Raw genomic sequence first — 1153433 nt, 5'->3', positions numbered from 1 at the left:
GAGACCGAAGAAGGTCGAATACCGGGAATAGTTCGTGTAGCTGCAAAGTTTTGTACAGTGGTAGGAGAGAGCGGAAATCATGATTTGCGACGGATGAGTGTGGGGGTGGATGCGTGTTAGAAGGGGACTTCTGTACGTTTTTCTTGAATAACTTGAAAACCGTGGCCTTCAGTGAAAACGGATCCCTGTACAATATTTAACTACATGTAATTTCCTACAAAAAGGTCATGTTCATTTTTTGTAGCACTAATAGTTTCTCCCTAGATAGTGAGAGAATAAGAAAATCTCGTGCGCGGTTTCCTAAGGCCAGAAATAACATTGAGGGTTGCATAAAACGACATCGCCAGGAGCAGCTGAATCATCCTACACACATCAAATAAACGTTTTACATCACCCCGGTTCCCAGAACTCCTGAAGGTAGACGTTGACTGTTTGTATTGTATGACAGACACAGCGCCCCTGGTTGTTCAGAGGTGTCATTAAACTCGCCCAAAGATGTAAACAACCATGCATGAGCAGCGCCTATTAGACGGAGGGGGTCTGACACCTGATAAGTTCCAGTAATTCCAACAGGAAGGGGGTACACTGCTTGTGTTGTCTGTAGTTCAACCATGCCTAGACGGTCAATACCACTGTTCGATCGCAGCCGCATTGTTACTTTGTGCCAGGAAAGGCTCTCAAAGAGGAAAGTGTCCAGGAGTATCGTACTGAACCAAACCGATGTTGTTCGGATATGGAGGAGATAAAGAGAGACAAGAACTGTCGATGACATGCCTCGCTCATGTCGCCCAAGGGCTACTACTGCGGTGGGTGACCGCTACCTACGGATCATGACTCGGAAGAATCCTGACAGTAACGCCGCGAGGTTGAATAATGCTTTTCGTGCAGCCAGCGGACGTCGTGTAACGACTCAAACTTGGCGTAACAGGCTGCATGATGCACAACTTCACTCCCGATGTCCATGGTGAGGTCCATCTTTGCAACCACGACACCAAGCCTCGCGGTACAGATGGACCCAACAACATGCCGAATGGACCGCTCGGGATTAGCATCACGTTCTCTTCACCGATACGTGTCAGGCTGAACACCTTAGACACACCGTTCAGCGAGTGCAGCAAGGTGGAGGTTCACTGGTGTTTTGGAGTGGCATTACGTGGTGTCGACGTATGCCGCTGGTGGTCATGAAAGGCGACGTAACGGTTGTACGATACGTGAATGCCATCCTCCGACCGATAGTGCAACCATATCGGCAGCATATTGGCGAGGCATTCGTCTTCATGGACGACAATTCGCGCCCCAATTGTGCACAGATTCTGAACGACTTCCTTCAGGATAACGACGTCGCTCGACTAGAGTGGCCAGCATGTTGTCCAGACAAGAACCCTATCGAACATGCCTGAAATAGATTGGAGAGGGCTGTTTATGGACGACGTGATCCACCAACCACTCTGAGGGATCTGCTCCGAATCGCCGTTGAGGGGTGGGACAATCTGGACCAACAGTGCCTTGATGAACTTGTGGATAGTATGCAACAACGAATACATGCATGCATCAGTGTAAGAGGACGTGCTACTGAGGATTAGAGGTACCGGTGTGTACAGCAATCTGGACCACCACCTCTGAAGGTCTCTCTGTATGGTGGTACAACACGCGATGTGTGGTTTTCATGAGCAGTAAAAAGGGCGGACATGATGTTTATGTTGATATCTTTTCAGATTTTTTGTACAGGTTCCGGAACTCTCGGAACCGCGGTGATGCAAAACTCTTTTTCATGTGTGGATATCTGTACGCCTGATTTGGAATCTACGTCTGCAAAGAATAATGTGGCAATCGCAGCCTTGTATAACGGCATAAGACCAGCGTTTGTAAAAAAATATGAATCGACAGGGACAGAAGACAAGGGTCAGACGTCGTCGAGTACAAACGTTTGCTGCTGTACGCGAACACGAGCGAACATTGCGAACCGGATGGCACTACATTGCGTACAGAAGAGGAACATTTCGAGGACGATGACTTTTTTTTATCTGCATAACAATGCACCTTTTGTGATATGCTGTTCCAGCGGTGTCTGGTGGCGGCCATGATGGGTGAATGCATTTCATCCCTTGTGAGGAAGTGTATCAAGTGTCTATGACTGCGCCTCAGTGGGTGGATTCTCACCCTCTGGATAATGCAAGCTGCCGAGAATGCGGCAGCTTGAGCCACCAACGTGATGTACGTTGAGGGCTGTTCGCTTCTCGTATCTTTCTGTATAAGGTAAAGGTCTGCCTAGGTATAAGTGAGCTTTTCGAAATATACTACATTTGATCGCAAATATTCGGACATCTTTTAGTAGAGATTAATAAGGGGTGCGTCCATCGCTTTTAGGACAGCTCTGGTGGGAACGTTTTCAACGAGGTCTGAATGCCTATGGTCGGACGGGAGTCCATTCTTCCCGAGATGCTGAAAGCAGAGGAAGTAGTGATGTTGGACGCTTCATACCAGGGTACATTGCCATGCTGATGCAGTCATGATCACGGAACAGTCCCTCCACTGAATGCAGGACGCAGTTCTGTAATATGAATTCATATCCTTCAGTATGTAGCGGTTTTTTTTAAGGCACAGTAAGGAGACCGTAGCGAAAATCATTCCCACCACGTGTTCACATGGACACTTTGCGAAACTGAAGCACGCCATCAAGTGCAAACGTCGAGAACTGTTGATGGACGGTATTACCCTGTTGCAGGATAACGCCTGCCCACATGTTGCCAAGACTTTTCTCATTAGACTGCGAAAGTTTCACTGGGAAGATTTTACACATCTACCTCATAGTCATGATATCACCCCATGAGATTTCCATATTTCTGGAGCTCCCATGAAAGACATTCGTGGCCTTCGATTTGTTTCGAACTAGGAGGTGCACCCCTGGGTACAATCATGGTTCTGTAGGCAACCGCAAACATTTTTCCATGAAATCACTGACCTTTTTGTCTCACAGTGGGATAAATGATAAATGTGTTAGTAGTCGTGGCGATTACTTTCGAATAATAAACAATTTACTTACTTTTATTGCATGTCTCCTTTTAATTTGCACTATATAAGTGTCGCAAGTAATGCAGAATGAATCTATATCTCTGAAGCCAGGTATAAGCTATGTTTAAACTTTCTGGAGGATTAAAACAACGTGTCGGACTGGGACTCGAACCCGGAGCAGTGAGTTTCACGGGAAATGCTTCTACCTATTACACACACACATGGACCATTCACGACTTCTCTCTGGCAGTATCTATTTTCTACATTCCTTCCTTCACTGAAGCTTTCCTGCATACATTGCTGTACTGTACTAGCAATCCAGGAACAAGTAACATTAACAATACTCAATGAGTGATTTCCCACTGTTAAAAATTTTTATGTTGTCGTCGCGTCGTGGCTGCTGCATCAGTATGCTCTTCAAAGGAAACACGACACTGATTTTCGTTTATTGTAATTTTTTCTGTACTTACTTCTGCCAGGAGAGAACTGGAATTTTAAAACTGGAAGAAAGAGGAACAGTGTTAGAGTCACTCGTTCAGTAACACTACGGCAGAAACAACAGAGCACTAATTGAAATTTCGAAAGATATTATGAGAGGAAAGAGATAAAGGAGTCGTTGACGTTATAGTTTAGACTTTATACCATCTTCCGGTTCTTAATTACCCTCTACGACATTTTCTTCTCGTATTAGTTAATTTATTTATGCTTTGTTAGGTGCCCCAGATTTAGTTACTGAAAAAGTTTCCTGTAATCCGTCAGTAATCAAGAAATTACACTTCAATACGTTATCTGTTTATGATTTCATTGCTTTTTTGATCAACCAAGATACTACAAGTACATAATTTCAACGAAATCAATTTCTTGTAGAATTCGGTTTAAATACATAACTTACTTTCATATAGCATTTTCTAGTATTCTTTGCTACCCATTCAAATCGTGAAATTAGTAAGAATAGGACTACCGTAATTTCTATAATTCAACTACCCAGTGTAGTAGGAAGAAAGAATGTTTATATTTGTTAGTGATCTGGGTTATGCACAATACGGAGGGCAGCCACCCGAGGCAGCAGAATTCACTGTAACATGGGTAACTACTGAGTGGAGCTGAGAATGGTTGACAATGGATGACAGATTTAAAACTGATGGACGCTGAAAAGCTTGTAGGTCAGCGCCCTTTCTGCGGATCGTAGTACTAGCGTCTGAGTAGTCAGTATCGTCAAAACGAAAAGGAAAGGCTATATAACTAAAGCCATTGTCATAAAAAAAATTCTTAAAATAAAGAAAAACCGCCACAGTCGTGATTTTTTTAATGCACAATACAATTCGAGCCCTGGGGACTCATCTTCAGCTTCTTTAAAAGTCCACATAATTGTTTTCCCTTTCTGAGGTTTAGGTTAATTCTGGTACTGGTAACATTGCATCGGCATGTTACAAAGTGGTGCATTGTAAAGTTTAAAATGGAGACAAATCTAAAAATAACTTAGAGTTCCCAGTAGTGGATATATAGGTTTGAACCGCAGTGTGAATAAACATGTTTATGTACATATATGCACTTTTCACATTGTAACACATTTGTCGACACAGATAAAAGGAAGTCAAAGAATTTCAAAAGCAAAAATACTGCATTTTTACAAATAAACAGATGTTATTATTTCATAGAAGATAGAAATAATTATGCAGAGGTATAATTTGTAAAATAAATATTTGTGAATACATAAGATGTGGCTGCATGCTATCAAATGGTTGCACTATTAATACTTGTTTCTTGAGGAAAAATAAATTTTTATAATTACTGAAAAATACGGCTGATAAACTTTGTTTGTGTGTTATTCTTAACGTGTATGGATAGTTATTACTGTTTTGCCTGTGTAAACTGCACGGCAACCTTTACTTTGTAGTTTATATATACAACTGTGTTCTAGTATTGAGGTGTTGTGTCTGCTGTGCGAGGCAAGTGGTGTCCAGTTTGTTGTTTGTGAGGAAGGACATTTTAATATTGGTGTTTCTAAATAAGCTAGCAATTATTTGTGATGCTCTGCCTAAATAGGGAATTTTTGTGAAAAATCTGTGTTACCTGAGTTGATATTCTTGTAGTGCTTCTGTTACATTTGCCTGCATTTTGTTGGATAGTTTGTCAACTGATTTTTCTGAATACTCATTATTTACTGCAATTATTTTGATCATATCAATATCTTGTTTAATGCTTTCGATTTCAAAAATGATCTATGTACCCTGTTCAACATGGATCTAAATGCAACACAAATGTGTGGTTTTGGATGATGTGTTGCTTTATGTATTATGACATCAGTGTAGGTTTGTTTCCTGTAAATGTAAAAATTGGGATTTTGGTGTTCGTTAGCAGTTGTGACATCTAAGAAATTTATAGATTGATTTGTTTCATTTTAAGTTTTGAACTTCATTTTATTATAGAGTGAACTGAATAATCTAAGAAATCAATTAAGATCATCTTTCTTGCAATCAAAGAGGAATAAAAAAATTTCAACAATTTCATTATATTTGCAGCTTTTTATCTTCTTCTAAATAATAATACGCGTGTTTTTGTAGAAATCCTGTATCTTTACATTTGAAATTTTTTTGGCTTGTTGTAACCTGTGTTTACAAATGAGTTCTAGAGTGGAAAACATATTTTTCCGTTTGTTATATTTTTGTAAACTTATATTTCCAATGTGCCACTTTGTAATAAACCATTCTAATCATACCAGAATTAACCTAAATTTGAGGCTGTTAAGGCAGCTGAAGATGAGTCCCCAGAGCTCGAAATGCATCGTGCATTGAAATAAAATCACGATTACAACTGAAGGTGGCTATTCTTTATTTTGCGAAAGTAATACGTTCACGGAAGAAGCATTGACAACCACTGATAAAATTAAAATAGAAAGAACGCTAGTAGAGTGTTTCTGCTATATAGAGCAGATAAGCAGTTATTAGTATGTCACTTACACAGTGAATTGACATCACTATTTCCAGTTAGATGGATATAGAGGAATTACGGGCAAATTTTAAGCAGATTGTAAATCATGGTCTGGCACAACGTCGTTTCCGGCGCGAGTATGGACCCACTTACGTGACAATCAACAAATGGGACAAGAAGAATCAGGAAACTGGGTGTCTGCTTTCCAATTTCAGGCCACCACACGAAGCACGCAGTTACAGAGGATGCTGTTGAATTAACCCGTACGTCTTTGCAGCGGAGCCCCCGTAAGTCAATCCGACAAGCAAGCAGCGAGTAACGGTTACCTCGTTCGACAGTACATGATGTCGTCCGTATATAGTTGCGCCTACGGGCATACAAACTGCAGCTTTGGTCACAAACTCAAGCCTGAGGACAGGCTGCGACGGAAGGCATTCACAGAGACACAGTGCGTCAAAAATGGATGGAAAGGAGGCGTCCCTCGATTTCGTGTCTCTTGGACTTCATACTTCCGGCACTGTAAATACAATCAGTTCCTGCGCGCGGAGAACTGAAGCCTCCCATTAATGATTGAGCGCTAACGTAAATCTTGCCGCACGTTGTGGCCATGCGGTTTGAGGCACCTTGCCGCGGTTCGCGCGGCTCCCCTCGTCGGAGGTTCGAGTCCTCCCTCGAGCAATGGTGTGTGTGTTGTTCTTAGCGTAAGTTAAAGTTAGATTAAGTAGCGTGTAAGCTTAGGGACCGATGACGTCAGCACTTTGGCCCCATAGGAACTTACTACGAGTTTCCAAATTTCCTAACGTAACTCTCCCAAATTGAATGTGTAGAGTGGATTATTGAAAGCCAGATTTCTAGGCCCATTCTTCTTCGAGCAGCCTACCGTTAAAGCAGCAACTTAGGTACACCTGCCGGCCGGGGTGGCCGAGCGGTTCTAGGCGCTTTAGTCTGGAACCACTGGACCGTTACGGTCGCAGGTTCGAATCCTGCCTTGGGCATGGATGTGTGTGATGTCCTTAGGTCAGTTAGGTTTAAGTAGTTCTAAGTTCTTGGGGACTGATGACCTCAGATGTTGAGTCCCATAGTGCTCAGAGCCATTTGAACCATTTGAACCAAGGTAGACATTATGCCACAACTGTGACGTGATCTTTCATAAACAGGCGCAACATACCATTTTGCGAACATTGTGAGGGATTTCCTTGATCATTAGTTCTGAAACGTCCCCTTTGAACAATTATACACGACTGTCCTTAAACTGACACACAATATTTTGTTAGCGCAACGCAATCTGACTTTCAAAATTCCCTACAAAAGAATGGCCCTGACTAACATTAAACTATACCTTTCACAAATCACTTACCTCACAAAAATCTTCGCTGCTCAAGCTACTGCAATACAGCGAGTGCCACTACTGCCAGCTAAATGAAAGATTCAAACTATGGAAGGCACTAACTACTGATAGGGATAGTTAGCAAATGAAAGATATTAATAGAGAACAAACAATGTATTTACCTTGATATCATCATATATAAATATAGCAGTTCATGACAAATTTCAAAACTCCGCCATCTCTCTCCCCACATCCACCACTGCTGGCGGCTCACCTCCAACTGCGCAACGCTACGCGCTGTTCACATCCAGCTGCCGCTGCCCAACACTACAATGGCAGACAACAATGCAAAGCAGCCACAGACTGCACACAGCACAGCTTACCTTGATATCATCATATATAAATATAGCAGTTCATGACAAATTTCAAAACTCCGCCGTCTCTCTCCCCACATCCACCACTGCTGGCGGCTCACCTCCAACTGCGCAACGCTACGCGCTGTTCACATCCAGCTGCCGCTGCCCAACACTACAATGGCAGACAACAATGCAAAGCAGCCACAGACTGCACACAGCACAGCCAGTGATTTTCATACAGAGGTGGCGTTACCAATAAAAAAACCTAAACAGCCTACTTACAGTTCCCATATATCTGGATTGGGAGAGGTAGTCCATTGATTGCCTCGTCACCTAGGGCCCCAGACACTAAACGACTTTATTTTTTTCTGTGGAGGTTTATCAAGTGTAACAGACGCCAGTACGTGATCTACCAGATCTCTCATTGCATTCCTACATCTATCGCAAATGTTACGCCTACAGTGCTACAAAACACTTGCAGAGAAGTGGAATACAGATCATATGTCTGTCGTTGTAATAGTAGTGAGAATATTAAGGTGTAATAAGTGTATAAAAACATTTAGATTTACCCTTCTTGTAGAAAATACCGCCAGTAAATACCTGAGGATGAAACTCAGAAGGAGACGGCCTTTGCAGTTATTCCGTTTTGTGAGCCTTATCCGGAAAAATTGGACTAATTTTACGTAAACACCTAGTGAAAACCATCTTCCGTCCTCCAAGCAAAACCAAGAGCCTTCTTGGTAGTGTCAGAGACAACCTCGGTCTACCTAAATCAGGGGTTTATCAGATACCTTGGCAATGCGGTAGTGTGTACATAGGGCAGACCATTCGTACCACTGGGGACCGATGCCGAGAACATCAGCGGCACATTAGGCTGCAACAGCCCAGTAAGTCGGCAATCGCTGAGCATTGCCTTTCGGAACTGCAAATGGTTCAAATGGCTCTGAGCACTATGGGACTTAACATCTGTGGTCATCAGTCCCCTAGAACTTAGAACTACTTAAACCTAACCAACCTAAGGACATCACACACATCCATGCCCGAGGCAGGATTCGAACCTGCGACGGCAGCAGTCGCGTGGTTCCGGACTGAGCGCCTAGAACCGCTAGACCACCGCGGCCGGCGCTTTCGGAACTGCACAGCGTGGATTATGACCACACCAAAGTCCTGACACAGACTTCCAAATACTGGGACTGTGTCATCAAAGAAGCCATAGAGATCAGAGTAAGGGAGCCACAACCAAATCGTGACAGCGGTTACATCCGTAGCAAGGCGTGGGAACCCGCGATCACCCGGATTAAGAAGGAAAAAGGAAATTTCACAGAGTGCAACGACTTCGGGGGAGGAGGGAAGAATAACGAGAGCGGTGCCGGCAGACCCTCCTGAACGAGAAGACCTAGGACGCAGCGCCCAGCCAGCGGGAGAACGGACGCTGTCCCTGGACCGCTCGCGGGGCGCGGACCGCACCGACTCATAGGAAGCGCCTGTGGGAGGAGCGGGAGAGGTCCTGTATATACCTCGCGCCGGCCCACCGCGGGTCAGTACATCAGCGCACCTGATGATGGCAACGTGGTCGATTGCCGAAATATTGTGTCCTATGCACACTCATACCAGGCTATTCACCAGAGATTTATTTCGTCATAAAATACGTCTGGAGAAATTGAAGAATCACACCTATATTACTTCTTAAGTTATTACGTTTAATATTATTATATGTTTAAATCGGACATCCTGTTAATTACAAGTAGTTATTACTAGCAATAACGCCACTATCAGATTTCCACTCTGCAGGGGAGTGTGCGCTGGTATGAAACTTCCTGGCAGATTAAAACCGTGTGCCGGACAGAGACTCGAACTCGGGATCTTCGCCTTTCGCGGGCAAGTGTTCTACCATCAGAGCTTCCCAAGCACGACTCACGCCCCCTCCTCACAGCTTTACTTTCGACGGTACCTCGTCTCCTACCTTCCAAACTTCATAGCAGCTCTCCTGCGAACGTTGCAGAGCTAGTACTCTTGGAAGAAGTGGCTTAGCCACTGCGTGGGGTATGTTTTCAGAATAAGATTTCCTTTCTTCCATGAGTGCAAGTTCTGCGAGGCTCGCAGGAGAGTTTCGGTGAAGTTTGGAAAGTAGGAGACGACGTAATGGCGGACGTAAAGCTGTGAGGACGTGCCGTGAGTCGTGCTTGGGTAGCTCAGTTGGTAGAGCACTTGCCCGCGAAAGGCAGAGGTCCCGAGTTCGAGTCTCGGTCCGGCACACAGTTTTAATCTGCCAGGAAGTTTCATATCAGCGAACACTCCGCTGCGGAGTGAAATCTCATTCTGGAAACATCCCCCAGGCTGTGGCTAAGTCATGTCTCCGCAATATCCTTTCTTCCAGGAGTGCTAGTTCTGCAAGGCTCACAGGAGAGCTTCTGTGAAATTTGGAAAGTAGGAGACGAGGTACTGGCGGAAGTGAAGCTGTGAGGACTGGGCGTGAGTCGTGCTTGGGTAGCTCAGATGGCAGAGCACTTGACGGCGAGAGGCAAAGGTACCGAGTTCGAGTCTCGGTCCAGCACACAGTTTTAATCTGCCAGCAAGTTTTAATAACGCCACTGTTTGACCATTCAGGAAGACTAGACTTGTTGTTGTTGTTGTGGTCTTCAGTCCTCAGACTGGTTTGATGCAGCTCTCGATGCTACTTTATCCTGTGCAAGCCTCTTCATCTCCCAGTACTTACTGCAGCCTACATCTTTCTGAATCTGCTTAGTGTATTCATCTCTTGGTCTCCCTCTACGATATTTACCCTCCACGTTGCCCTCCAGTACTAAATTGGTGATCCCTTGATGCCTCAGAACATGTCCTACCAACCGATCGCTTCTTCTAGTCAAGTTATGCCACAAACTCCTCTTCTCCCCATTTCTATTCAATACCTCCTCATTAGTTATGTGATCTACCCATCTAATCTTCAGCATTCTTCTGTAGCACCACATTTCGAAAGCTTCTATTCTCTTCTTTTCCAAACTAGTTATCGTCCATGTTTCACTTCCATACATGGCTACACTCCATTCAAATACTTTCAGAAACGACTTCCTGGCGCTTAAATCAATACTCGATGTTAACAAATTTCTCTTCTTCAGAAACGCTTTCCTTGCCATTGCTAGTTTACATTTTATATCCTCTCTACTTCGACCATCATCAGTTATTTTGCTCCCCAAATAGCAAAACTCCTTTACTACTTTAAGTGTCTCATTTCCTAATATAATTCCCGCAGCATCGGCCGACTAAACTTGACTACATTCCATTATCCTCGTTTTGCTTTTGTTGACGTTCATCTTATACTCTCCTTTCAACACATTGTCCATTCCGCTGTTCAACTGCTCTTCCAAGTCCTTTGCTGTCTGTGACAGAATTACAATGTAATCGGCGAACCTCAAAGTTTTTATTTCTTCTCCATGCGTTTTAATTCCTACTCCGAATTTTTCTTTTGTTTCCTTCACTGCTTGCTCCACATACAGATTGAATAACATCGGGGATAGGCTACAACCCTGTCTCACTCCCTTTCCAACCACTGCTTCCCTTTCATAGCCGGCCGAAGTGGCCGTGCGGTTAAAGGCGCTGCAGTCTGGAACCGCAAGACCGCTACGGTCGCAGGTTCGAATCCTGCCTCGGGCATGGATGTTTGTGATGTCCTTAGGTTAGTTAGGTTTAACTAGTTCTAAGTTCTAGGGGACTAATGACCTCAGCAGTTGAGTCCCATAGTGCTCAGAGCCATTTGAACCATTGAACCATCCCTTTCATACCCCTCGACTCTTGTAACTGCCATCTGGTTTCTGTACAAATAGTAAATAGCCTTTCACTCCCTGTATTTTACCCCTGCCACCTTCAGAATTTGAAAGAGAGTATTCCGTTCAACATTGTCAAAAGTTTTCTCCAAGTCTACAAATGCTAGAAGCGTAGGTTTGTCTTTCCTTAATCTATTATCTAAGATAAGTAATAGGGTCAGTATTGCCTCACGTGTTCCAACGTTTCTTCGGAATCCAAACTGATCTTCCCCGAAGTCGGCTTCTACCAGCTATTCCATTCGTCTGTAAAGAATTCGCGTTAGTATTTTGCAGCTGTGACTTATTAAACTAATAGTTCTGTAATTTTCACATCTGTAAACACCTGCTTTCTTTGGGATTGGAATTATTATATTTTTCTTGAAGTCTGAGGGTATTTCACCTGTCTCATACATCTTGCTCACCAGATGGTAGAGTTTTGTCAGGACTGGCTCTCCCAAGGCCGTCAGTAGTTCTAATGGAATGTTGTCTACTCCCGGGGCCTTGTTTCGACTTAAGTCTTTCAGTGCTCTGTCAAACTCTTAACGCAGTATCATATCTCCCATTTCATCTTTATCTACCTCCTCTTCCATTTCCATAGTATTGTCCTCAAGAACATCGCCCCTGTATAGACCCTCTATATACTCCTTCCACCTTTCTGCTTTCCCTTCTTTGCTTAGAACTGGGTTTCCATCTGAGCTCTTGATATTCATGCGAGTGGTTTTCATTTCTCCAAAGGTGTCTTTCATTTTCCTGTAGGCAGTATCTATCTTACCCCTCATGAGATAAGCCTCTACATCCTTACATTTGTCCTCTAGCCATCCCTGCTTAGCCATTTTGCACTAAGGCCAATCGAAATGTAGCGTACAGTAGCTTGTGGGACGTTTACAAGATCCGCAGGCTGCTATATCGACATTATCTTCCACAGTGAGAAGTCGTTGGGTGAGCGAGGCGGCTCGTCAGCGCGGCTGGCAGAGCTCTGAGGTTGGTGGTAGTTGGGAGGGCGGGCGTCGGCAGACGACAAGGTTCGCCCGCCTGCCGCCGCTACTCATTCCACTGTGCGTTGTTTACCTGCGCGCCGAGCTCAAACAAGGCGCGCCCTCGGCGGCAGGCGGCCTCATCTCGCTCAGACAACACGGGCACACCTTGCGGACGCCCCGCCCCCAGAGCTGCATTATCCATCACGTCTCCTCGGCGACACGGTTCCGGCGTAGCGCCTCAGGGACACAGATCTCCTTAGTGGCAGCCCGGGCGTTGTATCTAGAAAACTGGCAGGCGACCCCGCGGCCCGCAATTAACAATATTTTCGTTCGCGGTTCTGGAATCCATTCGCTCTATTCTGAAGCGAATTTACGGAATGTTGAATCGAACCAGTACTAATAGCAACTGTGAAGAATTGCCGTACACGTAATCCATTGTTCTATCCATAAGAATAGTGACCGTTGAAACGTCTTTATCAGTAGCTACGGTTTCCATGCTGTTATGTATAGTTATCTGCCGTAGGTCCTATTTCGACATACAGACTTATATTTATGGTGTGAAAATGAACAGTAGTTATAAACTCTGACGAAATTTTGGCGTAAACGATGTTTATTTAATTATAATAGATCGCAAAATAATTATAATGCCTAAGACAGCTGGGGTGCAACTTAATAACATCGAGAAACGTGTTCACAACTACTAATATGAACGGTCATAGGCTGTATATTGGAATAACAACAGCGAAAAATTTCGCCGGACCCGGCTTTCCTACATTACGCGAGTGGTCGCCTAAACTCTTTCGGCTATCCGCGTACGAATCACGGCCAGTCACAAACTTACATATTATGTCGTCGACCATGTGTCATAAGCCCGCCCGGCTAGCCGTGCGGTCTACCGCACTGCCGGCCGGAGTGGCCGAGCGGTTCTAGGCGCTACAGTCTGGAACCGCGCGACCGCTACGTCACAGGTTCGAATCCTGCCTCGGGCATGGATGTGTGTGATGTCCATAGGTTAGTTAGGTTTAAGTAGTTCTACGTTCTAGGGGACTGATGACCTCAGAAGTTCAGTCCCATAGTGCTCAGAGCCATTTGAACCATTTCAATCTACTGCACTGCTTAACGAGCGGGAATCCGCCCGGCGGATTAGTGTCGACGTCCGGTGTGCCGGACAGCCTGTGGATGGTTTTAACGCGGTTTTCCATCTGCCTCGGCGAATTCGGGCTGGTTCCCCTTATTCCGCCTCAGTTACACTATGTCGGCGATTGATGCGCAAACACTGTCTTCACGTACGCTTACACCATAATTACTCTACCACGCAAACATTTGGGGTTACACTCGTCTGGTGTGAGACTTTCCCTCAGGGTGGGGGCACTGGGGGCAGAACCGCACAATTACCCTGGGGCCGGTGTGGGGTGGCGGTGGGGTGAGTGGACTGCTGTAGCCTGTTGTGGGGTTGTGAACCAATGAGGGCTACGGCGGGGACGAAGCCTCTCCGTCGTTTCTACCTCCGCAGTTCAATACAATACAACACAATGTGTCTTAACCTGCACTCGTACATTCATCTACATCTTCATCTACGCCATACTCCTCAAGCCACCTAATTGTGTGTGGTGGAGGATGCTTTTGTACTAGTAACTCAGCCTCCAACGCTGGTCCACACACGAGTAGCGCGTGGGAAGAATGATTGCTGGTAAGCCTCTGTATTGGCTCTAATTTCTCTAATTTTCTCCTCGTGGTCATTACGTGAGACATACGTGCTGGGGAGTAATATGTTGTTTGACTCTTCCCGGGAAGTGCTCTCTCGAAGTCTGAATAGTGAATCTCTCCATGATGCACAACGTCTCTCTTGTAACGCCTGCCAATGTACTTTGTTGGGCGTCTCCGTAATGCTCTCGCATCGCCTAATGATCAAGTGACAAAACGAGCTGCTCTTCTTCCATCAGTCCTACCTAGTAGTGATCCCACATAGATGAATGATACTCAAGAATCGATAGAACGAGCGCCTTATAAGCCACTGCCCTCGTGGATGAGCCACATTTCCTTAAGATTCTTGTTATGAATCTGAGTCTATCATCCGCTTTTCCCATTATTTGTTTTATGTGGTCATTCCACTTAAGGTAACTCTGAATAGTTACTACTAAATATTTTACGGTAGATACTGTTTCCAGTGGTTTCTCGTGAGTAGTGTAGCTGTATAATAATGTATTTCTTTTCATATGTAAGCGCAATATGTTACAATTACTTACATTCAGGTTCATCTCCAAGGTATGTAACTGGAAGGGGTATCACTGCTGTCAGCTGCAGCGGGATATTAAGGGGAATCAGCGGCGTCCAGCGAAAAAGTGTACCGGACCCGGATTCGGATTCCCGGCATCTCCTGCTTACTTGGTTGGTGCAGTAACCTCTGCGGGATACAGTGTTATCGAAACTAGGGCTATCTCGATACTCCTCACGGCCGATCCACGCTCCAACCGAGAGCCAACTATCCGCAGGCCCGTCCATTATAGTCGTTACTCGGAGACTGTTACAGGAAGACGGGCATCTTTCGTGCACTCGCACAGAAGAATGTGTATCCATTGCCCAGCGAGGCTTATGAATTGTCCGTTAATTTGAAAGAACAGACACCACGCAGATCCCGCAGCTGTGAAGCTCTATAAGTAACTGGAAGGGGGATCTCTGCTGTCAGATGCAGTGGCGCTCGGCGGCAGTGTGGATCGGCCCTCAGGCGCACCCAGATGGTCCGTGCAGTTGCGATAACGGTCGGTCCCGGATGGCGCAGTGCTTGCCGCACCTAACTAGTGCCGGCCGGTGTTGCCGTGCGGTTCTAGGCGCTTCAGTCTGGAACCGCGTGACCGCTACGGTCGCAGGTTCGAATCCTGCCTCGGGCTTGGATGTGTGTGATGTCCTTAGCTTAGTTAGATTTAAGTACACTGCTGGCCACCGTAAATGCAACACCCTGAAGGAAGCATCCGAATCAAGTGAAATTTACACCATGGGTTTGCAGCGATGAGATATGCAACTGATTAGAATTTCAGCGCAGACGCACATCACGCGCGCCTGTGGCGCCACCTCATAGCGCCATTTAAGGCTTGGCGATTTCGACGAGTGTACGTTCGGCACGTGTGTTTACCTTGTGGTTGTTTCACAAGACGATCAGTTATGCCTCGTAGACAACAGCGAACATCGTTTGATCAAGTATCCGAGTTAGACAGAGGAAGGATAGTGGCTTACCGAGATTGTGGATTATCATACAGAGAAATCGCTAGTCGTGTTGGACGAAACCAAACAACTGTAATGCGGACATGTGACCGTTGGATGCAGGAGGGTAAGACGGACCGACGTGGTCGATCGCATTCGCCTCGGTGCACCACTGCACGTGCTGATACGAAAATTGTGTGCATGGCAGTGACGGATCGCTCAGTGACATCCCGAACCATAGCACAGCACATTGCGTCTGTAACGCATCATCCAGTGTCTGCGCGTACCATTCGACGCCGTTTACAGCAGAGTGGTCTGTCCGTAAGACGTCCATTGCTTCGTCTACCATTGACGCAGAACCACAGACGTCTCCGTCGCCAATGGTGTGATGACAGACGGATGTGGACGGCAGAATGGAATGACGTTGTCTTTACTGACGAGGCACGCTTCTGTCTGCAGCGCCACGATGGTCGGATTCGAGTGTGGAGACACCGTGGAGAGAGGATGCTGGACAGCTGCATTATGCACCGCCACACTGGTCTTGCACCGGGTATTAGGGTTTGGGGCGGTATTGGATATTACTCTCGCACGCCTCTAGTACGCATTGCCGGTACTTTAAATAGCCGGCGCTACATATCCGAGGTGCTGGAGCCAGTTGTCCTTCCTTACCTTCAGGGCTCGGCCACAGCCATATTTCAACAGGATAATGCGCGACCACACGTGGCACGCATTGTCCAAAGGTTCTTCGTTAATAACCAGATTGAAGTGCTTCCCTGGCCTGCTCGCTCTCCGGATCTTTCGCCGATAGAAAACATGTGCTCCATGGTTGCTCAACGAGTGACCCAGATTACATCCCCAGCTGCCACACCAGATGATCTTTGGCAACGTGTGGAAGCTGCTTGGGCTGCTGTACCCCAGGAACACATCCACCGTCTCTTTCACTCAATGCCGAGACGTGTGGCAGCGGTGATCTCCAACAATGGCGGCTACTCTGGCGACTGATTCTGGCAAGAACCACATGTCACAGACGTCTGTATACGTAATCATTTGATACTTGGTGAACATGTTATCTACAAAATAAATTTTGTTGTGCTACCTCTTGTCTTTCTTGGTGTTGCATTTACGGTGGCCAGCAGTGTAGTTCTAAGTTCTAGGGGACTGATGACCTCAGATGTTAAGTCCCATAGTGCTCAGGGCCATTTGAACCAACCTACCTAGTAAGCAGGAGATCCTGAGTTCCAATCCCGGCCCGGTGCACTTCTTGGCTGGACGCCGATGATTCCGCTTAATATCCCGCTGCTTCTGATAGCAGTAATCCCACCTGAAGTTACAAATAGTGTTTCACCGCTGCGGAATCAGCGTGGTGCCTGTTCTTTCGAAAGCCTGCACCAGTCGTTAATTCTCTGGACGTCATTCTGCAGATCGTTACTATCTTCTGGCTTCATAACATTCTTTATAGACAACCGCATCATCTACGAACAGCCTTAAAGAGCATCGGACGCTTTCAACTAGATCATTCATATATGTTGTAAACAATAACGGTCCTACCACACTTCCTTGGCGTACATTTGTCTATTACGTTCCGTTAACAGAAAGTAAAGGCAAACCCACTGCATTTGTAGGCTTAGGGAAGACTTTTAACAGTGTTAACTGGAATACTCTCTTTCAAATTCTTAAGGTTTCAGGGGTCAAACACAGGCAAGGGAACGCTATTTACAATTTGTACAGAAACCAAATTGCAGTTATAAGAGTCGAGGGGCATGAAAGGGAAGCAGTGATTGGAAAGGGAGTGAGACAGGGCTATAGCCTATCCCCGATGTTATTCAATCAGTATATTGAGCAAGCAGTAATGGAAACAAAAGAAAAGTTCGGAGTAGGTATCAAAATCCATGGAGAAGAAATAAAACCTTTGAGGTTTTCCGATAACATTGTAATTCAGTCAGAGACAGCAAAGAACCTGGAAGAGCAGTTGAGTGAAGTGGACAGTGTCTTGAAGGGAAGATATAAGATGAACATCAACAAAAGCGAAACAAGGATGATGGAATGTAGTCGAATTAAATCAGGTGATGCTGAGGGAACTAGATCAGCAAATGAGACACTTAAAGTAGTAGATGAGTTTTGCTATTTGGGGAGCAAAATAACTGATGATGGTCGAAGTAGAGAGGATATAAAATGTAGACTGGAAATGACAAGGAAAACGTTTCTGAAGAAGAGAAATTTGTTAACATTGAGAATAGATTTAAGTGTCACGAAGTCATTTCTGAAAGTATTTGTATGGAGTGTAGCCATGTATGGAAGTGAAACATGGCTCTGAGCACTATGGGACTGAACATCTATGGTCATCAGTCCCCTAGAACCTAACTAACCTATGGACAGCACACAACACCCAGCCATCACGAGGCAGAGAAATTCCCTGACCCCGCCGGGAATCGAACGCGGGAACCCGGGCGTGGGAAGCGAGAACGCTACCGCACGACCACGAGATGCGGGCTATGGAAGTGAAGCGTGGACGATAACTAGTTTAGACAAGAGAGACTATAAGCTTTCGAAATGTGGTGCTACAGATGAATGCTTAAGATTAGATCGGTAGATACGCAACTAATGAGGAGGTACTGAATAGAATTTGGGAGAAGAGGAATTTGTAGCACAACTTGACTAGAAGAAGGGATCGGTTGGTAGGACTTGTTCTGAGGCATCAAGGGATCACCAATTTAGTATTGGAGGGCAGCGTGGAGGGTAAAAATAGAAGAGGGTTACCAAGAGATAAATACACTAAACAGATTCAGAAGAATGTAGGTTGCAGTAGGTACTTGGAGATGAAGAAGCTTGCGCACCATAGAGTAGTATGGAAGGCTGCGTCAAACCAGTGTCCAGACTGAAGACCACACGAACAACAAAGAGCGACGTTGAGTCCTGTCTGTAAGGAAGTCTTGAAAGCAGTAGAAATCTGTTGTGATACTTGATAAGCTGGTGAATTTTTCACTAAACAGCAGTGCGGAGCGGTGTCGAAGGCCTTCCTGAAGTCAATGAACACGGAAACAACCTGAGTGCCGTTGTGCATGGCGATGTGGATCTCATGGAGGAACAGAGCGACCTAAGTTTCGCAGGATATCTGTTCACCGAATCCCCCAAAACTTTAAAAATCTGGAGCATAAAATATGTTTCATAAGACTGCAACAGACTGACGCCAACGATATAGGTCTACAATTGTAGGCATCTGTCCTACGACTCTTCTTAGAAACGGGAATCACCTGCATTTTCTTCCAGTCGCTAGGTTTTCTTCTTTGCTCAAGCGATCTACGATAAATTATCTTGGTGTCATCCTGGACCGTACACTATGCTTCGAACAACACCTTCTTAACTTAGCTCAAAAGTTGATGACTCGAAACAACATCCTCCATAAGCTATGCGGAACTACGTGGGAATCTTCAGCAACCACCTTGCGATGTTCAGCTCTGGGCTTGGTGTACTCACGTGCTGATTGTTGTGCACCTCTTTGGATGCACAGTCATCATACAAGACTTGCTAACACCCAGCTGAATACGACAATGCGCATAATATCTGGCGCAAACAGATCTACTCCTGTTTATTGGCTTTCACTGTTAACCGGTACAATGCCTCCCGATCTTCGCAGATGCACTGCCCTTATGAGAGAATTCCACAAGATCTCCAGGAATTCTAGCCTACCTGTGCATAGCGACCTACCACTTTTACATCGTAAGAGACTGAACTCACTCCATCCAAGTGTGTGCGATGCTGCTGACATGATTGCTAAGGATTTCAAACCTCTTGAAGAATGGAAAGGTCGGTGGGAAGCAGTGACAGATGTGCTCCTGAAATAAGATCTTCTCAGGTGCTAAACTTCCTGCTAGCCACTCCAGATGCAGTGCGCTGGATTGAAGGACTAGATACTCAGTTGTAAAGACGAACTTAAGTTTCTTGTGTGTCAACATGTAGATATGTATATGTAATTTAATTTTATGATATGTCTTTATTAGCCATACGCTAAATAACAAAAAAAAAACTGCTATAACGGTAGAAAGTTCTTTCGCATAGTCTGTGCAGAATCTTATAGGTATCCCATCTGGTCTTGACGCCTTTCCACTACTAACCAACTGCAGTTGCTTCCAGTTTCGGAAGACAGAACTCAGTATTCGACCTTCTCTCTGTTATGTTCCGTTCCATTACGTATATTCCCGTCGAAGGAGGACATATTTATTGAGAGTCAAGGGCCTGATACTGATGAATAAACACGAAATATCAATGTCTGTGGTATTCAGAATGTAATGTTAATTCGATTATGCATGCATGTTCCATTGAAAACTGTATAGTATTTCTTAATACCACAGGCATTCCTGTTTCGTATTAATGGATCTATTTGTTAAGTGGCCAGCCTCCTCTGAAGCTGTCCCACAACAAGTTTTAGAATATTTGATGCTCATTCTCTTCATCAAATAGTCGATTGCTGTCGCTGTATGTAATAATTGGTGTAAAGATTCGATGCCTTCAGTGACCTATTGCTTTATACTGACTTTTGTTTCATAGTACGGAGGAGTGAATGCTCGTTTGGGAACCTAAGGGCTGGCTAGTGATATATGAGAAAACTTTTAGGAGGAGATGGCCACCACACAATGTTCCAAAGCTGAGGCGAAGTGGCAGCCGCAGGCAGACGAACAATCATTCCGTTCCCTCACTTCAAGCTCTCGAGACAGTATTTGGTGCAGTCGCCTTCTATCGGAAAAACATAGAACTCTTCGCAGAAATCTTCTAACAATATAAGGTTTCTCTAGCCAGGTGTCGCTTCCCCGAGGACCGTGTGATTTTTCCTTACGACGCCTCGAAATAATCCTTGCTTTAAACTTTCATAATCCAGCGTTCCGGATAGATCTTACTGTATTTTTTCGTAGAGTACGCAGTTTCTCGACCATGCCTACGTTTCAGGCTTTTAACAGGTCCTTCTGAAAATTGTACCTTATTGTGTGAGAGATTTTCTGCCTTACTCCTCCACCTCAGAGCCTATTAGTTGGAAACAGCAAAAACCAGCAAGAGTGGGAGATTGTTCGAAATATCCTTACTTGAATTTGAACGGGAACTTGCAATGTTTGCTGTTGCTGGGCGGTGAGCTCCTGCTATGCCAAAAAGGCAGCCAAGTTACAGAGTGCTCACACAGAAAAACACGTCACGATAAGTGACGAGAAAGCACACTACACTTGTGGCTCTGGAGGACTACACTTCACGCTCGGCACTGGAAGAGTACACTTCATGTTAGGAGATGTTGGATTAAAGACATTTTGCTGGACGAGTGATGAGGTGAGCCTTACGGTCCCACCAGAATGTGTTTCCACTTGAGTGCTGTGGAGAAAGAGAGATCTGAACTCAGGGCCTCCATCCGTTGCTACCGCTGCCTTCCGTAGTTCGTTGCGATGATGGTAAGATGCGCCAACGTTGCAGTCAGCAATTCCGTAGGGACGCGATATTAGCTCAATCCCTGCAGGAGTCAGCTATCCTGTTTTAATAATTTACTGACAGCCTGTTTATATCACTGCAGTTCGATCATATTTTTCTTTGTTCTGCCTGTAATTTACTAATCATTCTTATAGTCACTGCTCGTATTCGTGTGATCTCTGCATAACTTTGGATTAGTCTTGCCCACATACGTGTGAAAAGGTTACAATTCACCATTAGAGACCCTTGTCCAAGTATTTCATGTTCAGTTGGTTGTATCAGCGGGTAACTCAAGTGATTTGTTTTCTGATACTAAATCTGACTGTTATAGTGATCACTTATTTCTGTTATAAATTAGATGATACCTCCTACAACTAATATGTCTGAGTGCATAGTGTGCTGCCTATATTGTTATGTCTGATTGGGCCACCTCTATTAACTTCCATTCAATAAGACGTTCCCACTGTGTGACATCATTATTTCCTTTAATTAACTTCTATGGTCGTATGGAGCGCTTCTCATCTCTGTAGATCACCAGAGATTTGAGTTTATCATCACAGGAGTGTGCAAACAGCACAAACGACACTCAACGAATTGGACAACAATATTCTTCAATTTTCACGTATACAGAATGTTTTCTCCACCGTGTATAAGCTCTAGGGATTGATCGATGAGAGGATACGGAATACAAAAGGTCTAATTAACTTATGTCCAGAAATGCATGGTTTCCATGCTATAGCCCATTTATTCAATCACACATTGCTACAGAGACTGCGGTCTAATACGTTCTGTACCGGGCAGCCACAATTACAGTACGTGTTGAAAATGGTTTCCATGTGCCTCAACGCATGCATATACACGCCTTAACTTGTTCTGTCTCACACGTTTACATCTCCCCGGCTGCATCCGGATAGTGTCAAAGGCAGCATGAATATGCTGCTCCAGTGTCTCAACATCTGGAATGGACTCCGCATACACGATACTTTTGAGATGACCCCATATCCATAAATCGCACGGGTTGACATCCGCTGAATGAATAGGCTATGCAACTGAACCCCTTGGTCTGATCCATCGACCAGGGATTGAGATGCGTCCGGACGTTAACGGTGATGAGACACTTAAAAAAGCAGATGAATTTTGCTGTTTGGGGAGCAAAGTAAGTGATGATGGTCGAAGTGGAGAGCGTATAAAATATAGACTGACAATGGCAAGGAAAGCGTTTCTGAAGAAGAGAAATTTGTTAACATCGAGTATAGATTTAAGTATCACGAAGTCTTTTCTGAAAGTATTTTTATGGAGTGTAGCCATGTATGGAAGTGAAACATGGACGATAACTAGTTTAGGCAAGAGAGAGTAGAAGCTTTCGAAATGTGGTGCTACAGAACAATGCTGAAGATTAGAACGGTAGATCACGTAACTAAGGAGGAGGTACTGAATAGAATTTGGGAGAAGAGGAATTTGTAGCACAACTTGACTAGAAGAAGGGATCGGTTGGTAGGACATGTTCTGAGGAATTAAGGGAGCACCAATTTAGTATTGGAGGGCAGCGTGGAGGGTAAAAATCGTAGAAGGAGACCAAGAGATGAATACACTGAACAGATTCAGAAGGATGTAGGTTGCAGTAAGTACTGGGAGATGAAGAAGCTTGCACGGGGTAGAGTAGCATGGAGAGCTGCATCAAACCAGTCTCTGGACTGAAGACCACCACAACAACAATACATTATTGTTGGGTAATTGCTATGAACTTCCGCAACAACCTAATATACCAAGACAAATAACACCTGACAGAAACTTCATTCAGTTGATTCTTTTCGCTGATAAATGTTATATTTAAAAAATACAGTACTTGGTGCTGACTGTCATTCCTTCTCTCTCTCTTTCTGCCTCTCTCTGACTCTCTCTGCCTCTGTCTCCCCTCTGTCACTTGTTCAACCCGACGCTTCAGTCTGCTTTGGTATTGTAACATTTCGACTGCAAAAAATGAATGGATTATAAACAGTGTTTCGTCTGTTCTGCTCTTCAGAGTTTGCTCTTTATTGCAAACGCTCTGTATTACAGGCTCTGAAACTAAACATTTCACAGTGCCTTTACATCTGGCTGCATCACATCGTATACCTCCGGGAGGACTCATCTGGGAGATTATATGTAGCGCAGCGACACGGCAATTGATATTTATTTGCAGCGATGACAGTGCCGAAAATGGCTGGCACCTCCCCTCATCCGTGAATTACGACGCGGAAGTACCGCGTGACCCATATCTGGCCGGCCAATAAAGTACGGCCGAACGTGAAATACTGCTGGGTTACAAGTGTCGCCGGATGGCTGCTCCCGACTAGTGCGAAGCTCTGACAAATGTACGGCGGCGCTTAACCGCGGCAAGGACTGCAGGCCATGCATTTTAGATGATAACGGCAGCACCCTCATTTCTCTAGGAGGGTCATCCCTTATATTCCTTCCGGAGTGAGACCGTGGGGAGGCGGCGGATATTCCGCCAAATAGGCTGGAGGGGCTGCGTAGTTATTGCCGCCAGCCGGCGTCAGCTACGTGAGTCAGAGGCGCCACAACGGCGTCGCCCCTGACACACTGGATACTGCATCAGGCGACGTCTGCGCGGATGAGAAAAATGCTGTCTTTATTATAGTTTCCAAGACTGCTGTCAGCTACAATTTCATTAACAGTTTATCATCAGCCGGTTTCGTCGGTACACTTCGTCTTCACCAGGCCTTCTAGATATACATATAATTACTAAATTTTCCCGAAAGGCCTTCATCATTCAATTCATCCACTGCATGTTAGAGAACCTGACGATGAAATGTATCGTCGAAACCGCTTGTAAACAAATTGATAGTGAAACTACAGCCGACGGTATCGTTGACAATTCTGGTATTTCTACTGGCTGTGATCCTCCTATTTAACAAGGATGGACATGCCGAAACGAAATGCTGTATGCTCCTGCACCGCACGTCTACAATTCTTTTACCAGCATCTGCAAGTCATTTATCGCCATCTTCATCGGTAAATATTGAACTATAGCAAACAATTTTAAGCCCTTCGCTGCGCACTATTTCGGTCGGTAGGCTTGCGCCAGGCCTGCTGAAATAGGACACCGTAATAGGTACTGTACGGACTAACAATATCGAGGCCTATCATAACCACATTCAAATACAGTATAGTCATACCTCTGGTACCCAACTTCAGTTACAAGTTTCTGTCTAATAACCGATACAGATTTTTGAAGCTTTCAGTAGATTATTTTCTCAACATTAAGACATTACACTACGTCACCAAAAGTATCCGGACACCACCGAAAATATACGTTTTTCATATTAGATGCATTGTGCTGCCACCTACTGCTAGGTAGTCCACATCAGTGACCTCAGTTGTCATTGGACATCGTGAGATACTAGAATGGGGCGCTCCGCAGAACTCACGGACTTCGAATGTGGTCAGGTGATTGGCTGTCACTTGTATCATACGTCTGTACACGAGATTTCCACACTCCTAAACATACCAAGGTTCACTCCTTCCGGTGTGACAGTGAGGTGGAAACGCGAAGGGACACGTACAGTACAAAAGCGTACAGGCCGACCTCGTCTGTTGACTGAGACCGCCGACAGTTGAAGACGGTCGTAATGTCTAATAGGAAGACATCTATCCAGACATTTTTTCTTCAGAATCACTAATATCACTTCTTCGGAATCACTAATACCCCTCAAAGCATGTACTTAACCCCCTGAAGCCCTGTATTTAGTTCCGACAGTCAAGTACTCTTACGCTTGCCACCCTTTCCCGTGATGGTTTTGCCATTATATTGTGTACCATATTCACACTAGACAAGTCTAGATTAAATTACGAAGACAAAATTTTTACATCCATTCATTATCCGAAATTGTTGTTGCTGGCTCCACGAAATGTCTTGTCTCTCCACTATGGCGAGACGGACATACACTATGAGATCAAAAGTATGCGGACACCCCCAAAACATACGTTTTTCATGTTAGGTGCATTGCGCTGCCATCTACTGCCACGTACACCATATCAGCGACCTCAGTAGTAATTAGACATCGTGAGAGAGCAGAATGGGTTCAAATGGCTCTGAGCGCTATGGGACTTAACATCTGAGGTCATGAGTCCCCTAGAACTTAGAACTACTTAAACCTAACTAACCTAAGGACATCACATACATCCATGCCCGAGGCAGGATTCGAACCTGCGACCATAGCAGCAGCGCGGTTCCGGACTGAAGCGCCTAGAACGGCTCGGCCACCGCTGCCGGCTGAGAGAGCAGAATGGGGCGCTCCGCGGAAATCACGGATTTCGAACGTGGTCAGGTGATTGGGTGTCACTTGTGTCGTGCGTCTGTACACGAGATTTACACACTCTTAAGCATCCCTAGGTACACTGTTTCCGATGCGATATTGAAGTGGAAACGTGAAGGGACATGTACAGCACAAAAGGTAAACGGGCCGACCTCGTGTGTTGACTGACAGAGACCTCCGACAGTTGAAGAGGGTCTTAATGTGTGATCGGCAGATATCCATCCAGACCATCACACAGGAATTCCAAACTGTATCAGGATCCACTGCAAGTACTTTTACAGCTAGGTGGGAGGTGAGAAAACTTGGATTTCATGGTCGAGTGGCTGCTCATAAGCCACACATAACGCCAGTAAATGCCGAACGACGCGTCTCTTGGTGTAAGGAGAGTAAACATTGGACGACTGAACAATAGAAAAACGCTGTGTGGAGTGACGAATCACGGTACAGAATGTGACGATCGGTTGGTGAGGTATGGGTATGGATAATGCCCGGTGATCGTCATTTGCCAGCGTGTGTAGTGCCAACAACAAAATTCGGAGGAGGTGGTGTCATTATGTGGTCCTGTTTTTCATGGAGGGGGGTTGCACCCCTTCTTCTTTTGCGTGGCACTATTACATCACAGGCCTGGATTGATGTTTTAAGCACCTGGCTTCCCACTGTTGAAAAAGAGTTCGGGGATGGCGATTGCATCTTTCAACACGATCGAGCACCTGTTCATAGTGCACGGCCTGTGGCGGAGTGGTTACACGACAATAACATCCCTGTAATGGACTGTCCTGCACAGAGTCCTGACCTGAATCCTATAGAACACGTTTGGGATGTTTTGGAACGCCGACTTTGTGCCAGGCGTCACCGACCGACATCTGTACCTCTCCTCAGTGCAGCACTCCGTGAAGAATGGGCTGCCATTCCCCAAGAAATCTTCCAGCACCTGATTGAACGGATGCTTGCGACAGTGGAAGCTGTCATCTATGGCTAAGAGTGGGCCAACACTGTATTGAATTACAGCATTACCGATAGGTGGCGTCACGAACTTGTAAGTCATTTCTAGCCTGGTGTCCGGTTACTTTTGATCACATAGTATAAGTGGACACGTGTTGCGAGTTGTCATCACGTGCTACATGCTGTTAATTGCTAGACATATACAGGGCGCTTGTTTTATCTCGAAACGACTAAATACTTCGAAAAATACGCACTGCACGAAAAAAAATGTTCGACATGAAAAGTTAATACTTTCAAAGGGGACATCTGTCTCTACTAAAGCCGGTCGCTGTCGCCGGGCGATTTTAGCCGCTTCAGTCCGGAACCTCGCTGCTCCTACGGTAGCAGGTTCGAATCCTGCCTCGGGCATGGATGTGTGTGATGTCCTTAGGTTAGTTTGGTTTAGAGAACTCTAAGTCTAGGGGACTGATGACCTCAGTTGTTAAGTCCCATACTGCTTAGAGCCATTTGAACGATTTGAACCTAAAATTGGCCACACACTACATCCCCTTCTCTCCAAAGCCCCCATAGGGATCCTACCATTTTTAATGCAGATTCAGGTTCTACGCCACAAAATACTGAGGGCTTACTACAAACATTTTTTTTTCCGTCGGTGGCCTGGGAGTCGGGTCAGGTTCCATCAGACTGGACAAAAGCAGTAATCACACTAATATTTAAACATGGAAACAGAAAAGATTGTAACAACTACAGAGGTATCTCTTTAATCAGCGTTGTGGGTAAAATCTTCTCAGGTATTGTTGAAAGGAAAGTGCGAGTATTAGTTGAGGACCAATTGGATGAAAATCAGTGTGGGTTTAGGCCTCTTACAGGCTGTCAGGACCAGATCTTTAGCTTACGGCAAATAATGGAGAAGTGTTATGAGTGGAACAGGGAATTGTATCTATGCTTTATAGATCTAGAAAAGGCATATGACCGGGTTCCTAGGAGGAAGTTATTGTCTGTTCTACAAGATTATGGAATAGGAGGCAAACTTTTGCAAGCAATTAAAGGTCTTTACATGGATAGTCAGGGAGCAGTTAGAGTTGACGGTAAATTGAGTTCATGGTTCAGAGTAGTTTCAGGGGTAAGACAAGGCTGCAACCTGTCTCCACTGTTGTTCATATTATTTATGGATCATATGTTGAAAACAATAGACTGGCTGGGTGAGATTAAGATATGTGAACACAAAATAAGCAGTCTTGCATATGCGGATGACTTAGTTGTGATGGCAGATTCGATTGAAAGTTTGCAAAGTAATATTTCAGAGCTAGATCAGAAATGTAAGGACTATGATATGAAGATTAGCCTCTCCAAAACGAAAGTAATGTCAGTGGGAAAGAAATATAAACGGACTGAGTGCCAAATAGGAGGAACAAATTTAGAACAGGTGGACAGTTTCAAGTACTTAGGATGCATATTCTCACAGGATGGCAACATAGTGAAGGAACTGGAAGCGAGGTGTAGCAAAGCTAATGCAGTGAGCGCTCAGCTACGATCTACTCTTTTCTGCAAGAAGGAAGTCAGTACCAAGACTAAGTTATCTGTGCACCGTTCAATCTTTCGACCAACTTTGTTGTATGGGAGCGAAAGCTGGGTGGATTCAGGTTACCTTATCAACAAGGTTGAGGTTACGGATATGAAAGTAGCTAGGATGATTGCAGGTACTAGTAGATGGGAACAATGGCAGGAGGGTGTCCACAATGAGGAAATCAAAGAAAAACTGGAAATGAACTCTATAGATGTAGCAGTCAGGGCGAACAGGCTTAAATGGTGGGGTCATGTTACACGCATGGGAGAAGCAAGGTTACCCAAGAGACTCATGGATTCAGCAGTAGAGGGTAAGAGGAGTCGGGGCAGACCGAGGAGAAGGTACCTGGATTCGGTTAAGAATGATTTTGAAGTAATAGGTTTAACATCAGAAGAAGCACCAATGTTAGCACTGAATAGGGGATCATGGAGGAACTGTATAAGGGGGGGCTATGCTCCAGACTGAACGCTGAAAGGCATAATCAGTCTTAAATGATGATGATGATGATGATAATGATGATGATGATGGTGGTGGTGGTGGCGCTGTAATGTAAAAAATCCAATTTTTCCGGGGTTCGCAGTTAAAAACATGGTCACTTCAGTCTGCATTAGATTTAGCGATAAAAATGTACGCTTAGTTGTTGTAAGCGTTTGGTGTTTGTGTTAAAAATTTGATTTCGATTCCGTTGCTGAATGGTCGGGTAAGATGGCTGCCATGTAGAATCTCCAGATTCTGTTCCTGATAAGAGCTTTGCTTAGTGGTAGGAGTGGTACGCGTCGCACTCTGCATCGTGATCCCGCTTGAGGAGACACTTGACCGAACAGTAGCGGCTCGACGGTCTGTGAAGTCTGCAAGAACGGCCGGGAAGGCGGTGTGCAGAGCGGTGTGCGCTCGATGCCGCAACTCAGAGGATGGCATGGAGACCGGAAGACATTCCTTAGGCGTTCACTCCCTGGTTGAGGAACTCGTTTTATAATGTTGAATCATATTAAAGTGCTTCATTTATACATGTAGCAAGTGTTACATCTTTTACTTGTAAATATTATTAAGATGCACTTGCCCGCGATAGGCAAAGGTCCCGAGTTCGAGCCTCGGTCGGGCAGACAGTTTTAATCTGCCAGGAAGTTTCATTATTAAGATGCATGTTGACAACATTACTGATTTCATACAAAACAATATTTATGTTGTATCTTATACAGTAAAAGGGGTCACATCATTAAGCGAAAATCCCGAAGGAAGGGGTGTCCTTGAACATTATTCATATCGCTTGTTGTCAGCTTTCGGTATCTACGTAAGTGGCCATGGTTAACATAGCCCTTTCCACCCTGAGAGGAAACCTCTTAAAATTTTATCTGATATGTACCAATTACCATACATTATTACGTGTAGAATTAGGTAAAAATACTGAAAAAATTCACATAGTGATACTTTGTTCAAGAAGTCACCAGCATTATCGTGCTATTCAAAATTCAAACATGTATAAAACGCACGTAGCATTTCATGGAAGTGTCTAGACACCTTACACACCTTAAGTGAAAGATTCTCAGTCTAAAATGATACAGCAATTTCCTTAAACTAATGAAATGTAGGAAAACAGAATGCATTTATCTCGGTAACGCATGGCTTTGTCTTGTCGTTGAAGTTTTAAATGATCTGTTGTAGTCTGGTGGTCACAGCAAATGGAAGCTGGGAGCTCGCACCATCGCTGCAGTCTGGAGTGACGCAGAAACGTCATGTAGCTGAAACATGAAAAATTTATAATCGAACCCGCACGATTGTGCGAGCCAGAGTGGAAAGGGTTAAACGCAACAGGAATATCACAGACGTAAGGCACTTGCTGGAACAACTTGTGACTGTGCGGAATATCAGGAATACGGCATGTCTTCACCTATACACCATTCAGGTCTCAACGGCGCATGTGCTGTCTCTAGTATACTGCGCAATGACGCCAAAGCAGCGGCAGTCCGTTCCGAGCAGGTAAATAGCAACTACTTAACCGGAATTAACTCCATTATCTATCGTTATAAATGCAAATATAATGCAACGTTAACACTCTTTTAGTTTTCATCACGCATGATTATTGTTAGACTTGGCGCAACCGCACATGTTTTATTCCTCAAAGGCAACATCATCGCGGATGTGAGCGGATATGCTCGTACGCGCAAACCTTTGAAGTATCACAGCCTGCGGTGGAACTGGTGCAAAAATTGTGCAATGACAATTGTCCTCGTTAGGTCATTTCACCGGAATTTCGACCTCTCATCGAAAGATATGAGAAAATGGCAAACTTATCGCTCTACCTCAGTAGAATGCATTTGTTTCCTGCGTTCCTAGTTGCGCATTGCCGCCTAGTAGACAAACCAGTTGCTTAGAGAGGGTTAGCCAGGTCTGAGAATGAACTGATTTTCAGTGACATGTCTTCGTCTAAGGTTAAAATAGGCTTTTAATGATGCGTGATAGGTCCGTTTGTATTTATTCCCTAACGTTCTTTAGGCAGCTGACTTGTGCATCAGAGGATCTGCGAAATTGCAAACCAAGCAAAACAGTAACTGACACTGCTTTTCAGGCCTACATGTGGTGTACCCCTTCAAAAAATGTTTCCATTTGTTGTTGATTATTGGCATTGCAGTCAAAAAATACAACGTTGTCGGGAAAAATAGAACGTCTCACATTAACACAAACTTCTTATTGTTGTCCTCAGTAAGTAGCAAAGAAACAGCGCTGATGCAGAAAGCAAAGGTTGAACCAGAAATACACTGACAAAATTTCAAAGGCTGTTCTGCGATATTTTCTTAGCATTTTGGAATACTCCGGTGGCTCCATACAGACTAGAAATGTAATTATAATGTATCCGTTCAGGTGCCCTGTAAAATCTGTACCTGAGAAAAAGAACTTCCCAACAGTGAAAAAGCTGTAGTATTCGATTAGTAAAACGCGCAGCACAAAACACGGGGTCAGGTGCAGATGCGAATGTATTGTGATGTGGTTGCGTCACTGCGTCAACAGCCCTGCATATCGATGTAGTGTCGCTCTTCCGTTGCATTCACTGTGAACCCGTACACGAGGTGCACTTCCGACGGCTCTCCATCAGTGAACCAATACTCTCTGTTCTGTATCACTGTTAACATGTAGTTAACACAATTGAGAAAAACAAAACCGTGGGAGACTCCAGCAATCCTGAATACAAGCTTGTGGGTGAATGAAGTGGGATTGCTGTTCCCAACGGGAAGAGCCGTCAATGAATGGAACAATCCTGTAGCTTCTCTCCAAACAAGAAACACAACGCATACGTTCGATATTTGTAGTTTTGAGAAGTGTTCTTAATTTACTTCCTTTTCACTTTCAATACGGGTACAAAGATAAATGGTGGCAAGAAGAGAAACTAAATGCAAAGACACTGTAACGAGCCACTGGATACCAGAGGGCCCCTTATACACAGAAAATATCTGTGAACAAACTCTGAAGTTGTTTCGGTAAAGTTCTGCTTCGCTTAAATGAAGTTGCCATATCGGTATACTGAGATAAAGAGTAAGTAATAGGCAGCACACTAATCTAACGTCTTTAAAATGGCATTCATTCTTTTATGATGAATATATATTGTTGATCAATGGTGCAACTAAATTTTTTAATGGAATAAATTAATAGAGCAAGACTGAAAGTATGCCTGAATCCTGAATATCTATTTCAGTGAGACTGAAACCACCTGTCATCAGCAGAAATACAGGGAACAAATTTGCAATAATGTCACAGCAGCCGGCCAGTGTGGCCGTGGGGTTCTAGGCGCTTCAGTCTCGAACCGCGTGACCGCTACGGTCGCAGGTTCGAATCCTGCCTCGGGCATGGATGTGTGTGATGTCCTTAGGTTAGTTAGGTTTAAGTAGTTCTAAGTTCTAGGGGACTGATGACCACAGATGTTAAGTCCCATAGAGCTCAGAGCCATTTGAACCATTTTTGAATTTCACAGCAGCAGCTGATGAGTGTTATATTTAGAACGGTTTAACACGATGCCTTGCTAGGCAGAAACATAAATAAACAGAAGGGTGGTAAAGGAACGAAATATTTATGAAGAAGTAAATAAGGTTTGCAAAACTAAGTATATAGTGGGTAAAAAACAGGCTTTGCTTTCATGGTGTGTAAAAAGTTTTGGCTGACGGCATAGCGTAACTCATTCAAAAAAAGAAACAAAACAGTTTTTACCAGTGAGAAATGGAGGGATGGCACGTAATGAATTGCTAAAACGGGCGGGAAACGAAACAAATGGATCGGAGAAGGGGCTGGGTCAAAAGACTAAGTTTATGACTATGGGACGTGTAGACAGGAGATCGATGAGTGGACGCATCAGCGAGGGCCTAGGTATTAGGTACAGTTTAGATGAGGCACTGGTGCACATTGCTGGAAACCTTAATGCTCGGAGAAGTTTGAGTTTGTGCGAAGCCTTGTTATTCAGCAGTGGCTGTTAAATGACTGCATATATGTTGTTGAATAAAAGACGCCCTCAGCTAGATTTATCTTTCCCAGATATTATCAAGGGAGTGTGTAGATCTGAAACTTACTTAAGAGAACTCTCGTGGAATGTGATGATTGTACTTAATATACGTCGGGCTGCTATAATTGGGCTGCTTCTGTGCTGGCAGCGCTGTGTAGCGCTTTGCATTGGATCTCTGACTGCGCTTTCTTTGTAAGAGACTCTGTGGCTGGTCAGACTCGTTAATCGCCAGTACTGTTGGGCAGTTGGAAATTATTCTCCAGCAGTGATGGAGGTATTGTTGGACAGTTGGAGGTGAACAGCCAGCAGTGATGGATGTTAGATGTGAGAAGTTAGCATTGAGGGAGGGTAGAGGTCTGAAGTGTTAGCGTAGTTTAACGATCTTCACATGTTCGACTTGGAGACTGAATATTATTCCTGATTATACACCTTTGTACTAGATGTTAATGACGATTTATACTCGTGTCTGAACTGGATGTCATACTATTAAGGTAAAAAATACATTCTACATCTACATCTACATCCATACTCCGCAAGCCACCTGACGGTGTGTGGCGGAGGGTACCCTGAATACCTCTATCGGTTCTCTCTTCTATTCCAGTCTCATATTGTTCGTGGAAAGAAGGATTGCCGGAATGCTTCTGTGTGGGCTCTAATCTCTCTGATTTTATCCTCATGGTCTCTTCGCGAGATATACGTAGGAGGGAGCAATGTACTGCTTGACTCTTCGGTGAAGGTATGTTCTCGAAACTTTAACAAAAGCCCGTACCGAGCTACTGAGCGTCTCTCCTGCAGAGTCTTCCACTGGAGTTTATCTATCATCTCCGTAACGCTTTCGCGATTACTAAATGATCCTGTAACGAAGCGCGCTGCTCTCCGTTGGATCTTCTCTATCTCTTCTATCAGCCCTATATGATACGGATCCCATACTGCTGAGCAGTATTCAAGCAGTGGACGAACAAGCGTACAGTAACCTACTTCCTTTGTCTTCGGATTGCATTTCCTTAGAATCTCAGTCTGGCATCTGCTTTACCGACGATCAACTTTATATGATCATTCCATTTTAAATAATTCCTAATGCCTACTCCCAGATAATTTATGGAATTAACTGCTTCCAGTTTATGACCTGCTATTTTGTAGCTAAATGATAAGGGATCTTTCTTTCTGTGTAATCGCAGCACTTTACACTTGTCTACATTGAGATTGAATTGCCATTTCCTGCACCATTCGCGAATTCGCTGCAAATCCTCCTGCATTTCAGTACATTTTTGGTTTGCAACAAGATCTTTACTTTGCTAACGACTTGCCTACTAGTAGCTAGTGGCTTTAGGTAGTTAGAATATTTTATTTAGCTGGCAGTATTGACGCTCACTGTATTGTAGTAGTTCGGGTAATGAAGATTTTTGTGAGGTAAGTACTTAATGAAATGTATAGGTTATTGTTAGGATTTCCTTTTAGTTAGGGCCATTCTTTTGAATTATTCACTTGAAGTCAAGTTGTAATTTTTTTGGGCAGTAGACTGCGTTGCGCTGGAATATTGTGGGTCAGTGTTGACTTGATAAGAAAAAGTAAATACAGGGCTATTACAAATGATTGAAGCTATTTCATAAATTCACTGTAACTCCATTCATTGACATATGGTCACGACACACTACACATACGTAGAAAAACTCATAAAGTTTTGTTCGGCTGAAGCCGCACTTCAGGTTTCTGCCGCCAGAGCGCTCGAGAGCGCAGTGAGACAAAATGGCGACAGGAGCCGAGAAAGCGTATGTCGTGCTTGAAATGCACTCACATCAATCAGTCATAACAGTGCAACGACACTTCAGGACAAAGTTCAACAAAGATCCACCAACTGCTAACTCAATTCGGCGATGGTACGCGCAGCTTAAGGCTTTTGGATGCCTCTGCAAGGGGAGTGAGCGAAGAAACGGTTGAACGCGTGCGGGCAAGTTTCACGCGTAGCCCGCGGAAGTCGACGAATAAAGCAAGCAGGGAGCTAAACGTACCATAGGATGGTGCTCCACCGCACTTCCATCATGATGTTCGGCATTACTTAAACAGGAGATTGGAAACCGATGAACCGGTCGTGGTGGAGATCATGATCAGCAATTCATGTCATGGCCTCCACGCTCTCCCGACTTAACCCCATGAAATTTCTGTCTGTGGGGTTATGTTAAAGATTCAGTGTTTAAACCTCCTCTACCAAGAAACGTGCCAGAACTGCGAGCTCGCATCAACGATGCTTTCGAACTCATTGATGGGGACATGCTGCGCCGAGTGTGGGAGGAACATGATTATCGGCTTGATGTCTGCCGAATCACTAATGGGGCACATATCGAACATTTGTGAATGCCTAAAAAACTTTTTGAGTTTTTGTATGTGTGTGCAAAGCATTGTGAAAATATCTCAAATAATAAAGTTATTGTAGAGCTGTGAAATCGCTTCAATCATTTGTAATAACCCTGTATAAAGTAGGCTCAGTACGTTCAGTTTCACTCAGCTGTTTCAGAATCTGCAGTTTAAGTACAGACACACACATTTAAATAAAGAAATTTCATCTGTCGACCCTTAGCCGACGATACCTCAGTGGAATCTTCTAATACTGCAATGAGCTATTTAATCTAACTTAAACCATCTATAAATATTTGAGTGTTTCCAGCGAATCACCGGTTTTGCAGGATAAAGTGGAAATGTCGCTGAGTAACGCGCGGGAACATGCCATCTGCAGACTTGAGGAAGGTAAACTTCTTGAGGTTACGAATCCTATTATTGATATTCTACCCGCAGCCGCAACAGTAGACAATCGCGTCAGGTTCTAATTTTCGCTTGACTGTTTGCTTCGTAAAAACGAACTCTGTGCGCCTCTGTACTTTCCGTTAGTTGCAAAAATCGTATATCAGTTTCGTGAAGCTTAGCACTTCACCTGTAGATCCTTCGGTTCTGTTAAATGCTTTAAGGAGATTCTCCTTAGCTGTCTCTTATTTTCTACATCAAGTACGGGCTGAATGGAAAAAGAACCAGAAAAATATGGTTCAGATGGCTCTGAGCGCTATGGGACTTAACATCTGAGGTCATCAGTCCCCTAGGCTTAGAACTACACTCCTGGAAATGGAAAAAAGAACACATTGACACCGGTGTGTCAGACCCACCATACTTGCTCCGGACACTGCGAGAGGGCTGTACAAGCAATGATCACACGCACGGCACAGCGGACACACCAGGAACCGCGGTGTTGGCCGTCGAATGGCGCTAGCTGCGCAGCATTTGTGCACCGCCGCCGTCAGTGTCAGCCAGTTTGCCGTGGCATACGGAGCTCCATCGCAGTCTTTAACACTGGTAGCATGCCGCGACGTGAACCGTATGTGCAGTTGACGGACTTTGAGCGAGGGCGCATAGTGGGCATGCGGGAGGCCGGGTGGACGTACCGCCGAATTGCTCAACACGTGGGGCGTGAGGTCTCCACAGTACATCGATGTTGTCGCAAGTGGTCGGCGGAAGGTGCACGTGCCCGTCGACCTGGAACCGGACCGCAGCGACGCACGGATGCACGCCAAGATCGTAGGATCCTACGCAGTGCCGTAGGGGACCGCACCGCCACTTCCCAGCAAATTAGGGACACTGTTGCTCCTGGGGTATCGGCGAGGACCATTCGCAACCGTCTCCATGAAGCTGGGCTACGGTCCCGCACACCGTTAGGCCGTCTTCCGCTCACGCCCCAACATCGTGCAGCCCGCCTCCTGTGGTGTCGCGACAGGCGTGAATGGAGGGACGAATGGAGACGTGTCGTCTTCAGCGATGAGAGTCGCTTCTGCCTTGGTGCCAATGATGGTCGTATGCGTCTTTGGCGCCGTGCAGGTGAGCGCCACAATCAGGACTGCATACGACCGAGGCACACAGGGCCAACACCCTGCATCATGGTATGGGGAGCGATCTCCTACACTGGCCGTACACCACTGGTGATCGTCGAGGGGACACTGAATAGTGCGCGGTACATCCAAACCGTCATCGAACCCATCGTTCTACCATTCCTAGACCGGCAAGGGAACTTGCTGTTCCAACAGGACAATGCACGTCCGCATGTATCCCGTGGCACCCAACGTGCTCTAGAAGGTGTAAGTCAACTACCCTGGCCAGCAAGATCTCCGGGTCTGTCCCCCATTGAGCATGTTTGGGACTGGAAGAAGCGTCGTCTCTCGCGGTCTGCACGTCCAGCACGAACGCTGGTCCAACTGAGGCGCCAGGTGGAAATGGCATGGCAAGCCGTTCCACAGGACTACATCCAGCATCTCTACGATCGTCTCCATGGGAGAATAGCAGCCTGCATTGCTGCGAAAGGTGGATATACACTGTACTAGTGCCGACATTGTGCATGCTCTGTTGCCTGTGTCTATGTGCCTGTGGTTCTGTCAGTATGATCATGTGATGTATCTGACCCCAGGAATGTGTCAATAAAGTTTCCCCTTCCTGGGACAATGAATTCACGGTGTTCTTATTTCAATTTCCAGGAGTATACTTAAACCTAACTAACCTAACGACACAATACACATCCATGCCCAAGGCACGATTCGAAGCTGCGACCGTAGCAGCTGCGCGGTTCTAGACTGAAGCACCTAGAACCGTTCGGCCACAACGGCCGGCAAAAGAACCAGAAGAGAAAGAGTAAGCTCAATGAGAAGACGAAGACTGCCCAATCATCAACGTGAATTTATTTCAAGGGAGTGAGAAGGGCGCGCTGCAAATACATTAGGTTTCAGGAGATCTCATTTCATCTTATCTAAGTACCTCTAGAAATATTTTCATTTGTTCAGAATGTTTTTTTCTTCTAGACTGTGGCATACAACGATGAGGCGAAACGTTATGACCACCCGCATGATAGAGTGTTTGGACCATCTCTAGGAGTGTGTGAAATCTTGTGGGACTTAACTGCTAAGGTCATCAGTCCCTAGGCTTACACACTACTTAACCTAAACTATCCTAAGGACTAACACAGACACACACCCATGTCCGAGGCAGGACTCGAACCTCCCCGGGACCAGCCGCACAGTCCATGACTGCAGCGCCCTAGACCGCTCGACTAATCCCTCACGGCGGACCATCTCTGGAACCCAATACAACAACGATCCTGAGTGGCGTGAATTCGTAGAGTCCTTGTAAGATGTCCGACGGTATGTTGCCGCGGCTGTCAATGAGAGCGTCATGCGATTCCTGCAAATTACCGGCAGGTGGTTTGTGGACGAGGAGCTGTCGCTTGATAAAGCCCCATACGTGTTCCATCGGAATTATATCAGGCGAATTTTGTGCCCATTAACCTGAGTTCACTATCGTGCTTCTGGTATTCTGAAACCTCTGTGTTCTGGCTTTGTGACATGGAGATTTATCCTAATGCAAGAAGCTGTAGTCGTCGGGAAATACATCAGATATGAAGGGATGAAGCTGTTGGGATGATCTCCAGTCATGATGCCTTTAATTACTATCACAAATCTCACAGGAGCCCAGTACTCCCACAGCATAATACTGCCCCATTGGCTTGGGTCTGTGACACGGTTCTTGATTCGGGAAGCCGTTCGGCTGGATGACGACTGTCGATCTGATGTACCAAGAAACGAGATTCACTCGACCAGTCCGCACGTTTCCATCGATCAGTGTGCAACGCCGGAAATTCATATCCTCCTATTTCCATCTATTGCACTGCAAATTTTTTTCCTTATTTTGTTACCTGAAGATATAACATTTCTGTGTCTTTGTATATTGTAATTGTTTTACTATTTGTATATATATGCATTTATGTCGATGTATAATTGGTTTGGTTTGTAAATACTGGTTGGCTGTGAGCACTATGGGACTTAACATCTGAGGTCATCAGTCCCCTAGACTTAGAACTACTTAAACCTAACAAACCTAAGGACATCACTCACATCCATGCCCGAGGCAGGATTCGAACCTGCGACCGTAGCAGTCCCACGGTTCCGGACTGCAACACCTAGAGCCGCACGGCCACCATGGCCGGCATTTGTAAATACTATTTGTACTTTTACGCTGGGTCTTGCCTAGGGAAAACTATGCTATCGAACGAATACATCGATAGGTCGTGTGGAGAACCAAAGTGTCTACGATCTTTGGTAGTGTTAACTCTGTCGCGTGGAGCGCGGGCAGAGGGGAGTCTGGCTGGAGGAGGGCAGTGGAGCAGGTGTGTTGTGTGACGCTCCCGCGAGTTGCCGCGCTTTCGGGGTTTGGCAGCATGTAATTGCGCTCGACTTGCGATGATAGTTTCTGACACGGTGTCGCGGACGGGGAGCATTAGCTGGCGCACATCAAGAGCCCGTTTCGCCTGGTGACCGTGTCGAGAAGGAGGCGCGCCGACATCCAGCTACTGCAACAGCGATGGGCGACAATGAGTAATTGACGCCACCTCCTCGATCGACGACTTCAAACCTTCAATCAACCAACAAGGAAGACTGGAAGCACGTAAAGTTGTAGAACTGTATGGCAGACCTCAGCTTTTCAAACTGTTAAATTTTTCTCACTAAATTACAGCAAAGTAGCATGAACCTTTGTTGCTCATTGTCCAAATTGCATTACCAAGCAGGGTCCCTTCCTTTTCCGGAATGAACCCGAGTGTCGTTGAAATTCAAACGCCAGCATAGAAGTAATATCATTCGATTTCACTGCTTTAATTTCAAAGTTCAGTTAAGGTATTCATAGCTAGCTACAATATTTAGATTACACAAGCACAAATTAAGAGTGCGTGTTTTGTTACCGTATTTTAGCTTACCTGTGACTGCACCTCAGCTTGGTACGTACTAAATTTTACTATTGTTAATTGTTCAGAATCATTTAATTCAAGTTCAAGGTTAAATCTCTTATTTCTAAATTGCGTAGATTCAAGTAGCTTTTGAATTGATTGTTGAGGTAGCCCAACCGTATTTTACTGAATTTCGATGTGCTTCAGAAACAAAGCTCACTATTAATTTCAGTCACTAAATTAACTTTCAATTTTCCGGTTTTATTAATTCTTTTGCTAAATTTAGTCAGAGTGTAGCGAAATTTATTACTTCTGACAAACTTTCAGTTTTCACACTACACGTGTCAACCTTCAGTTGCCACGCTTCTAGTGCTAATTATATGTGCAATAACCTTTCTTTTTCGGTTACTATAGTAATTGTCCATAGGACTGGGGACCGTAATTTTCCCCAAATCTCAAATATCTAATTACCGCTAGTTAATTGTTAACGTAACGGCCGCACATTTACTTTCTTTATTAACTTTACCCATTTTCAAAATAAATTTGTACCAGTTTCATTTGCATTTTTCCTTTCATTTAGATGCAACCCTTTCTTCCCTCTTTACCGACAGATTAATTTCGGTGACGATTGCTTTTCCCAAATTTCCATTAGGTACACGCGGTTTAGTTTTTCACTGTCACTGATGTCGATAAGTGAGGAGGAGGTTACAAGTGGTCCAGTCACTATGATCCTGTGCTCACTGCAATCGTAACTGACGATGGTGGCTTAACCTACCGACACCAGCTTCATATTTTGTCTTCTTATGTGCCACGGATCGCTAGCTACTCCCCTGTGGACGTAGAAACAGCTTGTAGCTTTCTCCTGCTAATCCTGCTTTACACAACGGATAACCGCCCGATCTCAGCGTTCTGTGAGGAGACGTGGACATCCAACACCATACCATGTACCCTTCATTTCATCGTCCTTCAACCACTTTCCATGGATGCTCACAAAAACAGCGCGTGGAACAGCCGACTAACGTCATTGTTTCCGAGGTGTTAGTTTCTCGGTACCGGGTCATGACATTCACCCCTCCAAGAAATTATTTTATATCAGTGGATTTTTCCCGTTTTCTGCCCGGTTCGTCGTCCCTCCACTTAGATACAAAGGGCGTTCAAAAATTTTTGCACAGTCTTCTCTTATCTTTTATTTTTTGCAGGAGGAGAATAAAATTTTTTGTGAACATGCTTACAACATTTGGTTTGTAAAAGTATTTTCTTTTGTTTACAGGTGAGCCATAATGGACCGTGAAGTACATGTCACGTTGCGTAAATAGTCGGTGATGAACTACCTCTTCAGGACTGGCGGTGACTGTTACGTAGATTCACACTTCGTTGCTCCCTGTTTATTCACAGTGGATCGCAGCAGTATCCAGCAGTGCTTGCAGAGGTTTAAAGAACGTGATTTCTCTCTCTACTGGAAAATCCACGATGCGGTAGACCATCGACGGCGTTGAGTGATGTGAATAAGGAGACCATTGATCAAATCATCCAAACGACAGATATGTGATGACACGACAGCTTACTGAAATGACTCGTTTGTCATTGGGTAGTGTGGTACCACTGGTACAGTCACTAGAGAACAGAGAAATCTGTGCAAGTTGGGTGCCTGGATTACTGACAAGAGAAATGAAAACGATGATGAAGAATGTGTGCGAGGGTCTCATGAAGACCTTTACTGAAGAGTGGAAACTGTTTTGACGGCGTCATTACCCAGGATGAAACATGGTTGTTTTTGTCCCAACTGAGAGCAGAACCCAATCCATGGAGTGGCGTAATCCGGGTTCCCCTCGAAAGAAGAAACCAAGACTTTCACGAATTTCACGAACAGCAGGCCGAGAGGTGATGGCCTCCTTCTTCTGGGATCAGTGTGGCGTCATTTTCATTGACTTTTTGGAACCTGGCTCCACAATTAACCAGGACCGTTACTGTTTGTCAGTGGACAAACTGCAACGTGCCATCAAGACCCACAGACCACAGCTTCAGGTTCAGCTCATCAAACTACACCATGACAATGCGAAACACCATACAGCCCTTATGACGCAGGAGAAAATCAGAAAAATGGATCGGAAAGTTTTTCCTCATCCTCCCTACAATCTGGACTTGGCACCATCTGATTTTTTCTTCTTTGGTCATCTGAAGGCCAACCTGCGCAGTAAAACATTTGATAGTGTGGAAGACCTTATTTCCTGTGTCATGCGTTGGTGTAAAACTCAATCCGCAGAATTTTACCAAAGTGCATTTACATCATGTAAATAACGTTGGGCTAGATGCGTCATATCTGATGGAGGCTACACTGAGCAGACTCAATGTATAGCTAAATATCACAAGTATGTTCACAAAAAATTTCATTCTCCTCCAGCAAAAAATAATAAATTTGTGACAACTGTGTGAAACCCTTAGAACGCCGTTTGAACACTGCGTGATAAAAATGCGAAGCAACCAGAAAGAAAATTGGAAGCTAAATGAAACACCATAGGGTTGTGGGTAAATATTGTTACTACAGTTATTACAATCGCCGATCGTGAACAACTGTGATCGTGAGAAATCACGATTCAGCGCACAACACAATGGGACGCTTTGGGGCGGCGGGTAAAATTATAAAGTTGTTAATTGTACAGTTCGCCGTCTTTCTCACGCGAGCCTGGCAACTAGTTTTGTGGTCAGCCAGAAAGCGAAGGGAAACATACTGACCTCAGTTTCCAGTCTGCACGACCACATACTGGTCCAGCCCACTGAAAGAGAAGTTTCTATTCTCCTTCTTCTTAGCGGGATCAGGACTATGATTTTGAATGAAAGTATCAAGTTCTATTTAATACTTATTTTGAGTAGGGTTTCTAACCTACAACACTTGGAAATTCATAACCTTAAATTGAAAGTAAGTCTTTCTATTCTAACAGCACAACTAACAGTTCATAGGTGACCCCTACGGTACGTTCCTACAGGATTGTCTTCTGCACTGGTTAATAAAACTCAATTCGACGTTAAAAAAAATTTCAAAATTAATGCTCGCCACAAAAGTGGGAATAATAATCGCCACTTGCCACGTGGATTTGTAATACTCACTGACGGAGCACTAACAGTTACGTTAGCATAATCTAAGCGATCCAGAACGGTGTATAGTCCTCGCGAGTTCACTATCCGTTTTTACCGCAAATACGCGCTTTGTCACAATCCGTCTCTGACGTCACCCGAGGCAGAGTGCTATCCGACGTTTAACAGACGTCGGTCTTACAGTGGCTGAGTACGACGTGAACCTTACTACTGCCTTTCGGGCTGTATTTATATAGGTGCCGGAGCGGACGGCCAAGGGAACATCTGTGTTTCTACTGCTTTCTGCATACTGCAGCAGCCGCAAAAAACGACCGCTTTCGCGTAAACATAATCTTTAATAACGTAGTTATAAATTAATTTAGAATCTTCTTTGATATGTATTCAGATAGGTTGTTTGAAAGCACAGAAAAAGTTTCAGCTCGCTTAAGGGGACATTGTATGTCTAATGCCACCTATGTTAAATTATCGAATTTTGTAATCCTTTGTCTCGGAAACTTTTTAAGGCACCAACTTAAAATTTTTCATAATTATTGTATGCACCTTTCTAGATACACTGAACTAGAATTATTACTAAAATTGTGTTGTGGGGCATGTTATCTTTTTTTTTTCAAACCCTCAATTTTTTGACAGATTTTTAAAAAATAAATGAACATAAAAACAAAACAACTCAGGATATTTTAATTATTCGAGTTCAATATGTGTTGAATCTCACACTTGGCATGCTGTGAAAATTTCATGTCTCTACCGTCACTACTTTTTTAAAAAAAATAGGTCATTTATTGCAAAAAATTTAGTTAAGAGGTATTGCGTTTTGAAACTTTTTTATTAAATATTCTTATAGAGACTTACATTTCTGCGTTTTTTATGCACTAGAACTGCTCTGGCCAATAGTCTGTGTCTTCTTCAGTGTCACAACAGCCCAGTGCTTGCCACCTCCTTTTCTTTCTTGCTTCTTTTCTCATTTGCTGAACAGCTAACTCTGCTTCACGTACTCGAAGCTCATCCAGTTCCCGCAGTCCTTTAGCAGTGTTCTGTCCAAATATTACCCCTAACTTCTCCAGAACATTTAGTCTTTCAGAGTTCCCACCACTAAAAGTTACTACAGCAACAGACACTGCTGACTTTAGAGTCAAAAGGCCAACAAATACATTTTTAGGCACCCGGCACCACACAACATTATTGAAGAACTCATTTACATTCCGGGACTTCCCATGTAAACACTTCCTTCGTAGCTCAGGACTTGCCAATTAGGTTTGATTCCCTCCATTACTGTCAATAATACCATTACCTTTACCACTGTCATCCGTTTCTAAAGTTACTTTCCTTTTCGATGCACTAGGGGGCGTGGTCACTTCAGAAACATTATCGTGGTTTCCTTCACTGCTGGTATATGTGTTTTCAAGTACTTCAGAAGAGAATGCATGTCTCCATATCTGTTACCCACAAATTTGCGTTTCTTGAAGTTACTTTTACGCTTAACCATTTTATTTACGTATAAAAAGCAACGGAAATTAGCTTACTACAAAAAAGCCGATAATCACACTACTTTCCACGAAAACTAGTATATGGAACAAAGGACTGATCTGTTTATTCGTGATGACAACTTCTGAGACGTAGCAGTAGGCAACTCACAGCATTGTAGACTGTGTAGTTCCCAAGATTTGACTGCTCAACTGTGGCAGTATATGCGTAGCCACGAAATTTGAGTCAGACGTCAACATTCAAAACATTATTTGAAGGTCTCACAACTCTCTGATTTTAATGCATTATACACTAAAATTTTCGGGGAAGTCCAAAGCACATTATGCAGTAGAAAACATAAAATGTCAAATTTCAACTAATTTCATGTACAATGACCCCTTCCGTAAAAACTTTGCCTTCTAGAGTTTTCATACTGCAACTAATGGTAGATCGTTACTTCTGAAGTACTTTACTAGAACTTATATCGGCTGTTATTAATAAATGGTTCAAATGGCTCTGAGCACTATGCGACTCAACTTCTGAGGTCATCAGTCGCCTAGAACTTAGAACTAATTAAACCTAACTAACCTAAGGACATCACACACATCCATGCCCGAAGCAGGATTCGAACCTGCGACCGTATCGGTCGCTCGGTTCCAGACTGTAGCGCCCAGAACCGCACGGCCACTCCAGCCGCCTGTTATTAACACTAAAACTCTACAACTTAGTATAGCTCTATTAATTGACAGGTTTTATCAACTACCTTATCCAAAATGGAGACTCTTAAAATTGCAGATACTTGATCTACTACAAATGGGTATAATTTAGATACAAAATTGGTTTTTACTGAATTACTCAAAAACTATAATAGGTAGCTTAACGTGGTCTCTCAGTTATGATATTTAGGGTGAACTGAAGCATAAACCAAATTTTTACGTTTCTAAGGTCAATATTTAGCGCCTTTGATTATTCCTAATGAAACGTCCCCTTTTGAAAATTATACATGACTGTGCTTAAACTAACACACAATATTTTTAGCGCAACGCAATCTGACTTTCAAAAATACCTACAAAAGAATGGCCCTGACTAACATTAACCTATGCGTTTCACAAATCGCTTACCTCACAAAAATCTTGGTTACTCCCACTACTGCAATACAGCGAGCGCCACTACTGCCAGCTAAATAAATGATTCAAACTATGGAAGGCACTAACTACTGATAGGGATAGTTAGCAAATGAAAGACATTAATAGAGAACAAACAATGTATTTACCTTAATATCATCATAATATATATAGCAGTTCATGACAAATTACAAAACTCCGCCATCTCTCTCCCCACATCCACCACTGCTGGCGGCTCACCTCCAACTGCGCAACGCTACGCGCTGTTCACATCCAGCTGCCGCTGCCCAACACTACAATGGCAGACAACAATGCAAACTAGCCACAGACTGCACACAGCACAGCCAGTGATTTTTATACAGACCGCTACGTAACGTTGCCAATAAGAAAACAAATTGGAGGTGAGCCGCCAGCAGTGGTGGATGTGGGGAGAGAGATGGCGGAGTTTTGTAATTTGTCATGAACTGCTATATATATTATGACTATCAAGGTAAATACATTGTTTGTTCTTTATTAATATCTTTCATTTGCTAACTATCCCTATCAGTAGTTAGTGCCTTCCGTAGTTTGAATCTTTTATTTAGCTGGCAGTAGTGGCCCTCGCTGTACTGCAGTAGTTCGAGTAATGAAGATTTTTGTGAGGTAAGTGATTTCTGAAAGGTATAGTTTAATGTTACTCAGGGCCATTCTTTTGCAGGGATTTTTGAAAGTCAGATTGCGTTGCGCTAAAAATATTGTATGTCAGTTTAAGCACAGTCATGTACAATTGTTCAAAGGGGACGTTTCATAGCCTACTTACACTAAGAATGTGGATTCCGGTGTTAAATTTTCGTTCTATGGTTTTAAAACTTGCACCACTTATTTGTGAGTTCTAAAGGCACATATTGATCAAATTCCGGCTTTCTAGATTTATTATTTAGCGCCACTGTTAAGTGTAGCTACATAAAACTTGATATCCGAAATATTATAAGACTAACATATATGATAACAAAGTTTTAATAATACATTCTGATTTTTAATTTCATATTTAATTGTGGTGCAGTACTTGCGCGCTTCGCGCAGATGCGTTAAGATGACGTGGCGCTTCTAGCAGTGAACTGGGGTGAGTCCCTGCACACACGCTCGCCTCTGTATCTCACACACGATACAGCGCTTTCTTTGCTTCAACGCCATTCATCAACATTCCATGCTTGCCGAACACGGCACCACTCCAAACGCAGCCATTTGTGTTGTGTTAACGGCAGTCTACGCATGTGCCGGTAATTCCCCAGCCCATCTGCCGCCAGTCGCAGACTAATGCTGAGGGGCGACCAGAATGTTGTAGGGAGTCCATTATTTGTTTTCAGACGGCAGGCGTAGATACGAAGACGTTATGATATGCTTCATGCACAATACGCCGACCCTCCTTTGCGATGGTCAGACGTTGTCGAGCAGTAGCTTGATGAAGAGTATGCCTGCCCTTACGTTCCCATGGAGTCCAGCATTGAGCCACTGTCATATGAGAATCCCCCACAAATCTGGATATTGCACAATTCTAACAGAAGTCCAAATGGAGATCCATAACAAGGCTTGATAACGCTGTCTCAAACGAGTATGCAGCGTCTCCGTATCCTTCAGAACGATCACTTAACATCTGACGCCTTTCACAGGTCTCATACACTCTACCAGGTCTTGTAACAACATTAAACACAAACAACAGTAATACATCCCTGTGGTTGTTTCACCCTTCACAGAGAATTACAACTCTTACTAAATTACATACCCGCCAGTGGCGTGCATATGAACGAAGTTACATTGTAATGCGACCATGTCTTCTGGCTGCTTCACTTTTTTGTCTTGTCTGGCTATTTTACCACGTCACGTGCTGCAGCGCCACCACAGTTTATTTAATGTCATGTGGTCAGTGGCCATTATAGCTTTGGCTCATCTGCATGGTCTTCAATATTTCATGATTATGCCTAAGATAGTCTTCAATAACTAATTTCTTCGTATCAATCCTATAAATAAAAACAAAATCAAAATACAAAGTTTGGTTGTTGCTGTTTCATCTTGGTCAGATTGTGAGACTCTCCGATGCAATACACTACAACAGTTAGGTGTTGATTAATGACCATACACTCTTCGGTGTCACACAGATGACGGCATTGGTCCCTTAATTAGCTTGAATTATCACGCGTAGGTGTCTCCTGTACGTAAGAAGTGTACAAGAAGTTACTCGAAACATTACAGATGGATATCCCTAACATCGGTTTATTCCAAAATTCTTGAAGATATTCTTAGTTCGACTATATTTAGGTTCCCTGAGACGGAAAACGTTCTGTCTACAACTCAGCATGGTTTTATAAAGCAACGTTCGTGCCCTCTTGTCGCATGATATCCATGAAAGGAAACAGGTAGATTACATATTCCTAAATTTTCGAAAATCGTTTGACACGGTGTCCCACTGCAGACTGTTAACGAAGGTACGGGCAAACGGACTAGGATACAAAAGACGTGAGTGTATCGAATTCATCTGAAGTAACAGGACACAGTTCGTTGTCCTCGACAGCGAGTGTTCATCAGAAACAAGGATATCGCCAGGCGTTCCCCACAGAAGACTGACAGAACCGCTTTTACTCTCTGACGGAGAGAATTTGCGTTTGTTTTATGCTGGTTCTCTGTTGCACGGGAAGGTGTCTCGTTTAGTGACTGTAAGAGGATACAAGATGACAGACAAAATTTATAGTTGGTGTGATCGAATTGGCAGCTAGGTCTAATTGTAGAAAGATGTAAGTCAGAGCGGATGGGTTGGAAAAACAAACCTGTAATGTTCGGATGCACCATTAGTATTGTGCTACTTGACACAGGTCGATTAAATATCTGAGCATAACGTCGCAAAGCGATATGATGTGCAACGAGCAAGTAAGGATTGTAGTGGGGAAAACGAATTGTCGACTTCAGTTTTTAGGAAGACTTTTAGGAAAGTGTGATTCATGTGTGAAGGAGACCGTATATACACTACTTGCCATTAAAATTGCTGCACCAAAAAGAAATGCAGATGATAAACGGGTATTCATTGGACAAATATATTATACTAGATCTGACATGTGACTACATTTTCACGCCATTTGGGTGCATAGATCCTGAGAAATCAGTACCCAGAACAACCACCTCTGAACAAAAAGGCCTTGATACGCCTGGGCATTCAGTCAAACAGATCTTCGATGGCGTGTACAGGTACAGCTGCCCATGCAGCTTCAACACGATACCACAGTTCATCAAGAGTAGTGACTGGCGTATTGTGACGAGCCAGTTGCTCGGCCACGATTGACCAAACGTTTTCAATTGCTGAGAGATCTGGAGAATGTGCTGGCCAGGGCAGCAGTCGAACATTTTATGTATCCAGAAAGGCCCGTACAGGACCTGCAACATGCGGTCGTGCATTATCCTGCTGAAATGTAGGGTTTCGCAGGGATCAAATTAAGGGTAGAGCCACGGGTCGTAACACATCAGAAATGTAACGTCCACTGTTCAAAGTGCCGTCAATGCGAACAAGAGGTGACCGAGACGTGTAATCAGTGGCAGCCGATACCATCACGCCGGGTGATACGCCAGTATGGCGATGACGAATACACGCTTCCAATGTGCGTTCACTGCTATGTCGCCAAACACGGATACGACAATCATGATGCTGTAAACAGAACCTGAATCCATTCGAAAAAATGACGTTTTGCCATTCGTGCACCCAGGTTCGTCGTTGAGTACACCATCGCAGGCGCTCCTGTCTGTGATGCAGCGGCAAGGGTAACCGCAGCCGTGGTCTCCGAGCTGATAGTCCATGCTGCTGCAAACGTCGTCGAATTGTTCGTGCACATGGTTGTTGTCTTGCAAACGTCCCCATCTGTTGACTCAAGGATGGAGACATGGCTGCACGATCCGTTACAACAATGCGGATAAGATGCCTGTCATCTCGACTGCTAGTGGTACGTGGCCGTTGGGATCCAGCACGGCGTTCCGTATTACCCTTCTGAACCCACCGATTCCATATTCTGCTAACAGTCGTTGAATCTCGACCAACGCGAGTAGCAATGTCGTGATACGATTAACCGCAATCGCGATAGGCTACAATACGACCTTTATCAAAGTCGGAAACGTAATGGTACGCATTTCTGCTCCTTACACGAGGCATCACAAAAACGTTTCACCAGGCAACGCCGGTAAACTGCTGTTTGTGTATGAGAAATCGGTTGGAAACTTTCCTCATGTCAGCACGTTGTAGGTGTCGCCACCGGCGCCAACCATGTGTGAATCCTCTGAAAAGCTAATCATTTGCATATCACAGCATCGTCTTCCTGTCGGTTAAATTTCGCGTCTGTAGCACGTCATCTTCGGGGTGTAGCAATTTTAATGGCCAGTAGTGTAGAACACTAGTACCACTCATCCTCGAGTACTGTCAGTGTGTCTGGGTTCCCAAGAGATAGAATTAAAGGAAGATTTCGCAGAAATCGAGAGGAGGGCTGCTAGATTTGTTAATGGTGATTTAGATCAGACGCACGTATTACTGAGATGTTCGTGAATCTAAATGGCGATCCCTGGAGCGAAGGCGAAGTTCTTTCCGTGGATCCCTATAGAGAAAATGTAGAGAACCGGTAATTGGAGCTGACTACTTCACCGAACTACATTTCACGTAAGGACCACGAACATAATATAAAAGAAATTACGCTCTTGTGGAGGTATATAGACTGTCGCTTTTCTCTGTCTCTGTTTCCGAGTGGAACAGGATAGGGAATGATTAGTAGTGGTACAGGGACCCTCCGCCACGCACCGAACAGTCGCTTGCGGCGACTGTATGTAGCCGTAGATGCAGATAAAGATGTAGATTAATTTGGTAGGCCTCTTGTATCAGAATGGTAGACATTATGGCGCACTATGAAAAAAATATTATAGAATGTGACAACAGAACATGGCAATTAAATTCAAAATCACTACATTAAATAACTTCCATTGCCTTAACATGTAATTGAGGAGAGGAAAACATGTTTATGTTGTTGTTGTTGTTGTGGTCTTCAGTCCTGAGACTGGTTTGATGCAGCTCTCCATGCTACTCTATCCTGTGCAAGCTTCTTCATCTCCCAGTACCTACTGCAACCTACATCCTTCTGAATCTGCTTAGTGTATTCAAAAAAACTCGCACTATTCTCTGCTATTTTCCGTAGTGATTTGCAATTCATGTAAGGTATACCAGTAATTTTCATCTGCAGGTCACGTCTATTTAACAAACAAAAATGCAGCAAAGAGAAGGAGTACAATTAACCAAACGTAACAGATCACCTACGTTTCAGCAATACAATCAAGTTTTGTATGCTTCGCCAACGAAAAATAAAGGGAGAGTTTCGTATTCGAGTAGAAAATTTGCAAAATCCCCACGCACTTTGGTTTTGTGTTCGCACCTTGTCCAGGCACTTAACAGTGATGTCCGGCTATTGCTGCAGTGCTTCGAGCTAGCAGAAACGCTCGTGGTAGAGATTCGCGCTGTGCGCGCTAAATGTTGGGTGATATCTGCGTGAACGGCAGTTAAATTTTGAATGCAGGATGAGTGAGGTAACTCGTCTCGGCCACGTGGATGTTAAGTCGTTTTAACACATTTATTCATGAGACACTGGGCAGTTAAGTTAGTTGAACTAAATGCAGATCCAGCGCTGATTTGGTGAGGTCACGCCAATGAAGATTATCTTGCGCCTAGTTTTTTCTTACATTTTCTTTCTCATGCATTCGCAGGGTCGGCATGTTCATCTGGATTTAGCCAGGTTAGTGGTAGATAGTGGGCGGATAGGTTTCCTGTCGCCACCCCTTTCCGTAATGCGCTATGTTTAGGAAAAGATGGGTATGTTTTTTGATGGGACAGTTTTTTGTTCATAACTGTAAGCGCGTGGATTCTTTGATCTTTACAAGTGTAAAATTATAACATGTGTTCTTCTTCATTCCTTTGGACTGGTTAGATAGCAGTAAAATTGATGTCTATTTGTTTGAACAGTTTTATATACGTTAGTCTTGATGTTCAATGGGCTTAAAGAGAAAGCACACCTTAATAGCCAGATCATCAGTATTTCGTTGTGTAACTTCCTTGGCACGAAAAGAGTAAACATCTTTTTGTTCCACTACGATCCATAGCACGATAGTTAGAAAAGTTAAGACTGTGCTGACAATGAAAGGCTGAGGCAACCACTTTTCAGATCTTTTCCAAGTAGCTGAACAAATATTTTTATTACGTTACTTCTTCAGCTGGAAAGTAACCAGTGAAGGCGAGTTCAAGTAGACGATTAGAATGATAAAAGAGGAGAAAAGCTTTTCTGCACATCATCTATAAATTAAATTAAGGAAAGCTAGAATAGGTGGTATTTTGTACATGGACAATCAGCAGATGGCAGTTTTGAGCTCGAAATATTCATCTGCGTTCAGTTAATGGTCGTATTAAGAGTAGTGACATGTATTTTAAAGGGTAAACCAAATTTAAAGCGGCACCGCCTGGTACGCAAACAGCGATCTGCTCCAGTAAGTGCAAAGGAATGCAAAGTTAAATGAATGATACTGATGGACAGCAAGAAACTGAATGATTTAGTGGTAGATGGGTATAATTGTTGAGAAAGAGAGAACGTTCAGGGTAAAAGATAAATGCGCAAATATCAATAGATACTTTCGAATTGGAGGAAAGGTGTCAGAAACTGCAAACGACAAGAGACTTTTCCTAATTTCGACGGTGACGATGAAGTTGAACCGTCAGCTGACTATTTTCACAAGAACAAAAATACATATCAGTGGTATACAGGTGTCGATGTTTTCTTGTGTTGCTGTGTTTTAATATTAGACACTGATTCGACTCTCAAGTTTTGGATGACTCTGATAAACTAAAATACTTTTTAATGAGAAGAATACAGTTTTAATTAGGTAAGATATCTTAAAATTATTTTGCATTTAAATCTTAAGTGCTAGCTAGAGAAAGGCACTAGATCTTTCAAAGAGCGAAGAGAATTTGCAGAGTTTGACAAGCAATTGATTTCCCTTATCTCGCAGCGTGTGCTGAGTCGTCTCTCCTGGAATGGGTCGTCAGAGGAAAAATTGGTAGCGGAATGGGCGCATATATTGAATTCTCCTTCTGTGTCCAGAAAATCGCTTCTTCTGCGGCGGACAGATACATTTTACGTGAAAAAATAAAAGCCGGCTAGTAATTACACTTGCCATTACTCTGTTTGTCGAAACGTATGCTCTTAAGCTTTTCGTTTCTGTGACGAGCACTTCGTAAAATGAGAAACAGCCTGAGGCGAGTGTTTATTTTTGTGTTCACCATATCTCATCAACCATGGGCGAAAAAAGTCTATATAGCATACAGCTATACGCGAAAGCAAATAACTTCGGCGATTCTTTTTCAATTTCTCGAACAAAGATGCTTTTTCCAACGTGAAACTGTTCATGTGACCTCATCAAGGCAGAAACCTTTGAGTTTCACCAAGCTGTTAGGTGTCACGTAGAGGTACAAGTGTATTGCATTTGTTCACATATTTGTACGGTTCAGATAAACATATAAAATTGGTGCTTGCAACTGTAAGCGTGCCACTACTCAGCTGCGACCGAGAACTAACGACAGAGAACGAAAATATTCTCATGTTTGCGCGGGATATAAAATTAGATTTTTGAAGAGATTACGGGCATATTAACAACAAACTCTGTACTGAAAACCATTCAGAGACGTGCAGGTAGCCTCAGGGATTTCGCTTAGGAGCGATACTGTTCCTATTATACATAAAGATGTTAGTTAACATAAAATGTTGCACTATTGGAGGTAATAACTTCTTCCAGAATGGGCATCACGAGGACTGCGACTGATAATTAAAACAAGTTAGTATTTTCTATCAGTCACTTGTTATACTACTACACGTTTCGATCATCAGAATTCTCCACCTGAAGATGACAGTGTGAACTATAGAAACGCGTAGTGACTGGTGCGGAAAGCTTAATTGTAGGAAAACTTGATTGTAAACATTACATTAACTGAAAATTAAGTTGACCGATAAGAAAATATACTATCCTCCACAGAATAAACAAGGAAAGGAATATGTGGAAATTTTTTTTGACACATTTTACCTTTTTTGTATTGGAAAGTTAGTGGTTATAACAAAAGTTAAGATTTTTATAATAAAAAGGTCCAAACCGCATATGTGGAAAACATTGAATAGAAGATGGGACAGATTATTTATAGTAAAACAGTCCCAACCGCATAATGAATATGTGGAAAACATCGGGTGGAAAAAGGGACAGGGCGATAGGACTTTGTTAAGACCCCAGGAAAGAAGTTCCATAGTACTAAAGACAGCAGTAGAAGAAACAAACCATAGGGAAGATCGGGGTTAGAATAAATTCAACAGATAATTGAGAAATTTGGGTGCAAGTGCTATACTGATAATCTGATACGAAAATGTAGGCACGAGAAACGACGACTTGGTGAATCGCATCAGACCAGACGGAAAACTAGTAAAAAGCGTTGACATTTCACATACAAAACGGCTGTTCATGAGGAATTATTATGGCGAAAGTTCAGCCTGCATAAAGGTGTAAATAATGATAAGTGGTGTGCAGTATCCAGTAGCACAGATGATTTCTCATCTCCAGAGACATTTTGAGTTGTGTGTAATGCAGCAGCCAAGAGAGGGCACACGACGCAGACAAATTGCCCTTAGCTGCGCCGTGGCCGAGATGGTGACAAGGATGGTTGGCGGAGTAGTCAATCAGCTGGAGCAAGTGGAGTTAGCAACGTCTTCAGGAGAACAGTGCCGTCGATGCGATGGTAGCAATGGGCAACTCTGTGACGCATCCCCAGCGGCCAGATCGGTGTGGTATCCGTAATGGCAGGCTGGTCTTGAAGGTGTGGGGGTAGTCATTGGTTTCACGGAGACGAACGAGCGTGTTCTGAGCAGAGCCATGCATGAGGGACTCAAAAATCTGGTGCGTTGCGCTCTGTCGGCATTACACCACAGCCTGTGTGAGGTGCGGCAGCTATGTGGACACAAGAGGATGGTGGACGTTCCCTGCCAGATAAACAGCGATCCCCATCTACACAGAGAAAGGGGCTTCTGCATAGCAGGAAGAACATTACCAGAGTGCTTTTGGAACTGACTGTTGCAAGATGGTTTTACGGTTGATGCATTGTACTGTCTCTCACATGAACAGGATTTCGTTTATTTTCTAGCAACAACATTCTGCACAGAAGTCTGTGGTGTCGAGTGAAAGAAAATTCGTGGTTGTTTGTTGATGCACAGAGGAGTGTGGGTGTGTGAGGACTGGACGACAGTAAATCAGCTAGTTAACTACACACTTTGGATGTGATTAATTACATTAATCCTAAAGTGCTTGTTTAAACAACCTTTCGAATGTAACCCACTTGTTGGGACAATTCTGCAGAGATTCATCTTGTTATTTGGTCTACATAAACAATCCATTGTTTGTATTGTTGTTCAAAATGGTTCAAATGGCTCTGAGCACTATGGGACTTAACATCTGTGGTCATCAGTCCCCTAGAACTTAGAACTACTTAAACCTAACTAACCTAAGGACATCACACACACCGAGCGAGGTGGCGCAGTGGTTAGCACACTGGACTCGCATTCGGGAGGACGACGGTTCAATCCCGTCTCCAGCCATCCTGATTTAGGTTTTCCGTGATTTTCCTAAATCGTCTCAGGCAAATGCCGGGATGGTTCCTTTGAAAGGGCACGGCCGATTTCCTTCCCAATCCTTCCCTAACCCGAGCTTGCGCTCCGTCTCTAATGACCTCGTTGTCGACGGGACGTTAAACACTAACCACCACCACCACCACATCACACACATCCATGCCCGAGGCAGGATTCGAACCTGCGACCGTAGCAGTCGCGCGGTTCCGGACTGAGCGCCTTAACCGCGAGACCACCGCGGGCGGCTATTGTTGTTCAAAAATGGCTCTGAGCACTATGAGACTTAACTGCCAAGGTCGTCAGTCCCCTAGAACTCAGAACTACTTAAACCTAAATAACCTAAGGACATCACACACATCCATGCCCGAGGCAGGATTCGAACCTGCGACCGTAGCAGACGCGCGGTTCCAGACTGAAGCGCCTAGAACTTCTCGTCCACTCCGGCCGGCTGTATTGTTGTTATCAATATATAGGGCACTGATAGTTGGTAGAGAGCTGAGTATAGCTTGTAATTGTAGCTATCTAGATATCTGTTGACGGTAGCAGTATACCTACTCAAAATTATGAGTTATGATCCTGGTTAAGAATGAAAGTTGTTTTGCCGTCGTATGTTTTACTGCTGGAGTTCTCTCAGGTATGTTGAATGGTTATGGCTATTATGTTGTTGGCCAGACATGTATATTAGGACAAAGGTTGAATTTTATTTTTTTTATTTTATTTAAGGCGTTTTTGTATCGATTATGTGGAGCCCTGATTAAGACCTCTACAAACTACAGAAATATTTTACATAAGTGAAACTGTATTTCTATTCAGCTGGTGTTAAATAAAATAAATGTTAAATTACCTCTGTACAAACCCTAGTCCAGACCCAACTCCACCTAAATCCTCTGCAACAGTTGATAGCAGAGTGTGTTTACGTGATGTGCTAGCGTGGATGCTTCCTGATAGTACTAGAAAATAAATATCAGGCCATGTCTTGTTTTCCTGTGTGTTGTTTCAGTCATGGCTGTGAGATATGTGCCTGGCGCAGTGCGGTTTACAATGGAGGAGCTCGCTGGTGAAGTGATGGTGCATGGGCAGGTTCCATCTAGTACGGTGGTTGCGATTCCCAGTAGCTTCGCTGGGTCATGGGAGAGCAGTGCAGTTGACAGAGGTACAGTGTGCAGCTGTACGAAAATTTAAAAAAATAGATGCAACACAAAAAAATATTTTTAATGCTGACATTGTCAGAAGGAAAGTGTTCTTTACATTAATATAAAAAAGCATCCAATTTTTTTTATTTCTTTTTCTTTTCGTCCAGATGGTAGATGATACATATCCTGATTAGTAGTTTCTGCAAAGTTATATTTTAATCTTCAGATCACCATGTATGTGAACTGCAAAGCCGCTATATGTGGGACATTGCCATCTCGCCATTGCATATATGGAGGTAAAATCACAGAAAAGACACTCCCATGTATTACTAAGTGCACTGAAATAATTGCCATAACAGTACCAGCAAGGCACAGAGGAGTCAAATACATCAGAAAGAGCACATACACTGTTGTTTACGTTTACATCTACATCGATACTCCGCAAGCCACTGTACGGTGCGTGGCGGAGGGTACGCTCTACCACTACTGGGCATTTCCTTTCCTGTTCCACTCGCAAATAGAGCGAGGGAAAAACGAATGTCTATACGCCTCTATATGAGAGCTAATTTCTCGCATCTTATCTTCGTGGTCCAGTAGAGCCGTTCGGCAGTCTGATTCAAATCCCGATTCTCTAAATTTTCTCAATAGTGTTCCTAGAAAAGACAGTCAGCTTCCCTCCAGAGAGCCGGCCGGAGTGGCCGTGCGGTTCTAGGCGCTGCAGTCTGGAGCCGTGTGACCGCTACGGTCGCAGGTTCGAATCGTGCCTTGGGCATGGATGTGTGTGATGTCCTTAGGTTAGTTAGGTTTAATTAGTTCTAAGTTCTAGGCGACTGATGACCTCAGAAGTTAAGTCGCATAGTGCTCAGAGCCATTTGAACCATTTGAACCGATCGCTCCAGAGGTCCCCAATTGAGTTCCCGAAGCATCTCCGTAGCATGTTTTGTTCCAACCTACCGGCAACAAACCTAGCAGCCCGCCTCTGAATTGCTTCGATGTCTTCCTTCAATCTGACATGGTAAGGATCCCAAACACGCGAGCAGTATTCAAGAATAGGTCGCATCAGCGTCCTATATGCGGTCTCCTTTACAGGTGAACCACTCTTTCGTAAAATTCTCCCAATAAACCGAAGTTGACCGTTCGCCGTCCCTACCACGGTTCTCACATACTCGTTCCATCTTACATCGCTTTGCAACGTCACACCCATCTGTTAAAACGACTTGACTGTCTCAAGCAGGACATCCGCATTAACTTACATTTTTCCACAAATAGGGCTAGCTGCCATTGATCACAATTATAAGTTTGGTCTATGTCCTCTTGTATCTACTTACAGTCGCTCAACTTTCACACACCGTATACCCACGTCACCATCACCAGGAACAACATCACCCGCAAGCTAACAAATAGCAGATGGGGAGCGCAACCTACAGTTCTCCGCACGTCAGCTTTAGCTTTATGTTTCTCCACTGCGGAGTACTCGGAACCCGTTTGGCAAAGTTCCACCCACGCTGAACAAGCAAATATAGCATTGAATGAGACTGGACGCATCGTGACAGGATGCCTCCGCCCAACTCCCACAAAGCAGCTGTACCACCTCATGGGCATAGCCCCGCCAGACACCAGAAGAAGGACTGCCGCAGAAATCGAGAAACGTAAACAGGAGACAGACCCTAGGCATCCAATGTTCGGATACAATCTTCAACCTCGCCGACTTAAATCAAGGAAGAGTTTACTACGAACAACTGAAGCAACTCTTTTATCGCCTAGAGCACGACGAGAAGAGCTGTGGTACAATGTGGACCCAGGAAGACCAGGGAATAGCCCCAGGGAAGAACCCACAGCTGGCTCTGAACTCCCATATACGACCTGGAAAGCCCTGAATAGACTACGAACAGGCGTATCAAGATGCAGAGCAAACTTGGAAAAATGAGGCTACATCAGTGCAGACGAGCCCTGCGAGTGTGGAGAACAGCAAGACCCACAACACCTACTGGTCTGCAGGAAACTAAACAACCCGTGTTCGACTCAAGACCTATTTGAAGCAAATGACAAGGCTATTCAAGCTGCAGTGTATTGGGCTTCACGTGGGATATGAAAATCGCTCTGTTTCGCATCCTTAGCGCTTATCATTATATGTTACATACTTTCCTATATTATTGTAGTTAATTTACCTTATAACCATGTACTATTGTATTATAACTGCTTCTCTTGCATTGTAATATAATTTTTTTTGTAAAATGGTGATGTCTTGGATACGATAAATAAATAAATCAGCAAACAACCGCAGACTGCTGGCCAAACTGTCCCCCAAATCATTTATGTATGTAGAGAACAACAACTGTCCTATCACACTTCTTTGGCGCACTGCTGACGATACCCTCGAGGACAACATACTGGGTTCTGTTGTTTAAAAAGACTTCGAGCCACCCACATATCTGTGAACTTATTCCATATGCTCGTACCTTCATTACCAGCCTACAATGAGGCCCCGTGTCAAATGCTTTCCGGAAATCTAGAGATATAGAAAAGGGCAAGCTGAGTTTGGCACTATTGATGCTTTCTAAAACCGTGCTGATTCATGGACATGAGCTTCTCAGTCTCAAGAAAGTTTATTGTATTCGAACTGAGAATATGTTCAAGGATTCTGCAGCGAACAGGGTTAAGGATATTAGTCTGTAATTTTGTGAGGTTGTTCTTTTACTCTACTTATGTACTAGAGTCACCTGCACTTTTTTCCGGTCGCTTGGGACTTTGTGCTGGGCGAGAGATTCACGATAAATGCTAGCTAGGTAAGGGGCCAATGCCGTAGAATACTCTTAATAAAATTGAACTTGTTTCCATTAAGACCTGGTGATTTATTTGCTTTCAAATCTTTCAGTTGTTTCTCTATGCCAGGTATGCTTATTGCTATGTCGCCAATACGGGAGTCTCTCCGATGGTCAAATGACGATATGCTTGTAGGATTCTCCTGTGTGAACGATGTATTGGACGTGAAATTTCAAAGTTCAGGTCTCGTTTTGCTATCTTCAACTGCCACACTGAATTGAAACCGTAGACCTGCGTAGCGATTTTACCTAAGACCAATTTTTTTCTGAGGTTCTGTGCCAGATCTTTTGCTAATGTGTGACCGTAGTAGCTGTATGCTTCGCTCATAGGTATTTTTACAGAGACATGAATCTCTGCTAACCCTTGCTTGTCGTCATTTTGCGTTTCCTTCCTCTTGTCGAATGTGCGTACGTTCATAACCGGCTCTGTACTGTCGGAAAATTGTCGAACTGCGTGCGTAGTATTTACTAAAATCAATGGGGCAAATGGCAAAGAAACCACTGTTCAAGTTAGCAAATCGAATGTATACGAAAGCAGACATACTTTCAGACTTGAGGAGAGTTATGAAATATTCGCTGGCGAGACTGCAATCGCTAATGGTAGCAAAGAAGAACTTCAGGGCATATTAAATGGAATGAACAGCCTGTTGAACACAGAATATGGAGAGATAGTAAACCACAGAAAGATGAAACAATCAGGAGTAGCAAAAATGAAATTATTGAGGAATTTTCCAATCGAAATTTGTGACCAAATAGTACAAGAAGTACAGCAGTCTTGAAGCAGTTCTGCTACCTTCGAAGTAAAAAACAGATGACTTAAAAAGCAGACTAGTACAGGCGAAGAGGGCATTCCTGGCCGAAAGGAATCGGCTGCTGTCACACTTCAGACACAATTTGGGGAAGACGTGTATGCCAATGCACGTTTAGATTACAGTATTCTATGGAAGTGAATCGGGACGGAAGAGGATCGAAGTGTATGTAATGTTTCACAAGTTGCGACATGGTTGTTGATTAAAATAGTGATCTAGAAAGTGTAGAACGAATGTCTTTTGTTTCTGCCTGTGATCACAAAACTTTTGGTCTTTAGACTACCGGTTTCATTCGGCAATGACCGCTTTCAGATCTGTTTTATAACTTGTCCTAAAATAATGAAGCCATCTACAGTTTCATTGTCTGAGATTTCGTGGTATAGAAGAATGATGAAAATGAAATGGGTAATAAGATATGAAATGAGGCGCTTCTGCGCACAATCGATGGAAAATGTAGTAAACACTGACAGCGAGAAAGGGCAGGATGATAGGATGTGTGTTAAGCCACCAGGAAGTAACTGACGTGGTACTGAAGATGTTGAAACTGCGGGAGAAGACAGAGATTGGAACATATCCAAGGAATAATTGAGGGCGTCCTACTCTGACAGGAAAGATTGGTAGAGGAAAGGATGTCATCATGCCAGTCACAGAACAAACGAACGAAAAAAAAAGGGAAAATGCATTACTTCGTCATTCTCGTGGAATTGTATCCCATTCGGACCACGGACTTTTCAATCTGCGTTTTAACGTAGCATTCACCGCTCAACGATACGAAGAGTCACCAGAAACGACGTGCTCCGGATTTCACATTAAAATGTAGGTCTCCTGTATCCAGTTGGACGACTGTGGAGGTTAGGGAGACGCAAGTGGCCGAAGTGGCGTCCAGTTGAAAGACTTGCACCACGCCAGTGAGCCACGTGAAATTATTACCATTATTATTACATCAGTGCTGTATATGAAAATACTAAGATAGTTTCTTAAAAAGCTGTCTGGGAATTACTAGAGCATTCCTACCGAAAGACGTTGTAGCTAAACCTGTAATAACCTCGACAACGAAAACACAAAGGACGTTCTTCTTTGTCCTTGGTTTTTTCTACTTTGTGTTCGTCAGTTCTTACGTTAATCGCGTAGACCCTTTCTGGCTTCAGATAACTACATCGTCAAGTGATATAAAACCTATGGCATCATTCAAAAAAGTTTCGAGACTGAAGTAATGGAAAACGGTGAAAGGTTAAGATGGTAATTTTAATGCTTCAGATGTTCTAATAGTCTCTCAACACTTGAAAAGAACATTGGTACAACCACGTAGAACTCTTAGAAAAGCACTTCTTAGGGATTTTGTTCAGCTTGCACGTTACATTTGCACCATCTTCTGTGTTTGTGCGATGTTCTTATCGGAAACACTAAGTCTCGTCACCCGTAATGATTTTTTCCAGAAAACAATTAAGCATGGCTCTCATCCACGCACCGGTTTCCTGTATATGTGTGTGTGTGTGTGTGTGTGTGTGTGTGTGTGCGTGTGTGCGTGTGTGCGTGTGTGCGTGTGAGTGTGTGTGTGTGTGTTTGGCAGTCAAGATCCGTGGGACAAACTTTGCATACACTTTCCTCTTCTTCAAAACATCCTGAAAAATGGCTTGAACACTTGTTTTAGAGATGTTCAGTTCGTTGCTTCACTGCGATTTGTGACACAATGTCGTTAACACACCATGGCTGCACTTAACTGCTGAACACTGCTTGCTCATAACTGACTGGTCGAATGCAAACCTGTTGCTGACAGCTGTTAGATCAAAAGCTGCCGCGGTAGTTTCTGCGCTGACATCGCACGTCGCTTATACTATAATATTAAAGTCAGCCACATTTCTCTATTACAAGTGTGCGTTGAGAAGTACAGGGCTATTACAAATGATTGAAGCGATTTCATAAATTAACTGTAGCTCCATTCATTGACATATGGTCACGACACACTACAGATACGTAGAAAAACTCATAAAGTTTTGTTCGGCTGAAGCCGCACTTCAGGTTTCTGCCGCCAGAGCGCTCCAGAGCGCAGTGAGACAAAATGATGACAGGAGCCGAGAAAGCGTATGTCGTGCTTGAAATGCACTCACATCAGTCAGTCATAACAGTGCAACGACACTTCACGACGAAGTTCAACAAAGATCCACCAACTGCTAACTCCATTCGGCGATGGTATGCGCAGTTTAAAGCTTCTGGATGCCTCTGTAAGGGGAAATCAACGGGTCGGCCTGCAGTGAGCGAAGAAACGGTTCAACGCGTGCGGGCAAGTTTCACGCGTAGCCCGTGGAAGTCGACGAATAAAGCAAGCAGGGAGCTAAACGTACCACAGCCGACGGTTTGGAAAATCTTACGGAAAAGGATAAAACATGAGCCTTACCGTTTACAATTGCTACAAGCCCTGACACCCGATGACAAAGTCAAACGCTTTGAATTATCGGCGCGGTTGCAACAGCTCATGGAAGAGGATGCGTTCAGTGCGAAACTTGTTTTCAGTGATGAAGCAACATTTTTTCTTAATGCTGAAGTGAACAGATACAATGTGCGAATCTGGGCGGTAGAGAATCCTCACGCATTCGTGCAGCAAATTCGCAGTTCACCAAAAGTTAACGTGTTTTGTGCAATCTCACGGTTTAAAGTTTACGGCCCCTTTTTCTTCTGCGAAAAAAACGTTACAGGACACGTGTATCTGGACATGCTGGAAAATTGGCTCATGCCACAACTGGAGACCGACAGCGCCGACTTCATCTTTCAACAGGATGGTGCTCCACCGCACTTCCATCATGATGTTCGGAATTTCTTAAACAGCAGATTGGAAAACCGTTGGATCGGTCGTGGTGGGGATCATGATCAGCAATTCATGTCATGGCCTCCACGCTCTCCCGACTTAACCCCACACGATTTCTTTCTGTGGGGTTATGTGAAAGATTCAGTGTTTAAACCTCCTCTACCAAGAAACGTGCCAGAACTGCGAGCTCGCATCAACGATGCTTTCGAACTCATTGATGAGGACATGCTGCGCCGAGTGTCGGAGGAACTTGATTATCGGCTTGATGTCTGCCGAATCACTAAAGGGGCACATATCGAACATTTGTGAATGCCTAAAAAAACTTTTTGAGTTTTTGTATGTGTGTGCAAAGCATTGTGAAAATATGTCAAATAATAAAGTTATTGTAGAGCTGTGAAATCGCTTCAATCATTTGTAATAACCCTGTAATACCACCGAATTTTTTATTCTGTTCTCAATACCGGTTGAGCTATTCACGTCTTGTGCATTACTCGGTGGACTTCCCGCCTCGCTGTGACGAGTTGCAAACCTCTGCCGCTAGAGTGCTCCCAACTGTACCACGTAACATAGCGGTGTGTTACGTAATTGCGTCGGTGAGTGAGAAACAGTGTGCTGTAATCGAGTCTCTAACCGCAGGAAACGTGCCTCCAATTGAAATTCTTTCAACAATGTAAGCTGTGTATGGTGATAATTGTATCGATGTAAGTAATGTGCGACGTTGGGTTGTTTGTGCTCGTAATGAAGAAAACCGTGGTGCTAACCTGAACGTGTGTGACAGAGCTCGGAGTGCACAGACGGGTACCACAACCGACGACACTCTTGGGAATCGGGGTGATGAATGCACCAGAGAAAACCGTCGGATAACGCAGACACAGCTTTTATGTAAGAGTGACATATTACCCGAGCCTGTACAGGTCATTATTGCAGAACTACGCTACAGAAACCTGCGTGCACGGTGAATGCGTCGAATACTCGCTCCTGGCGTGGACATGTGTCGACAATTTCTTTTTAGTTTTGAGCGTAAGAGTTATGAGTTGCTTGATAACACTGTGACAGGCGATAAAAATTGGGTTCACCATCTTCATCCGTAAAACAAAAGTGCACCTTCTTTTTCGTTCGATTGGGCCCGCAGTATACTACACCTTATAATGAAATTTTGGAAAGGAAACGTCTACATGTATGGTTGTTATACATGTGGATAATTATACAATGGAATTGTATATCAGTACTTACATGCAGTTCGATATGACGTCCATATTGCATCTATAGTAAACTGACATTGTTTAATCCGTAATGATTAAATGCTACGTAATAATTATATACGTCTGGAATAGGTTTTCACAGATATTTGATAATTCGTTTACTTTAAAGTACGATACGACATTTATTTCGCAGTTCGTTCACTGTGATGTGTATGTTTGCAAAATATAATTAGCTAAGCAACGATAATGTTATATTTCACTTACTCGATTTTGCTTTGAAATATGACTTTGATTTGAATATGTTTTGTTGTCCACATATACTATCTCTTTTCGTTACAAATAATTGCAAATAATACTGACGAAGCTAAGGTTCAAATGCCCAGTCTACAATCAATCGCTGCTAAGACTGGCCTAAAAATAGAATTTAACAAAACTGAATTCATCACAAACATCAAACATGCTCCTCCTCACATTGAAATACAACAAGAGAAAATCAAGTAGTCGAAGAAATTTAAATATCTTGGAGAAATAATTACACCTGACGGTTCAGAAAAAGCAGTGTTGAAAGTAGGTGTTTGAAACTAGAAGGTGCTTTTCACCTGTGTAAAGACTTATACAAAAGCAAAAGCCTGTCTTTAAACGTAAAACTTTGTCATTATAACACCGTAATTAGACCGTCAGCTATGTATACATCAGAATGTTTAAACATGACGAAGAAAGGACCACTACGAAAACTTGAAATAAAAGACCGGAAAATTTTGAGGAAAATCCTTGGCCCTATCAAAGAAAACGGAAAGTTCCGCCGAAGACACAACTGTGAATTATACGAACATACAGATGACATTGTTACCAGCATGAGGAAGCGTAGAACGATGTTTTTTGGTCATCTGGAAAGAATGAACCCGCAAAGACTTACTCATCGCATACATTCATCAATTTCAGAAACAAAATCTTATTCAAAATGGGCAAGCCAAATTAAAAAGGATTTACAAGAAGCTGAAATTTCATTTGATGACATTCAGGATCGAGAAGTTTTCAGAGAAAAAGTCAAAATTACTAAAAACCTTATGTCGCTTACTGCGCCAGTTCCACGTCCTGCCTGCAAATGGCTCTGAGCACTATGGGACTTAACTTCTGAGGTGGTCAGTCCCCTAGAACTTAGAACTACGTAAACCTAACTAACCTACGGACATCAGACACATCCATGCCCGAGGCAGGGTTCGAACCTGCGACCGTAGCAGTCGCGCGGCTCCAGACTGTAGCGCCTAGAACCGCTCGGCCACTCCGGCCGGCTAAAGGAGCACAGTCAGCCAAAATGAAAAATCTACTGGTAAAAGAGGAAAACACAATCAGGGATGAGATAAAATCTTCGTGGTCCATAGCAGGCCGAAACGATAGCTTGCTTGCTATCTCTTTTCGTTTTCTAGTATGTCAATGAAGTTTTCAGGTAATAGATATGTTCATAGTTTTGTGTGTTCACTTATTACTTTGTGTGGATAGTCTCTCCTAGGTATATGGGTACATATCTCCAGTTCTTCAAATATGTTCATAACGAGTTCCTTCTATATTCTATGTACTATTTATAACAGATTTTCAGCCTATTGTTGGTTTTTTAAACCTAAAAAAACTTAACTAATTACTGTCGCTCTTTCTGGGGTTCTTTGAATCTGATGTTAAAATTTCGTCCTATTTGGGCGATATAGATATTATTGCAGTTATCGGAAGAGATTTTGTATGTCCCCAATTCGTGTATTTTGAGATTACATTGAAGAAATATCTAAATCTCAGGATGCACCAAATCCACGAATATAGAAAATCACTTGTGATGACTGTAATATTTTCTATGTTGCCCAAACAGGTCATTTTAAGATCAGATTCAAAGAACGCACCGGAAACTGCGACAGTAGTCAGTCTAGCTTCTTTTTACATCTAAAAAGCCAACACCACACAGCCGAGAAAATTGAGTGTGCATTACAAACACTATACAGAAAATCCAAAGAGCACTCTGTCAACATATTGGAAGACTAGGAGATACGTATATGTACGAGAGACAATCCACACAATATACTAAACGAACACACAGATCATAAAAAAAACACTGAGGTGACGGAAGTCACTGCGTGCCTCATGTGTCGGAACTCCTCTTACCCGGCGTAGTGCAGCAAACTCGTGTGGTATGGACTCAACAAGTTGGTGGAACTCCCCTCCAGAAATATTGAGCCGTGCTGGCTCTACAGCCGTCCATAATTGTGAAAGTGTGGCCGGTGCATCATTTTGTGCACATACTGACCCCCTCTACCACGTCCCATAAATTTCCCTGTGGTTCATCTCTGGCGATCTGGGAGGCAAAATCTTTCGCTACAATTGTCTAGAACGTTCTTCAACAATAGTGGCCCTGTGACATGGCGAACTGTCATGCATAAAAATTCCATCGGTATTTGGGAACATGAAATCCATGAATGGGGCCAGATGGTCTTCAAGTAGCCGAACATAACCATTTCGTCTATAATACGTTCAGCTGTCCAGGGGACCCAGTCCACTCCATGTAAACACAGCCACAACAGTATGGAGCTACCACCATCTTAGCAGAGTGCCTTGTTGACAACTTCGGTCCATGGCTTTTAAAGGCCTACGCGAAACTCGAACCCTGCCATCAGCTCTTACCAACTGAAATCAAGCCACGGTTTTCCAGTCGTCTGGGGTCCAAACGATATGGTCGAACGATATGGTCACAAGCCAAGGAGAGGCGCTGCACGCGATGTGGTGTACTCAGAAAAGACACTTGCTTCCGTCGTCTGCTACCATAGCCCATTAATGCCAAGTTTCGCCGCACTTTCCTAACAGATCCGCATTGATTTCTGTGGTTATTCGATATGGTGTTGTTTGTCTGTTAGTGCTGCCATCGGTCGTTAAATGAAGGCCCTTAGCCACGGCCTTCTCAATGGTGTGAGGTAATGCCTGAAATTTGACATTACCGGCACACCATTGTCATTGTAAATCTCGGAATGTTAAACCCTAACGATTTCCAAAATGGAATGTCCCATACGTCTAGTTCCAACTAACATTTCACGTTCAAAGTATAATTCCCGTCGTGCAACCATAATCAAGTCGGAAACAATTTGAGATTAAGGAAAGCTGCGTCGACGCACTGCCCTTTTTTGCCTTGTGTTCGCAGTATTACCGCCATCCGTATATGTGCATATAGCTGTCCTATTACTTTTGTCACTTCAGTGTATAGATTATCTGTAATATTTATTGACATACAACAAAACAAAAAGGGGTATAAGTTGTTCGCAACAGAAAATGTTTTGTTGTGGCCTTCAGTCCAGAGACTGGTTTGATGCAGATCTTCATGCTACTCTATCCTGTGCAAGCTTCTTCATCTGCCACTACCTACTGCAACCTACGTCAATCTGAATCTGTTTAATGCATTCATCTCTTGGTCTCCCTCTACGATTTTTACCTTCCACGCTGCCTTACAACACTAAATTGCTGATCCCTTCATGCCTCAGAATATGCCCTACCAACCGATCCCCTCTTCTAGTCATGTTGTGCCACAAATTTCTCTTCTCTCCAGTTCTATTCAATACCACCTCATTAGTTATGTGATCTACCCATCTAATCTTCAGCATTCTTCTGTACCATCACATTTCGGAAGCTTCTATTCTCTTCTTGTCTAAACTATTTATCGTCCACGTTTCACTTCAATATGGCTACACTCCATACAAATACTTTCAGAAACGACTTCCTGACACTTAAATCTACACTTGATGCTAACAAATTTCTCTTCTTCAGAAAAGCTTTCCTTGCCATTGCTAGTCTACATTTTATATCCTCTCTACCTCGACCATCATCAGTTATTTTGCTCCCCAAATAGCAAAACTCCTTTACTACTTTAAGTGTCTCATTTCCTAATCTAATTCCCACGGCATCACCCGACTTAATTCGACTACATTCCATTATCCTCGTTTTGCGTTTGTTGATGTTCATTTTATATCCTCCTTTCAAGACACTGTCCATTCCGTTCAACTGCTCTTCCAGGTCCTTTGCTGTCCCTGACAGAATTACAATGTCATCGGCGAACCTCAAAGTTTTTATTTCTTCTCCATGGATTTTAATTCCTACTCCGAATTTTTCTTTTGTTTCCTTTACTGCTTTCTCAATATACAGATGGAATAACATGGGGGAGAGGCTACAACCCTGTCTCACTCCCTTCCCAACCACTGCTTCCCTTTCATGCCCCTCCACTCTTATCACTTCCATCTGGTTTCTGTATAAATTGTAAATAGTCTTTCGCTCCCTGCATTTTACCCCTGCCACCTTCAGAATTTGAAAGAGAGTATTTCAGTCAACATTGTCAAAAGCTTTCTTTAAGTCTACAAATGTTATAAACGTAGGTTTAATCTATTTTCTAAGATAAGTCGTAGGGTCAGTATTGCCTCACGTGGTCCAACATTTCTATGGAATCCATACTGATCTTCCACGAGGTCGGTTTCTACCAGTTCTTCCATTCGTCTGTATACAATTCGTGTTAGTATTTTTCAGCCGTGGCTTATTAAACTGATAGTTCGATCATTTTCACACCTGTTAACACCTGCTTTCTTTGGGATTGGAATTGTTATATTCTTTTTGAAGTCTGAGGGTATTTCGCCTGTCTCATACATCTTGCTCACCAGATGGTAGCGTTTTGTTAGGCCTGGTCTGCCAAGGCTGTCAGTAATTCTAATGGAATGTTGTCTACTCCCGGGGCCTTGTTTCGAATTAGGTCTTTCAGTGCTCTGTCAAACTCTTCATGCACTGTCATATTTCCCATTTCATCTTCATCTACATCCTGTTGCATTTCCATAATATTGTTCTCAAGTACATCGCCCTTGTTTATACCTTCTATATACTCCTTCCACCTTTCTGCTTTCCCTTCTTAGCTTAGAACTGAGTTTCCATGTGTTGTTGTTGTGGTCTTCAGTCCTGAGACTGGTTTGATGCAGCTCTCCATGCTACTCTATCCTGTGCAAGCTTTTTCATCTCCCAGTACCTACTGCAACCTACATCCTTCTGAATCTGCTTAGTGTATTCATCTCTTGGTCTCCCTCTACGATTTTTACCCTCCACGCTGCCCTCCAATACTAAATTGGTGATCCCTTGATGCCTCAGAACATGTCCTACCAACCGATCCCTTCTTCTGGTCAAGTTGTGCCACAAACTTCTCTTCTCCCCAATCCTATTCAATACTTCCTCATTAGTTATGTGATCTACCCATCTAATCTTCAGCATTCTTCTGTAGCACCACATTTCGAAAGCTTCTATTCTCTTCTTGTCCAAACTATTTATCGTCCATGTTTCACTTCCATACATGGCTACACTCCATACGAATACTTTCAGAAATGACTTCCTGACACTTAAATCAATACTGGATGTTAACAAATTTCTCTTCTTCAGAAACGCTTTCCTTGCCATAGCCAGCCTACATTTTATATCCTCTCTACTTCGACCATCATCAGTTATTTTGCTCCCCAAATAGCAAAACTCCTTTACTACTTTAAGTGTCTCATTTCCTAATCTAATTCCCTCAGCATCACCCGACTTAATTAGACTACATTCCATTATCCTTGTCTTGCTTTTGTTGATGTTCATCTTATATCCTCCTTTCAAGACACTGTCCATTCCATTCAACTGCTCTTCCAAGTCCTTTGCTGTCTCTGACAGAATTACAATGTCATCGGCGAACCTCAAAGTTTTTATTTCTTCTCCATGAATTTTAATACCTATTCCGAATTTTTCTTTTGTTTCCTTTACTGCTTGCTCAATATACAGATTGAACAACATCGGGGAGAGGCTACAACCCTGTCTTACTCCCTTCCCAACCACTGCTTCCCTTTCATGTCCCTCGACTCTTATAACTGCCATCTGGTTTCTGTACAAATTGTAAATAGCCTTTCGCTCCCTGTATTTTACCCCTGCCACCTTTAGAATTTGAAAGAGAGTATTCCAGTCAACATTGTCAAAAGCTTTCTCTAAGTCTACAAATGCTAGAAACGTAGGTTTGCCTTTCCTTAATCTTTCTTCTAAGATAAGTCGTAAGGTCAGTATTGCCTCACGTGTTCCAGTGTTTCTAAGGAATCCAAACTGATCTTCCCCGAGGTTGGCTTCTACTAATTTTTCCATTCGTCTGTAAAGAATTCGTGTTAGTATTTTGCAGCTGTGACTTATTAAGCTGATAGTTCGGTAATTTTCACATCTGTCAACACCTGCTTTCTTTGGGATTGGAATTATTATATTCTTCTTGAAGTCTGAGGGTATTTCGCCTGTTTCATACATCTTGCTCACCAGATGGTAGAGTTTTGTCAGGACTGGCTCTCCCACGGCCGTCAGTAGTTCCAATGGAATATTGTCTACTCCGGGGGCCTTGTTTCGACTCAGGTCTTTCAGTGCTCTGTCAAACTCTTCACGCAGTATCATATCTCCCATTTCATCTTCATCTACATCCTCTTCCATTTCCATAATATTGTCCTCAAGTACATCGCCCTTGTATAGACCCTCTATATACTCCTTCCATCTTTCTGCTTTTCCTTCTTTGCTTAGAACTGGGTTTCCATCTGAGCTCTTGATATTCATACAAGTCGTTCTCTTATCTCCAAAGGTCTCTTTAATTTTCCTGTAGGCGGTATCTATCTTACCCCTAGTGAGATAGGCCTCTACATCCTTACATTTGTCCTCTAGCCATCCCTGCTTAGCCATTTTGCACTTCCTGTCGATCTCATTTTTGAGACGTTTGTATTCCTTTTTGCCTGTTTCACTTACTGCATTTTTATATTTTCTCCTTTCATCAATTAAATTCAGTATTTCTTCTGTTACCCAAGGATTTCTACTAGCCCTCGTGTTTTTACCTACTTGATCCTCTGCTGCCTTCACTACTTCATCCCTCAAAGCTACCCATTCTTCTTCTACTGTATTTATTTCCCCCATTCCTGTCAATTGCTCCCTTATGCTCTCCCTGAATCGCTGTACAACCTCTGGTTCTTTTAGTTTATCCAGGTCCCATCTCCTTAAATTCCCACCTTTTTGCAGTTTCTTCAGTTTTAATCTACAGGTCATAACCAATAGATTGTGGTCAGAGTCCACATCTGCCCCTGGAAATGTCTTACAATTTAAAACCTGGTTCCTAAATCTCTGTCTTACCATTATATAATCTATCTGATACCTTTTAGTATCTCCAGGGTTCTTCCATGTATACAACCTTCTTTCATGATTCTTAAACCAAGTGTTAGTTATGATTATGTTGTGCTCTGTGCAAAATTCTACAAGGCGGCTTCCTCTTTCATTTCTGTCCCCCAATTCATATTCACCTACTATGCTTCCTTCTCTCCCTTTTCCTACACTCGAATTCCAGTCACCCATGACTATTAAATTTTCGTCTCCCTTCACAATCTGAATAATTTCTTTTATTTCATCATACATTTCTTCAATTTCTTCGTCATCTGCAGAGCTAGTTGGCATATAAACTTGTACTACTGTAGTAGGTGTGGGCTTCATATCTATCTTGGCCACAATAATGCGTTCACTATGCTGTTTGTAGTAGCTTACCCGCATTCCTATTTTCCTATTCATTATTAAACCTACTCCTGCATTACCCCTATTTGATTTTGTGTTTATAACCCTGTAGTCACCTGACCAGAAGTCTTGTTCCTCCTGCCACCGAACTTCACTAATTCCCACTATATCTAACTTTAACCTATCCATTTCCCTTTTTAAATTTTCTAACCTACCTGCCCGATTAAGGGATCTGACATTCCACGCTCCGATCCGTAGAACGCCAGTTTTCTTTCTCCTGATAACGACATCCTCTTGAGTAGTCCCCGCCCGGAGATCCGAATGGGGGACTATTTTACCTCCGGAATATTTTACCCAATAGGACGCCATCATCATGTAATCGTACAGTAAAGCTGCATGCCCTCGGGAAAAATTACGGCTGTAGTTTCCCCTTGCTTTCAGCCGTTCGCAGTACCAGCACAGCAAGGCCGTTTTGGTTATTGTTACAAGGCCAGATCAGTCAATCATCCAGACTGTTGCCCTTGCAACTACTGAAAAGGCTGCTGCCCCTCTTCAGGAACCACACGTTTGTCTGGCCTCTCAACAGATACCCCTCCGTTGTGGTTGCACCTACGGTACAGCTATCTGTATCGCTGAGGCACGCAAGCCTCCCCACCAACGGCAAGGTCCATGGTTCATGGGGGGGGGGGGGGGGGGGGGGGTTTGCATGTGAGTTCTTGATAGTCATGCAAGTGGTTCTATTTTCTCCAAAGGTCTCTTTAATTTTCCTGTAGGCAGTATCTATCTTACCCCTAGTGACATGCGCCTCTACATGCTTACATTTGTCTTTTAGCCATCCCTGCTTAGCCATTTTGCACTTCCTGTCGATCACATTTTTGATACGTTTGTATTCCTTTTTGGCTGCTTCATTTACTGCATTTCTATATTTTCTCCTTTCATCAATTAAATTCAATATCTCTTCTGTTACCCAAGGATTTCTACTATCCCCCGTCTTTTAACCTATTTGATCGTCTGCTACGTTCACTACTTCGTCTCTCAAACCAAATACAAATTATCACAGCGAATTCCAGTCAGTGAAATATAACCTTTTCGTTATTTACTTAATTATACTTACAAGCTTATAGCATCATAATAAACGAACTGTCAAATAACTGTCAGATCGTATTTTAACTATCAAATAGCTGTCTAAACCTACTTCATACGTTTATGATTACTGCATGTCAAGTAACTGCCACGAATTAGAGTCTAAACGTCTAAAGGACCAAAATGCTGAGGTTGTAATTCCGTAGACTTACATACTACTTAAACTAACTCATGCTAAGAACAACACACACACCTAAGCCCGGGGGAGGACTCTACCCTCCGGCGGCAGGGGCCGCGCGATCCGTTACATTGTGCTTCAAACCACGTGGCTACTCGGCGCGGCCGGCCGAAGTGGCCGTGCGGTTAAAGGCGCTGCAGTCTGGAACCGCAAGACCGCTACGGTCGCAGGTTCGAATCCTGCCTCGGGCATGGATGTTTGTGATGTCCTTAGGTTAGTTAGGTTTAACTAGTTCTAAGTTCTAGGGGACTAATGACCTCAGCAGTTGAGTCCCATAGTGCTCAGAGCCATTGGAACCAGCCAGCCTACTCGGCGCGTCTCATGAATTAGACAATGATAGTTTTGTATAGATGGAATACGGACGTCTAATGAAACTAGACGTAAGTAGTAACGTATGGTTCCAATATATAATTGTCCACATGGACAACCTAAATATCTAGACAGTGTCATCAATGTTACATTCGCAGGTTACATCACAACGAAACCTCCCCATCGCACCCCCCTTAGATTTAGTTATAAGTTCGCACAGTGGATAGGCCTTGAAAAACTGAACACAGATCAATCGAGGAAACAGGAAGAAGTTGTGTGGAACTATGAAAAAAATAAGCAAAATATACAAACTGAGTAGGCCATGTGCAAGACAGGCAGCATCAAGGAGAGTGTGAGCTCAGGAGCGCCGTGGTTCAAAACGGCTCTAAGCACTATGGGACTTAACTTCTGAGGTCATCAGTCCCCTAGAACGTAGAACTACTTAAACCTAACTAACCTAAGGACATCACAAACATCCATGCCCGAGGCAGGATTCGAACCTGCCACCGAAGCGGTCGCGCGGTTCCAGACTGTAGCGCCCAGAACCGCTCGGCCACTCCGGCCGGCAGCGCCGTAGTCCCGTGGTTGGCGTGAGCAGCTGCAGAACGAGAGATCCTTGGTTCAAGTCTTCCGTCGACTGAAAAGGTTTCTTTCTTTATTTTCGCAAAGTTATGATCTGTCCGTTCGTTCATTGACGTCTCTGTTCACTGTAATAAGTTTAGTGTCTGTGTTTTGCGACCGCACCGCAAAACCGTGCGATTAGTAGACGAAAGGACGTGCCTCTCCAATGGGAACCGAAAACATTTGATCGTAAGGTCATAGGTCTATCGACTCCTCCACAGGAAAACACGTCTGATATATACTGTACGGCATGTGCGTCACATGACAGGAATATGTTGTCGACCCACCTAACTTGTACACTTGGCGAATGGGTAAAAAGATTCTTCTACCTTGCCCGATTTAGGTTTTCTTGTGGATGTGATGATCACTCCCAAAAAGTGATGAAAACATAAGAGTTTGTCACATAAACTGCAACAAATGAATTGTCTGAAAATGAAAAAATTAAACGTTTCACTCGAGGGAAGGCTTGAACCAAGGACCTTTCGTGCCGGAACTGCTAACGCTAACCACGGGACCATGGCGCTGCTGAGCCAACACCACGCTTGATGCTGCCTATCTTGTACATGGACTAATCATTTTGTATATTTCGCTTATTTTTTCAGAGTTCCACACAACTTCTTCCTGTTTTCTCGATTGATCTGTGTTGAGTTTTTAAGGCCTATCCACTGTGCCAGCTCATAACTAAATCTGAGGGGGGTTCGATGGGGAGGTTCCCTTGCCAGAATGGCGTCCGCGGCTCGTGGTCTTGCGGTAGCGTTCTCGCTTCCCGCGCACGGGGTCCCAGGTTCGATTCCCGGCGGGGTCAGGGATTTTCTCTGCCTCGAGATGACTGGGTGTTCTGTGTCTTTCATCATCATTTCATTCACTCGCAAGTCGCCGTAGTGGCGTTAAAGAACTTGTGGAGCGGCGGCCGAACCGCCCCATGAGGGGTCTCCCGGCCACCAATGCCATACGCTTATCACCTCAGAATGGCAGCAAAGCCAAAGTGGCTGTCGTGAAAAATATTAAACTTATTGGAGCTAATCTTGAGGTTTCCTTTTCAAGAGAAAGCGTCTGTTTCCGGCAATTGGAGAGCACATTCGAGTACTTCACTTTAATGTTAATGAAGCGGTGCAAGCAGAGGTGAGGTTGTGGCTCTGTCAGCAAAGTGAAACATTCTACAGTGACGGAATCAACAAACTGGTCTCTCGTTGGGAGAAGTGTGTTGATCGCCAGGGTGACTATGTTGAGAAATATATACGTGTATATGAATAAACATGCAGAATGTTAATGAAGCTTGTTTAATTAAAATGCTTCACTTTCAAGCACACCATGGTGCAACTTGAGCTGATAATTTTCCTATTATTTGCTGCTACCTACGGCGGAGTCCCCTCCTCAGGGAGAAACTAACCATATATACAGTTATTATTGCCATTTCCTATTCAAATGGTTCAAATGGCTCTGAGCACTATGGGACTTAACATCTATGGTCATCAGTCCTCTAGAACTTAGAACTACTTAAACCTAACTAACCTAAGGACATCACCCAACACCCAGTCATCACGAGGCAGAGAAAATCCCTGACCCCGCCGGGAATCGAACCCGGGCGTGGGAAGCGCCATTTCCTATACTTTTCAATTACTATACAACTGAAGTGCGATGTGAAATATGTCGTTCTTCCTGAAAATACGAATCTGACATTGAAATGTGCATTGAACGAAAACTGAAAAACACTCTCTTATTTATCAACTGGACTTCGTTGTGAGGCAGGGAGAGAGTGCTTGCTCGCTTGGAGCAACCACCGTAGCTGAGGAGAAGGCGGCAGCCACGGCTGTCGAAGTATCGGAGAGCCATCCGGCGCGATGCTTCGGCACCTCTCGGCGGATGCTGTTGGGCGAAACTTGGAAGCCCAGCCTCTGGGGGCGGGCGGGGGAGCACTTCGGCAAGTTAGCGGCCCGCGCTCTGCCGCTCCCGGGGCACAGCTGCGCCCCATCCAATAGCTGCGCTGCTCGTTGCGCGGTAGGCGATAGCTCTACCTTCTGTTATGGGGTATCTTTGGATCTACTCTGAGATTATCAGTCGTTCTCTGGACGTTCAACTAGTTATGAAAGTAACGAAAAATAGTAACGCCGCAACCGAGATCCTTAACTAGAAACAGTGTGGAGATGATACACTAGGGGGGAAGGTGATTTGAACACTGGCAGTGGAAGATAAGCACATTGGACAAGATGATACCCGCAGCAGACGTCATGACATTTTGACCACTTTCTCGGACTGCAGGTGTACTCAGTTTTTGTCGAGACTTCAGAGTAAACACACCAAAAACGAATTCGCGGAATCGAGATACTGATGGCTCTAGTTAGGCATGGCTCGATATATCTGACCGTCCATACGTGGAGTGGACAGGCATGGTCCTAAAGATGGACTTAATGAGATGCCGAAACTTGTTCTCTAAATAAAATAACTTCTCACAACATTCAACTGTTTGGCGATTTTCCTTGGCAAAAGTCACTATAAAACTGTGGAACAGTGTTTCTAAGCCCGACAAAGAACGCTGGCAACTTTAACAAAAAACCAAAATTATTAAAACACGAAGTATAAGATAAATAGAACAGAAACAAACTAACAGAGGAAAATAAAGAGATCCACACTTTCATTACATAGAGCAATTGCCTGCAATTATAGGAGGTGTTATTTAATGATTCAGTTCGGCGAGAATCCACCTGACACCACTGCTTGATGGTTAGGTCCCGTAGAGCTCCCAGATTACTGGGATGTTGATTCAGCCGTTTCATCTGCTGTACCAAACAGTTCCAGAAGATGTAAGATCGCATGATTAAGCCGGCCAGTCGAGCTGCGGTAGAATGCGTGTGTGCTCGTAAGACCAGAAACAGCCACATACAGCATTTTGAACATGGCTCTCGTACCTTCGAGGACGGGAGTGGCGCGTTACGAAGGAAGAGTAATTCACTGAGGTGAAAGAACTCACGGAGTACCTCTTACTATCGTGTCGGACCACCTTTTTCGCGGCGTAGTGCAGCAGCTCGACGAGGCATGGAGTCAACAAGACGTGGGAAGTCACCTGCAGAAATATTGAGCCTGGTGTCTCCAGAGCCGACCATAAGTGCGGAAGTGTTGCGGATGCAGCATTTTGTGCACGAACTTACCTCTCGATTACGTCCGATAAATGTTCGATAGGAATTCTTCCAATCCACATGTGGCATACAGCAAACCAATGCTTAACAGTATTGATTAAAAACAGTCTTGGTTGCAATTTTAGTTTTTTATTTTTCCACGACGCGTTTCGCCTTATTTAGGCATCTTCAGGTTATCTACGTAGAAAACAGAGAACAAATACATCTATTTAAGAATCGAGATCGCGTTGTGCGGACTTGGATAAAGTATAAGCATGTATAAACAGATCAAGTATTGACTTGGATAACCTATAAGTGTTGTGACTTGTAAAGACAGCCAAGCCACTACGAGGTGAAGCCGAAAGGCACGCGTTTAAGCTCACGCAGGCTGGCGTGAGGTCTGGAACAGTTAAAGGAGTTATACTAGCAAGAAAAGTACGTAGCGGCTGGAATACTTAACTTTAATCCGTAATTGGTGAACATCGGTCTGACGGTACATGCATCACAAGATAAATAGCAGATGATAATGGCGCCTTGCTAGGTCGTAGCAGATGACGTAGATGAAGGCTATGCTATCGTCTCGGCAAATGAGAGCGTAATTTGTCAGTGAACGATCGATAGCAAAGTCGGCTGTACAACTGGGACGAGTGCTAGGAAGCCTCTCTAGACCTGGCGTGTGGCGGCGTTCGGTCTGCAATCACTGACAATGGCGACACGCGGGTCCGACGTATACTAACGGACCGCGGCCGATTTGAAGGCTACCACCTAGCAAGTGTGGTGTCTGGCGGTGACACCACAATAAGCATGTATAAAGCATGATTCTTAGAAGAATAGTCAGTGTAGCCAAAGGTCATCGTCGAATATATCAGGCCAACATCGTCTTCGTCAAACTCAATAAAAACTTAAAATATAAAACAGTAAAATCATTACCTTTTCTAGATGAACGCAGGAGGCACCAAGGTCTGCATAACGCGTTCCCGTTCACAGGAGCGTGTGCTAGTACTGGAGCCTAGTGCAGAATTACCTCAATAGGTGGCGCTGCGACGCAGCAGTGATAAGAATGAGAGATCGTAAACTGGAAATGCATACCCACTAAAACTTTATAAATGTAATGCACATAAAACAATGATGAGATGGAATTACTAGGGGCAACACCTGTGCAATAACTTATCCTAAAATGTTGACGAAGTAAAATATACACGGAGGCGGTAAATTTACAATGAGAAAACGAGGTGTATAATACAACATACAGATGCAGTACATAATCAGATTTTTCGTATTATACACCACCAGAACGAGAACATTAAAAACACACGACGGTAATTTCAGATAAAGAGGCCGCCCATATAACACTCAATACTGCATCATTCGGGGCTAGAAATTCTAGCAAGAACACTTTTTTTATAAAATACAAGTAAAATTATTAGGCTTAAAAATGACACACCAACGTGGAAGACGGACGTTATGCGGGTAAACTCCCCTCCCCCCCTTTTTATAGCTTCATTGAAATGTGTAAAATGTGTCATCATTTAAAGCGACAAACTCGCAAGTATCCTATTTGAGTAAAAAAAAAAAGAAAAAAGAAAAAAAAGAAACCTAATGGCTTGGCTAAGATGACGACATAAGACCAGAGAGGAACAGGGCTCATATTTAGGCAGAATTACGAGAGCTCCAGGATTGCATTAATGACACCGATTTCATAACTTCTAAAAAGGCCTGATTGGCGTCAAATTTTGGCTGTTAAGGAGAAACAAATCTTTGTCTTCCATATGCCTAAGTATTTCAATTTCTTCCAGAATGTTTAACTTATGACCCTTTTGCGCAAAATGCAAAATCTTAAGATTTTGTACTTGTGGAGGACTATGGCCACTGGCTTTAAGGTGTCCAAATCGGACGTTCTTGGTGACCAAATCATTCTCTCGAATTGTCCAGAATGATGTTCTTGAAACCAGTTGCGAACAATTATGGCCCGGTGACAGGGAGTGCTGTCATCCATAAAAATTTCTTGCTTACTGGAGGCTTGCTTCCATGGGATATTGGGTCCTCAGCTGTTCGGTACAGAGAAAATTGGATTTTTTATTTCGTCCGTCTCAGTTACACTGATATCAAATTCGGCTGTAGTGGTTACCGCTTTAGGGCTGACACGCCTATTTTAAAACCACACACCTGGATGTTGAATGTAATTATTCAGACAATAGTATGCAAAAATGCCAGACTGTAGCGCCTAGAGCCGCTCGGCCACCACGGCCGGCCTAAAAATAGGTAAAACAGCGAATCGTCGAACCACACCACACGCCACCAGTCATGTGCTCCAGCTTTTACGCCATTTGGCCCATTTAACTTTCTTCTGCATTTCATGGTTTAGGCGATTGTGCCTGTCCAGTCTTCACGTTTCACTGCCACCTCATCCTGGGTCTTCCCAGGTCCGTCCTTCCTGGTTGCTGGTGAAGGGTGGCCTGACGTGGGTTTCTCTCTACACTAACTCTTGGTATGTGTCTATGAATATTATTGAGCCGTGTGTAGCTCGCGTTGGTGCCGTTGGTAGGTTGGCATCGTGTAACAGAGATAGTGGCATCTCGTTTCCTTCTTTTGTTTAGTGGCGCCACTACATTTGCTAGTATTGTCTGTCCACAAGTAGGAGCAGCAGCGTTTATCGATATCTAGTACCCTTACTATCTTTGGAAGGACGTCAAGTCTTTTCCGGGTCAGGTGTGTCGGTAGTTCGGTTGGGATGGAGCAGCAGAGAGGTCCGGCAGCGCCAGCACATGCCGGGACCGGTGGTGGCACGCAGGCATTGCCGGATCGAGGGGCTGTTTTTGTGAGGGCCACAACCTCGTTGTCCACCGGACCCAGGGCATTGAGGTGAGTGAACATTCATCCAGTAGTGGAACCTCCACTGTTTGGTGATCACGTCGTTTGTTCAGGCATTGCTGCTTGCAGGGTCGCCATGCGACAAACAGCAACAAGTGGAACATGTCGAGTTGGCGGAATCTATTAGCCATCTTCTACTGCCTGTTATTAGTTTTTTAATTTTGTGTTATTATTGATGAAGTGCAACCAGTGGCATTTTACTGCCTAGTGGACGCTAACACGCCAGTTACCTGCCCTGGAGGCTAGCCTATTTTTGCGGCAGTGTACTTTTCCTCGCCCTGCTGATGCTGTCTGGCATGATGTGTAGTTCGACAGCTTCCTTGATTGCGGTGTGGATTGTGGTTTATTTGGTCTACCTTGGTTGTAGTGGTTCCTTCTGCCTTTTGATGTTTTAAAAAACAGATTCTGAAGACGCAGTGCTGTCTGTCACTTCGTCCACGCTTGAATTATTCCATTGTTGTACAGGTTATCACACGTTAGGTGGATTTGGGAAGAGCATTGATCGGCGTTTAAAGTCTTCCTAGTTTGAGTTACCATCCTGTTAGGTAAATATAACTCTTGGCTGTCTGTCTCACTGGTTACACATCTGCAGGGGCTTTTCTCAGGTCGATTCTGGGAGCACTGTCTGTGGATCATTCCCTTCTTTATCCGTGTCAATTGTTTAACAAAAATTTTTTGTTTATATTATTCCTATTGCTTGTGGCCTTCATCTGACAAATAATTGGAATTCTTCTTAATAAAGCCTTCAGCCCTCAGTGTAGCTTGTGTTACAATCAATTCTTTTAATGATTGTTTAAAAAATTATTATTTTGGTATTTTTTAACGTGTAATTGTCTTCCTCATTCGTAATTCTGGTCTTCAGCCGTTAATTGTTCTGAAGTACTGCTCTTGGCCTTCAGCCGACAAATAATTTGAATTCTTTATTAATGAGGGCTTCAGCCCTCAGTGTAGCTTATGTTACAGTCAATTTCTTTTAAAAAAATGATTGCTTTAAAAATTATTCTGGTATTTTCAATGTGTAGTTGGCTTCCTCACTTGTAATTCAGGCCTTCAGCCGCTAATTGTACTGAAGTATTGCTTGTGGCCTTCAGCGGACGAATAATTTTGAATTTTTTCTTTATAAGGCCTTCAGCTGTCAGTGTAGCTTGTGTTACAGTCAATTTCTTTAAAAAAAGACTATTTTTAAAAAGTTATTTCTTTATATAAAGCGTATGTGTTTACTATGCAACCAACGGTAACTGATTAGGCCCCGTTCAAACCTTCTCCTGCTTTCCATAAGTCTCACGTTTCAATTAAAAGTATCTATTACATTTGTAATATACCCTTCTCTTATACCACTTTCCCCGGTAACACCTCTCACTCTCCTGAAAAAATCACATTTCTGGTGTCTGTTGTTTACTTTTATCACGATTTTTAGGAATGTATCACCCACTTCCATAACCTAGTACAGGTGTAACGATGATTTTGTAATGGTATTCGCAAGTATTACTCAGAAGTTTTGATAGGTGTGGAGTAGCAACCATGTCTGTGACACTATCTCCCCTATTTCGCGATAATACGAAACGAGCTGCCCTTCTTTGTACTTTTTTGACGTCATCCGTCAGTCCCACCTGATGCGCATCCCACACCGCAAAGCAATACGCCAGAATAGAGCGGACAAGCGTAGTGTAAGCAGTCTCTTTAGTAGACCTGTTGCACCTTCTAAAGGTCTTTGGTTTGCTCTATTTATAATATTATCTATGTGATCTTTCCAATTTACGTTATTTGTAATTGTAATCCCTAAGTATTTAGTTGAATTTACAGCCTTCAGATTTGTGTGACTTATCGCGCAATCGAAATTTAGCTGATTTCTTTTAGTATTCAAGTGAATAATTTCACACTTTTCCTTATTCAGGGTCAATTGCCACTTTTCGCACCATACAGATATCTTATCTAAATTATTTTGCAATTCGTTTTGGTCATCTGATGACTTTACAAGACGGTAAATGATAGCATCATCTGCAAACAATCTAAGACGGCTACTCAGATTGTCTTCTATGTCGTTGATATAGATCAGGAACAATAGAGGGCCTATAACACTTCCTTGGAGAACGACGGATATTACTTCTGTTTTACTCGATGACTTTCCGTCTATTGCTACGAACTGTTACCTTTTGGACAGGAAATCACGAATCGCGTCGCACAACTGAGGCGATACTCCGCAGGCACGCAGTGCAGTGCAGAGAAACGGACGCAAAGCAATTCGTATTCCAACGGGACTAGCTTTCACCATCCAGCTCAGAAGAGAGCTATTCTGAACACCTTAGTACGCATAGCCAGAACTATTTCGGACAAGGATCATCTCGGTCTCAAGACTAATCATCTGAAGGTGCTATTCAGAAGGAACGGGTGTTCTCTATGTGTTGTTGTAACAACCCTATCGACGAACCCAAGACGCGGCGCCATACAAATATGCCAAGAGCGCGACTTCCATTCTGCCCTGCAACAACTAGCAAGATAGCTAGAGACCTGAACAGGCAAGGAATCAGACCAGTCTTCCCGCCGTCAAAGTAACATCAAAGAAATGTTGCGACCAGTCAGAGATGATCACAGTCTGAGAGAGCCCCAGATTTATAACATTCCTTATGATAATGGCAAAACTCATGTAAGCTGATTGATGCGTCGAGCATCAGCGTCACCTTACGGTGATGGGGCCAGTTACCGAAAACTTCGAAATTGATACGAATTTCATGCGGCTGGTAAACCAAGAACTTTTCATGCTGTGACTCCGTCGTGAAAAACTTAGTAGCCATTCCAGATAAGATAACTAGATATCTTAACTCATGATATCATGGTACTGGGATAACTCTGTAAGGATTTCTTATGACGACTGTAAGCAGCGTAATCTGATGATGATCGGTGTTGACATAAATGTGTATCGATGCAGCAATACAAAGCATGAGTGTTCGTAAAACCAGGAACACTTACGTTTTTCTCAGGTCGCCAGCCGAAGTGGCCGAGCGGTTCTAGGCGCTACAGTCTGGAACCGCTACGGTCGCAGGTTCGAATCCTGCCTCGGGCATGGATGTGTGTGATGTCCTTAGGTTCGTTAGGTTTAAGTAGTTCTAAGTTCTAGGGGACCGGTGACCTCAGAAAATGAGTCCCATAGTGCTCAGAGCCATTTGAACCATTTTTCTCAGGGCACGTTCACCTGTCAGACTACAGACGTTCCTTCGTATCCAGTCGTTTTGGCGGTTTTGTTCTCGAATGCAAGCCAAACAATGGCCGGAATAGGCAACGCCACTTATTGACATTAATTACAAGCGGGTTTCAAATCGATTGTCATTGACAATGTGAGACACTTGCGTCCAGTTGGTTGTTTTTATGCTGTGTGACATATTTAAGAGAGGAGGAACATTTCTTGTAAACAACTTTCGGTAATCGACAAATGTATGTGAAAGACTGAGATGTAATACTTATATAGAGGTATATCGCTTCCACCTGTTATTGATATTAAGCTTGTGGTGCAAGAATAAAGTGCTTCCAGTAATACTGCAACGGTTGTACGTGACGTTACTGCCTGCATCGTGATGTGCACTGGCTGTAACAACCATGACATTTCACACACGCGTTGCGCTTGGACACGTACACTTTAAGCACATGTCACGAATATTTAATCACGAGACCCTTGTGGAATGTATAACAGTCACAATTACAGGCACTTTGCATGATAATCACATACACTTTAAGTAAAATGATATCCATGTGCTATTTACAACACGCCCTGGGTACGAGTTTCTCTAGGCACTTTCACCCTCCGGCTGTAGCCACAATTTGTGTAAGACCATTATAGAGTTTTCGTTCTGGAATGCTGTTAGAGGCCGGAAAAGGCAACGCCAACTCTTCATTATAATAGCGTTTTCTGAAAACCCAATGGGAGACGAGAAATGTATTGTTCAGGCCCTTCATGTGTTCGATCGCGCACCCAGTGCCTGATCACAGCATAATACATATCGCCCTACTTGAGTTTATCTCATGCTTCACAACATTACTGTTTCCATATAAAATATTATTTGACTCAAATTACTGTGTCCCAGTCAGACAACATCATGAGATTTAGCAGGCTTTAGCATAGTGGCAATCAACCAAAAATGCTACACATTTCCTCTTAGAGCTTTTTCAAAATTATTAATTGTTGTAGACAAATTAACAATTTTTAAAAACGAAAGAAAGAAGAAAAGAAGAGTCACTTTGCAGTTTTCATACACTACTGGCCATTAAAATTGCTACACCACGAATATGACGTGCTACAGACGCGAAATTTAACCGACAGGAAGAAGATGCTGTGATATACAAATGATTAGCTTTTCTGAGCATTCACACATGATTGGCGCCGGTGGCGACACCTACAACGTGTTGACATGAGGAAAGTTTCCAAACGATTTCTCATACACAAACAGCAGTTTACCGGCGTTGCCCGGTGAGACGTTGTTGTGATGCCTCGTGTAAGGAGGAGAAAGGCGTGCCATCACGATTCCGACTTTGATAAAGGTCGGAATGTAGCCTATCGCGATTGCGGTTTATCGTATCGCGACATTCTTGCTCGCGTTGGTCGATATCCACTGACTGTTAGCAAAATATGGAAACGGTGATTTCAGGGGGGTAATATGGAACGCCGTGCTGGATCCGAACGGCCTCGTATTACTAGCAGTCGAGATGACAGGCATCTTATCTGCATGGCTGTAACGGATCGTGCAGCCACGTCTCGATCCCTGAGTCAACAGATGGGGACGTTTGCAAGACTACAACCATCTGCACCAACAGTTCGACGATGTTTGCAGCAGCATGGACTATCAGCTCGGAGACCATGGCTGCGGTTACCCCTGACGCTGCATCACAGACAGGAGCGCCTGCGATGGTGAACTCAACGACGAACCTGGGTGCAAAACGTCATTTTTTCGAATGAATCCAGGTTCTGTTTACAGCATCATGATGGTTGCATCCGTGTTTGGCGACATCGTGGTGAACGCACATTGGAAGCGCGTATTCGTCATCGCCATACATCACCCGGCGTGATGGTATGGGGTGCCACTGGTTACACGTCTCGGTCACGTCTTGTTCGCATTAACGGCACTTTGGACAGTGGACGTTACACTTCAGATGCGTTACGACTCGTGACTCTACCCTTCATTCGATCCCTGCGAAACCCTACATTTCAGCAGGATAATGCACGACCGCATGTTGCAGGTCGTGTATGGGCCTTTCTGGATACAGAAAATGTTCGACTGTTGTCCTGGGCAGCACATTCTCCAGATCTCTCACCAATTGTACAATGGTGGCAGAGCAACTGCCTCGTCACAATATGGCAGTCACTACTCTTGATGAACTGTGGTATCGTGTTGAAGCTGCATGGGCAGCTGTACCTGTACAAGCCATCCAAGCTCTGTTTGACTCAATGCCTAGGCGTATGAAGGCCGTTATTACGGCCAGAGGCGGTTTTTCTGGGTACTGATTTCTCAGGATCTATGGACCCAAATTGCGTGAAAATGTAATCACATGTCAGTTCTAGTATAATATGTTTGTCCAATGAATACCAGTTTATCATCTGCATTTCTTCTTGGCGTAGCAATGTCCAGTAGTGTACAATAACACCCCATTTGCTCCGCAAATGATTATTCGATAGAGTGACTCACAATTTAGAATGGCATTTAACTACGTTCTTCAATACGTCTTAAATGATAACATGATTCAATTCTGTCAAGATAACCCGTTTCGATTTGTTACAGAACTTAAGATAATTTTCTTTGAGAATTGATCTAATCTTGCCTTAGAAACATGTTTCTCTGATCTCTGTAACACAAATTACTAATTTACAGCTATGTTGTTGAATCACTGTTGGTGGCAAAAATTTAAAGAAGTTATGTTGACTGAACGGTCAAAATACTAAATCTAACAAATAGAAAATAATTACTCGGTTCTATTAAAAAACTCGTTGTAATGTGATAGCTTCGCCAGCTCTTTTCCCTTCATTTTACTATCAAATTAATCGCATTCGTTTCGCTTTCTCGGTACTCAATCAGGATAGAGGCATTCATACTCGAACTAAAGACCAATATAATACTTGGCAATGTTTTGATGAGAGCGGGTTGACTGGTGTGGATAGCTGGTCCCATACAGGGGCGACTTTCGAAGCGGCATGCTCTATGTAGGCTCTTCCATAAAGATTATATGCGTATTCCAGTTGCTCCTTGTCTTCATATCTCAATCATTGTCTGGTTTAATTTGTATATTTACATCTAACAGTCATGATAAGACGGTCACATATTACAGATGATACCAGCGAGAAGAATCAAATCAATGGTCCCTGTGCATTGACAATTTTCGAAGCAAACTGATCCCGAAAAGAAAATATCTTACTCCATAATTTAATTTCTTGCACACCCGGTGCTTGCTGCTCACTGTGGGCCATCAGCAAATTTCTAACTATAATAACTGAGAGCGTAGTGCAGTGCTCCAGACGGGAAGTAGACTATTTTACTTATCACTGAGTGAGACTGTCCTTTAAATAAAAATGATTTAGATCGGGGATGTGGATAATGCTCTTAGGTAAATTATTTCTTTAAAAAACTGTTTTTAAGTTACGTGATATATTATTACATGTATGAAATTCATGTTACAACACTCATTAAAACTGACAATTTCTTGCTCTCACAGATGTTAGACAAATCATTAATAAACGTGACAAACACCTTACATTGAAAATTACTCAGTCTTTAGTGAAAATATAAACTTCCCTAATTAGATGTCTCATTGAGCAATGAATGCCAAATATGCGCTACTGCAGTGTCAATAAATAGAAAATATTACCTTAATTCCTCTTTATACTCTTACCTTAATTCCTCTTTATACTCTTTTCATTCTAAATCATTCACCAAATCCTTCTGCTCTGTTTCATAATATTCAAACACAAATCATTTTACTTAAACACATATGTTCTTAACTTTAAGCCTACATTGCCACGAGTCGTGTGCTCGGTGTCTGCCCCACTACTCCTCCCATGAGAAGACTCCCGCGCTCCGCACTGCCCAGCAGCGATGACAAAAACATCTTCCAACGGCACAGATACTCTGACCAAAGGTTGTACGCGGATAGTAAGCGATTCAACGTTTTCGCTTAGCGTCTGCGAATCCATAGTACTTAACCCTATTTGTTTTTCTTGTAATGATACTTGTAATTTGATCATGATGACTGAAATCAAGTCAGGTGCTATCGATATTCTAAGTGCAAGTTCTTTTCGAGACATGTTTTGAAGAATTCTTAACGGCTTTGGCATCCGCTGCTTGCAAAACTTCTATCTTCAAGCAAGTCATCCAAATCGTAATTTTTGCGCGTTACTCGATCAGTTTAGGCTTTGAAAGACCCTATAAATTGGTCATAGGTACTATACAGTGATCCTGTTCCAGTTCCTCAGGAAGCCATTTCCCGTTCTACTCTGCTAATCATACACCCAACTCGCTTCTAATTTGTTGATCAGGAAATATTCCCACAAATTCTTTTATAAACGCAAAATGCTGTGAGTTAGCTACGGTTGAAAAATAACGAAATTTGCATACCTATAATATCGATAACTAGAAATCTTATATTTCTTATAGCAGTTTGAACTACACCAAAAGCCGCTGCTTAAACTTTGTCTCACTCAGGGGAATTTCGACTTATTTTTCATTGCATGAATTTTCTCCACGTTCTACGTTACTTCTTAAATCTATTTCCTTTCTGGAATCCTTAACTAATTATGAATCCAGCTGCTCATTTCCTAAATAACAATGTTCACTGAGCTGTTATTGATCCTTAACAAACTCAAAAACATCAGATCTCAAGCAGATAATTTTAACTCGTGAACTTCTATTGCTTGCATATTAGTAGACACTTTTTCCGAGAAAGCATCATTAAATAATTTCTTTCTGCACTTCGGGGTAGCTGCTGGAAGCCACCTGAGGGAAAAAATAAAATATAAGGGGCTGTAAAAAATGTCCGTTTTAGGGCGTTCCTGCAACGTATACGCAATGTAATGTTCCTCGGATGCAGGTACATAAGGCAATGGATTAATGTGGCATTCGTGTGTTTACGACGTGCGTTCGGTAAGTGCGGAAACGTGAACTAAGGTGACGTTATTACCAAATGCGTCCAACATGAGAAGGTGCTCTTTTTCTTTTCTTGCCCGCCGAAGGACAAACACCGGTTGACATCCATCTGAGAATGAAGAATGTGTATGGGGGAACATGGCTGCAGAAGACCACCGATTGGGAATGGAAACTGCAACAAGGTGTGTTGCTGATTCATCATAATGCATGTCCCCATATAACAATAACAAATGCCGCAACGCAGAAGTTCCGCCAACTCAAGTGAGAGACACTTGAACACCCACCCTTTAGTCCTGATCTCTCCCCGTGCGATTACCATGCCCTCGGTCCCTTTGAAAGGGCTTGAAAGGTCGATAATTCCTGTCTGCAGTCAGTTACGGACTTGTTCATACAACGCGACAAACTGTTCTTGAAAGGAGTGAACTGGGGTACACTTATAAGTGGCACCCGAATATTGTAACGGTACTAGAGTAAACTAAAATGAAACTATTATATTGTAAATGATGTAGGTCTCTGATGGGCTCTATAAAGCGGGTCGCCGACTTTGCACGATCGCTGAGCCAAAGATACAGTTTTTGGTCCGAAATTGTTGTGTTTGAGTAGGAGAACGTTTGGCGCATAGCAGTGAGTGTGTGTACTAGTCTGTGAGCCAAATAGGAGGCAGTAGGCAGTTTTCTGTGGTGTGCTCTGTAAAGGTACTGTGGGGCGGCGGATGAGAGTTGGAATAATAATTTTGCTGTTGTTTGCTGTTTGAATGTTGTAACATTTCTGGCTTTTGCCGTTCTCAACACTGGCTCTCTATTTACTTGGTGGCCCCCAGAAAGTGATTTAATAAAACTTGGAGCCAGTAAATAGATATCCTAGTGCCCACTTTACCTGAGAATGTTCTTATAGCTGCAGCTTATAGCTCTGAGGAATTAGGAGATTGTCCGGGATTTCTAATCAAAAACGGTTTTCCAAAATAGTTGAGTATATTCTGAAATTCACTGATAAACAACACAAGTATCCCTACAACCTAACTAACAGAACAGTCCAGAGTCTAATACGCTGATGCAACTATAAATGTCCGACTCAAATGTTAAAAAGAATGCTCGCCATAATTTGATGAAAGTATTTCATCAAACGCCACGCTAAATATTTGGTAGAATGTCTGTCCCGCGACGGCACGTGAAAATACGACAAAACGCAAACTGAAGCTAGATAATGAAAATCATTCCAGAATTAACACTTCACATAAAATGTTTTCATGGTTCCGCGTATCTCTAGTAACTTAATACGGCACCCGAGGCTGTTTGTAGCAGATACACTGATGCGACGCGACTACCGACACAGATGGCGTGTCATTCAGCGTCTGGAGAGAACTGGGGCCTTGCTTCCTCGCGCAGTGTTCTTATATATAAAGCCGTGGTGCGGACGGCTGAGGGAACGCCTGATTAAATCCGCTCTCCCGACTAGCCGCTGGGCTAGTAACGCACCACTTCAAGTTACATAATAATTTATAGCTTCTTTGGCTGATGGCCGAAGAATCTCTTAATTTAAACGTGCATTCAGCACGCAGGTAAGTATTGATAATAAAATTTTGACGTGGCTAAGTTAAATACTTTGGGCGAGAGAATTAATCTAATTACCCTGCACGCAGCAGATGAGCTCTGAACTGTCCCTTTTGAGATCCGCTATCGCTATAATTTTATAGGTATTAAAAAGAAACTTTACACATCTTCATAATCATAGCGGACCTCCAACCTATTTAAATCTAAACATCCTAGCCTTATTTACTAGCCTACTTAATCTATCTTGCTTCCTTCAGTTTTGAGATGAAGACCACAAAATCATGAATTTCCACTAAAGTCTTAATTTGTGAAATCCAAAGTACTGTTTTTATTAAATCATTATGAAAGATGAATCTAAATATAAATTTTGAAGTCTCTAGCTCTTTTCTGTTGCGCCAATGATTTTTCCAGAAAAACGTCCAAATCTCAGAAATGGCTGAAGTTATCGAACTGATATTTAACACACATTAATTTAGTATTATTTCTGACATGCTAGAAAAGTTTTAGTTCATTTGCTTGATTTTTAAGGTATTGCGCAACATTTATGACGTCAGAGCTAGTTACAGCCGACTGGCTGGCACATAATGGAAACTGATGTGAATTTACAACAGCGTGAGTAGGCTGCTTCACTACATCACCCTCTACTTAAATTTTTTGTTTATGAATGTTAATGAATGAAAAAAAATTTAATTACAAAAAGGGAAGCAAGAGTACAGTTTAACTCCCTATGAAAAATCAAAATTGAAATACAAACCTGTAGAAACATTAAAGAAAACTGATGACCTACATTAATTATGTAAATTGTAGGCATGTTCACTGCCTTTTTAAACGATGTCATTACTCAAATTTTTAAAACAAAGTCATGAAATATTTTGGCATACATATTGCCTTAGACAAACAAACACATAGAAATTGAAAAATTATGAAAATCTTAGATCCATTAAATACATTTTTACATACACAAATTCAAAGAAAATAACATGATACATAAACAGATGTTTATCTCTTAGCAGTCTTTTCTAAACCTGAAAGAAAAGTTCACAAATAATTTTTACACACGTGGTTGTAGCCGCTTTGGCTGGCGTCCTACACTTCCATTCACAAGGGTAGAGGAGGGGAAGTTGCTATGGTGTGCGTCCTTCACGTTCTCTCTAAATTACATGGGGGAAAGGGGAGGGGTCACTGTGAGTTGTGTCCAAGTCACTCCACGCTTTCACGCAGCTATCAGGCTGCCATTATCTGGTTTGTCCTGTAGAACAAACAAAAAGAGTGCCTCAGACTCTGTTCGCTTAATATCTCAGGGTGGGTCACAATGAAATGGGGATATATACATTTTATCCTTCAGTATGTTGCTTGAACAAAGTTAACAGAATTTTTTTTTCAATTCTACTCTCGTGGTTACTTAACTGTCATAAAATCGGTAAACAAATGGCTCAAAACGCCGTTAGTCACTTACAAGAGAAAATTTTATGCTCAAGGCATATAATCATAAATCCTATTTAATCTGAATTTATTAGTTCTGGGCCGGAACACTGAACCAATGCTCGGTACATTCCTGACAAATCTGCATTTTATTTACTTAACTGACTCATCTTTGATTACTTTATTCTTAGAGATAGTATGAGTATGATTAGTGGTTTTCTCAGCTTCTTTGTACATGTGAGTAACTTTTGGTAATAGTACAGTTGTGAGTGTTCAAAACACACTACGTTTAGTTGACTACTAAATCCACTAATTGGTCCTCTGCTGTTGTCAGTTCCACATCTGCAATTACGTACTTACTTACTTTGAAGTGTATTTATGCGGAGCTAAAATAATGTTTTACGTCTGCCATTATGTACTTACTTACTTTGCTAGTGTATGAACTTAAGTAATACTCACTCCATTTAAATTTAAAGCATAGGAAAGCACATTTATTTCATATTCATAGTGTATTGCAGCTGATTAGTTTGCTCACGTGGCAATCCATTTCCACTCGATCGGACGCTGAAACCTCAGGTAGTCTCTCTCAGACCTACCACTAAACTGCATCAAATAATTATGGACGAGCGTAATGCTAAATTCCTTAAACCTATAGGACACCATGAGCTGCTCTGTCTCATCTAACATAAGGGTACCTATGGTCGCATTCACGCCTCCAACTCATAACCTCAATACGTGTAGGTGTATCCTGTCACACACTACACTAAAATAATGGCCAGCTCCAACCTTATAAATACTTCAGGGACGTGTCCTTCACGTCTCAACCACAAACACTGCTCAATTCCATTACACTGCCTTTCCTTGCTATACCAGGTGAGTTTATCCTTACAACTTATCTGCATATTTTCATAACACTAAGCACTCTCTCTAATTATTAATTAGTTAGCTCTACAACATACACTAGGTTTCACTACCACTTCAGATACTGCTTGTACATGAATTCATATATCTTTTTAAATTACTGTTGGTGGACCATTTCCAATAAAACAACACTTTGTATTTATTATATTACCAGGGTACTATACATAATTGTTACTCAAATACATTTTATATCTTAATTACGTCATACTTCTCTATTGTTTGTCACTATTAGGTTTGTCACATTAGGTATTTTTCTTCATTAATCGGTAGATAGAATGGTTACATAACTCAAGGCTTGATAGTCATAACCGAAAATTTTAGTATTTGGAAAGAAAAGGTCGAAATTTTTGAGGACAGGAAAGAGGAAGAATGAGTGAGACCTGAAAAGGAAAGAAGATCTCACACAGCTGGGACTGCACAGCTGCCACACTGTGTAGAGGTTAAAGAACAACCTCCTCCCTACAGCATTCATTAGTTTAATGCTGGCTTGATTATCATAACGGAAAATTTTGTGTTGGAAAGTAGAGGTCGAAATTTTTGGGGATAGGAAAGATGAAGAATGAGTGAGACCTGAAAGGGAAAGAAGATCTCACACAGCTGGGACTGCACAGCTGCCACACTGTGTAGAGGTTACAGAACAACCTCCTCCCTACAGCATTCATTAGCTTAATGCTGTAAAGAAGAGTTAGAAAATTTTAGGTGGATAGGAAAGATGAAGAGTGAGTGAGACCTGAAAAGGAAAGAAGATCTCACACAGCTGGGACTGCACAGCTGCCACACTGTGTAGAGGTTACAGAACAACCTCCTCCCTACAGCATTCATTAGTTTAATGCTGTAAAGAACAGTTAGAAATTTTTATGTGTTGTAAGAAGATGTCGAAATTTTGTAGATAGGAAAGATGAAGAATGAGTGAGACCTGAAAGGGAAAGAAGATCTCACACAGCTGGGACTGCACAGCTGCCACACTGTGTAGAGGTTAAAGAACAACCTCCTCCCTACAGCATTCAGTGGCTACCTATGAATCTGCCAGGTCGATCTGAAAATACTTTATGATGCCTTTTTAGAACCTGTCTCAGTTCTTCCTCCTGATTGGCTGAAATCTTATCGATTTCCTGCAATTTAGTTTCTATTTTGTCTAAAATAATTGCTTCTTCTTCTTCTTCTGTGTTTAACTTATTGTTATTAAGATTAACATCCTCGTCCCAATACCTCCTGTTTTTCAGAACTCGTATAGGCAGCTCCCAAGTTTCATGATCAGTTACTACATGTTTATCACTAAAAGGTACTATAATTACTCCGGTTATTGGCAAGACCATTTTTAACTGGCTTCTTTCAAAGTCAACAACACTCTGATATTTTGACAAGAAATCTATGCCAATTAAAGCCTCAATACTGAGATTATTTACAATTAAACATGGATGATCAATTAAATTACCACTTATGTTAAAAGGTAGCAAAGCTTCTTGCTTTACTGTTTTTGACACCTTGCCAGTAGCACCAATTATTCTTAGTCCTGATACCCTCATTACTGTAAGCTTGTCTTTACCAGGTAATGCATCAAAGAAGGACTGAGATATTGCACTCACCTCACTTCCACTGTCTAAGAGACAACGTACGTTGATACCCAACATATTCACTATTATTATAGGGTGGCTTATTCTAGGTTGTACAGGTGGTTCCTCACATTCATCTAGTAGTTCCTTTTGGATTTGTCTCCAACTAAAGTGATCGACATCTGTCTTCATTACATTTAGGTCACAGTGTGTAGGGGTTTCCTGAATTACCTTTTCAGCTGCCTTTTCCAGTCGGTCTATTAATTTTAAATCGAAACACCGCACGACTTCATTACATTTAGTTTGCTGAACATGACCCAAATTACTGTAGTCTGAGCGATTCTGCGCCTCCAGACATGGCATAATACTAGTTACAGCTAAACCACTTTTACCATTATCGTCGGTTTCCTTCTCAAGTGACAACTGGTCACAGCTACTGGGTTCATCGACCCCAAACAGCCTACCCTCTACATTCCCACTTATCTCCTGTCCTAAATCTATTAGTACATTATCAACCTCCTGCACAGTCACTTTAGATAAGAGCACATCATTCTCATCGTAAATATAAGCATGAATTTCTTCTGCTTCTTCACCTGTCAATTCAGTATTTTGTAGCTCGTCCCTATCGTTACACTGCTGCGCCTTTTCTTTCTCTTCCCACTTAGAAAGCGTCTCTAACACGGTATCTATCAAATACTGTGAGTGATCTAATATTTCGGTTGTATCCTTAGGTGCTACCGACTCTTCATTCACATGTTCAGTTTGAGTATTCTGATCTGTCTTACCAATTCCCGTAACTACTGGCTTAGGAAAAGTAACCGCCTGGTGAGCGCCAGTGTCCTCATAGACGGGAACTAGTTTTCCTGCCTCGGCATACTACTGTTTCCTTTAGTTTCATTATAGTTAACTGGCATAGCATTACTTTGCGTACTGTTGTTTACATGCATATTTCTGTTTGGAACAACATTATTATCCCTTGGACGCCATTGTTGGCTCTGATAATTATTTCCCCAATTCCTACCTCTCTTAGGATTACGAACACCTACTGTTCTGATGTTTACATTGCCATTTTGCTCGTTCCTAAAATTACTACTATTATTGGTATTGGCATTTCTGTTATTACGTGCTTGCTCCTCATTGGCAGCAACACGTTCTACACGTTCCAAATATTCAATGAAACGATCCAGATTGTCTCTAGGGGCTGATATAATTCTAGTTTGCCAGTACCATGGCAGTTTGGCTTCCAGACCTAGTATAATCATTTCTGGTTTTAGCTTTTCCGCCAAATGTGACAAACGTGAAATCCATGACCTAGCAAACTCTTTAATTGATTCCTTGCCTGCATTGAAGCGTTTCCCACTCCAAAATTCTCTCAATACTTCATTTTGCTTATTGCTAGACCAATACTCATTAATAAAAGCTGTTTTAAACTCCGCTAATGTTTTACACTTCAACATAACATCAGCTGACCAACGCATGGCGTCACCTGCTAAATGGCTTCTAATAAATGAGATTTTCTCTCGCTCAGACCAAGTTGGTGGAATCACATCTTCAAAATCGTTCCAGAAATCTAGCGGATGGATATTTTTATCTGGATCGAACCGCAAGAACTGCCGACACCCGATAAAAGCGGCGGTTGCAGCTACAACTTGTTGTACATTACCATTATCAGAAGTTACTGAAGCTACTTTACTCTCAATGTTAGCAATGTTAGTACTTATACTTTCTACTTTCATTTCAACATTATCTACTCTTTGTACAATATGGGTAGTATCAGTTTTGATTGCACCTATGTCTGCTTGACATATGTTTACTTTTATGTTAACATCTTTAAATCTATCTGAGCACAGTTCAGATTCCGTCTCGATCTTTTCGGTTTACTTGTGCTCCAGCTTCGCGTCTTCCATTTGGAAGTCTTTGCGAACCTCAGCGACTTCGGATTTTATTGTCTTATACATTTCAGAAAATTGTTGAGCAACCTTTTTCTTAATATCCTCATGATTGCAATCAATTTTATAATTCAAACTGTCTAGATCCTCTTTCAACTTATTGCAACCAGCCTTGAAAGTATCGTCCATTACCTCCAATCGTTTATTAAAATTTGTTTGGCTGGCCACAATCTCAGACTTTAATTCAGCATTACTGTTTTTGACTTCAGTTAATTCAAACTTTAATTCAGCATTACTGCTTTTGACCTGTTCACTTATTTCAGACTTTAACTCAGCATTCATTCTAGCATTACTGGCTGACATTTCAGCATTATTGGATTCTAATTTATTGTTCATTGCCTCAAACCGCATATTAAAATTTGTTTGACTGGCAGCTATTGCTTGTAATATAACATTTAAATCAACAGCCCCAGCATCTTTGGGTTGCTCACGAGCTGGCTTTTTATCACACTCAGGTGACGAAAAACTAGCTCCAATACCAGAATCATCAAAACCAAATGAAACTTCTGATTGGTTAGTCATCTCTAACTTCTCCTTCTTAAACTCTACCATTTCTGATGACTGTTTCATTTTTAATTCATCAGAGAAACTATCATCCAATAAAATTTACAATTTCTACTTTCCGCTTTACTACAGGGGTCTCTATTATTGAATCATTGCCCCTTCCCACACTACTGTCAGGAGACAATACTTCATTTTTCACTTTAACATTACTACTTTCATGCATATTTACACTTGAACCGTTGCCTGGATTTACAGTTCCCTCAACAGACATAGGTTCTGATTTAAGTTTAAGCTCAGCTTCTTTTGACGGTTCCATCGCTGATAGTCTTTTAGTGCAGGTTAGTAAAATTTTTAACAGCTTTTCACTTAACTTAATTCCTTCTGCACGACGTATGGCGTTGCCGGCGCGGCGTACCAGGATTCCTGATGCGACGTGGCACGTTGAACTGCAGACGGCTCTCCGACGGCTGTTGTGTGTTTGCGTGGCCCGCAATTGCAGGCTCTGCGCCGGCTGCTCCAGCGGACGACTGCGGTGCGGCGAGACTGGCTTCTCGCGATGCCGGCAGCACCGCTAGACTCAGTGCCAGCTCCGTCAATCCAGATGCGTTGTTAATCCAATTGCGTCGTCCACATGCACATGTAACACATTCACTGTTCTATTCTCAGTTGCGTGTCGCATTTCACTCGCGAATCCGAATAGTTAAAAATCACTTTCACTTAGTTGATTTCCCGGCCGATGCACCATATGTGGGGCGGCGGTTAAAAGTTTGGAAAAAGTATAATTTTCTGTATAAATGCTTGCATATTGAATCAGTTTCTAGCTTTTAGAATGTTGTTAATGCTGTCTGTTGCCGTTCTCAACACTGGCTCTCTATTTACTTCGTGGCCCCCAGAAAGTGATTTAATAAAACTTGGAGCCAGTAAATAGATATCCTAGTGCCCACTTTACCTGAGAATGTTCTTATAGCTGCAGCTTATAGCTCTGAGGAATTAGGAGATTGTCCGGGATTTCTAATCAAAAACGGTTTTCCAAAATAGTTGAGTATATTCTGAAATTCACTGATAAACAACACAAGCATCCCTACAACCTAACTAACAGAACAGTCCAGAGTCTAATACGCTGATGCAACTATAAATGTCCGACTCAAATGTTAAAAAGAATGCTCGCCATAATTTGATGAAAGTATTTCATCAAACGCCACGCTAAATATTTGGTAGAATGTCTGTCCCGCGACGGCACGTGAAAATACGACAAAACGCAAACTGAAGCTAGATAATGAAAATCATTCCAGAATTAACACTTCACATAAAATGTTTCCATGGTTTCGCGTATCTCTAGTAACTTAATACGGCACCCGAGGCTGTTTGTAGCAGATACACTGATGCGACGCGACTACCGACACAGATGGCGTGTCATTCAGCGTCTGGAGAGAACTGGGGCCTTGCTTCCTCGCGCAGTGTTCTTATATATAAAGCCGCGGTGCGGACGGCTGAGGGAACGCCTGATTAAATCCGCTCTCCCGCCTAGCCGCTGGGCTAGTAACGCACCACTTCAAGTTACATAATAATTTATAGCTTCTTTGGCTGATGGCCGAAGAATCTCTTAATTTAAACGTGCATTCAGCACGCAGGTAAGTATTGATAATAAAATTTTGACGTGGCTAAGTTAAATACTTTGGGCGAGAGAATTAATCTAATTACCCTGCACGCAGCAGATGAGCTCTGAACTGTCCCTTTTGAGATCCGCTATCGCTATAATTTTATAGGTATTAAAAAGAAACTTTACACATCTTCATAATCATAGCGGACCTCCAACCTATTTAAATCTAAACATCCTAGCCTTATTTACTAGCCTACTTAATCTATCTTGCTTCCTTCAGTTTTGAGATGAAAACCACAAAATCATGAATTTCCACTAAAGTCTTAATTTGTGAAATCCAAAGTACTGTTTTTATTAAATCATTATGAAAGATGAATCTAAATATAAATTTTGAAGTCTCTAGCTCTTTTCTGTTGCGCCAATGATTTTTCCAGAAAAACGTCCAAATCTCAGAAATGGCTGAAGTTATCGAACTGATATTTAACACACATTAATTTAGTATTATTTCTGACATGCTAGAAAAGTTTTAGTTCATTTGCTTGATTTTTAAGGTATTGCGCAACATTTATGACGTCAGAGCTAGTTACAGCCGACTGGCTGGCACATAATGGAAACTGATGTGAATTTACAACAGCGTGAGTAGGCTGCTTCCCTACAGTACCATGAGCTAGATTGTAATGTAGGAATGTTCTCATAGCAATATTTTGTGTTACACCGCACGTAAAATAGGTAGTTAAAAATGATAAGTGATTTTATAATGAAACGTAAATTTAATTGTGACAAGAAAGGATTGCTCGATTGATATTACAAAGAAGGTTTACAAGTACATGTATTATTGGAAACTTAAATGTGGAAGCAGAAGTCTTATCGCAGTTACGGTAAATATGTTAGTTTTTTATTACTTTCCTTTCGCCAGAGCGTTAGTGTAAATGAGTTGGCTGATAACTGGTACATCCACTACAGGGATGTTACTGTCATGTAACCACTCCACCACAGGCCGTGCATTATGAACAGGTTCTTGATCGTTTAAAAGATGCAGTCACCATCCCCGCATTGCTCTTCGACAGTGGAAAGCAAGAAGGTGCTTAAAATATCTATCTAGGCTATGCTTTGGTAATGCCACGCAAAACAACAAGGGGTGCAACTCCCCTCCATGAAAAACACGACAACACCATAATGCCATGGCCTCCGTATTTTACTGTTGGCACTACACAAGCTGACACATGACATTCACCGGACATTCGCCATTCCCACACTCTGCCATCGGATCGCCACATTGTTTACCGTGATACATCACTCCACATAACGTTTTTCTACTGTTCAGTTGTCTAATGTTTATGCTCCTCACACCAAGCGAGGCGTCGTTCGGCATTTACCGGCGTGATGTGTTACTTATGAGCAGCCATCCGACCATGAAATCAAAGTTTTCTCACCTCTGGCCTTACTGTCATAGAACTTGCAGTGGATCCTAATGCAGTTTGGAATTTCTATGTAATTATCTGGATAGATATCTGCCTATCTCGCATGACGACCCTCTTCAACTGTCGGCGGTCTCTATCAGTCAACAGACGAGGTATGCACGTTAGCGTTTGTGCTGTACGTGCCACTGCACGTTTCTACTTCACTATAGCATCGGAAACAGTGTGCCTAGGGATGTTTAAGATTCTGGAACTCTCGCGTACAGACGTATGGCACAAGTGACACCCAATCACCTGACGGCGTTCGAAGTCCGTGAGTTCCGCGGAGCGTCGCTGATATGGAGTACGTAGCAGTAGGTGGCAGCGTAATGCACCTAATATGAAAAACGTATGTCTTGTGGGGGTGTCCGGATACCTTTGATATCATAGTGCATGTTCGTCTTGCCGTAGTGGAGAGACAAGACCATATTTCGTGGAGGCCGCAACAACAATTTAGGATAATGAGTGGATGGAAAAATATTGTCTTCATAGTTTAATCTAGACTCGTCTGGGGTGAATATGGTACACAATATAATGGCAAGACCATCACGGTAAAGGGAGGCAAGCGTAAGGGTACTCGACTGTCGGAACTAAATACACTCCTGGAAATGGAAAAAAGAACACATTGACACCGGTGTGTCAGACCCACCATACTTGCTCCGGACACTGCGAGAGGGCTGTACAAGCAATGATCACACGCACGGCACAGCGGACACACCAGGAACCGCGGTGTTGGCCGTCGAATGGCGCTAGCTGCGCAGCATTTGTGCACCGCCGCCGTCAGTGTCAGCCAGTTTGCCGTGGCATACGGAGCTCCATCGCAGTCTTTAACACTGGTAGCATGACGCGACAGCGTGCACGTGAACCGTATGTGCAGTTGACGGACTTTGAGCGAGGGCGTATAGTGGGCATGCGGGAGGCCGGGTGGACGTACCGCCCAATTGCTCAACACGTGGGGCGTGAGGTCTCCACCGTACATCGATGTTGTCGCCAGTGGTCGGCGGAAGGTGCACGTGCCCGTCGACCTGGGACCGGACCGCAGCGACGCACGGATGCACGCCAAGACCGTAGGATCCTACGCAGTGCCGTAGGGGACCGCACCGCCACTTCCCAGCAAATTAGGGACACTGTTGCTCCTGGGGTATCGGCGAGGACCATTCCCAACCGTCTCCATGAAGCTGGGCTACGGTCCCGCACACCATTAGGCCGTCTTCCGCTCACGCCCCAACATCGTGCAGCCCGCCTCCAGTGGTGTCGCGACAGGCGTGAATGGAGGGACGAATGGAGACGTGTCGTCTACAGCGATGAGAGTCGCTTCTGCCTTGGTGCCAATGATGGTCGTATGCGTGTTTGGCGCCGTGCAGGTGAGCGCCACAATCAGGACTGCATACGACCGAGGCACACAGGGCCAACACCCGGCATCATGGTGTGGGGAGCGATCTCCTACACTGGCCGTACACCACTGGTGATCGTCGAGGGGACACTGAATAGTGCACGGTACATCCAAACCGTCATCGAACCCATCGTTCTACCATTCCTCGACCGGCAAGGGAACTTGCTGTTCCAACAGGACAATGCACGTCCGCATGTATCCCGTGCCACCCAACGTGCTCTATGCTCTAGAAGGTGTAAGTCAACTACCCTGGCCAGCAAGATCTCCGGATCTGTCCCCCATTGAGCATGTTTGGGACTGGATGAAGCGTCGGCTCACGCGGTCTGCACGTCCAGCACGAACGCTGGTCCAACTGAGGCGCCAGGTGGAAATGGCACGGCAAACCGTTCCACAGGACTACATCCAGCATCTCTACGATCGTCTCCATGGGAGAATAGCAGCCTGCATTGCTGCGAAAGGTGGATATACACTGTACTAGTGCCGACATTGTGCATGCTCTGTTGTCTGTGTCTATGTGCCTGTGGTTCTGTCAGTGTGATCATGTGATGTATCTGACCCCAGGAATGTGTCAATAAAGTTTCCCCTTCCTGGGACAATGAATTCACGGTGTTCTTATTTCAATTTCCAGGAGTGTACAAGGCGTCAGGCGGTTCAGCACATGCTTCGAGGGGTATTAGTGATTCCGAAAAAGAGATATTAGTGATTCTAAAGAAAAAATGCCGTATGAACATAGGAGTATGTCTTGTTCTTTCCGAGGAAACTATTGTAAACATTGGCAAGAGGAAGAATGCAGTGATAGTAAATGAAATATTGTGATCTAATGTCTTTTACAATTATGTTCCTTTCCTCAAAATTATGTTCAAAAGGATCATCGTCAACGTATTTTGTAGCTGTTGTAGCCAGTTTCTGTGTTGCTGATGTGAGCTAATTCTTGTGGTCCCTTATTAGAGCAACCAATGTGAAATACGTGAAACAAGTTCTTCCTTCGTGTCCACTCTGCACTTGTAGACTTCGTTCTTAAGCCAACTCCACAAGCAGTCATATAATGGAGGAGGAGCTGGTGACAAAAAAAATGGTTCAAATGGCTCTGAGCACTATGCGACTTAACTTCTAATGTCATCAGTCGCCTAGAACTTAGAGCTACTTAAACCTAACTAACCTAAGGACAGCACACATCCATGGCCGAGGCAGGATTCGAACATGCGACCGTAGCGGTCGCTCGACTCCAGAGTGTAGCGCCTAGAACCGCACGGCCACTCCGGCAGGCGAGCGGGTGACAGCGGTGGCCGATAAATGACCCTACAGCCCCCGATGCAAAGCCCAGGATACGTTACGGGTAGGTACTGCGTCACTAGCAGTACTGAACGTGCTGGAGCTCCGTCGTGCTAAAAGCAGATTCGTCTTCCTGTTACCAAACGAATAGCCTCCAAGTGTTCTGGTAACACGGTCTGAAGGAAATCAGAATACCGTAATCCATTAAGGCAATTATCTAAAACAACTGGACCGAAGAGCTGATCATCAACAATACCGCACCAGTCGTTCACTGGAAGAGGTAGACGAAAATTTGTTTCCTCAGTAGAGCGCAGATTTTCACATGCCCATACGGGAGGGTTACGACTGACGTCCGTGATTTTCAAGCAATTGTATGTTGGATACGATTAAGAAAAGGGCACGTGTTCATTTGATGTTTTTTGTTCACCAACTGTATCACCGGCATGTACGTTTTATCCTGACTCATCCTTTACTTTCGACATTCGCCACATCTCAACTGTCTTATGAAAAAGGTTTACCTAGTACTGTCGTCCTCTCATTGTAATGTAGACGTAATATGACACATTTTCTTCTATACGACTGTAATTGGAAACTTATGTAGCAATACCGTACACTACGTTGCAAGGATTGTGAGATGACGCAATAGAAATTTAAGAAAATAAACGTTTCAGTGTGTAACGCTGCGATAGTGCACACGATACTCATTAAAGCCTGTACTATAGTAAGTTGACGGGCTTCACCTTAAGAGAAAGGATTTTTCTATAGACATTGACCGCGTGTACCTGAATAGAGGCAAATCAGACTTACACCCACTCAGTAATAACAATGATACGTCAAGAAAGTCCGAAATGCAACTACACGTCGGTATGGACAAGAAACAACACAGAAGATGCTACCAATTGTTAATAATACGGTCGCCAGCCTAATTAGGCATTAACTGAGTTTCTTCCCTGTACAAGTTGATGTACGTTCGAGCATAACAACACGTAGTAAAATGATTCAAATGGCTCTGAGCACTATGGGACTCAACTGCTGTGGTCATAAGTCCCCTAGAACTTAGAACTACTTAAACCTAACTAACCTAAGGACATCACACACATCCATGCCCGAGGCAGGATTCGAACCTGCGACCGCAGCAGTCACACGGTTCCTGACTGCGCACCTAGAACCGCGAGACCACCGCGGCCGGCTAACACGTAGTAACACTGCATAATATGGTAAATTTTAGAACCAGAAAATCTACTGAACTGATAATTTCACTTTCTGTACCAATATGGATAAACCATAAATACACAACATTACACTGTAATGTTTACTACGAAACTTCGTACTGTCTATTGATCTGGTAAAATCGGGCATAGGTTACCCTAGAAATAGCACTTTCGAAACACACGCACAATGTCAATTTTGATAAATGTAAAACACTGATAAATTTTGGTTTTTGTATTGGCTTTAACTTTGCTGGTCTAATCAGTTTAGAACACTTCAGAATTCAAATGAATAAGAAAGAGGGGGGGGGGGGGGGACCCTGAAACTGTTACGATCACTGTATTAAAACAATTAATTTATTGAAATCATTAAGCACTCAAAATTTCCACTATATGAGTTACTACTCTTTTTAGCTTATTTCCTGGTCATTTAATTACCATTATATCTGCCTCAAAATAATTAAACTTCATTGCTAAACCAATTTCAAAATTATCTTCCCACTTTGTCAGACCTTTGTTATTTACCTATAGATTCATTAACAAATCAGTTCTTTAAACATCATTCCCATAGCTAGGTCTGCAAATAATTATTATTAACATAAACTTTAAATCTTCATCTCGGGACACTCGGATTGCACAACATGTGGAAAGGACCCTGTCTAGGTTAGTTGTGAGGATAATTAAATGATAGGACAGTTCTGGTAAAATTTAAGTTGTTGTTGAACAGTATGGAACAAAAGTAACACTGGTCCACACGAATGCAGTACTGAAAGTTTCAACCTGTTCGTATCGATGCGGCGGTTGGCGGGCGGCGAGATGGCGAGGCACAGAGCACACATACAATCACAGCAATGGCTCTTGATGTATCGGCACTTTAATTCTTCTTAGCGTCGCAATACTTTTCCGTTTAGTGCCTATGGAATATTGCCATGCTGTATAGGCGTCGGGACGACACATCCAAGGCTCAATGAAACAACGTCTTCCAGGAGAGCCTCCTCGATCCAGAACGTGTGGCTCAGACCAATGCCCAACTCCGACTACTGCTGCTGAGCCCGTTATGCCGTGCAGCGCCCGTGTGCATTTTCCCGCGCTCGCCTGCCATCCACCTTTTACTGCTCCCTTACAGACAGGGTATTCACCAGAGGTTTTGCATTCTACATATCCTAATACAATGCCTACGTATGGACCAGACGCACAATTACAACTTTAACATCTTACAGCAGATTCAATGTTTCTTACATTTCAATTCTGTTACAATATTGTTTGACATAAACATTAATATTCACATGAAAATTTGTTTACAGTTTTCTTAACACAATGACATGAAAAGAAAAAGAAATGAAATCAGAACATCGATTACAATAATTTATCGAAAATCAGAAGAAAAAAATTATTATATGTACAATAGTACAGCGTTGTTGTTATTACAAGTGTACTACAGATTGGAGCAGTTGTGTGGGATGTCTCATGGTGTCTAATCATTCTTCTATACGTCTGTAATAGGAAACCTGCATAGTAATATCGTCGCATGGTGTCGAATTGTTAGCTGACCCTGAACCGTATACGTCTCAGAACGATTCTTGGTATTGTAGTTTCAGTTTGTCAGGGAGACGTCTAAGAGTGATAGCTTCTTGAGGTGCTCTGAGGCGCTTTTGTACTCTAGTGGTCTTTGCTGCTCCCAGTGCCGAAACATTTTCGAATTTGTTACGGCTTACCCTCAAGTAAGCGCCGAATAATTGAAATTTCGCTGCACGACTCTTGTTACCCAGCGCCGTGCTGGTCGCTCTACCGCTGGTCTGGCGCTCAGTCTTCGCCAGATGGCAATGTGGCAGGGAGACCGCAGATGCAGCGCCACGGCGGAGCTTGTTCTGACAGCGCGACACTGAGGTGCGTGAGAGAAAGCAGCACCGGAGCTCGCAGTGATCGGCGGTTGCCAAGTAGCAATCGCATCCAATCAGTCGCACGTAGGAAGATCTGTACCTATGTGCTAAACAATTTCACAGGCATACGAATACCCGAGATAGGAAGTAGGAGCAATCCGCTGAATTACAGACCCAGATCACTAACGACGATATGCAGTAGGATCTTGGAACATATACTGTGTTCCAGCGCCGGTCACTGTGGCTGAGCGGTTCTAGGCGCTTCAGTCCGGAACCGCGCTGCTGCTACGGTCGCAGGTTCGAGTCCTGCCTCGGGCTTGGATGTGTGTAATGTCCTTAGCTTAGTTAGGTTTAAGTAGTTCTGTTCTAGGGGACTGATGACCTCAGATGTTAAAGGCCCTAGTGCATAGAGCCATATGAACCATTAGCATAATCAATTACCTCCATTAAAATGATTTTCAGAAAGGCCGTAAGACAGATCCACACCCTTATAGACCTATATCGTTGACGTCAATCTGTTGTAAAATTATGCAACATGTTTTATGCTCAAGAGTCATGACGTTCTTCGAAAATGAACAGCTCCTCTATAAAAATCAGCATGGATTCCGCAAACAGAGATCCTGTGACACTCAGCTCTCTCTGTTCCTCCATTAGATCCACAGTGCAGTGGACAACGGCGCTCAGTCGATGCCGTGTTTCTTGATTTCAGAAAGGCATTTGACAACGTGCCGCATTTCCATTTAATGAAAAAAAATACGAGCTTACGGAGTATCGGAGCAGACCTGCGATTGTATTCAAGACTTTCTTACACATAGAACTCAACAAGTCGCTCTTAACAGAACAAAATGAACATACGTTAAGGTAATATCCCCAGTACCACAGGGAAGTGTGATAGGACCGTTGCTGTTCACAATATATACAAAAGATCTAGTAGAAAGCGTCGGATGCTCTTTAAGGCTATTTGCAGATGATGCAGTTGTTTATACCAAAGCAGCAAACGCGAGAAGATAGTAAGAATTTGCAGAACGACCTGCAGAGAATTGATGAATGGTGAGACTCTGGCAGTTGACCCTCATCGTAAATAAATGTAACATATTGCCCATACATAGGAAAAAATATCCACTACTGTACAGCTACGCTATTGATGACAAACAGCTGCCGTAAAATATCTAGGCGTAACCATCCAGAGCGACTTTAAGTGGAATGAACATATAAAACAGATATTGGGAAAAGCAGACACCACACTCGGATTCATCGGAAGAATCTTAAGGAAATGTAACTCATCCACGAACAGAACTGGCGAATAAGGCGCTTGTTCGCCAGATTCTTGAGTACTGTTAATCTATCTGGGATCTCTATTACGTAGGGCTGATAGAGAAGATAGAAAAGATCCAACGAAGAGCGAAGAGTTTCGTCACGGGATCGCTTAGCAGGCAAGAGAGCGTTACAGGGATACTAAACAAACTCCACTGGCAGACGTTACAAGAGAGGCGTTGTGCATCACGAAGAGATTTACTATTCAAATATCGGGACAGCACTTTTCAGGAGGAGTCAAACAACATATTACTTTTCGCCATATACATTTCGCGTATTGACCACTAGGGGAAAATTCGAGAAATTAGAACCAATACAGAGGCCCATCGACAATCATTCTTCCCACGCACTATTCGCGAGTGGAACAGGACTGAAGGGACCAGATAGTGGTACCGTAAGTGCCCTCCGCCACACACCATTAGGTGGCTTGCGGAGTATGATGTAGGTGTAGATGATTTATTCACAAATAGCCAACAAAGGCTCAAAAAAATCGTTCTTGAGAAAAACATTTCACAATGTAACGACTGCTGTCGACAGGGGATGTCGAATTGATTCCATATTTTTAGATTTCCAGAAGGCTTTTGACACCATACCTCACAAGCGACTTCTAATCAAATTACGTGTCTATGGAGTGCCGTCTCACCTGTGGACTGGATTCCTGATTTCCTGTCAGAAAGGTCATGGTTCGTAGAACCTGATGAAAAATGATCGAATAAAAGCAGAAGTAATATCTGATGTTAGCCAAGTAAGTGTTATAGTCTCTCTTCTGTTAGTAATCCATGTAAACGATTTAGGAGGCAATCTAAGCAGCCCTCTTAGACAGTTTGTAGACGATGCTGTCATTTACCATCTTGTAAAGTCATCAGATGATCAAAACCTATTGCTAAATGATTTATACACGATAACTGCATGTTGAAAAAAGTGGAAATTGATTCTAAATAATGAAAAGCCTGAAGTCATCAACATGAGTTCTAAATTTCGGTTACACGATAAATCACACAAATCTAAAAGCTCTCAGTTCATCTGAATACTTGGGGATTACAATTATCAATAACTTAGAGGATTTTTTGTGACTGATCTTTCTAATGCAAAAACCAAGCGCACAAGGATTACATAGGGAAATTACAAAACTGGCGGCACTCTCAAAGGATCACTGGAAATTATGTTAAGGAGACTATTTCTGATCAATATAAATTTAGGAATGTGTAGTACAAGAACGAGAATGCAACGACCATATATATTATGTTGTAAGGAAAGTGTACCAGAGACTGTAATTTACTGGCAGCACACTTGCGAAATACGAGGGATGTTCCATAAGGAATGTAACACTTTTTTCTGAAATCAGGTTGGTTTTATTCAGGATTCGAATACACCACATTATTCTCCAATCTTTTGGCTACTAAACCTTATTTTTCAACATAATCTTCGTTCAATGCAGCGCCATTACGCCATCTTAATAGGAGGCTCCATATGCCTTCACGGTACCATTCTCCAGGTCGACGTCAGAGGCAACGTCTTGCTGCGTCAATAACCTCCACGTCGTCCATGTATTGCTCCCCGTGGGCCAATCTGATGGAAGGCGGAAGATGCAAGATTCAGGCTGTAAGGTGCATGAGGAAGAACAACCCAACGAAGTCTTGTGAGCTCGTCTCTGGTGTGCCGGCTTGTGTAAAGCTTTCCGTTGTCATAGGGAAGAGGTTCATTTGCATATTTGTGGTGGCGAACACGCTGAACTCGTTTCCTTAATTTCCTGAGGTTAGCACAATATACTTCTGGGCTGATCGGCGCACCGTGAGGGAGGCCATCAAACAGAATAACCCATTCAGAGTGCCAGAAGACCGTCGCCTTGAGTTTACCGGCTGAGGTTGTGGCTTTGAACTTCTTCTTCATAGGACAGGTGGTATGGCACCTCTCCACGGACTGTCATTTTGTTTCCGCTTCGAGGTGATGAACCCATGTTTCATCGTCTGTGATGATGTTTGAAAAATAGTTATCACGATCAGCCTCGTAACGCGCAAGCAATTCCGCACAGATGCTCCTTCCTTGCTCTTTACGGTGTTATGTCAGGATGTGAGGAATCCAGCGGGCACACGCCATTGAGTGCCCTAATTGGTGGAAGGGTTCGTCAGTACTAGTAACAGAGACGTCCAGTCTAGCAGCAGAGCGTTTGATTGTGATCCATCGACAACCTCGAATGAGAGTGTCCGCACGTTTCAATATTGCAGGAGTCACAGCTGTGTGGTACTGGGAGGTCGGACAGGTTTATATTACTTTGTTACGATGATGACAGGCGTCTCGCCCAACAACTCACGGTGATTTTATTACTTTTCAGCTCTCAGTAGACATTCTGCAAGCATCTCTGAATATCTACGATGCTCAGGCTCTCCACCAAAAGAAAATGGCAGCTCTCCGCTTGGAAAACACCTGCGTTATATACATCATTTTGGAGGCTACTTGCCGGCCGTTGTGGCAGAGGGGTTCTAGGCGCTTCAGTCCGGAACCGCGTTGCTGCTACGGTCGCAGGTTCGAATCCTGCCTCGGGCATGGATGTGTGTGATGTCCTTGGGTTAGTTAGGTTTAAGTAGTTCTAAGTTTTAGGGGACTGATGACCTCAGATGTTAAGTCCCATAGTGCTCAGAGCCATTTGAACCATTTTTGAAGGCTACTTATAGAGCCGACGCCCATCGAATCTTCATAAAGATGTAGAAACTGTAGCGAGAATATTCCACAATCTCGCATAACAACTTCAGCTTTTTCTTTTCAACCGAAATTGTCAGAAAAAAATGTGTTGCAGTACTTATTGAATGCCGCTCCTGCGACAGATGTGCCTAATCTACACGTGTCCGCCCCCTTATGGATTAGCGTCACGCGATGTGGGATCCACATCAGACAGGACCGATGGAGGACATGGAGAAAGTTGAAAGGAGGATAGCTCGCTTTGTATTATCGCAAAATAGGGGTGAGAATTTTCCGGATGTCATACGTAAATTAAATGGCAATCATTAGAACAAAGGCGTCTGTCGTTGTGGCAGGTTCTTCTCATAAAATCGATCAGCAACTTTCTTCTACGAATGCGAAAATATTTCGTTGGCGCCCAGAGAGGAACGATCATCCTAATAGAATAAGAGAAATCAGAGCTGGCATGAAAGATTTGGGTGGTCGTTTCTTCACGCGCTGTTCGAGAGTGGAACGTGGAGAAATGATTTGAAGGTGGTTAGATGACCAAGTTCCAGGTACTTAATTGTCAACTGCAGAGTAATCATGTAGATGAAGGTGTAGAGAGCAGGTAAGGAGTTCGTTGATGGCCACCAAGCAAAAAAAACCCTGGAGGAGAGACCACTGTGGAGCCACGAGTATCGAGGAAGCAGCAGCCGTTAGTTTTCAGTGGTGAGCGCAGCGCGTGGAGAGTTGTGGCGTGAACTTTTGTACACTGCGCCTTGCTAGGAAACGTCGATTTCTCTAGCTCGGAGGAAAAATATTGTTCGTGACGCCAGTTAAGGACGTTACGTGCGTCGCTCCACTTCTGCGTACGAGCGTATCTTTGTGGCATTTCATTTCTGAATCTAGTGATACTAACAATGATAAATTTCAGTGAGACGACACGGGGTAAGAATATGAACTCATAATATTCTTCTCGGGTATGCAGGCTTTTCTACCTTTTGCTGGGAGCATTTCCTCGAAGATAGGAAGAATTCTAAAAAGATATCATATCAAAAGTATTTTTCGTCCGCCAGCCAAGATTAGAGCGCTTCTTGGCTCTGTTAAGGATGACTTGGGTTTGAGGAAGCCCGGTGTGTACAAGGTACCCTGCCACTGTGGGAAGGCTTATATCGGTCAGACAATGCGGACCACTCAGGACCGATGTGTTGAGCATCAGCGGCACACACGGCTGCTTCAACCTGAGAAATCCGCAGTGGCGGAGCACCGTCTCACCGAGGGACACAGAATGCTATATGATGCGACACAAATGGTTGCCCCTGCATCTCGCTATTGGGACTGTGTTTTAAAAGAACCCATAGAGATTCGTTTATCTGACAATCTTATTAATAGAGACAAGGGTTATCTTTTAAGTAAGACTTGGGACCCGGTGTTATCTGACATTAAAAAACAACGGTCTGTGTTTCAATCGTCGGAATAAAAATTTTTAAAATTTATTTTATTTTTGACAGCGATATCTCGATTTCGCCCCTTTCCACCACTGGCGGCGCGGCATGTTTACTGCGCTAGACGGCAGCTACGGCACCTTCTCGCGCACGCGTTGTGGGTCTTCTGCGGCCTATATAGGGGCTGCCGCTTGCGCTGGGAAGTCAGTTCCGGCGAGATTGTGCACCAGCGCTCTCACCTGAAGATGGCGGCCAGTTGGACCGCGGAAATATTGTGTCATGAAGACGTTATGATCCGGCTGCATATTCGAGAAGAATATTATCAATTATTACGCCGGGAAAGCCTTCGTAGTCACATATGAACTCATATTCGGGATCATGGCGGTTCGTATCACCTATTTTCCATAGAGCAGGTGTATCATCTCTATTGACATCGTTGTCGACAGCACGTTAAAAGCAAATTTTATTTCTTCCTTGTGATACCGACGTAGTGGCTGCCTCACAGCTTGGTTGAGACGTTGTAAGGGGTCACCTCATGAGACGACGGTGTGAGAGGTCACAGACTTTCTAGAGAAAAGCGGCAGTGCTGCTGTGTTGAGCGCTTTTGTACTGTTCGGCACTGCGTGCTGTCTCTTCTTACTGTTAGTCCAACGATAAGTACGCTGGTCATCAAAACACTTCCTTGTTATTAATGTCTCTTGAGGACAAGTTTCGAATCGTCAGGCCTATGCGAACGAACTTCTTCTAGTACGGTACTGGCAAATGATACTCAAAAATGGAGAGAATTGTAATCCTTAAATGTGGGCCATATATTTTTGGTCCCTTGCGGCGTCTCTTGAGTAGAAGAAGCTACCAGGTACGCCGCAACTAACTTGAATTTGAACTCTTGGCACCGTACATTGCCTGCATTTAAACACCTTAACATGCACTGGGTCAAGATGAGCTGCATACTTACACTTCCAATACTTTGTAGTCTTGCTCATCCACTGAAGAAATGCTGTTGTGAGCCGGCGGATAGAATTAATGTTGTTAAATGTTCCTATTATTTAGAATGTTATTTATGCTGTCTTTCGCCGTTCTCAACACTGGCTCTCTAACTACAATATTGGCAACCAGAAAGTGATTAGTAAAACGTGAAGCCTGTAATTAGAATTCCTAGTGCCCACTTCATCTGAGAATACACTTATAGTTACAGCTTATAGCTCTGAGGAATTAGGAGATTGTCCGGGATTTATAATCAAAAACGATTTTCTAAAGTAGTTGAGTATATTCTGAAAGTCACAGATGAAAAACAAAAGAATCCACACAACCTAACTAACAGAGCAGTTCAGAGTCTAATGCGCTGTTGCAACTATAAATGTCCAAATTGAATATTTAAATGAACGCTCGCCATAATTTGATGATTAGTTTCATCAAACGCCACGCTAAATAATGGTAGAATGTTTGTCCCGCGGCGGCACATGAAAATACGACAATACGCAAACTGAAGATCGATAATTATAGTCATCCCAGAATTAACACTTCACTCGACAATGATTTCATGGTTACGCGTATCTCGAGTAACTTAATACGGCATCCGAAGCTGTTTGTAGCAATGATACCGACGCGACGCGACTCCCGACCCAGATGGCGTGCTATTCAGCGTCTGGAGAGAACTGGGGCCTTGCTTCTTCGCGCAGCGTTCTTATATATAAAGCCGCGCTGCGGACGGCTAAGGGAACGCCTGATCAAATCGGCTCTCCCAACGAGCCGCTGGGCTAGTAATGCACCACTTTAGGTTCCCGAATAAATCATAGCTTCTTTTGCTGATGGCCGATGAAGCTCTTAATTTAAATGTGCATTCAGCACACAGGTAAGTACTCATGATAAAAGTTTGACATCGCTAAGTTAAATATTTTGGGCGTGAGAATTAATTTAATTACACTGCACGCAGTAGACGAGCTCTGAACTGGCCCTTTGGAGATACGCTATCGCTATAGTTTTATAGGTATTCAAATGAAACTTTTCACATCTTCATAGTTATAGCGGATCTCCAATCAACTTAAATATAAACATCCTAGCCTTATTTATTAGCCTACTTAATCTATCTTGCTTCCTTAAGTTTTAAGACAAAAACCAGAAAATCATGAATTTCCACTAAAATTTTAATTTGTAAAACCCAAAGTACTGTTTTTATTAAATTATTATGAAAGATGAATCTAATTATAAATTTTTAATTTTCTAGCTCTTTTCTGTTGCGCCAATGATTTTTACAGAGAAACGTCCAAATTTCGAAAATGGCTAAAGTTATCGAACTGATATACAACACATGTTGTTTTAGTATTACTCCTGACATGCTAGAAATGTTTTAGGTTATTTGCTTGATTTTTAAAGTATTGCGCAACATTTATGACGTCAGAGCTAGCTACAGCGGACTGGCTGGCACACAATGGAAAGACTGATGTGAATTTACTACAGCGTGAGTAGGCTGCTTCCCTACACTGTGAGACGAGCATACTGAACTCCAGAACGAGCGAGGTTCCACTGATTCTCCAGTATTTTTCATAGAATTGTTTTATGTAAGAGATTTTCCAATAGTGAACTAGCCAGTCAAGAGTGCTGATATCTATGATATGGTGTAATACGTATTTTTCGACGTGTAATGCCTCTTCTCTAGCCAGGCAGTCGTCTGTCATATGGAATTTTAAAGCAGATACGAACACATCGAAAATGAAACACCATGGAAGACTTCAGAACTTCACCAATCACCATAAGACGACTACACTCCAAAATAACCTCCGAATACACTTAATCATACACTGTTAGTGTATGGGATAAGGAAACCTTATATTTATTTCTTCATACTTATTTGACTCATTTTTAGTATGGTCGAAATAATAATAACACACTTTACAATCCTTTTGCAGATTTAACGTTAGAGTGAATAAGAAACATGAGTAGTTTCTTGATCGAGAAAAGAATAAAATACTATTACTACATATCCTAACCAGAAGTAGAGTTGTGAGGGAAGAATTATTACTGACAGGGGTTCAGGCTGCAGCCAATGGCGCGTGATAGTATCGATCCCTCTTGAGGGAAGCGAACAAAAGAGCGGCACGAGAAGTGGGAGTAATATACGTTACGAGCCATATTTCATCATATCTCTGGAAGTCATTCCGATAGCCAAGCGGCTGTCGCCGCAGAAACAGCCAGCAATTTCGTCTGTTTTCGTGGTGATGCACACAACGAAAGGCTGCACTTGATGTCCTCAATTCCTGTCAGCATAGTTTCTGCGCGCAAAGGAGTATAATGTTACGCATGATCTTACTACAATAAACTAATGACCAAGGTAACTTCTTAGCTTGGACTGAAACCGTGAATTATAAAATTGTTGAAGCCTTAGCTTTGTCTGAGACACACAAGGTCTATTTACAATACTAACTATTCCGAGAGAATTATTAACGACATTGGATTATTCGCACGTTGTTCATTAAGTTGCAGCATTAATGGAGTACAATCGCATCAATTTTGGGATTAATGAAAAGTTTTAACTTGTTCAGAAAAAACCCGAACTGAGATTATGCTTGAAGTTTCCTGCTTGAAATTATCGGTATCATTGACCACACCCTGCTTATGTTTGATTGCAAACAATGATTAAGACATTCCACAATACCTCAGAGTGTACATTCTCGTTTCATTTTCTATTATATCTTTCCTTCTGCTCACGTCTCACCTCTCTTATTCTTCCGGTTTGGACTAAAATTTTGTTGCTCATAAAGCTTCTTGTACATGACGTTATCATGTGAACCCCCTATCTGTTGAGAGTGTCTGAACGGGATCCTTTGGTTTCTACTCAAAAAGTCGCTTTCTAATCTCTTTCATGTACGGTAAATACACAAAGAAATCCTCCTACTCCGATTACTGTTCTTTTGTCTGTGTGTCTGTGTAGCTCAAGGTTGCCTTCGTGTTTACCCACCATCCTCTTTGACAATGCCACAGATCATTCTCAGGCGGTGAGTCCTCTACGGCTAGTAGTAGTTGTGAAGATGTTTCTCACTGTGTATTAGGTATTATGCCGATCAGTGTTTACAATCGAAGCTTGAATTTGACATTCAAATATACTGACCATTTCTTATAAACATCTTTGGCAACTTGGAATGCTATGTTCATCTCAATGTCAGAGAAAATGTTTTCTATTAGCGGACTGGTTTCTACATAATTCCTTAAGTATTTAAAATTGTTTACGGATTCGCTTCACTCTGATTCACCTATATATCTCCGAGCGATGACTTCATGTTAATTATGAACAGTGTTTATTCAAACGATAACTGATGACCCGTCTGTTCTGATGATACAATATCCGTTTCGTAGTTGTATCGGATAAATCCGAAAACGAAAGAGTTCATTGTCGTGCTCCGGCCATATTCTAAACCCGTTCGTGATGAGGTTCCAATTATAGATGGTCAGGACGGAAGCCATATGAAAGAGATAAATTTACTATTCGATTATCGTTGTATGGATTAACTTTAATCTTCTACGTAACTGTACTACCATGCAGTTGTCACTCTCTAGGTTTATATGCTGAAACTAGAGCGCGATAGAAACTCAGCCGAATCATACCACCCTGTTTTCATAATCATCATCATCATCATCATCTATGCTCATTGCTGAGCGTCGTGACCCCATGAACCAAGCGTCTCCATCCCGGACAATTGCCAGCTTCTCTTAGTGCCTGCTGAAGAGGTAGACGGGAGATCTTCTTGACTTGATCTGTCCATCTGCTAGCTGGTCTTCCTCTTGGTCTCCTGCCCTCGATCTTTCCTTGCTAGATTATTTTCTCTAGATTTTCTCCTTCTCTTCCCACAATATGGCCAAAGAACTGGAGAATTTTTACGGTGTCTCGCAAAGAAAGGCGTCTGGGAGATATCGAGTTGTTCAATGATGGACACACTTGTTCTTCTTTCGGTCCATTTTATGCATAGTATCTTACGCCAGCACCAAAGTGTAAACCATCCGTGCATGTTTGTATATGGCCTTGAGTGTCCATGTTTCGCAACCATAAAAGAAGACAGAAAACGGGAGTGTTTCAACTAGCCGGATCTTTGTGCATTTGTTATTACACAGCTCTGCGAGATCTTGGTCAGCTTGCGACCGAACCGCCGAATCTTTCCATCAGTAAATGGGGTATGTTCTCAACTGACTCGGTTGTTTTAACCCCCTCCACTGACGGAATGACCCGCTTCCTAATTCCGTATGTATAAATCCAATACGGACTTGTAGCTGTCACGCCTTTGCGCTTACTGCTACGTATTTAAACCGTAAATAGCTCAGTCCTAATGGTAAGAGGTAGTAGTGAATTCACGTTGTTAATCTTTGAATACAGCACAGCTGCCAGAAGCTCAGCTCACTTTTACTCCACTCCTACCCTCGCCATTGCACCACATTAATTAGGTGCTGCATGGACCTTGCTAAATTCACTTGCGTATACATTTTTGACCGTTACTCGCCAGTATTTACCTAATGATTAGTACACTCCTAACCAGACTATTTCCGAAAGAGCTGTGATGATTGAACGGGTTCGATCCACGGCCTACAGTGCCCTACAGTTCACACGGTAACACTGCCTACCTGACCCACTTAACTTGGTAGTGAGCTTATGTATCCAATCACCACTGCTACCAGCAGTGGATAATCCTATCAGCACGACGAGAGCAGCAGACTTACCGTCGAATCCTCCTGAAAATACTTATAACTACGGTCGCCAGCTCTGAAGGAGCAAAAGAATAAATCAATTTTTTGGCTCGTTTCAAAGTGAAACGGCTTGAGTTGAATTTAAACTTAATTCTGAATATTACTATTTCTGATCATTCTAGGTGATTCTACAAAGCAAACACTCTCTCAATTTCTGTGAGTTGGCTTGGGAATTACCACCAAGACAATTTAAGCAACTTAGGTTAACAAACTTCTACCCTTCAACTTATTTAATGATTTTGGATATTACTCTTTGGACAATTGATATAGAATTAGTTAAGTGACTTTAATTTGAAGGTTACTCAGAAAAATTTAAGTAACTATAAATATGCGACTCATTCTGGTGTGACCACTGCGCTTTTCAACATTCTTATACGCTAAAGTATTCTACAACCAAAAGAATTGTAAATGAAAGAGGCGATGGTGGCCTCAGTCTGATTTCATTACACTATGTTTCAGGTTACTACACTTTACAATGAACAACATGCGTCGTAATTTTACTCATTTTTATATTCTGTCTTCTGCACTTGCACAAAAGAAAACTGGTATTCTCCTTTTACATGTATACAAAGTTCGACTTAACAATTGCAAGCAGTCTTGCCTTGGGTAGACGTGTCGGTGCTGGTGGTGAGATGCATGTGGCTTACGCAGCTCTTCACGCCTCATGCCCTTAATGGCGGCTGGAACTACGAGCTGTAGCACTCGTATAAGCTACTGCACGTCCGCCATAAAATCTGGGCGCAGGAACTCTTACAATCAGCCCCAGTGGCATAGAGACGGCTTCGACAACCATTCGTCGCGTTCTACTCCACAAACGGCGACGATATTCGCCTCTTCGCTGTTGCACAATCACTTTTGCGTGAGCACAGTTACGCACGTCCGATCACGTCAACACTCCCCAGGCCATTTCATTGTTCAGTCCCTGTGTCTCCAGCTACCTCTAGCTACGCTCGTATCACCAAGAGTGGGGGCGTTCCCCTACCACCTTTTCACCGAAATCATTTAGTATTTAAGAATATTTATATTTATTACCCTGGAGTTCATACCAGTCATAATAATTTACTACTAGCGCCTTATAACATTAAATCATACAGTAATAACTTATAATTACTAAGAAAAAGAATACATTTGACTCCGAGAGCTTAGTGCATTGTCTGACAGGTAGCGCTAATTCCCAGTTTCGCCAATAGATGGCATTAGGGTGCACTCCCTGGCAGTCTCACACCAGCGCGCCCGTTTCCGACGCGCGAGCTCCAAATTACTGTCAGCCCACCATCATTTCAGTTCCGTTACAAGGTTCTTCATAGCCACTCGCCCTATCGTGATCCGTCTTCTTATTTTCATCACTTCCCGTGCTGCAGATGTTTGACCCAAGGTAGGTGAAGGAATCCACGACTTCCAGTTCCTTTAATCGACCTGTGAGCTGGATCTGTTCTTCTCGATCAATTATCATGAGTTTAGACTTGCTGAGGTTAATGTCTAATCCATATGGTAGACTAATGTCGTTTATTCTTGTTAGTACCTCAGCAAGCTCATCTTCGCTGTTGGCTAAAAGCACAGTGCCTCATACTACACACATCAGAAAAAGCTTTGCATCACCCCGGTTCCGAGAACTCCTGAAGATAGACGTTGACTGTGGATATTGTACCACAGACACAGACCCTTTGACTGTTCAGAGATGTCACTAAACCCGCCCCAAAGATGTAAACAACTATGCTTGAGCAGCGCCTAATAGACGGAGGGGGTCAGACAGTTCCAGTCATTCCACCAGAAAGGAGGTACACGGCTCGTGTTGTCTGTACTTCAGCCATGCTTAGACGGTCAATAGCGCAGTTCGATCGCGTCCGCATTGTTACTTTGTGCCAGAGAGAGCTCTCAACAAGTGAAGTGTCCGGGTGTCTTGGAGTGAACCAAAGCGATGTTGTTCGGACATGGAGGAGATACAGAGAGACAGGAACTGTCGATGACATGCTTCGCTCAGGCCGCCTAAGGGCTACTACTGCAGTGGATGACCGCTACCTACGGATTATGGGTCGGAGGAACCCTGACAGCAACGCCACCTTGTTGAATAATGCTTTTCGTGCAGCCACAGGATGTCGTGTTAGAACTCAAACTGTGCGCAATACGCTGCATGTTGCGCAACTTCACTCCCGACGTCCATGGCGAGGTCCATCTTTGTAACCACGACACCATGCACCGTGGTACAGATGGGCCCAACAACATGCCCAATGGACCGCTCAGGATTGGCATCAGTTTTTCTTCACCGAAGTGTGCCACATATACTTTCAACCACACAACCGTCGGAGATGTGTTTGGATGCAACTCGGTCAGGCTGAACGCCTTACACACAGTGTCCAGAGAGTGCAGCAAGGTGGAGGTTCCCTGCTGTGGCATTATGTGGGGCCGGCGCGAGCCGCTGGTCGTCATGGAAGGCGCCGTAACGGCTGTACTATACTTGAATGCCATCCTCCGACCGATAGTGCAACCATATCGGCAGCATATTCGTAAGGAATTCGTCTGGACGACAATTCGCCCCCCCCCCCCCCACCCATCGTGCACACTTGTGAATGACTTCCTTTAGGATAACGACATCGCTTGACTAGAGGGGCCAGCAAGTTCTCCAGACATGAATCCTATCGAAACATGCCTGGGATAGCCCACCAACCACTCTGAGGGATCTACGACGAATCGCTGTTGAGTGGGGCAATCTGGACCAACACTGCCTTGATGAACCTGTGGATAGTATGCCAATACTAATACAGGCATGGATCAATGTAAGAGGACGTGCTACTGGGTATTAGAGGTACCGGCGAGTATAGCAATCTCGACCAGCACCTCTGAAGGTCTCACTGTATCGAAGTACAACATGCAATGAGTGGTTTTCATGAGCAATAAAAAGGGCGTAAATGATATTTATGTTGATCTCTATTCCAATTTTCTGTACAGGTTCCGGAACTCTCGGAATGGAGGTCATGCAAAACTTTACTTGATATATGTAAAAACATAAACCAGAAGCCGTTTTAGTAGTATCAACAGTAGTAACAGAAAACAAGGAATAAGCAATAACCAAATAATTAAAGTGACTGTATGAAAACGACCCCAAAGATAATGGCGTTATGAACAACACGCCGTTTACAATTTTAAGCAGGACTTTACTGACGGAGTCACATACACGAATGTAACTGGTAACCACACGTCAAATTAATAAACTAACTGCACAATACTCAAAGTAACAAAGTGAAGTACAGTTACTTGGCGAAACCAGACCATTTACGGATAGTACCAAGTGCGGAATAAATTCGAAAGCCTGCCCCCTAACTCACGAAGAACTAGTAGCAGAATCTTAAAAGTTTAACAGCGCGAAGTTTTATTAGAGTTCACAGCGAAATCTAAAGTTACTTATCGTCAAGATCACCGCGGCTAACGTAGAATCAGTTCGTCACATAATTAAATCAAAATTGTTATGCAACATAAACACAAGATTTACAGCTCCTTACAAACAGTGATCACAAGGAAACAAGCTCTGAAGCGATTGGAAATTATTAACAGCCAACCGAAGTAAAAGTCGTGAAATATTTCTAACTGCACACTTTGCGATCATAAAGATATTCTGAGTCCCACTAACACAATCTGAAGCCCTGCAGAGCTCTGGATATTCAGATCTGACAAAAGACCTTATCAACTGAAGACAACTCAACAAAATACTTTTAGTTGTGCCTGCATACTTACTTGAGGACTCCGTAACATAACCACTATGCTTCTCAATGTAAGTATTGACAAAACCATGACCATTTTACACATAAAATACTGACTAAATGTTCATGGTCAGTTCGCGACTCTTTATGAAATACTTAAATCCAAGTAGTACAATAATGAATAACTTCTTGTTACATCTGGTGCTGCAGCCTAACGCCAGACAAAACACCAGCCTTTCATACATCGGTGCTGCAGCCTGACTTTGGTCAAAACATGTGCTTTACATACATTATAATATCGAATCTAGTTAACTAAACATAGCAGTAGGTTGGAACATAGACTGGTATTTTCATGCTGGCTTTATGAAGTGTGCTCACATAGCGAAACCATAGTTTAAGCATATTTTCTCATATTGCTGATCAGTTGTTGATAATTATTAATATCTTTGTTTAATAATAAAGGTGACTGGTTGTCTTGATTGCTGCTATTGAGAGCTATTAAATTATGTGCCATGTGTATATTTTGTGTGTTTGCTTCATTTATCATGAATTTTATAAATGATAATAACCATGATCTTAGTTCAGGGGACATGTCATAAATAACGTGATCCGTGAAAAACTGTCGCATCATTCATGACATTTATATGTATTCGCAGTAAATTTCGCAGGCAGTATTCACGTATGTCGCTAAATGCACCTACAAAGAGTATACCAGACAGAGTTCAGGAGATATGATGTCATAAATACTGATATGAGGGAAAGATGTCGCATTGTGAATGGTGTTTAAATTTACTACTTCTTTTCTGCTATATTGGGAACACTTTTTCAGACATTATCCATATATACCGCTGAACGTACCTGTAAAATTACAGCATTGTATGATATATATATCAGGAGATATAACGTCATTATAACGCAGGCTGGCAATGGCAAGGAAAGCGTTTCTGAAGAAGAGAAATTTGTTAACATCGAGTATAGATTTAAGTGTCAGGAAGTCATTTCTGAAAGTATTCGTATGGAGTGTAGCCATGTATGGAAGTGAAACATGGACGATAAATAGTTTGGACAAGAAGAGAACAGAAGCTTTCGAAATGTGGTGCTACAGAAGAATGCTGAAGATTAGATGGGTAGATCACATAACTAATGAGGAAGTATTGAATAGGATTGGGGAGAAGAGAAGTTTGTGGCACAACTTGACCAGAAGAAGGGATCGGTTGGTAGGACATGTTCTGAGGCATCAAGGGATCACCAATTTAGTATTGGAGGGCAGCGTGGAGGGTAAAAATCGTAGAGGGAGACCAAGAGATAAATACACTAAGCAGATTCAGAAGGATGTAGGTTGCAATAGGTACTGGGAGATGTAAAAGCTTGCACAGGATAGAGTAGCATGGAGAGCTGCATCAAACCAGTCTCAGGACTGAAGACCACAACAACAACAACAACAACGCATGCGTTGTCACCCCATGCACGGATAGCCAAAGCGCTTAAGGCGACTGCTTGCTTGAAGCAGGAAATCTGGTTTCGAGACCAGGTCGGGCAGAAACTTGCATTGACATCATTCCCTTATGCAGTTGATGGTTGTTCGTTTTCGCAACTGCAAATACTTTTCACGTACGAGAAATTATCATAGCTCGAACATCTTGGGGCGATACAAAGCTCGAACGTAAAAACAAAATCACAGAAGAACGATATAGTACCCTGCTGCTCGTCGGTAGATTGCGAAAACAGTGTATCGCGTGTAAAAGACAGCGCTTACGATATCACTTAGTATGAATACCGATAATTTGCTTAGGACTCTGATTTTTTGCAAGCTTTAAGGAGTACTGAGATAGGCAAAGGACGTGCAATTCGAAACTGCATCCTTGATGATTTTATCACGAAGCTCCAGTTTCTATTCCCTAACACAAACCGCTCTTGCTTAACTGGGGAGGTTATGCACACACGAATTGAAATCACGAGCGCTAAAGAAAGGTTAATTCCACTTCGGCGGCCTAGGTCTCGTTTTTACAGCGTTGTTCCAGTTCGCCAAGATGAATGGTATGCTGACTTACTACATACTTTTACGACAGGCCCCATAGTTTACAAGATTTCGACATTTAGAGTAACTGTGGTGACCTGGGAGACATGTGATCTTAAATGTAAAACTACCTTCTCTGTAATGGTGGATGAGCATTTGCCCTTGATTATTACACCCTGCCGCTTAACCAGGTGTTGAAGGGGAAAAAATGAAAATAACTTTAAAAAACATTCATTTGTATGTCATCGCCTCATTTCATACTTAGAAATGAAGTTGTGAAGATAGTTAGTGGAAGTATTAAAGTCATCTCAAACATTCAGTGGCTAAAGCAAGGTGCATTATGATAAAATTGTGTTAGTGTTTCATTGCCACGATTCATGAATACAGATGCAAATGTTGCAAAGCGAAGTGAAATGGAACAATCATGTAGTCATTGTAATGTGAATGAAAATGGTTGCCATCGGTTTATTGGGAGAATTTTAGGAAATTGTGGTTCTTCTGTAAAGGAGACAACATACGGGACTCTAAAGCGCCCTGTACTTGAATACTGCTCTATTATTTGGGATCCGCCCAAGTCAGAGGACACTGAAGCAATTCAGGCGATGTCTGCTGGATTTGTTACCGGTAGGTTAGAACAATATCACAGAGTCTATTAGGAACTTAAATGGGAATCCATGAAGGAGTGGCGATGTTCTTTTCGAGGAATATTATTAAGAAAATGTAGAGGACAGGCATTTGAAGTCGACAGCAGGACGATTCTACCGCGACCAATGTGCATTTTGGGTGGATATACATGTAAAGAGGACGAATAGAATAGTATTAGTTATAATAGTTTGCAAATTAAAAACAATGATATGCATTATTCATAATTGCAATACCTGTGCGGATATCACGAATTGCGCAGGTAAAGGGATGTGACTACATGACATACGGAAGTCTGGTCGGTCGTGGAGGTGTGCTCGATAGCAGACCTGGTTCAGCCTGCCTTAGGCTGTGAAGCGGCATGGATGTATTGCTTACATCCCTGTCACGGTAGCACATGCACGATCTTGGTTTGCTCCTCAGCCATCTTCATGCACTAAACTTGCACAGAGAAGCATGAATAATATGTACAAAAAAATTGACACTGACGTTAAGGTTCCCGAAATAGTGTGCAAGACTGAAGGCAATGGAAATCGAGCAGTTCACATGAGATACGTCCAGATTGATTATAACGATTTTGTCAGCATTCGCCGGCCGGTGTGACCGTGCGGTTCTAGGAACGTGACCGCTACGGTCGCAGGTTCGAATCCTGCCTCGGGCATGGATGTGTGTGACGTGCTTAGTTTTAAGCAGTTCTAAGTTCTAGGGGACTGATGACCGCAGATGTTAAGTCCCATAGTGCTGAGAGCCATTTGAACCATTTGTCAGCATTCATATCTCCATTGTGGGCAGTGCAGTAAATATGAATTTGACCACTGACGTGGCCTACGACAGGATTCTCAATGCGACGTGAGATGGCCTTAAATTCCGATATTCAAACGGAAAAATAGCTGATTTGCACATGGACCATGGGGGCTCAGACAGAGGATGATTTATACGAACTACCATTTGATGTTCTCGCTGAGATGATGGTTACTGCACTGAGCATCTATGGAAAAGTGATTAGCCATATCGCTTAGAACTTGGGTGCACTTCACCACATACCTGGACGTCAGTGAAGTGTAACAGGTTCATGTCAACTTTCCAAACATTGTCAAATCCTGTCTGTACATCAGCGGCTGTCAGGCCATCGTCATTTGTGACAGTTGACAATTATGTGTTTGGTACATACTCAAGACTGTCATGTTCATTCAAGCTAACTTCAAATTACTCAATTTCCAGCAGTGGTGGAGCAGGTGGAGGCCATACTGAGGGTGCTCATATTGAAATATGTCGAGGTCCTCCAGCTACCAAGCGATGGGTCGTCTTTCTCAGGACCAGTGTTGCCTTCAGAGTTGCAGCAGGACGACACGGAAGGAACGAAGACGTTGACTGATCTCCTCTCTATCTACACCTTCATTGTGTGTCGATGGGATGATGCAGACGTCTGAGACGGAAGTCGCCTCCATGAGTGTGCCAATCAACAGTCAAGACCATCAGGCATCTTCAGACACTAATGAACATTTGCACAAAAAAAAAAACATGTCCGTACTGAAAAGAAACCATGACTGGCTCTGTCAGAGAACTGCCAGACGCTGTTTCAGGAATATGATGATCCTATCAGCAGTGATCATCTCCCACAATGCCAACCAGTCTTGGAGTCACTAGTCTGGCCTCAATCAGGGCCGGCATCGACGACAAACATGTAAAGTGATATGCCTATGAGAGTTAGTCAGCAGCCGGAACCAAACCATGACTCCATGGAGATGCAGCACTGACCACTACAGACACAGTGCCGCAACAGCATGACCACCGAGCCAACATGCCACTGTAGACCAGTGATGTCAATGAATGGAAGCACGAAGTGGCCGCTGCAGCCGCCCCATTCTGCGAATCATAATGAACGATGGATTTTATTGTTGGGGGGGGGGGGGGGGGAGGGAGCGGGTTCTGTTGACAGCAAAGCCGTTTTAGGCCCTGCTGCCCTTCCTAATCTCACGAACGCCCCTCATACCTTCTTCCATTGGCAAGCTTATAGGACGACACTATTAGTCTCAACACCATTTGTACATTGGTCAAAGTCCAGATGTTCCATTGTATGTTCAGGACAGTGGGCCTCAATGTTGCCCTCCTGCAGGAAAATCGCTCCAATTTGCTTCAGCCTATTTACGGTTATGATATTTGCCGTCCGTTGTGTATGTATAATGGCTGAGTATTGGCTATACTCCTGCAAAAAGGTATTGTGGTAGATGATATGTTTTACCTTCTGTCAGTTTGGGGTCCTGCCATCACTTTTGAGTGCGTCACGATCACCAACGTTCACACTCCCTCTAGTAATGGTAGACAAAGAGAGTGGGCCCGATTTTATATAGAAAAGGTACCGTCACTAGTTGGGGATCGCTACAACCACATCGTCTTCTGAGGTAAATTAACTGAGAATTAGCCCCAAAGGACCAAATTCCACACTTGACCGCAAGCCCAGGTTTGAATCAGCTGGTAAATGAACTGCACGTCATAGATACCTGGCGCTAGGTGTACGGCTACTAGCAAGGATTCTCTTACATCCCCAGCCCCTCAGTGAGCTGCCTCGATTGTGTCTATGTCTCCTCAGGAGTTAGTTGTGATGCTCAATGCAGAGATATGGGCAAGAGCATTCTCTGACTACGTTGGTTATGTCTGCACATTATCCTTACGACAGCAAAAGGTGTGACCTGGACAGGGCTCATGTTTTCCTCAACGAACCGAAGTGCTGGCAGCCGATAATAGAGAAATGGAGTGAATGTGAGAGGCGCCTTCCGTCATGTCCATCCACGCTTAGTTGGTGCCTTGACAGCCCTGAACCCGCATTCAGATGCACGCTGATCCGATATGGCTGTAAAACAAAGCGTTGGGTTCGCCATGCATTGGAATATTATTTCATGCTGCTACCGGGGTCCTCCATCCAAGCGTCATCTTCTGCACATCTGGTGAAATTAGAACAGGTAAAGGCTAAGACTAAAAGGCTAATCTGTCATCATCACCAGAGCGCACATATACGAGGGGCGTTTGAAAAGTCCGTGCAAAGTCCGAGAGATTGCACAACCGGCGCGTATCGACGTCATGTTTAGTTAGTAGAATCTTTGGAAAGGACGCACACCAGGTTTCAGCCATATTGGTCTATTTCTTTGTGTTTGGAAGCCGATTGGTTGTCAAAAAATGGGCGACAAAGAATTTCGTGTGGTGATTAAACATTACTTTTTGAAAGGCAAAACACCTCAGGAGACTAAAAAGAAGCTTTATAAAAATTACGGTGACGCTGCACCTTCGATTAGTACAGTTTATAAGTGGTTTCAAAATTTTCGGAGTGGCCATATGGGCACTAGTGATGCTGAACTTTCTGGACGCCCTGTTGAGGTTATGACTCCAGAAATCGTTGATAAAATCCATGATATTGTGATGGATGATAGAAAAGTTAAGGTGCGTGAGATTGCTAGAACTGTGGGCATCTCGAATGAACGGGTACATAATATTTTGCATAAACATTTGGACATGAGAAAGCTATCAGCAAGATGGCTTCCACGACTGCTCACGCTTGACCAAAGGTGGAATCGTGTGAAGTGTTGCAACGATAGTTTGCAGCTGTTCAGGAAGAATCCTCAGGACTCTAAGCGTCGTTTCGTCACTTTGGATGAAACCTGGATACATTACTATACTCCTGAGATCAAACAACAATCTAAACAATGGCTTACCAAGGGAGAATCTGCACGAAAAAAGGCTAACACCATTCCTTCGGCTGGAAAGGTTATGACGACTGTCTTTTGGGATTCACAAGGGATAATCCTCATAGACTACGTGTAAAAAGGTAAAACTATTACAGGTGAATATTATTCATCGTTATTGAAACCTTTGAAAACCGAGCTACAAGGAAAACGCCGCCGATTGGACCGCAAAAAGTCCTTTTCCATCACGACAATGCACCAGCACTCACCTCAGCAGTTGTGGGCCCAAAATTAATGGAAATAGGATTCCAACTCGTTTCACATCCCCCCCCCTGTTCTCCAGACTTGGCTCCTTCGGACTACTATTTGTTCCCCAATTTGAAGAAATGGCTGGTGGGACAAAGATTTTATCAAACGAGGAGGTGATTGCAGCAACTAACAGCTATTTTGCAGACTTGGACAATTCCTATTATTCGGAAGGGATCAACAAATTGGAACAGCGTTGGACGAAGTGAAAAAGTCTAAAAGGAGACTATGTCGAAAAATAAAAAAGGTTTACCCCAAACACGTAAGTAGTTTTTATTTTTGCACGGACTTTTCAAACGGCCTTCGTACGTGTGCCTTGTCAGGATTGGATCACAGGTGAACCACCTTCTACGCACACGTAACCTGCATAAAACAGAGATGCGCAGAACGATGGTACATGACATCGATGAGCTAGACAGTTGACGCCTGACAGCCCAGAATAATTCTTCAGATACCTTTTCGGAACACTACCGTCAGTTCTATGAAGATCATGGTGTCTCTGCGACAGACGACGTTGGATGTTCCCCATTTTCTGACTGAGATTCTCGATGGAGAGGCTGCAGTGAATCTAACAGGCACGATCACAACGGCTTGACATAGTTAAGCTCTTTTTAGAGGGGCTGTCAACAAATTACCAGAACCAGATGGGTTCACGCTAGAGTTCAAGCACACATTCATGGTCCCTTGCTGTGCAATGCTATATCAGGAATAGATGACCCGCCGTTCTACTACCATCTGAACTTATTGCAGGCCTTCTCTTGGCCCCCAAGCCGTCAGGTAGTAGGGATGTTGAACACTATTGGCCTCTCAAGATGCTTAACAGCCACTCACATTCAGTATGTACTGCCCCAGATTTTCTGCTTGGGTCAACTATGCCTAGGTAGTAACGGTAATATGCAGAGAGCGCTTGAAGATTACAGGGTAGTTGTCGCCCTGGCAGAGGCTCGTTGCTTGAACAGAGCCTTGGTGTCAGACTTCGATAATGCCTTCGATAGGATGAATCAATGTTACCTCGAGCAGTGATGGTGTGAATGACCTTCCCCTATCTCCAACCTTTATTTACAGTGCCATGCGCCTACTGTGCGGTGCTACGTGGCAAATGGTGGCCAGTGGACGTGTCGCCGGCCCGATTACCATCTTCTTCTCGATATTACGGGAATGCCCGTGTAAGGTGGCTATAATTTCGCACCTTACAAATACTCATCCACATATTTTGCCGTGATCTACAAACACAATCAGGTATCATGTGATAGGTTGTACATCGTATATATGAATATATAAAGGAGACTGACATTGTCACATATGTCTTTTAAATAATTGTTAACGCTTATTGTATGAAAGGTGACGGAGTGTATTTGTATGAGACCAGTGATGTCTCTGAAACTGTATAATTTCAACTGAATAATCAAATGTTATCACGGGGATGTGGGTGAACAGGAAGTATCGTACTACATAACAATGGGAGGCGACCAAATTTTATTTATTAACGGTGTGGTATTCTGAATTTAAAATTTGCATAAAAACAGGGGGAACGAATTTTAAGCACTGGAATAAGTAGGAAAGGGTACACTGGCGACTGGCGTTGTATATCAGGTTTCACATGCGATCAGGTATAAATTAGAAATCATTGTTACAAAATAATGTCAAGGAAGCCACAAAAGGGTGAGACAAGCGAGAGAGAGAGAGAAATACTAACAATGAGAAGCAGCATTGGAGCATTATGGCGTCATATGTAGCCTGCGGGCCGCTAAATCTCGCCATGGTTGCACGATGGCTAGAATTTCACACCTTACAAGAAGTCATCCACATACTCTGATGTAATCTACAAACACAATAAGGTATCATGTGATAGATGGTACATCGTATATATAGATATATAAAGGAGACTGACATTGTCAAGTACGTCTTGTAAATAATTGTTAACGCTTATTGCGTGAATGCTGACGCAGTGTCTTTATTATAAAAACAGCGTAATGAATGATTTCCTATACTAGTAGAAGTTAGAACGCCAGTCGAGATGAAGCGGCAGGCAGAACTCAAGCTCTGGGTGGAAGGGCTGCACAGGTGTTGGTCCTGCTTAAACACAGGAAGTAGCTAGACAGACGTTGCGCCACCTGAAGTCTTGAGCACAGTAAGGTGACGGCCGGCCGCTTTTGTAGTAGGGGCCAGAAGAATAACCGGATAATACTTCCGAACGCTGAAAATCTTGGAGGCAGGTGAGAGGAACGAAGAAGCGGCACCTCGGAAACCACGCAGGCTGGGTTATTTCCAAGGATTTTTACTCAGAACCGTAACATTGTACTTGTACGGGTTTTCCCTCGCATACCTTCCGCGCTGGATGACAAAACACTAAAATATGGTTGGTCGGCGTTCGTAAGAAGCTGTAGAGAGGAAGAATATTCCGTGGTTTCGGGAGTATGATTCGTTTTCGGAATTACGATGGTGGGTGCACAAGCCTTGCTGGAGAGCCAGCGGTGGAGAGACGTGGTCTTCCGTTGTGAGCGCCCGTGTGTGACGGTCGCTCCATATCAGCTTTGTTGATACAGACGGATTTGCTGTCTTTGCTCTCAGGAGAGTTTATAGTTAGAACAGTTAGGCACTGTACTGTTGCGAACCTATACGATTCTGGGCTTCACCTCCGGGTTGGAAGTCGTCGTTGACTACGCAACGTTCAGTAATTGAGAGCACTTCCTCCGCCTGTACTTAGGTTGAGACGTTATCTGAACTCCGTCCCTGTGGCTGGGAGTTCGCGTTTCTCGTCTGTAGAATACAGAGAGGAGAAGACAGTATTAGAGAATATTAGTCAAAGGACGGCATTTTGCTGTCCTAGTGTTTGAAAAAGTTTATTTGTGCCTGGAGTGCTTCCATCGACGCAGACGTGTGAGAGAATCAGCACGCCGACGCAACAGGCGCAGTACATACGGTGATACCGCAAATTGTTTCGGCTTATTAGGGCTATAAAAGCTAAACAGCTGTGATCGTGTTAGTTTATTTCCACTGAGGTTCCACACCACCGTAGATCGTCTTTGAAAGAAGTGTCTCCTAGTGTTTGGTACGTAGATGATGTCAGTCATTTCGCGTTGTTGATATTAGCCTGCACAGTCATAATAAGGGGCAGAATTGGGCAATTGATTAGTAATTTTACTTAGGAAATGTAAACTTTGTGATATAAAGGTTTTTTTTAATCTACAATATATACATAAGCAAGAACAACGTTTTCAAATAACTTCCGGGAATTCAGCCAGGTAACACTTTCAGCGACCGCCGATATTTCGGCGGGAGAACACCCCGCCATTTTCAAGGCAGTTTGCGGGGTGTTCTCCCGCCGAAATATCGGCGGTCGCTGAAAGTGTTACCTGGCTGAATTCCCGGAAGTTATTTGAAAGTTGTATACGCCAGGAGAAACTCAAGAACAACGTTCATCATTTAGTAGGATTAGTTGCCTTAATCATTCATTTATGTTTAGATTGTAATTTATAGAATTAAGAGATCCTAAGATCTGCTGCAGGGGGTAGTCAGACAGGGCCAAATCATCATTTTAGCGTTTATTATTTTCCTTTGTGCACATTCATTTTACACCCGCCTGGAGTAGCATCTTGGACTCAACATCAGTGATTCTGTATACCAACATCCTCAAGGTACTATCACATGGACTACGGTGTTGGCTGACGGGAATTACATTGAGAGGCCACAACTTCATCTGCCGCACGTCCGTGAACTATCTGGTGGTTTTGCCATATACAGTGCTGCTGCGGATAGCCGAAAGAATTTAATGAAGTCTGGAGTAATGGCTGGATTAGAAGATATGTTTAATTGTTTCAGGGTTGTCTTCACGCGTGACGTCAGGTGAGCGGCAGTGATTAATTATGCTCGCCTTCTTCGAGGGATACACACTAGCGTCTGAGGCAACCTACTCAGGACATTAAACGTGATTCCAAGGGTTGCTTGTGTCAACGTTCATCTGGCTTTCACAATACCCTATTTTGCCACATGTTTACCGATCCTCAAGACGATGGCCACTTTGTTATCGCGCGTATCATCCTAAAAATACGATACCAAACCCTCACCCTAGTCACTAGCGACGGTGATCTAGGCCTTGTCAACCTCAAAGTCAGAGCGGTGGCCCTGTATGTCAACACTATAATTAAGTCGTGAACCCGATGTCGGCACGTGTTAATGAGCACTCTGATCGAAGACCTGGTGGCTTCCCTAGCCCATTGCAGTGCCACGTAACACGTTTTTCGTTGACAACAGATATGTCCACGCCGATCGCCCGCACGCTCTGGCGCATGATCATGATGTTTATTGCCTGACGATGACAAGACATAACTGAAATATGATAGAACACCGTCAACCCACGATAGCTTAGCCCACCATCGCTATCGACAATAATATGCCAAGTTTTGGGAAGTGTTTTCTTGGATTCCCCCCCCCCCCCTCCGCGGGATCGCTATCGACAATAATATGCCAAGTTTTGCGAAGTGTTTTCTTGGATTCCCCCCCCCCCTCCACGGGATCGCTATCGACAATAATATGCCAAGTTTTGGGAAGTGTTTTCTTGGGTTCCCTCCCCCCCCCCCCCCCGGCGGGATCGCTATCGACAATAATATGCCAAGTTTTGGGAAGTGTTTTCTTGGATTCCCCCCCACCCTGCACGGGATCGCTATCGACAATAATATGCCAAGTTTTGGGAAGTGTTTTCTTGGATTCCCCCCTCCCCCCTCCGCGGGATCGCTATCGACAATAATATGCCAAGTTTTGGGAAGTGTTTTCTTGGATCCCCCCCCCCCCCCCCCCCCCCCGGCGGGATCGCTATCGACAATAATATGCCAAGTTTTGGGAAGTGTTCTCTTGGATTCCCCCCCCCCCCCCCTTCAGCGGGAGCTGTGACGTGGCGGGTGTTGTGGGTGTCAGCACAAGCTATAGGACAGGAACACATGGCATTTTACTTAGATATAACATGTCCTGAACTAACATCGAGATCAAAGAGATCAGCTCGTAGCTTGTCGCATACAGCCACAGGTATACTGCCTTCGTGACTGTATCGTCGGGAGAATGGTCTCTATTTATTTATCATTATTGTACGTTTTTTGCTGTTTTCTTGCCACAAGGAACCAACTGTGTAGGATAAACAGGATTATTTTTTTTTTTTTTTTTTTTTTTAATAGACTTGTAGTCCAGGGTGATATGTTACAATACAGCATCACCGGTCTATTGCGGTCTAACTGTGTTGGTGAGGCAGTAATTTTCCACAGGGCAGTGACTGCGTCACTGCAATTCACTTTGGAGGTGTGGCGGTGGGACTTGTAGTCCCGTACCACCCTCTGACGGTGATAGTACTACATGAGTCAGCCTTAATTCCTGGTGATATGCCTGGTTTGCGCTGGTTTACCTGCGAGTGTGCAGAGGTTTGCTGACATCCGCTGTGGTTGGTTAGCAGCGCTTTGCAGAAAGGGCGCGGGGCTCGCGATTAAGTCGATGCCGAGCATTGGGCAGTGAATGCCACGGAGGTTAGTTTGGCTGCACGACAACCTGGCGTGGCGTCTTCCTGACAGCGGAACTGTTGTTTGGCTGAGCGCGTGAAACAGACGTGGTTGCTACCGAGAGCTGTCGGTGTTTGTCTGCACCAGCGGTATCCGGTCTAGGAAGAGGTGACGCTGCTGCCCTGATGTGCTGCTTGAATCGATTTTAAACTGTGAGCCACCGTCACTATTCCTCATCTGACACTACCTAATGGGCCCGTGCTCTGCGCTGTCAGGGTGTTAACGCCGTTGCGTCCATCATTAATAGCTGTATCGATTTGTTGCCTTGTCTGAACTCGCTGTTTAGTTCCGAATGTCCCCTGACTTTCTGAACTGTTACGAGCACTGAAATAAAACTGAGTGTGGTTTTCGTTGCGCTAAAGACACGTACTTCTTTCTGTGAGATCTCTTTGAGGGTGGTAATTTTTATTTTTGCTAGTTGTTTCTGTGAGACTGTGCCATTTCACATGTTAAACAAACGCTGTTGAAGTAGAGTTCAAACATGTTTCATGAGCTCATATTTCTAGTAGTCCTTTAAGTCATGTATAAACGACGCTGTTACGAGATTACCATACTTGAAAGTTACGGGCGCAAAATTTGTATTCTGTCTGATGTTTAAGGTTCGTACTTCCCTGTTCCTTTTGAAGAACAATTAGAAAAAGGAGCACTAGTCATAATTGAACAAACGGTTCAAATGGCTCTGAGCACTATGCGACTTAACTTCTGTGGTCATCAGTCGCCTAGAACTTAGAACTAATTAAACCTAACTAACCTAAGGACATCACACACATCCATGCCCGAGGCAGGATTCGAACCTGCGACCGGAGCGGCCGCTCGGCTCCAGACTGTAGCGCCTATAACCGCACGGCCACTCTGGCCGGCCCATAATTGAACAGATAATTTAACCACTAGTGCCTTGTTCACAACAGTGCCCAAGCTTGTAAATTGCCTAGTGGCTGATGTAGCAAGGTTTAGCTGCTGAAGCAACTTCCGTGTGTTAATAGCGTATTCTTATGTTTTAGATCTAGCTGTCCGTAGTCTAAGTGACCCCTGACTAGGACGCAGTATCCGCTTGTGTGATCAGGTAGGCTGAGCGGCTTGTTCTGTCGTAACCGGTCACGCACAGTGAACCGGTGAACTGATAATTTTCTCTTAAGGAAGCTTTTTTAGTGACTATAGTTTGCCCATAAGACGAAAAGATGTAAAAGCGGGAAGGGGTTTATCGGTTTTAATTAACAATAAGTGGTGGGAAGGGGGTTCGCTATCAGGTGTAACATTTTTTATGCCCATTTGTTTAATGTATGGTAACCAGAAAGGTGTTTATTTTAAATGGCTCAAATGGCTCTAAGCACTATGCGACTTAACATCTGAGGTCATCAGTCCCCTAGACTTAGAACTACGTAAACCTAACTAACCTAAGGACATCACACACATCCATACCCGAGGCAGGATTCGAACCTGCGACCGTAGCAGCAGCGCGGTTCTGGACTGAAGCACCCAGAACCGCTCGGCCACATTGGCCATGGTGTTTAGAAGTAAGTTTGTGCCTAGCTGCAAAATAATTGCTTATCCTCTTCTTAACGTGACCTTACTGAGCTTGAGATCAGAGCAAGGCCGTGTTTGTGTGAGAATTTTCCTTTATTAGTTGCCACGTACAAATCTTTCAGAACGAATGTCTTCTTGAATTGTCTGATCAGCAGTCTTTGTTGCTGTTACCAGATAATTTGGTGCTAACGGTTTTCTGAAATTATTTTTGCAAAACTGAATAACAACTGTATCTATCTGAAGACTAGAATAGCAAAGAAAAGGGAGAAACAATAATATTATTGTTTAACTACTGCTTTTTTTTAAGAAAAGGAAGGAAAGCATTTTTTGAGATTGCGGCTTCCAGTAAGGTTGTTGCCTTCCCGCTCCCGCTTTATTTCTTGCTGATTTAAATGTAATAAGGTCATCACGCTGGTCGTTTGTCTGTGTTTATGCTCATAACAGTGAAGCTTGTTTTAGGCTGTTTGGAACAAATTAAAACTTAAAATGTATATCCTCTATCGAACTCAGTGTTTCTTCTCCTGCAGCCCTCATTTCGTGCCTACCAAACAATGAGTGTTACCATTTTTACCTGTGAAACAATAAAAGATTTAAAAGAACAATGAAAAGTTGTCAGTGTATGGAATGAACTGTAACATACTGTAAAGAGTTATTTAAAAATGGTTAAGACACCCGCTAGTTATACACGGAAAGTCTTCGTCCCATTCCTGGCCCGGCACAATTTTTTCTATGTCGTAAACAGCTGACGTCAATGCATAGTCGCAGAATTTGAAAATATTTTAGTAATATTATATCGTTCTTCTAAAAGGTATCTTGTCTACGAACAACCTAGCTAAATGTTCTTCGTACATCCATATTTAAACTGGATGAAGGTGGAACACAGCTGGTGCAATTTTTATTAAAATGAAATTCTTCCAGCTGTACTTATGACGTTTTTTTTTTTTTTTACTTCGCTACTAGTTTCGGCGTTGCGTCAATGCCATCTTCAGGCCCGTACACTTTGTGTGGCTCAGTCTAGAAGTCCGTGGTAACATCAACACGTGCTCCACATGGACGGCGGACAGTGACTAGTTACTGCCCGCTGCCTGAAGATGGCATTGACGCAACGCGGAAAACAGTAGCGATGTAAATAAAAAATCTTAAGTACAGCTGGAGGAATTTCATTTTAACAAAAAATAGCTAAATGTGGTTCGGATTTCCCAGAGAACTCTCGGTGGAACAATATGCTTACAATATTTGAAATAGGGAAAGCCCCTGTCAGTCAGTACTGCGTTCTTCCCAATTCCTACGTATTCTTAATGCGGGAAGCAATTTTTGTAGCGGAGCTTTTTCATGCAAAACACTATTCGACACAATCATCTATCGAAAAAACTTCTCTTGCATAGCACATAACGTTGGCCAAATGCTCGTTTCTGTATCAGCTCGTTTCCGAGGAAAACGCTACATTGCGATATCCTAAAGCCGATGCATCGTTAGAAGTTCAGTTAAAGAAACTTCAGATTCGGAGCTGTGTGCCGCTACCTGAACTTTCACATGGAGCCAGTTTTTTCCTCCCCTCTTTTACGATCCAAGTCATGGAATTCCGAGCAAGCACGTCTCGTAGTTTGTGGAATTGCTTCATCTCGTCTTCTAATCCCGCGGCAGTTTCCGCGTGTCGCTTCCTATTTTTTGTTTCCAGGGACACGGCGAACGACGTCATAAACTGGGAGCGCTTCGATAACTTGACGACTGCGAACGGCGGAAGGGCCGCCTTTCCGGGTCATAAACTCGTTACTCGGCGGCGGACTACGCGACGGATGGACGGAGGCGGCAGGAGTACAGGGTACACGCGCGCTCTAGCGGAGGAACTTTTATCACTTTGTAAGCACCAACGTCGATCTTAGATGTCCTTAATAAAGAACGAAGGGTATCTTCGTGACGGTAGGGAGTTAGGTTTGGAACGGTGAGGTCCTAGCACAACAATAAACACAGTCTAGGGCTAGCAACAAATTTACTAACAATTTCAGAAAAAAAAGAAATTCACAAATTTTTATCCAATAAAAATAACGCACCCAAAATAAATCTCAGTATAACTTTTCCATGTGTCCCCAATTCACCAAACTTTTCAGTAAGTTCAGTAAGTTAATTGGCTGTACAGTAGTCGAATAACACAACCATAACTACAGTAATAACTACAGGAAATAGAATTAAAGAAAACGCCCCTTTGCCGGCTTCAAGGGCGGCTAGCACAAGTCCGAGATGTTTTATAGTGTGTAGATACATTCTTCCCGCTTGTTTTCAAACTTAGTTCAACCTGTTCCTGTGAGTGGCGCTGTCACAGTATGTCTTCAAGATGGCTGCTACACTTGACGTTCTTCAGAAGGAACGTGCTGTCATAGAATTCCTGTGCTGCGAAAACTAGACAGTCGGAAACATCCACAAGAGGTTGAAAAAAGTGTATGGAGATGCTGCTGTTGATCGCAGTACAGTTAGTCGGTGGGAAAGCACGTTACCCGATGAAAGCGGGCACGGCAATATTGAGGATTGTCCTCGCAGTGGCAGGCCTCGTACTGCACACACTCCAGACAATGTGCAGAGAGTTAACGAATTGGTGACTGCTGACAGACGCATCACTGTGAACGAATTGACACGCAACGTTGGGATAGGGGAAGGAAGTGTTTGCAGAATACTGAAAGTGTTGGCGTTAAAAAAGGTTTGTGCCAGGTCAGTTTCCAGGATTCTGACAGTCACAAAACTCGGTTGGACAATACTAAAACACCCGCCTTACAGTCCTGACCTGGCTCCATGTGACTATCATCTCTTTGGAAACTGAAAGACTCTCTTCGTGGAACAAGGTGTGAAGATGATGACTCTCTTGTGCACACTGCCAAACAGTGGCTGCAACAGATTGGTCCAGAATTTTACCGTGTGAGTACACAGGAGCTGGCTCCAAGGTGACGTAATGCAGTTGAGGGGGATGGAAATTACGTGGAGAAATGAAAATATTGTTCCTAAAGGATGTATCTACACACTGTAGCACTTTCAAAAATGTAGAATAAAAGATGGATTTAAAAAAAAAATTGTGCATTTTTTTAAAGTGACCCTCGTATATTTGTAACTCATGTAATGAAATAAGTGAAATGTATACTTTACAAGATAATACACTCCTGGAAATTGAAATAGGAACACCGTGAATTCATTGTCCCAGGAAGGGGAAACTTTATTGACACATTCCTGGGGTCCGGTACATCACATGATCACACTGACAGAACCACAGGCACATAGACACAGGCAACAGAGCATGCACAATGTCGGCACTAGTACAGTGTATATCCACCTTTCGCAGCAGTGCAGGCTGCTATTCTCCCATGGAGACGATCGTAGAGATGCTGGATGTAGTCCTGTGGAACGGCTTGCCATGCCATTTCCACCTGGCGCCTCAGTTGGACCAGCGTTCGTGCTGGACGTGCAGACCGCGTGAGACGACGCTTCATCCAGTCCCAAACATGCTCAATGGGGGACAGATCCGGAGATCTTGCTGGCCAGGGTAGTTGACTTACACCTTCTAGAGCACGTTGGTTGGCACGGGATACATGCGGACGTGCATTGTCCTGTTGGAACAGCAAGTTCCCTTGCCGGTCTAGGAATGGTAGAACGATGGGTTCGATGACGGTTTGGATGTACCGTGCACTATTCAGCGTCCCCTCGACGATCACCAGTGGTGTACGGCCAGTGTAGGAGATCGCTCCCCACACCATGATGCCGGGTGTTGGCCCTGTGTGCCTCGGTCGTATGCAGTCCTGATTGTGGCGCTAACCTGCATGGCGCCAAATACGCATACGACCATCATTGGCACCAAGGCAGAAGCGACTCTCATCGCTGAAGACGACACGTCTCCATTCGTCCCTCCATTCACGCCTGTCGCGACACCACTGGAGGCGGGCTGCACAATGTTGGGGCGTGAGCGGAAGACGGCCTAACGGTGTGCGGGACCGTAGCCGAGCTTCATGGAGACGGTTGCGAATGGTCCTCGCCGATACCCCAGGAGCAACAGTGTCCCTAATTTGCTGGGAAGTGGCGGTGCGGTCCCCTACGGCACTGCGTAGGATCCTACGGTCTTGGCGTGCATCCGTGCGTCGCTGCGGTCCGGTCCCAGGTCGACGGGCACGTGCACCTTCCGCCGACCACTGGCGACAACATCGATGTACTGTGGAGACCTCACGCCCCACGTGTTGAGCAATTCGGCGGTACGTCCACCCGGCCTCCCGCATGCCCACTATACGCCCTCGCTCAAAGTCTGTCAACTGCACATACGGTTCACGTCGACGCTGTCGCGGCATGCTACCAGTGTTAAAGACTGCGATGGAGCTCCGTATGCCACGGCAAACTGGCTGACACTGACGGCGGCGGTGCACAAATGCTGCGCAGCTAGCGCCATTCGACGGCCAACACCGCGGTTCCTGGTGTGTCCGCTGTGCCGTGCGTGTGATCATTGCTTGTACAGCCCTCTCGCAGTGTCCGGAGCAAGTATGGTGGGTCTGACACACCGGTGTCAATGTGTTCCTTTTTCCATTTCCAGGAGTGTATTTTGTCATGGATTAATGAGATGAAAACGTTTGTGTGTGTAATTTTATATATTTGTGAAAGTTGTCATTTGTATAAAATGGTACACGCTTAGGCAAAATGTGTAAGTTGTGTGTTATGTAAAAGATGGAGTGCTTTTGAACTGTGGGAATCGTTACAGGTGGCTTGGGATTTTGACGCGCTACCTGTAGAGCAAACGAGAATGAGAAGGCAAAGTCGGTAGGGAACAGTGAAACAGGCAACACTCGGATGGAGCAGGAGAAGCCTGGCTGCTGAACTGTCACGTCTTTGGTACAAGTTGCTGGGCTATGTAATGGACGTTAAAACGACGCCAAGAGGAATTAATTAGCCCATACTTCAAGAAGCTTGTACGCCGTACCATGGACAGTGTAGCCGCCATTAATATCGGCGACACCCAACCCCTACAGCCAACAGATTATGAAGAGTATAATTAGAAATGAAAAAGCGTGAACGATTAATAATTTTGAATAATTTTTGTGTTAAAACATAAAATTTGGTTTACTCTGTTTATTCCTAATCTTTCACCTATATAACGTCCTTTCGTGCTGATTAATTATTCCGAGTAAACCTGTTATAGAAACATTTTCAGTGCTTTATTCAGTATCTACAACCACTAATTTTTATCTTTGAATAAATGTCTGAAAATAATTGTTGTGAACTAATTCTTAAATTGAAAGTGAGTAAATAAGTTTTGAGTAAAGTACGGATTAAATTTTTTCAGTTATAAACGAAATTCGGAAAAGTACGAAGGCTTATGAAAAGAAAATTGCTTATGTGGCTCAGTAACACTTAAGTGGGGTTGCATAAAAATACTGAATGACAATCTAGAGTGACCACACCCTCCCTACCTTTGGCTTTTGACAGATCATTTGGTAAGAGAAGCATATAAACAAAGTGTCTTAGCAAATTTAAATGTGTGTATTGTGCTATTAGCACATTTGAGTGTTTAATTTGTTGACTGTACAAAATGCAAACATAGAAGCCCCCCTGGAAAAATTCTTTTAAGCACATAGCAACATTAAAAGTTCGTGGTCATCTAGATCAAAACTATATACGTATAAGGGATTCTTGTGTCTTTCTCAGGACTATATCCTGAAAGTTATGTTTATTTATGAAGTTATATTAGTGAACAGCAGGGAAGTAGGCTAAATTTACTTCTTTTTTTTCTGAAACTTAACAATTTCTTTGCCTGGTTAGGCTGGCGAGCGTAAATCCATGAGAAAAACCACTTAATGAACAGAAAGGTCCTAGATGCAGTACCATTCCATTTTTGCTGCGTTTCATTCTAACAGCCAGAAAATTCTTAGGAAAAGGAACTAATAGTCTTATTTTCATGTCCGTTAACTATACACCACGGTCAACTCCTGTAAAAGAAGTAACATTACACTATACATAAAACTGGCCGTATAATAGCATTATACGTGGCTTTTCCATTAGCGGGAGTATTTGTTCTTTTGAAATATAGTGTTATAAGGGACCCTGTCATCTTGGAACAAACATTGTACCACGGGATGGACATGAATAGCTGTAATGGTCTCACAATCCCTTGCGGAGTAGCCATGGGGCCCATAGAACACCACTGTATGGTGTCTGAGATAATTGCCGAACTCACGCCATGTTTCACTCTGGGACTTTGACTCGGCCAATTAAGTTGGCCAAATAATTTTCTCCTATTGCTCCATGATCGAGGTTTTATCTCTTCGTCACCATGTTTTCATTTTACGGGCATGTCCATCACTGATGAGTAGTTCTGGAATTACGTCTCGCCTTGCAATGCCTTATTTATGGAGCTCCCTTCTTTTTTTTGTGCTGACAGTGTTCGAAAGTCCAGTATTCAGATCTGCAGTGACTCTGTTGTATTAGCACGTGGCACTAGTATGGACAAAGTTTAAATGAGCACATGTAACTTCACAGAACTGGAATATGACTTCAGGAAGTAAATAATTAGTGAGATATGTTAGATTACCGTAGATTATTATGTAGAAAGCATACACGAGAATTCATAAATATGTACAAATGTCCCGAACGGACCACATGGATGTGCAGTGTGACATAATCAATTAAGAAAAAAAATAAACCTATAAACTTTGCAGTCTCGTAATACTACTTATCTCGTAATACTACTTACCTGTATAGTGTGGGAAAAGAGCGTCAGAGACGATCTACATCACCGGATGACACAATGAAAAATAGATTTTGGTCCCTGCATACGTAAACAAAGACTTGCTCACATAGATACTTAGCTACAATAGCACCTCCGCAAATGTAGCTGAGAAAACGTGTAATAGTCTATGACGCCAATGCAACACAAGCAGCCAACGATCTCACCAATAATCCTGGACGCTGAACTCTAAAACGTCATCTCAGTTATACACGAAACATATGTTTCAACTTTACAAATCGTCAGCAGAGAGTGTGTCTCATGGCGCTATCGAACTTCAAACTCTGCGCCAAACAACGTGATTGTCTGACAAAGATCCACTCTCCAGGTATAGCTTCGAGACATATTTCACACAGAATCATTGACTACTGAGTCTCTGAGTCATGTGGGTGATTAGCACTTGCGCTCTGATACACAACGTGGAAGACGTTTGTTACAGACTTTCTGGCTTAGTATTTTAATGCAACATTGTGCTTGGTATAACGCTTAGAACAGAATGACTAAGAAGGAAGATAAATTAACGTACCATCGATATCAAGGTAACCGAGTTAAGATCGGTAAGGACAATAACTAAAAACAAACGGATGGTATCCATTTCAAAGTTAACCATTCGGTCTTTCGTTTCAAGCTATGCAGGAAAACCACGGAAAAGTACTCTTAATAATCGGGCAGTGATTTGAACACCTCTCCCCTTTTTGTAAGAGTCCCGATTTTTTACTTTGCTCACAACAACCCTTTTCCTTGGGACGTATGGCGCTTGCGTCTTCCTTAGGCCCCTCACAATGCTCCACGGGGCCACCGAGCTTAAAGTGATCATGTGGTAGACTAACATCATCAGTAATATCACATGCCCTCAACTTATGGAACAGTGTAAAGACAATCAGAATTTGTCAGGACACTGGTATAAAGTCTAGTGATCAGTGCGCCACTTCCTCTCCTCTAAAAGCGACCAAGTAAGAAAGGTTAAAATTTCTTCCATCGACAGGATTCGAATCGGCTATCTTCAGAGTCGTGTACCACCTCATAGGCTTCCATGAGTGGCCACGACTACGAAGGTGGTGAAGCTACAAAATTATTACTCTGAACATTTTACCTTAATCTACATTTATTAAACCCTTCCCCATTAGCTGTCATATTATTCCCACCTATGCAGTGAGTAATTCTAATTTACTGAATGCTGACAATCAGCAGTTAGATGCGTTGCGGTATGAACTTCAGGTCCAGCCAAGAGACGTGCAGGCCAGAGACTGATGTACAAGGGTTGGGCGAAATATGGAAGCAACGCAAAATGCGCATGCTTCAACATAAATGCGGATGCTAGCCAAGCCTACAGGTTAAGTTGTTGTATTAAACTACGAACAGCACCTGTGTAACGTCCTCAATACCTTGCAAGTGTCAGTCGTGATCAGATCAGAGTTCTGTGTAGTTGTGAGTGCATTATGTAGGACGTAAGTGAATCCGAATGTTGGAAATTTGTTGGTGCTTCTGTAGTTGGTGTTTCCACAACCATGGCAACCGAAAGGATTTCTCTTCCAAGAGGCACCGTATCGAACATTTAGACCACATAGAGGGAAATGGGGAAACTATCATCGCTAAGTCCCAACGCAAACGAAAGTGTGCACTGAGTGACGGTTACAGACGATCATTGATGAGGATTGTGACAAGAGGACGTTAGCTGCGAAAGTCCATCCCATGGTTGACAAGAGGACGTTAGCTGCGAAAGTCCATCCCTTGGTACAATGTTTGTTCGCCAATGGTGATGCTGTATTCCAAGCCGAAAGGGCCATTGTTCACAAAGCTTGCATCGTCCAGGACCAGTTTTCTGAATACGAGGATGAAGTGTACAACGCAGCGCTCGACCGTCAGTTGTTGGAGAGCAAAACTTGTTAGGAGGGTTGTCCAGAAAATAAGTTCCGATCGGTCGCGAAATGGAAACCATAGTGAAAACCAGAAACATTTTATTTGCAAAAGTTAGGTACACCTTCCACCTACTTCTCGATATAGTCGCTGCTCCAACTTCGAGTTTTGTTGTACTGTTGATTCAACTTTCCAATATCCTCGTCACAGAAAGCAGCCGCCTGTGATTTTGTCCAGTTATCAGCACTGGTCTGCAGCTCGTTGTCTGTGGAACAATTTTGCCTTCATAATCAGCTGTTCTTGTGAGCAGAGGTGTGACTCATGGGGAGCCAATTACGGACTGTGTTGTGGGTGATCAAACACTTCTCGTCGGAAACGCTTCAGGAGCGTCTTTATTGCCCCTGCAGTGTGCGGCCGAGAATTGGCATGAAGAAGGAATGGCTCGACAGTTGTGTTATGTGGGCTGTATGAAACAGGCGAAATCTCTAACCAGGCCCTCTTACTTGGCGGGAGACGCTATTCCCTACGCATCTTTACGTGCTCACTGTTCACTCAAAACTGAAAAGAGCGACGCGACACCACCGACGGGCTTACTAGAGACACTGCCCAACACATATGTGCAAAGCTTTACCTGATTTTCCCAGTGATTTCCATTTCGCGACCGATGGGAACTTATTTTATGGACAACCCTCGTGGTAGGTTGCAACGTCGCTGTCGTCGTGTGCGCGACTTCTTCTTCTTTTTTTTTAATGACACTATTAGCGCTTCCACCCTACGCCCTCCATTATTTGTTGGATGTACTACCTCTGTCTTCCCCTATAGTTTTTGCTCTCTGCAGCTCCCTCCAGTACCGTGGAAGTTATTCCCTGATGTCTTACACATGTCCTGCCATCTTGTCGCTTCTTCTTGTCGGTGTTTTCCATATATCCCTTTCCTCGCCAATTCTATGGATAACATCCTCATTTTCTACCACATGAGTCCACTTAATTTTCAACATTCTTCTGTAGCACCACATCTCAAATTCTTCTATTTGCTTCTTTTCCTGTTTTCCCCACCGTATATGCTTCACTACTGTTCAATGCTGTGCTCCAAATGTTTATTATCAGAGGCTTCTTCTTCAAATTAAGGCCTATGTTCCATAATAGTAGACTTATTTTCTCAAGGAAATCCGTGTTTTGCCCTGCTGGTCTGCTTTCTAGGTTTCCCTCGCTTCGTCGATTACGTGTTATTTTCCTTCCAAGGTAGCATAATTCCCTAACTTCCTCCACTTCGTGATAATTAATTTTGACGCTAATTTTTCACTATTCTCATTTTTGCTACACTCACTGCTTTTCTCTCTCACCGGTTTAGTCTGGGTCCCAATTTTGCAGTCATTAGACTATTCATTCCATTCAACCGATCCTGTGATTCTTCTTCGTCTTCACTGAGGATCTCGACATCCTATCACCGTGAATTTTAATTCCACTCCTGAACTTTTATTTTTATTTTCATCATTGCGTCCTCGATGTATAGATCAACACTAGAGCCAAAGCCATAACCTCGGTGTTATACATTATTCAATTCAAGAACACTGTTTCAGCTTGGTTCCTGTACAAATTGCATATTACCTGTCTCTCCCTATAGCTTAGTTCTTTTTTTCTCAGAATTTCAAACATCTTGGCTCATTTTATATTGCCGAACGCGTTTGTAGGTAGACAAATCCTATCAGCATATCTTGGTTTGCCTTCAGTCAAAACGTGAGAATTACTTCCTTGGAGCCTTTACCTGTCCTAAAGCCAAAGTGATCTTCAGCTAAAAGATCCTCAGTTTTCTTTTTCATTTTTCTGTGTGTCATTGTTGACGGGTGATTAGATGCACAAGGTGTTGGTTATGGAATAGTTTTCGCACTTATCTGTCCTCGCTTCCTTCGGAATAGTTTGCATGATACTCTCTCGATACTCTGATACGTCACCAGTCTGACACGTTCCATGCACCGACATGATTAATTGTTTGGTTGCCACTATCCCCAATTTCTGACAGAGTGTTGTCCATCTCTTCTTCCTTAATTGATTTCAAGTCTTCCAGAGCCGTTTCAAATTTTAACTCTGAGAGTGTATTCCCTAAGTTTTCCATGTCGACTCCACTTTCTCTTCGATAACGTCGCGATACAGTTCTTCCCCCACATAGAGGCCTGCAGTGTACACTTTCTATTCACCGTTAAAACGCGCGAGCAAATGACGCTGAGACCTCGGTACAACCAATCGCTCGTGTGCATCGAGTTTAACTTTGCTGATCTGCAGAGCTGACAGAAGACTTGTGACACCATGGTCGCTGCCCGCCCCCTGTTACCGCTGTCGTAGCTGACGTCATGCGCTGCCTACTATCCACGACCGGCTCCTCAGATGCTCTGCTTGAAGTATTGTGTGTTAGGCAACACACAATAGAAATGTTCCCATTGACTAATCCTTCTCGACTGCGCTCTTGCCGTGGTACTTGAAAATACATACCACAGTTCCCCGCACACACATGTCTACAACCAGAAATAGCAAGCACGTAACATGGTAGTCATAAAATGAGCTACAACGAATGTTTCAGATTTATAAAACAGAAAAGCAGGAATGCAATAAATATTCTTTGCCCATTCTTGCACTTTTGAGCGTGTAACAAGAAAAAGACCCAGTTACATGTTGCTCATGTACTACTGACAGAGTAGTATGAGTAGTATATGGATGAAACTCAACTATCAGGCTCATTTCAAGTCGATGAACGTAGTGTTGAAGACGCCCTGTTAAGGAAATGCTTATTTCGAGCAATAAGGCCATGCATTCATGAGCCATCCGTCCGTTTTGCAGGCGAACGGCAATGTTCGTACTGACTAAAGTAAACTCCGTACTATACTGCACAGTACGTAAGGGAAAACACTTTTTAAACAGTTACAGACACAGAACGAAATTTGCATCTGTAGTCGCTTGTGCTGCTCCGTTTTGCAGGCGAACGGCAATGTTCGTACTGACTAAAGTAAACTCTGTACTATACTCCACAGTACGTAAGGGAAAACACTTTTTAAACAGTTACAGGCAGAGAACGAAATTTGCATCTGTAGTCGCTTGTGCTGCGATATGAAACTTTCTGCCAGATTAAAACTCTGTGCCGGATCGAGACTCCAACTCAGGACCTTTGTCTTTCGTGGCTGCTCTACCGATTGTGCTACGCAAGCACGACTCACGACTCCTCCTTACACCTTTGCCTCCGTCAGTAACTCATCTTGTATCTTCCAAATTTTAGAGAAGATGTCTTGTAAAAGCACTTGCCTGCGAAAGGCTAAGATTCCGAATTCGAGCTTCGGTGTGGCATATAGTTTTAATCCGCCAGGAAGTTCCGTATCAGTATACGCTGCGCTCAAGAGTGAAAATCTCATTCTGTTAACATTCCCCAGGCTGTGGTTAAGCCATGCCTTTGTAATATCCTTTCTTCCAGAATTGCTGCTCCTGCAAGTTTCGCAAGAGATTTCTGTGAAGTTTGCAAGATAGAAAATGAGTTACTGGTGGACGTAAAGCTGTGAGGACATTTGTGAGTCGTACCTGGGTATTCAGTCACCTCCTCACGAAAGCCAAAGATCCCGAGTTCGAGGCTTGGTCCGGCACACTGCTATAATCTGTCAGGAAATTTCAGTAACAGGACGACATTCTTGACAATTTTAGACGCTGCTGTCGCCCCATGGGTATTTCAACTACCCTCTAACATCGTGGGGCTGCAACCCCATTGAGCGTTATCTGACCCTTTTGGATTTCAGTGCGATGGCATTTTTTGCTCTGGTATATAGGGTGGAACTTCTAGGGACCATTCAGAACCATTCGACGACATTTGAAAGTGATACGAAGCAACAAAGGCGTTTTAGGCTTCTTTCAGTGATTCTGTTTCGCGCTCTTATGTGACTTGATACGGTAGACAGGGGAAGGGGGGGGGGGCTGGTACATTATCTTGTTTCCAACCGCATACCTTTGTTAGGCTGTTTAAAAATGCATCTAATGGAATCTTTGACATCAATTTAGACTCGCGGCTGCTCTAACGCCTAAGAATTAGGCAATCCCTTCGAAACACGTTATGTGGGTTTGCCTACCTTCAGGCCCTAGAGCAGCCACCGTACTAAATTGGTGTCAATGTTTCCTGCACCTTCATTTCTAAAGTGTATGCAGAATTGCGTTGAAATTTTGTGTCAAGGTGATGTCGTTAGCCCACCTTAAAGCTCATATGAACCTCTGAACTGTCGCCTTTTTTTCTCTTGTCTCGACACCTTGCTGTTTGAACAGGGCTGAGCCCGAGGGTGACGTCGCAGGGCGCCATGCTTATGCCTCGGAATGGGAGACAGTTACGGAGTTTCGAAAAAGAGATCCTTTAATTTCGTTGCGCAGTGTACTTGATTCTGCTACGCCATTCGTCCTCACGAAGGCCGTAGTACATCCATTCACCCGCTGCACAGCCTCTCTCCCACCGCCTCAATCACGACTTCACCATGATAACCAGCAGTCAACGACGACCTTCTGTCTCTGTGCTGTCTGTGGACTCTGGAGCAAGGCCTTGGTATCCGCTGGCTTGTTGAACTTGGCGTTTGTGATTAATAGACAGCCGTTCCCTTGTGGTCCGTCTGTACTGTGACTTTGTTCTACTTTCATTCATCAGAGACAGAGATCTGCACCGGACATGCAACCTCTAGATTTGTTAGTTATCTGTAACGTCAAAAGACCATTCATACAGTTTTAGAATTTAAAAGTCATTCAGTAAGTAACATCACTGGATTTTATGTAAAGTAAGACTATTACATGTTTCAAGATAAAATTGATATGGTTTTATAGTATAGCTGGAAACTTTGTTTTACCTGTGGAGCCCGCGTAACGTCACTACAAGCTTTTATAATAAGTTTTGGCAAGCTGTCATTAGAGAAAACTGATTTCATGCATTTCTCCATGCTAGTCTATCCTGTGCGTGCTTCTTAACCTTCACATAACTGCCGCAACGTAGATTGATTTTAACCGGCTTACTATATTCAAGTGTTCGTCTCATGCAGCAATTTTTTTTGCCAGACATTTCCTTCCCTTATCAAAATGACAATTCGTTGATCCTCAGGATGAGTTCTGACATCCGATGCCTTCTTTTACTCAAGTTGTGGCACAAGTTTCTTTTTTTCTCCAATTCGTTACAATAACTCCTCATTTGTTATTCGAGGTAACCATCGAATTTTCAAAATTATTCTGCAGGATCACACTGCAAAAGCTTCTGTTCTCTTCTTTTCTGAATTGCTTGTAGTCCACGTATCACCTCTGTACCTCTAGATATATACTTTCAGAAAAGATTTATAACATTATTTTATTTTAATTTATTGTAGAAGTTAATGAATTCCTCTTTTTCAGAATTTTTATTCTCTCTACTTCGGCCTTCATCGCCTAAATATCAAAACTCATCAATTACGTTTAGTTTCTTATTTCCTAATCTAATTCCCTCAGCTTTCCCCATTATTATTTGATTACACTCCATAAGCCTTCATGAACTTTTCGTCTTATAATCTCTTTCCAAGTACTATCCATTCTGTTCAACTGATGTTCCAAATTCTTTGGCTTCTCTAACATAAAACTTCGAAGTTTTCGTTTCTTCCCCCTGACCTTTCATTCATTTTGCCACTTTTTCCTTTGTATTCTTTACTGCTTGCTCATGGCCTGAATAACACCAGAGGTAACCTACAATCCTGTCTCACTCCCTTCTCAACTGTTGCTTTCCTTTCATGCTCCTCAAGTCTTATAACTGCTGTCTGGATTCTGTACAAGTTATCAAAATCATTTCGATCTGATATTTTATTGCTGCTACTTTCAGAATTTGGAAGAATGTAGACCAGTGAACATTTTGAAAAGCTTTCTCGAAATATACATATGCAGTAAACGTAATTATGCTTTCCTTCAGCCTGTCTTTTGGGATAAGTCGTAGGGCCAGTATTGCTTGCTTTACATTATTTTGTACTGCGTAGTACAAGTTACCAATTATGCATGCCACATAATAATAAAATCTACGAGATTTGTAGATTATTTTTCTGTACTAGAAACTGAGGACCGCTGTGTGCCATAAGCATATTTGACGAATGATGGAAAAATAACATGTGTTTCAAACATTTTATTTGTTATATACTTTAGCGCTTCTTATTTGTACGGGAAAGCAGATTTTTGTGATATTAGCACACATGAACTTGGAAATTACACGCTGGAGGACAGATAACAATGATCTTCGTTTGCAGAGAAAAAAATTAAACACATTCAACTTCAACCTTACGTGTTTTTTGACAACTTAAGTAGTTCGCGTCCCCATAAATATTACCCGTACGAAGGATTTGTATATTGACACACGTCAAAATTTTACAGTTATTCTAAGTAATATAACCGTGTATATAGTTTTCAAGATGTTTAGGAAATTTTAGAAAATATGCTCACCTCTCTTGCCCATTTTACGTACGTATGCATCACGGGCAGAACCATCATTTTCGTATGACAATTAAGGACCATCGTATTTCTCGATAAGATACAGTTATTTGTTTTCACTAACACAAAAATCTGTTTGTGGCGGTGTGCTGCTGCCTCAGCCAACGGGGGGGTTCAAGTTTCGCGGACCGCAGCAGGCAGAACGAGCGCACTTGTGCCACAGTCGGGTTTTCTGTAAACAACGAACAGCCCGGTTTATGGCACTCACTGGAACTTTCCGGCGAGCAAGTAATATTTGCATCGTGCAATTCCAGAAACACGGAACACTACTTGCGTATTGGAGCAGTGGTACTAGTAAGTATCATTGCAGATCAGCTCTACTGTAGAACTAGGGCTACTGTACTGCACTTTCCAAGGAGAATGATTAGACCGCTCGTTTTTGAAATAGTTTGGGGGATGCAGTTTGTCTGTAGAGCACTACTTGCAAACAGGTATTGCTACCCATCATGGGGTGTATCTCGAGCTTGTGTTGTCTTTACAGCGTGCAAATGTTGGAAATGCAGGGTATGTTCTTTGATATTTCACCGTCACAGTTGACAGCAGTACTACGTTTACATAACACGAGGGTTTTGCTACAAATACAACTTACAGTAATTGGGCCTATGCAAACCGCTACATAAAAAAGTAACGAATCTTTATCTTTTCCTTCGTTGATGTGATTTTTGTTGGCTGCATTATTTAGCGTGCAATCCATTCATAAAATGTAAGATTTTTGTCTCTGTTGCTTAGGGATGAACACTTTCTGAAATAAAACTTTTACTTTGTTAGCTATTTCACTGTAAACCTTAGAAACACTGACCTTCACCTGCGAACGACACCAAATCACAGTCCCACCGGAGAAGCTTGTTTGCTTGAAAGTCTCTGGGTGGACGAAATGTAGGCAAATTAGGGTCTAGTGATGATTTTATTCAAAAAAAGCCATAGTTATCGCCACAACGTTACAAAATAAGACGAGAATTGTAACAAACTGACATTAAATGATAACTGGAGTAGAGTTTAAAACAAATATCAAATGCGAAGACTAAATGGCAATTTGCCAGAGCAGTGGCGCAAGACGATGTGAAGCGTGAAACGGTAGGTTGCGGTGGCATACTCGACGTAAGCAGTGAGGACATAAGCGACGTTCGGGATATTTCCGCTAAATTGTTCAACTTCACAGCTGTCCTCGAACGAAGGACCTCGACAGATTTACACCAGCTTTCTGTCTAATTTTTCACCAGTTCGAATAACAATCGACTACAGTAATATAATCACATTATGGCAGGTCAAATATTATAGACAGTTATCTCATACCTGGATCAAAGTATCAACCTGATTGACGTCTAATTGTTCCGTTACCATAGCAATAACCAATAAAAGAACGCGCTTGCTCACGAACTCTATTTCGTTCACCGTTGTCAAATCTCTCTACTACGAGTACTATAGCGATATCCAGAAGATGCTTGCGGCAGGTAACTTGACAGTAGTTAGGCGTTCCGTTAAGCGCTTTGCGTCTGCGTTCGGCAAGTTTATGTTGCGCTACATGATGTCTGAAGCTTGCAGCGGAAGTGCGCAGGAACGTTTTGCGAAGACAGACACGGGAGCTTGTGTACTCGGTGAGTGAATGTTTCGAGACGGGGAGAGGCAATGTAGGCCCTCTATTGCCTCTTGCGAAGGTTGTCGAAGGAACTGTGGACGCTTTGAAGATTGATAACAACACATTCGTGAAAGTTTGTAAGGAAAAGTACTGTGCAGGGCAGGCAGTGGATTGTTCATTTAAGCTATAGACAGTAGGAAAAAGGAGGTGGATAACTCGTAACAGCTCTAATGTTTCCATATTAAGGACACTAGTTATGAAGATAATTATTATAATTACTGTAGCAACCACCTGTGTTAGGTACCTAACACTCAGGAACGTGTTTCCGGGGTCAAGATCCCATCATATGGTTGTTTGTGGCGGCGGCGCGGTGCGCTGGTACTGCGAATGAAGTTGTGCTGAATCTCTTCTCACATGGACGCCTCCTTGAAGTTACTGTAATGCAGCTCCCAGACGGAAAAAGGTACAGAAAAAAAGCTGTACGCTATCACGTAACTTACATTTTTGAAAAGAGAAAAAATGTTGCGTTAATTTGGAATGGAAACGTTTGATTAAAAAAATTCATTAAAACCCACGGCTAAATTTTCTCAGGTCGCTAAGGCCAGAAATATCATGATTATTCCAACGCGAAGACGTGCGTCTTACTCACGATGAATAAATATAATTATCTTTCTTTAATGTTACGAGATAAACAAATTTAATATAATATTCAAACAATTATTTTTCTCTGTGAGTCTTGATGCTCCAGTATAGCTGCCTACGTGCAGTGACAGCGTACACAATTAAAATAATTCCTTTCAATAAAACTGTTCCTATGGCCGAAAATGAAATGGAAATTATTATGAGACTCCGTTTTACGTTTACTGAGATTAAATCCTTTCGATATTTTTCAGAATTAAATAGTTGTGAAGAAATTGTTATCAATTTTAACAGCAATGGCGTCGCTTCAACAATGCAATTACAAGTTGCCAGGGCAACATTTAATTGTTACGTAATTAATGAAATAAAGGGGACAGGGAATACTACTAACAAAATACATACTGCATTAAATGCTGACGTATATATTTAGCAGAAATTCTTAATACACTACATGTAGTAGAAATAATTCTTTACAGACTGTAATCGAAATGTAACATCAGAACCAACCAGGCACGTAAGACAAAGAAAAAGATGAAGACAGAGAAGACAGTGAAATCTTTTCGTATATACTACGGTACGGAGATAATAGTAATTACAATTCTCTGAGTACGTATAGCGGCTACATTGTAGTCACCTATCGATAAAGTAATTTACATTAATTTTTTCAAGAAGCGATGCTATAACACCTAGAAACCAAATGTCGCACTAAATTGTTTTGTTGATGGAAAATAGTTAACTGAAAGTATTTATGTACGTAAAATTTCATTCTATAACTGTAAGCTTTCATACACTAGTTACTACGAAGCCTTATTCTAAGTTGTACGAAGTCTGAAAACGCACTCATAATTCATAACGGTAGCCAGTTTATGGTAATTATTAGTTACACTTCGCAGAAAGTTTACAAACGAATTGTTTCTTTCAGAATAGCTTGCTGAAATGTTGCTATATCAATCTAACGTAACTAAATATTCACGTTCACGAGTAAGCAGCAGGCCACGCGGAATTTAGTTACTTACAAGGGAACCTCCCCATCGCACCCCCCTCAGATTTAGTTATAAGTTGTCACAGTGGATAGGCCTTGAAAAACTGAACACATATCAATCGCGAAAACAGGAAGAAGTTGTGTGGAACTACGAAAAAAATAAGCAAAATATACAAACTGAGTAGTCTATGGCTAGATATGCAACATCAGGGACAGATTGAGCGCAGGAGCGCCGTGGTTCCGTGGTTAGTGTGAGCAGCTGCGGAACGAGAGGTCCTCGGTTCAAGTCTTCCCTCGAGTGAAAAGTATCTTTATTTTCGAAAAGTTATGATCCGTCCGTTAGTTCATTGACGTCTCTGTTCAGTGTAATAAGTTTAGTGTCTGTGTTTTGCGACCGCACCGCAAAACCGTGCGATTAGTAGACGCAAGGACGTTCCTCTCCAATGGGAACCGAGAACATTTGATCGCAAGGTCATAGGTCAGCCGATTCCTCCACAGGTAAACACGTCTGATATATTCTATACGACACTGGTGACTGCATGTGCGTCACATGACAGGAATATGTTGTCGACCCACCTAACTTGTACACTTGGCGAATGGGTAAAAAGACTCTTCTGCTTTGCCCGATTTATGTTTTCTTGTGGATGTGATAAGCACTCCCAAAGAAGTAATGAAAACATAAGAGTTTGTCAGATAATAATTGTCCGAAAATAAAAAATTAAAATTTTCATTCAAGGGGAGACTGGAACCAAGGACCTCTCAATTCGCAGCTGCTCACGCTAACCACGGGACCACGGCGCTTCTGAGCTTACACTTCCCTTGATGTTGCATATCTTGCCATAGACTACTCAGTTTGTATATTTTGCTTATTTTTCTCATAGTCTACGCAACTTCTTCCTGTTTTCTCGATTGATATGTGTTCAGTTTTTCAAGGCCTATCCACTGTGCCAACTTATAACTAAATCTGAGGGGGGTGCGATGGGGAGGTTCCCTTGTTAGAATGTCATCAAAGGTTCTGAATTTCACATCGTGCATTAAACCGAACTCTCTTCCTCACTTTACGGCACTTCTCAAGCATATTGGTATGGAAGTATCACGATATTAATAATTTTCATGGGAGCACCTATGAATAGGTGTGATCGCTAGGACATCCAAGCCACGACTCTACTCATACCTCTACACAACAGAAGTTTGTAGTTCCCAAAACATGCGTGAATATACTAATTTCTGTCTGGCACAGAAACATCATACCCAATCGGAAAGCGGGGTCATAGCAACTCACTCCCGCGCAAATATACCGAACCAATCAAAATTTGTCATTGAATCAGAACAATAAATTAACCTAAAAAAATTTCAATCTCCACATATACAAAAAATTAACAAAATTACTTTACCAAAATCATAATCTCACTTTCCCAGTACCATAAACTGACGACATAGTTCATAACAAATTCCCCGGTACGTTTGACTAACACACGTGGCAGTCTCGAACATTCCTCACGAGAGAAGTTACTTCAATGTATAGTATAATAGCTTTACATAGAACATTATTTCACATTCACATCTTCATTCACACTTATAACTAAGCACAATTATAACAATAATTAATAAATTAGAAAATTAAACAAACAGAACTGAAAATAAAAGTAATAGTATTTTACCTGCAGCTCAGTGTCCGTCAACTAATGATCTATACCAGATCGCACAGGAAGTACATTCATTTGGGCACCTGGTGCCACCTGTCCTGCGCGTGACTCTCTCTGTACGCCTGTTCACCCCTGTTATGTCCGATCTCATTAGGCACGATCTAAGGCACTACACCTCATGTGTTGCAGTTAAAAAGCACACAAAGTCAAAGAATACAAACAAACGACGTTATCTGCACATAAAGTCCTCGTCTTACTTTAAAAAAAATGGCAATACCAGACTCTCTGCTCCACTTATTTTACCGCCCATCCACCAAGCGTTGCTTCCGTGTAGTGGTGAGCAGCTGTCACACCAGTTTCAGGTCCCATCGGCTGCCTTCCCGTGCACGAGCTGGTTCAGTAAATGTGGTGTCACCGCCAGACACCACACTTGCTAGATGGTAGCCTTTAAATCGGCCGCGGTCCGTTAGTATACGTCGGACCCGCGTGTCGCCACTATCAGTGATTGCAGACCGAGCGCCGCCACACGGCAGGTCTAGAGAGACGTCCTAGCACTCGCCCCAGTTGTACGGCCGACTTTGCTAGCGATGGTTCACTGACAAATTACGCTCTCATTTGCCGAGACGATAGTTAGCGTAGCCTTCAGCTACGTCATTTGCTACGACCTAGCAAGGCGCCATTATCATTTGCTATTTATCTTGTGATGCATGTACCGTCAGACCGATGTTCACCAATTATGGATTAAAGTTAAGTATTCCAGAAGCCACGTACCTTTTTTACTAGTCTCGCCTCCTTTAACTGTTCCAGACCTCACTCCAGCCTGCGTGAGCCTTTCGACTACCCGTCACAGTGGATTGGCTATCTTGCCAGTCCACAAAAGTAAACGTGTGTACGGCTCCAACAGACTGCACCGAGTCATCAGGCGTTCCATAGCAATCCACAGATGTTACACAGGGTATAAACTGACGACATACCAATAATTATCAATCTCAATTCGTTCGTATTCACCGTGCTAACGCTAACCTTAAAAAAAGAACCTAAAAACGATTGAAGAATTCATTAAAATTATCGACCGTTTATACATTAGGTATATTATCAAACGCGCCTATGTGATTTGCTATATCAAGTTCTTCTAGTAGGCCAAGTTGCCTATCTTTTTTATCGACATGGAGTATAAACAGTGTAATGGGATTATAAACAGTGTAATTGTGATATTATTTGAGTTTTTTTTTATTACCGGTTGTTACATGTCAGTTAAGTCAGAAGCCTCTCCATGTCCAACTTTAGTTCGGTGCTTCCTGCAGTAACATCTCAGTACATAGTTACGTAACGATCGTGATTGTAGCTGTTATTGTATGAGTTGGGTGCAATTTTGCCTTCTTTGATTCCTGGTTTGTGTATTATTGGTAACTACTGCTACCCACAGCTTAGATTGCCCTGTTTCCGTTTGTATCCTGTGCGCTGTTCAAAGGGAATCGTAATGAAAGTCACCTCAACAACTAATATTCCATTTTCTTAAACTTATATTTTCAAATTAATGTGCCTAATTGGGCTGGCGACCGTACAGTTTTTCATTCGTATATGAATTTTATTACTTTCATTAACCACAAAGTTAATGTTAGTTTTTCTATTAATTGCACTATATTCAAAATGACAGTCAGATACCTGCATTAATTAGGCAAACACGCGGTCTAAATTTCCCAAATCCTCTCTGAGAGTAACATTAGCTTGTGACGCGGCGGGTTAGTGTTATACGCGGCGTTTCCCGTGACAGGACGTAAGGTTCGGTAGTTAGGCAATAGTGACGTATAAAGAAGCCAGTGTTATAAGCTAATGTAACAGATTCATTTTTAAAAGACTGGGAACTTTCCAGATTTGAGATAAACAATGAAGATATGTTGTTAATATTTACGGTATTCACTATTGTGAATCTTTATAACAGGGAAAGAGTGTAGGGAAGACAACAGATAAGACTGGTGCACGTCGTAAACCCATAAATATGAAAAAAATGCGTACCTGTTACATAAAAAAGCCTTCCATGGCAAGAAAGCTGTAACATTACTGCTCACTGCCATTTAACTGAAGCACTCGAGTGCTGTTTAATATGTTTTTTCATTGTAAAGAGATGTTACTGGACATTTAGTTGCTTCTTTGCTATTCAGACCAGTCAACAGTGTAATGCTCAAAGCAGAGAAGCAGTTCATAAAATGTGCAGGTATGCAAGCAATTAAACCTACCATTTGTCATCTACGCCGAAATCGAATGCTTGCTACAGCCGGTTGTTAGTGTCGAAAGTCATTTTCATAAACCTTGTAGTATTGTTTCCTACGTTTGCTGTAGTTTCGATGTAGGTTTTACGAGTTTGCGCTGTACCCGGGGGCTAAATGCATGGAATGGTTTACTCAACAACTGTATCTGAATGCCAAGAAAATAAAAAATTGCTTGTTGAAGCAATCTGGTTAATGTTAGCCTCAGTTAAGAAGAACCGTTTTCAACACCATAAAGTCTTCCACCTCTGCAATGAACACATCAAGCTAACTGACCTGGAAGACAAGCACCATCGTCATTTGAAAGGAAAATTTCGAGGAGTTGCAAAAGCTAGCTGTAATTTCAATTATAGACTTAATTTTAGAGTGCCAACAGAGTTTCAAAATTTGACGGACTACGATGTTCGTTTCGTAATTAGAACCTGTGCAAACAAATGGAAAAAACTGAATATAAAACGGTAAAAATACATCCATGTGATTGAAACAAACATGGAATTCTACAAAAGATTTACTAACATCACTGCGACATAAATTTTCAGTTTATAGGTGCTTCAGTACTCAAGTATTCTTCTGAAATTGCGCCAGAGAACATTTCCTTTGTCTCAAATTATTAATTACAACCTAGGAAAATTATTAATTACAACCTAGGAAAGATGCCTTGTAATCATCAATGCACTGGGCATATTGTTGTATCTTCTTATTCTCAGTACATTTAAGGTAAACTATTATCTAAAAGTTGACGGCATATCATTTAGCTATTGTCCAAAATAGCTCAGATTTGTGCAAATAGAAACAGGTAAAATGTTATTTAATTATATTCCTGAAGCTGCCACATCTAACCTGTTTATCTGTTAATGACTGCGAATGCTGCACTTAAGCGCTATATTCAATATGAATTTTAATTAATGCTGATTAACTTCGGGATGATAGAAAACTATCAAAACGTAATCATCTTCTGTGTCTAGAAATGGCAAAAACTGCAGATTACATACAACGGCACCAAAAATATGGCTCAGTGCCTTATTAAATGTCCACATTTTTTCCTGTCAGATATTTTCGAAATTCATTTCTTTAAAATTTTATTTGTTCCCTTGAAGGAGTAACGTAAGATACCGTACCAACAAATCAGCGTGGCAAACAGCTGCTAGTAAACGTACTGGCGGGATGCAGCTGCATGCATTTTGTTTGATTATGCATGTGATTTCAAATGTTGCTGCAATGCTATTCTATTTCAGGCAAACCTGTGGCATTTGTTTCGCCTCAGCGCTGAATACCACTGTTATCAAGTTGTTCTATTTAGGGGGAAAGAAGGTACGGTGAATTATTTTTATTTTAATTGCAAAGGGATTTTTAGGCCAGGGACATAAATCATCAAATCTTCACATGAGAAAACGGTCGAAATAATTTTGAAACTGGGCAGTTAGCCAAAATGAATCCCTAGAGCCAATTTGACAGAAGACAGAGAGAACAAAGATACGAATCACGTACGTGTAGATCAAGCGACTGAAAGTAGACAGTGTCTCCGAGTGACGCAACACAGTACTCATTTGACTTGTTAAAGATGAGAGACAAGGATTTAACGACACAAGTAAAAATTATTTTTGCATAATAATACGAAATGTTGTTCCATTTCCAAATTTCATTATTACCTACATGGCATTACGTAGATATAATGTTTGAATGAAATGTTAAGGGGCTGACTTGAGGGTTCTTTCCTGGCACACATAGTGGTTTTGTAGAGACTGGTTACTAGATATGAATAACATGGATAAACCTGAAGAAATCACTGCCTATCGACGTTGCCCTATTGGACAGGCAGTAGCAATCACTCAACTTTCTGTCGCTAGACAGTGGAGACTTCTTCACTTGCCAGGTGTTTCACCACCTAACTCATTTATTCAAAGAAAAAGGAACAGAGGTGGGGGAGGGAAGATACACAACGATGATAGCTAGTAAAAGTAATTAACTTCGAATATAGATTTTGCAGGAAATGCAAGTACCTGCCCAGATAGTTGTGCGTATTAAAGCGCCACAGCTGGGGCGGGGAGTTGCGTCGATCCCAGATAGAATCCGTTTGGTGAATTAACGACGAGGATCGGTGTGTCGGGCAGCCTTGATATTGTCTTTAGGCGGTTTTCCCACATGTCGCTGTGTCAATACAGGGCTGGTATCAAGTTACGCGGTCCGCGAATATGTACAAAATTTTCGGTCAATTTCACATTAACAACATTACTACACGACCACGATATTATTCTACTTGGCCTCCCGTGGCCGTGATCGAAAACGCTTGGTGACTTTACAGTAAACAACTGCAGTGGAGATTAAGGAAAACGCATTGCTCTGTGAATATCATGACGAAAACTAATGATAAGCCAACTAGAGCTCCCTCACTTCCAGTTGCAATAATGCTCTGGTCGACTAATACACCCAGACAGTTTTGGTGCACGTATTCCGTCCAGGGGGATAATTCAGTGGCAGCAGGGAGGGGACCCGGCCATCCCTTAAGTTAACCATGTCAAGTCCTTTAATAACCATACCGAACCTTTGCTGGTGCGGGACAAAACCCCAGGGAAGAAAAACGAAGACAGATACACGAATACGAGGTATCCTGTCACAGTGTTTTATGAAAAGCATCCACAATTTTGGATGACTTCGCGAAATGTCGTTTCCTTACGACAGTCATGCTGTAATCTTAAGACTGCTCCCAGGTCGATGGAAGACCTGTGTTCTAAAATGGCGGTAACTGCCGCCCATCTACTGATATACAAGGGTCGTCCACAAAGTAAGTTCCAGTCCTATATCCATCCGCAGCAGCGCTACGTATCGCAGTTCTGAGCATGCGCGGCAGTTACTCTGACTCAAGGAGAAGACATGTACGCCATTTTCAGATCGCTGCTCCCAACGTGTGCCTTGTAGTGCTGCTTTATAATGTCAGCCGTAATTAAAAATTCCGTCGCGTGTGAAATCTGATCTGTGATTCGTTATCTAAATGCAAAGAAAGTTAAACCAAAGGAAATTCATCGGCAAATCTGCGAGGTTTACGGACAAAATGGTACGAGTGGTTCAACGGTTAGAAGATGGGTCAGACTGTTCAATGAAGGACGTGATCAAGTGCACGATGAAGAACGTAGTGGACGCCCGTCTGTGGTTACTGATGAAATGGTTAACACAACTGAAGAGAAGATTAAGCACAACCGTAATTTTACACTTACTGCCCTTGCTATGGAAGTTTCGCAAATCTCACGATCACAAATTCATGAAATTGTTACTGAAAAACTGAAATTTCGAAAACTTCTCTCACGTTAGGTACCCAAAATTCTTACTGAACAACACAAAAAACAACCGATGGGAAGTGCGCTTCAGTTCTTGACACGCTACAATGAAGAAGGCAATGGTTTTCTTTCTCGGATAGTCACGGGGGATGAAACCTGGGTATCGTACGACACTCGTGAAACAAAACTGCAATCAATGGAATGGAGGCACACTTCATCCCCAACGAAGGTTGCGCCGAATCAAATCTTGACACCTCGAAAAGTCATGTGCACAGTTTTTTTGGGACAGGAAAGGCATTGCTGATTGATTTCTCACCACGAGGCCAAACAATCAATGCACATGGTTACTGCGAGACTATTAAGAAATTGCGTCGCGCAGTACAGAACAAGCGCCGAGGATTACTGTCAAAAGGTGTTTTTTTCCACGATAGTGCCCGACCTCCCACGGCGAATGTCACCAAACAGCCCTTACGGGAATTTTTACTCAAACGCATTTGGTCATTGTACAGCCCGGACCTCGCTCCAAGCGACTTTGATCTCTTCTTACACCTAAAAATCTGTCCTTGGTAGTCAACACATCAACGATGATGACGAGCTGAAAGAACATGTTAGCACGTTGTTGAATACACAGGCGGCAACATTCTATGAGGAAGGCATACAAAAACTTGTGCCACGCTATGACAAATGCCTACAAAATTTGGGAATCTATGTAGAACAGTAGTTTAACAGTTATAGATTTTTGGACAATAAATATTTTTTCTTTATCTGTACACGTTTGTTTTATATAACCAAACGGGACTTACTTTGTGGACATGCCTCGTCCAAGAACGCAGCCGAATGGGTTGGGAGTGGCTCTTGGAATTTGCCCTGTAGTATGCGTCCGCAGTTAACAAGTAGGTGTAACAAGTAGGTCCGCAGCCAACGGGCCAGAAAGGGGGGGAATGGGAACGAACCGTCGTTGCAGCCTCGCTCTGGCGGGCTGCTGAGTCTCTCTAACTCACGGGTTGGAACACCACTTTGGGCACGGATTCCACGAACTAGGGATAAACTAATAAATCTGCGTACCAATTTTGAGAAAATTTGCCACTTCGACTATTTTCTACATTTAATAAATGGAGAATGTGGAAATTACTTCGCCCACTCCATTCGATGCTCCTTCGTATAGACAAACCAGCGGTGGTAATCGTTGGCCTCAGAAAACTATTCTAATCGCTTAAACACATACAATAAATTTTATGGTTTTATAACTAATGTTCGCCTCTGCAGCTGAGTTGTCAACATGGTGGTATGCAATGCCAGGGAACCGGATTCGATTCTCCGCCGGGCAGAAGATTTTCTCTACACGGGGATTGGGTGTTATGTTGTGACTATCTCATCATCATCAGCTCGCAAGTTGCCGGAGTGGCGTTAACTAAAAAGACTTGCCGATCTCCCCGAAAGGGAGCTAATGGTCAAAATATGCCAACCATGCCACACACATTTCGTTTTTAATTAATGATAGGTCCGATCTGAAAGAAATGGTGTTTGCGGATGAGATGATGATGTGGGGAAACAGAGAGGAGGAGATTCAGGAACATCTGAATACTTGTAACGAAACTGTCTGGAATGTGTGGACTGAAATTTAATGCAAGAGATCCGGTTGCCACTACAAACAAAGATAGACAAACTAGCGGAATAAGGATTGGAAGTCAACAACTGAAGAAGGTTGAAAGTGCCAGGCGCTTTTGATGTGTGACAGAGATAAATCGAAGAAATGAGAAAGAGATCAGTGAACGTGGCTGACAGGCAGAGGCATTCCTGCGAAATGTTAGGAGCGTCGTTTGGAACAACGACATTCCAAGAAAATGAGAGAAGTAATATACAGAAGTTACTGCATCCCAATACAGACTTATGCACCTGAACCACGGTTGAAGTAGAATAGAGATGTAAACAGATCAGACAAGTGAAATTAAGTACCTCAGAAGCAGGTTAGGAATAAGCAGGAGTTTTTTTTTTTTTTTTTTTTTTTTTTTCAAAGTCTTATGACCGGTTTGAAGCGGCCCGCCACGAATTTCTCTCCTGTGACAACCTCTTAGTTTCAGAGTAGCACTTGCAACCCATGTCCTCAATTATTTTCTGGATGTACTCCAATCTCTGTGTCTTCTACAGTTTTTGCCCTCTACAGCTCCCTCTAGTACCATGTAAGTAATTCCCTGATGTCTTAACAGATGTCCTATCATCCTCTAACTTCCCTTCGTCAGTATTTACCATATATCTCTTCGATTCTGCGCATAACCTCCTCATTCCAGACCTTATCACTCCATTTCATTTTCAGCATTCGTCTGTAGTACCACATCCCAAATTCTGTTCTGGTTTTCCCACACTCCTTGTTTCACTACCACATAATGCTCTGCTCCAAACGCACATTCTCAGAAATGTATTCCTCAAATGAAAGTCTCTGTTTGATAGTAATAGAATTCTCTTGGTCAGGAATGCCCATTGCGACTGTGCTAGTCTGCTTATGATGTCCTCCTTGCTCCGAACGTCATTGAGTATTTTGCTGCCTAGGAAGAACGATTCCTTAACTTCGTCTAATTCCTGACTATGAATCCTGATGTTAAGTTTGTCGATTTTCTCATTTCTGCTTCTCCTCGTTACTTTCGTATTTCTTCAGTTTATTCTCTCATTCCATATTCTGTAATCATTAGACTGTTCATTCGATTAAGCAGATCATGTAATTCTTCTTCACCTTCACTCAGAATAGCAATGTCACCACAATATAGTATCATTGATATCGGTTCACCTTGAGTTTTAATTCCATAATTCCACCCCTGAACCTTACTTTTATTTCCATCTTTGCTTCTTCGATGTACAGATCGAACGGCAGAGGCGAAAAACTACATCTCTGTCTTACACCCTTTTCAATTCGGGCACTTCGTTCTCGGTCGTCCACTCTAATTATACCCTCTAGGCTCTTGTACATATTGTATATTACCCATCTCTCCCTACAACTTACTCCTACTTTTCTCAGAATTTCAAACATCTTCAACCATTTTACATTGTCCAATTCTTTTTCCAGGTTAACAAATCCTATGAACGTATCTAGATTTATCTTTAGTATTGCTTCCATTGCCGCAACATCAGAATCGCCTCTCTATTGACTTCACCTCTCCTAAAGCCAAACTCATCCTCATCTAACACTTCCTCAAGTTTCTTTTCCTCTCTTCTGTGTATTATTCTTGTCAGCAAATTGGATGCACGAGGGGTTAAGCTGATTGCACGAATTCTTGCAATTGTCAGGTGTTATAGACTTCAGAATTGTGTGGATGGTATGTCGCCAGACTCACACATTGTGAATAGTCTTTTTGTTGCCACTTCCCTCAATGATTTTAGAAATTATGAAAGAATTTTATCTAACCCTTCTTCCTTACTTAATCTACTGTTAGTCTTCCAAAGTTCTCTTAAATTCTAACACTGAATCCCACTATATCCTCTAAATCGACTCGTGTTTCTTCTTCTATCACATCAGACAAATCTTCCCCCTCACAGAGGCCCTCAATGCAGTCTTTCCACTTAACCGCCCTCTCCTCTGCATTTAACAGTGGAATTCTCATTGCACTCTTAATGTCACCACCCTTGCTTTTAATTTTACCGAAGGTTGATTTGATTTGCTAAATGAAGAGTCCCTCCTTCCGACAATCATTTCTTTTTCGATTTCTTCACATTTTTCACGATACTGTTTCGTCTTAGCTTCCTATTTATTTTATTCCTCAGGGACCATATTTCTGTGTTTCTGAAGTCCCTGAACATTTTTGTACTTCCTCCTTTCATCGATCAGCTGAGGTATTTTTTTCTCTTACCCATGGTGTCATAGCAGTTACCTTCTTTGGACCTATGTCTTTCTTTCCAACTTCTGTGATGGCCCTTTATAGAGACCCCCAATACTTTTCGACTGTACTTCAGACTGAGCTACTCTTTATTGCTGTATCTACAGCCTTAGAGAATTTCATAGGTATCTCGTCATTCCTTAGTACTTCTGAATCCCGCTTTTCTGCGTATTGATTCTTCCTGGCTAATGTCTTAAACTTCAGCCTACTCTTCATCACTACTACATTGTGATCTTAGTCTATATCTGCTCCTGGGTATGCCTTACAATCCAGTTCTGATTTCGGAATCTCTGCCTGACCGTGATGTAATCTAATTGAAATTTTCCCGTATCACACGGCCTTTTCCACGTATATCTCCACCTCTTGTGATTCCTGAACAGAATATTCGCTGTTACTAGCTAAAATTTATTACAGAACTCAGTGAGTCTTTCTCCTCTCTCATTCCTTGTCCAAGCCCTTATTCTTCTGTAACCTTTTCTTCTGCTCCTTCCCTCCAACTGCATTCGAGTCCCCGATGACTATTAGGTTTTCATCCCCCTTTACATGCTGTACTACCATTTCAATATGCTGAAACACTTTCTCTAAATCTTGATCTTGAGCTTGCAACGTTGTTATGTATATCTGAACTATCGTTGTCAGTGTTGGTTTGCTCCCAATTCTGATAAGAACAATCCTATCATTGAACTACTCACAATAACGCATTCTCTGCCCTGCCTTCCTATTCATAACGAATCCTACCGCGTTATACCATTTTCTGCTGCTGTTGATATTACCCTATACTCATCTGACTAGAAACCCTTCTCTTCTTTCCATCACTTCATTGACCTGTATCTAGAGTGAGCCTCTGCATTTCCCTTTTCCGACTTTCTAGCTTCCAGACCATGGTCAAGCTTCTGACATTCCATGCCCCACCTCGTAGAATGTGAGAGATCATCAGGACACTTTTTCAGTTACCGGCCACATGTCTTGTGGATACACGTTATGTGTCTTCAAACCAATGGTTTCCACTGCCTTCTGCGTCTTCATCCCGTTGATCATTGCTGATTGTTCCGCCTTTAAGGGCAATTTCAAACCCCAAGGACAAGAGAGTGCCCTGAACCTCTATTAGCCCCACCACCCTCTTTGACATGGCCGTTGACAGAATGAGGGTGACTTTGTATGCCGGAAGTCTTCTTCCGCCAATACTGATTATTAATCGAAATTTGAGCAGTGATGGGTTTCGAAATTGTAACCGAGGTCTCTACCACATCTCTTTCAAATGGTTTAAATGGCTCTGAGGAATATGGGACTTAAAAGCTGAGATCATCAGTCCCCTAGAACTTAGAACTACTTAAACCTAACTAACTTAAGGACATCAGACACATCCATGCCCGAAGCAGGATTCAAACCTGCGACCTTAGCGGTCGCGCAGTTCCAGACTGAAGCGGCTAGAACCGCTCGGCTACACCGGCCGGTACTTCTTTTTCCTTTTTTAATTTTTATTTATTTATTTATTTATTTTTACACCTAGACCATGGACACATGCCTAAGAAGAGATAGGATAAGGAATGAAAGAGTAAGGGAAATAGTGAAAGAGGGGCACATGAAGAGTGATATAGAAATATGGAGGCTAAGATGATATGAGCACCTAAGGAGAATGGAAAACGGGAGGATTCCCAAGAAGGTATTTGAAATGGAGATGCGAATGAAACGACCAAGAGTTAGAGCAAGGGCTAGATGGCTGTAAGGCGTGGAGGAGTGTGTTGGGAAAGGAAGCGGCGACTGGACCAGGGTGAACATAGAAAGATGATGGAAAACAAGACTAGATGGCGAGGCTTATGTTCCACGCAAAACAGACTAGAGGCTCTAAACTCTCGATGATAATGATGAGATCTTTATCAATAAGCTCAAAATTTTGAGGGCATCCCGAACCTGGTGAATTATCAAATTTTATTTGTCTCTTTACCTTTGTGATAGGGGCTAGCGTGACAAGCATTGTGGCAGTGCCATGCTCGCTGGATATCTTCAAAAAGTCTCCAAACTGTAGTCTTTATACAAGAAAACAATGAGACGGGCACGGTACCCACCTTCGCCATCTCTCAGGCTGGTGGAGGGGATTGTTAATTTGGAGTTACATAGGCCCACCATTGAATTTATCGACTTTTATGGCATTATCGATCCGTAGTAGAACGCACACTATTTTGTGAGCCTACTCATTAGGAGCACGTCGATGTCATTTGCTCTAACAAGTATTCGAATGTGTAAAGTGACGACGAGTAAGTCACTGCCTTGTCCCCACGCTGCTGCTGAAGCGGTGTCGCAAAGTCCCTTCCTTGCCACGTCTTAGGCTGCGCTAATCCGCCGCGAGTGTTTAGCTGAGCGGTCCGGAGGCATCCACTAATGGAAGGCACGCCTCGCTGGCCCCAGATGCCGGCAAAGTGGCCTCCAGGAGCCGGAGCCGGAAAATTTTAACACTGCCCGAAGGCAGCAGCGCCTCTAAGTGCGCTTCCGGCCATCAACTGGAATCAGCTTATTACATTTCTGCTCATATTTTTCTACAGCTTTAGACTGAGAACTTAGCATGCCACGGTTCTTAAAACTGGAGGGATTTCCAAGACACTTCCTCGGCGCGTCTGGCAAATTTAGCTTTTGTTGAAAGAGCCGTTATCAGACGTACGTAGTTTCGTCGTTCAGACGCAGTCATTAAATACACAGTGTTTCTTGTATAAAAAAAGTCTCAATGTGTGAAGTAAAACGCATAGCGTTGCATTGGTGCATATGCATCCATATAGCTGTAATATTGTGCAGGCAGCAGTAGTTCTGTGCCATTCCGAAAAACTTGTGACATAATCTGAGGCAATCATTGTTCTGGTAGCATTATATGGTCACCACAGAACACTCAGTGGCTCAGAAATAATATCATTTACAGCAAAAATAATATGGAAACCATTTCTCTATGCAATTGGAAATTTGGGACCAAACTGCTGAGGTCATCGGTCCCTAAGCTTACACACTACTTAAATCTAACTTAAACTAACTTACCATAAGGACAACACACAAACCCATAAACCCATGCCTGAGGGAGGACTCGAACCTCTGACGGGGGGAGCCGCGCGAACCGTGCAGGGCGCTCAAGACCGCGCGGCTTCTCTATGCAAGTAGTAATATTTCTTCCTTTTGAAACCACATTGCATAAGTGCACAGTAGTACTGTTTGTTCGCACTGAGGTGACGAAAGTCATGAGACAGCTATATGCACATATACGGATGGTGCTGGTACCGCGTACACAAGTCGTAAAAGGACAGTGCATTGGCGGAGCTGTCCTTTGTGCTCTGGCGATTCATTTGAAAACGTGTCCGACGTCATTATTGTTGCACGACGGGAATTAACAGGTTTCAACACGAAATGGTAGTTGGAGAGAGACGCATGGTGCATTCTGTTTCGGAAATCGTTAGGGAATTCAGTATTCCGAGATCCACAATGTCAAGAGTGTGCCGAGAACACCAAATTTCAGGCATTTCCTTTCATCAGAGACAACGCAGTGGCCGACGGCCTTCGCTTAATGCCTGAGAGCAGCGGCGTTGGCGTAGAGTTGTCAGTGCTAACAGACAAGCAACACTGCCTGAAATAACGGCAGAAATCAATGTGTGACATACGACGAATATATTCGTTAGGAGAATGCGGCGAAACCCAGTGACAATATTTCATCCTAACGATACTCCAGTTCGTACAGCAGTACTTGTCTTCTCTACAAGCAAGTCAGTTGTTACTCTCTACAATAACCATGTCATTTACACAGTGAAGGTTTTTAAGCAAAACCATTTGTTGAATGAAATCTGCAGGTATAATAGTTTCCACTTGTGCCAAGTAGGCCAGATACTACGTAAGGCATTCATGTAGTCGATTTCGTCTTCAGCATATGACCAGTGGGATTCCTGCTATCCTCGAAGGACGTTGAAGCAAGTGTTCTGTGTTACACTGCCTCGTGTGATGGTTCAACTACCTAAAACTAACCAATCTCCTTTAATATTCTCTGACACAGTATAACGAACAACGTGTAGACTAAGACATACTGCTTATTCTCTATTGCGTGAAAGACACAGTGTCTGGGACACCAAGATAAGATTAGTAGGCTCTGGAGCCTGCTCGCCGCTCAGCTTCAGGCAGTAGCCGTAAAACATTGAAGGTGATAAATCCTTGTTAGGACCGAGGCCACTACAGAAGGGAGGGCTGAAGATATATTTCCACTAGAGCACAGCTAGGCCAGAGGGCACCGACCTCCTATCAACGGTGCCTTCATGTTGAAATAGCGACAGTCCTAATATCTCAACGTTCCCTTTAATTCACATGAAGAAAATCTTGGAAATTCCTATATGAAAGGTACTCAAAATGTTTTAATTATCATCTCGAAATAACAACTGTTTTAATTTTTTGTTCGTTTGTAGGTTCCTGGTAAAAACGAATTCACGGAATGCTGTAGGCAGAGACATGCAACTGGACACAAACGCCTGAAATGACATGGGGCTTTACGGAAGCCAAAAACAGGTTCTAAGACCAACCAACAGATGAATATGAACAAAAACACGTCAGTTACACCACCTGAAAATCGTGTGCAAAACTGCAGAATCTGGGCTACCGAAACCCCATTGCATAACGAGAAACTCACGGTGTGATGCGGATTTACATCAGTCTTGATCGGACCATTTCTCTTGTAAGAAATGCGGGCACCCGTTTTTTAGCATGACTGGAGCGAGGTACGTCCATATGTTACAAAATCACATAAACGCCTCCTGGAAGGCAAGACTTTTTCACGTTGGCGTTCCACCCCTCATTGCTACAAGTGTGAAACATCGGCGAGAATCGCGTGCTGAGTCGTGACTCTCGTCTTGCTTGGCCTCCCAGATTCCAAGACTTCAATCCGTGTGGTTATTGTTTGTGGGGTTACCTGAGGTCACATGTCTATCTAGTTCGTCAGACCTCATTAGGGATGCTGAAAGGCGACATCCGACGGGAAATTGTGATTGTAATTACTGTGCTGTTCACGACATTGTCCCTCGACTATAGGTACTGTTGATGAATGACGGTCGACATGTTGAGCATTTGTTAAAATAAACATAGTCTTTATCAAAAACCAAACGTTATTATAATTATTGCTTTTGTGTCATATTAAGCGCCATCTGTTGGTTATTTTGTGCACTTTCTTGTTTCAATAAGACCCACGCCATTTCAAGCATGTTTGTTAATTTTTACCTGTCAACCTACCATATTCCGTAAATTATTAAATTTTCAAACTTTAACGGACTTTAGGGTCATGCTGTCCACTGAAGTTCTAGCGACACAGTACCTCAGCACAACGCCAGACGAGCCAAGACAAAATGACACAGTCCACTGACAAAGGGGAACACTGTGCGATAGTTCGTTTTCAGAATTTGAAGAGGAACACCGCTGCAACAATCCGTACAGAGCTAGTAGCATTAAACGGCAGGAATGCACGATCATATGACGCAGTGCATAGGTAACGCAGACTCTGAATTAAGAAGAACAAGGTGGCAGACCATCTCTCTGTGAAGAAGCGGGGATCGCAAGAGAAAGTAAGGTGCCATAGCGGGAAAGATGAAAAATCAGTCATGGATCAGTCTCCAGCACCTCGCACGTCATTTAAATATGATTAATGTCGACGACTCATTGGTTCCGAACAGAAGCAGACGGGAAGATATGGCTTCAGGCCAATCTAGACAAATTCCATAGCCGCCTAAGTATCATGGGCGTCTGTTGGGTGTAGCAATAGAAACATGTGGATTCAACACCGCCGAAAAAGGCGAAGACACACCCAGTATATCATAGTATCTCCTGTACGACTGACCGAGCGAGGTGGCGCAGTGGTTTGACTCTGGACTCGCATTCGGGAGGACGACGGTTCAATCCCGCGTCCGGCCATCCTGATTTAGGTTTTCCGTGATTTCCCTAAATCACTCCAGGCAAATGCCGGGATGGTTCCTCTGAAAGGGCACGGCCGACTTCCTTCTCCATCCTTCCCTAATCCGATGAGACCGATGACCACGCTGTCTGGTCTCCTTCCCCCAAAACCAACCAACCAACCTGTACGACTTCTACATCGATGCAAAAGAAACCTCTCCTGATTGTATTCCACTGAAGGAACAAAGATTAGAATTTAATAACCAGTCGACGTTGAGAACACTACAGACTGAACAGCAGCTTCGCTAGAACGTAACGAGGGAAAGAAGCTTCTATGGCTGACATCGTTTCCTCATGACATGCTTATGTCAGGTTTGCCAACGGATCCCATAATTAAGTTGAAATATCCTTTTGTATCCTCTGCAATTTGAACTGATATGATGCTATCCCTCTATGTAACTGCACTGTTGTGGAAAATATAAGGACAAAAGAAACTTTCGCAGGATGCGCCTCTTCCAAGTAACTTACGCCTATGATACAATATACAAAGAAGTCACTGCTACAGTATAGTTTAGGTAACTGAAAGGAAAACGCACTGGGACGAACACAAATGACACTTATATTGTAAGATAATAATTACACAAGACCCCACGTTCAAGATGGACCCTGGACAACGTACTTACAAGGGAACCTCCCCATCGCACCGCCCTCAGATTTAGTTATAAGTTGCCACAGTGGATAGGCCTTGATAAACTGAACACAGATCAATTGAGAAAACAGGAAGAAGTTGCGTGGAACTGTGAAAAAATAAGCAAAATATACAAACTGAGTAGTCCATGGGCCACATAGGCAACATCATGGACAATATGAGCTCGGGAGCGCCGTGGTCTCGTGGTAGCGTGAGCAGCTGCAGAATGAAAGGTCCTTGGTTCAAGTCTTCTCTCCAGTGAGAATTTTACTTTCTTTATTTTTACATCGTTATTATCTGTCCGTTCGTTCATTGACGTCTCTGTTCACTGTAATAAGTTTAGTGTCTGTGTCTTGCGACCGCATCGCAAAACCGTGCGATTAGTAGACGAAAGGACGTGCCTCTCCAATGGGAACCGAAAACATTTGATCGCAAGGTCATAAGTCAACCGATTCCTCCACAGGAAAACACATCTGATATATACTATACGACACTGGTAACGGAATGTGCGTCACATGACAGGAATATGTTGTCGAGCCACCTAACTTGTACACTTGGCGAATGGGTAAAAAAATTCTTCTACCTTGCCCGATTTAGGTTCTCTTGTGGATGTGATAATCACTCCCAAAAAAGTGATGAAAACACAGTAGTTTGTGACATAAACTGAAAATAAAAAAATTAAACTTTTCACTCGATGGAGGATTTGAACGAAGGACCTCTCGTTCCGCAGCTGCTCACGTTACCACGAGACCACTGCGCTCCTGTGTTCTTAGAGTCCTTGATGTCGCCTATCTTCCCTTGAACTACTCAGTTTGTATATTTTGCTTATTTTTTCACAGTTCCACACAACTTCTTTCTGTTTTCTCAATTGATCTGTGTTCAGTTTTTCAAGGCCTATCCACTGTGCCAACTTATAACTAAATCTGAGGGGGGTGCGATGGGGAGGTTCCCTTGTTAGTAGGGTGTGTGATCATCATGGGCGGCATTTCATGCTCTTCAGCGTGCTGCTACGCTGGTCAAAATGTGGGGGATGGAGTTCTTGTGGATGGACACTCCATTCCTACTACAGTGGGGCTGAGAACTATCGGACAGTCGTTGGTGCCTGTGGACGCGCTGCAGGCTGCAATACGTCACAACAACGCACCCCACTCTTACTCGATGGTATTCAAGTCGGGTGGAGGGGGGGGGGGGGAGGGAGGGCAGCCAAGCCCGTTCGCTGAATATCCTCTAGTTCGAAGAGCTCCTAAATTTGTGCAGTTCGATAGGGTTGCAAATTGTCATTTATAAAAATGAAGTCAGGGCCGAATGCACCCCGGAAGAAGCACGCATGCGGAGGAAGAACTGTGTCACAATAATGTTGGGGCGTGAGTGTACTGTGTTCGAAGATTTGGAGGTCAGTACAGCCACGTAAAGTTACGCCTCCTCCCACTACAACCATCTACCCCCAAAAGAATCATGTTTTGACAACGTTCCTGGGTTCACTACATAACCTCATTGAGCCGTGGCCGGCTCGTGTTGATGCCGTTTGTTCTTCGGCAGTTTGTCACAATCGAGTGACGTCTTATTTCTCCCTGAGCTACTACCACAACGAGTTGCTGACTTGCCTCTGTCAGTGGCAGCAGCAGTACTCATCGATACTAATGTTGCTGTACCATATTTGGTGTGACCGCTATATTTCCGTGTCGTGATGTGTGTGGCAGTCGGTCGGTTGGGACAGAGCAGGGAGGAAGTCTCCATGCCGCGTGGTCAGGCTGGGACAAATGGCAGCGTGCACGCGCAGTCGGATTGTGAGGCCCTAGCTGCGAGAGCTACAAAGTTCGTTGCCCACCGAACCCGGACATTGGAGTCGAGTGATCAGTTAACCTGTTATGAAACCTCAACGGCTGTGACATCTCTTCGTTCATTGCCGGTTGTTGCCTCCTGGGCCGCTCCGGCTAGCGGCAACGAATGGTATGCTGGAGTCGGCGAAATTTTGCAGCTGTCTTCCTGTGTGGTCTTTAACTATTAAATTGGTTGTTACTTATCAGTGAAGTGCACCAGCGGTAATTTCTGCCTCGTGGCCCTTAACGCCCAAGTTACCTGCCCTGGTCGTTAGCGTAGTTTTTCCGGCAGTGTGCTTTTCCTCACCATGTTGATGCTGTCCGGCACAGCGTGTAGTTCGACAGCCTATTAGTTGTTTCTTCATATTTTTTTTTATAAGAGTGGTAATTCCGCCTTGGCTGTTCTTAGACGCCAATTCTGAAGACGTAGTGCTGTTGGTATCTTCGTCCTTGGCTGATATTTTCCGCTGTCGTACCATTGCTCGGGCAGAAGGGAATTGATTAGGTTGTGGGTTGGTCCTTCAGCCGTCTATGGATCGGGTTGCCATCCGATTATTTAACCTTACTCGTGGCTGCCTGTCTCACCTCACCTTACGCTAGAGCTACCTCCTCAGGCCGACCCTTGGAACACTTCTGAGCATCACTGTTCTGTTGGTTTTAGATTGTGATATACTGGTGTACTGTGCGAGGCCTTCAGCCATCTGTTAATTTAGTTTCTTTCAATTTTAATATAAGGCCTTCGCCAACTTAAATTAAATTTGAAGATTGATTTGTTTAATATTAAAATTTTGAATGTTTGTTGTATCTGACATCCTTGTTATCCAGGCCCTAAGTCCTGAGTTGTTCAATGTCCAGTGTGTGGGCTTCAGCCAAGCTTTTAGGTGAAATATTTTAAAGATAAGGCCTTCAGCTGTCTTAAATTAAAATTTTGAAAATTTATTTGTTTAAAGCATTTTATTTTTAAATTACTCTGTCTGAAATTCTTGTTATCCAAGAGTTATTCCATGTCTAGTGTGCGGCCTTCAGCCGAGTACTTACGTGAGATATATTTTTTTAAGTAAGGCCTTCTTTAAAGCAATTTTTATAAGTTGTGTTCAGGCCTTCAGCCGTTCTTGTTTTTGGTGTGACTTTGGGCCTCCAGCCCAGGAGGTATCGCAAGTTTTCTTAAATAGCCCTTCAGCCGTATTGTTTTAATTTGATCCTTTGAAGGCAATGTGTAATTAAGTGGTTCTTAGGCAAATAATAGTTTGTGTGTTTTGTGCAACCAACAGTAACGGATTACGGCCCCTTCCACAACCATAATCTGCTCCGCTCTGTCCTGCGAAACCAGATTTCACTCCTATGGCGAGATGTGGGAACACGTAATGTATCGAGGAACATTACTGAACATGATCGTTTTTATGGTCCAAGTGTTATGGTGTGGCGATTCATCAGGTTGCATGGACATACTGACCTCCAAATCTTTGAACATGTAGCGCCCATAAGGTCAATGCTATGGTGACACTGTATTCCTGTCGCACGTGCGTTATTTCGGGGCGCATTCGGACCTGACTTCCGTTTTATGGACGGAAATGAGTGACCGCACTGAACAGCGCAGGTGAAGGAGTTTTTGGAACAAGAGGATATTCGGTGAATAGACTGGTTGGCGATACGTACCACATAAGTCCACACCAGCCTTGTGGACAGCTTGGGTGCAAGTTGCAGGTCGTGCTGTGGTGTCCGTGATGACCACTCATCCTGTTAAGAACAGTGACCGACATTTTGCGATGTACAGCTGACCATCATAAATCGCGGTGAAATCACTGTAATTATTTATTGTCTTTGAACAAAAATATCATTCCTGTTCTTCTCATTACGTATTTCTTTCAGTTACTTTCTGTTCTATGCTGTAACAGATCTTTAGATGTAAGGTCCAAGTTTCATCGAACCATCATGCTACGTGGCAATGACACATCATGCGAAAATTACTTTCGTCCTTAAGTTTTGGATATCACTGTATTACAACCAGTATCTTTTATAAACTGTTTTGCTTATTCCAGTCCTCGTCTGCCTTCCGTGAATGATTCTAGTCAGTAATTTAAAAGTGCTACTCGTCATACTAATCGACCGACAGTTCTCACTTTTATTTACAGGTGATTTCCTGAATGAAATTTTCACTCGGTAGCGGAGTGTGCGCTGATTTGAAACTTCCTGGCACATTAAAACTGTGTGGCGGACCGAGACTCGAACTCAGGACCTTTGCCTTTCGCGGGTAGAGCACTTGCCCGTGAAAGGCATAGGTCCCGAGTTCAAGTCTCGGTCCGGCACACAGTTTTGATCTACAGGTGATTTACTTGGCGACGAACGAAGGAAGGGTGATGGAAATTATAACGTTTCTTGAAAGACCAAGTCAGTACAGAGGCTGCAAATCCTTGGACAGGATAATACTGAGACAAGAATTCAACGAAGTCCTTTTTAAAGAAGCTATCACGTAATCCGAAACACGCCAAGAAGGGAAAATCGCAGAAAGCCTGTGTGTTGACGGCTGGAGGGGATTTGCAACACATTCCTCTGAGCGATAGTCCAGTGACTCAACGACTGCTGTACGTCGCTCAGGCAGATAGGGTAAACGTGTGAAACAAATGGTAGTTTCAATATTTAAAATAACACATTTCGAACTGGGTTGCGAGTCTGCTACGCGGATCTTGTGTTTGAAGCACGTCTTATGAGGGCTTCCTATATCAAGCAGTTGTCATTTGTGACACCGTGCCGGAAGCAACAATCATTTCCGTATGTAATTCTTCAGGCTTTCCAGGCGAGAATTTGACACGTGGAATAATCGGGTCTACTGCTGGATGTTTGTGTCGCTCTGGCACAATACTTCGGCCATGTAACTCGTTGCCTTCTTCAGGTGCTACCTGACACTGTCAGTCTCGGGTAGCACCTGAAGAAGGCAACGAGTTACGTGGGCGAAATATTGTGCCAGAGCGACACAAACATCCGGCAGTAAACCCGATTATTCCACATGTCAATCATTTTCGTACTTTTTTTTAGGGTTGCATAGCTCAGTGTTAATTAATGAACCCTTATAGAATCACTTTGTTGTCTTTTTGTCTCGCTGTCTGTGTCTGACTGTCTCTGACTGTCTCTGAAATAAATTTTTTCTCAAGAACGGGTAGACGTAACAAGTTCAAACATACGTCACATACTAAGATCTGTGGTCCGTTTGTGGTGTACAAATCTTAAGATTCTAAGTCAGTACAATCGAAAGACACGCTCGTTTATACCACATAATTTGATACTCGAAAACTCACTCATTAAATCCTTTAGAGTACTTCCCTTTGAGGCAGAGTCTTGGAATTTGGCTAGAAATAAGATTTCACAATAAATGGCTCTGAGCACTATGGGACTTAACATCTATGGTCATCAGTCCCCTAGAACTTAGAACTACTTAAACCTAACTAACCTAAGGACATCACAGAACACCCAGCCATCACGAGGCAGAGAAAATCCCTGACCCCGCCGGGAATCGAACCCGGGAACCCGGGCGTGGGAAGCGAGAACGCTACCGCACGACCACGAGATGCGGGCGATTTCACAATAAATGTTTGTTAGCTTGTAATAATATTACGCGGGGAAATATATTTTTGTCGCATATTCACCGACCTAAAATTTAAAATTAAAACATTCTCGAAAGCCTAGGAATTACCGGGACTTGTATCGGTGTCGATAACGCAAAAATATCCAAGATTTTCTTTCTCGGGATGGATGACTGTCTACATACATAATGAAGTTTGTATGGAATCATCCAAACGAGAGTGATCCTCGCAACTGGCCACTTTTTTTACTTGTAACTTCGCTTCAGATAATCATTTCACGATCTGCACTGAATTTATTAGTAATAATAGGAGTTATGAGATCAGTGTCATATTTCTCTTTGGATAAAATTCAAACTAAATTCCTGTTACTGTTTCGTTTCGTCTTGCGGCAATCTGTTCAGTTATATGGGATGAATAGCCCCTCAAAAATACTATGTAATTTACTTTTTCCAGATGTTCACTATTAGACAATGGTTTAACTTACAGGGCATTGCGTCGTGGCCTTTTCCTTGTTTATTACGTGATATGCAAGAGAACGTATACAAAAACAGCACGTATATCAGGACTGCCAGCGAAGTAACTTTCTGCAATTAAAAATACAAAGATCTCTCTTAATCAGCCCACCTGCTCGTTCTCTCCAAACTACGTGGGTTGGAACTTAAATAGTGGCAACACTGATGTGGAGGCACTATGCAATGGAATCTACTATTGTAGCTGATAGCACACGTTGTTGACGTACCTACCTTACCTCCGAGCAAATGGAATCGCCCGACCCACGTCACCGGCGTGCGCACAATCGGGGAAACACAGTCACTTGTGAGCGAGCGGTCTAACGTAACGGTGCCACTATGTTTTCGAAACAGGAACAACGGAGTTGGATCAAGATTGAATGTGACAGAGGTTGTACAGCACGACAGTGTCATCAAAGTCTTCAAGAGGCGTGCGGGGAATCGGCATTACCGTACAGAACAGTGGCACGTTGAGTAAAACCCTTCAGCGAAGGTCGGCCAACTGTGGCGGACATGCATCGGGCAGGTCGTTCTAGCGTCTCTGAAGAAGTGCATGCTGTTGCCGCGTTAGTGGATAGTGATCGACGCCATACGATTGGTAAGCTCGCCCACGAAACAGGATTAGCGCATACGACTATGCTTCGTATCCTGAAGGGACGCCTGGGTATGTGAAAAATTGCATCACAATGGGTTCCGCATGACTTGACGGAAATGCAAAAATAAATGCGTTATGACGCTGCTCAGACGCACTTGGATCACTATGAGCGCGAAGCAGAGGCCCACGAGCCAAAACCGAAAAGCCAATCCAACTAAAGACGTAATTAGAGGTCGCCGCGAAAGTAGAAAGTGCGTCAGAGCCCCAGTATGGTGAAAGTTATGGTGATTCTCGTGTACGACTGTGATGGTGTTATCCTAACGCAGACCGTCAATGTACAGTATTACTGTTCGTTTTTTCAGCATCACCTACTACCAGCTTTGCGAAAGACGCGGCGACACTTTCTGCACAACCCACCTATCATTTTCCGCGACAATGCGCGGGCGCATACAGCGCAAGCTGTGGCTGCTCTGTTCGTTCTATGGGACTGGGAAGTACTGTACCATCCACCATACTGCCTGGACTTAAGTCCTTGTGACTTTGATTTGATTCCGAAGATGAAGGAACGACTTCGTGACATTCGCTTCAGAATTCCAGAGATTCGACAGGCAGCAGACCGCTCCATTCGCACCATCAACAGAACAGGCTCTCCTAACGGTATACTACGCCTTCCACGTCGCTGGCAACGGGCTCTACACAACTCTGGTTACTACTCTGAAGGACAGTAACAGGTGAAAACATGCAATTCTCTTGTATCGGTTGTGAATAAGTATTACCAGTATTTAAGTTCCAAACCTCGCAATTGCACTCTAGACAGCATATCTTTTCCCTTGAGTGTACCGTTGCCAGTTTTCTGTATACCTAATGAAGACAGCAAGCAGGTCTCGTAACATGTTACCAAACAACTCTTCATATGCATTATAACTATAGGCAATAATACATAAAGTATAATTCTCATAAGTATAGCAGACACAGACTGAATGAATAAACAGATTTATTCCGGAGTAGTGTTTGCGTGTAGCATGTCGGAAAAACAATGAGATGAAAGAAAATGCGACGCTTCGCACCACAAACGCACATTGGCCAAACTTCGCTAAAATGTATGTAAAGCTTTATTGGACTAGCTACAAATTACTGTGGGAGAAATAACGGTTCCGGACTGACGTGCATAGCACAGATGAAACCACCTCTCCTCTCTCATTCAGAAATATAATAATTTTTGCGCTTGGTTGGCATAATGGTAACGCAGTCTGCTTTAGACTTTGACGAAATCATCATAACTTTATGCCTGAAATAGCTGCAGGTAAGATGCTCCTTCTGGCACGGCTAATACAACAGTCCCGTGTCGCAAGTTCACGGGAAAAAATATTAGTCACGACAATTAGGAGCACATTGGTCATATAGGGGAACTGTAGGGGGTTTAGAATTGGTACCTGGAAGTCGAGACAGCCTCCGCCTGATAGAGTTCGTGGCAGTAATCTGGATCGATGTGAGGTCGTGACAAAACGGTGTAAATGAGCTGTTGGACGTAGCTATGACCATACCGTCAATGAAACTGTTTGATTTGTTTGTGTTAACGAGGACGGTGCAGTGTATGCCACTTGCAAGCACGTAACCCGGAGTAAGAACAGCGATCATAAAATGATCCCAACTGACAGAGATCAGAGAGAAATGTCACTCCTTGTCAATGACCACTGATTTCAGACCCGACAGGAATTGTTGCTGTCAGTACATGCGGATATATTTCAGTCAGATCGGGGATAAATTTTCAAGAAGGAAACTGTGTGCAATGGGAATTAGGAGTCGGATACGTCACAAAAGCCCATTTCCCACTGCTTGAAATAAAGTTTCACGTCATCAGTGGATGAGGAAACAGAAGAACTGGACAGTAATTGACTAGAGACGTGCAGTGTGGTCCAACGAGTCACGAATTTACCTCTTTCCAAATTACGCTAAGCGTCCAATGAAGCGTTTAGTCGACAGCGTGAGGAGGATGCCGGTGATTCTGTGACTTTTTCGGGTGTTTTCCGCATCATAATCTGCACCCAGCCATTCAAAATACCACGAAGATGAGCCAGGATGTTTATTTCAGAATTCTCGGCGACCACGCATTCGCCTTCCGTCTGCTACTCTGTGGAAAGTATACTACCTTCCGAGGTGGCAGGCAGCCACTGTGTTCAGAGATCTCGACGATTCATTCCTGTTCGTCAAACATCCAGGTAAACTGTCGCTAAAATACCCCAACTTAATCCCAAAGAAGATCTTTGGGACTAATAAGCACAGCGAGTGAAACGTAATCAACATTCCCAACAAACTGGTAACTCTGCTGGATCTGATTATCAATGAGGGGCGATTCACATTTGGGAGGACGACAGTTCAAATTCCCATCCGGCTATCCAATTTTAGTAACGACGTGCGTTCACTGCATAGCCCCAGGCAAATGCCATGCTGGTTCCTTTGAAAATGACACTGGCGATTTCCTTGGCCATGCTTTCGTAACCGGAGCTAGTGCTCCGTACCTTGCGGTAACGCTGTCGACTGGGCTATCAAGTGGGTGACACTCGCGGGCATTGAACTTAGCTTAAGAACAGCAGTCATAAAAAAGATCCAAACTGACAGAGGCCAGAGGCGAATGTCCCTGCTTGTCAACGACAAATGACGTTCCTTGAATTAGTAGCTTTAACTGAACATAGCATACCAGGAAAAACCTGTGAACTTCCTTTTTCCATTAGCTGAGGTCATTCTCAAAGCTAGAGGTTAGACGTTACTTAGATGTCCTGAGACACTGAACTCTCCATCCACACGACAGTCTAATACAGAATAAACAAAACGTGCAACATCAGCACATTTGATGGTGACCATATTGCAGCATGAGAATTTTCGAATGCTCCCAAGGTACGTTGAGTACCACCTATGCCACAATTCGGGAAACCACAGGTGCAAATCAACTTCTATTTGCAACAATGTGCAGATGGCCACACGTTTGGGGGAAATGTGGAATAACTTATTGCGAAATTTAAAATGGAGGATTTCCTTTTCCCCGTTGTGAGTTACTTATCGGAAAGCAACTCCTGGTGGTAATACTCACCACAGGCCCGTGTTCCTGCGCTAAGCATAGTTCACACGGTTGGATGCTCCTGTCCAGGCACACCAGCATGCATCGCCCACAGTAAACCACCAGTAGGAAATGTGGAGGAAGGCACCAGATGTTGTAAGCAGAGTGCAGATTTCAGAACTGGCTCTGTCTGCTGCCTCCGACTCAATAACATGTATCTTTTTCTGGCTTCTCCATAACTTCGTTGTGTACGCTTATGCTGCATCCTCGCTGCTGGCTCCTTGTTGCTCACTGTTGGCATATTGCACTTAGCTGCTCGCAGGCAGCTTTGTTACATTTACGCAACAGCCTCGCTGATCGCTGTTGACATAGGTAACAGAGTGGTAGCAGAGTCAAAAACGACATTGCTGGAGTCATTTCGAAGCAGGCAAGTTTCAGGACATGCGGTGGTGGTTGCAGCCCCAAACAGAAACCAGCTTGATATTGCAAACCAGCTTGATATCGCTTGACGAATATGGTAGTCAGCAGGAGGCGAGCACTGATGGTGGAGGTTAGGTGGTCCAGTAATACTCTACAGGCTTTCAACTATTGAGGTTCTTATGCACATACTACAGAGACCTGTACCTAGCTTGTCTACCATTTTACGTAAATATCTTACTGAAATTCTATTATTAAATCGTCGCAATTAGGCTCATAGTACCATAGTTCTTCAAGTACCAGTACAGCTGCCGATGCATTTATTTTATTGGAATAAAATGTTAGATTCAGTTCGACAATTCCAGTGTCAATAGGCACCAGCAAGGCCAGCAATACGTCGTCAGCGCAGTAGCGGAGGTGATTCCAGTTTGCTTGAAAGAAAGACAACGACAACATAAACTGTATGCCAGGTACCTTTATTTATAATGTTATTCTAACTTTATGTTTACAAAATGTCATACAAGCAACCTGTTTATCGATAAAGAAAAGATATTTCATTTCACTCTGATCTCTAGAGTCATTTTTCCGTTCCAAACAGGAGATCAATACACCAGTGCAAAACGGGTTCTCACCTTGAAATATATTATCTTTTGCTTTCAAATGGCTCTGAGCACTATGGGACTTAACATCTGTGCTCATCAGTCACCTAGAACTTACAACTACTTAAACCTAACTAACCTAAGGACATCACACATATCCATGCCCGAGGCAGGATTCGAACCTGCGACGCAGCAGTCGCGCGGTTCCGGACTGAGCTTCTAGAACCGCTAGACCACCACGGCCGGCTCTTTTGCTTTACATGGTCTTTCGAGTACTGACCAGTCTTTAACCTTTTAGACATTTGTCGACTGTATTAGTTTGAGATAGATATTGCTCGCCAATCCGTGCTAGCGAGCAGTGAACAGCGAAGAGGTGGCGCAAACACATTCTTTTATAACGGCTACTCCAACCTACTAGCAGCCTGACCGCCTACCCTAAGCGCGCCCTATGTGTTCCTTACCATGAATTTCATGTTGTCTCTTTAGCAACTCTTCCTGTTATTAGCTACAAATACCCCACTGCATGCCCACTCCTAAGTCCTGACGCTTCCCATCCTGAACAGTAGTGTATTACTGACAACTGCCGCCGTCGACTATCGCGGATTTTAACTCGATAAACCGGCCCTGCTTGACAAAATCAACCAAAGAAAAGCCATATCGGGCTGAAACTGTGGTACCCTATCACGGCGCGTTCGAAAGCCCGCCGGATAACATGGATACCGATGACGGCTGCTAGGCGCCACTACTGCAATTGCCGGCGCTGTATTCGCCGATATTTTCAACGTACGTCACACCTGTCCGACCGGCCTATCGGGGCTGGCGACGGCTCGTTAAAGCCAGCAGTACGGGCGCTCCATCCTTTTCGGTCAGGTTGGAGCCCTGAGAGCGTTTACTTGCGTTTATGTGCGCGTCTTTAGTTACTGTCACGAGTTCTGCTCAGCGTTGCTGACTCGAATTCGATTTGTCGTTTGCCTTCTACGGTACTGTTGTTATTCGTATGTGTCCTGGTCTCCATGAGATTTATAGGTGACAGGAGTTATGGTTTGCGTCGGTCGGGGCCCTGACTGTCAGTCAGCCAGAGGCAAAGCGTGAATAGGACGTACGACAGGAATCCATGGCTAGATCTTCGACCGCCCGTGACATTTGCCGATCGACTTTCATCCCAGCATGCTGCGGGAGACGCAATACTGACACCACCCAACGGGATAAGGACGGAACTCACCATACCTCCCGTCAAAACTCACCGTGATGCGGATTCACGAGGACCTAGTACACGGCTCTGCGTGAGAGACTGCTTTTCCGCCTCGTCATACGACGATTCTGGTGGCTACCTGGTGAAACACCTCTCACCCACTGATGGTCATGCTATGCCACTTTTATAAAGATAATTCACGGTAGACTTGGTAAAACACAAGGTGAGCCAGTTTTTAATATTAAAGAAGAAGAAGCTGCACCGATGAAACCCCTCCGTTGCGCAGACCAGGAATTTCCGCTTCCTGCGACGGATCGTCGAGAGATTGCAAACGTATTTCTATGTGTCCCTGCTCCAAGAAAACAGTGAAACACTATGAGGAAAAAGTTCTTACGAAATGAGAAGAGCAGGCAGAGCTTACACAACTTCGCAGAAAAGAAACTCATTGTCTGTGGCCTGTAATTAGTAAGGACACAGTTGAAGTTTCAAATGTTGTAAAATAATTGTCAAACGCAGAACATGTAAAAAGGAGGAACTTTCTTTTTAACTTGATATGTCAGCGTTCAATGTACGCCTTTTGGGCCTGCTTCTTCTGAATTTCATAAAGCAAATTTGTGATCACATTCTTTTTTGTACTTTAATGTTCTTTGTATGTTGCTCTGAAATTAGTATTAAAATTTAATTATTATTCAAGGTTTACTCTTTAGTTATTGTAATGTTTCATAGTCACTCAAGACATCGTGCGTGAGTCAGAAGGAGAGGTACATACTTTGAGGGGTAACAGCCGGCCGGGGTGGCCGAGCGGTTCTAGGCGATACAGTCTAGAACCACGCGACCGCTACGGTCGCAGGTTCCAATCCTGCCTTGGGCATGGATGTGTGTGATGTCCTTAGGTTAGTTAGGTTTTAGTAGTTCTAAGTTCTAGGGGACTGATGACCTCAGAAGTTAAGTCCCATGGTGCTCAGAGCCATTTGAACCATTTGAGGGGTGACAGCATTAGTGGTTCTGAACGAAAAGATTCGTTTCGACGTATATCTTATTCGGAATGATTTCCGAACACATTCAATATCATTTTTGTACGTTTTCCTTGAATGACTCGGAAACTGCACCCTCCTGCCAAAAGGTGTCATGGTACTAAATAAAACTACACTAGATTTGCTATAAAAACAGGTTCCATTCGTTTTTTCACTAGAACCAATAGTTTGTGCATACAGAAAAATCTCGCCCGATATGTGTGCGCTGTAGCTTAGATAGATTTGCAGGCCAGTATGAGGTGGTTTCCCAACTTGACAGACCGTCAGTGTCCTGCATCAAACTTTTCATCTCAAGTTCCTCTACATTCCTGTGGAATGCTGTAAAGAATGACAATGTTTGAATTATACAAAAAAAAAACAATGTACGTTAAATGTGTCCTATCTCGGAAAGTATCTGGAATAGAGAATGTGTCCATATGAAGATTTTTTTGTTAAGATCACTAATATTATCACCCCTCAAAGCATGTACCTTTCCTCCTGACTCACCCTCTATATTATACAAAAAATCTAATCGGTAGAGCTCTCCATCACCCCACACCCCTTGCCCTCCAGATGGGGTAACGTTGACCTATGCACTTTATTTTTTTTTTAAATTTTCCGATCTCTGAGAGCAAAGGTAATAAACATCAAACATATTATCACTCAAACTCAGTACAGATGCTCTGTATGAAAACCAAAAATTAATTTATGTTTGGAATCCAAAATCTGTCAACATTTAATGGCACATCGCACCTCCTTTTATAAGTATTCGATGGTCAAATGCAAAAAAAAAAAAAAAAGTATGCAGGTGAAAAGTGCCTGTTTACCATTGACATAGACTCTGTTAAGGGAGAATGTATTCGAAAATGTAAACATTTATTTAAAAAATAATTAGAGCTATAGTTATTAATGTACAAATCTAAAATTCTCCATGTGTAAAGAAAAAGAGCTGTATTTTAAAGGAAAAAATAATAAAAAGAGCAGGATTAATATTTTGCCAGAAATCAGAATTTTTTATTTTTGTTGTCTTTTTTAAAACAGCAATAACTCGAATTCTAATCATGCAATCAACTTGAAGATGTTATTGTAGTGTCTTAAGTAGGTTATAAGGAGACTGCACTACAGTTATTAGTTGGTACAAATTGTATTATTAAGAGAGTTATGAATTTTTCACATAAAAAACTAAGGTTTTTTTCTACATACAATACTATAAAAATCAGAACGTAATCGCAGGATGTCGTATTTTCCTTAGTGCTAATGTGATAGCAACATGTTTCGAACAGCTCTTGAAAATGTGATAACATTTGCCCATATACTTCTTGAGAAAAGGCTTTTAAAAACGCAAAAAGATGTAAAACCGAAAAATGGGATTCAAAGATTTTCTTCGCATACTTCCACATGTAATAAGATTAGTTTTGAAATGCTCAATACTGATAGTCCTCATCCCCCAGGTTTCTCTTCTTTCCCCTTCAAATCTTCCTATCCTGTGTTTGTAGGTTAGAAAGTTATCTGTCAGCTTTCTTGACCCTGCCCTCATCGATAGTGTTAATTGCTTGTAAACACACGTGGATCTATACCACCTCTCCTCAGCACTTCAATTCCCTATTCCCGTCATTAAAATATGAAACTGCATCATAGATGCCTATTTTGAGAACTTCACGTCCATACAATGTCCTTTCGGAACATATAATTGAAATTAAATTATTGAGACTTCCATTTTCATTCTCTGCGTTCCGATTAAGATACTTCCTCACTGAATCAGAGTTTGCAATAAACCTGAATGTTGGCTTACTTTCAATCGTAACAATTACGGTAATGAGTGTTTATGTGAATACGTCTCATTTCTCCTGTTATACCACTCGCCTTTTGGACACATTTTATGCATAGGTGTTTCGGTAGTGGATGGTCTGAGGAGAAAAACTCCCCAGCAGCACGCCTCATTGCCTCTAGATTGCTTGTGTTCTTCCTGGTAGCTCTCCCGTAAAATAGCTGAAGAGAATCAATTTCTTTCAGAGTAAGCCTGCCTTTTCCTCCTAGTGACTTTCCATCTTCAAACACCTCAAATCGTAAATAAACCACTCTCATGAAACTCGTCAGCCAGGTTACAAGTGCCGATTTAAATGGTTTAATATTGTAAAGGCATTTCTAATACTGCTATCACGATAAAACTCACACACAGCGTCGATGAAAATCTGTAGATTAAGAAAATAATGTTTTTGAAAAATCGATTTTTTGGACTCAGATAAATTACATCCCCCCTTAATGAAATATAGATGCATTTGATAGTTTTGAATTATTGTGTTAAGAGACAAACTCACCAACAGTGACGAAGATGTAGAACTCAAATGAGATGAACGCAGAATATAAAAGAAGTCTGGATAGTGATATTGTTTAATATAAACCCTGAAGGATCAAAACATTGGAATTATTATTCTTTTCTTTCCTTTTATTCACTTACCTCTTAGTACGACGGTATTTATTATTCTTTTGTTTCCTTTTATTCACTTACCTCTTAGTACGACGGTATTTATGTCTGTTGCGTTGTCTTGAAGTTGTGATCGAAACATTACTCAGTCAACAACATGCGAACGAGTTAAAATAGTTTAAGCAAAATAAACACCGCCTGGACAGCAAATTCTGGAAATGAGGGACTAATTTTGTTTATTTTCAATCTTGAAACGTTGCTGACGAGGCAATAACTTTTTGAGTTTTGTTATCTTTATTGCAGAATCAAAATACAAGCTAATTACATATTTTATCTCATTAAGTATTAAGTAATGAATAGGAAATACACAAAATATATGTTTTAGAATACAGATGATTACATTCTTGATACATAACGTACAATTTATGTTTGAAACCTCTGCAGAGGAAGGAATTTACAGCTATGAACTGGCTGTGACGACGGTTTAAGTAATTATACGTTGCAATGTTAAGCACCTATTGATTCAGTGAGAAAACCAAGCGAACCTCGTTGCGTCTTCTGTGTATACGTGCAAGTCGTCACGAACTTGCAATCATCGTCTCCAGAAGTATTCATGGTCGCTCGAATCCGGTCTTTGCATCAGAGCGAAGACCATACGAGCGTCGAAGTTGCGTATCGTTTCACCGCCAAGGTGCGGCGGAGTAACTGACACAGGCCACGTGACAGTATTCCAACCTAGGAATCTCTCCGTGGCCCGTCAAACCATAGAAGTTCTTCTAGCGACCTATTACCTGTGAAAGGAGTCCATCAATAGATGTCGCTTCACACTTTACTCTCTGAATCGCGTCACTTACGTGCCCTTAAAAAAAGTTATTGCTACAACACACTACTAACAAAGATATGAGTAACGTCATATAACTTGGTTTCCCTTTCACATCTCAAAGCCTATGAGAGATGATACTTGTATCATTAGGCAGTTTCAAACGGCTACGATTATGAACAATACATTTTAGCATCATAAGACGATCTTGAAAAGAAGGATGTTAAAGACCCTATCAACAAAATAGATATGGCCGATAAGTAAAACAATTATATCCTCAACAACAATAAGGGTTCAAATATAGCACCATATAAAGATGTAACACAATCTTAAAAATTTCTCTTGATACATTCTATGATTATCTGTAAGTAATTATGGGTTATACTTGTTAACGAACATACATTTCGTTCTACATATGTGCTTTATCACTTTTCTACTTGGTTACTCCTTGAACGGAAGTAGAGATGACAATTAGAAATCGATTAATCCAATAACTGGTAAACACGCTTCTTCTCTGTACACATGGCGAAAAAAATATCTCAATAATTCATATCTCAAGCAGATGCTCATTACAGGCAGCGCCGGACACCTGAATTATATGAAAGGTATGGATCTGATGTTGGCAAAGTGTTCTCGAGACAAAGTCATTCACTCAAAAGAACTCAGATGTAAAAGTATCCACCTTCACATCTGAGAGCAGTCTGAGAGCAGTGATACTTCACCAGCAGGTATGCAGTGACAGCTGGGAAGCGTAATCTGGAGTGCATGGGAAAGACGATGTCACCAGTAGCAGGACTTTCTACTTGTGAAACAAGGCCGTGCGAACCGCTCTCTGGCCTATTTGACGGCTGCGACATCCATTCCCCAGAGTTTGTACCAGGGCAGCGTCATGCCGGCGCTGCCTTGTGACGCACCGCTCATCCTCTTGTGGGGCTGCTGGCTGTGCAGCTGCTGCTGTTGTTGTTGCTGTTGCTGCAGCTGCTGTTGCTGCAGCTGCTGTTGCTGCGGGCCCCTCAGCTGGCGGGGCACCGGCGCCGGCTGCTGGGGCGGGGGCCGGCGGTGGTCCTCGACCACGATGCACGACTCGCTGTCCTCCTCCTCGTCCACCTCGGAGGGCGCCATCGAGTCCAGGTCCTCGTCCTCGGTCTGCACGGCCACCGCGGGCCGCTCCTCCGCCTCCGCCTTCTGCTGCCGGCCGGCGGGCTTCTTGTGCTGCTGCTGCTCCTGGTGGCCGTTCTCCCTCTTGGCCTCGGCGTCCAGCGCGGCCGGCACGTCGACCAGAGAGCGGTGCCTCCAGAGCGACATGCCTTCCAGGATGTCGCCCGGCTGTTCGGAGCGACGGAACTTCCAGAGCGACTTGGTGCGCTTCACCGGGTAGCTCGGCTTGCGCGGCGGGGAGTCCCTGCCCAGCGTGGTCGACAGGTGGGGCAGGCGGGGCGTGGTGGCCGACGCCCCGGGGGATCCCCCCGCGGAGGTGCCGTTGACCAGGCCGTTGGTGTACTCGCGACGACGGGGCTCCGTGGTCGGCTTCCTGCCGCCGCTGCCGCCACCGCCACCGCTAGTGTGGCCGTTGGTGGCAGCTTGCTGGGCGTGGGTGCCGTTGGTAGTGGTAGACCAGCCGCGCCCTCCACTACCGCGCTGCTTGGTGGGCAGGGTGGAAGACACCGGGGCGTTCACTGCAGTCACCGTCTTTTCGCTGCAAACAGTACACTTCTCGTTAAAAATATGGCTTTCGTGAATTACTTATCTGCAGATGACCATACAGCAGCGGAAGTGGGATCAACAAGAGGAGGGGGAAGAGGGTTCAGTCGTTACCACTATCCAGCAAGGAATCTATAAATTTAATAAAAGTACGTTTGTGTGTGCACGTTTCAAGTCGCCTAGCAAACTGCTGGCTCCTTTTCAACCAATCTCGGCACACACACCTGTTATTAGAAGGAAATTTCCACTCTACAGCCGAGTGTGCGCTCATCCCAGGCTGCAGCTAAGCCATGTCTCCGCAATATCCTTTCTTCCAGGAGTGCTCGTTCTGCTAGGTTCGCAGGAGAGCTTCTGTAAAGTTTGGAAGGTAGGAGACGAGGTACTGGCGGAATTAAGGCTGTGAGGACGGGCCGCGAGTCGTGTTTGTGTAGCCCAGTTAGTAGAGCACTTGCCAGCGAAAGACAAAGGTCCCGAATTGAAGTCTCGGTCCGGCACACAGTTTTAATCTGCCAGGAAGTTGCACACCTGTTATTCTCTGGAATAACCCTTCCAACTGGGACGCGAGAGTGGGTGAAATATATAACACAGGAGAGAAAAACATGGACTGTGGGAAAATCGGAACAGAAGAGAATCGAAGCATTTGAGATGATGTAGTACAGATTAGTGTTGAAAATTAGGTGAACTGATGCGATAAAGAATGAAGAGGTTCTGCGCAACATCGGAGAGGGAAGAAATATGTGGAAAACACTGACAAGGAGAAGGTGCAGGATGATAGGACACCTGATAAGACGTCAGAGAATTACTTCCATGGTACTAGAGGGAGCTGTAGACGGCAAGAACTGTAGAGAAAGACAGAGACTGGAATACATCCAGCAAATAGTTGAGGGCGTACGTTGCAAATGCTAGCCTGAAAAAAAAAATTGGGAATTTGTGGTAAGGTCTTATGGGTCCAAACCGCTGAGGTCATCTTTCCCTAATCTTGGACACTACTAACTTACGCTAAGGACGACACACACACACACACACACACACACACACACACACACACACACACACATGCCCGAGGGAGGACTCGAACCTTCTACGGATGAAGCCTCAGATCGGTCGGCTACCCCGCGCGGCTCCTACTCTGAGATGAATAGGTTAGCACAGGAGAGGAATTTGTAGAGGGCCGCATCAAACGAGTCAGAAAACTGATGACTCAAAAGAAAAGGAGAGAGAAGGATGAGATGGACGACCGAAAGTACAGAGGAGGAGATGGGCAGGAGACGATGAGGAGGAGGAGGAGCAGGAGGAGGAGATGACAAGAGAGAGAGAGAGAAAGAGAGAGGGGAGGGGCAGAGTAAGATGGACAGAAAGAGGTATACCATCATGCAGCATGGAAAAAAATGTAACAAGTTTGTATGACAGGCGGTGCCTACCGTCTGTATTTCACTGTTGTGCAGATATTTTCAGTGCAGCACTGAAATAAAAAATAAATGTGTATAAGAAATGAATCACGTGTGCTATATTCCAAAGTACTTGGAATGTATCCCTGATCACTTCGCGAAATTTTGTTGGTGAGATTCGGGTTCACCCTGTATATCAATTTTCAAACTTCACGACTGACTGTGGGATAATACAGTGGCATGGAAACTAAAGAGTTCGCATCTGCAGCTGAGTGATCAGAGACGTTGAGCGTCAAAAATGTTCAAATGTGTGTGAAATCTTATGGGACTTAACTGCTAAGGTCATCAGTCCCTAAGCTTACACATTACTTAACCTAAATTATCCTAAGGACAAACACACACACCCATACCCGAGGGAGGATTCGAACCTCCGCCGGGACCAGCCGCACAGTCCGTGACTGCAGCGCCTAGACCGCGCGGCTAATCCTGCGCGGCCGTCGAGCGTCATATGGAGGAAGCGAAAGTAGCCACAGTATGTATGTTCTGGCTCACTTTTGACTCACTAGCTCACTCACCAGTTCGTTCGCTAGTTCACCAAAAGTTATTTACTATAATATATATTTTTCAGCTTAAATTCACTATATTTCTTTAAAAGGTGAACGTAAGAAAATAAATTTAGTATATTTGTTTATAAAAGGTGAACGTATGAAAATAAATTTAGTATAAATTTTTATGAAAGGTAATCCTAAGAAAATAAATAAAATGTATTATGGCAATCTATTCCTTATCTAAAATTTTCCATTTACATACTGCTCTTCATGAAGATCTCATAATTGCTAATGCATAATTTTCACTAACCAAATCATTTTATTTATTTTCTTACTTCCGCCTTCTATAAAAAGTATATTAAATCGATTTTCTTACATTCACCTTTTAAAAAATATAGTGAATTTGAGCTTGTTGTGTACATAGTTCCACGTAGTCAGCGCGTACACAACTTTCCCACTAGAGCTAAGCACAACAGCGCAGGCGCAGCGCTCGTCCGTCTCCGCACTACGAGATGTTATTTGCTGGAGAGATAATAAAGTACTCAAAAAATAACATCGGTTTTAGTGATTTTTACGACTAATACAATGGTTGGAGTTGAGATACGAAAGAATGTACTCTGAAGCCTGTTATAGCTTGTACTGTTCATGTGCAGTCTTCGTCAAGTTACGGTGTAAAATGTTTTAAAACAGCATTGCTTCCACTTCTTTTGCACCGCCTTACTGGGAACCGCCCCACCCCCCAGTACCCTCTCCTTCTTAATGACCGTCCCTTTCCTGACATCCTCAGTAAGGCCAACCACTTTGCCTCCCACCTCTCTGATGTTTTTTCCATCCCAGATGATCCCCACTTTGATTATTCCCTCTTCCCTGATGTCATGGACCGTACGAATTCCTCTGTTCCTCCCCTTGCTCCTAGCTTCCAGTACTTGGGCCACACCCCACCATCTGAACTTAACATTCCCATCACTACACTGGACATCAGCCTCACACTCCGCACTAAACGCAACACTGCTCCCGGCTACGACTGCGTTACCTACCGCCACCTCAAACACTGCCCTACCTCCTTCCTTTTCATCCTTGCCACCCTCTACAATGTTATCCTTGCCACTGGCTTCTATCCCGACCAGTGGAAATCCTCCCGTAACCAAACAAGCCTCCATCTGATGCCTCTTCCTATCGTCCTATCTGTCTCACATCGGTGTTCAGCAAGCTCTTGAAATCCATCCTTTCCCGGCGCATCCATCTCCACCTCCATCAAAACCACCTCCTCCCAAACACCCAATGTGGCTTTCGACCTTCCTTCTCTGCTGATGACCAACTCACCCGCCTCACTCACCTCCTCTCCCTCCAGCTTAATTCCCGTCGCTATGCCATTTTTGTCTCACTTGACCTCGAAAAGGCCTACGACCGTGTCTGGCACCCCAGTCTCCTGTTTAAACTCCAAACCTACGCCCTTCCTATCAACTACATCCGTCTGGTGGCCTCCTTCCTCTCCCACCGCCCCTCCTATGTTACCATCCATAATGCCGATTCCCACACCTTCTACCCCTCTGCAGGTGTGCCCCAGGGCTCTGTCCTCTCCCCTCTCCTCTACCTCCTGTACACGACGGATATGCCCCAACCCCCCCCCCTCCAGTACACCTCTTGCAATATGCTGATGACACCTCATTCTTCACCCTCGCTCCTACCCTCCAACGGTCCCAACGCCTTCTCCAGAATCAACTTGACCTTTTTGCTGCATGGTGTAACCAGTGGCTCCTGAAACTCAATCCTTCCAAGACCCAGGCAATCATCGTAGGTCGTACCACTCGCTCCTTCCAGCTCTGGGATTTCTCCCTTACTGTCTGCACATGTCCTGTCAGCCTCACCCCCACCCTCACCTACCTTGGCCTCACCATTGACCGTCACCTCACCTGGATCCCTCATCTCCACTCCATCCAATCCAAAGCCCACAACCGCCTCCGACTCCTCAAACTCCTCTCTGGCCGGACGGGGGGGTTGCACCCCTCTACCATCCTCCGCACCTACAAATCCTTAATCCGTCCCATCCTCTGTTATGCCAGTCCTGCCTGGATATCTGCCCCCTCCAGATCCTTGAGCGTCATGCACTCCGCCTCGCCTTCCATATACGCCTCCCGTCCCCCAAGCGGATCCTCTATGATCTCATTCCCTTCCCCCATCTGCTCCTATTCCTCGAACATATCCGCATCCTCTACACCTCCCGCCGTCTTGAACCCCCTCACCCCCTGGTTGCTCCTCTCCTCTCCAATCCCCGCCCCCTGCCACGTCTTCACCATTGTGTCCCCCCTACCCTCCATCTCTACACCCTTCATCTCCTTTCCCAAGGTGGCTTCCACCAACTCCCCCTCCCGTATGATGCCCTCTCTCCCTCCATTTATCCCTCCTGTCAACTCTGATCCTCCCTCCCCCTCCTTTCCTCTGTCCTTTTCCCGGGCTCCCTCTCCCCCCCCTTCCATCCTCTTTCTTCCCCACCTCCCCTCTCTTTGCCCCCTTCTCTCCCCTGCGTACTTTTACATTTCCCTCCTCTGCCTCCTCTCATTCCCTCTCACGTCTGCCCTTCTCCCCCTTTATTAGTCCTCTCCCTCCTTGGTTCCCCCCCCCTTTTCGTTTTTTCCTCTCCTCCCTCCTTGTTTTTCCGCCTCCTGCAGGTACCTCCCCCCCCCCCCCCCGCCCATCTGCCTTTGGCTCGGGAGTGTCGTCTTTGTGCTGCCACTTTCGCGCAGTGTTCTACAGTGAGTGTTCTACAGTGCGTGTTTTACAGTGAGTGTTTTACAGTGAGTGTTCCATGTTGTGTTTTTTTGTGACTCGTTGCGAACGGCCATCATACTATCGCTGGGTGTGCCTTTTATCTCTTGCGAACAGAAACCAGACTGTCGCACTGTTTTTTAATTGTCTGTCTATTGTTTTACCTGTCTGCTTCGTATGTATTTTCTTAGCATCATCATCCCTCTGTTCTTTGTTTTAAGTTCCACGATTTCTTTTCGCCATGCTACTCTTTAAGTCTCCGATTTATCGCCTGTTTTTATTATTTATTCTCTTCATCTTTCTCACAAAGTCTGTAGGCTGAAGAGCGGCATACTAAGCTGCTGCCAGCCCACCCCCTTCGGGGGGAATTGAAATTCAATAAAGAAAAAAAAAACTTCTTTTGCAAGGAAAAAAACGCCTCACAAGCTAACTCCGTCTGAAGAGGCCATGAAGGCCCAACAATACCAACGGGCCGCCGTGTCATCCTCAGCCCACACCCGTCACTGGATGCGTATATGGAGGAGCATGTGGTCAGCACCGCTCTGCCAGCCGTACGTTAGTTTTCGTGACCGGAGCCGCTACTTCTCAGTCAAGTAGCTCCTCAGTTTTGCTTCCCAAGGGCTGAGTGCTCCCCGCTTGCCAACAGCGATTGCCAGACCGCATGGTCACCCACCGAAGTTCTAGCCCCGTCCGACACCTCTTAACTTAGATGATCTGACGGGAACCGGTGTTACCACTTCGGTAAGGCCGATGGCACCTCACAAGCTAAAGCAGAGGAATTAATTAGAATAAATTTCTTTCATTTCCATCTATGATCATAAAATTGTTACGTCCGTAGACTACCGGTTTCGGTTAGCTATGACTATTTTCAAATCCTGTGCTAATATTATGGTGCGACGGTTTCTAAGCTGATACGATACCACTATTACTCCATAATATTAGGACAAGTTTTAAAGCAAATCTGAAGATGGTCACAGCTGAGCGAAAACAGTAGTCTAAGGATCTAACAATTTTTGAGCATATAGGGAAATAAAAGAAATTTATTCTACGTTTTATGGACTACTGTGCCATTCGCGGCTATGTCGCAGCTTGTGGGAATATCAGTTAACAGGGCCGTGGATAGACAGTCGGCAGACGACCTGTTAATGTGTGGAATCCATTAGTAAAGTTCTGTCCAAAGTTGAAAATATTTACTTAATGTTGCGGTTATTTAATATGAAGAATAAATAAATAAATAAATACTTCTGCAGTGTGGCAGAATTGTAGATACCACTGAAAAAAGTCTATTGCCTCTGAATTTTTGTCACAAAGTTAGCCCTCTACATTATTAGTTAGTATTTATTTCTACTATTTTGTAAAGGAAGACTGAATGTGAGAGGTGTAATTCATTACCTCAGTAAAGGCAGCAAGCCGCACCATGACCAATCTGCAACACGTGCTTCCTGTATCAACCCATGCAGTTAGTAAAAGTATTAGCACAAATTAGTTGCCCACATGCTAAAACGTATAAGAGAATATCTCAAGTGTGCTCCTAGCCTGCGTATTGCACAAGACTGAAAAAAATCAATATGAACAAATAATCGAGTGTTTAATGTCATCACGTCAAACACTGATGGACGATAAGTACCACACATAGCTTCATGGTTTGTTACGAAATGAAGTCTCCTTAACCCAAGGATCTGAGAACGAATAAAAGCAAGTATGTCCATATTTCAGTTTCATTAAAGTCATTTTATACTTAATTAACAAGATGAGCTATTGAATCAGCTTCCTGATTCGGACCAAGGTTTAGCCCACAGCAGCAATGACCGCCAAATTCTGTCATACAAGATGTCTTTAGAGGACAGCGCCCTTGACTTTTTCTTCTATAGATGCACGTCTAATTCGTTGTGTAAATTACTTTAGTTGCTAGCAATGCTGAACTGTTTGCTCAAATTGATAATTCATTCCAGAACTATAAATATTAAGAATATGAAAAAATAGAAATGAACGTCATTGTTACGAACACAGCAAGCGTGAAATGAGGCCCAACACATAGTTATCATTCATTATAAATTTACTTGAACACATCTGTAGTGCAACTTAATTTGTGTACAACAGTTGTTTCACATTCTCAGATTATTATAGAAGACTCTAGCACTTGACATTAAAAAAATGGTAAAATAAAAGTGCTTTTATACTAAGAAACGATCATTTATGTGTGATCTATCGTCCATCAAAGTGTGTTATTGTGTTCCTGGAATGTAGGGAGGTAATCAACGCTCACTATCCTCTCTTGTAAGTAAACTTGTGAGACTGTAGTAGTTACGAACACGGGCCCAAAGCAATCGGAACTTTATTAGTTCTTCTTTTCGAGAACCATTGTTTACAAAAACCGACCTCTTGTTCATTAACATTTTACTTTTACACATTTATGTATCAGATAAGTTTTGATTCCCTTTCCACATTTTGATGTTCTCAGCATCAGTTTGATAAGTCACTGGCGTAAACTACTAACACGTACTATTTATACCACAATCAAACGGGTTTGGGTCCACAAGAAACGTAGAAATACGTGAGGCAAAACTTATGAGCACAATGTCCTCGAGCAGATAGCTTGAAGAAACACAAACACACATTTATACCCCTCGAAGATATTTTTAAAAATGCTTTTCACAATGTTAGCCAGAATACAGTAAAGGGATTTCTGAAGTTATTAGTGTAACAATACAGGGTGCGGAATGTTATCTGCAACTTGTACAGAAACCAGAGCGAAATCAAGAACACAATTCAAGCAGTAAATAAAGTAGAGATTTGGAAAAAGTAATGGAAGTTCAGGGAGTAGAAATAAAAATTTTAAGGTCCGCTGATGGCACTGTAATTCTATGAGAAACAATAAAAGAAAGATCTTTTAAACGAAATGGAATGTGCCTTCAAATCCAGCTTTGAACTTCAATGAAAGTAAAACACGGGTAACAGAGTGTCGTTGAATTATGTCATGTTGATGATGAGGCGATTAGAATAGTATATGAAACGCAAAAAGTGGTAGACGTGGTTTTTTACTTGAGCAACAAAGTAACTCATGACGGCAGGGTCATAGGTATAAAATGTAGGCTGGCAGAAGCAAGAAAACATTATCTGAAAAACAGTAATTTTTTTAATATCAAATATAAATTTAGGTGCAGGAAGCGAACGCTTGTGCCATTCACGAATGGTGCGAGGGAAACTAGATTGCACGTATGACTGCATGTAATGTCTAAAGTACTATCTATTAGAGTCTGCAAACAGTTCCTGTTAACGGTTTCTGTTTATCGAAAATAAGAAAACCACGGACAATTCATAATCAGTGTGACATATACTGATGGATCAAAAGATTATGACTATCTGCTTAACAACTTAGTGGTCTATGTTTGGAATTCAGTCCAGAAGCGGTTCTGCGTGGAAGGTATTCGACAAGTTCTTTGTAGGTTTCCGCAAGTAGCACCGCACACCTACGCACATGGGATGCAGTTCGCTGTAGTTTATGGAAGTATAGCTGGCGTCCCGTAGCGTCCTAAATGTGTTCCATAAGGCTCAGATGAGGCGAAATTTGTGTCCAAGACATGAACGTGAGTTCCATATAACGCTCTCCTAAGCACCATAGAACTATTTGGGCCTTGTGACAATGCCATTCATCTTACTGGAAGCTGTCATCGCCGTCTGAGAGGAATGCATGTGGCCTGCAATGGTTGAGGTATACCATTGCTATCATGGTGTCTTCGGTTATTACCACAGGTCTTATGGAAGCCCAGATGAATGTCCTGCATAGCACAATACTACCCACACCACACTCCATCCACTGTTTGGTGCGTATTTAGAGCAGCATTTCCTGTGGATAACGATGGACCTGAACACAACCATCGACCTTGTGTAACAAGAAATGTGGTTTCTTGTGGCACGTTTCCATTATCCATGGTCTCAATAATTCTTTACCAACTGTAATTGACGATGTCGTTGAGTCAACATGCGAACTTCTAAATGTCTGCTGTGGAGAACCGTGTTCAACGACGTGTGCTGAACGGAGTGCTACGTAACATTTGGGAATGCACGTCCGTTGTACTCCGTCGTCAGATCCGTCACATATCGCCAGCTATCCTTTTTTTACAAAGTCTCTGAATTACATATTCTGTGACGAAGCATGGACATCCAACAACCTGTCACCCACTCATGGTTTCACGGTCATCCAACCAGTCTGCTGCTCATTAGTAACAAGCAAACAACATTTATGAGATGCTCATTCCTAGACGCTGGCCATAACAATCTGCCCTTTGACAAAACCTGTGGACTTGTAGATTTTCAGTCCATATCGTCGCTAGAATGATTTCCCATTCATCTGTGCTCCACTTCTATGCTTCAACAAGTTGCGAGAGAGTCGCTGATTAAAACAATTCTTAGACTACCGGTTTCGGTCAGCAATGACCATCTTTAGATCTGAATCAAAACATGAGAAACAAATACAACTTGTAAACAGATTATATCTTAAAACAATAAAATATGCCATAACAAAAAGTGTGGAAACATGCATTTAAAACATGAAAAGGCACACCTGTTTCATAACATGTCCCAATATAATAAAACAATTGTCACAAAAATATACGCAAAATAATCGTAGCACATATTTAAAATATGGTGTACACTAGACCTCAGTGGCGGGGCGTTACTGTTCATAACAAACTGCAGTACAGTAGCCAAAACGTGTTTGTGCCGTAAGGTCGTTAGACATCGCCATTGCAAATCTACGTATAGTCGTCAGTTATGAAACTGACTGCGACTGTGGGTGTGGGTTAGTTTACACCATATTTTAAATAAGTGTGACGGTGCAAGTTGATTTTGTGCATATTTTTTGTCGATGCCACTGTGTTTTATTATATCAGGACTTTTTATCAAACAAGTATGCGTCGTCAAGTTATAAAAGCACATTTCCACATCCATAAAAGTAATCATTTTTCGTTATGGCTCACCGAAATCGGTAGTCTAAGAAATAAACGTATTGTGATCATTGACGAAAATAACACAAATTATTACACTGAGAAGACGAAAGTCACGCGATACCTCCAAATATTGTGTCGGAGCTCCTTTTGCCTAGGGTAGTGCATCGATTCGACTGCCGTTTAGATGGAAGTCCACTGGAGAAATGTTGAACCATGTCGTGTCGCCTCTATAGCCGTCCAAAATTGCGAAAGTGATGCGGTTGCAGACTTTTGTGCACGAACTAACATCTTGATTATGTCCCATAAATGGTCGATTGGACTCATGTCGGGCGATCTGGGTGGCCAAATCATTGCTCGAATTGCCCAGAAAGTTCTTCAAACCGATCGCCCACAACTGTGGCCCGTTGAGATAGTGCATTGCCAGCCATAAAAATTTCGTAGTCGTTTGGGAACACGTTGTTCATGAATGGTTGCAAACGGGTCTCCAGGTAGCCGAACATAACCATTTCGAGACAATGATAGGTTCAGTTGGACCACAGGACCCTATCCATTGCACGTATGCACAACCCACCCCACTATGGACCACCACGAGCTTGCACATTGCCATGTTGACAACTTGGGTCCATGGTTTCATGGGGTCTGCACCACACTTGAACCATACCGTCAGCTCTTACCAACTGAAACTCTGACTCATCTGACCAGGCCACGGTTTTACAGTAGTCTAGAGAGTCCAACCGACATGGCCACGACCCCAGGAAAGGCACTGCAGGCGATGTCGTGCTGTTACCAAAGGCACTCGCGTCGGTCTTCTGCTGACGTAGCCCATTAACCCCAAATATCGCCGCACTCTACTAACAGATACATTCATCGTACGTCCAACATTGATTTCTGTGGTTATTTCACGCAGTGTTGCTTGGTAACGCCTGAAATGTGGCATTCTCGGCACACTATTGGCAATGTGGATCTCGAAATATTGAATTCCCTAACGATTTCCGAAATGGAACGTCCCATGCGTGTAGCTCCGAATACCATTACTCGTTCAGTCTTTTAAGTCCCGTCGTGCGGCCATAATCACGTCGGAAACCTTTTCATGTGAATCACCTGTGTGCAAATGACGCTTCCGCACAAAAATGGTTCAAATGGTTGTGAGCACTATGGGACTTAACTTCTGAGGTCATCAGTCCCCTAGAACGTAGAACTACTTAAACCTAACTAACCTAAGGACATCACACACACCCATGCCCGAGGCAGGAGTCGAACCTGCGACCGTAGGGGTCTCGCGGTTCCAGACTATAGCGCCTAGAACCGCTCGGCCACTCCGGCCGGCTCTTCCGGACATGCACTGAACTTTTATACCTCGTGTACGCGAGACTACCGCCATCTGTATATGTACCTATCGATGCCCCATGAGTTTCGTCACCTCAGTGTGTGTGTATATATATATATATATATATATATATATATATACACTCCTGGAAATTGAAATAAGAACACCGTAAATTCATTGTCCCAGGAAGGGGAAACTTTATTGACACATTCCTAGGGTCAGATACATCACATGATCACACTGACAGAACCACAGGCACATAGACGCAGGCAACAGAGCATGCACAATGTCGGCACTAGTACAGTGTATATCCACCTTTCGCAGCAATGCAGGCTGATATTCTCCCATGGAGACGATCGTAGAGATGCTGGATGTAGTCCTGTGGAACGGCTTGCCATGCCATTTCCACCTGGCGCCTCAGTTGGACCAGCGTTCATGCTGGACGTGCAGACCGCGTGAGACGACGCTTCATCCAGTCCCAAACATGCTCAATGGGGGACAGATCCGGAGATCTTGCTGGCCAGGGTAGTTGACTTACACCTTCTAGAGCACGTTGGGTGGCACGGGATACATGCGGATGTGCATTGTCCTGTTGGAACAGCAAGTTCCCTTGCCGGTCTAGGAATGGTAGAACGATGGGTTCGATGACGGTTTGGATGTACCGTGCACTATTCAGTGTCCCCTCGACGATCACCAGTGGTGTACGGCCAGTGTAGGAGATCGCTCCCCACACCATGATGCCGGGTGTTGGCCCTGTGTGCCTCGGTCGTATGCAGTCCTGATTGTGGCGCTCACCTGCACGGCGCCAATCACGCATACGACCATCATTGGCACCAAGGCAGAAGCGACTCTCATCGCTGAATACGACACGTCTCCATTCGTCCCTCCATTCACGCCTGTCGCGACACCACTGGAGGCGGGCTGCACGATGTTGGGGCGTGAGCGGAAGACGGCCTAACGGTGTGCGGGACCGTAGCCCAGCTTCATGGAGACGGTTGCGAACGGTCCTCGCCGATACCCCAGGAGCAACAGTGTCCCTAATTTGCTGGGAAGTGGCGGTGCGGTCCCCTACGGCACTGCGTAGGATCCTATGGTCGTGGCGTGCATCCGTGCGTCTCTGCGGTCCGGTCCCAGGTCGACGGGCACGTGCACCTTCCACCGACCACTGGCGACAACATCGATGTACTGTGGAGACCTCACGCCCCACGTGTTGAGCAATTCGGCGGTACATCCACCCGGCCTCCCGCATGCCCACTATACGCCCTCGCTCAAAGTCTGTCAACTGCACATACGGTTCACGTCCACGCTGTCGCGGCATGCTACCAGTGTTAAAGACTGCGATGGAGCTCCGTATGCCACGGCAAACTGGCTGACACTGACGGCGGCGGTGCACAAATGCTGCGTAGCTAGCGCCATTCGACGGCCAACACCGCAGTTCCTGGTGTGTCCGCTGTGCCGTGCGTGTGATCATTGCTTGTACAGCCCTCTCGCAGTGTCCGGAGCAAGTATGGTGGGTCTGACACACCGGTGTCAATGTGTTCTTTTTTCCATTTCCAGGAGTGTATATATATATATATATATATATATATATATATATATATATATATATATATATATATAATTTCCTGCGAATGCGGGCTGGTTTCCCTTGTTCCGCCTCTGTTACACTATGTCAGCGATTGCTGCTCAAACAGTTTCTCCACGTACGCGTACACCATAATTACTCTACCATGCAAACATTGGGGCTACACTCGTCTGGTGTGAGACGTTCCCGGGGAGTCCACTGCGGGCCGAGCCGCACAATAACCCTGGTTTCAGTGTGGGGCGGCAGTGGGGTCAGTGGACTGCTGTAGCGTGTTGTGGGGTTGTGAACCACTGAGGGCTACGGCGGGGACGAAGTCTGTCGGTCCTTTCTAGGTCCCCAGTACAATACAATACAAGGCTGTGAATTGGTGTTATTCACTGTTTGCTGACTGGGCCTAGATCGCTGGCTTGCATGTAAAAGCTCTCACATGAATAATACACAGTGCGACAGATAAAGGGCAGGCTGGACTGCGTCAACTACAGCGCAGGCAAACTGGATGCTCTGCAGTCTTTCTGAAACGATTTTGAAGCAACTCTTCTCAATTATCTCGCATCTCGTATCCTTTTTCGTCATCTTCAGGCCTATCATTTTGTTGATAGTCAAAGTTAGTCTGATATTTCGAAATTAATAACCCTCGTCACTACAAATATAGAAATAAAGTCCTTTGGTAAGTTTCGGTCCAGGTCATCCGTTATTAGAAATACACTGTGATATAACATTCTGAAGAAATGTCGAGAAAAAAGGCAATTTACTTTCCCTAAACGTCTTAACATTTCTTTATTTTCCTTCGAGAAAGGTCGACATAGGTCTGAGTAGCACCTACACTTACCTCGTTGCCATGTTAAAATCTACTTCTTTTGCCAGACGCAGCAGAGCCTTGAAAGATTCATCTCACTAAGATTCTAATGCAGTTGGAATTGAGACTGAATTCTGAAACAGCAACTCGGAAGAAGAAAGGTAGATAGTTTATAAAAAGACCATTCTTGGTATAAAATTAACCAAGCGATTTCTTCACCTACATTGATGCAACACACGCTAGAATTCTCGTCCCACCAGCTATCAATGTCTGACAAAAAACTACGTTACTCTATTGAAAAAATCTTTAGTTACTTGTATATCACAGCAGATAAGACATTTTCTTATACTGCCCGTATGTCAAGACATTTTCCTTTCCTTCGTTTACCAAAATCTCGTTTCAGTATTTAAAAAAGTTTATGAGATACAAGGGATGTTATGTTTTATTCTGACTTTATCGTTTTCGCGTGGGAGAGGAACTGAGTGCGGTATGTTCAATACTTTTCTCGATTATGGAGAAAGATGTAGATCCTGTCCAATGATTAAGGAATAATTCGATATGGTAGCTACCTTTGGTACTCAGGAATGTATGACCTAACATGCACCAAATATAAACTCCTAGCAACCTTTCTTTTTTCATTGCAAGCTACTCGAATTTCGTGCAGTGGATTACTTAATTCTGAAATGTCACAATCGCTTCGACTGTTAATGAAACAATATGCAGCTCATCATAAAGCTGACGAATTCGGCTAGGAGATACGACAGAACTGCTTTTTAACAAATGGTTTATTTAAAATAGTTTGAAGAAGATTGCAGAGCAGCTGGCAGGTGCGTGACACTGTTTCCTATAGCCGGTTAATCAGCGCTCCCCAGGAGATCTCACCTTCCATTCTGTGACGTCAGACAAGAACAGGACTTCTGACTAGTCAGTGCAGTTAGCATTCACAGAACCGTACAACTAAAACAGCAATAGCAGTATCGCCGAATATATACGAGTACAGAGTTGGTGGCCGGAGTGGCCGAGCGTTTCTAGGCGCTTCAGTGATGTCCTTAGGTTAGTTAGGTTTAAGTAGTTCTAAGATCTAGGGGACTGATGACCTCAGATGTTAAGTCCCATAGTGCTCAGAGCCATTTGAACCATATACAGAGTTCGCTGCAGGGGAGCAACCTAGCATACAGCGGATCTTGCTGCGGAACCGCCCCGCGGGCCTGCAACTAAACCCATTTAAGGTATCGACTTGCTCTTCTCAGTCGACTGCTCCAGAGAAGTGAGTTTACCGCAGTGCCCCTGGCGTTTTGTTCCAGTACTGAGTCTCATCTGTTTGGAGTGGTCATTTTCGTTTACTCCTAAGCGTAAAATTGCCGGTTCTGTGAGAGATGTCTGCTCGCAGTTGGCATCCAAACGGTGAAAGTGAGGTCAAAACAATCTAAATGTAGTAATAAAAGTAGGAACGAGCAATGTTAACGGAGTTTGTTGACGACTTAAGCATAGTTCGTGGTGGAAGTTCTTGTCAAAGGTCATCTGATAAATTCTTTACATTGCTGGTAATTGACGGAATACGAAAAGTATCATCCACAAATTTCGGAAAATAAACATTTATTCTTTGGAGAAAATATATATTTGCAAACACATCAAACGAGATCGAGAACGCAATAATAGCACCCTTTTGGTTTATCGTTTGTATCTTATTTTCTTGCTAAATGCCAAGTAACAGCGAAAATTATTTTTCTCGTCAAATAATTCAGACTTTTCCGGTGTTAAAACAGTTGAGACTTTTTCTCTGTAAACGCAAATGCCCTTATGCTTTCAGATATTTTGTCTCTCTTGTTGGAGAACACTAACAGTACAGAATACCAGGACTTTGTCTAACTTTTCAGTGTGTCACCGAAACAAAGCAGACAACACAATGAAGATTAAGAAGACACGGACACACAAAAGCTACTTCTGTAATAGGAGTGAGCTCGGCGTGCATAGGTTTTCAGCAGATTCATCCACAGTCCCCCGCTTTTGCGCATGGGCCAGCGTGGAGCATACTCGGAAATTTAGAACTCCACACTTGGCACAGTCTACCGATCATTGACGTCATAGACACACTCGCTAATTTACAAGCAGGCACGAAAGGTGCACAAACTTCGAGTAGTCAATTTTGACTAAAACGTCGCACGTGTAAAACCCGATTAAGCCAGCAGCGAATCTTACTTCATGTGGGATGGGCTTTACAGAGTCACATGCCCGCAACGCCACCAGGAGGAATTCAGTGTCGTGGCGAGTAGGAGTCAGAATGTTTTGGCTGATCAATGTGGTGTAGGTGAAGTTGCTGTGATCACTACCATGAACTACGACTGTCATACAGAAAGTGTAGAAAGTCTATACCTACACCCTGTGCGTCGGTTTTGTGGCAGCTGGAATACGTCTGTGTTCAAGAACATCACAACATTTTACTAGTACCGTTAGTTCGACATAAATTTTTGTCACTTTCGGAAATTAGTAAGGGAAATGGCATGAGTACTGGATTTGTCATTCTCAGAAGTTACAGGGGAGAAGTGGCTTTGCAAATAATCGGTGTCCAGTTACCAAAGTCTCCAGATGTGGCCACCAGTATCAATGTCGAAATCAAAGCGAGGTGGTAGTAGGCTCTAGATACTCACCCACTGTCCGAATGTAAGCATTTATATTGCTTTCATAGTTATAGGTGTTCAATCAGAACTGAAATGATCTTCAAGCTAACAGGAGAACAAGTCCCTCCCTTTAGAGTTGGCGATTCATATCTAAATTGTATTTCCTAGCAGAGTATGGTTGCCATATTAATATGCTTACATGAATCCGTTTTTGTGGGCTGCAATATGAGTTTATTTACGTTCAATTCGTGTTTATTATCGTTGGAAGCTGTGTTGAGAACAGATTTCCTACTGTCTGATTTTGAAGTTACAATTACGATGAAAATATGAAGAAATCTTTCTCTCACAGTCAGAAGTTTAAAGTGAGGTGTATCTAGCTTTAACGAGATTTGTTTTAGTTGTTACTCAGACGTGGTAATTGTTTTAATATCATTCCTTCTGTTAAGAGCGGAATTATTTCCTCCTAGTTTCCCCATATACATCTAATTAATATATTGCTATCACATTAAAACTATCTTTCTCTGTATACATTTTCTGTCATTTCCATTCGCTGGTTCCAAGAGCCCTTATTAAATTTCTCGCATAGTTGGAAAAAAAAGAAAAAACTTGCGGCGGCTTATATATTTGTATTTCGAGTTTTTAACTTAAACAACAAAGTTCTACAAGAACTTTTCTCTAGTGTGTGAAAGAACACTGCACCTATCTTGCTAGCCATTGAAATTAATCTTTTTTATATACACACCTATTTTATGTTTTTCGGGAGGTTTTTCTTGGTTGTAAGGCAAATGCTGGAACTGCAATTATTCCAACTTGGGAAACTCTCTGCTCACACCCACCTCCCTGTGTTCTGGTTGACGAGAAACGAATTCACAGTGGGCCAGTTCTCAAATAGTCTACCCTTCTGCCACAGTAATAAAATAAAAACAAAGTAAACGAACGAATACATAAGAAATGTAAGATATAAAATGTTCACTGTTGACGCAAAACGTGGCTGACATACATTCTCTCCGCTTCAATCCATGACTGTTCTCAGTAGTCACGCTTGCCTGTACTCCGTTATTAGACTACTCTCGCAGCTCACGATACGTCGTTCACAAATCCGCGCCATCCATAACACAATAAGACAAGCGGAACAAGTTGACTGATCCTAATGCCCGTTACTGATGGCTGGAGGTAATATGTACACTAAATTACTCTGTTCGCGGCTTATTCTCTGGCGAAAACTAACGCATGGTTCGTTAGTTCCCGTGAGTAGACATTTTCACTCGCTAACAGGTGACGAGAGCAGTAACGGATGTTTCTTATCGCCTCACGTGAAAGCGTGATGCCTATATTTTTGCTTCCTTTGATCGCCTGTAACGCTAATAACATGAATTTAACGAGGAGAAGTCCAGGAAGTAGATGAAGACTGTAGAAAGTTCTGACGTGCAGCACATTTTAGGTTCCTGACAGTGACATAGGAAAACTCTCTCCGTTGACTCATGCTAAACGCAACCTTCCACATGCATACAGACTGGCTTGCAAGGCATAAGTTAGTTACTTTCTTACGTTCCAAAATTACTCTTCCAGAAATGTTCTTTGAGAATCAGAAAGCAAAGGAGGTGCGGCGGATTGTGAGTCATTCCAGGTTAACACATCCATTCATGAGTCGCAACGCCAGCTGAAAATTATCAGCTTATGAGCTCCACTGAAAAGAGCCGCAAAGCTGTTAGAACAGTATAATGTCAGAGTATATTTTTACTTAACGGTTATACGAATCGTGGTGTAATCCATAAGTGTACCGACTTGTATGAGATCACCATTAATGTCAGAGAACACAACTGATAAACAACCAGCAGTCTCATATGGTCCAGACTAATTTCTCGCATTCTCAATAACCATTAAACTACCGGAATTCAGACAACGAAAATCTAAGTACGACCTTAGCGTGGACTTTGTATTTCTGTTACCACCAAAATGATGGTGTTTCACACACAGACACGATGGTTTCCATTATTTTTCTATACATGACAATAATTTGTTATACAGGATGTTAGGGGTATGAGTGGAGATATTATGACCATTGATACCTGATGTTCTCTGTACAGTTGCAGCTGCACCACTTAGGAGACTGCGCCTGCCATAATAGACAAGCATCCACACTTCAACAGCTGACTCCCCTCACAGGGGAAAATAAGCGTTAATGGGTTGCTCTTGTTACGTGTACTAAGTCGTACCAACCAACCTAAAAACATACTACTCTTAATGCCTATAATTATTAGTCTACAATTGAAGTAAGTACTGTTATAATGTTGGTGTGTACACCATCCGCTGTCACCATTAAAAATATCCACACTTACATCTTCAACATTCCGCATAACTCGCTGCAGGATCGGAGTGCAGATGCCCTTGGTCCATCATAGATTGAATTTCGTATGGCTCCCCAAGCTTATATCTAGCAAATGTCACAATGTTTTATTAAAACAAGTCACGGTCGATCTCTTCCTCCATTGTTGTTCATTTCGGGAATGTGCTCTATCTCCAGCGAACATGAAGTCGAGGTTGCATCAAAGTATGATATCCTTTGTTATTTCACCTGTCCCTCGTAATGTTAATATGAAAGCTGTTTGTGGACCACATCAATAATTAAGTAGCTTACTTCCGCGCTTATGTACAGCATTTTACTAACAAGAAAATAAAAAGATGGTAAAGATTTTACGCCCAGTCATAGACAAGGTCATTAAAGACAAAAGGAAAACTGCTTATCAAGAGATCCATCTCGACATTTGCCTTAAGAAACATTGGAAAACCACAGAAATCCAAATATTTTTGCAGTCGGATGTAGATTTGAAGCATCGTCCTCTACAATGCGAGCCCGTTGTCTTAGCAATCCGGCATCGCAGTGAGTTCCTCAAAAACAAATCTGCACTTGCTAACATACGGGTGCAATAACATGCATTCAAAATGCCAAGAAATTCATTTTAGGTACCTTTCGTAAGTTGATTATCCATCGGTCACGTCGTCGAGATCGACGTCTCGATGGGTTTCCCAAACTTTTTATCGCTCGGGAGACACAATCTTGGGCGTGTTCGGGCGCCAGATGGATGTTTTTTTATGTCACGCCGCTTCGAAGATTTCATCTTCTAATGAAGATGAGATGACTGATGACACACACACACACACACACACACACACACACAATTCCTTTCGCAGAACGACCAACTGGGAATCAAAACCAAGAACCTGTGGTGTAGATGTAACAATGCTAACATTTTTTCTTGTCCTTTCTTGCTATTTCTTTCTTCGTCGTTTTCTTTCTTATGTGGACGTCGCACAACATCTCTCGAGTTCCATCGATGACAACTTTGCTCAGTTTTTTATTATTATTACTATCATTACTATTATTATTATTGTTATTACTATTAAAGATGGTGACCAGTCCACTGATTGAACGTGCTGACACGAGCGGCTGATAGTGCAATGAATGATATGGTCCTAAACCTCGAAGAGAATCAGAGACTAGAGGTACAGCGGTCACATCTTACACAAATTACTCTTATAATTATTATCGAACACAGTTATTAATTCAAAGACAGTTAGTGTGGTGGCTGATAATCTGACAGACAAACCGTGATACAGTTATCCTTATACACAAGCATTATTTAAATGACTCTATAGCACCTGCAACTGTAATTCTTTTTTTTGCTTTTTTTCGTAATATCGTTGTACGGAGATACAGTTATTGACTGAAGGATCGTCAAAAACCAACAATGCCAGTGATTAGCATATTTACGTCTTGCGAATATTGTTTACTGTGCGAACCTCACCTCCACCGACCAATTTCTCAGATTGTTCTTGGAAATTTTATATTTTGATGTAAGGGACTCGCAATTATTACAGAGTAATAGGAGGGGCAGTCAAATGCAAATCTAACACCCGCCACAACGGGACCATGGACTAGGTCCATTCAAAAGTAATCACCACGCGCAGTAATACATGTATCCCAATGGGAATGAGACGATCAATTCCTGCTTAGTGGAACGCGGTCGGCCGCTAACGGATCCACAACCGCAGGCACTCCTGCACTTCCTCATCCGACTGAAATCAACGTCCACGTACAGGCTGACAATTATTGAATTATATGAATTAAAATCGTCGTAACTTCTGAGCGGTTTGCGTTAAGTCGTCCAAACTGCACGGTTGGCCATGGGGCATAATGGGAATTAGTGAGTGCATGTATGCTTTGGTTTAGCGACCATGCATAGTTTCACTTGGATGGGCTCGTCAATAATCAAAATTGGCGCATTTGGGGGACTGAAAGTCTGCATTTCGCGTTCGGAAAGTCCCTTTACCCTCATCGGGTGACTGTGTGGTGTGCAACGGCCAGTCACGGAATAATCGGTACGATATTCCTTGATGGCACGGTGACTACCGAACAGTACGTGAAGGTTTTCGAAGATGATTTCATCCCCTTTATCCAAAGAGATCCTGATTTCGATAAGACGTGGTTCATGCAAGACGGAGCTCGACGCCATCAGAGCCGAAGAGTGTTTGATATCATAGAGGAGCACATGGGGACCGCATTCTGGCACTGGGGCATCCAGAGGCCAGTGGCATGGGCCTCGATTGGCCGTCATTTGAAGACATGCGATTCCTTTTTGTGAGTCTATATTAAAGGCAAGGTCTACAGCAACAACCCAAAAACCAATGCTGAGTGGAAATCAGCCATTCAGGAGGTCATCGACAGCATCGATGCTCCGACATTTTAGCGGATCATGCAGAATTCGTTTGCGCCACATCATCGCCAATGATGCAAGGCATATCGGACATGCCATAAGCTAAATCCGAATAGCTGTAGTGACGTTTACATATTGACTAAAATATGTCCACACAATAGTTGGTAACCAATTTACGTTTTTTTTTTCTTCAGATACGTGGTGTGTCCACAAAGTAAGTTCCGTTTGGTAATATAAAAAAAACGTGTAGAGATATAGAAAAAATATTTATTGTACAAAAATCTACAACTGTTAAACTACTTTTCTACATAGCATCTGAAATTTTGTAGGTACTTGTCATAGCGTGGCATAAGTTTTTGTATGCCTTCTTCATAGAGGGTTGCCGCCAGTGTATTGAACCATTTGGTAACGTGTAATTTCAGCTCGTCATCATCGATCAAGTGTTGACCACCAAGGATAGATTTTAGCTGTAAGAAGAGATGAAAGTATCCGGGCTGTACGGAGGATGATCAAACGCGTCCCAGTGAAATTCCCGTAAGAGTTGTTTGGTCACAATCGTCGTGCGATGTCGGGCATTATCGTGAGAAGAAAACATCTTTTGACAGTACTCCTCGGTGCTTGTTCTGTATTGCGCTGCTCAATTTCTTAATGGTCTCACAGTAACGATGTGCATTGATTGTTTGGCATCGTGGTAAGAAATCAATCAGCGAACTGCCTTTTCAATCCCAAAAAACGGTGCACATGACTTTTCGAGGTTTCAAGATTTACTTAGGATTAAACGTCGTTGAGGATGAAGTGAGCCTCCATTCCATTGATTGCCGTTTTATTTCAGGGCCGTCGTACGATACCAAAGTTTCATCGCCCGTGATTAACCGAGAAAGAAAGCCGTCGCCTTCTTCATTGTAGCGTGTCAGAAACTTAAGTGCACTGGCTATCCGTTGTTTTTTGTGTTGTTCAGTAAAAATTGTGGGTACCCAACGTGAGTAAAGTTTTCTATATTTCAGTTTTTCAGTAACAATTTCGTGAATTAGTGATAGTGGGATTTGCGGAACTTCCATTGAAAGGGCACTAAGTGTAAAATTATGATTGTGCTTAATCTTCTCTTCAATTGAGTGAACCAGTTCATCAGTAACCACAGACGGGCGGCACTTCGTTCTTCATCGTGCACTTGATCACGTCCTTCACTGAACAGTCTGACCCATCTTCTAACTATTGAATCACTCATAGCATTTTTTCCGTAAACCTCACAGATTTGCCTGTGAATTTCTTTAGTTTAACTCTCTTTGCATTTAGAAAACGAATCAAAGATCTGATTTCACACGCGGCGGTATTTTCAATTACGGCTGACATTATAAAGAAGCACTACAAAGCACACGTCGGCAGCAGCGATCTGAAAATGGCGTACATGTCTTCCCCTTGAATCAGAGTAACTGCCGCGCATGCTCAGAACTGCGATCGTAGCGCTGCCGCGGATAGAAATAAAAACGGAACTTACTTTCTGGACGACCCTCATATTTCAGTAACTGCCACCCCATATGTCTTTCTTCAGGTGGCGAGAGATGTGATAATCACACGTTGAAAGGTACGGACTGTACGGAGGACGTTGCAGTGTCTGGCAACCAAATCGTTGAAGCGTAACCTTCGTCCAACTGGGAGTGTGGGGGCAGGCGTTCTCATGCAACAGGACTCTTCCAATCGACACCATTCCTCGGCGTTCTGAATTTATGGCGCGTCGCAGTTTCTACAATGTGTCTTCGTAGCGCTGCGCATTGATTGTAGTAACTCGACAAGAAGGGGGCACTTGCTACAGGAATTTCAATGAACCACTTTGGATTTCTTTGGTGGGGGAGATTTAGGGTGTTTCCACTGTTGGCTTTTCCGTTTGCCCTCTGGCTATCGGAATGCTGTCGCGTGGAATCACCCTGTTCCAAAATGGTACAGAGCAGCAATCTGACTTCTTTTCCATTCTAGCTTTATAAGAGCAGTTTCGTATTTTGGCAAGTAACTAGTCGTCATCAGTGCAGTATTTCGGAGTTTTTATACAAGACCTAGTACGTCAACACTTGTGAGCCATGGTAAAAACTGCTGTTTTGAAGAGCGCGCCGCAGCGCGTAGTGTGAAGCAATCGCCCCCCGTTTCTGGCAGTGGCGCCGCTGTGGCAGTCGCAGCTTTGGTGTCTCCCTCTGGTGAGAAAGGGGAAAGGTTGCCTGCTCACGTGCATTTAAGGGGCGCTATGAGCTCGCCAGTCGGTCAGTCTGGGCCAGTCTCTCGTCCCCAGCTTGCTAGTCTGTCTCTCGTCCGCATTTGTTACGCAGTTAGTGCCTGTCTCCCGTTCTGATCAACCTTTAAAGCCGGCAAAATAAGAGTCTTTCCACTCCGCCAGTAAGAGAACTCAGCGAGTGGTCGCCCGGTCGGGGCTTAGTTCCTGCATCTGAGTCTGCGCGTTAGGCCGCCAGTCTGCTCGAGTTTGCTCAGGCAATGGTCATTGGCGGGTGGATCGGTCGGTTGGTCGGTCGCGCACTGGGACACAAGATGACTTGTCCGCCTTGAGCGTCGGCGCATGTGAGGTCGCCACTTGAGTCCAGTGGGCCGCGACGTATAGCGAGGGGTAGTGACATCGCGGTCGACACGAGAGCAACAGGAGTCAACCCACGACATCAGTCTGGCCGGTGCGAGCTGCGACGCCGTGAGACGGGAGATCGGCGCGCCTTCCTGCGTCCGTTGAAGCGGCTGGCAGCGGACGGTTCGGGAGAGCGATTTGGGGGTGCTGCACCGGGTCTTCTCGAGAAATCGCAGTTTATTACAAGTTAAGCGCTTGTTTGATTTACTCTTGTTAAATTCTACTTGTTTTCTTGGTGAGGTCACCAGCCGTTTTGCTTTGGGGTCGTCCCACCATTCTTCTCCGTTTGCCGACCCGCGGGAATGTGGTTATTTATAAATTGGGTGGTCCGTTTTTCCCTTGAGGAGTAGGGACGGGTTACAGCAACCTGCGGTTAGGGTTGTTCTGTAATCTCCCTATCAATCTACCGTACGTTAGTAGCTGCCTCTGTCATGTTTGTCGGATTTGGTGGGTTAACGAATTGATATCTGATATTATTGCCTATGATCTTCAGAGGCCGTATCTGTGTACTGTAGAGCATCTTAACTATTGTTTGGCCAACCTTGTAGAATTTTATATAAGATTGTATTTCATGGGCTTTTATTTAAATGATCATTGTAGTATATAAAGTTGCCACCCTTTCACCGTAAGACTTTTCTTAGAAGTTAAAATCAAGTTGCACCTTGAGAGGGTGTACATAGTTTGTGCGCTCTTGTAAATTGTTAAAACTCTTAATTTAAAGTTATCTGGTGTGTTGCAGATTTGCACCAGCGTTGTCTTTCAGAGGCTGTTGTGAGCGGTCGTAACTACGGCCGTGTCAAAAGGGAGTGGCAAGGTATTCTGCCCGAAAGCTCATACAGTCAAAACTTGTTTCTTTCTACCTCTGAATAAATTGTAACTTTGATATTTAGAGGATGCTTTCTGATTATAATTTCAAATCTGTTTCTTTTAAAAAATGCTTTTAGGCACTATTAAAGTGAATAAAATTCCCATTTGTTAAAAGGAATTTGGTTATGTTTTCATCAGTTACTCCCTGGCAACTACTTCCACGCTTAAATAGTGTGATTAAATGTGTTAATGTTCTTGATGAATCGCTAGTAAATAAAATAAATTCTTAAGAACATTCTTTGAAAATAAATCACGGTCCAACCTGTTGTTCTGACTCTTGTCAAAGCACCTTAATGAACTGTGACAAGAGACATAACAACAGGTGTAGACGTACTAGGGCATAAATAAGAACTCCGAAATACTGCATTGATAATAACTGGTTACTAGTCCCAATCTGGATCTGCTCTAATACAGCTAGAACGGTAACGACGATGGATTGATGCTCTTCAGCATGCTGAAAGTTATATCACAATCGTGGAGCACATTCAACTTTCCTAATGAGAAGTAATTTGAGGACTCATCCTGTAGCGCGATAGTAGCCGCACCCATTCTGCGAATCGGACGAAGGCTGCGATTCAGCTATTTGGTTGAGAAATACTGCAATACTCTCCGTATAGCCCGGAATTTTCACAGTGTAATTTTTGCATCTTTGGCGACTCAAAGAAAGACGTGCTTGGGCGTCGGTTTCAGTCAGACGAGGAGATGCGGGATTGCGTGCGGTTGTGGGTCGCCAGCGGCCGATCGAATTCTACGAACAGCGACTGATCGCCTCAGCTCCCAGTGGGATACATGTCTTAACGTGTTCGTGATTACTTGTAAATGGAACCAATTCATACTACCGTTGTGGCGGGTGTTCCTTAATAAAGATTTATTTGTTTTTTAATCCCATTTACATGAGTTTCTTTAAAAGTAGCATCATAAAAGTGACGAAGCCAGTAATATACAATCAGTAAAATGCACAGTGCATCTATTGCATTAAGTGAAAACATGCACGAGATGTATATCGGCCAACTTTTTATCGACAAATCTATCCATAATCCTGTGTTGCACTATTTATACCTAACACTGTCGGAAAAAAAAACGCAGGACACAATCGAGCAGTATTGAACGGAGGCTTGAGGGCGAAGAGTGAAGTGGGCATTACTGTTGTTCACAGCAAGTAGCGTGAGTGAACGGGAACAAGTTTTCAAAAAATGGCTCTGAGCACTATGGGACTTAACTGCTGTGGTCATCAGTCCCCTACAACTTAGAACTACTTAAACCTAACTAACCTAAGGACATCACACATATCCATGCCCGAGGCAGGATTCGAACCTGCGACCGCAGCGGTCGCGTCGTTCCAGACTGTAGCCCCTAGAACCGTTCCGCCACTCCGGCCGGCGGAACATGTTTTATTTATTATTTATAAATAAGCCACATACTGCATACCATCGATATTTGCAATTATGTGCAGATAGTTTCCGATACAAATATACACGGGCATAATAATCTAACGAAAAGTTATTACTCTGTAACACGCCACCGGACACCTCGGTTATCTTTTACCAAGATATTCAGATAATTCACTGAACAACATCTGTAGTTTATTGGGTGGACATTGGTCTCATCGTATACACTGCATGCTCTTACCGTTATACATCCGAGAGCAAACATAGTGCGTATATTTAGATTATTGTTTGGGTGAGGGTTTCAACGAAAAGAGGACGCAGAAGGACGAACGACAGTAATTGTCTATTTTTTCTATAAACATCGCATCCCCTAGAATTCCATATAAGGTCCTGCACTCCTTTCATTGTATACTGAAGCGCCAAAGACACAAGTATAGGTATGCGTATTCAAATGCAGAGGTACTTAACCAGTCAGAATACGGTGCTGCTGTCAGCAACGCCTATATAAGACAACAAGTGTCTGGCGCAGTTGTTAGATCGGTTACTGCTGGTACAATGGCAGGTTATCAAAATTTAAATGAGTTTGAACGGGGTCTTATAGTTGGCGCACGAGCGATGGGACACAGCATCTCCGAGGCAGCAATGAAATGGGGACTTCCCCGTACGACCATTTCACGAGTGTACCGTGAACATAAGGAATCCGATAAAACATCATCTCCGACATCGTTGAGGCCGGAAAAAGGTCCTGCAAGAACAGGACCAACAACGACTGAAGAGAATCTTTCAAAATGACAGAAGTGCACACTTCGGCAAATTGCTGCAGCTTTCAATGCTGCGCTATCAACAAGTGTCAGCGTGCCAACCATTCCACGAATCATAATCTATATGGGTTCAAATGGCTCTGAGCACTATGAGACTTAACATCTGAGGTGCTCAGTCCCCTAGACTAAGAACTACTTAAACCCAACTAATCTAAGGTCACCACACATATCCATGCCCGAGGCGGGATTCTAACCTGCGACCGTAGCAGCAGCGCGGTTCCGGACTGAAGCGCCTAGAACCACTCGGCCACACCGGCCAGCAATCTATATGGGCTGTCGGTGTCTAAGTCCCACTCGTTTACCCTTGGTAAGCACACGACACAAAGCGTTACACGTCGCCTGGGCTCGTCAACACCGACAATGGACTGTTGATGACTGGAAACCTGTTGCCTAGTGGGAGGCATCGTTTCAAATTGTATCGAGCGGGTGGACGTGTACGGGTATGGAGACAAGCTCATGTACGCGTGGACGCTGCATGTCAGCAGGGGACTGTTGAAGCTGGTGGACGCTTTGTAATGGTGTGGGGCTTTTGTAGTAGGAGTGATATCGGATCAGGATCCTTGATGACTCAGACAGTTGACACGTTCGTAGGCATCCTGTCTGATCATCTCTATCCATTCATGTCCATTGTGCATTCCGAAGGAATTGGGCAATTCCAACAGGACAATGCGACACACAAAACGTCCATATTTGCTACAGAGTCGCTCCAGGAACACTCTTCTGAGTTTAAAGCCTTCCGGTGTTCACCAAACTCCCCAGACATGAACTTTATTGAGCATATCTGGGATGCCTTGCAGTGTGCTCTTCAGAAGTGAACTCCATTCCCTCGTACTCTTACGGATTTATGAATAGCGCTGCAGCATTCATGGTGTTAATTCCCTCCAGTAATACTTCCGACATTAGTCGAGTCCTTACCACGTCGTGTTGCAGCACTTCTGGTTGCTCGCGGGGGCCCAACACAATTTTAGGGAGGTTTACCGGTTTCTTTGGCTCTTCAGTGTACGTCAATGATGTATCATCAGTTTTGTCCTACGGGTAAATATCACATGTACGCTAATAAACATTAGTTGTACCTAAGCGCAAAACGAATAAATCAGAAGACAGCTACAGATCTGTGTACACTATCAAAATGGGAGCAGCGTACAGAGTTAAAGTTCAACCCACCAAAACACTAGGTTCATTAGCCTGAAATATTGGGAATCCCTACCATCTTTAACTCCAAATTGGACAAATAACAACTTCTATCACTCCGAAAAGGATCTAGAAGTAACAACAAATGAAAATTTAAATTGGACTGAGCACTTAGTAGCAATGTATAAGGAGGCATCAGCATGTTTCCATGCCCTACAAAAATGTGAAAAGCTCTTCCCTCTTGACCTGGAAACGAAACATGTACAGACACCTATACTTCCAATTATTGGTTACAGAAACGTTATCTTTCAAGGTCTTTCTTAGGAAAGCTCATGGTGCCTGGAAGTGCTAATGAATGCCTGTGTTCGTTGCATCTGTGACGTTTGGCTTTTTGATTGTATTTCACCATCAAATGCACAGCTATTATGGATGCACGCAGACAAATGCACGATCTTCCCTACTGTCTTATACACTTACACTGCGCCTCATATCACTCTTCGACCATAACGCTCTTGTCTCAACAACAACGCAGAAACACCTGTTCCCATCACAGCAAAACCCTTTCTGTCCTCCGCCGTCGCTCAGCCACTTTTTTCGAAGACCTTCTCAGTAGCAGGAATCCGTCTCTGGCATAACCTCCTTCATTACATTTTTTTTTGTCATCAGTCTACTGACTGGTTTGATGCGGCCCGCCACGAATTCCTTTCCTGTGCTGACCTCTTCGTCTCAGAGTAGCACTTGCAACCTACGTCCTCAATTATTTGCTTGACGTATTCCAATCTCTGTCTTCCTCTACAGTTTTTGCCCTCTACAGCTCCCTCTAGTACCATGAAAGTCATTCCCTCATGTCTTAGCAGATGTCCTATCATCCTGTCCCTTCTCCTTATCAGTGTTTTCCACATATTCCTTTCCTCTCCGATTCTGCGTAGAACCTCCTCATTCCTTACCTTATCAGTCCACCTAATTTTCAACATTCGTCTATAGCACCACATCTCAAATGCTTCGATTCTCTTCTGTTCCGGTTTTCCCACAGTCCATGTTTCACTACCATACAATGCTGTACTCCAGACGTACTTCCTCAGAAATTTCTTCCTCAAATTGAGGCCGGTATTTGATATTAGTAGACTTCTCTTGGCCAGAAATGCCTTTTTTGCCGTAGCGTATCATTGATATCCTTTCACCTTGTATTTTTATTCCACTCCTGAACCTTTCTTTTATTTCCATCATTGCTTCCTCGATGTACAGATTGAAGAGTAGGGGCGAAAGGCTACAGCCTTGTCTTACACCCTTCTTAATACGAGCACTTCGTTCTTGATCGTCCTCTCTTAGGCTGCGTTCACACTGCCGGCCGGGCCGAGCCGAGCCTGGCCGGGCCGCCGCCCGCTTCGATATCAAACACATGGTTTTGAATTGCGGGGTTCACACTGGCGGCCGGGCCGCGCCGACACGGCGTGAGCCTCCCGGAGCCGAGCCGGCGACATCCCGAGTGGCCGGCGCGAGCCGACCGCAGGCGCGAGCCTGTGGAGCAGCACTACAGCTTCTGCAGTACACGCATCACACGTCTCCCTTTTGCTTTCTTCACAAGTGTGACTGCACACGTCTTTTATTTTAAGATGTTACCTCACATTTCACAATCAGTGAGGAAAAATTACGTTTATTATAATGATACATGCGAAATTACTTTTATTTCATTTATTTAATCTACCGTTTTTACAAGCTTTTACAACAATAGCTTGCCAGCGATCGCGGAATTGCCGCCACGGAATAGTTCGCATTTACTTGTAAACGGAGACAGATATGAGTGTCACTGAGGGACGGAAATGTGTCCCTACCAGATGATAATGCATTGTAAAGTCATGCTGTGGCAGTTCCTTATCAGTGGAAATAGAACCACTGAGTCAAAGGGCATTATCTCAAAACTCTTCGCCTATCAATCTGTCTATCTTACAAGGTAATGAAAAGAATTCTGTGAGGTCATCAGTGGCTCCACATGATGAACCATCACCACTGCCAAGAGCTGCATCATGAAGAAAAAAGAAGAGAAAAGTTGGAAAATTCTGAAGGAGTATTTCTGCGATTCTTCGTTGAAGGCACAGCAAGACATTACCCAAAATGACGAAGCTAATTACTTCCTAATGATTCTGAGGAGTCCCAGAAACTCTCTTCCCCTCAGAGGTAAGCGTTTGTGAAATTTAAAATACAAAAGCATGACTACAATTAACTGCAGGTTGTGAATGCTGTACAAAGTTCTGCTGCAAACCAAAAAGTGTGTACTAACGAATCTTACCTTATCGTTATACACAATTTTTCTCCTGCTGTTAAACTTCTGCGAAAATTTGTGTTCTGTTTAGAAATTTTGTCTTGAATGTTCTCCAGCACATACTGAAATGTATTATGATTCATTCTGTAATTTGAATAAAATTTTTCAGGATAGTTTTTAAGTTCTTCATATAAAGAAAAAAAACTCTCCTAAATGTCTGTCGCTATTCATAGGATGAATCCATAACCTCCTAGTTCTTCTGTACTTCAAAACTCGACGAGTTACTGCAGAGTCAAAACAATACCAATAAAAGAGTGAAGACATTGTTCTACACGACAGCACAGACTAGCTAAAGGCGAGCAACTGTTGACTGCAGCTGCGTTTTCTACTGACTTGCTTGTCAGCTGTCGAAGGGTGGAGATCTTTTTAAATTTATTTATTTGGCCTCCCGCCAGCCATTTAGCCAAAGAGTGGGGATTACCTTGACAGTGCAGCGCAGCCCGCCAAGGGAGAAAAAAAAAAAAACCAATGAAGAACAATGAAACGCACATCTGTGCCGATCTACAGTAGTTTCATTAACTCTCCATTATTTTTTCTGTCAAAGTAGACAACGAGATTACAGAATTGCGCTTCAGTTATCTTTTAGTTCGAAGTACGAAATTTACCTCATACTAACTGTAGGATGTTGATGACAAATAATTGTTTGTCTTTTGTGATGCAACGTGTCGCCAATTATAAAAGCATAGCAGATGATTGTCCAGTAGCCGAGGGAAAAATTCTTATACATTTGGATTTATCTAGACAATGAGACCATTAAAATAATAAGAGGGGCCGGCACTAGGTCTGCGCTGATCACTAGTAATTAGTTTTTTTCTGTCCTGTATTATATAACTACACTAAACCAAGCTGTAACCGCGCGAACTCCGTGGCTTGCGGACGCGGCACTGACGCCACTGAATAGCTCGCATTACTTGAGACCAAGACAGATATCAGTATCATTATCATTTCAAAAACTATTTCGTACTTTTAGCTACATTTCATTCCCAACAATGTATGGTCTAAAAGGGATCTAACAGTAAGCTACCCGCTACATAACTTTTTCACTACAAGATTTGTAAATCAAGTGCACAACGTTGACAAATAGCATCATTTCGCAATGACTGTTAAGAAATATGGAAAGATAAATGATTCATTACGAAGCTAAGATGTTGCACTACCACGTGTACAAAAATCAGGTTCTTTAGCCGCATACTTTCTTCAAAATCGGTTGGGATGTGTTACGAAACTAAGAAATCACGCGAAACGAAAAGTAGACTTTTTCTTTTTTCACGAGGTAAGTAACGCTTTTAAGGAAAAAATAAGTTCATAAAACGATGTGGCGAAGTCTTATATACCGCTAAGAATTTTTAAAACATGAAAATCGGGGAAGTGGATTTTCCCCCATTTCGCCGTCCCGGCTCGGCGCGGCGCACAATGTGAATGCACTACTCGTCGGCCTGAGCTGGCTAGGCACGAGCCGAGCCAGTACGCGTCAGCCCGGCCCGGCCCGGCCGGCGGTGTGAACGCAGCCTTATTATTCCCTCTTGGTTGTTGTACATATTGTATATGACCCGTCTCTCCCTACAGCTTACCCCTACTTTTTTCAGAATCTCGAACAGCTTGCACCATTTTATATTGTCCAAAGCTTTTTCCAGGTCGACAAATCCTATGAAAGTGTCTTGATTTTTCTTTAGCATTGCTTCCATTATTAGCCGTAACGTCAGAATTGCCTCTCTCGTCCCTTTACTTTTCCTAAAGCCAAACTAATCGTCACCTAGCGCATTCTCAATTTTCTTTTCCATTCTTCTGTATATTATTCTTGTAAGCAGCTTCGACGCATGAGCTGTTAAGCTGATTGTGCGATAATTCTCGCACTTGTCAGCTCTTGCCGTCTTCGGAATTGTGTGGATGATGCTTTTCCGAAAGTCAGATGGTATGTCGCCAGACTCATATATTCTACACACCAACGTGAATAGTCGTTTTGTTGCCACTTTCCCCAATGATTTTAGAAATTCTGATGGAATGTTATCTATCCCTTCTGCCTTATTTGACCGTAAGTCCTCCAAAGCTCTTTTAAATTCCGATTCTAATACTGGATCCCATATCTCTTCTAAATCGACTCCTGTTTCTTCTTCTATCACATCAGACTAATCTTCACCCTCATAGAGGCTTTCAATGTATTCTTTCCAGCTATCTGCTCTCTCCTCTGCATTTAACAGTGGAATTCCCGTTGCACTACTAAAGTTACCACCGTTGCTTTTAATGTCACCAAAGGTTGTTTTGACTTTCCTGTATGCTGAGTCTGTCCTTCCGACAATCATATCTTTTTCGATGTCTTCACATTTTTCCTGCAGCCATTTCGTCTTAGCTTCCCTGCACTTCCTATTTATTTCATTTGTCAGCGACTTGTATTTCTGTATTCCTGATTTTCCCGGAACATGTTTGTACTTCCTCCTTTCATCAATCAACTGAAGTATTTCTTCTGTTACCCATGGTTTCTTCGCAGCTACCTTTTTTGTACCTATGTTTTCCTTCCCAACTTCTGTGATGGACCTTTTTAGAGATGTCCATTCCTCTTCAACTGTACTGCCTACTGCGCTATTCCTTATTGCTGTATCTATAGCGTTAGAGAACTTCAAACGTATCTCGTCATTCCTTAGTACTTCCGTATCCCACTTCTTTGCGTATTGATTCTTCCTGACTAATGTCTTGAACTTTAGCCCACTCTTCATCACTACTATATTGTGATCTGAGTCTATATCTGCTCCTGGGTACGCCTTACAATCCAGTATCTGATTTCGGAATGTATGTCTGACCATGATGTAATCTAATTGAAATCTTCCCGTATCTCCCGGCCTTTTTTGTACACCTACAGATATTTGTCATATCTGCCACTATCATTATGTTTATTATTGTAAGTTTTACTTTCGTCATTATTATTATTGTGGTATCGCCCTGAGACAGCGGTGCCACACCAAAGTCGAATGAACACCACAGACATCAGCCAAGGCCAGCTGCAATCTGCAACAACCAATGGGAGGCACTCCAGAAGACCACGTCTCCCTGTCAGCGTAACAGCGTCCTCACGGTGAGGTCAGTATAGTGACGAGCTGGCAACAGCTCAGCCGAGCTAGTACCTCAGCTGACGCAGTCAACGTCACCATGTAGGACTAATTGTCACTTAAAGTTTCTGATGAAATATACTTTCGTTTTGGACTGCATGAGAACAGTTTGTTAATCTGTGCATCAGATGATGCTTTCATAGTTAGTGACCGTTGCAGATTACCAAGCAATGCTGAATCAAAGAACTGGGTCCAAGGTAAGTAAATTCTTTATTCATTTGTGTAATAAAGTGAACTTATATTTCATATGTTCTAGTCTGATGAGCCTTGTCCCCCAAGCAACCAAAGAACCCACAGTTATATCTGGAAGAAAGTAGTTGCATCTGATCACAAAAATTATTACTACTATTGTCATTATTAGTGGCAGCAGCAGCAGCATTATTAGAAGTACAGCCAGTATTAACATTATAAAATCACAGTCACTAATATTTACTCACATTGTCACTGCAGCCACTCAAATCATTTTAATACTATTTGTCGCATTAAAATTGTTACTTCTTAGGTAACTGCGATGTAATGTGTAAAACTCTGGTCTGATGTAAGGGAGGGCCTAATGAGACCGGGTTAAATACATAAACAAAAATAACAAGCACCTGAGGAGAGGATAAGAAAAGACACCTGGGTATGATGGCCAAAACAGCACTGGGGTAGTAATATGGAAGAATACAGTGTTAGTAAATTTGTGTTAACATTTATTTACAGATAGTTTCTGCTATGTTACAGTTATACAGTGTTATGTACAAACAAGCACGTCTTAGGAGAGGAAGCGAGCTGGCACCCGCCACCAGAGTAGCACCTTCACCAGCGGCTGGACTGGCGCCCAGCCGAGTTAGTTACCAACACCAGGAACCCACACCACAACACGGCCGCGGCCACGGCCACGACCACGGCTCCAGCAACGCGCGCCCGCCGCCTACGTGATGAGCGGCGCCGACCGGTCGTTGGTCACCGTCTTGCGCAGCTTCACGCCCGCGAACACGTTGCCCGCCGGCCTGCGCACAGTCCAGCAGGTTGGCGCCTTGCTGCTCGCAACATTCCTTCTACTGCAGGTAGCGCTATGTAGATGCGCTGGGAAGCAACAGGTGAGTAATGAGCTACTGTGGAGGTCACACTACTCGCTTAGTATCCGTGTGGAGGGGGAAATGTGAGAGCGGGCACGGGAGTGGAGTGTTTAGGCATATCTTATATACTGTAGCTTTCCATTTTGTGTGGAATTCCTGTTCAATTGAACCCTCTCAGCACATTAAAAAGCTGTACGGTGTCTTGCTTGTTACCGAAATCATACTGGCGTTTTAATTCATCTAGTAGACTATGTCACAACACGAAGCATGAGCTACCAGAAGTGAAAATAAGAGGTGCTCTCAGGAAGACGTACAGAGGCTGAACAGAAACGTGGAAACACACCAAGAAATGCCTGCTTGAACACAAGGTACAGATTCCACCAACGCCTACAGGCTGCACTGTTGTACTTGAAGGCAAACGGCACGTGTACAAAGTTCTCAATACGTTGTAAGAGTCAGTCGTGGCCAAAACAGTCACTTGTTTAGTTATGAGTGGGTTATGTCAGAGATAAATGGGTTCGAATGTAGACTAATTGTTGCTCATATGAAGAGTTCTTCCCTAGCGAAGGTAGGCGGAGTGTTTTGTTGTTACTGGAGGCACCGTAACCAAGGTTTACATCACGTCTAGGAAGAGCGGAAAAACATTGTACGTTAATCCACAACGCAGACGAGAGTGTGTGTTGAGTGACTGTGGCAGACGGTCACTGAAAAGGATTACGGAGAAAAATGAATCTCAACAGCAAAGCAACACGAAGAGGGATCTATAAACAGAGAATTATAGGACTAGCTCGATTTCGAAAAGTAGTCATCACTGAAGGAAATGTCCGTAACAGGAAAACGTGATTCCGAAGCTCGAATCGTTGGCTATGGAGCAATTGAAGAAAGTCACTTGTTGGAATGAACCTTGTCACATACTTTTTCCAACTTCTCAACGCGTTTATGTTCCGAGTGAAACTTATCGTTGGTTCCGTCACGGTAAGGGCAACCATATCGTGGTAATCCATAGGCTACACTGTTACCCTGGAATGACGCATTACTTCCAAAGATAATGTGACCATTTTGACTGATCAAGTCCACCTTAAGATACAATGTTTGTTCCACAATAATGATGCTGTGGTCTGACAGAGTCCCGGTTCACGCAGGTCACGTCGAGCAGGACTGGTTTTTTTTTTTTTTTTGTGTCTCCCCTGGCAGCCGCAGTCACCAGATCTCAATATTACTGATCTTTTGTGGTCCACTTTGAAGAGAGTGACTGTGCGATCTCCATCCACCTCTATCATCGTTATTTAACTTGTCACTGTTTTGCTGGAAGAAAGGTATAACATTTCCTTGACAGCCATAAACTACGTGTATTTATTTATTGCGGGCTATGTTGACGGCAATGTTGACAGGTGATGATTACCAAAAAAGTGCAGGAAAATACTTGAGCTACCGTGTCAAGTCGACGGATATGATTAATGTACGAAGGGGATCGCTTAGTTTTCCCATTCCTTACGATGGTACTTTACCGAAACAAAGGTATTGGTCGATTATCAGTAGTATTGCCGTCCAGTTCACCTGACCATAATCCGTTACATTTCGAGTAATGTGGACATTTAAAAATGTAGGAATATTCCGCACATACCGTCAACTTCCGAATGTTACAGGAGCGTATGTCCCGTGCATGTAATCAACTGCAGTGCAAACAGGTGTGTGATTTTAGAGGACGAGAAGTAAAGAATGTGTAAGATTAAGTGGTAACCAGATGGAACCTCGTGTAGTTTCAACAGACAGATGATTATCGTAGGACAAATTCATCTGTAATTCAACGATTTTGATGTTTCCGTGCATGTGATTATAAGACATTTTTCTAATTTTTACAAATGAAAGGGGAGCAAAAACAAAATGGTACGAAAATTTCGCATCCAATCCCAATCTTAATATTGTGCAACGGGTGGCCAACGAGCCGACTGGGGTTTGCACATTGGCTTCTTTTCTGGGACTTCTCACATCCAGACAATCTGTACATAACCAACTGAAGAAATGCGAAACGGAGGTTCCAGATGGTTCATATAAGCACCGACAGAAGTGATCATGTGCAGGTTGCTCTGGAAGTTATATCAAATGCTCAAAAGGAGATCTATAAGCACGAAATTTCGGCGTGGATATCTTAATTCTTCCTTGGACGTCTAAACGGCAATGCGGATTTTCTGGGCCTGTCTTTCACTTGAGCAATGCTTGCACCGGTTTCTGATTGTTTTTATACTTCTGAAGTTTAGATTATGTTATCGCGAGTGTATCGTTATTTCTTTCCACGCAGTAGCATTTTTATTTAAATAGACTCCAGCCACGAAACTTGCGGGAAATTCTTTGGCCTCCCCGAATAAGAATGTGGGGCACTTTCATAACACCCAGTACGCTCCGTTACGGAGGAAATGGAAGAAAACTGGATTCGCAGGAGTAGACACGATTTCAGAGAAGCACCTTCGAATGTAATCACCAGTAAGTCCAAGCTGAACAATAGCGATAAGGGACTTCTGTAAGTACTTGACAAAGGCTGCTCGACGCTGTTGACAAGGATGTAATGGTGAATAGTGTACGACCAGAAGGTGCAACACGTAGAGTAAATGGTATGAATGGATCCGAACAGAGACACCTGGCTAAGGCAAGGAGATGAAGCTGGAAAAGGTATAAGCCTTTCGCATTTGCTCTACGGTACATGACAGAGAAGCAGAGATAAGCAGTACAAAGTGTTAGGGCGCGAGGCGCTGTGGCTTTGGAGGCGGCGGCGGGGCGGCGGCGCACCTGGAGCTGTCGTCGTCCGAGTAGTCGGCCTCCGGCAGCGGGGGCGGCTCGTTGCTGAAGCCGCTGTCGTTGCTACTGTGGAGGCTGGCGCCGGCGGCCTTGAGGGCGGCGGCAGCGGCGGCCGTGGAGGCGGCGGCCGGGGGCAGGCGGCGCGGCACGGGGGCGGGCACCAGCGGCGGCGGCGGGCCCACCACGGGCCGGCCCCCGGGCACGGGGGCGGCGCCGCCCGCCGCCTGCTGCTGCAGCGCGCGCGAGATGGCCGTCGCCACGGCGCCGCGGGTACCCTGCGGGCGAGAAGAATTGAAACTCGCCTTTCTCCTCTCCAGTGCCCTTGCAAAGGGTCGTTGAGTTTTGTTTCTCTGGAATATCTGACGTTATAAGGTGCTTCACGTATGAGCCATACGTTACCTCCAGCGTAAGGGGGATCTTACAGTCTGAGGCTCTGAACACCGCTTTACGTTCCGGCCCGCTATTCAGACTTTGTGGCAGGAAGAGTAGCTTGCTAAGAGCAAAACGAGTCCTACCGACAATATTGGGGATTGTATTACACAATCAATACAAAATTTTCTTTAAATTAACAACACAAAAACAAAGCTCAAAATATCTTCAGAGCTTCTATTCTTACAGTAGCCTGTGCATCTCCTACAAATGTGATTAGTAAATAACATTATTCGTATTGTGGTATGAGTAGCTCTTTGGTTAGTGTTTGGTCTAGTGGATGTCGGGTTAGCTCAACTATTTACGAATTTCATATACAATCTATTTGTTCCTTTGAGTCTGACAAGTAAACCTACCCAAGGGATGCAATTCGATTTTGACCAGCTTTGAATATGTCGTAGTGCCGAGCAAAGAAAGAGAGAAATACTTTCTTAGCAGTGCCCATACGGGTGAGAACGGGGTGAAACATCACCTTGAGAACAAAACAGATTTTAATTTATCTCAATGAAAGTCGTTGAAAAGGTAACAGATATAAAAAATTCGAACAAAAATTACATAGTCTTTAATTTACATCGCAAAGGTGCACGCAGATTTGTCGAAGAAGTCATAGTTTTCGAAATCTCATCCCCCTAATATTTTGTTTTTCATTTCGACATTTGACTAGTACCAAAATGTATAGCATCGTTAATACTAAATTCAGTCATATCCATTAAAATGGTATTCCAAAGACGCATTTGTCAGAAATAAGATAGAAATATCTTTACATCGTTGTACACAGGCGCGATTTGTGACCGCTTTAGTGCCAATTCTCATGTTTCACCCCCTTAATGGCCGTATAGACACGTACAAAAAATAAGTGTGGCATTTTATGCTCTACACATTAAATTTAAATACAACATTGATTATCCGTTTTGTAGCAGTGCTCACGTAGGATAGAAGAGTGAAAAACTCAGAAGAGAAAAATTACTGGTAGTACGCTTTGTAAACCAAATAGAGTTTTCAGAACTGCATGAATTTTATCCGTAGCTACAACTACATTTACCTTACCCAGCAGTTGCGTGCGCCGTCATATAAATTTCTTTGTTGGCGATCTCCTCTGAATGGCTACCTAAGATGACAGTGTCGTAACTAGTAATACGAGGGTTAAGTTAAAACAAATTTGATCTACAAAGTGTACAACTTTGCTTCCGCCGTTTTTCCCCAACATTTGACGCTTTAATGAAACAAATTGGTTACACATGTATCATTCAAAGATTTTACATCGCTGGCCACTACTTTCTCCCATCTTTCGGGCAGTGTACGAATTCCGCGTCGAGAAAATTGTTCATCTTTCGAAGCGATCCACGAGTCGATCCAATTTGCGACTTCTTCATGAGATGGGAAGTGTTGATCTAAACAGGTGATAGTCAGAGGGAGCAATGTCTGCAGAATACGGCGGGTGGGCAGGACTTCCCATTTTAACGTTTCCAAGTACATTTTGACCTCTTTTGCATCGTCGGGTCGAGCGTTGTCGTGCTGCAAAATCACTTTATCGTGCCTCTGGAGATATTGCGGCCGTTTGTCCCTTAATGCTCTGCTCAAACGCATTAACTGCGTTCGATAACGAGCACCTGTGATTGTCTCACTTGGTTTTACCACCTCGTAGTACACGACGCCGAGCTGGTCCCACCAAATGGAGAGCGTGATCTCGATGCCGTGAATATTCGGTTTGGCCGTCGACGTGGAAGCATGACCAGGATATCCCCATGATTATTTGCGTTTAGGGTTATCGTAATGAATTCATTTTTCGTCCTCTTTCACAATGTGGTGCAAAAATCCCTTCCGTTTTTGTCTCTGAAGCAACTGTTCATAAACACACCAACGCCGTTCAACGTCTCTTGGTTTCAGCTCAAACGGGACCCAAGTTCCTTCTTTCTGAATCATGCCCATAGCCTTGAGACGTTCTGAAATGGCTTTCTGTGTCACTCCCACTAATCGTGTCATTTCTTCTTGAGTTTACGCGAGTCTTCACTCAGCAATGTCTCCAATTGTGCATCTTCGAAAACATTCTCTCTTCCACCACCATGCCGGTGTACGACGTCGCACACCGTTCCTGCACCAGGTAACGTAGGCAAATCGCCCATGTAAGGGCTGTGATGCAATGCAACCCGCTAAGCACAGCCATCGTGCAGGAACTCTAATTGGACAGGCGGTGCTCTGCATTATGCTTGTCACCCCGTTCTCATCCCCCACCCCCTATTTCCCTATTGCAGGTGGGGGGTTACCACCACACTATTCCATTGTCATCCAGTTCTGAGCTATGTTTAACTTTTCAAGTCTATAGCTCACCGAGAAATTAGTTTAAAATCAATTACAAAATCTGTACCGAACGGACAGCGCAACAGGAATGCGATGTAATGATAAACTTGTTACAGGTGACCGAGACGACGTAATTCTGATTAGATGGCATTAGGAAATATGTACGGGGTACATGCCATGCACATCGCTGAATGAATTCTTTTGTTCCGCAGCGACTGTGAAATGGCTGGTGCCGGTGACAATAACAGCATACGAAAGGTACAACTAAGCTATCTTCTAAAGTTGCAATTGTGGCATGAAGTGGAATTTAAACGTACAACCTCACTATAAAAATTTAAGAATTGGTTTTAATTATTTAGAAGGTAGGTTCTAGAGAATGTGTGTTCCTGTGTGCTGCAAGCAATTCTTCCTTTCCCAGTGTTTTCCGAAGACCTTAAATTAATCGACATCGTTTTGTGATCGTTTCAAAACTGTGTGATGGGCCGCTGAAGATGTTCATCACTCGGGCGGTGAAATGAGCCAATCAGCTGGTGAAGAGCGCAGCGCACGGCGGCGGTCTGGTTTTGCGGGCCTAATGGGAGCTCCGCGGCTGAACCGATAACGGGCGGGCGTTAATTACGCGAAGACAGCCAGAGCCGTGTTCAGCCGCGCTAAACGAGGGTATTTATCAGAACGCCGCCCAAATAACGGCACATTTACGCGAGAAACAGCGGCGGGAGCGGGCGCTGGTCTGATAACGACGCCTGGTTCACACACCTGCATCCTGACTGCTTCAGGGGCGAAACAGGTCTGTGTCTCACGTATTAACGGATACCTATTCCAGTATAAAGTGCCATATTTATGTATTAGCGTTTGACACTCGGATAAAATGTAGCAGCACAGGAATCATTTCACGAAGGATGCATCCAGGGAACCGACGTATTAAACTAACTGTACATATATTTTCATATACTACTTGAATCAAAAGAAAAACTGACCTATATTCAGTAATCTGTGGATCCGAGAATGGATTTTTTTCTCTAAATATAAAGATATTTTGTTGCAGTTTATATCGTAATATCACAGTTTTGCTCCCTCCCTCTCTTTCTCTCTCTCTCTCTCTCTCTATCTATCTATCTGTTTGTCTCTATCTCTCTGTCTGTCTCTCTCTCTCTCTCTATCTATCTCTCCCCCCTCCCTCCCTCTCTCTATCTCTCTCCCTCTCTCTCTATCTCTCCCCCCTCCCTCCCTCCCTCCCTCCCTCTCTCTCTCTCTCTCTCTCTCTCTCTCTATCTGTCCCCTCTCCCTCTCCATCTCTCTCTCTCTCTCTCTCCCTCTCTCTCTCTCTCTCTCTCTCTCTCTCTCTCTCTCTCTCTCTCTCTCTCTCTGTGTGTGTGTGTGTGTGTGTGTGTGTGTTCCTTCCAGTCTGAGTCGTCCTGAGAAGACCTCGTGGACTCTCAGCATGACTGCATCATTTAATGAAAATTTTCAGCTCCACGTTCATATCATTTTACAGGAATCACGCAGTCTTCTTGTCCAACTAAGTGAGCAGCATTATGTCTGTAAAATACTAAATATATAGTGACTAATTGGTGTCGATCAAAATTCTTGTGAGACACGGATATGAGTCGTGGTTTCGCGATTTTATCACGAGCACTCTCCTTGACACGTGTACGCCTCCAGGCCTGACTCAAATTTTCATTGCCGCTGATGTTTGAAATTATCATTTCCGTATACCTCATAATTAAATTTTCCTCGAGACGTTTGTGTCTTATCTGTACGTACGATAATGATGGAAGCTGAAGAAATGAATATATTTTTAATTCATTTCTTCAGTTTCCAACGTTATCGTAGATCAAGATGAGTCCCAGATGTCTCGAAGAAAATTTAACTATAAGATCTACAGATCATCTACACTTGAGGTACAGGATGTCCCCATTACTTCCATAGCAGGAGTGCTATTCCAATGCCGGAGAACCTCGGCAATAGTGACGAACTAAGAAGGGGAAAATAAGCCGAAAATATGAAGTTTGTGTTGTAGAGGGCATTGGACTTCGGCAGTCCGAACAGCACTGTTAGCCATAGTTCTACGGTTGTGTAATAGCTAGCATTCCTGTCTAATAAGCAAGGAGACCCCATTCAATTTCCGGCTAGGAAAAAAATTTTAATTCACTTCTTCAGCTTCCATCATTATTTGCGTACAATACTATCCAAAACGTATGTCCGATCTTTCATTTCATTTCAGTGCATTTAATTCATTTCAAGGTTCGCCTACGGTAGCTGGGTGGTCAGCGCGACAAAATGTCAATCCTAAGGGTCCGGGTTCGATTCCCGACTGTGTCGGAGATTTTCTTCGCTCAGCGACTGGGTGTTGTGTTGTTCTAATCATCATCATTTCATCACCATCTACGCTCAAGTCGCCGAAGTGACGTCAAATCGGAAGACTTGCGCCTGGCGAACGGTCTACCGCCGGCCGCGGTGGTCTCGCGGTTAAGGCGCTCAGTCCGGAACCGCGCGACTGCTGCGGTCGCAGGTTCGAATCCTGCCTCGGGCATGGATGTGTGTGATGTCCTTAGGTTAGTTAGGTTTAAGTAGTTCTAAGTTCTAGGGGACTGATGACCACAGATGTTAAGTCCCATAGCACTCAGAGCCTTTTTTGAACGGTCTACCCGACGGGAGGCCCTAGTCACACGACATTCACTAACACATTTCAATCAATTTGTGCCACATTTTATTTAGGATTATCTCTTCTCTTCATGAGAATCGTCTAAAATGTCCATAAAAATACATGTAGCCTTCGTAAAATTAGACTGGGGACCGGAATACTTACATGAATCATTAATTCAAATACACCGTGGCTGGTAGAGTAATTGTTTCTGTACTTGTTACTTTTCTCAACCAGGTCGTTTACGGCCCGTAGCCTATATTAGCACTGATTACGTACTTAATTTGAAAAGATTATCGGAGTAAGTGGTTACATATCGTACATTTTTATTCGCAATACGTTAATTGATCAAAAGTACTCGGAAACCTTATAAAGTCTTTCCGTGTGGTGAGCCGAGAATCATCATTGTAATTGGCCGAGAAAACCTACAATTACACAAATCCGATGCCTTTTACTGGACATTAGTATGGGTTATCTGCCCCCTTCGGCCTTATGACGCTTTGCTCTCTGCAGGGGACACTTTCATTGAGATGGCTGAGTGTCTGCGAGGGTGTGTCAGCCAGTTCGTCCTCAAGAGCCGAAACCAGAGATGATAATGACGTTGAACGCTGGAGTCTTGAATCAAGTCGACGTATGAACGTATTTCATTCGGTTCAGGTTGGGGAATCTGAACAATTGTCTGTATGTTAACCCTATCATCTTCGAACTGTTGCTCTACTGTACGCAGTACATAATGCTGTAAAATATGTTCACATATATCAACATTCAGCATCATCTCAAGGATGAGTGGATCGCATCCTAGACACGAAAAATCAACATTCAGCATCATCTCAAGGATGAGTGGATCGCATCCTAGACACGAAAAATTTCTCGATATCGTTCGCACTGCAAGTGACAGCAGGTAACATTCACCAGGTATCCTCCAAACCGAAACCCTCCAATCTAACTCCCACATGGTATAGCGTGAATCAGCATTCCAAATCACTCGATTCCGGTCTTTCTTCTTCATCACACCTGTTCAAGCGTTCAAGCGTCGCTTAGCACTGTGGCCTATGACGGGCTGCTCGACCATTCTACCACATTCTTCTTAACTCCGTACGCACAGTACTACACTCCTGGAAATGGAAAAAAGAACACATTGACACCAGTGTGTCAGACCCACCATACTTGCTCCGGACACTGCGAGAGGGCTGTACAAGCAATGATCACACGCACGGCACAGCGGACACACCAGGAACCGCGGTGTTGGCCGTCGAATGGCGCTAGCTACGCAGCATTTGTGCACCGCCGCCATCAGTGTCAGCCAGTTTGCCGTGGCATACGGAGCTCCATCGCAGTCTTTAACACTGGTAGCATGCCGCGACAGCGTGGACGTGAACCGTATGTACAGTTGACAGACTTTGAGCGAGGGCGTATAGTGGGCATGCAGGAGGCCGGGTGGACGTACCGCCGAATTGCTCAACACGTAGGGCGTGAGGTCCCCACAGTACATCGATGTTGTCGCCAGTGGTCGGCGGAAGGTGCACGTGCCCGTCGACCTGGGACCGGACCGCAGCGACGCACGGATGCACGCCAAGACCGTAGGATCCTACGCAGTGCCGTAGGGGACCGCACCGCCACTTCCCAGCGAATTAGGGACACTGTTGCTCCTGGGGTATCGGCGAGGACCATTCGCAACCGTCTCCATAAAGCTGGGCTACGGTCCCGCACACCGTTATCCCGTCTTCCGCTCACGCCCCAACATCGTGCAGCCCGCCTCCAGTGGTGTCGCGACAGGCGTGAATGGAGGGACGAATGGAGACGTGTCGTCTTCAGCGATGAGAGTCGCTTCTGCCTTGGTGCCAATGATGGTCGTATGCGTGTTTGGCGCCGTGCAGGTGGGCGCCACAATCAGGACTGCATACGACCGAGGCACACAGGGCCAACACCCGGCATTATGGTGTGGGGAGCGATCTCCTACACTGGCCGTACACCACTGGTGATCGTCGAGGGGACACTGAATAGTGCACGGTACATCCAAACCGTCATCGAACCCATCGTTCTACCATTCCTAGACCGGCAAGGGAACTTGCTGTTCCAACAGGACAATGCACGTCCGCATGTATCCCGTGCCACCCAACGTGCTCTAGAAGGTGTAAGTCAACTACCCTGGCCAGCAAGATCTCCGGATCTGTCCCCCATTGAGCATGTTTGGGACTGGATGAAGCGTCGTCTCACGCGGTCTGCACGTCCAGCACGAACGCTGGTCCAACTGAGGCGCCAGGTGGAAATGGCATGGCAAGCCGTTCCACAGGACTACATCGAGCATCTCTACGATCGTCTCCATGGGAGAATAGCAGCCTGCATTGCTGCGAAAGGTGGATACACACTGTACTAGAGCCGACATTGTGCATGCTCTGTTGCCTGTGTCTATGTGCCTGTGGTTCTGTCAGTGTGATCATGTGATGTATCTGACCCCAGGAATGTGTCAATAAAGTTTCCCCTTCCTGGGACAATGAATTCACGGTGTTCTTATTTCAATTTCCAGGAGTGTATTTTAGCTGGTCTGCTGATAACACTTTAGAAGCCACGAGAGATTCGTTCCGCTGACATCTTTTTATTTTTTACAACCACCCTCCACAATGCTCGACCCCACAGCTTATGTCGTTAAGCTATAATTGTAGCAGATGCCAATCCTGCTGGTCAGGAAATTTTGATTATCTAATACCGCGTTTCTCAATCTTTTTTTTTCCTTTGGTACACACCAAAATAATTTTCAGGCGTTCGAAACATCCCTACAAATGATGTTTTCATTTTTCTTATGTGCATAAAAATGAAACATATAAATTACATACGAAACATTTTAAAAAATGAAACAACTATGAGATTCAAACTTTAGAAATTTATTACTTTTTTCTTTATGTTCCAGATACTTTATCTTCTGAAGATCAGGTGACATTACAAATCTCGCGACACTCATGACATATATTTGCGACACACAAATGTGTCGCGACACACCAGTTGAGAAACGATGTTCTAGCATATGGCTCGTAATGGAAGCGCAGCTGATAGCGTTCAGTTCCTTACAGCTAGGACTGGTTCTCATTTCAAATTCCAGGTATCTCTGTAGTGCCCCATGGAGTGGGAGCATGTGAATATATTGATGGTGACTGGTCCACCAGTTGTGTGAGTTATGCTCTGCGGCCCCCATGGTACAATTAGAAAGGAGTAGATGTGTGTCAACACTGGATTACATTCCCTCTTTCATTCTGTTCGTCATACACAACACTCACGCATCACAGCCAATGAATTACAGCAATTTTTACATTGCAGCACGCGATTTGTTAGAAATGTGTTCTCTCATTCACAAATGCCTTTATCGCGTTGGGCGTTTGGTTAGTGTCATTTTAAGTGACTACACCCAGTACTTTTTTACGACTTTATGTGTTACCGGACTTTTAGTTTGGATGATGGTTCAATAAAGACGTACTCCGTTAACGCTAATTAGGGGTTGTCAAATAAAACGAGACAGACGGAAAGAAACAATCGACATAACTACGAGGGTCACTCCAAATGAAATGCACACTACTTTTTTTAATTCATCTTTTATTCTACATGTTTGAAAGTTTTACAGTGTGTAGGTTAATCCTTTAGGACCAATATTTTTATTTCTCCACAAAACTTCCATCCCTCTCAACTGCCTTACGCCATCTCGGAACCAGCGCCTCTATACCCGCACGGTAAAATTCTGGACCAACCTCTTGGAGCCACTGTTTGGCAGCGTGCACAAGAGAGTCATCATCTTTAAACCTTGTTCCACGAAGAGAGTCTTTCAGTTTCTCGAAGAGATGATAGTCACATGGAGCCAGGTGAGGACTGTAAGGCGGGTGTTTCAGTGTTGTCCGTCCGAGTTTTGTGATCGATTCCCTGTTTTTCGACTGACACGTGGCCGTGCATTGTCGTGTAACAGCAAAACATCCTGCTTTTGCCGATGTGGTTGAACACGACTCAGTCGAGCTTGAAGTTTCTGCAGTGTCGGCACATATGCATCAGAATTTATGGTGGTTCCACTTGGCATTATGTCCACAAGCAAGAGTCCTTCGGAATCGAAAAACACTGTAGTCATTGCTTTTCCAGCAGAAGGTGTGGTTTTGAATTTTTTTTTCTTGGGCGAATTTGCAAGATGCCACTTCATTGACTGCCTCTTCGTCTCTGGTGAAAAATGATGGAGCCATGTTTCATCACCTGCCACAATTCTTCCAAGAAATTCATCTCCACCATTCTCGTACTGTTCCAAAACTTCGCTGCATACGGTTTTTCTTGTTTATTTGAGAGCCACTGACAACATCCTGGGAACCTATCTGGCACAAACCTTTTTTAACGCCAACACTTTCAGTATTCTGCAAACACTTCCTTCCCCTATCCCAACGTTGCGTGACAATCCGTTCACAGTGATGCGTCTGTCAGCAGTCACCAATTCGTTAACTCTCTGCACATTGTCTGGAGTGTGTGCAGTACGAGGCCTGCCGCTGCGAGGACAATCCTCAATATTGCCGTGCCCGCTTTCATCTCGTAACCTGCTTGCCCACCGACGAACTGTACTGCGATCTACAGCAGCATCTCCATACACCTTTTTCAACCTCTTGTGGATGTTTCCGACTGTCTCGTTTTCACAGCACAGGAATTATATGACAACACGTTGCTTCTGACGAACGTCAAGTGTAGCAGCTATCTTGAAGACATGGTGTGACGGTGCCACTCACGGGAACAGGTTCAACCAAGTTTGAAAACAAGCGGGAAGGATGTATCTACACACTGTAAAACTTTCACACATGCAGAATGAAAACTGTATTTTTACAAAAAATAGTGTGCATTCCTTTGGAGTGCCCCTCGCATTAATACATTTATCCCGCTGTGTGCCTTTATGGAAAAATGTTTGCGGTTGTCTGCGAAATCATGATTGCATCCAGTCATGCACCTCTTTGTCCGAACCAAACCCACGGCCACGAACGTCTTTCTTCATTGCTCTTAAAAAATTGGAAACAGCATGGGGAGAGATCGGGACAGCGACTACGTTTGAAATAATACACAGTTTACTTACTTTTTTCCACCTGTCTCATTTTTATTTGTTTGTCCCTTATACCACATGCGATCAAGGGATTTGAGACTAAATAACGTCGTCACAGTTAATCTACATTCAACAAATATACTGCAGTAACAGCAATGAGCGTAAGATGACTGCTGTTACGCAGAAAAGTAGCATACAGATTTTGTCAACTGAGTAAAGATTCATAAAGAAAGCTGTACTGGTTGGTTCTAATTAAAGTGCAGCTATTCATAAGGTTCCAATGTGGGCGAAACGCGATAGATATGCTAATGCTTTAATGCGGAACCGATTTGAGCTGGAAAAAAGTTACACTTTTGGCGATCAGGTGCAGAACTGGTGTTGTCATTTGATAAACCATTACGTGAGTGTACAACTTGGCTATTGAGAAGAGAAACCGTGCGCTGTTAGTGAAATCGTGTTGCGCTACATTCTAAGAGTATCCATAAGTGAAACGTCTGAGGAGAAACCCCAAGTCATCAAATAGTTTAAATAAGATGATAATGAAATTCGAAAACACAGGTAGCTTGGTGTGGCACCTGGAAGAGAAAGGCTTCTTACCTGGGTGAAAGTAACTGACGAGATTGATGTTACTGCAATGGACAGGGCAGAACATCGGAAGAGAAAGTTGGTGACTGAAATTTCGCAAATAGATCTTGCCGCAAAGAAAACCGCCTTTGTTTCTGTGTCTGCCAGCCCAACTCGCGTATCATATCAGCAACACTCTCACCCCTATTGGGCGATAATAAGAAACGAGCTGCCCTTCTTTGGACTTTTTCGGTGTCTTCAGTCAGTCCTACCTAGTAAGGACCCACACCGCGGAGCAATATTCAAGCAGAGGACGCATAAGTGTAATATAGTCTGTCTCTTTAGTAGGTTTGTCGCATCTTCTAAGTGTTCTGCCAACAAAGCGCAGTCTTTGTTGCGCCTTACCCACAATATTATCTATATGGTCTTCCCAATTTAAGTTGCTAGTAGTTATAATTCCTAAGAATTTAGTGGAATTGATAGCCCTTACATTTATGCGATTTATCGTATACCCAAAATTTATCGGTTTTCTTTTAGTACCCCTGTGGATGACCTCGCATTTTTCTTTTTTTAGTGCCAATTGCCAGTTTTTGCACCGTACAGAAATTCTCTCTAGATAATTTTATAATTGGAATTGATCGTCTGATGATTTTACTAGACGGTAAATTATAGCGTCATCTGCAAACAATCTAAGGGGGTTGCTCAGATTATAACCTAGATCATTTATGTAAATCAGGAACACAGAGGGTCTGTGACATGACCTTGCGGAACGCCAGATTTCACTTCTGTTCTACTCGATGATTTACCGTCTATCACCACGAACTGTGACCTCTCTGAGAGGAAACCACGACTTCAGTCACACAACTGAGACGATACTCCATATGCACGCAATTTGTAGTGTCACGAGAGTTATCCATCCCATGGTCAACAGTAGGGAAACTTGCCATCTATACTACAATGGCATCTGAAAAAATCCAGACGGTTGATGACACATGACCAGGTTCTATAGAGTGACGAGGCACATTTTACACTACTGGGTTCAGTGAATACACTGAAATGCCGCTTTGGGATGTTGTTAAACGGAATATTGTGCACGGGGAGCCATTGCACTCGCAGTATGTAGCTGCATAGTGTGGATACACAAGCAACATTATTCTCAGTCCGTTCTTCTCTGAAGAGAACACACCTAGAGGGCCCGTCAGCTGTACCGTGACGTCATCGACACCTGCTTATACAGCAAGCGATTCCTGCTTTGGTAAACCACTGTCTTCAAACGAGATGAGGTCGCATTCCCAGTGGAAGGAAGGCTTAATGCAACCTTCTACAAACGTATTACCACCTGAGGTTTTATTGATTTATGGGCTGCGAGATAAGCTGATCTGAAACTATGTGACTTTTGGCTCTGGGGATGTCTCAAATAACGCGTTTACGAGTGTCGCCTTCGGTCTCCAACTGATCTGTGAGCCAGTGTGAAGGAACACGTTGCTGCGATTCCACCGGAACTACTGCGATTAACAGTTGATCTCGTCGTTTTACGGATTCAGCATCTTGTCAACGTCTCCGGGCCCGCATCTCGTGGTCGTGCGGTAGCGTTCTCGCTTCCCACGCCCGGGTTCCCGGGTTCGATTCCCGGCGGGGTCAGGGATTTTCTCTGGCTCGTGATGGCTGGGTGTTGTGTGCTGCCCTTAGGTTAGTTAGGTTTAAGTAGTTCTAAGTTCTAGGGGACTTATGACCACAGCAGTTGAGTCCCATAGTGCTCAGAGCCATTTCAACGTCTCCGGCTCTTATATTGAAGAAACTGCGTAAGCAGCGGCTAAAAATAAAATCAACATTAAGCCATTCTCACTTGTTTCACCTTTTCTGCCCACGCCCCTTTTCTGATCCATTGTAAGTGAAAACATTTGTGAACGCCACTCTTGCATCACAGCGCCATATTAATTTTTTCCAGCGTAAATCGGTTCCGCATTAATGAATTAATGTACCGGGTTTTGCAGCCATACAATAATTACAGTCCACACTTCGCTATAGCCGTGCGGTACTAAGACACGGAACTCACACATCTGATAACTGAGAGGTTTCCAGCAATGAAGTACTCCGTGTGTAGTGTGGCACAGTGACTGTCGACCGAGCGACAAGTGCAGAGGACTCCGTGTACCAACACGTGAGCCCCCAGCTGCCTAGCCGCACGCCGCCCACTTACCTGTCGCGTAGCGGGGCGGTGTGAGGGCGCTGCCGGGGCGGCGTGCTGCGGCTGCGGCTGGTGGTGGGCGGCGCCGGGTCTCCTGCCGCCCTGCAGGCCGCGCGTGGGCGACGCCGGCGTCGCGGGCGCCGTGCTGTGCGTCGGCGAGCTGCTGCAAAGTAACAGGTCAACATTGTGTGTCATCCAGCACGACTCGACAGCCTACAGAAAAAGCATACAACTCGTGTTGAGACTAGAGAATAACGGCGCGATCCCTTAACTGGATGTGGAAGTACGAGGGTGAGTCAAATGAAAACCTTAAACTCTTTTTTAAATATTATTTATTGTGCAGAAGTGGTACAAAGCTGTATCACTTTTCAACATAATCTGTCCCACGCTCAATGCAAGTCCTCCAGCGCTTATAAAGTGCATAAATTCCCTTAGAAAAAAATTCTTTTTGTAATCCGCGCAACCACTCACGCACCGCGTGGCGTACCTCTTCATCAGAACGGAACTTCTTTCCTCCCATTGCGTCTTGGAGTGGTCCAAACATATGGAAATCACATGGGTCAAAGTCTGGTGAGTATGGTGGATGAGGAAGATATCAAAGTGCAGGTCTGTGATTGTTGCAACTATTGTACGGGCAGTGTGAGGCCTTGCATTGTCATGTTGCTAAAGGACACCTGCTGACAGCAATCTACGTCGCTTTGATTTGATTGCAGGCCACGGATGATTTTTTAGGAGATCTGTGTGTGATGCACTAGTTACAGTGGTCCCTCTACGCATGTAACGCTCCAACATGACGCCTTTTTCGTCCCAAAAGTGAGTCAGCATAACCTTTCCCTGCTGATGGTTCTGTTCGAAAATTCTTTGGTTTTGGTGATGAGAAATGGCGCCATTCCTTGCTCGCTTTCTTCGTTTCCGGTTTGTGGAAGTGAACCCAGGTTTCGTCCCGTTCTCGTTCAAAGCGCCGAAGAAGTTCTTAACAAGCATCAACACGTCGTTCTCTCATTTCAGGAGCTAGCTGCCGTGGCACCCATCTTGCAGACACTTTGTGAAACTGGAGCACATCATACAAAATGTGGTGTGCTGAGCCATGACTAATCTGTAAACATACTGCAATGTCATTCAGTGTCACTCGGCGGTTTTCCTTCACTATGGCTTTAACTGCTGCAATGTTCTGTGGAGTCACAACTCGTTGTGCCTGACCTGGACGAGCGGCATCTTCCACTGAAGTCACACCATTTGCTAACTTCCTAGTCCATTCGTAGACTTGCTGCTGTGACAGACATACATCACCGTACTGAACTTTCATTTGTCGATGAATTTTAATAGGCTTCGCACCTTCACAACGCATTAACCGAATAACAGAACGCTGTTCTTCCCTGCTGCAAGTCACAAGTGGGGCGAACATCTTTATACTGATACTGCGACAGTATTTGCGCATCTGCACTATGCTGGATAACGGCGCGATATTTCGATTTGTTATCAGAAATTTGAGATTTTCATTTGACTCACGCTCGTACTTAGGACACCTAGCGGCAAACGCATAAGGTGTGTAGAAAATACACTCCTGGAAATGGAAAAAAGAACACATTGACACCGGTGTGTCAGACCCACCATACTTGCTCCGGACACTACGAGAGGGCTGTACAAGCAATGATCACACGCACGGCACAGCGGACACACCAGGAACCGCGGTGTTGGCCGTCGAATGGCGCTAGCTGCGCAGCATTTGTGCACCGCCGCCGTCAGTGGCAGCCAGTTTGCCGTGGCATACGGAGCTCCATCGCAGTCTTTAACACTGGTAGCATGCCGCGACAGCGTGGACGTGAACCGTATGTGCAGTTGACGGACTTTGAGCGAGGGCGTATAGTGGGCATGCGGGAGGCCGGGTGAACGTACCGCCGAATTGCTCAACACGTGGGGCGTGAGGTCTCCACAGTACATCGATGTTGTCGCCAGTGGTCGGCGGGAGGTGCACGTGCCCGTCGACCTGGGACCGGACCGCAGCGACGCACGGATGCACGCCAAGACCGTAGGATCCTACGCAGTGCCGTAGGGGACCGCACCGCCACTTCCCAGCGAATTAGGGACACTGTTGCTCCTGGGGTATCGGCGAGGACCATTCGCAACCGTCTCCATGAAGCTGGGCTACGGTCCCGCACACCGTTAGGCCGTCTTCCGCTCACGCCCCAACATCGTGCAGCCCGCCTCCAGTGGTGTCGCGACAGGCGTGAATGGAGGGACGAATGGAGACGTGTCGTCTTCAGCGATGAGAGTCGCTTCTGCCTTGGTGCCAATGATGGTCGTATGCGTGTTTGGCGCCGTGCAGGTGAGCGCCACAATCAGGACTGCATACGACCGAGGCACACAGGGCCAACACCCGGCATCATGGTGTGGGGAGCGATCTCCTACACTGGCCGTACACCACTGGTGATCGTCGAGGGGACACTGAATAGTGCACGGTACATCCAAACCGTCATCGAACCCATCGTTCTACCATTCCTAGACCGGCAAGGGAACTTGCTGTTCCAACAGGACAATGCACGTCCGCATGTATCCCGTGCCACCCAACGTGCTCTAGAAGGTTTAAGTCAACTACCCTGGCCAGCAATATCTCCGGATCTGTCCCCCATTGAGCATGTTTGGGACTGGATGAAGCGTCGTCTCACGCGGTCTGCACGTCCAGCACGAACGCTGGTCCAACTGAGGCGCCAGGTGGAAATGGCATGGCAAGCCGTTCCACAGGACTACATCCAGCATGTCTACGATCGTCTCCATGGGAGAATAGCAGCCTGCATTGCTGCGAAAGGTGGATATACACTGTACTAGTGCCGACATTGTGCATGCTCTGTTGCCTGTGTCTATGTGCCTGTGGTTCTGTCAGTGTGATCATGTGATGTATCTGACCCCAGGAATGTGTCAATAAAGTTTCCCCTTCCTGGGACAATGAATTCACGGTGTTCTTATTTCAATTTCCAGGAGTGTATAAGCATCGGAGTCGCAACGTCATCTAACGCAAAAGAACAGTGTATTACGTACTGTGACAGCACGAGCTCACAATGTAAGGAATACTGATGACCATCACTCATTAAAAGATCTCCGGAGCACATTCTGTACGGATGGTGCTCCGGTTGCACGATTCTCGGAATCGACTGGGGTTTTGCTCTCGATTAGAGTTTAGAGCCTATTTTCCTCAGGAACGGAGCCACGAAGCGGAGGGGCACTTGGCATAGGAACCACGGAGTGAAAGAAGCAGAAAGCGTGTTTGTCTTGCTGTGGCGAGCACTAGAGAAAGGTGTTCAAACTCGCTGAGTGAAATGGTGATGTTGTGCTGCCCTAAGCCGCTCCGCGTCACTGTATGTTCTGATGTTACAAAACCGAAATTATATGAAATCGTATGATATGTGGATTTCAGAAAAGTAATACGAAGGTGAATTGGCACTAGCGTGGCTACTTTTGTTCGTGGCCAGCGGTTGGTACGAGTTGCGTTGATATACTTGCTATTGACACTTGGTTTTCAGAACACTGTCTGGTGTGGTAACGCCGAGCAGAGACACGGTTTCTGAAGCTCTGCTAACTACAGAGCAAGTGAGGTGCTATGGTTGGATGGTGTACTGAGCTGGTACTAAGTTCTTGCATACGAATCTTCAATTTATCTGCTGGAAGAGGGTGGTGGGCGGACGAAGGTCCCAGTATTTGGAGTGAAGAACTACTGGTGCTTGATCAATTGGATGCATCGCATATCACTCAGAGACACTAATGTGGAATTCTACCGGAGATGTTCTCAGAGCTTTAAAAAGCAACAGCTCCCATAGAACACATGCTGACCAACTTGTAGCCCACAATCACCACCCAACCACAATAGAAACAGACTTAAGAATAATAAAACCCAGCCGTAGCCTATACAGGAACTGACCATTGAGGAAAACTTCCATATACAGAAGGCAACAGCAGAAGAAAAACTAGTCTTAAACGAATACACTACACTCTGCAAGGGCACACTATTTAACACATTAAAGGAACTGGTGAACAAATGAACACTGACTGGGCTGGGACACACAAAAAACCACAATCACACTCTGTCTTGGTGAAGTGAAAAGTGTTTTACTACGTTGTATGTGGAAAATACTTGTTATAGTTACGTGTGCATCACAGCACCTCACCACGATGCGGAGAAGGAAAGTGCTTGCCGCACGAAAACGTAAGTAAAAACGAATATAGACGCCAAAACATCGCAACAAACTAAATTACTTTCTAGAAGATAAGTTAACTCCCATCAAAAAACTTTCTCATCAACATTGTTTGGTTGCAGATGACAAGCTACCTGTAGTAAATAACACACAAGTGATCCAGAAGATTCATGCACACCAAACGTAAAGGTATTTGTAAAACGGAACGATCTATTGTTTGAACTGAACATTCACATAATTTTATAATAATTTAAGAAAAATGTTCACGTTACAGAATAAATAAAAACGAAAACCCATTGATGATGGCACAGTGGTGCCGAAACATGTTTGTGTACTGAGAAAAAACGGGGTTTTGCGTAACTGGCGGACCTTACATCCAACAATACGTACTCACTTGTTGTTCAACGTATTTCATTTCCACTCTATTGCATTCATTTTTAATATTGTGGCCAGTTTTGATTCAACAGGAACCAAATGACCTGCATGTGTTACTCTCGTAACTGATATAATGATATGTTTGGTCTGTAACCAAAACCGGTCGCTGTTTCACAAATGACTACGTTCAAGACGAACAATGAAATCTGTTAAAGATGAAATCCCTGTGCCGATAGGAACTCGAAACTTAACGATTGCCCTTCCTGATGGACACGCTTTAAAATGCCTCGTCAACTGTCTCAAGTATCCTGTCTATATGGTGCACATTACAAAAGTATGAGTCTTTCAGGTGTTGACTGTTGAATGTGCTAAACAACAGCTATAGCGATAAGTCGCAGCGACTAGTTAATGCTATGAATTGGGGTCCACTCTCCCACCCCCCAACTCTACTAGAGTGTTCGGGGGCTGAGTGTGAAGATATTAATTAAGTAAATAATTTATCTAAATGCGTTTGCGATCATTGTGGATTTTTTTGAAGAAATCCGTCGAGATAGCTTCATACATTTTAATTTACTACGACGTTTCGGCTGGCGCCATCATCAGATCAAAACTCTGAAGTCATTAAACAAGGTTCATTGTCTGTAACAGTATAACCTGTACCCAAGAGGGTGTCAACTGTCAGCTTAGGTACAAGTTCTATCGAAACTGACAAGGAACTTGTTTTGTGAGTTCAGAGTTTTGATCACCGGCCGCTGTGACCGAGCGGTTCTAGGCGCTACAATTTGGAACCGCACGACCGCTACGGTCGCAGGTTCGACTCCTGCCTCGGGCATGGATGTGTGTGATGTCCTTAGGTTAGTTAGGTTTAAGTAACTCTAAGTTCTAGGGGACTGATGGTCTCAGATGTTAAGTCCCGTAGTTCTCAGAGCCATTTGAACCACTTTCAAAGTTTTGATCTGATGGTGGCAGTAGCCGAAATGGCTGTAGCCGAAACGTATCAACATATGAAAAGCTATCTCGACGGACTTCTTCCAAAAAGCAGTGTTGCCGAAATGGACGCGTCCGGTTTCGAGTGACAATTCAGCACAAGTTTTAAATCATCACAAAATACATACCACACCCAGTAAGACGATGAGTCTTAAACATTCGGTTAACTTTAGTATTGTGTCCCGAAACGGATTGAGCAAGAATGCTTTAAGATGGTTTCTGTCGTCATATGCGACGATACTTACCTGTCCGCTGCGTCGAGTAGCATCTCTGTGTAAGCTAAGGGGAACCATCCATTGGTCTGGGTACGCAGGTTCTCGCCAAACTGCCAACCCTTAATGCGTTCACCTGTAAACATTTGAAAAGAAATATTAGTTCTGATTGGGAAAAGAGAGCGAGAGGAATATTGGAGGAATTATCCTGGCATTTGTTTTCAATGATGGAATTACGGAAACCTACTTTAGGATGGCCAGACGGGGATCTGAAACCCGGTAATTCTGAATGTCGAGGACACAGTGAACAACAACAACTGGCTCAGTCTCAATGAAACAGCTACGCTTTTATGCACTACTGGAGTGGCAAACACAATGAAGGCTCTGGAAACGTATGATTGCAACATAACTTTATATGGAAGTGAAATATAAAATGTGGGAAACCAAGAGGTGATGAAACTCGAGGCAATGTTGTGGGAGGTACAGGTCATTCACGATGATGGTCTACGAATTGATTCTGTAGTAGCTACCCAGTTATTACAAAAGTACTGACTACTATTAATTTTATTGTTCATATTGTGCTCGGTGTTGCTCTCACCTAAAACTGTAACAGAAGAAGAGTAAAAATAAAGTGGCCATGAGAAGTACAAAATGAAATGGCACTAAAGAAACAGGTTCGTGAAGAACTGTATAGGAAACCTTTATCAGAATGAAGGTAGGTGACTGAAAAATGCACATAGATTAGTTAAATTGGCACTGGGAGGAGCATTCGCGGAACATACAGAAGCAAATAGAGAATAAAATCGATTGTGGGAAACCATCGGTGCAAACGTTACACACACTCGAGAAGATAAAAATGTAGCCTCATATGGTCGTTTGCTCCGATAGTACAGAAGTGGAACTTGTAAACAGTGCTCTACGGCAAATGTTAATTGTAAGAAGAACCATGTGCGAACGCTGTAAACGCTGAGGCTGGCAACACACAGTATTCGACGACGCCGACATAATGAGATCCATCGTTGCCTTCAGGCAATGTATTCTTTTCTTCATATTGCAAATTACATGGGCCACTGTCTATTATTGGTCTTTTACCAATAATGTTTAATTTACGTACCCGTGCAGACAGTTATTGAATCACACTATAATGCCTGTTTGTATTTTCTTGGCACAAATACTAAAATTTACTTAGCATTGTAATTTTAAAGAGAGAATAGTGGTATTTTCTTAACAAATACCATCCGAAATTTATACTGTTTAAGAAAAGTCATTCAGTTCAGTTAAAACATCTCACAGATATGCCTGCTGTGTAATGTTGTAACGTACTCACATTTTCATGAGGATCAACCAGTGATCTAAAATTAAATTAATTCCGATAGCATTGTTCGATAAACATTGAAGAGAAAAGATTTGCATAATAATGTTCGAAAAATGTATCAGCTGTGTATTCATCAGTTATGTATTCGTTTATGTATACATGTGTGTAAGGGGCATGCGTGTGAAGACAGTAAGGCTGAAGACTCATTTCCTTGGTTATTTTAGATATTTCATAGTCTAGAAACATACCGGGTATTTTCGTATATGTGAGTGACCTGGCGATTAACTAGTGTCACAGTAAAGCACAGAATAAATATCACACGAACAAAATACACTACTGGCCATTAAAATTGCTACACCACAAAGATGACGTGCTACAGACGCGAAATTTGTCCGACAGGAAGAAGATGCTGTGATATGCAAATGATTAGCTTTTCAGAGCATTCACACAAGGTTGGCGCCGGTGGCGACACCTAAAACGTGCAGACATGAAGAAAGTTTCCAACAGATTTCTCATACACAAACAGCAGTTGACCGGCGTTGCCAGGTGAAACGTTGTTGTGATTCCTCGTTTAAGGAGGAGAAATGCGTACCATCACGTTTCCGACTTTGATAAAGCCTATCGCGATTGCGGTTTATCGTATCGCGACATTGCTGCTCGCGTTGGTCAAGATCCAATGACTGTTAGCAGAATATGGAATCGGTGGGTTCACCAGGGTTATACGGAACGCCGTGCTGGATTCTAACGGCCTCGTATCACTAACTTTCGAGATGACAGGCATCTTATCCGCATGGCTGTAACGGATGGTGCAGCCACGTTTCGATCCCTGAGTCAACAGATGGGGACGTTTGCAAGACAACAACCATCTGCACGAACAGTTCGACGACGTTTGCAGCAGCATGGACTATCAGCTCGGAGTCAATGGCAGCGGTTACCCTTGACGCTGCATCTCAGACAGGACGCCTGGGATGGTGTATTCAACGACGAACCCGGGTGCACGAATGGCAAAACATCATTTTTTCGGATGAATCCAGGTTCTGTTAACAGGATCATGATGGTCGCATCCGTGTTTGGTGACATCGCGGTGAACGCACATTGGAAGCGTGTATTCGTCATCGCCATACTGGCGTATCACCGGGCGTGATGGTGTGGGGTGCAATTGGTTACACGTCTCGGTTACCTCTTGTTTGCATTGACGGCACTTTGAACAGTGGACGTTACATTTCAGATGTGTTACGAACCGTGGCCCTACCCTTCTTCGATCCCTGTGAAATCCTACATTTCAGCAGGATAATGCACGACCGCGTGTTGCAGCTCCTGTACGGGCCTTTCTGGATACAGGAAATGTTCGACTGCTACCCTGGCCAGCACATTCTCCAGATCTCTCACCAATTGAAAACGTCTGGTCAATGGTGGCCGAGCAACTGGCTCGTCACAATACGCCAGTCACTACTCTTGATGAACTGTGGTATCGTGTTGAAGCTGCATGGGCAGCTGTTCCTGTACACGCCAACCAAGCTCTGTTTGACTCAACGCCCAGCCGTATCAAGGCCATTATTACGGCCAGAGGTGGTTGTTCTGGGTACTCATTTTTCAGGATCTGTGCACCCAAATTGCGTGAAAATGTAATCACATGTCAGTTCTAATATAACATATTTGTCCAACGTATACCCGTTTATCATCTGCATTTCTTCTTGGTGTAGCAATTTTAATGGCCAGTAGTGTGTAGGTTCGAATCCTGCCTCGGGCATGGATGTGTGTGATGTCAGGTTACTTAGGTTTAAGTAGTTCTAAGTTCTAGGGGACTGATGACCATGGATGTTAAATCCCATAGTGCTCAGAGCCAATGTGATGATCACAATCTTACCTTCGCACCGCAAACGATTACATCTAAAAGAAATTATGTAACACAAGAGAAATTATTTATAAGCTGCATTGTCTTCTTCAGTAACTATGGTGTGTTTTGAAGAAAAATAATTAACTTTCAGTCGGATTGCGAAAATAACCATCACTACACGATAACTATCACTGGTTTTTTTTAATTTTTTTTTTTTTTTTTTTTTTTTTTGGAAAATAATAGCTTGCACGACATTATATAGAGTTGCGTGCGGATGTTACAAACTAGAAATAGGGGAGATGAAAGGAACATCGAATTTTTCAGGGCTGATGAGTAACCTTCGATTACGTCAATCACTGTATATCAGTCGGATGGTGCTGCGTAGTTCCATCGGTACTGTCCTGGCCGTCACGCTTACTATATTGTGTTTCAGTAACTGGGAAGTCAGCAAACTCGCGATCCCACGGCCTAAGGCCACTGCAGTGACTGTCGGACTCACCCATGAGCGCGATGACGTCCCCCTCGAGGAAGCTGAGCTGGTTGTCTCCGCTGGACAGGTAGGCGTACATGGCGCGCGCCAGCGGCGCGTCCCCGTTCTCCGAGGCGACGGCCAGCGACTTGGGCCGCGGCTCGGGCTCCGGCGAGGACGCAGTCACGTCGCGGCGGTCGTAGCGGGCGGACACTGTGCAAGCACAACAGCAAGTACCTCAGTAAGCGCAGCAAGTAGCCTCGCCCCAGAGGAAGCGGTACAGGCAATGCAACGTACAGGTCGAGTCGTGTAACACGATACGTGCCTTACGTTGCATAAACGATTCAAGATATTGAAACAAGTTTTTCCGAAAGCGGTAGTGCGCATAGGAGCACTTCATTTTATTTTATCACTCGTAGTCTTCACTCTGGTATCAACCGAAATGTTAAAACCTGTATGTCTCTTTAATGGGACGAATTACCTTCTTGTAACGCCACTAGAAAGCTTTGGAAAGACGAGCACGATTGCATAACATCTGTTCACACTTGCGTTGAAACTAAAGCAAAAGTATCTGGGAAACATGCTAAAATTGATAGACAAGGTGGACGGAATCGGGTATTGTGATATAAACGCGGGCAAATGCCACGTTCCACTGTATCAAACATTCGACAGTTTACTGTTTCTCACAAAAGCTGTCCGCTTAAAAACGAACACACGTTTTAATGTACAGGGTGTTTCAAAAATGACCGGTATATTTGAAACGGCAATAAAAACTAAACGAGCAGCGATAGAAATACACCGTTTGTTGCAATATGCTTGGGACAACAGTACATTTTCAGGCAGACAAACTTTCGAAATTACAGTAGTTACAATTTTCAACAACAGATGGCGCTGCGGTCTGGGAAACTCTATAGTACGATATTTTCCACATATCCACCATGCGTAGCAATAATATGGCGTAGTCTCTGAATGAAATTACCCGAAACCTTTGACAACGTGTCTGGCGGAATGGCTTTACATGCAGATGAGTTGTACTGCTTCAGCTGTTCAATTGTTTCTGGGTTCTGGCGGTACACCTGGTCTTTCAAGTGTCCCCACAGAAAGAAGTCACAGGGGTTCATATCTGGCGAATAGGGAGGCCAATCCACGCCGCCTCCTGTATGTTTCGGATAGCCCAAAGCAATCACACGATCATCGAAATATTCATTCAGGAAATTAAAGACGTCGGCTGTGCGATGTGGCCGGGCACCATCTTGCATAAACCACGAGGTGTTCGCAGTGTCGTCTAAGGCAGTTTGTACCGCCACAAATTCATGAAGAATGTCCAGATAGCGTGATGCAGTAATCGTTTCGGATCTGAAAAACGGGCCAATGATTCCTTTGGAAGAAATGGCGGCCCAGACCAGTACTTTTTGAGGATGCAGGGACGATGGGACTGCAACATGGGGCTTTTCGGTTCCCCATATGCGCCAGTTCTGTTTATTGACGAAGCCGTCCAGGTAAAAATAAGCTTCGTCAGCAAACCAAATGCTGCCCACATGCATATCGCCGTCATCAATCCTGTGCACCATATCGTTAGCGAATGTCTCTCGTCCAGCAATGGTAGCGGCGCTGAGGGGTTGCCGCGTTTGAATTTTGTATGGATAGAGGTGTAAATTCTGGCGCATGAGACGATACGTGGACGTTGGCGTCATTTGGACCGCAGCTGCAACACGCCGAACGGAAACCCGAGGCCGCTGTTGAATCACCTGCTGCACTAGCTGCGCGTTGCCCTCTGTGGTTGCCGTACGCGGTCGCCCTACCTTTCCAGCACGTTCATCCGTCACGTTCCCAGTCCGTTGAAATTTTTCAAACAGATCCTTTATTGTATCGCTTTTCGGTCCTTTGGTTACATTAAACCTCCGTTGAAAACTTCGTCTTCACATCACTTGCAGCGCCATCTGTTGTTGAAAATTGTAACTACTGTAATTTCGAAAGTTTGTCTGCCTGAAAATGTACTGTTGTCCCAAGCATATTGCAACAAACGGTGTATTTCTATCGCTGCTTGTTTAGTTTTTATTGCCGTTTCAAATATACCGGTAATTTTTGAAACACCCTGTAGTTTTCCTAAGACCTATATGATAGGGTATTGAGTTTGTGCCTGTGCTAAGAGGACTTTTCATTCAGTTTCTCTTCAACCTAGAGGGAACGGAGTGCACGCTGCAAAATGACTGCCACGGGTTGAGAAACTATGGGGAGAAACGTTGCATAGACTCCCGACAGCAGTTACCGAAAGTTGTATTGCACTCATAAAACTGACAGTTCTTCAAAGGTGGCTGCCTGCGTATCTACGAATGATAGTCTCATTGAAGCCAATACATTTGTTAAATCGCAATGCAAGAGTCTGAATCTGAAATACACTAGGCTATTAATTATCACACAGACCCACAGCCAAAAAAATTGAGTCAAATGATCACTTTTGACATAAAGTACAAACTATGAGAGTGAAGTGGTCACGTAGACGCGAAGTTGCAACACTTGTTCACGGTGAGAGCTGGATGTTCGATCGATGGCTTCCCGATGATTACGGTTCGGCTGTTACCTGGACTTAGAGGCAACTGCTGAAGTCGGGATGTTACTTGAACTGGCTTCGAAATCGGAACTGTTGGCTTCGAGTCACACAGCTTTTTAAATACTGGCTGAGCGGAAGTATATACGTCCCACTCTGTTTTCGGACATTTGATTCGCATAGGGAAATAGTGAGGCAGCGGCCAGAGTGCAGTCTTTCGCAAGCCACACTGTAAACCTGTTGTTACTCTCACGTTGACGTTTGCCGAGTAAGAAAGCCAGAAGACCTACCTGTATTGCCCGGGGGGGGGGGGGGGGGGGAGGGGTACGCCACAGGATGCACCAGTCGCCGCAGTGGTATCATCATTACTTACGTCTTTTGCAAAACACTCGTCTGCTGTTTGATTGACACTTAGGATGTGAGGTACAAAATAAATATGCCTGAAGAATGGAGCACAGAGATTGTATGATCTGTTCTTGTGGGGAAAATATACAGAAACAAGAAACAAATTTGAATTAAATCAGCATACGAGAAACATGTGAGAAGGTAACTGTTCAGATTCCCGATCACGGTACCACGTCATGTGAAAACTTACATCTCTCAAGATCATCAACCTGCGCCTAACTGCATGGCGGACAGCTCCCGTTTCGTCCGATATTCCGTCCAAAAAACTGATTCCCCTTGCCCAACTTCCAACCAACGACTGCCAATGTGACAGATGAGAAGAATAACAAAGTTTAAGGAACCTCGGGGAAAAGAGAGGAATCTTCCCACTTCTGTCATACAAGACCCACATTTTATTGTCCCAAGGTTGGCCCTGGGATAATTCCGAGTTATCGTTACTGGTCAACCTGTGTGTACCATGTACCATGTGGAATAATGCAATCTCATTGGATAAATTAAATTTTTGGAGTGAAAGGGAACTGATGCTGCTACACTAGTCAGCTGGCACTGTTTACCTGGGACTTTGAGGTAAGCAATGAAAGTAAAAATGTTGTGCACAGATTATCCCAAGGAAATGGCAAGGCAGCACGTAGGCAGACACCTGCTCCGTTCACACAAAGCCAGTGGAGTGGAAAACAGGCTGGCTTCCGTGAAAGTTGATCAATGCCCAGGCAGATGTTCTCGAACTAACTGGATTGACAGGCTGCCCTCTGTCGACGAAGGATACCCCTAGCTATACCTGAACTGCAAAACTGCAAGGAGGGGCTAACCCACATCTCTAAGTACAAATTTCCATTGTCCACAAACATAACCACAAAATAGTGTCCGAAAAAGAATTGATGGAGCACAGTGATATGTGACAGTAGCGTCACAGAATACCAGCTGTTCCCACATTTTTCCTCTGAAGGTGCGCTTTGAAAATTCTGGTGCTTATATGGAACACTTTGTTTATGCTGAAGGTTGACCTTTCTATTTGTCATATGCACACTCTTGCAATCCAGATGCCATAATTCAACTTTTACGTCGACAAAAGCCCTACGTTATTGAGCCAGTACACTAAGCGTTTAATATTCACGCCTGAAGTACCATGGTGCTGCAGTCCTAAGTCATGGCTTGTGATTATTTGTCTTCGTAAAATGAATGTCTCTCAAGACAAGAGCCGTTTGGCTTTATTCACTGTACTTTATCAGCATGTGATGCACCAAGGCCCATTACGCGCTCCGAAAAAGACAGTTTTAAAACTATCGAAATCTAAGTGAAAGTTCCAATAAACCTTCCTTTGCAAGTCATTGACTGATATTTTCAAACTCTCCAAGTTAACAGAATTAATAAAATTTTAAAATCCGAGGAACATTTTTATTCGTTGGTTACTTAAATTTTAAATCATAACTGATAACACAAAAATCTTGATAAATTTTTTAAAAAGTAGGAAAAAATATTGAAAGAATACGATGTTTTTGATAGTTCTTTGGGGATCACTTATTCACTTCCATATACAGTTTGCGAAACCCTGCAGTAGACAGTGCTCACGAAGGTTTTATAAAATTCTCTTTTCTCATTTTAAAAATGTGGCAGTTGACAATAAACACACGAAGATAACGGAAGTTCTGCTGCAGACACTGTATTTGCTACATACGTTTCAAAGCAACCGGAAACAAGTGAATGCTGCTCAATGTCATCAGATTCGTGTCGAGTTTCTTCTCTACTTGGAGCACCACCACAAAGATTCTTATTATTGTTGACAAAATGCCGTTCCTCTTACAGAAACCGTAGCTTACCCCGCATCTATGTCGTGTGGTACCTACGTTGTACTTTAGTAGCTTTGGCTTATCCTCTCGCTGCATACAACGAGAGAGTCCGGTGCTTTTACAGCAACGGATTCGGCCCGCTTTGATTTTCCGTTTGACCAAATTTCTACAGCACTTTTGCGAAACGTTTCGACGTCGACATTAACAAGCGTTATATCACTGCACTCGCTATTTCATCTTTCGACTGCTATTAAAAACTACATCATGCTATTAAAAATATGTTTTCTTCAACATCTCTATTGATACAAGAGTGAATAGTATCAACCGTACAACAAAATTAGTGTCCCTATGCCTCCTATAATTTGCCATAAGTCTCCTATCAATATCTGGAACCGTTCAGTTAGACCACGTATCTCGGATACCCTTGCGAAAAGTTTCAACGAGAACACTAAGAAGCGTTAAATCACTGTACTTGGCTTTTCAAGCTTTTTCAATGCGTTGTAGCAAATCTCGTTTGATGAAAGGGTAAAGAACATTAACCAAGCAACAAATTACAACAAGCGTCTAAGCATACCAACAACTGTCGTAAAATTCGTTTCTGTATCTTTTACACTTCACCAAATAGAAGGTGCGCACGGTTGAGGTGATCCGCCGCCGCCAACTTGCCTTGGTCCAGGGACTGTGTGGAGGCGCTGAGGTCGAACTCCGACTTGGCCCTGGAGAGCGGCTTGAGCGGGCTGTGCTGGCTGGCGGCGTCGCCGATGGAGCGCATGTCCAGGCACGACGCGTCCATCGACTTGGTCTTGCGCAGCTGCGACGACATGGACACACGGTCGTCCTCGGTCCGGTCGCGCTCCGCTTCTGAGGGCGCGTCCTCCGAGTAGAAATTCACCTGCGGACATCCCGAGGCTCAGCTAACAACGGCTGACTTGGTAAAACAAAGACAGAACATCCAGGAACATTTAATGTTTGAAAAATCTGGCACACATTATTCCACGTATGCCTTCCCATACCCACTGTTCAAGAGTCGGGCACCATGCATTCGTTCGGTTAGTTAATGATCAAAAATAATACCACAATTTGCATGTTTTTAAAAAAAAATGTTTTTCAAATGGAGGAAGGCGTCTTTTATCAATTGGTGCAGGTAGTATTGTCATTACTGCCATAATAAGATTTTATAAACATTGCACATCTACCTTCACATCCACACTGAAGAGCCAAAGAAACTGGTACAACTGCCAAATATCGTGTAGGGCCCCCGTGTGCACGCAGAAATGCCGCAACACGACGTGACATGGACTCGACTAATGTCTGAAGTATTGCTGGGGGTGGGGAATTGACACCATGAATCCCGCAGAGCTGTCCATAAATCCGTAAGAGTACGAGGGAGTGAAGGACTCTTCTGAATAGCACGTCGCAAGGCATCCGATATATGTTTAATAATGTTCACGTCTGGGGAGCTTGGTGGTCAGCGGAAGTGTTTAAACTCAGAAGAGAGTTCCTGGAGCCACTCTATAGTGATTTTGGACCTGTGGGGTATCGCATTGTCCTACTGGAATTTACCAACTTCGTCGGAATGCACAATGGACATTAAAGGATGCAGGTGATCAGACGGAATGCTTAAGTATGTGCCACCTGTCAGAGTCGTATCTCGACGTATCCCATATCACTTCCAATTGCACACACCCCACACCATTACAGAGCCTCTACCAGCTTGAACAGTCCCCTGCTGACATGCAGGGTCCACGGGTTCATGAGATTATGTCAATACTCGTACTTGTCCATCCGCTCGATACAATTTGAAATGAAACTTGTCCCACGACGCAGCATGTTTCCGGTCATCAACAGTCCGATGTCGATGTTGAGGGGTCCAGGCGAGGCGTGAAGCTTCGTGTCGTGCAGTCATCAAGGGTGCACGAGTGGGCCTCCGGTTCCGAAAGCCCATATCGATGATGTTTCGTTGAATGGTTCGCACGCTGACACTTGCTGATGGCCGTGCATTGAAATCTGCAGCAGTTTGCGGAAGGGTTGCACTTCTGTCACGTTGAACGATTCTCTTTCAGTCGCCGTTGGTCCCGTTCTTACAGGATGTTTTCGGGGCGCAGCGATGTCGGAGATTTGATGCTTTACCGGATTCCTGATGTTGACGGTACACTCGTGAAATGGTCGTACGGGAAAATCCCTACTTCATCGCTACCTCGGAGACGCTGTGTCGCATCGGCTCGTAGGCCGCCTATAACACCGCTTTCAAACTCACTTAAATCTTGATATCCTGCCATTGTAATAGCACAAACCGATCTAACAACTGCCCCAAACACTTGTTTTCTTATATAGGCGTTGCCGACCGCAGCGCCGTATTCTGCCTGTTTAGGAATCTCTGTATTTGAATACGCAAGGCTATACCTGTTTCTTTGGCGCTTCAGTGTAACTCTACAACGTTTCGTACACACATATATTTTAATTTTAACCCCTCGTTAACTGCTCTTTCTTTCCGTTAGAACACTTTTCTTAATATATTGAAATATTTTGTTAAACTTTTACTTAAACTTCTTATTTACGGTTTCTACATATACATACAACGTAAGGATACAGTACACCATGTTTTAGAGTTGTTATCGTGTATTCTTTCCACTACGCATTAAGAAGTTTTATTATCATTTTACATAAAATTTACTATACAGCCATTAATTTGAAAACTATAACACATCACTTACGTGTAACCAAAATTTGTATGGTAGAAAGTAGTATACAAATCAAAGAACAAGAGTGTAGAAGAATACAAAAAAAAATCAAGAGACCATCTAACTACAACATATGTAATTGTCAGTATCAATTCATAGCATTCAACCATTGATTTTGTTCCTAAAAACCGCAATTTTAACAAATCATACAAACCTCGCGTTCGATGGTCAAAGCCAGCTACAAAAATTACGTTGTGTACGAGCTGTATTTCAGGTGGATATTACTTATAACGGTTGCTGTTTACCCGAAAGTTCGTGCTTGGCTTTGCAGAACATTGAAATCCGATATGACTATATAACTGGGCAGTTTTTTCCAGACAGCTCTTCACTGTAGATAACAGTATGATATGTGGAAGGTCTGAAAAGTCTTTAGGATACACCATAAACAGCAAGGATCCCAACATTCTTCCCTGCAGTACGCCTGCAGTTACTTCTACGTCTGTCGATAAGACCCCATCGAGATAGAATGTTGCATAATCTCTTCCAAGAAATGTCCAATCCAGTCGCGTATTCCGCTTGGCACGACTATCGGTCTTCTACGGTCACACTCATCTTGTTGTCTGATGCTATGTGATCAGTAGGTGAGGGGGCGACATGGAAGACCTTGTTACAGTGTATGTGTGGTCTGCAAGTGGCTACGAGCTGCAGTACTAGGGTGTACCTGGACGTGGGGAGCTCACCTGCCGCAGCCTGGCGGCCATGACTGCCTCGACGCCGTCGGGCAGCGCCTCCCTGGACTGCGCCACCTCCTGCCAGGCGTCCAACCGGCCCTCCAGCGCCTGCCGGCACTGGCTGTGGTGCAGCAGGTAGTGCTTCGCCAGCGAACACTGGCGCTCCAGCACGAACCCGTAGCGACGGCGCTCCTGCGTCATCGCCTGCAACAGACACATTACACGTGGTAGCACTGGAATGGTACGAGAATGACGAACCTTCCCAACATACTAAGCACTCCCGCAAAATTATTCCTGAAAGCTGGACAAATTAAGAGGTTAATAGTATGATGAAAAATTTTCATCTGTACCATTAAAGTGACCCTCAATGGAATTTTCAAACCCTATTCTACAAAAACCGTAAAGCTGCCTGAGAACATTCGGTGTTTAGTAAAATTGTAACGTTTCATTCCCTGGGAAATCATGTCTGTTTGACCAGTAGTTACGGTGTACGCTAGAATCAGTTTCCGATATCTGGAGTAAGGTGCCTCTTGCAAATCTGGCGATGAAGATTTGGTCTTTCCTTAATACTAATCGTTTGTAGAGGAGACCTATGGGGCTCAATCAAGGGCGAATGATTTTTCCAACATGGCGAATGTTTCCAAGCTACAGCTATAAAACTACCATGTTGTTGTTGTTGTGGTCTTCAGTGCAGTGAATGGTTTGATGCAGCTCTCCATGCTACTCTATCCTGTGCAAGCTGCTTCATCTCCCAGTACCTACTGCAACCTACATCCTTCTGAATCCGCTTAGTGTATTCATCTCTTGGTCCCCCTCTACGAATTGTACCCTCCACGCTTATCTCCAGTACTAAATTGGTGATCCCTTTGTAGGGAAGCAGCCTACTCACGCCGTAGTAAATTCACATCAGTCTTTCCATTGTGTGCCAGCCAGTTCGCTGCAACTAGCTCTGACGTCATAAATGTTGCGCAATACTTTAAAAATCAAGCAAATAACCTAAAACATTTCTAGCATGTCAGGAGTAATACTAAATTAATATGTGTTGAATATCAGTTCGATAACTTTAACCATTTTCGAAATTTGGACGTTTTTCTGTAAAAATCATTGGCGCAACAGAAAAGAGCTAGAGACTTCAAAATTTATAATTAGATTCCTTTTTCATAAATATTTAATAGAAACAGTCTTCTGGATCTCAAAATTTAAGATTTTAGTTGAAATTCAATATTTTCTGGTTTTTGTCTTAAAACTTATGGAAGCAAGATAGATTAAGTAGGCTAATAAATAAGGCTAGGATGTTTATATTTAACTAGGTTGGAGATCCGCTATAACTATGAAGATGTGAGAAGTTTCATTTGAATACCTATAAAACTATAGCGATAGCGTATCTCCAAAGGGCCAGTTCAGAGCTCGTCTACTAGGTGCAGTATAATTAAATTAATTCTCTCGCCCAAAATATTCAACAAAATTTTATTATCAATACTTACCTGCGTGCTGAATGCACATTTAAAATAAGAGCTTCATCGGCCATAAGCAAAAGAAGCTATGATTTATTTAATAACTTAAAGTGGTGCGTTACTAGTCCAGCGGCTAGTCGGGAGGGCCGATTTGATCAGGCGTTCCCTTAGCCGTCCGCACCGCGTCTTTATATATAAGAACGCTGCGCGAGGAAGGAAGGCCCCAGTTCTCTCCAGACGCTGAATAGCACGCCATCTGTGTCGGGAGTCGCGTCGCGTCGGTATCATTGCTACAAACAGCCTCGGATGCCGTATTAAGTTACTCGAGATACGCGTAACCATGAAATCATTTTCGAGTGAAGTGCTAATTCTGGGTTGACTTTAATTATCGATCTTCAGTTTGCGTATTGTCGTATTTTCACGTGCCGCCGCGGGACAGACATTCTAACAATTATTTAGCGTGGCGTTTGATGAACCTTATCATCAAATTATGGCGAGCTTCATTTAAATATTTAATTTGGACAGTTATAGTTGCATCAGCGCATTAGACTCTGAACTGCTGTTAGTCAGATTGTGTGGATTCTTTGTTTTATCTGTGATTTTCAGAATATAGAGAAAGTTTTTTTCACGATAGTTTTTGATTTTAAATCCCAGACAATCTCCTAATTCCTCAGAGCTATAAGCTGTAACTATAAGTGTATTCTCAGATGAAGTGGGCACTAGGAATTCTAATTACAGGCTTCACGTTTTGCTAATCACTTTCTGGTTGCCAATATTGTAGTTAGACAGCCAGTGTTGAGAACGGCGAAAGACAGCATAAATAACATTCTAAATAATAGGAAATGCAGTGTTTCTACATTCAAACAAATTTTATATAACAGCAACACATAAAATTCCACCCGCCGCCCCACACCTTGATGCCTCAGAATGTGTCCTATCAACCGATCCCTTCTTCTAGTGAAGTTGTGCAACAAATTGTTCTTCTCCCCAATTCTGTTCAAAAATGGTTCAAATGGCTCTGAGCACTATGGGACTTAACATCTGAGGCCATCAGTCCCCTAGAACTTAGAACTACTTAAACCTAACCAACCTAAGGACATCACACACATCCATTCCCGAGGCAGGATTCGATCCTGCGACCGTAGCGGTAGCGCGGTTGCAGACTGAAGCTCCTTGAACCGCTCGGCCACTGCGGCCAGCCCCAATTATGTTCACTGTCTCCTCATTAGTTACGTGATCTACCCATCTAATTTTCAGCACTATTTTGTAGCACCACATTTCGAAATCTTGTCCATGTTCCACTGCCGTGTATGGCCACACTCCATACAAATACTTTTAGAAACGACTTCCTGACACTTAAATCTATACTCGATGTCAACAAATTTCTCTTCTTCAGAAACGCTGTCCTTGCCATAGCCAGTCTACATTTTATATCCTCTCCATTTCGACGATCATCGGTTATTTTGCTTCCCTAATAGCAAAACTCATCTACTACTGTCTCATTTCCTAATTCAATTCCCTCAGCATCACCTGATTTTATTCGACTACATTCCATTATACTCCTTGATATTGATGTTCATCTTATATCCTCCTTTTAAGACACTGTCGATTGCGTTCAACTGCTCTTCCAAGTCGTTTGCTGTCTCTGACAGAATTATAATGTCATCGTCAAACCTCAAAGTTCTTATTTCTTCTCCATTGATTTTAATTCCTAATCCAATTTTTCCTCTCGCTACTGTAAATTATCACACGTAAGTGTAGACTACGGCAGCTTCCCTAGTAGCCTGCATCAGTTAAGGTCGTACGCACAGTACCTGTTAATCAAGTGAGTTGCATACCTGTGTGGCGTTTTCTCATAACGATCTATTTCTTCACGTATGTGATCAACAACTTACTAGATTCCCCTTCAAACCGGAAGCGGTGAATTGTCTAGATGAGTGAGGATACGTAAAAGGCTGGGTAACCTACAGAAAATTTTTGTTCTCCATAGTTATCCTTCTGTCTCTAAAACAGTATTTACAGAAAAACTGAAATTGTGAATGTTTATTCGAAAATTGTTAAACAGAGGAATGTAGTTGTAAAAATAGAGAAAAGAATACAGTTTTACCACACAGCCCTAGAAAACGCAGGCGAAATAAAAAAAATGGCAAGACAAAAATATATCAAACATCACCTCACTACTTCGTCGAACTTATATAAAACATTTTTCTGCTATTCATAAAGTATATACCTTTAAGTACCAATACTACCAATAATCTTGACAATGCCACAATTTGCTGCAACATTACGTAGTGTACCAAAACTACCGAACAATCCTTTTGGTAGAGTGCAACTCAAAAAGACGCTTTTGAAAGCTCCTCGTTGGAAGAAGCATTTTGCACCAGAGTACTATTCCCACGGACACCAGGTTTCTTGAGTCCGATTTTCTGAAAGCCGTGAGTATCAAAACAGTTTTTGCAGAGCGGCTTGGAGCAAGCAAAAAGGGACTCCCGGAATCTGAGATACTGTTTAGAAAGTGTTATTAATTCCTAGCTTAGAAATTTGTTGACCCCTTAATGAGACATGAGGCATTTCTTCTGTTATGGAAAACTGGGAGAATTGGCAAGTTTGTTTCCCTTGAGCAGATGTGTAGTGCTCTGTGGGTTTCATGGTTTTGCTTGCTGCGTGAGCTGTTGACGAAACAAAACTTGAGAAGTAGCGGCGGCAGATCGTTCACTTCTGCAGGCTCATCGCGCTCCTGGTTACTGAGTTAGTGAATTAAAATACAAATTAGAAATACTCACGATCAGTCATAGGTAGATGTATGTAGAGTTTTATTAGATACGTTTCGTGAAAACAGTCTCGTTCCGAGTTGTTGATCACGAGATATCTAAATTTCAATTAAGTACTGAAATTAGAATTCATGGGACTGCGTGATGGCAGTAAAGTACCATTGCCGTATCGGAGGGGCGACAGCACACGCAAACCGCCTCTGCTTCCAAGTGTAGAAACCTCTTGTCAACCAGCGGATGGACGAATCCAAGGAATGAACGACTGACGAATAATAGTCTGTTCTAAAAACAGTATTTTGTAACAGTAAGAATGAAACAAGATTTATTTCAGAAAGTGTTCCTGAAGTCATTCCATTGGAGGAACCAATATATTGCACTAAAATTTTGAGAGAAAAATAATTCATGACGTGTCTTCTCTGACGTAAAAACAAATTCGAAAGTTATAAACAGGACTGACAGACAACTGTGTATACAGAATAGGTTAGATCTTCACTGAGGTCGGAATTATGCCACATGGCAGTTCATCTGAGCTATACCATAGCCTATGTAATAGTTCATTTCCGGTCGTTTTGTTTTCCCTACTCATCTACATCTACATCATACTCCGCAAGCCAACTAAATGATATGACTCAGGGTACTTCTGGTATCACTAACTTACCTCCCTTTCCAGTTCCAAGCTCGAATGGTGTGTACGAAAAATGATTGTCGCTAAGCCTCTACATTAGCTCTAGTTTCTCGAATTTTCTTGTCATGAAATTTGTCACGGAATCTGTGACGGAATTTTTCAAGAAATTTTCTTATCGTGGTCTGCCTCCAAACTTAGTGTATAGAATTAATAGATACAAAAAGAAAGAAGAAAAGAGAGGGAGAGAGATACAAAGAACAGCAGCGCGTCATTGGTTCGTCACGTATATTTTCATCTACCTGCAAGGACAGATGCTGCAAAGACGTTGCAAGGAAAGCGTTGTGGTATTACTATGAAGATTCTCCTGAAATGACGTGAAAATCAGAGATGTTAGAGGCCACATAGTGACTTGCCGATACTTGTCATGTGGAACAGAAAAGACGCAAATGATACTGGTAACTAAAGTATGTCATACACTCTATGGCGAAAATGCAGACTATTTCGCGGGGCATTATCAAATATCCTATTATATCTTCCTCCCTTTTGGGGTTTTATTTCTTTGTCTTTCCCTGTCTGTTGCTGCTTCGCTATGTGTTCCTCTTAAAAGTGATACACGAAAAGTGCACAGATGGTGTAAAAGCTGGGTCGGAGAACGTTTCGCGGTACTCACGGTCTTGAGACTGGCCTCGCAGAAGGCGTCCAGCTTGGCGCGCTCTTCCTCCAGCGCCTGGAGGCTCTTCACCTCGCGGTCCAGGGCCACAGCCGGGGGTTTGGCGCGGGTCTTCTTCCTCTGCTTCTTGATGGCCGCGGCCGCCTTGCTGTACGTCTCAGAGCGTTGTTTGTGTTGCTGCAGGAAGCGCTTCTGCTCACTCTGTAATGAAAAAAGGGTGCATGCTAAGTGAAAACTCGTCTAAATTTGCGGCTTGTAGTGATAAAATTACCGAACAAATCACATCAACAATTTTTACTGCAGAAACGCACGTCTCTGGAGTTGTTTTTTCAGTCCGCTCTGAAAGACATTCGTCCTAAAACGAGGCATACGCGTGTCGGGTGAATCGAAGACAGTAACAAGCGCGCAAGTTTAGCAGTAATTCTTAAGAAAATGTTATTAAGTTAGCCCTTGTTCGAATGGTTCAGGTTCGAATATCTAGACTGATGGCACAAAAATTTACAAGGAACGGTTTGAAAAATCAAGCAAAATTCTGAGAAAAGTAATATGAAAGACAAAACTTTCTGGAAAGGTGTCGATAGTTAGGCGTCCAGTAGATTACCTATACTGGAACTTAGCTCATCGCCTACTCTCTTGAAGAGAAAATGGCACAAATGGCTCTGAGTACCATGGGACTTAACATCTGAGGTCATCACTCCCCTAGACTTAGAACTACTTAAACCTAACTAGCCTAAGGACATCACACACATCCATGCCCGAGGCAGGAATCGAACCTGCGACCGTAGCAGCAGCGCGGTTCCGGACTGAAGCGCCTAGAACCGCTCGGCCACACCGACAGACTCTTGAAGAGAGCTCAACGAAGAAATTCGTGTGCATCTTTCGTACATGCAGAGATTTTAGTATTCTCTTGGATAAGAATGTTAGCTTGAAATAATAAGCCAAAGACCTGTTCCAAGAAATTGATCCACAAGTCTCCGATGAGATATAATTCGAGAGCTCTATCAAAAGCGGTGAGGCACAGTCAAAGAAACCTTAAAATGCCTAGTGTATTTCACTTCAGAGTTGAATGGCTATTGAGAGTGATACTTGAGTACTATAAGGATTGTCGAAGTAGCCTGACAAAGTTGTAAGGGTATTTCAGCGCAGGTTGTACTGGGAAATAATTGCCATTTCCAATGTAACCAACTCTGAAGTAGCCACTCTGTCCGTTCCACTTTCAAATGCAAGCACTTGACACCCTAAAATGCGGTAACGCTTAGACATCTGTGAGTCCGTGAATTGCCACTTGTTCAGATGTGATAAATTTTAGCTAAGTGAGCAAAAGCTATGATAGTTCGTTTCGGGGAAAAATAAACGCAAAACAAGCCGGGTGGCTGCTTGCATCTGCGCGCGCAATGACCTGACTGGCTAACTTCAATGCTAATTCAATCGGAAACGGCGCAACGTATCCAAGTTTCTCCTTATCAGGTATTTCTCAGCAAAACGTATCCTTCAACATAATTTACAGACTGTTTTGACCACCCTGTAAAAATGGTGCTTTCCCATTACCTTCGTACCAACACTTTGACCACAAGGAAAGATCGCGTCCTCTACACTCCCTAGGAGCCTTTCGTCTAGGGACTACTGTTGCAACTATCGCTTAGCTTAAGTTACCTAATCTGGCATTGTTAAGTAGAAAGGCTCACATTTAGCTTTACGTACTCAAAACGGAAACAAAGATTTCATTCGTTTGCATAAGCGTCTACTGACGGAAAAGTATGAGTTTGTGAGTGCATCTTTTCAGTTTCCACGACTATGAATAAATTTTTGAGACTACAGGTTTTGTATTATTCTACTTAATGTCGAAGAGTGTTCGAAAACCAATAGTTGTAACGGTTAACAATGTTCCACAAACAAGTCTAAATTGACGAAAATTTATATATTTCACCTTCAGAAAGCAACATTCATTCACGATCGGCCGTAACTCCTTACTGAGTACGCTGAGAGAGGTGACAGGAGGAATCCCTTTGTCACGACTTCATTTACATTTGGCAAAGTTTATCAAGATGCCGCAACAGCCCTTGCTATATATTAGCATCAATAAGACACTGTGAAGATGCTTGGCTTTTGACAGAAAACATAAGAGCAGTAGATACTGATGGTAAAAATATCTCCTACTGACTCTTAACCAGCTGTCGCTCGTTGTTTATCTCAACCCAGGAAGCAGATAATAGGGGCGAATCGCCTTCTAGAGACGTGTTAAGTGTTAGAGTTCTCAGCAATGCTACTTAATTGAAAATCTGAGGCGCGCGGAGTGGCCGCTTGGTTTGAGGCGCCATGTTACGGATTGCGCGGCCCCTCCCGCTGGAGGTTCGGGTCCCCCCTCGGGCATGGGTATATGTGTGTTGTTCTTAGCATAACTTAGTATAAGTAGTGTAAGTCTAGGGACCGATGACGTGTGTTGTTCTTAGTATAACTTAGTTTAAGTAGTCTAAGTCTAGGGACCGTTGACCTTAGCAGTTTGGTCTCGTAGGAATTCACACACATTTGAACATTAGTACCTTGCTCCATTAGCAACATCGCCCAGGGATCAAACAATGTTAACTTTTAGTTACAAATTTTCCGTTTCCTCACCTGTACGACTTTTGTATCTTTCTCCAGGTTCGTCTCCAGAGGCACCAGCATGTCCACGTAGAACGCTTTCAGCTGCAGGAAAACAAAAATTAGTTATAATCCAGACTGCTGAGAAAGTTGGTTCGGCACAATGTCTTAATGTTATGGAACTGACAGAGACAGATTTATCCAGTTGTATACTCACTATATTCATCTGCTGCTCGTGTATCTCCTTGTAGACGTCAACTATCTGAATAAGAGCCGAACCTGAAACATGAAGAAAAAAGACGTCAGTGCAGCCCGAGCCGGGAATCTGCACAGTAATATTTGACTTAAAAGCAGGGCAACAGCAAAGAGCGAATGATTTTCGTTCCCTATTTCACTGCAAGACCCCGACTGGATTTGTTCACCGTTAATGGTGTTTGCACGGGCAAACGAGCGGATACGGCAAAAGCAAACTAAAAGCGGAAATCTTGATTGACTACCCGCTTCGTATGTTTTTTCTAGAGCATCGATCAAACAGAAACATGCCAGTTAATGTCGACCGCTTGTATTTCAATAATTACTGTCGTAATTGAAACACGTGGGCGAAGAGGTATAAATGTTAACGAGACGATGCTATAGCTGGCACAGTTTAAAAATTGCAAAAAAATTGTAATTTCCTTGGCCCTCTGCTTTTCCTAACAGGTGTAAATGGTCTCTCGTTAAATATAACGAATTAGTCAAAACTTATAAGACACACTTAAAGCGCGAAAATTTAGGAAGTAATTAGCACTGTTACCCTTTGAAAATTGAGAATATTATGATAAGGATATAAATGAAAGGGAAGAACTTTCTCAAAAGATAGCTTCAAAATATAATTAGACTCTGTGGACGTTGGCGAGTACCAACAAAGTCACGCTTGTTACGGTTTTTGTTACTAAGATCAAGAAGTTTGTACGACAACCAAAAAATTTTCTCGAGACTTTATTAGCATTTGTAGTGTAGTAAACCGAGTTTTAAAAAAGGGCTGAAAGGTAGAAATGAATGAGACATTGATTGGTGCTTGATTTCAGACACTTCCTTTTCGCTGGGCGGAATATCCCCCTGTTGTGAAGCTTTTTCCTTTTTCGGTCCCACAAATAGGCTTGTTTGCAATAACTCTGGTTCGGAGGCCTACAAGACGTAAAGAAAAGAAAAACAGTACACCTGGAAGGACGATGTCGATTTTGAACAAACGATGGTATGTGCCACTTGTGAAGATAGTAGACGTAGTGATAAAGGTTTCAACGTCTTCCGCCAACAGATTGCGTAGTGACATAGCTAATACATCGTCATCTGCATCTACCCTTTAACAGGGCATGCTCGCAGCTAGACGGCTCACTGTGGAGCAGACGTGTGAAGAAAACAGGCAACCTTGCGTGCAATCGTACGTGATGCAGTCATACGAGCGAGTTTGAAAGGGGACAAAGAGTGTCCTTCCGAGTGGCGAGATGGTCCTTTCGGAGAACTGCCACGAAAGTTGGACGTGCTGCGTCGGTTGTGCAACGATGCTGGTACCTCTGGTCGTGTGAACATTCTCTCACCCGTAAACGAAGTTCTGTACGTCTACGCTGCATAGTCACTCGCCAGGATCGTCGCATTGTAAGGTCAGCAGTGACAGGTCGTACAGCTGCCACAACACAGATAAAAAGTCCAAGGCAGCGTACGATGCATGGTGGAGGTACCCCGTAACACTACTAGTCATTTCTTCCCTGTTCCACTCGCAAACAGAGCGACTGCCTGCATTTAAGCACGAATTTATCCTATCTTATTTTCGCTGCCCTTACAGCGGATGTATGTTTGCTGCAGTAGAATCGTTCCGCAATCAGATTCAAATGCCAGTTCTCTAATTTATTTCAGTAGTGTTTCCCGAAGAAACTAGCAGCCCACCCCAGCATTTCCTCGACTTCTTGCTTTAATCCATCCTGGTACAGACCCCGAACACAGGAGCAGTACTCAAGAATAGATCGCACGAGCGTCCTGTAAGCAGGATACTTTACAGATGAACCAAAATTTCCTCAGTTATCAGAAGTTGACCATTCGCCTTCCCTACCAGAATCCTCACATGCTGGTTCCATTTCATCTCTTTGCAACGTTTCTTATTTTAGTGTTCAACCCTGAGGTTGGTTTGCAGTGGAGCACCATTCCTCTCTTCTGTCTGCCTTCCTCTTCATTTCCACGTATCTGTTACATCCAACGTCATTCATGAGCTGTTGCATGTATGATATCCTTGGTCGCCCCCACCAATTCCTTCCCTCAATAGTTCCTTCTGCTATTGTTACAATGATGTTGTTGTGCTGTAGGATATGCCCTACAAGTTTGTCTCTTCTTGTTCGGATGTTCTCCACAGAGCTAGTTTCCTGTACTCTTCTAAGCACCTCTTCATTTGTTACTTTGTCTCTCCAGCTGATCTTCATCATCCTTCTATAGCACCACATCCCCCTGGCCTTTAGCCGTGTTCTCTCTTCTCTTCCAATTGTCCAAGTTTCACATCCGTATAGGGCCGCACTCCAAACGAAAACTTTCATGATAAGTTTCCTTATTTTTAGACTGATATTGTTGCTGGTGAGTAAGTTACTTCTCCGATTAGATGCAATTTTGGCCTTTTGTATTCTGCTCGCAATTTCTTTCTGGCTTCTACCATCCCTTGAGATTTTGCTTCCCAGGTAAGTAAATTGCTCTATCACTTCCAGCTCCTCTCTTCCAATTCTCATTCTCAGAGGTTCATATTCTGCTCCTGTACTGCATACTTTCACTTTAGTCTTTTTCTTGTTTATTCTCATTACATACTGACTACATAGAATTTTTTCCATTGTTTTGAGGACTGCCTCTAGATCTTCTTTTGTCTCCGTGACTATAGTAATATCATCTGCGTAACTTAGCATGTCTATCTTCTTCCCATTAATTTTGGTCCCCACCGCAGTAGTTTCTAGAACTTGGTCTATAGCTTCCTGGATGTAAGGATTGAATATTAGAGGAGAGAGAGCACATCCTTGTCCTAATCCTTTTCTAATATTTGCTTCTTGTTCCTGTTGACAGTTCTTAATCACTGCCACCTCATTCTTCTTGAAACTGAGTATCACACGCATGTCTTTGTACTTTATTCCATTTTTCCTCAGCACTCTGAACTTCTCTTGCCAGATAACGTCATCAAATGACTTTTCCATATCTACAACGGCAATATAAGTTGGTTTATTTTTCTGTAATTGCTTTTCGATAACGAGTCTCAGTGCCAGAATCGCCTCTGTTGTTCCCAGTCCCCTTTTGAAATCAAACTGATCTTCACTCAGCATATCCTCCACCTTCTCTTCAATTGCCTTCAGAACAATTTTTATGAGAATCTTTGATGCAGGTGATATTAGGCCTCGAGTTCGGTACTTTTCACATTTTGTAGCTGCTGCCTTCTTTGGTATAGGAACGATGATACATTTCTGGAAGTCTGTCGGTATCTCTCGTGTGTTATAGACAGACCTAATAAGTTTAAGCAGTATCATTTTCATGCTGTCACCAGCATTCTTTATTAGTTCTGCAGGGATTTCATCAATATCCGTTGCTTTGTTGTCCCGTAGTTCTTTTAGAGCTCTGTCAAATTCTTCTTGCAGAATGTGATCTCCCTTGACATCTTCGTCTACTTGCTCTTCTCTTCCTATTACTTGATCCGAAAGAGGTATTCCGGCATACAACTCCTCTATGCAACGTTACGTCCCCAGATATTTAAAAGACGTGACGATGTCAAGAAGGAGGCTACTAAGGTTGTATCCGAACATTAATGGTTTGTTTTTCATACTCATCTGCGTAAACTTATATTTTTCTACATTTAGAGCGAGTTCCCATTCATGAGATCAACCAAAAATTTTTTGCAAGTCTTCTTGTATCCTACTCAATTTCGACTACTTCCCGTACACTACACAATCATCAGGAAATAATCTCAGATTGCTCCCCACCCTGTCCGCCAAATATGGTATATCAGGTGCAGTAACTATCCCTTATACCTGATATACGATATGCATTTCTTGATGTACGGCACATACAACTGCTTCTTGAACATACATAAATGTATTTGGTCACCAGACGATGGGCTGGTCCCGAAACATGCTGTGAATGTGGAAATAAAAATATCTCCAAAAACAGCTACGATATTTTTTCAGCAACCAACAAGCATTTCAGAGTCATTTTTATTACAAGTGATGTGCCAGTGCCTTGTGCTCGCTGCCCTGTAATTAAGTTACCCAAGTGGAACGGTCCTATACAGATGACAGTCCTCTGCTCTTTCGAAGTTTAGTTGAACTGGTTCTAAGGCTTCATGTGGAATGTTTATATATGCTACTGTGCAAAAATTAAGGAGGGAGACAAAGTTTAATTTATTTACTCAATCGAAATTAATCAAAATGCGGGAACATGTTGCAAGAACCCTCCCCAGTCGTGCATACATCTACATCTACATCTACATCTATACTCCGCGAGCCACCTTACGGTGTGTGGCGGAGGGTACTTATTGTACCACTATCTGATCCCCCCTTCCCTGTTCCATTCACGAATTGTGCGTGGGAAGAACGACTGCTTGTAAGTCTCCGTATTTGCTCTAATTTCTCGGATCTTTTCGTTGTGATCATTACGCGAGATATATTTGGGCGGTAGTAATATGTTGCCCATCTCTTCCCGGAATGTGCTCTCTCGTAATTTCGATAATAAACCTCTCCGTATTGCGTAACGCCTTTCTTGAAGTGTCCGCCACTGGAGCTTGTTCAGCATCTCCGTAACGCTCTCGCGCTGACTAAATGTCCCCATGACGAATCGCGCTGCTTTTCGCTGGATCATGTCTATCTCTTCTATTAATCCAACCTGGTAAGGGTCCCATACTGATGAGCAATACTCAAGAATCGGACGAACAAGCGTTTTGTAAGCTACTTCTTTCGTCGATGAGTCACATTTTCTTAGAATTCTTCCTATGAATCTCAACCTGGCGCCTGCTTTTCCCACTATTTGTTTTATGTGATCATTCCACTTCAGATCGCTCCGGATAGTAACTCCTAAGTATTTTACGGTCGTTACCGCTTCCAATGATTTACTACCTATGGCATAATCGTACTGGAATGGATTTCTGCCCCTATGTATGCGCATTATATTACATTTATCTACGTTTAGGGAAAGCTGCCAGCTGTCGCACCATGCATTAATCCTCTGCAGGTCCTCCTGGAGTACGTACGAGTCTCCATAGAACGTGGGACGTCACATGGCGTGAGGTCAGTAGGTCTACAGCGCCAAATGGGGCTGGACCCGCAACTGGAAGTTGTTGAAGGATGGGAGAAAGACAGTGCATGGTAATTTGCTGGCAGTTGTGGAGTCCACGCTGGTATTCTTGATTACAATGTGGCCCGGAGACATCACACGGGGAAAACTCATCGAGAGACTGAGAGAAGGACGAAATGTATGGAGTCTAGCAGTTCTTTGTTGTTCATAGCATTGTTTCACGTGCAGGGGCAGCGTTCTGAACGCTGGTGCCCGAAGGAGAGGATGTGGTCGCCCATGGTCAACTACAGCAGCAGAAGATCAGTACATTGTGCAATACGCAAAACGGAACGAAGGTCAATCAGTGAGGACAACTGGCATCACATTTCACAGGACTGGAAAGCACGCAGTCTCCAAAATGGCACGGTGATTGCATGAAGGTGGCCGGCCGCTGTGGCCGAGAGGTTTTAGGCCCTTCAGTTTGGAACCGCAGGTTCGAATCCTGCGTCGGGCATGGTTGTGTGTGTCGTCCTAAGGTTAGTTAGGTTTAAGTAGTTCTAAGTTCTAGGGGACTGATGACCTCAGATGTTAAGTCCCATAGTGCTAAGAGCCATTTGAGCATGAAAGTGGTCTCTTTGACGGATGACCAGCACGTTGTCTCCTGTTGACTACCGCACATCGGCGGAACCGTTTGTGATAGTGCCAAGAGCACAGGGGCTGGAGCAATGAGGACTGGGTTCGCGTGTTGTTCTTGGATGAGAGCAGATACCGTCTGAGTAGTGATTCTAGGCGTACCATCATGTGACGACAGATGGGAATACATAATGCCCCTGGAGCACTGTCGAACATGGTCGTTTTGCTGGTTCAGGTGTTATGTTTTTGGGAAGCGCAATGTTACACAGGGGTAAAAAAAAGTAAAGCAGTCGTCAATCGAAGACCCCAGTGCTTTTCTAGGCATTGTAGTGTGCCATCCTCAGACCTTTCAACTGAGTTACCCACCGAGCTACGGAGGGACGTACAATTCGACGTGGACTCCGAACTTCAGTGCAACACGGTATTTTTCATATCATCAAACTCTTCCAGAGATGAGAGAAGTAATAGGCGACACTCATTAATGCTAAGATTGATCGAGATTCGAATACGATCTACCGGTCTACGGGTACTCACCGGTAACCGTTCTTATGACACTGTACTCCTTCCCCAGCAGCGTCTTTTCAGGGGTGCATTTGCCTCTGACTTTATTTCTGTGGCTGACAATGCTTAGGTAGGAACCTTGGAACGAGGTGTTATTCGGCAAATGGACTGGCCAGCCCGCTCTCCTTACTTAAATCCCATCGAGCAGGTGTGGGATGTGGTGCAGGGACCATCGGGCAGTTGATAACAGCGCTGGCGGGGGGAATGGAACACTCTGTCACAAGAACTCCTTGCCAGTTTTGTGGTCATCACGGAAGCACTTTGTAGAGAATGCTATGCTACACTGTCTCCCCGTTTGTAATGTCTATGGAACCATTATGAATCGCGATGACTTCAGCGTAAGTATTTCCTTTGAAAAGACGTGTCATTTGTTTTCCTCTCAGTGCTAACTTCTTTCATTTACGTTCTGTAGTGTAGTGGCAAGGAAATCGTTTCTGAAGAAAAGAAATTTGTTAGCATCGAGTATAGATTTAAGTGTCAGGAAGTCGTTTCTGAAAGTATTTGTATGGAGTGTAGCCATGTATGGAAGTGAAACATGGACGATAACCAGTTTGGACAAGAGAGAATAGAAGCTTTCGAAATGTGGTGCTACAGAAGAATGTTGAAGATAAGGCGGGTAGATCACGTAACTAATGAGGAGGTATTGAATAGGATTGGGGAGAAGAGAAGTTTGTGGCACAACTTGACTAGAAGAAGGGATCGGTTGGTAGGACATGTTTTGAGGCATCAAGGGATCACAAATTTAGCATTGGAGGGCAGCGTGGAGGGTAAAAATCGTAGAGGGAGACCAAGAGATCAATACACTAAGCACATTCAGAAGGATGTAGGTTGCAATAGGTACTGGGAGATGAAGAAGCTTGCACAGGATAGAGTAGCATGGAGAGCTGCATCAAACCAGTCTCAGGACTGAAGACCACAACAACAACAACAACAAGTGTAGTGTAGCAGTTATTTCTATGTACGGTCCAAATTTAATTGAAGTATGTTACTTGACTGAAGCACATAGTGCGAAAATTCCTTTTGTCCTTATGCCTTGCAGACCACCGTACGAGTAATTTTATCCACTGGCGTTTCCTATTGAAGGTAATTGCAGATCCCATTTATTTTAATTGTTTTTTCTGTTAACGTTATTTCGTTACCTGAGTTATACCCACTGAGTATATTTTATTCTTATTTTATTACTGTTTCTTAATACCAAGCACATTTGTCGTGTATAACGTATTCTGCACATAGTTCAGTTGTGTTTTGTAATGAAGTTCGTTGTGTTAACCAGGAAAATATATTTAAAAAGTCGTAATTCCCATCCATTTCCACTCAACAGATTTTTCTTTATTGGTAACAGCACTTTACTCGTGGCAGACTGAAACGGTACGATGGATCGCTACCTGAACAGAGATTTCGGTTTCTCCCAAACCCGGATAACAGAAGGCAAAACGCTGAAAATACACGACTATCGCATAGCTGATGGAATGGTAATCCAGCTTCTGTGAAGTAATGACAAATGCTAGCTTGTTCTTAGTATGTACTTCAATTTTCAAAGTGTTGGAAAGAACACTTGTTGCGGATATTGAATTCGAATTATCTGTTGCGTAACAGCGTCGTCTTGAAGCAAAGCCCCAACAATTTTCGTACTCGACATGTGACGGTCAAGAGCGAAAACCTTGTCAAAACAGTGCTTCAGGCCGACGCTATCACTCTGCTTGTAATCCAAGTTCTGAAATTTTCCATGACGACTTGCATTCCTGATCGCCAAGTCTGGTAACTGATTATTTTGAAATGTTTAATTTATTCCTGATGCTAGCTACATGTTTCCATGATTCCTTTTGAATGAATTTCCTTTCTGGGACGTGAGTCAATTTACGATTCCAATTTATTGAAGTAACCACTCAGCATGTTATAAATGAGTAAAGACGCACGAATTTATTCTACAGACCAGTTCATGACCGATATTTGGAAACCAAACCGCAAACTCTACAATATCGGTTGTCTATGCTAATCACTAGACCTTCTAGCGCCTCCGTCCACCCTTGAAACCCCCTCTGTACGCTTGGCAAGGAAACGTCTTCATCAGCGCAAACTTGCAGCGTTTAGTGTAATTTTTCCTCACAAAATTTTTCAGAAAAGTCTTGTGTTGTGCAACAGCTAAATATTTTCAACATAGCTTTTCTGAAAAGACAAATGGCAAGCTCTTGTAAAAATAAGACAAACAATATGGCATAATTTTACCCTCTCAGAGACGTAGACACAAATATCATAGAAAAACAATAAATTGTTCCTGAAAATTGTCCTTGAAAGCCGAAAATTTGTAAGGTAGGATCAATAGTGGGTAGGTACTTCAATAGGTTAGTTACATGTCTCACGGTAACACCAGGCACACTTCTGTTGCGGTACGGAGAGCAGGTGCATCATAGCGTGCGATTGAAATGGTGCGGCAACTTGAAACACATTTGTCGTCTGCCCATTCCTGCTTAGCCGTTTTTAACTTCCTGTCGATCTCGTTTTTTAGACTTTTGTACGGCCTTCCACCTTCTCAACTTATTGCATTTTTATACTGTATTTTCTCCTTTCATCGATTAAATTCAATCTATCTTGTGTTACTCAAGGATTTCTACTAGCTCTCATCTTTTTACCTTTTTGAACCTCTGCTGCCTTCACATTTCATCTCTCACAGCTTCACATTCTTCTTCTATTGAACTCCATTCCCCTGTTCTTGTCAATCGTTCCCTAATGCTCCCTGTGAAACCCTCTACAACCTCTTGTTTCAGTTTATCCAGGTCCTGTCTCCTTAAATTCCTGCCTTTTTGCCGTTTCTTCAGCTTTGATCAGAAGTTCGCAACCCATAAATTGTGGTCAGAGTCCACATCTGCCCCTGGAAAAGTCTTACACTTTAAAACCTCGTTCCGAAATCTGTGTCTTACCATTATGTAATCAATATGTAACCTTCCAGTGCCTCCACTTCTCTTTCACGTATACAATCTACTTTCATGATAATATCCTAGCCCGTATCGTCCGCTGGCCACCTTTAAAAGGATATCAAACAGTTTGATCTAAAGTATGTCAGCAGCTCGCTGTCGTGCGGTAGTGTTCTCGCTTCCCGCGCCCGGGTTCCCGGGTTCGATTCCCGGCGGTGTTAGGGATTTTCTCTGCCTCGTGATGACTGGGTGCTGTGTGATGTCCTTAGGTTAGTGAGGTTTAAGTAGTTCTAAGTTCTAGGGGACTGATGACCATAGCTGTTAAGTCCCTTAGTGCTCAGAGCCATTTGAACCATTTTTTGATCTAAAGTATCCTGTCAACGCCGTCGGTACCGATAACATTCATGAGATACTTTGTATTAGTATACGAGGGGTTTTCAATAAGTGATGCAGCACACGTTTTTCTGAAAGCAGTTTCGTTTTGTTATGGATTCCAATACACCATATTATTCTCCACCCCTTTGGCTGCAAAAAAACTATTTTTCAACATTATCTCCGTTCAACAATACATCATATTATTCTCCACTGCTTTGACTGCAAAACGCTATTCTACAACATAATCTCCGTTTTATTTCCGGTTCGAAATGATGAATCCATGTTTAACCGCGTAAGCAATTCTACACAGATGTTTCTTATGGTCCTCTGTTAAGCGGTGAGGAACCCAGCGGACACATACCTTTAAATTCAACTGGTGGATGAGCATGTCAGCACTTCCAGCAGAGACGTCCAGCTGAGAACGAGGTGTTTCATTGTACTCAGTCGACCAACTCGAATGACACTGTCCGCACTTGCCAGCATTTCGTGAGTCATTCCCTTGTGGAGTCGGCCGGCATGTAGGAGATCAGACAGGGTTGCGATGACGACAGACTCCTCGCACAACGACTTACCGTGCTTTTGTTCACTGCCAGATCTCCGTAGGCATTCTGCAAGAGCCTACGAATATCTGCGGTGCTCTGATTATCCACCAAAAGAAACGCAATGGTCGGAACTCATCTTCGTTACTGTGGTGTCACCGCCAGACACCACACTTGCTAGGTGGTAGCTTAAATCGGCCGCGGTCCATTTAGTACATGTCGGACCCGCGTGTCGCCACTGTGTGATCGCAGACCTAGCGCCACCACAAGGCAGGTCTCGAGATACGATATAGCACTCGCCCCAGTTGTACGGACGACATTGCTAGCGACAATACGGACGAAGCCTTCCTCTCATTTGCCGAGAGACAGTTAGAATAGCCTTCTGCTGAGTCCATGGCTACGATCTAGCAAGGCGCCATTAGCCTTACCTAGGTTGAGAGTTATCGTATAAATGTCTCAAGAAGAACGTTGTAAACCAACAAAGATTAAAAGTTAAGTATATTCCAAAGCTACGTATTTTCTTTATAGCAGTCATAACGTATCCTGTTCCAGATTTGACGCCAGTCGGCGTGTGTGTACGCGTGCCTTTCGGCTCCCTTCTCAGTGTGGCGTAACTAGCTTGTTACGCCACAACAGATACAGACGCCATTTTGAAGGCCACGTATAGCACCGCCGTCTATCGGAGCTTCCATGAAACCGTAGGAGCTGAAGCGGTAAAGTTCTACGATATCCCACAATCAATTCCGCATTTTTTCAATCGAAATTGTTTACTTATTGAAAGGCCTACATATTTGATGTCCTTTTTCAAGACGTCCAGTGCCAAATTGTGATAGGAAATTAATAAAACGTAAGTATATTATTAAGGTTTTAGCTACGTTAACTCCTCATTGAAACCCATCGGATCAACTAGACTAGATGACCTCCACCGCTTAAGCATGAGGAAAGAGAGGGTTTCGTCAAAGGCCAGAATTTTTCGCTTCTAGGAATTACAGTCCACCTTTCGCATTGCGTCAGCATTCAAAGCACCAAAGCGATGACTGTAATAGGATGCCTCACTCGATGACTCACCGATGTCAGCGGAGGCTCCCCAGGTACCCTGTTGCGCCTGCTTGGCCAGCTTGCTGATGGCGTCCACGTACAGTCGGGACGCCGCCGCAGCTCCTGAAACATGAACACACTCGGTCAAAATTCTCTTGGTAAGTACAGACGGAACGGAACATAAAGGCCCGCAATTCCACTCACACGCCAAAACTTACACATATTACAGCATGTACCTACATGATAACACCGTTCGGGGAATAAGGAGGGGGAGGGGGGACGGGGGAGGGGAGGAGGTTGAAGGGGGTACAACAAGAATCATACCATTCAGGGCTGTGACGTATGAAACGTTTAACTTAGAAATCGGATGCCTAGTAATAAGTAAATAAGTAAGTAGTTCCAAGTTTTACAAAGTGCAAGTTTCACCAGCAATTCAAATTTTTATTACATTCGAGATGTCTGTCCAGATCAAATAAGATGAAGAACAAATTATGTAGCTGAGAACAAAAGTAGATTTGAAATGTAATATTAAATGTTAGATGGCACATAAAAGCTGCACATGAATGCTTTTCGCGTATACAGAAGCTTTAACGAAACTATAAAACTGTTACGGACAATTCTGACATGGAAAACAACATTTACACTATTTCAAAAGATTTCCGTAGAAGACTGAGCATTTCGTTTGTTGTTAAGGAAAATCTATGGCCATTTCCTTCTTGAAACATCTTTTTATTTATCTCTCTGTGAGAACGTAATAAATCTTGAAAGAATGTCTTCATAAATTAGGCGAGACGTAGTTGCATTATGTTGAAGTCACAGATTTTGCGCCTTTTTGACCACTGTAGACAGGCGATTATTCATCTGGACGACAACAGTATTTATATGTTAACATACGGTACTTAGCTAAATCTGGAGGCCGTTATCGCACAAAAGATATTTAGAGACGGCCAGAACAGACGATATGTGTCTGACATACAAGGAGAACAATAGCGCCCACAGGACCGAGCCTATGGCACTACTGAGGGGACATTAAATTTCTACACTGCCATTTCTCGGCCAGCTGTCAAATCACTACAGCGTACTACCTGAAAAATCTAGGTGTCGTGAATTTATGAGCAGTATGTCAAAAGTCGAAGACCAAAGGAAAGCAGTAGTTGACAATGGAGTGATACAGGGTTGTAATCTGCGTCCCTCCCTCCCGCCATTCACCATTTTATTTGACCAGTATAGTGAGCAAAACATGTGCGTATGACATATTGTGCCGGTCGGGAATCGAATCTGGGGACCCTCTCCACAAGACCACGAGCTGCTGACACAGTGAGCACCCACTAAGGGAGACCAAGAGCAAACTGGAATTAAAGTTGAGGAAGAAGAATTAAAGCACACATCAAAGGGCAGGTGGACGAAATTCATTTATTTATTTCAAATTTAAAGACCTTCCAACTGATAAATTAAAACGGGCCATACATATTACAGTTTTCGTTTGTCATCCTTTTTTGTTGTGTCCTTCTGCGCTATTCGACACGGAATAAATACTTTTTTAAACAACAAATAATTTAAGGCTGAAATACATACATATAAATTTCGTTGTTTTAAGAAAAAGGCAAGAAGACTGTAGAGGAAATATTTAGATGTGCCATCACCGATTGTGACTGGCCGTGAAAATCTCAGTATGGTTTCTTCTAGCTGTTGACTGCCAGTCACTACAATGTAATACATAGGTAGTACTCGTACTAGAGAACCTGTATTGCTAATCCTACGCATTAACGTTACTCATTCGTCAATGTACTGCACTGCACCGGGTGCTTTCTTCTCGAGGCTGGCAATGCCCTACACTACATATACTCTAGTATTCGTATCCTAGACTATTATTTGACTGCTATGTAGAACTTGTCTGTGCATTTTGGCACGTTGTGTCTGACTCGTAATTATAGGTGTCTTATTTACTGTTACGTACCATCTGCCTGCTCCTCCTCATCCTCTTCAGCGACATTGTTGTCTCTGTCCACTCTCTGGAAACTGTTGTTACGTTGCATGTAAGCATGTCTGTTAGGTCGTTTCCGCGGGTATTCTCCAAGTGCTGTTTTTGTAATACTGTCAGTTAATTTATTTAATTGTGCTCATGTTCGCGTGTTGCCCGCTGAAGAAGGCAGAGTGTTATTGGGAACCTTCTTCCCCGCATGGGCTTTTAGCTGTCGGTCTCAGACTCACGGCGTTTACGGTTGTGGGAAAAGGTCCGTGTCCAGTTAAGAAAAGTACCGTAGCCCGGCTGGAATCGGTATGTTCCATTCTCAACCGCTCCCTTTCGTCAGAGAGGAAGTAGTTCTGCCTACGTCTCTTCGTCACTTACATCCCACTCACCTTGCCATGTATCCAAATCCCAACTATTAAGGTGGCTTGTCGTCTGTATACAGGGTGTTACAAAAAGGCACGGCCAAACTTTCAGGAAACATTCCTCACATACAAAGAAAGAAAATATGTTATGTGGACATGTGTCCGGAAATGCTTACTTTTCATGTTAGAGCTTATTTTATTACTTCTCTTCAAATCACATTAATCATGGAATGGAAACACACAGCAACAGAACGTACCAGCGTGACTTCAAACACTTTGTTACAGGAAATGTTCAAAATGTCCTCCGTTAGCGAGGATACGTGCATCTACCCTCCGTCGCACGGAATCCCTGATGCGCTGATGCAGCCCTGGAGAACGGCGTATTGTACCACAGCCGTCCACAATACGAGCTCGAAGAGTCTCTACATTTGGTACCGGGGTTGCGTAGACAAGAGCTTTCAAACGCCCCCATAAATGAAAGTCGAGAGGGTTGAGGTCAGGAGAGCGTGGAGGCCATGGAATTTGTCCGCCTCTACCAATCCATCGGTCACCGAATCTGTTGTTGAGAAGCGTACGAACACGTCGACTGAAATATGCAGGAGCTCCATCGTGCATGAACCACATGTTTTGTCGTACTTGTAAAGGCACATGTTCTAGCAGCACAGGTAGAGTATCCCGTATGAAATCATGATAACATGCTCCATTGAGCGTAGGTGGAAGAACATGGGGCCAAATCAAGACATCACCAACAATGCCTGCCCAAACGTACACAGAAAATCTGTGTTGATGACGTGATTGCACAATTGCGTGCGGATTCTCGTCAGCCCACACATGAATCGAGGAAGTACAGTACATACTGACGAAACTAAAATGAGCTCTAACATGGAAACTAAGCGTTTCCGGACACATGCCCGTGTAACACCTTTTCTTTATTTGTGTGTGAGGAATGTTTCCTGAAAGTTTGGCCGTACCTTTTTGTAACACCCTGTAGATACACCAGTTATTGTATGTACTTTATGTAGCCTCTCCATATTTGACCAGTACTTTGAAGCTCCACATTCGCTCGTCATATCTATCGGACATAATCCGAGCAACACACACACACATACACACACACACACACACACACACACACACACACACACACACACACACACACAGTGCATCCACTGAGGTGCTGTCGAAGGCTGCTGGTAGCCTAAGCAGGACACTTCTCAAAATGGTTCAAATGGCTCTGAGCACTATGGGACTTAACTTCTGAGGTCATCAGTCCCCTAGAACTTAGAGCTACTTAAACCTAACTAACCTAAGGACATCACACACATCCATGCCCGAGGCAGGATTACAACCTGCGACCGTAGCGATCGCGCTGTTCCAGACTGTAGCGCCTAGAACCGATCGACCACCCAGACCACCCAGAGAGTATGTGTTCCGAGTCTTACGGAGACATTTGTCTGCCCTCGTATGACTGATGCTTTGTTAGTAACCTGGTTCAGTCTTTGTTCCCATGTGCTAACTGCGAAGCTGAGTGCTGACTCGAAAAGCGCACAGTGGTGCGTCCGTATGATTGGTAGATGTAGTATGTACTGTTTTGAATTTAGCCTCACCGGGTTATGTACCACGTTTCCTGTTGCTTTTTTTTTTTTAATGTTGTTAGCCTCATGTGTTCGTGGAAATTCAATTTATGATCTGTGTGCACCAAGAAATAGCATGTTACATACGCTCCTCTAATGTTTGTGTCCCCTATTTTAACTGAAGGGTTCCTTCGGAGTGATCCTTTCAGTAAAGTGTACGTTGTTTTGCTTTCAAAAAAATGGTTCAAATGGCTCTGAGCACTATGGGACTTAACTCCTACGGTCATCAGTCCCCTAGAACTTAGAACTACTTAAACCTAACTAACCTAAGGACATCACACACATCCATGCCCGAGGCAGGATTCGAACCTGCGACCGTAGCGGTCGCGCGGTTCCAGACTGTAGCGCCTACAACCGCTCGGCCACCCCGGCCGGCTTTTGCTTTCAGCTATCCTGAATTTGTTGTTGTGACACCACTGTGTAATTGTAGTATTCCACTGGATATCTCTTCTAGAAGGAAGGAATGGACAGTGCCTTGAAAAAGGGATAGAAGATGGAAATCGAGAAAAGTAAAACCAGAGCAATGGAATGTAGTCAAATCAGGTAATGCTGATGAAATGAGACAATGAAAGTAGTAGTTACGTTTAGCTATTTAGGCACCTATGAGCACTGCGGAATAGCAAGAAAATAGTTTTTGAAAAGAAGAAATTTGCTAACGTCAAATGCATATTTAAGCGTTAGGAAGGCTTCTCTGAAGATCTTAGTATGGAGTGTAGCCTTATACCGAAGTGAAATGTGAGTAATAAGCACATTAGATGGTTAGATTACATAACTAATGAGGTAGTATTGAACAGAACTGGGGAGAAGAGAAATTTGTGGCACAACTTGACTAGAAGAAGGGATCGGTTGTTAGGACATATTCTGAGGCATCAAGGAATCGCCAATTTAGTATTGGAGGGCAGTGCGGAGGGTAAAAAAACGTAGAGGGAGACCGAGAGATGAATACACTAAACAGATTCAGAAGGGTGTAGGTTGCAGTAGGTACTGGGAAATGAAGAAGCTTGCACAGGATAGATTAGCTTGGAGAGATGCATCAAACCAATCTCTGGACTGACGACCACAACAAACAGATCTAAAAGATAATGAGGAGGTAATGAAAAGACATTTGCACCACATGTGACTGTATGACGAAATCTGTTGACAGCATCCATCTTGAGTTACCAAGGACTAGTCAATTTTGTAGTGGACGGAAGCGGGGGGCGGGCTGACAGTTTAAAATTTATACAGTGAGACGAAGACTTGAATTCTGTAAGGAGACCCATACGGATGTAAGCCGCAGTAGCTATGCAGGTATGAAAGGGGCTTGCAGGACCAACCGGCGTGGAGAGCTACATGAAACCAGTTTTCAAACTGAAGACGACAACATGTTGAAGAAGGATCTTTTATTGTATGAATATATGATAGCAGAACAAACACTGGTAGCAGTTACTTCCGTAAAATATCTGGGAGTATGCGTACGGAACGATTTGGAGTGGAATGATCATATAAAATTAATTGTTGGTAAGGCGGGTGCCAGGCTGAGATTCATTGGGAGAGTCCTTAGAAAATGAAGCTCATCAACAAAGGAGGTGGCTTACAAAACACTCGTTCGACCTATACTTGAGTATTGCTCATCAGTGTGGGATCCGTACCAGGTCGGGTTGACAGAGGAGATAGAGAGAAGATCCAAAGAAGAGCGGCGCGTTTCGTCACAGGTTTATTTGGTAAGCGTGATAGCGTTACGGAGATGCTTAGCAAACTCAAGTGGCAGACTCTGCATCGCGGTGTAGCTTGCTGTCCAGGTTCCGAGAGGGTGCGTTTCTGGATGAGGTATCGAATATATTGCTTCCCCCTACTTATACCTCCCGAGGAGGTCACGAATGTAAAATTAGAGAGATTCGACCACGCACGGAGGCTTTCCGGCATTCGTTCTTCCCACGAACCGTACGCCTCTGGAACAGGAAAGGGAGGTAATGACAGTGGCACGTAAAGTGCCCTCTGCCACACACCGTTGGGTGGCTTGCGGAGTATAAATGTAGATGTAGATCACTACACTGTACTGCAGAATGATGAGAATCACAGAGAAAGGGTGGCGACCCAAGGCCAGCCGTGTGTGTGAGTGTGTGTGTAAGCGCGTGCGTGCGGACTGCAGAGCCGTGGGAACAGGTGGCACGCGTTGCCACGCAATTAACTGCGGCCAGCCCCGGCCTGCGCGGTGTCAGTCGCAGAGCCTGCAGCTCGCTGGGAATGCTGCACGGGGCGCCGCGCTGCGGTCTCTGCCACCGGCCAGTCCCAGGGCCGAGCTCGGGATATTGCTGTCCTCACAGTCAGACGGTAATTACTAGGGGCTCAAGCACACAGGACTAAAAACTAGCAAGTCCCAGAGGTACGACTCTAATACCGCGTGGCACAGAATCCAGCCTTCATAGTGCACTCAAATCGGAGTGGTAGGGATTGCGCAATATTTTCCACTTGTACCACACCAATTTCAAGGAAATCAGGCGCTGACTGACGTGAATTCTGAAACCTGGTAGTCAAGGGAACGCAGGATTCGGTTACGATTGTGGACGAGGCCGTAATCAGTTACTATTGGTTGCGTTTTACAGTTGCACACAATTTATTTTAAACCAGTATTTCCAGACTCAACAATAAATAGAAGTACAAAAACTAGACATTATTGTCTTAATGGGAATTCCGCGATCGTTCATTAAATAAAATATGGCGTTTCAGTCTTCCATCACTATTCTTTATTTTCAATTACCGGTTTCGGCCTAGCTGCCCATTTTCAGATCTCTTTGACAAAGTTAAAAATATAATTAATAAAGAGAGACACAGTTAGTGATAGAAATATCTTAGTTTACAAAAAGAAATTTTGGAACGTATTAAACGCCAACATACCATATATTGCAGTTACAGAGTAACTTGTGCGTCATATGGTATGTTGGCATTTAATACGATCCAAAATTTCTTTTTGTAAACTAAGATATTTCTATCACTAACTGTATCTCTCCTATTAATTATATTTTTAACTTTGTCTAACAGATCTGAAGATGGGCAGCTAGCCCGAAAGAGGTAATTGAAAATAAAGAATAGCGATCGAAGATTGAAACGCCATATTTTATTAAATAGAAATACCGCACGTTATCAAAAAAAGTGGTTCCAATGGCTCTGAGCACCATGAGACTTAACTTCTGGGGTCATCAGTCCCCTAGAACTTAGAACTACTTAAACCTAACCAACCTAAGGACATCACACACAACCATGCACGAGGCAGGATTCGAACCTGCGACCGTAGCGGTCGCGCGGTTCCAGACTTTAGCGCCTAGGACCGCTCGGCCACACCGGCCGGCGCCCCACATTGAAAGAATTAACAATTGTGTAAATAATAGCTACTGTTTTCAGTGAGTTACAATTTAGCAAATCACCATTAAATACAAATACAGCAGATAATTTTTTCAAAGCAAGCCACAGTGATCTGGGCAGAAGGCCGTACACGCCAGGAATGGCGACAAATTAAGAACTGTTTAAAACTCTCTGCTACTTACAAATTACAGGTACTGAAATATTAAAGGCAAGTCGCCACAAACGCAGCAGAAGGCATCAGACGCCAGGAATGGCTGTAAATAAGGTTTTAAAGGCTTACTGCGTAAATACATGTACCAAATTAGAATCAGGGCTGAAAGCCTTACATGCCAGGAACGGCAATAATATAAAAAATTTAGAAACCTGCTGTAAAACAGCAAATACAACAGCAAAGGTTAATTAAAAAACAAGCAATTGATCACCAAACGGGTGAAATAAGATGACGGTAAACTTTGTAACACAACCCTTAACATTCACTGAACGGTACACCGCCAGATTCATTCCAGAAGGCGACCAGAACTATTAAGTAGACATATATAACCTTTACTGTAAAGATTGCAAGGTATTGTAATAAATAATACAATAATAAAACACAAGGACCATTACAGAAGTCCCTTATTGGATACTGAGACAGGTTATACCCGGAGAAGGCGTGGGCTGAAGGAGTGTTACATTGAACTACTGGCCATCAGACCTCCTTTAAGAACACACATCTCTTACAAAAGCCGAGGGGCCACAGACGGTGCTCCAGGAATCGACCTCCGGGAAGGTCCGGCAACAAACACTTTCGCGAGAGATGAGATACGCAGCCAAGAGTTGCATTCACATTACAAGATGGTAACCCAGACTAGTGGCAGTCTTAACGAATGACTAATGATAATTTTGCTGAAGCTACCTGTCGTCCGATAAACAAAATGCAACGATGGAACAATATTCCAAAGCGGCGGTCTGTACAACGTCCCCAGAATACTGTGTTTAGAGCGCCCATAACGAGAAAGAAACCACTACCACCCGCGTAGAAGAATCACCAACCGACTTGCAACCAAGAAAGGTACACGCCTTACCGGACAGCAGCGGCAAGGCGAGGCGAGGAAACGTACACTTTCGTTACATACACCAACCCCCAGGGCAGGTGACTGGGGCGTTACCACTGGTTGAACTTAACAAATTGTAACTAGTTGAACGCAGTAAATAGTAACAAGAAGTGGAGGAAAACATATCATATCCGCCTACCCCAAGCACTCCACTCGCTGCTCTTCGCCTCGGCGACACTATGAGCAGTAACACGAACCCAAGTCCCTGGAGAATCCCGAGATAGCACAGTGGTGGAGGTTTCTCTAATTGGATTGAAATGCACTCATCTTAAAGCTTGCTGGATCCGGTTTACGACGAGATCGTGCACCCTCGTGACCACAGCCCTTCCATCTGGCAGTCCATACATGCCGCCAGCAGTCCCGGCGCGTTCTCGCACTGTGCGGACCTGGCTCCTCCAGAGCCCCCAACCGAACTGGCCCACTCACACGACCCGAGAAAACAACGACGTCTACCCAAAGATAGGGCAACAGTTACTACACATCGATAACCGTCGCTGCTGCCACTAGCTGACAGGCAACACTTGCGAAACGAGTGGCGCCAGTCAAGACGAGAAGAAGACAAACAACCGCAACCATGCCAACTAAACGATACCGTCTGGCCTCCAACAGAGAGCGGAAACCTACAAACAGCACCAACGCAAGCACGGCTCAAATATTTCCAAACTAGTAGCTTAATAAGGCATGGTTTCAAAATAATGACAAGAATTATTTACAGAAGAATGGAAATACTGCAGAAACAGACCTAGTGGAAAATCAGTTTGGGTTCAGGAGGAATGTAGAAAAACGCGAAATGATACCGGCACTACGACTTACCGTAGATGAAACTCTACGTTTGTATACAAATTCTACAAACGTTTGACAATGTTAACGGGAGTACACGCTCTGAAATTCTGAAGGTGAGTAGCAGGGATACAAACAGGGAGTGAGACGTTATACGGGGTGTCCCAGAAATGCTGCGACACACTTCGAGGAGCTGTAGAGGGTGCGTTGAGGAACAAACCGAGAATGAGAACGAGTGTGCGGGAACGCCTTCTAACGACGCTACGTAACTCCGAAGTTGGAGGCCCCGGCGGCTGCCACTAAACCAGCCCTTCAGCAGCAAACGTGACTTTGTACGCTGAAGGACCGTCGGCGGTACGTCTCGCAATGCCGTTTGTTATTCAGTAATCGTGACTGCTTGCCACGATCGTCAGTGGAGGAGATCGAGCCAGCTGCCGCTTAGGAGCGCCTTGTCTCCTATTTATGTAATGCTTCGTAGCCACAGTGGAGGATGGTTTCGCAGACAGGTTTCCACATGCAGCTTATTTCTCACCTGGAACTCACTAAAATCTTCAATGTTTTACTCCAGTTTACAGGAAAAAAAGAAACTTCAGGTGGAAACCCGCGCCCTAGACCGTTAAAACATTATCGATTTCGTGGGACACGTCTATCGATATAGCAGGTAGCTCCATCTTCTAGACTGGAAATCGAGACTATTGGTCGCAATCAGTGAGCGAGAAACAACATTGGGATATGTTCCGCCTACTGTCCGTCACCGTACAAAGTCACGTTTGCGGCCGAAGGGATTGCCTAATGGCAGGTGCCAGCGCTTACAGCTTCCTCCATGTATAGCGTCGTTGGATGAGGTTTCTTGGCACGTTCCTCAAGTCACCCTCTACAACATTATTGGGACACCCCACACACAACTCCCGTTATAAGAGTCGGGGTAGTAGCTTATCCCCGATATTATTCAATCCACACATTGAAGGAACGGTAAAGGAAACGGAAGAAAAAATTGAGGATGTAATTAATGTGCAAGGAGAAGAAATAGAAACTTAAAGTTTGTCAGAGACAGCAAAGGGCTTCGGAGAGCAGTTGAACGAATTGGACACGGTCTTGAAAGGACGATGTAAGATGAACATTAACAAAAGCAAAACAAGGTTGATGGAATGTAGTCGTATTAAAATAGGCGATGCTGAGGGAATTAGATTAACAAATGAGACGCTAAAAGTTGTAGATGAGATTGTCATTTGCGTAGTGAAATAGCTGATGATGGACCGAAGCACAGAGGAAGAGAGGATATAACATGTGGAATGGCAGCGGCAAAAAATATGTTTCTGAAGAAGAGAAATTTGTTAACGTCGAATATATATTTAAGTTTTAAGAAGTATTTTCTGAAGGCATTTGTATCGAATGTAACTTCGTATGGAAGTGAAACGGCGATAAGTAGTTGAGAGGAGAAGAGAGGAGGCACTTTCCATATGTGCTACATGGGTTGATGGCGTAATTAAGTGAGGAAGCAGTGGACAAAACTGCGGAGAAAAGGAATTTGTGGCACAACTTGACTAAAAGAAGGGGGTCAGTTGACACGACACATCAAAGGGTCACCAATGGAGGGAAGTGGTGGGGGGAGGGGGGGGGGGGGCAGCAAAAGTGAAGAGGAAGACCAGGAGGTGAATACAGTAAGCAGATCAGAATGGATTTAGGTTGCAATAGTTGATTGATTGACTGAGTTAGAGAGACCAAACTTCGCAGTCATAGGTCACTCAATCCTTTGTGCATCAAGCTCGGATTAGTCCCCAGAGAGGTCAGAGTAGTATGGAGAGCTGCATCAAATCTTCGGAAAAGATCACAACAACAGCCGTATCGTGCAGGAACAACCATCTCATGACTGAATCCCACAGAGCCAGCAAACTGCTGTGACGTAGACTCCAATGTTTTAAATAGCCCCACACATTTTCTGCGGAATGAAGGTCCGATGACTTAGCGCGCTAGTCAAGTTGCCACTGGGTGTCTGAGTGATCGCCGAACAACGATCGTATTCGTACAGCCCTGTGTGGACACGGCTGTTGTCCTCCTTAATGACTTACCATGAAGATTTACAAAAAAAAAGAGCAACGCTTAGTCAACAAGAAAGCTGATACAAGGATCCCGGTCCATGTTCTCAGTAACTAGATTGAGCGTGTGCAAATCACAGGACGAAATATACACCCAAAGTGCCCCAGAATCGCCTCAGAATTGAAAGTTGCCCCACACTTAGGCCTCAATGGGCCGCTGGTGCACACGACGTCGAGTACCGTTTGAGAAGAGATTAAACAGTGATGTCTCGGAGCAAACTGGTCGCCTCCAATCAGATAGTCATTTTTGGGTTGTTCGACCAATTGATGACGCGCAGCATGATGCACACGTGCAACAAATGGCTTCTGCGAGGCACCCGACATTAAATGTCCACTGTATGCCGTTCGTTATCTGTTGTGAACCCACTGTACGACTTTTTGCAGCGTGAACCGCTGCGAGACTTGCAGGAAGAGAATCAGTGTGGTTCTGAAACGAACCGGCGGGGATGCAGACCCAAGACGACTTCATTGCCGCGGCCAGCTGAGATTTGTTTCTCGGTTCAGCATCCATGGCGTGAACAGCCCGATCGATATGGTGTCACAGATTATCGATTGCGTTTAGATATGGTTAGTCTGGTAACGAGGGGAGTACAGTAAACTCATCATGGTGCTCTACGAATCACGCAGGTACACAGCGACCTGTGTGACACTTGGCGTGTTGTCCTGCTGGTAAATAGCATCGCGCCGCCGAAAAACAAACTGCATGTAGGGGTGGACGTGGTCCCCAGGGATAGGCGCATACTTGTGTTGATCCGTTGTGCCTTCCGAAACGGCGAGATCGCCCGAAGCCTGACCCGAAAACATTCCCTAGACCATAACGCTCCGTCCTCTGGTTCAGACTCTTCCGATTATTGTTGCAGGATGTTTGCTCTCAGTGTGATGCGGAACAAAACATGATAAATCCGAAAAGGTCACCTATCGTCAGTTAATGGACGACTCGTTGCAGAATCGGCGTGCAGATTGCAGCCTTCGTCGCCGATAAACAACAGTCTGAAAAAGGCGCCTGCTGGGGAGGGCCATACACAGGAGACACTGTTGACAGCCCATTGGTTCATTTGGGCGTTCAGCTGCTCAACAGTTGAACTTCTATGCACACGTACACATCTCTGCAGCCGCCATTCACCCCTGTCACCTATGTCCCGTGATACACTACATTTACTTCTGTGCTGTTTCTGTGTAGTGCTATTTTGCCATGCGCGGTAAACTTTAACCACAGCGGCACGTGAACAGTTCACACACTTAGCCAGTTCTGAAATGCTTCCACCTTGGCCCTAGAGCCAGTGACCACACACTTTTGGACATCAGGAAAAATCAATCCATTTTCGCATTATGACAACGACTGCATTGTTTTCACCTGTCCCCGACCACTGCTATGTACCTTCCACTGATAATGCTGCCGCCTGCCATTTGTAAGTAACTATTGCACGTTGACGTTGAACGTAGGCGATGGTTCAAAAATGGTTCAAATGGCTCTGAGCACTATGGGACTTAACATCTATGGTCATCAGTCCCCTAGAACTTAGAACTAATTAAACCTAAGGACATCACACACATCCATGCCCGAGGCAGGATTCGAATCTGCGACCGTAGAAGTCGCGCGGCTCCGGACTGAGCGCCTACAACCGCTAGACCACCGCGGCCGGCGTACGCGATGGTTTCATGAATGTACCGCATACATACAACAACATGCTTCGGAACTACATTAGCCATTATCAAGACTTTATAGAATGACTTTTATCTTAACAATATATATATATATATATATATATATATATATATATATATATATATATATATATATATATATATATATATGTGTGTGTGTGTGTGTGTGTGTGTGTGTGTGTGTTTTTGCAGAGAGAGATTGATTTTTGATTGAGACTTTGCTTTTAAGTTGTAACTGGTACCTGAATTTTGGTTGCTGCCTCCTTAAATGATAAGCTTCTGCACCAATTGGTGACGTATTATAATTTGGAGAAAGTTATTGTTCTTTAAGATTTAAAACAGATTCTTTTGGTTACTTGGACGTATTGCGGATAGCTTTGAGCCCATGTTTTCGCAGCTTTTCATACCTAAGGAACCAATGTTGTAAGTAAATAAGGTCAAACTGCAACCTGCTTTTCGTGAGGAAAGGAGCTTGCTTGGCACACAAACTTCCTTCAAACTACACGCCCTGTTGCATCAAAATTGGTCAGTGGAGTTCAGCACCATACTATTACACGAGAACATAATCCAATTACTGCAATTAAGAAATTATGAGAGGTTGTTACGTACTGAATGAAAACTGTAGAGAATGCATTTCCTTTCCTGTATTTTAGTGAACTTCGTACACTTAACAATTTTGTCTATTGATAGCCGGCGACGACAATTAAGTTCACTTCCTCTACCCAATACAAGGTATTTCTATGCTTCACTTCCAGAAAATTTGTACACATAAATGTTTGGCAACTCTTACACATACTTTACTCGGTTTTATCATTAAAATAGCAAAATAGTTCAAATGGCTCTGAGCACTATGGGGCTTAACATCTGAGGTCATCAGTCCCCTATAACTTAGAACTACTTTAAACCTAACTAACCTAAGGACATCACACACATCCATGCCAGAGGCAGGATTCGAACCTGCGACAGTAGCGGTCACGCGGTTCCAGACGAAGCGCCTAGAACCACTCGGCAACACCGGCTGGCACTAAAATAGCAATTTCAATTAAATGTAACAATACGTTCTGAGCGACGGTCTAACAACACGCCCTCTTTCCGCAAGATAAAGATTAACAGTCCTCTTTTTTTAAATAAATCAACTGTTTTCTTTTTTTTACTATTTTTTTTTAGAGTCCACACTCAAAGATCACAATTACTATCGTTGAGGGGATTGCGCGCTAAAGAGTTTCTCGCTGTCCAGCTGCGCTTCACTTGGTATTTACATACATTACTGAGATTCTCAGAATGAAATTAGGCACAAATTAGTTAATAAAAGGGCACTGAGGCTCACATAACACTACAACTTAAGGCTTCAGTACTGATGTACGCTGTTCGCTTCCCAGTCTTCACTCAAAATTTGGTCGAAATAGGCTTGTATTCAGTGTCAGCAGCAATTCCTGTCGGGTTTGAAACCGATTGGTGAGACGGGACACTCATCTCCGGTAGTACGCTTGGATCTGTTCACAACAACTGATCTCCCGCCATGTTACATGGCTGCAGGTTATGTAGCATCAAATGTAGACACTATGGGCGGTGTGCATTCAAGGCGTGGTCATGAGGAGGTCCAAACACACCATTTCTTCTAGTCTGTTAACATCCGAACGTCGATCCATCTCGATTGCATATAACCGACTGGCACATAGATTGTACTTCACTCTCACGATTTACGTCAATAGTGGTAGGACAATGCTTCTCCAGCTCATTCACCTGCAGAGTTGCAGCTGTCAGTTGATTCCCTTCAGCAGGGCGTATGAACGATTTGGTCTCTCCATTGATATTCCAAAGACAAAGGTGATGGCGCAGCCAACTCCTGGCTCCTCCGTTCCTCATTTCAGCATAGCCATTTATGATACACCCTTGGAACAAGTGGACCATTTCCTCTACCTAGGAAACATACTGTCATCTAACTGCCCATCTGGAAAAGATGTGGAGAATAAATGGCTCTGAGCACTATGGGACTCAACTGCTGTGGTCATAAGTCCCCTAGAACTTAGAACTACTTAAACCTAACTAACCTAAGGACAGCACACAACACCCAGCCATCACGAGGCAGAGAAAATCCCTGACCCCGCCGGGAATCGAACCCGGGAACCCGGGCGTGGGAAGCGAGAACGCTACCGCACGACCACGAGATGCGGGCTGTGGAGAATAGATTACGTGCTGCCCAAGTAGCATTTGGGCGTCTTACAAAGCGCGTCTTCCTGAATAAAGACCTAACGCTGTACACCAAATTGATGGTGTACAAAGCTGTAGCCATTTCCACCCTGCTATGTGGTTGCGAAACCTGGACGTTATATTGCTGTGATCTGAAGAAACTAGAACGCTTCAACCAACAGAAGCTAAGATATACCATGAACCTGAAATGGGATGACTTCATATCCAACACGGCTGTTCTTGAGAAAGCAAAAATGTATAGCATGGAAGCTCGTATCATTGGCCATCAACTCAGATGGGTCGGACATGTCCAGCGGATGAAAAATGACAGACTTCCACGCCAAATGCTGTACAGCGAAGTCAGCACAGGTAAAAGGCCACGAGGTGTCCCTCTCAAACGTTATAAAGATCAGTACCAGAAAAATCTGAAAAATGTGAACATCGATCCGAGTAACTGGTCCACAATAGCAGAAGATCGGAGTCGCTGGCGCTCAGTTGCCTCAAATGCTCTTCAAAACTTTGAGCTGGAACGTGGAAGAATGGAGAATGACAAACGCCGGAGACGTAAACTCCTCCAGGCTCATGCCACGTCCTACACCTTCCATCAGCTGTAATGTCTGTGGCCGCCTGTTCCACGCTAGGATTGAATTGCTAAGCCATCAACGACACCTCCACGCCAGAACCGCGACAAAGGAAATCTCAGGAGAGAAATGAAAACTCGGATACGAGTATCAGCCGACGATGACGGTAGGACACACGAGCAACTGGTGGCATTTCAGTATCACTTGCAACATTATAAAGCGACGAGTGTGCACTTTGGCGGCGGCGACTTACACTTCGTCATTGTGCTTATGCAGGCTCACTGGAGTGCAAAGGACACACACATGCGCCCGCCTTAGTGTACCGAGACGGAACTGCACAGCAAGTGAAAGTCTGACGGGGCGCAGAGCAGCCATTACAATGAGCCGTGACGCACCGACCCGGGGCACACACACCAGAGGCGGCGTCAGCAGCCATCAGCCCGCGTCAGCCGGCGTGAAATATCGCGCAGCTTAGAAACGCGGACCGCCACAGCGCCGGAGCCGCCTCATGAATATATATTAGTAGGCGCGGAGGCGGCGGCGGCGGCGAGGCGAGAAGAAGGAAGAGAAGCAGAAGAAGGCGGCAGTGGCTGAAGAAGACGGCAGCGCCGGAAGGAGCGCGCCGGATGGAGATGTCAATCTGGCCGCCGCGGGGCCCGGCCCGCTCATTACGTGGCCGGCGGCCGCTCATTCGCCGGCGCGTGTCCCGGTATTAAGCCTCCGAGGGCGCTAACAGGCGCCGAGCCGTAAAACCCGCGCGCTGCCGACAACGCGCTGCACTGCGGGCCGCGCGAAAGTTACTCAGTAGGCTCCGTGAGTTCCAGTTCTACAGAAGGGGACACAAACATCAAACGATCACACATTACGCGCTACCTTGGGGTACACATAGATGAAGTATTGAATTCCCACGAACACATAAGGCTAACAACAGACAAAGCAGAAAAAAATACTACACAAACTGGTGAGGCTAAATTCAAAACAGTACAGACTACCTCTACCAGTCATACATACATACCACTGTGCGCTCTTCGAATCAGCACTCAGCTTCGCAGCTAGCACGTGGGCACATAGACTGAACGTGGTCACCAACAAAGCATCCGTCAGACGAGGGCAGAGGAGTGTCCCACTTACGCTATCTGGAGCCTTCGGTACCACCTCAGCGGATGCACTGTGTGTGGTGCTCCGAATATGCCCCATAGATATCACGATCAAATACAGAGCTGCAAGGTACTGGTTAAATGTGGGGAGACTAGATAAGGTACACACAATAACCTGTGTGCCGATAGAGACGATACGTCACCTTAAAAGTTGGCGTTTGGATACATGGCAAGGGAGTGGTTGAGAATGAGACATATTGATCCCAGCCGCTGTGTGGTACATTTCTTAACCGGACACGGATCTTATCCCACGCACTTAAACCGAGTGAGTCTGAGGCAGACCCTCCACCTACATGCACATGCGTGAAAGAAGGTTCACCAGAACACACTGTCTTTTTCTGCGGGCAATACGCGAACAATAGACATACACTACACTTAGACTACACATATACAGACATAAGATATATACACAGCAATAAGAGATGAAGAACAAAGGGCACAATTAAACGCACTGACAAACAGTGTTTCAAAAACAACACATGAAGAGTACATGCAGACACGACATTACAAACATGCCTAAGTGCAGCGTAACAACAATCTCCAGAGGATGGACAGCGATACCCACAGTGACAGCGGAAACACTGACAATGAGGAGAAACAGGAGGGGGAAGCTGAAATGTGACAGTAAATAAGCAAAAGTGCTGGCGATCTAGCCAAGAAAACACCAAATACTGTACATGTATGGGCACCTACAGTAGTTAATACATAGGATTAGTAATAAATAGGATAAGCAACATTATTTCTCTACCAATAATCATTTGTGTGTGTGTGTGTGTGTGTGTGTGTGTGTGTGTGCGTGTGTGTGTGTATGTGTGTGTGTGTGTGTGAGAGTGTGTGTGTGTGACTGGCGGTTAACGGCTCGAAGAAACCATTCCGAAGTATTCACCATCAATCACATTCGGTCATGGTACTAACAAATCTCTATCCTATCTTCTTTTCATATTCTTCTTAAAAAACAACAAAATTTTATTTATGTTTCAACCTTAAATGATTGTTATTTTGAAAAGTATCATTCTTTGTAAGCGTTGTAGATAAAACAAAAGAAAAGAAAACTGTAAAAAGATGAAAAACGAAAATTGTAAGATGTACGATCTGTTTTAAACATCAGGTAACAGGCCTATAATTTGGCAATAAATAAATAATAAATAAATACAATCTACAGATGAGAGAGCACAGCCCTGATGGACCGTGTCTATCATCCAAGAGCAGCTTTCACATCTGTAAAAGTTTTCCTCAACAGGAAATGGTTCAAATGGTTCTGAGCACTATAGGACTTAACATCTAAGGTCATCAGTACCCTAGAACTTAGAACTACTTAAACCTAACTAACCTAACGACATCACACAACACTCAGTGATCACGAGGCAGAGAAAATCCCTGACCCAGCCGGGAAACGAACCCGGGAACCCGGGCGCGGGAACCGAGAACGCAACGCTACCGCACGACCACGAGCTGCGGACAACAGGAAATGATCCCGTACAGGTGTCAACATATGTTATTGCCATCTGTGTACAAATCCTCCTTCCTACTTGCCTCTCTCTACCTATTATAACAGCCCATTATTCTGCAATGGAGAGATAAGTGTCCATGTGTACTGAAGCGCAGTGTTCAAAGCAGGCCAACTTGGGTGTCCGCAAGCCTGGCAGACTTCCTGGGACTCGTTACGCCTGCTGCGTCTGACAACCGGTTGAGCTCTCAAATCATACTAGCCAGATATATAGAATGAAATTTTCACTCTACAGCGGAGTGTGCGTTGATACGAAACTTCCTGGCAGAAGTATAGCAGTGAGGAGGGGGCGCGAGTCGTGCTCGGGTAGCTCAGTTGGTAGAGCACTTGCCCACGAAAGGCAAAGGTCCCGAGTTCGAGTCTCGGTCCGGCATACACTTTTAATCTGCCAGGAAGTTTCATATCCAGATATATGTTTGCTTAGGTAGTTTCACTGCAGCTTCATGATAATGGTGGGAGCAACGAAATGAACAAACCAGTGTTCAAGGAAATTGAACAAAAATCATTAATTGAGGAACATATTCCAGTTAGGAAACAGAGTCCACGTCCACGAGGTAAAAGTTGTCGTTTGTTTATGAGGCAGTTTCAGACACATAAGTAGGTGACTCACACTGCAAACTGTATAAAAAGTTACTATACATTCATCCGTGAACCGAAGTATGTTACTGCATGTTCGTAACTTCGATCAGCAGTTTCTTCACTCCATAAAGTTTTGAAAGAGGACAAAGGCTTAGTGGCTGATAGGTGTGTGCTAAGGGCTTGAGACCATATAGCAGTATACAGGCTTTCTAAATTAAGACCAAATGTTGGCTGAAATACGAAAAAACGTGGCTCAGTGGATACTGACAACCAGATTCTATTGGTATGCAACGTAATGCAACGAAAGCTTAGCATGCAAGAATAGCTTCTTCTTCCAGACATGTTCATTTTAAATTAACATGTTATGAAAAATTGGCTTCGTGTTTGCTAAAACGCATTTGGAGAATTTAAAATGAACTAATCTGGCCACTTAGGATGAATTCAGTGAACCTCCAATAAACATAGTGGAAAAACAGCTTTTGATGTTGCTGAACAACAGTCATACAATAATTTTTAAATGAACAGACCTCCATTTGACGGTATTGTTGTTTATTTAATTACGATCCAGGTTTTGCCCTTTTATACCATTTTCAAGTGACTGAGTTAATATCATTAACATATATTGCTGGACTTCAAGCTCAAAATTGGCGATAAATTAAGAAAAATATTGGGTCCTCAAGAAATGCCAGATCTAAAATAACCAACTTTCAAAAACATCAGTAAATAATAGTGGGAGCACGTTCTTACGTGTATTGGATTTCGACTTTCCGAGATAGTTCTGCATACAACAACAAAATGTATTAGAGGTGGCTTGATGATGTTTCAGATTCAGCATAGCCATTACTAATCGAAAGAGGGCGAAGTTGCAGAGAAAATCGTTCACATCAAAATAAAGAAATAGGCCCGAAATACACCGATAAGGAAAGAAAGAACGTAAAAATCCATCACGGCCTACAGGGGGTCCCGGGGTCGATTCCCCGGTGGTGTCAGGGATTTTTCCTGTCTCGAGATGATTGGGTGTTGTTGTGTCGTCTGCATCATCATCATTCATCCCCATTACGGTTAGAGGAAGGCAAAGGCAAACCACCTCCACTAGGGCCTTGCCTAATACAGCGGTGAGGGTCTCCCGCATCATTCCCTCGCTCCTCGCTGTATGGGATCTCATCATCATCTGATGGCTGTCTTAACTATCTGAGACCCGGTTTTGATGAAAGAAAGACTATATGAATGTGTCTTTCTGTTCAGGAAGTTTTACTTCTGATGAAGGTATATTTATATGTACCGAAACCTTGGTCAAGAATTGTAATAAAAAAATTCTATCCTGCAACTGTTTTTGGCTGCCATCCTTTATTGTGAAAGACTATACAGTGCCCAAAGGTATACTCAAGTGACCTGTGAAAATTTTTTTTTCTTTTTTTTTTTTTTTTTTTTTTACTGGTTGATAATTAGTATCGATTGGAAAACTGATTAAAATTATTTGTTGCTTGAGATTTCAAGCATGGGATTTTGTTCCCTTCAATCACAGCACTCAACGTAGCTACTGAACTGTTTCCCGTTGTCAAATTGCTACTACAACAATTTATTCACTTCAGATTTCTTGTCCAACTTTCTTTCTTGGTGTGTCTGTAACTTCCAGCAGGTGATATAGGAACTAAGATGCCCTCTCAGACACTGAGACTGACTTTGCAAGATAGGTAACATTTATCTGCAAATATACACTACGTGATCAAAAGTATCCAGACACCTCGACAGCAACAAATACATACGTTTTTCATATTAGGTGCATTGTGCTGCCGCCTACTGTCAGGTACTCAATATCAGCTACCTCAGTAGACATCGTGAGAGAGCAGAATGGGGCGCTCCGCGGATCTCACGGACATTGAACGTGGCCAGGTGTTTGGGTGTGCCTTGCGTCATACGTATGTATGGAAGATTTCCACACTCCTAAACATCTCTAGGTCCACTGTTTCCGATGTGATACTGAAGTAGAAACGTGAAGGGACACGTACGATACAAAAGCGTTAAGGCCGACCTCGTCTGTTCATTGACAGAGACCGCTGACAGTTGAAGAGGATCGTAATGTGTAATAGGCAGACATCTCTTCAGACCAACACACAGGAATTCCACTGCAAGTACCATGAAAGTCAGGCGGTAGATGAGAAAACTTGGAATTCATAGTCGAGCGGCTGCTCATATGTCACACATCACGCCTCGCTTGGAGTAAGGAGCGTAAACATCGGACGATTGAACAGTGGGTGAACGTTATGTGGAGTGACGAATCACGGTACACAATTTGGCGATCGGATGGCAGTGTGTGGGTATGACGAATTCCCTGTGAATGTCATCTTCCGGGTTGTGTAGTAACAACAGTAAAATTCGGAGGCGGTGGTGTTATGGTGTGGTCGTGTTTTTCATGGAGGGGGCTTGCAGCCCTTGTTGTTATGCATAGCACTATCACAGCACGGGCCTACATGATGTTTTAAGCGCCTTCTTACTTCCAGCTGTTGAGGAGCATTTCGGGGATGGCGACTGCATCTTTCAACACGATCGAGCACCTGTTCGTGTGTGTGTGTGTGTGTGTGTGTGTGTGTGTGTGTGTGTGTGTGTGTGTGTGGTTTGAGGTTTTCGGGCGCTAAACAGCGTGGTCGACAGCGCCCAAACGCATAGAAACAGGAACACATGCGGCGAAGGGACGAAGACGGACAGCGAACAAGGAGAATGGCTAAAAGAGACAGACCTGACGCAGTTCCAAATCCTCACATACAGAGGCAAAACAAGATGAGAAGAAACGCACTAAAAAAGGAAAGGAAGCACAAGGAAAAGAAAACAGAAATCGAAGTGAAACAAGTAGGTAATCGTGACTGGCGGACCTCTTACCTAAAACTTGGGTTAACCAGTCACCCAGAAGCACATTAAAATCCTCTCCCTAAAATCCGAGGCAACAAATTGGACAGGATACAAAACCGTAAGACCTTAACCACAGTCGTTGCGTCGTCTTGTAAAATAGAGGGCAAATCCGGTGGAAAGGAAACCACCGCCCTCTGGTCAGAGAATAAAAGACAGTCAAGTAAAATGTGGCGGACAGTAATCTGGACGCCACAAGCACTGCAGATTGGAGGGTCCTCCCGCCGGAGTAAAAAACCATGCGTTAAGGGACTGTGCCCGATGCGGAGGCGAGTGAGGAGAACTTCATCCCGCCTGCATGACTGGTAGGACGTACGCCACGGCCGCGTGGTGGCCTTGACCAGACTCAGTTTATTTTCATCGTCTGCCAGCCACTCCTCTTCCCATTGACGCATAACCTGTTCGTAATGCACGGCCTGTGGCTGAGTTGTTACACGACGATAACATCCCTGTAATGGACTGGTCTGCACAGAGTCCTGACCTGAATCTTATAGAACGGCTTTGGGATGTTTTGGAACGCCGACTTCATGCCAGGCCTCACCGACCAACATCGATACCTCTCCTCAGTGCAGCACTCCATGAAGAATGGGCTGCCATTCCGCAAGAAACGTTCCAGCACCTGATTGAACGTATGCCTGCGAGAGTGGAAGCTGTCATCAAGGCTAAGGGTGGGCCATCAGCATACTGAACTCAGCATTACCGATGGCAGGCGCCACGAACTTCTAAGTCATTTTAAGGCAGGTGTCCGGATACTTTTGACCACATAGTGTAAGTTTCTGACGTCACTAAATTATTTATACGTCGCAAACTACCACCCGATAAGAATTTTTAACATGTAATAGCACTGTGAGCAACTTTGATAAATTAATGCGTCAAAGATCCGCCTCAGTTGCGAAAAGTTACTGGTCTTTACCCAGGTTTCAGCTAGAGTAGTCTAGCCTTCTTCAGAAGCATAAAATAAACTAACACATGCCAGAATAAGGCACGGTCAAACATAAAAAGCTAAAGTACCGTGGTACCACGTCAAGCTACGTTACTTAGCTGAGTAATAGCTCCTTCCACACTTCATGGAAAGCGGTTAGTTAGCCGCGGACCCTGCGTTGGGACTAACCTTTTAGTTACTTATGTGAGGAACAGCCCCTTCCCCACTTCATGGAAAGCGGTTGGTTAGCCGCGGACGCTGCGTTGGAACTAACCCGCTTTCTATGAAGTGGGGCCGGAGCTGTTACTCAGCTAAGTAACGTAGCTTGGCATGATACCACGGTAGCTTTTTATGTTTGATCGTGCCTTATTCTGGCATGTATTAGTTTATTTTATGCTTCTGAAGAGGGCTAGATTACTCTAGCTGAAACCTGGGTAAAGACCAGTAACTTCTCGCAACTGAGGCGGATCTTTGATATATTTACAAGCCAATTATTTTTGTTTCGTTGTATGTGGACAATACGTATGGTATTTGCATTACAATTTCAACCAATTATCACTACCATACGATAAATATTGTACATACCGCAATTATGAGTAGTAGCTGCACTTCAATTCTAACCACCTATTACATTTGTTTAAAGGTTTTTATGCTAATCTTTGTCTTAACAATAGTCTTGTTGAACAGCAGGTGAGATAGAGCAGAACGAAACCGGTCGTGGAGCTATAAACGTATCGTACATACAGCTGTGGTGGTTTTCATTTAACATTTAACGAAAGTGACTCGTCCGGTGAGGAAAACAAACCGCTCCGCAGTGGGACGAGTGTTGCAGGGGAGAGGGCAGGAGGGCCAGCTAATTAGAAAGTCGCGCCACTCGCGCGGCTGAGCCGCGGAGCCGCCCTAAGCTGGCGCTCGGCTTCTTTGTGGAGGGGACTTACACTGCATTCAGCCGGAAAGCAGCCGCGCGCCGCGCCGCGCCGCCCGGGCGCAGTTTAATTGCGCCCCCTGCCGCCAGAGGCGCTGAAAGAGCGCCTGAAATCAAGCCGCCCAATCAGCGCTCACCTCGCTACTGCCCCTCCAGCGAAAGCCCTTATTTCGCTTAAGGTACAGGCCTTTGAGTCGCGCACGCTGAAAGCCAACTTCTTGGCTTCTTCTGCAACAGTTCAACGTCTCGTGCAGAGCACTCTGAAAAGAAATGCTGGCGCGGTCCTTCTCCGGGTAGCCCTCCCTATTCAATATTCAATGGAATTCTTCTCTGTTATACGAAGAGACTGAAAAGGTATTACTGGTACTGGGCTAGAAGGACAAGTCTAAGCGAGCTACTAAACTCCAGTTGCTTCTAGTAATACGCGCTGTTACACAAATTAAAACTTTACTGCCATTCCAACACAGCAAAGAGCTCTGCCAGTAAAAATCACTATGCTTTTACGAAAGGTGGCTGGAGTAGCCAAATTTTGTTCTTGATCGGTGGTTGAAAGGTGGCTACACTGAGTCACAGCGCCAGACATTGCGCCAAAGATTATTATTCCGCCGCCTCCACTGGTGCAGTAGTAGTAGTTGCCGTGGGCAGTACTTGTTGAGAGGATGTCGAAAGCAGTACTAGTTCAGAGGAAGTCGAGTGCAGTTGTTGTTCTGTTGGGCGAGAGAGTAGATGCTGTTCGGTTGGTGTAATGTATCGATGGAAGATGTTTGCAATGATCACAGTGTATTTTTCGTCACTATATACTGAGGTAAAAAAAAAATTATTTCACATTTCTTTAATGACAAAGCCTCTTGGACACAGGTTCAGTCAACAAAGCATCTGGCTCGTGTTCATGTATTAGACTTGTAATTCTGGCTTCTACGTGCAATTATAGTATTTCTGGTTTTTCAATTAGTTCATTGTAAATGGTGTTTGAAATATCTTCTCGTATTGAGGAGGAACCGTGCCAGATACATCTACTTTGAGTCACACTACCACACACAGAAAAGTTACACTTGTGCTTTGTTGTTTCGTAGCTTTTATAGTGGCAGGGGACTTAATTAATTAATTGTGTTAATGGAAATTTCTTGTCATTCTTTATTTTTATTTTATGCAGTCAGATTGCGTCCTAATACTATTCAGGGCCGAACGGTTACGAGATTTCGTAACCGGACACACAACTACTAAAGTTATTGCATTTATTTCTTTTTAATTCAGCCCCCATGCATTGTTCATTGACATTTTAAATACTTATTTCGTATAAATGTCTCAGATAGTTTTTCTGGGTCCTTTCTGCCTTTTTGAGGAGGATATGCAGGGTCCGCATGTATGTTTATTTCATGTGGCGACCTGATTCCTTCCATGTCCTCTCCGTTCCGACAGACACTCACTGTTTGCAATGTTTCTTATAATCCGTCTTGATTGCAACACAGCATGTGAAAGTTGCTATATTTGGACGGGTTACTCCTGCAACCGAAATAGCAGATCTGACGATGGTCCTAGAGGAACCGAAACCGGTCATATGAATAAACATTTTGCAATCAAGACGGATTATAAGTAACATTGCAAAATAAGTGATTGCGGCTATCCCATCAGACACTATGTCTGTTTTTGAAAATCACTGTTTAGTTTGAATCTGTGAGCCAGTGTGTTTGAATCTGTGAGAGAAGTAGAAGTTTTCTTGTATGTCCTTTGCCGGAGAGTATCAACACCGATAGCTTCCCCTGAAAGAAGTCTTGTTTCCTCCAAGAATCACAGGCTTTCCCGATTTTGGCAATGCGTCGTTTTGACCTACGCTCCCGAACCTCTGCTTGCCATTTTAGAACGGCTTTCTAGCTCCAGATGTTGCATTTGAATGAAGTGATTTTCCACAGAACTTAGCTTAATATTATTTTATTCCGGTTAGCGCCGTTAGGTGTTGATTAGGTATGGATAAATTATCTCATTCGATCCGTACTACATTCAAGACTGTTTTTATTTCGATTTATTGACTTTCTGGAGTTAATGTTCGTAAGGAATGCTTTGTTCATACCACAAGCGACTGTGTACCCTTATCAATGGTCGCTCTTTCTATTAATTTCACTCAGTGTTTTATTTGAGTGGGAAGTAGTTCGTTAAATTTACTGAAGAAACGCTTCGCTCTGAATGATTTTCCGCATTTGACCCTATTGTAAGTTTAATCTTGTAAGCAAACCCAAATCAATAGTGTCAGTCAGTGCGCAACCGTTTCTACAAGTTCATTGCCTTGAGTAAATATCCGTATTCAAGTAACAAAATATGGCAAATCAGCTCGCGCATTTCGGGAGTTTTGAGTTCATACTTCGGGGTACGACTTTTTACACTGCTTCTCGGCTATATATGAGTGAGGTCACAAGATTACAAGTCCAAGCATTTTTATTCGTAGAATGTACAGTTTTGTACATATATTGTACGTGGGATTAGTAAGTAATCTGATGCACAAATATCTTCCTTTCAAGTAACTTCCCGTTTTCCTACTGCCCACACGTTCTGACTATTCCTTTTAAATTCATACTCCAACATAAAGCCATTGTACGAAAAGGATTACAATTATCATTCATCTTCTAAATTGTTTCATGTACCAAATATGAGTTTTTTTCCACCTGCAATAAATGATCAGTATCACAAGAATCTGTCTCGATCGATGTCATTTTATGTTTCCCCACCTCCAGAAATCATCCCATCCAAAACATTAACCAGACTTTTTATCAGGAGCAACGTGTTAGAGAATAACGTACACTAAACGCCTTGTCCATGTGCAGTTGAAGTAAATCATAGGCAGTGTTTCCGTTGCAATATTTCTGTAACAGTCTATGTGATTACTCTGCTATTCACAATAAAGTGCCTGGCAGAGGGTTCAATGAACCACCTTCAAGCTGTCTCTCTACCATTCCCCTCTGAAATAGCATGCGGGAAAACGAGCACTTAAATTTTTCTGTGCTAGCCCTGATTTCTCTTATATTATCGTGATTATTTCTCCCTATGTAGGTGGGTGCCAACAGAATGTTTTGGCAATCGGAGGAGATAACTGGTGATTGAAATTTCATGAGAAGATCCCGTTGCAACGAAAAACGCCTTTGTTTTAATGACTGCCACTCCAATTCACGTATCATGTCTGTGGCACTATCTCCCCTATTTCTCGATAATACAAAACTAGCTGTCCTTTGTACTTTTTCGATGTCCTGCGGATCCCACACGGCACAGCAATATTCCAGAATAGGGCGGACAAGCGTGGTGTAAGCAGTCTCGTTAGTAGACCTGTTGCACCTCCTTACAGTTCAGTCTCAACCGGATTACCGTGCACATGCGTGAGGCATGAGCGTTACGTATGTTCTGTAGTCCGCTACTGCAAATAATCGACAACAAAGCAAATTCAGGAAGTAGTCACGTTGTACTGAGCTTGGCCTAGCCAGATATCGACATTAGAGAAGCAACAGGCATGTTGCAATTAAAAATATATCATTGCCCAATGCAGATGTGGAAATCTCACGTTCCACTCAGAACAATATGAAGACTCATAAATCTAGATAGTTTGGAGTTGTTTAGACTGTCCAGTTATACATCGTAAGTAACTAGTAACCTTTTATACGAGAGAACAAGTGACAGTACCCGAGAACACAAATAATATCAATTTATTTTTAAATGATGATTATTTCAAAGAGATTCGCCCCGTTTCACAACTCTATATCTTCTACCTGAAAAGACAGAGAATGTTTTGGTGAACTTATGCTTCCAAGCTAAAAACTTATTTTGGCGTCAGCTGTAAGTTGTCCGTTCATGTGGTTGCCCGGTCCACTGTGAGGCGAGTGGAGATGGCGACAATACGACATGAAAAGACTTTTTGCGTTCTACGTTTCAACGCGTGTACTTCATTTACCAATGCAAAGCGTGATTTTCGCAAAGAGAACAGCGGTGCATCTCCTACGGCGTATAAAGTTTACTGGCCTCAAGATCCCCTGATCTCAAGGTCTCTGATTTTTCTGGTCGGCATTGGTGAAATACTGCTTCTACGTGTGTTCGCTTCCACCAGCTTTCGGCAAACTTCGACGCCACATTGCAACAGCAGTGACAGCAGTAACTCCAGACATTCTTGCAAAAATCGGAAGGTAATTTTGAAAATAAAAGCTTTGCAGTCGTACGCATAAGGTACCTAAGCTTTTAAATTCGTTCCACAGAACACACTGTTGCATCCGCCTGTAATCAGTTCCTCCGCACACCAGAGATGCCGTGCGGGCAGCCATCCTTCCAGGCTCTCGTGAACACCGACATATTTTCCTCGTATGGGCTGAGCTGTTTACCATTGAGTAATACGTCGCCTCCACATCGCCTGTGGGGGGGGGGGGGGGGGAGTGGCGGAGCATATTCTGAGACGTCAAGGGAGCACCAATTTAGTGCTGGAAGGCAACTTGAGGGATTAAAATTGTACAGGAAGACCAAGCCATGAACACAGTAAACAGGTACAAAAGGATGTAGGTGGCAGTAGTCACTCGAAGATGAAGAGGCTTGCACAGGGTACAGGAGCGTGGAGAGCTGCATCAAACCAGTCTTCAGACTGAAGACAACAGCAAAAACGCCTACGTTATCTAAAATTGTAACATAACATGTTTTGATATTTCCTATTATTTTACTGTGGCACATGTGATACTGTATGTGACAGTACGCAACAAAACAACTGCTTTCAAGAAGATATGTTGTCTTTACTATCTCAGCATTGGCCAGAATATACAGTTACACAGTTTGAAGTGGAGTGTAAAACTGACACACACCAGGATAAAAAATAAAAATTAAAATAATAAATAAATAAATAAAACTTGGCCTCTCTCGTGAGCACAACTTTCGCAATCTTGGAATTCAACTTTTCGTTTTAGAGAAATTTCCACTTCGCTAAAATGTGACTCAGAATATTTTACTCGAATAATCAGATGATATGACGACTGATCCAAGCCATAAATCGATAAAAATTAAAGCCCAATGTGTCTCATGGTACGCGTTGTATAATGAAATCTTTTTTTTGAAGCTGAAGGGTTGTCCTGGTGTATTTTTGAGGGTTGATTTCAGGTAAAGCACATGTTCAGTCACATGTAGTTCTGACACAATTTAAAATTTCTCTGAATATTCAAATCATAACTATATAATCGTTATAATAACGCCAGTATTGTTTTGTGAAGGTTTGTCAAGTTAAATTCTATAGTCTATAATATAACTACCTATATATTTCGGTGATATTGTAATTTTGAGGCCTATATGTTTGTTTTACACATCGTTTTTCAAGTAAACGTCAGCGACGAATGACAAATCGACTGGTGCGTGCTTTTGCGAATTTTATTATTTCAAGAGGTCATATTAATTTTCCTGACACCTATTAATACATATGTGGCACATTTATGGTTGAAAATCAGCAGCGGACCAACTCGTACTTTGTCAAAAAAGTGTATTTTGCGTACTTTTACGTAAAGGTTAAAGACCAGGACAATCTTGAGTCCCACTTCGAGTGTCTTAGCGTTGCGAGTTAGTACCCTTGGTTCCAATGAAAATGGGAATCTGGCCAAATATAGCGCCAAACTCTGGAGGGAAAAAAGTACTATTTGATTCAAAGACGGGCCTAGAAAAAGCTTCTCACTTTATACTGCATGAAACTTGGCTATTATGAAACAGTTTATTGAAACCCTACCAAAATTTGGTGAGTCTTCCAAGTATATGGCAACTAAGTTGCCGTGGCTGTCAGAAATTATGGCGGAATAAGATCGTCTTGGATATCCTTCGAAGAAGTTTCTTAGCGATTGCCAGGGCCTCGTTACAAAAATTATTAACAAAGTGTATAACTTTAAAGTATTTGATGCAACGGACCTTGAAACTGTATTTTCTGGGACTTCCGCGTCAGATATTGTCTAGAAAATGTAAGTGCTGTGAATGAGGAAGAGGAAGAAAGATATCATCAAAACGTTGAACAAGTGAGACAGCAGTACCAGGGCCGATGGGATGTCAGCATGACAGCTCACTAACTCTGGATGTTGCACAGGGGACGCAAAGGAGATCAGAGTGGGAGGAAGGTCTGAAGAATATAAGACTTCATTATAATTATAGGAGTGCCTAATTTTATCATGTTTATGTTTTGTATAAATTTTTCGATATTCATCACCAGTCTACTTTGTGGAAAAACATGGTCTGATACAGGGAAACCCTTAGTATATCTAAATTTAGCACCTGAAAAAACTTTTAGAATCACCTAAAATCACTAAGAAAGTGAATGTGATGCATACATTTGTTACCATCTTCCAAAGAAGAATGAAATCAATGCCTGCCGTTAGGTAGCATGCCGCAAAGGCTCTACGGACCACAGTTCGTTTGCTTACAGTCTTTCTTTACTGTTGAAGTTTTTTTTTCCCAACTATTCAAGGCCGTACTGTGCATCTTAACATAGTAATGACTCCAGAATGAGATTTTCACTCTGCAGCGGAGTGTGCGCTGATATGAAACTTCCTGGCAGATTAAAACTGTGTGCCGTACCGAGACTCGAACTCGGGACCTTTGCCTTTCGCGGGCAAGTGCTCTACCAACTGAGCTACCCAAGGTAGAAGGCGAGGTACTGGCAGAAGTAAAGCTGTGAGGACGGGGCGTGAGTCGTGCTTAGGTAGAGCACTTGCCCGCGAAAGGCAAAGGTCCCGAGTTCGAGTCTCGGTCCGGCACACTGTTTTAATCTGCCAGGAAGTTTCATAGTAATGACTGGTCCTTGCTAAAACTAAAACCGGAGAATCTGAAAAGTAATTTTTGAAAGAATAGGAGCCGGCCGGTGTGGCCGAGAGGTTCTCGGCGCTTCAGTCTGAAACCGCGCGACCGCTACGTATGCAGGTTCGAATCCTGAATCGGGCACGGACGCGTGTGAGGTCTTTAGGTGAGTTAGGTTTAAATAGTTCTAAGTTCTAGAGGACTGATGACCTCAGATGTTATGTCCCATAGTGCTCAGAGCCATTTGAACCATTTGAAGGAATAGGAGGAAGACTGAAAGTAAACAAGTTGCTGGATAAATAATGCGAACAGGACCAATTCGTCCACAGTAGAAACTCTGTAACGCTCTGCGTCCGGTGACGTTACAACCTGGCCGTTGCGCGGTTACGTGTAAATAGTTCGTATAGCGAAGCTCATTTGAAAATGTCGCCCCGTCATTATAGCCTGTGTTGACGAGCCCAGCATTAGAAGGCGAAACGTTAATCATAGAAATATGCTGCAGACCACGGACTAGTACCCACATACCAGGACTACGAATACCGGCATACACTGCACTACCGGCCGTGTTGCCGAATGACCAGAACTCGTAGCCGTTACGTCTTTTAAGTAGGTCCCAAATTTACATCATGCAGTTTAGTGCCTTGAGTACCAGTCTTCCCACAAAGTAAAAATCCTTGGCTGTGTGAGGAGTCAAACCCGGGTCCTCCGCTTGGTAACCATATACGCTGACCACTGAGCTACGAAAGCGGACGATGTCATCTATTAATCGTAATTAATGCTGCTGTCTAACATTCTGCGTCGTGTCTGTTTGTTCTAAGTCGTGTCTCTCTACCACTTTCGCGCAACGACGCTCTGAGCGTGTTTTTTAGGGAATTGACTACTTTGAACCTGGGACCTGTTGCTGGTAAGGAGACGCCAGACCACACATGACATGTAGAGTTCGGAAGAGTTCAGTGGGACTAGCGATGATATAATCAAATACTTAATGATTTCAGCGTCAGCTCAACTGCACTCCCTGTAAAAGAATCTTAATACTAACTAAATTTAGTGGAAGGGGTTCAAGGCTTTCCTATTTTTAGTTAGCTGGTAAAACAACGTCGAAAAAGCGGTTAAGTTTACCATTGGAAATTTTATTCTACTCACAAAACAATGTTTATAAGTTGCACTATTGATAAAAGGAAATATTTTAATACAGGATGATAAAAACCAACTGCGTTCAACAAAAATGTGAACGAATATTCCCTGAATGGGTTTCCAAGTTCTATAATGGATCGAAGGATGACCTATGCCATATCACATCTATAATCTAGGTTTAAGTTAAGTTTCATAAAAGAGATATCTATCAAAATGGTCTACAGTGACCCTCAATTATCTTTAATTACTTATTTAACTTGTCGTAAATTACAGTGGCTGATGTGGCTTCTCAATAATTATATAACAGAAAAATCATCGCGTTTCAGATTTTAACTTCTAGTAGCAAATGTGAATACCACGAAGTTTAATTGACGATCGACACTAGCATTACGTAAAAAGGGGGTGTAGCAGCTGAGACTTCTGCAGTTCTGAGTGAAGCCTTATGCGCTGTTTTGCGGCATCGCGTGCGTTCATTACCTTGTCGGTGGTTAGTCAGCGTCAGGGGGCGGTGGGTGGCGCAGCTCCACACACCTCGCCGTCTCGGATGCAACTCTTTCTAACTTCTCTTTACTACAATTTACCGAAGCTGGTTTAAGAAAAGCTATCTGGCTGTTTTCAACTGACCAATCAGGGTCTCAATGTTAACCTTAAGCTCTGCCTACAAAAATTCTGTCTATACAATGAGAAACGTTATACTTTTCGTGGTGGGGCAATGTTTTTAACGTTTGCAACGTAACAAAGACGCGTATAGTATCACGCTAAACCTTGCAGCTGGTGTGGCCCTTTTAGTGTTATCCTAAGATCTATACTGTTCTTCTGGAGGGCTCTATCTTTTAACATGGGCTGGGGGGTGGTCTTGGCGGTCGGCTGGCGGCGTGGGTGTCCATCCCTTATCGTAGGGCCTCCTAGCCTACATGACTCTGTTCTCAGCTTCTTGTATCTCCCTTCGGAACTGCGTCTGTTTCACAGTGGGAATGTATGACATGCATTTAGGCGTTCTTGTGTTAGTCTGTGGTATTCCATTTGCTCACTCGTTGATCGTATTAGTTTGGTTAATTTAACGTCACGATTTATTCGCAGCAATGTGACATACTGCCGGATTTGCTATCATGTCAGGTTTTTCATGGAAGGTGTTGGATTTGCCTGACACCTTACAGCTTAATAATAAAAACTTTCCCTAAGCCAGTGTGGAGCAACTTCATTAGTAACAGCGGCCACGTACGTGAACAGGTGTGGGAAGGAAGAACCTGATGACAATTTCCTCAGCTAGAGGTGGCGTCTCAGAGCACGCCCAGATGAATAGCTGTCCCCCTCGCGAATGGACCCTAAACGTGACGACTAGTCGCCCGGCACCGTCGGAATGCGTCAGACGCTCGCATGAGGCGCCGGCGGTGCGCGCCGTAATGGTTTTACGGGAGTGACGAGTGGGAGGAGATGAGCGTAGCCGGTCTCCCCCGGGAACACGTGCACCGGCACCGCATTAGTAGGGGCTGCGGGCCGGGGCTGTCCCCGTAATGAACGCCGGCCTGCCAGGGCAGGGCTGCGGCTGTCGCGCGCACGGCCGCCCCGCGTGCCTAAATAATGACAGCAATTCCGTCTTGAGCGGTCCGTTGCCCCGCGTTAATTGCCGGCCGCGGGTAGACAATGGTACGGGCGCCGCCACGGTAGCTGGCTGCGCCGGCAAGGTGCAGCGTGCGAGCCGCGAAGCGCGCAGTCAGTCAGTGATCGCCCTTTGTTTCTAGCTGCTTCACCGCCTCCGTCGCACAGTGCTCAGTGGAGCCGGTTTCTGACCCTAAGCTTCCAGCTCCAAGGCAGAAGCGACTCTCATCGCTGAAGACGACACGTCTCCATTCGTCCCTCCATTCACGCCTGTCGCGACACCACTGGAGGCGGGCTGCACGATGTTGGGGCGTGAGCGGAAGACGGCCTAACGGTGTGCGGGACCGTAGCCCAGCTTCATGGAGACGGTTGCGAATGGTCCTCGCCGATACCCCAGGAGCAACAGTGTCCCTAATTTGCTGGGAAGTGGCGGTGCGGTCCCCTACGGCACTGCGTAGGATCCTACGGTCTTGGCGTGCATCCGTGCGTCGCTGCGGTCCGGTCCCAGGTCGACGGGCACGTGCACCTTCCGCCGACCACTGGCGACAACATCGATGTACTGTGGAGACCTCACGCCCCACGTGTTGAGCAATTCGGCGGTACGTCCACCCGGCCTCCCGCATGCCCACTATACGCCCTCGCTCAAAGTCCGTCAACTGCACATACGGTTCACGTCCACGCTGTTGTGGCATGCTACCAGTGTTTGCGATGGAGCTCCGTATGCCACGGCAAACTGGCTGACACTGACGGCGGCGGTGCACAAATGCTGCGCAGCTAGCGCCATTCGACGGCCAACACCGCGGTTCCTGGTGTGTCCGCTGTGCCGTGCGTGTGATCATTGCTTGTACAGCCCTCTCGCAGTGTCTGGAGCAAGTATGGTGGGTCTGACACACCAGTGTCAATGTGTTCTTTTTTCCATTTCCAGGAGTGTAGTTTCGGCGACAGACAAATTCAGAAAGGCTGGAATATATTAACTCACTTGCAATTTTTGTCAGGCCCACTACATAGGACAAACAATCAGAAATTTCCGAACGAGGTACACAGAGCACACGAGAGCTCTAAGTAGTGGCAGCACACATTCAAATTTTGCAGAACATCTAATGAATAAAAACCATAACGCCACTAATATCGAAAACGATCTACGCACTCTGAGAAACAGCAACAGTCTATACCAACTAACAATACAAGAAACTTACTACATACAAAAGGTCATAGTCAAAGGGAAAAATGTAATAAATGAAAACACAACACTCTGCAACAACACACTCTTTACCGCTCTGAGAGAACTGCCCAAAGACACAGAACAGTAAGCACACACACGCAAAAGAACCACTTCCCCATCACACACAAAGACATAAATAATGAACAGAAGTCATCGTAATTCGCGCTCTAGTTTTTCATAGCCTTTCTGGCCACATGCGATACGCCTCTCGCGACACACGCAAACAGCAAGATAGCGTAATATTCTGGATCAGAATCAAAGTGCAAAAGTTTTGTTTTTCTGTGTGAAAAGCAGCCACATACCATCCAATGAACGTGAGTACACGTATAGCTAAGCAACAGCTCAATACACACCAAAATAACTGGTTTCCACAACACTACCACAACCCCAAGTATATACTGCTGACATACGAAGTTCACATTTTAGTATTTGTTTACTAACAGCCGCTCACATGGTTGCAGATGATATGATGTCCGCTAAGTAAAAATACGGCAACAAAAAAAAAAGAGAACAGAAAATATGTCACAAACAGCGCCAATAATTTCTTAAAACATGGTGTAACATACAATAAATAAGGTAGTATGAAAGTATCAATATAAAACTATATTTCAAAAGACGATTTGTAAAAATGTAATAATATTTTACTGTGTTTGTAAACCATACCATTTTGTGCATGTTTAGCTTAAAAAAAACCGCTGATGATGGTGATATTTGTCGCCGAAACTAGTTTCGGATAGTAAAAAAATAAACGAATAACAAGGTGTTTTGCATCATGGCGGACTCAATTTCTGATATTACTGTTTTTCTAATAAGACCATTTCCAAAGGGCCCGGCAGGAAAAACGAAACGAAAGGCCTCTGCTGCTGCTATTATTTTAGAGTCCCTTCCTGCCTCCCTGCTCAGACAGGTGGTATAATGAAGAAATTGCGATATCAGTCGTCGGCTTCGACCAGTGACCTTGTGAACCAGTGGCGAATATAACTTCAGATCGATGACAATACTTAAACGAGAGCAATACTTTTACTACATGCAATGTATTCGCAGTAGCGAATACGGACAACCATTACTTGTATAAAGAAATGACGAGAGTGAAAATTTGTGCTCGACATGACCTCCAACCCGGATTTCCCACTTATCACGAGGCGTCGCCCTGACATTAGGCTATCACTGCGCGCTTCACAGTCAGATCTGAACCTCTATGTGCACCAAGAAGAAATGCAGATCATAAACGGGTATTCATTGGACAAATATATTATACTAGAACTGACACGTGATTACATTTTCACGCAATTTGGGTGCATAGATCCTGAGAAATCAGTACCCAGAACAACCACCTCTGGAGGTAATAACGGCCTTGATACGCCTGGGCATTGAGTCAAACAGAGCTTGGATGGCGTGTACAGGTACAGCTGCCCATGCAGCCTCAGCACGATGCCACAGTTCATCAAGAGTAGTGACTGGCGTATTGTGACGAGCCAGTTGCTCGGCCACCATTGACCAGATGTTTTCAATTGGTAAGAGATCTGGAGAATGTGCTGGCCAGGGCAGCAGTCGAACATTTTCTGTATGCAGAAAGGCTCGTACAGGACCTGCAACATGCGGGCGTGCATTATCCTGCTGAAATGTAGGGTTTCGCAGGGATCGAATGATAGGTAGAGCCACGGGTCTAGCACATCTGAAATGTAACGTCCACTGTTCAAAGTACCGTCAATGCGAACGAGAGGGTACCGAGACGTGTAACCAATGTCACCCCATACCATAACGCCGAGTGATACGCCATTATGGCGATGACGGATACACGATTCCAATGTGCGTTCACCGCGATGTCGGCAAACACGGATGCGACACGACCATCATGATGCTGCTAACAGAGCCAGGATTCATCCGAAAAAATGACGTTTTGCCATTCGTGCACCCAGGTTCGTCGTTGAGCACACCACTGCAGGTGCTCCTGTCTGTGATGCAGCGTCAAGGGTAACCGCAGCCATGGTCTCCGAGCTGATAGTCCATGCTGCTGCAGACGTCGTCGAACTGATCGTGCATATGGTTGTTATCTTGCAAACGTCCTGTAATTTTTCCTCCTATCTACGTAATTATGTAGCTCTCAATTCGTTCGAGCAATCAATCATTCATGATAGGAAATACAGTCATAGCTCAGTCACTCAAAATGATTCTGAAATTTTACTTGTTAGAATGAAATCAGGCGATGATTCTTCTTCTCTGCAGGCTCGTGCTTTGCGTCAGTCTGCTAATCTGTACAAATAAAATGCCTCGTAATTTTGGGAGCGTTGTATAATCAGTCGGGAAACCTCAGATCAAGCGGATATTTGGCTTTGATGAAGTTTAACCTTCCGAAGAAGCAATGGAGCTCTTGGATTATTAAGTGCAGGTTCGTATCCAGTCTTTCGGAAGTCCCTTCTGATTAACAACTACGCAATATATCGATAAATATCATTAATTCTCAAATTTAAAATACACACCATTTACTTGAAGGAGCCATCTATATATATTTCCTTTTAATCGTACAGTTCGTATCAGTTATCTTCTGTGATAAATCTCAATAATCAGATTACAGTTCTTCTAAACCAAGCACAGGCTAATCGGCACGAAGACAATCTCGGAAGCTCCCTTTCTTTTTTTTTCTAACAACCACCAGAGAGAGTACTACAAAGAATACTTATGCGCTCATGGCATAGCTATTGTACGAAGTTACTTTTCGCATGGATTCTGCGAGTATGAAGATAGAAAATTAGTAAGTGTCATTCAAGGGTAGAATTGTATCTGAATAATTCATCGAATATAAAGAGATATTACAGTCCCCATCTGTTGACTCACGGATCGAGACGTGGCTGCACGATCCGTTACAGCCTTGCGGATAAGATGCCTGTCATCTCGACTGCTAGTGATATTAGGCCGTTGGGATGCAGAACGGCGTTCCGTATTACCCTCCTGAACCCACCAATTCCATATTCTGCTAACAGTCATTGGATCTCAACAAACGCGAGCAGCAATGTCGCGATACGATAAACCGCAATCGCGATAGGCTACAATCCCACCTTTATCAAAGTCGGAAACGTGATGGTACGAATTTCTCCTCCTTACTGGAGGCATCGGAACAACGTTTCACCAGGCAACGCAGGTCAGCTGCTGTTACTGTATGAGAAATCTGTTGGAAACTTTCTTCATGGCAACACGTTGCAGGTGTCGCCACCGGCGCCAACCTTGTGTGCATGCTCTGAAATGCTAATCATTTGCACATCACAGCATCTTCTTCCTGTCGGTTAAATTTCGCATCTGTGGCACGTCATCTTCGTGGTGAAGCAATTCTAATGACCAGTAGTGTAATTTCAGATCGGTGACTATATTTTTAAACTTAAATGAGAGCAACACTTTTATTACATGCAATGTATTCGCAGTTGCGAATACGGACAACCATTACTTGTATAAAGAAATGACGACAGTGAAAATCTGTGCCGACGTGAACTTGAACCCGGGTATCCCACTTATCGCGAGGCTCCACCCTGCCATTAGGCTATCACTGCACGCTTCACAGTCAGATCCAAACCTCCATGTGTCGTCAGTCATTTTCCACAACCAGCACTCGTACATCCATTATGTATATTTCCGTACAGGAGCGAAGATTAATATTTCGAACACGGCTGTGCATACAAGGGCTTCAGTTGCATTGCTCATGCGCAGCCATTTTCAAAATCTAGAAATTTGTACCAGTCCATGTGTCCAAACCTGCAAGTAAATGACACTGAGACGAAGAGTCGCTCAGGGTTGCCGCGCGGTCTCGGGCGCCTTGTCACGGTCTGCTTGGCTCCGCCCGTCGAAGGTTCGATTCGTCCGTCGGGAATGGGTGTGTGTGTGTGTCTCGTCCTTACTGTCTGTCCGTTTATGTTAGATTAAGTAGTGCGTAAGTTAAGGGACCCATGACCTGAGCAGTTTGGTCCCATAAGACCTTACCACAAATTTCCAACTTTCCTACTAACAAGGGGAGGCCGCCAATTGTGAAATTCAGATTCGATTCATACTGTGCATAATAAAAGCTCATGGCCAGAGGTGTAATGTGGCAAAGCACCAAGATGCACTTCTCAGCCGTTGTCGAGAAAATCGACAGTTAAAAGAAACCGTTGCGGTGAAATAATCTCTACGATTAATAACTGCCTACAGCGTCGTGGCGCAGCGGTAAGCGATCGGGTTCGTAATCCGAAGGTCGCCGGATCGTATCTCGTGCCATGCAACTTTTTTTTTTTTTTAGTATTTGCTTTTTATAATTAATATATATATATATATATATATATAATTCCCGGCAATCAGTTGCAACAATTATGCATATAATAAGTTGTTGAAAGTCGTTTGTCGTGGAAAAACTGGCGACTTCGAACATCATTATGTTTTCCGCAAACGAAGTTGTATTTCACAAATGTTATTGATTGTCTTCATAATGTTAACAACTTGTAGTTAACTGAAGACGTAGAAACGATATTCCGAAACGAATACGTATAGCGTAAGTCAAACGTTCGAATTAGAATAGAGACCCCACGAACACAAATTTGCTGTGGAGGTATGAAATATAAACTCCGTTACTCGCTCGTTACACTTGAATGACAGATGTTGAATGGGCCGAAACGAGCCGCCGCATAACAGCGTAGTTGCCTGCTAACTTCGAAAGAAGGTAGATGCGGTCCCTAGCGCAACTTATAACATTGTCGAAAATCAGTGCGGACGGGAGAGCTTTGGTACACCCTGTTAAAAAAAACGGAAAAATGGAGGCGGTACGATTGGAGAGCGATCCGCCTTCACCAACATGCATAAGCAATTGATTAATACTTTATATATATATATATATATATATATATATATATATATATATATATATATATATATATTTGAATTACAAAAAACAAATACTAAAAAAAATTGCATGGCGCGAGATTCGATCCGGCGACCTTCAGATTACGAACCCGAGCGCTTACCGCTGCGCCACGACGCAGTAGAGATTCATTAATCGTCGAGAGTATTTCACCGCAACGGTTTCTTTTAACTGCCGATTTTCTCGACAACGGCTGAGAAGTGCATCTTGGTGCTTTGCCACATTACACCTCTGGCCATGAGCTTTTATTACGCGCAGTACGAATCGAATCTGAATTTCACAATTGGCGGCCTCCCCTTGTAAGATGAAAATCGTAAAAGACAGGTCTACATCTTCTGAACAACCGTCGAAACCTTAGTTAGGGTTTAATAAATCTGTATTTTGCTACTGGTTAGTTGCTATTTCTAATGCATTGGGGAAATGTTAACTGAGACCCGTTTGCCCGGTGTCGGCGGTAAAGTAGAGATCGCGTTGTCTGTGTTGTTCAGAAGTACGATGCAAGTTCGAAGGAACATTCCATCATATTTCTGAACAACACGGGCACTGCAGTACCGTACTTAACATCACGACTACTTTACATAGTATTCTTACGGATGATAGTGCGCTACCGCATCGAAGAGCACAGGTGAAGGAGCTCTTGGTACGAGAGCATATTCGGCGAATGGACTGGCCCTCCCGTTCTCCCGACTTAAATCCTATCTAACTCGCTAGGGTTGCGTTGGTCAAACGTATCTCAGACATACACGTGCGCCAATGACTAAGCACCAGGTGTCAACCTCTTCTGTGGAGAAATGGAATTCGCTACCGTACGAACTCTTCACGAATCTTGTCGCTAACACGGAAGCTGTCTGCACAGCATGTGTTGCTATCTGTGCCAATCACACACCTTTCAAGGGCTATGTTCTGTGTTTTTTAATGTCCAGGCGACCTTCATCAATAGCGGAAGCTTCAAGGTAATTACTATTTTTGAGTAAAAGTGTCATTTCTGTTCGTCTCATTACGTATTTCTTTCAGTTACCTTCTGTACTATACTCCAGGAATTCCTTGCATGTTTGGTCCATGTCTCATCGAGCTATGTTACTTGGTAATGACACACGACACAGATGTAACTTTCGTCCTCATCTTTTGCGAGTCATTGTATTATCACGCAATAGCAATGGGTGATTTCGTTGATGGCCATTTTCGTGTCATGTTTGTTTCGTGTTTCTGGGCTTGTTACGACGTCACTGGTCAAAGTCGACGGGTGGTACCGAAGACTCTTGTTTATCCGCACACTTCAGACCCTATGCTCGCACATAAACTGGAATCACTTTCGAAGCCAGCCCGCACATGGATCACGGCCAGTGTATGAATCATAGCGCATAATACGCAGCATTTTCATAATTTTCTGTGTGAAAATCACTTTTGAAGCACTTGATTGAGTCAGAGCGTCAACGCTTGTTTATACGAATGTCAGTTAGAACAAGAGCGAATTGTCTTGAACCTGTGTATTGAATTGTATCGTTTGCACTACTACACATGCACCACCACGTAATTGCCATTTATTGGCTTTGACGTCATATTTCGCCCAGTGCCCCAGTGAGTGATCTAAGCTCCTCCATTTTTCTATATTTTTTAAATAGATTTTATTGATGTATCTCGCGAGATGCTAACACTCTCTGGGTTTATGCGGAAAGTGCCACCGATCGTGCTCCGGAGAGACAAATGCACCATTAACGACAGATAGTGTCGGAAGTTCCATGCGGCTTTTCGCGGATGATGCTGTAGTATACAGAGAAGTTGCAGCATTAGAAAATTGTAGCGAAGTGCAGGAAGATCTGCAGCGGATAGGCACTTGGTGTAGGGAGTGGCAACTGTCCCTTAACATAGACAAATGTAATGCATTGCGAATACATAGAAAGAAGGATCCTTTATTGTATGATTATATGATAGCGGAACAAACACTGGTAGCAGTTACTTCTGTAAAATATCTGGGAGTATGCGTGCGGAACGATTTGAAGTGGAATGATCATATAAAATTAATTGTTGGTAAGGCGGGTACCAGGTTGAGATTCATTGGGAGAGTGCTTAGAAAATGTAGTCCATCAACAAAGGAGGTGGCTTACAAAACACTCGTTCGACCTATACTTGAGTATTGCTCATCAGTGTGGGATCCGTACCAGATAGGTTTGACGGAGGAGATAGAGAAGATCCAAAGAAGAGCGGCGCGTTTCGTCACAGGGTTATTTGGTAACCGTGATAGCGTTACGGAGATGTTTGATAGGCTCAGGTGGCAGACTCTGCAAGAGAGGCGCTCTGCATCGCGGTGTAGATTGCTCGCCAGGTTTCGAGAGGGTGCGTTTCTGGATGAGGTATCCAATATATTGCTTCCCCCTACTTATACCTCCCGAGGAGATCACGAATGTAAAATTAGAGAGATTAGAGCGCGCACGGAGGCTTTCAGACAGTCGTTCTTCCCGCGAACCATACGCGACTGGAACTGGAAAGGGAGGTAATAACAGTGGCACGTAAAGTGCCCTCCGCCACGCACCGTTGGGTGGCTTGCGGAGTATAAATGTAGATGTAGATGTAGACTGTCGATAACTACATGCAACTATGTGCAACTTAAACACTCAGCTCCGTGAGACTCGTTGAGAACCTGCCAAGCAACATCGAAGTTGACAACATACTAACAGTAAAAAGATTCGAAGTAAACATTTAGCCGCACGTTATCACGGAGAGCTCAGTACATTTTTATTCGCAAGTCTTGATTGCATTTGGTTGAGTTTTAAATGATCACGATGGGCACAAGATGACCGTTTGTCGTGTTAATTTCGTAACAGGAAACTGATTCCGATGATGGTTTATTAGAGTCGATACGGGCTAAACGTCATATGGGATGAAGAAATTACGTAATGCTTTGTAACATGTTTAATAATTTTCTTACTGGATCACAGCTGCATTTCTCACTCAACAAACTTGATGGGAAATGACAAAACACGCCTGTGAATTGCATGTAATGCGGTAAAAATATGATTTAGCATGCATATGAAGATCGAGGGAATGTCTGACACTTTGTCGGCAACTTTCAGTCGGCATTGTTTTGTCAAAAATGATATACCCTTCAAAATTATTTACAAACCAATCTATTCAGGCCGTGTTATCAAAAACTGGAGTAGTTTTTCTTCAACAAACAAATCTTTGGAAGTCCAGGTTATTCACAGAAGCGGTTATGTGTTACGGCTGTGTTACGGGGAGGTCAGTGACAGACGCATCAGCAGAGAGACTGTTGAATTCTGTTTTAACCATCACGCTGATATCCAAGAACCACCTGTCATGAGAATCGATATGTAGCATTGATAAGATTGGCGGGAACTGTACTGTTATTGATATGTCGACTCGTTAGTGCTTGTGGGGGTGTGGTGAATGGTTGGCAGTGTGTAGTCATGACGTTTATCTTGTTTAAAAGAATGAATAACATTTTTTACAAGATGAAACATTTTTTGTGTGTGTTGTCTCATTTGTTGATGCTTGCCACGGCTTCTTCATCTGTGCCAACAGTTTTATCTCAAAACGGCAGTTACACACAATGCCCACAACTGTAGCGGAAGACTGATATAAAATTATATACAATAAGTAATGGTCCTCTACATTTCACTCCATTTCATGATGTCTTTACAGCGTCCTACTATCTGTCCCTTCCTCTTTTCATGTCCTCCCTGTATTCTTTTCCTTGCCTATTCTGCGGGGAACCTCCTAACTTGTTACTTTATCAGTCCACATAACTTTCAACGTTCTTCTGCCGCACCAAATCTCAAACACTTTGATCTCTTCTTTGTTTTTTGTTTACCTATAGTCCATCATTTACTACAAGACAATGTCAAAGCCCTAGCGTATACTCTGAAATTTTTTTCTTCTTTTAAGTCACTTAGCTGATAGTAGTAGATTTCTATTAATCTCTTTGCTATGCTTTCTGCTTCTTGTTTTCGCTTTTTTCCCGTAGGTGTTAAAATAAACATTTATGGAAACATCATGCTTTCGAACCGGCGGCAACAATTAAGTTTCGTGTTTTTTCTAAATTCGGTTGAAATTGCTCCTGTTTGTATAAAATAGAAAGTACACTTTCACTAATTTTGGTAGAATATGAGGAGCATTTATACATTGGACTGATAGTCGCAGTGATTACAACCCTCAAAAACAAACGAAGACGGTCTATAGTCTCAGTTACGTGCCAGAATTGTTGGGCAATAATATCTATTCACAGCCTTTCACCAAGAGTGGAGGCAAATTTAACTTTCAGTATGTCTACTGTGCGAAGAAAAAATGTTCGTGAAAAAACTATAATACCACAATATGAGTCACTTAGGAATGATATACGAGAAAATGGAATGACATGAAAGCGAAATGTCCACGGAGAACATACGAAGAAATCGAAAAATGAATGCTTGTCAGAATGACTATTTCAACATAAAAAATGTCGAAACAACCATTTGTAAACTTAAAGTAAAGACATCAACAGCAATGACATTGTTAAACGCAGAGGGAAGGAACTGTCTGATTACTCGGTAGAAGAAGGGGCCTACGTGGAATGCGTAGGGGGTCTAGCAATAGATTTCGGCAGTGCTTTCGAAGACTTGGCGATCAGATAAGGAGGAATATACAACTAGCACTGCTTCGCAATTCACAACACTATTTATGAATTCGGCCACCAAATGAGTATACGAGTTGGCCTGCATAATGTATGTCTCGAGATAAGCTATCAGCCTTTCGAAAATATGTATCATCCACACACTTCCTAAAGATAGAAAATGCAGATAACTGTGACAACTATCGCACAGTCTGATTAACACGTCATGTATCCCATGTTGCTGACAACAATAACATAGAGAAGAACGGAAACGAATGGCAAAAAAAAAAAAAAAAAACTGAGTATTTGTTACATGGCGGTGACATTGCCTTTAGCAGTTTTGACGTTGTGCTCCTGATAATGGAAGCAAGGCTTAATCATAGGTTCTGCCAACATATGGTGAGAGTTTGACAATGTAAAATAGTGCAATATCTTAACAAATCTCAAGAGAATAGGTGCACGCTTCAGGGGAAGATAGGTAGGCCTAAAAGATTAGAACTGAGAGCAAGAACGAAGTACTGGGATTAGAAAGTGTATAAAACAAGGAGGTAGTCTTTCTTCTTGTCATTCAGTTTCTACTTCGAAGAAGCAGTGATGCAAATAAAAGAAAACTTTTTAATAATGACTTTGCTATCCCCAGTAATACGTGAGGAAGATTTGCAGGGCGTGTTAAATGAAATTATTAGTGTAATCGGCACACATTATGGGCTGAGAGTAAACTGAAAAAGACGAAAGTAATGGGGAGCAGCTAAATAACAGTAGCGGGAAAACTACCATCAAAAATGCTGATCACGAAGTATGTGAAGTGAAGGAATTCTGCTACCTTCAAAGCAAAATAACATATGACAGACGAAGCCATGAAAGTCTAAAAAGCCGACCGGCAAAGGTAAGGAGGTAATTCCTGTCGAAGAAATGTCTGCTACTATCAAAAACAGGCCTAAAATTGAAGAAGAAAGAGCACGTTTGGAACACAGCATTGTGCGACAGTGAATCGTGGATGGTAGGAGAACTGAAACAAAAGAGAACCGAAACAATTGAGATGTAGTGCTACAGACTGGACTGGTAAGGTACTGAATGAATAAATTCTCCGCAGAATAGGTGAAGAAACGAAAGTGTGGAAAACACTGACAAGAAGATGACATAGGATGATAGGACGTACGTTAAGCCAGTAACAAACAACCTCCATGATACGTGAGGGCGCTGTAGAGGGTAAGAACCTTAGGGCAAGACAGAAACTGAATATATCGAACAGACAACTCAGGGCTGGTATGAGGAGGGTTACATAGGTGAGGAATTTGTGGTGAGACATACCATACGAGGTGTAAGAGTGATGACAAAGAACAGTAACAATAACAAAAACGTCAACAGTTAGTGTACTGACTTCCCCGAAGATTAACCACGTACCAGTAGCATATGGAGGTTCTTACCTGCTGTGGCGTGTTAACAACTAGCTGTTAAGAACTAGCAGCAGCATGTGCTAACATTGCGTCAGCGGCGCAACTATTTTAATGCAAATAGCTTTGGAGCAGACAAGCAGAGCCGTCGCCTAATGTGAGCTGGGCATTCGCGGACGTGCCCGCGTCTACAGCGTCTTCCTTATTAGCAAGGCATAACTTTCACCCATACTTTACGAGGCGTTCACGCGTTTTCCCCGACAGCATGAAAGGTCGCGAAGAAAATGGCGGCGCAGCTGACGAAAGCACAAAGCACGTGCTGTTTTGCACTGTATCGACTGGCGCAAGTACCCACTAAGCGCAGACCAAATATACGCCTTCGCTTAAAGCTAAAACGTCTTGAGCAACTCTGTCAGTTTTATGAAAAGTTCTATTTATAGCCCTTACATTCAGTGAGCTCTTAACGAACTCTTCTGACACCCAGATGGAAAAAGACCTTTGAATCCTCAACAACGTCCGACAAATATTCCTCTTCTGCATCTTCAAAGAAGACTCACTTACTATTCGCCACCTTACTACCGGTGGCGCCTTCATACATCACTTTCGACGCCTTGTTGAGCCCACCCGTCTCAAGCCCCAAGCATATCGGTGTCAACACTGCATCACCTGCAACGACTGTACTACGTGACACATCACCTATGAAAATAGTACCCTAACCTGCAATCCACTCATGTTTGTAATATGTGTAAGCAGTTACTTGTCACATATTTCCATAAATGTAAGATGAAACCTCCGACTAAACCGGAATACACTGTCCACTTTCATCCTCACAGCTATATACGTCCAACAGCTACCACAGCAGTTATCTACATCTACATCCATATTCCGCTAGCCACCTGACGGTGTGTGGCGGAGGGTACGTTGAGTACCTCTATCGGTTCTCCCTTCTATTCCAGTCTCGTATTGTTCGTGGAAAGAAAGCTTGTCGGTATGCCTGTGTGTGGGCTCTAATCTCTCTCATTTTATCCTCATGGTCTCTTCGTGAGACACACGTAGGAAGGAGCAATATATTGCTTGACTCCTCGGTTAAGGTATGTTCTCGAAACTCCAACAAAAGCCCGTACCGAGCTACTGAGCGTCTCTCTTGCAGAGTCTTCCGCTGGAGTTTATCTGTCATCTCCGTAACGCTTTCGCGATTACTAAATGATCCTTTAAGGAAGCGCGCTGCTCTCCGTTGGATCTTCTATCTCATCTATCAACCCTATCTGGTACGGATCCCACACCGGTGAGCAGTAGTCAAGCAGTGGGCGAACAAGTGTACTGTGACCTACTTTCTTTGTTTTCGGACTGCATTTCTTTAGAATTCTTCCAATGAATCTCAATCTGACATCTGCTTTACCGACAATTAATTTTATATGGTCATTCCATATTAAATGACTCTTAATGCCTAGTCCCAGATAATTTATGGACTTAACTGCTTCCAGTTGCTGACTTGCTATATTGTAGCTAAATGATAAAGAATCTTTCTTTCTAAGTATTCGCAGCACATTACACTTGTCTACATTGAGATTCAATTGCCATTCCCTGCACCATGCGTCAATTCGTTGCAGATCCTCCTGCATTTCAGTACAATTTTCCATTGTTACAACCTCTCGATATACTACAGCATCATCCGCAAATAGCCTCAGTGAACTTCCGTTGTTATCCACAAGGTCATTTATGTATATTGTGAATAGCAACGGTTCTACACGTTCCTACGACACTCCCCTGCGGCACACTTGGAATCACTCTTACTTCGCAAGACTTCTCTCCATTGAGAATGACATGCTGTGTTGTGTTATCTAGGAACTCTTCAATCCAATCACACAATTGTTCTGATGGTCCATATGCTCTTACTTTGTTCACTAAACGACTGTGGGGAACTGTATCGAACGCCTTGCGGAAGTCAAGAAACACGGCATGTGGTGTCACCGGCAGACACCACACTTGCTAGGTGGTAGCCTTTAAATCGGCCGCGGTCCGTTAGTATACGTCGGACCCGCGTGTCGCCACTATCAGTGATTGCAGACCGAGCGCCGCCACACGGCAGGTCTAGAGAGACTTCCAAGCACTCGCCCCAGTTGTACGGTCGACTTTGCTAGCGATGGTTCACTGACAAATTGCGCTCTCATTTGCCGAGACGATAGTTAGCATAGACTTCAGCTACGTCATTTGCTACGACCTAGCAAGGCGCCATTATCATTTGCTATTTATCTTGTGATGCATGTACCGTCAGACCGATGTTCACCAATTACGGATTAAAGTTAAGTATTCCAGAAGCTACGTACTTTTTTTACTAGACTCAACTCCTTTAACTGTTCCAGACCTCACGGCAGCCTGCGTGAACTTAAACGCGTGCCTTTCGGCTATCTCATAGTGGCTTGGCTGTCTTGCCAAGTCACAACACGGCATCTACCTGCGAACCCGTCTCGTGGACGAACAGCACGAGCTGGGTTTCACGCGATCGTCTTTTTCGAAACCCATGCTGATTCCTACAGAGTAGATTTCTAGTCTCCAGAAAAGTCATTATATTTGAACACAATACGTGTCCCAAAATTCTACAACTGATCGACGTTAGAGATATAACTCTATAGTTCTGCACATCTGTTCGACGTCCCTTCTAACTGGGATGACCTGTGCCCTTTTCCAATCCTTTGGAACGGTAAGCTCTTCTAACTCTTCTACGGTACACCGCTGCAAGAAGGAGGGCAAGTTCGTTCGCGTAATCTGCGTCAAATCGAACTGGTATCCCATCAGGTCCAGCGGACTTTACTCTCTCGAGCGATTTTAGTTGTTTCTCTATCCCTCTATCTATTTAGATATCTACCGTTTTGTCATCTGTGCTACAATCACCACTGCAAATAGTACATCAACCTCAAAAGGAACACCTTTGAAGCTCTCATTATTACTTAACATCAATGGTAGTGCCCAAATGGGTTCTCGTAAGATCACCAAAATTAAACACAGTTATTGGATGGGTAATCCTCCTGGTACGCCACGTGCTGTTGACAATATTCCCTTTGTCTTTACGGCAGAGAGAGTGTAGGAGTGGTGGGTGGTGAAGAAGTCCGTGATCACAGTCTTTGCGCCATTGTTCGCTATTAAATTCCAAAGCTCTCCGCAGTGCTTCGTGAAGTGAGGACATGTGACACTGTTGACGGTGGTCTGTCTGTCGGAAAGGGGCCGTTAAGCTCGACACGCCTGTCGGCGGTCTCCTTTGTGCTCTTCGTGAGGAGTTGGTTACGTACCAGCACTGGGTTCAACCCTCTGTATTCTCTCACCATCTGCGACACTAAGTCGACAATGTACTACACGCATACTACACTCCTGGAAATTGAAATAAGAACACCATGAATTCATTGTCCCAGGAAGGGGAAACTTTATTGACACATTCCTGGGGTCAGATACATCACATGATCACACTGACAGAACCACAGGCACATAGACACAGGCAACAGAGCATGCACAATGTCGGCACTAGTACAGTGTATATCCACCTTTCGCAGCAATGCAGGCTGCTATCCTCCCGTGGAGACGATCGTAGAGATGCTGGATGTAGTCCTGTGGAACGGCTTGCCATGCCATTTCCACCTGGCGCCTCAGTTGGACCAGCGTTCGTGCTGGACGTGCAGACCGCGTGAGACGACGCTTCATCCAGTCCCAAACGTGCTCAATGGGGGACAGATCCGGAGATCTTGCTGGCCAGGGTAGTTGACTTACACCTTCTAGAGCACGTTGGGTGGCACGGGATACATGCGGACGTGCATTGTCCTGTTGGAACAGCAAGTTCCCTTGCCGGTCTAGGAATGGTAGAACGATGGGTTCGATGACGGTTTGGATGTACCGTGCACTATTCATCGCTGAAGACGACACGTCTCCATTCGTCCCTCCATTCACGCCTGTCGCGACACCACTGGAGGCGGGCTGCACGATGTTGGGGCGTGAGCGGAAGACGGCCTAACGGTGTGCGGGACCGTAGCCCAGCTTCATGGAGACGGTTGCGAATGGTCCTCGCCGATACCCCAGGAGCAACAGTGTCCCTAATTTGCTGGGAAGTGGCGTTGCGGTGCCCTACGGCACTGCGTAGGATCCTACGGTCTTGGCGTGCATCCGTGCGTCGCTGCGGTCCGGTCCCGAGTCGACGGGCACGTGCACCTTCCGCCGACCACTGGCGACAACATCGATGTACTGTGGAGACCTCACGCCCCACGTGTTGAGCAATTCGGCGGTACATCCACCCGGCCTCCCGCATGCCCACTATACGCCCTCGCTCAAAGTCCGTCAACTGCACATACGGTTCACGTCCACGCTGTCGCGGCATGCTACCAGTGTTAAAGACTGCGATGGAGCTCCGTATGCCACGGCAAACTGGCTGACACTGACGGCGGCGGTGCACAAATGCTGCGCAGCTAGCGCCATTCGACGGCCAACACCGCGGTTCCTGGTGTGTCCGCTGTGCCGTGCGTGTGATCATTGCTTGTACAGCCCTCTCGCAGTGTCCGGAGCAAGTATGGTGGGTCTGACACAGCGGTGTCAATGTGTTCTTTTTTCCATTTCCAGGAGTGTACTATCGCCATCGACATTCAACATCTACACTTTCACGTACAGCTCTCACACTTCATGAGGGACAGGAAAGACCTTTCCAATTAGCCAAATGAACCTGTCCTTCGCTGTTTCAGTCATCTATACCATACGAATTATTTACTTTATCACATAACGATCTCCAGTCTTTAATGTTACATTCTACCCTCTTTCTAATGTTTTAACCATATATCTATATTCACCACATTCCTCCCCATGAGAGGGGGCGAAATGAGCATCAAAGAAAAAGAAAAAGGATGGATAGCAAAGAGTCTTACTAGCTGTGACTAAGTATGCCTTTATTGCTCAGATCAGATAGTTTCAAGTAAGTTTGTAAGCTCTGCAATGTGTATAGCTTTAATATTTAGTTCAACAGACTGCTTCATTGTAGAATTAAAGATCATCTAGTACACCCTCATTGTGTACGTATCATACAGGGCTGTAGCGGGTCGGAGATGCCAATGGTCGCTACTGGTTAGTGGAAGCCGTCTCGGTGTGCGTCAGCTTGGGCTCGACTCCCACGTATGACGTCCTGGTTTCTCTTCATGGCTTGGGAGACAGGATTCACGTTATGGGAATCTGCAGACAAACAACCGCTGAACATAAACAGGACTTCGTTAATCCAGTAAACTTAAAGAGTTATTTAGGTGCGGTCCCGCCTCTGGCGTGGTTTAGTGTTATCTAGTAATATCTCCACTCGGTGCGGCCAGGGAGGTAAGTGAAGCAAACCGTTCGCAACACACACCCGCGCTGGCACGCTACGCACCGACAGGGAACCGAGCCTATTCGACATCACCGATTTCGTCTAAATTTGAGGTATATGCAATGCTTGGCTACAAATGAAAGTGACAGAAATGAGAGCTCCAGATAGCCGAGCGCTTAGAACAAATAGCGTTTTTAGTGCGTGCCGTGCGACGCATTAGCCTTTTATGAGTGTCTTAGCGTGAATTCCAAGCACCGTTTAACGCAATGACAACGATTCTCCCTACGTGGCGACTTTTTTATTTTCCATTTTCACATTACTTGGACTGCAAATAAACCGAGTTAAAGCTCAATTTATTGTATTTGATTTGATGAAACTCCATGTGCTACAGAACAAATTTCTTCTGTGGTGTCACCGCCAGACACCACACTTGCTAGGTGGTAGCTTTAAATCGGCCGCGGTCCATTACTACATGTCGGACACGCGTGTCGCCACTGTCAGTGATCCCAGACCGAGCGCCACCACACGGCAGGTCTCGAGAGACTTACTAGCACTCGCCCCAGTTGTACGGACGACTTAGCTAGCGATGCAACACTGCCGAAGCCTCGTTTATTTGCAGAGAAGAGAGTTAGAATAGCCTTCAGCTAAGTCAATGGCTACGACCTAGCAAGGCGCCATAGCAATTGATAGTTATCGTATGAAGCATGTCTCATCAAGAACGATGTATACAAATGATGGATTAAAGTTAAGTATTCCAGCAGCTACGTACTTTTCTTTATAGGATTCATTACGTATCCTGTTTCAGACCTCACGCCATCCTGCGCGAGCTTATAGCGTGCATTTCGGTCTCCTCAAAACACACTGTGTCGGCACTTCTGTCGACACATCATCTTCTGTTGACTGATTCGAGGGGAGTAGAAACAAATCCACAAATAAACGACGATATTTTTCCACACGTAGAAAGATTCTATCGTGCGGTGTCAAAGTGTCGTGTCGTCGTCGTCGTCGTCGTCGTCGTCGTCGTCGTCCCCCCCCCCCCCCCCCCCCCGCCAAAAGCGCACTGCTAATGCAAAGTTGGGATGTTCAATTTTATCGTTAGGTAATGAAACTCATCAGAAAGAGAGCGAAGAATGCTAGTTATAGTACACTACTGGCCATTAAAATTGCTACTCCAAGAATAAATGCAGATGATAAACGGGTATTCATTGGACAAATATATTATACTAGAGCTGACATGTGATTACATTTTCACGCAATTTGGGTGCACAGATCCTGAGAAATCAGTACCCAGAGCAACCACCTCTAGCCCTAATGACGGCCTTGATACGCCTGGGCATTGTGTTAAACACGGCTTGCCTGGCGTGTACAGGTATAGCTGTCCGTGCAGCTTCAACACGATACCACAGTTCATCAATAGTAGTGAATGGCGTATACTGACGAACCAGTTGCTAGGCCACCATTGACCAGACGTTTTCAGTTGGTGAGAGATGTGGAGAATCTGCTGGTCAGGGCTGCACTCGAACATTTTCTTTATCCAGAAAGGCCCGTACAGGACATGCGGTCGTCCGTTATCCTGCTGAAATGTAGGGTTTGCAGGGATCGAATGAAGGGTAGAGCCACGGGCCGTAACACATCTGAAATGTAACGTCCACTGTTCAAAGTGCCGTCAATGCGAACAAGAGGTGACCGAGACGTGTAACTAGTGGCACCCCATACCATCACGCCGGGTGATACGCGAGTATGGCGATGACGAATGCTCTCTTCCAATGTGCGTTCACCGCGATGTCTCCAAACACGGATGCGACCATCATGATGCTGTAAACAGTACTTGGATCAATCCGAAAAAATGACGTTTTGCCGTCATACCCTCATAAGCCCACCGATTCCATATTCTGGTAACAGTCATTGGATCTCGACCAACGCGAGCAGCAATGTCGCGATACGATAAACCGCAATCGCGATAGGCTACAATCCGACCTTTATCAAAGTCGGAAACGTGATGGTACGTGTTTCTCCTCCTTACATGAGGCATCACAACAGCATTTCACCAGGCAACTCTGGTCAACTGCTGTTTGTGTATCAGGAATCGGTTGGAAACTTCCCTCATGTCAGCACGTTGTAGGTGTCGCCACCGGCGCCAACCTTGGGTGAACTCTCTGAAAAGCTAATGATTTGCATGTTACAGCATCTTCTTTCTGTCGGTTAAATTTCGCGTCTGTAGCACGTCATCTTCGTGGTGTGGCAATTTTAATGGGCAGTAGTGTAAATGGTTCAAATGGCTCTGAGCACTATAGGACTCAACTGCTGTGGTCGTAAGTCCCCTAGAACTTAGAACTACTTAAACCTAACTAACCTAAGGACAGCACACACATCCATGCCCGAGGCAGGATTCGAACCTGCGACCGTAGCGGTCGTGCGGTTCCAGACTGTAGCGCCTTTAACCGCTCGGCCACTGCGGCCGGCGCAGTAGTGTTATTTTCATGTCTTGCAGAAGGGCATTTAATAAGAGAGACTACGTCGCGCGTGGCAGTCAACACCGCTGTTTCACCCGATAACGGGTGGGCTGCAGGTTCGGCCGTCTTGTAATCATTATCATAGTGTTTGCTGCTTTGCAATACAGCACTTCAGATTTCTTTTGTAAAGATTAACAGCTTATTTAACTCAAGGTTTAAGGGCAAAAGAATTTTGCAAATTTGTTCATTGTTAAATAAACAGGTTGTGGGAAAAAGGAAGTTATATTGGTGGGTCGTCTCTTCCAAGTTTTCCTTAATTCCAAAAAGTACCACGTGTCAGCATGTCTCCATTCAACTTGGAAATCTGGCTACAAGAGTGAAGCACATATACTTTAATGTAAATTTGGCGAGAAGTTGTTATCTGTTTATATGACAGAAATTCCTTGTTATTTATCAATACACACTTAGTGGGAAAAAGTAACTGACTGGTTTGTAAGAAATCTGTGTAGCCTCAAATAAACAGGTGCTAGTGATTTTTTGGTACATTTGTTCGAAATGACATGTTTGGGTTCTGCTTACTCGTACACTCACGAGCCAAACTGTGTGACATATAATTTTACCTTGGAAAATGGGAATGTTGGTCGAGGTAAGAAGTCGTCCTCCTTTTCGTAGTCCTTCTCAAACCCAACATTCCAGTTTTCCAAATTTAAATTATGTCACACCTTTTGGTTCGTGATTTTATAAGGAACGAGCTGTCAAAGTTGTTTTGCAATGAAATGGAGATCCGATGACGGGCAGAGCTAGAATAATATCATTTGGAATAAGTGCACCAAAAAACATCTAATTCCTGTTTGTTTGTGACTACTCGGCTTTTCTAAAATCCTATTACATTAATAATAATGGTCGCGAAACTCTACCGGTAGGGTCAGGCCTACATGTGGAAAAAAGTTATGGGAAGGTATCGGATGTGTTGGTTGACAACCATTAAAACCTATCCAATGCATTTGTTTCCTTATAGTCCTAGCAGAAATGCATTCCTTAAACCCCACATTCCAGTCTGTGGTAAGCTGACTCACACTAGACCGTCCATCGCACTGTATGGCTCTGGCGGCGTGGCTGCTGTCAAAGACTTTTGGTCGTCTAGAGCGACACTTCACACACATACTGATATCGCAATATTAAATGTCTTCCCTAAATATTCTGACCTCAGACACCTAAATTCGCATGTAATTTTCCACGTTTCTAGCTCCGATTATTATACCACATGAACAGATGGTTATCTAGCGACGTGCTGCCTTATTCAGGACAAACGGTAACAGATTGCCCAGAAGTTGTGTCAAGACTCTCGCCATTCGTATGTTTAGCCGGAACATTCATGCGTCGTACGCGACACCATCTTCAAATGGGAGAAGCCGTCACTTCAAATGGAAGAAGCCTTCCCGTGACTTTTGATCACTCAGTTAAATAGCAATGGCTGTAAGTAACGTTCACAAACACAACTCACTCCGTCTGCAGGACACGAATGGCCACCGGGACCATCCGACCGCCGCGTCATCCTCAGTGGAGGATGCAGATAGGAAGGGCGTGGGGTCAGCACACCGCTCTCCCGGTCGTTATAATGGTATTCTTGACCGAAGCCGCTATTATTCAGTCGAGTAGCTCCTCAATTGGCATCACAAGGCTGAGTGCACCCCGAAAAATGGCATCAGCGCATGGTGGCCTGGATGGTCACCCGTCCAAGTGCGGACCACGCCCGACAGCCCTTAACTTCGGTGATCTTACGGGAACCGGGGTATCCACTGCGGCAAGGCCGTTGCCCACAATCACAACTAGAAAAGAGTAAATGTGCGAGCAGGACCCGTGCTCTGAGGTTTCAGTACAAACTTAATTGTGTATATACTTAGTTCACCTTTTGACTCCACTGACTTAGGAGCTTGAGTTCTTTGCACCTCCAAGAGATCGCAGATTGTAGTATTTGACATAAATTTCAACACGATATCTCTATCCGTGGTTAGAAGGGCAGATGGACAACGAAGTGATCCTATAAGGGTTCAGTTTTCATCGACTGAGGTACAGAACCGTAAAGATTACAAAACCTGGACCGGACAGTGGTTGATTACCTAGAATGGCTTGCATAGCTTCCTTTACTCAATGCACAATGATGTAGTAAGCGTATTTATAGATACAATAATGAAAAAGTGCATACAACATCTATAAACTTAGAAAACGGACTACACCGAAAAAGATTTCAAGGTAGTTACTGGTTTAAGGGTTTGCGAAAGCACCTTGGCGCCGTTCACTGAGGTACTGGTCACTGAGGTAGAGCAACTGAATTGCTTAATGTCGGCAGAAGTATATAGTGTTGAAAGTTTTCCTTCACTTGAAGGAACAATAATTCACCGACTGTGTCACTAATGGATGGACATTTTGAATGGATCGGACAAGTCCTCAGACTACAATAACAGCATTGTGTATATCACAGACTGGTGAAAGGCGGACGTAACATAGGTTTCCTTGTTTATTTGTTGAATATTGGAGTGTAGTTATTGACTGTGTTCAGTGCGTGAGACGTCTAACGTGTTATTTGCTGTTCTGTTTGATGATGAACGAAAAGAGAGAGGATACCGGCTAATGGCCTGATACTCTGGGATAACGCCGAATGTTCACTCGTTTGGATGGACGGGTCACCATATACGCTCCAATTATTCTCTTGAAGTTCGCCACCAAAAATATCTTCACTGTTAATTGCCACCTGTACTCTTCTTTCCAGGCTAAATCTTTGCACACTGTGTCCTTCGATGTCACTGATATTTTACGCTGTTATCCAACTCTTCACATCTTGCATCCCTATCAAGGTTATCGATACTAATTCTAAACTTGTTTAGTTATTGTCTAGTTACGTCATTGTTCGCCTTTGACTCTAGGAATGGGGAAAGAACAGAGGAGGGGCAGAGGGGAGGGGAATTATGAAAGGTATTGGCCACACAGTGATTGGATTGGATTGCTTGGGGGAAGAGATCAAACAGCGAGATCATCGGTCTCATCGGATGAGGGAAGGACGGGGAAGGAAGTTGGCCGTGCCTTTTCAAAGGAACCATCCCGGCATTTGCCTGGAGTGATCTAGGGAAATCTCGGAAAACCTAAATCAGGATGGCCGGACGCGGGACTGAACCGTCGTCCACCCGAATGCGAGTCCAGGGTGCTAACCACTGCGCCACTTCGCTCGGTCCACACAGTGACAAAAGAATGTTCACGTAATGTACGAACTGGAATTCTTATTTCCTGACGAATGCAAGCGTATTACAACTTAATTACTTCTACTGAACTCCATCTGATGTCGTTATCTTCCTAATTACTTCGCATAACAGTGCATCACGAACAAATTTACTGTATATGCTATAAGGAACATGCATAAAAAGTAAGAATTTAACTGTCCTTTTCGTAGGCTGTAAATGTAGACGTAATTACCTCGGATTAAATTGTAGAGGACCGTAACACATTATTTCATGTTTGCTGGAGATGAAGGGAAGCTTGATTGGGGTTTTGTAGGTAAAACTCATTTTTCCGTGTTTGACTGTTAAAATTTTTACATTAATGTAGCTGTATTTCGTCATTCACTTAGGTGTTATAAAGTAATTCAAAAACAAAATAAAAATCTTTAAATATTGCTTTGAAAAAAATTACTGCACCCATGCACAAGAAGATTAATGGTTTCAAGTTACATTTTATACGGACTTATAGAAAACGGCAATTTTTATTATGTTAGAAACTGTTTACAAATAACTTCCATCTCTTTGATTTGATTCCATAATGGGGAACAGTATAAAGTAATCGCGGTAGAAATCGTATTTTAAAACATAGCGAGGGATTAGTTGTGAAAAAGAAACATTTGTTATGTCTCTCATTTTAACGGACCTAATGGAGCGCTTGTTCCTTTTAACATAACAGGGATATTCTTTTATGATATATTTTCAACGATTTTATGGCAATAGTACATCTTCTTTCACTGTCATATACGGGGAAAGAATATTAATCGCTACTTCGAAAGTTGTTGAGAAAAAGAGGATTCACAGCACGAAGATCGGATTTCTATTACTGTTTGAATTTAAAGTCCTGCGTGAACTTAGCTCTTTAACAAAACGATTTTATTAGCGGAGCGTAAGTATCCCAATCTTCTTGGAAATTAACCAAGATCCAGAGGGCTTTAGGGAGTAAATGCCGTCGACTTGCGGAGGGAGTGCCACCGCATAGCTCCTAATCCCTTTTGTCAGAACTATGAGCTTCGCTAATAAGTCCTTACGGTGTTTCCGCGGTAGTGCGGAGCTTTAAAGTCATTGTGACTTAATTAAGTATTATATTACAGGGGCGGGTCCTAACAAGGTAATTAGGATGGCAGGAGGTGCAATCAGGCGAGAGAATCGATACCCGCGGCCGGCCGAACACAATAGCCGTGCTTGTTCCCGCGGCGATATTGCACGAGGCGGCTGCTGGCCGCCTCATTAGGCCGTCCTAGCCACCCACCGCTGGCTGCGCCTGCCTCGGTTTGTACCCGCGCCTGCTCAAAGGGGAGCCGCAACCCGCGCGACACACGCATACTGGCCGCACTGCACGGACACTTGGCTGCGGCGTCTCCCAAATGGATCCTGTTAGCCGTTTAACTGGGCCCAGTGGTTTACGTTACAGCGAACAGCATTAGTATTTCCATCGACACACGTCTATTAACTCCCTACAGTAGGTGTGAACCACACAAATCGATATATTAAAAACATTCGATGAACAGTATCGATGCACCAAGCTAAACCAATGTATTGTTTACGCTTCCTGCATCGACATTGCTTTTATTCGATGCGTCGACTATATGCTCCTCCGTCCTTATTTGTTATGTTATTTTAAACCGTTTTCATCAAATGAGAGTACGCGACTGGCGTACACAGGCTTTCGTTCATTACGTGAATCGGGACGTAGTCATCACCTTAACTGAATAAGGTACGGTTAAAGAAAATGTGATGGCTGTTGTCGTCTATAATACAATCAACACGTCTGAAGTAGTAGAAATAGCGTTCGTTCCGTAGAAACACATCCGTATTTCGTGCATACTTTGAATTTAATTTTGTGTATATCGATGTCCTGGTATGAGCAGAGAGCCAAAACAAAAAAAAAAAATGGTTCAAATGGCTCTGAGCACTATGGGACTTAACACCTATGCTCATCACTCCCCTAGAACTTAGAACTACTTAAACCTAACTAACCTAAGGACATCACACAACACCCAGCCATCACGAGGCAGAGAAAATCCCTGACCCCGCCGGGAATCGAACCCGGGAACCCGGGCTTGGGAAGCGAGAACGCTACCGCACGACCACGAGATGCGGGCAGAGCCAAAACATTATTTCTGAAGAAAACAAAACAGCAATAGCCAGTTGCTTAAAACAATGAATTGATTTAAAAAATGACGAAATGCACAAAAATTTGAAGAAAATAAATACCCACTACTGTAATTTTATTAATTATTTTCTTGGACTACCAGTTTCGGTAGTTTCATTGGCACCATCTCATTCATGTAACTAGATAAGCCATTTAAACCTCCACACTATTATAGCGTAAACATTTACATGAGTTATGCAGCTACTTGTTTAGGGGCCTGAAGATGGCGTCAATTTGGCACCGAAACTGGCAGTCCAATAAAATAAGTAATAAAATTATATGTGTCGGTATTTATTTTCTTCAAGACGTTGGCCAGCTGCTGCCCTATTCCAGCTATACAAAATGGAACTACAGAAAATATACAGTTTCCACAGCCGAGGTAAAATTAATATCAATTGTTAAAAGGTGCCCACTGTTTCCTAACGATTGAAAACGTCTACGTATTAGTAAATTGTTCTTCGGTGGGGCGTTCTTTTTGCCGTGCACCATAGATTTCCTCGTAGTGCGAGCTTCCTACGTGAACAAAACATTGCTTACCATTGTCTAATTTCCCCTGAATGCCAAGTCGCCTTAAATTCCAGAAACTTCCGATCAACCGATCAGGGATTGAGCTTTACTAAATGCTTCCTAGAATCCTTCTCTTACAGATGCTTGAGGTTAATGCGCACAGAAGATGGGACGTGAACTAATTCGATTTTGATTCGACATTTAGTCACAAAACAGCCAGGCCTTAAAGTAACTAAGCCAAATCCCAATGTAACCATGCCACCCCTCGTAGTTGAGAGATAAAGGCACAAGAAGAAGAAGAAGAAGAACTGAAATTTCTTTTGTAACTACATCCAAACGCCGCAATACTTGCACGGCTGATGATGCAATTTCTGATATACTTACATTTGGACGTGCGTTAGTATGACGAAAACGAATATAATTTACTATGCTCCACATGAATAAAAAACAATTCTCCCAGTGGACACACTGAAGGGCGGCAATCAATCCACCTTTCATATAATTTTATTTTATAAAATTCTGAAGTATCTTTCTTTGCCCGCGTTTTCTAAAAATTTACCGCGCCAGGGAGTAATATCATGCTGTGAATTGAATTGAGTGTGTTTTATTTTCATGTTAATTTCATGTGATATTCAGCCCACCATTTACCTTTCACAGTCTTCCTAAACGTGGATGACTGCTAGGCAGTATTAATATGGGTGCAGTTGCCAATGCTTGCCGCTTTGGTTAATTCAGGAGCACTTTCTTGGTTTAGTTCTGTAGCACAGATCTGGGGACGGACGTCGAGTCTAATTTTCTAAGCTGGCTTGAGGACCCTGCTTTGCGGGATCTTATAGGAGGGCGTGCTCAAAAGCTGTGCCTCCGAATTTTTGATGTGGAAACCTTTAAAGCTTATTAAATACAACAACCGTTACTAACAGCTCTTATTTTTCCATGTCTACATATTTGCAGCCCTGTGCCACTACAGCGTTTCAAATTGTAGTGTGTATCATGGTGGTATGTAACATAACTAAGTCGGTGCGTGAGAAACAGTTTGCTGTGAGTTTCGAATTCTAAAAATTCGTTCACACATGGAGCCCTCTATCCTTCAGTATGACAATTCCATACGCCTCACGAGACTTCTGACATCTGCAACAACTGACGCCTTGGATTCACTGCCATCCTTCATCCTCCATGCAGTCCCCCTTCATCCTCCATACAGTCCCGAATAACCCCATCCAATTTTCATCTCCATCCTAAAAGAACACCTTCGAGGACTTCACACTAATAGTGATGAAGTACTTCAGGCAGAGGTAAGTCTGTGGCTCCGTCAACGAAGTCAAACACTCTACAGAGACGGTGTCAACAAAGTGGTCTCTCGTTGGGAGAAATGTGTTTGTCAGGAGGGTAATTATGTTGAGAAGTAAATATGCAGACGTGAAGAATAAAGATGTAGAACGTTGATAACGTTCCTTTTTTTTTAAAAAAAAAAAGAAAAACTTTGAGAGTTTTCACGTGCGAAATTCGGAGATATCACTTTCCAGCATGCCAGCGTAAATCTCTGGGATTTCTTAGCTTGCTGCTTTACGATAGGTTCTTTGAGGGACACTTTCCTTCAAATTTTCGACGTTGAACCGAGAGAAAATTCTGAGCGAGGGAGACAATTGCTTCTCCTCTCTTCCGACTGGAGTGGACGCCACTTACCACTGAAAAATTTGTCTTGTCGATTCGGTCAGTTCGTCATCTCCAATTTTTTTCGGCGTCCGTGCTCGGAGGAAAAGCAGATTGGATTTTGTATAGGGTTAGTCAGTCGCTGTTCTGAAGTCGGTTGAGTATGCCCTTTCTATCACAATACCTTCATCACAGGATGAAAAATGTGTCCCTCAACTTTGTCCGTATAGTGATTTTCAACTGAAAGCGTGCGGACTTTTTCTAAATGTTTGCAAGTTGTATAACTGAGGCGGGACTTCGGTATCAGACCGGTGTTCACCTAGTAGGATGTCGGAAACCTTAGAAAAGAGTCGGTTTAAGGACTTCGTGTATCGTGTTTTTTGTGTGTTTGTGTACGCAGTGTGTGCTTTTCGTATATATTAAAGTGTAATGGGATTCTGCTGATATGTGAACGTTCTGTAAGCGTCTGAGGTGCCAGCGCATGATTTCGGAAAGGCCTTCTTATCAATCTAAAGATTTTACAAGGAAAACAACATAGTTATAAGCTTGGAATCACAGCCAATTTTAATAACATAGTAAAATCTTAAAGTAATATAAATGTAAATATTAATTCATTTATTGATGGGGATTGTTTAACACACGTGCAAAATGCAAGCTTGCTAAAGACGTCTCACTCCTTAAAAAGTGTTTCTACAAATTCATTTATCGAATGGCTTTTTGCATCAACATTTTCGTTCGTTTAGAACGGTACAAGAAATTTTAAATTTTCTAAAGATTTGAACTCAACGTGTTTTCATGCGTTGTAAATGAAAAAGATCTTGTTTTTCGTTGTAACCTGGAATTATTTGTCGAGAAAAGAATTATATGTCATTGTTACCTGGGAGACTGCCAACAGCTCAATTTGAAAGAATTTCTGTCGCGCCCAGACACTATCAGTTTTCTCCACGAAGTGTGAGAACTGTATCTTAAAGTGTATCTGCAGAATGTCGGTGAGTGTAATCTGTAATGAGCAGTGTGGTATTCGTTGCATCGTGTGTGATGGGGAAAGAAAGGTGAAGATCGAACCAAAAACATGCACACAGCCTACTCCTCTCGAATAGTACCAAAATTTTACGTCCCCTTCCAGCGGGATAATCATCGAGGAAAGTCACACGCCCTCACTCCATGAGACACCTCACTGGAGTTTGAATTCACGATTAGTGCAACGTCTGGTGATCGGGGACATTAACCTGCCGATTTCACTCCCGTTGCCGCCCAAATACAGGCGGAATAACTGCTGCTCACCATTAGTACTCGAAATGGTCGAATATCTTCAGGTGGTCGAATTATGCTAAAGTCATGACACGAATGGTCTCCTTGTCTTATGCAATGTTTATGGATTGGTCTTTACCATTACTTACGACAACCAGGTCAATCGTGTCATGAATTTGGCACAGCTCGGCAACGTGAAGGTGTTCAACGAACGAAACTGGTCGCAGCTCAATAAATCGGTAATAATGCAGCTTCGTTGATTTTTTAAATCATTAACATCAGTTTATGAAATTCATTCGCGACTGCTGAATCTTTCTCACGTTTGCTGTATTAGGTACGAAGATACTATCTATTGGTAACACATGAAAATTTTAATATGTTTGTCTCCTTGAAACCCTGTGGCGCGAATCCAAGTAAAGTTGCGAGCGATGGGGTCGTAGGCAGTATCACTTACGGAAGTTTCTATCGGTCCCGGAAGTGTGCTCTCATAGTCTAACTGATTAAGTCATCAGCTCCTGAAAAGCATGAAATCCGGGTACCAGTTCCTGTCTGTCACAAATTTTTATGTGACATCTACACTCCTGGAAATGGGAAAAAGAACACATTGACACCGGTGTGTCAGACACACCATACTTGCTCCGGACACTGCGAGAGGGCTGTACAAGCAATGATCACACGCACGGCACAGCGGACACACCAGGAACCGCGGTGTTGGCCGTCGAATGGCGCTAGCTGCGCAGCATTTGTGCACCGCCGCCGTCACTGTCAGCCAGTTTGCCGTGGCATACGGAGCTCCATCGCAGTCTTTAACACTGGTAGCATGCCGCGACAGCGTGGACGTGAACCGTATGTGCAGTTGACGGACTTTGAGCGAGGGCGTATAGTGGGCATGCGGGAGGCCGGGTGGACGTACCGCCGAATTGCTCAACACGTGGGGCGTGAGGTCTCCACAGTACATCGATGTTGTCGCCAGTGGTCGGCGGAAGGTGCACGTGCCCGTCGACCTGGGACCGGACCGCAGCGACGCACGGATGCACGCCAAGACCGTAGGATCCTACGCAGTGCCGTAGGGGACCGCACCACCACTTCCCAGCAAATTAGGGACACTGTTGCTCCTGGGGTATCGGCGAGGACCATTCGCAACCGTCTCCATGAAGCTGGGCTACGGTCCCGCACACCGTTAGGCCGTCCTCCGCTCACGCCCCAACATCGTGCAGCGCGCCTCCAGTGGTGTCGCGACAGGCGTGAATGGTGGGACGAATGGAGACGTGTCGTCTTCAGCGATGAGAGTCGCTTCTGCCTTGGTGCCAATGATGGTCGTATGCGTGTTTGGCGCCGTGCAGGTGAGCGCCACAATCAGGACTGCATACGACCGAGGCACACAGGGCCAACACCCGGCATCATGGTGTGGGGAGCGATCTCCTACACTGGGCATACACCACTGGTGATCGTCGAGGGGACACTGAATAGTGCACGGTACATCCAAACCGTCATCGAACCCATCGTTCTACCATTCCTAGACCGGCAAGGGAACTTGCTGTTCCAACAGGACAATGCACGTCCGCATGTATCCCGTGCCACCCAACGTGCTCTAGAAGGTGTAAGTCAACTACCCTGGCCAGCAAGATCTCCGGATCTGTCCCCCATTGAGCATCTTTGGGACTGGATGAAGCGTCGTCTCACGCGGTCTGCACGTCCAGCACGAACGCTGGTCCCACTGAGGCGCCAGGTGGAAATGGCATGGCAAGCCGTTCCACAGGACTACATCCAGCATCTCTACGATCGTCTCCATGGGAGAATAGCAGCCTGCATTGCTGCGAAAGGTGGATATACACTGTACTAGTGCCGACATTGTGCATGCTCTGTTGCCTGTGTCTATGTGCCTGTGGTTCTGTCAGTGTGATCATGTGATGTATCTGACCCCAGGAATGTGTCAATAAAGTTTCCCCTTCCTGGGACAATGAATTCACGGTGTTCTTATTTCAATTTCCAGGAGTGTATATATCTTCATACGTAATGCAATGGCGAGTAAAATTCGTAAATTTGCTACAGCTGAAAGTTTGTCACCGGTGTCTGTTTCTTCATCTGTGCTGTTGAACATGATCAAGATTATTGAGCCATTAACTTGTCGAAGCTCTTTTTAATTGCAAGAGCTCAGAAACGAACTAGAAAATAAAAGGGTCTGGAAGGCACAACATTTGTAGAACAACGTCTTGCCGACACCGTCTCAACGACAGAGGACATGGAAGGCTGCCATAATCGGCGTGTACTTTTAGTAGAATTTTCAGTAAATCACGAGGACAACGGACATAGAAAATCAATACAACTCGACGAGGATGAACGATTCACATCATCCCTCTCATATCACAAACACTACATCAACGACTGCTCAACTTCGGCTGAAAGTTGGTCATGATCAACATATGGATGACATGTCGGTTTATCCAAATTTGCATCTACACTCCGTAAGCGGAGGGTACATCTGGTACTAATATTTTTTTCCCTGTCCCTGTTCCATTAGCGAATGGAGCATGGGAAAAGTGATTGCTTGTTAACCTTTGTATTAGCTATAATTTTCCCCATTTCCTCATTATGGTCATTTAGTGAAATGTTTGTGGAAGGGAATAACATATCGCCGACTCTTTCTGGAATGTACTCTCTCGGAATTTCAGTCCAAAACCTCTCCATAGTGCACAATGCCTTTTCTGTAGCGTTAACTTGTTAAAGATTGCCGTAACGCTCTTGAGCTGACTACACGTTCCTGTGACGAAAGTAAAACACTACGGAGGAATACTAAGTAAGCGATTCCACCCTAAAATACTACCCCTTCACCAGGATTTTAAATGATCGTAATCGTGTACTAATGGTAAGGATTAATTGGACTTTCTTTCGTTTCCTACGTGAGCTCAGTACAGGAAGGAAGAAAAGTTATTCTGGTGGAAATCGAAGCAAGATCTGTTATAACAGAGTAAAGGAGCATGATAATGAAAAATACAGACAGTCGCGACTGTAAAATACGAAAAGTTATTGCAAGCAATTTAAACCAACAGCTTAATTGAGCTTCACTTCAACAAGAAATCTGTTTAGCAATCTGGCAAGAAAATCATTCACTAGCCAAGAAACCAGTCATGTACTAACCAGCTTTCTGTTGAATTACAATGTCAACAAACTGCTCGACACTAACGAATAGTAATTGTTTTAATGTGTAATAATAGGCTGATCCATGCACTACGCCACCGAACAGGGGAACATTACCTGTCAGTTTGACACGGGTAGTCCCTGCATCTTTGCTATTACCAAACTGTTATTTAAACTAAAGGGAAAACTAGTTATTTTCATTGACTGAGACTCTTTGAATTGCACAGATCATGGGTTATATATGGGAATATCCGTTATTCCTTAGTTTAGTTACTGCATATTTTCAGTGCAAAAATCATTCAGGATTGATTAACTAAGCTTCGTATAAACTATCACTAGCATTTTACTGACACGCTGACCAAAGCATAGGGGTACCCCATAATATTCAGGTTTCTAATTTGCCTTTTGACCAAAAGTTTCAACATTAAAGAATGGCAACTATCAGACAAAAATATGGAAACACGAAAGTACTATTACAATCCTGTTACACAGACAGAAATTTTATAGAACTTTAAACTGTTATAGCCTAGGCTTTGTTACTGTAGTGAACGTTTTTTAAGAAATTTTATGTACTGTTAAATGATTTCAGCAATTCTTAAAAGCTATCACTTTATACAGAAATTTCAACTAAATAATCTCCAACTACGCTTTCAACTAAATATGGAAACACGAAAGTACTATTACAATCCTGTTACACAGACAGAAATTTTATAGAACTCTAAACTGTTATAGCCTAGGCTTTGTTACTGTAGTGAACGTTTTTTAAGAAATTTTATGTACTGTTAAATGATTTCAGCAATTCTTAAAAGCTATCACTTTATACAGAAATTTCAACTAAATAATCTCCAACTACGCTTTCAACTAACGAAAAAGTATCACGTGGAGCACTTCACACAGTAGACTACTTGCAAAACCGAAAACTACTGCTTCATGAAACTTAACACTTTTTTACAGTTATTGCAGTTATCCAGTTCGATGCTTTGTTTTAACTCTCAGAATATTCTTGGAACTGGGATAGTAGCCCGACCAGATTAGTAACTCAGGATAAGTGAAGATCGTGACACACCGTTGGGGACTAAACACTTATAATTCGAAAGATTTAGCGAAAACTAGTCCATGCGGGTATATAAAGAAAACTCAAATGTACTCTACCTTAAGGTGGATGCGGCGGTGATCTTCTATGGCGATTGAAGAATGTCGCATGATGCAGACATGTCGCTTGAAATGATACGAGCCGGCAGAGCGGTTCTAAGCGCTTCAGTCTGGAGCCGCACGACCGCTACGGTCGCAGGCTCGAATCCTGCCTCGGGCTTGGATGTGTGTGATGTTCTTAGGATAGCTAGGTTTAAGTAGTTCTAAGTTCTAGGGGACTGATGACCTCAGATGTTAAGTCCCATAGTGCTCAGAGCCATTTGAACCTTTTGAAGTGATACGCTCTGAATATTTCTTTTTGGCGTGGGAAGTGTAAATCTCACAACAGTCCAATAAATGTCCTGACAGAAAGGCCAATTATTCGACCGTTCCAGAATTTCTTGCGCCACTACGCACTCGGGAATTTTACTCTTCGAAGGTAGCCACAGACTTGTTGCCTCACAAATACTTTGCGCGCTAACCCACTCGTATACACCTGCTACATTCCTGTTCCATAGAATAATACTATGGTCACTAAAAATGGACCAGTTATAATCTTTACAATTTACGACATACGGACACAAAATAAATCTGAAAAATACATTTAGCGAATATTTCCAGATAACATAAACTTACAGAATAAGAAACAAATATGTACATGACCTCAAATCAAAGACGTTAATGACAACAGATGTTATAGAAGCGGTAGTGAACGTAAGTGCTACAAAAATGTTCAAATGTGTGGAAAATCTTATGGGACTTAACTGCTAAGGTCATCGGTCCCTAAGCTTACACTCTACTTAACCTAAATTATCCTAAGGACAAACACACTCACCCATGCCCGAAGGAGGACTCAACCTCCGCCGGGACCAGCCACACAGTCCATGACTGCAGCGTCCCTGACCGCTCGGCTAATGTCGCGCGGCGGAAGTGCTACAAAACGTACCGATCTTCGTTAGATCTTGTCTATCTCTTCAAGTAATCCAACCTGGTAAGGGTACAACACTGATGTGCATAATTAAGAATCGGTCGAACAATAATTTTGAAGGCCACTACTTTCGTGGATAAATTATATGAATTTCGGCCTCCATCTGTTTCTCTTACAGTTTCATTTTATGTGCTGTTTCCACTTTCGGTCACTCTGGTTTGTCGGTCGTATGTGGTTCCGACAGTTCCTGCTTCCAATTAACTGTTACCAATGGTGTAATAGTGTTCTGAAGGTCGTACGCTACATTGTATGCTCCTTCAAATATTTCCAAAATATCGAGGTGCTTTGGGTAGCCTTTGTTTATAAAAGTGTAAGTAATTCGTTTGAGCTCAGGAAAATCTTGAGTGTTAAGGCAACGGCAGCTCTGTGGACTCCCGAAAGATGGCTCTGTCATCCGCGGCAGGTGTGTCTGTCTCCCAGAACTTTCTCTTCTCTCTCTCTCTCTCTCTCTCTCTCTCTCTCTCTCTCTCTCTGCACTTTTCCTCCTCCCTCCACCTTCCTCCCGCAACACGCCTACGCCTTCCTCGGAGGATCCCGCGCAGAAAAGCCGGCGTTAATGTTTTATTTCCCGCAAGACGGGCGCCGCCGTTGTAACGTCACGTCGGTTTCGGCAACTCCGAGGAGGGTGGCTGGTGTAGACAGAGGGAGGAGAGCGGGCCGAGCCGCCAGGTGGAAGGGGATTAAAGCGAAAATTGCTTTGTGAGCAGGCGCCGAAGCCTCCTGCGGTAACGGCGGCATTAATTTCATTCAGGGTAGGCGACGAGACACGACACAGCAGAGCGGGGCGTGCGACGGCTGCGGTGGACTTCGCCTGCCAGCCGTTCATCTGTCGCAGCAGCGGGCCGCCACACGACCAGAGAAGACAAGACAAGACACCGTGAATTAATAACTATCGCCTGCGGGCCGCATCATCTTCCCATTTCGTAGACACAGCCGTTCGCTACCCAGGACTAGGCGCCCGGACTGATTTAAGGAGCGGCCAAACAGTCAACTGTAGGAAAAGATATTCATCAGAAGAATTCTAACGAAAACCTCACTCTGTCAGTTCTTGAATATTGCTTGTCAGTCAAGGACTCTAAATCACAGAAAATATCCATACAACAGCAGCATGTTCCGTCATAGATTCATTTAGCAAGAACGAGAGATTACGCTCTAAAAATGGTTCAAATGCCTCTAAGCAGTATGGGACAACATCTGAGATCATCAGTCCTCTAGACGTAGAACTATTTAAACCTAACGAACATAAGAACATCACACACATCCATGCCCGAGGCGACCGCAGCTGCTGCGCGGATCCGGACTGCAGCGCCTAGAACCGCTCGGTCACAACCGCCGGCTAGAGATTATGCAAGAATATATGTACAACAATATCAACATACATAGTTTGTTAGGGCATCGTCAGAAACTAAGGCGAAAAGCATGTGGAAAAACGAATATTGCTTTTATTCACTGGTATAAAGGCGGTGGCAATCTAAAAATCATTAATACCCAGTGCGCATCAACCAGGAATAGAAAAGGAGTAACAGCCCAGCAGCTTACGATGGAAATATCTTGTGGAAATTGGATGGCCCGTCAGTTGTATTTGGCTATGTAGTCACAGTGTCCTTCAGCCTTAAGCTGATAAATAGCATACTTCTACTCTACTGGCCATTAAAATTGCTACACCAGGAAGAAATGCAGATGATAAACGAGTATATATTGGACAAATATATTTTACTAGAACTGACATGTGATTATATTTTCACGCAATTTTGGTGCATAGATCCTGAGAAATCAGTACCCAGAACAACCACCTCTGGCAGTAAAAACGGCATTGATACGCATGGGCATTGAGTCAAATAGAGCTTGGATGGCGTGTACAAGTACAGCTGCCCATGCACCTTCAACACGATACCACAGTTCATCAAGAGTAGTGACTGGCGTATTGTGACGAGCCAGTTGCTCGGCCATCATTGACCAGATGTTTTCAATTGGTAAGAGATCTGGAGAATGTGCTGGCCAGGGCTGCAGTCGAAGATTTTCTGTATCCAGAAAGGCCCGTACAGGACCTGCAACATGCGTTCGTACATTATCCTGCTGAAATGTGGGGTTTCGCATGGATCGAATGAAGGGTAGATCCACGGGTAGTAACACATCTGAAATGTAACGTCCACTTTTCAAAGTGCCGTCAATGCGAACAAGAGGTGACCGAGACGTGTAACCAATGGCACCCCGTACCATCATGCCGGGTGATACGCCAGTATGGCGAAGACGAATACACGCGTCCAATGTGCGTTCACCGCGATGTCGCCAAACACGGATGCAACCATCATGATGCTGTAAACAGAACCTGGATTCATCCGAAAAAATGACGTTTTGCCATTCGTGCACCCAGGTTTGTCGTTGAGTACACCATCGCAGGCGCTTTTGTCTGTGATTCTGCGTCAAGGGTAAATGGAGCCATGGTCTCCGAGCTGATAGTCCATGCTACTGCAAACGTCGTCGAACTGTTCGTGCAGATGGTTGTTCTCTTGAAAACGTCCCCATCTGTTGACTAAGGGGTCTAGACGTGGCTGCACGATCCGTTACAGCCATGCGGATAAGATGCCTGCCATCTCGACTGCTAGTGATACGAGGCCGTTGGGATCCAGGACGGCGTTCCGTATTACCCTCCTCAACCAACCAATTCCATATTCTGCTGACAGTTATTGGATCTCCACCAACGCGTGCAGCTATGTCGCGATACGATAAACCGCAACCGCGATAGGCTACAATCCTACCTTTATCAAAGTCGTGATGGTAAGCATTTCTCCTCCTTACACGTGGCATCACAACAACGCTTCACCTGGCAACGCCGGTCAACTGCTGTTTGTGTATGAGAAACCGCTTGGAAACTTTCCTCATGTCAGCATGTTGCAGGTGTCGCCACTGGCGCGAACCCTGTGTGAGCGCTCTGAAAAGCTAATCATTTGCATATCACAGCATCTTCTTCCTGTCGGTTAAATTTCACGTCTGCAGCACGTCATCATCGATGTGTAGCAATTTTAATGGCCAGTGGTGTGCATAGCTCCTGACGATGCCCTAAAAAACTAAGGCGAAAAGCGTGTGGAAAAGGAATGTTGCTTTTATTCACCGGTATACAGACGGTGGCGATCTGAAAATCATTAATGCGCAGTGCGCATTAACTAGGAATAGAAAAGGAATGATAGCCCTGCAGCTTACTATGGAAAGCTCCTGTGAAAGTTGGTTGGACCGTAAATTCTACTTGGTTATGTACTCACAGTGTCCTGCAGCTTTAAGCTGACAAATGGCATTTTTGTATATGCGAGGGTTGTCCATAAACTATACACTGCATTTTTTTCTTCGACAGTTCTTTGCTGAAAACACACGAAAGAATCGTGTTTTATCTACCCACCCTATTTTTCCACGTAATGTCCATCCCGTTCTATGGTCTTCCTCCAGCTGGAAACGAGTACTTGCATGCCCTGTCGGTACCAATCCTTGCCCTGGTGGCGGAGCCAATGCTTCACTGTGTGAACTTCCTTTGCTGACTGACAGATACAGCACCAACTGCCGAGTCGTATTGCGTCTGTCCTCGCGAATGACATCAGCTCGCGGCAACGTGTCAGGTGTCACAACCGTGGAAGGTCTCCCCGACCACTGCAAATCGTGGAGCTCCACCGAACCGCCTCCTGATGACCTCACCCTCCTAGCCCAGTGACTAACTGTACTTCTGTCGACAGCAGATGCTCCATACACTTTGCACAAGCGTTTGTGAATATTCCCCACAGTTTCTTTCACTGCAGTGAGAAATTCAATGAGGGCACGTTGCTTGTAACGTACATCACCCTACTGACGCCATTTTGAAAATGTCCTGCAGCTACGCTATCTGTCGGATGTGACAGAAACTTGGCACGCTCACTCAGGAGCTTCGAATAATACATACGTAACGTTTCGCATTTGTAGCATAGTTTTCGGTTCAGAAAAAAAAAATGCTGTGCATTACTTTCTGGGCAACCCTCGTACAGAGACCAGGCTGACTTTTTTTATATTTTACTGACCGGACCAGTATTGGGCTACATAAAAGTCTTCAGCGGTCGTACTGTTTATGATTGTGCCGTCAGAGACTCTTTGCAGAGTTTTGGAAATTCTATTTCAGTTTCTAACGAGTTTTCAGTACGTTATGCTTGTGTTATAGATGAGGCAGCGCGTTTCACACTATGCAACAAAACGAGAACGTGCTGGGAAACAACTAAAAATTAAAGTAAAAAGTCCAAAAATCTCCACAAAAGCTTATATCAGGGTACAATAAAAAATTATATGAACGTTGAAGGTGACTTTTTACCGTGATACCTGGGTAGTGAACGATAAAAGAACAATAAAATAAGCAGTGCATATACTTCACAAATATGTCATTCATGTATTTGATTAGCTTGAGTGAAAGCAAAGCTCCAGTCTCGAGACACTTTTCGGCCAAAATTTTAATTTGTCAAGGGGTTTCAGGATGTTTAGTTTACAGCAAAAACGACTACTTAATCATGACGACAACAACAAAATATTCCATACATATGTGCCTCAGTTTTGGCTGTTAATTCCGTAGCGAGACTACACCTGTGTGGTTCTGGAGTATAGTAGATGGCGATACATCAGCAACCTATTGTACACCACAACACATGTTTTGTCCTAATAATATTTTGTAACAGTGGTAACGCATTTTTCTCAGTGTGAGTTTATTGGCTTATTTCGATGTTTGGTGATCCATGTTTTTATGTCATAGCTATTTATCTTCTTTTACTATACAAAAAGAAAGGTGACTATCGTTTTCAATCAATGACTTTTCGCAAAGTTCAATGTTAAGGAAAATAAAGACCCATGCCCTGTAATCAGTTTTAATCAATTAATAACCACAGACCAAACTGCGAATTGTGGCTGTTCTTTTATTATGTCAGAAAATTAACAATATTTCAGTGATAGTTAGGACAGAGTTTCATTAAACGCCACGGACTACCACGTATGTGCACCACCATGGAAACCGGGCCCTCTGTCCTCACCAGAACCATGCAAGGAACTCTTGCCTACTCCGCTAGCTACTGATGTCGCTGTATCGACCACCAGACAACATTCTACAGTATGGTCAAAATAAAAAATGGCCTGGAAATATTTGTACGACAGGCGCGGAATTAACCCTTGATAATTGTGGTGGTAAGTTACTATGGGACCAGACTGCTGAGGTCATCGGTCCCCAGCCTTACACACTATTGAATCTAACTTAAACTGACTTATGCTAAGGACAGCACATAAACCCATGCCCGCGGGAGGACTCGAACCTCCGACGAGGGGGGGAGTAGGGCGAACCGTGGCTGTTGGTGTAATCCTTTATAGCCTTCAGGACATGCTCCCGAGTCATCATTCGTTTAGTCTCCTTTACTGCTTGTCAGCATTTGGCTACCTCTACTTCAAAGTTGGTCGGTATTTGAACCCAGTCTTACTGTTCCTGATAGCAGAGCAGCACTCGTCAGTCTAGCAGCGAACAGGCTTTCTTCCAAGTGAAGAATGAGGAATGAATGTTTTAGTTCCCATTGTAATTCTACTTGTATAAAGAATGAAGGAAGATAAGCATTTAACCTTTCAGTTGATGACGTCGTAGTTACAGCTGGTATGCACAATCAATGCGCAGAAAATCTGTCGTAAGATTAAAAGAATGATCATCCCAGTGATTTACGTAAATCTTGGAAAGCCTTAATACCCCCTCACCCTAAGAGAGGGATGTTAGTAATATGACCAGTCCTTCACATCCATTGCCCCAAAAGATACATGATCTGTCGTTCTCAGTTATGAAACTTGTATGGGTTTGTAAGTCTGTCTGAGGTATCCTCCGAAACAATCTCCACAAATATCATCACTAAGGGGTTTATCATCTTCTAGTTCCAATATGGCGGAGGTATGATGGGCAAAGTGTGGTTTGTTGTGTTTGTTGTGTGGGAACTGCATCGGCCTGTCAAATCAACCTGTTTTGCAGGGCAGCCTACATAACAGAGGAAGAAACTGTTTTCCAGATCGTAATATATAGGATGCCATGCAAGATAGGTGTGTTGCGATGGAGTAGTACCGACTTGCTTTATTGAACCGTATTGCATGCGACAGAAGAATGCTGAAGATTAGATGGGGTGATCACAACACTAATGAAGAGGTGCTGAATAGAATTGGGAAGACAAGGAATTTGTGGCACAAGTTGAACAGAAAGAAGGGATTAGTTGATATGACACATTCTGAGATCTCAAGGAATCACCAATTCAGTACTGGAGGAAAGTGGGGTGGTAAAAATCGTAGAGGGAGCCCAAGAGATGAATACAGTAATCAGCTTCAGAAAGATGTAGGTTGAACTAGTTACTTAGAGATGAAGAGGCTTGCACAAGATAGAGTAACAAGGAAAACTGCATCAGAACTGTCTTCGGACTGAAGACTACAGCAACAATATTGTAGGCTGATTGAGATTTTCACTCTGCAGCGGAGTGTGCGCTGATATGAAACTTCCTGGCAGATTAAAACTGTGTGCCAGACCGAGACTCGAACTCGGGACCTGTGCATTTCGCGGGCAAGTGTTCTACCATCTGAGCTACCCAAACACGACTCACGCCCCGTCCTCACAGCTTTACTTACTCTAGTAAGTTATGAAATGTTTCGTAGGAGAGCTCTTGTGAAGTTTGGAAAGTAGGAGACGAGGTACTGGCGGAAATAAAGCTGTGAGGACGGGGCGTGAGTCGTGCTTGGGTAGCTCAGATGGTAGAGTACTTGCCCGCGAAAGACAAAGGTCCCGAGTTCGAGTCTGTGTCCGGCCCACAGTTTTAATCTGCCAGGAAGTTTAACATTGTGTGCTATTCATGCCGATAAGTAGGTTGAGATGGATAGAGGAGTGGATGGCCAGAGAGAGAGGAAAGAGATAATGACAGCTCGGAAGGAATGGGAGGTGCATGAGGCAGGTGAAAGGTGTAAAGGTGAAAAAGAAGGAAGGGGAGCTGGAAAGAGAGATTTGGAGGAGGACATGGTCAGAGGGGGGGGGGGGAGAGGGGGAAGATATGGTCAGAGAAAGAGGGTGCAGGAAATAGTCAGAGGGGCAGGAGGAGATGAAGAGACAGAGAGAGTGCGGAAGAGGAGGCAGACGTGGGAGGATGAGGTGGAAAGACAGGGGGAGGAGAAGGCAGACATAGAGAGGAGGAGCATTATATATAATATATATAATACTTAGCCCAATATAATATATATATAATGTCGAACGGATTCCGTGGCGAATCTTGGGCTAAGTATGGTTTTTATCTATTGGGTTGTAAAGACTAGACTATAGATACGTCGTGTAATTTCACTGCCGGTTTCCGCTACTGTGTAATTTCTTCGTTGAACTCCGTCGCCACTAAGAGTTGGAAGCGCGGTGCAGACTGTGCGTTCGCCAGCCATCCCCCAGATAAGGGGAAACTGTGGCGGCGGCCGTTCAAAGTTGCCTTAAAGTAATCCCGGCGCGAGGCAGAACTTTGAATGCGGCGTAATTCGCCTGTCTGTATCATGGCCACTTCTTCTCGTATTTCGCCCGCGGGCCGCCGTAATTCCGCTAATAGCTCCGCCCGGCGCAGCAAGGCGCACGGCGCTTCCTCCGCACGGTGCTTCGCGCTGCGGCCGCCAGGGGAGATCGCATCGCTCACTTGCTTCTAAGAAGTACTGGCAATACCTGTCTTCCTGCTCTTCTGTACAACTTCTGTGTGTGTGTGTGTGTGTGTGTGTGTGTGTGTGTGTGTGTGTGTGCGTGTAAAAAAGGGACGTAATACTCACTAGTCATACAGTGGTGTACAAAAGTTAAGGACAAAAGTAACTTTCAAGTAATGTGTTACTATCCAGTAACGTAAGTCGATGAAACTTGGGCCATCCATAAGAAGAACTGCTACAGCATATACTTGACGATGTATTGTAGGATCTTAGAATATATTTTGCCATGAAACGTAATGAGGTATCTTGAACAGAATGACCTCCTCCATGCCAACCAGTACGAATTCCGGAAACATCGATCACGTGAAACCCAACTAGCATTTTTCCCACAAGATATACCGAAAGCTTCGGGTCTGGGCAGTCAGGTAGATGCACTATTTCTTCATTTTCGAAAAAATTTGACTCAGTACAACACCTACGCTTATTGTCAAAATTAATACCATATGGGGTTTATTAAGTGAAATTTTCGACTGGATTAAGTTTACCGTTTATTAATGGCGACAGCCGTATCACAAGCCACACTGCCCGCATCTCGTGGTCGTGCGGTAGCGTTCTCGCTTCCCACGCCCGGGTTCCCGGGTTCGATTCCCGGCAGGGTCAGGGATTTTCTCTGCCTCGTGATGGCTGGGTGTTGTGTGCTGTCCTTAGGTTAGTTAGGTTTAAGTAGTTCTAAGTTCTAGGGGACTGATGACCACAGCAGTTGAGTCCCATAGTGCTCTGAGCCACAAGTCACACTTAATGGAGCTAACTTAGTAAATTTTTGTTAAATAAATGATGAGGGCAGAATTACGCTAGAGAATACGTAGAAGTACTAGACAGTACGATGTTGGATAGCAAATTTTGTAGGGTGCCAAAGTCAGGCAGTCGGTACTTACGCAATATTCAGCCGAGATACCTTGTAAGCGTATTGTCATATCGCTGGCTTAGTTGTGGAGTATCTTTGCGGGCAGCCGTGTCTGAGAGTCGAACGCGGGACACGGTACTGTTACGTTGTGTAGTGTGTAGCTCTGCATGTGAGAGGCTTTTTTAGTATTCAGGTTGAAGTGTTGCTACAAGTGCTGTTACAGTAAAGTGATGAAATATGGAAGTGATTGAGAGGAAAGTGCGTCAAGAAGTAATTAAAAATGAGCAGTGCCGCTGACAACGTATTTGTGTATCCTCTCGTTGCGTATCGCACAGCATCAATCATCCGCGCCGTGTTCGGTCTCCCAGAATGAACTGATGTGAATCAGTAGAAATTAGTTACCATAAAAGAGTGCAGTCAAGTGCCAGTGTCTTGTAGCGAGCGTGAGGACGTGCGTTCGATCATCGCGTTCCGCATTTATCAACAATCAGCCGCGCAGCGACGGTGACGCGAAAGATCGTACAAGTGAGAACTGAGAACTGAAAAATTAACTCTACGAACAGTTTTATATCATTACTAGTGTCAAGGTGGACTATTACCAGACATCTGTATGTTTGATGAGCGTAAGAACTTACATGCGATCATTCGGCTTCCGCATCATCAACAATCACCCGCGTCGTGTCGGTTACGCGTACGCTCGTCTGAATGATATTGTGAACAGATAAACATCAAGACTGTTAATTGGGATAAACATTTACAATTTAGAGTGAAAACAGCGTCTGGCATGGGTGTGTGTGATGTCCTGAGGTTAGTTAGGTTTAAGTGGTTCTAAGTTCTAGGGGACTGATGATCACCGATGTTAAGTCCCATAGTGCTCAGAGCCAACTGAACCATTTTTTTTTGTAAACAGCGCAACTTGTGGTTTCCATATCGTCTCAGAATATAGATGTTCATACCAGACATAGAACAGTGTTGTGTTTTAACGTTGAGTGGCTCCCCTAAACCCGCTTGCATATTTCGATAGATAATTTCAGGCAAGCCAGCAGCAGTGTGGAGCAGAACAGTACGACCGCCGCGGAATTACCAGGTACGTGGTGTGGACAGGGCGTACGGTCAAGCAAAGGTCCGAAACGAAGTCAGTTTAAGGTACTCCCCCACTCATTCGTACTCCCGGGCGTGTTACAATCTATGTAGGCTATACTCTTAATGCTTTCCATTTCCGAGTTGATTTGATAGAGAAAGTGTCTTACCGAGTAGCTAGCGATGTTTATTTACATTGACATCGCCGTGATAGCATCTAAATTTTCCGTTTATTAATTGCAACAATCCTATCACAAGCCATAATTAACTTAGTTTACAGAGGAAGACCGCACTGCAGTTCCTTCTCTAAATCCTCGCACAAACGAAAAAAATGGCTGACATCGAAATAAGTGTCCAAGGAATAGAAAAGCAACTGGAATCGCTCATCAGAGGAAAGTCCACTGGACCTGACGGGATACCAATTCGATTCTACACGGAGTACGCGAAAGAACTTGCCGCCCTTCTAACAGCCGTGTACCGCAAGTCTCTAGAGGAACGGATGGTTCCAAATGATTGGAAAAGAGCACAAGTAGTCCCAGTCATCAATAAGGGTCGTCGAGTAGATGCACAAAACTATAGACCTATATCTCTGACGTCGATCTGTTGTAGAATTTTAGAACATGTTTTTTGCTCGAGTATCATGTCGTTTTTGGAAACCCAGAATCTACTCTGTAGGAATCAACATTGATTCCGCAAACAGCGATCGTGTGAGACCAAACTCGCTTCATTTGTTCGTGAGACCCAGAAAATATTAGATACAGGCTCCCAGGTAGATGCTATTTTCCTTGACTTCCGGAAGGCGTTCGATACAGTTCCGCACTGTCGCCTAATAAACAAAGTAAGAGCCTATGGAATATCAGACCAGCAGTGTGGCTGGATTGAAGAGTTTTTAGCAAACAGAACAAAGCATGTTGTTATCAATGGAGAGACGTCTACAGACGTTAAAGTAACCTCTGGTGAGCCACAGGGGAGTGTTATGGGACCATTGCTTTTCACAATATATATAAATGACCTAGTAGATAGTGTTGGAAGTTCCATGCGGCTTTTCGCGGATGATGCTGTAGTATACGGAAAAGTTGCAGCATTGGAAAATTGTAGCGAAATGCAGAAAGATCTGCAGCGGATAGGCACTTGGTGCAGGGAGTGGCAACTGACCCTTAACATAGACAAATGCAATGTATTGCGAATACATAGAAAGAAGGATCCTTTATTGTATGATTATATGACAGCGGAACAAACACTGGTAGCAGTTACTTCTGTAAAATATCTGGGAGTATGCGTGCGGAACGATTTGAAGTGGAATGACCATATAAAATTAATTGTTGGTAAGCGTGATAGCGTTACGGAGATGTTTAGCAAACTCAAGTAGCAGACTCTGCAAGAGAGGCGGTCTGCATCGCGGTGTAGCTTGCTCGCCAGGTTTCGAGAGGGTGCGTTTCTGGATGAGGTATCGAATATATTGCTTCCCCCTACTTATACCTCCCGAGGAGATTACTAATGTAAAATTATAGAGATTCGAGCGCGTACGTGGGCTTTCAGACAGTCGTTCTTCCCGCGAACCATACGCGACTGGAACAGAAAAGGAGGTAATGACAGTGGCACGTAAAGTGCACTCTGCCACACACCGTTGGGTGGCTTGCGGAGTATAAATGTAGATGTAGATGACAGCGCTGTAGACTCCGAGGAACGTCATAAGAGCCGTAAGAGGAACAGGTAGGAGAAAGTCTAAATGTCTACTGAAGAGGTTAATTCAGGGGCAAACTAACCTCGATTTGTCCCCTTCTGTGAAATTGTTTTTCCCAGTGTGTACGCAAGGTATTGAGGTATCAGTTCACGAGTCAAAGCGTGAGAGGGGCGCCTTGAACAGGCATCTAAAATCGCAAGAGATGAACAAGTAGGTCAGTTAAATTACACCGTCTAGTTACATTAAGGTGAGCACATGTCGAAAGCCGGAATAACTACATTTAGTAGGACGGATCCTTGCAAGACGTGCAGGAAGAGAGCCAGTGAGGTTCTGAAAGGTATCGACATGCATGGCCGAGGTCAGCTGCGCTGTGTTTCTCGAGTGAGGATCCATGGTACGAACAGCTCGCTCGAGCTTGTCTCACAGATTCTCGTTTAGGTTTAAACTCAGGGAGTTTGGTACTACAAACTCATCCTGGTAACCACGCACGGATACTGTTAGCTTCGTGACACTTTGCGCTGTCGCACTGGCAGACGCCACTGCGCTGAAGAAAACGCAAACTGCTTGTACGGGTGGCCATGGTCCCCAAGGTCAGCTGCATAGTTGTGTTGATCCACTGTGTCTTCCATAATACGCCGCCAAAACATTTCACCGATCGTTAACGCTACCTGCAGGCTTGCTTTCATGTTTCACGCCGTACACGCCAAGGACCATCTGTCCAATGTAGCATGAGACGTGAATCATATGAGAAGACCACCTGTAGCTACTCCGTGGACGTCGAGCTGCGGCACTTCGTCACCTATGAACAGCAGTCACCATGTGTGCGTGAACCGAATGCCTGCTACAGAGGCCCATAAGCAGAAGCGTCCACTGAACAGTCGTTGAGCAGACACTGTTGGTATCCACTTGTTTAATCTGGACGGTCAACTGCTCAACAGTCGCACTTCTACAAGCCCGTATACGTCTCAGCAGTCGTCGTTCAGTCCTGTCATTTATGACCCGTGGTGCACAACGGTTGCCTCGGCACTGCTTCTGGTTTGCGCCGTTTTGACACCGACGGTATACATTAACCAAAACAGTTTCCAGAGTTCGCCGTTTCGAAAATGCTTCCGCACCTGGCTAAAAGCGAATGATCACGCCCTTTTGGCGTGAGAAAGTCGCTTCGTTTCCGCATTACGACAACGACTGCAGTGTAACTTCCTGGCAGATTAAAACTGTGTGCCGGACCGAGACTCGAACTCGGGACCTTTGCCTTTCGCGGGCAAGTGCTCTACCGACTGAACTACCCAAGCACGACTCACGCCCCGTCCCCACAGCTTTAATTCCGCCAGTACCTCGTCTCCTACCTTCCAAACTTCGCACAAGCTTGGGTAGCTCAGTCGGCAGAGCACTTGCCCGCGAAAGGCAAAGGTCCCGAGTTCGAGTCTCGGTCCGGCACACAGTTTTAATCTGCCATGGAAGTTTCATACCAGTGCACGCTCCGCTGTAGAGTGAAAATTTCATTCTAGAACGACTGCAGTCTTTCACGCGTCTCTCCGTGACGCTTTAGATACCGCCCCCCCCCCTCTCCCCCCCCCCCACCCCAACTCCACTGCAAGTGCTGCTACTTACAGTCTCGAGTGGTTATTGCACGTAGACTTTTTTATTTTTTATTTGTTATTTTTTTAAGTATGTTGTGGATGCATAGTTCAAAAATGGCTCAAATGGCTCTGAGCACTATGCGACTTCAGGATGCATAGTGTAACCTTCCATTAAGGCTATATGAGATAGTGTTTGTGCTCGTGGTCCGTAAGCCCTACTGCAGCGGTGGTTTCTGTTATTAGTTTGTAATTCTATTGAGATGTCTCCACAATTGTGTGAGGCAGTTTTAACCGGTGCAACTGTTCTGAGGCGATTGAGCCTATGCGTTGCAGGTGTCTGGCAGCTGGACGCAGCGCATCGATTTTGTCCAGTCGAGTTACGGTTTTAATCCTGATTTGTTCGCAGATCGGTAGGAAGTGGAGGGCTTGGGACAAGTCGTTGATTTGGGCCGATCTCGGGCACCAAATACGATTTAAAAAAAAAATCTTTAATCAAATTATTATAATTATACATCTCAAACCACTAACTAAGTACATTAGTGGGTCCTAATTTCATCTTATTTTACATTTCTGCAGCTTAATTTCTAACACTACAGGTAAAATACTATTATTACTTCACCAGTACAGGGATCTCTGCTCTACTGTTTTTAATTTATGCGGAGTGTCGTCTGGGAAGAGAAGCAACAATGGTTGCAAGTGTACAGAGAGACCAAAATACAATTCCAACAAGAGCTCAGGGCAGTCAGACTGAAGAGCTGGGACCATTGCGTACAAAGCCAGTTCGCTACTGACCCCTGGGGGTGTCCCGTACAAGTTAGTACGGGAAAAAATGAGATCACTTATGGTGTTATCTACCGTCAGGGATGGGGACCGGCTGACGCAGACCTGGCGGGAAACCGCCGAGGTTCTCCTCCGGATCCTGTTGCCTGACGGTAGAGAGGATGGCAATTCGGAGGAGCAACAAAGAATCAGGAGAGAAGATAAACGGGTCTACGAAAATAACAACATGGCTATCCCTTCTCCGAAGAGGAAGTAGCTGCCCAAATCAAGGCCCTTATGAAGGGAAAGGCTAATGGCCCAGACGGCATTACTGCGGAGGTGGTGCAGTTCCTCGCCCCCCAGCTGGTGGCACCCCTCACTAAGTTATAAAATGAGTGTCTACGGCTCAGAATATTTCCTTCCATCTGGAGAAAAGCAAATGTGGTTATAATCAAAAAATGTTCGGAAAAAGACCCCTAAGGAAGTTAAATCATACAGACCCATCTGCTTACTGGACCTGCTGGGCAAACTTTTTGAGAGGCTGCTGGCAGACAGACTGGCAGCACACCGCGTACTTTGTGGGATGAGTGGCAGACAATTCGGCTTCTGGTCGGGGCGATCAGCGTCTGACGCAATTGTCCTGGCTGCGGGTGTCTGTGACTCTGCCCCACACAAGTACATTGTCGGCATCATGGTGGACATCAGTGGCGCTTTTGACAGCCTGTGTTGGCCTTCGCTCTTCTTCTGATTGCCCGAGAAGTATTGTCCAGGGCCGCTATACGGCTGTCTTAGGAGCTATTGTGTTGACCGGGAGGTCTGGCTATTGGCCCCTAGCGGCAAAGTCAGCAAAAAGATAACCAAAGGGTGTCCTCAGGGCTCTGTCCTGGGGCCTTTCTCTTGGTACATTGAAAGGTGTCTGTTGGATTCCTTTCATGTTAATTTCTTAAATATGTTGCAATTTACGGCATAAATTCCTCTTCTAAATTTACTGTGGTGTTTCTATCTGGGAGGAGACTGAGTAGTGGAACGTGTTACTTTTACACGTAAACAAGAACGATCTGTCACACCACTACACTTCAAAACACAGTTTATATGTAATTCATGTCACACTGTCTCATCCGGAACCTACATCCGCTTTCTCTTGTATACTGTATATGATAAGATACTGTCATCCCCCTTCCCTTCTGTGTGAGAGGATGAATGAGCAAATGTATTTCTAGTTGCATGCTTGATGGTAGCAGACAAGCCTGTCTGCTAGAGAACAGTAGGACCAACGTCGGAACAGGTAGCTACGCTTTCTAAAAGTAGAGAGGTTTCTATTCTTAGTATGGACCTGTCCGTCCCTTGTCATGTTGGTATAGGAAGCTGCCTCTCTGGTCACTTCCGTTTGTATCTGTTAAGCACACTCCGTAGGGGCCCACGGCAGTCTGTCCGTGGCGAGCGTCTGAAGTGGTAAGATCTCCGGCTAAGCGCGTGTCTGCTAAGTCCATAGGACAATGGATTTCTTAAGTTCAGCCTAACTGAAAATTTGATCACCTTTATTTCAGGTTTAGCTCTAAAATATCTAATGTTATCTTAAATTGCAACGCAGTGTAATTCGAGTGTGAAGTTCAGAATGTCTTCCGGTAGTTGCTTTGTCAGTACTTTGTGAGTAAAGTGGAACCATGTATTGATCAGTAACTCTAACTAAGATCATCAATTTTAAATGCGAATGTGCATGAGATTATAACGTCTCGTCTTGACAATATGTTTCAATATAGCAACTTTTCTTTATGGTCAACCCACTTGGGGTGTACTTTGTGAGACCAGTACCACGTGCTTATACAATTGTTTGACCCATCAGGTTAGTAATAAGACGATAGTAACCAGTTCGAGGTTTTTCTTTTGTAAATTGCGTTTCGATGTAATTTATTTTTATTATCAAAATTATTGTGGAGTTACACTCTTTGTTTAAACCAAGTTGACCACGTGAAGCATGTGGTGGAAGCATCAAAGTAGCCCTCAGCTATTCTTTTCGGGAAGATTTCACAGAGAGTTGGTATGAATTTAGTATACCAGTGTGCGGTAATTTCATGACGGAGAGGATTGCGCTACGAACGTAACTTCTTTGGGTGGAAATTGAATCGGTTGGTTGTGGTTAATTTCCTCTTGGATATATTTCAATGTTCTTCGCGTGTTATTTTATGAATGCAGTGTTGTATGCAGTCTTCCAATCTTGGCTCTATATTTGATGTGTTCCATAAGTTTACCAACTCACATTTTCATAATCCTAAACAAGGCACCAGTTTAGTTATGAATCAAGTTTAATATGCTGAAATTTTAACGGAACAATGATCAAAGTTAAAATAAATGTCCAAATATAAACTGATTTATTTCTTTTTATTTAAATTCTTTTTTTATGTATATATATATCACCGGTTGTCTTAAGATGACTATTAAAAGTTTATGATAAATGTTAGTCTGGTTGGCAGTTTGGTAAGCTAGACTGGATACCTGGTGAAACAGTTGCTCAGTAATGCAAGGATAACTTCCCCCAGACAGCTCACGGCTTTTAACCCACTTTTATGGTCTTGAACATCAGCACCGCTTTTCCAACAAATTGATGCAGCAACATTACAACATTTATGTGGAACCCATTCAAGACGAGTGTGATGATGTGCTAGAGGTCATAGACTTCGCAGACGACCTCCTCCGGCTGGTCGGCGGTTGTAACCGCGAGGATTTAGAACCAAAAGTAGAAAGAGCGATAACTATCTAGACTACATGGTGCCACAAGGCCAAAATGACTATCGCGCGTACTAAGTCGACATATCTGTTACTCAAAGGCCAACTTGTTGGAACCCAACTATAAGAATAAACGGCTCACCAGTTGTTGCGCACCGCGAGGCACGTTATCTAGGTGTAAACAAGTAAGATTCTTAAACACCTCTTCTGGATCGTCTGTAGAGGCTTGAGATTCTTCGTGCTGGTGATGCCCCACGTTGAGCAGGCACAGAGTAAAGCGGATAGGACTGTTGACTTAGGTAGTCTAAGCTTTGTATTTATGTTCATTTGCACCCTGACAATAAGGGGGTACAGCTGACGCAACAGATGTAGCAACTCCCCCCTCTTAAATGGGATGTGTGAAGTCCGAAAAGTAATTTGCCGTTCGCAGCTACCCCCAGATATTGACTTCATTGGTGCAGGCGAATTCTTGCTTTCTTGTCTCGCAACTCGGGACGTCGGCGAATGAACATGATCGCTACGGCTCATTTGAATTATTGCTGTCCATTATTTCGATACAGTAAGTTAATTTGTAATCGCCCTATGGCACCAGTGGTTTCGTCTGCACAAGTTCACGTCGAGTACAGGCTGTGGTCACTTTAACGTGACTGGGCCGTGTTATAGCCATGCACGTGATCCCAGCAACCTTACATGTCTTATCATAAACGCCAGTTCCCCTGAAAAGTAACAATATAGCGTCAGAATATAGCTTAAGCGAATTGTCGCAAGTTCTGCTTGTCTAGATGTCCTCCCCCCCCCCCCCCCCCCACGATGCCTGAACTAGTAAGCGGAGTTGAGGCGGCGAAATGGGCGAGCTGCAGAAACAAAGGAATAAAAGAGCCACGCTGAGTGGCCTTCTTGGAAAACAAAAATTACTCTTCTCCAGTAATTAGTTGCGCGGCTGGTGGTGCGAGGAGTGACAGCAAGCGCTTAATAAGAGCGGCAGCGCGTGTAGCGTAATGCAGTAGCAGCAGCAGCAGCAGCAGCAGCCCAGCAGGGCAGGGGTGGTGTAGGTGGTGGGGGTGGAGGGTGCGGGTGCTGAGCGTGTGCTGTGGTCTCTCTGCCAGGCCGCGCCACCCCACGCGTTGTAATTAAGACGGCGCGGCGGGATGTGCTGGAGGCAGAGGCGACGCGGCTCGTGTGGGCCTCTATGAAGAAGCCGTTCCGCGCAAGTGCTACACACGTACAGCGCGTGACCTTTGGCGCGAGTTCCTTGTGAAAGGGGTGCGAAATGTCTGCGCAGCTGGCGCTGTCCCAGTTCCCGTGTATAAAGAAACGAAAGCGCGTCAGCCGAGATGTCTCCCCCAGGCGGCAGTTACGCGGAACTCTTACCCGACATTCTATTTTTACGTAAACGTGCATGTTGTCGTTGTAGTCTTCAGTCCGAAAACGGGTTTGTTGCATCTCTGAACGCCAGTCTATTCTGAGCTAGTCTATTCTTTGCTCTTCATTATTGTATAGCATCTGAAACCTACATCCATTTTAAACTACTTCCTGTGCTGAAGCCTTTGGTTCCCCTCTAGAAGTTCCCTCCCCCCTTCCCCCCTCTCCACCCCCCTATCCGCACAAACTTCCTTCCGCTGCCAAACAACAATTTTTAAAAAAAAGTTCAAATGTGTGTGAAATCTTATGAGACTTAACTGCTAAGGTAATCAGTCCCTAAGCTTACACACTACTTAACCTAAATTATCCTAAGGACGAACACACACACACCCGTGCCCGAGGGAGGACTCGAACCTCCGCCGGGACCAGCCGCACAGTCTACATCTACATCTACGTACATACTCCGCAATCCACCATACAGTGCGTGGCGGAGGGTAACTCGTACCACAACTAGCATCTTCTCTCCCTGTTCCACTCCCAAACAGAACGAGGGAAAAATGACTGCCTACGTACGAGCCCTAATCTCTCTTATCTTATCTTTGTGGTCTTTCCGTGAAATATAAATTTGCGGCACTAAAATTGTACTGCAGTCAGCCTCAAATGCTGGTTCTCTAAATTTCGTCAGTAGCTACTCAATCCTTTCCACTAGAGACTCAAACCCGAGTTCCTGAAGCATTTCCGTAACACTCGAGTGATGATCAAACCTACCAGTAACAAATCTAGCAACCCGCCTCTGAATTGCTTCTATGTCCTCCCTCAATCCGACCTGATAGGTATCCCAAACGCTCGAGCAGTACTCAAGAATAGGTCGTATTAGTGTTTCATAAACGGTCTCCTTTACAGATCAACCACATCCTCCCAAAATTCTACCAACGAACCGAAGACGACTATCCGCCTTCCCCACAACTGCCGTCACATGCTTGTCCCACTTCATATCGCTCTGTAGTGTTAAGCCCAAATATTTAATCGACGTGACTGTGTCAAGCGCTACACTACTAATGGAGTATTCGAACATTACAAGATTCTTTTTCGTATTGATCTGCATTAATTTACATTTACCTATATTTAGAGTTAGCTGCCATTCTTTACACCAATCAAAAATCCTGTCCAAGTCATCTTGTATCCTCCTACAGTTACTCAACGACGACACCTTCCCGTAAACCACAGCATCATCAGCAAACAGCCGCGCACTGCAATCCACCCTATCCAAAAGGCCATTTATGTAGATAGAAAACAACAGCGGACTTACCACACTTCCCTGGGGCACTCCAGATGACACCCTCACGTCCGATGAACACTCACCATCGAGGACAACTTACTGGGTTCTATTACTTAAGAAGCCTTGGAGCCACTCACATGTTTGGGAACCGATCCCATAAGCTCGTACCTTAGTTAGGAGTCTGCAGTGGGGCACCGAGTCAAACGCTTTCCAGAAGTCAAGGAATCCGTCGGATACCCTTCATCCATGGTTCGCAAGATATCGTGTGAAAAAACGGCGAGTTGCGTTTCGCAGGAGCGATGCTTCCTAAAGCCGTGCCGATGCATGGACAGCAACTTCTCTGTCTCAAGGAAATTCATTACATTCGAACTGTGCTGTTCATCATTATATAGCATCTGAAACCTACAGGGTTATTACAAATGATTGAAGCGATTTCACAGCTCTACAATAACTTTATTATTTGAGATATTTTCACAATGCTTTGCACACACATACAAAAACTCAAAAAGTTTTTTCAGGCATTTACAAATGTTCGATATGTGCCCCTTTAGTGATTCGGCAGACATCAAGCCGATAATCAAGTTCCTCCCACACTCGGCGCAGCATGTCCCCATCAATGAGTTCGAAATCATCGTTGATGCGAGCTCGCAGTTGAGGCACGTTTCTTGGTAGAGGAGGTTTAAACACTGAATCTTTCACATAACCCCACAGAAAGAAATCGCATGGGGTCAAGTCCGGAGAGCGTGGAGGCCATGACATGAATTGCTGATCATGATCTCCACCACGACCGATCCATCGGTTTTCCAATCTCCTGTTTAAGAAATGCCGAACATCATGATGGAAGTGCGGTGGAGCACCATCCTGTTGAAAGATGAAGTCGGCGCTGTCGGTCTCCAGTTGTGGCATGAGCCAATTTTCCAGCATGTCCAGATACATGTGTCCTGAAACGTTTTTTTCGCAGAAGAAAAAGGGGCCGTAAACTTTAAACCGTGAGATTGCACAAAACACGTTAACTTTTGGTGAATTGCGAATTTGCTGCGCGAATGCGTGAGGATTCTCTACCGCCCAGATTCGCACATTGTGTCTGTTCACTTCACCATTAAGAAAAAATGTTGCTTCATCACTGAAAACAAGTTTCGCACTGAACGCATCCTCTTCCATGAGCTGCTGCAACCGCGCCGAAAATTCAAAGCGTTTGACTAAAGCGTCATCGGGTGTCAGGGCTTGTAGCAATTGTAAACGGTAAGGCTTCTGCTTTAGCCTTTTCCGTAAGATTTTCCAAACCGTCGCCTGTGGTACGTTTAGCTCCCTGCTTGCTTTATTCGTCGACTTCCGCGGGCTACGCGTGAAACTTGCCCGCACGCGTTCAACCGTTTCTTCGCTCACTGCAGACCGACCCGTTGATTTCCCCTTACAGAGGCATCCAGAAGCTTAAAACTGCGCATACCATCGCCGAATGGAGTTAGCAGTTGGTGGAACTTTGTTGAACTTCGTCCTGAAGTGTCGTTGTACTGTTATGACTGACTGATGTGAGTGCATTTCAAGCACGACATACGCTTTCTCGGCTCTCATTTTGTCTCACTGCGCTCTGGAGCGCTCTGGCGGCAGAAACCTGAAGTGCGGCTTCAGCCGAACAAAACTTTATGAGTTTTTCTACGTATCTGTAGTGTGTCGTGACCATATGTCAATGAATGGAGCTACAGTGAATTTATGAAATCGCTTCAATCATTTGTAATAGCCCTGTATATCCATTTTGAACTGCTTCCTGTACTGAAGCCTTTGGCTCCCCTCTAAAAGTGTCGCCCCTCCCCCCGGTCTCCCTTCCGCACAAACTTCCTTCCGCTGCCAAACAACAATTCATTCGTGTCCCACAATGTGTCCTATCAACCGATACCTTCTTTTAGTCAACCTCTGCCACAAATTTCTTTTCGTCAGTTCGATTCTGTCTCCTTATTAATTACTGTACCTATTGACCTAGTTTTCAACATACTTCTGTAACACCAGATTTCAAAAGCTTCTGTTCACTTCTTATCTGAAATGCTTATCCTCCACGTTTCACTTTCACTATAAAGTTACACTCCATACAAATAACTTCAGAAAATACTTACTTCAATCTATATTCGCCCACCCGGTTAGCCGTGCGGTCTAACGCACGGCTTTCCGGATTGGGAAGGAGCGCACGAGCCCGCCCAGCGGACTTGTGTCAAGGTCCGGTGAGCCGGCCGGTTTGTGGATGGTTTTTGGGCGGGTTTCCATCTGCCTTGGCGAATGCGGGCTGGTTCCCCTCATTGCGCCTCAGCTATACTATGTCAGCGATTGCTGCGCAAACAAGTTCTCCACGGTTCTAGGCGCTACAGTCTGGAACCGCGCGACCGCTACGGTCGCAGGTTCGAATCCTCCCTCGCTCATGGATGTGTGTGATGTCCTTAGGTTGGTTAGGTTTAAGTAGTTCTAAGTTCTAGGGGACTGATGACCTGAGAAGTTAAGTCCCATAGTGCTCAGGGCCATTTCTGAACCAATACTCTACCACGCAAACACACTCGTCTGGTATGACACATTCCCTGGGGGGGGGGGGGGGGGGGGAGGGCACTGACAGAGTGGTTCGATGTGGAGCGGTGGAGGGGTGAAGTGAACTGCGGTAGTCGTTGTGGGGTTGTGGACCACTGCGGCTGCGGCTGCGGCTGCGGCGGGGACGGAGCCTCTCCGTCGTTTCTAGGCCCCCGGTTAACATACTATACAATAAATCTATATTTCATGTTCACAAATTCCTCTTTTTCACAAACAGAGTCCTTGCTATTGTCAGTCTGCATCATCAGTTATTATGCTACACGAATATTAAATCTGATCGGCTACTCTCACTTTCTCATTCCCTAACCCAATTCTACCACTTTCCCCTATTCTAATACATTGGTTTACTTTCGTTTTCTCATCTTATAACCTATTTTCAAGATGCAGTCTACTGCGTTCAACTGCATTTGCAGGTACAAGGCCATCTCTGACAAAGTTACGAATACAATTTCATCAGCCACATCCAAAGTTTTTGTTTCTTCCGCCTGGATTTCCATTCCGTTTCCTAATTTCTTCTTTGTTCCCCTCACTGCTTGCTCAGTGTACAAACTGTATTGCATTAGGAAGTAGCAGAACTACCGTCACCCCTTGTTGTTTTCCCTCCTTATACAGGGTGCGTCATGAAAAAGTCACATGCTTGGGGAGATGATATTATTAATTATTCTGAGCAAAAACTTCGTGAGGATATATGCATTATTCCGGATGTTTCCGAAACAAAAATCATTTAATGTACACTATTATTTATTATCTGTATCATTCAAACACTGCCATTGTTTACAGCGAACCATAGTAGTGAGGAGGAAGTTGAGACGAACAATTTGATACGAGACACTTGTGATCTATCAAGTAGGGAAACTACCTCCGATTGGCATACAAAAACTACCTAAGCTGCAACGCATGCGGGCCCGCTAGATTTTCAGTATTATAGCGGTCTCTTCGCGCAAACTATTAGTCCTAGAGAAAAAAATTAATATGACTGTACTTGTGGGCAGTTTAATGTAATCTAATTTTTTACTGTCACTTTTTTCCCTGGAGGGTCAGGTTTTTGAGTTATTCAAGAAAGATGTAAAATAGTTACATTAAATGTGTTCTATCCCGGAAACATTTGGTAAAGGGCTTATGTCCGTATGAAGTTTTTTATCCACAGTCACTAATACTATGACATATCAAAGGATGTCTTCCCTCTAAGAGAGAGAGAGAGAACCAGCAAATGGAGAAATAAAGAAGTGGTTAAAAGATTGGGTCTGGAGCGGAGTGTTCAGTAGTTTAATAAGCGATAGTAAGTGAAGGTAATCCGTGCACACCCTCTTTAACAGGATGATACAGCTATGTGAGACAGGAGTTTTGTGTATGCTCCTCTACAAAAACGAAAGGCACATCACTCCATAGTAAAATTAGAAGCTAGCAGGCAATGTCCAACAGCATCCGGCATTGTAATTATAGTTTTTCAACATTCGGTGCTTCAGTCACCTTTCACACATGCTACTATGTAAGTTATGTACAGAACCTCTGCTTCAGGCATGTTAAATAAGTTATTCGGTTAGTAGATCAGTGGAGATACAGCCATATTTACAACAATAGAAGTAGAAATTATCTGCATTAATCTCATTAACATTAGTTAGAAATTCTTTACTTTTTTGATTTTATGAAATGCGTCATAAACTGAAAAACCAAAATTTGAAGCACGCTGAAAAAAGTTGCTTGGGGAAAATTAGTTATATTCCATACAAGAATTTTTGTTTATGTATTCGACTCTTACGTAGCACGGAAACGAAAACTTACTTATTAATTACAGAGTGCAGCAATCAGTCGTCCTTTTTTTAGATTTCATTACGCAAATCCAGATTTCGGCTGGTAGCCAGCCGTTCTCAGTGCACTATTTTCTATTCTCAATGCATGTTAATACCTGTTGTTCGGGCGTCAGTCACAGTTCTTTGAATACAGTGTTCAAAGAACTGTGACCGTGGCTGGTTCCACGGCATCAATCTCCAGCCTTACACATTCATTCCTCAGGTGTTCCAAGCGGGTCGTTCTCATGCAGCGCCGTAACCAATCCATTTCGACAGTCTCAGTTTTCCACTTCCCTACTCGTTCAGTGTCCAACAGTTGAATCCCTGTGTGAGAATATCTTCAACCTCAGCACGTAGCACTACTTTTTTTGTTGGTCTGGATATGTGACGACTGGAAAAGATATCATTTATTGATCTAACACCCACCCTCGGTCGACTTTATCTGAGCGATATGCCCACTTCACACTGTCCAGTCTTGTCGATTAGCGAACCCAGATACTTGAAAAATTCCACATGTCGTACCTAGTTAAACTCAAAATCCAAATTCTCATCTTTCCCACTTCCAGCAACAAGATATTCTACACTCCTGGAAATGGAAAAAAGAACACATTGACACCGGTGTGTCAGACCCACCATACTTGCTCCGGACACTGCGAGAGGGCTGTACAAGCAATGATCACACGCACGGCACAGCGGACACACCAGGAACCGCGGTGTTGGCCGTCGAATGGCGCTAGCTGCGCAGCATTTGTGCACCGCCGCCGTCAGTGTCAGCCAGTTTGCCGTGGCATACGGAGCTCCATCGCAGTCTTTAACACTGGTAGCATGCCGCGACAGCGTGGACGTGAACCGTATGTGCAGTTGACGGACTTTGAGCGAGGCCGTATAGTGGGCATGCGGGAGGCCGGGTGGACGTACCGCCGAATTGCTCAACACGTGGGGCGTGAGGTCTCCACAGTACATCGATGTTGTCGCCAGTGGTCGGCGGAAGGTGCACGTGCCCGTCGACCTGGGACCGGACCGCAGCGACGCACGGATGCACGCCAAGACCGTAGGATCCTACGCAGTGCCGTAGGGGACCGCACCGCCACTTCCCAGCAAATTAGGGACACTGTTGCTCCTGGGGTATCGGCGAGGACCATTCGCAACCGTCTCCATGAAGCTGGGCTACGGTCCCGCACACCGTTAGGCCGTCTTCCGCTCACGCCCCAACATCGTGCAGCCCGCCTCCAGTGGTGTCGCGACAGGCGTGAATGGAGGGACGAATGGAGACGTGTCGTCTTAAGCGATGAGAGTCGCTTCTGCCTTGGTGCCAATGATGGTCGTATGCGTGTTTGGCGCCGTGCAGGTGAGCGCCACAATCAGGACTGGATACGACCGAGGCACACAGGGCCAACACCCGGCATCATGGTGTGGAGAGCGATCTCCTACACTGGCCGTACACCACTGGTGATCGTCGAGGGGACACTGAATAGTGCACGGTACATCCAAACCGTCATTGAACCCATCGTTCTACCATTCCTAGACCGGCAAGGGAACTTGCTGTTCCAACAGGACAATGCACGTCCGCATGTATCCCGTGCCACCCAACATGCTCTAGAAGGTGTAAGTCAACTACCCTGGCCAGTAAGATCTCCGGATCTGTCCCCCATTGAGCATGTTTGGGACTGGATGAAGCGTCGTCTCACGCGGTCTGCATGTCCAGCACGAACGCTGGTCCAACTGAGGCGCCAGGTGGAAATGGCATGGCAAGCCGTTCCACAGGACTACATCCAGCATCTCTACGATCGTCTCCATGGGAGAATAGCAGCCTGCATTGCTGCGAAAGGTGGATATACACTGTACTAGTGCCGACATTGTGCATGCTCTGTTGCCTGTGTCTATGTGCCTGTGGTTCTGTCAGTGTGATCATGTGATGTATCTGACCCCAGGAATGTGTCAATAAAGTTTCCCCTTCCTGGGACAATGAATTCACGGTGTTCTTATTTCAATTTCCAGGAGTGTATTTTATCCTCATATTCACGTTGATTGTTAGTTCCCATCGTTTATAACTATTAATTAACTTTCTCATTTGAGACATGGCATCATTCTTACCCAGAACCATCAGAGCTTGAACGCTGGCGAACTATAATGGATGTGATTTTTCATGCAATACTGCCACACCCAAACTTTTTCCCTGTCTATTCCAGTAATCAAGAACAGTTTCGCCGGCCGAAGTGGCCGTGCGGTTAAAGGCGCTGCAGTCTGGAACCGCAAGACCGCTACGGTCGCAGGTTCGAATCCTGCCTCGGGCATGGATGTTTGTGATGTCCTTAGGTTAGTTAGGTTTAACTAGTTCTAAGTTCTAGGGGACTAATGACCTCAGCAGTTGAGTCCCATAGTGCTCAGAGCCATTTTGAACCAAGAACAGCTTCTAAATATAACTTAAATATATTTGGTGACACAGAACATACTTATCTTAAACCTTTGCTTGTATTAAAATTTTCTGATATCTTACAACCAACCTTCACAACCGCCTCGCACTGGTGGTGCATCCGTTTCACCAACTCTGTTAATGTCCCATCCACTCCAACCTTTTCGATGGTGTGCACTAACCTCCTTAGCACAGAATCATATGCCTTTTCTAAATCTACAAGCGCCAAACGGAGATTTTGGTATTTGCGATCATTTTCTGACACATCTGGCTGACACAAAAGATGCTACCAATGCTACTTTGCTCAGCAGTAAAATCCAACTGTTGCTGCGATACAAAAAAACTGTGCTACCTTTCCCAGTCTGTTCTTTACTATACTACGGAACAACCTACTCACTAAGCCATTACACTTGTTCCCCTATAATTAGTGGGATCTCTCCTGCACCGTTTCTTATATATGGCGACAAACATTATAGTTTCCACTCTTGGAGTGATTCATCACCATGAACCACTTTATGATAGCTACTACTGCTGCTACTACTTTAGTTACTCCATACTTCAATAATACTACACCTCCAATACTAATACTATACCTCCAGGAAAAGTTGCCTTTCCATTTTTGATCTCTGGACGGTGTACATTGTCAGCCACTGCTTACACAAGATAAATCTCTACTTCATTCTGTTCTTCTCGACACTCTTCCTTATCCTCTGTAGGAAAATCTTTAAAATGTGTCTTGTACTCAAAAATGGCAGTCATTCAGCTCCTCTTCTAATTTTAGCAGGAGCTATCACTTGATGTCCTGTTGTGTCCAACAGAAAGTTCTACGTCGGCACGTTTCTTCTCCTACTTGAGTTCGTATAACAGTTTTTTTTACTATTCTCCCAATTGTGTACTAGTGATCCCTGCCTTCCAGCCTCTTAGAGCTTAAACGTTTCTCGTAAGCAGTCTTCTTTTCTTCAGTCCTTTCTCTTACGGCATTATCATCCACTAAGGTACACCCCCCCCCCCCCACTTCCTCCGCCGGCCGGGGTGGCCGAGCGGTTCTAGGCGCTACAGTCTGGAACCGCGCGACCGCTACGGTCGCAGGTTCGAATCCTGCCTCGGGCATGGATGTGTGTGATGTCCTTAGGTTAGTTCGGTTTAAGTAGTTCTAAGTTCTAGGGGACTGATGACCTCAGCAGTTAAGTCCCATAGTGCTCAGAGCCATTTTGAACCACTTCCTCCTCCTCTTCCAAGAGTCTCCTCAGTAACTCCCAGTATACATGATTTTAAATCCTCATGTAGAGATGTTACACTTGCGCTCTTATCCAGTCTGAGTTTCTGCTCAGTTCGCCTCTGGCCAGTTAACACCTACGACGTATGATGTTAGAGTTTAAGCACAGCCGATGAACTGCAGCACCTTCAACAAGCACCGTATTTTTCCATATTGGTGAGGTTTTTGTGCCCAGAACAACGCGTCCCCAGAGGGCCACCCCTCTGTTCCCCCAACTCTTTTTGATCCCGAACGCCCGCGGCCTGTACTACGATCCCCAAAAGGCGCCCAGTCATCTTGTTCGACGGAGGGATAAAAGAGTTCCCCCGTTCCCGGGAGACTGCACACACCTCCTCGGCTGCCGCTGCATAATTCTGACGCCCGTTTACAGGCGTTCGGGATATTGCGAGGGTGCGGCCCGGCGCACCGTTCAACATTTGATCTCTGCCGTGCGGCGCGGCACCCCTCACTCTCTATTCGGTCTCCCTGTGGGATTGCGTGTTCCCTGGCAGATTTGCATTTCATTTATGTCTGTCAGGCCGGTGCAGGGGCACCGAGTAGAGCGTGCTATTGAAAGGTATTAACTCGGCTTTTTTCCCGGAAAATGGGAGATTAGATTACGCCAGCCTCTTAAATTAATTACACTCCACACCCTTTCTTTTACAGGTCAGAGGTGAAATTTTGCTTCAGTTGGCGCTTTTATGGTGACAAACAGCAAGGCGTTAGTAGAAGAGATGATTTAAAGTTTCCATCCTTTTACACTCGAAGAAATGAAAAACGACACACCACGAAGGAACTATCCGATTGGGAGGGAAATCAGTAAATGTGCGGGAAAGCAAATGCTCACAATTGCAGAAAAATTGGATGATTTGTTCAAGAGAGAGAGCTTCACAAACTAAGCAAGTCAGTAACGTATTGGTGTACCTCTGTCCCTTAGGCAAGCATTGGTATTGGTGTACCACTGCTATCTTCCCTGGTCACTTACAAGTTCGTGGCGCCCTTCATCGGTAATGCTGGAATTCAGTATGGTGTTGGCCCACCCTTAGCATTGATGACAGCTTCCAGTCTCGCAGGCATACGTTCAATGAGGTGCTGGAAGGTTTGTTGCGGAATGGCAGCCCATTCTTCACGGTGGGCTGCACTGAGGGGAGGTATCGATGTCGGTCGGTGAGGCCTGGCATGAAGTCTTCGTTCCAACACATTCCAAAGGTGTTCTATAGGATTCAGGTCAGGACTCTGTGCAGGCTAGTCCATAACAGGGATGTTATTGTCATATAACCATTCCGTCACAGGCCGTGCATTATGAACAGGTGCTCGATCGTGTTGAAAGATGTAATCGCCATCCCCGAATTGCTCTTCTACAGTGGGAGGCAAGAAGGTGCTTAAAACATCAATGTGCTGTGATAGTGCCACACAAATCACGACCACACCATAACACCACTGCCTACACACGCTGGCTGATGACGTTCACCGGGCATTCGCCAGACCCACACCCTGCCATCGGATCACCACATTGTGTAACGTGATTCATCACTCTACGCAACGTTTTTCCACCGTTCAGTCGTCCAATGTTTACGCTCCTTACACCAAGCGAGGCGTCGTTTAGCATTTACTGGCGTGATGTTTGGCTTATGAACAGCCACTCGACCATGAAATCCAAGTTTTCTTACCTCTCGCGTAACTCTCATATTACTTGCTGTGAATCCTGACGCAGTTTGGAATTTTTGTGTGATGGTCTGGATCGATGTATGCCTACTACACATTACGACCTTCTTCAGCTGTCGGCGGTCTCTGTCAGTCAAGAGACGAGGTGGGCCTGTATGCTTTTGTGCTGTACGTCTCCCTTCACGTTTTCACTTCAGTATCACATCGGAGACAGTGGACCTAGGGATGTTAAGGAGTGTGGACATCTCGCGTACAGACGTATGACACAAGTGACACCCAATCACCTGATCACGTTCGAAGCCCGTCGGTTCCACATAGCGCCCCATTCTGCTCTCTCACGATGTCTAGACCACTGAGGTCGCTGATACCGAGTACCTGGCAGTAGGTGGCAGCACAATGCACCTAATATGAAAAACGTATGTTTTTGGGGGTGTCCGGATACTTTTGATCACTTAGTGTATCATAATTCCCTTCTGAATTTGATGGCGCACACAGTTACGATCCACAGGATCCATGTCCTATTTGAATGTGCCCTTCTTGATAGAACACAGAAGTGATACTTAAATTTACATCTTCTCTAACACTGACCGTGTAGTGAATTTCCTATGTTGTTAGATGAGCTGAGTTTAATCATTTAATGTTCACTATCCAGAAGATGTAGCTGTAAGACTTTTATCTCCCTACCTAAAGGTAAAGACCGTTCACTCATTTCTCGAGCATTTGTAACCCTGACTCAAGATAGAAAGGAAAAGTGTCTTACATAAAGTGACACAACCGCAGAGAAAACTTCTCGTGTCTTTCCCAGTGTCTCTCTGTTGGCAAAGCTCTCAGTGGCTTTGCACGGACTCGGTTTACGTTACAATGTTTTGGCACGTAGTTACTGCATCATTAGAAGTACTTTCTGTGAGTCTCACAGGGAACCGTCTCTATCAGTGGGACATCTTCCAACGCTAAATGCGGCACAGGAAACCCCGAGATAGCAAGGACATCTCCAGAACTCATCACTGTATACACCCAAGCACCGCACAGTTACATGTTGCCACTTGAAAGTAGAGATGCACAGCTTAGAATCGTCTTATGACACTTGGGGAGCCGGCCGCGGTGGTCTCGCGGTTCTAGGCGCGCAGTCCGGAACCGTGCGACTGTAACGATCGCAGGTTCGAATCCTGCCTCGAGCATGGATGTGTGTGACGTCCTTAGGATAGTTAGGTTTAAGTAGTTCTACGTTCTAGCGGACTGATGACCACAGCAGTTGAGTCCCATAGTGCTCAGAGCCATTTGAACCATTTTTGAACACTTGGGGAAATTTACAGCGTTTCCTTCGTTTGACATTTCTCACTGTTTTCCCAAGACTTCATTATTTTTACTAAATCTGAATGCTGGGCGATAATGCATTTATCAAAGGAAAGCATGTAGCATTTTTTAAAATCACATACAAGGGGAAATAACAGTGATACAAAATGCTTAAAAAAGTTTTACCAATGAATCGTACTCAAATGCCATTACACTTAGTTATCCATATTACTTACCTTTATCTCCATTTCCCAAAAGACGATGATACTTTCGAAATTAGCCAGGTATAGATACTACAAAACAATCTGAACGCACAAGAATCAACCTGATGTAAGTTTTTAGAGTTATTTATCAAAATTGTCACATTCATGGCAATTTGAATTGCCATTCCTGTCTAAAACTGAATAATTGCTCTCACATAGACTTTTAATGAAGACAGAATTAAAAATGATTGCTGCGGTATAGTACTAAAATTTGAACTACATAAAATTAGTGATAGGATCACAAGTAACATGACCCGTTTGGAGAGCATCTTCACGCAAAATGTACAAGAATCACAAAAAATGCCAGTACTTGATGAATGTAAAAAACAGTAGAGCTGTCAGACTTAAGAATCTGCATATTCCTTAACACTCGCTTCATATTCTACTGGGACCGTTGAACCCACATACTTATTTCATTCTGCACGTTGAATATTAGAGTAATATAGGAGATATTAATGTCCCTTAAATGTGGCGTGATTCTGAGTAGCCAAGGTTATTCGAAACTACTTTATTACTTACAGAACTCAATAAGCTTCACCATAGTCTCCAATCCGGCTCGGGAACACACAAAATACAATTAGCGAACCTTAAAGGTTCATAATTAATAAATTACTGATTAAATTAAGTGCTTCACGTAACTGTATTTTACAAACTCTGTATAATAAAGTTATCGTTTCTTGAGTGGGTCTCTTTGGAGGTAATACTGCAAGGCGTGGAAACACGCTTCTGGTTACGGAGAAAATCGTAGGCTGTAGAGAACAGAACTCGATATATTATACTGGTGTTTACAAAATGCCTTCATAGAGCTGTTAGGGCTCCCATCACATTCATTTCTACTGAATTGTGGTCGCCAGACCTTACTGTGGAGAGGAAGAATCAAAGCAATGTCTACTGATAACTTAAGGCACAAGAATGGATTGGTGGTTCGTCTTAGGAACAGTGGTTACCCTCGTAGGACGTACACCAACATATTTACAGAAGATTTAAGGGTTGATACAATGCAGGCTCTTACGGGCGATATTTACACTGTCGCTGGTTTCTGTTCTATGTGTGTCACAAAGTGGTCTGACGCATGTTTCAGTTTATAGTGTTTCGTCTCCTGATACTCATGCTGTAAAGATGTAGTTTTAAAATCTACTTCGGTAGAGCCTCTGATGACGTTTCCAGTATTAGGAAATGAAACGTTAGACACTGAAATATGCCTTGGTCCAGGACTTAAGACTCATAAAATAGATATCACCATAGCTGCACATATTTTTGCATTTTCATTTGAGTAGTGAACTAACGACCGTGCTAGAAAATACTTAATAATGCTGTCAAATAAATCATTCATGTAATTACTTGAATGAGTTACATCAGATTACTTAATTCTGTGTGATTCCCTTCGTTCGTACTCTAACTGTTGGGCAACTGAAAACTGGACTTTACATGAAGTTTTAAACGGGAAATACCCTGTTAGCAGCGCTTGAAATATTTAGGGGCTTGCTGATACAATGCCATGAACTGAATAGAAGAGTGAGGGACAAAAACTGTGGAAGAGCTAGGGTTGAATATAGCATTCAGGTCCACATGAATGTAGGTTGCAGCGTCTATGTAGAGATAAAGATACTTGTGTAGGTGAGTGGGTCGGGATGTTGATTAGAGGTAGGTTAAGTGGTCCTGTTGATCTTATATAAGTAATTGTTGCCCTTCAGAAGAAAGAACAAGCAATTCGTTATCTACTAAATTAAATAAGAATCGCAATTCATTCAGTTTATTACTCTAAAATGGATGATAAATAATCTGACATAAATTGACAAAGCTAGGCTAATACCTTGGCTAATCTAGTTAAAGGATCTGGAATCTGACTCTAAAAAACATATATCAGAATGAAACAATTATATTTGCAAACTTCTACCGTGACTGCCAAAACGTTAGTATTAAAAGGCAGACAAAGCTTTAGAAGGGTCTGTGGCCAGAGCTGAAAGCACACTGATCATAAAATCAGCAAGCAAGTCTTCAGAGTCAAGCTTGAAATTATTGAAACACAATAAAAATAATTTGACTATCTCAATGGTTCGCCTCACTTTCACGGCTAGATCTCAGTATGTTAATGTGCAGGTGGTTGCTCAAGTGGCTGAAAAATCAGTCACTGGCTTTTGTACCAACAGCTTTCGCCTGCAGCTAAGTTCCAAAAAAATCGTTCAAATGGCTCTGAGCACTATGGGACTTAACTGCTGAGGTCATCAGTCCCCTATAACTTAGAGCTACTTAAACCTAATACCCTAAGAACATCACACACATCCATGCCCGAGCCAGGATTCGAACCTGCGACCGTAGCGGTCACACGGTTCCAGACTGAAGCGCCTAGAACCACTCGGCCACACCGGCCGGCGGGGACATGGCCCCCAAGGATAGATGCATACCTGTGTTGATCCATCGTGCCTTCCTGAATGACGAGATCATCCAGGAAATGCCATGAAAACATTCCCTATATCATAAATCTCCCTCCTCCGGCCTGGATCCTGTACATGGTGTTTGCTTTCAGGCGGTTCACGCCATCGATCTCAACGGCCAGCTGTCCGATGGAGCGTACAAAGTGAGTCAACTGAAAAAGCCACCTGTCGTCACTCAGTGAACGTCCCGTTCCAGTACTGGTGTGCTAATTCCAGCCGTCCTCACCGATGAACAACAGTTGGCACGGGTGCCTGCTTTGGAGGCTCACAAGGAACACCGTCCGCTGAACGGGCGTTGAGGAGACACTGTTGATAGCCCCCGGTTCATCTGGGCGGTCAATTGCTCGACGGTTGCACGTCTATTCTCCTGTACTTGTCTCCGCAGTATTTGTTCACATTTGTCATCTGTGACCTGTAGTGGACCACAGCTGCCTCGGTGCTGGTTTTGGATAGGGCCATTTTGCCATGCACGCTAACAGTTTACAAGCTTCGTCAGTTTGGAAAAATCGAGCTGTTTCCGCTTTACGACAGTGATTGCACTGTGCTCCGTATCCCACCCCCTCTCTCACTGCAAGTGCTTGCACCTGCCAACTGTGAGTGGTGATTCCACGTTGACACCAACGAACTTGGGCGATAGCTACACGATTGTGACGACAACGAATATTGCTCTATTCACTTTTAATGACCTATTGATGCGGACGGTGAGAATCTGTTGCACCCTTCTTCTACATCTACATCTACATTTATACTCCGCAAGGCACCCAACGGTGTTTGGCGGGGGGCACTTCACGTGCCACTGTCATTACCTCCCTTTCCTGTTGTAGTCACGTATGGTTCGCGGGAAGAACGACGCCGGAAAGCCTCCGTGCGCGCTCGAACCTCTCTAATTTTACATTCGTTACCTCCTCGGGAGGTATAAGTAGAAGGAAGCAATGTATTCGATACCTCATCCAGAAACGCACCCTCTAGAAACCTGGCGAGCAAGCTACACCGCGATGCAGAGCGCCTCTCTTGCAGAGTCTGCCACTTGAGTTTGCTAAACATCTCCGCTATCACGCTTACGAAATGACCCTGTGACGATACGCCGCTCTTCCTTGGATCTTCTCTATCTTCTCCGTCACCCCGACCTGGTACGGACCCCACACTGATGAGCTATACTCAAGTATAGGTCGAACAAGTGCTTTGTAAGCCACCGCCTTTTTTGAAGGACTACATTTTCTGAGGACTCTCCCAATGAATCTCAACCTGGCACCCGCCTAACCAACAATTAATTTTATGTGATCATTCCACTTCAAATCGTTACGCACGCATAGTCCCAGATATTTTACAGAAGTAACTGCTACCAGTGTTTGTTCCGCTATCATATAATCATGCAATAAAGGATCCTTCCTTCTATGTATTCGCAATACTTTACATTTGTCTATGTTAAGGGTCAGTTGCCAGTCCCTGCACCAAGTGCCTATCCGCTGCAGACCTTCCTGCATTTCGCTGCAATTTTCTAATGCTGCAACTTCTCTGTATACTACAGCATCATCCGCGAAAAGCCGAATGGAGCTTCCGACACTATCTACTAGATCATTTATATATATTGTGAAAAGCAATGGTCCCATAACACTCCCCTGCGGCACGCCAGAGGTTACTTTAACGTCTGTGGACGTCTCTCCATTGATAACAACATGCTGTGCTCTGTTTGCTAAAAACTCTTCAATCCAGCCACACAGCTGGTCTGATATTCCGTACGCTCTTACTTTGTTTATCAGGCGAAAGTGCGGAACTGTATCGAAGCCTTCCGGAAGTCTAGGAAAATGGCATCTTCCTGGGAGCCTGTATCTACTATTTTCTGGATCTCATGAACAAATAAATCGTGTTGGGTCTCACACGATCGCTCTTTCCGGACTCCATGTTAATTCCTACAGAGTAGATTCTGGGTTTCCAGAAATGACATGATACGCGAGCAAAAAACATGTTCTAAAATTCTACAACAGATCCATGTTAGAGATATAGGTCTATAGTTTTGCGCATCTGCTCGACGACCCTTCTTGAAGACTGGGACTACCTGTGCCCTTTTCCAATCATTTGGAACCTTCCGTTCCTCTAGAGACTTGCGGTACACGGCTGTTAGAAGGGGGGCGGGCGGCAAGTTCTTTTGCGTACTCTGTGTAGAATCGAACTGGTATCCCGTCAGGTCCAGTGGACTCTCCTCTGTTGAGTGATTTCAGTTGCCTTTCTATTTCTTGGACACTTATTTCGATGCCAGCCAATTTTTTTTTTTTTTTTTTTTTTTTTTTTTTTTTTTTTTTTTTTATCGTGCGAGGATTTAGGGAAGGACCTGCAGTGCGGTCTTCCTCTGTGAAACAGCTTTGGAAAAAGGTGTTTAGTAGTTCAGCTTCACGCGTGTCATACTCTGTTTCAATGCCATTATCATCCCAAAGTGTCTGAATATGCTGTTTCGATGCACTTACTGATTTAACGTAAGACCAAGGCCAGAGTTGCGCACGCTCAAGGTTCGCGGCGGTCAGCGACCGTGTGAACATCTTTTTGCAGTGTTGGGAACGCAGCGCCAGAAAATGTTCTCGGAACTTGACGGCGAGGCGGAGATTACTATCGACGGGAAAAAGAGGAAGGAAAGCAATCCTCCTGTGGCCGGCGGCAAACAGAGAGGCAGCGGAAGACCCCCTGGGGAATGGGAAGTGGATGGTGGTGATGGGGGGGTGGGGGGGTGTTGCCCCCAGTTGGGCAGCGCAGCAGACAGGGGGGGGGGGGGATGGGGGGGGGTGTTGCCCCCAGTTGGGCAGCACAGCAGACAGGCGCCGGATGAGGCGGGGGCTGCGATATTGGCAGGCGGTGGTGATTGTTGGCGCGGCGGCGGTCAATGCGCCGCTGATTGCGCCCTGGGCGGCCTCTGCGGCCCCAATCACTTGCAGCTACTGTACTCAGCGTGGGCGCAGCCGCAAACCGCCGGACACGACGCATAACGGAGGGGTCGCCGCTGCCGCTGATTACCGGTGGCGAAGGGTCGCTGCCTGCCCGCGTCACGGAGCTCAATATGAGCAGAGTGGAGCGCGAACGAGGCCGGTTAGGGCCGCTCGCCGTCGCCATTCGGCCTAATCGCTCAGGTGTCCTCTTGCGCAACATTAATAATGCGAGTTTCAGCAGACGAGAACAGTGCTACTTATGCGAAATTACCTTCCCCCTGTAATATTTAAGCCTCTCTATCTTAGAAGACAGATTAAAGGAAGGCAAACCTTTAGACTTAGAGAGAGCTTTTGGCAATGTTGACTCGGATACTGAATGTTCAAATGTGTGTGAAATCTTATGGGACTGAACTGCTAAGGTCATCAGTCCCAAAGCTTACATACTACTTAACCTAAATTATCCTAAGGACAAACACACACACTGTAGTGCCTGGAACCACGCGGCTACCGCGGGCGGCTCCCGATGTTATTCAAGCTGTACATTGAGCAAGCAGTAAAGGAAACAAAAGAAAAATTCGGAGTACGAATTAAAATCAATGGAGAAGAAATAAAAGCTTTGAGGTTCGCCGATGACATTGTATTTCTGTCAGAGACAGCAACGGACCTGGAAGAGCAGCTGAACGGAATGGACAGTGTCTTGAAAGGAGGATATAAGATGAACATCAACAAAAGTGCCGTCCGGAGTGGCTGTTCGGTTCTAGGCGCTACAGTCTGAAACCGAGCGACCGCTACGGTCGTAGGTTCGAATCCTGCCTGGGGCTTGGATGTGTGTGATGTCCTTAGGTTAGTTAGGTTTCAGTAGTTCTAAGTTCTAGACGACTGATGACCTCAGAAGTTAAGTCGCATTGCGCTCACAGCCATTTCAACCATTTGAACCATCAACAAAAGCAAAACGAGGACAATGGAATGTAGTCGAATTAAATCGGGTGATGCTGAGCAAATCAGATTAGGAAATGAGATAATTAGAGTATTAAATGAGTTTTGCTATTTGGGGAGCAAAATAAGTGATGATGGACGATGTAGAGGGGATATAAAATGTAGCGTGGCTATGGCAAGAAAAGTTTTTCTGTAAAAGAGAAATTTGTTAACATTGAGTATTGATTTAAGTGTCAGGAAGACGTTTCTGAAAGTGTTTGTGTGGAGTATAGCCATGTATGGAAGTGAAACATGGACGATAAATAGTCTGGACAAGAAGAGAATTGAAGCTTTCGAAATGTGGTGCTACAGAAGAATGCTGAAGATAAGATGGGTAGACCACATAACTAATGAGGAGGTATTGAATATAAATGGGGAGAAGAGGAATTTGTGGCACAACTTGACTAGAAGAATCGGTTGGTAGGACATGTTCTGAGGCATCAAGGGATCCCCATTTTAGTATTGGAGGGCAGCGTGGAGGGTAAAAGTCGTAGATTGAGACCAAGAGATAAATACACTAAGCAGATTCAGAAGAACGTGGATTGCAGTAGGTACTGGGATATGAAGAAGCTTGCACAGAATAGACAAGTATGCAGAGCTGCATCAAACCAGTCTCTGGACTGAAGACTACAACAGCAACAACTAGCCTCTTTGGTCGCATTACTAGATAATCTTACATTTCTGGATATGTAACAAATCAGTTGTTGGTCTCACCCGTCGGCTGATGGTCGTAACAGTTGGGAACACCAGCGGCAGATTTCTAATTTCCAGGGGATGAAGAATATTCTTCAGGAGATAATGAGATGGCCTACCCTTAACCCAGACGAATGGTAGTGATCTGGACATACCCCGCTCTTTTCAGAGGTGAGTGATTTTCACAGGATGGCCGATGTTTCCTAGCAGTGCTTCGAAAAGAATCTTACGGGGTAGTTGGTAGGAAAGAGCACTTTGTGGCAAATGCAAAGGGTAATAAAAAAATGTCCTTTCGAGCCCACATTGACCCCCTGTCTACATGTCGGTGCTTATGTACCCGAATAAGAAAAAAAATGGTTCAAATAGCTCTGAGAACTAATGGGACTTAACTTGTAAGGTCATCAGTTCCCTACAACTTAGAACTACTGAAACCTCTCTAACCTAAGGACATCACACACATCCATGCCCAAGAGAGGATTCGAACTTGCCAGTCTGTAGCACCTAAAACCGCTCGGCCACCCCCGCCGGCCCCGAATAAGAGTCGCGCTGGGTTGGATACACTGAAGTGACGAATATGGTGGGATATCGACATACCCACATACAGATGCAGGTAGTCTCGCATACAAAACGTATAAAAGGGCAGTGGGTTGGAAGAGCTGTTATGGATCCTCAACCGAGAACCCTGGCGCAGCTAGCCACAGCACTGGAGCCCATGGCTCCAGATCCTTCACGGTACCTTCCAGAACCTCGCTGGCTCTCTTCCTGCAATTCTCGCAGCGATCCGCACTGAAAAATGTGGTTATTGAGTATTTTGATAGGCAGTCACATTAATGTAACTGGACTGTGTACGCCATAACAAATAGGCATGAGGTCACTATCACAGTGAACTTGAAATATTGCAACAATACTGAACATTAGACTGCACTTGAGCTGACGATGTCCACGTGTCTACCTTCACAGTTATGTCTCGTATTGTGGGTCGTACTCGGCTCCTATAAAGAGAGGTGACGCAGTGGTCTTTACACTGGACCCTAATTCGGGTGGAAGGCGATTCAAATCAACACCCGGCCATCGAGATTTAGGTTTTCCATGATTTCCGTAAATCACTTCAGGATGGTTCCTCTGAAACAGCACAGCAGATTTTCATCCCCATCTTTGACACTTTCCGGGTGTGCTCTGTCTGTAATGACCTCGATATCGACGAGACGTTAAACGCTTATCTTCCTTCCTTCCTATTCGGCTCCGAAACACCGGAACACAAGGGATTGTTGCGCATAACCAAACACCCAACCTTGTTGGTCAGCGTATTAAATCGTCTCGAGCAATTAAACTGTACGCTAAGGAGCTACATTGTTTCACAGTGAATGACGTATTATTTTGAGTCTTCAAGATTAATGACTGAGTACATTTACTCCGAGTCAACATCCAAGACATGTTTTGACTTTTCAATTACTAATACTGGATTGTACATAACATCTTATTATGGTAACTTCCTGGCAGATTAAAACTGTGTGCCGGACCGAGACTCCAACTCGGGACCTTTGCCTTTCGCGGACAAGTGCTCAGATGGTAGAGCACTTCCCCGGGAAAGGCTGAGGTCCCGAGTTCAAGTCTCAGTCCGGCACGCAGTTTTAATCTGCCAGGAAGTTTCATATCAGCGCACACTCTGATGCAGAGTGAAAATCTCGTTCTCTTATTATAGTGTATAGATAGCTCCACTTTCAGTCGTTCTTCGCAGTCATCTTAAAGGCATATAATCAGGTATCAATCGTAATTCGCCGTCAATCTTAAGTCATTCGTGAATACCCTAAATCGTCACTTGCCACAAAAGTGAGTCGAGTTATGTTTTAATGAATCGACGAGCTACAGCGGTAACGACTGTGTCCCCTGAAACTAAGTAGGAAGCGCGGTTGAACTGGTTGCCTATGCGAAGAAACTGTAGAGATCTTGACATTTTCATGGAAAGCTTTACATCTTAATGAGATCGACAGTGAGGCACGAGTATTTCTGGGCAATGTTAATTTTAATGTAACACCTTTCAAACTGTGATCACCGAGACATCGGTGACCGTTAGGTGCTCCTTGTTTTGAAGTAGGTTACTAACAGGCACGCCAGGAAACTCACAAATTTGTAGAGTTTTCTCACAACTGGCTTATAGGATCGCTGCTTACGATGGCAAAAGAAAATATGGCCTATCCTAAAAGTCTGCTGTTACCTTGCCGGGACCTAATTTTCAAATGGGAGCCATCTGCGTCACTCAGCCTCACTTTTGCCGCTGTCCGCTGCAGTCAACACGTAGTCTCTGTGTTGTGAGTATCCTTCACACACGAAGTGGTGGGCGCCATATCGGTGAATTTCTGTTTCTAAGGCTTCACGTGCTTAAAAGAGTAATGAGAACTTTTTCAAAAAATGGTTCAAACGGCTCTGAGCACTATGGGACTTAACATCTGAGGTCATCAGTCCCCTAGAACTTAGAACTACTTAAACCTATCTAACCTAAGGACATAAGAAACATCTATGCCCGAGGCAGGATTCGAACCTGCGACCGTAGCGGTCGACCGATTCAAGACTGAAGCGTCTAGAACTGCTCGGCCACACCGGCCTGCTATGAGAGTCTTTTAAATTGATGTATATCATTTACTATTCGCGAGAAGTAAATGATCCGAGTGATTCACGCGGTCGGAAAACAATTTCCGGCTTCCGTCTGCATACCATGGCGAGATTTAGCGGCCTGCAGGCTACATCAGCCGCCATAATGCTCCAATGTTGCTTCTCACTGCCTGTATTTTTCTCTCTCGCTTGTCTCACCCTGTGGTGGCTTCCTTGGCATTATTCTGTAAAGTTTATTTCTGATACCTGATGACATGTGAGACCTGATATTCAACGCCAGTCGCCAGTGTACACTTTCCTACCTATTCCGGTGCTTAAAATTCGTTTCCCTTGTTTTTATGTGAATTTTAAATTCAGAATACGATACCGTTAATAAATAAAGTTTCGTACCCTCCCTTTTTTCCTGTGCACCTACATCCCCGTGATAAGATTTGATTAATCGGTTGAAATTATACAATGTCAGAGACTTTTCTGGTCTCATACAAATATGATTTTACGCATACAGACTGAAGTGGCGAGCGAAATTTTGTGCCAAGGCAGAGTATCGAAAACGGGTGTAAGGAGGAATTTAAAGTAGACTATGGCGGCAGTGAGAAATTGGATTGATGAGGGAGTCGAGCCAGGGTAATATGTGTAGTTGTCTGAAAAACTGTGCCAAGGTGGCTTAGTGGCTAACGCACCTGCCTAGCCAACAGGCGTCCTGGGTTCGATTCCAGGCCTTTGCACAGATTTTCACTCGCCGCTTCAGTCTGTACGCAGAAAATACTGTGGCATCTCCTTCTTTGTGTTCCACATATTAGAGGGAATGATAGCCAGTGACGTGTTCCGCGACAAGTTGATACCACTATTTGGCAGAACAGAATACGAGTTCGGTTAGTGTATATATATATATATATATATATATATATATATATATATATATATTACTGTTTAGTGAGTTCAGATGGGCGTTGATTGTAGTAGTTATGAAGAGACGACATTGCACAACATAGACTATAATGGACAGCTGCGTCAAACCATCCCTCAGACTGAAGTCAATAACAACAGCGTGTGAAGTTTGGCAGGCGCTGCGAGTAGTCTTTATGCCCCTCTTTCCTCTCTTACTTTGACTACTAATGTTCCGCGCTTGTCACTGGTAGTGCATGTACAAAATTTTGGCTTTCGAAATGGCAAATGGACGGCGCCTCGTTGTTTACAAAATTGTTATAAGGTGCCATGGACAGACAACTTCTTAATAACTCAAGCCGCATTCAGATGGTCAGCAAACAAATCTGTGACAAATAAATAATGCCTTATTACACTTTACACATTTAAATTGCTACACAAAGAAGAAATTGAGGTGATAAACGGGTATTCATTGGACAAATATAATATACTAGAACTGACATGTGATTACATTTTCACGCAATTTCGGTGCATAGAACCTGAGAAATCACTACCCAGAACAACCATCTCAGGCCGTAATAACGGCCTTGATACGCCTGGGCATTGAGTCAAAGAGAGCTTGGATGGCGTGTACAGGTACAGCTGCCCATGCAGGTTCAACACGATACCGCAGTTCATAAAGAGTAGTGACTTGCGTATTGTGACGAACCAGTTGCTCGGCCACCATTGACCAGACGTTTTCAATTGGTGATAGATCTGGAGAATGTGCTGGCCAGGGCAGCAGTCGAACATTTTCTGTATCCAGAAAGTCCCGTACAGGACTTGCAATATTCGGTCGTGCATTATCCTGCTGAAATGTAGGGTTTCGCAGGGATCGAATGAAGGGTAGAGCCACGGGTCGTAACACATATGAAATTTAACGTCCGCTGTTCAAAGTGCCGTCAATACGAACAAGAGGTGACCGAGACGTGTAAGCAATGGCACCCCATACCATCACGCCGGGTGATACGCCAGTATGGCGATGACGAATACACGCTCCCAATGTGCGTTCACCGCGATGTCGCCAAACACGGATGCAACCATCATGATGCTGTAAACAGAACCTGGATTCATCCGAGAAAATGACGTTTTGCCATTCGTGCAACCAGGTTCGTCGTAGGCGCTCCTGTCTGTGATGCAGCGTCAAGGGTAACCGCAGCCATGGTCTCCGAGCTGATAGTCCATGCTGCTGCAAAAGTCGTCGAACTGTTCGTGCATATGGTTGTTGTCATACAAACGGCCCCATGTGTTGACTCAGGGATCGAGACGTGGCTGCACGATCTGTTACAGCCATGCGGATGAGATGCCTGTCATCTCGATACGATAAACCGCAATCGCGATAGGCTACAATCCAAAGTCGGAAACGTGATGGTACGCGTTTCTCCTCCTTACACGAGGCGCAACGCCGGTCAACTGCTGTTTGTGTATGAGAAATCGGTTGGAAACTTTCCTCATGCCAGCACGTTGTAGGTGTCGCCACCGGCGCCAACCTTGGGTGAATGCTTTGAAAAGCTAATCATTTACCTATCACAGCATCGTCTTCCTGTCGGTTAAATTTCGCGTCTGTAGCGCGTCAACTTCGCGGTGTAGCAGTTTTAATGGCCAGTAGTGTAGCTTTGTGTTGAATGACCTCATGTGCCACCTTGTGGTGATGACGTCATGGATCATGGTGCCCAGTTTTCCGACGCCCTGGTTGTGTGACTTACTTTATTTATCCAATCCAATGAAACTATATGGTTCGAGAGACCTTTTTAAGTCTCAAACATCTGTATATCGGCAGACTGAGGCGACGAACTAAAATTTGTACCAAGCCCGGGATTCGAACACAGGTCTTTTGTTCACTAGGCAGATGCACTAACCACAACGTCACGACGGCGCAGTGGCTTTGCGAAACCGCAGGGACTACTCTAGCCCGTCTTCCTCCCCCACCTAAATTCCCATTCACGCCTCGGCCCACTCGCCTGATCCCCCGTTTCGCCCGATGCTGAGGTGCTGCTTCAGGACAGTAAGAGCGCCACTGCACTATTTTGGAGTTTGGGGCAATACAGAATGGGCTGAAGTGTGAATGGGAATTCGGACTGAGGAGGGAGGCGTCGTAAGGTAGTCCGCGCAGTTATGTAAAACCACTGTGCCAGGGTGGTGTAGTTGTGAACGGGTCTGCCCGCTAATCAGGAGATCTCTATCCGAAGCGAAGCCTTAGTACAAATTCTCATTTGTCGCTTATTTCTCTAAGAAGCTCTAGTTTTCACGGAGGTAGGGCGAAACGAAATGTCGTGTGACGAGGGCCTCCCGTCGGGTAGACCGTTCGCCTGGCGCAAGTCTTTCGATTTGACGCCACTTCGGCGACTTGCGCGTCGATGGGGATGAAATGATGATGATTGGGACAACACAACACCCAGTCCCCGAGCGGAGAAAATCTCCGACCCAGCCGGGAATCGAACCCGGGCCCTTTGGATTGACATTGACCACTCAGCTACCGGGGGCGGACGGAGGTAGGGTATTCAGGCCACTTGACCAGAGTGGTGGTGGTGGTTAGTGTTTAACGTCCCGTCGACAACGAGGTCATTAGAGACGGAGCTCATGCTCGGGTTAGGGAAGGATTGGGAAGGAAATCGGCCGTGCCCTTTCAAAGGAACCATCCCGGCATTTGCCTGAAACGATTTAGGGAAATCACGGAAAACCTAAATCAGGATGGCTGGAGACGGGATTGAACCGTCGTCCTCCCGAATGCGAGTCCAGTTTGCTAACCACTGTGCCACCTCGCTGGGTGCCACTTGACCGGAGTTTCACCCCAAGGGGCAATGAGAGTTTGAGTACATGGGGTGGATATGTGTATAGGTTGTCTTAGTCAAGGCTCCTGCTCCTAATCTCTAAATAGTAGCGGAGAGACATGAACGGGACAGTTTGATGACCTTGTGCGAGCGTCAACGTTGTGTTCATGAGTAGTATACCAAGTCCTTTTGTCGTCAATTTTTAGCACTGTGCTACTGAGTTAGCCATCCGATGGTACTGACGCCTTTTGATCTTACCAATCCATACCATTTATGCTCTTTTCTCCTGACCCTTCTCTTCCTGTTTGATATAAGTCTTGAGACTTGAAGGACATAAATGCAATGAAATATCTGAGACCAGTGCACACAAGCAATCTCAGTAAAATGGAATTGACACTTCACCCAAAGAAATAGAATCCATCACAAAGTCCTTCAAATCAAAGCATTCTAGCGCTTATAATAACATATCAACGAAATTAATAAAAGAGTGTTCATGTGAACTTAGTCATATCTTAAGTTATTTGTGTAATCAATCACCTGTCATAGGAACATTTCCGGACTGGCTTAAATATGCTGAAGTTATACTTCTCCACAAGAAACGGGACAAAGAAATGCCGTCAAATTACCGACCGATATCACTTTTGCAGCTTTTTCAAAAATCTTTGAAAAGGTTCAAGTGGTTCAAATGGCTGTGAGCACTATGGGACTTAACATCTGTGGTCATCAGTCCCCTAGAACTTAGAACTACTTAAACCTAACTAACCTAAGGACATCACACACATCCATGCCCGAGGCAGGATTCGAACCTGCGACCGTAGCGGCCACGTGGTTCCAGACTGAAGCGCCTAGAACCGCACGGCCACACCGGCCGGCTTTGAAAGGTTATGTTCAAGCGTCTACTTAAGCACCTTAGTGAAAATAACATACTTTCAAAGTCACAGTTGGGGTTTCTTAAGGGTTCTGATATTGAGAAAGCTATTTACACTTACCGCGAAAATGTCCTTTATTCATTGGACAACAAATTAGAGGCAACTAGCATATTCTGTGACCTGTCAAAGGCGTTTGACTGTGTGAATAACAGCATTCTTTTAAGTAAATTAAAATATTATGGCGTTACTGGTAGTGCTGCAAAGTGGATTCAGTCATATCTTACTAACAGAAAACAAAGGGTGTCATTACGTAACACTTCAGCAGCAGACAATCAGGCATGATCTGACTGGGAAGAAATTACATGTGGTGTTCCCCAAGGTTCCATACTAGGTCCACTACTGTTTCTTGTGTATATTAATGACCTGTCATCTCTCCGTGGCTCGTGGTCTTGCGGTAGCGTTCTCGCTTCCCACGCACGGGGTCCCGCGTTCGATTCCCTGCGGGGTCAGGGATATTCTCTGTCTCGAGATGACTGGGTGTTGTGTGCCTTTCATCATCATTTCATCCTCATTCACTTGCAAGTCGCCGAAGTGGCGTTAAAGAACTTGTGGAGCGGTGGCGACCGCAAGACACAAAGGCATACTTCGCAGCAAATTTAATTATATCTCTACTGAAGATGGGTGAAGATTAATGTCGCATTTAAACGGCAGCAATATACCGTTTATGCATGAAAGTTTGCAAAACGAGGTGGAAATCTTTAAAATGTCTTTCAAAACTATAAAACTGTGGTACCCCACATGACGACAATGATAGACATATTGATTGAAATCTGTGATAGGAACAGCGCTCGAAAGCGAACAGGTATTTTATTTCAAATGATGACTAGTTTGAAATTTATAAACCATTTGTAAAAATAAGTGAGCAATATATGACAGCGAAATAAGTAATGCTTTGATTTACGCATTAGTGATGTCTAGGGCGCTTCTTAATCACGCTGTTTCGTTAATAATTTGTTAAGTCAGACTACTGTTTTATTTCTTCTCATTAAATCACGCATTCAGCTCATCACATTGAGGTAGAACTCCTAATACATCTTACAGTAATGTTGACGTAAATTTAATATTATCCATTGTTCATATGTAGGGCAGAGATCATAATACTTTATCAGTAATAAATGGTAACGTTCGAGACACTTCAACACTACTTCCCACAATATATCAGCACGTTTCTAGAGATAATGCTCCCACCATTAAGCTGCCGATACTCAGCGGGAGTTTTTAGAACGATTACGAGAAAGCATACAGGAACAGTCATGCCATATAGCGTATCGTTTACAGACGGCGCTCGCTGTTACAAAATCCAACTCTAGTTTTACTGCCGAATGGTAAAACGTTAGTTTTATCGGTGCTCAATAATTAGTATCAGAAATTTAAATGAGAAAAGCCCACGCGTTATTTTTAAAAGCAAAGATGGCTTCCCATAATCGGCAGTATTTCCAGGGCACAGCTGCGTCCAGAAGTACCGTCACTGTAGTTTCGCGAGCGTAGATTGGCAGTTTAACAGGAAACATACTTCATCTACGCATGCTATATTTACGAGATGTATTATGTTACAGTTTAATACGATGTTCAGCTTGGCTGGAGAACTAATATGCTCTATCGCTGTCCAGTGAGAGTTAACTGGGTAAAATAACACCTGAGCGGCTCCACAGGAAGCCTGCTGCACAGTGTTCAGCCAGTCGCGAACAGCCCCGTATTTCCAAGGCGCACTTTGGCGGTGGCCTCTCTCGTACCTCGGAGCTGACCCCTCCACAGCTGCGCCGCGGGGTGAAGGACGGGTGCGCAGTGAGAGGTGAACGTCGGCTGCAAGGAGGAGAAAGTGCTCCCACTGTGCTCTCCATACCTGGTGTCGTTCTTATTCGCTGCATCACAAGAAGCACCAGGAAGCTTTCCATATCCATGTTTTCACTTGTTTGCTTTATCAGCTTTCGAGGTTGGTTTCTCTTTCAGAGATCATTGGTAGCCAGAACTACCTGTTATTCGTAGTAATATAATAAGTTTTTTTCAGGGTTACCTTCAATAAAGTAATCCTGCGAAGCTCAATGTCACATCACTGCCCTTCTTAATTTTGGAACCTCTTTATGACAGATTGTTAAAGCAATTGATGTATTGCTTATAGAGAGTGTGGGACTCTTCAGTATATCTCAGTCGAAGTACGAGGTAACACTACCTTCATCCTGATAACTATTTTCAGTTAAAAGCCGATATTTTAGTTACTATCAATTACTTAATACTTCGATAAAGATATATCGGTAGCTCTTGTTATACTTTGCCTACACAAACTCCATTTTCAGTTTCCTAATCCTCTGCTCGGAAGGAATCGTTTGTTACGCGTCAGCTTATGTTTGAGTAAGTTTATGTTTCAGTAAGTTTTCAACCGTAACACTCCTGTTTCTCCTCGCTTGAATGAACGTATTATAAACACGATTTTCATGCGAACAGAACGAGAAATTTCTGAAGGGTTCCCAGTATCATTTGGATGGACTGAATTAGCTATGAGTGGTCGTTAGCACAGCTTAAAATTACATGACACTTAACTTTATTCATAACACATAACGGCGATGTTGTTTGGCTCCAGGAGATTTATGTTAGAAGCGACTAGAACAAGAACTGCAGACTCGGGCAGGAGTAGTAAATGTGGTTATAATCCCGGCACGCTTTCGACTTGTGTGGCAAGAGGACGCTTTGATAACGACAGATGTGTATATTTTGAAGATGACGCTGTACTGTTATTGCCTAGCGTGAGGGTGCCAAGAGTACGTTTACGTTCAAGGTAGAAAAAGAGTTGCGGAACAATATGTCGTGAAAATAGTTTCTTTGAAACGTGAGCAGTCTCTTTCTTTTGTGCTGGCAGATTTACCTTTCACCTGCACTGGGACCTTGCTTATGGGATACACCTTCGTACAGGCTTGCCAGTCTCAGAAAGAATTCGTTCCTTGGGATGACTAGATATTGCTTAAATGTTAGTAAAAGTACAGTGATACTCGACATTAGGAGCTCTTCAACAGCTATCGTGAATTTAACTGCACAACAATGCCGTTACGGTAATATATTTTAAATACAACTGTCACACTACCTCTTAACGGAGTCTTTTATTGGGTTTGTGAGGTATGACGTAGAAACAACTAACCTTGCACTAGTCGCAAATTCGCACGTCAGTGTGCTATGTGACGTATTTATGTGGAGTTTTTCAGAACTTCCGGAGCAATATCAAGCACGTTAGGTATTCTAAATGCGTATCAACCAAATAGAAGAGTGCCAGTTACATCTCATGCAGATCATATCTTCTGTCAGTGTGGAGAGAGCATTGTGACTGCTTGAACACGGGATGATTACGTGTATTACAGAAGAACGGTCCCTGCAGAACTGAAAAGTAAAACATATCACAGTAAACATTGTGGCACGAAGGCCTTACCTCGCGTGTTTGACACGAAAACCTAGTTTACACTTGTCCCTCGTATGTGTTGCGCTGGTGCATAATTTCGTAGCGTTTTTGTTTCGGATGTTGGTATTCCGATTACTATGGGTTTGTTTGTCGAGTGTCTCTCTTTTATTTGTGTTCACTGTTGCTATTTGCCGGCCGCGGTGGCCGTGCGGTTCTAGGCGCTCCAGTCCGGAGCCGCGCTGTTGCTACGGTCGCAGGTTCGAATCCTGCCTCGGGCATGGGTGTATGTGATGTCCTTAGGTTAGTTAGGTTTAAGTAGTTCTAAGTTCTAGGGGACTGATGACCACGGCAGTTGAGTCCCATAGTGCTCAGAGCCATTTTTTGTGTTGCATTATCATTTTGTCATATGGAAATAGTGAGTGGGGCTGCAGACGATAGAACATGGAGTGACAAGTGGAGGAATAGTAACACTTCCGACACGTTCTTCTGTTTGTGTTCAGTAGAGGGTTGGCAGCAGCGGAGGCAGCTACATTCATTTCCGTCGTGTATGGGGATAGTGCCAATGGACAGAGCACAGCAAGAAGATGGTTTCTCATTTTAAGGCGGATCGCTTCGACATTGGTGACTCTCTACTCTCAGGAAGACTTTCGGGCTTGAACTTTTTAGCGCGTTAATCAGCGATGTTCAATATCAGTGTACATGAGAACTATCAAATGTGATGAACTGTGACCATTCCACCATCACGCAATGAAGAAGGCTGAAAAATCGGGCGTATGGGTACCACATGCTCTAAGTCAAAATCACAAAAATCAGTAGGTGCCCATATGTCCATCCCTGCTTGCTCGTCATCAAATGGATAGTTGTAAGTTTATCTGTCCGTCGCTGACATAGAAGACTGCAAATCTTCTTTCCTTCCCGTCTGGACAAGCAGTGCAGTGACTAGAGTACATGTAAAGCTTACTGGGGAAGGGTAAATGCTAGCTACAATGAAGACGATAATTCTATCGTAATATTCGCATTTTAATTTGATACTCCCCACAACTGACAAAATTTACAAAAAAATGTGAATCTCTTTGTCCACCCACACACTCCTGAGAATGGCACATTAACAATTTGCAATTACGCGCCCCTATTGCCGGCAGCTGCGTTGATAAATACTTGGCACCTCGCGAGGATAACTTCTAGATCGAGAATATTAAGTAAGTTGTTGGAAGTGGTTAGGCGTTGGTGAAAACCTCGCTTCTGAGCACACAAAGAGCTCTAACCGCAGAACTCAGCACGGAACACGCGTTGGTGCAATGCTGCGGTACAGACCGTATATCTCCCTTCGAAGACGATGGCCAAGACGCCGTCTGCAAGTCCGTACCGGTCGATGGCTGAAGGCGAAGTCCCTCCACAGGTCTCTCGTCTCCCACGCGTACGAAAACGCGGAGGAAGAATACTCAGTTTCGGCCAATGTCGAACGCTCTATCATCGCCGAAATCCCTCCACTGAGATCTATCCAATGATCAAGTAGGTCATAACGCCCCTAGGCAAACGAAATTCCCGTCTTCGCCACGTGTTGCCCAGCACAGGTGGCTACGGATGCTGGGCTACCCCCAAAAGCGCCGTATTGTCCCACGTTTCCGGTGACCGCTACCTGCCGCCCATGGCGGCACGGAGAGCTACGGCCATCTGCAGACTGTACATTCCACAATTCTCAACTTCCGACGTTTTTCACCAACGCTTTAAGTTAGTAGCTCAATCTTGCAGACATGCAGGGAGTACTGCTCGGCCGGCGCGGTGGCCGAGCGGTTCTAGGCGCTCAGTCCGGAACCGCGCGACTGCTACGGTCGCAGGTTCGAATCCTGCCTCGGGCATGGATGTGTGTGATGTCCTTAGGTTAGTTAGGTTTAAGTAGTTCTACGTTCTAGGGGACTGATGACCCCAGATGTTAAGTCCCATAGTGCTCAGAGCCATTTGAACCAGTACTGCTCGAGAATGCCTCATATTTATCATAATTCAATAGAGTCATGATCTGATGCCCTTTCCAGTCCCTTTATTATTAACACTAATGTTGGTAAGCTAACATGTAAGTGCCCATGTCCTGGCACCTTACATAGTGAGCAGCGCCGACCATTCCTCGTCTGTATAGGTACCGGTGAAGAGTAATGCTGTTTTCATGCCAACATAAGGAAAAGAAAGGAATGGCTGAGCCCAAACAAAGCAGCAACTCCCCGTACAACGAACTGAGCACATGCATCTGGTGGGACAACGACGGTGTGGTGTGCTTCTAACTGCTTCGCCGAGGTTTAAACGTCGCCGCTGGCATTTATTCTCATTAACTGAGACACCTTGCAGACGCAGTCCAAGAACACGAACCAAGAAGATTGCGTGAAGTGTTGCAACTCCACGATAACAACATGTATCGTTTCGCTAGACTGGGTTGAGAAGTCATTCCGCACCCACCTTATTCAAATGGTCTAGCGCCCGCAGGTTTTCACCTTTGCGCTGTCTATCTAACAACCTTGAAGGAACTTCCTTTCTGGATGAAAGTACCCTCCAAACGTGGCTCGCCTCAAGATCATGTGATTTCTGCAGTCGCGGATTCGAAAAGTTACCGCAGCATTGGCGGACTGTTGTAAACAGTGAAGGAGATTATGTTATTGACGACTAAAGTCTCTATTATTAGTATCTGTTATGTTTATTGAACTTATCGGAAAATTCCATGAACTTATGCACCAACATATCTCGTGAGAATCACCTATAGCTGCCAACAGCCGCTGGAGAGCGCTGCCGATGCATATACTCAAGTCGCGGTACACACAACGTGTTTACAAACTGGACCGTTCCCGAGCGCCCAGTATCATGCTGGAGAGAGCATCTGTACCTCGCACGCTCAGTGGCGTGTCCCGTTCGCTGGTAGCTTACGGGTAAATGTAAATATAATCGCAGAGGCACAATCATAAAAAGAAAGTTGATGTAGGCCGTGAAAGAGAAAATGAGGAAAGGTAAGTCCTCACCATATATCCCAGTAAGGTTTGGGATGATAAACAAGAGAAGAAACGGAAAGCCAGAGAGAAAGGAAATAATTTTCACAGTTGTCTGGTTTATACTGCTGGTAATGGCTGTGTAACCACAAAAAATATAAAGTAGACGTGGCAAGATAATGGGGAAAGAAGGCAGTAAAGTGGCGGCGGGGTGTTATTTGGGGTGCGTTGACTGTCTGTGTTTACCCCGGATGATGGATCGGGGCGGCTGGCCGCGATAAGGTTCGGCGCGTGGGCGACGTGTGGGCGGCGGTGCCTGCGGCTGCCGGTGCTGGGGTCGTAATTGGGCGGCGAAGCGTGGCCGGCGGCTGAAATATAGACGGGCACACCCCTATTGGCTGCCGGCGAACCCGACCCCGAAAAAACCTGATAAGGGAATTAGCGGATAATACGTGACTGATAGCTTTCCGCGCCGCCAGCGGCAGGTAGCGTGGCCAGAGACGCTTTCTCCACGCCGGCGCGGCACGCACGAGGAAACGCCATCAAGCACGTTGCTCATACGCCTTTTTAATGTGCTTACACACGTACGTAAATAACGACAGAGTTAATTTTATTCTGTCATTACAATGAAGACGTTTACGGCAGGTGTTTACTCTTATTCTCCTGTCCCCTGCTTGAGATATTTTCGTAGACGAAACGAGGTAACTGCGTAAACATTTCAAGGCGCTCTGGTTATAATGACCTTTTTAATCCATATTTTGCAGCTTCAAACGTGACTATTCAATACACTGGAGGTATGAATTAAAAAACACCTTCAGTCACAACTTTTCTTGTTTTATTAAATACACGATGCATTTCGGACCCTGTGGGTCCATCATCAGGTGTAATCTGTCTTAGGGGGGGGGGGGGGGTAGGACATCAAACGGGACGACTTGGAGCAGAAGAGACACCACAGGAATTTTTAATCTCAACTGTCTATACTTTTAAAAATAAATTCATAAACCATTGACAGGATGACCAGAAGGGATTCAGGAGTTTACACTTATAATGGTGAAAGTTCAAAAATATAAGAAAATAATTTACTTTTTTACATTTGTATTTCACCTTTTTTTCACTTACCATTGGCTGCATTTGTTGCTATAGGTACACTTTTCTCCATACGTAAGGGAGATTCTTCGATGAATTTTGCGCAGCATACAAACCATACTTACAGGTGTATGAAACTCTATAACTTTCCGAATCTATTAAAAACTGTGGTAAAAATTGCGATTATTAACTACAAAATATGACTTTTGTTTCTAAACATGAAGTTTAAAACGTAACAGCACATTCATTTTTTCATAAATTACATAATTTCTAGAGTTTCATACACCTGTAAGTATGTTTTGTATTCTGTGCAAAATTCATCGAAGAATCTCTCTTAAATTATGAAGAAACGTGTACCTATAGCAACAAACGCAAACAACAGAAGTGAAAAAATGATGAACTTTCACATGTAAAAAAAATTATTTTCTTATTTTTTTGAACTTCCACTGCTATGGTTGTGAATCCTGAATCCTTCCTGGTCATGCTGACAAAGTTTTATGAATTTATTCCTAAAAGTATGTTGTTGTTGTTGTGGTCTTCAGTCCTGAGACTGGTTTGATGCAGCTCTCCATGCTACTCTATCCTGCGCAAGCTTCTTCATCTCCCAATACCTACTGCAACCTACATCCTTCTGAATCTGCTTGGTGTATTCATCTCTTGGTCTCCCTCTACGATTTTTACCCTCCACGCTGCCCTCCAATACTAAATTGGTGATCCCTTGATGCCTCAGAATATGTCCTACCAACCGATCCCTTCTTCTAGTCAAGTTGTGCCACAAACTTCTCTTCTCGCCAATCCTATTCAACAGTTCCTCATTAGTTATGTGATCTACCCATCTAATCTTCAGCATTCTTCTGTAGCACCACATTTCGAAAGATTCTATTCTCTTCTTGTCCGTAAAACTATACACAGTCGAAATTAAAATGTCCTGTGGTGTCTCTTCTGCTCCAAGACTGCCCGTTTGACGTCCTACCCCCCTTAATACACGTTTTATTTCCTCTCTTGAATGAGGTGAAATGGATATTCCTGTCACGAAAAGGTTTAATGTTAGGTTATGAATTTCGTAAGTCGAACACGAAAAATATGTGCGAAACTGTGGAAAAGATAAACAGTGTACACTTACCACATAATCCAAGAAAATCTTTTTTAACGTTTTAGCGCGAGCAAACATTCTTCTCTCCGTTGTTTTCGTACACGTCACTTCATTCAAGAGCCACATTTGCTCACTTCACAGATGCTTCTGTACATGGTGTTGTCAAAGATGAATTTATTCGTAGTGCTAAAGATATAACTATGGAACAATTGACTTTAAAATAGGTCTTCAAAACTGCTGAAATAACTAAGGCCAGCGAAATCTATTTGTTCATTTAACATAGATTCTGGTTTTTAATAAAACACGAAAAGTTGTGACTGAAGGCGTTTTTTAATTCATACCTCCAGTATTATAACATGTTTTTACAGGGTATCATCATTTGCCACGTGAAACGAGAATGCCTATGGTTGTCCCTGACAAAATCATTATCACAGATAGCATAGTGTAACGCATTTTGTAAAATTCTGAGGGATAATATCATTATTGATTACCAGTACTCGTTCCTTTCGTTCCTGATTTGTGGGCATAGTCGGACTCTGTGTTTCATTTAATCTAACTTGGTCTTTCTTACTATCAAAATTATGATGGTGTTAAAAACTTAAACACATCGGTTCGATGGTCCACGACAATCCTAAAGCGTTCAATGTCACCAGTACGGTTTCCGCATGGAATCTAGCCTGATTCGACAGTAGCACTTATTTAATAGCTCGTTATGGGCTGCTTTCGGCTTTCCAGGCCGTCTTCAGATACCTTAATACTAAACTGACAGTTAACACAACACCAGCGAGAGTTCACACCTGTACAAAGATTCATACATATTTGAGCGGTGACCCCTTTCTTTCCCCATTCTCTGTTTCGTGTAAGGGTATGCACCAGCAGCGTCATGACGAGTCTGTCTGACATGTCCGACATAACACCACCACTCAAATATAAGCATTTTTATAACGTGCGCGACGACTCCTTGACGGTTGTTCCAGTGCGGATGCACTGATATTGTCCAAAGTCTTACGGGAATTAATAATTAGTGAGTAGGGCATTAATGAACGAAGGATGCTGCGTTCCAGCGTGCGATAAGTCGGACATTTGAGTCAGTTAGGGACCGTGTCCTGATGGCCGAAGCGGCTGAGGCAACCGCTCATGAGAAGCGGTAAATCTACATCTACATCTACATTTATACTCCGCAAGCCACCCAACTGTGTGTGGCGGAGGGCACTTTACGTGCCACTGCCATTACCTCCCTTTCCCGTTCCAGTCGCGTATGGTTCGCGGGAAGAACGACTGTCTGAAAGCCTCCGTGCGCGCTCTAATCTCTTTAATTTTACATTCGTGGTCTCCTCGGGAGGTATAAGTAGGGGGAAGCAATATATTCGATACCTCATCCAGAAACGCACCCTCTCGAAACCTGGCGAGCAAGCTACACCGCGATGCAGAGCGCCTCTCTTGCAGAGTCTGCCACTTGAGTTTGTTAAACATCTCCGTAACGCTATCACGGTTACCAAACAACCCTGTGACGAAACGCGCCGCTCTTCTTTGGATCTTCTCTATCTCCTCCGTCAACCCGATCTGGTACGGATCCCACGCTGATGAGCAATACTCAAGTATAGGTCGAACGAGTGTTTTGTAAGCCACCTCCTTTGTTGATGGACTACATTTTCTAAGCACTCTCCCAATGAATCTCAACCTGGTACCCGCCTTACCAACAATTAATTTTATATGATCATTCCACTTCAAATCGTTCCGCACGCATACTCCCAGATATTTTACAGAAGTAACTGCTACCAGTGTTTGTTCCGCTATCATATAATCATACAATAAAGGATCCTTCTTTCTATGTATTCGCAATACATTACATTTGTCTATGTTAAGGGTCAGTTGCCACTCGCTGCACCAAGTGCCTATCCGCTGCAGATCTTCCTGCATTTCGCTACAATTTTCTAATGCTGCAACTTCTCTGTATACTACAGTATCATCCGCGAAAAGCCGCATGGAACTTCCAACACTATCTACTAGGTCATTTATATATATTGTGAAAAGCAATGGTCCCATAACACTCCCCTGTGGCACGCCAGAGGTTACTTTAACGTCTGTTCTCTTTACTAAAAACTCTTCAATCCAGCCACACAGCTGGTCCGATATTCCGTAGGCTCTTACTTTGTTTATCGGGCGACAGTGCGGAACTGTATCGAACGCCTTCCGGTAGTCAAGAAAAATAGCATCTACCTGGGAGCCTGTATCTAATATTTTCTGGGTCTCATGAACAAATAAAGCGAGTTGGGTCTCACACGATCGCTGTTTCCGGAATCCATGTTGATTCCTACATAGTAGATTCTGGGTTTCCAAAAACGACATGATACTCGAGCAAAAAACATGTTCTAAAATTCTACAACAGATCGACGTCAGAGATATAGGTCTATAGTTTTGCGCATCTGCTCGACGACCCTTCTTGAAGACTGGGACTACCTGTGCTCTTTTCCAATCATTTGGAACCTTCCGTTCCTCTAGAGACTTGCGGTACACGGCTGTTAGAAGGGGGGCAAGTTCTTTCGCGTACTCTGTGTAGAATCCGGGTTGACGTCCCAGTCCAGCACAGATTTTCAACTTTCGCCCGTGCGTCTGTACGTCACGAATTCCCAATAATCCCTTTTCCTTTCCTTCGCCATTCTCCACTTTGTATAAATGTACGACGATTCTTTTTTCCAAGACATGCGACGTTTTATAACTACGCATCGATACAAAAACACAAGCATAATGAAATCCACAAGAAACGTTCTGAACAAATAAATCTTATATTACTCTATATTAAAAGATAAAAATTATAGGAATGTATAGGTTGGAAACGTTCTACAAGTGAGTTGTGGCGCAGACTGCTACGTTATTAGAAAAAAACGGTGAATGTGATGAACAGACCGGAAAAAAGAGGGGGAGGGGGCAGCAGGGGGGGGGGGGGAGGGGGAGGAAGAGCGTACGGAATGTGGTGTGGAACAGTTATAAAAAGCATGTCACCTAACCGTGAGAAAAAAATCAACTCACTGTGCTTCTTTAGTGTCGGTTCCTCTATGGAAAATATCACACTTAGTATCATAATAATAATATTCATTGACAGTATGTTCAGCGCGTGGAATCTTTCTTTTTCAGTCTTAAAATTCTTTCATGTTCAGTTTAGTAGTTATAGCCCTACCTGACCTACATATAATTTGCCACATAGATTGCAGAAAGTCCTGTATATTCCACTCTCTTATGAAAGTTGAATGTCGTCTTTATTACTGAACAGAATAAAAAATTAACGCCAATCAAAGAACCCCGACCTTGGCTTTAATGAGAAGGTTGTTACTGCTCACTATTGTTTGAAACACAATGCTAATGACACCTACTTATCTTGCTTACCATAAAGATAGATCTATATACTCATGAGCAAATGAACTGTTGCACTGTCCACGTCGTATAATGAACAGAAACGGATGAGGTAACTGTACAGACGCACGTCTAAATTAAGCTGACAGTGCATATCAAAATATTCTTTAGAGTAATGAAGGCAAGTGTATCCAATCTAACTAATTTTGCCAATGTATATGAGATAATGAATTTTTTCAGGCATTTTGTGATAAGTCTCACTACAGAAGCTGAAATCTTATCAAACAAGACATACGTGATTTTTTTTTCGTTGTACACTTGTCAATAGTAGTTTATACCTCCTTCGAATTTAACGAATTTTCTGTTCTTAACTAATTGTACTCGCATTTTTGTTTGCGTTACAGATCTCAAACTGACGTCATTAATTTATTTCTTTTGATGTGATAATACTACCGACAATATACTGCTTGAGTACTGCATGCAGAACATGCAAAGCCCACACCACATAAATTTTGTGTGATAGTATCCAAATCATTATACAAAGTACTAACGAAAACGTTTTAAATACAATTTCTACACATTACGCTATATGTTGTAACGGCTGTTTGATGGAAAATGATGATGAAAGCCACAATTAAATCGAGTCTGACAGAATGTTGTTGTAACGTACTGTAGTTTAACTCTGTTTTAGCGCACAAATAATGAGAAATATAGATTATGATCACTTTTTCACGTCACATCACTACTCATTTCTCGGCGCACCATTTAACTCTGAAGGGAAATACACATAGAAAGAGAGAAGTAATCTTCTGGATAGACACAGACATTGATGTTTTTTTTTCGTTTCTATTTTTTAAAAAAGAAGGAAGGTCCTTCACTAGTGACATGATTTATGCTGCAACTCAACCGGAATTTCTAACGCATTCAGTTTCTGCAGAAAGGTGAAGGCTGAAGCCAGATGTTTACGTAGAGGAACAGTGAAAGGCCAATATCGTAATTATGTTTTCCAAAGTCGATACTGAAACCGACATTTGTCCACAGCCATTAAAATCTTGCAGAAAGTTAGTAGAATGAAATCTTTCAGAATATTTGCAGCTCGGAATTAAAACGACTTCTCAGCCACTGTGTGAATCTGAATGACTGTGGAGTGACGTGCAACTAATGTGAAAAAGTAGAAAAGAAGGTGGAACGTCGCACTTGTAAAGTTTCGTGTGAACGATCCCAGATATATCTCTTCGTTACTAGCAAATTGCATGACTACGTTATGTGAGGAGTCGAACCCAAATGTCAATAAGATATTTTACTTAAAAATAATATTCTTTACACCAGAATAAATTGAATTTTCTCATTTTGAGAGTACTGAAGGAACAATCTGTTTTACTTGCTGAAAAACATTCAACACCCTAGATCGCGTAACATATTTCTTTAAATAAGACAACCAGTTACGACAGACTATGCTGTCACCTTGAGGTCTTAAAAATCTTTTTGTTACGAAACATCTTCATTTTACGTTGAACAACACGCCGAACTGTCAAGTGGATAAACACCTTGGCGTAAGGATCAACGTAAAATAAAAACGTTCCACAATAAAAAAAGTTTTTAAGACCTGAAGATGGCAGCAAAGTCTGTCGGAACCGGTCGTCTTAAATAAAGAAATATTTTATGCAATCTAGGTTGTTGAATGTTTTCAAGAACCAGCATAATACTTAAATATTTAACTATGCTACATTAAATAACAATATTTTCTATTTCTGTCGTCTCTGCCAGAAAATATGTCTTTCTGAATCTTCATTCCGTGAAGCAACTTGAAGCCCTTCCACCTTAAAGAACAATATCCCACTACAATCTCATTGCTCTTTCCTCTACTCACACCTCGATCGTTCCTCTTCAAAGAGGTTGTATCAACATACAAGGTTTCCAAAAAAAGACACTACAAGTTTCAAAGAACAAAACATGCTACTGGACTCGCCTTCACAACAGGTATTACTAAGTATCCACGGCTGTACGACTTGTTTGTAAAAAATAGTGAACTACATTAACCTTGAAACTTCCTGGCAAATTAAAACTGTGTGCCGGACCGAGACTCGAACTCGGGACCTTTGCCTTTCGCGGGCAAGTACTCTAGGAAGTATATATGACGGTAGTATCTGTTCCCGAAAGAACAGTTACCGTGGATGACCATGCAGCTTTGCTAGAAATGAAATGATAATTAAATGCACACCCTAGCTGCAAACAGGCGTTGATGTACTTCATTGGGGACATGTTGAAAATGTGTACCCCGACCGGGACTCGAACCCGGGATCTCCGGCTTACATGGCAGACGCTCTATCCATCTGAGCCACCGTGGGCACAGAGGATAGTGCGTCTGCAGGGACTTATACCTTGCACGCTCCCCGTGAGATCCACATTCCCAACATGTCCACACCACTACATTCGAAGTGCGCCTAATAGATGTTTGCCCATCATACTCATTACTCGTGGCAGATTAATCTACCAAGTCCCGTACGAGTTCGGGCATAGCGTGTGCGTTCGCACAAGAAGGCCAATGGCCGGGAAGCCATATTTTAACTATATATGACGGTAGTATCTGTTCCCGAAAGAACAGTTACCGTGGATGACCATGCAGCTTTGCTAGAAATGAAATGATAATTAAATGGGCACCCCAGCTGCAAACAGGAGATCCCGGGTTCCAGTCCCGGTCTGGGCACACATTTTCAACATATCCCCAATGAAGTACATCAACGCCTGTTTGCAGCTATGGTGTCCATTTAATTATCATTACTCTAGGAAGGTAGGAGACGAGGTACTGCGGAATTAAAGCTGTGAGGAAGGGGTGTGAGTCGTGCTCGAGTAGCTCAGTCGGTAGAGCACTTTCCCGCGAAAGGCAAAGGTCCGGAGTTCGAGTCTCGGTCCGGCACACAGTTTTAATTTGCCAGTAAGTTTCATATCAGCGCACACTCCGCTGTAGAGTGAAAATTTCATTCTAGATACATTAACCTTCGTTGTAAATCAGTCTACCTATTAGTGAAAGCCGTTTCAAAATACCTTTCCTAACATCATGCTTACTGTCACATAAAAGATCTGCGATTTTATTTTCTACTCTGTGTGTTATTCTGTTCAGCAGCTTGCATGTCTGAAATGTAAAGCTGATTGTGCGATAGCTGTCACAGGTCTGTGCTCCTTCAGCTTTCAGAATGGTTAGAAAGCAGCCCCTGAGGTTTACATCAGATAACCGGTGCACGGATCACGCCGCTTGGTTCCTGCCACTGCTCCTGCCCCTCCATCAGACTAGGCATCCATGTGGGACGGTGTTTTCCGGTAGCACTGGGATCTGCCTCTGAGTCTTGCCACCTGCTGCGAAAGTCCGGCGGCGCTCGTTTTTTGGGGCCATTTCCGCTGACCTGGCGCTGACTCAGTCGGACTCGTTTCTGCAGGCGGGCCTCTTCCCTCCTCTCTTCCAGTCAGCATCGCCGGGTAGTTTATCACGAATGCCGACGTCGTTTGTTACTGCGGAAGGGTTCAGAATGTTTCCTGCTAGCCGGCAAGTCGCAGGCAGCATCATTCCAAAAATACTGAATTATTTGAAATGAGAATTCAAAGGTGACGTATATAATTACTGGATCTTATTTTTATTAGTGGCTGTCTTCTTCCTCTTCTACCTCTAATTCTACTTCTTTTGGATAGCTAACCGTACAGTGAGTGAGGATGACCTACTCTTCCTACCGTTCTCCTTCAGTCTTATCGTATGTGCTTCCTGAATGTTTGCAGCGAAAAATTCTCTTTTTTCGATCTGTATCTCCTACACTCATAGAATTAGTGTTTTCCTACCGTTCAGTTTCTTCCCCTTAAGTGCACCGAGCATGAATTTACAGGGTGTTTCAAAAATGACCGGTATATTTGAAACGGCAATAAAAACTAAACGAGCAGCGATAGAAATACACCGTTTGTTGCAATATGCTTGGGACAACAGTACATTTTCGGGCAGACAAACTTTCGAAATTACAGTAGTTACAATTTTCAACAACAGATGGCGCTGCGGTCTGGGAAACTCTATAGTACGATATTTTCCACATATCCACCATGCGTAGCAATAATATGGCGTAGTCTCTGAATGAAATTACCCGAAACCTTTGACAACGTGTCTGGCGGAATGGCTTCACATGCAGATGAGATGTACTGCTTCAGCTGTTCAATTGTTTCTGGATTCTGGCGGTACACCTGGTCTTTCAAGTGTCCCCACAGAAAGAAGTCCAGGGGTTCATGTCTGGCGAATAGCGAGGCCAATCCACGCCGCCTCCTGTATGTTTCGGATAGCCCAAAGCAATCACACGATCATCGAAATATTCATTCAGGAAATTAAAGACGTCGGCCGTACGATGTGGCCGGGCACCATCTTTCATAAACCACGAGGTGTTCGCAGTGTCGTCTACGGCAGTTTGTACCGCCACAAATTCACGAAGAATGTCCAGATAGCGTGATGCAGTAATCGTTTCGGATCTGAAAAATGGGCCAATGATTCCTTTGGAAGAAATGGCGGCCCAGACCAGTACTTTTTGAGGATGCAGGGACGATGGGACTGCAACATGGGGCTTTTCGGTTCCCCATATGCGCCAGTTCTGTTTATTGACGAAGCCGTCCAGGTAAAAATAAGCTTCATCAGTAAACCAAATGCTGCCCACATGCATATCGCCGTCATCAATCCTGTGCACCATATCGTCAGCGAATGTCTCTCGTGCAGCAATGGTAGCAGCGCTGAGGGGTTGCCGCGTTTGAATTTTGCATGGATAGAGGCGTAAACTCTGGCGCATGAGACGATACGTGGACGTTGGCGTCATTTGGACCGCAGCTGCAACACGGCGAACGGAAACCCGAGGCCGCTGTTGGATCACCCGCTGCACTAGCTGCGCGTTGCCTTCTGTGGTTGCCGTACGCGGTCGCCCTACCTTTCCAGCACGTTCATCCGTCGCGTTCCCAGTCCGTTGAAATTTTTCAAACAGATCCTTTATTGTATCGCTTTTCGGTCCTTTGGTTACATTAAACCTCCGTTGAAAACTTCGTCTTGTTGCAACAACACTGTGTTCTAGACGGTGGAATTCCAACACCAGAAAAATCCTCTGTTCTAAGGAATAAACCATGTTGTGCACAGCACACTTGCACGTTGTGAACAGCACACGCTTACAGCAGAAAGACGACGTACAGAATGGCGCACCCACAGACTGCGTTGTCTTCTATATCTTTCACATCACTTGCAGCGCCATCTGTTGTTGAAAATTGTAACTACTATAATTTCGAAAGTTTGTCTGCCTGAAAATGTACTGTTGTCCCAAGCATATTGCAACAAACGGTGTATTTCTATCGCTGCTCGTTTAGTTTTTATTGCTGTTTCAAATATACCGGTCATTTTTGAAACAGCCTGTAAAAACTTCGATCTTGCAACACCTAGAGCACACTTTCCTTACACGGCATCCTCCAGGCCATGGAATAAGGCCCTAGTATGGATACAGCATCACTTTTTCGCATCAGAAAAGTACATGGACCAACACCTATTAACGAAAGTACGCTAATAAGGAGTATCAAACGAAACTTGTCCCTGTATTTAGCATTTCTTGGTACGGAGGAGGCACCATGACGATACCTTGGATGGATAGCCATGGAAAGGTGTAATATTAATTTGAAGGGTGAAACTTCCTGGCAGATTAAAACTGTGTACCGGACCGTCCTTCACAGTGATCACTTTACATGCGGCACAGTTCACGCCCTATACATGCCCTGGCAGGTCTGGTAACAACATTAAAATGATCAACACCGATGCACTACGATAGCCGTTCTACCTGTCACAGAGAATTGCAACTCCAATCGTTTACATTACCGCTGATGTACAAAGTAAGACTGACAACCCGCCATGTCTTCTGGGTGCTCTACTCTTCTATATCAAGAAGTGTATTTGCATATAACGTTTTGTGTAACTGAAATAGAATGATCACGTAGGCTCGATCGCAGGTAAAGCAGGGAGCAGGTTCATTTTTGGGATGCTGGTGCAATACAGTCTACAAAGTCGATTGCTTGCTCGTGCTAGTCATCGTATAATATTGGCCAAATGTGTGACACAGTAACAGATTAACAGGCGATTCTGAATGCATACAAAAGTGACAGCACGAATAATCACAGGGTAGCATTTTTTTTCACTGAAGAGCATCAAGGAAATGCTGACGTACTACAATGGCAGATGCCTGAAGCTAAGCGACAATTATTCTGCAAGAATGAACTTAAAGATCTTAGGAACCATTGTTGTGTAGGTCCATACGGGAGCGCGAAGACGAGATTAGACTGGTTATAGTCTCTGCACAGCTGTATTTCAAGTGGTATTCTTCCAGTGTACCTAACCTAGGTGGGGTGAGAAGAAACCATAATTTCTTTCACAATAGGAAGTACCCTCTGTCATGCATTTCAGATTGGTTTTGTGGGATATGGGGGAAGATGTAGCCTAGATCTGCATCTATCCTTATTATAACTGCTCTTTTTCAAGTTTTAGGGAGCTGAGGCCCATAATTTCAGACGTTTACATTTAATTGAAATATTTGTTCTCTGGAAATCAGACTATATAACAACGTAGGGAAGGCAAGGAATGAATGCGTTTTTTTTTTAATTTCCCTACATGATTTCTGCCAGGCACTTGAATGTGATTTGCAGAGTATCCATGTAGATGTAGATGATTTCTTGCTAGTTTACAACTTTTACATGGATGAAGATTCATCTTACATAAGTGCTAAGCTGCATCGTTCTCATGACGCTGGAAATGACACATTTCATCCATAGTTATCTCATGGACAATAATTTTTTTTTCGATCTAGATCGTGACCCAAGAGGGAAATTTTGAAACTTGTAAGGCACAAAATTTGATAGGAAGGGCATCTATAACTGAGTTTCGTAGTAAAATCAGATAATTATCCACTTCAGCTGTAAATAGTTGATGGTCTATGGTAAAGCACATTCAGTGTAGACTGCATGTGTTTCTCATCGGCATGGACGAAAGCTTGGTTATCAGCGCAGGTTAGAGTCCCTGGACCGTGTGAAGAGACAACATCCTTGTGCATCGAATTTCTGTTATTCAAAATAAATCTACACTCTTTGCAAATGTATATGTTATTCCTTTATTTGGCATGGGTTTAAAGTTTTAAATAAAAATTATTTTAGTGTTTTTTTATTGTCTAGACTACATCAGAATTTATAGTGTTATTAAAATAGCGATTGGAAATCACCATTGTCAACTGAAGAGATACCAACCTATTACTGAATACCTAGTATACCGTCTACCAACAAAGCTGTACGCAACTGCACAAATACGGAGGTATAGCTAGGAAGCATGTCAATGCTCCTTGTACGCATTGTAGTTCGTCAGAAATGCAGAAGAGGGACTATAGAACACGCTCAGCTCTGAAGGGCACTGCTACAACTTCAAATACACGAGACTTGTCGTATGTGCCACACCCTTTGCAATAGACTTCCTATAAACGATACGCCACGGAGTGGCATCTATATTCACTTCTCACTCGGTTGGAACTCTGTATATCATACTGTGCTTTTCACTGACTTTATTCGTAAACATTTGGAAACAGTAAACCTACTAGTCTCACTGTAAATGGAATACTACTGAATTGTCGATCACGGGTCCAATCAGTGACTTTATAGCTGTGCTATCGTTGGACTGCATAGATTCTATTACAGGGTTGTTACTATATTTATACGTCGAAGATACATCTGCAGTCACATATATAAAAGTACTTCATGTCTGCTATGCGCAAAATTTAAATTCCATAGCAAATTCATTACAATACTAGAAGTTTTTTACTTGCCTTTGGCACTCTTATTACTTTAATCCTTTTTAATTCATAATCTTATCCCGCAGTATCTCGAGGATGAACTGCTTTAATGGTCGCATATCTCAGAAAACGGCGTGCTGCATGTCAGATGAACTCTTGTCAGAAACTTTTAGTTATCTCCTTAAATCTTGCGATTTCTTTACTTCTCCGTAAATTATTAATAGCGGCGGTAATGAAATACTGCCTGCTTCCCAAGTTTTCGGACACTCAGCTCAAAATATTGCTGCGCAGTTGCCTCGTCTTGCATAAAATATGCAGTTACTCACCATGGAGAGCTTTTAGATAAGCCTTCCCCGCCGTTATCAGTTGCCGAGCACCAGGATTGAATTTGTCCAGAATATTCTGAAACAGAAAGGAAGAGGTTAGTATCAAACGCTACACATAAATTAGTGAGGCAGATGCTTTATTTTATTAGTCAATGAGCGCTACATAATAACTGAACACATTAAGAAATAATTACTTTAAAAATCTTTGACTGAAAGACATGCCCGTACCTACAACATAAGGGATTATCTTTCATTTCTTTTCTTTGAACGAGAAATGAAAGTGATACGCAGTCAGAACAGAATAGATCCCGACATAGAGGGTCACAACTTTAACTTATACAGTTATTCTAGCAAATATGGGAGGTATACTTTCAAAAACCATGTGAAAATTCTGTATGCAGAATAAATCATCATTGTAGTACTAAAGGCAGACGTATGATTGTCAGTGCGACTTTTGTAAGGCCCCATACAATCAGTTCGCAATGTATGGTCATATAAAACTTCCTGGCAGATTAAAACTGTGTGCCCGACCGAGACTCGAACTCGGGACCTTTGACTTTCGCGGGCAAGTGCTCTACGCACACTCCGCTGCAGAGTGAAAATCTCATTCTGGAAACATCCCCCAGGCTGTGGCTAATCCATGTCTCCGCTGTATCCTTTCTTTCAGGAGTGCTAGTTCTGCAAGGTTCGCAGGAGAGCTTCTGTAAAGTTTGGAAGGTAGGAGACGAGGTACTGCCAGAAGTACAGCTGTGAGTACCGGGCGTGAGTCGTGCTTCGGTAGCTCAGATGGTAGAGCACTTGCCCGCGAAAGGCAAAGGTCCCGAGTTCGAGCCTCGGTCGGGCACACAGTTTTAATCTGCCAGGAAGTTTCATGTCAGCGCACACTCCGCTGCAGAGTGAAAATCTCATTATGGTCATATACTTCACGACAACGTTGTTCATGCAGTTGGAGCAGGCTCTACCGCACTATCTAAGCGTACCTCAACACCCGGGCTGTTCGGTATTACGGTCATCAACACATTTCCAGAAATCACTTAAAGTCAAGTGTCGCATTTATATGCGAGCTATTTACAGACAATGCTGTTTCGCATCTTAGCCTAGATAGTTTCCCAATACCTATGTTGCAGATTCCTGGAGTCCATAGCTTCCTTCACGTCTGTCATTCATTCGCTAAGTGGTCGACCTCGTTTTCTTTTTCCCTCTGGATTTCACTTCGATACATTCTTCGGACATCTGCTATAATCATTTTTTTCGAAAAGGCCGTACCACAGTAACATCTACATTTATATGACTGCACTGAAGTTCATACTTAAGTGCCTGGCACATTTTTCTTCGAATCTCCTTCAGAATATTTCTCTACCTTTCCACTCTCTAGAAGCGGCTGGAAAAAATGGGCGCATAAATCCTTCTGTACGGTCTCCGATTTCTCTTATATCATTATCATGATCATTTCTCCCTATGTAGGTGGGCGACATTAAAAATGTTTTCGCATTCAGGGGGAGAAAGTTGGTGATTGAAATTTCATGAAAATATCTCGTCGCAAATGAAAATGCCTTTGTTTTAATGATTCCCATCCCAACTCGCATTTAATTTCGTGACACTCTCTCACCCAATCAGCAAAAACAGGAAACAGGCTGCCCTTCTTTCAACTTTTTTCGATGTCCTCCATCAATCCCATCTAGTATACTCCAGCAGCAGCGCGGGATTAGCCAAGCGGTCTAGGGCACTGCAGTCATGGACTGTGCGGCTGGTCCCGTCGGAGGTTCGAGTCCTCCCTTGGGCATGGGTGTGTTTGTCCTTAGGATAATTTAGGTTAAGTAATGTATAAGCTTAGGGACTGATGACCTTAGCAGTTAAGTCCCATAAGATTTCACACATTTGAACATACTCCAGCGGAGGACGACAAATCCTGGTGTAAGCAGTCTCTTAGATGACCTGTTGCATTTTCTACAGACTGCAGGGCCTCTAATTGTTCTTGCCAAAAGATACATTTCCCTTCTCCTTTCACAAGATACTTTAATCCCCTTAGTGATCAACAGTTATTTACATGGCTGTTTAATGTCTCTTCTGATTACCTTATACGGAAAGCTTATTTTCAAATACTGATATCAATTTATCATGGAATAGATTAAATTTTATATTGGAATTTGGTTCTTTGTAAGTTTCATCCCAGGCTTCATATAAACTAGTTTTAAAAACGTTGCTCTTTTGTCATTAAGCCGGCCACTGTGGCCGAGCAGCTCAAGACGCTACAGTGTGGAACCGCGTGACCGCTACGGTCGCAGGTTCGAATCCTGCCTCGGGCATGGATGTGTGTGATGTCCTTAGGTAAGTTACGTTTAAGTAGTTCTAAGTTCTAGGGGACTGATAACCTCAGCACTTAAGTCCCATAGTGCACAGAGCCATTTTTGTTGTCATTTATGATTCTGACTTCCCCTGAAATGTCTCCACACTATGAGGCACTATGCCATTTATCGTGAGTAACTGTGCATCATGATCAGAGAGAGCATTTGTTTCTGTGTAAACAGTTGTTTTCTCGTTTAGTGCCTCATCAAAGAAAACATTATCAATTGTGGACCTACTGTCTTTATCCACCCGTGTTGGAAAGTTAACTACTGAGAGCAAATTGCAGGATCCAAATAAGGTTTCCAGATCATTTTTCTTTTCAGAATCCTTTAGAAAATCTACACTGAAGTCACCGCAGACTCTTAACTGCTTGCTGATGTCTGACAGGCAGCACAGTAAGGAATCCAGTTTCGTCATAAATAATCCAAAATTTCCTAGTGGGGATCTATATACTGTTACAATTAAAAGTGAACTGTTTTCCAGCAGTAAATTACAAACATACTCTTCTTTGTGCTTATCACTACAAAATAATTTTTTGTTTTCATTTCTTATTGGAAACTGAAAAAATTAACACCCAGTACCAAAGACACTGAAATAGAGGGAGAAGTAGTATTATGTGCATTACCTCAACGGTTCTATGGGTATTCTGGAGCTCTACCACAAAACTAAGAAGTTGCGAGGCGTACATTGTGGGTTACAAATAATAAACGTGGTCACCTGTTGCGAAAGAAAAGAAGAAACAGGAATAACAATAACAGTGCACAAACCGCTATTTTCATATGGTGTGGAAATCCCTGAGCGTGCACCGAGCGTACACAAACATGCACACAGAGCGTTCTAGACGGTAAACACAACGCAACAGATTTTTAAACGTTTATTTTGCCATACCTCTCCAGGGGAAACGTGTTTGGAGAGCAAACGCGGCAGCGCGCCGCCGGAAGCAGATTTTGGCAAAACACCTGCGCGTCTGAGCAGGTGCCGGCCGCCGTCTTTGTCAGATCTGGTTGCCGGGGAGAGTAAACAAGACGCTGGCGGCGCGCTAAGACTTCTTTTGACGGCCGCCCTGCTCCCGCGGGACTCTGCTTCTAAATTGCGCCGCCAGGACAAACTCGCCGCCTTGTGAGCAACGCGAGAGGTTGACACGCGCGCGCGCCAAAGGGAAGGGACGAGCGCGCTCTTCGCAGCCGGCGTCTCCGTCGCACTTCCAGAGGCCCGTTCGCAGAAGCGCTGTATGTTCCGAGAGCAAGACGTGGGTGCTCACAGTCCGTGTCTAGGATGTTATAACATGGTAGCCGCGAAACATGCGTCAACCGTCCGTAATCTACAGGGCGGTCCATTGATCAGTAATCCGAGATCCACAGCGTCAATTGTATGCCACGAATACCAAATCTCAGGCATAACATCTCACCAAGGAGAACGCAGTGACCGATCAAGAGCAGCGGCGTTTGCATAGAGTTGTCGTTACTAACAGACAAGCAACAGATTAGATTAGATTAGATTAGTACTACACTCCTGGAAATTGAAATAAGAACACCATGAATTCATTGTCCCAGGAAGGGGAAACTTTATTGACACATTCCTGGGGTCAGATACATCACATGATCACACTGACAGAACCACAGGCACATAGACACAGGCAACAGAGCATGCACAATGTCGGCACTAGTACAGTGTATATCCACCTTTCGCAGCAATGCAGGCTGCTATTCTCCCATGGAGACGATCGTAGAGATGCTGGATGTAGTCCTGCGGAACGGCTTGCCATGCCATTTCCACCTGGCGCCTCAGTTGGACCAGCGTTCGTGCTGGACGTGCAGACCGCGTGAGACGACGCTTCATCCAGTCCCAAACATGCTCAATGGGGGACAGATCCGGAGATCTTGCTGGCCAGGGTAGTTGACTTACACCTTCTAGGGCACGTTGGGTGGCACGGGATACATGCGGACGTGCATTGTCCTGTTGGAACAGCAAGTTCCCTTGCCGGTCTAGGAATGGTAGAACGATGGGTTCGATGACGGTTTGGATGTACCGTGCACTATTCAGTGTCCCCTCGACGATCACCAGTGGTGTACGGCCAGTGTAGGAGATCGCTCCCCACACCATGATGCCGGGTGTTGGCCGTGTGTGCCTCGGTCGTATGCAGTCCTGATTGTGGGGCTCACCTGCACGGCGCCAAACACGCATACGACCATCATTGGCACCAAGGCAGAAGCGACTTTCATCGCTGAAGACGACACGTCTCCATTCGTCCCTCCATTCACGCTTGTCGCGACACCACTGGAGGCGGGTTGCACGATGTTGGGACGTGAGCGGAAGACGGCCTAACGGTGTGCGGGACCGTAGCCCAGCTTCATGGAGACGGTTGCGAATGGTCCTCGCCGATACCCCAGGAGCAACAGTGTCCCTAATTTGCTGGGAAGTGGCGGTGCGGTCCCCTACGGCACTGCGTAGGATCCTACGGTCTTGGCGTGCATCCGTGCGTCGCTGCGGTCCGGTCCCAGGTCGACGGGCACGTGCACCTTCCGCCGACCACTGGCGACAACATCGATGTACTGTGGAGACCTCACGCCCCACGTGTTGAGCAATTCGGCGGTACGTCCACCCGGCCTCCCGCATGCCCACTATACGCCCTCGCTCAAAGTCCGTCAACTGCACATACGGTTCACGTCCACGCTGTCGCGGCATGCTACCAGTGTTAAAGACTGCGATGGAGCTCCGTATGCCACGGCAAACTGGCTGACACTGACGGCGGCGGTGCACAAATGCTGCGCAGCTAGCGCCATTCGACGGCCAACACCGCGGTTCCTGGTGTGTCCGCTGTGCCGTGCGTGTGATCATTGCTTGTACAGCCCTCTCGCAGTGTCCGGAGCAAGTATGGTGGGTCTGACACACCGGTGTCAATGTGTTCTTTTTTCCATTTCCAGGAGTGTAGTTCCATGGATCATGAATACGATATTTCGTAATGATGTGGAACGAGTCAAATTTTCCAATACATGACATAATTAAGTTAATTTAACAACATACTTAAGTTAATATAACAACTTTTTTATTTTTTGTGTTTTTTATTTTTTATTTTTTTATAATTTTTTGTTTGTCTTTTTTTCTTTTTTTTCTTAATTTATATCTAAAAATTCCTCTATGGAGTAGAAGGAGTTGTCATTCAGAAATTCTTTTAATTTCTTCTTCAATACTTGTTGGTTATCGGTCAGACTTTTGATACTATTTGGTAAATGACCAAAGACTTTAGTGGCAGTATAATTCACCCCTTTCTGTGCCAAAGTTAGACTTAATCGTGAATAGTGAAGATCATCCTTTCTCCTAGTATTGTAGTTATGCACACTGCTATTACATTGAATTGGGTTTCGTTGTTAATAACAAATTTCATAAGAGCTAAGAACTGAGAAGCTACTGTGAATATCCCTAGATCCTTAAATAAATGTCTGCAGGATGATCTTGGGTGGACTCCAGCTATTATTCTGATTACACGCTTTTGTGCAATAAATACTTTATCCCTCAGTGATGAATTACACCAAAATATGATGCCATATGAAAGCAATGAGTGAAAATAGGCGTAGTAAGCTAATTTACTAAGATGTTTAACACCAAAATTTGCAATGACCCTTATTGCATAAGTAGCTGAACTCAAACGTTTCAGCAGATCATCAATGTGTTTCTTCCAATTTAATCTTTCATCAATGGACACACCTAAAAATTTGGAATATTCTGCCTTAGCTATATGCTTCTGATTAAGGTCTATATTTATTAATGGCGTCATACCATTCACTGTACGGAACTGTATGTACTGTGTCTTATAAAAATTCAGTGAGAGTCCGTTTACCAGGAACCTCTTAGTAATTTTCTGAAATTTTCTGAACTGACAATTTCATCAGTTAATTCTTGTTTGTCAGGTGTGATTACTATACTTGTATGATCAGCAAAGAGAACTAACTTTGCCTCTTCATGAATATAGAATGGTAAGTCACTAATATACATTAAGAACAACAAAGGACCCAAGACTGACCCTTGTGGAACCCCATTCTTGATAGTTCCTCAGTTTGAGGAATGTGCTGATCTTTGCATATTATGAGAACTGCTTATTTCAACTTTCTGCACTCTTCCAGTTAGCTATGAATTAAACCATTTGTGCACTGTCCCACTCATGCCACAATACTTGAGCTTGTCTAGCAGAATTTCATGATTTACACAATCAAAAGCCTTTGAGAGATCACAAAAAATCCGAAGGGGTGGTGTTCGGTTATTCAGATCATTCAAAATTTGATTGATGAAAGCATATATGGCATTTTCTGTTGAAAAACCTTTCTGGAAACCAAACTGGCATTTTGTTAGTACTTCATTTTTACAGATACGTGAAGCTACTCTTGAATACATTACTTTCTCAAAGATTTTGGATAAAGCTGTTAGAAGGGAGATTGGACGGTAATTGTTGACATCAGATCTATCCCCCTTTTTATGCAAAGGTATAACAATAGCATATTTCAGTCTATCAGGGAAAATGCCCTGTTCCAGAGAGCTATTACACAGGTGGCTGAGAATCTTATTATCTGTTGAGAACAAGCTTTAAGTATTTTGCTGGAAATGCCATCAATTCCATGTGAGTTTTTGCTTTTAAGCAAGTTTATTATTTCCCTAATTTCAGAGGGAGAAGTGGGTGAGATTTCAATTGTATGAAATTGCATAGGTATGGCCTCTTCCATTAACAGCCTAGCATCTTCTAATGAACACCTGGATCCTACTATACCCACAACATTTAGAAAATGATTATTAAAAATATTTTCAACTTCTGACTTTTTGTTCGTAAAGTTTTCATTCAATTTGATGGTAATACTGTCTTCCTGTGCTCTTGGTTGACCTGTTTCTCTTTTAATAATATTCCAAATTGTTTTAATTTTATTATCAGAGTTGCTGATTTCAGACATGATACACATAATGCTGGATTTTTTAACAACTTTTCTTAATATAACACAGTAGTTTTTATAATGTTTGATAGTTTCTGGGTCACTACTCTTTCTTGCTGTCAGATACATTTCCCTTTTCCAGTTACAAGATATTTTTATACCCTTAGTAAGCCATGGTTTGTTACAAGGTTTCTTATGAGTATATTTAACTATTTTCTTGGGGAAGCAGTTTTCAAATGCCTTTACAAAAATGTTATGAAATAAATTATATTTTAAATTGGCATCCGGTTCACGGTACAACTCATCCTAGTCTAACTGCTGTAGGCTTCCCCTGAAATTTGCAGTTGTTAAATCATTGACTGAACGTACTGCTTTGGAGGAATGTTTAGTATTGCTGAATGGAGCTATGTCATATATTGTAACTAGCTGTTCACCATGATCAGAAAGACCATTCTCAACAGGCTGAGAATTTATCTGGTTAAACTTATCTTGGTCTATAAAGAAGTTATCTATCAGTGAGCTGCTATCTTTGACCACCCAAATAGGAATATCAATAGCGGATGTCAAATTGAAAGAACCGAGTAATACTTCAAGGTCATTTTTCCTATTACCCTCTTTCAGAGAATCTACATTGAAGTCCCCACAGATAATAATTTGCTTCCCCCTGTCTGACAGATAGCACAACAAGGAGTCCAAATTTTTCCGAAATAGATGAAAACTTCCTGATGGGGACCTATATACAGTTACAATTATAAATGTGCCTTTATTTAATTTAAGCTCATAGGCACATGCATCTATTTGTTTCTCTACACAAAACTTTGTTTCTATACTTTTTGCAGAATGATAACTTTTGACATATATGGCAACTCCTCCTTTCTCCATATTTTCTCTCATTAAATGTGCAGAGAGCTTATATCCACTTACATTTACCTTATCCATACCAGTAACAATGTGATGCTCAGACAGGCATAGTATATCAATTTCATCCTCAGCTTCTAAATCTTCTAAACAAACCAGAAGCTCATCTATTTTATTCTTTAAACTCCCAATATTTTGATGAAATATACTTACATTATTTTTAATTATACTTTTATGAGAACCTTTCCTTATTCTAACATTTGCAGTACTCTCCTGTCTGACAAATAACTTCCGGGAATTCAGCCAGGTAACACTTTCAGCGACCGCCGATATTTCGGCGGGAGAACACCCCGCCATTTTCAAGGCAAACTGCAACGGACAGGCGGCGTACATGCAAAATTTAATACCTCGGTTCTCGGACCCAAGCAGGAAAGATAACACACACACACTGAACACTAGTGCCACCAAAGATGGCCAAAGTCAGAGCTATCGATAGTGAGACTATGAATTCGCAGGTGAGGTAGCATGGGTCTGTCCCTCTGTTTCTTGACAAGGGAGAGAGTCGGATTCCAAACAGAGTTTAAACAGAAACCTCCATCCCTGTTAACAAGGTTGCTCGCTAATTTAATCTCAACTGCCTCCCGAATCACACTGTCCCAATAGCTGGACGTGCATGCCAATATCTCGGTGTTATTATATAACATGGAGTGACCAGTATCCAAGCAATGTTCGGCAATAGCAGATCTATTTGGCTGCTGTAATCGTGTGTGCCGTTTATGCTCAGTACATCTGTCCTCCACGGTCCTGATAGTTTGACCTATATATGCCATGCCGCAGCTACAAGGGACACGATATACACCCGCCTTACGCAGTCCAAGATCATCCTTAACGGAACTCAAAAGTGCTCTAATTTTAGATGGAGGTCGGAAAACACATTTCACATCGTATTTCCGTAAAATACGACCGATCTTATTGGACGTGTTTCCTACGTAAGGCAAGAAGGCAGTAGACTTAGGTGTTGATTCAGAATTATCATCAATCACCTGATGTACAGTTGGTCGATAGCGCAACGCACGTTCAATCTGTCTATCACTGTAACCATTTTGACGAAATGTAACTTCAAGATGGGACAGCTCAGCTGGCAAAGTCTCAGCGTCAGAAACGATATGTGCCCTGTGTACCAAGGTACGAAGTACCCCTTCACGCTGAGCCGAATGGTGACAACTATTAGCTTGTAAGTACAAGTCGGTGTGAGTACGTTTCCTGTAGACTGCATGTCCCAATGATCCATCATCCTTCCTCCTAACCAACACGTCGAGAAAGGGAAGGTAACCATCCTTTTCCACCTCCATCGTAAAACGAATGTTCGGGTGGATCGAGTTCAGATGTTCTAGAAAGACATTCAAATTCTCCCTACCGTGAGGCCAAACAACGAAGGTATCGTCAACGTATCTATAGAAACAGGCGGGTTTTAAAGGCGCCGACTCCAATGCACGTTCCTCGAAGTCTTCCATAAACAAATTTGCGATCACAGGAGACAACGGACTACCCATCGCAACTCCATCTGTCTGCTCGTAATACTGGTCATTAAATAAAAAGTAAGAGGATGTCAACACATGCCTAAAGAGATTAGTTAAATCAGCACCAAACCTGGCTTCAATTAACCGCAACGAATCAGACAGAGGAACACGAGTGAAGAGAGAGACCACATCGAAACTCACTAAAATATCAGAGTCATTCAGCCTCAGTCCCTCCAAACGACGTAAAAAATCAGCTGAGTTCCTGATATGATGTTCACACCGTCCTACTTGTGGACTCAACAGAGAAGCAAGATGCTTGGATACACAATGTGTCGGGGCGCCGATGTTACTCACTATAGGACGGAAAGGAACCCCTTCCTTATGAACCTTTGGAAGGCCATATAACCTAGGGGGAACCGCACTATAGGTGTTAAGCCTCTTGATTGTGTCCTGCGACAAACCACTTTTCTTCAGGAGGCTGTTGGTCTTTCTCTCAACACTTTTCGTGGGGTCAGCATCGATTCTGCGATACGTTGAATCAGATAGTAAACGTTGCATCTTTTGTACATAATCATGTTTATTTAAAACAACGGTGGCATTGCCCTTGTCAGCAGGTAAAATAACAATACTGGGATCAACTTTGAGAGAGCGTAAAGCAGCCCTCTCTGCTGCTGTTACATTACTCTTGGGTGGACGAGCCCTAGTCAAAACACGGCATGCCTCCCTCCTAACTTCCTCTGCAGCGTCAGGAGGTAGTTTGCAAACTGCCTGTTCAATTGAACTAATAAAATCAACTACCGGCAAATTCTTCGGAGTGGGTGCAAAATTTAATCCTTTCCCTAGCACGGATAAGGTTGCGTCGTCAAAAGATTTCTCTGTGAGATTTATCACAGAACGTCGAGATATAACATCCGACTCCGCGCGATGAAAACGTTCAAACTTTGCCAAATGCCGGGCAGTAACGGAGTTGTACTCCCAGTCAGCTTGGGTCCATGAGGCACCGTCCAACCAATCCCAAGTGAAATCAGACACTTCAGATGCAACCATTAAATGAAAACGATACAATTCTTTGGAAACAGAATCCAAACGTCGACGAGTAAAACGAATCCTTTCGCGAACAAGAGCCAAGCCAGCACGTTGCTTAATTCGATTGGCGGCAGGAGAATTAATATGGTGCACCACCTTAGCAAATGTTGGGACATGATTTTCATCACGACACCTCAATAAAAACGACAAAGCACATTGCAGTCTAACTCGACAGCTACGAAGTTTATCCAACTTACGTAAACACCGATACATTTCCTCCCCGTAGAGGTAAACAATGTGAGACCTGAGTTTCTCCTGGCGTATACAACTTTCTAATAACTTCCGGGAATTCAGCCAGGTAACACTTTCAGCGACCGCCGACTGCTTGGGTCCGAGAACCGAGGTATTAAATTTGCATGTACGCCGCCTGTCCGTTGCAGTTTGCCTTGAAAATGGCGGGGTGTTCTCCCGCCGAAATATCGGCGGTCGCTGAAAGTGTTACCTGGCTGAATTCCCGGAAGTTATTTGAAAGTTGTATACGCCAGGAGAAACTCAGGTCTCTCCTGTCTGAGTTTCTCATCGTGCTTAGGCCTAGTTCCTATACCAGTGGTCACATGGTTTTCAGAGAGGCAGACTATGTCAACTGGGTTGGGTGACTTTAATTCATCAATGCATTTACCTAGGACTGAGATACAACTTGGTGGAGATAAAATTTCTGGTGATTGGTGAAAATTTACAATTGACAGCTGTGATTGGTGATCCAATGTGCTAGAATTGTGCTGTTTAATTTCTTTCCTAAACTGAAGATTTGATTCAATCGTGACCTCTCGTAGAACTTGACATCTTTCTGTCTTACCTATCCTAAAAAAGGTGCTGCTCCAACACCTGTAACCACTGGTATTTTACCATTCATGGCAGTGCTTCCCCCCCCCCCCTTAAATTTCCTGCTATTACCCCAGCCAGTTTCCCCTTCCCTTTCCTGTTGAGATGTAGGCCGTGCCTGGTGTAGTCCCATCTACTGAGAGAATCAACAGGAACCACACCAATATGAGTCCCCGCACCCGACCCAAGCAGCCGTTCCAACTCCAAATTAACTCTCCCAACAGAAGAGTTCAAATGAGGTCAGTCATGGCGTCTCAGGACAGATACAAACTCAACATTGGTGTGTCTCGATGCCGACGCAATCTTTACCAGGTCACACTCTATACTGTACCCAGGATCTCTGTCGATGCTGTTCCCTGGCCCTCCCACAATAACCACGGTGTCTTCCCTGGCAAATCCTTTATAGAGTGAACCTAAATCCTCTGTCACCTGATCTAGACTAGCACTTGGTTTGAAAAAATTTGTCACCTGGTATTCTGGTCCTAATTCCTCCTGCAGAAGTTGGCCTACACCTCTGGCATGAGAACTGCCTAACAACAAAACTTCCTTCCTTTTCGATGACTTTCCTACATTCTTTTTCAATTTCCTGTTAAAAGTTTGTTGTGTCCTGTCTACACCTACCTCTGCTTGAGGCTCATCAGTTTCTAACTGAAGCAACAGGTCAAACTTATTTTTGACATTCACTACAAAACTGTCAGACTTAGTTCTAGGCCTGTTCCTTCTGTTACCTGTTGCCACTTCCCACCTCTCTTTGCCCTTCTCCCTCCTTAACCTGTCCAGATCTTCCCTAGCCTGATCTAGCTCAGCCTGAAGGGCAGCAATTTTCCCCTCCTGTTCCAATATCTTCCTATCTCTGCTGCAAATCCTACATAACCACTGATGAGCCTGATCCACTTTCCCAACACCCACGCCACTGCAGTCCCCCCAGTGAAAAAAACTACTGCATCCATCACACCAAACCCCGGAACTAACAATTCTACGGCAAGTCAGGCACTTCTCACTCATGGCAAAAATAATACTTTAGCTAGAATAAATCAATTAAATTACCGAAAATAAAAAAAGACGTTACAAGAATTAAGCCTATTCACAAATGTATATAAGCAAGTTTCTGATATAAAGTTACGCTGTTTTTCTGAAATCTGTATTACAACAATGAAGGTATACGCTATTTACGGTAGTTTGCTTATTTGTTACCGAGAAACTAGTTAAATTACCGTGAAATAAGAAACAAACACGTTTACAAAATTTAAGCCTAGGCGCGACTACGCGAAGTTACGACCTTTTCGTGTTTTCTGAAAAAATACGCAAAGAAAAGTCAAACCCTTAACGGCAAGACTAAACGATACACTAATGCACGTATTTAATTTGTTGTCGGCGTTAAATTAAACTATATTCCTGTCTAAATCACTTAACTTTCTGGAAATAGTTTCTGGCGTCACTTACTCGGCGGCCATCTTGGAACATAACCGCAGAAATGAATGTAGGACGTAAGACGAGCATATTACTTAGGACAGTGCAGTGAAATTTGGCGTTAATGGGCTACGACAGCTGACGACCGATGCGAGTGTCTTCGCTAACAGAGCGTCACCTACTGCGCCTCTCCTGGAGTCGTGACCATGTCGAGTGGATCCTAGACGACTGGAAAACCGTGGCCTGGTCACGTGAATGCCGCTTTCATTTGGTAAGAGCTGACGACAGGGTTCAAGTGCGGCGCAGACCCCAAGAAGCCATGCACTCGGGTTGTCAGGAAGTCACTGTGCAAACTGGTGATGGCTTCGTAATTGCCGGCCGCTGGTGGCCGAGCGGTTCTGGCGCTACAGTCTGGAACCGCGAGACTGCTACGGTCGCAGGTTCGAATCCTGCCTCGGGCATGGATGTGTGTGTTGTCCTTAGGTTAGTTAGGTTTAAGTAGTTCTAAGTTCTAGGGGACTTATGACCTCAGCAGTTGAGTCCCATAGTCCTCAGAGCCATTTGAACATTTTTTTTTTTTTTTTTTTTTTTTTTTTGCTTCATAATTGTGTGGGCTGTGTATACGTGGAAAGGACTGGGTCCTCTGGGCGAATTGAACCAACTAGTGACTGGAAATGGTTATGTTCGTCCACTTGGAGACCATTTGCAGCCATTCGGAAACAACAATGGAATTTTTATGCATTACAATGCGCCACGTCACCGGGTTACAATTGTTCGCGATTGGTTTGAAGAACATAATGGACAACAATTCGAGAGAATGATCTGGCCACCCGTTGAACATTTATGGGTGATAATCGAGAGATCAGTTCGTGCAGAAAATCCTGCACCCGTAACACTTCCGCAATTGACTATAGAGGCAGTATGCCTCAGTATTTCAGCAGGGGCTTCCAACGTCTTATTGAGTCCATACCAAGTCGAGTTGCAGCGTTACGCCGGGTCCTACACTATATTTGTCACCGTAGTGTGTAGGAGACGGTAGTATGGGATGTGTCAGAGGACAGAGTGCAGAAACATACACGACCAGTAAGAAGTGAACAATGAACACCAGCAAAAAAGCAGCTACACCAAAGAGTAATGGCCATTCTTAACACAAACAATTTCATACACGGTAAGAGACGTTTGTGCAAAATCTGCAGCTGTGTCATTCTTTTTTTATACAGGGTGATCCATTGATAGTGACCGGGCCAAATATCTCACGAAATAAGCGTCTAACGAAAAAACTACAAAGAACGAAACTTGTCTAGCTTGAAGGGGGAAACCCGATGGCGCTATGGTTGGCCCGCTAGATGGCGCTGCCATAGGTCAAACGGATATCAACTGCCTTTTTTTAAATAGGAACCCACATTTTTAATACATATTCGTGTAGTACGCAAAGAAATATGAATGTTTTAGCTGGGCCACTTTTTTCGCTCTGTGAGCAAACGGATTCATTTAGTAGCTGATAGAGTGTCACGGTGATGCTCAAATTGCATCACGAAGAAGGTTACTGTTGAGGCTACAAGGCATACGTTACGAGAAGATCAGACAACACTTTGCTTCCTTCCACAAACATGTTGTGAAATGATCACGATGGAAAGTTAGAGAACTTGGAAATCATTCTCTGTTGCCATGCGCCATTCCTGATCTGAACGGAAAATGAGATAAATCACAGTCGTTCCAATGTAAGCACCATATAACATCAGAATCTGGCTTGTCGACCACAGATATAGAAGTTTTCTCACGAAACGAATAATCTGCCATTATTACAGAGAACACTTATCAGGTTCTCTACGTCCCATAAGTTTCAAGAACCGAACTAGGTCGCATGTACCGTACTGGAGAACTTCTGCGCGGATATTATTATCAATGGCAAGTAAATTGCAAAAATAAATGAACACAATCGGCTAGTTCTCTTGTTTTATTCTTGTCCGCGTCTATATAAAGAACAAAGATAATCAAATAACTTGCTGAACGTCATATCTGGCCTGTTGTACATGGATCTATTACATATTAACCAGCCTACAGTGGAATAAAGGTACACACATTTGACATAATGACTCTTGACTTTCGTCTCCAGTTCTCGACAGACATTTTTTTAAAGACGTTCGTAAAGTGGCATCAGAAAAATCACTAAACAAACGTTTGCCTTAGGTCCCAAGAGGAAAGCTATGAGGCAATAAGCCAACAAGTGGCCACGAAAGCCTCAACAATTTTATAGATACACATTTATTTGCAACCCGAGAAATTTCTCGCCGTATACATTAAATAACGATTAATCAAAGAGGAATAATTCCTATGCTAGCGAACATTTACACTGAAAAAGAAGCTGTACTTGCGACATAATTTGCATCCATTTCTGCAGCGACGACGCGAAGAATTACGCACAGATCTAATTTACTGTTAGAAAGTTTAAATTAAAGAAAATTATTCGCTAAATTGCTCTGTGCTTCGCTGAACGACCTCGTTAAGTGATGAGATCCGTTACACAAAATAGGCTAGCATGTAGGACAAAGTTGTTTGCGTTCAGAAAGGGCGCACCATTTCACTGATAGGTCCGATACAGAATATTGCAGTGGCTGGTATTTGCATATTTATGAGAAAAATATGTAAAAGAAGGATTTCTCTATGCTGCTAAACAACTTTTAACTGTGACAATTATCGAAACATCTGACTGGAGCTACGGACTAGAGATAAACGCAGATTTCCGGATTCACTAAATGGAGAAAGTTATTCGTACAAGTCTACAGACGCTAAGCGAATTAAAGAACATTTTCACGTCTGTTTTCATTTACTTTCAGGAGGACTACGGCAAAATACTTCCCTATAAAGATGTGTCTGGTATACATTAGCCAACTAAAAACACTCATAAAATTAGATTATTTCGATTATCTGAATATGTCAATGCTCTTCTTTTCTTTATAGAGATCTAACTAAACATATTCTCGTAAGGTGAGAGTACTACTTCCAATTTGTATTTCAGGACCACTATCACTAATTCTATGTCTGCGGTCTAGTGATTATCAGAATAACTGGTACCATACGAAGCTACTACATAGAAATAAAAGATATTGCACCTCAGAAACAAAACAGTCGCTACAACCATAGTGAATGTATGCGTCGTGGATTGGTGGTGTCTCTGTACGTGCGGGCGATCATGTGTGTGTATTTCTCCGTCATTTTCCTTTACGCCTGGAGAAAAATCAGCCAAACATGGGAAACATATGGCTTACCATCTGGAAAAGCTCGTCTCGGTAATGGCACTTATTAAGACTGTTTTATAAGAATGGCAATCTCTATAACCGATCCGATTTCGCCAGTGAACGTTTGTATAATACGACGCATTATTTGGCTTGTGCACCGCACACCGCTAGGAGCGGGGAAGAGAGGATAGTGTTGAACGTCCGTTGACACTAGACATCGCAGGAATGTGTTGACAGGCAGCATTTGATAGGGCAGACTCCAGCTACACGTTGCAAAAACGAAATTTCAAATATCTGCCAAAACACCAGAGTAAATGTCACTGACAACTCTCAGGACATATATCTTGTATACTCTTCATACAGCTAATGTCATCACCCATTCACCATATGTTTTCAACTTCACCTTATAATTTTTCGGGTGCATGCGGATTAACATAGTCATCATCATGCCTCTTAATAATTGTAAAGGCAATGATTTCCTTATGGAAAATTTCGTATATTACAAGAAGAAATACCTCGTGCCTTGTTAATTGTGTTTCAGCAATTGCAGTTGAAGAGCTAGAACAAACTGGTTCATGTAGAAACGGATTCATTGTTATTTACCAACCACGCTGATGGTTTCGTGAAAGCCTTCTCGATTCATTCCTGTTGATTGGTCATGATCCCTCTGCCAGGCATTTAAGAGTAATTTTCGGAGTATCCATGTAGATGTAGATCGTCGGCGGCTCTGTTCACTGTCAATTTTTGTTCTCTTTCAGATAATTAAACAAGCTACGTGCTGTTATTATCATCATTCATATTCGACATAAAATACTTCAATATATTAATAGGTTTTCACATGTTTAAAGAAAAGTTTGATGTGTAATTTGTCGACGATAAATCACAAGTATTCTACGGAATGCATCGCTCAATAGAACCGTTTTCTATGGAATGATTATTTGTTATTTGCCAATTCATCAAGTGATTATTACATATTTATATACGTTCATCGATAATCCTTGAAAGATTTTTAATCTGAATTATAAATTCTAAGATAATCTGCCTGCATCTAGGTGGGCAACTTAGGTAATAATAAAACACAACCGTTTTAACAATTCGTTTCTATTTTGTGGTAGATGGAGGAGAAAATTCACGAAACATAAAGGACAGCTAAACTAACGACTTCAGTCACAAATTTTACTGCTAAGCATACTGTAAAGCCATAAATATGTTGTATTATTTGAAGGGTGACTCCGAAGGTGTTAGTCCTTCAAAAATTCAGGGGGTGAACGTTTCAAGCGAAACTGAAGATGACAAATTGAAAACTTGAATGTAGTCCTTGACAGAAGAGTAGTACATAAAAACACGCTTTGTACTACAACAAAAAATAAAGTACTATTGCTGATGATGACGTATTACCAAAAATTCCGAACTTGTAATCTCCAGCCATGATAAGTTGTAAATAGGAGTGGCACATGCGAATGTTCTTTTAACTAATGACTGTGGCGCGTTGTTCCACGTTGCCACTCATACATCCCCACTAGTTTGTCACCCATGTAGAAGGAAAGTTTCATTGCGCTTTACGGTTTATATATAAATTTTGTATCGCAGCTTCCACTCAGTTTTACCACAGTTTTGAACTGACCTGTTCAATACACTCCTTTACTACACATAATGCACTTTTAACATATTTCGTGTATTTTTTTATGTATTTTTTCATTTTAAATGTAAACCACTAATTCAAATTGTGAACGGCCGGGATAGTGGCCCCTCATTCTTATTCTAGTCAATAGATGGCAGCACTTTCGCCACTCTGGTTTACCAGTTTGCTTCCTCGTTCGCATCCGCAACTCCCTGTTGTAAGCTCATAGGTAGCACACCGCTCCTACGAGGGGCGTTTGAAAAGTATCGAAGTCATGTTTAGTTAGTAGCATCTTTGGAAAGAACACACACCAAGTTTCAGCCATATTGTTCTATTTCTTTGTGTTTGGCATTCGTGTGAATCAACGATGTCGAGTGATTGTCAAAAACTGGACGAAAAAGAATTTCGTGTGGTGATTAAGCATTACTTTATGAAAGGCTAGACGCCTCAGGAGACTAAAGAGAAGCTTGATAAACATTACGGCGACTTTCCACATTCGATTAGTACAGTTTATAAGAGGTTTCAAAATTTTCGGAGTGGCTATATGGGCACAAGTGATGCTGAACGTTCTGGACGCCCTGTGGAGGTTACGACGCCAGAATCATTGATAAAATCCATGATATGGTGATGGATGACAGATGAGTTAAGGTGCGTGAGATTGCTAGTGCTGCGGGCTTCTCGAACGAGGCAAGATGGGTTCCGCGATTGCTCACGCTTGACCAGAATCGGAATCGTGTGAAGTGTTATAGTATGGTTTGCAGCTGTTCAGGAAGAATCCGCATGACTTTAAGCGTCGTTTCGTCACTGTGGATGAAACATAGACACATTACTATACTCCCGAGACCAAACAACAATGTAAACAATGGATTTCCAAGGGAGAATCTGCACCAAAAAAGGCGAAGACCATTCCTTCGACCGGAAAGGTTATGGCGACTGTCTTTTGGGATTCTCAAGGGATAATCATCATATACTATCTGGAAAAGGGTAACACTATTACAATTGCATATTATTCATTGTTACTGGACCGTTTGAAAACCGAGCTGAAAGAAAAACGCCGGCGATTGGACTGCAAAGAAGGTCTTTTCAATCACGACACTATACCAGCACACACCTCAGCAGTTGTGGTCGCAAAATTATTGGAAATAGGATCCCAACTCGTTTCACATCCCTCCTGTTCTCCAGACTTGACTCACTCGGACTACTATTTGTTCCCCAATTTTAAGAAATAGCTGGCGGGACAAAGACTTTATTCAATGAGGAGGTGATTGCAACAAATAATACCTATTTTGCAGGCTTGGACAATTCCTGTTATTCGGAAGGGATCAACAAATTAGAACAGCGTTGGACGAAGTGTATAAGTCTAAAAGGAGACTATGTCGAAAAATAGAAAAGGTTTACCCCAAACACGTAAGTAGTTTTTATTTTTGCACGGACTCTTCAAACGCCCCTAGTTAGTAGTACACGTGCACCACGGCGCCCGGGGGCCACAGCACCAAATGTAAGTGTCCTGGTATTATCTGTATATTTCCCTAGCCATGCACTTGTCCGTAGTACTATCTGGTACCACTTTCGCAATGACATAGGTTTCACAGCACCTAGCCCGACCGGCGGTTTTGAAACGTTTTTAAAATCTATTGTGAATTTTTTTTTTATGTGTACTGCAGCATGTGAAAATTGTCCCCCGTCTCTTGCTGTTTCCAGTACGACACCTGAAGATGGGCTTATAAGAGCCCGAACCCGGTCGTGTGATAGTAAAATAACTTTACCGGTGAAACGGTATTTTCAACCTCTGGCATTCTGAGACAACTGGAACCGCCAATAACGGCCTCAAAGAGATACAGTATATCTGAAGAAACACTCTCACTCACCCAATTAAGGCTGTTTACACGGTGCAGAGAGTGGCAACTGACCCTTAACATAGGCAAATGTAATGTATTGCGAATACACAGAAATAAGGATCCTTTATTGTATGATTATATGACAGCAGAACAAACACTGGAGCAGTTACTTCTGTAAAATGTCTGGGAGTATGCGTACGGAACGATTGAAGTGGAATGATCATATAAAATTAATTGTTGGTAAGGCGGGTGCCAGGCTGAGATTCATTGGGAGAGTCATTAGAAAATGTAGTCCATCAACAAAGGAGGTGGCTTACAAAACACTCGTTCGACCTATACTTGAGTATTGCTCATCAGTGTGGGATCCGTACCAGGTCGGGTTGACAGAGGATATAGAGAAGATCCAAAGAAGAGCGGCGCGTTTCGTCACAGGGCTATTTGGTAAACGTGATAGCGTTACGGAGATGTTTAGCAAACTCCAGTGGCAGGCTCTGAAAGAGAGGCGCTGTGCTTCGCGGTGTAGCTTCCTGTTCAGGTTTCGAGAGGGTGCATTTCTGGATGAGGTATCGAATATATTGCTTCCCCCTACTTATACCTCCCGAAGAAGTCACGAATGTAATATTAGAGAGATTCGAGCGCGCATGGAGGCTTTCATGCAGTCGTTCATCCCGCGAACCATTCGCGACTGGAACAGGAAAGGGAGGTAATTGCAATGGCACGTAAAGTGCCCTCCGCCACACACAGTTGGGTAGCTTGCGGAGTGTATATGTATATGTAGATGAATTAACGATTCGTGAAGTGACTAACTCCTCGTTCGGTATGCTCATGTCGCAGGCGATGTGTTCAGAAGGAACTGTGACACATCTGAGACGAGTATTGTTGTTGTTGTTGTTGTGGTCTTCAGTCCTGAGACTGGTTTGATGCAGCTCTCCATGCTACTCTATCCTGTGCAAGCTCCTTCATCTCCCAGTACCTACTGCAACCTACATCCCTCTGAATCTGCATAGTGTATTCATCTCTTGGTCTCCCTCTACGATTTTTACCCTCCACGCTGCCCTCCAATGCTAAATTTGTGATCCCTTGATGCCTCAGGACATGTCCTACCAACCGATCCCTTCTTCTAGTCAAGTTGTGCCACAAACTTCTCTTCTCCCCAATCCTATTCAATACCTCCTCATTAGTTACGTGATCTACCCACCTAATCTTCAACATTCTTCTGTAGCACCACAATTCGAAAGCTTCTATTCTCTTCTTGTCTAAACTATTTATCGTCCATGTTTCACTTCCATACATGGCTCCACACAATACAAATACTTTCAGAAACGACTTCCTCACACTTAAATTTATACTACATGTTAATAAATTTCTCTTCTTCAGAAACGCTTTCCTTGCCATTGCCGGTCTACATTTTATATCCCCTCTACTTCGAACATCATCAGTTATTTTGCTCCCCAAATAGCAAAACTCCTTTACTACTTTAAGTGTCTGATTTCCTAATCTAATTCCCTCAGCATCACCCGACCAAATTCGATTACATCCCATTATCCTTGTTTTGCTTTTGTTGATGTTCATCTTATATTCTCCTGTCAAACACTGTCCATTCCGTTCAACTGCTCTTCCAAGTCCTTCGCTGTCTCTGACAGAATTACAATGTCATCGGCGAACCTCAAAGTTTTTATTTCTTCTGCCTGGATTTTAATACCTACTCCAAATTTTTGTTTTCTTTCCTTTACTGCTTGCTCAATATACAGACTGAATAACATCGGGAAGAGGCTACAACCCTGTCTCACTCCCTTCCCAACCACTGCTTCCCTTTCATGCCCCTCGACTCTTATAACTGCAATCTGGTTTCTGTACAAATTGTAAATAGCCATTCGCTCCCTGTATTTTATCCCTGCCACCTTCAGAATTTGAAAGAGTATTCCAGTCAACATTGTCAAAAGCTTTCTCTAAGTCTATAAATGCTAAAAACGTAGGTTTGCCTTTCCTTAATCTTTCTTCTAAGATAAGTCGTAAGGTCAGTATTGCCTCACGTGTTCCAACATTTCTACGGAATCGAAACTGATCTTCCCCGAGGTCGGCTTCTACCAGTTTTTCCATTCGTCTGTAAAGAATTCGCGTTAGTATTTTGCAGCTGTGACTTATTAAACTGATAGTTCGGTAATTTTCACATCTGTCAACACCTGCTTTCTTTGGGATTGGAATTATTATATTCTTCTTGAAGTCTGATGGTATTTCGCCTGTCTCGTACATCTTGCTCACCGGATGGTAGAGTTTTGTCAGGACTGGCTCTCCCAAGGCCGTCAGTAATTCTAATGGAATGTTGTCTACTCCCGGGGTCTTGTTTCGACTCAGGTCTTTCAGTGCTCTGTCAAACTCTTCACGCAGTATCGTATCTCCCATTTCATCTTCATCTACATCCTCTTCCATTTCCATAATATTGTCCTCAAGTACATCGCCCTTTTATAGACCCTCTATATACTCCTTCCAGCTTTCTGCTTTCCCCTCTTTGCTTAGAACTGGGTTTCCATCTGAGCTCTTGATATTCAAACAAGTGGCTCTCTTTCCTCCAAAGGTTTCTCTTATTTTCCTGTAGGCTGTATCTTTCTTACCCCTAGTGAGATAAGCCTCCACATCCTTACATTTGTCCTCTAGCCATGCCTGCTTAGCCATGTTGCACTTCCTGTCAATCTCATTTTTGAGACGTTTGTATTCCTTTTTGCCTGCTTCATTTACTGCATTTTTATATTTTCTCCTTTCATCAATTAAATTCAATATTTCTTCTGTTACCCAAGGATTTCTACTAGCCCTCGTCTTTTTACCTACTTGATCCTCTGCTGCCTTCACTACTTCATCCCTCACAGCTACCCATTCGTCTTTTACTGTATTTCCTTCCCCCATTCCTGTCAATTGTTTCCCTATGCTCTCCCTGAAACTCTGTACAACCTCTGGTTTAGTCAGTTTATCCAGGTCCCATCTCCTTAAATTCCCACCTTTTTGCAGTTTCTTCAGTTTTTATCTACAGTTCATAACCAATAGATTGTGGTCAGAGTCCACATCTGCCCCTGGAAATATCCCCGGGAAAACATTTACAGCAGAATGAAGACTACGGGGACACGCAGCACAGTGGGATGCTGTCGCACTCTATCGAATGGGGCCTGCGGCAGTCGTCCGCCGTGACGTAGTTGTGCTGGCAGAGTATCCCCAGCAGCAGTAGCGGCGGTCAGCGCCGTGTTTCTCTGCAGCAAGTGGAAGAGAAGTGGGTGCGCGCCGCCGGGTCGGCAGCACGCGGCGCCCGCTGCTCGGGACTGAGACGGGCGCGGAATGCCGAGCCGTCTGCAGGCCGTATTCCGGGCACGCGCGCGCCCGCCGCCGGGGTGGTGGAGGGGCGGAGCCGCGGGGGTGTGAAACGAGCCGGCCGCTGCCGCGCTTCATTAGCAGTTCGCCGCGTGAGCCGGCTCCGGGCCCCGTACGGCGTGTCTTTCCGTTATCGCTTAACGTCCCGTAAACAATGAAATCGCCCCGAGCGCAACACGTCCGCTCGGTTTTCACGAAATCTGCCGCAGAAGCTGTTGTAGACATCACACTCCACTACTTACAACACAAGAGTTCAATTCAACCATGGGCGGTATATGTACGGGTCCAGTCATTTGCCAAGCTGCTTTATGTTTTTAAATACTTTAGTTAAGGCAAACCTTTTCTAATTAGCTGTTTTTTGCCCACATGACGACTTGGCATGAGGGCCGACTTGAAAATGAACATGTTTCATAAGAAGAAGATTTTTAAGACCAAAAGAGAGCCGGCCGGTGTGGTCGAGCGATTCTAGACGCTTGAGTCTGGAACCGCGTGGCCGCTACGGTCGCAGGTTCGAATCCTGCCTCAGGCATGGATGTGTGTGATGTTCTTAGGTTAGTTAGGTTTAAGTAGTTCTAAGTTCTAGGGGACTGATGACCTCAGATGTTAAGTCCCATAGTGCTCAAAGCCATTTGAACCAGAAGAGACAGAAAATTCTGTCTAAACGGGTTCTTTTAAGGAAAGAAATATTTACGTGGCCTTGGCTTTAGAATACTTTTAGTATTGTGAATGATGGTTTGCACGTACGTGGCCTTCTGAATAATAAAGGAGGTGGAGTATCTTAAAACAATAAAAAGACGGCTGCAGGACAAGAGGGGCAGTACAACACTCACACGAATGTCGTATAAAAGACATACGTAAGAATTAGCACTTGACAATGAGTATATATTGCCGAAACGCTTCGTGATAGTCATGAAAAAATATGTGACTGGTGCAGCGTTTCGTTATACGGGGTGGTCCATTGATCGTGACTGGGCCAAGTATCTCACGAAATAAGCATCAAACGAAAAAACTACAAAGAACGAAACTCGTCTAGCCTGAAGAGGGAAACCAGATGGCCCTATGGTTGGCCCGCTAGATGGCGCTGCCATAGGTCAAACGTATATCAGCTGCGTTTTTTTAAAATTAGGAACCCCTTATTTTATTGCATATTCGTGTAGTACGTAAAGAAATATGAATGTTTTAGTTGGACCACATTTTTCGCTTTGTGATAGATGCCGCTGTAATAGTCACAAACGTATAAGTACGTGGTACGACGTAACATTCCGCCAGTGCGGACGGAATTTGCTTCGTGACTCATTACCTGTGTTAAAATGGACTGTTTACCAATTGCGGAAAAGGTCGATATCGTGTTGATGCATGGCTGTTTGGATCAAAATGCCCAACGGGCGTGTGCTATGTATGCTGCTCGGTATCGTAAACGAAATCATCCAACTGTCCGGACCGCTCGCCGGATGGTTACGTTATTTAAGGAAACAGGAAGTGTTCAGCCATATGTGAAACGTCAACCACGACCTGCAACAAATAATGATGCCCAAGCTAATCTGCACATCAGAAGCAGACAAACTGCGCGAGAATCGGCAACCTCAAAAACGTCGGTGTTGATAATGCTACATCAACATCGATTGCACCCTACCATACTTCTATGCGCGACGACTTTGAATGTCGTGTACAGTTCTGCCACTGGGCCCAAGAGATATTACGGGACAATGACAGATTTTTTTAACGCGTTCTATTTATCCACGAAGCGTCATTCACCAACAGCGGTAACGTAAACCGGCATAATATGCACTATTGGACAACGGAAAGCTGCGACAGGTGGAACAGCAGCGACATTGGAAACTTAATGTATGGTGCGGCACCACGGGAGGAAGCATAATTGGCCCCCATTTTATCGATGGCAATCTAAATGGTGCAATGTGTGATGATTTCCTACGTAATGTTCTACCGATGTTACTACAAGATGTTTCCCTGCATGACAGAATGGCGATGTACTTCCAACATGATGGATGTCCGGCACATAGCTCGCGTGCGGTTGAAGCGGTATTGAATACCATATTTCATGACAGGTGGGTTGGTCGCCGAAGCACCATACCATGGCCCACACGTTCACCGGATCATTTGTCCCTGTATTTCTTTTTGTGGGGAAAGTTGAAGGATATTTTCTATAGTGATCCACCGACAACGCCTGACAACATGCGTCAGAGCAATGTCAGTGCATGTGCGAACATTGCCGAAGGCGAACTACTTGCTGTTGAGAGGAATGTCGTTACACTTATTGGCAAATACATTGAGGTTGACGGTCATCATTTTGAGCATTTATTGTATTAATGTGGTATTTACAGGTAATCACGCTGTAAATGAAAAGTTCACATAGGTACATGTATCACATTGGGACAACCGAAATAAAATGTTCAAACGTACCCACCTTCTGTATTTTAATTTCAAAAACCTACCTGGTTCCAACTGTTCGGCCGGCCGGAGTGGCCGAGCGGTTCTGGGCGCTACAGTCTGGAACCGCTCGACCGCTACGTTCGCAGGTTCGAATCCTGTCTCGGGCATGGATGCGTGTGATGTCCTTAGGTTAATTAGGTTTAAATAGTTCTGAGTTCTAGGAGACTGATGACCTCAGAAGTTAAGTCCCACAGTGCTCAGAGCCATTTGAACAGTTTTTGAACCAACTGTTCGTCTAAAATTGTGAGTGATATGTTTGTGACTATTACGGCGGCATCTATCACAAAGCGAAAAAAGTGGTCCAACTAAAACATTCATATTTCTTTACGTACTACACCAATATGTAATAAAAAATGGGTGTTGCTATTTAAAAGAAACACAGTTGATTTCCGTTTGACCTATGGCAGCGCCATCTAGCGAGCCAACCATAGCGCCGTCTGGTTTCCCCCTTCAAGCTGGACAAGTCTAGTTCTTTGTAGGTTTTTCGTTCGATGCTTATTTCGTGAGATATTTGGGCCGGTCACTATGAATGGACCACCCTGTATAAACAATGAATGACAGCTGCAGATTTTGCACAAACATCTCTTACGATGAATGAAATTCTTTATGTTAAGAATGGCCATTACTCTTCGGTGTAGCTGCTTTTTTGCTGGTGTTCATTGTTCACTTCTTACTGGTCGTGTATGTTTCTGCACTTTGTCCTCTGACACATCCCATACTACTGTCTCCTATACACTACGGTGAGAAATATCGTGTAGGACCTCCTTTTACCCGGCGTAATGCTGCAGCTCGAAAAAATGTTCAAATGTGTGTGAAATCTTATGGGACTTAACTGCTAAGGTCATCAGTCCCTAAGCTTACACACTACTTAACCTGAATCATCCTAAGGACAAACACACACACCCATGCCCGAGGGAGGACTCGAACCTCCGCCGGGATCAGCCGCACAGTCCATGACTGCAGCGCCTTAGACAGCTCGGCTAATTCCGCGCGGCTTGCAGCTCGACATGGTATGGACTCAACAAGTTGTTGGAAGCCCCTGTAGAAATACTGGGCCGTGCTGCATCTATAGCCGTATCTAATTGCGAAAGTGTTACGGGTGCATGATTTTGTGCACGAAGTGATCTCTCGATTATGACCCATAAATGTTCAACGGGTGGGCAGATCTTTGTCTCGAATTGTCGTCCATTATGTTCTTCAAACCAATCGCGAACAATTGTAACCCGGTGGCGTGGCGCATTGTAATGATAAAAATTCCATTGGTGGCTATGAGTGACTGCAAATGGTTTCCAAGTAGCCGAACATAACCATTTCCAGGCACCAATCGGTTCAATTTGACCAGAGGTCCAAGTCCTTTCCATGCAAACACAGCCCACGTCATTATGAAGCCACTACTAGCTTGCACAGTGACTTGTTGACAACTCGAGTCCATGGCGTCTTGGGGTCTGCGCCGCACTTGAACCCTGCCATCAGCTCTTATCAAATTAAATAGGCATTCACGTGGCCAGGCCACGGTTTTCCAGTCGTCTAGGATCCAATCGACATGGTCACGAGTCCAGGAGAGGAGCTGTAGGTGACGGTCTATTAGCAAAGACACTAGCATCAGTCGTCAGCTGTCATAGCCCATTAACGCCAAATTTCGCTGTCCTGTCCTACATTCATTTCTGCGGTTATTTCACGCACTCTTGTTGCTTGTCTGTGAGTACCGACAACTCTACGCAAACGCCGCTGGTCCCGGTCGTTAAGTGATGGCATTCGGTCACTGCGTTGTCCTTGGTGAGATGTAATGTCTGAAATCTGATATTCTTGGCACACTCTTGACACTGTGGATCTCGGATTACTGAATTCCCCAACGATTTCCAAAGGGAATATCCCACTCTTCTAGCTTCGACTACCACTCCGCGTTCAAAGTTGTTAATTCACGCCGTGCAGCTATGATCACTTTGGAAACGTTTTCACATGAATCACCTGAGTACATATCGCAGCTCCGTCAATGTATTGCCCTCTTACAACTTGTGTATCGATACTACCGCCAAGTGTGTGTGTATACACATCGCTATCCCGTGACTTCTGTCATCTCGGTGTATCTACCATTCAGTATGTGTCGTTTTGAGGTTGTGCTGTCACAGGACGAGGTTAGTGTTTCTATGCAGTGTGAACAACGATGCAATGGAGTCATAATGCTACACAGGAAAAATATAACAACTCGAATTCTGCTCTAGTATGGCTCAGCGTTCGTCAAACTACGGCCCGCGGCTGCATTTCCCCAAATCAAGTCTTCGTGTATTCCGCGATTCTCAACTGTACTTGTAACGTTGTTGGTTTATTTTGTTCTGAAAGCGGTACTGATAGACATTAAAAGCGGGTTAAATGCTGTGAGCTGTCTGGGGAAGTTAATCTTGCATTACTGCGAAACTATTTCACCAGGTATCCAGTCTAGCTTACCAAATTCCCAACCAGACTAACATTAATTATAATCTTTTAATAGTCATACGACAACCGGTGATATATATAAAAAAAGAGAATTTAAATAAAAAGAAATAAATCAATTTATATTTGGAAATTTATTTTAACATTGATCATTAAAATTTCAGCATATTAAACTAAACTGGTGCCTTATTTAGGATTGTGAAAATGTGAGTTTGTAATCTTACGGAACATATCTAATATGGAGCCAAGATTGGGAGACTGCATACAACACTGCATTCATAAAATAACACACGAAGAGCGTTGAAACACATGCAAGAGGAAATTAACCACAACCAACCGATTTCATTTTTTACCCAAAGAAGTTACGTTCGTAGCACAATCCTGTCCGTCATGTAATTACCACACACTGGTATACTAAATTCATACTAACTCTCTGTGAAATCTTTCCAAAAAGAATAGCTGAGGGCTACTTTGATGATTACACCACATGCTTTACGTGGTCAACTTGGTTTACACAAAGAGTGTAACTCCACAATAATTTTGATAATTAAAATAAATTAGATCGAAAAGCAATTTACAAAAGAAAAACCTCGAACTGGTTACTATCGTCTTACTATTAACCTGATCGGTCAAACAATTGTATAAGCACAAAGTACACCCCACGTGGGTTGAACATAAAGAAAAGTTGCTATATTGAAAAATATTGTCAATACGAGATGTTATAATCTCACGCACACTCGCATTTAAGATTGACGATCTTAGTTAGATTTACTGATCAACACGTGGTTCCACTTTACTCACAAAGTAGTGACAAAGCAACTACTGGAAAATATTCTGAACTTCACACTCGAAATACACTGCGTTGCAATTTAAGATAACATTAGATATTTTAGAGCTAAACCTGAAATAAAGGTGATTAAATTTTCAGTTAGGCTGAACTTAAGAAATCCATTGTCCTACGGACTTAGCAGACACGCGCTTAGCCGGAGATCTTACCACTTCAGACGCTCGCCACGGACAGACTGCCGTGGCTCCTACCTGAGGGGTGCCTCACAAATACAAACGGAAGTGACCAGAGAGGCAGCTTCCTATACCAACATGACAAGGGACGGGCAGTACCATACTTAGGATAGAAACCTCTTTGCTTTTAGAAAGCGTAGCTACCTGTTCCAACGTTGGTCCTACTGTTCTCTAGCAGACAGGCTTGTCTGCTACCCTCAAGCATGCAACTAGAAATACATTTGCTCATTCATCCTCTCACACAGAAGCGAAGGGGGATGACAGTATCTTATCATATACAGTATACAAAAGAAAGCGGATGTAGGTTCCGTATGAGACTGTGTGACATGAATTACTTATAAACTGTGTTTTAAAGTGTAGTAGTGTGACAGATCGTTCTTGTTTATGTGTAAAAGTAACACATTCCACTACTCAGTCTCCTCCCAGATAGTCAGAAACGCCACAGTAAATTTAGAATAGGAATTTAATCCATAAATGACAACAGATTTAAGAAATCAAACATGAAAGGAATCCAACAGAGACCTTTCATACTTTTTGCCAGTATGCATCTAGCAACTAACAGTAGAGTCCAAATATATCAGCTGACGTTAACGCCTTTTTGAGGGTGTTATTTTCGTGCACGTAACAAAACAAAAATTCTTACCAAGACAGCAATTAGATTAAGCTTATCATTTACAGATGCCTTAGAACCCGTAACTGTTCATTGAATGCAAACACATAAAACTGCAACCACATATCTGGCGAACTTACAACACAAACATCTTGTGGCTACTGTACGGCAGCTTGTTTTAAACAGTAGTGCTATTGACAACATGCCTCGTGCATGTGATGTTATTTATATGTATTTGACGATGCTGGTGCTGATTCCGCATTTAACATTCGACGATCCCACTATGGCTCCAGTACATTAGGACTTTGTTTTTATGAAACAGGTATGCCTCTTCATATTTAAAGAGCACAAATGTAAATTTTGTCAGTATCACCTTTCATTATGGTCTGTGTATTGTTCTTAAGCTGTATAAAGTTTGCGAGTGTATTCATGTTTTTCCCATTTTTGCTACAGGTCTGATGATGGTCATTAAACACCGAAACCGGTAATCTGTTAACAAAACGTTTGTGACCATAGACGTAAATTAAAGGAAACTTAGAAATTGGCATATTCACACATACTTTGGGAACTAGAAGCTTTTTTGTGTAGAGAGATAAGTAGATGCGAGGCTTGGATCTGATAGTCGTAAGACCTACTGATTTGTGCTCCAATGAAAATTATTAATATCGTGATATTTCAGCACTGATATGTTTGATAAGTGCCGTAAAGTGTGGAAGAGGGATCGATTTAATGTACGGTGTGAAATTCAGAACTTTTGGTGACATTTTAAATAACTGAATTCCACGTAGCATGTTTCTTACTCGCGAACGTGACCATTTTGTTATGTGAGAATGATTGACGAGTTTTTCTGAAAGAAACCATCCGTTAGTAAACTTTCGCCGAAGGGTAATTAATAACCATCATAAACGGGTCACGGTTATGAACGATGTATGCGTGTGAACTTTTCAGACTTTGTATGGCTTTTTGTAAAGCCTGGTAATAGCTGTTGTACGCAAGCTTACCATAATAGAATGAAATTTTACGTACTTAAATACTTCCATTTAGCGATTATTAAACTTCCATCGACAAAACAAAGTTTACTGCGACTTGTGGGTACGAGGTGCACAGCAGGTTTTTGGACAGTTTCTTCCCGGCTGAGAACTGCATTTCATAACTTTAAGCACGCGTGTGTGAGAGAAGCGATTCACCACAAGGTGAGTGGAACTTTACACGCATCAGCGAGAAATCGTGCCGACGCAAAAATGAGAGTGCACAGAGGGGCACGCAGTTTTTTCATATGTTTAATATTCTTTGTATGAACGGAAATGTTGAAACCAGTATGGTGTTTATAAATGGAACGATCCGCTTTCTTATCGACATTCGAATGCTCTTCTTCAAAAGATGAGCATGTCGTGTATAGCTAGTTAACATCACTGTTCCTTGTTTCCACAGAAACTGTCAACTTAATCATGAGTTCGTATACATATTTGAAATTTGTTTCCATGAGTACCTTCTTATACTTTACAAGTTATCATATAGTTTAGTTACAATAATCGTGGCTGACCTTGCATTCTTTTCATATCAAACAAGGCGAAGAATAAATACGTTTTATATTTTTTGCGTACACCTGTCTCTTGTCACATATAATGAAGGATCCTGGTTTTAGAGGCCTGCTTGGCAGGGTTTACTCACTAACAACAGACTTGCATTCGAATTGTGTGATATTTCTTGATAGATTTTGCGAAACGTTAAAAGCGGTCAATTAGTTTCGAATTATGTTAATACGGATAGGCATCGGAGTGTAAAATCCTCTCCCATTCTCAAATGACAAGTATCTTCTAACACTTTCTAGTGTCTAATTCGCTTTTACATTAGTAGGTGTACTTTCTGCCATATAACGATCGACTTCCTATTCACGTTGGACTCGAAAAGGCTAAAATGGCTCTGAGCACTATGGAACTTAACATCTGTGGTCATCAGTCCCCTAGAACTTAGAACTACTTAAACCTAACTAACCTAAGGACATCACACCCATCCATGCCCGAGGCAGGATTCGAACCTGCGACCGTAGCAGTCGCGCGGTTCCGGACTGAAGCGCCTAGAACCGCTAGACCACCGCGGCCGGCGGACTCGAAAAGGGGGAAGTTAGTACTTCACTGATTTCTTGAATACCTTACTCGTCTGGAGTGCGTACAACGCCTTTCTGTTTCAAGACTGCGCAAACGGGGGATGCTGCAAGTATAGTTTGGGCACAAGAAGATGGAAAACACTCTAAACCATCTGCTTTATTCAAGGTGGGAAATATTCGATAACCCATCACGTTATATCTTGAAAAGCATTAATTCTTGATTACTCATGGAGAATTCCTAGGACATAGAAACGTGTGTGAGGGTCTGAACACTTGTAAGTCAATTTACATCAAAACGGGAATTTATTACGATAATCCCAATACCCAAAATAAGCACATCAAGCATTACGGAATCAATATTACAAGAAACGTGGTCGCTTAATACTTGTAATGATGGGGCTCTACTGAGACCCAGCAGGACTCTGTGAGCCTTGCGCGGTAGTAACACCGGTTCCCGTGACATCACCGCCGTTACGCGCTGTCTGAGTGGACTAGCACGTGGATGGATGACCACCCGTCTGTCATAAGGGAACAATAGTTTGGGTTTTTATACACGTAATCAGAAGCCCGAAGAGGTTCTAAGAACGTTAGGACTTTATCCCAAAACAATGAATCCACAGAGACCAAAAACAAGTTGGATGAACAACGAGGGGTGCTGAATACATAATACACTCCTGGAAATGGAAAAAAGAACACATTGACACCGGTGTGTCAGACCCACCATACTTGCTCCGGACACTGCGAGAGGGCTGTACAAGCAATGATCACACACACGGCACAGCGGACACACCAGGAACCGCGGTGTTGGCCGTCGAATGGCGCTAGCTGCGCAGCATTTGTGCACCGCCGCCGACAGTGTTAGCCAGTTTGCCGTGGCATACGGAGCTCCATCGCAGTCTTTAACACTGGTAGCATGCCGCGACAGCGTGGACGTGAACCGTATGTGCAGTTGACGGACTTTGAGCGAGGGCGTATAGTGGGCATGCGGGAGGCCGGGTGGACGTACCGCCGAATTGCTCAACACGTGGGGCGTGAGGTCTCCACAGTACATCGATGTTGTCGCCAGTGGTCAGCGGAAGGTGCACGTGCCCGTCGACCTGGGACCGGACCGCAGCGACGCACGGATGCACGCTAAGACCGTAGGATTCTACGCAGTGCCGTAGGGGACCGCACCGCCACTTCCCAGCAAATTAGGGACACTGTTGCTCCTGGAGTATCGGCGAGGACCATTCGCAACTGTCTCCATGAAGCTGGGCTACGGTCCCGCACACCGTTAGGCCGTCTTCCGCTCACGCCCCAACATCGTGCAGCCCGCCTCCAGTGGTGTCGCGACAGGCGTGAATGGAGGGACGAATGGAGACGTGTCGTCTTCAGCGATGAGAGTCGCTTCTGCCTTGGTGCCAATGATGGTCGTATCCGTGTTTGGCGCCGTGCAGGTGAGCGTCACAATCAGGACTGCATACGACCGAGGCACACAGGGCCTACACCCGGCATCATGGTGTGGGGAGCGATCTCCTACACTGGCCGTACACCACTGGTGATCGTCGAGGGGACACTGAATAGTGCACGGTACATCCAAACCGTCATCGAACCCATCGTTCTACCATTCCTAGACCGGCAAGGGAACTTGCTGTTCCAACAGGACAATGCACGTCCGCATGTATCCCGTGCCACCCAACGTGCTCTAGAAGGTGTAAGTCAACTACCCTGGCCAGCAAGATCTCCGGATCTGTTCCCCACTGAGCATGTTTGGGACTGGATGAAGCGTCGTCTCACGCGGTCTGCACGTCCAGCACGAACGCTGGTCCAACTGAGGTGCCAGGTGGAAATGGCATGGCAAGCCGTTCCACAGGACTACATCCAGCATCTCTACGATCGTCTCCATGGGAGAATAGCAGCCTGCATTGCTGCGAAAGGTGGATATACACTGTACTAGTGCCGACATTGTGCATGCTCTGTTGCCTGTGTCTATGTGCCTGTGGTTCTGTCAGTGTGATCATGTGATGTATCTGACCCCAGGAATGTGTCAATAAAGTTTCCCCTTCCTGGGACAATGAATTCACGGTGTTCTTATTTCAATTCCCAGGAGTGTACAACACATTTTTTCTGAAGGCAGTTTGATTTTGTTCGGGATTCCAAAACACCGTATTATTCCCCATTCTCACCTCTGATGAGAAAGTCGGCTCGTTCCAACACTGCAGGAGCCACAGCTGTGTGCGACCGGCCGGCACGCGGGAGATCTGCCAGGTTTGTGCTGCCTTGTTGCGATGGTGACAGACGCCTCGCCCAACGACTCACCGTGCTTTTGTTCACTGCGATGTCTCGGTAGACCTCCTGCAGGCGCCTATGAATAACTGCGACGCTCTGGCTTTCCGTCAACAGAAACTGAATGACAGCGCTCTGCTTGGAACGTGCATCCGTTATGAGGCCATATCGGAGGATACATATGGAGCCGCCATCTGTCGGAACTTCGTGGAACTATAGGCGCTGAAGCGGGAATATTCCACTATGTTCCACAACGAATTGTGCATATTTTATACTGGAACAGACCGAAATAAAAAATGTGCTGCATTACTTATTGAACGCCTTTAGTTCACTGGGTTGGAATTCTCCATCAGACCTTTCATTTTTAATTGGGTTTCCGCCACACAAACAAGAGACTCACTCTACATAAAATACTTTTGTTCATTGATACTGCCTGTGACCACGACATGCGCTTCTGGCCATTAAAATTACTACACCAAGAAAAAATTCAGGTGATAAACGGGTATTCATTGGACAAATATATTATACTAAAACTTACATCTGATTACATTTTCACGCAATTTGGGTGCATAGATCCTGAGAAATCAGTACCCAGAACAGCCACATCTGGCCGTAATAACGGCCTTGATACACCTCGGTATTGGGTCAAACAGAGCTTTGATGGCGTGTACAGGTATAGCTGCCCCTGCAGGTTCAACACGATACCGCAGTTCATCAAGAGTAGTGACTGGCGTATTGTGACGAGCCAGTTGCTCGGCCACCATTGACCAGACGTTTTCAAGTGGTGAGAGATCTGGAGAATGTGCTGGCCAGGGCAGTAGTCGAACATTTTCTGTATCCAGAAAGGCCCGTACAGGACCTGCAACATGCGGCCGTGGATTATCCTGCTGAAATGTAGGGTTTCGCATGGACCGAATGACGGAGAGAGCCACGGGTCGTAAAACATCTGAAATGTAACGTCCACTGTTCAAAGTGACGTCAATGCGAACGAGAGGTGACCGAGACGTGTAACCAATGGCACCTCATACCATCACGCCGGGTGATAGGCCAGTATGGCGATAACGAATACATGCTTCCAATGTGCGTTCACCGCGATGTCGCAAACACGAATGCGATCATCATGATGTTGTAAACAGAACCTGGATTCATCCCAAAAAATGAGTTTTCCCATTCGTGCACCCAGGTTTGTCGTTGAGTACACGATCGAAGGCGCTCCTGTCTGTGATACAGCGTCAAGGGTAACCGCAGCCATGGTCTCCGAGCTGATAGTCCATGCTGCTGCAAACGTCGTCGAACTGTCCGTGCAGATAGTTGCTGCCTTGCAAACGTCCCCATGTGTTGACTGAGGGATCGAGACGCGGGTGGACGATCCGTTACAGCCATGCGGATAAGATGCCTGTCATCTCGACTGCTAGTGATACGAGGCCGTTGCGATCCAGCACGGCGTTCCGTATGACCCTCCTGAACCCACTGATTCTATATTCGACCTCGACCAACGCGAGCAGCAATGTCGCGATACGATACGATAAACCGCAATCGCGATAGGCTACAATCCGACCTTTATCAAAGTCGTGATGGTTCGCATTTTTCCTCCTTACACGAGGTATCACAACAACGCTTCACCAGGCAATGCCGGTCAACTGCTGTTTGTGTATGAGAAATCGGTTGGAAACTTGCCTCGTGTCAGCACGTTGTAGTTGTCGCCACCGGCGCCAATCTTGTGTGCAGTCTCTGAAAAGCTAATCATTTGCGTATCACAGCATCTTCTTCCTGTCGGCTAAATTTCGCGTCTGTAGCACGACATATTTGTGGTGTAGCAATTTTAATGGCGAGTATTGTAATTACTTTTATCACTCGTGGTCGTGCGGTAGCGTTCTCGCTTCCCGCGCCCGGGTTCCCGGGTTCGATTCCCGGCGGGGTCAGGGATTTTCTCTGCCTCGTGATGACTGGGTGTTGTGTGATGTCTTTAGGTTAGTTAGGTTTAAGTAGTTCTAAGGGGCCGATGACCATAGATGTTAAGTCCCATAGTGCTCAGAGCCATTTGAACCATTTTTTGCGATCGTCTGACGCGGAGATTGAAGCACAAAGCGTGGGAAACGATTACAAAATCAGCAATAAAATTACTAATGGAAAGAAATACGAAAACTATGGGCAGATCGATGAAGGCGATTATCCATATAAACATTTACGAACTTTACCCAACATGGCTATGACACTGAACTTCATCATTCAAGATTACCAACTCGGTTTAAAATACTTCATCTAACGAAATATGATGTTCGCATATTGAAAGACACTAATTCTTAGAGGCACACGAATAGGTTCAAGTTACGAGGCACAAATGCTGAAGTCACGTGGCTCTGTTCGGACACGGAAAATTTATCGTTAAGTTCGTTCATTTCGCAGTAAATGCGACGGAATTAAATCGCGAATAAAATCACGGGTATAGCCGACCGCGTAATTTAATTAACTGTATGATCCCCAAACAAAAATAGCCGTTAAGTCCGACCAACACAACTGAAGTCACACCAGTCCATGTTCCGGAGAACGAAAGCGTATTCGCAGGTCATCGGCGAACCATCGAGTAACTTAAAAAAGCGATATGTAACGGCCATTGTCGTGAAGACGCGTTCTTTTTCTTTCGACGGCGTGGGGTAGGACTGCCAACCAATTGTACGGACGGAAAGCACAGAATCTAAAAATAACTACTTTGCCAGACATCTTTGGCGAAACTCTAAAATGTTTGGAGTTCTATACGATAGAAAAGAAACGCTCTGCGCTACCACCGACATATTTAAAAACTCAGTCAGTCGTAAATTCACACTTACTGATACCATTTAGACGAGGGTGGAAACAACAAGGGAAAATGGGTTGCGAATGAAGAAAGAGGGCTAACGTAGAAGCCTTTCAACGTTTCGTTAACAACGTTAAAAGTTTTATATCAATGTACCAGAACGCCTTTAAAAATTATATTAAAATAATACTTAGTTCAATATTTCGGTCGATACAAGGGTTAAAAGTATTAACCATGCAACACAATTACATTGCCGCTCATCATTTGCCAAAAATCTCGATTCGAATCTTAAACCTCTTACGCAATTCATTCTCGATATTCGTATTCTTTACCGACACTATACATTCTCAAGAGGGTGTCGACCATTCCCAGTCTACAACTTCGTAACTGCATAATATAGCACACTTTAGCATCAATAAACTATTATTATGATGGCTCATTCACTGTTTATTGCTGCTGTCATAAAACGATAGCGGAGTTTAATTGTCCTGCAGTTGCTACATACAGGATATGTATGACACTGGCTTTCAGAGAACGTTGTTCAGTTTAAGAGTTATTACTTTGTGGTAAGAGCACCTCATCGTTTGTTTATTTATTTACTACATACATTACACACGTTTACACTGGCTGTTCAGTTTATTTAAGCGATATTACTTTGTAGCTCTAACGCCTCATATGTGTTGATTTATTTAGACACATAGGTAGGGGTAGGTTTCTAGTATGTTATATGAACGAGGTGTCCTTTTGAGGTACCCAGAGGAAAGGGAGCGAATCAGATGAAGGGCAGAGGCACAGAAGAAGAAGAAGAAGAAGAAGAAGACAATACGAGAAGACAGCGGAGGGGTTGGGGAGGTGGGGATAGAGTAATCACAAACTTCAGTTCTTCAACGGCAAAATTGTAGCCTAGTTTGCTTCCTCCCGTATCCATAAGACCGATATCGTAAGCGTTCGCAACTCTCTCTTTGCTCTGTCAATTTGCAGCCTTTCTCTCATTCAGCGAGCGAGGCAGTTAGAATACTAATTTATGGGTGGGCCAAAACGGTGAAGTAAGGCAGAGTACTCGCCACGAGAGGGAGTGCTGCAGTAGCAGTTTCGTTTCTTCTGCCCCGGCGGTGTGCAATCGCGAGAATCCATGCGTGATCGGAGCTTCCCTCGGTAATAAAAGCAAGCGAGCGGCCTTCTGCATCGCTAAACGTCAGACGGGCTCATTAATATTTCATAAACCCAGTCGCTAGAGCAGGCAAACAAGGAGGAAGATCCTGGCCGCGTACCAACGCTTTGCGAGGTGCGGCTAACATCCTTCGGCGTAGGAAGACAATAGGAGTCCACTGCTGTGCGTTCGGGACAGTTAGCTAATGCGAGGGCAATCGGCGGGATGCCTATATGCCAGGCATCCTCTTGCAGTTGTTGCACATTTTTCATCATATAGTAGTAGGGTCTGAATGATTCCTAAATGGTGTTTCAGATCGCTATTTGGAAATGTTTCTCTACGTAAAATGATATATTTTCTTCTCGAAGTGTGACAGTTGGGTCTAAGTACCATATTGGCCCGAATATAAGCCGCGCTAGAATATAATGGATAAAATGGCTCTGAGCACTATGGAACTTAACTTCTGAGGTCATCAGTCCCCTAGAACTTTGAACTACTTAAACCAAACTAATCTAAGGACACCACACATATCCATGCCCGAGGCAGGATTCGAACCTGCGACCGTAGCGATCGCGCGGTGGCAGACTGTAGCGCCTAGAACCAATCGGCCACCCATGCCGGCTAGAATATAATCTGCACCCGTAATTACAGTATACATAGAGACTAACGAGGGAAAGGCAATGGAGAAAAATTTACCTCTCATTAGGTCACGGTTAATCACACTCTTTATGTAATTACGTAGGCAAATCACACATGGATGCCACCATTCTACTCATTGTCTTCTACGATCTCACTGTTAGTGTTTTCGTCACTTTCCCCCGAAAGTCCGCAGTTCTCGCCAACATGCAATACACTGGAGATGCCTCGTTCCTTATTTTGAAAGACGAACACTTCACATAAGAGATAAATGCGATAAAAAAAATACACCAATTAGCCCGAATTCCGAAATTAGTTGGTGATACTCTTTCGGCGTTTTGGTTCGTTGGTATAGTTTATGTTTTACCTTTTAGTCAGAGGATAGCTGTACCTTTCCTGTCGTGAAAAGAAACTGTACAGTACCCACAACAATAGTCGTTACCCAACTGAAAATTCGAACATCGGTGAGGCTTACTTTGCCTCTCTCTCTCTCTCTCTCTCTCTCTCTCTCTCTCTCTCACACACACACACACACACACACACACACACACACAGTTTGATTCCTAAACACTAGCAACATTGCTACTCCATATCGAAATGGTGAACGAGTTCTATAGTTGAGGGCATCTATGACGCGCAAATATACCGACAGTTGTAAAGTCGCACAGATTAACTCACACCCTAATTTTTCGTGGTCGAATTTTTGGGAAAAAGTGCGTCCTATATTCAGCCCAATATAGGATATCTGTTGAACGTAGCTAACTGTGATGTGTACATGTACAGTTTTAATGTTGTGTTCCTACGTACTGGTATATACTCCGCAAGTCATTATATACTGTAATGCGTAGAACACATTGTAGCGCTTTTGTTGTCGTAGTAAATACTTGAGCGTGTTCAGCCCTCTGAAGGCTTGGAGGAAATTGTCACTCTTCGTGACGAGATTAATAAAGGGAAAAGCTGGAGAACGACTGGTGAAAATGTACTTCCAGCTCGGCAACTCCTTCCTGTAATTTCACAAATTATTCACAGATAACCTGTAAAGCTGCCTGTCACATTCATCTTAGCATCGGACCTCGTTAACGCAAAACTGATGTATCAGTTGCCGTGTGCATAAAATTACTGACGGAGGAGCTACAGACGTAACTGAGACATTGCAAACTGAATTAAGATTTGTATATTGTTACCATTAAAATGTTAAACATGAGGCATCTTTCACAATGTACGTATGGAGAACGATCCACTCTTCCGGACTACAAGTGGCTCCAACAACCTATCCACCGAAAATTGATACGTGAATTAGAGAAGTAAATAACTGTGAGAGAGCGACTAGCCTTTAGAGAAGAATACACGTAATAGTTAGAGGGAACCAATTAAGAAAAGATACACACATAACCAAGGAGTCATGAGATTTAGACAAGAAACGAGACGTCGAGCGCGTAGGTCCGGAACGAGGACGTGTTCCATCCTCGTCATATCGCGCTTATTGGAAAACTAGCTGACAAACACGGCACAGCCCGGATATTAATTTTGCCAATTTTCTATTAAAAACAAAAACAAAAAATGAATTGTGTTTGTTGTGTAATACTGAAAAAAAAATTCATTTCCATGTATTCGTGAAACTATCTTTGAAATTATGAAACAGTTTCTGTGATCTGATTGCACCTGCTTCGCGTCTGTACAACGAGGTTTTGTACACGTCTCTATGGCAACCCCTCTTCATAGCTCTGAAGAGGGCTATCGTTTACGCCCACAGCCTTTTACATTCGCAGTTGAAAGCTGTCAAAAGCTCTGCTAGGTGTCAAAGATTTCCTTGACTCAATTGTATGAGCGTCTCAGCAGTAAAGAATAAACGTATTAAAACTTTATGCAGGATGTAGCATTTTTTCACGTATCTCAGTGTTTATGATTTGATATCGGTTAAACCATGTCTCGTACAATGATATATTTCCGTAGGTACAATCAGCGGCATATGTGGATACTGCAGCAAAAATTATTGCAAATAGTCTTAATAGAAAATAAGTAACAAATTAAACGTCATGCGCAATGCGGCACTTTCCACGAAAGTGTTTATGACGTCATATCTCATGGTACGATGTTACACTTTCGTTGGTGCAGCAGGTTCGAATCCTGACTCGGGCATGGTATGTGATGTCCTTAGGTTAGTTAGGTTTAAGTAGTTCTAAGTTCTAGGGGACTGATGACCTCAGAAGTTAAGTCCCATAGTGCTCAGAGCCATTTTTCTGTTGGTGCATTTAGCGGCATAAGTGGATACTGCCTCCGAAATGTATTGTGAGTACAGGAAGTAGCACAGAACTAGTACATTTAAACATCATGCATGATGCAGCTGTTTTTCATACTTCTCCTTGTTCATGGCGTCATGTGTGCCGAACCACTATAGATAGGTGTTCCTCACCTCCACAGAGACTGTTGCCTGACAGTAAAGGATTTGTACAACAGTCTGGTTGAAATCGGTCCAGTGGTTTAAGAGAAGAAGTGGAAGAAACACAAACACACACACACACACACACACACACACACACACAAAGAAACTTGTATAGGCATATGTATAGGCATGTGTATTCGATCATAGAGATATGTAAACAGGCACAATACGGCGCTGCGGCCGGCAACGCATATATAAGACAACATGTGTCTGGCGTAGTCGTTCAATCGGTTACTGCTGCTACAATGGCAGGTTATCAAGGTTTAAGTGAGTTTGAACGTGGTGTTATAGTCGGCGCACGAGCGATGGGACACAGCATTCCCGAGCTAGTGATGAGGTGGAAATTTTCCCATACGACCATTTAGCGGGTGTACCGTGAATATCAAGATACCGGTAAAACATCAAACCCCCGGCATCGCTGAGGCCGGAAAGATATGCTGCAAGAAAGGGATCAACGACGACAGAAGGGAATCGTTCAAATTGACAGAAATGCAACCCTTTCGCAAATTGCTGCAAATTTCAATGCTGGGCCGCCGGCCGTGGTGGCCGAGCAGTTCCAGGCGCTACAGTCTGGAGCAACCCTTTCGCAAATTGCTGCAAATTTCAATGCTGGGCCGCCGGCCGTGGTGGCCGAGCAGTTCCAGGCGCTACAGTCTGGAAGCGCGTGACCGCTACGGTCGCAGGTTCGAATCCTGCCTCGGGCATGGATGTGTGTGATGTCCTTAGGTTAGTTAGGTTTGAGTAGTTCTAAGTTCTAGGGGACTGATGACCTCAGAAGTTAAGTCCCATAGTGCTCAGAGTCAATGCCATCAACAAGTGTTCAGCGTGGGAACCATTCAGCGAAACGTCATCGATATGGGCTTTCGGAGCCGAAGGTCCACATGTGTATCCTTAATGACTGCACGACACAACGCTTTACGCCACAGCCAACAAAGCTGTAAGTAAATCGTATTTGATTATATACAGGGAAGCCCAAAATGTAAATGAATTTCATTTCATACCACTGACGATGTTTTAAATGGCTGAAACGCTACACCTATCGTGAAGTAAATGCCCATTTTTAGTAGTTGCAAAGACGGATTTCAACGAAGTTTAATAGCCTGTTTTATCTGTGTAACAGGGTAAAGAGGGAGATGTACGCGGTGATGCCTCTGTGCATCTCGGGACGAGCATGATACCATGTGTCACATTTTTGTGTGAGCGCCAATGGGTGTTTGGACCCGCTAAGTGGCACCTGCGAGAGACGGGGCGGGCATTCCTGCACACAATGGCGAACGGCGCGTAGAGCGAGGTCGGCACCGCCCACGGAGCGAAAGGTCACAACCAGCCGGGAGCCGGGCGCCGTCGGTGCGGAACACTCAGCGTCGCACCGCGACCACCTGTGCATGGCAGTGCACGGTCTGCCGGCCCATACACCTCGTCAGAATCGGGAGAATCAGCCGAGACACATCGTCCAACCAGTAAACTCCGAAGAAGATCCGAATGTCTCTCTGCGCTCCTCCCCCATGAATTCACCATAGGTTGTAAAATATTCCTGCATCTCAAAAGCTCAGATAAACCTCCGAGATCTTCGTCAGATGTTCATTGGCGTGGTGGCAACAAGTTAGACGCTTAAAGGTACCGCTCTGTACCATTGTCTCTTCATCGGAGGGTTCGTGGCTTCGCGCGATGTCTCCGTGGGCCGGAACCCTTGCGCTCTTGTAGACCGAGACTAATTATGCCAAGTATTGTTCCAAGGCTTTCCGCAGATTAAAACTGTGTGCTGCACCAAGACTCGAACCTGGGACCTTTTCCTTTGCCTTTCGCGAGCTATCCAAGTACGTAATTCTTTCACGAAAGAAGATGAAGTAAATATTCCAGAATTCTAAACCAGAACAGCTGTTAGCATGAGTGACATAAAAGAAGATATGTCAGGTGTTGCGAAACAACTCAAATCACTTAAGAAGAACAAGTCTTCCGGTCCAGACGGTATACCAATCAGGTTCTAACGCCTTTCTTAGCAATCACATACAACCGCTCACTTGACGAAAGGTCTGTTCCTAAAGACTCGAAAGTACCACAGGCCAAACCAATATTCAACAAATGAAATAGGAGTAACCCATTGAATTACAGACTCATATGACTGACCTCAATTTTCAGTAGGATTTTGGAGCATGTTCTGTACTCGAACATTATGAATCACCTCGAAGAAAATGGCTTATTGATACATAACCAACACGGATTCAGAAAATATCGTTCTTGTGCAGCACAGCTAGCTCTTTATTCCCATGAAGTAATGAGTGCTGTCGACAAGGGATCTCAGATAGATTCCATGTTCCGAGATTTCCAGAAGGCTTTTGATACCGTTCCTCACAAACGACTATTAATCAAATTGCGTGAATATGGAGTATCGTCTCATTTGTGTGACTGGATTCGTGATTTACTCTCAGAGAGGTCATAGTTGGTAGTGATAGACAGTAAATCCTCGAGTAGAACGGAAGTGGTATCTGGCGTTCCGCAAGGTAGTGTCATAGGCCCTCTGCTGTTCCTGATTTACATAAATGATCAAGGTGATCTTAGATTCTTTGCAGATGATGCTGTAATTTACAGTGTAGTAAAATCATCAGACGATCAATTCCAATTACAAAATGGTCTAGAGAGAATTTCTGTATGGTGCGAAAAGTGGCAATTGGCACTAAACAAAGAAAAGTGCGAGGTCATCCACATGGGTACTATAAGAAATATGATAAATTTTGGGTATACGATAAATCGCACAAATCCAAGGGCTGTCAATTCTACTAAATACCTAGGAATTACAATTCCGAGAAACTTAAATTGAAAAGGCCACATGGATAATATTGTGGGGAAGGCGAAACAAAGACTGTGCTTTGTTGGCAGAACACTTAGAAGATGCGACAAACCCACTAAAGAAAGAGCCTACATTACACTTGTCCGTCCTCTGCTGGAATATTGCTGCGCGGTGTGGGATCCTTACCAGGTAGGATTGATGGAGGACATCGAAAAAGTGCAAAGAAGGGCAGCTCGTTTCGTGTTATCGCGCAATAGGGGTGAGAGTGTCACTGATATGATACGCGAGTTGGGGTGGCAGTCACTGAAACAAAGGCGGTTTTCTTTGCTGCGAGATCTATTTACGAAATATCAATCACCAACTTTCTCTTCCGAATGCGAAAATACTTTGTTGACACCCACCTACGTAGGTAGAAATGATCATCATAATAAAATAAGAGAAATCAGAGCTCGAACGGAAAGATTTGTGTGTTCCTTTTTACCACGCGCCATTCGAGAGTGGCATGGTAGAGAAGTAGTACGAAAATGGTTCGATGAACCTTCCGCCAGGCACTAAAGTGTGAATTGTAGAGTAACCACGCAGATGTAGATGTAGAATTTCCACCAGTACCTCACCTCCTACCTTCTTATTTATAAATGTTGTTCAGCAGTCAAAGACGAATTTACATGATTGCCTTACTAAGAGTCATCAGCTTTGTTTTATCCTCCGATACGAGAGTAAATTGGTCAGCGAACCAAAATGCTTAGGATCACGCTGATCGTCGTAGAAGGAAAATATTTTATTTTACTGCTGAGGCTTGGCTCACATTAATGGTGCCATGCCTGCTTTAGACTTGTTGTCGGATGTTCTGATTGCGTTACCATGAAATTCTTTAACTCTGGTCTCTCTTGGTCTGCAGAACTGTCTAGTTACTACGTAAAAAATTCAAAAGCTCTAATGATTAGGAGCTACCCGCGAGGGTAGCCGAGCGCGCTAACACGCTGCTTCCTGGACTCGGGTAGGCACGCCGGCGCCGGATCGAATCCGCCCGGCGAATTAACGACGAGGGCCGGTGTGCCGGCCAGCCTGGAGTTCGTTTTTAGGCTGTTTTCCACATCCCTCTAGGTGAATACCGTTCTGGTCCCCACGTTCCGCCTCAGTTACACGCGTCACAGACAGCACGTCCTCACTATATCACGATTTACATTAGATACAGATAGTTGGGGTACTGATTTCGTCCGGGGGGGGGGGGGGGGGGGGGTACGGGATGGTGGCAGGAAGGACATCCAGCCATCCATAACGCTAACATTGCCAAATCCGTTGTAACCACGCCGACCCTGCTATCGCTTTAGGACTGCGGCGTAAGCGAAAGAAGGAAATAAATTATTAGAAGCTGAAATCAGTCTTGACACTATTTATGTGACTTGAAATTGAGTAACTGAATAAACGATTTTCAGTTATTACTATCCTGTAGGCAACTATTCAGAAAGATTTCTAGATCCGACCACCGGAATGGGAAACCTACACCGGTAGGTCAATAAATTGCACCAAGCAGGTTCCTGGAAATTTCTACTGGGTTCTCCACAACGACTAAAGGAGGTAATAGTTCAAAGTCGATAGGTCAAAAGTAATACCAAAATATACCTAACTTCAATTGTTCACGGTATCAAATGTAATTTAGAGGCTGTAATAAAACCTCGCCAAGTCTGGCCCGTTTATCAAACGCCGCTTAACTACTTGATAGCGACACACTCTGTCTGACGAGGTCGCGCATACTTGCTACAAACATTCTACGTCTACACACTGGGATTTATGAGTTTTTGCTTTTTTATAGGTTTTCTCCTCAGTTTTTTTTCTTTTCCACTCAAGTTCATAAACTAACTACACAGTTATTTAAAAGACTATTGTACATCACCTTTGCCACAGGGACACAGAGCACCCCTGCTACCGCTGTTGTGAAACAAATCAGTTTGAAGATTAAAACACGGAGACATTTACATTTATTGTGATATCATTAATACAAATATAAATCTCAGGGCTGATTTGACTGAAAATAGACACGAATGATTTGCTAGGCAATAAGGTTAGCCAGCCGTTGTGGCCGAGCGGTTCTAGGCGCTTCAGTCCGGAACCGTGCTGCTGCTACGGTCTCAGGTTCGAATCCTGCCTCGGGCACGGATGTGTGTGATATCCTTAGGTTAGTTAGGTTTAAGTAGTTCTAAGTCTAGGGGACTGATGACCTCAGATGTTAAGTCCCATAGTGCTTAGAGCCATTTGGACCAAGAAGGTTGGGTGGAATGGGGAGAGCAATTAGTAGTTTCATCTCACCACCTCAGAGTCAGTTTTGCATGAAGGTACGTGCAGCAGATGCAAAGTCGGCGCAATGTGTTTATCCTCCTTCATTCTTTGTGTGCCGACTCACTGACAGCCGGCAGCCTCCATCGTCCATTTTCCATGACTTTGTACCGACGACCTGGAAGTCTTAACCCATTCCTTCTTTCTTGACTGTCGACGTAATCCCCTCCGGCATAGCGTGCTCGGCGCCCAATGCAGTGCTCAAGTGCTTGTGCCCCTGAGGACTGGCTTTTCCGAAAAGTATTTGACATGGTACGGCACTGCAGGATGTTAACGGCAATACAAACATACGGAGTAGGTTTCCAGATACGGGAGTCGCTCGAAGATTTAACTAATAGAACCCAATACGGTGTCTTCAACGAGTGTTCATCAGAGGTAAGGGTATCGTCAGGAGTCCCCCAGAGAAGTGTGATAGGGCAGCTACTATTCTTTGTATACATAAATGGTCTGATGCACAGGATGAGCAGCTGTTTACGGATGATGCGTTGGTGTACGGGAAGGTGCCCTCGTTGACTCACTGTAGGAGGATACAGGATGACGTAGACAGAATTTCTAGTTGGTCTAAAGTGTGACAACGTTCTCTAAATATAGGAAAAACGTAAGTGAATGCAGGTTAGTAGGGAAAACAGTCCAGTAATGTTCGAATACAATATTAGATATGAGTTCAGAATGAGATTTTCACTCTGCAGCGGAGTGTGCTTGGGTAGCTCAGTTGGGCCGGCACGGTAGCTCAGCGTGTTCGGTCAGAGGGTTGGCTGCCCTCTGTAATAAAAAAACTGAGTGAATGGATCAATAACGAACTTCAATGGGCGTCAGGTGACGTCCGCTACGAACAACTGAAACGAACCATAAAGAACAAAATGAGATTTAAAAAAAAAAAAATTGGTGGAGCACTTGCCCGCGAAAGCCAAAGGTCCCGAGTTCGAGTCTCGGTCCGGCACACAGTTTTAATCTGCCAGGAAGTTTCATATCAGCGCACACTCCGCTGCAGAGTGAAAATCTCATTCTGGAAACATCCCCTAGGCTGTGGCTAAGCCATGTCTCCGCAATATCCTTTCTTTCAGGAGTGCTAGTTCTGTAAGGTTCGCAGGAGAGCTTCTGTAAAGTTTGGAAGGTAGGAGACGAGGTACTGGAAGATGTGAAGCTGTGAGGACGGGGCGTGAGACGTGCTTGGGTAGCTCAGTTGGTAGAGCACTTGCCCGCGAAAGGCAAAGGTCCCGAGTTCGAGTCTCGGTCCGGCATACAGTTTTAATCTGCCAGGAAGTTCTAGTAATGAGCTGCTTTACACAGCCACGTCGATTAAAAACCTAGGCGTAACGTTACAATGCGATATGACATGGGACGAGCACGTAAGGAAGGTAGTAGTAAAAGTCGAATGGGCAGTTTTGGTTTATTGGGAGGATTTTAGGAAAGTTCTCTGTAAAGAAAGCCGCGTGTAGAACATTAGTGCGACCCATTGCCGAGTACTTCTCAAGTGTCTGGGATCCCTACCAGGCTGGATTAAAGGGAGTGTGACGCTGTCCAGAAGCAGGCTGCCAGATTTGTTACCGGTAACTTCGATCAAGTGCAAGTCTTACTCAGGAATTCACAGGAGACTCCCTGGAAGGAAGGCGACGTTCTTTTCGCGAACTGGCATTCGAAGCTGACTGCAACACGATTCTACTCCCGCCAAAGTACATTTCGCCTAATAACCGCAAAGATTCGATAACAGTAATTAGGGCTCGTATAGGGACATACAGGGTGTCATTTTCCAGCACTTTATTTATGAATGGGACAGAGAGGGAAATATTTAGCAGCGGTACAACATACCATCCGTCATGCACTGTACGGTAGCTTATGGAGAATGTATGTAGATTTAGATATTGTCTGGAATAATTATCATGCAGAAGCAGAATTAGTGTGGCGGAGGTTGACATCAGACAAGGATGTGCAACACGATGCTTAAAGATCCAAGTACAGTACTGCAAGGGAGCCCATTCAAAACAAAATGAAAACGAATATGTCATGCAGTGATGATAACCATCAGAATGGAAGTAGGATTCAAAGACAAAGTCAACAGTTGGTTTGTGTTCTTCCCGAATTCACTGTCTTCTTTTTATTCTTATATTCTCTATGCTGTTCATTTTTGGAACACAACGTACGGCCAGCTTAGAGACAGAAGTGATGACACTTTCTGGATGACTTGGCAATCATTTTGCAGGACAATGCTCAAGCACGTACAGTGCAAGCTATTACTGATATGTTTGAATGTTGGGGCTGCTAAGTGCTATACCACCAACTTCACTCCCCAGACTTAAGCCCTCGTCACTTCAACTCGATTTCTAAACTGAAGGAAACACTTCACGCCTTTCGCTTCAGAACTGCTACAAATCCGTCGGGCAATAGAACGCGCTGCTCGAACTGTCAAAACAACTGGTACTGCTAAGAGTATCCTACAACATCCACATCGCTGCAACGGGTTATACACAATGCTGGTGACTACTTTGAGGGTCAGTAAAACTTTGAAACACGTATCTATTCGCTAAATCCCAGGTTAGAATCCGGCCTCGAGCATGGATGTGTGTGATGTTCTTAGGTTAGTTAGGTTTAAGTAGTTCTATGTTCTAGGGGACTGATGACCACAGATGTTAAGTGCCATAGTGCTCAGAGCCATTCCAACCATTTTGAACGTATCTATTTTTTATAAATATTTGCCAGTATTAAAGTTCTAACCCTCGTAGTTTAGTTGCCTGAATTATTTTATCAATTTGCTGTTATAGACAAGAATATCTAACAGGAAATATTACGCTGCCGTAATTGCGATCGTCTTCCACAAATTACATGAAGATCTTCGCGATCAGCAGTAGTTTATCTGCGTTCGAAGCAGTCACAGTTCCTTGGGGCGTTACTGCGTTCTTAGTTAGAAACGGAATGTTTCACAGGACAGAGACTATGGACTGCTTCTTGTGAGGATCTCGTGAGCTTTCACGGCGCAGCATTAAATTACTACGGCTCTGCCGCGAACCTAGAGTCCTCCGCTGCTTTGAGGGTACTCGGTAGAGCCATAATGTCGGGGAATAATCTCTCCGATATCGGAAAAGTATAACTCAGAAGCTAAGCGCCTTCTGGATTAACGTCCGTCGTAATTCCAGTCCAAGACTCACCGGCGTGCCCGCGAAAGTACCGCTGAAGTGATGTGTAATTACAGAAATGACGAACAGAGTTCTTGGATCTGAGGAAAATTTTCTGGAGATCTTCCCTTTCAAATCCAGGAGAACAAGCAATAAATGTTAATAAGTTGAGTTTAAATCTCTCCTCGCACTCTGTCTATTACAAGCGCCTTCTGTGGTATTGAGCGAGCTCTTCCGTGAACATTCTTGTTCAATAAAGAATTCGGAGAATGCTCAAGATGGCCAACGTCTCATTTTGCGAGGTGCTTCAGAGTGGCGCAGTCTACCTACAAATATTTGACTTCACCTTCAGAATAAATTCTTAGTGTCGTTGGCTCTGAGGATGGAAAATAAAATTAAAAAAGAGTCGACGACGAAGTCCATAAACCGGCACAGTCGTAGTTACATCTGGTATAAAGTAATGAGCGATTTTCTGAAGAACAACACTAGAGTAAGTAAAAAGAATTCATTTTTATACCAATCATTGACACTTTTGCTTATAGAACTGATCTCATGAGACAAAATTTTATGCGGAGGCTATACAAACGACGCTGACAACGTTTAATGTGTTGGGAGGATAGTAATCGTATCATTCTGAAAGAGGGAAACTATAACCGGAAAAGCGATACCTATTTTCGCAACACTGCTTAGCCCTCATGGACGCGATGTAGTGGATGTGTTGGACATGAAAGATAAATTCCACGAGTTTCGAGAACGACCTTTCATGTTGATGCATTTCACGATGTCGTTATACGTCTTCCAGTACTCTTTTACTGTCTTGTTATTTTTGCTATGGCAAGGTATGACGTACGCTAGAAATTCCATTTGTAGTGAACGTACGTTAGTAAATAATAATCTGTCAGGAAAAATTTGTGAAAAGATACATGCGGAAATCAATTGTGTGGAATCTCAAAAGAAAATTCTTGTCCGTAAGGGTTTGATCGCGTTTATATTGTGTAGGTGAAATGTTTGCTATGCGCGAATACGCCGTTTGTGATGTACTTTGCTTGAGTTGTAGTATTAGTATTCTAGCTTTGCCGAAGTGCTTTCTAAAATTTGCCTTTCCAAATCAACAGTTGGTGCATTAATTTTTCTACGAAAATGGACTATGCTTCGTAATCGATTTTGTTTTTCGAAATCGCTTGTAGGATACCTGGAATATTTTATCTCCTCAAAATATCGTGTTGGAAAATCGATCCGTGTACATGCAGCGAGACGATTGCTATAGTCCATATGATGTATACAAATCAGCGGTTGTGTGGACTGAATAATTCATCTGACTGCCGCACTACGGCTCACAACGTTCCAGTATGTGTGACAGAACTTAATAATTCATTCGGTGACCTACTTTAGTATGCCAAATAGCTACGTGCTTGACAAGAGTACACGAAAAGCAACGAGAAGCATATCAGGCCCTGAATTGAATCTGTAGAAACTGTAACAAGTAATCTGAGTTCAGATTTTGAACATTTTCTACATCTACATCCATACTCAGCAAACCACCTGACGGTGTGTGGCGGAGGGTACCCTGAGTACCTCTATCGGTTCTCCCTTCTATTTCAGTCTCGTATTGTTCGTGGAAAGAGGGATTGTCGGTATGCCTCTGTGTGGGCTCTTAATTTCTCTGATTTTATCCTCATGGTCTCTTCGCGAGATATAAGTAGGATAGAGCAGTATACTGCTTGACTCCACGGTGAAGGTATGTTCTCGAAACTTCAACAAAAGCCTGTACCGAGCTACTGAGCGTCTCTCCTGCAGAGTCTTCCACTGGAGTTTATCTATCATCTCCGTAACGCTTTCGCGATTACTAAATGATCTTGTAAGGAAGCGCGCTGCTCTCCGTTGGATCTTTTCTATCTCTTCTATCAACCGTATCTGATACGGATCCCACACTGCTGAGCAGTATTCAAGCAGTGGGCGAGCAAGCGTACTGTAACCTACTTTCTTTGTTTTCGGATTGCATTTCCTTAGGATTCTTCCAATGAATCTCAGTCTGGCATCTGCTTTACCGACATTCAACTTTATATGATCATTCCATTTTAAATCACTCCTAATGCGTACTCCCAGATAATTTATGGAATTAACTGCTTCCAGTTTCTGACCTGCTATTTTGTAGCTAAATGATAAGGGAACTATCTTTCTATGTATTCGCAGCACATTACATTTGTCTACATTGAGATTCAATTGCCATTCCCTGCACCATGCGTCAATTCGCTGCAGATCCTCCTGCAGTTCAGTACAATTTTCCATTGTTACAACCTCTCGATACACCACAGCATCATCTGCAAAAAGCCTCAGTGAACTTCCGATGTCATCCACAAGGTCGTTTATGTATATTGTGAATAGCAACGGTCCTATGACACTCCCCTGCGGCACACCTGAAATCACTCTTACTTCGGAGGGCTTCTCTCCACTGAGAATGACATGCTGTGTTCTGTTATCTAGGAACTCCTCAATCCAATCACACAATTGGTCTGATAGTCCATATGCTCTTACTTTGTTCATTAAACGACTGTCTGGAACTGTATCCTTATGAACATACCCGTACAACCATAAATTAAACGTCAGCAACGATATTTGTACCGTCTTTGCAGACATTCGTAGCCACCCTGACGCGATCTGACAGCAAAAAGAATTTCATATAAACTAGATATGTCCACATCTATATACATACTTCGCAAGACACCATATGGTCCGTGATGGAGGATAAAATAAACAATTGTACCACAACTAGTCATTCCCTTTCGTGCCTCTCTTTTGAAGTGAGGGAAAAAACGACTCTCTACAATCCTTCATACATAGCGTAATTTCTCTTGTCTTCGTGGTGCTTAAGCGAAATGTACGTTGTCGGCACCAATAGAATCGTTATGCAGTCAGTCGTAAATGCCAGTACTCTGAATTCTCTCACGAGCGTTTCTTCCCTCCAGAGATTCGTGTTTGAGTTCACGCAATATTTCCATAAAACTCGCGAGATGATCTAACATGCCGCTAACAAACGCAACAGCATCCGTCTGAATTTCTTCGGTGTTTTCCTTCACTCTGAGCTGCTGGGAATCCCAAATACTACAGCAGCACTCAAGAATGGGTCACACAAGTGTTCTGTAAGCGCTCTTCTTTACAGGTCAGCTACACTCCCGGAGAATTCTCCCAGTTAACCATAGAGCATTCGACTTCCCTATTACTGTCCTTACATGCTCCTACGACTCCGCATCACTTTGCAGCGTTACACTTACACATTTTATCGACGCGGCTGTGTCAAGAAGAACATTACTGGTACTGTATTCGAACATTACGGGATTGGTTTTCGTACTCATCTGCATTACCTTACATTTTTCCACATTTATGGCATCTTGCTACCCAAGTCCATGACATAGTGTATCATCGTGCGGTCTCTCAACCACGATACTTCCCCGTGCACCTGATCTAACAAAAAGTTTTTGTATACAGGGAACAAGAGGGGTGCTATCACACTTAACTGACGATACCCTTGTCTCTCAAGAGCACTCGACGTCGAGGACTTACTGATCTCCATTTCTTGATGTCTTCGACCGACTGATATATCGGAGAACATACTCCTTTCCGAAAATTTAAGACTACAGAATCTGCCTACTGCCCTTCACCCATTGTTCGCAGGATATCATGTGAGAAAATGGGAAGCTGAGTACCGCACAAGCTATGCTCTTTCAATACACTGTTTTGTGGACAGAAGCTTTTCTGGAAAAATGGGAAATTTGTGGTAAGGTCTTATGGGACCAAACTGCTGAGGTCATCGGTCCCTAACCTTAAGCGCTACTTAATTTAACTTAAACCAACTTACGCTAAGGACAAAATACACACCCATGCCAGAGGGAAGCTTTTCCGTCTCAATGAAATTTACTATATTTGAACTTTGAATTTGCTCAAGAATTCTGCAGCAAACCGACGTTAACGATACTGGTGTGTAAATACTGCGGATCCGTTCTTTTACCTTTCTTATTATTGGCTTCACTAGCGCTTCTTCTAGTCGCTTGGAACTTTGCGTAGGGCGAGATATTCGTGATAAATGTAAACTAAGGAAAAAACCTAACTGAGATTGCATACCGACCTCGCGACTTATTTATCAACTTTCCCAGTTTCTTCTGAAGACCAGGGATGCTAATTTTTTCCTACGTTCCCAATAAAGTAGTCTGCACGACAATTACATCAAAGTATATCTGTACGATTCTCCTGCGTTGATGATTTTTCTAAACGCAGAATTTCAAACTTCAGCACCCCATATGCCGTCTTCTGCTGCCACATATTCATCGACGTGTGACTGAATAAAGCCTTCGACCCGATTAGAATTTTCTCTGTTTGTCGGCAAAATCTTTCGCTAAGGTATGACGATGGAAGTTGTACCCTCCGCGAATTGTTCTTCTTGTATAAGCACAAATTTCTGTTGGCTTTTAATCGTCATTTCTGCGTTCTTTTTCGAATCAAGAGTGCAACAGTCGGAGATTTTCGAATTTTGTTGTTGATCATTATGGGACGTTCCAGTCATTAAAGTTTGGCACACAGCACAGAGCGCGATCTTCATTCGGTTTAAGCTTTGCCCATAATACTTCGTCAATAATATTGGAACTAAATATTGTCCATTCATTGTCTAAGTAGAAAGCAAACAACTGCTTATCTTCACAGCCCTGCTTAAAACTCTCCTAGCCTTCGTGATTGATTCATTAACTTTAATAACCGTCGCTGTCGTATTTATACTGAAATTACCGATAAGGTCAGGTTTGCTTTTAGCTAAAAGGCCTACAATGTTACCATTGCTTACGGCTTTCTATATTTCACTGAAACCCAAACTGATCTTCTACCAGACAGATTCCTATCAATCATAACGTTCTTGTGGAGATAATGCAAAATTAAATTCAAGTTGGTAGCTACGAATTTTTGGCAGCGGGTTGTTTGAATCGAATCAAAACATCCCTGTGTTATTCCTGAAAGTTTTACGACAAATTCAAACCTACCTTGCATGGGAAAAAATTAGAGGTCCGCAGTAGCCAACAGCCTATTTACTTACACGTGTGATTACCTGTATAGAAACATTTCAAACGTAGAACACCAGCATTTCTAGTGTGCAAGAACAAGAAAATATTCACTGAGGTCACAAAAATCATGAAACACTTGCCGGCCGCTATGGCCGATCGGTTCTAGGCGCTTCAGTCCGGAACTGTGCGACTGCTACGGTCGCAGGTCCGAATCGTGACTCGGCCATGGATTTGTGTGATGTCCTTAGTTAGGTTCAAGTAGTTGTAAGTCTGGATTTGTGTGATGTCCTTAGTTAGGTTCAAGTAGTTCTAAGTCTAGGGGACTGACGACTTCAGATGTTAAGTTCCTTAGTGCTGAGAGGCATTTGAACCATGAAATAGTTCCTAAAATGGTGCCGGACCTCGTCTTTTATTTGTAAACGTCAAAAAAATTTTACAATTCACTTTTGCCGGTTTCGGCTACTGCCATTTTCAGACCTGTCTCATTTTGTCCATCGTAGTGCTGCAAGTCGACATGGCATTATTCAACAAGTGGTTGGAAGTCCGCTGCAGAACTATTGAGGCATGTTGCCTCTATAGCCGTCCATAATTACGAAAGTGTTGCCGGTACAGGATTTTGTATACGAACTGCGTCTCGACTTTCCCTTAAATTTTCGATGGGATTCATTTCGGGCCAGTCATTAGCTCCAATTCTCTTTAATGTTCTTGAAACCAGTCGCCAACAACTGTGGCGGTGACAAGGCACACTGCCATCCATAAAAATTTAGTCGTTGTTAGGGAGCAAGAAGTCCATGGTTGGGTGCTAATCGTCTACAAGTAGCCGAACATGACCATACCAAGTCAATGATCGATTCAGTTGGATAAGATGACCCAGTCCAGTCCATGTAAACCCAGAGTACACCACTATGGAGCCACCACCAGCTTCCGCAGTGCCTTGTTGACAACCTGGGTCAATGGCTTCGTGGAGTCTGCGTCACACTCGAACCCTTTCATCACCTATTACCAACTGAAAGTGGTGCCGATCTGACCAGGCCACTGTTGTCCAGTCATCTAGGGTAAAATCGCCATGCTCACGAGTCCTGGAGAGGCGCAGCAAGCGGTATCATGCTGTTAACAAAGGCACTCGCGTCGTTCGTCTGCTGCTCATTAACGCCAAATTTCGCCGCACTGCCCTAACGGATACACTCGTCGTACGACCCGTATTGATTCCTGCTATGATTTCAAGCAGTGTTGCTTGTCTCTTAACACTGACAACTCATTCAAACTTCGCTGCTTTCGGTCGTTAAGTGAAGGCCGTTGGCCACAGTGTTGTCCGTGGTGAGAAGTAATGTCTGAATTTTGGTATTCTCGGCACACACTTGACGCTGTGGATCTAGGAATACTGAATTCTCTAACGATCTTCGAAAGGGAAGGAAACTCCAGTTACCATTCCGCGTTCAAAGTCTATTAATTGCCGTCGTGCGGCCACAATGACGTCGCAAATCTTTTCACATGAACCACTTGAGTGCAAATGACGGCTTCGCCAGTGCGCTACCCTTTTATACACTGTGTATGCGATACTATCGCCATCTGTATGTGTTTATATCGCTATCCCACGATTTTTGTCTCCTAAGTGTATGTTCAAAAACAGAATTCAGGCAGAAGGATGGTAGGAAGATTATAATTTAACGTACCGTCAGTTGTTGTTGTTGTTGTGGTCTTCAGTCCTGAGACTGGTTTGATGCAGCTCTCCATGCTACTCTATCCTGTGCAAGCTTCTTCATTTCCCAGTGCCTACTGCAACCTACATCCTTCTGAATCTGCTTAGTGTATTCATCTCTTGGTCTCCCTCTACGATTTTTACCCTCCACGCTGCCCTCCAATACTAAATTGGTGATCCCTTGATGCCTCAGAACATGTCCTACCAACCGATCCCTTCTTCTCGTCAAGTTGTGCCACAAACTTCTCTTCTCCCCAATCCTATTCAATACTTCCTCATTAGTTATGTAATCTACCAAGCTTCAGCATTCTTCTGTAGCACCACATTTCGAAAGCTTCTATTCTCTTCTTGTCCAAACTATTTATCGTCCATGTTTCACTTCCATACATGGCTACACTCCATACAAATACTTTCAGAAACGACTTCCTGACACTTAAATCTATACTCGATGTTAACAAATTTCTCTTCTTCAGAAACGCTTTCCTTGCCATTGCCAGTCTACATTTTATATCCTCTCTACTTCGACCATCATCAGTTATTTTGCTCCCCAAATAGCAAAACTCCTTTACTACTTTAAGTGTCTCATTTCCTAATCTAATTCCCTCAGCATCACCCGACTTAATTAGACTACACTCCACTATCCTCGTTTTGCTTTTGTTGATGTTCATCTTATATCCTCCTTTCAAGACACTGTCCATTCCGTTCAAATGCTCTTCCAAGTCCTTTGCTGTCTCTGACACAATTACAATGTCATCGGCGAACCTCAAAGTTTTTACTTCTTCCCCATGAATTTTAATACCTACTCCGAATTTTTCTTTTGTTTCCTTTACTGCTTGCTCAATATACAGATTGAATAACATCGGGGAGAGGCTACAACCCTGTCTCACTCCTTTCCCAACCACTGCTTCCCTTTCATGCCCCTCGACTCTTATAACTGCCATCTGGTTTCTGTACAAATTGTAAATAGCCTTTCGCTCCTTGTATTTTACCCCTGCCATCTTCAGAATTTGAAAGAGTGTATTCCAGTTAACGTTGTATCGAGATCATAAGAGACTAAGAATTCAGGCAGTCAGAGCATTGTATAAGCCGTTTGACAAACATTTGCTTCACACGATTAGTCGGTTCCATATGAGTTGGGCTTACCAGTATTGGGAAGCAGTGAACTTCACGTGTGAAATGAATGGAATTGATAAATAAATATCTCGACCACCGTGGAACCGGACGCGAGTAATGCGTTCCCCAATGGAGAACAGTGATGGAGCGCTTCCACTGGTGCATTACGGTCAGAGACAAGCACGGCAAACGAGCCACTTTCATTTGGTGGCTATTAAGAAAATTACGGCGGCTGCATTTCGCGCTCGGCGGTAGAGCGGAATGTTTACGTTGCGCAACGGTGAGATTAGCGGGGCGAATTATGACAACACACGGTATTTCCTGATAAAACGTTGGGTAATGGCGCGGCTGGGCTCTCGCAGGTGAGCGAACGGGTGCCCGCACGCCCGTCCGCTTTCACTGGCCAACCCAACCGGCACCCCAGCATTATTACTGTGCGTGCTGACCCCTGATTCTCCTGCCAAACGAAAGCAAACGTCGTACTGATTCAGCTCGAGCCAACGTCACGTTAGCACCTAACTGATCTGTGTATCTGCCAACCAGAAAATACTGGGTGATTATACTTTGATGCATGATTTCATAAGACTTTCCTTCCAACAACACTGACAATAATATACTTGTCCGTCAGAAAGAGAAAATTTTCAAGTTTTGGTTTTATACGGCGAGAATACCATATCTTCGCGCGTGTCAAGTTCTTTTATAGTCAGAGGGGTGCATGTCTAAAGGAACATTGCTTCGTACTCCTGAATAACATAGGCACTGCGATTTCGTATTTATTCGCCAATACTGAGCCCTCGATTTACAATAAATATGTCATTCCTGGACGAGAATATACGTAACGTACGAGTGAAGGTTGTGACGCAGGCACATATGGTAGTTTGGGTCTGGCAGTGATTCGTGCACGGATAGCCGAAGCGTTTAAGGCGACAGCTGGCGTAAAGCGGGAAATCCGGGTTCGAGTAGCTGTCCAGCACAAATTTTCGTTGTCGTCATTCTAATATACGGTCTAAGGTGGTTCATATTCGTAACTGCGAATACATTCCCTGCAGACGGACGCTAGACGAGTTATGATGTTAACTACATGGGTTTTACATTCGGATGCTTGGCTTTGTAAAGGGGGTCGTTTCAGTGGAGTGGAGTAAGTTTGTGAGTTATTCGGAGTGGAATTACCTACGGAAGGGCAAGAGTAAATAAGACAACGAGTAAAGCAGAAAAAACTGTTACGAAGGAAAAATGATATTGCATCATCAGGCGCAACCTGTATAAACTGATAGACACAGACTCATGTAAGACAAGAAAACACAACTAAAATAAAAAGTATATGAAGAATCAGCATAGTTTTCATTTTAGTTACGTTTTCCGGGCTTACATGACTCTTTGTCTGTCAGTTTGTACAGATTCCACCTGACGATGCAGTTAAAATGCTGCAACTGGTCACTCCTATTAAAAAAGCACTTACAGCTAAAGCTGTCTTACCTTTTCAAACTGATATATTCAGGCTGTGACCGCTCTGATTTGAAAGTTTGTTGCAGAAAAGTAATTAATTAATAATAAGAGTGAAGGAACCGTGATACGGAATTATTAAATTTGGAAGGAAGCATTTCCTTTAAATGTAACTCAAATAATTAAAGTCAATAATAATAGTTGGTAATTTTTCATTTAAGACGTTTCATTAGAATTTCGTGATTTTAATGGTACTTCCTTAAAATAGGGTGAACCATTAATTAGCTTCTATAAACAATCTTGAGGGAAAAGGGAGGATGAGATTAAACGTATTTAATGTTGTAACAATAGCGAAGAGTACTAGTTTGAAATTACACTATCTGTACGAGGATATGTATCAAACAAGCAGTGATCATTTATGTATTCTACTCGTTCTCTACTGTACAATATAGGCCACTCTATTACAGTGGCTAACTAAAATTTAACTGATTTGTGACACAATTCAAATAAACACTAGAACAGTGGCAATTGTGATCCTAATAGAACAGCGTGAATAGATCACTTGACCCCTAATGAGATTTGCGTTATAAATCCACAATATGCATTTCTACCCAGCATTTTAACATATTTGTAAAGTTCCTTATGTTTCATTTATTTGACTTGCTTGTTTCTACTGAAATCACACTTTGAGCAGACTATTGTTGCTTTTAGTAAACATTTCCTGGTTTCTTCTTTCCTTCTTCGCTCACTGCTACTTCAGAATGTAGAGTGCTGAGAACAATGATATTCTTGTCCTTCTTTCGTCGGTACAGTGTCAGAGTGCACTGTAACTTATCAGTCGTTTTAGGATCATGTTGAACTGTAAGAATTGTTGTTCTTCAGGCAGTAGGAAATTTCTCGGCGAATCTTGTTTTTTTGCACCCGTTAACGACGTTTACTTCTGTTGACCTTTCTTGGAAAGCTGAAGGGATAGGTAGAAGCCTATTGTCACGTTCCTTCCTCGATTTAGGAATAGCCCTATGAGGCGAATGACGACACACTCTCCCAATGGCTGCTCCTCTGGTCGGCTTTCCTCCGCGGTACAGGAAGTCATTACACATCTGCAGCTGTCTAAAATTTGAGTCAGTATTTGTCAGAATTGTTTGGCATAATCTAGGTAATCCTGCATTTCTAATTGTAATATTTTCACTAGGGCAGTATCAGTAGCACACTTGGCACAAAAATAACCTTTGGTGTACTTCATACCAATCGTTGTGTCCAATTTGCTAAACGATACGGTGAAAATTGTATTCCTTATTTCGTTGCGAGCACTTGATACACAGCACTGGTTCATCAAACAGCAGTCGGAAGACAGCGATGATGAAGTCATCCACTTGGTTGCACGCCGGACGTTCAAAGCAGCCCTCCTTCTAAGAGGCGGTTTGTTAGGATATTCCTACTCTCTCTGAGATCTCCACTGCTACGTCAGATAACTCCTGTAAATTTATTTTGAAAATAAGTGAGACTGGAGGCATCCATTGACGTAACTCATCCTTAGTCCCGCATTTTCATGTCAGTTGGCACGGCTCGGTAATCGAAATCTGAATTCGATGAGTCACTTCCTAATTCAGTATCTTAAGTTCTCGAGAATTAGCAAGAGGTCTTCATCAGTAAGACCGCCCTGACGCAATGTAATTGAAAATACCTGTTCAAGCCGAATGGCACCAATTGATGAGACAAATAACAACAGCAACAAGGTAAACACGACTGAAAGGTTACGTAACAGAGTCCGGTACGGAAAAGTTTTCGATAATGGTCTTATTCTTCGAATAAGCGACTGTTGGTCAGTGCAATATATAATGCAGAAGATCAATGGATCCCTACCAAAGTTTCAGATGTGTGCTTCATAAAATTTTCATGAAATTGAGAAAGTGCAGCAAATTATTTTACGCTATTGCCGAAAGCAGAAGACATGAAGAAAAGTCATGAAGCTCGTGTAAAAATGTTAAAAATCTATTTCGGTACCGTTTATTTGAATCCCTTTCGCTGTTCTGGTGTTAAACTAAACCGAGACATAGCAGGTGAACAATATACACAATCATAGCTTTTAAAATCCTCGTGTCAATTGTGACAGAGCTCTCACTTGCTTCTAAAGAACTTCCTATTGACTTAATTATGTGCGGGAACGAGAATATCCTTGAAATATACGAAGAGAACTGGGACGAAGGCCTATAATATGCTAGCGAAAATCGTGTTCGTTGATGGTGTTCGAGAATTCGAGGCTAGCCTGTTGTTTTACACGATATGTCAAAAATAACTGATTGATATTTCGTTCCATAAAAATAAAAATTAGAATTGGACAAATTTTTGGTAGCCGAATACTCACATGAAAGCAAGTAACTAAAATACGTCCAGAAATGCTACATTCTTTAGTTGCAACCGAAAAAAATAATGTGTCACATTATCTGTTCTCCGCTAATAGGAATTATGGACAATGCTAATAAACTCAGAGAAACGAAAATAGATTTTAAACATATCCTCCTGCTCCTTCTGTTTGAATGCGTAAGCATGAATTGTCGCAGACATTCAGTCACTCCTAGTTATTTATTTATTTATTACGTTGTAGCCCCTCAACAACAACTGTAATTTGAACACAGGCTGCACGACGATGCGCTCCTTATCCTGATGTTGGGTTCAAAACTGTGATCGGACATCCCCGTTAAGTGTTCCGTGATTTTGGCAAAATTGGTTCAAATGGCTCTGAGCACTATGGGACTTAACTGCTGTGGTCATTAGTCCCCTAGAACTTAGAGCTACTTAAACCTAACTAACCTAAGGACGCCACACACATCCATGCCCGAGGCAGGATTCGAACCTGTGACCGTAGCGGTCGCGCGGTTCCAGACTGTAGCGCCTAGAACCGCTTGGCCACTCCGGCCGGCGTTCCGTGATCTTCCTCAGTCACTTAAAACTGGAGAACGGACAGATATTTTGAAATTACCGTGCGCTACATCCTGCCCAATATTACGATCGTGCTTCAAATCTGACGGGTTTGTCTTAGACCTATTTTAAAACCCTAATATTCCTTCTTTTTTGCTTCCAAACCGATTCGAAGGCTTGCAACACGTGTAGTTATAATGTTCTGATTCGAGAATCTTATTCTACAGTCAGTAAAATGGGTTCATTGTGATCAGATGCAAGCCTTTGTTTCGTTTGCTGCGAAGTTTTTGCTACTGAACCTGTGTAGCCAAGCTCATGATGCGCAACAGAAGATGTTTGATGATTCGACTTCCTACTAAATGAAAACGCCGTTTGATACAGATTTGTAGCTTCATATCTCCCTGTTCATATAACGAATATCTTAGACTAATGATAGTGGTACATGAATAACAACCACAAATGATTACATGTTGTTTAAATAGTCACCATGCAATTACTTCGATATGTACGATATAGTGAAACCTCGTCCAGTAGGAGAAAGAATTACCGAGGTTTGCTGAGAGCAGGTCATTCTCAAGACTGTTACCGTCTTGGGCAGTACTCGTTTTCTCCGTATAGCAAGAACGAGATTGGGAGCGATAATGCTTTCACGAACCACAAAAACTGTCGTATGCAAGGCACTTTTGTTTCTTGTAACTGTCCAAGTACTATATGCTAATGAATGTTGGAGTGAAAGTGTTACGTACAGGATACAACGCTGATAAATATTCTCCGGACGGTGACCACTGGTGAATAAAGCAAATAAAACGTTAGAATACAGTGGTTTGATATTCCCTGCAAATGATACCATGAGCTGCGTTGCTGACAGTCATGCATTACCATCGTTAAACCGCCGAGACTGAATCCTCAGACAGCATCTGAATGTTTAATTATTTATTTCTAATTTCTGCTACCAGTCACTTTTTATTTTATGTTTAATCTAACATAATACAATGCGTTTCGAACATGCGTTTATATTACATGCATACATACATACAGAGAAATGTTACTTAAAAGGAACAGTCTTAAACTAGATTAATCGAAATGGTTCAAATGGCTCTGAGCACTATGGGACTTCTGAGGTCATCAATCCCCCAGAACTTAAAACTACGTAAACCTAACTAACCTAAGGACATTACACACATCCATGTCCGTGGCAGGATTCGAACCTGAGACCATAGCGGTATCCTGGTTCCAGAGTGTAGCGCCTAGAACCGCTCGGCCACTCCGGCTGGCCTAGATTAATCTCGAAATATTTGTCCATTATTTGTTACTGTAGTGGCTGGTGTGGCATTTCAGGTGGGGGGGGGGGGGGGGGGCAGCAGTGTATGGCTACAAATCGAAATCAGTGATGTCTTTTCCTTTTAAGGAACATTTCTCTGTATGAATGTATGTATAAACGCCTGAAGATGAACATAACATGTTCGAAACGCGTTGTATTATGTTAGATTAAACAAAAAATAAAAAGTGACTGGTAGCAGAAATTAGAAATAAATAATTATCCCACACAGTCACGGTTCACAAACATGGCCATTATGGCCGAAAATAACAGCAGTATGTGCTGCAGATCATAACTCAGAATTGAGCAGTATCGCTTAAGTGCTCTGATTCGTAATGTGTTGTACTACTTTGTACAAGGTATTGAAGTGTATCTTGTACACTTCAGAGGGTCAGTTTATTTAGTGAATATGTAAACATTAAAAAAAAAGCAAAACGAGGATAATGGAATGTAGTCGAATTAAGTCGGGTGATGCTGAGGGAATTAGATTAGGAAATGAGACACTTAAAGTAGTAAAGGAGTTTTGCTATTTGGGGAGCAAAATAACTGAGGATGGTCGGAGTAGAGGAGATATAAAATGTAGACTGGCAATGGCAAGGAAAGCGTTTCTGAAGAAGAGATATTTGTTAACATCGAATATAGATTTAAGTGTCAGGTAGTCATTTCTGAAAGTATTTGTGTGGAGAGTAGCCAAGTATGGAAGTGAAACATGGACGATAACTAGTTTGGACAAGAAGAGAATAGAAGCTTTCGAAATGTGGTGCTCCCGAAGAATGCTGAAGATTAGATGGGTAGATCATATAACTAATGAGGAGGTATTGAATAGGATTGGGGAGAAGAGAAGTTTGTGGCACAACTTAACTAGAAGAAGGGATCGGTTGGTAAGACATGTTCTGAGGCATCAATGGATCACCAATTTAGTATTGGAGGGCAGCGTGGAGGGTAAAAATCGTAGAGGGAGACCAAGAGATGAATACACTAAACAGATTCAGAAGGGTTTAGGTTGCAGTAGGTACTGGGAGGTGAAGAAATTTGCACAGGATAGAGTAGCATGGAGAGCTGCATCAAACCAGCCTCAGAACTGAAGACCACAACAACAACAACAACAACAATGTAAACATTCATTCAGTTCTTTTTATTGGCGCGAAATGTGTTCGCAAATTCCATTTGTATATCGTACTCACTCTCTCAACTCGGCACGGGACCCAAGATAACAGTTTTCTGCGGCCGCCAGCGCAGCTGATGACGTCAGCGCTCTCTCGCTGCTGGCTGAGCTGCTACTAGTGACCTCTGTCTTCCCTGGCGATGTTTATTCGTTCGCTGTTGCACACCAAGAGACTCACACTGTTGCACCGAGGCGACTCCCCAGGCGTCGCAGCGCCCCCAGCTGTTAGCTCCAGCTGCGCACTTTTGGACACAGCGGGTGGCCACAGGAGGAAGAAGCAGACACTGCTGACGATTTACAGCCATATTAAATTAACGAACTGTATTCGCATATAGCGAATATTCTTATACACCAGTTGCACAAATGATTAGTGGCAAATGAAAATTTCTGCCGGTCAGGGTTTCGAACCCGGATGTCCCAGTCACTTTAACCTCTCTGGCTACCCGTGCTCTTGTCACCAATCGTTTGTACACCTGGTGCATAGTCGAATTCGCAATTGTTGAATAAATTTCGTTAATTTAATACGCCTGTAAATCTTCGGCAGCCTCTATTCCTTCAGACATGCATGTATGCCTGAAGGACATTGCATTGAATCAAAGGTCGGCAGATACGTTTGTCAACAGAGCCGGATGTTAACAATAAAACAATTGAAATTTCTTTTGAGAGCCAAAATTTTTAACCTTAAAGTATATAGGTTTCGTAATGTTAATTTAATTGGAGTACTTCTAAATTGCCCCTTGCTAAAAAGGTCCTCACTGAGAACAACCCCTCCCATTTCTTCCATCCACGCTTCTGTTGTACACCTGTTTCATCTACCTGCTTTCGTTCAGCAACTGTGTATGTCCAAACCATCTCTACATACCTTTCTCAAAATTCGACACTACGTCTTCTTTGACCCCACAACGCTTCTTAAAATTAACTTACTAAACTTTAAATGAAGTTTTAAGTGTAAGCTAAGCGACGTATACATCAAACAAAACTTGACCTCATATCTGAAACCATGTTATTTATTGAATTCAGCTGTAAGATATTCCTAAAATTAAATCATGATGATGGCAAACGGTAGTATGAACAATGGCTTTGCATCTGCGTCAAATGTTTAGGCAGATCAAGTTTGTACATTGCTGTCTTTAATGTTGGGCACGATTCGAGGTTCTCATAAATAATATGACTTCTCAGTCCTCTGACCCCGCTGGGAATCGAACCCGGGACCCCATGCTCGGGAAGCGAGAACGCTACCGCGAGACCAACAGCTGCGGACTGGAGAAGGCAGAGTGCATTTTGTTTTCCATCTTGTTTCCGGTGCGAAGTGATGAACACAAGTGTGAAGGCTTGTGACGACGCTCCACAATATACTGTCCCATAATTCCGCACAGATGGTTCTTCGTTGCTCTTTATGGTCCTCTGTTAGGCAGGGAGGAGCCGATCGGGCACACATCTTTGACTACTCCAACTGGTGGACAAGTGTGTCAGTACTTACCAACGGAGCTGGCTAGTTATGCGGTTATGCGTCCATCACTTTGAACGAGAGTGTCCACACGTTCCAACACTGCAGCAGTCACAGCTGTTGGCACTCAGGAGATCGGACGTGTTTGCGCTACCTTGTTAAGATGATGACAGACGCCTCGCCCAACGTCTCACCGTGCTTTTGTTCACTGCCAGGTCTCTATAGACATTCTGCAAGCGCCTGTGAATACCTGCGATGATGGTCTGGTTTTCCACCAAAAAAAAAAAAACCTCAATGACAGCTCTCTGCTTGGAACGTACCTCAATTACAGAAGCCATTTTGAACGCTATTATAGCGCCGCCACTTACGGGAACTTCAAGAAATTGTAAGAGCTGAAGCGGGAACATTCCCCGTCGTCCCACAACAAATTCCGGATTTTTTCAAATCGGAATTGGCCGAGATAAAAATAAATCTGTTGCATTGTTTGTTGAACGCCCCTCGGATTTCACCACTTAGTTCGCTTCTCTTGTCCACGGAGTCAGTGTACTGTAACTGGAGCTCAGGCTGCTAAATGAAACATTAATGTGTCTCGTTCGATTTTATAGTGAATTATCTTCTTTTGCATCCACAGTGACCGCTTCCGTATCCGAATGGTTAGCGTTGCCGCCTTCGATGCAGAAGGGTCCGGGTTCTATTCCCGGTTTCTTTTCAGATCTTTCTGAGTTAGGAATGTCTACTGCGGGGTATACTAAATCCTTGTGAGGCCAGATGAGGATTTTATTGAGAAATTGACCAGCGGCACAACGGCTGAAGTGAGTGGCGGCCTGCTGATATCACGGCCCGCTCTTCGTACTACCTTGCAGGCAGCAGGCAGCCGGTCATAACAGACCTAAGGTCTAATCTGTGAGTTGTGTTTATGTTGATGTGTATTCGCAGTTTAAGAACGAAATAAGAAAGTGAATTACTTGTATACTCTTGTACCATGTGAGGATGACTGCTGTTTCTTCCCCTACTCTCCAATTGTTTAAAATTTATCTTGTCGGTACAAAAAGTTTCGAGAATGAGTTATTACAAAACAGAGAAACGCTGAGATGGTTATTATAATGCCTCAAGTGTTCTACACTACTCTCCCTCCACTTGAGTGCACCGGGCAGTCATACAACCATGTGAAACTGTAAGAAAAATCCTCTGTGAAGTTGATCTGCTCGTTCATTCCATTGGCCTCAACGTCGGTTATGATGTCAGAGCGTTGACCCATCATGTGAATTTCTCCTCTCACTCGTTTCGTGGTAAGTTCGTATTGGTAAAACCAAATTTCGTCACCCGTGATATTTCTTTCCAGAACTGTCCGCGTTTTTCATTTCACTCAAGTAGCGGGAGGTGTACACACATCGTCTTTTTTTGTTCGGGAAGCTAGTGTGTGGCACCAACTTCGCAAACACTTTCATATTCTTCTAAATATTCTAGTGAATGTCTTGAATGTTTGATGTAGAAATGTTGTTCCATTGCGATTTGTCACATAACAACGTTGACACAGTACGGTCGCTTGTCCACTACTTAATACTGCCTGTTCACAAATGAATGGCTGAATGTGCATCTAGTGTTTATAGTCGTGTTTTTAATTCAAGCTGCCACCTTAGTAGTTGCGCAGATGTTGCTTACACGCCAGGAATGAAATCAGTCCTGGAACTTATTTCCAACGAACGGCGGATATCATACTCCATATGTGCACACTCACAAAATTAGTTTTTCCCTGTAATATATCCCGCCTGCCGCTTCACTCATATTCATATGAGTGAACCTCTGGGGCCTTCGCGTATTTCATATGACCTTCTCACGCCACAGACGCCTTCCTCACATTTTCTCTTCAGGACGACCTCGTCTCGTCTTTTATCTGTACGATTCTTATCTGCTCGGTTTGTCTTGCTGACGTTAATGGAGTCTATCGCCTAGTTTCATTGAAAACACGCTCTGTGTAAGCTCTGCAGTATGTGATACTACTTTTTTTACCGGCGCAGATGGTCGAAGGCATTAGCACACCGCCTCTAACGTTAAATTCGAGAGCTGGTCAACCAGCCGAACTAGTTGTTGCATTTAGGCGGTTTCCCACATCTCACTAGGTAACTACTGGCCTGGTACCCAAGGTTCGCCTCAGGTATATGCGACGTAAATATTTATAAAACGTTCTCACACTTGCACTTGGGATTTACTTCAGACGCAGACGTATGGGGCACACAAATACTGCCCTACTGAGAGGAGTGGAGAGGGGAGGGGGGGGGGGATGAACAAGAGACGGATGACCACAGACGTTTCGTCTCTTTAAACCGTTAATCATCATGATCACTATAGGTTTAACATTGCAGAATATTCACAGCTTCTGTTTTGATATCTCTGACACCTAAGCCCTAATATGTCCTTTTTACGTTTTGGAGTGCTTGTTCGACTTACGGCAACAATCACACATCTACAAGAATATTGTTGTTCTGCATTTACTGCTAGGACGCTATGTAGAGCTCAAGGGAGAACTTTGTATGTTACGCATAACACTGAAAAGAAAACGTAACTTGATGAAAAACACAGAAGAGCATTAAGGAGGCTTTAGGAGAAAAGCGGTTCAAATTCTCGTTTCGCCATCCAGATTTAGGTTTTCCGTGGTTTACCTCAGTCGGTGAAGGAAAAGGAACTTGCTCAATTTTCTTCCCCATCCTTTCCTAATCCGAACTTTCCTCTAATTTTCTCTGCATAACATTCAAATGCATTTCCTTAATTCTTTCTGCTTGTCTACAACACGTATTTATTCTGAAAGAGAGTTTTCTTCAGGCTTCTTGGTCTGCTTGTGTCTTTATTTACAAAGGGCGTATGATATAACCTACTGTCTTAGGTGATACAGTAGTGATAGCGGGTGGTTGTAATTAAACTGACGGTGCTCCCGGTGCTGCAGTGCAGTTTGTATACATCGCAGGAGACTGAAACATCGTAAGTCTGTCATTAATCGGCGAGTTTGCGGAGTATACTGAGAAATTAATGGCTCCTCCTTCTGCCTCCAGGTATAAATGGAAATGCCATCTGGCTAGGGCCTCCCGTCGGGTAGGCCGTTCCCCTGGTGCAAGTCTCTCGAGTTGACGCCACTGCGGCTACTTGCGTGTCGATGAGGATGAAATGATGATGGTAAGGATAACACAACACCCAGTCCCTAAGCGGAGAAAATCTCCGACCCAGCTGGAATCGAAACCGGTCTGCTAGGTATGCCATTCCGTCGTGCTGACCGTCAGCTACCGGGGGCGGACTGCCTCCAGGTGAAAATGTGGCGCTGTAAGCAGTCAGAATGTGAAATGTTTCCTGTTCTGACGTCAGTATGTTGTCTGTAGCTTGACGACGTGTGCTGGTTGCCTCTGTGGTGTGACAGTTGGGGTAGAGGGTTAAGGAAGATGAAGTTTTCCGTACAAACGCAATGACACTGAGAAGAAAGACTGAGCACTGTTGGTAAAGTCGTTTTATTAAACGACAGCAATAACAGCGCTGCAGTGCGGGGATACTGCCGACAGAAACAGCAACAAAGAGGCCCCATGACGATAAATGGGCTAAAGAATGTGATCAAGAAATGTGAAGACACAGGTGAGTTAGGTGGTGTACCAGAGAGAGATAGCCACTCATTCCCATGGCAGTGCCGGTCGGTGTGGACGAGCGGTTCTAGGCGCTGCAGTCAGGAACCGCGCGACCGCTAAGGTCGCAGCTTCGAATCCTGCCTCGGGCATTGTTGTGTGTGTTGTCCTTAGGTTAGTTAGGTTTAAGTAGTTCTAAGTTCTGGGGGACTGATGACCTCAGATGTTAAGTCCCGTTGTGCTCAGAGCCATTGATGAGGCACATTTTACCCTACACGGGACCGTGAATGGGTAGAACTGTCGCGTATGGAGTTTTACTATGTTGTCTACGAACACTATCTGCACTCACCTTCTGTGACTCTGGACTCAGGTTATATTACTGTTTGGTGTGACTTCACAAGCACCTTCATTATCAGTCCGTTTTTCTTTGTGGGCCTGCTACGTACACAGTAATATCCACACGTTATAAGGACCTCCTTGTGCAACAGGTGATTCCAGTTTTGCAAGAACGCAACTCTGTACACACCACTGCTTTTATGCAAGATGAGCTGGCACCAGATGTCGCTTGCCAGGAGACAGATCTGCTTCAAAAAACGTTCCGTAACGATCGCATTATATCTCTACAATTTTAAGATGCTTGTAGTTTTCCAGAATCCCCGACTTCAATCCAGGTGACTTCTGGTTGTGGAGATATTTGAAAGTCCATCAGTGATGTATCCAAACTTTTCCTGATTTGAAGGACAGCATGCGATGACATACCGCTCTTACAACATCGCACATGCTGCGAGCAACTGTTGACCATGCCGTGTTACGGATGAAGCATGTTGCAGAGTCGGAGATCATATTGTACACATGTTGTAACTTTTGACCATTTCGTAATAAACATGACAGAACCGCCGTTATCACGTGTTTAACTATTCCTCCCTTTTCCTACGCTCACACCACATTCTGACTGCTTACTGCGCTGTATTTTCACCCGATGGCAGAAAGTGGAACTATCATTTCTTTTTTTTTTTCAGCTTCCTGCGATGAATACAGCTCACACTACACCCCTCAGAAAACTATCAGTTTAATTAAAACCACACGGCGTATTAATCTCGTATTGAGTACGAAGGCTGTTTAAATCAACGTCCAGCCTTTCAAAATTTCCATGCTTGGCGGAAGTAACTCAAGGCAAAGTATCACAATTACTATCTCCGTCCTACCCTAAGACGAAATTGCCCCTGTCTCTAAACGATCTCGTATTTTCTTTCTACCCAGAAAGGCAACATCATCATGAATTCATACCTTCTTCTCACAGTTTTACGCATCTTCAAACTTCTTTATATTTTATTCTTTCTGTCGCATACAGGTAATGGTTAGTCTTTGTAAATTGCATGCTACTTTACAAAGTTCTTAACCGATGTTTGCCATTCTTTAATTCCACTTATTCTCTTTTGATTATTCAATGCCTTGACCAAAATTTTAAGAATTGCCTTCTCTTTTTTCTGTTAAGATCATAATTACTGCAAGAATCTCTGTTACATGCAGGGCATTTTACTGTCAGAGTTTTAGATACTATTTTGTTAGAAACTACTAGTATTTTGATTTCGTTTCACAACACTGCGTTTCAGGAACATACTTTTAATCATGTGAGTATTTCAACTATTGATGAATTCACAATTTTACAGACGCTCGGGCAGTCTGCAAATTGAATCACTATTGGGCTATTTCATCGGATAGTTCCTCGCACCATATGTAGATACAACTCTGATTCATGAAACTAGAATCAGTTCGAGGAAATGAATCACAACGTGATAAATAGAGCATACGGCTTCTTTAACTAGTTTTTTGCACCTTTGTCTTAACCATCATGGCACTTAGGTACATTCTAAATCTTTATAAATTAACACTTTTCCGCAGTGCCTGAGATCTGAAATTATCAGTAATCTCGGTGTCAACCTTGACAAAACCACTAACCGAAATCTCTTTATGTATACTGGTGTTTTTATGTAGACACAAGCTTTTAGTTGTTAGACAGTTCCAAAATTCTCTTATCGGTATCGAAATATATTTTTTAAGCACTTCGTTGTTGAGGTCTATTTTAGCTGTGACACATACAATGTTCTTGTGGAGCGCTTCCTTTTTTTTCCTTTCCGCTAACTGCCCTTTACGACTGGCGCAGCGTTTTGGAGGCGCCCTGGCTGGCCTTTCTTCGGGCACCTTCACGGTCGGCGAGCGCAGTGATCAGATATCTGTTTCTGCAAAACAGGCTGCCGAGAATGGCGGCAGTATGGCCGCGGAACCGAGAGACCCGCCGTCGCAATCTGGAATCGAACCGGGTCAGTTCCGTGCGTGACTGGAGCAATCACGACCTCTCTGCAGTATGCACTCGACTTGCACTCACCTGCAGCTATTGTCTGGTGCTGTCTGAAGATGTTACGACAACGCATTTAGTGGTGAGCCTCTCTTCTAGTAGCGAGATGCGTATGAGAGTATGGGTGAGGGAAATACCTGGAGGAGTATGTGTAGCCTTTGAGGTTCAAGGTCAGTTACAGTGCCTACGTGGTATTACGTTAGTCACAGAAAGGTGTAATTCATGCGCTATGACTATCTATGCTCTAGGTATGTTCATTGTGACAAATGGCTCTGAGCACTATGGGACTTAACTGCTGTGGTCATCAGTCCCCTAGAACTCAGAACTACTTAAACCTAACTAACCTAAGGACATCACACACATCAATGCCCGAGGCAGGATTCGAACCTGCGATCGTAGCGGTCACGCGGTTCCAGACTGTAGCGTCTAGAACCGCACGGCCACTCCGGCCGGCGTGTTCATTGCGACACTTAAAAGCAGGCTGGCAATGTGGGTATTGTTCAGTGTCTGCATAATCTAATACAGGGGTCGGGAAACCGAAGCTCTTTAGCCATATACAGCTCTTTGTTTCATTGACTGTCGCTCTTCTATAAAATAACAAGTGCGGACGCGCACATAGGTCTCCAGACAATTCGTTGCTTTCTATCATCTTGTATGTCTAGAATAGTATTTATGATTCATATAATCAGCTGAAAGAAATTTACTTATTTGGGTTTACATATTCATGTGTTGTTGTTGTAGTCTTCAGTCCAGAGACTGGTTTGATGCAGCTCTCCATGCTACTCTATCCTGTGCAAGCTTCTTCATCTCCCAGTACCTACTGCAACCTACATCCTTCTGAATCTGTTTAGTGTATTCATCTGTTGGTCTCCCTCTACGATTTTTACCCTCCACGCTGCCCTCCAATACTAAACTGTTGATCCCTTGATGCCTCAGAATATGTCCTACTAACCGATCCCTTCTTCTAGTCAAGTTGTGCCACTAATTTCTCTCCTCTCCAATTCTATTCAATACCTCCTCATTAGTTATGTGATCTAACCATCTAATCATCTATGAAGGATTATTTCCAAGTACTCAGGGACTATCTCCATTAGGACCTTGCCTAGTACGGCGGTGCGGGTCTCCCGCATCGTTCCATTACGCTATGTCGAGAAGCATGGGACTTTATCATCATCACCTTCTCCTTCGAAGAAAAGTTTAAGGTTTTACCCTCAGCCGGTTAAGTATAGCGAAGGTCTTCAGGGACTCTGAACGGGTTATTTTGTTCAATGTCCTCCTTTGTGGTGCAACGATCAAGTGTATTGTGCTACCCTCAGGAAACTGAAGAAACGCCTTCAGTATGTTCGTTGCTACGAAAATGCGAACGAACTTCTCCTTCTCCATGACAAAGCAAGGCCTCAGACAAGTCTGCCCAAGGGAGAGGAGGTCACAAAACCTTGCTGGACTGTTCCTCCTCATCCACTCTACAGCCGAGGTCTCGTACCTTCCGACTTCCATCTGTCTGGCCCAATGAAGGATGCAATCCGCGCGAAGCCGTAGGTGGATGTCGGGGAGGTTGCTGTTGCAGCAAGACGTTGCTCTGAAGTAGACCAGTAGAGTGTCACCATCGGGCATACAGACCCTGCCAGTAAGGTGGCGTTAAGGCCATTGCAATGAACGTAAATCAAGTTGGAAAAATAGATTTTATAGAAAAAAGAGTTCGGAGTAATATGGTGTACTGCAATCCTGAATAAAACCAACCCGCTTAAACAAAAATTGTGTTGCAATTCCTATCGAGCGCCCTTCGTATCTATCGCAGGGAAATGAACCCAGACCAACCAACCAACCGATCAGTCATAAGTGGCGCAGAGAAGTAGGGATAGATTGATTAGAGACGTCCTGACGCATGAAGGAGTCGTCAGTTCAGTAGCGAAATGGGTGAAGCGAGTGGGGGTTTAAAGGGATGAACACAGCAAGCAGGTTTAAGGGGCTCCGGAAAGGCTCAAAATCATGAAAAGTTCAATTTTTACTTTTTTGCGTTTTCTGAATCTGCAGACTATTACCTTTTAATAGATATATAATTTATTCAATTCCGAAGACTACAACTATTTTTAAATTTTTTTGAAATGTGTTCTACATGGGCGTGACCCACTGTGGCGCTGTTAAACTGCTGTCAAATTGTGTTATTATTAACGTCCGTGGTCATCAGGTACATTTTAGTGATGTGAGATAATGTGTTGTGGCTAACCTGTGATGGTTCAATATATATCGCTGGTGTGATTGTCGATTGTTTCATGTTTATTTACTCTGTCGTTATCTCGAAAATATTCGTAATTAATTCTGTTTCTTGAGTCTCTGTTTTGTTGAAGTATAATAATGAGTAAAAGTAAAGTTATTAGAAATCCTCTGAAGGCTTTTAAGAAAAGGAGAAATGTTGGAAAGCCAATGGTATGTGTTATTACTGTAAACAATAAAGACGATAACCAAGTGAGTGAACCTAACCTCTCAAGTACACCTGCCCATAGCAGTCAAAGTGGGAAAGAAAATACTTCGCAGAAGAAGCTTGGTTCAATGAGTGAAAACTATGAATGTTTTATGGGCGAATCGGATGTGATTGAAATACACTCCTGGAAATGGAAAAAAGAACACATTGACACCGGTGTGTCAGACCCACCACACTTGCTCCGGACACTGCGAGAGGGCTGTACAAGCAATGATCACACGCACGGCACAGCGGACACACTAGGAACCGCGGTGTTGGCCGTCGAATGGCGCTAGCTGCGCAGCATTTGTGCACCGCCGCCGTCAGTGTCAGCCAGTTTGCCGTGGCATACGGAGCTCCATCGCAAACACTGGTAGCATGCCGCGACAGCGTGGACGTGAACCGTATGTGCAGTTGACGGACTTTGAGCGAGGGCGTATAGTGGGCATGCGGGAGGCCGGGTGGACGTACCGCCGAATTGCTCAACACGTGGGGCGTGAGGTCTCCACAGTACATCGATGTTGTCGCCAGTGGTCGGCGGAAGGTGCACGTGCCCGTCGACCTGGGACCGGACCGCAGCGACGCACGGATGCACGGCAAGACCGTAGGATCCTACGCAGTGCCGTAGGGGACCGCACCGCCACTTCCCAGCAAATTAGGGACACTGTTGCTCCTGGGGTATCGGCGAGGACCATTCGCAACCGTCTCCATGAAGCTGGGCTACGGTCCCGCACACCGTTAGGCCGTCTTCCGCTCACGCCCCAACATCGTGCAGCCCGCCTCCAGTGGTGTCGCGACAGGCGTGACTGGAGGGACGAATGGAGACGTGTCGTCTTCAGCGATGAGAGTCGCTTCTGCCTTGGTGCCAATGATGGTCGTATGCGTGTTTGGCGCCGTGCAGGTGAGCGCCACAATCAGGACTGCATACGACTGAGGCACACAGGGCCAACACCCGGCATCATGGTGTGGGGAGCGATCTCCTACACTGGCCGTACACCACTGGTGATCGTCGAGGGGACACTGAATAGTGCACGGTACATCCAAACCGTCATCGAACCCATCGTTCTACCATTCCTAGACCGGCAAGGGAACTTGCTGTTCCAACAGGACAATGCACGTCCGCATGTATCCCGTGCCACCCAAGGTGCTCTAGAAGGTGTAAGTCAACTACCCTGGCCAGCAAGATCTCCGGATCTGTCCCCCATTGAGCATGTTTGGGACTGGATGAAGCGTCGTCTCACGCGGTCTGCACGTCCAGCACGAACGCTGGTCCAACTGAGGCGCCAGGTGGAAATGGCTTGGTAAGCCGTTCCACAGGACTACATCCAGCATCTCTACGATCGTCTCCATGGGAGAATAGCAGCCTGCATTGCTGCGAAAGGTGGATATACACTGTACTAGTGCCGACATCGTGCATGCTCTGTTGCCTGTGTCTATGTGCCTGTGGTTCTGTCAGTGTGATCATGTGATGTATCTGACCCCAGGAATGTGTCAATAAAGTTTCCCCTTCCTGGGACAATGAATTCACGGTGTTCTTATTTCAATTTCCAGGAGTGTATTTGATATGTCGGTTCTCAAAGCAATTTTTTCAAACTGTGTAAGATGTATTCATTGTAGTGAAGTTGGTCTGGAAATCTCCATAATAAAGCACGTAGGACTCGCTAGTGAAATACAACTGAAATGTGATAAGTGTTCATACATGACCACCTTTTGGAACAGTGTTGCAGTAACTGCAACTGAAGAAAATGGTAGCAAAATCTACGAACACAACAACGAGCGATGCTTGCTTTAGACAAGGAACGCCTTCGGGCTGCAGACAGGGCTGTAAAGAGTCTAGAAATACAAGCAAGAGTAAACAGGAGGAGGAACAAGAGGAAGCTGGAGGAGGAGTTTGCAGAGAATGAAGATAATCCATCCTATGGACCTGGAATGCACTAAAAAGTTAATCCAATCTTTGTCGCTCGATTCCCAAAACTTTTATTTTCTCATACTAATTACATGTTTTCTAAGGATCTTCCAAACATATTTGTTCCAAACTTTCAGTAAATGTTACACAGTACCTTCTGCATAATTTAACACACCCTTTTTCCAAAAAACTGTTATTTTTGAATATATAAATAAAAAATTGCAAAAAAAATGTTGTGAATTTTCATTACAATTGAAAAAAAATCATCTTTAATAACTGAACTAAAATTCTGTAAAATCCCTGTGTTAAGTTGTAGCCCATATTCCAATAAATAATCTGTAAAAAGTTCAACTTCCTACCTCAAATACTTTGTGAGGAAAGATGTAATTTATAAGCGTTATTTTAACATTGCAACTATAGGGCGTTCCGGAGCCCCTTAAGCAGAGCGTCGACTGCAGCAGTTATTCGGAGGTGAAGCGGCTTGTGCAGGGAAGTGTAGCGCGGAGAGCTGCATCGAAGCAGTCCTCCGACTGAAGATCGCGTCAGCAACGAATGTGGTGGAAACTTAACGAGAGGCCGCCGCGTCAGTATGTGCTGTCCTTAAGAAACTGCAGCAATGCCTGCGCAAGGCAGTCACCTTCTGGCCACTCGGAAGCGATCGCCGCTGCGTGACGCCCAACGCCGGAAGTACAGACGGCGGCGCCGAGGACGCTGCCACGGCTTCTGCACATCTCGCCTGCCATCAGGGAGGATCCTATCAGCTGCGGAAGACGCCTTCTGCTGCAGGCGGATACACTCCATTCTGGAGGAAGCTGCACATTTACCTCTCCAGGTAGGAGTGAGTGAGGCGGTAGGTGACTGCGCCGAGGTGAAAGTCGCTTTAGCTCACTACATTCGCATGCATAACGCGTTCTTCGTCTCGGTTTCAGACGAGCAGCAGCTACATGCTTATTATACAGATATTTGGCATTGCCATAAGACCTTACGCTGCGAAATAACAGCTCTCCACGAGGCTAAGACTCATTTTATATGCTGGTAAAGAATCAAGCAACTGTTACTCGTGAGAAATGAGAAAGCTGCACGAACATCGTATTTCACACTGGGTGTTGTGGATTTAAGACCAAAAATGTGTTCGATGCAGGACTCCGCAAAAGACTATCCTGTGCAAGCCTTTATCTACGCGCAGCTCCTGAAACGTACAAACATTTGGATCGTCTTACTGTAATCAAGCCTTCATCTCCCTCTACAACTTTTCCCCTTCGCTAACCATCAACCGATCCCTTCTTTTAGTCAAATTTTTCCGTTAATTTCTTTTCCCGCCAAATCGACTACAGTCTGGAACCGAGCGACCGCTACGGTCGCAGGTTCGAATCCTGCCTTGGGCATGGATGTGTGTGATGTCCTTAGGTTAGTTAGGTTTAATTAGTTCTACGTTATAGGTGACCGATGATCTGAGAAGTTAAGTCGCATAGTGATCAGAACCATTTCAACCACTTTTTTTTTTTTTTTTTTTTACTGTGAGCGCAATTAACAATAATCTGCGCCCCCAGATGTGCAAGTTTTCTGATCTCGCCTTCATATGTCCCCACGGATGGAAATCTACTTGACTTAAATCTGGATAGAGTGGCGGCCACTCCGCATGACCTCTTCGACCACCAATGCCCGAGGAAACTTGTTATCCAGTAATGCCCGGACAGTAAGGTGGGGCACCACGGCTTCACTTGAAAATGTCCTGCTTATGAGGATGAAACCAGTCATCAACATAAATAAAGAAAATTTCGCCAACTAGAGCGTCCTTTCTTTATTTGAGCATACAAGATGGTTCAAATGGCTCTGAACACTATGGGACTTAACATCTGAGGTCATCAGTCTCCTAGAACTCAGAACTACTTAAACTTAACTAACCGAAGGACATCAGACACAACCATGCCCGAGGCAAGATTCGAACCTGCGACCGTAGCGGTCGCGCGGTTCCAAACTGAAGCGCCTAGAACCGCTCGGCCTCAGCGACCGGCCTTGAGCATACAGTTTAGGACTAAGAGCACGCACTGCAGTTGTTAAAATTAATAAGTAAAGCTCAAAACCTACCGTCTTGAGATAATTGAGAGCGCAACACGTCTTCATGTAACTACTGCTGATAAGAAGGTTTCTGTATAGATGAATGACGAAGGGTTCAAAAATATGAGAATTGCATATTCCATACGTAATCATCTTTCGATTTCCCAGCTACCTTCGATGGATCAGCCAATGCGTGTTGACTTCTGACCAGTATCTGTGATTGTGTTTAATTATTTCTCCACCCATAAATTGCCTTGATCCCCAAATAGTACGTCATAGGGGAAAGAACTGTTTTCGTCCAATTTCCATGTCATCCTTTTCGTAAAGTGAACTCGAAGAAATGGAGCATCCTCTGTGAGATGCAACATTTTAAAGGGTCCCCTTTACGCGTGGCCAATATTATCATTTACTGATGTGTATCTGACACCAGATACCTTCGCTCTGGACTCTTTATTAATGAACGACGCAACTCTTCATGAACGATGCAAGAACAGCCGTACTCGATCATTCAACTTTCGTTTTACCCTCGGGAAGCCTGTCTCACAGAATTGCGTGAAATTTCACGACCACGTTGCCGGTAACGGGTGGCCTGGGCAGCCTTTTCTGAAATCCGCTGCAATAACACAGGTGTTACTATCTCCCAAGATCAGAACTGATCATTGATATCAGCTTTCACATCACCTGCACGAATAAACCAGAGAATGAACAAATCTATGCGCAAATATACGACTGCTGAAACATTAATATCTATTTATTGCAAGATGGCGTCGGTGACTTAACTTGCGGTGTCTGGTTCCGCATGCACCGCTTTTAAAACCGTAGGCAAGCGCGGTACGGGATAGGGCTTTGGAAGGACGCTGGCCACGGAGTCTCCTGGCAGCGGTTCTAGGCGCTTCAGTCCGGAACCGCGCTGCTGCTACTGTCGCGTGTTCGAATCCTGCTCGGGCATGGATGTGTGTGATGTCCTTAGGTTGGTTAGGTTTAAGTAGTTCTAAGTTCTAGGAGACTGATGACCTCATAAGTTAAGCCCAATAGTACTCAGAGCCATTTGAACCAATTTTGATCTTTGCCTCTGTCGCAACGGCGCTTCACACGAAATATTTATTACGCGAAATTCATACTAGGTCTTCTAAATTCGAACACTGGCTGACTAACGCGGTTACAGGTTGTACTCTGACGCTTGTTATTGGAATTCTGTCATTTATTAGTTTTGTGGTAATGCAACGCTGAGACGCACAGATAATTTTATTTTGATGTTTAAAGTTTTTGTTTTACTTGTCTCTGATTTCAAACTATTGATTAATTATCTTACGAGTGTTAAATTCAATAATCAAGCGTGCTCTGGTTACCAGCGTGTGTCTTATGTGGAAGTGATTGTGTGGAATAAATTGTGAAATTTCATTTTGCTGAGTTTGGACTTGGCAGTTTATCGCCGACCCGAGTGGTCGTGTGGTTCTAGGCACTACAGTCTGGAGCTGAGCGACCGCTACGGTCGCAGGTTCGAATCCTGCCTCGGGCATGGATGTGTGTGATGGTCTTAGGTTAGAAGTTCTAGGCGACTGATGACCTCATAAGTTAAGTCGTATAGTGCTCAGAGCTATTTCAACCATTTGGCAGTTTATCACTTCCGGATCCCCTCAACTTTCGCACTTCAACACCATTGCTATTTCTCGTGTAATTGTCTATTCGATAACTCATCTCATCATTTGCCATTCGAAAATTACGAGCTGAATTCAATATAGTGACTTCCAGAATGGCCGCGAAGTTGGTAACGTAACGTCAGAGGCATGACTTAAATTTCTGTATACCCAGATAGTTTTGTTTTGGTAGGTGATTGCACACTTAATGAACTGTAAAGATTACTGTGCTGTACTGTTTAGATTCATGCAAGTGAGGAGTGCAATATTTGCGTAGGTTCGGAAAATAAATGTGTGAGGTTGCCTATCGCGTGGTCGACGCACAACGTGACAATTATTGAGCTACACGAAATAAAATCGTCGTGACGTCTGTACGGTATGCGTTAGGACGTCCAAACTGCACGATTGGCCGCGGGGCATGACGGGAATTAGTGTGAGCATGTATGGTTTATTTTAGCGACGAAACCCACTCTCATTTGGATGCTTTCGTCAATAAGCAAAATTGGCGGTATTAGTTGAAAACAGTCTTGGTTGCAATTTTAGCTTTTTATTTTTCAACTACGCGTTTCACCTTATTTAGGCATCTTCAGGTTGACCTTAATTTGGTATTTATTAGAACGATCCTTTAGACAGTGTAGCCAAAGAGCATCGTCGAATACATCAGGCCAACATCGCATTCGTTAAACTCAGTAAGAACTCCCTAGATGGACGTGAGTGACTCCAAGACCTGCATTACGCGTTCCCGTTCACAGCAGCGAGTAATAGAATGGCGCATTTTGGGGGACTGAGAATCCGTATTTCACGATCCAGAAGTCTCTTCACCCTCAAAGAATGACTGTGCGGAGTGCAATGTCCAGTCACGGGATAATCGGTGCGTCATTCCTTGATGGCAGGGCGACTAACGAACGGTACGTGAAGGTTGTGGAAGAAGATTTAATGGCCCATGTTCACAGTGACCCTGATTTTGACAAGATGTGGTTCATGCAAGACGGAGCTCGGCCCTGTCGAAACAGGAATGTTTGATGTCCTGGAGGAGTATTTTGGGGATCGCATACTGGCTCTGGGATACCCAGAGGCCACTGGCATGGACACCGATTGGCCACCACATTCTCCGGATCTAAACACATGCGAGTCCTTTTTGTAGGGCTGTATTAAAGACAAGGTGTAGAGCACTAACCACAAAATCATTGCTGTGCTGAAAACAGCCATTCAGGTCATCGGCGCCATCGATGTTCCGACACAACAGCGGGCCATGCAGAATTTCCCTATTCGTTTGCGCCACATCATCTTCAACGGTGGCAGGCAGCCGGCCGCGGTGGCCAAGCGGTTCTAGGCGCTGCAGTCCGGACCCGCGGGACTGCTACGGTCGCAGGTTCGAATCCTGCCTCGGGCATGGATGTGTGTGATGTCCTTAGGTTAGTTAGGTTTAAGTACTTCTAAGTTCTAGGCGACTGATGACCTAAGATGTTAAGTCCCATAGAGCTCCGAGCCATTTGAACCATTTTTTGGTGGCAGGCATATCGAAAATGTCACAACCTAAATCCGAATATCTGAAGTGATGTTTACATGTTGAATGAAGTGTGCGCGCGCCGTAGTTTGGAAGTAATTTCGGTTTTTTTTTCGTGTTGTTGTTGTTTTGTTGTGGCTTCAGTCCTGAGACTGGATTGATGCAGCTCTCCATGCTACTCTATCCTGTGCAAGCTTCTTCATCTCCCAGTACTTACTGCAATCTACATCCTTCTGAATCTGCTTAGTGTATTCGTCTCTTGGTCTCCCTCTACGATTTTCACCCTCCAAGTTGCCCTACAATGCTAAATTGGTGATCCCTTGATGCCTTAGAACATGTCCTACCAACCGGTCCCTTCTTCTTGTCAAGTTGTGCCACAAACTCCTCTTCTCCCCAATTCTATTCAATACCTCCTCATTATTTATGTGATCTACCCAGCTAATCTTCAGCATTCTTCTGTAGCACCACATTTCGAAAGCTTCTATTCTCTTCTTGTCCAAACTATTTATCGTCCATGTTTCATTTCCATACACGGCTACACTCCATACAAATACTTTCAGAAACGACTTCCTGACACTTAAATCTATACTCTATGTTAATAAATTTCTCTTCTTCAGTCTATATTTTATATCCTCTATACTTCGACTAACATCAGTTATTTTTCTTCCCAAATAGCAAAACGCCTTTACTACTTTAAGTGTCTAATTTCGTAATCTAAATCCCTCAGCATCACCCGATTTAATTCGACTATAATCCATTATCCTCTTTTTGCTTTTGTTGATGTTCATCTTATATCCTCCTTTCAAGACACTGTCCATTCCGTTCAACTGCTCTGCCAGGTCCTGTCATCGGCGAACCTCAAAGTTTTTATTTCTTCTCCATAGATTTTAATACCTACTCCGAATTTTTCTTTTGTTTCCTTTACTGCTTGCTCAATATACAGATTGAATAACATCGGGGAGAGGCTACAAACCTGTCTCACTCCCTTCCCAACCACTGCTTCCCTTTCATGCCCCTCACAACTGCTATCCAGTTTCTGTACAAATTGTAAATAGCCTTTCGCTCCCTGTATTTTACCCCTGCCACCTTTAGTATTCCAGTCAACTGTGTCAAAATCTTTCTCTGAGTCTACAAATGCTAGAAACGTAGGTTTGCCTTTCCTTAATCTTTCTTCTCAGATAAGTCGTAAGGTCAGTATTATCTCACGTGTTCCGTTGTTTTCGTATGATTCAATAATTGTCACCCTGTAAGCCTCAAGCACAAGTTTAGCAGCGCATCCCTGAGAGAAAGGCGCGACCTTGCACAGTCGCTTTCGCGCCTGCAGCAGCCGTGGCGCGAATTCTGCGCGCTTAAACGCAGCTCGGTGTTCCGTTTGCTGGCGCGACCTCCCCGCGGGCGCAGCGACCGTTAAAAGTCGCCGATTACGGGCCGACTCGGTTCGTTCCGGCCGGGACGCGCTCACTAGACCCCGGAGTCTGCGGTTCGCTTTCAACTTTCTAAACGGCATTCCTGCGCAGCTAGACAAACCTCCCTCTCTCCCTCCGCCCTCTCTCTCTCTCTCTCTCTCTCTCTCTCTCTCTGTAGCCGCACGAGCCGCCCGAAACGCGCAGATAAAGCAGCCAGCAGTGACGCAACGTATTGTGCTCGCCGGTGAACCTGCGGTGCTACATCACGTCATCGGCCGGCATAGCGTGCAGCCAGTGGTCAAACACAGGCTGGCGCCAGCCAGCGTGGCGGAACGGCCAGAACATATTGCGTAGCAGACGCTGCTAAGTTAGCGTCACCAAACGTCCCGTATTTTACACGTTCGTCTCTTATGTCACAAGCTGCGACATTGTCGCGAAAAAACAGTGACTCGTATATGTAATAAGTTTCCTTTAATTTACGTCTATGGTCACAACCTTTTTGTTAACAGATTACCGGTTTCGGTCTATAATGACCATCATCAGATCTGCAGCAAAAATGGAAAAACATGAATAAACTCGCAAACTGTATGCAGCTTAAGAACAATATACAAGGTGTTACAAAAAAGTACGGCCAAACTTTCAGGAAACATTCCTCACACACATAGAAAGAAAATATGTTATGTGGACATGTGTCCGGAAACGCTTACTTTCCATGTTAGAGCTCATTTTATTACTTCTCTTCAAATCACATTAATCATGGAATGGAAACAAACAGCAACAGAACGTACCAGCGTGACTTCAAACACGTTGTTACAGGAAATGTTCAAAATGTCCTCCGTTAGCGAGGATACATGCATCCACCCTCCGTCGCATGGAATCCCTGATGCGCTGATGCAGCCCTGGAGAATGGCGCATTGAATCACAGCCGTCCACAATACGAGCACAAAGAGTCTCTACATTTGGTACCTGGGTTGCGTAGACAAGAGCTTTCAAATGCCCCCATGAATGAAAGTCAAGAGGTTTGAGGTCAGGAGAGCGTGGAGGCCATGGAATTGGTCCGCCTCTACCAGTCCATCGGTCACCGAATCTGTTATTAAGAAGCGTACGAACACTTCGATTGAAATGTGCAGGAGCTCCATCGTGCATGAACCACATGTTGTGTCGTACTTGTGAAGGGACATGTTCTAGCAGCACAGGTGCTGAAATCGTGATAACGTGCTCCATTGAGCGTAGGTGGAAGAACATGGGGCCCAACCAAGACATCACCAACAATGCCTGCCCAAACGTTCACAGAAAATCTGTGTTGATGACGTGATTGCACAATTGCGTGCGGATTCTCGTCAGCCCACACATGTTGATTGTCAAAATTTACAATTTCATCATCAGAATCGAGGAAGTACAGTACATACTTACGAAACTGAAATGAGCTCTAACATCGAAATTAAGCATTTCAGGACACATGTCCACATAACATCTTTTCTTTATGTGTGTGTGAGGAATGTTTCCTGAAAGTTTGGCCGTACCTTTTTGTAACACCCTGTATAGACCATAATGAAAAGTAGTGCTGACAAAATTTATATTTGTGCGCTTTAAATATGAAGAGGCATACCTGTTTCATAAAAACAAAGTCCTAATATATTGCAGCCATAGTGGTATCGTCAAATGTTAAATTCGGAATGAGCACCAGCATCGTAAAATACATATAAATAACATCACATGCACAAGACATGTTGTCAGTAATACTACTGTTTAAAACAAGCTGCCGTACAGTAGCCACAAGATTTTTGTGTTTTAAGTCTCTTATTTACCTTATACGTCCCGTTGTCTGGACGGAAAACCTATTGGACGCATTTCGTCCCGTTTTTCGTTAACCGTCGCGTAAATTTTGAAATACCGTGTTTTTATGTAATGTATAGCATAACCAAAGGGAGAATAAATGTAGCCTTACCCAAAATAATCACAATGTATGATATCTTTTGATACGAGCCGGCCGAAGTGGCCGAGTGGTTCTAGGCACTTCAGTCTGGAACCGCGCGACCACTACGGTCGCAGGTTCGAATCCTGCCTCGGGTATGGATGTGTGTGATATTCTTAGGTTAGTTAGGTTTAAGTAGTGCTAAGTTCTAGGGGACTGATGACCTCAGATGTTAAGTCCCATTGTGCTCAGAGCCATTTGAACCATTTTTTGATACGAAATGTGCAAATAGTGCCATGTCTGAATTCCTAAGGGACCAAACTGCTGAGGTCATCGGTCCTTAGACTCACACACTACTTAAACTAACTTATGCTACGAACAACACACACACCAATGCCCGAGGGAGGACTCCAAACCTTCGGCGGGAGGGGACGCGCAATCCGTGACATGGTGCCTCAAACCTAACGGCCACACCGCGCGGCAAATAGTGCCACGGTAAACAATGGAGAAAAGCACCTTGCTGCTGAGGGAGGTTTGCTAGCTTTCCATGCAATTAAATACAACCATTCCCTCAGAAAATGGACTGCACTGCTGCGACCATAGCCGGCCGTTGTGGCCGAGCGGTTCTAGGCACTTCAGTCCGGAACCACGCTGCTGCTATGGTCGCAGGTTAGAATCCTGTCTCGGGCATGGATGTGTGTGATGCCCTTACGTTAGTTAGGTTTAAGTAGTTCTAAGTTCTAGGGGACTGATGACCTCAGTATTTAAGTCTCATAGTGCTCAGAGCCATTTGAACCATTTTGCTGTTCCACAACTTATCGGGGAAATGAACTATATCAAAAATGTATGTGAAGTGAGAAAGCCATTAATAAAGAACTGTTAATTTTGTTGGTAAGAAATTCTTCCAATCGATATGTAGCATACAGCAAACCAGTGCTTAACACTATTGGTTAAAAACAGTCTTGGTTGCAATTCTAGTGTTTTATTTTTCAACGACGCGTTTCGCCTTATTTAGGCATCTTCAGGTTATCGTTTCTAGGTGGACGCGACAGGCACCAAGATCTGCATAACACGTTGCCATTCACAGGAGCGAGTAACAGAGTAACTACCTAGTTACTACCTGAGCCCCCATCTTACTCTGTTACTCGCTCCTGTGAACTGGAACGCGTTATGCAGATCTTGGCGCCTCTCGCGTCCAGATAACCTGAAGATGCCCAAATAAGGCGAAACGCGTCGTTGAAAAACAAAAAACTAAAATTGCAACCAAGACTGTTTTTAATCAATATTGTTGGTGAGAAATGGTCTATAATTTTCAACTTCTTTGGATCTCAAGATGCTTGCTGTACGAATTTGGAGCCCATTACTGAGCTGGTGCTAGCTCTATCTGCTGAAAGTGTGTTCTCTTTCACAAAGTTCCGCAGCTCGTGGTCCAGTGGCTAGCGTTGCTACCTCTGGTATACGAGGTCCCGGGTTCGATTCCTGGCCGGGTTGGGGATTTTCTGTGCGCGGCAACTGGGCGTTTGTGATGCCCTCATTATTTCATCATCGTCCTAATCATTCGTGACAGTGGCTAGATTGCACTGTGAACAAAATTGGACTGTGAAGAAATTGGGACTTTGTACTAGCGGTGATGACTGCGCAGTTGAGCGCCCCACAAACCAGACATCAACATCGTCATCATCTTTCACAAATAATTTACGAGGTGATGAAAGCAATAGGTTTGGTGTGGAAACTGTTAAGAAAATAATCTTAACTAAGATTCGTTTTCAGGATACTTCAGGTGTTGATTTTTATAAAATTCTATTTGAAAACTTTCCAAATCCTGAATGCAGAGATTCGTCTACATAATATAAGAAAAACGATTTTTCAGAAACTACCCACCGCGAAACTTCAAGGGTATTTGAGAATGAGAAATAAGTACCTATGTAACTAATAACCATTGTCCACCACAGTTAAGTCGTTAAATTAAAATGATGTATTGTACTTTCATGTGACAACAGTAAAACAATTAAATATTTACTATGTTGGTAAAACACGGTATTTTGTTGTATTTAGGGCGAATTTTAACAAAAATAAACGATGCCCTACGTCGTTGGAGCATAAACTATTTTAACACCAATGTGCTAGACATATATAGTATTTAAAAAAGTGACCAGAAAATGTTGATTCACTCCAGCGTCTATTTCGTGTCCCATATTTTGATTTAGGAAATACGGTCACCCTATCCTAGGTCACAAGGTTTCCAGTGCTACATAGGATCGGATTATAGGCCTACGTGCATACTTCCACAGCTTTGTTAAAATGGATGTTATAATACATAATGTATTTTATGAAATCAGTAAAATCTTCTTTATGATATATACAGGGTGTCACAGAACGAATTGTCATTACTTAGGGATATGATAGGAAAGATCATTTGAAGGAAGAAGTATAGCAAATCTAGGCTCTAAAATACAAACTTTAAGAGCTATGAGCACTTGTCCATTTTCGTTACTCTGGGTCATACCTTTTTTACTGAATAAGGGATCATGGTTCTTAATGTATGCCTTTTGGAGCCACCCATACTACCTCTTCCCAAAATGTGGAAAACGAAGAGCTTGCAGTAAAAGAGATTTATTTCCAAGATGAAGCGGTGCTCATAGCTCCTAACCCTTTCAGACCCACTGGTTACAATTGTGCGCATTAATTTGTACTACGTCTCAGCTGCAATAACATAATTTTCCTCAATGCAAACCTCATGTACATGCTTGTAAATGCTTAGGCTTTCCCTCGTGCACAAGTGCTGCCACCTGCTGTGCATCACTATGAAAATATCAACAACTGACTCTAGCAGTGTGTAGCATCTAGTGAACGTCGGAATACATGGAAGTGCTTGGTTACTTATTTTCCACGGTACTCTGTACAGTTATTATTGAGTGGTCATTTTATTTATTACAACCATAAAGATTTAAAATTTTGTTATTTTAGCCCACAAAAAGAAGCCATGGGTACTAAGTACATTTTAAAACGCGTACACATATTGTTACAAATCATGCTTCTAAAAGGATTAAAAATTATCTAATAGCATGAGGACATAAAAAACGTTTTTACTTTCTTCAGAAGAAATTCACGTCTGAAAAGGTTAAGGCACAATTTTCGAGCCCATACTTACTAGGCTTTTATTGGTTACAATGACTGCTTCTGTCGTATCCGTGAATATACACCAACTTCCTGGGACATCCTCTATAACGAAGTACTCCTCAGATTACGTTTTTATACCGTGGTGCGTTTCTGAAACTCTAGATTTTCAAGTATTGAATATAATGCCTGCGTTTCTGACGTGTGGTTTCTCTTGTTACGGCCTTACAGCAACCGAAAAACACAAATCTTGAAATGTTTAGGCGCTGCTCATAGAAAATAGTATTTTTCCTATATGTGCTTACAAATAGTGTGCGTCCTTCAATACGCAGAAATTCAAACACACGCAACACTCATCTCACACTGTCAGCTTTACATTTAACCATAACATAGTATAAAGATACTGCAAAAGTAATGCTTCCCAGAGTGCGTCCTGTGTTAGTGAATTATATACATATTTATTTAAAAGTTTCATTTATAACTGCTTTCAATGACAACAATGATTATTTAATGAAACAGGCTATATACTATTTTGTTACAAATTTTTGTGGGTATAGTTACTAAATATATGAGAAATACTTGAAGAACTGAACAAGTCATATATGTAGGAGAAGTATTGGAGCAAATTAACAGATTCATTGTCTAGCTTGCCACTAAGAATTTTTTCGCCTGTATTTGTGTAGTGTACAATAAGTTCCAACTCCCGCATTGTATTCATTGCTTGTGATACGTGGTTGTGTTCTAATTCGATAGTTGCGAATTAAATCTTTCCCGGCGTATTCCACTGATGGGGCTCGGATTATCAGCCACCACTCGGCTGATAACCAGAGAAGAATTCATCACTCATTCGATAGGTTTGCATTTAGTTAAAAATTTTCCATTTCTATTTCGACCAATACCAAATTAAGGTTTCTTCAAACTCACTCAGATATTATAACATGTTTAACTTTTACTTTGCTTGGTATTTTATTTTAAAATTTTAACGTCTAAGGCTTTCACTGGACAAGGGCGCTGGAATAGGGTGACACACACGTGACCATACGTGTATCGCCCTGTTGACAATCTGCAGCTTTGCAGTAATTGTGTACGAATTACTTCGTGATCTTTTATTTCTTACTTCTGTACCGGCACAGTTTATATTTATGCCACATTGCGATTAGCTTTGTAATATCGTGCTATCGCGTGAATCTGAGGATTTCTTGTAGCAAGGGACGAAGCGGGTTATCCTAATAAAACTTACCCAGAAAACGTCTTTCTTCATTATAAAGTCTGAATTACCCGCCAACACTTCACTTGTGTCAAGCATAGGCCTTAATTTAAGAGATAACTTTTTTGATAGTTAATTATGGACTCAGCATTGTACTGAAGTGAATCACGTAATTGAGAAAATTCAGAGAAGAAGATAATGGAAGCCTTTGCAACATGGTGTTACAGGTCTCATACGGTTTTGGAAGTTCATAAAACGAAATCAGTCAACAACTCTCCAAAATTTCTAGCGCCTTCTCTACGGTTGATTTTTCCTTTATAAATCCTGCTTGTTGAAATCCAAGTACTTCCTAAATATATGGTATTATCCACATCAGCAATAACGTGCTGTCGGCCGGGGTGGCCGAGCGGTTCTAGACGCTTCAGTCTTGAACCGCGTGACCGCTACGGTCGCAGGTTCGAATCCTGCCTCGGGTATGGATGTGTGTGATGTCCTTAGGTTAGTTAGGTTTAAGTAGTTCTAAGTTCTAGGGGACTGATGACTTCAGATGTTAAGTCCCATAGTGCTCAGAGCCATTTGAACCAATAACGTGCTCATGATTTTATAAGCTGTACATAGTAAGGTAATTCACCTGCGCTGGCTGCATCTCACTGAGTCTACTTCCTTAATTATCAGACACTTGACTGACTGCTTCCTGCCTGCCGGAATACTTTTCCTCCTCTAACTTTAACAGGTTAGACGGGACAGTCTGCTTCGTAGGATATATTTTCCCTCTCTCATCATCTCTGTAGGTATCTCATGTATTCATGGTGCCTTTTTCCCCTTCAGCATGTCGTACAGGAAAATTTAATGTAAATCCTCTTTGCATTTTGATATGAAATACATAATCTCTGATACTACCAAAAGGATATGTAACTGTTGACAGATGAAAAAAAAAACCCTCAATATTCCGTATATCACTGGACAAATACTTTTGAGATGTGTTGACAAACACAACAACAAAATCGAGCGAATCGAGTTAGTCCACGACACGAAATTACAATATTCCCGTTGCTCTTAGAACACGCACTGTGTACATGCACGGTCCATCCACATTAGTGTTATCACCGGCTATGTTTGAAGTCTACGCGCCATTCGTAAACGACAGGTGGCAGCATTAGCAGTGAAGGGTAGAGAACGGTGGAAAATAGTGGAAAATAGTGAAGGCGTTGTCGTAATGCTGAAACGGAGCGATTTACCTGACGTTCAAAAGAGCATGACGATTGGCTTTCGGGCCAAGGGTGCAAGCATTCCCGAAACTTCCATATTTAAATTGTTCATGTGTCGCCGTGGTTAAAGTATACAGTGGATGGCAAAGCTGCGCTAACTATGGTGCGTGCACCAAGTACCATACATAGGTGACAGGGGTGAACGGAGACTGCGGATATTTGTACGGGCGAATAGACATGCAACTATTGAGCAGCTGACCGCACAGCTGAACAGGGCTGGTCGCTGACTGTGTACATTGGCGACGAAGCCTGGAATTTGCATTCCAATACTGCAACTGGACGTCCACTGAGAGAGAGAGGTAGCGTTTTCAGAAGAATCACGTTTTAAGCTCCATCATATTGATGGCCCGTAAGCGCGTACGGCGTTAAACTTCTGAAAGCAAACAACCAGCAACAATCGTCGGAAGGGTCGTGGCCGGAGGGCATTCCCTCGGTGATCGAGTCATTCTGGAAGGCGCAGACCACCACAGATTACATCTCTCCTTGTTGTTACTGTAGTCTTCAGTCCTGAGACTGGTTTGATGCAGCTCTCCATGCTACCCTATCCTGTGCAAGCTTCTTCATCTCCCAGTATCTACTGCAACCCACATCTTTCTGAATCTGCTTAGTGTACCCATCTCTTTGTCTCCCTCTACGATTTTTACCCTCCACGCTGCCCTCCAATACTAAATTGGTGATCCCTTGATGCCTCAGAACATGTCCTACCAACCGATCCCTTTTAGTCAAGTTGTGCCACAAACTCTTCTTCTCCCGAATTCTATTCAGTACCTCCCCATTAGTTATGTGATTTAACCATCTAATCTTCAGTATTCGTATGTAGCACCACATTTCGAAACCTTTTATTCTCTTCTTGAACAAAATATTTATCGTCCATGTTTCAATTCCATACATGACTACACTACATACAAATACTTTCAGAAACGACTTCCTGACACTTAAATCTACACTCGATGTTAACAAATTTCTCTTCTTCAGAAACGTTTTCCTTGCCATTGCCAGTCTACATTTTATATCCTCTTTACTTCGACCATCATCAGTTATTTTGCTCCCAAATAGCAAAACTCCTTTAGTACCTTAAGCGTCTCATTTCCTAATCTGATTCCCTGAGCAACACCCGATTTAATTCGACTACATTCCATTTTCCTCGTTTTGCTTTTGTTGATGTTCATCTTATATCCTCCTTTCAAGACACTGTCCATTCCGTTCAACTGCTCTTCCAAGTCCTTTACAGTGTCTGACAGTGTCTGACAGTGTCATCGGTGAAACTCAAAGTTTTTAATTTTTTCTCCATGGATTTTAATACCGACTCCGAATTTTTCTTTTGTTTCCTTTACTGCTTGCTCATTATACAGATTGAATAACATCGGGGAGAGGCTACAACCCTGTCTCACACCCTTGCCAACCACTGCTTCCCTTTCATGTCCCTCGACTCTTATAACTGCCATCTGGTTTCTGTAAAAAATTGTAGATATCATTTTACTCCCTGTATTTTACCCCTGCCACCTTCAGAATTTGAAAGAAAGTATTCCAGTCAACATTGTCAAAAGTTTTCTCTAAGTCTATAAATGCTAGAAACGTAGGTTTGCTTTCCTTAATCTATCTTCTAAGGTAAGTCGTATGGTCAGTATTACCTCACATGGTCCAATATTTCTACGGAATCCAAACTGATCTTGCCCAAGTTCGCTTCCATCAGTTTTTCCATTCGTCTGTAAAGAATTCGCGTTAATATTTTGCAGCCTTGACTTATTAAGCTGATAGTTCGGTAATTTTCACATCTGTCAACACCTACTTTATTTGGGATTGGAATTATTATATTCTTCTTGAAGTCTGAGGGTATTTTACCTGTCTCATACTGCTTGCTCACCAGATGGTAGAGTTTTGCCAGGGCTGGCTCTCCCAAGGCTGTTAGTAGTTCTAACGGAATCTTGTCTACTCCCGGGGCCTTGTTTCGGCTTAAGGACCATTTTTACCCCTACATGCTGCTTGTTTTTCCTCAGCACCGTGGCATCTACCAGAAGGATAATGCAACGTGTCACAAAGCTCTCAAAGTACTTGAGTGGTTCGAAGAGATCTACTTTACCGTAATCCTCTGACCACCAAACTCGCCGCATTTAAACCCTTTCGAGAATCCGTGGGACACCTCGATCGGGCTGTTGGTGCCATGGAGTCCCCAGCTGAGAAACCTTGTACAGCTTGCCACGGCATTGGAATCGGCATGGATCCACATCACTGTCATCAGCTTCTAGAACCTCACAGACTCTCTTCCTGTACGTTTCGCAGCATTCCTCGCAGCAAAATGTGGTCATTTAGCCGCTTGACAGGTGGTGACATTAATGTGTGTAGACAAGTACACTACGGGCCATTAAAACTGCTACACCACGAAATGACGTGCTAAAGACGCAAAATTTAACCGACAGGAAGAGGATTCTATGATATGCAATGATTAGAATTTCAGAGCATTCACATAACGTTGACGCCGGTGGAGACACCTACAACGTGCTGACATGAGGAAAGTTTCCAACCGATTTCTCATACACAAACAGCAGTTGACCGGCGTTGCCTGGTGAAACGTTCTTGTGATTCCTCGTGTAAGGAGGAGAAATGCGAACCATCACGCTTCCGACTTTGATAGAGGTCGGATTGGAGCCTATCGCGATTGCGGTTTATCGTATCGCCACATTGATGCTCGCGTTGGTCGAGATCCAATGACTGTTGGCAGAATATGGAATCGGTGGGTTCAGGAGGGTAATACGGAACGCCGTGCTGGATCCCAACGGCCTCGTATCACTAGCAGTCGAGATGACAGGCATCTCATCCGCATGGCTGTAACGGATCGTGCAACCACGTCTCGATCCCTGAATCAACAGATGCGGACGTTTGCAAGACAACAATCATTTGCACGAACAGTTCGACGACGTTTGCAGCAGCATGGAGTATCAGCTCGGATACCATGGCTGCGGTTACCCTTGACACTGTATCACAGACAGGAGCGCCGGCGATGGTGTACCCAACGACGAACCTGGGTGCACGAATAGAAAAACGTCATTTTTTCAGATGAATCCAGGTTCTGTTTACAGCATCATGATGGTCGCATCCGTGCTTGGTGACATCGCGGTGAACGCACATTGGAAGTGTCCATTCGTCATCGCCATACTGGCGTATCACACGGCGTGATGGTATGGGGTGCCATTGGTTACACGTCTCGGTCAATCCACATCGACGCGCAGGTCGCCCAAGTGGCATCAAATCGAAAGACCTGCACCAGGCGAACGGTCTACCCGACGGGAGGCCTTAGCCACACGACATTTCATTTTTACCTCTTGTTCGCAGTGACGGCACTTTGAAAAGTGGACGTTACATTTCAGATCTGTTACGACCCGTGGTTCTACCCTTCATTTGATTCTTGAGGGACCCTACATTTCAGCAGAATAATGCACGACCGCATGTTGCAGGTCCTGTACGGGCCTTTCTGGATACAGAAAATGTTCGACTGCTGCCCTGGCCAGCACATTCTCCAGATCTCTCACCACTTGAAATCGTCTGGTCAATGGTGGCCGAGCAACTAGCTCGTCACAATACGCCAGTCACTACTCTTGATGAACTGTGGTATCGTGTTGAAGCTGCATGTGTACACGCCATCCAAGCTCTGTTTGACAAAATGTCCAGGCGTACCAAGGCTGTTATTACTGCCAGAGGTGGTTGTCCTGGGTACTGATTTCGCAGGATCTATGCACCCAAAGTGCGTGAAAATGTAATCACATGTCAGTTCTAGTATAATATATTTGTCCAATGAATACCAGTTTACCATCTGCATTTCTTCGTGGTGTAGCAATTTTAATGGCCAATAGTGTAAAATATGTAGAATTGAGAAGTAGTGTGGGAGATAAAGGGGCAACACTCGGCACGTCTTGTTCACGTTCCTGTTCTCTTATATGAGTTGAAGTAGTACTGCTGCGTTGTAAAACTGTGCTTCCTGCCACATTTACTCCGCTAGAATTTTGCCCTCCGGCTAAATTTGTTACAGCCTACATCCGTACGGGACGTAATGACTCTCTCGGCGCACTTTGCCTTTGTGGATTTATTACTTTTTACTCCACTAAAATGCTTTACACCGCGTCGTAATGTTGCAGGACATGTGAGCCGTAGAAAAAGGAGTAGCGTGTGTCGCAAGAGGGGAGGAACGCGGCGCAATAAAGCGACGTAGCGCCGCCGCCGGCAGAGGCAGCTTTCTCCCGGGCTGGCTCTCCGCACGCCCAGGCGGGGCAAGAAGCGAGAAACAGCCGGAGTTTGCGAGATCGTGCGGTTCGCCGCAGCTTCCGACACCGCAGCAGGTGGCTCCAGCCCGCCTGCACTCTCTTCCCGTCGTCGACTTTTCGCGCGCGGCAGCGCCGCTTCCGTCAGTATTCCGGGGTGCTTTAAAGCCTGTGGGCGCCCCGTTAATTTATGCAAAACTGAAAGACTTCCTCATTTGCGGAAGACAATTTTGTTTCTGGCCGCGGCGGCGCGCCGTCCTCGCGATTGCTCTGACAAATTCCATTTCCTCCGGCCGCCGGCTCGGGGCTGCTTCCTCTTGTTTCGCCGGCGGCGCGCGGAGTGCGGGAGGAAGAGCGGCGGCAGCGGCAGAGATGTGCGCGGCGGCCGCTGCTGAGCCTGCTGAATTTAAACCGACGTCATTTGCCTGCAGCCGGCGGTAGCCCCAGCAGCCAGCAGGCAGTAGGCAGTAGGCAGGGCCCGCGATACAGCCGTTCGGAAATAACTGCCAGCGGACGGGCGCTCCATCGTAACGTGTGCTGTCAGCCCGCAAATGAGGCCTTCTGTGTGCCAATGTACGTCTCATGAAACAAGAGTGGAATCGACGATGAATAGCTCTTTCACGGATGTCGAGTAAAACCCCACGTCATGCCAGAAATGAAATATCGTGCGGGAATACAATCACCAATACATGTAGAGCTTCTGTCGAAATGTGCTTTTGCCAGAAGACGCCAAGAATGTTCTTAACGACGAGTATAAAACTGCACAGAGCCCAGTTTCGAGTGGAAATAGACTGATATATGCGCGCAGATACAGATGGAAATTGAACAGAAAATTGACCTTTCCACTGCCCAAATTTTCTTTGCTGAAAACAAGAGCTACGTTATAAATAGTAAAACAGTCTTCGTAATACCAGCTGCTGTACTACACCTATTTCGGTACGGAACCAAAGTCTTAAAAACAAAATGCTTGCCTTCTAAAAATGGTTCAAATATTGGCTCTGAGCACTATGCGACTTAACTTCTGAGGTCATCAGTCGCCTAGAACTTAGAACTAATTAAACCTAACTAACTTAAGGACATCACACACATCCATGCCCGAGGCAGGATTCGAACCTGCGACCGTAGCGGTCGCTCGGTTCCAGACTGTAGCGCCTAGAACCGCACGGCCACACCGCCCAGCTACTTGCCTTCTAATTTCTGAGCGTCCCAACACGAGAATGAGACGCAAATTAAATGTAAACATTCTGTTTTTCCTTTTTTCCCTCTTGACCTCTTCAACACAAAGTACCTTCCCTTTATTCCGCCTCGCCGGCCGTGGTGGCCGTGCGGTTCTAGGCGCTCCACTCCGGAGCCGCGCTGTTGCTACGGTCGCAGGTTCGAATCCTGCCTCGGGCATGGGTGTATGTGATGTCCTTAGGTTAGTTAGGTTTAAGTAGTTCTAAGTTCTAGGGGACTGATAACCACAGCAGTTGAGTCCCATAGTGCTCGGAGCCATTTTTTTTTTTTTTTTTTTCTATTCCGCCTCAGTTACACTGTGTCGATGATTGCTGCGCAAACAGCGTTTCCACGTACGCGTGCACCATAATTATTCTACCACGCAAACACTTGCGGTTACACTTGTCTGGTATGTGACGTTACCGGGGAAAGGGGGAGAGGGGGCTCCACTGGGGGGGGGGGGGGGGGGTCTAACTGCACAGTAACCCTGGGTTCCGTGTGGGGCGGCGGTACGGTGTGTGGACTGCTGTGGCCTGGTGTGGGGTTGTGAACCACTGAAGCATGCTAGAAGAATAGTAGTGTGAGAATAAACGAGGAGATATTTAACATTTTCAGACGATTACACGACTCATGATGATAATATACCAGATGGATAACTCACGGACGTCCAGTATGGGCTGTAATTGTTGTATAGCAGGGAAAGTTGGCAGATATTGTAATGTGTTAAGGGGGGTAGGACGCCAAACGAGCCGACTTGGAGCAGGAGAGGCACCACAGGACATTTTACTTTCCACTGTCTATACTTTTACAAATAAATTCATAAAACTTTGTCAGCATGACCAGGAAGGATTGAGGACTCACACTCATAGCAGTGGAAGTTCAAAAACGTAGCAAAATTCCTTTTTTTCTACATGTCAAATTTCATCATTTTTTTACTTACTACTGGCTGCATTTGTTTCCGTAGGCACACTTTTCTTCCTAAGTAAGAGAGATTCTTCGATAAATTTTGCACAGCATACAAGCAGAACTACGGCTGAAAGGAAGGGGAAACAGCCGTAACTTTTCCCGAGGGCATGCAGCTTTACTGTATGATTAAATGATGATGGCGTCCTCTTGGGTAAAATATTCCGGAGGTAAAATAGTCCCTCATTCGGATCTCCGGGCGGGGACTATTCAAGAGGATGTCGTTATCAGGAGAAAGAAAACTGGCGTTCTACGGATCGGAGCGTGGAATGTCAGATCCCTTAATGGGGCAGGTTGGTTAGAAAATTTGAAAAGGAAAATGGATAGGTTAAAGTTAGATATAGTGGGAATTAGTGAAGTTCGGCGGCAGGAGGAACAAGACTTCTGGTCAGGTGACTACAGGGTTATAAACACAAAATCAAATAGGGGTAAAGCAGGAGTAGGTTTAATAATGAATAGGAAAACAGGTATGAGGGTAAGCTACTACAAACAGCACAGTGAACGCATTATTGTGGCCAAGATCGATACGAAGCCCACACCTACTACAGTAGTACAAGTTTATACGCCAACTAGCTCTGCAGATGACGAAGAAATTGAAGAAATGTATGATGAAATAAAAGAAATTATTGAGATAGTGAAGGGAGACGAAAATTTAATAGTCATGGGGGACTGGAATTCGGTAGTAGGAAAAGGGAGAGAAGGAAACGTAGTAGGTGAATATGGATTGGGGCTAAGAAATGAAAGAGGAAGCCGCCTGGTAGAATTTTGCACAGAGCACAACATAATCATAGCTAACACTTGGTTTAAGAATCATGAAAGAAGGTTGTATACATGGAAGAACCCTGGAGATACTAAAAGGTATCAGATAGATTATATAATGGTAAGACAGAGATTTAGGAACCAGGTTTTAAATTGTAAGACATTTCCAGGGGCAGATGTGGACTCTGACCACAATCTATTGGTCATGAACTGTAGATTAAAACGGAAGAAACTGCAAAAAGGTGGGAATTTAAGGAGATGGAACCTGGATAAACTGACTAAAACAGAGGTTGTACAGAGTTTCAGGGAGAGCGTAAGGGAACAAATGGAAGGAATGGGAGAAAGAAATACAGTAGAAGAAGAATGGGTAGCTTTGAGGGATGAAGCAGTGAAGGCAGCAGAGGATCAAGTAGGTAAAAAGACGAGGGCTAGTAGAAATCCTTGGGTAACAGAAGAAATATTGAATTTAATTGATGAAAGGAGAAAATATAAAAATGCAGTAAATGAAGCAGGCAAAAAGGAATACAAACATCTCAAAAATGAGATCAACAGGAAATGCGAAATGGCTAAGCAGGGATGGCTAGAGGACATATGTAAGGATGTAGAGGCTTATCTCACTAGGCGTAAGATAGATACTGCCTACAGGAAAATTAAAGATTCCTTTGGAGAAGAGCTCAGATGGAAACCCAGTTCTAAGCAAAGAAGGGAAAGCAGAAAGGTGGAAGGAGTATATAGAGGGTCTATACAAGGGCGATGTACTTGAGGACAATATTATGGAAATGGAAGAGGATGTAGATGAAGATGAAATGGGAGATACGATACTGCGTGAAGAGTTTGACAGAGCACTGAAAGACCTGAGTCGAAACAAGGCCCCCGGAGTAGACAACATTCCATTGGAACTACTGACGGCCCTGGGAGAGCCAGTCCTGACAAAACTCCATCATCTGGCGAGCAAAATGTATGAAACAGGCGAAATACCCTCAGACTTCAAGAAGAATATAATAATTCCAATCCCAAAGAAAGCAGGTGTTGACAGATGTGAAAATTACCGAACTATCAGTTTAATAAGTCACAGCTGCAAAATACTAACACGAATTCTTTACAGACGAATGGAAAAGCTAGTAGAAGCCAACCTCGGGGAAGATCAGTTTGGATTCCGTAGAAACACTGGAACACGTGAGGCAATACTGACCTTACGACTTATCTTAGAAGAAAGATTAAGGAAAGGCAAACCTACGTTTCTAGCATTTGTAGACTTAGAGAAAGCTTTTGACAATGTTAACTGGAATACTCTCTTTCAAATTCTAAAGGTGGCAGGGGTAAAATACAGGGAGCGAAAGGTTATTTACAATTTGTACAGAAACCAGATGGCAGTTATAAGAGTCGAGGGACATGAAAGGGAAGCAGTGGTTGGGAAGGGAGTAAGACAGGGTTGTAGCCTCTCCCCGATGTTGTTCAATCTGTATATTGAGCTGGCAGTAAATGAAACAAAAGAAAAATTCGGAGTAGGTATTAAAATCCATGGAGAAGAAATAAAAACTTTGAGGTTCGCCGATGACATTGTAATTCTGTCAGAGACAGCAAAGGACTTGGAAGAACAGTTGAATGGAATGGACAGTGTCTTGAAAGGAGGATATAAGATGAACATCAACAAAAGCAAATGGAATGTAGTCGAATTAAGTCGGGTGATGCTGAGGGAATTAGATTAGGAAATTCGACACTTAAAGTAGTAAAGGAGTTTTGCTATTTGGGGAGCAAAATAACTGATGATGGTCGAAGTAGAGAGGATATAAAATGTAGACTGGCAATGGCAAGGAAATCGTTTCTGAAGAAGAGAAATTTGTTAACATCGAGTATAGATTTAAGTGTCAGGAAGTCATGTCTGAAAGTATTTGTATGGAGTGTAGCTATGTATGGAAGTGAAACATGGACGATAAATAGTTTGGACAAGAAGAGAATAAAAGCTTTCGAAATGTGGTGCTACAGAAGAATGCTGAAGGTTAGATTGGTAGATCACATGAGTAATGAGGAAGTATTGAATAGGATTGGGGAGAAGAGAAGTTTGTGGCACAACTTGTCCAGAAGAAGGGATCGGTTGGTAGGACATGTTCTGAGGCATCAAGGGATCACCAATTTAGTATTGGAGGGCAGCGTGGAGGGTAAAAATTGTAGAGGGAGACCAAGAGATGAATACACTAAGCAGATTCAGAAGGATGTAGGTTGCAGTAGGTACTGGGAGATGAAGAAGCTTGCACAGGATAGAGTAGCATGGAGAGCTGCATCAAACCAGTCTCAGGACTGAAGACCACAACAACAACACAAGCAGTACTTACAGGTGTATGAAACTCTAGAATTTTCCAAATTTATTAAAAACTATAGTAAAAATTGAGATAATTAACTATAAAATTTGAGTTTTTCCTAAAGATGAAGTTTAAAATTTAACAGTTCATTCATTTTTTCATAAATTTAATAAAAATTAAATAAACTCTACAGTTTCATACACATGTAACTATAGTTTGATTGCTGTGCAAAATTCAGCGAAGAATCTCTCTTACTTAAGACGAAAAGTGTACCTATAGCAACAAATGTAGCCAGTAGTAAGTGGAAAAATGATGAAATTTCACATGTAAAAAAATGTATTTTTTTACGTTTTTGAGCTTCCACTGCTGTGAGTAGGAATCCTGACTCCTTTCTGATCATGCTTCCAAAGTTTTATGAATTTATTTGTAAAACTATAGACAGTAGAAATGAAAATGTCCTGTGGTGCCTCTCCTGCTCCAAGTCGGCCCGTTTGACGGCCTACCCCCCTTAATGCGGAGCCGATTTACGCTGGAAAATATTACGTAGTTCCAATTTTGGCCACCAGTTTCAAATATGACACTGTACACTGTATGACGGCATGACATACAGGCTTTCATTTGACAAACTCTGACATGAGAACATTATGGCTATCGAGAAGACAGTGAAACTCTTTCATGTGAAGGGGAGCAATTACAATGCTGCAATGGGAGAGTATCGCCCATTGAGAGATTTAATGAGAGGCTCGATGCCATTAACTGGGTTAAAGAAGATGATAATGAAATCGCAAAACACGGGTGATCTTGGTGTGGTACATCGAAAACGAAGGCGTCCTGTCCCGGTGGAAGCTGTTGCCGAAGTTTCTGTTGCTGTAACTGACCACGCAGCACGTGTCTCGTGCAGTGTCGCGGGAATTGTCCCGTGCTCAACAATGTGAAAAGTTTTGTGTTCTGTTGTTCACTAACACCCGTACAAGATGCTGACTGAGCAGCAACTGAAACCTCATGATCCGCTGCAACGTACTCAACTCGTTCATCAGTTTTTGGTGCGGATCGAGGTTGATGACATGTGACTGGGCAATATTCTATGGAGTGATGAGCCACATTTTACACTACAGGGTATAGTGAACACACATAACTACCGAATTCGGGGTAGAGTTAAACCGCATGTTGCACACGAAGAGCCATTGCACTTGCCGTATGTGACTGTATGGTGTGGATTCAGAAGAATTTTCACTCTCGGTCCCGTCTCATTTGAAGAGAATACACTCAGATGGTCATTCGGGCGTACCGTGACGTCTGCAAGTTATCGATACCTCCTTATTAAAACCGAGCGAGGTGGCGCAGTGGTTAGTACACTGGACTCGCATTCGGGAGGACGACGGTTCACTCCTGCGTCCGGCCACCCTGACTTAGGTTTTACCGTGATTTCTCTAAATCGCTTCAGGCAAATGCCGGAATGGTTCCTTTGATAGGGCACGGCCGACTTCCTTCCCCATCCTTCCCTATTCCAGTAAGACCGATGACCTCGCTGTTTGGTCTCTTCCCCCAAAACACCCCCGTCCTTATTAAGCATGTGATTCCTGCTTTGGAAGAGCACAACTGTGTAGAAACCAATGTTTTCAAGCAAGGTGGAGCAACATTTCACGTAGCTAGCTCAGTGAAAGATCTGCCCAATGCGGCCTTCCATTAACTTGTTAACTCCAGAAGTTTTCCAGATGCTTGGCGTGCAAGATCACCTGACCGGAAACCACGTGACTTCAGGCTCTATAGGTATCTAAATGAACGCGTTCGTCAAGGACACTTTCGGTCTCAACTTGGTCTGGAGGACAGTGCACTGAATGTCATTACACAGCAACACGTTGCTCAGATTACACCGGTGCTTCTGATCACATGGTTATACGGGGCTGAATCTCGACGACGTCTCAGGTGGTCACACTGAACATATTGTGTAAGCGGCGGTTAATAATGAAATCAACATTCTACCTTTGTCAATTGTTCGACCGTTCCTGCGCACGTCCCTTCCCTAATGCATTACGCACGGAAACATTTATATACGATTTTCTTGCTTTCACGGCACTAAATTGGCGCCTGGTGCCCAAAACAGGAACTAACGCTTTCCACTGTAAATCGATTCCGCATTAACACATTACAATATCTGCCGAGTTTCCCTGCCATACGATAGTTACAGCCGACACTGAAACTCTGAGTAGTTGCACTGTACTAATCCCTCGATAACATTGAATGCAACAACCTATTCATCTCTCTTGGATCTTATTTTGTTTCTACCTCATGTTTTTGTTTCTGTTTGTCGATATTGCTTTCATCCTACAATACAATGCTCGTAATGTTTCACGGATAATATTTATTATTATTTGGTACATTTTTGGAAATTTGTGGTAAGGTCCTATGGGACGAAACTGCAGAGGTAATCGGTTCCTAAGCTTCCAGACTACTTCATTTACCATAAACTAACTACCGCTAAGGACGACACACACACCCATGCCCGAGGGAGGACTCCAACCTCCGACGGGGGGAGCCGCGCTGACCGTGACAACACGCCACAGACAGCGTGGCTACCCCGCGCGGCACTATTACGAGGTGCATTCAAGTTCTAAGGCCTCCGATTTTTTTTCTAATCAACTACTCACCCGAAATCGATGAAACTGGCGTTACTTCTCGACGTAATCGCCCTGCAGACGTACACATTTTTCACAACGCTGACGCCATGATTCCATGGCAGCGGCGAAGGCTTCTTTAGGAGTCTGTTTTGACCACTGGAAAATCACTGAGGCAATAGCAGCACGGCTGGTGAATGTGCGGCCACGGAGAGTGTCTTTCATTGCTGGAAAAAGCCAAAAGTCACTAGGAGCCAGGTCAGGTGAGTAGGGAGCATGAGGAATCACTTCAAAGTTGTTATCACGAAGAAACTGTTGCGTAACGTTAGCTCGATGTGCAGGTGCGTTGTCTTGGTGAAACAGCACACGCGTAGCCCTTTCCGGATGTTTTGTTGCAGTGCAGGAAGGAATTTGTTCTTCAAAACATTTTCGTAGGATGCACCTGTTGCCGTAGTGCCCTTTGGAACGCAATGGGTAAGGATTACGCCCTCGCTGTCCCAGAACATGGACACCATCATTTTTTCAGCACTGGCGGTTACCCGAAATTTTTTTGGTGGCGGTGAATCTGTGTGCTTCCATTGAGCTGACTGGCGATTTGTTTCTGGATTGAAAAATGACATCCACATCTCATCCATTGTCACAACCGACGAAACGAAAGTCCCATTCATGCTGTCGTTACGCGTCAACATTGCTCGGCAATATGCCACACGGGCAGTCATGTGGTCATCCGTCAGCATTCGTGGCACCCACCTGGATGACACTTTTCGCATTTTCAGGTCGTCATGCAGGATTGTGTGCACAGAACCTACAGAAATGCCAACTCTGGAGGTGATCTGTTCAACAGTCATTCGGCGATCCCCCAAAACAATTCTCTCCACTTTCTCGATCATGTCCCAGACCGGCTTGTGTGAGCCCGAGGTTGTTTCGGTTTGTTGTCACACGATGTTCTGCCTTCATTAAACTTTCGCACCCACGAACGCACTTTCGACACATCCATAACTCCATCACCACATGTCTCCTTCAACTGTCGATGAATTTCAATTGGTTTCACACCACGCAAATTCAGAAAATGAATGATTGCACGCTGTTCAAGTAAGGAAAACGTCACCATTTTAAGTATTTAAAACAGTTCTCATTCTCACCGCTGGCAGGAAAATTCCATCTGCTGTACAGCGCTGCCATCTCTGGGACGTATTGACAATGAACGCGGCCTCATTTTAAAACAATGCGCATGTTTCTATCTCTTTCCAGTCCGGAGAAAAAAAATCGGAGGCCTCAGAACTTGAATGCACCTCGTATTTGTTATTAGCATTGAGATCCACAGTATACTGATAAAAATTCGCTTCTCTTGTAGAGGGTGCGGCACGTAAAACCGCCCCGTGAAGCCAACAACGTAACTGACGCTCCTATTCTCTCAAATATCAATAAATCTCCTAGAGGATTCCCAAATACACGTCACTGTTCACTGTAATCTCAAAGAATACGGACCTCATGAAGCTTGTGGCAGAAACGGCACACCAAAAACCGATATTCTCGTCATGTAAGGGTACCTGGTGGGTAGAGGGTGCACTTTCTGTCGACCAAAACCATTTCGACCATGAGCGGAAATGCATACTTTTCTGCATGTCAAGCGCCTTCAGTTCTTCCACAACACTTATTCGATACGGTTTTAGCCTCAGTCCCCTTAAAACACGTCTGCAACTTCTCTCACTCGCATGAACCTCTTGCCCCAGTCTCATGACTGACCTACGACTTCTTGCCACTATCTCCAGCACTTGCCTGTTTAATTCAGGTGTGCAGACAGGTGGTGTTCTCCAGAATGAGATTTTCACTCTGCAGTGGAGTGTGCACTGACATGAAACTTCCTGGCGTGAGTCGTGCTTGGGTAGCTCAGTTGGTGGAGCACTTGCCCACGAAAGGTCAGCAAACAAAAATAAATAAATAAATAATAATTCCCACAAAAGATTTCCCCTTCCCATCCCTGATTCCTTCACGGACGAGGGGGACACTGCGACCAGGCCTCGGATTACGACCCCTGATCGCTCTGCCTTCCCCTCCCTCCCCCACCCACTTTACAAAAAAAAAAAAAAAAAAAAAAAGCCAAAGGTCCCGAGTTCGAGTTTCGGTCCGGCACACAGTTTTAATCTGACAGGAAGTTTCAGGTGGTGTTCTGTTCCTAGCAACATTTAGAACCGATCCTATATGATGCTTTTTGCTGGCACAGAATATCCTGGAAACTTCTCCCGTTTTCACAAGCGATCCAGTGCGAATGAACGGCAACACGCTCGTGTAACAAATACGGCATCATCACACACTCACACTTTATTTAATCGTATGGCTAGGGCCCCCCGTCGGACAGGCCGTTCGCCGGGTGCCGGTCTTCCAATTTGACGCGACTTCGGCGACCTGCAGTCGAGGAGGATGATGGGGTGATGACGAGGACAGCACAACACCCAGTCCCTGGGCGGAGAAAAGTCGCCGACCCAGCCGGGAATCGAACCCGGGCCCAGAGGACTGACACTCCGTCACGCTGATCATTCAGCTACCGGGGGAGGAAACACTCACACTAACCCGGTTTCACACAACGAGACCTATTTCTCAACCGGTTACGAAAAGTTTGGCTCCCTGTGGCTGCAGCTGTCTTACACAACAACTATGTTCCGCGAAGTGCCGATACATCGTAGGAAATGGTTAGCTCGTGCACGACTGTTCAGACGGCGTTTCTCGTTTTCCGTTTTTACTGACACGCCCGCATGCACTGGAACATAATCGTAGTATACGACAGGCCGTTTTTATTTGCCGCACCCCGTAGTTTACAATACGGCCCCGACTGCCAACCACACACACACACACACACACACACACACACACACACACACACACACTTACACTAATAGCATTTACTCAGACAGGAATGAAAAGAAATAATCTAGACAGCGAAATGAACACAGGGGGAACGAGAGAATAGGAATGAAGCTACGCTGTGTGGTGCTTCCGCTTTCCGTTAACGAAGGTTAAGCTTGATTCGGCACTCCGGACTACGCTTGGCAACTCAGCAGGCGGGTCGGAGCCACCTTCGCGACTAAACGGAAGCCTTTGGACTTTGAGGTCTTGTGTTTTGCATATTGTTCATAAATTGTTGTTTTGGTATTAAGCTGGCCGAGGTTTCTTATGGATTTCGCGGCATTTGGTCTGTTGTCCGGCCCGGGCTAGGTCTCGTTATTTTAAAAGTAGGTCCTTGTTTTGGCTTAGTACGATTCTGGTTTACTGCCTGGTGGTTCTGGTAGTACGCCGGGTCGCTGTGGTTGTGTTGCATTTTGTATGGGGCTGCGTGCTCGGAGCCGTGGAGTACCATTTGTGTGAACTGCTTCACTGCGGAATACTGATCGGGCCATTCTTGGTCCTCTGCTGTTGTTGTGGTCTTCAGTCCTGAGACTGGTTTGGTGCAGCTCTCCGTGCTACTCTATCCTGTGCAAGCTTCATCTCCCAGTAACTACTGCAACCTACATCCTTCTGAATCTGCTTGGTGTGTTCAGCTCTTGGTCTCCCTCTGCTGTATGAAATGATTTTATTATTATTTTAAAGTAACATTATCACTTAAATGATTTAATTCTTGTTGCGTTAATTGCAACTTGTGTACTGAGAAATTTAGTAGTGCAATTACGGAAGATTTAATAGTGGCACATGCCCCTTTACCTGTTTCGTAAGCTGTTCATTACCGAATGACCTTAAGCTTATAGTCATATGATGTGATTTTCTTAAATTATTGTATTTTTACGTCATGTTATTGTTTTTTTTTAATTTACTGATCACTGGTGTACTGTTCCAAGTATTAAAATGTTTCAGGTAGCTATTACTTGGGTGAAACGCGCGGAACCGCAACGGAGAGAGTAGTTGCGTGCCTTACGTGTCCGCTGTTGGCGCGGCCTGGAGAGACAGGAAAAAAAAAAAAATCTGTGTTGCGGCATCACTTCCGTAAAAGCCACATTCGGATGAAGAAATGAGAAATAAGAAATCAAACGAGTTCCAATTTGAATGCATTGTGACCACATGCTTTGAGCAATATTCTTAATTTTTAGGGCACGAATCGCATCGATGGCGGGGGGCCGGATTGTAGAGGAAAGGGGGATGAGAGCTGACGGCGTGCGGCGTCGCGTGACCGCCGGCCATCACGCGCAGCACCTCGCAAACCGGCCGTGTCTGGCGGCCGCAGGCGTGGAAGCCGTTTCTCTCCGGCCGCGCGCACGCAAGCCGCAACTCTCCATTCCGATTCGGGTGGAATCTCAGTCGCCAGTTCTCCTGAAACACCGACAGCGAACCTCGTGATCGAATTGAATTCCATTTTGGTTTCACAGAGGCTAGGTCTACTCCTCGGCATTGGCCCCTAACTTAACATCGAATTTACGTCGCTCTACAGAAAATCCCGAGCGACTGGAAAAAGTGCAGGTGGCTTCCGTATATAAGAAGGGTAAGCGAAGAGACCCACAAGATTACAAATACGGTTAATGTTGGTCTGTTGCAGAATTTTTGACCATACTGTAAGTGCGGATTTTATTTCATTTTTTATTTACACGTCAAATTCCGCAGGACCAAATTTAGGAGCAAATCTCCAAGGTCATGGAACGTCTCAGTACGTGAAATTAGAGCATAAAAGTAATAACAGTTAAAAATAAAATATTTATGAACCCGAAAAAATTCCATCCGTAAGTTTAAGTAAACGCAATCAACAATACAACAAGAATCAGCTTATTTTTCAAGGAACTCCTCGACAAAATAGAAGGAGTGACCCATGAGGAAACTCTTGAATTTCGATTTGACAGCACGTGGATTACTGCTAAGATTTCTGAATTCGAGTGGTAGCTTACTGAAAATGGAGGCAGCAGCATACTGCACACCTTTCTGCACAAGAGTTAAGCAAGTCCGATGCAAATGCAGGTTTGATTTCTGCCGAGTATTAACTGAGTGGAAGCTGCTTATTCTTGGAAATACGTTAATATCGTTAACAAGAAATGACAGTAAGGAATGTATATATTGAGAGGCCAATGTCAAAATACCAAGACTCGTGAACAGTGGTCGACAAGATGTTCGTGAACTTACACCACTTATTGCCCGAACCGCCCGTTTCTGAGCCAAAAATATCCTTTTAGCATGGGAAGAGTTACCCCAGAATATAATACCATACGACATAAGCGAATGAAAGTAAGCAAAGTATACTAACTCCCGTGTCGAGCATCGCCCACTTTAGATACCATTCGAATAGTGAAAATGGCAGCATTAAGTCTGAACGTTGGCTTCCACGACAGTTTACTATGTATCTGAACACCTATAAATTTGAGCAGTTCAGATTCACTAATCATATGCGCATTCTGAGAAATTAAAACTCTGATTTAGCGTTAGTTTATTTTCCGCAAGCCAGGAACTTCGGTCATGAACTGCACTATTTGAAACCGAGCCAATGTTGCACACAACATCCTTTACTACCAAGCTAATGTCATCAGCAAACAGAAATATTTTAGAGTTACCCATAATACTAGAGGGCATATCGTTTATATAAATAAGGAACAGGAGTGTCCCGAACACAGATCCCTGCCCCCCCCCCCCCCCCCCCCCCCAACAGCTCTTTGATTATACAGGGTGATTCAAAAGAATACCACAACTTTAGGAATTTAAAACTCTGCAACGACAAAAGGCAGAGCTAAGCACTATCTGTCGGCGAATTAAGGGAGCTATAAAGTTTCATTTAGTTGTACATTTGTTCGCCATTTCAGCCAATAAAGTTTTTGGTCCCTTTTTTTTCGAAGGTGCTACTGTAACTGGACTACAGTATCTGGAGATGTTAGAGAATTGGCTGTTCCCTCAGCTCGAACAAGAAGCACAACAATTCATATTTCAGCAGGATGGAGGGCCACCACATTGGCACTTATCTGTCCGTAACTACTTGAACGTCAACTACCCGAGGCGATGGATCGGCCGCCAGGCAGCCCCTGACAGAGCACTTCATCACTGGCCTCCAAGAAGCCCTGATCCTACCCCCTGCGATTTTTTCTTATGGGGGTATGTTGAGGATATGGTGTTTCGGCCACCTCTCCCAGCCACCATTGATGATTTGAAACGAGAAATAACAGCAGCTATCCAGACTGTTACGCCTGATATGCTACAGAGAGTGTGGAACGAGTTGGAGTATCGGGTTGATATTGCTCGTGTGTCTGGAGGGGGCCATATTGAACATCTCTGAACTTGTTTTTGAGTGAAAAAAAACCTTTTTAAATACTCTTTGTAATGATGTATAACAGAAGGTTATATTATGTTTCTTTCATTAAATACACATTTTCAAAGTTGTGGTATTCTTTTTGAATCACCCTGTATTATACTGTAGGGAAACATTTTATTTTTCCAATGGCGCTTTCTTATTGCTTTTCGGAGCAACTACTACCCAGTTACATGTTACTTTCGCGTGAGAGGTTGATTGCTGACTCTGGCAATTTCCCTACTCCTGAGGAAAACTTCCCAGATCATCATTATGGATATCTTAGCTCTGTTTATGTTTTGTTTCTAATGTTTAGTTATTTTCTTTATCTTGTGTTTATTCTTGCGGTTCATTTTGTTTTGTATTTGCTTATTACTGTTATTTTCTTCACGTTTTGTTTCATTTTCTAGTTGGTCTTTTATTATGTCCTCGCCTGCGTCTACGGCGCTAAGTACCGCTGTTATCTGTCCGAAAATTATTTTAATTCAGGTGTCGATAACAAGGTAAGGTAATGTAGGGTAAGGTATTTCGCTTTTAGCTACCTAAGTTCTCAAAATTTCAAACTGTCGTAGTCACACTTTTTAATAAATAGCTGCCGTACGCGTATCGATTGTACATCATTTTCAAAGGCTGAATGACAAATGCACATAGTATCATTAGTACAACAGATTACTACAGTGACTTGAAACAGCATCTCTGGTCGTCATCTGGTGAAAGCAGTAGTTAAAATTTGCGTTCTTTGTTTCGGCCAGTGACCGCTGCGCTCGGCTCCTCTCAACTTGTACGGTCATTGCCGCTCCCATCATTAAAAAAATTTTAAGGGGCTCCGGAACGCCCTATACTTGCAATGTTAAAATAACGCTTATAAATTACATCTTTCCTCACAAAGTATTTGAGGTAGGAAGTTGAACTTTTTACAGACTATTTATTGGAATATGGGCTACAACTTAACACAGGGATTTTACAAAATTTTAGTTCAGTTATTAAAGATGATTTTTTTCAATTGTAATGAAAATTCACAACATTTTTTTGCAATTTTTTATTTATATATTCAAAAATATACAGTTTTTTGGAAAAAGACTGTGTTAAATTATGCAGAAGGTACTGTGTAACATTTACTGAAAGTTTGAAACAAATATGTTTGGAAGATCCTTAGAAAACATGTAATTAGTATGAGAAAATAAAAGTTTTGGGAATCGAGCGACAAAGATTGGATTAACTTTTTAGTGCATTCCAGATCCATAGGATGGATTATCTTCATCCTCTGCAAACTCCTCCTCCAGCTTCCTCTTGTTCCTCCTCCTGTTTACTCTTGCTTGTATTTCTAGACTCTTTACAGCCCTGTCTGCAGCCAGAAGGCGTTCCTTGTCTAAAGCAAGCATCGCTCGTTGTTGTGTTCGTAGATTTTTCTACCATTTTCTTCAGTTGCAGTTACTACAACACTGTTCCAAAAGGTGGTCATGTATGAACACTTATCACATTTCAGTTGTATTTCACTAGCAAGTCCTACGTGCTTTATTATGGAGAGTTCCAGACCAACTTCACTACAATGAATACATCTTACACAGTTTGAAAAAATTCCTTTGAGAACCGACATCTCAAATATTTCATTCACATCCGATTCGCCCATAAAACATTCATAGTTTTCACTCATTGAACCAAGCTTCTTCTGTGAAGTATTTTCTTTCCCACTTTGACTGCTATGGGCAGGTGTACTTGAGAGGTTAGGTTCACTCACTTGGTTATCGTCTTTATTGTTTACAGTAATAACACATACCTTTGGCTTTCCAACATTTCTCCTTTTCTTAAAAGCCTTCAGAGGATTTCTAATAACTTTACTTTTATTCATTAATATACTTCAACAAAACAGAGACTCAAGAAACAGAATTAATTACGAATATTTTCGAGATAACGACAGAGTAAATAAACATGAAACAATCGACAATCACACCAGCGATATATATTGAACCATCACAGGTTAGCCACAACACATACTTTATCTCACACCACTAAAATGTACCTGATGAACACGGACATTAATAATAACACCATTTGACAGCAGTTTAACAGCGCCACAGTGGGTCACGCCCATGTAGAACACATTTCAAAAAAATTTTAAAAATAGTTGTAGTCTTCGGAATTGAATAATTTATATATCTATTAAAAGGTAATAGTCTGCAGATTCAGAAAACTCAAAAAAGTAAAAATTGAACTTTTTATGATTTTGAGTCTTTCCGGAGCCCCTTAAACTACTGCTTTCGCCAGATGACGGTATATTGGACATGAAAGGTGGGGAATGGCTACGGGGCAATGTTCAACGTTACTATGTTATAAATAGATTATATTGCCTGAGGATGCACCGATAAGTGGTGCGAAACTGGTCGCTGATTTAATAAAAATCATTATTACAGCCAGTGCGGAATTTTCTTTGAAAAAATGTCGAAGTTTCGCTGTGGTTGCCCGCCCTACAAAACAACTTGTTACCCATGAGTTTTCCGGTTACTCTAAATTATCGTTGGTGCAGAGCGCAAATACGCCCTGTCGTCGTCTTTAAGTGTTAGTTCGTCATTGCACGCTTTTGGGTCTGGGATATCTGACGTCTACAGGCTACATAGCAGGGGGAAGATGATTACATCATGTGCTACTCCTGCCTGTGGTATTAACATTTTAGTTCCTTCCTTGTTAACGACTATTCTGGAAGGACCGTTGTGTAAAATATTCAAGAGTCTAGTGACTTTTGTTGGAATGCTTGTTTTGAATATTTTTTTATGTAAACTCTCATGGCACACCTTGTCGAACGACTTCTCTATATCTAAGAACATTGCGGAAACGCAGTCCAAACCGTTGAGGCCTCTTGTTACGCCGGTATCTGGTACAGTCTATACAAGTATTCCTAGGTTTTTTACAGTGCGAATGACAAAGTGCCACACTGTAGACTGCTAACGAAGGTTCGAGCAAATGGAATACGCTTTCCTAAAATTCTCGCCTCTTCATTATTAGTAAATGGTGATCTGCGTCTTTAACTGCTTTCGTGTTCGCCTTATGAGGCAATACCTGATTTCGCAATCTCTGCCTCACCGTGCTGTAATACAGCGTCTCCAGACATTTCCCATGTGCAGACAAACTGAATCAGTGTGGACGAGTTGTGAGTTCTGCCTGGACAACTTAGTCGATTAGACGTTAGAGCACTGCTTATCAAAGTTAAGGTTCAAAATGGTTCAAATGGCTCTGAGCACTGTGGGACTCAACTGCTGTGGTCATAAGTCCCCTAGAACTTAGAACTACTTAAACCTAACTAACCTGAGGACAGCACACAACACCCAGCCATCACGAGGCAGAGAAAATCCCTGACCCCGCCGGGAATCGAACCCGAGAACCCGGGCGTGGGAAGCGAGAACGCTACCGCACGACCACGAGATGCGGGCCAAAGTTAAGGTTCTGAGTTCGGGTGCCAATTCGCATACAGCTTCAATCTGCCAAGAAGATTAGATAAAGCGCACATTCCGCTGCATAGAGAAGGTTTCATTCTGGTTGCAGACCTTCTCCGGACATTTCAAGTAAACTGTCAGTCTCGTTACACTACAATGAGGAAGCCATTTTTTTCTGAGAATTTCTTTACCATACCGGTAGGTACTGTTACAGAAAATTTTTATACAAACCAATAAAGCTGCTATTAAACTTCATTCTGCTGCAACTATTTTCGAATATTTAGTCATCATCCGCGTCGTCTGAATAATTTTGTGACAGGTGCTAGCAGAGTTCAGTGTCCCAACGCACTCCAACACACTTGATAGCACAGAACAGAAGTCTATACGATAAGCACCCCGCAGCTGTGAAGACAAATGCTGCCACGTCTGATTTGATCAATTTATCAGAAGCTGTCAGAAACTGTACAACATGTATGCCAGACATATTAAAAATCACTTGATGGTTTCACTGAAGGCACCTCGATTTATGGAAGAACTATTAACAATCTTCGATTAGCTGATGACACTGTGGTCTTAGCCTCCTGCGAAGATGAACTTGCTGAGCTACGAACAAAGTAAAGGACGTTAGTCTGTCATATAGATTAGACATCAGTCTCAGCATGTGCAAACTCATGATGAATGATCGAGGAGCACAGGTTCAAATCACAGGCCGATTAAAGAACTGGTAATCGTCATACTTTCATCTATCTTGGGTTGTCATTTGCGATGCGGAAACCTGTGAAGATAAAAACACGGATCACTCTGGCTCACCAACATATGGCAGTTGAACTGTGGTACTGGCGCAGGATGCTGCTCCTAAAATGGACTGAAAGAATAACTAATGTCTACATTGTTGATTTACTGCTGGCCGGAGTGGCCGAGCGGTTCTAGGCGCTACAGTCAGGAACCGCGCAACCGCTACGGTCGCAGGTTCGAATCCTGCCGCGGGCATGGATGTGTGTGATGTCCTTACATTAGTTAGGTTTAAGTAGTTTTAAGTTCTAGGGGACTGATGACCTCAGAAATTAAGTACCATAGTGCTCAGAGCCATTTGAACCATTTTTTATTGAGCAACTCAGTATGTCCAGGCACGTTTCCTTTCTTGCAAACCAAAAAATACTCCATTTCTTTGACAATAGTCTTGGAAGAAATGGGGAAAATCTATAGATATTAATCATGGAAGGAAAGATCGAAGGTATGAGTCCGATGGGGGATGCTGAATATCAGCATTTTTAATGGATGTACATAAAAATGTATTTTACCAGACCTGTGAAGCACAAATTAAAGAAAACTTATGTATTTATCAATTCTGATGTACTGAACTTATAACACATGATGTGTTTGCTTGTCAAGCACTGGAAAGATCGTAAAGACTTCTGTTAACCCAGCCCATAACCAGGAAAAGCATCATTTTACATCACCGGCAGACATTTTTTAATTAGGGAATTCTAAAATTTCTCTCTTCTGCCCGATTTGCGATCCACGTTTTCCTTCTGCTACACATATACACTTTCGCTTCACGTGGGCTTATCTACTCAGAGTCGGAATTACGCCAGCGAATGTGATACTGCACTACTTTACGAAACGATCGTGAATATATCAGCAGATAACGGAGTACACGATTAGCGGTCGAGGTTCATGCAGCTATCGGAAAGCCCCAGCGTTCACGACGTAGCGGCACCAAGTGTTGACCTTTCTCCAGTGTCACGGTCCTCACCAACATCGGCTGCGTGCGCGGAACTGCACGAATTGCAGTTTTCCGTAGACTGCAGTGCTCTGCGTGGCCGCAGAAAATTATGGCATATTTTGGAGTCGAATGGAAAACTTGCTAGAGTAGTACAGTTGAAAAGTGATTGTTTTTACTTTCCACTAGCTGCTCCCGGCCAGGCGCTGTTGTGGCTCTGTCTGGTGAAAAGCAAGAGAAAAGCGAAAGCACACGTTTGTCATATATATGAAAAGTTAATATGCGTCCCAATCTCCTTCTCTACCCCTGCAACTTCCCCTGCAACTTCCGTCTCCTCCTCCCCTTCTATTTCTCCATCTTCCACCCCCCTATCTCTCTTCATCACCAAATAATCTACATCTACATCTACGTGGATACTCTGCAAATCACATTTAAGTGCCTAGCAGAGGGTTAATCGAACTACCTTCACAATTCTCCATTATTCCAATTTCGTATAGAGCGCGGAAAGAAAGAGTGCCTATATCTTTCGTTACGAGCTCTGATTTCCCTTATTTTATCTTGGTGATCGTTCCTCCCTATGTAGGTCGGTGTCAACAAAATATTTACGCATTCGGACGAGAAAGTTGGTGATTGGAATTTGGTGAGAAGATTCCGTCCCTGTCCATTCTCTCCTCCTCTCTCTCACTATCTCCTCCTACCCCTCTCTCTTCCTCTTTCTCTTCCTTTTCCTCTTCCTCTTTCTCTCCCTCTATCCATCAACTCCTCCTCCATTCTCTACCTTCTCTCCCCCCTCCCCCTGTCTCCCATCTCCTCCTGCCTGTTCTCTATCCCCCCTCTCTCTATCACCCACTATCTCTTTTCTATGTCCATCTTCTCCTCCCCTTTCTCTCTCTGACCTTCAGCCTTGTTTATTGCAAATTCAGATTCTGTAGTAGTATCAAAAGTTGATAAGCCTTAAATACAACTTCCTTGTTTACTAACAACATTTCTCTATTATGTATTTTATGTAGACGTATTTACATATGATGTGTATGTGTAAAAACACTTATTTCAGAAACGTGCAAACATTTAAGTAAGCCAGTCGGATATTTTTTAAGACTTTTGGTAATTATGTTGGCTCTTTACATATTGCATATACGCTTATGTATTACACATATTAAAAATATGTAACCTATATGTCCGAATGTTCATTACGGTATTGTGTAAAAATGTGAAGTAAATCGGTCAAGAAATTCTCGAGGTTTTCGGTATAGCGTTTCCCCTTTCCACATTACATCTTTTTTTTTTTTTTAATTAAAAACAGGCATATAAAGAAATGCATGTATTCGAATGCAATATTGTGGTAAAACTTTGAAGTAATCGGTGAAGAACTTTCGTAGATTTATGATTTTGAATAAACAACAATTACATTTTTATTTATCTAGGTTTTATTGATTACAATGTGAAATTACATTCAAACTTGACTGAGTTAATATAGACAAATTTTTGACATAATGAAGCTTAAACAGAACATGGGATGGGCTTCGCTTCTGTATGAAAATGAAAGTGACAGTTTGTAACGTAGGGAAGATAATTATATATACATAATTGTAGCCATATGTGATACGATGAAACTACAGAACTAAAATTGCCTGCGCCTTTATAATATAACACATAATTCTATGTTTAGCAATCGAATCAAATCGTGTAATTTAGAGCTATGTGAGAGAACAATGAGTAATATAAAAAAAAGTGAAGTGTATTTTGGCCTTGGATGACGTTTACCTCATTCTATTAGTATAAACAGAAGATCCTCTTCCATGAAGCAAGCCACTGTTTGGAGATTATTATTTTTAACTAACGTCTCATCTCCTTACTGCTCGTGTGATCTGCTCTTAATATGTTAATGGCAATAATTCTTTTGCTGTGAACTCAGAGTTGATAACTAACGGCGGCGTGGATTTTTGTATATCGGCTGACGGCATATGCCATTGGTGGATTGCCCATAAAATTGTCCATTCTGTCTTTGCTTCGTTGGTAAATGGGGTCTGACAGCAACTGTACCGTTGTTACACCACTTACAACACGCCCGATCTACTTAAAATAGTTGTGTTTGACATGTCAGTAAATCTCTTCAGAAATCGCGTATTTGAAGGGAGACAGATAGAGACAGATACAGAGAGCGAGAGAGATTAAACTGAAATTGTATTACAAGTTATGAAATGAATTGTTGTTGTCTCTTCTGTCTCATTATCTATACCCGGTTGTTTCACTGTAATTAGTATGATGGAGGATCTGAGTTTGTTTCCTTAGATCCTTGGAAAGGATTTCTATCAGATTGGGAGCTACTGATATAAAGATGCACCTAAGAGATACCAACTAGCCGCACGACATTGGTATATGCACTTATGAAGAAAAACCTGTTCACTTGCATTCCACTGACACCTGCGTTCGTATGTTCCAGTTTATGAGCTTATAGTGTGAGAGGTCTCAATGTTCTCCACTGATTCCCATTCCAGTTACAAAATACAAAAAATAAAGTTTTTGATATGAAGACCACGTTTATTTTAATCTCATAATCGTTTCGAAGGTATACACTGCGTCGGCTCAATGCGGCGCGTCCATGACTGAAACACAGGTTGATTCACTGCAGTGTCTTGCTACTATCTACCTGCTCTGAACGAAAAGAAAAAGACCGCCTGCTCTAGTTAGGAGGACACAAATGCAGTTTCTGACAGGGAGCCAGTTATACCGGGCATTGACCTGACAGTTTGCAAAGGCTGCACTATACGCCACTACGACTGGCAAAACTGATTGTGACTGAGAGAACTCAGCAGCCTGTTGACTACACTCTGAGCCCGCCTGTGTTATCGCGACAGTATTCTCTGTTAAGTACGTGCTACAGGTGAAAGGAGCGCTCGCGCTACAACGCGGGCTATGTCGTCAGCGTGGCCTGGTTACGTAGCCGGTGCGGACTAGGAAACGGACGCACTGCTCACGTCCCGTAACATCACGCGTACGGCCGGCTGGCTGGCGTGTATAAATAACGCCCATAGCGGCCACTCCAGGCGTAACTGCTCTGTCAACAGCGGAAGGGGGCGCTGCTGGCTGTGAACACAGGTCAGCGCTCCCCGCAGGTTTAACTGCACCGGCAACTCCTCCTCTGTGTTGCGTGGAAGGGGGCAGAGGGAGGTTCTGAGTGACACGGCAAATCGGAATATTTCCTAGGAAGACGGTATGGTACTTTCCTCGAGACAGTTGTTTACGCCAGTTAATGAAAAGTTTTAGGCAGAGCACGACTCGTAATAAATGCTCTGTGGCTGAGCCGTCCCAAAATATACACTACTGGCCATTAAAATTGCTACACCACAAAGAAATGCAGATGATAAACGTGTATCCATTGGACAAATATATTATACTAGAACTGACATGTGATTACATTTTCACCCAATTTGGGTGCATAGATCCTGAGAAATCAGTACCCAGAACAACCACCTCTGGCCGTAATAACGGCCTTGATACGCCTGGGCATTGAGTCAAAGAGAGCTTGGATGGCATGTACAGGTACAGCTGCCCATGCAGCTTCAACACTATACCACTGTTCATCAAGAGTAGTGACTGGCGTATTGTGACGAGCCAGTTGCTCGGCCACCATTGACCAGACGTTTTCAATTGGTGAGAGATCTGGAGAATGTGCTGGCCAGGACAGCAGTCGAACATTTTCTGTATCTAGAAAGGCCCGAAAAGGACGTGCAACATGCGGTCGGCAATTTCCTGTTGAATTGTAGGGTATCGCAGGGTTCGAATGAAGGGTAGAGCCACGGGTCGAAACACATGTGAAATGTAACGTCCACTGTTCAAAGTGCCGTCAATGCAAACAAGAGGTGACCGAGACGTGTACCAATGGCACCCCATACCATCACGCCGGATGATACGCCACACACCGGCAGCTGCCTTGCGGAGTATGGATGTAGATGTAGATATGGCGATAACGAATACACGCTTCCATTGTGCGTTCACCGCGATGTCGCCAAACACGGATGCGACCATCATGATGCTGTAAACAGAACCTGGACTCACCCGAAAAAATGACGTTGTGCCATTCGTGCACCCAGGTTCGTCGTTGAGTACACCATCGCAGGCGCTCCTGTCTGTGATGCAGCGTCAAGAGTAACCGCAGCCATGGATTCCGAGCTGATAGTCCATGCTGCTGCAAACGTCGTCGAACTGTTGGTGCAGATGGTTGTTGTCTTGCAAACATGCCCATCTGTTGACTCAGGGATCGAGACGTGGCTGCACGATCCAATACAGCCATGTGAATAAGATGCCTGTCATCTCGATTGCTGGTGATACGAGGCCATTGGGATTCATCACGGCGTTCCGTATTACCCACCTCAACCCACCGATTCCATATTCTGCTAACAGTCATTGGATCTCGACCAATGCGAGCAGCAATGTATCGATACGATAAACCATAATCATGATAGGCTACAATCCGACCTTTATCAAAGTCGGAAACGTGATGGTACGCATTTCTCCTCCTCACACGAGGCATCACAACAACGTTTCACCAGGCAACGCCGGTCAACTGCTGTTTGTGTATGAGAAATGGGTTGGAAACTTTCCTCTTGTCAGCACGCTGTAGGTGTCGCCTCAGGCGCCAACCTTCTGTGAATGCTCTGAAAAGCTAATCATTTGTATATCACAGCATCTTCTTCCTGTCGGTTAAATTTCACGTCTGGAGCACGTCATCTCCGTGGTGTAGCAATTTTAATGGCCAGTAGTGTATATTAAAATAAATTTCTCAGAGACGTGTTACAGAATTTAAATTATCAGGACTAATTTGGTACGCCCAAGCCCGATGTAAACATGAATCAAGAACAAAACCTGTTTAAATTCAGGGAAGACTATACAAGCATGCGGTCACTGACCTGCTTGTGCGAACGCACACGCTATGCCCAAACTCTTGCGGGACTTGGTAGATTAATCTGCCACGAGTAATGAGTATGATGGGCAAACATCTAGTAGGCGCACTACGAATGTAGTGATGTGGACATGTTGGGAATGTGGATCTCACGGGGAGCGTGCAAGGGATAAGTCCCTGCAGGCGCACTATCCTCTGTGCCCACGGTGGCTCGGATGGATAGCGCGTCTGCCATGTAAGCAGGAGATCCCGGGTTCGAGTCCTGGTCAGGGCACACATTTTCAACATGTCCCCAATGAAGTATATCAACGCCTGTTTGCAGCTAGGGTGTCCATTTAATTATCATTTCATACAAGCAGTTTTAACAAGCAACGTACAAAATGCAGATGAGTGGTTGTGTGCGCTGTGTCATTCAAAATGCATACACACAAGTATAAATACGACAAATACGGTGCCGGCCGGAGTGGACGAGCGGTTCTAGGCGCTACAGTCTGGAACAGCGCGACCGCTACGGTCGCAGGTTCGAATCCCGCCTCGGGCATGAGTGTGTGTGATGTTCTTAGGTTAGTTAGGTCTAAGTAGTTCTTAGTTCTAGGGGACTGATGACCTCAGAAGTTAAGTCCCATGGTGCTCAGAGCCATTTGAACCAATGTGCATTGAGAATTGCTAAAATTGATTGAATCAACTTAAAAATGCAAACGAAATTGCTCTACAGTTGTTTCTGAAACATTTCACCACGTACAAGGCTGCTGTCCTTTACACGTAGTGAACGTACTTTTACTAATAGAAGTCGCGTTTCTTATAGAACAATTTCAGCGTAGCCGATAAGACAAATCGTCTTAGGCTTAAAGTGTATCGGGATAGTGATACGCTCAAAATGAACTGAGGTCGCCTTTTGAGGCCTCTATCGAGCTCAAACAAAAATTTCCACTAAGGAATTTAGAAATAATGGAATGAAAGAGTGTGGTTTAACAGCCTCTCGATACCCAGGTCGTTAGAGACCAACACAAGCTTCGAGAGGACGAGTTTATGGAAGGAAATTGGCTACGTATTTTTTTTTTTTTTTTCAAACGAACCATCATGATGGTATCAATTCTAATCGATTTAGAGAAACTGCAGCGTTTAATTTTAATCGGCTTATTTCTTTGTGCTGATTACCTTGAGATGGCCTCTCGAAATAGACCAGGTCCAATTCTAGGTGTATTCTGGATGCAATATGTCGGATAATGGGAATCGGACTAAGGCTTTGCACGTCGATAGTACAGAGCCTGTTGAGACGCTTACTGAACGTAGTTTGGGTAATCCGTTGATAATGAGCTCTCCATCTAGGACATACGACGTAGAGCGCTTGCGCTTGCGCGCGCATGTGTGTGTGTTTGTGTGTGTGTGTGTGTGTGTGTGTGTGTGTGTGTGTGTGTCGGGCTAAGGGCGCAGCTAAGAGCGCTACGTCTAAGAGCGCGTTTATCCCCGTGAACGGTCGGTCGGCTGGAGTCAGGCGGGAGATTACTGGAGCCCTCTGGCTGGCGCCAGCGATCGATGCCCCTTGCCTCGCAGAATGCTTCGCTCCGTCCCCTGGTGATCGACTCCTCTGTCGAAGCGGCGAAAGTCGCTGAAAACAGGGTCAGCCGACAAGTCGGCAAGACACCAACCGCCAAAGGCACTCGTAAAAGGTGTATTATTGTTACTCGCGGTGTCGTGGGTTCAGCTCCGGGCCGGCCTGTGGAGATTTTCTTCGTCCGAAGACTTGCTTTTTGCGCTATCTTCATCATTTCGTCTGATCTCCATCGGCGCACGAAGTGGCGTCAAGTAGTAAGACTTGCACGCAGTCGCGAACACGAACAACCATCAGTTGTACAAAGGAATTACGACAGTGAAAATTTGTGCCGGACCATTGCTTTTCACAATATATATAAATGACCTAGTAGATAGTGTCGGAAGATCCATGCGGCTTTTCGCGGATGATGCTGTAGTATACAGAGAAGTTGCAGCCTTAGAAAACTGTACCGAAATGCGGGAGATCTGTAGCGGATAGGCACTTGGTGCAGGGAGTGGCAACTGCCCCTTAACATAGACAAATGTAATGTACTGCGAATACATAGAAAGAAGGATTATATGATGGCGGAAAAAACACTGATAGCAGTTACTTCTGTAAAATATCTTGGAGTATGCGTACGGAGCGATTTGAAGTGGAATGATCATATAAAATTAATTGTTGGTGAGGGGGTACCAGGTTGAGATTCATTGGGAGAGTCCTTACAAATTGTTGTCCATCAACAAAAGAGGTGGCTTACAAAACACTCGTTCGGCCTATACTTGAGCATTGCTCATCAGTGTTGGATCCGTACCAGGTCGGGTTGACAGAGGAGATAGAGAAGATCCAAAGAAGAGCGGCGCGTTTCGTCACAGGGTTATTTGGTAAGCGTGATAGCGTTACGGAGATGTTTAGCAAACTCAAGTGGCAGACTCTGCAAGAGAGGCGTTCTGCATCGCGGTGTAGCTTGCTGTCCAGGTTTCGAGAGGGTGCGTTTCTGGATGAGTTATCGAAAATATTGCTTCCCCCTACTTATAACTCCCGAGGAGATCACGAATGTAAAATTAGAGAGATTCGAGCGCACACGGAGGCTTTCCGGCAGTCGTTCTTCCCGCGAACCATACGCGACTGGAACAGAAAAGGAAGGTAATGACAGTGGCACGTAAAGTGCCCTTCGCCACACACCGTTGGGTGGCTCGCGGAGTATAAATTTAGATGTAGATGTAGACCGGGACTCGAACCCAGATTTCCCGCTTTATGTGAGCGGTCGCCTTATCCGCTTTGGCCATCCATGCACGACTCACGGCCAGACCCAAATATCCATATGTCATTGTAGCTACATCACGACCTGTACTCGTACGTACATTATGGACTCCCGCACAAGGATAGTCGCTGCCCGGTATTGGCGGATAAATGCGGTATTGCAGTGTCTTTGTTGCCCCACGTAAAGCAGAAAATCGAGGTGCGATTCTCGGACCGGTACAAATTTTCAATGTCGTCCTTCCATTCTACAGCTGATAGTCGTAGTCACCGCAGTGCCTGATCCTCTACAGATGCTTGCATGGCCGAAGGAAAATCGCATCGTTCTTCTTAACAACGTAAGCACTGCAGCATCGTGTAGTAAGACCTGCGCCCGAGCACCCCAGACCGGGTATTCCGACCAATAATGCTATACTGTCACTTCACTTTCAGCTTGACAGGCCCGACGGTATTATGTTTGGTATAGCAAATAAGGCTCTGAGCACTATGGGACTTAACTTCTGAGGTCATCAGTCCCCTAGAACTTACAACTACTTAAACCTAACCAAACTAAGGACATCACATACATCCATTTCAGAGGCAGGATTCGAACCTGCGACCGTTGCGGTCGCGCGGTTCCAGACTGTAGCGCCTAGAACCGCTCGGAAACTCCGTCCGGCTATAGCAAATATGCCGTACGAGTAGATCGTTAAGGATCCTTAACGAAGTTACACCAGTTGGAGTTTCATTCACATTCGCATGGTGAAAGTCTCCTAGAGCCATTTCGCTGATTATTCTCTGTGATCAGGCCAAGAGTGAAAGAGAATGCTAGTCGTCCATGTCTTACACTCTGTCAACGGCTTCACTCGACGTCAGGAAGGAAAGTTAGGCTTTTACGTCCCTTTGATGATGTGGTCCCTAGGGACGGATTAGACTTCGTTACGTAATTAACATAGCGTTCTCTCGACTGTTAACGTCAAATTTTACCAATCGGATCCGCTCCATAAAGTACTCGAGAGTTATTCTCACAACATGTGTGCACCATCATAAAAAAACACCAAAACAAGAAATCTCCACAGAACATCGCAGCAGTCCGACCTATTGAGTGCTTAGCTATAAAGGGTAGAAAAATTTAGTGAAATCGGAGGATCTTCGCGGCATTTGTTTCTGCTGACAATAATTGTGGCAATGTTAAACAGAGTAAAGAAACTTGAAGTTTGTCGAGGAGAGGAATAAAGAACCAGGCGAATTATTTCTACGACTAGAATGCACAGGGGTGGGCAATTAGGACGAAAATTTAAAAATTATAAACTCCTGAAACGTTCTTCTTAACCCGCAGGACAGGACAGATAGAATAAATTGTGGAAAGGGGACAAAATAAGGGGCTGTCAGTTGCACTCGAACATACAACTTCATTATTTGATCAAACATTTCAAGAACCCAAAATTTTTTTCAAACACACAACTTTAATCCATGGGACATAATTACTTGCTTAAAAAACGGCTAAAGGCCAATAACTTAAAACGCAAGCATAATCAGAAATTTAAAAGTCAAGCCTTATCTTAAAAACAGTTCTTTGGTTAGAATAAAGAAAACAACTTAAATTCAAATCGGCTGAATGCCGAACACTTAAAACTCCAAACCATTAATTTTTTTTAAAAAAAACGGAAGTTCTTACGTGAAACAGTTCTTTTAATTTAGGCTGAAAGCATTAAAAACCAACAACTGAAACTCAAACCGGCTGTAGGCCGAAAACTTAAAAATTCAATAGGCTGAAGTACACAAGTTAAATTCAAATCGGCTGAAGGCTGAAGACTTAAAAACTCAATTTTTAAAAAAACCAAGGGGCTTACGTGAAACAGGACTTTAAACTAGGCAGAAGGCCTTATGAGTTAAACAACTCTAATTTAAAACACAAAACCTGCTAGAAGCCATAGAAGTTCCATCAACAAGAACAAATTTTAAAAAAATTAGGCAGCCCACACAAGGGCGCCCAGATGTTCGTGGGTCGGCCCGTAATTCAAACACTAAAGCTCGCTTGGGTGAGACAGGCAGTCGGGCCAACCATTCACGATCCGATGACAACCCAACCGACCGACAGCCAGCGGACTCACCGACAAGATAACTTCCACTTCCCCCGACCAGGGCACAACCGATCATACACGGAGCTGTTAAACTACACACCGTGCTGGACAGCAACACGATGAGGAAACTACACTGCCTGAAATTAACGTCAGCACAAAGGGCAGGTAACCGGAACGTTAACGGCCACAAGGCAGAAGATTCCGCTGGTGCACTTCAATTCAAATAACGAGATACAGTGAAATTCCACCGGAGGGTTTCTAGAATTTACCAACTTGAAAACCACGTTGTTCCTCGCGGGAATATCCCAACAGCCGACTCCAAACGACACATTGTGAACAGTCTTGACTTGCTGGTAGGTTGGTTCCGGCGGAGGTTCGAGTCCTCCCTCGGGCGTGGGTCTGCGTGTTTGTCCTTAGGATAATTTACGTTAAGTAGTGTGTAAGCTTAGGGACTGTTGACCTTAGCAGTTAAGACCCATAAGATTTCACACACATTTGAACATTTTTTTGCTGGTAGGTTAAATGAAAACTCAACTTTTGTGTCCAGGGTCGGGGAGCCACGGACCTCGTAGCAATGGGAACAACGACACACACTCCGATACCGCGTATAGACCGCCAGCGGGCTCCGGCCAAACTACGCCCCGCCGCGAATTCCTCGCTGCTCCACGCCAACCCACCGACTCCTAGCACACCGGCCAGCAGGAAAGTATAAGCGCCAGGTCAAAGATAGTCCAAGGTGCGAATATCGATTCACACCGCTGCTGCCACCCGCGGAAGGAGAGCGTAAGAGCATAATCGCGGTAACCGCGGGAGACTAAACACAGAATCGCAATGAAGGTTTAATCCGGCGCATAGCATGAGCCAGCCACGGCTCAACTCCCTTTGATAAAGGTCCGAGGCCGCAGCTTAACATCTCAGCTACGTAATTCACATGTTGAAGAAGCAATGAAAGATATGAAAGAAACGTTTGCTGAGAGGAATTGATGTACAAGGAGAACAGTCTGAAATGGCTGTAATAGAAGAAGTATAAGGTACACCATGTCATCAAAAGTATCCGGACACCCCCAAAAACATACGTTTTTCACATTAGGTGCATTGTGCGGACACCTACTGCAGATACTCCATTTCAGCGACCTCAGTAGTCATTAGACATGGGCACTCCGCGGAACTCAAGGACTTCGAACGTGGTCAAGTGATTATGTGTCACTTGTGTCATACGTCTGTACGCGAAATTTCCACACTCCTAAACATCCCTAGGTCCACGTTTCCGATGTGATAGTGAAGCGGAAACGTGAAGGGACACGTACAGCACAAAAGCGTACAGGCCGACCTCGTCTGTTGACTGACAGATCGCCGACAGTTGAAGACGGTCGTAATGTGTAATAGGCAGACGTCTATCCAGACCATCACACAGGAATTCCAAACTGAATCGGAATCCACTGCAAGTACTTAGGCGGGAGATGAGAGAATTTGGATTTCATGGTCGAGAGGCTGTTCATAAGCCACACATCACGCCGGTAAATGCCAAACGACGCCTCGCTTGGTGTAAGGAGCGTAAACATTGGGCCATTGAACTGTGGAAAAACGTTGTGTGGAGTGACGAATCACTTTACACAATGTGGCCATCCGATGGCAGGATGTGGTTATGGCGAATGCCCGGTGAAAGTTATCTGCCAACAGTAAAATTCGGAGGCGATGGTGTTATGGTGTGGTCGTGTTTTTCATGGAGGGGGCTTGGGCCTCTAGTTGTTTTGTGTGACACTATCACAGCACAGGCCTACATCCACTGCACGTTCCTGCTTCCCACTGTTGAAGAGCAATTCGGGGATGGCGATTGCATCTTTCAACATGATCATAATACACGGCCTGTGGCGGAGTGATTACACGACAATAACATCCCTGTAATGGACTGGTCTGTACAGGGTCCTGGCCTGAATCCAATAGAACGCCTTTGAGATGTTTTGGAACGCCGATTTCGTTCCAGGCCTCACCGACCGACATCGATACATCTCCTCAGTGCAGCACTCCGTGAAGCATGGGCTGACATTCCGCAAGAGACCTTCCAGCTCCTGACTGATCGTATGCCTGCGAGAGTGGAAGATGTCATCAAGGCTAAGGGAGGGCGCCAAGAACTTAAAAGTCATTTTCAGCCAGGTGTCCGGATATTTTTGATCACATTGTGTATTTCCAGCACGGACTGTCAGGGTGAATTGAGAAAGCTTGGTTCAAATGGTTCAAATGGCTCTGAGCACTATGGGACTTAACTGCTACGGTCATCAGTCCCCTAGAACTTAGAACCACTTAAACCTAACTAACCTAAGGACAGCACACAACACCCAGCCATCACGAGGCAGAGAAAATCCCTGACCCCGCCGGGAATCGAACCCGGGAACCCGGGCGTGGGAAGCGAGAACGCTACCGCACGACCACGAGATGCGGGCATTGAGAAAGCTATAAACGTAATGGACAACCAGTTTATAGCAAAATCTCAAAATTGCTGGTAAACAAATTTATTATATGGGGAATAACTGCGAAGAAGAAGAATTTTGAAACTTCGTGGATTTTTAATCTGTGTGCCAGAGAGGGACTCCAATCCGGATCTCTTGCTTTTTGTGAGAAAAAGCGCCAGTCTTTTCATTTTTGCGTAACTACTTTCTGCAATGTCATCTACAAAGCCGGCTAGAGTGGCCGAGCGGTTCTAGGCGCTACAGTCTGGAGCCACGCGATCGCTACGGTCGCAGGTTCGAATCCTGCCCCGGGCACGGATGTGTGTACTGTCCTTAGGTTAGTTAGGCTTAAGTAGTTCTAAGTTCTAGGGGACTGCTGACCTCAGCAGTTAAGTCCCATAGTGCTCAGAACCATTTGAACTATCATCTACAAAATGTTTTGCTTACTTTAGTCCGTCTATCCACTTTTCGCCATACGTGGATACAAATCTCCCCGATAATTTTGGTGGAATGTGTCGCCAGTCTCCTGTTCGTACACATTTCGCTCATGCTTTGTAACAAAACTTGAAGTTCGCAGCAGGTCTACAGGCGTAATGATGCAGGTGTTAACGTTTACCGGGATGGCGGCGGCGGCGGTTGTTGTGTTGGTGGAGCTGATGGTGGTGATTATGATGATGATGTTGCTGATGACGGCGGGGTCAACATTCCCCGGCGAGCACACAAGTTAAACATTTCACACACCAAGCAGTTGGAAGAAGTGAAGGACGAGCTCCTTTTCGAAACTGTTGCTACATGAATCCCTCGTTGGTCACGAAGCACATTACTGAGAGTGGTACTCACTGGTATCCTAGACGAAAATTCAAATTCTTAACAACTGTACGATGTCGCTGTGCCTCTAGTAGCGGTATATAGTTCCTGAAAGGCAGAAATAGTTAAGAAATGTCTCAGCGTTCCTACGAGTAGGAGTGGTGTTTCAGGATCAGTTTCGAACGACAGTTACCGTTTCGTCGCGGAGGGTCTTCTGCTCTGCAAGTTCGGTTAACGACCTGGTGAAAACACGCTCTTCAGCTCACCGTAGCGACGACGGCCGGCTATGAAATTTGCGAGCGCTGCCGTCACCGCGGCCTGTGAGACAACATTCCTGCACGTACGAGTCTCACCGGCCATGTCCGGCGGCGAGAAATCGTTCTTCGTTTGCCGTCGCTGGACAGCATCCACTCTTCTCTGGCACACCTGCCTCTTAGGATGTTCTCTGGAACCGCGAGAGATCTGCCTCAACCTAGTCTCCAGCAAAAGAACTCGTGAATTTTTAGCGCTCTCTCTCTCTCTCTCTCTCTCTCTCTCTCTCTCAAGCGTCTGCCGTAATAAATTACACAGGAAATACTCTCTGCACTTTTCCCGTAAGTCCCGGATTAGTTTTTTCCGTTTTTACTTTTTCCCATATTTCAGTTCTTTTTCATGATTTTGCATCGTTCTCCACTTCCTGCCATTGTTTCCTCCTTTAGGCTGTCTTTGAATTAGCACAATCTTTTAATTCCTGCATTACTCTCACTTATAAATCATCTATTCCTTGTTTCCTTGAACATGCCCCATTAAATTGACCTCCTTCTTGTAAAGTCTTTGAAGTAGCACTTCACTTTTCACTTCTTCTGTCAGATTACTTTTTAATAAGTTTCTGTACCACCACATTTTAAATATATCCTGTTGTTATATGGTCCACGTTTGGTATACACACAGTGATCCAAACAAGTAGATCAGTAGATCAGAAACTTCTTCCTCAATTCCGGTACTGAATACCAGAACAGCTCTTTCGCCCAAAAAATCCCTCTTTACCTGTGCCACACCACTTCGGCAACCTTGCATAGTCTTGTTTGCTGCAGAGCTGAATTCTTTTATCTCTGTGTCATCCCAAAATTAATGTTTAGTTACACGCTATTTGCCTTTTCTCACTCTTCATCGCTTTATTATTGACAATGACTATTATTCTTATCAGTAAAGAATCCTGGAAACGATAAATGTTTTCCGAAATCACAGAAGAAGCTAACTGGTCAGAAAGGTGTTGACAGACTTACAGAACATAGTGCTAGTTTAATGCTAATGTCGTAATAGTTCCTTTGAAAGACCAAAGTACGTATCCTATAGTGCACTCGTACTGAGAAAATATATGTAAGTATTAGACGTGCTGTCTGCTTGTGTGTTGCTTCGCTTCTCCTTCCTTGCAATCATCTGTGTTCTTATGGAATCACGCGTAATTTCACGCTTACGCTACACAATGTTTGTTTAGGTTAATTATGATGTTTGTGGATGACATTCTCCACGAAGTAAAAGGTAGAGGCCCTCAAAAAACTTCCTGGCAGAGACTCTAATATCAGCACACACTCCGCTGCAGAGTGAAAATCTCATTCTGGAAATATCCCCCAGACTGTGGCTAAGCCATGTCTCTGCAATATCCTTTCTTTCAGGAGTGCTAGTTCTGCTGGTTCGCAGGAGAGGCTCTGTGAAATTTGGAAGGTAGGAGACGAGGTACTGGCAGAAGTAAAACTGTGACCACGGGGCGTGAGTTGTGCTTGGGTAGCTCAGATGGTAGAGCACTTGCCTGCAAAAGGCCAAGGTACCAAGTTCGAGTCTCGGTCCGGCACACAGTTTTCATCTGCCAGTAAGTCTCATATCAGAGCACACTCCGCTGCAGAGTGAAAATCTCATTCAAACCCTAAAGAGTTTAAAAAAGTGACTGCAGATAAAGAGAAGCAGAACAATGCATAACCAGACATACATCTAATACTACTGATAAACTGTAATACTAGTTTGATCTCCCGCTGCGCTTGAAAATGAGAGAAGACATAACTAAGACTGAACTTTATTATTTAATTCATTAAAGCAGTCATCAAAAACAACATATGCCAGTTTTTCATATAAGGCGCTATCTTGAAAGTGATGACAATGTGGTAAAAACCACTCTACAAATGTGCTATCCTCTCTAATTTAGATTACTGAAAAATTTCACATGCAAAGATCTCCTCTACCATTCCTGCTCTTCTGCATATCTGGTTCGCAGTCTTTACCCTACCTGATCAATATTTCTGACCAAATATTTTCTCAGAGCTTTCTACTTTTATACTTATCTCTTTAGAGCCACTACATCGGCGTCCTCTTCCACCTACTACTACCCATTATGATCACGTTTCTTCCGATAGCTTCTTAACTATACCTGCATCGGGATGTGTCTTATTTTCTTTACTAGTCGTTTTTGGGTCTATGTTACCCTGACGTTTTCTCTAAGAAACCCTGCTTGTTTGTCTCTATCCTTATTTCACACAGTACCAACTCTTCTCGACGAAAATAGAGAAACTCGAGATCTTCGTCATGTCTGTTCAACAAGACCAGGAACAGTGGGAAAGCTACTGTGCAAGCAAGATGTTAACACTTTATACAGTACCTTACACTCTCTGGCAGCCTTATGTTAGCGTTCGGCGTTGGAGAACTACTCAGCTGACCTACCTGAAAAGAGAAAACAATTGCTGTTATCGAGTTGATCCGTCATTATAAAGCTGTGTATGTGTTAATAAAACACATGACAATATAAGCAAAAATCTGATGTAAATTTAGACCAGAAACACAGGAGTTAACTAGTGGAAAGACGTTTGATGGGGAACAGAAGACAGGTAAGTCAACAAAAGTTAAGAACTGAAAAAGTTCGGTTCTTCCTAGTAGAAACGGCAAATAATTTGTCGTCGGTGGACAATGGTTATGACTCAAGGAAACCATTAAACTCGACAATCATTTTTAATAGTACGAATTGGGACTTAATGAAAAAAATCGTAAAAAATAATTGAACAGAATGCACGGTTGATAAGAGTCAGCAGTGATAATGATGGAATGGTGAAAATTTAATTATAAGATCTATACAATCACCTATGGTACAGGATATCCCCATTACGTCCAACGCTGGGGAGCCATTCCAATGCCGGAGAGCCCTAGCAATAGCGACTGCTTTGGGGGAAAATAAGTTGAAGATATCAACTGAAGTTTATGTGGAGGAGAGTATTCGACTTGCGTGGTTCGTGCAGAACTGTTGACTATAATGCTGCGTTGGTGTAATAGTCGGCGTTTCTGCCAAGTAAGCTTGAAAACGCGCCTTCGAGTCCCAACCGTAGCACAAGCTCTAATTAATTTCTTCAGCTTGCATCATGAGACTTAAAATATCTCGGGGAGAATTTAATTATAAGAGACGGCAGTGTTAGCCAGTTTAACCGTTACCACAAATGAACTGCTCACAGCAATATTGTGAGTTTCTTTAGCTGCTAGATAAAAATTGCGTTTTATAGTTCACGAAAATGACTGTGAGGAAAACTGTAGATTTGTTTTCAGGTTTAACATGCACTATATTTGTCTAGCAGCAAATATGACTTCGTATATTTTAGTAATAGATATGCAATTCCATTTAGTTAGCCTCCTGAAATCTCACGCATAATCGCTCTTTCGCCCTGTTTCCATTCACTTATAATATGTAGTGCAGTAGCTACTCGATAAATCGTGCATTACATATTCGAGTGTAAGAAGGGCAAAAAACGCGAAATAATTTCTCCAATTTTACGTGCATGGTCGTTTCAGGAGTTATAAGTAGGGGGTAGTGAGACATTGATTGACTTCTGAACGAACGTACGCGCTCCTAATTTTAATAGTAACCTACATTGTGAGGTAGATTGCCGCTTTTCCATTGTGTGCCACTGGAGTTCGTGCTTAGTAGACGAATCTGTAACGGAAAGCGATGCTCTTGTTTGGAGTTTCTCCACCAATACTATCCGGTACGGATCCCAGACTGGCGAGCAATATTCACGTACTGGTCGCACGATGTATCCGTAAGCTATCTGCTTTGTGGGTGGACTACACTTAATGAGAATTCTTCCAGTGAATCCCTGGAATCTGCCTTATCTGTAGGTAATTTTATTTGGTCTTCCCACTTTAAATCCCCCCGCATACTCTTTCTATTCCGTCTTATTTTTCTCTTCAGATTGCGTAACTCCTCTACGGCCCTGTAACTACGCTAACCACAAGGCGTTGCTACTTTGAATTCACAGTCTATTGTCTAGACATTCCGCCCTCGCCGCTCTGTTCTTTGTTTACTTTCAAACGCTTCCTTGAAGGCAGTGAGAGGCAAATCAGCAAGAGAAAGGAAATGGTTGCGTGTTTCCGCATAAAAGCCTGGACAATCGCGCGCAAGTCTCGTTCGCTCAACGAGTGAAAGGCTGCGCGGCTCTGCAGGCCACTAGGTGCGATATTACTGGCTGCTGGCCTCGCGATTTGACACTGATTAACGCAGAACGTGGCGTGATGGCGAAGCAGATCGAATGTGAGAAATATTCTGTCATCTCTGCTTCCAGTGTCCAGCCTCCAGTGTCCGCAGGAAATCCACTATTTGAGCCTCAATACAGGGTTATTACAAATGATTGAAGCGATTTCACAGCTCTACAATAACTTTATTATTTTATATATTTTCACAATGCTTTGCACACACATACAAAAACTCAAAAACTTTTTTTAGGCATTCACAAATGTTCGATATGTGCCCCTTTAGTGATTCGGCAGACATCAAGCCGATAATCAAGTTCCTCCCACACTCGGCGCAGCATGTCCACAACAATGAGTTCGAAAGCATCGTTGATGCGAGCTCCCAGTTGTGGCACGTTTCTTGGCAGAGGAGGTTTAAACACTGAATCTTTCACATAACTCCACAGAAAGAAATCGCATGGGGTTAAATCGGGAGAGCGTGGATGCCATGACATGAATTGCTGATCATGATCTCCACCACGACCGATCCATCGGTTTTCCAATCTCCTGTTTAAGAAATGCCGAACATCATGATGGAAAGTGCGGTGGAGCACCATGCTGTTGAATGATGAAGTCGGCGCTGTCGGTCTCCAGTTGTGGCATGAGCCAATTTTCCAGCATGTCCAGATACACGTGTCCTGAAACGTTTTTTTTCGCAGAAGAAAAAGGGGCCGTAAACTTTAAACCGTGAGATTGCACAAAACACGTTAACTTTTGGTGAATTGCGAATTTGCTGCGCGAATGCGTGAGGATTCTCTACCGCCCAGATTCGCACAGTGTGTCTGTTCACTTCACCATTAAGAAAAAATGTTGCTTCATCACTGAAAACAAGTTTCGCACTGAACGCATCCTCTTCCATGAGCTGTTGCAACCGCGCCGAAAATTCAAAGTGTTTGTCATCGGGTGTTAGGGCTTGTAGCAATTGTAAACGGTAAGGCTTCTGCTTTAGCCTTTTCCGTAAGATTTTCCAAACCGTCGCCTGTGGTACGTTTAGCTCCCTGCTTGCTTTATTCGTCGACTTCCGCGGGCTACGCGTGAAACTTGCCCGCACGCGTTCAACCGTTTCTTCACTCACTGCAGGCCGACCCGTTGATTTCCCCTTACAGAGGCATCCAGAAGCTTTAAACTGCGCCTACCATCGCCGAATGGAGTTAGCAGTTGGTGGATCTTTATTGAACTTCGTCCTGAAGTGTCGTTGCACTGTTATGACTGACTGATGTGAGTACATTTCAAGCACGACATACGCTTTCTCGGCTCCTGTCGCCATTTTGTCTCACTGCGCTGTCGAGCGCTCTGGCGGCAGAAACCTGATGTGAGGTTTCAGCTGAACAAAACTTTATGAGTTTTTCTACGTATCTGTAGTGTGTCGTGACCATATGTCAATGAATGGAGCTACAGTGAATTTATGAAATCGTTTCAATCATTTGTAATAGCCCTGTATGTAAGAAGCAGTGAGATGAAAACTGAACCCCTGCCACAACGTGATCACGGAATGATTCCACTAATCACCACACCCGTTAAGACATTTGTCCAAAAAAGTCTTCAAATGTGTGTAAATTCCCAAGGGGCCAAACTGCTGAGAACACCGGTACCTAGATTTACACACTACTTAAATTAACTTATGCTAAGAACAACACACACACCCCCATGTCCGAGCGGGGACTCGAACCTCCGGCGGCAGGGGCTGCGCAATCCGTTACGCAGTGCCCTAGCTTCGCGGCATTTATCCCATTGGGGTACGTGATGATCAATTCATGTGTCGTAGAATGCCGTTGGCATGTGGTGGATCACAATCGCATCTGTTCTTGCCTTCCTCGTACGACGGAAACCGACGTCCACACAATTATTTCTTCAGGTCGCCAAGGGTGTGAAAATTACACGGTGGGAGATCCGGGCTGTAGAGAGACTGTAGCAGTGTTTCTCAACCAAACCGCTGAAGAGTAGCCTTTGTCCGATTACCAGTGTGAGTTCGTCTGCTACCGTGCAACGTAATAATTTCATCAGGCACCTTTCCTGGGTGTTCTGACTATATGGCGCGTCGCAGTTCCTGCAAGGTGTCTTCAAAGCGCTGTGCATTGTTTGTGGCTCCACACTCGAGGAAAACGGTGACCGGAGGACCGTTGTGGTCGAAGGAGGTCACAATGACCTTCTACATCTACATTTATACTCCGCAAGCCAACCAACGGTGTGTAGCGGAGGGCACTTTACGTGCCACTGTCATTACCTCCCTTTCCACTTCCAGTTGAGTATGGTTCGCGGGAAGAACGACTGCCGGAAAGACTCCGTGCGCGCTCGAATCTCTCTAATTTTACATTCGTGATCTCCTCGGGAGGTATAAGTAGGGCGAAGTAATATATTCGATACCTCATCCACAAACGGACCCTCTCGAAACCTGGACAGCAAGCTACACCGCGATGCAGAGCGCCTCTCTTGCAGAGTCTGCCACTTGAGTATGCTAAACATCTCCGTAACGCTATCACGCTTACCAAATAACCCTGTGACGAAACATGCCGCTCTTCTTTGGACCTTCTCTACCTCCTCTGTCAACCCGACCTGGTTCGGATCCCACACTGATGAGCAATACTCAAGTATAGGTCGAACGAGTGATTTGTAAGCCACCTCCTTTGTTGATGGACTACATTTTCTAAGGACTCTCCCAATGAATCTCAACCTAGCACTCGCCTTACCAACAATTAATTTTATATGATCATTCCACTTCAAATCGTTCCGTACGCATACTCCCAGATATTTTACAGAAGTAACTGTTACCAGCGTTTGTTCCGCTATCTTATCATCATACAATGTATTCGCAATACATTACATTTGTCTATGTTAAGGGTCAGTTGCCACTCCCTGCACCAAGAGCCTATCCGCTGTAGATCTTCCTGCATTTCTCTACAATTTTCTAATGCTGCAACTTCTCTGTATACTACAGCATCATCCGGGAAAAGCCGCATGGAACTTCTGACACTATCTACTAGGTCATTTATATATTTTGTGAGAAGCAATGGTCCAGTGACACTCCCCTGTGGCAAGCCAGAGGTTACTTTAACGTCTGTAGATGTCGCTCCATTGAGAACAACATGCTGTGTTCTGTTTGCTAAAAACTGTTCAATCCACCCACACTGCTGGTCTGATATTCCATAGGCTCTTACTTTGTTTATCAGGCGACAGTGCGGAACTGTATCGAACGCCTTCCGGAAGTCAAGGAAAATGGCATATACCTGGGAGCCTGTATCTATTATCTTCTGGGTCTCATGAACAAATAAAGCGAGTCGGGTCTCACACGATCGCTGTTTCCGGAATCCATGTTGATTCCTACAGACTAGATTCTGGGTTTCCAGAAATGACATGATACGCGAGCATAAAACATGTTCTAAAATTCTACAACAGATCGATGTCGGAGATATTGGCCTATAGTTTCGCGCATCTGTTCGACGACCCTTCTTGAAAACTGGGACTACCTGTGCTCTTTTCCAATCATTTGGAACCTTCCGTTTCTCTAGAGACTTGCGGTACACGGCTGTTAGAAGGGGGGCAAGTTCCTTCGAGTACTCTGTGTAGAATCGAATTGGTGTCCCGTCAGGTCCAGTGGACTTTCCTCTGTTGAGTGATTTCAGTTGCTTTTCTATTCCTTGGACACTTATTTCGATGTCAGCCATTTTTTCGTTCGTGCGAGGATTTAGAGAAGGAACTGCAGTGCGGTCTTCCTCTGTGAAACAGCTTTGGAAAAAGGTGTTTAGTATTTCAGCTTTACGCGTGTCATCCTCTGTTTGAATTCCGTTATCATCCCAGAGTGTCTGGATATGCTGTTTCTATCCACATGCTGATTTGACCTTGCCGGGACAGCTTTGGATTGCTTTAGTTATAATATTCGGGACACGAGGCCGTGGTCCGAGGCGACAGTCCCTTTTGTGTTTGGCTATGCGGGTGGGACACACCGAAAAATCGGCCGTAGCAGAACATGTTTTCCGACATCGCACTATCGTGCAACCATATACAGAGAACGAATAGAGACTCATCAACACCATAATAACCAAACAGAAGAGAAGATCGTCAGGGTTAGACTCTTCGCCAACAGAACGACAGTCGACCGTTTTTAATCGAGAATACTGACGTCATTAGACAAAGAAAGTTTGGGTTTGACATCCTGTCGGCGTTGAAGGTATTGGAGCACAAGCTCGGATTGTGGCAAGGAAAGAAAGATAGAAAACGAAATCGGCTGTGCCCTTCCAGAGGAAACACCCCGCCATTTGCCTGAAGTTATTTACGGAAATTACGGAAAACCTACACTACTGGCCATTAAAATTGCTACACCACGAAGATGACGTGCTACAGACGCGAAATTTGACCGACAGAAAGAAGATGCTGTAATATGCAAATGATATTTTCAGAGCATTCACACAAGGCTGACGTCGGTGGTGACACCTACAACGAGCTGATATGAGGGACGTTTCCAACCCATTTCTCATACACAAACAGCAGTTGACCGGCGCTGCCTGGTGAAACGTTGTTGTGATGCCTCGTGTAAGGAGGAGAAGTGCGTACAGTCGCGTTTCCGACTTTGATAAAAGTCGGATTGTAGCCTATCGCGATTGCGGTTTATCGTATCGCCACATTGCTGCTCGCGTTGGTAGATATCCAATGACTGTTAGCAGAATATGGAATCGGTGAGTTCAGGAGGATAATACGGAACGCCGTGCTGGATCCCAATGGCCTCGTATCACTAGCAGTCGAGATGACAGGCATCTTATCCGCATGGCTGTAACGGATCGTGCAGCCACGTCTCGATCCCTGAGTCAACAGATGCGGACGTTTGCAAGACAACAACCATCTGCACGAACAGTTCGACGTTTGCAGCAGCATGGACTATCAGCTCGGAGACCGTGGTTGCGGTTACTCTTGACGCTGCATCACACACAGGAGCGCCTGCGATGGTGTACTCAACGACGAACCTGGGTGCACGAATGGCAAAACGTAATTTTTTCGGATGAATCCAGGTTCTGTTTACAGCATCATGATGGTCGCATCCGTGTTTGGCGACATCGCGGTGAACGCACATTGGAAGCGTGTATTCGTCATCGCCATACTGGCGTATCACCCGGCGGGATGGTATGGGGTGCCATTTGCTACACGTCTCTGTCACCTCTTGTTCGCATTGACGGCACTTTGACCAGTGGACGTTACATTTCAGATGTGTTACGACCCGTGGCTCTACCCTTCATTCGATCCCTGCAAAATCCCACATTTCTGCAGGATAGCGCACGACTGCATGTTGCAGGTCCTGTACGGGCCTTTCTGGATACAGAAAATGTTCGACTGCTGCCCTGGCCAGTACATTCTCCAGATATCTCCCCAATTGAAAACGTCTGGTCAATGGTGGCCGAGCAACTGGCTTGTCACAATACGCCAGTCACTACTCTTGATGAACTGTGGTATCGTGTTGAAGCTGCATGGGCACCTGTACCTGTACATCTGCATTTCTTCTTGGTGTAGCAATTTTAATGACCAGTAGTGTAGAAGAGAAGAACCTCTGAGGTTAGATTTTGCGCCAACGGAACGACAGTCGACCGTTTTTAATCGAGAATAATGACGTCATTAGGCAAAGGAAGTTTAGGTTTGACATCCTGTCGGCGTTGAAGGTATTGGAGCACAACCTCGGATTGTGGCAAGGAAAGAAAGATAGAAAACGATGTCAGTTGTGCCCTTCCAGAGGAACCACCTCCATTTGCCTGGAGCTATTTACGGAAACTTCGGAATACCGAAATCTGGATAGCCGGACGTGGGTTTGAACCGTCGTCCTCCCAAATGCGAGTCCAGTGAGTTGACCATTGCGCCACATCGCTCACTCAGATAGAACACAGTCGGTGTCAGGTGATGTACGGTGGTGCCCTCTACGCGCTCCGTAAATGTCAGAGACCATCAAGCTTTAGTGGCAGTAGTAGTTTTACCTCTGAAGAAATCTCCCGCAGTTAGAGACGAAGCGTCAGGAAGCAGCCCTCTCTGACCGGAACTTTTAACAGAACAAGATGCCGGCCGTGAAGGCCTACCTTGTATAATTAGATTTTGGCTTCTTTGGCGAGGGAGATGTGGGATGTTTCCACTGCTGGCTTTGCTGTTCGCTCTCAGGGTGTCGAAATGCTACCGTACGGATCATCCTGCTGTATTTTAACGACCGCTCCCCCCTGCCATTAGTACGAAGGACACACCAGCGATTTGGTTGGAAAATACTGAGGCAGTCTCCGCGCAGTCCGGATCTTGCCCTGTGTGAGTTTCACATCTTTGGTGACCTGAAGAACGACGTGCGTGGGCATTGGTTTCAGTTAGACGGGGAAGTGCAAGAGTGGGTGCGGTTGTGGACAGGACCAAACCACATTCTATGAAAGAGGAACTGATCGTCTCGTCCCCCAGTGGGATAAATGTCTTATAGCGTGTGGGATTACTTTTGAGTGGAATCATTCCATGGTCCATTTTGCGGGCTTTCAGATAACTACTCATCATCTGACTCAACACTGAAATAATATAAATTTTGGCTGGTTTCGTTGTCTAGGGGCTGGGATACGCAGTTGCTGCATTACAGGCCAAATACTGCTGAGTCTACAGTGTACGATAAGAATACACACATGAATCGAATGGTCGAAGGTTTCTATCACTCGGCAATTGCGAATTATGAATTTAACATATAAATTTATAAATGAAAGATTGCAATTAACTAAAATCTGCAGGTACTATCTTAACGACTTTAAATGATGAGTACGAGAGTAGAAGTACTGTTGATAATGCAGTGTATTTCTGCAAAACACTTATTGGTGTGGATGGTCCAGCAATTAAATAAATATATATGAGTTGAATAACAGGGAAACAATCGAGTTTTACAGAACGTAATTAGTTATGGTCAACATCACAGCTCACTAGATATTCACTTCTAAACGCACACTACGTCCTCACTGTAGAAACCACAGAAATCTCACAAGTGCACACGTCGGCACTCAAAGTATTTCTATCTGCCGCGACCGCGCGCAAACCGCTCCACTCTCTCCAAGTCTCTCTCGCGACCGTGCGTCCGTCGCGCCGTCGCGTCCAGCCCTTTCCGTGTCCTCTGCCGTACTACCAGAACTGCCGTACTTCCAAACTGCCCCCGTGTCCTCTCTCGAAACGATCCTCTCCTCACACTTCCGACCGCAGCTCGTGGTCTCGCGGTCGCGTTCGCGCTTCCCGAGAACGGGGTCCCGGGTTCGATTCGCGGCGGCGTCAGGGATTTTCAACTGCCTCGAGATGACTGGGTGTTTGTGTTGTCCTCATTATTTCATCATCATTCATGGAAGTAGCGAGATTGGATTGAGCAAAGGAAGGGCACTTTGTACGGGCGCTGATAACCGCGCAGTTGAGCGCGCCACAAACCAAACATCATCATCATCATCATCATCCCACTTCCATCCAGTCTCCCCATTCACGACAGCCGTGATTGGCTAGAGCGCTCCCGCTATATCTTCAAGCGAACGCACATTCACAAACATAATGAAGCACATTCTAAATACTGGATTCACATTTAAATAACGTTAAATTAAATAAATATTCCTACGGCTGGACCATAAACACGCTCTAACACACATTATTAGCTACATAAGCCGGCCGAAGTGGCCGGGCGGTTCTAGGCGCTGCGGTCTGGAACCGCGCGACCACTACGGTCGCAGGTTCGAATCCTGCCTCGGGCATAGATGTGTGTAATGTCTTTAGGTTAGTTAGGTTTAACTAGTTCTAAGTTCTACGGGACTGATGACCTCAGAAGTTGAGACCCATAGTGCTCAGAGCCATTTGAGCCATTAGACACATAAACAATTTAAATAAAAATGTATCAAAGGAATAGAACAAAAGGTAGGCCAGTAGCCTAATGTCTCTGTGCTTTCTGAAACACAGTAAAAAATTAACCAATTTCTTCATGAATAGTATATATCGGATATAAACAAAGGCATAGATAAATAAATATATTTATAAGCATGCTGCTACCGTTTTTTCGTGTAACTGTCGAGTACTTATGGCCTGACGCGATCGATAGTAATTGGCCATTTTGACCTCCAATAACTCATGTACTATTCACGTTACATGCCTGTAATTCATACCAATTTAGGTTTACACTAATAGCTTTCTAAAGACGCGTAGATCGACGAAACTGGATGAACCGTTTAGATTTGGGAGTTACTTGTATAATTTATGGTCAGATACCAAACTTTAAACTAATAAAGATATTGAAAATCTGATTACACCATCAGAATCGTCGTGCAAATAATAGTAATGTATATGTTTCTTTAGGAGGTGCCATGATTCCTCTGGCTACTGTTAATTTCTATACGAACTGTGAAATGTCTGCCATGATGGTTTCACAAGTCTGCCGTCTTTTGCACTCCTTGCGTGTCTCCTTCACCGACACGGCGTCACCGTGGAATTCCCAGCCACGCGGCCAATGGACCACGTAGTCCGGCCGTTGTGCGGCGCCGGGCGGTGTGACCGAGCGGTTCTAGGCGCTTCAGTCTGGAACCGCGCGACCGCTACGGTCGCAGGTTGGAATCCTGCCTCGGGCATGGATGTGTGTGATATCCTTAGGTTAGTTAGGTTTAAGTAGTTCAAAGTTCTAGGGGACTGATGACCTCAGATGTTAAGTCCCGTAGTGCTCAGAGCCATTTGAAGCATTTGAACCGCTGTACGGCATCACGCGGTTGCTAACGAGACGCGGCTTGCCCAGCGGCCCAAGCGGCGGCCGCCGACTCTGAACTTGGTATATTTCCAGGGCGCCACAACTCGGCCGTTTCCTCACACTTTGCAGCGGCTGTGCAGTAACAGCCTCCATTATTTAAACTGGACCTTCGCCCTTGGTATTGCGTTATAGTGTTGAGAATCCCAGGTGGTTCTCTGTATTAATTCCTTTCGTATTCGTTCATGCCAACAGTACGAAATACAAGAACATTTGTGGATGTGGCAAAAAAAAAAAAAAAAAATCCGATTACTACCGGGAGGTTGCACTAGATCTGAAGAAAAGTAACGATCACTATTTCATAATGCGTGGAAAGTGACCTTAATCTATATCTTTTTAAGTGAAACATACGTCTTGGTGGTTATTACACAAGACTCGTAGTTGGGAGGAAGTGAATTGAAGTGTCTTACAGGGAATACCCCCAGTTTAAGGCAGAGGACACGCCCTTTCAAACACTTGTAAACCTACGCCATGAATCTATATGTTTAGAATTTGATGGTAACGGATATTAACGTGTGATATGCTTTCGTCATTGACACATAAATCTTCACCACTGACAGAACATAAAAGCCACTTCCGTCAAAGTTGTTCACGATGATGTGCCAGTATGCGATTATAAAAGTTATGTACTAGATCAATGATGGGAACGATCTATGTACTAGACGAATGACGGAAATAATGTTACATGTATTAGCACGTTCTATCATGGCCTCTACGAGGTCCCACTACGTTCAACACAATTTGTTTGAAAGATAAAGACTTTTGACGAATATTGGATGCAGTCAAATTCAGCTATTGCCATACAAGCTGTAGTCATCTACTTCTTACCTCCCCTGAGCCACCAGTATCTGCGTCACAGTTCTGGTTCTGTGCCGACCTCGTAACATATAGCTTTCCAAGAACAGTCCACCCGCTTAGCCGGGTGGTAACGTGCTTACCTCCCGTGCACTGGGCCCGGGTTTGATTTCCGGCCAGGATGGAGATTTACACCTCTCGTGCACTGAGTGTTGAGTTGTCCTCATTATGATTTCATCGGCCGCAAGTCGCCAAATGTGGCGCCGGCTGAAATAATACTTGCAGGCGGTGGCCAAACCCGAATGGGACCTCCCGACCAACATAGCCATACTATCATTTCATTTCAAGAGCAAATCAGTGCAAATGCGAGGCGTCTTCTTTGCGCTTATCGCGTTATGGTAGGGTACACAAAACGATATTACTGTACAGACTACAAATGCAGTAGGCCTTGAAGACGATCCGCACTTAGTGAAGAGACTGGCTGCTGTAAACGTAATGCGAGTAATTAGACAGAGAGATCTGCCACCATTTGACTGTACTATCGGCGATCACTGGTACCAAGTCAAGAATATACCAGGATAAGTAGTGCGTAATGATCCCATAAATTATGTCACCCACAAGACCAGACTGGGATTTGTAGAAAGAATCCTACGAATATGTCATTGACCTACGAAAGAATCTTTCGATGAATTATTGGGTCTGGCGCTCTTACAATCGAGGAAAACTCCCCAACGCACCCCCCCCCCCTCTCAGATTTTGTGGTAGGAGTTGGCCCATTGGATAGCCCGTCAAAAGCTGAACACAGGCCAAGCGTGAAACAGGAAGAAGGTGTACTGAAATGTGGAAAAAAGAAGCAAAATAGAAAGATTGAACGGTCCACATTTAGTGAGTGTAATATCGAGAACCCTCAATAACCGTCGTGTCGTGATTGTGTGGTTACGGTGATAGACTGAGACGGGGGAGATCCGGGTTCAAATATTCCTCGTACCTCCTTTTTTTTTCACAAAATTACGAACTGTCCGTCCGGTCATTGACGTTTCTGTTTGCTATATTCAAATTTGTGCACGTGTCGTGGTGTAATGTCCGTTTGCAACAGCGACGATTAACGAAGGACCTCCAGCCGTACGCACCTCCTATTTGTTCTACACAGGTACCACATGGTGCGCCTTTTCCGTTCGATTTATAAACTTTGACTCTCAATTTCCTTCGTTGTAGGAGGGTGAATCAAATGAAAACCTTAAATTTGTCATAACAAATCGAAATTTCCCGCCGTTATCCTGTAAGTTGGTAAGCGTGCTACAAACAGCGTGCAGAATGGCCTGTAGGTGGCAGCATAGTGCAGATGCACACATACCGTCGCAGTATCAGTATAAATATGGCCGCCCCACATGCGACTTGCACCAGGGAAGAACAGCGTTCCGTTATTCGGTTTTTGCATAGTGAAGGTGTGAAACCTATTGACATTCATCGATGAATGAAGGTTCAGTACGGTGATGCATGTTTGTCACAGCAGCAAGTCTACGAATGGAGTAGGAAGTTCGCAAATGGTGGGACTTCAGTGGATGATGCTCCTCGTCCAGGTCAGGCACAGCGGGTTGCGACTCCACAGAACATTGCAGCAGTTGAAGCCAATAGTGAAGGAAAACCGCCGACTGACACTGAATGACATTGCAGCATCCGTTCTGATGAAGAGGTATGCCACGCGGTGCATGAGTGGTTACGCAGACTACCAAAAGAATTTTTTTCTAAAGGAATTTATGCACTTTGTAAACGCTGGAGGACTTGTATTGAGCGTGCGGGTGATTATGTTGAAAAGTGATACAGCTTTGTACCACTTCTGCACAATAAATAATATTTAAAAAATTTTTTAAGGTTTTCATTTGACTCGCCGTCGTAACATAGTTTCCACAATATGAGTCATGTGGTAATGACGCATTATAGTCGCAAGTAAATGTCATGAATAGTGAGAGCAGGCGATATGCCTCATAGACGCCTCACAGAAATTAAAAACAAATTACCGGGTGCAACCATGTTACAATGAAGGAATTCGAGAGTCAAAACTTACAAAACCGAACGCAACAGGCAGAACATTTGGTACCTGTGTAGAGCAACGTCTGGAAGTCCATCGTTACACGTCGCTGTTCCAGACGGACATTAAACCACGCCACATAGACAAATTTGAATATAGCGAGCAGACACATCAATCACCGGATGGACAGTTCGTAATTTTGTGAATAAACATACGGGGTACGCGAAAAATTTGAACCCGGATCTGCGCCGTCCCAGTACACAGACACAACGGTTGCTAATGATACTCGATATTCCATTTTTAAAATTTGGGCCGATCACTGTTTCTATGTTTTTTTTTTCCACAGTTCAGTACACCTTCTTCTTATTTTTATGCTTTTCCTGTGTCTTCTCAGTGGGCCAACTTACCATTAACTCTGAGGGGGATGCGATGGGGTTTTCCCTTGTAAGTACGAAAGTAGAAGTTATGGAAGAGAGAGATAGAATGAATTCAAGGAAGGTTCCCGAACTTCGTCGATGGCTGTTTATCCAGCACCAGCGAGACATACCTGAGTAGAAGACAATACAAGAAAGGCGCCGTGGCCCACTCTCAAAATTACTAGACTCAGTGTTCCCGCGAGAGTCAAGAGGCATATTTCTTATTTCGACTTACGTCTTCCATAATAAAGAGCAGGTAAAAAACTGATAAATCGTCGCGTATAGCTCACAGAGCGGATCGGAAGATCTTTCTTCCCGCAACCTATGACTCTAATGTAAAACGAGGGAGGGAATCGTGGTGGTATGGGTGTTTCCTCGCCCATACATCATACAGAGGCTTGTGCTATACAGATGAAGATGTCAGACAAAGCTTATACTCTCCATATATGAGACGTACGCATGATTTTCGCCCGTCAGTTAATGATGTTTGCGGTAATACAACGGTGTGATTATTGACGTTTTTCCGGCGTAATGAGTGTTCCAGGAGGTTAAACGATTGCAGTCACCATCATGAAACAATATAAGGCAGCCATCTGCACGTGAATCTTACACCCGCAAATGACTGTCTCTTTGTCCGCCGAAACGTCGTTGGCAAATGTCGACGTCATCCGCCTGCAGTTCCTAAACCTTTAGGAACGGAGAGGTGATCCTGCTCCAGTAATGAAATAAAATAGTTTCAAGCAACGGATCTGCATCTACATTCATATTCCGCAAGCCACCTGAAGGTGTGTGGCGGAGGGTACCTTGAGTACCTCTATCGGTTCTCCCTTCTATTCCAGTCTCGTATTGTTCCTGGAAAGAAGGATTGTCGGTATGCCTCTGTGTGGGCTCTATTCTCTCTGATTTTATCCTAATGGTCTCTTCGCGAGATATCCGTAGGAGGGAGCAATATACTGCTTGACTCCTTGGTGAAGGTATGTTCTCGAAACTTCAACAAAAGCCCGTACCGAGCTACTGAGCGTCTCTCCTGCAGAGTCTTCCACTGGAGTTTATCTGTCATCTCCGTAACGCTTTCGCGATTACTAAATGATCCTGTAACGAAGCGCGCTGCTCTCTGTTGGATCTTCTCTATCTCTTCTATCAACCCTATCTGTTACGGATCCCACACTACTGAGCACTATTCAAGCAGTGGGCGAACAAGCGTACTGTAACCTACTTCCTTTGTTTTCGGATTGCGTTTCCTTAGGATTCTTCCAATGAATCTCAGTCTGGCATCTGCTTTATCGACGATCAACTTTATATGATCATTCCATTTTAAATCACTCCTAATGCGTACTCCCAGATAATTTAAGGAATGAACTGCTTCCAGTTGCTGACCTGCTATATTGTAGCTAAATGATAAGGGATCTTTCTTTCTATGTATTCGCAGCACATTACACTTGTCTACATTGAGATTCAATAGCCATTCCTTGCACCATGCGTCGATTCGCTGCAGATCCTCCTGCATTTCAGTACAATTTTCCATTGTTACAACCTCTCGATATACCACAGCATCATCCGCAAAAAGCCTCAGTGAACTTCCGATGTCATCCACAAGGTCATTTATGTATATTGTGAATAGCAACGGTCCTACGACACTCCCCTGGCCGTTTGCCGACAATCTAGCGAACACTACTATAACGTAATAAGCGCGAATAAGAGGCCTCGCATTTGCGCTACTTTTCTCTTGGAAATCTATATGTTTCGAGGTGTGCACGGAACAAAAACTATAACTCAAATACTGGTGGCTCATAGCAAGTAAGAAATAGGTGACTACGTGTGCAATAAATCAGAAATTCAGCCCAACAGTAAAATTTTATTTTTGTGGGGGTCTACAGCCTCAACGTCTTTTGAGTGTGAAAACATGGTCCAAGTTTTATTTTTATTATCTATTCTATCGACCAGTTTCAACATAGCGTCATATTCAAGCACGTATTACACTGTAAAATAAAGCTTAAGATACTTGCTTGAAAATGACCAATGGTTGAAACCTGCCGATTGCACAGATAATGAAAAGAATACAGCCTGCTTGCACCACGTTCTCATTCCCAAAAAATACGCTGGTTAGAGCTAGATATTGATAATCTGTTTGCACTTCTATCTTACAACACTGTCCGCCATCGAAGAGCTACAGCCTAGAAACGGCTGAGGTCCCAAAGGAATTTGTATACTTGTTGTGACGCAGAGAGTAGCGGCCTTGTTGCCCCCAGAGAGTCAGTAGCCACCCGGCGCACCCCTCGGACCATCCATTGCGGTGAAAAGCCGTGTCTGTCAGCTGGGGTGTGTTCCCGGGTCAGCGGCCCTGCCACGCCCCCTCATACTCGTACCGCGAGCCCAAAATGACGCAACAGCGAGCATCGCCGATCCGGAAAAACACCCGCGCAGCTGCGCGCGACGGGAACCTGGTGCCGGAGAAAGCGACGCAGTGAAAGTGGCCAGCCTGCGGTGAATAGCGGGTCCACGCCTCTTCTTGTTCATCAGTCTCCCTTCACTCCACCCGTAACATCGTTATTAATCTGTAGATTATACCCGTAGAAGATTTGAAAGGATGCAGCATTTCTCGCATTCTGACGGTGCGCGTTGATCTAAAGATCACGGTTAGAAATTGTCGAGGATTAGACACGTGTTTCATGGACAGAACTGATAATTTCACGTGAAAGATGTGTAACTTTCCAATATATAAACAATAAAAAATGAGAGCGCAAATTACTAACAGACCATTTGTTGTAGCGTATCGCTGTACCTTTTATTCGACCTTCTGTCGATGCATCGCCAGCAGTCGATTGCCAGTTTTCTGTAGACGTTTTCTAGCGCTCTAAAGGAACGTATCGCGTAAGAGGTGTGGCATCAGGAAGACAGAGCTGATGGTGAAAATGTGTACACCAACCAAATATGCTGACATAGTGGTGGTCGCCTTCTGGGTAGATACATGCCCAACGTTTCCTCCGATGATGTAAACTTCTGTGCATGTCGTTTCCTTGTGACTGTGCAGGAGCTCCTTCAGTTTCGTCTTCCGTTGGAGCATACGACGTCGTCTATGGCAAACTGCTCATCCAGTGTGATTGAGGTGATCAATTTTGACGACAGTGTCACAGCTTAAGGATACAATTGATGGTAGGAAAACGGTTGCGCACTAATATGCCACAGCAAATAGTTCCTCGTCTACGCTAGCGGTTTCGTATCTGTTCTGTCGAACGAAGTATAAGAATAATTATAACCTAGTGAGCTAACGAAGTGGCCCAAAAATTACTTCCCTTCAGGTCTCAGTTAGCTTGAATGTTGTTTCTCTAAAACATTTACGGTAAATGCCAAAATAGTCACATATTCCCAACGTACTGTCAGTTGGAACAAAGACCAACACAATCAGAAAAAAAATTTATTTGCCATAGTCGGTAGTTGCACTTCTATTTTGTATAATGACCACCGGTTTCCATACGAAATATCATCATAAGATCATGCCCTGACGCGCAATCGTCGAACTCGCTTACTCAGACGGATGTGTCATATACTCTGTGGTCTGTTTCTCTGCTATTGTCCTTCCTGTGAAGTGTTCAAATATGTGCCGCGATAGAAAATCCCACCACTTGCGAGATGCTTTCGGTAATTAAGATTCTGTTGGCAATAAAATAGAAACCAACAGAAATTTATCGCTATTTTATGATGTGTACGGAAAAGTAATAATAGGTGAAAGCCGAATGATGCAGTGGTGCAGTGATTTTAAAGGTGGCCGTACCAACGTTCGCTATGGGGACCACAGTCGTAGACAGTTGTGAGACTAAGGAACTGGTGATGAAAATCAACGACAAAATTCGTGAAAATCGTCGTTTCACGATTATGCAACTTTCGCAAGATTTTCCTCAAATTTCATGGAATTTGGTGCTTGAAATTGTGGCAAACAAGCTTGGTTACGACAGTGTTTTTGCTCAAATGGTTCCCAAAATCCTAATGGAGGACCAACAAAAAAACGGATTGTGGCTACACCACTGACCGTCCTCTAAGATTACGACAAAAATGGTAGCAAAATTATCGATCGTATCTTAACTGGGGACGTAACTTGGATGACGCATTTCAATTGCGAAACTTCAAGGAGTTCAATGGAATGAGGACACAAAAATTCTCCCATGAAACCATGGAAGTTTAGCAAACACTCTCAGCAAGAAAAGGCGTGGCTACTGTGTTTTAATACCCTAAGGGGGTGATTCTCATTTATTTACTTGAACGTGGTGCAACAATTACCTCATAGAGGCACTGGAAAACACACATAGTTGAGGCGGGCGATATGAAACAAGCGTCGGGGAAAACTTAGCGCAATGTTTTGTATTTTCAAGACTACACTTGTCTACACACGGCCAATCGTACCCAAGAGCTCCTATGGGATTTTGGATGGAGGTGTTTGATCGTTCACTATACAGCGCCAAGAGATTACTACCTCCTCCCAATATGGCTCGCTTTGATGCTGACGCCGAACTCCATGCCGGTATAAGCCAGTCGTTGCAGTCGCGGACTGCAGAACTCTACAGAGACGGAACTGAACAACTTGCGCCACGGTACGATACACAATGTGATCAAAAGTATCCGGACACCCCCAAAAACATACGTTTTTAATATTAGGTGCAATGTGCTGCCACCTGCCGCAGGTACTCCGTATCAGCGATCTCAGTAGTCATTAGGCATCGTGAGAGAGCAGAATGGGGCGCTCCGCGGAACTCACGGACTTCGATTGTAGTCAGGTGATTCGGTGTCACTTGTGTCATACGTCAGTACTCGAGATTTCCACACTGCTAAACATCCCTGGGTCCATTGTTCCCGATGTGATAGTGAAGTGGAAACGTGAAGGGACACGTACAGCACGAAAGCGTACAGGCCGACCTCGTCTGTTGATTGACAGGGACTGCCGACAGTTGAAGAGCGTCGTAATGTGTAATAGGCAGACATCTATCCAGAAGATCACACAGGAATTCCAAACAGCATCAGAATACACTGCAAGTATTATGGCAGTTAGGCGGGAAGTGAGAGAAATTTGATTTCATGGTAAGGCAGATACTCATAGCCACATATGACGCCGGTAAATGCCAAACGAAGCCTCGCTTGGTGTAAGGAGCGTAAACACTGGACGATTGGACAGTGGAAAAACGTTGAGTGGAGTGACGAATCACAGTACACAATGTGGCGAGCCGATGGCAGGGCGTGGATAAAGCGAAATCCCGGTGAACGTCATCTGCCAGCGTGTGTAGTACTAACGGTAAAATTCGGAGGCGGTGGTGTTATGGTGTGGTCGTGTTTTTCATGGTGGGGGCTTGGACCCCTTATTGATTTGCAAGACACTATCACAACACAGGCCTACACCGATATTTTAAGCAACCTCTTGCTTCCCACTGTTGAAGAGCAATTTGAGGATGGCTATTGCATCTTTCAACATATCGAGCACCTGTTCATAATACACGGCCTGCGGCGGTTACACGACAATAACATCCCTGTAGTGGAATGGTCTGTACAGAGCCCTCACCTGAATCCTACAGATTACCTTTGAGATGTTTTGGAACGCCAATTTCGTGCCAAGCCTCACCGACCCACATCGATACCTCTCCTCAATGCAGCACCCAGTGAAGAATGGGTTGCTATTCCCCAAGAAACCTTCCAAAACCTGATTGAACGTTTGCTTGCGAGAGGGGAAGCTGTCATCAAGGCTAAGGATGGGCCAAGACCATACTGAATTCCAGTATTACCGATGGAGGGCGCCACGAACTTGTAAGTCATTTTCAGCCGTGTGTCCGGCTAATTTTGATCACATAGTGTATGTGCCTCGGTCTGAATGGCGATAATGTAGGAAAGTAGGTTAAGTGTGTAGCTTTAAAATGTCTAAAAAAATTCGGTTTTCAATGCTGTTGATTTTTTATGAAAAAAGTCTGCTACTTTCTGGACAGACCTCGTAGTTGTAATTCTACAGCATTCGTAAACAACTAAAGTGTATACTTAATGCCTGATATCATAGCTTTCTGGCTGGACGAAATGTTGGTAACTGGTGATTCGTCGTCAGTGAAAACTTCCCAACCACAACACATACACGCATGATTAACGGATTGCCAGAACAGCTCTTCTTCTTCTTCTTCTTTGTAGATAATGTGCAGAAGAATAAACTTAAATCGCTTCAATAACCTCGATATAGACGCGACGTTCAACAACATTTTTCATAATGAAAACAATCGTTAGCTCTACCCGTGTGTGTTTTGACGTCAAGACTTCTCCTGTTAGGGCTGCTGGCGCTCAGACACTTGCTTCATCGTCGGCAGGCAACGTGCTGGAACGCCAAGCGATGGCGTAACAGGACTGCCCGCGCAACTGCCGCCACCCTGCCGAAAGGTCGCGATCCATCGTCGCCGTCCGCCGACTAGTGCGCTTTCTACCGGCCATTTTATCGCGCTTGAAGTATCAGAAAGGAACACGTACAGCTTGTTTTTATAAAATCATATGTACAAGTTCTTCTCATTAAGTTTCCATATGACAAGAAGTCTACATACATACTCCGCAACCACCCATATGGTATGCAGCGGAAGGTACCCTGTGGAACTACTAATTCCACTCCTGGAAATGGAAAAAAGAACACATTGACACCGGTGTGTCAGACCCACCATACTTGCTCCGGACACTGCGAGAGGGCTGTACAAGCAATGATCACACGCACGGCACAGCGGACACACCAGGAACCGCGGTGTTGGCCGTCGAATGGCGCTAGCTGCGCAGCATTTGTGCACCGCCGCCGTCAGTGTCAGCCAGTTTGCCGTGGCATACGGAGCTCCATCGCAGTCTTTAACACTGGTAGCATGCCGCGACAGCGTGGACGTAAACCGTATGTGCAGTTGACGGACTTTGAGCGAGGGCGTATAGTGGGCATGCAGGAGGCCGGGTGGACGTACCGCCGAATTGCTCAACACGTGGGGCTTGAGGTCTCCACAGTACATCGATGTTGTCGCCAGTGATCGGCGGAAGGTGCACGTGCCCGTCGACCTGGGACCGGACCGCAGCGACGCACGGATGCACGCCAAGACCGTAGGATCCTACGCAGTGCCGTAGGGGACCGCACCGCCACTTCCCAGCAAATTAGGGACACTGTTGCTCCTGGGGTGTCGGCGAGGACCATTCGCAACCGTCTCCATGAAGCTGGGCTACGGTCCCGCACACCGTTAGGCCGTCTTCCGCTCACGCCCCAACATCGTGCAGCACGCCTCCAGTGGTGTCGCGACAGGCGTGAATGGAGGGACGAATGGAGACGTGTCGTCTTCAGCGATGAGAGTCGCTTCTGCCTTGGTGCCAATGATGGTCGTATGCGTGTTTGGCGCCGTGCAGGTGAGCGCCACAATCAGGACTGCATACGACCGAGGCACACAGGGCCAACACCCGGCATCATGGTGTGGGGAGCGATCTCCTACACTGGCCGTACACCACTGGTGATCGTCGAGGGGACACTGAATAGTGCACGGTACATCCAAACCGTCATCGAACCCATCGTTCTACCATTCCTAGACCGGCAAGGGAACTTGCTGTTCCAACAGGACAATGCACATCCGCATGTATCCCGTGCCACCCAACGTGCTCTAGAAGGTGTAAGTCAACTACCCTGACCAGCAAGATCTCCGGATCTGTCCCCCATTGAGCATGTTTGGGACTGGATGAAGCGTCGTCTCACGCGGTTTGCACGTCCAGCACGAACGCTGGTCCAACTGAGGCGCCAGGTGGAAATGGCATGGCAAGCCGTTCCACAGGACTACATCCAGCATCTCTACGATCGTCTCCATGGGAGAATAGCAGCCTGCATTGCTGCGAAAGGTGGATATACACTGTACTAGTGCCGACATTGTGCATGCTCTGTTGCCTGTGTCTATGTGCCTGTGGTTCTGTCAGTGTGATCATGTGATGTATCTGACCCCAGGAATGTGTCAATAAAGTTTCCCCTTCCTGGGACAATGAATTCACGGTGTTCTTATTTCAATTTGCAGGAGTGTATATCCCTTCCTGTTCGTTTCACAAATAGTGTGAGGGGAAGCGACTATCTATATGCCTCCGTATGAGCCCTAATATCTCGTATCTTATCTTCGTCGTCCTTACGTGCGAAGTGTGTTGGAGGTAGGTAGAATCGTTCTGCAGTCAGTTTCAAATGCCGGTTCTCTAATATTTTGTCAACTGAGTATATAATATAATAATGTAATATAATAATTCCAATCGCAAAGAAAGCAGGTGTTGACAGATGTGAAAATTACCGAACTATCAGTTTAATAAGTCACCGCTGCAAAATACTAACGCAAATTTTTTACAGAAGAGTGGAAAAACTGGTAGAAGCCGACTTCGGGAAAGATCAGTTTGGATTCCGTAGAAATGCTGGATCACGTGTGGCAATACTGACCCTACGACTTACCCTAGAAGATAGGTTAAGGAAAGGTAAACCTACGTTTCTAGCATTTGTAGACTTAGAGAAAGCTTTTGACAGTGTTGACTGGAATACTCTCTTTCAAATTCTGAAGGTGGCAGATGTAAAATACTGGGAGCGAAAGGCTACTTACAATTTTTACAGAAACCAGGTGGCAGTTATAATATTCGAGGGACATGAAAGGGAAGCAGTGGTTGGGAAGGGAGCGAGACAGGTTTGTAGCCTGGCAAAAAAATGGTTCAAACAGCTCTGAGCACTATGGGACTTAACATCTATTGTCATCAGTCCCCTAGAACTTAGAACTACTTAAACCTAACTAACCTAAGGACATCACACGACACCCAGTCATCACGAGGCAGAGAAAATCCCAGCGCAAGCAGTGAAGGAAACAAAAGAAAAATTCGGAGTAGGTATTAAAGCCCATGGAGAAGAAATAAAAACATTGAGGTTCGCCGATGACATTGTAATTCTGTCAGAGACAGCAAAGGACTTGGAAGAGCAGTTGAACGGAATGGACAGTGTCTTGAAAGGAGGATATAAGATGAACATCAACAAAAGCAAAACGAGGATAATGGAATGTAGTCGAATTAAGTCGGATGATGCTGAGTGAATTAGATTAGGTGGGTAGATCGGGTAACTGATGAGGAGGTACTAAACAGAATTGGTGAGGAGAGGAGTTTGTGGCACAACTTGACTGGAAGAAGGGGTCGGTTGGTAGCGCATGTTCTGAGGCATAAAGGGATCACTAATTTAAGATTGAAGGGCAGTGTGGAGGGGAAAAATCGTAGAGGGAGACCTAGAGATGAATACACTAAGCAGATTCAGAAGGATGTAGATTGCAGTAGGTACGGGGAGATAAAGAAGTTGCACAGGATAGAGTAGCATGGAGAGCTGCATTAAACCAGTCATAGGACTGAAGACCACCACAACAACATGTCAGAAGGTAGTTTCAGCTGCACCCTTGAATCTTTGCAGAATTTCTATAAAAATTAACAGTACTTCAGTACTTGTTACTGTTCAGTATTAAATACAAGAGACAATCTCTCGTAAATATGATCTGCTTGGTCATTGCTACATTAAAATTTTTTTTTAGGTTAATGGGTAAGGAAAGGGCTTCGCGTACCAAAGAGCAGAGCTTTTTTTTTTTTTTTTTTTTTTTTTTTTTTTTTTTTTTTTTTTTTTTTTTTTTTTTTTCCAACCATGCGGGCAGAGTATAGTGTGGTACATGACTGACGTGTTTCATGTTTCATTTAATAAATTAAGTGCTAATGAGACTTCATTGGACTTGTCTAGGAAGTTGCTCATGTATTAAGATTTTCATTATCTTCTTACTTTCCTTTCCGCTGTCATTGCTCCTTAATCGTGTCTTTCGTTTCTCACTCTTAGCTCTCAGTATCCTGTCGTACCTCCACGGCCAAACAATCTTCAGGTGTTCGTTAAACTGTCAAATTGCATGCATACGATCAATACGATCACCTGATCAGCCGTCTATGTGAGTGACGGAGGCTATGTGCCGGGACCGGGTCGCACCTTCACTGTTCTCTCGTAAACGTCACCGGCAATTTAAAAACGCCAAAAATGGTAATCACTAGACTCACCTACAAGTTACGGGTCCCGACGGCCTCACCGTTTAGCGCACTAAAATACTAATCATCGTCATCATCATCATAATCGCTCTTATTTTTCAGTTAAGATATGTGAGTCGCACGCCGCCCAAGTCAAATACAAAACCTTTGCACTAGGCCATGATCCATAAATTTTACACACGATTATAGTCGATGTTGTGCTATTATTCTATTTGTCTTCCGACTTTCTTTCTTAATTGTTCCATTCAATGTACATGATCAATCCTCGATTACTTGATCGCCTTCGGCTGATACCCAATATTTACGTAGCACTTCAGTGAAACATCGTTCTCACACAATATTCTTTTCATGTAACTTTAAATTTTCTGGTATATTTGTGATTTATTTCTTACCTGCCACACTAAATACACTTACTCGTGCGGATATCCGTGAATTCAAAACACGCCAAATAATACTAACATTTTTGAAGGGTTGAGTACATCGTTGTTAATAGTGACATAACAGCATTAATCTGCTCCGTAACATCCGATATGTGATACTTGTCATGCGTCGTATTGCATCATTTTCATTACATCATTTATCAAACTGATTATTCTCTTGCAGACGAGGTGTCAAACTGCCTCAAAACACGCACTCTAACACAAATGAAATTCTGCATTTTAATGAATATAGCCGCGTTAAACAGTTGATTACTTCATGAACATTCGTCACAGGAAGATTTCAATGCCAGCAACAAATTTTACACAAAAACTTCGAGTTTATGACCCGATTTACTAGGATTTTTTGACATTCCTACATCTGGAGACAAAAAAATGTTGTTTTCATTCTTAACTGAGATCCACGTTGTCTTTTTCTCCCAAATAAGGTTAAATTAAATAATAATAAATAGCGATTTCACAGAAAATGTCGGGCGTTCCTCGAGGCACTCAATTTAAAAATTGTAATCGAGTTCGGTACTCGAACCTGGGACCTTCGCCTTTCGCCACCAAGTGCTCTATCAGCTGTCAAAGCAGGACTCACTAACTCCCGCCCCACTCACGCCCACCCCTCTCTTCATTTCCGTCAGCATCTCTTCTACTGTTTTTCAATTTTGCATGCATGTTCAAATACAGAGATATGTAAACAGACAGAATACGGCGCTGCGGTCGGCAACGCCTATATAAGACAAATGTCTGGCGCAGTTGTTAGATCGGTTACTGTTGCTACAATAGCAGGTTATCGAGATTTAAGTAAGTTTGAATGTGGTGTTATAGTCGGTGCGCGAGCGATGGGACACAGTATCTCTAAGTTGCTGATGAAGTAGGAATTTTCCCATACGACCGTTTTACGAGTGTACCGTGTATATCAGGAATCCGATAAAACATCAAACCTCCGACATCGCTGCGGCCGCAGAAAAATCCTGCAATTACCGGACCACAACTAGAGATACTCGTTCGACGTGACAGAAGTGCAACCCTTCTACACACTGCGGCAGATTTCTATGCTGCGCCGTCAACAAGTGCCAGAGTGCGAACCATTCGACGTAACATCATTGATATGGGCTTTCGGAGTCGAAGGCCCACCCGTGTACCCTTAATGTATGTACGACACAAAGCTTTACACCTGGCCTGGGCCCGTCAAGCCCGACACTTGACTGTCGATGACTGGAAACATGTTGTCCGTTCGGACGAGTCTCATTTAAAATTGTATAGAGCGGATGGACGTATACGGCTATGGAGACAACCTCATGAATCCATGGACCCTGCATGTCAGCAGCGGACTATTCAAGCTTGTGGAGGCTTTATAATGGCGTGGGGCGTGTGCAGTTGGAGTGATATTGGACCCCTGATACGTCTAGATACGATTCTGAAAGGTGACAAGTACTTGAGCATCCTGTGTAATGAACTGAATCCATTCATGTCCATTGTGCATTCCGACGAACTTGGGTAATTTCAGCAGGACAATGCGACACCCCACAAATCCCGAATTGCTACAGTGTGGCTCCAGGAACACTCTTCTCAGTTTAAACACCTCCGCTGGCCACCAAAGTCTCCAGACATGAACATTATTGAGCATACCTCGGATGCCTTGCAGCGTGGTGTTCAGAAGAGATCTCCACTTACACTTACGGATTTATGGACAGCCATGCAGGATTCATGTTGTCAGTTCCCTCCAGCACTGCTTCAGATATTCGTCGTGTTGCGGCACTTCTGCGTGCTCGCGTGGGTCCTACACGATATTAGGTAGGTGTACCAGTATCTTTGGCTCTTCAGTGTATGGAATATGCGATAATGTAAAACGTACCCTCAGCGACCTACAGCTATTTGCAGATGTGGTGGTGGATGTAGGATTCCTCTATTCTGCAGCACTGCAATAATTTAAAGTCGACCACGTGTTCGATGAATGTTGTTAATTACATACGAATTAACAGCGTTTGCAATTGCTCGTTAATGGAATTTCTGTTATTATTGATCCTTATTAAATCGTATGCATGTATGTAGACAGCAGCATGAAACTAACATAATCTAAATGAACATAAATTTACTAATTAATTTCATTATCGTCCTGTGTTAATATTTTTCTATGGTCTACATTATCATTAGTGAACAGTGGAGTTTTTATTGTTTTACATCGATGCTGTGGACATCTGGAATCAGTCAGTTTACCTAACGGTACAGCCGATGGCTTGTATCTGACCGGCAATCATAATGATGCGCGTGGTATAACAACACCAAATAAATTACGGGTTTCTCTACTTAGTTACTATTTCCACTAAACAAAAGAACTGTTTCCTTTCAGCTTAATACAAAAAGTATCGTAAGAATTAGTCAAACACTCGAATTCGTCGTCGCCCAACGCCTACAGCCGATTGGATCTCCGCCTGTGGGTAAAAGTTACGTGGCAGGCAAGAGCAGAAGAGTCGTGGTCGGCATACAGTTCCCATCGCGCGCCTGTGCGTTCAATTCCGGGATTTAATTCCAAACTTTTTCGCATATTTTAAAAAGTGAGCGCATACAGATAGCGTGATGGTAATCTGTCTGTCGGAGCGGAAGTTAGGTCTGGCAGTCAGCTTTCTGCTTTCCCAGAGGAGTAAATTTCATGCGTATCCTCACTGCCTCTGTCCCGATTTCATTATTAACAGCGAAACACAACACTATACACGTGTTCTTGTCATAAATCTCCTGACACAGCTGTTTTTAGGAACTTTTCTGGGACACCACAGATAAATATTGCCTACAGTGCAGTCGACAGGGAACCTCTTTAATTCAGCAGCAGAGCATTCGCAAGACGTTTCCTATTCTCACATTTTCTGTTGCAGCATTATGCTACGAAAAAAATAAATGTTGTCAATACTTGTTGGTATGCAACATCATGAACATTACTGAAGTTGTGTATGCAATGTGTCGTCGTTCATGAAGTTGATGACGTGAGCTAACATCACATTCTCCATTCTGTGGTTAACCATATTCCTACCACAATGAAAAATGCTCCTATTGTAGCACATAACAGGGCGAATATTTCTGGGCAGAGTTAGAGGTGTGAAAGAAGCGAATTAGATTTTCGACGTACCTTGCAACTTCAAAGACATTTAAATCAAAACATCTTGACACATTCGTGCTTTTTTAATTCTTCATATTAGCACCCGTGCCATGTAATACAATGCATAGTATCAAGTGTAATAATATAATACATGTCGTATCACGTGACACATGGCATCATGACATCCAACAGTGCATGCATCACCACTCAGGGATAAATTCCTATTGCAGATGCATCCGACCCTCTAGAAACACACAAATTTGTGTCTATTTCTTCTTACACCACTCACCATTCACGTAACAGGAGATGGGTCTAAGAGAGCTCAGTGAGATAGGGAAGCAGGGTTAACTCGTCAAAAAATTGCGAATATGTCAAGATGTTTTGATATAAATGTTTTACCTTACCACAGTTTTAACATTAGACCGCCACAGCTTGGCAACAAAGATTTTTGTTGACTGGAGCGGCGACTAATCCTCTATAGGACTTTCTTATTGGCTTTCAAACAATGTTGCTTACATTGTGGCAACGGATGAACCTTTCACAAAACAATAGTACGACAATAAATTACATACATTTGCCTACCTTCTTACAGAATCTGAACCGATTCGCAAAAATCTCAAACACCGAAGAAGCGCGCGTATTACAAAACTCACAAAAAACATGTTTTTTACATAGAAAATCAAGCCCCGCGGGGTTGCCGCTCGGTCTGAGGCGCCTTGTCACGGTCCGTTCGGCTTCCCCTGTCGGAGGATCGAGTCCTCTTTCGGCCATGGGTGTATGTGTTGTCCTTAGTGTAAGTTAGTTTAAGTTACGTAGTGTGTAAGCTTAGGGACCGATGACCTCAGCAGTTTGGTCCCGTAAGACCTTACCACAAATTTCCAGTTTCCACAAAATCAAGAGTGAAGCTAAATTTTTTGTAGTGAGTTTTCGATTATCTTGTAAGAGTTCAGTTTTTATTGGTTTGATCCATTTTAAATCGTTTCCGCACATTCAGTTCACGTATGAAAAAATTTTACGTGGTGCATTTAACTCGAATTTAAACCATCAAATCTCGACAACGCATAGAGATTATTGGATACAAAAATTTCGTTTTGACTGTATTCATTTACCTACCTTCGTGTAATGTTTCAGCGCATTCGTACCGGTATAGAAGTGGTGCGCTTCAGAAATCTCCCGTAAAACCTATTTTTTGCACGTAAAATCCAAACGACGGAAGATTTTTTAAACGGTTAAACCTTACCTTCGACCAAGGTCCATAAACCTGAAATTTTAAAAAGAACTGCTAAACCACCTGGCGAAGTTGGACAGCTCTTACGGAAATGTATTATGGAGAGACAATAACAGAATCTGAGAGGAAGTCCGAGAACCGTATTTGAAGCTACTGTGCCGAGAAAGTCTTAAGAAACACATTATAAATATTATTTATTTTACGATATGCGTCGAAACGTCTCATTTAGCGCATAGTTTGAGGGACCTTGAGCCATGAAAGTTACTCGGAGCAATCTCAGACCCGTCGGAACTTAGTTGGAGAACGTCTTGCGGCCTTAAGTGCTAGGGAGACATTAGAACTGTCATTTAAATGCTGTGCGACAGAGAGACGCCGTGTCTTTCCATGCAGAACGTGGGAGGTTTCTTGTGAGGTTGAATTTGATTTTGATTCATCAACTGATTATATTAATCATCGACTGGTCTTCTTAGGAATAACAGATCAAAATTGTTGACATTATAATGTGTTGAAATGGGAGACAGAAACGTTTGGTTTGTGTTGCTCTGGGTTTAAAATCTCACTTTCATTGCTAGGTGAGCCTGAGGAATTCCTAGAACTCTAGTCCATTAAAGAATGTAATGAATCGAGGCGCTTTTTAAATTCGAAAATATAACGCACGCTTTCAGATGATTTCCTTTTGTGTAGCTACGGAAGTAAAAATGTCAGATTTTTCGACTACTTTTATGATTTCTACATCTACATCCATACTCCGCAAGCCACCTGAAGGTGTGTGGCGGAGGGTACCTTGAGTACCTCTATCGGTTCTCCCTTCTATTCCAATCTCGTATTGTTCATGGAAAAAAAATTTTCGGTATGCCTCTGTGTGGGCTCTAATCTCTCTGATTTTATCCTAATGGTCTCTTCGCGAGATATACGTAGGAGGGAGCAATATACTGCTTGACTCCTTGGTGAAGGTATGTTCTCGAAACTTCAACAAAAGCCCGTACCGAGCTACTGAGCGTCTCTCCTGCAGAGTCTTCCACTGGAGTTTATCTATCATCTCCGTAACGCTTTCGCGATCACTAAATTATCCTGTAACGAAGCGCGCTGCTCTCCGTTGGATCTTCTCTCTCTCTTCTATCAACCCTATCTGGTACGGATCGCACACTGCTGAGCAGTATTCAAGCAGTGGGCGAACAAGCGTACTGTAACCTACTTCCTTTGTTTTCGGATTGCATTTCCTTAGGATTCTTCCAATGAATCTCAGTTTGGCATCTGCTTTACCAACGATCAACTTTATATGATCATTCTATTTTAAATCACCCCTAATGCCTTCTCCCAGATAATTTATGGAATGAACTGCTTCCAGTTGCTGACCTGCTATATTGTAGCTAAATAATAAGGGATCTTTCTTTCTTTGTATTCACAGCACATTACACTTGTCTACATTGAGATTTAATTGCCAGTCCCTGCACCATGCGTCATGCACGACACTCCCCTGCGGCACACCTGAAATCACTCTTACTTCGGAAGACTTCTCTCCATTGAGAATGACATGCTGCGTTCTGTTATCTAGGAACTCTTCAAACCAATCACACAATTGGTTTGATAGTCCATATGCTCTTACTTTGTTCATTAAACGACTGTGGGGAAGGTCAAGTTTCCCATGGAATTGCCTCTTTGCTTCCACGAGATAAATATCAGCATAATTTACTCACATACTAATACAAAAAAAAAAACGTCGCAACAATAACGATACGCGAGCGCAGTCGCAGGTAACAGCTAAACGAACCCTGCCGGACAGCCGGGATTCGGTGAGGAGCGCCGTCCCGCTATCGAATCCATTCGGCGGGTTAATGATGTGGGCCGGTTTGCCGGCCAAGATGGATATGGTTGTCAGGTGATTTCCTACATCAGACTAGGCACATACCAAGCTGGTACTCACGCCTCGCCTATCTACAAGATTGCCAAATACTTAGAAAACGTTCACACACTTACACTACGAATAACACTATACACAGACACATGGAGCACACATAGTCAGCCCAGGGGTAGAGGGAGAGGAGATGGATGGCAACAGGGAAGACTTCCCGTCACTCTCCTCTACCAGTAACATTGCTTAGTTGGAAAATTAACAGGCCGATGTTAGTGGATAAAGACTAGTAAAAGGAATGAATTTGTAATATGGGCAGTGGCCAACTCTCGACTAACATCAGGCCGTGATTGCGCAGATCGGCAACTAAACAGAATAGGGCTCCCCACAAATGAATGTCCTATTTGCAAATTCGGCGTTACGAAATCAGATCACCATACTTTTAGAGGCACAACTACTGAAGGAAGCCAACATCTAAAATTATACAGAGTCGCCAGAAGTTATGTGATTCGGCTTTTTGACATCCTTTGCTTCATTATTACATTCACTTCTCTAGTTTATTATGTACATCTGCAGTCTTACTGGGGCGCCAGGAACTATGATAACTGCCGGCCGTTGTGGCCGAGCGGTTCTAGGCGCTTCAGTCTAAGACAGTGCTGCTGCTACGCTCGGAGGTTCGAATCCTGCCTCGGGCATGGATGTGTGTGATGTCCTTAGGTTAGTTAGGTTTAAGTAGTTCTAAGTCTACGGGACTGATGACTTCAGATGTTAAGTTCCTTAGTGCTTAGAGCCATTTGAACCATTTTTGAGTACTTCACCGGGATCAGCGTCGACTGCAAGCAGCAGACCGACATCCCGTCGGTTGGTTGGCAACATTCGTATCGGACGACCGCTCGTGGCCGGGCTGCCCTCGTCTACCTGGCTGACATCGGCACCACTCAGTAATAGCTGCGACGCACCGTGGATCCATGGAACTGCCTGCTGATAAAGGGGAGTAACATTGTGTAACCGTCGTGGTGATTTGTGTCTATGTCTACCTGCCCTCCTTATTATTTTCTTGTCTGTACCCGACCCTCAGAGTTTTACTCGGTCGGCTCTTTGGTCGTAAATATTAGCAGCAGTATTGAACTGAGACACTAGTTGTCGTTTGAAAATTTGTCCCACTATTATATTGCCTCTCCTTTCTGGTTTGTACCCGATCATTAATGTTCTAATTAATCAGCTCTTGGTCGTAAATACAGCCGGAACAATAGTACTTAGGCACAGGTTGCCGTTAATCAAAAGAGGGACTTTGTGGTTATATTTAGCTGTTAACCAGTTCAGTTCTTTGATCGTAATTGCATTTCTCAGTCATTAGTTACAAACTGATTAACCTGTTCTTCTAAGCTGTTCGTTTCTGTGTTTGAAAGACTTACTCATTATTGGTGTATTTTAGCTGGATCTTGTGGTTCCGCCGAAAAAAATGGCTCTGAGCACTATAGGACATAACATCTGAGGTCATCAGTCTTCTAGAACTTAGAACTACCTAAACCTAACTGATCTAAAGACATCACACACATCCATGCCCGAGGCGGGGTTCGAACCTGCGACCGTAGCGGTCGCGCAGTTCCAGACTGAAGCGCTTAGAACCGCTCGCATTCAGCCGAGTGAGTTCTCTTGTAATAAGTGTTCACAAGTAATGTTTTAAGACGCTCCTTCACAGCGGTCTTAATAACTGCAATGAATTTAACTTTGAAAATATTAACAGCCAACTATCACCAGGGCTTTAGTCAAAATAAAATTGTCAGAAAGGTCGGGTTGAGATCCAGTCGCACCTTAGTTGCAGATTGAAATTAAGAACTTGGTTGCTTTGAAGTAAGCCTTATCACTGTCATATTGTTTGCTAATCTGTTTAACTGTTAAGCACAGGTGTGCATTTTAACCCTGAACCTTTCGACATACAACTTTCTATTTTAAATTTAAGTCATTTGTTTGAGCAATTGAATCACTCTTGTCGTCAATGGTGCTTATACAGTTTTCATGTGTTGCACAAGGGCATTTAATAAGACAGACTGTGTCCAGCTCGGTAGTAAACACCGCTGTTTCAGCCGATAACGGGCGGGCTGCAGGTCCGCCCGTCTTGTAATCATTGTCATATTGTTTGCTGTTTTGCCTTACAGCACTTCAGATTTCTTTCGCAAAGATTAAAAGCTTATTCTACTGAAGGTTTAATGTCAAAAGAATTTTGCAAATTTGGTCATTTCGTTAAAAAATATTTATGGTTAAATGCTTCGATTATCTGTACAAAAGAGTTTATTTATTGTTAAATAAACAGGTTGTGTGGAAAGAAAGCTATATTGGTGGATCCTCCCTTCCACGTTTTCCTTAATTCCAGTAAGTACCGTTCAGTTCTTCCTCTTGAATAATAATCCAGTTTTTCTGACACTGTAATCATTTGTTTGTCTATATATGTGCATCACATCTACTAACCCCCGCTCCCATTAGGATAACTCCCTCGTGATACGTGTGTATTTTTTTTTTTTTTTTGAGAGTATATTAAACTACTGTTTGAACGCGGTAATACTAATTTTGGTTGCTTATTTTCTCTGCGAAACTGGTTGGCACCGCTGATCTATCCTTACCATTATACCGTCCTCAGTGAAATACTAAGGAAAGACTTGAAAATAGTATTTATAAACAAGAGACATTTAAAAATTGAATAGTAACTGGACACTAGCCGCTCACGCTAACATGTATTGTTCTCACGTATCCATATTATAGTAATTTCTCTGTGTAAGTTTCGAGGGCAAAGAAATACAAAAATGCACTCGAAAGAAAATGATGTAAAGAGACGACAGGATGAGCTCTTTTGTTAATTTTTTAGACGTCTTCACTTCTTCTCTTGTCTTGGTTGCGTGTAGACGGACATCTTGCGAGTGCTGGCAAATGTAAGCATATTTGTACTAATTAAGCAGAAAATATATTCATTTAATATTATTGTTCACTTTTCATTTGTAAGAGGTGATCCCGATTTCATGTGCGCCTTCCTTGAATTAACCTGCATTCGAGTAATTTACAGTGTAACAATCGCAGCAGCGGATGCAGCCAAAGACGCCATTCGTGGCGATATTAACTTATAAGAATTAGCAGAAGCGAAAAACTCGCCCGCTATTAACATAATGGTTGCAGAAAATACGTAGCCTTAATATTCTTATTTTCAGTACAACAGCCGAGAGCCAGAGCCAGGACTCCGACTACAATGCAATGGTTAACGGAGGTAAGAAAAAATACTCTCGCGCGTTTTTGGGCCGCAACTGTAGTCAATAACTAAAGATTTTTGCTTTAAAGTGAACTGACTAGCCGAGTAAATTAATATGAAAAGTTTATTCCATTGTTCATGTTTTAAGATTCAGCAAGTCTTACGTTCATGATCGTAACAAATAATTTCCACTGAAGATGAATATTGTTAAAAAAGAGACAATAACTTCACAAAAGCATTTAATTGTGAATCAAAATTGAATGAAATATCATTTTGATTAAGGCCCACCACTTAAGTCGGCAACAATCACCATTACCAATCAATTTCTGTAGTGAATAATAAATATTAAATTAAATTACGACGGTCGACGGACGTGAGACCATGGAATGGAGTGTTGCGCACTAACAAATTTTGCCAACGTATTGATGCGCCGTACTCAGGCCGGGCAGTGATCAGGAGCCACGGGGTCGTGATAGATACGCGGCATTCAGACTAGCTGCTCCGTAATTCCGGGAGGGCGTATTTCAGCGCGACGAATGGAGGCCGACGCGAGAGGCGAGAGCGAACGAACCGCCAGCGACGGCGCGGCTTCGGCTCGGCCCGCCTCGTGCTGCGCTGGTGGAGCCGACCGGAGCGGCCTGATTTTACGAGGCTTAATGTTTAATTCAGGCGGGCGAGCAATTAAAGGGTAACTCATTGGCGCGGCTTACCGGCGTCCCGCCACGCTGGGAACACGTGTCTCGCCGCTGCAGCGTGCGCGCACGTGCGCAGACTGGGGCAGCGCTGCCGGCTTAACGAGTCGGTGTCCGCAAAGAGACGGCTCCCTACTTACTAATGGGCCCCGCTCCAAATTGTTTTATGATTATTCCGGAAATATTTTCTCCACACGTTCTGTACCACTATCTCCCTTCTCTCCTCCCCCTCCCCGTTCTCTCTCTCTCTCTCTCTCTCCGTTTTTTGTTCGCCTCTGAATCGTCGGAAGTGGCTCAAGTTCCATTCCAGTTAATTAACGTTCGTTAAATCCTCGTTCGCATGAATATGCGCACTGCCCCAGATTTATCGCGCAGTTTTAATCACTTCTCTCGCAGCAAGTAGCGGCGGTAAGGTTTTAAGTGCGTCGAAAACCCAGTTAATGGCATTCCGCTGCGGCCTGCCATATTTCGGCTCGTCATATCTGCATTCGTGCGGTCATCGTTCGTGCGGAACGCGTATATTTTTTTTAATTCCCTCGCCAAACCAGCTGAATAAGGGAAACTGTGTAGGCGTTTTGAAAACGTTATGCACTCGCACCACTAGGACGGAAAATTCAGTGCGCTTGTACGCGCTCTTCAGTACACTCTCCGTTTATGGAGCAAAACTGTTATGCGTTCAGCGTGGACTTTTATGTCCCAAAACCAGATTTTTATAGCATTGGCTGCAAAACTATTGTTGGCCATTAGGTGTCTGATTTGGGTAACATACTTAAAGACATAAAAGACTGGCTCTAAAACCCACTTAACATATTTCCCAATTTTCTCTGTTTTCTACGATAACAGCTATTACAAAATACAGTATTATTTTTACCCACTTTGGTGGACATTCTACAAACGAAAAGAAGCTCCGCAAAGGAATTACGTGAATGGGACGGAAATCGTAGATATGATGTACATATATACACTAATGGCCATTAATATTGCTACACCAAGAAGAAATGCAGATGATAAACGGGTATTCATTGGACAAATATATTATACTAGAACTGATATGTGATTACATTTTCACCCAATTTGGGTGTATAGATCCTGAGAAATCAGCACCCAGAACAACCACCTCTGGCCGTAATAACGGCCTTGATACGCCTGGCATTGAGTCTAACAGAGCTTGGATGGCGTGTACAGGTACAGCTGCTCATGCGGCTTCAACACGATACCACAGTTCATCAACAGTAGTGACAGGCGTGTTGTGACGAGCCAGTTGCTCGGCCACCATTGACCAGACGTTTTCAGCTGGTGAGAGATCTGGAGAATGTGCTGGCCGGGGCAGCAGTCGAACATTTTCTGTATCCAGAAGGGCCAGTAGAGGACCTGCAACATGCGGTCCACAGTTCAAAGTGCCGTCAGTGCGAACAAGAGGTGACCGAGAGGTGTAACCAATGGCACCCCATACCGTCACGCCGGGTGATATGCCAGTATGGCGATGACGAATGTGAGTTCACCGAGATGTCGCCAAACACGGATGCGACCATCATGATGCTGTAAACAGAACCTGGATTCACCCGAAAAAACGACGTTGTGCCATTCGTGCAGCAAGATTCGTCGTTGAGTACACCATCGCAGGCGCTCCTGTCTGTGATGCAGCGTCAAGGGTAACCGCAGCCATGGTCTCCGAGCTGATAGTCCATGCTGCTGCAAACGTCGTCGTACTGTTCGTGCAGATGGTTGTTGTCTTGCAAACGGCCCCATCTGTTGACTCATGGATCGAGACGGGGCTGCACGATCCGTTACAGCCATGCGGATAAGATGCCTGTCATCTCGACTGCTAGTGATACGAGGCCGTTGGGAACCAGCACGGCGATCCGTATTACCCTCCTGAACCCACCGATTCCATATTCTGCTAACAGTCATTGGATCTCGACCAACGCGAGCAGCAATGTCGCGATACCATAAACCGCAATCGCGGTAGGCTACAATCAGACCTTTATCAAAGTCGGAAACGTGATGGTACGCATTTCTCCTGCTTACACGAGGCATCACAACAACGTTTCACCGGGACGCCGGTCAACTGCTGTTTGTGTATGAGAAATCGGCTGGAAACTTTCCTCATGTCAGCACGTTGTAGGTCTCGCCACCGGCGCCAACCTTGTGTGAATGCTCTGAAAAGCTAATCATTTTCACATCACACCATCTTCTTACTGTCGGTTAAATTTCGCGTCTATAGCACGTCATCTTCGTGGTGTAGCAGTTTTAATGGCCAGCAGTGTAAACAAACAAACGAATGCAATTTCAGAAAAATTGGATATGTTGAAGAGGAAGAACTTTACAAACTTAGGAAGCCAATAACGAGTTGGTCCAACTCATACCCTTATGCATGGAATTATTCGACTTGGCAATGACTGAGTTGTTGGATGTTCTCCTAAGCGACATCGTGCCAAATTCTGTCCAATTGGCGCGTTAGATTGTCAAAATTCCCACCTGGTTGGCGCGTCCTTCCCATAATGTTCCAAAGTTCTTTTCAATTGGGGAGTGATCAGGCGATCTCGCTGACTAAGATAGGGTTAGGCAAGCAGTAGAAACCATAAGCAGGCGGGCATTATATTGCCGAAATGTAAGCCGAGGATGGCTTGCCACGAAGGCTATCAACATTACATCATACTCCACAAGGCAGCCAATGGTGTGTGGTGGAGGGTACTTTTGGTAACACTATCTGATCCCTCCAACCCTGATCCACTCGCGAATAGTGCGTGGGAAGAATGATTGTCGGTAAGCCTCTGCATTGGCTGTCTATTGGCAAGAAGCATATTGTTGACTTCCCACTATGCTGTAAGGGTGCCGCGAATGTCAAACCAAAGGGGTCCTCCTATGAAAAGACAGGCACCGCAGACCGTCAATCCTGATTGCCGGGCCATATGGCGGGCAACAGTCAGGTTGGTATCCCACAGCTGTCCAGGGTGTCTCCAGGCCCAACTTCGCTGGACATCGGGGCTCAGTTCGAAACGGTACTGATCAATGAAGACAATTCTGGTCATCAAGATTTCTACTGTTTGTCTTATGACTGCCAAACCCTGCCTTGGTTAGCAATGACGCCGGATCTCTCCCCAATTAAGAAGAACATTTGGATTATTATGAACAGGGCCCTACAACTATCTCGCGATTCTGACAATCTAATGGCCAGTTGGATGGAATTGGGCACGATATCCCTCATGAGGCCATACGACAACTCTACCAATCAATGCCAAGCACTATAATTGCTTGCATAATGGCCTGAAGTGGATCAACGTGACATTGACTTGCTCAGTTCGTGAAGCTCTTTCTTTTGAATAAACCATCTAATTTTTGAAATTGTAATCATGTGTTCGCCTACACACCTATATAAAATGTACCGTTTTGCGTCCCATTCGCATGATTCTTTCGTGGTGAATATTTTTTCACACTGCCGCCTCTAACCGATGCTCGTCTGTGCAGGCAAGACATCGGTGGTGTGTGCTGGCCTGGTAAAATTAATTTAATAGTATAAAAAAGACAATTAAGTTTGTCGAATAATTGATTAATCAGTTTTAGCGTGAGCACGAATTTGTGTTCGGAATTAAAACATTAACTTTATTCCTCTCCCTTCCTTGGTGGTAGGGACTGGTCTGGACAGTAGCTGTGGCCACGTCAAGTGGTAGATCTGTGCTTACATAAATCACTGCGTTAAAATTTCACATCTATACTGACCGATGGTGAGAATAGGTTCCCAAAAAGAATGGAACTTTGCCTCTTATAATGATGATCCACTCTTCCCTTGTCATGTCTCTTCTTATAGTGTACGCACTTTTTCTTGATAACTAGTACTCAATAGATGCTTGTCGGGAGACAGTGTGTCTATGCCACGAGGAATGACATTTTCAGCCACAGAAGACGTGCGGGAAGAAGTAGTAATAAAATCATTGTGATAAGTTACTGTTAGCAAATTATGACGTGGATTCCTTTTATTCTTTACTTGTTTAATTTTCTGTACACAAAGAAAAGGCAAATTCCATATGCATTTGCTTCTCATTTGATGTGGCAGAAGTTTCGTAATTGTACTATTAATAATGATTATCAAAAAAGGAGCATAGGCCGACAATCACCTAAATGTATGTTGTTACTGAGTTTAATCTGTGTCATTAAGTGAAGAAATATAGCAACATCCCACATTTTTATTACATTTAGATATTCATCGATATAATATTTTGCTCGACAGCAATTTTAACACTGCAGTTGCCCTGTGCAAAATAGCAGTTAGTTCAGTGATCCCGTTTTCCAAGTTGTTTGTCTACGTTTGTTCTGTAGTTTGTGGCTCCTTTTGCTGCCTAATTATCTACAAAAATCAACACTTTTACACTCACAGATGCGCTGATGCACCGAGCATTCGTCATGTGGCCCCCTAATGTGTTTGTTTATGCACCGAAACTGTTTATTTATCTTCGAATTTACAGCTACAGTCTTCTTGTACGGTCTAAGAATACTCCGAAGTCAGTTATGTTTATAGGTTATAGAAATAGGTACATGGATTTATATGCTTAGCTAACATACACTGAAGAGTCAACGTCACGCTGCAAAAAGGGCATCCCACATACGCCAACTAATGTTCATGTCTGGGGAGTTTAGTGGCCAGCGGAAGTGTTTGAACTCAGAAGAGTGTTCCTGGAGCCACTCTATAACAATTTTGGACATGTGGGGTGCTGCACTGTCCTCCTGTAATTGCCAATGGCCATCGGAAAGCCCAGTGGACATGAATGGCTGCAGGTGATCAGATGGGATACTTACACAGTCATCTGTCAGAGTCGTATCTAGACGTATCAGGGGTCCCATATCACTCCCGATGCACACGCCCCACAACATTACAGAGCCTCCGCCAGCTTGAACAGTCCCCTAATGACATGCGGGGTCCATGGATTCATGAAGTTGTGTCCATACCCGTACACGTCCGTCAGCTCGAGACTCATCCGAACAGGCAACATGCTTCCAATCATCAACAGTCGAATGTCGGTGTTGACGGGCCCAGGTGGGGCGTAAAGCTACGTGTCGTTCAGTCATCAAGGGTACACGAATGGACCTTCGGTTCCGAAAGCCAGTACCGAAGATGTTTCGTTGAATCGTTCGCACGCTGACAATTGTTGATGGCCTGGCATTGAAATTTACAGCTATTTGCTGGCGGTTGCACTTCTGTCACGTTGAACGATTCTCTTCAGTCGTCGTTGATCCCATTCTTGAAGGATCTTTTTCCGGCCGCAGCGATGTCGGAGATTTGATGTTTTACCCGTTTCCTGATATTCACGGTACACTCATGAAATGGTCGTATGGAAAAGTCCCCACTTCATAACTACCTCAGAGATACTGTGTCCCATCGCTCGTGCGCCCAGTATAACACCACGTTCAAACTCACTTAAATCTTGATAACCTGCCATTGTAGCAGCAGTAACCGATCTAACAACTGCGAGAGATACTTTTTGTCTTCACAGGTTTTGCTGACCGGAGCTCCGTACTCTGCTGTTTACATATCTGTGTATTTGAATACGCATGCCTACACCAGTTTCTTTGGCGCTTCAATGTACATTGTACGTACTATACTCTGTCGCACTTCATTTTTCTAATTACTATACTAGTAGATGTATTGGATACTGAGCTAATGTTTTAATCATACTGAGGCATGTACCTAGTTTTAAAGGCTTTAATAGTAAGTCTTTACAAGTAAATGACTTCAGAAGTAGTTCAGAACGCGCAGACAGAAAGTAATTGACTTTCCATGTAAATAAATCCATTACTTGTTCACATGGTGACTGCTTCGCTACATCACTAGATTCGTGAACATAAAACTTTTTATGGTATGGATATAAAGGCGGGAACAAAAGTAAGTGCATCCACCTAATAATTAAACATATATTGGCAACTAAAAGAAATGTTATTTTGCATAGGGCAGCTGCAGCATTGAAACTGCAGTCAAGAATCTTTAATGCAGCAGTATGTAGGAGATTCAGTGTATTTTAATTCAAAGCTTTGTTTTAAAGATACGTAGGACTTCTTGTTGCCCACAAAATTTTCTTTAAATAACATCTGCTATAATTCTAAGCTCTTATTTGTTCATTCCTATTCCTGAGCTCAGAGCGGGTATTATCTTCGATAGTGATAAAATAACTGTTTTTGTTGTTATATGTACGTTCGTTTTTCGCTTTTAAAGTCCTCTGTAGCATCCTGAAACAAGACTGTTCATTTCATTGCTAGCGGCCAGTGTCGACATAATACGATCCGTCTCTTGTGACAGATGGTTGAATAGTCTTTTAATTGATGTTTTCAGATATAGCTATTTACTTAATGCAAAGCCTTTGTATAAAGAGTTATGAGTCTTTCTTTTTTTTTCTTTTTTTGCCCCTGAGTTATGTTCCTACGCACTTGAACATAACTTATCCATCCACTAGTGTTCGCTGCCTGTGTGTGTGTGTGTGTGTGTGTGTGTGTGTGTGTTTGCGAAACTGGGAGGGAGAATGAGGGTGCGGGCAGTTCATAAAATGCCAAAAAATAATAGGCTCTGGATGAGTAAAAGGGTATATTACTACTTGATACTCGTTAAGAGAGTTGAAACGTAATAAATGGCCGGCCGAGGTGGCCGAGCGGTTGTAGGCGCTACAGTCTGGAACCGCGCGACCGCCACGATCGCAGATTCGAATCCTGCCACGGGCATGGATGTGTGTGTGATGTCCTTAGGTTAGTTAGGTTTAAGTAGTTCTAAGTTCTAGGGGACTGATGACCACAGAAGTTAAGTCCCATAGTGCTCAGAGGCATTTTCGTAATAAATGTCAGCTGTATTCCACAGCATCCACCAAAGCAGTCATTAAACAAACACACATGCTGTAAAGGACAACAGTCTGCTCTTGCGTCCGAAACGGCAACAGATGGCTTTAAGCCTCCTTCTCATTTCCCAACCGGGTAAACACCTGCTGCTTCGGAAAGACAGAGCTAGAATACCGCCGCACTGAGCTCCTTAGAGCTGCACAGTGGCTGAACCACTTGCGGCAAGTTTCACTTGAGCCTCGATTTTCCCTTAAAGTGGATAAACAACGCGGCGTGCCCGTAAGCCACAAAGACGAGAGCCGCTTTGACTACCACAGCGCCGAAAGTTCGTCACGGCACTCCTTACAAAGGTCGCGTGACACGCGCGGCAAATTTCACTCAACGGCCCCGCGGCAGTGTTTGTGGCGAGGAGGAGAAACAACGGCCAGAGACGTGGTGGCGTTTTTTGGCGAGGCGCTGTTTGCTGGAGCTCAAGGCAACTGTGCCGTAATGTACAATCGGTGAGCCGCCGGTGTCCACTTAAACACTTGGTGGGGAGCCGGGGGTCACCGTAGGCCACGGTGACGTGGCCTCTGGACCGACCTTTATCCTCCACCCGGCTGTCGTCACTGCAGGTGAGCGCGTCTCTCGGCCCAAAGGTCGTCACCTCTCACACCGTCCCGACCACATGTCCAAGAGAAAAGCAAAGAAATCCAAGGTACTTCGAGAACAGCGGTGACAATAGAGAAAGCCCATGTAGCTTCTTAGGAAATCGAGCTCCGACCCACACTTTCCACCTCCCAGATTTACGTGGATGCTGCTTGAACTGTCACGCAACGTGTCATTTACCAGTTAACTCGGTACATTCCGATGTTTCACCGGGAAAAATATAACCTCCTTTTTTTTTTTGTTTCAGAGAAGTGTTGCTGTACTTCTTAGCGCACCCACTGTGTTGTGATGCAGCGCATGGAAATAATGTAGCAGCCGATAAAGCGAAGTGAAGAACTGTCATGCTTGTCAGCACTGTTCTCTTTATGGCTGAGGACAATGGAGAGAAGTTAGTAACATTTCTCCATGATCCTTAGAAGTGGAACGGCTATCCGTAAGTGACCTACACAGCACAACAACCACGACAATAAACATTAAACAGCACAATACTCCTGGCACACTATCACAGTGAAAATAATTATTCATAGTGTTGTGTTAGCAGAAGAGCCAACACCGTGTTACGAGTGGAAGCCGAAATGCAACCGTTTTAGCCTACTGACGTGAGGTCTGGAACACGACAAGGAATGAGAATTCAGAAAGCAGACGTAATTAGTTTCATACTAAACTTTAATCCATTAATAATGAACGTCGCTCTTGACGGTACATGATTCAGAATACATTCTTGAAGTAATTATAGTAACTCAATATGGCGCCTTGCTAGGTCGTAGCAAATGACGTAGCTGAAGGCTATGCTAAACTGTCGTCTCTGCAAATGAGAGCGTATGTAGACAGTGAACCATCGCTAGCAAAGTCGGCTGTACAACTGGGGGGGAGTGCTAGGACGTCTCTCTAGACCTGCCGTGTGGCGGCGCTCGGGCTGCAGTCACTGATAGTGGCGACACGCGGGTCCGACGTATACTAACGGACCGCGGCCGATTTAAAGGCTACCACCTAGCAAGTGTGGTGTCTGGCAGTGACACCACACATATTGTCCTGTGAATGAATCAGAGTTCCGTCATCGTACACTACTGGTCCCATTAATTCTGTTGCTTCATTTCTTCGTAAAAATCTAATGCAGTATGTCCTCTCGTTTTTAAACTGTGACTCGCTTATTCTGATGTGTTTTCAACCCAGATCAGAGTTTGAAGTCCACTGCTCTGCAGTATAACCTGCGAAGTTCTCGCACAGATAGTATTAATTTGTATTGTTCGTAATATCGTAGAATTCGCCGTCTAATAATATGTTTACCCAAATCATCAGTGTTATATTTATCGTGAGTATTTAGCTTCTCCTTATTTCGCGTACATACATGGATCCCACTCCACTAAGCAAATGGTCTTTCTTTCTGTAAGTCGCACAGAATTGACTTAATATTTTCCTTCACTTCAGTTCACCATTTAAGTTAGGTCAGTCACTCCTTTCTGTGAGCGTTAGTAAATTTAACAAAGCTAACAGCAGGATGTCACAGCTGCCCATGAAATCATTTTCTGCGATCACTTCCTGTTCTTGCAACGTTAGGAAAGAAACGTGTGGTGCTTGGAACTGCAACATGTCTGTACCCATTTCTCGCTTTCCTTCACCGAATAATAAATATACGTATGTCCCATAATTTTTTTCATACAAGGTGCATTAGAAAAGATTCCGTTCGAAGGCAGTGCACCCCAGAATTGTTATGCCAACTAGGCAAAATCATCTTGGGCATCGAGGTAACCATTTCACCGGCGCGCCAGATTGACAATGCCCGTTTGGTAAAACACCATATCGTACTACGTGAAGAAATCCATTACTCTGCGCTCCACTGCCTTGTCCGACAGGAAACGTCGACCCTTCAAGGCATCTTTCAAGGGACCGAAGGCGTGATAATCGCATGGGGACCGGTCAGAAATACAAGAGCGTCTCCCATTTGAGTTAACTTGCCTTCTGCGTTACGACATTTTCGATATGGGGACGAGCGTTATCACGAATCCGTGGCACCCCTTGACGCACCATTCCAAAACGGTGGTTTTCGACAGATATGCTGCCACATACACAGTCTTCATTCTCCGACAGATGTCTACGGATGTTTGTCTTTCAGGGGCCAAGAAAAGAATAACAGTACGTGGGTCCTGTTTGGGCAGATGTGGTAAGAACATCGCTATATACACGTTTCCGCCTTCGGGCATGGGTGTGTGTGTTTTTTCTTAGGATAATTTAGGTTATGTAGTGTGTAATTTTAGGGACTGATGATCTTAGCAGTTAAGACCCATAGCCGGCCGGTGTGGCCGAGCGGTTCTAGGCGCTTCAGTCTGGAACCGCGCGACCGCTACGGTCGCAGGTTCGAATCCTGCCTCGGGCATGGACGTGTGTGATGTCCTGAGGTTCGTTAGGTTTAAGTAGTTCTAAGTTCTAGGGACTGATGACCTCAGATGTTCAGTCCCGTAGTGCTCAGAGCCATTTGAACCATTTAGCCAGTTAAGTCCCAAAGGATTTCACACACATTTGAACATTTTGAACACGTTTCCGCATTTACCGTAGGCACGTCGGGAAAACACAAATGCCTCACTCATTCCTTGCCTTCTTCTCGGTGCGCACACAAAGGCATCGGAATCGCGCTATGTTGCACATACGTTGCAGAAGCGCCCTCAAACGAAAATATTTGATCGCCCCTTATACAATTTTGTAATTCAAGACGCATGCCTGGCACGTATAAAACACTAACGTAACAAGGCATTGATGTCATTTTCCCATATTCTTAATTTTTTATCCATCTACTACTAAAATAAGGCCTCTCTCATCTCTTTCTCTCGGCTCTGCGCTTTCAGGTACCACTACGTTCCTGCAACCTAAACTACACCCTGCAGTCATTGTTTCTGCTTCTTCTGTGTCCTCAAGTGCTTTCATCGATGTGTGGCGAGACCACTGCATTTCTCTCGAGGATTTCCTGTTTACATACTTTTCTTTCGATCAGTTCCTCTGTGTTTCTTTCATGTACCTTCCACCATCCGCTTCACCTTTAACTTCGTGGTCGTTGTAGCTTGTAAGTACTAGCTTTAATCAGGGCCATTGTTTCTCGATTTATTTCTTTATTCATTGTATAAGAAACGTGATGTCAACTTGCATTTTTGATTTACTGGAACATAGGTCAGCATGAACTAAAGCTTACTACCCGTCTAAACTCCATTATCCGTGGAATTTCTGCAATTTGGTTGACATCTCCCAGCAGAATTTTGCTGTTAGGGTTAGGGCCTGTGTGCTGGGAGAAGAACTTTTATAGTCTCATTGCGAATTCTAACAAGACGGAAAATGTAGCTAGTTTACAACCACAACACTGTATAACTAATGTATAGTGATGTGCATACGCAACGTTACGCATCAAAATGTAGCACACTTTGCTGTTGTCCCGCGTGGACTTTTTATGTGTTTAGAGTACGGTGGTTGGATAAAAACATCTAAGAATAACGAGAAATGCTCGTTTGAATATAAATGTAGACACTAGGGAAACCTGTAGGTTGCGCTGTCGTATTGGACCACCATCGACACCGTGTACTGTCCTCAACACGTTGCAAGTAGCACACGTGTCGGAACGGTATTCTTTCGTATTTGTGGGTGTATTATGTCGGAACTGAGTGAAACCGAATGTCGGCAAACTATTGTGGCTCTGATGGTGGTTGCTTCCTTTACCAGGACAGCCGAAGTGTTTCACGTTTCAAGAGGCACCAAATAGAGGGAAAGAGGAATGACATCCGCTAACAAGGGGAGGCCGCCAATTGTGAAATTCAGATTCAATTCATACTGCGCATAATAAAAGCTCATGACCAGAGGTGTAATGTGGCAAAGCACCAAGATGCACTTCTCAGCCGTTGTCGAGAAAATCAACAGTTAAAAGAAACCATTGCGGTGAAATACTCTCTACGATTTATAATTTTCTACAGCGTCGTGGCGCAGCGGTAAGCGCTCGGGTTCGTAATCCGAAGATCGCCGGATCGAATCTCGCGCCATGCAAGATTTTTTTTTAATTGTTTGTTTTTTGAGTATTGGTTTTTTGTAATTCAAATGTGTGTGTGTATACACACACACACACACACACACACACACACAGATACATATATATAAAATTCCTGATAATCAGTTGCAACAATTATGCATATAATAAGTTGCTGAAAGTCGTTTGTAGTGGAAAAACTGGGGACTTCGAACATCATTATGTTTCCCGCAAACAAAGTTGCATTTCACAAATGTTATTAATTGTCTTCATAATGTTAACCACGTATAGTTAACGGAAGACGTAGAAACGATATTCCGAAACGAATACGTATAGCGTAAGTCAAACGTTCGAATTAGAATAGAAACCCCACGAACACAAATTTGCTGTGGCAGGTATGAAATATAAACTCCGTTACTCGCTCGTTACACTTGAAGGACAGATGTTGAATGGGCCGAAACGAGCCGCCGCATAACAGCGTAGTTGCTTGCTAACTTCGAAAGAAGGTAGATGCGGTCCATAGCGCAACTTATAACATCGTCGAAAATCAGTGCGGACGTGAGAGCTTTGGTACACCCTGTTAAACAAACCCAAAAATGGAGGCGGTACAATTGCAGAGCGATCCGCCTTCACCAACATGCATAAGCAATTCATTAATAGTTATATATATATATATATATTTGAATTACAAAAAACTAATAATAAAAAAAAAGTTGCATGTCGCGAGATTCGATCCGGCGACCTTCGGATTACGAACCCGAGCGCTTACCGCTGCGCCACGACGCTGTAGAAAACTAATAATCGTAGAGAATATTTCACTGCAACGGTTTCTTTTAACTGTCGATTTTCTCGACAACGGCTGAGAAGTGCATCTTGGTGCTTTGCCACATTACAACTCTGGCCATGAGCTTTTATTATGCGCAGTACGAATCGAATATGAATTTCACAATTGGCAGCCTCCCCTTGTAAGTCACAATGCGGACGGAAGTGTGCGTTGAGTGACAGTAACAGACAGTCATTGAAGAGGGCTGTGACGAAAAGTAAGAGGAAGACAGTTGCAAAAGTCACTCATGAACTGAATGTCGCTTTCGCGAACCATCTCACCACCAAAACAACACTAAGATGGCCCATGCTGGTGATAGCAGGGCGGGCTCGAAATACAGAACCAGTCATCTATGATGCAAATGGCCGTAACGAGAAAACGTGGTGTCGAAGCTGCAACACCTGGACTAAGGGGCAATGGAAGAAAGAAATTTTGTCGGACGATTCTTGTTTCAAAGTGTTTCCAACTTCTCGACTAGTCTGCGTCCGAAGAATGAAGGCAACTGACACCATGAATCCTGCATTCCATAGATCCGTAAGAATCCAAGGGGGTGCAGATCTCTGCTGAACAGCACGTTACAACGCATCCCAGATATGCTCAATAATGTACATATCAGGCAAGTTTGGTGGCCAGCGGGAGTGTTTAAACTCAGAAGAGTGTTCCTGGAGCCACCATGTAGCAATTCTGGACGTGTGGTGCGTCGCATTGTGCTGCTGGAATTGGCCAAGTCCGTTGGAATGCACAACTGACATGAATGGCTGCAGGTTATCAGACAGGATGCTTGCGGACTTGTCACCTGTCAGATTCGTATCATTTATAGAGCCTCCACCAGCTTGAAAAGTCCCCTGCTGACATACAGCGTCCAAGGATTCATGAGGTTGTTTCCACATCCTTACACGTCCATCCGCTCGACACAATTTGAAACGAGACTCGGCCGATCAGTTAACATGTTTCCAGTCAGCACCAGTCCAATGTCTGTGTGGACGGACGCAGGCGAGGCGTAAAGCTTTGTGTCGTTCAGTCTTCAAGGATAAAGGAGTGGGCCTTCGGCTCCGAAAGTTCCTATCGATGATGTTTCATTGAATGTTTCGCATGCTGACACTTGTTGATGGTCCAGCACTGAAATCTGCAGCAAGGTGTAGAAGGGTTGTATTTCGGTCACGCTGAACGATTCTCTTCAGTCTTCGTTGGTCCCGTTCTTGCAGAATCTTTTTCCTGCAGGAGCGCTGTCGGAAATTCGATGTTTTACCGGGTTCCTGATATTCAAGGTACACTCGTGAAATGGTCGTGCGGGAAAATCCGCACTTCATCGCTGCCTCGGAGACGCCATGTTCCATCGCTCGTACACCGACTATAATACCACGTTCAAACTCACTTAAATCTTGTAACCTGCCATTGTAGCAGCAGTAACCGATCTGACAACTGCGCGACAGTAACCAATCTAATAAGTGCGCGAGAGAATTGCTTATATAGGCGTTGCCGACGGCAGGGCCGCACTCTGCCTGTTTACATACTCCCTTTTTTGAATACGAATACCTGTACCAGTTTCTTTGGAGCCTCATTGTATTTTTGTTACTTCTGATTTCTGTCTCTCAGTTTCAGTGTTTGACCTTTCTTTGTTGTAATAATGGTTAACACAATGTCACGATAAATGACGCGACTGTATAAATTTGTAAAAATATCTATCATAACAGTCACAGTTGCAGTTAGTAACACGTCATAACCAGTTCAGAGCACATTTAAATATAATTTTCGTATCTAAAAATAAAATGAAACATTAATGAACATCTATAAACGTAGATTTTAAAATTTAAAATCATTAAAAAGAAAGCAGGTGTAGACAGATGTGAAAATTACCGAACTATCAGTTTAATAAGTCACAGCTGCAAAATACTAACGCGAATTCTTTACAGACGAATGGAAAAACTGGTAGAAGCCGACTTCGGGGAAGGTCAGTTTGGATCCCGTAGAAATGTTGGAACACGTGAGGCAATACTGACCTTACGATTTATCATAGAAAATAGATTAAGGAAAGGCAAACCTACGTTTCTAGCATTTGTAGACTTGGAGAAAGCTTTTGACAATGTTGACTGAAATACTCTCTTTCAAATTCTAAAGGTGACAGAGGTAAAAAACAGGGAGCGAAAGGCTATTTACAATTTGTACAGAAACCAGATGGCGGTTATAAGAGTCGAGGGGGCATGAAAGGGAAGCAGTGGTTGGGAAGAGAGTGAGACAGAATTGTAGCCTCTCCCCGATGTTATTCAATCTGTATATTAAGCAATCAGTAAAGGAAATAAAAGAAAAATTCGGAGTAGGTATTAAAATACATGGAGAAGAAATAAAAACTTTGAGGTTCGCCGATGAGATTGTAATTCTGTCAGAGACAGCAAAGGACCTGGAAGAGCAGTTCAGCGGAATGGACAGTGTCTTGAAACGAGGATATGAGATTAACATCAACAAAAGCAAAACGAGGATAATGGAATGTAGTCGAATTAAGTCGGGTGATGCTGAGGGAATTAGATTAGGAAATGAGACACTTAAAGTAGTAAAGGAGTTTTTCTATTTGGGGAGCAAAATAACCGATGATGGTCGAAGTAGAGAGGATATAAAATGTAGACTGGTAACGGCAAGAAAAGCGTTTCTGAAGAAGAGAAATTTGTTAACGTCGAGTATAGATTTAACTGTCAGGAAGTCGTTTCTGAAAGTGTTTATATGGAGTGTAGCCCTGTATGGAAGTGAAACATGGACGATAAATAGTTTAGACAAGAAGAGAATAAAAGCTTTCGAAATGTTGTGCTACGGAAGAATGCTGAAGATTAGATGGGTAGATCACATAACTAATGAGGAGGTGTTGAATAGAATTGGGTTGGTTGGTTTGGGGAAGGAGACCAGACAGCGAGGTCATCGATCTCATCGGATTAGGGAAGGACGGGGAAGGAAGTCGGCCGTGCCCTTTGAAAGGAACCATCCCGGCATTTGCCTGGAGCGATTTACGGAAATCACGGAAAACCTAAATCACGATGGCCGGACACGGGATTGAACCGTCGTCCTCCCGAATGCGAGTCCAGTGTCTAACCACAGCACCACCTCGCTCGGTGAATGGAATTGGGGAGAAGAGGAGTTTGTGGCACAACTTGACAAGAAGAAGGGACCGGTTAGTGGGACATGTTGTGAGGCATCAAGGGATCACAAATTTAGCATTGGAGGGCAGCGTGGAGGATAAAAATCATAGAGGGAGACCAAGAGATGAATACACTAAGTAGATTCAGATGGATGTAGGATGCAGTAAGTACTGGGAGATGCAGAAGCATGCACAGGATAGAGTAGCATGGAGAGCTGCATCAAACCAGTCTCAGGACTGAAGGCCACAACAACAAAAACAAAAATTTACATGAATAAGTAGGTAGCATATAATGAAAAAATTAAAATTTAAACATATAAAAATTTTACCCGATTAAGTATGGCTTGTGAAAAGTAAAATTTCACTATGCCTCATGGTTCAAATGGCTCTGAGCACTATGGGACTCAACTGCTGAGGTCATTAGTCCCCTAGAACTTAGAACTAGTTAAACCATGCCTCGGGCATGGACATCACAAACATCCATGCCCGAGGCAGCGCCTTTAACCGCAAGGCCACTTCGGCCGGCCATGCCTCATGGATGACGTGCAGATGAGGGGGGGGGGGGGGGCGGTGGCAGGGCTAGAGGAAAGGCGCTAATACTGTGCGGTATTGAAATGAAACGCAGGTACTCTCTAAGAGATGTAATGAAATTAATTTAAAATTAACAAGCAATTTGGATAATGCACCTAATGTAGACACATATGATATTTTGTTAAAACTCGTAACTCAAATAAAATATTGATCTAAACCATCGAGTGCGTCTGAGGTGTTTTTTTCTGCTTGTGCGCAATGGTCTGTGTGCCCGGTACCTACAAGTCAGCGGACGGCTAAAGTCATCTTCCGCCAAGTGGGGCTGTAGCAAGGCTGGTGAGTTGCTGACGACTGGGTGTCTGAGTACGTAATCAAAATTCTCGAAATATGCCGTCACACTGAAGATTATTTTATCTGGTTCTTTCGGGTGGTGTCCATACATTTCAAGTTCTTCCAAGACCTTAAAAAGATGTACCTTAGGGATTGTGAGTAAAATTCAAAGATCTGTCTCTGTTGCTGCTACCGAGTGTTTAGGTTCGCTTAGTTTCACTAAATGTTGTCTTATTATTTCGTGCTTAAGAGTGCTCGTTCAATCTGATGTCAAGTGCTCTACCAGTCTTGACTTCCATACTACAGTCCCTGGATTTAATCTTATACACACGTCAAGCACTAAATTTAAAACTCAATTTATTTGTATCATGTTTCAGTCTAAAGTTAAACACTTAGTTACCTATCTTAAAAGACATGGCTTAACTAACATTAACGTTTGTCTCTTAAGCTCTGTCACTATTAATCTGTCAATTGAAGATGGTCGCGTGCCTGAAAATGCAGTTCTGTGTATAAATATTCATTGACACAGTTTTTTGTACTTCAGTAGAGACGTTCTTTAAATAAGAGGGCGCGATGAAATTTTTTTTTTCCTGAACTCTCTTAAATAAATGCAATTAACATTCTACACGTGTGTTCGTGTCTACATATTTATTCCTCAACAAAGTCATTCTGGCCACGAACGCATCTCTCCCAGTTGGTTGATACCGTCGCTGTAGAACGTGTGACTTTGTTGATGGAGCCAGGACTTCATCTGTGCTTGCACTGCTTCATCGCTATCGAAGTGAAGTCCTCCGGAAAGTGTTCTTTAAGCTTTGGAAGCAGGTGAAAATCGGATGGTGCCAAGTTGGGACTGTATGGAGAAGGATCGATGATAAAGAAAGTAAGGCTTCGGATTGCTGCAGATACCGCAGCGCTAGTGTGTGGTCTGGCGTTGTCGTGATGAACGTGGCTCGATTATAGCTCGCAGCTATTCCTCACGCACCGACACGGTTACATTACACACCGCCGTTTTACACGTGTGGAGCCCTCTAGAGTCAAAGGACTGCGAATAGGTGGACCTGAAGAATAAAGGTGTAAATTGTTAGTAATGTCTGTTTTATTTAAAAAGCCTTAAGAGCTATGACATAAAAAATTGCCGGCCGCGGTGGCCGTGCGGTTCTAGGCCCTTCAGTCCAGAACCGCGAGACTGCTACGGTCGCAGGTTCGAATCCTGCCTTGGGCAAGGTTGTGTGTGACGTCCTTAGGTTAGTTAGCTTTAAGTAGTTCTAAGTTCTAGGGGACTGATGACCTCAGATGTTACGTCCCAAAGTGCTCAGAGTCGTTTGACCCATTTGAGTCACAAAAATTCGTGGGCATTCTTTGTCAGCATGACCTCGTATATCGACGCTGCAAAGCACTGTCTACAGAAATTATTTAGACTGAATCATACTGCTCGGCTTCTACATCTACATCTACATTTATACTCCGCAAGCCACCTAACGGTGTGTGGCGGAGGGCACTTTACATGCCACTGTCATTACCTCCCTTTCCTGTTCCATTCGCGTATGGTTCGCGGGAAGAACGACCGCCGGAAAGCCTCCGTGCGCGCTCGAATCTCTCTAATTTTACATTCGTGATCTCCTCGGGAGGTATAAGTAGGGGGAAGCAATGTATTCGATACCTCATCCAGAAACGCACCCTCTCGAAACCTGGACAGCAAGCTATACCGCGATGTAGAGCGCCTCTCTTGAAGAGTCTGCCACTTGAGTTTGCTAAACATCTCCGTAACGCTATCACGCTTACTAAATAACCCTGTGACGAAACGCGCCGCTCTTCTTTGTATCTTCTCTATCTCCTCTGTCAACCCGACCTGGTACGGATCCCACACTGATGAGCAATACTCAAGTATAGGTCGGACGAGTGTTTTGTAAGCCACCTCCTTTGTTGATGGACTACATTTTCTAAGGATTCTCCCAATGAATCTCAACCTGGCACCCGCCTTACTAACAATAAATTTTATATGATCATTCCACTTCAAATCGTTCCGTACGCATACTCCTACATATTTTACAGAAGTAACTGCTACCAGTGTTTGTTCAGCTATCATATAATCATACAATAAAGGATCCTTCTTTCTATGTATTCGCAATACATTACAGTTGTGTATGTTAAGGGTCAGTTGCCTCTCCCTGCACCAAGTGCCTATCCGCTGGAAATCTTCCTGCATTTCGCTGGAATTTTCTAATGCTGCAACTTCTCTGTATACTACAGCATCATCCGCGAAAAGCCGCATGGAACTTCCCACACTGTCTACTAGGTCATTTATATATATTGTGAAAAGCAATGGTCCCATAACACTCCCCTGTGGTACGCCAGAGGATACTTTAGCGTCTGTAGACGTCTGTCCATTGAGAACAACAAGCTGTGTTCTGTTTGCTAAAAACCCTTCAATCCAGCCACATAGCTGGTCTGATATTACGTAGGCTCTTACTTTATCAGGCGACAGTGCGAAACTGTATCGAACGCCTTCCGGAAGTCAAGGAAAGTGGCATCTACCTAGGAGCCTGTATCTAATATTTTCTGGGTCTCATGAACAAATAAAGCGAGTTGGGTCTCACACGAACGCTGTTTCCGGAATCCATGTTGATTCCTACAGAGTAGATTCTGGGTTTCCAGAAATGACATGATACGCGAGCAAGAAACATGTTCTAAAATTCTAGAAGAGATCGATGTCAGAGATATAGGCCTACAGTTTTGCGCATCTGCTCGACGACCCTTCAACACAATACAGTACCTTCAAGACAATACAGTACGTCCCACATAGCACTTACTTAAATAGTGGAACGAGTGTGGTAAGGAAGATATCTTAATCGCGTAAAGGTAAGACCTAATCAAATTCTACATCACATTTGACTTGCTGATATTCTTAATAAACTGAAACATGCTACAACATACGGCGTTCGAGGCTTATTTTCGTTTTTTCTCAATTTGTTAATAGGTCTGGTGCTGGTAAAAACTGTATTACCTTTCATTTATATAGAACGAATGATCTCGGTAGGATCTGACTAACTGGTAAGACGTTGTCATAGTGTAGTTGCAGCTGATGATACAAAACAGTCCGGCAAAGTGTGGGAAATCTTCAGCTGTTTCCGGAAGACGAGTTCCTTAATGACAAATGAAACAAATCGTTTGATCAGTAGCAAGACCGAAGCGCATAGTATGACGCAAAACCTGAAGACCACTGATAGAGCCGAAGTGAAAATATCTCAGAAAATTATTTCGCGTAGATAGATAACACCGACCTGCATAATTTCAAACAACTTGTGAGCTCCGAACTATGTATTTTTATAGGTAAGACAGTGAGGCTTACTTTGTGCTGGGTCAAAAATAAAGGACTAAAAATATACAACAAAGTACTAAAGTCATTAACCTTATTAAATCAAGTTGAATTACCATCGTACTATTACTTCCTGAAATTATTCCATTACAAAGCGCCAAAAGACCTAAGTCGAAATAAGGCACTTGGAGTACACGACATTCGATCCGAATAGTTGAATCTTTGGGAGAAGCCACAATGACAAAATTACAGGTAGTCCACCTGATTTGCAGGATATATGAAACGGACGAAATTCGCTCACTCTTCGAGATGAACATAGTAATATCAACTCCAAAGAAGGCAAGTTCTTGCAAATGTGAAATTATCGAACTATAAGTTTAATAAGACATGGGTGCAAAATACAAACAAGATATATTTACGGTAACATGTAATCACGACAATATTCACCTTACGTGATTTTTGGCAAAAGAAAACCGAAAAACGTAAATTTGAATGGCCGGGGGAAATGTGAATCCCGAACATTTATTGTATATTCCGTTGGGTGCGAGCTGAGAGTAAGCACCAACAAGGTAGTGCAGGCTGCCGGCTGAGTGTTTTGTGTAGAAAGCCCAGTTCCGCGAGTTCACTGTGCTATCCCGGTACAGCCCACAACCGACCGCCTTTCTCCGCCGAACACCTGACATGTAACACCTGTCGAGGCAGCAACGGTAACTACGTAACGTGACGAATGAGTTTTCAGGTTTCTTTTTTTTTTTTTAAGCTGTTACCTCTTACTTGTTGGCAGTAAATTCGTTAAGCGTTAAATCCGAACGCGAATATTGTCTCGTTTATTGGAGTGGAATGTTTATACTGACATTTATACCCAAGTAAAAACTTAAAGCGCTATAACGTTCTTAATGTCATTAGCAGACGTAAACACGCAATATATTACTATTCAGCCAAGATCGTTTTACTACCGCAAGTTCATTAGTACCTGTATCCGGGTAGTTTTTGTTTTGATTTTCTGAATCCTATTTTCCACTTGCTGGCGACAGAACTTTTAATTTCTTCACAGAACGTGACAGTTCTGCGTGCTACATAACCACGTAACATAGCGCTCTATTCCTCTTTATGACCGTACTGTACATGGGGTTTTTAGCCAACGTGGCAAATTAGATGACTATCAATCACGAGGATATTTCAAGAGGAATATCTTTAGGAAGAAACTTCAGCAGTAGCTACTCAGTTAATGAAAGGAAATTCTAAACCGCTCTGTAGAACTTACGGAGGAAAGTAACTTTCGCATGATATGTAACTGCTCATTAACGTAACACGATGAAACTTGAACCATACGCAGAAGGAACTGCTGCAGTATAGTATAGAAGGAACTGAAAGAAATACGCAATGGTACAAATAGAAGTGCCAGTATAGTACAGAAGGTACTGGAAGAAATACGCAATGGTACAAACAGAAGTGACACTTTTATTCAAAGACAATAATCACGCTGAAGTCACCGCGATATATGATGGTCCCCTAGACATTACAAAAGGCGGGACATGATTGTTAATACGGCGTGTGATCACACACGGACGGCAATGCAGGCTCTGAAACGTGATCCCAAGCTGGTTGCAGAGCTGCCAAGGGAACGTCCATTAATTACTTGGGCTCACAATGAGAGGAGGGAGGCAGAGGATCTGGAAAAACCTCACCGAACCTCATTTAAAGGGGGAGGGGGAGGCACAGTGAAAACATCACGTCATCGTTTTAATTCAAAGAATACACATTATTAAAAGGGATTTTGTTTTGCTTAATGTAATTAGTTGCAAGCATAGACAGTATCTTTATGGGCTTTCTGAATCGCAGTGAATGCCTAACGTGTGTGGAAGCCCGGCATTGCCGGTTTTGAAACATGTGCCGCACAAGCGTTAGATTTCATTCGGGGAGTTCTCTGTCCTGTCGCTTCAGTCAAAATCACTGCGTGTCAGTTAGTGAGTCAGTCTTGATATTCTGCAACACAAATAAAGCCGACGTTGTTGTGTTCAAATGGCTCTGAGCACTATGGGACTTAACTTCTGAGGTCATCAGTTCCCTCGAACTTAGAACTACTTAAACCTAACGGTCGCGCAGTTCCAGACTGTAGCGCCTAGAACCGCTCGGCCACTCCGGCCGGCTGTTGTGTTCAACATGAAATTGTATTCTGCAGTTTTAAAATGGATATCACACAAATCAAGAGATTGGAAAGCTACGTAATATACATCTCAAAGGAAGGTAAAATGTTGTCCCTCATCTGCAAGGTAATTAAAGATTCATTGACATTTAATGTATGTGATATACCACTAAAATATCAGTTTTTTAGGTAACCGTCCAAACGGTTATTACTAATGTCGTAGATCATTTTTGATCCTCTGTCTCTATCTGTCTGAATGCATATTTAAAACAAAGTGTATTTAATCACTTGTTAAAAACACTGTTTAACATACTTTATATATAAAACATTGGTTAATTAAAGTGTTTTGATCAACATTAAAAAATCGTTTTTACGTGTTTTTATCAGACTACGCGGTAAATCTCACGTGAGTGGCATCGGAGGCGGAGCGGGGCCCCACCACATCTCACCAAATCTCGCCTAGGAGGAGCGCAGTCCAGATTTTAATGAAAATTCTCACGTTCTCTAGGGAGTTTTTGTGACAGGTCGTTCCATTCCTTCACGGGCGCCATTAAAAACTGCTGGATGGATGATGGTGCATGTAGAGGTGCTACATTACTACGCCTTCCCCAACGCATCCCACACGTGTTCGATGGAAGTTAGGGGGACGGCCGGTCCACTGCATTCGCCGAAAATCTTCTCGTTCTTCGGACTCTTCCACGTGCGCAAATCGATGCGGCCACGCATTGCCATCCATAAAAATGGACTAAGACCTATTTCTCCCCTTGTAAGACGAACATGGGGAAGTATTTGCAAATGACTTCACGATGACTTGTGTATGCTGACCAGTTTTTAAACGAAACACTGTAGGCTCTACACAAATGTTCAGTTACTAGCCGGAAAGGACCAGTTTTTTTCTGAACTGGAAAGATTTGCATTTAATCACCGCATTCATATGATGTCTAACTTATCGAAGGTATATGTTGTGTAACAAATTTGGTGTTTTGCTTTCGGGTACAAAGACGAATAAGTTCGGTGTTTGTTCATCGTACGAACACGTTACGTATATGTTGGGTTCTTCGGTCCATGTTTATGTGGCCAGGAAAGCATTAACAATTCTCTACGCTGCGTGAAGTCGTCCGTGCGACAAAGACGATTCCTTTTACTTCAGCTCCGCAACATCTAAAAGTTTGCCTTTGTGATTTATTGAGAGCGACACTATTCATTAATCTTACCGGCAATTGAAGTTTTTAAGGCTGAAAGGAAAGTTAGTTGTGAATACAGAATTACCTGTTTCTTTTCGGGTTAATAGTTTTACATTTATATGAAGATTTTTAGAGGCGTTTTTGCGGCTGCATACCGGTAAAACTGAGCGGTTTTCGGAGCACAGTTGGGAAGTCATTTTCACCGTGGTTCATCATCGGCTCAATGGATTTAATAACTTTTTCTTCCCCATCTGTCACATTCTGTACTCACTTATATGTTAGATTAACTACTTGATTTTTTTTTGTTAAAACTCTTCGATTGGTTCAAATGGTTCTGAGCACTATGGGACTCAACTGCTGAGGTCATTAATCCCCTAGATCTTAGAACTAGTTAAACCTAACTAACCTAAGGACATCACAAACATCCATGCCCGAGGCAGGATTCGAACCTGCGACCGTAGCGGTCTTGCGGTTCCAGACTGCAGCGCCTTTAACCACACGGCCACTTCGGCCGGCTAAAACTCTTCGCTCACACAGCAAGTTTTTTAAGTAGTTTCTCTCTACGAGGTGCATTCAAGTTCTAAGGCCTCCGATTTTTTTTCTAATTAACTACTCATCCGAAATCGATGAAACTGACGTTACTTCTTGACGTAATCGCCCTGCAGACGTACACATTTTTCACAACGCTGACGCCATGATTCCATGGCAGCGGCGAAGGCTTCTTTAGGAGTCTGTTTTGACCACTGGAAAATCGCTGAGGCAATAGCAGCACGGCTGGTGAATGTGCGGCCACGGAGAGTGTCTTTCATTGTTGGAAAAAGCCAAAAGTCACTAGGGGCCAGATCAGATGAGTAGGGAGCATGAAGAATCACTTCAAAGTTGTTATCACGAAGAAACTGTTGCGTAACGTTAGCTCGATGTGCGGGTGCGTTGTCTTGGTGAAACAGCACACGCGCAGCCCTTCCCGGACGTTTTTGTTGCAGTGCAGGAAGGAATTTGTTCTTCAAAACATTTTCGTAGGATGCACCTGTTACACGTAGTGCCCTTTGGAACGCAATGGGTAAGGATTACGCCCTCGCTGTCCCAGAACATGGACACCATCATTTTTTCAGCACTGGCGGTTACCCGAAATATGTTTGGTGGTGGTGAATCTGTTTGCTTCCATTGAGCTGACTGACGCTTTGTTTCTGGATTGAAAAATGGCATCCACGTCTCATCCATTGTCACAACCGACGAAAAGAAAGTCCCATTCATGCTGTCGTTGCGCGTCAACATTGCTTGGCAACATGCCACACGGGCAGCCATGTGGTCGTCCGTCAGCATTCGTGGCACCCACCTGGATGACACTTTCCGCATTTTCAGGTCATCATGCAGGATTGTGTGCACAGAACCCACAGAAATGCCAACTCTGGAGGCGATCTGTTCAACAGTCATTCGGCGATCCCTCAAACCAATTCTCTCCACTTTCTCGATCATGTCGTCAGACCGGCTCGTGCGAGCCCGAGGTTGTTTCGGTTTGTTGTCACACGATGTTATGCCTTCATTAAACTGTCGCACCCACGAACGCACTTTCGACACATCCATAACTCCATCACTACATGTCTCTTTCTACTGTCGATGAATTTCAATTGGTTTCACACCACGCAATTCAGAAAACGAATGATTACACGTTGTTCAAGTAAGGAAAATGTCGCCATTTTAAGTATTTAAAACAGTTCTCATTCTCGCCGCTGGCGGTAAAATTCCATCTGCCGTATGGTGCTGCCATCTCTGGGACGTATTGACAATGAACGCGGCCTCATTTTAAAACAATGCGCATGTTTCTATCTCTTTCCAGTCCGGAGAAAAAAAATCGGAGGCCTTAGAACTTGAATGCACCTCGTATAAGCGGATACATTTTTTCGATGAGTTGTGCCTCTGACTTTACTCTGTTGCACATCATGCCGGTAAAGACGATTTTGCCGTAGTAGAGGATCTATGCGATGAGTGTGGATTCGAAGGCGAATTCTAGAACGTTCGAGAATATTCCAGAACATTCGAGAACATTTATTATAGCTCGAGAGTATTACAGAACAACCTCGATTTTAGTCTTGTAATCTTAACTAGTGCGAAAGAAATAGAAAATGTCCTAGTGGCCACCATCTGGTGCTTCAAGAACTATGCAAATCTCTGCACGTCCGTCTTTTCAGAGATGGTTTGGGACCTCGGTTGTTCAGTACAGAAGTTCATGTTGAACACCTTTCAGCCGTCTAAATTTTCAAATTATTATTTTATTGGGCTACCAGTTTCGGCCATATATCTCACACAGACATCGAGAGATGTTTGAAGTGATCGCTTCTGGAGGACATATCTATAGCTTGTAGTCTTTGACCGGAACCGAGGCTGGAATCGTCGTGCGCGTTGGTCAGAGGGCGTGAGATGGTGTGACAAATGACCCGAACTGGAGGCCCAATAAAATAACAGTTTGAAAGTTTAGACGGCTGAAAGGTCTTTTATTTAACATTATGAACTACACAAAAATCTGCATGTCACATGTGAAAGTGGAAATGCACTGACTCCATGGTAATTATGATGAAATTAATCATTTAGTTAGTGGATGCAGCACAACAGCATGCAATATGTCCATAGACTGATGAACTTCAACAGCGTAGACGAAAAACGAGGTATAAATTACTGATATCCTAAATGAAAATTTTCTCAGAAACCGACGTGTTGGGGGAAGTGGCGTCATTTGAACCAAGTAACAGCTCTCAAGCTTTTAGTCTGGATTTTAAGAGTATTAGAATTTAAAATGATCTAATGACTTGAACCTTGGCGAAAGTATGACTCAAGCTAACGTTATTTATTGCAGCCTATTGAAGCATTTGGTTTTATAATGATTATACATTTCGTTCAGTCTTCGAACATCTTCAGAACATTTGTAGTTCCAGGGAAAGCTGTCTGCGTAACATACAAGAATCAACAATGTCATGCATACAATTTCTTTTAACCAGCTAATTTTGATTTTTGAAGTGATAAATTGATTAGTCTTTTGATAAACCTATTGTTGGACGTTCTATAAATAAAGCCCTAGAATTTTAGCAGTCTTGCGCACGATATTAGTGAACTTATCTATTTACTTGTACATGGAGGATGTCCTCCCAAACTTATTTTTGTTGGGGGTCACGTATTTACCTGAGAATTTCACGCTCGTAGATTTCTGCAACTTACGAGTACCTCCCAACAGTTATCGTCTCCGATACATATGGTGCTTCTGAAAGAAAAGCTGTCTTGTAATGTTGCAGTCTCGCTTTGGGCGATTTCACTTTTTTGCTGTACTCGATCCACGTAATTCGTAATGCCATTTGAAGTTTCATACCTCTTTCTATATCTGCCTTCTTTTCCAACACCGTCTCTCCAAAGTGTTTGTATGGTAGTATGTTCTGTAGTTGCATTTAAAATCCGTCTTCGCAACTGTTAAAACTGCCTGTTTACTTTATTACACGTGTTTCGTTGTATTCGTAAAAACATAGTCAATGGTAGCAATAATGTCTGACCCTCCTTACATTTAGAAGGGGCGTTCCTTAGCACGTTTTCCAAGTATTTCCCCATTTTCAATATTTCACGTCAAGATATATGTAGCGATGCAAACCAACGTGAAATGCGAGCTTAAAATACCAGAGTCAAATGAAGGAATAGCTGGAATTTGTACAATCTGACGACCCTATTAAATGCAAGGAAAAAAATCAGACAAAAAACAACTGGCAATGACTTACGTGAACAAAATGAAACGTGTATCATAAACTAAATACGAACATTAGTAATTGCAAAGAGCCATTTTTAAAAGTGTGCTTCTAATATGTGAAAGGTGACACCTGTGGGATAGTCCCAATATCCATCCCTAGTTGCACTTTCTCGCTGTTTTGATGCAGGTTTTTGTTCATTTGGCTCAAATGCCTCTAAGCACTATGGGACTTAACATCTAAGGCCATCCAGTCAAAAATGGTTCAAATGGCTCTGAGCACTATGGGACTTAACATCTGAGGTCATCAGTCCCCTAGAACGTAGAACTACTTAAACCTAACTAAGATAAGGACATCACACACATCCATGCCCGAGGCTGGTTTCGAACCTGTGTCCGTAGCAGCACCACGGTTCCGGACTGAAGCGCCAACCACCGCTCGGCCACAGCGGCCGGCCAGGTTTTTGTGTAATGAAACATTGTTACAAGGCAATTATCAAAAGGCAGTACGCATTTTATAATGATCATGACACCCGGGTGTTCTAAAACTGTATCATTACTCACTAACGCTTTCGGTTTCAGATCATCATCGTGGTTTTAATGCTTCCAATTTTGTGAGTACATCAGACCTTCATGAAGTGCAGTTTTAAGGCACAACGTAAACTTAGCAAAAGTTTAGTATTTACAACAACTTGTACGGTGAATGATGTCTTCCAAATTAAGCTGAACGTTTCATAACGGAAGGACAAGCCATATAAGTTACCTCTTTTAATGCTTGACTTATTTCATGATCTATCGAAAGACTTCACTGCTGGTAATGGATTGAGACTTCCCAAGCGGTTCACAAAGATGACGGAACATATTAAAATTGGAAGCAGTTCCAAGGTGAACATATCATAACGGAAGGACAAGCCATGTAAGTTACCTTTTTTAATGCTTGACTTATTTCAAGATCTATCGAAAGACCTCACTGCTGATAATGGACTGAGACTTCCCAAGCGGTTCACAGAGATTACGGAACATATTAAAATTGGAAGCAGTTCCTGGCAAAGGAGTAAATAGCACCGCACAATAATTTTTCGGCTAAACGACGCCGGAGCTAAGAGCTTACAGATTTAGGAGATATGTCAAGTGAAACCACGCGGCGCTGATGTGAAGGCCGACGCAGCATTGTGAAATCCCGTCAGCAGCCAACTGCGGTTGGTATTCGTTGACCTGAGGGGACTCGGAGAGAACTCGCCGTAGCTCGGCGGGGCCTAAGTAGCGCCCTCTCGTCGCAGCCGCGTGGCTTCTCCCCGGTCGCTCCTGGGCAGAGGGTGTGCCTTCAAAGTCAGTCCCGATTGACCCTGGCTTTTACCGCCATATTCCTACAAAGGACCTCCGTCCTTTATGCGGCCCTCGCTGCTGCCGGCTGAGTGCTCGCCCGTGAAAGAGTGGTAAGCCGGCGGAACGGCCGTACCCCAATAGCTGCCTGCTCTCCTCACCACTGGAGGAGATCCATTAGAAAAAAAAAGTAAAAAAAAGGAACGTGCCAGCTGGTCTTTAGAATTCTCGGGCGCTTCCGAGATAAGAATCACTGCCCGAGATAATTAACAGCAACTGGAGTATACTCTCTTTTCTCTCTCCCCTTGAGGATGCGTCAGCTGGTCGTAGTTTGAGCTTTCAATTTTCCTCGGCACTCGGGTTATCTTTGCTTATTATGAACGGAGTGAATGATGGCTTTTAGTACGGTAATAACAACGGGGAAGATCAGTTTCGATTCCGTAGAAATATTGGAACACGTGAGGCAATACTGACCGTACGACTTATTTTAGAACCTAGATTAAGGAAAGGCAAACCTACGTCTCTAGCATTTGTAGACTTAGAGAAAGCTTTTGACAATGTTGACTGGAATACTCTCTTTAAAATTCTGAAGGTGTCAGGGGTAAAATACAGGGAGCGAAAGGCTATTTACAATTTGTACAGGAACCAGATGGCAGTTATAAGAGTCGAGGACCATGGAAGTGAAGCAGTGGTTGGGAAGGGAGTGAGACAGGGTAGTAGCCTATGCCCAATGTAATTCAATCTGTATATTGAGCAAGAAGTGAAGGAAACAAAAGTAAAATTCGGAGTAGGTATTAAAATCCATAGAGAAGAAATAAAAACTTTGAGGTTCGCCGATGACATTGTAATTCTGTCAGAGACAGCAAAGGACTTGGAAGAGCAGTTGAAAGGAATGGATAGTGTCTTGAAAGGAGGATATAAGATGAACATCAACAAAAGCAAAACGAGGATAATGGAATGTAGTGGAATTAAGTAGGGTGATGCTGAGGGAATAAGATTAGGAAATAAGACACTTAAAGTAGTAAAGGAGTTTTGCTATTTGGGGAGCAAAATAACTGATGATGGTCGAAAGTAGAGAGGATATAAAATGCAGACTGTCAATGGCAAGGAAAGCGTTTCTGAGGAAGATAAATTTGTTAACATCGAGTATAGATTTGAGTGTCAGGAAGTTGTTTCTGAAAGTATTTGTATGGAGTGTAGTCATGCATGGAAGAGAAACATGGACGATAAATAGTTTAGACAAGAAGAGAATAGAAGCTTTCGTAATGTGGTGCTACAGAAGAATGCTGAAGATTAGATGGGTTGATCACATAACTAATGAATAGGATTGGGGAGAAGAGAAGTTTGTGGCACAATTTGACTCGAAGAAGGGATCGGTTGGTAGGACATGTTCTGAGGCATCAAGGGATCACCAGTTTAGCACTGGAGGGCAGCGTGGAGGGTAAAAATCGTAGAGGGAGACCAAGAGATGAATACACCAAGCAGATTCAGAAGGATGTAGGTTGGAGTAGGTACTGGGAGATAATGAAGTTTGCAGAGGATAGACTAGCATGGAGAGCTGCATCAAACCAGTCTCAGGACTGGAGACCAGAACAACAACAATAACGGTACTCTGGGAGGTACAGAACACCTAAAGCCATTTTCTTTTTTTTAATCCGACTTCAATATCCACCGACGGAAAAAATATCGCAGCACAGAAGTATAATTAATGTACTAAGAGAATACGTCTAGGTAACATATTAAAGTGATTCTCCTTCCAAGAACACAGGCTAATATAAGTGCGTAATAATCCACTGTAAATATGAATTAATATTCGGTGTAGTAGCGAGAATTTTGAATAGAAGCATGCAAACCTGCATGCATTGTGTCATAAAGCTGCCGAATGTTAGTTTGAGTGGTGGAGTTCCATGCTTGTTGCACTTGGTCGGTCAATATTGTTGTTGTTGTTGTGGTCATCAGGCCAGAGACTGGTTTAGTGCAGCTCTCCATGCTACTCTATCCGGTGCAAGCTTCTTCATCTCCCAGTACCTACTGCAACCTATATCCTTCTGAATCTGGTTTCGGTCAATATAGAGAATGCTAAAGCTGTTTGTGTGTGGCGCTGAAGTTGTGGTCCGATAATGTCCCATATGTTGTCGACTGAAGACAGATCTGAAGATGGAACGGTAGAGCATGTTGAGTTACAACAACGGTATGTGGGCAAGCGCTATCCCGTTAGAAACTACCCCCTGGTATGCTGTTCATGAATGGCAGCGCAACAGGTCGAATCACCAGACATACAGATTTGCAGTCAGAGTGTGTGGGATAACGACGAGAGTGGTCCTGCTACCTTAGGAAGTGGCACCACAAACTGTAACTCCATGTGTAGGTCCAGTGTGTCTAACACGCAGACAGGATGGTTGCAACCCTCAACTGCCCCCCTTCTAACCAACACAAGACCATCACTGGTACCGAGGAGAATAAGCCCTCACCAGAAAACACAACGTACCTCCACCCTGCTCTCCAATCAGCTCTCGCATGACACCACTGAAGTCGCCAATTGTAGTGTTTTGGGGTCAGCGGATTGCACGCTACAGGGCGTCTGGCTCGGAGTTGTCTTTGAAGTAACCGATTTGTAACGGTTCGCTGTGTCACTATGGTGCCAACTATTATCTACTTCTACATTTACACTCCGCAAGCCACCCAACGGTGTGTGGCGGAGGGCACTTTCCGTGCCACTGTCATTACCTCCCTTTCCTGTTCCAGTCGCGTATGGTTCGCGGGAAGAACGACTGCCGGAAAGCCTCCGTGCGCACTCGAATCTCTCTAATTTTACATTCGTGATCTCCTCGGGAGGTATAAGTAGGGGGGAGCAATTATTCGATACCGCATCCAGAAACGCACCCTCTCGAAACCTGGACAGCAAGCTACACCGCGATCCAGAGCGCCTCTCTTGCAGAGTCTGCCACTTGAGTTTGCCAAACATCTCCGTAACGCTATCACGCTTACCAAACAACTCTGTGACGAAACGCGCCGCTCTTCTTTGCATCTTCTCTATCTCCTCTCTCGAGCCGACCTGGTACGGATCCCACTCTGATGAGCAATACTCAAGTATAGGTAGAACGAGTGTTTTGTAAGCCACCTCCTTTGTTGATGGACTACATTTTCTAAGGACTCTCCCAATGAATCTCAACCTGGCACCCGCCTTACTAACAATAAATTTTATATGATCATTCCACTTCAAATCGTTCCGTACGCATACACCCAGATATTTTACAGAAGTAACTGCTACCAGTGTTTGTTCCGCTATCATATAATCATACAATAAAGAATCCTTCTTTCTATGTACTCGCAATGCATTACATTTGTCTATGTTAAGGGTCATTTACCACTCCCTGCACCAAGTGCCTATCCGCTGCAGATCTTCCTGTATTTGGCTGCAATTTTCTAGTGCTGCAACTTCTCTGTATACCACAGCATCATCCGCGAAAAGCCGCATGGAACTTTCGGCGCTATCTACTATGATGACGACGAACGAGTGGTCGCCAATGTTGACTTGTGGCCAATGCTACATAGAAACATGTAAATCACAGCAGGTTTGTCCGTAACGTCGATAAGGTACTGGTTGCATGGTCTGGATCTGCAACGACTAAAATAATTAGAAGTCGTTGGTAAAAATGATATATATTGTACTTAACTGGTTGTACAGAATTCTTCTTGGCTGCACACATATACAGGGTGTTACAAAAAGGTACGGCCAAACTTTCAGGATACATTTCTCAGACACAAAGAAGGAAAATATGTTTTGTGGACATGTGTCCGGAAACGCTTACTTTCCATGTTAGAGCTCATTTTATTACTTTTCTTCAAATCACATTAATCATGGAATGAAAACACACAGCAACAGAACGTACCAGCGTGACTTCAAACACTTTGTTACAGGAAATGTTCAAAATGTTCTCCGTTAGCGAGGATATATGCATCCACCCTCCGTCGCATGGAAACCCTGATGCGCTGATGCAGCCCTGGAGAATGGTGTATTGTATCACAGCCGTCCACAATACGAGCACGAAGAGTCTCTACATTTGGTACCGGGGTTGCGTAGACAAGAGCTTTCAAATGCCCCCATAAATAAAAGTCAAGAGGGTTGAGGTCAGGAGAGCGTGGAGGCCATGGACTTGGTCCGCCTCTACCAATCCATCGGTCTCCGAATCTGTTGTTGAGAAGCGTACGAACACTTCGACTGAAATGTGCAGGAACTCCATCGTGTATGAACCACATGTTGTGTCGTACTTGCAAAGGCACATGTTCTAGCAGCACAGGTAGAGTATCCCGTATGAAATCGTGATAACGTGCTCCATTGAGCGTAGGTGGAAGAACATGGGGCCCAATCGAGACATCACCAACAATGCCTGCCCAAACGTTCACAGAAAATCTGTGTTGATGACGTGATTGCACAATTGCGTGCGGATTCTCGTGAGCCCACACATGTCGATTGTGAAAATTTACAATTTGATCACGTTGGAATGAAGCCTCATCCGTAAAGAGAACATTTGCACTGAAATGAAGATTGACACATTGTTGGATGAACCATTCGCAGAAGTGTACCCGTGGAGGCCAATCAGCTGCTGATAGTGCCTGCATACGCTGTACATGGTACGGAAACAACTGGTTGTCCCGTAGCACTCTCCATATAGTGACGTGGTCAACGTTACCACGTACAGCAGCAACTTCTCTGACGCTGACATTAGGGTTATCGTCAACTGCACGAAGAATTGCCTCGACCATTGCAGGTGTCCTCGTCGATCTAGGTCTTCCCAAGTCGCGAGTCATAGGCTGTAATCTTCCGTGCTCCCTAAGACGCCGATCAATTGCTTCGAACGTCTTCCTGTCGGGACACCTTCGTTCTGGAAATCTGTCTCGATACAAACGTACCGCGCCACGGCTATTGCTCCGTGCTAATCCATACATCAAATGGGCATCTGCCAACTCTGCATTTATAAACATTGCACTGACTGCAAAACTACGTTCGTGATGAACACTAACCTGTTGATGCTACGTACTGATGTGCTTGATGCTAGTACTGTAGAGCAATGAGTCGCATGTCAGCACAAGCACCGAAGTCAACATTACCTTCCTTCAATTGGGCCAACTGGCGGTGAATCGAGGAAGTACAGTACATACTGACGAAACTAAAATGAGCTCTAACATGGAAATTAAGCGTTTCCGGACACATGTCCACATAACATATTTTCTTTATTTGTGTGTGAGGAATGTTTCCTGAAAGTTTGGCCGTACCTTTTTGTAACATCCTGTAGATAGCTATTGAGGCCTCACTTAGGCCATACATTACCAAGCGCCTTGTTAGAGTTTGCTTCCTATCAACTGAAGGCTGTGCTACTTTACTACTTGACATCCCGAGCTAGAGTGGACGAGAACTCGCTAGGAACTTGGTACAAGCCGCGGAGCGGCTCTTACGGCGCTGGTCGCGACTCGCGGGTCCAGCGATACTAATGCTGACCGCTGTCGATATCTGCAAACCCTAGCAAGTGTGTTATCGAACGCTGATACCACACCAACTGCTTCTCATATTTCTGCTGCACAAATACGGTGCGCCAGAGCCACATGCCACACACGATGGTGTTCCCTCTCCGTAATGCCACGCGGCCTTCGGGAGCCCGGCCTTCTTGCGACCTGACGTTCTCGTGAGTACCGTTGCCAGCAACCATTTACTGTAGCTACATTCCTGCAAAGTCTTTCTGCAGTACCTCATCCAGCTTTTTGAAGTTCTGTTACAAATCTCTTTCAAACTCAGTGAGGTGTTGATAACGGCGTCTTTGCCACCTTAAAGGCGTTCCTGACTAACAACTTACCACGTCCAATCTTAAGGGTAACTAAAACTCACGAACGAGCGTGTATTTATTGCAAACCTAATTTGTATCCTCGGCCAACGGCCTTTCCGCAGTGGTAACGCCGGTTCCCATGAGGTCACCGAAGTTAAGCGCTGTCGGGCTGGGCTAGCACTTCTGCATCTACGTCTACATCTACATTGATACTCCGCAAGCCACCCAACGGTGTGTGGCGGAGGGCACTTTACGTGCCACTGTCATTACCTCCCTTTCCTGTTCCAGTCGCGTATGGTTCGCGGGAAGAACGACTGTCTGAAAGCCTCCGTGCGCGCTCTAATCTCTCTAATTTTACATTCGTGATCTCCTCGGGAGGTGTAAGTAGGGGGAAGCAATATATTCGATACCTCATCCAGAAACGCACCCTCTCGAAACCTGGCGAGCAAGCTACACCGCGATGCAGAGCGCCTCTCTTGAAGAGTCTGCCACTTGAGTTTATTAAACATCTCCGTAACGCTATCACGGTTACCAAATAATCCTGTGACGAAACGCGCCGCTCTTCTTTGGATCTTCTATATCTCCTCCGTCAGAGCGATCTGGTACGGATCCCACACTGATGAGCAATACTCAAGTATAGGTCGAACGAAGCCACCTCCTTTGTTGATGGACTACATTTTCTAAGCACTCTCCCAATGAATCTCAACCTGGTACCCGCCTTACCAACAATTAATTTTATATGATCATTCCACTTCAAATCGTTCCGCACGCATACTCCCAGATATTTTACAGAAGTAACTGCTACCAGTGTTTGTTCCGCTATCATATAATCATACAATAAAGGATCCTTCTTTCTATGTATTCGCAATACATTACATTTGTCTATGTTAAGGGTCAGTTGCCACTCCCTGCACCAAGTGCCTATCCGCTGCAGATCTTCCTGCATTTCGCTACAATTTTGTAATGCTGCAACTTCTCTGTATACTACAGCATCATCCGCAAAAAGCCGCATGGAATTTCCGACACTATCTACTAGGTCATTTATATATATTGTGAAAAGCAATGGTCCCATAACACTCCCCTGTGGCACGCCAGAGGTTACTTTAACGTCTGTAGACGTCTCTCCATTGATAACAACATGCTGTGTTCTGTTTGCTAAAAACTCTTCAATCCAGCCACACAGCTGGTCTGATATTCCGTAGGCTCTTACTTTGTTTATCAGGCGACAGTGCGGAACTGTATCGAACGCCTTCCGGAAGTCAAGAAAAATAGCATCTACCTGGGAGCCTGTATCTAATATTTTCTGGGTCTCATGAACAAATAAAGCGAGTTGGGTCTCACACGATCGCTGTTTCCGGAATCCATGTTGATTCCTACATAGTAGATTCTGGGTTTCCAGAAACGACATGATACTCGAGCAAAAAACATGTTCTAAAATTCTACAAGAGATCGACGTCAGAGATATAGGTCTATAGTTTTGCGCATCTGCTCGACGACCCTTCTTGAAGACTGGGACTATCTGTGCTCTTTTCCAATCATTTGGAACCCTCCGTTCCTCTAGAGACTTGCGGTACACGGCTGTTAGAAGGGGGGCAAGTTCTTTCGCGTACTCTGTGTAGAATCGAATTGGTATCCCGTCAGGTCCAGTGGACTTTCCTCTATTGAGTGATTCCAGTTGCTTTTCTATTCCTTGGACACTTATTTCGATGTCAGCCATTTTTTCGTTTGTGCGAGGATTTAGAGAAGGAACTGCAGTGCGGTCTTTCTCTGTGAAACAGCTTTGGAAAAAGGTGTTTAGTATTTCAGCTTTACGCGTGTCATCCTCTGTTTCAATGCCATCATCATCCCGTAGTGTCTGGATATGCTGTTTCGAGCCACTTACTGATTTAACGTAAGACCAGAAATTCCTAGGATTTTCTGTCAAGTCGGTACATAGAATTTTACTTTCGAATTCAATGAACGCTTCACGCATAGCCCTCCTTACGCTAACTTTGACATCGTTTAGCTTCTGTTTGTCTGATAGGTTTTGGCTGCGTTTAAACTTGGAGTGAAGCTCTCTTTGCTTTCGCAGTAGTTTCCTAACTTTGTTGTTGTACCACGGTGGGTTTTTCCCGTCCCTCGCAGTTTTACTCGGCACGTACCTGTCTAAAACGCATTTTACGATTGCCTTGAACTTTTTCCATAAACACTCAACATTGTCAGTGTCGGAACAGAAATTTTCGTTTTGATCTGTTAGGTAGTCTGAAATCTGCCTCCTATTACTCTTGCTAAACAGATAAACCTTCCTCCCTTTTTTTTATATTCCTGTTAACTTCCATATTCAGGGATGCTGCAACGGCCTTATGATCACTGATTCCCTGTTCTGCACATACAGAGTCGAAAAGGTCGGGTCTGTTTGTTATCAGTAGGTCCAGGATGTTATCTCCACGAGTTGGCTCTCTGTTTAATTGCTCGAGGTAATTTTCGGATAGTGCACTCAGTATAATGTCACTCGATGCTCTGTCCCTACCACCCGTCCTAAACATCTGAGTGTCCCAGTCTATATCTGGTAAATTGAAATCTCCACCTAAGACTATAACATGCTGAGAAAATTTATGTGAAATGTATTCCAAATTTTCTCTCAGTTGTTCTGCCACTAATGCTGCTGAGTCTGGAGGTCGGTAAAAGGAGCCAATTATTAACCTAGTTCGGTTGTTTAGTGTAACCTCCACCCATAATAATTCACAGGAACTATCCACTTCTACTTCACTACAGGATAAACTATTACTAACAGCGACGAACACTCCACCACCAGTTGCATGAAATCTATCCTTTCTAAATACCGTCTGTACCTTTGTAAAAATTTCGGCAGAATTTATCTCTGGCTTAAGCCAGCTTTCTGTACCTATAACGATTTCAGCTTCGGTGCTTTCTATCAGCGCTTGAAGTTCCGGTACTTTACCAACGCAGCTTCGACAGTTGACAATTACAATACCGATTGCTGCTTGGTCCCCGCATGTCCTGACTTTGCCCCGCACCCGTTGAGGCTGTTGCCCTTTCTGTACTTGCCCAAGGCCATCTAACCTAAAACCAGTGTTGGATGGGTGACCATCCGGTCTGCCGAGCGCTGTTGGCAAGCGGGGTGCACTCAGCCCTTGTGAGGCAAACTGAGGAGCTACTTGACTGAGAAGTAGCGGCTCCGGTCTCCGAAACTGACATACGGCCGAGAGAGAAGTGTACTGACCACATGCCCCTCCATATCCGCATCCAGTGACGGGTGTGGGATGAGGATGACACGGCGGCCAGTCGGTACCTTTGGGCCTTCATGGCCTGTGCGGGACGAGTTTTAGTTTTAGATTTGTATCCTCAGAATAGCGCTACTAGCTCCACCATAATGCGACTTGCGCGAAATCTGAGTAGCTATCATGCTTCTGATGTAGAAACACGCCTACCAGCTTTTGCTTATGTCACACAACACGTTCTTGGTATTGCGATCTTTTATCCGTCAGTGTTTAAGTCTTGCTCTTAATGTCAGGGACACTGTAATGTCACTGCAGTGGGACCATGAGCAGCGATGTTTCTCACTCAGAACAATGAGACATGCGACTTCGTAATGGGTGTAGTCACTGTAGCGACTGCTCTCGAAAAGAGCTAGAACCTTAGACCCGCGGTGCTTAAGGCAGTACAGCAGACCACCTAATGGATTAGTGGCTACCTTGTTTTACTTTTCCGTAGGTTCCGAAGAGTAAGTCTGAATCCGCAAGCGAATCAATGGTAGTTCGCTTCAAGACTGGATCCCCGGACATGGACTGAAGCAGAAAAAAACATTGATTTTTTTATTAATACTTAAGTGATAAATCAATAAATAACCCCCAGTCTCCAACAGTGTTCGAAGTATTACGCCGTATCTTCACTACTCTTTTTTGCACATTGACTATTTATTGTCGATGGGAAATGAGGTTAGTGAATACCCGAAATATGGACGACACGTGAAATTTTTGAAGAATCTAGTTCGGATCCGATAATCTGCAGTAAATTAACCAAATGCCACCTTTCAGTTCAAAGCCATGATACTTATTACGCAAAAATTGAAAAGAAACACACTGAAATTTTTATAGTAGATTCACTTTCTGTATTCTCTCTGCTGCATACATATTTATTGTTCTTACAATTTCACGAATAAGGTTGCCCATAACAAAAAAAAAGCAGGAAATATTTGTGTCCCATTGCTGGCCGAGCACTTTGAGGGAATGTGCTTCTCTGCTGTCAGAAAATTTAGAAGAGTATGTTCATCATAAACATTCTATTTACATGCAAAGGACTGCACATTATCGTCGCTTGCTTCTCAGTCGTTTCTTCCAGATGCAGTGAGACTTAAATCACTGCACCAATAAACTCTCCATCCTCCGAAAGCCACGTCTCCACATTATCCTCACTCATACGTCTTCTGTCAGTTGACTTCATAGAAACAAAGAAAGTGTAGAGAAAGATCGCTTAACTAGATATTAGCTCGTATAATATTACTATACAGGTCATAGCTGTGTCATGGACAGTTTTGCTGCTATGTGAGGAAACGCGTTGGGCTGCGTGCGATAGCAGAGCAGGCAAAAATGTAACAAATGCAGTATCGAACGTCGTCCGACATTGGACCCATAACAGAAAATTAGAATGCCGGACGTGGTCCGATTTTTGGCGCGGGGAAGGCTTAAAAACAACATAATTATGACTCCACAGATATAGAGAATGGCCTGGAAACATCATAACAAGTTTTCGCAACAAGTGTCCCATGTCAGTGCAAGCGTACTACCACATCCAAAAATCAAATCAACAAGTAACTGATAAATGATCTCTGTCTCTCTCTCTCTCTCTCTCTCTCTCTCTCTCTCTCTCTCTCTCTATCACACACACACACACACACACACACACACACACACACACACACACACACACACAGGCTTTCTATTACCAAAATCTTTAGAAAACCTTGTCAGTTATTCCCGGACGCTTCGTGATGTGTCCTGACACCCTGTATCTCTTCTGTTCGTCAAATTGTGTGTAAAAGTCTTTCTCTCCGTGTCAGTACCTCTTCGTTATTTAGTGATGCTACCCGTCCGATCGTCAGAAATCTCCTGTAGTCCCCGACCTTGACAACACCCCAAAACTACAGAAAAAAAAGCAGGTTAGTTTGATGGGAAAGTGTACAGTTTATGCGCTGAGCCGACATTCTGGAGGCAGAACAGCATCTGTACCAGCAGAGAAGCAAGAGCACGTGTAGAGAAAATCCATCACACGCTGTTAAAAATAAAACGAATATTAAGCAATGAGGTGCCAGTACTGTTTATAACCTATAAATGTAATGGAACAATACGTAAGTTAAATTCTCTCAATCACTGGAAATGTGTATATAAGAACATTGAAGATGCTTTAAGATATTGAGGTGAAATCCATGAAACATTCTTTTCGTCTGCCTTCGGAGCTGTTGTGGCACTCTGTGAAGATGTATTCCTGGCCTTGGGCAGCTCTGTACTCGGTAACGTTTACTGGCGCACCCGGATTAATCCACTGAGCTGTCACACTGTTAAACCAGTGTAAATAAGGGTCACTAGCGTAGATCTGACCCATAAGGCAGGGTTGAAATTTCACTAATTCTACCCCACTAATACGGCCCATCGGAGGTTCGAGTCCTCACTCACGCATGGGCGTGTGTGTTGTTCTTAGCATAGATTAGTTTACGTTAGTTTAAGTAGTGTTTAAGTCAAAGGACCGATGACTTCTGCAGTTTGGTCCCTTAAGAAATCACACACATTTGAGCGCCACTAATAAATGCCTTGTCACAACATACTCATGGAAAGACTGAAAGATCTTAACACCAACATCAGACCGTACACCATCTCCAATTGGCAGTAACTTCTGCCGATAAACAACAACAACAACGCGTTCAGTTTCCACAGAAACTATCGGTATTTACTGACTTCCTTTAAACTTCGCCTAGTCCTTCACTTTGAATCAACACCACCGGCTAGGTATTGGCTTTGCGATCTGCTCTGAATCGTACTGAACCTGTGCTCACTCACTAAATCTCTTCACTCGCCCAGAAAATCTGAAATGCCTGTATCAGAATTTCACGCTAGCACTCGCGAGCTCAGGATTCTTACAGGCTTTGCGTATTCGAGAAATAAATTGGTTTGTCGGTAACGAACACTGTCTACCGACTTCAGAAAAATACTTTGAAACACGACCTCTGCCGCAAATGATAGTCGATTTGTTTCCTTTACTCCGCGAAAGCTACTGGCTGACCACCGATTTTACGAGCTGCATGCAGCACCACGGCATTTTTTTTTTTTTTACATTTAACCATTTCAGCTATTTATTTTCAGGAACACAATTCAAGCTAGTCCACGGGACATTTCCTGCACGTACACGTCAGCAAAGCCTTGGTTCCTGTCAAGTACTGGAAAATACCGGGCGGCCATCCAGGAAAAATCAGCTGCCGTTGAAGTCAGCAAAACAGGTGCCTACCAAAATCCATTAGCAATCATTACGGAAAGAACGACTACGCTCTCCAGGCAGGTAAAATTGGATACCTGGAACCAACGCTGGTACCGCAATAGACGAAGGACAATAGAAGGGGCGCAGCCAGAAAAGGCAGGCCTTCACGTGCTCAACAGCTGTACAGCAGGAAATAAACTGTATTTCTTCTGTTGCACATAGAAATCATTTTAGAAACAGTAATACAGTACTGATTAATTCTAAAAGGACTTTACAACTTTACTTACGTACAGAATCTTATTGAGAAGTGTTACATAGGTGTCATCTTATAGCAGAATACTGCAAGTTTCATCCCTTACATTCACTTTCACCTTTAATTTCTGCTTTAACTTTTACTTTAGCTGAATGTAACTACCACTGGTCATACATCAAAAGTACAGAAAGTCCAATTTGAAATCAGTTTCTATCCACAATTTAATCAGAACATATGGCGTCACCTCTTCAGACGCGGCAATAAATCGACTTCTTAACTCTGGGAGAGCCACTGGTAATGTGGTGACATGCGCCCGACCATTAATCAAACCCCATAGGAAAATAACGAGGAGAGTGAAGCCTCCACAACAGGGCGACAATGCAACTGCTTCCTCTCGGCCAACCGAGCGATTTATAAAGTCATTATCGAACATCTTGCACTTCCCTAAGATAAACAGATGGTGCTCCTTGTCGCCGGAAGTGATCATGGGAAGTAGCTATGTTCCCATAGCCACAAAGAATCATCGAGCGTGTTCAGACGCATACACTGAGTTGACAAAAGTCATGGGATACCGATATGTCCATAAACAGATGTCAGTGGTATCGCGTGCACAAGGTATAAAAGGGCAGTGCATTGGCGGAGCCGTCATTTGTCCTCAGACGATTCGAGTGACAAGGTTTCGGTCGCGATTAAGGCCGCTCGATGGAAATTAACAGACTCTGAACGCGGTATGGTGGTTGGAGCTAGACGCATGGGACATTCCATTTTGGTAATCGTTGGGGATTCAGTAATGCGAGATCGACAGTGTCAAGAGTGGCCCAAAAATACCAGATTTCAGGCATTTCCTCCCACCAAGGACAACGCAGTGCCAGACATCCTTCACCTAACGATAGAGAGCAGCGGCGTTTGCGTAGAGTTGTCAGAGCTAAAAGACAAGCAACATTGTGTGAAATAACCGCAGGAATCAATGTGGGACGTACGACGAACGTATCCGTTAGGACACTGCAGGGAAGCAGCCTACTCACGCCGTAATAAATTCACATCAGTCTTTCCATTGTGTGCCAGCCAGTCCGCTGTAACTAGCTCTGACGTCATAAATGTTGCGCAATACTTTAAAAATCAAGTAAATAACCTAAAATGTTTCTAGCATGTCAGGAGTAATACTCAATTAATATGTGTTGAATATCAGTTCGATAACTTTAACCATTTTCGAAATTTGGACGTTTTTCTGTAAAAATCATTGGCGCAACAGAAAAGAGCTAGAGACTTAAAAATTTATATTACGTTCCTTTTTCATAATTATTTAATAGAAACAGTCTTCTGGATCTCACAAATTAAGATTTTAGTTGAAATTCATGATTTTCTGGTTTTTCTGTTAAAAATTAAGGAAGCAAGATAGATTAAGTAGGCTAATAAATAAGGCTAGGTTGTTTATATTTAAGTAGCATGGAGATCCGCTATAATCATAAAGATGTGATAAGTTTCAATTGAATAACTATATAACTATAGCGATAGCGTATCTCCAAAGGGCAAGTTCAGAGCTCGTCTACTGCGTGTAGTGTAATTAAATAAATTCTCTCGCCAAAAATAATTTACTTAGCCACGTCAGACTTTTATTATGACTACTTACGTGTGTGCTGATTGCGCCTTTAAATTGAGAGCTTCATCTGCCATCAGCAAAGGAAGCCATGATTTATTCGGAAACTTAAGGTGGTGCATTACTAGCCGCCCGCATCTCGTGGTCGTGCGGTAGCGTTCTCGCTTCCCACACCCGGGTTCCCGGGTTCGATTCCCGGCGGGGTCAGGGATTTTCTCTGCCTCGTGATGGCTGGGTGTTGTGTGCTGTCCTTAGGTTAGTTAGGTTTAAGTAGTTCTAAGTTCTAGGGGACTGATGACCATAGACGTTAAGTGCCATAGTGCTCAGAGCCATTACTAGCCCAGCGGCTAGTCGGGAGAGCCGATTTGATCAGGCGTTCCCTTAGCCGCCCGCACCATGGCTTTATATATAAGAACGCTGCGAGAGGAAGCAAGGCCCCAGTTCTCTCCAGACGCTGAATAACACACCATCTGTGTCGGGAGTCGCGTCGCGTCGGTATCATTGCTATAACCAGCCTCGGATGCCGTATTAAGTTACTGGAGATATGTGTAACCATGAAATCATTTTCGAGCGAAGTGTTAATTCTGGGATGACTTTAATTATCGATCTTCAGTTTGCGTATGTCGTATTTTCACGTGCCGCCGCGGGACAGACATTATACCATTATTTAGCGTGGCGTTTGATGAACATTATCATCAAATTATGGCGAGCATTGATATAAATATTTAATTTGGACAGTTATAGTGGCATCAGCGCATTAGACTCTGAACTGCTCTGTTAGTTAGATTGTGTAGATTCTTCTTTTTTTTTCATCTGTGACTTTCAGAATATACTCAACTATTTTAGGAAATCGTTTTTGATTATGAATCCCAGACAATCTCCTAATTTCTCAAAGCTATAAGCTGTAGCTATAAGTGTATTTCTCAGATGAAGTGGGCACTAGGAATTCTAATTACAGGCCTCACGTTTTGCTGATCACTTTCTGGTTGCCAATATTGTAGTTAGAGAGCCAGTGTTGAGAACGGCAAAACAACAGCATAAATAATAGGAACACTTATATAACAATTAATTCCACCCGCCGCCCCACAACACTGCGACGAAATCTGGTGATAATGGGCTACGGCAGCAGAAGATCAACGCGAATGCCTTTGCTAACAACGCGACATCGCCTGCTTCGACTCGCCTGGTCTCGTGACCATACTGGATGGAACCCAGACGACTGGAAAACCGAGGCCTGGTCGGATGAGTCCAGATTTCAGTTGATAGGAGCTGATGCTAGGGTTAGAGTGTGACGCAGACCCCAAGAAGCCATGTACCCAAGTTGTGAGCAAGACACTGTGCAAGCTGGTGGTGGCTTCATAATGGTGTGGGCTGTGTTTACATGAAATGTACTGAGCCCTATGGTCCTACTGAACGGATCATTGATTGGATGGGTTCAAATGGCTCTGAGCACTATGGGACTCAACATCTTAGGTCATAAGTCCCCTAGAACTTAGAACTACTTAAACCTAACTAACCTAAGGACATCACACACACCCATGCCCGATGCAGGATTCGAACCTGCGACCGTAGCAGTCCCGCGGTTCCAGACTGCAGCGCCAGAACCGCTAGACCACCGCGGCCGGCTCATTGATTGGATATTATTTTCAGCTGCTTGGAGACAATTCTCAGTCACTCATGGACTTTTTCTGCCCAAACAACAATGGAATTTATATGGACGATCGTGCCCCTGTCACTGGGCCACAATTGTTCGCGATTCGCTTGCAGAACATTCTGGATAATTCGAGCGAATAATCTGGCCAACCAGGTCGCCCCTCTTGAATCCCATCTATTATTTATGGGACAAAATCGAGAGGTCAGTTCTTGCGAAAACTCCCGAACCGGCAACATTTTCGCGATTGTGGACGGCTAAAGAGGTATGGTGGCTCAATATTTCTGCAGGGAACTTACAACTTCTGAGTCCATGTCACGTCCAGTTGCTGCACAACGCCGGCAAGAGGAGGACGGACATCCCATGACTTTTGTCTCCTCAGTGTAAAGCCGTTTATGGTTTTCTCATCAAAAACGAAGTGTCTTTACACCTTAGTTTCGCTTAAGGAATTTTGATTTGCTTCTTCCTGTCGTTCTTAATGGCAGAATTTGGAGCTACAATGTAAGACGCCGTGGTCTCCTGACCTTCATTGCTTACATATTCCGCCCTCACAATCATATTCCACACATAAAGACGCTTCATTCGAACCCAAACTGGATAAGATGAAGTCAATGCTGTATGAATTCATGTAAACGATATGCTAATAACTAGCAAATCGGAAATGCGCACCGAGATTGAAATACTCGAGGCTGGCGTACACACACACATTCAAGACACGACAGTCGCAGGGGATTTTATTTCGGGAGACGCAAACCGCACGCCGGGGGGGGGGGGGGGGGGGGGGAGGACGGTCCCTTCAGAGGACGACTCAACCTATCTACGTCAGCCGGCGACCGCCTGTAGAGCAGACAGCATTTGCCCGAGTGAAAGGAAGAATGACCCCATGTTCGGCTTAAAAGCAAATTCCGCTACATTGTATGGGAGCGCCAAGCCTACACATTCTTTACAAACATAGCACGCAATTACAGAAGTTTTCACAGGGAGACAGCAAACGCCAAACGTCAATGCTACAGATTTCCGGATTGGTCGCCTTCAACGAAACGTCATTCTCCTGTTTCAGAAGAGCAATGCTGATTGTCAGACGATATTCCTGACGCCTTGAGCTGAAGGAGTAATGGAAGAGACCGAAAGATATACCCCTTCACGTCTGGCGTGGAGAGGGGCCGTTCCGTTGTCGCTCTTGGAGCGAGAACACGTAACGAGAGCGTGTGCGCTCGTACGTGTACTCAAAGAGCGAGGAACAAGTCTATCCTCAGCACTTCACTGGGAGAGCACGTCGAGAACGAATCGGAGTGCGACTCTATATTGAGTCATTGCGATTAAGCATAGTTCACTGTGTTGGCAACCACACTTATTGTGCGGTGTGAACGGACAGAGTTATAGTTAAACACCTGCGAGCGAATTTTTGAGTGACATCGCGGAGGACTGGTTATCTGACCGGTGTAGCACGCCAATAGTTAGACTAGGGGTGAATAGGAGTCCTTGACTTCATCAAGGTGTAGGGAGAGTTTGATTGGTGAAGGTCAATCCAGATAGAACGAGAGTTATCTTATTTGTCAGCAGCGAGCGGCGCAGACAGCAGTCATCGCAACTTACGGTATTGGTGCGCTACAGCACTTGCGAGCCCCATATTTCCTCCACAACAGTACAACTTCACTACATTTCACACGCGACAGCATCCACCATACCTAGCAACATTTTAACGGATAATTATTCAAGTTGAGTAGGCGCGGCTCTCAGCTATTCTGCCAAATCGATAACAATCTTAAACACTGTATAGAAATTTCATTATGGAATCCTATCCTTAAGAGGTAACTTCACATTCCGAAAAGAACCCAGAAATAACTTGTTCAGTTCATAAGTAAAAGTGCCATTGTGATTTCTCAGAATTTTTGCAATATAAATAATTTTTGTTAGTTTCATGTTTTTCTTACACTAACTAGCACTACTCCAGTACCCAAGTATCCCACTAGTTAGGTAAGGAATTTTGTGCATTTTTGTGTCATTTACTGTTAGCTGACGGCTCCAGAAGATATTAATTGCTGAAAGTTTTTTAGGAATTTCTCTTTAGAACGTTAGGAGCGTCTCTCTGACTTCTGTAGCAGCGTGGAGGTGGAAATTGCATCTTGCAGGAGCCACAGGGTAAAGGGTACATCTCAGATTAAGCCGTTGCGCAGAATGACCGAATAGCACCCACACGATCATAACAACAATAAGTGAATGAAACGTGCATTATTTCCCTGCAACATGGCTCCTTAACACGTCCAAGTCGTCTCTATAGTTCTACAAGAAAGGTAAGTTGTGAAGTCCTCTTAGAATCACCCTGTACTGCCAGAAACTGACAGAACAACGGTACTGCAACGTCGAGTTTCGAACGCCTTGGTGGCTGTCAGCTGACATTTGTTCACGGCCACTGTGCTGTTATTGAGAAATCTGCCGCCAACGCCGCGTGCCGGAGAACAGGTGTGAGACAATGTGAGACCCACGCAGCGCCACTTGCAAATGAAAACGCTCTCTCCGTGCTCCGTGTGGGTCGCCCGATGTATACCGCGGGGTCGCCCGTCCCGTTACACGCCGCAGCGTACAATACCGGCTGCTGCTGCCGCTGCCGCTGCCGGCACCTAATGCACGGCACGCGCCGCTTGCCAAGAACGTGGCGTAGCGGAGCCTTCAGCTTCCAGGAACTCGGTGCCCGGGGCTCTGCATGGGAAGGCTAGAGCAGCCTGCTGCATACGCGCTGCCTCTGCCGGTACGTAAATCGGATCATGAAGGACTGTAGACCGAATCCCACTAGGAGACACTTTGTGACGTCGCTCTGTTCTTTCACGAGCCCATACGTTGCCACGTTGTGCAAGCAGTCTACTGTGCATCAGTTTCTTTGCTGCGGAGTTCTGGCTGTGTTTATTGCGATGAAACGTGACAGTTTCTAAATATACAAATGTGGGAGAAGTACAAAGTGAGAGAAACATTTTGTTTGCAAATTTCAGAGGAACGTCACAGCTAGATCTTAGGTTCTCTGCTTGCGGAACTCCACCGATAATGCTGGCAACACCGTGATGTTTTTATCAGACAAACGGCGACTTACATGCCGTTTTAAAATATTTATTTCTAATTTAAAAACAAATCCATTCAGTGACTATTTCTGAAACTCAAAACTGAGGGTGGTTCTAAAACTTTATGTGAAAATTAACTGACTTTCAACACATTACTTGTAGTATATTTTATGGAATATTGTATACATAACCTCAATCAGAAATTATTATGTACTGATTAATATCCTTAGACTTGAATGCCGCAGACCCTACAATCTACTAAAATGGTGGACGTGTTTTTCAATTTGGTATTTTCTGAATGGTCAATGTGCTTCAATTTCCAATAGTTTGTGGAGGAGTTCTTCCTACCCTACAATTTTCATAAAAAAATGGTTCAAATGCCTCTAAGCGTTATAGGACTTAATATCTGAGGTCATCAGTCCCCTAGACTTAGAACTACTTAAAACTAACTAACCTAAGGACATCACATACATCCATGCCCGAGCCAGGATTCGAACCTGCGACCGTAGCAGCAGCGCGGTTCCAGACTGAAGCGCCTAGAACCGCTCCGCCACAGCGGCCGGCACAATTTTCATAAATTTAGGCTACTTATTCTCTGTTTTCCTATTCCATAGGGTATATGAAAGGCACCTACCCAACGAGTCAAAAACTCCAAGTGATTCTGTTGTGTGCGTCTTCGTACACAGTTGTAAGAGGAGGTGGGCTAGAGAGGGTTAATGGGGCAACTTGCGTCGTAGGAAAGCAGGACAGGGGCAGAAAGTTTTAGCAAGCTAGTTAACACAGTAAACAAAAGATTAATTTAAACTGTATTTCTCCAAGTGGACAAAGACTCGTTAGAAATAATATAGCAAGAAATAAACTCTCGATGTCAACAAAGAAGAAGTTCTTCATACCAAAGCATGAACGATGGCGTTGGAGCATCTGCATCATGTCACACGGCAAAATGGCAAGCGAGCTGAGTGGCCGCCGCTGGCCATCCTACATTGTGGCGGCAGAGGGCGCTCACAGTACAGAGCTGCTGGATGCGAGGTTCAGCGGGCATGCAACATTGGGTCTGCCGGATCTCACAAGACTGCTATTAGCATCTGATGCAAACTTGCAATTCAACTGCCAACTAGAAGATGTCAGTAGTGTGGTATCGATATATGACACCACAGATTAAAAAAAGTAATTGATACTGCCATTAGATGGCTATCCCATACCGGTACAGGATCTTAGAGACGAAACTCAATGTTAACAGAAAAATTCGAAGCGAATTTAGAACTGTGAAAAGGATGGGGCAGTTGAATAGCATGCTTTTATTTAACAACGTATTGTGTTGAAAATGTTCAGCTGAGAAGTCGAACGTCAGACTAACACACACTTATGTTAGTCTGATGTTAGTGATTTGTTCTAGCATAATAAACATTTCAGTACATCGCAGAAAGGGTATAAGGAAAAGAATGATTTCGTACTGGTATATGCGAGACACAGACAACCGAGCAGAAAAAAAAGGAAGGAGCAGTCCTTAGTACGAAGCAGAAGAAGAAGGAAACGGCCGAATGAAACATGGGCTCAAGCGATACACAAAAGCAGCTGTCAGCAGGCCAAATATGGTAATGGAAAACTGTGAACGTTGTATTATCATTCCCTAGATACACAATGCTAAGCATGAACTCTGACACACTGTTTTAACATTTTACTGTTGCATACACGAATATTGCGTTGCGAAGCAAAGTCAGAGTGTCTACTGCCGTCGGCATACTAGCATTTAACATCACGCCAATGTCTAGATCATTGGAGATGGAAGAACATTTCGTACTTGATAACGTTAAGTGTAGATGGAAAATGGCCGTGGTGTGTTGAAAGAAAACACCCCACCGCTGTGTCATTCGTCAAAACATTAAGTAAATTAAACTAAACTCCGCTCGAACAGGCCATGAAGACCTAAGGCTACCGATCGGCCGCCGTGTCATCCTCACTCCACAGGTGTCACTGGATGTGGATATGGAGGGGCATGTGGTCAGCACACCGCTCTCCCGGCTGTATGCAAGTTTACGAGACCAGAGCCGCTACTTCTCACTCAAGTAGCTCCTCAGTTTGCCTCACAAAGGCTGAGTGCACCCCGCTTGCCAACAGCGCTCGGCAGACTGGATGGTCACCCATCCAAGTGCTAGCCCAGCCCGACAGCGCTTGACTTCGGTTATCGGACGGGAACCGCTGTTACCACTGCACCAAGATCACGTAATAAATCATCTACATGGCTCGAAACACGAAATCATGCCGTCAATAACACCGAGCAAATCGACGGAGATGATCTGATCTAAACATGTCTTTCCAGCAGATCGTATTGTGCTACAAACAAATTTGAATAAGAAAAAGAGGTTTAACTAGTATTATTTGTACACTGTCACTGGCTTCATCTTTAGTCTTTGCCCTGCCCTTCACTCTGTAGCAGTCGAGAGTGACCTGACGGCTACGGAGGGGTGAGAAGCTGGTCTTCCGGTTGTCAGGGTGGTGCAGCTGTTATCCCGTTTAGGCGTTATGGGCACGATAGGTTGGTGGGAACCACAGCAGTGCCGCGCGGGATTAGCCGAGCGGTCTCAGGCACTGCAGTCACGGGCTGGTCCCGGCGGAGGTTCGAGTCCCTCGGGCATGGGTGTGTGTGTGTGTTCGTCCCTAGGATAATTTAGGTTAAGTAGTGTGTAAGCTTAGGGACTGATGACCTTAGCAGTTAAGTCCCATAAGATTTCACACACATTTGAACATTTTGAACCACAGCAGTCCATCTGAAGCGAAGGTGACCGCAACAAACTCTTTATATCAGATCAGAACAAATGCAGGTGGGAGACCTCATCCGGTGGACGCAGCCTGACGTCGATGCACTGCGTCTTCGTATCGGTGCAGTGGAGGCGGATGCGCGTGAAGGCCACGCAAGCTGCATGCAGGTAGCGCGCTAAGGCCTGCCCAGACAGAACGCGGCTTGTCTACGGGACTCGGCCCTAGCGAATGGTCGCAGCGTTCAGTGGCCAGGGACGCCACCAAGGCAAGAGCAGCGACTCCTCGTGTGATCCATACGGTCCTTTTGCATAGTGTAGTTTCATTTTATATCCTTTTGTTGTTGGATGGATGGATTGTTTGGGGGAAGAGACCAAACAGCGAGGTCATCGGTCTCATCGGATTAGGGAAGGATGGGGAAGGAAGTCGGCCGTTCCCTTTCAAAGGAACCATCCCAGCATTTGCCTGGAGCGATTTAGGGAAATCACGGAAAACCTAAGTCAGGATGGCCGGACGCGGGATTGAACCGTCGTCCTCCCGAATGCGAGTCCAGTGTGCTACGACTGCGCCACCTCGCTCGGTTTTTATTGTTGTTGTTGTTGTTGTTGTCGTCTTCAGTCCTGAGACTGGTTTGATGCAGCTCTCCATGCTACTCTATCCTGTGCAAGCTTCTTCATCTCCCAGTACCTACTGCAGCCTACATCCTTCTGAATCTGCTTAGTGTATTCATCTCTTGGTCTCCCTCTCCGATATTTACCCTCCACGCTGCCCTCCAATACTAAAATGGTGATACCTTGATGCCTCAGAACATGTCCTACCAACCGATCCGTTCTTCTAGTCAAGTTGTGCCACAAACTCCTCTTCTCCCCAACTCTCTTCAATACCTCCTCATTAGTTATGTGATCTACCCATCTAATCTTCAGCATTCTTCTGTAGCACCACATTTCGAAAGCTTCTATTCTTTTCTTGTCCAAACTATTTATCGTCCCTGTTTCACTTCCATACATGGCTACACTCCATACAAATGCTTTCAGAAACGACTTCCTGACACTTAAATCAATACTCGATGTTAACAAATTTCTCTTCTTCGGAAACATAAGGTCCAAATTTTGTACAGGAATGAGTAGTCCAGACGAGGACCAACTCCTTCTCATATTAACACTACGAAATGGGGAAAGGAGGTTATTGCTCGCATGGCATCAACACGAAGGGAGAAAGTTAAGAATACCATCACTTATGTATTGAACTAGAGTCTCACATTAATATGACCAGCACATATGTTCGAGGTGAATGTGCAACAACCACTCATAGACGGCAGATGGCAGCACTAACAATCGAAGTTATATGAAGCATGTCGGTGAGGGGGGGGGGGGGGGGGAGAGGGACGTGGAAAACAGTGCTGTCGTTTCAGTAATGCGATTTAACTGACATACAAAAGGAGATTTTCCGGCCAAGGGTGGAAGCATTGTAAACTGTTCGCTTGCTGCACTGGTTAAAGTATGCAGTGCATGGAAAACTATGACAGGGGTGAACGATGGCTGCGGAGATGTCCAAGAGCGAATACATGTGCAGCTGTCGAGCAACTGACGGCACAGATGAACCGAGACGCTACCCTCTGAGTCTCCTCAACGACCCTTCACCTAACTTTGCTGTGTATGGGCCTCTACAGCATACGCCTGGTTCATACACCCAAGCTGACAGCTGTTGACTGGCGACCCATGCTGGAATTTGTACTCCAACTGGACGTCCGCTAATTGGTGACAGGTGGCCTTTACAGAGTACCACGTTTCATACTCACCGAGCCGAGCGGTTCTAGGCGCTTCACTCCGGGACCAGGCGGCTGCTACGGTCGCAGGTTCGAATCCTGCCTCGAGCGTGAATGTGTGTGATGTCCTTAGGTTAGTTAGGTTTAAGTAGTTGTAAGTCTAGGGGACTGATGACCTCAGATGTTAAGTCCCATAATGCTCAGAGCCAATTGAACCATTTGTTCTGGAAGGTTTCGTTCAGAATGTGGCCATCTTCAGACCATTATACCCTGAGCGTAAGTGGTGACGGTGAACGAATCAGGTGGTGTGACTCCGCGGACGTCAAGTGCGCAGTTGACGTTCGTAGAGCCGGAACACCTCGTCCTCTCACCGCCACCACTTACCCTCAGGGTATAAACGATCTAAAGTTGGCCACATTCTGAATGAAACCGGTAACCATTGCAAATAAATATTTTATTGTTGTCAAGACTGTCTTTAAAGCATTTTTACCAGATCGCTGTTTCCTCTACGAGAAATGTTCTCTGAATTTATTGGTAGTTTAGTTGCTTTAGCGTCTTTTTTTTCTTTTTTTGTTAATGACGCCGCCTAATACGCAAAATTATTGTATTTGCAATGACACTGGCCGCGGAAGGTTACGAACGTACGTGAATAAACTTGTGAACTCTGTTGAACTGAGGTCATTATAACCTTATATTTACCTGACCAGAAGTCCTATTCTTCTTGGCACTAATTCTAACCTATCCACTTCCCTTTTTAAATTTTGTAACCTACCTGCACTATTAAAGGATCCGACATTTCATGCTCTTATCCGTAGAACGCCAGTTTTCGTTCTCTGATAACGACATCCTCATGAGTAGTCCGAGCCTGGAGATCTGAATGAGGGACTATTTTACCTCCGGAATATTTTACCAACGTCTTAGGTTGTTTGCAGGTGACGCTGTCGTTTATCAAGTAATAAAGTCATCAGAAGATCAAAACAAACTGCAAAAGCCGGCCGAAGTGGCCGTGCGGTTAAAGGCGCTGCAGTCTGGAACCGCAAGACCGCTACGGTCGCAGGTTCGAATCCTGCCTCGGACATGGATGTTTGTGATGTCCTTAGGTTAGTTAGGTTTAACTAGTTCTAAGTTCTAGGGGACTAATGACCTCAGCAGTTGAGTTCCATAGTGCTCAGAGCCATTTTTTGAACCAAACTGCAAAACAATTTAGAAAATATATATAGGGAATGGTGCGAAAATTGGCAGTTGGCCCTAAGTAACGGAAGCGTGAGGTCATCCACATGAGTGCTAAAAGGAATCCGTTAAACTTCCGTTACACGATAAATCAGTCAAATGTAAAGGCCATAAATTCAACTAAATACCTAGGAATTACAATTACGAACAAAATTTGGAAGGAACACATAGAATATGTTGTGGGGAAGCTAACCAAAGACTGCGTTTTATTGGCAGGACACTTATAAAATGTAACAGATCTACTAAGGAGACTCCTTACACTATGCTGGTCCTTCCTCTTTTAGAGTACTGCTGCGTGATGTAGGATTCTTACCAAATAGGCGCGACGGAGTACATCGAAAAATTTCAAAGAATGGTAGCACCTTTTGTATTATTGCGAAATATGGGAGAGTGTGTCACTGAAATTTCTACAGGGTTTGGGCTGGACATAACTAAAAGAAAAGCGTTTTTCGTTGTGGCGGAATCTTCTCACGAAATTCCAATCACCAACTTCCTCCTTCGAATGCGAAAATATTTTGTTGACACCGACCTGCATGGGGAAAAATGATCACCACGATAAAATAAGGGAAATAAGAGCTCTTACGGAAACATATAGGCGTTCGTTCTTTCCGCGAGCTATACCAGATTGGAATAATAGAGATTTGTCAAGGTGGATGGATGAACTCTCTGCCAGGCACTTAAATGTGATTTGCAGAGTATCCATGTAGATGTAGATGTAAGAGGATGCCATCGTCATTTAACCATACAGTAGAGCTGCGTGCCCTCGGGAAAAATTACGGCTGTAGTTTCCCCTTGCTGTCAGCCGTTCGCAATACCACCACACCAAGGCCGTTTTGGTCTGCAACCACTGAAATGGCTGCTCCCCCACTTCAGCAACCACATGTAGATACCCCTCCTTTGTGATTGCACCTACGCTACGGCTATCTGAATCGCTTTCGCTAACTTCACGTAATTTGTTGCAAAATGCTGTCCAGTTTAGTGCGATATATTCTGGGAGAGACCAATTTTCTGTACGGTGTGATCACATTTAGCATGGAAATAAAAATGGAACATTCTCCAATTCCTCTTCGATTTTTCAGAGAAATCATTAGCGTCAGTATTTCTATTTCTTTCTCTTTGCTCAAGAGTGATGTCTGCGTTCCGACAGCAAACGCATCTAGAGCTTCGTAGTGGAGAGCGCGTGGGTACGGCGGGCAGTCACTTAACCTCCGTCAATTGGCCAGTTCCCTTCCGAATCCGCTCGCCTCGTAAAAGAACTACGCTGAACGATCTGGAATCAATTCATTCGTTCGGCTGCGAGTTATGATAAAAGAGGCAATCAGTGAGTACAGATTCCGCATATGTAGCGCGCTGTTTACTGTCAACAGAGGAAGAGCGCAGCACACCGAAAGGAGACACGAAATAAAAAAAAAAAAAATGAATCCAAGTTTTCCATAATTCATGATCGTTATAAATTTTAAATTTAAATGTTATACAAACAATAAATTATTATTACAATTTTTGTACTCAGCGTTCTTTTATTACAGTGATGTACAGGGTGGCCTGGAAAATATTTCATGCGCCGTAAGAGTAGCAATCCAACTTCCATCATCTACTCACTTTTATTTTGGCGACACTGTCATGTCAAAATTGTAATTAGACCGTTTGAAATAAAAAATTAAAAAATAACATGAAATCGAAAATTTTCGTACCGCCACTGGGATAGAATTTCTCGCGTTTATCTTGATCTTCCGTGGCGTAATAATTTATCCCTCAGATATTGGTCAAGTCTCTTCGAATGATATTTCGGTCGTATACCTTTCGTCCACCTTCCGAGTGACTTTTGTTTCGGTTACACTCCAGTAACCTAATAGATCAAGGCGTAGCAAACTGTTAAATCATCTGATAGCTTGATTTATTTTAAAGTAAGTAAGACAACAAGAAATCCATTTTCGCTCTGCACTGCTTCATGAGAAGGAGCCTGAGGGACATAACTCAAACTTGACTGTTCAAGAACGATATCTTGCTGATGTATCAGAAATTTCAAAACAGATTTGCACATACCACGCTGAGATGCTGTGAGTAGGACGCTACATTAAAGAACTATTCAGTTAACACGTTCTTCGGCACCATTTCATTTCTGTAGAGTCTGTTTGGAATACTTTGCGGAACTTTGTATCAACGTAAGCAAGCCGGGGACAATTTGTAGTTACGCACACTGTGTTGGGCAGCTAGAATCGTGACGCATGGCGATATGTTGGCAAGAACTCAGTGGCGCTTCTCATGTAAAGGTGTTCTTTCTTTCTCTCTGGTGGTGTTGGTGATGACTGAAAATAATCCTCTCTCCACCTCCTTCCCAGCATCTGGAACGAACTTTTAGGAAGGGAGAGAGTTGCAGCCACGAAATTTTTTATAGGAATCCTTGAGTATGTTTTGCTTCGTCGATGAAGTTGGAGAGTCCTTCTAGGTCCCTGTTGTTTTTCCGACTGCCTTTCCCGATGATTTTGCCCAGCGCATACTCGCAATCCCCTGCAACTTTCTGGTCCAATGCCGATTGTAACTGATGGAGAACTAGTAGCGTCCACTAAGCACGACAGTAATTCCCGTTTGTCTAGGAACTAAGCAGATAGCACAAGAAATGAAATGGGATTCCTCCTTACTGTGCCATCTATACAAAACTCATGCTTTGTTGTTCACAGAATGTAATTCAGGCCCACATGTCTCCAATTACACAATTTTCAGATTATGTTGATTAAAGTACTGTAGCATTTTTAATGTGGTCATTGTGATCTAGCGGATATAGCACCAGACTATGTCCGTAGAAGTCCCGGCTTCAGTTCCGAGGTTCGATTCCCGGCGGGGTCAGGGATTTTCTCTGCCTCGTGGTGGCTGGGTGTTGTGTGCTGTCCTTAGGTTAGTTAGGTTTAAGTAGTTCTCAGTTCTAGGGGACTGATGACCATAGATGTTAAGTCCCATAGTGCTCAGAGCCATTTTTTTCAGTTGCGAATACAAGCGGGAAGCTTTCCTCGTTGTTCCAACCCGTCCACGGCGACCCCAGGTCTACCCAGCATGCTTAAAAAAACCTTCGTTCCACCAATGCTTGAATATTCTTAAGTATGGGATCCGTAGCAGATAGGATAGAGGAAACAGAGAAGATACAGAGAAGACCAGAGGGTTTGTTACAGGTTTGTTTAGCATGCGTCACAGAGGCGCTGTAAAGAGAGGCGTTCTGCTCAGGGAGATGTTTGCTGTAAAAGATCCTATGGCGTACGTTCCTAGAAGGGTCCACAAATATATTTCTCGTGGAGGACCATGAAAATAAAATTACATTCGAGCTAACACGGGGACTTGCCGGCAATCGTTCTTGCCGCGAAGCATTCGCGACTGGAACGGGAAAGGGTAGAAGCGACGGTGATGCACAAAATACCTTCCGCCCACACCAGAGCTTGTGAAATATAAATATAGATATGGATGTAGGTGTATCATGTGGGTACCAGAGATCTTTGCTCAGGATAAAAGATGACATGGGGGTTGGCTCTGCGACCGTCACCCTGCCACTACCGCGGCGAAGAAAGGCTGTAGTCCATCAAAAGTTATCCACAGACTTCACCTCTTTTCTTTTACTGTACTCAGTTCTATCACCTGTTTGCTATTAAAATTATTTCCTGCGATTCCACTAAACCACTTGTGCAGGGAAAGGCGGTAATTCGATAAAGGCATTATTTTATTCAGATGGTGTTTTGCAGCTCACACCAATTCCATGTTTGTGACTAAAACGTCGACATAAGATTCCTTTAAAATTTATTATGCAGGACATATACTGCACCTCACGCCCCTCTTCACGATGAAGTGACTTTCGAATACATACAGTAACTAGTGGAACATTATTTGGCTTTATAGTCGGCATGTTTAAAATCTCTTGTCTTTAGGTATCGTTTTGATATATAAACAATCGTAAATGCACGTACGTCATTCAATTGCCTCATATATTAAAATTGTGGGCAGTAAAGTAACGACTAGTTTTTAATGACATCGTGCATGCATTCAAGATTGCACGTTGAAACGATACTCACACACACTAGACTACAAACATGATGACTTGGTGCCAAATACTGATCCACTGGCACTGCATTTATCGAAACGTAACTTTGAATGCGAACGTTTCGCACTACATTTTCCACCATCAGACGAATTTATGTTAATTAATAAGGAATGTATGGGCTGCATGTGTGGGCTTTGCTTAACGGAGGCCACAGGTCCATTTTCCTGTCGCGTTTACATCACATATACAAGTATTTTGTATACAACGTGTATAACGCACAGAGGTTTTACATCACATAGGCTTTGTATAAAAAGTGATCCTATGCGTGTCTGATTTACTACGTATCCAAGCTCAACATTTTAGTGCGTATAGATATTCATGGCCTCAAAAGCAACACGGTTTTAAATACTGATTTGCATTCCTCTCTTTTTTAAAATTACATGACGATGGTGGGGCTCAGTCAGTCAACACGTCATTTGCAGCTTCGCGGTCGTTCTCAGCCGTGTTGCTTACCTCCGTACTTGCAATTCTCCTCCCACTTTTACTGATCAACTGCACACAACGCCTGACCAAATACGACGGCAGAGGGTATTGCGCTCTTTTGAAGAGAGGTAGTGCGTTCTCGCACAACACAGCGCTTAGCCTGGCAGCAGAGGGCAAGGACAGGAGGGCCCAGGGACTCTGCTGTGCTGAATCACTGGTGGCGCACACACACACACACACACACACACACACACACACACACACACACTGTGGCCGAAGACAGTGGGCGGCGGCACTGAACTTTCACGAGTGACCTAGCCCCACCTGGAGGCTGACTGCAGTGTCCAACTAACGCCGTGCGGAGGCGGACTGGCGTTTAAAGTGGTTCTTAGGAGCCACTGTATTCAAATGAAGAGTAAGGACTTACCGGTTTCTGGCAAGTTACCCTTACTCAGAAGCCTTCATACGCCTTTATTAGAGTAATTGAAAATCACTGCATTGCTTATGTTCTACAGAATGTATTGGACTTCATACACGTTGCGTTTGACAATGGTAGACTGAAGAGTAGTCATACCGCCTTTATATTCGCAGTGGGAAATGGGAAACATGAGAGTAAGCTATACAGAATGAAAGGGAAGCAGCGGTTGGGGAGGGAGTGAGGCAGGGTTGTAGCCTATCCCCGATGTTATTCAATCTGTATATTGAGCAAGCAGTAAAGGAAACAAAGGAAAATTTCTGAGTAGGAATTAAAACCCATGGAGAAGAAATTAAAACTTTGAGGTTCGCAGATGACATTGTAATACTGTCAGAGACAGACGAGGATAATGGAATGTAGCGGAATTAAATCGGGTGATGCTGAGGGTATTAGATTAGGAAATGAGACGCTTACAGTAGTAAATGAGTTTTGCTATTTGGGAAGCAAAATAACTAATGATGGTCGAAGTAGAGAGGATATAAAATGTAGACTGGCAATAGCAAGGAAAGCGTTTCTGAAGAAGAGAAATTTGTTATGATCGAGTATAGATTTAAGTGGCAGGAAGTCTCTTCTGAAAGTATTTGTATGGAGGGTAGCCATGTATGGAAGTGAAACGTGGACGATAAATAGTTTAGAGAAAAAGAGAATAGAAGCTTTCGAAATGTGGTGTTACAGAAGGATGCTGAACATTAGATGGGTAGATCACATAACTAATGGGGAGGTACTGAATAGAAGTGGGGAGAAGAGAAATTTGTGTCACAACCTGACTAGAAGAAGGGATCACTTGGTAGGACATATTCTGAGGCATCAACGGATCACCAATTTAGTATTGGAGAGCAGCGCGGAGGGTAAAAATCGTAGAGGGAGACGAAGAGATAAATACACTAAGCATATTGAGAAGGATGTAGGTTGCAGTAGGTACTGGGAGATGAAGAAGCTTGCACAGTATAGAGTAGCATGGAGAGCTGCATCAAACCAGTCTCTGGACTGAGGACCACAACAACAACATACAGAAATGTGGGTAATTCAGAATATCTATGAGAACCAAAATGCAACAATAAGAATGGAAAACCAAGAACGAAGTGCTCGGGTTAAAAGGGTGTAAGACAGAGTCGCAATCCTTCTTCCCGGAGGTTCGATCTGTGCAACGAAAAGCATTGACCGTAATTAGCGATAGGTTCAAGAGTGGAATTGAAATTCATGGTGAAAGGATATCTATGATAAGATTCACAGCTAAGGACATTCTCAGTGAAAGACTGGAAGAGTTACGACTTGTTTAATGGAATGAACAGCTTAATGAGCATAAACAAAGAATTGGGAATACCCAAATGAAGACGAAAGTAAGGAGCAGCAGAAGTGAAGTTAGTGGTGAACTTACCATCAAAATTAACGTTACGAGGTAGATGAATTGAAGGAAATCTGCTACATTGAAAGCAAAATGACGTATGATGGAGGAAATGGAAATGAGCATTTGGCGTCATTGGCCGGGAGGCTCCTTACGTGCTGGTCCGGCCGCGTGGTGCAGATCTTATTACATTCGACGCCACATTGGGCGACCTGCGCGCCGGATGGGGATGAAATGATGATGAATTTAACACAACATCCAGTCCCTGAGAGGAGAAAATCTCCGACCCACCCGGGAATCGAACCCGGGCGCGTAGGACGGCAATCCATCACGCTGACCACTCAGCTATCGGGGCGGACATGATGGTCGATGGAAAGATGTGATAAAAATCAGAGGACAGGCAAAGAGAGAATTTCTGACCAAGAGAAATCTTCTAGTATCAAACATTGTCCTTAATCTGAGGAATCAATTTCTGAGAATGTACGTCTGGAGCAGTGTCGTGTGGAAGTGAATCATTGACTCCGGAGAAACCGGAAAGCAAGAGCAACGAAGAGTTTGAGATATGAGGATATACTGCAGAAAATTAGGTGGACTGGTAAGAAATGAGTCTTTCTGCGTAATCGGCGAGGAAAGAAGTACGTGGAAAACAGAGCAAGAAGACGGGACAGGAAGATAGTACAAGTATTAAGACATCATGGAAGAACCTCCGTAATGGACGGAGTTGTAGTGGGTGAAAACTATAGAGAGAGAAAGAGATTGGAATATATGCTACAAATAATTCAGTTCTCTGATATGAATAGTGGGCAAACGAGTTGAGGTCAGGGGTCTTATAACGCTCCGTAAATTTGAGACAATGCCCTTCAAGTTGTCATGGGTGCAAACAGCTCGAATCCCACATCTTCAGCACCTACAATCGCTTAGAGAGAGAATGAGACATGACGATTTGCAGATGGAATTATGCTTTCTCTTTGGCAAGGTCAAAAAACACCAAAGAGCACAGAGATCGATCTGACACTACATTTGATACTGGAGATAAGTTACGAAAAATCAAGACATACGAGTAGCATTTATCGAAATGAAAAGTGTTTATCCTGTTCCAGACACAATCTCGAGCACTTTATTTTGTGTTACGATCCGCCTCTTTAGCTGAATGGTCAGCACGGCTGCCATGCGAAGGTCCGGAGTTCGATTTCCGGAACTTCCAGGGACTTTTCCTCGATGGGAGGCCTCCGCGGCTCGTGTTCGTGCCATTTATTACTTAACATCTTGTCTTTGAGGTACTGCCGTCCAGTTTCTTATCCGATTTGCAAGCATCACTAAGTTGCTGGCTTGCCTGCCCGTGAGTGGCAGCAGCAGCGCTTATCGATAAGAGCACTGTCGTAATATCTTTGGAGCTACCGCTAGTATTTCCGGGTCGTCGTGTGTCGGGAGTTCAGTCGGGACATAGCAGCAGTGACGTCCAGACAGCCATGACTTACCCGACCGTTGCCGACACAGAGTGGGGAAGACCTTGGTTGGTCGTTCGCTCGGTCGTCTCATCGGACGCCGTGTATTTGGTCGCCGACGCTTCTGGGTTCTCTGTGTGTGTGTCGATTTGTGATCCGTCCTTGTTGTTCCACAGTGACCATTTTTGTATTGTTCGAGTAGTTTGTGGAAGCGTTTTCGCGCAAGCATGTATAGTTTGAGTGGTTTTGCCAGAGCAGTTATTTTAATGCTGTCTGCATGCTGGATTAAGTCGGTCGGTTAGGACGGAGCAGGGAGGAAGTCTCCGTGGCGCGAGTGTCGGGCTGGGACAAATGGCAGCGTGCACGCGCGGTCGGATTGTGAGGCGCTAGCTGCGAGAGCTACAAAGTTCGTTGCCCACCGAACTTGGACACTGAAGTTGAGTGATCTGTTAGCCTGTTATGGAACCTCAGCTGCTGTGACATCTCTTCGTTCATTGCCCGTTGTTACTTCCTGGGCCGTTCCGGCAAGCAGCAGCGTATGGTTTGTTGGAGTCGCCGAAATTTTGCAGCTGCCTTCCTGTGTGGTCTTTAACTATCAAATTGGTTGTTACTTATCAGTGAAGTGCACCAGTGGTATTTTCTGCCTCATGGCCGTTAAAGCCCCAGTTACCTGTCCTGGTCTAGGTGCTACAGTCTGGAACCGCGCAACCGCTACGGTCGCAGGTTCGTATCCTGCCTCGGGCATGAATGTGTGTGATGTCCTTAGGTTAGTTAGGTTTGAGTAGTTGTAAGTTCTAGGGGACTGATGGCCTCAGAAGTAAAGTCCCATAGTGCTCAGAGTCATTTGAACCTGCCTGGTTGTTAGGATAGTTTTCCGGCAGTGTGTTTTTCCTCTCCGTGATGATGCTGTCTGGCACTGCGTGTACTTCGACAGCATTCGCTGTTTGTTCTTTTTTTTTTTAATGGTTATTGTGCATTGGCTGTTTTTAGACGGCGACTTTGAAGACGTAGTGCTGCTGCTATCTTCGTCCTCGGCTGATATTTTCCATTGTCGTGCCGTTGGTCAGGCGGAAGGGAATTGATTAGGTTGTTGGTCGGTCCTTCAGGCGTCCCTGGGTCGGGTTTCCATCCGATTATTCAACCTTACTCTTGCCTGCCTGTCTCACCTCACCTTACGTTAGAGCTACCTCCTCAGTTCGACCCTTGGAACACTTCCGAGCACTACTGTCCTCTTTGTTTTAGACTGTGATTTTCATTTTACTCTGTAGCACTGTGTCAGGCCTTCAATCGTCTAATAATTTAGTTAGTTTTAATTTTAAAATAAGGCGTTCTACCATCTTAAATTAAAATTTTGAAGATTCATTTGTTTAAACTAATTTTTTTTTTAATTTGCTCTATCTGAAATTCTTGTTATCCAGGCCCTAAGCCCTGAATTGTCCAATGTCTTATGTGTGGCCTTCAGCCGAGTATTTACGTGAAAAAAAAATTTTGTAAGTAAGGCCTTCAGCTGCGTGTATTTTTTAAAGGAATTTTTAATACTTGTGTGCAGGGCTTCAGCCGTCCTTGTTCTTGGTATGTTCAAATGTGTGTGGAATCTTATGGGACTTAACTGCTAAGGTCATCAGTCCCTAAGCTTACACACTACTGAACCTAAATTATCCTAAGGACAAACACACACACCCATGCTCGAGGGAGTACTCGAACCTCCGCCGGGACCAGCCGCACAGTCCATCACTGCAGTGCGTCAGACCGCTCGGCTAATCCCGCGCGGCGTGTTTGGTATGGTTTTGGGCTTCAGCCCGGGAGGTATCTCAAGTTTTCTTAACTAGGCCTTCAGCCACATTGTTTTAATTTGAACCTTTTAAGGCAACGTGTAATTAGGTGGTTCTTAGGAAAATAAAAGTTTGTGTGTTTTGTGCGACTGACAGTAATTGATTACGGCCTCCTTCCACAACCATAACCTGATCCGCTCTACCCAGATATCAGCCTCAGCATCGTAAGGCTAACTGTGGAGTTACTCGACTGATTAGTAGAGGTTTCAAATTCAAGAAACCCGACAACGACTGAGAGAGCAGTGCGCAGACGGCGTACCTGTCCTTCTCATTCAATGATGCCACTGGCAGACGATGACATGGTGGTCGGTCGGATCCAACTGACCTGTCGAGAGCCAGAACAAGGAACAGTACAGTACCTTAGCTTATCTATCCTAACAGAACGACCCAAAAATTCAAGAGAGATGTACGCGGATGTGAGTCTGCAGCTAGGGGCTGATATCCGCACGTCTCTGCCCCCGCAGCGTTGCACTGCGCTACACCGTGCCCACGCAGCAGAGCCTGAGACGGCGCCCCCTCCGGGGCAGCTGGGACGCGGCTGGTCCAGGTGGGCGCCTCACGACCGCCTGCCGACACGAGAGGCTTTCTCCAGCCACGCTGACCCTCTTCCAGCCGCGGCGGCATTGCCGGCCTCCGCAAGACCAGACCGTCTCGCCGTAACGAGAGTGGTCGCAGCCCAGTCTGCTCCGGCCTGGCGTGCAGAGAAAGCGCGGCCTTGCTCATTAGAGACGCTGCTCAAGGCATCCGTGGCCAGCGGCTGCAGCGGAAAGCAGCGTACTACCAGGAGACGTCCGCGAAGAACGTCTGCCCGAGCCGGCGCTGTGACGTATTTCTCCAACAGCAAGCTCAGGATCTGTGCTATCGTGGAGGGGAGGGGGGCGGCGTGGAAAGGGGAAGGGGGTAGACAACATTCGTATTAGTCTTGATTTTATCCATACTGGATGAGAGGTCGTGGTTGTGAATGTCACTGTTAAAAAATATATCGGCTCAACCACTTGTTTATAGTGTAAAACACTAAGACTGAAGCGTTTCGGAAGTCAAGCTTCCATCATATGAGCAACAAAAAGTAAAAGAACCTGTTAAAACTCGCTAAAATGGAACATGCACCAGGCACAATAAAATTGATAATAAAATTAAAACATCGTGGCTACTTCCCTTGTTGCAGCCGTGTCTTCTAAGGTGCATCTCCACATAGTCGTCAAAATATAAAAAACTCTAAAATGGTAGGCATGTTTTTAAAATATTTAGGAAACCAACCACAACTGATGTGTTGATACAAAATAATTCCTGCCATCCTAATAGCCAGAAACTTTCTGCTTTTTGATCTTTGATAGATAGAGCCTTTAGAAAATGGCTCTGAGCACTATGGGACTTCACTTCTGACGTTATCAGTCCCATAGAACTTAGAACTACTTAAACCTAACTAACCTAAGGACATCACACACATCCATGCCCGAAGCAGGATTCGAACCTGCGACCGTAGCGGTCGCGTGGTTCCCGACTGTAGCGCCTAGAACCGCTCGGCCACTCCGGCCGGCAGAGCCTTTAGAGTCCCTACGAATGAAGAAGACAGAATGACTGAGCTGAACATCGTGAAACAACTAGCCAGAGCTAACGTATATCACCAAAACGTTGTCAACAAATTAATACGACAGAAACATCGCGCGAATGCAAGTAAGAATACCGCAAATAATATTACGAGAGTCACTATGCCATACTTCGGTGGTATTTCGCAAAAAGTGGCTAACATTTTCAAACCTTTTAAAGTTGATACCGCTTTTCAGGCCAATAATACGCTGTGGTTTAAACTAAGAAATAATTTGCAGCAGGAAAGCGATAAATATGGGAGAGCTGGGGCCTATAAAATTCAGTGTAACACGTGCGAGGCAAGCTATGTAGGCCAAACTGGTGGGTCCTTTAAAGTACGTTACAAAGAACATAGCGATACTTTACGGCTTAATAATTTCGAAAAGTCAGCTGTAGCCACGCATATTTGGGAAACGGGACACCCCATGTTGGGAATAGATCAGGATCTCGTTATTTTACATAGACAGGATAAAGGCAAAAAGGTGGATCTACTTGGTCTTATGTCAAAGCGGTAGGTGGATCAAAACAAAATGTCCAGACACTCTGTGACCAAAATGGTACTGAAACAGAGGATGACAGACTAACGGCCGAAATACTAAATGTCTTTTTCCAAAGCTGTTTCACAGAGGAAGACTGCACTGTAGTTCCTTCTCTAGATTGTCGCACAGATGAAAAAATGGTAGATATCGAAATAGACGACAGAGGGATAGAGAAACAATTAAAATCACTCAAAAGAGGAAAGGCCGCTGGACCTGATGGGATACCGGCTCGATTTTACACAGAGTACGCGAAGGAACTTGCACCCCTTCTTGCAGCGATGTACCGTAGGTCTCTAGAAGAGCGTAGCGTTCCAAAGAATTGGAAAAGGGCACAGGTCATCCCCGTTTTCAAGAAGGGACGTCGAACAGATGTGCAGAACTATAGACTTATATCTCTAACGTCGGTCAGTTGTAGAATTTTGGAACACGTATTACGTTCGAGTATAATGACTTTTCTGGAGACTAGAAATCTACTCTGTAGGAATCAGCATGGGTTTCGAAAAAGACGGTCGTGTGAAACCCAGCTCGCGCTATTCGTCCACGAGACTCAGAGGGCCATAGACACGGGTTCACGGGTAGATGCCGTGTTTCTTGACTTCCGCAAGGCGTTCGATACAGTTTCCCACAGTCGTTTAATGAAAAAAGTGAGAGCATATGGGCTATCAGACCAATTAAGTGATTGGATTGAGGAGTTCCTAGATAACAGAACGCAGCATGTCATTCTCAATGGAGAGAAGTCTTCCAAAGTAAGAGTGATTTCATGTGTACCGCAGGGGAGTGTCATAGGACCGTTGCTATTCACAATATACGTAAATGACCTGGTGGATGACACCGGAAGTTCACTGAGGCTTTTTGCAGATGATGCTGTGGTGTATCGAGAGGTTGTAACAATGGAAAATTGTACTGAAATGCAGGAGGATCTGCAGCGAATTGACACATGGTGCAGGGATTGGCAATTAAATCTCAATGTAGACAAGTGTAATGTGCTGCGAATACATAGAAAGATAGATCCCTTATCATTTAGCTACAAAATAGCAGGTCAGCAACTGGAAGCAGTTAATTCCATAAATTATCTGGGAGTACGCATTAGGAGTGATTTAAAATGGAATGATCATATAAAGTTGATCGTCGGTAAAGCAGATGCCAGACTGAGATTCATTGGAAGAATCCTAAGGAAATGCAATCCGAAAACAAAGGAAGTAGGTTACAGTACGCTTGCTCGCCCACTGCTTGAATACTGCCCAGCAGTGTGGGATCTGTACCAGATAGGGTTGATAGAAGAGATAGAGAAGATCCAACGGAGAGCAGCGCGCTTCGTTACAGGATCATTTAGCAATCGCGAAAGCGTTACGGAGATGATAGATAAACTCCAGTGGAAGGCTCTGCAGGAGAGACGCTCAGTAGCTCGGTACGGGCTTTTGTTAAAGTTTCGAGGACATACCTTCACCAAAGAGTCAAGCAGTATATTGCTCCCTCCTACGTATATCTCGCGAAGAGACCATGAGGATAAAATCAGGGAGATTAGAGCCCACTCAGAAGCATACCGACAATCCTTCTTTCCACGAACAATACGAGACTGGAATAGAAGGGAGAACCGATGGAGGTACCCAGGGTACCCTCCGCTACACACCGTCAGGTGGCTTGCGGAGTATGGATGTAGATGTAGATGTAGATGTAGAACAGCTGGAAATTACGATACATATCGTTGATAATCAGAACACACTGAATGAACAGCTAACTGGTGATACAAATAACTTTTTCAAACATTTCACTGGTTTCTTTCAGTAACTACTTTTTTAACAAGTGGCAGGATACCATCATTTCATGAGGTCCTTGGAAGATGTATACGTTATCTGTTTGTATAGACATCTTGTGACTTCCTTGTTTACTTGCGCGTGAGCTCACTCGCGTTTCAGTGTCGTGTTTGGCTACGTGGTGTGTGGTATCAACGAAGACGCACCGGCGATTTACAATGATAGAGGAGAGAGCCATGTGGTTAGATGTTGAACACCATAGGCGACACCGTTTTAGTGTTTTTTGTATTTTGATGACTATGTGGAGTTGCACCTTGGAAGACACTGCTGCAACAAGGGAAGTAGCCACGATGTTTTACTTTTATTATCAATTTTATTGTGGCTGGTGCATGTTCCATTTTAGCGAGTTTTAACAGGTTCTTTTACTTTTTATTATTCTGATGATGGAAGCTTGACTCCCGAAACGCGTCAATCTTAGTGTTTTACACTATAAACCAGTGGTTGAGCTGATATATTTTTTAACATTCGTATTAGTTCCCTACATTCTAAATAGGGTTCTGGACACTTTTCCTATTAGTCAGCATCCATTACATGTCCCACTTTTCTCTGATATTCAAATAATACGTATGTCCATAGGATGGATTCGTTCATGTGGCAGTTTGTGCCCAAACTGTCACGTAACCTATCCGATAATGCCATATACATATCCCAAGAGTCACTAGAGTCGTTTCTTTTTAATGCTACGTGAAAACTGCAGACAATGTTCAGTACGTGGATTTTATCCAAAGTGGATGCTGTTGAACTCCGTGACTGTTCCTATATAGGGTGTAGAAAAATTTCCGCTACTAGTCACAATAAAAGGTTATTTATTTGTCACACGACCGGTTTCGGACTTGCGCCCATCCTCAGGTGTTTATACATTCACGTACATGTTTATACTGCTGGAGATCACTGTATAAACACAAAAAATTATTTGCTGGTGACTAAACAGATACAAGTGAGACAATTGTAAGTCGAATGGCAGCATTTGTCGAAAATGTATGTGTACTTCATAAAGATGAAGCATCATTATTAAAGTTACGCTGTGGTGACAGTTTTTCCACTTAGTTGCACACTTATTATCATTTTCACTTCCATATTTCAGTTTTATAAAGTTTAGCTGCATATTTCACCATTACGATGTGCACTAGTGAAATACACTGTGTTTACATAGACATGTGGGCTACGGTCAAAGAACTTAGCCACAGGGAGTGCAAGGGTGTTGCACATAGAGAAACTTAAAAAGCTACTACAGACTGCGAAATTTTTTGATACAAATTATGAAATTTTTTGATCCACATTTTTGTCGGAGAACTTAGATCTAGGAAGTACAATGATGTTATGTATATGAAATTACTAAAAGCTATTACAAATTAAAAAACTGTTCTAGCTGTCATTTTTTAATTTGTAATAGCTTTTAGTAATTTCATAAATATATCATCATTGTACTTCCTAGATCTAAAATGACAGCTAGGACTGTTCTAGCTGTCATTTTTTAATTTGTAATAGATTTTTGTAATTTCATATATATAACATCATTGTACTTCATAGACCTAAAATGATAGCTACAACTGTTCTAGCTGTCATTTTTTAATTTGTAATAGCTTTTAGTAATTTCATATATATAACATCATTGTACTTCCTAGATCTAAGTTCTCCGACAAAAATGTGGATCAAAAAATTTCATAATTTTTAGCAAAAAATTTCGCAGTCTATAATAGCTTTTCAAGTTTCTCTATGTACAACACCCTTGCACTTCCTGTGGCTAAGTTCTTTGACCGTAGCCCACATGTTTGCATGTAAACACAGTGTATTTCACGAGTGCACATGGTAAAAGTGAAATATGCAGCTAAACTTTATAAAACTGAAATATGGAAGTGAAAATGATAATAAGTGTGCAACTAAGTGGAAAAACTGTCATCACAGCGTAACTATAATAATGATGCTTCATCTTTATGAAGTACACATACGTTTTCGACAAATGCTGCCTTTCCACTTACAATTGTGCCACTTGTATCTGTTTAGTCACCAGCAAATAATTTTTGGTGTTTATACAGTGATCTCCAGCAATAGAAACATGTACGTGAATGTATAAACACCTGAGGATGGGCGCAAGCCCGAAACCGGTCTTGTGACAAAAAAGTAACCTTTTTATTGTAACTAGTGGCGGAAATTTTTCTACACCCTATAATGTTCAGTACTGCCAATGAATGCACATCTTCTTCTCCTTTCCTTTTATTACGGTGAGTGACCCTGCTATTTTCTTCAGCCTTGGGTGCTTTCTTTAGTTGACTGGTGGGGGGAGGGGAGTTCGATTTAAAAGGACCACAAGGTCATAAATTTACATAAGGCGTTCAAAATATAGCGCAACACCTTTTTCTCGGCCAGTTTCGTTTGAAAAAGTACTGACTTTGGTGTGGGACATTGTGGAATATTCTCACTTCAGCATCTACAGTTTCACGAAGTTCCGATAGGTGGCGGGGCTATATGCAGCTTTCAAATTGGCATTTTTAACGGAGGTGTGTTCGCTGAAGAGAGCTGTCATTGAGCTTTTTGGCGGGAAACTAGAGCATTGCAAAAATTCAGTTACGCTTGCAGGGTGTCTACAGAGACCTCGCCGTGAGCAAAAGCATTGTGATCGTTGGACGAAGTGACTGTCACCATCGCAACAAGGACGCACAAAGCTGTCCTATTTCTCACATACCGGACCGTTGCAAAGTTGTGCTTCCTGCAAAGCTGGAACGCGTGGACACACTCATTTAAGGTGGTCGACGGATCACATTCGAACACCTCGCTGTTCAATTGGACTTATCTATTCGTACTGCTGACACACTCATCCACCACTTGGCGTACTGAATATTGGGTTCTTCGCCACCTGGCAGACCACTGGATTGAAGAACATCTGTGGGAAACTGCTTGTGCTTTATGAGGCTGATCCTGACTACTATTAGTTGAACATCGTCACGGGCGATGAAACATGGGCTCATCATTTTGAACCGGAAATAAATTCTGCAATCCATAGAGTAGTGATATATCACATCCCCCTCCCCCCTCCGAGGCAAAAATTGGCGGAGGTCCTCCGGGGCTCTGAAGGGGTTATTCTTGTTTATGTCATCCTTACGGTACAACGATCAACTCGAAATTGTATTGTGCTACCCTCAGGAAATTGAAGAAACGACTTCAGCGTGTAGTCACAACAAAAATGGGAAAGGAACTTCTCCTTATCCATAACAACGCAAAGACTCACACAAGCCTGTTCCCTTGAGAGAAGTCACAAAACTTCATTGGATTGTTCTTCCTCATCCACGCTATAGCCTGGATTCGCACCTTCGAACTACCTTCTGTTTGACTCAATGAAGGACGAACTCAGGGAAGCAGCAAGTGTATGATAGGGAGGTTATAATGCAGCAAAACGTTGGCTCCGCCGTCGACCAGTGGAGAGATACCATACGGACATAAAGGCTCTCCCAGTAAGGTGGCTTAAGGCCATGGCATTGAACTGAGATTATGTTGAAAAACAGGGTTTCTCAGCCACATGTGTGGGGAATAGTATAGTGTATTGAAATTCTAAATAAAACCAATCTGATTACAGAAAATAATGTATTGCATTACTTGCTGAACGCCCCTCGTAGAACTACCTGACATTGTCTGTGTACTAGGAAGCGATTTTCAATTACAGGTAATCGTTAGTTGTGCCCCATAGCAGGTATAGGACGGGGTAGTCACTGTGCCCCATCTCTGCATAGCAGACATGTAAGAAGTGGGCATGCGTGCCACAAAAACTGCACTGTGCGTCATAGTAGGAAACCTTTGGCGAGATATGATCTGAAAGCCAGGTGAAGCATTTAGAACTTGAGACTGTGGGACTGGGTGTTGTCTGCAGCCACACGACGAAGAAATGTTCGTTTTCATCCGAGTGACAGGGACTTTGATTGGCTCACAATAATTATTTCAGTAGACTGTATGTCTTCCAGTCTTTTGTTAGGCTGGAGTTGGAAACTTGTCATGTAGAGAAAGGGATTTTATGCCTTCCTCGCCATTATTGGTTAACCATAACAAAACCTGCTAGAACGAGAATTTGTTGAACTTGGTTTTAAAAGGTCTGTCCCAACTGACCGGCGAGATCCTACGCTAGCAGATCCCGCTATGTTTCCTGGAGTAAAGTCAGAGGACGCTTGCTTCCGGGAGATCGAGAGGAGCACTCCCTTCAAGGAGCCCTAAGTTGTTGCTAATAATTGCAGAGAGGGACGTCTCCAACTTAGAGCAGAGGTCGAACTTGACTCAAAACTTCCACCTGTTACTGCCACTCTCTCACTATTTACGAACGGTAAGCGTGAGCCACCGATGCAATCACAGAGCCAAGGGGAATACAAAACTAGTTAATTCACATCAGGATTTAACTGCGCACTTTTAACGTTCGCAGCCTGCTAGGTGCTATCCTCATGCACTTTGGCAAAACTATTGATATTCGTACTTTTTTACCAGGGCTCTTTCTTCGCACCACTGTCCATTTACGCAGTCATTGACCAATCCGCTATATAGTTTCATATTATGCTTTCATTCGTCCACCCCGTTACCAAGTCTATAGTTCATAATTACAATACTTTGTCCATTTGATAATTGTTAATACGTCTGATTCAGTGAGTAAGCCATCTGATGTCTTATGGTAATCAACCAAATTGTTATTACACTCCCATCGAAGACGAACGAAGTTCAGCCCTCCACTGTTTTACTAGATGTGTTTACCTGTAATGCACAGTCATGTGGCTGTCGTAATGTACGTAATTGTATAACTTACTGAATGATTTGATAATGCGTTTAGGATAGAAAATTAATGTTGCACCTACGACGGTTCTTTGCAATTTAAATGGTCACTGAGTAATTACCTGTACACTTAAATTAATATTCTTAGTCCCTCCAGTGATTAGCATGTCAGCTGTGTGATATACTCTTTTTAGAATATGAATTAAATGGTACTGTATCCTTTGAGACACTTAATATCCCATAGTTTAGACATTTTCATTTTATCGAATACTTTTTTTGGAGGCGGTAAGTGCAATATGCGTCTCAAGGTTGAGTTATTTGTTATAGATTGAAGATGCTCTCTCTACGTGGGCAACGTTTTATAAATCGTGCTTATTCTCCATCTAATATTACCTCAGTAATTATCTTAAACCGACTATTTATTATCCTGGAGTGTACTTTATAGACAGAGTTGAGTAGGTTTTCACAGCTCTTTCCTCTTTGTTAAATACAGATGTTATTTCGGCTACATGCCATGCAGGAGTTACCTCATCCTTCTTCAGCATTCGTTTATTATGTGTAAGAGTCGTAGGTCAAAAAACATTTCGTTATATTTTAGCAATTCAGCGTTCATTCCGTCTCAAACACAATTTTTTCTATTTATTTTTTTTAAAGAAGAAAGACCTTAATACCAGCGACAGCGGAAGAAAGGCACTTTGACACGGCGAAGCTCGTGGAAGAGGCAACCCCTTCGATGTAGAAGAGACTATGAAGCTGTGTAGGCAGCAATTTATCTAGAGGAAGGAATCCTCGAACAAGAACCGGCAACGTCATAAGGCCTAAGGTGGCAGCCCCACCAAGCGACTTACTCAACTAAAGTTTGGTAACCTGCAGGCTGCAGAGGATATCCAAAAACGTTCGGTTTGTGAAAATAACTTTTATCTAGTGAGACGATTGGGGGAAGAGGAAGACTATCCGCATCTGGTTAAGCTTCTGTCTTCCTTCTCTGCTTGGTGCAAGATTCAGCATAGTGCCTCCATGATGTCACAACTACCAACCTTGACACAAAACACAGAAGACACATCGAATTTCTACTGGAATATTTGTCACGAGACCTAGAATTGTGACTGGTATCATCAAAACCAGTCAGCTCAGTTGCATTTTGCCCTGCGCGGAGAAGTATAAAAGCGGGAGCTATTGCGCTTTGTTTGTGAAAATACCCAAGCAGATGTTGAGGAGTTAAGCTCTTGGTTCTCTACCTGGAAAGAGCTTGCCTGTAAACAGAAACCTGACAGAGCACGCAATAATTGTCTGACTTTAACATAGCCATCAAGTGCCAGTGAAGCGCACATGCACTAGAAACGTCATGTGATTCGCATTCCACGTCAAATTTTAGGCGCATTCCCCTATTAGCATTACTGGGGATAAGTTTGGGACACGCAAGACGCCGAAGTGGCCACCAAGTGGAATACATACACCAGGTCTGTGAGTCACAAGGAATTATTATTTTCGAGGAGGATTAGGAACAACTACGGATGAGTATATACGAGGCCTGTTCAGAAAGTAAGCTCCGATTGATTGCCAAATTGAAACCACAGTGAACATCAGAAATGTTTTACTTGTAACAATTAGCTACACCTTTCAGCTACTTCTCTACGTAGTCGCCGTTCTGACTTAGACTTTTGTCATAGCGTTGTACCAACTTTTTAATAGCCTCATCATAGAAGGCAGCCGCCAGTGCTTTCCGCCAATTCTCCACGCTGGCCTACACCTCGTTGTCTGTGTCAAAATGTTGTCTTCAAAGACAGCGGTTCATGTGACCAGAGATGAAACTCAGGGGGAGACAATTGCGGACTGTATTGTGGGTAATCTAACATTTTCATTTGAAAACGATGCAGGAGCATCTTCATTGCCCCTGCAGAATGCGGCTGAGAATTGTCGTGAAGACGAAACAGCACGACAGTTATGTAATGTTAGCTGCATAGCTTCAGGCGAAATTTCTCACCAGGCCCTCGTACTTGGCGGCAGACACTATTTTCTAGACATCTTTACGCACTCACTGCGAGCTCAGAAATGAGAAGAGCGACGTGATGCTAACTGGGGTTATACTACCCAACACATCTGTGCAAAGCTTTATCGGATTTTCATAGTCGTTTCCATTTCGCGACCGATCGGAGCTTACTTTCTGAACGCCCCTCGTACGTAGTAGTATGAAACCCGTCCCATGTAAGGTGGCCACCACTAATGAATCATAAGTAGTTAATACATAAATGTGCATCATTAGTTTCTCGTCACGTTTCGGAGCCTCAAGAAACACGTGTAGCGGACTGCAGGTGCACTACCGCTGAGCTGATCGATTGTGCTGTAACTTACCTCGGAGTAATACTACCACTGAATATTAGGAAACGGCCACGCATTACACTCTGATGGAAACTGCTCATATTTGACGTTTGCCGTATGACGTTATAGCGTCGTCACTTTGGCCGTTACACGCTGTGAGACTGTGTGTGTGTGTGTGTGTGTGTGTGTGTGTGTGTGTGTGTACCTTCACCTAAAGAGAGGCTGTGCTCCTTTGGATGACACAAGTGGAATGGCTCTGTTAGAAAGTATTGTTATTTGTGTGTTGCGTCAAGGGGTGTTCTGGCGTTTCTTCTCGCTAAATCGACGCGCCACAATTTCACTTTTATCCATCACGTGTGCTCTTCGCTTAGTTCCTTTGGAAACTGCTGAGAGAGGTCTCCAGTTTTCCGTTCCTTCATACTGCATACAAATTTTCGTTGGTGTTATGTCTAAATCGCAAGAGGCATGATGATCGCACTGGAAATAGCGACAAAAATTGATCATATAGTTGTAACGCATAGGGACGATAACCGAATAGGCGTGAGTTATACATCACCACTACTCGACATTTCATCGGCGGTAATGACCCTACAGGTTAGCACCCTACAGCCATTGCCATCATCATCATCATCATCATTATCATCATCATCAACGCCATCGTCATTATCATCATCGTCATCGTCGAAACTACAACTGAAGTAATTTCTTTTCTGTGGCTCGCTGAAAACCGGTAAACGGGCAGAGCGTAACGCTGAGAGTTTTGGAGGTCTTCAGTATATCAAACAAAAAGGTAATAATTTGCCGTGATGAATAATGTTTTACATATGAAGGGCTTACTTCAATAGTGGTACAAGTCCATTTTTGTTCATTCTGAGATACAGAGTCCTAAAGTTAAATGAGCGCTGAAAAATCTGCAGTTGAGATACCAGAAATACTCAAGTATATATACCTGAATATTTCTGGTATCTCAACTGCAGATTTTTCAGCGCTCATTTAACTTTAGGACTCCACTATTGAAATAAGCCCTTCATATGTAAGCTGTCACAGCATGAAGCGTTTTCTCGTTCTGGTGGCATGGAGAGAGGCCCCAGCGTTTAAATCTTGAGCTTTCTCTATGATTGATGAATGTCAAATCCATCGGAAAAATTTTAGGCAATGTCCTGGGGTGGTTGCTGAATGTCTAGACAGAAGGAGTACATTAGCTCCAGTCTTTCTTGATTAAATCATTAGATAAAGGTGCGTCCTTAAAAGATGCAGAACGATAGCGTCGTAACTTCAATTTGTGAAGTTTTTCTCATGTTACTAGCCAATGTCAAATAGCAGTAAAATGAGAATATAGCAAGTATGCGCCTACTTGTATACCAGAAAAATATGTAACAATCTTACAAACAATGGCCTCTGACTTAAGTACATTTTAGGAAATAGTTACGTGCATAGTTCACACAATGCTTCTGATGACAAAGTTGTGTCAAAAAATTACACTCCTGGAAATGGAAAAAAGAACACATTGACACCGGTGTGTCAGACCCACCATACTTGCTCCGGACACTGCGAGAGGGCTGTACAAGCGACGATCACACGCACGGCACAGCGGACACACCAGGAACCGCGGTGTTGGCCGTCGAATGGCGCTAGCTGCGCAGCATTTGTGCACCGCCGCCGTCAGTGTCAGCCAGTTTGCCGTGACATACGGAGCTCCATCGCAGTCTTTAACACTGGTAGCATGCCGCGACAGCGTGGACGTGAACCGTATGTGCAGTTGACGGACTTTGAGCGAGGGCGTATAGTGGGCATGCGGGAGGCCGGGTGGACGTACCGCCGAATTGCTCAACACGTGGGGCGTGAGGTCTCCACAGTACATCGATGTTGTCGCCAGTGGTCGGCGGAAGATGCACGTGCCCGTCGACCTGGGACCGGACCGCAGCGACGCACGGATGCACGCCAAGACCGTAGGATCCTACGCAGTGCCGTAGGGGACCGCACCGCCACTTCCCAGCAAATTACGGACACTGTTGCTCCTGGGGTATCGGCGAGGACCATTCGCAACCGTCTCCATGAAGCTGGGCTACGGTCCCGCACACCGTTAGGCCGTCTTCCGCTCACGCCCCAACATCGTGCAGCCCGCCTCCAGTGGTGTCGCGACAGGCGTGAATGGAGGGACGAATGGAGACGTGTCGTCTTCAGCGATGAGAGTCGCTTCTGCCTTGGTGTCAATGATGGTCGTATGCGTGTTTGGCGCCGTGCAGGTGAGCGCCACAATCAGGACTTCATACGACCGAGGCACACAGGGCCAACACCCGGCATCATGGTGTGGGGAGCGATCTCCTACACTGGCCGTACACCACTGGTGATCGTCGAGGGGACACTGAATAGTGCACGGTACATCCAAACCGTCATCGAACCCATCGTTCTACCATTCCTAGACCGGCAAGGGAACTTGCTGTTCCAACAGGACAATGCACGTCCGCATGTATCCCGTGCCACCCAACGTGCTCTAGAAGGTGTAAGTCAACTACCCTGGCCAGCAAGATCTCCGGATCTGTCCCCCATTGAGCATGTTTGGGACTGGATGAAGCGTCGTCTCATGCGGTCTGCACGTCCAGCACGAACGCTGGTCCAACTGAGGCGCCAGGTGGAAATGGCATGGCAAGCCATTCCACAGGACTACATCCAGCATCTCTACGATCGTCTCCATGGGAGAATAGCAGCCTGCATTGCTGCGAAAGGTGGATATACACTGTACTATTGCCGACATTGTGCATGCTCTGTTGCCTGTGTCTATGTGCCTGTGGTTCTGTCAGTGTGATCATGTGATGTATCTGACCCCGGGAATGTGTCAATAAAGTTTCCCCTTCCTGGGACAATGAATTCACGGTGTTCTTATTTCAATTTCCAGGAGTGTACTTTACTTTGTAAAATTGTGAAATATGTTAGTTGCAATATATGACATGCTTCAATATCATTATCGTTAAAATTAACTTAATTGCTGCCTCTGGAGTTAACATCTATAACGAGTCGCTATGAATTCAGTGTACATACATCGGTCTAGCGAGATTCTAATACTTGCAGTAATAGCAATTAATACGGACAACTTACTATAAGCATGGGTAGCTTTCAGTTGCACGGAGGCTGAAATATTACGTTTCTATCAAAGCGAAACACCGCAATGAAAGCTGAATTTCAAAGCCCTGCACCTAATCGTTTCAGAGCCGTCACTCGCAGTTGCGTATCTTATTGCGTCATCCGCGTAAATGAAGGTGGACTCTAATTGAAATCGAGATGGGTTTTGTAGCTCTGTCATCATTTTAGATTGCTTTCTATCCACCAAGGAGGTCTTTACATTTTCCTGAAATGCTTAACGACGTTAATCACCGGATGCAAGCCCAGTTGCTGTAAGCGACGGTAAACGAGCTAGTCCGCAAACGGCGATTGCTCTGAATACATGTTAGAACTTTTCAGAAACTATAAGAGCTGTCCGTCCGAAGCAATGCAGTGGAAAAATATATTGGCTGGATTCTGAGAGGGAACTAGTTTTACTAACATGGAAAAATATGAAGCTACATACGACATCGAACTTTCCATGAGTTATTAACCAGTCTACGGATCAATATCATGCAGCAGTATAGCATGACACTTGTATTAGTGACACGCTGATTTCCAGTTGCATTCATGTTGTTTCCTTTGATATTTATAGGTTAATGACTACCTGCTTCCTTCATAAAAGTACTGATTTCTTTTCTGGCTTTAATTCAGATCGTGATCCCACGCTGGTGAACACTGCTATGTAAAAAAACTCTTACAAAGATAAATAACAAATCGACCTGACGTTGAAATAAATCGTCGGAGTCGTACTTTAGTAAAAAAATTTCATGAGAAGGTTCTTAGGTACATTGCAGTGCTAGCAGGAGGCTCTCAATTACTATTCATTTGCTTTCTTCTTTAATTAACTGGTTTGATGTCTGACGTCTGTTTTACTTAGAAAAATTTAGAGGTCAAAATGCGTTTTCTAAATACGTGACTGTTGCGCCTCGAAAAACGTAGAGGTAAAAATTCCAACCAAGATGACATCTGAAAAATAGATATGCGTTTATGGTCCAACAATAACAGAAATTTTGTTGAATGTACGATTATAAATAACAGCGTCTAGTGATATTCGTCATTTATGTGCACGCATGTATGGGTTTGCGTGTCTGCGCCAGTGCGTGTGATCGTGTGTGCGACTTTCAAAGAGAAAGCCGTTAGTAGTTATGTTTCTGTGCTCGCAGTCGTTTATTCCTTTTATTTTGCAAATTAACTAATTATCCAGTTCTACATTCAAGAATATGTGAACTTTCACTTAATTAACTTTAATTTTGATATTGTATCTCACATACGCGCTGCTTTCACTAAATGGAAATAATTGTTCAAACGCCCTTTTTTTATGTTAAAGTGACAAGATAATGCCAATCTCTCAGATCTGCTTCTGTATACATTTTATGGTTTCAGCAGGAAGATGATAACGTGCCAGTAAAATTTAAATGAAGTAATATCTTAAATCGTGGTCATTACTAGTGCTTAAATAAAGGACCATTTTAATTTTAATGTATAATTTTCTTAGGATAACTGGATTTATAGAGACATCTTTCTATACCTATCGATATAATTTTCTAACTTAATGCCATGATGGGCATTACCATCCTGAGACATCCAATAGTGCTTGACGCCCCTACACTCTTTTACCAAAATATCAAGCATCAGAAAAACCCTGTACCTATAGTCTGACGTCACTGACCTGTGTTCCATCCCTAGCGTTCCATTCTCCACCTACTTCATGCACCAGTGTGCTGAGAGACTTGTACTTCTGTTCATAATCGCACGCCTAGCTGTCAAATTGGTGGTGAGATACCGTCTGCAAAGCCTATTTCTTCTACATACCATTGGACGTTTTAAAAAATATACCATACGTCCTCAAGCACTTTATTTTCGTTCGTTTCGTATATCTCTCCACACTCAGATATCAATTTTTCTTGCTCACACTTCCACTATTTAAGGTACTGTAGACTACACATCTATTTGTGCTTCGGTGAGATAGCTTCTGCTACAGCAGAATTCAGGCAAATGCCGATATGGATGCTACTATAATGCCACGGCTGATTACCTGTCCCACCCTTGTCAAAGTAGACATGGAAGTATGTAAAAAGCTGTATGCAGGGTAACAGAGCTGCCACTACCAACAGGTTTTATGCAACCCGCAATGCCGCCAAATACCACAAGCAAGATCATGTTCTTTCGCTCGCTACGAGCAGACTACATGGAAGCCCTAAGAACAGTTTCACAATGTGTGTACCAGGAAAGAGTTGGGGCAGTCGAAAGTGATGCAACGCGTATTGTAAAAGACTGTCTAACAATTCGCCTGTTAGTATTCAGGAAAAAGAAAGTGAGTGATTTGCTGCATCATCACATAAAGGCAACGCCTTGTTGCTGCAACTGTTATCACCTAATTTGTGTCACCTTCTTAATATTTTCATAATTTTCGTACTGTTAGTTCCAATAGACCTTCGACTATTTGTTTCTTGGTCTCCGGCCGGCCGATGTGGTCGAGCGGTTCTCGGCTCTTCAGTCTGGAACCGCGCGACCGCTACGGTCGCAGGTTCGAATTCTGCCTCGGGCATAGGTGTGTGTGATGTCCTTAGGTCGGTTAGGTTCAAGTAGTTTTAAGTTCTAAGGGACTGATGACCTCAGATGTGAAGTCCCATAATGCTCAGAGCTATTTGAACCATTTGAACCATCTTGGTCTCCCTTTGGTATCCCTTTGTAATTTTTTTCTTTCCAATATGTTTGCTAAAAACCTACTGTCTTTCAAAGCATGTGTAAAAGTATTACTTTTCTCTTACTACGTTTGTCTGCTCATTGATATGCTGCGCGGGGTAACTGTGCTGTCTAGGGAGCCTTGTCACGGTCCGTGCGGCTCCCCCCGTCGGATGTTCGAGTCTTCCCTCGGGCATAGGTGCGTGTTTGTGTGTGTGTGTGTGTGTGTGTGTGTGTGTGTGTGTGTGTGTGTGTGTTGTCCATAGCGTAAGTTGGTTTCAGTTAGATTAAGTAGTTTGTAGGCTTAGGGACCGATGACCTCAGCAGTTTGGTCCCATAAGATCTTAACACAAATTTCCAGTTTTTTGCCTATTGATGTCTTTCATTCGTTATCCTTCGCCAGAGCCATATTTCCGTTGTTTCTGACCCCTTCCTGTACGTCAAGATTTCCCAGGTTTCACAGCCGTATAGGAGCACACTCGAGATGAACGTCTTGATAAACTAATTTCTATACCAAATGGCTTATTTACATATTCGTTGTAGTCTTCGTTCATTGAATGCACGCTTAGCTATTGCTCTTTCGGATTCCCACTGCCTTCTGTAACTGAGGCTCCCACAACACAAAATTTGTCAACCTTTTTATATTTTCGTCTGCAAATATCAGCCAGTGAATGTTTTGAAGATTCTCATTGATTTTTCGATGAGAAGGGTTTAGCATGTAAATCGGTAATGAACATCCTCTTACCTCGTTCCTAATTTTGGCTTTATGTTGTTCTCCGTTGATATCTATGCTCACCCTTCTGTTTTTGTATACCTTACGTTTGATATTGATGTTGATTGAGGCAGATAATTCAGTATGCTCTCAACTTCCGCAAGGTAACTGTGTCTTCTGGTGTTTATCCGCAATATAAACGGATCTGAGATTAATACGTGTACTGACTGGCCAGGAATTGTTAACACCGCGGGAACATCTCGCTGAGCTGTTTGTTTGCGGCAGCAGCTCGGAAGCCGCCGTGACCGCGGCCGCTCCCTGGCCACGTGCCAGCAATAACAGCGATCCCGACAAGACGTGCCGTCATTAGCATCGAAACGGCCACCGAACACAGCGACTCCCCCCGCACTTGCAGGTCCGATGACCGCAGAAGCGGGTCGCGCCGACGCACCCACCACTGGCACCCGGAGCGCGCTACTTAGAGACACCGCGGGAGTGGCGCCGCGCGGCCGCCGCTGTTGTGCACACGCACACAATTACCCCTGGCCCTCCCACACTCCGCCCTCGCAACCGCCGGCAACCCCGTGTACAGATGGCCCAGATGTCTGTGCACCGGGCGAGGCATTTACGGGGGACATTTAGTGCTATTAGCGGAGTAGTCGGCGGTCAATACGGCAGGCCGGCCCATTACGTCGAGCGCCGGTGTTTACGTATGCTAATGCGTCGACAGCCGGCGGCGTTCTGTCGGGAGCGCCTGACCCCTCGGCCAGCGGCGGCCTGTGACGGACTGCGTGCCAGCGGTCAAAACTCGTGATGCGCGCCACTTGCGAAACGGGCGGAGCTCTGCGCCCAACGCTTATTCAAGCGCTAGAGTGACATTTCCATAAACAACGCGTTCAGTGTGTATGCTGCTCATACACTTGCTCAAACTTCCATAATCAACACGTTCAGTGTGTATGCTGCTCATGGAAGAAAAACACTACACACACTTACGAAATTTTTATCATGCGATATACACAAAATGGTCCAATGCCGATAGCTTTTCAGATATAACTTCATCTCTATAACGGTGAATGTAAACTATTTGGTCCTGAACTCGCCGCTAACACCGTTGAATTCATTATTTTCTTAAGTGACTTGTTACTGTTCTCAGTCATCATGTCTAGTAGTGGTGGTGGTGGTGGTAGTGGTAGTAGTAGTAGTAGTAGTAGTAGTAGCAGTGGTACTTTATTAATCTGTAGACTACCTTCACAAGGATACTGGAAATGTCTTGGTATTACAAATCAACAGTACCAAAAATATACGAGTACATGCTGATTCATCGTCCCCCATCTATGGGTTTTATGAACCCACAAGGCCTTCAAAAACGACACGAGATATTTTCTTATTCTCTTGTACTCTATGCAATAGTTTTTACACTTACAGAAAATATTAACAGGGCATTTTTGTTTCAAATTTAATGTAGTTAAATTTTGGGCTGGGATATGTTTTCGCTGGAGGCAATGGTTTTCGAGATATTCAAGGAAAAAGCGTTTGAAGATCAGTTTTGTACGATTTTCTTGATTAATTCCAGAACTGAGGCATCTGGCGAAAAAGTATTTCAGTACAATATTTAACTACATTAAATTTACTGCAGAAAGGTTCTGTTTATTTTTTCTCTAGGACTAATACACTGAAGAGCCAAAGAAACTGGTACACCTGTCTAATATACTGCACGCAGAAGTGCCGCAGTACGACGTGGCATGGACTCGACTAACGTCTGAAGTAGTGTTGGAGAGAGCCGACACCATGAATCCATAAATACCTAGAGCACGGGGGGTTGGAGATTTCTTCTGAACAGCACGTTGCAACGCATCCCATATATGCTCAACAGTGTTCATGTCTGGGGAGTTTGGTGGCAAGCAGAAGTGCTCAGACTCAAAAGAATGTCCCTAGAGCCACTCTGTAGCAATTCTGGACGCGTGGGTTGTAGCATTGTCCTGCTGGAATTGCCGAAGTCCGTCGGAATGCACAAAGGACACGAATTCATGCAGGTGATCAGACAGGATGCTTACGTACGTGTCACCTGTCAGAGTCGTACCTAGACGTATCAGGGGCCCATATCACTCCAACTGCACACGCCCCACACCATTACAGAGTCTCCACCAGCTTGAAAAATCCCTGGCTGACATGCAGGATCATTGGATTCATGATGTTGTCTCCATACCCATACGTGTCGATCTGCTCGATTCAGTTTGAAACGAGACTCGTCCGACCAGGCAACACGTTTCCATTCATTGACAGTCCAATGCTGGTGTTGATGGGACCACGCGGCTCATAAAGCTTTGTGTCGTACAGTCATCAGGGGTGAACGAGTGGCCCTTCGGCTCCGAAAGCCCTTATCGATGTTATTTTGGTGAATGGTTCGCACTTCGTCCTTATGAAGTGCCCGTGGCTATCGTTAGACTCTACAGTTTTTTTTTCTTTTTTCTTTTTTTCTTATCCTGTGCAAGCTTATTCATCTCCCAGTTCCTACTGCAACCTACATCCTTCTGAATCTGCTTAGTGTATTCATCTCTTGGTCTCCCTCTACGATTTTACCCTCCACGCTGCCCTCCAATACTAAATTGGTGATCCCTTGATGCCTCAGAACATGTCCTACCAACTGATCCCTTCTTCTGGTCAAGCTGTGCCACAAACTTCTATTCTCCCCAATCCTATTCAATACTTCCTCATTAGTTATGTGATCTACCCATCTAATCTTCAGCATTCTTCTGTAGCACCACATTTCGAAAGCTTCTATTCTCTTCTTGTCCAAACTATTTATTGTCCATGTTTCACTTCCATACATGGCTACACTCCATACAAACACTTTCAGAAATGACTTCCTGACACTTAAATCTATACTCGATGTTAACAAATTTCTCTTCTTCAGAAACGCTTTCCTTGCCATTGCCAGTCTACATTTTATATCCTCTCTACTTCGGCCATCATCAGTTATTTTGCTCCCCAAATAGCAAAACTCCTTTACTACTTTAAGTGTCACTTTTCCATACAAATTCCCTCAGCATCACCCGACCTAATTCGACTACATTCCATTATCCTCGTTTTGCTTTTGTTGATGTTCATCTTATATCCTCCTTTCAAGACGCTATCCATTCCATTCAACTGCTCTTCCAAGTCCTTTGCTGTCTCTGACAGAATTACAATTTCGTCGGCGAACCTCAAAGTTTTTATTTCTTCTCCATGGATTTTAATACCTAATCCGAATTTTTCTTTTGTTTTCTTTACTGCTTGCTCATTATAGAGATTGAATAACATCGGGGAGAGGCTACAACCCTGTCTTAATCCCTTCCCAACCACTGCTTCCCTTCCATGTCCCTCGACTCTTATAACTGCCATCTGGTTTCTGTACAAATCGTAAATAGCCTTTCGCTCCCTGTATTTTACCCCTGCCACCTTCAGAATTTGAAAGAGAGTATTCCAGTCAACATTGTCAAAAGCTTTCTCTAAGTCTACAAATGCTAGAAACGTAGGTTTGCCTTTGCTTAATCTTTCTTCTAAGATAAGTCGTAAGGTCAGTATTGCCTCACGTGTTCAAGTATTTTTACGGAATCCAAACTGATCTTCCCCGAGGTCGGCTTCTACCAGTTTTTCCATTCGTCTGTAAAGAATTCGTGTTAGTATTTTGCAGCTGTGGCTTATTAAACTGATTGTTCCGTAATTTTCACATCTGTCAACACCTGCTTTCTTTGGGATTGGAATTATTATATTCTTCTTGAAGTGTGAGGGTATTTCGCCTGTTTCATACCTCTTGCTCACCAGATGGTAGAGTTTAGTCAGGACTGGCTCTCCCAAGACGGTCAGTAGTTCCAATGGAATGTTGTCTACTCCCGGGGCCTTGTTTCGACTCCGGTCTTTCAGTGCTTTGTCAAACTCTTCACGCAGTATCGTATCTCCCATTTCATTTTCATCTACATCTTCTTCCGTTTCCATAATATTGTCCTCAAGTACATCGCCGTTGTATAGACCCTCTATATACTCCTTCCACCTTTCTGCTTTCCCTTCTTTGCTTAATACTCCTTCCACCTTTCTGCTTTCCCTTCTTTGCTTAGAACTGGGTTTCCATCTGAGCTCTTGATGTTCATACAAGTGATTCTCTTATCTCCAAAGATCTCTTTAATTTTCCTGTAGGCAGTATCTCTATCTTACCCCTAGTGAGATAAGCCTCTACATCTTTACATTTGTCCTCTAGCCATGCCTATTCCTTTTTGCCTGCTTCATTTACTACATTTTTATATTTTCTCCTTTCATCAATTGAATTCAATATTTCTTCTGTTACCCAAGAATTTCTACTAGCCCTCGTCTTTTTACCTACTTGATCCTCTGCTGCCTTCACTACTTCATCCCTCAAAGCTACCCATTCTTCTTCTACTGTATTTCTTTCCCCCATTCCTGTCAATTGTTCCCTTATGATCTCCCTGAAACTCTGTACAACCTCTGGTTCTTTCAGTTTATCCAGGTCCCATCTCCTTAAATTCCCACCTTTTTGCAGTTTCTTCCGTTTTAATCTACAGTTCATAACCAATAGATTGTGGTCAGAGTCCACCTCTGCCCCTGGAAATGTCTTACAATTTAAAACCTGGTTCCTAAATCTCTGTCTTACCATTATATAATCTATCTGATACCTTTTAGTATCTCCAGGGTTCTTCCATGTATACAACCTTCTTTTATGATTCTTAAACCAAGTGTTAGCTATGATTAAGTTGTGCTCTGTGCAAAATTCTACCAGGCGGCTTACTCTTTCATTTCTTAGCCCCAATCCATATTCACCTACTACGTTTCCTTCTCTCCCTTTTCCTACTACCGAATTTCAGTCACCCATGACTATTAAATTTTCGTCACCCTTCACTATCTGGATAATTTCTTTTAGTTCATCATACATTTCTTCAATTTCTTCGTCATCTGCAGAGCTAGTTGGCATATAAACTTGTACTACTGTAGTAGGTGTGGGCTTCGTATCTATGTTGGCCACAATAATGCGTTCACTATGCTGTTTGTAGTAGCTTACCCGCATTCCTATTTTCCTATTCATTATTAAACCTACTCCTGCATTACCCCTATTTGATTTTGTGTTTATAACCCTGTAGTCACCCGAGCAGAAGTCTTGTTCCTCCTGCCACCGAACTTCACTAATTCCCACTATATCTATCTTTAACCTATCCATTTCCCTTTTTAAATTTTCTAACCTACCTGCCCGATTAAGTGATCTGACATTCCACGCTCCGATCCGTAGAACGCCAGTTTTGTTTCTCCTGATAACGACATACTCTTGAGTAGTCCCCGCCCGGAGATCCGAATGGGGGACTATTTAGCATCCGGAATATTTTACCCAAGAGGACGCCATCATCATTTTATCGTACAGTAAAGCTGCATGCCCTCGGGAAAAATTACGGCCGTAGTTTCCCCTTGCTTTCAGCTGTTCGCAGTACCAGCACAGCAAGGCTGTTTTGGTTATTGTTACAAGGCCAGATCAGTCAATCATCCAGACTGTTGCCCTTGTAACTACTGAAAAGGCTGCTGCCCCTCTTCAGGAACCACAAGTTTGTCTGGCCTCTCCACAGATACTCCTCCGTTGTGGTTGCACCTACGGTACGGCTATCTGTATCGCTGAGGCACGCAAGCCTCCCCACCAACGGCAAGGTCCATGGTTCATGGGGGGAGGATCTTAACGCTGACAAGAGCATACTAGTACCGCCCGCCGATGAGGGGAATGCGACTGTCGTAATGAAGACCGAAGACTATGCGCAGAAGATCCGAGACCTATTAGATCCGACGACGTACGGAAAACTACGCGCAGATCCCACGCGGCATATCATATGGAATACAAATCAGTTAATCAAGGTGTCTTCTCTGCCGGCAGACATACAGAGAAACCTGCGCTCACAGACGCCTTAACACCTCAGCTGTATGGATTAGCTAAGGTCCATAAGAACTGTGTTCCACTACTACCGATTGTTAGCGCTCCTGGCACAATGAAGTATAAACTGGCAAAACACTTGGCCCTTGTACTCCAACCACACGTATGGAAGACCGACTCATACATAAAGAACTCAAGAGATTCCATTGAGAAGATGAAGAAACTAAAACTTGCACCAAACGACATCCTGGTCAGCTCGGAAAGTGCCACTCAGTGACGCTCTGGAGCACATTGGTTCCATTTTCCCGCAAGACATCTCAAAGCTCTTCCATGCATGTCTCACCACTAGCTATTTCACGTGGAATGTCAATTTCTACGAACAGCTCGAAGGCGTCAACATGAGTAGTAAAACACGAAAATCAACCAGTGAAGCAGCAGAGCATGTACATGGTGGCAGCAGTCAGCGCCGGCAGCGGAGCTAGTCAGTCGCTTTTGGAGCACTACTTATTTTTCGTGTTTTAACATCCATGCTAACACATATCGATAAAACGAATATAGCAATAGACTAATTTGGGACCGCTCTTTCGAATGGACACACAAAATTCAGGTTTAAAAATCATTTTGCTTGTAACGGGAAACAAACCGACCATTTCCGTCGACACTGAGCGTCGCCGAAAGACGTGACGACCAACATCTGTTTGACCCGACTCCAGTTACACTCTGCAAAAACGAAATTGCGGATGTCTGCCGAAACATCGAAGAAAAAGCGCCTAACGTATCTCAGGAGGGATACTTACATAATCGCGCGAATCCGAACGAAATTTATTTCAGACACGGAGGGCGTAGCTTACATAACCCTCGACATCCGGCACAGTCTCAACATACAGTAATACAGGACAAACAGGACACACAAACATAATCAGTGCATTTGGTAATTAATTGGTTTCGTTTTCACGAGACCGTCATGAAAATCGTATGACTGTCGCTACAACAGACACAATCTGCTTCACTAAGGCGTCTACTGTTAAAACTGCGAGCGCCTACACTTTCTAGTTGAATTTCCTTCAAAACGCAACAATCTAAATAACCAGACTTCAGAGCACTTACGGAGGTTTACCAGTTATCAGTGGTTCCTACTACACACCATCGCGAACGGAACAAGAAAGGGAAAGGGAAAAGGAAAGAGAGAGCGGTTGCATTAAATTCCTACCGCTACAGCACGTAAGATCGTTTGCGGAATTGAAATACGGAGGCAGTAAACCATCTCTGCAGTGGCTACATGAATGCTCTCGCCGTCTCCTTAGGCAGTTAGTGGTGACTAAGCCACGCCACGTCCTACCTCACGTATGAATCACTGTTTTCCTTCACTGCTTCAGTGTTTGACGCATTCGAAGACTAACTTAAATATGACGCTCTTCAAGAGAAACGAGTTTTTTAAGAATCAATTTTTAGTGCAGCTGGTTAGCAAAGACAACAAAAATTCATTATAATGTATATGAATGCGGACTGTTGCTGAAAAGTGGTAGTTATAGAACAAGAAAACATACAACTTCCCCTGTGTTTTACAGCTTTCAGTTTCAAACGAATGATTTTTTCTCTTCCATAATTATTTTCCACTCTCATTTCAAAGACTTTGCTCATGTCGAGATGCATATCAAGTAAAAAACAACCTAGGACCAAGAAATTCCTTAACTACGTGATAACTGTAAACACACTGACGGAAAAATTTCGCAACACCAAAAAATAATTAATGTAGTTATGAGATTTCGGAAACACAATTTTATAGGTAACATATTTAAGTGATTAACAATGCAAGATCGCAGGTTAATGTACGTGAGAGATAAGCCATTGCAAATTTGAAATGCCGGCCTGGGTGGCCGAGCGGTTCTAGGCGCTACAGCCTGGAACCGCGCGACCGCTGCGGTCGCAGGTTCGAATCCTGCCTCTGGCATGGATGTGTGTGATATCTTTAGGTTAATTAGGCTTAAGTAGTTCTAAGTTCTAGGGGACTGATGACCTCAGAAGTTAAGCCGCATAGTGCTCAGAGCCATTTGAACCAAATTTGAAATCCTAGTGCCTTAATTACCAGAAAGTTGAATGCAAGCATTCCAAGGTGATGCATTGTATTGCACAGTTGCCGGATGCCAGTTTGAGGGATGGGGTTCCATGCCTGTCGCACTTGTTCGGTCAGTAGAGTGACGGTTAATGTTGTATGTGGATGACGCTAGAGTTGAAACTTCCTGGCAGATTAAAACTGTTTGCCGGACCGAGACTCGAACTCGGGACCTTTGCCTTTCGCGGGCAAGTGCTCTACCGACTGAGTTACCCAAGCACGACTCACGCCCCGTCCCCACAGCTTTACTTCTGCAGTTGCTCGCCTCCTAGGTCCCGAGTTCGAGTCTCGGTCCGGCACACAGTTTTAATCTGCCAGCAAGTTTCAAATCAGCGCACACTCCGCTGCAGAGTGAAAATCTCATTCTGGACACTGGAGTTGTCGTCCGCTGATGTCCCTCATGTGCTCAATTGGAGACAGATCTGGTCATGGAGCAGGCCAAGGCAACAAGTCGACACTCTGTAAAGCAGCCGGCCGCGGTGGCCGAGCGGTTCTAGGCGCTCAGTCCGGAGCCGCGCGACTGCTACGGTCGCAGGTTCGAATCCTGCCTCGGGCATGGATGTGTGTGATTTCCTTAGGCTAGTTAGGTTTAAGTAGTTCTAAGTTCTAGGGGACTGATGACAAAAGATGTTAAGTCCCATAGTGCTCAGAGCCATTTGAACCATTTTTTTCTGTAAAGCACCTTGGGTTACATCTGCGGTATATGGGCGAGCGTTATCCTGTCGGAAAGCACCCCCTTGTTCCTGAACGGCAGCACAACAGGTCGAATCACCACACTGACGTATAGATTTACAGTCAGGGTGCATGCGTTAACCAAGAGAGTGTTGCTGCTGGAGCCGTGCACAGCTCGTGTTCATGCCATTTATTGTTTGCCACCTTCTATTACAGAAATGCAGCCTCGTTTTCTTATACAATTTACTGGCGTCACTTACCCGTGAGCGATTGCAGCAGCGCCTATGAACAAGTGCACTGTCGTACCATCTCCGGAGCGACCGATAGTATTTCCGGGTTGTCGTGTGTGTGTGGCAGTCAGTTCGAGACGGACCAGCAGCGCAGTCGGGGACGGAGCCCCAGTGAGGTCGGCACAGCCAGTACCAGCGGGGACGACCGTTGGTTGGTCGTTCGGTCGGTCGTCTCATCAACGACGTGTATTTGGGTCGGTTCCTTCCTGTGCAGAGACGTCGGATCTATTACCTTTGCATGGTTGGATGCGAGCCAGTGTGTCCGAGATGCCGACCGTCCGAAGGAAGTCAGTCAGTGGGATACGCAACAGCAGTGCAGTCGCGACAGAGCAGCAGTCCCGGATGAACCAGCAGTCCAGTCGGTCGGTTGGCATGGAGCAGCAAGCAAGCCCCCATCGCGCCAAGTCGGGCTGGAGCCGCTGGCGGCCTGCACGCGCGGTTGGAGTGTGAGGTGCTGCTTGCGAGTGCTACGAAGTTCGTCGCCCACCGATCTTGGACGTGAAAGATGAGTCCTCACTTAACTTACTATCGAGCCTCACCTGTTTACATTTCTTCGTTTGATCCTGGTTGTCGGCTTTGGGACATTCGTGCGAGCAACAACGTCTGTGTATTTAAATCGGCTAAGAGTCCAGCCGTATTTCTGTGAAATGTAACTTAATTTATTCCCTCGTCGCATTGTTGCTGTCCATCGCGGGGTGTAGTTCGACGGCTGAGGTGTTGTTGGTCGTTGTGGACGCCAATATTCTGTGTGGCGTGTATTGAAATCTTGTGGTCGTTTTGCTGGTTGCGTCGAGCTGAACTGTTTGGTTGGTTGGTTGGTCGGTCGGTCGGCTGTTTGTCGGTTGGATTGCCTTCCGATTAAGAGACTGTTGGTCAGGCTGCCTGTCTCGCCTAAACCGTCGTTAGTGTTACAATTCCAGGCCGACCTATGGAACGTCTGAGCGTCGTTCCGTGTCTGTTACATAGTAACCTCCCTGTTTGAGTTTTAGTTATTTGGTTGATGTGTGGCCTTAAGCCGAATTTTAATATCTCTTAAATTAATGTTCTTGTCTTGCCCTTAAGGCATATGGTTGTGATGTTTTTGTATGGGGCCTTCAGCCGAATTTGCTTCAATTGTTTTAAGATTAGGCCTTCTGCCGTTGGATTGAAACACGTCTTGTTGCTTAATATGCGGCCTCAAGCCGAGTTCCATTAAAAGTAAGTGCTAATGCCTTCCGCCTGTTTCGATTGAAGATCTAGAAAATACTTTTGGGTGACACCTCCAGAAGAACCTTCTACGTCAATTTACTACTTGGGCCTCGCGTCTTGGATTTTTAGTGTGGCCTTCAGCCGATCTAAAGTTAATCAAAGAATATCCATTACAACTCTGACAAGGGGAGGCCGCCAATTGTGAAATTCAGATTAGATACATACAGTGCGTAATAAAAGCTCATGGCCAGAGGTGTAATGTGGCAAAGCACCAAGATGCACTTCTCAGCCGTTGTCGAGAAAATCGACAGTTAAAAGAAACCGTTGCAGTGAAATACTCTCTACGATTAACAACTTTCTACAGCGTCGTGGCGCAGCGGTAAGCGCTCGGGTTTGTAATCCAAAGGTCGCCGGATCGAATCTCGCGCCATGCAATTTTTTTTGTAATTAGTTTTTTGTAATTCAAATATATATATATATATATATATATATATATATATATATATATATATAAAATCAATTGCTTGTGCATGTTGGTGAAGGCGGATCGCTCTCCAATTGTACCGCCTCCATTTCTCCGTTTGTTTAACAGGGTGTACCAAAGCTCTCCCGTCCGCACTGATTTTCGACGATGTTATAAGTTGCGCTAGGGATCGCATCTACCTTCTTTCGAAGTTAGCAGTCAACTACGCTAGTTATACGGCGGCTCGTTTCGGCCCATTCAACATCTGTCCTTCAAGTGTAACGAGCGAGTAACGGACTTTATATTTCATAACTGCCACAGCAAATTTGTGTTCGTGGGGGGTCTCTATTCTAATTCGAACGTTTGACATACGCTATACGTATTCGTTTCGGACTATCGTTTCTACGTCTTCCGTTAACTATACGTGGTTAACATTACGAAGACAATTAATAACATTTGTGAAAGACAACTTTGTTTACGGAAAACATAATGATGTTCGAAGTCCCCAGTTTTTTCCACGACAAACGACTTTCAACAACTTATTATATGCATAATTGTTGCAACTGATTGCCGGGAATTATATATATATATATATATATATATATATATATATGAATTACAAAAAACAAATACTAAAAAAAAAGGTTGCATCGCGCGAGACTCGATCCGGCGACCTTCGGATTACGAACCCGAGCGCTTACCGCTGCACCACGGCGCTGTAGAAAGTTGTTAATCGTAGAGAGTATTTCACCGCAACGGTTTCTTTTAACTGTAGATTTTCTCGACAACGGCTGAGAAGTGCATCTTGGTGCTTTGCCACATTACACATCTGGCCATGAGCTTTTATTATGCGCAGTATGAATCGAATCTGAATTTCACAATTGGCGGCCTCCCCTTATGAGTGTTTTGCATTCTTGTGTAACATTGTGTTTGCACAAACAAAGTTTGTATGTTCAGTGCAACTGACAGCAACCTCCCTTTGGCCCCTTTCCACAACCTAATCCGCTCTGTGCTGCTGGCCCAGGCATTTCATTGCTGTCATACGAAATTGCATGGCAGACCATAACTCCAGGTGTAAGTCCAGTGTGTCCAGCAAGCAGACAGGTTACTTACAGGCCCTCTACTCGCCTCCTCCTAACCAACACACGACCATCACTGGCACCGATGTAGAACCAGTTTTCATCAGAAAACGCAACAGGTCTCCACTCCAACCACCAGTGAGCAAATGGAGGTAGTTCGGGGTCAGTAGAATGCGCGCTACAGAGCAGCTTGCTCGAAGCTATGCTTGAAGTAACCGATTTGTAACAGTTCGTTGTGCTACTGTGATGCCCATCGGCTGCTCAGATTTCTGCTGCAGATGCAGTACAATGCGTCAGAACAATACGCCGAACACCAGGGCCTTCCCTCTCAGTTGCTCCAAGTGGCCTTTAGGAGCTCTGTCTTCTTCCGACCGTACATTCCCGTACCAACCGTTGCCAGCAGTCATGTAAAGTGACTGCATTCCTAACAGGTCTCCCTGCAGTGTAGCAGAAGCAACATTCAGCTTCTCGTAGCCCTGTTACACGACTACATTCAAATACAGTGAGGTGCTGGTAATGGGGTCTTTGTCGCCTTAGAAGTATTCTTGACTAGCATAAACTCACGTATCTCAAAGTTGACTAACGCTCGCGACCGTTACAGCGTGTATTTATAGCAAACCTGATTCGCATCCTCACAATGGCACTACTAGCTCCACTCTTAAGTGACTGGCACCAAATTTGAACAGACATCTTCCTTCAGATTGTAATGGTCGCCTAGTCGTAGATATTGCTATACTCGCACTATTTCACTCCCATTTACGGAGCTTGTTAGCACTTGATGTTAGGTTGGCGCCATTAAAATGCATTGTGGTAATCGCTGCTGCTTGCTGAATAGCTGCTGTGTCTCGATGTTGATGCTGGCTCTAAATCTGGTTGTCTAGGGGTAAAAAGATGGGGTCCCGTGTTTTGATGTGCTTTTGATGATAAATAACGAGCGAAACCAACAAATATTTAAACTTCAAATATTTATTACTCTGGTGGCCACCTCAATTCCACTGTCCACCAAAGACAATGACACAACACAAAGTAGTACTTCTTTTACATGTTCTTTGCATTGTTTATCCACCTCGAACAATAACACACAAAAAGTGACATTCCGACTGCCCTTCCGACCCTTCTTGCTGCTTGTATTTATAACTTTGTCAAAGAACTACTAAATTAGAGATATAGTTTATAACTCACATGTACATCTGCTATCGTAATTTGTGCAGCAAAGTTATTAATTTATATCAAGGGACATAATTTAACAGGTTATTAAAATGATAGATTTTTTGACTTGACAGAATAATTCTTTGTTACACAAAGGCCGTTTTTTAGAAGTATGTCAATTGATTTCTCTAATTTGCATAAATAAGTAAATAACATGAATTATTAAGAATTCCATTGGTTTTCGTCTAAAATAGGAGAGTTTACGTGAATACTGAGTGAAAACAGTCCTAGTGAACAAATAGGTTTCACTGGGTGATATTTATTTAAGGAGATCCAGAATACGTAAGTCGGCCACTATTTTTCGTACTTCATATTAATTATTCAAGATGAACTTAGTGTTTTTACATGATGAAATTTGCTGTATCAGTGATCAAGTGATATTAACTTTTGTGTGGGCCAGTTATTCATTATAATTTAATGGGTTGACTGTTTATGGAGACATGTTACGCAGTCATTGTTAACATACACAATAACTTTTCTATAATCATAAATACTCGTTAAAATGGTTGAATTTGGAGGGTATCGCATACTTCGGTAAAGTAAAGCCTTTAATAGGTTCCGTTACAAGATGTAGAAACAACCCTACCAACTTTCATTTATGTCGCACATTTCGTCGTCGGTGTTGCAATTTTTTTGCCCTCTTTGTACTTGGAAATCTTACACAGTACAACGGACAACCAAAATGATAATAGAGGGTGCACAAGAATTCCACCGACAGACGTTTAGAGGTAGTTGAAGGAAACCTGTTAATTTTGTTGGTTTAAGGGACTCACAGTGTCCGATGGCTCGTTACAGATTAATAAAGATGCTATAATTCATTCGGTCTGTTACGCAATCGTCCTTGTTTCTATGAAAACGCCCCCACAACAGTGAAGAAGCTTGTAATATGCAATAACCTAACCGTACAGCACACAACGTAGAGTAATGCGGAAATCCTCAGATACAACAGATCTGTGATGTGATTGCCGTCGATGTGAGAACACCTCAGCATTGCGTCATTCTGGCGTTCTTCTACTGCATTTAGTGATCCCATACATATCGGCCAACTCTCCTTCAGTAAATCTATCCGTAATACTGATGTGTATCAATCTAAACGCAGAATTAAAACAGCCCAAAAAAGAAACCCTAGACAGAACCGGAGTGGTACTGAGTTAAAGAGGGCATTACTGTTGTCAACAGCAGGCATCGTGAGCGATTGGAAACAAGACACGCAGCGCATACCGCCGAGATTTGACCTGTTGTTCACTATCTTCAGCACAATAGAGATGCGTAGCTAATTTGGGCAAGAAACCGATCGAAATGTAAAAAACGTATAACGAACTGCCGGACAAGGGAAGTCCCTTACACCAAAATACTTCGAAGACATCCCTGAACATCATTTGAAAATCTGTCGTTGAAGTTCTGGTCCAACCTGTATACGACATCAGCGGTCGTACAGTCTTCGCTTCGTAGTACATTAGGACTGATCTATACTTAGCGTGCCTGTCAAACTGCCGCAGTCTCAGCGTGCTTGACATACACACAAGTACTTCGTTTCTTGCCAACTACAGCGTGGCATCCAAGAAGTGTCACTAAAACGCGAAAGAAAAAAAGATTTTATGTTCTGCGCCCACCACAGCCAATTATATCTTTTAACAAAATACTTTTTCTATTCAAAGCGAGAAACGGAGACAATTCTGCTGTATAATTTCAAAACTGTGGTCTGATTTGGAGATTGACAGGCTTTTTCGGGTAACTCACACATTCAGTTGTGCAAAATAATGCCATAATATTGGTCAACTGCTGCGCAAAAGTTAAGGGATCTAGTAACTTTCGCATGATGTGTAACTAGCATGTAAATAACTCTATAGAACTTAGACCATGCACCGAAATAACTGCGCTACAATGTAGTAGAGGATGTATGTGAAAGAAATACGCAGTGAGACGAACAGCAATGACACTTTTATTCAAAGACAATAATTACACCGCAGTCACAGCGATTTATAACGATCCCCAGGATATTGCAAGAGCCGGGAGATGGTTGTTAACGGGGCGTGTGACCATCACGGGCGGCACCGCATGCTCTGCAACGAGCTGCCACGTTGGCCACAAGGGTGGTAAGGACTTCTTGTGACAGGGCCCTCCACCAATGCGGTTGACAGCTGTTGGATGGATTGACGTGCTTCAGTACGTCTGTTCAACGAGTCTCAACGTGCTCGAAGGGATTTAAATGTGGGAACGGCCAGGTCAGTCCATTCTCCGAATAAACTCTCGTCCCAGGAACTCCTCCACTTGCTGTTCGATGCGGCTGTCCGCTTTGTTGTTGTTGTGGTCTTCAATCCTGAGACTGGTTTGATGTAGCTCTCGATACTACTCTATCCTGTGGAAGCCTCTTCATCTCCAAGTACCTACTACAACCTACATCCTTCTAAATCTGTTCAGTGTATTCATCTCTTGGTCTCCCTCTTCGAGTTTTACCCTCCGCGCTGCCATCCAATACTAAATTGGTGATCCCTTGATGCCTCAGAATATGTCCTACCAAGCGATCCCTTCTTCTAGTGAAGTTGTGCCACAAATTTCCCTTCTCCCCAAGGCTATTCAATACCTCCTCATTAGTTATGTGATCTACCCATCTACTCTTCAGCATTCTTCTGTAGCACTACTATTCTCTTTCTGTCTAAACTATTCATTTTCCACGTTTCACTTCCATTCATGGCTACACTCCACACAAATATTTTCAGAAAAGCCTCCCTGACAGTTAAATTAATACTCGATGTTAACAAATTTCTCTTCTTCAGAAACGCTTTCCTTGCCATTGCCACTCTACATTTTATATCCTCTCTGCTTCGACCATCATCTGTTATTTTGCTCCCCAAATAGCAATACTCATTTACTACTTTAAGTGTGTTATTTCCTAATCTAATTCCAGCAGCATCACCCGATTTAATTCGTCTACATTCCATTATCCTCGTTTTGCTTCTGTTGATGCTCATCTTATATCCTTCTTCCAAGACACTGTCCATTCTGTTCAGCTCCTCTTCCAGGTCCTTTGCTGTCTCTGACAGAATTGCAGTGTCATCGGCGAACCTCAAAGTTTTTATTTCTTCTCCATGGATTTTAATTATTAGTTCGAATTTTTCTTTTATTTCCTTTACTGCTTGCTCAATATACCGATTGAATAACATCTGGGAGAGGCTACAACCCTGTCTCACTCCCTTTCCAACCACTGCTTTCCTTTCGTGCTTCTCGACTCTTATAACTGCCATCTAATTTCTGTACAAATTGCAAATAGCCTTTCGCTCCCTCTATTTTACCCCTGCCATCTTCAGAATTTTAAAGAGTGTATTCCAGTCAACATTTTCAAAAGCTTTCTCTAAGTCTACAAATGCTAGGAACGTAGGTTTGCCTTTTCTTAATCTAATTTCTAAGATACGTCGTAGGGTCAGTATTGCTTCACGTGTTCCAACATTTCTACGGAATCGAAACTGATCTTCCCCGAGGTCGGCTTCTACCAGTTTTTCCATTGGTCTGTAAAGAATTCGCGTTAGTATTTTGCAGCTGTCACTTATTAAACTGATAGTTCGGTAATTTCACATCTGTCAAAACCTGCCTTCTTTGGGATTAGAATTATTATATTCTTCTTTAAGTCTGAGGGTATTTCACCTGTCTCATAATCTTGCTCACCAGATGGTAGAGTTTTGTCAGGACTGGCTCTCCCAAGGCTATCAGTAATTCTAATTCTTTGGGAGTAAAGGCCTTGTTTCAATTTACAACTTTCAGTGCTCTGTCAAATTCTTCACACAGTATCATATCTCCCATTTCATCTTCACCTACATCCTCTTTCATATCCATAATATTCTCCTCAAGAACGTCGCCATTGCATAGACGCTCTATATATTCCTTCCACCTTTCGGCTTTCCCTTCTTTGCTTAGAACTGGGTTTCCATCTGAGCTCTTGATGTTCATACAAGTGGTTCTCTTTTCTCCAAAGGTCTCTTTAATTTTCTTGTAGGCGGTATCCCCTAGTGATATACGCCTCTACATCCTTACATTTGTCCTCTAGCCATCCCTGCTTAGCCATTTTGCACTTCCTATCGATCTCGTCCGCTTTATCATCCGTATAAGCGAAATCATGACCGAATGCATCCACGAAAGGACTTATATGGGGAAAGAATACACTGTCACAACGACGTTGATTGATGAGTACGCAGTGATCGAAGATTTGGAGATCAGCACGCCTGTGCAAATTATGACTCTCTACACCGTAACAATTGGATTACCGTAACAAATGTATTCGAATATTTTCCTGGGTCCATTAATCGTTCCCAGCACTCACCATATGAGGGTAAATCCAGACTCACTACTCAGACTGAATCTGTTCTCATTCGAGAAGATTACGCGACTCCATTCCTCAGTCCTGTCACTATGCTCCTGGCACAATCGCAAATAGTGTCGCCGAAGTGCAGCTGTTAACGGAAACAACGTACTGGTTGGCGGCGAAAGAGACCACCTCCACACAGTCATAACGCCAACGTAGAGCGTGTGTTTGCATGTCTTTCAGTTCTGTGAAATGTGACTGGAGTTGGTGTCTGACGTGGGTCGCGTCTTGCCTGTTGCACAACGTAGCGGTCATTGCTCCTGCAGTTTACCGTGGTCGACAACCTCCTCTCCTTCGGGCTAGAGTGCCTACTGTTCGTAACGCTTCCCATGCACGTGAAACAATGCTCCGAGCAATACCAAACTCCTGGGCTACACCGCCACACTTCGTCATCCTTCCAGTTTTTCGGTAATTCTTCCATAAGTGAAGTCATACAAATATCATCTCAGGGCTATGTTGTAATGAAGAACACCACCACAGTGCACTGTAACTGCTGCGCGACTGACACGAACTGTTTTTTTTTTTTTGTTATTTTGACTGCGTCGTGTGTCGGACCTGCTTCAGTTGGCACTATACTCACGCCAACTTCACATCATGTTATATGTAACATTTTTTTCCACTGAGTGGGAGACCTCTGGCGTGATGCTCGCGCACTCTCACTTATTTCCGCGGAGTATTAACATGTTTCTATATCTAGTTCGTCCGCCATATTTGCAGAGCAGTGTAGAGATCGATAAAATAACTAACATACTAGCCAAAGCTTCAACTACATATAATTTGTAAAATTAAGTGTCGTAAACTCTTGAATAAAGTTAATATCGTTGGCTCAGACATGACGCTACCAATGATGATATTCAGGAACGAATTAAGCAAGTGCTCATCAAGTATAAGCTGTTGCAAAACGCGAAACTTCCCATACCTGTCAGTCTAAAGCGAAGTATATATTTGACATACTCGGTATACAGTATGTTACAAAAAGGTACGGCCAAACTTTAAGGAAACATTCCTCACACACAAATAAAGCAAAGATGTTATGTGGACATGTGTCCGGAAACGCTTAATGTCCATGTTAGAGCTCATTTTAGTTTCGTCAGTATGTACTGTACTTCCTCGATTCACCGCCATGATTTCATATGGGATACTCTACCTGTGCTGCTAGAACATGTGCCTTTATAGGTATGACACAACATGTGTTTCATGCACGTTGGAGCTCCTGCACATTTCAGTCGAAGTGTTCGTACGCTTCTCAACAACAGATTCGGTGACCGAAGGATTCCAATTCCATGGCCTCCACGCTCTCCTGACCTCAACCCTCTTGACTTTCATTTATGGGGGCATTTGAAAGCTCTTGTCTACGCAACCCCGGTACCAAATGTAGAGACTCTTCGTGCTCGTATTGTGGACGGCTGTGATACAATACGCCATTCTCCAGGGCTGCATCAGCGCATCAGGGATTCCATGCGACGGAGGGTGGATGCATATATCCTCGCTAACGGAGGACATTTTGAACATTTCCTGTAACAAAGTGTTTGAAGTCACGCTGGTACGTTCTGTTGCTGTGTGTTTCCATTCCATGATTAATGTGATTTGAAGGGAAGTAATAAAATGAGCTCTAACGTGGAAAGTAAGCGTTTCCGGACACATGTCCACATAACATACTTTCTTTCTTTGTGTGTGACGAACGTTTCCTGAAAGTTTAGCCGTACCTTTTTGTAACACCCTGTATAAAATGATTCAACAATGTATTACTATCAACGGTGTCGTGGTACCTCTCCATCTGAAATTGGTAAATTGTTCATGGCGCAGACTGCGCCTGTATTGCTAGGGGAAATAGTTAAATAAAACTCTTTAAGTCATATTGTCCACAAGGGTAGAAGAGGGGGCCTGGGTAAAAGGGGAGGCACTTCTGCCGCTGCCCCCTTCTGCCCCCCTAGAATGTGGAATACACATTTTTTATTCATTACAGAATCATCATAAACTTCCAAACGTGATTTCGTGGATACCTCTAAAACTCTCTTTTAGCCATTTTCAGTCTCGAATTATTTATATCAGATATGGCCATCTTGCTGATCAGACGCCGTTATAGCTGATAGGCTTTATAACCTGAAATAAGCAAGTTAGCCTGAATCACATGCAAGCCGAACAAAATTTTTACAAAACTACAACACAGCTGAAGATGCAGACAAGTATCTGCTGGCAGGCGTAAGTCTTATGTTCTGAGACAAGAGCTATACGTCCACACAGTACAGGGATTAGAGATCACTGACCGGAAGGCGTGAATAAATCATTACCATTTTAAAACGGGTTAGAACCAGATGGTAGGTCGTCTGAAATAAAAAGCTGAGAAATGTAGGTCAATATTGCGTTTTCTTTTTCCACAGCTTTACAAAAATTTGAGGCCAGAGCAGTTAACTAATTTAAATTTTGGTGATGATGTTTGGTTTGGGCGCTCAACTGCGCTGGCATCAGCGCCCGTAACTTATATTTTCAGAATTACATGTTCATCCGTTTCAGAATCAGTGGACTAATACTCAAAGAGGAGAAACATAAACTGGCAACGCCAGGCAAAATTGCTTTGAAAACACCTTCAAAATATTTAATTATGTCTTCGTTTCTATACCGTCGACAGCTGAAGTTGAGAGGGCGAAACATTTTTGCTTCATTCTGCTGTCATGTTGGTTGTTTGTATATCCTTCATATGACTCGATAACTATAGTGCAACTGACTTCGGCAGTTTGAGCACGATGGGGAGGTATGGGTTGGCATGATAGTTTTCGTTTCTAGGGGAACATGTCTACATTTATCAGAATTCGGAGATCTTCGTCACTTAAACAGACTCTGTATTATGCGAAAACAGCAGTGTGCACCGCGAATTATTGAACCAGTATTCTTCCAACAAACTATAACTTCTTATAGCTATGTGAACAATTTACAGCTACAATTTCCCACAGAATTACCAATGAACATATAACGCTAATGACATTATTACGAGAGAGATTATGATGATAGAAAATTATAAAGCAGGTGAGCAACGACTGCTGATGCCCGCTGAAATCAATGTAGTAATAGCAAACAGAGGTCTGCAGCGTAATTGAGTGAATGACCAAAACCTGTCGTCCAGGTTTAGAGTAATACAGAAACTACCTTGAGTGATCGCTGTGCAAAATAAAGCAGCTATCAGTATGACAGGCCGTTCATCGCCAGAGTGCTGTACAATGTATGTTCAGACTCCTGTCTTGCCCTAAGAGAAAACTCGTCCGACCTCTTGCGTGAGCTTCTTCGTGGTAACCACATCTGGCAAAGGGCAGCAGCAGCTGAATTTATCGCAGTCTCGGTTATTAAAGTCAAGCTAACACACCGTAATTTCCTACACGATTATGATAGTTTCGCCTTCTAAAATTTATCTTCGGACAGGTAAAGTTGCCGTCCGTGTCATGTCAAGTAGTCGTATGCTATCTCTTATACTGCACGTCGTCATGTTTTCTAAGCTTCACACCAAATTACTTCAGAGAACATGGTGGTGCCCACTGCAGTGTACATCCAGTTGAAAGAGTGGCTATAATAAACAGTTATTACGAGATATTCACTTTCACCTAAGATAGAAACTGCGTCGTTATAAGACAATTTCCGGTGAAACTTCTCATACTCAGGGGATAGTCAACTCGTAAGTCACCTACACACGTAATTATGTATTTTTTCTACAACACTCATAATAAATATTTTGTGGCGGCGTTCGTAGCGACAAACAATTCGCTGTAGAAACGGCTTACGAAGTCACCGCCACACTTTTAATAGCGGGCCGACCGGTCCGCTGGAACAGTGAACAGAAAGATGAAAACCCAAACACTCTGATTAAATAAAAGTCGGTACTTATCTTTATTAACGAAGATACAGAAACACAGTAGTGAACTCCGTGTCTACAGAAATCTGTCTAGTTCGAGTCGGAGCGGCTAGGTCAGCGTCGGCTGACGACAAACAACAACTCTGCTGCGATGAACACACAACTGACTAGCAAGTACACAATTCGGTGGCGAGTACACAACTGAGCGGCGAATACAGAACTGTCCTAGCGCTTAAGAAACCAGAAGCCAGCGGTGGCGCGCGCAGACTTGCGGCGATTTCCTGTCTCGCTGGCGCTGCTTATGCGGACGGCGTCCGGCCTTGATGCTGCCAACCTTTTGGCAGCGGGCTCGGGTGGCATTACTGGCTAGGATATAACAAAATATATTTTCGTTATTTCTTACCCCTCGTGGAGTTACATCTCCGAAAGGCACCAATGGTTATTGCTCTGCGCACGCCTTCATTTATGTTATTTTCTTTCCACGATGTATTTATCTTATTTTCTTTCCACGATATACTACAGAGGCATTCCTCCACTAGTGGTACATTTACTGATGTACAGGGTAATTATAATTAAACTTTCAAAACGCTGTAGAAATAACACCATTGGTCAGAATGACGTCAAATTATCAGAGAAGGGGCACAGCGTATGGCAGAAGACAAAAAAAGTGTGAAAATTGATCAATAGATGGCGCTATATATGTCAGATTGCGTAAATGAAAACACCTGTCATGCGCACGACCCATTGAAGTTGGTATAAACACGCCGGGTAAACGGCTTTTCCTCCTTTTGCGTCTGCGACGTTTTCCGTGACTGTCTCAATGCAGGATTGTGCTCTGTTTGTAAAGCTTTATTACAAGAATGACGTCTGTGCACACGTCGCTCTGTAGAAGTTCCGGACACTGAAGGGTTTGAAAAAAGGCGTTGGTCCGATGACTGCCGAGGGTCTGGAGAAAATGATTCGGGAATTCGAAAAGACGGGTTCTTTTGGTGTGTAACCTGGTAGAGGCAGGAAACGAATTGGTTCGACGTCAGTGGAAGCAGTGGCCACAGCAGTGCAGGATGAGACGAGTGGTGGTGTGCAAACTTGTAGTGCACGGAGAATTGTCCGAACACTGGACATACCCGCGAGCACGGAGCGTAAACTGTTGACCTGCCAGCAAGAGACACCTTTGCTTTAGAATTTCTTGCTCGCATGGAAGTGGATAATGATTGGCAGTGAAAGATTTTGTGGACAGACGAAGCTCACTTCCATCTGACAAAATATTCAAAACAAAGAATTGTCGAATATGGGCAACGAAAATCCACACGCAAATCAATCAGTACCACTTAATCGTGAAAATGTCACTGCGTGGTGCATGTTTACGGTATCATTTATCAGAGGGCCATATTTTTTCGAAGAGGCAGGTGCTTCGGAGCCTATTACCCGTATCGCCACTGGTAAGCGCTATGAGCGTCTTTTGTGCAACCACGTCATCGCAACTATCCAACAGCGTGCATGTGTGGATGGAATCATTCTTATGCAATATGGGGCACCTCCGCACATTGCAAATCCAGTTAAGCAGCTTCCGAAGCGCCTTTTCGGAAATGCTAGAATTATCAGCCGCCATTTCCCTACAGCATGGCCGTCCCGCTCATCTGATCTTAATCCGTGTGACTTCTGGCTGTGGGGCTCTCTGAAAGATGATGTGTTCAGTGTTCTGATTGCAGACTTAGCTGTACTGAAGGTACGCATTGCCTAACACATTCTGAACGTGACCCCGGAAACACTTCGGTCAATTGTGGAGCATGCTGTTTCTCGATTTCAATTTGTCGCAGAAAACGGACAGCATATTGAACATGTTTTGCGCCAGTCACACGGAAATTAATAATCAGATTTCATTTTGATTGGTGCATTTTACGTGGTTTTTGGCCTCAGGACAATTAAAAACTGATTTTTCCCATACGATGTGATATGACCTTGCCGTGGTAAATTAGCTTACGTAACTAAGAGTATCATCTGTACACCCATGCACACTGAGTAGTACAGTCTGTTCACTCTGAAGAGTGTCAATCTTTTGAAATACATTTTTCAGTAAACCTGGTCAGTGAGCCGTTCGGAATCCAAAAATTGTGTGGCAATGTCAGCATTAGTGAATAATGGTTCAAATGGCTCTGAGTACTATGGGTCGTAACATCTGAGGTCATCAGTCCCCTAGAACTACTTAAACCTAAGGACATTACACAGATACATGCCCGAGGCAGGCTTCGAACCTGCGACCGTAGTGGTCGCGCAGTTCTAGACTGAAGCGCCTAGAACCTCTCGGCCACACCGGCCGGCATTAGTGAATACATTTGTAAATGCGAAAAATAGTATTTCGTCTTTCAAGGCAAGGATGACAGTGTGACAAAAATCTAGTATGTATGTACGGGTAGTTAAAAACACCTTGCGAACAGGTCGCGAAGGCCCAACGGTACCGACCGGCCGCCGTGTCATCCTTAGTCCTTAGGCGTCACCGGATGCTGATACGGAGGGACATGTGGTCAGCACACCGCTCTCGTGGCCGTTGTCAGTTTTCGTGACCGGTGCCCCTACTCCTCAGTCAAGTAGCTCCTCAATTGGTCTCAGAATGACTGAGCGCACCCGCTTCCCAACAGGACTCGGCAGTGGACCAAATCAAAATGAAAGTATCCAGTAAATATGGCCTCTAAAATGCATATTTTACGAACTATGAGCACTTGTTTATCCTCACTACTGGGATACATACCTCTTCCATTGATAGCCTTTGCTGTTATGTACGTTCAAAAAATGCAGCAAATAAATGACACATTCCTCTGTTATGGTACATGGTTACGGCATGAAGTAAACTTTTGTTAGTGTTCTTACTGTAATCCGTCATCACATCTACGAGCCAGTGCAGCGCATACATTAGTTTAGTGGAACCAGTCAGTGTTTTGATATGTTTGTGAAATGCTTTTTACACTGTAGTTCTGTAGTTCTGTCCTCGCACTGACCAACATAATGAAAGCCCACTTTTGTGGGCACGTTTGAAATCTTTGATGTATCCAAGCCCCATTAATAATGCCCAAACAGTAGAAGAACGCGTTTACAACGCCTGACAGAGTACCCCTGACAAATCTGAAGTTTTTAGAGAGTGCATGATCCCCAAGGCATCGGACAGGAGCATGACTTACTACGTTTGGACACCAAATGGCTCACAAATACAGGTCGTATGTAACAGCAAGCAGAGTGCATTAGAATCTCTGTTGCTTGACATTAACTGAGTAAAGTGTTCTCAATTTTTACTGCCGCGCGGTATTAGCATGGAGAGCTGCATCGCCGCGCGTGATTAGCTGAGCGGTCTGGGGCGCTGCAGTCGTGGACTGTGCTGCTGGTCCCGGCTGAGGTTCGAGTCCTCCCTCGGGCATGGGTGGGTGTCTTTGTCCTTAGCATAATTTAGGTTAAGTAGTGTGTAAGCTTAGGGACTGATGACCTTAGCAGTTAAGTCCCATAAGGTTTCACACACATTTGAACCTTTTTCAATTTTTACTATATCCTGTTGAACATTCGTAATTTCAAAGAGTTTGCAGTAAAACAAGATGTGTTTGACACAAACGAAGATGAAGAACTGATCACGTTAGGTTGGCGAATAAAATCGCAGCGTTTTCGTTTTGCATTTTGGTATTTCGGTTGCTATGGGTTTAATTCTCGATTGTTATTTTTTATTTGCAGTTTACCTTTTGCCATTTAAGTTTACATCCTGTCATTTTGTCATTTGGAGATGGAGAATAGAGCAGTGGAGCCTAGAAAATGGAGAAATCGAAACATTTACACCATGTTCTTCTGTCTGAGTTCAGTAGAGAAATGACAGCAGCGAAGCCAGCCAGAAACATTTGCGTCGTGTATGGGGTAATCCTTGTTTTAAGGGGGATCGTTTTGACATTAGGACTCCAGGTTGAGGAAGATCTTTGGGACTTCCTGGCAGACTAAAACTGTGTGCCCGACCGAGACTCGAACTCGGGACCTTTGCCATTCGTTGGCAAGTGCTCTACCATCTGAGCTACCGAAGCACGACTCACGTCCGGTACTCACAGCTTTACTTCTGCCAGTACCTCGTCCCTACCTTCCAAACATTACAGAAGCTCTCCTGCGAAGGTCCGGAGTTCGAGTCTCGGTCGGGCACACAGTTTTAATCTGCTAGGAAGTTTCATATCAGCGCACACTCCGCTGCAGAGTGAAAATCTCATTCTGAAAATCTTTGGGGTTTGACGAAGAGCTTTTAAACTCAGTAATTCACAATGATCGACGTCATTGTACTCAAACACTGGTAAATGTGATGAACTGTGATCATTACACCATCTTGTGACTTTTCCATGCAATGGGGGATGATTCAAAACTCGGATTTTATGGATAGTGCATGCTCTAAACCAGCGGGTGGCCATATGACATCTCTGTTCATCAAACGGCTCATGAACAACATCGACCATTCCTATCCCGTATCGTCGCTACTGACGAGAAATAGTGTCTTTATGCTGACATAAGGGAAACAATGGAACGTTCGAGCCCAGACAAAGCAGCAACTCACCGTAAAAAGAGTGGTGTCACCGCCAGACACCACACTTGCTAGGTGGTAGCCTTTAAATCGGCCTCGGTCCGTTAGTACACGTCGGACCCGCGTGTCGCAAATATCAGTGATTGCAGACCGAGCGCCGCCACACGGCAGGTCTAGAGAGACTCCCTAGCACTCGCCCCAGTTGTAAAGCCGACTCTGCTAGCGATGGTTCACTGACTACAAACGCTCTCATTTGCCGAGACGACAGTTTAGCATATCCTTCAGCTACGTCAGTTGCTACGACCTAGCAAGGCGCCATATGCAGTTACTATAATCTGAAAAGATAATATTGTGAATCATGTACCGTCAAGAGCGACATTCATCATTAATGGATTAAAGTTAAGTATCAAATTAACTACGTAAGCTTTCTGAATTTTAATTCCTTGTCATGTTCCAGACCTCACGTCAGTATAGTTCTTCCCTCCTCACGCCAGCCTGCGTGAGCTAAAACGCGTGCATTTCGGCCTTCTCTCGTAACACGGTGTTGGCTCTTCTGCCAACACAACATCCGGACCCACTATATTCACCTGATGTTCTGCTATCAGATTTTCACCTTCTCTGCTATCTATCGGACAACCTACAAGGAAGTCAAGGAAGTTCCTTTACGGATGAAAATGGATCGACGAGTTGTTCGCCTCAAAACCACTTGATTTCTAAAGTCATGGAATCGAGAAGCTTCCTAGCGATGGCACATTTATATAAACAGTGAAGGAGAATATATTATTGGTGACTATAGTCTGTGTATCTGTTGTGTTTATTAAACTTACGGATAAACGCTACGAACTTGTGCACAAACCCAATAAATCCTACAGTCCTCAGTGGCTTACAACTGTTGGCTCAAAGCAGCTGCTGCCAGAGGTTCGAAATGCCGCCAGAGTGAAAATAAGTACGAAACCACACGGCCAGAAACCCTTAGACAAAGAGCGCTTGGGAGTTCATAGGCAAGCAGCGTATTTTCTTTCCGTTTGCGGAGGTGTGTGTGCCAGCGAATCGGTGCTAGCAAACAGGCGACAGCTGTTGTTGGCAGGACACGCGAGCGTTGAACTCGCTGCTGGCGGACAGGTGCAAGAGAAGGCGCAATGCGTGCAGTTCGTTCGCCTCCAGTGACCTTCGCTGCCACTAACTGTAGCTCATTCCGCATGCAGTGCATTCTGAAACTGAGCCAACAGCTGAAATCCTGGCGCAGTGGCTGCTGCTTGCCTCTCCTCTATCTACACTTTTATTTCGCAATCGAAAAGTTCTGCTTAGGAGATCATTTGTTGTGAAGAACTTCTTCATTCTAAACCATCATTCATGATGTAAGCGTATCGGGATTGCGCACGTTCTGAGAAAAATTACCTTCAACCATACCATTACGACTGTATAAGCTACTACTTTAAAAAGTGATTTTTTTCAGTTTTCCTTCGGAGTCACATGACTCTAGAGTTGATTAGGGTACTCAGCTACCACAAAATATATTCACTCGACTTTTCTCGGAACACTGTGATAAACACTTGTCTGTAGACTGCAGAAATGTTAGCTAATTCTAACCAGTCGGGCACGATCTATTGCCTCATCAGAACTTCGACTCAGGCAGGCCTTTTTTGATATATACACTATGACCACGATTGTAATAGATGGTTACAAGGATTTCCGATACTCAGTGTGAAATGAAAATTGAAACACCTGCAGCCGTCTCTTTTAGGTTTAATTTATTTACGCAACCATTCTCGGTGTTCTATGGTCAAGGGCCATGAAGATGGTGTAATAGAATACCGAAACTGATAATTAAATGAAAAGAAACGGCTGCAGGTGTTTTAATTTAAATTCGATAGGGATGAGTTTTCTATGATTTTTGTGTAGATTTGCTAATGCAGTGTTGCAGAATGGGGAATGAGGAATGCTTGATAGGTTTCGGTATGGTCGAGTAAAATCTCTAGAAGGAGCTTAAACTTGTAGACGTATGATTCCAAAATCTATAGAAGTATGAAATGAATAGGACAGTAAAAATAGAAGTGAAGGAAAAACTGTTTGTATAGTGAAATCACCGGAAGCAGGCGATGACCTCCGACTGCGTATTCGTTCCACATTTGACGTAAACTTGTACAAATATTACATTCTCTCAGGCAAAAGTATAGGTGATGTGGACTACCAACCCAGCTCTAGAGGAAAGTGGACTAATGTACACCGAAGTGATAAAAGTCATGAGATACCTCCCAACATCGTGCTGGACCTCCTTTTGCCGGGGGGTAGTGCAGCAGTTCCACGTGGTATGGACTCAAAAAGTCGTTGGAAATCCCCTGCAGGAACACTGAGTCATGTTGACTTTATAGCCGTCTAAAATTGAGAAGTGTTGACGGTAGGGGACTGATGACCATAGATGTTAAGTCCCATAGTGCTCAGAGCCATCTGTTGACGGTGCACAGTTTAGTTCACAAACTGACCTCTCGATTATGTTGCATAAATGTTCGATGAGATTCATGTCGCCAGCCGGTGTGGCCGAGCGGTTCTAGGCGCTTCAGTCCGGAGCCGCCCGACCGCTACGGTCGCAGGTTCAAATCCTGCCTCGGGCATGGATGTGTGTGATGTCCTTAGGTTAGTTAGGTTTAAGAAGTTAAGTAGTTCTAAGGTCTAGGGGTCTGATAACCCAGGTGTTAAGTCCCATAGTGCAATTAAAAAAAAAATTAAAAAAAATTCATGTCAGGCGATCTCGGTGGCCAATCCAATCGCTCGAATTAGCCAGAATGTTCATCAAAGCAATTGTGCAAAATGTGGCCCGGTGAAATGGCGTACTGTCATCCATAAAAAATTCCATACTTACTTGAGGACATGATGTCCATGGATGGTACCGAACGAGGTGGCGCAGTGGTTAGCACACTGGACTCGCATTCGGGAGGACGACGGTTCAATCCCGTCTCCAGCCCTCCTGATTTAGGTTTTCGTGATTTCCCTAAATCGTTTCAGGCAAATGCCGGCATGGTTCCTTTGAAAGGGCACGGCTGATTTCCTTCCCAATCCTTCCCTAACCCGAGCTTGCGCTGCGTCTCTAATGACCTCGTTGTCGACGGGACGTTAAACACTATGGTATCCAGGCAGCCGAACATTACCATTTACAGTCAGTAATCGGTTCACTTGGGCAGATGTAAGCACAGTCCAAACCATTATGAAGGCACTACCAAGTTGCACAGTTATGTGTCAACAACCTGCGTTCATTGCTTCATGGGGTCTGCACCCCATTCGAACTCTACCATCAGCTCTAACCAACTGATATATGGACTCAACTGACCAGACGACGGTTTTCCAGTCGTCTAGTGTCCAACCGGTATGGTCACGAGCCCAGGAGAGCCGCCGCAGGCGATGTCGTGTTGTCAGCAATGGATATGTTCGTCGTACGTCCAACATTGATCCACAAAGTGTTGCTTGTCACTTAACACTGCTGCTGTCACTCGTTAAGTGATGGCCATCGGCTACTGCGTTGCCCGTGGTGAGAAATAATACTGAAATGTGGTATTCTCGGCACACTCTTCAACCTGTGGTTCTCGGAATACTGAATTACGTAATGATTTCAGAAATGGAACGTCCCATGCGTCTAACTCCAGCTACCATTCCGCGTCCAACATCTCTTAACTCCCGTCGTGCGGTCATGGTGACGTCGGAAACCTTTTCACATGAATGACATGAGTACAAATGACAGCCTCACCAATGCACTGCCCTTTTATACCGGTAGCTTTGTTCGCATAGACACACTTCAAATATATTTCACACATATTTAACATACTTCACGTGTTTATGTACACAGATTTTACCTGCATGTCTAGCGAATTCCGCGCAGAAATTTCATTTTCACGCAGCTCAGTATTTGTTACATCATATCTCCTGAATTATTTGCTGTACAACAATGCAATTTTACAGTTACATTCAGTGGTATTTGTGCATAGTGTCTGTGAAATGTGTTGTGAATAGAATTTGTAGCAGTAAAGTAATAAATTAAAACGCATTGCATGATGCGATGGTTTTTCAAGGATTCAGTGTTTGTGACGTCGTATCTCCTAACTCAGTGCTGTGCCATGATGTAATTTTTCCGGTACATTCAGCGCTACATGTGAAATGTGTCACGAATACAAACAGTAGTAAGAAGCAATTTATTAAAACGCCATGCACCGTGTCGTAGTTCTAAAAAAAAAAAAAAAAAAAAAAAAAAAAAAAAAAAAAAAAAAAAAAAGGCTCTGAGCACTGTGGGACTTAACTTCTAAGGTCATCAGTCCCCTAGAACTTAGAACTACTTAAACCTAACGAACCTAAGGACATCACACACATCCATGCCCGAGGCAGGATTCGAACCTGCGACCGTAGCGGCCGCGCGGTTCCAGACTGTAGCGCCTTTAACCGCTTGGCCACCGCGGCCGGCTCTATTAAATGACAAGCAAAAATGTAGTAAGCGATAACCTTTTTTTCCTTTCATGACCTTGTGGCGGTCGTCAGAGACAAAAAGTATCATAGAGGTTAGAAACTAGGCGTAGAGTTTGTTACAAGTTTCTAAGTGCTTTCATTCTCAAGAAGTGGATGACTAAAGTATGGGTACTATCGAGTCATGTCTACACTGCTTTTTCACTCGCAACTGCACCCCTTTTACAGGTGGGTGGCTCTTACCCCTACAGTGATTCTTTCCAGACAGTAAAAGACATCTGCACCAAGTTTAGTTGAAAGCAGTCCAGTGTTTTAGGAGACTGAAGAAAAAGGTGCCTTCTGCTCAGTGCTTCGGCGCATGGGTTTTACGAGAGCTGAAACGGCAAACAGCCCTGCGTGTCGCGATAATCAGACATTTTAGTGTGTCTTAGAGCAATGCGCGGAGGGGAAGAAGGATGGCTCGAAGTGAAGGACAATAAGCTGTGCCTAGTAAAGTCAACAGTTCGGCAACGATGAACCTCCTTCCAGCGACAGAGACGGGACGAAGTCCTCAGTCGTCTCCACGTAGGACACATCGCCACAGCACCTCGGCGCGCGGCTTCTTGCTCCGGCGAGAAGATCAGTGTCTATTTTTTGTGGGGTACAGATCACGGTGCGCAACATTTTAGTAAACTGTGTTACATATTCAGACAAGAGGGAAGCACATTATCCACCTACAGATTTGCTCTTTGTTTTAACTGACACTGATATGAATGCGGTACGATTTAAGGTTCTGTGAAATGTCCGACTTTTTCGCAAAAAATTTAGGGAGAAGTTTTAAATGTGGCTGGATCACCCATAATTTTTTGTAAGTAATCAGCAAGCCACATGTCCCTGGGTAACAATTTTATGTTTGTTCTTGTAGACTTGTGTTTTAATTGAAAATTTTAGAACACCTGGCAATATTTACTCTTTGTTAAAAGCTGTTACTTGGTGTGATTTTGCGAGTGAGTTTTTAGTGAGACGGTGAATGCAATTTTATGTAAGATTTAAGCTTATTTGTTTTCTAGCATTTTAGCCGTTTTAACCATACTCGTTTCTACTAATTTTCGTAAGGGCTCTGATAATCTCACCACTGAGCAACCATAAAGCACGATCACAAACATAGTACATCTCAGGGCACCGTTATCACTTCAGGGTGCATTACTAAACCTCCCTGTAAAGTCATCCGCTAAGCTTGCTATTCTTGAACGAGGCTAGTCACCGGCAACATACAAAGGACGTAGATCCTGTTTTACGCACCATGGAAAAAGTACAGCAAACGTACTGTGGTATGTCTGCTGTTAGGAAAACTGTTCGCAGATACAGCGAGAGTCTGTTACTCGAAGAGTCATCATGACGCCATAATTCTTGATTCAAACTGGATCTAGAAATTCAAATATAGTACACAATAATCTCGTAAGACACATTAAAGACTTAGGAGTAGAACAACAGTTAATTGAAGAGTTGGTTACCGGGTATTGCTAATTATTACAGATGCGCTTCAATCATAAATATACCTAATGAACCACGGATTAAAAAGGATTTGCAACCAAACAACAAATTATGATCTGTCTGTGTTCTAACTATCTTTCTGTGAAGTTTGTCGGTGAGTTCTTGAACTAGAAAGTATTTACTTGCCCTCACAGATCGCTTCCAAGGCTAGAAATGATTCCATCGATATTCAGTTCGTGTTCGTTTGACTCAGTCTGAAGTGCTCAGAGTCGATAGTTTGTTGGGGGAACATCTATATTTAATTAACACTGACGCCTCATCTGCTTTGAAGCAATAGTCTTGAAGCTGTTGTGGTTGCAGACACAGTTCTCACGAAACACGCGTTTTCACACTTCGTGTGAAAAATTTCGCTTTTTCAACTCTCACCATCGGAAAGCAAGATAACGCCTTGTTAGAGAATTAGGTAATGTTACTGTCACAGTAGGCGAGTACAACGGACTTACCGTTCGACGTAATGACGCTCGTCTCTGAGAACTTTTGCAACGCATTTCCCAGACGCGTCACCCGCACAGGAATGCGAACGGTTTACGTACCTGCGAATGTAAGATGGAAAAAAAGTCAGTGAATACCAGCCACAGAGCAGTTTCCTGCATATGAATGTAGTGAACAACATTATTACGATCTATGAGACCTATCTTACACTCATGCACAAGAAGAGTCTCTTTCTGTCTGGTACACATCATTTAGTTACTTATTTGTTTCAAGACCATATTGACGATAAACACTATGCCCTGAAAAAAAAACACATACAAACACGCACGTTATATAAAAACTTTCCCGCTGCGTTTTCCCGTCTATATGTGAAAGTTAATATCAGGAACGACTGTAGGAACTGTTATATAGTTTCAACTAATGGACAGGCTGATTCACGAGGAAGGTTTCTATACGTAATTTATAATCATTATAATGACGAGTTTGTAATATACGAGTTATCTGTCCCATATGTAATTGGAGTTTGGGGTGACACTTCTTAGTACTGATGGGAATGACGAGCTGGTCAGCTGCGGAGGAGGCGGTATCTGGCGGAAAAGAACAGCAAAGAGCCGCCACAACGCCAAAGAGCAGCGAAGCTTGACTAGAGTAGGTAGATTTACGAGTATTTTCTGTGCATATTATGAATTTAAGTATCCTTCCAAGGTTTTCTGTCTGTATGTGAAGGGTAAACCAAGGAATAACTGCAGGGATTTTTATGCGGTTTTCAGTAACAGATAGAGTGATTCACGCTAAAGGTTTGCGTATATAATTTATAAACGTGGCAGGAGACTCTGATTTATAATATGAATTGATACAGAAAACATTAACGTGGCTACATGCTAGCCATTTATAGGTCATTTATGTAAAAATGACTAATTATTCCTATTCAAGAATTCCTGTGTGATATAGTGGGAGCTGTTGAGTAGTAACATATTTTATCTACATTTGAAAACAGTGCTCCAATGTGGCTGACATTTTAGTTCCACGGGTAAACTGCCAAAGGGTTTTATGGTTGCATACTTCAAATATTTCTGTGGATAAGTTGGATTTATTGAATTTAATGAGCACCCCGTCTTCAGGCCACAAGTGGCCCATCGGGACCATCCGACCGCCGTGTCATCCTCGGTAAGGATGCGGATAGAGGGGCGTGTGGTCAGCACACCGCACTCCCGGTCGTTATGATGGTTTTCTTTGACCGGAGCAGCTACTATTCGGTCGAGTAGCCCCTCAGTTGGCATCACGAGGCTGAGTGCACCCCGAAAAATGGCAACAGCGCATGGCGGCCCGGATGGTCACCCATCCATCCAAGTGCCGGCCACGCCCGACAGCGCTTAACTTCGGTGATCTCACGGGAACCGGTGAATCCACTGCGGCAAGGCCGTTGCCTATTGAATGTAATACAGATCAGTTTTTCTTGTATTGTTGTACATCTACATCTAAATGATTACTCTGCAACTCACACTTAAGTGGCTGACACAGATTTCTCCAAACCCTCTTCAGGCTACTTCTCTACTGTTCCATTCTCTAAGAGTGCTTGGGAAAAATGAACACTTAAATATTTCCGTACTTGTTAATATCCCTTTTAGTCTCAAACCCATTTCCAAACATTTTATACGAGAAGGGTACACACAGATATTATGCAGTTAATGTTCAGAAATTAACTCTTTTCTTGAAAACAGTTAGCTTGAAGTGTCTGGTAGCTTATTTTTAACGTAATCGTTATTCTTGTTTATCGTATCCGGCGATTGTGATTATGTTGATCTCCCAGACTCTCAGTAGTAGCTGGCCTAACGTGAGATTCGGTCTTCCCGAAATAATAATAATAATAATAATAATAATAATAATAATAATAATAATAATGTCGTGTGACGAGGGCCTCCCGTCGGGTAGACCGCTCGTCTGGTGCAAGTCTTTCGATTTGACGTCACTTCGGCGACTTGCGCCTCGATGGGGATGAAATGATGATGATTAGGACAACACAACACCCAGTCCCTGAGCGGATAAAACCACCGACCCAGCCGGGAATCGAACCCGGGCCCTTTGGATTGACAGCACATAAGTATAGAAGGATGAAGTAACAACTTCAGTAGGTCATTAATACAACAGGTTACGATTATTACATGATCATATCCTGGTACACGCACTGCCATGCTGTCGTGTTGTTAAAAGAACTGTGCAGCCAGAACCATTACTTCACTGTTTTATGCTTTTGTAGTTGCGTACAAAACTAAATTTAGGATGCAAGCCACGGACAACACGATCATAAAACTATGTCCTAGAATGAATACATCGAACAAGTATATCGACCCCATACCTTTCCTCAGAATGAGATGTAAAGTGTTAATGGAGGTGGAAGTGACAGGGTCCAATGGATAACTGAGTACCGTTATGAATGTAAAGAAGGGCGACTGTGAATCACAGGACTTCGGTGATTGGTCTGCGAATTTTATGCCACTACTACTCCTAAGAAGCGATTTGATTAAACAGAATGTACGGCAAAGGGTAGTCTTTTCCTAAACAGTTCATTCTGTACATTGTAGAAGCAATGACGATAGCAAATTATGGTCAAGAATGGTTTTAAAATTTAGCATGCCAGAATATTAATAATAATATTATCTGTCCTCAGTGGCAGCGAGAAAAAATTACATGTTAACGGAATGGTCTGCTGAGCACAGAATGGATTGACAGTATACCACAGAAAGGCGGAAGTGATGGGGAGTGAGAGAAATAAGATTACTGATGAAATTAACATCAAAGCTGGGGAACACGAAATAGAGGAAGTGAAGGAACTCAACTATCTTCGAAGCGATCAGCGAGGAAAGAAATGCGGGGAAACATAGTCAAGAAGGGAGGGGATGACATGACGCGTAATAAGACATCAAGGAGTAACTTATAAGGTACTAGTGGGAACTGAAGAGGGTGAAAACTATAAGGGAAAACAGAGATGGAAATATATTGAAAAAATTATTGAGGAGATGGTGCTGATCCACGACAAGAAGTCGCGCATCCACCGAGTCAGAAGATCGACGTTACAACGAGAAAAAGTAAATAAATACGTAAAAATCATAACAGCCGACCAAACGCGGACAATGAGTTAAAAAGGATGGTGTGTTACTTCCAAGAGTAATCAAGCGTCATTCCTCCAGTTTTTTGAAACAAATATTTAAATTAGTTTTCTGTGAATTATTTGTAGCGTCATCCCAAACAAAGTGTTCTCATGGGCTGTTTCATGGAAAATCGTATTCATGCTTCAGTCGTCTCTTTTATGTTTCGGTCCACAATTGAGTCAGTTGCTTGTACGAAGTCATTTTTACTCTTTACTGCATTTGAAACAAACGTTTATTTCATGCACGATGAGCCAATAACGACATTTTGGGCACATTCAGTCAGTCGTATCACCGTCTCGTATGATGACATATCAGATTCTATAAACGGTAACGAAGTAGGTAACACAGTGGTTAAGATATTGGATTCAAACAGTGGACTTACATTCGGGAGCAGAGGAGTCAAACAAGTGCTAAGTGGTCCACATTAATGTTTTCCGGGGGTTTCCTAAATAGCTTAAGCAAATGAGGGGTTGATTGATTTGGAAACGATACGGCCGATTTCGTTTTCCAAACTCCCACAATCTGAGCTCGTGTCCGTATCTCATAAATTCGTAACTCGTAAGTCATCACTCCCTTCCCCAGCACGGGTTGTGCATATTAATTGTGGTTGCAGAACTTGGAAGCTGTGAGCCTGTAAGTTTACGGGAAAGAAATAAGTTTTCTTTAATATAAATAGACCCCGATGCAGGTCGACTGTACACATATAATTTCTAGAAAATTTTGTTTATGATAGTAGATCCAGAAAAAAAAGGCTTCTAAGGTTTCTGATGTGTGGGTTTGCTTTCTTATCGAAGTAAGGGAAGGAGGATTACGGTTTTTTTTTTTTTTTTTTCAGAGCGTACCCTCATAGCCATCTCAGCAGTGCAGTGTCATTTATGATGATACGAACGTAAAGACAAGACAGCATCCGGTCCCAAGACGGAGAGAATCTCCGACCTCACCGGGTATAGAACCTGGATCTCCTCACTTAGCAATCCCCCGCGATGACAACGCAGGAACCGAGAAGGGCAGAGGATTAGGGTTTAACATCCTATTGGTAATCAGGACATTAGAGCAGAAGCTCGTTTTGGAAAACAATAGGGAATGATGTCGACAGCGTTCATTCAAAAGAAGCTTCTCGGCATCTGCCACAAGCGATTAATGCAAACTGAAGAAAACGAAGTCTGGCGACCCGGACGGGATATTTGAACTTCAACCCAGCCGAATACGGGTCTAGCGCCTTATGACTGGGCCACCTCGCCTAAGTTGAACAGGAGCGATCCTTATCGTGTAACACAGTCCAACAAACTGCAACTGCACAGATAAAACCGCAAGAGGTTGCGTATTATTAGATGTATTTCGCTAGTCACATGGGAGAATCTCAGAAATTTACCGTGAGCTTCTTTAAACCTCTAATGTGGGCAATGAATTTCTGTAGAGTCTTGCGTGTGAAGAACGTGGTTATTTTACTAAATAGTTACAAACTGAAGGGAACGATTCCTGAATGGCTGAAGTGCAATAAAGGGTCGTATGGATTTAACGATCGTAAATACTTTCCAAGAGACGTACACCCACTTGAAGCACTCCGTCATCAGGCCACAAGTGGCCCATCGTGGCCATCCGACCGCCGTGTCATCCTCAAGGAGGATCCGGGTAGGAGGGGCATGTGGTCAGCACACCGCTCTCCCGGTCGTGACGATGGTTCTCCTTGACCCGAGCCGCCACTGTTCGGTCGAGTAGCCCCTCAGTTGGCATCACGAGGCTGAGTGCACCCCGAAAAATGGCAACAGCGCATGGCGGCCCGGAATGTCACTCATCCAAGTGCCAGCCACGCCCGACAACGCTTAAGTTCGGTGATCTGACGGGAACCGGTGTATCCACTGCGGCAAGACCCCGGTATAAGTACTAGATATGTGGGCCGCAAGCATGGGGTAGGCCGAACTGCCGTGTAGAACATCCTCCACAACTGCAGCTACGGGTATGATGGACTTGCCTCAGCAGCGACGGCTTTGTCGGTGGTTCGGCACACAGGCAAATATGTTAGGCTGCGATTTCTGTCATTCGTCGTGTGCACAGCAAGGCAACCTTTGCGTGGGATGGTACCGTCATGCTTCACAACACATACCTGTGGGCTACGGAGAATCCCCATATATGGTGACAGGCGAACGTCAGCACCAGTTCAGCCTCATTTTGTTGGCGTGGCTTACTGTCGATGGTGTCGTGACACAAGTCATCATTCCAAAACGTCTCACAGGCGACACACATTTTTGCCGACTGACCCTGCTTTCATGCCGGCCGGAGTGGCTGTGCGGTTCTAGGCGCTACAGTCTGGAGCCGAGTGACCGCTACGGTCGCAGGTTCGAATCCTGCTTCGGGCATGGATGTGTGTGATGTCCTTAGGTTAGTTAGGTTTAATTAGTTCTAAGTTCTAGGCGACTGATGACCTCAGAAATTAAGTCGCATAGTGCTCAGAGCCATTTGAACCATTTGACCCCGCTTTCCCAACTGGAAGACTCGCCTTTGGTGATCCGAAGAATAATGGGCTACTACATGATGGTGTTCCAGCTGACTGCGCTCTTAGCTGTGCCTCTAAAACACTAGTACCAACAAACGTTCCCACTTGCCTGGTGTGTTCCCATGTGTATTTTCCATCATAGAAACCCACCCTGTCATAGATCTTTTACCTTCGCCTTCAAGTGCTTGTACCTCCCTTGGATCGCATTTCAGGCCTATGTCCATATGACCTTTCTTGCTCATCTTGCCGGTGAGCGTTTCTTGTAATTTATCCCCCTTCACTAAAATCGCCCTGCAGATACGATGCAGACCTATGTTAGTTTATACGGATATTAATTACAGCTGCCGGCCGCTGTGGCCGAGCGGTTCTAGGCGCTTCAGTCCGAAACTGCACTGCTGCTACGGTCGCAAGTTCGAATCCTGCCACGGGCGTGGATGTGTGTGATGTCCTTACGGTAGTCAGGTTTAAGTAGTTCTAAGTCTAGTGGACTGATGACCTCAGATGTTAAGGGGGGTAGGACGTGAAGCGGGCCGACTTTGAGCAGGAGAGGCACCACAGGACATTTTAATTTGCACTGTCTATACTTTTACAAATAAATTCGTAAGACTTTGTCAGCATGATTCAGGATTCACACTCATAGCGGAGGAAGTTCAAAAACATAACAAAAGCAATTTTTTTTTACATGTGAAATTTCATCATTTTTTCCCTTAGTATTGGCTGCATTTGTTGCTGTAGGTACACTTTTCTTCATAAGTAGGAGAGATTCTTCGATAAATTTTGAACAGCATACAAACGATACTTACAGCTGTATGAAACTCTAGAATTTCCCACACGTTTTAAAAACTGTGGTAAAAATTGAGATAATTAACTATAAAATTCGAGTTTTCTCTAAACACGAAGTTTAAAACGTAACAGCCCATTCATTTTTCAATAGATTAAATAAATTCTGGAGTCCCATACACCTGTAAGTATGGTTTGTAAGCTGTGCAAAATTCATCGAAGAATCTCTCCTACTTATGAAGAAAAGTGTGCCTATAGCAACAAGTGCAGCCAACTGTAAGTGAAAAAAATCATGAAATTTCACATTTAAAAAAAATTATTTTTTCGTGTTTTTGAACTTTCACTGCTATGAGTGTGAATCCTGAATCCTTCCTGGTCATGCTGACAACGTTTTATGAATTTATTTGTAAAAGTATAGACAGTGCAAGTTAAAATGTCCTGTGGTGCCTCTCCTCCTCGAAGTCGGCCTGTTTGACGTCCTACCCCCCCTTAAGTTCCATAGTGCTTAGAGCCATTTGAACCATTTTTAATTGCAGCTACGCTTGGAGTATAGCTGGAGGAAGCGACAAGATGGTGGGGAGAATGACTGAGCTGCTGGTACGGTACGCTTCTGCCGCCGGAGAGAGAAGCGACGAGCTGTCACTGTATGCGCCTGACTGGTCCGCCTGTCCTCCGAGGCAGTGAAAGCAGCTGGAAGGGCAGCCCACGTCTGGACACGCAGCTGCTCGCCTCGCCGAGTACTGCCGCCACTGCTCCAGCCGCCAACCACTAACTGGGGCAGGCGGCGCCCCGGGTGCAGCCGGCGGCTGTCGGGGGAAAATCTGGCTTTCTCCGCTTTTTGTTGCCGGAAAGCGGACACGGCGGATCGAGCGCAAGGCGGCCCGTGGACCAGAAATTGTAGAACACAACCTGCCGGCTACCGAGCTGCACACTGCCCCAGAAACACAAGGGTACTTCCTCACCAGACAGCATATGACAGGTTGTGTGCGTGGTCCTAAGTTGAGGACAGCACCCGAGGAGATAAGGAGGGAAGAAACAAGTAGGATCTGGCGTCCCAGAATAGACGAGGTCATCAGACACGGAGTACAAATAACTCTAAATAAACTCACTGGACAGAATACGAGAGACTCTCTTAAAAGGGCACACAGGTTGCTTTGGAGCGCTGTAAATGATGTGTAATCGGCACCAGACGGTCAAGTGGCTCTCTACTGGTGTCCTAAGTCATGGCAGTGACGTGGTGTGGTTATGCCTGTCGGTTGTAAGGAACCGGCGCAGAAAGATGCGGCGTAGTGACAGAAAGGAGCTGTCTTGTTTGGTCATGACATGACGACGCCATACATGAAATTTCCTGATTTTATGGTGTAACACCGCAGGTGTGTAACGTGTCTACATGGACTGCTGTTCAGGTCTGAAACACGTAACGCTGGCACTATTTGAGCAGAGGGTGAAAAGTGGCTTCAGATGGACCCAGTGCACCTGAAGAAGCCTGGAGTCTTTCTTCCTCGAAAAACTGAGCCCATTATCGAGATTAGAGATGGTGTTACAAAATACACTCCTGGAAATGGAAAAGAGAACACATTGACACCGGTGTGTCAGACCCACCATACTTGCTCCGGACACTGCGCGAGGGCTGTACAAGCAATGATCACACGCACGGCACAGCGGACACACCAGGAACCACGGTGTTGGCCGTCGAATGGCGCTAGCTGCGCAGTATTTGTGCACCGCCGCCGTCAGTGTCAGCCAGTTTGCCGTGGCATACGGAGCTCCATCGCAGTCTTTAACACTGGTAGCATGCCGCGACAGCGTGGACGTGAACCGTATGTGCAGTTGACGGACTTTGAGCGAGGGCGTATAGTGGGCATGCGGGAGGCCGGGTGGACGTACCGCCGAATTGCTCAACACGTGGGGCGTGAGGTCTCCACAGTACATCGATGTTGTCGCCAGTGGTCGGCGGAAGGTGCACGTGCCCGTCGACCTGGGACCGGACCGCAGCGACGCACGCATGCACGCCAAGACCGTAGGATCCTACGCAGTGCCGTAGGGGACCGCACCGCCACTTCCCAGCAAATTAGGGACTCTGTTGCTCCTGGGGTATCGGCGAGGACCATTCGCAACCGTCTCCATGAAGCTGGGCTACGGTCCCGCACACCGTTAGGCCGTCTTCCGCTCACGCCCCAACATCGTGCAGCCCGCCTCCAGTGGTGTCGCGACAGGCGTGAATGGAGGGACGAATGGAGACGTGTCGTCTTCAGCGATGAGAGTCGCTTCTGCCTTGGTGCCAATGATGGTCGTATGCGTGTTTGGCGCCGTGCAGGTGAGCGCCACAATCAGCACTGCATACGACCGAGGCACACAGGGCCAACACCCGGCATCATGGTGTGGGGAGCGATCTCCTACACTGGCCGTACACCACTGGTGATCGTCGAGGGGACACTGAATAGTGCACGGTACATCCAAATCGTCATCGAACCCATCGTTCTACCATTCCTAGACCGGCAAGGGAACTTGCTGTTCCAACAGGACAATGCACGTCCGCATGTATCCCGTGCCACCCAACGTGCTCTAGAAGGTGTAAGTCAACTACCCTGGCCAGCAAGATCTCCGGATCTGTCCCCCATTGAGCATGTTTGGGACTGGATGAAGCGTCGTCTCACGCGGTCTGCACGTCCAGCACCAACGCTGGTCCAACTGAGGCGCCAGGTGGAAATGGCATGGCAAGCCGTTCCACATGACTACATCCAGCATCTCTACGATCGTCTCCATGGGAGAATAGCAGCCTGCATTGCTGCGAAAGGTGGATATACACTGTACTAGTGCCGACATTGTGCATGTTCTGTTGCCTGTGTCTATGTGCCTGTGGTTCTGTCAGTCTGATCATGTGATGTATCTGACCCCAGGAATGTGTCAATAAAGTTTCCCCTTCCTGGGACAATGAATTCACGGTGTTCTTATTTCAATTTACAGGAGTGTAGTAAACTGATGTCTTCCGGGCGTTAGTAACTTCTTGTCCAGAGTGCTTGTGAAATGACGTACAGTTGATTTCCTTACGTACTGTGTGATTAACCACATTTGTGTGATTCTTGAGTTTCTGCCGGCGTATTTGATAGTCAAAATATCCACGGGCGTACTGCCGGTCTACAGTGTCCAACGGGCCCGTTGAACACTGTAGACCGGCAGTACACTCGTCCTTAGAATAAACAGTGCTGATATGCATAAACTGCTTTAAATTCGAATATTTTAGGTTAGGGCTTACAGTGACTGTTGTAATAGCTTAAATTACAAGTTAGTGTAAGTCGTCCCAGTTTGTTCTATTTCCACTATGTATTTCAGAAGGTTTAACTTCAGTCATCTGGTGGATTTATTAGTACAATAACTGTTACGAAAACAGTCTTGCCGACCGCTGTGGCTGAGCGGTTCTAGGCGCTACAGTCTGGAACCGCGCGACCGCTACGCTCGCAGGTTCGAATCCTGCCTCGGGCATGGATGTGTGTGATGTCCTTAGGTTAGTTAGTTTTAAGTACACTCCTGGAAATTGAAATAAGAACACCGTGAATTCACTGTCCCAGGAAGGGGAAACTTTATTGACACATTCCTGGGGTCAGATACATCACATGATCACACTGACAGAACCACAGGCACATAGACACAGGCAACAGAGCATGCACAATGTCGGCACTAGTACAGTGTATATCCACGTTTCGCAGCAACGCAGGCTGCTATTCTCCCACGGAGATGATCGTAGAGATGCTGGATGTAGTCCTGTGGAACGGCTTGCCATGCCATTTCCACCTGGCGCCTCAGTTGGACCAGCGTTGGTGCTGGAAGTGCAGACCGCGTGAGACGACGCTTCATCCAGTTCCAAACATGCTCAATGGGGGACAGATCCGGAGATCTTGCTGGCCAGGGTAGTTGACTTACACCTTCTAGAGCACGTTGGGTGGCACGGGATACATGCGGACGTGCATTGTCCTGTTGGAACAGCAAGTTCCTTTGCCGGTCTAGGAATGGTAGAACGATGGGTTCGATGACGGTTTGGATGTACCGTGCACTATTCAGTGTCCCCTCGACGATCACCAGTGGTGTACGGCCAGTGTAGGAGATCGCTCCCCACACCATGATGCCGGGTGTTGGCCCTGTGTGCCTCGGTCGTATGCAGTCCTGATTGTGGGGCTCACCTGCACAGCGCCAAACACGCATACGACCATCATTGGCACCAAGGCAGAAGCGACTCTCATCGCTGAAGACGACACGTCTCCATTCGTCCCTCCATTCACGCCTGTCGCGACACCACTGGAGGCGGGCTGCACGATGTTGGGGTGTGAGCGGAAGACGGCCTAACGGTGTGCGGGACCGTAGCCCAGCTTCATGGAGACGGTTGCGAATGGTCCTCGCCGATACCCCAGGAGCAACAGTGTCCTTAATTTGCTGGGAAGTGGCGGTGCGGTCCCCTACGGCACTGCGTAGGATCCTACGGTCTTGGCGCGCATCCGTGCGTCGCTGCGGTCCGGTCCCAGGTCGACGGGCACGTGCACCTTCCGCCGACCACTGGCGACAACATCGATGTACTGTGGAGACCTCACGCCCCACGTGTTGAGCAATTCGGCGGTACGTCCACCCGGCCTCCCGCATGCCCACTATACGCCCTCGCTCAAAGTCCGTCAACTGCACATACGGTTCACGTCCACGCTGTCGCGGCATGCTACCAGTGTTAAAGACTGCGATGGAGCTCTGCATGCCACGGCAAACTGGCTGACACTGACGGCGGCGGTGCACAAATGCTGCGCAGCTAGCGCCATTCGACGGCCAACACGGCGGTTCCTGGTGTGTCCGCTGTGCCGTGCGTGTGATCATTGCTTGTACAGCCCTCTCGCAGTGTCCGGAGCAAGTATGGTGGGTCTGACACACCGGTGTCAATGTGTTCTTTTTTCCATTTCCAGGAGTGTAGTTCTAAGTCTAGGGGACTGATGACCTCAGATGTTAAGTCCAATAGTGCGTAGAGCCATTGGAACCATTGAAAACCGTCTTAAGTTCGACATGGAGAACGCTCAGCTCTAACAGCAATGAGCTCATATGGACGCCATGTTATCTACTGTCACATCATGGCCAATTTTTGACCTGTGTAGCGCAAGACTTAAATCTATGGCTGGTCTGATAGTTTGCAAGTAGCCAGAAGCCGATCGTCCAAAAATAAATGTCCTCCCTGTGCTACATGATGCGATTTTCATAACGGCTACCGTTGTAATAATAATAATAGTAATAATAATAATAATAATAATAATAATAATAACAGATACGAAGAAAGTAAATTGGAAAAAGAAAACACTTCATGGCAAGCACCCGTGTCATCTAACACAGCCACACATCGATCAAGACGCATCCAACACATGGCTAAGAAAAGACAATATATACAGTGAGACGGAAGGATTCATGATTGCAATACAGGATCAAACAATAAACACCAGGTATTACAGCAAGCATATTATTAAGGATCGCAATACCACAACAGATAAATGCAGACTTTGTAAACAACAAATAGAAACAGTAGATCACATCAGCCGGCCGGAGTGGCCGTGCGGTTAAAGGCGCTGCAGTCTGGAACCGCAAGACCGCTACGGTCGCAGGTTCAAATCCTGCCTCGGGCATGGATGTTTGTGATGTCCTTAGGTTCGTGAGGTTTAACTAGTTCTAAGTTCTAGGGGACTAATGACCTCAGAAGTTGAGTCCCATAGTGCTCAGAGCCAGAGATAACATCACAAGCGGATGTACAATACTAGCAAATACAGAATACCCCAGAAGACATGACAATGTCGCAAAAATAATACATCAACAGCTTGCCTTACAACATAAACTTTTAAAACAACACGTTCCTACATACAAGTATGCACCACAAAATGTACTGGAGAATGATGAATACAAATTATACTGGAACAGAACCATTATAACAGATAAAACAACGCCACATAACAAACCTGACATCATACTCACCAATAAAAAGAAGACATTAACACAACTAATCGAAATATCCATACCCAATACAACAAATATACAAAAGAAAACAGGAGATGCTTCCCACGCCCGGGTTCCCGGGTTCGATTCCCGGCGGGGTCAGGGATTTTCTCTGCCTCGTGATGGCTGGGTGTTGTGTGATGTCCTTAGGTTAGATAGGTTTAAGCAGTTCTAAGTTCTAGGGGACTGATGACCTTAGATGTTAAGTCCCATAGTGCTCAGGGCCTTTAAAACGGGAGAAAAAATTGAAAAATACATCCAACTGGCTGAGGAAGTCAAAGACATGTGGCATCAGGATAAAGTTGACATCACACCAATTATACTATCAACTACAGGAGTCATACCACACAATATCCACCAGTACATCAATGCAATACAGCTACATCCAATCATATACATATACAACTACAGAAATCCGTTCAATTACCCGAAAGTTCCTAAATGCAATATAACATATACCGTACAGTTAGAACGAAGTGACGCTTGATCAAGGTCCGCGTCACTCCATTTTTAACCGGACTTAACGTCTGAGAAAGTGAAGGAAATAATAACCATAAAAAGAAAAAAGTTTCGGATCTATTCCAACGCTAGACTGCTGGAGATACACGATTTATGTTAATTAGTAAGAACTGTATGTACGACTTTGGATTAACCTGAGGCACTGTCACCAGTGGTCATAGGATCTTATCCTAATAGTGTTTACATCACATACAAGGTAATATACAATTCGTATGCACTGATGTAAGCGAAGAAGTCAATACAGTGAAGCGTGTAGTGGAATCTAAAGAGTGGCTGGTTACAGTAACCTGTTATTTAAACCGATATAAAATGTCCATAAACAATATTCCCATCCGCAGAGAAACTTGACCGACCGGCTATCACTTCAAGGACTCGCTACACCGCGCAGTGATGAACTGAGTGAAGCTGGTGCCAATGGTCAGGAGGTCCTTGACAGCGGACGCACCGTGAAGTAATCCGGGGCGGCCCGGCCGGAGAGCAAAAACAGCTCGGCCGGCCGCATCCCGTCGTTAGGCGGCGTAAACTTGTGCTACATCAGCGCGCCTAACTACCGGAGTGGCCAGGTCGTCATCTCAAACCGGTCCGGCGGCGCGGGCTGTTGTGAGCACCTCAATGCCGCGGCTACGGCTCTAACAAATTCCTACCTCAAAATGGCACCACCTTGCGAACATCTGAAATCAGATTTTTCATTGGCTCTGGCTGATCCGGTCCGTACACCGCAAAGTGGAAAATATACCAAAGATCCTGATGATGTAGTGAAGTAAGATTAATTTTATTGACTTTGCGGGCAGGTGTGTCAATTAACATCATATTAATTAAAATGGGGGATAAATAGACTTTATTTTGGAAGAGTTAAAAAAGGGGAAAGTAATACGAAACTTTAATAACTTCACAGTATTACTAACAAGGGAACCTCCCCATCGCACCCCCCTCAGATTTAGTTATAAGTTGGCACAGTGGATAGGCCTTGAAAATCTGAACACAGATCAATCAAGAAAACAGGAAGAAGTTGTGTGGAACTGTGAAAAAATAAGCAAAATATACAAACTGAGTGGTTCAAGGGAAGATAGGCAACATTAAGGACGATGGGAACGCAGGAGCACCTTGGTCTCGTGGTAACGTGAGCAGCTGCGGAACGAAAGGTCGTTGGTTCAAATCTTCCATCGAGTGAAAAGTTTTTATTTTCAGTTTATGTGACAAACTCTTATGTTTTCATCACTTCTTTGGGAGTGATTATCACATCCACAAGAAAACCTAGATCGGGCAAGGTAGAAGAATCTTTTTACCCATTCGCCAAGTGTACAAGTTAGGTGGGTTCACAACATATTCCTGTCATGTGACGCACATGCCGTCACCAGTGTCGTATAGAATATATCAGATGTGTTTTCCTGTGGAGGAATCGGTTGACCTATGACCTTGCGATCAAATGTTTTCTGTTCCCATTGGAGAGGCACGTCCTTTCGTCTACCAATCGCACGGTTTTGCGATGCGGTCGCAAAACACAGACACAAAACTTATTACAGTGAACAGAGATGTCAATGAACGAACGGACAGATAATAACTATGCAAAAACAAAGAAAGTAAAATTTTCAGTCGAGGGAAGAATTGAACCAAGGACCTCTCGTTTCGCAGCTGCTCACGCTACCACGGGACCACGGCGCTCCGAAACTCACGTACTCCAATATGTTGCTTATGTTGGCCATGGACTACTCAGTTTGTATATTTTGCTTATTTTTTTCGTAGTTCCACGCAACTTCTTCCAGTTTTCTCAATTGATCTGTGTTCAGTTTATCAAGGCCTATCCACTGTGCCAACTTATAACTAAATCTGAGGGGGGTGCGATGAGGAGGTTCCCTTGTAAGAAGCAATATAATGAAAACTAATAAAAAGCAAAGTAGCAAAGACCATGCGGGAGAGAAAGATATAGGGGCGCGATTGTTTTTTAATACATATAAAAGAACATGTAACTCATTATTGAGCTCTTTACGTTCAATTATCGCGATCGGGCTAGTCCATGAAAGAGTGGTACGTGACTGCGAAATTCTTTAAGGAGATTATTTAAAGACTCTTCAAGCACGTTTAAAATACATTACGTGTGACGAAGTGATCAGAGACGTTTATTGTCAGGTGGAGTGAAAATGAATCCGACAACATAATTCGAACTTTGTGTTAGCTGGGAAAAATACTCTTGGGAAACTATTATGGTTGTGGAACCCAAGAAAGTTGTGCGCAACGGAAAGCCATAGTTTACGTAATTCTGCATTTTATAAAATGGTGAAACGCGTGTTCGCGGAACATTAATAGAAACTTATCCTTGGACGGTTGCGGGGGTAACTGATACAAACAACGCGCCAGCATAAAAAATAGTTCGCTTATTAACTACCAGATATTAACTAACGGGGACCAAAAATACTAAAAAAGGATAGGATCATCACCTCCAATCCCGATTCATATTTCATATTTAACTAGTGAAAAGAGAAGTGTTAATAAACAAACTACATTTCAATTTCATCCACGATTTTGGCTTCATAACGTAGTCTTGAATACATGATAAATAATATCTGTGGAAGTTTTATGCAACCTATCGTCATAATATTTAGCCAACCAATATTGTGGGACACCAAAAAATGTAAATGCATGAAATCGTTCTTACAGCGGATGTATAATGTGTGAGCGCGACGAAGTATATTGAGAAACTGATCATCCATTAAGTACTTGCATGGTCCTTGTCGGTACATCAGCATAAAAAATGGTACAAATGGCTCTGAGCAGTATGGAACTTAACATCTGAGGTCATCAGTCCCCTAGAACTTAAAACTACTTAAACTTAACTAACCTAAGGACATCACACACATCTATGCCCGAGGCAGGATTCGAACCTGCGACCGTAGCGGTCGCTCGGCTCCAGACTGTAGCGCCTAGAACCGCACGGCCACTCATGCCGGTTACATCAGTATAGAGTTCGAATAAAATCGCAGGAACATTGTAAACCATTCAGATTAATCGAACATCTAAATACGCATAATGCTGGTACCACCAGGATGTATTCTTTCTCCTCACCCCCGTGGCAGCAATTGAATTAAGAGTCAGCAGGGAAATACATTTAAATCAATTGACGACCATTGAGCTAGCGTCACGAATTTTCAAACGTCCACTGCCTTGTATGAAGACGAGTGACACCACGAGTCTTAACGTCCACCGAGGGGTGTCGTCGTGATCGTATTGAATGACATTGAGCGGTTACAAGACGTACAAGTACCATTAACCTCGGATAGCAATGAGTTACAGTGAGTATGTTAACAGCACATACAATTGGACAATATATATTTCGTCTTTAGAAATTTGGTGTTGATAGTAGAACAATATTATATGTAAAACTGGACATTCGAGAAAAAGCGTCTGCTATCATTTAAAGCACCTCTTAGTTGAATACAGTTATGTCCAAGTTACAACACCCGATGACAGACTGGCAAACGCAAAAGGATTGTGTTATAAATTAATGAAACACAAAGTGGGGAACATTATAGAAGAGAAATACAAGGGCAGAAACTGGCAGGCGATATAGAACAACACTCGCAACCCGCGTTTATCAAAAAGTGTGAAGGGTCAACGATTCAGACGTGCTAATGGTGACTGTGTGTTGAAAATGGCTCAAAGAACACATATTGAAGACGTTATGAGGGGTAGAATACTAGGGCGACTGGAGGCTGGTCGTAGCACGGGCACTCCGTGTGCCACAAAGTGTTATCTCAAGATTATGGCAACTATTCCAGCAGACAGGAAACGTCTCTAGGCGCTGCAGTACGGGACGCCCACGGTGTACAACACAAGAAGACCGATATCTCACCAGCAGTGACCGCAGACGGCCACGGAGTACTGCAGGTAGCCTTGCTCGGGACCTTACCGCTACACTGGAACAGTTGTCTCCAGACACACAGTCTACAGACGACTGAACAGACATGGTTTATTTGCCCGGAGACCTGCAAGGTGCATTCCACTGACCCCTGGTCACAGGAGAGCCCTTAAAGCCTGGTGTCGAGAACACAGTGCATGGTCATTGGAACAATGGTCCTAGGTTATGTTGACGGACGAGTTCAGGGATAGTCTGAACAGTAATTCTCGCCGGGTTTCAATCTGGCGTGAACCAGGAACCAGATACCAACCCCTTATGTCCTTGAAAGGGAAATGTATGGAGATCGTGATTTGATGGTATAGGGTGGGATTATGATTGGTGCACGTACACCCCTTCATGTCTTTTGACAGAGGAACTGTAACAGGTCAGGAGTATCGGGGCGTCATTTTGCACCAGTATGTCGCCTTTTCAGAGGTGCGGTGGGTCGCACCTTCCTCCTGATGGATGATAATGCACGGCCCTACCGAGCTGCCATTGTCGAGGAGTACCTTGAAACAGAAGATATCGGGCGAATGCAGTGGGCTGCCTGTTCTCCAAGCCTAAACCCCAACGAGCACGTCTGGGATGCTCTCGGTTGACGTGTTGCTGCACAACTCCTACGACACTTCAGGAGCTCCGACAGGCACTGGTGCAAGAACGGGAGGCTATACCTCAGCAGCTGCTCGACCACCTGATACAGAGCACGCCAGCCAACCCGTTGTGCGGCCTGTGTACGTGTGCATGGTGACCATATCCCATACTGATGTCGGGATACATGCGCAGGAAACAGTGGCGTTTTGTAGCACATGTGTTTCGGGACGGTTTTATCAACTTATCACCAACAACGTGGACTTACAGATGTGTGTCGTTTGTTTTCTCTATATGCCTATGCTATTTGCGCCAGTTTTGTGTAGTGCCACGTTGTGTGGCACCACATTCTGCAATTATCCTTAATTTGCGAGCGTGAGTGTATATACACTCCTGGAAATTGAAATAAGAACACCGTGAATTCATTGTCCCAGGAAGGGGAAACTTTATTGACACATTCCTGGGGTCAGATACATCACATGATCACACTGACAGAACCACAGGCACATAGACACAGGCAACAGAGCATGCACAATGTCGGCACTAGTACAGTGTATATCCACCTTTCGCAGCAATGCAGGCTGCTATTCTCCCATGGAGACGATCGTAGAGATGCTGGATGTAGTCCTGTGGAACGGCTTGCCATGCCATTTCTACCTGGCGCCTCAGTTGGACCAGCGTTCGTGCTGGACGTGCAGACGGCGTGAGACGACGCTTCATCCAGTCCCAAACATGCTCAATGGGGGACAGATCCGGAGATCTTGCTGGCCAGGGTAGTTGACTTACACCTTCTAGAGCACGTTGGGTGGCACGGGATACATGCGGACGTGCATTGTCCTGTTGGAACAGCAAGTTCCCTTGCCAGTCTAGGAATGGTAGAACGATGGGTTCGATGACGGTTTGGATGTACCGTGCACTATTCAGTGTCCCCTCGACGATCACCAGTGGTGTACGGCCAGTGTAGGAGATCGCTCCCCACACCATGATGCCGGGTGTTGGCCCTGTGTGCCTCGGTCGTATGCAGTCCTGATTGTGGCGCTCACCTGCACGGCGCCAAACACGCATACGACCATCATTGGCACCAAGGCAGAAGCGACTCTCATCGCTGAAGACGACACGTCTCCATTCGTCCCTCCATTCACGCCTGTCGCAACACCACTGGAGGCGGGCTGCACGATGTTGGGGCGTGAGCGGAAGACGGCCTAACGGTGTGCGCGACCGTAGCCCAGCTTCATGGAGACGGTTGCGAATGGTCCTCGCCGATACCCCAGGAGCAACAGTGTCCCTAATTTGCTGGGAAGTGGCGGTGCGGTCCCCTACGGCACTGCGTAGGATCCTACGGTCTTGGCGTGCATCCGTGCGTCGCTGCGGTCCGGTCCCAGGTCGACGGGCACGTGCTCCTTCCGCCGACCACTGGCGACAACATCGATGTACTGTGGAGACCTCACGCCCCACGTGTTGAGCAATTCGGCGGTACGTCCACCCGGCCTCCCGCATGCCCACTATACGCCCTCGCTCAAAGTCCGTCAACTGCACATACGGTTCACGTCCACGCTGTCGCGGCATGCTACCAGTGTTAAAGACTGCGATGGAGCTCCGTATGCCACGGCAAACTGGCTGACACTGACGGCGGCGGTGCACAAATGCTGCGCAGCTAGCGCCATTCGACGGCCAACACCGCGGTTCCTGGTGTGTCCGCTGTGCCGTGCGTGTGATCATTGCTTGTACAGCCCTCTCGCAGTGTCCGGAGCAAGTATGGTGGGTCTGACACACCGGTGTCAATGTGTTCTTTTTTCCATTTCCAGGAGTGTACATTACACCTCAATGACTCATTCTTGTGCTGCACATCTACATTTATCGACAATTAGAAACACAGATTTACCTGTATAAATGAAAGAACAGTAAGGATGACAATTAGAAAGATGCTGGCGAGTAACAAGAGGACAGCACTCCATGCAACAACAAAAGCGGCCTTCCTCAACCCAGACGACGTCGCTTTTCCCAAAATGAAGAGAAACGCAGTGAACTGGCTAAAAGGGAATAGTCTATATTACATTCTGGCGAACGAAGAAAAGAGTGAACACGACCTTTTTTGGCGTACCTCACGACGGAGCACCATAAACTTCAAAGGCCGAAAAATTATCAAGAAGTACTTGCTAATTTTTTATTCATTGCCTTAAGGGGAATTTTCATGTAACAGCGAGGTTAAAGAAAAATATCCTTTATGCTAGACGGTGTTCTTAATGAGATAAACGTCTGGTGCACTGTTTGTCTTGAGGTGAAAGGAGCGTACCAATGTTGTAATATTTATTGAAGTGTTATGTATTTTATATGTAACAGATGTGCACGTGAAATGAGAACTATACAGTGTCTAGGATTCTAACGCCAAATGATTTTTCCAATAAAATTATTTACGAAAAACGGTTAACGTCGCTGTCTTTGATGTGGGAGGATCCGAGTTCGATTCCCGGTACCTACTCGGACATTTTTCCAGAGGTTGTGGTGGCCCATTCAGCCCTTGTGATGCCAAATTAGGAGCTGCTTTAAAAAAAGAAATAGCGCCGTCACCAGGATTCATCCACTGCCAGTAACGGCTGGAGGCTTGGCGACATGCTGACGACGTGTCGCACCTTCATAGATCGCTTCGCGTGCTGTCTAGCAGGAAGCAGTCGGCCAGTCGGAACAGCTCCGTGGCCTATTTGTGAGTCTTGCTTGCTCTCCTGACTAGTTTCTCTTTCTTCGCTTTTTTCTGTGTTACACACTGAGGTGACAAAAGTCGTCGGGTACCCCCTAATATCATTTCGGTCCTCCCTTTACCCGGCGTAGTGTGGCAACTCGACTTGTCATGGACTCAACAGGTCGTTTGAAGTCGCCTGCAGACATATTGGGAATTGCTGCCTCTATAGCCGTCCATAATTGCGATATACCCACCACTACCCACCATCCGTAGCGATACACCGAGGCGCGAACACACAAACTGTGGTGTCACCGCCAGACACGACACATGTTTTTTTTTTTTTTTTTTTTTTTTTTTTTTTTTTTTACTTTATTGTTATTTTGACACCTGAACAACCAGGTAGGCTGGCAGCAGCACAATACGCCGCTCTTCAGCCGAAGAGAGTACAATGAGATAAACAGAGAAGAGACATCACTTAGAAAAACGGCGGGAAAAAACAGGAGACACAAGAACATAAAAGCACAAGAAGCCGTTCACACTTGATGACAATCCACACTACGAACTGGAGACCCGACGCACAAACACTGAAGAAGACGATGGCACTGGTGAACAATGGAGCGTGACGGCGAAACTGAACACTAAACATGACGGCACACACGATACACTGATGGCGTGTGCGAGTCCGGGGACCTGCCAAGAGGGGAACAGGGGTGAGGAGGGGGAGAGGGGAGGAAAAGAGGATGCCACGGCTTAGGAGATGGGGACAGGAGGATAGGGACATGGGAGGGGAGGCCCGGGGGACGAGGGGGGAGAAAAGGAGGAGGGAGGGAAAAGGGAGAGAAGGGAGGGAGGGTGCCCAGAGGAGTAAGTACAGGAGGAGGGTGGGAGGATCAAAGTTGGTAGGAAGGGTAGATGGAGGGGAGGAGGGCATCATCAGGGAGAGGGAGCTGGCAGAAGCCACCTTGGGAGAGGGTAAGGAGGGTGGAGACATGGAGACCGGGCGGGACGTGGGAATACAGGCGTGGCAGCGGGCGGGGGTGGGAGAGGAGCGGGGAGACGAGCGGGTGAGGAGGATCAAGTTTACGGGAGGTGTACAGGATCCGTATCCTTTCAAGGAAAAGGAGGAGGTGGGGGAAGGGGATGAGATCATACAGGATTCGTGTGGGGGAGGGGAGACGGATGCGATAGGCGAGGCGGAGAGCATGGCGTTCCAGGATTTGGAGGGATTTACACCACACATGCTAGGTGGTAGCCTTTAAATCGGTCGCGGTCCGTTAGTATACGTCGACCCCGCGTGTCGCCACAATCAGTGAATTGCAGACCGAGCGCCACCACACGGCAAGTCTAGTCTAGCGACACTCCCTAGCACTCGCCCCAGTTGTACAGCCGACTTTGCTAGCGAAGATTCACTGTCCACATACGCTCTCATTTGCCTAGACAACAGTTCAGCATAGCCTTCAGCTACGTCACTTGCTACGACCTAGCAAGGCGCCATATTCAGTTACTATTGATATTGTTAATCATGTACCTTCAAGAGCGACGTTCATCATCAATGGATTAAAGTTAAGTATCAAACTAATTACGTCCGCTTTCTGAATTCTAATTCCTTGTCATGTTCCAGACCTCACGTCAGTATAGTTCTTACCTCCTCACGCCAGCCTGCGTGAGCTAAAACGCATGCATTTCGGCCTCCTCTAGTAACACGGTGTTGGCTCTTCTGCCAACACAACACAAATAGAATATGGAAAGCTTCAAACTAATGATCGCGTCCTTCATAGATAAGTAACCACTTTGATGAAGGTGATTTTGAACGATCTGGCTGAACATTCTACTAACAAAAAATTAAAATTTTTACCTAGGAGTTTCTTATTGACATCTCTCTCGTTCTCAAAAAATGAGAACGGTGTACAATAAAAATAGGATGACCCAAACGCTCAATACTTTCTTAGATGCCGCTTAAGTTGTTTTCTCATTATTCTGAACCAACGCGTATCCACAATGTAACGTTAATAACAGAAATGATGACCTCATGGTCGCTTATGTTAAATCTTTACGAGTTTCATGAAGAAATGACGTTGGTAGCGATGTCAGACGGCGTAATGTAGAATTCAGAAGCAGTGACACGAAACATACCACCTCGTTTATTGCCTTTCCAACGGTGGGCTGAAGATCCATTACAAACTGTACAATAAATGCGTTTATTCGCGGAGTAATTTTAGAGATGACGCAGGTCCGAAACAGAGAGACGCCCGGAATTTGTGAATATTTCGAGCAACAGCTATACGGTTTTATGCGTCTTTCAAGAGCCGGAATCGTTACACGTTCGGAGGCGACATTCCCTGCCGCATTCCAGCACAGGAAAGCTCTCCCAAAGGCGCATTCACCGACAGAGTGGAAAACACATTCTGATGAGATTCTCATTCTGTCGGCGTCGCTGGGACATTTCTGTATATTTAGGGATTTAGGGCGCCTCCCTGCATCTCTCTCTCTCTCTCTCTCTCTCTCTCTCTCTCTCTCTCTCTCTCTTTCTCCCCCATCTCCCCCCTCCCCCATCGGCACATACTGGATGAGTCGTCTAAGCTATCACCCTGAAGTATTTCCAGGATCCTAATTATGTCTACACCAAGGGAAACAACCCACAGGGCGGTAGCAGTATTGACTATAGAGTTCATAGAGGGTTTTTTTTTTCAGATGGAGCAAGGGTACTCTCTGTTGCTCGCATCGGAGATCTGAAAGGGACGAATTGAATGGCGTTTCAGTGTCTAAAATCCTATAAGAAGATTCGGAGAAACTGCGGCATTCAGAGCTCAGAATTGTTTTGTTGCCCATCCAAGTGCGCGAAAAACGGCGTCGTATAATATGTGTGTGTCTCCAACAGCTTTTGTACCTCTCGAATTTTCCGTACTAGTATACTTCGTCGAACACTGATGTGGTGAAAGCATTACCGTGCGAAAACACGAATTAATTTTTGCAAAGCGTAACAACAACAGCCAGTCGTTGTGAAAAGTGCTATTTATTAAGAACAAATCGCGTCGTTAGCGGTTACGACCACTCATTACCGGACGGCTTTTCAGGATTAAAAGCACATTTGGTTGATGCTGTTCAACGAGAAACAGCCAGCATCATATATACAGCGTAAGGCAAGTGTAATTTTTAACGTCAACAACTCTGTGACGATAACACTGTTCACGAGTCTGGGTATTTTGACATTGGCCTCTGAATATCTATATATATTCCTTCCTGACATTTCTTGTTAACACTATTAGCTTATTCCCAACAATAAGCAGCTTTCACTAGGTTAATACTCGGCAGAAATCAAACCTGCATTTGGATCGGACTTCCTTAACTCTTGTGCAGAAAGGTGTGCAGTGTACTACTGCATCCATTTTCAATAAGCTACCACTCTAATTCAAAAATCTTAGCAGTAATCCACGTGCTTTCAAATCGAAACTGAAGAGTTTCCTCATGGGTCACTCCTATTATTTCGAGGAGTTCCTTGAAAAATTAAGCTGATTCTTATTGTATTGTTGATTGTGTTCACTTAAAGTTATGGACTGCCTTTTTTCGGGTTGATAAACATTTATTTTTGTCTGTTATTATTTTAATGTTCTAATTTCATGTACTGACACGTTCCATGACCTTGGAGATTTGCTCCTTAATTTGATTCCACGGAACTTGACGTGTAAATAAAATAAATAAATAAATAAATGTTCTAACCCGTGACAGCGCTATTCGCTCTTAATAAAAGGAACTATTCACTTTTCGTGGTTGCCGTCTTTACCTTCTTAAACACTTTTTTAAAACGGGCTCCACAGATGTAACATACTCGAAGAAATTTATCACCTTCATCTACTTTTAGCGAATAATTGTCGACTAGTTTCGGGAGCAAGTACCATTTCGAAGGCATTGTAAAAGTCCACATCTGTTAATTTGGTATGCGATATTTTATTTGTTATCCTAACTTACCAATATGTTTTTATTATTACGTATTTTGACTTTGACTTGAAAGTGGCACTTCCTATTGGAATCAGTGGTCAATAAAGCATTATTCAATAAAAGCAGCTTATGTTAGTATCATTAATATTTTGTTTCTCCTTTTTGTAATTAGCCTTTACTACATTATGTTATTTCATTTCTTCGTGTCTGTCAAGGAAAAGCATCGTAGAACGAAGTCATTGCAAATCAAAGTAGTCCCGTACTCAGGAACCGGGCGTGGAGTCCAGAAGCGGGTCGTTGGCACTTCCTAGCTGCGCAGGGTCCTAGTGGAGGTGGTTTGCCGTTGTCTTCCTCTCAACCGTTATGAAGAGTCAGGAGTGTGTCCGTGTCGTGTGGATGACGTGATGACGGTACAGTGTTTTGTTTGTGTTGTTATCGATGAAAGGGAGAGAGTGCGATCCTGTGCCAGCACACAACCACGCGTCGTGTGAAGGCGATCGCCGAACGTTACGTCACCGTCGGGTGCAAGCATCGCTGTCAACAGTGCCGCATGCTCTCGCTAGACGAGATGCGGTGCTGAGGTTTGGAATACAAACCAGGTAAGGAGCGGCGTTGTAGTGGCTCTAAAGAAACACCACCTCCCCTGCCCATGTTGGCCATATATGAGTGATTAATCTCCTATTACGCCGATTCTAAACGGCCACCTTCGACTCCAAAGCCACTGCACAGTGCTGAATAGTCTCTGCATGAGCCTTTTCATGATTTTTCCGTACCACACAGCTTTATTTCTTTGCCTCTGGCACCTCATTTGTTGTCCAAATGGACTCTTACCCTAGATGTAAAGGGGGGAACCCCAGAGACGCATGACTGATACATTTAAGTGCCATATTTCAATGAATCTATTCTTTCCTCTTCTTGTCCGATCAGTTGAATATATGAATGAGAGTGTGGATCTATTTTAGTGAGTAGATCCGTGGGTAGAGTAGTAGTCTGCCACTGTGTCAGAACAGCCAACTGTCGGAAACACGTACCAGGTAGCAAAGAGGTTTCTGGTTCAAAAATGGTTCAAATGGCTCTGAGCACTGTGGGACTTAACATTTGAGGTTATCAGTCGCCTAGAACTTAGAACTTCTTAAACCTAACTAAGGACATGACACACATCCATGCCCGAGGCAGGATTCGAACCTGCGAGCGTAGCAGTCGTGCGGTTCCGGACTGAAGCGCCTAGAACCGCTCGGCCACCACGGCCGGCAAAGAGGTTTCTGTTTGCCTTGGACGAACCTTTTGTATAGGTTGGGACCACAATAAGAGTTCCTCAGACCACTTACGTTGGTTGGAGAGCCAATACTCTTGGAGTATTCCGTAGTACGCGAGATGGTTGAGACCTACTGGCGGTAAATGTGCCTCTTCGATGAGAAGTTAATGTTGTGTTTTATGTACGTTTTTCAAGGCTAGTCAAAGTAAATGATTCCTTTCATCGTTCATAGTTCATTATCGTGTGCGACAAATTTTACTTGCTAATTCGCGAGTGTTAAACGCGTTAAAATCCAGGGACGGTGTAGGCCATTGTTCGATTGAACTGTTAATCAAACAGGTGGAGTCGTGTTGAGTTTATTGTGATTCGGTTCATTTTGTATCCTTTTCGAGCGGGCATCTATATTGCGTATGATTTCCGTGATTTTGTGACTAAATTTTGTGCAATTCGTCTCACTTGATAACTTTATTTGTGCACGCTTTTGTTTGTGAGGACCACGTGGTCGTGACCTAGTGAGAAAGTCTACAGTGCCAAGGTCACAGTGACCTTACCGTGCAGAATATTTGAATTAATTGTAATTTCATTTTTATAGCAATTGACTTTAATAGAAATTTTATTAATTTATCCAGCATGTTAAAATCAAGGGAACAGCCCCACTTGCCACGCAAGTGTGCTGTGGTGAAGGATTTTAGTTCTTTTCCTTCCTGTTAGTCTCTAAGGTGCGTGTGAATGTAAGTGTTCGTGATATAACCATCGTTTGATCATTCCTCTTCCATAGATCATAGACCTTGCAGGGGACTCCGAAGAAAAGTTCTAGGTTCAATTAACATGCGACGTAATAGATTGCAGGCAACAGCAACCAACATATTACTCACTATATATATTCATGTGTGCAATTAAATTTACCGATCTGATAAATATTTCTTTTTTCCAGAATTTTTGTTTACGCTCTTACTGCCATTCCACTCCATGCTTCATCCAGCTCTGATGTACGACACGTCCTACTGCATTCTGTTTTGGCGACAGTTGTACTGAGGCCATACTTTACCCCCCCCCCCCCCCCCCCCATATTCAGATTAATTGTAAAGATAGCCCTTAATTGTAAAAATACCTTTCAGTCGTACTTTAGTTTTCTGGACAAAAGACAAGGGGTCATTGCTAAGCGTTGTTTTGAATACATTACTTATCAGGTGTTATAGAGAGGAATAATCGCATAAAGATTTTATTCTCTAATGCCACCGACGACGAAGTGCCGTGATAATACAGTAAACATGTCGTCGGAACTTCATCTGGCTGTTTGCTCGGTGGCCTCCAAAGCCCTACAGCCAATAGGCTTTTCACTACCGTGCCAAGGATGTAGACTGAGTACCTAGTTTCCGGGAAAGCTGCCGTCTCAAGAGTGAACAGTCACCGAGTAAGGCAGATTACAACAGCTGAAAGACGTGCTACAGTGCAGCAAATCGTTAATAAATCGTACAGGCGATGTTTCGCCAATAACTCCTTGGTGTAGCACTGTGGTAGCTAGTGGGCAATTGCAGTAGTTAATCGCGCGACGTTGTTCCGCTACGCTCTGCTGAGACGCGCGAGTGCGGAGTTAATGGCTTGAGTCTTATTATTCTTGCCGGATCCAAACGATCGTAAAGTTTCAGGGGCAAGCAGTTAATGTGGTGCTATGGCATACGGGACAGTGCTGAAACTCAGTGCAGTTAAACTGGTTTGAAACGAATAATAATACAGGTAATAAATCGTACAGTTGTGATCCGCCATTAACTGTTATTAATTGAACCTTTCACTGCCCGTATCCAAAATTACCAGCAGAGTAAAGTATACAGTTAGATTTTTGGAAGGAAGAGAAGTAAGGCAGCATCTGTTAAAATAACACTCCTGCCGCTCGTCTTAGTTTAAAAAGTCCAATAGTTGATTATTGCTCCTCAGTCGAACTCTTACGTCGGAGTAATAAAGAAATAGAGACAATACAAAGACGAGTAGCGGTTTCGCCACAGGTCCATTTACGAAGCGGGAAACGATCATCCAATTCCAATGGCTGACGCTACTAGGTACGTATTGTGCGTCATTGTGTGGTTTGCTGTTCCGGGAACGTATGTTCTCAGATGAGTGAACCAACATTTTGTTTCTTCCCGCATATATCTAGCGAAAAGATCACGAAGCTAAAATGAGACGGAGTCACACAACAGCCGCTCATTCCGTGTACCATCCGCGACTGAACTAGGAACGGGAGAAGCGACAGTAAGTTAGTGAAGTGCCTTCCACCACACACCGTAAGGTGTCTTACGGAGTATAAGTGTGGTGAATGTTGACAGTTCAGGCAGCTGGCTGAAATGTTCTTGTGTGGGGGATGTTTTACAGCACAGCTAATCAACTCAGTGCTAGTTATCACCAGCTGGTGAGTAGCTGTATCAGCCAGAACCACTTCCTCACCATGATGCATTCCAGAATTATTGCTTATATATCTGTAAACATTGTAGATTTTTTATTGTCTATACAGAATGGGTCTCAATTAACAGCTAAAACCGATATTAGTCAAAGTATACGATAACAGAAGAAAAAACGTTCCAGTGGACATGGGTGGGCCACGAACCTTTTGTAAGGTAACTGCAAATGCATAGTTACGAGTCGCCACTGACTTCGGCATGAATGTTTTCCTGGATACTGCAAATATACAGGGCGAACGTTAATAAAACCGACAAAGTGGAGGGACGGATTTCTGACGGGAAAAGGAGGAAAAAGGATCAATAAACATGGCTCCGGAAATGCCTCGTTGCCACGGTAAGTGACGCGTGGTAGATACGCGCGGGATTAGCCGAGCGGTCTTGGGCGCTGAAGTCATGGACTGTGCGGCTGATCCCGGCGGAGGTTCGAGTCCTCCCTCGGGCATGGGTGTGTGTTCGTCCTTCGGATAATTTAGGTTAAGTAGTGTGTAAGCTTAGGGACTGATGACCTTAGCAGTTAAGTCCCATAAGATTTCACACATTTGAATGTGATACGCTCGGTCCCGCCGCCACCTTCCTGCAGGTTCGTCTGTCTGAAAAGGACCCATGATCACACAAACACCCAAAAAGGGCTCGAAATGTTGAGTGATGTGATAGGTGTGTTTGAGGGTACTTGTTTCAGTGCAGCCGTGCTGCCTCTCGACCGTTTCCATCTGCTTGGTCGTACACGAACACCATCTCGGCTTGTTCCCGACGTGAATACCGGACCTTCCTGCTGCTTACAGTACTCTGCGTCAATCACACAGCCTGCAACACACAAGGAGCACAGGGCACGTGGCCAGAGGAACTTCCATTCGCCAGCACCATCTCCTGTGGCAACGATGCGTTGCCGGACATGTTCGTATGACCTTCGTTCGTCCATTTCCAGCGGGAATTCGTCCCGGCAGTTTGTCGGTTCTATTAATGTTCACATTGTATTTTAAATGCAAACTTTATGATTAAGTCCACAATGGTGGCTTGCAACCACAAATTCAGTCATTTGCCAAACCAGTCTTTATGGAATATTTTTGCTTCTATTACCGCATACTTTCATCCTTGTCTGTTGTCGCTACTAATTATTATACATACTGTATACAAATTTTGCATCTGGGTGTCTTTGGCGGTCTTCTCAACTTTTCGACACAAGCAACCGCTTATGTACCTTCGGCCTTAACTGGCCCTTTATTTACTATACCCTCGCAGGAAAAATCGCAGCAGCTTGTAGGCGTGTCAAGTATATAATTCCACACATGGTTCAAATGGCTCTGAGCACTATGGGACTTAACATCTGAGGTCATCAGTCCCCTAGAACTTAGAACTACTTAAACCTAACTAACCTAAGGACATCACACACATCCATGCCCGAGGCAGGATTCGAACCTGCGACCGTAGCAGTCGCGCGGTTCCGGACTGAAGCGCCTAGAACCGCTCGGCCACCGCGGCCGGCCAATTCCACACATCTTATGCAAAATAAATGTATTGAATAATGTTTATTGAACAAAATTTGTTAAATAAACAGTGAACAAGCAAAAAGAAAATAGCGAAAATATCAGCTTAATTAAGTTTGGGATAGATACATTACAATATTAATAGTTTTGTTATAAAGTAGTGACAGACATCAGAAAGAATACTCGATTATAAGAATACTCAGTAAGTGGTCTCTTGCATATCTTCAAAACGACTAACGCTTCTTCAGATAGGAGTCATTGGTATGAAACTGAAGTGGGGTAACATTACGCACTCAGTCTCAGTGCGTCAAATTACCCAAACAAGCACGGCTTATATATAAAACTATAGTTCAACACTCGCGCGTTTCTTAAGAGAAATAATATACAGCAGTGAGTGTTCATATACTGAGATAGGCATAGCAACAAAAACTTTTATTAACATAAAAGGAAGTGGATTGCCTGTTAGAAACAAGAGATCAAATATTAGAAGAAACAAATACAAAACATACTCTTGATTCTTGCGCCGACATCTGGCAAGTAACGGTTCGCGCCACCTGTGTGCTTATTTACAGAGGGAGCACGATGTGGCGGCACCTATCAGATAACGATCAGATAAGACTAGCTCTCACAGTTAAAGACATTTGGCGTCATTTTATCTACAGCGGCAAATTCCCCCAGTCTCTCCGACCATGGAAGATATTCCCTGAAGTCGTAACAGTTGTACCATCCTGTCTCTTCTTCTTGTCAACGTTTTCCTTATATTCCTTTCCTCGACGATTCTGAGGAGAACCTCCTCATTCCTTAACTTATCAGTCCACCTAATTTTCAACATTCTTCTGTAACACCACATGTAAAATGCTTCGATTCTCTCCTTTCCTCGTTTCTCCCACGGTGTGTTTCTCTACCATGCAACGCTGTGCTCCAAAAGTACATTCTCAGAAATTTATTCTTCAAACAAAGACCAATATTTGATACTACTAGACCTCTCCTAGGTAGGAATGCCCTTTTTGCCAGTGCTAGTGTGCTTGTGATATCCACAGGTTATTTTGCTGCCTAGGTAGCACAGTTCTTTAACTTCATCTACTTCGTAACGTGTATCCACAGGACAAGTGGCCTGTAATTGAAGAAGTATCATGATGATCTCTCCATTGGCAAAAGATTCCGGAATAGTCCCCCATTCGGCTCTCCGGGAGGGGACTGCCAAGGGGGAGGTTACCATGAGAAAAAGATTGAATAATCAACGAAAGGATAACGTTCTACGAGTCGGGGCGTGGAATGTCAGAAGCTTGAACGTTGTAGGGAAACTAGAAAATCTGAAAAGGGAAATGCAAAGGCTCAATCTAGATATAATAGGGGTCAGTGAAGTGAAGTGGAAGGAAGACAAGGATTTCTGGTCAGATGAGTATCGGGTAATATAGACAGCAGTAGAAAATGGTATAACAGGTGTAGGATTCGTTATGAATAGGAAGGTAGGGCAGAGGGTGTGTTACTGTGAACAGTTCAGTGACCGGGTTGTTCTAATCAGAATCGACAGCAGACCAACATCGACAACGATAGTTCAGGTATACATGCCGACGTCGCAAGCTGAAGATGAACAGATAGAGAAAGTATATGAGGATATTGAAAGGGTAATGCAGTATGTAAAGGGGGACGAAATTCTAATAGTCATGGGCGACTGGAATGCAGTTGTAGGGGAAGGAGTAGAAGAAAAGGTTACAGGAGAATATGGGCTTGGGACAAGGAATGAAAGAGGAGAAAGACTAATTGAGTTCTGTAACAAGTTTCAACTAGTAATAGCGAATACCCTGTTCAAGAATCACAAGAGGAGGAGGTATACTTGGAAAAGGCCGGGAGATACGGGAAGATTTCAATTAGATTACATCATGGTCAGACAGAGATTCCGAAATCAGATACTAGACTGTAAGGCGTACCAAGGAGCAGATATAGACTCAGATCACAATATAGTAGTGATGAAGAGTAGGCTGAAGTTCCTGACATTAGTCAGGAAGAATCAATACGCAAAGAAGTGGGATGCTGTAGTACTAAGGAATGACGAGATACGTTTGAAGTTCTCTAACGCTATAGATACAGTAATAAGGAATAGCGCAGTATGCAGTACAGTTAAAATGGAATGGACATCTCTAAAAAGGGCCATTACAGAAGTTGGGAAGGAAAACATACGTACAAAGAAGGTAGCTGTGAAGAAACCATGGGTAACAGAAGAAATACTTCAGTTTATTGATAAAAGGAGGAAGTACAAACATGTTCCGGGAAAATCAGGAATAGAGAAATACAAGTCGCTGAGGAATGAAATAAATAGGAAGTGCAGGGAAGCTAAGACGAAATGGCTGCAGGAAAAATGTGAAGATATCGAGAAAGATATGATTGTCGGAAGGACAGACTCAGCATACAGGATAGTCAAAACAATCTTTGGTGACATTAAAAGCAACGGTGGTAACATTAAGAGTGCAACGGGAATTCCACTGTTAAATGCAGAGGAGAGAGCAGATAGGTGGAATGAATACATTGAAAGCCTCTATGAGGGTGAAGATTTGTCTGATGTAATAGAAGAAGAAACAGGAGTCCATTTAGAAGAGATAGGCGATCCAGTATTAGAATCGGAATTTAAAAGAGCTTTGGACGACTTACGGTCAAATAAGGCAGAAGGGATAGATAACATTCCATCAAAATTTCTAAAATCATTGGGGGAAGTGGCAACAAAACGACTATTCACGTTGGTGTGTAGAATATATGAGTCTGGTGACATACCATCTGACTTTCGGAAAAGCATCATCCACACAATTCCGAAGACGGCAAGAGCTGGCAAGTGCGAGAATTATCGCACAATCAGCTTAACAGCTCATGCATCGAAGCTGCTTACAAGAATAATATGCAGAAGAATGGAAAAGAAAATTGAGAATGCGCTAGGTGACGATCAGTTTGGCTTCAGGAAAAATAAAGGGACGAGAGAGGCAATTCTGACGTTACGGCTAATAATGGAAGCAAGGCTAAAGAAAAATCAAGACACTTTCATAGGATTTGCTGACCTGGAAAAAGCGTTCGACAATATAAAACGGTGCAAGCTGTTCGAGATTCTGAAAAAAGTGGGAGTAAGCTATAGGGAGAGACGGGTCATATACCCGTACAATATGTACAACAACCAAGAGGGAATAATAAGAGTGGACGATCAAGAACGAAGTGCTCGTATTAAGAAGGGTGTAAGACAAGGCTGTAGCCTTTCGCCCCCACTCTTCAATATGTACATCGAGGAAGCAATGATGGAAATAAAAGAAAGGTTCAGGAGTGGAATTAAAATACTAGGTGAAAGGATATCAATGATACGATTCGCTGATGACATCGCTATCCTGAGTGAAAGCGAAGAAGAATTAAATGATCTGCTGAACGGAATGAACAGTCTAATGAGTACACAGTATGGTTTGAGAGTAAATCGGAGAAAGACGAAGGTAATGAAAAGTAGTAGAAATGAGAACAGCGAGAAACTTAACATCATGATTGATGGTCACGAAGTCAATGAAGTTAAGGAATTCTGCTACCTAGGCAGTAAAATAACCAATGACGGACGGAGCAAGGAGGACATCAAAAGCAGACTCGCTATGGCAAAAAAGGCATTTCTGGGCAAGAGAAGTCTACTAATATCAAATACCGGCCTTAATTTGAGAAAGAAATCTCTGAGGATGTACGTCTGGAGTACAGCATTGTATGGTAGTGAAACATGGACTGTGGGAAAACCGGAACAGAAGAGAATCGAAGCATTCGAGATGTGGTGCTATGGACGAATGTTGAAAATTAGGTGGACTGATAAGGTAAGGAATGAGGAGGTTCTACGCAGAATCGGAGAGGAAAATATTATGTGGAAAACACTGATAAGGAGAAGGGACAGGGTGATAGGACATCTGCTAAGACATGAGGGAATGACTTCCATGGTACTAGAGGGAGCCGTAGAGGGCAAAAACTGTAGAGGAAGACAGAGATTGGAATACGTCAAGCAAATAATTGAGGACGTCGGTTGCAAGTGTTACTCTGAGTTGAAGAGGTTAGCACAGGAAAGGAATTCGTGGCGGGCCGCATCAAACCAGTCAGTTGACTGATGACCAAAAAAAACTTCGCGATTGCCATTCCTGAAGTTAAATTTCTCACTATTCTTATTTCTGTTACTACTCATTCCCTTTGCGTTTTTCGATTTATTCTCAATCCAGATTCCGTGTTCATTAGCCTGTTGATTTCATTCAGCTTATCCTATAATTCTTTTTCACTTTCAGTGAGGATAGCAATGTCATCCGCGAGTCTTATCCTCGATACCCTTTCACATTGTATTTTAATTCCACTCCTGAACCACTCTTTTGTTTCCGTATTTGCTTCTTCGATGTATAGACTGAAGAGTAGCGGCGAAGGACTATATCCTTGTCTTGCATCCTTTTTAATCCGAGCACTTCATTGTTGCCTCCCACTCATTGTCCCCTCTTGCTCTCTTGGCTCTTATACGTTTTGTGTATTACCGTCTATCCAAATCGCTTACTCTTACTTTTCTCACAATTTTGGACATATTGCCTCCGTAGCTCAGGAGTCAGCGTGTCTAGTTGCTATGCGGAGTATCCTGCAAGTGGTGTTGCGTTGGTGGGGGAAATGGAACGTGGTGCACTTAGACTGGTGATGCCATCTGAGGAGCTACTAGAGAGAATCAGCGGCTCCAAAGACAAGAAAGCCGACAACACGCCATACCACATCCAATGACGCCATTGGTAGAGGATGACGTGGCTGTCGGTCAGTCCTGATTACACTTATAGGTCCAGAACGCGGAGCTTTATTGGTATCTCTCTCAAGACTGGTTTGATACACTCTGTATTCTTTTTGTCCTAGGCAATTATCTTCCTCTCTGTACACCTACGGCACACCAATTTGAACCTGTCTACTGCCTTCGTCTGGTAGTCTCCCTCTACAATGTTTACCCTCTCCCTCCCTTACACTTCATCAACTTGTTTTTCCGCGATATGATTCAGTACCTCCTCATTAGTTACTCGTTCAGCCCATCTGAACCAACGTTCTCATGTAGCGCCACCTTTCAAAAGTTTATATTCCCTTCTTGTCTGAACTGTTTTTGAACACACAGCACTTGCATCCAAGGTTATACTCCAGACAAATACTTGTCACTGGGTGCAGAGTGCTAATTCGGTTGCAATAAAACGCCCTTAGGGTATTTCCGTATATTGTTTGACAAACCACCTCGATAGAAAGAAAGATCCTTCATCATTTAGCTATAATGTAGCAGGTCAGAAACTGGAAGCAGTTATTCCACAAATTATCTGGGAGTAGGCATTAGGAGTGATTTAAAATGGAATTACCATATAGCCGGCCGGTGGGGCCGAGCGGTTCTAGGCGCTTCAGTGTGGAACCACGCGACCGCTACGGTCGCAGGTTCGAATCCTGCCTCTGGCATGGATGTGTGTGATGTCCTTGAGTTAGTTAGGGTTAACTAGTTCTAAGCTTCTAGGGGACTGATGACGTCAGATGTTAAGTCCCATAGTGCTCAGGGCTATTTGAACCATTTGAATGACCATATAAAATTAACCGTCGGTAAATCAGATGCCAGACTGAGATTCTTTGGAAGAATCCTAAGGAAATGCAGTCCGAAAGCAAAGGAAGTAGGTTACAAAATGGTTCAAATAGCTGTGAGCACTATGGGACTTAACATCTGAGGTCATCAGTCCCCTAGAACTTAGAACTTCTTGAACCCAACTAACCTAAGGACATCACACACATCCATGGCCGAGGCAGGATTCGAACCTGCGACCGTAGCAGTCGCGCGGTTCCAGACTGAAGCGCCTAGAACCGCTCCGCCACACCGGCCGGCGAAGTAGGTTACAGTACACTTATTCGTCTACTGTTCAACGGTGTGGGATCCGTTCCAGATAGGGTTGATAGAAGAGAGAAGATCCAACGGAGATCAGCGCGCTTCGTTATAGGATCATTTAGTAATCGCGAAAGCGTTACGGAGATGATAAACTCCAGTGGAAGACTCTGCAAGAGAGTCGCTCTGTAGCTCGGTACGGGCTTTTTTTGAAGTTTCGAGAACATGCCTTCACCGAGGAGTCAAGCAGTATATTGCTCCCTCCTAATATCTCTCGCGAAGAGACTATGAGGATGAGATCAGAGAGATTACAGTCCACACAGAGGCACGCCGACAATCCTTCTTCCGACGAACAATACGAGACTGGAATGGAAGGGAGAACCGATAGAGGTACTCAAGGTACCCTCCGCCGCACACCGTCAGGTGGCTTGCGGAGTGTGGATGTAGGATGAAGCTACTTGAGGAAACGAAAGAGAAGTTGAAACGGATACGGCGAACAGAGATGTGAGATCGTAGTCGCCGGTACGGTTCAGTATCTTACGCACTGCGTCATTCCGCCCAAGTCGCGTACGGGAAGAAGCCTCATGTTTACTGATCAGTCCCAGCGTCCGTAGGCGATGGCGCGGTGCCCGGCGCTGGCGGACTCCCCTTCCAGCAGGGAGAGCGCTGGAGGCTCCAGAGGCGCGGACGACCTTGACGTATCACGCCCGGCCGTGAGCCGCCGCGGCCGCTGCCGCTGGAATGCGGAGGCGCTGCCCCGGCGCGACCTAAAGCGATCTGCGCAGCTGCGTCCGCCTCGCCAGCTACGAGTTCTGCGCGGCTCCCGGCACTTGACCACTGATACCCGCTGCGCAGACCTCTCCTAAAATACAGATGTTCCCCTGTAATGGCGACGCTCTCGAGAGTGGACTTGCAAGAGAGTGTTGAACGTCTACCCTGAATACACGAGACTCTTCCGTCACCAACATTAAGCGACTGACCGAATATGACAAGTTAAAGCTGCGTACAGATCGCGGTTCGGCACTATAACTACCCCACCGTGGGCGACGCGTTACCAACTGCTGCAAAAGGAAACACGAAGTTGAGGATCCAATGGAACGAAGTAAGAACATCAAACAATCTCTCCCTATCGGAGCCGATACTCCTTGATGCATCTGGACGTGTCCTATCAACCGACTCCTTTTACCCAAGCTGCGGCATAAATATCTTCTTTCACAAACTCAATTAGGTACAGCTCATCCTCATAATTATCCGATCTATCCATCTACTCCGTTCGTATAGATTCAGCATGTCTAGTTGCTATGCGGAGTACCCTGCAAGTGCAAGACACTGAGTCCTCTGTTATATATCCTTGCAACAGAAGAAATTGTAAGAATACCCCAAAGCGAAGGTGTAGTCTCATATGCATATGAGAAGCGATATTGTAATAGGTGCAAAGAATATTGCAAAGTTACAAGAAGCGATAAACGATATGGAAGATTGGTGTGTCGAGCACGGCTTCGAAATAAATGTGGCGAAAACAGAAATGATGGTACTCAGAAATGGAGAAAACACCTGCATCAGCTGAGATCTTCATACGAGAGAGAAAACTGAAAAATGTACCGGACTACAGGTACCTAGGGGTCACAATACAAACAACTGCAAAATGTTTCACAAACCATGTAACAGAGAAAGCAATACAAGCAATAGTGGCAATACATGTAATACAATACATCAGATCCCTCAGCCCAGAGACAGCAGTGGCACTATTCAGAGCCAAAATCTTCCCAATACTGACGTACGGCATAGAAATTATTGGACCACATCTTACAGTCAACAACCTAACAACACTGGAAAGAGTGAAAGTGACCTATACAGGGTGTTACAAAAAGGTACGGCCAAACTTTCAGGAAACATTCCTCGCACACAAAGAAAGAAAATATGTTATGTGGACATGTGTCCGAAAACGCTTACTTTTCATGTTACAGGTCATTTTATCACTTCTCTTCAAATCACATTAATCATGGAATGCAAACACACAGCAACAGAACGTAGCAGCGTGACATCAAACACTTTATTAAAGGAAATGTTCAACATGTCCTCCGTTAGCGAGGATATATGCATCCACCCTCTGTCGCATGGAATCCCTGATGCGCCGATGCTGCCCTCGAGAATGGTGTATTCTATCACAGGCGTCCACAATACGAGCACGAAGAGTCTCTACATTTGGTACCGGGGTTGCGTAGACAAGAGCTTTCAACTGTCCCTATAAATGAAAGTCAAGAGGGTTGAGGTCAGAAGAGCGTGGAGGCCATGGAATTGGTCCGCCTCTACCAATCCATCGGTCACCGAATCTGTTGTCGAGAAGCGTACGAACACCTCGACTGAAATGTGCAGGAACTCCATCGTGCATGAACCACATGTTGTGTCGTACTTGTAAAAGCACATGTTCTAGCAGCACAGGTAGAGTATCTCGTATGAAATCATGATAACGTGCTCCATTGAGCGTAAGTGGAAGAACAAACTAAAATGAGGTCTAACACGGAAATTAAGCGTTTCGGGACACATGTCCACATAACATCTTTTCTTTATTTGTGTGTGAGGAATGTTTCCTGAAAGTTTGGCCGTACCTTTCTGTAACACCCTGTATAAAGAAAGCAATAGGAGTATCCAAAACAACATGATCGAGACTTGTATACCTGCTGGCGCGGGAACCCTACCTCACTGGAGACCTTCGGACAATCCTGATGCTACCCAATAGCAACGCCTTGGAAAGTCTACTTAAAACATTGAAGAAAAAAAGGGAAGAGATACCTCCAGAATTTTGCAGCACAGGTGCCATGATTGACCGAACGTGGACAAAGGAAAACTTCGAAATGAGACACGTAATCACCATATCGGCAGTCCATGGTTTCCAGCACCTCATTTGCAACACGTCATATCGTGAACCAAACGAAACGTGTGAGTGTAAACTGTGTCACCAAATTTGCAAACGTTACCATATAGAGCTCTGTACCAAAAGGACACGAGCAATAAGTGACTATGCAAATCACAATATGTGAAATTTCTAATTTATCTTATTATTATCACTGTACATTGAATTTGTATGGCTATTTGGCTGCAATAAACTTATTATTAAATAACGGTTCGCTAAACTGAACGGAAGGACCTAAGAACAGAGTTCTGAGGATCAGTCGTTCACCGCTCACATCAGTTCTGATCTTGGTCGCTCCTTCCTCGTCCCTTTATCGATCTCGTTCATCCACTTTCGTTCATGATCGGTTATTCAATATTTCTTCATTCCACTTCCACCGTTCTTCAATCAGCACAGAGTTGCATTTCATTGCATTTACCTGTTCAGGTTGAATTTCAAATCGTTCTGCAAATAAGGACTTTTTACTTCTTTGCATATGCGGTTCATTGAGTACGACCAATTACTTATAACTTTTTCATAATTATACACTAAACTTGAAACAAAAAGACCAGATTCGCTAGTCTGTATTTGTTAACAATGTACTGAAAAGGACCACTTCCGCTTTCACGAATAATATATATGAATGCCCATATTTACACCGAAGTTCCAAAGAAATTGGTATAGGCACACTTATTCAAACACAGAGATATGTAAACAGGCAGAATACGGCGCTGCCGCCGGCCACGCTATAGTGCTACAAGGATGAAAAATAATATTAAGACGATGTCAAACCTTATTTTCATGATATAAAGATGAATTGACGACATTAAAAATGTAATTATAATTTTATTAATTTTTGTGCTCAGTGAATCAAAGACCTTCTAGTGCACGGAATAAACTAGCATTGTTTGTACTACGAAACTACGTATGATTGTTAAGTGAGAACTGATTCTATGTAAGACATTTTGTCTGGGCAGATTTTGTTCTCGTAATGGTCGGTAAAAAAAAGAAAAGTTTCTTAATCGATGTATATAATGTGAATGTATAAAGGGTATAAAAAGGAGAGCCAGAGATAAACCTTGCGGAAAATCACCATATTGTATAAGAAAAGGTAAATACAAGTTATTCAAAACAAATATCTCTGAAGTGTATCGTCTTGTGATTGCTAACGACTGAAAATTGCGATATTTAATCTAAACCAGTCCTGAATAACAGCGAAGAACATTCATGTCATCATATATTTACTTCGTTTGACCACGGTTGTGATTCGCATGTTACTTTTTGTTACGCGACGTGTTAGGAATATTTTCATTATACGCGCAAAAGTGCACACAGCTTTAATCGAACCTGCATCTTTCGGAAGCGATAGCTCTTAATCAGTACAATTACGTGAATACCGTCTGGGTCGCAACCGTGATCACAAAAGGGTTTCCTGGACCTGATTTTTATAAATGTGTAGACTTGAAAGCGAACAGCATTGCACCATCGCTGGCTCGCAACAATTGAAAGAAAACAAAACAGAGACTGAACAACTTTAAATTTTAACGCCGTCAGCGTTAAGAAATCTGAACGATGTAAGTTAATTAATTAAATATTAACAGGAACAGAATTATTAAATTTTGAAGATTAAATCATAGGAAGAATTTAAAGCATTTTAGCATCATTACGTTTCTTTGCATTAGTACTTGAGTATCAGATACCATCATATCTATTTAAAAGACAGTGCGTAAATAAAAATTGCCACCTTTTATAATTATTATTACAGCAATTCAACGCGTATATAAGACAACAAGTTGAAATAGGTACATATAATGAAAATTGTGAATTTTAACTTATTATCCAAGAGCATACACGATATATCGATTACGAGCAGGTACGTGTGAAAGAACGCTGCAAGGCAGCTATCGCTGAGGCAGAGTATGTGGAACAAAGAGCTTACGTTGAGGTCACGCAGTCCAGGTAATAGCAGGGGCTGGCAGTGTCTGTTGCGGTGCTCCGGACACGACAGCCGCTTAGTATTAAATATTCAGTGTAATAATTTCAGTATTGTGTTGTAATTATTTATGAAATAATTTAGATTCGAAGTAAAATTAATTAAGAAAATGCTACAAATATTATTATGTAAATTTGGTGAAGAACGTTTCTACATGTTGTTACACCGATCTACAATAACGCAATAAGGTAATCAGTATTCATGTATTTATGCGCTTTTGCTGGGAACGAATTTGATCGAGATCAGCTTCGTATGTAACCCCAAGTGTTTAGTGTGTTTTATGTGAAGATAATTTCTTTGCATAACTGTAATTTTTATGATATGGCTTATCAATTTCAAGTCAGTTTCAGCATAGTAAGATTTTCAAGTAAGGCATCATGTTCCGCCTCCCAATCCCAAATAGTTTTATTTAAATAAATCCTAAATATGTTTTAGCCAAAACTCTTGCATTTTGGCTTTTGCAACTGTAGTTAGTGTAGTAGTGCTGAGAGCAAAACAACGCGCTATCCAAGGCGACTTCAGTACGAGGTAAGAAATTTATTTCACACAGTTTATGGATTTTCACACAGGAGCAACGTTTTTACTTATTCAGACTTACAGCGCCGTAGTAAGATCTAGATCTGAATGTACTTACATCTAATTTGTCATTATTTTGTACAGGTTTCAACTAGTTTGGGTTTACTGGTATTGCTTTCTTGCTAGCAGACAGATTGTTTAAAACAAGTTCAGGTAAATATACAGATACACGTAATTAGATACGCAGTGAGCGCACCACCTGATACAACTGTACTCTGTTAGGCATAAACATCACACCTTACATCAGACACAAACGTTACACTTCACGTAAATGTTTCAAAGTGTCTGGCGCAGTTGTAGATCGGTTACTGCTGCTACATTGGCAGGTTACGAAGATTTATGTGAGTTTGAACGAGGTGTTATCGTCGGCGCACAAGGTAGCGATGAAGTGGGGATTTTCCCGTAAGACTACTTCACGAGTGTTTTGTGAATATCCGGAATCCGGTGTGCGTAAGCATCCTGTTTGATCACCCGCATCCGGTCATGTCCGTTGTGCATTCCGACGGTCTTGGGCAAGTCCAGCAGGACAATGCGACATTCCATACGTCCATAATTGCTACACAGTGCCTCTAGGAACACTCTTCTGCCGGCCGCGGTGGTCTCGCGGTTCTAGGCGCGCAGTCCGGAACCGTGCGACTGCTGCGGTCGCATGTTCGAATCCTGCCTCGGGCATGGATGTGTGTGATGTCCTTAGGTTAGTTAGGTTTAAGTAGTTCTAAGTTCTAGGGGACTGATGACCACAGCAGTTGAGTCCCATAGTGCTCAGAGCCATTTGAACCATTTGAACACTCTTCTCAGTTTAAGCACATACGCTGGCCACCAAACTCCCCATTACATCAACATTATTGTCGCATCTTCTCGTCCTTGTTTTCTTTACTGTACGTCATTTCCTTCCTCCACATTCCGTATCTTATCAGTTCACCTAATTTTCAACATTCTTTTGTCGCACAGCACCCCAAATGATTCGGTTCTCTTCTGTTCTAGTTTTCCCACAGTCCATGTTTCAGTACCATACGGTGCTTTGCTCCAAACGGATATTATCCGAAATTTATTAAGGCCAATGTGTGATACTAACAGACTTCTCTCTACCTGAAATGTCCTCTTTGCCCATGGTGATGTGCTTTTCATGCGCTCCTTGCTTGGTCCGTCATGCCTTATTTAGCTTGCAAGCCTTAATTTCTTCTACTTCGAGGTCCCAAGTTTTGACGTTAAGTTTGTCGGTTTTTCTCACTTCAGCTACTCTCCATTACCTTCGCCTTGCCTCGGGTTTCTCTCAATCCATATGCTCTACCCGTTAGACTGTTCATTCCATTCAACACGCTCTGCAACTCTTCTTCACTTTCATTTTCAATGTCAGCAGCATATCATACCACTGATATCCTTCACTCGGAATTTTAGTCCCACTCTTGAAGTCTTCTTCGATTTACGTTATTGCTTTCCTGGATGTATAGGATAAACAGTAGGGGCGAAAGACTACATCCCTGTCTTATACCCTTTTTAATCCGAGCACTTCCTTCGTATTGTTTCCTCCATTCTCGTACTTTTTATATATTACGTCTTTCCCTGTAGCTTACTCCTATTTTCATCAAAGATTCGAAGATTCTGTACCATTTTACATTGTCGAACGCTGTTTCTAAGTCGATAAGTGTAATGCCACATACATCTCGCAAATTAATATCAGGGCAATTATATCGGAGCATCAAAATGTTCAAATGTGTGTGAATTCCTAAGGACCAAACTGCTGAGGTTACCGGTCCCTAGACTTACACACTACTTAAACTAACTTATGCTAAGAACGACACACACATCCATGTCCGAGGGAGGGCTCCACCCTCCGGCGGGAGGGGGCCGCGCAATCAATGACATGGCGCAGCAACGTGAAGAAGTTATGCGACATAAGAGATAGTTGACAGATGACGTCAGTTTGGCACCAGTCGCGTAAGAGTGGCGTTTCAAACTCGTCACGTAAGAATGGTGCTAAGAGCGCCAATATGAGGAACAGGTCGGGTTTTCTTTAAGCACAAGCTCTAACGGTCGTAATCCTGAGTCACCTTTGAGATTAGCCGTAGTGAGTTGATGTTAGCCAAGAACTCCTAAAAGGCGACAAAGACATTATCAACAGCTCACTGAGTTTGACAAGGTCTTGTAATAGGGTTACGAGCAGCTGGATGTTCCTTGTGTGATACTGCGGAAAAACTTGGCAGGAGTGTAGCCACTGTAGAGGCTTGTTGGCAGCGGTGAACTATCGGAAGAAGACCGGGCTCCGGACCGCAACTTGGCACTGCCTAGACGTTAGCCTATCGTATTCGGCGTATGACTCCGGCGCATTACACTGCATCTGCAGTGGGAAACTGAGCAGCAGTCGGCACCACAGTGACACAACGAACTGTTACAGAACGGTTACTTCAAAGACAGCTCCGAATAAGACGCCCTGTTGTGGGGCGGCGGATAGAATTTTATCAATTTTATGTTGTTTATATAAAAGTTAGGTTTGTAGAATGTTAAACCAGTTCCTATTATTTAGAATGTTATTTATGCTGTCTTTCGCCGTTCTCAACACTGGCTCTCTAACTACAATATTGGCAACCAGAAAGTGATTAGCAAAACGTGAAGCCTGTAATTAGAATTCCTAGTGCCCACTTCATCTGAGAATACACTTATAGTTACAGCTTATAGCTCTGAGGAATTAGGAGATTGTCTGGGATTTCTAATTAAAAACGGTCGTGAAAAAAAAGTTCTGTATTCTGAAAGTCACAGATGAAAACAAAAGAATCCACGCAATCTAACTAACAGAGCAGTTCAGAGTCTAATGCGCTGATGCAACTATAAATGTTCAAATTGAATGTTTAAATGAATGCTCGCCATAATTTGATGATTAGGTTCATCAAACGCCACGCTAAATAATGGTAGAATGTTTGTCCCGCGGCGGCACGTGAAAATACGACAATACGCAAACTGAAGATCGATAATTAAAGTCAAGCCAGAATTAACACTTCACTCGAAAGTGATTCATGGTTACACGTATCCCGAGTAACTTAATACGGCATCCGAGGCTGCTTGTAGCAATGATACCGACGCGACGCGACTCCCGACACAGATGCCGTGCTATTCAGCGTCTGGAGAGAACTGGGGCCTTGCTTCCTCGCGCAGCGTTCTTACATATAAAGCCGCGGTGCGGACGGTTAAGGGAACGCCTGATCAAATCGGCTCTCCCGACTAGCCGCTGGGCTAGTAATGCACCACATTAAGTTATTGAATAAATCATAGCTTCTTTTGCTGATAGCCGATGAAGCTTTAAATTTAATTGTGCATTCAGCACACAGGTAAGTAATCTTAATAAAAGTTTGACGTGTCTAAGTTAAATATTTTGGGCGAGAGAATTACACTGCACCTAGTAGACGAGCTCTGAACTGGCCCTTTGGAATACGCTATCGCTATAGTTTTATAGTTATTCAAATGAAACTTCTCACATCTTTATGGTTATAGCGGATCTCCATTCTACTTAAATATAAACATCCTAGCCTTATTTATTAGCCTACTTAATCTATCTTGCTTCCTTAATTTTTAAGACAAAAACCAGAATATATGGAATTTCAACTAAAATCTTAAATTGTGAGATCCAGAAGACAGTTTCTCTATTAAATAATTATGAAAAAGGAATCTAATTATAAATTTTTAACTCTCTAGCTCTTTTCTGTTGCGCCAATGATTTTTACAGAAAAACGTCCAAATTTCGAAAATGGCTAAAGTTATCGAACTGATATTCAACACACATTAATTTAGTATTACTCCTGACATGCTAGAAATGTTTTAGGTAATTTGCTTGATTTTTAATGTATTGCGCAACATTTATGACGTCAGAGCTAGTTACAGCGGACTGGCTGGCACACAATGGAAAGACTGATGTGAATTTACTACAGCGTGAGTAGGCTGCTTCCCTACACTGTGGCGTGGAGGCCACTGACCCCAAACCACTGCTACTTAAGACTTCTGAGGTGTCAAGGAAGAGGTCATTGGAGGGCAGGGTGGAGGTATGATGCGTTTCCTGACGAAAGGTGTTCTGCCTCGGCGCCAGTGTTGGCTGTGTTGGTTAGGAGGAAGCCAATTGAGAAACTGCAACCAAACTATCTGCGTGATAGACACACTAGACCTCAAACTGGAGTTATGCTCCAGGGTAGGATTTCGTACGACAGCAGGAGCACTTTCGCGGTTATCCCACGCACCATGAACCTAAATATGTATGTCAGTCTTGTGATTCGACCTGTCGGAGTGCCATTTACGAACACAATTCCAGGGGTGTTTTCCAAAAAGATAACGATGGCCCAACTTATTCTAAATAGTGTCGGCATATTGCCCTAAACTGCTCGATCATCAGGTCTGTCTCCAACCGAGCACATATGGGACATCGTCGGCGAGGTCTCCAGCATCATTCACAATCAGCACAGCATTAACCGTCACAAAGTGCAGCAGGAATAAAATTCCATCCCACAAACTGACATCCGTCGCCTGCGAAACACAATGCATGCACATGTGATTACTTGTATTCAACGTTCTGGAGTTTGGCTCCAATGGCTGTGAGCTTATGGGACCTAACTTCTGAGGTCATCAGTCCCCTACAACTTAGAACTACGTAAACCTAACTAACCTATGGACATCACACACATCCATGCCCGAGGCAGGATTCGAACCTGCAACCGTAGCGGTCCCGCGGTTCCATACTGTAGCGCCTAGAACCGCTCGGCCACCCCGGCTGGCTTCTGGAGTTTAAGCCGGCTATTAATGTATAAGTATGTCACATATCCAATGGGCGATCTTGCGCTCAACTTAACTTGTGATCTTGCAATGTTAATCACTTAAGGGGGGGGTAGGACGTCAAACGGGCCGACTTGGAGCAGGAGAGTCGCCACAGGACATTTTAATTTCTACTGTCTATACTTTTACAAATAAATTCATAAAACTTTGTCACCATGACCAGGAAGGATTGAGCACTCACACTCATCGCAGTGGAAGTTCAAAAACGTAGCAAAATACCTGTCTTTACATGTGAAATTTCATCATTTTTTCACTTTTTATTGGCTGCATTTATTGCTATAGGTACACTTTTCTTCCTAAGTAAGAGATTCTTCGATGAATTTTTCATAGCATACAAACAGTAGTTACAGGTGTATGAAACTCTAGAACTTTCCAAATCTATTAAAAAACTGTGGAAAAATTGAGATTATTAACTATAAAACTTGAGTTTTTCTAAACATGAAGTTTAAAATGTAACAGTTCATTCATTTTTTCATAAATTAAATAACTTCTAGAGTTTCATACACCTGTAACTATGGTTCGTATGCTGTGCAAAAGTCATCGAAGAATCTCTCTTACTTAGGAAGAAAAGTGTACCTATAGCAACAAATGCAGCCAATAGTAACTGAAAAAATGATAAAATTTCACATGTAAAAACAATGTGTTTTGTTACGTTTTTGAGCTTCCACTACTGTGAGTATGAATCCTGACTCCTTCGTGGTCATGCTGTTAAAGTTTTATGAATTTATTTGTAAAAGTATAGACAGTGGAAATTAAAATGTCCTGTGGTGCCTCTCCTGCTCCAAGTCGGCCCGTTTGACGTGCTAAACCCCTTGCATACGTTACCTAGACAAATGTATTGCCGAAATTTCATTACTCTACATTAATTATTCTTTGTTGTTGTGATTTTTTGCCGCCAGTGTATATGTGACGTGTGCGTATTCGGACAAAGCTGTGGGTAAAATGCTCCTCCTAAACCCCTGAATCAACCGAACATCATATACAAATTAATTACTGTGTGGACAGAAACACCGTGGAGGTAAGAACCAGCCTCTTGTTGGTATGCGGGTGGTAACGTAAGGAGAGAAGGGATAGACAGTCAGGAAGGGTGAGGAGATGGACAGAGGTAGTGGAAGAAGGACAGAGAAAGAGATGAGGAGATGGGGAGGATGCGCGAATGGACAGAGGGGAAGGATGCGATGGACAGAGAAAGGAAAGAGGAGGTGCACAGAGATAGGGAGAGGAGGAGGTGTATAGAAAGAGGAAATATACAGAGTGGGAAGGAAGAGATTGACAGAGGGCGGGGTGTATGAGATGGATAGAGAAAGAGGGTGAAGGTGGAGATGGATAATTAGAATTGGGCCCGGGTAACACCAGGTACTCACCTAGTCTCAAATAAATATATATCATATATCAACGCCCGACGTCCATCACACATTGTTTCAAGTCCTACCTAACATTTCCGGTTGATAGTTTTCTTTTTATGTCTGGGTAGAAATCAGACCCACGTAAGTATTTTAATAGGCGTCACAGCAATCAGCATATGATGTTAGTGCCTTTTATACAATGGCTCTGAGCACTATGGGACTTAACATCGGAGGTCATCAGTCCCCTAGAACTTAGAACTACTTAAACCGAACTAACCTATGGACATCACACACATCCATGCCCGAGGCAGGATTCGAACCTGCGACCGTAGCGGTTGCGTGGCTCCAGACTGAAGCGTCTAGAACCGCTCGGCCACACCGCCCGGCTGCCTTTTATACTAAGTACATAAATCAGATAGCACTTCTGCGGGGAAAATACCACCTTGTAAGTCCGTCCTTAATTTCCTCCTTCAGTCGTGTCAAAAAGAATAAAAAAGAACAGTGTAGATAAGACATATTCTACGTTCACATTCGTTAGAAAATGCTTTGTAATTAGATCATGCTAAAACAAAAGAAAGAAGAATCATTTTATATAATAATGGTATGGTCCACTTGCAATGCAACGTTAACACTGCTGACGCCCAACGATGTGCATGTTAACAGGGCTTTAAAGAAATTTCGTAGATGGTGTTGTACTGCCGCAAACGCACTGCATCAGAAAAAAGTTCAAATTTAAGCATAGTTTCAACTGAAACTACTGTCACGCTGAGCCTCACCATTTATGTCGTAATTTATACGTTGGAGTCGCAAGTGTATGTCCACGTCACAGTAGAGATGGGGGTAACTAGATCGTTTCTGTACGCTATAGTAATTTGTCTTACGTGCAAATATATCTTGCCAAGGATCTGGGAGAAAGTGAAGCTAATATGATTGGTAGCGCTTTGTAAAAGACTTCGGCAGGGTCCCAGGAACTGTTATAGTGGATGCGTAATATGAAAGGACTTTTCTTTGTGGACCGCTACCAATACGTCCGGCGCCAGCTTTACTGCGGAGGGGAAAACGATCACAATAGGGCGCAACGAGTGAGTGAGAGAGAGAGAGAACGTGAAGTTGGGAGGGATAAGAGGATGGCGTAATCGTGGTATCGTGGAGTGGCCGACAGGGAAATGGTCGCACAGTAATAATGGGCGGGCGACTCTCCAAACAATGGCGGGCAGGGTGGAGGGGTGGCAGCGGGCAGACGGTCGGCGACGCACGGTGGAGGCCGAAGTAGGCGCCACGCCGACCGCCTCCAGCGCTTTCGCGGTGTTCCGAAGTTGCCCAATCACGCTCCGCGGATTAAGTGCCCAGCGAATTTCATCGTGATCCAGCAGCTTTAACCGGTAAACGGAAATGGTCACGTTTACTGCGGCTGACCGGCTCCATCTACTTCATACTCCATAACTCACCGAGTCAGCGCACGGGTTTGCGTAGGTCATACTCACATTACCTAATAGTTTGATTTGTGGATTAAACGAATAAAATTTGACCTGTTTATCCATTCCTGTTACTTGCTTGTGGTTTTTGTACTTTGAATATTGAGGCACGAGGACTGTTTACGACTCTGACTTCGATTGCGGCTCGAAAAACTGCAATAGCAATTCTTTATTTGAAACTTCTTGGCAGGTTAAAACTGTGTGGCAAATCGGGTATCAAACCCGCGACCCTTGCCTTCCGATGGCAAGAGCTCTCCCTACTGAGCTACCCGAGCACGTCCTTAAAGTTCGTCAGTACGTCGTCTCCTAACTTCCAGTTTTTTTTTCCCTCGGTTCCCTCACACTAATCACTCGTTTACACTAATCTACTTCAGTATCTAATTGTCCCGCCTTCCCGCCTCCAATTTCGAGGACACTAACATACGGTGGCGTGGAGCTCGACTCTAGGGCGGCGTAATCGAATCCTAGTCGAGGAGAAAACTTTTCACTTTCGATATTTGTCCGGCTGGTGGCACTAAACACGCCAGCGTTCGAGTGAGTTTCCTGGTTCAAAATGGTTCAAATGGCTCTGAGCACTATGGGACTTAACTTCTGAGGTCATCAGTCCCCTAGACCTTAGAACTACTTAAACCTAACTAACCTAAGGACACCACACATCCATGCCCGAGGCAGGATTCGAACCCGCGACCGCAAGAACCGCTCGGCCACTCCGGCCGGCCGGGTGTCCTGGTTTAAATACCAGATTTACTGCTGTGAGTAATAAGAATTTGACATAGTGCATGGTGATACATTGTCGGATGGGGTCGTTTAAGCTTGGCAGTCTCTTAGTCGCGTTTGAGAGGAGCCGTTTCTCAAATGTTCAAATGTGTGTGAATTCCTAAGGGACCAAACTGCTGGGATCATCGGTCCCTAGACTTACACACTGCTTAAACTAACTTATGCTAAGAACAACACACACACACACCCATGCCCGAGGGAGGACTCGAACCTCCGGCGGGAGGGGCCGAGCAGTTCGTGACATGGCGCCTCAAACCGCGCGGCCACTCCGCGCAACAGCCGTTTCTCGTCCTTCACACTTCAGTTTGCAGCCTTCCCAATCCTGATCTTGTATTTCTCTAGCCCGACCTGTTCACCGAGCGCCTGGTGTAAGCTGGCTTGCGCTGACATTACGGCAACCAGCCGGCACATAGCACGTGGCATATAGTAAAGGGAGGCTGAGCGAAAATGTTCAGATGTGTGTGAAATCTTATGGGACTTAACTGCTAAGGTCATCAGTCCCTAAGCTTACACACTACTTGACCTAAATTATTCTAAGGACAAACACACACATCCATGCCCGAGGGAGGACTCGAACCTCCGTCGGGACCAGCCTCACTGTCCATCCTTTATTGTATGATTATATGATAGCGGAACAAACACTGGTAGCAGTTACTTCTGTAAAATATCTGGGAGTATGCGTACGGAACGATTTGAAGTGGAATGATCATATAAAACTAATTGTTGGTAAGGCGGGTACCAGGTTGAGATTCATTGGGAGAGTGCTTAGAAAATGTAGTCCATCAACAAAGGAGGTGGCTTACAAAACACTCGTTCGACCTATACTTGAGTATTGCTCATCAGTGTGGGATCCGTACCAGGTCGGGTTGACGGAGGAGATAGAGAAGATCCAAAGAAGAGCGGCGCGTTTCGTCACTGGGTTGTTTGGTAACCGTGATAGCGTTACGGAGATGTTTAATAAACTCAAGTGGCAGACTCTGCAAGAGAGGCGCTCTGCATCGCGGTGTAGCTTGCTCACCAGGTTTCGAGAGGGTGCGTTTCTGGATGAGGTATCGAATATATTGCTTCCCCCTACTTATACTTCCCGAGGAGATCACGAATGTAAAATTAGAGAGATTAGAGCGCTCACGGAGGCTTTCAGACAGTCGTTCTTCCCGCGAACCATACGCGACTGGAACAGGAAAGGGAGGTAATGACAGTGGCACGTAAAGTGCCCTCCGCCACACACCGTTGGGTGGCTTGCGGAGTATCAATGTAGATGTAGATGTAGATGTAGACTGCAGCGCCTTAGACCGGAATCTGAGCGAGTTGGGGGGGGGGGGGGGGGGGGGAGAGGAATGCCTTTCGCTGTAAATTTACTGCCGCACGGGGTAGCCGTATGGTCTTAGGTGTCCTGCACGGTTCGCGCGGCCACCCCGTCAGAGATTCGAGTCCTCCCACTGGCAACGGTGTGTGTGTTGTCCTTAGCGTAAGTTAGAGTTAGATAAAGTAGTGCGTAAGCCTAGGGACCGATGACCGCAGCAGTTTGGTCCCATAGTCCTTACCACAAATATCCAATTTTTGTGAATTTATTTTCTAAAATTGTTAAGTGATGACAAATGAATCATACATTTATTTTAACAGATAAAGCGAAGAAAATGGGAGCACAGTCTGAAAAGTGAAATTTGTTGCGATTGATTTAACATTATGATGAACACCGGGTGAAATCTAAACTGACATCAACTTGTGGCTATGTTATAAATGTGTTAAGCATCTCAATGAATGCTGCTCATTTACCATTTGCTACAGCATCGATGTCTTGCTCCAGTTTCTGAGCACTGGCTAATTCGAAGATGTACTGTTAAGTTAAAGCGTTTCAGTGAGCTTCTGTAGGTAGAAGCCGTTTTCTTCACTGTGGAAGGAAGTTAATGGCACAACTACGATGATCCAAACATCGACGTAAATGTAGCAAAAAACTTGAAACGTCGTGGACATTTATACTGAGGAAAAATTTGTATAAGTTTGTGATACTTGATATGAAATCTGTCATGCAACTGCCCGTAACACTACAGGTCTACACGTTGTAACTGTAGCTAGGCATCTTGCACTGACATCTTGTAAATTGATATTTGTGCTTTTGACCTTCGCTTCGAAGTTTCTAACCCTACCATCATGCTGCTTTTCATCGATTTAAAATGAGGTACTTCACGCTTTAAGCACTGTGCAGTAAATACTTACACACACTTGTGTGTAAGGTTACGGCGAACCTTTCTCTGGAAACACTGCACAGCTTTCACTTCCCCGGCTCTCCAGAACTACATCTGACCGCTTCATTCTACCGAGCATTCACTCCTCAATCGGCAAGTGAGCGCGAGCGTTCATGCTCGCCTAGACACCTACTGGTCAGGCTTTCTGTAGTCCATGGCTTTCCTGACAGCTGTCATTGAGTCGAATTCGTTGCCTTCATTTTTTTTGTGTTTATTTATGATATGGTAATTTCTGATGTCGTACAATTAGAGCGCCCAGCACTTCGTCTCCAGTAATCCATTTCCGTGATAATCTCTTCCTCTCTCTCTCTCTCTCTCTCTCTCTCTCTCTCTCTCTCTAAACTTCTGAAACAAGTATGGTTTCTACCACTGTTTCGTGTCTGATCGTACTAGAACTAATAACGGAGTTTTTCCGTGTTTCGCTTTCCTTAAAGCATATTCAATGATTGTGGTTTTCGTTTGTAAATCTGTTTAAACGAACGATAAACAGTTCGCATGGTTACAATTACTTTTTCACTACCCATTTATTTGAAACAAGCTAATTGTTTGTGATGTCTTTAAACCTGTTTTTCAAACAAAACCACAATTATTACACTTGTCACTGGAGATACTTTTAAAGCTAAACGTATTTGTTCGAAGTAACATTTTACGCCATCGTAGAAGACGGAATAACTCCGATATTACTAGTAAAGTTGCAACAGCAGAAGAGGTGCCTCAAAAAACATAAAAACAACAAGTTCACAGTTTTGTTTTGTGAACTTACCATTCCTAAGGGTTTCTCTGTACAATTTTATTCTTAATATATTCTGTACCCCATTTGCAGGTATAGTTACACCTAGATATTTAAAGCACCCCATTTAATACAAATTACCACCTTGCCGTTCATCACCACCGTTTATCATATACTCAGCTTACTTCGTGTTTGACCGCATCTCGTGGTCTTGCGGTAGCGTTCTCGCTTCCCGGGTCCCGATTTCGATTCCCGGCGGATTCAGTGATATTTCCTGCCTCTAGATGCCTGGGTGTTGTTGAGTCGTCTTCATCATCAACATTCATCCCCATTACGGTCGGAGGAAGGCAATGGCAAACCACCTCCGCTACGACCTTGCCTAATACAGCGGTGCGGGTCTCCCGCATCGTCCCCTACGCTCCTTGGAGCATGGGACATCATGATCATCACTTTGTGTTTATTTTTAAACTCTACTTGTTGTATTCTTCAAACAGATGGATTAGTATGTAGGTATATTGATCGTCGTGAGCAATAACACAAATATAATGGTACCACACCCACCGCTGTATATCTTCAACTGGTCTCGTGGCTGAGATCAACCGTTCAGTTTTTTTAAAGTGTAGTGTACCTTCAGTAAGCCGCCTTCCCCTCCTCCTCAGTTCAATGGTCTTGCAAATGTTGAGGCGTGAGTAGGGCCGTACCGAAGTAGTGGCGAGACATGCCCTCGACAAGTTCACAAAACAGAGGGAGTGTAAAAACTGACCGAAGAAAAATCAAGAATGAAACATGGTTTAGTAATAGACGGGCAGGCATGTCAGTTCTTCTACCTCTCGTATTCATGTCTTCTGTACCGGCCTGCGACTGTAAACGCACAGTGTTGACACAGGGCTATTTAGTCCAAGGAGCATCGCAAAGAAATGAAAACTATGCAGCAGACGTGTATCGCTAAGGCTTATGCCGCAACAGTGCGCTAGGTTCACAAGATAGGCCGCAGGTACCGCCCGCGCAGACTCAACAGTGCAGTATTTGCACTGACTTGCCTCTGCCGGTCGTTCTGGTGCAAACTCTGCTACGATACAGTGGGATCCGAAAAGTAGAACAAGCAGGCACTGAATAAAACGTACCATTTGACCGGAAGCATCTTATTTTCGACAATTTCTATACAGTGAGGCCTGGGGCGAGATGCGGCAGTGGGAAAAGCAAGCGAAAGTGGAGAAAGTATTAATTTACTTGCCCCTCCAACAGGTAATCTTGTTGCTCCCTAGTTTCTGTTGGTTCTACCTGTTGTGTAAATAAAAATACAACAAAAAGAATACTTCTGTGATTGGTTACTAATATCAGAGGTGTCGTTTGTTGTGTGACTATGGACAGGTGCACTATAAACCTGTATCTAAGTTCAATTTTCTGGTGAACGAATGTTCGCCTTGCCATTGGTTAGGCCGGTGTTACACTGTCAAATTTCTTTGTCAAAGATGTGATCAAATATTCGTCAAATATATTTGACAAACGTCTTTGACGTGGCGCTAAAAAGGGGTATTACACTGTCATCATATTTTTCGTCAAAGTTCAAGATGGCTGACAACTACTTGTTATGAACCGTAGCAGTTACATGTACCACAATTACACTTTGTGGACATGCGGAAGAGAAGTGGGGGGAAAAAAAGGGAACGTACCTGGGTGAATCCGTTGGTTTTACGATGACACGATAAAATCATTCAACAAAACTTGTCACGTGAGCTTATAGTGGAGGACGTCAAGTCGTACATCAATTACTTAAGAATGGATGAGCATACATTTCTGTATGTTCTCAGTGAAGTGTATCCCCATACCACAAAGCACGATACTCACTTGAGAACTGCTGTAACTGCAGAAGACAGGCTCACTGTAACACTCCGATTCCTTGCTACAAGAGAGAGTTAGGTTAGGTTAGGATAGGTTAGTTCAGGTCTCCAATCTTCTTAATCTACTTTTGCATTCAGGGTGCCTCACGGTGTAAAGCGCCTCATCAGCTTCATACATCTCTATTAATTTTGTGGTTGTCAGTACACACCAATTGTATTTACCGGCAATGTTTATAAAAACACTATAAATGGCAGAACTTTGCAGCGATGCTAGCGCTCCACGTCGTAACATGTCACATTTCAGTGAACAGAAGACAAGCGACTTCTTTGATCAAATGTACAGCGAGGCCCTAGATTTGATCAAATATTTGATGACATTTGCCAAAGATTCCTATTATACCATCAAATTTCTTTGACAAAGATATTGGACAAAGAAATTTGATAGAGTAGTACCGGCCTTATCAGCTACATTACTCATCCAACTGGTGTGAGGCCACTACAGTTAGGCGTTAATTGTATCAGGTATTTCCTTATTACTCTAGCGCTAACGAAACTCTGACACATGTTGAAGCATCGAGAGTCTTGACGTGTCATTGTGCTATACGCTTAACTCACACAGTTGTTATATCAAATATCACTGGGCTGCCAGTTCCGATATGTTTCATTTTAATAAATCTGCTTACAAAATTATAAAATATGCTAATCTTTGTGAACCAAACTGCAGAAGAAATGTTCCAGGGGAAGAGGTGGGGACGGTGAGGGCGCAGCTTCAGCAATTGTGTCAGTTGTGCAGGATCACCTCAGTGCAAAAAAATGGTTGAAATGGCTCTGAGCTCTATGGGACTTAACATCTGAGGTCATCAGTCCCCCAGAACTTTGAAATATTTAAACCTAACTAACTTAAGGACATCACACGCATGCATTACCGAGGCAGGGTTCGAACCTGCGATCGTAGGGGTCGCGCGGTTCCAGACTGAAGCGCCTAGAACCGCTCGGCCACAGCGGCCAGCTCATCTCGGTACGATCTGGGTGTGAGCGTCAAAGTGTCGCGTATGATGGCACAGATTTTTACGCAAGCCTGCTGGCTAACAGCTGTGAAAGGAACAGTCAGGTACATTGTTGCCTGCTATGGCTGGCCGGACTGCCTTGCAGCCAAACAGAACGTCCTTGACCTTTCAGGACCAGTTCTGCGAACGCAACGGTACGGAACGGAATGGCGCTGACAGACCCGTAGACTCACCACTGCGTCAGTTACCTGTGTGAGCCGAAAGTGCCTTTCGTGTAATTGAAAATTCGTGTGACGAGATTCTATAAAACTACAAGAGACATCATCATCTCATTTGATTCTCATTCGGCAATTACTGAAAAAAGATCATTTACTGAGGATAAGCGGAAGCGAAAAAACCTTTCTTGCCAAGAGTACACTGAAATCTGGAAGGCTGACAAACTTTATAACAGGCAAATAGGGAGGAGTCTTCACTCTTGTGACGTAATTATCTCTGACTGATCAATGATCTATGAAGAAGACTCGCAGTCAGAATTTATTTGTTCCTTATAATTACATCTAACTTGTAGACAGCACAGCGCTGCCTAAAATGCAGCACACTATTGTTATTTTGTGAACAGCTAGTGACCACAGCATTGTCGAGACAAACGTGTAATAATAGTGACCTGGGCAGTTATATTTCGCGTCTAAAGGCGAAGAAATTTCGAGCCATACATCAAACAAAGAGAGATCACTTACGTAACACGTTTGATCCTGTACGTTAGAGTAGGTTCGCGTGAATGTCACGCTACGGAAGTGAACTCGGAAATTTACAGTGTAAAAGTTAAATAAGTGCCACAGTTTATTTAGAGTATGTGCCTGCGTAGCAGATGGCGCGTTGTACGAGGAAATGCACAATGTAACATCGATGTGATGTTCAAATTCTATACTGTATACGTGGAACCGAATGAAGGAAGGGTATTTCGTACAGTTAACGATGTGCTTTCGTGTGATCAGTCGGGTTGTTGCTTCAGTTTTTCTGCACTATATTTCGACGACCGACTCAGCGGCGTTCTTCAGATGTTGCGACTTGTGTTATAATGCGGAATCGCTGCCCGGACTGAAACGTCTAGTAGGCGTCCAGGTAACAGTTCGTAGCACCTGAGGAAGGCGAATAGGTCGGTCGCCGAAATATCGTGCAGAGAAATGGAATTAACAGCTCGGCTGAACACACGAAAGAACACCGTTAATCAGTTAGACCGAGGAAACATGAGATACCATAAGTACCTAGTATATTTTTGTAGAACTGTGTAAGGGTTTCCTAGGTATTTTCTATTTCTTATATAAAACTAACTGCAATTTCGGTGAGACCAACGGTCTAAAGAAGGAAATCTGATAACTGAAAGCGAGATAAAAATGTAAGAAGTAGAGCGCGTGAAGTATTTGCGTTACATCCTTACTCAGTCTGTCTCAAGGAAACTGTGAAATTAATAATAGTTCTTCACACAGTTTCCGACACAACGCTTCTTCTCTCCCAACTACTGAATTCTCTAAAGCAAGTAACCTTTCAAAAGGTGTGCCTTTAATGATACAGTGTTTCAGACATTCATCTTTGTTATCATGTGACACTACCATGATGCACACTTGGCAAATTTTCACAGATATAGAGGAAAACATATCAGTGTAAACGTTCCCAGAATTCGAGCTCAAAACCTAGATACAAATATTCGGAAACAGAGCCTGAAATAAAGAGGTTTCTTTCATATGTCAGGGTTTAGATAAGGCTCTCTTAAGAATGTTTCCTTTGATCTGACCACTGTCTCGCTATCTAGTTTGTTGTAGCCTGCACACTTGAATTGCCGTGTTTCATTGATATGAAATGTCACTACAGTCACTAGGAAGTTAGAGGTATTGCAACATTTAAATTTTTTTTTTTTTTTTTTGACATCAGTAGTTCGATTTCTTTGATTTCCTCCAACTCTTCCTACACTTCGTCAATATTTTCGTCTCTACGAATCAAATTGTTCCGTAATCTGTTCAAGATACGCTAATTTAAGGTGTTCCTATAACTTTTATCTGTTTGCTTCATACTGTAACAAATTATTGTTCCCGGATATTACAACATCTGTCCTGCTAATACGTCACTTCTTGTGGTAATCGGGACCTATTATGGCTCATTGTCTTCAGTGCCAGTTTATTTCATATTTTCAGTGTGCACTGAATTTTTCCCGGTCTTCGATTGCATCAAACTTCAGATTTATACTTTCCATCCATTTCTGTGGTTTGACTTCCACATGCTGACACAACCCAGACAGCTTCCCTTCGAGAGCGATGGATGTATTAAATTACCCTGAGTAAACACTTCTTCATGTCTGATTGATTTTTGCCTTGCTTTTGTTACATTTGTAATATTTTTATTTACACGGATGATTTATTTCACTCCTGTTGTGTGACAGCAGTCTGCTGTGTGTTGGCTAATTCTGATGTTTGGCAACGTCGCTATTACCATTTCAACTATTCTAAAACTCCCTCACACACCTTTTCTTTGTTTATTCATTATTCCCTCTTCATTTCACACAGTTTCTTAGGTTAAAAGCATACATCCTGAGGCATTAAGGAGGTAGAGGTGGATGTAGTTTGCACTAGTTATGGGTACATGACGGGTCTTCCACAGAAGACGACATGAAAAAAGTAAAAACGTGATATTTCACAGGCATAATAACAGCATCTTCCCAAAAATTATTTCATGAAACCAAGAAAAAGGTAATTCTGAATGTGGATATAAGGCCTAAGTCTCCGAACGCGAATCTGATATGTCAACCTCTCAGTGTCTCCATTGTTCTCGCAAGATTTGTAATGTCTTATTCCAACTGGTGTAACAGTACAGTCTATGCATAAGATCTTGGCACGAGTCCTGTCTCCACCCAGTGAGGTCATTCTGTCTCACATTCAACCCTGTTTATTCTAGCATAAATAAGAACAGGATACTATAATTCTTTTGTGAAACACGCAGTGTTCTCGGCATTGTCCGCACTATCTGGCCTGAGTTTCTGCCTTACACAAGAAGAAATATCCACTTCGTAAAAAAATTTATGTTCCACTGCGTGCATTCAGTCTTGACATGTCATAGCTCTTCTCACAGGGAGCAAGAGTCATTCTATGTTATATTCAAAACAGTACTCTTTATTCCCAGTCAGAACCATGTGGGAATTCAGTGTATAATTCCTTCGTGATGTATGGAACTTTACTTGGTATTGTTGGCATTAACCGGTATGTATTTCTACCTTGCATATGCAGTGCCCAAGCAACGTATGTATTTGGTAAGATTGTGGTCGTCTATTCGTATGTGTCGCGTAGCTGTAATAGACTCCTTTCACTGCGGTAGCGGCCTGATATTATTGCAGGACAAGGTGGCAGGCATTCGCCGCTGAAATTGCTCCTCGAGATCTGCCTCTAAAGACAGTAATTTGCTGCAATCGACGCAAGGTTACGAAACCGAGACGGCGACGGTGGAACGTTAATGGGCCGCTGCCGCGAGCCACTATGCGCTCGGTGCGCGGCGACCTCGCGACATTCCGGAGCAGCCCTTGGCCGGCGGAGGCGCCCTGGCCGCGAGCCACGCTCCTCGGGTTAGCATGCGGCTGCCGCCGCGACGCGCAGCTGCCTGGACTCGAGCCACACGGCGGCGCGCCGCGGCCGCCGCCTGCTCTTCCTCTCACGGTCGCCACACCCGCTCGTGTAACACTCGCTCTCACGCAACAGGATACGCCGGTTTCACTGCCTGCCACGGAGCTGACCTGGGAGCGAGCGGGACCACTGCACTATTATCTCAGTCGCGTGCGCGCTAAAAGCACTTGTAATATTCTTTTCGAGTCTTCAACACCATAGTAAGATCATCCTCACACGATATTTCAGCATCCCTTTTGGCTAACAGCTTCAGGTGAGAAGAATTGTTATTGTGATCAAACGCTGGAATAAAAAAAAAAAAAAAAAACATGAGGCGAGAATGTTGTTTGCTAAATCCTGCCAGAGGGGCTGCGTTCTCATCTGAATACGGCAACCATATGCACCGCTGAACTAAAGTGTGAATATGATGGTATAATCTGGCTCCAAACCCAACAAAATATAGTCAGTTACTGGCGTCTGTGGCCGAGCGGTTCTAGGCGCTTTAGTCCAGAGCCGCAAACGTAAAACAGTGTAGAAGAGAATAACTGGTCGTTCCGAAAGGGATTCGCCGCTTTTTCCCCTTAGCGCAATATATCCGAAACTAGCAAGATAGTAATGACTGTTTAAGGCAGATGACAGGAACACCAAAATGGCAAATATAGAGGTTCTATGAGATATTCGCTGTCAGAGAGGCGAGGGGCATGGGAAGATGTAAATGCCTTGGTTGGTTGGTTGGTTCGGGGAAGGAGACCAGACAGCGAGGTCATCGGTCTCATCGGATTAGGGAAGGACCGGGAAGGAAGTCGGCCGTGCCCTTTGAAAGGAACCATCCCGGCATTTGCCTGGAGCGATTTAGGGAAATCACGGAAAACCTAAATCAGGATGGCCGGACGCGGGATTGAACGGTCGTCCTCCCGAATGCAAGTCCAGTGTCTAACCACTGCGCCACCTCGCTCGGTGTAAATGCCTTGTCCGCTTGCGGAACACGAGTAGCGACGTTCCTGTGGTAAACATCAGACATCTTATATATAATGCGGTACGTTGGTAGCAGGGATAGATAACATTCCACCAGAATTTCTGGAAACGTTGGGGGTAGTTACAGCAAAACGATTATTCACGTTGGTGTGTAGAATGTATGTGTGCGGCGACATGCTGCCTGACTTTCGGAAAAAAAAAAAAAAAATTCGACAAAATTCCGAAGACAGCAAGAATGTCGACCGCTGTGGCCGAGCGGTTATAGCCGCTTACGTCGGGAACTGCGCTGCTGCTACGGTCGCAGATTCGAATCCTGCCTCGGGCATGGATACCACACAAATCCATACCGGAGGCACGATTCGAACCTACGACCGTACAAGTCGCGTGGCTCCAGACTGAAGCACATAGATTCGCTCGGCCACAAGTGGCCGCCGGCCGGGGTGGCCGAGCGGTTCTAGGCGCTACAGTCTGGAACTGCAAGACAGCTACGGTCGCAGGTTCGAATACTCCCTCGGGCATGGATGCGTGTGATGTCCTTAGGTTAGTTAGGTTTAAGAAGTTCTAAGTCTAGAGGACTGATGACCCCAGATGGTAAGTCCCATAGTGTTCTGAGCCATTTGGACCAATTTTGTAGTCAGTTAACAGGCTGGGAATGTTTACATTGCCACAGGCACGTCATCATCATCATCAACTTCTTTCCAAGTGTGAGGTTGAGGTCCCTTGATCTGTTATTGTTTTCGTCGAGATCTTCTCTTGCCACCACTTCACTGGTAGACCCAGACATCTTACATCGCTGAGGTGGATTTTGCGATTCTCTTTCAGTTTATTCGTTGTACTGTTTACTCCAGTTGTTTCTTTATGCTCCCTCTGTGCCTCTGTCCTTCGTGTAAAACAGATCCGCCACCCCTTGGTACGGCCCAGAACTAACTTGTCCAGTCATATTCGACGCCAGTGCGTAATAAACACTCGCAGACGGGAATTGGCGCCGGCCGGAGTGGCCGTGCGGTTCTAGGCGCTACAGTCTGGAACCGAGCGACCGCTACGGTCGCAGGTTCGAATCCTGCCTCGGGCATGGATGTGTGTGATGTCCTTAGGTTAGTTAGGTTTAAGTAGTTCTAAGTTCTAGGCGACAGATTACCTCAGAAGTTAAGTCGCATAGTGCTCAGAGCCATTTGAACCGAGAATTGGCAGCACTAGCATTGGAGCTTATATAAAGCGTGTCACGGGGACCGGAAAACAGTGCAGTTATTGTCGTAATGTGGAAGTGGAGCGATTTATCTGACGTCCAAAAGAACATGATCATTGGCTTTTGGGCCAAGGGTCTAAACATTTCGGAAACGGCTCTGTCTGTAAACTGTTTGCGTGCCACCATGGTTGTGGTATGGCGTACATGGCAAAATGGCGCAGTCCAAAACTGGCGACCCAGGCCATAGATGAAAGGGGTGAATGACAGCTGCGGGGAAGTGTACAGGAGAACAGACGTGCATCTGCTGGGCAGCTGCTGGCCCAGATAAACTTTGGGGCTACCAACAGTGTCTCCACAATGGCCGTTCTGCGAACGTTGCTGCGAATGGGTTTCCGCAGCAGCCGCTTGGGGTCATGAGTTCGTTCTTACTGCTGGTCATTGGCGACGGAGACTGGAAACTGCACGTCAGTACCGGAAGAGGGCGTTATCCAAGTGGCGACAGGTGGCCCTTTTAGCCAAATCACGTTTTATGCTCTACCAGACAGAAAACAAACAGTCGTCGGAAGATAAATGTAACCCCATACTATGTCTGGAGTGCAGCACTTCGGCTGGTCGATTTCCAACAATGCAAAACTAACAGCCGTTATTTTGGTTTTATTTATTAGGCAACCAGTTTCGACAATACATTATGTCTTCTTCAGGCCTGCATATGTCGAGATTTTTTCTTCGCGAGACCAGTTGATAGTGCTGCATTTTGTAACGCGAGGGTTACTCGATATACGCAGGCCTGAAGATGAAGTCATGTCGACACTGGCTTCCTAATAAATAAAACCAGAATAACGGCTGTTGGTGTTGTATTATTGGAGTCGTCGGAAGGGTTCAGACCGGAGGCCGGAGGTCGGAGCGTTATGTTCTGGAAAATGTCTTGATGGCATTCCATGGGCGATCTCGTCATTCTGGAAAGCAAATTGGATGAACAGAAATACGCATCTATCCTTGGGGACCATGTCCACCATCAAATGTAGTTTGTTTCTCCTCGGTTCAAGGGTATATATCAACATGACAGGTCAATGCCTCACACAGCTTGCGATGTGCGTGCATGTTTCGAAGAATACTAGGACCGTTTACCCACCAAACTCCCCGGAATCGAGAATCTGTGGGACCTCCTCGGTCGTTCTGTGCGCACCATGCGATCTCAGTCGAAACACCTAGTGCAGCTGGCCACGGCGCTGGAGTCGTCATGATTCCACATCCGTTCCAGAACCTCAGTGACCCCCTTTCTGCATGTCTCGCAGCGTTCCGCGTTCTAAAATGCGGTTATTCAGGCTTTTGGAAGGTGGTCACATCAACGTAACTGGACAGTTTAGCTCGCCGGACTAAAGAATCAACCCTGTGCCACAGAACGGCAGAAAGGAGTAATTGAGTTTGGACTTCCCCATGATCGCTCGCTCAATGAAGCGGCCCGACTTTCTTGTGCACCGACGCGGAATATTCAAAGTGTCTACGCTGAGTGAATGCAGGTGCATCTCAACCTGTTTCCGATCGAAGATTTCGAAGGGAACGGTATGTAATGGACATTTGGGGTCGGTTTCCTCGCAAAATAGCACTACGGAAATCAAGAACGACATCCTCTGGTCTTTAGATTTTTATTTATACTCAATCAAGAGAAATAAACTCAGAAAGTAGAGTTTAAAACGGAGATTAGACACTCAGCTCATTACTTAATACCTAGGATCGAGCTCCTAAAATTCGCACATGTAATACGTTTGGAATCCACGTTTGTCTTCATAAAATGTAAATATGTGGGAAACTCTTCATCATCGTCATCATCAGTGTTCTGCCAAAAGGCAGGTTTTCACATGGTAGTTCTCCAGGCTGTCTGGTCTTCTGCCATCCTCTTCAGGTCTGCATAATTTCCTCTTCCCTTTATATCGTCTATCATCTTGTATCTCCTTCTTCCTCTCAGTCTTCTCCCACAAACCAATCCTTCCAAAGCATCTACTAACAAGCACTCCCTTCCCAATGAATGTCCCAACCAGTTCGTTTTCCTTTCTCTTACAACCTTCAGTAGACATCTTCTCTCACCAACCCTTTCAAATACTCTTGTATTACTCACTCTTTCCATCCAGCTTATTTTCTCCATTCTCCTCCACATCCACGTCCCAAATGCTTCTAACCTTTTTTCATCCTCTCGTCTCAGCGTCCATGTTTCTGCCCCATATAGTGCCACACTCCAGACAAAACATTTGCCAAGCCTTTTCCTTAGTCCTTTATCTAATTTGCCACACAAGAGTCACCTCTTTCTGTTGAATTCCTCCTTCACTATGGCAATTCGAGTTTTCACCTCCTGGTGCCATCTCAAGTCTTCAGTTATTGTGCTTCCAGGATATTTAAATTCACTTACTTGGCTATTGGTAGATTGTCCTATTTTTATATTGGACAGTCTGCGTCTTGTACTGATGACCATACTCTTTGTTTTTGCTGCGTTTATTTGCATCCCATATTCCACACAAGCTTCACTGAGATCTTTCAGCATGTTATTCACTGTCCGCTCACTTTCTGCCACTAATACCACGTCATCAGCAAATCTTATATATTCTATTCTCTTTCGACCAATACATATTCCCATTTTCCCCATCTAAGCTTTTCGCAATAATCTCTTCAAGGTATACATTAAACAACAGCGGGGAAAATCAACACTCTTGTCCAACACCTCGTCCTATGCTGCTTCCTTCTGACATTTCATTTCCAATCCTTGTCCTTACTTTTTTGTGTAAATATAAATCCCGTATCAGTCGTCTCTCTTTCCAATCTACTCCTTTCCTCTTGAAAATATCCATCAGCTTGTTCCACTGAACTCTGTCAAAAGCTTTTTCTAAATCTATAAATCTAATGGGAAACAGTGTAGCGATAAATCGGTTACCCACGTAGTCACCGAGCTAGGTGGCGCAGTGGTTAGCACACTGGACTCGCATTCGGGAGGACGACGGTTCAATCCCGTCTCCAGCCATCCTGATTAAGGTTTTCCGTGATTTCCCTAAATCGTTTCAGGCAAATGCCGGGATGGTTCCTTTGAAAGGGCACGGCCGATTTCCTTCCCAATCCTTCCCTAACCCGAGCTTGCGCTCCGTCTCTAATGACCTCGTTGTCGACGGGACGTTAAACACTAACCACCACCACCACCCACGTAGTCAAGACACGAGACACAAACCTAGAACACTTTGTCACCAAAAGTAACTATACTATTCCAGAAACATGTACAAGTCTCAAACATTTATGATGTATATATGCAGACTGAAGTGGCGAATGGAAATTTCTACCAAGACCATAATTCGTGTCTGGGCCTCCCTCTCACTGCGCCACACTGGCCTTGCTTAACTGTACCGATGATATTTAGTACCTTTAAGTAAGTGTGCTCTTGTGCTCCTTCATTTAAAGAAAATACTTAAACGTTAAGTATCCCGTTCCGCCCAGAGTTGCCCCACATAAGGTACATGACCAATTACCATTAACTTGATGGCCGTTAAAGTCTCGATAAATCCGGTAACTTTGCCTCTGAGCACTATAGGACTTAACTGCTGAGGTCATCAGTCCCCTAGAACTTAGAACTACTTAAACCTAACCAAGGGCACCACACACATCCATGTCCGAGGCCGGATTCGAACCTGCGACGTAGCGGTCGTGCGGTTCCAGACTGTACCGCCTAGAACCACTCGGCCACACCGGCCGGTTCCGGTAAATTTATCCAGATTTACGAGATATATTAAATAATTAAACTTTCATCCGCTAAATCTGCCGTGAAGAACAAGAGATTTATGGAAAGTCACTTCTAGCAGATGACTCAGTTTTCATCATGCAGTATTGAAAAAATGAGACGTCTAATCACACAAACATTCCCCTGCTTAAAACAATTACATCAAATGTGATAGCTACATGCAAAACTCACGGTACAACAAATTTTTCTCTACCGGGTGTGTACGTACCGACAATCATTTCCTGTGATTTAGAGTGTGATATGCTACGGATTGCTCTGCAATTCGCATTTGTTCCTCAGTGCTGTAGCTTATTGAATTAATTTGAACATTAATGGCGCACTACAAGTGTATATGTTGAGTTAGAGTCGCTTATGGGTTATTTACCTTTGTTTGTTTTGAGAAACCACAGCTAAACTTACGCAAGGAAAGAATAATATGTGGGCAAAACGTAAAGAATATGAAAGAGAAAAGGCCTAAGTCTTTATGCAAATGGGAAACTTCGTAATTTTATTTCTCATGCTCTTGAAACATAATTAAAAATAGACTTTAATGACAATGCGACATTATCGTGATGGAAACGTCTGTCTCCGTTTAATCCCCTTGTACCCTTATGGTTAGGCGCATTGATGACCGGTAGTTTTGGACTCCAATTAAGCCGGGATATTCATTCGCTCGTGCTCGTCACTGAAACGGTAATGTTCGCAAATATCAGCGTTGCAGGCGACGATACTGGGCCAGTTTTATTTTGAATTTAATTAAAAGCACTGTGTTATTTGCACTGGCGTCATTTATTTTACACCTGAAATTGTCGAGTTTTTCATGCAGAACAAGCAGTGTGAGTGTAGTGAGTTAACTAAAAATTTAAACAGTGCAGTAAACCGTGGTCACGAAAACTCGCTTCTGTCTGCTGTCGTCTAGAGCGTGTACTCATAAAGAGAAGCTACAGTTAACAGCTGCTTAAAAAAAAAATGTACCGGTACTGAAATACAGGCGGCATTCAAAGTTTTGAAACTATAATGGCACAACTTCGTATTCCATCAAAAACTGCAGTTTTCAATATGACAACGCTAATGATACTTACGCCTTTCTAGTAGTTTTGATTTTCCTTAAGTCAATATACTTTATGAATGCTTTGATGTTGACCTTTATGTTTTCCTATCTTTCGCTAATGTTTTCATTTGTAAGTAACATCAGTAATTAAATACCTCCACAATGTTTTGTGCGTATCTCCTTCCAGTATTTTCCTCCTCTACTATTCCTTCCTGAGCATACAAACTACTCTTACATGCTGTAGCAGAGCACGCACTAATGTGTCCCTTCTTCCGATAAGGATTTTTCTTATAGAAATCATTCTTCACATATTCCTTCAGGCTCGTCTTCATATTGTACAGCAACTGTAAACTCAGTTATTAACATTTTTCGATAGTATCAAACCAATTGACAGTATTTTCTTCTCCATTCTTCTAAGAGCCCTTCTTTCAGTTCCATATAGGGCTACGCTCCAGAGGAACATTTCCAGAAATACTTGGGCCATCCGTGTGAATTTACTTCCTTGACAAGAAAACTGTGGCGTTTCCAGTTTTAATGATAAGAAAGTCATTAGCTTCCTTTCTGAATTCGTCGTCACTTTCGTCTTTGCTTTGTTCATCCTAAAGACACATTTTGTGCTAATTGTACCGTCAGTTCCTTTTAAGTCTCTCTTACGCGTTGCTAGATGGGCTGTTTTCTCTACGAACCTTAGCAATGGAATTCCACTTGCACATTCATTTCTCTGCCGATATTTAGTTTCACCCCACTGTCCATTCTCCAAAGCTCTTCGGAATACTAGTTGAACAGAAGCTTTGATAAGCTGTAACCCTCAATAATACGAATTAGTCTTCCTTGACCTCCCAGTTGCATCCAATGCGTTGTGAGTTAGCACAAGGCTGACAATTTTTAAGCTATGAGATAAGTGTGCACGAGTAGTAGGTTGGATACCTAATCTGTTTCTGATTTGGTTTCCTTGTGGTTACATCAAATTCGCAGTCGTTGTCCAGCTGCTGTTTCTACTTAGCCCGTCGTCAAGGTGACAGTTATATTTTGTAAGGAATGAGATATATGACGTAAATGACCTTCAAATGATAATGTTAACGATTAATTCCAGCCACCACAGCTCTATTGATAAACATTTATTGTACCACGGCCGGTTGGGTTCGCCAGAACGTCGTCAGATTACCGAGTTGTGCACAATACGAGAATAAGACGGAAACGTCCCCTTAGAAAAATTATAAATGACTCTGCTTAAACTGACACACCATAGTTTTAGCGCAACGGAATCTGACTTTCAAAAATCCCTACAAAAGAATGGCCCTGACTAACAATAACCTATACCTTTCATGAATGACTTATCTCACAAAAATATTCGTTACTCAGACTACTGCAATACAGAGAGCGCCACTACTGCCATCTAAATAAAAGATTCTAGCTACTGAAGTCACTAACTACTGATAGGCATATTTAGCAAATGAAAGATTTTGCTAAAGAACAAGCAATGTACACTCCTGGAAATTGAAATAAGAACACCGTGAATTCATTGTCCCAGGAAGGGGAAACTTTATTGACACATTCCTGGGGTCAGATACATCACATGATCACACTGACAGAACCACAGGCACATAGACACAGGCAACAGAGCATGCACAATGTCGGCACTAGTACAGTGTATATCCACCTTTCGCAGCAATGCAGGCTGCTATTCTCCCATGGAGACGATCGTAGAGATGCTGGATGTAGTCCTGTGGAACGGCTTGCCATGCCATTTCCACCTGGCGCCTCAGTTGGACCAGCGTTCGTGCTGGACGTGCAGACCGCGTGAGACGACGCTTCATCCAGTCCCAAACATGCTCAATGGGGGACAGATCCGGAGATCATGCTGGCCAGGGTAGTTGACTTACACCTTCTAGAGCACGTTGGGTGGCACGGGATACATGCGGACGTGCATTGTCCTGTTGGAACAGCAAGTTCCCTTGCCGGTCTAGGAATGGTAGAACGATGGGTTCGATGACGGTTTGGATGGACCGTGCACTACTCAGTGTCCCCTCGACGATCACCAGTGGTGTACGGCCAGTGCAGGAGATCGCTCCCCACACCATGATGCCGGGTGTTGGCCCCGTGTGCCTCGGTCGTATGCAGTCCTGATTGTGGCGCTCACCTGCACGGCGCCAAACACGCATACGACCATCATTGGCACCAAGGTAGAAGCGACTCTCATCGCTGAAGACGACACGTCTCCATTCGTCCCTCCATTCACGCCTGTCGCGACACCACTGGAGGCGGGCTGCACCATGTTGGGGCGTGAGCGGAAGACGGCCTAACGGTGTGCGAGACCGTAGCCCAGCTTCATGGAGACGGTTGCGAATGGTCCTCGCCGATACCCCAGGAGCAACAGTGTCCCTAATTTGCTGGGAAGTGGCGGTGCGGTCCCCTACGGCACTGCGTAGGATCCTACGGTCTTGGCGTGCATCCGAGCGTCGCTGCGGTCCGGTCCCAGGTCGACGGGCACGTGCACCTTCCGCCGACCACTGGCGACAACATCGATGTACTGTGGAGACCTCACGCCCCACGTGTTGAGCAATTCGGCGGTACGTCCACCCGGCCTCCCGCATGCCCACTATACGCCCTCGCTCAAAGTCGGTCAACTGCACATACGGTTCACGTCCACGCTGTCGCGGCATGCTACCAGTGTTAAAGACTGCGATGGAGCTCCGTATGCCACGGCAAACTGGCTGACACTGACGGCGGCGGTGCACAAATGCTGCGCAGCTAGCGCCATTCGACGGCCAACACCGCGGTTCCTGGTGTGTCCGCTGTGCCGTGCGTGTGATCATTGCTTGTACAGCCCTCTCGCAGTGTCCGGAGCAAGTATGGTGGGTCTGACACACCGGTGTCAATGTGTTCTTTTTTCCATTTCCAGGAGTGTATTTACCTTAATAGTGTTCAAAAGTCATTTATATATCTATATAATCTCCAATATTACAAATTTACTCTTTCTGATGGACACACGTCCAGATCGTCCGCTCTCAAAATCCGCCATCTCTCTCCCCATATCCACCATTGCTGGCGGCTCACCTCCAACTGCGCAAGGCTACGCGCTGTTAACATCCAACTGCCCAACACTACAATAGAGAATTTTTCAACAATGCAAACCAGACACAGACTGCACACAGCACAACCAGTGATTTTCATACAGAATGCTACTTGGCGTTACCAATATAAAAAAAGCCTACTTACAATGTTAGTCACCATTAGAGGAAAAATGGGGAAATGATGGCCATACAAACATTCTGCAGAACGTCAGCTGTTATCTGCATATTTTCTTACAGAGTTACATAACATAAATAGACCCCTTACGTCATGATATTGGCATACCTCGGCAGCCTAATGATGTTGAACGAAACTATTCGTGGCACGATAAAAGCGTATCAGTACAGCTGTTCTGGACCTAATTAATCATTAACATTAGTATCAGATGTGGAGCTCAGCACGATCAATATTATTACCTCCAGATAAACTATATTGATTTGAGGTCTACGAAACGCAGGCAACTGAATTAGCGTAGCCATTAACTGAAGTAGCACAGTGGATAAAAGAGAGGATCCGTATTCGTGAATAGCAGATTCGCAGTTCCGCTGTGCCATCCTGATCTAGGCATTAAACGGGTTTCCTTATCCACGTCCGAATAATGCTGGCAAGCGTCCATCAAGGTAAGCACGACCGGTTTCTTCCCCTGAACTCGTACAGCTGACGTGAGCTTCGCTCTATGACCATGTCGCGGGGAAGTTCGAGATTCCTCCCGTCTGGTGAGCAAGTCGGTGACAACAGACTGTCGCGAAACTCAGCGCTCGTGTAGACGGAAGCTAACTCGACAAACAGTCACCATCTGATTCCTTTTCGTACAAGAATACTGTTGCGGTACTGTGATAGTCTGTTATGAAACCGAAAGTGCGTCATAACCTCTTTCGCCGTAACTAAGCAACCGCCTCTTTCGCGTCCCGACAGTCGGCCAGCGCTGTCGCGCCAACTTCGCGGCAGCACGAATGTGTTCCCTCTCAGTGTTGATCACAGATAACCGTAGGATGGCCATCCAACAGCAAGTGTTGGCAGTTACGTGGGAGAAGGACGCTACAGGCAACTACCAGAACTGAATACCAGTTTGAGCTAGAGTTTGTGTTGCTAATCTGCCATTTTACGTGCGTGAGAAACACATTAATCGGGTTCGGTGGAATATGGGCTTCGTACTGCGTCTGCTATTTGCTATCAACAGAAATCACGCGCAAGGTGAAATGTCAAAGCCATAAGGACTTGTTTGGTGAGCATCTTAATTTTTAGACTGTATGAACTGCTATTCTAAGGTATCATCTCTGCCGTAGGGTTCTTTATACTATGTGCTTTAGGTTTGAATAGCCCCGGGTTTACACTGAAGAGCCAGAAAATTGGTACACCTGTCTAAAATCGTGCAGGGCCCCTCCGAGCACGTATAATACCGTTACACGACGTAGAATGGACTCAACCAATGTCTGAGTATGTGCAGGAGAAAACTGACACCGTGATTCCTCCAGCCCTGTCCATGAATCCGCATGAGTACGAGAGGTTAAAAAAATGGGAGCACAATGGGACTTAACTTCTGAGGTCATCAGTCCCCTAGAACTTAGAACTACTTAAACCTAACTAACCTAAGGACATCACACACAGCCATGCCCGAAGCAGGATTCGAACCTGCGATCGTAGCGGTCGCGCGGTCCCAGACTGTAGCGCCTAGAACCGCTCGGCTACCGCGGCCGGCCAAGTACGAGGGGTTGGAGACCTCTTCTGAATAGCACATTGCAAGACATTCCAAATATGCTCAATAACATTCACGTCTAGGGCGTTTGATGGGCAGCTGAAGTGTTTAAACTCAGAACAGTGTCCTTGAAGCCACTCTGTAACAATTCTGGACGTGTGAGGTGTCGCATTGTCCTGCTGGAATTGCCCTACTCCGTCGGAATGCACAATGGACATGAATGGATACATGTGATCAGACAGGATGCTTACGTACGTGTGATCTGTCAGAGTCGTATCTAGTCGTATCACGGGTCCCGTATCACTCTATTTGCACACGCCCCACACCATTACAGAGCCTCCACCAGCTTGAAAAATCCACTGTTGACATGCAGGGTCCATGGATTCATGAGGTCGTCTCCATAGCCGTACACGTCCATCCGCTCGATACAATTTGAAGTATAAATTATAGAGTGCAGCGATCAGTTGTCCTTTTGTAGATTTTACTACGCAAATCCAGATTTCGGCTAGTGGCTAGCCATTCTCAGTGCACTATTTTCTATTCTCGATGCATGTAAATCCCTGTTGTTCGGTCGTCAGTCACATTTCTTTGAATTACAAAAAAATAGAAAATAGAAAATAAAGCACTGAGAATGGCTAGCCACTAGCCGAAATCTGGATTTGCATAATAAAATCTAAAAAAGGACGACTGATTGCAGCACTCCATAATTTATAACAGTAAGTGAGTGCACCCACTTTCCGAATGGAAGGTAACCTGATGACAATTTGAAGTGATAAACGTACGACCAGTGAGCATGTTTCCATTCATCAGCAGTCCAATGTCGATGTTGACGGGCCCAGGAGAGGCGTTAAGGATCTGTGTCGTGCAGTCATCAGGGGTGAACGAGTGGGCGTTCGGCTCCTAAAGCTCATATCGATGATGTTTTGTCGAATGGTGCGCACACTGAAACTCGTTGATATCCCAACATTGAAATCTGCAGCAATTTGCGGTAGGATTGCACTTCTGTCTCGTTGAACGATTCTTTTCAGTCGTCGTTGGTCCCGTTCTTGAAGGATCTTTTTCCGGTCGCAGCGATGACGGAGATCTGATGTTTTTTTACCGGATTCCTGATGTTCACAGTACACTCGTGAACTGGTCGTACGGGAAAACCTCACATTATCGCTGCCTCGGAAATGCTGTGTCACATCGCTCGTGCGCCAGCTGTGACACCACGTTCAAGCTGACTTAAACCTGCCATTGTAGAAGCAATACCCAAGCTAACAACTACACCAGACAATTGTAACAACTACACCAGACAATTGTTGTCTTATATTGGCTTTGTCGACAGCAGCGCCATATTCTGCCTATTTACATATCTCTGTATTTGAATACGCATGCCTATACCAGTTTCTTTGGCACTTCAGTGTATTTCAAGGGTTTACCGGATGCACGACCTAACATAGGTAAAATTCGTTACGTCACTGTTATTTCTGTGTATCAGGTATGAGGCCGATTAGAAATTTATGAATATTATATTAGTTGTTCTAGTAATCTATTGTGTACTCAGCATAGATGCAAGTTTAGTTTTCCTGTCTGGTTTGAAGTGATGTGGGTGTCCTCGTTCAAGTTCTATTTATACATTCTTTTATGAAACCAGCTTCAGGGTCTCAGTCTAAAATGAAGCTATGTACTTTGCTAGAGGTTTCTATCAGCTCATGTTACGTATATTCGCGCGTATAGGATTCGAGCCCCGTTTGTAATTTATCAGTATTATTTCTGCTGGCTTTGCTACTCAGAGTTAGTTTTACTACTTGTTGTTTAAAATATCTGGGCGTTGACCTTTAAATTTTATTTGTACTTCTTTTATCGTTGCCCTTTTATTCACTGTCCTCTTATCTTCTTTTTTTTTTAGTAGCTCATTGCCCGCTCTGATGCGATAACTACTAAATGCTCAGTCATGTTGGGCATATTATTATTGAAAAACTTGTTGATTGTAATGTTTTTCCCTCTTTATAGTTAATACTGTGACATATTTAATCTGTGCTGAAGCAGAGGCAAGGCGTGGGTCTAACTCAACCTCTTAATATCTCAAGTTACATTTTTCAGTTTCTAATTGTAAAATCGTATTGTCCATTTGGTTTCATTCATTTGAGTCTCTCAGCTTTAAGAAACACTTAACTATTTAAAGCACAATTTTAAAAATAAAATTTTCTTCTCTGGTTCAAATGTTATGTTTTCGTGAACTGGCACTTTATTAGTCCCAGCACCTCGTTTACTAAAGTATTTCCCTGTCAGCAACATTAAATTGTAAAAATGTCCATTGAATGTTAGTTCCAGGAACCAAAGCTAATTCAGAATGAACTATTGTAAGCGATTAACACAAACGTAGCACCTACTTGAAATTACTTATGTAAGTAAACTACGAACAATGAATGCGGTAACTAACACGACATTTTCTATAGTTTACGAATGTTTTGGAGGAGGCCTATCGCGTATATGAATGGTGGAACCTAATTCTTTATACATACAAAGTGTATCTGTCAGTCGCCCATCATTCATCATACAGCCCTAGTAGGGATTACGCCAATAAGTGAAAGGCATTAGGGGCCCTATGGACGCAAATTCACACGTTCCAAGCAGAACTGTAATAGGACAACAAGTGACTGATTTTAATACGAAGTACCCTCCCCCAAACAGGTTTGTGGCTAGCGGAGCATAGAAGCAGAAGCAGATACAGTGAATACTACCATCTACTTTGACCAAATTAATAAATGCCAAATTCGTCGACATCGATATCGGTAAATTAAAGGTCTCTTCCATCTTTAGGGTCAAAGATAAAGTGACGATAGTAAATACAGCTGCGATTGCCTGTTGCCTTTAGACTGAGGATCTTCGGCTAGCATTCGTTTAAAGACTTTACTGAAGTTCCGTCAGCACGAGGCGCTACCAGTCTCAAAGAAGATTCATCCTCCACTGCTGTACCTCGTCACGCCGACGTCTGAAATACTTTCCCTGGCGAAACACCGGGTGCATCACGAAAGAAACGGCGATCGAAGAATCGGAGGCACGTGTCCAGAGGCAGTTGGTCACGAAGTGGCCACAAAAGCCTCAACCGTTTTGGACAGTCACAATACCTAAATTTAAATGAAAGTTGTTCTAGCACAAATCTTTCACTCTCCATTAGGGTGTACACTGGTTTAATATTTTTTGGCAGATTACAACAGTGAGTCGGACTGGGATTCGAACTTCAAACTTTGCCTTTTGCAGGCACTGGTCTTACTGGCTCAGCTATCCAAACACAACTATCCTCATACCTTCAATTCGCCACCGAATCACGATTCATCCTCAGACGTTCAGCTCCTCTAGCGCCTTTTTCCTACTTTTCAAACTATAGAACACGTTTCCTGAAAAAATTATCTTCACTCCTAAATCCATCGTTGCAGTATACTGAATTTAGAGACAACAAACGTTTTCTTTACATATTCAGTGTAGTAGAAAATAGACTAAATAACATACAGGAAAAAAGAAACAGAACAGCTAAAACTTCTTTCTCTGCGACAACTATTGTTATGCAACATACGCGGTGTAGAACTGAAGTAAATTCGTGTTATTAAATGGTCAACAAGTAATCATTCATATATATTTTTATAATATTTGCTGTTAAAGGAACTAGAAAATTCACATCGCAGCTTTATCGTGATTATGACACATGTAACTAACTTAAAATTTAAATTGTAAGAGTGACGATAGCCCAAGTGTTTTTTTTTTGGAAATGAGACAAGTAAATCTCGCATCACTTGATACATTCAGTTCATACTGCGAAGCCTAACACAAGAGGCTGAATACGTCGCACTGAGGCACATGGAGGGTAAAAATTTTGTTTCATACGGAACAAGCCTTCCCTGGAGACTGAAGTTTTTGCCATATGGAGTCCGTTACTCTGTTTCAAAGTTCACGCTTCCCTTACTCGCGATGAGGAAGAAATTTAGGCATCGCTGCTCCTGCGTCGAGCTCGAACGAGCCGCCGTACTTTTTGCCCTTTGCACCAGCTGCCGCTCAGCGCGGAAACACGGAAGTGTTGCGAGGAAAGGCGCGCGAGCGGTATTGTTTTCTTTCTCGCTACTCACTTCACGGAGAATAACTGCGACAGCTAAAAAAGAATCACTTCGAAATAGGCTGTTATACCCGTTACTGATAAACAAATTTGTGCACCATGAATTATTACTGCGAGGCGTATGGAATTTGAAAACCATGACATGTCTGCTCAGTTATGCAAATTAAACGAGGCAAGCACTGGTAATTTCTCCCGATAAACCACAAAAAAATAAATGAAATGTAGGGGTCGTTGTGTGGCATTACACTTATAAAAATTGTAGATTTCGCGCGATGTGCACATCTAGAAATCCTACCTCGCCACCACCGATATGAACTACTGTGCATTGTTAAGGATATGCTTGGGACATTTTAGTGCACCGTGAGACAAGGAGTTAACTGTAGTAAATTAATATCTAGATTTTTTAACTGATGTACATAACTTACGCCTTACAAACAATTTTAGCCCAAGCAATTGTTCAGAGTTCAAATGGTTCAAATGGCTCTGAGCACTATGCGACTTAACTTTTGAGGTCATCAGTCGCCTAGAAATTAGAACTAATTAAACCTAACTAACCTAAGGACATCACACACATCCATGCCCGAGGCAGGATTCGAACGTGCGACCGTAGCGGTCGCTCGGTTCCAGACTGCAGCGCCTAGAACCGCACGGCCACTCCGGCCGGCTGTTCAGAGTGAAGATAGCTAGATTAATATATACATAACAATACATTACATTTAAGGAACTCAACTTTAGCATCGGTGCTAACGCACGTTGTTTATGATGCGGGTGTACTTCTTCGCAACAGTGTATTCCTAGGATAGTGCATTTCAAGCGCATGTTGACAAGCTTTTATCGACGAATCTTCGCCGGGACAGTACAACACCATTTCTTCAAATTGTACTTTTCCAACAATTCTTTGTCAAGAACTATGGGCATATATAATCCCTGTCGTTTGAACGGTCCAGTTTCTACTACGTTGCCTTCCATAGCAATAAACTGTCTTTCACTTTGAAAGACGCCACCTTCGAAACTTTTTCTCTGTACTTCAACACTCCTTAGGTTTTGCGGCTATTAAGAGCCGATGCATCACACACACACATTTTATACATATCTGCAAGTAAGTGGTTCAAACTTGCCCTTGAACGTATTCTGTATTATCTTCTGAAGCAAAGTGACCGACATCGATATCGTAGACTTTTATTTTGTTACGAACTGTAAGCAATTTACAAACATGTTACTCATATGTAATGCTAACTGAAGAGTTGGTAGATATAATCCTTTCCGATTACTGGCTCCTTATCTGAAAATATACATTTAAGGATCGTCTACCTTCTATATGATTTCGACTCTTATCATCACACTGTATTCTCAGACAATATTGTGTGAAATCTTTACTGTCAGCTAAAAGTAGTAACGACTACAATATTGGTATAATCGAGTTTGATTCCCACCGTGAATCCCCCTCTTTGCAATGCACCCTCACACTATTTCTCCCTGCGGACGCACAATGCTATTTATCATCCGCTTGCATTAATACGAGTGCACCTTGGTAGCACTTGCTCGAAATATTGCCCATGGTTCCCTCGATTCATTAAATCTTTTACAAACACTGAATTCTACATTGGAAAGAAGTAGCGTGAAGTACATTTACAATTGCCGGTTGCCTTTCGTCTATGGATCTGAGGATCGGTTAAAGTTTTTTCTGAGGTTTCGCCAGCACGAGGAGCCACCATTCTCAAAGATTCACCCTGTATTGCTGCACTGTGTCGCGTCAGTGTCTGAGGTGCTTTCCCTGACGAATCGTCAGAATAATCACGAAAGAAACGTCGGTCGAAGATTCGGAGACAAGGGCCAGGACGCAATACGTCACGAAGAGGTCACAAAAGCCTGTAGTGTAGTTCTGCAGTCAGCTTCAAATGCCGGTTCCCAAAGCGGTCTCAACAGCCCTCTTCGGAAAAAGCGTTTCACTCCCTCCAGCGATTCCCATTGCAGTTCGCGCAGCATTTCCGTAGTACTGGCGTGTTAGTGGGGCCTACTGGTAACAAATTTAGCAGCACGCCTGAACTGCTTCGATGTCTTCCTTTAATGCGATCTGACGGGGATCCCAAACATTCGAGCAGTATTCAAGAATGTGTGCCGCGCGGAGTGGCCGCGTGGTTTGAGGCGCCATGTCACGGATTGCGAGTCCTCCCTCGGGCATGGGTGTGTGTGGGTGTTGTTCATAGCATAAGTTAGTGTGTAAGTCTAGGACCGATGACCTAAACAGTTTGGTCCCTTAGGAATTCAAACACATTTGATTATCTGAACAACAAGAATGTGTCGCACTAGTGTTATGTACGTGATCTTCCTTGCAGATGAACGAATCTTTACTAAAACTCTCCACAGAAATCGAAGTCGAACATTCCATTACAATCATTACATGTTCGCTCTAATTCGTGTCAATTTGCAACGCTACGTCTAAACATTTAATCGACCTACTGCGTCAAGTAGCGCAATACTAATGATGTATTCGAACAATAAGGGACTGTTTCCTACTCATTTGCATTAGCTTACGTTTTTCTATATTTAGAGACAGCTGCCATTCATCACACCATTTAAAAATTTTGTCTAAGTCATCTTGTATCTGCCTATAGTCACTCAACTGATGATAACTGCGGTCGAAGGTTCGAATCCTGCCTCGGGCATGGATGTGTGTGGTGTCCTTAGGTTTAAGTAGTTCTAAGTTCTAGGGGACTGATGACCACAGATGTTAAGTCCCATAGTACTCAGAGCCATTTTTTTACATCACGGCATCGTCAGCAAACAACCGTAGATTGGTGCTCATTAGGACTGTTGCGTTCTAAAAGAGGTACGGTGGAAACTGATAGCACATATCTGTCTTTAAAATTTCAGATATGAATAAAATGACAGATCGATCTTATGTGATTGTTATCACTAAACAGCTCAAAGTATAGGTTAAAAACTGTAGAATACTGCCAGCAAATAATTGAGGCAGTAGGTTGCCACTGCTACTCTGGGATGAAAAGGTTGGCAGAGAGGAATTCATGGGGGACCGTGTTAAACAAGTCGGAAGATTGATGACTCAAAAAAAAAAAAAATCTAATATCGCTAAATGCCAGAATCTCTCTAAGAGCACCTATTCGGTTATCTAGAGTGTCTTAGGTTTAACTCTTACTTACACCATAGTGCTGACAATACTACTATCTCACATCGACTAACAGCGTAACCACAGCTGTTTTATCAAATATTTCACTTTTTCGAAGTTCAGAAACTTGCAGCATCCGTGTCATCTTTTTCGTGTCAGTCCTCCTTACCGAACTTTCATTCCGAGGAGTCATTTTTAATCACTCTGGTACGAGCGCAAGGACATAGTTTCAGGTCGGAAATTATCACGCTTCAAATGGCTCTGAGCACTATGGGACTTAACATCTGTGGTCATCAGTCCCCTAGAACTTAGAACTACTTAAACCTAACTAACCTAAGGCCAGCACACACATGTATGCACGAGGCAGGATTCGAACCTGCGACCGTAGCGGTCACGCGGTTCAAGACTGAAGCGCCTAGAACCGCGCGGCCACACCGGCCGGCTATTACGCTTCAACAGATAGTCCCTTAGTGATACGAGCGGTCTCGCTTATTCTGTGACAAAATAATATAAGGACACAGCGAAAGAGTGCTAGATCGTTCGCTGTTTTGATCATAATCTGTGTTCCCCAATGAACGGCGTTATTGATGAATGTAGAGTGAGGAGGGTAATATTGGTATTACACCTGCAGATTGTTTACTCGGTGTAGCTTTTCCTTGCACGATCACTATTATCTTTTTATACTTCTCCTTTTCCTTCTACATTTATTTATTTTTCAGGTAAGAAATCATTATCGTGGAAATTAAACAACATTCGGCATTCTGTTGCAGTACATCTATCCATTTACTGGATGTAGTTTTTCTTTGAAAGATCATAACAGCTTTCTCTACTACTTCTATCTTTAAATCATTTTTTCAAATATGAAATCATCACCGAAGTCTTATGTAAACTGTGGTGTCACCGCCAGACACCACACTTGCTAGGTGGTAGCATTTAAATCGGCCGCGGTCCAGTAGTATACGTCGGACCCGCGTGTCGCCACTATCAGTGATTGCAGACCGAGCGCCACCACACGGCAGGTCTAGAGAGACGTCCTGGCACTCGCCCCAGTTGTACAGCCGACTTTGCCTGAGATGGATTACTGACAAATACGCTCTCATTTGCCGAGACGATAGTTAGCATAGCCTTCAGCTACATTTGCTACGACCTAGCAAGGCGCCGTATTCAATTGATATTGAGATTCTATTAATGTATCATCAAGAGCGATGTTCTACAAATGTGGATTAAAGTTAAGTATTCCAGAAGCTACGTACTTTTCTTTATAGCATTCATTACGTATCCTGTTTCAGACCTCACGCCAGCCTGCGTGAGTTTAAGCGCGTGCCTTTCGGCTTCCTCTCATTGTGTCTAGGCTGTCTTGTCTAGACACAACATAAACGATTTTTGGAGTTACTTCAATTTTATTCCATTTATCTATCCATGCCGGCCGGTGTGGCCGTGCGGTTCTAAGCGCGTCAGTTTGGAACCGCGTGACCGCTACGGTCGCAGGTTCGAATCCTGCGTCGGGCATGGTTGTGTGTGATGTCCTTAGGTTAGTCAGGTTTAAGTAGTTCTAAGTTCTAGGGGACTGATGACCTCAGTAGTTAAGTCCCATACTGCCATTTGAACCATTTATCTATCCGTTCATTCATTCGTTTACTTATTTTTTTAAACTGAATAGTCTCTATGAAGGACAGTTATCGATCATATAAGGTTAAATGGCCTATAACATGTTGCCATTAAGATAATTTCGGAAGAGAACAATTCACACCCTGGTTGCCTGTCTGTCTACTTCAGGCAAACATGATTCAAGCAGATCCCCGGTAGAGTCCTATAACAAGGTCACGGCCGTTTTCTTCCGTCTATAATGACCTTGTTTCTGATTGGACGTTTATCGCCCCTCCACCTTCCAACAAGACGTCCACACATCTACAATCCCCCCTCCTGCCCCCGTCAAACACACACTCGAAACTGACAGTCTCTCGAAGCACATTTTCTCCTTACCATTAAATATTGCGGTTTGACTGATCACCTACGAACGGAGCATGTCTAGTGAAACAGTGATGTCAGAGTCGATGACTACTGACAAATATATAGAAGCGAACTGGAAGTCAAATATGTGCAAGATTGCCCTCACATACCATTATGGTGAAATTCCCTTGTTTTCGCTAAGACGTCAGAATATGATTCTAGCATCCTTCATTATTGACATTATAGTGGCCACAAGTGATACATCAATACCAGCAGTGTCTGCAAGTTGCTTTAAAGTGATTTATAGAAACTATAAAAAATACTGTACAATATTGCCGTTCTGCTTTTCTAATTAGGCCTTTTCCTAACGAAAATCTAAGGACGACGTGACGCTCATTCACATCTCTTCGATTTTATAGAGAGCTTTGAATAGCAGCTCGTATGCAACACTAATGCACACATACTTTCAAGAAATCAAAGTATCTTTCATTTTCGGTGTCATACGAGCCTAGAGATCTATTTCTTCGATTTTATTTTCTGCTCCGGAAATAGTCCTACATTCTTGTTTCTGTTGTGCGTTAAAGCTTAAACTAAAAGCCTTAATTTTTGCCGAACTTGTGCATAGAATTAGATTTTTGGGACGTCTGGTAGAACTGTTAGCCGTAGGTTTGTCATTTGTGCTTCCTAGGCCGACATGTTGCGGTCCAGTTTCCTAATCGTCCTTTGCACTGTTGTTAGCAGTGGTTCAGATAATGGTAGTAAGACGTGACAAGGAAACGCGAGAGAATCTACTTAGACCAGCCTTAAAATAAAAAGAACGTCCTATGGAGTGAATGCGTGCAGTTACTCGTTTAGCTCAATACAGACAGTCGAGACTATTTTGATAACACAATACTTTCACAGTCGGCTTCGAAAGAAGCAAATGAGCAGCACACGCGGGCAATCCTCGCACCAGGTTGACTGCTCTACTGAGAACGATTCATGAGACTGCTTCAGTGTTTCATGTCGTCATCATGTCATCAAATGAAAATAGACCACACTACTAAGGCTTTAGCCAGTACATGTCTTCCTTACTGTACAACTGCGGAGAGACTCTGGAGAAATCACGATGGCCTTTCCTTCAAACATTGTTGTACAAACTGAAAGAACCAATGAAACAATTCTACCACTCCACTTCGCTCAAAAGCTGTAAGGACGTAGGTTAGAACACGTGGCGGTTACTCAAATAATTTTCCCTTGATCCAAAGTAAGTGGAGCGGGAAGAAGTACGAAAAATCATGGGTCATAAACATATAAAGCATTTAGGAGAATACAAGCTAGAGTCATCGAATTACGCACATGTCGACCTCACTAGAGTGAGCTGACTATCGGATGGTGGAGTGGCTAATCGAAAACAACGACCAGGTGAGTGACAGGAAGTCATAAATGAAAAATGACTGATTTAGGAAAGAGTTCACCGTATGTAGTGCAGAGTGTCCCATGAGGAACTGTCAACACTCAGAGATATAACAGAAACGATCATTCCATATCGCGAAAGAAATCTCTTCCTCGTCTAGTTCTATGGCTCTGAGCACTATGGGACTTAACGTCTCAGGTCATCAGTCCCCTAGAACTTAGAACTACTTAAACCTAACTAACCTAAGGACGTCACATACATCCATGCCCGAGGCAGGATTCGAACCTGCGACCGTAGCGGTCACGCGGTTCCAGACTGTAGCGCCTAGAACCGCACGGCCACTACGGCCGGCCAAGTTCTATGCTTTCCATATTTTGGGAAGCGGTAATACGGACCAAAGCAAGAAAAAACGTTGGTTCTGAAGTGCACACCTTAAGAGCTATAAGCACTTGTCCGTCTTCGCTACTGTGAAACACATCTCTTCTACCTAACATGGGCACTTTAGGCATGCACTCTAGAGCCTGTGTTTCCTCGACAATTTTTTATTGTTTTGGTCCATACTACTTCATGTCAAAATATGGGAAGAAATACTCATAGCTTTTAAGGTACGGATTGATCGTTCCTGTCGTATTCCCGAGTACTGACCAGTCCACCTGGGACACCATTAATTGTCATAATTATCAAAAATTGTCGTTCACGTTTATTTATTCACGATACGCCAGTACCACACACAAATTGCAATCTACGGCTCGCAACAACGAAGCAGTTACAAAAAATTATTTACTTTGTGGTACCGCCGAAATAAAATCCAGGAGGCTGAAATAATTTTGGCCACGGTAATGTTACGTACCTCGCGCAAGAGCAGAAAAAAAGTATTTCACGATTTTGCATAACCTTCTCTTCAAAAACGGATCACACTACTCAGCCATAGGTTTCAGGGTATCAGGCACAATTCCTAAGCAACTGACGTCATAACAATGTACACGGCGTCCGTAAAAGCGTGTATTGTTAAGTCACAGAATCGGAATGCTTTCAGAAACCGGAAACGAACAACTTATTTTACAAAATTGGTTAATTGTACCATTTGTTTTCGTTTCACTGACTCAAGTTTAGCATTTGCCAGTGAGGAGACCTCTGATAGTATCAAATCGAACACTGAAATGCCAGACACACGAGAAACAGGGAAAAATTCCATTTGCTCAATCAATGGGACAGTTACTACTGTAAGAAACGACATTTTCTGCAATGCAAAGTATTCTATCTTTTTTTTTTTTTTTTTTTGGTCTACATGAAAAAAGGATCGGTTGCGGGCGATGGAAAAGTTACAATTACTTTAAAGTCGATTGTATTCCACGTCGATTATATTCCACTGCAATCTGTCCCTATTTTCCGTTATTATCATTTCCATGGACGATGTTTTTTCACCGCTCCTGGCACAAATTTTAGCCGAATCGAAACGAAATTTCGGTGCGTCATTATTACGTAACTAAGTTTTAAATTCCTGCAGAAACGATTTTCTGGCAATGATTTCTGCTTTACAGGCAACCGAAACACATACCTGAATATAGCTGAATGAGTAATAGCACCGTTTCATCAGCGCGTTGTATTTCAATGACTAATACCTCCGTTTCATTGGCGCATTGTATCTCCTTGCGCAGCAAAAAGCATGAATGTGTGTTTTATACACAGCGACTATGTAAGATTATTTTATAAACGTGAAAAGGTCGTCATCTTTCTCATCGAAGTTTGCGGGAATGGCTTCAACTGCTTATTAAAAAAAAATGAGCACTGAAGTTTAGTTTCCTCAACTAATTATCAGGTACATTTCTCCATTACGAATAGGTATCTAGGTGGTAGGCTTTTTCTCAGAGTTTCTACGTGTAACTAGTTACGGAGAGTTCGTTCCTGACCTACAGTAACTGTGAAATCGATGCTTCAGTCGTGTCATCGGAGGACCACATACATTAAACTACCACACACCACTTTGCTAGTCTGGCACGAAATAAAGCAGAGTCATGAAGTGTGCCATTGTTAGGCAGTTAAAAAGTAAATGAAATGATCATCGATGAATAGTACTACAGTGCCAAAAAGACGAAAATAGAGGAAATAAGGAAAGAATTTACCGGCGCGTTTCCGTTTTTAGGTGCTAAAATATCACCAGTGGTGACTTCTATATTTACAGTACTGGCAAAGTAAGGTGTGTGTGGTCGTCTCTGCCAGGAACTGGTTAATCTTTCACAAAGAAAAGCATCACATATCTACACTCAGCTGCACGATTCACACAGCGAGGCACGAAATTCACGCTCAGTACTCCGAGGAACGAGAATGAGCAGTTTCTATAATGGCAGTGAAGCTTGTAACAGTGAATGTCCAGGAGACTGCATATAGGTCGCCACTTACGCCTTCTCGAACAACAAGAGAAATGTGTTTGACGTACAGTTCGCAAAAGATGAATTCGTAAACCATATGATTATTACACAGGCTACTGAGAACAAACATGCTACGAATAGGTGGGAATGGATTTGATTTTGTGTATGTACAGCTCGTGAATGTGTTGACAAAGTCTCGTTTGGCACATCCACTGGGCATCTTTAACACCTTTTTCCACTTTACTCTTATTCACACGAGTCACATACTTTTAGTAATTTTAACGTCTTGCGCCTTTATCAAACCACTGTTTATGCACAATCCTATGTAGCTATTGACACTTTTAACGGACGATGATGGAACAGTCATGTCACAAGTCGCCCAGCCTGAGAAACAAGCAGACACGCCCCTCTTTGCCTTGTAATTGCGATTAATTTCCATTGTATCTACGTGTGCTGATGATCATCAGATTCAACTGTCAACCGTATCGTAAGGAACACTGTTTACTAAGCAACATATGAAATTCGACGGTGCCACTAGTCTGGCGTCATCGCGCCTATGCTCTCAGTTCGGTCTCAACGATGCAAACTGCAACAATTGTTGCCTAGTCGGTGGATCGGCTGAAGATACCTAGGACGCTCCAGTTTAGAAGGACGAAAGAATTCGCTGGTGATTGCATACCTTGTAGATCCCGTCGACGAGCTTGGTGATCTCCTCGAGGTCCATGGTTGACGTCATCCTGACAGCGGGGGGCGTTAGCGTTCGGAAAACGTTGTCGTGGCTACTGGTAAGTCGCGGCTACCAAGAGGCGACTGCTGTCATATTCCGCGGATCCGGCGCCTGCAAAGTGTCACCGGCGGACTCGTGGAGACGCACTCGTCAAGACGGAGGTCGCGCCGATGGAACGGTGAGGCCTGGGTGCGCGCGCACAGCAGACTGACGGCGCGCCAACAGCCTCCCAGCCGCCGCCTGCCCGCGGCCTCGGCCCGCTCTGCGCATGCGCGGCTCTCGCGCTCATTGTTGACGATGCACTCTGCTCCGACTCGCCCGCGGGCTAGCCACTGTGTGTACCCGCGGCCCAGCTTTGTGGCGGCCGGCGAAACCAAAACACAGTAATTACGGGGAGCCACCGTGTCTGACCCTGCGGGAAGCCAAGCGCTCGTGCTTGATCAATTGTGGATCAAAATTTTAGATAGCAGTAGGCCTATATTACTGTGCAAGCATATCCGAAATACCCGTTCTTGGTCTGGCGCTGTTCCTTCTCTTACTTAGGCCCTGTTAGATGTCAATCGGTTTGTCTTTAGGAAAGATAAATGCGCAAGAGAGGCGATTTTGCTGTCGCACTTGCTAGTGCAAGTAAGACATTAAGAATATTAAGACATTCTCATAGGCGTTGTCGTCCGCCCCCGGTAGCTGAGTGGTCAGCCGATCCACCGACTAGGCAACAATTGTTGCAGTTTGCATGGTTGAGACTGAACTGAGGTCGTAGGCGAGATGGCACCGTCGAATTTCGTATGTTGCTTAGTAAACAGTGTTCCTTATGATATGGCTGACAGTTGAACCAGATGATAGCCGGCACGGTAGCTCAGCGTGTTCGGTGAGAGAGCTGGTAGGCCTCGGTAATAAAAAACTGAGTGGAAGGATCAACCACCGAACTTGAACAGGATGTCTTGCGACGTCCGCAACGACCAAACACAACGATCAGTAACGAACTTAATGAAACAAAAGAAGTGGTCAGCGTGACAGAATGTCAATCCTAAGGGCCTGGGTTCGATTCCCGGCTGGGTCGGAGATTTTTCTCCGCTCAGGGACTGGGTGTTATGTTGTCCTAATCATCATCATTTCATCCCCATCGACGCGCAGGTCGCCGAAGTGCCGTCAAATCGAAAGACTTGCAACAGGCGAACGGTCTGCCCGACGGGAGGCCCTAGTCACGAGACATTTTTTTTTTTTTTTTTTTTTTTTTGGATTTGTCGACCTCAAGGTCTTTACAACATAAAGTGGTACAAGATGTTGAAATCTCCGAATAATTGGTAGACGCCATAATGTACGAGAACCAAGTTTGAAATATGCGAATGGAAAACAAAGAAAGAATAAGATTAAAACTAAAAGTTGTCCCAAAGTAATGTATACACTCTTAGAAACAGAATATCTCTTTCATTAAAGATTCAAATGATTCAAATGGCTCTGAGCACTATGGGACTTAACTTCTGAGGTAGAACTTAGAACTACTTAAACCCAACTAACCTAAGGACATCACACACATCCATTCCCAAGGCAGGATTCGAACCTGCGACCGCAGCGGTCGCGCGGCTCCAGACTGTAGCGCCTAGAACCGCTCGATCACCCCGGCCGGCTTTCATTAAAGGAAGTAAGGCACAGCACAATGTTTGTGGTGTACCTTAAGGTCCAACCAAGGTGTTAATGTTCAAAATGGCCACCTTCCGCCACAATAACAGGCTTTCTCAATTCGCCCTTTAAGACCATTAAGTGATTGTGGTCTTGCAGTGTAAACTGTGTTCTTGAGAGTACCTCACACACAGAAGTCTAGAGGAGTTCTTCGTCCTATCCATCTGACAGGCGATGTACCATTGAGAAATGCCCTCACATCAACATGAAAGTGAGGTGGCGTCCCACCTTGTTGAAAATAACTAAATTCAGTTTCAAAAAAGTCGTGATGACCAGGAGTTACCATACGTAACATTTCGAAGTAAGAGTCATCTGTGACAATGTTTTCAAAGGAATACTGCTCGATTAAGCCACTAAAAGACAGACTGCTCTAGATTAATACTCCTGGTAGATTAACATGACTTTCCCCTTTTATGTATGGATTCTCTCTGGCCCAGTATATACAGTTATGGCGATTAATTGTTCCGTTAAGTTTGAAGGTCGCTTTATCCAACCAAACAACTAGATCTGGGAAACACTGATCTTCTTCACATCTCTTAGTGAGCCACTCACAAAATTCACTTCTCCTGTCGTGACCATCCTCTATAACAGCATGAGAAGTCTTACACTGTAAGACTTAAATTTCGGAGTCTAAAAATTCTATGAACATTGTTTTTTACAGATCCCAGTCTCACGAGGACATTGCCTCGGATCTCTTCGGGGAATGTGTACCTCTGGATCACTGCAGCAAACACTTTCGTTGTCTGTCGAACGTCTTTTTCTTACTCAATGTCCCTTCTGGATATCCTGCACCGTTCCTTCGACGTCGAGCTTATCTCGGATTCCGTTTTACTTTTTATCCGCAAAGCAATATGGTGAAGGCCATTTAATTTTTAGTTCTGGACCTCCGTTTCTGTATGGTGTCTTTTTTAGCCCCTTTCCCACGTCCCTGTTTTTAGCTATCTTCTACGATGTCAGTTGGGACTGTCATTTTTTAACTGCTCTCTGTCTTCGTGTTCTATAGTTTTGACTTGGGCGCGTATGACCCCAATTGTTTTTTGCGCCCTGAAGCAAATTAGAACCAGACGAAACCAAATCTTGTAATTCTTACCATTGTTCGTGGAGGTTTTTCAAATTCAACCTTCCAATGTCGTCGCACCTCGCTCACATTCCCTGTTTTCCATTTACATTTTAGAACTAATTTCCGTTGATCCAGCTATAACGCTATTATTGTATACAATCCTGAAATCAAATAAAGCCTTATAATGTTTACAACCGCCTTCCGAGGTATTACCCCCAAAATTGTATTCCTATCTCCTTTAATTAAAGAGATATATTCAGTTTCAAATTGTGTATACATTATTTTGGGACACCCTGTGTGTGGGACATTGTTAAAACAGGAGACGCGACAGCCAGTCAATGTCACAAGCTGCAAGTACTTTTAACGATCCCTTTTCAAACGTAGCAGCAAATATGGGATTGAACGGGTCAGTTGAAGAAGCAAGAGAATATCTTACAAATGTCTTTTCACAGAACTGTAAGCAACTAGAAGTATCAAGAACATCCTTCACTGAAATTAATACTACTATAAACATTCTGAAACACAAAAGCTTATGTGGGGTTGATGGAATTTCAGAAAAGTTGTTCAAACTTAGTAAGTAAAGTCCTCAGTGATATATGCAACTCGTCACTGGTTCAGATATGCAGTTGTTAAATCCTACATAAGAAAGGCGATGAGACAGACTTAAACAGTTATTGTCCAGTTTCCCTGTTGACATCTTTTTCCAAAATATTCGGAAAGGTAATGTACTCAAGAATAGTCGCATACTTAATTGGAAGTAGTTTAGTAAGCATATTACAGTTTGGATTCCAGAAGAGCTGCTCGCCTGAGAGTGTTATTTACAGATTCACTCATCCAATAGCAGACGCCTTAGATAATAACATATCGGTAGGTGGTATCTTTTGCGATCTTTCCAAGGCATTTGGTTGTGTAGATCATGTTACTCTCTCACAAAAACTCATGTTTTATGGGGCTGATGGCTTTATGCACAGCTGATTTGAATTATGCTTAAGGGGCTCCGGAAAGGCTCAAAATCATGAAAAGTTCAATTTTTACTTTTTTGCGTTTTCTGAATCTGCAGACTATTACCTTTTAATAGATATATAATTTATTCAATTCCGAAGACTACAACTATTTTTAAATTTTTTTTGAAATGTGTTCTACATGGGCGTGACCCACTTTGGCGCTGTTAAACTGCTGTCAAATGGTGTTATTATTAACGTCCGTGTTCATCAGGTACATTTTAGTGATGTGAGATAAAGTATGTGTTGTGGCTAACCTGTGATGGTTCAATATATATCGCTGGTGTGATTGGCGATTGTTTCATGTTTATTTACTCTGTCGTTATCTCGAAAATATTTGTAATTAATTCTGTTTCTTGAGTCTCTGTTTTGTTGAAGTATAATAATGAGTAAAAGTAAAGTTATTAGAAATCCTCTGAAGTCTTTTAAGAAAAGGAGAAATGTTGGAAAGCCAAAGGTATGTGTTATTACTGTAAACAATAAAGACGATAACCAAGTGAGTGAACCTAACCTCTCAAGTACACCTGCCCATAGCAGTCAAAGTGGGAAAGAAAATACTTCACAGAAGAAGCTTGGTTCAATGAGTGAAAACTATGAATGTTTTATGGGCGAATCGGATGTGAATGAAATATTTGATATGTCGGTTCTCAAAGGAATTTTTTCAAACTGTGTAAGATGTATTCATTGTAGTGAAGTTGGTCTGGAACTCTCCATAATAAAGCACGTCGGACTTGCTAGTGAAATACAACTGAAGTGTGATAAGTGTTCATACATGACCACCTTTTGGAACAGTGTTGCAGTAACTGCAACTGAAGAAAATGGTAGCAAAATCTACGAACACAACAACGAGCGATGCTTGCTTTAGACAAGGAACGCCTTCGGGCAGCAGACAGGGCTGTAAAGAGTCTAGAAATACAAGCAAGAGTAAACAGGAGGAGGAACAAGAGGAAGCTGGAGGAGGAGTTTGCAGAGGATGAAGATAATCCATCCTATGGAATGCACTAACAAGCTAATCCAATCTTTGTCGCTCGATTCCCAAAACTTTTATTTTCTCATACTAATTACATGTTTTCTAAGGATCTTCCAAACATATTTGTTTCAAACTTTCAGTAAATGTTACACAGTACCTTCTGCATAATTTAACACAGCCTTTTTCCAAAAAACTGTATATTTTTGAATATATAAATAAAAAATTGCAAAAAAATGTTGTGAATTTTCATTACAATTGAAAAAAACCATCTTTAATAACTGAACTAAAATTTTGTAAAATCCCTGTGTTAAGTCGTAGCCCATATTCCAATAAATAATCTGTAAAAAGTTCAACTTCCTACCTCAAATACTTTGTGAAGAAAGATGTAATTTATAAGCGTTATTTTAACATTGCAAGTATAGGGCATTCCGGAGCCCCTTAACAAACAGAATGCAAGAAGTCGTGCTAAATAATTCAGACTGTTTCTGAAACATAGAAAATTTTAGTGACTGGAAAAATAATCACGAAGAGAGTCCCACAGGGCTCAGTTTGGGAGCCATTCTTATTCCTTACATATGTGAATGACGTTCCATTTAACATTCAGCAAGAAAATTAAGCTTTTCGCAGACGAGATTAGTTTTATAATAGATCCCAGTAGAAAAAGAGCAACAGAAGAGTTAGTAAATGATATTTTCGAATAATTACTAAGTGTTGCGTTGAAAATGGACTCTCCCTAAATTTAGAAAAGAAGAACTCACTAAATTCAGTTCTGTGGAGAAACAATTGATGTAGCACGTGAGCATGTGTCAGTGAACAGTGCAGAATACTCCAAATAATGGAGTGTACGTACGAATGAAAACTTGAACTGAAAGGAGCGTAATACTGAGCTTCTCAAACAATTAAATTCAGCTACTTTTTCTCTTAGTATAATTTGCCAACCTTGGAATCAAAAGTTCCAACGATTGACATATTTTGCATATTCCCACCTTACGGAATAATTTTCTCGGATAAATCATCATGTAGAAAGAAAATACTGATTGAACAAAAGCGAGCAGTAGAAATAGTGTGGTGTTCACCCATGTAGGTACCTCTTCAAGGAGCTAGGAATTTTAACCACGCCATCACAATACATAATTCCCCAGTAAAATTCGTCATAAATAATCCATCGCAATTTGAGAAGAACAGTGCTGTGCATACCTACAACAGTAGAGGGAAAAAAACTTTGCTTCACCTTTGTTGAAGCTATCAGTGGCTCTGAAAGGAGTTTGATATGCAGAAACGAAAAATTTTATCGTTTGCCCTATAACATAAAATGTCTCAGAGATTGTGAACCACATTTCAAATATAATTTAAAATCATTTCCCCTGGACAACTCATTTTATTCCATGAATCATTTTCTACTTAAAAGCTGGTAGCCAGTACAAAAAATAAAAATAAAATGTAGTACTTCGGTGAGTAGGACAAAAAATAACAATTTGTTCATTAATGTTAACACTAATCACATACACATATCCTTTAAACTGACTTGTTCCACATCATTTCGAAAAAAGAATCGTTCAGATGATCTATGGAACTTGTAACTAAGTTCTCGGAATAAAAAGAGGTTGAACGGTGATGTAGACTTTCTCCTCTACGGTGCTGTTTGCATACCAAATAAGCAATTACGGAAATAACAGGAACTTTCAGAAAGAGGTTAAAATTCAGGATGAAAGGATGCCAGCATTAAGATTCGCTGATGACACTGCTATTTTGTGGAACTGGGAAAGAATTACAGGATTTCTTGAATGGGATGAAAAGCCTAAAGAGCACGGAAGGTATATTGACAGTACCTGTCCAAGAGAAGGGGTTATTCTATCTCGTCAACAAAATAATTGATGACGGATGAAGCAGCTTATCCCAGGCAAATACTGAATTTGTCGCGAAAGTTATGCATGACTAAAATAATGAATGACACAGCTGCAGGCTTTCCAGAAACATCTAATACGATGAACGGAGAAAAGAACATTTCTGTGCTAATATGAAACTTATACCTTAATTTGAAACTTGTGAAAATATGTGAATGGATCACAGCATTGTATCTACACTGGAGAGCCAAAGAAACTTGTACACCTGCCTAATATCGTGTAGGATCCCCGTGAGCACGCAGAAGTGCCGCAACACGACGCGGTATAGACTTGACTAATGTCTGAAGATGTGCTGGAGGAAATTGACACCGTGTATCCTGAAGCGCTGTTCATAAATCCATAACAGTACTAGAAGGTGGAGATCTCTTCTGAACAGCACGTTGCAAGGCATCCCAGATATGCTCAATAACGTTCATGTCTGGGGAGTTTGGTGGCCAGCGGAAGTGTTTAAACTTAGAAGAGTGTTCCTGGAGCCGCTCTGTATCAATTCTGGACGTGTGAGGCGTCGCGTTGTCCTTCTGGAATTGTGCAAGTCCGTCGGAATGCACAATAGACTGTAAGGTGTCAGGCAAATCCAACATCTTCCATGACATGATAAGCAAATCCAGTAGCATGTCACATAGCTCCGAATAAATCGTGACATTAAATTAACCAAAGTAATACGAGTAACGAGTGAGCAAATGGAATACCACAGACTAACACAAGAATGCCTAAATGCATGTCATACCTTCCGACCGTGAGACAGACGCAGTTCTGAGGGGAGAAACGAGAACAGAAGCCGAGAGCAGAATCGTGTTAAGCTGGAAGGCCCTACGATAAGGGACGGACGGACACCCACGTCGCCAGCTAACCGCTAGGACCACACCACTCGCAAGTTTTAGCGTGAGACTTTTTCGCGTCTCTGTTACGTTAGGACCACCCCCCAGCCCATGTTAAAAGCTAGAGCCCTCCAGAAGAACAGTATAGATCTTACGATAACACAAAAAGGACCACACCACCCGCAAGTTTTTAGCGTGAGACTTTTTCGCGTCTCTGTTGCGTTAGGACCACCCCCCAGCCCATGTTAAAAGATAGAGCCCTCCAGAAGAACAGTATAGATCTTACGATAACGCTAAAAGGACCACACCAGCTGCAAGTTTTAGCGTGAGACTTTTTCGCGTCTCTGTTACGTTGCAAACTTTAAAAAACATTGCCCCACCACGAAAAGTATAACGTTTCTCATTGGATAGACAGAATTTTTGTAGGCGGAGCTTAAGGTTAACATTGAGACCCTGATTGGTCAGATGAAAACACAGCCAGATAGTTTTTTTTTAAAGCAACTTCGGTAAACTGTAGTAAGGAGAAGTTAGGACAGAGTTGCTTCGGAGACGGCGAGGTGAGCGGAGCTGTGCTGCCCGCCGATCCCTGACGAACACCGACAAGGTAATGAACGCACGCGATGCCGCATTTTTGAGCGCATAAGGCTTCACTCAGAACTGCAGAAGTCTCATCTGTTACATCCCCTTTTTGCGTAATACTAGTGTCGATCGTCAATTAAAGCTCATGGTGTTCACATTTGCCACTTGAAGTAAAAATCTGAAATGCGATAATTTTTCTGTTATATAGTTATTGAAAAGTCACATCAGCCACTGTAATTTACGACGAGTTAGATAAGTAATTAAAGATAATTGAGGGTCATTGTAGACCATTTTGATAGTTTTCTCTTTTGTGAAATTTAATTTAAACCTAGATTACAGATGTGATATGGCATAGGTCATCCTTCGATCCATTGTAGAACTTGGAAACCCACTCAGGGAATATGCGTTCACGTTTTTGTTGAACGCAGTTGGTTTTTACCATCCTGTATTAAAACATTTCCTTTTATCAATAGTGCAATTTATAAACAATGTTTTGTGAGTATGAAACGTCCCCTTTGAACAATTATACAGGACTGTGCTTAAACTGACACACAATATTTTTAGCGCAACGCAATCTGACTTCAAAAAATCCCTACAAAAGAATGGCCCTGACTAACATTAACCTATACCTTTCAGAGATCACTTACCTCACCAAAAATCTTCGTTACTCGAACTACTGCAATACAGCGAGCGCCACTACTGCCAGCTAAATAAAAGATTCAAACTACAGAAGGCACTAACTACTGATAGGCATAGTTAGCAAATGAAAGATTTTGATAGAGAACAAACAATGTATTTACCTTAATAGTCATAATTGACATCCAGTCTTACAAATTTCAAAACCCCGCCATCTCTCTCCCCACATCCACCACTGCTGGCGGCTCACCTCCAACTGCGCAACGCTACGCGCTGTTCACGTCCAGCTGCCCAACACTACAATGGCAGACAACAATGCAAACTAGCCACAGACTGCACACAGCACAGCCAGTGATTTTCATACAGAGAGCGCTACGTGGCGGCGGCGTTACCAATATAAGAACCTAAACAGCCTACATATAAAAACCTAATCAGCCTACTTACAAGTAGAATAAAATTTCCAATGGTAAACTTAACTGAATTTTCGACGTTATTTTACTAGCTCACTAAAAATAGGAAAGCCTTGAACCCCTTCCACTAAATTTAGTTAGTATTAAGAGTCTTTTACAGGGAGTGCAGTGGAGCTGACGCTGAAATCATTAAGTATTTGGTTATATCATCGCTACTCTCACTGAGCTCTTCTGAATTCTACATGTCATGTGTGGTCTGACGTCTCCTTACCAGCAACAGGTCCCAGGTTCAAACTAGTCAATTCCCTAAAAAACACATTCAGAGCGTCGTTGCGCGAAAGTGGTAGGGAGACACGATGTAGAACAAACAGACACCACGCAGAATGTTAGAAGACATGAACTGATGCAGGTGATCAGACAGGACCCTTACGTGCATGTCACCTGGAAGACTCGTATTTAGACGTATCAGGCGTCCTATATCACTCCAATGCACACGCCCCACACGATTACAGAGCCTCCACCAGGTTGAAAAGTCCCCTGCTGAGATGCAGGATCCATGGATTTATGGGGTTGTCTCCAAACCCGTACACGTCCATCCGCTCGATGCAATCTGAAACGAGACTCGTCCGACCAGACAACATATTTCCTGTCATCAACAGTTCAATGTTCGTGTTGACGTAAAGCGAGGCGTAAAGCTTTGTGTCGTGCAGTCATCAAGGATACACGAGTGGGCCTTCGGCTCCGAAAGCCCTTATCGATGATGTTTTATTGAATGGTTCGCATACTGAAACTCGTTGATGGCCCAGCTTTGAAATCTGCAGCAATTTGCGTTAGGACTGCACTTCTGTCACGTTGAACAATTCTCTTCAGTGGTCGTTGGTCCCATTCTTGCAGGATCTTTTTCCGGCCACAGCGATGTCGGAGATCTGATGTTTTACCTGATTCCTGATATTCACGGTACACTCGTGAAATGGTCGTACGGGATAAGTCCCACTTCATCGCTACGTCGGATATTCTGTGCCTAATCGTTCGTGCGCCGACTATAACATCACTTCAAACTCACTTAATTCTTGACAGCTTGCCATTGTGCTTGCAAAAACCGATGTTGTTGTCTTTTATAGGCGTTCTGCCTGTTTACATAACTCATATAGGTATTCTGCCTGTTTACATAACTCTGTATTTGAATTCGCATGCCTATATCAGTTTATTTGGCGCTTCAGTGTACACGCACCATAGTCTGAGGAAACGTCGGAAAAGAAGGGAATTGAAGAATTTCATATTTAGTTTTGGGGGATGATGGCGAAAATTAGGTTGAGTGATAAGAAAGAGGGAAATTACGCCATACCTGTCATCTACCACGAAGGGAAACGAATGGCTTAAGTAAACCGTACGTATTTTTTGGCTTAGAATCCAAGTATGGAATAAAAAAGGGGGAGGGGGTTTCCCATTCGAAAATACAAAGTTGACCCCGCTCACGCAGGTGGGATGCTTAGCAGGTGGACAGTTGCAGTACAGACATACGTTCCCCTGTACCAACATCAGCTTTTCACCTAGAACCTTTTATTCGTACAATGCACCGTTTTCGAAATAATTAGTTGTCTTAAGTTAAAACAAACACACTATATTTATTACGTGTTGTTTATGTACCTTACAAACTGTAATGCTGACTCACTAAACACGTGTGGTTAAATGTAAGAAAGGGACTGAAAACCCTTCTCTTGGCAGGCAAGATAAACAGATAAATATCAGGTTACCTTCCCTCAGGAAAGTGGGTGCACACGACTGTTACGTATTTATAAATGATAGAGCGCAGCAATCAGTCGTCCTATTATTGTATGTTTTATACCGCAAATCCAGATTTCGGCTAGTGCCTGACCATTATTAACGCACTTTGTTTTTTTTAACTCTCGATGCGTGTTAGTTCCCTGTTGTTCGGGTGTCGTGACTGACGCCCGACAACAGGGAACTAACATGCATCGAGAGTTAAAAAAACAAAGTGCGTTAATAATGGCTGGGCACTAGCCGAAATCTGTATTTGCGTAATAAAGCTGCAAAAAGAAAGGACCACTGATTGCTCCGCTCTAGAATTTATAAAAAAAAGCACTTAAATAGTTACGTAAACACATGCATACCTTGCCCTCGTCACTCAGCAGCGTCACAGGAGACTTTTTACTATCCCTGGGCTCAGCGGTTGACCGTCCTTGAACACCGCCGCGCCTGCTAACGGAACGCAACGTCCGATTGCGACATGTAATAAGTCGTGATGCCCCGGTTTGCCTTCCCTTTGGTTGTGGCTCAGTTACGAAATAGGAACTGGCGAAAAAACTTTACTGCCTTCTTATTGCTCCTTTCTCCTCTGAATGATTTACGACTGAAGATACTTGGTCTTTTACGGTAGTCAAAAGCAAAATAAATTCGTTGTTGCGATTCCATGAAGTGGACTTAAGAAGTAGACGGTGTACAAGATTCCGGTGCATCCGATCCTTGGTCGCTGCTCTCATGTTTAGGATCCTCAACACGCCAGCCTGAAATCAACATCTGAAGGAATAGATAGAAAAGTTTCTAAGGCTGTAAATGGTCAGCTTTGAGCATACGAAAGAGCTAGCGACATCCTCAGGGAACTTAAGCGAGAAACGTCCCCTTAGAAAAATTAGTGAATTACTGTGCTGGTAAACCCCTTACGTTATTTGATTTTCAAACGGCTGAGCAAAATTGAACGTACTGAGACATTTCTCTCTTTACTTATTCTGATCATCACTAAACTGACACACAATATTTTTAGCGCAACGCAATATGACTTTTAATAATCCCTACAAAAGAATGGCCCTGACTAACAATAACCTATAACTTTCATGAATCACTTACCTAACAAAAATCTTCATTACTCGACTCTAACTACTGCAACACAGAGTCTAACTACTGAAGGCACTAACTACTGTTAGGCATAGTTAGCAAATGAAAGATTTTGATAGAGAACAAGCAATGTATTTACCTTAATAGTGTTCAAAAGGACATCCAGTCTTACAAATTTACTGTCTCTGATGGACACACGTCCAGATCATGCGCTCTCAAAACTCCGCCATCTCTCTCCCCACATACACCACTGCTGGCGGCTCACCTCCAACTGCGCAACGCTACGCGCTGTTAACAGTCGACAGCCCAACACTACAATAGCGACTATTTCAACAATGCCCACCAGCCACAGACTGCACACAGCACAGCCAGTGATTTTCATACAGAGCGCTAGGTGACGTTACCAACATAAAAACCTAAACAGCCTACTTACAAGCGGATTTCACGGACAAAATTATTGTTATCAATAAATAGCGAATCAAAAATTGAAGGATCCTATATTACCAATTCGAAGAAATGCCACTGTTTCCATCATAAATTTGCTGCGAAGATGAGAAGGAGAAAGTTATGTTGCTTTTACCTCGTAAGCAAGTTATTCAGGAAAAGAAGGGCTTAATTACGGATTAAGTTCATTTCGTGGGGAAAGAATACCCACTGAAAAGCTCATGACTCGGGTTTTAAGGCTTCCCTCGAGGTATAGCCTTGCTTTTCCTCTTGTGAGGTTGCTGAATGGGGAAGCAAGTTGTAAGATTTCAGGGAGTAGGCATATTCAACCATTAGCAACGTAACTCCACATAGAGACTGCTGTAAACGTAAAAGCATATAACGCCGAATAGAAATGACTTTAAATGAGCTGTTAACAACAGTAAACATGTAAGGTGCAGCCAAATAGAAAGGTCCATTTCCACGTACAGACTTTATTGCTGGATACAGCTATAAATAATGACCAAGGCTGTTGAGGCACTTATCCCACCTTGACACGAGATAATGAATGCCCTGAAAGATGATCTCATTGGGCTGAGTATTGAACCACACTGTCACAGCTTTCTCCACTTCTTCACCCTATCCATAGTGGTGCCTCCGGAAGTGTTTCTTGAGTGGCCCAAAAACGTGGAAACCACAGGGACTCAAGTCAGGACTGCACGCAGGGTGGTCTAGCACTTCCCACTTTCACAGCCGAGCGAGGTGGTGCAGCGGTTATCACACTGGACTCGCATTCGGGAGGACGACGGTTCAATCCCACATCTGGCCATCCTTATTTAGGTTTTTCGTGATTTCCCTAAATCGCTCCAGGCAACTGCCGGGATGGTTTCTTTGAAAGGGCACGGTCGACTTCCTTCCCTAATCCTATGAGATCGATGACCTCAGAGTTTGGTCTCTTCCCCCAAACAACCCCACGCCCATTCAAATGGTTCAAATGGCTCTGAGCACTATGGGACTTAACATCTTAGGTCATCAGTCCCCTAGAACTTAGAACTACTTAAACCTAACTAACCTAAGGACATCACACACATCCATGCCCGAGGCAGGATTCGAACCTGCGACCGTAGCAGAAGTGCGGTTCCGGATTGAAGCGCCTAACCCCCACTCCCACAACTCCAAAAGACCCTGTGTTTGTTTGACAACATGAGGCTGGTTATTGCCGTGCAATAAGGTAATGCCATTGTGAGGTTACTTCAGCGTTTATTCTTGATTGCTAGCAGCAGCCGACGGAGAACGTCACAATATTTATTGGCGTTTAGTGTTTCTCCTTTGGGGAGGAACTCAACCGGCAGAGGGCTCTGCTCGTCGAAGGACACAGTCACCAAGACCTTAGCAGCTGATGTTGTGGAACGGATTTTCTTTGGTCTAGGCGACCCTGCATGCTTCCACTGCATACACGTTTGGATTCCGGTTGACATACTGGGAATATGGATTCATCTCTGGCAATGATCTTGGAAAGGAAAAAGTCGCCCTTGTTCTGATATCGCGTCAAATGGTCCACTGATAGTCCTATTCTGTTGTGTCACTATTCCTCGGACAAAAATTTGGGGACGCATTGAGCACAAACTTTCCTGTAACCAAGTCTATTGCGCACAATGGCACGCACACTGCCATGGGACACTCATACTTGAGCACTAATGGCATCTAAGGTGACCCGTCTATTAGTCTGAATGCAACTGTCAATAGCAGCAACTGTCTCATCAGGAATACGATTCGTCTCCTGTCCTGCACGCCCACCATCCGTCAATGTGTCCCTGCCGCCACGAAACTGGTTGACACCACTTACGTACTATTTTTGCTGCAATACATTTCGCACAATACAGTGGTTGGGAAAGGAGTGAGACAGGGTTGAAGCCTCTCCCCGATGTTGTTCAATCTGTATATTGAGCAAGCAGTAAAGGAAACAAAAGAAAAATTCAGAGTAGGTATTAAAATTCATGGAGAAGAAATAAAAACTTTGAGGTTCGCCGATGACATTGTAATTCTGTCAGAGACAGCAAAGGACTTGGAAGAGCAGTTGAATGGAATGGACAGTGTCTTGAAAGGAGGATATAAGATGAACATCAACAAAAGCAAAACAAGGATAATGGAATGTAGTCTAATTAAGTCGGGTGATGCTGAGGGAATTAGATTAGGAAATGAGGCACTTAAAGTAGTAAAGGAGTTTTGCTATTTGGGGAGCAAAATAACTGATGATGGTCGAAGTAGAGAGGATATAAAATGTAGGCTGGCAATGGCAAGGAAAGCGTTTCTGAAGAAGAGAAATTTGTTAACATCCAGTATTGATTTAAGTGTCAGGAAGTCATTTCTGAAAGTACTTGTATGGAGTGTAGCCATGTATGGAAGTGAAACATGGACGATAAGTAGCTTGGACAAGAATAGAATAGAAGCTTTCGAAATGTGGTGCTACAGAAGAATGCTGAAGATTAGATGGGTAGATCACATAACTAATGAGGAAGTATTGAATAGGATTGGGGAGAAGAGAAGTTTGTGGCACAACTTGACCAGAAGAAGGGATCGGTTGGTAGGACATGTTCTGAGGCATCAAGGGATCACCAATTTAGTATTGGAGGGCAGCGTGGAGGGTAAAAATCGTAGAGGGAGACCAAGAGATGAATACACTAAGCAGATTCAGAAGGATGTAGGTTGCAGTAGGTACTGGGAGATGAAAAATCTTGCACAGGATAGAGTAGCATGGAGAGCTGCATCAAACCAGTCTCAGGACTGAAGACCACAACAACAACAACAAGACACCCTACATTCTCCTGTCTATTCAATCGGCCTACGAAGAAAGAGTGTCACACCCCTCTGGTCTTCCTTGGTAACGTTCGGCACTAGCACCTCCATTCGTGTGTCACACGACGCCACGTCTTGACTGGGGCAGAGAAAGGAGGATTGATGAGTAACCAACCTCTGATAGTGTGTCACACTACGTCCACGCGAAACAAATGTAACATTTATTATGGCCTACACATAGGTGAATGTAAACAGCTTACAGGACTAACATCGCCTCAACACGTTATCCAGATATCTGCAATTGGACCTTTTCATTTGACTCAACATTATATACTAACAAAAGTAAATATTTAAGACAATACATATGACAACCTTTGTTTATAAAGACAGTGATTAAATGCGAAAACAAAGTATGTATAATCGCAAAAAAATTTCTTATAGTAGTTCTCTGAATCCAGTAAATGTAGTGTGCCTACAGAAACTTTATTCAGTGTACATTGTATATGAACGAAGAAAATTTTGACTACAGGTAGATGAGAAACATTATGTGTATGTAAATAACAAACAACTCATGTGTAGTCAAGCAGTGACTAAATGGATTTAGGACAATGAATGGTAGCAGAAACACTTGGTAACTGAAAGGTTCTGCTCGCATTGGAAGGTCATATAACATATTGCAAGAGGGACCTGTCGGAGGGAGGAAGCAGGGATGGTTCTGTGTCAGGAGGCACTTTCCAAGGTAGCTCCTTGACAGTATTCCTCGGAAGGATGGTGGTGACCTTTTATCACCGGTAGGCGCAGTGAAGGAATGTTCAGAATTAGTTATTTATTTCTATAAGCTACAATCAGCATCTTGACACGCTGTTTACATCGGCTGTCGATGCCCGTCGAGGATTCGCGTCGCAAATGGCCTTCAGCCCGCTGAAGGTTGCTGACGCCACACTCACTGTTTCTGGTCTGCTGCTGCTATTGAGGTTCGCGGATCGCGGTGGCTACGGCGCTGGGGTTACCACGATGCCGCGGCAGTGAGTGAAGAAGCTTCATGTTTTATAGTTCACACGCCGGTTTGGAAGATGCTGTGTCCCCTCCCCCTCAGCGCCATTCTTCTCCATACAGGGTGTTTCAGAAATGACCGGTATATTTGAAACGGCAGTAAAAACTAAACGAGCAGCGATAGAAATACACCGTTTGTTGCAATATGCTTGGGACAACAGTACATTTTCAGGCGGACAAACTTTCGAAATTACAGTAGTTACAATTTTCAACAACAGATGGCGCTGCAAGTGATGTGAAAGATATAGAAGACAACGCAGTCTGTGGGTGCGCCATTCTGTACGTCGTCTTTCTGCTGTAAGCGTGTGCTGTTCACAACGTGCAAGTGTGCTGTAGACAACATGGTTTATTCCTTAGAACAGAGGATTTTTCTGGTGTTGGAATTCCACCGCCTAGAACACAGTGTTGTTGCAACAAGACGAAGTTTTCAACGGAGGTTTAATGTAACCAAAGGACCGAAAAGCGATACAATAAAGGATCTGTTTGAAAAATTCCAACGGACTGGGAACGTGACGGATGAACGTGCTGGAAAGGTAGGGCGACCGCGTACGGCAACCACAGAGGGCAACGTGCAGCTAGTGCAGCAGGTGATCCAACAGCGGCCTCGGGTTTCCGTTTGCCGTGTTGCAGCTGCGGTCCAAATGACGCCAACGTCCACGTATCGTCTCATGCGCCAGAGTTCACACCTCTATCCATACAAAATTCAAACGCGGCAACCCCTCAGCGCCGCTACCATTGCTGCACGAGCGACATTCGCTAACGATATAGTGCACAGGATTGATGACGGCGATATGCATGTGGGCAGCATTTGGTTTACTGACGAAGCTTATTTTTACCTGGACGGCTTCGTCAATAAACAGAACTGGCGCATATGGGGAACCGAAAGGCCCCATGTTGCAGTCCCATCGTCCCTGCATCCTCAAAAAGTACTGGTCTGGGCCGCCATTTCTTCCAAAGGAATCATTGGCCCATTTTTCAGATCCGAAACGATTACTGCATCACGCTATCTTGACATTCTTCGTGAATTTGTGGCGGTACAAACTGCCTTAGACGACACTGCGAACACCTCGTGGTTTATGCAAGATGGTGCCCGGCCACATCGCACGGCCGACGTCTTTAATTTCCTGAATGAATATTTCGATGATCGTGTGATTGCTTTGGGCTATCCGAAACATACAGGAGGCGGCGTGGATTGGCCTCCCTATTCGCCAGACATGAACCCCTGTGACTTCTTTCTGTGGGGACACTTGAAAGACCAGGTGTACCGCCAGAATCCAGAAATAATTGAACAGCTGAAGCAGTACATCTCATCTGCATGTGAAGCCATTCCGCCAGACACGTTGTCAAAGGTTTCGGGTAATTTCATTCAGAGACTACGCCATATTATTGCTACGCATGGTGGATATGTGGAAAATATCGTACTATAGAGTTTCCCAGACTGCAGCGCCATCTGTTGTTGACAATTGTAACTACTGTAATTTCGAAAGTTTGTCTGCCTGAAAATGTACTGTTGTCCCAAGCATATTGCAACAAACGGTGTATTTCTATCGCTGCTCGTTTAGTTTTTACTACCGTTTCAAATATACCGGTCATTTTTGAAACACCCTGTATGTTGAACCGCGATTTCGGTTGCTGTGTAGGTGGTAGTACGACGAATCTGAGCTGCCGTTCAGGCAGGCCCTAGTCAGTCCCCACCGAAGAACCAGGAACGCTGGTGTCCTCACCAGGGATGCTAGGCAAGACCCCTGGGTCCACCCATCTGCGACAAACGCACGCTGTGCTGTTGAACCCTGCGATTATGGCGAGGTAGCCGTCTCTGCAAGTAGCAGCTGTCGTTGTTTTGTAGCAAATCTACAACAAATTTGTGCCAGAAGTCACTTCACTGTAAACAGGGCATCGAGCGTGAGCGTTATCGATCCGACTGACAGACACAACTACTAGCTGTAATGATTGGGTGTTTGGGAAGCGAAGTTGCGGCTAGTGATTACCCGATGACACATCTCACGACCGCGTACGTCTTGCTATTACAAAGATATCAGCGATTCTCATTCTACTGTCCTTGATTAACGAGTTTGTTATAATATAGGACCGGCTCGTAAATGTTCTTTGTATGCGTTGTTGCATTAGTAATAGCGTATCTTTCATAACGTAATGACAGTGAAGCGATCCCGCCTAGCTGCTCTGCTCCGTTACATTTCCATTGAGGTCCGCTGTCTCGCTCGCCAGAAGTGCGCTAACGTGTTTTCGCTGACCCGCTCTCGATGGTGAAAAGTTATTCTTCTTGTCGACCGTAATGTATGCGAGATATTTGGCTCTAGAACTTCGAAAATTTTAACTGTTAGCTGATATGCTGGCATGCAGAATATCATGCTTTCTTACGAGGTACGAGTCTTCTGTTCAGAGTTCTTACTGTCTGTGTGGGCTCACTGCTCCCAGTCTTTTGTTCTTTAGCGAATCTCTTACGAAGGAAGGAAATACTGCGACTATGTATCAATCAATAAAGACGTTAAATGTGTGTAAAACCGAGCGGAGCGACTGTTATAACTACTATTGAAAACTTATATCATGATTTCTAGATTACAATGGAAGATACAAATAAAAGTGTACCAGGGTATATGGCAACTCTCACCCTGCATGAATTCGCTCTTGGAATACTGTGTAAAGTTCAGCTTTTCAACTGTACATTTCAAAGAACCTTCGTCGGCGTATTTCGTAAAGATGCTTATTGCTTACCTAAATTTCATTGTTCAGCATCCACAGTATTACTAGGCTTAAATGAGCAATGCATAATGTTTAACTCCTTGGTGATTTGAAAAGTTTTCTGAAAATTTATCACAATGGGCGGTCCCAGACACCACATCCATTGATTGTCCCCTGTCTCAAAACATTCTACTGTTTCATCAAAATAGTCGTAGCAAAAATCGTGGATGTGGCTTATAACACTACCGGTTACTACCGCATGAGTAAATCCCCAATAATATTACTCCCACTACATGAATTAAAGTTTGACCATGAACGTGTACTAGCGGGAAGGAATTGGACTTTATTTCATTACCTAAAAGCTAGTTTCGACAGGAAGCAGCAGTTATACTAGCGGGAATGAAACCAATATTATTGTGGTTCTGTAAATGAAAGACGGTCGCCACCCTAAGTAGGCAAGTGCTTCCATGTAAATATATTGTTAATGAAGAGAACTAACTATTGTACGTGACTTTTATTGGGACTGAGGTCTGTTTTGTACAATAGACACGATACAATAGCACAATCTACCAATTATTTGTAAAGTAGTCATGAACAACACAGGTAAAAGCTTAAAATGTGTTGGCAACAAACCATCTCCTACAAATGCGCACTGTCTGTATGAAAGCAAGAAAGATCATGTTCATTACACAGTACTACTTAATAATGGCGCAGCTAATTCGGAGATGAGTTGTGTTTAGCACTTTATTACTGGAAGGCAGTAAAATGTAAATGGTTGTCAACTTGTTATGCTAAATAACATAATTACTATTTATTTACAAATGGAGTGAGCCAGCCTTTGCACTACGTAGAGTGTAAGTGCAACATGAGGACCCTGAACCTATTATCGTCTCAGCAAGTTGTTTCCAGGTCTACTTACAAGCACAAAAAGTTTCTAGAATGGTTATTGCACTTTATGAAAACTGTTACTGTAAGAATTAGTGAACTACTGGCTGAACGTTTCGTTGGGGGCCCAGAAACGTTTCTATCTAGTGACTAGGTTTAGAACTCCAACTTCAGATCATACACAATAAAGATAGGCTATAAACACAGATGTATAGATAAGAGCACTATTACAAACCTGTAAAGTAAATAACAATGTCGGTCTCTAAACTATAATATCCTGTAATTGCTTCTTATAATCATAACTCCATGCTTTTATTTGTAATACTGAGCAAGCCTTCTAATAAGAATAAAAATTAAATAAATGAAAACTAAATGCCGAAATTAGTGCTTTTCATTTGCATTCGTTCTTTTGATATAATTTAACTGTTCACTTGGCTGACCTTGTGGAACATTTCATACCAAAGACTAGCTAAACATTTGAGTAAATTATTACTGCACGATTGTTAATAGAAACTTGGAAAACAGTAATGATTCTGAAGTTTAGTAATTTCGGACACTCGGAGATATTGTATCACTAGGAAGGGAGATCTGTTCAGGTAAATGTTTGTGTCCTTAACACGAAGTTGAAACTAGCAACTTACTGGCCCATGTAAATAAATACAATAATAAAGCTTACGTGTGGTTGCTGTGGCGATATTCTGTGACCCAAATATGAAGTCTGATTAAGAACAAAACGGTAAATTCCATGATCTATTAACCAACATACATTACATCCACATCTGACGCACAGTTAATTCAATCTTGTGGCTATCCTTTTCTCCTTAAGCACTCAAGACGTTGACTGTGTGAATGCTAGTCACCGACTATTTGTACCACAAATACTTCCTGCGGTACTTCACGCCAAATCGCCTGTTACACTCCCGCTTACAGATTTTTCTTGCAGAGGGACTTACCCCCAGGTTTTACAACTGTACATATAAACCTATGTGCACTGTGCATGAACCAGTTCCATATGCAACAATTTAAGTTTGCATTATAAAAGAACATTTTTGAAAATTACATTCACAAATCAATTCTTGTTACATAACTATACAGAAAATACGTACAATTATTTCCACACGAGCTGAATCAATTCTTTCGATTAAAAATTTACCAATTTCTCTTTAATAAAAGGTACTAAACGAACACATCACAAAATTTGTGTTGGTCTTTCGGTGCTCTGCTCTAAAGCTGGTTTGACGGAGTAATCCATTCGTGTCACTTGTCTGCTCACCTCTTCGTTTCAACACAGCTGCTATGTCCCACATTCTTTTTTGAGTACTTTCCATCCCTACCCCTAAGTATAGAACGGGCTGGTCGACTTATGACCAAACGAGGTCTTTGTGAGGCAGAGCGACTCCCATGGAATTTCCAGTTTCAGCATTTGTGTTACAACCAAGGGAAATCTCCAGAATACCTTTGGTAGAACTGGGGGATGGGAACTGTTTGCAATATAAATCAGGGACAAAATGTCCCAGAAAAAATTATAAAGCCTAGAGTATACGAATGTGTATTTGCTCACTCGTATACCGAGTAAAGTCGCTGACGCTCTCGACGCGTAAATTGTACCTGACGCTAGATGGACGTGCGTCCTTAAACATCGACCATGTTTCTTGTACCCTTCATTCTAGGCAGACACTTGTGATTCTCTCCCTCCACCATTCAGCAATGTCTCATTTAATATGTGTCCAATTAATCCATACATTCGATCAATCATCGAGTTGTTGCAGGATATCCCTATTTTTTACTCGATACTGTCTTTTCATTTTGTCGTTATCACTGTTCAGGGTTTTCACCCACACAGAACCCTGATCCAGACATAGCTTGTTATTTATTGCTAATATGTCTACCTGGTAGCTTTCTTCTTATATATTTTACCTCTGAGATAGTACTGTTTGTCAAGCTTTTCACGAATTTCTCCATCTAGTTTATCATTTAATCACTCAGTGTGTCCATCAGTTGCGCACACAATAACTACAGTTTTTCTCTCTGTTTGGCTGGACATTATAGTTGTTGGTAGCTTACTTTCAAATACATCAAACATTTGATGCAGTTTCTTTTCACCACAGATATGTCGTCGGCAAATCGTATCATGCTGATTTTGGGTGCATGACGAATAACTTTCACGTCGGGATAGTTCTTCATTTCTCCAGTTACATCTTCGTTAGTCAAATTAAATATCATTGATGACAATTAGGAACGCTGACTTGCATCCCTCCTGATTTTAATCTCTGCTGTCATTGTATCATTGCTGTCTAGTGAGCTTCACATGAAGAGAAACTTCTTTACCCGTGGTTTATAGAATACTTCCTAAAAAAAAAAATTGTATCTACGAATAGAATGTATGTTTCCCTTTTTATCCCTGTACCTGCCCTGTACGTAGTGCTAAAATGCTTCCCCAGTTCCTCAGTGTCACTAAAGGAAAATTGGGTCTCTCCCAATGTTTCAGTTTCCTCTTGCACTCTTCCATAACGTAGTCTTGACACTATTTTCGATGCATGTGATAAAAGGCATGTCTTGTGGTTTTTTCACCTCTGTCTACGCTTTCTTCATAATCTTAATAACTGCATTAATTTCAAAATCTTATATAACTTTCCCAGTTACGTAAATTTCAATCAGGAGCTTGTACAATTTTTGTTTCACCATTTAATCGGACATTCTTTTGAAATTCAGAAGTAAGGACTAAATCGACGCCAATATTTTCTTGCACTGTTTCCTCACTTTCAACTGCCACAAATTCTTTTGGGTAACTAGAAATAGTTTCCGTCTTCACACCGCAATTTTTGCTTCCTTTACCAAATTACCTTTATTATATGTTAGCACTGTGTTCCTTGCCCTATGTTGCGCATTGGTGTTTTATTATGGGTTTATAACTTACTGAGGTCAATATAGTGTCAACCCAGCAATAGCTCCCCCAGATTGTGACACCATCTGAAGCATCATAATATAGGGCCAAAGTGATAGTCGTTTCTAGTGTACATGCTCACTTAAAAGTGGAACATTTTACTGTGTCCCCTTAGAAAAAGTGTTGAATTACTGTGCTGATAAACCTCTTACATTGTTTGCTTTTCAAACAGCTGAGCAAAACTGAACGTACTCAAACATTCACTAAAGTGACACACAATACTTTCAGCGCAACGCAATCTGACTTTCAGTAATCGCTACAAAAAATGGTCCGACTAACATTAACCTATACGATTCACAAATCACTTACCTCACAAAAATCTTCGTTACTCGAACTACTGCAATACAGCGAGCGCCACTACTGCCAGCTAAATAAAAGATTCAAAATACTGAAGGCACTAACTACTGATAGGCATAGTTAGCAAATGAAAGATTTTGATAGAGAACAAACAATGTATTTACCTTAATAGTGTTGAAAAGTCATAATATACATAGCAGTTCATGACATCCAGTCTTACAAATTTCAAAACTTCGCCATCTCTCTCCCCACATCGTCCACTGCTGACGGCTCACCTCCAACTGCTTAACGCTACGCGCTGTTCACATCCAGGTGCCCAACACTACAATAGCCGACAACAATGCAAACCAGCCACAGACTGCCCACAGCACAGCCAGTGATTTTCATACAAAGCGCTCTGTGGCGTTACCAATAAAAAACCTATACCGTCTACTTACAGTTTCTAGTGTGATAAGCCTTCTCCCAGAGCAATCAATGAACCGACAGTTGTGGCCAGAGGTAAGTACTTTGCTTTAGGTGAATACTTACTTCGTAATAAAATTTCATTTATCTTATACGTGTAGTTAAAGTTCTTGAGATAGGGAAATTATGTATTGCGCGCAACTATGCCCATTCTGAATACCAACTGATTGGTGGCAGTAACTTTTAGACCCTCAAACCCAGTTTGAAGACGTTATATCACTATAACTCAATTAAGATCAGTATGTGATAAATTTTGAGGTTTTTTTTTCTTCCTTTTGTGGATGATCTGTAGCTATATTTGGAAGTGGAAGGCAAAGAAAGAAATCATACACCAAAAATAATATTTACAATACACCAATTTAAACTCAAACCTTGCTATTATGACTCGTGGAATCGTAAGAAAGAAAAAGACGTTACTGTACTTCAGCAAATGTTTGCATCTTTTGACGTCGACGTCGTAAAAACGACAGAGTCCAAATCCGAAAGCAGAGACTTCAATGAAGTAGAACACTCTACCCTGAGAGCACGTTTGTTACGAACACCTACGTACAGGTAGAAGACAACTGAATACCTGGTCGGAGCGTGCTGTGAGTTATACAGACAACGAATAATCCAGAATGTAGAGACATTAGAAACATAAGAAATTTCGAGAACTTTCTAGAGATGATAAATAGTAAGAAACAAATACTTACTGGTCGTTAGGTGTTAACTGGCAGCCGATAGCTTGCAACCCAGGAACGCTAATCGCTATGCCACACTGCAGTGTAGCCTGCAGCGATATTGTAATTGACAGATATTTTCATTTAACTGTACGGAAAATCAGTTACAACTGCCTAATATATATACACATACAGGGTGGTCCATTGATCGTAACCGGGCCAAATATCTCACGAAATAACGTCAAACGAAAAAACTACAAAGAACGAAACTTGTCTAGCTGGAAGGGGGAAACCAGATCGCGCTATGGTTGGTCTGCTAGATGGTGCTGCCATGGGTCAAACGGATATCAACTGCGTTTTTTTAAATAGGAACCCACATTTTTGTTACATATTCGTGTAGTACGTAAAGAAATATGAATGTTTTAGTTGGACCACTTTTTTCGCTTTCTGATAGATGGCGCTGTAACAGTCACAAACATATGGCTCACAGTTTTAGACGAAGAGTTGGTAACAGGTAGGTTTTTAAAATTAAAATACAGAACGTAGGTACGTCTGAACATTTTATTTCGGTTGGGCCAATGTGATACATGTACCTTTGTGAACTTATCATTTCTGAGAACGCATGCTGTTATAGCGTGATTACCTGTAAATACCACATTAATGCGATAAATGCTCAAAATGGTATCCGTCAATCTCAGTGCATTTGGCAATACGTGTAACGACATTCCTCTCAACAGCGAGTAGTTAGCCTTCCATAATGTTCGCACATGCATTGACAATGCGCTGACGCATGTTGTCAGGCGTTGTCGGTGGATCACGATGGGAAATATCCTTCAGTTTTCCCCACAGAAAGAAATCCGGGGACGTCAGATCCGGTGAACGTGCTTCGACGACCAATCCACCTGTCATGAAATATGCTATTCAATACCGCTTCCACCGCACACGAGCTATGTGCCGGACATCAATCATGCTGGAAGTACATCGCCATTCGGCCATGCAGTGAAACATCTTGTAGTAACATCAGTAGAACATTACGTAGGAAATCAGCATACATTGCACCATTTAGATTGGCATCGATAAAATGGGGGCCAATTATCCTTCCTCCAATAATGCCGCACCATACATTAACCCGCCAAGGTCGCCGATGTTCCACTTGTCGCAGCCATCGTGGATTTTCCGTTGCCCAATAGTGCATATTATGCCGGTTTACGTTACCGCTGTTGCTGAATGACGCTTCGTCGCTAAATAGAACGCGTGCAAAAAATCTGTCTTCGTCCCGTAATTTTCCTAGTGCCCAGTGGCAGAACTGTACACGACGTTCAAAGTCGTCGCCATGCAATTCCTGTTGCATAGAAAAATGGTACGGGTGCAATCGATGTTGATGTAGCATTCTCAACACCGACATTTTTGATATATATATGGTACACGTTCCTCGCACTGCTGATAACAAGAAATTATAGCTACCTTCTTAGAAGTTAACTTCACACATTCGTCATATTGTGTGAAAAACTATAAAAGTTTTTCCTCTTGCGGCTAGTTCCTACTTTAGACCTTAGTGTTGTATGCCACCTGTTCATGATTGTAAGTCAAATAAACTGACACTGTGAAATGAGTGGAGATTCTGTATTAACTCGAGCTTAAACTAGTATTACTTTTCGTTCCAGACATTTCTTTTTCAAATACGTATTCTCGACGCCATTTACAAATTTTAACAATAGCTCTCAGCTGCACTCGCTATTTAGACTGACGTTGGCAACTACGTCGGGTGGGTTTCGACCACAAAAACAAAAACCACCTGAAACTTATTTACTTCTAAGTTTCTCTAAACTGTTGTTAAAGAATCACTAAATGAAGGGTTTCTATTTTTGAAAAATCAGTTTTTATTAAAATAATAAAACACAATCTTACCAACAATTGAGGCTTACAAAATAACACTGGACTCTTAAACTGAGTTCTTGGAATTAACTCTAATAGGATGAAAGTCTACTTCAAGAATGTTCAAAATCACTTTCTGACATCAAATAAAGATTAATTACGTAGAGTGAAAAAACAAAAATAAACAATGACGTTCAGTAAAGAAATGACAGTAGGTACATGAACGAATCAATTAAGCACTTATTTTTGTTCAGCGTCACAGTCAAGACATACCTTTTTGTCAATAGAATGCATCTAGAACACCTTTTTTACGTTCAGTAGACTTTTTTGTAATTCCTGTGTCTTCATGAAGATGCACATTTGTGGCATCGTTACACCTTTGATTTTGGCTGTCTCGGTCCAGCTTGGACTTGCACTGCAGGTTCGTTGACATTCTATCGTTTTCGAAATCCCACTGTACTCTACAAGTCCCTAGAAAAATTTCTGGAATTGATTTTTCTCTTTTTGAAATTTTTTTGATCAGTGCCATGTCGAGTTGTTTCATAAAATGTCGATGCTCCACCTAAAATTCTCACAATAAACGAAGTCGACCACTCGCCATTCTTACTACAGTCCCTACATGCTCATTATATTTCATATTTCTTTACGATGTTGTGCCGAGATACCTAATCAACATGACTGTGTCAGGCAGCACACTACTAATACTCCATTCGAACATTATGGGTTTTATTTATCTACTCATCTGGATTAACTTACGTTTTGTGCATTTAGAGCTAGTTGCCATTCATCGCACCAGCTAGCGTTATAGCCGTCTTCTTGCGGTTTACTCCACACTTTTAATATATAATACGAAACACTTTTACGAGGGTAATCCCAAATGTAAGGTCTCCTATTTTTTTTTATAAGTATATAGACCTGTTTATTTCTACAATGGTTTACATCAGTTTACAGCTTGAACATTTAGCTATTTTTCGACGTAATCACCGTTTCTGTCGATTCATTTTTGTAGACGCTGTGGCAGTTTTTGTTCGCCCATGTCATACCAGCTCGCCGCTATGCTGTTCTTCTTTCACCTCGTCGTCGTAGCCGAATCACTTTCGGCCAAATGTTCTTTTAACGTACGGAACAGGTGATAGTCACTGGACGCAATGTCAGGACTATAGGGTGGGTGGGTGATTATGTACCACTGAAAGTGTTGCACAAGAGCAACAGTTTGGCGTGTGATGTGTGGGCGAGCGTTGTCATGGAAAATGTGTACACCCTTGCTCAACATTCCTCTTCTCCGGTTCTGAATTGCCCGTTTGAGTTTTTTTAGAGTCTCACGTTACCTGTCAGCGTTAATTGTCGTGCCAGTGGGTGTAAAGTCGACCAACAATACCCCTTTCCGATCCCAAAAAACGGTTGTCTTGACTTTACCGGCAGACTGTGTTTGTTTGAATTTCCGTGTTTTTGGCGAAGAAGGATGCCGCCACTGGCGTGATTGTTGCTTGGTCTCAGGTGTGAAGTGGTATGGCCACGTTTCGTCACCCGTGACAATTGAGGCCAGAAAGTTGTAATGTTCGGCTGCAAGACGGTGAAGAAATGCGCGGGAAGCATGAACTCGTTGCCGCATGTGGTCCTCAGTCAGCATGCGTGTCACCCATCTTGCGCACACCTTCCGGTGGTTCAACGTTTCCGTTAAAATTCTGTGAGCGGTGCTTCGGGAAACCTCAGGAACCAAGGTGTAGAGCATCCAGGGTGATCCGCCGATCTTCACGCATGCTTTGCTCGACCTTCAACACTGTCTCCTCGTCGTGAATTTCGGTCCGACCAGCAGCAAACTCTCTACACCACTTACGAACATTTTTGACATCCATGCACGACACACCATACACTTCCGTCAATTACCGATGGGTTTCAATCGGCACAGTGCCCTATGCTTTGAAAAACCGAATAGCTGCGCGCAATTCGCACTTGACGGTAACATCCTACGGGAACTCCATTTTCAACGGCTGCCAAGCCAAGACCGAGCGCCTCAGCGCGGCGTGCGCATGTTTACACACAGCACGTGAAGCACTCTTCATAACAGTGTGACCAACTGCCACACATACACAGTTCTGTACTTATAAAAAAATAGGACATCTTACTTTTGGGATTACCCCCGTATATAATACCATTAAATAAAAATTTTTTCCCTTGTGAGTACTTTGTACTTCAGAGCTGAAAGTTTTGTAAAACCTTCCGTTGCCTTTCATCGTCCTCTGTTTCATTGACAGTTTCATGGTAAGATACTTCTGTTTCGTTGTCACTAAACTCGGCTGCATCTTGAAAAATATCAGGTGTTTCCAATGGGTCAGCAGTCTTGAGTAGCTAACAATTACTCCACAATTGGCTCATCGTTCAACCGCCAACCCGTTCTGTCTAAAAAATTAAAAGTAGTTTCTGGTGAAAAACAAGAAAAGTAATCATTATAGACTCCGGGGTAGATTTCGACTCTAACTACGGAAATAATGGTCGCCGTTTAGCATGAGCCTACACAATGCAAAACCACAGCCAGTACTGAAATTAAATAGAAGCGAATTTGCAGTAGGAATGGAATTGTAAACACAAGAGGGACGCTTGGGTTAATCAATTACCCGTAGAATGTAGTTGAGGTTTAACCGATTATATTACGACGGTAGACGAAACTCTCCTCCTTTCGTCGTGCTTTCTTAGGACAACTGGGAGTTTTTCAATACATTCCAGCGAATGATAACTATTTTAAATCTCTGCAATGTTTGCGAATTATGCTCTCGCAGTCATATCAACGGACGTGCGTTTTACAGAGATGACGACGCACTCCTGGGAAAGTTGTGGAAAATGCATCCCCAGCACATGCTTCCTGTTCGTGATGGTGCGCGAGTGCTGACAGGCACAACTGCCATAATGAGCAGCCGGGAGGGAAAGCGTGTAATGAGGTGCAGGAACGCCGGAGAAAGCCCCGGCCAGAGACTGGACCATCGGCTCGGCTGCGCTGCCCCTTCTCGGATAGCCGGATGTGGGGGCAGACGTCGGCGCGGTGCATCGGGCTATATGAGCACGGAGCTGCGCTATCCAATTTCGGGATCTCGCGTTGTCTGCTTAACAGCAAGCGACGCGTGGACGTTTCTACTGTAAAGGCTAACTGGAGGTGGCTCATTTGTTGGAGAGAGCGCTCCCGTCAACCCAGCGAACGTTTCTGTGATGTCGTCAGACGTTGGGCTTTCATGGGTAGCGGCAGTAGAGTACAGGACGCGTCAAACGTGAAATATTAACAGATTTGTACCGCGGGTGCCAACCGTATCGTATGGGGGAAGAAACACATAAACCGAAACGCCACCAAAACTTAATCCAACTCCAACGGACCTGTCTCTTCACGGTTCCAGTTGTATGTTCCCTATATAACAGCTACCGGGGTCAACAAAATTAGTTTCTCAAAATTCCATATAATTATTTCTCTAATTTAGTAATTGGAACGCCGTTATAACTTCTTTATTAAAATGTCTTGTGTTAGGCTAAATTTGTAACATAATAATACCCGTATTGCAGACAGAAATTCTGTATGCTGCAGCTGGTAAAAATCTTTATTTTTTTTATTTATTGATTTATTTAACCTGGCAAGATTAGGGCCATCAGGCCCTCTCTTACATCTACATCTACATGTATACTCTGCAAATAACATTTAAGTGCCTGGCAGAGGGTTCATCGAACCATCTTCACAATTCTCTATCATTCCAATCTTGTATAGCGCGCGGAAAGAACGAACACTTATATCTTTCAGTATGAGCTCTGCTTTCCCTTATTTTATCATGGTGATCGTTTCTCCCTATGTACGACGGTGTCAACAAAATATTGTGGCATTCGGAGGAGAAAGTTGGCGACTGGAATTCCGTGAGAATATTCCGCCGCAACGAAAAATACCTTTCTTTTAATAATGTCCACCCCAAAACATGTATTATTTCAGTGACACTCTCTCCCCTATTTTGCGATAATACAAAATGTGCTGCCCTTCTTTGAACTTTTTCGACGTATTCCGTCAATCCTATCTGGTATGGATCCCACATCGCGCAGCAGTATTCTAAAAGTGGACAGACAATAGTAGTCTAACCATCCATTCTACTTATTTTACATTCATATGTTTTAGCAAGCATGTTAAATTACATCTAGTACAAGTGAAAGTGAAATAAACAATTACAAAGGCACACTTGCAAAAATACATAGATATAGAATTTATATTCGTAGATGATAAGTATTGTTATAATTAGACATTATGAAAGAGACAGATTTTAGGTAGGAGTGCTAGCACCAGGGAGTATGAGGGGACTGATGGTGAACGGAGGAGAAGAATAGAGACATGACGAAACATAATTAAGGAAATATAAAGGAAAAGAAGTTTGCGTGGCTAATAGAGATAGACGAAGAGGAAGAAGAGAAAGGAGCAAGATGGGAGACACCAGCTTTGCTATTTGACAGAGGAGAGGACTGGCATTGTACTTTAGTTTTGTGGAAAACATTATGAGGATGATAGCAGGAAATGCTTCAACTTCTTCTTAAAGGCAGCAGTGGATCGAATTTTGCGCAAGATAAGGGGCAGTTTGTTCCAGAGGCGGACAGCGGCAACTGAGAAGGAGTTTGCAAAAGTTTTTGTTTTGCGAGTGGGCACAGTTAGGATGCCAAATAAGAGTGACCTCGTGTTACGATTATGATGGCATGAAAGGTATTTAGTCTCTGAAGCAGGGTACTGGGGTGCTTGCGCGACGAGGAGTCGGTGAAGTAGACAAAGAGTGTGGTAGTCAAGCAATTTGTCCGGCCGCAGCCACCCTAGCTCGGAGTATGAAGCACTAACATGATCATATCGGCGAATGTTGCAGGTGTAACGCACACAGGCATTCATGGTCAGTTCTACCCGTCTTTTGTTTTCACTACTCATTCCTTGTTGAATTACATCACAATAGTGGAGGTTCGGTAGAACAAGTGCTTGCACGAGCTGGCGTTTCAAGTCCTGTGGAAATATGTTCCGAAAGTTTTTGAGAGCATAGAGGCAAGCGGACGTCTTCCGGCACACTGCGACTGTATTCTCCGTCCAGGTGCGATGCTCATCCAGAGTTACACCCAGGTTCTTAACTGTTTTCTGATATGGTATTGGAATACCGTCGAGCAGAATAGGAGGCACTCGTTCGCGGAAGTCTGAACTTATTAATTTCTGATGGGCTATTAAGATTACTTGTGTCTTTTTTGCATTTAGTTTAAGCCCCATGTTTTTCTCCCATGTCACTACTGGAAACAGATCATTATTCATCTGAGCGATTGCAGTGCTTATATCTACAAGTCTGACGCTTAGGTAGAGCTGGAGGTCGTCGGCATAGATATGTGGACACACCACGAGTAAATCATGCTTGAATGTAAGTGCAGATGCCAGCCAAGCGTGCAGATGAAACTGTTGTACTTGACACACCTATGCAATGTCCTCAGAACGATGCAACTGTCAGTCGGTGTCAGAACGGCGTTCTATGTAGCTTTCAGTGCATTATGTCGGAGCTAAGTAGATTCGAACGTGGGTAAATAGTTTGTTCTCGTGTGGTAGACGCTTTCGTAACAAAAGAAGGTGAAGTGTTTGGTGTTTCAAAAATTAACCTATCGAAGATTTACACCGCGTACATCTACATCTACATTTATACTCCGCAAGCCACCCAACGGTGTGTGGTGGAGGGCACTTCACGTGCCGCTGTCATTACCTCCCTTTCCTGTTCCAGTCGCGTATGGTTCGCGGGAAGAACGACTATCTGAAAGCCTCCGTGCGCGCTCTAATCTCTCTAATTTTACATTCGTGATCTCCTCGGGTGGTATAAGTAGGAGGAAGCAATATATTCGATACCTCATCCAGAAACGCACCCTCTCGAAACCTGGCGAGCAAGCTACACCGCGATGCAGAGCGCCTCTCTTGCAGAGTCTGCCACTTGAGTATGTTAAACATCTCCGTAACGCTATCACGGTTACCAAATAACCCTGTGACGAAACGCGCCGCTCTTCTTTGGATCTTCTCTATCTCCTCCGTCAACCCGATCTGGTACGGATCCCACACTGATGAGCAATACTCAAGTATAGGTCGAACGAGTGTTTTGTAAGCCACCTCCTTTGTTGATGGACTACATTTTCTAAGGACTCTTCCAATGAATCTCAACCTGGCACCCGCCTTACCAACAATTGATTTTATATGATCATTCCACTTCAAATCGTTCCGCACGCATACTCCCAGGTATTTTACAGAAGTAACTGCTACCAGTGTTTGTTCCGCTATCATATAATCATACAATAAAGGATCCTTCTTTCTATGTATTCGCAATACAGGGAAAGCGGGAAAACATCATCCGCTAAGCGACAACTCGATCGAAATCGTGTGTTGACTGATCGTGGTGAGACGGCGGCGGATGGCCGAGCGGTTCTAGGCGCTACAGTCTGGAACCGCGCGACCGCTACGGTCGCAGGTTCGAATCCTGCCTCGGGCATGGATGTGTGTGATGTCCTTAGGTTAGTTAGGTTTAAGTAGTTCTAAGTTCTAGGGGACTGATGACCTCAGAAGTTAAGTCACATAGTGCTCAGAGCCATTTGAACCATCTGGTCATGGTGGACGGTCATGGATAAGAGGACTGTGGAGAAGAATAACAGGACGACAGTTCCAAAATTCATTGCAGAACAGAATGCCGCACACGCGAACCCTGTCAGCACCAAAGAACACGATGGGCCACCAAAAACAATGAACTGCAGGCCGAGCTGGATTCGAGATTCACTCACCAGTGACGGAAACGCCCGTAACAAGAAAACCTGGTGTCGAAACCATACAGTCTGCACTGTAGAGCAATGGAAGATAGTTATTCGGTCGGATAAGTCTTGTTTCACACCATTTCCCGCTTCTAGCTGACTTTAGGTCCCAAGAGTGAGACAAGGCGGGGGTTTGGTGTTCATTTGGGGAGCCATGTCGTGATACTCCACGGGCTCCATCGGTACTGTGCTGGAACACATTACTGCATATCCATTCTGTTAAGCATTGGGGAGGAAGGTTTTGCAGTAACTGCTAAGATTATCGAGCAAATTATGTCATATTCTTCAACTACAACGAAGTACACACGGTGTTTCAAACTGAAACATCCCTTTCACGTAACTATATCAACTACATGAATGAAGACAGAAATTTGGGGAGAAATTTTACAGACGTGTAGCATTACATAGTTTCTGCTTTTATAGCAACCATCTGATAAGAGAACTTTGATCGTCGCCGACATAAATGGGTGTAGAGAAACTCTGTCTGTGGCTTCATCCCTCGTGGCGTATAGAATGAGTATAAGTCTTGAAATATTGAATGTAGATCCCAAACGGAGGTGACTAGTTCAGCAAAAGTATTTTATTTACGGATAGCGTTGATAACATTTTCGTTCTCGACTTATTCTCTAAAGTGTGAGGTCATCCAAATGAGTGCTAAAAGGAATCAGTTAAACGTCCGTTACACGATAAATCAATCGAATATAAAGGCTGTAAATTCAACCTAATACCCAGGAATTGCAATTAAATTGGAACGGACACGTAGAAAATGTTGTGGGGAAGACCAAGCACGGACTACGATTTATTGGCAGAACACTTAGGATATGTAGCAGATCTACTAAAGAGTCTGCCAACACTAAGCTTGTCCGTCCTCTTTTGGAGTACTGCTGCGTGGTGTGTGATCCTTACCAGATAGGATCAACGGAGTACATCGAAAAAGCTCAAAGAAGAGCAGCACGTTTTGTTTTGTCGAGAAATAGGGAAGAGAGTGTCACGAACATAGTAGACGATTTGAGGTGGACATCATTAAAACAAAGGCGTATCTCTTTGCGGCGTGATCTTCTAACGAAATTTCAATCGCCGACTTTCTTCTCCGAATGCGAAGATATTTTGTTGACGCCGAACTATATAGGGAGAAATGAACGTCATAACAATTCGTGGGAAATCAGAAGTCCGATGGGAAGATGTAGATGTTCTTTTTTTACGCGCTTTCTTCCTGAGTCAAATAATAGCGAACTATTGTGAAGGTGGTTCTATGAACACTCAGTCAGGCACTTATGATTTTCAGAGTGTCCATGTAGAAGTTGTAACCTCCCCACCGTAATTTTTAAAAGGAAAAAGACAATACTTAATACAAATGGGAGCCGAGTGTAACCTCCCCACAAAAATTTTAAAAGAAATGACGATACTAATTAGAAATGCTAATGGACATTGCTCTATGCGTAACCTGCCCACAATGAAATGTACTGACAATGGCAACAAAAATGTGAAATTCGCAATCTGACTCAAATATAAATTCTTCACAAAAAATTAAAGTCCATTCAGTGATAAGAAAATTCAATTAAACCGAAATATCGGTCTTTGGCCCTGTGCAAAACAATCAGAATTAAAGTCTTACCTCAGAATAACTGGATGTCAAATTTCTGCTCTTGTTGTTGCGCACCGCTTGGAGGAACTGCATTGCAAATAATAATATTCTCTTTTTTTTGTGATTTTAGTGAAATTTTTCTTCAAAAGAAGTGGAATGAAATAGGAAGTGCAACGAAATCTTTAGTTCAATAAAAAAATTAAATTTTTGAGAAAATGCTTTTGAAATAAAAATTATTATTGGGGAACTTGTTGGAGAATAATTACAATAGATAAATTTTTACATTATCTAATGATTATATTAATTAATAGTATACCTCATTCAGCATCTTGACCAGTGTTGCCGACCGCCTACATCACACAACCGCACTGGGCTGCTACTACTGACCGACCGCTCTGCATGACGACTACTGACTTAGTACTGCACGCGACGACTACTGACAGAGTACTGCTCTGCATAGCGACAACTAGCGAACTGCACTGCACGACTACTACCGACCGACTCGCAACGACTACTGACAGACTCGCAACGACTGACTGACAGACTGAGAACCGCTCGCAACACTCGCGCGGTCAAGCGCAAACTCTCTGGTCACAGATGCTACAATGCCTCGCCATCGCTGCTATGTTACATACGTGTTTCAAAGTATATGTATTTATGGGCAAGCACAGATCAGGTAGGAAGTGCAAAACACTGTAAAAATTGTTAAGTTGTTACGCCGTGCTCGACTGATTCCTTGAATCAGTCGCTTTTGCAGGTTGGTGTCTTCCGTCATCCCTGACCCATCCACAAAGGGTCACTGTCACAGTTTACTTCTAGAGCAGAGTCTTTCATTATCGCGTTATTCCATTTTCCTTCATTATCTGTCTTGATAGTTTTCTTTCCCCAATAACCCTAGTCACTTTTGGCTGTAATTACATATTACGACAGGTGTCCGTTAAGTAATACAACACTTTTTTTTTCTCGGACAGTTTCTGTTGAAAAATGTACAATTTGTTGTGGGACGTCGTAGAATGTTCCCGCATCAGCCCCTGTAGGTTCATGAAGTTCCGATACGTGGCGGCGCTATACGCCACCTTGAAAATGGCGTCTGTGACGGAGGTGTTATCAGTAGGGAAGCCGAGTGAAACCTACTGTACTTCGACGTGAACCAGGCTGCAATTTAAGTCACTAATCTACGTTTCGGGAGAAACACGAAATGAAAGGTTGGAAATGTTGTCCTCAATTAATATTTTCTGAAACTTAGGTGAACAAGTATCACGGCCAAGCCCGTGCTAGTCTTAACACAGTCACTCACAATCCCTTTCACTCACGTTAGCAAGTTTATGGTGTTGCATTTCCCCAAAACGTAACAGCTACAAAAATACTGATTGTCTTAGATCGATAATGCTCGCCAAATATTAAGTCTGTCGGTACCAAATGCAGCCACAGTTTTTAACCACCGACCTGCTCAATACGCCAAACGGAATATATGTCTTTTCTCGTCACAAAAGTCACTTAAAAATTCCGAAATTTCTACACACACGTCGGAATAATTATGTCGTCAATTTCCAACACTTTTGATGTATGAAACACGGCTAGATCCGGCAACTTATCATTTCCATTGGAACTACTACTGCACACGTCCGATCTCTTTCATGGCTAGGCTTCGACTCCTGTCTAGAACACTCTAAGTCTTCTCTACCAGCAGAGAGAGGCACGGGAAGAATATTGCTTTACCATTGGTCAGTTTACTCAACAGCCAATAGCAAAACAACATTCTCCCGCGCCAATCCGCGCTTTTCATCAATAACCAATAGTAAAATAGTAAACGTAACGACTGCACCATTTACCGACGTAATTATCTAATATGACGAAGTTTTGCGAATGCATAAAGTTATTTACTATTGTTATTTATACCTGAATTAACTTTCTCTTTACCGTAAACTTACTTTACAAATCTATTCTACAAAAATCCCCTTTGTCCATATCCATACTCCTTCGAAATGTTCCCACACTAAATCTTGCTACATAACTCGTTAAACAATTATCTTCATGTTAACCTTAAACCACACTCACGCATCATTCATACTGCTAAAACACATTTATAACATTTTACATACACAAAAAGAAATAATAACACTTTATGAAAATACTAGAATAGTTTATGAAAAACATTCTATTACTTTAGTGCACTGTAGTGGGCACAATCGAAACTAAAACCACAGTCCATCTATCCAATATTGTCTTCTGTCGGCTGATACATAGACTACGTGCGTGTCCAGTCTCGCGTCACCATCTGTCACTATCCAGCTCTGAGACACATCTCCCACTTAACCGCCTCCAAGGCAGGATCGTTATACGGCGCTACGCCTCAGGGGAAAGAAGTCGGCCGTGCCCTTTGAAAGGAACCATCCCGGCATTTGCCTGGAGTGATTTAGGGAAATCACGGAGAACCTGAATCAGGATGGCCGGAAGCGGGATTGGACAGTCGTCCTCCCGAATGCGAGTCCAGTGTGCTAACCGCTGCGCCACCTCGCTCGGTAGACTTGGGGCGAGGCCTCTGTCAATATCACAGCAACGTCGCGCATACCTGTCCCATCTTCCACATGCCGGCCAGTTGCGACTCGTGCAATGTTGAAACGTCGGACACTCTCATTCGAAGTGATCAACGGATCACAATTTGACACCTCGCTCCACAGCTGGACGTCTCTGTCGTTAGTGCCGACACACTCTTCCGCCAGATGCAGAACTCAAAGCTGTGGGCCCGCTGGGTTGCTTGACATGTAACGCAGGACCGTAAATCAATTCGAATCGGGAATCGGAAACAAAAAGGCAATCCTTGGAGTGGCACCACGCCATGCCCTTCAAGTTCAAAGCCACACACTCAGCCGGTAAAGTCAAGACGACATTCTTCTGATATCCTCTCTCATGGTGCAACGAGCAGCTGTCAAGTTAAGTCTGCTATCCAGAGAACACGGCTTCAACGTGTTCGTCGCTGCAAAAATGCAAACGAACGCCTCCTTCTCCACGACAACAGAAGGCCCGACAGGAGTCTGCGCAGCCGATAGGAGCTCACAAAAGTTCATTGGGCTGATCTTCCTCATCCACTCTACAGCCCGGATCTCGCACCTTCCGATTCCCATCTGTTTCGCCCAATGAAGAACGCACTCCGCCGGAAGCAGCACGACCATGATGCGGAGGTTATTGACGCAGCAAGATGTTGGCATCAACGTGGACCAGTAGAGTTGTACCGTGCGGGTATGCAGGCCCTGCCAGTACGGCGTACGGCCGTCGCCTTGAACAGAGATGATGTTGATGAACGGGGTTTTGTAGCCAAAACAGTAGAGAAGAATACACTCCTGGAAATTGAAATAAGAACACCGTGAATTCATTGTCCCAGGAAGGGGAAACTTTATTGACACATTCCTGGGGTCAGATACATCACATGATCACACTGACAGAACCACAGGCACATAGACACAGGCAACAGAGCATGCACAATGTCGGCACTAGTACAGTGTATATCCACCTTTCGCAGCAATGCAGGCTGCTATTCTCCCATGGAGACGATCGTAGAGATGCTGGATGTAGTCCTGTGGAACGGCTTGCCATGCCATTTCCACCTGGCGCCTCAGTTGGACCAGCGTTCGTGCTGGACGTGCAGACCGCGTGAGACGACGCTTCATCCAGTCCCAAACATGCTCAATGGGGGACAGATCCGGAGATCTTGCTGGCCACGGTAGTTGACTTACACCTTCTAGAGCACGTTGGGTGGCACGGGATACATGCGGACGTGCATTGTCCTGTTGGAACAGCAAGTTCCATTGCCGGTCTAGGAATGGTAGAACGATGGGTTCGATGACGGTTTGGATGTACCGTGCACAATTCAGTGTCCCCTCGACGATCACCAGTGGTGTACGGCCAGTGTAGGAGATCGCTCCCCACACCATGATGCCGGGTGTTGGCCCTGTGTGCCTCGGTTGTATGCAGTCCTGATTGTGGCGCTCACGTGCACGGCGCCAAACACGCATACGACCATCATTGGCACCAAGGCAGAAGCGACTCTCATCGCTGAATACGACACGTCTCCATTCGTCCCTCCATTCACGCCTGTCGCGACACCACTGGAGGCGGGCTGTACGATGTTGGGGCGTGAGCGGAAGACGGCCTAACGGTGTGCGGGACCGTAGCCCAGCTTCATGGAGACGGTTGCGAATGGTCCTCGCCGATACCCCAGGAGCAACAGTGTCCCTAATTTGCTGGGAAGTGGCGGTGCGGTCCCCTACGGCACTGCGTAGGATCCTACGGTCTTGGCGTGCATCCGTGCGTCGCTGCGGTCCGGTCCCAGGTCGACGGGCACGTGCACCTTCCGCCGACCACTGGCGACAACATCGATGTACTGTGGAGACCTCACGCCCCACGTGTTGAGCAATTCGGCGGTACATCCACCCGGCCTCCCGCATGCCCACTATACGCCCTCGCTCAAAGTCCGTCAACTGCACATACGGTTCACGTCCACGCTGTCGCGGCATGCTACCAGTGTTAAAGACTGCGATGGAGCTCCGTATGCCACGGCAAACTGGCTGACACTGACGGCGGCGGTGCACAAATGCTGCGCAGCTAGCGCCATTCGACGGCCAACACCGCGGTTCCTGGTGTGTCCGCTGTGTCGTGCGTGTGATCATTGCTTGTACAGCCCTCTCGCAGTGTCCGGAGCAAGTATGGTGGGTCTGACACACCGGTGTCAATGTGTTCTTTTTTCCATTTCCAGGAGTGTATATTGGAATCCTAAATAAAACCAACTTGCTTTAAAAATAACGTTATGCATTTGACTATAGTTTTGCTGGTCTTGTTTGACTTGACTTAGTTCCTGTCATTCCCTCTGGAACAAAGGGCCGTGACGATATTCCTCCACCTGGTACAATTTCTAGCAAGTCTCTTCACTTCACTCCAGGTTTTCCTATCCTCTGCAGCTTCTCCCTCGATCGTCCTTTTCCACGTCTGTTTGGGACGAACATGTTTTCTAACTCCTTGAGAGTTCCAATCCTTTGCCAACCTTTCAACAGCTCCACCTGGTTTCCTCAATGTATGCCCAATCCAGCTCCATTTTCTTCCTTTAATTTGTATATTAATTGGTTGCTGATTTGTCTCCCACCAAAGACCTCATTTGTCATTATATATGGCCATCTCACATTTAAAATCCGCCGGAGACAGTGGTTGATAAAAATTTAGAGCTCGTTTTTGATGTGGTTAGTCACCTTCCAAGTTTCACAACCATACAACAGAACAGCCTTCACATTGCTATGGAAAAGCCGGAGTTTGGTTTTCTTTGAGATGTTCCTATTTCTCCAAACAGGGTACAGTTGTACAAACGCACCATTTAGTTTGCGGAAGCGACTACGGACGTCTTCCTCAGCGCCTCCTGTAGTCGTGACTATACTTCCTAGATACAGGAAAGATTGGACCTGTTCTATGTCCTCTTCATTAATGGCCAGCCCATTAGTTTGGTTTTGGTTTTGCGAACATTTATCTTGAGGTCTGCAACTTCCGCCTCTCTCTGTAACCTGCCCCGTTTCTCTTCGATATCTCGATATGATTGTGACATTATGCAGATGTCGACTGCGAAATCTAGACCTTCGAGCCTAACCCGCATCACCCATCGCACACCTCTCTTCCGTCACCCCATCACTCTCTCCATCACATGGTCCTACACCAAAAGGGATACTGTTGGGAAAAGAATACACCCTTGTCGTACTCCAGAATTAACTTGAAAAGGCTCTGTTAGTTCTCCATTATGTAGTACTCGGCATTCATAGTCTTCATTCATTTTCTTGATGATGTTAATAATCTTCGTTGGAATGTCATATTTTGCATGAGTATCCCACATGACTCTTCGACTGACAGAGACCAAAGCCTTTTCAGGGTCAATGAAGGTAAGGTAGAGGGTGTGTTGCCACTGCGCACTTCGTTCCAGAATAATTCTGAGAGTAGTGATAGGGTCCACACAGCTTCGATGTTTTTAAAACCCGCCTGCTCTCTCCCTCTAATTTTTTATTCATTGACTGGAAGTTCCTGAACCGTCTGCCAACAATGGGGTACGATTAGTAAAATTTATATACAGATAAATCACAGTAAAATGTCAAAGCAATAATTTATTTTATTGCATCTACATAGGCCCAATATTTGTAACTAAAGACTCTTGATATTTATTTATTTATTTATTTATTGTTCCGTGGGACCACATTAAGGAGAAGTCTCCATGGTCATGGAACGAGTCAATACATGAAATTATAACACGATAGCAGCAACAGATAAAATGAAATATAAGAAACATATTCAGGTGACAATTCGTAATTTTAAATAAAGAAAATCAACAATGTAACACTGGAATTTGCTTAATTGTTCAGCTCTTCCAGGAGCTCCTCGACAGAATAGAAGGAGTGAGCCATGAGGAAACTCTTCAGTTCGGACTTAAAAGTGGTTGGGCTACTGCTAATATTTTTGAGTTCTTGTGGATGCAGCAGAACACTGCACTCCTTTCTGCACAAGAGTCAAGGAAGTGCATTCCACATGCAGATTTGATTTCTGCCTAGTATTAACTGAGTGAAAGCTGCTAACTCTTGGGAATAAGCTAAAATTACTAACAACAAACGACATTAAAGAAAATATATACTGTGAGGGCAATTAATAGTCTTCATTCATTTTCTTGATGATGTTAATAATCTTCGTTGAAATGTCATATTTTGCAAGAGTATCCCACATGACTCTTCAACTGACATAGTCCAAAGCCTTTTCAGGGTCAATGAAGGTAAGGTAGAGGGTGTGTTGCCACTGCGCACTTCGTTCCAGAATAATTCTGAGAGTAGTGATAATACCAGCTATAGACCGAACGGAATATAGTAAAGAAACCATAGACTGGAGAGCATACAGTTGAAGATTACAGTCTTTACGTAATCATAGATGGTACTCAGATTTTGATAAACAAACTTTAATATGTTGTATAAAAGAGGCATTGTAGATTAGAGAATCGTCATGATACAATAAAACAATAGCTTCTGGGGTAGTGGTACTTTGTGTTTCGCAAGGTTTGGCAATAACTGGGTTTGCTGTGCTTCGAAAAAACTGCAGGAGAACAGTAAGCGGTTTAAATCTCCTTCTCCTGTCTCCTGATAGTCGAACAAGAGGAAATCCTTGTTGCCTATCCGATTTAAGGTGAAAGGAGTTGAACCATGGCTTTTTACACATTGGTACCAACCCAATAATCAGTTTCACGCTGCCTGAAATTGTACTCGTACAAACCAAGGGGTCGAACCTGTTCATCCTTCATCCCTCTGAAACCATAATCTGACATTACTGAATGAGTGAATGAAATGTGTCATTTTGTTTCGTTTATTTGAAGGTGCTGATCATGAAATAACTTTCAGGTCAAATGTTCAGATAAGAATTAAATATAAATATGAGAATTGTTACTCATTTATTTGAACCAATAAACAATTTGTTTGTTATTTTGAGTTAAAAATTACGTGGAAAAAGATCATTAGCGCAGTTATAGCCAATGTGAAGGACACAAGAACTGAAGTGAAAGAGAGATCAGTACATTCTATGGTAGCACTGGTCATCCTAGCTTATGTGTCACGTGCGTATGGCGTGAGCTCTCACGTGGAGAAAAAAAGCTTGTTTTATATTCATTACACAATTACGGTAATAAAGTTTTTGAAATAACTGCAGCACGTAACAGTTGGGTGACACGAAGAGGGATAACTAAACAAAAGTATACTTCTGGACGCGAGCAGTCCTATAACATTATTAATTTAAATGTTTGTATTGCTTATGTGCACAAAAGCCTACGTGTTATGGGCTTTTGTGCGTTTTCAGATACCTTATTTGCTTAAGTATCGCACAAAACACAATAATATGCTATACAAAACCTATGTTAACTTCGCCTAATGTAAGAGCCTGTTCGCTGCTATTGATTTACGTTCTTTGTTTCACAGCAGCTGTGTGGATTCAAACAATGTACTTATCACGAGAACTGACAACAGCATTTTTAGACAGATAAGAGCCAATAACGCTCATAGTGTTTCAAAGAATCTTTGATTACGTAACCAGGCACAAAGAGATACATAATAGTGCTACAACCACATAGAAAGCGAAAGAACAGCCAAAGGTTTAGAGTGCTACAGTCACATAAAAAGGGAAAAACAGCTAAAGGTAAACTTGTTGTAGCTGGGATTCACCGTCATAAAGAATTTTTTGAAGGACATCATCTTTCTGCCAGTGACTGTTATAAGTTTTTATTAAACTATTGCAATTTCGGCCTTAGGCCATTATCAAGTGATATTATGGCTTAAAGCCATAATATTACTTGATAATGGCCCAAGGCCGAAATTGCAATAGTGTAATAAAAACTTATAACAGTCACTGGCGGAAAGATGATGTCCTTCAAAAACTAGCTAAAGTTGTATAAAATATTCCTACCTGACTAACTGATAATAAAAGGGTAAGTAGGTACATCCAGTGTAAATGGTGCAAAGGCGATGCATCATTGGTAGCACTATTACTGTGCATGCATGAGTCAAACTGCGAAAAATACTGCAATAATTCTGAGGGTGAAGGCTCATATACTTCTCAGTGGGGAATAAATGATAGAGACGGTAACTAGATGGTGTAGCTGACTATGTAGTAAAAAGTGGTACTGTACAAAAGAGGCACAGAAAGTGTTAAAGTAGAATTGCGATTTTTGAATCTTTGTTTATATGGTGTTTACGTAGTACAGAGATGTTTCTGGATCACAAGATTTGCGATCATACCTGTAAGTTTATTGTTGTTCCAATAGTCTTGTTATTCAATTTAGTACCACAGAGTATAATACTGTTAGCTTTTAGTATGATCTGTGGATACTTTAATGATATTCTGAGCTTTGCTACGCGTTAATTTTTTGTTCCAGAAATGAAATTGATGGCTCGCTGAAGTGCCAAGTCCTGGTGGTACCTTTTTGGTTGATCCACGTCCCAAAAAAGAATGTAAGTTTGAGTAATTATAACTGAATAAGAAATAGTTTGAGAGATACAGAGAACTGCAAGAAATACAATCAAAGAAATATTATTGCCAACTGCTAGAATAAAAAACGTAGTGCACGTATTTACTGAAGTAAGAGCCAGAATTTGATTTATTTATGAACGGCATGCGGCGTAGGTCTATGGTCGACGAGCAGAATGGACAGCATGCACACTAAAGTATGTAACTGGCGAGGGCGTACGTCCGGCGAGTAGGCAAGGGAAAGTAATCTTCTGTCCCTAGCAGCTGGCCAGTAAAATGGCAGGTCAGTTCAAAACTGGTAGACAGACTATTGTGTAGGTTCAAACTACACAAAAAAGAGGTGGCGTGACTGACTGTTGGTCACATTATAACATGTACGTATAGGGCTGCGATTACTGTCAACCACATTATGTCTCTTGTTACATTTACATTTTCAAGACTTACAGCTGTCTGGGAAAATTGGAAATTTGTAGTAAGGACTACGGGACCAAACTGCTGAGGTCATCGGCCCTAGGCTTACGCACTACTTAATCTAACTTAGGCTAAGGACAACACACACCCATGCCCGACGGAGGACGCGAACCGTGACAAGACGTCTTACACCGCACGGCTACTCCTCGCGGCCAGTTGTCTTGCTTGCTGGATTGACAAGAGCGGCATTTCTCAGCGACAGGTGGTACTGTAGCAGTATCCTTATAGAAGTTCTACTTCAGACACCCTTTATTATACACTGAGATCATCAAAGTCATGATACATCCTAATATCGTGTCGGACCTCCTTTTCCCCTCCTCAGTGCAGGATTTCGACGTGGCATGCACTCAGAAAGTCGTTGGAGGTCCACTGCAGAAATATTAGACCATGTAGTCTCTATATCCGTCAATAGCTGTGAAAGTGTTGCTGGTGTAGGATTTTGTGCAAGAATTGACCTCCTGAGTACGTCCCATAATAGTTCAATGGGCGGCTAGATCATTCTCTGGAACTGTCCAGAATGTTCTTCAAACTAAAACCAAACAACTGTGGTCCGGCAATATGGGACATCGTCATCCATAAAAATTCCATCGTTGTTTGGGAACAAGAAGTCCATGAATTGCTGCAAATGGTCTCAAAGTAGCCGAACATGACCATTTACAGTGAATGGTCGGTTCCGGTGGAGCAGAGGATCCAACCGATTTGGTCACGAAAATTGGTCACGAAACTAGGAGAGGCGCTGCAGGCCATGCTGTACTCTGAGCAAATGCACTCACGTTGGTCGTCTGTTGACTTAGCCCATTGACGCCCAATTTCACCGCACTGTCCAACAGATACCTTCTTCGTACGTCCCATACTGATTTCTGTGGTTATTTCACGCTTGTCTGCTTAGCACAGCCAAGCCACGCTGAACTGTAGGCTAGCGTCTCTATTAATGGTCGTGTGCGTACTTTTTTTAAATTATGTAATATTATTTTTTATGTTTACGTTCTCTACATTTTAACGTTGGCACACTCTATTTTATGTTACTACTAATACACACTTTGATGTTAATTTAATGACTTTGAAATTTTCTAACGAACATCGTATTTATCATTCAGTGCACAAATGATTTATTTCACAACTGCAGTTTCGGCCTTTGGACCATTTTCAACCGAACTGCAAAAGATTTTACCTCAGCACATGTCGAACTTTAAAGTCTTCTCTGACGTGCGCTGAAGCAAAACCTTTCGCATTACCAATTGAAAATGGCACAAACGGTCGAAATGGCAACAGCGAAATAAATTATTTCTACAGTTAGCGGCGAATATGATGTCCTTCAAAAAATTCTACTTGACTATGAACCTGAACCACGAGAAGCTGATTTTGAGAGGTTTATCACTCCTTTGCAACAAAATCTCTACTGACAGTCCTCGAGAAATAAGTCACTGATTTAACCTATATTATCATACTGAACAATGTATTCGTCACTGTACATCTGTTGTAATTCATCAGGCGACAAATTGGAAATTGAAAGTAGAGTCATGCATGGAATTTTCATGCCCAGTTTCGGGTCCTTACAAAAGAGAAAACGAAGGAGTACGGCTTAATGCAGGACATCTGAACCACCTTATTTTTAGTGTATGAAACTGTGTTGCGTATCTGTAGCGCAAATAAACTGCAACTGCAAATGGAGAATGCCACAGAATGATTTGAAAAGATAAACTGAAAACGAATTGTAATAAGAGTAAATAAAATGTACAATGAATAATTCAAAAAATAACAGAAAAGCTAACAATGGAGTCCTACCACAATTTATAGGTTTCTTATGTAGTCCTTTGAACACAAAGAATGGACGGACAGAAAGAGAGGTGAACGGGGGCGTGAAAATGATGTGGAGTGAATTTGGTTGACTAAATGTGATGTAAAAAACCAAAATTCCACTGTACAGGTCTCCGAAAACGAAAGTACCACTTCTGACGCACGACGGGGAAACATCGACTTCCACTATGTTCAGCATTCTAAAACTGGAGATTGTTCAGCGAGTAAATGCCGAAATGATTTTTGGAAATTACTAGGAGAAACAGGAAAGAACGAGTACATCAGGACTGATTGTAGTGTAAAGCACAATTATGACTGACGTGGAAGTGTAATGACAGTATACGATATTGTAGTGCCTGTGCTATTCCGAATTACGGTGAAAAGTTGTTTCGGACTTGCATGCATTCCACACGAGGATGTGGATACTTCCATGTCTTGCTGCAGGTAACCTGTCCTCCTGTTGAGGTGTTACGTTAGCTTTGTTGCAACTTATCCATCGGCTCGTTAACACCTCCCGTAGTTAGAGGGACCTCTTTGCACCCTTCCAAACTTTACAGTTTTGTCAGTGTATTATGCACGAATCAGTGAAGTTACAGCCTTTTTATTTTTTCAAATTTAATTTGTAATGGAAATGAAGTCCCATGTTTCCTGACAGAGCGTAGGGGAACGATGCGGGAGACCCTCACCGCCGTACTAGGCAAGGTCCTAATGGAGGTGGTTTGTCGTTGCCTTCCTCCGACCGTAATGGAGATGAATGATGATGATGAAGACGAGACAACAACACCCAGTCATCTCGGGGCATGAGAAAACTCTGAGCCCGACGGGAATCGAACCCGGGATTCCGTGCTCGGGAAGCGAGAACGCTACCGCAAGACCACGAGCGGCCGAACGAATTTAACTTACAAAATAAATGTACCTCAAAACAAACTTTAATATAAGAAATACAAACACATTAGAAAATACAATAATTATGATATATTAAAATACATTAATGTTTACCCGCGTAGCATAAAAATTTTACTGTTGTAAGTTTAGTCAAAGACAAGAACGGGAGAGTAAAAGATTCTAAAACAGTCATCTATCAATTGATATCTTTCAAATGTCCATCCTTTTTCTCCTTTCGCCATTTTATGTTTCTTCTATGGGGTCATCACTGTCCTATGGTTCGAGGGGAAGTTGGTGGTAGTTGCCGGTTGCCATTCGTGACGTCACCACTCTTCCTGTGCGCCCCATCTGTTTACGACTAGAGCGAACCTATCCTTAAGTGTGAGAACGCTTTTGTAAATGTATGCGTAGCAGTATCTGATGCGGGACGTGGGTACCAGCCCGGTGTTCACAGAGTGCGATGTGGGAAACCGCCTGGAAACCACATTCAACCTGGCCGGCTCACCAACCCTCGCCGTTAATCAACTAGGCGGATTCGATCTGAGACAGGTTCACCTCTCCGAAACGGCGTCGTGTAATGATTGCACTGAGGGTTATCGTATTGTAACTGTTGGTGAATCGTTTCATCTTAACCAAAGTTGCATTAAAAATAAATAGTGGTGGCCCCATCTTGCACCACGTTTCGCGCCAGCTGACCAGCTTTGTTGTGGTGAAGATCAGGTAGCGCTTGTCTGTCCTCGAAAGTAGTTTTATTTAAAATTACATATGAAATTTTTCAGGCCTGCTCCTATATCTGAGCGAGTTAAAGCACCGCTTCTCGAATATGCAAAGGATAACCTGTCCCAGATCGAATCCACCTCGGACGAGGGCTAGTGAGTCGAGCCGGCTGGATGTGGTTTCTAGAAGCTTCGCCACATCCAGCTACGTAAATACTGGGCTCGTACAAACATCCCAACTCAGATATACACTAGGTATGCATTTGGAAAACGTTCTCGCACTTGAACATAGTTTTACTCTACTCGTAGACAGATGGGGTACACAGATTTTTGTGTTAGCGGAAGAGCCAACACCGTGTTACGAGAGGAGGCCGAAATGCATGCGTTTTAGCTCACGCAGGCTGGCGTGAGGAGGGAAGAACTATACTGACGTGAGGTCTGGAACATGACAAGGAATGAGAAGTCAGAAAGCGGACGTAATTAGTTTGATACTTAACTTTAATCTATTAATGATGAAAGTCGTTCTTGACGGTACATGATTCACAATATTATCTGTTCAGAATACATTCTTGAAGTAATAATAGTAACTGAATATGGCGCCTTGCTAGGTTGTAGCAAATGACGTAGCTGAAGGCTATGCTAAACTGTCGTCTCTGCAAATGAGAGCGTATGTAGTCCGTGACCCATCGCTAGCAAAGTCGGCTGTACAACTGGGGCGAGTGCTAGGGAGTCTCACACCTGCCGTGTGGCGGCGCTCGGTCTGCAATCACTGATAGTGGCGACACGCGGGTCCGACGTATACTAACGGACCGCGGCCGATTTAAAGGCTACCACCTAGCAAGTGTGGTGTCTGGCGGAGACACCACACAGATTCCGTCTCGGAGATAGTCTGTCTACGATCTCTCTCTCCTCGCGTCTAACAGGGTTCGCTGTTTTCATGATATGGCAAATTTATTTTTGTTTTACTTTGTGGTCGGATGTGCAACCTGTCTTCAGTGTCATCAGTTAACCCATGGTGCTGACCAGCCCACCATTTGCCTACATGAGCCTGGATAACCGCTTTAGAATCACACTCATGCTGTCCGGCGCACGTGACCCAAAAATCTTAAGGGAGGACGTTCATGAAAAACACACACTATTTAAAGCTGTGCCAAATCCACGATTTTGAAGATACAGCAATGAAATTTTGTACAATGATTTACAGGAAATTAACACATGTACCGTTAAGTTCCAAGAACTATGTACTTTTAAATTTTTATGGAATTTTAATTCTTTTTCAGAAAATGATACATTACCTTTTACTCGGAAACTATTCAAGAGACATCTACAGAATTTTCTCTTCGTACATAATGAGTCGCTCTCATCGGGTATTTTTGAATTTATCGAAATGGAGAATTTTAATAACATTTTATTTACCGTTCTGTAAGTATAGTATGTAATTTATGCCAAATTCCACGCTCTTTGTCCCACATCTCATCTAGCACATCGGAATTTCCAAAATTATTCTTGGGACAACATGTAGTGGGTTTATAGAAATAAATGTACAAAATTTCATAATTACAGCCTTCGTGGATTCTGAGAAAACGGTACAATAAAAAAACATAATTTTCAGGAACTGAAATTGAAAGTTCAGTCTAAGGCCCCAGATTTGTACTCAGGAATTTCTTACCCTTCTCTTTTGGATTCTCGTTTCCTGCCTTCTTTCCTTTACTAGATCTTCAGCTGACTTTTCAGCTGCAGAGAGCCACTGTAAATCTACTTTTCTCAAGATGTCTTGAGTAAAATTTTCTATCTAAATTCCATTCACTCTGATACCTTCATCGTCCCTACCTTCCCATCACTAAATACAAGAGCTGCATCTTTAGTTGCAATTTTGACAACTGTATCAGATGAAATTGTAGTTTAAGGGCATCGTTCCCAATTGCGTGAATGTAGAGACACGGAGATACAGAACAGACTGAAAGATGATGTATAAAACCATAGAGGATATATCATAGCCTTCTAGATGCAAGCCTTGCAGGTTTGCTTTAAAATAATCCACGGAATCGTTGTTCATCGAACTAACATTGCCTTGGTGCTTCAAAAAGTTGGACTGACAGGAAGGTAGCGTCACAAGTTTAATTATTTTTCAGACGCCTCGGATGCAATTTCATCTTCGGCACTTAGGGAACTTACTGTCCATGAGTTCAACTAATAAATAAAAAATAACTTGAAAATTGACTTTTTCGGTCAGTTTTATGAACGTCTGCCCTTACAGCTCGATTTCGAGCAGCTTTTCACTTTAGGGTATAGAGTGTGCTTGATAATCCCTATAGTCTGATAAGGAACCAATGTCTGGAAATGTACCGCTTGAATATGTCTGGATATCGGATCGTTGACAGATCTGACACTTCACTGTTAGAAAACAACGGAGGCGGTGATTGTGAGCTTTGAACAGTATGCCCTACAGGAGTCCATGCTCAGTGCAGTTTTCGGGTAATCATCGTCGAAAAGGCGACGTGCCTGTGGAGCACCACTGTAAACCTTCCTATTTGTGAATGTACCAGCTTCTCGGAGCTCTTGTTGCAATCCGATGAAAATGGTATTTGGTGTTTTAAGTACAACAGGGACCTAGAACAGCTCTTCTCTGTTCGTGAGCGATCCCTGAAGCGTAAGTATCGAAATTCGATATTGCACTCTCTGTGTTGTTCTGAATTACGATTCCATTGAATATGCATACATGTGCATAGGAACTTTGCAGCGTAATACAAAATATCACAGGCACTGCAATATCGTATTTATCCGCCAACACCGGGCAAGCGGCTTTCAAATAAAACGCGTCCGCTGTACTAGAATGTACATACTGGATGTACGAGTGCAGGTTGTAGACACATGGTTGACGACATATGGAAGTTCGTGTCTGGCCTTGCGTCGGAGTCAGGCAGGCAAATGGTAAGGCGACGGCTGCCGATAAGCGGAAAATCTAGGTTCGACTTCTGGTCCGACATGTATTTTCTCTGTCGTCATTTCATTCAACAGCTGATGGTTGTCCACATTGGCACCTACACTCTTGCTCATAAACTAAGGATAATTGCAGCATGTGGTGCCACACAACGTGGCACTACACAAAAATGGCGCTAATAGCATAGGAACATAGGGAACATGTGGTGTCACCGCCAGACACCACACTTGCTAGGTGGTAGCCTTTAAATCGGCCGCGGTCCGCTAGTATACGTCGGACCCGCGTGTCGCCACTTTCAGTGATTGCAGACCGAGCGCCGCCACACGGCAGGTCTAGAGAGACGTTCTAGCACTCGCCCCAGTTGTACAGCCGACTTTGCTAGGGATAGTTCACTGACAAATTACGCCCTCATTTGCCGAGACGATAGTTAGCATAGCCTTCAGCTACGTCATTTGCTACGACCTAGCAAGGCGCCATTATCATTTGCTATTTATCATGTGATGCATGTACCGTCAGACCGATGTTTACCAATTATGAATTAAAGTTAAGTATTCCAGAAGCTACGTACTTATTTTACTAGACTCAACTCCTTTAACTGTTCCAGACCTCAAGCCAGCCTGAGTGAGCTTAAACGCTTGCCTTTCGGCTATCTCATAGTGGCTTGGCTGTCTTGCCAAGTCACAACAGAACACACACGACACAGATCTGTAAGTCCACGGTATTGTTGATAAGTTGAGAAAACCGTCCCGAAACACATGTGCTACAAAACGTCACTGGTTCCTGCACATGTACGCCGACATCAATATGGGATATGATCACCATGCACACGTACACAGGCCGCACAACGGGTTAGCATAGTCTAGATCAGGTGGTCGAGCAGCTGCTGGGGTATAGCCCCCCATTGTTGCACCAGTGCCTGTCGGAGCTCCTGAAGTGTCGCGGAGTTTCAAGACGTGCAGCGATACGTCGACCGAGAGCATCCCAGACGTGTTCAATTGGGTTTAGGTCTGGAGAACAGGCAGGCCACTCCATTCAAGGTACTCCTCCACGATGGCAGCTCGCTGGGGCCGTGCGTTATCATCCATCAGGAGGAATGTCGGACCCACTGCACCCTGAAAAGGCGGACACACTGGTGCAAAATGACGTTCCTACACACCTGACCTGTTACAGTTCCTGTGTCAAAGACATGCAGGGGTGTACGTGCACCAATCGTAATCCCACCCCACACCATCAAACCACGACCTCCATACAGGTCCCTTTCAAGGACATTAAGGGGTTGGTATCTGGTTCCTGGTTCACACCAGATGAAAACCCGCCGAGAATCACTGTTCAGACTATACCTGGACTCGTCCGTGAACATAACCTGGTACCACTGTTCCAATGACCATGTACTGTGTTCTTGACACCAGGCTTTACGGACTCTCCTGTGACTAGGGGTCAGTGGAATGCACCTTGCAGGTCTGCGGCCGAATAAACCATGTCTGTTCAGTTGGCTGTAGACTGTGTGTCTGGAGACAACTGTTCCAGTCGCTGCGGTAGGGTCCCGAGCAAGGCTACCTGCAGTACTCCGTGGCCGTCTGCGGGCACTGATGGTGAGATATCGGTCTTCTTGTGGTGCCTGGACACGTTTCCTGTCTGCTGTAATCGTTGCAATAATCGTGAGATCACACTTTGTGGCACACGGAGAGCCCATGCTACGACCTGCTGTGTTTGACCAGCCTCCAGTCGCCCTACTATTCTGCCCCTCATAACGTCATCAATATAAGTTCTTTGAGCCATTTTAAACACGTAGTCACCATTAGCACGTCTGAAAACGTCTGCACACTTACTCGCTGCTCCGTACTCCGACATGTACCAACACACATCTGCGTATGTGGACTGCTGCCAGCGCCACCGTGCGACGACCACACCGCATGGTCACACCCCGGGGTGATGTAAACCCGCAAACCGCCCACCAAAGCGTTGTTTCACCATGTGTCAGCATTGCCCTTAATTTATGAGCATGAGTGTACGAATACACTTAATGGTAGTTTTGAAAGTCATGCGATTTTCAATTTTATTTTGTATTCACACGGTACATTTCGGGACCTTTACTGCTGACATCGAGTACCTTCTCCAGCCTATAGAAGCCTGTAGTAGGAATAGGGAAACAATATGTCTGAGTAGCGCCGGCCGCGGTGGTCTAGCGGTTCTAGGCGCTCAGTCCGGAACCGCGCGACTGCTACGGTCGCAGTTTCGAATCCTGCCTCGGGCATGGATGTGTGTGATGTCCTTAGGTTAGTTAGGTTTAAGTAGTTCTAAGTTCTGGGGGACTGATGACCACAGATGTTAAGTCCCATAGTGCTCAGAGCCATTTGTCTGACAAGGGAACCTCCCCACCGCACCCCCCTCAGACTTAGTTATAAGTTGGCACAGTGGATAGGCCTTGAAAAACTGAACACAGATCAATCGAGAAAACAGGAAGAAGTTGTGTGGAACTATGCAAAAAATAAGCAAAATATTCAAACTGAACAGTCTATGCTTAGCATAGGCAACGTCAGGGAAACTGCGCGCTCAGTAGTGCGGTGGTCCCGTGGTTAGCGTGAGCAGCTGCGGAGTGAGAGGTCCTTGGTTCAAGTCCTCCCTCAAGCAAAAAGTTTAATTTTTTATTTTCAGACAATTATTATCTGTCTGTCCGATGAGAGGTTTTCGGCAAATGAAATATTTTGTGAAAAGATTCTATGATTTTGCGAAGCTGCACAGGTACACAGAGCGGTATTGTTTACGAGATCTGTGTCAATTATCAAAGTTCAGGCACTCACACATAATCAATTTCGCTCTCCAAAATTCCAGGACATGTTCAGATTTGCTTGGACATATGCAGAATTTGACGGTATACACACGGAAAAATTTGAAAACGTTAAAAACATATGTTTTGACAGAGCACAGGGAAAAATGTGCGACTGTGAAACTGTTGCATTCATTTGTTGCAGTTTATGTGACAAACTCTTATGTTTTCATCAGTTTTTTGGGAGTGATTATGATATCCACAAGAAAACATAAATCGGGCCGGGTAGAAGAATCTTTTTACCCATTGGCCAAGTGTGCAAGTTAGGTGGGTCGACAACATATTTCTGTCATGTGACGCACATGCCGTCACCAGTGTCGTATAGAATATGTCAGACGTGTTTTCCCGTGGAGGAATCGGTTGACCTATGACCTTGCGACCAAATGTTTTCGGTTCCCATTGGAGAGGCACGCGTCCTTTCGTCTACTAATCGCACGGCTTTGCGGTGCGGTCGCATAATACAGACACTAAACCTGTTACACTGGACAGAGACGTCAATGAACGAACGGACAGACCAGAACTTTGCGAAAATAAAGAAAGGAAAATTTTCACTCGAGGGAAGACTTGAACCAAAGACCTCTCATTTCGCAGCTGCTGACGCTAACCACGCGACTACGGCACACGTGAACTCTCAGTTTCCTTGATGTTGCCTATGTTCGAATGGACTGCTCAGTTTGTATATTTGGCTTATTTTTTTCATAGTTCCACACGACTTCTTCCTGTTGTCTCGATTGATCTGTGTTCAGTTTTTCAAGGCGTATCCACTGTTCCAACTTATAACTAAATCTGAGGGGGATGCGATGGGAAGGTTCCCTTGTGAGTAGCATTTGCTCTGTAATGGCGCAAGAAGCCGCTTGATAGCAAGCCGCGCTGTTGATAGCTTTCAAGCGCGAATTGCTAACGGTTGCCGTCAGTATTGACTGAAACCCACAGTCGTCTACAATTGCGGCAACACTGAGGCTTCTCCATCGAAACGAAGAAAACCGAGTCCCGTGATTGGTCGTGGTAGTAGCTGCGTCAGGTCCACTTCAAAAGTCAGTGCTCTTGCCGTACGGACTATAGTATATCCACCTGACTTATTAAAGAGTCTTATGCTTTCAACGCACTCACTCCTGTAATACGTATTCAAAAGAATATATCCTGGCAAAAAAAAAAAAAAAAAGTAACTGTCTATGCATAGAGTGAGCTATGGCGGCCGTTTCGAGTCAATCCATTATTGGTTGCATTATCTTTGGTTCGCAAGTGAGTTGTGTGCTTAAACGGCGGTCCAGGGCTGGAAGGTAGGCTAAGCGCCGTAGCGTCAGTCAGGCGAATGCGCCGAGCTCGGCAAGATTGTGTACGGGGAAGCGTGCGGTATGGCATACTGCGGTGGTAGCTCCGCGAACTGTAGGCGCTGGCAGCATTTAGAAGTATGCTGGCTGTGGTGTCGTATTTTAGTTGTATGTCTGCCTACGGGAAGGACTGGTAGTTGGCGCCTTCCATTAAAGCCATATTTGTGGAGAACGAAACCCATCACCTGGAAACGACGGTATTACTGTTCAGAAAACTGTATACAAGCACTGTAATTGCTTCCTTCTGCAGCTGCATTGCCAGCATGGCTGAGAGCTGGCTTGAGATTGTATTTTAAATGAACGCCTTCGACTGCTGTGGCTCCGGCTATGTGTGTAATATGACATTGTTTAAGTCTGCATGTGGGCGATTTGCTTTAAATTCACATATTTATTTGTATCGAAGACTGACGTAAATATTGGTCTGTTCTAGTACTGTCTAGTTTAAACTACGGTTGCTTCACTGGACGGTTGTTCCGATGGGTGTACATGACCTGTTGTTTACTCGTGGGCCCAGCTATTGGAGCTTTATTTGCTTGATTTTAAGATCTGGTTCAAAATGGTTCAAATGGCTCAGAGCACTATGGGACTTAACATCTGAGGTCATCAGTCCCCTAGAACTTAGAACCACTTAAACCTAACTAACCTAAGGATATCACACACATCGATGCCCGAGGCAGGATTCGAACCTGCGACCGTAGCAGTCGAGCGGTTCCGGACTGAAGCACCTAGAACCACTCGGCCATTAAGATATGGAATTTTACGTGTAGCATCCTGTGCAGCACCGCGGGCCTTGGTGATACACGTATGTGATCTAGCATATACTTTATTGCAAATTATACACTGATCAGGCATGACGGCATGACCACCAACCTACTATCGGTATAAACTCGTCCAGGCGATGGCAACGTCACTTGGCGAGGAATGACTGCTAGCCAGGCGCACGCACCGTGCATGTAGTATCAATGAGCGTACTGTTGTTGAGTGGTACTTAAGTAAATAAATTAGTGAAATCAAAGTGAAGTGGAAATTGGAATATAAATGAAAAACTTGTTTTAGTTTTGAGAGTTACATACTGGCGAGCAGCGGGCAGAACAGAGGAGACAATGACGGTGACGTCAGCAAGTTGCACATAAGCGGGCGCTGTCGATTCAGCCGTCAGGGCATCGCCCGACCGACTCACGTGTTTCTCAGTTGTCGCATGTGATCAAAGGCCCTCGCCTACATTCCAAGAGCCAATGACCGACATTAAGAAGATTCTTCGAGAAGCTTTTCAACGTGACAGAAGAGGCAATGAACGTGAAGTCGTTCACCTCCAGTAAACTGAAGTGAATAAATACGCGAGACGCGGTGGGCCCGACAGACGGAGACGGCGACGGAGACGAAGACGGAGACGAGAGACGAAGAAGACGAAGCGTAGCAGTAGTTTTCAGTCAGTTTCGGTGCTGAAGACCGTCATGCAAGAAGAGACTACATCGTGCACAGACGCACCAAGTCCGCCGCTGTAATGGAATAGCAAGCAGCAGCCTCGGCGCCAGAAATAGAAGTTAAAAGGTATTTCAAGTCTGATTTTTACGTACCCGGGTGGCTCGTGAGGACGGGAAGGAGGCGGCCTCACATCAGCAGTCACCTGTGAGCTGGGATGAAGATCTGACAGCCGAAAACTGGCAAGCGGGAGTCAGTTGTTCGAGTCCGGGACACTGGCGTTCCCCCGCCGCGCCGCTCTGCTGGTCGACGCACAACACACGCGGCCGCTTAGAGAAGAGAAACACTGGGACGCCACATCCAAGGTATCACCGTCCTATGCACGACTTCGCTCGCAATAATTAAACGGGCCACCTCGCGCTGCGCGTCTCCAGTCAGCTGGGCGAGACGGCGACACGAGATACACACCGCTACGCGTAATCAGACGCCGCCGCCGCCGCCGCCGCCGCCGCTGCCGCAGCAGAAGGCTACGCAAACGACACAGCTGCCGCTCTCCGAACCAGAACATCCAGTAAGATACAGTTGTACGAAACTTTCAATAAAAGTTATCTTATGTAAAGTGCTGTTTCATTCTACCTCATACCCGAGCCAAGGAAGAACCCACACTGCCCACATGTTGTTAAGAGAGAAAAGTTAATTTATTTAATATTTTCACCCTGACAGAATGCTTTAGAATGCTCATCCTGACAATTGACAGCATCAAAAGAGAAAACCCAGTTACATTTAGTGACAGAAGTGTTACATTTAGTATCAGAACTGTTACACTGTCCGTGTAAAGAAAGGGGAAGACGAGCAATCTATTTCACTTTGATCGAGGGCAGATTGTGATGACCCGGAGGCACGGTAGGAGCGTTTCGGAAATTACAGGACTGCGGTCGAGTGTTCGAAGAGTTGTGTGGTCAGTCTCTTCAACACATGGCGAAACCAGTGTGAAACTATGTCCGCACGTCGTAGTGTTGAGCGGCCATCCCTCATCATAGGTGTCGGACGTCGTTCGCTGGGCAGAGTGCCAAAATAGGGCAGGCGGCGAACTGTGCGAACTAACATCAATCTTTAATGCTCGGCAGTGTAAATGTGTCCAAACACACGGTGCACCGAACACTCCTAAAGACGGGCCTCCAATACCTGTCGAGCTATGCATGCAACTATCTCTTTGTTCACATGAAGTGTTGAGTGCTATTGACAAGGGATTGCCGATCGATTCCGTACTTCTGGATTTCCGGAAGGCTTTTGACACTGTACCACACCAGTGGCTCGTAGAGAAATTGCGTGCTTATGGAATATCGTCTCAGTTATGTGACTGAATTTGTGATTTCCTGTCATAGAGGTCACAGTTCGTAGTAACAGACAGAAAGTCATCGAGTAAACCAGGAGTGATTTCTGGAGTGCCACAAGGTAGAGTTATTGGCCCTTTGCTGTTCCTTATCTATATAAACGATTTGGGAGACAATTTGAGCAGCCGTCGTCGTTTGTTTGCAGATGACGCCGTCGTTTATCAACTAATGAAGTCATCAGAAGATCAAAACAAACTGCAAAACGATTTAGAAAAGATATCTGAATGGTGCGAAAAGTGGCAGTTGACCTTACATAACGAAAAGTGTGGGACCATCCACATCAGTGCTAAAAGGAACTCGTTAAACTTCGGTTACACGATAAATCAGTCTAATCTAATAGACGTAAATTCAACGAAATACCTAGGTATTACAATTACGAACAACTTAAATTGGAAGGAACACATAAAGATGTCGTGGGGAAGGCTAACCAAAGACTGCTTTTTATTGACAGGACACTTAGAAAATGTAACAGACCTACTAAGGAGACAGCCTACACTACGCTGGTCCATCCTCTTTTAGAATACTGCTGCACTGTGTGGGATCCTTACCAGATAGTGTTATATTGCTAGAGAAGGCCGAAATGCACGCTATAAGCTCACGCAGGATGGCGTGAGGTCTGAAACAGGATACGGAATGAATGCTATAAAGAAAAGTACGTAGCTGCTGGAATACTTAACTTTAATCCATCGTTTGTATACATCGTTCTTGATGAGACATGCATCATACAATAACTATCAATTGCTATGGCGCCTTGCTAGGTCGTAGCCATTGACTTAGCTGAAGGCTATTCTAACTATCTTCTCTGCAAATAAACGAGGCTTCGTCAGTGTTGCATCGCTAGCTAAGTCGTCCTTACAACTGGGGCGAGTGCTAGTAAGTCTCTAGAGACTTACTAGCTACCACCCAGCAAGTGTGGTGTCTGGCGGTGACACCACAGATAGGACTGACGGAGTACATTGAAAAAATTCAAAGAAAGGCAGCACGTTTTCTATTATCGTGGAATATGGGAGAGAGTGTCACAGAAATGATACAGGATTTGGGCTGGACATCATTAGAAGAAAGGCGTTTTTCGTTGCGACGGAATCTTCTCACGAAATTCCAATCACCAGCTTTCTCCTCCGAATGCGACAATATTTTGTTGACACCTGCCTACATAGGGAGGAACGATCACCACCATAAAATAAAGGAAATCAGAGCTCGTACGGAAATACACTAATGGAAATTGAAATAAGAACACCGTGAATTCATTGTCCCAGGAAGGGGAAACTTTATTGACACATTTCTGGGGTCAGATACATCACATGATCACACTGACAGAACCACAGGCACATAGACACAGGCAACAGAGCATGCACAATGTCGGCTCTAGTACAGTGTATATCCACCTTTCGCAGCAATGCAGGCTGCTATTCTCCCATGGAGACGATCGTAGAGTTGCTGGATGTAGTCCTGTGGAACGGCTTGCCATGCCATTTCCACCTGGCGCCTCAGTTGGACCAGCGTTCGTGCTGGACGTGCAGACCGAGTGAGACGACGCTTCATCCAGTCCCAAACATGCTCAATGGGGGACAGATCCGGAGATCTTGCTGGCCAGGGTAGTTGACTTACACCTTCTAGAGCACGTTGGGTGGCACGGGATACATGCGGACGTGCATTGTCCTGTTGGAACAGCAAGTTCCCTTGCCGGTCTGGGAATGGTAGAACGATGGGTTCGATGACGGTTTGGATGTACCGTGCACTATTCAGTGTCCCCTCGACGATCACCAGTGGTGTACGGCCAGTGTAGGAGATCGCTCCCCACACCATGATGCCGGGTGTTGGCCCTGTGTGCCTCGGTCGTATGCAGTCCTGATTGTGGCGCTCACCTGCACGGCGCCAAACACGCATACGACCATCATTGGCACCAAGGCAGAAGCGACTCTCATCGCTGAAGACGACACGTCTCCATTCGTCCCTCCATTCACGCCTGTCGCGACACCACTGGAGGCGGGCTACATGATGTTGGGGCGTGAGCGGAAGATGGCCTAACGGTGTGCGGGACCGTAGCCCAGCTTCATGGAGACGGTTGCGAATGGTCCTCGCCGATACCCCAGGAGCAACAGTGTCCCTAATTTGCTGGGAAGTGGCGGTGCGGTCCCCTACGGCACTGCGTAGGATCCTACGGTCTTGGCGTGCATCCGTGCGTCGCTGCGGTCCGGTCCCAGGTCGACGGGCACGTGCACCTTCCGCCGACCACTGGCGACAACATCGATGTACTGTGGAGACCTCACGCCCCACGTGTTGAGCAATTCGGCGGTACGTCCACCCGACCTCCCGCATGCCCACTATACGCCCTCGCTCAAAGTCCGTCAACTGCACATACGGTTCACGTCCACGCTGTCGCGGCATGCTACCAGTGTTAAAGACTGCGATGGAGCTTCGTATGCCACGGCAAACTGGCTGACACTGACGGCGGCGGTGCACAAATGCTGCGCAGCTAGCGCCATTCGACGGCCAACACCGCGGTTCCTGGTGTGTCCGCTGTGCCGTGCGTGTGATCATTGCTTGTACAGCCCTCTCGCAGTGTCCGGAGCAAGTATGGTGGGTCTGACACACCGGTGTCAATGTGTTCTTTTTTCCATTTCCAGGAGTGTATATAGGTGTTCTTTCTTTCCGCGCGCTATACGAGATTGGAATAATAGGGTTCGATGAACCGTCTTCCAAGCACTTGAATGTGATTTTCAGAGTCTCCAAGTAGATGAAGATGTAGACATTTGCCAATGTTAACACCACGACATCGGTAACTACTACTGAAGTAGGCGCGGGACCACCGGCAGTGGACGTTGGCGCAGTGGCACAGAGTTGCATGGTCTGATAAATCCCCATACCTTCTTCATCAAGCAGACGGGAGGGCGCGAATCCGTTATCTTCTGGGGCAACAGCTCCTTGACATCAGTTAGGCGGGTCGGAGACAGTCTGGCGGCGGCTCCACTGTGCTCTGGGGGACTTTCAAGTGGGTATTTATGGGTCCAATGGACCTAGTGCAGGCCACCATGATGGTCACTAAGTATCGTACGCTGGTTGAAGACCACGTACACTTCTTCAGACTACCATGTTTCCTGACGGCAGTGGCATTTCTCAACAACATAATGCGCTGTATCACAAGGCCAGGAGTCGTATGGAGTGGTTCGAAGAAGACTGTGGCAAATTCCAGTTTATGTGCTGGTCTCCGAACTCGAAAGATCTGAACCCAATTGGACACATCTGCGAAGTGACTGAATGTGGGGTCAGAGCTCATCGCCCCTCTCCCCAGGTTTTATAGGAATTAGTTGACTTGTATGTGCAGATGTGTGTGTATTGTACTGGGGACCTAGAAACGACGGAGAGGCTTCGTCCGTCCGTAGCCCTGAGTGGTTCATAACCCACAACATGCCACTGCAGTCCACCCACGCCACCGCCGCCCCACGCCGAACCCAGGGTTATCGTGCGGTTCGGCCCCCTGGGAACGTCTCATTCCAGACGAGTGTAACTCCAAATGTTTGGGTTTTAGAGTAATTATGGTGTACGCATACGTGGAGACAGTGTTGGCGCAGCAATCGCTGACATGGTGTAACTGAGACGGAATAAGGGGAACCAGCCCGCATTGACCAAGGCAGATGGAAAACCGCCTTAAAACTTTCCACAGGCTGGCTGGCACACCGGACCTCGACACTAATCCGCTGAGCCGATTTGTGCTGGGGTCCGGCACGCCTTCCCGCTCGGGAAACGGCGTGTTAGACCGCGCGGCTATCCGGGCGGGCACGTGAAGATGTCTCTTGAGCGACCTACCTAGGTCGCATCGCTTCCGTACCACACCGCATTGGCGCTATTATCCGTGCCAAAGACGGACATACCGGGTATTAGGTAGATGGTCATAATGTTCTGTCTGATCAGTGAATATTTAAACTTTCTGTAGATTTCTTGTGCTGTCTGGTCAGCAGATTAATTGTACTTTATCGCGTTTATAAGCTGGTTCATGTTATCGAGGCTTTATTGTAGTAAGGCCCAGATATCTTGGGGGATTTCTTAAGCTTGTGTCAGCTCCAAGAGTAGCGGCCTGGTGCAAGGTTTACATAAGAAAATTTAATATTTATATTGTAGTGGAAATTCGGCCTAACACTCTGTGCAGTTAACTCGAGTTTTCTCTGTAGTACCTCGACTAATAAGTTTTTTTTCCTTTTTCTTTAAATCGTGAGCTCTTGTGTCGTTGAGAGGACCGCGGTAGCCAGTCCGAACATAAGCGATCTGGAAGGGACACCTGAACATTGGGCGACACAACTTGCTGTGTGTAACCGTTCCAGAGGTACTCCGTATGTACATTGTGTCTCTTGCAAGTAGCCCACGCAACTAACTGGGAAAGTTAATTGTGATTGTAAATTAGCCTTGGGCCTTTAATATTTCGTATATAGAAAGTGCAACTCATTTGTTTTTCATATTTAAAGATGTTGCTTACTATACTGTTTGATGTTCTTGCATCTAGTCTTTTACTGCGTTGATTAAAAGTTTTAACAGTTTAGTCTTCACTTAATTATATATTGTTCTGACTCTCATTTCTCTAAGGCGGTATTATTCATTAATTGTTAATCAGTCCTGCAATTTTGATCCAGTTAATTTTCTTATAGGCTGCAATTTTTTTATTCGCCTAGTTTGTGGTTAAGGGGCTCGTTCCCCATGGTAAACGAATTTGATTTTTCTGAAACAAGAAAAACTAATGTACGGTTTTATTCTGAGTGTTAACCATTAATTTGAACAATGATTTCGGTATGTTGTTGTTGTGGACTTCAGTCCAGAGACAGGTTTGATGCAGCTCTCCATGCTACTCTATCCCGTGCACGCTTCTTCATCTCCCAGTACCTACTGCAACCTACATCCTTCTGAATCTGTTTAGTGTATTCATCTCTTGGTCTCCCTCTACGAATTTTACCCTCCACGCTGCCCTCCAATACTAAATTGGGATCCCTTAATGCATCAGAATATGCCCTACCAACCGAACCCTTCTTCTGGTCAAGTTTGCCACAAATTTCTCTTCTCTCCAATTCTATTCAATACCTCCTCATTAGTTATGTGATCTACCCATCTAATCTTCAGCATTCTTCTGTAGCACCACATTTCGAAAGCTTCTATTCTCTTCTTGTCTAAACTATTTATCGTCCATGTTTCACTTCCATACATGGCTACACTCCATACAAATACTTTCAGAAATGACTTCCTGACACTTAAATCTATACTCGATGTTAACAAATTTCTCCTCTTCAGAAACGCTTTCCTTGCCATTGCCATTGCCAGTCTACATTTCATATCCTCTCTACTTCGACCATCATCAGTTATTTTGCTGCTTAAATAGCAAAACTCATTTACTACTTTATGCGTCACATTTCCTAATCTAATTCCCGCAGCATCACCCGATTTAATTCGACTACATTCCAGTATCCTCGTTTTGCTTTTGTTGATGTTCATCTTACATCCTCCTTTTAAGACACTGTCCATTTCGATATCATTATTTAGATTCACGTTACGTAGTCTTGAAATAGGTAAAGACATTTCCGCATTAATTGACGGCTTAAAGGAACCTTCTTTTAATTCATTAATTGTTTGGATAAATTGTAGTTCTCTGAATGGTTATGTTAAATATCTGTTTGGGTTTGAAACCAAACGGTAAATGCTCTTGAACAACTTGGGATCAAGTGCTCTCCTGTGAGTGTTTTCCGAGAAGTTCCTCGGGGCATAGTTTTCCCCTTTCATAGAGGGAACCGATTTCCTCGAACAAGAGTGTAATACAACATTGTAGGCTCACATCGCTGTTGTCAATTTGAATAAAATAGTTTTGGGTGTCAGGCGGTTATCATTGAAAAAGAAAACGAGAACAACTATACGCCGATGCATCTAGCGTCTTTGAGTGTCCCTGTCCAGGGCGATCAGGCTGCTCTTGTCTTCTGATAGGTGCATCTACTGTGCAGCTCTTCTGAAACGCCTTGTAACAGCGCCAAGTAAGAAGCTGGAAACGTTTGCTTTAAAGCCGAGAAAAAAGTCGTCCGGTTTCCCGGGAGCAGCGTCATAATAGTGGCAGCCTTTTCTTTACTCACTAAGTTTCCTCAGAATCGCACAGGGAAGCAGAAAATCACAATGTCGCTGGCAGCTCCCGCAGGAGTGGCGCCTGGCTCTGGAAACAAATGAAGTGGTCCGTTCATCGACCGACTGGCTGTCGTCGGAAGCATCCTCCCTTCTTTTACGACTTCCTCTTTCACAACTGTCCTCCTTTCCTCTTTTTTTTATTTGCGCAGGAAAGGCAGAGGAGCAGCGAGTGACAGTCGGGTCGCGGCCCGGTCAGCCGCAAAGCTACTGGCTGGGAGTGAAGAGGGGGAGAGAAGGAGGGGGGGAGGAGTGTTTTTCGTCACGGCGAGGAGGCCCGAGAAGCAACGCGGCGCAGTCGTCTTTGTGGTCCGCCTTCCGAAGTGGCCGCAAAGGGATGCGCCGTGCGCTTGCAACGCCATCTCTCACGGTGCTTCACCGCTTGTTCGAATCCTACCTCTAGAAAGTAATGCCGCTGCTGTAATGAAACGACCTACCCGCAGAAACCTTCGGGGAAAAATTCGCAACACTCTATACACGGTTAATCAAAATAATGAGAACAATATTAATTTTCAGAGTGAAATTTTCACTGTGCAGCGGAATTTGCGCGGATATGAAATTCGCTGGCAGATTAAAACTGTCTACCGGATCGAGACTCGAACTCGGGACCTTTGCGGAAGTAAAGCTGTGAGGAGGGGTCGTGAGTCGTGCTTCCAGTGCAGGCAGCCGGCACATTAGCTCAGGATGTTCGGTCAGTCGGATAGCAGCCCTCAGCAATAAAAAAAAAAAAAAAAAAATGAGTGAGTGGATTAATGACAAACTTGAACGGGTGTCATGAGACGTCCGCCCCGAACAAATACAGTGAATAATATCGAACAAAATGAGATACAAAAAGGCGGTAGAGCACTTGTCCCACGAAAGGCAAAGATGCCCAGTTCGAGTCTCGGTCCGGTACACAGTTTTAATCTGCCAGGAAGTTTCAATCTCAATTGTGTTTCGTTTACTATTCCACGTTGTTAGTTAACAGTCTTGGTTTTGTATCGTTTTCTGTTCCAGGTTATTAGAACCCATGGTTGACACGTTGGAGCAGAGAAGAGTGGCTGCAAACTTAATGGTAGTCGTGTAGTCGCCCTCAGAAGTGCTTCGAAGGTTTGCAGAACGATTTCCAGATAGACTGCCACCAACTCTTTTAACAGTGTATTGCATTTTGCAGAAGTTTGTAGGAACTGGATCAGTAGCAGGCAATTATCACGGAAATGCTGGGCCACCTAGAGCTGGCAGGAGTCAAGGAAACGTTGCTACAGTGCAGGAGGCCATACCGCGCAGTCCATCAAAATCGATGAGACATTGCAGCCTGGACATACGGATTGCACAGAGGACAGTGAACCGAATTCCATCCAAGGACTTTGGCATGCGTCCACGTCACCTACAAATCGTTCAAAGTTTGACTGCTCGACAAAAAAAGGTACGAGAAGAACGGTGTGAGATTCTTCCTGAAATGCCACGGTTGCTGCCAGGAATTTAGGCAAATGATTTTCAGTGACGAACCTGCCTTTCACACCAGTGGTCATGTTGATCTTCATAACACGACTTTCTGCGTATTTAAAATCCACGTATCTCTTGTGAGCATGAAAGTGCATCCCTGAAGGTAAATGTATGATGTGTTGTGACCGCTACTGATGTACTTGCCCCATTTTTTTACAACAATGTATATGACTACTTGTAAATGCTAAAAGAATTTGCTGTTTATAACATGCCTCCACAACTTAGACGAGAAGTATATTCCCAACACGATGGTGCACCACCCCATTTTTCTCGTTCTGTTCGTGTTTATGTTGATCAAACGTTCCAAACTGTTGGATTGGTCGCGACGGACCGTCGTTACGGCCTCCCCAATGTTCGAATCTCATTTCTGGTTATGGGGTGTGATGAAGGATCGCGTACATAATTCAAACATGAGGGACCTCGAAGAATTCAATGACAGAATGAAAGGTGTGATAGCCTACAATTCCCCAGAAATGTGTCTTTTGGCACAAAGGTTTACTGTTGATCGTTGGTTTCAGTACATTAATCGTGCTGGTGGTCAAGTTGAGACTCTGTATAACGAAAACGCTAAGTAAATACTTCCTCTCAAATAGTGTTCACATAAGTTTGACCCACTCTGTATTAGGTGCAATGATGAATCCTTGTCCGCTGGGATCCATTTAAGACAAGCGGAAGCTAATTGAATACGCTGTCTATATTTCGTTGTGATGTGTGTAATACTCGTTTTCCTTTCTCCCGCTCTTTTCTCTGTGTGTTTCCAATTCTTCAGTCTCCAGAACTGATTTACAGCTACTTGGCGATTGAACATTTAGGGTGGATGGTATTGGAGAAATCAGCGTAAGCGGAAATTCTTTCCGTGACGTGTTGATAGTGAAAGTTAATTCTCTTACGACAATTCATAGTCGCGTAATTTGTATTAAATGCACTACTGGTTCCAGCAATAAAAAAGTTTACACCTATAAAAGGACTTATTGTTCTATAAAAACACGAATTCAACTCAAGTTCGTTCACTCACAGTAGTCTTTATTTACAAATTTACTGCTATGTTTGAGCCACGTGCACTATCGATTCCCTGTCTATAGCGCGAGGCTAGACAGTCGCTGGTCAACCTTCTTCCTGGCGTCTCGCGAGAGGGCGCATGCGCGACTGGCCGTGGTGACGTAATGCAGAGCTGCTTTGGCTCTGTTGAGTTCCGTCTGTCCGCCAGTTGAAGAAGGAAGTTAACATTAACTTTCCCATTTTTAGTAAGGTAATGATCGCAATTGAAAGTAGGAAACATTGGAACCTTACTTGAACTAATCTGTGGGTGATCAGTAACCATTCTTCTAATGCTGTTATACTAGGAGTGGATTGCAGTGCTTAGTTCAAATACAATTGGAGCTTTATTTACATTAACTCAGGTACTTTGCAACATTTTCTTTCGTTCAATAAACATACTCTATTCGAATACTTGTATTTATTGACCGATTTATCGACCTTACTATTTAGGAATTAGTAATAAGTTCTTCTACATAAAATTGATATCCCACCCCCCAGATGACGCCCAGCATTCTCCCTTCCCCTCTTCCCATCCCTCGCACACCTGCCCTAGGTTGGAAATCTGAATTTTGGCAGGAAAATAGGTAAATGGTGGGAATATGAAAGATGGCGGGAATTTCTTTATCCCAAGGCTTTTCTGACATCCCAACCCATATCCCACACGGTAATTGGCGGCAAATTCAAAATGGCAAATGCTCATTCCCTAACTCGAACCCTGATCACACTGGGCAGAAAGCCCCAGTGACTCCACTACACAGGGAAACCGTCCAACTGCAGCACAGGAAGCGTAGACTAATGTATTTCATTTATTTTGAGTGGGAAGCTGAAATAAATATCGGTCTTAATTATGTAATTAATCATAAATAATGAGCCTAATTAGACATCTATATGCATAGCGCTACACAAGGAGCGCCTAAAACAGCAATACAGCTCAGAAATGGATGATGTCATAAAACTGGTGTTATCCTGTTGGGAGAAAATACGCAATAACCCTCGAATGTAATGGAAGACGTACTCAAAGAATAGGACAATCCCTTCACTTACAAGCCGGAGGGGAAAAAGGCTGGAGTGGAAGGTACTATCTTTATTTTCGGCGGGAAATGTGTTGAACTGAGAAGATGTTGATGTTGGAAAGAGACGATCTTAATAAGAGTATTACTTGTAAGCATTAGCTGAGGATTGGGTCTATCGATATTTCATGTCGGAGTTCACTACAGATGCCACCTGCTGCGTTGCTCGGAAAACACCCAGGTGCTCAAAATTTAAATAAACGGTGCTCTCTTATTTCTCGACAATTTCGTCCTGTTCCACTGCCTCCAAGAGGCCACATTGGTATAACTGCTGAGCATCTCGTACGTAGTAAGCAGGGAGAAGGCACCGAACCGCCACTAAAGTGTGGGAAGGCCACCACACGCTACCACAACTGATGGAAAACGATTCACTGGTCTAGTTACACATTGTAATTATCATGAAAATGCACTATTAAACAGTAGTTCATAACACAAGACATGTAGTGGGAATTGAGGAGATCATTGTAATAACGCAACTACCCCAAAAACGAACCAAGAAAGCCGGCCGGTGTGGCCGAGCGGTTCTAGGCGCTTCAGTCTGGGCCGAGCTACCGCTACGGTAGCAGGATCGAATCCTGCCTCGGGCATGGATGTGTGTGATGCACTTAGGTTGGTTAGGTTTAAGCAGTTCTAAGTTCTAGGGGACTGAACCTCAGATGTTAAGTCCCATAGTGCTCAGAGCCAGTTTTTTCGAACCAAGTAAGGTCATACCAGAAGAGAGGGGTGGTAGAAGCACGTTCGTTCACATCGATGTATGGTCATGGACTAAGCAACTTAGAACCAGTCTTAACTCCTGCTCCCCCCCCCCCCACCCCCGCCCCCCCCCCCCACCACATCTCATCACTGCCTTTCTCAACTGTTGATACAGGCCTTTTCTATCCTGTTGTTGATGGTCCACAAACAAAAAAAAAAATGGTTCAAATGGCTCTGAGCACTATGGGACTTAACATCTGTGGTCATTAGTCCCCTAGAACTTAGAACTACTTAAACCCAACTAACCTAAGGACATCACACACATCGATGCCCGAGGCAGGATTCGAACCTGCGACAGTAGCGGTCACGCGGTTCCAGACAGAAGCGCTTAGAACTACACGGCCACACAGGCCGGCGGTCCCATCTGATGGCAGTGATATACTCTCCCTAGTCTGTGGAAATCAGTTACAGATGGACAAAAGACTGAAGAACAGGACGCTTTCTGGAAGCTGTTAAATTGTATTTCTGGGAAAGACTGGACCCCATGGAACAAAACGAAATTCAAGAGAACTCTCCAGAACGCTTTTTCGAACATCAGCTGCTCCCCGCCACTGCATCTACTGGTCACATCCCCTACCGTATCTGGGAGCAGAGCCTTTGGCCAGCCACAGTCAGGGTAGCCTCTCCAGTGGAGCAGGTGGTCTGGACTGTCAGAAGTTTACTGAACAAAGAGAGATAATAACGTTTATGATCAGTGTTAACTTGACCTCTTTGTTCTCATTACGACACAAATTACTTAAATGGTTGAGATGTCTGTAATTTTTGTAATGAGAGAATTTCATAATTGTTAGAGTTTTCTTATGTTGGATAGTCCTTCTAGACGATAATCGGAGTTTAATTTTTCAAGTAAAACCCATCTCCATCACTCTTAGTAAAATTTTGAGTATTTCGTGTTGTGTGCATTGCACATTACCTCACACGCAGCAACGGACAGTTTCTGACAAGAAAAAAGAGAATACATGATTTTTCTGTAGTCGCTGCATCAGCTAATTTGTGTTTACATTCGAGAATGTCAGTATATCAGACAGAAAATAGCACGCTGAGCAAGACGCAGCTCTCACCTTACATTCTTCTGAGGAAACTGTACATATTCTGGATCGTCAGGTGTTGTGCTACGCAAGCAGATTTATTTTCAGTGAACAGTGTTAATAATTTCATACAGTTATTTTTTTCTGAGTAGAGCAGTAATTTATTTTTGTGGTTACCCCAAGGCAAACATTGCGCTTCATATAAAGCAACTTTCATAACGTATTTCGGTATTGAGTTTCACTTATCCAGTTTTCATTGAATACAAAATTAGTTTATTTTGGCAGTAAATTAGATTCATATTCGTTATTTGAAATTCTGCATTTTATTAACTTTAAAGTTTTGTTTCACAACACTGTCCACGTGCGCAATACGGGGGCAGTGAACAGTCGGTATTGTTCCGCCGTTGAACACGATATCTAACGTACACGTTACACTAATAGAAACTTATGGTAAACAAAATTTTCGGTATTCACACATACAGACCATTTTTTAGTAGAAAGCTTACAATCTATTTTGTGCCAGTAATCTCCTTATATATAATGCCAGGAAAGAAACGTGATATTCTGGTTATATTGCGCAGGGATGCAAGCTCAACCTGCCGTCGCGGGTGGGCACAGGTAAAGTAAGTGTGCAGTTGTATCACAGTACGGCATGTCTGATAGCAATAATATTGCACATACAAAAAGAATGTAAGAAGTACCTGTATGTAAGCGCTACTCTGAGATGAATAACTTGGCACAAGGGAGGAAATCTTGGTGCGCCTCAGTAAACGAGTAAGAACGGATAGCCAAGAAGAAGAATCGAAGAAGAAAAAGAATCTGGACAGTCTGAATACTCAGAACGGCATAATGGTAAACATTCAGCAAATAATTCCATTTGTGAGACGAAGAATAGGAGCAGACTAATTAAATACACTGTCTAAAAGAATGATACACCCTTTTAGAGGTTGATAATTCTTTCAAGATTTATTGTTGCAACAGTGCAAATAGAGTGCATGATATGATTACATTTACAGGTCAACTGCATAAACGGATCTGATGTACCAGCTAAGCATCGATGCTGAAGCACTAATGTTCAAAAAGTGTCTCCGCAGCGCCGTATGATTGTTAGCCGCGCGTGCCGTATGCCGCAGTGAATATATCGAAATGATACTCAGTGAAATACATGTTATTAGTTTATTGAATATTCATTTTTACTGACAAATTTTCACATTAAATGTTGAAAGTGTCCCCCCTGTTGTTGAATACACAATTCAATTTCGCTAATCATATTTCCAAACACAAGTTGTAACATTTCTTCTGTAACAGAATCAGTGAAAGGGGATGTTGCAGTTTTCAATTCACCGATGGATTTTAGACGTTGCTTTCGCTGCACCCCAAAAGAAAAAGTTACGTTGCGTTATATTAGGCGATCGTGGAGGCCAAAGTCCCCGTGAAATTATGCGATCACCAAAAACATCAGCAAGTAGTGACGCTGAAACGCGAGCTGTATGCGCGGTTGCACCATCTTGTTGAAAATAACCGATCAGTATTTCACTTAACACAAGTTCTCCTATGAATGGCCACAGAATATCGCTGCAGTATCGTTGTGCGTTTATTGTTTCCTTGAAAAATATGGGACCCACAATCCGACGTCTAGAAATTGCAATCCAAAATCCTACTTTCACAGACTGAAGTGGTTCCTCATGAATACACAATGGATTTGCTGTGCTCCACATACGAGAATTTTGTGAGTTCATGTACCCGTATATGTGAAACCACGCCTCATCAGTGAAAAATATTTCATTAAGATTATCCCACCCATTTGGTTGAACGAAATTTTGGAACCATTGACAATAAAGCAGTCTCTTGCCATGAACAGTATCTTTCAGTTCTAGCACGACTGTCACTTTGTATGGGAAAAGTTCTAAGTTTTTTCTTACAGCTGTGTGGGCCGTTCCGACACTAACATCGATTTCCTGGGCGAGTTTTCTTACTGACTAGTTCGGACTCGTGGATATTTTATCGGAAATATTGCGTAGTTTATCCTCAGACGAAACGCTAGGACGACCACTTCTCGTTGCATCTGTCACTGAACCCGTACTTCGAAATTTGTTAATCAAATCTCGCACAGTATCGCGATGTGGGAGAGTTGTCTCCGGGAAAACTGAATTAAATGTTTGACGAACTGAAACTGTGTATTTACCGCCAGCCTTGAACACTTGTTCGACTAAAAACACACGTTCTTCAATGGTTAGCATTTTAACAGTGACAAGAACGAAACAGACGAACAAAGGAACTGAACTTAAACGTTCACGTCAACACGTAACGACACACACACCAACGATACTACTGACGCTGGCTGAGATAAACGAAAGAGTGGAATGTTGCGAAAGTTCACTTCAAGGGAAGTAACTCAGGCAGGCGAACAATCATACGGCACGCGAGGCTAACAATCATACGGCACTGCGAAGAGACTTTCTGAACACCACGTATAAAGAGGTGGTCTACCCTCATGGGACGGAAAAGCAGGCACTCACTCTGGCGACTAGTCGATCGTACAGATGGCGAATACTGTCCTGGAATACGTTACGCATAATCTTCTCGATGTGTTCACATAGTTCTGTAAGAGTTCTTGGTTGACGAATCGGACGAGTCAGTTCTCGTCCCATCGTATCCACGCACGTGCTCGATTGGGGACAAGTCGAGAGATCGTGCTGGCCAGGGAGGTTGCTTCACATCTTGTAGAGCACGTTGAGTTTCACGGGCAGTCTGTGGGCGAGCATTATCCGTTTGGGACAACACATGACCTCCCTGTTGCAAGTATGGCGAAAGAACGAATATGACTGGTGTCACCGCCAGACACCACACTTGCAAGATGGTAGCCTTTAAATCGGCCACGGTCCGTTAGTATACGTCGGACCAGCGTGTCGCCACTATCAGTGATTGCAGACCGAGCGCCGCCACACGGCAGGTCCAGTCTAGAGAGACTCCCTAGCACTCGCCCCAGTTGTACAGCCGACTTTGCTAGCGATGGTTCACTGTCTACATACGCTCTCATTTGCAGAGACGACAGTTTAGCATAGCCTTCAGCTACGTCATTTGCTACGACCTAGCAAGGCGCCATATTCAGTTACTATGTCTTCTGAACAGATAATATTGTGACTCATGTACCGTCAAGAGCGACGTTCATCATTAATGGATTAAAGTTAAGTATCAAACTAATTACGTCCGCTTTCTGAATTCTAATTCCTTGTCATGTTCCAGACCTCACGTCAGCATAGTCCTTCCCTCCTCACGCCATCCTGCGTGAGCTAAAACGAGTGCATTTAGGGCTCCTCTAGTAACACGGTGTTGGCTCTTCTGCCAATCCGACAATGACATTGAGCACTATTAGCGTCCCCTCCAGAAACATGAAAGCTGGGTCAAGTGTGTCTTGGACCAATGAATTGTACGATTCGGCACTCATGAGGTATAAGTAGTACTCGCAAACGACTGTCCCTTGGGTTCATGCAGAATCTGCTTTCACCGCTGAAGAAAACGGCCTGCCATTCCATCTTCCATATGATCCTCTGACGGCACGAGTCGACCTGTGTACGTCGATGACGTGGCGTGAATGGAAGACGGGCTGTAGGTGTGAGTGCCCGTATCTCAGTCCTAATAATTGGTTCGCAACAGTTCGTGTTGACACGTCTGTACCCACAGGACCTCTCATATGTGCTGTGGTAGCTGTACGAATTGTCACTGCTGCCCTTACAATATGACGATCCTGGCGAGATGCTGCGCTGCATGGACGTACAGAACCTCGTCTACGTGTGTGAGAATGTTCACATGACCACTGACACGAGCATCGTTGCACAGCAGTCCAACTTGTGTGGCAATTCTCCGAAAGGACCATCTCGCCACTCGAAAGGCCACCCTTTGATCCCTTTTAAACTCGCTCATTTTGATGTAGGAAGGGCGAGTGCGTCTCTGTGGCATGGACGCCTGCTTGCTTCACACTTTTGCACCTACATCTACATCTACATCTACATCTACATCTACATCCATACTCCGCAAGCCACCTGACGGTCTGTGGCGGAGGGTACCTTGAGTACCTCTATCGGTTCTCCCTTCTATTCCAGTCTCGTATTGTTCGTGGAAAGAAGGATTGTCGGTATGGCCCTGTGTGGGCTCTAATCTCTCTGATTTTATCCTCATGGTCTCTTCGCGAGATATACGTAGGAGGGATCAATACACTGCTTGACTCCTCGGTGAAGGCATGGTCTCGAAACTTCGACAAAAGCCCGTACCGAGCTACTGGGCGTTTCTCCTGCAGAGTCTTCCACTGGAGTTTATCTATCATCTCCGTAACGCTTTCGCGATTACTAAATGATCCTGTAACGAAGCGCGCTGCTCTCCGTTGGATCTTCTCTATCTCTGCTCTCTGTTGGATCTTCTCTATCTCTGCTCTCCGTTGGATCTTCTCTATCTCTTCTATCAACCCTATCTGGTACGGATCCCACACTGCTGACCAGTATTCAAGCAGTGGGCGAACAAGCGTACTGTATCCTACTTCCTTTGTTTTCGGATTGCATGTCCTTAGGATTCTTCCAATGAATCTCAGTCTGGCATCTGCTTTACCGACGATCAACTTTATATGATCATTCCATTTTAAATCACTCCTAATGCCTACTCCCAGATAATTTATGGAATTAACTGCTTCCAGTTGCTGACCTGCTATATTGTAGCTAAGTGATAAAGGATCTTTCTTTCTATGTATTCGCAGCACATTACACTTGTCTACCTTGAGATTCAATTGGCATTCCCTGCACCATGCGTCAATTCGCTGCAGATCCTCCTGCATTTCAGTACAATTTTCCATTGTTACAACCTCTCGATACACCACAGCATCATCTGCAAAAAGCCTCAGTTAACTTCCGATGTCATCCACAAGTTCATTTATGTATATTGTGAATAGCATTGGTCCTATGACACTCCACTGCGGTACACCTGAAATCACTCTTACTTCGGAAGACTTCTCTCCGTGGAGAATGACAAGCTGCGTTCTGTTATCTAGGAACTCTTCAATCCAATCACACAATTGGTCTGATAGTCCATATGCTCTTACTTTGTTCATTAAAGTGAACCTTCTGGCTATGAGTGTTCCCTATTAAAGTGTAGATACTGATCGCGCTCTAGTGGTTATGCCACTACGCTACCTGTTGCCGCATGACTTTGAAACCATTATCAGTACATCTACTAGCCGGCCGCCGTGGCCGAGCGGTTCTTCAGTCCGGAACCGCGCTGCTGCTACGGTCTCAGGTTCGAATCCTGCCTCGGGCTTGAATGTGTGTGATGTCCTGAGGTTAGTTAAGTCCCTTAGTGCTTAGAGCCATTTTCAGCACATCTACTATCCCACTGGTGGTGTCGGCCGTCGTCGGATCAAAAGCGACGTCGTCTTTCCAGGTGTACTATTTATTTTTTCTGCAACTTTCTATGGAGCGACTACTGAAAAGTTTGCTAAGGCAGAGATTCTCCTAGCGTAGGAGAATTTAGTTCTAAGCTTCATGAGAGACACTTGGTTGCCAGGACCTCTCTTCAGCAGTTCAGCTCCCGGTCACACGTTGCTCAGACTGTGACTCCGAACGCAACAATCGCCATTGCTGTTGTACTGCTGCCAACGTCCAGCTCTAACCGAGACTGCAGTCGCCTGAGAGAAGTCGAACTGACACCTCGTCGCAAACATCTGCGTTGCCGTCATCGCCACAGTCACCCGGGAAAGATTCGAGCTTAAGCACTTTCGTCATCGATCCCCTATCGATGCTCCTTTTGCATCAGAGTAATGGTAACGAAGTCATAGGTGAAACGATACTGCGAGTCCTCTTTCATGATATTCGTATATTATTTTTCTCTTATTTTATTTAAGATAAATATATTGTTTCACGAATGTGTTTTGTGAAGCATAACAGAAATCAACCGGCCTTAGTGAAAATCAGAATATGTTACGCAATAAAGTCATTATAGTGTACTCTGTTTCGTGTCACACTCAGGTGCAATTAACTTACAGTTAATTATTTTGTGACATGACCGGTACATATCGCTTTACGATCCTGGACCAGTCTAATTACGTTTATTTGATAATTAAAATGATAAATAGTATGCAAATGTGTTCATTGTAGCTCCGAGTGGGTAGCGTTTACACGTTCTGATTCAGAGCTTAAACCCGTTTCTAATGCAGATTAGTTTCAAGTTTCATAAAAATCTCCATCAACTACTACACGGTCCACCATTCTTGGGAAGGATGGGTGGGGTGCGTTGTGGTTCTTAGGACAAGCACCAGTGAGACACAAGTAGATCTCAATTGAATCTTGCGTTTAGTTCTATATCTTACTCCACAAGCAACCTAACGGTGGGTGGCAGAGGGTGTTTCTGGTACGAATAATTGATACCCCCTACCCTGTTGCACTCCCGACAGGCGAGTGGGAAGAATGATCGTGCGGTAATTGTGTGTATTTGCCCTAATTTCTCGAATTTTCTCCTTGTCGTCACGTCGCACCGCAGGAAAAAGAATAAGAAGAATTATACTCCAGGCAGAGGCTGACACAACTGAAAGAGTTAATAAAGTAATTCGGAGGTCGTATAGTCGAGTCTCTATATAGAAACTATTTTATTATTTTAGATTTTTAATTAAAACTTTTTTAATTTAAATTTTCAAGTTACTTACACCGCCAATAAAGTGAGATAATGCTCAGTATCTCGTTTTAGTGATATTTTGACCAGTGGCATGAAAAGGAAAAACAAAGGAAAACTTTCGACCTACACCTCAAAAACGGTGGATGAGTACGCAGAAAAATATGTGAATGTCGTCATTGCTTCATCGAAACCCAGGGAATTTACTACTGCTTTATATAAATAATTTTGACTGATATGGTAGAGCTGTACGTGCAGGAGAACAAATTTATTCTGTTAGCTTAATAGTGGTGAGGACGAACAAATTCATGATTACACAACGAGATTTTTCAAAACCGAGAAGCACCTGCCATCGAGAAGAATTGGTCCACCATAAACGCACTCCGCTAATACACCGCTGTGTTATCTTTTTTTATCGTCGTGTAAAGTATATGATCAAAAAGCTTTAAAATGGCACTTATAGAAGATAAAAAGAAATAACATCCCGAGAGTACATTCGACTCTACGTCACCTGGTATCCTCGCCAATATTGTGTGAAATGATGGGTCATATTGTGCGATGAGAGAGGCTTTCTACGAATGTAAACCAATTATTTTTTTGTATAGAGGCTTTAAAAGCACCTTGCAATTGTAAAAATGTGGCGTTTATGACGTCTTCAAGACGCCGAGAAAATTACTGCTTCGCCTGATTTTACGATGAGAATCACGCCAATAAGGGAAATCATCAACAGTAAAATAATAAAGTTTCTATTTTTATATATGAAGTTCACGCGTGCGTCTTACAATCTCTTCCTAGAAATTTATTTGAAATCTGAAATTTTACTTTGCCTTTCTTCTTCATGCCTTTTATGAAAATATCGTAAAAGTAATATATTCAGCATTAGTTCGGTTTATTTGCAGAGTAACGTAAAAATTGAAAATAAGAAAAAATTTCCGCATAGTGACCCGACAAAAAAATGGCTCTGAGCACTATGGGACTTAACTGCTGAGGTCATCAGTCCCATAGAACTTAAAACTACTTAAACCTATCTAACCTAAGGACATCGCACACATCCATGCTCGAGGCAGGATTCGAACCTGCGACTGTAGCGGTAGCGCGGTTCCAGACTGAAGCGCCTAGAACCGCTCGGCTATCACGGCCGGCAGTGACCCGACACAATGATCCTCTGATTACAGTTCTGTACTCTTTCCGCTGGGCCAAACCAATGCCTCCAAACTGCTATAAAATAAATGTTTCATGCCTCGTACGACCCGCGCCAAATATGCTATTTATTTTCCGAAGCGTTTGTCTGAAGCTCTGATGTCTGTCACTTTCATTTCAAGCGCCGTACTGTACCCTATGCCATAAATTTGGATGAAATCGGGATGACGAGAAGGGGCTGTCCTCTTGTTAGTCTCTCTTTAACTTAGTTATGGCCAAGAAGCGGGAGTGACCTAGTTCACTCTTTCACTCCCATTCTTCTCCAAATAGCACTACACCTTCTCGCTTTTGTTTATCCTCATTCCGTACACCGAGGGAAGTTGCTGCCCATTTTCTTTCCCATCCTTTCAATCACATGGATTATGTCGCCTGCGAAGAGTGGTATTATTCGCCTCCACGCCCTAGATCACTAACCCACGCATGGTCGCTGAATTTCGACTCTTGAGATAGCCATTTCTAAAGCTGATGGTGAAAACAATCTTCCGTATTTGATGGGCAAAAGAAGGGGAGTAGGTAGCGCACAGTTCCCGATCGCCGAACGGTGTGCCAAACTGCGGATTTCAATTGCAAATCTCTTCTATCTCATGGAGTTACGACATGTGACACTTGAGACGACGATTGGTATTTATGTCGAGTGGAGACATAAGGTTTGGCGGCGCTCTTGATTCTATTCCAGAGTAGTCCATACGCCGGTACGAAGCTGTATCCTCTACTCTCTTTCTTATCGTTATCATCAACACATAACCGTCAATTTCGCTGAATGGATGCACTCAAAGACACAGAAGTCACATTTCAGGGAGGAAAGGTATCATTGCCCATGCAAAATAGCAGAAGATTTTGTATTGTGGGAATCAACAGCTGTAGAGCTGTGACACGATGAAAAAATGATGAAATTTATGATTCAATTAGTTTAATGGCGGTGGCGGTAGCTTCCGTTATCGGAATGACGTTCAATACATCTTCCTTATTTTAACTTGACTACCGACCCTTTGGACGGTTGAACATTTATGTTGCAATTGGATAAAGAATGTTGGGTAGTCTACTGGTTATCGCCTGAATAAGATATGATATCGCTTGAATAAGTTATGAAATAAATATGTATCCCCGAAAATGTAGCTTTAATGCCATGATACTAGTTGAATCACGAACAAATACTTACCATACACCTGAAGCGGTCTTTTTATTACATCCTTGACGAAACGAATAAAAGAATAACAAAAATAAAAATAATAAATAAAAAATCATAAATAAAGTCTCTCCAGTTACGTGGCTTGAACTACCCCTCAGAATCTCCTAATTAACAATTTAATAGGACTTTCATTTTTTAATACAGCCTTAGTTTTTTTCCCATTGGCGATTTATATCTAGCTCTAGATGTTACATACTTCCTTTCTAACATAGCGGAAACAGTACTCAAAATTATTTATTTAGTTATTTATGCATTTATTTTACCTGGCAAAATTAGTCACCTAAAAAATGAAATAAGCCAAACGCCAAAACCCGCTGCACTGACTTGCAAGGTAGAGTCATAATCTGGCAATACTCCATGAGGAAAGAGACATACTGATGAAATGTCTAAATAACGGCGAAAGTTTCGTACCATTTACGGGACTAAATAATGAGAACAAGTGAGAGAAGTGAAAGCAGATTCAGAATATGCCTTCGAGGAAAAGAATAAAAGGCGTTCCGAGACAGATTTCAGGCACTTGTTGGTAATTTCCTTGTCTGAAAACAAGGGATGATGGTGTACCTATCAATTAAACGTGTAGCACGTTGTATGGTTATTATTCGGCAATTATAACTCAACACACAAAACTGCGTAGCTCTTCCGATATGAAACGATTTCTTAAATTCAATAGCATAGCTTGCTTACTTATCAACAACACCAGAAAGTTGCAACCGATGTATTTCCACTTCCGAGGTGAGGATTCGATAAGAGAAATATTGACACACTAGAATTTTATTCCAAGTCGGAATCGAAAAACCGCTGTTTTTCTACGAAGGTGCTAACCCACTGCGCTAAAAGAGTGCTCTTCATGACATTCCGAAATGAGAAAAAGGAAACTTTCAGTTGGTTCGCCGCGTATTCTCTAATTGTTCATGTTGTAGTGCCCCAGAAAGACGGAATTGTGGGTTCACATTCCAATCTTTCACACATCTGTATCACGATACTAATTCTAGTCAATATTCAGATTATCTGTCACCCCGTTGTGAAAAGAAAGTTTAAGGGACATTATCTTGAAACTATTGAGTGAAACTGAACTTACTGTCTCGTTATTTATTTTTATCACTTCAACAATGACCTACGGAATTTTCCATGACAAAGACAACTCATACTTAACCTATTCATTTATTACCCACAATATAGAAGCCCAACGAAATCTGACTGCGACAACATGGCTTCAAGTATTTACACAAAAGAATGGCCCTGAACTGCAAGAAATCCTAACAATAACCCATACTTTTTCATAAGTCACTTAAATCACAGAAAATCTTCCTAACACGAAATACAGCAATTACAGCACGCAGCAACTACAGCCAGCTAAATAAAAAGAATCTAGCTTCTATAAACTTTAACTACTAGGAGGCTTATGGTTAGCAAAAGAAAGATTTTGTTGAAGAGCAAACAACGTATTTAGAAGATTTTACCTTATTCATGTGACATCCGGTTCCAAAAATTATATAGTTGTCAATAATTCCACTACCCAACCATTACCAACTACATCCATTCTCATTTTACAATGCATGTCCTACCAACAATGAGTCTCCACTAAGCAAATCATGTCAAAACCCTTCTCCATCGGCTCGCTACCTGCTAGTCCGTCCAACCACAGAATCTTTTGTCGACTGCGCAGAGTGCGGTCAGCGTTATTAATACAGTCTATAGTGCTGCCAACATACAAACATACAACTGACTACTTGCGGTCTTAACGGTCAAATATCGCACAAAATCAGAGTACAGTCTTTACTAATGAGAAACGATTCTCATCCATACACTTCATATCAGAAGTATCAGTAGGATAGCAAGGAAGTTCGTGTGATGTTTGTAAGAATAAGAGGAACTACCACACTGAGACTTCACATCACACTTCAAAGCATCTTCGGATACCTCAGCGGGTAAGAATGTCGCTCCACAAATTTAAATATGTAGAGTTAGAGTCGCGATCCAGCGTAAAATTTTTATGTACCTGTACGTTTCACGGTCAACTTTTTTTTTACTTTTTTGTTGCATACTATATATCGGTTTCTTCTACACAGGTTTTTTTGAGCCGTGGAGCCGGCCGAAGTGGCCGCGCGGTTCTGGCGCTGCAGTCTGGAACCGTGAGACCGCTACGGTCGCAGGTTCGAATCCTGCCTCGGGCATGGATGTGTGTGATGTCCTTAGGTTAGTTAGGTTTAACTAGTTCTAAGTTCTAGGGGACTAATGACCTCAGCAGTTGAGTCCCATAGTGCTCAGAGCCATTTGAATCATTTGAGCCGTGGAAGAGCGTCACGGAGGTCCTGGTAAACCTGGAATGGCAGACGCGAATATAAATACGTCAACAATGCCGCCAAAGCCTAGTTACAAAACTTCGAGAACCATTATTAAATTAGGAATCTAGGAATATACCACAGCCCGCGCCGTATTGCATGGATACACAACCCTATATTTGATTAATTACAGTGCTTACTGATGCATCGAAGCAATCACTTTTCCCGCAGTTGATACGCTAATGGAAAGGGAAAAATCACCAGTAAGTAGTACGCTGCCCTCTGCCATGCAGTTAACAGTGATTGTGAAAGTATGTGTGTAAATTTACATTTGTGTTTTCTTCCTCTGGCAACGTACATTACCAATTATTGGGCATGCTGCTTACTTCCAAATGCGCTGATTACTACAGTATCGAAATTATATGTGGCGGAAAATACACACATCAAAAAAGTTCCCAGAACTCCTAAAGATAAATGTTGACTGTGTATATTGTATCACAAACACAGTCGCATTGACTGTTCAGAGATGTCACTAAACCCGCCCAAAAATTTAAAACAACCATGCATGATCCTATTAGACGGAGGGGATCTGACAGCCGATCACTTCCAGTCATTCTACGAGGAGGGAGGTACACGGCTGGTGTTGTCTGTAGTTCAGCCATGCCTAGACGGTCAATACCGCGGTGCGATAGCGTCCGCATTGTTACTTTGGACCAGAAAGGGCTCTCAACAAGGGAAGTGTCTAGGGGTCTCGGAGTAAACCAAAGTGATGTTGTTTGGAATTGGAGGGGATACAGAGAGAAATGGATAGGTTGAAGTTAGATATAGTGGGAATTAGTGAAGTTCGGTGGTAGGAGGAACAAGACTTCTGGTCAGGTGACTACAGGGTTATAAACACAAAATCAAATAGGGGTAATGCAGGAGTAGGTTTAATAATGAATAGGAAAACAGGAATGCGGGTAAGCTACTACAAACAGCATAGTGAACGCATTATTGTGGCCAAGATAGATACGAAGCCCACACCTACTACAGTAGTACAAGTTTATATGCCAACTGGCTCTGCAGATGACGAAGAAATTGAAGAAATGTATGATGAAATAAAAGAAATTATTCAGATTGTGAAGGGAGACGAAAATTTAATAGTCATGGGTGACTGGAATTCGAGTGTAGGAAAGGGGAGAGAAGGAAACATAGTAGGTGAATATGGATTGGGGCTAAGAAATGAAAGAGGAAGCCGCCTGGTAGAATTTTGCACAGAGCAAAACATAATCATAACTAACACTTGGTTTAAGAATCATGAAAGAAGGTTGTATACATGGAAGAACCCTGGAGATACTAAAAGGTATCAGATAGATTATATAATGGTAAGACAGAGATTTAGGAACCAGATTTTAAATTGTAAGACATTTCCAGGGGCAGATGTGGACTCTGACCACAATCTATTGGTTATGACCTGTAGATTAAAATGAAGAAACTGCAAAAAGGTGGGAATTTAAGGAGATGGGACCTGGATAAACTGAAAGAACCAGAGGTTGTACAGAGTTTCAGGGAGAGCATAAGGGAACAATTGACAGGAATGGGGGAAAGAAATACAGTAGAAGAAGAATGGGTAGCTTTGAGGGATGAAGTAGCGAAGGCAGCAGAGGATCAAGTAGGTAAAAAGACGAGGGCTAGTAGAAATCCTTGGGTAACAGAAGAAATATTGAATTTAATTGATGAAAGGAGAAAATATAAAAATGCAGTAAATGTAGCAGGCAAAAAGGAATACAAACGTCTCAAAAATTAGATCGACAGGAAGTGCAAAATGGCTAAGCAGGGATGGCTAGAGGACAAATGTAAGGATGTAGAGGCCTATCTGACTAGGGGTAAGATAGATACTGCCTACAGGAAAATTAAAGAGATCTTTGGAGATAAGAGAACGACTTGTATGAAAATCAAGAGCTCAGATGGAAACCCAGTTCTAAGCAAAGAAGGGAAAGCAGAAAGGTGGAAGGAGTATATAGAGGGTCTATACAACGGCGATGTACTTGAGGACAATATTATGGAAATGGAAGAGGATGTAGATAAAGATGAAATGGGAGATATGATACTGCGTGAAGAGTTTGACAGAGCACTGAAAGACCTGAGTCGAAACAAGGCCCCCGGAGTAGACAACATTCCATTGGAACTACTGACCGTCTTGGGAGAGCCAGTCCTGACCAAACTCTACCATCTGGTGAGCAAGAGCTATGAAACAGGCGAAATACCCTCAGACTTCAAGAAGAATATAATAATTCCAATCCCAAAGAAAGCAGGTGTTGACAGATGTGAAAATTACCGAACTACCAGTTTAATAAGTCACAGCTGCAAAATACTAACACCAATTCTTTACAGACGAATGGAAAAACTAGTAGAAGCCAACCTCGGGGAAGATCAGTTTGGATTCCGTAGAAACACTGGAACACGTGAGGCAATACTGACCTTACGACTTATCTTAGAAGAAAGATTAAGGAAAGGCAAACTGTGATAAACCTTTTGCAATTCCTTTATGTTTTCGTCTTCCTTAAAGGCAAAGAGACAAGATGAAGCGGTAGCCCATCATAGAGCCTATGCCTACCGTCATGTATTTTTTGACTTTCAGTTGTTAATAAACAGAGGATTTTTTCTGGTACCGGTAGGAGGAAGGAGGGATTCGCGCTCAGCTAGTGAAAGAGTGAGAAGCACGTCAATTTTTTAGCGAGTAATTGTAGACCGCCATTTTGGGGTCGCTATGAATAAGTGAGGAGTGTGGATTTCATATGTGCACCGTTTAGAAAAATACAGTATTGTTTTATTAACAGAAAGGTCGTGTGAGTTGTTATTTCAAATAGTACAATAATTACAATAACTGAAGCCCACCTGTGTACTTTGGAAAATTACGAAGATCCGATAAGCCTAATAGGAACACGGTCAAGACTTCAAAGGTGAACGCGGCGACCAAACGTAGTATTATAAAGAATGGTAAGCACAAATCTACAGCGGAGAAAGAAACTACTCCGCCCTGCAAAATAATATGAACTAATACGGACTTATTTCCAGGCATAGCTCAGCTTATTGTGCTTGTCATTCACGCCGAAAAATTAATCTCATTAATTCAATACATTTTAAAAAGCTACGCATTTTATTATCATCTATTCCATTATTTTATTATACTATAAAACCTACGTTTCTAGCATTTGTAGACTTAGAGAAAGCTTTTGACAATGTTGACTGGAATACTCTCTTTCAAATTGTAAAGGTGGCAGGGGTAAAATACAGGGAGCGAAAGGCTATTTACAATTTGTACAGAAACCAGATGGCTGTTATAAGAGTCGAGGGACATGAAAGGGAAGCAGTGGTTGGGAAGGGAGTAAGACAGGGTTGTAGCCTCTCCCCGATATTGTTCAATCTGTATATTGAGCAAGCAGTAAAGGAAACAAAAGAAAAATTCGGAGTAGGTATTAAAATTCATGGAGAAGAAATAAAAACTTTGAGGTTCGCCGATGACATTATAATTCTGTCAGAGACAGCAAAGGACTTGGAAGAGCAGTTGAATGGAATTGACTGTGTCTTGAAAGGAGGATATAAGATGAACATCAACAAAAGGAAAACAAGGATAATGGAATGTAGTCTAATTAAGTCGGGTGATGCTGAGGGAATTAGATTAGGAAATGAGGCACTTAAAGTAGTAAAGGAGTTTTGCTATTTGGGGAGCAAAATAACTGATGATGGTCGAAGTAGAGAGGATATAAAATGTAGGCTGGCAATGGCAAGGAAAGCGTTTCTAAAGAAGAGAAATTTGTTAACATCCAGTATTGATTTAAGTGTCAGGAAGTCATTTCTGAAAGTTTTCGTATGGAGTGTAGCCATGTATGGAAGTGAAACATGGACAATAAATAGTTTGGACAAGAAGAGAATAGAAGCTTTCGAAATGTGGTGCTACAGAAGAATGCTGAAGACTAGATGGGTAGATCACATAACTAATGAGGAAGTATTGAATAGGACTGGGGAGAAGAGACGTTTGTGGCACAACTTGACCAGAAGAAGGGATCGGTTGGTAGGACATGTTCTGAGGCATCAAGGGATCACCAATTTAGTATTGGAGGGCAGCGTGGAGGGTAAAAATCGTAGAGGGAGACCAAGAGATGAATACACTAAGCAGATTCAGAAGGATGTGGGTTGCAGTAGGTACTGGGAGATGAAAAAGCTTGCACAGGATAGAGTAGCATGGAGAGCTGCATCAAACCAGTCTCAGGACTGAAGACCACAACAACAACAACAACAGAGAGACAGGAACTGTCGATGACATGCTTCGCTAAGGCCTCCCAAGTCTACTACTGCAGTGGACGACCGCTAACTACGGATTATGGCTTGGAGGAACCCTGACAGCACGGCCACCATTTTAAATAATGTTTTCCGTGCAGCCACAGGGAGTCGTGTTACGACTCAAACTGTGCGGATAGGCTGCATGATTCGCAGCTTCACTCCCGACGTCCATGGTGAGGTCCATCATTGCAACCACGACACCATGCATTGTGGTACAGATGGGTCCAATGATATGATGAATGGACCGCTCAGGATTGCATCACGTTTTCTTCAGTGATGAGTGTCGCATGTGCCTTCAACCAGACAATCGTCGGTTACGAGTTTGGAAGCAACCCGGTTGGGCTGAACACCTTAGAACACTGTCAAGCGAGTGCAGCAAGGTAGAGGTTCCCTGCTGTTTTGGGGTGGCGTTATGTGGGGCAGATGAACGCCGCTGGTGGTCATGGAAGGTGCCGTAACGGCTGCAAGATACGTAAATGCCATTCCCCGACCGATAGTGCAACCATATCGGCAGCATATTGGCGAGGCATTCGTCTTCATGGACGATAATTCGAGCCCCAATCGTGTACATCTTGTGAATGACTTCCTTCAGGATAACGCCATCGCTCGACTAGAGTGGCCAGCGTGTCATCCAGACAAGAATCCTATCGACATGCCTGAAATTGATTGAGAAGGGCTGTTTATGGACGACGTGACCCACCAACCACTCTGAAGGATCTATGCCGAATCGCCATTGAGGAGTGGGCCAATCTGGACCAACAGTGCCTTGATGAACTTGTGGATAGTATGCAACGACGAATACAGGCAGACATCAACACAAGAGGACGTAGTACTGGGTTCCGGTATGTACAGCAATCTGGACCACCACCTCTGAAGGTCTCCCTGTATGGTGGTACAGTATTCAATGTGAGGTTTTCTTGAGCAATAAACATGGGAAATGTTGATCTTTATTACAATTTTCTGCACACGTACTGGAACTCTTGGAACCGAGGTGTCGCAAAACTTTTTATGATGTGTTTATTAGAGACAGGTTTCTGTAAATTATCCTCTACAGTTTGGAGACCATGAAGAACTTGCCGCGTCAGTAACCACATACTGCTATTTTAGCATATACACTCCTGGAAATTGAAATAAGAACACCGTGAATTCATTGTCCCAGGAAGGGGAAACTTTATTGACACATTCCTGGGGTCAGATACATCACATGATCACACTGATAGAACCACAGGCACATAGACACAGGCAACAGAGCATGCACAAAGTCGGCACTAGTACAGTGTATATCCACCTTTCGCAGCAATGCAGGCTGCTATTCTCCCATGGAGACGATCGTAGAGATGCTGGATGTAGTCCTGTGGAACGGCTTGCCATGCCATTTCCACCTGGCGCCTCAGTTGGACCAGCGTTTCTTGCTGGACGTGCAGACCGCGTGAGACGACGCTTCATCCAGTCCCAAACATGCTCAATGGGGGACAGATCCGGAGATCTTGCTGGCCAGGGTAGTTGACTCACACCTTCTAGAGCACGTTGGGTGGCACGGGATACATGCGGACGTGCATTGTCCTGTTGGAACAGCAAGTTCCCTTGCTGGTCTAGGAATGGTAGAACGATGGGTTCGATGACGGTTTGGATGTACCGTGCACTATTCAGTGTCCCCTCGACGATCACCAGTGGTGTACGGCCAGTGTAGGAGATCGCTCCCCACACCATGATGCCGGGTGTTGGCCCTGTGTGCCTCGGTCGTATGCAGTCCTGATTGTGGCGCTCACCTGCACGGCGCCAAACACGCATACGACCATCACTGGCACCAAGGCAGAAGCGACTCTCATTGCTGAAGACGACACGTCTCCATTCGTCCCTCCATTCACGCCTGTCGCGACACCACTGGAGGCGGGCTGCACGATGTTGGGGCGTGAGCGGAAGACGGCCTAACGGTGTGCGGGACCGTAGCCCAGCTTCATGGAGACGGTTGCGAATGGTCCTCGCCGATACCCCAGGAGCAACAGTGTCCCTAATTTGCTGGGAAGTGGCGGTGCGGTCCCCTACGGCACTGCGTATGATCCTACGGTCTTGGCGTGCATCCGTGCGTCGCTGCGGTCCGGTCCCAGGTCGACGGGCACGTGCACCTTCCGCCGACCACTGGCGACAACATCGATGTACTGTGGAGACCTCACGCCCCACGTGTTGAGCAATTCGGCGGTACGTCCACCTGGCCTCCCGCATGCCCACTATACGCCCTCGCTCAAAGTCCGTCAACTGCACATACGGTTCACGTCCACGCTGTCGCGGCATGCTACCAGTGTTAAAGACTGCGATGGAGCTCCGTATGCCACGGCAAACTGGCTGACACTGATGGCGGCGGTGCACAAATGCTGCGCAGCTAGCGCCATTCGACGGCCAACACCGCGGTTCCTGGTGTGTCCGCTGTGCCGTGCGTGTGATCATTGCTTGTACAGCCCTCTCGCAGTGTCCGGAGCAAGTATGGTGGGTCTGACACACCGGTGTCAATGTGTTCTTTTTTCCATTTCCAGGAGTGTATTAAGAGGACTACCCTGAAAGGTTGTGTCCGATCTGTCACTAAATAGAAACAACTGTCAAAATGAAAAATGTTTTACTTGTAATAGTTAGCTACACCTTCGAGCTACTTCTCTACACAGTCGCTGCTTGATTTACACGCCTTTCGTAGCATCGTACCAGCTTCCCAATACCCTTGACATAGAAGGTAGCGGTCTGTGCTTTCCACTAATTCTCACGGTGGTCTACAACCCGTTGTCAGTGACGTAATGTTGTCTTCATAGCCAGCGGTTCATGTGAGAAGAGATGAAACTCAGGGTACTATAATTGTGGGCTGTATTGTGGAGTGATCAAACACTTCCCATCGACAACGCTGCAGGAGGATCTTCTTACGCGTGCAAAGAGCGCTCGAGAACTGCCGTGAAGAGGAAACGCATGAGAGTTATGTGGGCTGCATGGTATTAGGCGAAATCTCTCAGCAGGCAACAATAATTACTCGCTGTACACTGAGAACTGAACAGAGCGACGTCACGCTATCGACGGCCATACTAGAAATACTGCCCAAACATATGTGAAAAGCTTGATCGAATTAGCACAGTGGTTTCCATTTCGCTCCCGATCTGACCTTACTTTCCGAATACCGCTCGTATTTTTATTACGGTTTTAGACGACTGACCTTCTTCTAGCATCCACACACACAGGCTTTTTCGGAGATACATAGTGTTAACCAAACGCTGCAGGCTTTGTTATACTACCTGCAAGTTTAGTGGCAAGATGTGTCCTTCGCACAGGCACAGTATTACGTTTGGACCCTGGCGTCTGCATCCCTCACAGCTGGAAGTTCACGTTGCTCGCAGCAGGTTGACACAGGCCGCAGGACAAACAAAATTAACTACGTCAACCTGGGAAGCCCTTCGAGGCCGCCTAAGTTGGGCGCTGGGGCTTCATCCTCGCCAGTCCGGCGCGACGCTGTCGCTTTATAACGCTGACGTCGCGTCGCAGCCACTGCCACCAGAGGCGAAGCACAGAAACACACCGCCAGTATAGAATCGCGTCAGACGATTTTTACGAACGCAAGAGAAATTAACTAACAAAGTGCATATGACGTGGAGTAAATAAAACGTTAAAACACACCTCCTAACACATAATTTACATTCGAATCTACATTTTTACACAGCACAACGATTCACGGTTTGTGGTTTAGGCTACTTATAGTCATGTAATAATTTAATCCATTTCCTGATCCATACATGAATAAGGATGAAGGGAGAATGTAAGTGAGACTGATTTCCCTTACTTTTTCCCCTCGAGGTCATTTCACGTGATTTATATTCGAGAAAGTAACGTGTTACTGGGTTTTTCGAGTGCATACTCCCTGAGGCATAATGTCCTTCCTATAATTTGTGCTACAAGAGGATGCCGATTCTCTCCGTAACGTTCCCGCGCTTGCGAAATGAGCCTGTGACGAATGGTACCACTCTTCTTTGGACTCTCTCTCTCTTAACGTTATCAGTTCAGGATCCCAGACAACGAGCATTCGGCAACAATTTTCGGAACGTGTGTTTCGTTAGCCATTTGTTTCGTGGATGGGTTTTATTTCCTGGTATTTGATACTTACGCGACTTTATTTTTGTTTTCGACAATTAGTCCTGTTTCCTGTGGTTTATCACAGAATGGAGCAATCGAACAATAATTTCCTTTACTGTCTATTTATTGGCAATGTTATATTTCCTTACGATAAGAGTCAACCACACAGCACCAAGCATCGATCTTCTGTAAGACTTCACCCCATTTGCTAAAATTTACCGGCGCTTCCATATCTATGTCTACTTTATTACTCCGCAATTCACAATTAAGTGCCTGGCAGAGGATCCAATAACCCACCTTCAAGCTATTTCTCTACCGTTCCACTCTCGAACAGCGCATAAAGGAAAGGAGCGCTTAAATAATTACATTCCAGCTCTGATTCCTCTTATCTGATTACGACGATTTACGACGATCATTTCTTCCCATATGCCTGGGTGCAAACAAAATGTTTTCGAAATCGGAGCAGATGGTGTTGAAATTTCATAAGAATATCCTGCATCTATGAAAAACGATTTGTTTGAATGATTGCTACCCTACTTCGCATATCATATCCGTGGAAGTCTCTCCTCTGTTTGCTGAACGTACAAAACGACCTGCCGTCTTTGAACTGTTTTGACGTACTCCGTCTACATCCACATCTACATCTAGATGCTTACTCTGCAATTCACACTTAAGTGCCTGGCAGAGGGTTCATCGAACCATTCTCAAACTACTTCTCTACCATTCCATTCTCGAATGGCACGTTGGAAAAAGGAACACCTAAATCTTTCCGTTCGAACTCTGATTTCTCTTATTTTATTATTATGATCATTTCTCCCTATGTATTTATGCATTCGGAAGAGGAAGTTGGTGATTGAAATTTCGTAAATAGATCTCGCGGCAAAGAAAGCCGCCTTTTTTTCAGTGACTGCCACCCAAACTCGTGTATCATATCAGGAACACTGTCACCCATGTCCTCCGTCAATCCTACCTGGTAAGGATCCCACACCGCGCAGCAATATTCCAGCAGAGGACGGACAAGTGTAATGTAGGCTGTCTCTTTAGTGGGTTTGTCACGTCTTCTAAGTGTTCTACAAACAAAGCGCAAGTCTTTGTTTCGCCTTCCCCAAAACATTATGTTTGTGGTCTTTCCAATTCAAGTTGCTCGTAATTGTAATTCCTCGGTAGTTAGTCGAATTGACAGCCCTTAGATTCGTGCGATTTATTGTAAGCCCAAAATTTATCGGATTTCCTTTAATACCCATATGGATGACCTCGCACTTTCCTTTGTTTAGCGCTAATTGCCGCTTTTCACACCATACAGAAATTCTCTCTAGATCATTTTGTAATTGGAAATGATCGTCTGATGATTTTACTAGACGGTAAATTACAGCGTCATCTGCTAACAATTTAAAGGGGGCTGCTCAGATTATCACCTAGATCATTTATGTAAATCAGGAACAGCAGAGGGCCTATGACACTACCTTGCGGAACGCCAGATATCACTTCTGTTCTACTCGGTGATTTATCGCCTATCACTATGAACTGTGACCTCTCTGAGAGTAAATCACGAATCCAGTCACATATTTGAGGCGATACTCCACATGCACGCAATTTCATTAATAGTCACTTGTAAGGAACGGTATCAAAAGCCTTCTGGAAATCTAGGAATGTGGAATCGATCTGAGATCTCTTGTCGACAGTACTCATTACTTCATGGGAATAAGAGCTAGCTGCGTTGCACAAGAACGATATTTTCCGAATCCGTGTTGGTTATGTATCAATAAGTCATTTTCTTCAAGGTGATTCATAATATTCGAGTATAGTATATGCTCCAAAATTCTACTGCAAATCGAGGTCAGTGATATTGGTCTGTAATTCAATGGGTTACTCCTATTTCCTTTCTTGAGTATGTGCGTGACCTGTGCTACTTTCCAGTCTTCAGGAACAGACCTTTCATCGAGTGAGCGGTTGTATATGATTGCTAAGAAAGGCGCTATTGTGTCTGCATACACTGAGAGGAATCTGATTGGTATTCCATCTGGACTGGAAGACTTGCCTTTCTTAAGTGATTTGAGTTGTTTCGCAACACCTAAGATACCTATTTTTATGTCACTCATGCTAACAGCTGTTCTGGTTTAGAATTCTGGAATTTTTACTTCCCCTTCTTTGGAGAATGAATTTTAGATACAGAGAGCTTTCCAATACATTATAGTGTCATTTAATTGATAAATATTAAAGGGGGTAGCCATATAATTTATTTTGAAATGTTGATTAGTTTAGATCCAACGAAATTTTTTGATTAAGTTTTACATGTTTATTTTTTGTACTGAGCAAGGAAACCTATCAATAAGTTCCTCAGGTATAGGAGCCACTGTACCAAAAATTTCGGTTTCACGATACTGGTCTTTCATTCATTAATTGTAAATACGTTTCACCAGCCAAGATCGCCTGTCATTTTATTTAAAAACATAAAACGATGACAAACCATACATAATGTGCTAATTTTTGTCCACTTCAGCGTAAAATGAACGTGTTTTACAACAAAAAGATTTTAAGACCTGAAGATGAAAGCAAAGTCTGTTGAAACCGGTTGTCTTCAATAAAGAAATATTTGATGCGATCTTAGCTAGTGAATGGCTTTTTACAATTGAAAAAAGTCGCCCTTCAGTACTCTCAAAATGTGAACATTCAATTCATTAATGGGAATAGATATTATTGTGGCTAATGGGAAGCAGCTGCTGCTGGTTTGAATGTTGTTACGTTATTCAGGTTTTCCTCACCCACGCACAGTGAGTACCAGCCCGATGGATTTCCGACGGTATCTCCCGGGTTCCGTGAGTGGCTGAAGGTACTGGCGCCATTGGCGGTGGAGCGCTGGTGATATGCTGATTTGTCGCTTGTCTTGTATGTTGGGAAACCGAGTTGATAAACCTGCGAGCACAGTTCACATCACCCGCACTGTGTGTCTGTGCTTCGCTCGATTTAGATTTTGGTGGAGACGAGTTGTCCCGTGGAAGGCCAAGAAGACAGAGTATTAGTACAAGAGCCATTAGCCTAGGGCGCCTGTTTTGGCCTATTTTCCGATAGAGATTGACGCGCATGTTTAGCAAGTGTTGGCGAACATAGGAAGTCAAGCACTCCTGTGCACACAAAGGCATGATTTACCGAAGATTAATTTTACCAACTCGCGATGTTGTTACTGTTTCACCGTCGGCGTAGCTGCCGCCTGCTCTACTCCGTAGCCAAGCCAGGTGAAGAACCTACGTCGGGAATTCAGTTCTCCATATGAATTCTCATCCTTTATACGCCTGCCCTTGCTATTTCCAGTCACAATGCATTAAAGTGTCCTAGACGTCAGAGGTCGACCATGGCCAGGAACGATAGTTCCACTAACTGCCTTGATAGCGACAGGGATAGATCATTCTCCATTTACGATTAAATTTTCCGCTGACGATTCCCTTGAATTATTAAGATGCAATACTCATTTTTTACAGCCAGCAGTACTATATTTTGTCAGTATCTCTCTCTTTCTGCATCAGTCTCATTGTTTGTTGAAGAACACAACCGCGTTTTATACCATATGTCTGGCTGATTAATATGCTAGTTTGCTGAACCCACTATCCTTGTGCTCTCATACACTCCTGGAAATTGAAATAAGAACACCGTGAATTCATTGTCCCAGGAAGGGGAAACTTTATTGACACATTCCTGGGGTCAGATACATCACATGATCACACTGACAGAACCACAGACAACACCAAACAAACGGGCTATTTACTAAAATTGCAGCAAATGACAATTTGAACACTCATTTAGTTACAGGTATGTGATTCATTCTTCAGAATATGGTGGTGGCTGGTATAGATCCACAGCAGAAAATACACTCCTGGAAATGGAAAAAAGAACACATTGACACCGGTGTGTCAGACCCACCATACTTGCTCCGGACACTGCGAGAGGGCTGTACAAGCAATGATCACACGCACGGCACAGCGGACACACCAGGAACCGCGGTGTTGGCCGTCGAATGGCGCTAGCTGCGCAGCATTTGTGCACCGCCGCCGTCAGTGTCAGCCAGTTTGCCGTGGCATACGGAGCTCCATCGCAGTCTTTAACACTGGTAGCATGCCGCGACAGCGTGGACGTGAACCGTATGTGCAGTTGACGGACTTTGAGCGAGGGCGTATAGTGGGCATGCGGGGGGCCGGGTGGACGTACCGCCGAATTGCTCAACACGTGGGGCGTGAGGTCTCCACAGTACATCGATGTTGTCGCCAGTGGTCGGCGGAAGGTGCACGTGCCCGTCGACCTGGGACCGGACCGCAGCGACGCACGGATGCACGCCAAGACCGTAGGATCCTACGCAATGCCGTAGGGGACCGCACCGCCACTTCCCAGCAAATTAGGGACACTGTTGCTCCTGGGGTATCGGCGAGGACCATTCGCAACCGTCTCCATGAAGCTGGGCTACGGTCTCGCACACCGTTAGGCCGTCTTCCGCTCACGCCCCAACATCGTGCAGCCCGCCTCCAGTGGTGTCGCGACAGGCGTGAATGGAGGGACGAATGGAGACGTGTCGTCTTCAGCGATGAGAGTCGCTTCTGCCTTGGTGCCAATGATGGTCGTATGCGTGTTTGGCGCCGTGCAGGTGAGCGCCACAATCAGGACTGCATACGACCGAGGCACACAGGGCCAACACCCGGCATCGTGGTGTGGGGAGCGATCTCCTACACTGGCCGTACACCACTGGTGATCGTCGAGGGGACACTGAATAGTGCACGGTACATCCAAACCGTCATCGAACCCATCGTTCTACCATTCCTAGACCGGCAAGGGAACTTGCTGTTCCAACAGGACAATGCACGTCCGCATGTATCCCGTGCCACCCAACGTGCTCTAGAAGGTGTAAGTCAACTACCCTGGCCAGCAAGATCTCCGGATCTGTCCCCCATTGAGCATGTTTGGGACTGGATGAAGCGTCGTCTCACGCGGTCTGCACGTCCAGCACGAACGCTGGTCCAACTGAGGCGCCAGGTGGAAATGGCATGGCAAGCCGTTCCACAGGACTACATCCAGCATCTCTACGATCGTCTCCATGGGAGAATAGCAGCCTGCATTGCTGCGAAAGGTGGATATACACTGTACTAGTGCCGACATTGTGCATGCTCTGTTGCCTGTGTCTATGTGCCTGTGGTTCTGTCAGTGTGATCATGTGATGTATCTGACCCCAGGAATGTGTCAATAAAGTTTCCCCTTCCTGGGACAATGAATTCACGGTGTTCTTATTTCAATTTCCAGGAGTGTATAAAATAAGCTGCCAAGAGTATTGTTTAAAGGATGGAACAGTTTTAATCACTGTAGGCTGTCAGATTTGTTCCTTTAATGCAACAGGGATATAATTTACATTACTGGCCAGTTTCACCCAAAAAAAGTTTTGAATGTAACTCATACATCACCAACGTCATACATGTGAAAATGACCAAAGGTCATTTAGAGGAATAAAAATGACATTCCACAGTGGTTAAAATGCTTCCATCATTTAGTGAAAACACAGAGTAATGTAACAAGCCTCGAACAGATACAAAACAACTGTAATGGATGTTCATTCGATGGGACATGTCAGCATAGCGTCGATTTCCCGCTGTTTCATAGTATTCAGTGAACTCGTACACAAGGTGCATTTCAGCAAACCCTACACCAGTAAACCTGTCTGTACTGCAATGCATCTCTGTTAATGAACAATAAACTCAGCCGGAAAAAAAACTAGACAGAAGGGAGCAGTACTGGATGCAATCTAAAGGTCATAGAATAAAGTGGGATTTGCTGTTGTCAACAACAAGTACCATCATTGAATGGAAAAAGTAATTCCTAATGAGACACACAATGCGTACCATCGACATATGTGCAGTGTCGTGCAGATATTTTCAGCGCAGTCAGACAGAAAGATAAATGAGGGCAAGAAATTGAATGAAATGCAATTACTCTATAACGAGCCGCCGGAGGCCACTAATCCCATATACCGAAATGTACGGAAGAATTGCCGGAGAAACCTCCCCCTTTTGTCGCTGCAGTTCACCATGTGTAATAGTACATCATAATCATTGCAATTGTAATTCAACGCCAATATGCGTAAGGATATTCCACAAACAACCCCAAGAAATTTTCTAATTCAGGACATGATTGGAACGTCTCCCTTTGGTCTGGCACACGTAACCTTAACAGAGAGAGCAGCTATTAGCAGCAGTAATATAACTCACAGCGATTTCAAACATTGGAATTAATAGAGTCTTTAGGTCCTTCTGCTGATTTGAAAGCAACAGGTTCTGGGAGAAGCACCGGGCCCCTATCAAAGTCCCAGACGTGCGCTTTTCATGCCGAGAGATAGAGACGTGATCACTCACACAGTTGCTTGCCTCTGAACAGATTCCACCAGGAGGTGATCCCTGTGTGGTCCAGCGTGGTCGTTTTGTGAGATGAAATTTTCAACAATCTTCTTCTTCATTCTGCCCTTATCTCATTCGACTACGACGTCGGTGGTGCTATATGGTTGAAGCAATGTCAGTGACTCCAGATGGCCGGATGCCCTTCCAGAGATCTCTCCTCCCGGACCCACAATCATGTACCCCTTGTTTCTGCCTCCAAAAGAATCCAACTGATACTCAAGATACTGACATAAAAACCAACTACACGGAAGAGAAAGAGAAACTGGTGCACCTGATTAATATCACGTAGGGTCCACGCGACCACGCAGAAGTGCTCCAACAAAGCATGCATGGACTCGGCTAATTTCTGAAGTAGTGCTAGAGGGAATTTACACCATGAACCCTGAAGGGCTGTACATAAATCCGTAGGACTACGAGGGGGTGGAGATCTCTTCTGAACAGCAGGTTGCAAGGTATCCCAGATATGCTCAATAATGTTCATGTCTAGGGAGTTTGGTGGCCAGCGGAAATGTTCAAACTCAAAAGAGTGTTCCTGGAACCACTTTGTAGCAATTCTGGACTTTGTCGCACTGTTCTTCTGGAATCGCCAAACTGTGTAGGAATGGCTCAGATGGTTCAAATGGCTCTGAGCACTATGGGACTTAACATCTGAGGTCATCAGTCCCCTAGAACTTAGAACTACTGAAACCTAACTAACCTAAGGACATCATACACATCCATGCCCGAGGCAGGATTGGAACCTACGACCGTAGCGGTCGCGCGGTTCCAAACTGAAGCACCTAGAACCCCTCGGCCTCAGCGGCTGGCTCTGTTGGAATGCAGAATGGACATGAATGGATGCAGGTGATCAGACAGGATGCTTACATACGTGTCACCTGTCAGAGTCGTAACTAGATGCTTCAGGGTCGTATCCAAGTGCACCCGCTCCACAGCATTACAGAGCCTCCCTCAGCTTGAACAGTCTTCTGCTGACGTGGTGGATCCATGGATTCAGGGGGTTGTCTCCAAACCCGTACACGTCTACCCACTCGATACAATTTGAAACGAGACTCGTCCGACCAGGCAACATGTTTCCGGTCATTGACACTCGAAAAGGTATTGAGGAGTAAAATTTTGTATCTTGCAGTCGTCATGGCTATACGAGTCAGCCTTCGGCTCCGAAAGCCCATATCAATGATGTTTCGTCGAATGGTTCGCACACTTGTTAATACCCCAACTATGAAATGTGAAAAAATTTGAGGAAGGGTTGCACTTCTGTCACGTTGAACGATTTTCTTCAGTCGTCGTTGGTCCCGTTCTTGCAGGTAGATTTGATGTTTTACTGGATTCCTGATATTCACGATACACTCGTGAATTGGTCATAGGTGAAAATCCTCACTTCATCGCTACCTGCCGGCCGGAGTGGCCGAGCGGTTCTAGGCGCTACAGGCTGGAAACGCGCGACCGCTACGGTCGCAGGCTAGAATCCTGCCTCGGGAATGGATGTGTGTGATGTCCTTAGTTAGTTAGGTTTAAGTAGTTCTAAGTTCTAGGGGACTGATGATCTCAGAAGTTAAGCCCCATAGTGTTCCGAGCCATTTGAACCAACCATCGCTACCTCGGAGATTCCGTATCACATATTTCGTGTGCCAACGATAACATTACGTTCAACTCACTTTAATCTTTATAACCTCCCATTGTATCAGCAGTAACTGATCTAACAACTGCACCAGACACTTGTTCATTTATAAAGGCGTTGCCAACCGCAGCGCCGCATTCTGCCTATTAACATACAGGGTGTTTCAAAAATGACCGGTATATTTGAAACGGCAATAAAAACTAAACGAGCAGCGATAGAAATACACCGTTTGTTGCAATATGCTTGGGACAACAGTACATTTTCAGGCAGACAAACTTTCGAAATTACAGTAGTTACAATTTTCAACAACATATGGCGCTGCGGTCTGGGAAACTCTATAGTACGATATTTTCCACATATCCACCATGCGTAGCAATAATATGGCGTAGTCTCTGAATGAAATTACCCGAAACCTTTGACAACGTGTCTGACGGAATGGCTTCACATGCAGATGAGATGTACTGCTTCAGCTGTTCAATTGTTTCTGGATTCTGGCGGTACACCTGGTCTTTCAAGTGTCCCCACAGAAAGAAGTCACAGGGGTTCATGTCTGGTGAATAGGGAGGCCAATCCACGCCGCCTCCTGTATGTTTCGGATAGCCCAAAGCAATCACACGATCATCGAAATATTCATTCAGGAAATTAAAGACGTCGGCCGTGCGATGTGGCCGGGCACCATCTTGCATAAACCACGAGGTGTTCGCAGTGTCGTCTAAGGCAGTTTGTACCGCCACAAATTCACGAAGAATGTCCAGATAGCGTGATGCAGTAGTCGTTTCGGATCTGAAAAATGGGTCAATGATTCCTTTGGAAGAAATGGCGGCCCAGACCAGTACTTTTTGAGGATGCAGGGACGATGGGACTGCAACATGGGGCTTTTCGGTTCCCGATATGCACCAGTTCTGTTTATTGACGAAGCCGTCCAGGTAAAAATAAGCTTCGTCAGTAAACCAAATGCTGCCCACATGCATATCGCCGTCATCAATCCTGTGCACTATATCGTTAGCGAATGTCTCTCGTGCAGCAATGGTAGCGGCGCTGAGGGGTTGCCGCGTTTGAATTTTGTATGGATAGAGGTGTAAACTCTGGCGCATGAGACGATACGTGGACGTTGGCGTCATTTGGACCGCAGCTGCAACACGGCGAACGGAAACCCGAGGCCGCTGTTGGATCACCTGCTGCACTAGCTGCGCGTTGCCCCCTGTGGTTGCCGTACGCGGTCGCCCTACCTTTCCAGCACGTTCATCCGTCACGTTCCCAGTCCGTTCCAACACCAGAAAAATCCTCTGTTCTAAGGAATAAACCATGTTGTCTACAGCACACTTGCACGTTGTGAACAGCACACGCTTACAGCAGAAAGACGACGTACAGAATGGCGCACCCACAGACTGCGTTGTCTTCTATATCTTTCACATCACTTGCAGCGCCATCTGTTGTTGAAAATTGTAACTACTGTAATTTCGAAAGTTTGTCCGCCTGAAAATGTACTGTTGTCCCAAGCATATTGCAATAAACGGTGTATTTCTATCGCTGCTCGTTTAGTTTTTATTGCCGTTTCAAATATACCGGTCATTTTTGAAACACCCTGTATCTCTGTATTAGAATACGCATGTCTATGCCAGTTTATTTGGCGCTTCACTCTATTAACTAATTTCATTGTGTAACCCCCGGCGACCGGACGGTACGTTAGCTGAAGTATTCTGTCATCGAGGTCAGGATCCATCCAGACTGTTACACTTCAGGCATGAATGAGCTGTAGCTCGCTGGCAAATGGTCCGTGCTGTGCCCGAAGGCGCTAATACAACATCATTAACAAATAAACATCTGTTGTTCCAAAACAAACTGTCTTCATTCCTGGCTGCCAGCAATGGTATCGGGCAGGGTGATTGCTGATACCGAAGCGCGCTACACCGTCCCGGTCGTTTCGTTGTGTGCGGTCACAGTACATTGGCCACAGCTCGAATGGTATTGTCTGCACTGCTTCTGATGTTAGCAGAAAAGGGCAGTGTGTTAGCAAAGCACTCTCGTTGACATTGTATACTGCTCTCTGGTAAACATCCAGTGTCTTTGCGCCGGGTGTGGGACATCAGACTGGGTCACCGTGCTGTCTCCGACTGGAGTAACGCCACGGCGTCAGAGTACATCTACAGGAATGAAAGACGTGAGGCAGCTGCGGCACGCCTCTCCACGATGACTGTTGACTGCTCGTTGGATCCATCAGTTAGGCCTCCATAGCCTTGGTAATACATGCTGCCGAGAGCTCCCCTTCAGTCTAGAACACCAGCAATGCAGCTTGCAATGGCGAAGTCCTCCTTGTACGACACACTCTTTCATCAAAAATAGAAGACAGTCAGCAGAAACAATGGATACACCGAAATCAGTTCTATCCCTATATTGGTCAATCATGAACTTTATAGGAATAATATTTAGGCCTATATTGGAACTGTCTTGTGTACGTTGCTATTGTAAGGTGATGGTGACTTCACTTGGCCTGCTTTTCTTGACATCTTCAGCTGTAGCTGAAAGGTGTAATAACTTTGCCTTTTAGAAGAAATTATGTATGTTTTCTGCAGACTCAGTACTCTGAATAATGTTTGCTGCAGACTCAGTATTCTGAATGTCTGACAGATGTCTTGTTTCTTCATTCCACATGGTCAACAAAATGACAGCATCGTCATCTCCCTCTACTGTATTGGTGTTTTCGATACACAGCTCTCACGGTGTGTAACAGTTACCTCCGTCTTGTGGCCACATTAAATGTAACACCAGTAGTCCTCCTGTGTTGGGAATCAACCTGGTGACCCGCGTACTGACCTGCTTTGCCTGTCCCATGGTCCCAAGGGAATTGTCCGCCGCTCGTGGTCGTGCGGTAGCGTTCTCGCTTCCCACGCCCCGGTTCCCGGGTTCGATTCCCGGCGGGGTCGGGGATTTTCTCTGCCTCGTGATGACTGGGTGTTGTGTGATGTCCTAAGGTTAGTTAGGTTTAAGTAGTTCTAAGTTCTAGGGGACTGATGACCATAGATGTTAAGTCCCATAGTGCTCAGAGCCATTTGAACCATTTGAACCCAAGGGAATTGTTCTAAAATTCTACTCGATTCACAAACTTGTTGTTTCGTGACGCCTCAATAGCGTCTTAGGCTACATCAGATTATCGGCATCGGAAGCATTGAATCGCGTAGGAAAAACAATAATCTCTCATCACTAGTGTAAAGAGAATGTAGTTAACATGTAGCGCTATTGAATGTTCTCTTTCGCAACGACGTCATCCAGATGCCACCTACATGTATATTTCAGGCAGTTCATTCTTTGTAATTCCAACATACTGTCAGTGGTGACATATCTCGGCAGTTCATTCAAGGGAATAATGCAAATTTTTGCCTCATCACACCTGAAGATGCAAGATACTTTCTGAAACGCGTTATTTAATGAATAAAGCAACTCAACAGCTAAGGTAGAACATTTTGTTACTGTTTCGTGTGCCAAGGTCATGAGCATTCCACAAATAGAGGTGGACAAGATATAAATAATAATTATGGTGTATTATATAGAGCGCTACTGCTCCAGATAAATCACTGCAAACCTCTGTATCTGGACTGCAACTATTACTAGGCCTTTGTCAGAAGCAGGCTCTACAATATTTTAAGCACGCCATATAATTTATCTGCTAGACTCAAAATGTAAATAAAAATGTCATATTGAAGTTTCGAACTATATCACTTTTAGGCGTAAAAAACAACAAAAAGAAACAAAAATACCTTGTCATGGCTGAACATAGTGACATCCTGAAGATACTGGAAAGGACGCTTTTGAAATGACATTTTCGACAAGCAAACTAAACTACGTATAAAATAATACAGTTTGAAGGATTTGCTTGTCAAATTGTCGTTTATAAGTCTGGGACCGCGCGCCGCGGAATTTGAATCCCCACCTGACGTCGAAGACCCATAGAGGTCTCTGCACCATCGCGCCTTAAGCTGTGGCGGCGCGCGCCTCCTGGCCCGCATTTAGAGTGAGGGCGCCAGGGTGGAACACGTGGTTGCAGCGGCCAATAGCAACACCGACTCAAAGGAAGGCCTCGGCGCTTGTTCGTGACGTCACATCCGCTAGGCACGGCGAATGCCAGGTCTGTTGGAGGCATACTCATAATGTTGGTGTCTCCCTCACTGACAGGGGACTGATGACCATGGATGTTAAGTCCCATAGTGCTCAGAGCCAGCCCTCACTGACACAGGAAAATGTGAAACTATTGGCGGTAGTTGACCAACACACATTGTTCTGAGAGATTTCTGCAATCAATTAATTGTGCAATTCATTCCACTTCTTAACAAATAGTGTACTCCTGAACTTAAATTTCCACCTGTTTTAAGGATTGACATACAAAAACAATTTCATGGTCCAGCAGCAACAGAATTCGTGCTTCTCTGCCTTATTTGTAAATCTGAGGAAGTAACGTTTGTACTGGGTTTGTTTTACAAGAAACTGTGAAATTACTGGTGCTCTTCTTTAGGTATCTTGGTTGGCTATGGGGTGAGGAGCACTGAATGTTAATGAAATATCTTGCGATTGTACACGTTGGGGGATGGGGTGGGGGACAGAAAGAGAGGCAAAAGAAAGATACTTGTTTTATCAAATAAAATTTTTTTATCTCATAAAGTTTCTCCTTTCAGTTGCAAGAGGGGAATATTTATCTTTCCTAATGTGCATGCTTAAAAAAGTTTAAGCTCAGCAGTGTTTTCGATGTATGAAGCTATTTTGTTTCCTGTTTACAATGCCTGTCGTTGAAAACGACTGTAATCTAATGACTGGCAACAGTTGGACATTTACACATGTAAATTAGTTCACATTTCCAGTGACGATGTCAAACGAAAATAAATAATGGAAACGAGTTCATTGTAAGGGGGTTAGGGTAAGGTTCGATAGCAAAATGGATCAAGTAAATATAGTTACTTGAATGTAAAATTTCCGGAGCTTGCAATGGGGCAAAGCATCTTCTCATATTGATCTACGTTTGCTTCGACAGGATTCAGTAATACAGAACTATGATCTTAATTTGTAGCTTTACGATAGTAAGAATATCTTTCATCTAAATAAAACTGCAGAATCCAAAACAATACCAAACATTTTGTCCAAAAATAAGAGATTTATAGTGACAAGCATTCCCAGGCTTTTCTATCTGCAACAGACCTGGCTTTCGCCGTGCCTAGCTGACGTGATGTCAGCAACAAGCGCCGAGGCCTTCCGTTGAGTCGGTGTTGCCTTGCCATTAGCGGCGCTCCCCCCCCCCCCGATAGAGTACTGCCTGTCGCTCGGCCTGCCAGTCTAACCTTGCGTACATCTCAGGACATATCGCCTCACGTTAGACAGCGTATTTACTCTTGTGTTTTCTTTACGAGTGGACGTGGCTGTCTTGTTTGGTTTTCTTGACTCGGTTGTCCGTTCTTGTTGTTGTGGTAAGTGGCGTACATTCCGAACTAAAGGAGCAGATTATGTCAGGGTATGTTCATAATGGAAGTTGTACTCTAGTGACGCGAGTATTCACCAGCGGAACTTACCTTCTGAGAGACCTGTCACAATTTTCATCGATTAATATTTTTTGTATTTCGAAAATTACAAATTAAATGAAAATTACGAATGAAATGAATGATGTTCATTCGACGCACGCGCTGCCTTCGTATCCGTTACTATATCGATAGCTCACGTGTGGCAGGTTTTCTACGGCTTACCTTTGTTTTGCCACTGTGCTGCGTGGGCTGAGTGCCGCGACGTCTCGGAAGCTGAGACAGACAGGGTGTGCACCGGCCGTTCCGCGTCGCGCCGTGGCGTGTACCGCAGGCTGTCGCCGCTATATTGCCTCCTTTGTGCAGTCGCTGCGCGGGTGCAGATTTCATTCAGACTGCGCGCCAAGTGGCGGAAGACAATTTCGTTTGCGACGATTCCGCCCGCCCCGGGCAATAATACTTCATCCAAGGCACACGGCTTCCTGCGTACCCTCCGCAGGTTTTAATCTCGAGTTTATTCGTCTTTGTTGGGGCAAGAACAGAGGGAAAGGAGAAAAATGGTGGGAAGCTGGAATCTCAGAAAGTCGTTCCGTTCCGTAGGCACTATCTATGAATTTCCTTTGTAGATGGTAGTAATTTACACTGAACTATCCAGCAATGTGCTGAACTGCAAGGAATGGAAGATGATGTTCTATGTAACATCATCTAAAATGGAGCTCCCGGGAAGGAAAAAAAATATCGTGAAGGGAGTTACTGCAAAATTCTACAGCAACTTATCACAGTAAATTTCTTAGTCTCAAATTTCAGATAAAGAATGAATGTATAAGACGATAAAAAGTGAAACTGAAGGTAATGCAAGGACACATAGGACGTGTTTTGACTAGAGCTCTGTAAAGTGGCTTTGTTAATCTGATACAATTAATTCTTGGGCTCCAAAATAAAAGAATGTAGAAGTCGATAGCTACGAAATATTATAAGAATCGCAGCTGAGTCATTTTGCAACATTACAAGTCCACTGGAAAACATCTGACAAAGGCACAAATCGAAACTAATAGTTAGCAAGGCTGGCTATAAATTCTGGGCTCTGATTCTAACAAATGTGTTTCAGTGCAAACCAATTATAATCATAGTGTCGTACCGTGATTGCCGAAATGTTAGTATTAAATGGCAAATAACGATAGTGAAGAGTATGCATTTGCATCTGTGGCCGTAGTTGAAAACGCCCTGATCGTAAAATCTGCAAGCAAGTCTTCGGGATGAATCTTGAAGTTACTGAAAGCCGGTAAAAATGATTTGACTGTCCCTACTGCTAGATCTCACCATCTTGATCTGCAGGAGGAGGCTTAAGTAGAAGCGAAATTGTTGGTCATGTCTGCAACCAAGTGCAACTCCGCCAAAAACTCTTCCAAGTTCGCCACTCAACTGCTCAGACAAGTGCCTGGTTGCTAAGCTGATACCCCGCTGAGGTGGGCCATGGGAGAGAGAAACCAGATTGAGAAGGGCCATGGAAGTGAAAAGCCCTGGTGATGAAGTGATTTTGTAGCAGCCGACTGGTATTCATATTTTCACATTTCCGTTCGCCACGTTATTCCAACTGGCTAAACTATGGACGTTACGAGCGCTAACCAGTAAAAATATGCATTAAAAGAAGATGAGTCCTTTCCCTGGCTTTTGTTTCAGGCAGTTAACGAATAGTACGATCCCTAACGCTTGGCGCTGAAAAACTGTTCCTGCTCTCTTTCCAACTCAGCTTGTGGCCAATGAGGTGGGGCCTCAGCAGCACACTCACGTCTCTCTTTCTAAATTCTAAGTTATTTATGCTAACCAGTCCTGGCAGTTCTTCCATGGCATTATACGTTTTGTTTTTGTAGTGCCTGCTTTCGGCGGTATCCTAATCTACATCGACATCTACATCCATACTCCGCAAGCCATTTGACGGTCTGTGGCGGAGGGTACCTTGAGTACCTCTATCTGTTCTCCCTTCTATTCCAGTCTCGTATTGTTCGTGGAAATAAAGATTGTCGCTATGCCTCTGTGTGGGCTCTAATCTCTCTAATTTTATCCTCGTGGTCTCTTCGCGAGATATACGTAGGAGGGAGCAATATACTGCTCGACTCCTCGGTGAAGATATGTTATCGAAACTTAGACAAAATCCCGTACCGAGCTAATGAGGGTCTCTCCTGCAGAGTCTTCCACTGGAGTTTATTTATCATCTCCGTAACGCTTTCGCGATTACTAAATGATCCTGTAACGAAGCGCGCTGCTCTCCGTTGGATCTTCTCTATCTCTTCTATCAACCCTGTCTGGTACGGGTGCCACACCGGTGAGCAGTATTCAAGCAGTGGGCGAACAAGCGTACTGTAACCTACTTCCTTTGTTTTCGGACTGCATTTCCTTAGGATTCTTCCAACAAATCTCAGTCTAGCGTCTGCTTTACCGACGATTGATTTTATATTGGCATTCCATTTTAAATCACTCCTAATGCCTACTCCTAGATAATTTATGGAATTAACTGCTTCCAGTTGCTGACCTGCTATATTGTAACTAAATGATAAACGGTCTTTCTTTCTATGTATTCGCAGCACATTACACTTGTCTACATTGAGATTCAATTGCCGTTCCCTGCACCATGCGTCAATTCGTTGCAGGTCCTCCTGCATTTCAGTACAATTTTCCATTGTTACAACCTCTCGATATACTACAGCATCATCCTCAAGAAGCTCTCAAATGCGGGCTAACTCACGGGTTCTTCCTCACTCGCTGCTGTTATCTATTGGTGGAGATATATTTCGAAGCAGCTCCGCTTTCTATGTTCTGTTTATAATAGTGTCGTTCTGGATCAAGCCAATAACGGCGTTTCTCCTCTTTCCAAACTCACATTGTTAAAACAGACTTTGTCGATGGTCCTACACTGTGGGAAATCGTATGTGTATTATGACTTGCAGCGAGTGTCGCCCAGGGGTGGTTCTTCAAAAGAGGGCCAGATGACCAACTGTCATTGACCTCCGCCGGCTGTCAGCACGTCTCTTCTGAGAATTTTCCGCAGGGCTGCCTCCCCTGTTGGTGTACGTGACAATGTAGGTGACTGTGGGCTTGCAGCTCACTCGGTGTACCTTTACAGCGACCTCTCATTTGGATGAGCCATAGCGTTCAGTATAAAAATGTAAAGTATGTCAATTGAGTACTGACAATCAATAGTACTGATACACTTGTCAATTATCGATGGAGGCTTAATTATTCTCATTTGATTGATTTGTTTAATTCTGATTTATATCAGCAAACGGGACAGTTTTGAGAAAAATGGTCGTTTAACAGAACATTATTTCGTATTAAGACGAAACGTAAGCATTAACAACATCTCTCTTCTTCTAATCACACCTTCTGTAATGCCCCCTCCTGCATTCAAGCTCTATCTCTGTCTCTCCCTACATATCTGTTTGTGTTTCTATGTATGTATTCGTTTTCGCAGAGTCACCATGTGTGCTTGTGTGTGTGTGTGTGTGTGTGTGTATGTGTGTGTGTGATTGGGTACGATAAGTTATAAAAGTTTGGTATTACTGCTTCATTTTACATCTTTTCAGTGTTTTTTACCGATCTTACAAAAAAAAAAATTCATCATCCCAAACAATTTTTTGTCAAAAAGCAAAATGAAAAATCTATCAAACAAATGTTGTTTAGCTAGCAGGGGGACGTCAAACAACGTTATTGCATTTCTTGTAACTTTGTTCGTCACAATGACAGTGGCACGTCTTTCTTCAATAATGTTTTACATTTTTTTATTCCTTAGGCCTCCTTTCAAGACTTGTTTAGAAAGGTATTGCAGTATACAATTCACGTAAATATGATGTTATGAAACAACGTGACACAATGAGACTTTGACTTTCCTGTACTAGTACACAGCGCAGGTAGGTGGAGTATACATAACTCGTCCACAGTAAACAAATGTAACATCAAGCAAAATGCATGCCAGTTATTACTCCACTGCCAACTTGCATTCTCCGTAAATTAGTAGCATTTATACCTTCCCCTCATTCGTCTACATTCTACTCACTCAAACGTTTGATTGAAGATGGCTAACTGACTCACCAGTGCGCATTCTCCAAGTGTTTCCGTTTCTTCACTGTCACTTCCAACAATTTGACGAGCTACTTTACTCCGTAAAGAAGGAAGATTAGGGTTTCAGGTCCGGTCGAAAAGACGTTCGGATTGGGGAAGATTGGGAAAGGAAATCGACAATGTAATGTTGGTATTTACAGCAATCAATTTATGCTGATCACAGGAAAAGTGATGGCCTGGTTGAGATTTGAATACGGCCAGACCCACTTCCATCTGTTGCTGGAAATTCTGGTGTTACTTTATCATTGTGATGAATCTCAGAACATTGAGATTTCATACTTATTTCTGTAGCCGGATTTCTGGCACTAAGGCGTAGAGAGGAATCAGTCTTCTTATTAACTTAATCGTGTCCGGAAAACCATATAATAACCACCTTCTAGACAAATTATCAGGTATGCAAACTCAGAAATGACTCATCTGGCAATCCCATGTTTTGCAAGCTATATCTCTACATTTTATACTGAAAGGAAGGACGCCAGTGTCCTTAAAGACAGATAAAGTGCTGCAACTGGAGAAGGACTGCATACATAACTTGTGTCTTCCTCTTCAAAGGATCGTTAGTAATTCAGTTAAACCACAAAAAAACCTAGATCTCGATGTCTATCGGAGCCTGAACCCCACTCCTGGCAGTCGAGTCCCTAAATTACTGCTCCTCTTTGCCCGGTATGTGTTACGATAGTGTAAGTGATGTGCTCAGGAACAGGTAAACTTACCAAATCGAAAGAATTTCCGTATTTGTCAGTCTGAAGTTCCAGTGCTTATTACTTACTGCTGTCGAGTCCGTACGTATTGTCCTAGCCTCTTCGTCTACTTTGTTTCCCACAAGGAACGATTTGTTTGTGGCACCCTACCAGGCAATGTGTGGTGTTTCTGTTGTTTGAGAGGTGGGATTAATTATATGCCACTTCCCCCACACACACATTCCTGGACGCCCTAAGAATTATACGACTCCGACTCAGGTGAAGTGTCCAAAAGCAGGGGCCTAATATTCAAACCTCGCACGTCTATATCTCTATCTACCTCCAGATATTTCATTTCAAATTAACTACGGTTATCTTTAAATGGTCTGGCCTGGTGCCTTACGTCACTCAGATAACCATACAAGCCAAAGGCAGAGGGTTTACAAGATTTTCAATATTTTTTTAGTAGCAGCAAAGGTGCCCAGGCACTCCTTGACGACCGGCCAATTGTAGCCCTGCTGTGCGCCTGCAATCTGCTACGTCCTCGTATTTCCTTTGCAAACTCTCCAGACTGCTTATCAATTTTGCTATAACAGATTTCAGAACAGATTAATACACGGGTTGGCGACGGTCTTGCCACAGTGGATACACCAGCTGGCGTCAGATCACCGAAGTTAATCGCTATCGGGCGTAGCCGACGCTTGGATGGGTGACCATCCAGGCCGCCATGCGCTGTTGCCATTTTTCGGGATGCACTCAGCCTCGTGATGCCAATTGAGGAGCTACTCGGTAGCGGCCCCAGTCAAGGAAACCAACATAACGACTGGGAGAGCGGTGTGCTGACCAAACGCCCCTCCTACCCACATCCTCAGCCGAGGATGACACGGCGGTCGGACGGTTCCGGTGGGCCACTTGTGGCCTGAAGACGGAGTGCTAATAGACGCTTTATACCGTACTGTGACTTTCAAAAAAAATTTGTTATTGGGTTTGGGGAATCACCCAGACAGTCATCATCAGAACCACAACAGAAGAGTTATCTTTCACATCCAATTAAACTGAACTTAAGTCACTCATTTAAGTAAATTAACATATTTGGAACATTATACTGTTAAGAAAATTTACAAATGATTTTGTTTTCCTATATTCTTATTTGATGCTGTGCTATAAAATCGTGTTGTCGTTGTTGTTGCAGTTGCTGTTGTTGTGGTCTTCAATCCGTTGCTTTTGTTGTGGTTTTCAATCCGAAAACTGGTTGATGCTGCTCTCCATGTCACTCTGTCCTGTGCAAGCCTCTTCATCTCCGAGTAACTACTGCAACCTACATCCTTCTGAGTCTGGTTACTGTATTCTACCTATGGGCTCCCTCGACGGTTTTTATCCCCGACTCCATACTTCCCTCCAACACTATTTGGGCATCCCTTGATGTCTCAGAATGTGTCCTAACAACCGATCCTTTCTTCTAATCAGGCCACGCCACAAATTTCTTTTCTCCCCAGTTTTATTCAGTACCTCCTCAATAGCTACGTGATCCACCAGTCTAATCTTCAGCATTCTTCCGTAGCACCATATTTCAAAAGCTTATATTCTCTTATTGTCTAAACAGTTTATCGTCCATGTTTCACTTCCACACGTGGCTTCACTCCAGACAAATATCTTCAGAAAGGACTTCACTGACACTTAAAGCCGGCCGCTGTGGCCCAGCGGTTCTAGGCGCCGGAACCTTGCTGCTGCTATGGTCGCAGGTTCGAATCCTGCCTCGGGCCTGGCTGTGTTTGATGTCCTTAGGCTAGTTAGACTTAAGTAGTTCTAAGTCTTGGGGACTGATGACCTCAGATGTTAAGTCATATAGTGCTTAGAAGCATTTGAATTTTGACACTTTGATCTGTATTCTGTATTAACAAATTCCTATTTTCTTGCCACTGCAAGTCTACACTTTACATCCTCTCTACTTCGGTAATCGTATGTTAATTTGCTGCCCAAATGGCAAAGCTCGTCTACTGCTTTAAGTGTCTTGTTTCCTAATTCCCTCAGCATCTCCTGATTTAATTCGACTACATTCCATTATCTTTGTTGTGTTTACGTTGATGTTCATCTTATATCCTCATTTCAAGATACAGTCCACTTCATTTAACTGCTCTTTGTGTCCTTTGCTGTCCTTGACAGAATTACAGTGTCATAGACAAAGCTCAGAGTTTTTATTTATTCTCCCTGAACTTGAATTCATATTTAAAATTTTTCTTTTGTCTTTTTTACTGCTTGCTCAATGTACAGACAGAATAACCTCGTGGATAGGCTGCAACCATGTGTCACTCTCTTCTCAACCACTGCTTACCATTCAGGCCACTCGACTCTTGAAACTGCCGCCTGGTTCTGTGCATGTTGTAAACAGCCTTCCGCTCCCTATATTAGACCCTTGCCACCTTCAAAATTTCAAAGAGTATTCCAGACTACTTTGTTCTCAAAGTCTACAAATTCTATAAACGTAAGTATGCCTTTCCTTAATTTATATTCTAAGATAAGTCAAAGGGTGGGTATTGCCTCGCGTGTTCCTACTTTTCTCTGAAATCCAAACTGATCTTCTCCGATGTCGGCTTCGACAGTTTTTTCTTTCTTCTGTAAAGCATTTGTGTTAGTATTCTGGAACCATGACTTATTAAAGTGATAGTTTGCTAATATCCACACCTGTCTGCATCTTCTTCCTTTGTAGTTGGAAGTCTGAGGGTATTTCGCCTGTCTCATACATGTAGAACACAATACAGAAGAGTTTTTTCACGGCTGGCCCTCCCAGAGCTATTACTAGCTGTGACGGTATGTCATCTATTCCAGGGGCCTTGTTTCGAGTCAGGTCTTGCTGTGCTCTGTCAAATTCTTCTCGCAGTATCATACCACTCATTGGATCTTCATCTACGTCCTATTTCACTTCTACAATATTGCCTTCAAGTACATCTCCCCTGTATAAACCCTCTACATACGCCTTCCACATTTCAGCTTTCCCATATTTGCTTAGGACTGGTTTTCCGTCTGAGCTCTTGATGTTCGTACAGTTGCTTTTCTTTTCTTTAAAGGCCTCTTTAATTTTACTGTAAGCGGTATCTGTCTTTCCCGAGTGAAGTATGCTTCCAAATCACTGCAGTTGTCCTCTACTCGTTCCTGCTTAATCATTTTGTACTTCATGTCAATCTGAATTTTTAGATGTTTGTATTCTCTTTCGCCTAATTCATTTGGTGCGTTGTTGTATTTTCTCCTTTCACGAATTGAATTCAGTATCTCCTGCGTAATCTAAGAATTTCTATTAAGTCTTGCACGTTTACCTATTTGATTCTCTGCTGCCTTCACTATTTAATCTCTGCAAGCTAATCGTTCGTCTTCTACTGTATTCGTTTCCCCTGATACAGTCAATCGTTGCCTAATGTTCCGTGTGAAACTCTCAACAAAGTCTCGTTCTTTCAACATATCCAGATCCCATATCCTTAATTCCCTTCATGTTTGCAATTTCTTCAGTTTTAATCTACTCTCCCCAGCCAATAAATTGTGGCCAGGATGCGCATCTCCCCCTGGATATGTCTTACAATTTAAGATATGGTTCCGAAATCTCTGTCTTGCCCTATAGTCGTATAATCTGTCTGACGCCTTCGGATGTCTCGATGTCTCTTCAACGTCTGCACCCCTCTTTCATGATACTTAACCAAGTGTTAGCGATGGTAAAATCATGATCCGTGCAAAATTCTGTCAGGCGGCTTTCTCTTTTATCCCTTTCTCCCAGTCCATATTCACCTACAATTTTTCCTTCCTTTTCCTACAATCGAATTCCAGTCCCTATTAAACCTACCCCTGCCTTACCCCTATTTGATTTTTTATTTATAACCCTGTATTCACTGGACCACAAGTTCTCTTCATCTTGCCACCGCATTTAACTAATTCCCACTATATCTTTCAACCTATCCATTTTCCATTTTAAATTTTGTAAACTACCTGCCCGATGAGGATATCTAACATTCCACGCTACGATCTGTAGGTCGCCTGTTTTGTTTCTCCTGATGACATCCTCATAAGTAGTCAACACCCAAAGATCCGAATGGGGGACTATTTTACCTCCGTAATATTTCGCCCTTGAGGATGCTGTCGTCATTAAACCATACAGTAGAGCTGCATGCCACCGGGAGAAGTTACGGCTGTAGTTTCCCCTTGCTTTCAGCCGTCCGCAGTACCAGCACAGCACGGCCGTTTTGATTGTTACAAGGACATATCAGTCAATCACCCAGCATTTTGCCACTGCAGCTACTGAAAAGGTTGCTGCTCTCTTCAGGATCCAAACTTTTGTCTGGTTTCTCAACAGATTCCCTTCCTGCTACTCACTATTGTGGTTGCACCAACTGTATGGCTACCTGTATCGCTGTATTGTATAGGAGCTTAAACACATTTATATCTTCGGTTCCTAAAAAAAATTTCAATGTTTGTTGGTAAAGCATTTGACACTGTGTTAGTTTCGTAGTTTCCTGATATATTCTCTCGTAGCCGAGGAAAATATGAATAAAATCTTCAACAATGCCACATTCACATGAAGATGCGGCACTGATGAGGCGGTACAGGTGTTGCTGGGTTCTCTCATGATTAACACGCTGTCTTGCTATTCTTGCTATAAAGTTTGCACCGTATTTGCAGTTTTGTTACCAAGAACGTGATGGGAGAGTAGGTACGACTGCAGCGTAGTGTTTCCTTTTAATTTCGGAAGACCGTTAGTGGTTTTCGTTCCATTAGGCACTGCTCATAGTCCTTACGATATGAAAAAGATCGGCGAGTGGGGCTTTATCACTTTATCGTATTTCACTGGACCAATGTACACATCTTCCTTAAGCGTAGTACCTCCTTATTTCAAAAATGGCTCTGAGCACTATGGGACTCAACTGCTGAGGTCATTAGTCCCCTAGAACGTAGAACTAGTTAAACCTAACTAACCTAAGGACATCACAAACATCCATGCCCGAGGCAGGATTCGAACCTGCGACCGTAGCGGTCTTGCGGTTCCAGACTGCAGCGCCTTTAACCGCACGGCCACTTCGGCCGGCCTCCTTATTTAATTTCCCTTTATTCTGCTATGAGCCTTCACTCAAACCGTGATGGTAATCTTATTCACGGGAGAAAACTCTTGAACTGCTGGTATACTGCAATATACTAAGTAATTTTTATATTGTTGTTATCGTGGCATTGTAACAGTATCAATGTTTGCAAGACGTCACTTGCTTTAATTATAAATATATGTCTGAGGAAGCTGAATGTTATTACCTTTACGTAAAGAAAAATATTATTTTGGCAATAACCTTCAAATTGTGCGCTACACCCTTCATTTTTGTACATGAATTAGTGAATTTACTAATGGCAGTTTTGTTGCCCTAGGCCTGTAATCACTTTCGAAATTCAAATTAAAAACCAAATTTACTCATTTAATATGATTGAACCTTAAATTGCTGGTGTACCCATGTACCACCACATCGAAATAAAATAGTGAATAGTAGAGGATGTATGAATGGGGACAGTGTCGTACTTAAGTTAACAAAATAATGACAAGCTTTATTAAATCTTCTATAGCTACACCTTTCTGGAGAGTCAGCTGATAAATCTTACACAAAAATGACAAACACAAAGCAGTTAAGGAATGGTGTATGATAGGCAAAGCATACATTGAGGTGCAAGTTATACTAATTCTCCTCTGAATTAATCCCTTTTACACCGCAGTCGGACTTTGTTTACATGAATCCACTGTGAGCCCCAGCTCTATTTAAGTGGAATCAACTACGACGAAGCCGGCCGCGGTGGTCTAGCGGTTCTGGCGCTGCAGTCCGGAACCGCGGGACTGCTACGGTCGCAGGTTCGAATCCTGCCTCGGGCATGGGTGTGTGTGATGTCCTTAGGTTAGTTAGGTTTAAGTAGTTCTAAGCTCTAGGGGACTTATGACCTAAGATGTTGAGTCCCATAGTGCTCAGAGCCATTTGAACCATTTTTTGAACTACGACGAAGTACACAACAAACTATGGCTCACCTGAGAACAGGGAGCTTTAAACATCCTTTAACAAAAAAATGGTTCAAACGGCTCTGAGCACTATGCGACTTAATATCTGAGGTCATCAGTCCCCTAGAACTTAGAACTACTTAAACCTAACTAACATAAGGACATCACAAACCGCCATGCCCAAGGCAGGATTCGAATCTGCGACCGTAGCGGTCTCGCGGCCCCAGACTGTAGCGCCTAGAACCGCACGGCCACTCCGGCCGGCTATCCTTTAACAACCCTACACTGGTGCTGCAATACTTTACCCTTTCAGCTTGAACAGGCTGCAGCAGAAAATAGCGCGCTGTCGGCGAGCAGTGGCGCACTGCAGCAGCTGTATGTTCTGACGTATGCACGAAAATATGCGAACTACGCGGCCTGGGGTTCTAATTATCAGACCAAGGGAAACTTAACTGTCAGAGCCCTGATATGCCGGCAGATTTAGGTGTGAGGTGCATCCGTTCGCTGATCTGGCCAAACCAATTTGACTCACATGTACGAGAGTGTATGCTGGAATTTTCAGACGCCGACTCAGGACGAATACGTTCACCCTCATGACACACGATATGTCCGAGATGACATGCAGTTCCACTGTCAGTACATTTGGAATCTGCCACTGGCTCTTAGTCCATCACAATATGCACACCACAGGCCTCACCCTCCAGGTATAGACCAGAAATTCTCATCCAGGGGAGGAACAGATGACGAAGTGGGCAAAGAATCAAGACCACTTTCCACGAATCCTCACTAGGGAAGTTGAATTAGCAAAAATGAAATCACCCCCACATTGCACAAATCAATCGAACTATCTCTACTCATTGAATCTCCATCTTGTCTGCTATGCCAATCCAGACGCAACACTGGGATTCCAACGCTGGGGAACAACCCTCCGCTTTGCATATCCTGGATGGAGCCAATCAACGACTACAAATCTCTCTTCTCTGAAAAAAAGAAGATTTTAGACTAGGGAGCGTATTCTCAAGGTAAGCATGGCCATGTTTTGGCAGAAAGCATCTACCTAGACAGGATCACTGTACCTCATTTGTGGAGAGATTCAAGTTTCTCAAAGAAGCCTATTAATCTTCCCAGTCATGCCCACGAAATGCATGTTTTTGCCACTCGCTAAAGAAATGTGGCGACTTCCTGCGGTCAGGAGGGATTGCAGTCTTGCCTCCACTAAACATGTACACCAGCTGCTCTGTCCGTATTGTCTCAGCTCCTAACATGAGGATGCACAGAGTTTTATGACCTTCCTAAGGTTTGCACAAAAGTTCAGTTTACAGCACTCTCTCTTAAATGGCTTCTTCCATCCACTTCCCACCATCTGGCCACCTTCACAACAAAATGGCTCTGAGCACTATGGGACTTAACTTCTTAGGTCATCAGTCACCTAGAACTTAGAACTACTTAAACCTAACTAACCTAAGGACATCACACACATCCATGCCCGAGGCAGGATTCTAACCTGCGACCGTAGCGGTCGCGCAGCTCCAGACTGTAGCGCCTAGAACCACTCGGCCACTCCGGCCGGCCCTTCACAACAGACTGACACTTGGCCCAGGTTAAATGTTTTGAGAACTGCCACCCTGTCTGCTTAGAAGGAGGAGAGGGCTTTGGCCAGTAGCCTCTCTGGAGTTAAGATCCACCGAGCGCTGCTTCCCGAATCACTCACACGGCCAAGTCACTGCATTCAGCATTTATGACACCCAGTTCATCTTTCCCACTGTTCTCCTTCGCCTCCAGTACGGCCCCTTGGGTTCAAGTTCTCTACAAGTTACACATGCAGTTATAAGAGCATTCTGCCCACAATAACTGCGTTTAGAAAAGTCATAAACCATACATACCAAATTTAGTTCTGGGGGACGCCGAAATCATGACGTAAAATATGAACGTTAATCTGACGGACAATGTTGTTAAAGTGAGAGAGTGGTGTGCCATCTGTTATGCCGAGTTTGAATCTGATAAAAATATGATTCTTTCTTATTGGACTCGTTTTGCCTGTTGAACCCCCTCCCCCTGTAATTCCTGTAACATTTGCAGAGAATATGGACATTATTTCAGGGAGCTTGAATTTGACTCAACGGTTAGTCCTGCCCTTTAGGGATGCACTTCCTGCTCTGCCTTTTTCGTTTATACCTGTCCATGTGGATCTGTCTTGAGTATGGCCATGTGGTCAACCTGTCAGCTAAAATTTTCCCATTAATTGTACTTTGGGCAAATGGACGATGCGTCTTGATATTCAGCTTCACTACGTTGTTAGCATACTGTGTGATGAATAAAATTTCGAGTTGTGGGAATGTATTCGTTTAAAGCCGAAGTACTTAAGTACAAATCCGGTAAGGGGGGTAGGTTTTTATGACTTAACCCTGCCCCTTAGCAGGATTTTTCTTTACACCTTACTACACTTATTATTCATTAGATGAAGTAACACAGGCGAATGAACAACCGACATGCGTAGATCTATGTTTAACAACGAGGAAACCAGAAAGGAAACAATAACAGCCATTTGGAAGTCAGTGTTGATGAGGATACCACGAACTAAATTGGATATAACAGTATATGGATATCTTCTCATACGGCATAAAATGCAGAGCACTGACTTGGGTGATGGGGATGTTACCTTTGTTTTCAGGATAATCAGTCGTTTGGCTTGATGTATTCTGACACAATTTCCTCCTCGTCCCAGTCTCTCCATCTCAGAACAGCACTTGCTACCGACGTTATGAAATGTTTCATGTATGTATTCCAATCTCTCTCTTTTCCTAAAATTTTTACCCACTAAGGTTCCCTCTAATAATATGGGTATTATTCCCTGAAGTAACATCCTGTCTCTTCTCCTAGTTTCCCGCTCATTCCTTCCTTGGAGATTCGACGATGTATCTCGTCTTGTGCGAGCAACTGTTGTATTTTCATGGATCAAGTGAATCAACACAGGTGAAAACTAATAAGCTAGAAGATCATGTAAGACGAATTAAGCAATGGAGACACCGCAAGCCGATGAGCAGTGGCAAACGTTCTTTTATACAAGTATTCAGATATTAAGGACATACAAATGGAACAGAAATTTTACAAACTGTCTGATACAAAGTATATTGTTGACTGAAATACAGGCCATGAAAAAGAGTGAGAATACCTGGTGATACAAAAAGTAATAAGACGTTAAATCGAATGACAAAATACGAAACAAATAATCTCTAGAGAGAAGAGACGATTAAATGTTAGTATGAGAAATTGCTAGCAGAAAAGGAGATACGTTCTTGGCACATGGTTTACGTCATCCAGAAATAGGACACATGACATTATAAAAAAATAGTAAATCTAGTCGACAAATAACACTATATGTAAAGTGAATTATGGAGAACGTTGGATATAGTAGGATTCCAGAAAAAAATACAGCAGGAGAAAACAGAAAGAAGTAGGGAATAGAATAAATTTAGATCTACAATTACACTTGCTAAGGACACAGTGTGAAATTAAGACATATTGAGCAGCTTAGGGAACAGTTAAACTCACAAGTAAAACAGAGAAAAACTTATCTTTAGACAAAGTCTGAATTACGTAGTAGATGCTGCGAAACAATTTTGGGGGTATCGGATATGCAGAGATGAAAAAGCATTGGACAGTAAAAGATGGATGACTGCATTGTAAGTAGAATTGGCAATGACTCAAATAATATACTATTTGTGGTTTCGTTACAACTGCTGTTGCATTAGTAGCACTCACCGACAAAGCTGCGAAACACGTGGCTACTGGTACAGTAGTGACGCAACCTTAAGCTCGGCGCTGCGTAACTGTAGGCCACCTATCCGGTGGAATGAGTTAAGCCCCTTTCACACCTGGTTTCGTGTCTAAACGGAGAAAGCTTCGCGTAGTTACATTACTTCGCCCGCGGCACTGCACAACCACTAGTGTTATCCCTTTCAAAGTCGTGCAAAAGTTTGCAAATTTCGACACAACGAATCGCGTCCGTGGTATAAAGAGGTCTGTACTGGAAAACAATTTAATTTGTGAGGAAGTTTCAAATTAAAAATAGGTTTAATAAAATAAGGTGAAGAACCGAAATCCTGATTAGCTACTTTCGTCTTCTTTTCTGAGTGTGATTGTTTATTATGGTGTTAGCTCTGCACTGGATGCATTTAGTACGACCATTTTTTGTACTCCCGGTTGACAGGACTTGATAACAAAGTAAGTCACGTTTGCATTTCATCCAGGCAGTCCACAATACACGACACCTACCTTTATCCTGCAAATCACAATCTTCCATGGATGAACGATAACCTTAGCCACATATATTTTGCTTCCATGTCTCTCTTTTGTTACTGCCATATATATTTTGCTTCCATGTTTCTCTTTTGTTACTGACAGTAAAAAGGCCATTTATCGCCAGCAGCAACAATCATCGATGAGTTTAATGGACGTGATACACGAGCTTCCTTGTACCAAACTACAAATGATCTCTCAGACATTTTTGTCATTTCAACCGGCTTGTTTCTCCCCAACATACTTCCCACAGGGGGCACAGTCCATCATATTTGCCAGTATTAACTTTAAGCCGACGAACGTGTAGCTGTTAGAAATGACTGGTCCACCTTGCAGCTCGTGAGTTGGGCAAAATGTATTTTGGAACCCCTCCCCTCTGTTTTTCTCTTGCGGTAGAGTGGAAAGACAAATTCGTAGCTCAGTTTCTTTTCTTTCTTCTCTCTGTCTGCCCGAACGGGCCTCCAAAGGCTGAACGGTACGTACCAACTGCTGTGTCTTTTAAGCCGGCAGGCATCAGAGGATGGGGTTATGGAGAGACATGTGGCCAGCACACCGTTCTCCCACCCGTTGTCAGCTCTCGTGACCAGAGCTGTAACTTCTCAATCAATCAACTAGCTCCTCAGTTGGCTTCACAAGGGGTGAGTTCCCTCTGCTTGCCAATAGCGTTTGGCAGACGATCACCTACCGTACGTTGGTGTTATTTAGTGGTCGATTGTAGAAAGCCGGCCCGTGTGGCCGAGCGGTTCTAGACGCTTCTGTCTGGAACCGCGCGACCGCTACGGTCGCAGGTTCGAATCCTGCCTCGGGCATGGATGTGTGTGATGTCCTTAGATTAGTTAGGTTTAAGTAGTTCTAAGTTCTAGGGGACTGATGACCTCAGCAGTTAAGTCCCACAGTGCTCAGAGCCATTTGAACTATTTTTGATTGTAGAAAATAGTTTGCATATTTTCAGAAAGCGTTTGTTCGGTGTGGTATACATTCTGCATTGTCGTATCTCTAATTGCAGCAGTTCGTTTTATTCTTTATTTAAACCTGGCCCAATCATTTGTAATAACAATTAATAATTACTATCGATTGTATTTTTCTAATAATGGATTGTCTTAGACCCTCCTAAAAGTGTGATGAATGATTGCTGAAAAATGTTAGGTAATGACAGAACTGCGATAGAAGTGTTCACTAATGTGTGTATGCAAATGTTGGTTAAAAAATGTTATTGCAAATTTTGGCTCTCACGTAAGTCTCAGGGGATTATTTCCACACTTGGTGTATTAGTTATGCTGTTCCACACCCGCGCATTTGTTATAGTTTTTGAATTAATTATTCACTCAGACATGAGTACAGTCTATGCTAGGGAACAAAAATTAGGCGATTATCATAGCAAAATCAGTTTTTTCACTACACAGTTCAATCACCATTTATTGGCGTTGTCCTTTTCTTTCACACAATGACGTTAGCACTGGTGAGACGGTTTATAGTTTTACTTAAATAATAATTTGACTCCGAGCCCCCAGAAGCAGTAATGTAGGCCGCTATAAACGAATAAATTCGAAGAGAACCGCGAGTCCCACTGCCCTCTTTGTTCTAGCAGTTTTGGCGCGAAATCATACATCGACACACGTTCACTTACGCCGATGTATACCTCGTAATTCGCACTCCCACAAATAATCGTAGCACTTCCAGTTCACCAAATATATGCTTGCATACTTGCACCATTAAACAATACTCTTTGTCGAAATAAATCGGCGCGAGAAAAAATTTTCAAATGACCACATGGGCCACACTCAAGTGGGGCTTGCTCGCCACCCACCCTCCAAAACGACTGGCCAACGACTGACCCTGGCCAAGATGGCTGCTCGCTTATATAGGCTCGGATGTGAACCCCCTGATTATGCAAGTACCAATCTCACCAGTTAAGGTTACAAATTTTGATACATACATCTCTCGACAGAAATAAGTACACCATCGGAACCGCGCTAAAAAGTACATCTTATTTACTATATTACATTAATTTCTAGGATTATTCTATCGCCCGTAAATCAAGTTTTAGTTTTTGCAAAATTTCGCCACTTTCGCAAATTTGTTTGTTTACATCTGTACTGCAAAGTGTTGACATAGAACTGTATATAGCACCGTTTTTAGACTAATCTATAGCCATCTACACATTGCGCTGCTGAAAATCTTCATATATATAATAATTAATTAATTAATTAATTATGGGTGATAAATGTTCTCGCTTCCCACGCCCGGGTTCCCGGGTTCGATTCCCGGCGGGGTCAGGGATTTTCTCTGCCTCGTGATGACTGGGTGTTGTGTGATGTCCTTAGGTTAGTTAGGTTTAAGTAGTTCTAAGTCCTATGGGACTGATGATCTCAGATGTTAAGTCCCTTAGTGCTCAGAGTCATTTGAACCATTTTTTGTTGTTAAATGTTAGTAATAATTTACAAACTATGAAAACTATTGCAAGTTAAGTGTATAGTATAACTTAACCAATCTAAAATACGAGTGATGCCACCCAAAATATTATATAGTGCCGTTCTTTACGCCATGAATTTTCTATTGAATTTTATAAACAATTTTCCCCCAAACTTTGTTTATTGGTCTTTACGGGCTTAATTATTTATGAATCTTAACATATGACTACGGCACTCGATCCGCGATGACGAAACGCTTTTAATGAGTGCTCGCTCATCCCTGTAAGTTGTTATTTACTATATTTATTAATCTTTCAGTACTCGTGATGTTAACCGATTTTGAGGTTACTATAACTTTTGCGTCTCGTGACTTGAAATAAAGATCGATCTTTCAGAAGGTGCATATTACTGACCACAATCCAATGCCACATCGCTCTTCACAGTTACATAGTTTTCGCGTAATGCGCGAAAAACCAAACAATGCCCCAAGCTGCGGGCCACGTGGGGACATCCCACCGAATCCCGTGCGGGCGTACCATGTGACGCGCTCGCTCTCCACAAAGCAATACTTGCATACTAGACCTATTTATCTAGTAACAGGGTTTGTACCGTCACAGTGTTTACCCCGTATTTTAGCCAACATATATTTACCGCCTGACCACGTTATTATCCATGTTTTAGTCCTAACTGGTAACGTTTTTTAGCCACGTGTGTTTAGGCATGAAACTATTACTGAGGCAGTTTGAGAGTCCATAGTGATGTGTTACACACCAGTTTCATGGATATGTTTGCATGCGTGGTATATAACATTCTGATAAGTACTTTAAATAAACCGCCCACTTTTTTTAATAATGAGGTATTTTTGCAACCATTTTAGAGTACTGTGACATTTGAAAAGAACATCATGTGCAAAATAATTACTTTTGGGCTCTATTGTACCTAATATTGTGGTCTATTAATCTAGCTTTGAACACTTACAAGTGCAGCCATCTATTGATAACTATAAGCAGAATTAGTAGAGATGATTTTATTTCATGTTTTGATGTTTTACAGAACATAGCATAAGCAAATATTGGCTTTCAACTATTTATGGAGAATAAGTTTTGTACCCATTCTAATACTCCATAGTGAATGTTGTACACTTTCCAGCGATATTTACAGATACGACTAGTATTACACTCCATAAAAACGTCTTTGTAGTCATGAGTGAAAACGTAGTTAACAACTTTTTCTCAAATCATTTTACGCTGTTACGGAAGAGGTTAGGTATTGTTTAAGTGCGTGTATTTTTATGACACATTTTAGATACTGAAATACTGGAAATGTAATTGTTACATAAATAATACAGATATTTTTTGGGGTAGGCAAGATGGGATACGTGGTTTCATTTTAATAGCGCCCAAAATGCTAGGGTGTGATTGGCTTGGAGTGGGGAGAGGTTACAAACTACAACTAGGCTGGTTTTGTCATCTTGTAATTAGACAGGCTGTTTCATTTTAATATTACACTGTGACTGGCTGGAGAAATGATTGGGATTTAAATTTCCCACTACCCAATTGGGTTAGATCTGCCATCTCGGATCCTAATTGGCTGGAGATATGGGGATATGGGAGGGGTGGGGGCAGAAGTGGAGTGGTGGGAAGGTTATTTTATACTTCGATGTAATTGGCTGTAGAGAAGGCGGAGGGGGTACAGTTTATAATAGTGGTAGTTCTGATATCTTTAACCTTTTTAATTTCCTACAAATTGTTAAATTTAGTACCATCCACCTATTGAATTTTTTTATTTCTACCACCGCCAGCAAGTACAGCACCACGAATGTAGTGCCAAGTAGTTGTGGAAAATTTACACTAGAATCGGCTTAGGTACAGTACTGTACCTGCATGAGCTGCAAACTATGCTGTAAGAAAAAGTTAAATACACAATTAAGTCTGCAATTATAACTCAGCTTTTCGAATTTCCATTCGAGCAGTTACGTCTTAATGGCTCGAAGTTTCAACGAACATGGCTGGAAACCACAGAACACCTCTTGTTCAGTTCGACGGGAAAGATAACTGGATCACACAGTCAGCTATTGTCATTTCGGGAGTTGAAACAGTCAAACCCCACATCCTTCGAGAGGTTTCACCACTAAACTGGTGTACGTGTTTGTGATTATTGGCCGTTCAATGAAGATTATACTAGCACGTAATTAAGTATTGACAGCATTATATTTAACATGTACCACCATTATAAAAAACTGTCAGCAACAAAATTACCTTTGACATAATTTCAGTCTCCATATGCTGGAAAGTTACGAATGGCCTGAACTCTGCCTGTTTGTTATAGTTTAACGTACGTCACTTCAGCTTGGCAGTGAACATGAAAACGTACATTACGATCTAAACAAACTCTCAGACCACTTGGACAGGAAATTATGCTTATTTTGCCTTCCTGGTCACGTAAGTCGCAGATACAATGGGAAGGACGGTGGCACTCAGCGTCTGGAAATAACGCTACCCTTTCCCTTTTAATACTTCATGATCGTCTTGGAAAATGAAATATTGGTTGCGCTATTGAAATCTGCACCAGGAGCACATTTATCTCTTGTTATGAAATACAGGAAAACTTGGTGGAGAATCGATTGTAAACAAAGGCCCGTGAAGGCTATATATGCCCGCCCACAACCACCGGGAGGAGACATCGAAGCTAGCAGTAGAAGAAGGTAGACGTTCATGTTATGTTTCTCTGATCCGACACTTACCTACTTCTGCACTAGTATTCCTAAGAGATCATGTTATCTGAAGTAGCCTACTGACTACGATAGAGGCCTCTGAATTGCATGTGAAAGTGGATACATTTTGGCTCGAGCAGTTCTAGACGCTTCAGTCTGGAACCGCGCGACCACTACGGTCGCAGGTTCGAATCCTGCCTCGGGCATGGATGTGTGTGATGTCCTTAGGTTAGTTCGGTTTAAGTAGTTCTAAGTTCTAGGGGACTGATGACCTGAAATATTAAGTCCCGTAGCGCTCAGAGCCATTTGAACCAATCATTTTGGCTAAGGCTAGTATTTCAAAACAGTGTTACAATAAGGGAACGCACACATGAAGGAGCAAAACTTCTTTTATAACCATGTTTGCATGACCAGTTTTCCAGTAATCCTTATGCTGGCAGTGACACCCCACAGCTAGAGTGTCGCACTTAAACGGCTCTAAATAAGTACAAATAGGGAATACCTATTTGCCCATAAGAAATAAATCAGTGTTAGTCTTTCGAGATGCCTTAAGCGCATGGAGATGCCAGCACTGTTATGGTCTCCGGCCGGTGCTTTGCGAGCCATGTACAGAGTAAATCGAGTGTGTCGTCGACAGCCCGTATAGGCAGTATTTAATATCTTCCAGCTATTCACCGGCGCAGTACCGGTTTTACAACTATCCATTGCTTAGCAGCGCTAAGAAAGCCGCCAAGTGCGTCGCATACGTATTACCCTCTTGGATATTTATATCCGAATATAGACATAGAAGTAGTAAATTCTTTATTTGTGTGGCCATTTTGGCCGTAGTTGCTTTACAATTCGCGGACGTGTTTCCGTTCCGTCGTTACAATGAGAAGAAAATACGTGTTTTTCTCACCACAGGCGTTTCGCTTTATTGAGGTAAAGTAGCTTCAGTGGTGGTAATTCTGCAAAAATTGCCACCACTGGTGATGCTCACCTTCAATAAACCGAAACGCCTTTGATGAGAAAAACACGCATTTCAGGCATTTTTTCTGTTTGTAGCGACAGAACAAAAATACCCTCAGTAAATGAAAATAGTATTACGTGATACTATAACAGGTGTTATACTTTTATCATTTATTTAAGAGCTTCCGTATCATCATGCGAGACAAAACTAATTGATCATGAAGTGAGTAAAAAGTAAAGGGAAGTGGATTGGGTATGAATGGCTGGAGGACCATAAAAGGCAGGTTCAGGCGCTGAGTACATGTAGAATGCTGATTTAAAAATTTATAAACAAAGAAACTACTGAATTAGTAAAACACGAACAGTATTAGAGTATACGAATAAATAACAGAAATAAAGAGGAAAGGTAACAACTACTGCGAGGGATTCCTATATAGAATAAAATTGTTCCGAAAGGAAAGCTTGCAGTTTAGATTTGAATACTTGGGGTTTATTACTTCTGTTCGAAGTTTATTGAAAATGATTTATTACTATTATTACTATTCATGATTCCACTGCCGTATGTATACAGTGATATGACAAATGCCATGCTATACCTCCTAATATCGTGCTGGACCTCCTTATACCCGGATTATTGCGGCAGCTCGACGTGACATGGACTCAGCAAATCGTTCGAAGTTCTGTGCAGAAATATTGAACCGTGCTGCCTCGACGGCCACTCATAAAGGCACAAGTGTCGTAGATGCTGGATTTTCTGTACGAACTGACCTCTCGATTACGTCCCAGAAATTTTCGATGGGGTTCATGTGGGGCGATGTGGATGGCTAAACCATCCGCTCGAATTGTCCAAAGTGTTCTTCAAACCAATCCAGAACAATTGTAGCCCGGTGGCATGAAGCAATGTCACCCATAAAAATTTCATTGTTATTTGGGAACGTGAAGTCCATGAATTGGCCGTTCTAGCGGTTCTAGCCGCTACAGTATCGAAACGCGCGAGGGCTACGGTCGCAGGTTCGGATCCTGCCTCGGGACTGGATGTGTGTGTGATGTCCTTAGGTTAGTTAGGTTTAAGTATTTCTAAGTTCTAGGGGACTGATGACCTCAGATGTTAAGTCCCATAGTGCTCAGAGCCATTTGAACCATTCCACGAATTGCTCCAGATGAAGTAGACGAACATAACTATTTCAAGTCAGTGATCGGTTCAGTCGGAGCAGAGGGCCCGGTCCATTGAATGTAAACACAGACCTTGTCCTTATGGAGTGGCCAACATCATGAGCACGGCCTTGTTGGTAGCCTGGATGCATGTCTTCGTGGGGTCAGCGCATAATCGAACCCTACCATCAGCACTTAGCAACTGAAACCGGCACTCATCTTCCAGCAATCTAGGGCACAATCACGATATTTATTTTTGTTTATTTATTTATTAATTTTTCCGTGGGACCAAATTAAGGAGAAGTCTCCATGGTCATGGAACGAGTCAATACATGAAATCATAACACGATAGTAGAAATAGATAAAATGAAATATAAGAAACATATTCAGGCGACCAGTCGTAAGTTTAAATAAAGAAAATCAACAATGTAACACTGGAATTTGCTTAATTTTTCAGCTCTTCCTCGACAGAATAGAAGGAGTGAGCCATGACGAAACTCTTCAGTATAGACTTAAAAGTGTTTGGGCTACTGCTAAGATTTTTGAATTCTTGTGGTAGCTTATTGAAAATGGATGCAGCAGAAAACTGGACTCCTTTCTGCGCATTAGTCAACGAAGTGCATTCCACATGCAGGTTTGATTTCTGCCTAGTATTAACTGAGTGAAAGCTGCTAACTCTTTGGCAAAAGGTAATATTTCTAACAACGAACGACATTAAAGAAAATATATACTGTGAGGGCTATTGAATAGGGGTCGACAAGAGGTTCTCGAACTTACACCACATATAGCTTATAATATGCCCATTCTGTCTGATCACAATATAGGTTCTTGTTCAATTGTGAGTTAAAAACTGTAAAATCTGAGTCTTACTGTGATTTATCATCAAATTATTTTCCACAAGCCACGAACTTATTTCATGAACTACATTATTTTATACTGTTTCAATATTACACACAAGATCCTTCACTACCAAGCTGGTGTCATCAGCAAACAAATATTTTTGAATCAACTGTGATACTAGAAAGAATTTTTGGTCATCAGTCTACTGACTGGTTTGATGTGGCCCGCCACGAATTCCTTTCCTGTGCTAACCTCTTCATCTCACAGTAGCACTTGCAACCTACGTCCTCAATTATTTGCTTGACGTATTCCAATCTCTGTCTTCCTCTACAGTTTTTGCCCTCTACAGCTCCCTCTAGTACCATGGAAGTCATTCCCTCCTGTCTTAGCAGATGTCCTATCATCCTGTCCGTTCTCCTTATCAGTGTTTTCCACATATTCCTTTCCTCTCCGATTCGTAGAACCTCCTCATTCCTTACCTTATCAGTCCACCTAATTTTCAACATTCGTCTATAGCACCACATCTCAAATGCTTCGATTCTCTTCTGTTCCGGTTTTCCCACAGTCCATGTTTCACTACCATACAATGCTGTACTCCAGACGTACATTCTCAGAAATTTCTTCCTCAAATTAAGGCCGGTATTTGATATTAGTAGACTTCTCTTGGCCAGAAATGCCTTTTTTGCCATAGCGAGTCACCTTTTGATGTCCTCCTTGCTCCGTCCGTCATTGGTTATTTTACTGCCTAGGTAGCAGAATTCCTTAACTTCATTGACTTTGTGACCATCAATCCTGATGTTAAGTTTCTCGCTGTTCTCATTTCTACTACTTCTCAGTACCTTCGTCTTTCTCCGATTTACTCTCAAACCATACTGTGTACTCATTAGACTGTTCATTCCGTTCAGCAGATCATTTAATTCTTCTTCACTTTCACTCAGCATAGCAATGTCATCAGCGAATCGTATCATTGATATCCTTTCACACTGTATTTTAATTCCACTCCTGAACCTTCCTTTTATTTCCAGCATTGCTTCCTCGATATACAGATTGAAGAGTAGGGGTGAAACGCTACAGCCTTGTCTTACACCCTTCTTAATACGAGCACTTCGTTCTTGATCGTCCACTCTTATTATTCCCTCTTGGTTGTCGTACATATTGTATATGACCCGTCTCTCCCTATAGCTTTTTTCAGAATCTCGAACAGCTTGCACCATTTTATATTGTCGAACGCTTTTTCCAGGTCGACAAATCCTATGAAAGTGTCTTGATTTTTCTTTAGCCTTGCTTCCATTATTAGCCGTAACGTCAGAAATGCCTCTCTCGTCCCTTTACTTTTCCTAAAGCCAAACTGATCGTCACCTAGCGCATTCTCAATTTTCTTTTCCATTCTTCTGTATATTATTCTTGTAAGCAGCTTCGGTGCATGAGCTGTTAAGCTGATTGTGCGATAATTCTCGCACTTGTCAGCTGTTTCCGTCTTCGGAATTGTGTGGATGATGCTGTTCCCAAAGTCAGATGGTATACCGCCAGACTCATATATTCTACACACCAACGTGAATAGTCGTTTTGTTGCCACTTCCCTCAATGATTTTAGAAATTCTGATGGAATTTTATCTATCCCTTCTGCCTTATTTGACCGTAAGTCCTCCAAAGCTCTTTTAAATTCCGATTCTAATACTGGATCCCCTATCTCTTCTAAATCGACTCCTGTTTCTTCTTCTATCACATCAGACAAATCTTCAGCCTCATAGAGGCTTTCAACGTATTCTTTCCACCTATCTGCTCCCTCCTCTGCATTTAACAGTGGAATTCCCGTTGCACTCTTAATGTTACCACCGTTGCTTTTAATGTCACCAAAGGTTGTTTTGACTTTGCTGTATGCTGAGTCTGTCCTTCCGACAATCACATCTTTTTCGATGTCTTCACATTTTTCCTGGAGCCATTTCGTCTTAGCTTCCCTGCACTTCCTATTTATTTCATTCCTCAGCGACTTGTATTTCTGTATTCCTGATTTTCCCGGAACATGTTTGTACTTCCTCCTTTCATCAATCAACTGAAGTATTTCTTCTGTTACCCATGGTTTCATCGCAGCTACCTTCTTTGTACCTATGTTTTCCTTCCCAACTTCTGTGATGGCCCTTTTTAGAGATGTCCATTCCTCTTCAACTGTACTGCCTACTGCACTATTCCTTATTGCTGTATCTATAGCGTTAGAGAACTTCAAACGTATCTCGTCATTCCTTAGTACTTCCGTATCCCACTTCTTTGTGTATTGATTCTTCCTGACTAATGTCTTGAACCTCAGCCCACTCTTCATCACTACTATACTGTCATTTATATAAATAAGAAACAGCAGGGGCCCCAGCACCGACCCTTGGGGAACGCCCCATTTATCAGTGCCCCATTGGGACTGAACATCATTACCACTCTCAGTATTGCGGAGAATTGGTCACGAGCCTAGGAGAGGCACTGCAGGGCATGTCATACTGTCCTCTGCTGCCATAGGCCACCATTCCTAAATTTCGCCGCACTGTCCTAACGGATACGTTAGTTGTACGTCTCCCATCGATTTTTGCGGTTTTTCGCGCAGTATTACTTGTCCGTTAGCCCTGCAACTCTAAGCAAACTCCGTTGCTCTCTGTTTTTAAGTGAAGTCCGTCGACGACTACGTTCTCCTGGATGAGTCGTAACGCCTGTAATTTGGTGTGCTCTACACACTCTTGACACTTCACTTTAGATCTCGGAATATTGAATTCTCTAACTTTTCCCAATATGGAAATCCCCATGAGCGTAGCTCCAACTACCACTCTATCTGTTTATAGCCGTCGTGTGGCCGTATCACGTGGGAAACCTGTTCGTTTGAATCACCTGAGTACAATTGTCAGCTCCGCCAATGCATTGCCCTTTTATATCTCGTGTACGCGATACAACCGCTTGCTGTATATGTGAATAACGCTATCCCATGACTTCTGTCACCTTAGTGTACATGATGAAAGAGAAATACCGACGTTAGTCGCATGAGGCCATTGAAATAATTCAATGCTGACAAGTAAAAATTTCTTTCAGACCAGGAGTCGAACCTGGATTTCTCGCTTTACGCGAGCGGTCGCCTAAACTGCTTCGGCTATACAGGTAGAGCTCCCGTCCCATCAAACTTCTCAGCCTGTCACACATTACTTCCACGGCGCCCCTGTCAGTTTTCGTCGTTGTTCGCTGCATCTCTCACGATTTCCGCAAGAAGTCGCACCTATGTTGCTCAAACGGTTCAAATGGCTCTGAGCACTACAGGACAGAACTACTTAAATCTAATTAACCTAAGGAAATCACACACATCCATGCCCGAGGCAGGATTCTAGCCTGCGACCGTAGCAGCAGCGTGGTTCCGGACTAAAGCACCCAGAACCGCTCGGCCACAGCGGCCGGCCACATAGGGTGCATTCACACTTACGATATCTAGGTATGCTGCTAAAGACCACATATACGTAAATTACTATTATATGTGTGGTATTTGTTCTTTCGGACATGCCCGAAAAATCTGTATTACATATATAACTGTAATATCTACTCCTCGTCGGAACTTCGCACGAACTGACTGTGTGATCGCTCTTCTATAGCTACTCTTCAGAAGAGAATCTCCCGCAAAATCTGATACCATAGGAGACAATGTAGTGAAATTATCAAACTAGACATAACTTCATGTTTTACTGTCAGAGATAGTACAGATTATCTCATAGTGAAGGCACATTTCGGTTTATTAGTTCGTCAAATGGTTCTAATGGCTCTGAGCACTATGGGAGTTAACATCTATGGTCATCAGTCCCCGAGAACTTAGAACTGCTTAAACCTAACTAACCTAAGGACATCACACAACACCCAGTCGTCACGAGGCAGAAAAAATCCCTGCCCCCGCCGGGAATCGAACCCGGGAACCCGGGCGCGGGAAGCTAGGACGCTACCGCACGATCACGAACTGCGGACTTAGCTCATTGTTTTAATGGTTCTTCGTCTGTAAGCAACAAACTAGCGTCGACAAGAGCCACTAGTGTGTGTGAAACCAAACATTAGAAGAAAAGATACTATCAGCACACAAATAAATTTTGGTCTTTATATTGGATGAGAAAGTCAATTCGAGCGCTCGCCACTAATGTTATTCACGAGGCTTGTAAAATTGCAGAGTTAAGGTACTACTTACAAAATAGGTAATGTAAAACACAGCACATAAATAAGGCATACAGTATTACACTGAAGCTCCAAAGGAACTGGTATAGGCATGTGTACTCAGATACATAGATATGTAAACAGGTAGAATACGGCCCTGCGGTCGGCAATGCCTGTATAAGAAAACAAGTGTCTGGCTCAGTTGTTAGATCGGTTACTACTGCTACAATGGCAGATTATCAAGATTTAAGTGAGTCTGAACGTGGTGTAATAGTTCGCGCAGCCGGCCGCTGTGGACGAGCGTTTCTAGGCGCTTCCGTCCGGAACCGCGCTGCTGCTACGGTCGCAGGTTCGAATCCTGCCTCTGTTATGGATGTGTGTGATGTCCTTAGGTTACTTAGGTTTAAGTAGTTCTAAGTCTAGGGGACTGATGACCTCAGATGTTAACTCCCATAGTGGTCAGAGCTATTTGAACTGTTTTTTAGTCGGCGGACGACCGATGATACAGCGTCTCCTAGGTAGCGATGAAGTGGGGATTTTCCCGCACGACCTTTTCACGAGCGTACCGTGAAAATCGTGAATTCGGTAAAGCATAAAATCTCCGACATCGCTGCTACCGGAAAAAAGATCCTGCGAGAAGGGGACCAAAGACGACTGAAGAGACTCGTTCAACGTGACAGAAGTGCAACCGTTTCACAAATTGCTACAGATTTCAGTGCTGGGCCATCGACAAGTGTCATCGTGCGAAACATTCACCGAAACGTCATTCATTTGCGCTTTCGGAGCCGAAGCCCCACTCGTGCCCCTTAATGACTGTATGATACAAAGCTTTACGCCACGCCTGAGCCCGTCAACAGTGACATTGGACTGTTGATGAGTGGAAACTTGTTGCTTGTCGGACGAGTCACGTTTGAAATAGTATCGCGCGGATGTGCGTGTACCGTTACGGAGCCAAACTCATGAATCTATGAACCCTGCATGTAAGCAGGGGACCGTTTAAGCTGGTGGAGGCTCAGTAATGGTGTGGGGCGTGTGCGGTTGGAGTGATACGTCTATATAAGACTCTGACAGGAGGATACACGTACGTGAGCATCCTCTCTGATCACCTCCATCCATTCATGTGCATTCTGCATTCGGACGGAGTAGGGCAATTACAGTAGGACAATGCGACACCGCACTCATCCAGAATTGCTACAGAGTGACCCTAGGAACACTGTTCTGACTTTAAACACTTCCACTGGCCACCAAATTCCCCAGACATGAACGTCATTGAGCATATCTGGGATGCCTTGCAACGCGCTGTTCAGTAGAGACCTCCATCCCCTCGTACTCTTACGGATCTTTGGACAGCCCTGCAGGATTCATGGTGTCATTTCACCCCAGCACTGCTCCAGACATTAGTCTAGAATATTCCACGTCGTGTTACGGCACTTCTACGTGCTCGCGAGGGCCCTACGCGATATTAGGCAGGTATAAAAGTTTCTTTGGGTCTTCGGCGTAAAATAAACAAGTTGTGTGAATGTAACGCTAAAGATCGATGGAAGAAAGAGAACACGGTATAATTACAATAACATTGCTGTACTAGTTAGGGCATACGAATGTGATCATACGGACTGACATTAAGAAGTTTGTCGTTGGTTGACTTGAGCATGTGATGCTTAAGAATAGGAATGTGCACAGGTGCAAATGATCATTTATAACCAGGTGGAGGTTTTATACTACGTTTTTATTTACTCCGTGTTTTAGTAAGAGCGTGATGTTTTTTCTTTGGTTAGTTATGTGTAATACTTATATGTTAGCTTATAATCTATCACCTTCCTACAGCACATGTTCAACGGAAGTGGAATTAGACTCTTGCAAGCTATGTTTGTTTGACCAGTATACAGTTTATTATAGATAGTCCGTATTAACAAATTAAAATGGTCGAGATTGTTCACTGCCCAACTGGGTGCACTAAATTTTCCCTTTTACAAGAATTACTTGTCAGAAACAGTAGGTAATTCGTTCCTTAACATTTATGTGCTATTCAGTTTCCTGGAAGTCACATACTGATGTTACCAACTGCTTCACTAGCTACATTGTTTACATTACATACCACATGTTTCACAATAATATTTGTGCCACCTGAAAAGTGAACATTTTTTTAATCATATGCCACGTTTACTGGAAGATCAGTGACATATATGTATGAAAGCAAACAACCCAGAACCGAATCCTTTGGCATCACCCTCTTTACATGATACCATTCAGATTGAAATGTCTTCCCTCTTTGTTGACGCTGGAGGACGACCATCTGCCTCCTTCTTAGATGCGAACAACTGTTGGGTATGTTCCTAAATCCCATAGTGTTCCCACTTATTTACATTAATCACACGCTGTAACTAGAATAATACGTCTGCCAGAAGATGGTATTACGGCTGAAGATAGTTTCAGGATAAAATAAACACATCAAACAACGTGTTGCGTTACCCCGGTTCCCAGAGTTCCTGAAGACAGACCTTGACTGTTGATACTGTATCACAGACAGAGTCTCTTTGACTGTTCAGAGATGTCGCTAGACCCGCCTGAAGATGTAAACAACCATGCATGAGCAGCGCCCATTAGACAGAGGGGGTCCGACAGCCGATCAGTTCCATTCATTCCGCAAGGAAGGAGTTACACAGCTCGTGTTATCTGTCGTTCAATCATGCCTAGACGGTCAGTACTGTGGTTCGATTGCGCCCGCGTTGTTACTTTGTGCCAGGTAGGGCTCTCAACAAGGGAAGTATCCAGGCTTCTCGGAGTGAACCGAACCAATGTTGTTCGGACGTGGAGGAGGGACAGAGAGACAGGAACTGTCGATGACAGCCCGCTCAGGCCGCCTAAGGGCTACTTCTGCAGTGGATGACCACTACCTACGGGTTATGGCTCCGAGGAACCCTGACAGCAACTCCACCATGTTGAATCAGACACAGGACGTCGTGTTACGACTGAAACTGTACGCAATAGGCTGCATGATGCTCAATTTCACTCCCGACGTCCATCGCGAGGTCCATTCTTTGCAACCACGACTCCATGCAGCGCGGTACTGACGGGCCCAACAACATGCCGAATGGACCGCTCAGGATTGGCATCACGTTCTCTTCACCGATGAGTGTCTTGCCTTAAACTAGACAATCTTCGGAGACGTGTTTGGAGGCAACCCTGTCAGGCTGAACGCCTTAGATACACTGTCCAGCGAATACAGCAAGGAGGAGGCTACGTGGTGTTTTGGGGTGGCGTTATGTGGGGCCGACGCACGCCGCTGGTGGTCACGCAATACGCCGTAATGGCTGTACGATACGTGAATGCCATCCTCCGACCGATAGTGCAACCATATCGGCAACATATTGGCGAGGCATTCGTCTTCGTGGACAACAATTCACGCCCCCATCTTGCACATCGTGCACTGTAACCTCCCCCTCACTTATCGACCTTAATGACAGTGAAAAATTAAACCGCGTGTACCTAATGGAAATTTGGGAAAAGCAATCGTCACCGAAGTCAATTTGTCGGTAAAGAGGGAGGAAAGGGTTACAGCTAAATGAAAGGAAAAATGCAAATGAAACTGGTGGAAATTAATTTTGAAACGGGGTAAAGTTAATAAAGATAGTAAATGTGCGGCCGTTACGTTAACAATTAACTAGCGGTAATTAGATATTTGAGATTTGGGGGGAATTACGGTCGCCAGTCCTAAGGAAAATTACTATAGTAACTGAAAAAGAAAGGTTATTACACATATAATTAGCACTAGAAGCGTGGCAACTGGAGGTTGACACGTATAGTGTGAAAACTGAAAGTTTGTCAGAAGTAATAAATTTCGCGACACTCTGACTTAATTTAGCAAAAGAATTAATAAAACCGGAAAATCTAAAGTTAATTTAGTGACTGAAGTTAATAGTGAGCGTTCTTTCTGAAGCACATCGAAATTCAGTAAAATACGGTTAGCCTTGGACTACCTTAACAATCATTTCAAAAGCTACTTGAATCTACGCAATTTAGAAATAAGAGATTTAACTTTGAACTTGAATTAAATGATTCTGAACAATTAACAATAGTAAAATTTAGTACGTACCAAGCTGAGCTGCAGTCACAGGTAACTGAAATACAGTAACAAAACTCGCACTCTTAATTTGTGCTTGTGCAATCTAAATATTGTAGCCATCTATGAATACCTTAACTGAACTTTGAAATTAAAGAAGTGAAATCGAATGATGCTGGCGTTTGAATTTCAACGACACTTGGGCTCATTTCGGAAAAGGAAGGGACCCTGCGTGGCAATGCAATTGGGACAATGAGCAACAAAGGTTCATTCTAAGTTGCTGTAATTTTGTGATGCAACAATTTTAAAAGTTTGAAAAGCTGAGGTCTGCCATACAGTTCTAAAACTTTACGTGCTTCCAGTCTTCCTTGTTGGCTGATTGAAGGTTTGAAGCCGTCGATCGAGGAGGTGGCGACAGTCACTCATTGTCGGCCGTCGCTGTTGCAGAAGCTGGATGTTGGCGCGCCTTCTTCTCGAGACGGTCACCAGATGAAACGGGCTCTCGATGTGCGCCAGCTAATGCTTCCCGTCCGCGACACCATGTCAGAAACTATCATCGCAAGTAGAGCGCAGTTACATGCTGCCAAACCCCGAAAGCGCGGCAACTCGCGGGAGCTTCACACAACACACCTGCTCCACTGCACCACCCCAGTCAGACTCTCTCTGCTCTGCCCGCGCTCCACGCGGTAGAGTTAACACTACCAAAGATCGTAAACACTTTGGTTCTCCACACAACCTATCGATGTAATGGTTCGATAGCATAGTTTCCCTAGGCCAGACCCAGCGTAAAAATACAAATAATCTTTACACAACAAACCAATTATACCTCGACATAAATGCATATATATACAAAGACACAGAAACGTCATATATTGAGGTAACAAAATAAGGAAAAAAAATAGTACAATAGATGGAAATACGAGGATATGCATTTCCGGCGTTACAGCACGTCTTCCTCGTTCCAAGGAAGTCTATTTGAAAACCGACGTTTGAAGCTGACTGCACAAGGATTCTACAACCGCAACATACATTACACGTAAGGACTGCGCTGATAGGAACACGATCACAACGATTATGCGACTGTCACTCTGCATAAAAGGCGAGGTTCTACAGGCACACGTAAGGGTCACCGATAGTGTAACGCTTTCTGGTAGAAATATGCTGTTAGGGATCTGGAATCAAGTCTCTCCATTCAGCCGCATTCTTGCGTTGGTTTCTGTGGAGACGTCTTTTAACGATTGCAGCCACTGGCGAATAATATTCGTGCCACACTTATATCTCGAAACGAGTCCCTTTTTTCGAAACTGTCTGCTACAGCAAAACTCCAATGTAGTTTTACACTGTTCCTCTGCATCCTGTAACTCTTCCTCGGTCTCTGCCCCAGCCTCCCTGCAGTTGCGTCCATGTAATCGGCCCAATTGAAGTCGGAAGTAAGCAGAAGTCGGAGCGCGCTGTGTGTACCACCTTCTGCAACCCGTGTAGAAACAGAGTGAGATAATAAGTGCGACAAAAAAATGGTTCTGAGCACTATGGGACTTAACTTCTGAGGTCATCAGTCCCCTAGAACTTAGAACTACTTAAACCTAACTATCCTAAGGACATCACACACATATGCCCGAGGCAGGATTCGAACCTGCGACCGTAGAGGTCGCGCGGTGCCAGACTGTAGCGCCTAGAACCGCTCGGCCACCCCGGCCGGCGATAAGTGCGACAGGACCGTATTTTGACCACTTCGTAGAAATGGGAACATCGCTCAACTAAAGTGGTCAGCATGTTCTCCAGACATGAACCCTATCGAACATGGCTGGGATAGATTGAAAAGGGCTGTTTTTGGACGACGTGTCCCACCAACCACTCTGAGGGATCTACGCCGCATCGCCGTTGAGGAGTGGGACAACCTGGACCAACAGTGCCTTGATGAACTTGTGGATAGTATGCCACGTCGAATACAGGCATGCATCAATGCAAGAGGACGTGCTACTGGGTATTAGAGGTACCGGTGTGTACAGCTCTCTGGACCTGTGAAGGTCTCGCTGTATGGTGGTACAACATGCAATGTGCGGTTTTCATGAGCAATAAAACAGGCGGAAATAATATTTATGTTGATCTCTATCCAAATTTTCTGTTCAGGTACCGGGAATCTCGGAACCGAGGTGATGCAAGACTTTTTTTGATGTGTATATTATTCCGTTGTCAGTTTCTGTGGTTTACCAGGATTTTTTCTTTTATCCATGTTATAGCTATGGAGAAGGGAAATAATATGTTTCATTTTTTTGTCTTATTATTAGTTAAACAACTAATTTTTAGGTGAAACTATGTATGGGGTGGGACCCTTTTGTTGATTGCTATACCGGGTGTAATGAATATAGGCGCACATACTTCTATTGGTAACTGAGGACAGTATACCGAACAACACTACGTCAGTAAATAATTTGCAGATTAATAATTGTATTATTATCAGTAGTATGTTTTTAGTTTGGATGGCTCCTGCAAGTATACGTGGCAAGAGAGTGCAATTAATGCTCATTTTCCCCTGGACAGGAGATCAAGTGTTGAAGTGGGCGGGCGTGGATGCAAGACGGTTAGTCTGTACTGCCAGGTGTTTTCACTTCACGTCCCAGTTACGGATATGCTGCAAACATGAGGTCGTACAGTTTGTGATGTGTATGAGTGAAGACTGTTTGACACAGAAAAATAACAGCCAACACGCTGAAGTGCGCTAATATTGAGGTAGAATATATAAAAGTGTCTGTAGTTATATCCTTTACATGCTGTATAGGGTTGCGAGGGGAAATCCCAACAGGAGCAGCTACGAAAACGTAGTTAACTCTGTAGATGACTGATTCGACTTTTTAACCCTCTATATCGGAGATGATCCATAATTATGTAATGTACATATAACAATCTCAGAATAGTGTGTCGCGAATTGGCTGTCAAACTGAGGTTTCGTTTGCCTGTGTACCTGACCTTAAGACAGGAGCTCCAGTTTCAGTCCACTGGTAGGTTTCGCCTTCCTGCTTGAACTTTCTGAGTACATGTCTCGTGCGACGATTGGCATCTTCCATGGCAGGGAGCACATACTGAAATATTCAAGGCAGAGCAGTGCTCGGGGACGTGCCGCTGTTTTGTGAGCAGGAAGTTGTGCGCCAAAAGCCAGGCAAGCAGTGCCGCACCGCAGTGTTCGAACTTCTTCTTTGTGAGTTGACAGAGGCTTCCCCGTTATGCTCCACAAAGAGTGTCTGCAAAACAGTTCCCACTAAGTAGGCGGTACTGCATACGAGGACATAGGAAAACGAGTTGTGCCACAGAACATCTGTCGGTATCTTAGGCGCTCGTCAACAAATGCCATTCAGCAATATGTGTGTCGCAATAACGCAGATAATGCCCACTGGACTTCCGTGCGCTATAACCCTTATAATACTGACAGCTCTGATTGCTTGTTTATTAAACAAGCCGCTGCCTATAAGATATCTTTACTCAGTTGTCTGATTCAAACTATTGAAATATTACAGTCGTTAGGGTAAGTGGCTATAAAATTTGACAAATTACTGTATATCTTTAAAACGTCCTTTAGAGTACAAATCTTGTAATGGTTCTTTATTTAAGTGACCATTACGGCACTCCAACCCCAGTTCTCGATACCAGTAATATCGTACTACTTTTCTGCGTAGTAACAGACATTTTTTGTGACAATATTCACATTTGGTTTTATTAATGTATAGGTACTCCGATGTATCGATATATTACAGTGATATGGTTCTTGTGTGTATTCATTTCTGTGAGACTGTCATAATCTTTGTAACCGTTTTGGCGCGAAAGCGCACAGAGCAGTCTTTGTTTCACTTTGAAGAAGTGAAGTTCTTATTTCGCTTTGTAAAAGAACAGTCAAGTCTTGTGTTTGGTTAAAGTGGAAATTAAATATATGACGATTGATACAAAACTGTTTTCTTGAAGATGTGACAGTTAAGAAGAAGCATATGTGAATTTACAAGAAGTTTAATAAAAATGTGGATCGTGAACACCAAGTCACAAATTATTTCTACCATACCATTGTTCTGATCTGGGATCGTCTGATCATTAAGAATTTCCTGAAAAACGTATTTGTTAATCTTCAAATATAGCTAAAATACAGATCTGGCCCTTCTAGCAGTCAAAGCGGAATCACGCTAGAATCACAAGATCAACCATAACAACTTCGACGAACTCTACGTGGGAATCCATTGAAGATAAGTGCCAAAATTAATGACTTTTGTACAGTGACTTCATTATGTCCATTTTGACGATACCATCCACAGTCAATAACTTTTTTGTTACCCGAGAAAGCGAACATATGCTGCGTGAGCAACATTATTAATCTGATTTGTAACCTACTTTGCAAGTGCTGGTATTGTTAGAATCTCTCACTGTATTTGGTAGAAAATGAGGAATGTTAACCAAAGTATGTAATTACTGCTTAGCTCCACGTGATTTTTACCCCGCCTACTTTAGGTTGTGGTCGAACATAATTTGCTGTGTAGAATAACGGATATTACTACATTGAAAGCTTAACTTTCTTTCGCAAACTTTTCGTTATTCATTAAAATCTCACCTTCTATTGTTCCATTAAAAAGCGACTGCTAATGGTATTCTTTACCTCTGGTTGCTGCTTTTTTCACAGATTACAAACTATATTCCGATGTGATTCCGATATTTGATATTCTGTTGTGGCCGAGCGGTTCTTGCGCTTCAGTCTGCAACCACCTGACCGCTACGGTCGCAGGTTCGAATCCTGCAACGGGCATGGATGTGTGTGATGTCCTTAGGTTAGTTAGGTTTAAGTAGTTCTTGAACCAATTTTTGTTTTATAAATTTAGTGTCAGAAATATTTTTGTATCATCCTATCAGTTGCCACTGTCTAGTTTTCTACGTCTCACGTAGAAATATTACGTATAAATAACGATACTGCCAATGAACATAAAGGAATCAAGTTATTTTCATGCTGAAAATTAAATAATAATTTATTTCTGGGTAATGGTACGGTGACCGGCCATAGAGTATCAACAACTTCACAAAACCTGTTCCTCTTGTCTTCAGCTTTGGGGGAAAAAAAGAAACGCAAAAAGCACAATGTATGTCTAGCTTCCGCAACATTTTCACAACCAGAAAAAGAAAATTTATTTACCACTTCAAGCTTAAGTTCCTCACTAACATGGTTTCGCACTTCACAGCTCATAAAACGACGTTGTTACTCGATCCATGAACTTACCACATCACAATCATATCAAAGCATTCTTGTAAATATGTGAGTCGCTATACTACACATTTTTTCACATCATTTCAATCTAAGTTCACCAAAAATCATTTTTATTTTCGAATTCAAGTTACACTACTGGCCATTAAAATTGGTACACCATGAAGATGACGCACAACAGACGCGAAATTTAACCGACAGGAAGAAATGCTGTGATATGCAAATGATTAGCTTTTCAGAGCATTCACACAAGGTTGGAGCCGGTGGCGACACCTACAACATGCTCACATGAGGAAGGTTTCCAATCGATTTCTCACACACAAAAAGCAGTTAATCAGTGTTGCCTCGTGTAAGGAGGAGAAATGCATACCATCACGTTTCCGACTTTGATAAAGGTCGGATTGTAGCCTATCGCGATTGCGGTTTATCGTATCGCGACATTGCTGCTATCGTTCGTCAAGATCGAATGACTGTTAGCAGAATATGGAATCGGTGGGCACAGGAGGGTAATGAGGAACGCCGTACTGGATCCCAACGGCCTCATACCACTAGCAGTCGAGATGACAGGCATCTTATCCGCATGGCTGTAACGGATCGTGCAGCCCTGAGTCAACAGATGGGGACGTTTGCAAGACAACAACCATCTGCACGAACAGTTCGACCATGTTCGCAGCAGCATGGACAATCAGCACGGAGACCATGGCTGCGGTTACCCTTGACGCTGCATCACAGACAGGAGCGCCTGCGATGGTGTACTGAACGTAGAATCTGGGTGCACGAATGGCAAAATGTAATTTTTTCGGATGAATCCAGGTTCTGTTTTCAGCATCATGCGAAATCGCGGTGAACGCACATTGGAAGCATTTATTCGTCATCGCCATACTGGCGTATCACCCGGCGTGATGGTATGGGGTGCCATTGGTTACACGTCTCGGCCACCTCTTGTTCGCTTTGACGGCACTTTGAACAGTGGACGTTACATTTCAGATGTGTTACGACCCGTGGCTCTACCCTTCATTTGATCCCTGCGAAATCCTACATTTCAGCAGGATAATGCACGACCGCATGTTGCAGGTCTGTACGGGTCTTTCTGGATACGGAAAATGTTCGACTGCTGCCCTGGCCAGCACATTCTCCAGATCTCTATCCAACTGAAAACGTCTGGTCAATGGTGGGCGAGCAACTGGCTCGTCACAATACGCCAGTCACTACTCTTGATGAACTGTAGTATCGTGTTGAAGGTGCATGGGCAGCTGTACCTGTACACGCCATCCAAGCTCTGTTTGACTCAACGCCCAGGCGTATCAAGGCCGTTATTACGGCCAGAGGTGGTTGTACTGGGTACCGATTTCTCAGGATCTACGCACCCAAATTGCGTGAAAATGTTGCCACATGTCAGTTCCAGTATAATATATTTGTCCAATGAATACCGGTTTATCATCTGCGTTCCTTTTTGGTGTAGCAATTTTAATGGCCAGTAGTGTAGATGATAGCCGGATGCCCTTCCGGTCGCAATTCCCCCCACCCCCTCCCTCTCTCACCAGGACAGAATTTGTTTGCCCCAAATGTTCGTGTATTATGTGAGACACGGCCAGCAAGCCGGTATACATCTAACGGAAATTGCGTAAAAGCCACATACATACTGACGGGCACCGACTTCGTCGCTTATCCGTTGGATGGATTTTAATCAGCGCCGGTGCGCCTTCCTGAACTTCAGAAGCGGCGTACTAATGCCCCCGGATTTCCGGGCGTTAGAGTAAATTCTCATGAAAATGTGGTATTCATCACTTCCATCTCTAATGCACTACAACAAAATATCCTACAACAGAACATTACCCAAGATTTTAGTGTTTCACATTCTGTTATTTTCATTTTATGTGACACAATTTTTATACGAAAGATAGTGGGAAACTCTTCACGTGACGTAGCTAAAAGTTTTTCGCATTTCGTACTTTGCACAGTATTTCTTTAATAACTATTGTGTCAAATATTGATGATTATTCTTATAATTTTTGCTGCACTATACAGGGTGTAAATTTTAAACGGACAAAGCAAAATAACTCGAAAAATAAGCTCCACACTTAAATTTTGCCTTAAACATTTGCTTTGATTCTTAGAAAATCCATGTTCTCATTGCATGGAAAACGGTTACGGATAAATAAAAAATACTTGTTTACGTCGTACATTTTGATTCGCTAAATCAAATGTTTGGTTAAGTAGGGATGGCGAGAGGACAAATGTAAGGATGTAGAGGCTTATCTCACGAGGGGTAAGATAGATACTGCCTATAGGAAAATTAAAGACACATTTGGAGAAAAGAGAACCACTTGTATGAATATCAAGAGCTCAGATGGAAACCCAGTTCTAAGCAAAGAAGGGAAACCAGAAAGGTGGAAGGAGTATATAGAGGGTCTATACAAGGGCGATGTTCTTGAGGACAATATTATGAAAATGGAAGAGGATGTAGATGAAGATGAAATGCAAGATATGACACTGCGTAAAGAGTTTGACAGAGCACTGGAAGACCTAAGTCGAAACAAGGCCGCGGGAGTAGACTACATTCCATTAGAACTACTGACAGCCTTGGGAGAGCCAGCCCTGACGGAACTCTACCATCTGGTGAGCAAGATGTATGAGACAGGATAAATACCCTCAGACTTAAAGAAGAATATAATAATTCCAATCCCAAAGAAAGCAGGAGTTGACAGGTGTGAAAATTACCGAACTAACAGTTTAATAAGTCAACGCTGCAAAATAATAACGCGAATTCTTTACAGACGAATGGAAAAACTGGTAGAAGCCGACCTCGGGGAAGATCAGTTTGGATTCCGTAGAAATATTGGTACACGTGAGGCAAACTGACCCCATGACTTACCTTAGAAGATAGATGAAGAAAAGGCAAACCTACGTTTCTAGCATTTGTAGACTAAGAAAAAGCTTTTGACAATGTTGACTGGAATACTCTCTTTCAATACTGAAGGTGGCAGGAGTAGAATACAGGGAGCGAAGGCCTGTTAACAATCTGTACGGAAACCAGATGGCAGTTATGAGAGTCGACGGACATGAAAGGGAAGCAGTGGTTGGGAAGGGAGTGAGACAGGGCTGTAGCCTCCCCCCGATGTTATTCAATCTGTATATTGAGGAAGCAGTAAAAGAAACAAAAGAAAAATTCGGAGTAGGTGTTAAAACCCATGGGGAAGAAATAAAAACTTTGAGGTTCGCCGGTGATATTGTAATTCTGCCAGAGACAGCAAAGGACCAGGAAGAGCAGCTGAATGGAATGTAGAATGTCTTGAAAGGAGGTAATAAGATGAACATCAAAAAAAGAAAAAGGAGGATAATGGAATGTAGTTGAATTAAGTTGGGTGGTGCTGAGTGAATTAGATTAGCAAATGAGACACTTAAAGTAGTAAAGGAGTGATGATGGTCAAAGTAGAGATGATATAAAATGTAGATTGGTAATGGCAAGGAAAGCGTTTCTGAAGTAGAGAAATTTTTTAATATCGAGTATACAGTTAAGTGTCAGGAAATCGTCTCTGAAAGTATTTGTATGGAGTGTAGCCATGTATGGAAGTGAAACACGGACGATAAATAGTTTGGTCAAGAAGAGAATAGAAGCTTTCGAAATGTGGTGCTACAGAAGAATGCTGAAGATTAGATGGGTACATCACATAACTAATGAGGAGGTATTGAATAGAATTGGGGGGAAGAGGAGTTTGTGACACAGCTTGACTAGAAGAAGGGATCGGCTGGTAGGACATGTGTTGAAGCAACAAAGGATCACCAGTTTAGTATTGGGGGGCAGCGTGGAGGGTAAAAATCGTAGAGGGAGACCTAGAGATGAATACACTAAGCAGATTCAGAAGGATGGTAGGTTGCAGTAGGTACTAGGAGATGAAGAAGCTTGCACAGGATAGAATAGCATGGAGAGCTGCATCAAACCAGTCTCAGGACTGAAGACCACAACAACAACAACAACAATGTTTGGTTAGTTACTCACATGATTTGTTTGATAATTAAAAGTTGTGTGACCTCATGACCACGAAACAAACAGAACTCATCCGAATCTGCGGAAAAAATATTTGGATCAACGTTTGTAAGACTCTAATTCCTCTCTCTCAAACCCCACCCCACGGAGAGAGAGGGAGAGTTTTAGTTTCAGCGAATCAAAATTTGCGACGTGATGTGTATTTTTTATTTATCCGTAACCATTTTCCACGCAAAAATGAGAACATACATTTTCTTGAATTACAGCGCCAACTACCAGGAGTCGAAACAAATGTTTAAGACAAAATGTACGTAGTTATTTATGTAGTATCTGATTCTGCAGTAAAAAATGGTGGTTTCCATTTGAAATTTTAAAGTTGCCTCCCGCCCCACCCCCAGGGAGCTGGGGTGGCGGGGTAATTTTACCACCAGCAGATGTCCCCTTCGAAAAATCATCAACTTTGGATTCTACACATTTTGTCGTGTGAAGCTTATTTTTCGAATTATCCTGGTTTGTTAACTTAAAATTTGCACCCTGTGAGCTTTGAATGACAATTTTGAGTCACATCACACTAGTAGTCGCAAAACACGGAGAAATTATCTGCACAGAATGTAACTGATTACTCAGGTTTCGACTAATTGTTACTAATAAAACTTCACGGGAAATATTATCTCATTTATCCATTTTCTATTTTATTAGAGCCTTGATGAAATTAAAGTTTCCAATGTTTCACTTAGTCGCCACGTAGTCATGTTTTGTTTTCTTGTCGCAAAATATGGACGTAATAGTCCCGCGATCTCACGTACCTTGCCCTATCTACAAAACCTTCACCTTCAATTACATACTAACTGCTCCCAAGTTAATAGATTTGTAGCTGTCGAAACATTTCGTAGTTAATGCCGAAGGTGGTTATCCACACAGTTACCTTGGAGTGATGAATCGGAACAGCACTCTGATGGACAGTTATCAGCACGCACGCACCGCAGCTGTAGACAAACAGGACCCGCGCAAAGGGTAGTTTGCATAGTGCAGTAGCACAGGCATCAATCTGTTGCCTAGTTTCCGCAAATCATGATCGCCCTATTGATTCACCTGCACAGATTACTGAGCCTGTAAAGAAACGAACTCTGTCTGCTGAAACCATCAACTAAGCCACAGGGAATGACATTAATCCAGATGTCGATATGGAAACATCGCTGTCATGTTACAGAATCCAGAAATGGAGAAGTCAAATTGCAACTTACCTGTTTCCCATCAAACAGAAGAAAGAAAACAACAATAAATATGAATTTTTCGCTTGTAAATAGCTATACAAAACGCGCTCGCGTACTCGGTACCGTATCAAAGAGCTCTCCCCAGGGAATTTAATTCATTGTTTTCTGTAATGAATGCGATATTTGTCTGATATTTTTAAATAAGAGTACACGGATGTATTTTTACTCATTGAAAATTTAGAATACACCTTTTAATGTAATGTTTTTTTTCATATTTTATTACGATTTTGCATATTTAATTCCCAGCCCATGTTGGTGTGGGGTCGCTTTATAGCTGTCGGCGCTTTTGAAACAGACTCCACTGAGTCGGGAGTGAGGCACACGTGTTTCCATATGCGGAAATTTGGAAGCATATCACCAGCTCCGGTATTTTCCGGATAACCGAGAGAAACATACTGACAGCTGTAGGTAGGCTGTTTAGGTTTTATGTTTGTAATGTCACGTAGCGCTCTGTATGAAAATCACTGACTGTGCTGTGTGCAGCTTTGCATTGTTGGAATATTTGCTATTGTAGTGTTGGGCAGTTGGATGAGAGCAGCTCGTAGCGTTGCGCAATTGGAGGTGAGCCGCCAGCAGTGGTGGACGTGGGGATAGAGATGGCAGAGTTTTGAGAGCGGACGTCCTGGATGTGTGTCCGTCAGAAAAAGGAAATTTGTAAGGCACACACACACACACACACACACACACACACACACACACACACACACATATATATATATATATATATATATATATATATATATATATATATATAATGTCTTTTGAACGCTGCCGGCCGCGGTGGTCTAGCGGTTCTAGGCGCTCAGTCCGGAGCCGCGCGACTGCTACGGTCGCAGGTTCGAATCCTGCCTCGGGCATGGATGTGTGTGATGTCCTTAGGTTAGTTAGGTTTAAGTAGTTCTAAGTTCTAGGGGACTGATGACCATAGATGTTAAGTCCCATAGTGCTCAGAGCCATTTGAACCATTTTTGAACGCTATTAAGGTAAATACATTGTTCTCCATCAGCCGGCCGAAGTGGCCGTGCGGTTAAAGGCGCTGCAGTCTGGAACCGCAAGACCGCTACGGTCGCAGGTTCGAATCCTGCCTCGGGCATGGATGTTTGTGATGTCCTTAGGTTAGTTAGGTTTAACTAGTTCTAAGTTCTAGGGGACTAATGACCTCAGCAGTTGAGTCCCATAGTGCTCAGAGCCATTTGAACCAATTTGTTCTCCATCAAAATATTTCATTTGCTAACTATGCCTATCAGTAGTTAGAATCTTTTAATTAGCTGGTAGTATTGGCGCTTCCTGTATTGCAGTAGTTTGAGTAACGAAGATTTTTGTGAGGTAAGTGATTTGTGAAAGGTATAGGTTATTGTTAGTCAGGGCCATTCTTTTGTAGGGATTATTGAAAGTAAGGTTGCGTTGCGCCAAAAAAAAAAAAAAAAAAAAAAAATGAAAAAAAAATAAAAAAATTAAAAAAAATTGTGTCTGAGTTTAGTGTTGATCAGAATAAGTAAAGAGAGAAATGTCTGATCACGTTCAGTTTTGCTCAGCTATTTGAAAATCAAACAACTTAGAGGTTTACCAGCACAGTCATTCATAAGTTTTCTAATGGGAGGTTACACAGCCTTCGTCGTAATTGGGAATTTATATTCGTTTCTCGAGAAATATTTCGTAAATTGTGTGAATGTACAGGGTGGTCATAACTAAAACTGTGGCTCCTTGAATCAGTGCAGAAGAAAAACTAGTACCGTATAAGTTCAAATGGTTCAAATGGCTCTGAGCACTATGGGACTCAACTGCTGAGGTCATTAGTCCCCTAGAACTTAGAACTAGTTAAACCTAACTAACCTAAGGACATCACAAACATCCACGCCCGAGGCAGGATTCGAACCTGCGACCGTAGTACCGTATAAGTACCCAACTTCATAGGAACGACGTTCAGACTGCATGCTGCAAGATTTTGGTTGTTGGTAGTGCCAGTGTCGTGATTTGCCGTTAGGTGACGGTACTGGTACGGCGTTGGGTTGGGTTGGGTTGTTTGGGGAAGACCAGACAGCGACGACATCGGTCTCATCGGATTAGGGAAGGACGGGGAAGGAAGTCGGCCGTGTCCTTTCAAAGGAACCATCCCGGCATTTGCCTGGAGCGATTTAGGGAAATCACGGAAAACTTAAATCAGGATGGCTGGACGCGGGATTGAACCGTCGTCCTCCCGAATGTGAGTCCAGTGTGCTAGCCACTGCGGGTACTGCTACAGCGACGTAGCTTTATAACACATGCATCACTGTGCATTACAATTGCAGACAGTCAACATGGGTCTGAACAAGGTGAGTCGGGATTTAATCGTAAAGGTGTTTTATAAGAACAAAAACAATAGTGCTGCAGCTCTTCGCGATTATCGATGGATTGCTCCTGATGTCACTCGGTTACTCCGTAACACACTTCGAGGAACCATAGTCACTGGCCGATCCTTCCAAACTGCGTGGCCGCCGAGATCAGCAGATTTGAACCCATGTGATGTGAGACTGTCGGGTTACGTAAAGGACAGGATTTATCAACGAGACACTAGCACACGTTTGAGGTTGTAGATGAGCATGCAGGGTAACACTCATTCAAATGTTCAAATGTGTGTGGAATCTTATGGGACTTAACTGCTAAGGTCATCAGTCCCTAAGCTTACACACTACTTAACCTACATTATCCTAAGGACAAACACACACACCCATGCCCGAGTGAGGACTCGAACCTCCGCCGGGACCAGCCGCACAGTCCATGACTGCAGCGCCTAAGACCGCTCGGCTAATCCCGCGCGGCGGTAACACTTATTGAACTGTATGAAAAGAAACTTAAATTAGTTACAGACTACGGCGTGAACAAGCTTTTTTCAACATGTAAACGTCACTAAGGATATTCGGATTTAGGTTATGACCCTTTTGGATATGCGTGCCATCATTGACGATGTGGCGCAGACGAATAGCGAAATTCTGCATGACCCGCTGAAGTATCGTAACACCGATGCTGTCATTCAGCTCCTGAATGGTTGTTTTGAGCTCAGAAATGGTTTTTCAGCTATTGCAGTATACCTTGTCTTTAGTATAGCCCCACAAAAAGGAGGCGCATGTGTTCAGATCCGGAGTATATGGCGGTCAATCGAGGCCCATGCCAGTAGCCTCTGGGTACCCCAGAGCCAGAATGCGTCCCCAAAGTGCTCCTACAGAACATCAAACACTCTCCTGCTTCGATGGGGTCGAGCTCCATCTTACATGAACGACATCTGGTCGAAATCTGGGTCACTTCGGATAATAGGTATTAAATCATCTTCCAAAACCTTCACGTAGCGTTCGGTAGTCATAGTGCTTGCAGGGAATATCGCACCGATTATTCCGTCACTGGACGTTACACACTACATAGTCACCCGTTGAGACTGAAGAGAGTTATCGATCGTGAAATGCGGATTCTCAGTCGCCCAAAAGCGCCAGTTTTGCTTTTTTATGAACCCGTCCAGATGAATGTGAGCTTCGTCGCTAAACCAACCAAGCTTACGCATAATAATTCCTATCATACCCCGCTGCTAACCGTGCAGTTTGAACGTCCTAATGCAAACGGTTCTGAAGTTAAGACGATTTCATTTCGTATAGTTCAGTAATTGTCATCCTGTGTATCGGCAGAGGTAGCTCAGTACCCACCAAAAATTTTTCGGGCAGCAGTAGAGCAATCTCCAGAGCGGTTCCAAGCTGTCGTGGATGCAGATGGTCGTCACATTGTGAAACGTTTGAAGTCTGGAACGTAAACATGGTACGCAATTAACAAATGTTACCCTCGCATATCGTTATCAGAATGTGTTTATTTCAGTGGTTTATTTCTCTTCCGCATGTCCTTACAGTTGTTTGCACAGGGTTTCATTGATCGCTCTCTTGTTTCTCGTGAGGGCCCTCTCACGTAAAAAAGTTTAATTATAGCCACTTTGTACAAGGTGCGGCAGTCAAACCTGCATTTTTAAGTGAGTGTAAGATAAACATGGGTGCAGATATCGAAATTTTATCCATTCAATCTTATTCTACCTTAAAAACATTTAAGAAACATCAACACATATTTTGATAGTTTGAAAATAATATCAGCAAGATCCTACTCGACCACGGCATTCTCGCAGGCGATTTACAAAGCTGTCCATCACATGACGGAGCATACCCTGAGAAATTCTCTCGAATTCCCGCCCGATGCTTGCTTTGAGATCAGCAACGTTTTGAGGTTTTCCTTCGTACACTTTGGTCTTAAGGTAACCCCATAAGAGAAAATCACAAGCTGTATGGCCCCCTACCCCCCTCATACCACAAGCAATCCCTCAATTCTTGGATATCACACGGTTAGGAAAAACTTCATTGATAACATTAATGCTCACGCAGACTGTGTGACTTGTTGCTGCATGTTGTTGAAATAATGTTTCATCATTCACTGCTTATTGACGAAGCTAAACTATGAAGAATGTCCTTAACATTGTTGAGTAGCGCTCAGCATTCACGGTAACAGGTTTCCCTCTTTCGTTCTCAAAAAAATAGGGGTCTATTATTCCCGATAAGGACATTGCACACCAAACTGTTACATTGGTTGAGTGCAGGGCTTTCTCATGGAGTTGGTGAGGGTTCTGATCACTCCATACATCTGAAGTTCTGTTTGTTCACACATCCATTGAGGTGAAAATTTGCCTCGTCACTTATCCAGAGGTTGTGAACAAACTCCTCGTTTTCTTCATTCATTTGCAAAAGACTTTCACAGAAATGCTGTCGGACCACGAAGTCGTTATTATTCAAAGCGTAATCACTTGGATTTTGCGTGGGCGGTAATGGAAGTCTAACCTCAAATTTCTTCGGACAGTCCTGTCAGAAATTCCAAGCGCAACTCTCTGTCTACGTGGTGATCTCCAGGGGCTTCTTTCCACAGCAATTCTTACACGTTCCACATTCTCCGCTCTGCCACCATTTTCCCTCTTGTCAAAGTTCTTATTGAGTTAACCGATGGCAACGGCATATTACGATTAATTTGAAAATGTTCCGAGAAACGACACTGAGCGGCTACACAGCTACTGGTTTGGTAGAACGCTTTCACTGCAAACGACCGTTGTTGCTTAGTCCACTGCTCCATGGCTACTGCAGTGCTTAGTGTTGGCGAACGCAATGGTGACATTGGTCACTCCCCCCCCCCCCACCCCCCTCATTGTTCCATCGCTTCCGCTCACTAATAATAAACGCTGGTGGGACTGCCGCATCCCGTACATGTGTTAGTGTGTGTAAAGTCGATGAAACACTCGTTATACAGGATCACCCAAAAGTCAGTTAACTTTTGAAAATTCTGTACTTCACCGAGCAATGCAGACAGAGGGTGAAAATTTACGCACATGGTTGAAATGACAAGTTTTTATTGAAACAAAAAAGTGCACAAAATGACAAAAATGCTCAAAATGTCGACCGTCATTCATCAACAATACCTGCAATCGAGAGACGATGCTATGAAGGCAGCACTGCAGCACTGTACGGCGTTTCAATAGGTATTGCGAGGAACTGCCGTCGGATGTTGTCGTTTGGCATCCCTAAAGAAATCGGCCGATCACTGTAGACTATGGACTTCAGGTAACTCCGCAACCATTAACCGCAGAACTGAGGTCTGGCGCCGGCCGGTGTGGCCGAGCGGTTCTAGGCGCTTCAGTCTGGAACCGCGCGACCGCTACGGTCGCAGGTTCGAATCCTGCCTCAGGCATGGATGTGTGTGATGTCCCTAGGTTAGTTAGGTTTAAGTAGTTCTAAGTTCTAGGGGATCGATGACCTCAGATGTTTAGTCCCATAGTGCTCAGAGCCATTTGAACCATTTTTTTTTTTTTATTTTTTTTTTTTTTTTTTTTTTTTTTTTTTTAGGTCTGGCGATCTGGTAGGCCAAACATGACGGAAGTGGAGGATCAGCACGCGAACCTCAATAAACGGTGAGCGCAAGAGATCTTTGACACATGTGGCAGTGTGAGGTGGGTCGTTCAAAAATGGTTCAAATGGCTCTGAGCACTATGGGACTTAACATCTATGGTCATCAGTCCCCTAGAACTTAGAACTACTTAAACCTAACTAACCTAAGGGCATCACACAACACCCAGCCATCACGAGGCAGAGAAAATCCCTGACCCCGCCGGGAATCGAACCCGGGAACCCGGGCGTGGGAAGCGAGAACGCTACCGCACGACCACGAGATGCGGGCAGGTGGGTCGTAATCCTAGTTAGGCAGTCACTTCCAACAGCTGTTTATCAGACAGGCTGGGGTGATGCAATTCTGTAACATTTCGGCGTAGCACGTACACGTCACGCTGACAGCCTGAGAAGCAGCTCGAAGAAAAAGGGTCCGATCACGATTGATGTGGAGTGTCCATGACAGTTCTAGGAGTTTCGGTAGCCCAATTTTTGCAGTTGTGGGTAGTGACAGACCCCGTCCAGCGCCGTCTGTAGGCCGGGTTTTACATTCGTTTTCGGTTTAAATGGTCTCTCATGTCATTTCAGGCATGTGTGTGAAGTATTACCTCTCTACCTACAGCATTCCGTAAATTAGTGTATTTTAAAATGTTAACGGACTTTTGGGTCACACTGTATGTTGACGTGTACTCTCTCCTGTGACGTCCTCCTTTTGACATAAATATCATCAAACAATGAGCTTCACTGTAAACAATTACTTTTCCACACCTAAAGCGTGTTAGTTCTCTTCTCTTCCGGTTTCCCCATAGCCTATGGTTCACTTCTTTACAATGCTGTTCCCAAAACGTACTATCATGCTGAAAAGTACCCGGACGATCTGAATGCCGTTCCGCCTAATTTGCATGCTCTTCACCTAACGTTTCCTGCAGGTCCTCTGATCTCTTTTCTGTACAATCTTTTCACTATAGGTAATAGTTACCACGAGTGGCCGTTAGAGAACACTCATCTGCTCTTTTGTGTGGCAGCCAGATGGAGACGTACATAAATACCACGATATAACATATATTACATAACACATTATCAGAGATGAGACAGTCCTTAAAGGCTTTTAAACTGAAGATTATTGCTATACGTATATTTAATAAAAAATTCCACACTCGTTAGTATCTGGGACAACTAATACCTGTTATTCTATCACACAAATCATTCAGTAATCCTTATTCAAAACTAAATATGTTGTAAACTGTGAATACCAAATATTGTAGGATTATCAGGACTCCTCGAGTTCTATGATAATGCTCTTTAAAAGGTTTCCCAACCACCTATTATTCGCCGTTCACTTGGGGATTAGTTCTGCATAAACTGGTTAATGAATTAATCAGTTAGCAAAGCCTCTACGGGAACCTCAACGCCAACATCATACATCTAGTAATTTCGATGTACTCATTATAAAACGTGGATCAGCGTGCACATCGAAAATCACCTACCGCACTTGTTATCCAACAAAAACTAACATTAATATCTAAGGCATTCGAAAGCAGGTAGGTTTTCACGCGTTTCAGCTTCAAATGGCATACCGTATTGTTTAGTTCTGGGTAAAATTCCAGCAACAATGTTAACCATGGACTTTGATACCCGACCAATATCCACAGTGCCGATCGGGATTGTTGACTGAACATTAAAAGAGGCATCAGAGTCTTATTTTTGTCCAGTATCAGTTTCAAGTAACTGCTTTAAATTACATAACTAAACCTAATGTAACGGGACTCCTATGCAACTACCGCTACACCTGCTGACTAACCATGAAAGATGGTAAATTTGTTTCGATTCACAAGCAACAAAGTGGGAAGATACTTAAACTTTATATGATGTGAAGAAAAGTTTAATGTTGGAAGGGGGTTCAAACCTAGCACCTAATCGGATTGTTCTAAGCATAATAAAATGTTAAGCTACGAATTTTTGATACAGAAATGTGAGGCGTTAAATTTTTGCCTCACCAGAACATGGATCCTCAGTCTATTGTGACTGATTTCTAGCTTCTAATAGACTTTCATATCAGTTTCTTTCACAAGCAGCGAGTTGTGTGGCATGTTGACGTAGAAATAACGCTACAGGAAATTCTGTGCTACCTGAGGTCGAAATAGCATATAGAGCCATTCCTGACTACACATGAAGAGAGTTTAAACACTGAACATTTTACCAGCATATACGAGTTGCTTGTTGCAGCCTGAAATGGTGAGACGAAAAAATCTGCGTCGAAATAGGCACTTATAAATATTATTTACAGCACACGAACTTTTCACCAGGAATTAGATTTGCGCATGCTACAGTATGAAATGCATAAAACGAGATAACTAATAAGTGACCTGCAACATAACGTGACAACTGATTCATTAAATAAAGTAAATCTTCTTGTGTAAGAAAGTTCTCTGGTGATAGTTTCTACTTGGCGTAACTTCCGACTCTTTCATGGACCAACCTAAGCCACCTCGATTCTAATCAGTGGCGTAAGGACACAATACTCAATGTGCATTTGGAACGAGCAGTGCTGAGTTCTTCACTTGGCGTAACCAGAGGTGATGAAGGTAGTTCGTGCCTTTTAGAAGAGTCGTCTGAAGCGTGAATCGAACACTGACCTTATTCCTTCCCGGCAAAAATCGTTGCAACAGGCAAAAATTTAGCTGAATTATGATTTTTTTTAGTGACATGATTATTGCGAATATCTTCCAGCTACACTCCTCTTTAAATGGTTTTTATTTTGTAAATCATTCAGGATGAGCCCATTTCTGTATACTCTCATCATCAGGTCCTCTGTAAATATATAAGTAAGTGATGGTCTTAATATAATGATCTGTAACTTTGATCCGAAAGGTTATAACATATCTTTAGGTGTTTTTACCCTCCATGCCATATGGTTGCTGTCATGTCCTTTGTTTTTTTAGAATTATTACATTCTCCTTAGATGTACACTATGTGATCAAAAGAATCCGAACACCTGGCTAAAAATAAAAGTTCGTGGCGCCCTCTATCGGTAATGCCCGAATTCAATATGATGTTGGCCCACCCTTAGCCTTGATGACAGCTTACACTCTCGCAGGCATACGTTCAATCAGGTACTGGCAGTTTCTTGGGGTATCGCAACCCATTCTTCACGGATTTCTGCACTGAGGAGAGGTATCTATGTCGGTCGGTGAGGCCTGGTACGAATACGGCGTTTCAAAACACCCCAAAGGTGTTCTATAGAATTCAGGTGAGGACTCTGTGCAGGCCGGTCTATTACAGGGAAGTTACTGTCGTTTAACCTCTCCGCCACAGGCCGTGCACTATGAACAGGTGCTCGATCGTGTCAAAAGATGCAGTCGCCATCCCCGAATTGCTCTTCAACAGTGGGAAGCAAGAAGGTGCTTGAAACATCAATGTAGGCCTGTGCTGTGATAGCGCCACGCAAAACAACAAGGGGTGCAAGGCCCCATCATGAAAACACGACCACACCATAACACCACTGCCTCCGAATTTTACTGTTGGCACTACAGCCGTTCTACCATGAAATCCAAGTTTTCTAATCTCCCGGCTAACTGTCATAGTACTAGCACTGGATCCTGATGCAGTTTGGATGTGTGATAGTCTGGGTGGATGTCTGCCTATTACACAAAACGACCCTCTTTAACTGTCGCCCAGTCGACAGACGGGGTCGGCCTGTACCCTTTTGTGCTGTACGTTTCCCTTCACGATTCCACTTCTCTATCACATCAGAAACAGTGGACCTAGGGATGTTTAGGAGTGTGGAAATCTATCGTACAAACGTATGACACAAGTAACAACCAATCACCTGACCACGTTCGAAGTCCGTGAGTTCCGCGGAGCGCCCCATTCTGCTGTCTCACGATGTCTAATGACTACGAAGGTCACTGATACGGTGTACCTGGCAGTAGGTGCCAGCACAATGCACCTAATACGAAAAATGTATGTTTTTAGTGGTGTCCGGATGCTTTTGATCACACAGTATACCAGATCTTGTGCACTAATAGCTTACAATTGTGGTTTTGTATATGCCACACTGACTGTATTTAAAACTTTTTATGAATTTTGCTACTTGATCTTCTGATGACGGGCTACGCCCTAAATGCATAATGTAAGAAAAAAGTTCAACTAATGGCTGTTCACTATTACTAGCGGCGTACCAGCATTAGTTATAATTTTCATATGTGCGCAAAGCTTCAGGGGATTTTCACTGTGGTTTTAATTTCGCAACCAGTCGGAGGTCGAACAAGAAACAGCCCTCGTACGCACCGTGGCGTGGTTGCAGACTCACCACTTGGGGCAGGCGCGTAGGAACATGTACACAAATCATCAGAGCCATATTGGGCATCGAACTGGTTGGCGGCTGCAGATACGCAACTGAATCTACATCTACATCTACATACATACTCCGCAGTCCACCATACGGTGCGTGGCGGAGGGTACCTCGTACCACAACTAGCCTCTTCTCTCCCTGTTCCACTCCCAAACAGTACGTGGGAAAAATGACCGCCTATATGCCTCTGTACGAGCCCTAATCTCTCTTATCTTATCTTGGTGGTCTTTCCGCGAAATGTAAGTTGGCGGCAGTAAAATTGTACTGCAGTCAGCCTCAAAAGCTGGTTCTCTAAATTTCCTCAGTAGCGATTCACGAAAAGAACGCCTCCTTTCCTCTAGAGACTCCCACCCGAATTCCTGAAGCATTTCCGTAACACTCGCGTGATGATCGAACCTACCAGTAACAAATCTAGCAGCCCGCCTCGCAATTGCCTCTATGTCCACCCTCAATCCGACCTGATAGGGATACCAAACGCTCGATCAGTACTCAAGAATGGGTCGTATTAGTGTTTTATAAGCGGTCTCCTTTACAGATGAACCACATCTTCCCAAACTTCTACCAATGAACCGAAGACGACTAGCCGCCTTCCCCACAACTGCCATTACATGCTTGTCCCACATCATATCGCTCTGCAAAGTTACGCCCAAATATTTAGTCGACGTGACTGTGTCAAGCGCTACACTACTAATGGAGTATTCAAACATAATAGGATTCTTTTTCCTATTCATGACCAGATTTCCAAGTCGGGACGCTGTTGTAGCTGCAACAGTGACTTACGAATTTCACGCACTTGCTCTTCTGGCCTTATTAACGTTTTCCGTGCCACGTACAGCTAAAATATTGAGCATCTGCAATGTGACTTAAAAAATTTCGGTAGACGTTCTATCCACAGATATGTTTATTTTCTGAAGCCCTTGAAGTTTTTGAGCCGAGTTTGTTGTGAAGAGCCCTGTATTTTATACGGCGAGCTTACGAGTAAATGAATTATTTTTCCCCATCTGAATGATACTCCGTCCACGATAAGATATCAGAGCGTGTTTGAATACGAGCCACGTAATTAGCCCGTCCTCACAACTTCGTCATTCGGCGCCACAGGAGGATTCCGTGAATGACCGCCAGTGAATCACGAGAGGCGACTGGAACAAAAACAGCGGCGTCGAGTCCACTGGCAGACGTGATTCCCGCTGACGACACGACAATGGGGCGCCCCCACGCGCTGCCCGCCCGCGCCGGGAGCCATCTGTCGCCCCCTCCGCCGCTGATCAGCCACCTGCGAGGGTGCGCGGATTTCACTGCCGCGCGTAAAACAAGCCATATGTGAGCGACGCGCGAGCCCGCAAAACAAAACACGCCGGACGCGCCGGAACGGCACGGGACGGGACGGGCGAAATCCGAGCCTCGGTCGCCGTGTTTCGACCGCGCCCCTGTCCCACAGTGCTGCCGTGAAAGCCCGTCGCTTGCACAGATCTCACTGTGCCGTGTTCTGCGGAACGGATGCCGATAAAAAGCTGAAATTTTCCGCTGAGCCGGTCTTTGTCGCGAACCGTATAAGCTTTTGGCAGGTTGTAGCAGGGAGGTTCTGGTAACACGCATGCCCGAGTCCCTCGATTATAATAATTGAAGCATATCACCAGAGGTAACAACCCGTGCATATCACGTAACTGTCGCCACGTCAAAGCAGTGGCTTTCTAAGCGGCTGAAGTACAAAACGAAGTTAGTCACAGCTGGTTGAGAAGTAGGAGACGTTGCGGGAAATGAAATTCAGTACAATAATTGAGTAATAAAATTATAAACATCTGACTAGTTGCGATGGATAAAGAATTCTTTATCTAGGATTCGACAAATATAAATTTGTCTTCTTCAGAAGGTGGCCTAAGGACAATGAACATCATAGCTGACATTAAAAAAAGTATGAAACTTAAGCCAAGAATAAATTTTAACACAAATTAGAGAACTCTTGCATTACAGAAATATGATAACGACAACTGGTATTTACAGTTTTAAATTAGTAAGGACTAATGTACCATCGCCGTTTTTACAAAAGTCGGCATAGATCCATTTGTGAAAAATGCAATATAGCCCTAGAATTAGGGTTTGTCACGTAAATGTAAAACAGTACATGGATCTAGCAGAGCTCACAACCGACTGAGTGTAATCGGCGAGCGTAGTTACTCTGAAACCAGGGCAGGTGGCGCTCGTGGCGAGAAACATGTGCCAATGGGCGTACAAAGGCCACGTGTAAATTATCAGTATTAATAACGTCCTTAGGTAAAGTAACAATAAAAAAGGAAATCAATTAACACTCCCGTTATAACAGTATGGGAGCATTGGTACAAATAACGTAGTTATACATCAAAAAAGCAGGTGGTGCTTACGCCGAGAAAATTACGCCCAGTGGCATATACAGCCAAAATATAAAAATTATATTACTATATTAGTGAAGCCCACAAACGGTATATATGTCAGAACTTTAAAATTAACAATAATGGCTCTTGTCAAGAAAGAATTACGAACACTGGTGCACGATCCTGTTAATACACATTCGCAGGGAAAAAATTTTTAGAGCCAGACAAAATCACATAAGGGCTGATGTAGTGGCAAACATACATCGTGAGAAAACCATATTACATAAGGGGCAGTGAGCTTAAAGCATTGAAGGTGCATCATAGCTTCCTGAGAAAATAAATCACTAAGGTTACCAGCATTAATGTTATACCATAAACAGTACAGGTTTAAAGCCTTCGAAAAATTGTCTACAAGCAAGGTTCAACTGGTCGTTCAGTACATTACCGTCCTTGAGCTCAAGATGTTCGAAAATTTGTAACTCTTCCCACAGATCTAATCTACGCCCTTTGACTTCTTTGTGTAGGATAACAGTGTCTTCTAAATGTTTAGGCGTATGACTGGCTATCAGGAGGTGTTCAGCAAAAGTAGAGCTGTGTATATTCGCTCCTTTTTTACCTAATGGGTGTTCTTCACAGAGAGTAGAGTAACAATGTGGCCACCCTAGAAACAATGCTACTGCAGGTAAGTTGCTTATTTGGTTCCTTATTACATCTAATTCCTAAAAAAATACACAGATGAACCAAAGATAGTAATATCGTCTAGGGCCCCCGCGAGGACGAAGAAGTGCCGCAACATGACGTGGTATAGACTCGATTAAAGTCTGAAACAGTGCTGGAGGGAACTGAAACCATGAATCCTGCAGAGTGACGACAAATCCATAAGAATACGAGTGGTGGAGTTCCCTTCTGCATAGCAAGTTGCACTGCATTCCAGATATGCTCAATAATGTCCATGTCTAGACAGTTTGGTGGACAGCGGAAGTGCTTAAACTCAGAAGAGTGTTACTAATTCTGGACTTATGGGGTGTCACATTGTCCTGCTGGAATTGCTCAACTCTGTAGGAATGCACTTCTGTTTATCGCGTCGTCTATCTGCAAGTGTGTCCCACTTCAAACTTTCTATGAGATCTGTAACGCTCTCGCGATGGCTAAATGTACCAGTCGCGAAACTTGCCTTTCTTCTTTGGAACTTCTCAATATCTTGAATCAGACCCAACTGGTAAGGGTCCCATACAGACGAACAGTACTCTAAGACTGTACGAACTAATGTACTGTAAGCTATTTCCTTTGTTGAAGGACTCCATCGCTTCAGGATTCTACCAATAAACCGCAATCTAGAGTTCGCCTTGCCCGTTACTTGTGTAATACGATCATTCCATTTGAGATCATTTCGAATAGTCACAACCAGATACTTGACTAATGTTACCGCTTCCAAAGACTGATCGTTTATTTTGTACTCATACATTAATGGGGATTTTCGCCTTGTTATACGCAGTAGGCTAGACTTGCTAATATTGAGAGATAAATGCCAGTCATTACATCACGCATTTATTTTCTGCAAATCATCATTGATTTGTTCACAACTTTCGTGTGATACTACTTTCCTGTAAACTACAGCATCATCGGCAAACAGTCTAAGGCCGCTGTCAATACCATCAGCCAGATAGTTCATGCAAATCGTAAAAAGCAGACGACCTATTACTCTGCTCTGGGGCACACCTGAAGTTACTCTTGTTTCTGTTGAAGTTATCCCGTTCAGGACGACATACTGCTCCCTGTCTGTTAGAAAACGTTCTATCCAACCGCATATGTCACTGGATAGACCGTAAGCGCGCACTTTTTGTAGCAAGCGACAGTGCGGAACTGAGTCGAACGCCTTTCGAAAGTCGAGAAATATGGCATCAACCTGAGAGCCGGTATCTAGAGCCTGTTGTATATCATGCACAAAGAGGACCAGCTGTGTCTCGCATGACCGCTGTTTCCTAAAACCGTGCTGGTTTTTGCAGATGAGCTTCTCAGAGTCTAGAAAGGTCAGTATGTCTGAACACACAATACGTTCCATGATTCTACAACAAATCGATGTCAGTGAAATTGGCCGATAATTATATGCATCCGATTTTCTACACTTTTTATAGTTTGCTAGGACCTGGGCCTTCTTCCAGTACCGTGGAATTTTCCGCCGTTCCAAATGCACGCACCAAACACAATCTTGAACAGTCCCCTGCTGACATGCGGGGTCCATGGATTCATGAGGTTCTCTCCAAACCCGTACGCGTCCGTCCACTCGCTGCAATATGGAAACAGACTCGTCCGACTAGGCAATATGTTTCCAGTCATCAACCGTCCAATGTCGGTGTTGACGGGTCCAGAACATGCGTAAATCGTGGTGTCGTGCAGTCATAAAGAGTACACGGGTGGGTTTTCGACTCCGAAAGCCCATATCGATGATCTTCGATGAATGGTTTTCACGCTGACACTTGTTGACGGCCCAGCATTGAAATCTGAAACATTTTGCGTTAGGATTGCACTTTTGTCACGTTTAACGATTCTCTTCAGTCACCATTGGTCTCGTTCACGAAGGATCTTGTCCTGGCCACAGCGATATCGGAGATTTGATGTTTTACTGTATTCCTAATATTCAGGGGACACTTGTGGAACGGTCATAGGGGAAAATCCCCAGTTCGTCGCTACATTGGAGATGCTGCGTCCCATCGCTCGTGCGCCGACTGTAATACCACTTCCAAACTCACTTAAATCTTGATAAACTGCCGTTGTAGCAGCAGTAACCTATCTAACAACTGCGCCAGCCTCTCGTCTTATATAGGCGTTGCCGACCGCAGCGCCGTATTATGCCTGTTTACATATCTCTGCATTTGAATACGCACGCCTATACCAATTTCTCTGGCGCTTCACTGTACTTGCGTTTCCACCGGCAGCATCAAAGCACTACTCCCGAACCACACACAATGGTTGCCTATGTCCGAAGTGCTACTGATGTACCTGGACTGTTGATTCAAAAAGCGCTGGCGTGTTGTACTTAAAGACGAAAGTAACTTTCGCAAGTGCGTCGTTGCCAAGTAACATAGCTCGATAAAACTTGGACAAAACATGGAAAAAACTGACGAAAATTTTTCCGGGTTGTATGGCCGTGGTTCATGGAGCTCTTCTATCCTTGACGTTTCGTCCGAAGCTACGTTGGACATATTCGGTGTTGCTTCTGGTTGTGCTGAGTCTTGCCGACTGACGAGTCGGACGTCGAAGAACGGCCTAAATACCGTGGAAATTGGACGTGGTCTGGATTTCACGCGACAGAAGAGATAAACGTTGTCAAGGATAAAGTATAACTATCGGTCAAAGTACGTCAAAGATAAAAACTCATCAATTCTGTTGCGCCACTGTCCATATGTCGCTGAGTTTCAGATAAAACTTCTCACCAATTCTGTAGCGCCACTGTCCATATATCGCAGAGTTTCATGGCTTCCTCTTTTCTGTTAAAATTATCCGCATGTTTAAATATTTCGATGCATTCCTTATGTATATACTATGACGAACTATTATCCACGGCTTCTCTCTCTCTCTCTCTCTCTCTCTGGATAATAGTTCGTCATAGTATATACATATAGAATCCATCGAAATATATAATATATAACATGCAGATAATTTTAACAGAAAAGAGGAAGAGAGGAAGCCGTGAAACTCAGCGATATATGGACAGTGGCGCTACAGAATTGATGAGTCTTTATCTTTGACGTACTATGTTCGGTAGTTATATTTTATCCTTGACAAGGTTTATCTCTACTGTCACGTGAAATACAGACCACGCCCACTTTCCACGGTGTTCAGGCCGTTCATCGACGTCCGACTAGCCAATAGGCAAGACTCAGCACAACCTGGAGCAACGCCGAAGATGTCCAACGTAGCTTTGAGCGAAACGTCAAGGATAGAAGAGTTCCATAGACTACAGCGATACAACCCGGAAGAATTCTAGGCAGCTGAAACATCCGCTCGTGAAAGCCTTTTGTATGAAAAAAACTAAACTGTTGTAACACAGTACAGAAGGTAAATGAAAGAAATATGCACTGAGACGAACAAAAATAACACTTTTTTCCAAAGACAATAACTGCATTTGAGACACCGCGATTTTCGATGGTCCCCTGGACATTACAAAAGGCGGAAGACGGTCCTTAGAAGAGTGTGCGATCGCCACATATGACAGTGCGCGATCTGAAGCGTGCGTACATGCTAGCCACCAGGTTGGCGAGTGGTTCTTACGCTAGGGCGCTCCACTCCTCCGCCAGTGTAGTTGGGAAACTGTTGGGTGGTCGTTGGTGCTTGCTGACAACGTGCAATACGTCTAACCAACGCATCCCGCAGTTGGTCGGTGCACTTTCAGTCGGGGAAACATCCAGGCCAACGCATTAGCCGGATATCTTCTCGTTCAAAGAGTTCCTCCACCTTCGCTGCACGATTCTGTAGCGTATTGTCATTCATAAAGCTGAAATCAGGCTCGAATGCACCCTTCACAAGACATACGTGGGGGAGTACAGTGTCACAGTAAAGTTAACAGGTGAGGGTACCGTATTACAGGCCAGTACGCACGTGAAACAATATGCCCCTCACACCATGATCCCTGCACCAACATAACGATCACTTCTTACAATGCTGTACATCCCCTCATACGGCGAGACGTGGGAACCCGTGATGCATATAATGCAACATTGTTGAACACTGTCGTTCTGGTGGTCCAGATTTTATGGCGTGGCAAAAAGAAATTTGAATGATCTCCAAGTCTTTGAACATGGTATATTCACTGGTCAAAATTAATTCCACATGTTCGTGTTTTGAGAGGTACTTTGGGCCGTGGCTTCAGTTTTATGAAAGACAATGCACAACCGCATCGAGCAGCAGAGGTGCAGGATCAAATGGTTCAAATGGCTCTGAGCACTATGGGACTTAACTTCTGAGGTCATCAGTCCCCTAGAACTTAGAAAGACTTGAACCTAACTAACCTAAGGACATCACACACAACCATGCCCCAGGCAGGATTCGAACCTGCGACCGTAGTGGTCGCGCGGTTCCAGACTGTAGCGCCTATAACCGCTCGGCCACGGTGCGGCATCTCTTGGACCGAAGGGATACTCAGAGAATAGACCGGTCTGCCCGTTCCCGCGACTTAAATTGTGGGACGCATTGGAGAGAGGTATTCCACAGTGTCCACATGTACCAACGACCATCCAACAGTTTTCAAACCACGCTGGTACAGGAACAAAACACACTACCACAAAACACTTTACCAAGCTTGTGGCCCGCATGGAAGCACAGTTCAGAGCATACATTTCCGTCCATGCTGATCGCAAACCCTATAAACAACTGTAGCAGCACCACTGTTTACAATAGGAAAAAGTCAGATTCAGTGCAGAAATCCATTCCAGTACGATTATGCCATAGGTGGTAAATCATTGGAAGCGGTAACGACCGTAAAATACTTAGGAGTTACTATCCGGAGCGATCTGAAGTGGAATGATCACATAAAACAAATAGTGGGAAAAGCAGGCGCCAGGTTGAGATTCATAGGAAGAATTCTAAGAAAATGTGACTCATCGACGAAAGAAGTAGCTTACAGAACGCTTGTTCGTCCGATTCTTGAGTATTGCTCATCAGTATGGGACCTTTACCAGGTTGGATTAATAGAAGAGATAGACATGATCCAGCGAAAAGCAGCGCGCTTCGTCATGGGGACATTTAGTCAGCGCGAGAGCGTTACGGAGATGCTGAACAAGCTCCAGTGGCGGACACTTCAAGAAAGGCGTTACGCAATACGGAGAGGTTTATTATCGAAATTACGAGAGAGCACATTCCGGGAAGAGATGGGCAACATATTACTACCGCCCACATATATCTCGCGTAATGATCACAACGAAAAGATCCGAGAAATTAGAGCAAATACGGAGACTTACAAGCAGTCGTTCTTTCCACGCACAATTCGTGAATGGAACAGGGAAGGGGGGATCAGATAGTGGTACAATAAGTACCCTCCGCCACACACCGTAAGGTGGCTCGCGGAGTATAGATGTAGATGTAGATGTATTTCTAGGCGCACAAGTTTCAGTCAGATGCAGATCCGTTGACAGTAAGTTACGCTTACCAGCGGTTGCAAAGTAGAATGGAGGCCACAGGGCTGTAGAACCGCTGAAAAGAGTAAACGCAGCGGTTTGCATGGCGCAAGTTACAGGCAGAAGGGCCCCACTGGTCCAACCTAGGTGTTATATGACTCAGAACGGCACGTTAGGAAAACAGAGGCGCACAGCCGCGTATAAATAGGTGCCGGTCTTATAACGAGGGCAGCTCTCCTGGATGACGGAGCTTGTCACACCACCAGCTACACGCAGCAGCAGATGGGGTGCCAGAGTTCCAGTCCACGGCAGGTCGCTGGTTCGACCCTCTGAGTCCAACACGGGGTCTGTAACCAGCCAGCAGCAGGCCACCCGGCGGCTCGCTACCGCGGTCAGTCATCCTGGCTCCCAACACACGCTGGAGGCATCCTGAGGCTAGGGCTGCAGATTTGGCTGTCGGATCTCGCGCGCTTCTTGTCGCCATGATCTTAATCGCGACGGCAAAGAAGCATGCAGTGGGCCGCCCTGCAGCTCCCCGTGAGCAGTGCTGAGGCAACGGGGATGGAGGCCGCTGAGTCGGCTGCCGGTGCATCCCGACACCGTCAAAACACTGTGGCTGCACACGGCCAGCACGCCGCAGTACACTGCACAGGTCGCTGAGGTAGCCCTTCCTCACCAAGCTGTTTGGCAGTCAGTGAAGTGGCGTCCTCAGCATCGCGGGACCCTGTGATGTAGACAAAGAGGAGCGCGGCACTGTAGTTTGGAGTAGTAAAACTCTTGAAGATCATGGCTGAGTTTTAATATGGCGCATCCTAACAGTTTCCATCCACATCCATCACTCCACCACTGCATGCCAACATCTACATTTGGCAGTGACGGCTACACAACTGTGTCCCGCGTTTTTTTTAATGAAGAGGGGACCCAACGTGATTTGCAGTAAGTGAACTAGTCATTCCTCTCCATCTCAAGGCTTATTTCTTTTAGTTAGCTACTGTACTATTCTGCAGCAGTTTTTTCTGTGTTTGGTCCAAGTTTCATCGACCTATGTTAGATGGGTAGATCACGTAACTAATGAGGAGGTATTGAATAGGATTGGGGAGAAGAGAAGTTTGTGGCACAACTTGACTAGAAGAAGGGATCGGTTGGTAGGACATGTTTTGAGGCATCAAGGGATCACAAATTTAGCATTGGAGGGCAGCGTGGAGAGTAAAAATCGTAGAGGGAGACCAAGAGATCAATACACTAAGCAGATTCAGAAGGATGTAGGTTGCAGTAGTAGTAAAGGAGTTTTGCTATTTAGGGAGTAAAATAACTGATGATGGTCGAAGTAGAGAGGATATAAAAAGTAGACTGCCAATGGCAAGGAAATCGTTTCTGAAGAAGAGAAATTTGTTAACATCGAGTATAGATTTAAGTGTCAGGAAGTCGTTTCTGAAAGTATTTGTATGGAGTGTAGCCATGTATGGAAGTGAAACATGGACGATAACCAGTTTGGACAAGAAGAGAATAGAAGCTTTCGAAATGTGGTGCTACAGAAGAATGCTGAAGATAAGGTGGATAGATCACGTAACTAATGAGGAGGTATTGAATAGGATTGGGGAGCAGAGAAGTTTGTGGCACAACTTGACTAGAAGAAGGGATCGGTTGGTAGGACATGTTTTGAGGCATCAAGGGATCACAAATTTAGCATTGGAGGGCAGCGTGGAGGGTTAAAATCGTAGAGGGAGACCAAGAGATCAATACACTAAGCAGATTCAGAAGGATATAGGTTGCAGTAGGTACTGGGAGATGAAGAAGCTTGCACAGGATAGAGTAGCATGGAGAGCTGCTTCAAACCAGTCTCAGCACTGAAGACCACAACAACAACAACATGTTACACTTTGCATGTGAATGTTACTCTCATCCTCAAGTTTTACACGCTGTTTTACTTCGAGCTCCTTATGAACAGTCTTACTATCAGACATTTGACTGTTCGAGGTTTCAAGTACAGTTCCAGGTTTCCCCAAGGAAGTTTCCTAGTTGGAGAATTCAAATGAGATCGACTTGAAGTTGAAACAAAGCCTCACTCTTACTCCATGTTACTCGCCACCAACTATCCGTCAACGTGACGCGAATGTTGTTGATAACACGAAATACTTATTAGGCTAGGTGGTATAGTGGTTAAAGCCTTCCACTAATATTTGAAATAAGACCATACTACCACATATAATTCTTCTGTCACTTCCCTAAAACATTCCATACGAATGCTTCCGTCAACAACGCCACAATCGACTTCATTTCATTTCCTTGCCCAACAGAGCTGATACCAGCAAACCAAATAATCACAGATGGTAGTACTTGTTTTGGACTTCAGTCGGAACACTGCTCTCCTGCAACTCACAGTGTTAATCTACTTTCTGAAAGTCAGCACTGCATAATTATCTTCCCACAACCATTTCAACCTGCCAACGAGGTCGTTATAAACTTTTAAACATCAGCCCGAAAAAAATCAGCTCAGATCGTTAATTATTGATTGTACATTTCTGCAGTTCTGGTACATACTGAAACATAGGCGCTATTGTATCGTAGCACTCCGCTATGTTAGCCATTAATAAAATGATGGACTGCTCCATTTCACCTGCATACCTAGCGAGATTCGCGCTCCTGAAAGAAAGGATACTGTGGAGAAATGGTTTAGCCTTAACATAGGAGAAAGTTTCCAGAACTTATCTTTCAGCCTTATGCAGAACATTGAACGTAAATGATTGAGCAGGCGTCTTGCAATGCCTGCGCTATTTCGGTGCAGTCTGCAGTAGAAGTTGCAGCACGACATTAACTTTTACTTCACCTTGTTCTCAGTCGTCCTTCACGATCCCCAGAATTAGCGTCCAAACAAACCGTAAGCAGCATTCCACAGAGGTGATAAATCGTTATGTGACCCATTCCATATTGTGCAAACTCGGCGCACAACCTCCTGCGTCGTGCTTGCAGTTATCCTTCTCTACACCACTGCTGGCGTATCACCCATAGCATACTTATAAAAACGGATCAATATATCTGTAACGTAGGCAGGAGCTAGGCTGTGGAGAGGTGAAGGCCACGGCTAGCTAGTAAACACATAATACTTCAGAACGCAAGTATTACAAATAAAATTTCCCGGAGCATAAACAGGATGTTAATTAAACCTTTAATTGATCACTTACACAATGGACTTAAACAATAAAACATTACAGAAATAAACTGAGTCACAACTTCTTGTTTAAAACTTGAAATTGTCAGTTAACTGTAAATCCAGAAATTTACTGTGGCTGCAGGTCAAATAGTTCTTATAGTGACAAAATTTACTAGTGATCAAAGTAAAGCTGCAAGACACTGACAGCGTTTAGAACCTGTTAAAACATTACTCAGAATTCTGTTAAATGAATGACTTTCTGAACCACTTAGGAAATTAAATTTTACACATTAGTAAGGGTGCACTTTGTTTCGATCACTCTCAAAACCAGTGGGCGTAGCTGTTGGCGTCAGGTGACGAAATAATTACACGCAACGATGACAAGGGTTGATAAAGATTTGATAAAGGTTGGATTGTAGCCTATCGCGATTGTGGTTTATCGCATCGCGACATTGCTGCTCGCGTTGGTCGAGATCCAATGACGTGCACGAGTGGCAAACCGTCATTTTTCCGGATGAATCCAGGTTCTGTTTACAGCATCATGATGGTCGCATCCGTGTTTGGCGACATCGCGGTGAACGCACATTGGAAGCGTGTATTAGTCATCGCTGTACTGGCGTATCACCCGGCGTGATGGTATGGGGTGCCATTGGTTACACGTCTCGCTCACCTATTGTTCACATTGACGGCACTTTGAACAGTGGACGTTACATTTCATATGTGTTACGACCCGTGGCTCTACCCTTCATTCGATCCCTGCGAAATCCTACATTTCAGCAGGATAAAGCAAGACAGCATGTTGCAGGTCCTCTACGAACATTTCTGCATACAGAAAATGTTCGACTGCTGCCCTGGCCAGCACATTCTCCAGATCTCTCACCAATTGAAAACGTCTGATCAATGGCGGTCGAGCAACTGGCTCGTCACAATACGCCAGTCACTACTCTTGATGAACTGTGGTATCGTTTTGAAGTTGCATGGGTAGCTGTACCTGTACACGTCATCCAAGCTCTGTTGGACTCAATGTCCAGGCTTATCAAGGCCGTTATTACCGCCAGAGGTGGTTGTTCTGGGTACCAATTTCTCAGGATCTATGCACCCAAATTGCGTGAAAATGTAATCACATGTCAGTTCTAGAATAATATATTCGCCCAATGGATACCCGTTTATCATCTGCATTTCTTCTTGGTGTGGCAATTTTAATGACCAGTAGTGTATATTTCGCAGATTTTAGCGTTGCCTTCCAGCAAATCTTTCGTCATACAAGTCATTAATTATACTAGAATAACGCGAAATGAGGGAAAAAGTGACTTTATTGTGTTTTTTATGTGTTATTGCTAGAAGTGAACGTAGATAGTTTCCTTCTGGCGCCTACTTGTTGTCGTGTGCCATACGGTCTGAGAAGAGGGCGCTGCCCTAGTGTCGGCTCGGAGACGTGGTTGGCGCTGCATATAGATGAGGCGGTGGCAATTAAAATATCGGCAACCGGCCCGGAGAACGGCGGGCGGTAATGAATGGAAACAGGGTTAGCCCTTGGGGGCCCGCATGCCAATGAGGACGGCACGTGCCCGGCTGCCGCGGGCTGTCCAACGCACAGAGTCTGCTCCGGGGGACCTCCTCAAGGGCGCTGCAGCAGCCGGTGCACGTCAGTCGGGGCCGCCGATTTACATACAGGGCGTCTCCGAAATTACGTCACCGTCACAATGGCGAGCCGTGGCGTACCAGTTCTATTTACCTTTGCCCGATTATCCTCTTCGCCTCTTATACCTAAAGTGGTCAGCTCTTTGGTTGCTACCAGAGGGTGCGATTGAGGGGAACGGATGCTTAGGAGTGCTCGCTTGGTGAGTTAACTAGGAGAGAAAATAAGACTGGATGGCGTTCATTGAGATGACGTGTGTTCTGGTGCGCTTTGAGTTGTGACTGTGTCCGTGCTACGGACTTATGTGGCGGGAGGATGGAACACGCCTGTATTGCCCCAGTGTTTTGTAGCGGAGGAAACTTCTGCACGCCTTGGGAGGAGCCATGGCTGTTGCGGTACGGCAGTGAGACGGTGCTTCTCACTTGGAACGTGAACGTCCCGTGGATCCGGCTTGATTCGTCAGCTTGTTGCGGAGACTTTTGTTTAATGGTGATCTCTGATAAATTTCCTTGGGAAATTGTTAGTCGTAAGGGGAAAACTGTCAGTCACGTCTCACAAGTGTTCACATGCGGGTTAGTCCCTAAGGGACCAAACTACTGAGGTCATCGGTCCCTAGACTTACACACTACTAACTTAAACTAACTTAAGATAAGAGCAACACATACACCCATGCCAGAGGGAGGACTTGAACCTCCGGCGGGAGGGGCCGCGCAGTCCGTGACATGGCGCCTCAAACCGCGCGGCCACTCCGCGCGGCCCAGCCTTGTCCCACTTTCGTTGCCTACCACCATGAGATTTTAGTGAAAAAAAAGGGGAGGGGGGAGAGTCCGGAAACATGTTCATTGTAGTTATGGGGGCTGTGATAAAATTTGTCCATATAATCGTGAATCAATTAAAATGTTCCGAGAGCGGGCAAGGTCGGTGATACAGACTGCCACAATGGTTAAATAATCACCTAATTGTGTAAGGCACCGATCGGATCCCTTGATACGTTTAAATGGTTATCTTGAGTTGGTACCTTAGTCAGCACAACATTTGCCAAAGTCCAAGTAATCACTTTTCTTTTTTCATTTGTGGAAATCTGAATGCATACCTTTTAAACTGCACGTATTTATTTCTCATGTCCCTGTGCTTATATTTATTTCCTGTGTACCAGGTAGATTAATGACTGTGTTCGTAAATTCCAGTGCTTGTACTGTTGACTGACGAGTTTTATGTATGTCATAGCTTGGTGCTCCCTTGCGTGATGGTCCGCATTTCTCCTCCTCACACGAGGCATCACAACAACGTTTCACCAGACAACGCCGGTCAGCTGCTGCTTGTGTATGACAAATCCGGTTGGAAACTTTCCTCATGTCAGCACATTGTAGGTGTCGCCACCGACGCCAACCTTGTGTGAATGCTCTGAAAAGCTAATCATTTGCATATCACATCATCTTCTTCCTGTCGGTTAAATTTCGCGCCTGTAGCACGTCATCTTCGTGGTGTAGCAATTTTAATGGCCACTAGTGTACCATCCGAATGTGGTCAAATTGCATTCATCCGTAGGTGGCGACGGAAAGGGCTTAGTACAGCAATAAGTACAGTTCCAGCCACGGTTCCATATGAGCTGACGAAAAAAAAAAATATCGCAACAATAAAAAATAGCTATCGTAGAGTAATTAAATTTTTGGAATACATTTGCCTAAGTGACATATTTAAATGATTAACATTGGAATATGACAGATTAATGTAAGCGCAAAATAAACGATTGCAAATACGAAACACTGGTGCATTAATAACCGACGTAACCGCATTGTGTTTTACAGGTGCCGGATGTCAGTTTGTGGAATGGATTTCCATGCCTGTCGCAGTTAATCGATCAATACAGGGACGGTTAATGCTGTTTGTGGATGACGCTGGAGCTGTCGTGCGGTGATGTCCCACATGTGCTCGATTGTAGACAGACCTGGTGATCGAGCAGGCCAAGAGACATGTAGACACTCTGTAGAGCATGTTGTGTTACAACAGCGGAATGTAGGACAGTGTTATCCTGCTGGAAAACACCTCGGGGGATGCTACACTCCTGGAAATTGAAATAAGAACACCGTGAATTCATTGTCCCAGGAAGGGGAAACTTTGTTGACACATTCCTGGGGTCAGATACATCACATGATCACACTGACTGAACCACAGGCACATAGACACAGGCAACAGAGCATGACAATGTCGGCACTAGTACAGTGTATATCCACCTTTCGCAGCAATGCAGGCTGCTATTCTCCCATGGAGACGATCGTAGAGATGCTGGATGTAGTCCTGTGGAACGGCTTGCCATGCCATTTCCACCTGGCGCCTCAGTTGGACCAGCGTTCGTACTGGACGTGCAGACCGCGTGAGACGACGCTTCATCCAGTCCCAAACATGCTCAATGGGGGACAGATCCGGAGATCTTGCTGGCCAGGGTAGCTGACTTACACCTTCTAGAGCACGTTGGGTGGCACGGGATACATGCGGACGTGCATTGTCCTGTTGGAACAGCAAGTTCCCTTGCCGGTCTAGGAATGGTAGAACGATGGGTTCGATGACGGTTTGGATGTACCGTGCACTATTCAGTGTCCCCTCGACGATCACCAGTTGTCTACGGCCAGTGTACGAGATCGCTCCCCACACCATGATGCCGGGTGTTGGCCCTGTGTGCCTCGGTCGTATGCAGTCCTGATTGTGGCGCTCACCTGCACGGCGCCAAACACGCATACGACCATCATTGGCACCAAGGTAGAAGCGACTCTCATCGCTGAAGACGACACGTCTCCATTCGTCCCTCCATTCACGCCTGTCGCGACACCACTGGAGGCGGGCTGCACGATGTTGGGGCGTGAGCGGAAGACGGCCTAACGGTGTGCGGGACCGTAGCCCAGCTTCATGGAGACGGTTGCGAATGGTCCTCGCCGATACCCCAGGAGCAACAGTGTCCCTAATTTGCTGGGAAGTGGCGGTGCGGTCCCCTACGGCACTGCGTAGGATCCTACGGTCTTGGCGTGCATCCGTGCGTCGCTGCGGTCCGGTCCCAGGTCGACGGGCACGTGCACCTTCCGCCACCACTGGCGACAACATCGATGTACTGTGGAGACCTCACGCCCCACGTGTTGAGCAATTCGGCGGTACGTCCACCCGGCCTCCCGCATGCCCACTATACGCCCTCGCTCAAAGTCCGTCAACTGCACATACGGTTCACGTCCACGCTGTCGCGGCATGCTACTAGTGTTAAAGACTGCGATGGAGCTCCGTATGCCACTGCAAACTGGCTGACACTGACGGCGGCGGTGCACAAATGCTGCGCAGCTAGCGCTATTCGACGGCCAACACCGCGGTTCCTGGTGTGTCCGCTGTGCCGTGCGTGTGATCATTGCTTGTACAGCCCTGTCGCAGTGTCCGGAGCAAGTATGGTGGGTCTGACACACCGGTGTCAATGTGTTCTTTTTTCCATTTCCAGGAGTGTATTTGAGAATGGTGGCACAACAGTTCGAAACAAGATTGGCCTACAAATTTGCAGTCAGGATGTGTGGGAAGCCACAAGTGCTCCTGCTGTCATACGGAATTGCATCCCAGACCTTAACTCCATATGTAGGTCCAGTGTGTGTAGCTCTCAGGCAGGTTGGTCGCAGGCTTCAAACGGGCCTCGTGCTAACTACGATAACCAGCTTACACCAGAAAACACAAGAAAGCTCCACTCTGCCCTCCAATGAGTTCTCGCTTGACAACAATGACGCGAAAGGCGGTTGTTTGAGAACAATGAAATGCACGCTACAAGGCTTATGGCTCAGAGATATCCTTTAAGTAACCGATTAGTAACAGTTCGTTATGTCACCGTGGTACCAACTTATTTTTTTACCTGAAGATATGACATTTCTGTGTCTTTATGTATTGTAATTGTTTTACAATTTATATATATATATATATATATATATATATATATATATGTCGATGTATAATCGGTTTGTCTTGTAAATATTATTTGTATTTTTACGCTGGGTCTTGCTTAGGGAAAACTATGCTATCGAACGATTACATCGATAGGTCGTGTGGAGAACCAAAGTGTTTAGAATCTTTGGAAGTATTAACTCTGGCGCATGGATCGCGGGCAGAGCAGAGCGTGGCAGGAGTAGGGCGGTGTAGCAGGCGTGTTGAGTGACGCTCCCGCGAGTTGCCGCGCTTTCGGGGTTTGTCAGCATGTAATTGCGCTCGACTTGCCATGATAGTTTCTGGCACGGTGTCGCGGACGGGAAACATTGGCTGGTGCACATCAAGACCCAGTTTCGCCTGGTGACCGTGTCGAGAAGAAGGCGCGCCAACTTACAGCTTCTGCAACAGCGACGGCCGACAATGAGTGACTGTCGCCACCTCCTCGATCGACGGCTTCAAACCTTCAATCAACCAACAAGGAAGACTGAAAGCACGTAAAGTTTTAGAACTGTATGGTAGACCTCAGCTTTTCAATCTGTTCCATTTGCATCACTAACACACAGCAACTTAGTATGAACCTTTGTTGCTCATTGTCCCAATTGCATTACCAAGCAGGGTCCCTTTCTTTTCCGAAACGAACTCGAGTGTCGTTGGAATTCAAACGCCTACATTAAAGTAATATCATTCCATTTCACTGCTTTAATTTCAAAGTTCAGTTAAATTATTCAGTTAAATATTTAGATTACACAAGCACAAATTAAGAGTGCAAGTTTTGTTAGCATATTTTAGCTTACCTGTGACTGCACCTCAGCTTGGTACGTAATAAATTTTACTATTTGCAATTGTTCAAAATCATTTAATTCAGGTTCAAAGTTAAATCTCTTATTTCTAAATTGCGTAGATTCAAGTAGCTTTTGAGATGATTGTTGAGGTAGCCCAAGACTAACCTTATTTTATTTAATTTCGTAGTGCTTCAGAAGCAAAGTTCACTATTAATTTGACTCACTCAATTAACTTTCAATTTTCCGGTTTTATTAATTCTTTTGCTACATTAAGTAAGAGTGTACCGAAATTTATTACTTGTGACGAACATTCAGTTTTCACACAACACGCATCAGCCTTTAGTTGCCACGCTTTTAGTACTAATTATGTGTGCAATAACCTTTCTTTTTCAGTTATTATAGTTGTCCATAGGACTGGCGACCGTAATTTTCCCCAAATCTCAACTATCTAATTAACGCCAATTAATAGTTAACGTAACGACCGCACATTTACTTTCTTCATTAACTTTACCCTTTTTCAAAATTAATTTCCACCAATTTCATTTTCATTTTTCCTTTCATTTAGATGTAACCCTTTCCTCCCTCTTTACCGACAGATTAACTTCGGTGACGATTGCTTTTCCCAAATTTCCAATAGGTACACGCGGTTTAATTTTTCACTGTCATTAAGGATGATAAGTGATGGGGAGGTTCCAGATAGTCTTCCCTCTCTGTAGTGCCACGTGCCCGTTGGAGTCCGTCTTCTTGCGACGGTACATTCTCGTATAGACCGCTACCAGCAATCATGTACAGCGGCTACATTGCTGCCAAGGCTTTCTGAAATATCACACACTTCATCCAATCGCAGTGAGATTTTTACAATGCCGACCATGTCACCACAATGACCCTCTTGATTAACATCAGTTCACAATTTCAGATCGCAAAGGTATCTAGCGTTCACGATCGTTACACTGTGTATTTAAAGCAAACCTGATCTGCATCCTCACTGTGGCACTACTAGCTCTACCCTTATGCGACTGATGAGAAATTTCAGTAAACGTCGCTTTTCAAATGTAGAAAAGCGCCTACCAGCCGACGTTCATGGCGCGTAGAATGGCCGCGCGGTTTGAGGCGCCATGTCACGGGTTGCGCGGCCCCTCCCGCCGGAGGTTCGAGTCCTCCCTCGGGCATGAGTGTGCGTGTTGTTCTTAGCTTAACTTAGTCTAAATGATTTTCAGTAGTGTGCAAGCCTAGAGACCGATGACCTCACCAGTTTGGCCCCATACGGCTAACCAAAAATTTCCAAATTTACTGAACTTCAAGTCGTAAAGCTCCTTCTTGGTGTTGCGATCTTTTTCCGTCAGTGTATATAAGAGAAGCAGTATCTGAGAAGGGATGACAATATCATTCAATAATTACATTGACCAAGCAATAAAGGATACCAAGGGAAAATATGGAAAGAGAAGTGAACATTGTCCTCGACATCGAGTTCTCATCAGAGACAAAGGTATCATCAGGGATGTCCCACGGACATGTGACAGGACCACTCTTCTGGTCTATATTTACACATGATGGACGTACAGGGGCAGCAATCTGCGACTCCTACCTGATGATACTGTATTGTATGGGATGGTGTCGCCGTTGAGTGACTGTAGGAGGATCCAAGTTGCTGACAAGAATAATATACAGAAGAAAGGAAAAGAAAATTGAGGATGCGCTACATGACGATCAGTTTGGCTTTAGGTAAGGTAAAGGCGTTAGAGAGGAAATTCTAACGTGGCGGTTAATAATGGAAACCAGGCTAAAGAAAAATCAAGACTTTCATAGGATTTGTCGACCTGGAATATGCGTTCGACAATGTAAAATGGTGCAAGATGTTCGAAATTCTGAAAGATGTACGGGTAAGCTATATGGAGGGACGGATCATATACAGTATGTACAAGAACCAACAGCGAATAATAAGAGTGGACGATCAAGAACGAAGTGCTCGTATTAAGAAGGGTGTAAGACAAGGCTGTAGCGTTTCACCCCTACTCTTCAATCAGTACATTGAGGAGGCAATGATGGAAATAAAAGAAACATTGAGTGGAATTAAATTCAGGGTGAAAGGATATCAATGATACGATTCGCTGATCACATTGCTATCTTGAGTGAAAGTGAGGAAGAATTACATAATCTGCTGAACCGAATGAACAGTGTAATGAGTAGGGAGTATGGACTAAGAGTAAATCGAAGAAAGACGAAGGTAATTAGAAGTAGTAGAACAGCGAGAAACTTAACATCAGGATTGATGGTCACGAAGTAGATGAAGTTAAGGAATTCTGCTACCTAGTTAGTAAAATAACCAATAACGGTCGGAGCAAGGAGGACATCAAAAGCAGACTAGCAATAGGAAAAAGGGCATTTGTGAGCAAGAGAAATGTACTCATATCAAATGTCGGCCTTAATTTGAGGAAGAAGTTTCAGAGAATGAACGTCTCTAGTACAGCACTGTGTGGTAGTGAAATATGGACTTTGGGAAAACGGAAACAGAAGAGAATCGAAGCATTTGAGATGTGGTGGTACAGACGAGTATTGAAAATTAGGTGGACTGATAAGGTAAGGAATGACGAGGTTCTCCGCAGAATCGGAGAGGAAAGGAACATGTAGAAAACACTGATAAGGAGAAGGGACAAGATGAGAGGACATCTGTTAAGACATGAGGGGATTACTTCCATGGCACTAGAGGGAGCTGTAGACGTCAAAAACTGTAGAGGAGGACTGAGACTGGAGTGCATACAGCAAATAATTCAGGACGTAGGTTGCAACTGCTGCTCTGAGATAAAGAGGTTAGAACAGGAGAGGAACTCGTGGCGGGCCTCATCAAACCAGTCAGAAGACTGATGACAAAACGAAAAACCCTAAGTATAGAACGGGCTGTTCGACTTTCTCTGAAACGTCTTCCTCAGATTAAGGCCTAAGTTTAACACTTGTAGGCTTCTTTTAGCAAGCCCTCTTTGCTTGTGTTATTCTGCTTTTTATGTCCCCTTGTTACGTCTGTAATGGGTTATTTTGCTTCCTCAACTTCCTCCACTACGTAATCAACAGTACTGATGTGAAATCTCTCTCTATTCTCATTTCTTTTACTTCTCATTACCTTCGTCTTTCTTTGATTAACTCGCTACTCATATTCTGTACTCATTAGTGTGTCCATTCCATTCAACAGATCCTGTAACTCTTCTTGACCCTCATTAAGAATAGCAATGTCATCAGCGAATCTAGTCACTGATATCCGTTCACCTCGACTTTTGATGCTACTCTTGAACCTTTCTTTTACTTCAGTTACTGCTTCATCGGTGTGTAGATTGAACAGACGAAACCTAAGACTGCATCCCTTTCTAACATCCTTTTTAATCCGAACATTATGTTTTTGGTTTTCCAGTTTTATTATTCCCTCTTCCTTCTTATATACACCTCCGAAGCTTAGTAGTCAGCGCTACTGACTGCCATGCTGGGGACCCATGTTCCATTCGCAGAACTACCACGAATTTTTCATTGTTGGGAGGACGTTGAGAGTGCAACGGGAATTCCGCTGTTAAATGCAGAGGAGAGAGCAGATAGGTGGAAAGAATACATTGAAAGCCTCTATGAGGGTGAAGATTTGTCTGATGTGATAGAAGAAGAAACAGGAGTCGATTTAGAAGAGATAGGGGATCCAGTATTAGAATCGGAATTTAAAAGAGCTTAGGAGGACTTACGGTCAAATAAGGCAGAAGGGATAGATAACATTCCATCAGAATTTCTAAAATCATTGGGGGAAGTGGCAACAAAACGACTATTCACGTTGGTGTGTAGAATATATGAGTCTGGCGACATACCATCTGACTTTCGGAAAAGCATCATCCACACAATTCCGAAGACGGTAAGAGCTGACAAGTGCGAGAATTATCGCACAATCAACTTAACAGCTCATGCATCGAAGCTGCTTACAAGAATAATATACAGTAGAATGGAAAAGAAAATTGAGAATGTGCTAGGTGACGATCAGTTTGGCTTTAGGAAAAGTAAAGGGACGAGAGAGGCAATTCTGACGTTACGGTTAACAATGGAAGCAACGCTAAAGAAAAATCAAGACACTTTCATAGGTTTTGTCGACCTGGAAAAAGCGTTCGACAATATAAAATGGTGCAAGCTGTTCGAGATTCTGAAAAAAGTAGGGGTAAGCTATAGGGAGAGACGGGTCATATACAACATGTACAACAACCAAGAGGGAATAATAAGAGTGGACGATCAAGAACGAAGTGCTCGTATTAAGAAGGGTGTAAGACAAGGCTGTAGCCTTTCGCCCCTACTCTTCAATCTGTACATTGAGGAAGCAATGATGGAAATAAAAGAAAGGTTCAGGAGTGCAATTAAAACACAAGGTGAAAGGATACCAATGATACGATTCGCTGATGACATTGCTATCTTGAGTGAAAGTGAAGAAGAATTAAATGATCTGCTGAACGGAATGAACAGTCTAATGAGTACACAGTATGGTTTGAGAGTAAATCGGAGAAAGACGAAGGTAATGAGAAGTAGTAGAAATGAGAACAGCGAGAAACTCAACATCAAGAAGTCAGTGAAGTTAAGGAATTCTGCTACCTAGGCACTAAAATAACCAATGACGGACGGAGCAAGGAGGACATCAAAAGCAGACTCGCTATGGCAAAAAAGGCATTTCTGGCCAAGAGAAGTCTACTAATATAAAATACCGGCCTTAATTTGAGGAAGAAATTTCTGAGGATGTACGTCTGGAGTACAGCATTGTATGGTAGTGAAACATGGACTGTGGGAAAACCGTAACAGAAGAGAATCGAAGCATTTGAGATGTGGTGCTATAGACGAATGTTGAAAATTAGGTGGACTGATAAGGTAAGGAATGAGGAGGTTCTACGCAGAATCGGAGAGGAAAGGAATATGTGGAAAACACTGGTAAGGAGAACGGACAGGATGATAGGACATCTTCTAAGACATGAGGGAATGACTTCCATGGTACTAGAGGGAACTGTAGAGGGCAAAAACTGTAGAGGAAGACAGAGATTGGAATACGTCAAGCAAATAATTGAGGACGTAGGTTGCAAGTGCTACTCTGAGACGAAGAGGTTAGCACAGGAAAGGAATTCGTGGCGGGCCGCATCAAACCAGTCAGTAGACTGATGACCAAAAAAAAAAAAAAAGGGGGAGGACTCGTAAGGTGTGCACTCATCCTAGTGACGCTAATTGAGGAACTAACCGACAGCTTAGTTTCTGTCCCAAGGTCAACAACCTGACAACGGCCGGGAGAGGAGTGTGCTGCCACCTATCCCTCCACACCGCACCGAGCAATAGCATTGACAGACGATGACACGGCGACGGGTCTATCCCGATGGGCCCATTGGGAGCCGCAGTGTGAAACTTTATCTTTACCTTAACATAACGCGTCTTTCCCTATACCTTCTTTCTACTCTTCTCACACTTTCAAATATATCACATAATTTCCAGGTTGACAAATCCAAGAGCGTGTCTTGATCTTCTTCAGTCTTGCTTCCACTATCAGGCGCAACATCAGCACTGCCTCTCTGATTTATTTACCTCTCCTAAAGCGAAACTAAGTATCCAACAGACGATCAATTACCTTCTCCACCTTTCCGTATATTATTCTTGTTAAAGACTTGGATGCAAGACCCGTTAAGCTGATTGTGCGATAGTACTTATCTGCCATTGACATCTTCGTAATTTCGTGTGGTTGATACTTTTCTGACAGACTGCCAGACTCTAACCATCAGCTTGAACAACCGTTTGTGGGCACTTCTCCCTTTGATTTTAGAAACTCCAATGGAATGTTATCCATCCGATCTGTTATTACGTGCTATCTATCTGATCTGTTATATGATCTAAGTTTTTCCAAAGCTCTTTTAAATTATAATACTGGATCTCTTATCTCTCCCCTATTAATTCCCGTTCCTTCTTTTATCACTTCATCAAGCAATTCCTCTCCTCTTCAAAGACATCGATGCACTCTTTCCATTTATCCGCTGCCCTTTCTGTGTTTAAAAGTGGAATACTCATTGCACTCCTAATGTTACAACCTTTACTTTTAATTTCACCGAAGGTTGTTTTGACTTCTGTACATGCTGAATCATTCCTTCCAATATTCATTTCTTTTCGATTTCTGTACGTTTGTTCTGCAGCCATTTCGTCTTGGCTTACTTATTTGTTTCCTAAGTGATTGGCGTTGCTATATTCTTGTCTTCCAAGAACATTTTTGTACTTAATTCTTTTGTAGATCAGTTGAAGTATTTCTTCCGTTATCTCTCTTTTCCTCGCAGTTACCTTCCTTGTAACTACGGTTTCCTCTCTAACTTCTGTGATTGCCCTTTATAGAGACGTCCGTTCCTCTTCAACTGAACTGCCTACTGAACTATTCCTTATTGCAGTATCCCTCAGAGAACTTCAAGCTCATCTCTTCGTTTCTTAGTGTGTCATATGTCAGTATCCCACTTTTTTGCACACTGATTCTTCCTGACAGTCGTTTGAACTTCAGCCTATTCTTCATCAGCAGCATATTGTGATTTGAGTCTATATCTACTCTTGGATCCACCTTACCATTATATGGTTTCGGAATGTCTGCCTGACCAAGATGTAATCTAACTGGAATCTTTCCGTATGTCCCGGCCACTTCCAGATATACTTTCTCGTCTTGTGATTCTTGAACAGAGCATTCGCTATTACTTGTTGAAACTTATTGCAAAACTCATTTAGTCTTTCCCCTGTCTGATTCCTACTATCAAGCTCATATTTTTTCTACTCCTTCCGCTACAACAGCATTCTAGTCCCCCGTGAGAATTAGATTTTAATTTCCGTTTACATACTGAACTACGATTCAATATCCTAAAACACTTTATCCCTTCATGTTCTGTTCGCGACGCATTCTTGTATACCTGAACTGCTGTTGTCGGCGTTGGTTTTCTGTCGATTCTGATGACAACAATCCTATCACTGAACTGTTCACAGTAACCCAACCTCTCTCCTACTTTCCTTTTCATAACTAATCCTACTCCCGTCATATCATTTTCTGCTACTGTTGATACCCTATAGCCTGTTGATACCCTATAATCGACTGGCCAAAAATCCTTGTCTTCCTTCCATTTAAATTCCCAGACCCTCACTACATCTGGATCAAGCCTTAGCATTTTGCTTTTCAGGTTTTTAGCTGTCATACTACGTCAAATTTCTGGCATTCCACGCCCTAACTCGTAGAAGGTTAACCTTTCGTTGATTATTCAATCTTTTTCTCGTGGCTTAGTGTCTTGAATGCAGATTATAGGGCGAATATCAATAAAAGTAAAACAAAATTAAGGGCGCGTAGTCGAATTAAATAAGGTGATGTGGAGGTAATTAGATAAGGAAATGAGACACTAAAAGTAGTAGATGGATTTTGCTTTTTGGGGGGTAAAATATTTGACTATGTTTGATGTAGAGAGGATATAAAATGCAGACGGGCTATACCACGATAAATAAAGGGTGTCTCAAATGAACGTTTACACTAAATGAAACAGAACATCTCTTTAAATAAAGGGTATATAAATATAATTTTAGTCGTATTAGGTGCCTCATGGTCCGACTTAAAGTGGTAAATGTTCAAACTGGTGTCCGTCCATCGCAGTACACCGTCGACAAAGACTTACGACTGGGCGACATGCCAACTTTATTGTTTCCAACGGAATAGCGTCACAGGCATGCTCAATTTGGTCTCTAAGATCCCACAGTGTGTGTTTGGTCTCGCAGCGTAAACTATGTTCTTGAGAGTACCCCACAGAAAGAAGTCTAGGGGAGTTAAATCTGGGGATCGAGCGGGATACTCCACACTCCCTCGGCGTCCTATCCATCTGGCAGGGAATGTACGATTGAGAAATGCCCTCACATCTAGGTGACACTGAGGTGACGCCCCATCCTGTTGAAAGTGATAATCTTCGTTTCCAAACACAACGCTAAGACCAAGAGTTATCATTTACAACATTTCCGAGTCGCCTGCGATGGTGCTGTCAAAGAAATTGTGGTTTCACCGCCAGACAGCACACTTGCTAGGTGGTAGCCTTTAAATCGGCCGCGGTCCGTTAGTAAACGTCGGACCTGTGTGTCGCCACTGTCAGTGATTGCAGACCGAGCGCCGCCACACGGCAGGTCTAGAGAGACTTCCTAGCATCGCCCCAGTTGTACAGCCGACTTTGCTAGCGATGGTTCACTGACAAAATACGCTCTCATTTGCCGAGACGATAGTTAGCATAGCCTTCAGCTACGTCATTTGCTACGACCTAGCAAGGCGCCATTATCATTTGCTATTTATCTTGTGATGCATGTACCGTCAGACCGATGTTCACCAATTATGGATTAAAGTTAAGTATTCCAGCAGCTACGTGCGTTATTGGCTATATTAATTACCTTGCCCAGTTCCAGACATCACGCCAGCCTGCGTGAGTTTAAATGCGTGCCTTTCGGCTTCACCTCCTAGTGGCTTGGCTGTCTTGCCAAGTCACAACAGAAATACGGCCCGATTAACCCTCTAGAAGACAGACCACACCAGACTGTTACTCCTGGTAGATTAACATGCCTTTGCTTCGTTACGTATGGATTCTCCGTGGCCCAGTACACGCATTTATGGCGGTTGATTGTTCCATCACGTTTAAACGTCGCTTCATCAGACCAAAGAATTCGATCTTGGAAACGCTGCTCCTCTTCACATCTGTTAATGAACCACACACTAAATTCGCTTCGCCTCTCAGGATCATCCTCGTTAAGAACATTGAGAAGTCTTGGAATGTAAGGCTTAAAGTTCTGAGTCCGCAAAATTCTATGAACACTGCTTCTGCAAATTCCAGTCTCACGAGAGCATTGCCTCACAGATTTCTTCGGGGGTCGTGTGTATGCCTGGATTACTGCATCAACACTCTCATTGTCTGTTGAAGTTCTCTTTCGTCGGCAATGTCCCTTCTTCATATCGTGCACCGTTCCTTCGACTTAAAACTTACCTCTGATTCTTGTAATTGTTACTCTTGTCGGTGGTGGTGTTCCGGCTTCAACTCTCCAACGTCGGCGTACCGCACTCACATTCTCTTTTTTCCAGTAACACTTTAGCATTCATTTCCGCTGTTCAAACGATAACGCCATGTTTGCTGACAATGCTGAAACAAAAGAAAGCATTGTCATGTTTTTCACCGTCTTCTAAATTATTACCCATAAAAATTGTATTTCTGTCTCCTTTAATTAAAGAGATATTCTGTTTCAAAGGGTGTATACATTATTTTGGGACACACTGTATTTCTGAAAAACAAAAATATATATTTAAGTGTTAGAAAGTCTGCTCTGAAGTTACTTATATGGAGTGCTGCCTCGTACTGAATTCAAATATGGACAATGAGCAGTTCAGACAAGAAGAGAATAGAAGGTTTTGAAATGTTATACTACCGGAGAATGCTGAACGTTAGATGAATAGTTTTTATTAAAAATGAAATTCCTTCAGCTGTACTTAAGATTTATATTTACTTCGCTACTAGTTCGGACGTTGCGTTAATGCCCGCCTTCCATGTGGAGCACGTGTTGGTTTCACCGCGGACTGCTAGATTGAGCCACACACAACTGATTTCATCAAAGCGTGCGGGCCTGATGATGGCGTCGACGCAACGTCGAAACTAGTAGCGAAGTAAATATAAAATGTTAAGTGCAGCTGGAGGAATTTCATTTTTAATAAAAATTATACCAGCTGTGTCCCACCTTCATCCAGTTTAAATATGGATGTACGAAGATTGGATGAATAGATCCGTAAGCAATGAGCACGTATTGAATGGAATTGCGAAGGAAAGAAATTTGTGGCAAAACGTGACTAAAATAACGCGTCGTTTGATAGGGTAAATCCTGAGTCATGAGGAAAACGTCATTTTGGTAATAGAGTGAAGTGTGCTGGGTACAAAATGTACACGGAGACAGAGTCTTGTTTGACCGAAGACCGCAGCTCATGGAACTGTGACTAGAAATGTACTGAGGGATAGAATAGAAATTCAGAACTGCCGTTAAAGAAACTAGGGAAGAGATCACAAACAATTACGCTTCGCTTATGCGTCGTTGTAACAAATACGTGAGATCAGTACTAAGCGATGTGAAAAGAGTCAAAGTCTGTGGGTGAGATTTTTTTTTATAGCCACCATGCTGCAAAAGAGGCGGTCAAGGGTTCATCATCTAACGAGATTAGCGATACTTCAGTTATAACTTCCTGTCATAGAGTCCATGGTTGAAGAAGTCCTACACAGCTGTTCATGAAATTGGAATCTCTGAAGATGAATTTCGTAGATGGGGATGAAACATTAGTGAGTAGTTTTATAATTCCACCACGATCCCTCAACTGGTAAGTCTATGTACAGGTGGTCAGGAACAATTTTTTTTTTTTCAGTTTGTGAAACATACGTAACCCACTTTCTGACACTTTTGAGTGGGTGTATTAAGACTAACTATCTCTGCTATTAGTACTACAGAAGTGGTTTATTAATGCATGCACACTATCTATTTATTACGCAACATTGTGCTCTATATGAATGATCGGCCTCTTAGCCTCTCTGGAATCTTGCCAGAGAGTTGCCCGTCCCCAGCCACGTGAAGGCGGGCCGCTACTACCAGGAGAAACCACTCCATTTATACTACTCTTTTACTCCCCCCACCACCATACTGATCTAACTACAACTACTAGCTACTACAATTCAAAGACTTAAACAAACGTAGTATTTATATATTTACAATTGCGAATTAGATCTGAAGAGCATTTACCCTCTCCCAAGGTAGGCTCGCTGGGCCTCCCTTGAGATTTTATTCAGTAATTTTACGAAATTGCTAAACAGTTCGCCATTTGTTAGTATATCATTTATATCCCTTGTCTGCAGAAGCTGTCTCTCAACTGAGACAGCCTGTTCGTATATTGGACACTCAAACACTGTGAGCTATGGCTATCCTTCGTGGACACCACAGTCACACACCGGTGTTGGCCTTTTCCCTATTTTATGCAGGTACGTGGGATAGGGACCGTGGCCTGTAAGGAAGTGAACTAGGCCCTGTGAGGGCTTCATTATCTTGTTCGTTAGTCTTTCCCTTACTGTGGGTAGAAACCCATGGACTCTACGGCCTGTACTGGACCCATCCCATTCGTCCTGCCAAATGTCAAGCATTTTTTCTCGGATGGATTTGACCCTTGCCAGAGGAGTGCCCATTATATTTTGCACCATGTCGACGTTCTGTTTGCGCAGCCAGTAGAAGGTTGCGTGCTGCCTTATTATCAGGTCTAGTGGAAATAGACCCATAATTACCAACAGTGCATCTGTTGGACTTGTGTTGAATGCTCCAATGCATCTCAACAGAACGTTCCTCTGTATTCGCCTGACAGCAGCGGCAGGCCGCACCAGAGCTAACCTGTGGGCCCACACACTGGATGCGTGCCCTACTATTGGTGCCAATATACTGTTGTGATAGATATTTATTGCCTTTGACGGCAGATGAAACCTTCTTTGTCCAATTGATATTATCTTATTCAACAGAGCTATGGACTTTGTCGTTATTTGCTCAATATGCGGAATGAAAGTCCAATTCTCATCTAGATATACCCCTAGGTAACGGGCATATCTCTGTCGCGACACTGCCTGGCCATTAATTCTGACTGTTGGGTCCCTATTTAACTTGCCTTTTAAGAGCATATACAGCGATTTTTGTGGTGCAATAGACATTTTAGTCTTCTCCCACCAGTTGGTGAACAGTCCAATAGCCAGTCGTGATCGATCTTCGATCACATTGCGAGTGTCACCTTCCACTAGAATTGCAAGATCATCCGCATAAGCAACGACACCCAGAACTGCAGTCTCTCCCTGCAGGTCGATCAACAATGGTTCCATGTTGATATCCCAGAAAATGGGACCACACACCGATCCCTGGGGACAGCCACGGGATACTCCTTTAGATACGACGGCTCCAGGAGCCGTTATTTTAGCAGTTCTTCCATCACAGTAGGCCTCCAGACAGCCATACAGCAGCTGCGGGCACCCAATCTCTCTTAGGCGAGAGAAGAGTGCCGGCCGCCACAGGTTGTCGAAGGCCCCTGAGATGTCTATCATTATACCAAGAACATACTTCGATGTCGCAGAGTGAACAATCCGGCAAACCTCATTGATCGCATCTTGAGTGGAGCAGTGGTAAGGAACAGTCTGAAACTATTGTAAGTGTTCTGCAAGATGGGTTGTGCTGAGGAATAATTTTCAAAAGACAAAATCATTACGTTGTGCCGTTGCCGTTAATTAGCATTGAAGTTAACCAATGAAGGCCCATCAATATTATAGTTGTAAACTGTCATAGCTATGTCGAAACAGAACCAGAGCTCCAAGTACTAACAGAAAGCACTGAATCTCAAGTTGTAATAGGTGCGGAAAGCTGGCTAAAGCTGGAAATAAGTTCAGCTGAAATTTTTATTTTTGCAGAGAAGCTAACCGTGTTCAGAAAGAATAGACTGAGTACAGTAGGTGGTGGAGTGTTTATTGTTGCCAGATGTGGCTTACCTTGTAGTAAAATTGAAGTAGTTAGTTCCTGTGAGTTAGTATGGGTAGAAGTTACACTTGGACAACGATATAAATTAGTAACTGGTTCCTTTGACTGAAACTCCCACTCAGATGATACAGTTACTGAACAGTTCAAAGAAAACTTAAGTGCACTTCAAATAAGTACACCACTCATACTGTTACAGTTGGTGGTGACTTCAATCTACTCTCGATATGCTGGCGAAAATACATGTTTAAAGTCGGTGGCAGGCATAAAACGTCGTCCGAATTGCTCTTTCAGAAAATTATTTTCGACAGCTTGTTCAGGAGCCCACTCGAAGTGAAAATCGTTACGAAAATATACTTGAGCTCTTAGCAACAAATAATCCTCGTCAGATATGGAGTATCATGAGAGATACAAGGATTAGTGTCCACGAGGTTGTCATAGCTAGACTGAATAACGTAGCATCCAAACCAACCAAAAATAAACGCAAAATACATCTATTTAAAAAACCATATAATAATTCACTTGACCTCTTACTAAGAGACAGTGTCCACGTCTTCCACTCTGATTGTGGAAGTGAAGACCAGATGTGGTTTAAAATTGAAGAACTAGTATCCACGGCAGTTCAGATCTATATACCGAACAAATTAGTAAGAAAGTGTACTGATTCTCCATGGTATACAAAACAAGTCAGAACACTGTGGCAGAAGTAACGAAAAAAGCATGTCAAATTAAAAAAAAAAAAACGCAAAATCCCCAAGAACAATGAAGTCTTACAGAAGCTCGAAATTTAGCGCCTACTTAAGTGCGTGATGCTTTAAACAGTTTCCACAACGAAACTCTGTCTAGAAATCTGGCAGAAAACTCATGGAGATTCGGGTTCTAAGTAAAGAACTCTAGTGGCAGCACGCAGTCAATATCTTCACTGCGCAATAACGATGCTGATGTTACTAATGACTCGCTACTGAAGCAGAGTTACCAAACATGGTTTTCCGGAATTCCTTCACCAAAGAAAACAAAGTAGATATTCCAGAATTCGCATCAAGAACAACTGGAAATGTGACTGACTTAGAAGCAGATATCTTCGGTGTAGTGAAGCAGCTTGAATAACTTAACACCGGCAAGGTCTGCGGTCCAGGTTGAAAACCAGTCAGTTTCCTTCCAGAGTACGCAATCAGATATAACCAACCGCTCGCTCGTAGAAAGATCCACACCCAAAGCCTGAAAAGTTTCACAAGTCACATCAGTACCCAAAACAGGAAATAAGAATGATCCTCTGAATTACAGACCTATATAAAAAACGGTTGAAATGGCTCTAAGCACTATGAGACTTAACATCTGAGGTCATCAGTCCCCTAGACTTAGAACTACTTGAACATAACTAACCTAAGGACATCACACACATCCATGCCCGAGGCAGGATTCGAACCGGCGACCATAGCATCAGAGCGGTTCCGGACTGAAGCGCCTACAACAGACCCATATCACTAACGTTGATTTGCAGGAGGCTATTGGAACGTATACTGTCGTCGAACATAATGAATCACCTCGAAGAAAACAACTTACTGACAAATAGCCATTGCGGATTCAGAAAGTATCGTTCTTGTAAAATACAACCGGTTCTCTACCCCACAAAACAATTAATACAATCGGCACGGGACGTCAAACTGATTCCACATGTTTAGATTTCCAGAATGCTTTTGAAACCGTTCCTCACAAACGGCTTCTAAATAAGTTGCATGCCAATGGATTATCGTCTCAGTTGTGCGACTGGATTTGTCGTTTCCTGTCAGAAAGTTCACAGTTCGTAATAACTGACGGACAGTCATCGAGTAAAATAAAGCAATATCTGGCGTTCCCTAAGAAAGTGTTATAGGCCCTCTGTTGTTCCTGATCTACATCACGATTTAGGAGACAATCTGAGCAGTCCTCTTAAACTGTTTGTAGATGATTCTGTGATTTACCATCATGTTAAGTCATCAGATGACCAAGACGAATTGCAAAAAGACTTGGACAAGATATCTGTATGGTGAAAAAAGCGGCGATTAGCTCTAAATAATGAAAAGTGACAAGTTATCCACATGAGCACTAAATAGAATCCGCTAAATTTCAGTTACACGAAATATCACACAAATCTACAGGCTGTAAACTGAACTAAGTACTTAGGGATTACAATTAGGAATAAGATAAAAAGGAACGATCACGTAGATAATGTTGTGGGGAAATCAAAAGAAAGACTACGATTTATTGGTAGAACACTTAGAAAATATAACAGGTCTACTAAAGAAACTGCTTACACTACGAGTGTTCGCTCTCTTATAGAGTATTTCTGTGCGGTGTGGGATCTATATCAGATAGGATTGACGGAGGATATCAAAAAAGTTCAAATAAGGGCAGCCCATTTTGTATTATCATGAAAAAGGGGAGAGAGTGATACGTGTTTCACGCGGATTGGGGTGGCAATTATTAAAACAAACGCGATTTTGACTGCTTGCTGTCTTTCTCATGAAATTTCAATCATCAACGCTCCCCTCACAGTGTGAAACTATTTTGTTTGCGCCCACCTATATAGGGAGAAATGATCATCATAATGAAGTAAGAGTAGACAGAGCCTTCACGGAAGTTTTCATTTTCCCGCAGCACTGTTCGAGAGTGGATCGATAGAAAAGCAGCTTATAGGTGATTCGTTGAACCCCCTGCCAGGCACTTAATTATGAATTGCAGGGTAGTCATGTAGACGTGGGTGTATATCAGGCCGTTGCGTGCTCCAATTCAAGCAGCCCTCCAGGGACGCTGTCTCCAAATATGTTCTTCTTTTCGTTTCGTAAATCCGAATAGTAAAGTGATACAATAATTGAACATATGGCGGTACTAAGTATCGAGCTCGAACCAAAGGCTGAGCAGTCTCACGCGCTATTATCTACGCTATGAGAACAAATATTGTATCTGGATGGCCGCTTGAATCTGCGCGCCAGATTGATTAACTTCAGTGTTAGTTCCTTCAGAAACATAAAATTACAGTTTAAAAAACTTTTTTTTATAACTTGAACCAAAATGACTATGTCTCACATGAATGACATAAAAGATCGATCTCTGAATTGGTTGGTTCAATTTTGTTGTGTGTATGTGCAGGATCAGGTTCGAAGACAAGGTATAAAGCTTCACGCTGGATATTAAAGTTCCAAGCCAGTCCATAGGAGCGCCACTGAAGTTGTAAGACAGTGCTTTCTCTTGACGGTCTTTAGTAAGCGGCAACTGCGTGCATTGGATGGACCGGACAGTACCACGGCGATGCATACAAAATTTCATCATTTTGGGAGAGACTTTGCCGAACTGAGCGTCACTATATAATGCTTGTAGAGGGAACATATTTTAGAAAATTTGTATTTTTGGATCTGGGAAAAGAAAACATTACTCTAGCATACTGCAGCTCACACTTAAAAGCTTGTAAGGGGATTCATCGAAGCACCTTCAGACTATTTCATTGCCGTGCCACTGTCTAAAAGCGCGGGGCAAATGGACGCTTAGATCTTTCTTTAGGTGCTCTCACTTTTCTTATTTTATAGCGATGATAATTTCTCCCTGTGTAGGTTGGCGACAGTAACAAATCTTCACGTTCACAGGAGAAAGGTGGCGACTGAAATTTCATGAAAAAATCTCACTGCAACGAAAAACGCCTTTAATTCAACAATTGCCGCCCCAACTGGCATGTCATATCCGCGAAATCCTCTCACTAGATTCACAATCAAACTAAGCGGGCTGCTCAGATTATATCCTAATTCTTTTACATAGGTTAGGAGCAGCAGAGGCCCTATAACACTTCCTTGGGAAACTGCAGATACCACTTCCGTTTTACTTGAGAATCTTCCCTCAATTACTGCGAACGGTGACCTTTCTGGCAGGAAATCACTAATTCACACAACTGTAGCTATAGAAGCGGCGTTTGAAGAACGGTACGAAACGTCTTCTGAAAATCAAACTATACGAAATCAATCTGAGATTCCCCGTCGATAACATTTATTACTTCGTGTGAATAAAGAGCCAGTTGTATTTCACGATAACGATATTTTCTGAACACGGTCTGTATGTCAATAGATAGTTTTCTTGGAGGTAACTAATAATCCACACAATTCCGAACACGGCAAGAGCTGACAAGTGCGAGAATTATCGCACAATCAGCTTAACAACTCATGCATCGAAGCTGCTTACAAGAATAATATACAGAAGAATGGGAAAGAAAATTGAGAATGCGCTACGTGACGATCAGTTTGGCTTTAGGAAAAGTAAAGGGACGAGAGAGGCAATTCTGACGTTACGGCTAATAAGGGAAGCAAGGCTAAAGGAAAATCAAGACACTTTCATAGGATTTGTCGACCTGGAAAAAGCGTTCGACAATATAAAATGGTGCAAACTGTTCGAGATTCTGAAAAAAGTAGGGGTAAGCTACAGGGAGAGACGGGTCATATACAATATGTACAACAGCCAAGACGGAATAATAAGAGTGGACGATCAAGAACGAAGTGCTCGTATTAAGAAGGGTGTAAGACAAGGCTGTAGCCTTTCGCCCCTACTCTTCAATCTGTACATCGAGGAAGCAATGATGGAAATAAAACAAAGGTTCAGGAGTGGAATTAAAATACAAGGTGAAAGGATATCAATGATACGATTCGCTGATGACATTGCTATCCTGAGTGAAAGTGAAGAAGAATTAAATGATCCGCTGAACGGAATGAACAGTCTAATGAGTACACAGTATGGTTTGAGAGTAAATCGGAGAAAGACGAAGGTAATGAGAAGTAGTAGAAATGAGAACAGCGAGAAACTTAACATTAGGATTGATGGTCACGGAGTCAATGAAGTTAAGGAATTCTGCTACCTAGGCAGTAAAATAACCAATGACGGACGGAGCAAGGAGGACATCAAAAGCAGACTCGCTATGGCAAAAAAGGCATTTCTGGCCGAGAGATGTCTACTAATATAAAATACCGGCCTTAATTTGTGGAAGAAATTTCTGAGGATGTACGTCTGGAGTACAGCATTGTATGGTAGTGAAACATGGACTGTGGGAAAACCGGAACAGAAGAGAATCGAAGCATTTGAGATGTGGTGCTATAGACGAATGTTGAAAATTAGGTGGACTGATAAGGTAAGGAATGAGGAGGTTCTACGCAGAATCGGAGAGGAAAGGAATATGTGGAAAACACTGATAAGGAGAACGGACAGGATGATAGGACGTCTTCTAAGACATGAGGGAATGACTTCCATGGTACTAGAGGGAACTGTAGAGGGCAAAAACTGTAGAGGAAGACAGAGATTGGAATACGTCAAGCAAATAATTGAGGACGTAGGTTGCAAGTGCTACTGTGAGATGAAGAGGTTAGCACAGGAAAGGAATTCGTGGAGGGCCGCATCAAACCAGTCAGTAGAGTGATGACCAAAAAAAAAAAAATAATAATGTTGGAAAATATGTTTCCAAAATCCTACTGCAAATCGACATTAGATCTATGGACCTGTAATTCATAACGAAGGTTACTAACAAATAATTTGACAAGCAAGAAAAAGAACCTCAGCTGGCTAATTAAATGTAAGGACAATTTTAGGGAGAAATTTGTAAAACGCCGCTACAGGGACGAATCCGCATGTGTAACACTTTTGCTGCTACAATGAACATGAAACTTTTAAACTTATATAATAAAGTCAATTTGGTGGAGAGTGTCAGCAATGGCGGAGTAATCGATATTAATCGCCTAACCCGGACACAGCCTTCATAGAATAAAAAATCTGCCACCTAGAGATACAGTGTCATGCATGCGGTGTGAAAGCAAGTCATTTGCTAGTCGTCACCACAATGCCGATACGACGTCTTTCAAGGTATCTAAAGGACCCTAGTGATGTATGACAGCCGCTATTTGGTTTGTCTCAAATTAATAACACCTAGAAAAGTTGTCCTGATATGACCATTAATAAAATTGCCATACTATTTATTCTAAAAATGTGTGATGGAAAGATATTAGCTTTTTTCGTTTACACGCATATATTAAGTCTTGTTTCAGGATGATTACTAAAATTTATTGTTATTAAAATGTATTATTCATATAGAAATGAAAGCATTTGAAGTGAAACTGGTACAACCAAACCTCTTATTTTATTGACGGCAAATACTAAACTTAATTGCGTTACATTAGTCAGTGTAATACACCTAGCCATAGTAGTATCGTTTGTAACTGTCGAATGTAACTAACGAGAATCAGGCTCTGAAGCTGGGATACGAGCGGTCTAAGGCGCTGCAGTCATGGACTGTGTGGCTGGTCCCGGCGGAGGTTCGAGTCCTCCCTCGGGCATGGGTGGGTGTCTTTGTCCTTAGCATAATTTAAGTTAAGTAGTGTGTAAGCTTAGGGACTGATGACCTTAGCAGTTAAGTCCCATAAGATTTCACACACCTTTTTTTGAAGCTGGTATATACAGGGTGATTCAAAAAGAATACCTCAACTTTAGGAATTTAAAACTCTGCAACGACAAAAGGCAGAGCTAAGCACTATCTGTCGGCGAATTAAGGGAGCTATAAAGTTTCATTTAGTTGTACATTTGTTCGCTTGAGGCGCTGTTAGCTAGGCGTCAGCGTCAGTTGATGCTAAGCTGGCGACCGCTCAACAGAAAGCTTTTTGTGTTATTGAGTACGGCAGAAGTGAATCGACGACAGTTGTTCAGCGTGCATTTCGAACGAAGTATGGTGTTAAACCTCCTGATAGGTGGTGTATTAAACGTTGGTATAAACAGTTTACAGAGAATGGGTGTTTGTGCAAAGGGAAAAGTTCTGGACGGCCGAGAACGAGTGATGAAAATGCAGCGCGCATCCAGCAAGCATTTGTTCGCAGCCCAGGAAAATCGACTCGCAGAGTTAGCAGAGAGCTGCAAATTCCACAATCAACCGTATGGAGAGTCCTACGAAAAAGGTTAGTTATGAAACCTGAACGTCAACTACCCGAGGCGATGGATCGGCCGCCAGTCAGCCCGTGACAGAGCACTTCATCACTGGCCTCCAAGAAGCCCTGATCTTACCCCTTGCGATTTTGTCTTATGGGGGTATGTTAAGGATATGGTGTTTCGGCCACCTCTCCCAGCCACCATTGATGATTTGAAACGAGAAATAACAGCAGCTATCCAAACTGTTACGCCTGATATGCTACAGAGAGTGTGGAACGAGTTGGAGTATCGGGTTGATGTTGCTCAAGTGTCTGGAGGGGGCCATATTGAACATCTCTGAACTTGTTTTTGAGTGAAAGAAAACCTTTTTAAATACTCTTTGTAATGATGTATAACAGATGGTTATATTATGTTTCTTTCATTAAATACACATTTTTAAAGTTGTGGTATTCTTTTTGAATCACCCTGTATATATATATATATATATATATAATAGTAAGATGATAATAAATCTGTCACTACTTACGACAGCTGTTCTTAGCAAAGACCACCGTGTAGATAACACCTAATGAAGTACTGTTTATAATTGTTGAATGTAACTAACAAGAGTCATGTTTTGAAGCTGTGATATATGTAATATTAAGATGATATTACATCATTCATTACTTATGAGAGGCTGTTCTTAACAAATGACACCGACATGAGCGTCTCATAAAAGTTCCATTTCGCCATAAAACATCTTCCAGAGACCAGGACAAAAGCGCAATACCATTTCTGTATTTCAGTGGGTGCTTCAGAGTCTTCATGTTCTCTATACATGGACTGACGGTTCAAGGTCTCATCCAGAGACCTCATCCGTAAGACGTCAAGAAGTCACAGAGAAGGAAAAATCTTTACGCTCGCTTAATTCTTTGAAAGATCTTGTTATGTTCCCCCGACAAGAGTACGTCATGTAATTGCAGAGTACACGAAGAAATGAGGGCATTCCAGTGACACTTAGCAGTCGCCAGAGCGGGTTTAGTGACCGCCACAGTCGCTGGAGCCACGTGCAGAACCTCGCATTGGGGGAACGTTGCAGCCTGGCACTGCGGGACGCCTCATAAATCTGGTCTGGGCTCCCTCTCGTGACCCTCGGCTACACCGCCCAGGGCGCTATGGCGTGGTGTCCAACAACAGTTGTTCTATTTTTTTCTCTCTTAAGGTTGACTTTCGACTGTTTTGATACCATCCTTCATTTCTCTCACACGCTCTACTGACTACATTGTTTACTAGTCCAAACACCCAGTACAAAGTGTCTGGCATGTTTTGAATTCTGTCTATTCCTAAATTTTTTTCTCTCCACTTCCCCTTTGTGAGCGAAAACTATCCGTGGATGAAGGCTTACCTTCCTCGCTTCTTAATAACAACATCTCTCTCTTAATATTTCGCTTCTATCACTCCCATTTTGATTTTATAGATTTTTTTAGGGTTATTCGTGTGCGTCTGTATTTTGGCCGCAGTATTACGTGGGATGTGAGCACCTTATTAGATCTTAATGAACAGTTATTTCCTGTTAACTGCTTAAACTTTACAGTTATTTCGTACTATACGCTTATTTTGGCGTTATTGCCATTTTCTAGTACAACCTGCAATCATCATCCGTAGTGTAGATGTCGTCAATTACATGGTATTTTAGGTAGAACATATGTATAGAGTTATACTTACGTTAACTTGTTCATAACGTATGTACATACTGCATCTGTGTCCGGTTGCTTCGAAAGATGTTACGTTGGACGAACAGGATGTAGTTTCCAAGTCAGATATGGAGATAAAACCAGAGATTGCAACACTAACCCGTCCAACTTCTTTTTACAACTAAAAACCCCCAATCACAAAACAGTAAACATTGAAATAGCAATCCAGACACTATACAAAATTCCTAAAGGAATCTCTATGAATATTCTAGAAGAAATTGAAATTTACCTACACATCAAAAACAACCCATAACCGTATAAACAGACCTAAAACATAAACAGTTTTAGAAAACTTTATTAGAATTTTGAAGCGATAAACCAAATTACAGCGTATACCAAAGATTGCACAAACAACAACTCAAACTACGATATCTATGATACAGATAAACAAAAAAATGGTTCAAATGGCTCTGAGCACTATGGGACTTAACATCTGTGGTCATCAGTCCCCTAGAACTTAGAACTACTTAAACCTAACTAACCTAAGGACATCACACACATCCATGCCCGAGGCAGGATTCGAACCTGCGACCGTAGCAATCGCGCGGTTCCGGACTGAGATCCTAGAACCGCTAGACCACCGCGGCCGGCTACAGATAAACAGATGGAAACATACAGCAGCTGTTGATCAACCCATAAGGCTGTCATTCCTACAGAGAGTACGTAATTATTCACAATATAAGTCAGCAATAAAATTACGATCATATACAAACCCATTATACAAATACGTTATAGAAACTTAACGCAAATAGACCTGGATTAAGTTCATAAGCTGCCGGAATTGAACCAATTATAAAATCTAATGAAAAATACATATTTGTGCACATACACAAAATGTGAGGAACAATACACAAAATGTGAAGCTTTTGGTAAGGATTCATGTCACATCATGTGACATGTTGGACATTTCTGAAAAAGAAATGGTATTTTATTGATAGTATTCATAATTCAGGAGAATAATTTAAAGGGAAATCTTCATGCTTGTCTCCAGCGGTTAAACTAATAAAAACACGCCTAGACGCAAGGACACTGAAGCCTTACTGGATTTGCATTGAAGAGTGAAACAAACGTCCGAGTAGGGGGTCATGCTTTTTTGTACTGATAAGTCGCTATTTTTTAAACAGGAGATGGAATAATAATCCAACACATGGAGTGACCCATCTTACCCATATCAACAGTACTTGGGACAAGGACAATCAAAAGTACAATCTTTGCTTGTGTTTATCAGAGACTCATTGTGATAGGATTTCTATGTGGAACATAAAAGAGAAGATTTCTATCGTGATCTCACGCAAAAACTGTACATAAAAATGGATAAAATTAGGAATTTGTGGTTCGAGGCTGTGCCACGCAATTTACACGAAATCTCTCGACTGTGATAGGAAGCATATTGTAGAAGCTTTGCAAGTGCGGTTTGGAGATTCTGTTTCACGCTGACGGCAACCCAGAGATGAATCCACAAGAATTCGGTTTGCTCATATTCCTGAAGTGATGGCAACCTCAATTCTGACTATTGTTCCAGCCATCCGATAGATGAACAAATACATCCTGAATGTAAATTCCTACGGTTAGAACATGACTACTGAAAATTATACATGTTGAAAGACTGGAAATAGATATTGTAAAATAAATAATGACAAGGTAGTTTTTGTAACGTCTTATTTTCTGGGCAAGAATGCAACATAAACTTACCCATGAACACAGGGAAGATATTTATGGAAACGATTGCACTTCTGTAACAACCTTTCTGAGATGACACTATGGGCAGGGCGCAATGTGGATATCCAGATGCAAAAGAGATCATTCAGCTGAAGATGATTGTACCAGAACGTCCGTCGCTCAGGAGTGGTGGTGCTCACATTAAAAAAGTCGAACGTCTAGTGCATTCCAAAGTCAGAGGACTTGCGGAAAGAGATGAAATCACATTTGGTTCATACTGTCAAATTTTAAGCGAGAAATTGAACATACACAGAGTTGTAGCGAAGATGATGACTGGAAAGCAAAGGTAACATCAATTGAAAATTTTAAAATAACTCCTTCGACAAACTGGCAGTGAGGTAACATTCGTGTACTGGTTCAGCACTGGAGGCGGGTGTCTGGCTTACATCTACGAAACTGAGGCGCAAAGTTTAGTCATCAAAGAGAGTTGGTCGTAAAAGATCGGCAGATCATAAAAAAAAGAAGCCCCTGTATGTACCCAGTCTCAATCCGATGCTTCTCCTTTGTTAGTGGAATTGTGTGCATGTCGTATTTTAGCTCATGCTCAGTCAATCGTCGTTTTTATCTAAGCGGTGTTAAAGTGTTGCGCTAGAAAATGTAAGGAAATCACGGTTGCGGCACGACAGTTCATGCTTCCTTCATCATGACGGTACACCTGCCTAGTTAACTTCGACAATTCACGAGTTTTTTGTCAAATATCTGATGACTGTCTTTTTCAGCCTCCCGAATTCTCTTGTCCAGCTTCATGCTACTTTCATTTTTGGATCACAAAATAAATTTGGGATGACGTCGTTTTAATATCATTGACAGCACTTAGAAGAATTCACCACTGACACTGAAGAAACTCTACAAGAAACTGGAAGGTATAATCACATTAGAATTTTGTAAGAGTAAAAGTCTGTAAGTGAAAGAACAGTAATATTTTAAAAATTTCGCCTCTGTTTTTTTAGTACACTCTAAGGAAAAAAAAACGAAGCACCACGATTGAATTATGTGAATGGGACGGAAATCCGTCGACGTGAAGTGCATGTATAAGCAAACAAATATTAAAATTTCTGAAAAACTGGATAATTTGTTCAAGAGAAAGAGCTTCGTAAATTGAGCTAGTGAATAAAGCGTTGGTCCAACTCTGACCCTTATGCAAGTGGTTTCCCGGCTTGACATTGAGCGACAGAGTTGTTGAATGTCCTCCTGAGAGATACCGTGCCACATTCTGTTAATTTGGCGCGTTAGATCGACAAAATCCCTACTAGATGGAGAACCCCGCACGTAATGCTCCAAACGTTCATAATTGGTGAGAGATCCGGTTACTTTGCTGGCCAAGGTAGGGCTCAGCAAGCACGGAGACAGGTAGTAGATACCCTCGCCGGGTCCGGGCGGGCATTATCTTGCTGAAATGTAAGCCCAGTATAAATTTCCATGTGGGGCAACAAAATCGGACGAGGTGTACCTTCGACCTACCGCTGCGGTGTAAGGCTGTGCAGATGACAACCAAAGGGCTCCTGATATGAAAAGAAATGTCACCCCACACTATCACCTCCGTTTTCCGGGCCTTACGGAGAGCGACAGTCAGGTTGGATCCCACCTCTGTCCAGGGCGTCTCCAGACACGTATTGTGCCTGGAACCTCATTGATTGTTGTACAACCGTCTTGAGTGGTGAGTCCTCCTTAGATTTGCAGGACCCATTTGGTTGTCATCCGAGTCACGTTTACGTCACTACAGTATGTCGACGATGTTAAAGCTGTTTCACAGACGAAGACTGCACTGTAGTTCCTTCTCTAGACTGTCGCACAGGTGACAAAATGGTAGATATCGATACAGATGACAGAGGGATAGAGAAACAATTAAAATCGCTCAAAAGAGGAAAGGCCGCTGGACCTGATGGGATACCAGTTCGATTCTACACATAGTAGGCGAAGGAACTTGCCCCCCCCCCCTTTCCTGCAGCGGTGAACCGTAGGTCCCTAGAAGAGCGTAGCGTTCCAAACGATTGGAAAAGGGCACAGGTCATCCCCGTTTTCAAGAAGAGACGTCGAACAGATGTGCAGAACTATAGACCAATATGTCTAACGTCGATCAGTTGTAGAATTTTGGAACACGTATTATGTTCGAGTATAATGACTTTTCTGGAGACTAGAAATCTACTCTGTAGGAATCAGCATGGGTTTCGAAAAAGACGATTGTGTGAAACCCAGCTCGCGCTGTTCGTCCACGAGACTCAGAGGGCCATAGACAAGGGTTCCCAGGTAGATGCCGTGTTTCTAGACTTCCGCAAGGCGTTCGATACAGTTCCCCACAGTCGTTTAATGAACAAAGTAGGAGTATATGGACTACCAGACCAATTGTGTGATTGGATTGAAGAGTTCCTAGATAACAGAACGCAGCATGTCATTCTCAATGGAGAGAAGTCTTCCGAAGTGAGAGAGATTTCAGATGTGCCGCAGGGGAGTGTCGTAGGACCGTTGCTATTCACAATATATATAAATCACCTTGTGGACAACATTGGAAGTACACAGAGGCTTATTGCGGATGATGCTGTAGTATATCGAGAGGTTGTAACAATGGAAAACTGTACTGAAATGCAGGAGGATCTGCAACGAATTGATGCATGGTGCAGGGAATGGCAATTGAATCTCAATGTAGACAAGTGTAATGTGCTGCGAATACATAGAAAGAAAGATCCTTTATCATTTAGCTACAATATAGCAGGTCAGCAACTGGAAGCAGTTAATTTCATAAATTACCTGGGAGTGGGCATTAGGAGTGATTTCAAACGGAATGACCATATAAAATTAATCGTCTGTAAAGCAGATGCCAGACTGAGACTCTTCGGAAGAATCCTAAGGAAATGCAATCCGAAAACAAAGGAAGTAGGTTACAGTACACTTGTTCGCCCATTACTTGAATATTGGTCGCCGGTGTGGGATCCGTACCAGATAGGATTGATAGAAGAGAGAGAGAATTTCCAACGGAGAGCAGCGCGCTTCGTTACAGGATCATTTAGTAATCGCGAAAGCGTTACAGAGATGATAGATAAACTCCAGTGGAAGACTCTGCAAGAGAGACGCTCAGTAGCTCGGTACGGGCTTTTGTTGAAGTTTCGAGAACATACCTTCACCGAGGGGTCAAGCAGCATATTCCTCCCTCCTACGTATGTCTCGCGAAGAGACCATGAGGATAAAATCAGAGAGATTAGAGACCGTACAGAGGCATATCGACAGTCTTTCTATCCACGAACAATACGAGACTGGAATAGAAGGGAGAACCGATAGAGGTACTCAAGGTACTCTCCGCCACACACCGTCAGGTGGCTTGCGGAGTATGGATGTAGATGTAGATGTAGATGCTACGCCCCATTTTTTTGCCCTTCCTGGCAAGCCATACTGTGCTTATATTTGAGCAAGATAATGCCCGCCCGCAAACAGCAAGAGTTTCTACTACTTGTCTTCGTGTTTGCCAAACCCAGCATTGGCTATGAAAGCCACCAGATCTCTCCCGAACTGAGAACGTTTGGAGCATTATGGGCGGTGCCCTCCAGCCTGCTTGGCATTTTGGCGATCTAACGCACCAATTGAACAAATTTTGGCACTATCTCCCTCAGGAGGACATTCTACTATTCTGTCAATCATTACCAATCGAATAACTGTTTTCATGAGGGTAAGAGGTAGACCAGCGCATTACTGACTTGCTCGATTTGTGAAGCCCTTTCCCTCTTTAGTAAGTCATCCAAATTTTCTGAAATTGTAAGTACATGCACATCACATCTACCGACTTTCATACCATTTGATAATTCCTTCGCTGTGCGCCATTTTTTGTTGTGGAGTGTATTTATTATGAGAGACTAAAAGGTGAAGGAAAATCACTTTCATCGTGAATGCTGTCATTCTGATGAAGTCATAACACGCTAACATATATAGATTGTAGGAAGCTCATGGTTTAACTTCATATCGCTGACGAGGTCATTGAAGTCGGATCACAAGCACAAATAATGGTTGACAGTGAAGGAGATACATCATGTACAAGGAATCCTTCCGGATTCCAACTTAATTGATTTAGAGAAAGCATTCGATCTGTGGAATCGGAATGACACGGACAGCATACTTTAGCGGCATTAATCTTCCTGAAGGCACATACGTGCGTTTTCACAGGTACATGACGCAGCTAAAAAGCACGTAAGAGAAACAAACCGGTATTGAAAAAGATAACCTTGGCCGTGTCGGGGAAGGAGTCGCATTTCGAAATCCAAAGCGATCCGAGGTTTTTTTTTCTCTTTTGTCTCTGCATCCGGCGCCAGTCATGCGTGCGACTAAACTGCTTTTGGAGCCAACACAGCGCCCTTGACCATCGTGAGAAACGAGCACTTCATTTGTTCCAGTTTGTTGTATTCCCTAACGCCTTTTCAAGCGCCACTAACTAAACCAAGGTCGCACTCAACAGGTGTTAGTGCTGCATAGATGGCAGGCCGGACTGACGGAATAGTCACAAGAGCTGCTGTATGCTGATGAAGAGCTCATATACTAGTTGTAGACAATGTTTTAGCTCGGTTTAATCACTCAGCTTTCACCTAATTTGTCGCTGTCTTTTGCTTCCCTCTAGCTTGTCCTATCGTCCGTATCTCCAGATATATGTTACAAGCAATATATTGTCGAAAATATTCCAACCTTTACTGCCATCCACAGCTTTACCAGTGTACAATCATTGTACGACTAATATCTACTACTTATTTGTACCGAGCTCAGATTGGCAATCTCATTAAATCTAGGCATAGATAGTATTACATTTACGTCCATCTTGCTCTGTGTGTCTTTCACAACAAACTACATAGTTATTTATCTGTTACATTTTAACATTTTTATTGGCTTAGGTCAAGCAACCGTACGTTAATTTAATTACCAAACCAATAAGAGAATCACCATCCTAGGCCTTTCTAATAATGAACCTAATGAAAAGAGCAAGTTTATCTCTGTACCATTTCTGGGTCCAGTTTCTTACAGGATACAATTTCTTACAGGATACAATCTCTTACAGGATGCTCCAAAATAAAATAACTGTAGAGTAGCCTTCTTCACTAATAATTCTTTAAAAAGTTAACCTCATACACTACTTGAAACCTATGCTTTCCCCTTTGCAGAATTCTGGTGTTTATAACACTATTTGCGGCAACTGTCCCGCCCATTACATAGGCCAAGCAGGCCGAACTATTTCGGTAAAATTCAAGGAACACCTTCTAGACAAAAAAGGCACGAATGTTCATAGTTCAACTTTCGCTGACCATTTGTTAATCACAGGTCATAATCCTAAAGTTATAAAAGACGTCCAGATCTTGCACTCGGAGAATAAAGGCATTAGGTTTAACATCTCAGAAAAGCTAGAGTTTTTAAACACCTGTCTCTGAAGGACAGTCCCATTCTTAACGAACAATTGCCATCACGCAACAAAAACTTTTTTCACAGTATAGAGCTGCTAATTACACTACTCGCCATTAAAATTGCTACACCACGAAGATGACGTGCTACAGACGCGAAATTTAACCGACAGGAAGAAGATGCTGTGATATGCAAATGATTAGCTTTTCAGAACATTCACACAAGGTTGGCGCCGGTGGCGACACCTACAACGTGCTGAAGCGAGGAAAGTTTCCAGCCGATTTCCCATACACAAACAACAGTTGACCGGCGTTGCCTGGTGAAGCGTCGTTGTGATACCTCGTGTAAGGAGGAGAAATGCCTATCATCACGTTTCCGACTTTGATAAAGGTCGGATTGTAGCCTATCGCGATTGCGGTTTATCGTATCGATACATTGCTGCTCGCATTGGTCGAGATCCAATGACTGTTAGCAGAATATGGAATCGGTGGGTTCAGGAGGGTAATACGGAACGTCGTGCTGGATCCCAATGGGCTCGTATCACTAGCAGTCGGGATGACAGGCATCTTATCCGCATGGCTGTAACGGATCATGCAGTCACGTCTCGATCCCGGAGTCAACAGATGGGGACGCTTGCAAAACAAAAACCATCTGCACGAACAGTTCGACGACGTTTGCAGCAGCATGGACTATCAGCTCGGAGACCATGGCTGCGGTTACCATTGACGCTGCATCACAGACAGGAGCGCCTGCGATGGTGTACTCAACGACGAACCTGGGTGCACGAATGGGAAAACGTCATTTTTTAGGATGAATCCAGGTTCTGTTTACAGCATCATGTTGTTCGCATCCGTATTTGGCTTCATCGCGGTGAACGCACATTGGAAGCGTGTATTCGTCATCGCCGTACTGGCGTATAACCCTGTCTGATGGTATAGAGTGCCATTGGTTACCCGTCTCTGTCACCTCTTGTTCGCATTGACGGCACTTTGAACAGTGGACGTTACATTTCAGATGTGTTACGACCCCAGGCTCTACCCTTCATTCGATCCCTGCGAAACGCTACATTTCAGCAGAATAATGCACGACCGCATGTTGCAGGTCCTGTAAGGGCCTTCCTGGATACAGAAAATGTTCGACTGCTGATCTGGCCAGCACATTCTCCAGTTCTCTTACCAATTGAAAACGTCTGGTCAATGGTGGCCGAGGAACTGCCTCGTCACAATACGCCAGTCACTACTCTTGATGAACAGTCTTATCGTGTTGAAGCTGCATGGGCAGGTGTACCTGTACACGCCATCCAAGGTCTGTTTGACTCAATGGCCAGGCGTATCAAGGCCGTTATTACGGCCAGAGGTGGTTGTTATGGGTACTGATTTCTCAGGATCTATGCATCCAAATTACGTGAAAATATAATCACATTTCAGTTCTGGTATAACATATTTGTCCAATGAATATCCGTTTATCATTTGCATTTTTTCTTGGTGTAGCAATTGTAATGGCCAGTATTGTAAAAATGAAGGGCGATACTATCCTTAAGGTAGTCTCTTAAACATCGTTTTCCCTTCCATTTTCATGTTTTCTCTGTACATTACTTGAACTGAATTTTCTTTTGTAAAAAAAGACTTTTACAGTATGTTGGAACTTTCAAGCACTGGTTGCTGTTTTCGTGTCCAACTCTTAGCTGCCTTGGCCAGTTAGACGTCTAGTGTGAAGGTAGCGGCTGTGTTGATGGAGTTCTTCGCCCTAAGCGACTTCGCTGCTGCCATTGCGTTTCCATGAAATATTTTATCCAGTTGACAAACATGTTACAGTTTTACATTTTAGTTTTTGTTCTTACGACAATTTTTTGTTTGACGAGAGAATTGTTGCCCAGATATTTTCCTTCTATGGTGTGAATACATGTAAGTACACTGTTTGTACTTTTTATGGAAGTAATCCTATTAAGTATATTGTATTTCAAGTCATTTATTTATATTTTCTAGGTAATCCTACGTAATTTTTATTCTGATAAAGACTCCTCTAGTGCTGTCGAAACCATGATCAATTTGACAATAATTTTGTGCAACCGAGGCGACTATACAAACATACTGTAATTTTTATCTGTTTATACATTCCATTTCATTTTTGTAACACAACCTACGACCAGCTTAGAGACAGAAGTGACGACATTTTCTGCAGGACCTGACCACCATTTTGCAGGACAATGCTGAAGCACGTACAGTGCAAGCTGTTACTGATTTGTTTGACTGATGAAGCTGCTAAGTGCTATACTACCTACTGCTATCCTCTGACTGAAGCCCTCGTGAGTTCAACTCGATTTCTAAACTGAAGGAAACACCTCACGGCATTCGCTTCAGATCCGCTAGAAATTCGTCGGGCAATAGACCGCGCCGCTCGAACTGCCAACACAACTGGCACTGCTAAGAGTATCCTACGACTTCCACATCGCTGGCAACTGGGTATACACAATGCTGGTGACTACTTTGATGGTCAGTAAAACTTTGAAACACGTATCAATTTCGTACTAGCTGTAAATAAATATTTACCACTATCGAAGTTCCAACCCTCGTATGTACAGGGAGGTCCCTTGATTGTGACAGGGCCAAATATCTCACGAAATAAGCGTCAAACGAAAAAACTACACAGAATAAGATACCACGTACTTATACGTTTGTGACTATTACAGTGCCATCTATCACAAAGCGAAAAAAGTGGTCCAACTAAAACATTCATATTTCTTTACGTACTGCACGAATATGTAATAAAAATGGGGGTTCCTATTTATAAAAACGCAGTTGATATCCGTTTGACCCATGGCAGTGCCATCTAGCGGTGCAATCATGGCACCATCTGGTTTCCCCCTTCAAGGTAGATAAGTTTTGTTCTTTGTAGTTTTTTCGTTTGACGCTTATTTCGTGAGATATTTGGCCTGGTCACGATCAATGGATCACCCTGTACAGTGAGTGCATTCCACAGGATTATATGGCCTCAGCGGTAACAAGAGACCTGTACTACGAGACGCTTTGCTCTGATCACCCGTTTCATGTTTTGTTCGTCTAACAGCATTGTCAGATACTGCCAGGTAGTGTGGTCGTTAGCGTTTCACAGTCATAACATGTACGCACGACGATCTGTGTACTGCAGAGGTAAGACAGATAATGGACTCCATCATCGTCGCGTAAACATGATTATGTAAAGAGTTATAATTAGATTTTCAATGTTTGCGGGATTCTATTTTTTCTGCAACTACATCAATTTTAACCATCATATAGATTATATACTTGGCAGGGAAGACTTTTCGTATGTGCATTGATAACACACACACACACACACACAGACACACACACGCACACACATAGACACACACCAACACTCACACTGAGAGAGAGAGAGAGAGAGAGAGAGAGAGAGAGAGAGAGAGAGAGAGAGAGCTTTGGCCACCGCGTGGAATGACAAGTGCGTCACAATGAGAACAACAAAGTTAGGTGAACAACAGGTTATATTTGTTAGTTGTGTCCCTGATCATGGAAGGATTATTGCACGGTAAGAGCTCTTGAAATCTGAGTCAGGACAGAGCAACAGATATTTATTTGTTCTAATGACCGGCATAAATCATAATAAAATTAACGAGAACAAAAATCTCTAAAAGTCAGATTAAACTATGAAATGATGCTAACATCATGGGGAAGATTATATGGAAAAGAGGACAAGAAGATGCGCTCATCTAGACAGTTCGCGAAGTTAATATTAACGATACAAGAAGAAGCCACAAACTATAACCAAATTGAGCAATAGAAAGAGCGTGCAAAAGTAAGCTTCAAACGAACAGCTCAGAATATGGACTGCGCTACAGCAATTGCGACACATTTCCCCAACAACAGCTAGCATGCGCCGTCAGAACCAGACGGTGGTCTATACAGGGCTAGCACGGCACAGTGGCCTGCAATAGAATAGCCCAGAACCTTCATTCACGCCGGCCGCGGTCGTCTAGCGGTTCTAGGCACTCAGTCCGGAACCGCGCGACTGCTACGGTCGCAGGTTCGAATCCTGCCTCGGGCATGGATGTGTGTGATGTCCTTAGGTTGGTTAGGTTTAAGTAGTTGTAAGTTCTAGGGATCTGATGACCACAGATGTTAAGTCCCATAGTGCTCAGAGCCATTTGAACCATTTTGAACCTTAATTCACGTCATTCAACTGGCTACCCTTTTGAAAAAACAATGTGGAGAGGGACGACCAATATTGCCAATATGACGAACTAGAAAATCGCTTATTTTACGAAAAAACGGGGGAAAGCTGGAGAAATTACCACTATTGGTGTACAAAATGTGTCTTAAGAAATCAGAAGTTCGTACTCGGGTGGAGCAGCGTCCCATCGACTGGTCGTCTTCTGCACTCCAAATTCGGTGACGGAGGTGCCTCTTATGACTGGGTGTACCGCATTTTGGAACGAAGGCAGCGGAGCTTCCCACGCTCACCAGGTAGCGTCGCGTCATGGAATCTGGTCCTTTGATGCCCAAACAGTATTGGCAGGAAAGTCGTGCTCGGTTACTCTCTGGGGCGGCACGGCGTTCTCTTCTCGGGGCTAAGAGAGGCGCCGGCTCTGTCTACAAAAGCACAGAGTAAGCCACAGCCCGGCTTCTGCGAAAATTTGGCAAGCTCCCAGGAGACCTTCGCCCTTCCTAACGAGCATCACTGACCACTTCTGCCGACAAAGAGAACTCAGAGACCACTCCTGGAAAACACCTTCTCGCTGGGAAAAAACGCAAAGCTTTTGTCCTAGAAAATGTACCCAGTACACTCTAAATGAAATTAACCACGAAATCATGGAAAAAACGAAACAATATCGCTTACAAGGGAACCTCCCCATTGCACCCCCCTCAGATTTAGTTGTAAGTTGGCACAGTGGATAGGCCTTGAAAAACTGATCACAGATCAATCGAGAAAACGGGAAGAAGTTGTGTGGAACTATGAAGAAAATAAGTAAAATATACAAACTAAGTAGCCCATGTGCAAGATCAGCAACATCAAGGAAAGTACGAGGTCAGGAGCGCCGTGGGCCCGTGGTTAGCGTGAGCAGCTGCGGAACGAGAGGTCCTTGGTTCAAGTCTTCCATCGAGTGAAAAGTTTTATTTTCAGACAATTATTATCTGTCCGCCCGTCCGTCCGATGCGAGGTAACTGCGCCGTAGTATGGGGACGCTACACCTAAACAAACATCCAAACAAAACATATGTTTTGACAGAGCACAGGGAAAACTGTGCGACTGTGAAACTGTTGCATTGATTTGTTGCAGTTTATGTGACAAACTCTTATGTTTTCATCACTTTTTTGGGAGTGATATCACATCCACAAGAAAACCTAAATCGGGCAAGGTAGAAGAATCTTTTTACCCATTCGACAAGTGTACAAGTTAGGTGGGTCGACAACATATTCCTGTCATGTGACGCACATGCCGTCACCAGTGTCGTATACAGTATATCAGGCGTGTTTTCCTGTGGAGGAATCGGTTGACCTACGACCTTGCGATCAAATGTTTTCGGTTCCCATTGGAGAGGCACGTCCTTTCGTCTACTAATAGCACGGTTTTGCGGTGCGGTCGCAAAACACAGACACTAAACTTGTTACAGTGAACAGAGACGTCAATGAACGAACGGACAGATCATAACTTTGGGGAAAAAAAAAAAAAGTGGACTTTTCACTCGAGGGAAGACTTGAACCAATGACCTCTCGTTCCGCAGCTACTCACGCTAACCACAGGCCCACGGCGATCCTGAGTTTACACTTTCCTTGATGTTGCCTACCTTGCGCATGGACTACTTAGTTTGTATATTTCGCTTATTTTTTTCATACTTACACACAACTTCTTCCAGTTTTCTCGATTGATCTGTGTTCAGTTTTTCAAGACCTATCCACTGTGCTAACTTATAACTAAATCTGAGGGGGGTGCGATGGGGAGGTTCCCTTGTTAGCAATATGTGACAGTAATGACACAACAGACAAATCATTTCATATTGATGTGGGAAGTAGGTAAGTAACTTATGTTACGGCTATAGTATTTACAAAACATTCTTGTGTTATCGACATCGGTATACGTATGCTTGTTTGCCCTCTGTATCAGATGCCACTGATGATCGACTCGTACCTGAATATCAGCCTGCAAAAAAAATTCCTTTGAAATGCAGCTCACTGTACATAAGACGACATCCTTTATCAAATATGTACAGTCTTCACAGCACCCAAAGTACATGATTTTCCCGTTTACATGTACTGAAAGTGAAAAGAATAATGATTGATTCTACATCTACTTCTACATGGATACCATGCAAATCACATCTAAAGGCCGGGCAGAGGGTTCATCGACCCACCTTCACAATTCTCTATTATTCCAATCTCGTACAGCGCGCTGGAAGAACGAACGCTTATATCTGTCCGTACGAGCTCTGATTTCCCTTATTTTATCATGGTGATTGTTTCTTCCTATGTAGGTCGGTGTCAACAAACTATTTTCGCACTCGGAGGAGAAAGATGGTGATTGCAATTTCGTGAGAAGATTCCTCCGCAACGAAAAATGTCTTTTTAATGATGTCCATCCCCATGATTGTTATGATTCTTGAAGTTTTGTCGGAGAATAATCACCGACTCGTGTCCGCAACGGCTGAATGGCTTTTAACTAAAATACCCAAAGAAGTAGGTATATTTTCGATTCACTGCCGAAAAATGATAAATTATGTTCATGCTGCTTCCTAAATGTTAGCATTAGACATTATTTCCGTTGCTCTCATTTAAATATTGCTCTCATTTAAATTTGGTAAAATCAGACGAATGAATGATCGCTTAATAAGGCTCTGTCAGTCTTAAAATTCTTATCCCTTCTTCCACCTTCTTGCACCAAAGCAATTTATTCAAATAGTTCTTTCTTTCAACAGCTGTTTCAGTTCTTCGACATTCGTGTGTCTGTCCTCCAAAGAAGAGGTGCCATCAAGATTATCGAGCGAGATGGTGTGCTGGTTAGCACACTGGACTCGCATTCGGGAGGACGACGGTTCAAACCCGCATCCTGCCATCCTCAGTTAGGTTTTCTGTTATGTCCCTAAATCGCTTCAAGCAAATGCCGAGATAGTTCCTTTAAAAAGGCATGGGCGACATCCTTTCCTATCCTTCCCTAATCCGATGCGACCGATGACTTCGCTGTTTGGTCCCCTTCCCAGATCAACCAACCAACCATGAGGATGAAACAGTACTACTTTTCATTATAGTTTCCTGCTCCGTTACCGTCTGTACACGTGGCAAGAAAATTTTTTTCTAACATGTCATTAGGTTTCATATAGACAGGTAACTATTTTAAAAACGTTATGTAATCACTGTCTCTCTTTTCATTCTCTGTTTCTCTGTTACACAATGAACTTACACGTAATACTCTTAAAAATTTGCAAAATTCAAAAATTACTTGGAATAGAGTCATTTATTTCCTATTATGACTACTCAGGGATAATTCAAAAAATAATAGTAATGCACTGCGAAAAAAATCATAAACTTTAATAAGAATCCCACCTTGTGTAACCAAATTAACTTGCAATTAGAGTTTTTTAATCCATTGCACTGTATGGTGTTACGATTTCTTAGGAATCTTGTCTCTGAGGTCCGTGCATTCTCTTATGAGAGTGAAAACGCCTTGGTCCAAATTCAACAATCTATTTACACGCCGGTAAATGGAAATACGCATCCGCTGCTAGGTTATGCAGGCACATTATTACATTTCCCATAAAACAAACACGGTAAGGCTCATAACTCAGTTTTCTGTTTTCTTTACAGCATTTGAATAATTTCCTGCTTGGTTGCTCGTCCACAAAACTTAAAGAGTTCTGTTTCTGCATTTTATGTTACAGTTTAAAAATTTCTCCATTCACAAGCACCATTCAATGAGTAAAAAATTAATTTTAATTCGTACCTTTGACATCACTTTTGAAGCTATTAAAAAAGTAATAAAACGCAGTACTTATAAAATGTACCTCACATAAGTGGTGCAAGGCGTCTAAATAAGATAATTTTTTTCCTCTCCGCAGCTGAGTTGTCTGCGTCACTGACGCCCATGTGGAGGACCCGGGTTCGTTTCCTGGCACTGCAAAGTGTTTTTTCTTGTTGGGAGGAGTGGTACGGGGTGCAATCAGTCTCTTGATGCCAGCTGAGGAACTACTTGACAGAGTAGTAGTGGCTCCACTGTCTGGAAAGTCAGCAAAACTGCCGGGAGAGCGGTGCGCTGAGCACAAGGATGACACGGCGGTCGGTAGGCATCCCTCGGACTTTCAAGGCCTGGCGAGAAGCTCGTTTTAAATAAGAATTTTTGGCATAGTATAAAGAAGGCTAAACATTTTACATTTTTCCTTTTTGTACGGTATTTAACACCAAATGTGTTTATTACAGTGATATTATGATGTTAAATGGCTCCAGCTACAGATTCCACAGAATTAGCAGGGGAACATGTGCTTCAGATATGTCTAAACGGCTAATTTTTGCTTCCATTTCCATGTAGACATAGCATAACATAGGCGAAGCAGCGCTGAGTCAACTTATATCTGTGTTGGATTTGAAACGCAACTCGACTATTCCTGTAAAATATTTCACATCGAACCACTGCTTGAGCTGTATCACAGTCCTTGCTAAGACCTAAAAACAAGCTTTAAAACAACGAAATTCTTCTATTTTTGTCGAGGAAAATAATGGTTCGTCCGGTGAAAAATTACTTGTATTAACCATTCAAATGGTTCAAATGGTTCTGAGCACTATGGGCTTAACTACTGTGGTCATCAGTCACCTAGAACTTAGAACTACTTAAACCTAACTAGCCTAAGGGCATCACACACATCCATGCCCGAGGCAGGATTCGAACCTGCGACCGTAGCAGTCGCGCGGTTCCAGACTGCACGCCTAGAACCGCTAGACCACCGCGGCCGGCTATTAACCATTAGCCAGATGCGTAGCACTGTGGGTGTCTCCTGTTCATAATAATCCTGTCTTTTTAAGTTGGCTGTTTGTGTTACCAAACACAGAATTTTAGAGGTATTCCACTTTTACAATACATTTCATGATCTAAAATGGTAGAGAAGTACTTTTGGCGTCACGGTGTCTACAGGAAGCATGCCGCAACAATTGTTGCCTTTTATTTATTTTATTAATTCTTCACAGTTACAGCCTATTATCTGAGAAACTAACATAGGGGACACAGCTCAAATTTTCGTGGATAATAATGTATATATTAAATAGTTATTCCTCACAATTATGTGGGAGATGCACAAAGAAACATTACACTTCACGAAAACAGTACCAAACCCAGATTCTAAACCGTCTACAATAACTAATTTACGGGAGATTATAAAACAACTAAAAAGCAGCAGACTCCCAGCATTATTTCCGAGATTTGGGAACTCAAAGACCAAAACGTCAAAAGAAAATCCATAAAATTCTCACAGAAATAGGGAAAACGGAGAAAATTACACATCAATGGAAATGTGCGTTGATTCACCCGCTCCACAAAAGAACAAGGCGGACCCTAATAACTACAGAGGTATCTCATTATTACCAGTCACCTAAAAATGTATCCCGAGGCATTTGCAAAACAGACTAGAACCACGAGCTGATACAAAGATAGGTGAATACCAAGCAGGCTTCAGAAAAGGAAGGTCCTTGCGACAGCTCCTGAGTGTCGGACTACAGTTACATTCGTGAACTTTAAGAAATCCCATGACTCTGTAGACAGGCAGACACTGTTTGACACACCAGAAGAATATGGCATACAGAAAAACTAGGACAGTAATACAACAGACGTTTACAGGCACCTTGTTCAAAATAAAATTCGTAGGAGGAATCTCGGACCCATTCGAGATACATACAGGGGTCAGACAAGAAGATGGACTCACGCCGCTTTTCTTCAGTGTGGTCTTGGACAAAATTATGAAACAATGGGAAGAAAAAGTAAAAGGAATTCAGTTAGGAAGAACATCTACAAAGAAGACGACCACAAAATGCGAGGCATTTGCAAGTGCCCTGGCAATACTCAGCAACAACAGAGGAAAAAGCACAGCAAGCATTGAAATACTTCACGAAGTCTAGGCTAAATCAGGTCTACAGGCAACATATGATAAAACACAATACATGAAAAGACAGAACAACAACAACCGAACCATGTACACAAAATCCGGAAAGGTCGACAGAGTGTAAAAATTCAAGTATTTTGGGAAATATATACAAATATGAGGATCAGACAAGCCATCTAGGTGACCCGGACGTCGCTGCAGCTTCTGATACACATCTGAACGGTCCGTCCTCACTCCAGAGTGGGTGGCAGACAGTGGTCGGTTCGCGTGTCACTGGGCGGAAGGCGTAAGAGGGAGCAGGCCGTGCGGCTGGCTCCCTACGTCTTAGCGATAGATACTAGGTGCTACCCAGCGTTGGTGGTAACTCTGAGCCAGCACGGGATGCCTCTCCTGCTGGGCCAGCGGTCGATTTTCCTGCCCAGTCCGGACAAGTACAGAGGACAGGTATGTTCGTCATTGTGAGCTCCAATGTTAGGCGGGTGATGGAGTCCCTCAGGGAGATAGCAGGAAAGGCGGGATTGAAGTCCAGTGTGCGTTCGGCATGTTTGCCGGTAGGTCTCATCCTTGATGTGGAGGGGGCCCTTCCATCGGCTATCGAGTGCAGTGGGTGCAACCGGATGACACCTACCGCTTGGGTTCTGAGGCCATCCTCGACTCCTTTCGCCCACTGGTGAAGGCAACTAGCAACGCACGCAGGGTGCAGGCTAAGCTGTCTATTTGTAGCATTGTACCCAGGATTAATCGCGGTCCTCTGGTTTGGAGTAGAGTGGACAGTCTAAACCAGACGCTCAGACGACTTTGTGACGCAGCGGAAGCGAATTTCTCGACCTCCGCTAACGGATGCAGATTTGTAGGGTTCCACCTAATAGGCCAACGTGCACTACACGCAGGAAGTGGCTACTAGAGTAGCGGAGTACGTAAATGTGATGTGCACATGGGGCTTTTTTAGGTTAGAGAACCCCTCCCTTTGGATCAACGACGATTTGCCCGTTACATCAGCCACGGTGACCTCAGAGATTCTTGGTCCTCGCAGATCAGACAACGAAATGATCAATATGATTTCAGTAAACTGCAGGAGAATCCAAGGAAAGGTCACAGAATATCGCTTATTGAAGGTTATAATGCACAGATAGTATTGGGAACAGAAATCTGGTTGAAATCGGACGTCAGTGACAAGGAAATTCTAAGTTCAGATTGGAATGTGTATCGTAAGTATAGGTTAGTCGCCAATGGTGGCGCCCGCATCTCGTGGTTGTGCGGTAGCGTTGTCGCTTCCCACGCCCGGGTTCCCGGGTTCGATTCCCGGCGGGGTCAGGGATTTTCTCTGCCTCGTGATGGCTGGGTGTTGTGTGCTGTCCTTAGGTTAGTTAGGTTTAAGTAGTTCTAAGTTCTAGGGGACTGATGACCATAGATGTTAAGTCCCATAGTGCTCAGAGCCATTTGAACCATTTTTTTGAGCCAATGGTGGCGGAGTGTTCATTGCAGTACAAAATTCGATAAAATCTAGCGAAGTTATCATGGATTCCGAATGTGAATTAATCTGGGTGAAATTGAGTATCGACGATCGGTCAAAAATTGTGATCGGATGCTTTAATAGACCACCTGGGTCACGATCTGTAGTTGTAGAGCACTTCAGACAGAATCTGCAGAATATCACTAGTAATTTTCCTGATCATGTCGTTGTAATAGAGGGTGTCTTCAACTTGCCAGGTAAAGATTGGGAGCGTTATGCCATCAAAACTGGTGCCAGAGACAGGGATTCGTGTGGCATTGTTCTGGATGTCTTGTCCGAAAATTACCTTGGGCAGATAGTTAGAGAACCAACTCGTGAGAGTAACGTATTAGACCTCCTGACAACAAAGAGACCTGAACTTATCGAATCAGTTAACACGGAGGAAAGTATCAGTGATCATAAGGCTGCGATAGCCTACAAAGAATGTTAAGAAAGGTAGGAAGATAAATTTACTCGCTAAGGGTGACAGGATACAAGTTTCAGAATATCTCAGCAGCCAGCATAAAATATTCGGTGATGAGGAGAAAAAATGGAAAAATTTCAAAGGAATCGTTCAATATGCCCGAGGCAAGTACGTTCCGAGTAAGGTTTTATGGGATGGAAAAGATCGAATGGTTCAAATGGCTCTAAACACTATGGGACTTAACATCTGAGGTCATCAGTCCCCTAGACTTAGTACTACGTAAACCTAACTAACCTAAGGACATCACACACATCCATGTTCGAGGCAGGATTCGAACCTGCGACCGTAGCAGCCGCGTGATTCCGGACTCAAGCGCCTAGAACCGCTCAGCCACTGAGAAAGATCCACCATGGTTTAATAGCTGTGTTAGGAAACCGCTACGTAAACAAAGAGCACTTCATCTCAGATTCAAGAGTAGTAAAAACCTAGCTGACAAACAAAAGCTGAATGTGGCGAAAATGAGCGTAAGGAGAGCAATGACACAAGCGTTCAGTGATCCAGAAAGTAGGATGGTGTCAACCGATCTAAGTAAAAACCGTAAGACGTTTTGGTCGTATGTAAAAATAGTAAGTGTGTCACAAACATCTGTTCATTCTCTCAGCAATCACACCGGCACCGCAATGGAAGACAACAGGGAAAAGGCCGAAATACTGAATTCGGTCTTCTGAATTTGTCCTTCCTTTCAATTGTTGTACGAACGTCGAAAAGGCAGATATTGAGATAGCCAATCCCGTAACTGAAAATCTGCTACAATCGCTTACTAGTGGAAAGGCGTCAGGTTCAGATGAGATACTTACAAAATTCTATAAAGACTACGCAAAAGAACTTGCTCTCCCTGTGGCTGTAATTGATCGTAGATCGCTTGAGCGACGAAAGGTGCCTAACGACTTGAAAAAAGCACAGGTCATTCCCGTTTTTAAGAAAGCCCGTAAGACAAATCCACATAATTATCGACCTATATCGTTGACATCAATCTGTTGTAGAATTATAGAACATGTTTTATGCTCGAGAATTATGACATTTTTTGGAAAACGAACATCTACTCTATAAATATCAACATGGATTTCGCAAACAGAGATCATGCGAAACTCAGCTCGCTCAGTTCCTCCATGATATCCACAGCGCAGTGGACAACGGCGCTCCGCTTGATGCCGTGTTCCTTGATTTCAGTAAGGCATCTGACACCGTCCCGCATTGTTAATAAATGTAATAAATTGCGCATGCATAGGAAACGAAATCCACTACTGTACAGCACCACTATTGATGACAAACAGCTGGAGACAGCGTCTGCCGTAAAATATCTAGGCGTAACTATCTAGAGCGACCTTAATTGGAATGACCACGTAAAACTGATAGCGGAAAAAGCAGATACCAGACTCAGATTCATCGGCAGAATCTTAAGCAAATGTAATTAAACCACGAAAGGAGTGGCTTATAAGGTGCTTGGTCACCTGATTCTTGTGCATTGTTCATTTATCTGGGATTCTTACCACGTAGGACTGATAGAGGAGATAGAGAAGATCCAATGAAGAGCGACGCGTTTCGTCACGGGATCGTTTAACTGGAGAGAGAGCGTTACGGAGATGGCAGACAAACTCCACTGGCAGACGTTACAAGAGAGACGTTGTGCATCGAGGAGAGATTTACTATGGAAATTTTGAGACAGCGGTTTTCAGGAGTCGGACAACATATTACTTCCCCCCACATATATATCGCGAATTTACCTCGAGGAGAAAATACGAGAAATTATAGCCAATACAGAGGATTGCTGACATTCGTTTTCCCACGCACCATTCGCGAGTGGAACAAGGTTGGAGGGATGAGACAGTGGTAACGACAGTACCCTCCGCCACACACCATTAGGCGGCTTGCGGAGTATGATGATGTAGGTGTAGATGAAACTCAGGCACTAAAGTGCAGTTGTACTACCAGACGCACTCTACGCATCAGAAACGACCACATGTGAAGCATCTGACATCCCAGAGACAGAAAAAAAATTGAACGTAAAATAGTCTGAAAAATTTTTGGAACAGTACACAGAGATCGTATATGGATAAAGAGATCAACCAAAAATTTATAGGTAGGCAGAGGCAGACTCACAGACATGATAAGAAAACTTCGACTAACATTCTATGGACACGTACATACCATGAATAACAACATACTCACAAAAAGGATTTTCGATGTAATAACGAGTTCAATCAAAAGATGAAAAAAAATTGCTTTGAGAAACAGAAGAAGACCTAAAAAAAGCAGGGATCGGCACTGAAATGATTAATGAAAGAGGCAAATTCAGAAACAGGTACGAACACGAAATCAGAAGTGAAAGAAAGGAAGAAAACAGGGAAAATGTAGATACGGGAAAGGAAACAGGAACGCAGCCAAAGATTGAAGAGCTTTTGAAAAGAGAAAATGAAGAAGGAAACGAGAAGAAAATGAATAATAACGTAACATTCAACTTCACCACTGTACTTGAGGCAAAAATATGTAATAAAAAGAATAATACTAAATGCTAACACTGCAAAAATACGAATATTACAATTAGTTTCTACCGCAATGAAACTACAATGAAACCTACAACCAATTACCTAGCTACTAATAATACAGGGTGATTCAAAAAGAATACCACAACTTTAAAAATGTGTATTTAATGAAAGAAACATAATATAACCTTCTGTTATACATCATTACAAAGAGTATTTAAAAAGGTTTTTTTTCACTCAAAAACAAGTTCAGAGATGTTCAATATGGCCCCCTCCAGACACTCGAGTAATATCAACCCGATACTCCAACTCGTTCCACACTCTCTGTAGCATATCAGGCGTACCAGTTTGGATAGCTGCTGTTATTTCTCGTTTCAAATCATCAATGGTGGCTGGGAGAGGTGACCGAAACACCATATCCTTAAAATACTCCCATAACAAAAAATCGCAGGGGGTAAGATCAGGGCTTCTTGGAGGCCAGTGATGAAGTGCTCTGTCACGGTGGTGGCGCTCCATCCCGGTGAAATATGAATTGTTGTGCTTCTTGTTCGAGCTGAGGGAACAGCCAATTCTCTAACATCTCCAGATACTGTAGTCCAGTTACAGTAGCACCTTCGAAGAAAAAGGGACCAAAAACTTTATTGGCTGAAATGGCACAGAAAAAGTTCACCTTAGGCGAGTCACGTTCATACTGAGTTGTTTCCCGCGGATTCTCAGTGCCCCATATACAGACATTGTGACGGTTGACTTTCCCATTAGTGCGGAAAGTTGCTTCATCACGAAACACAATCTTTGAAACGAAAGATTCATCTGTTTCCATTTGAGCAAGGATAAAATCACAGAAATCGATTCTTTTAATCTTATCAGCTGCAGACAGTGCTTGGACCAATTTCAGACGATAAGGTTTCATAACTAACCTTTTTCGTAGGACTCTCCATACAGTTGATTGTGGAATTTGCAGCTCTCTGCTAGCTCTGCGAGTCGATTTTCCTGGGCTGCGAACAAATGCTTGCTGGATGCGTGCTACATTTTCTTCACTCGTTCTCGGCCGTCCAGAACTTTTCCCTTTGCACAAACACCCATTCTCTGTAAACTGTTTATACCAGTGTTTAATACACCAGGAGGTTTAACACCATACTTCGTTCGAAATGCACGCTGAACGACTGTCGTCGATTCACTTCTGCCGTACTCAATAACACAAAAAGCTTTCTGTTGAGCAGTCGCCATCTTAGCATCAACTGACGCTGACGCCTAGTCAACAGCGCCTCAAGCGAACAAATGTACAACTAAATGAAACGTTATAGCTCCCTTAATTCGCCGAGAGATAGTGCTTAGCTCTGCCTTTTGTCGTTGCAGAGTTTTAAAGTCCTAAAGTTGTGGTATTCTTTTTGAATCACCCTGTACTGTAAGTACTAAAGAATTGGTACTTTTTTGTTCATGTATTATGGTGCATTTAAACTGCAGGTAGTTGTCTCGGCTACTGTGTCCTCCCTCATATTGTCCCAGTGAACAACCACTGTCTGCTGGAGTTCTTGGGCGCAACGGAGCACGCCAATAAGAAGAGATTACACGATTGGCTTTTCGTTTTAAGAATCCAAGCATCTACTCGCACCAACGTAATGTAAATTCACGAGAAACCATTTCTACCAGTGTTCGCCGGCGTCGGTTGACGTCTCTCTATGTGTAGAATATGTTGTCTGGCCGGAAATGGCAGCATGCTGACGTCAGCATCCTTAATGCCTGACGGCCGCCACCGCCTACGTCTTTGTAGAGCGCACAGTCACACAGTGAGTGATCTGGCGTTCCCACGCCGCCACAAGAGTAACTATCATTCGTCTGTCTTTTGATTTTATGTAGATACCGGGCCAGGAGTTGTCAACAGTCTGCCGGACGTGAATGCCTCTGCCTGCTGCTCAGTGATTTCTCCAGCTCCAGAGCTGGGGTCGTTGCAGGAAGTCGGGCAGACAGTGCGCCAGTCCCTGACTCCTGGCCTTTTAACGCCGCCTTTCTCCGCTGGAAGGCTCCACGCCGTAGCCTTGGCACGCTCACCATTGCGCTCGTCCACCTGAGTGCCTGCAGAACTGCCGCCGAGTAATGCGCCACATTCCTTCTTTCGGTTAGGTAATGCTCCAAGAAGAGAGCAGGGAACGTGTTAGCAGACTGTGGTCCGCACTCAGTTGTAAACAACAGCGACTTTAGGTACTGCATCATAGCAGACTTACAATCAGTGTGTTTAAGCAGTTGGCTGCACTGATTTTGGTAACACGTAGTTTACTACTCGCAATCTGAGCTCAGAAATTACTTTCGGGGCAGTTTTCTTATTATTAGAGGTAGAAATCATCCCTGATGTCCACCTCTCCGTATCATTACGTTAGCGAATCTCCCAATATTTTATTACGATGGCTAAAAATTCCTCAAAACTTTGTGTGTCCGACAAGACCTGTGATGTTCCACGTCTTTAATTGTTTTTCGGTTCTTGTTAGGGATATAGTGATGTTGGTGTTGTTGTGGTCTGCAGTCCTGAGACTGGTTTGATGCAGCTCTCCATGCTAGCCTACCCTGTGCAAGCCCCTTCATTTCCCAGTACCTACTGCAACCCACGTTCTTCTCAATCTGCTTAGTGTATTCATCTCTTGGTCTCCCTCTACGATCTTTACCCTCCACACTGCCCTCCAATACTAAATTGGTGATCCGTTGATGCCTGCCGGCCGCGATGGCCGTGCCGTTCTGGCGCTGCAGTCCGGAACCGCGGGACCGCTACGGTCGCAGGTTCGAATCCTGCCTCGGGCATGGGTGTGTGTGATGTCCTTAGGTTAGTTAGGTTTAAGTAGTTCTAAGTTCTAGGGGACTTATGACCTAAGATGTTGAGTCCCATAGTGCTCAGAGCCATTTGAACCATTTTTGAACCTTGATGCCTCAGAATATGTCCTACCAACCGATCCCTTCTTCTAGTCAAGTTGTGCCACAAATTTCTCTTCTCTCCAATTCTATTCAATACCTCCTCATTAGTTACGTGATCTACCCATCTAATCTTCAGCATTCTTCTGTAGCACCACATTTCGAAAGCTTCTATTCTCTTCTTGACCGAACTATTTATCGTCCACGTTTCACTTCCATACATGGTTACACTCCATACAAATCCTTTCAGAAACGAATTCCTGACACTTAATTCTATACTCTATGTTAACGAATTTCTCTTCTTCAGAAGCGCTTTCCTTGCCATTGGCAGTCTACATTTTATATCCTTTCTACTTCGACCATCATCAGTTATTTTGCTCCCCAAATAGCAAAACACCTTTACTACTTTAAGAGTCTCATTTCCTAACCGAATTCCCTCAGCATCACCCGACTTAATCTGACTACATTCCATTATCCTTATTTTGCTTTTGTTGATGTTCATCTCATACCCTCCTTTCAAGACACTGTGCATTGCGTTCAACTGCACTTCCAAGTCCTTTGTTGTCTCTGACGGAACGACAATGTCATCGGCGAACCTTAATGTTTTTATTTCTTCTTCATGGATTTTAATACCAACACCGAATTTTTCTTTTGTTTCCTTCACTGCTTGCTCAATATACAGATTGAATAGCTGCTTCCCTTTCATGTCCGTCGACTCTTATAACTGCCATCTGGTTTCTGTACAAATTGTAAATAGCCCTTTGTTCCCTGTGTTTTACCCCTGCTACCTCCAGAATTTGAAAGTGAGTATTCCAGTCAACATTGTCAAAATCTTTCTCTAAGTCTACAAATGCTAGAAACGTAGGTCTGCCTTTTCTTAATCTAGCTTCTAAGATACGTCGTAGGGTCAGTATTGCTTCACGTGTTCCAACATTTCTACGGAATCCAAACTGATATTGCCCGAGGTCGGCTTCTACCAGTTTTTCCATTCGTCTGTAAAGAATTCGCGTTAGTATTTTGCAGTTGTGGCTTATTAAACTGATAGTTCGGTAATTTTCACATCTGTCCACACCTGCTTTCTTTGGGATTGTAATTATTATATTCTTCTTGAAATCTGAGGGTATTTCCTCTGTCTCATACATTTTGCTCACCAGATGGTAGAGTTTTGTTAGGGGTGGCTCTCCCAAGGCTGTCAGTAGTTCTAATGGAATGTTGTCTACTCCCGGGGCCTTGTTTCGACTTAAGTCTTCCAGAGCTTTGTCAAACTCTACACGTATATCATATCTCCTATTTCATCTTCATCTACATCCTCTTCCATTTCCATAATATTGCCATAGTAATATACCAACTAATTAATAATCAAGACTTGGTCGCGTTTGAAATTATGAGGCCAGTTTATAACTCTAGTCAGCTGTGACACAAACTAATGTTACCCTTTGAGAGGATTTGGTAAATATGACCGCGCATGTGACTAATGGATAAAGGTATCGGACTGCAATTTTGAATATATTGGAACTAACGGTAAAACTAAACAGGCTTGAACTTTTGGGGTTAATGAAAGTAGTAAAATTCATATACGAATGAAACAATATACGGTCGCCAGCCCCAATTAGGCATATGAATTTGGAAATATATGTTTAAGAAAATTGAATGTTAGTTTTTGAAGTTAATTTCATTAATATTTCCCTTTTCATAGCACACAGGATGCAAGCGGACACAGGGCACTCTGAGCTGTGGGTGGCAGCAGTTACCAATAATGCACAAACTAGTAAGCATAGAAAGCAAAAATTGTACCAGACTTATACCAATAACTGTTACACTCGAGATCATTACTTGAACCAGTACTGAAATGTTAATGCAAGAAGTGCAGGACTAAAGATGGGCCTGGGGGGCCTCTGTCTTAACTGGCAAGTAAAAATCACAATTAAAGATAAATGATACCACAGTTATACTGCTCATATCACTCTGCTTATATTTGTTTTCCTTAGCAGCAATAATATGCCAATTACCTTTCTGATATGAGAAGAATATGGTGGGGACCCATAAACTGGTATAGTATCACTGGTCAAACCCTATGGTTATTTCAGTAGTAAAATTTAATTTAAACAAAGTCACTTCTTAACTTCACTTGGGATAGTTTATATTTTACTTTTCAAGGCAAATTATTCAACACTGAGCTCAATCAACTTTAAAAACAAATCATTCATGATAGTAATCAAGGCTGAATTATGTTTCAAGCGAGTTTGACTTATTTGCCTTTCTCATCACCTGTGAAGCAGGTATTTTAGACAATAACATATACAGAATCTGGCACAGTACTTTTGCAAAGCGATATTTTGCAATAAGCTGAGAGCAGCAAAATTCTAACTAACTTCACTTTTGTTGATCCTTCCACATTTGACAAACATAAATAAATCACTAGTTCATTTGAAACAGGATACTTGGATTTATAAACACTTGGGAGGGGACCTTGCATAGGTTCATGATCAGGATAGAAGATACGGTCCCAAACACAGATTTACAGCATTTGGATTATTATTAAAATCACCGACACAAATTAACTTGTCAATGCTCTGATGCGTATCTGTAGGCAAGAAGTAGGTGGAGCAGTGGGGAAGCTGTGGTGGCAAGCGACGTGGAAGCTAACTGTACTCACGGCTCTTGATGTTTGAATGTTCTATAACATTTCTTCTTGTCGACGGTTATTCAACTTATTAGAGCCATTTCTTATTTCAAAGAGTACCAAGCAACAGCCAAATCCTCATCCGAGGCAAAATTCCACGCAAAGCTGCCTCCAATTCCCCCCCTTGGCACCGTCGATGTGTACCGTGCAACGGCTAGCCCCTTACTGTGTATCGTTTACACCAAGGACCGCCTAGTTCGACCTCCAAAACCACCTTTTGCATCGCGCCGTGCTCTTCCGTTGTGGAGGGACTTCCCTACATCTTTTACGTTTTACAATGCAAGTGCCATAAGCATGAACCAGCTTCCAAAACGTACTGTTTCTCTTCTAAATATACACGTATTGTAAAAATTCATTATTTTAAACAATCGTTTGCCTTTTTCTATATATGCACTACACAACTCTAAATTTCCTGTCACAGATCAGTGACCTTAACTAACAAAGAATAACCACTTCATAATTACAGATATACAGTTACATAACATGAACCTACTTCTAATCGATATAAGAGTTACAAGTTTTCCTTTCAAGGTCCAACCGGTCGTTAAATTGAAAACACAATCAACATCGAAAATGTTTTATTTGTAACATTTAGCTACAGCTTCCAGAAACTTATCTAAGTACTCGTAGTCGACACTCCGACAGCGGGTTCGAATCCAGGTCGGCGCACACATTTTCAGCTGTCCCCATCGAGGTATATCAACAACACTTGTCGGCAGCTGAGGGTTTCAATTAATCACCATTTATTCTAAGTTAAGTGTTTCAACGGTGTGAGTCGTTGGCTGAAAGACACGTACTGGGCTCGATGTATGTCTCTGATTGCGGTGGTGGTAGTCCCTAGGTGAGGAAATGAGTAGTTTTCGGATTATAAAGATATATGACTAGTGAGCTATTGGTCCTCGTTGAGCGCAACTGCACCACTGCAGTGCGTGCTGTGTGGTAATGTGAGATGGGGCTTTACAGTACGCTCACTCAGGGGGTTTCCACTGATTTTGTGTTGCAGAAGGAATTTACCGTAGTACACTAGTGCGTTTCTACACATCTTGGATCATTCTGGTTTCATTCTCTTAACAGTTAGGCATGTTTAAAGTATAATAGCGATGTACTTACGGTCGCATTTTACTACGTTTATTCTTCTAGTTAATGGTTTCCACATTTAAATTATAAACTTTTGTCTTTCAGTCAACATGCATTACACCAATCTAATTCATGTCGTGGACTTTTTACAAATGTGTGTGGCATAGTCAAGAGTGTATTGCAATTTGACATAAGATAGTGTTGAAGACCCTACTCTTGCAAATACACTATTCAAACTCATTAACGATAAGTTCTTTGGAGAAATATGTTTAAATGTAAGTGATACATTAACGTCAACGAATACCATTGAGGATGAATGTGTTTATGGGACCGTAAGAATTGAAGGTAGGAATGAAGAAGGTTATTCCACAACCAAGTGTCAACCATTAGCACAAGACAGAGCTCAACGAAACAAATTGACGGACATCAGTATAGAGATATATAAGAAAACGCGTACATATGTAGTAAAGTTAAAAAAGAAGCGTAATAGAAAATGTGTATCATGTGACCACTAAGAAGTTTAATTCTACAACGAATGTAGGTAATAAAGCGGTAATATTTTTCAAAACCCTTCCAAAATCGTTCAAGTATTCTTTAATAAAATGGGAACTTTTGACAAATTTACCGCCGTCGTAGTCCGATTGTCCATGACTACAATTTACGAAATTGGCGCTGTAAAGACCGTGCGTCGAAAACTTTTCTAGACAGATCAGATTTAAAAGAAAAATAGAACAAGGTTTGTTTTACGAAAGAAATGGTGTACGAAGAGACGTAATGGAATCGGCTGCAGCCTCTGTACACAAGGTAAAAGCCTTAATTGCACGCGAAGATTATAAGGGAAACAATATTTTCAATACACACTCATCACAATTTGAATATGACATGGCAAGTAGACGCACTTTATCAAATGTAAGAGATAAACAGACGTATGATATGATGATATCTGTTTAATCTGTAACACATAATTATAGGTGGCCGAGCGGTTCTAGACGCTACAATCTGGAACCGCGAGACCTCTACGGTCACAGGTTCAAATCCTGCCTCGGGCATGGATGTGTGTGATGTCCTTAGGTTACTTAGGTTTAAGTAGTTCTAAGTCCATGAACCATGGACCTTGCCGTTGGTGGGGAGGCTTGCGTGCCTCAGCGATACAGATAGCCGTACCGTAGGTGCAACCACAACGGAGGGGTATCTGTTGAGAGGCCAGACAAACGTGTGGTTCCTGAAGAGGGGCAGCAGCCTTTTCAGTAGTTGCAAGGGCAACAGTCTGGATGATTGACTGATCTGGCCTTGTAACAATAACCAAAACGGCCTTGCTGTGCTGGTACTGCGAACGGCTGAAAGCAAGGGGAAACTACAGCCGTAATTTTTCCCGAGGGCATGCAGCTTTACTGTATGATTACATGATGATGGCGTCCTCTTGGGTAAAATATTCCGGAGGTAAAATAGTCCCCCATTCGGATCTCCGGGCGGGGACTACTCAAGAGGATGTCGTTATCAGGAGAAAGAAAACTGGCGTTCTACGGATCGGAGCGTGGAATGTCAGATCCCTTAATCGGGCAGGTAGGTTAGAAAATTTAAAAAGGGAAATGGATAGGTTGAAGTTAGATATAGTGGGAATTAGTGAAGTTCGGTGGCAGGAGGAACAAGACTTCTGGTCAGGTGACTACAGGGTTATAAACACAAAATCAAATAGGGGTAATGCAGGAGTAGGTTTAATAATGAATAGGAAAATAGGAATGCGGGTAAGCTACTACAAACAGCATAGTGAACGCATTATTGTGGCCAAGATAGATACGAAGCCCACACCTACTACAGTAGTACAAGTTTATATGCCAACTAGCTCTGCAGATGACGAAGAAATTGAAGAAATGTATGATGAAATAAAAGAAATTATTCAGATTGTGAAGGGAGACGAAAATTTAATAGTCATGGGTGACTGGAATTCGAGTGTAGGAAAAGGGAGAGAAGGAAACATAGTAGGTGAATATGGATTGGGGGACAGAAATGAAAGAGGAAGCCGCCTTGTAGAATTTTGCACAGAGCACAACATAATCATAACTAACACTTGGTTTAAGAATCATGAAAGAAGGTTGTATACATGGAAGAACCCTGGAGATACTAAAAGGTATCAGATAGATTATATAATGGTAAGACAGAGATTTAGGAACCAGGTTTTAAATTGTAAGACATTTCCAGGGGCAGATGTGGACTCTGACCACAATCTATTGGTTATGACCTGTAGATTAAAACTGAAGAAACTGCAAAAAGGTGGGAATTTAAGGAGATGGGACCTGGATAAACTAAAAGAACCAGAGGTTGTACAGAGATTCAGGGAGAGCATAAGGGAGCAATTGACAGGAATGGGGGAAATAAATACAGTAGAAGAAGAATGGGTAGCTTTGAGGGATGAAGTAGTGAAGGCAGCAGAGGATCAAGTAGGTAAAAAGACGAGGGCTAGTAGAAATCCTTGGGTAACAGAAGAAATATTGAATTTAATTGATGAAAGGAGAAAATATAAAAATGCAGTAAGTGAAACAGGCAAAAAGGAATACAAACGTCTCAAAAATGAGATCGACAGGAAGTGCAAAATGGCTAAGCAGGGATGGCTAGAGGACAAATGTAAGGATGTAGAGGCCTATCTCACTAGGGGTAAGATAGATACCGCCTACAGGAAAATTAAAGAGGCCTTTGGGGATAAGAGAACGACTTGTATGAATATCAAGAGCTCAGATGGAAACCCAGTTCTAAGCAAAGAAGGGAAAGCAGAAAGGTGGAAGGAGTATATAGAGGGTCTATACAAGGGCGATGTACTTGAGGACAATATTATGGAAATGGAAGAGGATGTAGATGAAGATGAAATGGGAGATATGATGCTGCGTGAAGAGTTTGACAGAGCACTGAAAGACCTGAGTCGAAACAAGGCCCCCGGAGTAGACAATATTCCATTGGAACTACTGACGGCCGTGGGAGAGCCAGTCCTGACAAAACTCTACCATCTGGTGAGCAAGATGTATGAAACAGGCGAAATACCCTCAGACTTCAAGAAGAATATAATAATTCCAATCCCAAAGAAAGCAGGTGTTGACAGATGTGAAAATTACCGAACTATCAGCTTAATAAGTCACAGCTGCAAAATACTAACACGAATTCTTTACAGACGAATGGAAAAACTAGTAGAAGCCAACCTCGGGGAAGATCAGTTTGGATTCCGTAGAAACACTGGAACACGTGAGGCAATACTGACCTTACGACTTATCTTAGAAGAAAGATTAAGGAAAGGCAAACCTACGTTTCTAGCATTTGTAGACTTAGAGAAAGCTTTTGACAATGTTGACTGGAATACTCTCTTTCAAATTCTAAAGGTGGCAGGGGTAAAATACAGGGAGCGAAAGGCTATTTACAATTTGTACAGAAACCAGATGGCAGTTATAAGAGTCGAGGGACATGAAAGGGAAGCAGTGGTTGGGAAGGGAGTAAGACAGGGTTGTAGCCTCTCCCCGATGTTGTTCAATCTGTATATTGAGCAAGCAGTAAAGGAAACAAAAGAAAAATTCGGAGTAGGTATTAAAATTCATGGAGAAGAAATAAAAACTTTGAGGTTCGCCGATGACATTGTAATTCTGTCAGAGACAGCAAAGGACTTGGAAGAGCAATTGAATGGAATGGACAGTGTCTTGAAAGGAGGATATAAGATGAACATCAACAAAAGCAAAACAAGGATAATGGAATGTAGTCTAATTAAGTCGGGTGATGCTGAGGGAATTAGATTAGGAAATGAGGCACTTAAAGTAGTAAAGGAGTTCTGCTATTTGAGGAGCAAAATAACTGATGATGGTCGAAGTAGAGAGGATATAAAATGTAGCCTGGCAATGGCAAGGAAAGCGTTTCTGAAGAAGAGAAATTTGTTAACATCGAGTATAGATTTAAGTGTCAGGAAGTCGTTTCTGAAAGTATTTGTATGGAGTGTAGCCACGTATGGAAGTGAAACATGGACGATAAATAGTTTGGACAAGAAGAGAATAGAAGCTTTTGAAATGTGGTGCTACAGAAGAATGCTGAAGATTAGATGGGTAGATCACATAACTAATGAGGAAGTATTGAATAGAATTGGGGAGAAGAGAAGTTTGTGGCACAACTTGACCAGAAGAAGGGATCGGTTGGTAGGACATGTTCTGAGGCATCAAGGGATCACCAATTTAGTATTGGAGGGCAGCGTGGAGGGTAAAAATCGTAGAGGGAGACCAAGAGATGAATACACTAAGCAGATTCAGAAGGATGTAGGTTGCAGTAGGTACTGGGAGATGAAAAAGCTTGCACAGGATAGAGTAGCATGGAGAGCTGCATCAAACCAGTCTCAGGACTGAAGACCACAACAACAACAACAAGTTCTAGGGGACTGATGACCTCAGCAGTTAAGTCCCATAGTGCTCAGAGCCATTTGAACATACTTGTACTGTACGACTTCAAGCATCATCCTCTGGAATTCTTGGTACAAAGACTTACATTTGCTTTCAAGAACAACATGAACAATTCTAACCAAGGCTGAGTCAGCTAATAACACGGGAAACACCATTTAACATACACTACCGTTTGTGGAAATTGCAACACCAAGAAGGAAACACATGAATTCAATTGATTTAATACCACAGGTTAGGTACATGACAAGTAACGAATGATTGCCTTTTCAAATCTGTCCATGTCCTTTGAGCCCTACTATTCACTATGTAGCGTGGCAACCATGCGCTGCAATCAGAGCTGCTATACGCCGTGGCGTTGAGTCAATAACGTTCTGAATACGCGCGTGAGGGATTTCCCTCCACGCGGTTTGTACCCAAACCTACATATCCATGTGACCCCAGTTACTGGAGGACCGTGACGTACCAGGTGCCGACCACCCATATCTCAGACACGTCCGATGGGCGACATGTCTGGCGAATGTGCAGGCCAGGGAAGCAATGGCACCCGTCGCTCTTCGAAGAAGGCCTGTACATTCCTCACAATATGTGGCCGGGGATTGTCCTGTTGAAATGTGGCCTGTGGAGATGCCTGATGCAGGGGGAGTACCCTGCGCGGCTGGTGGTCTCGCGGTCGCGTTCTCGCTTCCCGAGCACGGGGCTCCGGGTTCGATTCCCGGCGGGGAATGACTGGGTCTTTGTGTTGTCCTCATCATTTCCTCATCATTCATGAAAGTGGCGAGATTGGACTGAGAAAAGGTTGGGAATTTACACGGGCCCTGATGACCGCACAGTTTAGCGCCCCACAAACCAAACATCATCATCATATACGGGACATCACCCAGCACCATCTACAAACAGTATTGATCGTCCCTACATTGACCGACCAAGTGCAGCAGGCACGGAACTCCATGCCACAAACCGACAACCTGAACCCACACAACACAATGCATGCACGTTTGCATGCTTGCATGCTTGCATTCAACATTCCGGCGTACATAGTGGTCATTAACGCATCGGCATTATACATTTTCAATGGATTATCTCGCCTTTACATTAACCTGGGACCTTTCAGTGTTAATCTCTTAATGGTGTTACCAAGACAAATGCATTCGCGATTTTTTTTCACTCTACATTAATCATTAATTATTTTGTGGTGTTGTGATCTTTTTCCATCAGTGTGGCGTAAGAAATACTGAAGACGATATCTGGACCTTGACTGCCGGAACAGGTGAGAGCACCTTGTGGTGTCACCGCCACACACCACACTTGCTAGGTGGTAGCCTTTAAATCGGCCGCGGTCCATTAATATACGTCGGACCCACGTGTCGCCACTGTCAGTGATTGCAGACCGAGCGCCGCCACACGGCAGGTCTAGAGAGACTTCCTAGCACTCGCCCCAGTTGTACAGCCGACTTTGCTAGCCATGGTTCACGGAGAATTACGCTCTCATTTGCCGAGACGATAGTTAGCATAGCCTTCAGCTAAGTCAATTGCTACGACCTAGCAAGGCGCCGTCACCAAGTTATATAGAGATGATAATATTGTATCAACAAGACCAATGTTCACCAATTGTGCATTAAAGTTAAGTATTCCAGCAGCTACGTACTTTTCTTTATAGCATTCATTACGTATCCTGTTTCAGACCTCACGTCAGCCTGCGTGAGTTTAAGCGTGTGCCTTTCGGCTTCCTCTCATTGTGACTTGGCTGTCTTACCAAGTCACAACACACCTAATCCATGGTGGAGAACAAGAAGTCACTATTGAACGGTATTGGTTAAAAACAGTCTTGGTTGCAGTTTTCGTTTTCTTATTTTTTCAGCTACGCGTTTCGCCTTATTTAGACATCTTCAGGTTGATCTTAATTTGGTATTTCTTAAAACGATCCTTTAGACAGTGCGGCCAAAGGGCATCGTCGAATACATCAGGCCAACATCGCCTTCGTTACACTCAGTAAATGTATTCGACGATGCCCTTTGGTCACACTGTCGAAAGGATCGTTTTAAGAAATACCAAATTAAAATCAACCTGAAGATGCCTAAATAAGCCGAAACGCGTAGTCGAAAAAATAAAAAAAATAAAATTGTAACCAAGACTGTTTTTAACCAATACTGTTAAGCACTGGTTTGCTGTATGCCACATATCGATTTGAAGAATCAGTATAGAACATCCAGAGACATGTAGACAGTCGTTTACCCGCTCGATTTGTCCATTAATGGAAGGGAACAGACTACTGCAAATACGTAGCCGAAGTAACTTCCACCATTGACTGACTTGTGGCTTGTGAAATATCGCATTCGAATTGCACATTTCCGCTATTTTGAAAGTTTATTTTCCATTAAGCGCTCCTGAGCGTTTGGTACAATGATACTGCGCTGGAGGTACCGGGTAGGAATGGCGATTACCAGTGAAACAAACAGTTTTCGTTTACACCAGTTCTTTTCGTCTCCAGTTTAATTTGACCGTAAAAACCGACCAGAATAAACAGTTCCTGAAATAATCTATTTTCGGTTCTTTTATTGCTTTTACTTCCAGTAATGAACGTAGGCTTAGAAGAAAGATTTAAAAGTTTAAAGAAGGTGAAGGAGTATGTAAGGATCGCAATGGGGTAGAGGCTACAGCAAAATCTGTCTCAGCTTCACTAAAATTAATGGTGACAGGAGAGGGAAAAGTAAAAGTTGATGATTTCACTGGATCATCACATTTGAATGGTATCAATTTTCTCACATTGAAGCGACCACAAAATTAAAGGCGCACTTATCCCAAGTTTATAGCGCACCAATAAAATTATAGGTATATCAACAAAGTTACCTTCTCTTCCAAGGAAAATTGTGTTTTCTCCCCACATGATGCCACAAGTTTGTTGCGTCCCCACCCGTTTTTGATCTTTTAAACCAAATGGAGCCCTATACTTTATTGCTATCACACTTCGTAAGATACTTCCGCAAACGAGGGACGATACGATGCCATTCAGTAATATTACAAATGCCCGAAGACGACGGCGGTAAACTACCATATAGACCAGTGGCGGGACGGGGGGAGAGGGGGGCCGGCAAGTCTTACATGTATATGTGTGCCGTCTAATAGGCCACGCGACACGCTAACAGGTACAGTATTGCCACTGCAGTGCTGAACCGACTTTTATCTCATGTGTTTGTCGGTAGTTTCTAACTGCAAGCGCTGTTATTAAAACAGGGCCAGTTTCTTTCCCCGCCAACACCGGTTCCCGTCAGATCGCCGAAGAAAAGCGCTGTCGGGCTGGGCTAGCCCTTAGATGGGTGACCATCTGGTCTGCCGAGCGCTGTTGGCCAGCGGGGTCCACTCAGCCCTTGTGAGGCAAACTGAGGAGCTACTTGACTGAGAAGTAACGGCTCCGGTCTCGGAAACTGACATACGGCCGGGAGAGCGGTTTGCTGACCACATGCCCCTCCATATACGCATCCAGTGACGCCTGTGGGCTAAGGATGACACGTCGGCCGGTAGGTACCGCTGCGCCTTCATGGCCTGTTCGGGATGAGAGAAAGAGTTTCTTTGCCCAGTTTTTATAATAGCCAATATTTCAAAGCAATGAAAATCTTAGGAATAAATTTTACTTGCTCTCCAAAGAAATACGGAAAAATGCTGCTTATTCAGAATGAAATACCGGTATCAGTGACTGTACCGAGTGGCTATAATTAAACTGCAGCTACTCACAGAGCTGCAGTGTGGGCTGTAATTTTCGTATGGCACCGAAACTTGGCAGATATTGTAATGACTTAATGCGGAACCGATTAGCGCCGGAAAAAAAATAGTTCCGGTTTTGGCCACCAGGTGACAATCTGGCGCTGCGAATGCAAGAAAGGAATATAGATACGTTTCCATGTTTGATGGATTAGGAGCGGGACGGAGGCAGGAAAGGTTAAATAAATGAGGAAGGCATAATACTGATTTTATTAGTAACCGCCGCTTACGCAATTTGTTCCCTATGAACAGCGAAGTCGTCGAAGAAGTGCTGCATCCGTGAAACAGTTGATGGCAGCAGTTCCGGTGGAATCCGAGCAACGTGTTATTGCATACTGCCATACTGATCAGACAGATTAACGCATTCTCTTAGATTTCCCCAGGACCAAAAGTCACACGAATCAGGTGGTCTTGCAGGCCATTCACCTGAAAAACCTCGAGGGATAACACGTTCGTGGAAGGTTGCGCTAAGGCAGATCTTTCAATGGGCAAGTGACATGGGATGTTGCCCCATCTTGCGTGAAAACAGTCGTTTCCACCCAGTTACGCTCTTCCAAAGCAGCAACTACGTGTTGAAGAAGAAGGTCTCGATAAAGTGGCGGATAAAGGTGCTTGTGAATTGAAAACCACACAGTCATATACGACGAGTGCAACCTCTCATAGTACACATGACGCGTTTCGACAGTACACAAAATTCAGCAGCTGTGTGTATTCAATGCACACTGTAGTGTAAAATGCGGCTCGTACCTGCATAGAATATTGCCTGGTCACATGTCACAAACTTCGATCCGTGCCAGAAACTGCAGAGCAAATTCAGAATTAGTTGCTGCACCGTCTGGATCTTGTACTGGTACTAGTCTAAAATAGACCGCAAAACTTTTGATTGTGTTGATGGTCAGTTAAGGTGACACTGTACGAGCCCCAGCACTACCAGGGGCCCGTGATGCATCGTCATTTATAGAAACAGCAACCTCGTCAGTGACTTCCACCGGGGTAGGACGCCTTCCTCTTCCAGGTGCCACAAAAAGCTCACCCACACTTTCGAATATCATTGTCATCTTCCTTTAAAGCTTTTAATCATATCGGGCCTCTCCCCAGAACTTTCAGTCCGCGACACGGGCAGTGCAACACTGTAATTGTTGCTGTTCCCGTAAAACAGTTTCACTGAAACGTCCCCTTTTTGAACAGTTATACACGACTGTGCTTAACCTGACACAATATTTTAAGCGCAACGCAATCTGACTTTCAATAATCCCTACAAAAGAATGGGCCTGACTAACATTAACCTATACCTTTCAGAAATCACTTACCTCACAAAAACCTTCATTACTCGAACTACTGCAGTACAGCGAGCGCCACTACTGCCAGCTAAACAAAAGATTCAAACTAGGGAAGGCACTAACTACTGATAGGGATAGTTAGCAAATGAAAGATATTAATAGAGAACAAACAATGTATTTACCTTAATAGTCATACTATATATAGCAGTTCATGACAAATTACAAAACTCCGCCATCTCTCTCCCCACATCCACCACTGCTGGCGGCTCACCTCCAACTGCGCAACGCTACGCGCTGTTCACAGCCAGCTGCCTAACACTACAATGGCGAGTATTACAACAATCCAAAGCAGCCACAGACTGCACACAGCACAGCCAGTGATTTTCATACAGAGGTGGCGTTACCAAAAAAAAACCTAAACAGCCTACTTACATAGCCCCCATGCTCCCCACAAAAAATTTTACAAATTGGTTTGGGCAGTGGCCAATACAGATTTGAAAAAATTTTTCATAATTACAATAACAAAGAAATCAAATGCACACACTTATTGATACAATGTTGGTCAAAAGCTCAAATTTTCTCGCAGTCCAGAAAGACAGTCCTGATCATTCATCACGGTAAAATAGTAGAAGAAAATGCACACGGAATTAGTGGATTTCCATGCAGTCTTGAAGAAGTAGCGTTGTCCTTCCAACGGAAAGACAGTGCTGACTCTTGACATGCTGACAGATAATGGGCCACAACAGAGCAAACCCACAGCAGAGTCATTCGACGTTTTGAAGAATATTGGTAGGTAGGTCATCACAGAGTAGACCCACTGTAGTCCTGGTAGAGAGTATGGTATTGGTGGGCCACCAGAGGTTCAGACCCACTGTAGTCCTGGTAGAGATTACGGTATTGGTGGGTCTTCAAAGGTGCAGACCCACTGCAGTCCTTGTAGAAATAATGGTATTGATGGATCATCAAAGATGTAGACCCACTGTAGTCCTTGAAGAGATGGCCAGCAGCCATCTGTTATGACTGTGCAGGTGCACAATCACCACTGAAGAGTCTTGCGGATAATGTAGCAAGTCCATAAACCACCACTTGTGCACTCACAAAGTTTTTGGAATTGTCCTTAGAACCAGCAATGCTGTTATCCAGTCCCTTGCTGAATCATTAACACACGTGCAGACACTATCAGTCCCTACTTCTCACATATTGTCCATATACTATGACCAACAGAAACGTGTGCAGTGAAATGTAACTTAATTTGAAGAACTGGTGTCTATATAATTATAAATTTACAACATGAAGGTACAAAATACATCATTAAAGAACATAACAATACAGATAACATTTGTAGTAATACAGGCTTTACAAAAGAATCGAAATAACATATACATCAGTGTTACAAAAATAATGACATAAGTACATACATAAAGATCAGGATAACTTTTGAAACATCAACTTTACACATGAGCATTAAAACAAAACAGAATAAATAATGTCTAAGCATATTTACAAGGTAAATAACATATTATTAGGAAAATTCTACAACATAGCTCTCATCAGCTAAACACATAAAGACAGGAAAAACACAAATACACAAGGGTACACAAACATACTGAGGGATGACACAAAAGGAAAGGACAGGGTTTGTTTTACTGCAGTATTTTGCATGGAGATCTCCCTTTGTTCATCATTATTCCCAAAAGTACTATCTAAGCCGGCTTTCTGTATTCTGTTCACATCCTCTTTCAAAATAGTTTTTCTCCACTGTACACTACTTTTTTTTTTCGGCCAAACCATTTTCTTATATCTTCTCAATGCATTTCTTCCAATTCATCATAGTTAGTTTCTTATATAGTCTACCCCCTCTTAAGCTAACTTAAATCTACTGAGCTCAGATGCTAAACTAAGGGACGAGGCAATGCAGCAGCACAAAACAAGTAACACAAACATCCATGACAAAAAATTCAAACTGGCAAAGCAATTGCAATATTACAACTAATATAAGGCAATGTGCAGCAAACAAGAAAAATAAATCTGGCTTAGCAGAGTAACACAAATTAAAATTAAGTAGCACTATGCCTGGCAAACAGCAGCTTATATCTAAACATGACATAGCTCAAGCAGAAAAAATAGTACACTAAAGATAACAATGCAGATAAGGGAAATGTATAATCACATCTTAATATCTATGTAATTAAAGTGGTGCACCACAAAAACTAGTTCTACAAAAAATTACCAAGTACTTGAAAAGTAAATTATGTATGCAGTTCCTGTGAAGGTAAATGTCTTTCTGTGCTCCCTCATTTTTTTTTGAAAAAAATTATTATTTACTCCATCTGTAGACAGAAAATATTTATATTAGTACATCTATAAAATTTTATTTTAACCAATACTGCAGTGTAGCTAGAAACTAGATATTAAAAAAAAATAGGCAAAGCAAAGCGTCAAACGTAATTCACTAGCCACCACATGGCATTTCATAATGCAGTAAACAATCTTTCAACTAACAAGACAATAGACATAAAATGTTTCTCATCATTTCATTTCAGTAAATATCATAAATTAAGAACTCTACAGTGTAATCATGTTTTCAAGCTTGAGGGTGTCGTATTTACGATGCTTTCTACAAAGGAATGTCGATAGTGAGGATAATGGCCTCCCCTTTTTTTTTCTACCACCTAATGGCTTTTTCTCAAGGCGGCTGGCACACCTGGCCGCTCACAACGAATTACGTCACGGTCACTTACCTTTCTTACCAAAATATTTACGACAGAAGTTTTCGCTACAGTGACAGTCTCATATAAAAATTTCACAGGTCGAAAATTTGCGTTACAAATGTGTAGAAACAAAATCCTGTAAATCTAACAGCGTCCAAAAAATTTTCGCCAGCATTGTGATACATTCACGCATTTACACACATTTCATAACTCTTAAAGTACGATTCTTGGTTTCCAACAACTTTTTCACAAACCAGAGCCACCACTACTCATTATTCCTTACCTTATTCGTCGACACTTCTTCAATATTTCATGATAACAGATACATAGCATACTCAAATAACTCATATAGCATCAGCTTATTGATCATAAACATACCTCAACAGCATAATACACATCGTCGTCATAATAATATCATAACAGATCAATCACATCTCAAAATCGTCGTAGCTTTCTGAATATTTTAAACCTACAAAAAAATTCTCTGCTCATTTCAAAAGTGTCATCTACCTCAAATGTACTTTAAAAATCATGATCTCATACCAAATACATCGTTCAAAGCTCTCGTAGTATCACAATGGTTCCGAAAATATATGAACAGTTCACAAAGTACAGACAAAATACAATTTCGTAAGTGTGAAGTTACCCAACTGTGTAACTACGTAAACATCTGTCACTGAAGTAGTAAAAAAAATGTTTGTCTCTCTCAGTTAAATGATCAGATAGCTGTGTAATTCTGTCTTAGAGAAATATGGTACCGATGTGTAAAGTTGTATAAGCAAATACCATATTAGCTAGGGCTCCTTGTGCTTGCCAAACACATGGTACACAAAGTAGGCGTGCACCCCCTGAGGATTAATGTAATTATACCCTCAGGTGTTACAGATTACAGCAATGAAATGAAATGTATCACTGAAAACTTTCTTTGTAATTCAAAAATCTTGAAAAATAAATGTTTTCGGTATAAAATTAATCACTCAAATACATCTACTGTAGCGCTAAACTGTGCGTCTTGTTGTAAGATAATCTCTGTGAAAGTGTCGTAGTTATTGTCCTCTGAAAGCTCAGTTCTGCAGAAGTCAATGTACTTACCTCATGATAAACAAAAGTGAAATGCTTTGCGTACAGATATCTTAGTTATTACGCTTATTGCCGTGATGAAGAAATTTCTGTGCTGTAACGTATTGTTGTGCTACGGAAAAGGCAGTCTCATTGTAGCTATACCACAAAAGTTACTACTATAACATGTTTTACTTTCAGGAATAAAACAGAAAAACTGTGCAGATATAAAACAGAAACACCGCAAAAGCAACATTGTATATTGTCACTCATTAGTAGCGTCGTGATAAAATCGTGTAGCTGTCACATAAACTAACCACTGTGTCATCTGGTATCTCACAGAAAGTACATTAAATCCAGTATATATTTTCAAGTAAACCAAAATGTTGCATTAAAATCTCATTAGCAGTACTGGTAAATGTTCTAAGTATGTGAGCCTTATAGTCGTTACGTAATCGTGCAACTAACAAGCAAGAATGTACAAATACAACACTGTGTCGTCTGTTCACTATAACAATGCATTCGTAATTTCTGTTTAAAAATGTTCCCTAGGTTCTAGACTGGATATTTAACTTCAAACATTGTTGTATGTTAACAGTTTCTTAAGTCTGACACAGCATACTAGTAATGTAAAGTGAAAAGTTATATGGCAAAGACAAAGTTAAAAAGCAGATTATCTTTCAATAAACGGTTTTACATGTGAAATGTGGTGTAAACCTTTACTCTTCCTAGTACGCAGAGTTTCAACTTCAACGCAATTATCATGTGGTATATGTCGGATTCTGTAAGGTCCGTTGTAAACTAGAAAGAATTTGTGACTCACGTGTTTCTTCTTATGTGACAATGAATGAGCTTTAATGAGAACTTTCTGACCAATATACAATTTCTTTGCATTTGCTTTACCGTGTAGTTTTCTCCTTTTGTCTGCTGCAGATTTTATATTTTTAAGAGCCAAATCAATTATGTCTTTGTGTCGAAGTTTACGTGTATTTGGGAAAGGTACAAGCTCTCTGATTCTGTTCGGTGGTTCTTCATTCTTTAGTACAAGAGTAGGTGGTAAAGCAGTGGAATCATGAGGCATTTCATTCAGCACATTTTGAAATAAGTGTAAATATCTGTCCCAATGCTGATGCTTTCTGTGACAATAAAGTCTGCAAATCTTATTGATTTCTTTCATAATCCGTACAGACGGGTTACAATGTGGTGCATACAATGAAATAAAAACAGGTTTGATTTTATGATTCCGAAGCATGCGTGACCAAACAGCAGATCTGAATTGAGGTCCGTTATCTGAAATGACTTTGCTAACGTGTCCAACTTCACGTAAGAAATTTTTAACAAAGGCGTTGGATACAGATCGTCCAGTGGCCTTACGTAACGGAGTGAAAGAAACAAATTTTGAAGTAAGTTCAAGAGCGACTAAAACGTACGAAAATCCATTAGATGTTCTGACAAGCAGTCCCAAGAGATCAACAGCAGCCAATTCTTTTAATTTAGAAGGAATAATAGGAAATAACGGAGCACGATGTGAGACAGTAGTTTACAAATAGACGAGACTCTTCGAATTCTCTTTTCCATATTGTTAAAATAACAAGTCGTTCGAAGAATATGATAACATTTTCGTGGACCAAAATGTGCGTAGCTGAAATGAATGTACCAAATGAGCTTATTAACAAAATCGTCTGGAATGCAAAGTACCCATAGCTTGTCATCAACAGTGCAGCGTTTGAAGAGTATGTTGTTTCTAACCAGGTAATAATGCCGAATCTGTGTGTGTGTCTTTTCATGCCATTTGCTCTTGATGTCTTTCCAAATCGGATCTTTATCTTGTTCATGAGCAATGTCCTTTAAAGATGTGGTGATGAAGTTTTCAAAGGCGACTTTCTGAATGTAAAGAATACTGAAATTTTTCTCGAGGTTGCCTTCTGTGTTACTTTTCTCAAGCCCAGCCGGTGCGCGTGACAGTGCGTCCGCAACAATGTTCTCCTTGCCGGGAATGTAGACTATTGTGAAGCGGAATTCTTGCAGAAACAATGCCCAACGTTTTAACCTGTCATGATTTAATTTTGAAGACATAAGAAATTGTAATGCACGATGATCACTGTATACTTTTACATGCTTACCAGAAAGAAAGAAACGGAATTTGTTAAATGCCCAAACGATAGCCAAAGCTTCTAATTCAGTAACGGAATAATTTTTTTCAGATTTTGTTAGCACTCGGCTAGCAAAAGCAATGGTTTTCTGAACGGTAGTGTCATTTTCTATGGCTTCTTGAAATAAATGGGCACCAACACCGACTTTAGAAGAATCCGTGCTAAGGCAGAAATCTTGTGACAGATCTGGATGAGCTAGTATTGGCGCGTTAAGTAGCGATTCTTTCAAAGAATTGAATTCCAACTGTGCTTGTTCGTCCCAGTTCCAAATAGTATTTTTTCCAGTGAGAGAAGAAAGTTTTGGTGTAACAAGAATTTGCATATTCAGAAAACGACGGTAAAAATTTACGAGACCTAGAAAACTGCGGACTTGTCTTTTTGTAGATGGAGCTGGAATGGCTCTGATTGCTTCTAACTTTTCAGGATCCGGCTGAATGCCTTCAGAAGAAATAATATGTCCCCAATACTTCACTTGTGTCCTACCGAATTCAGACTTTTCCAAGTTAACTGTAATTCCAGATTCTGCAAAAATATGTAACACGCTGTTGAGGATGCGATTGTGTTGTTCCCATGAGGCTTCTGCTATCAGAATATCGTCTACATATAAGGTGATGTGACGTTTTAAGAATTCAGGTAATATGGAATTTAGCCCGCGAATTAATGCTGCTGAAGAAATGTTCAAACCAAAAGGAAGTTTCCGAAACTGATAACAAACGCCGAAACAAAGGAAAGCTGTGTATTTTCTACATTCTGGATGAAGTTCGATCTGATAAAAGCTGGATCTGGGATCAATGGAAGACGACACTTTTACACCATTAAAATTTTGAAGAAGTTCTTCCATCGTCTGCGGCCTGTCTGTTTCAGGAATAATGATAGTATTGATTTGTCTCGAATCTAAAACAAGCCTGATCGATCCATTTTTCTTCTCAACAACATGTAACGGATTGTTGTATGAGCTTACTGCAGGCTCAATAATGCCCTCGTCAAGCATAGATTGTATTTCTGTTCTAACACGGCCCCTATAATGTGCTGGAATTACGTATGGTCTAACACAAAATTTAGTATGCTCACGAACACGAAATTGGTATTGAAATCCCTTGATTGTTCCTGTTTTGTGAGTAAAAACTGTGGAATGTGCTTGTAAAATCTCAAAAAGGTCCTGCCTATCAGTGTCATTACAATTCTCAATTGTTTGAATTTTATTCCGAATTAACTTATTAGTGTCAAATGCGCCGTCGATATCATCCCTGTCAGTACTTGCAGAATGATTGTTAGCGTCAAGTTCCGTCGAAAATTCCGAACTGTTGTCTAACAGGAGGTAAAGCAGATTAATTTCTTCGTCATGGTTTGAGAGCCAATCTTCAAATTTCAAAGCTACTGACTTACCTTCTTTTTCTAAAGTTATTTCAGTATCGTGAAAGTTTAAGATTGCTTTGTATTCATTCAAAAAGTCTACTCCCAGTATAATTTCCGTCGACAATAATGGAACAATGAGAAAGTTCATAGAGAAGCTGTGGCTTTGACAAAAGAATTCTAAGTTGGTTTGTTGGCGTACATCTACACTTTTTCCAAAGATTGCACCTTGTAATTTAATCTTACGTAACGGAAGTGTGGGGCAATCGTTCGATTTGTTGCATTTGCTAAAGGCTGTTTCACAGATTACTGAAATGGGACTGCCAGAGTCAAGTACTGCCGTAAATTTTACGTCATTTACTGTAATGTGAATCACAGGATATGCAATGTTGTTATGTTTTACGTCGTGTTCTTGGAGTAAGATGTCCCTAATGTCTTCCATTTTTACGTAATTACTAGCTGCGGCAGCTGCGTCGTCACTTTCATAAGTACGTTTTGTGGCTGCCAGCGGTGTGAGTCATTGCCTATGGTCTCTTTGTTGGCGCGCGTCGTTATTGGGGTTTGGAGACCTATCTTCTACAAATTCACCGTGACGAGAAGGCCCTGCTCTGTTTGAATCCCGCCAGTTCTGATGCAATTCAGGTCTGTCGTTACGATCACATCGTCTGTCGTCATGTCAGTAGCTCCTGTAGTTTCTTTCTTGTCGGTTAAGTGGTGGAGAATTTCTACCTGAATCGTAATTGCGCTCTGGACCGTTGCGTCTAAAGTTATTCTGTCTCCCGTAATAATAATTATTTTGGTTCCCATATTGTCTGTTTCTCTGATTGTCTCTGTGATAATCACTACCGCGGAGAGGTGATCTTTCCCTGTAATTATTACTACTCTGCCAACGGTTGTCGTACGGGTGGTGTCTAATTTGGTCACGATTTGCGTTGTAAGAATAGACCTGTCGTGTCCAGTTATTGTTTCTGTCGTCACGGAATTGTGACGGATGTGACCTGTAGTGATTGTTTTCCTGTTTTCGCATCCCGCGACTGTCTGTGTCAATTTCCAGTTCTTGTAACAGTCCCTGAAAAGCCTCAATGTCTTCTTTGCAACGTTCTGCTAAAATAATATGTCGTAAATGTTCAGGCAATTCGAGTAAGCAAATGCGGATGAGTTCTGAGGGGCTGTATGGGTTTGAAAGATACTGATTCTTATGCAACATGTCTTCAAAATATTTCACAAGACTGGAAAATTCAGATTGTTCGAAATGTTTCATCATTATGATGCCATGTTTTACTCGGTCTTGTGTGGCTTGAGACCAATATGCTGAGAGGAAGGCATGGTAAAATTCTCCTTCACTGTGGCAATCGTGAATGACCGATCGCATTCTTACAGCTGGTTCATTCTCTAAGTAGCCACACATAAATTCTAATCTGTGTTCTAACGACCAGTTGGGAGGAAAACAATGAGAGAATTGATGGAGCCATGCTTGTGGATGAATGTCGTTGCCAGAGTTCTTAAATGTTTTGAATTTACGTGTGGTAATGAACAGCTTATAGTCAAAGTCATCATGTCGGCGAGTCGCATATCAGTCATTGTTACGTCGTTTCGGCCTCTTCCATTTCAAAATTCGGTGCACCTTGCCAATTTCTTTCATAATTTCCGAAATGCGCTGTGTTATTATTTTGTGGTTGTTCCGTATTTCTATGTCCCTCTTCCCGTATTGGTGCGCGAGTGTCCTCTGAAATACGTAATTCTTGTATTACCTGCGTCAACTGATCTTGTACTTCCCGGATTTCTCTTTTGTACTGTGTATTGATTTGATTTTGATTTTGTTTGAATTTTCTTATTTGTTCATACTCTTCTGTGTCAGTGAAGACTACCGGTTTTGTGTCATTCAGATCATCATCTACCTTTGCAGATAAGTTAGTGACCTGATCCGAAAGTTCGTCTACTTTCTCCGAAAGTGTACTTATTTCCTCCATGTGTCTTTCTGAACCAATTTTCAGGGTATCTACTGTGTCCTTTAAGTTTTCCTGAGTTCTTGCAAGTTGCGTAACCGAATCGCTAGATGCAACTGAGTCAATTTTAGCTTGCAAGGTCTCATGATTTTCATGAACAATAGTTTGCAGTTCTTTTATAGCTGCTTCGTGATTCTGTAATACATTTTCATGACGCGAAAAAATAGGTTGGAAATGCTCACAAATTTGTGTTTTTACGTCATTACAGACCTTTTGACATTTCGATTCGATGTTATGTAACTCAGTGGTTAAATCTTCACGTGTTTGTTCAAGTGTAGTGTCTAACTTTTGAAGATTTTGTTCCATTGTGTCTAACTTTTTGAGATTTTGTTCCACTGTGTCTAACTGTTGCTGTGTTTGTCTCTGGTGTTGTTCCATTGTGTCTAACTTTGCAAGCCTTTGTCCCATTTGTTGCATTAATTGTAATAACAATGCACTGGTGTCCGAAACATGTTCCTCAGTGCTTTTCGGCAGTGAAGTTGCACCGGCAACATTCACATTTTGACAAGCAGAAAATGTTTCTTGACTCATTTGAGAAAGCGGTGAGAACCCAAAACCTGAGTCTACAGTATTTGCAATATTGTGTTCTGTCATTCCCGATTCCTGAGGCGAGCTGTTGCCGATCGATCGATCGATAATGCTTCCCTTTTCACTAATTGTTTCACTGCCTACGCCATTGTTTGCCGCCCACTCAATTTCCCTATGCGCAATTACCAAATTACTACTTTGAACATTAGTTAATTCATTACTCTGCGGCGCTAACACACTGCTTTCGTCTTCACTGTCATTTCTCAGTTTACTTTGGAGCCTAGTATTACGTTTTTCACACGCCATAATTGTCACAATATTTCACACGATAACACAGAAAAGCACAATTTGAAGAGCAAAAATAGGGGAACACATTAACATAGCACTGAAAATAATATTTAGTTAATTGCAAGCGCAGCTGCGAAAAACTTGCTGCAAATCTACATGCATGCCACAACTGTTTTACTGTACAACAATGAAAAACTACAACTACAAAGGAAATTCTCTCTATAATTATACGCTAGCAATAAACAAAATCTACACTAATTACACAAACTACAAGGAAAAATCAGAAGATTCCAGTGAGGTATCCTGGCAGGGTCGCCATATGAAACGTCCCCTTTTTGAACAGTTATACACGACTGTGCTTAACCTGACACAATATTTTTAGCGCAACGCAATCTGACTTTCAATAATCCCTACAAAAGAATGGGCCTGACTAACATTGACCTATACCTTTCAGAAATCACTTACCTCACAAAAACCTTCATTACTCGAACTACTGCAGTACAGCGAGCGCCACTACTGCCAGCTAAATAAAAGATTCAAACTACGGAAGGCACTAACTACTGATAGGGATAGTTAGCAAATGAAAGATATTAATAGAGAACAAACAATGTATTTACCTTAATAGTCATAATATATATAGCAGTTCATGACAAATTACAAAACTCCGCCATCTCTCTCCCCACATCCACCACTGCTGGTGGCTCACCTCCAACTGCGCAACGCTACGCGCTGTTCACAGCCAGCTGCCTAACACTACAATGGCGAGTATTACAACAATGCAAAGCAGCCACAGACTGCACACAGCACAGCCAGTGATTTTCATACAGAGGTGGCGTTACCAAAAAAAACCTAAACAGCCTACTTACATCACTAACAGTGCACAGTCTCCCATCTCGAGAGACATACTTTTCACTCAAGTTGTGGCTAGTTAAATGATAGCCTGGATGTCTTACCATCGTACAATTAGCGTACGGACCCAGACTTTTACCTGGCGGCGAAAATCGGAAGTAATTTTTTTCCAGCGTAAATCAGTTCCTCATTAATGCACTAGCATATCTGCCACATTTCGCTGCAGTACGATAATTACAGCCCGCACTAGACATCTTCGTGAGTAGCTGCATTTTCATTATGACCACCCAGTATGTACAGAGCCATTTTACAGATGTTTCCGTTCTGAGACGCAAGCATCAAGCCACGGAGAAGCAGCTCTATAAGGCAGTCCTTGACACCCCCGAGTTACCGGGAGCCGCTACGCCAGTCACGCATGCCCTCGTTGTCACAGTCGCATTCCCGCCGGACTGCGTTACGTTTCTCCTTTTGCGTGACTGAAATGCTGAGGCAAGTTACGGCTTCCTCGTGCCTCACACGCAGTGCTGTTAAGAAGGAAGCTGGTCAGCTGTAGCTCAATGACAAGCGCGCAGAATTATAGCCCTGGGACACCTGTGCGTGTTCTCGTGCAGTTCTTCTTGAGTACACATTACATGCTTCGGTGGCCTTGTCCAGCACAGGCCCGACTCTCTGTCGAGCGGACAGAGATTCCACTACCCGCACTTGACAGACAGGTGTGACCCAACACACATAAATTTCTTCAATTTACGAAAGTATAACAGTCGCGGACGAAACACTGAAAAAAATGGATAAAATTAAGACACATAAATTTTTATCGAGAAATAAATGATTGTTCTCGGAGAACTCAAAAACTTAATAATAAAGTTGGTTTCCTGTCTTTCTATTCTCTAATGTTCATGTCGAAACACAGCTCCATGATAAAGTATTCAACAGGTCACAGAACCTTCATGCAGAAAACGCTTACCTGTGGGAGGCTATAACGTAATCTTCATTAAAATTTCCGAAATTGCATTAAAATGTGTAGCTATAAAATTACGGGACTGATTCTGTCACAGAGTGGGTACGCTTGTGCCCAAGATTAACGACCAGTCGAATGCGGCATCTGTCGTGTCTGTAAAGAAATCGGTGTGGCCGTGGCTTTCTTTTGTGTAAGAGTTGTTATTTTGTTTTGCCGGAAAGATGATACGTGTAAAAACAGAGCAACGAATTGTCGAGAAGTGTCACACGAAACTTGAGAAAAAAACTGCCACTGAAACCTATCTTTTACAAAAGAAGTGTATGGCGAAGACTGTTTATCACGTATCTGAGTTTTTTTTAATGTTTCGAGCATTTTCGAGATGGCAGAGAAGACAATAAAGCATTACTCCCGAGACTCTCTTGAACATCAAAAACTGATGAAAGTATCGAAAAAGTAGGTAAATGATTCGACCTTACCGTCGGTTGAGTATTATATCAATTGTTGAAACTGTGGGAATTGGCAAAGAATTGTCGAGAAGAATTCTGTCTAACCAATATAACATGAGAAAAGTGTGTGGCGAAACCGGTGCCGAAAAATTCTCATGAGCGAACAAAAAGAAGCTCATGTAAATGTTTGTACCGACTTTTTGAATACCATTGAAAACCATCCAAAGTATTTGGAAAGAGTGACACCATTTGACAAATCCTGGTTTTTCACTTGTGATCCAGAAACTAAGCGCCAATCCATGCGGTGGTAGGGCCCAACTTCACCGAGAGCGAAAAAAGCTCGAATGAGCTAATCAAGATTCAGAGCGACGATGATTGTTTCTTTTATATTCATCAACTTGCGTAGCTTCACTGTGCTCCTAAAGGTGAAGCTATTAATCTTAATATTCTTGCTCAATACCGCGAGAAAATAAGGAAAAATGACGCAAATGGTGGAAGAACAAGTCTTGCGTTCTGAGTCAAGACAACCCACTAACGTTCAGTAAAACAGTCTTGATCACAATAGGCGTTTATCATTGCCGGCAACCGGTTTCAGCGCATAATTTTGGCCATCTTTGGGCTGTAAGCAACATGATGGCGGATGGTGGCGGTGGAATGAGTAAGATTTGCAACCACACGGACGTCAACTGTAGTCAACTGCCATCCACCGCCACCAGCCGCCATCATAGTGTTTACGGCCTGAAGATGGTCTAAATTATGGATCGAAACCGGTTGCCAACTATAATAAATATCTGTTTCGACCGAGATTGTTTTACATAATTTTAATATTCTACACCGATCGCTGTTAAATCTCCAAGTCCATAGCGTATTTTCTATTAAGAGTTTCCCAGCGAAGTGTAGCATCTCAGCCTGACCTATCTCTACGTGACCTTTATCTATAATCCAAGGTCAAATCCGCATTTAAGGAACAAGATATCAGTCCACTGCAGCAGTTCAAGTAAAATCAGCATGCATCGTCAAGGAGCTCACAGAGGAATAGAGGAAGACTTCCAGCACTGTTTCCATCAACGGTAAATTCTCATGGAGTGTTTAGGGGTAGAGGAGGGGGATATGTTGAAGGTGACAATAACTAAATATGTATATTTCTGAAATAAAATATTTTATAGCAATTGTCTCGATATTTTATGACAGTACTTCGTAGAGCATATTGAGAATTACAGAGGAACATATGCAGGTTTTGTTAAAACTTTTGATGTCAATTCTGCTCATTTTTGTTGTGTGTGGCATCGCACAGAATCAGCACTCACATTTATTTACATTAGTACATTAACATACACCATTTTCAAAGAAGGTACTCCAAGTTTAGAATTCATCTAAAATATGATGGATATTTCACTAGTACAAAAACGTGTTAAAACACTACAACATCAACTTCAAATAAATTTTACTGAAATATTCCACTTTAAAAAATTACAATACGGAACATTCTTTGTTACCTGTTGAAATTAGGCCGGCCGGAGTGGCCGTGCGGTTCTAGGCGCTACAGCGTGGAACCGCGAGACCCCCGCGGTCGCAGGTTCGAATCCTGCCTCGAGCATGGATGTGCGTGATGTCCTTAGGTTAGTTAGGTTTAAGTAGTTCTAAGTTCTAGGGGACTGATGACCTCAGATGTTAATTCCCGTAGTGCTTAGAGCCATTTGAAACATTTTTGTCGAAATTGAACATGAAAATTAGTATTACAGGTTGTGAAACATGATGTGAATAATTGGACAATCATGTGATCCATACACGAATTTTTAGTAGGGCATTGTGTACGAATGCAGCAAGAAGAAATCGTTTATACAGTGTGCAATAAGCGCTGATAACGTCTATATCTACATCTACGTGTGTGTGTGTGTGTGTGTGTGTGTGTGTGTGTGTGTGTGTGTGTGTGCACGTACGATCTAACTTCTGCACCATTTCAGTGTAGTAATGTGTTCATTGTAAATAAGTATTGTAGTAGTTGTATTACACGTTTATTACATTATAAATAAATAAAAAAACTTTTTAATTTTGAATTCAGTGCATTAGCATTTGTAAAATGACTATTTATATAGTGTTCATTAAAAAATGAAGATCATTCCACTTGGGATCTGTGGAATGGTACATTAGCTTATTTGTTTTAGTTGTAAATATTTGTCATGTATTGTTGTTTTTCTGACATGTTCCACATCCTGGAAGACCTCCTCACTACGGATCAATTGGAATGAAAGGAAATCTAATCTAATCTACTCCACAGGTGACCGTACGGTGTTTGGGGTAGGACAGCCTGTACAATTGACCATCTCCTTTCACGATTACCGAGCGAGGTGCCGCAGTGGTTAGGACATTGCACTCGCATTCGGGAGGACGATGGTTCGAACCCGCGTCCGGCCATCCTGATTTAGGTTTTCCGTGATTTTCTTAAATCGCTTCAAGAAAATGCCGGGATGGTTCCTTTGAAAGGACGCGGCCGGCGTACTTCCCCATCTTTCTTAATCCGATGGGACCGATGACCTCGCTGTTTAGTCCCCTCCCCCGAATCAACCAACCAACCTTTCCTGTTCCACTCGCAAATAGAACCTCCTTGGGAGCCCTAATTTCTCGTATATTATCTTCGTGGTCTTACGCGAAGTGTATGTTAGCGGCAGCAGAATCGTTCTGAAGCCATTTTGAAATGCCAGTTCTCTCAATTGTGTTTCAATAGTGTTCTTTGAAAAGAATGTCGCCTTCCCTCCAGGAATTTCCATTTGACTTCCCAAAGCAACATCGAACTGCTTTCGTGTTGTTTGGACCTATCGGTAACAAATGTAGAGGTCAGCCTCTTTCTTCATCTTCCCTTAATTTGACCTGGTGCGGACATATTAAAAGTTTATTAGTAATGAAATAAACATTTACGAAGCCCTGCTGAAAAGTAATGCATTCGATTTTTATTGTGAGAACTGTTAAGACTTTTTAAATGAAGCAAACTTCATCAACATTCTACATTTTTATTCTTCGTGTCTCCCTATTTAATTTTTAAGACCAGTTCGTTGGTACCGTCACTGTAGAATGTTTGTTCATAGAACCACAACCTAGCCTCTGCTTCCTCCGCTTCATCACTAGGCAAATTAAGTCTTTGACGGTGTTATTCAAGATTTGAAAAAATATGTAAATCGGATGGGACCAAGTTGATGTTAGTAGCACCGTTTAGAAACAGGAAGATTAACAGATTTAATTAAAACCACAGCGCTGGACAAGCTCCGCCTCCAGTTAACTTATAACCTGCACTGAAGGTGCCTATGCAAAACTTCTTAAGTTAAAATTCAATTTAATTCAAAACTAGAAACATTACAAGGTTGAATTTAGAACAAAGCGGTTCAAGCTCCAGCCTCGATCAACATCAAACTGGCAGAGAAGGTGTCTACCAAAAGTTACAATATATAAATTCAGATTGCTGGTCTAAAAAAAAAAAAAAAAAAAAAAAAGTACGAAGGCAAGTACCAGTGTTTCTAAACGGGTCTGCTGGTCCATCTGTGGCCGAGCGGTTCTAGGCGCTTCAGTCCGGAACCACGCGGCTGCTACTGTCGCAGGTTCGAATCCTGCCTCGGGCATGGATGTGTGTGATGTCTTTAGGTTAGTTAGGTTTAAGTAGTTCTAAGTTCAAGGGGACTGATGACCTCAGTAGTTAAGTCCCATAGCGCTCAGAGCCATTTGAACTATTTGAACCAGCCGTTCCAAAGATCGACAACAAGCTACTAAGCAGGTGGTCATAATGTTTTGACTCATCAGTGTGTAGACAATATCGAGATAACAGCAACTCGCAGTTCATGCTGCTCTCACGACTGCCGCACATCGGTTTTAACTCGACAGTCTCAGCCTGCCTTCCCACAAGCCACAAGTCTTCATCAACTAGTCACAGTGGACCTCACGAGCGCTCTTAATGCTTCTTCTTGAGTTGCAAAATTACCGTACTCTACCGTAGTCTATTGTAAATAAGTGTAGACTATATGATAAGTAAGTGTAGACTACGTATCTTTCCTAGTAGCCTTTGTTAGTTAAGATCGTATCACATTACCTGTGCGTTAGTTGTATTGCATTCCAATCGGGCGCTACATTTTATCGACCGCTGCTTTCCGTATGTGGTCACTGTCTTACGACATTCACGGAGAAACCGGAAGTGATGCACCGTCTAGAAGCTGAGTTTGGATATGTAAAGGGCCGCATAACCTATGGAACACTTTTGGTCTACATTCTCTTCTTCCAGTCTGTTGCTTAAAAAGAAATACTATTTATAGCAAAATTGAAATTGCCAGTGTTTTATTCGAAAATTGTTGATGTGTAATGGTAAACAGAAGGAAGCTGTAGTAAAAATGAAAGTACACTCTCATTTATCATACATCGCTAGAAAACGCAATTTTCTCAAAAAAAGGTAGAGTTTTAAAGAAACGCAAAACAAAATGTTTCAAATATCGCTTCGATACTTCGCCGATATTAAGTAAAACATGTTTTATTATTAATAAACAATTATGTCATTTATCGACAGTGAGAGGAGACTATTTCCTTCTACTATGACGAAGTACATTTTGTTGAATACTAAATAACGACAAAAGTTACATACACTTTCATGTCTGTGCATGTAAACTGTACTTGGATCCAAAGTGACTGCTTTGTTTACATACAGGATGACAATTATTGAAAACGTAAATTAGTCACGAACTACGACGTGAACACATTTTATTCGTCAACATCACTACAGATATTCGGATTTAGGTTATGACATGTTCGATATGTCTGCCATCATCGGCTATGACATGGTACAGATGAACAGCGAAATTCAGCTTGACCCGCTGAAGTGCCGGAACATCGATGCTGTCGATGACCTCCTGAATGGTTGTTTTCAGCTGAGCAGTGGGTTTAGGGCTATTGCTATACACCTTGTCTTTAATATTGCCACACAAAAAGGAGTCGCATGTGTTCCGATCCGGAGGATATAGAGGTCAATCGAGGCCCATGCCAGTGGCCTCTGCGTACCCCAGAGCCAGAATGCGGTCCCCAAAGTGCTCCTCCAGGACATCAAACACTCTCCTGCTTCGATGGAGTCCTGCCCCATCTTGCATGAATCACATCTTGTCGAAATCAGGCTCTCTTCGGATAATGGGGATGAAAAATCATGTTCGAAAACCTTCACGTACCGTTCGTTAGCCACAGTGGCATCAAGGAATAGTGAACCGATTATTCCGTGACTGGACATTGAGCATCACACAGTCACCAGTTGATGGTGAAGAGACATCTCGATCGCGAAATGCGGATTCTCAGGCCCACAAATAGGCCAGTTTTGCTTGTTGACCAACCCATCCAACTCATAGTGGACTTCGTCGCTGTACAAACCATTCATGCGTATACCACTTCACATTCCTGCCCTACGGCCAAACGCGCAATTTGAACGTCCTAATACAAACCGTTGAGACGTTATGACGATTTTATTTCATATGGTTCAACAACTGCCACCCAGTAAAAGCGCAGGAGTTACAGGTTCAAATAATTTTTAATACTTATTGATACGCCCGCTATACCGGCTGGGCAGAACAGGTAATAGGATTGTGGAAAAGGCCAAAGGTTGAGGTCAGTTTCTCCTTCTAATTGTCATTTATCGTAATTTAATAACCTTTACAACCAAAGCGACACATAGCCAAACCTTTACTGAAAGCAACTCTTTGACGGCTGAAGGCCTCCAAACAAGAAATCTTATCAAATAAACAAGCTAAAAATCCAATTAAGATAGCAATACAATAATTTTAAAGAAAACCAGCAAACGTATGCAAAGTACAATACAAATGGCTGAGGGCTACAACTAAATATCAAAATTTTAGAGTATATTACCATAGACTTTTAAAGGCAGAAGGCCAGAATGTTTTTCACAACAAGAAATCTTAAAAATCTTCAAGATTAAAATGCAATTAAAGAGTCAAATCAGATAAATAAAAAAAACGTATCACGGCTACGTGGAAAGCCCTAAGGGAAAGCAGATAGAACATACATATGCAAGGTGCAATACGAATGGCTGAAGGCTGCAATTAAGTTTCAAAATTTTAAAATATATTAACATAATCTTTAAAAGGCAGAAGGCCGCAATGTTTAAGATTGAAAGATAAATTTAAAAATTAGTATTTGCAAAATTTTTAAGAAAATAAAGAAATACATAAGCCTTAAATTTAAAGTAGTTGACAATGGATAATTAAACACCGGTGGCTCTCAGAAGTCTCCAGGGAGGTCAGTCTGCCCTCGTTCACTTAGGCGAGACAGGTGGTGAGCCCAGCTATACTTGATTCGTCGGAACCCAACCAGGGGACAGCCACGGACCGACCGACGCAACGGCTTGCTTCCCATCAATCAGTACATGAGACCTGAAACCGGAAAGGTTACAAACGTTATAATCCACAATGGAGTACGTATTAGCTGTCAAAATTACACACCATGTTGGACAGCGACAAAAGGTGAGTAAAGGATGCTGCCTGAAGAAGTTACGTTAGTGGCCAGGGCAGGTAACCGGAACACTAACGGCCACTAGGCAGAAAATTCCACTGGTGCACTAAACTTGTAGTCGACAAAAATAGTTAATTGCACCGCATGGCGGCTAAATTTCAGCAGTAGAAACACGCGGTGTTGCTCACAGGAAAACCTCCCCAACAGCAAACCACCGAAACGAACCCCAACAACATGAATGGACGTGGCTTGGGTAGTTGAAACCACTACTCAATTTTGACGTCCTGGGTCGGTGAACCACGAAGCTCGTAGCGATCGGACAGTTCCACACACTGCATAGGGGCGGCCAGCGGACCCAGCCGACTGCACCTCGCGGAGATAACTTCCCTCGTCCGCAACAACCGACCGACTCCTGCTGGTCCGTCGCGACAGCTGCTGCGTCGCGACTGCACCGCTGGTCCGTCTCCCACTGACTTCCAGACGCACGATGGCGGAAACACTGGCTCGAACCCAACCATGCAGAGGAAACACGCCCACTGGCTAACCGACATCCCTGCACCAGGAAAGGACCGGCCCAAGTTCCACAAGATGGTAAATGTAGGGGCCCAGGAGCGCTCAGAGGCACGGTTCCAAGTCGCCAGATGAGACGAACGACCTCTCAGAGCCAGTACGCCGACAACATTTAAAATAACTTGTCAAAGGAAATCACGTAAACTACACACATAACCTGACAAACACTTGCACGAAGACCTGAACGATACCCAACAGTAATTAAACACACACGAAGACAAATCGGGAATCGATGCACACGCACACACAATCGACTCATAAACTATCGGCGAGCCAAAACGCATCGTCCGGTAGGACGACTGACCGGCGATCCACCAAGACCGTGGCCCGGCTCAAGTGATGCGTGGAGGCAATGGTCGGGCGAGCCATGTCGACGCAGACCTCTGCTGCTCCAACCCGACTGCACTAGTGCCGTATTGTAACTCCCCGACTAGCAGGTCCGGACTGCGCTCCGGACGCGTTCCAACGAAGTGGCCGACCCGAACTCGCAAACCGAACTCGAATTGGCCCACGACAGACAACGACCGGGAAGTCCTAGCAGTCAAGCTAAGATACTACAAGACGGGATGTACCGATACGCGCTGCTAACACCGCTCACGGTCAGGCAAATCAGTAATTTAAGTTAACGTAGTGAGTTGGAAGTACGTTAAAACAGGGTGTAAAATGGCGGGAACACGAGCCAATCACGGCTCAGTTATAAAACGCAATTTCATCACTTTAGGATATAAAATACACACAAATGATGTGCGGCTGTAATTATGTGGAAAACAAACAGCCAGCCAGACAAACAAACAAGGAGAAGTCGACGGCTCCAAGTTTCTCTTTGCGCATTCGTTTATGTTTATTTCCCTACCAATGCTGTGAATAATGCCGTTAATCCTTACGTTATTGATATACTGTACCAAACCAACGAACGGAGTTTCGGTAGACGGCAACTCTAGCTTCCTCTTAAAACGGTACTGACACAAGAGACAAATGCACCGCCGGTGACATACACGTCCTCGTCGCTCCACCAGGCTGTCTCGCCCGACGTCCGTTCCGAAGCGACGTTTTGAAGTCGCCGGCCTCACACCCAGAAAGCCGCTCCAACCTTCTCTGCTGCAGGTCGTGACACAGCGCCACCAGAAGTTACGAGGGGTGTCCAGAAAGTACGTTCCGATCGCTCGCGAAATGACTATGAAAATCCGATAAAGCTTTGCACAGATGTATTGGGCAGTGTCTCTACTATGACCCTAGATAGCATCACGTCGCTCTTCTCATTTCTGAGCTCACAATAGAGCATAAAAATGTCTAGAGATTACGAGGGCCTGGTGAGAAATTTCGCCTGAACCTATGCAGCCAACATTACATAACCGTCCAGCGGATTTTCTTCAAGACAATTCTCAGCCGCATTCTGCAGGGGCAGTGAATAGTTTTCAATTGAAAATGTTTGATTACCCACAATACAGCCTGTAATTGTCTCCCTCTGAGTTTCATCTTTGCTCACATGGACCTCTGGCTATGAAGACAACATTTTGCCACAGACAACGAACTGTAGGCCAGCGTAGAGAATTGACGGAAAGCACTGGCGGCTGCTTTCTATGATGAGAGTATTGGAAAGTTGATACAACGCTACGACAAATATCTAAGTCAGAACGGCGACTACGTAGAGAAGTAGCTGGAAGGTGTAGCTAACTATTACAAATCAAACATTTCTGATTTCCACTGTGGTTTCCATTTCGCGATCAATCGGAACTTATTTTCTGGACTGCCCTCGTATTAGCGGTCCAGGTGTCAGTTACGGTCGCGCACTTTTCAGACGCGACGGGCAGCCGCGGGAATTTCAAATTGTCGCCTGCATGGTGACGAGTTGTACCGTCACAATTCGAAGGTATAGTGGCAAATCATTTGTCGGGAAACTCGGACATTAAAGTGAATCAAGAATACCTTACGCCGAATGTAACCTAGAAATTAGGCCAGATTGCGTTTTATTAGGTCAGTAATCATAGATTTAAAAGGGACATTTTAAAAAGGGCAAATATCAGTAGGCGTGGCCACGTCAACACGGACTAAATTCAGTAGCAGGCCGGAGTGGCCGAGCGGTTCTAGGCGCTTCAGTCTGGGACCACGCGACAGCTACGGTCGCAGGTTCGAATCCTGCCTCAGGCATGGATGTGTGTGATGTCCTTACGTTAGTTAGGTTTAAGTAGTTCTAAGTCTACGGGACTGATGACCTCAGCTGTTGTCCCATAGTGCTCAGAGCCATTTGAACCATATTTGAAATTCAGAAACAGGCGGTTGGCGCAGTCTACCTCGTAGTGGTCTCCAGATTACGGATGCAAGTGCGGAAACAAGCAAATTCTCGTGTCTGCCTCATGCCCGTAACCCAGAGCGGTGGAAAACTTCGAGCCTGACCGCGAGAAAGAACTACAAAACAAAAACGGGAAACATTGCTGGAGCTACGGGTTTGCCTGCGCGGAGATTGCATCAGTGCGTTAAAGGTCGGAGCAGCCGTCATTCGTTCGTTACTACCGGATAAAAGGCTCCAGGGTCGCGGGGCAGGTAGCCGAGAATTCGAGCGCGCAAACAAATAGGCCGGTTTCTGTCTGGCGGCTCACCTCTTTTTGTTCCCCACCTTTCTGCGCTCACTCGCTGTCCGCCCCCGCCTCACGCACGCGCCCGCGCGCTCAGTTGCGATGCACGCGCCGCGTAGCGCCGAGCAGCGCTCGAATATCGCAGGCTATAATCGGCGGCCCGCCTTATCTGGGAGTCGATAGCGCCGCGCGCCGTCGATATTTGTCGGCCGACTACAGTACGGCGGCGGGTGGCGCAGTCTCGCCTTTACGGCGGGTGTGCTGCCTGCTCCAGGCTCTTTATCGTAATAGCGCCACGGCGCGTTTCACCGGAGAGGGCGCCTGGCGAAGCGGCTACCCGCTACACACTGCAGCCGGCAGGCAGTTTCTGAGGTCAGACGCGGCAGAGACGCTTTCCCCCTGCTGCTGCTGCATCGTTCCCGTCTATGCCCGCGCACAACACGTTCCAATGCAACTTTAATAAAAGAAACTTTTATAGTGACGTGGCTCACAGAAGATGGGTGACATAGGAAGTTTAAATAGAAAGTACCTTACGGTGAAAGACAAGTGGCCGGCCGCAGTGGCCGTCGGGTGTTAGGCGCTGCAGTCTGGAGCCGAGCGACCGCTACGGTCGCAGGTTCGAATCCTGCCTCGGGCATGGATGTGTGTGATGTCCTTAGGTTAGTAAGGTTTAAGTAGTTCTAAGTTCTAGGGAACTGATGACCTCAGCTGTTAAGTCCCAGCCGGCCGCGGTGGTCTCGCGGTTCTAGGCGCGCAGTCCGGAACCGTGTGACTGCTACGGTCGCAGGTTCGAATCCTGCCTCGGGCATGGATGTGTGTGATGTCCTTAGGTTAGTTAGGTTTAAGTAGTTCTAAGTTCTAGGGGACTGATGACCACAGCTGTTAAGTCCCATAGTGCTCAGAGCCATTTGAACCATTTGTTAAGTCCCATAGTGCTCAGAGCCATTTGAACCATTTTTGAAAGACAAATGTTAGCAATTGTTTGTTGGTGAAGCCAGATACTGTGTCCAGTCACATTAAAGTGACCACTAAGTGCCTTATAAAATGTAGTTTACAGAACTTCAACCAGATTAAAACTTTTTGCCAGATCGGGACTCGAACCTGAGACTTTTGAGGGCCGTGAATCGTGCTCTTCTACAGTATATAGAACTTTCCTAGTGGGTTTTTATCGCACATGTGTTTTGATTATGTGTCACTCTTCTTTATGAGTATTTTCCTTCCAATTATGTCGTAGGTTAACTATTTATGTATTTGCTCCTAATGTCTTTTTATTTGTTTCTTTTCAGAATTTAGGGTGTGTATTGAGCAAGACGTTGCAGATACTGTATTTCGGTTCTTACTGGATGTCAAGTGAGTGTTTTTTGCGCACACATCCAAGCGCCCCGCGCTCGCACACACGCAAGCGCGCGCGCGACCACACACACACACACACACACACACACACACACACACACACACACACACAACCACACAATGCGCGCGTAAATATGAGTACATCCTGTACAGTACAACACTTTCGACCTATAGGATTCTTTTGATACTAGTAGGTAAAGCTGCATGACTATTTATAACATTCTTTCTCGAATTGTTTTCCGTATTTGTTAATACATTCATCAGACGACTTGGGACGCAGAAGCATACTTGTTCACACAGCCGTGTATCAGAAGTTATGTCTTCTAAAGCGTTGTAAATAGCATCTCTCACGTCCTCGGTTGTTTGCGGTTTTGGTTTTTTAGATCTGTAACATAACTCCAGAAGAAGAAATCCATTTGGAACCGCGCGACCGCTACGGTCGCAGGTTCGAATCCTGCCTCGGGCATGGATGTGTGTGATGTCCTTAGGTTAGTTAGGTTTAAGTAGGTCTAAGTTCTAGGGGACTGATGGCCTCAGAAGTTAAGTCCCATAGTGCTCAGAGCCATTTGAACGATTTTGAAGAAATCCATTGCCCCTCGCCGTCCAATAACCTTCCCACGAAATATCTCATAACCATAGATCCGCATAGCTGTTGCTTAACGCAGTGGGACTCAATCATGTCGAAAGTAAAGGGCGTTGATGTACGTTATTTCTAGTCCCGGAATGGCTAAGGGCGTCAACATTTCCAGGTACTTCTTTCCAGTAACTGATCCTTAAAACAACCAAGGCCCAATTACTCCACATGGGATACCACCCCAGACGGTAAAACCACGTTGATTTAACTGCGTTATCGTAAAAAATTATCTTTGACGACAACACATTATCACCTTTTCTTAACTCATTTAACAGTGCCTAACAAAACTGGACCCTACGATCAGGATCGTCTTCCAACACTTCATGTATGAGACGAGTTATGCAATGTTTGACGTTGGCCTTATGTAAAACTCTCCGCACAGAAATTATAGAAATATCTTGTTCGAGAAATAGCCTAGGAGTAGACGTTCTAGGGTTCTGGATATCCGCTTGTGAACTTTTAAGTTCCGTTTCATCACTTATTGATGGCTTACCTGATCTGTCGCAATCCGTTCCGGATCAGCTATTCTCGAAACGTTTCCTGAAATTGTTGATAATCTTCCTTATAGGTGGAACAGAGATTAAATTATTATTCCACTCATTTATTATGATATTATAATAAACGCTCTACTACGCTTTTAAAGCAAAAACTCTTTCTTCATTAGGAAACAGCTTCACAAAAGGTTAGAACCAACAATATCAGAGATGTTTGATTTAATAGCAGTGTACTCTAGTGTTTGTATCAATAATTATCACAAAAATTATTGCAGTAAACATTGGCGTTTGTACAGACAAACAAGATTACCTTAATGTTTGTGTGTGTGAATTGCTAAGGGACAAAACTACTGAGGTCATCGGTACCTAGACCAACACACTACTTAAACTAACTTAAGCTAACTTACACTAAGGGCAACACACACCCATGCCAGAGGGAGGACTCGAACCTCCAACGCTAAGGGCTGCGCAGTCCGTGACGTGGCGCCTCAAACCGCCTGGCTACTGCGCTCGGTCCCTTAATGTTTTTGATGGGTTTCAATGGGTAGTGACTTTTGTCCCATCCCATAGATAAGTACATCAACTGCTAAAAATCTGACGCTCTATTAATATTGTCTACTACTCTTTAATCTATATAATGAAGAATATAGACCCAAACACACTTTGCTTGGATAGGGATGAACCTGATTCTACTTATAAACGATAGCGCTCCATCAAGAGAAGCTGCGTCCTGCAAGAAACCCCCAATCTTGTTACAAATTTTGCTTAATATCCGTAAAATGTTAGTTTCATCAATAAACTTGGTGTGATTCCGAGTCAAATGCTTTCCTGGTGTCGAGACGGTCTCCATCCATCTGATTTCCTTGATCCGTGGCTTTCAGGATGTCATTTCAGGAAAGCGAAAGTCGTGTTTCACATGAACAACCCTTTTGGAATCCACGCTGCTGAGATGGGGAAGGTCATTCTGTTCGAGATACCTCATTGAGTTTGAGCGTCAGTGGGACTGTACGGTAGTTTTACGGGCCCATACTGCTATTCTCCTGTAGACTGGACACGATTAAAGATATCTACTGTAGACGATGTCTAAAATATGACCTACCTCAACTGCAAACACACATGACAGGGATCTCAGCAGACCCTGAAACTTTACTTACGATTAGTGATTTGAGCTGTTTCTCAACGCCATTCTCGCTATTACATCATTGATAAAGTGGGGCCCTACTAAGAAAGATACAGATCTTCATCACTTGAAAAAGGAGAAGAGCATTTCTGATCTCGGTTTGCTACCCTCAATTTCAGCTCCTGCATTATCCACGAGTGTCTGCGCACTAGCTTTGCGGCCACTGGTAGCCTTCATATATGGCTAGAATTACCCGCGGTTTTGTGATAGATCTTTTAAGAGATTCTGCAATGGAGGTCACTGAAGGCTTCAACCACAGGCCTATTGACACCAAAACACATCTGCCAATAGATCTATGCCTGTTCCACACTTATCTAACAGAAGTCACTTCACCTTTAGAAGTTTTTTACAGTTGTTGTGAACAGTGGAGGATCCCTAACATTATGAACTGTAACGCGAGGTGTACGTCCATGCAGTGTATGGTCAACTACTCTTTTAAAGTTTATCCATAATTCTTCCACATTCTCCTGCTCACAGGAAGGTGCTTGAAGTTCCTTCTTGATTTGGGATTCAACTGCCTTTCTGTCTAGCTCACGCGTATCTAAGCCTTCCTACTTGTTTTACCAGTTCTTTCTACTTCAGTGATCACTCTTGCTGCAACTCCCTCAAGGTCAGTGATACGCGTTTCAGTATGGACATCTCCAATGGAAGTTTCTCCGCTCTGACCACAGAAGGGCGATCCGGGCTCGAAAGACCGCCGTGTCATCTATCAGCCAGGGCCTCTCCTGGAGCGGTATAGAATTGCGTGTGGTCAACACGGCTCTCACAGCCGTTATTGGATTGGCACAGCTGGAGCGGCTAACAGTTGGTCAAGCAGCTCCTCAGTTCCTATCACCAGGCTGACTGGACTCAATTCCAGCTATCTCACCAAGAAAAAATTCCTGGTAGAACCGGGAATCAAACGCGTATCCTGTAGATTACAAATACCTACACTTTTTTTTAAATAACCACTGGCCTACAGAGGCGCACGAGGGTTCAAAGGGATCGGGACTGTTTGTTGCCACTGCTAATTTATTTCGATAATGAGTTGGCTGCCGAACTGACTGTTCCACGTAGTTTTTAAGGGAGGCATTTAGTAGTGTTTCATGGGATGTTCTTGCCACGCCCATCAGCTGAAAAACTATAGTTATCCCAACCGATTATTGGACGAATGAAGTCTCCTTAAATGATTAATCTGGCAGGATTGTGGTGGTGCTACAATTTCTTTGTAGTCATTGAACTGTATCTTTCAAAATAATAAAAAACATTACACATACGTTTCACTCTATAAAATTTTTACGACACTGTAAAGGTTCTTTGCCAGGTTACCTTCCATTCAGAAGGCTGTTGGACACAGCACCTGTTATATTGACTTGTAGATAATAGATTTCAGGGCAACGGCCTTGCCGCAGTGGATACACCGGTTCCCGTGAGATCTCCGAAGTTAAGCTTTGTCGGGCGTGGTCGACACTTGGATGGGTGACCATCCAGGCCGCCATGTGCTGTTGCCATTTTTCGGGGTGCACTCAGCCTCGTGATGCCAATTTAGGAGCTACTCGACCGAATAGCAGCTGCTTCGGTCAAGAATACCATCGTCACGACCGGGAGAGTAGTGTGCTGACCCCACGCCCCTCCTATCTGTATCCTCCTCTGAAGATGACACGGCGGTCGGATGGTCCCGGTAGGCCACTCGTTGCCTGAAGACGGAGTGAGTATAATAGATTTCAGCTCTGAGTCGTCCTTTTTAAATTTTTTAGGCAGATCTAGATTTCAGCTACAAAACTGGCCAACATTAATGCACTATCATTTTTGATCAACACATGTGATGCCTGTTGGTCGTGCTTCATCCACAGTTCAATGAATTTAAGTCAATAAATCTGCGACATCGCTGCAGCTGGAAAAAGATCCTGCAAGAACGGGACCAACGACGACTGAATAGAATCGTTCAACGTGACAGAAGTACAACGCTTCCGCAAATTGCTGCAGATTTCAGTGCTGGGCCATCAGCAACAGTCAGCGTGCGAACCATTCAACGAAACATGATCTATAAGGGATTTCGGAGCCGAAGGCCCACTCTCGTACCCTTTATGACTCAATGACACAAAGCTTTACGCCTCGCCTGGGTCCATCACCACCGACATTGAGCTGTCGATGACTGGAACCACGTTGCCTAATCGGACGAGTCCCGTTTCAAATTGTATCGAGCAGAGGGACGTGTACGGGTATGGAGGTAACATCATGAATCCATGGAGCCTGCATGTCAGCAGTGGACTGTTCAGTCTGGTGGAGACTCCATAATGGATTGGGAGGTGTGCAGTTGTAGTGATGTGGGACACCTTATTTGTCTAGATACGAATGGTTCAAATGACTCTAATCACTATGGGACTTAACATTTGAGGTCATCAGTCCCCTACACTTAGAACTACTTAAACCTAACTAACCTCAGGATATCACACACATTCACGGCCAAGGCAGGATTCAAACCTGCGACCGTAGCAGCAGCGCGGTTCCGGACTGAAGGGCCTAGAAACGCTCGGTCACAGCGCTAGGTACGACCACGGCAGGTGACACGTACGTAAGCATCCTGTCTGATCACCTGCATCCCTTCATGTCCATTTTGCATTCCGATGGTCTTGGGAATTCCAGCAGGACAATGCGGCACTCCACACGTCTATAACTGCTACAGAATAGCTCCAGAAACACCCTTCTGAGTTTAAACACTTTCGCTGGCCATCAAACCCCCCAGACATGAGCTTTATTGAGCATATCTGGGATGCGTTGCAACGTGCTGTTTACGAGTTATCTTCAATCCCTTGTACTCTTGCGGATTATTGACAGCCCTAGTGGATTCATAGTGTCAGTTCCCTCCAGTACTATTTCAGACATTAGTCGAGTCCATGTCACGTCGTGTTGTGGTACTTGTGCATGTGTAACAATACGAGTCTATATTTATGTATAATATTGCATGAATAAAGGCTGGGCGAGTGTAAAGCTATCGTTAAAAACGCACGCCACGCGATTTGTTACGATTTGGTCGCTCATAATAATAATAACATGCTTTTGAATACAATTAAAATATAACGGCGATACCTGTTTAGTGTTACTGGAAATAATATGTAGTGAATTAATGAGTAAGGTAGCCGACCCTATAAGAAGAGGTAAAATTGGGCATATTAACGTGTTTTGCTTTATATCGACGAAGCCGATGATACGGCGTCATTTTTTTCGTTCACTCTTAGAAATAAACAAGTAAAGAAGCGGTAATTGTGCGTTGTGAAAAAATATAGGGCCGAGTTTTAAATAACTATACAATCAGAGTAACAAAAGGACAATTAGATACACGAAATGGCGGATAGCGAAGTGGGGTCATTAAATTGAGTACACCTACAAGGCGGTCAATTCCGTGATAAATCTATACGCATCTAACAAGGGACGCGGTATTGAGACCGTTTTTTTTTAATTATATCGCGGAGAGCGGACTTCAGTTTATGAAAAGGAGAAAAACTGTATCATTATCATTGAATGTTGGTGTCAAATAACCAAAACTGTTCATCAAAGGGTTTCGATAAATGAGTGGTGAATACGAAATAAAACTGTGAACAAAGTTATGTTAAATAAAACAGAAGAAACAAGACAGTTTGGTCGTATCTGTTATTATTCCATAAACTGTAACATTTCTTCTCGTTGTACGAAGCCTTTATAGACGATCTTTATGACAATTTGCTTCGAAGGGATCTCGTTACAAGTTAAGTTTTGGGGACCTGGTCAAGAGGGGAAAGTTAGTAGATCCTAACTACTGGTGCTATTGTGGAATCAGGTGCTACCGTGGCCGTTTTGTGTTGTCAATGGCTTAAGGTTATCATATCTGATGCTCTAAGATCGACGCGCCTTTCCTCTTGGTATAACGGTGTCTCACGGCAACAACAACGCCGACGACGAAGGAAGATATCATGTCATTTCTGGAAACCCAGAATCTACTATGTAGGAATCAACATGGATTCCGGAAACAGCGATCGTGGGAGACCCAACTCGCTTTATTCGTTCATGAGGCCCAGAAAATATTAGATACAGGCTCCCAGGTAGATGCTATTTTTCTTGACTTCCGGAAGGCGTTCGATACAGTTCCGCACTGTCGCATCATAAACAAAGTAAGAGCCTACGGAATATCAGACCAGCTGTGTGGCTGGATTGAAGAGTTTTTAGCAAACAGAACACAGCATGTTGTTCTCAATGGAGAGACGTCTACAGACGTTAACGTAACCTCTGGCGTGCCACAGGGGAGTGTTATGGGACCATTGCTTTTCACAATATATATAAATGACCTAGTAGATAGTGTCGGAAGTTCCATGCGGCTTTTCGCGGATGATGCTGTAGTATACAGAGAAGTTGCAGCATTAGAAAATTGTAGCGAAATGCAGAAAGATCTGCAGCGGATAGGCAATTGGTGCAGGGAGTGGCAACTGACCCTTAACATAGACAAATGTAATGTATTGCGAATACATAGAAAGAAGGATCCTTTATTGTATGATTATATGATAGCGGAACAAACACTGGTAGCAGTCACTTCTGTAAAATATCTGGGAGTATGCGTGCGGAACGATTTGAAGTGGAATGATCATATAAAATTAATTGTTGGTAAGGCGGGTACCAGGTTGAGATTCATTGGGAGAGTCCTTAGAAAATGTAGTCCATCAACAAAGGAGGTGGCTTACAAAACACTCGTTCGACCTATACTTGAGTATTGCTCATCAGTGTGGGATCCGTACCAGATCGGTCTGACGGAGGAGATAGAGAAGATCCAAAGAAGAGCGGCGCGTTTCGTCACAGGTTTATTTGGTAACCGTGATAGCGTTACGGAGATGTTTAGTAAACTCAAGTGGCAGACTCTGCAAGAGAGGCGCTCTGCATCGCGGTGTAGCTTGCTCGCCAGGTTTCGAGAGGGTGCGTTTCTGGATGAGGTATCGAATATATTGCTTCCCCCTACTTATACCTCCCGAGGAGATCACGAATGTAAAATTAGAGAGATTAGAGCGCGCACGGAGGCTTTCAGACAGTCGTTCTTCCCGCGAACCATACGCGACTGGAACAGGAAATGGAGGTAATGACAGTGGCACGTAAAGTGCCCTCCGCCACACACCGTTGGGTGGCTTGCGGAGTATCAATGTAGATGTAGATGTAGATGTAGACGTGTTCGCGGGGGCCCTACGCGATAGTAGGCAGGTGTGCAAATTTCTTTGTCTCTTCAGTGTAATAGTACATGTGGTATCTTACTTCCTCGTAAGTTTTTGAAAATTGAGCCACTAACGCGTTTACACAACTTGTTACTTAAATCAGTTCTTCTTTTGATTTGTCTGTTCTCGGATCTGAAGATGGTAGTTAAGCTACCTAAATTGGGCATCACATTGTAAAAATTTCTAATGTCAATTAGGATTGAGGCAATATATAGAAAATTTCTTAAGATTTTAAAAAGTTATATAGAATTTTGTCAATTTCTTTTTTATATTTTGTTAACTGTTTCTCTTTCCTTTTCAAAAACGAGGCCTTGGGTACCGTTTACGAACCGTGTAGTTCAGTGTGGCGTAAGAGCTGTCGATAAACGCTGTGAGACAGGAAGCCGCTACGTGGCCCTTCCACGTTTATCATCTCAGAGGCAGAGTGCGGCCCTCACTCGGCGAGCCCCTCGGCGGAAGAATGCCCGCCCCCGGCGGCGTGCATTCCGGGCAGCGCCCTCTGAGCCGTGCAGAGCCCAGCCTCGCCCGGAATGCGGGGACCGCGCTCAGGATTCGCGCGTGGCTCCGGGCCAGCGGAAGGCGGGGCCCGTGGCACATCGCCGTGAACGTGCTGGGCGCCGCCCCCCACCGGGCTGCGTGGCTGCCGCCGAGGTGACCACCTGTTCTTCAGTTCCCAAGAAACTAATTAATATTATTGAAGTGGGACGTAATTTTTAAAGATGGTCATTTCCCATTACAACTTTGGTGTGCGTACTGTAAGACCTTCGGTACACACACCATCAGATTATTTGAGTTGTCGCTCTAACGAAGTAGGCGAGTGTCAGCAATATGTCTCGTGGTCTTATCGTGGCGTGTTTATCTTCTGCCGTTAGGTCAGACGATAGAAATGCCACTTGCACGCTTAGAGTAGCAGATTGACGGTGACCAACTTTAAACAAAACTTGATTACTTTTCAGACACATTTATTAAAATAATAACAAGCATATAAATAACTTAACTTGGTTCTGGATGCTATTTACAATTGACTATCTGAAGTTCCTTTGGTCTTCGTACGTTAATCTTATTCTCACATGTCTCTGATACTTGACAAAGTGTCTATTCATTTATCTTCATGGTTATGTACAGGAATATGGTAATCTTATTAGGCGCAGACTGAAACTTGACTATGGACTGGTACAGATAAATGCAGACTGGTACAGACAGGTGCAGATAAATGCAGACTGACTAATCGGAGGTCTGTACACTCGTTGTAATACCTCGCGCATTCCGGTATCACTGCGCGAGTGTGATCTGCGAGGAGAAAAGGTTCTACGTTAGCAGTAATCTCATTGGCTGCATTACATATTAATACGCGGATCGGCGGAAGCGGAATTCGGTCCGTCTCTAAGGCAGCGCCATCTCGTAGTGCGGAGATGGACGTGCGTTGCGCCTACGCTGTTGTGCTTAGCGGGGCGCGCTCTAGTGGGAAAGTTGTGTACGCGCTGACTACGCGGAACTATGTACACAACAAAAACTGGCATTTTTTTTGATTTTCGCTTTTGTGATTTTCAGTTTTCGGTATTACTTATCTTCAGGAATCTGCTGTACACAGTAGTTCACAAAAAAGAACAGGTGTTGTACGGGGTGACGCAAAAGTACGTTAACGTTTGAAAATGCACTAATTCACTGAATAATATAGGGAGAGCGGTAAAAATTGACACACTTACATGAAATGACATGGGGTTTGATTGGAACCGAAAAGGAGCGGAAAAACGGGTAAACAGATGACGCTGTACAACAACATGCCAGTGACACAGTGAGAATTGCGTATAAAATGAGTTGTAGTGATAGAGAGAGTGCCTTCCGAAGTGGCCGTGCGATTCTAGGCGCTGCAGTCTGGAACCGCGTGACTGCTACAGTTGCAGGTTCGAATCCTGCCTCGGGCATGGATGTGTGTGATGTCCATAGGTCAGTTAGGTTTAACTAGTTCTAAGTTCTGGGTTTCTGAAGTTGAGTTCCATAGTGCTCAGAGCCATTTGAACCATTTTTTTGATAGAGAGAGTCATATGCATCAGCAACCCCGCATGTTGACCTTACAAGAAAAGGCACTGTTAACGATCTCTACTATCAGAATGGTGAACCTGCTACTTCAGTTTTATGGTCCAGTCGCCTTACGAAGAGTCTCCATAGGGGTAAAGGTCGTGTGACAAGTGTCTCTGTGAAGAAAATTATCACAAAGTTCGAAACCAAGGGTTCAAAATGGTTCAAATGGCTCTGAGCACTATGGGACTGAACTTCTGAGGTCATCAGTCCCCTAGAATTTAGAACTACTTAAACCTAACTAACCTAAGGACATCACACACATCCATGCCCGAGGCAGGATTCGAACCTGCGACCGTAGCGGTCTCGCGGTTCCAGACTGTAGCGCCTAGAACCGCATGGCCACTCCGGTCGGCCAAACCAAGGGTTGTTTAGACACTCGAGCCGGTATTCGGCGCCCAGACACAAGTGTTACTGCTGCTCGAACAGGACAGGAAGAAATGGAAAATTAAGTGGGTTGATCTCTCCATGGTTAAGTCAGCTCTCGTGATGTCGCATGTCACATCGGCATTCCGCGCAGTACTGTTTGGAGAGCTATCCGTACAAAATCCAGCGTCGTAATGAACTAGATTTTTCACTCTGCAGCGGAGTGTGCGCCGTTGTGAAAATTCCTTGCAGATTAAAACTGTGTGCCGGACTGAGACTCGAACTCGGGACCTTTTTCTTTCGCACGACTCACGCCCCGTCCTCACAGCTTTACTTCCAGAAGTAGAGTACTTGACCGCGAAAGGAAAAGGTCACGAGTTCGAGTCTCGGTCCGGCACACAGTTTTAATCTGCCAGGAAGTCGTCATGAACTGTTAGCACCGTTTTTCTCTGACGTGGAGAACATTTGAGGTGTGTGAACTTCAGAAAATTTGGGGAAGATCATGATTGGTTATCTAACGTGTTTGGACTGGCTGGCTCTGAGCACTATGGGACTTAACATCTATGGTCATCAGTCCCCTAGAACTTAAAACTACTTAAACCTAACTAACCTAAGGACATCACACAACACCCAGCCATCACGAGGCAGAAAAAATCCCTGACCCCGCCGGGAATCGAACCCGGGAACCCGGGCGCGGGAAGCGAGAACGCTACCGCACGACCACGAGCTGCGGGCGTGTTTGGACTCCGAATGTCTGTTAACAGCGACAACTTCAGAATTTGGGCTATCGAAAATACTAAACCCGTCCTGCAAACGACATTGCACGACGAGAAGATCACGGTATGATGTGTACTTACCACATCAGTCATGGTCGGACCCATTTCATTCGAGAAAATGAGGACTGTTGCTTTTCAGACTGTCACCGTGGCGGGTGCGAGGTACGCCGATATGGTACAGAATCGCATCATCATGGCTGATAAACATCTGCTGGAAGGTGCGACTTTTGTGCGGGATGGAGTTCCACACTGTATTGCTACATGTGTGAAAGATCTCTTGCGCACATCGCTTGGTGAGGATCGTGTGCTGAGACGTCACTTCCATTATTATTGGCCTCCCAGCTCCCCACACTTCAAACTGCGTGATTATTCGTTGTGTGGTTACCTGAAGTTGCAAGTCTGCTGCGTTTGTTCGACCTCATTAGGGATGCTAAAAGACAACATCCGACGGCATTTTCTCACCATACCCGTAGATATGCTGTCCAGTGCTGTTCACCACTTTGTCCTTCGGCTACATGTATCGTTTATGAATGACGACCCACTTGTTGACCATTTGTTATAAAGAACATTGTTATTCGAATTACTGCTTTTTGTATCATATGAAGCCTCACCTGTTGATCATGATTTGCACTCTTTTTGGTTTCAGTAAAACCCCATACAATTCCAGGCACGCTGTAATTTTACCTATCTGCCTACATTATTCCGTGAAGTACTGAATTTTCAAATGTGACTAGGTTCAAATGTAAATGGTTTACCCTGTATATAAAGCGTTAGGCACTATAGCTGCGCGGTACTTACTAATATCAAACGCGAATATCCACAAGTGTAATTTAAATTCAGTCGCTATAAATTTAATATAATTACCGGGCACAAGCAGAAAGAACCATCTTCGATAGCAAATATTCTTGGGGACACAATGCGAAGAGGTTAAACGTACTAAACATGTCATTTGAATGTGGCTTGTAATGTGACCGAAACCCGAGCAGAACATAACAGAATATAAACGTTGCACTTGCCTTCTGCAGCCCAGGAACATTGTGTCTCTAACGGACATTCAATGGAATATGATAAAAAATTAATTCTGGCCACAGCAACATCTTTTTGGGACTCCATTATAAAAGAAACCGTTGAAATACGCGTCTCGGAAAATCTGATGAACCGTGACGGCTGCCACCAGCTGAATAGTGCGTGGAATCCCGTCATCTCCAAGATTTGCTTCAGACGAAGGCGCCACAAAACCCCGATGACCGCGGCGAGAGCCGGTCGGAGTGGCCGATCGGTTCTAGGCGCTACGGTCTGGAGCCGCACGACCACTATGATAGCAGGTTCGCATTCTGCCTTAGGCATGGATGCATGTGATGTCTCTAGGTTAGTTAGGTTTAAGTAGTTCTGTGTTCTAGGGTACTGATGACCTCTGATGTTAAGTCTCATACTGCTCAGAGCCATTTGAACCATTTTGAACTGCGGCGAGCGGCAACGCCCAAAACAGCTGACCCTTGCAGGTCCACCAGCGAGGGCGCTGCCTCCGGGCGGTGTGGTCCTTTTGTCACCGTGACTCGTCTAACGCATGCGCGACAATACTATCAGCGCGTTGTATAAGGCGGAGCGGAGAACGTCTTCGTCGTGCCCCACAAACAGACGACTGAATTATTTAAACTGTATGTCGACGTTTTTAACTGTCCCCCATGAACGTCCCCGTGTTAGTGTATATTTTAACTTCCATTATCTGCATTTATTGTGTTTTTATATCCCCCCTTTTTGTGTATAAGTTTGCCCTTTTATTATTTTAATACCACTCGACTGAAGAGCGGTGGATTTTGCCGCTGCCAGTAAAGAAAATAAAAAGTCTTCGTTAGTCTTCGATGGCTCACCTGAAGATGACTGTCAAGTGTCCGGTTGAAATATCGTGGTGTGAAGTTTATGACGACCGGCTGCAATTCCGAAATGTCCTTAAATATACATACAACAGTTTAGAAGTACATAATGTATGTCTTCAAGTTAACTGAAGGTTCATGTTAGCGAAAAACTTGAACTACAGCGCCAACGTCATAATTTGCACAAGAAAGATGGAAATGTGCGCTCACTATTATCAGTTATTCACTAAGCGCTGAGATTGCAGATTGTCGCTATGTGAGCAAATAAAAGAGACACATATTTCTTCTTTCGGTCGTTTTCGCCTACGTCATATATTTTTCTTAGCAGAGGGTCTTTCTGTCTTCCTTTACTTACATATCTTGGGCTTGCCGGTTCTACCTTGACTCACGAGCTGTGTCGGATTCGTTGTTGATTCCAGGTACGGTCAGCTAATGAATGTGCTCCTTTATCCGGCTGGAATGTTTGTTACCCGTCAGACTGCAAGCCAATAAACGTGGTCAGACTCTCACGCAGACCAGCTGAAAAGTATTCTGTAGGAATGTTTGTTACCTGTCAGGCTACAATCTAATCCACGTGGATAGACCCTCACGAGACCAACTGGTAAACATCCTGTGTTAAACAGAGCCTGTGATTTCTAGAATTTCTTGCTCTTTTCGACGCATTGGTTTCCATTCTAACATCCAAGTTCGCTGTTAAATTCGAAAGCCTTTCAGTCGTGTTGAAATTGAAGCAGACTGTTCATATAAGACTTGAACCTGTTTTCAGCCCTGCGGTATATCCCGGACAGCCCGCATCTCGTGGTCGTGCGGTAGCGTTCTCGCTTCCCACGCCCGGGTTCCCGGGTTCGATTCCCGGCGGGGTCAGGGATTTTCTCTGCCTCGTGATGGCTGTGTGTTGTGTGCTGTCCTTAGGTTAGTTAGGTTTAAGTAGTTCTAAGTTCTAGGGGACTGATGACCATAGATGTTAAGTCCCATAGTGCTCAGAGCCATTTTTTATATCCCGGACACACCCATTAATAACGAAATCTGACTACTATGACGAAATTTCAGAAGTGGTGAAACTCTCGTAGAGTGCAAGAAAGGGGAACATTACTGGAGAATAATGCAGCTGAAATTTAAATTAGAATGTCGACTACAACCATTTTGTTATAGCTTCCGGAAGTCTAACAAAATCTGCTTTATAGCTTCACTTTGTGCAAGTCTCTCATTTATTACCTATGCATGGCTAATAATCTGAAAATCTACGAAATTGTGTGGTGGAAGAAATAAGTTTACACCGCCGTATTCGTCGCCGGATATCTGGAGCTACTACTTTTACGTTCGCTTTGTTGAAGTGGTGTGAAGTTGTTAGGGAAGTACTGCTTATTTATGCAGGGTGTTACGAAACGATACCGACCAACTTCGGTGGGTCGTACAGGGTGTCTTGAGGAGCAAATTGAGAATAGGATCACAAGTCCGTAAATTTCAATCAACGACGCTACAGACCGTCGAAATTATTGATACTGCGCTTGCTGCTAGCCCACCCCTTCGGAGACAAGTGTGACATTGTACGCTGACGGATTATGGGAGGATCGTCAGGCAATGTTCTTTGTTATTCAGTGGTCGCGACTGATTGGCACGATCGCCAGTGGCGATGGTGGAGGTAGCTGCTGCATAGGCTGGACTCTCTCATGTTCTGTTGATTCGATGGGTGAGGATTTCGGTCACAGGTTTCCATCCACAGTTTATTTTTCCCCTGCTACCTTCTAAAATATACAGGCTTCTTCTGCATATCGTACAATACTGGCCATTAAAATTGCTACACCACGAAGGTGGCGTGCTACAGACGCAAAATTTAACCGACAGGAAGAAGATGCTGTAATATGCAAATGATTAGCTTTCCAGAGCATTCACACAAGGTTGACGCCGGTGGCGACACCTACAATGTGCTGACATGAGGAAAGTTTCCAACCGATTTCTCATACACAAACAGCAGTTGACCGGCGTTGCCTGGTGAAACGTTGTTGTGGTGCTTCGTGTAAGGAGGAGAAATGCGTACCATCGCGTTTCCGACTTTGATGAAGGTCGGATTGTAGCCTATCACGATTGCGGTTTATCGTATCGTGACATTGCTGCTCGCGTCGGTCGAGATCCAATGACTGTTAGCAGAATATGGAATAGGTGGGTTCAGGAGGGTAAAATGGAACGCCGTGCTGGATCCCAACGGACTTGTATCACTAGCAGTCGAGATGACAGGCATCTTATCCGGGTGGCTGTAACGGATCGTGCAGCCACGTCTCGATCCCTGAGTGAACAGATGGGGACGTTTGCAAGACAACAACGAACAGTTCGACGACGTTTGCAGCAGCATGGACTATCAGCTCGGAGACCATGGCTGCGGTTACCCTTGACGCTGCATCACAGACATGAGCGCCTGCGATGAAGTACTCAACGACGAACCTGGGTGCACGAATGGCAAAACGTCATTTTTTCGGATGAATACAGGTTCTGTTTACAGCATCATGATGGCCACATCTGTGTTTGGCGACATCGCGGTGAACGCACATTGGAAGCGTGTATTCGTCATCGCCATACTGGTTTATCACCTGGCGTGATGGTATGGGGTGCAATTGGTTACGCGTCTCCGTCACCTCTTGTTCGCATTGATGGCACTTTGAACAGTGGACGTTACATTTCAGATGTGTTACGACCCGTGGATCTACCATTCATTCGATCCCTGCGAAACCCTACATTTCAGCAGGATAATGCACGACCGCATGATGCAGGTCCTGTACGGGCCTTTCTGGATGCAGAAAATGTTCGACTGCTGACCTGGTCAGCACATTCTCCAGATCTCGCACCAATTGAAAACGTCTGGTCGATGATGGCCAAGCAACAGGCTCGTCACAATACGCCAGTCACTACTGTTGATGAACTGTGGTATCGTGTTGAAGCCGTATGGGCAGCTGTAACTGTACACGCCATCCAAGTTCTGTTTGACTCAATGCCCAGGCGTATCAAGGCCGTTATTACGGCCAAAGGTGGTTGTTCTGGGTACTGATTTCTCTGGATCTGTGCACCCAAATTGCGTGAAAATGTAATCACATGTCAGTTCTAGTATAATATATTTGTCCAATGAATACCCGCTTATCATCTGCATTTCTTCATGGTGTAGCAACTTTAATGGCCAGTAGTGCCCTTTGGAAAAATAAACTGCGAATCGAAACCCGTATCCAAAGCCGTCATCCAATGAGGAGACTGAATAACACAGAACACTGAAGACGTTCCGCCTGGGTCTGTCAGCGTAGGTTGGTTGGTTGGTTTGGGGAAGGAGACCAGTCAGCGAGGTCATCGGTCTCATCGAATTAGGGAAGGATTGGAAAGGAATCGGCAGTGCCATTTCAAAGGAACCATCCCGGCATTTGCCTGGAGTGATTTAGGGAAATCACGGAAAACATAAATCAGGATGACCGGACGCGGGATTGAACCGTCGTCTTCCCGAATGCGAGTCCAGTGTGCTGACCACTGCGCCACCTTACGATAACACCGGACACCATAGCACAAGAATATTCAAAACAATATTACAGTTTTCTGAAACATGATCTTGTCAGTGGGACAATCAGTATGTCAGGTGAATTTACGGATGGTTACTCAGAAGCAAATTACCGACCACCACGTGTTCCGAAGACATCAATAGCAAGGAAAAAAGTACAAACTTTATCACGCCAAGTGAGAATGCAGAATGCTACGCGAACGGTACACAATTCTATGCAGAAAAGCCAAACAAACTGGTAACCTACATGGTGCAGGACTCCCGCGAGCACGCAGAAGGGCTGCAATACGACGTGCCGTGGGCTCGACTAATGTCTGAAATAGTGCTGGGGGTAACTGACACCATGAATCCTGCAGGGCTGTCCGTAAATCCGTAAGAGTACGAGCGGGTGGAGATCCCTTCTGAACAGCACGTTGCAAGGCATCCCAGATATGTTCAACAATGTTCATGCCTGGGGAATTTCGTCACCAGCGGAAGTGTTTTAACTCAGAAGAGTGTTCCTGGAGCCACTCCGTAGCAATTCTGGACGTGTGGGGTGTCGCAATGTCCTGATGGAATCGCCCAGGTCCGTCCGAATGCACAATGGACATGAACTGACGTAGGTGATCAGACAGGATGCTTACGTGCGTGTCACCTGTCACAGTCATATCTAGATGTATCAGGGGTACCATGTCACACGTTCCACGCTGTAACAGGGCCTCCACAGGTTTGAACAGTCCCCTGCTGACATGTAGGGTCCATGGATTCATGAGGTCGTCTCCATACTCCTACACGCCCATCCGCTCGATACAATTTGGAACTAGACTCGTCTGACCAGGCAACACGTATCGAGTAATCAACAGTTTAATGTCGATGTTGACTGGCCCAGGCGAGGTGTAAAGCTTTGTGTCACGAAGTCATCAAACGTACACGACTCGGTCTTCAGCCTCGAAAGCCCGTATAGATGAAGTGTCGTTGAATTCTTCGCCCGCTGACACTTGTTGCTGACTAAGCATTGAAATCTGCAGTAATTTGTGAAAGGGTTGCACTTCTGTCACGCTGAACGATTCTCTTCAGTCGTCGTTCGTCACGTTCTCGCAGGATCTTTTTCCGGCCTCAGCGATGTCGGGGATTTGATGTTTTACCGGACTCCTGATATTCTTGGTACACTCGTGAAATGGTTGCACAGGAAAATCCCCGTTACCTGGGAGATGGTGTGCCCCATCGCTCGTGCACCAAGTATAAAACCACATTCAAACTTACTCAAATCTTTCTACCTGCCATTGTAGCAGTTGTAACGGATGTAACAAATGCGCCAGGCGTCTGTTTTCTTATCTGCGCGTTGCCGACCGTAGCGCTGTATTCTGCAAGTTTGCATATCTCTATATTTGAATGAGCATGCCAGTATTAGTTTCTTTGGCGATTCAGTGTATATAATTCTAGAGCACGCACATGTTCCAATTGCATATAAAAATATGAATGCTCGGGACTTGCTGCAGTTTCACTGCAGTGCGGACAATTGTTGGTCGGACGCACCCATCTCGAAAACAGAGGTGTCTAAATCACCTCAGCTCGATGTGCTGCTGGGAACGAGAGTATTTTGTGCCCAAACCACAGCGGCGTCCCAACTGAATTTCGCGGTCAGAGCTTTGATTGGCCATCGTTGATAAAAGCTTTCGCGTATCCCTAAAGCACTATTATCGAGGTTATTTTCAAATCGCTCAGTAATACTTCCACTTATACTGTGCAATAATATTTGGCTCGGGATGTTGGACGATAAAGACGCTGCTGCTATGATAAATGCACTATTTTGTTGCAAGCAGAACAAATTTCGTAACGTTTTATGTGTAAATGGTTTAACATTTAATAGATTATTGGAAATCGTTCTCTCCCCTATAACGCCGTCCACTACACAGGCACTTGCAGCCCAGGATAAATTTCTCCGTACACCCATATCTCCATGATTAAGAAACAATATAATGACGCAGTTGCGTCTAGTGAGCTCTTATAAGTTTCGCTATAATACCTTGCTACTAGCAATTCTTTGAAAGACTTGCAGTATTTGAGACATGGTTATGGAAATGTGTCTTGCAATGATACATGCGCTAAAGTTATTCATAACTTTGAAGTAAATACTTTCTTTGAAAATACTTTCCAACGTGGTCGTTCCCTATATTTTCTGAGCAGCAAATAGTACGACTCACTCATCTGCCTTAACAACCACAATGCCTGCAATGATTTATACATTTCGACGCAGTCGGATAACAATGCTCTTTCGTGTTGTTGGAACTCATTTTCAACAACAAGAGACCCAACCTAACGTAGCCCCCTTGGCGTGTGTAGCAAACGAGAGAAGAGTCAAGAATATTATTAGTATTGCCCAAAGGTGGCACAGTGTTTCCAGCCGACGCTATAAACTTTCCAATGTTTTTGATATTCTCAATATTATTGCGCTCCCCTTTAATATCACACCCAGTAGTTCAACATTAGTTCCCATCAGGAAATATTGTGCAACATTACTGATAGTGTAGGAGGCCGTTAAGATATACCTGTCGATTCTCTTACAAGGATGCGCAACTCCAGCAGACATAATAAGCTGGGTTTCGACTATCTTTGAATTGGCAAGTGAGTTACGCACGGCGCTCAAGTACGTGAATACGAAGGGCATTCAGTCTAAAGTAGACGTTTTCCAGGTTTATAAATACACTACTGGCCATTAAAATTGCTACACCACGAAGATGACGTGCTACAGACGCGACAGGAAGAAGACGCTGTGATATGCAAATGATCAGCTTTTCACAGCATTCACACAAGGTTGGCGCCGGTGGCGGCACCTACAACGTGCTGACATGAGGAAAGTTTCCAACCGATTTCTCATACACAAACAGCACTTGACCGGCGTTGCCTGGTAAAATGTTGTTTTGATGCTTCGTGTAAGGAGGATAAATGCGTACCATCTCGTTCCCGACTGTGATAAAGGTCGGATTGTAGCCTATCGCGATTGCGGTTTATCGTATCGCGACATTGCTGCTCGCCTTGGTCAAGACCCAATGAATGTTAGCAGAATATGGAATCGGTGGGTTCAGGAGGGTAAAACGGAACGCCGTGCTGGATCCCAACGGCCTCGTATCACTAGCATCTTATTCACGTGGCTGAAACGGATCGTGCAGCCGCGTCTCGATCCATGAGTCAACACATGGGGACGTTTTCAGGACAACAATCATCTGCACGAACAGTTCGACGACGTTTTCAGCGGCATGGACTGTCAGCTCGGAGACCATGGCTGCGGTTACCCTTGACGCTGCATCACAGACAGGGGCGCCTGCGATGGTGTTCTCAATGACGAACTTGGGTGCATGAATGGCGAAACGTCATTTTTTGGGATGACTCCTGGTTCTGTTTACAGCATCATGATAGTCGCATCCGTGATGGCGACATCGCGGTGAACGCACATTGGAAGCGTGTATTCGTCATCGCCATACTGGTGTATCCCCCGGCGTGATGGTATAGGGTGCCGTTGGTTACACGTCTCAGTCATCTCTCGTTCGCATTGACCGCACTTTGAACAGTGAACGTTACATTTCAGATGTGTTACGACCCATGGCTCTGTCCTTCATTCGATCCCTGCGAAACCCTACATTTCAGCAGGATAATGCACGACCGCATATTGCAGGTTCTGTACGGGCCTTTCTGGATACATAAAATGTTCGACTGCTGCCCTTGCCAGCACATTCTCCAGATCTCTCACCAATTGAAAACGTGTGGTCAGTGGTGGCCGAGCAACTGGCTCGTTACAACACGCCAGTCACTACTCTTGATGATCTGTGGTATCGTGTTGAAGTTGCATGGGCAGCTGTACCTGTACACGCCATCCAAGCTCTATGCACCCAAATTGCGTTAAAATGTAATCACATGTCAGTTCTTGTATAATATATTTCTCCAATGAATACCCGTTTATCATCTGCATTTCTTCTTGGTGTAGCAATTTTAATGGCCAGTAGTGTAGATACAAGTAAAAGTACAGTTAGATGACAGAAATCATAGGATACCTCCTAATATAGCATCGGACCACCATTTGGCTAGCGAAGTCCAGCACCTCCCCGTGGCATGGACTCAATAATTTGTTGGAAATTCCCAGCAAGAAATATTGAACCACGCTACCTCTATAGCCGTTCATAATCGCAAAAGAGTTGTCGGTACGGGATTTTGTCCTCTAACTGACCTTTCGATTATGTCCCATAAATGTTTGATGCGATTGAAGTCGAGCAATCATGACTGCCAAAGCATTCTCGCTAGTTGTCCAGAATGTTCTTCAAAGCAATCACGAACAACTTCGGCCCTGTGACACAGCGCACTGCCAGCGATGAAAATCCCATTCTCGTTTGGGAACATGGCGTCCATGAAAGGCTGGAAATGGTTTCAAACTAACCGATCATCCAGAGTATCCAGTTCGTTCCATGTAAACACAGCCCACACCGTTATGGAACCACCACCAACTTGCACAGTGCTTTGTTGACGGGTTCATGGCTTCATTGGGACTCATCCACACTCGAACCCTACCATCAGCTCTAACCAACTAAAATCGCGGCTCATCTGTCCAGGATACGGTTTTCCGGTCGTCTATGATCCAATCCATGTGGCCATGAGTCCAGGAGAGGCGCAATATACGATGTCGTACTGGTGTGAAATTTAAAATTTTCCTGGCGAACTAAATATTCAACTCGCCTTTTGCAACCTAGCAAGTCTGCAATTGGTGAGCAATGCATTTCCACTGGACACTCAATGGAGTATGGCAAGACAACAATTTTGGCCACAGCAACACCTTTTGGGACTCCGTCATAAAAGAATCAGTGGAAATTCGCATGACAGACAACCTTATGAACCGTGACAATGGCTACCAGCTAGATAATGCGTGGAACCCCGTCATCTGTAAGATCTGCTCCAGACGAAGACGTCAGAGTACTCCGATGGCCGCGGCAATTGACAACGCCGAAGACAGCTGAGTTCTGCAGTTCCACCAGCGAGGGCGCTGCTGGCTGGCGGTGTGGTTCGTCTGTCAATATGATTTTGACGCATGCGCGGAATACTCGCTGCACGGTATATATTGAGGAACGGAGGGCGTCTTCGTCAGTCTGAGGATGACTGGCAGTTGTCCAGTCGAAATATCGTGGATGGAAGCTAACACCGACCGGCTGCAAGCCCGAAATCTTTTTGAATAGGATGTCGTACTGTTAGCACTCGCATCGGTCTTCTACTGCAGTAACCCATTAACGTCACTTTTCGCCGCACTGTCCTAGCTGAAACGTTCGTCGTACGTCCCACAAGGATTACTGCTATTCTTTCACGCAGTACTGCTTGACTCTTAGCAGTGACAACTGTATGCAAACGCCGCTGCTCTTAGGGGTTAAGTGAAGGCCGTCGGCCACAATATTGTCCATGGTGAGAGGTAATGGCAGAAATTTGGTACCATCGACACACTCTTAACGCTGTGGATCAAGGCATATTGAAATCCCTAACGACTCCCGAAATGGAATGGCCCATGTCTCTAACTCCATCTACCATTCCGTGTTCAAAGTCCGTTAATTCCCGTCTTGAGGCTATAATCATGGAACAGATGTGCAGAACTATAGACCAATATGTCTAACGTCGATCAGTTGTAGAATTTTGAAACACGTATTATGTTAGAGTATAATGACTTTCCTGGAGACTAGAAATCTGTAGGAATCAGCATGGGTTTCGAAAAAGACGATCATGTGAAACCCAGCTCGCGCTATTCGTCCACGAGACTCAGAGGGCCATAGACACGGGTTCACAGGTAGATGCCGTGTTTCTTGACTTCCGCAAGGCGTACGATACAGTTCCCCACAGTCGTTTAATGAACAAAGTAAGAGCATATGGACTATCAGACCCATTGTGTGATGGGATTGAAGAGTTCCTAGGTAACACAACGCAGCATGTCATTCTCAATGGAGAGAAGTCTTCCGAAGTAAGAGTGATTTCAGGTGCGCCGCAGGGGAGCGTCATAGGATCGTTGCTATTCACATTATACATAAATGACCTTGTGGATAACATCGGAAGTTCACTGAGTCTTTTTGCGGATGATGCTGTGGTGTATCGAGAGGTTGTAACAATGGAAAATTGTACTGAACTGCAGGAGGATCTGCAACGAATTGACTCATGGTGCAGGGATTGGCAATTGAATCTCAATGTAGACAAGTGTAATGTGCTGCGAATACACAGAAAGAAAGATCCCTTATCATTTAGCTACACTATAGCAGGTCAGCAACTGGAAGCAGTTAACACCATAAATTATCTGGGAGTACGCATTAGGAGTGATTTAAAATGGAATGATCATATAAAGTTGATCGTGGGTAAAGCAGTTGCCAGACTGAGATTCATTGGAAGAATCCTAAGGAAATGCAATCCGAAAACAAAGGAAGTAGGTTACAGTACACTTGTTCGCCCACTGCTTGAATATTGCTCACCGGTGTGGGATCCGTGCCAGGTAGGGTTGATAGACGAGATAGAGAAGATCCAACGGAGAGCAGCGCGCTTCGTTACAGGATCATTTAGTAATCGCGAAAGCGTTACGGAGATGATAGACAAACTCCAGTGGAAGACTCTGCAGGAGAGACGCTCAGTAGCTCGGTACGGGCTTTTGTTGAAGTTTCGAGAACATACCTTCACCGAGGAGTCAAGCAGTATGTTGCTCCTTGCTGCGTATATCTCGCGAAGAGACCATGAGGATAAAATCAGAGAGATTAGAGCCCACACAGAAGCATACCGACAATGTTCCTTTCCACGAACAATACGAGACTGGCTTGCGGAGTATGGATGTAGATGTAGATCATGTAGGAAAGCAATTCACATGAATCACGTAAGTACAAATGACAGCTCCGTCAATGTACTGCCTTTTATACTTTGTATACACGATACTTCCCCCATGAGTATATGTGCATATCGCTATCCCACGACATTTGTTATCTCAGTGTATAAGCCCTTACACTATCTTTATCTTTTGGTGGGGGATTTCTTGCATCCCTTCCTCCATCCGTATGTCACTCGAATCGATTAATCACTGTGATTTGTGATCGTAATGCGAGACAGAAGTGGAGTAAAGCCTTTCCCTTTGGACCGCCTTTTCGGATACGGGAACGCCGCAGTATGGCGTCGTGACCGGTGCAAATTACCACTACCACAATAGCAGGAGCAGCCGGCGACCCTCCCGGGCTTGTATGTGGCCAGGCTTGGCACTCGCACCGCGGCTCTGCGCTTCCAGAGGCGGTGAGGAGGCAGCGTGGGGTCTGGCAGTGGTCCAGTGGCCGCTGGAGAGTCAACGGCCGCGCTGGACAGCGCACGGTGTCGACGCCCTCCACCACCATGCAGAGTAACACACCACACCAGACCACATTCCACCATGCATTACTGCCTGTCTGCAATTTGTGCCTCTGTCGGTACGCATGCGACATTCCAAAACACCGTGCATAAGAACGAGACTTTTCCGTGTCTCATACCGCGGCTTCTATTGGTGACAGAAAGGTAGCTTCAAGTGTTTATAATACCCCTTGGGCTAAGGACCATTTGTGCACCTAACAGAAGGATCATCTTACTGTAACTATACTACAGTACAGGGTCAAAATCTGAATACTACACGCTTACTACAGGCAGACAAGTCAGCTGTGGCCGAACATTGTGTTGAAATAGGTCATTCGACGAATTACAGTGATGTGAGGATTTTAACATCCACTTCTTCTTTTTGGGAATCTGTCTTCAAGGAAGCTATAGAAACTAGATTAGCTAACAATTTAATAAATTGATATAATGGTTTTAATTTGTACAAAGCATGGAATCTGGCTCTTGGAGTAATTAAACTGCAGAGAAGTCGTCATCGTGTCACCGCCGCCCTTCATACATCGATAAGCGAATCGAATGTCTGTACGCCTTCGCCACAGGCGGCCCATGTGTAATCGTACGTCTCTGTTGTCGACCAGGATCTGTGACCCGCATGCGCAGTAACGTCGCGGTGGAGCTTATAAGGCCGCGGTTGACATCTTGTCGTCAGTAAACCGCCATCCGCCGTCTCCTCCTATCGTCCCATCAGCCTTACCTCGGTCTTCAGCAAGGTCCTGGAATCTATCCTCACCCGACGCATCTCTGCCAGCACCGCCTCCTTCCCGTTACCCAGTGTGGCTTTCGGCCGTCCTTCTCTTCCGACGACCTTCTCCTTCACCACACTCATCTCCTTTCCGAACAGCTTAATTCCCGTCGCTCCGCAATCTTCCTCTCCCTGGACCTCGAAAGTGCTTATGACGGCGTATGGCATTCCGGTCTCCTCTTCAAGCTCCAAACCTTCGCCCTTCCCATTAACTACGTCCATCTAATCGGCTCCTTTCTCTCCCACCGTCCTTCCTACGTCTCCATCCATAACACGGATTACTACACCTTTTTTTCCCTCCGCCGGTCTGCCCCAAGGCTCCGTCCTTTCCCCCCTTCTGTACCTTTTGTATATGGCGGACATGCCGCCGCCGTCACCCCCCCCCTCCCCCGTCCACCTTCTCCAGTTTGCCGATGACACCGCCTTTCTTGCCCTCGCACCCACCCTGCAGCGCTCCCAACACCTTCTCCAACCCCATCTTGACCAGTGGTTCCTCAAGGTCAATCCCTCCGTAACCCAGGCGATTGTTGCAGGCAAAACCACCCCTTCCTTCCGCCACCTTCATTTCTATCTTACCATCTATGGCCATCCTATCGCCCTCATCCCCACCCTTAAGTACCTTGGCGTCACCCTTGACCGTCGCCTCTCCTAGACCCCCCATCTCCGGACAATCGAAGCCAAGGCACGCTCCTGACTCTGCCTCCTCAAGCTCCTTTCCAGCCGTACGTGGGGTCTGGACCCTCCACCATACTCCACACCTATAAATCCCTCATCCACCCTATCCTTTGTTACGCCCATCTGGCCTGGATCTCCGCCCCCCCTACCTTTTATAAATCCCTTCAAATCCTTGAACGCCATGCTCTCCGCCTCGCCTATTGCATCCGTCTCGCCTCCCTCAGGCGGATCCTGTACAATCTCATTCCGTTCCCCCACCTCCTCCTTTTCCTTGAAAGGATACGGATACTGTACACCTCCCGTAAACTCGATCCTCCTCACCCGCTTGTCTCGCCCATCCTCTCCCACCCCCACCTGCTGCCGCACCTCTATTCCCACGTCCCACGCAGCCTCCATCTCTCCACCCTCCTTACCCTCTCCCAAGGTGGCTTCCGCATGCTCCCCCTCCCTGATGATGTCCCCCTCCCTGATGATGTCCTCCTCCCCTCCATCTACCCCTCCTATCAACTTTGATCCTCCCCTCCCACATCCTGCGTCTTTTCCTTTTGGCACCCTCCCTCCCTTCTCTCTCCTTTCCCCCCCTTCCTCCACCCCTCTTCCCCTCACCCTTCCTCCCTCTCCCCTATCTCCCCTCCCATTGGCAACTCTGCTCTCCCCGCTCCCTCTCCCGCCCCCCCTCCTCCTCTCTTGGCAGGTCCCCGGACTCGTACACGCTTAGTGAACATTCGTGTGCCAGAGATCAACGCCTTGTGTTTCTGTGTGTGCCGTCGTTTGTGCTTAAGTGGTTCAGTGTTATTCGTTTCGTTCACCTACGCTCGCGTGTGACAAATTTCGTCTATGTGTGTGTCCAAGTGTCTGAACAAATTTTATCTTGGACTCTACGCCCGTGAATGGCTCCATGTATTTTAAAAAGTGTTTGTCTCCGTTTATATGTCCACCGTATTTGTTCTCTAATTGTCTTCATTTGTATCTTTTGTGTTTCTCTGAGGCCAAAGAGCGGCTTAGTATGCTGCTGCTGGCCTGCCTGTAAACAATAAAGAAAAAAAAAAAACTTGTCGTCAGTCTTATGACTCGCTCTGAAGATGGCCGGACGATACGCCGCCGAAATATCAGTGGAGGAAATTTTATTTGCGCGGCTGCATGGCTGATATTTTATGAATTATTCATTACCGTGCGAGAAGTTGAAAATGCACACTACACATTTCCTCCAGCTTAGGGAAATGAAGCAAATCAGTTTGTTCTTTTTCCATTAGATGTGACCTGCGGTGCATCTTACCGAACTTATGGAGGCACAATTTAGTTAATGGGCGGTTCCTGAGTAATCCCGAAAAACATGGTTTTTGGCTAGCAGAACGGAGCCACAACTCCAAGATGGCTATGCACAGCAAATGGCTGTAATTTTTACGATATATTCTTAAAATCCCGACTTCAGGCAGGCTTGAAAATTTGATTAGCATCTTCATCCGTTTCCGATATACAGAGATTTCAAGTTAGCCTTCTTGTACACGAAAAATACGCACGTAAAATCCGACGTAGTTTATAAAGTGACGTAGTACGGAGAAACGTAATGGGAACGGTCTCCGTTATCATCAGAAGGGTTCTGGGAATACCATGTTGTAGCAGTGAAGGACACGCAAAATATTTGTGCACATAAAATCCGGTTTGAGGTGCCAAATTGGTTTTGTATATGTAAGCTATCAAAACTTTGGTGACCAATGAAGTGCTTTCTACATGGTGACGTGCCGTACTGTAGCAGGGAGAGGAAGCGAACCAGTGGAAAAGTGCTCCTGTCGGAGTGCAAAAAAGGCTAACATATTCCTTTCTTTTACAAAACTTTGAAGTCAGTACCAGCTGCCTCATTCTACCTTCCTCAGCACCTTTAAAAATTTTCGCAAACCTTTCCGAATGCATACATATTCGTGTTTCTTTATGCTGAGAGAGAAGGAGACAATAGTAGCGGGAAAGAGATGGAAAAGTAATAAATACTGGAAGATAGTAGGCAATGGTTGTGCGATAGAAAGGGCTAAGGAGGCAATGGCAGTGTAAGAGAAATAGAGTGATGCAGTGGCAGCTTAATATACTTCACAGTGACAGAACAGTGCTAAGGAAAAACTGAAGGAGACAGTGGCAATGGCATAGTAATAAAGAGAAGGAGGAAGCGGATGTTGGTGAAAGTCAGTGACAATAACAGACACAGTGTATGATAACGACAACGAGTAAGAGAGAGGTAGTGACAGTGAGAAGAGAGAGAAGCTGTGAGAAGTTCTGAATGGGACAGTAGCAGTAAAAGAGAGCAAGATGGAGACAGTGACAGAGAGAGGAGACAGTATTAGTAGGGCATAACGAAGGAGACTGTGGCTATGAGGCAAGGGACGATCATAACTGGAGAGACACAGGGAGATAGTGACAGTAAGTTGGGCTGAACGAGTGAGTGAGAATGTCAAGTAGGATTGGTTGTGTATTAGCGACTTTAGCGATGGACTACCGGGTGTGATCGAGTTACAGTTAGGGGAGATTGTAGGAATGAGACGAGAGTTAAATGTTAAAATAGAGCGAACACGTTCGCATTCCAGAATTTTTGGAAATATTTTTACAGCTTCTGAGGAAGGCAGAATGAGGCGACTGATACCCCACTTTTCACCATCTTTTAATAAACAGGAGCATATTCGCCATTTTTGTGCTAGGACAAGTGCATTTTTCCGCAGTTACAGAATATGTACAAACAGAGCTTCGCACGACGTCACCAATAAAGAGTAGCCACTACTTGGCAATTTACTTGTCCGTTTTATTTGACTTGCATTCCTACCGCAGGCAGCTCATAGTTACCAAAGCGACAAAATGCGATTGGAGCCCTGGCGGTGGTACAATATTCGTCAGCAGCCTTTGGTCAGAAATGGGAGTAGTTGGGGTTGCGCACGATTCCTTCTAAACCTCCCCGCTGTGTCTGAGCGAGGGAATCCATGCGACCCGTCAGCCACACGTTGATCTTAAGCACTTCTACAACAGTAATCTTTGACCCGGATCGTTGTACGGAATACTGTAGCAGAGGTGAAGCAACATCGGAAACATGTAATTATATTGCATACGTAATTACACTAGTAGATAGTATGTTGAAAACAGGTTTTAAGATGAAAATCAACTAAGGAAAAACTGGAGTAAGGGAATGCAGTCGAATTAAATCAGGCGATGCTCGTGGTGAAGCAGGAGATAAATTTTGCTATCTAAAGGAAATATCTGATGGCCAACGTAGAGAGGTTATAAAACAAAACGGCAATAAAAATGGTCTCTGAAATACAGAAATTTACTAACTTAGAATATAAGTTTAAATTTATAAGACAGATCTTGAGAAATGAAAGAATCGTTTATTTGATAATGGAGCGAACTTTTAGTGGTTAAAATTGAAGAGAAAGATCAAGGCTTGAACAAACTTTCGAAGGGTTGTTCATGGCAGTATTAATGCAGAGATGATGAGGCTTACACAGAAGAGAATGGTGCCGTGAGCATCAGACCATTGTTCGGACTGAAGAACACAGCAACACAATGAAGTTCAAATTTTTTAACATTTCTGTTACACCATATCGGACAGTCGATATACCCTGTTAGTCCATACATTCGGACACTGTTCAGGTGTTTTATATGCAGTTTATTTGTCCTGATAAAATGGATCTCTGATGTCAGAGCATAAGTATTTTTGTAATTGATTCACAACTTCGTCGTCTACTTACTACCTACTCGTCATGATTGGCAGATGCAATTAACCTCACATTCTCGGACATGTGTGCTACATTTTTCATCCTGGTCACGTCGGACGGACAGCTACCGCAGAGGAAGGAAAACGGCCCGTGAGAAGGTCCTGCAGAGGACTCCGATGACCTCGATCCGCTTGAGGTGAAGGTCATCCCGGCTGCCTTGCCACGCCCTCACGCACTGCGCAGCGCCAACAAGAGATACACCTGCTTGTGCAAGTGCGTCCGCAAACATAAGTTGCTCACCAACGTGTCGGTGTCTACAGGCGTTACCTCGTTTGAAGGTAACCTAGATCTTCCATCTATTTTCTGTTGTTAATTTCTTCGTCTTTACTTTTCTACGTCTTCTAATTCATATCGGAGCATGTTATCTCTCATATAATTCCGTCGTTCAGGCACATTTGGTATCTGTAGTTCCCGCTCATTATTAGCCTCTCTGCCTGCGTTAGCTTCTCGGGCGAGGACATCTGGAGAATAGCATCCTTTGGTTCCTGATTCTTATTAAGCTTGCCGTAACACCTACTTGATGGCAGCCATTGGACGAGCGGTTCTCAACTTACGTTTCGATGTGCAAGAGATTATGGTAAGCGCCCGATTATCGTGTGTATGATTATGTTGTGCTGACAGTGGCTATTCTAAGTCGCCATCGTGGCTATTCATCGGAACATGTAAACATCTACATTCACAAAGGCCTTAAATGATCTCACTCAAGTTACGTTTCTGTGAATGTGTATGAGTCAAGTTGTCGTGCTCAAGCTGTTGCACTAAATTTGGCCGCACCTGTAATTAAAATGTGTGGTTTATTTAAGAATCGGGTGTTTCATGAGAAACATTTGCCTTTTTTAAGTGTACTTACAGTGTCTATTTGTGTTGTGAATGCAAACTGTTAAACAGTGGTTCGGATGCTACGGAAGAGCTTGACGTATCTGTTGTTCAGATTGCGGATCCAGCTAAAGACACCCGTGTACGACAAATGCCTTTTTTACCGAGAGTGTCTTAGTGGCGATCCCCATCCTCACTTAGGTGAAGAAGGAGAAATTACTTGGCTCTGCAATTTCCACATGTATCATACTTTGAATTTAATGTTGTCAAGCTAATCGGCCTGCTTGGAACAAGTGCTCTTCCTTCGAATTGTCTGCAAATAATCACGTGATGGTGTATGGCTGATATTAACGACCTGTTATCTATTTTCAATATGTTTTTGAAACTTGTAATGTGCAACATGCAGGTCAACTTTATAGACCTGTGATCTGTTTAGACCCCTGTGCTAAACATCAACCATTTTTTTTAAATTTATTGTTATTCTCAAAAAAATATTTTTTGTTTCAATTTTATCCAGTCATTTCTGAACGTTGTGTAATAGCTACCAACAGTTCCGTCGTTGGAAATTAATTTAATTAATTCCGGGGGTAGCTACTCATATTGTCTTGAATCATTTTCTGTGTTTTAATAAATTGTTTTGTGCTTTTAATAAATGTGTTAACAAATTGTTGGCCCAGTATCCTTCCACTGAACATTAGCTATTTACCAATTGCAAGTGTGAAAATATTAGTATGTGAAGAACTTACAGAAAGAAACAGGGTATGCCCGTGTATCTGGGAAATGACTTTATAGCACATTCTGATGGCCAGCTGTCGGTACTACAGTGCAGCTAAAATGACTTTCAAATAACGTGGCAAGCCACTGAATACAAAGGGTTTCACTTTTACCAGTAACGAAAAGAAAGTTTTAAGTCGGGTCTCTCACGGAAAGAACGGGCAAGTCCAACGTGTAATTCCACTGCTTGCATTATACGAGGGCTGTCCAGAAAATTAGTTACGATCGGTCGCCAAATGGAAACTACTATGAAAATCGGATTAAGCTTTGCAAAGATGTGTTGGGCAGTGTCTCTAGTATGACTCTAGGTAGAATTATCTCGCTCTTTTCATTCCTGAGCTCTTAGTGAGCGCGTAAAGATGTTATAGAAATTAGTGTCTCCCGCCAAGTATGAGGGCCTGGTGAGAATTTTCCTCTGAACCTATGCAACCGACATTACATAACTGTCGTGCGGTTTCTTCTTTAAGACAATTCTCAGCCTCATTCTGCAGGGGCAATGAAGATGTTCCTGCATCGTTTCAATTGGAAATGTTTGGTTACCCACAATACAGCCCGTAATTGTCTCCCACTGAGTTTCATCTCTGCTTAAACGAACCGCTGGCTATGAAAACACCATTTTGGCACAGACAACGAGCTTTAGGCCAGCGTAGAGAATTGGCGGAAAGTACTGGCGGCTGCCTTCTATGATGAGGGTATTGGAAAGTTGGTGCAACGCTACGACGAATGTCTGAGTCAGAACGGCGACTACGTAGAGAAGTAGCTGAAAGGTGTAGCTAACTGTTACAAATGAAGCATTTCTGATTTTCACTGTGATTTTCATTTCGCGATCAATCGTAACTTACTTTCTGGACAGCCCTCGTACAAGCTGATGAGCTGGGTTGCTACGATAGACGTGATCGGTTGTGTTTCTTACTCTGCGTTGTTTTCCTATATTAGGTGTTTATTTTGATGTGTGCTAGTTGTGTGATCCTTTTAGGGTCTTTAAAATGTGTGGATCATCACAAAATGAAGTTGAGATGTCGTATGTTAATTGGCTACAATGACAAAAATTTATGGTAGAATCAGTAACATTAATAGGGACTTCAGGGCAATGTTCATGAGTTAGTCGATGACTGCAAATGCTTGTTGTTTGAATGTTTCAAACAAGTCAGACCCCACGAAAGAGAACTTCTTATCAAGAATTTTAATTAGGTGGATAACTGGATTGATCAATCTTCCTAATGAGACAGTTTCATTTCTGTGACAGCGATTGCTCGCGCGAGACCTAGGCATGACGATTCCAATGCTCTTTCCGATACATTGTAAGAATCAAATGAAGTGATACTACGGGTGAAATTCCTGTTTGCCAAAAAACGTTCACTGCTTTGCATGGAATACCAAAGTGCAGACTGCAGGCTATACTCCTTAGTATGAAATGTATGGAAGATATCACAGATACTGAAGAGGTGTGAATGATATCTCGTCTAGGAAACTGTCCAAAGAAAAGCAGGCAACCTTTATAAACCACAGTGGCGCACATAAAGAGGAGAAAGAGCCACTATGAGAAGGGAAAGACAGACAGAATTTGCCTTCCAGAAGAAATGTGAATAAAAATGCCAGGAATTATATGAAGAAAAAATACTGATATCTGCTCAAAGTGTGACAAAAAGTCTGAAGGCATAGTTTTCACAAAATGCTTGAGGAACAGAAAAGTTAGGAATTAAGAATAAAATTAAAGTATTTAGTGTGGAAGACCAGGTTCACAAGCTAAGAGTTTACACATTTCATTCGAGAAAGCGAAAAGCGGTGTAAGAAAGAAAAAAGGTAGCGGAAAATGGAGCAATATGCATTTACCATATAAAAATTATACTTCCCAAATTTTAACAGTAGTGATGTTTATTACGAGATCGGTTACCGTTTTAGAATTCAAACATTTATCAAATGTCCAGCGCTGAGGCAACATCTTATACATGCTGTGAATAAATAGTGAATGAAGATATTAGTTTTTTGCACAATTATGCGAGTTAAGTCCATGAAACAAAACGGTGGGTTTTTGTAATTTTAGCGCTCAGTATGGAGTAAGAACTATGCCGTGTTCTTGCTCCTTCACTGCGTCGTCATACCATTGTTGACAAAATAGGATTTCCAATAAGAGGACAAACTTACATAAAATATGATAAAAACTATCGCAGAATTACCATCAGACCGGGTTAATGCATTTGACACCACAAAAGTGAATCTAAAGCACGATCAGCAAGAAATTATACGAGATTAGGAGACCTTTTAGGATCATGTTACATACAAAAGCCTTCTTTCAGGACCTGACCACTCTGATTATGAAGGAAGAAAAGACATTCCAGTACAGGATCAATTATGATGGAGGCTACTGAACACCAACAGATTTGGAACGATCTGGTGATCTACAAGTATACTTAGAGCCCTAATATCAGCCGCAGGGACCTGATGAGTTCATATGGCATTATCGAGCAGAAAATGGTGCCTGTAATATGAAACTCTTTAAGGTAAATCAAGTTTGTTTTTTTAAATTGACGAATCCTAGGGGTCTATTTTGAGAGCCGCTGCATATATCTTATGAAAAATATACAGACCTCCAAGAACTTAAACAGTTTTTTCGTGAAGCAGCAAGAAATTTCTGTTCCTGTCTAACACATAAGGAACCAAAATCCGAGAGCAACAAGAAGAAACTTCCAAAAGTAAACAACGCAAGGAAGTAACGAAAGCCTACGAAAAACTGATGGACTTACCACGTTCTTTTTGTGGCAAGGATGTTCTTTATTTGCACATTTTCTTTATTTTATCACAGAAAGTCAGTTGCTATTTTTTGTAATGATCTTCCTGTACGATCATTAAATTTTTCTTCATGACCATGTTGTTTACACTCGATAGGAGTGTTTTAAGAATTTTTTTGTTATCTTGGAACTTTAAATTTCCTCTTCTTAAAAACGTGTAAAATGTGATTTACACCCTTTTTTGGATGTGTTCTTCATTCGGGAAGCGAGAAAGACATAGATTTAATTACTTTCCTTCGGACATGTGCCACAGTCATATAAAATGTTTTAAACGAGATTATTTCCACCATCGATTGTACTGATTATTTACTTTACTCTATTAGCCAGTTTCGGGTCTTATGCCGTTGCCAAGAGGTAGTTTTTACACACGAGCATACCCCACCAAGCTGCCTAGCCTTCCGCATTCGGAGAACAACATAAAATTTGTTACTAGTAGTCGTGCATTTTCAATCCAATTTTACGCATGACTACTTGATGTACTGTTTATATTTGCCCACCATATGCTTGTGTCTGGCAGGAAGGTGGTCTGTCCTCATTCGCAAGAAATTAGTTTCTTTGTAATTCAGTGTGGTGGTTAGAACGCATTGATTATCCTCTCTCTACTACTTTCTCTGAACTACGACAACCTTCACTTTAGTAAACTGCGTAGATTATTAAATTCGAATAAGCTGCTTCCTCAGTAGGTTGTCTTTAAACTGCGTGGACTGCAAACACTCATTCAAAAGCAGTAGAAGAACGCGAAATAAAATTATAGTAGAGGTTCATCATATATATGGTAACTTAAAAAACAAAAGCTTCCATGAACGGAAACTTAGAACTATACCATCTGGAGTTAATGTCATAAGGGAATCTGATAATAGTTAATATTGTTTATCATTCTGCTTTTCTAGGACACACTCAGTGTAGTAACGTAAGCAACTGGATATTTACAGCCTGTTGTCAGGCAGTGCTAGTCCAACATGTACATTCCAAATTAGGCTAGCGACATTGACACACATGCATGAGCGAAGAATCTGTAGCATCTGGAGTTACATAAAGCATTCCGATAACAGCTAGTTTTGGTTAGTATACCAATGTGCAATAAAACAAGCAACAGAACCTATATTACCAACAATGCTCAGCCAACACCAACAGTCACTCACATCTACTAACATGTAGCATTTAAATTCCCATCAAAAGTTGACGGTTTTCGCATTCTCGCTGTATCAGGGCAACAGTTCTGACTGAGTAATGTTGTTATTCCTTTCATTATTATAAATTACCTATATAATCTCAGCTATTACATTACATTTCCTACAGCCTACAGTTAATCCTGAAATTCTGTGATAACTAATCATCTTAATTGTTTTCGTCAGTACTTCAGCCGGTGAGTAGCGATATGCACTGATCGGCCAAAACATTACGTCCACTGGCCTACTTTCAGTATAAACCTGTCAGGGTGACAACAGCGTCACTTGGCGAGGAATAACTGCTAGTCAGACACACACACAGTGCATGTGTATGTGGGCGCACTGTCCGTGTATAGAATGGGAAGGCGCGCGATCTACGAGGTGCATTCAAGTTCTATGGCCTCCGATTTTTTTTTCTCCGGACTGGAAAGAGATAGAAACATGCGCATTGTTTTATAATGAGGCCGCGTTCATTGTCAATACGTCCCAGAGATGGCAGCACTGTACGGCAGATGGAATTTTACCGCCAGCGGCGAGAATGAGAACTGTTTTAAATACTTAAAATGGCTACGTTTTCCTTACTTGAACGGCGTGCAATCATTCGTTTTCTGAATTTGCGTGGTGTGAAACCAATTGAAATTCATCGACAGTTGAAAGGAGACATGTGGTGATGGAGTTATGGATGTGTCGAAAGTGCGTTCGTGGGTGCGACTGTTTAATGAAGGCAGAACATCGTGTGACAACAAACCTAAACAACCTCGGGCTCGCACAAGCCAGTCTGACGACATGATAGAGAAAGTGGATAGAATTGTTTTGGGGATCGCCGAATGACTGTTGAACAGATCGCCTCCAGAGTTGGCATTTCTGTGGGTTCTGTGCACACAATCCTGCATGACGACCTGAAAATGCGAAAAGTGTCATCCAGGTGGGTGCCACGAATGCTGACGGATGACCACATGGCTCCCCGTGTGGCATGTTGCCAAGCAATGTTGACGCGCAATGACAGCATGAATGGGACTTTCTGTTGGTCGGTTGTGACAATGGATGAGTCGTGGATGCCATTTTTCAATCCAGAAACAAAGCACCAGTCAGCTCAATGGAAGCACACAGATTCACCGCCACCAAAAAAATTTCGGGTAATCGCCAGTCCTGAAAAAATTATGGTGTCCATGTTCTGGGACAGCGAGGGCGTAATCCTGACCCATTGCGTTCCAAAGGGCACTACGGTAACAGGTGCATCCTACGAAAATGTTTTGAAGAACAAATTCCTTCCTGCACTACAACAAAAACGTCCGGGAAGGGCTGCGCGTGTGCTGATTCACCACGACAACGCACCCGCACTTCGAGCTAACGTTACGCAACAGTTTCTTCGTGATAACAACTTTGAAGTGATTCCTCATGCTCCCTACTCACCTGACCTGGCTCCTAGTGACTTTTCGCTTTTTCCAACAATGAAAGACACTCTCTGTGGCCGCACATTCACCAGCCGGCGTCAGCGTTGTGAAAAATGTGTACGTCTGCAGGGCGATTACGTCGAGAAGTAACGCCAGTTTCATCGATTTCGGGTGAGTAGTTAATTAGAAAAAAAAAAAATCGGAGGCCTTAGAACTTGAATGCACCTCGTATCTGCGTTTGACAGGGGGCAGGTTGTGATGACCCGCAGGCTCGGCACGAGCGTTTCGGAAACTGCATGACTGGTCAGGTGTTCGGGGAGTGCTGTCGATAGGTGTCTTCAGCACGTGGTGAAACAAACGCGAAACAGCGTCCAGAGTCTGGTGAATGGGCGGTCACCCATCATTACAGATGTCGGACGTCGTAGGCGGGGCAGAGTGGTAAAACAGGAGAGGCGGCGAATTGCGGTGAAATGAACATCAGTCTCTAATGCTGGGCGGAGTACAAGTGTGTCTGGACACAAACGATGTGCCTCCGCAGCCGGCGACCCGTGCGTGTGACAATGTTCACATCACGACATCGGCAACTGCAACTGAAAAGGGCACTCAAGATCGGCGCAGTGACAGTGCGTCGCATGGTCTGATGATTCCCGATACCTTATTGATCAGGCCTATGGGAGAGCGCGAATCGTCGTCCTCGGGCTGAACAACTCCCTGACACCTATCTTTTTCATGGAGACGACCAGGCGGCGGCTCTATTATTCAGGTGGACATCCCTGGGTCCAGTGGCGCTCGTGCAAGGCACCATCGCGGCCAACGGGTACTGTACACTGATCGTAAACCACGTGCGCCCGTCCTGGCAGTCGTGTTTCCCGACAGCAGTGGCATTCTTCAACAAGATAATGCTCCATGTGACAAGGCCAGTCTTGTTATGGAGGGGTTCGAGAGTTCCAGTTGATATGATGAGACCCCAACTCATCAAATCTGAACCCGACCGAACACATCTGAGATGCGACCGAACGTGGCGTCAGAGCTCATCACCTCCTGCTCCGGAATTTACGACAACTGGGTGACTTGTATTTGCAAAAGTGGTGCCAACTCTCTCCAGCGACCTACCAAGGCCACACTCCTTCCTGACATGGACGCATCACTGTTGCTATCGGTGCCAACAGTGGACATACCGGCCACTAGTTAGGTGGTAATAATGTTCAGTGATGTGTTCTTACTTGCAGACGGTAGCGGTTGCTGCGGTGAGATGCTGGGCCACCTTTGGCCCTCTGCTGAAAGTCGTTTCTGTAAATGGTGGTGTGGGGCGGCGGGTGGAATTAATGTTGATAATAATGTAGCATGTAATGTAGCAACGGATGCATTTCCCTGCCGTTTTAACCATATGTGGGGCGGCGGGTGGAATTAATTGTTATATAAATGTTCCTATTATTCATGCTGTTGTTTTGCCGTTCACAACACTGGCTCTCTAACTACAATTTTGGCAACCAGAAAGTAATTAGCAAAACGTGAAGCCTGTAATTAGAATTCCTATTGCCCACTTCATCTGAGAAATACACTTATAGCTACAGCTTATAGCTCTGAGGAATTAGGAGATTGTCTGGGATTCATAATCAAAAACGACCGTGAAAAAAAAGTACGATGTATTCTGAAAGTTGAAACACGTATGTAACGCAGCAGCGATGGCGAGGCATTGTAGCATCTGTGACCAGAGAGTATGCGCTTGACCGCGCGAGTGTTGCGAGCGGTTCTCAGTCTGTCAGTAGTCGTTGCGAGTGTGTTAGTAGTCAGTCGTTGCGAGTCTGTCAGTTCAGTCGTTGCGAGTCTGTAGCTCTGTCTAGTTGAGAGCAGTACTCAGTCTGTAGTCGTCATGCAGAGCGGTCGGTCAGTAGTAGCAGCCCAGGGCGGTTGTGTGATGTAGGCGGTCGGCAACACTGGTCAAGATGAGGAATAAGGTATACTGTTAATTAATATAATCATTAGATAATGAAAAATTTTATTTATTGTAATTATTCTCCAACAAGTCTCCCAATAATAATTTTTTTATTTCAAAAGCATTTTCTCAAAAATTTAATTTTTTATTGAACTCAAGATTTCGTTGCACTTCCCATTTCATTCCACTTCTTTTGAAGAAAAATTCCACTAAAATCACAAAAAAAAGAGAATATTATTATTTGCAATGCAGTTCCTCCAAGCGGTGCGCAACAACAAGAGCAGATATGTGACATCCATTTATTCTGAGGTAAGACTTTAATTCTGATTGTTTTACACAGGGCCAAAGACCGATATTTCGGTTTAATTGAATTTTTTTGTCACTGAATGGACTTTAATTTTTTGAAGGATTTATATTTGAGTCAGATTGCGAATTTCACATTTTTTTTGTTGCCATTGTCAGTACATTTCATTGTGGGCAGGTTACGCATAGAGCCATGTCCATCAGCATTTCTAATTAGTATCGTCCTTTATTTTCTTTTAAAAAATTTGTGGGGAGGTTACACTTGGCTCCCATTACGCTTGGCTCCCATTTGTATTAAGTATTGTAATTACATTTCTTTAAAAATTACGGTGGGGAGGTTACACTTGGCGACACCCAGTCCAGGATCGAATTTCGTTGAGAGTCTTTTGAGCGACAGTCAGATATCTGCTCTTATTTGCTTAGATAATTAGGATTTGGCGCAACGCTTTTAATAATATTGTGACTTTCTTTCTACAGGTCAACGGCAATTTGCTGCTTTGTTGTATTTGTGTGTTGCTTTTGCATTGTGCTCATTTGTTTTGTGAATAATTGTGACCATTGCAAAAATGCCGCGAAAGACTATGAATAGTGTATCGCGAGGTATTTTGAATGAAATTACCGACTTAAACAGCGTGACCGATAGTAATTATGACACGCAGTGTGATGATGACAATCCTGCGTCCACTAACAATCAGTGCATTCCAACCACTAATGATGACTTTCATCTTAATGATGAACAAACGAACTCAATTGTCTCGTCTGTTAATTTGACGACAATTGATGACGCGGAGCGGTCTATAGTAATGAGTGCTGCCGAGCTTAACATAACCGATTTAGTAAATTCACGTGACGAGCAGACAAATTTGTCTAATGAAGATGAACAGATCACACAAAGTAGGACGGATTTATTTAATTCCGAAACAATGACTGACAGTGTACGTCCGACTGATAAACCTTTCTGTAAATTACAGAATGACCAAATGGTCAAGCAAAACGTGACAATTGTCGGTACGCAATTAAACAGCACAGATATTAGAGTAGTTAATGGCTTGGGTCAAATTTTGGTAATGTTACGACTAATGAATGAAAAACTGGATAACAATCTCAAACAAAGCAAACTGATTAATGAAAGGTATGAACAATCGAATGAAGAACAAGACAACATTGATAAAAAAATCAAACAACTTAGTGAACGAAATGAACGGATTAGTGAACAGATTAAAGCGATTGCCACGCAAAATTGTGATAATACAAATCAATTACGTGAGGATACCAAGACTTGTGCTAATAACAGTAATGAAAAAGTTGGCACTGTTGCACAAGAATCAAGTAGCACACGTGTAGGTACAACAGAATCACATAAAAACAAGACTAATGAAGTCACTGAACAATGTTCAGCGAACGAAACACAGTTACATGAAATTAATGCAGTCACTGAAGAATGTCCTAAAAACGAAGTACAGATTCGCGACGAAATTAATTTAGAGTCAGTGGAAGTTTCACACACTCCGAATACGGAAGATGACGAGAAATTTGCACGACACAACAACCAGATTGACGAAAGTATTAAAGTAACAGAATTAACAATTATTTCAGTCACCAATACGTCACAGAATCCGCCACGTTGCGAGCATTTATCAGAGTCACGCAGCGTGTATAATGTGAACAATTTACAGCAACTACGCGACTTAAAATCCGAAAAATCACGCGACTTAAAATCTGAAAAGCTATGTAACTTGAAATCCGAAATGACACAGACGAACAGATTCACACACAAACCTGAACGTATTTTCAAATTCAATGACGAGAACGTAGATTACGAGCAATTTTTATCCGGCAGATACTGTAAGGAATTTGATAATGACAGAACACAGGTACACGCTTTGAGCTGTATACGACAATTTGTTTTTATGCTTTCACCGCTATTGCCTGTAATGCAGAAGCTAGCTTTGAACCTGATGCGACAATTTGCTATTGCATTTTCATCAGCATTGCCTGTAATGAGGAAATTTGAATTAACATGGATACAACTATTTGCTTTTGAATTTTTACCGCTATTGCGTGCAACGCGAAAGCTTAAATTGATTTGCAGTGCGTAATAGACCTCAGGGGATTCATTACGCTTTAATGAATATGTGCCGTAGCGAGCATAGGGCCCCGAGCTGTAGTAGTGCTGTTTCATCTTTAGTTTTCTGCACTGCTGCCTTTTCTTCTACTATCCTTTATATCTATCCAAACTGCTCTTTAACTATTGCTCTACCTAGTATTAAGAAACATGTAATGAAAACCGGATATGACAAATATTTTACCGAATGTGACAATTTTCAGTAGGCACTCCCGTAATGGCAACTACCGCCGTAATTTTAATAACAGATAAAATCGTAATCATTAGTATGTGTAAAATTAACAGCAAACGCAATTTTTGGTAACAATAGACGTTTTCCACCACAATAGCATGAAAGTCAACCGCTTAGCATACCTAACCAACAATGCAGTCTACAAGGTCAACCAAACTTTAATGTTTCGCCGCGTGCACGTATAGTCCCAGCAGCAACAAATATTAACGCACGGCAGCAAGGAAACAACTACGTACAAAGAAGACAGTATTTCAGTTCCTATCGTAATGCACCGTATAGGAATGACTATCAGGACAGACGTAAAAAGAATAATGAGCACAATTTTCAGCGTACATTTAATAACAGTCGATCTTATGAGCAGCAACAACATCAGCAACAACATATAATCATGAATGAAACAGACAATAGGTGTCATCCATAGCGTAACACGTCAGTAAGAAATAACAGAGTAGTTCATATAGTGGATATGCCACAGCATTCTCCCGTAAATAACAGCACGTACGATAGAATTTAACCAGATACAGCACAGATTGCATATTACAGTAACGCAAACATTACTTTTGACACGCAGAATTTTGCTCACGAGAATGTTATTTGAAGCATGCTTTGTTGAATGCTCCACTATTATCGCACCCAGATCTTACTAGAAATTTTTCCATTGCTACCGACAGTTCCAACACCGCTTTAGGCGTACACATTTTCCAGGAAATCGAAGAAGATGGTTCTATAGTAATTAAAAACATCGCATTTGCAAGCCGCATTTTGTCACCTGCTGAACGAAATTATTCCGTCACAGAACTTGAAACATTATGCGTTGTATGGGCTTTTACGAGATTTCGGCACTTTCTTTATGGCAGACATACCACCGTTTACACAGACCATAGAGCTATACAATTTTTGCTTTCAGCTAAATTTACTCACGACAGATTAAGCAGATGGAAACTGTATTTACAGGAATTTAATTTTACAATAGTTCACATTCCCGGCACACAAAATGTTATAGCAGACGCACTATCGCGTTCTCTCGGCAACAATTAGCAAGACGTAGCAACCAACTTCTGCAAAACAAATTTTAGTGTCATGTACATTCAGCAAGTTGCATTTGAAAACTTTATTTCATCGTCACTACAGGACATAGCGCAAGAGCAAAATAAGGACAATGTGTGGAAAGAAATTAAACACCTTTGGCAAGATAGGAAAAATGTTACGATTAGGAACCACTACACTGTACGCAATGACATTCTGTTTCGCCGCTCTCATCCTGACAGCAACAATTGGTTATTATGCATTCCTGACGAACTGGTTAACAAATTAATCTGGTACACTCATCTAAGTTACGCACATTACGGAGCACGAAAATGTTTTCTTATACTGAGACAGAACTGTTATTTTACCAACATGGAGAAACGTATACGACGAGTTTTAGCGTCTTGTAAAATTTGCCAGAAAGCTAAATCAGACACCACTTCACATATTCCTCCGTTATATCCCATTATACCTGTGAAATTAAGACACATGGCCGCAGTAGACATTTTTGGTCCGATTCCGAGAACTAACAGAGGTTTTTGCTACATATTTGCCGCTGTTGAGCTCACTTCAAAATTTGTTACTTTCACTCCATTACGCAAAGCTACTGCTAAAACTGTTTCGAAAGCATTTGTAAAACATTTTCTATCTCATGTAGGGCATGTGATGAAAGTAATTTCTGACAATGGATCTCAATTTCGTAGTAGCGTATGGACACGCATGTTACGAGCTAGAAACATTTCTCCGATCTATATATCCAAGTACCACGCTTCTTCGAACCCCTGTGAAAGATTAATGAAGGAAATTGGTAAACTGTGTAGAATATACTGCCACAAAAGACATATTGATTGGGATACACACATACTCTCATTCCAAGATGTAATTAATTCCATTCCAAATGAATCCACTATGCTATCTCCGACTGTTATACTGAAAAACGTTGAACCACCGAACAAAATTAAAGAATTAATAGAATTTCCCAAAAGTCGTCGCCTACGACACCACGAAATAATTAACATTGCGCTGAACAACATCAAACGTGCCGCAGAGCGCCGGAGAAGACAGCAAAAACAGGTTTGTACACGCCGCGTCTTTCACGTTGGACAGAAGATACTAGTACGTACACACTATTTATCCAGCAAATTAAAAGGTAAGTGCAGTAAATTTGAACTTCTATACGCAGGTCCATATCGGATTCGCAGCATTCCTCACCCCAATGTTGTACACGTCGAAACTTTGAGAACCAGAAAATCGAAAGGCAATCACCATATCTCAAACATTAAACCGTTTATTGAGTGAAACCACTGTATGATTCAACACACTATGATGCCATTTACTAATGCAATTATTTCACGTGACTAATTACTGATGATTATCGTATTTTTTCTTGGTAAGTGCCCGGCAAGGTAAGGTTAGCAGGTCGCTCTTCTTGTCGTTACACATCAGACCGTGCATATTTTTCCAGATGAATTTACACATTTACGACTATTTCTGCAATTATATTTATGTGACTACTTATTGATGATTATCGTATTTTTTCTTGGCAAGTGCCCGGCAAGGTAAGGTTAGCAGGTCGCTTTTCTTGTCGTTACACATCAGACCGTGCACATTTTCCATTTTTTGTGTATATGACTGTACTCCAGTTTTGTTTGTATGGACTATGAAATAGTTAAGATATAACACACACCAGTCGACTTTGACATTTTTTTGCCTTATGACATCTCAACATCGTGACTGTTTCACATTTTTTTTTTTTGCTACTGCATTGTATTATTCTGTGTACATTTTTGCATCTGAACACTGTCAATGTTTTTGACATATTACGTTTTCTGTCATGTTATGCTGTATGGTTAATTATGTTACCATAAACCAGTCATTATCTAGTGGGTATATGATTTAAATGCAGGACATTAATCTTTGTTCATCAATTTCAGAAAGGAATGATGATTCTAAGAAATAAATTTAACATAAATGGAATTTCACCTACGGAATAAACGAAAGGAGATGCAATAACTTTATGAGGAAGAGTAAATGGATCAGGATTAACAAACATTAACAAGAATATACTATACTCATCGAAGAATAGCAGTCTTAACTAATTTTTTTCTTTCAGAATACAAGGTGATTGATGCAGGCTGTCAGACTGAACTACACATCTTAGTTTTAGTGATGAAATATGCTAGAGATAAGGAATAGTTATGAAATGAGTAATGAAGTGATTTGTTGCAGATGATAATGAATACTGATGAATAATGATGAAGGATATGGTATTATGAATAATGAAGTTTTTCTTTACAGGTGATGATAATGGTGAAGTTATGATGATAATGTGGATAATGAAGTTTTTTCTTTACAGATGAGGATAATGTTGAAGTTATGTATTTATGCTACGTAGTTATTTAAGTATTTGTTGCAGTTTGCTTTGACAGCAGGTGTAATATTGCATAGTAGGATGACGGAAAGTTTTGGAAAGGACAGCTATGAAACACATTTTTATACACATTTCGCTACCTGTTAATTCGAAGTTCACTACTTTTCAGCATAGTGTGCGTTTCTTCTTTCAGGTCAATAATCCGTTTTTGTATTTTTTCCAGGAGAAGTTTTTCATGACACTTACTAAACCTGTTACTTATTATACCTGTTCTAGTACTTGCATTTTTATATTTTTTACCCATTTGTGTTTATCATTTATAAATGTGATCACATATACTGCCTTGTTGCATGACCTTGCTACAGCTGACTCATGACGAATGACGTTACTTATCCTCATTTGCAGCAACAGGTCAAAAGCAAATAGTGTTATGTCTCAGCAATTAACTATCGATCCCAACGCAATGCATTGCCAAGTAGTGATACCAGTTTGAGAAAATTCTGAATAATACTGATCAACTCTGAATAGCATGGCACTTGATTAATGACCTCTTAATGAGACTATATTCAAAATGCTGCTTTGTCACTAGCTAATAACTGCCACTGTTTATTGTAATGATACCACTTATAATGCCTGTGATTATTAATGATTTGACTGTAATTAACTGATTTTTAATAATGACTTCGTAATAACCTGAATAATACTGAATGATGATTCTATTCAATACTTGCTGGCCACTGAGTGCCAATAATTAATGTCACTCCACGAATTGTTATTAATTATGCCATTGATTAGCTCTTGTTTCCAATGTTGATACTTTGTAATTTGAAATGAATGTGACTGTTTAATAATGCTTTGTAATTAGGAGAAGGCTAATAATTCTTAATATATTGGAATTTCAAATGATTAATTAACGATGCCATACTTTGTTGTTGGAAATGAATGTGACTGTTTCATAATGCTTTGTAATTAGGAAAAGACTAATGATTCTTAATAGATTGGAATGACACGTAATTAATTAACTATGGTACTGTTTAATAATGCTTTGTAATTAATTAAGGCTAATAATTCTTACTATATTGAAATGACAAACGATCAATTAATTAACTGTAATTAGACAAATGATTAATTAACGACAAATGATTAATTAACGGTAATTAGACAAATGATTAATTAACTGTAATTAGACAAATGATTAATTAACGACAAATGATTAATTAACTGTAATTAGACAAATGATTAATTAACGACAAATGATTAATTAACTGTAATTAGGAAAAGGCTAATGATTATTGGAATGAAAATGATTAATTAACTGTAATTAGGAGAAGGTTAATGATTCTTAATTATACTCTGTAACTGAAAAGAATGCGATTATTTCATAATGCTTTGTAACCAGGAAAAGAAGGCTACTGATTCTATGTACAACAATTAATGAACATTTTTCTGTAATACTACATACTTGGTACAGAAATGTTCAATAACTGGGCTATGAATGCCACAAACTACTAATTAAGTCTGTAATTGTCAATATTATGTGACTTGATGTCCTTCACCTCATAAGCTGACTACCCTGAATTACTGCAATGTCCATTTGTCCTGTTTATCCCAGTGATCATGGAGCACTATCTTTGGTTTTGCACTAATTCTACGTTGGTGTGCCTTGTAAGAGTGTGGTGTTGACACGACATGCTGTCCACCACCATGAGCGATGAAGACATTATTATGGTCCCACTGTTTGGTGTACCTAATGTACTGCCAAAATGAAAACATGGAACATTACTACGACAGTTCAGTGTCTTGGCTACACTGATAAATTCTGATGGGAAAAGAACTTCAAGTTGTGTCACTTGGTGTTGTACTTCTGTGGAAAGATATGGACTTTCAGAGCAGCTGTGTGCAATCTAAAGTGCTACAACCATGATGCAATCCTTCCCTTTCCTATCCTGATTCTTGTCACATAAAGAAAAAAATTTTTTTTGGTAACATCATTTATGTTCATAGGTTATACATTTTTCGATTCGCTGAACTCCAATGCGAGTACACTTATGTCACTTGTCAACATAATATTTTTTGCCAGTCTGTTTATTTGTTCTGCATATGCTAAAGAATTTTTTCAGTGCCTGTGCACTTTATCTGTCAAAAAATTTGTACATACTTTTTTTCTGATTTGCTACTATGTTTTGTACTCACATTTTGTCTTTGTCTGATATATTTTGTACTTAGTGCGTGTGCACAACATTTACTTTATGTACTACATCTAATTATTCTTGCCAGTCTGTTTATTTGTTCTGCATATGCTAAAGAATTTTTTTTTTTTTTCCAGTGCCTGTGCACTTTATTATCTGTCAAATAATTTGTATATACTTTTCTGATTTGCTACTATGTTTTGTACTCACATTTTGTCTTTGTCTGATATATTTTGTACTTAGTGCGTGTGCACAACATTTACTTTATGTACTACATCTAATTATTCTTGCCAGTCTGTTTATTTGTTCTGCATATGCTAAAGAATTTTTTCAGTGCCTGTGCACTTTGTTATCTGTCAAAAATTTTGTATATACATTTTTCTGATTTGCTACTATGTTTTGTATTCACATTTTGTCTTTGTCTGGTATATTTTGTACTTAGTGCGTGTGCACAACATTTAAATATTCTGTAAGTTGTAGAATTTTGTTAATTAAAGAAAAATTTTGCCGCGCTTGGCAAGTCCAAATGACTCACCATCGCTGCCAAATTTTTGCCCCCCCAGTGGAGGGTTATGAAACACGTATGTAACGCAGCAGCGATGGCGAGGCATTGTAGCATCTGTGACCAGAGAGTATGCGCTTGACCGCGCGAGTGTTGCGAGCGGTTCTCAGTCTGTCAGTAGTCGTTGCGAGTGTGTTAGTAGTCAGTCGTTGCGAGTCTGTCAGTTCAGTCGTTGCGAGTCTGTAGCTCTGTCTAGTTGAGAGCAGTACTCAGTCTGTAGTCGTCATGCAGAGCGGTCGGTCAGTAGTAGCAGCCCAGGGCGGTTGTGTGATGTAGGCGGTCGGCAACACTGGTCAAGATGAGGAATAAGGTATACTGTTAATTAATATAATCATTAGATAATGAAAAATTTTATTTATTGTAATTATTCTCCAACAAGTCTCCCAATAATAATTTTTTTATTTCAAAAGCATTTTCTCAAAAATTTAATTTTTTATTGAACTCAAGATTTCGTTGCACTTCCCATTTCATTCCACTTCTTTTGAAGAAAAATTCCACTAAAATCACAAAAAAAAGAGAATATTATTATTTGCAATGCAGTTCCTCCAAGCGGTGCGCAACAACAAGAGCAGATATGTGACATCCATTTATTCTGAGGTAAGACTTTAATTCTGATTGTTTTACACAGGGCCAAAGACCGATATTTCGGTTTAATTGAATTTTTTTGTCACTGAATGGACTTTAATTTTTTGAAGGATTTATATTTGAGTCAGATTGCGAATTTCACATTTTTTTGTTGCCATTGTCAGTACATTTCATTGTGGGCAGGTTACGCATAGAGCCATGTCCATCAGCATTTCTAATTAGTATCGTCCTTTATTTTCTTTTAAAAAATTTGTGGGGAGGTTACACTTGGCTCCCATTACGCTTGGCTCCCATTTGTATTAAGTATTGTAATTACATTTCTTTAAAAATTACGGTGGGGAGGTTACAAAGTCACAGATGAAAAAAAAAAAAAAAAGAATCCACACAATCTGACCAACAGAGCAGTCCATAGTCTAATGCGCTGATGTAACTATAACTGTCCAAATTAAATGTTTAAGTGAATGCTCGCCATAATTTGATGATAACGTACATCAAACGTCACGCTAAATAATGGTAGAATGTCAGTCCCGCGACGGCACGTGAAAATATGACATACGCAAACTGAAGATAGATAATTAAAGTCATCCCAGAATTAACACTTCACTCGAAAATGATTTCATGGTTAAGCGCAACCCGAGTAACATAATACGGCATCCGAGGCTGTTTATAGCAATGATAACGACGCGACGTGACTCCCGACTCAGATGGTGTGCTATTCACGGTCTGGAGAGAACTGGGGCCTTTTCTCCTCGCGCAGCGTTCTTATATATAAAGCCGTGGAGCGGACGGCTAAGGGAACGCCTGATCAAATCGGCTCTCCCGGCTAGCCACTGGGCTAGTAATGCACCACTTTAAGTTATCGAATAAATCATAGCTTCTTTTGCTGATGGCAGATGAAGCTCTCAATTTAAATGCGCAATCAACACACAGGTAAGTAATCATAATAAAAGTCTGATGTGGCTAAGTCAATTATTTTGGACGAGAGAATTAATTTAACTACACTACACGCAGTAGACGAGCTCTGAACTTGCCCTTTGGAGATACGCTATCGCTATAGTTTTATAGTTATTGAGTTGAAACTTCTCACATCTTTATGATTATAGCGGATCTCCCTTCTACTTACATTTAAACATCGTAGCCTTATTTATTAGCCTACTTAATCTATCTTGCTTCCTTAAGTTTTAAGATAAAAACCAGAAAATCGTGAATTTCAACTAAAATCTTAATTTGTGAGATACAAAGTACTGTTTCTATTAAATAATTATGAAAAGGGAATCTAAAAATAAATTTTTAAGTCTCTAGCTCTTTTCTGTTGCGCCAATGATTTTTACAGAAAAACATCCAAATTTCGAAAGTGGTTAACGTTATTGAACTGATATTCAACACATATTGATTTTGTATTACTCCTGACATGCTAGAACCGTTTCAGGTTATTTACTTGATTTTTAAAGTACTGCGCAACATTTATGACGTCAGAGCTAGTTACAGCGGACTGGCTGGCACACAATGGAAAGACTGATGTGAATTTATTACGGCGTGAGTAGGCTGCTTCCCTACAGTGGCAACTATTTAAGATCAGTTACATCGAAAATCCTAGTCACCAAAATCTTGCCCCAGAAAGGAAATTTGGAAATTCGTGGTAATGTTCTATGGCGCCAAACTGCTGAGGTCATCGGTCCCTAGACTTACACAGTACTTAATCTAATTTAAACGAACTTACGATAAGGACAACATACACACCCATGCCCGAGGGAGGACTCGAACCTACCACGGGGGTAGCCGCGAGAAACGTGGCAAGACGCCCTAGACCGCGCGGCTACCCCGCGCTGCGCCCCTGAAAGCATTCCATCCACAGAATTGATGAAAAAAAACCATTTCATTTAACTGCTGGACGGGATTCTTCGTCTTTCAGATAAGACACAGTCTTACTGTAATAAATAGCACACGCCTGACTGCATCTACGTGTCTGAGAAGGTGGGCATTGATTAGCTATATCACTTCATGTATAGATTCATACTGTACCCTCACAACTTATGTAATAGTTATAATAAGGTTCTTATTTCGAACGTTTGAATATAATTTTAATTGTCTGTATGTACTGATCATTCAACAGCTTTACAATTGAGCCCTTTTTCTAGCAAGATTGTTAGCGTTTGATGTTGACAGATTTTCTCGTTTCTCCCACTCTTACGTATTGTTACCATGTACTTCAGCTACGAAATTTCTCGAAACTTTACACATCTACTGTTTGGCCATAACTTTCCAAAAATCTTCAGCTTTTCTTTTCATGATCATGCATCTTCAACAGGATGTCAAAAAATGCGCCTACAACCTCTCGGTCACATCGGCCGGCACAAAAATTGTCTCTATTCGTGTTGAACTTCAGTGTAATAGTGATGTTTTCTGTTCGCGTACAACAGGTGTAGGTGAAACCAATTTTAAGTGTTGGATGCTTTTGCCGGTCATCCAATTCTGCTGCGACAGGTCTAGACTCATTCAGTGAATGTCTATGGTCAGTTGCATGTAAATACCGCAGTACTAGTTGGAAGCTACTGTAACCTACCGAGTATAGACTGGAATGTGTATGGATTCATTTCCGGGGGTACAGACAGACAGTCATGAGAAATACGCCGGACCTTATCGACAATGTCAGTAACGGGGATTAGCGATCATGACGTTATTGTAGCAACTATGGTTACAAAAGTTAATAAGTCAGTCAAGAAGTCTAGGAGAGTGCTTCTGCTAGATAGAGCAAATAAGCAGTTGTTAGTATCTCACTTAGACAATGAACTGACGTCACTCAATTCCAGTAAAATGGATGCAGAGGAATTATGGACAAAGTTTAAGCAGGTTGTAAATCGTGATCTGGACAATTTTGTGTGTACTAAGTGGATTACGGATGGAAAATACCCACCAGGGTTTAACAAAGAGATTCGCAAACTGTTGGGGAAGCAGAGGCTTTGGCACTCTCAATTTAAAACACAACGCGCAAATGACGAGAAGCAAAGTTTAGTAGAGGACGTCTGTCAAAAGATCTATGAGCGAAAAATACAGCCGCTACCACCGTCAAACCTTAGCAGAAGATCTGGCAGAAAATCGAAGAAAATTCTCGTCCTAGGTAAAATCGCTAAGTGGCTCTGAGGCTTCGATCCAGCCACTTGTTGACCGTCTGAAGTGGCAAATCAAAAGTAAAACGAAAAGAAAATGTTTTAAATTTTATGTTCAAGAAATCGTTCACGCAGGATAATCGTACAAACATACTGTCATTCGACCATCAAACAGCCTCCCATATGTATCACATAGTAATAAGCATGCCTGATCTAGAGAAACATCTGAAGGAGTCGAAAATAAATAAGTCACCAGGTCCGAATGGAATCCGAATTCGGTTTTCCAAAGACGGCATTGGTCCCTTACCTAGCTCGTATTTATCGTGAATCTATCGCCCAGTGTAAAGTGCCAAACGACTGGAAAAAAGCACAGGTAACTCCTGCGGGTTTATTTTCTTTCTTTTTTCTTGTGTCATCAGTCTTCTGATTGATTTGATGCGGCCCGCCAAGAATTCCACTCCTATGCCAACCTCTTCATCTCAGAGTAGCACTTGGACTCTACGTCCTGAATTATTTGCTAAATGTATTCCGATCTCTGTCTTCTTCTACTGTTTTTCCCCTCTACAGCTCCCTCTAGTACCATGGAAGTCATTCCTCGATGCCTTAACAAACGTCCTATCATCCTGTCCCTTCTCCTTGTCAGTGTTTTTCACATATTCCTTTCCTCGCCTATTATTCGCAGAACCTCCCCATCTAATCAGTCCACCTAAAAAAAAAAAAATGGTTCAAATGGTTCTGAGCAGTATGGGACTTAACATCTGAGGTCATCAGTCCCGTAGAACTTAGAACAACTTAAACCTAACTAACCAAACGACGTCACACACATCCATGCACGAGACAGGATTCGAACCTACGACCGTAGCAGTCGCGCGGTTCCGCACTGAAGCGCCTAGAACCGCTCGCCCACCGCGGCCGGCTCGCTTAAAAAAAAAATTCTGGTTGGTATGATGAATGGCAGCTAGCTCTAATGCAGAAAAATGTAAGTTAATGCGGATGAGTAAAAAAAATAAACCCGTGATGTCCGGATACAGCAATAGCAGCATCTTGTTTGACACACTCTCGTTGTTTAAATATCTGGTCGTAAGGTTGCAAAGATGAACTGGAACGAACATGTGAAGATTGTTGTAGGAAAGACGAATGGTCGACTTCGGATTGTTGGGAGAATTCTAGGAAATTACAGTTCATCTGCAAAGAAGACCACTTATAGAACGTTAATGTGATCTATTCTTCAATATTGTTCGAATGTTTGGGATACGTACCAGGTCGGATTAAAAGGACAGATCAAAGCATTTCTGGGGCGGGCTGCTAGATTTAGAGAACGGCATTTGAAGCTGACTGCAGAACGATTCTGCTGCCTCTAATATTGCGCGTAACGATAACAAAGATAAGCAACGAGAAGTTAGCGCCGTTACGGAGGCATATAGTCAATTGTTTTTGCCTCGTTATGTTTGAATTTGAAAGGAAAGGAAATGACAAGTAGTGGTACGGGATATCCTCCGCCACACGCCGTAATGTGGATTGCGAAGTATCGACGTAGATGTAGATGTAGAAGTAGACGTTCAGGCTGACGAGTGCCGCCTTTCGGGCACACCGAGAAAAACGGTTTTCCTCTGAGCCAATGTGGCTACGAAGCTCTGTTTCATTCAATGATCCTCGCCGCCTAGGGAATACCTTTTAATATATGCTTGTAGGGTGTCAAAACTATTCTGGCCTTACCATCCACTAGCCCTATACTTCAGTAAGACATTAGCGGATCCAAATAAAATCGATTTTATTGGATAAATTTACATTTAACAGGTATGCAGTCGACTTGGATTTTCGGTTATTGGATTCGTAACTTACCCGCCGGCATGAATGTGTGACTGAATTTGATGTCAACTGTATGTCAGTTCACTACCCTTTCTATCTAAGGCTGGAAGTAACTTTTACTGAGACCTCTCCATGGAGTAGGAAACATCTAGAAAAAGTTTCAGGTTAATAAGGAAAAGGGACAATTAGTGGGATACTTGCTTCACCCAGCAGGATTAGCTTGAAGCTAGAAGTTGTAGTACTGGTGATAATTTTTTTACGCGTGTGGGATGCCCGGCTAGTTTTTAGGTGCAATTACCTACGTAAAAGGTTTATTGTAGTGGCCATTTTCGCAGCAGCTGTATATAAGCTGCACTTGTTTCAAAGAAAAGGCCTTTTTTGCATGCTGCACATCGAAATTTTTAATTTTATTTTTCCACCCAGACGCATTCAGCCTTTTTTACAAGGCATCTTCAATGGCTGTCCTGAAATATTTCAGGACATCCACTGAAGATGCCTTGTAAAAAATGAAGACGCGTCTGTGTGCATAAATAAAAATAAAAATTTTGATGTGCAGCATGCAGAAAAGGCATTTTCTTTGAAATAACTGCAACGTGACAATCTGTTCGATATTACATAGCAGTATTATTTATTCTTATTGAGCATAACTTACGTGTGGTTCTGCTACTATTTCTGAATAACTTTGTGACTTATATAAATCTGACACCCAGTAAGAATACAAAAACTGTTAAACTAAGTTCACCAGCCACGTTACTCCCACTCATATATGTTCGCAGTTAGAATCATTTTGGACAAGGCTAGACGTTCTTTCTTTCACAATGAACAGTTTACTTTTGTGGTATATGTTCCCCGTGTGGTCGAAATTTTTTGTACTTGTTGCTTCGATCTTGAGCAGCTATCAGCTAGGCGACAGCTTCCCAGGAGAGACGTGAGTTCTGGGTCATAGCTACGAACGCTCTGACGTATATCTGATGACTTTTCGTCTATAAATCCCGTAGTTGAGCCTAACCTAGATGTGGAGAACAGTATCAAAACCATACCACTCAGGGGACGGGAAAGAAGAGAGATACTTTCTTCAGGAAGCTACGGCTCGAACCGTGGTTCAGTGTCTACGCATCTCAGTTTGGAATTTGTTTATAGCCTTGGCTTTGAAATCTCTTAGAAGCAGTGGGTAGCAATGGGCGGCTGTTTGCTGATGATGCTGTGGTGTACGGGAAGGTGTCGTCGTTGAGTGACTCTAGGAGGATACAAAATGACTTGGATAGTATTTGTGATTGGTGTAAGGTTCAAAAATGGCTCTGAGCACTATGGGACTTAACATCTATGGTCATCAGTCCCCTAGAACTTAGAACTACTTAAACCTAACTAACCTAAGGACAGCACACAACACCCAGCCATCACGAGGCAGAGAAAATCCCTGACCCCGCCGGGAATCGAACCCGGGAACCCGGGCGTGGGAAGCGAGAACGCTACCGCACGACCACGAGATGTGGGCGATTGGTGTAAGGAATGGCAGCTAACTCTAAATATAGATAAATGTAAATTAATGCATATTAACAGGAAAAAGAATCCCGTAATGTTTGAATACTCCATTAGTAGTGTAACGCTTGACACGGTCACGTCGATTAAATATTTGGGCGTAATACTGCAGAGCGATATGAAGTGGGACAAGCATGTAATGGCAGTTGTGGGGAAGGCGGATAGTCGTCTTCGGTTCATTGGTAGAATTTTGGGAAGATGTGGTTCATGTGTAAAGGAGACCGTTTATAAAACACTAATACGACCTATTCTTGAGTACTGCTCGAGCGTTTGGGATACCTATCAGGTCAGATTGAGGGAGGACGTAGAGGCAATTCAGAGGCGGGCTGCTAGATTTGTTACCGGAAGGTTTGATCCGCACGCGAGTGTTACGGAAATGCTTCAGGAACTCGGGTGGGAGTCTCTAGAGGAAAGGAGGCGTTCTTTTCGTGAATCACTACTGAGGAAATTTAGAGAACCAGCATTTGAGGCTGACTGCATTACAATTTTACTGTCGCCAACTTGCATTTCGCGGAAAGACCACAAAGATAAGAGAGGTTAGGGCTCGTACAGAGGCATATAGGAAGTCATTTTTCCCTCGATCAGTTGGGGAGTGGAACAGGGAGAGAAGATGCTAGTTGTGGTACGAGGTACCCTCCGCCACGCACCGTACGGTGGATTGCGAAGTATGTATGTAGATGTAGAATAGTAGTTAGCTACGAAATGTAGAATAATAACCTGAAGTACAGCACACTGAGAGTCCAAAAGATCTTTACGTCACGATCGTTCACGCGAATCACGTACGAGGTGTCCCAGGTAACCGTCGCTCGCAGCGGTGCCAGCTGGCATCCACACGTTGCAGCATCATACAGGCATGCAAATAAAACGGCCGCCTCGCTCACTACGCCTCTCACGTAGCGCGTTCTCCGATTCGCCAGCCGCATGACCTTGCATTCGGTCTGAAGCGCCGGACGATCTGTCGGCTAGTACGTCAGCACTCTGCCGCCATTAACCGTTTGTACTTTCACTTGAAGGAGCCCTGACAAAGCGGTACGACGAAACGTTTCTCAGTCAGTTTATATTTTTCCACGTACCACCTCCGATCTGAAAACAGTGCCAGCACAGTGGTATAATAGAAATACTGGTAATGCGAAAGGGAAGTAAGGCGGTAAGGAACGCTGGCAGTGCTGCCCTATCATCGTGGAGGTTATACATATACCGTGAACTTAGGAGAAAAGTGTGTATGTAGAGGGCATAGTTGGAGAACGGCGTCGACGGCCTAAAGCCGCGAAACCGGTCGTGTCTTAATAAACGAACATTTACCAGCTGTGAGCGGAGTTCTTCCTAATATCATGTCTCCCAACAGCTGTGGTTACCCGGAATATAAAATAGTTTAATGAGTGAGTCTGCTACCATAAAATATGTGAATTAAATGACCGCATATTTTTGCTAAACAGACTTAGAAGCTTTAATTTCTCATACCACCGAGGGAAGGTAGACGCAGACCTTAACGTGTGACACAAATTTTAACGTGATACATCTATCCGTCCCTGAAAAGTATGGTTCTTAACAGTCGGACAAAAATACGGACAGACAAACTGACAACCACGTGATCCTGTAAGGGTTGCGTTTTCACCTAAAAATGTTCAACATACTGGAGTGAATGGAGTGCCTTGAATAAATGTGATGCACGAAAAGCGTTTAAGAAAATGACAAGTCAGTGATCGCGGATTAGAAAAATAACTACAATCGTTTCGTAGTGTGAATGTACTGACCGGCTGAGATACCTGTAAGATTCTATATAGAAAGTACTTGCTCCCTTTTTAGCACACAGATTATCGTAGGTAGCTAGAATAACGAAGGGTACCTATCGGTTGAAAAAAACGGCAGGTCATTCCCATTTTCAAGAACGTTCGTAAGGTGGATGGGCATAATTGTAGACCTAAATACATCGTTGATGTCAGCATGTTTTATGCTAGAGTATCGTGACGGTTTGTAAGAACGAAAATCTCCTCTATAAAAATGAACATAGATCAACAAAGAGAGATCCTGCGAAACTCAGTCCGCTGTGTTAGACAAAAAGATCCTTAGAGCTGTGGACAACAGCTCTCGGGTAGATTCCGTGTTCCTTGACTTCACCAAGGCATTTGATACCGTCCCGCACTGCCGTTTAGTGAAAAGAAATAGGAACTTACCGAATATCGGATCAGATTTGTGACTGTATTTGCGACTCCCTTGAAAATAGACCTCAATACGTCATTAATAACAAAACAAGACCGATGGAAAGGTAACTTCAGGAATGCAAAAATGAACTGTGATTCCACTGTTACTGTTTACATTATATATCTAAAAGACTTAGCGGACAACTTTCAAAGCTCGTTGCTACTGTTCGCAGGTAACGCAGTTGTGTATATGAAGGTGTTAACGTCAGAAGGCCGTAGTGAATTTCAGCAGGACTGCAGACTAACGGCGATTTGTGCAGAGATTGATACTTGATCCCGAACGTAAATATATATAACGCATTATGCATACAAATGGAAGAAATTCATTATTGTTAAAGTTCTTCCATTTCGAGGTATTCATCACCATTCAAAATCGGTGATTGCACTAACAAATCTCTCCTCTTTTTACATTCTTCTTAAAACAACAAAATTTTATTGATATTTCGAAATATTATTTTTTTTAAAAAGTATTATTCCGTGTCAAATGTTGCAGATAAAAAGGAAACGAAAAACTAGAAAAAAAATGACAAACGAAAAATGGAATATGTACGACCTGTTTTAAAATGCAAGGTGAAATATCTTTAAATTTGCAGTAAAGAAATGAGGTTACGGGTTCGATACCGAATTCTGATATCTACAGTTTGTTTACCAGGAGGTGTCCTAAGACAATGTGCTGTATAATTGTTCGTGCCTCTAGTGTCATAACCACTTTGTCACATAACTCGACAGAATAAATTTATAGACACACACACACACACACACACACACACACACACACACACACACACGCACACAAGCACACACCACAACCACAGCCACCACCATTGCCACCAGCAAACACAGGCACACATTGACGGTTAAGATTTTCTACTCCCTTTGGCATTATTCAACCGAGTTATTTCTGAATGTTTCCTCTACAAGAGTCTGCAATGTATGGTACTTATGCGAATCACATTGCATCCCGTTACCCAAAATTATCGTCCGCGACCTAGTACTTGGGCCTGCTGAAAAGTAAAGCGTCGTAATTATTTATGTGAAAACTCTTGCAGAATTTTTAATAAAGCCAATGTTGTTAACAATCTACATATTTATTCTTTGTGTCTACATATTTATTTCTGAACAGAGTCAAATGGTTCAAATGGCTCTAAGCACTACGAGAATTAACATCTGAGGTCATCAGTCCCCTAGACTTAGAACTACTTAAACCTAACTACCCTACGGACATCACACACATCCATGCCCGAGGCAGGATTCAAACCTGCGACCGCAGCATAAGCGCGGTTGGGGACTGAAGCGCCTGGAACTACTCGGCCACAGCGGCCGGCCAACAAAGCCTCTCCAGCTACAAACACGCATCTCCCAATGAGGGACCAGTTGATTGATACCGTCATTTTAGAATGTCTGACTTGGTTGACGAGCCACAGCTTCATCACTAACAGAATCAAATCAGCGAAGGAGTTCTTTAACTTTTGGAAACAGAAGAAAATGATATGGGGCGAAGTCAGCAACGTATGGGGAGGATTATCAATGAAAATGACACCAAGTGGTTGAAGTGTTGCAGATGTCGCGACGCTCGTGTGTGGTCTGTCATTTTCATGCTGAAAGAGAGGGTGCTCCGTGTGGTGTCACCGCCAGACACCACACTTGCTAGGTGGTAGCTTTAAATCGGCCGCGGTCCGGTAGTATACGTCGGACCCGCGTGTCGCCACTGTGTGATCGCAGACTGAGCGCCGCCACAAGGCAGGTCTCGAGATACGGACTAGCACTCGCCCCAGTTGTACGGACGACTTTGCTAGCGACTACATGGACGAAGCATAGCTCATTAGCCGAGCCAATAGCTAGAATAGCCTTCAGCTAAGTCAATGGCTACGACCTAGCAAGGCGCCATTAGTAACATTGCATGTATCTAAAGAGTCTCACTTGTATCGCCACAATCTCCAGATGTACCAAAAGGATGGATTAAAGTTAAGGATTCCAGAAGCTACGTACTTTTCTTTATAGCATTCATTACGTATCCTGTTGCAGACCTCACGCACCCTGCTTTGGCTTAGCGCGTGCCTTTCGGCTTCCTCTCATTGTGTCTAGGCTGTCTTGTCTAGACACAACACTCCGTGTGTGGACGGCTACAGCACACTGCTCCTCACACAGAGACGTAGTTATGTTACACAACGCCGTGGTACACTCTACACTTAGGAGCAGAGGGTTGAAACTTGCGTCAGCGATGCGGGAAAGTCGACCAAATAATATGCATGACATATAATACCTCGATCCATATTAAGAACAGAATAAAAAATTCGGAGGCATTACTTTTCAGCACACCTTCGTACTTCATTATCCGAGGCCGCTGTTACCCAGCGTACCACCATACATCTACTTCGTACAGTTGACGGTGTATGTGAATTATTTCAAGGACTACAAACGCAAGTCAAATTTTCAAACAGTTTGTGCTCGCATATCACTAGGACGTTGCACCCGCTCTGGTCCACAGGCACGCACTGAATCGTTTTGGAAGGGTCTCATAATACCACTGTATCCTATCCTGAGGAAAGATAGTACTTTATACACCGAAGAGCCAAACAAACTGGTACACTTGCTTACTATCTTGTAGGGCCCTGCGAGGAGGCAGAAGTGCCGCAACAGGACGTGGCATGGACTCGACTAACGTCTGAAGCAGCGCTGGAGGGAACTGACAGCGTGAATCCTGCAGGGCTGTCCATAAATACGTTAGAGTGTGAGAGGTTGGAAATGTTTTCTGAACAGGGTATTGCAAGGCATCCCAGATGTGCTCAAAAATGTTCGTGTCTGGGGAGTTTGCTGGCCAGCGGAAGTGTTCAAATTCTGGAGCCACTCTTTAGCAATTCTCGACATGCAGAGTGTCTCATTGTCCTGCTAGAATTGCCCAAATCCGTCGTATTCCACAATGGACATGAATGAATTCAGGTGATCAGAGAGGATGCTTACGTATGTGTCATCTGTCAGAGTCGTATCTAGACGTATCAGGGTTCCAATATCACTCCATCTGCACACGCCCCACACCATTACAGAGTCTCCACCAGCTTGAACAGCCCCTGCTGACGCGAAGGGTCCGTGTACTGATGAGGTTGTCTCCATACCCACACACGTCCATCCGCTCAATACAATTTGAAACGAGACCTGTCCAACCAAGAAACATGTTTCCAGTCATCAACAGTCCAATGTCGGTGTTGACGTGCCCAGGCGAGGCGTAAAGCTTTGTGTCGTGCAGTCATCGATGATACACGAGTGGGCCTTCGGCTCCAAAAGCCCATAATCGATATGTTTCGTTGAATGGTTCGCATGTTGACACTTGTTGATGGCCTACTGAAATCTCCAGCAATTTGAGGAAAGGCTGCACTTCTGTCACGCACAACAATTCTCTTCAGTCGTCGTTGGTCCCGTTATTGCACGATCTTTTTCCGTCCGCAGCGATGTGAGTCGCGGTACACTCACGAAATGGTTGCACGGCAATATCCCCGCTTCATCGCTGCCTCGGAGACACTGTGTCCCATCACTCATGCGAAGACTATAACACCACTTTCAGACTCACTTAAATCTTGATAAACTGTCATTGCAGCAGTAGTACCCTATCTAACAATTGCGCCAGACACTTGTTGTGTTATATAGGCATTGCCGAACTCAGCGCCGTATTGTACGTGTTTAAATATCTTTGTAATTGAGTACACATGCCTATGCCAATTTCATTGGCGCTTCAGTGTATCTCGGATGTTGGAACTGGGAAGGGGTTGACATGCGAGACGTTTCCACATGCGATCTATCTGAGATCTTGCTTGTCACAAGAAAACCTCAACGTACCACAGACAGTTCACAGAACCTCACAAGCTGCGACATCGTTGCGAAAAAAACAGTGACCCGTTGTAAGTATGCTGTTTATGTTTTCTTATTGGCAACGTTACGTAGCGCTCTGTATGAAAATCACTGTCTGTGCTGTGTGCAGTCTGTGGCTAGTTTGCATTGTAGTCTGCCATTATAGTGTTGGGCAGCGGCAGCTGGATGTGAACAGCGCGTAGCGTTGCGCAGTTGGAGGTGAGCCGCCAGCAGTGGTGGATGTGGGGAGAGAGATGGCGGAGTTTTGAAATTTGTAAGACTGGATGTCAGGAACTGCTATGTATATTATGACTTTTCAACACTGGTAAGGTAAATACATTGTTTGTTCTCTATTAAAATCTTTCATTTGCTAACTATGCCTATCAGTAGTTAGTGCCTTCAGTAGTTTGAATCTTTTATTTAGCTGGCAGTAGTGGCGCTCGCTGTATTGCAGTAGTTCGAGTAACGAAGATTTTTGTGAGGTAAGTGATTTGTGAAAGGTATATGTTAATGTTAGTCAGGGCCATTCTTTGTAGCGATTACTGAAAGTCAGATTGCGTTGCGCTAAAAGTATTGTGTGTCACTTTAGTGAATGTTTGAGTACGTTCAGTTTTGCTCAGCTGTTTGAAAAGCAAATAATGTAAGAGGTTTATCAGCACAGTAGTTCAGAAATTTTTCTAAGGGGACGTTTCATACCGTATACGTAATACGTTTTCTTTAATTTACGTGTATGGTCACAAAATTTTTGTTAACAGATTACCGGTTTCGGTCTCTAATGACCATCATCAGATCTGTTTCATAGAAACAAAGTCCTAATGTAATGCAGCCGTAGTGGCATCGTCAAATGTTAAATGCGGATTCCGCAACCTCAACTGTGAAACATAGCGCAGAACGCCACGGCATTGGAGTCGACATGGCTTCATACTCTGTCAGTACCTCTCTTCCGGCAGATCTGCGCTGCAAAAGGTGGTTGTTATTCCCGTTTTTGACAGATGGTCACATTAATGTGACAGGATCGTGTAGTATCGCTCTTGCTGGCCCAATACCAACAGCATAAGGTGCATTTCGCTTCGTATAACTGCTGTATACTGTCTTAATTTCTCTAGTTTGTTTAGTTTACTTTCGGTCCTTCGCGCCATATTTCCTCTTGCATCGTTCTAGAAAAATGAAATGACAACATTTTCGCCATCGACCAATATCCGCTGTTATGCCATTGTCAAACCGTAGTGGATGGACATGAGGGCTTGCCACGTAGCTGTCCAGCCGCCGCCATACGACGGGCAAACATAGAAGCACATGAGTTATGTTATGTTATGTTAACCGGGGACCTAGAAATGACGGAGAGGCTCCGTCCCCGCCGCAGCCGCAGTTGTCCGCTAACCCACGACGACTACCGCAGTCCACACTTTACCCCTCCGCCGCCCCACACCGAACCCAGGGGTATTGTGCATGTTTCGGTCCCCGGTGCCCCCCCCCCCCCCCCCAAGGAACGTCTCACACCATACGAGTGTAACCCCTATGTTTGCGTGGTAGAGTAATGGCGGTGTACGCGTATGTGGAGAACTTGTTTGCGCAGCAATCGCCGACATAGTGTAGCTGAGGCGGAATAAGGGGAACCATTCCGCATTTGTCGAGGCAGATGGAAAACCGCCTAAAAGCCATCCACAGACAGGCCGGCTCACCGGACCTCGACACAAATCCGCCGGGCGGATTCGTGCCGGGGACCGGCGCTCGTTCCCGCGCGGAAAGCCGAAGACATGAGTAAAATTGGCATTAAAATAGAAACAGTAGAAGACCAGAGAACACTGCCCAATGCAATGAAATAAATTTTCACGACACTACCAATCGTCAAACGGGTAATAAACGAGAATTGGTTGCACGATGTGACTTTTTACCCCCAAGTGTCATTACAGAGACTCACAAGGGAACCTCCCCATCGCACCCCCCTCAGATTTAGTTATAAGTTGGCACAGTGGATAAAACTGAACACAGATCAATCGAGAAAACAGGAAGAAGTTGTGTAGAACTATGAAAAAAATAAGCAAAATATACAAACTGTGTAGTCCATGCGCAAGATAGGTAACATCAAAGATAATTTCAGCTTAGGAACGCCGTGGTCCCGTGGTTAGCGTGAGCACCTGCGGAACGAGAGGTCCTTGGATTTTCGCAAAGTTATGACCTGTCCGTTCGTTCATTGACGTCTCTGTTCACTGTAATAAGTTTAGTGTCTGTGTTTTGCGACTGCACCGCAAAACCGTGCGATTAGTAGACGAAAGGACGTGCCTCTCCAATGGGAACCGAAAACATTTGATCGCAAGGTCATAGGTCAACCGATTCCTCCACAGGAAAACACGTCTGATATATTCTATACGACGAAACACGTATGTAACGTAGCAGCGATAGCGAGGCATGATAAAATCTTTGACCAGAGAGCCATTTATCGTGGTTAGTCTGCGCTTGACCGCGCGAGTGTTGCGAGCAGTACGCTAGTAGTAGTCGTGCAGTACAGTTGCGAGCAGTCTGTCAGTGGGCAGTCTGTGAGCAGGGCAGTATGTCGGTAGTAGCAGTCGAGTGCAGTTGTGTGTGAGGAGTCGGCGAGCGTCGACATGGCATTCTGGTCAAGATGCTGAATGAGGTATATTGTTAATTAAGGTAATCATCAGATAATGTAAAGTTTATTTATTGTAATTAATTTTCAACAAGTGCCCCAATAATAATTTTGATTTCAAAGCAATATTTTTAACAAAAGAAGCATTTAATTGAACCAACGATTTCCTTCCATTTCCCTTAAAGAAAAGTTTCAGTTAAATTTCAAAAAAAAAAATATTATTTGCAATGCAGTTCCTCCAAGCCGTGGGCAACAATAAGAGCAGAAATTTGACATGCAGTTATACTGAGGTAAGAATTTAATTATGATTTTTGCACAGGGCCAAAGACCGGTATTTCGGTTTAATTGAGTTATCATTATCACTGAGATTTTCTTATCACTGAATTGACTTTCATTTTTTGTGAGGAACTTATACTTGGGTCAGATTGCTAATTTTTGTTTAATTGTCATTGTCAGTAGATTTCATTGCGGGAGGTTACACTCGGCTCCCATTTATTATTTTTTTTTTTTAATATTTCTGTGGGCACGATATTGCTTCGTGGCTCCATTATTATTTAACTTTGTCATACTTAATTTTCGGTGGAGAGGTTACACTCGCGCGGTCAAGCGCAGACTAACCACGATAAATGGCTCTCTGGTCAAAGATTTTATCATGCCTCGCCATCGCTGCTACGTTACATACGTGTTTCATCGACACTGGTGACGGCATGTGCGTCACATGACAGGAATATGTTGTCGACCCACCTAACGTGTACACTTGGCGAATGGGTAAAAAGATTCTTCCACCTTGCCCGATTTAGATTTTCTTGTGGATGTGATAATCACTTCCAAAAAAGTGATGAAAACATAAGAGTTTGTCACATAAACTGGAAGGAACAAATGAATGCAACAGTTTCACGGTCGCACAGTTTTCCCTGTGCTCCGTCAAAACATATGTTTTTAACGTTTTCAAATTTTTCCGCGTGTAGACCGTCAAATCCCGCATACGTCCAAACAAATCTGAACATGTCCTGGAATTTTGGAGAGCGAAGTTGATTATGTGTGAGTGCCTGAACTTTGATAATTGTCTGAAAACAAAAAATTAAACTTCTCACTCGATGGTAGACTCGAGCCAAGGACCTCTCGTTCCGCAGGTGCTCACCCTAACCACGGGACCACGGCGCTCCTGAGCTCAAACTATCTTTGATGTTGCCTATGCTGCGCATGGACTACTCAGTTTGTATATTTTGCTTATTTTTTTCCTAGTTCCACACAACTTCCTGTTTTCTCGATTGATCTGTGTTCAGCTTTTCAAGGCCTATCCACTGTGCCAACTTATAACTAAATCTGAGGGGGGTGCGATGGGGAGGTTCCCCTGTCAGTGACAAAGGGACACGTCTCGCTTGGCTGCGGAAGAGTACGGGAAATGGACAGAGACATAAGAAGCTATATTTCATTGATGCGCAACTAAAGGCTTATAATGCTATCGACCGTAAAGCCGATAAGGAAATGGTTCAAATGGCTCTGAGCACTATGCGACTTAACTTCTGAGGTCATCAGCCGCCTAGAACTTAGAACTAATTAAACCTAACTAACCTAAGGACATCACACACATCCATGCCCGAGGCAGGATTCGAACCTGCGACCGTAGCGGTCGCTCGGTTCCAGACTGTAGCGCCCTAAACCGCACGGCCACTCCGGCGAGCGCCGATAAGGAAGGTACTAAAGTTATCACTTCAGCCTCAGATTATGAAGGGACTCTTATTCCAGCAACAAACTAACTACACTAGACAGAGATTGGTGGTGCAGATTTAACACCCTTATAAAGGATTGATAAAAACTAAAGAGAACAGCTAAATTTAGGGCCCAGCCTCGGGTTCACAAAGACTGGCACTATCGTGAATGTGAACGTTCAGATGGTTTTCTACAGTAGGCGACAGACAGCAAGGCAGGTTACATTCTCATTCGCACCTTCGAATACGTGATGACGTTGACGCTGCCGACGACGCGAAACAAAGCAGACACGTTGTCACAAGCTGACAGCGCACTCACGCTGCGGCCGAGATTCTGGATGGCGCTTGCGCAGTCGCGACTGCACGCCTCTCGCCAGTGATTTAAGCCTCGCGTGAGCTCCGCGTAAATCATGTTGGACAATTAAACTGGGATTACTCCTCGCCGTGCCGTCACTGACGTATTTAGCCCAACGGCCAGCATCGTTCGGCACACACAAAAAATGTAGGGAGTGCAGGAAGAGGAGGTGGAGGAAGGCGGTATCAAAAGAGAGAACGAGGAAAAGCGCGAAAAGAGAGAGATTCTCGCGTGGCGCGGGCGGGCCCTTTTGTGCCGCAGTGACAATGCGCGCGCAGATTATTGCAGCGGCCGCTCGGGCGCGCTCGGGCGTGTTCGGTGGCACTCGGCCGCGCGCCGGTCTCGCGCACATCCTGAATACCGTGGCGGAGCGTCCGGCGGCGGCACCGTAGTCCGGCCCGTAGTGTTGCGCCGGAGTTGCCGCTCGCCAGCAAGAATTCCAATTAACTGCGAGGAAGCGGATTTATTCGCCGGGAAATTAAACCGGCAAGCGGGCGGAGGCGCCCAGCCCGCTCTCGCATAAATTGTCTCATATGGCGGGCAGCGCGAGTGCGAATAAATAAATACTAGGACGCGCTCTTTCGCGCCGGACCGGCGTCGCGATTGCCGGCGCATGAGTCTCCATTTCCTCTCTCCTTTGCGCTTCTCTCCAGCTATTTACAACGGTGAGCTGGGTGGCAACGTCCTATTCGCGAGTCCAGAGCCGTCTCGTGTGTCGGCCACTTGCGGTGGGTAACGTCCTCGACAATCGTCGATGTTTCGACAGATGAATTCGCCGTCATCTTCAGGACAAAAATCAGCCCTCAAAATGGCACTGTGTATTTCTGTTGGAATAGGAGATTAGCTCAAATGGCTCTGAGCACTGGGATTTAACATCTGAGGTCACCAGTCCCCTAGACTTAGAACTACTTAAACCTAACTAACCTAAGGACATAATACACATCCACGCCCGAGGCAGGATTCGAACCTGCGACCGTAGCAGTCGCGCGGTCCCGGACTGAGCGCCTAGAACCGCTCGGCCACCGAGACCGGCCGGAGATTAGCTGTTGAGGATATTACACCTCTGGCCATTAAAATTGCTACATCACCAAGATGACGTGCTACAGACGCGAAATTTAACCGGCAGGAAGAAGATGCTGTGATAGGCAAATGATTAGCTTTTCAGAGCATTCACACAAGGTTGGCGCCGGTGGCGACACCTACAACGTGCTGACATGAGGAATGTTTCCAATCGATTTCTCATACACAAATAGCAGTTGACCGGCGTTGCTTGGTGAAACGTTGTTGTGATTCCTCGTGTAAGCAGGAGAAATGAGTACCAACACGTTTCCGACTTTGATAAAGGTCGGATTGTAGCCTATCGCGATTGCGATTTATCGTATCGTGACAATGCTGCTCGCGTTGGTCGACATCCAATGACTGTTAGCAGAATATGGAATCGGTGGGTTCAGGAGGGTAATATGGAACGCCGTGCTGGATCCCAATGGCCTCGTATGACTACCAGTCGAGATGATAGGAATCTTATCCGCATGGCTGTAAGGGACCGTGGTTCAAAATGGTTCAAATGGCTCTGAGCACTATGAGACTTAACATCTGAGGTCATCAGTCCCCCAGAACTTAGAACTACTTAAACCTAACTAACCTAAGGACATCACACACATCCATGCCCGAGGCAGGATTCGAACCTGCGACCGTAGCAGTCGCGCAGTTCTGAACTGAAGCGCCTAGAACCGGTCGGCCACAGCGGCCGGCAGGGATCGTGCAGCCACATCTCGATCCCTGAGTCAACAGATGGGGACGTTTAAAAGACAGCAACCATCTGCACGAACAGTTCGACGATGTTTGCAGGAGCATGGACTATCAGCTCGGAGACCATGGCTGCGGTTACACTTGACGCTTCATCACAGACAGGAGCTCCTGCGATGGTGTACTCAACGCCGAACCTGGGTGCACGAATGGCAAAACATCATTTTTTCGAATGAATCCAGGTTCTGTTTACAGCATCCTGATGGTCGCAGCCGTGTTTGGCGACATCGCGGTGAACGCACATTGGAAGCGTGTATTCGTCAACGCCTTACTGGCGTATCACCCGGCGTGATGGTATGGGGTGCCATTGGTTACACGTCTCGGTCACCTCTTGTTTGCATCGACGGCACTTTGAAAAGTGGACGTCACATTTCAGATGTGTTACGACCTGTGGCTCTACCCTTTATTCGATCCCTGCGAAACCCTACATTTCAGCAGGATAATACACGACCGCATGTTGCAGGTCCTGTACAGGCCTTTCTGGATGCAGAAAATGTTCGAATGCTGCTCTGACCAGCTCATTCTCCAGATCTCTCACCAATTGAAAACGTCTGTTCAATGGTGGCCGAGCAACTGGCTCGTCAAAATACGCCAGTAACTACTCTTGACGAAATGTGGTATCGTGATGAAGCTGCCTGGGCAGCTGTACCTGTACACGCCATCCACGCTCTGTTTGACTCAATGCCCAGGCGTATCAAGGCCGTTATTACGGCCAGAGGTGATTGTTCTGGATACTGATTTCTCAGGATCTATGAACCCAAATTGGGTGAAATGTAATCACATGTCAGTTCTAGTGTAATATATTTGTCCCATGAATACCCGTTTATCATCTGCATTTCTTGTTGGTGTAGCAATTTTAATGGCCAGTAGTGTAGCTGGCGACATTCCCTCAAGTTCTTTGAACATTCGGTGTGTCGGGAGACACTAGAGATTCACATTTTCTAATGTTCATTTAGCAGCTGCTTGATGTGTCTTAGCGCCCAATTATAAACAAACTACGGACGCAGTAGTCTCACACTCATTATACCAAATCACAGAACACGTCTGCTGAATGGGCTTAAGGTCTCCCCTCCACCCCTCCTTTGCCTTGCTTCTGCTTTTTTACAGTTTACGTCTACCTTCCTGCCCTGCCTCCTCCTTGTACTTCTCCGACTCAACAATTACACCCTGCTTTCTCTTACTTACGACGGATCAGAATTTCACACACAGGCCACTTCAAATTTCGAGTTATCTGCACAAGTCGAATCCCTCTTTATTTTCAGATGGAGGGCATGATAAGGACTTACGTCCTCACGAATACGATGTCAGTGTATCTAGTCACCCGATGTTTGGCTGTCAAGGAAACATTAGGTTCTAATTTCCTCTTATCATTTGTTACCAGGTTTGCTTAACGTGTCTGTGCATAGCTGATCTGCGATTGTTTATTATGGGATCCGCTACAGACAATCAGTTCTCCTAATAAAAGTAACCACCATGCAGTGTAATTCATCCGTAAACTGATAATTAATGGAAAAATATTTATAAAGTTTCTACGAACTCGTACTAACTGATACCAACTAGCCGGCCGCTGTGGCCGAGCGGTTCTAGGCGCTTCAGTCTGGAAAGGCGTGATCGCGACGGCCGCAGGTTCGAATCCTGCCTCGGGCATGGATGTGTGTGATATCCTTAGGTTAGTTAGGTTTAAGTAGTTCTAAGTTCTAGGGGACTGATGACCTCAAATGTTAAGTCCCATAGTGCTCAGAGCCATTTGAACCATTTTTTTTATACCAACTAAATCTCTTACGAACTATGCCATGTACCGATCTGGTTCACATTTATTTTGAATTTTCTTCACAGTATGAAACTGAAATCGTTACGATTGCAGTACTCTTAACCTTTCAGACAGCCACTAAGAAAGGAAAGCTTTACAGTCTTTATGGACGGATGCATATTGATTATTTTCTTGTGTATATAACGCAAACGTCTATTTGTATTAAAATACTAGCTGCGGTAACCGGCTTTGCTCAGGGAGTGGATAAGAGATTGTCTCGTAGTTGAAATAAATGGATAAACTTTAAAGTAAAGAGGTAAAAAAATGATTGAAAACGTGTTCTACCCATTTTCAATACCTGTTAAAGTATAAGGGTTAAAAATGTTTATTGAAAACGTATTCCAACTATTAACAATAAATTTTTGTAAACAAGATTTTTATTTTGCTATCCGGGGTGTACATGTATAAATTTTTCAAATTTCCTATTCGTGAGCAAGCTACGTATAGCTGACCGCGACAGAAGTAGTGGTCTTTGAGGTTGGTGCCGCAAAATTTTAAACTTTGTCCATGCGCTTTGTTAATTGTAAAACAGTAGGCTAATATGATTGAAAATTAGTCTTTTAAATTGGAATAGCACTCGGGTAGAGATCAGTGGTATTTTGGAGATAAGCAGTGGGTGTCCCTTGTACTTTCCAGTCATAAATTCGGCCTCGATGATGTTATTCGACAGCTGTTTCACTACCACCCTTGTTGCATTACATAGGTTTGGTGAGTTGAGATTTCTGAGTGGTACGATCGGAGATCCAATTTTAAGTCGAAGTCAGTATAATGTCAGTCCTGGTACTTGCAAAGAGGTTAGAAATTCTGTAAGAAAATTCACACATTATCATCGTGTCGATATGTATATTCTCTCTTCACCGGGATTTTTTTTAAATATTAAAGTTGATGTCGTCGAGAACATTAGTTTTAGTTGCCAAAACTGCCCTTTCAAATAACCAGTCCGGATTGATACAGTTGTGAGCAATGCTTGGGTAAATTTGGTCGTTGAGTTCGTTTTCAGCAGTGGCTATTGAGCCGTGTCGCTCGATCAGCGATATTTCCTCCGCCGGTGTGGGTCATCTTTCCGGTGGTGTGCGCAGAGCGCGCGGTGGTGCCATCTACCTGACCGATCGGGGAGCGAGGGGTAAGCTCTAGAACAGGGTTTCACAACATACGTGCTCGCGGATCAAGCTGTGAGCAGCAAGGCGCGAGCACGGAGCAGCGCGAGCACGCTACCCCCACTACCGGACCAGAGCGGAGAGTGGGGAGAGTCACGTGGGGCACATAACAGCTGCCGCCAGTCAATGTAAATCCGCGGCCACCTGCAGGGATATCACTCACGAATTCTTACTGCGACAAATGAAACAAATAAAGGAGAATGTATAAGTGCCTCATAATTTTATTAGCTTAGTGTATGCCTCTACATTCGTATTAATTTGTAAACTGTTACACTATAAAAGGTATCACTGAAGTGTGGGATTCTCGGTTATCTTGTACTTTTTGCCCTTTACAATTGCGTCTATGTTCGGAGTAATTGTTCTTGTGCATTTTAGGCGCAGCGTGCAGTTTAAATTTCGATCAGACAATGCGTTTCTCAGGCGCGTCTTGTTACATTTCATTGCAGAGAACAGTTGTTCACAAACATACGTGGAACCGAACATTGATATAATTGTAGCCGCCTGTTTGTGCAAACGAGGAAATCTATCCTGAGGGAAGTGTCTGTAGAATTCCAAAATGTTTTTCTTGTTCTGAAATTTGTCTCTGTATTTTCTGTCACACTGCAGGTCAATAATTTCTAGATGCAGCTCAGGACGAATCTCTTCAATATTCGCTGAATATGGAGAGGAGAACAGATCAAAATCACTGTCTAGTGCTGTCAGATCTTGAAAGCGTTGATCAGATTCTTCCTTAAGGGCAACTAAACTATGTGAATAACGTTCACAGTCTTTGGGAACATCTTACTTGGATGATAATTTAGGAAAATGAACTAGATTTCCTGTTTCCAGCTGACTCACCCAAAGTGTCAATTTCATTTTAAAAGCTCGTATTCGATCTATGAAATGAGTAATTAGCAGATCTTTACCTTGTAGTAAAATGTTCAAAGCATTCAGATGGCTAGTTAAATCTGCTAAGAATGCGAGATCACATTTGCATGAAGGCTCTTTCAATTCAGGAACACACATGTTATTTATTTCCATGAACGTATTTATCTCATGTAGTAGGCAAAAAAATCGATTTAATAATTCGCCACGACTAAGCCAGCGGACCTCGGTGTAGTAAGTCAGGCTACCATACTGGCTGTCTACATACTGAAGAAAGCTTTTAAATTGTCTGTTCTAGCCCATGCTTCTTTATATAATTGGTTGTACGAACAAAAACACACATCACATTTTTTAGAGTGATACTCTTTGCACATAAGTTTTCCTGGTGGATCACACAGCGAACGCCCATTATTTCATTCGGCACTGTCAGTTTTTGCATTTTCTCCTTCAACAGCGCAACGAAACCTGATTTTTTCCCTGTCATCGCTGGTGCACCGTCTGTAGACACTGAAACTAAAGAATTTCACGACAATCGTATATTTTCAACACTTTCTTCAACACTACTTAAAATATCACCTCCAGTTGTAGTGTTCTTCAAGGATACTACATCGAGGAGCTCCTCCCTCACCTGAAGATCTCTATTAACACCTCCAATAAATATGGCAAGCTGCACTGTTCCAGTGATATCAACACCTTCGTCCAGAGCTAGAGAATACGCCATAAAATCTTTACAGATATTTCCAACTTGGCTCTGGACATCGTCTGCCATGTCCTGTATGCGACGCATTATGGTCATGTTAGATAATGTGACAATCTGAAACTGTTCAACTTGAAATGGACACAAATGTTCCGCTGCAACTACCAAACATTCTTTTATTAAATCGCCATCAGTGAAGGGGCGCAGGGATTTTGCTAAAAGCAAAGCAATTTTGTAACAGAGCTGCCTCAGTTGATTTTTCTTCGTCGTCCAGATCTTCTTCGGATAGTTTCCTTTTAAGATTAATAACTTCCTGTGCACGATCTGGTCCATCACATTTTCCACTTCCGTAGACTTTCGCGTGGTACGACATATAATGTCGCTGCAAATTAAATTTCCTAAAAGAATTCAGCGTTTTGTGACATACTAAACACTTTGCAACACCATCTTTTTCTGTAAACAGATACAGTTCCTCCCAATGGGGGTTGAACTGCGAAAGCATGGTTGAGGTTACACAACGGCGACTTGACATGATTCTTAACCAGCGTAGTGACTGTTGCAGCTGATCGTAGTACTTTAAACGTTACACAGTTGGCGCGAATTCAATAGACACGCTGCGGCCCTATTCAAATGTGCGCGCGCATTTACCCTACCTCCCTACTCCGCGACCTTGCACCTGCTCGCGAGCACGTGCCTGAGCAGACGCGAGTACTCGCCCTCAAAACCGGCCAGTTGTTAAGCCCTGCTCTAGCAAGTAGCGAGGAGCGAGGATTTCGCTCTGGGACGCCTAGCAGTAACGTCGTTTTGCTCGCGTATCATTTCTGGAAACCCAGAATCTACTATGTAGGAATCAACATGGATTCCGGAAACAGCGATCGTGTGAGACCCAGCTCGCCTTATTTGTTCATGAGACCCAGAAAATATTAGATACAGGCTCCCAGGTAGGTGCTATTTTCCTTGACTTCCGGAAGGCGTTCGATACAGTTCCGCACTGTCGCCTGATAAACAAAGTAAGAGCCTACGGAATATCAGACCAGCTGTGTGGCTGGATTGAAGAGTTTTTAGCAAACAGAACACAGCATGTTGTTATCAATGGAGAGACGTCTACAGACGTTAAAGTAACCTCTGGCGTGCCACAGGGGAGTGTTATGGGACCATTGCTTTTCACAATATATATAAATGACTTAGTAGATAGTGTCGGAAGTTCCATGCGGCTTTTCGCGGATGATGCTGTAGTATACAGAGAACTTGCAGCATTAGAAAATTGTAGCGAAATTTAGGAAGATCTGCAGCGGATAGGCACTTGGTGCAGGGAGTGGCAACTGACCCTTAACATAGACAAATGTAATGTATTGCGAATACATAGAAAGAAGGATCCTTTATTGTATGATTATATGATAGCGGAACAAACACTGGTAGCAGTTACTTCTGTAAAATATCTGGGAGTATGCGTGCGGAACGATTTGAAGTGGAATGATCATATAAAATTAATTGTTGGTAAGGCGGGTACCAGATTGAGATTCATTGGGAGAGTCCTTAGAAAATGTAGTCCATCAACAAAGGAGGTGGCTTACAAAGCACTCGTTCGGCCTATACTTGAGTATTGCTCATCAGTGTGGGATCCGTACCAGATCGGGTTGACGGAGGAGATAGAAAAGATCCAAAGAAGAGCGGCGCGTTTCGTCACAGGGTTATTTGGTAACCGTGATAGCGTTACGGAGATGTTTAACAAACTCAAGTGGCAGACTCTGCAAGAGAGGCGCTCTGCATCGCGGTGTAGCTTGCTCGCCAGGTTTCGAGAGGGTGCGTTTCTGGATGAGGTATCGAATATATTGCTTCCCCCTACTTATACCTCCCGAGGAGATCACGAATGTAAAATTAGAGAGATTAGAGCGCGCACGGAGGCTTTCAGACAGTCGTTCTTCCCGCGAACCATACGCGACTGGAACAGGAAAGGGAGGTAATGACAGTGGCACGTAAAGTGCCCTCCGCCACACACCGTTGGGTGGCTTGCGGAGTATCAATGTAGATGTAGATGTAGATGTAGACAGTACAGGCGCCGTGCGAGGCAGCAGGAAGCGCGCAGCTAGAAGGAGCTGTTTTCCCGGGTGACGGCGCCGTAGCAAATATCGCCGGCGTGGAAGCAGTCGCGTTACTGGGAAGCCGTTGGTGTATTTCGCTCCCTGCATGTCTCCTCGCACGGGGATCTGCGGCGGCTGGTTTCGTCGAACAAGCAAGAGGGTGGGGGCCTTGCCTGTGCTGTAAACTGTGGCCGGAATCGACTACTGGGCTCAGTGCTGTTGACTTCATTTTCTTGGCCGGCCGTTGCTACTCCTACTGAGTCTGTCCTCGAACGTGTTAATTCCAACTTGGTTAGTGTGCAAGGTTCTAGTGAGAGCGGTATGTGATGTGATGATTAACATTTACTAGAGCCTGGAGTGCTGGTACATTCTGTTTGTAGGTTGCTTCTGTCAGTGTTAACCGCCATTGAAAACGGTTTGGCTGGTACTTGTGGACTGACGACCTCTGATGTTAAGTCCCATAGTGCTTAAAGCCATTTGGCTGGTCCTTGTCTAAGTTCCGCCTGGTAATTGAATTTATATCACACGACGGAGTTAAGCTGGCCGATTGTTATAGATACACATGCATAAAATTTTCCCAGGATATATTTTGCTGCGAATTACAATATTGCCGTTACGTTTCTATCTGAAGTGATAGAGTGTGTGAGAGACACGTGTCTAGATCTAAATGAGTAGTTTCATAAATTCTTACAGGTTACTGAGAGGCAAGTTGTTATTGTGTGTTTAAATAGTTTGAAACTGATTCTATTAATGAATGTTGTTGCCTGTACTCTGAATTACTTGAGTAATACTAATCACAACAGTAACGAAAGACTACATTTCCTCGTTAAATTTTAGTAAATTGTTCTTCAGAGTAATCATAGTTTTTGAGTACCGGCATATAATTTTTAACTCATTTTACTAATTGTGTAATAGACCATAAGTGCCGAGGTTTATGAATGCTTAAATTTTGAAGTAACTTTCTCTCACCAAAATGGTAATTTTAAAAATTTGTTAATGGTTTTATTTGTTATTTGTCTTGTTTAAATGTGCCAAATAAATGTTCAGTGCAACTGTCGATGGTGATTGCCTGATGTGTCACTTAGTCCAGTCTTACAACCCCACATCCTATTGTTCTGAGCTTGTCGTTGTGTAAAAGTTGAATTCCACACCCTGCTTAGACATCAGCTATGTTACGGAAATCACTGTTGATTTTAGTGAGGCCAGACGTCTGATACATTGGATATTGGCCTTCGCCAATTTGTACAACTTTTTAAGCAAAAAGGGTAGTTTCGTCTTTCGGAAGGTTCAACTCTATTTTTTGTTAGTCGTACATTTGTATGTGTGGTCAGAGATGTGACTTTTAAGCATGGGTTGTGTGTGTGTGTGTGTGTGTGTGTGTGTGTTTTGGTGTGATATATATACAATTATTTTTAATAACAAGAGCATATAAGGGAAATGTAACAGTACTCTCTCTCTCTCTCTCTCTCTCTCTCTCTCTCACACACACACACACACACGCACACACACACACACACACAAATGCATACACGAACAGATCACAGATACTTCAATAATTACACTCGAAAGTTTGGCAATAACATTCTATCTTTGGCAAAAACATTTGACAGTCGGCAATACAAACCAAAACATTGCATTGAAACAAGAGTTCAGTTCATAGTGCTGTGGAATGCGGAAAAAACCCGCAAATTGGCATTCATATGAAGAAGAACACCAAAAATGCAACAGGAGCGTAATATGTAAGAAGTTGTTCACGCAACCTGTAAGTACAGTTCAAAACATTACTACTTAATAGGAAATACCAACCACCAGAACTGTTTATAACCTATAGGCACAGTGACAAAAATGTAAATTAAATAGCAAACATATGTACATATTCCAGGCCACTGATGATGCCTTGCAGAAAATAAATGCGAAACGCTTATGGCACTAAAATTGTGTTTTATTCAGTTGCTGTCAGACGGTCCATAAGTAAAAATTATCAACATACCGTAATATTACACGCAACTAAGGAAGAGAGGACTACAAAAGTTGAAGACAGTTGATAAAATTCACTCAGATGATAAAATGCACACGAACGATAAAATGTATACAGTTGATAAAATCCAGAACCATGTTCGCCACCGACGTGCATTGACGACAGGAAGATTTTGTCAGCCATGTACATTATATCGCCTGTGCACACTTTATTGTCTGCGTGCATTTTATCAAATGTGTGCATTTTATCAACAGGATTTTTATCGAGAAGTGTATATGTGGAGGTGCATTTTTTTTTCTTATGTAATGTAGCATGGCAATTTCATAAAGAGTTCCATAAGATCAGACGATGGCAGCACAAGACTGTTTAAGCCGGTCATCCTGGAATAAAGAGTGCCTATACTGCAGTCGCGACGTACGATGTTGTACCGATGTATTTGTATGCGTTGGCTGATTCCCATTGGACAGGAATAGGTTGCTATGGTTTTGCGTTTCTTGTGAAGTGCATTTTTTAAAATTTCTGGACATTTAAAGCAATTATCCAAATTCAGAAAACAAGCTAGAGATGTCGTCCCACGTTAAGACTATTGTGCAGCAAGAGAGCGCCCATTGGCAGAAGAGAGTAATGTCGTGGGTTTCCTGCAGACATAATTATACCGCTGTACGGGTAACACGTCCACCACAGCGCCGGAGTGAAATGACACGGAAACCGGAAATATATTCCAAAGTCGCAATAGACGATATAACACACTTCTTGTCGGGAAAACGCCTAAAGTGTGCGTAGATTCACCGTGCAATTCCTGTGGTATACAAAGTAAATACCGTGTCACGTCCTATCGTATTTAAATGACGCCAACAATTTGACCAAGGCCGGACAGATGTGGGTGATGTTTATCGAGAAGGTAGACTACAGACATTACATCAACCACAAACTACCATCTGCAGGCAATAGAGGAAGTGATTCGCAGCAGTCGCACGTTTTCCGACGAAGACGACGCTGTCACAGCAATTCTCGAATGTAATTTTGTCATGTGATGACATGGTTGGAGACCGTGGCTGTTATTTTAAGATTAATGTTGCTGGTGTTGAGACAGCAACCAGCCACAAATTTATTTTCAGTTCCTTTATTCAAAAGGTACCGATACGGGTTTCGAATCATTAAGATTCATCTACAGACGGTTTTCATGTTTCCATTACAAAATGTGATGCGTTTTTTTACAGATTAATTGTCGTGAAATGTCGGTTTGTAGTGTTTGTTTTTATAGTTTTCGTCCAACAGAATTCGGTGGGAATGTATTCAGATCTGATGAGCGAAAAGTATAAAAACAGGCACTCCAATCCGATATTTCACGACAGTTAATCTGTAAAAAAACGCACATCTTGTAATGAAAGCATGAAAGACGTCTGTAGATGAATCGTAATGATCCGAAACAGGTTACGGTACCTTCTGAATAAAAGAACTGAAAATAATTTTGTGGCTGGTGGGAATGTATTCACACGTGTTGGACGAAAAATATGAAACCAAACACTCCAAACTGACATTTCACGACAATTAACCTGTAGCAAAACGCACCACATGTTGCAATGAAAGCATGAAAACCGTCTGTAGATGAATCGTAATGATTCGAAACTGGTAACGGTACCTTTTGAATAAAAGAACTGAAAATAATTTCGTGGCTGGTTGCTGTCTTAACACCAGCAACAGTTCTCGAATGGTTCTGTGTACGAAGAGTGAACTTCGGTTCAAAACTGTTCAAATGTGTGTGAAATCTTATGGGACTTAACTGCTAAAGTCATCAGTCGATTAGCTTACACACCACATATCCTAAATTATCCTAAGGACAAACACACACACCCATGTCACAGGGAGCACTCGAACCTCCACCGGGACCAGCTGCACAGTCCATGACTGCAGCACCCTAGACCGTTCTGCTAATCCCGTGCGGCTGGACTTCGGTCCTCGAACAATTGTCTGATGGGTAGAACGTACCGACTGTTACTTCCATAGATTTGGTTCACTATGCTAAAAAATGTCTTTTGTGTGTGTCACTCTGAAGTGTAATGAAAGTAGTTTGGCCTGTAAAAAAAAGTGACTTACTTTTTGAAGCTGCCTCGAATTATCAAGATGCGGTTGTTGAACATTTGTGCAGCTATTTTCGTGCAGTACTTCACTTAGATAATTACATCATCTGCAAAATGTGCGCTGTGATTTTTAATTTTGTCCACCGTCTCATTAACATTATGTATGAAATATTCTAATGAAAACATAACACTACAGAGATATAAGAATGTAGGCTCAAATGGTTCAAATGGCTCTGAGCACTATGGGACTTAACATCTGTGATCATCAGTCCCCTAGAACGCAGAACTACTTAAACCTAACTAACCTAAGGACATCACACACATTCATGCCCGAGGCAGGATTCGAACCTGCGACCGTAGCGGTCACGCGGTTCCAGACTGAAGCGCCTAAAACCGCACGGCCACACCGGCCGGCAAGAACGTAGGGTTCCGCGGCCGGTGTCATAGTGATTAAAATTCTTCTGGGTATCATGCCGCGTCATTGCTAAAAACTAACAACACTAATAAGCTAAAACCGATGTTTCGGCCGAATTGCAACGGCCTTCCTCAGGGCACGAGGAAGGCCGTTGCAATTCGGCCGAAACGTCGGTTTTAGGGCACGAGGAAGGCCGTTGCAATTCGGCCGAAACGTCGGTTTTAGTTTATTATTGTTGTTAGTTTTTAGCAATGACGCGGCATGATACCCAGAAAAATTTTAATCACTACTACGGAGATAGTCTGTGCAATCAAGTTTACGTGTAGGCTGTTTCACCCGAGCTTGCATCCTGTCTATCGTGCCAAGCAGAGAGGCAACAGCGGTGGTTGAGCGGAAAGAAGGCAGGCCCTAGAGGTGGAAGGGAGGGTTTTGCTGGTAGCGATCGGCCGTATCCCGGAGCCGTGCGTCAGGATTACACGTGGGAGCGAAAAGCGCGAACGTGCTGAGAGAAGACTACCCGTGACGTCTGCGGCCGGCAGAATCCAATTCCCCGGCGGCGGCGATCCCAGGAGGAATATGTGCCCTCCAGCCGCCGGGCCGCCATCCGTCAGACCCCACCGACCTGCTACCTGCAGGAGAGCCTCGCAAATCGGTCTGCGCTGGAATAACGGACCGGGCGAAAAGTCACGTCAGTGTACATTCCGTTCGGGGTAACTGGCAACACTTTCATTCTCAAATGTACGGTGCCAGTGTTTTCAAGGCGAAACTTTCGACGTACCATCACAAATTATACGACGTGTTGTCTGCCCTTCGCCATTATGACTCTTGAACCGTGCTCAGGACGCGGTCAGTGAGGTGTCTGAAAGGAATGTGGAGGAATGGCACCCAATTCCTGCTCAGTAATGTAGGGTGCTGGGGTCTGGAGAAAAGTCGACGTTCTAACTCATCCCAGAGGTGTTCTGTTGTACTGAGGTCTGTACTGATAGAATCGTTGACTCCGAATTGTTCTACTACTCACTACGCAATTATGGGAAATGTGTTCACATCCTTCCGCATTTAGTGGTTTATTGTCTGCTGTAAAGGGACCACGCCATAACAACGAAAAAACCTCACCTCCTCTATACTTCGCGTTGGCACAACACATGAGGGCTTTCCACAAACTCGAACCCTTCCACCTGACTGCAGTGGGGTATAACATGATTCGTCGCACTAAATCATTTGTTTCCAATTGTGAGCCACGTGCGGGTGCTATAGTCATTCAGTGCAACGGATTAATCTGAGATGTACCCTTTACCCAGTGGCTCCTGCAAGATGCAATTTCTACCGCACACTACTACAGAAGTCAGACAGACGCTCCTAACGATCTAAAGAGAAATGCCTGGAAAACTTTCAGCAATAAATACACTCCTGGAAATTGAAGTAAGAACGCCGTGAATTCATTGTCCCAGGAAGGGGAAACTTTATTGACACATTCCTGGGGTCAGATACATCACATGATCACACTGACAGAACCACAGGCACATAGACACAGGCAACACAGCATGCACAATGTCGGCACTAGTACAGTGTATATCCACCTTTCGCAGCAATGCAGGCTGCTATTCTCCCATGGAGACGATCGTAGAGATGCTGGATGTAGTCCTGTGGAACGGCTTGCCATGCCATTTCCACCTGGCGCCTCAGTTGGACCAGCGTTCGTGCTGGACGTGCAGACCGCGTGAGACGACGCTTCATCCAGTCCCAAACATGCTCAATGGGGGACAGATCCGGAGATCTTGCTGGCCAGGGTAGTTGACTTACACCTTCTAGAGCACGTTGGGTGGCACGGGATACATGCGGACGTGCATTGTCCTGTTGGAACAGCAAGTTCCCTTGCCGGTCTAGGAATGGTAGAACGATGGGTTCGATGACGGTTTGGATGTACCGTGCACTATTCAGTGTCCCCTCGACGATCACCAGTGGTGTACGGCCAGTGTAGGAGATCGCTCCCCACACCATGATGCCGGGTGTTGGCCCTGTGTGCCTCGGTCGTATGCAGTCCTGATTGTGGCGCTCACCTGCACGGCGCCAAACACGCATACGACCATCATTGGCACCAGGGCAGAAGCGACTCTCATCGCTGAAGACGACACGTCTCCATTCGTCCCTCCATTCACGCCTGTCGCGACACCACTGGAGGCGGGCTGCACGATGTTGGGGCGTGAGCGGAAGACGGCCTAACGGTGTGCGGGACCGTAGCCCAGCTTCATGGAGACGGTTGCGAATGGTCCTCGCCGATACCCCAGGAGCAACAGTGTCCCTAATTTGCTGGGAAGTGGTGGTGCGGTCCCCTACGGCACTGCGTAGGATCCTACGGTCTTGGCGTGCATCCGTGCGTCGCTGCGGTCCGGTCCCAGGTCGACGGGCACGTGCACCTTCCGCCGACTACTGGCGACAACATCGATATACTGTGGAGACCTCACGCCCCACGTGTTGAGCAATTCAGCGGTACGTCCACCCGGCCTCCCGCATGCCCACTATACGCCCTCGCTCAAAGTCCGTCAGCTGCACATACGGTTCACGTCCACGCTGTCGCGGCATGCTACCAGTGTTAAAGACTGCGATGGAGCTCCGTATGCCACGGCAAACTGGCTGACACTGACGGCGGCGGTGCACAAATGCTGCGCAGCTAGCGCCATTCGACGGCCAACACCGCGGTTCCTGGCGTGTCCGCTGTGCCGTGCGTGTGATCATTGCTTGTACAGCCCTCTCGGAGTGTCCGGAGCAAGTATGGTGGGTCTGACACACCGGTGTCAATGTGTTCTTTTTTCCATTTCCAGGAGTGTATCTTCTGGAATAGTCTGCTGTAAGGAAATGACACAAAAATTCACAAAATTTCTTACATAACTAGTGGGATACTTGGGTACTGGAGTAGTGCTAGTTAGTGTAAGAAAAACATGAAACTAACGAACATTATTATTATTATTTTTTTTTTTTTTTTTTTTTGCAAAAATTCTGATATATCACAATGGCACTTTTAGTTATGAACTGAACAAGTTATATCCTAGTTCTTTTCGGAATGTGAAGTTACCTCTTAAGGATAGGGATTCGCTAGTGAAATTTCTATACAAAGTTTAAGATTGTTATTGACTTAGCAGAATGGCTGAGAGCCGTGTCTACTCAACTTGAATAATTATCCATTAGAATGTTGCTAGCTACAGTCAAGGCTGTTGCATGTGAAATGCAGTGAAGTGTACTGTTGTGGAGGAAATATGGGGCTCACAAGAGATGTAGCGCACAATACTGTAAGCTGCGAAGACTACTGTCTGTGCCGCTCCCTGCTGACAAATAAGGTAACTCTCGTTCTGTCTGGATTGACCTTCGCCAATTAAACTCTCTGTGCCTTGATGAAGTCAAGGACTCCTATTCACCCCTAGTCTAACTATTGGCGTGGTACAGCGGTCAGATAACCAGTCCACCACGATGAGATTCAAAAATTCGCTCGCAGGTGTTTCACTATAACTCTGTCCGTTCACACTGCACAATAAGTGTGGCGGCCAAAACAGTGAACAACGCTTAATCGCAAGGACTCAATGTAGAGTCACATTCTCATTCGCTCTCGACAGACGTGCTCTCCCAGTTAAGTACTGAGGAGAGACTTGTTCCTCACTCTTTGAGTACACGTACGAGCGCACACGGTCTCGTTACGTGTTCTCGCTCCAAGAGTGACAATGGAACGGCCACTCTCCACACCAGATGTGAAGGGTCTCTTCCATTACTCCTTCAGCTCAAGGCGTCAGGATTATCGTCTGCCAATCAGCATTGCTCTTCTAAAATGGGAGAATGACGTTTCGTTTAAGGCGACCAATCGAGAAATCTGTAGCATCGGCGTTTGGCGTTTGCTGTCTCCGTGTGAAAAGCTCTGAAACTGCCTGCTATGTTTGTAAAAAATGCGTAGGCTGGGCCCTCCGACACAATGTAGGGGAATTTGCTTTTAAGCCGAACACAGGGTCGTTCTCCCTTTCACTCGGGCAAACGATGTCTGCTCTATGGGCAGTCGCCGGCTGACATAGATAGGTTGACTCGTCCTCTGACGGGACTGGCCTCCTGGCGTGTGGTTTGCCTCTCCTGAACTAAAAGCTTTTGTGACCGTTGTGTCTTGAATGTGTGTGTGTGTACACCAGCCTCGAGTATTTCAACCTTGGTGCGCACTTGACTTCCGATTTACTTGTTATTTGCATATCGTTTACATGAATTCATACAACATTGACTTTATCTTGCCGAGTTTGGGTTCGAATGAAGCGTCTTGATGTGCGGAATATGATTGTGAGGGCGGAATATGTGAGCAATAAAGGTCAGGAGGCCATGAAGTCTTACACAATGTATTTTCAGAAGTTGTTGTCCCACAGCTCTTATATATTTGAAAAATGTTATATTACCAGCTTGAGCTGCTCTTAAAATACTACGCATGCAACCAGTTTCAGTCGTCTGTCCATAATCAGGTTCATAAAAGTATCCACGGCAGCAAGTTAGGAAAAATATAAAATCGTTAACGTTAGGTGATAAAACCATGAATGATATACTGTCATCATATTGTAATATATCGGAATCTACAAAAACTGTGCTATGGAATGTAGATACCTTTACCAGTTCTACGAGGCAGACTAGCTCGGCTACATACACGTAACGTTACAAAAGCCAACAAGAGCGTTGAAACTGAACTGTGGGGCATCCGTACAACCTGTAATGTATTTCATTGTCCATAGTGCCAGTATAAACAGTTTCGTAGATTAACTTTGCAGTTTCTCCTATAGCATAGTTAACGTAACTCATACAATTTCTCATAGATTTCCATTTCCAATTAACGAGAATGATGCTACTTGATTTTGGATAGTTCTAAATTCTTAGGCATAAATTCCTACTCTGTGAGAGATTGCCTGTTGAGTAGTACATGCAGGTCGTCTTGTTTGCTGCTACAGCCAGTTCCCCTTTCTGCTTACCAGCGGTGCATAAGGGCAAGCACAACTCTTGCCCATATCACCAAATCTGTTCGGGAATTCAGGTAAATTACCAGTTGCATGCAGTCTCCATACATAACTAAATCACAAACTATACCATTCTCTTACCTCCAATCCTGCCCGGGAATTCATATCAATTACTAGTAGATGTAGTCTGCATACACAACTGTTTCACAAATAATACCTTCCTCTTTCAGTACCAGTATTAGTGTCTCAGTTACTGTGTGCCAAGACACAATTCTGTGTATGTAGGGTGGAACTTAAATAGTGGCAACTACTTATTCACAACCTATACAAAAAAAAAAAAAAAAAAATGGTTCAAATGGCTCTGAGCACTATGGGACTTAACATCTTAGGTCATCAGTCCCCTAGAACTTAGAACTACTTAAACCTAACTAACCTAAGGACATCACACAACACCCAGCCATCACGAGGCAGAGAAAATCCCTGACCCCGCCGGGAATCGAACCCGGGAACCCGGGCGTGGGAAGCGAGAACGCTACCCAACCTATACAAAAGAGTTACATGTTTGCACGTGTTGCTGTCCTTCAAAGTAGTAACCAGCGTTGTGTAGAACCAATTGCCAGCGATGTGGAAGGCGTAGTATACCGTTAGCAGAGCCTGTTCTGTTGAGGGTGCGAATGGAGCGGTCTAAAGATATGGTGATTCTTGTGCACGACTGTGATGGTGTTATCCTAATGCATTACGTTCCTCCACGGCAGACCGTCAATGCACAGTATTACTGTTCGCTTTTGGAGCGTCACCTGCGACGAACTTAGAGAAAGAAGCGGCGACACTTTCTGCGCAACCCACCCATCATTTTGCACGACAATGCTCGGGTGCATACAGCGCAAGCTGTGGCTGCTCTGTTCGGTCAGTGGGATTTTGAAGTACTGTACCATTCGCCATACTCTCCGGACTTAAGTCCTTGTGACTCTGATTTGATTCCGGAGATGAAGGAACCACTTCGTGGCATTCGCTTCAGAACTGTTCCAGAGATTCGACAGGCAGTAGATCCATTCGTACCATCAACAGAACAGGATCTGCTAACGGTATACTACGCCTTCCACATCGCTGGAAACGGATTCTACACAACGCTGGTGACTACTTTGAAGGACAGGAACAGAGGCAAACATGTAACACTTTTGTATCGGTTGTGAATAAATAGTTGGCATTATTTAAGTTCCAACCCTCGTATTACGATATGGCGACAGTGTATTATTCTTCGCTTTACTACCTGATAACAATTCCATATTTCGCCTAACATGATACTGTGACTACTTCTATGAACCTGATGATGGTCAGACCACTGAAACTGATTGTATAGTTAAAGTGTTTTATGAACTTCTCAGGGCGGTAATATAACAATAATGGCTCTGAACACTATGGGACTTAACAGCTGAGGTCATCAGTCCCGTAGACTTGCCGGTAATATAACAAAAATGGCTCTGAGCACTATGGGACTTAACAGCTGAGGTCATCAGTCCCGTAGACTTAGAACTACTTAAACCTAAGGACAACAGACACATCTACGCCCGAGGCAGAATTCGAACCTGCGACTGTAGCGGTCGCCCGGTTCCATACTGAAGCTCCTAGATCCGCTCGGCCACAACGGCCGGCGGTAATATAACATTTTCCATTGGTTTCCATTTATCCATTGTCCTATGGCGTCACTCTTTACCCCACCTCAAGCGTCGATTGTCATTAACTACAGAAATTTGTGGCTTATGAAGAGCTGCTCGACCACTCTATCCCATTCTTTTCAACTCCCCACGCACAGTTTTTCGACTTTTACAACCACCTTCCTCAACGCTCGACCGTCCCTCTCCGCAGTACATCAGCTCTGCCTGACCGTCGTGTATCTGAGGTTATTCCTTTGCGTCTCCGCTTCACAGACACGTCGCCAACAGTCGACCTGGGCAGCTGTGGAGAGGTTGAAATGTCCCTGATGGATTTGTTACTCAGTTGACGTTCAGTGACAAGCCCTCGTCCAAGGTCACTGAGTCTTCCTGACCGACCCAATCTGCTCTCACTGCTTCTCTGCTGCTTTTATACCTGCAGGCCCGTCTCCTGTGGCGTGTAGTGGTCAATGCCGCATTTCACAGTGGCGTCCGGATACTTTCTATCGGATTGTCAATGTGATCGGACCGAAAACGCGTATAGTTTTCAATGTTTTGAGTAAAATATCAGCACCAGTTGCCCATTTGATTTTAAAAGCCACGGCCGTTCTTCTCTCAGCACCACTGGACAATGGCCATAGCAGGGGCGAATCCGGTCATCGTTTTTGAAATAAGGAGAAATATACAACGGTGCTACCATCATTTCACTCAAACCTGACCCTACAGTCGCAGAACCTGCACCAACGTGCTCCCAATGCTGGACAAGAAACTATTGTTAATGCTCGTGATCTTTTTAGACAGTGCGAGCCATTTAAAACAGGTCACACGTAACATATTCATGACGAGTATATGTTGTTGCTTCTGTGGTCTTCAGCCCGATTGTATTGATGCAGCTCTCCATGTTGCTCTATCTTGTGTGCTGCAATGCAATTTCTTTTATAATTTTTGTTCATCTACCTCTTTACAGCAGTAGATCTTCGCACGTAAACTCCTGACTGCAGCTACTTACGAGATCACAGAAAAGCAGAATTGAGGAAACTGTAACCTCATAGCTACACGCCGGAGGCCGCTATAAGTAAAATTTGCTGAAAATTGTCTATGTACTTTAAAGAAATGATTCGGAAAAGGGATGTCACTCGTACTTTAAACATAAAGTTCAAATTTAACCTTCAATAGATCTTTATTGTCGTTAAGCAAGATCATCAGCCCATATTTACGAAAATTACTAAAGTTTCTGCTCACAGTTATCACCATACCTAAAACAGCCAGAACTTTTACCTTCGCAAATTCCGAAACCAATTACTTGTAACACAGTCAATGATCGGCCAATTACTTCTGCACACGATATTCAGTGGTTGTCTTTAGTTAAAGTTTATGCTCGCCATAAAATACTCAGTAAGAATATACTCAGTATCGCCACGCTATATAATTCAAAGTTCACTCGCGATTTTCGTCGGAACGAATTATCACAACACTCTAAAGTTTTCATAAACAGTTTCTGGTCACTACCAGATACCATTAACATTGGACCATAACGCGGAAGTCATCGCAAGACCTCATCTTACACATAATGCGAAAAGTCACATCCAGCATAACCCCTTCAATCAAAGCTAACTCGCGACTCCCTCACTCTCCCACACTCCAAACTATATCTCCTCGCTAGGCGGCCAACCATCTCGCTTCTCATTGGCTGTCAGCACTTACGACCAATGAGAACTCACTTCTAGGGCGCGGTTCGCGCCAAAATCTAGCAAGCACCAACCACTTCTCTAGGCTCATTGACGTCATCAAATTAAATAACACAAAACTCTATAATTAAATAAACAAAACAAAATGAACTATAAGCTTTACTCTAAATCTGGAAATTTATTATGTAGTCGCGAATGTTCTGGCTGTCTTATACATAAGCATACATACTTGGACATCCGACATTCACTAGTAGGGGATCCACTAGTGGATTCGTTCCCACGTTACAGAGTTGGAACACTTGCCAATTCTCATTCACATGCGCCCTAACACACAACACACATATTTACTTAGAATTCTTGAAATTATTATTATAGAAAAGTCACAGAAATTTTCTGAAACTAAAAACTTTCCAAATTTATGTATGAACACTGAAAGTGTTATCAGATCGTCGTACATAATCACTGAAGGTGAACTATTACATCACTGTATTTATTTAAATTCTTGACTGCCAGAAAATTACGTTTTTTTTTTTTTTTTGGAATTTTACTAACTTCCAAAATACAACTATTTTTTATCTCAGACTTTGACATATTGTTTTCACAACAGAAGGTTGTACATCAAATATGACGTTCCTCAGGTTATTCCTTTATTAGTTATTAATATTTTTTAGTTTCGTATAATTTAAGTGGCCTGCCAGCGCTACTCCACTGCTTTCACACGCGCAGCTGCAACAGATGGTCGTGACGTCAGTCTGCAGGACACAACTCGTCCGTTACTGACCGTATAATACTCTACCGGCTTACATTGCAGCCCACATACGTTCTGAAGTAAAGCTTTGAATAGACAAATGGGCGATCGCGCACTAGTTGCGACGCCACAGCCTCCCTTTACAGTTTTTACCCCTCCCTTCTCAGGCGATCCTTGATGTCTCTTGTCTCCTAGCAACCGATCCCTTCTTTTGGTCAACTTGTGGCGTAAATGCCTTGTAATAATTTTTTCGTAATGCAGGGCCACAGTCATAATATATTTCTTTAAAGTCAGTACCGCCATTAGACTGTTGTTTATTTACAGTGTTACATTTAACTTACACAATCATGATTTTGACTTCAAAGTGCCATTATCAAGTATGTTATCTTAGGCCATTTATAACACTTAAAATACTTGATAATGGCACTTTGAAGCCGAAATCATGATTCTGTAAGCGTAAATGTAACACTGTAAATAAATAGTCTAATGGCGGTATTGACTTCAAAGAAATAGTGCCTTGTCTCCCCAATTCTGTTCAGTACCTCCTCATTAGCTACGTGATCGATCCATCTAATCTTCTGCATTCTCCTGTAGCACCATATTTCGAAAGCTTCTATCCTCTTTCTGTCTAGGCTGTTTAATGTCCACGTTCGATGTTAACAAATTTCTCTTTTCCTGAAATGCTTTTCTTTCCATTGCGAGTCTAAATGTTATACCCTGTCTACTTCGGCAATCATCAGCTATTTTCCTCCCTAAATAGCAAAACTCATCTAATACTTTAAGTGTCTCGTTTGCTAATCTAAGAGGGTTGTTCAATAAGTAAAGTCAAAATTTTTTTCTCAGAACATACTCTTTATTAAGAGTCATAATTTGATGACAATGTACATCAACATGTCTTGTCCACGTTCTATTTTTCTTAGTAGTCTCCATCACATTCTATTTCCGTACACCAACGTTGGAGAAAAGCTCTTGTCCTGTAGACGTAGTCATGTTTTCACTGCATGACTGACACTCTCGTCATCTTCAAAGTGTGTCACCGTAGAGAATTTTAAAGCAGCCTAATGAGATGCAAGTCCGAGGCCGCCAGGACTAGACTGCAGGGAGGATGAGGCTATGATGTCCAACCCGATTTGGTGATGTGTTCCGGGGTACTCAGACTTGTGTGTGGGCGTACATTAACGTGTTGGAGCAATACTTCTGATGGATTCTTGTCCGATTGAACACCTCGGAAATTGTTTTTGAGTTTGTTCAGTCTTCACGTATGCCTCTGAAGTGATGGTTGACCCTCTTGGCTTCACATTCACGAGAATGACGCCATCACAATTCCAAAAGACTCTCACCAAGAATTTTCAGCCAGAGGAGGTTGTCTTGAATTCCTTCTTTTGTGGTGATGCTATTAGCGATAAATGTGGAAGTTATTTATGAATAAGAAAACTTGGTTTTAGTACACAATTTCCCCGTTTCACGTTACAAATCATGTGAGGTCGAAGTCATAGTGGACATCGATGTTTCATTAATTGTTTCGGAAGTGGTTCTCAACGTCTTTTCCGATCTTTTTAAAGGTTTCTGAGCCACATGTTTGATCGACTGTGGACAGTCTACACTTCTGAAGGTGATCTCGTAGACGAACAGCCACTCCATTGTCGTATTTGATTCCGCCGTTCTTACACGTGACTCACACAAATACACTGAGGTGACAAAGATCAGGGGATACCTCCTATTTTCCTGTAGAGCCGCCTTTTGCAGCAACTCGACGTCACATCTAGTCAACAAGTTCTTGGCAGTCCACCGCATAAATGAGCCATTCTGTTCTGTAGCCGTCCATAATTGCGAAAGTGTTGCCGGTGCAGGATTCTGTGCACGAACTATCCTCTCGATTAAATTCCATGGGTGGCCAAATCATTCACTTGAATCGCCTTGAATATTCTTCAAACTAATTGCCAATAATCGTGGCCCAATGACTGAGCGCAAAGTTATCCATAAAAATTCCGTAGTTGTTTGGGGACATGAAGGCCATGAATATCTGCCACTGGTCTTCAAATAACCGAACATAATCATTTCCAGTCAATTCCACGTAATCACAGCCCACACCATTATGGAGCCACTAAACAGTTGCATGGTGTCTGCGCCACACACGATCCTACCATCACCTCTTACCTGCTGAAATCGGGACTCATCTGATGAAGCCACAGTTTTTCAGTTGTCTAGGGTCCAACGGATGTGGCCAAGAATCCAGTAAAGGCGCTGCAAGCGACGTTGTGTTGTTAGCAAAGCTCACTTCTGACAGAATTAACATATTCTCTGTCATTGCCAGAGAGTAAAATGCAAGTAGCTGCAAATGTTAGAAAGACATTCACTTATTGATTGATATTCCACTTCCACAGCTCCCTTGCTTTCCAGTGAATTTATAAAAAAAAAAAAAAAAAAAAAAATATGAGGTGGTCCTGATGCTCCATTATAAACTTATATCCACGATGTTCTAACCCCTACCGTACTGTTAATTTCTAAATTAAGTATTGGTTTCGTAACAAGTCCCCTTTCCTCATACTGTTTTAACAGTGTCAAGTTTCGTACATAGACTGACAAATATTTTTCACCTATGTTGCAGTGTTCTGATACTTTCTTAATGTATCACTTTTTAGCTGTATCGAACTCCGCGAGTTGCTTCGAAAATATAGAATATTTCCTCTACATCTATTGAGTACAACTTACTGTGCTCCTATTTTGTCATACCTTTCACGTCCCACAAACATCAAGAACCCTGCATCGGTTTAATGTTCTGTTTCTGTGTCTTCTTTTTCAGCTAAGCGTACATCTGCAGTTTCGTTTCTTTTCTCATTACATTGCAGTCGTTGTTTCTTTCTCGTGTTTATCAGTCTGTGACAACATTTTCAAAGACCCTTCTTTTCATCAAATGTCTTGATCTAGCTCTGCTATGAGAAATGCACACGAGTCAAGAGAGAATAATTAGAGTGGACGACCAAGAACGAAGTGCCTGGATTAAGAAGGTGTAAGACGTGGATGTAGTCTTTCGTCCCTACTGTTCAATCTTTACATCGAAGAACGAACAATGGAAATAAAAGAAAGGATTCAGGAGTGGAACTGAAATTCAAGGTGAAAGAAAATTAATGATATGATTCGGTGATGACATTGCTACCATGAGTGAAAGTGAAGAAGAATTACATAATATGCTGAACGGAATGAACGGTCTAATGAGTACAGAGTATGGACTGAGAGTAAATCAAAGACGAAGGTCAATAGAAGTTGTAGAAATGCAAAAAGCAAGAAACCTAAAATCAGGATTGATGGTCACGAAGTAGATGAAGTCCAAGAATTCTACTACCTAGGCAGTAAAAAAACCTATGACGGACGGAGCATGGAGGACATCAAAAAGAAGGCAAGCACCGGCAAAAAGGGCATTCCTATCCAATAGTACTAGTATCAAACATAGGCCTCCATTTGAGGAAGAAATTTCTGAGAAGGTACGTTTGGAGCACAGAATTAAGTAGCACAGAATTAAGTGGTAGCGAAACATGGACTGTAGGCAAACCGGAACAGAAGAGAATCGAAGCATTTGAGATGTGGTGCTAGAGACGAATGTTGAAAATTAGGTGGTCAGATATGTGAAACACACTGACAAGAAGAAGGGACAGGCTGATAAGACATCTGTTAAGACATCAAGGAATGACTTCCACTGTACTAGAGGGAGCTGTAGAGGAAGAAAGAGATTGGAATACATCAAGCAGATAGTTTAGGACGTAGGTTGCAAGTGCTACTCTGAGATGAAGAGGTTGGCATAGGATAGGAATTAGTGGCGGGCCGTATCAGACCAGTCAGAAGACTGATGACTCAGAAAAAGAGAGAGATAAATTCGTACAAGTCGATGTACAAGTACTTAGCGGGAGACGAACTGAGCGGGTGTGCGCAGGCTGGCGTCTTGTCGACCGCCTCGCCACGCGACCCACGCGACTCTGCTCGACCAGCCAGAATTGTTCTAACGTGTAAGCTAAATGGACCTTGATTTGGATAGAACAGTTTTAACTGAGGCGTTCTGTTAAAACACATTTTGTCTGGTTACAATCAGTTTTAACTGCCATTCATTTTTGACCAGCAGTATATTCTAGTGGTAACATACATGTTCAGTATAATCCAGTTTTACCGGGTAAGAACGCGTTATAACTAAAACGTGGTTTTACCGTTACATGTCGATTTATTTGAAAGTCTGCCGCGGCTCCGTATTTTTGCCCTCTACTCTTCATTCTTTACGCTGTTTATTTTGAGGACTGAAATACTTGTAGTAGGAAATTACGTCTGACGTTTCCGCGGGTAACGGACAGAAGACTGGCATACGAAATCACTTTATCTACTAATAGGCAAAAGTGATATGCAGTACGTCTGAATTCTTCTGTTAATTGTGCATCTACAGAATTATCTACCTACAGACTTTGTGGCGCTCACCAACCACTACAGCCAATCTACGATGTTTATAATTACCCGTGCTGATGGTCGCGGCGTTCTGCATGATGTAGTATGTCTTCCAGTAATTTCGGTAGCACATCTGCAAGGAAGTGTGGGTACTTGCGTTTATCAATGGAACAGTATTTTGAAAGGAATTTTTGAAAAGCCCGCGCTGCACGTTGCCAACGTGGCATTTCAACTTGCCAGTAATCTTATAACGAAGATTGAACTTCCTATGTGTTTTAAACGAGGCTTCATCCGTATACAAAATCTTGCATTAAAAAAGCGCATCATTTTGCATTTTCGTTAGACATCCTTTGGTGAAGTGTAGCAGCGTTTCAAAACCATAGCTGCGAAGCTGGTCATGGAGCGAAATGAGGAAACGATGCACGCATTGCAACGTTATACGGGGCGTATTCGGAAAATAAGGTCCGGTTAGCAGTGACATGGAAACCGATGTGAAAATCCGATGCAATTTTGCACAGAGAGCGCAAAGATAAGTGAAGCCTTGGCCGGAGAAGAATATCCTGGCTTAAGAACATCGGAGTGTAGACATCAAAAACATCTACAGAGCTGTTAAGATCTGCAAGTGATAGGAAAAGCACTGCCAAGATGGTTGCCAACATCCGGAACGGATAGGAACCAGAAGAAGAAGAAGAAGAAAAAGCGAAAAGTGATCACTTTGAAATACCTAAAACAACAGTGTCTCCCGCCAAGTACGTTGTTCTGGTGAGAGATTTCGCCTGAAGCTACGCAGTCCACATAACACAAATGTCATGCGTTTCCTTCTTCAAGACAATTTTCAGCCGCATTCTGCAGCGGCAATGAGCACGCTCCTGCAGCGTTTTAGGTGGGAAGTGCTTGACCACCCACAACAAAGCCCTTAATATGCTCACTCCATTGTTCATCTCTGCTCTCTTAAACCGCTGGCTACGAAGGCAACTTTGGCACAAACAACGAAAGGCAGACCAGCATAGAGAATTGGCGAAAAGCACAGGCGGCTGCTTTCTGTGACGAGGGTACAGGGAAGTTTGTAGAACGCCATGACAAATGTCTAAGTCGGAGTGGCGACTATTTAGAGAGGAAGCTGGATGGTGTTGCTAACTGTTGCGAATAGAAAATTTTTAATCGTGACCGATCGGCCCTACTTTCTGAAGAGCCCTTGTAATTGCATCGCCCTTTGGTGTCACTCACACGTTCAAGCTGCCTTGTACGGCGGATCGTGTTCTATCACTGCACAAATGTTTGTTGCATTTTCCTCATCACTTTTTTTCGTCCGAGTATTCAATTCTCCACTGTTAATGTTTTATGAAATTTCTGTAATTTTTTCAAAGAAGGTTACGTAGAAATGACATCACGATACTCTTCAGCATACAACCGCACCACGTATCTAACAGTTTTCGACTTTCACCAAGAAAGACAACCGTACACATTTTTTTGACTGTCGTATGTATTTCGAAAGTGAATAGCTGTACGAGCAAGCTGTCTGATCACTGTAACAGGTTAGCACAGACTGATAACTTCAGGTGTTTAGGTAATCACCCCAACTGTTGACCTATGTTTGGTGCAGTACGTCAGTTACAGGGGTTGGACAAAGATACCCTCCAGAAGACCATGATTAATGCTAGCCAAGCCTGCAAGTTGAGCCACGAACAGCACCTGTGCAATGTCCTCAACACCTAGCATATTTCAGTCGTGATCATAACGGTGCTTAGTTTAGTCGTGAAGACATTACGTCGGAGTAAGTAGATTCGAAAGTGGAAACAGTGTTGGTGTTCGCATGGTGGGTGCTTCCGTAACCAAGGTAAAGGAAGTGTTCGTTGATTCACGAGGCACTGTATCGAAGATTTACACCTCAAACAGAGAAAGCGGGGATACGAAAAACATCATCCGCCAAGTCACAACGGAGAGTAAAGTGAATGTTCGCGACAGACGGTCACTGAAGACAGTTATGATGAAACTAAGACGACAACAGATGAAAAAGTCACTGCATAACTGAATGTTGCACACGCGAACCTGTGAGCACCAATACAACGCGAAGGGAGCTTCACAAGCACGGAACCAGAGGGCCAGCTGGAAATCCAAAACACGTATCAGTGAAATAAATGCCCATAAGGGGAAAACGTGGTGCCGAATACATAACACCTGGGGTAAGGAGCAACGGGAGAAAGTCATTGGGTCGGATGAGTCTTTTTCCACATTGTTTCAAACTTCCGGTCGAGTTCACGCGCGAAGAGTGAAACATGGCGGGGGTTCAGCGACTATTTGGGCAACCATATCGTGCTATTCCATGGGCACCGTGATTACTGTGTGAGGCCGCATTACTGCTAAGGATAATGTCCCCATTCCATGGTACGATATTTGCTCCTCAAAGCAGATGCTGTGTTCCAGGACAGCAGGACCTCTATACACGCAGCTTGCAGCGGCCCGGAATGATTTTGTGAGCAAGGGAACCAATTGCTGCCTAATCATCATTAACCAGATCTCAACGTTATTGAGAGTCTGTGGCCAAGTTCGGAGAGAAGGTTGTGTGATTGGTGGCCAGCTCCGTCATCGTTATCTGAATTTGCCACTATTTTGCAGGAAGAAATGCGTAAGATTCCATTGACAACCATACAAGACTTTTATATATCCGTTTTGACACGGCTGAAAGCTGTTTTGAATGCTAACGGTAAGCTTACACAATCTTTGGTATGGTATTGGGCTGCGGTTTTGGTTTTTCAATATTTTTGTACACCGCCTGTAATTACGTTTATACTGTTGCCAACGTACTGTAGATACACACTTATTCATGCAAGCAATCTCGTACACATAATTTGCCTTAAATGGTAGGAAAATGCAAATGAGGCACATGGAGAGAACCTTCGATTATTCTAAGCCTCAGTTATGCAAAATTCTGTCAAGGTACTGTAGGGAAGCAGCCTACTCACGCCGTAATAAATTCATATCAGTCTTTCAATTGTGTGCCAGCCAGTCTGCTGTAACTAGCTCTGACGTCATAAATGTTGCACAATACTTTAAAAATCAAGTAAATAACCTGAAACGTTTCTAGCATGTCAGGAGTAATACTAAATCAATATGTGTTGAATATCAGTTCAATAACTTTAACCATTTTCGAAATTTGGATGTTTTTCTGTAAGAATCATTGGCGCAACAAAAAAGAGCTAGACTCTTAAAAATTTATATTTAGATGCCTTTTTCATAATAATTTAATAGAAACAGTCTTCTGGATCTCACAAATTAAGATTTTAGTTGAAATTCAATATTTTCTGGTTTTTGTCTTAAAAATTAAGGAAGCAAGATAGATTAAGTAGGCTAATAAATAAGGCTAGGATGTTTAAATTTAAGTAGAAGGGAGATTCGCTATAATCATAAAGATGTGAGAAGTTTAAATTGAATAACTATAAAACTATAGCGATAGCGTATCTCCAAAGGGCAAGTTCAGAGCTCGTCTACTGCGTGTAGTGTAATTAAATTAATTCTCTCGCCCAAAATAATTGACTTAGCCACGTCAGACTTTGATTATGATTACTTACCTGTGTGCTGAATGCACATTTAAATTGAGAGCTTCATCGGCCATCAGCAAAGGAAGCAATGATTTATTTGATAACTTAAAGTGGTGCATTACTAGCCCAGCGGCTAGTCGGGAGAGCCGATTTGATCAGGCGTTCCCTTAGCCGTCCGCTCCGTGGCTTTATATATAAGAACGCTGCGCGAGGAAGAAAGGTCCCAGTTCTCTCTAGACGCTGAATGAGCACACCATCTGTGTCGGGAGTCGCGTCGCGTCGGTATCATTGCTATAAACAGCCTCGGATGCCGTATTAAGTTACTCGGGATACGCGTAACCATGAAATCACTTTCGAGTGAAGTGTTAATTCTGGGATAACTTTAATGATCTATCTTCAGTTTGCGTATGTCGTATTTTCACGTGCCGCCGCGGGACGGACATTCTGCCATTATTTAGCGTGGCGGTTGATGAACCTAATCACCAAATTATGGCGAGCATTCACCTAAACATTTAATTTGGACAGTTATAGTTGCATCAGCGCATTAGACTCTGAACTGCTCTGTTAGTCAGATTGTGTGGATTCTTTTTTTTTTTTTTCATGTGTAACTTTCAGAATATACCGTACGTTTTTTTTTTTCACGGTCGTTTTTGATTATGAATCCCAGACAATCTCCTAATTCCCCAGAGCTATAAGCTGTAGCTATAAGTGTATTTCTCAGATGAAGTGGGCACTAGGAATTCTAATTACCGGCTTCACGTTTTGCTAATCACTTTCTGGTTGCCAAAATTGTAGTTAGAGAGCCAGTGTTGAGAACGGCAAAACAACAGCATAAATAATAGGAACATTTTAAACAACATAATTCCACCTGCAGCCCCACATATGGTTAAACGGCCGGGAAATGCAGTGTTTCTACAAAACAAACAAAACTTATATTAACAAGTATAATTTCCACCCGCCGCCCCACAGTACGAGTAAAACTAGATTTCTTCCTTATACACACAGATTAACATTGGTTAGCGCAACGTGGCTCGGTCATCTCATGGGAAAGAGGACAGAATTATTCGTTCTGTTGTGGCTACGGGGGCACTGCGAGGTGAACGACGTTGGTGGTCTGACGGACCTTCTACAGTGACGCTGTGTGGACTCGTTCCCACATCAAGCGCTCCACTGCGAGGTTGCTGTTTGTCCTCTGATAAATACAGTCTTACTCGCAAAGTGTCGCATTCCTAACCAAATTCGATTTTGTTTCGTTTTTGTACGTTATTTTCTTGAATGTTATAAAAAAAGAACGAAAATTTCGTCGAACCCTTGAGTGATTTCCATGGAACACTGTTTAAAAACACTGGTTTCGAAGGATGTATTTGCAGGTATATCCTAGCAATCAGGCAAACCCGTAGCAACGCTGAGATGCTGGCTGCATGTACGTAAGGGGCCAGAAACACACTATCCTCGTTATTCATAGTCAGCATTACGAGACCCGTCCAACTACCATTTTTTCCCAGCTAATGCAATTAATTAAACTTGCTGTGCGTGATTGTAGCAAGTATTTTACATCATGTCTTTTGTGTACATAACTCGCTTTCTTTTCTGCGGTTTATGAGTAGTAGCATCTGTTTGAAGAAAGCTCTTTATTGCAGTGTTAGCATGGCTTCGCGAAATAAAGGTAATTTCTACTTCTGTTTGTAACTCTGAAATAAAAAGTGTTTTAGCATATGTCGCAATATGCTAGTAAACAGACACTATCAGTTAAGTGATGATTTATTTTCTCATAAGAATGCGCCGCTAAATTTTTTCTATGTATCAGTGGGTTTACATTCGGCAACGATCTGTACTTTCACATTCACAAGACGAAACAGAAGGGGAGAACGAACTAAAGAAGAAGAAGACTGTGATGATAAAAATGAATTTCCAATGAGTGATATTTTCAGAACATTAGAGTCTGTGCCATCACCAACACCTAAGATGTTCCATGCCATGCATGTCTACCTGACATACTGAATAAAGTTCTGGAAAGTCATGTCAGATGTGGGTTTCCTGGACGTAAGGATTCTACATTTGTGCATTGCACCACACCAAGTCGTAGGGACTTAAACAGCTAGTCATGCAACTCGTCCCACGCAAAGACCACTGCGTGATGGAGCAGTCAGAATATAGTAGATGTTATAAGTGTCCCGCAGACACAGTTCTGCTGTGGTGCGCATAACTAGTGGATCGCATTATGGGAATGAAATGGCGCACCAAACGTAAACTTAGTTAAAAATTTAAATACGTGGGACGATGCGATTCTTGTGGCGAAAACGTGTTCAGTTTTTCAAGGCCTATCCACTGTGCCAACTTATAACTAAATTTGAGGGGGGTGCGATGGGGAGGTTCCCTTGTTAGTTTCACTGAGAAATTCGTGCAGCATATGGACCAAATGAATTGTAGCGTCCCGTCGTAGTGAAACAATTACAACAACTAGACCAATGTCGCACAACGGTGGGTGATACTGATCGGAAGGAAAGACAATCGACATTGGCCACGGGCGAAAATATCCGGGCAGTCGAGGAACTGATTTGCGTTTTTCGACGACGAAGACGTTCACACAGCGGTTGTTGAGTGGTTCTGTGATCAAAGATCTGATTTCTATCGTCGAGGGAGTGAACGATTGGTAGAACTATCCGCCCGTTGTTTACAGAGACTGGGCTACGTTGAAAATCACATTGAAGTGTAGTGTAGCAGAATTTGACCTGGCATAACAACTCACTTTTTGAAGTACTCATGTATGAAAAATTTTCTGATTGTATTTTCAGGTATATGTAACAGTAAAACAAGATTTTGTGGTATTTACTTAAACATACTTACGTATTTCAGTTGTCCATTTACAAATAAATTACGTCAAAGTAACCCTGAAAACAAGACATTAGGAGTATAAAAATGGTGTTCGAGTCTTGATGTAGCATGTTTGCCACGTGCCGCGATATTTTAGTAAATTGTAACAGTTTTTAAAATTTAGTTTTCCAGTCTTTTGTTTTTAGAATAACACTTGCACAATATGTAGCTGTATGGATGACAGTACAAGAATCCTGGTAGTCGTATTCTTCATGGAAGAGGTAGCCAAAACTTCATCCTTACATATGCAATGGTCACTGAATAGAAAACTGTACTAAAGGTAAACCCCGTAAACACAAGCCTTTCTGGTAACCTACGACTTCACACTGTTACAGTCACTCTTGAGGTTGTGAATACTAGTTGTTAGCCGCCAGACACAGGAATATGTTCACTTATGAGGCAGGAAACGTTGCCAGCTACGTAACTGGCAGGGATGTTTTCAGATGAAACGTACGAAACTGGTAAGAGCTGAGATGATGAAAGTCCTTTTCACATGATTCTGCTGAATAGTTCGATACGACTTTCCCGAATTCCTCTTGCACATCTGTTCTTCACCTCGGAGTAGCATCTATATCCAATGTCCTCCATTATTTTATGGATGTATAACAGTCTCCATCCACTCAAACTTTTAGCTTCCGCTGATTTTATTCCTTGATGTCTTATCGTACGTACCATCATGCTATCCCTTTTTGTGTTTACTGTTTTTCACATATTCCTGTCTTCGCCGGTTCTGCAGAAAACCTCATGACCTATTGGTACTCTTACTTTACAGCTTCCTGCTGCAACATTACATTTCTAACGTTACGTTTCATTTCTTCTTCGCTTTTACCGAGGTGTATGATTCACTTTGATACAGTTCTGTGCCGCAAACGTATATTCTCAGAATCTCCTTCCTCAACATAAGGTCGATGTTTAACAGTCGACTTCTTATACCAAGGAATAACCTCTTTGCTTCTGCTGTTCTGCTCCTTGTATCCTGCTTGTTTCTTCCGACATTCACTATTTTGCTTTCAGGCTATCGCAAAACCTCCAAATTTAAAATGTTAGTTCTGTCACCAATGTAATTTCTTTTGCTCGGTAATACCTTTGTTCGTCTTTGATTTACTCTCGTTACTTATTCTATGCTTCAAACTTGCATTATCAGGAACTTATTCCTTCCGGTCATCAAACCTTGTAGCTCCCTCATACTTTCACGGATGATAGCAATGTCATCGGCGAATCCTCATTAATATCCTCCTGATTTATTGCTTCTTCAGTGTGAGGGTTCAGTGGTAGGGCGGAAAGACTGTATCTTTGTATTACGTCTCTTAAAATGCGAGCACAACTTTCTTAATCTCATGTTCTCATTGGTCTGTTTTTTCGTGTTCATTTTGTCTATTAAGTCTTTATGAACAGTGCCCACATATTTCTCTGCGGATGTGAAACATTTTACACCCGTTCACATTGTCGAATTAATATTCCATTCTCATTTTTCCGCCTTTTTCTTATTCGTATTGTCTGTTACCTGTCTTCCTATACAGCGCCCATATATTTAAAATATTTTACGCCAATTTACATAGTCGAATTTTTTTTCTAAGTCTCAAACCCTATGAATTTTTTTTTTCTCGTGTCTTGCTTCCAGTACCTAGAATAACGTTTGAACTAGTTTCTTGGTGGCATTGCTTTTTCAAAAGTGAAACTATCAGTGTCTAAGGAGATTATTGGGGGACATTATTAACGTTGTTTTTCAATGTGCAACTGATTCGTCTTATGATCTGAAGATGGATGGTATTGTCCTTTCGAAATTTTGTGCGATTCTGCGTGACTTTTTAAAAATGAATTTAACAGTCACAAATGTCTCCATCACCACTGATACGTCGTTTCTTAAAAAAAAAAAAAAATAGAACATAGAACAGAAATCCTCGCCTAACTTTTAACATTGGCCAGAGTGTTGCACATGTTAGCTCAGAAGACGTGCGGTGATTCCCGGAATGGTGACGTGGTGATGGGCTGGGGGAAGTGATTGCAGCAGGTGGTGACAGCGCGGCAGAGAGGAGGGGCCCGTGGCGGGTCAGAGCGGCAGTGCAGCCGCAGCCGCAGCCGCAGCCGCGGGCTTATCTGCGCGGCCCATCTCGCTGGCCACCTGTTAGACGGTCGCCCACGACGCCGCTACTCCCTCACAGGGCTCAGCCGCCAGCGAATTACCGCGCTGAGTGGCGCCAACGAGGCTGCGCCAGTGGTCCTCACCAGACAGGTTAAACGCCGGGAAAACAATCCCACCGGATGCAAAAAATGTCACACAGAACTGCCCAGGAAGTCTGTTAACATTAAATTTATACTCTCGGTTTTGTTCCCGTACCTGGACCTAGCATACTAATGGTATCATCAGAACATCGTGTGGATTTCATCTTATGTTCAGACGACAGAGGCAATTCTAGGTGAAGGTCAGCCATCCATTTTAGCTGATGACGAAACGAGTGTGCCATACTAGGAGATCGAAGAAGGCGTGAAATGTGTTATAGCACCTCTTCAAGCTGACCATGAAGAGCTTCTAGGTCGTAATTTTCCTAATATTTTCCTAATAACTATTCCAGTCCAGAAATTGGTAGATATTTTCTTAAATTACATAGAAATGATTATCTTGTGAAAATTATGGTAATAAATGGAGGTAATCAATATAATCTTTCTAGAAACACGTTTTCGTAACAAGCCTTTTCAGTGGCTCTGTCCTCGGAGACAACCATTTCATATTATACTGATGAGAGAAAATCTCTTTTGTGTGTCTGGCCGGCAAAGGTAAGGGAAGCAGGCAAAGGACCCAGACCTCCTCCAGGCAAGGAAGGAAGCAGGTAGTAACACACGTAATTTTAGCCGAAGTTGTGAACCATTTTTCTGTCATAAGTAATAGGGTAAAACGTCAATGATTATCGTGATATTGCTTGAATATGAAATAGTGGTTTCTGTACCAGTTAGTTTAGCACCACCCAGAGTGCACCGCGAGGAAGCAAACTGCTTAGGGTTTACTTCACAGGAAACTAATTTCACATATTGCATTCTTGTAATTTTTCCGCCTTTCAAGTTTTCCTCCTTTTGTTTCATGAATTTTAAATCCGGGAAAATTTCCTTATTTTTGTTTTTGAGGAATTGGTTGCAGTTTTGGTGTCGATCTGAACTTCAATAAATCTGTATATATCTGTGTTGCAGGAGTATAACTTAGTATTGTACTTGCTGTGGGAACTTTCACAAACATTGGTGGTTTCTGTCCCTTGCAACTTACTTCTGTCCACATAGGTGGAGAAAAGAGTGCTTTTTTGTCTATATAAGTATCTACTAATTAATCACAGAACGTTTTCAGTTTTTCACATACATTAAGACCTCAACAAATCAGTCACCAATCGTATCAGGATGGATCCAGCACTGGAAAACCAAATATATGAGCCAGAAACTTCAGATTTCATTTGTACAATACTAGTCAGGTGCAAATCCGAACGTTTGTATGTTCGGCCACAAGAAAGTTTGCAGTTTTTCAGGTACATTAAGACCTCAACAAAATAGTCACCAACCATATCAGGATCCAGTACTCACAGATCAAGTATATAAAATGGAAACTTCACGATTTCATTTCTGGAACAGTAGTAATGTCCAAATCCCAACGTTTGTATCTTCCGCTTCCAGCTCTGTGTTTGATGAAATTTACAACGAACTATTTTTACATTAGTCCACACTTCCCTTCCAACTTTCATTATGCTTTTTTCAAAGTCTGAAAACATTCCTGACGGACATAATTTCAGACATTATCACCTTTATCAACAACTGTTGAAGAGACATGCTGATGAGGTGAAGTTTTCTTATCGCTCAACAAAGAAGAAAACTACTTAACACAACGTCCGTTAACATGCCCATGGATCATAAATAGATGACGAAAGATTTGTGCAGCACTTCGAAGTTCCAACAATGTTTATTGTGTCACGCCAAGTATTTTTAGGTTTTCAACATCACAGAATATTACGACGCTCTTGTCCGCACTTTTAAGTTACAGTACGTCCACCCCATCTGTAGTTTTCACACTTAGTGTGTTCAGAGCAACATGAATCCTCTGAATTCTTTTAAGTAATTTCGGAAGAATTTTCCGTCTATTTTTTAAAATGGATTTACGAATGCCATCGACACTTGAGAATGGCATAATAAGCGGAAATCACGATCGGGGTGGTTAAATAAATTTCTTACAGTACAAGTGGAAAACATTGTCCTTTCTGAAACATTGCAGGGCTATGGATGCTAGTAGAAAGAATGTAGCTGAATAGTATTACTTTCTCTCCAATACTGTGCAACGACCTATACAGTGTTTTATGCAATTTATTCTCCCATTTGCGGAAAAATGTGCACTTAGGACTCTTAATTTGAAATGGATGAAACTTAATGCATTCAGCATCAATAGGGGTCCAAAGAAATGGTTCAGCATATAAATCAAGTGTATAGCTACACAGATTATTAGCTAACTGGTGACAGTTGACCAACTGAAAGCCGGATGTGTTAACTGTGTGGTACTTTTAGGAAAAACCGTTTATGTCGTTCAGATATTGAATGAATAATCTTTTCAATTTGTCCAGGTATGTAGTGAAGGGAGGGAAGCACACTACGCTGCCCACTTCTGCTTGAAGGTACAGACAATGAAACTAGCAAAATTCAGAGCGGTCGGCGTCGCGCTAACTTAGTAGCACACCGGACCATTGTTCAGATTTTCGCCTCAAATACAGCTAAATAAAATGGTGTGAAGGTTGCCGTTCACCCGCGTAACGTTTCACGTGTAATCGTTAGTTATGATGTAGGACTACACTATTATAAGTTCTGTTTGTCGTGTTTACAAGTTTGAAAGCCACACATTATTTTTCTCTTATAACGTTTTGAATACATAACGTACGTCTTTAGAAAAATGCCCTAAGAACCCCTTTCGGCATACATCTTTGTCCCAAGATATGACTTATAACGCAATAAGACTATATTTCAGAAACATATTCAGGAGTAGATAAAGCTTACTTTAAGTAACTGAAAGAACTGAAATGGTGGGGGCATAAACGAATACTTGAATAAATTTAAATATCACACTTATCTCTAGCAATTTAATAATCACTTGCAAAGATCGTGTACGCATCCACCTTACAGTTAAATCATATGCGTGGCACCGTCTTATAACGTAACCGCTGATAACACAAAATTTGAAGTATAAAGGTCCACAAGAGCCGTGTCGAACATAATACGATAAACAGTCTCGATGTCTGTACCCCTTAACTTAACTTGAAACCCGTAAAAAACGCAAAGAACAAAAAAGTGTATCTGCTGATTACAGTTCTGCAAAAGCTCATGCTGACTGCATCTGTTCCTCGCAATGACTAACATTCCTTTTGGAGGCAGAGCACGAGTTAGACATCGTATCTGAAATAAAATGCAGATTGCAAGGTACTTAAGTAGCCATATCGTTTAACATAAATTCATCAATAACATGAGAATGTAAATAAATCGTAGAACTTTCAGTTAAATGTAATTAATGTAATTAGTCTGTAATGATTGTTACAAGAAGTAATCCAAGTGAACGTGCGCCGATAGCTTGGTATATAGGACCACCACAAAAGAGAGTATTAAACATAAAAGCCTAGATACATTAGAAAATACTGGAAGCATTTAAGTAAACGAGAGTGTAATCTACGTAACACGCCTAGTATGCGGATGAATCGATGAAAACCCAAGATTTTTTGACGTGCAGCAAAAGCTAACCATATCACTGAACAACAGACGCCAAGTTTGAACACGAGTATAGAACTGTTAAAGATCTTAAAATATTGCAGGCAGGTATCATGACAATCTGCAAAATGTAAACTGCAATCTCAACTTCCTTTTGTAACACGTTGCATGCGAGTGACTATCTGCAACTACGTAGCAAGCTACCACTCCAGTCGTCAGCGAAAAAGTTGATCAGTTGGTACAGAACGTATTTTCAATATGCTTGTGGATCAGAATTCGTGGAAATAAGATCAGTTTTGAAAGTTGACATACTAACAAGTTCCTTCCCAGTTATAATTCTGATTATAGCTTAGATATCTAATCTATCGCTATTTTTTGCATTTTACGTCGTTCCTTAGTAGTTTCAAAATTCATGAAGGTATATTCCTTCCATGCAACTAAATGAAAAACAGTCTGCTTATTGCCATACACGTTTCGCTTCTTTTGTTTTTCAGGAAAGTTCTTAGGCGTGTAATTCTTGTTTCTTTTTGTAGATATAATAAATATATTCAGTGGTAGTTACGTGTTTCATTGTTTTCTCTTGTTTTTCAGCTCAGAAACAAAGTTTGCAGAACAAATTTCGTGGGGTTAAATTGTCGTTGGTGTTACGGCTTCCATTGTCATCAGTTAATATTTGGTCCTGGAGATGTGTTCGTCGGGTCCAACAGCTCCGGCTGGCCTATTTCCAGGGCTTTTTTCACCCACATTTATTACAATACATCGCTTGCACTTTTCATTTTGTGATCAACATGTGTGTGTTTACAGTGTGTAATGTTGCCAACTGTCGCTGTGTGTTTATCTTTCGTCTTTTCTTTGTTTTGTGTTGTGCGTTTGTCATTTTTCGCTGTGTGTGTGTGTGTGGGGGGGGGGGGGGGTGTATAGAGAGAGAGATAGGGAGAGAGCGAGAGAGGGGGGAGAGGATGATTCATTAAACATTTACTCTGATATGTTTCCAGATTTCTAATGATTTAGTGGCTAATATGATCAGTGAGATATTACTTACATTGATTTAATCAGTACTTTCTCTTTGTTTCTAGGGGCTCTTTGTGTGTGAAAGTTTTCTTGTAATGTCAGGAGTTTTTTGTTGTGATTGTAAAACTCTAATAATTTTCATGTCTTGTTCCATGTATGATGTACAGTGATCAGCAACGGTGGAATTGCTATTTTCATACTTATAGCTTCTTATATGTAACTTACACGTTTTTGAAATTCCTGCCTGTCATTCCAGATATGTTGCCTTTGTCGTTGTGGTCTTCAGTCCTGAGACTGGTTTGATGCAGCTCTCCATGCTACTCTATCCTGTGCAAGCTTCTTCATCTTCCAGAACCTACTGCAACCTACAGCCTTCTGAATCTGCTTAGTGTATGCATCTCTTGGTCTCCCTCTACGATTTCTACCCTCCACGCTGCCCTCCAATACTAAATTGGTGATCCCTTGATGCCTCAGAACATGTCCTACCAACCGATCCCTCCTTCTAGTCAAGTTGTGCCACAAACTTCTCTTCTCCCCAATCCTATTCAATACCTCCTCATTAGTTATGTGATCTACCGATCTAATCTTCAGCATTCTTCTGTAGCACCACATTTCGAAAGCTTCTATTCTCTTCTTGTCTAAACTATTTATTGTCCACGTTTCACTTCCATACATAGCTACACTCCATACAAATACTTTGAGAAACGACTTCCTGACACTTAAATCAATACTCGATGTTAACAAATTTCTCTTCTTAAGAAACGCTTTCCTCGCCATTGCCAGTCTACATTTTATATCCTCTCTACTTCGACCATCATCAGTTATTTTGCTCCCCAAACAGCAAAACTCCTTTACTACTTTAAGTGTCTCATTTCCTAATCTAATTCCCTCAGCATCACCAGACTTAAATCGACTACATTCCATTATCCTCGTTTTGCTTTTGTTGATGTTCATCTTATATCCTCCTTTCAAGACACTGTCCAATCCGTTCAACTGCTCTTCCAAGTCCTTTGCTGTCTCTGACAGAATTAAAATGTCATCGGCGGACGTCAAAATTTTTATTTCTTCTCCATGAATTTTAATACCTACTCCGAATTTTTCTTTCGTTTCCTTTACTGCTTGCTCAGTATACAGAATGAATAACATCGGGGAGAGGCTACATCCTGTCTCACTTCCTCCCCAACCACTGCTCTCCTTTCACATCCCTCGACTCTTATAACTGCCATCTGGTTTCTGTACAAATTGTAAATAGCCTTTCGCTCGCTGTGTTTAACCCCAGCGACCTTCAGAATTTGAAAGAGAGTATTCCAGTCAACATTGTCAAAAGCTTTCTCTAAGTCTACAAATGCTAGAAACGTAGATTTGCCTTTCCTTAATCTATTTTCTAAGATAAGTAGTAGGGTCCGTATTGCCTCACATGCTCCAATATTTCTGCGGAATCCAAACTGATCTTCCCTGTGGTCGGCTTCTGCCAGTTTTTCCATTCGTCTGTCAACACCTGCTTTCTTTGGGACTGGAATCATTATTTTCTTCTTGAAGTCTGAGGGTATTCGCCGGTCTCATACATCTTGCCCGCCAGATGGTAGAGTTTTGTCAGGACTGGCTCTCCCAAGGCTGGCAGTAGTTCTAATGGAATGTTGTCTACACCCGGGGCCTTGTTTCGACTTAGGTCTTTCAGTGCTCTGTCAAACTTTTCAGGCAGTATCATATCTCCCATTTCATCTTCATCTACATCCTCTTCCATTTCCATAATATTGTCCTCAAGTACATCGCCCTTGTATAGACCCTCTATATACTCCTTACACCTTTCTGCTTTCCCTTCCTTCCTTAGAACTGGGTTTCCATTTGAGCTCTTGATATTCATACAAGTGGTTCTCTTATCTCCAAAGGTCTCTTTAATTTTCCTGTAGGCAGTATGTATCTTTCCCCTTGTGAGATAAGCCTCTACATCCTTACATTTGTCCTCTAGACATCCCTGCTTAGCCATTTTGCACTTCCTGTCGATCTCATTTTTGAGACGTTTGTATTCCTTTTTGCCTACTTCATTTACTGCATTTTTATATTTTTTCCTTACATCAATTAAATTCAATATTTCTTCTGTTACCCAGGGATTTCTACTAGCCCTCGTTTTTTTTACCTACTTGAACCTCTTCTGCCTTCACTACTTCATCCCTCAAAGCTACCCGTTCTTCTTCTACTGTATTTCTTTCCAACATTCCTGTCAATTGCTCCCTTATGGTCTCTCTGAAACTCTGTACAACCTCTGGTTCATTCAATTTATCCAGGTCCCATCTCCTTAAATTCCCATCGTTTTGCAGTTTCTTCAGTTTTAATCTACAGTTCATAACCAATAGATTGTGGTCAGAGTCCACATCTGCCCCTGGAAATGTTACAATTTAAAACCTGGTTTCTAAACCTCTGTCCTACCATTATATAATCTTATACCTTCTAATATCGTAGATATATTGATTCACATTATTGGCACTGTAACTGGCATATATCTGGTACTTGGTATATATCTGGTTTGTTTGTTGTTGTTTGTAAATGTGACTAGAGTTGGATTCACGTTCTGCAAGCAATGTTTCTTTAATATATTTGCTATCCCGTGTGTTGATTTGTGTTTGTTTGTGAAAGTGTACAATTTCTTTCTATTAGCCATGTCATGAGTGTTCCTGTTTTGTGTTTCCGCGTGTGCTGTTGTGTCTGTGCTTTTGTTTAGTGTTCATGTTCTCTGCTTGTTTTCATTAATCTTTAGTTGTGTTTCGAGTTTTTGGTTGAGTCTTTATACTACAACCGTGTCGTAACCATTGTTTGTGGCTATGAGTTGTATTGTTTGTAATTCATTTTCATAGTTTTCTTTGATCAGTATGTGTAACGTGTGTCGTACGCCCGCTAATTTTGATTTTGCAGGTAGTTGGATGAACCATGCATAATTTTGTCTGTGTCTATTGGCTTTCTGAAGACGTCAAACGCGTGATTCTTGCTGTCCTTTGTTGTTGTATCCAAGATATGTATTTGCTTTTGTGTTTCTTTTTCCATAGCTAACTGAAGATTTTGATGTGTATTGTTTGTGTATGTATGAAGTTTATCTATTTCGTCCATTGGTTCAGCTACCATACAGATTATGTCATCCACATATCTGCACCAGTATACAATTATGTTTCTTTTCTTTGTGATAGCCATAACGAAGATTCTGTTTTCTACACACTTGGAATATGTTTCTCGATGCTGCTGATATTGGAGAGACCTCTGGACGCCCATCTTTTTGCAAGTAATATTCCTTTTCAAATAGAAGTAATTTTGTGAAGTGATTGCTTTGATGGTTTTGGTTGTTTCATTAATATTGTCTACAGGTAATTTGTCGTATGTCAATAAGTTTTCTTGAATTAAAATCAACAATTAGCGGCCCTAATACTTGGTTTAGCGCGACAATGTAATCGTGGGGCTCATGGAATACCACGAAATGGCTCCATAAATTGTTATTGATCCCCCGCTATGTTTCATTCTTGGGACGGCCAGCAGTTGGAAACAGTGCGACACAGGACTCAACTATAATTCTTGTTCTGTACATTTGCTGCAGTGAGCGGTGGTTCTGGAAGTTCAACTCACCCTGCAATTTCCCGCTTACCATGCTACATTCGTGTTGTTTCGGTGTTGACGGTGTTTAGTTCTGCCGCGAGTTTTGAAGTATTCGTTCTTTTATTTTTCGCTACAGTTATCTTCCATGACAGTTTGTGTTGATGTCTCAGCATACACTTTCGTCAATACTGTGGCTTAGTGGATGATGTAACCGCTATCCCTCTATGCGGTAGTAATCGTAGATTCGGTGCCTCTTGGAACATCAAACACTTGGGCTACCTTGGTTACGGAAGCACACATCCTATGATCACCAAAAACACGCCTGCTTTCGAATTCACATGCTTTCGACATAACGCACTCAGAACTAGGCACAACACTGTTGCAACTACGACTGACGCTTGCAACGAATTGGTGTACGGATGCCGCTCGCGGTCAAATGCAAGAGCTCAACCTGCAGGCTGGACTAGTATCTGCATATATGTTCAAGCATGACCTTCTCGCAGTGTTTGCATATTTTTGTCCAGCCCTTATATTTGTACATTAACGACACCCGAAGAGTCCACGATGCAAGCATTGGGCCCCAGTTTGCAACAGTACCGCCGTTCACATGTTGCCATTGCCGGCACTGTGGTCCATTTCTCATCATGTTATCTTCAACGGTGCCTAGTTAAGTTTGTTTTTAACTCTTGAAAATGCCACTTTGGCTTTGTTAGAATACTTTTTAAATAGGTACGCCTCGCCACATTTTAGGGCTCATGTATCCTACAAGCACAAATGTCGTAATTTAATGTTTACGAGGTGCACACTGTCCATTAGTTGTATTGGGATTCCCCTTTCGTGAAGATGGTCATCACTGACCGAAATCGATAGTCTGAAGGCAGTTTTTGTGATGATAGACTGGAAGAAATGAAATTCCAGTCGTGATCTAGTCCAAGGAAGAACCCCTGTGTTGAGCAGAATCACAAAGCACAATGAGAGGCTCTCGGAAGTGGATCTGGAACGCACTGTCAATACGAGTCCGGAGACTTCACCGCTGCACTACGTCACTGGCTCATAATTTAAAATTCATGTTTCGTTGAGTCGCTGTAAGGACCGGAGTATCCCTATTATTGTGCTCGTATCCGGTATTATTCCCTGATCTGGTAGGAGTACAATAATGAAGCCATTGTACGCGTCGCGGTGACTCTGTGGCGGCGTGATTACGGCGCAATCTTTTATTTGCAGACGGCATTAAATGTCAAAGCGCGCGCGGTCTAATTACACGGCGTCGGCTTAATTGGCGCGGCCACAATGCAAGGGCATACCTCGCCAGTCCGCTCCAGGCCAGGCCGCGCTGGAATCTGACATTTCCGCGGCGCCACCTGTCCACGCGTCAAGGACTGTGTGTCCGCTCGCAGCGCAATTTGCCCGGAATGTGCGGGCAACTGGTGCCTCCCAGCACACAGCTCGTCTCACCTGGAGTGGACTTCTTACTCTCACGGTAACTGCAAGAAATACGCGACGGACGATGTAGAACTGCCGCACATTCTCCCTCCAGTAACTGATTTATAAATTCCGCCAACAGCGACTCTCTTCCACTTACACTCGTTTAACACTAGACCACGAAATGAGGGCAAATGTTGCATTGTTACTACCACCATCGTAAATTTTGCGACAACATATTTTTAATTATAAGGTCTCAAAAACACTACTGGCCATTAAAATTGGTACACCAAGAAGAGCTGCAGATGATCAACGGGTATTCCTTGGATAAATGCATTATACTAGAAGGAACATGTGATTACATTTTCACGCAGTTTCGGTGCATAGATCCTGAGAAATCAGTACCCAGAACAACCATCTCTGGCCGTAATAACGGCCTTGATACGCCTGGGCATTGAGTCAAATAGAGCTTGGATGGCGTGTACAGGTACAGCTGCCCATGCAACTTCAACACGATACCACAGTTCATCAAGAGTAGTGACTAGAGTATTGTGACGAGACAGTTGCTCGGGCGCCATTGACCAGACGTTTTCAGTTGGTGAGAGATCTGGAGAATGTGCTGACCAGGGCAGCAGTCGAACATTTTCTGTATCCAGAAAGGCCCGTACAGAACCTGTAACATTCGGTCGTGTATTATCCTGCTGAATTGAAGGGTTTCGCAAGGATCGGATGAAGGGTAGAGCCACGGGTTGTAACACATTTGAAATATAGCGTCCGCTGTTCAGAGTGACCGAGACTTGTAACCAGTGGCAGCCCATGCCATCAAAAAAATGGTTCAAATGGCTCTGAGCACCATGGGACTCAACTGCTGTGGTCATAAGTCCCCTAGAACGTAGAACTAATTAAACCTAACTAACCTAAGGACAGCACACACATCCATGCCCGAGGCAGGATTCGAACCTGCGACCGTAGCGGTCGTGCGGTTCCAGACTGTAGCGCCTTTAACCGCTCGGCCACTCCGTCCGGCCCATGCCATCACGCTGGGTGATTCAACAGTATGGCGATGACGAATACACGCTTCGAATGTGCGTCCACCGCGATGTCGCCAAACACGGATGCGATCATGATGATGCTGTAAATAGAACCTGGATTCATCCGAAAAAATGACGTTTTGCCATTCGTGCACCCAGGTTCGTTGTTGAGTACACCATCGGAGGCGGTCCTGTCTGTGATGCAGCGTCAAGGGTGACCGCAGCCATGGTCTCCGAGCTGATAGTCCATGCTGCTGCAAACATCGTCGAACTGTTCGTGCAGATGGGTGTTGTCTTGGAAACGTCCCCATCTGTTGACTTAGGGATCGAGACGTGGCTGCACGATCCGTTACAGCCATGCGGATAAGATGCCTATCATCTCGACTGCTAGTGATACTAGGCCGTTGGAATCTAGCACGGCGTTTCGTGTTACCATCCTGAACCCACCGATTCCATATTCTGCTAACAGTCATTGGATCTCGACCAACGCGAGCATCAATGTCGCGATACGATAAAACGCAATCGCGATAGGCTACAATCCGACCTTTATCAAAGTCGGAAACGTGAAGATACGCATTTCTCCTTCTTACACGAGGCATCACAACAACGTTTTACTAGGCAACGCCGGTCAACTGCTGTTTGTGTATGAGAAATCCGTTGGAGCCTTTCCTCATGTCAGCGCGTTGTCGGTGTCGCCACCGGCGCCAAACTTGTGTGAATTCTCTGGAAAGCTAATCATTTGCATACCACAGTATCGTCTTCCTGTCGGTTAAATTTCACCTCTGTAGCACGTCATCTTCGTGGTGTAGCAATTTTAATGGCCTGTAGTGTAATCTGTCCCATAGAAAATAAGTGCAAAATGTTCTGTTTTATACTCTATACTAACGATACCAGATTGGAGGAAACCGCGAATTGGTACCAGCTGCAATCATAAATTTTGAAATGGTTTAGTAATTTAGAGCTAAGAATACCAGCTACAAAATCGGTCACCCAGAAGAAACATCACGACAATATTTTGCAAAAATTGACAGTATGTCCTTGGAGAAAATCCGCAATCATTAGTTTTAAAACAAATATCTTTTGTTGTCTGTCTGGACTGAATTAATTTCTTAAAATTAACCGTTGTCAAATGTTTATAAAATAACAGAAAATTCTAAATATTGGTAAATGGTTGTTTGGTAGGACACTTTTGTCGTATGACATGGACTTCGTGGCAGTGAGTTTCGTATTGAGGAAATCAGCGCTTATCGTTCTCTAAGTATCGCTGAAAGCAGAGTCATATAAACATTAACTGAATTTTGGCTCATGTCCCATCAAAAGAAACCGAGCAACGGAAATCCAACTACCGGACTCCAGGTCGACCGATCAGGGACTGGGCTTTACTAAAAGCCTCGCAGTCTTTCTTCTTCAGGGTACATGAAGTTAATAACCGCGTGACGTGGAATGGCGTGCTGGTGTGCACCCTGAGGAAACCTTTAACAAACTAACTTCATACTAGATGGACCTTTATTCACAAACACATCGTACTCTTGAATTTCAGTAAACATTTAACACGTATGGAATGCTATGGTTCCGTAAGAGGCAACTGTCTGTCATTGGGTTAATCATCATTATCCAGCAAGGATGACGTTGACTAAGGTAGGTAACATTGAGCTATGTTAATCACAAATTTTAAAATAGTTAATATTTAAAATCGTCTTCATCGTATAAATACTATTCCATATGAATGACTGATGTTTAAAAACCGCGTTCAAAATACTGATTATTGGCTAGTATTGCGAAACCGCCCTCACTATTAAAGACAGTGAGAGATATGCTAGTAAGTTATGTATCAGGTCTCTCCCCAAGGAACCACGCTAACTAAACCGTGTGCAACAGAGTTAATAAACGCTCATTCTCGGCCGAGCACTGGATCAGTAGATAGGGGTAATCACATAGTTTCCTTAATTATGGCCACGGGTGACTCTCTGTGAAATGAAATTCAGAGTTGCGATAAACCCCTGAGTTTTTTAGCACAAGCTGAATTTGTTAAAAACATTGCCAAGTAATACAGTGAACGCTACTCCAGATACAACGACAATAATAATAAAGACAAAACAAGATTAAATTGAAGTGACGCGCGATTTACAACATGCAGGGAGGGAAGCACCTGATGGAAGTTCAGCTCTCTAACAGATTATACACTACTGGCCATTACAGTTGCTACACCACGAAGATCACGTACAAAAGACGCGAAATTTAACCAACAGGAAGAAGATGCTGTGATATGCAAATTACTAACTTTTCAGAGCATTCACATCAGGTTCGCGCCGGTTGCGACACCTACAACGTGCTGATATGAGGAAAGTTTCCAACCGATTTCTCGTACACGAACAGCAGGTGACCGGCGTTGCCTGGTGAAACGTCGTTGCGATGCCTCGTGTAAGGAGGAGAAATGCGTACCATCATGTTTCCGACTTTGATAAAGGTCGGATTGTAGCCTATCGCGATTGCGGTTTATCGTATCGCGACACTGGTACTCGCGTTGGTCGAGATCCATTGACTGTTAGCAGAATATGGAATCGGTGGGTTCAGGGGGGGGGGGGGGGGTAATACGGAACGCCGTGCTGGATCCCAACGGCCTCGTATCACTACCAGTCGAGATGACAGGAGTCTTATTCGCATGGCTGTAAGGGATCGTGCAGCCACGTCTCGATACCTGAGTCAACAGATGGGGACGTTTGCAAGACAACAACCATCTGCACGAACAGTTCGACGACGTTTGCAGCAGCATGGACTATCAGCTCGGAGATCACGGCTGTGGTTACCCATGACGCTGAATCACAGACAGGAGCGCCTGCGGTGGTGTACTCAATGACGAACCTGGGTGCACGAATGGCAAAACGTCATTTTTTCGGATGAATCCAGCATTATGACGGTCGCATCCGTCTTTGGCGACATCGCGGTGAACGCACATTGGAAGCGTGTATTCGTCATCGCCATACTGGCGTTATCACCCGGCGGGATGGTATGGCTCTAGGTTCAAATGGCTCAGAGCACTATGGGACTTAACATCTGAGGTCACCAGACCCCTAGAACTGAGAACTACTTAGACCTAACTAACCTAAGGGCATCACACACATCCATGCCCGAGGGAGGATTCGAACCTGCGGCTGCGCGGTTCCAGACAGTGCCTAGAACCGCTCGGCCACTCCGGCCGGCGGGATGGTATGGGGTGCCATTGGTTACACATCTCGGTCACCTCTTGTTCGCAATGACGGCACTTTGAAAAGTGGACGTTACATTTCAGATGTGTTACGACCAGTGGTTCTACCCTTCATTCGATCCCTGCGAAACCCTACATTTCAGTAGGATAATGCACGACTGGATGTTGCAGGTCCTGTACGGGCCTTTCTGGATACAGAAAATGTTCGACTGCTGCCCTGGCCAGCACATTCTCCAGATCTATCACCAATTGAAAACGTCTGGTCAATGGTGGCCGAGCAACTGGCTCGTGACAATACGCCAGTCACTACTCTTGATGAACTCTGGTATCGTGTTGAAGCTGCGTGGGCAGCTTTACCTGTACACGCCATCCAAGCTCTGTTTGATTTAATGCCCAGGCGTATGAAGGCCGTTCGTTATTACGGCCTGATTTCTCAGGATCTATGCACCCAAATTGCTTGAAAATGTAACTAACCTAAGGACGTCACACACATCCATCCCCGACGCAGGATTCGAACCTACGACCGTAGCAGTCACGCTCCTAGCTCCTAGAACCGCTCAGTCACCGCAGCCGGCGACTAGGTGTCGAGATCAGCGTCTTTCCTAGAGAGTTTTCTCTTAAGAATGTATAATACTATAACTGCATTTACGTAGCATGTGCTATCAAATACCAAGTTTGGCTTATTACGCAGTATGCCCGAACAAAACAAATAGTCCTGTCACGGAAAAGCCACGTATAACACTACCGTCTGCTACTGCTAAACCATGACATTAAAGTTTGAGGCCGATCGTAAAATGGAACTATCTTGTTAAAGCAATTATGGTATAAAACAGCAGAGTAAAGAACCAGAGCGGTGTTACCCTCTGAAAGGAATTTTGTTGTGTTGACAGTGATGTAGCTAACGGAGGGGGCATATCGGAAATGAAAGTCAGAATTACGTAAATATTTAAACAGTAATAAACTATAATTTACCTATCCAGAGTGTCCAAATGATGATAAAACCGGTCACCAGCCTAATTAGGCAGGAGAATGATTAACAAAATGGTTCAAATGGCTCTGAGCACTATGGGACTTAACTGCTGAGGTCATCAGTCCCCTAGAACTGAAAACTACTTAAACCTTACTAACCTAAGGACATCACAAACATCCATGCCCGAGGCAGGATTCGAACCTGCGACCGTAGCGGTCATGTGGTTCCAGACTGTAGCGCCTAGAACCTCTCGGCCACCGTGGCCGGCAGAATGATTAACAATCTTGTTCAAGAAAATAGGTATGAGTAACTTTAACGGACAAACACAACCTATACTTTGCCACACTAGAGTGCAATGAACTCTGCCACATGCATTTGTTGACGTTAAAGAACGTGCTAACAGTTACAGAAGAACAAGGCTATTTGCGTAAATACAACAGATCACGACATACACTATTGCCTTCAAGGCTTAGTCAGACTGAATGGTTCCAATAATATTACTATTAATATTTAGTATAAATTTATAAATTGGATATAGCTTTAGTCTCTCTTCTGCCAATTACATTTCTATCTGACACGAAAAAAAATTTCACTAGAAACTATTCCTCACTGTCCTCTGAATAAAAGAAGGTACTGTTTTGATATATAGTGGTCTTTCTGTTACTTGTTACCTAGGATAAGCACAACAGAGAAACTTTGGATCAAGTTACACTATTAATTTGCACTTTCAGTACACAAGAGAGACAAGCACTTCGCAATCATGAGTATATAACTTTCCACAAACGCAGTTCACAACTTTTACTGCAGAGAGATACAATATTGATATATTTGTAAGAAACTGACTCATCTTTTACATTTTACAACAGGCAGCACTATGATCATTAACTAAGCAAAACTTTATAAGCCTCAGTTTTAAGAACTTTCAAATAACAGCAAATTGTTTATTAAGAAGAACATTTCAAGCCAAACATTAGTAATATTTACTTTTAGAACTAACCTCAAGATGGTTTATTGCCTGTCTTTATTACCATAGTCTTCTACTTTAAAGTGAATGATTAAATACGTAACTTTGAAAGTCCACAAAACTTTAAATTCGACTGTTTCAATCACTGGGAGGCGTTCACAAAGCTACATTTACTACCTCCCACAATTTTACCAAATCCACAGTAAATCTGAATACTCCACAAATATCAAACAACATTATTTGATTAACTGTTTGGCTTTGAGGCTTTCATTTTTTCCGCAACAAGGACACTCGGTCAAACGGAGAGGAACCTGAGCGGTGTTTTGATAAGGAAAAAATCAAGGCAGGTACATAAATTCCGTTATAAGTTACCTTATAACTGAACACACTAAAACATCCAATGAGCTGATCCTTCACTTTACATATCTACAATTCCTTGGTTCCTTTTCAGTGATTGTGCAACGTGGTGGTGAGTGCATGTCGGCGGGTGGATTTGCAGGCGGAAATGCTGGACTCTGTCTTTTCTTGGTGGCGATGTTAGGTACCAATTCCAGAATAGTTTCAGCTCTTTATCCGCTCGTCCGAGGCATTGGAAAACGGTACGAAAGAACCTCTCTCGGCACCAGCAAAATACACAACTTTTACATGAGCAGTTGACAGTTTGGTAGGTCGTCATCGACAGACTCTACATCCACTTCTTCTACCTATGCCAACCACATGTTGCGCGCGCTACTGAGTTCCGTTCCGGAGGGGAACCACACAACCTTTTACATATAAAATAACTAAGAACCCTAAGTGAAGGTCAGCAGTTTACATAACAGCAAACAATCACTTTAAACAAAACATATTACTTGCGCATATTGGTAACTCTACACAAAATTATGGAAATAAAATTATTCGATTTTAAAGACAACCACAGAAATTATGTGAGAAAGACAGAACATATCATTTGCGCATATCGTGCATATTACAGAGATTACACTAAATTACAGTATCAAATTAATCATACAATAATTACAGAAGTTCAATGATTGGATGCTGAACAAAACAGAAGGCTAAATGAATCAACAAACGGTATGTAATGTCTAAGCTGTGGTGTTACAAATGGTTCAAAAACTGGCCATGCTCTTCACCAAATTCTTTTTCCACCGTGGAGACGTTTCGGAGATTGTCTTTGGCTGTAAAAAAGTTGCAGAGTGTGCCTGGTTGACAAAGTTCCTTCAGAATGCAGCGAGAGTATAATGAACTGCTGTCTCCAGCACCCGTTGTCGTCGTATGAGTCCGGCACCAGAGGCCAACGCACTCTTTGCCTGCTAAACCAGTAGGTATTCGAAAGATTCTTCTTTTGAACTGACGTTGTTGCTTTGTGGCTGGCACAGCATGCAGAAATAGTTTTACCACATACCCAGTACATGCAATGGAAAATCTACATGTGTCTACACGGAAGAAAAGAAAGATAACACCTACACAAATACTGCTGTCGTATTGCCATTAGAAATAAACGTGCGTTTCTGCAGTCTCCCTGATTTCGATTGAAATTAATTTGAGGCGTAATTGATTTGCAGGTCAGACTGACGCTAATTTGCAAATAAAAAACAGACTAGTCTGCATAATGAGGTATTGTGGAATGGAAAGTGATGAGTCCTATTGCTTCGACGTTTTTCGGTATGTCTCAGCCGTGAGGGAAAGAAATGCCGAAAGTCGTCATTGTAATGCGAGATACTCCGGGCCTCTCACCCACTCGTTTGACTTATCGGGAGCCTCTTATGACACAATCACTCTGTAATTCTAACGGAAATGTTCTGCAAGTTTGTGTAGACACCCTGCTGGGTGACATCGACCTGCGTTCACTGATAACAGCATTTCTTTTCGAGTCTGAACACGATTGTAATACACAATACGTGACGCTCGTCTCCGATTTCTGTCGTTCAGTATGTTTTTGTTGTGACTTGGCAAGACAGCCAAGTCACAATGAGAGGAAGCCAAAAGGCACGCGTTAAGCTCACGCAGATTGGCGTGAGGTCTGGAACAGTTAAAGGAATTAATAGTAGCAAATAAAGTACGTAGTTGATGTAATACTTAACTTTAATCCACAATTGTAGAACATCTCTCTTGACGGTACATGTTATAACCACAATATAAAATAATATCCAATGCTATGGCGCCTTGCTAGGTCGTAGCAAATGACGTAGCTGAAGGCTATGCTAACTATCGTCTCGGCAAATGAGAGCGTAATTGTCAGAGAACCATGGCTAGCAACGTCAGCTGAACAACTGGGGCGAGTGCTAGTAAGTCTCTCTAGACCTGCCGTGTGGCGGCGCTCGGTCTGCAATCACTGATAGTGGCGACACGCAGGTCTGACGTATACTAATGGACCGCGGCCGATTTAAAGGCTACCACCTAGCAAGTGTGGTGTCTGGCGGTGACACCACGGTTTTCATAACCACTGTTGTAACACGATGTTTTATTGCTGCAGTTGGTACAACATTCCCCGCAGACATATTGGTCACCTCTCATCGGGTCACGTGATGGCATCAGGAATGGCTGTCAACCATAGTACTACTCGACGCACTCTTCTCCTCTCACCGGCAGGTAGACTGTAGAAGTACGGCTGCTGGTATCAAAGATATTGATTTCGCAGTCCCACAGTTATACAATCAAATTCCTGCAATAGAACAACTTAGCACCCAAATAAAACGTGGAGCAAACTGAGTAAAATGTCCTACAATCTTGCTGAGCTGTCGTACCTGTGAGCAGCGTACTTCTGGAAAAGGTCTGCTTGACAACACTGGAACCTCACTGGCGCTGATTGCTGACCGTGAATCTTTTCAGGTAAATGCAGCTTTCTGTTTTATTTTACAGACGGTCGATGGAATGTCCGGAGAGAAGCGACTGAGGAAAAAAAAATTTATGGCTCGGGGAACGAGTATTTATTCACCGGCAACCAGTTTCCGTTAAGTATGCATCTTTGAGCCACCTTCATAATAATAAAAAAAGTGTAGGAAATCTTACATGCCACAGAACTTTCCTTTGACCTGATGAAAAATTAATCTGTGAGTATCTGCTGTGTACAATACATTGTTCAGTGTAACTGTTTAGGCAAATAAAAATTCCGTATATATTTTTATTAGTATGTAGACGATTTGAAGACTCTCGTTTGACGGAAACTGGTTGCCCTTACAACAGCTTTTGGTGGTTCCGTGATTGCGTTGTTGAAACACACTGAAGTCCTGCAATACATCTCTGTTTACAAAATATTTTCTTGTACATGATTGTGTCCCTAGCGCGATCATCTTCCATCAGAAACAGCCCTTGCCACATCTCTAGAGGAAACTGGTGGACACCGGATGACGAGAGTCGCAACAGATAGTTGCACGCATGAAGATGATTGTTGCATCAAACGAAATATTTTTGTTATTCATACGGCTGCGCTCAGCAAGTGCTCATGTTATCAATTCTCGATTTTTAATCTGCAGTTAATTGTTCTCATACATTTCGGAAATGGCACAGATTGACAGAGAGATAAGGTATGACTAGTATTGTGCATTCCAAAAACCCTGAGGTTAAACTTACCCTTATCCTTGAGCAGGTAGTTTTCCCTGCATGGGTTGTCAGAAAATTCACCGTCTGGGTGGTATTCCACCTGTTTTGGTAGACGTCCTTGTATTCCTCGGAATCAAGTTCATGACATCGAGAGACAGCAGAGATATTCAAGTTACTTATGTGCCAAAGTGAGCAGTGGCACCTCTGACTTTTACATCGCTGACATAGACATGACCTCTGGGAGCAAGAAGTTTGTGATGACATAGATCAACCAATCACAGGCAGACTACTTGCTATAGAAACCAATCACAGCATGTATTGCGACAATCAGTTGCTTCTGACGAAACAGGTAGATGTCGGTAGATTGAGTTTCTCTTCTACTTCGATGCGGTAAGGAGAACAAGAACATTTTGTATTGTCCTGGTCCCTGATGTCAGGGGAGATCTAGCAACACCACTGACTCAACAAGAGCTCGTCTAGTTTCTGTGTTTGCAGCAAACGAGGCTTACTCTGATTGCTGTCAGCTAATAGTAATAAAGGCAGATATAGGGTCTCAAATGTAGAAATAGTGCGGTATGAGCATTTTCCGTCTGTCTTGCACATTTAGCTCTTAGCAGAAATCACGTTACACGAAAGGTAAACCAACATCTTACTTAATGCGACGTATAGGGTGACTGCAATTAAACTTTGAAAACGCTGTAGAAATAACACCACTTGTCAGAATGACGTCAAATTGCAACGGAATATTATCGGAGAAGGGGAAAAACGTACGACAGAAGAAAAAAAAAGTGTGAAAATTGGTCAATAAATGGCACTGTATGTGTCAGAATACGTAAATGTTAACACTTGTCATGCGAACGACCCATTGAAGTTGGTATAAACACGCAGAGTACAAGGCTTTTCCTTCTTTCGGTCTGCGACTTTCGCCATGAATTTCGCGCTCTGGTTGTAAAGCTGTATTAGAGAATGTTGACTGTGCACACGTCGCTCTGCGGAAGTTCCGGACACTGAAGAGTTTGAAAAAATCATTGGTCCTATAACTGCCGGGGGTCTGGGGAAACAGATTCGGAAATTCGAAAAGACGGTTTTTTTTGTGTGCAACCTGTTAGACGAAGGAAAAGAATTGGTTCGACGTCAGTGGATGCAGTGGCTACAGCAATGCAGGAGGAGACGAGTGGCGGTGAGCGAACGTGCAGTGCACGGAGAATTGCCCGAACATGGGATATACCTGTGAGCACGGTGCGTAGAATCCTACGAAACATCTTTCTTTGCTATCCATTCTAAATTACCCATGAGCATGAGTTGCTTCCTGTTGATCTGCCAGCAAGAGAGGCCTTTGCTTTAGAATTTCTTGCTCCCGTGGAAATGGACAATGATCGGTCACGGGAGATTTCGCGGACAGATGAATCCCACTTCCATCTGGCAAGACACAGAATTGTAGAATATGGGCAACGGAAAATCACAGGCAAATCAACCAGTACCACTTCATCATTAAAAGGTCACTGTGTGGTACGGGTTTACGGTATCATTTATGATAGGGCCTTATTTTTTTCAAAGAGAAACTGCTTCCTGTCCTGTTACCTGCACCGTCACTCGTAAGTGCTATGAGTGTCTTTTGCGCAACCTCGTCATTCGAGCTCTCCAACAGCGTGGATGTGTGGATGGGATCATTTTTATGCAAAATAGCGCACCCCCGCACATTGCAAATTTACTTAAGCAGCTGCTGAAGCGCCATTTTTGAAATGGAGTTGTTGTCGTTGTTGTGGTCTTCAGTCCTGAGACTGGTTTGATGCAGCTCTCCATGCTACTCTATCTCCCAGTACCTACTGCAACCTACATCCTTCTCAATCTGCTTAGTGTATTCATCTCTTGGTCTCCCTCTACGATTTTTACCCTCCACGCTGCCCTCCAATACTAAATTGGTGATCGCTTGATGCCTCAGAACATGTCCTACCAACCGATCCCTTCTTCTGGTCAAGTTGTGCCACAAACTTCTCTTCTCCCCAATCCTATTCAATACTTCCTCATTAGTTATGTGATCTACCCATCTAATCTTCAGCATTCTTCTGTAGCACCACATTTCGAAATCCTCTATTCTCTTCTTGTCCAAACTATTTATCGTCCATGTTTCACTTCCATACATAGCTACACTCCATACAAATACTTTCAGAAACGATTTCCTGACACTTAAATCTATACTTGATATAAACAAACTCCTCTTCAGAAACGCTTTCCTTGCCATTGCCAGTCTACATTTAATATCCTCTCTACTTCGACCATCATCAGTTATTTTGCACCCCAAATAGCAAAACTCCTTTACTACTTTAAGTGTCTCATTTCCTAATCTAATTCCCTCAGCATCACCCGACTTAATTCGACTACATTCCAGTATCCTCGTTTTGCTTTTGTTGATGTTCATCTTATATCCTCCTTTCAAGACACAGTCCATTCCCTTCAAATGCTCTTCCAAGTCCTTTGCTGTCTCTGACAGAATTAAAATGTCATCGGCGGACGTCAAAGTTCTTCTCCGTGGATTTTAATACCTACTCCGAATTTTTCTTTTGTTTCCTTTACTGCTTGCTCAATATACAGATTGAATAACATCACTGCTTCCCTTTCATGTCCCTCGACTCTTATAACTGCCATCTGGTTTCTGTACAAATTGTAAATAGTCTTTCGCTCCCTGTATTTTACCGCTGCTACCTTTAGAATTTGAAAGAGAGTATTCCAATCAACATTGTCAAAAGCTTTCTCTAAGTCTACAAATGCTAGAAACGTAGGTTTGCCTTTCCTTAATCTTTCTTCTAAGACAAGTCGTAAGGTCAGTATTGCCTCACGTGTTCCAGTATTTGTACGGAATCCAAACTGATCTTCCCCGAGGTCGGCTTCTACTAGTTTTTCCATTCGTCTGTAAAGAATTCGTATTAGTATTTTGCAGCCGTTGCTTATTAAACTGATTGTTCGGTAATTTTCACATCTGTCAACACCTGCTTTCTTTGGGATTGGAATTGTTATATTCTTCTTGAAGTCTGAGGGTATTTCGCCTGTCTCATACATCTTGCTCACCAGATGGTAGAGTTTTGTCAGGACTGGCTCTCCCAAGTCCGTCAGTAGTTCCAATGGAATGTTGTCTACTCCCGGGGCCTTGTTTCGACTCGGGTCTTTCAGTGCTCTGTCAAACTCTTCACGCAGTATCGTATCTCCCATTTCATCTTCATCTACATCCTCATCCATTTCCATAATATCGTCCTCAAGTAGATCGCCCTTGTATAGACCCTCTATATACTCATTCCACGTTTCTGCTTTCTCTTCTTTGCTTAAAACTAGGTTTCTGTCTGAGCTCTTGATGTTCATAGAAGTGCTTCTCTTTTCTCCAAAGGTCTCTTTAATTTTCCTGTACGCAGTATCTATCTTACCCCTAGTGAGATAAGCCTCTACATCCTTACATTTGTCCTCTAGACATCCCTGCTTAGCCATTTTGCACTTCCTGTCGATCTCATTTTTGAGACGTTTGTATTCCTTTTTGCCTGTTTCATTTACTGCAGTTTTATATTTTCTCCTTTCATCAATTAAATTCAATATTTCTTCTGTTACCCAAGGATTTCTACTAGCCCTCGTCTTTTTACCTACTTGATCCTCAGCTGCCTTCACTACTTCATCCCTCAGAGCTACCCATTCTTTTTCTACTGTATTTCTTTCCCCATTCCTGTCAATTGTTCCCTTATGCTCACCCTGAAACTCTGTATACCCTCTGGTTCTTTCAGTTTATCCAAGTCCCATCTCCTTAAATTCCCACCTTTTTGCAGTTTCTTCAGTTTTAATCTACAGGTCATAACCAATAGATTGTGGTCAGAGTCCACATCTGCCCCTGGAAATGTCTTACAATTTAAAACCTCGTTCCTACATGTCTGTCTTACCATTATATAATCTATCTGATACCTTTTAGTATCTCCAGGGTTCTTCCATGTATACAACCTTCTGTCATGATTCGTAAACCAAGTGTTAGTTATGATTAAGTTGTGCTCTGTGCAAAATTCTACCAGGCGGCTTCCTCTATCATTTCTTAGCCCCAATCCATATTCACCTACTACGTTTCCTTCTCTCCCTTTTCCTACTACCGAATTCCAGTCACCCATGACTATTAAATTTTCGTCACCCTTGACTATCTGAGTAATTTCTTTTATTTCAACATACATTTCTTCAATTTCTTCGCCATGTGCAGAGCTAGTTGGCATATAACCCTTTACTACTGTAGTAGGTGTGGGCTTCGTATCTATCTTGGCCATAATAACGCGTTCACTATGCTGTTTATAGTAGCTTGTCCGCATTCCTATTTTCCTATTCATTATTAAACCTACTCCTGCTAGAGTTATCAGTCGCCAATTATCTACAGCCTGGCTGTCCCGATCGCCTGATCTTAATCTGTGTGACTTCTGGCTCTGAAGCTCTGTGACAGACGTTGTGTTCAGCCGGCCGCTGTGGCCGAGTGGTTCTAGGCACTTCAGTCCGGAACCGCGCTGCTGCTGTGGTCGCAGGGTCGAATCCTGCCTCGGACATGGATGTACGTGATGTCCTTCGATTAGTTTAAGAAGTTCTAAGTCCAGGGGACTGATGACCTCAGATGTTAAGTCCCATAGTGCTCAGAGCCATTTGAACCACTTCGTTGTGTTCAGTGTTCCGACTGCAGACTTAGCTGCATTGGCTGCACACATTGCGCAACAGATTCTGGACGTGACGCTGGAAACACTTCGATCAGCTGTAGGACATGCTGTTTCTCCATTGCAACTTGTTGCAGAAAACGGCGGACAGCATATTGAACATGTTTTGCCCCAGTCACACGGAAATTAATAATCCGATTTGATTTTGATTGATGCCTTTTATGCGGTTTTTGGTTTCAGGACAATTAAACACTGGTGTAATTGATGCTTTTTATGGGGTTTTTGGTCTCAGGACAATTGACAACCGATGTGACATGCTTTTTATTTGGTTTTTGGCCTCAAGACCTTGCCCTGGTGGATGGGCTTATGTAACTAACAGTTTCACGCCTGTACTCCCTTGTACACTGAGTAGTGCAGTTTGTTTAACGTCAGACGTACTCCTTAGGCATTATTGTATGATTGATTTGTCGTTTGTAGTCGACCACTATTAAATTATGATGCTTACAGTGCCATCTATTGCTACATTTTGTAACTATTTATTTTTCTTCAGTCATGCGTTTTGCCCGTTCTCCGATAATGTTCTGTTGCAATTTGATGTCATTCTGACCAGTGGTGTTATTTCTACAGCGGTTTGAAGTTTAAATTTAATTATAATCACTTTGCATATCTCAAAGCGTGGCAATGTCGGAAGAATCAGTTAATTTCGTCATAATGAGGCTTGTCGACAGTCGTACTTCTTCAGCACACTTCGCGAAAATTTTGTAACTACTAAGGCAGTTCTGAAGCTAGAACTATGCAATCAGTTATTTAATTTCTTGGTCGCAAGTAAAGACATACACGTGGTCACCTTCTTGGAAATGTAACCCCTACAGGGGGTGAAATAATGGAAGAGAGATATTTTTCAAAATTAATCATTACTAAAGAGCTACTAAAGAATTTTTAAACTTATGTCTATGAAAGCACTGCTAGAATAAAAAAAAAATGTGTTTCTCGAAATTCGACCGCTAAGTGGATGAAGTAGGGAATAAAGTTTTTGTGGAAATATTTAATTAAAAATGCTATTTTTGAAGCTGAGTCTTTCAAAGTTTCAATAGGATTTTGGCTAAAAATTAAGAAATACATGCTCTGTGTTTTTAGAAATTCAACCCCTAAGGTGGTGAAATAACATATGAAAATTTTTATGAAAATGTTAGTTATGTTAAAACATTTTCAAAGCTAAATCTATGGAACTGGTATTTGGCTCCTAAAGAAATGTTTATTTGGGGTTGAAACTTTCCATGGCACAACTCAAAAGGCAGAAATAACAATGACCAAGCTACCAGAATCACCTTTTGGACAGAAGTGGCTTCTGAAAAGACCGTCCTTCTATGGCATTAATTAGTGTGAAAGATGTTGTAATTTGTGAACAACACAAAAATTTGAGTCGAGAAAACCAAAAACAACAAATCTGTGTAGACCATACTGTCTACCCAAGTGAAGCAGAGGGCGCTAAGCTAGTTGCCAATAATTTGCAAGATGGTGAAATTCGGTAGAGTTTCCGAACCGTTGTCTTCAATTTCGAGCTATAGCTGCTTCAGTGCATAAGGGCACAAGTCTTTTCCACGTTCCCAGAATTGTCGCTTCTTCAGTCTCCTGAACTCATGAGATCGGTCAGTCACTGGCCAGCTCCCCAGAAGCTATACACAGTGCGCCCAAAATGCCGTGGCCACTAGATGTGCAGTCGGCTGGGGAAGCGCGGGGAGAGTGGCAGTGATGGGGGTTCCGCCCACACTCGGAGCGCTGCAGAGGAAATGCTGAGCACTGCAGAGGAAACGCTGAGCGCTGGACGCCGTTCTAGACTGAAGCCTTCTCTCACATTTTTTGTAATACTGAGTGTGGCACCCACACTTGCATGATGGCCATTCGAAAAGATCTACTGCCACCTGTGCTTTTTCCGCCGAAAATGTAGCGATTTATTTTCGCCTGGCCTGTTAACCATTTGTAACTTTCACTGAAGTGTCATGAGTGACAAATTATGAGTAAAGCCTACACATCCAGAATGAGATTTTCACTCTGCAGTGGAGTGTGCGCTGATATGAAACTTCCTGGCAAATTAAAACTGTGTGCCGGACCGAGACTCGAACTCGGGACCTTTGCCTTTCGCGGGCAAGTGCTCTACCACTTGCCCGCGAAAGGCAAAGGTCCCGAGTTCGAGTCTCGGTCCGGCACACAGTTTTAATCTGCCAGGAAGTTTCATACCAGCGCACACTCCGCTGCAGAGTGAAAATCTCATTCTGGAAACATCCCCCAGGCTGTGGCTAAGCCATGTCTCCGCAATATCCGTTCTTTCAGGAGTGCTAGTACTGCAAGGTTCGCAAGAGAGCTTCTGTTAAGTTTGGAAGGTAGGAGACGAGGTACTGGCAGAAGTAAAGCTGTGAGGATGGGGCATGAGTCGTGCTTGGGTAGCTCAGTTGGTAGAGCACTTGCCCGCGAATGGCAAAGGTCCCGAGTTCGAATCTCGGTCCGGCACACAGTTTTAATCTGCCAGGAAGTTTCATACCAGCGCACACTCCGCTGCAGAGTGAAAATCTCATTCTGGAAACATCCCCCAGGCTGTGGCTAAGCCATGTCTCCGCAATATCCGTTCTTTCAGGAGTGCTAGTACTGCAAGGTTCGCAAGAGAGCTTCTGTTAAGTTTGGAAGGTAGGAGACGAGGTACTGGCAGAAGTAAAGCTGTGAGTACCGGGCGTGAGTCGTGCTTCGGTAGCTCAGTTGGTAGAGCACTTGCCCGCGAAAGGCAAAGGTCCCGAGTTCGAGTCTCGGTCCGGCACACAGTTTTAATCTGCCAGGAAGTTTCATACCAGCGCACACTCCGCTGCAGAGTGAAAATCTCATTCTGGAAACATCCCCCAGGTTGTGGCTAAGCCATGTCTCCGCAATATCCGTTCTTTCAGGAGTGCTAGTACTGCAAGGTTTGCAAGAGAGCTTCTGTTAAGTTTGGAAGGTAGGAGACGAGGTACTGGCAGAAGTAAAGCTGTGAGTACCGGGCGTGAGTCGTGCTTCGGTAGCTCAGTTGGTAGAGCACTTGGCCGCGAAAGGCAAAGGTCCCGAGTTCGAGTCTCGGTCCGGCACACAGTTTTAATCTGCCAGGAAGTTTCATACCAGCGCACACTCCGCTGCAGAGTGAAAATCTCATTCTGGAAACATCCCCCAGGCTGTGGCTAAGCCATGTCTCCGCAATATCCGTTCTTTCAGGAGTGCTAGTACTGCAAGGTTCGCAAGAGAGCTTCTGTTAAGTTTGGAAGGTAGGAGACGAGGTACTGGCAGAAGTAAAGCTGCGAGGATGGGGCATGAGTCGTGCTTGGGTAGCTCAGTTGGTAGAGCACTTGCCCGCGAATGGCAAAGGTCCCGAGTTCGAATCTCGGTCCGGCACACAGTTTTAATCTGCCAGGAAGTTTCATACCAGCGCACACTCCGCTGCAGAGTGAAAATCTCATTCTGGAAACATCCCCCAGGCTGTGGCTAAGCCATGTCTCCGCAATATCCGTTCTTTCAGGAGTGCTAGTACTGCAAGGTTCGCAAGAGAGCTTCTGTTAAGTTTGGAAGGTAGGAGACGAGGTACTGGCAGAAGTAAAGCTGTGAGTACCGGGCGTGAGTCGTGCTTCGGTAGCTCAGTTGGTAGAGCACTTGCCCGCGAAAGGCAAAGGTCCCGAGTTCGAGTCTCGGTCCGGCACACAGTTTTAATCTGCCAGGAAGTTTCATACCAGCGCACACTCCGCTGCAGAGTGAAAATCTCATTCTGGAAACATCCCCCAGGCTGTGGCTAAGCCATGTCTCCGCAATATCCGTTCTTTCAGGAGTGCTAGTTCTGCAAGGTTCGTAGGAGAGCTTCTGTTACGTTTGGAAGGTAGGAGACGAGGTACTGGCAGAAGTAAAGCTGTGAGGACGGGGCGTGAGTCGTGCTTGGGTTGCTCAGTTGGTAGAGCACTTGCCCGCGAAAGGCAAAGGTCCCGAGTTCGAGTCTCGGTCCGGCACACAGTTTTAATCTGCCAGGAAGTTTCATACCAGCGCACACTCCGCTGCAGAGTGAAAATCTCATTCTGGAAACATCCCCCAGGCTGTGGCTAAGCCATGTCTCCGCAATATCCGTTCTTTCAGGAGTGCTAGTACTGCAAGGTTCGCAAGAGAGCTTCTGTTAAGTTTGGAAGGTAGGAGACGAGGTACTGGCAGAAGTAAAGCTGCGAGGATGGGGCATGAGTCGTGCTTGGGTAGCTCAGTTGGTAGAGCACTTTCCCGCGAATGGCAAAGGTCCCGAGTTCGAATCTCAGTCCGGCACACAGTTTTAATCTGCCAGGAAGTTTCATATCAGCGCACACTCCGCTGCAGAGTGAAAATCTCATTCTGGAAACATCGCCTAGGCTGTGGCTAAGCCATGTCTCCGCAATATCCGTTTTTTCAGGAGTGCTAGTTCTGCAAGGTTCGCAGGAGAGCTTCTGTTAAGTTTGGAAGGTAGGAGACGAGGTACTGGCAGAAGTAAAGCTGCGAGGACAGGGCGTGAGTCGTGCTTGGGTAGCTCAGTTGGTAGAGCACTTGCCCGTGAAAGGCAAAGGTCCCGAGTTCGAGTCTCGGTCCGGCACACAGTTTTAATCTGCCAGGAAGTTTCATATCAGCGCACACTCCGCTGCAGAGTGAAAATCTCATTCTCGAAACATCCCCCAGACTGTGGCTAAACCATGTCTCCGCAATATCCGTTCTTTCAGGAGTGCTAGTTCTGCAAGGTTCGCAGGAGAGCTTCTGTTAAGTTTGGAAGGTAGGAGACGAGGTACTGGCAGAAGTAAAGCTGTGAGGACGGGGCGTGAGTCGTGCTTGGGTAGCTCAGTTGGTAGAGCACTTGCCCGCGAAACGCAAAGGTCTCGAGTTCGAGTCTCGGTCCGGCACACAGTTTTAATCTGCCAGGAAGTTTCAAGCCTACACATTTCTCTGGTGGCCATGTCAAAACTGCTTTTTTGCCAAAACACAGCGGAGATTACACTGACTCAATTCACTAACATATTGTGTAGACACAGTTACGAGACACCTCTGAAACAGTGGTTTATTAATGGAGAAGGTGACTAGAAGTAAAGTCGGTAGCTTATTAAAAAGCACATCCTCAGTACCAGAAAACCTGTAATGCCTTCACATAAGCTGTTCCAAAACCAATAGCATTTCTCTTTTCACCAGCTATCGATGTCCCTTAAAAATTTCATTCTTGCACCGAAAAAGTCTGTAGTTATTGAAATAACACGGTAGATAATGAAATTTTACGTAATATCTAAATGGCAATAAACTCTCCTCTTTGTGTGCTATCATTTTCCAGAATCCCATTTCGATATTTCAAACCGTTCATGAAACATGACGGATGTTGTGGATATTTCGCCATACCTTTCTCGCTATCGCGGCGCGATTGCAAATAAGTGTGCTTCATCAGTTCAGTTTTCACGCGATTGGTGAGAGCGTGATACCTCTACCCATGTCAAAAGAAAACTTCAATATATTAACTAAATTTCGTACGCAACATCAGACAAAATTCATAGCGACTTCTTTTTTTCATTGCACAGTTTTCCGAATTTCTCGCAATATCTTACTTTCACATAAATAACACAGTAACTATAACCACTAACCAAATGATGGGCACAACATCATGAACCTGACATATAAAGCTATAAGTAAAGCTAAAATGAAATTTTTTACCGACTAGTTTCTGTAGAACCGTTTGAGGAAAATTGTAGTTTGCGCGCCTCGTTTCTGTCATCGCTGACCGGCCGGAAGGTGGGAAATACTTGTCGGCCACCCCTTCCAAACAAACGAATGAACTCGCCCAGCGCTTTGGACAAAAACTGGTCACCGTATCTGTGAAAGCTGTACTGCCCGGCACTAAAGGATTTGCTGGAAACCACTACAGCTGAATGATGAAGGCTAGACTTAAATGGCTCTGAGCACTATGCGACTTAACTTCTGAGGTCATCAGTCGCCTAGAACTTAGAACTACTTAAACCTAACTAACCTAAGAACATCACACACATCCATGCCCGAGGCAGGATTCGAACCTGCGACCGTAGCGGTCGCTCGGTTCCAGACTGCAGCGCCTAGAACCGCACGGCCACTCCGGTCGGCGGCTAGACTTAACTGACGCATGATCTCATCCATTTCATTGAATAGAGGGACGACAAGTATGTCTAGCGAGAAACATCTGAGAACGAAACAACCCCCTGCTGTCGCTAGAGGAAGAGAACGTTAGAGCATGTCAATGAGTCTGTGTTATTCCCTACAACCATTCTTCGACGTGGAAGGCATACTTGAATCATTCTCGTTCTTTTTAACTCAAATATGTCTTTCTGCTCTGAGACGATGAGATTTTTCAGCAACAGAATACACCTTAGAACACGGCTGACAATGTACACAACAGGTGCAAAGTTTTTGATCATCTGAAACAACGGATTTGTGGTCACAGCATGGACTTCGTTCTGAATATTTTGTCATATCCCCGTTAGGATAATAACACAGATATAGATACACACGCGAAATTCGCCAGAAAGTAAACAGTATTCGAGCGGCCCAATCTTTGTGTCAACTGTGTTACGCCATCTTCATGTACAAGGTGTAAAGGGGTGCATAGTGGCCATAAAACCTCCATTGTCCAAACAAAATAACATATAAAAGAGGCAACGGGCACAGCAACACAAATGGAGCGTTCAGCAATAGTCCACTGTGTTATTCACAGCCGAATATAAGTTTGAAATATTTGGAAGCCATTGTCAAGTGTTTGTTCGTGACTTCATTGAGAATGCATGAAGAGCAAGACTGTGACGCCAACGGTGAAACATGGAGGAAGGTCAGTTATGAAGTCGGCATGTCTTGCGGGTGATAAAGTCGATGGTCTAGAGAGAATTATTGGAACGTCAGGTAAGGAAGGATATCACAGGACACTCATCGGCAATGCAGTTCCATATGCAAAGATACTTAATGGTCGTGGGTTTATTCTCCAGCAGGACAATAATACCATACATGCTTCTAAACAGTGAAGAGGTATATATTTAGAAAACAGAAATGTGGGGAATGGAGAATATGATTTCTCCAAGTCAGTCATATAACTTATACCCCATAGAACTCTAATGGTATGAACTTGAGAGAGAGGTCAGAAAACTTAGGTCATATAATACAGAAGATCTATGTAATAAACAACTAACATGTTGGACTGCAATATCTGCAGAAACACTACAAAATCTTGTCTGCATAATGCAAAGAATTTGTGGAGCTGTTCTGAGGACAACGGGTGAATACTCTGAAGAGGCTTAAATCTATACTATATTGTACTGTACTTACTGACAGAGAGAGAAAATATTTATTTTGCTGTTCTGTTTAGTTCGTACGATGTGTGTGTACATTGGAGTAAAGAATATACATTTTATCATGGGAGATTCGAAACTTCTCACCAGTAATGTATACAAGAAATACATAGAACAGAGGTACAAAATATTTCACTGGCCTCAAATTATTCGAATCCTCACCGATGTGAAACTATATGGGACCACTATGCTTGTGAATATTCGCCATGGTTCTTCGTGACCTGAGGATTGAAATGCAGGCAGTATGACTCCTGATTTCTGTGGTGTCTTATTGTCACCTACTGAATCACTAACAGCTCAATGCAGTAAGATATTCTGGGATTTCTTCCGGAGCCATGTCGTTATGAAACGACGAAGTTTCATAATGCGTAAGTATTATCTCCTTCAATCTCCTCTAAGTGCCACTGTCTACGAATTTACCTCACTATCTATTCTTCACTGGTAATTGACATTTAAATCTCCGAAAATACTGTTCCACAACACATTAATTGCTATCTGGTAGGGTGTTTACGTGGCTGATAAGGCAAACTCGCTGTCCACCGCTGCTCCACGAAATGTAGCGTATCGTCGCTCGCTCTTACGGGTTTCAATAAACACTGAGGTGACAAAAATCAAGGGATAGCGACAAGCAGGTACACAGATTGCGGTAGCTTCGTGTACAGAAGGTATAAAAGAGCACTGCATTGGCGAAGCAGTAATCTGTCCTCCGGTGATCCATGTGACAGTGTTTTCAACATTATTATGGCTCTACGACTGGTATTAGCAGAAACTGTTCGCGAAATGATAGTTGGAGTTAGATGCTTGGGACATTTCATTTCGGAAAGCGTTAGGGAATTTAATCTTCCAAGATGAAGAAGTGCAAAATGGCTAAGCAGGGATGGCTAGAGGACAAATGTAAGGATGTAGAGGCTTGTCTCACTAGAGGTAAGATAGATATTGCCTACAGGAAAATTAAGGAGACCTTTGGAGAGAAGAGAACCACTTGCATGAATATCAAGAGCTCAGATGGCAACCCAGTTCTAAGCAAAGAAGGGAAGGCAGAAAGGTGGAAGGAGTATATAGAGGGTCTATACAAGGGCGATGTACTTGAGGACAATATTATGGAAATGGAAGAGGATGTAGATGAAGATGAAATGGGAGATAAGATACTGCGTGAAGAGTTTGACAGAGCACTGAAAGACCTGAGTCGAAACAAGGCCCCGGGAGTAGACAACATTCCATTAGAACTACTGATGGCCTTGGGAGAACCAGTCATGACAAAACTCTACCATCTGGTGAGCAAGATGTATGAGACAGGCGAAATACCCACAGACTTCAAGAAGAATATAATAATTCCAATCCCAAAGAAAGCAGGTGTTGACAGATGTGAAAATTACCGAACTATCCATTTAATAAGTCACAGCTGCAAAATACTAACACGAATTCTTTACAGACGAGTGGAAAAACTGGTAGAAGCGGACCTCGGGGAAGATCAGTTTGGATTCCGTAGAAATGTTGGAACACGTGAGGCAATACTAACCTTACTACTTATCTTAGAAGAAAGATTAAGAAAAGGCAAAGCTACGTTTCTAGCATTTGTAGACTTAGAGAAAGCTTTTGACAACGTTAACTGGAATACTCTCTTTCAAATTCTGAAGGTGGCAGGGGTAAAATACAGGGAGCGAAAGGCTATTTACAATTTGTACAGAAACCAGATGGCAGTTATAAGAGTCGAGGGACATGAAAGGGAAGCAGTGGTTGGGAAAGGAGTGAGACAGGGTTGTAGCATCTCCCCGATGTTATTCTATCTGTATATTGAGCAAGCAGTAAAGGAAACAAAAGAAAAATTTGGAGTAGGTATTAAAATTCATGGAGAAGAAGTAAAAACTTTGAGGTTCGCCGATGACATTGTAATTCTGTCAGAGACAGCAAAGGACTTGGAAGAGCAGTTGAACGGAATGGACAGTGTCTTGAAAGGAGGATATAAGATGAACATCAACAAAAGCAAAACGAGGATAATGGAATGCAGTCAAATTAAATCGGGTGATGCTGAGGGGATTAGATTAGGAAATGAGACACTTAAAGTAGTAAAGGAGTTTTGCTATTTGGGGAGTAAAATAACTGATGATGGTCGAAGTAGAGAGGATATAAAATGTAGACTGGCAATGGCAAGGAAATCGTTTCTGAAGAAGAGAAATTTGTTAACATCGAGTATAGATTTAAGTGTCAGGAAGTCGTTTCTGAAAGTATTTGTATCGAGTGTAGCCATATATGGAAGTGAAACATGGACGATGACCAGTTTGGACAAGTAGAGAATAGAAGCTTTCGAAATGTGGTGCTACAGAAGAATGCTGAAGATAAGGTGGGTAGATCACGTAACTAATGAGGAGGTATTGAATAGGATTGGGGAGAAGAGAAGTTTGTGGCACAACTTGACTAGAAGAAGGGATCGGTTGGTAGGACATGTTTTGAGGCATCAAGGGATCACAAATTTAGCATTGGAGGGCAGCGTGGAGGGTAAAAATCGTAGGGGGAGACCAAGAGATGAATACACTAAGCAGATTCAGAAGGATGTAGGTTGCAGTAGGTACTAGGAGATGAAGAAGCTTGCACAGGATAGAGTAGCATGGAGAGCTGCATCAAACCAGTCTCAGGACTGAAGACCACAACAACAACAACAACAACAACAACATGATGAGTGTGCCGAGACTACCAAATTTCACAGATTACCTCCCACCACGGACAACGGAATGGCCGACGACTTTCGCAATAGGATCGAGAGCAGTGACGTTTGCGTAGCTTTGTCAGTGCTGACAGACAAGAAACATTGCATCAAATAACCGTAAAAATCAACATGGGACGTGCGAAGAGCGTATCCGATAGAGTAGTCCGGAGAAATTTTGCGTTAATGGGCTATGGCAGGAAATGATGCAGCGAGTGCCTCTTCCAACAATACGACATCGGCTGCAGCACATCTCCTGTGCTCATGACCACATCAGTAGAACCCTAGACGACCGTAAAACCGTGGTCTGGTCAAGTGAGTCCCGATTTCAGCTGCTAAGAGCTGATGGTAGGGTTCGAATGCGTCGCAGACTACGGGAAGCCATGGACCCAAGTTGTTGGCAAGACACTGTGTAAGCTGGTGGTCGCTCTATAACGTTGTGGACTTTGTTCACTTGAAATGGACTGGGTCCTTTGGTTCAACAGAACCGATCGCTGACTCGAAGTGTTTATGTTCAGCTACTTGGAGACCATTTGCAGCTACTCATAGGATTCGTGTTTCCGGACAACGACGGAATTTTTATGAGTGACAATGCTCCATGTCACGGGGTCACTGTTGTTCGCGTTTGTTTGAAGAACATTCTGAACAGTTCCAGCGAATTATTTGATCGCCCTGATCGCCTGACATTAATTCCGTCTAACATTTATGGGGCATGTGGTTCAAATGGCTCTGAGCACTATGGGATCAACTGCTGAGGTCATAAGTCCCCTAGAACTTAGAACTACTTAAACCTAGGGTTGTCGGGTGTTCTGCCGGATATCAGCGTCGTACTTGCACGATATTTCGGTCACGTAGCTCGTAACCTTCATCAGGTGCGACCTGAGACTGCTCCTCGAGTGGACCTGGTCCAATATTTATGCCTATAGCCTTCCCCCTCCACCAACGGCTGCAGGCGCTTCCTCTGTGGTCCGCGGCCATTCCCTGCGACCTGTCTTAATCTAGTGTGACTAAGTCAGCCATTGCTGAACACTGTCTAGAACTAGATCATGCCATGAAGTATGAGGATACCAAGATTCTAGTACAAACACCCAGATTTTGGGACAGTGTTATAAGAGAATCGATAGAAATTAAAATGGCTGGCGATCTTATGAACCGTGACACAGGGTACCAGCTAAGCAGAGCCTGGGATTCGGCTCTGGAATTGTTAAAGGAGCAACGGGGCCAGCTGCAACACTACACAAACAGAAGAACCAGAGACATGGAGATGGAAAACGAGCCCCTGACGGACTGCCAGGCGCACCAGACCGAAGATGGAACACCCAGAAGTGGGACTGGTGGGCGCGGACCGCAGAGGGAACATCCAGAGCCGCAGCGGACGAAAAACGGAGCGGCGACGCTCCAACAGGTCATGGTGAGCGGGCGCGGACCGCAGGGGGAACGCTTGGTACCCCAGACCGTAGATGAAACCCCCAGGAGCGGGGTTGGTGGGCGCGGACCGCAGAGGGAACACCTAGAACCGCAGCGGACCGAAAACGGGACAGCAGTGCTCCAGCAGGTCGCAGGGAATGGGCGCGGACCACAGAGGAAGCGCCTGCAGCCGTTGGTGGAGGGGGAAGGCCATAGGCATAAATACTGAACCAGGTCCACTCGAGGAGCAGTCTCAGGTCGCACCTGATGAAGGTTACGAGCTACGTGACCGAAATATCGTGCAAGTACGACGCTGATATCCGGCAGAACACCCGACAACCCAAGATGTCATTAGATCGCCGGGAAAGCCTGAAGAGTTATTCTTAAACCTAACTAACCTAAGGACAACACACACATCCATGCCCGAGGCAGGATTCGAACGTAGCGGTTGCGCGGTTCCAGACTGTAGCGCCAGAACCGCGCGGCCACCAGCGTCCGGTTTATGGGGCATAATCGAGAGGTCAGTCCGTGCAGAAACTCCAGCACCAGCAACACTTTGGCAGTTACGGATGGCTGTGGAGGCTGCGTAGTTCAATATTTCTGCAGGGGACTTGCAGCGACTCGTTGAGTCCGTGCCATGTCGAATTGATGCCCTAATCCGGGCAAAAGGAGGTCCGCCCTCCACGGTATTAGTATGTCTCTCATGGTTTCTGTCATCACAGTGGAGGTTGCCAAGGGGCACGGAGAGCAAACCCACTGTCATAGATCACTAAATTTAATGCCACGCACATATTTCGAGTGCCCCATTATTTCTACTGTACTAGAAACAAGTCACTGGACA

General features: G+C 43.7%; 1 protein-coding gene and 4 non-coding genes across 5 annotated transcripts; 4 read left to right on the top strand and 1 right to left on the bottom strand.

Moving 5' to 3' along the window:
- Positions 1-183845: 183845 nt before the first annotated feature.
- On the bottom strand, positions 183846-763837 carry LOC124772889 (brain-specific angiogenesis inhibitor 1-associated protein 2-like). The gene is made up of 13 exons (XM_047249357.1): positions 763599-763837; positions 404756-404831; positions 273022-273114; positions 261889-261950; positions 261705-261776; positions 259092-259292; positions 253581-253775; positions 250826-251051; positions 245450-245632; positions 241832-241934; positions 236105-236200; positions 222859-223188; positions 183846-186068 (listed from the first exon to the last, which is right to left on the bottom strand). Exons 1-13 carry the CDS (start codon positions 763653-763655, stop codon positions 185210-185212), a joined length of 2553 nt encoding a protein of 850 aa, XP_047105313.1. The 5' UTR covers positions 763656-763837; the 3' UTR covers positions 183846-185209.
- Trnas-cga lies at positions 291671-291745 on the top strand. The gene has a single exon. It is a non-coding gene; the product is annotated as a tRNA-Ser (tRNA).
- Trnas-cga lies at positions 451964-452038 on the top strand. The gene has a single exon. It is a non-coding gene; the product is annotated as a tRNA-Ser (tRNA).
- Positions 743349-743421, top strand: Trnaa-cgc. Its single transcript has one exon. It is a non-coding gene; the product is annotated as a tRNA-Ala (tRNA).
- A 381824-nt stretch (positions 763838-1145661) lies between the features above and the next one.
- Positions 1145662-1145736, top strand: Trnas-uga. Its single transcript has one exon. It is a non-coding gene; the product is annotated as a tRNA-Ser (tRNA).
- Positions 1145737-1153433: the final 7697 nt, after the last annotated feature.

The sequence above is a fragment of the Schistocerca piceifrons genome, chromosome 2 (genome assembly GCF_021461385.2).
Source record: "Schistocerca piceifrons isolate TAMUIC-IGC-003096 chromosome 2, iqSchPice1.1, whole genome shotgun sequence".
NCBI classification, from domain to species: domain Eukaryota; kingdom Metazoa; phylum Arthropoda; class Insecta; order Orthoptera; family Acrididae; genus Schistocerca; species Schistocerca piceifrons.
Note: the sequence above shows the minus strand (reverse complement) of the source record. Positions and strands in the feature narration are given on the sequence as shown.

Excerpts from the sequence above, each read along its gene's own strand:
- LOC124772889 (XM_047249357.1), bottom strand. The coding sequence starts at position 763,655 with ATGACGTCAACCATGGACCTCGAGGAGATCACCAAGCTCGTCGACGGG. Across the intron at positions 253,776-259,091 it reads GCGAGGCCAGTCTCAAGACC|GCGATGACGCAGGAGCGCCG; the intron begins GTGAGTACCGCG and ends TGTCTGTTGCAG. Across the intron at positions 251,052-253,580 it reads TGGCCGCCAGGCTGCGGCAG|GTGAATTTCTACTCGGAGGA; the intron begins GTGAGCTCCCCA and ends GGATGTCCGCAG.